Genomic DNA, 1117813 nt, shown 5'->3' with positions numbered 1-1117813 from the left:
AATCACATACATCACTATAAGCAACATCATAACTTAAAAGCACGAAAGTTAATTTTACAGCTTAGGTACGGACCTACGCCATAGCATTATTTGCTCTATGGGCACACCAACTAATACGACACCTAGGGTTAGGGTTCTTGGCGTTCAAAGGGGGGTATATGTATATGTAAATAGGTAGGCAGGGTATACTATTTTGTGCTTGGATTTCCAGAGAATCACCATCGACTTTCCGATTATAGACGTCGTACCTGGTCGGCGCTCACCTCACCATCTACAGGCCTACGTCATACATAAGGGGAGTGTAATATTTTAGAAATGATCGAGGAAGAGGATAATCGATCCTACCGGCCGATTTTGGCCATGGCGACCACTTCGACTCCTAGCTTGCTCGGCGCTCGTGCGCCCGAAGTTCTTCGAGGTGAACTCCCGCGCACATTGAGGGCCCATATAATATATTACAGTTGACTTCAAAGAACTAATTGAAGGCCTAGCTACTTCGATGTAGCTTGAAATGAATAACGAATTTTTGCATTATGAGATGCAATTTCACGTTAGACGTTGTGGTGACCTGGTTCCATTTTCATGTCATTGACTTCTCAGCTATTAAGTAGGTACCTTTTATATCTGGCATAAGGCAGATGAGTACACATCGGTAACTCGTGGCATTTAGGTAGCACTTAAGAGATTAGTTTCATTAATCCCTTTTTTTAGTGGTTTCTTTTTCTCGACTCGTATAGGAATTAGTGTAGTTTATTAATTTTTATCTTGGTTTAATATTATTAACTAATTAAACCAAATAATAATTAAGAATAAATCTTTTAAGTGCTGCCTAAATGCCACGAGTTACCGATGTGTACAGATGAGTCATGCTATGCTTAACTATGCTGTTATAAACGATATTAAGGAGTTAAAAACGTCGGAAGTTATACTGAATACTGAATAGTTATACCTCTTATTCTTTAAGCTCTAATATACTGACTAGTATCTATAATAAATTAATTACACCTTATAAAACAAAGTCCTCCGCCGCGTCTGTCTGTTTGTGTGTATGTATGTTCGCGATCAACTCAAAACTTACTGAACGGATTTTCATGCGGTTTTCACAATAGAGTGATTCTTGAGGAAGGTTTAGGTAAGTATAATTTGTTAAAGTTTTGTGTAATCCGTCGCAGTCGAGGGCGCCTATTTACGAGTACTTAAGTAAAATTTTCGACTCATTAGTTCCAAATGACTTAATTGCAATTAACTACATCATTAACATTTCTCTGCTAAAGTAAAAAAAATATTCGTTAATTAAAATCATTTGTCCCACAGAACTAAGTTATATTCGGATGGACATAAATTTAACCTAAGCTATTGAGACCTGTCATCTTGCCCTGCAAGTTTTCTTTCTTTGATCCCGAATGGACGATGCTGAACTCACAGAAGAGCTACGCGACAGTCCCTCTACAACTACAGGTCGGCCTGCAATGTGTACTGGAATTATCTAGTTCCAGTGGCGGATTTGCAGTCTTTGCCGCCCTAGGCCCCAAGCCCTGTAGCCGCCCCTTACTCAGCATCAGCACCCATCATATTGACTACATTTAGATCAGGCAGGAACAGAAAGGTATAGAGGGAAATGCTTGGGACACATTTTTAACTTAGTAACTTTTTTGGACTCGTTAGGAGGTGAAGGATATCAAAAGTCCCCTTGAGCGGGGTTTGGGTTGAAGGTCACATTTTTCGGTTTTTCGCTTATTATATCTCTGAAACTATACGTCCTTGACATGACATGATCATAGGAACATAAAAAATAAGTTTTACGAAAAAAAATAATCAAATACTTTTACCAATTTTACCAGTTAGACAGTTTTACCAATAACATTGACTTTTTATGTACCTACAAAAACATTCAAAAAATCTAAAAAAGATAACGTAAGAAAATCATTTTTTTTGCCTATTTTCTTGAATAACTGCTGAACTATTTATCCTAAAACTATAAAAAAAAAATTTGAGATTCTTACAATGAGCTCTTTGATTTGATATTATGTAACACGATATAGTTTGAAAAACTTTATTTTTAAATTTTCTCATACCTACCCCCCAAAAATGGCCTCCATATTTAAAATTAGTTTATTTTCGTTACACGTCCAAAGATGGCTTTGGGTCACAAACTTACATATGTGTGCCAAATTTCAACTTAATTGGTCCAGCAGTTTCGGAGAAAATAGGCTGTGACAGACGGACAGCCAGACGCACGAGTGATCCTATAAGGATTCCGTTTTTTTCCTTTTGAAGTACGGAACCCTATAAATGGGGAACAAGGCGCGAAGGCGTCAACAATCTGCGAAATCGACGTCACACTCGCGTTCGCGGCTTCGCGCCGCGATTCGCGCACAAGTGTGGAGGGCCCTCAAGATATCGTAAAAATTGTAGCTTGTAGCAAATTTAAACAACTTTCATTTCGTATAATCATCACGTCGTTAGAACGCATAGTTTCCGATAACTGAAAAATGTGACCTTCAAACCCCTCTCTTCCCCCGGCTCAAGGGCTACGTCCGAGGACTTTTGATATGTTTGCTTTTGGTATATTTTTATTGTCCAAATAAAGTTAGGTACGAAGTCAAAAATTGTGTTTCAAGCATTTCCCTCTATAAGTATGTACATTTTTATGAGAATTCGTTGCCTGGCCTGGCCTTTTGAGTTATTTTTTGTTATCATCAGCGAATTTTTTGTCACAATTTGCCGCCCCTAATATTTCGCCGCCCTAGGCCCGGGCCTACTGTGCCTTATGGGAAATCCGCCACTGTCTAGTAGGTATTCTTGGTATAGGTACCTAAATTAACAAGAGACGAGCAAACGAGTGATTCATTCGATTACCAACTAGTCAGAATGTGATATGAAATCAATAAAATAATTGAAAGATTTTAATAGTTTTGTTTTATTTTTATATTCGACCAGTCCTGTTTTAGGTATTTGATAGGTGTTATGAGTCACACCAAGCTAACTCTGCAGTGATTATAGTACTAACTGAAGTGTTATTTTAAACGTCTAAACTTATATGAATTTATCAAAATCGTTGCAGTTAGCTTGGTCTGACTCTTGACTAATTGCCTCTGGCAGTATTTTTGTTTTTTAGTTAACTTCTGAGGTCCTTGGTCCAAAAGTTAAATAATCTTTTGATTGATATGATGATGATAGCCATATGCAACAACCGAAAGGATGATGCTGATAATATTGCTGACTAAATATCTTGCACCTAACATGCAGTGCTCAAATTAAACAGGCCCTAATATTTGAAGTAATTTGAACTGAGCACCTTATTCGCTCCGTAACGCTACGTCTTACGTAGGCGAACAACGCGCGAACGCGGCGCGGCGAAAGCGGCCGCCGCCGCGCCGCGCCGCGCCGCGCCGCCTGACATTCGCGTGCAAATCGCGCCGCACCGCGTTCGCAACGAGATCGCTTACGTAGGACACTTCTATGGGCATCAAAGGATTGATTTCGCCGCGCCGCGTTCGCGTGTTGTTCGCCTACGTAAGACGTAGCGTTAATATTAGCTCTGCTGGAATCTATCCATTATTTCTTGCCCGTAAAGTGGAAGTGGCTTACCGTCGCTGCCACTGCCAGTAGCTATAATAATACGCTCTTCAATTGAGCTGACGGCAATTCCAATTAGTTACTCTGTCCTGTATACAGGGTGGAAAGATAAGTCGGGCCCTGGAGGGAAACTACCTTAAATCCTTAAGCTGGCTCATTTTACTTAAAGGAGACATTCCTTTATTTTTAAAAAGAAACTAAACTGCATTCAAAGTATTTTTCTTCAATTTGGCTTGTCTAAAAATATCTTGGGTACTAAATATTAGATTTTATGGATATTTTGTACGACAGACGAGTGTAAGACCTAATGTTTCTTGGAGAAATGTTATCATTAACATTAACTGTATCGACTAGTAGAATAAAATTGCGAGTTTTTATTTTTTGGAATTTTTAGTAGGTTCGAGTCCCGGGCGAGGCAAGCGAGTTAGAAAATCTTTGAGTGCAGTTTTGTTTCTTTTTAAAAATAAAGGAATGTCTCCTTTAAGTAAAATGAGCCAGCTTAAGGATTTAAGGTAGTTTCCCTCCAGGTACTTTCCTTCCTGACTTATCTTTCCAACCTGTATACTATTCTGAGTTACTCTAGCACAACTTTAGCAAAGCATGTAAAAACACTGATCCCAAGCAGGGGGAAATCGCAACAAACCTACTTGCACATTCTAGAATAGGTAGGTACTACTTGTAAAAATGTGAAAAACGTCAGTAATATGACAAAAATATCTTCTGTCAACTCTTCGGTCTCGACGGAAAGTGAAGAGAATTTTGTAAGTATACTTTTAGCAAATAAAACTTGCGAGTAAGTATTCCTTATCAGCATAATTAATTACTATCTCTACTTGGATGAGTTGTGTGTGAGTGAGTTTTTGTATAACAAGAACAACTTTTACTGAGGGGGCGTACGTGTGGAGGGTCCGTTACCACTATTTTAATTGTACCTTGTAAGTCTCTTATAGATGACACAAACGCACTACGTTCCCTAAGGGCTCAAAGGCTGCCATTGTTACCCTAATTGTCGCCTCTAATAACAAAACTTAAATTCGGAGCCCAGCGCCGTAACGTACATCACGATTGCTACCATAATTAGATGTAGGTAAATACAGCGCCATCTACTTTGGCTATCAATATTTTGCACTACTACGCGTCCTAGCGATAATTTGAAGCGTCAATAAAATAGGTCGGTATTATTTTGCAACTTGGGATAATTAATTTAGTGACTCCCTAAAATAGAAGTGATTTAGAGTTGAAAGATCTAGGGTGACCTATTGAATATTGATCATTTCTAGACAAAATGGAGCCAGGCGACCGATATAATGAGTGTCTGTTAGCCATGAAACGAGCCCACAGGGAGTCAACGACGATAAATGCGGCCGAGTCACCGCCGGAGAGGGGCAGGAAACCTTCGGACTTGTAAGATACTACATTATTCACATAGTATGCCATCTGCAGCAACTTGGTAAGCGGGCGAGTTGGTTAAAATGAATGGTCATCACACAGATGGCGCCAGTTTTATTCATGTTACTCGTATTTGATATTTGGCTTAACGGGCTAGGCATTTCGGACCACAAAATTAAAAAAAACGAATTTGAAACACCGTTCTATGGATTGAACCCCATTAGGCCAAGCACGCACCACGACTTTTTGTCGCGCGATAATTTAGTCGCAGAAATGTAAAGGCCCCAGTACACAATGGGCCATCGCCGGCCACTCCAAGGGACGCATTTATGCGTTAGAGGGAGCAAGTGATATTGCTATCTCATTCTACCGCATAGCTGCGTCCCTTGGAGTGGCCGGCGATGGCCCATTGTGTACTGGGGCCTTTACGTATGTGTTTATATGGCAGTGCGCGCATATGCGACAAAAAAATCGCAGCGATTTTAAAATTGTGATTTGTCACATTTTTCCGCGACTGCTCGCGACGCGATTGTCGCAAAGTGAATTGCAGCATACGGAGCTGTATGGTCCCGCGCACACTGCGATTATAAAATCGCACCCCGGACCTCAGTCGGTATTTGGCTCACCAAGCGTCAACATATCGAAACCTGCTTCTCCAATATGGAACCACAAGATGAGACGCTAGATGTTGACCGTTTAATTATGGAAATAGAAGGAGATCACCTTTGTTGTATATAAGAAGGCACGTTTCACGACAAGCGATTGGTACGAAATCCATGTTGAGAATGAACAAATCGTCGACTTATTCATCGCAGTGCGCGCAGTGGATTTTCTGCGATATATTACAGCGCGATTTTAAAAACGTGTCGCAAAAATTTAAATCGTGGTGCGCGCTTGGCCTTATGATCCTTGTGCCATTTTGACGAGTTGCCATATTTACAAAACCATGTCTTCATATTAGCCTGGCCGCAGACGCTCGGAATTTTCCGTACGAAATGTCATGTGCAAGTGAGACAGCGCTATGCATTTGTAGAGTGACGTCCCGTTCCCACCTGTCATTCCGTACGAAAACTGAATGAAAATTCTGGACGTCTACGGCCAGGGTAGCATTAGTTATTTGTACAACAAGAGATCAAAGTTTGATATATTTCTTCGAGTGCTTATTTTGAGTCCCGTGCAAGCGAGTCTATAATAGATTCACGAGCGTAGCGAGTGAATCTAATTTAGAATCTTGAGCGTAGTAAGGGATTCAAAAGCGCACGAGATGTAATAATAACTTTGATCTCGTGTAGTACACAAAATTTTTCACCCTAAGCAGTGAGAACAAACCTAGAGGGACAGAGATAATAGAACCCAAGTATATCGAACTTTGTATTAGACCCCGCATGTTGAAATGACATTTGATTATAAAGGTCACTTGAATGACATTTTGTCTCACTCAGTGAGCAAAATGCGACTTTGCTCACTCATTTTGTCTCACTCAGTGAGCAAAATGCGATTTTGCTCACTGAGTGAGACAAAATGACTCAGTGAGCAAAATCGCATTTTGCTCACTGTTTTTAAGAAGCAAAGTACCCTTGTTCGAGCTGCTGAGGTGAAAAATATATTGACATAATGTGACCAGCCGTTTAGTGCAATGCGTTAATCCAAACGCCATCTATCTGTTGAATGCAAAATAGGGTTTCGTGGTAGGTTAACAAATTTTGTAGCTGTCGATATTTTAGAAATCTAAATTAGTTTACCGACCTATATTCAGGGTCGGAAAAGCCGATATAAACAAATGAAAACAATTGAATCTGATGGATGACCCTGAAGAAATAAGGGAGTGCGCGCACCATAGCCTCAAAATGTTCAGCACTTTCTGTTTAGGATGGTATTCCATCAGTCCAATATCTTGAGCCAATATGCATTTGCGTCTCACATTTTGCTTAATGAGAAAGTGAGACGCAATATGCACATTGGACAGGTGGAATACCACCCTTAGTAACTATTACGATCAACAGCAATGAAGGCAACATGACCGACGCCCTAGAGACCGCTAGGCGAGGAAGCATCATCGCGTCTATGGTGCCCGACGAGATAATACTCCAGCATTCTAACTACTCAGTCAGGCAGTACGAGACTGCACTCATGTTGTTAGATGTCTCAGGTTTGTTAATTCCCTTTGCTTAGGTAGGTTAGATACATAGATGATGGGGTACTCCTAAAACACGCAGCTTGCCTATTTTTTGTCTATTGAGCAGCACTATATCATATTATAGTGGCCTTGAAAAAAAATCTGTATGTTCCCTAAATCCATTAGGTTATGGGCCCAGCACGTTTCCACTTATTTATAGTCGTATGGTTTTAAAATGTCGAGATACACTTGAGAGATTAGGATTACACTCTATTATTCCATTTTAACTCTACTCTTCGAGCGGTAAAGTTGTTATCTGTATGGAATTTTTTGTTGTATTGCATTTCATTTTGCACAGGTAAGTAATGACTACTATACACGGTTTGGTTTAACAAAAGATAACATTGCCATGCCCAAGGCAGGTAATCTCTCAAGTGGATTCCGACATTTTGAAACCATACGACTATAAGTAAGTAGGAACGTGCTGGGCCCATAACCTGATGGATTTAAGACATTACTGGTAATAGCCTAATAGGCACTGATTCAATTTGTCTGTTTGGAAACTGAGTGTACAGTTTATGCACGCTCGTCCCTATTAGCTGCTATTAGGTAGAAAATATAGGTACTTATTGTATTTGTGTATAGGATTCACGGATCTCTGCGAGAATTTCACTAAGGCCGACCGCGGCAGCCCCTCCCGGCTCACCCAAGTCCTGAACTCATACATCGGGGCCATGGTCCAGGAGATACTCTCACACGGCGGCGATATACTGAACTTCTCAGGAGATGCTATCCTCTCAATGTGGAAGAGATTTCCTGGCTTGTCCCTTCAGGCCGTCGTGCACTTGGCTATAGATTGTGGATTGAATATTCAGAAGAATAATGGGACGTTCCATTCTGATGTTGGCGTTGTACTTAGAGGTTAGTACTTAGAAACTGATCAAACTATGTAGGTAGCTAGCTTGAAGATTGTATTCAAGGTAGGTGAGCCTATATATCTAGGTATAAAGAGCAGTTTCGCACTACGTCCGATCCGGATCCGATCCGAACCCGTGAAAATATGGTCCGTAGTAGCCGTAGAACTATTTCTATGGTAAGTTACGCACCGCACACGTTGAATGACGGAAAGAAATCTGATGACGGAGATCGGATCTAGTGCGTAACTTACCATAGAAATAGTTCTACGGCTACTACGGACCATATTTTCACGGGTTCGTATCGGATTCGGACGGGACGTAGTGCGAAACCGCTCTAATAGAACACAGTTTATAGTTCGTTTTTTTTAGCATTAGAAAGAACTTCGCAGAAGTAAGCTTGTGGTTACAAATCCGGCACTTTTAGCGGTAATAATTTGAAGTAAATTATATGTATTGACCATGCTACATTAGATAATTCAATAATTATTAACAATTAAAGAGCCTGATGAGGGGTCATCCATTAATTACGTCACACGTTTAGGGGGAGGGAGGGGGTCAAGAAAATGTGACATATTGTGACATGGGGGAGGGGGGAGACACAAACTTTGTGACGTCACTTTAACTTCATCAGTAACCGAAAATTTATTTAAATTATTTAGTTCGCTGTACATTTAAATAACAAGTTTTTAAAACGAAAATAGTTTTTAATCGTTTAATTTTCTTTCCTAAGCAGTCTTGGGTTATAAAATTACTAATATTTATATCGTCAAAAATATTTTGATAAAAACTTTTTACAAAAAAAAGAAAACCGACTTCAAAAAGGATGAAATAAAATATTATCCTTTTTAAGTCTATGCGTTACCAACTGATATGTTTGAAGTCGGTGCCAAGCCAACTTTTGAAGCATACCATGATTTTGGTGCGATTCTATAATGATTTACGTTGGATTGCCTTACACGACGACAATGAACGTACTTTCTGTAGGTACAGTCGTCGTTAAAAATATGTTTACACTTTTCGTCTTATATTACATATTACAAAGGAGTACGGTGCAAAAGTGTAAACATATCTTTGACGTCGACTGTACCTAAGAACACACGATCAAATCTTCTTGGTACAGTCCGTACCATGTTTGTCGGCACGCAAGCGTGGGATTGGGACTGAGTTATTTCCCGTCCCTTATTCAGAGGACTACATTTCAAAATATAAAACAATTCAAGGAATTTACTTTCTTGCCAAATTTCACCTAAAGCGGTTCAGTTGTTTAGCCATGAAAAGGCGACAAAGAGGCAGACAGAATTACTTACACATTTATAATTAGTTATTAGTACAGTTCTAATGGGATTTATAGTCATAAAGCTGATTATTTTTGACGGGTATTGTTACTACTTGGCTTGGCACCGACTTCAAACATATCAGTTGGTAACGCATAGACTTAAAAAGGATAATATTTTATTTCATCCTTTTTGAAGTCGGTTTTCTTTTTTTTGTAAAAAGTTTTTATTTTTCCATTTTTAGTTTTTAACGCATTGTTAAAAAGTGCGCGACGCATGAATGAAAAACAACATCATGATTAACACTAAATTCGTGTACCTACTTTAATAAATATGTACTTAATCAGGAATTTTTTCGAGTCCGTCTGGGAAATTATAATTCCTGACACTACACTAAATCCATCCTCCGCCCCGCCGCTGACCCAATCCCTCAACTCCTCGATCACTCTACCTCACAGCGCATCAACCCCTGATCCATGAACCCCTCGACCCTGAACCAGCAGCCCTTCAACCGCCATTCCCTTAACTTCGCTTCGCCTTAACTCCTAACCCTAACCCCCGATCAGTAGCCTTACCAGCTTACCAAGAGTTTGACATTGATTTATTCGCTAGCGTGTGTGTAACTTACTTTCTTTGCATCTCGCTCGTACTGGTATATTAGTGCGAGCGAGATGCATAAATAGTAAGTTACGAAGACGTTAGCGTCGCTAACTTAGCGAATATGTCAATGTCAAACTCGTGGTAAGGCTACACTTGGCTACACTTGCACTACATCAAATTGGCGGTTTTCGGAAGCAAATGCTCGAGTTACTTTAGAAAACACCGAAATCACTTTACACGTGCCTTTAAAAACTGAGGAGTTCCCTCAATTCCTCGTGGATTCCATCATCAGACCAGAACCAAAAATAATACGGAAACACCTTGGAGGTAACTCCTTCCAAACAAAAAAAGAATTACTCAAATCGGATCACAGGTGCCGGAGTAATTGCTGAACATACTACATTTAAAAAATCATCATCATTATCATCAAAACAATCATCATCATCAGGTCTACTTCATCAAAGTGGTGGTTTTCGGGAGAAAATGCTCGAGTTGCTTAAGAAAACACCCAAATCACCATGCATGTGCCTTTAAAAATTGAGGAGTTCCCTCAATTCCTCATGGATTCCATCATCAGACCAGAACCAAAAATAATACGGAAACACCGTGGAGGTAACTCCTTCCAAACAAAAAAATAATTACTCAAATCTGATCACAGGTGCCGGAGTAATCGCTGAACATACTACATTTAAAAAATCATCATCATTATCATCAAAACAATCATCATCATCAGGTCTACTTCATCAAAGTGGTGGTTTTCGGGAGAAAATGCTCGAGTTGCTTAAGAAAACACCCAAATCACCATGCATGTGCCTTTAAAAATTGAGGAGTTCCCTCAATTCCTCATGGATCCCATCATCAGAACAGAACCAAATTAAAATGGGACCAACTCGGAGGTAGCTCCTTTCAAACAAAAAAAGAATTACTCAAATCGGACTACGGATGTCGGAGTAATCGGTGAACGTACATAGAAAAAAAAAAAAAAAATAGCCACAACCGAATACAGAACCTCCTCCTTCTATGAAATGGAAGTCGGTTAAAAATATTAATAATACTTAGGTACTTACTTAATTCGATTTGGCGATTTCGTAGAAAAAATGTGACGTCACACTAGGGGGGGAGGGGTTTGCCAAATGTGACCAAGTGTGACAAGGGGGGGGGAGGGGTCAAAAAACCTAGAAATTGGTGTGACGTAATTAATGGATGACCCCTGATAAAAACGGCACGCTTGCTTTTGTGAAGTTCTTTCTAATGCTAAAAAAAACGAAGTATAAACTTGAAATCGTTCCTGATATTTCAACTATAAAACTCCCGTGAGATTTAAGTTCCTGATATGTTCTTGATGATACATAATGTCGTACCATAATATACCTATGCTGAGCTGTACATAGGGACGAGCTAGTATCTACCTATAGTTAATTAAATATGTAGGAATGGTATCTTTAGTCGTGTTCATTTATTTACTGCATAATCCTATAGAAGAGGATTAGAAAATCTTCGCGTTCTACCATGCAGAGACGAATACTAATATTACCTAGTTATTCTGTGACTGAATGATGTCAAATCAAGCTTATGTAGGTAGCTACACATTACCACAAAACAGATAAGTACAGAAGTCAATCACATGTATGTACTTTACTTTTCATACCTACGCTCGGTGGTCGCTCTAGGGTTGCGAACTATGTATGTAGGTATGGCTTATGCACAAAAAACTATCGTGGTAGTGGCACTCGTATCTATCGTATCGTATCTCGTATCTAGTTGTTTGATTTATTGTTGAGGAAGAATGGAAATATAAATTAATAATAACATTAATAACTCAAATATAGGTATTTTAATTTTAATGTCATTATTAGATTATAAAATTTATAAATTTGTCACAGAAAATATCTTGCGATGATTTCGAGATTGGCGAAATGCACGATTTCTATATTTTAAAGTGTAATAAATTCGCATTCTCATGTACAATGTAATAAATTCGCACTCCCATTCTCTCTGAAGCCACTGGTAGCTTAAAAAACGACAATTCACCATTAAATGTTGAATTTAAACAACCGTCCACTGTACGGTTATAAATTTTTTTTTTGTTCTCCATTTTTGCACAAAAAAGTTCACAGACGCGTGTCTCAAGCTGATGGCACTCGCGCTCGCAGTGGTCCCAACCGGTCCGAGATATCGTGTCCGTGAGCAGTGTCTATGTGTGCGTTGCTCGAGCGCGCTTTGTATGTAGATTGATTTCTGTACCTATCTATTTTGTGACATTACCCTAGTTGCTAACTGTGACAACTGTTTAACGCATTCACTGCCAGGGGGCGTGGCCTAGGAACAAACTTGTATGACGTTGAACGCACATGTGCGTCGGGGGTAGAAATGTGCGCCGATGGCAAAATCATCGGCGGCGGCGTCCGATGATTTTTTGACCGGCGGCGGCGGCGTGATCGGCGTGAAATCGGCGTGGCATATTTTTTGATACTGCATGAGAACTTGGCTGTAGAAACTCTATATTAAAGCCTTCTGAGTATTTACTAGGCTATCCAAAACATATTACGTGTGTTTTCTAAATTTTTGCTGAAAATTATACATATACTTTCTTACCAATCTAACGGTTACCAACGATATGTTTAAATATTAATATAACAAACAAGTGCGAGTCGGACTCGCGCACGAAGGGTTCCGTACCATAATACAAACAAAAAAAAACGGTCACCCATCCAAGTACTGACCCCTCCCGACGTTGCTTAACTTTGGTCAAAAATCACGTTTGTTGTATGGGAGCCCCATTTAAATCTTTATTTTATTCTGTTTTTAGTATTTGTTGTTATAGCGGCAACAGAAATACATCATCTGTGAAAATTTCAAATGTCTAGCTATCACGGTTCGTGAGATACAGCCTGGTGACAGACGGACAGCGAAGTCTTAGTAATAGGGTCCCGTTTTACCCTTTGGGTACGGAACCCTAAAAAGGACACTTTAAAACCTACATTTTAGGCACTATTACAAATGCAACACAAAAAGATTTCTTTATAAGTTAAGTCGTAAGTTAAAAAACAAACTATATTGACTTCATCCAGCCGCTGTCGTCTCATGTATGGTTAGTTACGAAATAATGATGAACTACTTTACATTTGTCTGAACTGAAGTTCATTAGAAATGTATGTTAGAATTAGAATAAAGATGTCGTCGTTATGAAGCACTTCGTCAGGTTAATTCGCTCAACAGAATGTCATAGAAGTGTCTCGTGTTGCATGGCACTTGCAGGGGAAAACCCGCGTGTCTTCAGACTGTGAGCGACTACCCAAAAATTTAATAGACGACGCCTCTAACGGAAAATTCAAGAGTTGCGTGAGATAATACTCGTATATTGTAGGTATTTCATAAAAGAGTTTCATGTAATATTAAGGTTTACTTTGTTTTCTTTGTTGGTAGCTTATGTTGGTTGGTATGTAATGAGGTGCACAATAAAGAGTATTTGTATTGTATTGTAGCTTAATGATGACCCTTGGTGAGATGCTTACTACAGTAAAACAAAATCGTTCTATAAAAAAGCTATGTGATAATATATAAAATAATAACCTGTGATCCAGAACCTAGGCCTTGTTTAAATTAACGCTAATTCGTTATCACAGCACCCACAAAAGTGATGCTAATTGGTTTCACTGGCAAATAATAAGCGAAAAAGCATAAGGATCTTTAAATTATACTTCTGACACTATCTACTCACTATGCAACAAGGCCTGTTCACTTCCTAAGAAAGTGATGTCCCCAAATAATTGCGCATATGTGCGCCTTAAGCTTCTATGTGTGCGTTGGCCTCCGGGAAAAAGTTGCGAGTAATAAAAATAAAAACATTTTTCTACAGCAACATTGCTCCCAACTCTGATTTAAATTATCACGAATTTTATACAATATTAATCATAAACGGGACTTAAAACGCTTAAAACTTAATTACATGCGATTAAGTTTTATAATGAATATTTTCTTCCAACTGTCTTTATCAATGTTCATAAAATATATGGAGGGTAGGTACGTCTACCCACCATAATAAAAAATATATTTGTCAATGACTCTGTCCAACTGCTGTGGTTAAAGTTCATAACGAAAATTTTATTTATTAACTCTTTAAATAATACATACAACGTGTACCGCTACGTACCACTTAAGACTGTAAGTCTGTACCTACATGGATTACAGCAATGCACATAGAAAATGTGCTAAATGCGGAGCAACGGCTGTTGAAGCAGCCAGAGTGAAATTTACAACTTTAGTGGGTTCAGAAGGAACCGAGTCATAACGCATCTGGAAAGCGTATTAATTAACCGTGAAGAAATGTATGAATACAAGTTGGAAATCTGTGTAAAATGCCGTGTGTAAAGTGTAGTGTATCTGTGTGTAAAGTGTAATAGGTAGGCATGCCTAATGTTATTCGTATAAAAGGTACTGAAAACTTTGTGAATGCGCTTTATTAATGTCAATTTTTTTATTAAGTTGCCAGTTGCCAGTTTTCAGTGTATATTTTTATATGTAAAACATTTTTTAATAGATAATATATATAATGTTATAAACATAAACATGCCTTTTATTTAAATCAATTGATAATACCACAAACAAGGGGTAATATTTGCATCTTGCATATATTTCGTGATATGAAGATAACAAAAATGTATATCAACAGAATTACTACCTACCAATACCCGCCAGGCTAAACCGGTTGTCAACTTTAGTTCCATTGGTACACAAAGACGGCGCCACTAGTATAAACGTATAAACGGTTGGGGACATTTTTTTGTATGGAGTTACCGTTCTTCTCCTAGTGAGTATTATATTCTTTGCTATGCAACCTGCAATAAGATACGTTAGGTATAAAAAAATTCCACGCCGATTATACGCCGGACAAATTTATCGGCGGCGGCGGCGTGGAAAAGTCGTCGGCGGCGGCGGCGCGGCGGCGCGGCGCACATGACATTGTCTAGTCGGGGGCAGTGAATGTGGTAATCGGGCGCAGACACATTTCATAGTAGGTATACAAACAGCAACACTTCTAACAGTTCTAACTGTACATCGGGTGACCTTATTACAAAAGGCATAAGGTCCACAGATGTACAGTCAACAATGTGGGCGATGGTACCTACCGAAGGTAGGTACTGTGGTTTGTCGTTAAAACGCTAATGAAACTTAAATAATTCGTGACTTTTCGTAGCATATGTCAACCAGATACATTTCTGTTTGGTTGGCGTTTGTCAATGTACGATTGTCATCTTGGCTATAGGGCACAGAATAAATAATAGTACTAAGTACAGAAGACTCACTCTCTAACAAAATGCGTCTGTTACCATCAGCACAGATATGGCCGCTAGGTGGCGACAGCGCTACGCTCGGCTTAGGGCTTTCCCCAAAATTGGGGTGGGACGGATGTACTTTTAGCTACCTGTAGCAAAGCGACGAAATCTCGGAGTGAGCCACGCTTGGCTAGGGCAAGTCTTTCAACGCTGCATGTTTCTTCGCAGTGAAGGTAGCGATATCCTGCGGCGTGTCACACTTCGCGCTCATCGGCGATGCCGCGCATTCCCATTACGTGGTCCTGGGTCAGCCGGTGTGGGACATCAAGGTATTTAAATTAAAACATTACCTACTGTCTATCATAAAGGTTACAGATGTGCAAGTTGCAGACAAAGTCAAAGTCAAAGTCAAAGTCAAAAATACTTTATTCATGTAGGCCTAGTAACAAGCACTTATGAACGTTTTACATAATAATATATTATCTTAAGCTAATTATCAGAGCAATTTATTGAAGTTAATATTATTCCATAGTAATATTGGATTATTATACAGATCAAATTTAATACTAAGAATTTCACAAAAAGATCGTCAAACATAAAAAAAAATTGTATAAAAAATACTAGTCTAGAATGTTTCTAGAATAAAATCTAAATGTCAATAACAAATGTCAATAAAACTTAACAAAGAAGTACATACATTGAATTATCTATTTCGAGTCACCATTAATCCCACGTTGTTTTATCACTCATGTAGTCTTGTGTGGTATAATAAGCTTTAGAAATAAGTTTACGCTTTACATAATTTTGAAATTTATTAATTGATAATTCAGTAATATGGTTTGGAAGTTTATTATAAAATCTTACACAATTACCCATGAATGATTTTTTAATTTTATGGAGCCGTGTGAAGGGCACTGCGAGCTTATGTTTATTTCTAGTATTAATATTATGAATGTCACAATTTTTCCTAAAATTAACAATATTTTTATGTACATACAGAATATTCTCATAAATATATTGACAGTGCACTGTCATTGTGTCAATTTCCTTGAATTTATCTCTAAGTGAGTCTCTATGGTTCAATTTATATATTGCTCGAATAGCCCGCTTCTGCAGAACAAAAATGGTATTTATCTCTGAAGCACCGCCCCACAGTAAAATACCATATGCCATAATGCTATGGAAGTAACTAAAATATACTAATCGAGCTGTTTTCACATCAGTTAACTGACGGATTTTGCTCACTGCAAAAGCTGCAGAACTCAGTCTACTCGAAAGAGTAGCAATATGGGGACCCCACTGAAGTTTAGAATCTAAAGTTATACCAAGAAAAACTGTACTATCAACTAATTCCAATTCCTCATCCTTCACAATGACACTTGTTTGCACATGCCTTACGTTACTACTAGTGACAAACTGAATACATTTAGTCTTTTTCTCATTTAACAATAAATTATTAACATTGAACCAATTTACTACCTTTGAAATAGCATCGTTTACATCATTGTACGCTTGTTGCTGTCGTTTGACTTTGAAAATAAGTGAGGTGTCGTCTGCAAACAATACTATGTCATGGTGGGTCTTTACAAGGAATGGCAAGTCATTTATGTAGATAAGGAACAGGAAAGGCCCCAATATTGACCCCTGTGGTACACCCATAGAGACCAATGACCCCGGTGATCGCTGTCCACTCACATCGACCCTTTGTATTCTACCATTTAAGTAGGACTTAAGTAAATTCAGTGCCGATCCTCTAACTCCATAATAGTGTAGTTTCCTGATCAATGTTTCATGACAAACGCAGTCGAACGCCTTAGACAAATCACAGAAGACACCTAAAGCATCTCGTGACTCCTCCCAGGCATCGAAAATATGCTTAATTAGCTCAACACCAGCATCGGTTGTTGAGCGACCCCGTGTGAAACCAAACTGCTTATTATGCATTAAATTATTGCCGTTAAAATGTCGTACTAATTGTGAAAGAACTAATTTTTCAAAAATCTTGCTGAATGTTGGTAGCACAGATATCGGTCTAAAGTTAGTGGGGTCAGAGCTGCTACCAGATTTAAACAAAGGAGTTATTTTACTATGTTTCATTAAATCAGGAAACTCGCCGCAATCGACACTGTTGTTAAATATAACTACCAAGTCAGGCGCTACAATTTCTACTAAGGATTTGACAGCATGGACAGAGACTCCCCAGAGGTCATTCGTTTTTTTGACATGAATTGATTTAAACGCCTTTATTACATCTGAGGTACAAACATGTTCAAAATGAAGGTCTCTACAACACTCTGGAGCGTTATCTTTTAATAATGTAACAGCAGATGAGGGTGATGAATTTAAATCCTTAGTTGTGGATACTGGTACCTCGGTGAAAAATTTTTCAAATTCAGTAGCTACTTCTAAATTGGAATCTATAATTTTGTTATCAATATTTAGTTTCAGTTCTTTCATTGTGTGTTTCGAGCGACCAGTCTCCACATTAATAACTTTCCAAGTTGCTTTAATAATGTCCGGACTATTTTTAATTTTCTGACTTAGATAATTCCGCTTAGCTATATGACAATCTATTTTAAACTTCTTCGAATATTCCTTGACATGTTCTTTAAATTCATCACTCGTATTAAACCGCCGTTCCTCATACAAAGCATACAGTTCACGTCTCCGTTGATGTAAGTCCGCAGTAGCCCACTCACTAAAAACAGATGCACCACTAACTACGACCGATTTTGAAGTAAATATCGCGTTATAATGTTCCATAAAAGTGTGAAAGAATGAATTATACATACTATTAGGACTCATATCGGAAGACAAAAAGGGTAGCGCCTGAACTAGACTTTGCTTCATTCTTTCCACGCGGTCCGAGGTTACTGGTACAAAAGTAATTTGTTTTCTCAATGTATTTTTCCTTAAGGCCTCAAATACCATTAATTGGCCTAAGTGGTCTGATTCTAAATTGCTGATAACTTTTTTAGTAATAGGAAAAATATCACTGAAAATATTATCTATACAGGTGGCACTAGTAGCAGTCACTCTAGTAGGCTCCATAAACATGTGGTTGAGATTAAACGATTTGAAAAGATTCAACAATCTACAAGACATTGTTGAATGTTCCAAAATATTTATATTAAAGTCGCCGCATATAAGTAATTTCTTACTAGAAGGTGATAGTTTAAGTAGGACAGATTCCATTGTTCTTTCAAATATTTCAAAATTACTTAATGGCGGCCTATACACACAGACAACAATAAATTGCTCCAATTCTACTGCACTTAGTTCTATAGTCCGTTCAACAGACATGGATACAATGTCCTTACGTTCCTTAGATTTTAACTGACTATTTAAAATAATTAATGACCCACCATGTATGGAACTAACAGTTGCCTGAAAGTTGGAAAGGTTCTCGGAAATTTCAGGAAAATTTCATAGCAACTAAAGAAAACTTTCTTTTTGGACATGGAAAACTTCGATTCCTCTAGAAAAAGCTTCATATAAGCTTCCGAAACTTTGCCACGTGGAAATATAGCAATACTGATTTTACGTTAGGTTAGGTTAGGTTAGCCTACCTAACCTACGTATTAAGTTACTTAACCCGTTACCAGCTGATTAATTCAGTCTTACTGTTCGAAAAAAGAACACATGTTTGTAGTGTTGTGTAGTTAATTGGTAAAGGGTTAAAGGATTGTATTAGGTACTTGTTAAGAAATGTGTGTTTTTAAATATTAAAGTGCCGTTACAGAGTTAAGTAATCGTTATTCTTAATGTAGGTGTACCTACCTGCTTAGGTCATCAGCATTACGCTCCGGGATTGTTGCGCCATATAGAGTCCCATATAGAATTTCCAATTTAGCAAGAACCCTAAATGGCATAATAATCCCATGTGGTGACTGAACGAGTACCTAATATTTACGTATGAACTAGTATGAAGGCTTTAAATATAAATATCTACTGAATATTGAAGGTGGCGGAGAACCTTGCCGTCGCCGGTGACGTGATCGCATCGCCCAGTGCGTGGAGGCATGCCAACGAGGCGGAATATATCTCGGAGTCGTTTGGAGATGGAACTCATACGAGGGTGAAGTATTGTTGGTATTCAAGGCTGTAACCGCGAACTTATAAAAATCGAAATAAGTAGTCGGTCACACATGGCGGCATGGATGGCATGGGGGTACATATGGCGGGTGACAGAAGCCTATGGAAGAGACTGGTCAGCAACATTAGGACATGATGTCACGATCCTCAGCATTGAGGGAACGACTGATGATGATGATGATGAAGTAGTCGGTCAGAGTTTTGTGCAATATTTCCTACGAAAAGCGCGGTGCTGGCCAAGTGGATATGACGTCCAACTTTCAATCCGGAGGTCGCGGGTTCAAATCCTGGCTCGAACCAATGAGTTTTTCGGAACTTACGTACGAAATATCATTTGGTATTTACGACTACCTTTGCGGTGAAGGAAAAGATCCGTGAGGAAACCTGCATAAGTACATCTGCGAAGAAATTCAAAAGGTGTATGTGAAGTCCCTAATCCGCATTGGGCTAGGGGTACTATATATAGACCAAGCCCTCTCGCGCATGAGAGGAGGCCTGAAGTGCCCAGCAGCGAGATATAGGTTGAATTATTATTATTCCTACTGACACCATTTATTTTGTAGGTGCTACAAACCGCAGGTCCATGGAAGAGATTCAAGCCCTCTTTTATTAACGGTAACGGTTGTATATATATATATGATTGCGTTTTATATCTCCATATACATACCTACATATACAGGGTGATTCATGAGACGTGAGCAGGACTAATCCTGCACACTCAGTAACTGATAATTGATCGATCACCGTCGTATTTAGGTGAAACAACCACACGTTTTCCTATTTTTTATCTTTTTGGCGAGGGCAAATTCAATTCTGTACAATCATGGTCACCCTACAAGCCCTAATTAATAAACGTAAAACCTCTTTAACCGTAATGACAGCATTATGATTACGAAGAAAATAAACTGTCAAACTTGAGTGAGATACGAGTTTTCAAAAGTAACCAGACCGTGATGACCTTGTGATGACATTCAATTGACACAGAATATCGGTAGTTTAGTATTCTAATTGTAGGGTAACCATGCATGTCGTAAATAAATTAATAACTTTTTTTTTCAACACGCCTAGAAAATTAACGTTAACCTCACTAATACTGATACGAAACAGTTGCTTATAATTTAAGAAATGCGCAGTGTTAGTCCTGCTCATGTCTCCTGAATCACCCTGTATACATTATATTAATAATATCTGGTAATCCATTGTTTTTAGACAACGAACTGCTTATACCAGCTATAGACGTAGCTGGCGACCTGGAGCAATACTACAAAAAATTTGCACGTAAGATTTTCCTAGAATAGAATAGAATAGAACCATCTATTGCATATCACAAACCAGTTATAAAGGTGGTACATATTATTGGGTTAGTTTAAGTGACGCCCTGTAAGGACACAGCAACATATTTATACCCATATACCTAGAACACAGTTAACTTGAAACTACTAGCTTAACAATTTTTAACTACTGCTGCTGACTGTAAGTAGGTACTAAACTATCATTAATAGGACCCAAAATCGGACCTTACATTGTAGATGGCGCCACTTAGGTTGGTATTCCACCTGTCTAATTTCTTGGTCCAATTCCAGTGTGCATTGCGTCTCACCCTCTCACTAAGCAAAATGTGAGACGCAAACACACATTGGACAGGCGACAGGCGGAACACCACCCTTATGGCTCCTATACACGATGGGCCAGCGCCGGCCACTCCAAGGGACGCAGCCATGCGGAAGAATGAGATAGTAATATTATCACTTACTCCCTCTAACGCATAAATGCGTCCCTTGGGGTGGCCGGCGCTGGCCCATCGTGTAGAGGAGCCATTAGGTAGAGGCCACAGCTCAACAGACAAAGACAGAGTTATAAAACTAAAATTGTGAAGTCTAAGAAATGATAGCTCTCCGAATTTGACAGCTGGTGTAGATGGCGTTATTAACGTTTCGTACAGTATGCAGAAACTAGTCTGGTTATCAAAATTTTACGGTTTGCAATACAGTGAAAAATATTGCGCAATGTAACGCCATTTACTTCAGCTGTCCAAGTATGGGAACATTTTTTAGACTTTAGAACTCTTCTACGAACAATAAAATTTTGATATATGTGACGTCCTACGGGAAAAGGTACCTTATGGCGGTTGGCGCTTACGCTATTATTAACGCCGCTCCAATATTATTGCGGCGCTATCCAACGTAAGCGCCAGCCGCCATAAGGTACCTTTTGCCGTGAAACGTCACATATAGTCTGTCAAGCCATTTCTGTCAGTAGAAAAAAACGGCAAATTTAGAAAATGTAGACGCGTAGTATAATTTATCGTTCTATAGAAAATGTGTTCGTACCTGTTGCTATTGACAAACTTGTTTCACGGCTATATTTATGAAATTTCAGTTCGGCCAGTTATAGTATCAGCGTTACGTAGCCTATGGTGGCATACGCTCCGCAAGTTCATGGTGCAGCCCGTGGTTTGGGCCGTGGAGAATGATGAGCCCATGGAATTCCTGACGGAGATACGCCGAGTGGTCGTGATCTTCTTGAACATTGTGACCAAAACTGTGACTGATGAAAAGCTTGTCGAAATTGTCGATACTGCGTATAAATGCGTTTATAGGTTGGTTGAGTATATCCGTTCAAATCACGGTTAATCATAACTGCCGGTCTAGCATGAGTTCCGTTCTCGCGCGCGACTCCACACCTACATCAAGCGCGATTTCAAGTATGGACTCGCGCGCAAGAACGCATCTTATGCTAGACCGCCTGGTCATAATAGGCATGCTTTATGATATGATACACCTACCTAACTATAGTTCCTTAAATGAACTTTAACTCACCATAATCGTTCATCTTAAGATAATTTACGCCATGTGAATACAATTCCGTAGGTAATAGGTACACAGTGCTACACGCTTATTAACGCCGAACTTTAAGTTGGTGCCTTTTTCTTTTTTTTTTGCGTTTATTTTCATAAATCAGAGCGTAATATAGCGAAGAATAGCGGGATCTGCATTCTATCGAGAACTGTGATTTGTCGGTGTGGGCACTCGGTATCACCGAGCTATTAGCTACCATCTACCATCATGTGATCCATTATTTCAGCACATCGTCAGCAGCAGGCGGCCTCTTAAATAAAGTGTCCTTGTTCGATAAAGACCTGATGTTTCTACTCGTTTTCGGCCTCCGAGGGATGTCCCACGGTGACGAGGCCCAAAAGAGCCTGCTCTGCGCTCAAGCCTTGAAGGAGAGGCTGATCGACCCTAATATTATATCAGTCTCAATAGGGATTTCGTCTGGTGAGAATGTATTAGATTTTTATTTTTCTGTTGACGGCTTACCAAGGTTGGCCCATGCAATAACGGGTTTTATGGCTTTTCTACACGATGGGCCAACGCCGGCCACTCCAAGGGACGCAGCCACGCGGTAGAATGAGATATCAATATCACTTGCTCCCTCTAACGAATAAATGCGTCCCTTGGAGTGGCCGGCGTTGGCCCATCGTGTAGAGGAGAGCTATTAGGTAGTCGAGGCCGGAGTCATTTCTCCCATGGATAATGACCATCTTGGTCATAATAGTTACCTACCTAAATGATCTAGATCCCTCAATTTGGATTACTTCCACTTCCACCCGTTACCACCAAGTTGTTACCGTAACACCTAGGTTTTTTTTATCCGCTGGGGCATTCCACAAAAAGGTCTACTTTTTCGGGGATGTGACGTGCATGGCAGCTACCTTTAATAACCTGCAGAAATCTGTCTTATAAATATACCGTTGAATTTAAAGTTAAGTTATCAAATAGTATCATGCTAAATATCGGCTTCTGAGCTTTCTCAGAAGTGTTAAAAAATAGCGCCACTTACCCGACACTTTTCTGTTACCACTGGGGAACAACTTGGTGGAAACAGGTGATGGGAATTGTGTCTGAGGGCCTACCGCGAACCACGTTCGACGTGTTACCTTCCTGTCACACTTACGTACGAATTCACAAGTGCGACAGAGAGGCAACACGTCGAACGCGGTTCGCGGTAGGCCCTCTGGGAACAATTCTTGGTTTGTAGGAACAACATACTGCGGTGTGGTTGGCCATGTTCTCCGGCGAGAATACACAGTTATAGGAACAGCAGCAAATAAGGTAAAAACAATTAATAACCTCGTGATAACAATTGTACAACACTATTGTTTTGTTTAATTTGCAGTTAAGTTTTACAACAGGCATTTAAGCTTTGAGTCCGACTACGCTAAACTCTAAACTAAACTTTGCACTGATTTTGAAGTCACAATGTGCCATTTAGTCAGACTTATCTACTTAGGAACTGGACATTTAGATGGGACTTTCACACTGTGTAAAAGCTTGATCCGACTCTACCTACTTTTTATAAGCGTGATAGTGATCTCTTCAGTGCCTTCTAGCGCCATACAAAATATATTAGCTTCTACCCGCGACTTTGTCTGCGAGGAATTATGATGATGATTGAGTTTAACACTTTAATCCTATGTCCTTCCCTGGACCTAAAACAATCTCCATACTTACCAAATTTCGTCTAAATTGGCTCAGCGGTTGGAGCGTGAAGATGTAAGTAACAGAACTAACAGACAGAGAGAGAGTTTAGACTCCTTACGTGACGGCATAGGTGGGGCGGGACGACTAAGGAGGGAGGTGGGGATGGTGCGGGCGTCGTACGCCTGCCGCCCGCACCTTCCCCGCCACCCTTAGTCGTCCTCCCCCGTACCGCGCAGGCGAGGAGTTAGTTAAGCGGTCGGACTATAGGTATTGTAGGTGTACCGAACGGGTGTCATTCTGAATCCCTAACAACGTTTGTCCTAAAGTCACTTGCTCTAACTGGTTTGTCCTAATGGGCACATGCCCTAACGATCAATTGTCATAACGATTACTTTCCATAATGTAATGGTTAGCCTAAGAATCATTTGACCTAAGCATTTATACCATAACTATCAAGATCCCTAAAGTATTTTACCATATTTTCGAAATCCCTAACAATGTTTGGCATAAAATAACATGCTCTAACTATTTTGACCTAATGGCTATTGCCCTAATGATCTATTATCATAACAGTTACTTTTCCTATTGATCAATTATTATAACAATTACTTTCCATAATGAATGGTAACGAACTGTTGCCACAAAAGTGGGTTAGGTTAGAACTGTGACCCTCGAAAAACGAACTGCTGCCACAAAAGTGGGTTAGGTTAGGTTAGAACTGTGACCCTCAAAAAAACGAACTGCTGCCACAAAAGTGTGTTAGGTTAGGTTAGAACTGTGACCCTCGAAAAAACGAACTGCTGCCACAAAAGTGGGTTAGGTTAGGTTAGAACTGTGACCCTCAAAAAAACGAACTGCTGCCACAAAAGTGGGTTAGGTTAGGTTAGAACTGTGACCCTCGAAAAAACGAACTGCTGCCACAAAAGTGGGTTAGGTTAGGTTAGAACTGTGACCCTCAAAAAAACGAACTGCTGCCACCAAAGTGGGTTAGGTTAGGTTAGAACTGTGACCCTCGAAAAAACGAACTGCTGTCACAAAAGTGGGTTAGATTAGGTTAGAACTGCGATCCTCGCAAAAATGAAATGCTGCCATTGGTTAGGTTAGGAGGGAAATTTAAATTAGGACATATGTACGAGTATTAGGTCAAGAAACGATAGGCTAAGTAAAATTAGGTAACATGATGGTTAGGACATATAATTTTTAGGCCTAACAATAATTAGGCAAAAAAGAATTATGCTACATAACATTAGGATAAATACCCAATATGGAAAGTGCCATTAGGGAAAAACATATTAGGACCAAAAAAAATCGGCCAGTCGATAAAAGGGAAACCAAAATTAGGGTATACGAGTTTTAGGACAACTGATCATTATGACAAACAATATTAGGGAATGCAAAGATAGGAGAAAAAACTTTAGGGATTCAGATATAGATCCGTACCGAACTATCGTATGGCTATTTTCGGTCTTAATTATATCGTTAACTAAATTTTCCAGGCAGCACGATTAATGACAGCCTATCGCAACAAATTAGTCTGTGACAAGGAAACATTTTTAAGAAGCAAAATGGATCACGATTTTTTTAGGTTGATGGAATTCATCCCAATGAAAGGCATTAAGAGGCCTGGACCAGTTTATGAGTTCAACAAATATGGGTCAGTAAATCGATACATTACAGGTATATCATATCTTAAAGTCTCATGCATGTCATTCATATTTCATTTTATGGCTCCTCTACACGATGGGCCAGCGCCGGCCACTCCAAGGGACGACGCCTGGCCCCGCCCGGAAAATGCGCCTGTGTGACGGAGCCTTTATCGCGCTAATCAACGGCGTTTCCTGCTATAGTGTGGCCCCGGCATTATTTAAGTACCTATGCGCCTGTCGCACGGAGGCAGGCGTGGCTCACTCCGCGATTTCGTCGCTTTGCTACAGGTAGCTAAAAGTACATCCATTCGACCCCAATTTTGGGGTTTGCCATAAGCCGAGCGTGGCGCTGTCGCCACCTAGCGGCCATATCTGTGCTGATCGTGACAGACGCGTTTTGTTAGAGAGTGAGCCTTCTATACCTAGTGCTATTATTAATTCTGTGACGGAGGTTTATTTGCCTGTGAATGTTCACGCAGATGGCCTGAAAAGCCAAGCGGCATACGCCAGCCTGTCCTAGGCAGAGAGGAGGAGTTGCGAGCCTTCATACTGGCGTTGCAGAAGGCCATGGAACAACAACATGAGCCGGTTGAAAAACAACAGGATCTTATCTACGGGGTAGTGTTCATTGTAAGTACTAATTGTTATTTCTCTGATTTGTAGAGAGTTGCATAGTTGTAAAAATATATAAAAAGGGTTACTCACACAGTCAAAATAAAATTGATCAACGCTCGATATATTTCGATTCGTTTTTGAAGATATTGCAGCGCGCGTCTAGTAATCGAGCGAGTCGCGTATTTTTTAAATGTTCGAGTCTCACGGCAGTTTTGTAGTAGAGATGGGCGCCGGCGGGTAAATACCCAAAACTACCCAATCTACCCGATATTTACCCGTATCTACCCAAATTGTTGGGTATTTAAAATTTGTTCGTATAATTGAAGTCATTAATATGAAAATAAGTTAATATAAAATTTGTAGTCAAAATTGTAGAGTAGGTATAGTGTGCGAAACTAATTTTTCGTAATATTTATTAGGTGTGAAATATTTAAGAAAAATGAGTGGTTCTAGTTCGACAGCTAATGTAAATGGTATATATGCTGTACAACTTCGTTACATTATATGTATGTACATATATGCGGTACATATGTAGAGCATAATTATTTTCCATCGTATTTTCACGGAAACGTACTTAGGAACGTGTCTGCCTATTTCAGTCAGTCTTGGTGCAAAAAGTACTGAGGTTGACTGAAGTAGCATGACAAATACGAACGTGTCCGAATAAATACGATGGAAAACAATTATGCACTACACCTTTAACTCACGTTGTTCGATGTTGATACATTAGTACCAATTTAGTGACCACAGAATATAATTATGACGTATTGAGCATACGACGTACCGTAGGATACCGTCATCAATTTCAGCATACAAACAAGAGGGCACGATTTTTTTTGAGTACCTACGAGTACCTATACATCATCTCTATTAAGAGAAAAAATGCTTTTTTCACCTCAGCAGGTCGAACAAGGGTACTTTGCTTCTTAAAAACAGTGAGCAAAATGCGATTTTGCTCACTGAGTCATTTTGTCTCACTCAGTGAGCAAAATCGCATTTTGCTCACTGAATGAGACAAAATGAGTGAGCAAAATCGCATTTTGCTCACTGAGTGAGACAAAATGTCATTAAAGTGACCTTTATAGTCAAATGTCATTTCAACATGCGGGGTCTAATACAAGTTCGATCGAAGTTCTTGGGACTTTTGACAGAAGCGCCGTGTGAGTCTGTTCATTTTTAGGTTATTTTCCTTTATAAATAACATCCTTTATAAATTTCATCCTTATTTATTAACTTGGTTGAGGTTTATTTACATAAGTTAGGTTATTAATACATTTGTTCGGATACAAAGCTAGGGTAAGGCCTTTTTGGCCTTAGGGCCAATGGAGGGGAATGAGAAGGAAAAGCCGCCTGACGAGACCGATGGTAACTCTAATGTTATGGTTGGTATGGACATTGAAAATAATTCTAGAAAAAGAAACTTGCAAACATTAGACTTATCACCGGTCAGTAGTCCACAAGAACCGGCTCTTAAAAAAATTACAACCGACGTCCACAAAGAGATCTCGGAACAGGTAACAATAGTAAATGAGGATGTCACCAACCCCCACGTAGATAAACAAATCGATGAGAATGCTAACCCACTTTTGTACAAACACCCGGATCTTGACACAGAAGGTCGAGGATACAATGCAGACGACGATGGCCCATTTGTGGTACACATCTCAAAGGAATCTTCTACTGACTCCAGGTCAACATTGAAAGCCATCTACGTAGGTATGCTCTTAACACAGGCAAATGTCACAAATATTAAGAAGGACGGGATAAAATCTGTAGGTCGCAATAGAGTGTCAGTTACATTCAATAAAGCCGTTGATGCCAACTCTATCTTAAAAAACCCCATGCTAGATAAACACAAGCTATCAGCAAACATACCAACGTACAACATATCTCGTATGGGTCTAGTTCGAGGAGTTCCAACAGATTGGTCCATGATTGATTTTGTTAAGGGTACAAATTTAATAGAAGGTAAAGGTAGGATTTTGAAAGCGCGTCGACTACAAAGGAAAGTGACCAAGGAGGATGGCTCTCCATCCTGGGTTCCAACCCAGACTGTAGTAGTTACTTTTGAAGGTCAAACTTTGCCATCTAGAATATTTGCTTATTATACCTCTCTAGTGGTGGAGGTATACCTACTGCCAACAATTCAATGCCGAAAATGCCTTAGATTTGGACACATCCAGACTCAATGTCGCTCAGATGCCCGCTGCTACAAATGTGCCCAGAAGCACCCGGGTGATGGGTGTAATGTAGCTCCCGAACACATATCCTGTATTTTTTGCACTGCCCGACACTATGCCACTGACAGAAACTGCCCAGAACATCACCGACAAAAGTCCATCAAACTGATAATGTCTGAAAGAAATATTTCATATGCTGAAGCATCCACACAAGTCCCAGTTGTAACTCGTAGACCCTATGCGGACGTTGCAAATATAATGTTTGGCCCCAGAGAATTTTCCCCCCCATCACAATCTCCCGTTGACTTAACAGATTTATCTTCTACCCCTCCCAGAACCTCTCACCGCAAGACAGTATTTTTGTCACCTCGATCAAGACCTTCCTTATCCCCAGGTTATGACCAACAAGCCCATAACAATATAGTCCGACCCCCTCCATCCCAAATCCCCAACGGACAAGCCCTCAATAACTCATACACCAGAGAAACTCCTAATGAGGACCTCATGGAGCTCCTCCTTAAACTGTTAACTAATATCATCGCAAAATGGAGTGATATATTACCGAACGACGTTGCACCTTTAATGTTGACCCTAGTAGAAAAACTTTCCTTCCCTCACCACCATGGACCGCCAGGCCACATTTCTTCAATGGAATAGCCGGAGTATTATTCCTAAAAAACCAGATCTCATCCAGCTGATCAACGAACATTCTGTGTCTGTCGCGGCCGTCTCGGAGACGTGGCTGAGGCCCGGGTCTCAGTTTAGACTCCCGGGCTTCTCATGCCTTCGAGATGACCGCATCGATGGACGTGCGGGATGCGCTTTGTTGATCAAGCAATCCTACCCCTTCTCTCAAATTCCCCTCCCTCCTCATGGAAATGAAATTAATGCCGTAGCCGCTAAGGTTATGGGCATTAATTTCATTTCAATATATATACCTCACCCTGACCTTGACCTTATTCCTGAATTATCTTCTATCCTAAACTCTGTCCCTCCTCCTCATATAGTTTTAGGCGATTTTAATTCACACAACATTTCGTGGGGATCATACCATTCAGATGGGTTTTCGTCACTCTTGTTAGAAATCTTCGATGAAATCAACGTTTGCATTATAAACGACGGATCGCCCACACATCGAGTCTATCCTGGCCAGAACCCACAGTCCGTTCCCGACTTGTCAGCTTGCTCCCCTAATTTGGCCTCATTGTTATCTTGGACTGTGCTTCGTCAGTCCTATGGCAGCGATCACTTTCCCATTATTATATCCAAGCCCTCATCTGTTCTTCCATCCCCGTCTCCTGAACCGCTTTTGAAATACAGAATACAATCAGCTGACTTGTCGAAATTTTCACTTTATGTCGAAACAAAAATTAAAGAATGGGACTCTACCTTAAATGACAATAGGGAAAATTACTCAAAATTCAAAAATTTACTTTTAGAAGCAGCTGATAAGTTTATCCCCCGGAAAAAAAACAAAAAGGATAAAATCCTTTCACCTCCATGGTGGAATGCTGACTGCACAGCTGCCGTGAAAGAGAGAGATGAAGCTGAACATAAATTTAATGAATCTGGTGACATAGAGGACTTCATCAATTTCAGGAAAACCTCGGCCCGCACTAAACGCTTATTGTCCAAAACTAAGAAAAAGGGTTGGAAAGGGTTCTGTGAGAGTTTGTCCCCTAGAACTCCCCCATCAGTTGTGTGGAAAAATATAAGGCGGTTCAGAGGGTCCTTTAAACCGGATATCATATGTTCTTCTGACAGGTCATCTTGGCTTTTGGACTTTGCTGACAAACTGGCACCCCCAACTGCCCCAGAATTATCTTGTGTAGTGTCACCACCACTCCCTCCTCCATCAACCACCTTTGACGAACCATTTTCGGTTGCGGAGCTCAAAATAGCTTTGGATGGACTGCGCAACACTTCACCGGGAGAAGATGGTATTCCTTACTGTTTTATAACTGAACTGAGCTCATTCTCACAGGAATACTTTCTTGGCATTCTAAATCACGTGTTTGACTCAGGAGATATCCCGGAAGATTGGAAAACTCAAATTGTCATCCCAATATTGAAACCAACTAAAAATCCCCAAGAGGCCAGCTCGTACCGACCGATTGCGCTCTCCACTACGATGGGCAAGATACTTGAGCACCTAGTAAAGAATAGGCTGGAGTGGTACGTCGAGAGCAGGGGAATGTTAGCAAACACCCAATTCGGGTTTCGAAAAGGTAGGAGCACTATGGACAGCTTAAACATACTAACCACGGATATCAGACTGTCGCTTTCCAACAATGAGGACCTACTAGGATGTTTTCTTGATATTTCGGCAGCTTATGACAATGTCCTTCTTCCGGTGCTCAGAGCAAAAATGCTACATCTGAGCATTGCCGTGAAGATTGTACAAATTGTCTCCAATCTATTCATAGGAAGAACCATCAAAATCCGTGATGGCAGCTCTTATCTTTCTCCTCGTACACTGTGGCAGGGCCTTCCTCAAGGATCTGTTCTCAGTCCAATTCTTTACAGCATATATACATATGATTTAGAGCAATCTGTGCTTCCCTTTTGTAACATTCTACAGTATGCAGATGATCTAATCCTCTACACTTCCGCAAAATCTGTTGATACGGCGTCTGCAAGGTTGAACATGGGCCTGAGTTACCTGAAGGATTGGCTTGAAGAGCATGGTCTGTCTTTGTCACCCTCCAAGAGCTGTGCTGTGACCTTCAGTCGCAAAAGGAACATGCCAACTGCAGATGTTCATTATGGTGAAGAAAGCATTCCCAATAAAGAGTCAACCAAATTCCTGGGTATCATCCTGGATCGGAAAATGAGTGGAAAACCTCATCTGAAATACATACAGGACAAGTGTGAAAAAGGGATCAACATTTTGCGAGCTCTATCAGGAGTTTGGTGGGGTTCTCATCCATATTGTCAGAAGCTACTTTATAATGCAATTATTCGCAGCCACATGGACTATGGATCCTTTATATTAGAACCATGTAATAAGGAATCCTTACAAAAGTTAGATTTAATACAAGCTAAATGTTTAAGAATCATACTTGGTGCCATGAGATCTTCCCCAAAAAATGCCATGCAAGTAGAATGTGTGGAGCCTCCTCTGGTGCTGCGTAGACAATATCTTGCTGACAGGTTCCTCATAAGAGCTATCTCCAACTCCAATCACTTGCTGATTACACGCTTGCAGGCTCTTGCTTCATTGGTCACTGAAAACCCATATTGGATTCATAAGGAGTTTCCAAAAATCATTATTTCTTATTCTAAATTAAACCGTATAAACCCCATATTATATAAATCAGGAACAAACCCCTTATTTGAAACAAAATTTGAAACTTTAATCTACACCCCTAGTGTTATTTTTGATCTTGGAATATTTAAAAATGACCCGGGAGCTAACAGCAAATTTAAAAAACTTTTAGAAAAATGGGAAGGCTACTTACCTGTGTTTACTGACGCATCAAAAAATGATCCTGCAAATTGTGTTGGAGCAGCAGTGGTGATTCCAAAATATAACATTGTCTTGATGTTTAAATGTCCTCCTCAATCATCCATTTTCACAGGCGAGGCTGTTGCCATCTTGGAAGCTGTAGCATACGCTGACTCTCACAATATAGCAAAAATGATCATTTTTACAGATAGCAGGAGTTGCCTGCAAGCTATTATGGGCAACCAGTTTAAAATGAAGGCAAAATTCCCCTTGATACTTCAGATCAAAACCTTATTAAGAAAATGTGAATCAAAGGGATTAAAAATAGTACTCGGATGGATCCCAGGCCATTGTGGCATTCCTGGAAACGAGTCTGCAGACTTATGGGCAAAGAGAGCTATTGAGATGGGTTCACCAGGCCACGACAGGATATACAGCTCTGACCTTCTAAGCCATGCACAGACTGATATGTTTAACACGTGGCAAAATCTCTGGAATTCTACCAGATTGGAGGTAGGAAAACACTATGGCCACATTCAACCCAATATTCCACGTAAACCATGGTTTTTCAAATTCCGAGCATACCCTAAATGGGTCACGTCTACAATTTGCCGCTTACGCTTGGGGCCAGTTTGTACACCTGTATTCCTTGCCAAGATACGGGTCCGGGATACGTCACTGTGCGAATGTGGGTTAGACGAAGGCACCGTAGATCACATTTTCTTCTCTTGTCCGAGATTCAATTACTCTTTGTACGATGTGTTACCTTCAAATATTCCACGACCCATTAATTTTTACTCACTTCTCACTCTAATGAACCCGCCCCTAACTTCTATCCTTATTAAGTATGTACAGGAGCATAATATAAAACTTTAAGTCTTACTGCTCGTCTTACTATTACTATTATTTCTATCTATCTATATATTTCAATTTCTACGTTTTTTCCTCCATTTCATCCGCTATGTTGCTTGCCTTAACAATCTGTCATCCGCTTTCCGCTCTTTTTCACTAATGTTGGTACTATTGTATGTTAATTGTGTCATGTCATGTATTTGTCTGTGATGTCCATAATAATTTGTTTGTTTTAGGTTCCCGTCTATCCTTCCACAAAAATCAAAATTTTACCGAACATTCTCGTCTCACAAGTCAAAAGTCTATACCTCGACATTGGCAGAATCCACCTTGCTAAATTTAGCAAGGAGTAAAAGCCATAATTAAAAAAAAAAAAAAAAAAAAGTTCGATATACTTGGGTTCTATTATCTCTGTCCCTCTAAGTATGTTCTCACTGCTTAGGGTGAAAAATTTTGTGTACTACACGAGATCAAAGTTATTTACATCTCGTGCGCTTTTGAATCCCTTACTACGCTCAAGATTCTAAATTAGATTCACTCGCTACGCTCGTGAATCTATTATAGAATCTTTCGCTTGCACGGGACTCAAAATAAGCACTCGAAGAAATATCAAACTTTGATCTCTTGTTGTACAAATAACTATTTCCGCAGGGACCTCTTAGAGTAGGTAAAAAGCGATTAATGGAAGAATGCATATATCTTACGCCAAATTGTGTTAGGATTGTAAGAATATCATTAACGGAAACTGAAAAGGTGAGTTTTTTACCTATATCATAATTTAATTAGGTACATAACCTACAAATAAAATTTGAATTCGAAAACCAAGGGTCCGGTAAACTTCGATATAAAAGTAGCTCTGTAAACGGCCCGCGCGATCGCGACAATTGTACTTCCCTATTTTCGTCTCTGGATATCAAAAATGTTATTAAAAATCTATTGACACAATTTTAACCACAGCTATGCCCCTTTGTTAGATTATTTTCGATGTTTCAATTGTTATCAAATATAGGAGCATTTTAAAATTTGTCTAAAAAAGTCAAACCAAGAGGCATAGCTATGGTTAATATACCTACATCAAATCGTGTGAATTTTTTTTCCATAATGTATGGAGAAGTCACTCTCTACCAGTGGCGGAGCGTCCATAGAACTCGATTCCCATAGGCTTGTCTGATATTCAGGCTCTTGGGCCATCTCCTTTAAACTTATGAAGAAAAGGAAGGGCAACTTAGCTACGGCTTGCCTACGAACAATCTAGATGCGCCGCCACTGCTCTCTACTATAATTTTTGTATTATAATTATTTTTTGTTCATACAGATACCATATGGATTGTTCCGTCAGATTGCTCTCAAAACTCTGTCAGGCAGTTCCTCAGAACGAGACAAGTGCGAAAACCAATTACGGACAAGGTTTACAAGCATTGACTTTGATATTGGAATAAGCACAGTGCAGTGCTGTTATACAGGGTGTCCCTGGAAGTATGGTCAAATCGAATGGGGATGTAGAGAAGGCCATTCTGGGAATTATCTACCACATGTACTATTATGCTAAGTCGTGCGATTTCACATTTTATTTTGAATTTTTATACATTTATCTTGATAATGTACTATGAGAAAGTTTGCTTTTAACGCTTTTAGAAGAAAACAGAATATTTTTTAACGAGATTTTTTTTTTAACTTTCTATTGTATGTTCGGGTCAACTATTGCAAGCTAAATTGGACCCACTGCCTATTCGATTGAGCTGTACTGTAACTTCACATAGATATGTAATTAGGGTGACAAATGTGACAATTGTTTCGATAAGCGTTATTTGCCTGTTTAAAGGAAAGTACTTACAGTAAGCTTGTATGAAATTTTAAATTATTGACAACCAAAGTTATTGCTCTGTTCCCATTCATTGAACAGTACCTGTTTGAAAACCTAGAAATCGGTTGTCAGGTCGAAACTGCAGCAAAAATTAAATAAAGTATCCATTTAAAATGTACGTTTGTGTTTTCGACACAAACTGCTGGCTAAATTGTATGTGAACCATTGTACGTTTTTGTGTATTTCTCAGAGCGTTAAAAAATTCAAAATTCTTAATAAAATGTCATATAATATATCAACTAGTAACACTTGTATAATAGTAAATGTTAGTCGAAAATATTTAGGATGACCTCCTCTACACCCCTATCCGATTTAATCCATACTTCTATGGACAGCCTGTATATTGTTAAATTGAACACTCCAGTTTGGACCTCGACACATTGTCTCCAGTTGAGCTTTATGCTATAAATATCATATTCGGTTGTCGCTTGGAGTTACCCGACAACTTTGAATTTCCGGATGACATTCTCGAAGAAAATTCCACGAAAAATCTAGTGCGTAATATCTTTGAAAATGTAAGTAGGTACCCATATTTTTTTCATTCTGTAAAGATCAATTTATTTTTAACCCTTTTCCAGCGGTTTGCTACACGGCGTACAACCTACCCTGTACCGCGTACTCGTAGCAGCATTTTCCTGCTTAAGAGCCCTTCAACGTGCACACTAGCGCCACAGCTAAATAATCGTAATTAATGTAATTATTTAAATTTAACGAAAGATATTGAAAAAAGGGGGCCGCTTTTTATGTTGCTGGATTGGTCAATCTATGCGTCCAAAAGTTAAAACGGCCGTTTTTGATTTGATGTATTCAAAAGTTACTTAAATACACAATATACAGTCCGTAGCGGCCCCTTTTTTTCAATATCTTTCGTTAAATTTAAATAATTACGATTATTTACCTGTGGCGCTAGTGTGCACGTTGAAGGGCTCTTAACAACAACAGTCCGTAGATAGGGTCGCCATATGGAAGAATTAAATGTCCTGATAAAATTCCTGACATCAGGGGTCATCCATTAATTACGTCACACGAATTTCTAGGTTTTTTGACCCCTCCCCCCCCTTGTCACATTTGGTCACATTTGGCAAACCCCTCCCCCCTAGTGTGACGTCACATTTTTTCTACGAAATCGCCAAATCGAATTAAGTAAGTACCTAAGTATTATTAATATTTTATCAAAATATTTTTGACGATATAAATATTAGTAATTTTATAACCCAAAACTGCTTAGGAAAGAAAATTAAAAGAATAAAAACGATTATCGTTTTAAAAACTTGTTATTTAAATGTACAGCGAATAAAAAATTAAAAAAAAATTTCGGTTACTGATGAAGTTAAAGTGACGTCACAAAGTTTGTGTCTCTCCCCTCCCCCATGTCACAATATGTCACATTTTCTTGACCCCCTCCCTCCCCCTAAACGTGTGACGTAATTAATGGATGACCCCCTCACCCTAAAAATCCTGACATTTCTTGTAACGTGCGTAGCCCCCTCCCCGCGCTTTTTTTATGAGGTCATTCCTAAAAATTCTGACACTTACCAAGTCCGGCCGCAATCGGGACAAAGGGTCAAAATTCCTGACATGTCCGGACAAATCGACGTATGGCAACTCTGTCCGTAGATATCTACATACCAGTGGCGGCGCGTCAAACATATCCATAGGCAATCCGGGGCTAATTTGGCTTAGGTACATATTTCCTTTACAACTGTGCTTAAAAGTCCAAAAACAGGCAAGCCGGTGGGAATCGGCTTTTATGGACGTGCCGCCACTGCTACATACCTACTACCTATTGTAAATGTTTTTTAGAATCTGTGCGGAAAAAGAAGAGTCCTGGAATGTAAAGTAGCCCATACATCCTACGACTCTCCTCTTTCCGCTCAGACTCTAGTAGAAAAGATTTCTACTTAAAAGAAAGTTAAGCAGAACAGAAGATGGGAATTTTAGTAGCTACCTATCGACTGTAATAACTTTTGCTTAGTAAATCTTTAGGTGACAAAAACCCAGCAGATACTTAAATGTTTTTTTTTATACAATTCTATAATACAGATGCAGAACATACCTACTTATTATCTTCCATCATTTTTAGGGTTCCGCACCCAAAGGGTAAAACGGGACCCTACTACCCGACGGGACTTCGCTGTCCGTCCGTCCGTCCGTCTGTCAACAGGCTGTATCTCACGAACCGTGATAGCTAGACTGTTGAAATTTTCTATAACAACAAATACTAAAAACAGAATAAAATAAAGATTTAAGTGGGGCTCCCATACAACAAACGAGATTTTTGACCAAAGTTAAGCAACGTCGGGCGGGGTCAGTACTTGGATAAGTGACCGTTTTTTTCTTTTTTACCGTTTTTTGCATTATGGTACGGAACCCTTCGTGCGCGAGTCCGACTCGCACTTGCCCGGTGTTTTTTGTTTCACGAACGTGTCTTGCTATTTCAGTCAGTCTCGGTACAAAAAGTACCTACTGAGGTTGACTGAAGTAGCGTGATTAATACGAACGTTTCCGACAAAATGCGATGGAAAACAATTAATGCAGTACATCTGTAGGTACCTATCTTATACTGGTTATTTACAGAGTATTACTTCAATGTGTATAGTGGCGATAGAAGAGGGAATGAACATAGATGATGAGTCTTGGCGGTTACTTTTGGTTCTCTTGGATACCAAAACAATTTTCGTCATCATTACTCTTACTGATCAAACAAGCATGTCTGGTAAAGTGCTGTCTACCGCATTTTGTCGCTCTTATTAGTCGATCACATTTTGTGACATCCAGCAACCGAATCGCAGATCCCTGGTGATATCTACACACTACCCCCAATTTATTTTCTTAAGTCGGGTAGTTAGAACGAGTATAGAGTTATTTATACGTACGCAGTGCACTTGTTATTTATACGTCATAATTTCATAGAAGTATGACGTTTAAAACTACACTTGCACTGCGTAATGGGCTCAAAATCTCTGCAGACTTTTCTAACTCTACCCACTTTTTCTTATTATCTTCTTACATATTTTGCTGGAACGTCAAATATTGCTGGGATGGCCAATGTAGTTAGGTAGGGAAACAGGTTGATGCACGATAAAATTTATGTAATTATACAAATAAATTTCCGTCTACAGAAGTGGCCCTCCAATGCTTATCGAGCAACAAGCTGCTTCAGATGCCAATCTCCGGACTAAGCCCTTGGTACCAATTGATTATTGCCTGCCAGTTTCTTGACGTACAAGCTGTTCCGACAGATCTGGAGAAGTATTTATTCTTATCTTATGTTACTTTTTAATCTTTGATAATGCAGAACGCAATATTCCTTTCCCTTCTACGAAATTTTATTTATTTATTTATTTAAACTTTATTGCACAAAACATAAAAATAATGTACAAATAACGGACATAATGCCTAGTGGCATTCTCTGCCAGTCAACCATCGGGCCAAACAGAGACATGAAATTTTATAGAAAATAGATGTTAAGCCATGAAGAAATATAGTAAGACAAGAGTGCTCTCTATACATACTCATACATCAGTTTTCTAATGCTCAACAACTTAACCTCCTAAGGCCCAGCTATACAAATTAAAAATGCAAAATTTGTCACAGAAATTTGAACCTATAATGTAGGGAATAGAGTTGATTTTGCGTTGTTCAATTTCTAAACGAAACAAAGCAAAAGCAACTCTGTTCCAATCGAATATGATTTAAATTTCATTGAACTGAATAAGTACTATAGGAGGATAAGACTTTCCGGTCAGTGCTACACTTAAGTATTGTCACTTGACAGTACCTACTACTAATGCTACATAAACTACTGATTATTCCGCTACTCTATGCTCGATATCGAATCGACTATGAAAATAAGTCTTTTTGGTACTAAAACTGATGTATGGAGTGAGCAATCTATGTATTTTTTTCTCTATGGCTAAGCTGACTCTGCTTCAATTTAATTGTGTTGTAATTACAAGCTCTGTCCCTTGCCAATTTGGTGCAGAGGTAGCTTGGGCAGACTTAACTGGGACTTCAGGCAGGCATGGCTCACTCCGCGATTTCGTCGGTTTACACAGGTAGCTACAAAAGTACATCCGTTCTACACCAATTTTGGTGGCTATAGCCATAAGCCGCGCGTGGCGCTGTCGCTACCTATTAGCGGCCATATCTGTCCTGACCGTAACAGACGCGTTTTGTTAGACAGTGATTCTTCTGTACCTAGTACAGTCGCCATCAGATATATCGGAGCGGCCAAGGTGTTCACAAAATCTGAACACGCACTCTAACGCCCTGACAATAGAGGTGTGTTCAGATATTTGTGAGCACCTTGGCCGCTCCGATATATCTGATGGCGACTGTACTAATATTTACTCTGTGCTTCAGGTTAATACAAAGCGCAAGCAGCGGAGTTCCCGGCTGGATCCAGGACTTGATAATATCCCTCGTCCAGCAAGGAGACTTGTCTGTGGAAACCACGACCAGGGCTAAGGCGCTGGAGAGAGGAGCCGTTATGCCTACGCCATCTTTACTGTACACGACGGTAGCTTTGGCAACAACTACCGACAACCAAGTTTCGTTAGACGCGTATTTTAAGGTGAGTTATAGGCACGCTACCAGCTCAGCTGACAGTGACAGGTAGGTACAGTCCCCATCAGATATATCGGAGCCGCCAAGATGCTCACAAATATCTGAACATGCCTCTATGGGCAAGGCGTTACAGTTCAAATATTTTTGAGCAGCTCTGATATATAGTTCGTTTTTTTTAGCATTAGAAAGAAGTACAAAGAAGATAAGCGATCTTGACATGTCTTTTAATTGAAAAACGCTTTTGAAAAATCAGTAACTATATATTACTTATGAAAGTAGAAGAATATAAATTATCGTATTAGATTCATAATTGTTACATATTTGCAGAAACTTATTTATAAAACGTGTTTTTCAATTAAAAGACACATCAAGATTGTTTATTACCCGACTGCGCGACGCAAAGGAGGGTAATGTGTTTATTTCTAATGCTAAAAAAAACGAATTATATCTGTGGCGACTGTAAGACTGCTAATAGTTATTTGTTTTACAAGGGGGCAAAGTTGTTGTTTAACCACTCGTGCTAATATTGATAACGAGCGTGATTGTTACTATCATTTTTTTTAAGGCAGCTCTATCTAATAAACAGGTGGAAAATAAAATAAATTCATGTAAAAAAATGTACTTAAATGTAAAAATATCGGCCTTACGGACGACGCGAAGTGGACCAGTAGATTGGTGTGCAACACGCGTCCTGTGCACCAATGCCAGTCAGTCGTGCAGTCTAACACAAATATACACACACGACGCGATTTGCTAACCTATTTACTGGCCCACTTTGTATCGCCCGTAATGTCCATATTTACGAAGGATGTAGAGGTATATTAACGGCTTGATTCAGGAAATGAATTAGAGATTCACTAGATATGAAATATGCAGTGAACGCATATATTTAGTATGGAAACCGCCTTTAGGAACATTACCGTTCAAATTCTCGGGCCAAATTAGCACACATACAAAAATACGCCTACATTTAAGTAAGACGACACGTTTACAGAGCCTGTAATCAAAGCTGGTAAACAAAATAATAGTCATCTTTATTACACTAATGGTACATAGCTAAGTGTAGATGAAATGCATATAATGTCAATAACTACCAATCAGCGACATTAATCCGCTAATAACCTTCTTGCTGTACGTACTGGCCGCTGAGAGTTTGCGGTTCATATTTGATTAGAATATGACTTGGACAGGGATAGGTTTATGCCATACATTGAAGAACCAGTCAAATAATTCACGTATAATAATTTAATGCAGATTAAAAGATAACTAGTTAAAATGTTGTTATGAAATGACAGACTAACTCAACATAAGTAAATACATTTATATATATTGTTGTATAAATGTATTCCGCTATAATAAGTATTTTGTATATTTTATTATCAATTTGTATGGCAGTGCGAAGTCACGTTCAGGTATAGTCTGTCCGTTTTTCTAAGATCAAGTACGCCATTGTAAATGTATGGTAAACTTGATCTTAGAATTCGGACTGGCTATACAGCCTGCAAAATTTACATGGGTACACGAATCGGGTCAAAAATATTTGAATAGGCGGAGTCACAATAAATCCCCACTTTCAGTTCCAATGGAAATATTTTATATGTATATAGCCGGTCAAGCAAGTTTGTCAGTAGAAAAAGGTGCAAAATTAAAATTTTGTATCGGACCACACCCGTTCGCGCGCTTACATTTTCTAAATTTGCCGCTCTTTTCTACTGACGGAAATGGCTTGAGAGAGAACCTACATATATGTGACGGTAGAGGGTGGATTCGAATGATCAACATTTTCAGATAATGTGTGTATTTGTTAAATTAATTCAGTGGAAGTGTATCTACATATAGGAAACCGGGTATGATTATCTCACGAGTTATATCTCATGAATAGAACATATTCTAGATATCTTTCCAGGTATCCACTTAATTTCATGTCTCTCTAGTTGGACAGCTTTTTTCCATAGTTCTCTGCGAATATCATCTTGTGGGAATCTGAATGGAAAGTAATGTAAAATGATAATATCAAATTTGATTATTAATTTGAAATGATTAGGTAGTTTTTTTACAGCTCCATCTCATGAAATAAAAAAGGAAAATACAAATCTGTAAGAAAGAATTCATTACTACATTTATAATTATATAGAAAATACCTAAACCAAGCACAAGTTAATAAAATAGTCTACTTCATTTGGCATAACACCATCCCTATTATCCTCGCAATTTAAAAAGTCGTATGTTGTTATGAAAGTCGTATGCAGTTGTTACGTTTTAGCTTAGAACGGTAGTATTGAAAACAAATCGTCATGTTTATTCCAAATTTTACTGAAGTTATCTGTTAACTACAAGTGAAAAGTGATTCCAGTATCCTTGGTATGAACTAAAATAACTTCTGCACCACTTCACGACACATGAAGACATTTTTAATTACAAAAAAACGTTGTTTTTATAAATCAATTTAGCCATCCGTCACTGACTGTCATCTCGGACGAACTGAAGTTGCGAATCGAATAGTTTGTAAGCACCGCCTACAATCGAATAGTTTACGTTGGGTCATAACTGAGCGGACAGAATACTTCCATGTATATCAGTTCGCTGGAAATATGTAGTAAAGTTACTATATATAATCGTATCTAGTTAATTTCTAATTCATTTCCCGAATCGCGCCGTAAGTCAATGGGAAATGGGATGAATTGATTTTATTTTCCATCTGTTTTTCTATACACTCCAGATTACATTATTTTGGTTTTATATTGATGTTTCAGGAAGTTTTAGATAAATTGAATGCTCATGAATCTCACGATAAAAGTAGCGAATTACTTGCTCTAAACCCAAATGAGCACATTCAGATAGCAGTTCTTGCGGACACATTCGACGTTTTGAATATTCGAATGTCAGTTGATGAGGATGGTGAGGAAATATTAAGTTTTTTCATAGATGTCAAAAAGTGAAAGTAACACTTTGCGAAGAGTAGGTTTTACGAAAAAAAAATGAAAAATCAATTTTAAGTGACAAGTTTACCAATAACATTTATTTTTTATGTACAAATACATTCAAAAAATTGAAAAACAAAACAAAAAAAAAATTTTTTTGGCGAACTTGACCTAAACTCATATTAAGTACATTTTTTCCTTCTTTTGGCCTCAGAAATGCGTGGTTAAAATTATTCGGTTTCCTCATGTTACACCGTGTATTGTTTAGGTATTTTTCTGTGAGTGATGTTGATCAGTCTGTTAAGTGTGGTTGGTGAAAATATTAAAGAACTAACTGCACTATTCGAACTTTAAGATACGTCAATTAATAGATCTAGAAACGATATGGATTAAATGTGTCAATATCAAAAGTGACGCTTTTGTTTGAAGAAATCTTAAAAGTTCAATTCGAGCCGTTAGTTAGGCAGAAAGAAAGCATGATTTGGTAAAACAATTTTGTATAGCTTAGGGGTCATCCATTAATTACGTCACACGTTTAGGGGGAGGGAGGGGGTCAAGAAAATGTGACATATTGTGACATGGGGGAGGGGAGAGACACAAACTTTGTGACGTCACTTTAACTTCATCAGTAACCGAAAATTTATTTAAATTATTTAGTTCGCTGTACATTTAAATAACAAGTTTTTAAAACGAAAATAGTTTTTAATCGTTTAATTTTCTTTCCTAAGCAGTTTTGGGTTATAAAATTACTAATATTTATATCGTCAAAAATATTTTGATAAAATATTAATAATACTTAGGTACTTACTTAATTCGATTTGGCGATTTCGTAGAAAAAATGTGACGTCACACTAGGGGGGGAGGGGTTTGCCAAATGTGACCAAGTGTGACAAGGGGGGGAGGGGTCAAAAAACCTAGAAATTGGTGTGACGTAATTAATGGATGACCCCTTAGGAGTATATAATAATGTATAAATAAAAAACTAAATACCTAATGATTATAATTATCTTCCAGTAATGATCATGAAGACTTATGACTCACTCACTTCGTTCGAAAAGATGCTGTTAAAATGTTGTTCCGTTTTGGGTGTTGTTTTTCCTCGACAAATGATGGAATATCTGGTAGAGTGTGAGTCCAGAAGTAAAATTGCAAAAGGTAGCAAAAATTACATGAAACTTCAAAGAATTATATTTGTTATTGTATAAATATAGGACTATAAATACTATAATATGTAGCCCGAACCCTCTTAAGTGACTGGAAGCTTGTGCCCAGCAGTGGGACGTGTATCAGACTGATTTTTCTTATTATTTCTATTATGATGAGAGTTGATTTATCGTATTATGATGAGATTGATAAGATCGACAATAATTTGTATTATATGTGTAGCGAAAAGTACTAAAGGCATCCACTAAAGTCACTAATTATTGCATTAGTTTTCGTTACATTGCGGCATTTATACGACCGATTTATTTTATTGCGCCTGCTTAGCCGGCAATTATCTTAAAATCGCATGTATTGTTGTATTAACCAAACATTCTTAAGCGGTATCCAGACGGGATGATCAAATCGACCGATTTGATCAGAACTGAAATTGGCGTCAATCTCCAATTTAATCACCAATTTTAGATTTATTGTGAATATGGTAATATTAGAGCCCTCTAAATTGAAAAAAATGCCCCAGAACGAAAATACTGACGTCACAAATTGGTATTCTTGCATCCGCATCTCATTTTATCGGTAATATCGGTTATTATTATCGGTTGAATTCGGCGAGCCAAAATGGCGTTTGCGTCCGCACGTCCTGATTCGATCGGGCAATTTGATCAGAAAGGCGAAAATTTTTCTAGTCTGGATGCGCCTTTATTTTAGCTGTAGCGAAGTTATTCTCAGTTCGTGTTCTGGAGTGTGAAGGGGGTGATTTTACCCAAGAGACATCCAAGGTGTTGGTGCATCGGTCACCGGAGATTCAAAATGCTGAGTCACCATATTGCTACTGTCGCGGCACTGAAGAATTGAGTGAGAAATTAACGTTCAAATATAAATATAAATTGTAATATAGTTGTTGGAGTCGTCTTTGTTACAACAGCAGTTACTTATTTAGTTTTCAGTATTAGTATTTTATTATTTTAATTTTACTTTTTTCTATATTTTTCCCCATATATTTGTTTCAGTCGACTGCGCTGACCTTCCGAAGTATGCATTTTGTGGTTACATGAGGTTTAAATCTACTTTGTTCCGAACCACCACATACTACTTACTCACGGAGATACAAAAGGTAAAATATATTTGCAAAGTAACTTTTATTCTTTACTGGCAACACTGTAGATTCAACCGAAAAATAACCCTATTACCCCAGCTACTCACGTAACGATAAATCGAAGCGATAAAACTGTGCAGTCCGAACTGCGCAGTTTTATCTGCCATGTGTATGACAAATCGTTGTCGATTATCGTAACGATTTGTTATACACACGGTAGATAAAACTGCGCTACGATTTATCGTTACTTAATGTAGCCGGCATTATTCATGAAACTAGTATATAACGATGTTTTTTTTTTGTATTCAGTATGATTTACACGCTCGAGCTCTGCTGTTTTTGAAGCAGTACACTCGACGGTGTTGGTACTGCGGAGAAGGCTGTTTCCACAAGCTGCTCGGCAGGCGCACTAATGATGTAAGACATTTCACTTAGTTAATACACTTGAATATGTTTTCATCGTGATGAAGCGCTGGGGCACGTTTCTCAAAAGCTTGTAACTTGTAATACAAGCCGTAAGCTTGTAATCCGTAATTCTCGAATTTGTTCGCAACTAACTATATTGTAATGTAATGTGTTTTCGAACAGGGTCTTGTCAAAGAGTCGACAGACTTGAAAAATACGCAAGAAATGATTCAAAGTCTGGCAGAGGAATCGCGTCTTGTTACAAAAAGATTAACTCGGTCCGCGAAGTCTATGGAACACATGGTATGTGACCGTGTTTTAATATTTACGTAAAGAAAATTATTATTTTAATTAATAGGTACTTACCTTTATTTAAGCTGCTTAAATATATATTTCTATTTCCTTTTTTCGCGGTAGGCCATGTGATTGACGTGACGCGTGATGTGTCAATGTGGTTTGTTTACCAGTGGCGGCGCGTCCATAAAAGCCGATTCCCACCGGCTTACCTGTTTCTGGACGTTTGAGCACAGTTGTAAAGGAAATATGTAAGCCAAATTAGCCCCGGCTTGCCTATGGATGTGTTTGACGCGCCGCCACTGTTGTTTACTGTAAGTATGTGCCACAAAAGTGCCACCTACGCAGAGCTTTGCCCGTTTTAGAAACCGTTAGAAACCATCACAGAAATCTTTAATATGTTCTGTGGAAACCATCATACATCACACATGTATTTAGCTTATAATATTCTATTCATTTGTAATATGTATTATATTGTAGGTATATTATGTATTATGTAAATAATAGTTTTAGAACAACTCATAAATGCATTATGAAAGATAATTATATTTTGTTTCCAGTTCCAATCATCGGCAATGATACGGATTTTTTCGGAAGAATTACTCCGTTTCCCAGGTAAACGGACACATTTTCTAATTTTACTTTCTAAGGTATTAATTACTAATTGTAGATGTAGATATGTGGCCAAATGTACCTATACTGTGTCGCTTTCATAATGGATCAGACGAACATTGGATAATATATGTAATGTTAGCGAAAATTAATAGTTTCGGAAGCGTTCTGGGCCCATAACCTAATAAAACTATTCTAATGAACTCTGTCAAATTAAATTTGAATAACATAGTAGTTATGAATCAAAATTATGTAACTGATGGTAACCAAATTATAAATAAAAAAATATGTTGTCTGTAAAGTCGGTTTACGGGTGATAATTTTGCGTGATAAGTTGATAACGTCATAAGAAAACGTGGCCGTAACGTTACCATGGAGATCTGTCCATAACGTGACACTTTTTCGCGCATGCTACCGGTGTTCATCGATTTATAAGACGTTGTCAGTATCACGTCAAAATCATTATTTACAGGTCAAGGAAGTGAAATTGGAGTTCTACCGAAATCTGATACCCACGTGCGGTCATTCTCCTCGCTGGACGTAGCCAATTGTGAATGTCTTACAATAGCTTTGGCAGCTTATGTTCAGCTTATTGTTCATTGTCGTGGAGCAGGTGAATTTGCATTTTATCCTTTTAACCGCCGTAGACTAATTTATAAGACATACAAAATGGCTCATTTCGCCGCGGTCTGATAAATAAGACAGAATTTCGTACCGCCGGCGACACGAGCACGCTCAATGAAAAATTCTATGGAGGTTAAAAGGTTAATACGTGTTTTCATCACAGGAACGTATTGTTGAATGTAATACATATTATGGTATAAAAACGGTATCGTCTTGGGTCGTCCGATTCGCTTTTCGTCAAGTTCTAAAATTAGTCCTATTCTGCTTTCGTCACTCATTCTACATTCGTTACAATCGTCGGTGGCTTTCAATGTAGAATGAGTGATGAAAGCAGAATAGGACTAATTTAAGAACTTTACGAATAACGAATGGGACGACCTAGGACGATACCATAAAAACTTCTATTTATCTTTGGTTGAAGATTTAGAAACAGACCCAAAACAGAGTCTGTTTAATGAAAGAATCTAACTTGCAATCGAAGTAGAAGTCTCTTGAATAAGAAGACTTGTTTGTATAGACAGAGTAATGCACGTGTTAAAAGTTAAATGTAAGCTTTTAGGACACAAAAGGCTTTCCTTCCTACGAGATAGTCAGACAACCTTCGGAAATATGTTAGAAAGAAAGTCACGGAAGGTTTAATAAATATTAAAGAATGACACCGAACTTAGACAAGGTTAAGGGGGTGTCGTTGATTTCAACTATACAAGTCTTTCTGATTCGGTACACATTCCCCATAAGGGCAGTAGAGTGAACTTAGTTTAGGTACTAATTTTATCTCATGATTATGATGATTACAGGCGAGCACGAAAAATTATTTGAAGCTTACTTAGAATATGCGGATTTGTGTGTAAATTCGAACACACCACAAGCACTCTGCTTGCTGAATGAAGCGGAAACCGTTATTATGGTAAGCTTGTTGCCAAAGGTTCAGTCAGCCTATATAGGGTAATCGCGTCAGTTTACCATCCAGTGTAAGTTTCCGTCCACTTGACGGACGGAATAGCAAATAATACATTTCATTTATAATTTGCTGCTTGCGAAATATAATTTTTATGTAGGTAGAGTTAAATTGATTAGATATTAAGGATTGCAATAGTTAAGTCCAAATTTGTGCAGCAATGAAGATTTATATTCAAATTCATATGGTAGGCGTAGGTCTTTACGAATAAGTGCGCTGTCGGTCAGCCATCAGCCCGATGTCACTCAGCTGTAGCCGTGTTTACAGCACCTCTCGAAAATCGAAGTTCGTAAATTGCGGGCAATTTGCTCTGTCACTCTTATAACGCCTTCATTGGAGTAAAAGAGAAAGATCCCCGCAATTTTCCGTTTCCTCTGTTACGTTTTACCGATGGTTGATGCCTGTTTGGCGATAGCCGGAGAGTTGGAGCGGCGTTTACCCGGCGCCAACCTTAATTCTCATTGAACCTTGTGAATGACCTCCTGACCTAACTAACTACATATTATGTTCACTCATAACCTTTTGGCCGCCGGACCTAGTCCGCAAAGACGCTCACTCACACGCCAGAGTAAATTCTAAGTAAACAACTAATAAAAAGTTTAGGGATTGCAAAATGTGATATCGATATTTACAATTTATGGTAAAAATCTTCTCAATTTGGCTTTGTTCTTAACCAACTTTAATTTATTTCGAGAATGCCAAAAATTAACATATTTTTTACACACGACAATGTTAAAAATAAAGGTCTTTATCATTAAAAACAACCACTAAACAATATCGATTCATGACGTAATATCACCGCACTAGGCTCTACGAGAAGTCTTGTATACATGACAACGGCGCGCATGGACTGCCCGCAGTGCAGACCGACAAGGACCGTTTCCGCGCGGATTAAGTAATAATAGTCTCTAGGTCAACGGCGTAAGCGCTTGTCGGTACGTAAACTTTATAAGCGTATGGTTAGAGCCGCGCATCGTGTGTCGATAATATAAATGTACCGGAACGGCATTGGGGAAAATGACACGTGGGTTGAATTGTCAATGAGTGAAGAACAATAATATTGGAAAAGGGTGGGGATCAGAAATGATCGGGAATGCATGTTTCACATTCGACATGTTCCTTAGAAGAGCTTGTCAGTTCCCGTATTACAGCCTCCCTACCATAATAATTTTTCGTCAATTTCAAATACATTACATTCTCATAGGCGACACTGACTAGTCCGAGCGTCCGCCTGTAGGTACCATTCTTGTGCGAAGCGGTCACTGCAGGGTATCACTCCCCACTACACTATCATCTCAAAATGAATCATTTGTTCTGCAAATAGACCACAAGGACAGATTTATTTGTCTGACTCTACTATGGACAGCTGAACAAGTTCCCTGAACTCCAGCTATAGTTATGCCTGTCTCTCTCTCGTTTAACGTATTCTAGTTACTAGTTATCACCAATTGGCATTTAACAGGTGTTCAAATGCTTAAATAAAACCAGATTGGTCACTTGATATTTATTTTGAATATTCTCTAGAGATGCACCGGATATTCGGTTACTATCCGGTATCCGCCCTATCCGGCCAGTATTTTAATATCCGGCCGGATACCGGATAGTGCCCTACTATCCGGCCGAATACCGGATAGTACCATTGCTTGATTTTGGAGTAAACAAATTGGATTTAAGAAACAGTCACGGTCATAATCGTACTTGTTTATTATTTTAAAACAATTTAGAGATTCAACTGACTTGCACGCGCACTCATTTCGAACCTAGAAATGTGTCCGCGCGAACGTTCACTTAGAAACAGGTCAAAACTGCAGAATGCGCACCTGAAAAACCGAAATGTAGGTGCAGCTCTGCTGGCCGATATTCGGCGGCCGGATACCGGATATTCGGCCGATGGTCAGGCCGAATATCCAGTATCCGGCCAAACAACTATCCGTTGCATCTCTAATATTCTCATATCGAATTAACATTCCCATCCCTAGCTGTCTTGTATACAAGACAACGGCGACGAGGAACGTGAAAAACGTTGAAAACTGGAGCAATTTTTTTGATTGCCTTATTATAAAAGAATGGATTTATTTATCTGCTTTAAATGCAATTATTTTAAAAATCAAAGACCTAAAACATTAACACGAGTGTAAAAATATACTACAATTGATGTTTTTTCACATTTACCGAGCGGTTGAATTTGTGTCTTGTATACAAGACAGCGGCGCCAGTGTATCGTTCTATCGTTGTCTTGTATACATGCCAACGGCGGTCAAAGGGTTAATTCAGCTATATGTTTGTTGCAGAGTGACGAATACTGGTCCCACTGTCGATTACATTGCAAGATTAGCTGGTTCAAGGACTTCTGCTTGGGACGTATTGTATCGCTCCGAGGCGGTTGCATGCTCGCGTCTGGAGAGCTTATCGAAGCTAGGAAACACCTACATCGCGCATTGGAATTGTTTCGCGATCCGTTCCCTACATCTAAGTAAGCTGATTTAACTGGTCAATGAGCTCTGCTGCTTTTTCATAAACTTCAAATTCAGTTATTTTGGCGGTCAACCCACGTTTAGGTACTCATACAGTTAATAAGGTTTTGCATTCACCACAATGTTAAAGGCGAGTCTACAACACCATGCGGTGTAAGTAATAGTTTACTGTACCTATGTCCTATTCCTATGTCCCTACGTTAATGATGACACTCCCTGACTTTGCTTTGTTCAAGTCGGTGCAAAGTTAGCGTTAGACGCACTCTAACGATATTTATTTTAACCGCGTCGCGTTTATTTAATGTATGATTCCAGATTTCTCGTCTACGACTGGTATGAAAGGGTATTTAGTTGGTCCCATTTCTTCAGGTTCAATGTTTAATCTCTTGTCTTGTGTTTTCAGATATCAGCAAATGATCCGCAATATGCACATTACCGTGCGGCAATGGATGGCTTTTAAAGTTGCGCCGAAAGCCTTTGTCGGGACAGAGGACGGCTTGATTGGATTTTTTTATGAAGAAGTTGCAATCACATTAAACCGGCTCTATACATTATTTATAGTATGTACCTACATATTTTGACGTTCTCGTAGTTCCTAGCTTACCGCAGCTTTTCGTACTTGTACATCTACATGGCGATTGCTAAATATAGATATTTTTATATCAACGGAGCGGTAGCTGACGATAACGAGGTTTTGTTGTACAATTAAGTAACCAATACGAGCTTTCAACGTTATTAGTATCATCAATCTCCACTACAGTCCCCGCATTAATGTCTCCTAGAATATACATTTGTAGTGTGTGATAGAGTAAGTGTGTAATTATATTTATTACATATTGATTATTTCGTTGTATTGTACATGATTATTGCAGTTGGTACCTGGTTTAATTTTTTAGGGATGCAAAGAATATTCAAATGCTGAATTAACGGCGAAGTGGTCGTTTGACTACGCCCTACGGAGCAACTCGAACTTCAAACTCCTCTGCGAATGTTATGGAAACATGATTACTACTCATTTCAACAATCAGGAAGTATGATGAGCAAGTTAGATGGCTCCTCTACATGATGGGACAACGCCGGCCACTCCAAGGGACGCATTTATGCGTTAGAGGGAGCAAGTGATATTGCTATCTCATTCTACCGCATGGCTGCGTCACTTGGAGTGCCCGGCGCTGGCCCATCGTGTAGAGGAGCGTTTACATTCATAACCGTAAACAAGAATAATAAAATGCGTAAAGTAGTGCAAAATATTGTTGCTGCAATTATAGTACGTTCTGTTGGGACCCGAAACCACAAAACTTATCTAAACGTTGTTTTTCATCTGAATATTTAACTCTTTTTACGTCAACAGTCTAAAGAGCGCTTAAGTCGTCGTAAATTAGACCCATAGCGCCAGGAACGCTTATAAAGTATCGCATAGGTACGCTATATTAAGTATATTATGTCATCATAATGCTCTCAGGAGTGTCAGGCAAGGTTTATATTGCCCAAAGAGTATAAGTAAGTATTATGTATATATTGGCTCGTTAGAACCCAAAATCAATGCGTGTCGTAAAGGTTTTTTAAATGACGCAAGGCGTAAAAAAAATGTTTGCATTATTTATAGTAATTGAATTAAAACTGCGTTGTTTCCAGTTCTCTAAATGTGTTAAGATAGTAAACATGGCCATAGAGCTTTCTCGGCGGAAGCGCGGTAGATTGGACGATGCGGAAGCGCGCGCGGTCTGCGTTCTCTACACAACCGTGTTTTTGTTTTAGTTAGTACCGTTCTATATTTTCCCCTTTTTCTTAAAAACACAGATACTTTAAATTTAAGAATTGTATATCGAATGTTCCTTTTACGGTGTAATTAGTGCCCCGAGGGAAAAATTTACCTACTCTACCTAGGTACTGCTTCACCTGGTATTGCCACAGTGTTTTCTTTCACAGGTAGACCTGTGCCCTGTTTAACAAAAGCTTGTAACTTCTAATACAAGTGGAAATCCCTTTCTAACAAAAGCTGTCAAAAAGGAACTGCCACTTGTATTACAAGTTACAAGCTTTTGATAAACAGGGCACTGGGCCCGTTTCTTAAAAGCTTGTAACTTGTAATACAAGTGGACATCACTTTCTAACAAAAGCTGTCAAAAAGTGACATCCGCTTGTATTACAAGTTACAAGCTTTTGAGAAACGCGCCCCAGTAGTAAATTTATAATTATAACTCCATCATTTTGCTTCGGGTCGGCGAAGCATGTTTTCCTCTTCAATATCTTGTTCTCATCTGTCATCTCATGTCAATTATGGCAATCGTTCTAGTCATCATTGACAATTATGCCATGGCTAGGCCCCCCGGTGTCTGATGTAATCTAACTTACGTATTATAACTTTATAATTGCAGTGTGAATTACGGCAAGAAGAACGAAAGCCTAGAGTTCGGTTTGCCGGTGATGCACATGGTCTCCATGCTCCAAGAGTCGAGCATGCGCGTGCGTCTCGTGGTATCTGTGTTGAGGCTACTGCTCAGTGATCTGCACATTAATGAGATGGTGCTACTTATGAGGGAGAACTTGTATATGGATGGCGAGTTTGACTTGAGCTGTACGTACGTTTACTAACTGTTTTCAGCCAGTTCTGTCGGTTATTTTTAAACGTGAATACAATTTAGTGAACGAGAGAGATGAGATGAGTAGGTAGTAGAGTAGAGGAATAGTAATTCTTGCTCTATATGACTACGCATTATAAAACCCGCCGCGTCTGTCTGTTTATGTGTTTGTATCTTCGCGATAAACTCAAAAACTACTAAACGGATTTTCATGCGGTTTTCACCTATCAATAAAGTGATTTTGTACTGTACCAATAAACTGAAATTGAGGAAAGTTTAGGTGTATAATTTGTTAACCCGTGCGAAGTCGGGGCCAGTCGCTAGTCGTAGATAAAGCCATTTCTACGTATACATATTTTTTCAAAGATAAATTGAGGGTTAATTTTGTCAGCTCTTAGCAGTTCCTTAGTCCGACTATGCTTTCATTTCATAAAGACCCTTTCTGCTCACGTGCATTATACACCAAACGCACTTCTACATTTGTTTCAGCGACAACCTGGTACTACACGTACTCGTTAATGATACTAATCGAGACAGGGTACTGCGTTGAGTCGTACCAGCAATGCGAAAGGTTCTACATGCAGCACGGAGACACCATACTGGCGTTCAAGAGCAAAGACGCCGCGTGGGACTACTTTGGTTGTATGTGGCTTATGTAAGTTCCTGTAGGTACTTATGTATTATGTAAGAGCAACCCGTTTCTCTAAACGTAAATCTCGGCGGTTGCATGCTTTATATTAATCGTCCATCTGTGTGTGGTGTGTCCAAAAATCGTGGGTTCAGGCCTCGGACGTGTCGAATACCTAAATCAGAAAAATCGTTCTTTAAAAAAATTTTGGACCCGGGTATGTCCTTAAACTACGTCCAAACCAGCGGTGGTAGGTCCCGCAAGGGGCCGCCTGGTTTGCTACCACCCTCCCGCCGGAGTCAGGCGCCAAGCAGCCTTGCTGCGTTTCGTCTATGAGCGGGAGTACCAGTGCCTTTGGGGGATGATTTGCTGTCAGTTGTGTTGCATAATGCCGGTTTTTGGATCCTTGAGTGACGTCGGGCCGAGCAGCTCTCGCTGGAGGGTAGCGGGATCCGAGGCACGGTCTTGCCGGTGGCCGACCGCAGGAAGTTGGGGGCCCAATTGTACGACAGCCACGTGCGAGAGGCTGCCCCGCCACCTAGCGAAAAATCCTGGAATAGCTCCACCGTGCCAGTTGGCGACTGGACGGGAGGACCCGGTGGGTTATTTCAGGGGGGCTCGGGCGTCCCCGCAGTCTCCAAGTGAGCTCCTCATTGTCCGGATTAGCTCAAGTGATCCAATTGGTAAACGCAACACCTCGACAGGCATTTTTTCACCCATCCCACACTCCACAAATATGAAAACAAAAAGGAAAAAGAATAGGGTTAAACACCGGCTGCACTTCCTCCCATTGAAAGTGCACCTCACCAACATCAGGGGGTTGCACTCAAATATCGATCCGGTCCACCACCATCTTGAAACCGAAAAACCGCACCTATTCTTTTTGACGGAGACGCAAATCAAAACCCCAGCGGACGCGTCGTACCTCTACTACCCAGGCTACTCACTGGAACATAAGTTCAGAGCACGTGCTGGGGTCTGTGTGTACGTCCGCGACGACATTTGCTGCAAGCGTCTCCGTTGCTTTGAGGCTGCCGGGTTTTCCACTTTGTGGATTATGGTCGACTCGGGCTCAGAGAAAACTCTGTATGCCTGTGTCTACCGATCGCACAGCGGAAACCAGGAGACAACTAGGCTCTTTGACCACCTTACTGAGATGGCAGATAAAGCCCAACAGCGGTACCCCGCGGCTCAACTCGTATTCCTTGGGGACTTTAACGCCCACCACGAGGAGTGGCTGTTCCCGTACAAGAACACTTGCCACGCTGGGAGGGAAGCGCGCAAATTTGCTGTATCCCTAAACCTTACCCAGCTGGTAAATGTTGCGACGCGGATACCGGATGTTACTGACCATACACCCAATTGCCTTGACCTTCTGCTGACAACTGATCCAGACAGGCACTCGGTTTCGGTCTCAGCTCCACTAGGATCGTCCGATCACTGTCTGGTGAAATCCGTGTCGATCCACTCTCCTCCTGATCTCTGCCCTAGGGGCACGAGGAGAGTATGGCGATACGAGTCAGCGGACTGGGATGAGATGCGGCGTTTCTTTGCGTCTTTCCCCTGGCAGCAGGTCTGTTTTTCTTCGGGTGACCCCTCGTGTTCTGCTGAGGCTGTTGCGGATGTGATTCGGCAGGGAATGGAATATTTCATTCCGTTCTCCGACCTATCGCTCGATCACAAGACCCGAGCATGGTACAGTTCGGACTGTGCTCGAGCCGAGGCTCTTAAGCAGTCTGCATACCAGGCTTGGGTACTAGCCCGCGATACCAAAGCTGGAGCACAGAGGGTTCGCGCGAAGAAAAAAGCCTTTAACTCAGCTGCCAAGTCCTGCAAACGGGTGCTTCGAAAGGCTCGATTCGACCACGTCAGTCGAATAGGGGCCAAACTCGCCTCCTACCCTCCTGGTAGCAAGCGGTTCTGGTCCCTGTCGAAAGCGGTCGAATCCAACTTCTGCCGACCCACATTGCCACCTCTGCAGAAACCTGATGGGACACTGGCCCACTCCGCGACAGAGAAAGCTAACTTGTTTGCTTCTCTGTTTGCGAGCAATTCACGTCTAGATGCAGGCTCAAAACTTCCACCTACGCTATCTCATTGCAGTTCCTCTATGCAGAGAATTGCTATACATCAAAAAGAGGTACGCCGAGCTCTGCTGAATCTTGACGTGAATAAGGCCAATGGACCAGACGGTATACCTGCACGTGTACTAAAGCAGTGTGCGCCTGAGTTGTCTCCTGTACTGACACGCCTGTACCGCCTCTCTCTCCAAACAAGAACGGTGCCGAAATCCTGGAAGCTTGCAAACGTGCAGCCAGTACCCAAGAAGGGTAGTCGTGCTGATCCCTGCAATTACCGACCAATCGCCATTACCTCCATGCTCTGTAAAGTCATGGAAAGGGTACTTAACGGCAAACTGCTGGCATACCTCGAAGCAAATGATCTGCTCAGTGACCGTCAATATGGCTTTCGCCGAGGTCGGTCTACTGGGGATCTTTTAGCGTATGTCACGCACTGCTGCGGCGAGGCCATCGAGAGGAACGGTGAAGCGCTTGCTGTTTCACTGGACATCTCGAAGGCCTTTGACAGGGTTTGGCACGCAAGTCTCCTTAGCAAGCTTCCTGCTTACGGCATCCCTGCTGATTTTTGTAGCTGGCTATCTGATTTCTTGAGTGAACGGTCGATCAGAGTAGTTATTGATGGCTGCTCTTCGGACCTCATGGCCATTGACGCCGGTGTTCCTCAGGGGTCTGTTCTCTCCGCAACCCTTTTCCTGCTCCACATTAACGACATGCTGCAACCCAGCATTGTAGGTTATGCAGATGACAGTACGGTTGTTGAGAAATATTTGGCTAGTGCAAGGGACAGCAGGGAGGATATACGTTCACAGAGAGAGGCCATGGTTGAGCGAATGAACTTGACCCTTAGTCTCGTTTCCCAGTGGGGTGATGACAATCTGGTCACGTTCAATGCCTCCAAAACGCAGGCGTGTCTATTTTCCGCAAAACGGAGTCCATTCGACCTGACTCCTTCTTTCCGGGGTGCATCTGTACCTATTACCGACAGCCTGGAACTCCTCGGCATGGAGCTGAGTTCAGTCCTCGGCTTCGGCAGCTTCATTGAGTCTAAAGCACAAACTGCGGCCAGAAAGCTGGGCGTCCTAAATAAGGTGAAGCGATACTTCACACCTGGACAGCTTCTAACACTTTACAAAGCTCAAGTCCGGTCGTGTATGGAGTATTGCAGCCACCTGTGGGATGGCTCAGCTAAATACCAACTCGCCGCTTTGGACTCAGTGGAGCGCAGAGCCAGGAGGATGATTGGCGACAAGAAGCTAACGGCTAAGCTTCAGACTTTGGCCCATCGGCGGAAAGTCGCCAGCCTGTCGGTATTCTACAGGTTGCACTTCGGGGAGTGTGCCCAAGAGCTACACGAGCTCATTCCACCGTCCCCATTCTACCATCGGACTTTTAGACGCACGGCCGGTTTCCATCCTTACTTGGTAGATATTCCGCCAATTCGCACTAAGCGCTTTGCTTCTACTTTCCTTATGCGCACTGCCAAGGAATGGAATTCCTTGCCGGCGTCTATATTTCCGTGCTCTTATAACCCGGCAACCTTCAAATCAAGAGTGAACAGGCACCTTCTGGGCGAGCTCGCTCCATCGTAGGCCACGTCTACGCCTCGGCTAGTCTGTGGCCATGAGTAAACCCATGCATAATAAAAAAAAAAAAAATACAGGATCATCAGTACACATACAAGAGGTTAAATATTAGCTACTCCGGAGTCCACGGTCCGCCTTCCAATTTTTTATGACGTCCACTTTGCAGTTATCGGATTCTCTTTTGTAAGAGCCACGAATGCAATTTCTCCCAGAACTATTATTTCTTAGGGATTCCTCATCTACCAGGACCGAAACATGGCTAGCATGCCTTACCTCAGTTACCTCACACCCACTGATATTTCAAGACACGCTATGAATACCTACTAAAACGAATACCTACTAAAACGAATGCTCTTCAAAAAAATTTTCTTACAGAACTGTCAGAGTATGCGCGTGGGAGGCGTCGATTCTATGGGAAAAGAAAGTAAAAGAAATAATGTCCACCGAGAATAAACAAATTGAATACAAAATTCATCTGCAATTAATTTTGTTGGAGGGATGGCTTATAGTGTTAGTAAGAGAGGTAAGTTTTGTTTCCTGTCAAATACTTTTGCTGAAGTAGATGGCGCTGTACTACGTCAGAGAATTAGTGGTAAGTAGTAACTGGATTATCAAAATTTAGCGTTCCGTCACACAGGCGCGTTTTCCGGGCGGGGCTTGAGCGTTTTTAGGGTTCCGTACCCAAAGGGTAAAACGGGACCCTATTACTAAGACTTCGCTGTCCGTCCGTCCGTCCGTCCGTCTGTCACCAGGCTGTATCTCACGAACCGTGATAGCTAGACAGTTGAAATTTTCACAGATGATGTATTTCTGTTGCCGCTATAACAACAAATACTAAAAACAGAATAAAATAAAGATTTAAATGGGGCTCCCATACAACAAACGTGATTTTTGACCAAAGTTAAGCAACGTCGGGAGTGGTCAGTACTTGGATGGGTGACCGTTTTTTTTTTGCTTTTTTTTTGCATTATGGTACGGAACCCTTCGTGCGCGAGTCCGACTCGCACTTGCCCGGAAAACGCGCCTTTATGAGAAGCCTTTATTGCAGTACAGAGCCATCTACTTCAGCTGTCAATTTTTCACTCACGTTATTTTGCACTACTTTACGCGTTGTAGTTACTTTTATTTGTCTATATAAACGTGATATTATCATAATTTAATACCAAATAAAAAAAAAAGATATTAGTACAGTCGCCATCAGATATATCGGAGCGGCTAAGGCGCTCACAAATATATCTGAACACGCCTCTATTGTCAGGGCGTTAGAGTGCGTGTTCAGATATTGTGAACACCTTGGCCGCTCCGATATATCTGATGGCGACTGTACATACATATTTGGAATAATACGAACTACTAAACATACATTATATTACAGATTGATGCAATGAACGAGAGCCAGATTACAATTATTAAAGAAACAATTAAGAATATGTTCGAAACGTTGAGCAAGTCCTGTCGGAGGGCACCAATATATCAACCGAGGTTAGATTGTTTATTTTAAAACCAAAAACGATGATTAAAACCACTCCAGAGACAGTCGGCCGGTAAGATCCTACGTAGGTATACAATCACACGAACTCTACTAATGCCGTCCCTCTTCCAACAACCTTCCCTCCCAGTCTTACATAATCTTACATAGAGACAGCAATGGTAAATGGTGACGCAGGTGACGTAGATAATACGTAGATAATGGTGACGTGGTGATTAGGGGTCATTGCTGCAGAGAACCAATCATTGATCTTTAGGTATTGGAACGGCCTATCCAGATTGACCTTAATAACCTGTTAAACTTAGACGAAGAGCCAACCACAGGAAAAATCAACGAAACAACAACCGCAATAAATAATGGTCAATCTAAAGATTGAATTAATTTATTGCGAGGATGAAAGTGCCGCAATCGTATTGTAATTACAGTATGTCTTAGACTAGAACCGCATCCACTCGCGAGCCGCTGTTTTTCAACCCCTGACCTGTGCCCTGTTTATCAAAAGCTTGTAACTTGTAATACAAGTGGAAGTCCCTTTTTGACATCTTTTGTTACAAAAGGACTTCCACTTGTATTACAAGTTACAAGCTTTTGAAAAACAGGGCACTAACCGAATAATATCAAATTCCCTGTGACTTGATTTACAGATATTTTCTTCTCCTGGCCTACTTTAACATCATAAGAGGTAACAAGTTCCGTGCACGTAGCCATTTAGAGAAGACGTTTGAACTTGCAAAGGAATTAGCTGAAGGAACAATACTAATTTGGGCGGAGCATACGAGGCAGGTTGGTATCTACAATCTGAATTATATTTTATATCCGTAATATTAAGGTTGAAATTGTTGTGAACATATTTCGCAAATGAGACAAAACGACATACTCTCATTAAGTAAACGGTGTCAAAGGTCGCTGAACTATCTCAGTGTGATTATTCACGAGTAATCACAATCTTACTGAGCGGATCGCGACAGTTAACCAGTATACAACATGCATAATTATCTCCAAATATGGGACATTCGAAATTGTATTTTGTGAATTATGTGGTTGCACATGGTGCGCACCGCTTGCACGTCGCGAATGACAACGGAAATATGGTGCCCCGTTCATCTAAACAATTGTTACTCATTATGTTTGTTATTAAAGTAGTGCCTTAGGGCTAGAAGGCTTAGGGTCTCCCCAGATATATCGACGCAGGATCGGCAAAAGCCGTTAGGAAAAACTTTTATGTCCGCGCAATAAGAGCGAAAAAGTCCTCGTTCGAATCGGCCCGCATCGGCCGACGCCTGCCGAAGCGTCAACGGCTTTTTCGCTCTTATTGCGCAGACATAAAGGTTTTTCCAAACGGTTTTTGCCGATTTATCTGGATACACATGTTAAAAATATGTTTTTTGATAGCACTGGACGGGTACACTGGACCCAGAGCTTGAAGACTATTGGGTAGAGCATATCGAGCCGGACAACCTCTTGGACTACAGAAATTTCAACAAGAACTTAGGATTTGTACCATTTACTCTACCTTTACCTAAAGCGCTATTGAGATAGTACTTCGATTTAAGTATATACTTTTATTTTAGTTTATATCATAAAAAAAGTATGGACAGTTACTTTATGGTTATATTACAAATACTCAGCCGTTTTAAATTATAACCGATTCGCTACAATATTTATTTTATCTTGATATAATAATAATTTAATAATCTTTTCGAGATTCTTTTAGTTTAATAGGTTTTCTCTAAGTCTAATATTAAATAAAGGTCCTTCGATCCGGATTGCTTTGTTTTGATTTTTAGTCTCGGCTTAAATTCGTCTGAACACAAGTTCGTAGGCACTTAATTTTATTGTTATGTTATCACTTAGGGGCTATTCATAAATTACGTCATTTCAAATTAGGGGGGGGGGGTCTGGACATCGGATGTTAGCATGACGTAGGAGGAAACGGGGTCATTCGAAGCATGATTTTTGGATGATTTTAGGGGGGGGGGGTCAAAAATCTTCAAAAATAGATGACGTAATTTATGAACAACCCCTTATATTGTTTATTTATATCATATCTATCTACAAGTCTCGCTGTTTGGTAAATGATCAATTTTATTAGTGTTCCGTACAAAACTTTGTTTACGGAACACTTATTATTGTTGTTATGTCAAACCAATGGAATTAATTATGGAAATCAATTAAACGTGGGGGTTTTAAAAGTAGAAGTGCGTTAGAAATAACATTAATAAAAAACAATGGTCAAGTTTTAAACAATAAATTATAATATATGAATTTTTAATCATACTTAACTATCACTAACTACATATGTAGTATAATCTATGTTTCCAATTTATTTTACAGATTAGTTTAACAATAAAATAAGTGATATCTGTCTGAGTATAAACGAAGAAGCAATTTATGAGTACGCATATTATAATCGTCAATTCCGAAGCGATAGGATTCATTCAACCTAAGTCTGCATTTAAAAATTTGGCTAAAGGGCTAAACGCTTCTACAGACTTTGCAATTTTAGGTTTTAGGACATTGCCGGCTTAGGCATCCGATTATCTGTGACGTTTGTAGAGGCCACAGATATTATGAATAGAATACCCCAGAGTGAGGACGGATACCCATAGCAGCGCACGGTACACAGCACGAATGATAATTAGAAATTATAACAATAGGTAAAAGTTAATAAAAACCGGGCAAGTGCGAGTCGGACTCGCGCACGAAGGGTTCCGTACCATAATGCAAAAAAAAAAGCAAAAAGAAAACGGTCACCCATCCAAGTACTGACCCCTCCCGACGTTGCTTAACTTTGGTCATCACGTTTGTTGTATGGGAGCCCCATTTAAATCTTTATTTTATTCTGTTTTTAGTATTTGTTGTTATAGCGGCAACAGAAATACATCATCTGTGAAAATTTCAACTGTCTAGCTATCACGGTTCGTGAGATACAGCCTGGTGACAGACGGACGGAAGGACGGACGGACGGACGGACGGACGGACGGACGGACGGACAGCGAAGTCTTAGCAATAGGGTCCCGTTTTACCCTTTGGGTACGGAACCCTAAAAAGATAAAGGCTGCATAACGTGTCTAACTCCACTAGTAACTCAATTTTGCCTATACACTGCCTGCAACACAATTACTTACCCATTCTAACAGTTATGGTTCAATGAATACATACTTTATTATAGTGTGGATGTAGTCGTGCGCCGCAGTGGGGTCAATAGAAGTCGGATTATGATTCGGTGTTAAATATATACATTATTTTAGACTCATCTTAAGACGTTTAGTTGTTTTTCTGAGACATTACGCATTTAGGGTGATTTTCAAATGATATGAATACCGGTCCCTCGTTCATGTTGTAATTTTAGCAGATATGCAAACTTTATCTGTGTATTCATTTAAGAAAATTGCTGATTACCTAACTATTACAAAAATATTGTTTAAAAGAAAAAGGAGCATGTTATTTTAGAAATTGAATTAGCCTCAGAAAGTTTGAAAACTATATTCAAATATAGTAATAATTATTTACAAATTTCAAATCAACTCTGGCTCATAATAACATCATAAATTAGGAAATTCATTGAAATATTCATGTTACACATAAAATACACATATGCATTTTTATGAAGATCTATTAGTGGTGTTAATAATACATAAACTAACAAATATTAGATACAATTAGGGCTGAATTAGACGGCGCGCGAACTCGCTTGCGATTTTAGTTACATTGCGGTCTGTGGACTACGTCCAATTCAACCGACCAATCATAATCCGCAATGGTATGAAACTCGCATGCGAGTTCTCGCATCGTCTAAATCGGGCTTTAGGCCTGATTTAGACGATGCGAGAACTCGCATGAGAGTTTCATACCATCGCGGGTTTTTATCGGTCGATTGAATCGGACGTAACCAACTGTCCGCAATGTAACTGAAATCGCATGCGAGTTCGCGCGCCGTCTAAATCAGCCCTTAGGTATGTAAGAACATAGGTGGAATGTTTTGATATTTTTTATAACATAATCACAAGTATTATTAGGCGGGCCCACACAGAACCAGCTGCCTCGAGGAAACTGCCGCGCGTAGCAGCACTGTCGACGTGCCTCAGCCGTAATGCCTCATGGCTCCTCTACACGATTGGCCAACGCCGGCCACTCCTAGGGACGCAGCTATGCGGTATAATGAGATAGCAATATCACTTGCTCCCTCTAACGCATAAATGCGTCCCTTGGAGTGGCCGGCGTTGGCCCATCGTGTAGAGGAGCCATCAGGCGAGGCACGTGTTGACCGACCGGGCTGCTTCGCACGGCTATATCCTCGCGAGGTGACTCGTTCTGTGTGGACCTGCCTATTGGATAACTATACTCAAGGTTAGGAATTCAAAAATTACACAACAAAAATTGACTCTTTGACTTTGAAAGAATATAAGCTGATTTGGATATTCTATCCCAAAGAAATACAATATCAAATAAGAAAAATCGACATATGGTATCAAAAATAATGGCAGAATGCATGCAAAATATTATAGCTACCATTCAAGTAAACAATAAAATGTGGGATTTAATAAACGTGACTTATAATTATTAAAATAAATTAATTTTAAACTGTGCTCCAGCTTTCAAAGCCTAACTTATCATGAGACAATGAAATACTAAGTTTGTGCAGAAGTACCAAAGGGTTGAAACCCTACTTGTAATTAGAATAGATTTTTGCCACCAGTATCCTCAGCCATAACAATATGCAATAAGTAGAAAATAGTTATTTGTTTTACAAGGGGGCAAAGTTGTTGTTTAACCGCTCATGCTAATATTGGTACCCTGGCAAGCGAAAGATTCCAAACTTGGAATCTTGAGCGTTGCGAGGGTTTCAAAGCACGAGGGTTAAACAAAATTTGGCCCCGAGTGAAACCCAAAAGTTTTCACCACACCAACCCGAAGCAAATATTAAATGTAAAATATCAAACAAAATCAAACCAAATGAATGTTATTAAATATTTATCATCCAAAATCATCATTTAAAAGTCAATTGTACCAGCAAACATAACAAAACATTTGCATTTGATTACTTTGCCTCACATGTGAATAAAATGCAACTTTGCTATCAGTTTTTAAAGTGCAAAGTAAGCCTTTCCGAGATGGTGTGGTGAAAATAAACTTAAGAGCTTATTCCCTTCATGTATGATCTATACCAAAAATGAAGAAAAAAACTTGTCTTTACCCTGTATCTATGTTTGTTTTAAACATAATGACTTCAATAACTTTTTTATCAAACATAAACACACTAATCTGACCATTTATTTAAGGAAAACAGTGCATAAGGTTATTTTAAACTCTTAGGACTATTTGTGAGATAAACTTTGAGTCTGTTAAGTTTTACTAGTGTAAAAATAACCTCAAAACATATGTTCTCGATTGTTTCAAAAAGCCCCAGGGGTTTCAAATAGCCCCATGAAATATTTCGAAAATATACAGTTTTTACTCACACTATAGTCAAATGAAGGGCTTATTAAATCCTGTGCCAATTATAACTACCGCAGTTGTTCAGTAACAGCCTTATTGTCTTCTCGTGACTTATTGTAGCATTTAGCCTCATCTATGAGAGTAGAAAGTCTTTCATGCATTTTGGCAAGGGCAATGACTTCACAGAGCCGTCCTGCACATACTGGAGTATTGCGTCTCTGCAGACTAACTGTAGGGTTTTCACTGAAATAAATGGGACTCTTATAAAAATGGTAATAAACATTACAGTAAAGTCAAGCGTAAAAATATGGGTGCATACAACTTACTGAAAATATATCCCATAGTTTTTAATTCCCTGACATTAGAGGTATGGGACATATTTTTGAGATGATTTGTGCACTTATATTTTTACACTTGACTGTACATATTTATTACATATTTACTAAGCTAAGCTAATCATATTTACGTCCAAAATTGCATGGTATGTGAGTTTGAGAGAGGACCATAATATTTCGTTTTCATTTTAGTATATAAAAAATAAAACAGGTATAATTAATCAGAATGGATACTTACCTCCATAAAGTTGAACAATCTTCACTTGTTTTGTAGTTCCGTAAACATCAACCACAGCATGCAGCGGTCCTCTTGAGTATGGTATAGCTTTAGTACAAGGCCCCTGGTCTTCACCGTTAATAATGAAATGCATCTCGGCCAAATCAGGATCATCTTTACTAGTCTTTGGGCATGGAACAAACATAACACCAATGCGACTGCCAGCATCCATAGGTAATATGCCTTGTGGTGTACCATTTTGAGATAAAGTTTGAGGTTTTAGAACCATTTTAGATATGTAGCCGCGAGGCGTTCTGACGCTGTGGCCGTCACCTAGCACAGATACGCGGGGCTCGCACTCGCGCCGCCCACTCGCTTGGTTTACAAGTTCAATTAGTACATTGTTCTGAGACTTTGAAATAGGGAAAATCCAGGACATACCAGTGTTCGCTAAGTCTGGGAGCGCATATTGCGGCAAGCCCTTATCTCCTAAAGCTGCTGTCTGTGGATCTAGAAGCGTGAGACCCAGCCTCATATGGCCGCTCCACCCGCGTTCCGTTTTCTCTATCTCTACTAAAAATATTTCCCCTGGCAGCAGAGGCTTCTCACTAAAAGTCAATCCATGGGCAAAACTAGCCTTCCGATAAGCTACTGTGTTCTCTTCAAACAGAATAATGTTCGAGCCGTGATAGTGGTGAAACCTGGATAACATGTTTACTGACACATCAGACTAACACAAATTAACACTGATTTTAGTTACATATTATTGGGACGATAAAATGAACAGTTTGAATGCCCCATTTATAGACATTACGAACGATAACAATGATCATCAGGCTTTTGCGAATTTACAAAACCAGGAAATTGCAGCTTTCTCATCAGACACAACCAACTGACATTAGTGAAGTGAGTGACAGTAGTAACATGACATTGACAACTGTTTTTTTTTTGCTAATCGACATTTGTAAATCATTTCTAACACTTCTAATCGTAATCATGCAGCTTACATGTTCTATACGGAAATATGTATTTCATTTACCTTACATTTAAGTAATATAGAATACTAATAATTTTAATCTTTTATATTATAAAAGGCCAACATTGAGCATTTTGATCCAGTCTAATTTAACTCCTACATTTCCACTCAAAGGTTAGTGAACACACTGAAATGAAACGAAACGTAATCATGGCTGTCACCGGTAAAGTGTTTACATTTTTTCGCCCTACTTTACGTTTATCCTTATTAACTAAAAGCAGTAGAACTTATGGTTCGTTATCAGCTAATTTAAAATTTAAGTATACATTAAACACTCCTGTGCAAAGTATTACAAGCAGAAAAATACATCTTTTAAACAACAGGTAAATTGAAAGTTTTTACAGCAGTAATTTAACCTTACTTTTGTACATTTAAGTTTAGTTATTGCTTTAACTAAAATGCTGATAGAAAATAAATTGCTTAAGTTATATAGACGGTCAAGCAAATCTTGTCAGTAGAAAAAGGCGCGAAATTCCAATTTTCTATGAGATGATATCCCTTCGCGCCTACAATTTTCAAATTTGCCGCCTTTTTCTACTGACAAGATCTGCTTGACCAAGTATAGTTTCATATCACATCGAATGCTGTGACCGAATTCCTATGTATCTTTCATGTACACTTCTAAAAATGATAATACAGTATTCATTACATTACATACTCATACTTAGGTATATTTAACCTTTTTCTTTATCGTGTATTTCTAGCTAAACAAAACGCAACTGCCACAGGTATAAATTTAATGGTTGTTCTCTCGTGATTTCTTATCATTATCAGCATCAGCATTGTTATTTGATTATTCACTTAATAACAAATATTAATATCGGAGTTACTTTCATCTCATCTGTTGCAATCAGTATTTTACATTTACTACACGCCGGTAAGTTATAATATCATAATACTTTTAAAATAAGAACTTAATCAAATAATCTTGGTAGTGGAAAGATTTTTGTAACACAAAATCGTATAAACAACTAAAAATTTAGTAATTTAGTTTCATAATCTTATTATATAAACAGAAGTTACTATATTGTAATATACATAACGGAATAACTGGAATGACCTGTTAGGTTATCTAATAATATCATCACACATACACATCTGTAGCTATATATCTGTATCTGCCTCTTCTAAACGTACACACAACCACTTTCGTAATGTAGTGAGTGATAGTGACCAAAAGATGTATTGCTTATACCTACCATCACCCACACCCCACACAGTTAACTGTACATTGGTGGATCTTATTACAGAAGGCATAAGGTCCATGGAAGGAATATGCAGTTAGGAGTGTTGCTGTTCGGACTTGATTACATTATGTATTGACATTATAGGCAGTTGACAAGCGGGAGTATTGTAGTCTAGTTGACTGCTTATTGTATTGCAGTAATAACTGTAACTCGTAAATTCGTCAGTAGCTCTGTGAATACAATGGGCAATAGAAAAAAACAATTCTTAACATTAGTTAAATTCTTTTACAGTTTATTCTTAAGTCACGCTTCGACCATGAGTGCTTTGAGTCCTATGGATCCTTCTTCATACTCACGGCCAGGTAAGTCTATAATTTATATGATTAATAATGATTATTTGCATTTTGGAAGGTTTCGGTCTAAAACTTCCTGGGTGACCAACCGGCTTGGAAGTTGATCTGTTGGAAGTTGGTCCAAATTGGAAAAGAATAGCACAAGACCGTGAAAAATGGACATCTTTGGAAGAGGCCTTCACCTAACGGGTTCCTACAAATTAAATCAACAAAAATATATTAACAAACTTTATGTATAACGAAAGGAAATAAAAGGCTTTTTATTTTATTTTATTTATTTATTTATTTGCATTTTAAGAACAGTACATTTGTTACTTGTTAATAGTTATTAATTTGTTTGTTGCCCTTATTCAAATTTAGAGGATTCAAAAACCTTTAAAACTACTTTAATTGACTAATGACTTAGTTTAAGTAACTATATTCAAAATTATTATTATTTGATGGTAGTAAGACTCTGTCAGGTTATTATGGTAAACTACTCCCAGAAGATTACTTTTTAAATTAGCTCTCTTTTTTTGGGAATCATGAAATAGTGATTACATGGTAGAATTAAGAGTTTAATGTACACTTTCAATGAATAAATCGAGATAGATAAAGCGAGATCAAAATCAACGAAAAGACAGACGCCACCTTACTCGGATTCACAATCGATTCACACCTTGACTGGAAAAATCATGTAGCCAAAGTCAAAACAAAACTATCCTCTTTCCTCTTTGCATTAAGCATACTAAAGGCCAACACTCATATAGAATGTGCTCTCTCTGCTTATCACGCATACGCCCAAGCTTGGTTACGCTATGGTGTCATGCTATGGGGAAATAGCACTGACGCACATGACATATTTTTAATGCAGAAAAAATGTATCCGCATACTTGCAAACATACCACAAATCGTTAGCTGCAAACCACACTACATAAACTTCAAAATTTTAACTTTACCCTCTTTATATATCCTAGAAATAGCCACTTTTGTCAGAAACAACCTCCATCTATTTAAATTCTATAATAGCGTTCGTCGGAATGATAAACTCATCCCGCCAGAACCGATACTAAATATATACAAAAAAGGCCCATATTACAGCTCAATAATAATATATAACCAAATACCGATAAATATACGAAATATCACAACCAACAACTTATTTTCTACAAAGTTAAAAACGCTTTTAATTCAGAAAGCATACTACTCTGTTGCAGAGTTCCTGGAAGATCAACATCTATAATGGCAAAATTGTTATCGCCCCATTGCATTACTTTTAAGAACTAGCTTTAAGAACTATTTTTAAGAATACGTGCTATGCCCTGTCAGGGTCCATGTGACACTTCAATAATCTGTAACAACATATGTACCATGGTTGGCAATAAACGATTATGATTATGATTATGATTAAATGAACTGTTTTCAGACAAAAGGTGCCACATTATTGTAGATGATTTATTTCAGAGTAATATAGCATTACTAAAGTATAGCTTTTCTAGAGGTAGGCTTTTTTAAAAATATTTTGGCTGAAAATGGCAAACATGAATATTCTACTATATAATAAACCTTTTAATATGTAATAGTGTACTCAGTTGTGCCATTCTCGAGAACATTCTGAATTAACTATGGGAAATATTCTCGATCTATAACATTTTCCATACAAGAGGGAAAACATTCTCTAGAATGGCACAAGTCTATGCAATAGACAAAAAGAAAAAAAACCGGGCAAGTGCGAGTCGGACTCGCGCACGAAGGGTTCCGTACCATAACGCAAAAAATAAAAAAAGGAAAAAAATGCAAAAAGAAAACGGTCACCCATCCAAGTACTGACCACGCCCGACGTTGCTTAACTTTGGTCAAAAATCACGTTTGCTGTATGGGAGCCCCACTTAAATCTTTATTTTATTCTGTTTTTAGTATTTGTTGTTATAGCGGCAACAGAAATACATCATCTGTGAAAATTTCAACTGTCTAGCTATCACGGTTCGTGAGATACAGCCTGGTGACAGACAGACGGACGGACAGCGAAGTCTTAGTAATAGGGTCCCGTTTTACCCTTTGGGTACGGAACCCTAAAAAACATAACAATGTTGAATTATACATTTACAGATATAGCTGTGGTGAAACACACCTCTCTCTCCCTCAATGTGGACTTTGAGAAGAAAGTACTAAGTGGGTCAGCTTTAATCACTGTAGATGTTTTGCAAGACACTGGTGAAGTGGTAAGACAGATTTTGTTATTTTTCTCAATTTTTGAATATGTGACATACAACACACTTACACATCATTATTAAGTAGAGTAAATCATCAATAACTGGCCACTGTTTAAGGCCTGTGCACACCGGCTGCGTGTGCGTGACGTGCACGTGCGCGTGCAGTGTTGTAGTTTACAGATCGTTATAAGAGACGGCACACTGCTTGCGTGACGTGTGCATATGCGGTTCCAACATTTTAGCGCACCCGCACGTGCACGTCACGCACACGCAAGCCAGTGTGCACAGGCCTTTAATATGTAATTCAATACAAAGTCTGCTAAATACTGAAATAACTTGCTTTGGAGTATTCTGATTTTAATAAACAGAGTAATGTCAATGGAATGCATTGCAATATTAATATTTTCTGTGCTAATATATGTATATTAGGTTGTCTGGAAGAGATCACTCTTTACCGATAAGACTGTTTGTTGTTTATCTGTATTTATGTGTCTTCCTTTGTAAATTTATTTGAGGTTGAGCAATAAAGATAATTTGTATTGTATTTTATTGTAGTAATAGTCATCACAAACTTACATTATTTTTCATAGTTTATGTGATGGCCACTACAAGGTTGGCAGAAATTATGGTCATACCAAGGTAACATACATAAGGCAAATACCACCAGTAAATATACGTATCAAAAACTAAGTGTCATTGATTGAGAGATAATACTGGGCTAAAAATGTCAAATGTGATATCTACATCTCTATATCTCTATATTTTTATATGTGTCAACATTTTTTAAATGTTGTACTAGAGTGACCTAACTATAGGAACTAATGTTGTTACTTACAACTTTAATGATTGTTGGACAGGATTAATTAATGTAGTTAGAGTCAATCAAATCAGACCCATGATAAAAATAAAATATTATTTAGTATTCAACAAATGCTCAAAAAGGGTCTTCATATTCAACAACTTTCCAAGAATACATTTCAAATGTTAAATATACATTTTTTGTGTAATTTTTCTTTTTAGTAGGTGCAACAGGTATTCGCTATTCGGCCGTATAGTAGGCAACATTCGGCCGAATACCGATTATTCGGCAAAGTGGCCGAATAGGTCGAATACCGAATAGGTAGTTGCCGAATATTCGTAGCATCTCTAATATAAATATTGTTTACAGATTCTAGACACAAGCAACCTTACCATCCACTCAATAGAATTAGAAGATGGCACCCCCTTGAAGTACACACTTGGGGATGACTTACCCAACTTTGGCTCCAAGTTGACGATAAAGCTGCCTAAAACAGAGATAGCAGGAGAGACGTAAGTAATTATAAAATCTCTAAATCTTTTCAAATTAATACAGGATGGTTCTGACTAACCAAATCAACTTAACCTTTTGGCACAGAATAAATAATAGTATTAAGTACAGAAGACTCACTCTCTAACAAAACGCGTCTGTTACGATCAGCACAGATATGGCCGCTAGGTGGCGAAAGCGCCACGCGCGGCTTATGGCAAACCCCAAAATTGGGGCCGAACGGATGTACTTTTAGCTACCTGTAGCAAAGCGACGAAATCGCGGAGTGAGACACGCCTGCTTTTGGACGCCAATGGGCGATATATCTGCAACGCAAGTTCAACGCAAAAGACTGATTAATCGGTCACAGACCACAGAGCAACATAGACCTACCTGCATATGCATAAAGTCCAATTTCAGTTTTGACACTTCGGTAACGTGGCGTCCGGGTGACTGCTTTTGTGTTTGACACGGCGTCGAAAAGGTTAATCTTGTAAATTTCTGATGTTAAGTGTAAATAATGTTATTCAAAATAGGTTCAATTTTGCCAGTCTCATTCAGTAATTTTAGGGAACGGAATCAATTTTAAATCAAGATTTTTTTCGTAGACTGCATCTTAGCTTGTGCTAACAACGGACACCAAGTGAAATATGATATTCAATAGATTAGGGTGAGATGCCTGGAGATTTTGTGATTACAATAAAATACAAAACCTCCTTGAAAACATTCTAGATATCAAAATTGTTAATTTTGAAAATATTGAATAGGTATATCTATACTCCAGTAAATTTAGGGAGCGGTATTTATCTATTGTCCAACTTTTCCCTTAATCTTATTTTTGGTGTCACTACATGTCCTAGGAGTACCACGTCATCTATGACAGGATGTACGTCCCTGTCGTTCCATGACACGTTTTACAAGATAGCAAGCACCCAGTGTCCGACCCCACCGACAACAAGTGGGTGTCTCTGCTGTCATACGCCGCCCGCTCGGCGGCGGTCCACCCAGTGTCCGACCCCACCGGGAACATGTGGGTGTCTCTGCTGTCAGGCGCCGGTCGCTCGGCGGCGGTCGGTCGAGTCGTCCGCCTCGGTTGAGTCGTCCGCCTCGGTCGAGTCGTCCGCCTCGGTTGAGTCGTCCGACTCCTGCTGTTATTGCAAAGTGTGTCGGAAGTTTGGCCCAGAACAGCCGCCCGACATTAAGAGTAGGTTAGCAATAAATGTTGGTAGTATTTGTAGGTCTAGGTAGCTAGGTAGGTATTTATTGTTGTCAATGCAACTATAAGTTGCTCAGTGCACCGTATTGTAGTTATTGTCAATCCGCCTGCTCGTGTCAATTCAGTCGGAAATATAACCTGTAGGATATGTAAAGTAGGTAACTAAGTAGGTAGTGTATTTCTAGTTATATGGCTGTCACTATGTAGGTCAAAGCACAGTGATTAACAAACGGGATGTCGATGTCGTTTTACTGCTTGTGTCAAGTTTATTCTATTGGCTGGAAAAATCAAATACATAGGTAAATACTTTAAAGACGGTAATCTCACTAAATAATAAAACACGCCCGGAATCGGTTTACTCATTTTGATTCTGGATACCACAGTAGAGTGTAGTAACATAATACTGTCATTGTTAGTAATGTGTATAACTTTCGCTACATTATTATGATAATGATAAGACTTTTACGATTTATCGGTATTTGTTTAAGCTTTATCGTATCTCATTGTTTTTTGTAACATAAATGTGTAGCAAGTAATGTAGTAGTTGTAAAGATTGATTACCAAAGTACTTAGTTAAAAAACGTAATAGTACTTAATTGAAAATGTGATCTGTTTAATCAAATAACTATACTCCACCGACTAGAGAATAAATCTTAATTCATGATGATGTCATATCTCTTGTATCTGAATATTAAAAATTGATTATGTTTTGGAAGTAGGTACTCAAAGAAAGTATGGCAAAATCTGTCTCATGCAAGATTCAAACTCTCACCAGCTTGCTCTAGCGTGCCAACTAGACTACCAAAGTCTACCCCCTTACGGCGAATAACACCACAGCATCCTTAATTGATTACACTAGTAATGTTGTTGCAGGTTAAAAATTAAAATAGACTACGCGTCTTCGCACACCGCGTCTGCTCTGCAATGGCTGGAACCTAGCCAGACCTCGGGCAAGAAGCACCCATACCTCTTCAGTCAATGTCAGGTGAGATAAACTCATTATTTTCTTTTTTCCCATGACTATCCGTTTTTCAAATAGACTAGATCAACATCCAATAGGGGTTGAAAATATCATACAGACGCTATCGAACAAATAGTTAATGATAGCAAGAAAAAATCTACTGCTGATGTAAATGGCTCTGTATGGCTGTACATTATGTTGTAAGTCTGGTTATCAATAGTTGACGTATGACAATCCAGTTACCACAGAACGTTTCGTCAAACAGCATCAAACTTGGAGACACAATTTTTTCTTAGACTTTGCAACCATTCTACAGCATTAATTTTATTAAGCCTTTATAAGGCAGAGGAAATACATCTCCCATCTGATTTAAAACTTTATTTCAAAACGATAGGGTTCTATTTTGCACAATTTCTGACACCCTTATGCCTTATAACGAGTCAACTGTTTACAGCCTATCCACGCTCGCTCTATCTTGCCCTGTCAAGACACGCCAGCCGTGAAGTTCACATACGACGCGGAAGTCACAGCACCTGAAGAGTTCACTGTTCTAATGGGCGCCCTCCGTGGAGAGAGCCGCGGTGCTAAAGCCACCTTCCGGCAGCCTGTGCCTATACCGGCGTATCTGCTGGCTATCGCTGTGGGCGTGCTAGAGTCTAGAGAACTCGGGCCGAGGTAAGGTACTATCAGTTAAGGTTACATTCAGGTGACAACTGAAGAGTTCACTGTTCTCATGGGCGCCCTCCGTGGAGAGAGCCGCGGTGCTAAAGCCACCTTACGGCAGCCTATACCTATACCGGCGTATCTGCTGGCTATCGCTGTGGGCGTGCTGGAATCTAGCGAACTCGGGCCGAGGAAAGGATACTATCAGTTAAGGTTACATTCAGGTGACAACTGAAGAGTTCACTGTACTCATGAGCGCTCTCCGTGGAGAGAGCCGCGGTGCTAAAGCAACTTTTAGGCAACCTGTGCCTATACCGGCGTATCTGCTGGCTATCGCTGTGGGCGTGCTGGAGTCTAGAGAACTCGGGCCGAGGTAAGGATACCATCAGTTAAGGTTACAGTCAGGTGACAACTGAAGAGTTCACTGTACTCATGAGCGCTCTCCGTGGAGAGAGCCGCGGTGCTAAAGCAACCTTTAGACAACCTGTGCCTATACCGGCGTATCTGCTGGCTATCGCTGTGGGCGTGCTGGAGTCTAGAGAACTCGGGCCGAGGTAAGGATACCATCAGTTAAGGTTACATTCAGGTGACAACTGAAGAGTTCACTGTACTCATGAGCGCTCTCCGTGGAGAGAGCCGCGGTGCTAAAGCAACCTTTAGGCAGCCTGTGCCTATACCGGCGTATCTGCTGGCTATCGCTGTGGGCGTGCTGGAGGCTAGAGAACTCGGGCCGAGGTAAGGATACCGTCAGTTAAGGTTACATTCAGGTGACAGCTCCTGAAGAGGACACTGTTTTCATAGGCGCTCTCTGTGGAGAGAGCCGAGCCGGGCCGAGGTAAGAATGTTATCATACAATGAGGAGGGAGCTTCTTTATTTTACTATTATCTAGTCGTTCTGGTCCAGGGAGCTGGGGCCAAGGTAAGGAAAGTCATATCATGTCATATTTATTTATTGCAACCATGAAATTTTTATAGATATTACAATGTCTGGGTAGTTCCACATGGAACCTGTGAGGGCATAGCAGTCATTCTGCAGCATCGCGTACTTGGTGCTCATTAATGGAGAGACTTTTAACCCTTTAACCGCCAGAGTCTGGTATATAAGACATTACATATCCAGCTCATTTCGCCACAGTCTGATAAATAAGACAAAGATCTGATTTGGTTTTTACAACACATCCATAACTCCAGTAACTATGCCAACCTTACTCTGCGTGGTACTATTACTGTCGGTGGCGACACGAGCGCGCTCGATCAAAAATTGCTGGCGGTTAAAATGTTAAAGAAGTAAATATCTACTACATGGTATTAAACAAGTGGTTCCCTTATTTTGACATAATACTTACTCTTTTGCAGGTCCCGAGTATGGTCAGAAAAGGATGAAATCGAAAAGAGCGCTTGGGAATTCGCGGAGACGGAGAAATACCTACAAGCGGCCGAGCGATTATGCGGGCCGTACGTGTGGACGCAATACGATTTGTTGGTGCTGCCCCCTTCTTTCCCGTATGGGGGGATGGAGAACCCGTGCTTGACTTTCGTCACTCCTACTTTACTGGTGAGAATGAGTTGATCTAACACAGATAGATAAGAACCTGCAAGCGGCCGAGAGATTGTGCGAGCCCCACGTATGGATGGACTCAGTACGATCAGCTGGTATTGCCGCCCTCTTCCGTACGGGGGAAGAGTTCCGTAAGTTTCGACGCCAAACTTGCCAAAACCGAAACGACGATCGTAAATTTTTCGCGCTACGCTTATTTGTTTTAGCCAAGAAGTTAATGAATCAGTTTCGTTGGAATGCTAACCTATTTCATGTAAAGTGTATAAAATTAAGAATATGGACCCGTTTCTCAAAAGCTTGTCACTTTTATTACAAGCGGATGTCACTTTTAGACAGCTTTTGTTAGAAAGGGACTTCCACTTGTAGTTCAAGTTACAAGCTTTTGAGAAACGGTCCCCTTGTATAAAAGTTTCCGTTTCAGTCGAAACTGAAATAAAACCAAATATTCGGTTTCGGCAAAAACAAGGTTTCGGTTGGACACTACTTATAAGTCTTATAACATAACTAACAAACTCGTAACCACAGACAAAATATCCTCCAGACTGAGCATAGTCGCGCTACCTCCGCAGCCACGCATACGGTAATTTTACTCCATGTTCGAGTCGAAAGTGTCTTTGTGTGACGTCCGTGAACTCGTTCGTCGTTTGAACGGACCAATCACGGCACGGGACTTCGCTCACCTCGTCCCGCGCACCCCCGCATTTTTGGTAGCATCAGTTGCATGAAATAATTGCTCTAAACTCCGTCTAGAGGATTCTTCTATGCTCGTAACCGACTTTTCATTACAACTATCCTTTTCTTCTAGGCTGGTGACAGAAGCCTAGCAGACGTATTAGTCCACGAGATCATGCACAGCTGGACTGGGAACCTCGTCACCAACAGGAACTTCGAGCACTTCTGGCTCAACGAGGGCTTCACCGTGTTCCTGGAGAGGAAGGTCGGCGCCTCGCTCATCGATGACAGCGCGGAGGCCAAGAAGAGCAGGGACTTCCATAGCTTGCTGGGGCTCCAGGAGTTGACTGAGGCGGTGAGTGCTATCAAACTGTTGTGTTGGTCCTCTTTGTCGAAGTTTTTTGCAGACCCTGTCTTTTGAGAGAGTTAACAAGTTGACTGACCAACCTACAGACGGCTATGGTGAACTAGTTAACTAAGGAACCTTAAAAGGAATGAACTGGGTTTTAATTTTAGGTTGGCAATGACCATATGACATCTCTGGTCATACGCGTTCATAGGATATGATATTACCATGACTATGCTTTTTGTTCGTACCGCACCATAAACGCTACACATAACACGTCGTGTGTAGGCTTAAAACTGTCAGCCATTTAAAATGATATCTGTACTATTTTAACTGTTCTTATTTCAATTGATACTTATGAAATTAATCACTAAATGAATTGAAATAACGCCAATTTTAAATCCACCTTAATGAACTGGAGCAGTTGAATACTAAACCCCCGAATTTTGCAGCTGAACACCGTCGGTGCCACCAACCCCCTAACCCAGTTACACGTCAACCTCAAAGGAATCCACCCGGACGACGCATTCTCCCGCGTCCCTTACGAAAAGGGCTCTCTCTTCCTCCGTTACATCGAGGATTTAGTCGGTGGCCCCGGTAAGACGTTCTAACATTATCTAATATTTCAGGTCAGTGACCTTGGCCAGACCAACCCGCTGACACGGCTGGTCGTGGACCTGAAAGGAGTTCACCCTGATGATGCGTTCTCGACGGTCCCTTATGAGAAGGGGTCGCTGTTTTTGAGATATTTAGAGGATCTAGTCGGCGGGCCGGGTAAGAGCGGTTAGATTTTCCATTTTGCATTGTAGGGTGCTTTTTGTTTTATTAAAAAAAAACCGGGCAAGTGCGAGTCGGACTCGCGCACGAAGGGTTCCGTACCATAATGCAAAAAAAAAACGAAAAAAAAGCAAAAAAAAAACGGTCACCCATCCAAGTACTGATCACTCCCGACGTTGCTTAAATTTGGTCAAAAATCACGTTTGTTGTATGGGAGCCCCATTTAAATCTTTATTTTATTCTGTTTTTAGTATTTGTTGTTTTAGCGGCAACAGAAATACATCATCTGTGAAAATTTCAACTGTCTAGCTATCACGGTTCGTGAGATACTGGTGACAGACGGACGGACAGCGAAGTCTTAGTAATAGGGTCCCGTTTTACCCTTTGGGTACGGAACCCTAAAAATCGTCGTTTTATCATTATGAGCATCGCATACTTGACGTCTATAGCTTATTTCTAGAGATGCAACGGATAGTTGTTTGGCCGGATACCGGATACCGGATATCCGGCCTGGACACTGGCCGAATATCCGGTATCCGGCCGGCGGAATTATACCTACGTTTCGGTTTTTCGGGTGCGCATTCTGCAGGTTTGACCTGTTTCCTAGTAAACGTTCGCGCGGACTCATTTCTAGGTTCGAAATGAATGCGCGTGCAAGTCAGTGGAATGATTAAATTGTTTTAAAATAATAAATATGACCGTGTCTGTTTCTTAAATCCAATTTGTTTACTCCGAAATCAAGCAATGTTACTATCCGGTATCCGGATAGAAGGTCACTATCCGGTATCCGGCCGGATAGTAAAATAGTGGCCGGATAGGCCGGATACCGGATAGTAACCGGATATCCGGTGCATCTCTACTTATTTCCCTAGGTGTCGCGCTATAGAGAGGCCGTAACATAATATGGCCATTGTCATTCGCATTTTTTGTTAAAGCAAAAATTATACTTGTCTCATCTTCGTCAGATCAGCCGAAATGCATACTATGTCATATTAACTGGCACAGTATGGTTAAACATTGAAAAAGCTCCATAAACCTAACTTGGAAGCATGTTGGTTCCATTGTCAGCAGACATCATAACAAATATAGGCATTCTTGACTGCCCCCACAGGGTAGCATGTACTAAGAAATTATATTTAACACCATGTATTCTGATGCATCACTGTACTATACATGTATGCAATAAATACAAATTCTTAGGGTTATGTGCACTACTTTTCTTCTTTACCCTTAATAACATTTCTTCTCCCTTTACAGAGGTATTCGACGATTTCGTCCGCTCGTACCTGAACCACTTCGCGCGGAAGTCTCTGGATACGGATCAGTTCAAGGCCTACCTGCTCAAGTATTTCAGCGACAGCGACAAATTAAACGCGGTCGACTGGAAGGCGTGGCTGAACACCAGCGGCATGCCTCCGGTCATTCCTGAGTGAGTTTGTTTACCTCATACCTGAACCACTTCGCACGAAAGTCCCTGGATACGGACCAGTTCAAGGCCTACCTGCTCAAGTACTTCAGCGACAGCGACAAATTAAACGCGGTCGACTGGAAAGCGTGGCTGAACACCAGCGGCATGCCTCCGGTCATTCCTGAGTGAGTTTGTTTACCTCATACCTGAACCACTTCGCACGAAAGTCCCTGGATACGGACCAGTTCAAGGCCTACCTGCTCAAGTATTTCAGCGACAGCGACAAATTAAACGCGGTCGACTGGAAAGCGTGGCTGAACACCAGCGGCATGCCTCCGGTCATTCCTGAGTGAGTTTGTTTACCTCATACCTGAACCACTTCGCACGAAAGTCCCTGGATACGGACCAGTTCAAGGCCTACCTGCTCAAGTACTTCAGCGACAGCGACAAATTAAACGCGGTCGACTGGAAGGCGTGGCTGAACACCAGCGGCATGCCTCCGGTCATTCCTGAGTGAGTTTGTTTACCTCATACCTGAACCACTTCGCACGAAAGTCCCTGGACACGGACCAGTTCAAGGCCTACCTGCTCAAGTACTTCAGCGACAGCGACAAATTAAACGCGGTCGACTGGAAAGCGTGGCTGAACACCAGCGGCATGCCTCCGGTCATTCCTGAGTGAGTTTGTTTACCTCATACCTGAACCACTTCGCATGAAAGTCCCTGGATACGGACCAGTTCAAGGCCTACCTGCTCAAGTACTTCAGCGACAGCGACAAATTAAACGCGGTCGACTGGAAAGCGTGGCTGAACACCAGCGGCATGCCTCCGGTCATTCCTGAGTGAGTTTGTTTACCTCATACCTGAACCACTTCGCACGAAAGTCCCTGGATACGGACCAGTTCAAGGCCTACCTGCTCAAGTACTTCAGCGACAGCGACAAATTAAACGCGGTCGACTGGAAGGCGTGGCTGAACACCAGCGGCATGCCTCCGGTCATTCCTGAGTGAGTTTGTTTACTTCATGCCTGAACCACTGCGCGGTGAGGTCCCTAGACACGGAACAGTTCAACGAACACCTGCGCAAGTGTACAGGGCGTCCCAGACCTACCACGTCACTGTAACACCGGAGGTATGTCAACTCAAGAGTAACCTAAGCCTAACATGGTCCCAGCAAAAGTTGCACGGTTTTCGATTCGGTTTCCGTTTTCATGTCACAGTTATTTTGTTCACTAGTTGGCGTTGGCGCCACTGGCGAGCAACTTTATGTAAGGGAGTATTACTGCAATGTTCTGCTGCCAGAGTGCAGCACTAATTTGTTTAGTAAACCATAGACAATTTTTGACTATGATCGAATAAGCAAGAGTGATAGAGAGGCAGAAACCGAACTTTTGATTTGTCGTGTTTCACGCAAGTGACGCCCTCTACGCAGAGTTTTGCGTAATATTCCCTATTATATTATGAGGGATACAGATACTCACATCTGATATTTTGTGACACACTCAATTCTGTCATCTCTCCTTATAGAGTAAATTTGTTCATCAGCATCATTTCATCAAGGGCATTCGAAATACTAATTCCATTTTTTATTCCAGCTATGATACTTCAATGACCAAGGCGATCTCAACACTATTGGGACAAATCAGCGATCACCACAAGTTCAAATTCAACGACGTCAAAGTGTTCACGCCCCACCAAATAATTCATTTGCTGCAAGAACTGATCGATCGGCCGCCATTGTCTGTGGATAGTCTGCGCAGTATGGGGCACGCGTATAAACTGGATACGAGTAAAAACGCTGAAATTAAGTACAGGTGGGCCCCAAGTTCAAGTTACATTTCTCTCTCCTTCCTCGCGTTATCCCGGCATTCTGCCACGGCTCATGGGAGCCTGGAGTCCGCTTGACAACTAATCCCATGATTTGACGTAGGCACTAGTTTTTACGAAAGCGACTGCCATCTGACCTTCCAACCCAGAGGGTAAACTAGGCCTTATTGGGATTAGTCCGGTTTCCTCACGATGTTTTCCTTCACCGAAAAGCGACTGGCAAATATCAAATGATATTTCGTACATAAGTTTCCAAAAACTCATTGGTACGAGCCGGGGTTTGAACCTGCGACCTCCAGATTGCAAGTCGCACGCTCTTACCGCTAGGCCACCAGCGCTTATCAAGCTTTTCAAGTTACATTTCTATAGCCTCGTAAATCCCCGCGTACTTATACAAATACAAATTCAATTCTAGTATCGAAATCTTATGGAAATATGTAAAAGAAATTCAAAAACACATTTCACCCTGTTTCTTACAACGATTTACCATTAGATACTAGAATATGACCTATGTTTTCAGTTATTGTAATAAAAACGCAAATCCTTATCATTAGGTATCGAATTTACTACGCTTCAACAATTTAGTTTTTATATTGGGTTTGTTTTTACCGATAATAAACGTAAAATGTGTTTGGACTCTGAGCACATTAAATACTTGTCAAAAGGACACTTCTAAATACATAGGTATACTATGGGTATACCTGTTATGGTGGTCCCACATTGGCTTTTCATTTTACATATAACATTGAGTGACAGTGCCAACATTATATTATTGATAGTGTTTTATTACGTTGTTTATAACAGCCGGTGTGGGACCATCACTTTAAACGTGTTTTACCTTAAACTCCACAATGGCTGAATAATTTGTGATATGCTTGTTATCTCATTTATCTGATACTAATAGGTAACTTATTTTTCTTTTCAGGTGGCTGAGATTGTGCATCAGAAGTAAAGACCTCGACAAACTACCCGAAGCATTCGATTTCGTCAACAAACAGGGCCGTATGAAGTACGTGCGACCGATATACAGGGACCTTTACGCCTGGGAAGAAGTGAGACAGCAAGCCATAAACAATTTCTTAGAAAACGAAAAATATATGATGCATGTGTCTGCGTATACAGTGCGAAAAGACTTGCATCTCAATAATTAATGATATAAAATATTAGATAAATACAGTTTTGTATTCTTTTATTCATGTAAGCTGATTATTTTTTTACTATTTTGTTAAGTGAGATGTGAATAAAATAATGTTGTATTGAAATGTTTGTTTGTTTATTTTGAATGTCTACTAAACTGTAGAAGTCGCTTTCAATAGTTTCAGCGCTATTACCTTTTGACCGCTAAAGACGTCCACAGTTAAAACTAGAAGAACGAGATGTAGGAGTTGAAAAAGGAAAAATTATTACAATGAGAACTAAGAAACCGAAGGGTCCAATCTAGTATACCCTGTGTATTCTATAAATATAAAAAATCCAAATCGGCCACCGAGGGTTCCGTACTTTTTAGTATGTGTTTTTATAGCGGCAACAGAAATACATCATCTGTGAAAATTTCAACTGTACGTATTACGGTTCATGAAATACAGCCTGGTGACAGACAGACTGACAGTGGAGTCAGTAATATGGTCCCGTTTAGGGCATGCAGTACCGGTCTCGGTACCAAGAATTTCATTTCCCGGTCCTGGGCATGGCCGGAACCAGGATTCCCGGTTCTCAAGGCATCTTTTGATTACTTTTAAGAAATTGTTCGTGTTAGCATACAATCTTTATGAGTGACTTATTTTCATATAAATAATTGCATAAGATTTAATAAATGACTAGATAATTTTATTATAAACAAACACTTAATTGGCGTTCCAACCTATTTTACGAAATTAACCGGCACACTTTGCCTCCGCCTGGGCCGAGCCACACAACATGACCGTAGCGTCATGCCCTCAGGACTGTGACTAAAACGTAGTGATTATATTCTCTTGGACTATGACGATACGGCCTGCCTACACGAATGCCTACTTTACTAGGTTAGTTTGTCGGATTACTACTATTGAAATGGGAATAAATACTCATACGACAAGAACCGGGAAGTACCGGTATCGGGTCTTCAGTAGCGGTTCTTTTGACACTATAAAATTCCCGGGAATATGAGAACCGGGAATTCCCGGGAGCATGCCCTATTCCCGTTTTTATCCTTTGGGTACGGAACTACAAAAAGTGTTCCCGGTTTTCTTTTGCAATACAAATTTAATAGTAACCGGAATAATCCCTAGTCTGATCAAATTAATCATCTAGTATTTTTTTTGCGATTATGCTTTTTTAAATATTTGAATCGAATGGAATTATTAAAAAAAGTATCGATTCTGTACCACTCGGACTAAAGTATTGCCTTGGTCTAAATTAGACATGACTTCAAAGAAAGAAAACTGTCATTGATTGTAGTCTATGGTTATTCCTAACCTAACCTCAAAATAATTAAAAATAAACAATCCTAATAAAATTATTTGTTACTTAATAAAATAATAGTGCTATTTCAGCTTTTTCTAGTTTTATCTTTGCATAAATACACTGGAATGTCAGCGGCAAAACGAGTCCAGGTAATCGGCGGTGAAGCAAATTTCGTACCGTCTAACCTAATCCTTCTGTTCTCATGTTAAATTAAAATTTCAGCAATGGGCTACATTCGCACGCACTTGGCACATATTCGACTGCAAATGGCAGGACCCTTATGAGTCTGCGGACATTATTAAGAAGTATCTTATGGGATTACACAAACCCATCTACCATCCGATGAACGACTGCGGGGATGTTGTCGTGTGCATAAACAGCCGGGACATTGCGTTGCGTGGTGATGATTGGCGGCAGAGAGCGTATTTCCACCACACTGGGTACCCTGGTGGTGCTAGCTGGACTTTAGCTTGGGAATTGCATAACAAGGATCCTACTATGGTTAGTATTTTTCATGTAGGTAGATAAATACTCTGAAAATTGAAATCTTTCTTGTATTTAAGCTGTGGGAGAGTTACTTACACAAGAATAAGGGCTGATTTAGACGGCGCGAGGATTCGCATGTGATTTTAATTACATTGCGGACTGTTAGTTTTTTTTTTTACGATTTGGCGCGCGCACAGTTCTTGTGAGCAAGGACCCCGCTAAAAGGATACGGGCGAGCCTTGCTCATATGCATATCTGTCGCCAGTTTTCCCTTAGTCGCCTTATACGACACCCACGGGACAAGATGGGGTGGTGCTATTCTTTTCTGATGCCGGCACCATGCAGACTGTCAGGTACATCCAATGCAACTGACCGATCAAAAACTGCAATGTAATGAAACTCGCATGCGAGTTCTCGCATCGTCTAAATAGGGCTTGAGGATATTTGCTTAACACATTCAATACCACTAAGTGCTACGGGTTACGCTCGTAGCGCGTAGCCACGGTTTCGTCGTATGTAGCGCGTAGTCGCTACGAACAGTGTACCCGACAGTCGGGTTCTTGGTGTTGAATGTGTTAAGAGAATATTATGTGAAACAGTTAATGACAAAATGAGTGCTACTGACACCACATCAAATAAACTCGTACTACATACTATTGTATTGTAACCATACAAATGGTGAACTCAGATTTAAACCCTTATATTTTGAGTTAAATTTAGTCCTTATGTCCTACTTACTCAATTCTTGCTTCATTCCAGATTATTAAGAAAGCTGTCTACAGATCTATGAAAGGCAATCTCCAAAGACGCCACACCATGGAAAGGCTGTTTGTATATCCCGGTGGAAATATTCCAGAAGACATCCTCCAGAATGTGAGCAACCAGATCCGTCAGATCCGCAGGGTTCCGGACAGACTTGACCACATACCTGAAGAGGAAGTGAAGAAATTCCCTAAAGTCATGGAGTATCCTGAAGATTATGTCCTTAAATAAATTGTTTGTTAAAAATATATATGTATATAGAATAGGATTAAAGTGTAGTAAATAAAACTTTGAAGTTAATGTAGTTTATTTATTGAGAAAAATAAGATTTATACATGGTCAAGCAAATCTTACCAGTAGAAAAAGGCGCGAAATTCTAATTTACTATGAAACGATATCCCTTCGCGCCTACATTTTTCAAATTTGCCGCCTTTTTCTACTGACAAGATCTGCTTGACGAAGTATAAGTGCAAGGCCATTGATAAGTGCAGTACCTACCTAATATGGCTTAACCAAATATATTTATTTTATTTTCATATAATGTAATTATTATGTAACACAAGACAAGCCTCAATTACAATTGGACATGATTAATAATTAAAAACAACATCATTAAATACAGTATCTCCCTCTGAGAATAGCTGTTTTTCATTCTATCTTTATCTTTCTGAACTTGCTCATTGTAACCTGCGTATTTGAAGTGGACTAGTCGGACTATAGTCTGATTAGGGTCACGTCAGTCCGGATACAGATGACTAGACGACTAATGGAGTGAAATCGAAAGATAATGCGTCAATGACGTCAACCGACGAGACTTTCATAGGGCACAATTTGTATGTTGATTTTCATCAGCCCTAAACACTGCTTAACATGTTCACTGCTACCAACGCATAAGCGTTCACCGCGTCGTACAAGTTTGTTCCTAGGCTACGCCCCCTGGCATTGAATGCGTGCTACACCACACCCTGGGCTCGGAACCGGTTTTTTTGAAAAACCCGAAATAACCTAATATTTTTAATTATTTTATGCTCTTTACGTAGGACTGTATCATGTATTTAGGTGACAACTTCGTATTATTAGATTGTCCCATTAAAAATGAAATAATTAATCAAAGAATGAAAAAGAACGTTATAATACCGGTATTTTTGTATGAAGAAAAAACCGGTTCCGAGCCTTGACCACACCATTACCATTCCTAACCGTAGGTGGTATCCAGTTTTGGGCGCCAAAGCGTCACATTGAATAAAGTTCATGCCATATGGACCATGACTGACGAGTTTTTGAAAAGAGTTAAAAGGGAATGATTTTAGGAAAAATAAAACTATTAGGTACTCATGTGTTTTTCGGTTGTTTATTTTCTGTAGGAAAGATGAAACGAAAAGATGGATCGTAATCGTTACAAAATAATGTAAAAAAACCTACTCTGTTGTTAAACGCTGAAACTTAAAAATAAACTATTCTTAACTCCACATTGGGTCAGGGTAATGACGCCACATTGGGTCAGGGTAACGACGCCACATTGGGTCAGGGTAACGCTTAGGGGACATGACGGGAAGCTCAGGAGCCACATCTACAAACTTAACCGGGAAGTTATTGCCGTCCACGGGGGCATCTTCAATCTTCACAGGCTGTAGGAGAGGCATCACAACTGAGTCGGGGAGGGGCATATCCACGACCTTAATCTGGAAGGGGACATCGATTGGGACGTAAGAGGGGGTCTCTTCGTCAACATCAGCGACATCAACGAATTTGACAGCGAGGTTGGCGTCTTCAGCGGCAACATTGACATCAGCGTTATCAACGATTTTGACAGCGAGGTTGGAGTTTTCAGCGGCAACATTGACATCAGCGTTATCAACAATTTTGACAGCGAGGTTGGCGTCTTCAGCGGCAACATTGACATCAGCGTTATCAACGAACTTGACAGCGAAGTTCTCCACGGGAGCTTCAGCAATCTCTGGGACTACATCAACGAAGTTGAGAGTGAAGTCGGCAGGGACGGCCTCAATGGGAGCATCGGCAACCTTCACAGCATCTACGGGTGCGGCGGCTTCAGGGGTGTCTACGAAGACTGGTGACGCGACCGGTTGGGGGATGAGGAGGGGGGCGACTTCGGGCAGCGCGGGCTGCGGCAGCCGCACGGGCTCGGGGAGTGCCGCGGCCACGGCGACGAGGGCGAATGCTAGCAGGTACTTCATCTTTGTTGCAACTGTAAGGCATATTCATTTTATGAGTTTTATTTCTTATTTATATATTTTTACTACGGCGAACAAAAGCAATAAAAAACTAGAGGTAACTTAATCTTAACTAGATAGCGCTAGTAGTACCGTACCTATAGGTATGGGTATGGCAAGTTTTCTTTTAGTTATTTTATTGACTTCTTCTAGCTATTTCTAGTAATTCATTACAGGTAAAATAGTGAGTGGTTATCAGTTAATTTGCTTTCAAAATGCGCCATAAAATAAAAATAGATTCTTTTTTTTTATTTGATTCTTTAGTGACAATATTACAACTACCTTCTTCTCGAAACTTCCACAAGCTTTTTAAACAATAAAAATAACAAAACACACTCACCTGTCACTAATTGTCCAACAACAAAGCGATATCTGATATAGATAACTTATTTATATAGGTCCGAAGTGTTCTGTGATATCGCTTGATATGATACGGACCATGAGTTATCAGTTAAAAGTGATTAGTCCGCGTATGTACTGATTTCATGTAACTGATTGTTTTTATTAATCTTCTTAGCTTAAAGGATTAATACATTGAATAATTATAAATGGAAAAATATATTTTACGTATCAAACAGAGCTGACAATAGTCGTTTTCAGAAAACAGCAATTGGGTTTACGTCTTTCCTGTAGCCAAAAGTAAAGCCTAATTTTCTGATTGAACCCTCATCTCCATAACTGGCTATACTCTTTTTTTTAACTTTTTTAATATGTACACTAGCTATTAACTAGTGTGAGTGACAATCTTCGTTTAGAAATCTATGTAGGATAATCCATTAGCTTTTTATAGACCGAACTTTAGCAAAGGTCTCGATTTCAGCTTGGCTTGGGCGAAACTCGTTTCGTATGTCCATGTCCGGATGTTCTCCTTTACAGGTCGCCATTCTCAGCCGATTTTTCAGCCCATTTGTTTTTTTTCTAAATGGCGGACTGCGAAGTCATGCATTTATTCAGTCACTATGCTCGCGAGGTCTGCAGCTCACAGAGCTACTAGTTTAGGCTAACTTGATTAACTAATAATAAATATGTTGATGACATATTTGTATTAATATCTGATAAATCGTTAATTTATTAAATAGGTAGTAACGTGGCTAAAATCAGATGGGATTATCCTTCAGCTATCTAATGGGGTTTTCCTTTCTGTAAATAAATATGTTTTGAAATAAACGATACCAAATCTGTACTTGGGATAACCAGTCTTATTATTTCATCGTTTGATTTTTTTTCTCAAAATGTGATAAAATATACAGTAGGTACTATTATTACGTAGGATAGGTTTCCATAGGTTTACCAGTTTCTAAAAAAAACGGCTGAGCAGTAATCTTGAGGGTAATGTTGAGCATACCTTTATCATTTTAATAATCAGCTGTATTTTACAATGATAATGTAATCTCAATATTTTCGTAGCTTGCATTTACATTTAAAATACAACTTCCCATAAAAAATAAAAATTTTGGTAAAATATAAAGAAAACAAGCGTTTGTATTTGAAATCAACATTATATACTTTATTGATATACATATTTAGGTATCCGTCTCTTCCAATACATCGATTACCGCTAAATATATTTGGCAATATAAAAAATAAGGATTACGTTAGACTCGAGATTTACAATCATGCTAACTAATATAGATCTAGGGTACCTATTATATACATTCATTTTTATTTTTATACAATTTCTAATACGCGATACCTAATATTCAATTTAATTATAAGTAATAAAAACGAATGACTATAAAAAATATACAGGGATATAACAAAATCTGAATAGTCTTAGTCTAAAGCATGCTCACAGTGATTTCTGATTTGTGAGGAGACAATCTCAGTTAGAATTATTCTCTTTACAAATTAGAAATTTCACCATGCTCTACGTTCCCAAGATGGCCGTGGAATGATGTCATGAAAGGATAGAAAAAATTTAACTTAATCAAACGTTGCTGGTTCAATATTACAAAGTTCTATGTTACATTTTCAAGACAGTTGAAATTCGACTTAATGTCACTATGACAAGGTTCAAATTTCAGTTCGATAAAAGTGAGACATAGAACCCTGTAATATTGGGCCAGCAAAGTGTTACCATTCTCATTCCAACTGCACAGGAATATAGAGATAGCATGAAAATACCAACACATAGAAACAAGCCGAAATAACCTAATGAAGAATGTCGAAATAGTACCTTTGGCTTAGCCACAGGGTCAATAATCATAATAAAATTAAAATTATATGACCTGAGCATTAAAACCCCCAACTATTGTAATACGTATATTAGTACATATTTTAATGTTTTATTTATTTATTTTAGTGTCCATAAATAGCATTTGAATCTTTTAAAACTTTTTTTTTAAGTGGAAAAGTAAAAACAATGTGAGCATGTAATTTATTAATAGCTGGTCAAGCAGATCTTGCCAGGAGAAATAGGCGGCAAATTTGAAAAATGTAGGCGTGAAGAGATATCATCTCATAGAAAATTTGAATTTCGCGCCGTTTTCTACTGACAAGATTACCTTGATCATTTATATCATGGAATTGAGTTAATTTTTTTTGAAGCTATTAAATTTAGTGTAGGTTAGTATGAATGAAGTCGGAAAGTCGGAACGGAACCTACAATTTATTCACCTTATAACACTTACTAAGGCGAAAAAGTTTATACATAATTATGTAGGCCCTACTGTACTTACAGAAATATGTATGTTGTTGTATATGATGTCGTATTGTGTTAAAATCTGCCCTAGCAATATTATGAAAAAACTTTTGTGAAAGTTATTGAATTAAAATGCGACATTTTGACTCTATATGTTGGATTAGAATCAGATAATGAAATGGAACAACTAGATGAATGGGTAAAATCGTGCCACAAGAATGCTACTAAACTGCAAAACGTAATTCAAGACCAAAAAAAGTAAGAAATGTTGCCATTTTTTACTATCGCGTCTTGTATTTATGTACAAATAAGTAAATAAAAGTACTTTTTTAAGTAGTAGGAGTAAAATTATTATGAATAAATTATCTTAGCGTGATTATTTATCATATTCATATTCATTTATTCATAAAATTACAAACTTTACTCGTACATCAAAAGTAAAAAGTAGTTTTTTAGAAGTAGTTTATTATCAAAAGGAATTTATAATTTTACAAACAAATTATTGCAGTGGCAACATTGTCTTACTTTTTTTTGGTCTTGAATTACGTTTTGCAGTATAGGTGTAACACTTGTAACCATGAATAACTTCAAGGAAAATCGAAAGTGGAATGATAAGATTATTACTCGTGCTTTGACATGACATTTTTAATTCCTTAAGCCAGCGGTTCTCAAACTTTTTGGCGAGGGGGAAACTTTTTGGAAAGCAAAATATTTGACAGAGCCCCAAATTAAAAGTTTTCGTTAGACAAATTATGATATAGAAGAGCTGGTTATTAATTTGTTTTCACTTTTTCTCGCGGAGCACCCACAGCGGCGGCACAGGAGCCCTAGAGGTCCGCGGGCGCACTTTGAGAATGGCTGGCTTAAGACTTTGAATGTTATTGTTATTGCAGAATATAAATCTAACGATTCGAGGTAATTTAAGTAAGTATTTAACACTATACCGCCTGTATTAAGCATAAAACTTAAATAAATGTCTAAATACTGACCCCCTTATTTATAAACGTTTACTAAAGTTGACAAGCCGATAATAATTGTTTGTCCCTTTCCGACGTATTGGTAAGGGGAATCCGATGGAAAGGGACAAACGATTATTATCGGCTTGTCAACTTTAGTAAACGTTTATGAATAAGGGGGTTAGATTTTACATATTATGTTCTTATCGAACGATTTTGGAAATGTATTTCACTAAACTAAATCTCAAAAAGCATAAAAATTAAACTTACATCTTTCTTAGCCCACTGAAATACTTATCACCTCTTTCAATCTTTTGTTAATTTTACATTAAAAAATCTATGAACGAATTTCGATACACGATAAAGTAATCTAACAGGTAATTTTTTTATTAAAAAAATAATGTTTAATAATTGTTGTTCTTTGTTGGCTTTATGTAGACTTAATTAAAAAAAAAAACAAAGTTTGGTCTGTGGTTTAACAGGACTTTTTTATGTGATAAAATTAGTCTGCACTGTCTAATTATGGTTATTAAAAAGGATAAAAACGCCCTTAAATCCACTTGCATTAACTACACTGTACTGATGTTAAAATATTAATTAAAAGGGTTGAAATAATTATTTAGTATGTTATATATTACTTAAAAAAATCTCAGGCCAGTCAAAAAACAACTACTTCAGAATAAATAATTAATTCAGATTTTCCGCGAGCCATGGGAGTCTGGGTTCGCTTGACGACTAATCCCAATAATTGGCGTAGGTACTATTTTTTTTATAAAAGCGACTGCCATTTGACCTTCCAACCCCGCTAACTCGATATCTTGTCGGCACTGTCGCTGAGAAGCCAAGGATTAAGCAACATATTGGATTTTAAAAACCAAAACTTATCTCACTTGATAATGCGTAAATACGTACCTAGAAAAACTCTGGAGGTATCAAATTTTAATCAGAACAGTGTAATTTACGCTATCTTTTGTAATAGTAATGTAATACATTAACAAAAGTAGTATGTTTATGCCGGTCCGAGACCAAAACTTTTCCGCCAGAGGGCGGGCGGGCTTGTTAGTTCCAAAAATCCCCGCTAGATGGCGCCATCTAGCCGGGAGTAGTGCGAATTAACAAGCAGCGCCATCTAGCGGGGATTTTTGGAACTAACAAGTTACGCCATCTAGCGGATCTTTGCCCGAACTAAATCGCCAGGCGCTAATGTCGCCCTCTGGCGGAAAAGTTTTGGTCTCGGACCGGCATAAACATACTACTAACAAATAATGATTTATAGCGCTTGGACTTCCTACTGCGATGAAATATATCAAATATACAATGGGAATGAACATTTTACATTACATATCAATAAACAATTATTTATTTATCTAATAATCAAAACTAAACGTAGTTCAGCAGATGTCGCTAATATTTAAGTCAGTGTTTCCATTTGGCAACCATTAATTATCAACAAATACTTATTTCCAGGGAAATTTGCGATTAAGCCTAACTTAACTTACATATATTTAAATTCTTATTTATAAGTTTTAAAACAAAATTCATATTATTGTTCATCAATTTTGTGGCTGCCGCTAAACTTATTTTATGTGAACACCGTCAAAGGAAGTTTACTTATGTAGTTTATTTATAGTGTTTTTTTGGGTCATATAACGAAAAAGTAATCCGAGCCACGTGTTTTAATTAATGATGTTCATTTTATTCATGTCAATATAGATACAAAATTCACCAATAGGGAATATTACGCAAAAGTCTGCGTAGAGGGCGTCACAAACGCAATGCAACGCAAAGGGTCTACCGCGAAACACGAAAATCTAAAGTTCGGTTTCTGCCTCTCTTTTACTCTTGCCTATTCGATCAATAACGAGGCCGATAACTAAATTTCGATTTTCGTGTTTCGCGGTAGGCCACCTGTAAACAAATCGCCTTGATGCATCAATGTCATTGTGAAAACTTGTTAAAAAACTGTTTAAGGCCTTACTCTATGGTTTACTAAACAACATAGTGCTGCACTCTGGCGGCAGAACATTGCAGTAATACTCCCCATTACCTAAAGATAAATAAAATTGCGTCATAAACAAAAGGAATACGCAATATAGAGGTGACTCGCGTTACTTGTACCGCGCCGTGACATCACTACATTGCTATACTTACTGTTAACGACATCTACCGAGCTTCGTTCCAACTTCTCGGTCCCAGTCTTGTCATCCGAACGTTAAGGTAGAATGAGGTCTATTCGTAGGGCGCTAGGGTTCAGTTTGGCTCGGCCTAGCCGGTGTGCAGGCGCCGTCAGAGCGCGCCTCATTTGATCGCACGCGCCTCGGGCAGGAATGCGTCCCAGTAGCGGATAGCCTGAAATATAAAACAAGTGTGTCAAGTGTGTCTTATATGTATACATAGTATGTTATGTGCCACAATTTAAGTACCCACGTCGCCATACTAACTGTATAGCAGGGATGTTGCGGATGCAGATTTTTTGACATAATGCGGATGTCAAGATTTGGTACTTAAATATTAATTTTTTTGCATTATTCATATAAAAAAAAACCGAAATGTTTAGTATTTGAGCAAGAATAATAAGCGCTTTGTTAATAAACAGTAATTTGGCCGACTTTTCGTGATCTAAACGATTTCTTATATATAATGACGAAATTACTTGTCACTTACGCCGCCGGCGACGCCGTTAATACGTTCCTGTTACCGACTTGGTCGACATCCGCATCATGCGGATGCTCCGCATTGATTTTATGCGGATACAGATGCGGATGCGGATGCAGATGCGGATGTTGAAAATAATGCGGATGCGAATATTCGCAACATCCCTGCTGTATAGTAAAGTGGATACTTATATTAGGGCACAGACTACTACTAACATAAGCTTCGTGCATTTTCGACCCGACTCGCTATGAGGGGTGGATGTGGAAGACCAGCAGGGGCCCCAAATTAAAAAAATCATGTATTTTTGACCAACTGTGACTATATTACACAAATTGTGTAATACTTCTTCATGTATTTTTGCCTGAAATAGTTCCTACTGCTTTTATAACATAACAGCAATGATTTTATGATGTTTTTGTTTAACAACGATCGAGTTATAATACTTATAATGTTTTTATCGATCGAGTTACGTATCTAACGGAGCTCCTGTGCTATCCCCAGTTGTTTACATCTCCCCGCACAAATAAAATTAAGGAAATATTAAGATTAATACCTGTGCCTGGTGCTTCATGTGTTCCTCGAGGTACCGCAGCAGTGTGGCCCTCATCTCTACAACCCGCACCTCGTCCCAGCGCTCGAGCTCCTTCTTGATCACTCGCGAGATCTGATCGAACTCCTGTTGCCCGCGTTCCACTTTCGATTCCCACTGAAAATAATAAAATTAAAACTTCTGTAAATTGTATAAAATAGTCCCATATCTTCATGCGTACGGAGCTAGAATGCGATCTTCATGCAAAGTGTAATTGATTGTGTAAGAGGTGTAAAATCTAATAAAAAATCTGTGCTTCCAAATTTGGGGCCCTAACTAGATATTTCTATACAATGCTGTGTTTTGTGCTCAAGATGCCCACAAATGGTCTCGCCGGAAGATCAGCGCTGACATTAGGGGTAGCATCATTCTGAGGCGGGACCATTTCGTGGTAAACTAGATAGATAGATAGTATACCCTTTATTGGCATACCTCAGTAAAAATATACAAAAGAAAACAACAATTGATTAAATGTAGAGGCGATCTCTTCCAGACTTACTCTGTTTAAGAGCGCTCTTACAAGAAAAGTCGAAATAATGCAAAATTGATGATACTAGTCGACGAAATTCAGGACTTTGTGCTCATTATTAGAAACAATGAGTACTTGTTCCAGTAAAAGCGTCTTCTTATCTTTTTAAATATCGTTGTAAATATTAGAAAAAGGACTTATTAAATTAGTAATGAATTTTTTTCTGATGGTCGTTTCCGAAAAACCCCGTGAAGCACTGAACGGCAAGCTCTTATTTGGAAATGTTGAGAAGTTTACTCTGCTAAACCTGGCTATTTTGTATTACTAATACCCTGTACTTTAGGCATATCAAACGATATTTTTCCTACATACCTTTGAGAAAGAGAAAATCAAAGTAAAACGAACTCAATTTTCTCTCCGAAACAAGTGTCAATTTCTACGAAAATCTACTTAATATCGAAGTCATTTTCATACTCAAGCAATCTGCAACGTTTGCTTATACTGTTGGTATACATTAGTGTTTATGAAATTCTACTATAATTTTTTGGCAATTTTTTGAAAACTACTCTATATTACCAATGACGCGCGCTCGCCAGCTCAGTGCCGCGGCAGAGCTTGTACAGGCAGGACGTGTGTCGGTCGGCTCCGCACATTTTCAACGGCGACGACGAGGTTTTTTATCATTGTGTGCGGCGGGCGCCGTGTCAAACGCTATACTGTGTGCGTGTAAACCGCAACGAGAGACTTTGATCCTAGCACTGTTTTTATAGTATTATAATTTATAATGGTACAGTTTAATAAACTAGCGGACAGGATTAAAAATATTTGAAACGACCTGACATTCTATATGTATTTATTTGACTCAAGATAGTACTCAGGGTCTGATGATGGAGCCGGAAGGTGGTCACCGGTACCAATCAACCATGCAACTAAACCACTTCGTGTTTGGGCACGTTTGATTCGGCTCAACAAGATCTTTGACTTAAGATAGTACTCAGGGTCTGACGATGGAGCCGGAAGGTGGTCACCAGTACCAGTCAACCATGCAACTAAACCACTTCGTATTTAGGCTCATTTTATTCGCGTCAACAAGATCTTTGACACAAGATAGTACTCAGGGTCTGATGATGGAGCCGGAAGGTGGTCACCGGTACCAATCAACCATGCAACCAAACCACTTCGTGTTTGGGCTCGTTTGATTCGTCTCAACAAGATCCCTGACACAAGATAGTACTCAGGGTACTCAGGGTCTGATGATGGAGCAGGAAGGTGGTCACCGGTACCAATCAACTATGCAACTAAACCACTTCGTGTTTAGGCTCGTTTTATTCGTCTTAACAAGATCTTTGACACAAAATAGTACTCAGGGTCTGATGATGGAGCCGGAAGGTGGTCACCAGTACCAATCAACCATGCAACTAAACCACTTCGTGTTTAGGCTCGTTTTATTCGTCTCAAGAAGATCTTTGAGTTAAGATAGTACTCAGGGTCTGATGATGGAGCCGGAATGTGGTCACCGGTACTAATCAACCATGCAACTAAACCATTTCGTGTTTGGGCTCGTTTGATTCGTCTCAACAAGATCTTTGACACATGATAGTACTCAGGGTCTGATGATGGAGCTGGAAGGTGGTCACCGGTACCAATCAACCATGCAACTAAACCGCTTCGTGTTTAGGCTCGTTTTATTCGTCTCAACAAGATCTTTGACACAAGATAGTACTCAGGGTCTGATGATGGAGCCGGAAGGTGGTCACCGGTACCAATCAACCATGCAACTAAACCACTTCGTGTTTAGGCTCGTTTTATTCGTCTCAACAAGATCTTTGACACAAGATAGTACTCAGGATCTGATGATGGAGCCGGAATGTGGTCACCGGTACTAATCAACCATGCAACTAAACCATTTCGTGTTTGGGCTCGTTTGATTCGTCTCAACAAGATCTTTGACACAAGATAGTACTCAGGGTCTGATGATGGAGCCGGAAGGTGGTCACCGGTACCAATCAACCATGCAACTAAACCACTTCGTGTTTAGGCTCGTTTTATTCGTCTCAACAAGATCTTTGACACAAGATAGTACTCAGGGTCTGATGATGGAGCCGGAATGTGGTCACCGGTACTAATCAACCATGCAACTAAACCATTTCGTGTTTGGGCTCGTTTGATTCGTCTCAACAAGATCTTTGACACAAGATAGTACTCAGGGTCTGATGATGGAGCCGGAAGGTGGTCACCGGTACCAATCAACCATGCAACTAAACCACTTCGTGTTTGGGCTCGTTTGATTCGTCTCAACAAGATCTTTGACACAAGATAGTACTCAGGATCTGATGATGGAGCCGGAATGTGGTCACCGGTACTAATCAACCATGCAACTAAACCATTTCGTGTTTGGGCTCGTTTGATTCGTCTCAACAAGATCTTTGACACAAGATAGTACTCAGGGTCTGATGATGGAGCCGGAAGGTGGTCACCGGTACCAATCAACCGTGCAACTAAACCACTTCGTGTTTAGGCTCGTTTTATTCGTCTCAACAAGATCTTTGACACATGATAGTACTCAGGGTCTGATGATGGAGCCGGAAGATGGTCACCGGTACCAATCAACCGTGCAACAAAACCATTTCGTGTTCAGGCTCGTTTTATTCATCTCAACAAGATCTTTGACACAAGATAGTACTCAGGGTCTGATGATGGAGCAGGAAGGTGGTCACCGGTACCAATCAACCATGCAACTAAACCACTTCGTGCTTGGGCTCGTTTGATTAGTCTCAAGGAGATCTTTGATACTGAAGATACACAAGGTTTGATTATGGAGCTGAAAGGTGGCCACGGGTCCCAGTCTATCATGTAACTGAACCACTTAGTGTTTAGACACGTTTTATTCATCTCAACAAGATCTTTGACACAAGATAGTACTCAGGATCTGATGATGGAGCTCGAAGGTGGCGACGGGTACCTGTCTATCATGCAGTGTTGGCATCAATCTGAACTAAATCAATTCGGATTGATCAATCGAATTGACGCGTCAATCCGAATTTATCAATTCGAATTGATTTAATTCTGATTGACGCGTCAATCCGATTGTATCAATTGGAATTAACGCATCAATCCTCAATTCGGATTAAATCAATTCTCAATCTAGATTAACCTAGGGTCCCTTTCCTTTCCCTAAGATTAGTTTTCAAAGGTGTCCTTTTTAGGGACTTACTTACTGGACTTAAAGTCGATATCTGAGGTTCCCAGAGGTTCGAAAACATGTTCCTGATGTCAGTATTGACTGATGTCCTTTTTAGGGACATTTTTCGAAATTGGCCAATTACGTTCATATTCGTAATCGATGTCGACCATAGGTCCCGAAAAATGTTTCTGACGTCAGTATTGAAGGATGTCGCTTCCATTTCGGGACATTTTTTTAAATTGATCGTTGGCACTTTAAAACGATATCTGAGATTTCCAAAGGTTCCGTAACATGTTTCCGACGGCAATACAGACGGAGTTTCCTTTTTTTCTGGACATTTATGGGACATTTCTTCCAATTAACCGATTGCGTTCAAAATCAATATCTGAGGTGCCCAAAGGTTTCGAAACATGTTTCTGACGGCAATACCGAGAAATGACCTTTTTTCAGCAGGGTGGCGTAATGCAGGTAGTAAAGTAAGTACGCGGCTAAAGTGTAGAATCTAAATATTGCCGTTGAAACCATATTTTGCACCTCAGATATCGATTTTGAATGCAATCAGTCACTTTCAAAGAATGTCACTAAAATGTCCCAAAACAGGACACCTTTCAATATTGCAGTTGAAAAAATGTTTAGAAACCTCTGTTTACCTCAGATATCGATTTTAAACGCAATCGGGTAATTTCTAGAAATGTCCCAAAAAAGGACATCTCTCAATATTTCCCTCGGAAACAAGCTTCGAAACCTTTGGGCACCTCAGATATCGATTTTGAACGCTATCGGTTAATTTCAAGGAAAGTCCCGAAAATGTTCCAAAAAGGACATCCTTCATATAGCCGTCGGAAACATGTTTCGGAACCTTTGGTAAACTCAGACACCGCTTTTGAACGCATTTGGTCAGTTTCACAAAAATGGCCTAAATAAAAAGGACATTAGGTAGGTACATACAAAGTAATCGTCAATCTGAATTGACGATTGAGGATTGACCGATCAATTCGAATTAACGATTAGTAATCGTCAATCTTCAATCAGTAGAATTAGTTTCGTCAATCCTCAATTCGAATTGATCGGTCAATTCTCAATCGTCAATCGTCAATTCGAATTGATGTTTTGCCAACACTGCTATCATGTAACTGAACCACTTCATGTTTGGGCTCGTTTGATCCGTCTCAACAAGACCTTGGACACAAGTTAGTACTCAGGGTCTGATGATGGAGCTGGACTGTGGCCACGGGTACCATGTAACTGAACCACTTCGTGTTTGGGCTCGTTTGATTCGTCGCAACAAGATCTTTGACACAAGATACTACTCAGGGTCTGATGATGGAGCTCGAAGGTGGCGACGGGTACCAGTCTATCACATAACTGAACCACTTCGTGTTTGGGCTTCGTGTTTGGTTTATCACCTAGTGTCAAAGATCTTGTTGAGACGAATCAAACGAGCCTAAACACGAAGTGGTTTAGTTGCATTGTTGATTGGTACCGGTGACCACCTTCCAACTCCATCATCAGACTCTGAGTATCACCTAGTGTCAAAGATCTTGTTGAGACTAATCAAACGTGCCTAAACATGAAGTGGTATAGTTGCATGGTTGATTGGTACCGGTGACCACCTTCCGGCTCCATCATCAGACTCTGAGTATCACCTAGTGTCAAAGATCTTGTTGAGACTAGTCAAACGAGCCTAAATATGAAGTGGTTTAGTTGTATGGTTGATTGGTACCGGTAACCAACTTCCAGCTCCATCATCAGACTCTGAGTATCACCTAGTGTCAAAGATCTTGTTGAGATGAATAAAACGAGCCTAAACACGATGTGGTTTAGTTGTATGATTGATTGGTAATGGTGACCACCTTCCAGCTCCATCATCAGACCCTGAGTACTGTCTTGTGTCAAAGATCTTGTTGAGACGAATCAAACGAGCCCAAACACGAAATTGTTTAGTTACATGAGATACTGGTACCCGTGGCCTCCTTCCAGCTACATCATCAGACCCTGTGTATCTTCAGTGTCAAAGATCTTGTTGAGACGAATCAAACGAGCCCAAACACGAAGTGGTTTAGTTACATGATATACTGGTACCCGTGGCCACCTTCCAGCTCCATCATCAGACCCTGTGTATCTTCAGTTTCTTGTAACTTGTTTCTTGTAAATAAGCGAGTACCTATAATTTCTTTCGAGTAATATACGTTCATAAGTACGAGTATGGGGCTATTCATAAATTACGTCGTTTCAAATGGGAGGAGGCGGGGGGGTCTGGACATCAGATGATGGTAGCATGACGTAGGAGGAAACAGAGTTATCCGAAGCATGATTTTTGGATGATTTGAGGGATGGGGGGGTCAAAAATAGATGACGTCATTTATGAACAGCCCCTGTGTACATTTGCACTGCATTTAGTATTTTCGTACTTACCAAATAACAGTTTTAGGACTTTATAAGTTAAGTACAGTTAGTGTTGTTATGGTTGATTTCAATATGCTTCGCGAAGGATCAAGAATGTTTAATCCATCATTGTAGTGCGAGTGTGGTAGAAGGGATCGGAATACTGAGCTCGCACGGCCTGCCGCAGCGCGTAAAATACCTAAACTCGCTCAACCCCGAAATGTAATAGCACTCTTAAATTTATTTTTTTGTAACACAATACACTCGTATGAAATGTAGTTTGCCATGACTAAATGATTCTTGATACTCAATTGACAATCAGATTAACCGCATCATACCACCATAGCGACATCGACATCTACTTCATCAACCAATTTTTGCTTCATGCAATAAGAAAAGAAATTAACCTCTAGCCGCCCATATATCAAACCTTGCCAAGCAAAATGAAATTTAATTTTGTCAACACAACGTTCAAATTAGAATGGAACAGGAGACCTTTTTATAGATCTCTGGGCGGCTAGAGGTTAAGACGGGAATTAAAACGGGACTGGTAAATACCTCAATGATCTCCTGCGAGGCTTGCTCTATCTTCTCGGGCCGGTTGGCGAGCTCGGCCTTCGCTTTGTTCTCTCTCCGCTTGGTCAGCTGCATTTGTGCGTGCTGCCAGTTCTGGAACACCTGTTGACAACAACACATCCATAATACAAATAAACCAAAATAATAATCAGGATTAGATTTTTAAAGCTCGATTGCTAAACTCCAGTGCTCTGTTTATCAAAAGCTTGTAACTGGTAATACAAGTGGAAGTGCCTTTCTAACAAACCCTGTCAAAAAGGGACTTCCACTTGTATTACAAGTTACAAGCTTTTTAGAAACGAGTCCCTGTGCCCTGTTTATCAAAAGCTTGTAACTAGTAATACAAGTGGAAGTCCCTTTCTAACAAAAGCTGTCAAAAAGGGATTTCCACTTGTATTACAAGTTACAAGCTTTTTAGAAACGAGTCCCTTTGCCGTTTATAAAAAGCTTGTAACTTGTAATACATGTGGAAGTCCCTTTCTAACAAAAGATGTCAAAAAGGGACTTCCACTTGCATTACAAGTTACAAGCTTTTGATAAACAGGGCTCAGGTAGATGAGATAAGTCAACAGGATTGATGTAGAATTTTGTACTTCATTTTAACCCCCAACGGATGACCCAATTTGAGTGTGTGATTTTTTTAATAGTGTCAAGATGGTTTTTTTTAGATAGGTTTCAACTCACTAGATGGCGGTGTTTTAATTTTATAAAGTATTTCCATGTTTATGGTTAATATATTTAACTTGTATATGTATATTTTTTGACAACCGGTCTGGCCTTAATAGTGGGTAGTGAGTGATCCTGCCTGTGCTGTGAAGCCGATGGTCCGGAGTTCGAATCCCAGTAAGGGCATTTATTTGTGTGATGACACAGATATTTGTTCTTGAGTCATGGCTGTTTTCTATGTATTTAAGTATTTATATATTATATCGTTGTCTGAGTACCCACAACACAAGCCTTCTTGAGCTTACTGTGGGACTTAGTCAACCTGTGTAAGAATTTCCTATTTTTTTTGTATTACCTTGACTCGTTCGTGAAACACGTCCTTGATGGCTTGGATGAGCCCGAGGTAGTCCTTGATGTGCTCTGTTAGCACGTAGAAGTCCGTGTTTGACTGCTCAATTCTTAACTGCTCTATCTGAAACAAAAGACATTTTGATTAATATTTTATTAATTTGATTTAGGGTTGATTTAGACGGCGCGCGAACTCGCATGCGATTTTAGTTGCATTGCGGACTGTTGGTTATGTCCATTTCAACCGATCGATTAAAACCTGCAATATAATGAAACTCGCATGCGAGTTCTCGCATCGTCTAAATGAGCCCTAGGGATGGTATTCCACCTGTCCCATTTCTTGGTACAATGTCAATGCGTTTCACCTTCCTCATTAAGCAAAATGTGAGATGCAAATGTATATTGGACCAGAAAATTGGACAGGTGAAATACCACCCTAAAGCAAATACATACGTACGTATTGTTGAGTCCGAAAAATTACACAAGAATATGATTTTTATTTTCTGCTTTTGGAATGTCGGCGCTTCTGTACTCACGTGGCCAGCTGGTAAAATTATTACAAAAGTAAACTGGCCAGCTAGACAAATAAGAATAAAAAGTTAGGGAAGGTCTTCCGGGACTGCTTTCACCACAGCACGGGATTAGGTAGCCGCCCTCAGTGCCTCGTCTACAAAATCCACCTATAATTGTATGTGTGGAAATATAATAAGAATATAACAAATATAATTTCACTAAAGTTCCCTTTTGAGACTCTACGCGTTGGCTTCGGCTCCGTGCACGTGATGCAGACTTCGTTTGGTGCGACTATATATGTCCGTACCTTCTCGTGCAGGTCGGCGAGGTGGCTGAGCGCGCGGGAGAGCGGCGCGTGCGGGTCGGCGCCCGACAGCGCGGCGGCGGCGCGCGCCGCCTCGTGCGCGCGCGCGCCCAGCTCGCGCCGCTCGCCCGCCAGCGACTCGCACGCGCCGCACAGCCGCCGCAGCACGCCTCCAGCACCCCACACTGTATAATGTCCCCACCTTCTCGTGCAGGTCGGCGAGGTGGCTGAGCGCGCGGGAGAGCGGCGCGTGCGGGTCGGCGCCCGACAGCGCGGCGGCGGCGCGCGCCGCCTCGTGCGCGCGCGCGCCCAGCTCGCGCCGCTCGCCCGCCAGCGACTCGCACGCGCCGCACAGCCGCCGCAGCACGCCTCCAGCACCCCACACTGTATAATGTCCCCACCTTCTCGTGCAGGTCGGCGAGGTGGCTGAGCGCGCGGGAGAGCGGCGCGTGCGGGTCGGCGCCCGACAGCGCGGCGGCGGCGCGCGCCGCCTCGTGCGCGCGCGCGCCCAGCTCGCGCCGCTCGCCCGCCAGCGACTCGCACGCGCCGCACAGCCGCCGCAGCACGCCTCCAGCACCCCACACTGTATAATGTCCCCACCTTCTCGTGCAGGTCGGCGAGGTGGCTGAGCGCGCGGGAGAGCGGCGCGTGCGGGTCGGCGCCCGACAGCGCGGCGGCGGCGCGCGCCGCCTCGTGCGCGCGCGCGCCCAGCTCGCGCCGCTCGCCCGCCAGCGACTCGCACGCGCCGCACAGCCGCCGCAGCACGCCTCCAGCACCCCACACTGTATAATGTCCCCACCTTCTCGTGCAGGTCGGCGAGGTGGCTGAGCGCGCGGGAGAGCGGCGCGTGCGGGTCGGCGCCCGACAGCGCGGCGGCGGCGCGCGCCGCCTCGTGCGCGCGCGCGCCCAGCTCGCGCCGCTCGCCCGCCAGCGACTCGCACGCGCCGCACAGCCGCCGCAGCACGCCTCCAGCACCCCACACTGTATAATGTCCCCACCTTCTCGTGCAGGTCGGCGAGGTGGCTGAGCGCGCGGGAGAGCGGCGCGTGCGGGTCGGCGCCCGACAGCGCGGCGGCGGCGCGCGCCGCCTCGTGCGCGCGCGCGCCCAGCTCGCGCCGCTCGCCCGCCAGCGACTCGCACGCGCCGCACAGCCGCCGCAGCACGCCTCCAGCACCCCACACTGTATAATGTCCCCACCTTCTCGTGCAGGTCGGCGAGGTGGCTGAGCGCGCGGGAGAGCGGCGCGTGCGGGTCGGCGCCCGACAGCGCGGCGGCGGCGCGCGCCGCCTCGTGCGCGCGCGCGCCCAGCTCGCGCCGCTCGCCCGCCAGCGACTCGCACGCGCCGCACAGCCGCCGCAGCACGCCTCCAGCACCCCACACTGTATAATGTCCCCACCTTCTCGTGCAGGTCGGCGAGGTGGCTGAGCGCGCGGGAGAGCGGCGCGTGCGGGTCGGCGCCCGACAGCGCGGCGGCGGCGCGCGCCGCCTCGTGCGCGCGCGCGCCCAGCTCGCGCCGCTCGCCCGCCAGCGACTCGCACGCGCCGCACAGCCGCCGCAGCACGCCTCCAGCACCCCACACTGTATAATGTCCCCACCTTCTCGTGCAGGTCGGCGAGGTGGCTGAGCGCGCGGGAGAGCGGCGCGTGCGGGTCGGCGCCCGACAGCGCGGCGGCGGCGCGCGCCGCCTCGTGCGCGCGCGCGCCCAGCTCGCGCCGCTCGCCCGCCAGCGACTCGCACGCGCCGCACAGCCGCCGCAGCACGCCTCCAGCACCCCACACTGTATAATGTCCCCACCTTCTCGTGCAGGTCGGCGAGGTGGCTGAGCGCGCGGGAGAGCGGCGCGTGCGGGTCGGCGCCCGACAGCGCGGCGGCGGCGCGCGCCGCCTCGTGCGCGCGCGCGCCCAGCTCGCGCCGCTCGCCCGCCAGCGACTCGCACGCGCCGCACAGCCGCCGCAGCACGCCTCCAGCACCCCACACTGTATAATGTCCCCACCTTCTCGTGCAGGTCGGCGAGGTGGCTGAGCGCGCGGGAGAGCGGCGCGTGCGGGTCGGCGCCCGACAGCGCGGCGGCGGCGCGCGCCGCCTCGTGCGCGCGCGCGCCCAGCTCGCGCCGCTCGCCCGCCAGCGACTCGCACGCGCCGCACAGCCGCCGCAGCACGCCTCCAGCACCCCACACTGTATAATGTCCCCACCTTCTCGTGCAGGTCGGCGAGGTGGCTGAGCGCGCGGGAGAGCGGCGCGTGCGGGTCGGCGCCCGACAGCGCGGCGGCGGCGCGCGCCGCCTCGTGCGCGCGCGCGCCCAGCTCGCGCCGCTCGCCCGCCAGCGACTCGCACGCGCCGCACAGCCGCCGCAGCACGCCTCCAGCACCCCACACTGTATAATGTCCCCACCTTCTCGTGCAGGTCGGCGAGGTGGCTGAGCGCGCGGGAGAGCGGCGCGTGCGGGTCGGCGCCCGACAGCGCGGCGGCGGCGCGCGCCGCCTCGTGCGCGCGCGCGCCCAGCTCGCGCCGCTCGCCCGCCAGCGACTCGCACGCGCCGCACAGCCGCCGCAGCACGCCTCCAGCACCCCACACTGTATAATGTCCCCACCTTCTCGTGCAGGTCGGCGAGGTGGCTGAGCGCGCGGGAGAGCGGCGCGTGCGGGTCGGCGCCCGACAGCGCGGCGGCGGCGCGCGCCGCCTCGTGCGCGCGCGCGCCCAGCTCGCGCCGCTCGCCCGCCAGCGACTCGCACGCGCCGCACAGCCGCCGCAGCACGCCTCCAGCACCCCACACTGTATAATGTCCCCACCTTCTCGTGCAGGTCGGCGAGGTGGCTGAGCGCGCGGGAGAGCGGCGCGTGCGGGTCGGCGCCCGACAGCGCGGCGGCGGCGCGCGCCGCCTCGTGCGCGCGCGCGCCCAGCTCGCGCCGCTCGCCCGCCAGCGACTCGCACGCGCCGCACAGCCGCCGCAGCACGCCTCCAGCACCCCACACTGTATAATGTCCCCACCTTCTCGTGCAGGTCGGCGAGGTGGCTGAGCGCGCGGGAGAGCGGCGCGTGCGGGTCGGCGCCCGACAGCGCGGCGGCGGCGCGCGCCGCCTCGTGCGCGCGCGCGCCCAGCTCGCGCCGCTCGCCCGCCAGCGACTCGCACGCGCCGCACAGCCGCCGCAGGCACGCCTCCAGCGCCTCGATGCGCCCCAAGCGCTCCTCGAACCACTGTGGATATGAGATAAATAAAAATAATTGAACGATCGAACGATGTGACCGGGGCCGGATTAACCCTAAGTCAAAGTAGGCAACTACCTAGGGGCCCCGCCTCGGCTAGGGGGCCCCGACGGCTCAGAGCGCACCAAAAACAATTGTTTCATAGGGTCAAAATTCACGCGTAAATGTTTTATTCTTAATAATAATGAATATGCTTTGTTATTGTTTTTTTTTGCGACCCATTCTTTAATTCAATGAAACTGTAATAGAATTGAAGCAATACGTTACAGTTTCTCAAAAGCTTGTAACTTGTAATACAAGTGACAATTGGAAGTCCCTTTCTAACAAAAGCTGTCAAAAAGTGACATCCGGTATTACAACTTACAAGCTTTTGAGAAACGGGCCCATGTGCCCTGTTTATCAAAAGCTTGTAACTTGTAATACAATTGGAAGTCCCTTTCTAACAAAAGCTGTCAAAAAGAGACTTCCACTTGTATTACAAGTTACAAGCTTTTGATAAACGGCACTGTTGTAAAGGTTTTCTGAAAACTTGTTAACATTTACTTTTTTTCGAACAACCAACAACTTCTGGGTTATTTCGACTCAGAATCACGAGGACTATTGATTAAAACAAAAAAAAGTGTCTCCACTTTTTCATACGAATTTTGGGTGCCAGTTTAGTGATGGTCCATACAAAATGTATGTACGTAAAAATGCGTTTTTTCGACGATTAGTTCATGTCAGAGTGCTGCTTCCTTACAGCTCGACCTTCAGCGTTACTTTTTAAGAAATATCAACATTGATTATAGCTTGGCCTTTTGCCTCGCATGAAAGCTCACTTCGCTAAAAGACGGGCTTTCGAGTAATGCTGAGATTGCTGTCCTCGACCTTTACTTCAGCCTCACTTTTTACCTCAATTTACCATTGGTTTTTGTTCTTCATCTCCTCTACTTCAGCCTCTCTACTTTAGCCTTTGGCCTCGCGCCTAGCTCGGCCTGCGGTCTCGCTTTTTAATACAATGGAATTTGGTTCGTGTCTGTGGTCAACTACTTATACCGAAGCCTGAACGGCTTTGACTTCGTATGAAAGCCCGCCTCACTGGGGCACTTTGGACTTTTAGGCCCAGGTGAAGATCGGTACCCGGCCTGGCTTTTTAACAGGCTTTCACAATTTGCGATATTGTTAAAAAAATTAAAATATCTCAAATAAATGCCCTTACCAGGATTCAAACCTAGGACCATCGGCTTCATAGGCAGGGCCCCACCCACCCACTACCCACTAGGCCAGACCGGTCGTCAAAATATTAAGTAACTATTGAGAAAATCAACTTTGCGGCACTAATTGAGCATAGCTTCGCTTAAAATTTTCCATTAGAGGTAGGTAGGAAAGTGACGCTTAAGCTCACAGCTTTGGTATTCCACTGGGGATTGGCTTTAAGCCTAAAGGGCTCTCCCCACACTTGACGCAACGTGGAATCGGCAAAAACCGATAGAAAAAGCTTTATGTCCAAGCGAGCGCAAAAGACATCGTTCTGACTATAGTTCGTTTTTTTAGCATTAGAATGAACTTGAAAGAAGGTAAGCGATCTTGGCATGTATTTTAATTGAAAAACGCTTTTTAAAAATCAATAACTATTACTTATGAAAGCAGAAGAATATAAATGATCGTATTAGATTCATAATTGTTACATATTTGCCGTAACTTATTTTTAAAATGTGTTTTTCAATTAAAAGACACATCAAGATTGTTTACCTAATTTCTAATGCTAAAAAAAACGAAGTATAGACACGGATTGTCTCGGCTGTAGATTGAAATTAAAAACGCAAACTTATTACCCTGTACTGAACAACTGAACATGCTGTATGCAGAATTGACTGTAACGGGGCCCCAAGCCTTGTACTGCTTAGGGGCCCCGACATGCTTAATCCGGCCCTGGATGTGACGATAGGTGAAATAAATCATTAATTTTAATTGTCCTCCTTTGTGTAAAGGATATTAAATAGTCACAGAATTTCTGTTGGAATTTAAGATAAAAAGGTCCTTATTGCACTCCGGTCTGTATGGAAAGCCACAATTAAGTACAATTTATTTATTAATTTATCCAATAGTCAATTTTCCTACTTTACTTTTTAGGTTAATATGAGATTTTACTAAAATGGTACACTAATTCTAATTATATCTTCTGTCTCTGTCGAGATGAACTTTAGAGATGTCACCCGATTTGAAATCAACATACATTTTTGATAATTCAATGGGCGAACAATAAAAGAAAAACAAAGTGAGGAAATCATCTAAAACCAGTAAAGCGCTAATATTGAAAAGAATACAGAAACTGTACAGTCGCTATCAGATATATTGGAGCGGCTAAGGCGCTCACAAATATCTGAACACGCCTCTATTGTCAAGGCGTTAGAGTGCGTGTTCAGATATTGTGAACACCTTGGCCGCTCCGATATATATGATGGCGACTGTACAAAAAAAGAGGTACTTACAGCGTCCGACTCATCCATTCTGTAGGTAATCTTGTTGACGGTCTCGCCCACTTTGTTGAAAAACCGCACCATACCGGCGCCACTGAGCGCAGACGTACTTGTTGCTTTGGGAAGCTCCGTGTCTAAAGTATACATAGCATTATTGTTTTCAAATATTACATTTAAAGATGAATTTAAAAAAATAATATTGGCAAACATAAAAAAATATGTAATTTATGTTTGATATATACAGTCACGAAATTTGAAAGCTTGTTACTTTTGAACCTTAATGCCATGACATAGAACCCAAAACCTTCAAATTCCGTGACTGTACCTACCGCGCACCGCATTAAGTATATATTGGGTTGTATTTATAGATGAAGCAGCACAGTTTATAAAATTTTGCAAATTTTACACTACAATGTACACTTCGCCACACTGCTGTGGTGCTTACAGTATTCCAATACTGTCCTGTATTTGTATAGCCTATTCACTGTTTGCTTGGATTGATTTTTAAATGAAGTCTTGTAATTCAGTGTGCCTGTTGGCAAATGCCTCCACCAACTCTTTCCAGTATTTCCTCTGCCTGGCCAGTCTTGTCCAGAATGATCCTACAGTAGTTATTATTTCATCCTCCCATCGTTTGAGTTGTGAGCCTCGATTCTTTGGCTCCATTTTTCGATCTTACACTTACTAACTGTTCTGTAATAGTATGTATTTACCAGACTCGAGGAACTGCCGGAAGTCCGGGTCGATACAGAGCACGGGGTGCTGCGCCACGCGATTCAGGAACCGCTCCAGAGACGCCCGCCGCCGCTCGACGAACTGCGATTGGACATTGGCGGAGGCTGAGCCGCCGTTGGCGCTCTCCGTTGATGGAGTCGACGTCATTTTTAATTTGGTTGTTCCTAAAATAAAATAAATTACAAACTTTTACACCCTTTGAAAACTATAGAGTTATATTTATATACACATTGTTTTTTTATTGTAAGATTTGACCGGTGTAATACTTACGTATACATCTTAAGGTATACAGAAAATAATAGGGAAAGATATTGTAGAGTAATTATTTTAGATGTCGGAAGGAGCTTTGAAGTGGTGCACGCGCTATTTATACTAGAACTACCAATAATATTCAATCAATCAATCAATATTTTTTATTGGTAATGAATATAAAATATGATGATAGACTTCTTTAAATTTTAACAGGGAAATATAATTTCCCTATTAGGTATTAGTTGAAAAAAATGTCCTCTTTAACATTAGCATTTATTATTTATATAATGTATTTTTTTTTATTAATGTAATATTTTTGGTATCATATCAAAAGTTATCAAAATAATAATGATGTAATTTATTTAAACTTCCTTACCCACAATACTTTTCTCAGGCGCCGGCGGTATGATCCTTCCCGAGCGTAAATACTTTTCCATCAACTTTTCATAAAGGCCAAGGAAATCACTGAAACGTCTCAACACAGAGAAGTCGTGTTTACTGAATATAGGCATATTGGTCTTGGTTAGTACTCTATACGCTACATAAGAGCTCATGCCTTCTCCGATTTTCTGTGGCTCTGTGACTGTTATTATTATGTTGTTGGCCCTTTCTGTGGCAATCTGAAACAGGTGGTTTCATGTGTCAAGAAAACATGTTTTCCTAAGGGCCACTTTCACCATCTCACTAAGCCTGGGTTAACCGGTTAAACCTAAAGTTACCATGGTTACCAGTACAATTTGACACTAGTTTAGCAGTTTTGTGAGTAGGATGGTGCAAGTGGGCCTAAGTATATTATATTAGGGTTCCGTACCCAAAGGGTAAAACGGGACCCTATTACTAAGGCTCTGCTGTCCGTCCGTCCGTCCGTCCGTCACCAGGCTGTATCTCACGAACCGTGATAGCTAGACAGTTGAAATTTTCACAGATGATGTATTTCTGTTGCCGCTGTAACAACAAATACTAAAAACAGAATAAAATAAAGATTTAAGTGGGGCTCCCATACAACAAACGTGATTTTTGACCGAAGTTAAGCAACGTCGGGCGGGGTCAGTACTTGGATGGGTGACCGTTTTTTTTTTTGCCTTTTTTTGCATTATGGTACGGAACCCTACGTGCGCGAGTCCGACTCGCACTTGCCCGGTTTTTTTTCCAGTTCTTACTGTGGCTATAACAACTTTCACTCTAGAACAGTTTGTGATGTGACTTCATAAAGTAAAATTGTACCTAATAAGTATTACTAATGGTGTAATCGATTGCCCCGAGTTGCTAAGTAAACTGTGTTTCAAAACCCCCTCTCGTTCTAAAAGGTATCATCCCCCATTAGCAATCAAAAATGCATCTTCCAAATACAGACAGAATAGTTTTTTAACGCGCGCCAGTCGTACCCTTAACGAGTTGTCTAAAGAATTTGATATTGATATATTCAACTGTAGAATCCCTAACGTGAGACGTAATTTAGTGCAGAGATATTTCGAGTCTATTGAGTGAGCGTGTTGTCGCCTTCTTAAATACCTAGAAATGTATTATTAATATTTTTACTTTAATAGTCCTCATTTTGTTACTTGTTAATTAGTATCTTTGTAACTTTCAATTTATCTTTATTAGATATGATTTGTGTTGGCTTTGTTCACATATGTGCTTGCGATAGTGCGTAACCTTAGTATAAGTAGTACCTGTTAGTTTAGTATTATGTTACTACCTGTGAGTTCCTATAATTGGCTTTCTGTATCCATTATAATTTCTATGGTATTGTCATAGCTGTTGGTTCTCCAAAAAAAAAAAAAAAACGTACTTGAGTGACAGCTCTCCAAGACATGATAAGTAATGAAAATGCCTATAACCCTGTAAGACCCAGCATATAAAGTTTTCATATTTTTAATTTGGACCTTATTCTATAAGTAAATTAGAACGAATTTCGTTTGTTTTTAAAAGCAATGAAACAAAAGAAATGCTACTTTATTTGGTTCATGAAAGGTTCAAATTAGAGGGCACGATTATGTACATTGTAATGTACGTACATAAAATGGTTAATGGAATAAATAATTGACCCAACTAGATTAGGAGCAGAAACCTAAGCTAAAATCACTATACTTCTAATAGTTGCGTAATTGATATCTTTGTCAAATGTTTGGTTTTTTATTGGCATTAATTCAACTGCCTACAATGTTCAAAACTCTCATCAATAATCTTTGTTTTGATACAATGCTAGTAATGTATACAAGCCATATGCACATGGTTTATCTTTCCCAATAATGCTATAGAAAGATAACTGTTTAATTATCAGTGAAAAACAAAGCCAGTGACAACATTATTTGGCAATCATGGTTCAAAACATGACTGTATGAATACAACTGTCGTAGTCTGATTACACTAATGAGTAACAAACTCACAAATTAAATATTTATTACTTGACAAGAGACACTTAAAAATTTAGCAAACCTGACAATTTTTTGGAAACCTTACTAATAACAGAAAGCAATGACATAAGTTGATTTGTAAGGCTATTTAAAAAACAACCCATTTCCATTGCTCTTGAGTGTAAATGTTATATGCTCTATTGCACTCTTCTGAATTGGAATTTTTTTATCATTGAAGAATTTGAAACATTGTTGTTAAACACATTCTTTGGGACTAAGTGCTACAGGTTACGCTCGTAGCGCGTAGCCATGGTTTCGCCGTATGAAGCGCGTAGTCGCTACAAACAGTGTACCCGACAATCGGGTTCTTGACCCTGAATGTGTTAATAAGTACCTACAGTCACGTATGGATACTAATCACAAAGAATTTCTCCAATGATGTTGGTGGTCAATGCCACAGTGCAAGTGGGACAGCAATATAATTATGCACATGCTATCGCATAGATAGGAAATGGCCTGTCAATGTACAAAATTCTTCATGCTTGGTGCCCTTACTTTAGCTATAAATTACTTTAGTTATAAGTTGAAACATTATAATTCTCTGTTATTTACCTATGTTCTTGTACTAATATCATCTTTATCGTTTTTGCACAATAAGCACCTAACATACACTACATTGACCTAATAACACGAAATACCTAAAATACAAGTATTAAGTTACTTAGTTAAGGTATTGATGTTAAATAATGTTAGAGCCAGTTACAATAATTGCTTACAAGATCTTTTATTTCATGTTTACTTTTCTAAACCACTGTGATTGTACATTTATAATATTTAAGTAACTATTTAAGCATATTATGATTGTTTTAATTTTTGGATATTTTTCAATGAAATAAAATTTTATCTTTATTATTATCCATCCTTACTTGGTAGATATTCCACCAATTCGCACGAAGCGCTTTGCTTCTACTTTCCTTATGCGCACTGCCAAGGAATGGAATTCCTTGCCGGCGTCTATATTTCCGTGTTCTTATAACCCGGCAACCTTCAAATCAAGAGTGAACAGGCACCTTCTGGGCGAGCTCGCTCCATCGTAGGCCACGTCTACGCCTCGGCTAGTCTGTGGCCATGAGTAAGCCCATTCATAATAAAAAAAAAAAATATCTTTCTAAAGCTATTTATGATTAAAAATTTCGTAACACACCTCCTCCATGATAGGGCTTCCAATAGACCCGGTGTTGGCAGGAGCATCACTGATGGAAATCTGATCCAGGGTATCTCGGGTCCCATTCACCTCTGGGTCCAGGCTGACTTCCTGTAATAAAAATCAAATCATAGTATTGGTAAGCTGTAAAAACTAAATTAGATAGAAAATTAAAAATGAATAAATTTTTGAAAGGTTAAAAATTCTTGGGTATTTTCACACTAGGTTTAGATTTTATTAAGTTCACATTAAATGATCTCAAGTGATCTCAAGTATCTCAATATTGAACAATGTTATATATAATACAGTTCTGTTCTGACATGTGAGTATATTTCTTAGAATAGAAATCTGTAGAGAAACTCACTAATAAATATCTGAGAGAATACCAAATAACCATATTTTTAATTTTTGTATTTGGTATGAGGACCACTTGTTTAATAAAAAGTAATAAACTCATGTTAAATACTCATGTTTTATACTTGTGTTTATGTAAAAGGATAAATATATTTTTCCTTATACATAATATTTTAATTAATTAGGGCATTTGTACTTAACAAATACACTTAGTATGATAATTAACCTTTTAACCGCCAGCAATTTTTGATCAAGCGTGCTCGTGTCGCCACCGACAGTAATTGTACCACGCAGAGTAAGGTTGGCATAGTTACGGGAGTTATAAATGTGGTGTAAAAACCAAATCAGATCTTTGACTTATTTATCAGACTGTGGCGAAATGAGCTGGATATGTAATGTCTTATATATCAGATTCTGGCGGTTAAAGGGTTAATAAGGAATTTAACAAACCAGTATTGATTATTCTTGATTGTTTAGTAAATATAAATATGTTTATTAAGTTCTATTGTAAAGTCTTATTTATGACTATTAGCTTTATGACACAATAGCACCCACTATACACCCTTATATGCTGTTAATTGTATACAAACAAGTAGTGGGTAATAATAGTTTTTGTGAGTTATTTGAAACCACATTGATATTTCAATTGAATAAATGGATTATTGATTGCCAAAGAAAGAGATCAAAATAATAGTCATTGTATACATTATTGCTGTATTGGTAATAATAACTTTTAAATAACTCATGTTTTACTCTTTTAGGCACACTTTGAATGTTGAAAAGGACTGAAGTCAGCAAAAATATTGACTTAAGTAAGTATAAACAGTTTATGTTGATGTGACAAAGGCCATATTATAAAGTTATGAATGTGCTGGTTTCATTATAATTTATAATATAAGGTAAAAATTACTAAGCTGTTTCACAAGAATAATGCATGGCATATAAACATAAAGATGATTCACTGGATTAATTACCATCTGCAACATTATCTCAAATACCTAATCATACTAAGCTACAAACAAGTCTTGAAGTTGTATCTGTGATAGTAAACTAATAAGAGTAATAAGACTAAACTTGTTTGGCATCCTACAACTACAAACAAACTAGAAACTCAATGATGTTCAAGGTGACTGTTAACCTGAAAACGCTAATTAAGTATTCAGCAGAGCTGCAATAATAGCCAATTAGTAACATCCCAATTCAGATATTAATTACAATTTAAAAGAAAATAATGGGTGTATGTGACAGGAACAAGGGGGCGTTGACGGCTGCGGAGCCGGCTCGGCGGGATACGTAGATTTGGGGCGGCAAAGGCACGTATAACAAAACAAACAGGATTCTAGTAAGATACCTGGACCGCTGATGCAAAAAGATCCTCGTCATCACGGCTCTCATTGTTAATATCGACGGTGCTGAAGGGCGGCGTATCAGGCTCTTCAGACATGATGAGCGGCTATGCACGAATTAAATTATACACTATTTAAACTACAAGAGCAACGTTATCACAAACAGCAGCAGAATTCACTTCAATTACACCGAGATGAGCTAAAATGAAAAGAAAGATAACTGTTTTTCTCTTTTTCTATAGACATGTCGCAGTTGTCTGTTTGAGACAACGTATTAAAAGCTGTTTTTTATATGACACTACAGTTTGACAAAATTAAAACGCTCATAAAATAGAATGTTAGTGATTTCTGAACTGTCAGCTGAGCTGTGCTGTCAGTGTCAATGTCAAACAATCAAAAATTCATGAAAAATTCCATCATAACATTTTATTTTTCAACATAAAAGAAACAAAACAAATATTCTTTGTTCCCTGTAGGTATACACCATCGTAGAATATCTCGAATTTAATTATTTGCTACAATTTCGACTGTGATATGAACTATTTCATGATATATAAATAGTCCATATATCAATTTGACACCACGCAACTTACGTGTCCTAGAAAATAAGCGTTTGATGTTTGTTTGATGTGAATCGCAGAAGTAAACACGGTATGCTTCACTAGCGCTCATAAAGTAATTGGAAATGATTCGAAAATTGACTGCCTTCAGAGAGTTCCGAATGTTAGAAAACCAATATCTAATAGCTATTCTAAGAAATAAATCGGAGTTGAAAACATGCTGGCAATGTCAAACACGTATATGTTTTCTAAAATTGTTTACTTATTTTCTTATCAAACTTAGTGTGATTGTTATAAACATGTTTACATTTCAAATCAGCTGGCTGTAGAAAACAAACATGAGCAACAATGAGAAGAAACGTATCCCCGACGCGCCGGTGCCGGCGGCGGCCCCGGGGAACTTGCTGTCGAGTGTAGCGCCCCCTTCGCAGCTCCCCAACTTTGTGACTACCAGTCCGGCTCCTGTGCCAGTTGCTGTGGTACGCTTATTATTCCTTTTAAATTGTGCTGTGCTTAAAACATAGTTTCATATGATTTTTAAACAATATTATTGAAACGGATGGTTAATTAAAATGTGTAGTGCTTAAAAATTTGTTTCACATGTTTTATAAAGAATATTATTTAAATGGATGGTTTAACAGCATTAGAAACCATGGAGTGGTCTTACTGTTCTCTTAGTTGCTTTGTCATCATACTGCCACAATAACTGTTATGTTACTGAATCACTTCTTAGGTTACTACTGTTTCAGTAACATGATCATGTTCAATGTGTCATGATCATCAAAACAAAAAGTCCCTTTGTCATATTTTGTAAGCAATGTTTAGTTTAACAATAACATGTAATTATGTATATAAAAAATTACAGGCACCACAACTACCCCCGCAGTTGGCAGCTACTTTAGCACCTGCTCCACCTGCATTGGTGCCAATTGCCCCTACACCAGTGCCTGTTGCTCCTACATCAGTGTCTATTGCCCCTACATCAGTGCCTATTGCTCCTGCACAAATCCCTGTTGTATCAACCATGCAGCCGGACTCACCAGAGAGATTTTGGTAATAATTTCTAAAAAGCACTAATGCTACTGATTGAGATGAGACATGCAAATGCTTAGTATGGAGAAGTCTATAAATATAAGACATAAGTTTCTAAGCGTTAATTAAATTTCAATGCAAACTATCTTCCCTGGTTTGTTGTTGGTTACAAAACTTGTTGTTGTTTGACCCCTTGCTGTGCACTATATCCTGCTCCTAGCTTATAATTTGTCTTATTGTGGTATACCAACATCTTAATAATCAACAATAATAATCAAATTACTATTACTATTACTAATAAGGGTTAGTTGCACCAAACCATCGGTCAAAGTTCCCTATATTTTATTGTATGAGAAGTTTTATTTGTTGTAGTTGGTGCAACTGGCCCCTAGTCTAATGTCGCACCAGGTATTTGATCAAAAAGTTATAGTTTTGTCTAGTACCCAAAATACAAGCCTTATTGAGCTTAATGTCACAGTAACACAGTTGGACTAGAATCTAGGTTGATTTGTTTAAGGTTGTCCAAAATTTTATTTATATTCTTATTTCCCCTCAGCCCTGCAATACCACCAAGTAAAGGGGAACCTATGTTGTCAATAAGGTCGCCAGAGGATTCCCAAACTACACAGTCACCTGATTCCCTGCCAGATTCAATGTCTGATGTTGATAAACTTGGTATGTTCTTGTTTTACCCGACTCAAACTAGGACTATTTTTAAACGATTGCATTATGAAAAGTTGTAGGCATTATTAGTTTAACATTTCTTTTCTCAATACTTAGTTATAAATGCTAGTTATGTTTTTTACAAAGCATCAAAATATTAGCCAGTATAATATTAGTGAGCAGTTTTGCATTACATGGCTTTAACAATATGCAACTATTATGTCGCCTCTTATATGAGTAATTGCTAGTATAATGTTTTAAAATATTCGTTTATACATTTTTAGGGTTCCATACCCAAAAGGTAAAACTGGACCCTATTATTAAGACTTCGCTGTCCGTCCGTCCGTCCGTCCGTCCGTCCGTCCGTCCGTCCTTCCGTCTGTCTGTCACCAGGCTGTATCTCACGAACCGTGATAGCAGTTGAAATTTTCACAGATGATGTATTTCTGTTGCCGCTATAACAACAAATACTAAAAACAGAATAAAATAAAGATTTAAATGGGGCTCCCATACAACAAACATGATTTTTGACCAAAGTTAAGCAACGTCGGGCGTGGTCAGTACTTGGATGGGTGACCGTTTTTTTTTTTGCATTTTTTCCGTTTTTTTTTTCATTATGGTACGGAACCCTTCGTGCGCGTGTCCGACTCGCACTTGCCCGGTTTTTAATGAAATATTTTTACTTGGCTTCAGAAAATAATTTTACAGGGACTACACTATGAAACTTGTAATAGGGTATTTGACTGTATTTAAAGTAAATTATTTCAAACTATGCATGAAATAAAGCACCAGAAGATTAATAGAGAAACGTAGACAGCCATTTTGACATTAACAGCCAGACAGACAGTTATTTTTAGATCCAATTTCTATTTTAACACCGGTTTAAAACTGTAAAGAGTAGGTAATTTTATCGTGACGTCATAAGCAAGTGTTTCATATAAATTCCATACACATAGACATAGACATAGACATCATTTATTGGTAATAAGGTATTACAAGTCACAATTTTTAATAGAATAGAAGTAAAATCGTTTTGTCAGTTCGAAAAAAGAAACTGATTTGACTAGTAGTCAAATACCCTATAATGTTGCATTTAACTGATAGACACTGATTGCAGTCACATGCAACTCTGAACTCTAACTATCAAATTTAATATAAATGTCAATCCACATTGATAGCAACTGCTATGGCACAAACCTGAAACATAGTGATTTATTGGCAGGCGACATAATGCCCGGCAGTGGCCTATTTACTTGGGTAAAGGGAGCTGTGTCGTCTGGCGGGATCCTACAGCGTGTTGCTGAGAAGGCGAAGAACTCCGTTGATTCTATGATCACCACGCTCGACCCACAGATGAAGGAGTACCTAAGTACGTAAACTCTTCTTCTTCTCCTTGTCCTTTTCCCATAATTTGGGGTTGGCTCTTCTAGTTATATTTCGCCAGGCTTCACGGTCCTGGGTCGTCTGATTTGGGCTTCTTTCATATGCCTCTTCAATGTTGCCAGCCATGTCAGTCAGGGTATTTCTTGTCGTGATTGTGTGGGGAACATATCTAGCACCATACGAGTACTAAGTACGTATACTCGTATCACATAAAATCTTATTAACCCAGAAGACGTGACGGTCCGGCTTCTGCAGCGAGTGGATTGTACACTTGTGTGCTCTGACAATATTTCAATTGTTTAATATGTGTAAACACTATTTAAACAGTGTCAAATGAAAATCTTTCAGTCTGCAAGTTAAAATTTAAAGTAGCAACATACATGGTCTTAAAATTAGTAGGCGTATATAATGTTGTACCCGGGACCCGGGTATGTCCTTAAACTACGTCCAGGACCCGGATATGTCCTGAAACTACGTCCAAGACCACCGGTGGACGGGCAGCAGCGTCCCTCAAATTCGGTGTACTCGACTGCGATCGCCAACCCGCCTGCCAAGCGTGGCGATTATGGCATTCACCCCCCATCATGCAGAGCACAATCAAACCACGGCCCCGAGGTTCCGGCGACCCCCGGTGCTCTGGCTATGGTAGCGGTCAGGGCATTAGCGGGGTCAGGGGTGCTAAGAATCTCCGGCAAAGATCCGGCTACCCACCCCGACGAAGACTGGCCCTGGTAACACACAACATACGCACTATGAGGACTGACGAAAAGATCTGCGAGCTGGAAGAGGAACTGAGCAGGTTACACTGGGATATTGTAGGGCTATGCGAAGTCCGCAGAGAGGGGGAGGACACGACAACCCTGAAGTCTGGTAACTTGCTCTACCACCGGGAGGGCGACCAACAGTCCCAAGGTGGTGTCGGGTTTCTCGTTCACAAGTCCCTCATAAACAACATAATAACCATCGACAGTGTGTCGAGCAGGGTCGTATACCTAATACTCAGAATATCCAAAAGATATTCGCTGAAGGTCATTCAGGTATACGCACCGACCTCGTCACACTCCGATGATGAAGTAGAGGCTATGTATGAGGACGTAAGTAGGGCCATACATACTTTACTGTTGTTATGGGGGACTTCAACGCAAAGTTGGGCAAGAGAAGCGGTGATGAGTTGAGAGTGGGGCAATTTGGGTATGGGCAACGGAACCCTAGGGGTCAGAGGCTGGCCGACTTTCTGGAGAGAGAGGAACTCTTCGTGATGAACTCTTTCTTCCAGAAGCCGCCTCACAGGAAATGGACCTGGATGAGTCCTGACGGTTCCACGAGAAACGAGATAGACTTCATCATGACCGACAAGAAACGGATATTCAGCGATGTCTCTGTGATCAACAGGGTAAAGACCGGTAGTGATCACCGAATCGTAAGAGGCTCACTGAATATCAATATTAAACTTGAAAGGTCCAGCCTGATGAAGTCTACGCTCCGACCTACTCGAGCCCATGTTCAAAACCCCGAAAGCTTTCAACCCGAGCTCTCTAACCGCTTTGCTTGCCTAGAGAACTTGGCTTCAGTGGACGAAATCAACGACGGGCTAGTGGAAACTGTCCACACAGTAGGGTCTAAGTTTTTTAGACCCCGCCGTAAAGATAGACCTCAGAAATTGACCGAGCAAACCTTAAACCTCATGGCTGAACGACGCTCGCTAAAGTTGCAGTCTCCCGATGACGCGAAGTCATATAGGCAACTCAATAGACGTATATCTAAGTCCTTGCGACATGATCTGCGTCTCTTTAATACTAACCGTATTAAAGAGACTATTGAGCGAAACCAATAAGGCTCCAAAGTGTTCGCAAAGGACAAGTCTATTGGGCAAAGCCAGCTGACGAAGCTGAAACGGGAAGATGGCAGCATAGCGTCGAGCAAAGCGGAGGTTTTAGGCGAGATCGAGAGGTTCTATGGACAGTTATACACTTCGATCGCAAAGCCCGTCGACAGCTTGGTAGGAGATCCAAGAGCCAAGCTGTCCCGACATTATACCGAAGATATCCCGGACATCAGTCTGTACCCAGACCACACATACAATCAGGTTTCCGCAGTAAATATGGAACGGCTACAGCTATGGCAAAGGTCACAGATGACATTATTGCTGCTTCTGATAAGGGAATGGGTTCTATTCTGGTGTTATTGGACTTCTCGCGAGCTTTCGACTGCCTCAACCCAACATTACTCATATCTAAGATGGCATATTATGGCTTATCTCCATCGTCCTGCAAATGGTTCCAATCATTTCTCACGGGCCGTAAGCAATATATTGAAATAGAGGGAGATCAAGGAGAGGTGTTGAGATCAAAAACGCGCGTAATTGACCGTGGCACTCCCCAGGGATCAATTTTAAGCCCATTACTTTTTATTTTGTATACAGCCGATTTAATAAAAAATCTCAAGTACTGCAGTGCACACCTATATGCGGACGATACCCAAATCTATCACTCCTTTTCTCCGAGCGACCTCGAGAACTCTTTGAGTAAAATTAATGAAGACTTGGAAACAGTAGCTGACTGGTCGCAAAAAAACAATCTCGTTTTAAATCCTACTAAATCGCAGTTTCTAGTAATGGGGAACAAATGGCAATGTTTAAAAATCAAGGAACAAAGTCCGAAGATTGCAATCGGAACCGAAACAATACCTCGTGTGGAGAAAGCACAGAATTTAGGCTTAGTAATGGATGGACAGCTTCGGTACATAGAGCACGTTAACTTAAAAATTAGAAATGCTTTCTATCGGCTTAAAGTACTATATGGGATTCGTAAGTATCTTTCAATAAAAGTCAGGGAAATCCTGGTTGAATCTCTAATACTCTCCCAATTCAATTACGCGGACATAGTATATGGGCCGAGACTCCTGGTACAGACGAAAAAGTCCATACAGCGGGTACAAAATGCGTGTGTTCGATTTTGCTACGACGTTCCCAAAAGAGCGCATATCACCCCTTTCTTAAACGAAAGAAAGCAGCTCAATATGGACAACAGGAGAAAATTGCACCTAGCCTGCGCGGTTCGGAAACTATTGGAATTTCAGAGACCTTGCTACCTGTTTGAAAAACTAAAATGGGTCAATGATACACGCAGCAAATCGCTAAGGAGATGCACGAAACTTGCGATGCCTACACACAAGACGACATTCTTTAAAGGGAGCTTTAAATTTGCTGCTGCAAAGATTTGGAATGACCTGCCGCCACCTATACGTGAACCGATGGGACTGTTAAAATATAGGCGGTTAGTCAAAATGTATTTACTTGACATGCAGAGCAAATTTTTCGCTCCCCCCTAAAGACACGAAATTTGGCACACAATTGGCACTTACATATATCCGCATGCTTAACTCATACCACACTGACACAGACACACACAGACACACGCACACAAGTTATATATATATATTTATATATTGGTTGATTTTATTCTACTTACTAGTATGCATAGAATGACACTTATTTTATGTTATCCGTATTCTACTCTTGTTGAATTTATTGTAATTGTTAAGCCTAGCAAAGCACGGTAATTTTGTTAAACTGCGACCGACCGATCTCAAGGGTCCAGTCTGAAAACCAGCGCTAGGCCCTCTGCTTAGAGTGCTTGGCATATGCTGAGATTGGAGCCCATTGCCCAATCATTCGTATATTATTATAATTACCTATCTTTCTAATTAATTTGTACCTATTTTAGTATTTAAGTTTTATATATTGTACTTAGTTGATAAGGTATTTTTTGTGGCAATAAATATTTTTCTGATTCTGATTCTGATTCTGTACGAGATTAGGATGGCCCTGAAGCAGCTTAAGAACAACAAGGCGCCGGGCAAAGACGGAATCACTTCAGAGCTTCTGAGAGCGGGTGGAACACCGGTACTTAAAGTCCTCCAGAAGCTCTTTAATTCCGTCTTGTCCGAGGGCAAAACGCCTGAAACATGGAATAGAGGCGAGGTGGTGCTGTTTTTCAAAAAAGGTGATAACAGCCTATTGAAGAAATACAGACCCATCACGCTTCTGAGCCATGTCTATAAGCTGTTCTCAAGGGTCATCACGAACCGTCTCGAACACAGACTTGATGACTTCCAGCCTCCCGAACAAGCCGGGTTTCGAAAAGGCTATAGTACCATAGACCACATCCATACGCTGCGGCAAGTTATACAGAAGACCGAAGAGTATAACTTACCATTATGCTTAGCGTTTGTGGACTATGAGAAAGCCTTCGATTCGGTGGAAACATGGGCGGTGCTTGAGTCTCTTCAGCGATGCCATATTGACTATCGGTACATCGAAGTGTTGAAGTATTTGTATAGTAACGCCACCATGTCGGTCCGAGTACAGGAGCAGAGCACGAAGGCGATTCCATTGCAAAGAGGCGTAAGGCAGGGAGACGTTATCTCTCCGAAACTGTTTACTGCCGTAATGGAAGACACCTTCAAGCTCCTGGAATGGCAAGGACTTGGCATCAACATCAACGGCGAATACATCACTCACCTTCGGTTTGCCGACGATATCGTAGTCATGGCAAAGTCGATGGAGGAACTCAGCATGATGCTCGATGACCTCAACCGAGTTTCACAACGGGTGGGCTTGAAAATGAACATGGACAAGACGAAACTTATGTCAAATGCCAATGTTGTGCCCATCCCAGTCTCTGTTGGGAACTCGGTACTCGAAGTTGTTGACTCGTACATCTACCTAGGACAAGTAGTCCAATTAGGTAGGTCCAACTTCGAGAAGGAGGTCAACCGCCGAATCCAACTCGGTTGGGCAGCGTTCGGGAAACTACGTAATGTCTTTTCGTCCGACATACCTCAGTGCCTCAAGACGAAAGTCTTTAATGTTACCAGCGATGACTTACGGCTCCGAAACGTGGTCTTTCACTATCGGCCTCATCTCAAAATTCAAAGTCGCTCAACGAGCTATGGAGAGGGCTATGCTCGGAGTTTCTCTGCGTGATCGAATCAGAAATGAGGAGATCCGTAGACGAACTAAAGTCACCGACATAGCTCACCGGATTAGCAAGCTGAAGTGGCAATGGGCAGGCCACATTGCGCGCAGAGAAGATGGCCGATGGGGTCGAAAAGTGCTCGAGTGGAGACCACGGACTAGCAAACGCAGCGTAGGACGTCCACCCACAAGATGGACGGACGACCTTGTTAAAGCCGCCGGAACACGCTGGATGCGGGTGGCTTCCAACCGGTACGAATGGAGGTCCAAGGGGGAGGCCTATGTTCAGCAGTGGACGTCTTATGGCTGAGATGATGATGATGATGATGATATAATGTTGTATGCCCAGAAAGTGTAGACGGTTTTACTCGCGGATTAACATGACTAGAACGCTTTGTCAGTCTTTTGAGACCATCCAAATATCACCTCAAAAGCATTGTTCAATTCTTAATATTTTATAATTATTTTTAATATAAAATATACATACTACTTTTAGTAATATTTTGTTATTACCTACAGATAGCGGGGGCGACGTGAACGTAGTGGTAGCTTCGGACAAGGATGTCAAAATATCACCAGTTCGAGAGGCATTCCAAATTGTTTTCGGCAAAGCAACTGTCACGTAAGTTCTTTAGCAAATATCTTAGGTATTATGCCTTTAAGGGTATAAGGGTGTCAGAAATTATGCAAAATTCAACCCTATCACTTTGCAATAAAGTTTTAAATCACAGTGGGAAATATATTCCCTCTGCCTTATTATAAAGCTACATTTTATTTAGTAAAATTGTATGCCTTGAAAAAATAAACTAACTACATAAGATTAAAAAAGTAATCAGGTAGGCTCCAAAATTGAACATCGGATCCTACTCGTATATCATAGTTGAGTGTTTCCAACTTTCCATTTCCGGCCAGGCAGATGATAGTAATATAGACTATAGAGTATTTTGCAGAGGTTACGAGGCCCAGAGCGACGTAACAGCAGCGCAACCAGTAGGCTACGCCGCTGCTTATGCGGCCGCCAAGCAACGCATCGCGCACATCCGATCAGCACATACTGAAGTGCATAACAATATACCCATCGTTGCCGTCGAGGGATTCTTGCATGAGGCTGTAACTGACAGGTAAATAAACACACATATTTTCAAACAGTGCTGTAAAGTGTTCAATAACTACAACATAGACACTCAATGTGTTAATAATATTCAATGCGATGGTCAAGGAACACATCGCGCACATCCGCTCAGCACACAGCGAAGTGTATAACTATACACCCATCGTTCCCGTCTTTTCAAATAGTGTCCAAAAGTGCTCAATAGCTATCCAAATTAGAATGACGCATTACAATTTGGTGCCGCGAACAGGATATTGGGCTATTCTTACTAATTGTTAGCGGGATAATATGGAGAGGGTGGTACTTGATCTTGATAATTATCTACTTAATTATTATTTCGTACCTCTTGCGTTTGAGACCTACCTCTTGCGTCGGGTGCTAGGCGTCGGAGGCTATAGCCTTTATTAAGGACGTGGGGCGCTGAATTAAAGAGAGGAGCTCTGATGCTCGCACACGGGTTCCTACCTGATGCAAAAATTGTTCACCTATGCGCACGGCATAGCGAGAACTTATTTGACTAGAATTATGTTACATTTTGTTTTGCTTATTTAGGTATTAGTTGTAGTCTTCATTTATGTGTTATTTTGATACTGTACCTAGTATATTTTTAAGCTAAAAAAAAAAGGAATAATTAAACTACTAAACAGAAAATAATTCAATTTGTTCTAATACTTCTAATAATTACACTACTGGAACAATACGTTTTTTACCTACGTGTAAAAATTGGTGCCATGACCAGGATATTTGAATTTTAGTAGGCTAGTTATTAATAATTCAGCAAAACGGCAACTTAAACAAGATTAACCCTTTAGTCCGTAGTGGCAACATACTTGCCATCATACTTAAAACAAAAACGCATCTCTACTATAAGAATTACGGTTCGAAATCGAATGACTAGAAAGGAATGTCAAATGGTTAAAGGGTTAACCTAACATAAAGTAGATTCTTACGAAATTGTCGCATAAACGCTGAATAAACGCTGCTCATTTGTCAATAGATGGTACGCGATAGACCTGCTAGTCCTCTCCCAGCCTTCCCTTGGCATCGAGCTGCAACTACAATCCCAAGGATGCCCGGTACCCGCGGCCGCAGTCGCGGCGGCGCGCGCCAATACGCCCGAAGACTACGCGCACATACAGACAGGGTTTAGCGTCACGGTGCCCTCTGTCATGGCGGACAGTCTGCAGGTACCTTACAGACAACTAGTGCTCTAGTTACAGGGCGGACACGCCATACATCAAAAATCATTTGCGTTTATATGTGTGCGCGGCACGTCTGTACACGAGTCGTTTGTATGAGTGGGTAAGTCGCTTTACTGAGAGGACGCCAGAAGTCCGCCAGATTCATGTCGCGGCCAGTCGCGGGGCGAGGTAATGCGAGTCGGGGCGGGGCGGTGCGTGGCCGTTCTGTATGAGAATACTATTACTTATTCTGTGCTCTAGTCACAAGGCTGCCTTGTACCCGCCCGAAGACTATGCCCATAAACAAACCGGCTTCAGTATCACCGTGCCGACGTCATGTTGATATATTGATGACATTCACGATGTCAAATAGCTGAAATGACTAAAGAAGTTTGTAGTTTATAGTAGGCAATATATTCGGTATTAAATATTTTAAGTGGCATGTGTTTACCTAATCTGTAAAGATAAATGTATTTACTGCCACACTTTATTGACCAATAAGATTACGCTAATCTAGTTTATTAATTCGTTGTTGATTATAATCAAGCCTATTTTCTTGAGGAAGCATAAAATTTTAAAATTTTTGTGAAAAATAAAAAAATATTTATTGAGCAAAAATGACTAAAATTAGTAAGTAATCACAAAAATAAAAAGTAACCTCAGCTAATGTCCGCAGGTTCCCCACACGCAATGGCATGAAGCTAGCACTGGCGTAAGCCGGCGTGAGCTTCTACTGCTAGCGGCGCGGTCGCTAGCTAGCTCTTACAAGAAACTACTGGCTGTATCCGCCGCTGAAATATGAACGGTATGGTTTGCAGTGTAAGGTTCATTTCTGTATGTACTCCTCACGCAGTATGAAGCTAGCACTGGTGTAAGCCGGCGTGAGCTTCTACTGCTAGCGGCGCGGTCGCTAGCTGGCTCTTACAAGAAACTACTGGCTGTATCCGCCGCTGAAATATGAACAGTATGGTTTGTAGTGTAAGGTTCATTTCTGTATGTACTCCTCACGCAGTATGAAGCTAGCACTGGTGTAAGCCGGCGTGAGCTTCTACTGCTAGCGGCGCGGTCGCTAGCTGGCTCTTACAAGAAACTACTGGCTGTATCCACCGCTGAAATATGAACGGTGTGGTTTGCAGTGTAAGGTTCATTTCTGTATGTACTCCTCACGCAGTATGAAGCTAGCACTGGTGTAAGCCGGCGTGAACTTCTACTGCTAGCGGCGCGGTCGCTAGCTGGCTCTTACAAGAAAATACTGGCTGTATCCGCCGCTGAAATATGAACGGTATGGTTTTTTTTTTTTTTGATTTATTTAGAACACAAACAGTCACATAATACAAATGGATTTTTAGTACAATGTAGTGTAAGGTTCATTTCTGTATGCACTCCTCACGCAGTATGAAGCTAGCACTGGTGTAAGCCGGCGTGAGCTTCTACTGCTAGCGGCGCGGCCGCTAGCTGGCTCTTACAAGAAAATACTGGCTGTATCCGCCGCTGAAATATGAACGATATGGTTTGTAGTGTAAGGTTCAATTTTGCACGTGCTTCTCGTACTTTTGCGTTTGTAATGATGAATATTATTTTTGTTGTTTCAGAATTGCTCTTGGGATTTTGACTGATGTACCTACCTAGGATACGAGACCATAATTGTATATTACGCTAATAAGATCCACCGGGAATATTCCTTAGATTAAGTCAATTTCGTGTGTATACAAGAATATAAATGTCATAATAATCTCCTCTTGGGTCTGAAAATCAAATTGGTTACTTTATTTTGAATTACATGACAGTGAAATATAGGTACTTTAAAAAACAATACATTTGTAAGGCACAACTGTAAATTATATCTATAGGTACCAACACAAAAAATAACGCTACTTCCGAATAGCAAGAAATATGTTGTTTAAGTATTATTGTGAAACCACCCAACGATAGTCAAAAATCTCCCAACTGTGGTCCAAAAAATCATAATATTATTTCAGTGCCGCATTTTTTGACGAAATATTTTCACAAATGAGAAAAAAACTTAGGCAACACCAATAAGAAGATTGGTGTATTGAACTTGTTGACCGCAGCTGTCCCATCGCCCACTCTGTTAACCGTACATCGGTGGACCTTATGCCTTTTGTAATAAGGTCCACCGATGTACAGTTAGGAGTTTTGCTAAACAGCAGACAAACGTATTACTACTGCAAGGCTAATATGGTCGCCTTTTTATCATCTGTCACGATGCCTGTCACGTTCTAAGAAGTATGAAGGCGCGAAAGTGACGCATGACATGACAAGTGATAAAAATGCGACCATGATATCCGTGCTGGACTAAAGTTGGGTGCCTTGCCGGTATTTATAATTATGGCATCTAGTAAACAGCTTCTTAGCCTGGCCACAGAATAAATAATAGTACTAGGTTCAGAAGACTCACTCTCTAACAAAGCGCGTCTGTTACGATCAGGACAGATATGTCCGCTAGGTGGCGACAGCGCCACGCGCGGCTTATGGCTAGCCACCAAAACTGGTGTGGGACGGATGTACTTTTGAGCTATCTGTAGCAAAGCGACGAAATAGCGGAGTGAGCCACGCCTGGCCTGGCTTCTTGCCATGGCTTGCAAAAGGAGTTTAGGATACGCTCGACAGGAATCGACGTAAGCACTAGTTTTTACAAATGCTACTGTCATCTGACCTTCCAAAGTAGAAGAATGTTTAACCATTTTGAGATCGACTAGGGCTCATTTTACATAAATCCTTCTGGTTTTAACATACGATAGTCTATTAAATTATCAATAATATAATTAATATGAAATGGCTTAAAGCACAACTGTTACGTGTAAATGTTGTTCACTATATATGAGTTTTGAAAACTTACAGATAATATACATTAAATTATATTGATAAGTTACATATAATTTTAAGATAAAAAATTACGAATAAATTCTATATAAAATATATTCTAATTCTATGAGGAAATAAATTGTTTTATTTTGTATCAACCGCCACCACACACACCAAAAACACCAAAACTATAAAATAAAAGTTTAAGATACAGTAACCCCCACCAAGGTGGCGGTGAGAGACTTTGATGCCTACAGAAGCAGTCTCGAATACAATAGGTACCTACAACCCTTTCACAAAGATAATTTGTATTAACCTTTTAACCGCCGTAGATTGATATTATTAGACATACAAAATCGGGGTCATTTCGACGCGGTCTGATAAATACATTGACGTTAGGCGTCACAAACCCGGTTTCACCGAAATCGAAAAAACCGGCTAAACCGGGTTTACAGCCAATTGCAAAAACCGGGGTTTCACTTTGACAAAACCGGGTTTTTCGAGTTTTTCGATTTTACAGTTTTACACTATTTTGAAGAGCAAATTTATAAAAAATACATTATACGCACTAATTGTATAACTAAACAGCTTTTTAGTCTCCAACGTTATAACTATTTGCGCAGTTTTGCAGATAGGCTGCTTAGGTGCTCTTTGAAATTGAGGCTACAATCCAGAATGCTTCGGAGATATTTAGGAAGGAAGTTGTGTCGGCGAAGATTGCTTCTGAATTTTACCCTCAGCTCTTTGTTGGCCAGTTTGTTACACAGGTGAAAGCAGGACACCTCGGTCTGGAAGTACTGGGGCTCAAACGCCACCGAGAGAAATAGGTAGTCATCTAATAAATCCAGGTCCATTTCCAGGGTATTTTGTCCCATTTCCAAGCTGTCTTCTTGTGTCATATTCTTGTGACAAGGGCCAGGTCATCAGTATAAACAAACTTCCGCGAGATGGTGTTAGGCTCTTGCCTCTACGATCGGTATTTTCAGACCTATGACAACTAATACTAGGCGGTATTGAGAGTGTTGAAAATCCTCTAGCATGTACCGCTCGGCAGCCACTGAGGTACTATCTATTGCTCTCGTGAAGACTAGGTGTGGGTCATGGTCACTGCTCCATCGAACTGATTTGAACGTTCCTTTGCCTTTGTTACAAACGTCTAAAACGGTGTTGTTCCTATCTGCCCAGTGCATGATCGCCTCCCCGTTGGCGTCAGATTTCCTATATCCCCAGATGGTATTGTGTGGAAGATTTAATATTAAAGCATTGATCCTAAAAATACCTACTTCCTTATTTTACAAATTATACGTAAAATCGAAATCACCGAAAAAACCGGAAACCCGGTTTTGCTGTTTCACAAAAACCGAAAAACCGGTTTTCTAAAATACGCACGATTTTGTGACCCCTAATTGACGTATATCTCAGGACTGGCCTTAGGACAATAATAATGGGGCCGTACAGCGGTGTGACACCGCTACAACGCGATTGGTTGATGAGTTCGCATCACGCGCGCGATTGGTCGCAACTAGTTTCGTTAGACTGCACGATTAGCTCGAATTCGTGAGTGACACCGCTGTCCTACCATTTTTAGTGCCCATAAGGCCCATCCTGCACCTCTAGCACAACTGGCCGCGACAGGCCCGAGAAGAGACAGATCGGCGCGACTTGGCGGCTTGTCGCGTGTTGGCAGCACAACTCACGCGCGAAAGCCGCGACTAACTCGCGATCAGATATACGTCAATGGATAAATAAGACAAAACTTCGTGTTACTCTGTATCTCCAGCGACACGAGCACGCTCAATAAAAAATTCTATGGCGGTTAAAAGGTGAATGATAAAGTTATCTATCATAAATTTTACACTTAAATCTGTGGTCGTAATGTTGGCTGATTAATATGCTAATCCCGTCATAAACTACTGCCAGATATTCAATAATTATCAATTTAAAATGGTATAAATTTTGAGAACGGGGAAGCGAAAATTAAATCGTTCAGCGATTCGGTAAGTGCCAATCGTCTTCGGACAATAATTAAATTGACAAATTTTATATAATTTCATTAAATTAAAACATATTTGTGACAGTACTTACAAAGGGAGCCTAGAATTAGTTTGAATTACTTACATGAAAATTGATTACTATCACCTATTTCGCCGTGTGCCTGCTACACTGCCACATCTCAAAAAACCGTTTTTTTCGAGAAATCGCGTCTCAAAGTTGTGAGAGTATAGTTCAGGGTGTTTAATAGGATCTTACTCCTTTTGTTTTAGGTCTATGAATTTAAAATTTAGCTTTTTTTACTCGGAATGATATAACCCTCCTTATGACCACGCCACTTTTTAAAAGAAATGTATATTTTTTAAGACACAAGGCCCTAAAGACAGGTATTTAGAGTTGTGGCCGTATTGCAGAAACGTTTTTTAAAGATTTTGGGTTGCGGCCAAATTTAAACACAAAATTATTGGATAAAGGTTACCATGCAAATAAAAATAAAAACACCAAAATAGTTAAAATCCCTTTATTTTATCAATTTTGATAGGAACAAGATCACTGTACGCGATAATATGTGTAACTCAACTAATTATTATATTCTAGGACGCAACTCAAAAGCTTCATTTAAAACGTGTGCTATATAGTCACAACTCAAAAGGGCCGTCTGAGGGCCTACCGCGAACCACGTTCGACGTGTTGCCTCTTTGTCGCACTTGTAAATTCGTAGGTAAGTGTGACAGGAAGGCAACACGTCGAACGTGGTTCGCGGTAGTCCCTCAGTTCATGTGCGAACGCCGCGGGAGCAGGCGGCAGACTGGTAAGTGGCTGTATTGCAGGGAATCGTCTGACAATTTATGGTCAAATGCATAAGGCCACTTGTGAGAAAAAGGCTCTTAAAGACCTTTTTTGCTATGGCTCTCGAAATAAGGTCGTAAATTGAACAATTTTGAATACGAATCTGCAATAATCCAGAAAATTAAAATTTTTGAATTGTGGCCGTATAGCAGGCACACGGCGATTTAAGCTATGCTAGTCGTACATTTAGCGTAAAAATTCTAAGATATTTCAAACTGAGGAAGCAAAGAGGGTGCGCATTGCGCTGGTCGCAAGGCTATCTTAAGATTACTCGGAATTTGTGAGGAAACTGTATTCGGAAACTAGAAACTTCATCATCATCATCATCATCATCATCTCAGCCATAAGACGTCCACTGCTGAACATAGGCCTCCCCTTTGGACCTCCATAAATCGCCACGCTTGGCAGGCGGGTTGGCGATCGCAGTCGAGTACACCGAATTTGAGGGACGCTGCTGCCCGTCCACTGGACATACCCGGGTCCAACTGAAGAAACTTCATAATAAACTTGATTGACAAGTTTTATGAAGCCTCATTAATTTATCTGGTGTGACCACTGACCAGTACGTTTAATTCCAGCAAATATAAATTTCACAATGAAATTCTTCGCCGTTTTCGCTGCCGTACTGGCCCTCGCGGCCGCCGCGCCCACCACGCAATGGACCCTCAACGAGCTGTCTGAGGCCATCCAGAACCCGGCCACCCCCGCCGAGTATCTGCCCTACCTCGAGCAGGCCCTTAACAGCATGATGGAAATGCTCTTCGCTGGCCAGCCTGTTGTAAGTTAATACATATTTTTTTGCCATATAACAGAGATAATTCATAATTGTAGGTTACCATGGTACCAGGGTATCATGTTGATTGAGCCCCGATGTGCATGGCTTCTGTTCCTATGAGATATTTTGGCATCTAAAGAGAGCTAACGAACTTGACTACTTCACAGACCAACAATACCTAAACCCGCTTTTCGCGTAGGTGCTTAATAGGAGAGAAAAAAGGGTTAGTTAAGAAAAATATCTAAATAAAGCGCTTGTAAACCCTACATACCTTGCATTTTGTTCTTGAACTTCATATAAAATATAAAACTAATCCGCAGGACTCCACTGTCGTGCTCACTCCAGTCGGTCTCCTGCCCGTCGAGATCGCCTCCCCCGCTATCGTGATGCCCGTGGAGGTCGTCGACACCCCCATCGCCCCCGTCGCCCCCGGCGTCGTCGCTGAGCCCATCGTCCCCGCCGCCATCAACGACGCTTCTGGCAACCCCCTTGTCCAGATCATCGTCAACATCAACCAGGTATGTTCAACTCCAATCTCTCTCAGCGGTTTTACGTTCATAAACGAACCCAGGGTTTGCTCAGAATATGGCATTAAATTATAGAACTGTGTAAAACTTCTTATTATTTTTTAAATTCAATACAGTTGAGAAATCGAAAACCGACGAATACTTAACACGAAAATTTCAATTATTATAATATTTCAGGAGTCCTCCGCCGCCGTTGAGGTGCCCTCTCCCGTGGTCGTCCCTGAGGCTCCCGTTGAGATCCAGCCCACCCCCGTGATCGTCGTCGACGAGGCGCCGATCCAGCCCACACCCGTGGTAGTCGTCGATGAGGTGGCCGTCGCTCCTACCCCCGTTGAGGTGGTGGACGCTCCTATCGCCGTTGAGGTCGTGCCCGCCCCCACTCCCATCGAGATCGTGCCCGCCCCCACTCCCATCGAGATCGTGCCCGCTCCCACTCCCATCGAGATCGTGCCCGCCCCCACTCCCATCGAGATCGTGCCCGCCCCTGAGAACCCCGTTGACGTGATCGCCATCGAGACCCCCGAAGTCAACCCCGTTGACGTGATCGCCATCGAGACCCCCGAGGTCAACCCTGCTGACCTGCTGGCGCCCGTGCCCGTAGTCCAGACCCCCGAGGTCAACCCCGCTGATCTACTGGCGCCCGCGCCCGTCGTCGCCGCCGGCGATGCTGAGGGTGACCGCGTCTAAACTTAAGAATTTTATGTGAAAATATATTGATTTACTTTTATACAGAACAATTGACTTATCCATCCATACTATCCGTACCTACTAATATATAAATAATATATAAACGCGAAAGTGTGTCTGTCTGTGTACGTGTTACCTCTTCACGCTTAAACTTTTGAACGGATTTAGTTTAAATTTGGCATGAAGATTGTTTCAGTCCCCGGGAAGGATATAGGATAGTTTTTATGTCGGAACTCATCCCTAAAGAGGGTGAAAAGTGGGGTGAAAATGAGAAAATTAATGAATTGCCTGTTGATTGATGTAAGCAATTAAGCATATTGTCAGTTTGAATGATTGCCTTTAGACTTTCCCCAGGCGCAATACTTACTCTAGCTGCTATTACTAATTTCACGCAGACGAAGTACTTCTATAATGATGACACTGCCACTCATATGCTTTTGCCAACTGTAATTGCCAGCTGCCACCGTTATTTTATTAAATAATAGAGGTCACTGAAAAATATCAATCAAGCTGATGCAAGTAGGTGCGATAATTATAAATCAAGCATAAAAATATCCGTGTACTATTTTAAATGGGGTTTAAAAGTAGGTACCCATATGTTGAGTAAGACCTGCCTGTTTAACAGGTACCTACATGTTATGTCAGAATATAGTACTTACGAGTAGATTATATATTTTAAGAGGCATATATTTTATAAAACATGACTATAATATAAACTTGTAGTATTTCTTGGGGTGACTTTTACAGAACATTTGAGATAGAAGGATCGTTATTGTGAGGAAAAAAAATACAAGAAAAAATATAATAATTACTTTTATAGTGGTTTTACTTAGATACTTAATCTTAATAGAAATGGGGGAACATAATTATGTAAAAAACAAAGATTCAACCAAGTACCTGACCTATTTAGAACATTTACCATGTTATTTTATACGGAATAAATTAAGGATAATCTAACCACTAAATAATTGATAGTGTATCTTAGGTGTGTCATAATATTATCTACTTTTGACAAGATAAGAAGCTTGAATCGACATGGTTCGCATGAAAACATGAGTGCATTTTTAGGGCTCGTTATCAGCGTTGTATGTAAGCGAAATAATGCGAAATGCGATTTTTATCGCGCTAGATAACTCGCGGTTTGGTTTCGACCGATGACACGCCAGACCCTGATTGTGATTTGTATAAAAGTGGTGGTACATTGAGGTGACGGTAGTGCGCAACTGTGCCGGTGATACCCAGTGTTCTTTCGATCCGTGTTCGTCATTATCATTACAGGTGAGTACTCACATTAATGCTCCAATCAAAAGTGTATCTACCTATGTAATAAATAAATAATAAATGTTATGTACCATGCTGATGATAAAATGGAGCGATAACTAATAATTTATTGCCGTGAATTATTATCAATTTTTTACGAATCCGAAAACAATGATACCTGAAACATTTAGGTAAACTAATACCCATACCATTTTATTAATTAGCAAATTACCTGATTGTTTAAAAGAAACACTAATCGAAGGAAATATTGTAGTTATCAACTTATCATAGAGTTCGTAATATAAACGTGCACGCTAAAATCTCTGATGCAATTGTCAAAAATTTCATAGCTCAGTGAACGGAATAACTAATTTACTGGCCACCCTAAACCTTATACTGAGTAATGAATTCTGTTTATAGGCGAATATAATCAATTTTTAGTATAAGGTGGGCAGTTACTAAACAGTGACCAATAATTGACGAATTACCCTATTGGCTATGGCTAGGTATATCAATATAAATTTATTACGCAAATAATGCGTCACCGTAAAGCAATGATCAGACTCTGCTTTAAATAGTAAAAATACTTGACTAAGTAAAATGTTCTACTATAACTATTACTAATGGAACCTCATCTTCACAGACAAATCATCATGGCCACTATAACTATGTCCGAGCTTTCTACTGGTATCGAGGACACCAGTACTAATGCGCCCTGCAAGAAGGTGCTAGAAGGAGTCCTAAACGATTACATGGACCTCGCGTACGGAAAGGAAACACCCTACACCACCGGAAAAACTGTTCTTCCCACTGGCTCTACCATTGAAGATGTAGATGAGGCAATTGCTGATTGCACCACGAAGAAACCTTACAAAGATGTGTTAGTCAGAATCTCTGAAAAAGCTAAAAGTGGTGATCTTACTCCTCAAGAAAATGATGGCAGTTGGGATGCAAAGTTAACACCAGTTCTGGTGCTTGTAAGGGCTAATAACGTTTAATATTTTGGCCAAGACTAACTATGTAAGATTATTTTTTGTAGTAGAGTCCACTAAGAGCATGGATTTACATCCAAATTATTCTCCTCCTCATACCTTAATACTTATAACCATTTAACCATTTTGTTTATATTATTTATGTCATAATGTTTTTATATCATTTTAAATGGTCTCGATTTTGTTTAAACTAACAAATAAATATTTAAGCCATATGTAGAATCGTTTTATTAACCAGTTCTAAATAGTGTGGGTATACGTATGTAATCAATTATATGGGATTGGGTGAGACTAACTAACCCATGCTTTTGTTTTTAGTAGTACTCAGATTTGGCCTAAGGCCTATTCGACTCAGCAAATGAAAGAGCGTAACATGGCCACCATATTCACTTTAATGTAAATTTATAAATGAATAAGTTTATGGCAATAATTTCATTTTTGGTACAAGCTTTTATCGCTGACTGTACTTTTCTTACGACAGACAACTAATACTCATCGAGACAATTCTAAAAACCCCTAACACAATTAGGTTACATTATTTCATCACAGAGTTCCTATGGCCACCTCCTGTTTCCATCATCAGATCAGCTCGATGGTACCATAATATTGCATTGTCATCCGATTTATACGTGCATGCAAAATTTCAGCTCAATCGGAAACCGGGAAGTGGATCAAATTTAACTTGCAAGATTTGATTACACACAGACAGACAGACAGACAGACAACGGTCAGGTGAAACTAAATAAAAGCTTGTAAAAATAACATTTTGGTCACGACACAGCTGTTAATTTGATAAGTCGAACAGACCCCAATTTTTTACCATAGTCGAGGTATTGTTGCCATATCACTAATTGCCCTTGGGAGCGGTCGAATATTCCTCGAGGATTCGCATTTAGGTCTATTTTATTTTGTTTACGTGAACATCTGTTACGATCAATCGTAAATAGAACGCTTGTATACATTCTACAGGCAATGCCATTCGTGTTGCTGAATCGCAACACTATTTAATCTATTCTAATCAATGTATAATCGATATACATGTCGGCGGCCGATCGTAAGATCAGGCATATCGTGAAATTCCTAGGCATATCGTGAAACGTCAAAATCTTTGACTCGTTCACTGAGTCGACGGAGCCCCGCGTAGCTATTTCTGGGCAGTTTGCCCTTTGGGCATTCTGAAGCAACCTAACGAACCTATCTTACCTATATATTGGGTTAATGTGACTATCCTCAAAACAATACACAGGAACATTACGATTCTGCCTGATCTTACGATCGGCCGCCGACATACATATAGATCCTTTTGAGAAGGACCGAGTCTAGCTTGTCAACGACTGCAAAGTTTTTCAGTTATGCCAATGGAATAACTGAAAAACAAGATAACCAGATGCCAAATTATAAACAGAAGTTAAAATATTTTTGTGCCTGATGACCAGACCTACAATGACTCTTGGGCACATGTACATCTGATTCATCACGTGCAAAGTCATAATAAGGGTTCGAAGTACTTCCTACAGTTATCAAATTATAAATTTATTATAATCACAGTAAAGTAATATATCGACTAATGCAGCGGTCGGAAACCTTTTTGCCGCCAGGGGCCACATAGCAGTTAACGAAGTGGACGCGGGCCGCACTTTGCTAATATTTATGACTTTATCAGACATTGTCATTTGTCTATTATTACATACAAACTAGCCGGGGAGGCTCGCGGGCCGTAAGTGAGAGGTACGCGGGCCGCATGCGGGCAGCGAGTTGCCGACCGCTGGACTAATGGATAGAGCTCTTTTTTTCATATAGACCGTCAAGACACTAATTATTATTAATTAAATTTAACGTACATTTACTTTATTAACGACTCTCAGCCTCTCAGTACCTGTTACACGATCTCACGCGAACCTTATTGGTTCTCTGTGCAAGAGAGATACTTAATGACTCCAACCCCCAGTGCATTTTGCGCGCACCAATTAGCGTGAGCTATCATCAACTTATCATCAAGGTCGTGTCGTAACAAGACCCAAATCATAACAATTTATTATAACAGAATTGGCCTCGTTACTGTAAAGGCCGTAACACACTATCGCACCGCACCGCGACCTTGGTCCGTCGCACTCATAAGTGAGAGCGAGAAACAGATATCTCTTTCTCGCTCTCACTTATAAGTGCGACGCACCAAGGTCGCGGTGCAGTGCGATAGTGTGTTACCACTATAAGACAGATTTTTTGTTGACTGGTCTACATCGGAACGCTATAACAGAATGTTGAGTAAACCTGTTAAAAGAAACACTTTGCAGTGATCTCATTTGTTTCCGTTTTACTGACATCGTGATAAACTGCCGGCAATGTAACAACATTACAAATCGCTATTTTATGGGACACGGTATCTGTTGCGGATTTATTAAACCAGACCAGAATTTTTATTTTCATATCAGACGACCCGGTCTGGCCTATTAGTGAGTAGTGACCCTGCCTGTCGATGTCCCTGCATGCCGATGGTCCTGGGTTCGAATACCCGTAGAGGCATTTATTTGTGTGATGAACGCAAATATTTGTTCCTGAGTCCTGGGTGTTTTCTATGTAGGTATATAATGAGCTCATTTTGCAACAATTACGGTTAAAGATTAAATTGTACATTTAGCATTAGCATAGACGGACATTAGGCGCAATCTGTATAAAGACCACGCAAAATTTTAATTATTTTTAGGGTTCCGTACCTTAAAAGGAAAAAACGGAACCCTTATAGGAAATGGAAATGACTTGCACTTGGCCGGTTTTTTTTATTTTCATACTATTTTGGTCAAGTATGGAGTTTATCTTAGGGTGATGCATTTTTACTGCCAAAGTCTGGTCAAAGATGAATTATTTTTATATAACACTAAACTTGTGGAAAGGTACGCCCTACGGTCACGTAAGGATATAAAAGACGGGAAGTTAGATATTGTTGATAAATTTACACTACTCGGAATAGTCATAGATAGTCACATAACATGGAAATCGCACATTAAACACATTCGAAGTAAACTCTCAACATTTGCTTATGCACTTAGCGAAATAAAGAAAACCACAGACTTTGAAACAGCACTTACAACATATTATGCATATGGTTATTCCTGGCTTTCTTATGGAATAATCCTATGGGGCAACAGTACAAATGCTCCCTCCCTATTCATCTTACAAATAAAACTTATCCGCATACTAGTAAACATAAAGCAAACTGATAGTTGTAAACCTCATTTTAAAGAACACAAAATACTTACCCTACCTAGCCTCTATATCTTAGAAATATGCAAATTTGTCCGTAAACATTCAGAATTATATACCAAACGTGAAGATGTACAGCTAACTTATACACTAAGAAACAAATCAAAGTTAATGCCACCACCCTCCCGATTAAAACTCCATTCGTCTGGCCCTCTATCAATGTCCATAAAGATATATAATAAATTACCACAAAATATAAAGGAAGAAAAGAAAGAACATTTATTTGTAAGAAAATTAAAAGAAACCCTTATAAACAAAAGCTACTACACTGTCGACGAATATTTAAATGATATGATAAGGTCTCAAGCGCCGCAAATATTCGTCCTTACTTAAGGACTACGAGTTTGCGGCGCTCGCGGTAGACACTGGGCCCTTGGTCAGCCGACATGCAGGCCTTTGTGAGGGCCCTGTCGGGACGGCTGATTGACGCCACAGGGGATCCCAGAGCTGTAGGCCTAGCCAAGGTTACAATCGCTATCGCTTCGACAACGAAAAGCTTTATGTCTCTCTATCACTCTTCCATATTAGTGCGACAGTGACAGTTGCGTTTCGATCGCTACGGAGCGTGAGCGATTGGCATCTTGGCTACGCGGCTGGCGCGTATTTCTCGCAACGAATCGCCTTGGCGGTTCAGCGAGGAAACGCCGCCAGCGTAATGGGTACCATGCCACAGGCTGCTAGAGGGGGTATTCTTTTTATAATTAGGTTTTTATTTTATAGGTAAGTTTCTTTTATTTTAGTATTAATTTTAATTTCTTTGTAGTTTTAGTTTATTTTAATAAGTTATTTTATATTCAATATGTTACACATAGATAGTTTTAAGATGTACCTATTCTAATAAGATTACAATTTTACATTTTTATTTGTATTAGGTATAAGTTAGGTTAAGTAATAATGCTATGCCCTTGCAGGGCTCATGTTTGAAACAACTCATTTGTTATTTAATACCCATATTGTACAACATGAACGCAAATAAAGAACTTGAAACTATCAGTCGCTAGCATACGTCACTTTATGATGTGATTGTATGATAAAATTGATTAAGTCAATAAACTCATAAAATATTTAACATTATCGTATTACGTTGTTTATATTACCTTATACGTAAGGAACACATAACATAACATGTTATGTTAGTTAAAAGTTTTGCAATTTAGCGATTTTATTACGGAATAGCAAACAAGCGCACAGCTTATCTGCTGGAGAAGTCTTTGAGCACTTCTCGTCTTGATTTCTCCATTTTCTATTTTTCTTCAGATCTTGATTTTTCGCAGTTACTTCTTCAACTTTTCTTAACTAAGCAAGATATCAGTCAAAGTTTTATGATTAGTGTGACAATTTCGAAAAACATCGTCTCCACTACGGGTTGTGCACACATTAACCATTTAATTTCCACCATCAATAAAACAAATATTTGGATCGATTTCAAGTTTACGAGTAGGTATACTTAGTTTTGCTAGCTCCTATTCAATCATTGCAAATCCGATAAGCATAATATGCCCTCGGACGCTGCAGTCTTGGCCAATATTTGTCTTACTGAAGCTAGTAGATATCGGTCGAACGATATATCTTCCATATGCTTAGGTTATTTCCACCCTATTTAGTTGGAATAGAGACTAATATTGTTCGAATAATGTATTTAGATGACTTGGTTGATTCGTTGAATGAAATATGGACGGTGATGATGCTTAATATTTTGCTATAGATTAGCTATTTTGTCTGACTGGAAAAATTAACGGCTAGGTCACTAATATATCTAATCATACTTATTTGTTTTACAAGGGGGCAAAGTTGTTGTTTAACCGCTCGTGCTAATATTGATACCCGAGCAAGCGAAAGATTCCAAAATTGAACCAAAAAATTAACATGGCCAGAGGCTGAATGATATTACGCCTACTACAAGTAAATAATTATCATTGAAGAAGTTTGTGCAGCGTAATAATAATTGGAAATTAAACGAACTTACCTGTAATAAAATGGAATCTTGAGCGTTGCGAGGGTTTCAAAGCACGAGGGTTAAACAAAATTTGCCCCCGAGTGAAACACAAAATTTTTCACCACACCAACCCGAAGCAAATATTAAATGTAAAATCAAACCAAATCAAATCCAAATGAATGTTATTAAATATTTATCATCCAAAATCATCATTTAAAAGTCAATTCTACCAGCAAACATAAGAAAACAACTCAAAATTTGCATTTGATTACTTTGCCTCACATGTGGATAAAATGCAACTTTGCTATTCGTTTTTGAAGTGTAAAGTAATTCTTTCCGAGCTGGTGTGGTGAAAAATAATTAAGAAGAAACTTAATTGAGATTTACAAAAAAAAGAAGAAACTTTAACGAGAATTGTGGTTACATTTGTTTTCAAGGACATGTAATTAGAAAACGTTCTATGGTTCTATGTATATTTACTTTAAAGTTGTAAATATGTCCCTAAAATTAATTGTTTAATTTAGATACGGTAGGAGCCGATATCTAATTATTAACAGGACAATAGAAGTTTTATCATTGACAAAGGTAGTTATTACTTATCGGTTTATTGCTTATATATCACCATTACATTTTTATAGAGCTGGCCGATCTAAATCCATGGAGATTAACCTATCGGCTTTGATGTTGGGACAAAATTTACCTAAAGCGAAATTGGGTTGTGTGCCATACGGCTTATATCCTTCGTCAAGAGCGCAGGTAAGACGATTAATGTATAATAATATTGACATAAAATTATAAATACTGTCAAATAACAGATATAATGTATTGTTGAAATATATTGTAGGTAATATTAAGGACTGCCGTTATTTTGTGTATCTTAAGGGCTAAGGTTTAATTTATGAAAGAGAAAATATTGTGTTTTTTTTTTTTTTTTTTTTTTTTTTTTTCAGGTAATTACAACACAATATCTAAGCTTAATTACAAAAGTATCGTTAAACCAGTAAGGTTTGTCTCGATACTCCATCCGCGGTAGATTTTATACAACAATAAAATATCTTTTAACAACAACTTAAGAAACTACTTACATATTCATAACATGCTCAATATAATCTATCATTTAAATATATAGATAGTTATCTATTGAAACAACGGAGTTCAACTCCTTAAGCCGCGTCTCCACCAAGCGCACGCGCCCGCGAGGCAGCCTCGCGAGCCAAAGGCTCGGTCTGTGTGGACGTGCCTCGGGGCCGTTCGGGCGCACGTTGGCTCGGCCGAGCGTGCCTCGGGGTCGAGCCGTCCGCTGTCGGTAAATGCGACATGCTCAAAGGTGCCTCGGTGTGCGCTGCTCGTTCGGTGTGGACTGGTGGTGGTTTTGGCTCGCGAGCGCGAATATAATTTTAATAATTATGAACTCTCAAGAACAGTCGATTTGCTTAATTCAACTATATGGTGAACATAAGGTGTTGTAGGATCCCAAAGATCCAAAACATTTAAATAAATTTACGAGTGAAGACTGTTGGAGGGAAATGTCTAAGGAAATGCATTTTTGAAATACTCTAGTTTCGGACTCGAAATAAGAATTGCCAACTGATATAAGAGTCTCCGCTTGCTAAACATCTTAGTTATTAAAATTCGTTCTCTCACAGTTATTGCTTCTCTGTAACTAACTTGTGTCGTCACTTTTTCACTTTCTCAGTCAACAATGAGCACAAATTTTCAAATTCTTCAATGCTACATGCATTGAAGAATTTGAAATTATGTACGGTTAAATTATGTACGGTTTTGTCAAGTCACAATTCTTGAAATAATATATTTCCGTGTTGATTGCGATGCTCATAAAGTTTTTTTATCCACCAGCGTCTTGTTGATACTTTCTTAAAATGTGAGTTTTCCTCTTTTTTAAACAATAAGCCACTAGAAAAATAGCAGCAGCAGAAATTACACAACTATCCATCGTGAATTGGCTCGGACTTCTGATGGCTCGGTCTGCCTCGCGAGGCTCGCCTCAGTATCTCCGGGCTAAACCACGAGGCTGCCTCGTGAGGCCAGGCTCGCCAGCCACGCATCCGAGGCTGCCTCGCGAGCGCGTGCGCTTGGTGGAGAACCGGCTTTATACGAATTGTATTTGAGTCGATTTATTTATTTTAAACTTTATTGCACATACAAAAAGTACAACAGGCGGACTTAATGCCGGTATAGGCATTCTCTACCAGTCAACCATTTCTCACAAGTTAGGACCGTATTACAAACCCTAAGCTCAAGTTTATTCAATGATATACTATCCTACTTCTATAGTTCGATACTATTGAAAACGTATCTCTACTTCGACCTACTACCTAATATTAGTAATGTTTATTTTAGGTAAGCAAAACACCATGAAACTTCTACTGTTGACTTTGTTCGTTGCGGTGGGCTTCGCCAACCCCATCCCGACGGATCCCTCCGGAGATGCCGTGGAGGTGGTCGTCAACGGCTTAGCCGAGGGCGAGGCTTTGGACATCGGGCACATCGTCGACGTCAAAGTGCAGGAGATCGTGGATGGAGAGGTGGCCGCCGTCGCTAACGCTCTCCACCCGTTCACCGCCCAAGGACTAGCCGAGGCTGCCATGGCCGCCGAAGCTGAACAAGCTGCTGAGATTGCTGAGCCTGCTGCCCCTGAGGTCCCTGAGGTCATCGTGCTGCCGGATCCTGGTACTCCTCAGGTGCCTGAGCCCGTAGTTATACCTGAGCCCGCTGTCCCTGAGGTTATCCCCGACCCCGTCGTACTGCCTGAGCCTGCTACACCAGAGGTGGCTCCTGAGCCTGTTGTCCTGCCCGAGCCCGCTGCCCCCGAGGTCGTCCCTGCCCCGATCGAGCTGCCTGAGCCCGCTGCCCCTGAAGTCGCCCCCGAAGTGGCCCCGGAACCGGTTGCCGTCGCGGAGCTTCCCGAGGTTGCCGACAGTCCCCAGGTCAACGGCGAGATCTTTAACAACGGCGTCGTCTCCATCACGGTGAACACGCCCGAGGACGCTGGTGTCGTCGCCACGCTCTCCTCTTGGGTCAGCATGATGGTGAACTACGTCCACAGCGGAATTGCGTACACTCAGCAACTCATATAAACAGTCATATAATATCCGTCATACTAGGAACTTTTTGTTACCATTATATTGACTTTAAGATACATGAATGCGACGGATATTACTTAAGTTTTATTTAATTTCCTTCATTCCACTCCTAAATCCGAGTGTCTCCAATTGTCAAAGTGAAATTTCCGTTCTGCTGCGCCTCGAAGAACTTTTCTGCCAACTTTCTTGGACACTGTGCAGCATCTTGCTCGACAAACTTAATCGTTTAGCGCCCCCCTTATGGCCGCAGATGCAAATATATTGGGGTGTAAATCGAGAGGGCCGTCTGCCTAATAAAGTTCATGGTCCGGCGCGACCTGGCAGGCGCCCAAGCAAGCCGGCGACAACCACGACGTTAGCATAGAGTTTGTTATTCCACAGTCAAGTCATAACCAGTATAATATTTTATAGCGAGACCATTTTCATTCAACTAATCGTTTCATATTATTTTATACCGAGAAATCCCTAAGTAGGAATATAAAACTATCAAGTTAAAAAGGGCATGGTGGTGATCTGACGGGAAAGGAGAACACAACCAAGCCAGGACGGTATGCTGGAACCGCGGTATTACTGCAATTAAAGCATTTATGATTTGGTAACATTGTCATGTCTGATATTTATTTTTTTAACTAAAGAGTGAACCAACAGCGACAAATTAAGTCACGACATAATTTATTGTGATTTATCTTGTACAATAAAAATTAACCAATGTTCCTGTGTTTGGTTATCTTTTACAGTAAATCAAAGTACTGTAAAACTACTTACTCGTACATTGTGGCCTATCGGCGATATAATCGGTCTAACGGGGGATTATGAAGCCACAGCGTAGGCTAACTTTGACCGTAGACTTTTTATACTAACTATTACGGTTGTTATAGACTGTATGAGAGCTTAGAGATGATGTTATAGTAAGCAGTGTGCCTTGGATGAAGCAAAGAGAATTTGAAATAGAGAGTTACTGTCATGGTAAATTATGTAGCTACAGTACATTTTCTGCCATCTTTCGGCAGACGATTAAAACTGTTAGAACGCCATTTGACTTCGATCTAATATTCTTTCACTGATATGTGTTAACTTGTTAAATATTAATATTAACGCCATCTTATAAAGTTCTCGAACTTCGACATTGCTACTTAGTTGCATCTAGGTAATAGGCCTTAATAGAAGGGCATTTCCATTTAAAGTTGTACCCTCGAGTTTTTCGCATGTCCCCTTACATTTTTTGCGTTTTACTCTTAAGACGAATTTTTTAACTAGGCAAATGATGTTTTTTATTGAAATATATTATATAGACACATCATTTATTAAGTTTAATGCACAATAAATCACTTTTTTCTTACTTAAAATCAGGTTTTTAGATATGATAAAATCACTCTGTAGTACTGTCCCCTTCACCGACTTCAATTTTTGATGGACTTTTTCACATGTTTTTTCTATGAAGGCAACACCAAGTAATGCATTCCTGGCATAGTTTAAATGTTGAAAAATGTGTTATTGATGAAAAAGAGCTTTAAAAACACCAATAATAGGGTTTAATTTCGATAAAAACGTTGTCCCCGCGAAATGGTGAAACGGACATAGTCCAGGTTGGTTACGCAGTTTTCGCTACTTAGCGAAATACTTTTTACCAACATTTTAGGTTTTTTTTCATCCTGGAAACCCTGTGACCATAGATAAAGCTTGTTTAAACGTCAAATTTGATTTATAACAGTCAATTCGCAACCTCCAAGGCGGGCTGGTGTGTGACCGGTAATTTTACTCAATGTTTTGTCCGTTTTGTTCAACTGTTTATGCAGCTTGAACCTTAAGTAACTAAAACACTGTTAATATTAAATAAAACCAGGTTTCATATAGTTATTTATCAAGCACATAAGTTGAACATTGCGGTTAGTTTTGTATTATTTTGAATAGATTTAATTCTGGATCAGACAAATCGTTACGTCCTTTTGGTTACAATTTGAAGCGTAACATATAGCCGGACTAGAAAAATGTAACCAAACGGACACGGTAAAGTCGCACGCACATTGAGTATGTATAGTTTTTACCGTGACTTTGTCTATACTTATTTAATTCATATGCAATTAATAAGTCATATTTTATTAAGTAATATTGAGTTTCTTATGTTTAAAACCTTATCTACTGATTTTGGTACATATTTTGTAGTCCTTTTTTTAATCGCTGAGTATTTGTGTAAATTTTTGATTATTGTGATCTCGTCTTTACTTTGTCCATTAAGGTACATGGGTGTCCATTTGGAAATGTCCCCTTGATTTCAAAAGTATTTTTTATTGTTTATTCAAAGTTTATAAGCTAAAATATTAAATTTTTTTGACAATAATCTTTAGTTTTGGTAATTCTAATTATTGTTATTCGTCACATGGCAGTAATGCCAATAACTATTTAATAAACCTAAAAATATCGTACGATTTGGGGCCACCTCGTAACCAAACCACCTAAAATTTCCTTTTATGAAAAATGTTTGTTCTAAATTGGTCAATGATGATTGTTTTTAGGTTGTTTATTAACATTATTATGCTTTAAACATAAAAACATTTGCTTCAAGTATGTCTTTTATTGACTATTTCAATAACCATTTGTAACCAAACGGACCGCAAAAAACCTCCCTCATCCTATTAAATATTAATTTTAACTGGTTTATGCTAAAAATATAACGATTCTCTTTTGTGTTTCGTAAACTAGAATATATTTACTCCTAGAATCACATAAAAAAGTACCAAATAATCCAAATTATATTTTCAACTCGTCAAGTGAGTCATGGTACAACTTTAAATGGAAATGCCCAGAAAGCTCGTTAACTGTTATAAAAAATTATAGTATCGAGTGTTTTGATTTGTAAATCTTTATCGTAGTATTACGATATCGTAGTAGTAGCAAAGAGAATAGATAGTATAGAGGGGTCCTGTCATAGTAAATTTTGTAGTCACTGTAAATTTACTGCCATCTATCGACACACGACTAAAACTCAAAATGAAAACGTATTAAATTATCAAAAAAATGTATATATATGGATAAATGATTTTATTAAGTATTTTTATATAAATTTGATCCATGTTCATTCACTGATATCTATGTGTTAAAATTGTTAAATATGAAACGGTGTCGTCACGCTATCTAGCTGAGCATAGGCTAAAGGTGTGTGCGGCATCTATCCGAGAATGACTTTTTCTTAATTTCCGAGGCACGTTTTTTCCTTAGACTTTATTCATCTTATACGAAGATACATATGTCTTTGGGTAAACGTACTGGTGCTCGACGCGGTCCCAGTACATGTCATCTTGAAACTTAAGTCATTGTCAATAGAGGTGACAGCAAGGTGTTATTTATTATCATGTCGAGAACTGGTGCAATGAAAGCAATTTTAATTTGCTTCATACGGCCACGAATCTTTCCATCGTCGCCTAAACGGAAATTTATGTGGAATATTATTATATGTAGTATATTATTATCTTTATACTGAACAAATGAGAGTAGTTAGATCAGTGCCCCAAAAGCGTTAGTTCCGCGTAGCATTATTCCCGATCGCATTTATCCCCACTCGCGTTAGTTCCGCGTAGCATTATTCCCGGTCGCACTTTTCCCCACTTTTCATGGACGTCACACTAAATTAATAGGTTAGGTAGGTTAGGTTCGTTAGGTAGCTTCAGATGCCCGAAGGGCAAACCGCCCAGAAATAGGAGCCCCGCGAAGCGGGGCTCCGTCTAGCTAAGTTGTGAACTAACGCTACGCGGAACTAACGCTTGTGGGGAAAAATTCGATCGGGAATAATGGCTACGCACTTTTGACTTATTGCTGGAGATTGCACAAACCACAGCCCTTTATCGTGTTATACGGGATATTAGCCCCTACCGATTTCCCTGTACGAGTAATAAAATAAAGAGGGGCGATTATCACGAAACTGCGACTAAAATGCCGCCCCCGCGTTTTAGTATCCCTGGCGTTTACGACCGTAAGTACGTAAACGTGACCAAATTTGTATCTTATATACAGACCATAGGGGACCAGTAAAGTTAATCCTGAGGACTAAAAGTCAACGGCAAGTGAATAAAAATTAAACTTGAAAATAGGACTCAACTTATTAGATAAAGGATTGCTGCATAATATCTATATACAGTAGTACAGTACCAACCTTATTGAAGAAGATAAATAGAAGATTCCATAACACCAAACCTGTGTAACAAGCGTATGTAGGTATTTTATATTCACTCGAGAATAGGGTTACCTGATGACAGGAATTTTCCTGACATATCAAGAATGTTGGCCTTTTGTCAGGAATGGGGACGGAACACGAAAATGTCAGGAATTATTTGAATTGATTGACTTTTTTATATATTTTTATTTACTTAAATCAATAGAAATAATAAATTTAATTAATAAAACGCGGCTATCGGCTTAATCGGGTCGCTAACGGCTAGTCTCCAGCCCCCCCCCCCCTTCCCGTCGTCGTCGTAACCGTTATAAAAAAATCGTCGGTTAGGGTGGTATTCCATCTGTCCAATATCTTGGTCTAAGGTCATTTCGTCTCAGTTTCTCATTTGGCAAAATATGAGACAAAATACACATTGAACAAATAAATTGAACATGTCGACTACCACCTGTATGAATAGGCTATTTTGAGTTTTCGTAATATTTGTCTGTAACACAGACTAACCCCTAGGCGGTTTTCTATGGTCTGTAAGCATCTAAATTAAAAGCTTTATAAACACAATTAAATACGAGAATGAACTAAATTATTAAAGTTTACTTATGCGGTCCCGACGTTGAACTAACCCTTTAACCGTAATAGCAATTTTACTCACATTAACCGTAAATTGAATTAGGCTCCTGAATCCCACGAAATCACCTCAGCGCCATTGAAAGCGGCTATTAAGTGCGATTCATATATGAGAGATATTTGAATAGGTACCTACTTATAAAATACGTACCTACTAATATTTGAGATAAGGATTTAAGTGTTAATAGCGATTAAAAGTTTATACTACATAAATTCACCACAACCAAGTTTTGTTTTATTTCAATTGAATGAACTTATTTAAATAGGTACTTTACTTATCTTGCAATCCTTTTAGGAAAAGCAAGCCAAATGTTATCTAGCTTTCCTACGGATTTGTACCCACCCCAATTGTATGTAAGAAGGTACTTGTTGCTTGTGGAATACTATCGTTGTAAAGAAATTCCTAATCCACCGATGAATGAACATGGGTACCTAGGCATCTACTCAAATCGCATGTCATTCGATTACTTATGAGTAATTTGAGTAATATCAAAGTGCCTTACCTACTCCATTTTCAGTAAAATAAACGTACCAGCAGTGGCGGATTTGCCCTAAGGCACAGTAGGCCCGGGCCTAGGGCGGCAAGATATTTAGGGGCGGCAAATTGTGACAAACAATTCGCTGAGGGTAACAAGGAATAACTTAAAATGTAGTCAATATTATGGGTGCCTTGAAAGGGGCGGCTACAGTGCCTGGGGCCTAGGGCGGCAATGACTGCAAATCCGCCACTGCGTACCAGTGAGTCACAGACAGTCAGTGCTCGACGTGCTAATGTTTTAATGTGTTTTTTATAGATGACAACCCCATTGTCACCTCTATTGCTAATGACGTACTCGTAAGTTTAAAAATGGCATTACATGTGACAGTGGGCAGTGACGGTGCTTTTTGACGTCTACATTAAGGATGACCCATGCTAGACCGGGCTGTACCCGGGCCGGGGCGTCCGACATGTCATTTTCTATGACGGCTGATCGGTGATCACGTGGTGCTTTCCATAGAAAACGAAGCGCCGGAAGCTCCGGTCCGGTCTAACGTGAGTTAGGGCCCGATTCGGATTTTAACATAGACATCTTTTAGATATCTTTTAGACATCACCAAGATACAAAAACGATATGTTTAAGATCTAACCTGTCAAATTTGATATTTGCGCGATTCTGGAGATACTCTTGAATGATTTTCACAGGATATAACTTAGAGATCCAATTCACATCTAATAGATATCTGACTCTATCTAACGTAAAAGTGACATTGGTTGCCCAAATTGCGCTGCAAAAGAGAACTAGTTGATATCTAAACTATAACGTATCTAGAATGGATCTAATACGTGTCGTCTCTTGTGAATATCTTGAAGTTCGAATACGGCAGTCATCCTTTATATGGTGCTACGCTTTTATCTCAAGCATTTATAGCAGAAGCACTATATTAAAAGCCACAATTTTAACAGAAGACCTAAATCGAATTTAAACTGTTGTGAGACATACTAACATTGAATAATTTTACGAGATTCACTTGTATTAAGTCACTCCAGGCGCAGTCAGTCTCTCCGAAACCATTATGAACTTAAATAATTAAGGGAGTCTAAACCATAAAATTATTCAAAGAAGAGCTTTACTACTTAAGTACTATATATTAGCATTAGGCGGTGGTATATTAGCGGTTATACGTTTTCAATCTGCACACGCACCGGCGGCACGCGAACACGAGGGCTGCGAGCCGCGCTGGTCAACCGCACTACAGCCGCAGAAGAAATAGTACTACCGTGCAGAAAGGACACTTCCTACAAACTCGAAGTTTGTCAGCGGTTCAGGGTGGAATCATGCTATCACTTTCTAATATATGGCACTATCCCTTTCGGCTATTTCGGGTTTGTCAAAATTCATGTGGTTATCTTATCTGTGGTCGTGCACGCAAATGGAAGTCAAGTGGTGCCAACCCTAATAATTGCTCGGAGCAATGCTGAGCCGAACGGAGCCGAGTTCGACCGAAGTCAGGAGTGTCTTCCCACTGCTACAGCCTATGTCTTAGAGGATAGAACCAAACGCACATAGCTACATTTAAGCACCCTTGACCACAGATTATATAATAGTTCTTACGAACAGATACTTATCGGTCAAACAAAACGCAAATACCTACCGTTTTGATACCTACACAAAAATACAATGGAGTGACCTTCAGCGCGCCGCTCCCCGCACCGCGCGCACCGGCACAACGCTAGGGTTGCTGACGCTTAGAAATGATAAATAAATAGGTACCTACTTAAACAGCGGAGTGAAATAAAAGGAAGGCTAAATCTTAAATTATACCTAAATAATATTCTAATTATGCGTTAGTGTTTGCGAAATAATCATTTTAAAAGGACATATGTCCCTGCAGTAACCGCTGTGTTTACGCCGTTTTATAAACCGCGCAATAATCTCAGCAAGAATTATGTAGTTTAATGTTACACAATAAAGAAAAATAATAGAAACCCCATGAATACAGGTAATTAATTATAAGTTAACCAGAGCAAAAATGAGTAGGCACTTTCCGGTGTAAAGTTAACTTACTGTCGTTAAAATAAACATTTACCAAAATAAATAAAAAATTTGCTACCTACTTCAAATACATAGATATCTAAAACTATACTTTTGTCGTACATAATAAACATTACATGTTTAATTAAAGAAATTCAATAGTAGGTAGGTACCTACTACGTAGCTTGTAACTATCGTAAAAATTGACAGTGCGGCGCGCGGTGACGTGCGTACGTGAGCGCGTGTGGCAACCAACTGGCTTGCTTTTCTACCGGGAACGGGAGCAGATTCGTAGGTATAAATCCGAGCTCGCGCGGAGAGTTCCATAGGCCTGCCTTGACGCTGTAACAGTTGAAATCAGCTCCACTGGTACTTCACCGGGTCGCAACAACGTAGGCATGAAACTGTTAATATTTAACCTCAGGGCGCCTTTACTGGGTTGTAATGTAAATGAAAAGAAGTAGAAATTCTGGAGAAAGTCTTTATTCACACTGGGTCACACAGCTACACTTTTATTGTCCACTGACGTTGAGTTAAAGTTCAAATTAAGTTTTTAACTAACCTGGATTGTTCCTAAAGCACTTGCGAACACTCTTTATTTATTACACATACGGAATCCACTACGCAGACGCCGATGCCTCCAGGAAGCAGGTCCAGGGTTAAGTGGTGACGTGGATGACCAGCTCGGACACCAGATGCCGGCCGGAGCTCATCCCTCGAAATCGTTGTCAGGTCAACCTAAGGACCCCTACAACAAGGCAAAACCCAGCTGTAGAACCAAAGAAATCTTGCAAAGCCAACGTGCTAGACATTTGAGGTTATATAACAGTACTTACAGTTTTGGGATTTTAAGTGTTCATGAATGCGACGACTTCTCCAGTTTTACTTTATATTTAACATGATTAACGTAGAGATGACTTTAGTTGCCAGAATTGTGGCCTATAGCTATCTTTTAACTTCATTTTGGAATTTTATGATTCAGCGCTCTTCTGGTCACCTCGCCGTTCGTATCGAAAAAGGCAGCATCCTCTGTGATGCGGTTATCACGGTTGCGGATTACACCTGAACTAATTACTTATCTAATTCGCTAAATTCGCTTGCGCACGAGTTGGGTTCATAGGTGAGCCTAATCGTTTTGTGAAGCACACAGAGAGGGCGTTCTTATCAACAACTAAATTTCTTTATATTTATTTAATTTATGTATTTATCTTAAAGATTGTAATATTTATGTTACAACGCATTCCTAGTATTACTGCTTTTCGTCTCTTCTACAACCGCCACTCATTTTAACTGTCATATTAACTGTAATTTTTAGTTTTATTATGTAATATTGTAGTCATAATGTGTTCTTTTATAATTTAGACGTAAAAGTCCATGGCCCCGACGGAAGACCAGCGCTAGCCTTTAGGCTAGCTACCTGCTGAGTCGGGAACATTTCGTGACCGTGGTAGTATTACCTGTTGTTTTATCTATTAAGTTTTGTCACGAATAAAAACATTCTATTCTATTCTATTCTATTCTAAACGGAGACGCTATGTTTGTAATTTTCGGTACAAAATTGTCTGCCGATTTTAGCGGGGGAGGGGCACGTCAAACGTATACGTAACGTAAAAATAGTCATGTCAGATAAACGTTAGTCCATACAATGTGTATGACCATTGGCCACCTATTTTCGACAGAGGGGAACGCCTGTTAATGGCTACTCCGTTTAGTTATATCCTCTAAGGCCTATATATGTACGGATAACCATAAACCAGCCAATTATACGTAGACTACCTTTGTATTGCGGATTTGCTTAATTGTTTGCTTTATCCATTTAACGGAAAATGGTGGCCACATTTTTCCGTTTACGTGATACCTCAAGCAAAAACTAAGCAAAATATAGTTGGGGAATCAGTAGGACAACAATATCGATATATACTGATTTATACATAAATTAATTGGTTTATTAGAAAACAGTTTGCATCTAATGAGGGCGCCACTGGACGATCGACGCAGCCTTAACCTTACATCTGTCTGTAAGCACTGATCAGTGCGCTCGAATTGAAATCCTTCGTTAAATACAATAGGTTTAAATTCGTTCGCACTGATCAGTGCTTAGACATACGAAGGGTTAAGCTATCAGAGAATGGTAATAACACTTTTGATGTTTATTAGTCTGATAGGTATGCTACTTTTGATGCTCACTGTAACTTGTACCAAGTAGTTACTACTACAGTGAACCAATAACACCTCGTGTGATGCTATAATAATATATTATTACACCGACTACTTACTGATGCGATAAAGCACGATTTTCGCAACCTATTATTATTATTCATAAAATGTGTAAGAAAAGCCGGAAAAAGACCAATTTCCTCATAACGTCTAACGTTGTTTGTAATCTATGCTTTAAATAAGGAAACACTTCATATGAGTTCATACTTATTTGCATTGCAATCTTTTCGTACCTTATATAGCTTCATGTAAACCTTGGCCAAGTTAAAATTCTCTCAAGAAAAGTGTACAGCAAAGAGGTTGCTATTTCCTTTGAGTTCTCTAGTGTCTAGTGGCAGTTCAGAACGTTACATAAATTATTTCTCCACTTTTGCATTTGCAGCTTGTAAACGGACAGTTTTCAAGACGACATTTAAAATAGATGCGACTTTTCAACACACACTTCACTTGTAACTTGTAACCAACTATGTTAATAAAATCTTGCATACCTATCGATTTTAACTAACTTCTAATTTATGCATGTAAATACATTTTATTTCATAATATCCCATACATTATAATATCTAACAAAACTCTGCTAGTAAATTATTTTATTTACCAATAACAAACAAAATGATAATAAAAACAACATTAAAATTAAAACTAAAATTTAACAGATCTTAAATTAACTTATAGGTAAAAAATGCTCCCCAGGTCACCTTTTTGTAATAAAAAGATTTATTCAATAACAAAACTTATAAACTATTATTAAAATTAAGTATAAACTAAATAAGTTAAAGCTAATAAAATAAATTAATAAATATTTAAAACATATCCACCTATCTTAGGCCCCCCAGATCTGTCCCCTGCGGTAGAGTGCCCATAAGGCTGGCATAATCATTAATTAGCGTATCGTTTTGAAACTTTGCTTTATTAAGCATCGTAGATAATTTATGAATTTAGATATAATAATTTTTATTTTTATGATTGTATAAGTTTCCATAAAACCCCATTTTAAGTCAAAACCCGTTCTCTAGTTAAAACTAGTTTTCCGTAATGCTCTGATGAAAACCTACCTACATATTTTGCATAATATTCACGATATTTTAAACGTCAAACTTCTATGAAATTATGACGTATAAATAACACTTGTATTGCGTGGGCTATCAAAATCACTGCAGACTTTTCTTGGTCTAACTTTACATATATAACTGACACAAATGCAAGGATCAATAAACACTCATGAATTTCAAATAGTGTACATTTTGAAATACATAACATAGTAAGGTACATATTTACATTACGTTGTGCACGTAGGTACATAGGTATGTTATTTTCATTGAATCCCAACACAAATATTTTTTATAGTTACAAACAATACTCCACATCAATTCGTTGTGTATCGTACCTACTATGTATGATAAACCTCTAAATCAGCGGTTCTCAAACTTTTTTGGTGATGGAACCCTTTCGGCAAGCGAAATATTTGACGGAACCCCAAATTAAAAATTTTAGTTCATCACTGTGGACCAGATATACCTATAGAAGAGCTGGTTTTTTTCTTATTATTACAAGTATATTCTTATTATTACGGAACCCCAACAGAGGCTTTGCGGAACCCTAGGGTTCCGCGGAACACACTTTGAGAATGGCTGCTCTAAATAAATAAAAATAAAAATGGCCCTTAATTTTAATCATCGTTGGGTAATATAATAAAAACCAATCCATACTACGAGTATACACAGGCGTTATTTCAGTATCAAGCCTGGGGCTTTTGGATGTTAACATATTTTTAATTAAGAGGCCTTCCGAGACGGTTAGAGGCTTCCCGAGGGGCGTCCCAGGAACTAAAAAACAGAGCATCAGCTTATATTATACAACCATGTGAGTAATTTCAATCGTTTCTAGACAGTTGCTCCAACTGTTACTCGGTTTCATTGCTTTACTCCAGTAGGAGGCATTTCGTTAAAACGACAACTTTAATGAAACCTTCGTACAAGACTCGCTGAAGATGAGATTCAGCTACATGCTGACATTTTAATATTATTTGGCTCTTATTTGGCTATTCAACATTTAATTCGTCTAGTAAGTTCTATCTATTCTAATTTCGATCTATCAGTGTCAATATAGACCAGTCAAATCTTACAAATAATGTTCTAAAAAACATTGCGTGATGTAGTTCTATATTTTTTGTATGTTGGTTAGAAGTAGTGTGTTTATGCCGCTCCGAGATCAGAACTTTTCCGCCAGAGGGCGACAGTATGTATGCGTAAGGTAGTGACAATTTAGTTCACCCTACTCCCCGCTAGATGGCGCCACTGTCTATGCGCAACGTTAGTTCCAAAGGTCTCCGCTAGATGGCGCCACTGGTTAGTTCACTCTACTTCCCGCTAGAGGCGCCACTGTCTATGCGCAACGTTAGTTCCGAAAATATCCGCCAGCCCCGCCGGAGGGCGACAGTATGTATGCGCCGCTGGTTAGTTCACTCTACTCCCCGCTAGAGGCGCCACTGTCTATGCGCAACGTTAGTTCTAAAAATCCCCACCAGCCCTGCCTGGGGGCGACAGTATGTATGCGCAAGGTTAGTTCCAAAAATCCCCACCAGCCCTGCCTGGGGGCGACAGTATGTATGCGCAACGTTAGTTCCTAAAATTTCCGCCAGCCCCGCTGGAGGGCGACAGTATGTATGCGCAAGGTTAGTTCTAAAAAGCCCCCGCCAGAGGGCGACAGTATGTATGCGCAACGTTAGTTCCAAAAATCCCCACCAGCCCTGCCTGGGGGCGACAGTATGTATGCGCAAGGTTAGTTCTAAAAATCCCCACCAGCCCTGCCTGAGGGCGACAGTATGTATGCGCAACGTTAGTTCCAAAAATATCCGCCAGCCCTGCCTGGGGGCGACAGTATGTATGCGCAACGTTAGTTCCAAAAATCCCCGCCAGCCCTGCCTGAGGGCGACAGTATGTATGCGTAACGTTAGTTCCAAAATTATCCGCCAGCCCTGCCTGGGGGCGACAGTATGTATGCGCAACGTTAGTTCTAAAAATCCCCACCAGCCCCGCCTGGGGGCGACAGTATGTATGCGCAACGTGAGTTCCAAAAATCCCCACCAGCCCTGCCTGGGGGCGACAGTATGTATGCGCAACGTTAGTTCCTAAAATCCCCACCAGCCCTGCCTGGGGGCGACAGTATGTATGCGCAACGTTAGTTCCTAAAATTTCCGCCAGCCCCGCTGGAGGGCGACAGTATGTATGCGCAACGTTAGTTCCAAAAATCCCCACCAGCCCTGCCTGAGGGCGACAGTATGTATGCGCAACGTTAGTTCTAAAATTCTCCTGCCAGAGGGCGACAGTATGTATGCGCAACGTTAGTTTCAAAACCATCCGCTATGAAATGAATAGATGTCTCCACTTTGTATGTGAGTTGTTGAATCGCTTAAATGAATAGATATCCCTAGTGGCGCCTCGTCAGTGGACACCGCTAGTTAGTTCCAAAAACATCCGCTATGAAATTGCAAAAAGGCCCATCATGTTTGTTTTAAAATATGAGACATATATCGGCGTTTTTTGTTAATACCACGTCAGTGGCAAACAAGCAGACGACCCCGCCTGGCAGTAAGCAGTCACCGTAGCCTATGAACGCCTGCGAATTCTATAGTTTACACGGATGCACTTTTATTTGCGGTTGGTTTTGTCGCTTGTGCTTATCAAATGTATGGAGTTTGTAGTTTACCAACCGTAAAGGGGTTTTTCTTTTATTATACCACATTGGTGGCAAATAAGCATACAGTCCGTCTGATGGTAAGTTGTTACCTTAGCCTTTGGACGCCTGCAACTCCAGGGTGGATACAAGCGCGCTGCCGACTGCCCAAAGATTCAATAACTTTGTTTTAAAATATGAGGCTTATATCGGCGTTTTTTTTAATACCACGTCAGTGGCAAACAAGCAGACGACCCCACCTGACAGTAAGCAGTCACCGTAGCCCATGGACGCCTGCGAATTCAATAGTTTACACGGATGCACTTTTATTTGCGGTTGGTTTTGTCGCTTGTGCTTATCGAATGTATGGAGTTTGTAGTTTACCAACCGTAAAGGGGTTTTTCTTTTATTATACCACATTGGTGGCAAATAAGCATACAGTCCGTCTGATGGTAAGTTGTTACCGTAGCCTTTGGACGCCTGCAACTCCAGGGTGGATACAAGCGCGCTGCCGACTGCCCAAAGATTCAATAACTTTGTTTTAAAATATGAGGCTTATATCGGCGTTTTTTTTAATACCACGTCAGTGGCAAACAAGCAAACGACCCCACCTGACAGTAAGCAGTCACCGTAGCCCATGGACGCCTGCGAATTCTATTGTTACCACGGATGCATTTTTATTTGCGGTTGGTTTTGTCGCTTGTGCTTATCAAATGTATGGAGTTTGTAGTTTACCGACCGCAAAAAGATCCAGATTTTTTTTTTATATACTACGTCGGTGGCAAACAAGCATCCGGCTCACCTGATGGTAAGCAGCCACCGTAGCCTTTGGACGCTTGCAAGTTCAGACTTTTGAAACCTATACATCATCATCATCATCATCATCATTATTATCATTAGACCCTCAGGAAAACCTCGACAGGGGACACCTCCGGCCCCCCTGCTCATGTAGTATTTAGGGTTTCTAGCACACTTATTTACGGTTGATTTTGTCTCTTTTGGTTATCAAATGTAGTTTGTAGTTTGCAGACTGCAAAAAGGCCCAGACTTTTTTTTTTTTAATAATACGTCGGTGGCAAACAAGCATCCGGCTCACATGATGGTAAGCAGTCAACGTAGCCTATGGATGCCTGCAACTTTAGAGTTGTTACATGCGCGTTGCCGACTGCAAAAAGGTTCAATAAGTTTTTTTCTTTTTTTATATACCACATCGGTGGCAAACAAGCACACGGCCCGTCTGGTAGTGAGCAGTCACCGTAGCCTATGGACGCCTGCAATTTCGAGATGTTACATGCGCGTTGCCGATCGTTGAGATGTAGACCGTGACGTTCGAAAACAAAAAGTCGTATGTGACTGTAAACTTCCATTCACCGTAGAATTTGACAGATAGAGAGAAGCTTATTTGAAAGATTATTAACTCTAAGTACTAGAAATAAAGTAGATTTTACTAATGCTGTAATTCTGTAATGCGACATGGTCATGAAACTCATGCGATGTTGGGGGTATACTCTTCAATCTTTTCAATCGGAATGGTCAGAGGTCAGAGTTCAGAGGTCAGAAAGTCCGTGAGGGACAGATGCAAAGACATACGCAAAGTGAAGAAATTGAAAACACGTTTTAATATACCTGACAACATATCAAGCATAACCTACGTAACTTGGTCGGGTTATTTGTTACCTAACATAAACCATACTAAATTCACTGTGGGGAATTAAAAAAAATGTGAGTGTGTGACAAGGACAAACAATAATAACGCTTTCTCTGCTACTCCTACTGAAAGATTACATAAGACTATCTCGTTTGGTCATTTCCCCCTCCCAGTCCCTCCCCCCACCAGTTCCAATTATAATATCATAAATGAGATCACAATACCTGCAACCTGTAACTGACGCATACGCTTTCTAAAATTAATTAAAAAATCAGAAAATAACAATGGAGTACGTCATTGAACTCGTTGCGAGGCTGTGGTTTAGTAACAAGGGGTTAGGGTACAATCATAAATGTGGAGATAGCGACTAAACAAATATTGCATTCATCTCATCAATCGAGGCGCTGGCACCTGACGTGGACATTTACAAGTGGGAGGCGGCCCGGATCGATCTCAAGAAGCTGATCAAAGAACTTCTGGAGGAGAGGAGCATCCTTCAGTTACACTCGGGATACCATGCGGAGGGGCTTTTGCTGGAGGTGCTAAGAAAACACAACATTAGATCATTCCTCTCCGTGCCTCTTAAACAGAAAACTTTAATCTGGAAAGACGCGGGGGTGTGGTTCGTAGAGGTGACCAACCCGAAAATCATCAAGAGAACTTATGTGTTTTTTGACTTCGAATAAGTGTACGTCTGTGTATGTCTGAAATAAAAAAATGTTTAAAAGTGAATGACTATTTATTTATTTACCAATCATTTAGGTATTTTATAATGTTCCCAATGCGAGTACAAAAAAAATGCAAAAGCTGGTTTTTCAAAATTCGTTGTTAAGGGGCTCCTTGGCGCTAATGACATTCGATCTGAATCCTTTAGTTTTCTAATGTTTTTAAAGTGAGAACTTCTTTAGCGGCGTTGGGCACTTTCTGAGACAGCGATCACGTGATCGTAACGTTTAGATGGCCACTCAAATAGATGGCAATTAAATCAATAAAGAAAAACTCAATGACATTACATGAAAAAGGTTCTAATCTTGTACGGGTTGAAATACGAGGATCTCACAGTTACATTCAAACTTTATATCACTCAAATATAATTCAATAAAGCTACATCTTGATGAAATCGCTAATAAAAGTGAACTCTAGTAATGGTGAATAAAACTCAAAATATCATGATCAAATATATTTAGATGCGAGATCTGCAAGGTAACTTTACAATTTCTATTCGAATTTTAAAGAATTAACTGTACAAATTTGAATTTTAAACAAGCTCACTGACCAGCAATTTCGGACTAAAGTTTTTCAATAGAAAGGAGGATACATAGTGCTGCAGACATTTTGGCCTAGTCATTGAGTTTTCACTTCTGTCGGCACTCCCGGAGTGCAATCCGTTGTTTTTTGTAGCTATAATAGCAACGACTTTTAGCAATATAGTATGCCATATTTACTTCAAAGTTCATTGTCTTCGAGATATTCGACATCAAGTTGAACAATTTTAGGCCAACAACCTGGTTTTCAGGCCATAGCTTTTGTGTTAATTATTTTAAAATTTACATCTCTGACCAGTTTTTAGAGACGTCAAAGACAAACCCAAATATGCAGATTTCGTACATGTAAGATCCTTCACAGCAATCCAGCTACGAAAAAAGTGTTATTTTTAGACAATGTTTAAAAAAATCATAAAAAAATAAGTATTCATTAGTTTCAAAATCCGGTAGACAAGAATGGAGATTAAAGATTGAAGAATCGGTAGCCATTTGTCTTATAATTCTATCTGAAGTGTAAATGTAGAAGTAACGGCTCAAACCTTGTCAAATATCGATGAAAACCGCGGGGAGCCCCTTGAGGTGAGGTTGTGTAGAGCAATGTTTCAGAGTTACTAAGCGTGTGTCATCATCGTCGTTAAAAATATATCAAGTTCGATTTCAAACAAAAACAAGACCTAACCTAATCAAAGCAAGTGCTATACCATCTACATATTATGCATAGTAGGTTCTGCCATCTTGTGGGTCCCATTGGAAGTATAAACGTCACATTTACGTCTCGCGCCAAAAATCAGATGGCTCCTATGCTGTATAGTTCATGCATGCTCCCTATTGTCAGTTCAGTACGGTGGCGCTTAAGCAATGTCAATGTGAAAACAAATCCGTTTAAAATTACAAGGAGGGATTTCATATCATCGCTAAGTAGGCGAAAGTGTGTCTGTCTGTCTGTTTGTCTGTTACCTCTTCACGCTTAAGCCGCTGAACCGATTTAGTTGAAATTTGGTATAGAGATAGTTCGAGTCCTGGGGAAAATCAGGGATATCATTCCTGAAGAGAGTGCAAAGGCGGGTGGAATTGAAAGGGTTAATGGCATTGCCTAATAATTGAAGTAAGCAATGAGCATATTGAATGATTGCTATTAGCATTATCCAGGCGCTATACCTACTTTAGCTGCTGTCACTAATTCCACGCAGACGAAGTCGCGGGCAAAAGCTAGTATTTCAATATTTTCGCTAGGATTTTTTGATTGTTTAGTACAAAAATCAACTTTACTTAAATGTAATAAGGTTGACATCTGTTGCGGGGTAGCAGAACTTCTGTGATTGTAGCTCAACTATGCGACGCTAGATGGGCTACTCGTATCTTCAAAAATAATAATCGTAGATGCAATTTCGACATAATTTCCTTTACTGTAAAGTTCAAATTATTGTAATGGGCTAGGGCTCATAGGATAATCTCTTTCGAAATAGAGTCTGGCTACTGAAATTTTACTTAAATGTTTGGCGGGAAATTAAAAAAATCTTGGGCTGGTCACACTTTGTGGAGTAGGAATTATAGTTTTGATACTAGACGATATTTTTGATATTCTGTGCACAAGTAAGGTACCTAAGGAAATAAGTTAAATAAACGTTTACGTGCACTCAAAGTCAGCTCATATAATTTCTACCACTATTTAAAGTACAGTCAACGACAAACACATATGTTTACGTTCCAATATTTAGATTTTATAGATATTTTTCAGAACTTTTAGTTTATCCGTTTCTTTATACACTTGTCCTATTTATGAGATTCGGGCATTAATAAATTCATGTACTTAATCAAAGTAATAGGCAAATGTTAGAACTAGTACTTGAAGTATCAAAACATTTATAGAGCACCAACCTCTAATTTGTTTACATTTGGTTAGGAGTTGTAAACATTGCAGTTTTTCATTATACAACGCTACACGTCAACTTCGCACATTGTCGTAATTATTTACGACCTTAAATAATAGTTTGCGAACCTCACTCAGTATAGAAATTATTAATATTATTTAAAATAAACGCCTTATAAACCGCAAACAATTTGAATGAATGACATAAATTGACAACTGACTTTTAGCTTTTTTTTTAAATCATAGACAATTGGTGATACAACAACGAAATATCTGTCAACAATTTTTGGCTAGCCAGACTCTAAGAAAATATGGTCAATCATCCTTTAGATAGCGTTGCGTTTGTAGTAGTGTGCATGTTGACGACATAGGTTTCCAGACCGCAGGGAAGCATCATATATTTGTTAATGCCTGGAAGATTGAGGCCTGTCTGCCCATGCTGATGCTAGCTCTGAGCTTATTGAATTGCCTTTCTTGGAACTCTTCAACGTACTTTCGGTCATTGGTTCATTTGTCTTAGAGTTTGGTAAAATGACATTCGGTGTATATGTTCAGTGGGCATGCTAAGGGTTATATTTGCAAAAACCCAGGCGTTGACTTTGGTTAATGCTTGAGAGCTCCATGTGCATTTGGCCTGTTTAGTGTCCATATTATACAGACGCACTGCTTGCCACCATTTGAATATTGTCTTTAGAGCTCTTTGCATTAGGTTGGATATCGTGTGGAAGAAGAAGTTTTGGGTAGAAACGATGATAGACTAATAATGGACTGACGGATATAGGCTGTCAGTAGTCCTTTTTCCCTGCTTTTGCTTTTGCTATGAAGTTTACCTTGACCCGAGTCCAATTATCTGGTACGATTCATCACGCGAAACTTGCTCTGAATATTATGGCCAGATGCAGATTGCTGTAAAAGCGCCGCTGATTTAAATCAAAAAGTTTGGTCTAAAGATGTTTCTTGCTATATTCCAGTCGATATTGCGTGCCACTGTGGATTCGAGGATTCCTATGGGCGCAAAGTTGTGTTTATTACTGGTTGAGTATGAACCGGGGAAGTGGGTGTCTCTGAGCAAGTTCCTCTTCCGTGTTCATAAATGTGCCATCTAGTGTTTAAGGAGACCGAGATAGTTGGTTGGTGTCTTGGAGAGTATTATGTAAGTTCATGCTCCTTTATGAGTTTGAGCAATATCAGGAGGCACCCCGTACGATTGCCCTGTCTAGACGGAACCACAGTATAAAAAGTAACAGTGAACCGACGCCTTTGATATATGCGTTAATGCAGACACCGCATAAGAACACAGTAGGGTTGTGACAGACTTTAACACAACTGCCCATAAGACAAAGAACATTTCAAATAAGACCCGCTAGCCCTGTAAGTGGTACCGAGCTACTAACAATGGCAATGTATGCAACTCGGGTGCGCGCGGCAACAGAACAAGTCACAACAGAACAGGTCACAACAGAACAGATCATAACAGATCAGGTTAGAACAGAACAGATCACAACAGAACAGCTCTCAACAGAACAGGTTAGAACAGAAAAAGATAGAACAGAACAAGATAGAACAGAACAGAACAAGATAGAACAGAACAGATCACAACAGAACAGGTTTTGGAATTGATCTGTTTTAATTGTTAACAGAATGGGTATGGTACTACGCGTATCATAGAGCATTGACTGAATATAATAAACAAATATGGGAGGCAAAAATAAGATAATGGAGAAGGTTCCGTCTAGACAGGGCAATCGTACGGGGTGCCTCCTGATATTGCCCAAACTCATAAAGGAGCATGAACTTACATAATACTCTCCAAGACACCAACCAACTATCTCGGTCTCCTTAAACACTAGATGGCACATTTATGAACACGGAAGAGGAACTTGCTCAGAGACACCCACTTCCCCGGTTCATACTCAACCAGTAATAAACACAGCTTTGCGCCCATAGGAATCCTCGAATCCACAGTGGCACGCAATATCGACTGGAATATAGCAAGAAACATCTTTAGACCAAACTTTTTGATTTAAATCAGCGGCGCTTTTACAGCAATCTGCATCTGGCCATAATATTCAGAGCAAGTTTCGCGTGGTGAATCGTACCAGATAATTGGACTCGGGTCAAGGTAAACTTCATAGCAAAAGCAGGGAAAAAGGACTACTGACAGCCTATATCCGTCAGTCCATTATTAGTCTAACATCGTTTCTACCCAAAACTTCTTCTTCCACACGATATCCAACCTAATGCAAAGAGCTCTAAAGACAATATTCAAATGGTGGCAAGCAGTGCGTCTGCATAATATGGACACTAAACAGGCCAAATGCACATGGAGCTCTCAAGCATTAACCAAACTCAACACCTGGGTTTTTGCAAATATAACCCTTAGCATGCCCACTGAACATATACACCGAATGTCATTTTACCAAACTCTAAGACAAATGAACCAATGACCGAAAGTACGTTGAAGAGTTCCAAGAAAGGCAATTCAATAAGCTCAGAGCTAGCATCAGCATGGGCAGACAGGCCTCAATCTTCCAGGCATTAACAAATATATGATGCTTCCCTGCGGTCTGGAAACCTATGTCGTCAACATGCACACTACTACAAACGCAACGCTATCTAAAGGATGATTGACCATATTTTATTAGAGTCTGGCTAGCCAAAAATTGTTGACAGATATTTCGTTGTTGTATCACCAATTGTCTATGATTTAAAAAAAAAGCTAAAAGTCAGTTGTCAATTTATGTCATTCATTCAAATTGTTTGCGGTTTATAAGGCGTTTATTTTAAATAATATTAATAATTTCTATACTGAGTGAGGTTCGCAAACTATTATTTAAGGTCGTAAATAATTACGACAATGTGCGAAGTTGACGTGTAGCGTTGTATAATGAAAAACTGCAATGTTTACAACTCCTAACCAAATGTAAACAAATTAGAGGTTGGTGCTCTATAAATGTTTTGATACTTCAAGTACTAGTTCTAACATTTGCCTATTACTTTGATTAAGTACATGAATTTATTAATGCCCGAATCTCATAAATAGGACAAGTGTATAAAGAAACGGATAAACTAAAAGTTCTGAAAAATATCTATAAAATCTAAATATTGGAACGTAAACATATGTGTTTGTCGTTGACTGTACTTTAAATAGTGGTAGAAATTATATGAGCTGACTTTGAGTGCACGTAAACGTTTATTTAACTTATTTCCTTAGGTACCTTACTTGTGCACAGAATATCAAAAATATCGTCTAGTATCAAAACTATAATTCCTACTCCACAAAGTGTGACCAGCCCAAGATTTTTTTAATTTCCCGCCAAACATTTAAGTAAAATTTCAGTAGCCAGACTCTATTTCGAAAGAGATTATCCTATGAGCCCTAGCCCATTACAATAATTTGAACTTTACAGTAAAGGAAATTATGTCGAAATTGCATCTACGATTATTATTTTTGAAGATACGAGTAGCCCATCTAGCGTCGCATAGTTGAGCTACAATCACAGAAGTTCTGCTACCCCGCAACAGATGTCAACCTTATTACATTTAAGTAAAGTTGATTTTTGTACTAAACAATCAAAAAATCCTACCGAAAATATTGAAATACTAGCTTTTGCCCGCGACTTCGTCTGCGTGGAATTAGTGACAGCAGCTAAAGTAGGTATAGCGCCTGGATAATGCTAATAGCAATCATTCAATATGCTCATTGCTTACTTCAATTATTAGGCAATGCCATTAACCCTTTCAATTCCACCCGCCTTTGCACTCTCTTCAGGAATGATATCCCTGATTTTCCCCAGGACTCGAACTATCTCTATACCAAATTTCAACTAAATCGGTTCAGCGGCTTAAGCGTGAAGAGGTAACAGACAAACAGACAGACAGACACACTTTCGCCTACTTAGCGATGATATGAAATCCCTCCTTGTAATTTTAAACGGATTTGTTTTCACATTGACATTGCTTAAGCGCCACCGTACTGAACTGACAATAGGGAGCATGCATGAACTATACAGCATAGGAGCCATCTGATTTTTGGCGCGAGACGTAAATGTGACGTTTATACTTCCAATGGGACCCACAAGATGGCAGAACCTACTATGCATAATATGTAGATGGTATAGCACTTGCTTTGATTAGGTTAGGTCTTGTTTTTGTTTGAAATCGAACTTGATATATTTTTAACGACGATGATGACACACGCTTAGTAACTCTGAAACATTGCTCTACACAACCTCACCTCAAGGGGCTCCCCGCGGTTTTCATCGATATTTGACAAGGTTTGAGCCGTTACTTCTACATTTACACTTCAGATAGAATTATAAGACAAATGGCTACCGATTCTTCAATCTTTAATCTCCATTCTTGTCTACCGGATTTTGAAACTAATGAATACTTATTTTTTTATGATTTTTTTAAACATTGTCTAAAAATAACACTTTTTTCGTAGCTGGATTGCTGTGAAGGATCTTACATGTACGAAATCTGCATATTTGGGTTTGTCTTTGACGTCTCTAAAAACTGGTCAGAGATGTAAATTTTAAAATAATTAACACAAAAGCTATGGCCTGAAAACCAGGTTGTTGGCCTAAAATTGTTCAACTTGATGTCGAATATCTCGAAGACAATGAACTTTGAAGTAAATATGGCATACTATATTGCTAAAAGTCGTTGCTATTATAGCTACAAAAAACAACGGATTGCACTCCGGGAGTGCCGACAGAAGTGAAAACTCAATGACTAGGCCAAAATGTCTGCAGCACTATGTATCCTCCTTTCTATTGAAAAACTTTAGTCCGAAATTGCTGGTCAGTGAGCTTGTTTAAAATTCAAATTTGTACAGTTAATTCTTTAAAATTCGAATAGAAATTGTAAAGTTACCTTGCAGATCTCGCATCTAAATATATTTGATCATGATATTTTGAGTTTTATTCACCATTACTAGAGTTCACTTTTATTAGCGATTTCATCAAGATGTAGCTTTATTGAATTATATTTGAGTGATATAAAGTTTGAATGTAACTGTGAGATCCTCGTATTTCAACCCGTACAAGATTAGAACCTTTTTCATGTAATGTCATTGAGTTTTTCTTTATTGATTTAATTGCCATCTATTTGAGTGGCCATCTAAACGTTACGATCACGTGATCGCTGTCTCAGAAAGTGCCCAACGCCGCTAAAGAAGTTCTCACTTTAAAAACATTAGAAAACTAAAGGATTCAGATCGAATGTCATTAGCGCCAAGGAGCCCCTTAACAACGAATTTTGAAAAACCAGCTTTTGCATTTTTTTTGTACTCGCATTGGGAACATTATAAAATACCTAAATGATTGGTAAATAAATAAATAGTCATTCACTTTTAAACATTTTTTTATTTCAGACATACACAGACGTACACTTATTCGAAGTCAAAAAACACATAAGTTCTCTTGATGATTTTCGGGTTGGTCACCTCTACGAACCACACCCCCGCGTCTTTCCAGATTAAAGTTTTCTGTTTAAGAGGCACGGAGAGGAATGATCTAATGTTGTGTTTTCTTAGCACCTCCAGCAAAAGCCCCTCCGCATGGTATCCCGAGTGTAACTGAAGGATGCTCCTCTCCTCCAGAAGTTCTTTGATCAGCTTCTTGAGATCGATCCGGGCCGCCTCCCACTTGTAAATGTCCACGTCAGGTGCCAGCGCCTCGATTGATGAGATGAATGCAATATTTGTTTAGTCGCTATCTCCACATTTATGATTGTACCCTAACCCCTTGTTACTAAACCACAGCCTCGCAACGAGTTCAATGACGTACTCCATTGTTATTTTCTGATTTTTTAATTAATTTTAGAAAGCGTATGCGTCAGTTACAGGTTGCAGGTATTGTGATCTCATTTATGATATTATAATTGGAACTGGTGGGGGGAGGGACTGGGAGGGGGAAATGACCAAACGAGATAGTCTTATGTAATCTTTCAGTAGGAGTAGCAGAGAAAGCGTTATTATTGTTTGTCCTTGTCACACACTCACATTTTTTTTAATTCCCCACAGTGAATTTAGTATGGTTTATGTTAGGTAACAAATAACCCGACCAAGTTACGTAGGTTATGCTTGATATGTTGTCAGGTATATTAAAACGTGTTTTCAATTTCTTCACTTTGCGTATGTTCTGTCCCTCACGGACTTTCTGACCTCTGAACTCTGACCTCTGACCATTCCGATTGAAAAGATTGAAGAGTATACCCCCAACATCGCATGAGTTTCATGACCATGTCGCATTACAGAATTACAGCATTAGTAAAATCTACTTTATTTCTAGTACTTAGAGTTAATAATCTTTCAAATAAGCTTCTCTCTATCTGTCAAATTCTACGGTGAATGGAAGTTTACAGTCACATACGACTTTTTGTTTTCGAACGTCACGGTCTACATCTCAACGATCGGCAACGCGCATGTAACATCTCGAAATTGCAGGCGTCCATAGGCTACGGTGACTGCTCACTACCAGACGGGCCGTGTGCTTGTTTGCCACCGATGTGGTATATAAAAAAAGAAAAAAACTTATTGAACCTTTTTGCAGTCGGCAACGCGCATGTAACAACTCTAAAGTTGCAGGCATCCATAGGCTACGTTGACTGCTTACCATCATGTGAGCCGGATGCTTGTTTGCCACCGACGTATTATTAAAAAAAAAAAAGTCTGGGCCTTTTTGCAGTCTGCAAACTACAAACTACATTTGATAACCAAAAGAGACAAAATCAACCGTAAATAAGTGTGCTAGAAACCCTAAATACTACATGAGCAGGGGGGCCGGAGGTGTCCCCTGTCGAGGTTTTCCTGAGGGTCTAATGATAATAATGATGATGATGATGATGATGATGTATAGGTTTCAAAAGTCTGAACTTGCAAGCGTCCAAAGGCTACGGTGGCTGCTTACCATCAGGTGAGCCGGATGCTTGTTTGCCACCGACGTAGTATATAAAAAAAAAATCTGGATCTTTTTGCGGTCGGTAAACTACAAACTCCATACATTTGATAAGCACAAGCGACAAAACCAACCGCAAATAAAAATGCATCCGTGGTAACAATAGAATTCGCAGGCGTCCATGGGCTACGGTGACTGCTTACTGTCAGGTGGGGTCGTTTGCTTGTTTGCCACTGACGTGGTATTAAAAAAAACGCCGATATAAGCCTCATATTTTAAAACAAAGTTATTGAATCTTTGGGCAGTCGGCAGCGCGCTTGTATCCACCCTGGAGTTGCAGGCGTCCAAAGGCTACGGTAACAACTTACCATCAGACGGACTGTATGCTTATTTGCCACCAATGTGGTATAATAAAAGAAAAACCCCTTTACGGTTGGTAAACTACAAACTCCATACATTCGATAAGCACAAGCGACAAAACCAACCGCAAATAAAAGTGCATCCGTGTAAACTATTGAATTCGCAGGCGTCCATGGGCTACGGTGACTGCTTACTGTCAGGTGGGGTCGTCTGCTTGTTTGCCACTGACGTGGTATTAAAAAAAACGCCGATATAAGCCTCATATTTTAAAACAAAGTTATTGAATCTTTGGGCAGTCGGCAGCGCGCTTGTATCCACCCTGGAGTTGCAGGCGTCCAAAGGCTAAGGTAACAACTTACCATCAGACGGACTGTATGCTTATTTGCCACCAATGTGGTATAATAAAAGAAAAACCCCTTTACGGTTGGTAAACTACAAACTCCATACATTTGATAAGCACAAGCGACAAAACCAACCGCAAATAAAAGTGCATCCGTGTAAACTATAGAATTCGCAGGCGTTCATAGGCTACGGTGACTGCTTACTGCCAGGCGGGGTCGTCTGCTTGTTTGCCACTGACGTGGTATTAACAAAAAACGCCGATATATGTCTCATATTTTAAAACAAACATGATGGGCCTTTTTGCAATTTCATAGCGGATGTTTTTGGAACTAACTAGCGGTGTCCACTGACGAGGCGCCACTAGGGATATCTATTCATTTAAGCGATTCAACAACTCACATACAAAGTGGAGACATCTATTCATTTCATAGCGGATGGTTTTGAAACTAACGTTGCGCATACATACTGTCGCCCTCTGGCAGGAGAATTTTAGAACTAACGTTGCGCATACATACTGTCGCCCTCAGGCAGGGCTGGTGGGGATTTTTGGAACTAACGTTGCGCATACATACTGTCGCCCTCCAGCGGGGCTGGCGGAAATTTTAGGAACTAACGTTGCGCATACATACTGTCGCCCCCAGGCAGGGCTGGTGGGGATTTTAGGAACTAACGTTGCGCATACATACTGTCGCCCCCAGGCAGGGCTGGTGGGGATTTTTGGAACTCACGTTGCGCATACATACTGTCGCCCCCAGGCGGGGCTGGTGGGGATTTTTAGAACTAACGTTGCGCATACATACTGTCGCCCCCAGGCAGGGCTGGCGGATAATTTTGGAACTAACGTTACGCATACATACTGTCGCCCTCAGGCAGGGCTGGCGGGGATTTTTGGAACTAACGTTGCGCATACATACTGTCGCCCCCAGGCAGGGCTGGCGGATATTTTTGGAACTAACGTTGCGCATACATACTGTCGCCCTCAGGCAGGGCTGGTGGGGATTTTTAGAACTAACCTTGCGCATACATACTGTCGCCCCCAGGCAGGGCTGGTGGGGATTTTTGGAACTAACGTTGCGCATACATACTGTCGCCCTCTGGCGGGGGCTTTTTAGAACTAACCTTGCGCATACATACTGTCGCCCTCCAGCGGGGCTGGCGGAAATTTTAGGAACTAACGTTGCGCATACATACTGTCGCCCCCAGGCAGGGCTGGTGGGGATTTTTGGAACTAACCTTGCGCATACATACTGTCGCCCCCAGGCAGGGCTGGTGGGGATTTTTAGAACTAACGTTGCGCATAGACAGTGGCGCCTCTAGCGGGGAGTAGAGTGAACTAACCAGCGGCGCATACATACTGTCGCCCTCCGGCGGGGCTGGCGGATATTTTCGGAACTAACGTTGCGCATAGACAGTGGCGCCTCTAGCGGGGAGTAGAGTGAACTAACCAGTGGCGCCATCTAGCGGAGACCTTTGGAACTAACGTTGCGCATAGACAGTGGCGCCATCTAGCGGGGAGTAGGGTGAACTAAATTGTCACTACCTTACGCATACATACTGTCGCCCTCTGGCGGAAAAGTTCTGATCTCGGAGCGGCATAAACACACTACTGTTAGAGTCCTTGGAGGAATGTGAAACTATGTTTTGCAAGCAAAAAAATGTTGTGCTCCCTGCGTAATTTGCAAAAAACTGCAAAAATTTCGAAGTTTTTTCAGTTTTTGCGCTTTTATTATAAAACTATGGGTTTTTAGTCAAAACTTGCTATGTAATGTTAAAAGAACATTAAACTTGGAACAATTTAAGCCCATGTACAGCGCCGCATGTTAAATAGTTCATGAGATATGGAACTTTAAAAAAAGGGTATTTTTTTCCTTACAATAAAATTTTTAAATTTTCCTATATTTCAGGACAAATATCGGCACAACCGCTCATACTATGAGATATATTGCGATGAATAAAGTTGTAGCCAATTTAATTACCTTTCATTTAAGTGCAAGAAAGGGTCAGTAAGTTCTACAGTTCTCTAGTTATCGTAAAAAAATGAAATTACTGTAATGAGGAAGGCAACTAATGTATTGTGTAAGGCATTGTCAAAATCCGTACAAAAGGCAGTACCATCGTCGAGAATGCCATCTATGATTAGTTTTTACCGGCCTTCTCCGATAGCAGCAGAGCGATGTTAGAGATAAACCATTTTTAAAATGCACTCCCCTCTTAAGTATGAATGAAGTATTCATTTAGTAATGAAATCAAGATACAAACTGTAGTTTGGCTTGTTTTTAGGCTCCACTTTTTGGTCGTAGCCATTGATTGTAGTCCAGGATACCGATTCTTATTTAAGAATTAGTTCTTGTTTTGATACGACCTTGACGATAGTTCACGGTAATTGGCGCGGTGTTGACGAAACGCACCGGAATCACTGAAAGTCGTGTCAATAGATAAGATAACACGACTCACAGTACACTCAAGAGCACCAAAAAGCGACAGCTAGATATCTATTGACACGACTTTCAGTGATTCCGGTGCGTTTCGTCAACACCACGCCAATCACCGTGAACTATCGTCAAGGTCGTATCAAAACAAGAACTAATTCTTAAATAAGAATCGGTATCCTGGACTACAATCAATGGCTACGACCAAAAAGTGGAGCCTAAAAACAAGCCAAACTATAGTTTGTATCTTGATTTCATTACTGAATGAATGAAGTGCTTAAGAGGGGAGTGCATTTTAAAAATGGTTGATCTCTAACATCGCTCTGCTGCTATCGGAGAAGGCCGGTAAAAACTAATCATAGATGGCATTCTCGACGATGGTACTGCCTTTTGTACGGATTTTGACAATGCCTTAAACAATACATTAGTTGCCTTCCTCATTACAGCAGTTTCATTTTTTTACGATAACTAGAGAACTGTAGAACTTACTGACCGTTTCTTGCACTTAAATGAAAGGTAATTAAATTGGCTACAATTTTATTCATTGCAATATATCTTATAGTATGAGCGGTTGTGCCGATATTTGTCCTGAAATATAGGAAAAATTAAAAATTTAATTGTAAGGAAAAAAATACCCTTTTTTTAAAGTTCTATATCTCATGAACTATTTAACATGCGGCGCTGTACATGGGCTTAAATTGTTCCAAGTTTAATGTTCTTTTAACATTTCATAGCAAGTTTTGACTAAAACCCATAGTTTTATAATAAAAGTGCAAAAACTGAGAAAACTCCGAAATTTTTGCAGTTTTTTGCAAATTATATTTTGCTTGCAAAACATACACGCGTATTCGGGAAACGAGATAATCACAAGATCTTGAAACGATATAGAGATCAACTAGATTTACATTAGATATCGACTAGATGTGACTTGGATATCTAAGTAATAACTTGTCGAAATCGTTCAAGAGGACCTCCAGAATCGCGGAAACGTCAAATTTGACATATCTATCTTACAAATATCTTTAAATTATGCATATCGTAACTTGTTGAGGTCTACTTAGTAGAGAACTAATACATTTTCAGAATCGAGCCGTTAGTCTTACATTCCTCCAAGGACTATAAACAATATACAAATAATTTTTAAGAAAAAAAAACCGACTTCCATGGGGGCCGATGAAAGATTACTGTAGATGGTACACTATGTAGAAAAGGAGGTAAAACCACCCACTTTTCTACTAGCATTTCGCTTCTGTATAATGGCTCCTCTACAGGATGGGCCAACGCCGGCCACTCCAAGGGACGCAGCCATGCGGTAGAATGAGATAGCAATATCACTTGCTCCCTCTAACGCATAAATGCGTCCCTTGGAGTGGCCGGCGTTGGCCCATCGTGAAGAGGAGCCATGAGGGTCGTAGTTCTAGCCTAACCTAACCCACTCCTCAGATAGCAGTTCGGTTCTGTGCGGATCGCAGTTCGAACCTAATCAAACCCACTTTTCAAGTAGCGTTTCGTTTCTGTAAGGCTCGCAGTTCTAACCTAACCTAATCCTTGTTCGGTTCTGTGAGGATCGCAGTTCAAACCTAACCTAACCCACTTAATGGCGCATGCCGTGCGGTGTACGGGGGTTTAAGCGGGAGGGGCTAGTAAGATTGGCATCATCGTACTTTATACCTACATTAATTTTATGGTAGGTAATCATAGTTGTTTATTTAGTTAAGGTATCATAGTGGTTTTCTGGATCAAGGTCCGGGTCCGAGTCCGGGTCCGAGTCCGGGTCCGGGTCCGAGTCCGGGTCCGAGTCCGGGTCCGAGACCGGGTCCGAGTCTGGGTCCGAGTCCGGTTCCGAGTCCGGGTCCGAATCCAGGTCCGAGTCAAGGTCCGGGTCCAAACCGGATCCGGGTCCGAACCGGATCCGGGTATGAGTCCGAGTCCGGGTCCCAGTCCAAGTCAAAATCGAAATTCGTAATCACCAAACGTGTACCATGCGTCATTGAAGAGTTCTGTTCTGGTCATCATCAGCAGTTCCACTTCATCAAATGCGACAGTTTTTAATGTAAATGCTTGATTTTATGATGAAAATACAAAAAAATCTATACGTATGCCTTTAATATTTGAGGAGTTCCCTCGATTCCTTATGGATCCCATCATCAGAACTCGAGCTTGACAAAAATGTGGCTTAAAAACTTAACTAGCTTAACGAACATAACGAAAAGGAAAAATCGCCAAACGTGAACTATGCGTCGTTTAAGAGTTCTGTTCTGATCATCATCAGCAGTTCCACTTCATCAAGTGCAACAGTTTTTAATGAAAATGCTTGATTTTCTAATGTAAATACAAAAATCTCTATACGCATGCCTTTAAGATTTGAGGAGTTCCCTTGATTCCTCATGGATCCCATCATCAGAACTCGAGCTTGATAAAAATGTGGCTTAAAAACTTAACTTGCTTAACAAACATAACGACGAGGACAAATCGCCAACCGTGAACTATGCGTCGTTGAAGAGTTCTGTTCTGATCATCATCAGCAGTTCCACTTCATCAAATGCAACAGTTTTTAATGAAAATGCTTGATTTTCTGATGTAAATACAAAAATCTCTATACGCATGCCTTTAAGATTTGAGGAGTTCCCTTGATTCCTCATGGATCCCATCATCAGAACTCGAGCTTGACAAAAATGTGGCTTAAAAACTTAACTTGCTTAACAAACATAACGAAGAGGACAAATCGCCAACCGTGAACTATGCGTCGTTAAAGAGTTCCGTTCTGATCATCATCAGCAGTTCCACTTCGTCAAATGTCACTTTTTTGGGTGTATATGCTTGATTTGTTGATAAAAACCCAAAAATCACTATATGTATGCCTTTAAGATTTGAGGAGTTCCGTCGATTCCTCATGGATCCCATCATCAGAACTGGATTTTGACAAAAACGGGACCAATCTGTATGCATATACATACAATCAAAAAAATAATTTTCAAAATCGGTCCAGTAATGACGGAGATATGGAGTAACAAACATAAAAAATAAAATAAAAAATAAAAAAAAATAAAAAAAAATAAAAAACATACAACCGAATTGATAACCTCCTTCTTTGAGATTTGGAAGTCGGTTAAAAATACAGAACTACATCACGCATTGTTTTTTTATTGTAAGATTTGACCGGTGTAATAGTGATGTTTTTGATTTTAGAAATATCATATTATTTATGATTTTTTTTAAATATTAGGAAGTAGTAATAAGTAGGAAAATTTGCAATAGGTAGTTATTTATTCGATTCAGTAGAAAAAAATGAGTAAAATACAAATATTTAATTTAGAGATATAACTTTCTATGCCTGCTTTTTCAATACATGATTCTATTTTCCGATGACTAGGCGAATAATACACGCATTTTCACTCGTAGCACACGTAGCAGGGGTGACGTAGCGGCGTAGCGCCGTAGCAGCGTAGTATAGCCTGTCATGCCATCCGTAACCGCTGTCAGGTTACCACAGAAAGCTTTTATGCGGTTAGGGAATAGTTTCAACTTTAACTAAAGTTGGGTATTTAAGTTTAAAGTTATCTTCAAAACTCAAGTTAGTGTCAAGTTTGATAAAAAAAACATGACTCTCGGCCCGATTCGAACTTTAAGATACGTCAATTAATAGATCTAGAAACGATATGGATTAGATATGTCAGTGTCAAATGTGACGTTTCATCAAACAAATACGTCACTTTTCACACTGACACATCTAATTCATATCGTTTCTAGATCTATTAATTGACGTATCTTAAAGTTCGAATCCGGCAATGTAGGAAGAGAGTTGAGAAACTCTTTTAATAAAGGTTTTCTACCCGTCTACGACCCAGAATGCAGGTTAGTTTCCGATGGAAAACAGCTCCGTACTGTATTCGATCGAGTTAACTTTTTACTTTCACGAAACGTACACGTTACGGAGCGAATCGATAGGCGGCCGTCGCGGCTGCAGCTGTACGACAATTATTGTGCGGCGGCTGTAACGCGAATTTAGGGCGCGGGCGGCGGCGCGGGCGGAGGCCCCTGGGCCAGTCCGTGCCGCGCCGCGCGCCGAACGCCCGCCCGACCGCCCGTACCGCGAGACCGCGCCGCGCTCGCCCGCGACCGCGTGCCGTGCTGTGCTGTGTGTGACCATGCGCGCGCCTGCCGCCGCGTGCGACCCCGCGCCCGTCTAACCCCCACTTAACTGGACTAACATGAACAGGGAACGTTCGAACCACGGAAATCACAGGTGAGTTTTACTAACTTTGTTTAATGTGAAATCGATGAACTTTGCGTCACTAGATCGATATTTGTACGTAAATGCCGCTACATTATTTACGAATGGTACAGTAATAGATTTCGGTCAAAATGTTGTGGAGCGCTGCCGATGCCGCAGCGGCGGGTACTTGTGGAGCCGCGAAGGGCTAGTGCTACCTGTCCTGACCTATTTCAACACTAAATCGATTTCAACAACCTCTCAACACTTGACGCAACACCGATACATCTCCCGGCACCGATTGCCGACACTAAACATACCTAAAGGTAAAAGGTCAAAGATCATTAAGACGCGACTATAAAAGAAGACTCGTTTGCCGTTACTCCAATATTCCATCAAAATTCCAGAATCAGAATTCAGGACACGTGTTACTGATTAATATATTTTTTCTTGAATATTAAAAAGAAACGGTTCCATGAAATTTAAAACTCGGCTCGGAGAAAGGAGTAAACAGATGGGAAAAATAAATTATTCTTTTGAGGCGGAAAATAAGAATATTTATTTGGAGTTGGTGAGAAGGAGAATACCAACAATAATTTCATGTTGGTTATATACTTAGAGACATGCGGTAGGCACTGGCGCGCACAAAAGGCCTTTGTAACATCTCACGTTGTTCTGAGCTCACAAATGTCACCAAATCATATCGATTCCGGCCTACTTAAATAGAACGTTTAACAACCAAATATCAAGCACGTGTAAGCCATAATATATTCAATGTAGAATACAGGTTCTATCGTTTTGAGCCATTGTTACGAAAGTATATCCAGTTTATGAGTATTGACGCTGCATTTATGACTACCTACTGAACACAAAATTTGCAACCTGAGGTAACATGACTAGAGTCGGCTTACTTTGCATGGCAGTTGCAATGGCAAAGTGTGGCAATGACATGATTAATGCCATATTTGTATGAAAATCGGTTCAAAGTTATTTTATACGGTGTCGACATAATATATAAAAATACCTCCATAATATACTTAACAGTGGCGGCGCGTCTAAGATTTTTCGTAGGCAAGCCGTAGCTGAATATCAGACAAGCCGATGGGAATCAAGTTCTATGGACGCTCTGCCACTGATACTTAATGAAATATTTTACAATAAGGCACAAAAAAAGATACAATTACAATCCCACAAGACAGTAAGCGCGTGATTCCAATGTATTAGCAGATAACTATAGTATTCGAGAGTAGGCATCTAAAATATGTACATCTTAATCGATTGGAAGTTTCGTGTTACCAAATTATCCGAAAGATTATCCACATCAGAACATTAAATGAAGATTGGCGTACCATTACATATGTACGACTGGGGAATATTGTATGACCTCTCCGAAGAATCGAGATCACAAAACATCATTAAGGATGACTCACGCTAGACCGGGCCGTACCCGGGCCGAGGCGTCCGACATGTCATTTTATATGACGGCTGATCAAGTGGTGCTTTCCATAGAAAACAAAGCGCCGGTAGCTCCGGCTCGGCCCCGGCCCGGTCTATTAATTAATCATTATAAGCGCTGGAGATATTAACTTTTTATTAAAAGTGGAGGTGTCTATTTTCCGTAGTACTACTAAAACCATGGCGTCTGCCGTAAAATGTTTTACTGGTTAATTAGAAAGGTTTCTTGGGTTGGCTTCCGTGTAAATAAATAGAATAATTAATGAAGAATGAGGTTAGACATCGTTGGGTGCAGCAGTGCCAGAATGTGGTTGGAGTAAACTTGTGTTTTTCCAAAATCACCGTGTTTGCGAACAAATTCGGGACTATAGTTCGTTTTTTTAGCATTAGAAAGACTTGCAAGAAGGTAAGCGATCTTGACATGTCTATTAATTGAAAAACGCTTTTAAAAATCAAAAAGTATTACTTATGAAAGTAGAATATAAATGATCGTATTAGATTCATAATTGTTACATATTTGCTGTAACTTATTTATAAAATGTGTTTTTCAATTAAAAGACACATCAAGATTGTTTACCTTCTTCTAATGCTAAAAAAACCGGGCAAGTGCGAGTCGGACTCGCGCACGAAGGGTTCCGTACTATAATACAAAAAAAAAGCAAAAAAAAAACGGTCACCCATCCAAGTACTGACCACTCCCGACGTTGCTTAACTTTGGTCAAAAATCACGTTTGTTGTATGGGAGCCCCATTTAAATCTTTATTTTATTCTGTTTTTAGTATTTGTTGTTATAGCGGCAACAGAAATACATCATCTGTGAAAATTTCAACTGTCTAGCTATCACGGTTCGTGAGATACAGCCTGGTGACAGACGGACGGATGGACGGACAGCGAAGTCTTAGTAATAGGGTCCCGTTTTACCCTTTGGGTACGGAACCCTAAAAAACGAACTATAGTAGAAATTTTGATCATAAAGAGTTAATTTTTAATACAGCCGAAACTCGAAACGAGGCTATGAAATGAATTTAAGAGGAATTTTTAATTTAGCTTTAACTAACTGAATGCAATTAATTTATGTTTTTTTGAGTGGCAATATATTGCGTGTATGTGCAGGTTCAAGAATTCAAATATCAAATTGTGAATTCCAGTTTAGCTATTTGCGGTTTAATACATTGAAATACTTTAATGTGTTAAAATTTATCATATCACTACAAAAAGAGTGTATTGTTTTCAGCGTTCATGTTTGTATGTATATATGTGAGTTTCTTTATTCCACCATAACTTCTGAATGCCTTAACCGATTTAGATGTATGATATATCATTAGAATCCTTACGTCATCCCGGGTGATATAGACTATGTGACGTCATTATAAAACCAATATGGCGGACGTAATACACAATATTGCGTGACGTTTAGAAAAAAAATTCTTGCAAACCTATCGAGTGGGGTCTCAAAATGAAGAGCTTTGAAAGGCGATTTAAAATATATATTCAACATACGCGCTTAAATCTTATTTTGGTAAAATAAGGATTTACAAAATGTGCTAAGAAAAATAAATCCTTCTATCTTATTTAGTGAGCTATCAAATAAAAGGGTATTTACCGCTGATCATAAATGTATCAGGAACTAACTACGGGAAAGAGAGACTAAAGGATGACTCACGTTAGACCAGGCCGAGTTCGGGCCGGAGCTTCCGGCGCATCGTTTTCTATGGAAAGCATCACGTGATCGCCTGTCATGTGATAAAAAAGTAAGCGCCGGAGCTCCGGCCCGGACACGGCCCGGTCTAACGTGAGTCATCCTTGCTAAAGTAGTCTATAAAGCAATGATTGTCTCACAAGTATCCATATTGGATACAAACTTATTTTTGTAGTCCTTTTTGTCGCATTTCCCTCAATTTCCTTGTTTCCTCAGACACGTCGAGCAAAAATACGTCGAATAGCATTGTTACATTTTCTATACGAAACGTGACTTCCGACTTTGCGGGGCTCCGGTTTGTTGTGCTAATTTGAAAAATGGCGCCATTTTGTAATGAGCCCTTTGACGACGTGGCGTTTAGTATTGAATTGAAGTTGCACATTAAAAAAAACATAAGTGTATGGGGCCACTAATAGTGATGAACACAAAATTAAATAGGTACGAGTATAACACTGTAATATTATATCCAATTAGGTACTTAAAATAATCATGTTCAGTTTATTCATCAAATTAATTTACTAATTTTATTACGCTACGAGTAAAAGTTAAGAATGTCTGTTTAATAGTTCTCAAAATATTTTTAATTACCTACTTTTGCCAAGTAAACCCCAAGCTCCCATGGTAAAATAAAGAGCCGGGAAAGATGATGATATCTTGAGAATAACTAGTCATTCATTCTTTACAAGAGTTTCTTGTAATTTTTTGGGGTTTCACCCAAAGGGTAAAATCGGGACCCTAATTACTAAGACTCCACTGTCCGTCTGTCTGTCACCAGACTGTATCCCATTAACCATGATAGGTGGGCAGTTGAAATTTTCACAGATGATGTGTTTCTGTTGCCGCTATAACAACAAATATTAAAAACAGAATAATTATGTACCTATAATAAATACAAGCAATTAATCGCAAGTAAGCGAGCCAAGCGACATCAGCCCAACACATGTTCACCACGGGCACATTACACCTGCCAGGCCTGTGGGCGTGTTTGCCGCTCCCGTATTGGCTTACACAGCCACGAAAAACGTTGTCTCCCTACCTGACACTGTTTGTATAGTCTGTAATAGACTCGAAGGCCGATGATGATGATAATAAATACTTAAGTGATTTTTGTGTCGTTTTTTGCGTAAATGGTACGGAACTCTTCGTGCGCGAGGCCGACTCGCACTTGGGCGGTTTTTTTTTTCAGAATATTTTAGGAGTGGATAGTACCTACAATATTTTTGTTGTTTTTAAGCAAAACGCTGTGACATAGCTTGTGTTTACGACTCGCCATGCGTAAAGCTCTGAGGCCTGCAGTAATGAGAAAAGTTGCGCAATATACTCGCAGCTCGATTGGCGCGACGTTTGTCGGTTTTCCATATGGGAACTGACGAGAGTGTTTACGAATTTTAAGAGGTTTTTATAAGGCTGGTATATAAATGATTAGCAATAATAATAAGTACAAACATTTGCACAGAAAAAAATTAGTCGTATAGCAAAACTGCAATCCCCTGGGCAAATCCGAATATTTTGAAGGACGTATGTTTCTTGAAGGACGATAAAAAATATTATATATTTTTATAATACAAAAATAAAAGGAGGTAGATAGTAGATACCTACCTAGATGAAATAATAAACGCATATCAAACCCGATCTATTATTTTCTGTGAAATACTATTTTAACTACCTATTTGTCCTTACCACATTTTAGGCCATTCAAATTAGCTTCGAATTTTTGGGTCACAAAGTTTTTTATTATTGGTCAATGTTGCGTCTTTCACATCATAAAATAAAAGGACTTTCAACCTTCGACTTCTTACCTTTAGTAAAATACATATACCTAAATTGCTAAATATTGTGCTGTCCATAGAAAAGACTCCCGTTTTTACGGAACGATCCGATTTTGTTCGCTCTTAGTTTTCCTTCTTCTTCTCATTTAAATATTTATACAATAATATTCACGCGAAATTGCCGCTACACAAAATCCAAGCACAGTAACAAGACATATTAAATATATTAAAACGGGTCACTCACGTATTTTAAGTCGACCCACGTGAGTGATCCGTTTTTAATATATTTAATATGTCTGTGTCTCAAGTTTTGTTATTAAAACATAGCAATAAGAACTTAATACACAACACCAAAGCGCAGTGACTTAGTAAATAATTCATGCACACGTTCTGGAGGTAGCATCAGGCGGGTTATAAACTTACTTACTTATATACAGCCTGTTATTAACCCTTTCCCCGCAGTTTTTTGACGCAGTATTTATTATTTACTCGGAAATGTTTTGATTTTCGCGTAGGGTGCAAAGGACCCTTTCTGGAGTTAGTTAAATATTTACCGATAGCACAATTTGTTCGAGCAGAAATGAAGTTCCTTATTGGACTTCCGGTTTCCTTTTTCTCATTTTGTTTTTAGTAAATTTTATTTAATATTTTGAAATATTAGATAGACGCAGGGTGAGTATTATTGCAGTAAATTAAAATAAAATAGAAAAAGTAGGATAAACAATTGAGGGGGTTTTTGCAGGTTACTAGGTAGGTTATTCACAGGAATATTTATAGTTTCTATATGAGGGAATATCTAAAGCAACATTGGACAGTGTACACTATTAGTAAATAGTATAATAAAACTAAGAGCTACTTATTCTTCTTTGGGCCACTTGCACCATTCCACTAACCCGGGGTTAAGCGGTTAAAGCGTTAAATCAGTGTCAAATTGTACTGGTAACCATGGTAGCTCCAGGTTTAATGGGTTAACCACGAGAACGGAATATTGGAATGGTGCAAGTGACGTTTAATAAATTTTCAATGGGCAAATTTACCCTCCAGGCTAAAGAGGAACGTTACCCAATCTGACGTAATAAAAAATCAACAACAGGACGAATCGATCCCCCCGGGGACAACACCGGCAACCGACGTTGTAACAGATATTAATGACTCCAGGAACGATCGAAACTTAATGCTGTTTCTTGCGAATCGGGGATTTATTACCTGAGTTTAACAAGTCCATATTAGGGTGAGGCAGGGCAAGGGGAACTCGGGAGATTTGAAACGTTTTATTAAAGGAAAGTACCAAAATTACAATATTTATTTTTACAGCACTCAAATCTCCTAACGATACCACCTAACGGCTCGATTCGGAAAATGAATTAGATTTCTACTAGACTTCAACAAGTTACGATATGGATAATTTAAAGATATTTGTAAGATAGATATGTCAAATTTGACGTTTCCGCGATTCTGGAGGTCCTCTTGAACGAATTGGACAAGTTATGACTTAGATATCCAAGTCACATCTAGTCGATATCTAATGTAGATCTAGTTGATCTCTAAATCGTCTCTAAATCTTGTGATTATCTCTAAATCCGAATAGGCCTGTTAGTCTCCCACTTGGCCATCAAGTCTCCCGGACGGTGCTATTGTGCATGGCAATATGGCTGCCAAGTATTTATTTGAAAATGACGTTAGTGTTTTGGTTGCGTGGAATACTGTGGGTGTTACAAGAAAACAACATGAACAGGATGAAGTCACTGACAGTAAAATACTTCGATAAGTAGGTATAAAATATTTCAAATGAAATTCAATTTTGTTTTTTTTTTTAAATATATCGTTCCAAATCCGCTTGCATGAAATAGAAAAATACATTTTTTAATGGTTTAAACAAACAAACTCTTTTTTTAATGTACATACATACTAGGGTTTCTGGTTTCTCGACCTTTTTAATTTCTCGAGGCACGCGAATTCTCGACCAAGATTTCTCGAGTTTCTCGAGTATCTCGAGAATTTTTTAAAGCTCCAAAAAACACTATGTTATTTAATTTTTTTTTGTTTTTTACAAATCAGACTCGTAGGAATCGTAGGTGAGATCAATAATCAAACATAAGGTACATTTTTAGTCACCGTAAATTGCACTTAATAATCAAAAATACAACAACAAAAAAGAAAACTATAGGTGCAGGCGTGCGCACCAGCGGCGATGTGTTATGTGCTATAGTGCTTTATGTAATATTGTTGTAATTTTATTTCCGAAATAGGAATATATCGGGATGATTTAATTTATCAATAGTAATTTAGTTTTGTAATATTTGTTGTCACACTTATTATATGGTCCTATAATTCGTTACAAATTATTTTAAAGCGTTTTTCAATAAAAAAACGGTACATGAATGTCATGAATCATGATAGTTCAAAAGTTGAAAATTGGTTAAAGCTATAACGATAGGGGACGGATCAAGGTAGTTTTTTATTTGGTTGGTAATAAATAAGTAGGTTCCTACCTGAAAATGTAAAAAAAACATTGTTCATATTTATTTAACTACCTAAAGAAATACATTATAGACACATCATGTGTTATACGCGTGTTTTTTTTAACTTATCACGAGAGATTTATTTCTCGAGTTCTCGAGGCATTGAATATTCTTTTCCCGTCTCGACTTAGGACAAATTTCTCGAGATTTCTCGCCTCGGAAATTCTCGAGCAGAAACCCTAATACATACATAGGTACATACATACATCACTGGCTCAGTGACCCAAAGATGATCTTGGCCTCTGACACAAGAGAGCGCCATTCTGCCCTATTCTGCGCCACTTCACGCCAGTTGGGTATTCCGAGGGTGGACAGGTCTTTTTGGGCTTCGTAACTCCAGCGGTATCTGGGATGCCCATCAGACGGACGTTTTCCCCCCGGGTGCCCCACATACGCTCTTCTCATAGCACGATCCTCCCCCATTCTCTCCAGGTGACCAAGGTGACCAGCGGCGTTGTGTGGCTTTGATCTCGCCAATTATATTAGGCATCGCCACCAGCTCCTCTAGCTCCCTATTTTTTCTTCACCTCCAAGTTCCATCTTCCTCTCTGGTAGGCCCCAAAATCTTCCGCCAGATTTTCTTCTCCGCCACTAAGAGCTTGCTCTCTACTTTCTGAGTCAGCGTCCAAGCTTCACACCCATACATCCAAATTGCTCTTTACAGTCTTGTAGACTCGAATCTTGGTCGGTCTACTGATCAGCTTGGACACTAAGACTCGATGGAGCGCTGTCGAGCATCTTAGGGCGTTTTGGACTCGAACATCTGCCTCTTCCTCCCTTCGGTTGGTATCAGTTACTGTGCAACCAAGGTACCTAAAATGATCCACACCTTTGTAGCTGGTTGCTCCGACTACTAGGTCTTCTCTTTTCACTCTGGTGTTTTTGTACCTTTTCATTTGGAGACATTCGGTTTTCTGGTGGTTGGTTCTAAGACCTATCCCCTCCTCCCCTCCTCCCTATCTTCTCCCCTTCCTGCTCCACAATTCTAGCCATGGCCTCCAGGTCCCTTTTGTTTTGAGCCAATAGCCCCAGGTCATCAGCATAGCCAATGATTTAATTTTTTTTAATGTACGTAATGTACGTAGAATAAAATATAACTTGTTGTTATGTACCGGTGAATATGTATATTATCTTTTGTGTTCCCATGTACTTAATAGGTAACAATATATTGTTTAAAGAAATAAGTGAAATACTTTCCGGCAGCTTACCTCAGTGACTTCGGGGCGCCTTAAATAACCCACTTCTTTTGTTACCTTTTTAAACGGAATATTAGCTTTTTTTTTTCTATTATAAATAAAACAAGGGAGGAATTTAAATCGATGAGAGGTTAGTAAGATACTTTTTAGGGTTCCGTAGCGAAACTATGTCACCAAAGCGAAGGCAGCCTTTTCTGCATTTTGCCAAATGTCAATTATTAATTAAGTATTTGAATCAACATGTCATTGCTACACCATGCAAAAAACTATTATAGTTTTTTTAAATTGCAACTTAGATTATAGTGTACTTAGCATTACTAAGACTGCAATTTAATAATTTTATCACGATAAACTATAGTAGGTACATATAAGTAGTCTAGTAGCGCTACATTTTTAACCGACTTCCAAATCCCAAAGGAGGAGGTTATCAATTCGGTTGTATGTTTTTTTTTATTATTTTTTTTATTTTTTTTATTTTTTATGTTTGTTACTCCATATCTCCGTCATTACTGGACCAATTTTGAAAATTCTTTTTTTGATTGTATGTATATGCATACAGATTGGTCCCGTTCTTGTCAAAATCCAGTTCTGATGATGGGATCCATGAGGAATCGACGGAACTCCTCAAATCTTAAAGGCATACATATAGTGATTTTTATGTTTTTATCAACAAATCAAGCATATACATTCAAAAACGTAACATTTGATGAAGTGGAACTGCTGATGATGATCAGAAGAGGAACTCTTCAACGACGCATAGTTCACGTTTGGCGATTTGTCCTCTTCGTTATGTTTGTTAAGCAAGTTAAGTTTTTAAGCTACATTTTTGTCAAGCTTGAGTTCTGATGATGGGATCCATGAGGAATCGAGGGAACTCCTCAAATTTTAAAGGCATGCGTATAGAGATTCTTGTATTTTCATCAGAAAATATAGCATTTTCAGTAAAAACTGTCGCATTTGATGAAGTGGAACTGCTGATGATGATCAGAATGGAACTCTTCAACGACACATAGTTCACGTTTGGCGATTTGTCCTCTTCGTTATGTTTGTTAAGCAAGTTTAGTTTTTAAGCCACATTTCTGTCAAGCTCGAGTTCTAATGATGAGATCCATAAGGAATCGAGGGAACTCCTCAAATTTTAAAGGCATGCATATAGAGATTCTTGTATTTTCATCAGAAAATCAAGCATTTTCAGTAAAAACTGTCGCATTTGATGAAGTGGAACTGCTGATGATGATCAGAATGGAACTCTTCAACGACACATAGTTCACGTTTGGCGATTTGTCCTCTTCGTTATGTTTGTTAAGCAAGTTTAGTTTTTAAGCCACATTTCTGTCAAGCTCGAGTTCTAATGATGAGATCCATAAGGAATCGAGGGAACTCCTCAAATTTTAAAGGCATGCGTATAGAGATTCTTGTATTTTCATCAGAAAATCAAGCATTTACATTAAAAACTGTCGCATTTGGTGAAGTGGAACTGCTGATGATGATCAGAACAGAACTCTTCAACGACGCATAGTACACGTTTGGTGATTTCGAATTTCGATTTTAACTTGGACTGGGACCCGGACTCGCACCCGGATCCGGTTCGGACCCGGACCTGGACTCGGACTCGGACTCGGACCTGGACCCGGACTCGGACGCGGACTCGGACCCGGACTCGGACCCGGACCCGGACTCGGACCGGGACTCGGACCCGGACTCAGAGACCTGGACCTTGACCCGGAAAACCACTATGATACCTAAACTAAATAAACCGCTATGATTACCTACCATAAAATGTAGGTATAAAGTATGATGATGCCAAACCCCTCCCGCTCAAACCCCCGTACACCGCACCGCATGCGCCGTTAAGTGGGTTAGGTTAGGTTTGAACTGCGATCCTCACAGAATCGAACAAAAGTGGGTTAGGTTTGGTTAGAACTGCGAGCCTTACAGAAACGAAATGCTACTAGAAAAGTGGGTTTGATTAGGTTCGAACTGCGATCCTCACAGAACCGAACTGCTATCAGAGAAGTGGGTTAGGTTAGGCTAGAACTACGACCCTTACGGAAACGAAATGCTACTAGAAAGTACTGGTTTTACCTCCTTTTCTACATAGTGCACCATCTACCATAATCTTTCACTGGGCCCCATAGAAGTCGGTTTTTTTTTTCTTAAAAATTATACATTAATCATTTGATTCGGTTAAATTATGTTCTAATGTATGGGCAAGAAAAACTAATTATAGCCAGCATTCTATGAATGTAGTATGATACCTTTGGGTATGGTGCTTTACGCACACTAGCGTCCCTCCCCTCCCCCTGACGCAACCCCCCCTTTTAGCATGAAATATGTCCCGGTTTACGGTTTATTTTTATTTTTGAGAAATGTATTAGAGTTAGGAAATAAGTGTCAAGGTAAGAAATAATCCTTAATAAATTTTAAACAAAAAAGGTTATATACAACTTTTTAGTAAGACTCACCATATTCATGTATTAACTTGTTGAAGTTCATTATAAGTTAGTACGTGATAGTACTGAAAAAAATCTTATACGGAAAATAAGCTTGCAAGGTTTATGTATGTATGATTTCTTTTAGTACTATCACGTACTATGTTATATTGATCTTCTGCAAGTTTTTCAACGGTTAAATTTTGTCAAAGTTCATCTAGCCATAACATGAATATGGTGCGTCGTATCAAAAAAATGAATATAACCTTTTTTGTTTAGAATTTAATAGGGAAAATTTCTTTTATTGACACTTTTTTCCTATATTGTATACTTTCCCCAAAAAACAAAAAAAACTCCCAACCGGGACATATTTATGCTAAAAGGGGGGGGGGGGGTTGCGTCAGGGGGAGGGGACGGGACGCTAGCCTGCGTAAAGCACCATACCCAAAGGTATCATACTACATTCATAGAATGCTGGCTATAATTAGTTTTTCAAAAAACACAATTTGACCGAATCAATTCTAATAACATTTAAAAACAACAGATACCTGTCATTGTTACAGTTACAAAACAAGCGAGAAAGTAATTCTATTGCTGCAGTGTACGTGTGCGTGAAGGTTTATTCCAGCCGTTTTTTCCTGTATAGCAAAGCAACATAAATTGAAATGTTCTCCACGCTGCCTCATTTATTATTAACGCCTTTAGCGTAGTCTATTGTTCCACGTCTCTCGGAAAGCGCCGCAACTAGAGATGTTCCACGGTATATTCTTCGTCGTTATTTAATCTGTTTTGAAGCGTTAGTGTTAATGAGTAGGTGTACGTAATAGTGGTTTATGTAATAGTTGTTTAAGAGAATAGACTTTCTAGAATAGACTGATATAGATAGAATAGACTGTTTAAGAGAGAGAATAGTCTCTTTCTTGTGGTGGACGAGTGGTATGGGTTACAATGTGAGCCGAAGCTGCTGGCGAATTTAGTCTGTCTACATTTTATACTACTCAACTTACGTTTCTTCCGCGAAGAACTTCAAATGTGTATGTAAAGTCTCCAACTGGCTTAGGCTTAGGATCAGCGTAAAGCCAAAACCCTCTTGAGCCTGAGAGGAGACCCCGAATAATATATATCAGAGAGAATATACCGAATTATTATTGTTCTGTGTCTATATTTTTCACTAAGTACAGTGTTCCAAAAATGGTTATGTGTTTCAAAATTGGTTAAATTGGGATATTTTAGTATTGCCTCCTGTTAATTGCATTTCACAAAGCGTTTTATGGCCCGTTAAGCCTATAAAATTGCAGGTTGTTTCCCATAAATGCTAATAAATTTGCATATCACGATTGAATTGTTATTTTTGGCACCTAACACAATTTTGGTAGTTGTATTTTGTTCATTTAAATCCTTCTTAGGTAAACTTACTGAAAAACGCCTCATTCAGAGCCTGCCTGGGCCCAGTTTTATAAAGTTACAAGTTACAAGTTTACAGGCGTTTACTGGCAACACTTGCTCCGTTTTTTACAATTTGCGTTTTATAAAAGTACTGTGTTACAATTTTACAGGTTACAGGTACAAGTGCCTGTAGCTCAACCATAGACGAAAATACGGGAGTTTTATAGTTTTAAACTCATAATCGAACAAGCGTTTTATAAAAATATTGTAAATTACAAGTGTAGATTGGTACACTTGTAACAAAAACTTACATACGTCTTGAGTCCTGTAACAGCACAACAGCAGTTACTTGTAGACTCGTTTTCTGAGAGATTTTAAACTTTACTCTTTATTGTTAAGCCAACGCCAACGATTGTGCCAGGGCATGCATACTTTTCCATGCACTGACCTTATCAGTTTTTGTTAATGTATCTGAAATATATAGTAAATAGGAAATAAAGTGACAATATGTTTGATATTGATTTTATTGACGATTTGTTTTATTTTATCTACTAGGAAATGGAAAGGGATTATTGCCGATATTTGTCGTTGATTTATTAGCATTCGTCTCTTTATTTAAGTATAGTGCATTCACATTATGGTAAAGTGTACTATTCATAATTTTCGATACAGCCGCTACCGAAACGATACATTTTAATGTAAGAATGTGAAAGAGTACTTATTTACATGTTATTTACTTATTACGTAAATATTTCATTAAATCTAACTTAATCTGAATCTGAAAACGGCCCAAAAAGTATATCCTTGGCATGGAACGCCGCTCTCAACCACTCGATTTTTCCTTCATTTCTGGCCATTTTTCCAGTAATTAATATTTTACAGCAAACAAAAACACATAATTTAGTAGAGAACCGAGTATCTATGACACACGTTTTTTTTTAAATAGTGATGTCCTTCACACCTGTAGATTTCACATGTAATCGAGATTGACCGTGGTTCTTTACAACTGTAATTATTTATGTGTATTTATAAAACACCTGTAGCCGTTCACAGTGCATTACAGGTGCCTGTAGCCTGTACTCTTGTAACCTGTAACTTGTAACTTTATAAAACTGGGCCCTGTAAGTAACTAAGTAAATATTCTTTATTGCACCAATAATTATACATTTTACATACATGTTAAACTATTTACAAAGAAACTTTAACGGAATATCCAAAGCCTGTACTTTGATTAATCACATAAATATGACATTCGATATACGTGTAAGAAACTTGCCTTATACCTGGTAACCTATTTATTAAACACTCAATGTAATTACGTTACTCAACCAATGTAACAAAATGGTTTCCCCTTAGTGCGAAACGTTTGTTATCTCTCAGTTGTTTAGACGTTTTTCTTCGTTATCTCGGAACTAAAGGGCAGAGGTCGTGACGTATAAGACATATTGTGTTATAAGCAGCGGTCATTTGTGAAATACCCCTGCCTTAAGAGACTGACGTGGTTATTCCAGAAAAACCCGCCATGTCTGTAAGGTGGTGTGTTATAAAATGAGTTGGTGATAAGATAACAAGCGGAAATATGACGTTGGTCATGAGTTTTAGCGGCCATCACAATCTATTTGGCATTATTAGGTTAAACTGGGTACCTAGTTTAAATGGTGGCATAGTGAAAACTAAAGTAATGTACCTATCTATTTCAAATGATCATTACTTATATATTACTTAGTTGATCAATTAATATTGGCAAATAATAACTTTAAAATATGTAAGTCCCTACTAATTCTTATTTAGCTTTTTACCCTAATTTGTATAATATTGTGTTTGTATGTGTGTTGTGTGATATGGAGATATTTTGAGCCACACTAAGTATTTAACGGTAATTTATTATGTTCCGTACTCATGTACCGGAATACGCAGACGCAAGAAAGACTTATTTTGCTGGAGGGGGGTTTAGGGGTTGTACACTTGACTGGTCATAGTGGAGATGGTGGAGGCCTCTGTTCAGAAGTTGGTCTCTAGCTGATGTCAAAGAAAGAAGTTTGTGATAAAATGTCGCGCCGTCAAGTTACGCGGGAGATCAACTTATTTGTAGTTCACTATCCGTATATGAAAATAATTAAATACTATAGGTAAAGAAGTGTAATTTTTAGTACTTTATCATTTATCGTGAACCCTCTGACTGTTCAGTTTTTTTGGGCTGACAGATAATAAATTATATCCAGGCATGATTAAGCATAATGGTGCTTGTAATAAAAAACAGGAAACGATAATTTATACTTGCTTCCAAAGTAAAAAGGCTGTAAGGATAGAATAATCTCACACATATATATTACCTTTCACGTAGGTACTGTAATATTTTTAACGCTGCTATATATTTACCTATTCATACTAATACTATACTAAAACGCGACAAAATATATTTTTAGATGAATGAATATCCAAGCAAGATTTTGCTTGGATATTCATTCACTGACTAGTCAATAGAGGTGACTAGATGACTGATTAGTCAATAGAGGTTTTATTAAGTAATTTGGCTTACACATACTATGCTCATAGAGCATGCCAATAAATGGCAAATGTAAATGGAGACCAGAATTACCATCCTGTCATCTTGTAACTATGTACCTACATTCTTGCAAATAAACATTTATCTTATCTTATCTTATAACCCCTCAAGATCATCCTCAAAGGGGTAGTTCAGTCATTATAGATTTTGACCTGTAAATAATCAGTTCTTGGATTTTTTTTCGGGGGGGTGTACTGGGAGTGTAAATTCAATAATTTTTAAGAAAAAAAAACCGACTTCTGTGGGGGCCGGTGAAAGATTATTGTAGATGGTACACTATGTAGAAAAGGAGGTAAAACCACCCACTTTTCTACTAGCATTTCGCTTCTGTAAGGGTCGTAGTTCTAGCCTAACCTAACCCTTGTTCGGTTCTGTGAGGATCGCAGTTCAAACCTAACCTAACCCACTAAACGGCGGGGGTTTAAGCGGGAGGGGCTAGTAAGATTGGTATCATCATACTTTATACCTACATTTTATGGTAGGTAATCATAGTGGTTTATTTAGTTAAGGGTATCATAGTGGTTTTCCGGGTCAAGGTCCGGGTCCGAAACCGAGTCCGAGTTCGGGTCCGAGTCCAGGTCCGAATCCGGGTCCGAGTCCGGGTCCGGGTCCGGGTCCGGGTCCGGGTCCGGGTCAGGGTCCGAACCGGATCCGGGTATGAGTCCGGTTCTCGGTCCGAGTCCGGGTCCCAGTCCAAGTCAAAATCGAAATTCGTAATCACCAAACGTGTACTCTATGCGTCGTTGAAGAGTTCTGTTCTGGTCATCATCAGCAGTTTCACTTCATCAAATGCGACAGTTTTTAATGTAAATGCTTGATTTTATGATGATAATACAAAAATCTCTATACGCATGCCTTTAATATTTGAGGAGTTCTCTCAATTCCCTATGGATCCCATCATGAGAACTGGAGCTTGACAAAAATGTGCCTTAAAAACTAAACTTGCTTAACAAACATAACGAAGAGGAAAAATCGCCAAACGTGAACTATGCGTCGTTGAAGAGTTCTGTTCTGATCATCATCGGCAGTTCCACTTCATCAAATGCGACAGTTTTTAATGAAAATGCTTGATTTTCTGATGTAAATACAAAAATCTCTATACGCATGCCTTTAATATTTGAGGAGTTCCCTCGACTCCTTATGGATCCCATCATCAGAACTGGAGCTTGACAAAAATGTGCTTTAAAAACTTAACTTGCTTAACAAACATAACAAAGAGGAAAAATCGCCAAACCTGAACTATGCGTCGTTGAAGAGTTCTGTTCTGATCATCATCAGCAGTTCCACTTCATCAAATGCGACAGTTTATAATGAAAATGCTAGATTTTCTAATGTAAATACAAAAATCTGTATACGCATGCCTTTAAGATTTGAGGATTTCTCTCGATTCCTCATGGATCCCATCATCAGAACTCGAGCTTGACAAAAATGTGGGTTAGAAACTTAACTTGCTTAACAAACATAACGAAGAGGACAAATCGCCAACCATGAACTATGCGTCGTTGAAGAGTTCCGTTCTGATCATCATCGGCAGTTCCACTTCATCAAATGCGACAGTTTTTAATGAAAATGCTTGATTTTCTGATGTAAATACAAAAATCTCTATACGCATGCCTTTAATATTTGAGGAGTTCCCTCGACTCCTTATGGATCCCATCATCAGAACTGGAGCTTGACAAAAATGTGCTTTAAAAACTTAACTTGCTTAACAAACATAACAAAGAGGAAAAATCGCCAAACCTGAACTATGCGTCGTTGAAGAGTTCTGTTCTGATCATCATCAGCAGTTCCACTTCATCAAATGCGACAGTTTATAATGAAAATGCTAGATTTTCTAATGTAAATACAAAAATCTCTATACGCATGCCTTTAAGATTTGAGGAGTTCTCTCGATTCCTCATGGATCCCATCATCAGAACTCGAGCTTGACAAAAATGTGGCTTAGAAACTTAACTTGCTTAACAAACATAACGAAGAGGACAAATCACCAACCATGAACTATGCGTCGTTGAAGAGTTCCGTTCTGATCATCATCAGCAGTTCCACTTCATCAAATGTCACTTTTTTGGATGTATATGCTTGATTTGTTGATAAAAACCCAAAAATCACTATATGTATGCCTTTAAGATTTGAGGAGTTCCCTCGATTCCTCATGGATCCCATTATCAGAACTGGGTTTTGATAAAAACGGGACCAATCTGTATGCATATACATTCAATCAAAGAAAGAATTTTCAAAATCGGTCCAGTAATGACGGAGATATGGAGTAACAAACATAAAAAATAAAAAAAAAATAAAAAAAAACATACAACCGAATTGATAACCTCCTCCTTTGGGATTTGGAAGTCGGTTAAAAAGTAGACTGAATCAGGCTCCTTTTTATATTCGAAAAACGGTGTTTCTTGAATAACTCGGCCATTTTTTATTTTACAGTAAAACCGTGAGAACAAAAATTTTAGGAAATTTGATTCTCTACAAGTTTGGTCCTCCCAATTTTTCTTCTAGGATCGATATTTTGGAAATTAAATTTGAAAAAAAGTGACAAATTCAAAATATTTTCATCATCTCGTTTATTTTCAACTTTACGGCATAAATGAAGAGGACTAAACGAAAGCCCTGGGCAGTAGTAGATATAAGAGCCTCGATAATACCCTGTTTTTCCAGCGTCGTAAAGGAAAATAAAGTTATTTTGCCAATAACTGGATACCTTCTAACAGCGCTCTAATCTTTATTGTTCGAGATCGGTTTACTTTTCTCAGAACGCGAGGAGCTATTCGTACTAAAATAAAATATTTTATTTCACTTTACTGAACTGAAAAAAATAATTGAATCTATGTAGGGCTAATTGAAAGTCATACGGCGCGATTCGGGAAATGAATTAGAGATGCACTAGATAAGATATAGTAAAGATATGTGACGTTCCACGGCGAAAGGTACATTACCCCGACTGAATATTGGAGCGGCGTTAATAATAAGCGTAAGCGCCAGCTGCCATAAGGTACCTTTTGCCGTGGAACGTCACATATCTTTACTATTTCATCATCATCATCATCATAACTTAAGAGCTTTGCTCTTGTCGGTGGAGCAATCGCCAATCATTTCTTTCTTGTGCCAGTCTTTTAATTTCCACATACGACGCATTATTTTTTATTTGGCTGAGATAAGTGATTCTAGGTCTCCCTTCTTCTCTTGTCTTTTCAATCCTGCCTTCCAGGATGTTTAGGAAAAAGTTATCATGCCGTATAAGGTGTCCTAACATCATGCCTCTCCTATTTCTTATTGCATTTAACAAGCATCGCTTTTCTCCTATCATACTCAGGACCTCTTCATTCGTCTTCCTTTCCGTCCAGCTAATCCTCTCCATCCTCCGCCAACACCACATTTCGAAAGCCTCCAACCTTTTTCTATCTTGTTGTCTCAGTGTCCATGTCTCACTTGAATACAACGCAATGCTCCAGATAAACACCTTTATCAATCTTTTTTTGGCTATTTTTGAAATGCGTGCCTTAAGCAGATCTTTTTTGTTATTGAAGGCTCTTTTAGCCATAGCGATTCTCTGTTTGATGTCCTCGGTGCATCTAGAGTCATTGGTTATTACGCTTCCTAAATATTTGTATTTATTGACTTGCTCTATTGGTGTGTCCTGTAATATGATGGATTTGTAAACTTTAGGGCGTTTAGATGCTGTCATGATGCTTTTTGATACTGTAAGAGTTTTAGTTTTTTTGCAATTTATTTTAAGTCCGAATTGATTGAAAACTTCATCCATTTTTGAAACCAACTTTTGTAATTCACCCCGGTCATTGGCAAATGCCGCGATATCGTCAGCGAAACGTATGAAATGAATTTTGTGCCCGTTTACCTTAACCCCTCCCAAATCTGACTCTATTATAATTTTTATGGCTTGCTCTATGAAAATGTTAAAGATGAGTGGTGATAATGGACACCCCTGTCTCACTCCTTGTCTGATTCTAGCTTTCCCTTTTTCGCTTTACTATTTCATATCTAGTGAATGTCTAACGGCGCGATATCTTAAAGTTTGAATCGCGCCGATAATGTAATGATTGTCCGATTATCATTAGTCATAATTCTGAAACCGTTAATGTTTCAGTATTTTCGTGGGGTTATCCTATAGATACCTAGGTTAGGTTTGTTTAGTGGCAATCCTGAAAAGTAACGCGTTTCTGAAAAAAACCAAATTATGACTAACGACACAAAATACATTATGACTTAAAACTTTATGGGAAACAATAGAGATCCATTGATATTAAATGAAGGATATATTTATTTTTTTGATAAAACGTAGTTCCTTAATGTACTTTATTCAAAGTTTATATATCTATACAGGAAAGCAAAAGTAATAATATTTAGAGAATCAATGACTACCGTCTTCGATAAAATTTATATCCCATTAATTAGATCGATACCGATGTTTACTCCATTAACTTGCCGATCGGGAAATCTGCTAACGGATTGACTAAATGAGCAAACGGCTTAGCGCGCAAAGCCTTATTAGCTTGGTGAACCCTCTTGCTATGCGTAAGCTGTGGTATAGACTATATACTTATAACAAGTAGATATGGTGAGCAGTGTACTTTCGTTACGCGTGTTCTGTGGCAGGTATAACTATTATTGGGAGAGGGTTTGGAAGATTTCGGTATATTTGATGGGGAGTTAACAGTTAAATGAACTTTAGCTCATGTTTATTAAATACTGTTTGTTAGTTATTTGTTGTTCCACGTTATCTGTTGTTTTGTTGTTTTATAAGCAATTGAATTTGTGTTAAGGTTATTTTAGAGCTGTGATCATGAAACGTTATACCAGAAATATGTTTAATATATTGCGGAAGCATATTTTATATAGATCCTAAAATATTATAGGTACTATCGAGAGCATGTTTTATATATTATGTAAATCGGATTGGATTATCTCTTCATTTTCAATCCAATCTAATAAATAAAAAGCATTAAATTAAATATTTGCACGCCGACTAAAACACGCTTAAACTAAATAAATAACAAGACACTGAGAGCATGTAACATAAATTACGAGTTACCGGCTTTTATTTCTAAGAAGCACCTGCCGGCCTAGCCAAGGTTACAATCGCTATCGCTTCGACAACGAAAAGCATTATGTCTCTCTATCACTCTTCCATATTAGCGTGACAGTGACAGTTGCGTTTCGATCGCTACGGAGCGTAAGCGATTTGGAGGCATTTTGGCTACGCGGCCTGATTTAATCTGGACGCAGCGAACTATCCGCTACACTCTTAATTGACCGAAAGTGGACCTTATACCGTTGTAATAAGAATTGCTGGTGAACAGTGTGGAAGATGGCACTATCCTCCTAAGGCCCAGCCATACAAATGAAATGTACAAAATTATCCATTGTAATTTGAACATATAGTGTAGGAAATACAGTTGATTTTGCGTTGTTGGAAAATTGAACGAAAAAAAGCAAAAGCGATTCTGTTCCAATTGAATAGGATTTATATTTCATCGAACTGATCAGGTGCTATAGGTAGGACCTTAGGCCTTAGGAGGCTATTAAAAGTTGGTGGGATCTCGATAAATAATCCCCCCTACACTTATTTTATTTCAGGAGAGAAAAGACGTAACTTAGATGATTTTTCATTGAATACGGGTTTTTGTATACTGGGAAGAAGTACTTTTCCCACAGGACCAATCGCTGATAGCCAAAACTTTCAGCTTCTTACTTTCCACTTTTATGTATGGAATTGTTTTGGGCCCTGCTCGTTGTCAGGGCTTAATTTATTACTATTTTCGTTAGTTACTTGACGAAGAACTTCGAGTGTTGTTTGATCAATTGAATAAATAAAAGTAAAAAACGTACATAATGTGTGTAGAGTTAGACTAAGAAAAGTCTGCAGCGATTTTGATAGCGCGTGGGCGTGGGCAATAAAACTTGCATTGCGTGCAATGCAAGTGTTATACGTCATAATTTCATAGAAAATTTTAAAATTATACCTGCACTGCGTGGACTATCAAAATTTGCTGCAGACTTTTCTCGGCCTGTGTCTAGACGTGGCTATATATTGGGTGGAACTGAACGAAGGACTTTTACGCAAACTGGGAGTTGTTCAGGCTACGTACTTTATTACGTTTTTGAGATACAGTTTGTTAAACATTAGTGCGAAAATCTGTATATATCAACCCTAGCAGGTAGATCCTATAGAATTACATGACATGTGCCAATTTAAAATGTAAATAACTTTTTGGGCTTGTCACTGATATAAAAATATTTCATTTAAATGACTTGATGTAGATCAGTTAGATAACACTATCCTTTTAGCTCAGTCTCTAGAAATGTCTCACCCTGTATAATTTTTAGTATGCCAATGTCCGTAGCTACTTCTTCGACTGTAAAAGCTTTCTAACTGGCGCGGCAAGCACAGCGGTAGGTCTAACTTACCTACGGATATTTCATGTACAATTCGTTTCGTAGCAGTTCGTAGACGCCTACGGCGTAGCATAAAATTCTTACGTGAGTGGAGGATTTGTTGTATAAAAGATAAGTATGTATTAGGTAAAGCAACTACAAATACATAACTATTTGAACATATTTTTGGTTACAATTTTTAAGTTCCTTATTACAACGAAATATTTAAAATGCTATATATTTAAAATGGTGATTCGGACATTTCGAAAGAGTGTGCGGAACCGATGCGAATATGTATATAGGGATCCTTTCGACAATTTAATGGAATGTGAGGCGTACACCGATTGGATACCTACTGTCGTTATCAACAATACGCAGAATTAATGGCTGTTGAAGGTAAATGGATATTAGAATAACTAGGCTACCACGTGACCTTTTCGAGATGAGGCCCCACACAAAGGGACATATCTATGATGGCTCAAAGGCAACATCAGTGTAGAGGGTTGGGATCTAAGGATATAAGAATCCTGACGAATTTATTAGTCAACTCTTTGAGTTTCTTCGAAAACGATTCTTTGTGCTTGTTTGAAACCACTTATGCTTCCACGTCGAGGCTCGAGAGCGCCGCTTATTTGTTATAAGTATCAAATATTATCTGCATAGAAATAACATCAACACGCGTATTCGGGAAACGAGATAATCACAAGATCTAGAAACGATATAGAGATCAACTAGATTTACATTAGATATCGACTAGATGTGTGACTTGGATATCTAAGTCATAACTTGTCGAAATCGTTCAAGAGGCCCTCCAGAATCGCGGAAACGTCAAATTTGACATATCTATCTTGTCGAAATCGTTCAAGAGGACCTCCAGAATCGCGGAAACGTCAAATTTGACATATCTATCTTGTCGAAATCGTTCAAGAGGACCTCCAGAATCGCGGAAACGTCAAATTTGACATATCTATCTTGTCGAAATCGTTCAAGAGGACCTCCAGAATCGCGGAAACGTCAAATTTGACATATCTATCTTGTCGAAATCGTTCAAGAGGCCCTCCAGAATCGCGGAAACGTCAAATTTGACATATCTATCTTGTCGAAATCGTTCAAGAGGACCTCCAGAATCGCGGAAACGTCAAATTTGACATATCTATCTTACAAATATCTTTAAATTATCCATATCGTAACTTGTTGATGTCTAGTAGAGATCTAATACATTTTCAGAATCGAGCCGCAAGTCTGGAACAGGAAAATGTGAATATAGGTCAGAGTATAAATATCATCGCTACGGATTTACGTAAGGCGGTGTTTTAAGCCCATTTGTGTGTTTATTCTTTTTTAGGGTTCCGTACCCAAAGGGTAAAACGGGACCCTATTACTAAGACTTCGCTGTCCGTCCGTCCGTCCGTCTGTCTGTCACCAGGCTGTATCTCACGAACCGTGATAGCTAGACAGTTGAAATTTTCACAGATGATGTTTTTCTGTTGCCGCTATAACAACAAATACTAAAAACAGAATAAGATAAAGTTTTAAGTGGGGCTCCCATACAACAAACGTGATTTTTGACCAAAGTTAAGCAACGTCGGGCGTGGTCAGTACTTGGATGGGTGACCGTTTTCTTTTTGCATTTTTTGTTTTATGGTACGGAACCCTTCGTGCGCTAGTCCGACTCGCACATGCCCGGTTTTTTCGTCCGCTTTGCTAGCGCTATGAGAAAATGGCAATTTTTTCAAAGGGTTGTTTTATTTATCTTGAATATGTGTGACATCAATCAAACTTTATGAACCGAATTTATTTTTGTCAAAAAAGATTTTCAGTCATAAAGTGAAAACTCTCTAAGAGCGCTATCTACTAACTAGGTTTTGACATGTGTAAATACATTGTAAATAATCTAATCTTATACCTATAAACGAGCAATTCTTGTTTATTTATATATATATTTCGATCTCGGAAACCACTCTAACGATTTCGATGAAATTTGCTATATGGAGGTTTTCGGAACTAGCCAATCTTATCTCTCGGAAAATGTGCATTTTTGAGTTTTTATGTTTTCCGAGCATATCTGGGAGACCGAGATATTATGTCTAAATTAAAAAATAAATCAATATAAAATACCTACTGTTCTTCAAGTTTTGATCTAAAGTTCTAAAGTTCTGTTCTAAAGTTTTTCAAGAAAAGAAGCCACATTTCTGTGCATTTAATCTAGATTTGGCATCAATATTAACCAAACGTTCAAAGTTAAATAAAATCGATTAATGTTAAGAGTGTAAAAATCGGTTTGCGCCGGTGTTTGCTTCAACCGCAGCGCTGCGGCCCTGCTAGTGAGCGGCTCGACGGAACGAACTGCCTGCTGCTACGTGCAGTAACCGATACCCGGGGCCCGATTCGGATTTTAAATAGACATCTATTAGACATCACCAAGATACGATAACGATATGTTTAAGTTCTAACCTGTCAAATTTGACATTTGCGCGATTCTGGAGATACTCTTGAACGATTTCCACAGGATATGACTTAGAGATCTAATTCACATCTAATAGATATCTTACTCTATCTAAAGTGAAAGTGACATTGGTTGCCCGAATTGCGCTGCAAAAGAGAACTTGTTGATATCTAAACTATAAAGTATCTAGAATGGATCTAGTACGTGTCGTCTCTTGTGAATATCTTGAAGTTCGAATACGGCAGCCGGTTTGCGGTAATGAACGTCAGAATGACTGGAACAGAATACAACGTCTGACCAAATTTCTTGTGATATTTTCCCTTAGTTTACAAGATACCTAATTTTTTTTATAAACGATCCGTTTTCCGTGCTTTAGAGTTTTGAGCATCGCATTTGAATATGAATATGAATATTGAATATGCATGGTCAATACAAATCTTACTGTTGTTCGTTATTCTAGTAGGTTCATTAACTAATTGTCTGGAGCCAAACTGTTTTAATGTGTTTAATAAATATTTAGAATTATTACATTTAGTCATAAGGTCAATATTAAAGTCACCGATTATTATTACATTATAATTAAGGATGACTCACGCTAAACCGGGCTGGGCCTGGGCCGAGGCATCAAACATGTCATTTTATATGACGGCTGATGATCACGTAGTGCCATCCATAGTAAACAAAGCGCCTGAAGCTTCGGCCCAGCCCCGGCCCTTTACGGACTTTACTTAGGACTGCCAAACAGAAGCAAAGTTAAAATAAATTCGGTTCTCATTTCCGAGTACAAAAATCGGTTTGAATCGGTATTTAGTTCAACCGCAGCGCTGTGACCCTGCTAGTTAGCGGCCGGTCACCGGAAACGAGCTGCCTGTTCAAACGTGCAATAACCGATATCCGATTTGCGGTATGAACGTCAGGATGGCAGGAGCATGAGAAACTGTGTGTTTTAAATTAAATTCAGCAGACAATTAATAGCTGGCTAATTTTGTTGAGATTTTTCTAGATTGAAAGGTAGGGTACTTAATCAATATCGTACACTATTCATCGAGAAATACTTATATGAGTTCTCAAAAATGAATCGATATAGAGACATCAACAAAAGCGATGAATAGATCTAGCTAAAATCGTTTTAACGTCCTCACGGAAAATCTCAGTAATTTTTGTACCGACATTTGTCGATTTACAAGATAGAGATTAGGACTAAATGGTTTAAATAATAAGTAGTTATTGATATAGTTAAAAAGTCACAAAATATCATATAGTCCAGCTATTCTGACGGACATAGGGTAACCGCTTTCAACGAAACACCAGTCTATATTCAAACACGTATTCGACGCATCATTACGTCATCAAAAACGTATTGCTATTTAAGGTATTGTGCTTACTTATTCGCTCTAGCTTGTGAGTCGTACGAAGGTCGTATTATAAATCATAACCATGACAAATCCAGTCAAAATTTTAACTGACTGACGAGCCTTCCAACAGTCCAAATAGCGTGGCTGCAATCCAAAACTTGCCGTGAATGTCAAATACGTACAATGTTTAATATTAGGATGCCGTCCATTTGGATGAATCCATTGTAACGGCATCCATTTGGAAGGCTCGTCAGTGGTCTGCTTTAGACTCTTTTGAATGGTGAACTGCGCTTAACGCGCGGTTATATTTTCCTAATCACCCCCTAAACTACCCTATTATTACGTCTAACTCTGTAATGACTGAACCAGACCTTAATCATTGTCCTTACGATGGCAAACAAACCGTTTTCGTGTTATTATATTTGTGACTGACATGTTAACGAGGCTAGGGTCTCGCTAAACTTCGGCATCGGCTTTTGACTACAAGTATGTAGCAAGTTGGGGTGAATTGGAAAACTTTGGATACTGCGGGAAAGCACTCCTTATTATCTGAATAAAAACGCCTGTTAAAACTTTCGTCGACACTTTAGTTGAGAATGTTAGCATCCCATAATACATACGTATATGTAAATATTTATCTAACAACGTTATTATAAAATTTTACGCTAAACTTTTCTGTTTATCTGATGAACTCTTTTTTTTTTAACTATTCTGTATTATATTTTTGCTAATTCAACACGACGTACTGGAAATAGCTTGACATGTGATGAATGTGTAGCCTGTGTAGGTATTATATGTACTTTATGATCTTGCACTAAACTAGGTATGTACTATTTAAACTGATTAATCGGTCATAGACCACAGAGCAACATAGACCTACATGCATGTGCATAAAGTTTAATTTCAATTTTGACACTTCGGTGACGTAGCGTCCGCGTGACAACTTTTGTGTTTGATACGGCGTTGAAAAGGTTAACACATATTTCATCAAATACCCACCTTGTACCCACCGCTTATAGTGTAGGTACCTTTTTTTTATTTGGGAGAAAAATCCGTTATGGATACCTCCGCACCGCAGGGACAGCGCGGAGGTTAGGTCGGACTTTCGCCGACTAAAAACCTCCCACCCAGTAGTCCTCCTCGGCGCATTTCGGACGGCTCTGGGATCTCCAGTGCCGTCCTAGCGCTATGCCCCTTTGTGGGTCCCCTCTTTTTTTTTAGTCGCAGTCCCTAGCTGCGACCGTCTCCAATCCCGAGAACCCCTTTTAGTCGCCTTTTACGACAGGCAGGGGATACCGTAGCCGTATCCTTACGCCCGGGCTCCAGGGCGCATAGTGTAGGTACTCTAGCTCTTGTCCATTTCCGTTGGCTGGAACGGAGCCGCTTCCGTCGTAATTAAGTTTTTGCGTCAATCCGAACAAAGGTCCGAACTTTATGTAGAATTAATTCATTTGTATGTAAAGATGTTCAAATTGGATGGTTACTAAGCTAACGCTGGTAGCAGTTAGTTAAAAACCGCTATAAAGGGTACTCTGAATAGTCAGAAGAAACACGAAAGGATTTAAATAGTGTTAAGTTAAGTAGTATTAAGTTGATTTGCGAATAAAAATTTCACTCCAGCTCTTATGAATTTACTTTTACTTTGTATTGTAACGATAAATCTCTACAATAATATTTTCTTCGGGGCATTATTTATAGATCAGGGTGTTTAAATGAAGCCCTTGGCCCTTGTTACTTGGACAGTTGTTTTGGAAAGCATTTATCTTCGATTTATCTCCCGAAGATGAATGCTCGGTTTATGAAGTGAATAGGTACGTAAATTATCCAAAGCACCTGCCTAGACTGTTCTTTGCCAGTTCACTCACAAAGTCTAAAAGCCTTATAAAATAGGCAAGGACTATGCCCGAATAGGTAGCGCGTGCTATCGAGTCAATCGTGCTTGTCGACGATTTGTGTCCAATAATTTGTCAGTCTCAGTGGCATCTCGCGACGGAGCAAGCGTATGTGATTGAAAGTATTTATTTGGAACTCTTTGACAAAGAAGTCGTTTTTGTCCCTCCTTGCCTTTCTTCATCTTTCCGTTTTTTACAATTGCCTTCTAAAGGAGCCTAAAGTGAATAAGATTACTAAGTAACTAATCCTATACTGGTGTATATAAGCTTTCAAAGGGTCAAACCCTCAAATTTGCTTGCACGGAGGAACAGCGAATTTAATCCACAATGAAAGCATCTAGTTTAGAATGCCTGTATAAGTTTCTAGCTTGATATATTCCGCAAAGTAACTAGGTAAAATGCCACCGCGTAGGTATAGCATTAGGGTAGTTTCCCATTATTGTAAATGCAGGAGCGTAATCATGCTTTTCCAGCATAGTTATTGATAGCGCGAGCTGTGGCGAGTTAAAATCTTGACGCACCAGTGAAATGTGAGCTTGAGATCCGCAGTAACTTTGAGTAGATAAGTCCACATATACACTGGCTGAACAGAGCTTTGCAATCACCCACGTTTTGTTAGCGTTCGGAATACACCTACGGTTTAAAGTGGGCTTGAAGGTTTATAAAGCCACGTTCAGACGCAGGACGTGACGAGGTGGGCGGATATCCGGTTATCTTGCATTGAGAGACATTCCACCATTGTCTATGTTACGCTGCTATGCTCTATGTTAATAGCTGTCATTATGCTGGTGATATTGTAGTAGCTAATAATAAAAAAGGCAGCAGAGGTCGTAAGCAGAGGAATAAATGTCGAACGATAATGTAGTCATTCTGTTAAGAGATTCCAGATACGTTTTTCCCTTTCTACTGCATTTAAATTCCTGAGCTGATAAGTAAAATCGCATGTCTACGTTCTCGTATGTATTCATTATATTAATAGTAGCGACTGAATTCTAACTGTTCTAGAATTATTATTTGTATTGATTGATTCATTAACTTTTAATTGAGTTGACCTATTGACGCCTCTTATAGTAAAGTTCGTCTTGCCGTATCGATTACAAATGCCCCCGACACTAACTGTCAGAATTCCATTACACATCTAACCCCCCGACCCACATCCGGAAGCTATTGTTCACAAGTTTGACGAGCATCGACGAACGCCGGATTTTTCCCTGCGGTCTTCATTATTTACTCCGTGACGGATGGTCGCAGCTCCTTTTGACTGCCACGGGTATTTTTTACAACACGCAATAGTAAACTTTATTAGATGGTATTAAGGTTAATTTTATACTGTTACCATGTCGACTATGGCTGACTGTGGCGGTCGCAGCTTTTACAGTGTTTAGAGCTTAATGACTTGCTATATAGGGTATCGTCGCTAAAATAACTTAATACATTAATTAAAAAGATAAACTGAATTGCTTGGACAGATTTGACCTATTTCCGATATCTGATTATTTAGGACGAAATGATCGATCTTAATAGTTTGAGACTTTGTTTGGTTTATGACACCAATCAGTATCTATCTTTCTATTTATATAATACCTTTAAACGAATAATACTTGTTTATTTATACATATATTTCGGGGATTTCGGAATAACGGCTCTAACGATTTCGATGAAATTTGGTATATGGGGGTTTTCGGGGGCGAAAAATCGATCTAGCTAGGTCTTATCTCTGGGTTGACGCGCATTTTTGATTTTTTATATGTTTTCCGAGCAAATCTCGATCTCCCAGATATTAATATATTATACTCTTAAGCTTACTAAAGTAGCATCGTCATAAAATCCTTAAAGTTCCCTTCGGTTCAGTATCTGATCAGCAACTTTTATATCCGCGTCGTGTTTGGGCGCAGGTAGCTTAATCTTTTGCTTATCTCCCGGAGTGCCTACTACATGACCGTAATTCCCCGGGGCAAATGTCAGGCACTATACGGTCTTCGTAATACAAGGCGTTAAGATAAAATAAATACGCACTTAGAACTGAATTTGGTTAAAACGTGTCCAATGTTTCAATAGTATTTCTTATTGCCATATTTGTTTGAAGCAATTGTGTCATTTAATTATGAGATTTACAGTAAAACACAAGTTTAAAAGTTAGAGATTCCATTAAAGATTTCTGACTGTCAGTGTCAGAACACATTTTGAACGTTTCTTTTAGCTTAATCGACAAAATAAATCTACTGGTTCAATCAGATATATAAATAACTAAAGTGAATGTTACCGTTCTTGTTTTTAACTAACTGCTTAACAGTGGCGGCGCGTCCATAAAATCCGATTCCCACCGGCTTTCCTGTTTTTGGACGTTTGAGCAGAGTTGTAAAGGAAATATTATGTAAGCCAAATTAGCCCCGGCTTGCCTACGGATATGTTTGACGCGCCGCCACTGCTGCTTAACTACATCGTATAACAACCTAACGTACTGAATTAAACTGGCTCATATTTGTCATGCGGTGTGAGCTGCGCTTAAGGCTTTGTTCAGCAAGAGTCAATTTCGCCTCCTCACTAAGCTCGGTAATTCGGCGGATCAGATGGATTTGTCCTCATATTAATTTGTAAATACACTCTGTCTTCGCCCTTTGAGTCTTTACTGTTCTTGATCGAACCAAGCCTGGTTTTATATTTATTATAATGGGATGATGAAAGTATTATTCACAAATATATATTAGATACTTATACAATTCATTTTAATACAGACAAGAACTCCGCAGTTAGTAAACACGTGTTTTTATGAACTGGCATAATTTTGATATTAAATCCGTGCCAGCTTTCGTGAATCTGCCTGTACCCAAATTGAATTAGGCTATTTCATTGTTTTCTCGCATAAAATTGTGTACCAAAAACTTCATGCATACGTACTTATTTGGAGAAGAACATAATTTGGTACTTACAAAGTTACCTGCTTGTCTATTACCTTTGAATCTACCTCGATATGTAAATCTATCTCAACGTCCTTTAAGAATAATAGTCTTACTTCTGAGCATATTTCACAGTACGAGTATATTAAGCGGCCCCTGGCTTTATACGTTAAAGATGGGTAGCAGTGTTGCCAACTCGGATTTTGAAAAAATGCTAGACTAATGTTTAGATTGTGCCAAAATTATGCCAAAGATTTTTGAAACACCTATGCTAAAAAAATGCTAAAATATGACTTGATGATCTGCTTGACCAACTTTATATAGTCCGTTGACGTCCATCCGTCCACAAAAGTTAAAATTCATATGAAAATATGAACCACATAAGGCGATGGCGCATATTGTTGCTGCCAAGTTGGTGCAAATTTGGCTTAGACTAATTATGCTAAAAAATATGCCAGATGCTAAATGGAAAATTTTGGTGCCTAAGAGAGTGAAAATATGCCAGATCTGGCATAATTTATGCCAAGTTGGCAACACTGATGGGTAGGCCTCAAGCGACCCACGTCAACATTGACATTTCGACCATCGACGTTTTCTATTACGTTTTACGTTACATTTGGGGAGGAACTCGTCCAGAAACTGACTTTTAAGTCGTGCTTATTGTGAGATCAACCTGTAGGTTTATAGGCTTACGCCATGCATGAAATAAAGGACCAGATAATTATTAGAGAAACACAGATAAGGAGTTATTTTTAAATGCAAGTTCTATTTAATAAATCGGATAGAAATATAAAATGTAGGTGAGTTGACGGTGACGTCACGATGTAATGTTTCATATAAATTCCATATTAGAAAATCGTTTTGACAGTTCTAATAAAGTAACCGATTTGACTAGTAAGGTAAGTAGCATGTTTTGGATTTTAAAACAAGTTTTGGTAGGTTTTCAAGAAGGTGGTATTTTCCAAGGCCTCGCCTACACGAGCACGTTTTGCTTCACGGTTGTCTCGTATGGAGTGTTGGGTATTATGGTAAAATATCCAATCACGACTTTATGTACGGTCCGTGGTGAACAGCACTGACTGTATTCACTACTAATTTTGTTGCGGGGATGGAAGAACGGGATTTGTAATGCGTGAAGTATGGTAGGGGCGACAGATGAGATATGAACGGTATGGTGAAGTGCGTGATGTATAAATGGGGCGAAACAACTGGCTCACTTTTTAAGGTCAGAGCGAATCCTTAACATAGCCAAGGGTTTGGATTTCGGTAGTAGGTTTCGAGTGCTTACCACACTCGAGCACGGTTTTGTGCAATTTTGCGTATTTGTGGCTACGCATTTGGTCGGTATGGGGTTCATACCCAGCAGTTACCATTTTTGAGGGGCTGTTTTAAATTGGGTTCTTGCTTTTTTGGACATATCGACCGCGGTACCCCTTTTGGTTTGGTACCTTTTGTTTATCGTGTCCTGACTGACTGATTAACAGTCCGCCGGACGGTATCGGCCTGTCAGTTGTTCGGAACTGTCAAAATTTTGTTCTAACTGACAGGCCGATACCGTCCGACAGACTGTTAATCAGTGGGCCCCTGTAGGAAAATACCCTATTTTTGTCAAACCCGTCATGAAATAATTGAGTTAAGCAGCAAATTTAGCTAGTGTCGCTTCAAATTGGCCTGCAAATCAGAGAACAGTTTAAGCTACAATAATTTGGGTTTTTGTTCAATAGATAAATAAATAAATATTGGGGACATCTTACACAGATCAACCTAGCCATAAACTAAGCAAAGCTTGTACTATGGGTGCTAGGCGACGATATACATACTTATATAGATAAATACATACTTATTTACATAGATAACACCCATGACTCAGGAACAAATATTAGTGTTCATCACACAAATAAATGCCCTTACTGGGATTCGAACCCAGGACCATCGGCTTCGCAGGCAGGGTCACTTCCCACTAGGCCAGACCGGTCGTCAAATACATATTACCAAATGCGGGACATTGCGAATTTGCCAATACATTCACAAGAATGAAATGAACGTAGAATTTATATAAAAGCATAACGCGTCCACGCTGCATAATGAATAATGATACTGCACAATTTAAAAGGTGCACTTTCATTTCCGAACGACATCGCAGTCTCACTGGGTGACGTTGTCATTTGTTTCAGCAATTTAATAAACGGATATTTGTAATGTTTCTGTTGAAATTAAACTGTAAAATATAAGGGATCCAATTCTGATTTAACAACTTGTTTAAAGTTTTGATTTTACATATATTGACACTAGAGCAGCGGTTCTCAAACTTTTTTGGTGATGGAACCCTTTTGGACAGCGAAATATTTGACGGAACCCCAAATTAAAAATTTTCGTTCGTCACTGTGGACCAGATATACCTATAGAAGTGCTGGTTTTTTTCTTATTATTACAAGTATTTTCGCGGAACCCCAACAGAGACTTTGCGGAACCCTAGGTTTCCGCGGAACACACTTTGAGAATGGCTGCACTAGAGTACAATAACATTATCTATTTATAACTCTAATATCAGGGAGACCGAGCTTTGGTTGGAAAACATATAAAAACTCAAAAATGCGCGTTTTCCCAGAGATAAGACCTAGCTAGATCGATTTTTCGCCCCCGAAAACCCCCATATAGCTTTCATCGAAATCGTTAGAGCCGTTTCCGAGATCCCCGAAATATATACAAAACAAATAAATATACAAAAATTGCTCGTTTAAAGGTACAAGATATTGTGTCGCTTAACTTCAAACTCGGGTAAATCCATTGGACCCTCTCAACAAATATCTACCATACTACCTTTTCTTAATACCAAAATCGTATAATCTGACAGATGGATTTACCCGAGTTTGAAGTTAAGTGACTTTTAAGGAATGTTTTCTAATTCACCCTTAACCCTTCGCATGGCAATCGCAGGAATGTATTTGAAATTTAATTATATGAGCGAATGTTATAATTCCAATTCCATTGTTGTATGACTTATAAAAGCATCTTTACTCAAATTTAATGTTTTAAAATGTGCTCAGAGTCGTAATGTGGTTATATTACGATATTACGTACCTACTCTCTGCTATATTACCACCATAAAGGTTGAAGAGCACATATCACCCCCGAATGACATCTGGTCCTGATATTAAAATATTATCGAGGTCGACAGGGGTAGGCGCGGCTCTTGACACGCGCCTCTCGGGCTCTCGTCTCGAGCACCCTCGGCCGGGGGCTAAACAGTGACACCGTGTTTGCTGCCAACAACGAGATTTAATTCTGGTACTGGGTTTATTTGTTTTCTATTGACAAATAATAAATGTTAGGTTTACAACTGTAACTACCTATACCCGTGATTACTTAGGCCATGCGTTTTGTGTCTTGATTTTATCTAAATACATAGGTACATAGATTCATTGATTTGGTTGTTAGTGCGTTGCGCTTACATGGATAACTTACAATACACACATTACATTTACATTACACACACACACATACACATTACATTTGTGAGGCGTATTGGATTTTTACATAATCTACGAGTGCGAGAAACGCGTTGAAATTGGTATAGTTTTGACATCACGAATGTAACATTCAGACTGCACCAGCGTTGCTACTTGTGCGCAGTATTGCTGAGGCAAATATCAAAAATCAAGGCATCAATATTGGTTTTGACATTTCCTTGCCGTAGTTAGGTACGTTATTGGCTGAACGACTGAGTGTTTTTTTAGGGTTCCGTACCCAAAGGGTAAAACGGGACTCTATTACTAAGACTCTGCTGTCCGTCCGTCCGTCCGTCCGTCCGTCTGTCACCAGGCTGTATCTCACGAACCGTGATAGCTAGACAGTTGAAATTTTCACAGATGATGTATTTCTGTTGCCGCTATAACAACAAATACTAAAAACAGAATAAAATAAAGATTTAAGTGGGGCTCCCATACAACAAACGTGATTTTTGACCGAAGTTAAGCAACGTCGGGCGGGGTCAGTACCTACTTGGATGGGTGACCGTTTTTTTTGCCTTTTTTTGCATTATGGTACGGAACCCTTCGTGCGCGAGTCCGACTCGCACTTGGCCGCTTTTTTTTATTGACATTATTTAAAATCCATACGATTATTTAAGCCTTACAATTGTAATAATGCGTAATTCGCATTAATAAACATGTTGAGATTATATCAAACAAAGTGTAGTCATTTGTCTGTGAAGTGTACATTATGTGAATTGTTAACCCTTTTCCGACGAAGGGCAGAAATGTAAATCCTATTTAGCGAAGCGTATCGAATAGGAATAGCTCCAGACTGAGGCACTTGGAAGCCGGGGCACGTTCGTCCTACTAGTGTATTATGGGTAATGAGAAGATATACATTTACGAGTATTTTAGTTTTTGACATATTTGTTTTGTATTGATAAGCAATGGCCAGTTGACGGCCTTGTGACGTATTCAGAAATATAAATTGTGACTTTTTAATTATAAAATCGGACGAATCGTGTTGAATAATCACATTACATATTTAAATTTAAATAGGTACTTAGGAATCATAATATGCCTAATATTTGATATTCCTATTAAATAGTAACAGTTCGTCGACGATAGGATGGTATTGCCACTTTGACAATGCCGTAGTTCTCAATAAAGCTACTTTTTTTGGTTTCTGAATAAGAAGTTAGTACAGTCAGCAGCAGAAGTTGCTAAGCGGGCGAGGTGTTCAAAATTGCCTTGACACGCTCTTATTCTTTTAACAATAAAGTCGCGTCAAGATCATCGTGAACACCTCGTCCGCTTAGCAACTTCTGCTGCTGACTGTACTTACCTTCACCCTTCACACCTTCTATTACTTACGTACGTGGCGTTGAGTTTTATTCGTACCAAGTCTAGTGTGTCGTTCTGCGACCACGATCGATCGTCACGTTTCATTCGCAAGGAAAAATAAATGCCGGTAATAGGTACTCAGACAAAACCCGTTTTGCTAAAATCATCATCATCATCTCAGCCATAAGACGTCCACTGCTGAACATAGGCCTCGCCCTTATGGGGGGTGAATGCCATAATCGCCACGCTTGGCAGGCGGGTTGGCGATCGCAGTCGAGTACACCGAATTTGAGCGACGCTGCTGCCCGTCCGCCGGTGGTCCTGGACGTATTTCAAGGACATACCCGGGTCAATAAAATAATGTGTGAAAAATGTCCAAGTTTAAATCAGTATAACGCTAAATGCTTTTACTTTGAGAGGCGCATGCTATCGCCGGTAGATAATGGCAGATGACAGGCCTGTCAAAAGCCTGCGGGCCGCATAACGGCGCTTGAAATGGAGAGCGCGTCCTGACCTACAGAGGTAGGTTCAGCACCTGAGGGCTTTAAAGAGCTGGGACGATATTTACTACATAATTATATTACCTATGTATTTGACATTGCTCTTTGTCATCCCCTCGCAGCAATATGTAAGTTTGCACTTATAAGCACTGCGAGTAATATCAAATAAAAAAAAGATTTTATAACTTACTTTATCTACTTTAATTGATTCTGTAAATTAGATACGTGGTTCTACTGAAATGACAATTAGAAATGTCAAATTGTACACAGGTTGAGCAAAAGCTTTTAAGGGCAAGGGAAGGAAGTAATAGTTGATAGCTTGTGTACATTTTAAGTACTGATTTTTTTTTTATATTTATTCTCATAATATGAAATATCTATTCTATTACACTAGTTAAGATAAGGAGTTTACCAGGTTACGTGGATAAGGGTTTATTATCAGAAAATTAGGCTTTATAGTGCTTTATTTTGGGCGTTATACATAATTAAACAATTGAATGAGTTCTCAAATTGCTATTACTGCTCAAAAGCGTGGGGGGGGGGGGGGGGGCAGCACAGATTAAATTACCTACTTCAGTAGCCACTTGAGTCATGGCTGTTGCTGTGAGGCATCTAGCAAAGCTATCGAAAAACGATTTACCATCTTTGAAACTAATCCAGTGCCGCTGCAATCTCACAAGTGCACGTCAAACATCGCTTAGAGCGAGAAGCAAGCGAACTTTCCCTTGGCATAAGCCAATACAAGAAGATTTTGATTCGCAAAAGAATATCTCGTAAATCCGCAAAATACGAATTATGTTCTACTAGTCTACTCGCGCTCATGTTTTGTTTATCTTTCACTTTTATCTTTTTTCTTTGTTTATAAACAGGTTAAATTCGCGCCAATAATCTAACATCCGCCAGCATTACGAGCATACAAGACCTAGCAAAAACTGATGTTTCGATATTTTTTAGTTCTATAGTTACCTATTACTATCGAATTTACCATTAATTCAACACACGCCAGTCGCCAAGACACCTGTAGACTTAGCGTTGTATAACTTTGCAGTGTATGCGAAAATACACAACTATTGCTGTCGAGGACTAATTTGAGGTTTTTTATATTATTTATACTTTTTATACATTGTCTATGTTTTTATGCTATTTGTTTTACCTTTTGTTTTAAATCTAGTTGTCATTAAATGCTCATGTCTGAAAGCCCAGCTTTTTCGTTTTCTCCCAATTTAGCTATCGAAGTAGTAATTGTCCTGGATTCCGGGACAATTGCCAAAACCGCTTTCAACTACAGCAACACAAAGCACAGCTTAATATGTTTGTTTGTTGTGAGCCATAATATCAAAGGCAGCTCATAAATTTTCATGGCAGTCTTATACATGTCTAAGTAGAATTTGTTTTGTTACATGCTAAAAATAGTAGTCGTTTATTGGAATAGTACAACGAGCGGTATCTCGGCATGCGCCTAAAGTATTTGGAGGTATTCTGCCGAGAGTCTGGATCTTTAATGTTCAATGCGGTATCGATTTGCTTTCCCGACCTGGCGTCTTCTTGTTTTGTAAGAACCTCATTTTGAAGAGCAAACATGTTATAAAAACAAAAGCTGTATTTTACTGCAGAATTGGCCTAATTTTAGGTATATAGACGTACTTATTAAATAAGGGTTAGTACTACTCGCTGGGCTTGCAAGGATAAATATTTTTAAAACCAACATTTTGTCTATTATTATGAATGATATTTTCTCGTTTCAACTTGCAAAAAGACTAGGTAATAACAACATGTTATTCATACACACATGCTTAAACACATAACCGTTTTGTAGTCGCCACCGCAGTTGTAGTCGGTTAATGGGAAAAAATTAGATATAACATAATGACGTCAAAGAGTCAAAATTATTAAGTTTTAATTTTTCCTTGTGGCTAACCCGTCCTTGCGAGCGGTCCCGGGTTCCTTCCCTGGCTGTAATGTAACGCCCACACTAACACCACAGCTAATCATACCACGTATTTATCTGATTTATAACCCTGCGTGACTGCCGCCATTGCTCAAAACTGATATCATTAAACCATCTCTCAAACGAATCTGGATTTTAAGCCTTTTGTGATTAGGCTCAATGTAGGGAACGTAAAACAAAATGGTGTCATGTTGGCGCAGTGTAGCCCTGAAGTAAGAATGGTGAAACTAATCAAAAGATCATTACTCACATCGATCGGATCGGTTTTCTCGGACCAAGAGTTGGTTTAAAAATGTTTTCTTGTTTCTTTTTGAGTTTTCAACTGCCTTTGCAGGTAAAGTTAGACCAAGAAAAGTCTGAAGCGATTTTGATAGCCCACGCAGTGCAAGTGGCATTTCATCATCATCATAACTTAAGAGCTTTGCTCTTGTCGGTGGAGCAATCGCCAATCATTTCTTTCTTGTGCCAGTCTTTTAATTTCCACATACGACGCATTATTTTTTATTTGGCCGAGATAAGTGATTCTAGGTCTCCCTTTTTCTCTTGTCTTTTCAATCCTGCCTTCCAGGATGTTTAGGAAAAAGTTATCATGCCGTATAAGGTGTCCTAACATCATGCCTCTCCTATTTCTTATTGCATTTAACAAGCATCGCTTTTCTCCTATCATTCTCAGGGCCTCTTCATTCGTCTTCCTTTCCGTCCAGCTAATCCAACGCGTCAAGTGCCATTTATAACATCATAATTTAATAGAAGTTTGACGTTTAAAATAACACTTGCACTGCGTGGGCTATCAAAATCGCTGCAGACTTTTCTTGGTCTGGCTCTAATTTCCTTTTGACCTTTCAACAGCCTTTGTAGGTAAATATTTTGCATATAATTGTATGTATTTTTCTTCAACAACTAGAACTTTATTAATCGTACGTTCAGATTGGGAAGTTCCTCCTTATTGTAAATCTAATAAAAAACAGGTAGGTATACCAAGAGATTTCACGACCGACATATTAGTAGAACTTCCACCAACGCCCGCATATTTATCCACTGATTATTTCAATGCAGCCCTTTACCCGGGTACAAGTGCTTACAAAACATCAACCTAATCTCGCTTTCTCTCCTAACCCCTCCACGCAAACAATCACCTTAAGGCTTCCGATTAAAGCTTAAAATGCTTTGCCGCAAGCTTGTTTAGTGGGTTTCTGATGTAAATCGTAGTAGGTACTACGCAAGTTACGTAGGTACCGACGATAATTGCCCACGATTAAGGGAAATTGGAAAGGAGTAAAGCCGACTTCCCCTGATTAAGGTTACCGAGATAAATTTTGCCCTTTGGCTGAGATCGCCCTGACAATTTACCTCGCCTCGTAATTGCAATTTTAATGAACTAACGAAATTTAGGTGAAAACAGCTGTCCAGTGTTGTTCAACTAAATTAAGGAATTGATATAATTTAGATCAGAAGTAACGTTAACGGAACTCACTGCTATGCTAAAAGAGCTACGCTGTTGTCTGTAGCCTTATTATAAGTAGTCTGCAAGTAATTATTAGATTCACTCTAAAAAGTTGATGGCTACAATTGATGTGAGGATATGGATATACGTATGTGGTATGCATATAAAAAGATAAATATGATGTGCAGTGCTTACTGAAAAGTTTATAATTTTATAAGTAAGCTTGCGATATTTCATTATCTTTCAGGTTCCGACAGCCATTTATAAAAATCAAAACACAGTAATCATCGCAGTAATTACTCGCACAAAAACGTTGAGCACGCCAACCGCTAATCGATGCTTATCGGATTCACGTAATGTCAATTCACTTTGATGTGCCACGTTTAGTGCCGATATTCCAATTTGTGGGAATATTCCCATGGGTAATGTTCCCGGAAAATTAGTTTATATTCCAAGTGAAATAAATAGAAATGTGATATTTCTTTATTTTTATAAGCTAAAGATTTAGGAAAAAGCGCTATATTTCTACCGCATAAATATTGTGTTTTTCCACGCTTAAATTAAAAACGAGCGGAATTGAAATGTGCTGAATGAATAAACTGAATCTGTGTTTTAGTAGTTGTATTTTAGTGAGACTTGTTTGAGGCGTGTTTGTAATTTGAATAGGAACCTTATATATATTTAACACTATTGCTATACGAGTAGCTATAGTTATTAATAGCTTCATTATGCAATCACTCATACTTGTACGTGGTCAAATCAACCCTACATCGCAGGGAATTATACAAAGATTTTATGTCAAAAATTCAAAATGTACGTTCGAATTGGCGAGCCTACATTTTGATGATATTTAGTTATCCTTCGCGGGTGTATTTATCTCGTACTTGTTCGTACATGTTTTGGCGAGTATAACGGTAAACAGCGTCGTTTAGTTTTTGAATCAGCAATATACGGTGGATTTTTAACGGCGGGTTGTTGTACAGGTGACATTTGACAGTGTGGTGAAACAGGAGCCTAGCGGAATCTATATGGAATGTTGGTGTTTGATCTCAGATTTAAAAACAACCAGCGTAGAGCAAGTTAAATCAGAAGCGAGTCCGTAATCTCTAGAGACGCCGTCGTGGAAGTTTTAAACAACTCTACTAATTTTAGTAAAGTTTCTCCTGAAATAAGTCATTGTTAATACTGTCTGCGATCCTAGTGAGCATTACCAGTTATTGTTTTAGTTGAATGCTAAAATCATAGTTATAAGTACCTACCTACTTACTTACAAATATTAATGTCCTGTGTCACGACACGACCTACAATGATTTGCCGTAGGTACAGCTTTTAGAAGTGAAAGGAAAAAGCACCCAAGTGAAATGAATTACATGTGGTTCTTTTAAACTAATAATAATTGTATTTTTATTTACCATTTAGCGCTTGAAAATGTTATTTAAAAGATAGTTGCTATTAACTAGAGGGGTATTATTAAAGGGAGTTTAAAAAAAACATCAAAACTTGCATTTAACTGACTGTAAAATTAGCTACAGTTACAGATTGAAAACTTTCCTCGGAAAGAAAAAAATACCCTATATCGAATTAGTTGATTGTTAATGAACTAATATCGCTATTTAAAATTACAGCGTCTATGGTTCAGCTAATCGAAACATGCCGATTTATCTACGGGGCATATAAACCAATTAAGTTTATTACCGGTTTATTAATTACTGCGCAGTTTCATTGAATACATCGCAGCGTCGGATAAGCCGATTTTATAAACGGACGGACGATTCGGTTCAAGCGGCTTAGCTGTACTGAATCACTTTTCAATAACTTACTCGTTTAAAAAGGCCTTTTGTAACATTCACTACTTTAACAGGATCAAAGCTAGCTACAATAAAATTTTCTCTTTTTTTCCTGCAGGCTAATTTTTGCTGTAGGCAACTTGAAAACATTTATTTACATAGAATGGACCGAAACTCACCATAAGTTATTTCTTCCCTAATTAAACCGAATTACTGCGGGCTTAGAATCCCCTGCTCAACAATGCATGAGCCAGACTAATTACATTTTAAGTTTTTGCACTCGTTGTTTAAGGTAAAAGATGGCTTTGTTTTAAAGTCTCAATATAGCTGAGCAGCATCGGCATATTTTTAACGATCCCAGAAGAGGAGCAGATAAGACCCTATGATAGAATGAGCTTTAAAGGCAAGACACGTGAGGGCTTTAGAGCTTTTAAGCTGACATCTGGGTCAGCGAGTAAGACGGCAAGGATGGCGACCGCCATTTTTAGTAGATATCGAATTTTATACTCATTAGAAGATACTACAAAAACACGAAAAATATGAATTACGTTTTGACATGCTTCAATGCAATGAGTTATTATCATGCCGTGCGTTAGGGTGATATTCCACCTATCCAATTACTTTATCCAATTTGTATTGCGTTTCACAATTTGCTTCTATGAGAGAGTGAGATACACTGACATTGGACAAAGAAATTGGACAACCCCTAAAATTTAGGGGTAAAAAAATGAAATCTGCTTTCCATAAGTTTCTTTCAAAGGTGAGCTTCGCGACCCCCCTGGACAAGTGCCGCGACCCCCCTGGGGGTCGCGACCCACACTTTGAAAAACACTGGTCTAGTTCGTATCATACAAAGATCAAAATCGTAACAAGTTGATAAATCAGGATGGGCCTCAAGTTCCTATCCGGGGTATTTGTAAGCTATTTGTCCAACTTTGGCCATCAGTTAAACTGTCGTCAATCATCCGATGGCGCTGTAAGCCGACATCGGGGCTAAGACGATTAAACTGTGATCCTGACTCATAATCAGTGAATTGTTGAGGAAATAAATGTGTTGTTGGAAGCGGTCTTATCACTTTTGTGACGTCGACGTTTCTGAACAAACTGTAACCTCTAGCCGCCCGGAGACCTATAAAAAGTTCCTGAGCGGCAACCACGAAAACCGAAATTCGCAAATTGCGGGGATCTTTCTCTTTTACTCCGATGAAGGTGTGATTTGAGTGACAGAGAAAAATGCCCGCAAATTGCAAACTTCGATTTTCGCGGTTATAGCCCTGTTCCATTTTATTTTGGGTCTTTATTTTGACTAATCTGAATTACATTAGACTTGGCAATATTTGATTTTTGGGAGGTTCATATACACGTATATGTATGTATAGAATAGAGAGCTTAGCTAAGGTGTCTATAGATTATTGAAAAAGGCCAATCGAAAAGTAAAAGTGAATTGGGACGACAGACGTCATCAATACCATACATTAGGTACTTAAATTTCCATGAACGGGCTCATTGTAGAAAAGCCTTTATTTTTTATATATACTGATTCAAACTAAGTACCTATCATATATATAATAAGCAAAATCAGAATTCGGGTCGAACCACCAACCTCACTTAATAAACTTGGATCTTGAAAAACGTGAAAAATTAATCCGCACCCCTGCTGAAAAGTAATCCTGTTTTTGCCCCAAAGGTTGGCTAATTATGAACCAAGCGCGTCAAGGCCCATTTGTAGGGGCAGAAACAAAAGGCTTCTACAAAACCAGCCGTAACTTTTAAAAGCTCCTAGTCCGCTAAAATTTTTCCTTCGAAAAACAGACTTTTGGTTGCTGTTATAAGGTGTAATTTTAAGTGAACGGTGAGGCGTGGTACGAGCGTGTGACAATTTTCATGAATGCTCGTCATGGCGGGTGTTGCTGCGTCATCATGCAGTGGCGAACCCGGGCTTGACTAACCGTTGATTGTGTTCTGTTTCATTAAAACGTTTTGTCAGCTTTTTGTATTAGTTACTGATGTTATGATTAAAGCGGGAAATGTATATAAATAAAATCTACTATTGTTTAGCTTCATACTATTTGTTTAGTTAAAAATTCTGTCAGCTCTCATTAATTCATGTTTTTTTTCATTCGCAGGTAACACCCAGTCCTGACTTATATAGTCAGTCATCATCAGCTATGGATTCAACGCCATGATTTTCGAGGTTAGCTAAAGGCTGATTTAGACGATGCGAGAACTCGCATGCGAGTTTCATACCATTGCGGGTTTTGATTGGTCGGTTGAATTGGACGTAACCAACAGTCTGCAATGTAACTAAAATCCGTCTAAATTAGCCCTTAGACCCGGCCCGGCCCTCAGTTTCTGAGATGTACTATATTAACAAAATATCTTAGGTACTTGCACTTAATCTGTCCTGTGTCCTCTAGATAGGACATAGGCTGTTCACAACGGTGGCCATTATACATATGTATAGGTACGTATAAGTGGTCACCAGCTGTGAATGACAAAACACAACATTATATTTTGTTTACCACGCACACATATGTACTGAATTATTTAACAGGGTATTCATTGTTGTCAAGAATTAAATGAAATATTAAATGCAATCTTACTGCCATGTCTCACTATTCAACATAAGAAAAGGATGGTGGGAATTAGACGCAACCACAAGATTCTTTTCTTTATAAAATCATTCAATTTTGCTGAAGTTTACTAACAGATTATTTTCTTTAATACCTACCTCGACAGTCTCATAGAAACGGACCGGAAACCCCGTACCTAGTTTAAAATTCGCTTGCAATTGCACTAAGGACTACAAAGACTGCACTGTGGTGACAGGTTAGAGACAAATGCACCCCCAGTGTATCTTCTGAATTTCCGAGAACACCAGGGGGCTTTTAAAATCGTTTTAAACTATGATGTTTAGAAATGGGTACGTAATATTTTCTTGCTTACGGTCATATCATTATTTAATACCAATTTAGCTGTAGTATGAAGAGAGAATTTAGCTGTAGTAGCAAGATGTTTGATGTAAGTACCTTACTCATACAGTGCGGTTCACTATTTTGGCTGATGATTAGTAGATATTATTTAGAACATTGTGTGTCGCTGGCATAGTGCCTTCTCGGAATTTCTGACAACTTTGGGGATCTTTTGCAATCGTTTTAGGATTTGCAAAACGTATTTTTTTTAACTTTCTATCAAAGCATATCTGTATCTTTAGAAGGCTTCTTAAAAAGGTTTGATATATCATGGAATGGGGTTATTATTGGCCGCTCATTAGGTACACACCGTGTGCCGCGGTGCGTGCGATCGATGTGACCTTCACCGCCTTGAATGGCGTTGCCGGCTGTCATGGCTCCTAACGACCACTAGTCCTGGCTCATTGATAAAGAGGGCAACTTGATTTATCATGGTCAGAAAATAGACATGTTTAAAAGCAAATTGGGAAAGTAGTAGGTACCTTAAGAAGACCATTGCCATAATAACACTGCTTTGTAAGCTCTGTTTTATACGAGGACTCAATATTTTAAAATCACTCCCCAATCTGTCTAGTTCTTTACTACAATGGATAGAGCGGATTGGAATCCATAGTAGATATGCCAATCGATTCAGAATTCAGTTTTATTATTTAAAAAATCGTGATTACCTAAAAAAACAGTTTTAAGTTTTGTTTCGTTTATGATCGACATACCTATAATTAGCATTAATTGATGTAGACGAAGTTTCGTTTTTGGCTGAAGAAATGTCACATATGACACTGACAGATCAGACAGATGAGCATGAACCCATAACAAATCCAGATCAAATTCATAATCTGTTCTTACAATCAGAATACGCCTCTGAGTCACAAATTCCTTGAGTTCCGTTTGACGACGCCTAATTTATCGCCTAATAATTGGATATTGGAACTCCTCGGTTCCGCTCGGCCGTCAACTGTTCATTTAACTATTTTCGTTTTGGCAATTCTGCTAATAGTTTTGTAACAATTCAAGCTAACTTTAGCTGAATAATTGAAATGCTGCCAATATATATAAATATAGAATAAAAATTAATATTGAAAAATATATTTATTTCGTTATTTCCGAAATCATTGGTTAAGGAAATTGCCTTTCTTTTGTACTCCTCATTCGTGTCTCTCTCTAAAGAAAAAGATTAGACAAAAAAGTTACCTCGAGCTCAATTTAGCTCCATATTTATCCTTTTTGCTATTGCAGAAATAATAATGTACCTACAGGAAAAAGATACCTCATTTCCTTGAGTTCCGTTTGATGCTTCTCTATTCTTATCGTGTGGCAATTATTATTCGCTCTGCTATGCATTCATAATTCGGCGGATATTTTTAACGATAATTACCTATAAAAATAGGACCCATACATACAGGATATATTATTAACTACACCTTTTGTTTGGGTGTAAGTACCTACCTAATTAAATGATCTGTCGGAAAATATACAACTACCTACCATAATAAACCTTCCAAAACAGCAGTACTATAGTTCGTTTTTTTTTGCATTAGAAAGAACTTGAAAGAACATGCGAGCTATACGGATATGATGGTCGTATTTGTCTACGTGCGTGCAGCGTGATAAAACGGTGTCCGTCTCTTTCTATCCCGCAGAGTTAAAAAGTGACAGTTGTTTTATCACGTGGATAAATGTGGATAAACCGATCCATAATAGGCTTGCAGGACTTGTCTTTTAATTGAAAAACGCTTTTTTAAAAATCAGTAACTATTACTTATGAAAGCAGAATAATATAAATGATCGTATTAGATTCATAATTGTTACATATTTGCCGCAACTTATTATTAAAATGTGTTTATCAATTAAAACACACATCAAGATTGTTTACCTTATTTCTGATGCTAAAAAAACGAACTATAGAATGCATAATTGATTTCCATCGTATTTTCTCGGAAACGTTCGTATTTGTCATGCTAGTTCAGTTAATAGTTCTTGTACCGAGACTGACTGAAATAGCAAGATACGTTCGTAAGTTTCCGTGCGATGGAAAATAATTATGCACTACATCTGTACCGTATTCCTTTTTAAGCCGTCCTCCAACGATGTTTGGAACATGTAAGGCCAAAGTTGGTGCTAAGTTTGGCGGTTTCGACGCCTAGCGCACACACGTACTCACATGCTTGCATCTACCCGAAAGTTTCGTGGTTGGCGTGTAAACAGTTTGCTTCAACTGACGTGCCACAGGTCTGGAACTTCGTGCTGTGCCAATTACGTATTCATGTAATCAAAAACAGTAATTCTAAGTAACTGAAATGAAAATAATCAGTTATTTTAACTACCAGTCATCATCATCATTCATCATCTCAGCCATAAGACGTCCACTGCTGAACATAGGCCTCCCCCTTAGGGGGGGGGGGGAATGGCATAATCGCCGCGCTTGACAGGCGGGTTGGCGATCGCAGTCGAGTACACCGAATTGGACGTGGTTTAAGGACATACCCGGGTCCCACTACCAGTACTGATTATAAAATAAACGTGATACTCAAAAAATATCAAGATAGAAACCTGTCAAGAAATAATCGACTTAAATTACGTGAGTGAGAAACAATCGACTTAAAATCCGTTTAATATATTTTGTTCGATGTTCTCTCGGGTGTATTCTAAAGGAGTTCAGAATCCGTTTAACTGATTCACTCGATTTAATTTAAATAGATATTTACTAGACTTAGTATTACTTTTTAACCGATCTGACCTTTTAAACTCTGAGAGCAAACTTAAAAACCCCAAAGGCCCGAAGTGTTTCCGTGAGATTTGAATTCAGTACGAAAGTTACTAGTTTTCTCTCCTGTGGGCTATAGTTAACAGTCTGTGGGCATGTAAGTAATGATTTTATCATAGTTCTCTAAATAAAAGGAGGACCTTTTCACGTGGATAAGGGTTAAATAAGAAAATTAACCTTTATAGCCCTTAACTCTTGTGTATGTCTGCAGGAAAGACATAACACAGTGATCTGTTTGACCCTGATATTGTTTGAATTTGGAGCTTTATAGCGTCGCTTCAGTATCAACAAGGTTTTATGTCATCTGTGCTTCAGGCCCCAGCGACTATCCGTTATCGAAAATGTAATTAGGGACCCGTGGGAGCCGGCAATCGCACCGGCTTCCGGCGCCACGGGATGTTTATTGGTAGCGCGACTCGACTTCTCATAAGCAACCAGCTTAACGTGACCTCAAGAATTGTACCGACTCTTCAGAACCAGAGTGCGTGCTTATACTGGGCATACCGCCTTCTATTGGAACATTTGGAACGATAGTTTTGCCTAGGGCGTCTCTACAAACGGGGGACTTTGAAGTTGCATTTGGAAATGGTTTAGGTACTTTGAAATTAATAGGCGTTGAGTGTTGAGTCTTGATTTGCGGAGAGATACTGATGGTGATGAAAAACCAAATTATAAATTTAGAACGGAAAGAGAGTTTCATTTCAACATTTGCAGGCATAGGTAGTTAACTGAAGTTAATTACTAAAGATTAAATTATTTTATATCTATAACATTCATGCTCAGCACGGATGTGATGGTCGTTCTTGTTTACGTGGCAGCGTGATAAAACGATATACGTCACTTTCTATCCCACGGCATTAAAAAGTGACAGTTATTTTATCACGTGGATAAAGCCATCTATAATACGCCTACAGGTTACATTAAATTAGACGGTAACATTTCTATTCTATTCCTTGCTAGCGCAAGACAGAAGGTACTTTTGTAAAATTATTCTTTGTTGTGTATACAAAGTTAAAACACAACAAAAAATTCAAATACTATTTTCTGTTTGTTCTGAGAAAATTAGATGTAAGTATTTTGAATAGGAGATAGTACCTTCAGTTTATTTTTATAATACTCTTATTCAAATCGTACAATACCGTTTCTAAAATTACTATTCTTTCAATATTTCCTGAAAGCATCACAAAGTTAGGGCCCGATTCGGATTATGAAATAGACATCTATTAGATATCTTTTAGACATCACCAAGATACGATAACGATATGTTTAAGATCTAACCTGTCAAATTTGACATTTCCGCGATTCTGGAGATACTCTTGAACGATTTCCACAGAATATGACTTAGAGATCCAATTCACATCTAATAGATATCTTATTCTATGTAACGTAAAAGTGACATTGGTTGCCCGAATAGCGCTGCAAAAGAGAACTAGTTGATATCTAAACTTTAACGTATCTAGAATGGATCTAGTACGTGTCGTCTCTTGTGAATGTATTAAAGTTCGAATACGGCAGTTAGTCAGTTGTAATATTCGAAAGCACATGCATGCAAGTACAAGTATACCATGAAATAGTTTTTAAGTTTAAAATCTGCTGTAGGAGTTTGAAACTAAAACATGAAGCTTAAGGCAGGAAGTACATGGAAGTAATTCAATTCAATTCAATTCAATTATTTATTTCAAATCCAGAGATCCATAATATTGTTAGTAGGTACAACAAATCTTAAAATTAATTAAGGTTAGTGACATTAAAATTACAAATTATTAATAATGAACCTATCTACTTACTAAAAAATACTAAAAAATAAATATAACTAGGCACCTAAATGCACCACTTCTCAGCATCTGTGGCTGCCACATGCAGTCCATTCCAGTGCATGAGCAGTGGTGCATCCATCTTACCTGCCAACGTTTTCAGGATGCCATTGGTACTGCCACACAGTCTCTGCATAAGTGACGCCGATCTGTTGCGTATAATTGCATAAAAGTCATCTGTGTGCGCCTCCGCGAACATTCCGGGCGCACTACAGTGACGTGGCAGCCCCATTAGCATCCTAAAAACGTTGTTATATTGTATTCGTAGAGCATTGTACGCTCGCTGAGTATAGCTGGCCCACAGGCTGCAGGTGTAAAACGATTGGCAAAAAGCTTTAAAAAGCGTCTTTTTCACGTCTTTGTTACACCTGGCAAACCTGCGCGCCAGCATATTTCCGCGAACGGCCAACGCTCTACGCTCCCTCTCTATGTCGAGGTCATCTTTTAGGTCCTCGGTGACCCAGTGACCAAGGTATTTGAACGTTTTAGTGACCCTGAGTGGTTCCCCGCCCAAGGTCACAGGAGGTACTGTTTTATAGAATTTTCTTCGTGCTTTGAAAACAAGTACCTCACTCTTTTTCCCATTGTACCTTAGCCCATGTCTCACCGAGTACCTCTCACAGATATCCAGCAACTCTTGAAGTGCACTTATGGATGGGCTCAACAACACCATATCATCAGCATAACTGATGTTATTTATGGATTTGCCATCCACGGAGCATCCGACATAGGCATTGTTGAGCTCATCCATAAGCTGGTTCACATATAGGTTAAACAACCTAGGAGAGGACAGCCCGCCCTGCCTTACTCCACATTCTAGACGGTATTCATCCGAGTGAACGCCCGCCCACCTGACCGAGTTGATCTGGTTCCCGTACCAAAACTTCAGGATCTCAATCAAATCCTCGGGGACACTGGTCTCATTTGTCAGCTTTTGCCAAAGTATATCATATGAAACCAGATCGAAGGCCTTCGATAAGTCTAAGAAGCAGGCGTTCACCGGTGTATCCCTGCTAGTATAGTACTGGACAGTGCTTTTCAGACACATAATAGCCGACTCTGTGGAAAGTCCGGGCCTAAACCCAAACTGTGCGTCATTCAGTTTAATATGTTTAGCTAATTGTCTGTCAAACAATCTGTCCAGCACTTTTGCCACAACGGTTGCCAATGATATTGGTCTATAATTTTTCACATCCGACACATCACCTGTTTTATTTTTAATGACTGGTACCACAATTGTCCTCATCAGGTCTGATGGTAGATAAGAATGATTAATACATAAGTTAAATAGTATTGTGAGTACTCGTGGCAGATGAATGCCAGCATTTTGCAAGTGCTCAATGCTGAGCCCGTCATGACCCGGTGACTTACCCCTCTTCATACTTTTAATCGCCATCTGTACATCGTACTCAATAAAACACACAGTCGACATGACGGGCTCAGCCTTGGGCCGATTCACAGACCTACCTAATGGCGATGTCACTTTAAAATTGTCCTTAAATAAATTAGCAATTTCAACGGGTGCGCACAGACCTTCGACGCTCACAGGCACACTCGGCCTGGGGCTTATACGATTTGTTTCCTTCCAGAATTGTTTAAAGTTTTTACCCGAATGATGCGATGCAAGTATGTCCATTTTAATTTGCTGTTGATTATTTTGGTACCATTTGAGCTTCGCTTTAAACACTTTCCGGGTCTCACGCATATGCGCGTATATTGGTCCATTAGAAGGTTTTCCAAACCGCATCCACTCATGAAACCCAAGCCTTGCCTGCCTATGTGCATCCCTAACATACTTATTCCAACCCGTTACATAGTACTTTCTCCTCCTACTATTGGCGAAGCTCGCCTCCGATGCATTACTTAATGTTTTAATAATGTCTTTATATAATGTCTTTATGTAATGTCATTACAGTTCCCCGTGGAAACTTTAGCAAATATTTGTGTTTAGGACTTATAGTATTTGTCTCAAGTCTGTGTACTCTGCAATTTTATGTTTAGTGCTACTTTCCTGTTACCTAAGTTCTGATTTTATAGCGTTTTTATAAGTCATGTCACTGATGCTTGAAGATACTCGGAGTGTGTTAAATATATTCACAGGGTTACTTAATGTTTACAATGTATGTGATTTGTATTTGTATTAATAATAATGTGATTATAACTATTTACTCCGTGGGTAAAAACCACAAAATAAATAATAGTACTAAGTACAGAAGACTTACTCTCTAACAAAACGCATCTGTTACGATCAGCACAGATATGGTCGCTAGGTGGCGACAGCGCCACGCGCGGCCGAACGGATGTACTTTTAGCTACCTGTAGCAAAGCGACGAAATTGCGGAGTGAGACACGCCTGGTAAAAACTCTCAATGCCTTAAGGCTCCTCTTCACGTTGGGCCAACGCCAACGCCAACGAGGGACGCATTTATGCGCAAGTGATATTGCTATCTCATTCTACCGCATGGCTGCGTCCCTCGTTGGCGTTGGCGTTGGCCCAACGTGAAGAGGAGCCTTTATAGTGTGTCCAGATTGTGAGTAAAGTTGCCAGAGCTCTCGAGATTCCACTGTCACTGGTGTACCGGCGGTGAGAGTAATAGGTGCATTTGCCCCTTAACTTGTTTAAGAGATTGTATCATGAAATCCTCTAAAATAATCATTATCAATCATCATATCGAGTCCATTTAGCATCATATTTGCACAGTTTGCTTACCATCGTCGGGTTGGTAAATAAAATAATGCCACATTTAGAGTAAAAGTGTATTGGTGTGGCTACGGCTTATGCTTTTTCGGTACTGCTTTTGCTTTTGTTTGTTGGTGCACTGTCATTTGCAGGATTAAAAATGAAGGCAGCGTTAAAATATCTAGCGACTGAAAGAATGTTTCAGCAGTTTGTTTGTGAGAACTTTCATCATTTTTGCTTTACAAATATTCAACTCGTGCCAGTATTTGATGTAAAGTGTAGTTTTATCACGAGTTTAACACATTCACTGCCCCTGACGCACAATTGTACGTTCACCGTCATACAAGTTTGTTCCTTAGGCCACGCCCTCTGGCAGTGAATGCGTTAAGCCATGTCGGCTATTGCCCAGTTATTCTGTTACAAAGGAAAAACAATTTAAATACTAGCATGTATTTTGTTTGAACCTAATGTATTGTTTAGCACCGACACGAGTCGATCGAAGTTTATCGAGCCTTCTAACTACTCCACACGACAATGGCAGAATTAAACTAATTCGCTTTTCAATCACAGAAACTGGCACTACTTAATATGTACTTTGACTATGCAAGGAAGAAACTACTCAAGCCTCCGAAAAAGGGACCAGCCTGTTATTTTCAGCACTTACAGAGCATTCACACAGGACATATTCTAGTATAAATAAAATTTGGAATCTACGTTACCTATTATTGGTGCATGGGATTTTATTCTATGACGGCAAATACCTACTAATAATAGTGAAACGTACTAGGTCTTGAGTAAACGATTTATTTTGTATTGGATACGACAATGCCGAGACCGACGCTACCGAGGTTTTTGCGAGAAGCCACCTGACAGATTGGCCCGATGACAGCTACGCTTTCAGTTAGGGCACATTCAAAACCCCGCTAACACTACCTATAAAAATGAAATAATGGGATGACAGCGCATTCGTTTTCAAACTACGATTACCACTATCAGTCATGATGGCCAGTTGGTCATTGGACATTAAGAAAAAGGAAAACATTGTGAGAAAGGAAAACATCTTGACTAAAATGATTGCCTACTTTAAATCTCACGACGTCAAACGGTTTAGGTAACTAAGAACCTTTCTGAATGAATCCTGGAAGGCTAAAATGAGGCTTAAACTATCCCTATATTTTATTTATTCTGGACGGCTCGAGGCAAGTACTCGGAAAGCGACAGGAAATTTGGGGACAGAGAATTGTCTCGCTAGGGCTGCGACCCGGCTTAAGCAAGCTTCGTCGGGCACCATTAACCCGATTTAGCTGGTTCAAATGGTGCAGCCTTCGTCCGACCAATAATTCACATGACGCTGATTGAGGATTTTCGGTACACATTTCTACTATTTGAAGGTCAACTGGTGTCAAAGTCAAAAATAAAGTTTAAAAAAAAAAGCAGAGATAAAGAGTATCAAACTCTCTCTTTTTCATGATGACTTTATTCACAATGCTTTACTTATGTGGCATTCAGTTAGTACCTTGTCTAATTGTAAGTAGAGTAAAGAACGCTACCTAACTTTGCATAGTCTGTAAAGTGATGAAGTGTGGATGTGTCATAAAAAACGTTAGAATGTTGACGTTTATTATAGTCTAATACTAGTTAGATAGTTCAATACTTTTTCATTGCAAAAGTCTGTGCAGAGTTAGCTTGGTTCAGCTCTAGGTTTCTGCGAATATTGTTGCTCTGAATCACTCTTGAAAATGTTGAAATTACATGCACGTAAGTTCATACGGTCGCATGACTGTTTATGCAGAGCGTTCTTGTGTTTTGAGACGTTAAACCTTAAGTTTACTGCATGTAATTTATTTTCACGTCTCAGTATACTGAGCGAAAGAAGATATTTAGGCACTGATTGTCAGATAATCCTCTCAAAAACCTGAAGTTGACGAACTAGGTCATCCGGCCTCCGTGATCCCTTAGGGCGGCTTATGGTAGGGAGTCCGTAAGTATAGCACGACTGTCTGTTACAAACGTTGGAGATTATCTCGAAACTTACCTTAGTTATTCAACAAACTAGGTCTAATCGAAACAAACTACAATTCAAAAGGACTATAGAGAGATTCGTTTAAAGTAGGTACAGTCAACAACAGAGCTATGAATACAGGCAAAGTGACAAAAATATGTATACAGTACTTTATTGCCTGTACATTAAGGTCGTGTATACATATTTTTGGCACTTTGCCTGTATTCATAGCTCTGTTGTTGACTGTACCTACCTAAACAATATACGAATTATTGGAAATTAAAGGAAACTACATAAAAACAGCATTAAAATCACAATTCGGTTGGTTTGTGGAACGAGACTTTCTGTTAAGAGTTAAGTGTAAGTGTGTAAGAAAGGCATGAATTAAGATTTGATATCATATTATGATATTATACCTACAAGAATTTATCCAAAAAAAATATAAGTACATAAGTAAGTAAGTAAAACTAATAAAATAAATTCGCGATAGACCCGTTTATAAATGTGAGTTAATATGTGTTCAAAACGCGAAAATTTTAAATATTAAATAGACATCCAAATTCCAAAGTCAGGCAAAGTAGGATTCTAGGATTATAGGCGGAAAAGTACCTCCATTCAATTTTTTTAAACTTTTTCTTTTGTAGTCTGTTGTTCTAGGACAATGCGGCAGATCCTCCCTAAGGCATATTCGTTTTTAAACCGCCGGTCATAAAACGCACATTTGTGTGAACAACATTAAATGTATATTAAAATAAAGAATATTCCGGGCAGGTGTTGGCCCACTGCAACGGTCCGGTAACATGACCTACTTTTTATTTTACTAGGGTTTTCTTTCAGCGTTATTCGTGAGTTTTTATGCTTGACTTCATTAAAGCCTACTTTAGTTTTTTTTTTCACTTGTATAATTTTATTGCGCATTGAAATGATGGAATAACTACTCAAATCAAATTAAGCTTACTACTACAAATGCTTAACTTAATAATGCAGAACCTTGTTTTGAAAAGTTACATTTTGTCAAAAATGACTGCATAGTAATTACATTTAAGGAATGCCCGTGGGCTGTTACACGCGACGCTAGTTTTTGGAATGTTAAAAGTACCTTTGTAAGCTCTATTTTGGAATGCGATTACTTATTGATAGAAGATTAAATAAAAACTCGAATGTAATTATAGCATTGCGTTGTATACTTGTCCACGTGTTTTTTCAGTCAAGCGTAAGCCTATGAGAGCGATGCACTGAATCACAGAATAAGTAATAGGTAGTTAGGTAACATAGGTTAAATATTACTTATTTCAGTTATAGAGGTGCAGTGAAACTATGTATAGGTATACATAGTTTCACTGCACCTCTATAACTGAAATAAGTAATATAACCTATGTTCTCACCTCTATTAGTGGTACCCTCTGTAAATGAGACAGATATTTATTTATACCTGGCTATCTGAGACACTGGGTAAGCGGGATACCTCTTTAAGTGAGACAAATTTGCAGGACCCTTGAAGTCCCAGTTTTCCAGGTTTCACTGTATTAACTGAATTAAATTAAAAGTCCCTTAACTACTGAATCACAATCAGATTTTTATTTGAAACATGTTACAAAAAGGTCATTATGTTAACTCCATCGTAAAATAATAACGGCACTAAAAGCCGCCCCGTTTAAACGGTTCAAGACCTTGCATGCGATTTTTGTTACATTGCGGTGTTTGTTCGATCGACTGGATTTTATTTTACTGTGTAATTAGAAGTATAGCAATGTATCGAATATTACGTACAAGTTCTTGAACCGTCTAAACGGGGCCTTAGGCCTAGTTCTAACCAAACCCATTAAAGTTGACCTTGAAATTGGTCGCATTAGATGTCACCACATGTCGCAATCGCGTTGTCTCTTTATGACAATGCCTTTGCAGTATAAATAATTGATCACTCTTCATACGAAATCGATGGAATAACTAATAATAAATGACATCATTACCGGTTTACTGGCGAGCCATCGTGGGAATGGCCATCGATTGTAACCATGTGGTCGTTGAGATACTTACCTAACCTAAGCCCGGGGTAAACGACACCAAACACATAAAATTATAGTACATTTCATTTTTACACGATTTATTTAAACTAAATCAGAAATTATTTATTTGCATCGATAGGTACAGTATGGGGATGTTACAATATATGGTGTTACAGATCTTGTACCTAGCTTGCATGCAAGCGTGCAAATTCATCATTATAATCATAAATTTAAATAAATATAAAATCACTAATTGAACTAAAAAAAATGAATTAATAAAAAAATGTCTAATTGAACTAATTAATTTTTTTTTACATAATATGCATATCACAATGCATCACTTAACCCCATCTAACCAGTTCCAGATATTTGATTGAGCTGAAATTACTTCGTAGATTCTCAAATGTTATGATTGAAACCTGACTGATGATGTACATAGACTGGAGACCGAAAAATCTCTGAAAGTAATGGTTATAGCAATGGGCATAGCCTCGTATTTTGTGCAAACTTACTACAAGCTTGCTTGATTAGTATGGGTATCGTCTTTCTAAGCAGTAAAATAGTAAATAAATCTAAAGAATGAATAGTAGATCATCGCAGCAATAAAATCAATATGCCGCTTACAAACTAATATTGCCCTTACATGGCTTACATCCAACTGCGCTGCATGAAAATTTTTAGCTTGACACCGACGAATATTGGGCGGGGCAGTAGAAACTAACTGCTGTATTCGAACTTCAAGATATTCACAAGAGACGACACGTACTAGATCCATTCTAGATACGTTATAGTTTAGATATCAGCTAGTTCTCTTTTGCAGCGCAATTCGGGCAACCATGTCACTTTTACGTTAGAAAGAGTAAGATATCTATGAGATGTGAATAGGATCTCTAAGTCATATCCTGTGGAAATCGTTCAAGAGTATCTCCAGAATCGCGCAAATGTCAAATTTGACAGGTTAGATCTTAAACATATCGTTTTCGTATCTTGGTGATGTCTAAAAGATGTCTAATAGATATCTATTTCAAAATCCGAATCGGGCCCCTAAACGTTGTAAATACAAAACTACCTACCACACGCGAATAATTCACAAACACGCTCTGTTTATCAAGCAAACAGCCTATGAGTTCCCATTACAAATATAAACAGCAGGATGGTAAATCATCTCATTACTGTACGGAAGCCGCTAAACAAATATGTTAATGTTGTATAGTGTTAATTTGGCATCCCGAGGTGCTTGACATATTTACTGTTAACAATACTAATGTTTAAGTTAATAATATGTTAACACTAGTAGGTCTATGCATTCATCTTAATATTGCGTCTTAAATTTTCAAACCCACTAGCGTCAAACGAATATCGTACTGCCGGCCTAGCCAAGGTTACAATCGCTATCGCTTCGAAAACGAAACGCTTTATGCCTCTCAATCATGTCTCTATCACTCTTCCATATTAGTGCGTCAGTGACAGTTGCGTTTCGATCGCTACGGAGCGTAAGCGATTGGCATGTTGGCTACGCGGCCTGATTTCAACTGTTACAGACAGTTCAGGCACATAAATATTACTTAAGGCCTGCGTTTCTTCATGCACTACGAGGAAGAGGAAAGACAGAATAATAGCACACTAAATAGTATTAATTTTGCAATTATTATCAAATATTCAGAAGTTAACTTTAACCTTTTGTCTTGAAAAGAACTAAGGAGTTGCCAATTTCCTCTTCCTAATGAGTTTGAATTTAGGTATAGTAAAAATAGTAAATTATTAACCAAGGGATGAAATGATGCCTTTCACCCGAGTTAAACACTTTACTTTTCATTTAGAATACGAGGAAAGTAAATACATGTGTTTTTTTTTTAAACATGACTAAGTACAAAATTTTTATAGTATTTTATTATTTTTGTTGTACTTTCAATTAACAATTTAGGCAAAAGTATTGTTATTTATGGAATGGAGGGAATATTAGAATGGAAATTGTATAACAAATCCAATTATACTCACAATTGCTTATCGTAAAAAAATCGTACTTGTAACCTAAAATGCTTTAGTGCAGAAACGTATCATTTTCTGCACACCTTTTAGGACAACAATGACCGTCTTTCAGAAACGCCTCTAGAGAATATTGCATTATTTAAAAAAAAGCTCTTCGCATTGAATAGTCTAGTAATGAGGTTCTAACTTTCTAATGATTGTGGCATAGAAAGGTAGGTAGGTAGACTTATGAAAAAATTGTTATACTTTTTATTTGAGGATGTGAAGAGGTCTAGAACATCGTTTGCTTTATTTAGAACTGTTTGTTTACATAATACGTTGGTCGGATTAAGAGCATGCTAAATACAAGGGGGTTACAAAACATGCAGGGTTCTGGGACGCAATTTGTTTGAGCGATTATGTGTCCCTAGGTGTACCCCTTGTCGAGGGCGCTTTTGAGGGACATTTTAAGCCTTGATTTTGCAAAAGCTACATTCTACTTAGTATCAGTATTCCATTAACAGAAAGTAACAAATAACACCGCCTCTTTCTGCCTTCTTTATACCTTTTACTAATACCTTTTTTTTATTATGAATGGGCTTACTCATGGCCACAGACTAGCCGAGGCGTAGACGTGGCGTACGATGGAGCGAGCTCGCCCAGAAGGTGCCTGTTCACTCTTGATTTGAAGGTTGCCGGGTTATAAGAACACGGAAATATAGACGCCGGCAAGGAATTCCATTCCTTGGCAGTGCGCATAAGGAAAGTAGAAGCAAAGCGCTTCGTGCGAATTGGTGGAATATCTACCAAGTAAGGATGGAAACCGGCCGTGCGTCTAAAAGTCCTATGGTAGAATGGGGACGGTTATTGTATTTCGGACCTATGTTATTGTATTTCGTTCGCCATGTACAGGGCTATAACCGCGAAAATCGAAGTTCGCAAATTGCGGGAATTTTTCTCTGTCACTCTAATTACGCCTTCATTGGAGTGAAGGAGAAAGATCCCCGCAATTTGTGAATTTCGGTTTTCACTGTAGCCCCTCAGTAGTACATAAGCAAAAATGAGTGTGACGTTTTCAATCAAACGATACGATAATAATATCAACTAAATTAGTGAAGTCAGCAATAGGGATCAGCTTATTGTCTTGGATTCGTCTTGTTTTAATTCACCGTAGCTATCCTTGATTGCTTTGTATGTTTGGTTACAGCATATTCTTTAGAGCATTTAATAACTGGAGTCGCCTTTAAAAGCTTATCCTACAGCCGAAAAACTTGCACAATTGTGCAAACTTTTGTATGGACTGATATGGCTATTTGTACGTTAAGTACAAATCATGTAGAAATATCAACACATTGGAATTCCTCTCCCCCGCAAAAATCGGCAGACTGTTTCGTACAGAAAATGACACCAATGATATTTCTAGTTACTAAATGCCTTAAAGGGATAAGTTCGCCTTTGTACTAATGACGAATGTTATTTTTCCTGTTTTGTTTTTATTTTTGTACAATAAAGTGTTTTACTACTACTACTACTAAATGCTTTAAGGTATAATCACAGCTATTCTAGTGGCAGTACCTCGTCCTCGTCTTTGTATCATGCTTGATAACCTAAGTATGTAAACCTGAGTACCTGCGAGTACCGTGTACCGTCAGTACCGTACGACCGGCACGTACGGTCAACAGCGTTAGTGTGACGTCCGCCCACGACAAATGACTTGTAATAGCACCGCCAGCACCGGCGTTACCGCGGCGGGCGCGGTGGCTTCCGTAATATTACCCACGACGACGGAAGCGGGAACCTCTAAAGAGGACTTAATTCAATTTTAACACCCGATCTGTTTCGGAACCAACTTTGACCGTTCTGTGGGTGTTTAAATATTGACTAGACGTTGTAAAAGTATTTACTTAAGTAAATAGGTATAGATTTACAATATATACTAGAAATCCCAATAGGCAACCGATGACAACAGTTTCCTTTTCCATTCATTTTCTGTACAACTTATTACATCACAGCGCACACTTTAGCATAAATACCATGAAACAAATCCAGGCCTATTAAATAATAAGCCAACTCCCAAATAAATAATAAATCACAAATGCGCCAGGCGGCACCACTGTCGTGCCAGTAGGTAGTCATTTCATTTTATTGGTTATCCAATTTTTTCTAAAAGGTACTTACGAGGAAAAATAAACGAACATCGCTAACGTGTTAAATTATGCGTCAAACTCAAATCAAAACATCCTGAAAATGCAATAAAAATGGTAACCTCGCGAAATTGAAATGGCGAAAACATTCATTCAGAGGAATAATTCTAAACAAAGCGGCGGAAAAGCGTTACGCGTACGAAAGACAAATATTTACTTTGGGAAGGTTGCCAGATGGTAGGAACACGGGCTGGGTTTTATATAATTTCCAATCTTTGTATAAATAAAATAAAATGCATGTGGGAACTGTAAATTCAGAGGTATTTTAAATCGTTTGGGGCCATCCCATGCTGCGCTTTTCGGTATTATGTGGCCAATCGAGGAACCTTACTAGCATTGGATTCACAGCCGTATTCGAACAATGAGATACGTCAAATACTAGATATTGAAACTATATTGAAACGATATGTATTAGATATGTCAGTGTCAAACAAGTGTCAAAAGTGACGTATTTGTTTGAGGAAACGTCAATTTTGACACTTGTTTGACACTGACATATCTAATCCATATCTTTTGTAGATCTATTAACTGACGTATCTTAAAGTTGGAATCGGGCCGTCATACAATTTTGCTCTGAAACTGCCGAAATAATACAAGTGGGTCTTTCAAAACCTGGCTCCTTCATGTCATTCCTTGCCTGCGAATTCATATCGTGGTGTGGGTTCATATACTGAGAGGCTACCGCGAAAACAGAAATTCGCAAATTGCGGGGATCTTTCTCTTTTACTCCAATGAAGGCGTAATTAGAGTGACAGAGAAAAATGCCCGCAATTGACGATTTTCGATTTTCACGGTAGCCGTCCTATATCGGATAGTACCGTCCGCATCTTTAGCCTTGGATAAATGTCGACGTTCACGCGCGATTGTGTAAATTGTGATAGATATCGGTCAGCCTTTGTGTCGCCGAGTGCCTGACTATTTGATACGCGGCATTGACATTAGATACTTATGATACTCTAGCTTCTCCTGAATGGAACATTATTACGGGTCAAATGTCACACAATGTTTACATCGATGCATTATTAGAGGCTGATTTTTAAGATTAAAGTGACGCACTTTCTAAGCATTATAGGTCGTTTTTTAGCATTAGAAAAAAGGTAATCAAACTTGATGTGTCTTTTAATTGAAAAATACATTTTAAAAATAAGCTACAACAAATATGTAACAATTATAAATCTAATACGATCATTTATATTCTTCTGCTTTCATAAATAATAGTTACTGATTAAAAAAAAGCGTTTTTCAATTAAAAGACTTGTTAAGATCACTTACCTTCTTTCAAGTTCTTTCTAATGCTAAAAAAACGAACTATAAGAAATATATTATTATACATTATTTGCGCTATGTTTGCAAGCTTAATAAGCCAAGTGCGTGAGTTTATATGAGCACCGTTCAATGTGCACTTTAATAAGCAAGTGCAAAGAAGGGCTAATAAAACGTGCCTTATCCGCTTCTATGAGAGCGTTTATGAGCTGTCTCAAGAACCACTTGGTAGCTCCGCCTTTTAATAATAATACTCAAACCTGAATATTGTAAGAATTCTCTTTGATTTTCAAGTATCGTCGAACAATGGCCGGGTGGATGGAAATTGAATCGTGACCACGGGAAGTGGGGCAAGAAACTCAAGTTTTCTTTCAACTCTCAAGATACGTATTCAGAGTGGTTTTAAATTTATTTTCCGACATTATAGGTGTTGTCCTGGGTCACACGAGTACCTACCCAAAAAAAATTAGGATTCTATAAATACTATGGGAGTCTAGGCAGGAGGAGTGAAGTGAACAATAAACAGATATAATCAGTTGAATAATGATCATTTATTGCAATGAACCGTCGCTTTATATAGTGTTTCTAAACTTGCTAAAAACAGAAAGATAGGTATCTTAGAATTGTAGAATCTAATGTCCCCGTTGACGTAAACCGCGCCTCTAACGATAGCGATGGCATGTCTTCTATCCCACTCACCATCGTCAGACACATAAACAGGGTAGTGGAAAATGCAGCAATTTGAACCGTAAATCTTGTTTTTAGAGCTATAAAACGTTCAGGATGCACTTATTTGTTTCTGAAACGTGTTTTCAGACGTTAGTTACATTTTTGTTCTGTTAACGTTTTGAAATCCAAATTGAACGCCTGGATATGCGCGCTCTGGCGTCGAAACACCGCCGGAACGCTTTGGGGCATAGTTGAGGTGCCTCAACCGTAGACGGGCGAATTTAAATACTTTCTTCTAAACAAATATTACACTCCCCTTAGGTTTGCAAGGTATTCTGAGAGTAGCGTGATAAAACAAACGTCTTGAGAGGGAACGTATTTGATACATATGATTCATTATACTCGCATTTTAGTTTAAATAGCGTTTCCGCGATCGAGATTTTCACTAGATGGCAGCACCATGACGAGAGGTCTTTTTGACAGCTGCTGTCAAAATCCACCAATAAAAAAAAACCGGACAAGTGCGAGTCGGACTCGCCCACCGAGGGTTCCGTACTTTTTAGTATTTGTTGTTACAGCGGCAACATAAATACATCATCTTTGAAAATTTCAACTGTCTAGCTATCAAGGTTCGTGAGATACAGCCTGGTGACAGACGGACGGACAGCGGAGTCTTAGTAATAGGGTCCCGTTTTATCCTTTGGGTACGGAACCCTTGATCGCGGAAACCCTTCTTGGCCTATTACATATATTTTCCGGCCAAGTAGTACAATAATTCCATCTCCTCTTCTTCATCTCATCTCTATTGGTTTGACGGTTGCTTACTGTCATCTGACCCTTCAACGCTGAAAAAAATCTAGGCCATACCTTAGTACGTAGGTATGTACTTAGTAGGTATGGATTATTCAAGTTTCTTTGTAATTTTTTACTCACCATACATTACATATTTAATTGGTGATTTTAAAACGATATTTCGTACACAAAATGCAAGAAACTTTTGATATGAGGTGATTCCTCGACCTCCGGCTCGGATGCGGTTTATCGCCGTAGCCCTTACTGTAGGCCAGCGGTCGGCAACCAGCGGCCCGCGAACCTCTCACTTGCAGCCCGCGAGCCTTCCTAGCTATTTTGTATGTAATATTGACAAATGACAATGTTTGATAAAGTCATAAATATTAACATTATTAACAAAGTGCGGCCCGCGACCACTTCGTTAACTGCTATGTGGCCCTTGGCTGCTAAAAGGTTGCCGACCGCTGCTGTAGGCCAGCGGTGGTTATAATAAGTTACTGCCGTCTGTTATCGATGTACTTAATATGTTATTCAAAAGCTTTAAAATTATAATCGAACATTATAGATATATAGGTATTTATAAACAATAAATAATAACATTAGAATATAATAGAATAGAATATAATAGTTTTTTATTCGTAAACACACAGACAACAGACATACATAGAAAAAGCATAGTGAAAAATAAAGTGTCACGAAATGGTCCCATCTCAGCATGTTGCTGGCGACTTCCAGCGCTGATCTTCCGTTTAGACCATCAAGTGAGAAATAATCACGGAAGTTAACAGACAAAAAAAAAATAAGTAAAGAAACATAAAATAAACCGAAAAATAGATTACACACATTTTACACAGCTAATACAATACATTAGTTGTTCCTCCTGTCCTGGCAGGGTTGCCAAACTCCTCCCTTCGTGCAAACTCGGCTCAGCATTGCTCCAAGCAATTATTAGGGTTGACACAACTTTACGTACCTTTGCGTGCACGACCACAGATAAGATAATGGCTTGAATTTTGACAACCCTAAATAACCGAAAGGGATAGTGCCATATATAAGAAAAGGACAGCATGATTCGACCCTAAGCCGCTGTCAAACTTCGGTTTTGTAGGAAGTTTCCTTTCTGTACGGTAGTACTATTATTTATTCTGTCTATCGGAGGAGTTACAACGAATACTTGCAAGCAAACCTGAATAGAACATTCGCAGGCGACGTGGGCGAGCCGATAAGGAGACCCATTCACTGCCACGATGAGTTCTAGCACTGTGTCTGAGAGTATTAGATCGCTGGGCTATTCATGAATCTTTTCCTTTATTCTTTATACAATGTGAGCAGGGTTTGTCAATGCTTAAGTACCTACTTACCTATTTTCTCCAAATATAGCAACAAGACGTAAACAGAAGATCTAAGTACTTACGTAGGTAACTTCACAGTGACAGCTTTTTTTTGGTTTTATTTATTTAAGTATTTATTTAAACTTTATTGCACAAAATATATACAACAATGTACAAATCGCGGACTTAATGCCAAATGGCATTCTCTACCAGTCAACCATAGGGCCAAACAGAGATATCTACAATTGGTGCAGAGAGAGAAATATAACTATTGAGTAAATTAAAAAAAAAACTGCCTACTGCTGCTGTTTTTGCTACTCTTGGCGTGTATATGAGTGAATTGCAAAAAAATGGATATAGTTAAGTACCTGTAATTAGTCTAAAGTTAATTGATTCCATCGTGTTACGACAGTTATGCCATTTCTATTTAGGTTAGATGCATGAAAGTGCGTATATCTGATGGGTCGAATAGGCCCCTCTTACTCTAAATCTACATTTTATGGTCTGTTCAAGACGTCACATCCTATATAGGTCAGTGGTAAGCTCTGGGCAAACACCTTTATCCACCGACTACGGAACGCTTTTACACAGAGTTCTCCAAAGGGATGAATACGCCCACACCCTTCCATTCATCCATTCACTCGGTGAAAGAACGGAATGATTACTTTCGTTCGTTCGTTGTTCTCTTTAGAAAGGGCGATTTATTTTATATATCGCTAATGGATAATTTTTTTAGCTATCCCAAGTTTGTAAGCCCATGCCAAAATCCATTCAACTAATCAATAGATTTAACTGTAATTCAGCTAATTTGCTTTTAATATTCCATGTTAATTGAGTATTTTGGATTGAGATTACGTCATAGTATTTAGCGTGACAATGCGGCGGGCATATTTCGGACTTTCTGGGCCTGGAAGAGGTTTTGATAGGTTTTAATTAAGTTTTTTTTATGTAGCTTGTTAGGAATTTAGTATTTGTGTACCTATATACTGGCGAAGTGTATTGTGTTATTTATTTGAATGAAGCTAGTATGAGGAATTCGGCGCTATAGATTGTGAGATATATTGTCAACTATTTTAGGAAAAAATATTTCTTTAGTTACGAGTAGGTAGGTACTTCTAGATACTAGTAGTACCTAGTAGAATGTAGTAGTAGTAGTTGTAGTTACGAGTAGTATTAGGAAATAAATACTACTTAAGTTAAATCCCGTTATGAGAGATAATAATAATTAAAGCAGACATGCAAAAAACTCCGTTATCCTTATGCGATAAAATGTATCATATAATAACGGCAGGGCGGATAATAAAGAGACATTTTATTGACATCGAGGCCTTATTAACGTCAGGATCGATTGAGGGCACATATGGCCCGCGTGCGGTACGACAGGCATAGAGAAACGAAACAGAGTAACAGCTTCATACCGGGTCAGGCGTGCACTCCGCGATTTCGTCGCTTTGTCCATCCGTTCGACCCCAATTTTGGGGTTTGCCATAAGCCGCGCGTGGCGCTGTCGCCACCTAGCGGCCATATCTGTGCTGATCGTGACAGACGCGTTTTGTTAGAGAGTGAGTCTTCTGAACCTAGTACTATTATTTATTATGTGACCGGGTGTAGGTACAGTCGAAGTCAACAATATTATGTTTACACTTTTGCACCTTACTCCTTTGTAATAAGGCGAAAAGTGTAAACATATCTTTGACGTCGATCGTACTGTACTGTAACAGAACCAAAAAATTAAACTGTCCTCCTCAAACTGTTCAGGAACTTTTAAAAATAACATACTTAGTGTTAGATTTTTAGTACACTTTAAAGTTTATTCTAAGACTGATCGGTATCGTAACGCTATGACATTTTGTAAGCATTGTTCGCATTGAGGAAGTAGCAAGTATCTTCTTGTAGTTTTCTTCAAAAAATTCTAACACAGCACTGCCATTTAAAGTCCACAAAGTCTAAAATATTCATCAGGGCTGTCTGAAGCGATTGAAATACTGGGCGAATGATGCCCCTTGACATATGCAGAGATTGCAGAGATGCAATTTCTGCCAGCTGTGTACTCTCTACCACATCAATACTGATGAGTTCCTATCTATACTTAAAAATTGTATGTATTTTTTAAAACTGAAGTCTTACGGCCTATCCTAATGTATGGCTGTGAGGCCTGGTCCCTAACACTAAAAGAAGAAGGTCAGCTCCTGGTAGCAGAGAGAAAAGTTTTTCGCAAGATCCTGGGACCTATTCAGAGAGATGACGGCACCTGAAGGATCCGGAAAAATGCCGAGATCGTGGAGTTAGTGGCCGAACCCAATATCATCGGCGAAACAAAAGCGCACAGACTTCGCTGGTTCGGTCACCTACTCAGAATGGGAGAGGGCTGTCAAGAAGGCGTTCTTGGGACGACCGACTGGTAGCCGTCCAGTGGGTCGGCCCAGGTATCGCTGGGAAGACAGTGTGGCGGCGGATCTGCTTCAACTTCGCGTCAGTAACTGGCAGGAAGTTGCGCAGGATCGGGACAGGTGGCACGCTCTCGTTTCGGAGGCCAAGATTCTCTTTGGATCGCTGAGCCTAAATAGTTAGTTAGTTATGTATTTTTTAAAACTGAAGTCTTACAAGACTGAAGTTAATTTGCGCGGTTCCACAGTAAAAGGTACCATTTCCCCGGCTGAATATTGGAGCGGCGTTAATAATAGCGTAAGCGCCAGCTGCCATAAGGTACCTTTTTCCGTGGAACGTCACATATCTTTACTATTTGATATCTAGTGCATCTCCAATTTATTTCCCGAATTGCGCCGATAGTCTGGTTCCTGATATGGTACGCTTAGGTTACCTGGCCGCGTAGCCAAGATGCCGATCGCTTACGCTCCGTAGCGATCGAAACGCAACTGTCACTGTCGAAGCGATAGCGATTGTAACCTTGGCTAGGCCGGCTGAGATTCTTAATTTTAAAAGTCTTTTGTTTGTTTCATCCTTATAAACCTGTAAACGCTCATGTGACACCCCTGGATAGCAAGAGTGCCAAACAGCTTACCGTCAGGCGTAGCCTTTTTTGCCGCAAAAAGTAGACTGGGCAAGGAGTACACATATGCACAAAAAAAGTAGGTAAGATTTGAACAAATTAATGTCTGGCTTCTTACGTTTTATACTCTTTTTTTATTACAGTAAGATAGACAGCATGCCGCTCTAAAACATTTCATAGCGGGGACGGGCCTTAATAAATGTTTGTTTACAGTATCCATTTCTAACGTGCGGCGACAGCGCGCCGCAAGCCGCGGAGAAGGAGTAATGAAACTTACATGTCTGCTATTTCACCTGCAAAGCTACACAAATACTTCTATTATTTAGCCAGTATGTCAATATAAGTTAGTAATTGCGAAATTAGGTACTAGAATACAGTATTATTTATTACACACAAAAAAAAACTACAAACGCCTCTACAAATTCTAAGAAATCACTGTGAAAATTGAGTTATGTCAATCTATTTTCATGATAAATACTTAACTCTTCTAAGTTAATTCCCACGCTCTATTTGTGCAGTTGTTTACCTAAGATCCTTAAACTGGAAATGCATAGGTATACAGTGTGGAAAGATATGTCGGGCCCTGGAGGGAAACTACCTTAAATCAAATATTTTCTAAAACTCGCTTGCCTCGCCCGGGACTCGAACCGACTAAAAATTCAAAAAAATAAAAACTCGCAATTTTATTCTACTAGTCGATACAGTTAATGTTAACATAATAATAAACATAACATTTCTCCAAGAAACATTAGGTTGTAGACTCGTCTGTCGTACACAATATCCATAAAATCTAATATTTAGTACTCAAGATTTTTTTAGACAAGCCAAATTGAAGAAAAAAAGCAAAATCTTTAAATGCAGTTTTGTTTCTTTTTAAAAATAAAGCAATGTCTCCTTTAAGTAAAATGAGACAGCTTAAGGATTTAAGGTAAGTAGTTTCCCTCCAGGGCTCGACTTATCTTTCCACACTGTATTACGCTATTGGATGTACTAGATGGTTCAAAACACCAAAATAAAATAGAAGATACGCAAATATTGTTGTCCCCCTATATGTATGTGGAAAAACAACAACATTAAAAAACCAACAAGGTAAACAGACAAAACAACATGATAACAGAATAAAGGCCACATTACAAAACAAGAATAATTATACTAAACCGTCAATTAACATGCTTCGAAAGGGAACATATACAGTGTGCTTCCTGTAACAGGAGCAATAATTAAACTAAAGACTGTACTCCTCAAACTGACCAACATGTGTTCAGCAACTTTAAAAAAAAATTATGATTCCTTTAGAATTCCTCTTTTTCATACAAAATAAATATTGCCTTCAATGTACGCTGACATCAGTGTGTTTGACGTTACTTGTCACGCTTTTAACATATATGCAATAAATTGCGTCTTAGAATAAACTTTAAAGTGTAATAAAAATCAAACCATGAGTTACTTTCAAAAGTTGCTGAACAAATGTTGGTCAGTTTGAGGCGTAAAGCCTACAATTTAATTTATTGCTTCTGTTACAGAAAACACACTGTATAACCAAATTGGGTCACATGTCAAATTTGTAACCATTAGTATAAGCTCGCAGTGTATAAGTATGAAAGATGTTCAATAATAGGCGGCCGTAGAGGTATACAGTCAAACCGTATCAGTAAATATTCAGATCTGGCGAGATGCCAGGGCGGGTAAAAGTGACTAAAGTGAGCCAAAACATTGCTTCCCACAAGGGTGATTAATATCAACGTACTTGTTATGATCATGGTTTTTAATCCAAGTTTTTATTTCTATTACCACCAATTTAAATAGTGTTTTTATTTTGACAGGCATACGCTTTATGCGCTGATTTGTAGTTACTTCCAGGGATGTTGCGGATGCAGATTTTTTGACATCCGCGGATGCGGATATTTAAAGCCTCACATCCGCGGATGCGGATGGGGATGCGGATGTCAAGATTTGGTAGTTAATAAACGTCAAATATTATATTTTTAGCATTTTTTATCTAGAAAAAAACGAAACGCTTAGTATTTGAGCAAGAATATAGGTGCGTTTTATTTAATAAACAGTAAATTGGCCGACTTTTCGGAATCTAGACGATTTCGTTATAATGACGAAATTACCTATCACTTACGCCGCCGGTGCCGCCGCTAATACGTTCCTGTTACCGACTTGTTCAACATCCGCATCATGCGGGTGCTCCGCATCCATTTTATGATGCGGTGATCCGATGCGGATGTTGAAAATAATGCGAATGTTCCGCGGATGCGGATGTGAATATTCGCAACATCCCTGGTTACTTCAACGGCGCGGCATATTTATTTTCATGTAAGTAACGCAGAAACGTGTATACTAAGGTATATAATCAATAGAAAAAGCATTGGTAAACAATACATTAGCGTACTTACATATTTATAAAGAATTTGATTCGAATTCAGTTACCTATTTTATGCTGCCCGCGTTTCGTTGCACACATTAACGTTGCCGTTATAGCAAATCCACTATTTATTAACATTTATAGTGTAGAAATGGTTAAAAGGCTTTAATGTGAACCTAAATAGCTCGTAGGTATAAATCACAACAAATTGCAGCACGAAATGTGAAACATTTCAACACAGAAATCCTTTAAAAGCAGCAGAACGTGCCATGCATTGTTAAAAAAAACTGACGTAACTCTCCCTAATTCAGAACAATAAGTCTCCTGAGGGCCTACCGCGAACCACGTTCGACGTGTTGCCTATGTCACTCTTACGTCTGAACTTACAAGAGCGACAGAGAGGCAACACGTCGAACGTTCGCGGTAGGCCCTCAGAGATGGAGGTCGTTAATCAAAACTGTTCTGCTATTGCCGGCTAAATGGAGCCACGGCAAACACCATAGATAAATAGGTAAACAACGAGTTATCCCGCAGACATGATGAATGGCCGCTGACTTGAAAGTAAATAACATTGGTATTGTCTCACAAATTAGCTTAAGTTTGGAAAGCAATAAAACGAGTTTGTTCAGTATACAATTTGGAATTTCCATTCCATTGTTGTTTTGGACCCATTTACATCTTGATTTCTCTATTATTTCAAAGCGTATTAGGTATTAAGGAATATATGTTGTATGTACCTAGTAGATTGTATCTAGTACATTAACGAGTCTGGTTCATGAAAATCAATTGTCTTTATTGAACATGTTTTGAACAAGAATAAGAAAATTTACTTTGTATAAGAAAATGCAGCTTAAAGAAGGCGCCACAAGATCCAACTACTGAACAACTATCGATAACACTTCATAAAATAATGTAACAGACCGGGATATTCAATTTTCCGGCTTGTTCATACATAACATCAATTAGACCGTTTAAATTGCCAAACCAAATACAAAAAGAAGACGCTACAAGTTCAACCACTGATCAATTAACGATAACACCCCATAAACCATTTATACAGGTTGTCCCAGAATTCGACGTCAAGCCGTAAACGGATGATAGACCAAGTCATAACAGTTATCATAAAAATACAAAAAAAAATCCAACTCATGTTCTTTAAAAATTATGGTCACTTTAAAAATTCACTAAAAAATCCACACCCTGTAATTATTCAAGATTACACAATAATAAAAAAATTAGAATAAATTATGGAATTTGTAGTAACAAGAGTTAAAGAACCATTACAGGGTGTGGATTTTTTAGTGAATTTTTAAAGTGTCCATAATTTTTAAAGAATATGAGTTGGATTTTTTTTTGTATTTTTATGATAACTGTTATGACTTGGTCTATCATCCGTTTACGGCTTGACGTCGAATTCTGGGACAACCTATATAACATCAATTAGTACGTTTAGATTGCCAAAGAAAATGCAAAGAAGATGCTACAAGTTGGAACAACTGATCAATTAGCGATAACAAGCCGCGGAACATTGAACACTGGTAGGGTCGAGGCAGTCAATTTTCCGATCGGTTTCTTGTTCATAGGCTCAGGTGTGCTGAGGTGGTAAATCAAGAATTAAGTAACGGTGTGGTACTCGTGTGGAAAATTATGGTAGCGAACAATATGTCTGATTTACGGCGCGATTCGGGAAATGAATTAGACATTCACTAGATATGAAATAGTAAAGACGTGTGACGTTCCACGGCAAAAGGTACCCTATGGCGGTTGGCGCTTACGCTATTATTAACGTCGCTCCTATATTATTGCGGCCATAAGGTACCTTTTGCCGTGGAACGTCACATATCGTTACTATTTCATATCTAGTGAATGTCTAATTCATTTCCCGAATCGCGCCGTGAAACACAATGCTTAGTCGTACATCATGGAGTATTGAAAGTATTAAAATGATTTGTACATAATCGTATTGAACTCTTCGTCCAGTTACAGATTTTTTAAACTGTACGCGCACGTTATGATTAGATATCGAATTTTCGAGGGCCTGCAATATTGGAATTCTCAGTCACAGTCTATTTGCTCTACATACAAGCCTAATAGCTTAGATGTATATTTTTGTTAAGCTACAGATTACCTACCTAACCAAGTAACCACTCACATGCTTTTGACAACTGTAGTTGCCAGCTGTCACCCTTATTTTATCATAATAATAAAAGTCATAAGTCAGTCAGTCATCATAATAAGGAAAGTGTCATTCTGTGGAACTTGCTAACTATGTAAACAAACCGCCATATTAAATTGTTTCAGAATGATGAATTTATTAGTGACTTTTGTTTAAGTACATAGTTGCAAGGTCCATAGAAGTAAATACTTTTGACGCGCTAGTAGATACATATGACGCGCTAGTAGATACTTTTGACGCGCTAGTACGAGTAGATACTTTTGACGCGCTAGTAGATACTTTTGACACGCAGTCTGATACGTTACTATGGATGCTATACAATGTACCTACATGTAGTTGTGTTCTAAATATTCAACTAGCCGGTGCTGAGCCATGCATCACTGTGCTCTTACTTAATCTGGAGAATATCGCTGCATATTTAATATCGCTTCATAACTTTACAAAATAACCTGCAACATAACTTGCTGTAAGGTATCTAAAAAATCAAAAGCACAGGAGACCGATTCAAACTTACATTTTGATGGATGTCGAAATGATGTCATTTTATTTTATTTATTTATTCAGCTTCACCAACAGGTGTAATAAAAAAAATACGTATAAATGACAAGTTATAAAATAATACTGCTAGAGTATAAAATCACCCAATTACAGGCAAACACGGTTGCTTAACATATGACGCACATATGTTGCTTAACATATGTTTTTTATCCTAAGTACTATATAAATCAAGGTTGCTGAAATCAGAATAACATCTGTGATGTCCTGATGTCATATATTTAAAAGACACTGTGTTTTAGATAGTACCATCGCCCACACTGTCAACTGTACATCGGTAGACCTTATGCCTATTGTAATAAGGTCCACCGATGTACAGTTAGGAGTGTTGCTGTTTGTACCTACTAGAGGTGAGAGCCACAGACAAGACATATTCCAGACTGAGCATGGTAGCGCTACCCCCTCTTCCACAAATATACGGTAGTTTTACTCCATTTTCGAGTCAAAGTGTCTTTGTGTGACGCCCGTGTCTTTGAACGGACCAATCACGGCACGGGACTCGCTTACCTCGTCCCCCGCACCCCCAGTATTTTCGGCAGCATCGGTTTCATGAAATAATTGCTCTAAACTCCGTGTAGAGGATTCCTAGTCTATGAGTAAGAGCACACTGATACACAGAGCACGGCTAGTATATTATTTAGCCTTCGCGCTCCGAGTTTATAGCCGCTGGACGCCCGGAACTGTTCCACGGTCGCCGTCCCAGGAGGTTCTTTGCTACATACGAGTGAAGTAACTAGCGTACAAAACTGAAATATTTGCTTGTGAAAATACGAGTAGGAGAGTACCTAGTTCCATTTTTAAAATTCTTCTCTTACAAAAATCTGGTTTTCCAAGTCGGGTTTTTGTAAGTACACCGGCTTTAAGAGGGCGTCGAGGAGGGTAAATTTTCAGATTCTGTCAAATTACCCCATTTCACACACAAACGCAGCTCACGCACACTACCTCAATTTACTGGGACAGGTCAGTGACCCCTAATATTTTTTTAAAGGTGCTGTTTCGAGTTTAGTGTTAACTACTGACCTTCTTTGAGGAATTTAAACTGTCAAAGCTTTCCTTTGTGAGAAGACAGAGAAAAAACACTTTTTATATATAGCTTTCCTTGTTTGTTCATGTCATGTCATAGGTATGTGACGTATTAGGTAATTAATTATTTTCGTTGTTGACTTTTGTATTAAGATAGGTACAGTCAAGGAATTTAAATTCCGACCCATTTCGTACTTTGTCACAGTGACAACCGTATGAGGTCTCTAGCGGCTTTCATATTGATTGTCACTGTGACAAAGTACGAAATGGGTCGGAATTTAAATTCCTTGACTGTACAAAACGGCGACGCTCTTAACTGTCCATCGGTGGACCTTATGCCTTTTGTAATAAGGTTTACGAACTGTCAGTTAACAGTATGGTGGTGTGCGATGGTAGGTATGCGGTTTGTAGACATAGACGAAATTAAACCTAGGAGTTTTATTATTAAAGATATAAGAAATCGTCTACTTTACCTACTCGAAAAAAGTGGACTCTATCTAAAATTATCCCTTCATTAGTTATAGGTCTTGTAACATTTTTTTACAACTATAGACGCTTATTATATTTCACTTATAACTTAATTTTTAAAGCTCTGTTGATAATAAGGCTTTAAAAACATCTAATAAAATTCAGGTACTACACTTATACTTTTGTAAGTCAGTAAGTGATGCTTACTTAAAACTTATCGGGAAATCAAATAACTCATAATTACCTATATTAAAATATTTAAATTTACTAATTCATCTCATACGTTCAATAAGGCCCGGGACTGGGCCTTGTCACCCGCACCGACAGAGGGCCTTTTTAGCCCTACGTAATATTAAAGAATTTGTGTCCTGTGTCCCGGATAGTATGGGTTCTGGTCCATGACGCGTCCTGAAGTAACTTATACAGGGTGTAATCGTTAAGTGTGGCCAGGCTACAATTCCGTAAATATAACAGATATCAGAAAACTTCAAATTGATATCGAAAGTGCGTTACCTAATGAGTAAAATTACATTAATAACTTTTTTTTAAATAAATGCAGAAATATCCCAAACATTAACTTCAAATCAAACCCTCCCATACATTTAGTACGACGACTCAACCCTCAAAGAACGTCGGTGTTGTAAGAGACAAAACTGCTTGAGATTCATTATTTGCCATAATAAACTGTAATAAAATAATAAAACTACCGTTTATGAAATAATAAATATAACACTTATTTTTTAAGGAAGTACATTTTTTGTTTACAGTAGTTTCTCGAAATGACGCCCTTCTTGTGCGATACATTGACGGGCCCCCTTAAATATTTCTAAATTAACTTTGCGGTGTGATTAAAAAATAAATGTTAGATTTATTATTTCATAAACGGTAGTTTTATTATTTTATTACAGTTTATTATCGCAAATAATGAATCTCAAGCAGATTTATCTCTTACAACACCAACGTTCTTTGAGGGGTGAGTCGTCGTACTAAATGTATGGGTGGGTTTGAAGTTAATGTTTGGGATATTTCTGCTTTTATTAAAAAAATATATTAATGTAATTTTACTCATTGGATAACGCACTTTCGATATCAATTTGAAATTTTCTGATATCTGTTATATTTACGGAATTATAGCCCGGCTACACATAACGATTACACCCTGTATACATATCATTAGATAATTCATAGCCTATATCGATAGAATAAATCGTTCTTATGAGCGTATTTGGTGGGCATCCCTTATTAGTAAAAAAGCCTACTGCTTTATAATAGGGTGGCAATGGTGGCAGAAACCCATTTCGTTTGTAAAATTATCACCTGTAATTTATCTGTTAAATATTAAAACATTGTATTCACACTTTTCAAATGCCAGATTCAGTTTTTTTTTTAATGTTTGACTTTGGCCATAATTCAATTTAAATAGAAATCATCACCGCCACGCGCTACTAATTAATATTCAGAAAAAATATATGAGTGCCTATTTTTATTTTTTTGACATTTAGATTTTATTCTAGAAATTATAGACTAGTATTTTTTTATACAATCTTTTTAATGTTTGACGATCCTTCTGTGAAATTCTTAGTGTTAAATTTGATATGTATAATAATCCAATCTTATTATGGAATTATATTAACATCAATAAATTGCTCTGATAGATTAAGATTAATTACGATTCATAAGAGCTTGTTGCTAGCCTAGATTTTGCAATTTTTTATTTAGTACAAATCACCACACTGTGATTGTAAAGGCCAAAATTGTCCTAAAATTACATATCATTATCATTTATTGTGCAAAAATCAGTTTATTTGTATGAATCGTTATACCTATATACGATTATTTAAAAACTGAATTCCTCGTCCCTAAATTATTCAAAAATGATATATAACTTGCCCTAGTTGCTAAAAGCATGAAGAAATATAGCATAGATTGGACTTCATAGATTGGAGCCGACCATTTCCCCTCTTCCCTTATTTTTGGTATACTAAGCCACTAGTATTGGGTTGCCTATAATTATTTTTCTTTGAATGTACTCGTAAACCTCTATCCGTTAGTATGCGATTCATTAATGGACGCACCATGGCCCAAATCGGGACACGGTTCTTTAACACGTAATGTTAATAATCAGTGAACATCTTTAATTACGCTCAAATGCTTAAGTTTCAGTACAGGTAAAAGTACATATGAGCTGTACTTTTAATGGTTAGTACAATCGGCATCAAATAGAGAGTGACGGCCAAAGTGACCAAATATAGCTATAGGATCTAAATGTGGACGAATAAGGTCAGGTGAAGCATATAAGGCCCACCTTTATTTTAACTGAAATAGTTCTATTAATAATCAGGATATTATTATCAAATCAATGTTTCTTCATATATACCAAAATAGTTATAAAAATATTCCGGCGCTTTTGAAAAATACACGTTTTATAAAAAAACCATACCATGTTGGTTCGGAACCGGGCCCCTTGTTACTTGCACTGACAGTTGAACACTGACTTGAACATAAGTTCAAGAATAACAGAAAATATTACCGGGCCTTATTAGCTTTTATCATGAATTAATTTCATCTTCAATTTAAAATGGTCTATAGTAAAATACGGCCTACATGAGTCATGGAAAAACAAATTGTATTTTATTTAGAAAGTACTTATAATATATGTTGTTCATAATCTTCAGTAAGCTGACTTCTAGGAGTCTATCTATTATAATTAATGTAGATTGACAGTTTACTTAGCAAATTGTACTTTTATACCTTTAGGTTTTATGTCGGAAATATTTCAGCCAATTTGGACTGAAACAAGCATTTGAGCGTAATTAATGATGTTTACTGATTGTTAATCTTAAATATATCTATTATGTAGGGCACTTAAATTATTTTAGCGGACCGAGCGGATATGTATGTTTGTAGACCACTTTTTTATTTAAATAATTAAATTGTAATTCATTCAAAAAAAGGTTACTACAATTAGGGATATAGATACCTCACCTACCTTATTACAAAGCATTACAAAAATGTCCAAAGGCCAAAGCCACGCTGATAAGACATAAGACCTCATAAATACCTATAAATAAACGTTCACTGAAAAAACCCTAAGGCATTTCTGATAAGTAATTATTTTTCGTTACTGAGTTATCGTTTTGCACCGAATATCAATGAAATAAAAGCACGTTAATTTGATAGATACATTTATATAAAAATCGTCACATGGAACCAATATAGGTACTCGTAAGCCAGACCACTGCTGGTATTGGCTTTAAATATCGTTCTTTCAACTGATAATATAGCCACAAAAACTCGCTGAGACTGCAGGTCGAGTCTTGATTTCAATTTCTTGATGATATATCATTGAATTAACTTTCAAAGCACGTGATAGCTCTCAGAATAGCAACAAAACTGGTTGAAACTAAGTATTTTATTGCTCATATTATGTGAACAACATTGCTTCGTCTTCATAAATAAAATTTTAATAATTTATATTGTTTACGTTAAAATGTGAAGAAATTTGTTGATAAATTGTCTATCTAGTATATTGACATTATGTCATATATGTTTTTAAAATGACGTAATATGAATGCCAGCACAATGAAAATTTATTCCAATAAGATAAAACAAATCTTCAAACTTTTTTCATTTTTAGTGAATTAGGAAGAAACTAATTACACTGATTTGGTTGTGTTCGTATATTTTATAAATAATTTGTTATATTTTTAAAGTATTATGACTTATGAATAAAAACAAATCAAAATTTTAATGACTCTGGATCTCCGTGTGACATTATTCATTTACCCTATTTATTTTGAACACAGTTTTTCACTGGTATCATCATTCGTATACGGACATGAATTTATGTCATAAATGAAATGTCAAAATGGGAGATTTTAAGTACGCGTCCGCTCCGGACGGCCCACAGCGGGCATCTGATTCAAAGGAGAATTTGACAGATATGGCGGATGTATGGAAATTTTACGAAAGTTTACGTTTACGATTGAATTTCTCTGTTGTCTTTAAGAGGAAAAATAGGAAAAGCCTGATTCGTTGTAGTCCAGTTATCTGGCTTTCGAAATCACTCGATTTTATAGCTTGAGCATCGAAATTTTTATACAAATTTTACTAAACGCTGACACTCGTTCATCCCGTTTTAGGTACAACTTTGCATGAGTGTATTTATTATATTGTAAAAGATTTCAAATTTTCAAGGGTGATTCGTTGTAAACACACTCTTTGGGATAATAATGATATTTATTATAATTTTTTTTATCAAGAGATGTGGACGCTAGCGACTAAACGGTGACTGCCTTTTTCGCTGATTTTGCTCGATGCAGTCTTAATAATGTAATGAATAATGATCGTCAAATTCCTTGACTAATACCTGTTCTCTAGATTGTGTTCCATATTTTTTTTATTTCATCAACATTTTTTAATACCAATTTAGCATTTATACAGGAAGTGAAATCATTAAATCAACCAACATTTGAATAAAACATGTCAGTCTAAAAATATTTTTCAGAACTCAGAATAACTTTCGTGGAATTTAAAAAGCGGACATTAAACCGACAATATTCAGTCGTATATCACCAACGCGAATTTTAATACAAAGAGCTGAAATTCGAAATACATATATAACCTATTTCCTATTTGTTAAATATGAACGGTTTTTGTGCGTAATATTATATAAATTTAAATATCAAATATCTTTATTTTACGACATTTTATGACAGGTAAGTAATTAAATTTTATATTCACGGAAAATTTCATACACAGTAGGTAAAGTAATTCCTTGTGATATCATATCATATAATGATAAACTGTGTAGTAATAAATAAAAAAACTTTAAGAACACAGTCATATTTAACAGAGTACCTACGTAGCTAATTATTTATTGTTTAGATTAATCGCTACGACGAACTAAACAAATAACAAAAAACGATTAACGCGCTACGAGATTTGTAGCATGTCTACAAGTGTACCTACAGAAGCGGCGCGGCGTAGGTACTAGGGAGTGCCTTAATGCGAAGTTCAGTGAAGAACAATATGAATGCTGTGATGGAAAGTAGGTAGATAGTTAATGAACGTTAACTAGTATAGTTAACATAGTTATATGTGAACTAATGAAGAGTTGAACGACTCCTGCGTCATCGGATGACATACTATTTAACGAATTAACACCACGGGCCCGTCAAACTGTGAACAGGGTACGGAATCCCTGTCGGAAATGAAATTTAAGGGTCCCGTGTCGCGCGCAAAACGTCACCGTATTAAAAGTCAAAAGCAACAAGTATTATCTGAGCGTCATTGCAATATGAACCATAAAATATGACATTAGGAGTCAAATTTAAATGTATTGTTTCAATAAAAAATGTATAACAATGAGTTGAAATGATGAACATTCAAATTTGAATTTTAGTATCCGTAGTTTAAGCTTTAAAAATGTTTGTCTCTTTACTGTGGTAATTACCGCTCACAGCAATTCAGTTGTGATTACGTTACGTTTACGAGTGTAGGACATTTGGTACATATGGCAATAAGATTGCATTTACCCGTTTTCCTGTACGCAGCTGGTGATTCTGATTGAAGCAAATTGAGTTATTTGATCGTGGAAGTGTGTGATGTGATGCTTTATGTGCAACTCAATTTCATCTTCCCGATTACATGTTGTATTATGAAATAACCGTATAAATTGGAATTAGAGATCAATTAATTAGCTTTTAGTCTGGTGCTACGTTAAAACGTGAGAAAAGTTATACGTAGGTAACTAAGGAAAAGCTGTAGTTATGATGGTAATGGTCTAGCTGTTTTTTGAATTCATAGACCGGTGAGGAGATGCAAATAATTGCGGTATATGTCGTATTTACTAGCTGTTGCCCCGCGACTTCGTTCGCTAAGATGAAGCAGTATAATGCCTTTTCACGAAGTTTAAATTTCTTCGTTTGAAAAATATGTTTCAACGCCTTTTTTAACGTATGTTTATGTTTACTCTAACTAAAGGGGCCCACCGGACGATATCGGCCTGTCAATTAAATGCAAAAGGTGACAGCTCCGAACAACTGACAGCCTCCTTTAGTACCGTTTGGTAACAAAATTTCGTAACCAGCTACAGAATGGGAATCAAGATTCCCAGTTTGTAGCCGGTTACGTATTGGGCCAGCGTGTGACCGTTTGGTAACTAGCTACAAAATGGGAATCTAAAATTCCCTGTATGTAGCCAGTTACGAATTGGGCCAGAGTGGTACCATCTGGTAACTAAATTTTGTAACCGGCTACAAAATGGGAATCCAAAATTACCTGTTTGTAGCCGGTTACGTATTGGGACGGAGTTACTGATCGGAGTTTATTCTACCAAATCGAGGCTAGAACGGTGTAGGTACATACGAAAGCACTTCAGACTTATTGTCATTGCATACGTTTATTTTAAGTTTTACTGATAATTTCTCGCTGACTGTACATTTTATCAAAACTTGTAAATGCCAATTGTCAGCACTTAAAAAGTTAGAGATGGTTTCCTAAGACCATTTTCGAGTGACAGCAAGCTGCCTTCACTGCCCCATCTCAACTTTCCACCTTGTATACAACTTAATGAGCCACTTCAAAAGTTCCATTTTGTAACCAGTTACAACGCGGGATATTTTTTCCCGTTTGGAAGCTGGTTAACCAACCGTGGCTACGAATCGGTAATTCAAAAGTCCCATTTTGTAACCAGTTACAACCCGGGATTTATTTTTCCCGTTTCGAAGCCAGTTACCAAACGTGGTTACAAATCGATAATAGAAAAGTCCCAATTTGAAGCCAGTTACGAATTGGCATTTCTTTCCCGTTTCGAAGCTGGTTACCAATTTTTAGTTACCAAACGGTACTAAAGGGACAGCCTGATATCGCCCGGCGAACTGGTAATCTGTGGGCCCCTAAAGATTTCTTAGGTAGGTACTTGCTCACCGCTATAATCTACATTGAAAATATGTTTTGCGTTTACGTTTGTCTCTGCCGCGAGCTATTCAAACAACTTTATCGTGCACTTACTTGATAGATGGTAGGTGCCAGAAGTATAATAAATAAAGTTTATTATTCGTTCACTCTTTGAGCATCTGAAGTGCTGGAAGCGTTATAACTTTATATGGCATGCATCCATCTCGGCTTTATTCATCTACCTAGTGTAAATATACTTACGGAACGCATTACCACAAAAAACAAGGAAAAGTATCTTTGTCTACATATTGCGTATACTTATAACTGTTATCATAGCATGAGATCACACTTGTTTTGCTTGTTTTAAACTCTCAGATTAGCAAAGTAATATTTTTGTTTTCATTAAGATGGATTTTCGCAAAGTAACGCCTGACTAATAGATTAGTTGGGTAATGCTTTCGCAATGGAAATTAGGATTCAGATATAAAAGTACAAATTTCTACAACTACACGATTGATTCAGTCAAATTGTGTTTTTTGAAAAACTAATTATAGCCAGCATTTTATGTATGTGTATGATACCTTTGAGTATGGTGCTGTACGTACACTAGCGTCCCACCCTCTGCCCCTGACGCAAACCCCCCTTTTAGCATAAATATGACCCGGTGTTAGGAAAAAAGTGTCAAGGTAAGAAATACTTAATCCTTAATAAATTTTAAACAAAAAAATGTTAAATGCAACTTTTTGGCAAAACTGTGTGATGGTGAGTCTTACGACGCTATAGTGTGCGTAATCAACCATATACCCAAAGGTATCATAACTACATTCATAAAATGCTGGCTATAATTTGTTTGTCTTCCCCATATATTAGAACATAACTTAACCGAATCAGAATATTAGTCTATTGCCCACGGCACAAATTAGGTTTCATTTCAGTTTTTACCACCATTTTATGGAAACCGTAAAATAAAAGTTAAACACCAAGTTTGAAGTAAAATAAAACACTTCGCGGAAAATTACACAGCTGAAATATTCTTTTACATTCCAAAACTTCTAACTGAATCATTTATACTTTTTAAACTCGCATACGACTGTAAATTGTTACTCCGTCGCTTTAACACGATATAAAAATTTGTGCGCAGAGAAAATAAAGCTCAACTATTTTAAAGCAACAAAGCGAAAATTGCATACGTCTTTACGCTCGAAAATACTGAACTTTATACCGCTAATAAAATACATTTAGAGTTCAAAACCTAGTAGTAACGTGGAAGCCCACCAACCGTTAAAAACAAACATTTTGTGGTCTAGTCAAATCAAGACTTACGACCTCTTGGCCGTTAGCCAAATGAACATTATATAAAGTCATATTTCGAGCGCTCGCGGCATATTTTTATACAGATACGCCGAGCAAAGTTTCCCTCTGTAAAAATACTTCCTAGTGTCCGGACAGTGCCGCTCTGAGACAATGGTACAATGGGGGGAGAGGGGGCGGTCTCAATAACGAATACCTTTTTATGCCAACGAGCAAAATGCGAACAGATAGACGTGGGCGCTGTAGAATTACGTGAGATCAACGGCGTATTTGAAGGAGAATAATAACAGTTGAGACTCAGAAGATTTGGTGTCATTTATGAATAGTAAGTAGTTATATCCTTAGCACCCCTGCATACAAATATATGTATGCAGGGGTGCTAAGCAAACAGTTTTGCTAATTGTACTTATTTAAAAAAAAAACGCCTCCCGCATGTATACTTGTTAATGCCTTTTGTTAGACATACTCGTAAATGGCTATATTAGCTATGGATGTGTACAACGAAGTAGGTACATATTTATGTAGTTGTGGAATTATTATGACCAAAGACGAGAATATTTAAATAATGATGATTTCTTACCCGCTCCTTCATAAAACTTCAAGCCTCAATTAATTGTGTTTTAACCCTTTCTTAATTATCTGTAACTTAAGCCAAAATGACAGATTAAGACAAGCGATTAATAGCTAAATCGAGGCTTGTGGCGCGTTTATAAATAACGCCATTTGACTTTTACTATTTCACAGATATAAAGTAATATTCGTTTATTACCTGGTCCTGTATGCGTACGTAATAAATTGAATGAACTAGGTCAGCAACTCAACACGCTCCCAACGATTGCGTTAAATTAAGTACGTGATGACTACTATTTCACATTGTTTTCCTTCGGATGTCCCTAGACAATTGGAAAAGCACGTTTCTAATAAAGCAAACCCGTGTCAATCACGGAACCTAACGTGGCCTACGAGGCAATATGTACCTATTGACAAATTGTAATATGGCAAACATATCTCTTTATAGGCGATATTACGTGTGAACTAAGAAGCGCTGGTGGCCTAGCGGTGAGAGCGTGCGACTTTCAATCCGGAGGTCGCGGGTTCAAACCCCGGCTCGTACCAATGAGTTTTTCGGAACTAATGTACGAAATATCATTTGATATTTGCCAGTCGCTTTCCCGTGAAGGAAAACATCGTGAGGAAACCGGACTAATCCCAATAAGACCTAGTTTCCCCTCTGGGTTGGAAGGTCAGATGGCAGTCGCTTTCGTAAAAACTAGTGCCTACGTCAAATCATGGGATAAGTTGTCAAGCGGACCCCAGGCTCCCATGAGCCGTGGCAAAATGCCGGGATAACGCCAGGAAAATGATGATTACGTGTGAAGTATCATTTTTTGATGTTCGAAAGGAGTCACCAAAAGTTTGTAATAAGGACCGTTTTCAGAAATTCCGTTCCAAAGTCTCGAGTTGTCTAAAGAAACAAACGTTCGCAATCGCTTTCCAAACTCCGTTTCTTATTTTTGCACCTCATTAATTTCTATAGGCGAAATTCAAATGAGGTCTATAAAAAAATCCTTAACTGTGTTTGCCGAGTCCTTTCGACGACAATATAAAAAATTCAAGATATTTTCGACGAAATTCTTTGAGAGATTTTTCAATATTCATTTATAAAAGCCGCGCCGGAAAGATAAGGTTAACTTTTCTTCTTAAACATTTTCGACAAATCGTCGCTCCGGACTGCGAATGCAAAGTTACCAATAGACTTATCCGGAATTCTACTCTGTTGAAATAATTTTGACGTTTTCACTGGTTTAACTACCATCAATTTAGTTTATCTTAAACGAAAATCTAATTTGTTAGACGATAAGCCGATGGCGCTCCTTTTACTAGATAAATACATTTAAATAAAATATCACGCGATGCGGCACGATTGAAGTTACACAATAAGCTCTCAGCATGTCGCCGTTGCTTTTGTCGCACGAGCTTTATGCGGTCTCATATACAATGCATATATGGTATAGGAATGGCTGTCAGGGAGAAAAACTGCTACTTAGCTTCAACGGTATGAAATAGCTATCCGATTTGACCGACGAGACTTTAGGTAACTTAAGTTTTAGTAGGTAGACGTTCTAGAGATATTGTATGAGGTAGAGAAGTTTTAATGACAGCTTGCGTGTAGATTAGTTACCTAATTCTGCAAAAAGGGTAAAATTCTACCCAGTACGGCTACCATCAGTTTGTCATTGACATACACGCTATCGTGAACGTAATTTACTTTCTATGCATCTCGCTGGTACTGACATATTAGTGCGAAAGAGATATATAGAAAGTAAATTACGTTCATAATAGTGTTTATGTCAATGCCAAACTGATGGTAGCCGTATAGGTACTTACTTATTATTCGATGAATTATATCGAAGAGCAAAACTTAGTGATTTATGAAATAAAACTATGTATACGGATTATATCGCGTTTACAACGTTAAACTCTTTTCAGTAGTTCGAGATCTCGGTTCGAAAAATCAGGATGTACTTATTTACATTTCATTATACTTACGCGATATAAATCGTTTACTGTGGGAACTGAAGTCAAATTAGCGGATTATCCGCTCGATTCGGGAAATAAATTAGAGATTTACTAGATATGAAATAGTAAAGATATGTGACGTTCCACGGCAAAAGGTACCTTATGGCGGCTGGCGCCGCGATTCGGAAAATTAATTTTATTAGAAATTCACTAGATATGAAATAGTAAAGTTACCTATTTATCTTTACTATATCGTATTTAGTTAATCTCTCATTCATTTTCCGAATCGCGCCGTATGCCTAAAGTATTTATAAAAATAATCGTAATAAGATTGTAAGTCAATAGGTTTCAATGCCTGTCAAGGTCATTAAAATTTTTAGCTGTCGGAAACAAAGTAGAACTGGGTAGCAAATATTAACTACTTCAATGTGCATGTCGGTGGCTGTTAATGGATGTACATACGATCTATAGATTCTGATTTCACTTCGGATGCCCCATATTGCGATGCATGCATAATGACGACTATTCATGCAAATCATAGTTTCCGAGGTCGTAGTGTTTACTGGGGTTTATTCTATCCACTGAATTTGTGTATGTAGTGAATTACCGTAAAACCTCTTAACTATAGTCTAATACAACTGTGGTTCAAAGGCTCAACACGTTAAAGGTATCAATAGCAATTTCCCTTTTGTTTCTTTTTTTGAGTATTTTCTTCCATTTATGAAAATATTTTGCCTTAGGACTGTGTTTTTCAATTCATGGTTAAAGCCTGATCACGCGCCATGTTGCGGAATTTCATTGAAACTATTTTTTTCTTACTATACTTAGCTGTCACCCTGTACAATGAGAATATCAGCGCCCTCTTGACAATAATCATGTATTACTGGTAAGGCTTTGCTCCTATAAGAGTTAATTTCGGACCATATAGTTGGGAAATGGTGGAGTATAGTTTGGAATAAAAATATCTCACACGACTCTTACTTTAAAATGAAAACTCAGCTTAAGTAACCAAAACGTTCCAATTTTGATCCTTCAAATGTACATTTGATGATAACGGCAAAAACGAGCTATTAAGCGACGTCCAAAATGCACATACAACACAATAGTATCCGTGGATGTGTTTGGTACATACGTTTTGTTATGATGATTTAATTTAACGAAATCCAATTACAACGGTTATTTGTATTTCAATTTCGTATTCATGTACAGGCTTGGTAGAAGTACTTATTGGTATGATTTCATTTGCATTTTCATTAGTCTCTAGAGCTCTGATTAATATATCATGAGGTTTGATGCAAATTAAAAGAGAAAAGGTTTTGTAACAAGAGTTTAAAAACGCATAAATAGTTGTTTTTTTTAATTGATATTGATAATAACATGGAAATATCAAATACTCGTATGTATACCACAATACAAAGATTCGCCAGACTGCGAAGCAGCTGTTGCATATTATGTTGTCATTGTGTCTACCACTTATGTTTTTTTATTTATTGAGATTTATAAATAGTGCAATAAAATATGTCTTACCACCCGCCAGTGGGATGAAACAGAGGGTAGTGTGTTTATCAGTCTATGTATGTTATGTTTGTTCCTTTGTAGCACTCCAGAGACCAAACGTACGCCTATTTTAACGATTTCTATTGTGAACATTTTTACTTTCAAATAAATATGAGAAAGGACGCGTCACCATCGGGGTTTTTCACGGGGTCTAAGCATAAACGTGCCGGATAAGCCCGGTTAACCGGATATCGAGTGTGTCCGGGTCACTGACCGCGACCGTAATGGCAGCTAATCGGAAGCTAAACTGACGCGTCGGTGCCTACTCAACCTATTTTCTAGAAGTAGTAATAGTCTGTTTTAAAAAAGCTTAATTCGTTAAAAATTACTAAATATTTTAAACACGTCTTTCTTTTCATTTACGAGATATCATTTGATATTTACCAGCCGCTTTTCGGCGAAGGATAGCATCGCGAGGAAACCAGACTAATCCCAATAAGAGATTAGTTTTCTTGTTTTCTTAGCGCCACTTGCACCATCACACTAACCCGGGATTAACCAGTTAAACCGTTAACCCAATGTCAAATTGTACTAGTAACCATGGTAACTCCAGTTATAACTGGTTAACCCCGGGTTAGTGAATGGCCCTTATTGGGATATATATATTTTCCTGGGGGAAGATCACAAAAGAAGAAATTCATGATTTTCCTAAAAACGCCAGGTAAAACTAAAAGTTTTCCTTTCAAATATGAATTGTAAATACATTTTACAAAAGGTTTTCCACCAAAGGTTAGCATTAGTAACAAAACCTATTCCGAAGTGTGATATGTGAATCAACGCATGCATGCTCACTCACAAGTAAATCCTATAATTAATAACCACCATGGTGACGCTGTCAGTCTAACGCATACAGCATAATCACCCAGTGAAATTAATTGTTACTCTAACAGGGGGCATATTCTGAAACGAAATATGGGATACCAATAATAATTATGTATTAAGGTGTTTATCAAAGCTCTTTTAACATTAATAAGACTCATAAGGTACTTGCGCCTAATAAGGCCCACTTTTAATTTAATTTTTTATTTTTTTTATTTTTGATATGAACTTGCAATTTTGTCTATGGTACTAACCAAACATGGGCGAGAAATTTAAACTCATTTACAGCAAGCTTTAAAACTGGGCCTTATTAGGTGCAAGTACCTTACATCAAGTAGGCTTGTCGTAGCTTGGACAGCATATAAATACTTCATAATTGCAAGGATCTCGTGAACTAGCAATGCACTAGTCAAATTGTTATCGTATTATATGGTTTTGAACAAACCTCAGGAAAATTTGTCGCGGAATTATTGGGTCATTGCTAACCTAGACAGTCGGAGAGCGTTAATGATCATAATACTGCGGGTCGGTTCACTCGCACGGGACGTTATTGGTTATTACCTAGGTATGACGCAGTGACATTAACATTTGGAATAGAATATTGCCGCTAATAGGTTAATTTTAGCTGTTAACTGTTTCTATTAGTGAGTTATACAGTCATTAAATTTACTGCTATTTACTATGAGTTTAGTCACGTTATTATTGCGACAATTATCTAGCCTACTTACAGAAAATAATTATTATTCAGACTGATCCCACTGAGAATTATTTCAAATTAATTAAGTGTTTGTAACCAGGCGCGTAGAGTGGCAGTGGTGGTGGAGAACACTGCCGAATATGGCGTGTAAATATTTTTTTATTTTGTAGATGCTCAACTAACTTTGCGTTCTCTTTGTTCGCAGGCAGTAATCCAAAATGGCGTCGTCATTCGGTGCGAGCGTGTGAGCTCGCGCGGGGCCGCGTAGCGATGGGCGATCGCACGTAGCCCCCGACATGGAGGAGGACGAGCGGCGGCTCTCGTTCCCGCCGCCGGCGCCGCTCAACTCGCCCGGCGAGGAGATCGACGGCTCGCGGCTGCTCGGCGAGATCGTGCGCACGCTCGAGGCGACCAACCCGGAGGCGGCGGCGCCGCTCGTCGCCTCGCAGTCGCGCGATGCGCTCGACGTCGAGTGCGAGCGGCCGCGGCGTGAGGAGTTGCGTATACCGCTCGAGGGTGTCACCTTCTCCAGCGATGCGCAGGGAAAAGGTTAGTCTATTATTCCGGACCTTATCTGAATCGTGCCGATAAGGTAACAGCGTCCTCCGTGGCTTATCAAAGGCACTGATTTGAAAGTATACCCGTTAACTGTACCTTTTACTCACCCAGCCCTGTTCTTCTAAATCTGTAATTAGCTATCTGTAGTATCATCACTGGATACTTTTTGTGCACATAACGGGATGGAAATAATTAATATATCGAACAATATCTGTCCCGGAATCCAGGACAATTTACACTTCGATAGCTATAAAATCGGGAGCAACGAAAAAGCTCGGCTTTCACCATAGCATTTAATGACAACTCGTAAAACAAAAGGTAAAAACAAAATACCATAAAAACATAGACAAAATGTATAAAAAGTATAAATAACATATAAAACCTCAAATTAGTCCTCGACGATATCCAAAAATCACCACACGGAAAGCGAGTGGCCGCGACGAGAGTAGCTGCCCATACCGCCCAAATCGCCTATCTCTTTTTGAAAGTAAAACGTGTATAAATATTTTCTTTCATATATTATACGCTAGATATGATATACCTACGTTAGATATGATAGCTAGAAAAAACATTCACCCAACCTTACATATTATCTTACATGCTATCATCAATATACATGACAGCGCTTATCATATTACCTGTTCATCATATTACCATTTTGCTCATCAACCGAACTCCAAAACCGATACTCAGCAATCACAACATAATGTCCCCTGAACGCCAATCCATACGTTCCCCGATTGATCGATGAAAAACGCTCTGTAACGCTGACACGTCGATCACACGCGAGTGAGCTATTCGTGTTGATCCCGCTTGATTGATAGCGCTTGGTGACACCAGTCGCTGTCGCATCTGGAGACACGTGGATGCTACACTCGGGTAAACGAATATGCTTAGTGTATTTTGAGAGATTGAAAACCGTCTCGTCTCGTTAATGTGTTACATATACCCGAGGAAAATCGCGACTGTAATAGTTATTGTACAAAAATACTATACAAAGAGCTCCGGCTCTCATCTATTTCCACTACTTGTTCCACTATCTTCAGTTTCGAGCATATAATGTGTACTGTAGAAATTACATACAATTTCGCGACGTTGTTTTTCTCGATTGACCATAATTTCAAGAGAAAGAATCCAATGCCCATGAAACTTACCAAATTTATTTTCGGAAGCATTCGACCGCCGATGCGAACAGACGTGTTGAAATTATAATTAAATAATATACAAATTAAAATCGTGTGCAATATGCATTGACCTCGATACTGACAAACTGTGTCATGCGATGTTCTTTGCTTGTGTAGTGCAAGTAGTTATGACGTCAAAGTGTTTAAATAACTTCAATCAATATGAGTGCTAATAACAGCCCGTTTGGAAGAAGTTCCAAGATTCAGCGTTCCCCGTCATCAACACCAGTACCACCGAATACCGGAAATGAAAATGCACAACCAACGAGCGCAAAAGACCAGACTAGTCTAGACCCGGTACCAACATCAGAAATTCAGAACTGGATGAGCACTATAGATAAATCTCTTAGTGAAATCTGCAGCATATCGACGGAAGGCAAATTGAACTCCGACCAAAAACTCAGGATCCACAATCTTTGCCGAAAGGTTTCCCACGGTTCCGCAAACTTGGCAGTTCTTTACCAAGGCCTTAAAGCAAAGGCACTCGTTAACCACTGCACTCTTCAGACGCTTCAAGGAAAACAAGAACTATCAGACAGTTTACGAGCCCTAAAGGATAGTATCGATAACACTAACAGACCGGCCACACACGCACTTTCTTTTGCCGATATGGTGAAAACTAGTAACAAAAACGAAATTCGTCCTAATAATTTGAGCTCAGTCGCAATTTATCCTAAAGATCAGTCGAAGTCAAGCGAGGAAACGAAAAACCTAGTACAAAAAATTATTAATCCTGAAGAAATGAAACTGCACGTAAGAGCGCTGCGTAAAGTTAAAAATGGCGGTGTTATCATCAGCACTGATACTAAGGACGACATAGAAAAATTGAAATTGACATTTAAAAACACATCCCCGAACCTCACCATCGATGAACCCTTCAAGCGCAGGCCCAGAGTTGTAATAATAGGCGTATCATCGGCTCTACGGGAACAAGAGGTCTACAGTTGTATATATGAACAGAATATAGCCGACAAGTTTCCAGACCTAACTCGGGAAAATTTCTTAGCGTCTATCAAATTAAGCCATAAGTCGGGTAAGAAAGATGCAGAGTCCTGTAACTACGTGATAGAAGTTCCAGCCTACATACGACGAGCTCTCATATCTCAGAACCGAGCTTTCATCAATTGGTCATCGTGTCCTGTCAGAGACTTCACAACTGTTACAAAGTGTTTCAAGTGCCATCTTTACGGCCATGCTGCCAAAACATGCAAGCAATCGGAGCCCACCTGTGGACATTGCAGTAATCTAGGCCACTCGGACAAGGATTGCCTATTTAAATCAGAACATCCCAAATGCGCATCATGTAGTCTCTTCAAAAAACCCAATGGCCATATAACTGGGGACCCTGACTGTCCCGTCAGGAAAATGGCCGAACGACGGTACATAAACTCGATTGATTATGGGGAGGACTAATAAGTACATGTTAAAAGATTATCTGTTAATTTTAATTGTTTGTCTAAGTATACCTAATTAGTTGGTTTGTAGTTATTATCATTAGTAATCGACGTATAGATCGATAATGTTTTTCATACCTAAGTATTTAATGTTTGTATAAAACTGTCATCAATAAGTGCTTTATTTACCCATCAACCTTATGTTTAACTTGCCCTACTAACCTGTAAACCTATCGAAATGCAATTCTTGCCTTGTAACTATTTTTAAGGTAAACTAATAACAACGTATTTAATAATAAAATAAACACGACTGACCTACTTTATAGACATTACAGACACTGACACAGCAATACTTGGTTACTAAGTGTAAGATAATTCAATACCTATTTTATGTCTCTATGTTCATGATTTTATTTTGTTTCATTGTTTATTGTTCTTTAAATTAGTATATTATCTCTTTGCCTGAGATACAGGATATTCCTAGTTCAGGCGCACGTAACAATGTACGTAAAATGTAAAAGTTCACGCATAATGCAACATTAGCAATAAGGTTTTCTCAATAAATTATTCTTATTCTTATTGACAGATTACGACGTTAAATTGTAAACCGCTGTATATATTTTGATGCGGCTTCAAGTGCCTCAGCATTTAATATCTAAACACAAAATACTATTATAACGACTTTATTATATTCTAAAATATCTGAGACTGATGAGAAGATAAATTTATACAATCGGGGGGCACGGCAGTGCCCCCGCCAAGTCGAGCGCGAAGCAAACACTGCCGTACCATATTTACTGGAACCATTTCGCCGCATTTTCAGGCCCCTATTTGAGAACCTCTGGATAAGACCAGAACGAAGAAATTTTGGTCATCCAGTAAGCTATAATCACATACTTAAAATCCAAAATTTCAAGTCTGTAGGTCATTTAGTTCCGAAGTTAAGCGAAAGCAAAGTTTCGCATTTATGAAACTCACTCATGATCATCAGAATAGAACTAGTACTTCCCATAAACTCAGAGAGCTGAAATTTGGTACAGAGTTAGTGTTTAATGGCCACATAAAGGGAAAACCTAAAAATATTGCAATATCAGTCACGTTTTAAAGACCTAAGAACTGCATAAGTAAGTTTGTAATCCCATATAAATATATGATATTACAAAGTTACTGTTGCAGTTCCTACAAATAGTAGGTAAAGTAAAGTAAAGGTACTCTACGATGTACGATGTGAGTATGAATGAAGATATGTTTAGTTATGATATGTGTATACATAGTATGGGTATGAGTACCCGAAAAGAAGGACTGCCTACAAAAAGAGATGAGATCCCATCAAAAACATTACATGTAAAAAGGTGCAAGTCTCGCAACGCTTTTACTACAAAAAAGTTTTGAGATGTAATGTGAAACCAAGTCGGTTATTTTAATCAGTGCCAGGGGGTGTTAAAACCGTATCAATAAGATATCTTTAATTTGTAATACGTATAATGACTTGGCCATCGCACGCCTGCATAATGACAAAAGGATCATCGTCACCTATTAAAAATAATTCTAATTGAACACAACGCTAGCGCTAATTGCAGTTTGAGCATTACACATATTTACGAGTACGGTACGAGTAAAGCATTATGTGCGATTGCCAAGTCATTATATGATGATTAGTGACGGATTACTGATTATTATTTAATTATTAGATTTAATGAATGGGCAATACGAAAAACTGTTGCTACTGTACAAGAATCAGAACCGGAAAAAAAGAAAAGAAAGATTTGTAATAATAAAAAAAACTACTCCTAAAAAGAAAAAAAATGTGTTAAATAAGAAAATCTAATAAAATAAATCAATATGCCCACGTTTCTACAAAAAGAAGTGAAATCCCACCAAAAACATTCTGTAAAAAACTAGCCAAGTCTCGATGGAGCTGCTTGTTTATCTCTAAAAAGTAATGAAATCTAGACAAAGTCGTGCCAAGTCTAAGGTTCCTTACTGCGATTTCTTTATTATTATAGTTAATGTTGTGTGACTTGGCCGTTGAAGGGTACACAAGGGTACAAAACCAGGTGCTCCATGACACCATTGCACCAATCTGCCATTGCACCAAAAAGAAGTGTTTGTTTCAGGCTCGCCCATACATAAGTATTATTGAAATACGCAGCTTTATCAAGCCTACAATTGACTGGTTATTGAATCAACGTTTTCCAAGTGGCAATTTTCCATCGTCAATGGATAGCGGTTCTGGCGACAGATTGGTGCAATGGTGTCACGGAGCACCTGGTTTTGTACCCTTGTGTACCCTTCAACGGCCAAGTCACACAACATTAACTATAATAATAAAGAAATCGCAGTAAGGAACCTTAGACTTGGCACGACTTTGTCTAGATTTCATTACTTTTTAGAGATAAACAAGCAGCTCCATCGAGACTTGGCTAGTTTTTTACAGAATGTTTTTGGTGGGATAGAGCTTACTGTCGGCGACCGAAGACGAGATTGGATCCCATAATACTTTTCCCGGGTATATTTCACGTCAGTGCCTATTTGTCCACTGCCCATTTTATCTCGAAGTGTGTTTTTCCTTCTTAAGCTGGAAACGCTATTTTTATTGCACATATACGTAATCTGATTTTTATTGGTATGGATTATAATAATACCTACAGACATTTATCCGACGTTGCTACACGTAAAAGAGCACGGATTCATTTTATTGCACATAAAACATCAATGTCATGGGTTAGTTTACGTTATCCTGTTTATAAATAATCATCGTAATTTTAAAATAAAATGCAACGTAAATTTATTTTTCTACTATTAAGTAAAAAAATGTTGAAAGGAAAGAATAAAGGCGATGTACTTGCAGGCGCTGCATAAATGCATAGATATGAGTGAGGGTTTGGGCACGACGCTGTAAGAGACCTATGGGTGTAGGCGTGTAAATTTCAACTACTCCGCTCCAAACAAGGCTCTTAACAAATGTTCTCCGCGTTAATAAATCTGTATACGCACCGTGGATATTCGATATATACAGACTTGTAGGTACATGAAGGGTGGATCGTCAAGCATGTTTTTATGTGAAGATTTAAGGCCTTGGTTTCCCGTTGATGCTCTGATTAGGTACAGCATTACATTGTATGGGAAAATAGAAAATTTTTAGATCATCACACTTAATATCGATCCTTCAGACTAAATCTAACGTAAGACCTTTACGAAAGACCACAAAGAAATAAACAAAACAAACGAAGAAACAAAAAAAATGTGTATTTCAATCAGATTTTCGAGTTTATAAGGTTACGTTCAGTTTCTGATCATTGCAACTGCAGGAAACAGACAATGTCAAATTTATATAACGACATAACCGAAAAGGTTTCAATCGTAACAGCAATGCGGAAAGGACAGTAACACATTTATCAAGCAATTGAAAGTAACATTGTAGGTACGCACAATGCCGCAGCAGTAACTCTGTTGCAGCCGCGATCGAAATCTAACCTTAAGGGCTGATTTAGACGGCGCGCGAACTCGTATGAGATTTTAGTTACATTGCGGATTGGTTACGTCCAATTCAACCGACCGATCAAAACCCGCAATGGTATGAGACTCGCAGAGTTCACGCATGGTCTAAAACAGCCCTAAATGTGATGTGTTGTTCCAGCAGGCGGGCGCGAAGAGCCGCGCGCCGCCGTCACGCCGTTCACGCGCGAATCTGCGCGGCGCGCGGGCTCGCGCGGCGCGCAGCTTGTGCGCGAGTTCGGCTTCATGCCGCGCCGGCGCCTCAGCGTCGAGGACGGCGCGCGGCTGCCGCGCAAGTACGAACCCTTCCCGCCCAAGCTCTACGGACGCCCGCTTGAGGAGATCGACAACTTCATTTATGATGAGGTCAGTACTCTAGCGTTTAATAATGAATTAGCGTGAGTGATACAAATTGTATATTTTTACGTAGGTACGTATGCACACTTATTTTAATAGTTGCTGGATTGATTCCTATTTGTCGTTTTCGACTTATAATACTAATACTAACTAATAAGACTAAATAATACGGGTAGGTATATTTAGTACAATAGGCAGGTAGGTAGGTAGGTAGTAGGGTAGTAGGTAGGGTAGGTAGATACTTTATCAAGGTAAATAAACACGTGCCAAAAGAAAAAAAAGATAAACATATACCTAGTTATAGAAGAGGCTGTAACAGGTCCGAACGTAGGCGAAATGACATGGGTTTGTACGAAATTTTGAATTCGTGGATACATTTTTTTTCATCACGAAACTATGTAAAGAATAGTAAAGTTGAGCTTCGTCGAGACCTAAACCATTCGCAGATAAACAGATTAGATCTGTCTGTCACAAACAATACCGTACAACATTTCCTATTTCGAAAACGCCGCCCATAAACCGCTGTTGTAAAACTATATCCCTAGTTTTATGTTACTACCAATCCGGCAGCGCATAATAACTCTGAAAAAGTTGTCGGTCCATAATCATAAAATTCTTTGTTCGCCTCCTTTTATGATAATCCGTGAAATATTACTCCCGGCCGGAGGCGGGTATGATTTTATTTGAGTTTTGCATATTTTGCGTAACTCTATGCATTTCCACTCAAATGAGGGTTGAAGTAGGCCACATTATGCATCTCATAAATCATTTTCCGTACATGTTAGACATGTACAAAAATAAGCCCAAAATAGTAATAGCAAGAGCGCTTTTAGTCTAACGTGTGTTTCTGCGCGTAACTGCCGTATTCGAACTTCAAGATATTCACAAGAGACGACACGTACTAGATCCATTCTAGATACGTTATAGTTTAGATATCAACTAGTTCTCTTTTGCAGCGCAATTCGGGCATCCAATGTCACTTTTACGTTAGATAGCGTAAGATATCTATTAGATGTGAATTGGATCTCTAAGTCATATCCTGAGAAAATCGTTCAAGAGTATCTCCAGAATCGCGCAAATGTCAAATTTGACAGGTTAGATCTTAAACATATCGTTATCGTATCTCAGTGATGTCTAAAAGATATCTAATAGATGTCTATTTCAAAATCCGAATCGGGCCCTAAGTTAGTTTCGTCTTACGGTAAACGCTTATTCCGGAATGTCCGTCCGTCCCACAAGCGAGCGAAACGAGGTTATACAGAGACGCTCTTAAACTGTAATAGCTGTTCTTGAAAGTTAAGGATATGTGATATTTAAATGCCAAATAAATGTGGACCAAAATTCCGTCAAAAGAATTTGTTACGGCTATATAACTCACAACCTGAAATTATGCTCTGGTATAATTTTCCGTATCTATATGAACTGTACCAATACTATTATGACCGATACGAGCTTAAACTTAAAGAAAATCTACTCTAACCACACACTATAAATAGTAATGTATAAATAAGTGTGCGTTGTTAAGAATAAGAGGTTTTCCTGAATCACATTGTCGCATTATTGGATTCCGTTACGGCGTACTATTCTCACATTACAGTCCACCTTTCCGTGTCCCATTAACCTTACGTCCACTACAGAAACACCAGCCTTACTTGACCCCTATACAGTGGTAGTGAGTTCATCGGATGGTTCAGCTTAGAGTGGCTAGGGTCAGTTTGACGAGCGAATCACACGTGGGAACCGGATGGCGCCGTAAAAAATAATGGTATTTACGAGAATGTGCGCCGGCTTGTATGGCAATTATGTCCTTTGATTTGAGCAGTTATACGAGACATTAAACGATTCGCAAAATATTGCGAATTTATAGCCGGCGCCGTCGTATTAAGCAGTAACATATAGGTTTATTGTGAAATAATAGCAAACTTTCAGTTAGAACTCATATCATTAACACATCATCCTTGAACGTTGCGTTGAAGTAGTATCCTAAAAGGAATTCAAAGTTGACAAAGTTTTTATTGCGTATAATTCGACTCTTGATTCATTGTACTTTTTGCTATAGTGATATCTTAAGAATTAGAATTTTCACGATGTAGTACATCCATTCAACAGATTTTTAATGGCCCCAGTAGGTAAGTAGATACTGCAAGAATTGGTTCTATAAAATACTAGTATATGTAGGTATCCATAAATTTTATGCTTGAACAGTCACAAACCCTAGAGAACCGCATTTATTTAACCCTTTACAATTATTACACAATGATATACTTCAACGGGACTTTAAAAACATATTTTTATTACCAATTGTTTTTTATCGAAAGCCTACCGAGGCAGGCGCAGATTTCTAACTAGCGGTATTACGGAGCTCGCATGCATGGAGTCCAATAGCCCAGCTTTTCCAGCCGATTGCCCTCGCTATACCTTCGGTTGCGATTTGCTGGCCGTTTTCCAACTTTTGCTGAATTGGCCGTCACTTTTCTGCCAGATAGAAAAAAAAAGCCCGGGCTCTATAAATGTAATGATACTTTACCTCTAGTAAAACAAAATTGCACAATCTACGAAGAAGACCTTGGCGTTACTGTTTATTGTCTGTATTAATATAAGCATCTATAAAAGTAGATAATCCTTTATATATCTTATATTAAAATGTAATATGTAAACTGGTTTAATTGAAAATATACTGGGAAAAAAATATTTAGTTATAATTATCTACCGTAAAATGGGGTAAGTTGGGTGAAATTTGACTTTCAAACCTCGATAAAATTTTATTTTTACATGTGAAAACTGAATGGTGTATAAGTGGTTCGGACGTTTGTATTTTAATTTGTATTTTATTTTGGGTAGTTCCATTTCATAACTTTGACGATAAAGAGGAAAACCCACCTCACCCCGTAGTGCCTCGTATTTGGGGTGAGAGGGTTTTCCATACAAAGGTGATTTTGGAAGATTGTTGGATCGATTTTTTTTACTATGCGTATTACTATAGCTCCATTTTAAATTGGAATAGATTATTTTTGTAGCAGTAGCCTTAAAAACCCTTCTCACCACCCTCTCAAACCTTCTCTCCCCATTCATAACCCACCTCTCCCCGCGAAACCTACTAACCCCGTTTTACGGTACCTAAGTTATTATGACTCCTCCTTGGACAAATCCCGCGCAGCAACATCATGTCTCGCGCACCGCTCGCTTTTTATACAATTTGCATGGTTGGTGATGTTTTATTTTAGGATATTTTTAATTTCATGTGAAGCATCGAACGTCCCCTCTGTAAAATCTTAGAAAACTTGCTCGAAGTGAAAGCTATCAATTTTCGACGAACCAATTTAAAGTTGATAGGATGATTCGATTGGCGACCTCAAAACCCGATTAGGCTGAAGTACAAAGTTACCATCAAGTGGATATCGATTACCAAACTTCGCCGATCCTAAAAACTTTATTTATTGGGCAGTTCTTCGAATGTAACTGAAAGACATTCTGCAAGTAACATTACTTTAAAAACGTTTTATAAATACCTACTTAACTATTTTGATTCTTCTACTTAATCGATTTTAAGTCGCATAACTCCGTCCCTTAGAAATTCAGTTTCTTAGGTCCTAAACAGAATCGCAATAAGGACATCATGGTATGGCCCCAGGAAAAAGTTACACCAGATTAGCATAAGCAGAATTTATATACTTTTTTAAATTCGGCAATTAATAAATTAAAAATGAACTTAATAAATAATAACCGTAGTATAATTTTGTTGAAGTGTTTTATTCGTCACGTTTGTAATGTCCGAGCAGCAATCAACGTCACGCGCGCCGGTTATCCCCGAGCTGTCGCTCAGTGCGACGGCGCCTGAGTGATTGCTTATTGCTACACTGTCGAGGGACCGCAGCGTGGATTCGACAAACGGCCCGATTCGAACTTTAAGATACGTCAGTTAATAGATCTAGAAACGATATGCATTAGATATGTCAGTGTCAAATGTGACGTTTCCTCAAACAAAAACGTCACTTTAGACACTGACCATAGTTCGTTTTTTTAGCATTAGAAATAAGGTAAACAATTTTGATGTGGTTTTTAATTGAAAAACACATTTTAAAAATAAGTTACGGCAAATATGTAACAATTATGAATCTAATACAATCATTTATATTCTTCTGCTTTCATAAGCAATAGTTTTTGATTTATTAAAAGCGTTTTTCAAATAAAAGACATGTCAAGGTTGATTACCTTCTTGCAAGTTCTTTCTAATGCTAAAAAAAACGAACTATAGCTAGATCGATTTTTCGCCCCCGAAAACCTCCATGTAGCAAATTTCATCGAAATCGTTAGAACCGTTTCCGAGATCCCCGCAATATATACAAGTATATATGTATACAAGAATTGCTCGTTTAAAGGTATTAATAGATTAATAGATAAAGATATAGGTGGGTATTTAGTGTACACAGGCCACAGGTGACCGGAGGTACCGCTTATCTGATCAGCCGCCAACGCTGACGCGACCTGTTGCGCCTCTTCAGACGACTCTTTTAACGATGGCTTTTCGGTCTCCCCCTTTTGTGTTCAGCCTTTACGATGCAGTATAATTTTAGTTTGACTATTTTGGAATGTTGACTTTATTTTAAGTAAAAAAATTCGCCTCCTATACGTGTTCCAAAGCTTGTGCCCCATATTATGCTTGACATGCTATCAGGAATTAAGGTCGCACTTATACCGCATTACATGCCGCCATTACCAATGCGCAATGTCAGAAATTGACGACTTCTGTATCATGTCATGCATGATAAGTGGCATCATAATATGCATGCAGCAGCACCGCGTGTCAAAGAAGACTACACTATGCATTTAGATGATGGCGTCCGGAGGGTATAGGACACATTAGATAACAATTGAGAGCTGTTAAATAGTAGGATGATACCGTTCCATGAAGTTCACAATTTGCCTATGCCATGTGTCGTTGTCGTCGTATTTCCCTCACCAGGCACATCGCACACAATACAAACGTAGAAAAGCTCTTCATCACTTCCTCCTCGGTTGAATAAACAGCAACTCAGTTTTCCAACAATTCGGACTAAATATTCGCGAACAGCTTGGTCGGAAACAGGGTGATGGATTGGCGACGTTAAAATAATTCCAACTGCACACAACACTGTCTCAACAGGTCATTTCCGCTGAATCTGGGGTGGAATTCACATAGCTTTAAGAGTAACGGCAAATTAAAAGCGTGATGAAGAAGTGAACCAGTATAAATAAATACTTAGATACAAAAAGTTTTAGAAGAGAAGAGAAAAACAATGGTTATTTCTAGTTAGAATAGTGTTTCTAGAATACTAGGTGAAATTTTGTAGATGATACAGGATATGCATGAGTACTCATTACTGTAAGCAACTTTTGTAACGAGTGCAACTCAAAAAAAAATATCAGTTCCGCGTACTACACTAAAGTTCAATCCTATAGTTAGAATTTTTTTTTACATTTCAGAGTTGCTATAGTAAAAGTTGATCATAGAAATGATAAAAACGCGTACATTTAAATATTGTATCATCTAAAAAATGCCAGCTCGTTTATTTAAATGAATTAAAATTTTAAATCACCTATTTACATAGCTATTTACATACCTACTCTTCTTCGTGGTTTCCTGACATAGATGTATGTTATTCATCTACTAGGAAATTCCAGTCACAATTTGTAATTGTAATTTGTTTCTTATCCAAATAAACATTTTAATTTTTTTACTCTTGTGATACCTAACGTTTTAATTTTTTACTTTATGCCAGAGACCTCAATTCTTGCACCAATGGGAATACACGGCTTGGACGCAGCGCCGTAAATGAAATTAATTTCAGCCGTTTATTTTGAGCAAATCGCTTGTTTGTTGAGTGAGAGTATCTGTTTCATTTATTTCTAATGGCTCCATAAAATCCAAATCTCTGTTTATATTGAACACTGTGGGGTCGTAAAATGATTCTCCTTTGAATAAATTAATGTAGATACCTACTTAGTACCTAGGTACCTAATTTCATTAAGCGAAAATTTTATAGGTACTTACGGAAACTTCTTGAGACTAAATTGACTGACGTATAATTACTAAGTCAAAAAGTACTAAACAAAAAAAAACGAAGTCACTGCACCAGATTCATAACATAAACTCATAAAATAAAAGGAAGGGAGGTGAGGGAGGGGGGAGTATGAGAACTGAGAGTATAAAAAATCATCACGTTTATGAAAGCGCCACGTTTAAGGAAACGTCGAGATTGTTTGTTGACAGAAGAGATAAGAAAAACCAACATGAGAAAAAGGTAGGTACAAAAATAATTCTAATTTTTATTTCAGTCCGTTCACTGAAGCGATTAAAATCATTTAGGTTTTACCAAACATACAAATTCTAAAATAATTTTATTGTAAGCAAAGCCAAAATTAATTATAAAAAGAAAAGAGCAAATTCAAACTGAAGGTAATGCAATCAACTAATTGAATTTTCTTATTCGATTACCCGAGTCCAGCAGTTAACTTTAGTTGGATACGGTCCAGGCTCTATAGGTTCATTTAAATTTAAAAAGTAGTCTACTAATAAACGAGCCTTTATTTTTTCCGTACGGCAATAATTAATTGAGTGGCGGTCTCTCGAACAAAGAGGCTGATTCTGTTATAATAATTTGATATAGTGTTCATCTCATTTTGATACCACCTGTTAGGCACCAATAAGTGCGACCAAAATGCCTTATGAGACAACTCCATCCCAATTCATTTTAATCTCTTGTTATGAAAGGGTTAGATATAATATGTCAACAATGACATTTCTGGAGCTTCCAATCTATCAATATATTCTATATATACGAGTAGGTATCTGTCCAAATCATATCAATTATTGTTTCATAAAATATAAAATTAAAATCTGAATCAGGCCTCGGCTTGCATTTCGTCAATACGTAGTTAGATCAGAGTGGGCGGCTAACATTATCGATGCTCACGGTCGTATCAGAACAAGATGAAACCATATCAAATTGTCAAAACCGAATCCTCCTCAAAGTAGCTGAAGCGTGCTATTTTAATTTTGGGACATATTTTATTCACCGCGTCAGCACCACAATCCTGCCGCTTATCCAACTCAATGTTAAATAACTGAATATTTTTACATCAATTTGGTCCCAGCAAAAAACTTATCAGTTTCAAAAGGAATGGGTAATTTTAAGCAAGCTTGTTCAGCTGCTCCTGTTAGCCATAGCACACCATTTTCAATCAATAAATACTTGGTGGATTCGCATTCATATGAATTAATTTGGATCCTTTTCTTTAGACCGTAGTATATTTTTTGAAATAAATAAATAAAAAAAAAAAAATTTAAACATATCTTGTCTAATACCTATTTGAATTTTTAACTCAGAGGAAAAACGTATTGGTATAAAACTGGTTTCATCTCGATGTTTTCATTGCTTACGCTTTGAAAACCAAGTTCGGGAATCACAGCCATTTTCGTCAATTATTTGTTTTGCTATTAGAAATTCTACAGTTTTTTATATGCTCCCAATTGAATGTACCTAGAAAATCCTAATCCCCGAATGTTTCGGAACTTATACGTATGTACGAAATGTAATTTGATATTTACCAGTCGCTTTTCGGCGAAGGAAAACACCGTGAGGAAACCGGACTAGGTAATCCTAATAAAGCCTACTTTCCCGTCTGGGTTGGAAGGTCAGATGGCCGTTGCTTTCATAAAAACTAATGCCGTAGTGCCTACATCAATTCTTGGGATTAGTTGTCAAGCTGATCCCAGGCTCCCATGAGCCTTGGCAAAAATGCCGGGATAACGCGAAGATGAAGATGAATTGACAAAGCGCAGATTAAAATGACAAATGCCCAAGGCCAACCACATTTCACCACTGAAGATTTATCGCTTCTGCATCAAACATATTGACGAAACTACGGGAATATTCTCACGTTTTTTGCTGCCTTGCTGGCTTGTAGCTTTATTTCCATCAGTATAAGGTTGCATTTATGTCTATAAGTTTATGTAGACGTTGAGATGGTTGGGTATGGACTCGACTGGGGACCGGAAAATTTATGGGCTGACCCAAACTCAAGTAACCTCCGAGTCTATGGAAAGAATGCATCCATGCCTCAGATTTATCATTTAATATTTTTTCGGGCAAAAGGGTTGAGTAAAAGTGAGATTTTTATGCACGAAATAGTTTCACTTTACATTCTCCGCGGCTTTGCCTTACTGAGTTAAAAGGTGGCTTAATTTTTTTTGCACAAAATATGCGGCAATTTGTTGATAATATTGTTACAATTTTTTTCATTTGTGTGTCAAAGTCAAAGCTAAAGGAAAATAATTTGAGAATAATACGTTTTGTTTTAGTTCAATGATTGTAATTTTAATTTTTAATGATATTTTGGTCAAGATGTGAGGAATAAAAATAATTATACTTGTTGTGATAACTTTATTTTGGGTCAACCTGTATCCATCAATGTTGTAACAATAATAAATAAAAATAATCTAATCCGTTCACTAACTGTAGTTTAACTTGTACACTGCCTCACCATGAAAAATAACTGTAACAGCCATTGTAAAATACATTTAATTGTTTACAATATTCTCGTGCCATGAATTCCAAGATTTCACTGGTTTACCAATGGCTTTTACGGCTTTTTTTGCTATACAGTATGATTTTAATGTTCATTTTCTAGTCGTGTTGAAAAAAAAAAAAGCACGACATACATGGTCACCCTAAATAGAATACTAAACTACCCATATTCTGTGTCAAATTGAATGTCTTCAGTGTCATCACTGTCATCACGATCTGGTTACTTTTGAAAACTCGTATCTCACTCAAGTTTGACAGTTTATTTTCTTCGTAATCAACTGTCATTACGGTTAAAGAGGTTTTATGTTTATTAATTAGGTCTTGTAAGACAATGATTGTAGAAGATTAAATTTACCCTCATCAAAAAGTAAAAAAAATAGGAAAAAGTGTGGTTACTGAGTGTGCAGGATTAGTCCTGCTCACGTCTCATGAATGATCCTATATAGGTACAGCTGTACTATAATATTGCTCTGATAATACATACAATACGCATGTAACATACTTCAGCTGCATTGCCACCGCTACATGGTGCATGTCTACAGGGACGCAGCTAGCACAAAGACTTGTTTTGTACAGATAGCGCTGCATTTGTCTATGTTGCATTCCACGGTGGAATGGAGGTGCACATTTTAGAAGCAAGAATTTCTGCAGCATGTGAATTGATTTAAATATTTGTACTATTTACATTTTCTTCCTTTGGTTTTATAACAGCATGCATAGTGTGTTATAATTTTAATTCGGTTAGTGTATAGAGTAGGAAACGCTTACTATGAACTTCTGATACAATTTGTGATACTTATTATTGAAATGGAAGAAATACATAATCAATCATTCTCTATAGATCCAGTCGATAGATCCAAAATTGGTATAAGTAGTATTTTCTAAACACTTCTTAGGCACCTATCCAAATACACGATCAAGAAAGCGATTAGCTTTCAACTCGGTAACATAGTATTACTGAATCGCGATTAGAAAGGGATTGAGATAGCTGTCAATCCATATTGATTTTGACGTAAGTGTATGGAAATCTGTTATTTCTAATCCCTTTCTGATCGCGGCATGATAATAATATATGAAATGTAAGAAAAATCATTGTCAGCTTATTCATACAGCTAGCGAACACTTTTTTAAAACACCACGCTTAAAAAGAAAAAAACTGGACTCAATGTTCCAAATGTTGTGTGTGTGTGTGTGTATGGATTATTATAATTTGAAACATACGTAAACGATTGAAACACTTGTAACACTCTTCAACCCCTCCCTAAAGTTTATACAGTTTATTTATCATCGTGTCTACCCCTGCGCAATAAACCTCCCAGAAGTGCTACCACAAGAAGCAGGTTTACCAAACGTCCTTTTAAAAGGCTCAAACGAATTTCCCGAAAAATGCAAATCACAGTGTACACTCCGAAAGAAAATGGATAATGCGACCCCATTATGACGCTTACACTTTCTCAACCTCATATCTCTTATCAGCGCCAGATTCCAAGATAAACTGTATTGCATAGCCGTAAGGTTGCTTTTAGAATAATCTAGTCTCGATACGAGATGTTGTGATAAGAGCTTTTGGGAGGTAGCGTGAGTAACGCGAAGCGGGCGGTCGTGCAATTTGTTGCAGTGTCAAACACAAACGTCTCTTGATAGGGTGGGTCGGATAAGATATGCGACTCTATATCATTTTGCAGATTCTCAGCTTCAGCGTTGAAATGTACTTATGTAGTTTCTAGATGTTCTATTGCACACTGATGCTTTTGTCTAATAGTAGATACTAACACATTCAATCGACCTGTTCCTGATATTTTTTAGTAATGTGTGAGTACACACACACACACACACACACAGTAATGTGTGAGTATACACGAGTATTTATACATGTTACGTAAGTGTATGGCTCAAACTATCTCGCGTTAAATCTCTCTTTTCACCAAAGGAACTATGATAACATAGCTCTTCAAGCTTCAAGCCATTTATTTGACAACGATAACCTCCCTTCACTGCATAAGGTCCTTTATCCCTCGATACTGAAATATTCGCATTTAGCGGCTGATGTGAAGATATTTTGTGCACCATAGTCACGTGCCGTGCTCGGGGAGTTTTCTTTTAATTTAAAGTTGATGCTGGGGAAAGGCTGGCTGGGAAAATGTAAGACCAGGATATTTAAAAGTTCGTGACAATAATAAAGTGACTGAATAGCTTAATTTTAGCAATCTGTTATCTTTAGGTTTTAAATGTTTGAAAGGGCAATTAAAATTTACGCTATCAATATCTTAAAAGAAAGCACATACATATATTATTTTACGTGGATCACATGTTTAGAATAGAATATAAGAGAATCATTTTTATTTACAAACACAAAAGAAATAAATTCCATATAAGAAAAACGTACAAAAAATAAAGTGCACGAAATAAAGTGCACGAAATAAAGTGCACGAAATAATGCATTAATAGTTATTTACGATACAAGTGCGTAAAAGAGAAAATTCGAAACGAGTGGCGATAAATTAAAACACGACCGAAGGGAGTGTTTTAAATCGACACGAATTGCGAATTATCTACTCGCACGTGTATCGTACAACGTTTTACAGTACATATGGCCGTTTAAACTTTTGACATCGCACGAAAAGTGCTATTTTACGCACTAGTGCGGAAAAATAGGACCATATGTACTGTAAAATAATTTTTCACCACACCAGCTCGGAAAGGCTTACTTTGCACTTCAAAAACTGATAGTTGGGCTTAGCTGGGCTTCAAGAATGACCGCACGTCATAAATAAGTTTTCATTTCGACACAGGAAAAGCGCATTAGAGAGTAAAGCTTCATGTTGTAGGTGCATCCGAATGCATCCGCGCCGTGGATGCAATTAGTCGCCAGCCTCAAAGGCACCGAGTGACGTGCATTTAGTGCTCAATGCGGCCACATTTGAATGATATACGATAGTTGCACATGTACAGCCGACGTCAAAAATATGTTTACACTTTTGCATCCTACTCCTTTGTAATAAGGCAAAAAGTGTAAATATAACTTTGACCTCGACTGTATAGATATTTTATCTGATATTGTCACAATAATTGTGGCAATGTCAGACAATTATTGTGTATACTTCGTACTGTCGCTGCATATTGGTTAATGCTTAATTAAAATGAAAATTTGCCGCTTGTAATTTGCTTAAAACCGATATTTATTTAAGACTGACATATTATTAATTTTGTTAGCTTTATTAAGTACTTCTATGTAGGTAACATCATCATCATCATCATAGGCCTTTTCGTCTATATCAGACAATTTATGGTGTAACATATGGCCTCGATAAATTATCATACTATGTTAAAACATTATGTTACTCAGTTTGATAGAATTTATGTATTTCATTCTGTGAAATAATTAGGTAATGAAGAAAAGCCAGAAAATGATTTTAACTACCTTTAATATTTTACCTCAAGTATAAAATACGTATGTACTTTGTTATAGATTCAAAACATAACTCACAGCAACAAAGCGATGAAAAGCGAAAAATATTGTAGACCGCGGGGGCGGGGGTTGATATCTCCGCTTTTAATTCATTCGCGGACACTTGGCAGAATACAAAGTGGCCACCCATTCAGTCTCGCGTCCGTGTGCTCTGTAGCGAATCGCTACGATCAACCTGCGGCGGTAGCACGGTCGCATATTTATCACTTGTCACTATGCCTGTCATCTAACAAGTCTGTAAGTGCGGAAGTGACGGACATACTGACAGGCGATAAAAATGGAACCATGCTGCGCCCGCAGCACGCGTTAAACAGGCTTACCACGCATGATACGAGTATGATTGATATGACATGATTTAACGCTCATCTCTCACTAACGCCGGTGTCCGATTTGATGTACAGTCACAAGCATAATAAGTAACTATGCGGGTTAGATGACTTAAGTGGTCATAATGACCTATAAACGCTATCAGTCAATTATAAAGCTTAGTGACTTCTGCTGCTGCCTGAATGCTGTATTATACGTATGTAGGTATACCTATTGTAGGTAGGTAGATGGTTGGTAGGCAGGAAGACCTATTGTGTCAGTGAACAGTTTTGCAACCAATATCGTTGTAAAACATTTCATTTCACGATGCGCCAGTCCACTTCACTGTTAAATACAGGCCTTAATCTTATAGGAACTGTTAGAAATTGGAGTTGTGGTTATATATAATTACCTGTGATACATAGGTATCTGCTACAAATTGTAGGACCCCAAGTCGAATGCCTAAACCTCGCTATACTTATATTTACTACTCGCAACAGTCGCAACATGCACTGCGGAGCGAGTCTATAAGTATACATATTAGGTACAATCAGTTTAGGTTTGTTTTTTCTAACCTTCAAAGATAACCTTTTGAATGAACTGAAGAACCTGGCCCATTTAATTCAATCGAGAATGAACGGTGTGGCGATAGAGCGATAGTATCGGGACATCAACACTTCCTGTTTCCGCTGACAGGGCGCAGAACAGATAATTTGCGTTCAGGGATGTTATTCTAAGCCCTTCGAGAAAGCAGGTAAACAGGCGTCGCTACAGAAAAAATTGCCGCCAAAATTATTTTTATTTAACTTTTAAGATTTTTTTTTGTCATGTTCCCAGAAAATAAATTATATTAAATTTTATTTTAATTTAAAACTTACGAGCACCAGGAAAAGTGAATATTTAGGTACAAGATTATAGAATCGGAACGGACACGCTCCTTCCGCCCCGAACGGAATTACCTCACCCCGCGGCGACAGAATCTTAGTTTTATGTGCGATGCGCTTGTTATAAATTATTGTACTACCACGTTAATCCATGGTTACGCCAAAGTATTTTTTACTGACTACCTACCCTAAAGATAAGTATACACATTGATGTATACAGACATGTCGTGGGCACATAAACACTGATTCGGTGTGATATAATATTAAAACGTGTTCCGCTTACTGAAAAGGTGATGATTATATTATTTTATTTATTTATTTAATCTTTATTGCACATAAGAAAACACACTGTACAAAAGGCGAACTTAATGCCATAAGGCATTCTCTACCAGTCAACCTTTAGGCAAAGCAGATAAGTTGTACAGTCACCATCAATATATTGGAGCGCCCAAGGTGTTCACAATATCTGAACACGCACTCTAACGCCTTTACAATAGACACGTGATCAGATATTTGTGAGCACCTTGTCCGCTCCGATATATCTGATGGCGACTGTATAACCGATTGCCTCACCCACGATTTAATAGCGTCGGGAATATGGGACCACCCGCGCGCTGATGACCCGCCATGATTCTTGATGGGGTTTACCTTTTCCTCAACTCGGAACATTTTATTATATCGGTGAGGCGACTAATGACGGTGAGAATCCGATAAGTATACATAAGTACATTTATATAAAAGATGCGAACGCTTATATGTTTATGTAAGTACCTTCATTGGTTAGACAATGTTATTTATATGTCAGTTATTTGTAAACTTAAAGTATATAGGATAGGTATATTTTGGTACCGACCGACACGTCGTTAGAAATTCCTACCTACTATAATTAAGGCTTATACCTTTATTATTTAAAAGCCATCAAAAGTTGTGAGTTTAACGCAGCTACCACTAGCCCATACGTTTTCGGCTCCTTTCTAATATTTCTAATATCCACAGAAACGTACACTAAAACTAAAAAAAAAAAACGTTTTGGAACCCTCGGTGGGCGATTCCGACTCGCACTTGGCCGATTTTATAGCTGGTAATTTTACAGAAATCCACAATAAGAATAACCAGCGTATTATGATCCGGATTCACGAATACAGACTCGATAGATTCATGAACAAGGCCAAGAAAGCTAAAAAAAGATTTCTTAACCTCCATTTACATAAATCTATTAACACCCCTACAGGTGGCTTATTCGAAATTGCATTGAACTTATGTCATTTTAATATCGCGTTCGTTTCGCTCGTACTTTTTTGTATATTGATTGGTTTGATCGAGACGCATGGGCGAATAATAACAAAACGACATAATATTGACCTAAAAATGTATCTAAGTTCGAATTGACCTAAAGTTTGTATTAAGGAGGGCTTAAATGTGATTCACAAAAGAATCCAGAGGAATTCATTCAATTACATTATTCATTATCTTTTTGTATATTTTACACCCACTTACGCCTGTTTTATCGTGGGGATCGTGCTAGGAGGCAAGTGATTATGTAAAACCTTTGACAACAGGAAATCGTTAAGGAAAATGGCGTATTTTACTCGACAGGCAATAAAAGAAATAAACATTTACACGAGTGTTTACGTTAAAATAACATTTATTGTAGGCACCTAAAAAAAATGATAAAGTATTCTAGTTATACGAGTAAGTTCAAATATACTTTTTTATTCAAGGATGAAAATAAATTTAATCTAATGCATTCCTGCAAGCCTATTATGGATAGTTTTATCCCACATTTATCCACGTGATAAAACAACTGTCCCTTTTTAACTCTGCGGGATAGAAAGAGACGGACACCGTTTTATCACGCTGTCACGTAGACAAATACGACCATCATAATCCGTACTGATCTATTCGTACGGATAATGGCAGATTCGTTATTGGCCATATCTGCTTTTTCACCGAAAATTTATTGGACAAAAACCACAATAAAATAAGCTATAAAGTGCCTTTTTTACACGACGGCCTGTAAAAAGTGTAATGGATTCGTGTTTGTTTACCGGGTTATTTATTCCATCGTGAACGGATTTGAAAGTGTGTGGAATGTATTTTAAGAATTCTTTTGGCAATATGGTCTTTCTCTCTCTTCAGCATTATTATTGCCATCTAATTGTGGGGTCTGGAGTCTGCTTTTCTGACCTTTTCTCTCGAATTATCAATTATTATCAGTATTAATAGAAAAGCATGGTTGCTTTAGATTGTAACTATTCGAAAATCTTTGCATCGCTAAGGCCGAATCGAAGTAGACTGAAGATCTTCAGTATTTAAAGAGACACATCTAAAAAGAAGATTTCAACATTATAGCGATATGGATTAACTTATAAAAATTATATCCCCAAAAGTGGAACTTTAATAAAACAGACAGAACCCTTGTCAACTAGCCAACATAAAGTTAAGTAGTAGCTTCACAACAGATTCGATACAATTAAGTAGAGTGATTAAAGAAGCGTCTTCGAGCTCCTAGCGTCGAGATAAATCCCAGAGCAAACATCGTTAGACTCCCGAGTGTAAGTATTGGCGGATTGGCGCCAATAAATAGATCGACCGAGAATAGGAGATAAATCTACGAAGTTGTGCTGTTTTGTGATGACATAGCAATGTTTGGGAGATGTGTTTTTATTGTGTATCTGTTGATATATTTAGAATCACTAGTAGATGCTCTGGAGTTTGTTTTTGATGAAAGATGGTAAATAGCTCGAATTAAAGTGGCATTTCACTAATCCGCCAAGTAGGTAGTTTTGCAATTGTGTAAAATTCATTGCTCATTACGAATTACCCTCTTCTCGTTATTTGCTTCGATAAAGAATATAGGTAAATAGGTACGTAACTATACTTGATAATCCCTACATATGTACTTATGTACACGTAATTGCCCTTATTCCCTATAAAAATTACTGACCCACCGAACTTTTACCTCTTTTCTAATTAGACCTCCCTTCAAAGCTTCGAACAAAAACGAAATCGAAAAAGTTATCGGGACGACAGAAATCATAAACACTTGGACGCCTTTAGTTAAACCAGTAAAAAGTCAATAAACCGGCAGTAGAGGCGTCCGCATCGCGTGACCGCGCCACATAAACAACGCGGCAACGCGCAACGCGCGGCAAATGCCCTCAAACATTATTGACCTCTCGCTACGATATAAACCTTCTATTGTCCTTTGCGTAAATATGATGACAGTGCTACTGAAAAAGAGGGGCCCAATTGGACTCGAGAACGTGAAAAGAGATGACCAAACCTTTCTATATGACACAACTGTACTACCGCTGTTACCCTTCAAAATTTGGCATCGCACAGCCGTATTCGGACAATGAGATACGTCAAATACTAGATATTGAAACGATATGGATTAGATATGTCAGTATCAAACAAGTGTCAAAATTGACATTTCTTCAAACAAAAACCTCACTTTTGACACTTGTTTGACACTGACATATCTAATCCATATCGTTTCAATATCTAGTATTTGACGTAACTCATTGTTCGAATACAGCTGGCAATTATCGCATATGATTATCATAGCTGGCTTAATGGCTACTATATATTAAACTCATAACGCTTCTATCGCTTTTGGAAAGTCGTATTGGTCTCAGAACGGAATTCGCTTCATTCATTTGTGGCCGTTGTGTAAACTGTGAAATCCAAATATTTACCGTCCCTTTCATGACTGCAGGAGAGTAAAGGGGACGAAAACTGATTCGTTATTCGAATTCGGCTGTAACGAACCGCAGTGACAGCGCACTCATTATGCGCAGTTGATTTTGTTAACGATAGCTTCATTAACAGTCCGGGAAGTGGCCCCGAGCCGGGCACTTTATCGATACAACAGAATCGAACGACCGAATAATAAAAACCGGACAAGTGCGAGTCGAACTCGTTCACCGAGGGTTCCGTAGTTTTTAGTATTTGTTGTTATAGCGGCAACAGAAATCATCTGTGAAAATTTCAACTGTCTATCACGGTTCGTGAGATACAGCCTGGTGACAGACGGACGGACGGACAGCGGAGTCATAGTAATAGGGTCCCGTTTTACCCTTTGGGTACGGAACCCTAAAAACCCGTCGTGTAACGGAGCGTGCTTCAGCATTTTGTAAAATTAGGTGCTCACAACAAAAACTCCGATCCAGGTCGGCCATTGTTTACTCGCCATTGTGAAACGATTCTACAGAGCTGTCCAATGCTGCGTGCTTTTCATTAAAATGTATCGGCAAAAACACCTACGCTATAAGAAAATGTTTTTCCATTTTCATTGTGAATTGCGATTTAATTTTGATTACATTTTTAGAAAGCTGTACGAGTCATTTTAACGTGTTTGCGTTGGGAGTGTATTGATGTTGCCAGCAGGGTAATTCTGGCATATGATATGAATGTTAAATGTACCTAAGGGGCTGTCCATAAATTACGTCATCGATTTTTGACGATTTTTGACCCCCCCCCCCTTCTTATAATCATCCAAAAATCATGCTTCAAATGACCCCATTTCCTCCTACTTCATGCTACCGTCATCCGATGTCCCTCCCCTAATTTGAAAATAAAGGTATAATTAATGTTAGGGTTAAATTGGAAATATAATGGTTTGCGTTTAAATCTGTAACGTTGACGCGCTAATTAATACATAACCAGTTTGAAATGCCATTAAATTTAAACTGTATTTATTGCCATAAATGCAGAGCTATTGTCTAGTATGTAGCCTAGCCTAGAGCATGTGTGTGCAGCGTGCATATTTCATGCACTGCAGCAAAATTACGCGACGCGTATGTAAAGCTCACACTTGTGACATTGAACTTTAACTTTAGGTGTCAAGGTCGTAGCAGAAAATACGAGTAACAAAACTGCGTTGCTTTTATTATTCTGCATTATGACTGCCTAATATAGTTTTGCAATATTTATTATTTTTAGTGGGCCGTTTCTTGACAGTTCTTTTACGACATAGAAATATTAACATATTGATATGAAATACTGATATATGTATCTATATGATCTTAACTTTATTCCAACGACATAAGACAAAGAAATGTTTAACATACTTTTTCAGAATCGCCTTTAAGCGCAACAAGGACTTCAGCCTTCAGAAATAAACTTCGTCAAAAATATTGTAGGTTTTATGCCAACGAGCATAAGGGTAACATTCCATTTCTAACCGCAGCTGCATTAGTAGTACTGAACGCGTCGGTGTTATTATCAATTTCCATAGTAAAATGAACAGTAGTGCAGCTGTCGTCGGAAATGGACTGTCACCTTAAAGGAAAATAGGCATTATTGTATTTCATGTGGAGACGGTGTAATTTAGAAAACTTTTGTAGGTCCATAATTTGAGAGTTCTCTTTAAAAGGCTGAAGTTTTTACAAAAAAGACTAGATGAGAACTCAAGTTTCGACTTAATAAGTAGTCTGAATAACTGAATTGAGTCTTTAAGCAGATGACTCAAAGGACTTGACAACACTAGTATGGGAAGACCGAGGTGAGTTGTGACAGAGGAGAGTTGTGACATTGTCGATTTTTTGGAATCTAATAACTGTTAGTGAGCTCGCAACAGTGTGCGTTTGTTAGCTCGCAACTTGAACTAAATAACAAACGCGCGCTATTGCGACCTAGTTTTTAGTTAATAGATTCCAAAAATCGACAATGTCACAACTCTCCTCAGTCACGACTCACCTCGGTCTCCCCTACTCATTACTTAGTCTGCTTCAATGTCACTGCCATACATAGGTACGACATTAGACGGCTGGATAGATACATAAAATGCGTTCAATATGTTATAAAAATATAAAATATTGTATAAAATATAACAAAGTTAATATTCCGTAATTGGAATTCCTTACTGGCTGCCGTCCACGCAAAGTCCCTGAGGAGCGCCGACCAATTTGTCTCTTATATAATACTGCAGCGAGACGCAAAAAGGACATCAAGTTACGTCAACCAGATATTCCATTATGAACTTTGCCAAATAGACGTAACTGTTTAATTTATAAGAGCGCATAAATGCAGTTAAGCCGTTTTGGATTCAGGTGCTCAATGCACATAGTTAGTTTAAAGCTAGCGTATACTTGTTTCGCTGAATGCTCTTGCGATTCACCTCGAGGGATATTTACTGAAAATATTGCACTTTTTCCCAAGTCCGTTGATTGCTTGCGCCATTTGTAATGGGAAAACGTTTCGTGTGTCCACAATTTTTTGCGCTATAGTCGCACCAATAAAAGTCTGCAGCGGATTTGATAGCCCACGCAGTGTAAGTGTTACTTATACGTCATATTTTCATAGAAGTTTAACGTTTAAAATGACACTTGCACTGCGTGGGCTATCAAAATCGCTGCAGACTTTTTACGGTCTAACTCTAGTAGCCTAGCGGTAAAGCGCGTGACTTCCAAAGTCGAGGTCAAGTCAAGAGTTAGTATTCCGGCTCGTACCAAAGAATTTCTTGAACCTTACGTACGAAAATAATTTAAACGTTTTTGTTATTAAATAGAGTATAGCTCCTGGCAACACAAATATTCAAGATTAGTGGAATTAGCCAGCAGCGGATATCGTGTGTATCCTCGGGGGACTCTGCAATACGCACTATAAATTATGCAGACCGCATTTCGACTCGTGGTATTGGCTACGCTTAATACATCGATTCATAATTAGCAGACAGTAGGTTTTGAGAGTGTGTATTAGTGGATTGTGTATAAACAGTATAATTATACAGATGTCTATCACAATGGAAAATTTAAGTTCAACTATAGATGATTGGAATGGATTACCGGTCAAATGCGGAATTTATAGCGCGTTGGACCGGCAATCCAAACATCCCATACAACCATTTCCAGTCGCCGTTACGACGCGGTGTAGACACATCTTGTGTCGACACCGTCTGTTTCGGTCACAATTCCAGTCGCAGAGTCGTCGCCGTGTCGACACAGTTACCAGAAATGGGGAAGGGTCGACACATGACACAAAGTGACATAAAGTGTGGTCGCCGTGTGCACACATTGTTTCGGGTTTGCGACTACTTTATGCCAAAATCATTCGTTCATTCGTTCATTTTGTTCCTGTCAAATGGAAACTGTCAGATGGAAAAATAGTTAAATAAAAATAAGTGACATTAATACGCCATCTCTAAAACGGATTACAAGACGTAATTATATATTGTTTGCATTTATATTACAATAGGACTTAAATTATTATGGGGAATTAAACTGCTCGAGTGATTTGATAAACTAAGTGTAATATAATCAACGCGCCACCACATTGTTTTAGTTTAGCCGGAAATTAAATTGTTTACTTCTCAGTGCTTGTGTTCATAAATATATTATTTAATGCATTTTTAGTACTTCGATGCGTATACTATACTTAAATAAGAGAAACAACGCTTTACATACTACGAAACTTGTTAATTATGATGTATAAATATGGTTTAAGGCTGAGAAATATTGCAGTCACAAAGTAGTCGCAAATGTTTCGACTTTGTGTCGACTCTGTGTAGACACATGACACGCGCTGTCAAAAGTAATAACAAAGTTACTGGATTTGCAAAATGGCTCCTTGTGTTCATTTGTTTTCAGATATTCTCAAAGTGTAAAAATGACGTGGTCAGAGATGGGACTTAATAGATTAACTGTTTATTCGACTAATTAATGGAATAAAAAAAGTTAATCCTCAAATTTTAATCACGATTAGTTTAGTCGACCTAACATATATTGAAATTGAATTAATCTGAACATTAATCGAATAAATTATCGATTAAATCTCGGTTGGAAGTTGACAGGGGGCCATTTTTGTACGTAAAAATAATAGAAATGAATGAAAACATTTATTTTCAGGCAACTATGAAGGAAGGAAATGTCTTGCATGCAGATGGTAGCCAAACACTTTGTCATAAAAGTCGAGATGGGTGTCGATTTATAGGTTTTAGGGAGTGCTGATTTCGAAAATGATGACCATTTTGGAATCCAAAATGGCGGCCATGCACTGTGTCATAAAAGTCGTCATGGATGTCGTTTTATACGTTTTAGGGGGCCCCAATTTTGAAAATGATGACCATTTTGAAATCCAAAATGGCGGCCATGCACTATGTAATAAAAGTCGTCATGGGTGTCGTTTTATAGGTTTTAGGGGGCACAGATTTAGAAAATGATGACCATTTTGGATTCCAAAATGGTGGCCATGCACTATGTCATAAAAGTCGTCAGGGGTGTCGTTTTATAGGTTTTAAGGGGCGCAGATTTCGAAAACGATGACCAATTTGGATTCCAAGATGGCGGCCATGCACTATGTCATAAAAGTCGTCATGGATGTCGTTTTATAGGTTTTAGGGGGCCCCGCTTTCGAAAATGATGACCATTTTGGAATCCAGAATGGCGGCCATGCACTATGTTATAAAAGTCGTCATGGGTGTCGTTTTATAGGTTTTGGGGGGCGCAGATTTCGAAAACGATAACCATTTTCGATTCCAAAATGGCGGCCATGCACTATGTCATAAAAGTCGTCATGGATGTCGTTTTATGGGTTTTAGGGGGCCCCGATTTAGAAAATGATGACCATTTTGAAATCCAAAATGGCGGCCATGCACTATGTCATAAAAGTCGTCATGGGTGTCGTTTTATAGGTTTTGGGGGGCGCAGATTTCGAAAACGATAACCATTTTCGATTCCAAAATGGCGGCCATGCACTATGTCATAAAAGTCGTCATGGATGTCGTTTTATAGGTTTTGGGGGGCGCAGATTTAGAAAATGATGACCATTTTGGATTCCAAAATGGTGGCCATGCACTATGTCATAAAAGTCGTCATGGGTGTCGTTTTATAGGTTTTAGGGGGCGCAGATTTCGAAAACGATGACCATTTTGGATTCCAAGATGGCGGCCATGCACTATGTCATAAAAGTCGTCATGGATGTCGTTTTATAGGTTTTAGGGGGCCCTGATTTCGAAAATGATGACCATTTTGGAATCCAAAATGGTGGCCATGCAGTATGTCATTAAAGTCGTCATGGCTGTCGTTTTATAGGTTTTAGGGAGCGCAGATTTCGAAAATAATAACTATTTTGGAATCCAAGATGGCGGCCATGCACTATGTTAAAAGTCGACATGGATGTCGTTTTGTTGGTCATGGTCATCATTTTCGAAATCTGCTCTTCCTAACACCTATAAATCAACATCTATGACGGCTTATATGACAAAGTGCACGGCAGACATCTTGGAATCCAAAATGGTCATCATTTTCGAATTCTGCACTCTCTAAAACCTATAAAACGATATCCATGACGACTTTTATGACAAAGTGCACGGCACACATCTTGGATTCCAAACTGGTCATCATTTTCGAAATCGGCACTTCCTAAAACCTATAAAACGATATTCATGACGACTTTTATGACAAAATACGTAGCGGCCATCTTGGATTATAAAATGATCATCGTTTTCGAATTCTGCACTCCCTAAAACCTATAAATCGACATCCGTGACGACGCAAGTTATCTTTATTTTCAGATCTAACAAATTGCTACAGAATACAAAGGACAAAAAAAGAAGCGAGGAGGTAATGAAACAAGCAAAAATACAGATGATACCTCGACACAATAGGATGCTTCTTAAATTGTGTCCAGATTTTTTTGTCATAAAAGTTTTTATTTTTCACGTATTACTCTCACAAGTTCCGTGACATTTCGACCTTCTAATTTTTTAAGTAAATGTTATTGTTTATCTGTGAGGATCTCACTAGAATAATATAATCAAGGTATGTTTATATTTGATGATTGAAATAGTAACGCAAAAAAAAATATATATTTGTGTCTTATATTCCTGCCGAAGACTTTTATTTTTCCTTTTCCTTCTACACAAGTTTGGTCAAGTAATAAGAATTTAGGGCTCTCAATTTTATTTTGACTTCTACAACAGTAAAGCTACGAGGCCATGTTTGGTATCGTTTTCGTATAAATTCGCAGTACCAAATTTAGTTATGGTATCACATTGACACCATTCCAAAGTAAAAACATATAAACTTACTTTCTTTTAAACTCCTCTTCACGCTTAAACTGCTGAACAGTTTTAATTTAAATTTAGTACACATATATTTTGAGTCCCGAGACAGGACATAATAAGTTATCTCAAAAATCATTCTTCAAAGGTGTGAAATGAGGTGTAGGGAGGAATCCAGAATTGACTTCTTGAAGTTAATACTGTTTAAGTTTAGGTTTAAAGTCATGTTTTTTTTATCATTTTTAACTAAATCAAAGATGTAGACCATACCAAATTTAATATAAATCGGTTCAGCGGTTATTGATTTCCCGTACAAATTTCCACGCCACTTTTCACACCTTCAAAAGATGATTTTGGTTATAAGATCTATCCTATGTCCTGTTCCGGGACGCAAACTATTTCTATACCAAATTTCAACGAAATCGGTTCAGCGGTTAAGCGTCAAGAGGAGTTTAAAAAAAACCGTTCCGTACATTAAGTCCGACTCGCGCTTGACTGCACATTTCTAATAGGTTTTCCTGTCATCTATAGGTAAAGAACTATTTTGTGTATTCAGACAGACAGACATACAGACGCACGAGTGATCCTATAAGGATTCCGTTTTTTGCTTTTGAGGTACGGAACCCTAAAAAGATTTTTTTAATTTTGTGGAATGGTTTCAATGTGATACCTTAAATGGATTCAGCAACCCAGATTTATACGAAAACGATACCATACACGGCCTAGCACCTTCACTGATGTAGATATATCAAGATAAAATTGAGAGCCCTAAATAAACTTTCAAGAGCGGATATCTCAAAAACTATTCAACATATCGAAAAAATTCTTGTAACAAATTAAATTAACTTTCATTTTGTATAAGTGGCCATGTCGCTAAGATGCATAGTTTCCGAGATATAATCGAAAAACCGGAAAATGGGACATTCAAAGCCCCCTCTCTGCCCCCCGCTCAAGGGCTACGGCCGGGGACTTTTGATATGTTCACCTCCTAACTTGTCCAAACCAAGTTACAGAGTCAAAAATTGTGTTCCGAGCATTTCCCTCTACAACTTTTTTGAGCATTCGTTGGCTGACCTAAGTAGCTTATTGGATTTCTTTAAAAACTTTTCTGTAAAAGGTTGACGGGTGTTGGGTGTTTATATGGTTTTGGTCGATTATTATCATTTGCATCGCCCATGATGACTTACTAGAATTACTTACGAGCACACGAGACACTAATAGTAGTTTGACAAACCTTGGTTTTCAAGAGGTATTTTATATTGACATTTGCTGTCACAAATTTGCTGTCAGATTTAGTCGCAAACCGCACGCAAAGTGCACACAAATGTGTCGACACCTTGTTACGGAAAAGTGTACACACGGCGACGACACTTTGTTTCGAAACAATTCTAGACACATTGTGTGGACTCTGTTACGACACATCTGACATTTAGTTACCACTTTGATGATTCTGCGACTGGAATGGTTATATGGGATGTGGGTTCCGGCCCCACGTTAGCCAAACTTGATCATATCATAGTTTATTTTTTCATTGTGATAGACGTCTGTATCTATAATTTATAGATAGAGATCTGCCGGCTTATTGTGGATGGCTTTATCCATCTTTATCCACGTGATAAAATAGCTGTCACTTTTAAACATCGCAGGATAGAAAGTGACGGACATCGTTTTATCACGCTGTCGCGTAGACAAGAACGACCATCTTATCCGTACTGAAAACAATACGTTCATTAAAAGAAATATCGATTTATTAACAGTATAGTAAATTGTATCATAAATTTATTGTTAATCTAAGGAATTATTTGAATCTCTGTTTAAAACAAAAACTTAATTTATGTATGTGTTAATTTAATTTGGCTTTATTTTCTCGTCTTATAAACTTTAACTAATCCTTAACTAGTCTTATTTTAAAAAATGATAAGAATTAAGACCATCTTTATGTAAATGATATTCCTAAACCAATTATCTTATATTCGTATATTTGTGAAATACTTATTGATAGGATAAACTCAAACTAAATATCAATAAGCCTATTTTTTAAGAAAATAATCACTGTTAATTTATTTTGTATTTGTAATGAACGCAAGTCATTCTTTCGTTCATTTATTACACGACATTATGCAAAGTAATCGCGGTTTTCCGTTTATATTACTTCGAAGTAATTATTAATAATTTCATTTTATTAACGGATGGTATTCATGCGCACTGCTGTGTAATTTGTGGTAATAAAACGGTAGCCCTCGTTCGCGCCAAAAGTAAGTTATAAAACATAGTGATGTGCTGACGAAACATTCCCTGGGCAAATACCCATAGGAAATATTCCCAAAAAGTAGTTTCTTCCCAGAAATATACGAAAATGCACTAGGCGACAGTACACATACTCTGATAAATAAATACATACTTAGATACATAGAATAAATATATATCTTTTGTGTATAAACACACATTAAATGACCAAAATTGGATCCAGGAAACTATGCAAACACTTAACATATTTCATTTTCTAGGCAAAGGATAGCTTAGAATTGGGAAAACTTAAAAGTACAAAAAAAAACTTCATTGAAGTATATTCCCATATAACTCTACACTCACATAAAACATAATAAAATTGTAAAATTAGTAGCGAATTTATCACACCATGAAATTTCCCACCGCGAACGGCAGCTGTGGAATTAACTCCCTTCCGAGGTTTTCACGATGGAGTACAGTATTCAAGAAAAGGGTATAGGCTAGTATATAGGTTTTTAAAGGTTCGACTCATCATATCTAGAGTATCAAGTTTTTATACCTAATGCATATAGCTGTATATCATCAGGCCATAAGTTTGTTTGCCACCACAAAGTTAACATTTTCAGGACAGTTCATCACTAGTAACAGAGTGAAAAGTGTTCCACAGACGGAATAAATAATGGAGCAGCTGTGAAAGCGATTTGATTTGGTTTTCTTTGTTCCGAAGAATGAATTATTCTCGGGCAGGTAAAAAACAAGGGGCGAGCAAATGAATACAGCAAACTTGGACGCTCCATTGTTCCGTTTTGTAAGGCTTTCAGGAGTTTTACTGGTGTCCAGTCTAGATAGTTATGAGTGACTGTGATTTATGTTTTGTTTTAGAACGAACGTGTAATTCTTTTCCAATTTATTCCACTTAATCGTAATGCTTTCAGTTTCAAGTTGATTGCAGAATACCTATATTAATTTTTATTTATGATTTTAAACTATTATACTTAAATAATAAAAACAAATCTCATACTTAATATGCAAATCTAAATCGAAGTAAGTAAAACTAAAAAATTAAAAAATCCTGTTTTGTTTTGATTATTGTACAATAAAGTGTTTTCTTACTACTACATACCTACTAAGTAAGTACTCTACTTATATCTCGGAGATTAATAACGTTAAAAGAATTTCAATAATATTTCCCTTCAAGTGATGTAAACGGGTCTCTATTGTTTCCCAAACAGTTTTAAGCCATAATGTATTGTTTGTCCGAATTTTCGTTAGTCATAATTGGTTTTTCTCAGAATCGCGTAACTTTTCAGGATTGCCATAAAACAAACCTAACCTAACCTATCCTATCTATAGAATAGCCTTACGAAAATCCTGAAAAGTTAATGGTTTCAGTTTTATGACTAACGATAATATGACAAACGTTACATTATGACTTAAAACTTTATGGGAAACAAAGGGACCCCGATGTAAACACATAAAACTTCATTGGAAATTTATACAAACTTGAGTTATTATTGTGCTAAGTTCATGCCTCTAATTACCCTTTTGGGTTATTCCAGATTATAAACTATCGGTATTTCAAATTTAATTAAAATCCCTTTAGCTTTTAAGGGGATAGGGGAGTAAGGGGTGAACGGAACCAACATCTATCCGACCCAATTGCCAACCCCACCTGCCCGCGTTGGTTGTCCAATATGGGCAGCCGACGGCGGCGTCTTTAGGGACGTCGCGGTGCTCCCTGCTAGAAAACAGACGGGGCTCTGGCGACCGAGCAATGGCGGTATATCCATACTCCTGATCGGGCAACCGGTCAGATGAGGTATAGTAGGCGACCTAGGGGACTAAATACCCCCTAAAAAGCCCTACGGTGCAGAAGGAATTGGGGCCCCACTGCATCAAGTTTGCTCCTAGTAAAACCACAAATGGAACTCGAACATGGAGATAAAAAGAAGCTATGCAACCCGGATAGCACCCGGCGTCAATCGGTTTCCAGGCCGAATGACGACAAATATGTAACTGGAGAAGATCATGCTATCAAACTTAAACAGAAGAAGAACCAAATTATGAAGATTGCCACATGGAATGTAAGAAGCCTGATAAGAGAAGGTAAGCTAGAAAATACTATTAAGGAAATGAAAAGACTCAAATTAGATATTCTTGGACTTAGTGAGATAAGATGGGCCGATAATGGAATCCATAATAGTAACGACACAACTTTATTCTATTCGGGGAAAGCGTCAGAAGAGAAAAACCACCATCAAGGTGTTGGTATTCTAGTCAGAAAGGAACTTGTGAAATACGTAACTAATTACATCCCATATTCAGAAAGATGCATGCTCCTTCAATTAAATGCTAGTTCCTTTAAACTTAACATAATACAAGTGTACGCTCCTACAGCACAAAGCAATGATAATGAAATAGAAAATTTCTACAAAAACCTAGAAGACATTATTAGTAGTATCAACTCACAAGAGATAACAATGGTCATAGGAGACATGAATGCAAAAATCGGCCAAGGTGCGGTAGAGAAAACAGTCGGAGCTTATGGTCTTGGTAAACGAAATGATAGAGGAGACCGTATGCTACAATTTTGTATCGAGAAAAATCTGATAATAACTAACACATTTTTCCAACATCCAGTGAGACGGTTATATACGTGGATATCGCCGCAGGACAAACCCGGCATGATAGTCAGAAATCAAATAGACTACATAATGATAAAATCTAGATACAGAAATGCTATTCTTAACGTTAAAACATATCCAGGGGCCGACATAGGATCGGACCATAACCCTTTGGTGGCTAAATTTAAGATAAGGCTAAAGAGAATACAAATAAACAACAAAAACAGCGCTAGAATAGATATCAATAAACTAAAACAACCTTACATCAAACATACGACAGAAAAGTACATCAATAGTCACATGAAGGAACATCTGGAGTCTGTAAACAGCAATGAGAACATCGAGGAGCTATGGGATTGTATAAAAACTATAGCACTAAATGCAGCCAAAGAATGTGTCGGAAGTAAGGATAAAACTACAAAATTAGAGTGGATAACAGACGAAATATTAGTGTTAATGGAGGAACGTAGAAGATGTAAACTCACAGATAATCGAAAACAGTATAAAGAATTAAATAGATCCATAAGGAACAAAATTCGTAAGGAAAGAGATAAATACTTGGAGGGAAAATGTAACGAAATAGAGAAATTAGATATGACAGAAAGAAAATGGCATCAACATTGGTTGATAGTAATAAACTCATCACAGACAAAGAGGAACAATGTAAGATCTGGGCGACGTATATTCACAAACTTTTTGACGACGATAGATCCATATGGAATGAGAACACAGAGGAAATAGAAAAACTAGAAGGACCGCCAATTCTAGTAGAAGAAGTTGAAAGAGCAATTAGATTAATGAAGAATGGAAAAGCAGTGGGCCCCGATGGAATACATGTTGAAATACTTAAGCTCCTAAATAGAGATAGCATGCGTACTCTAACTAAGTTATTTAATAAAATTTATGACACCGGAAATCTCCCTAAAGACTGGCTCGCATCCACCTTTCTGCCCCTTCCTAAAAAACTTAACGCCAAAACATGCGGAGAACACAGACTGATAAGTCTTATGAGTCATGTTCTTAAGATATTTTTAAAGATAATTCATTATAGAATATACAACAAAATTGACAAAAACATCAGTGAAACACAATTTGGATTCAGAAGCGGATTAGGAACGAGGGAGGCTCTTCTTTCCGTCCAGGTACTGATACAACACTGCTTAGAATTTAAAAAAGACGTTTATATATGCTTTATAGATTTTGAAAAGGCATTTGATAATGTCAAGCATGATAAATTAATGCGAATATTGGATAGAACCGACGTGGACAGCAAAGACGTTTATTCTTTAAAAAGCCTGTATTGGAAGCAAACAGCACACATCAAAATTGGCCAACATTGCACAGAAGATTTAAACATATTAAAAGGAGTCAGGCAAGGTTGCATTCTGTCACCTGTTCTATTCAATCTATATTCAGAATTTATTTTCAGAGAAACTTTAGATGACATTAATATCGGTATAAAATCAAATGGAACCATAATAAATAACATAAGATATGCCGACGACACAGCTATCTTAGCAGAATCGAAGGAAGATCTTGAGTACTTATTAAATCACCTGAACACCAAGGTAAAGGAATATGGTTTGAAGATGAATATCTCAAAAACAAAATTCATGTTAGTTAGCAAGGAAAAAAGACAATGTGAACCAGTCAGAATAGACTGTGATTACATAGAACGAGTAGAAAAATATAAATATCTAGGCTGCTGGGTTAACCAAGAATGGGACCCAAGCAAAGAAATTAAAACTAGAATAGAAATTGCCCGAAGCACATTTATGAAAATGAATTCATTTTTCTTAAACAAAGATATAAATCTAAAATTAAGATGGCGGATGGTTAAATGCTATGTTTTGTCAGTACTTCTCTATGGATCGGAGAGTTGGACTCTTTCTAAAAAAATGCTCAATAAACTTGATGCTTTTGAGATGTGGTTATACAGACGCATGCTTAAGATATCTTGGCGTGACAAAGTTACCAATCAAGAAGTACTAAAAAGAATGAAAAAGAAACAAGAATTAGTACTTACAATAATGAAAAGAAAAACCGCTTACTTTGGACACGTATACAGGCATGACAAATACAATATTGTTAGAGGGATAATAGAGGGAAAAATCGAAGGGAAAAGGGGCAGAGGGAAAAGAAAAACAACTTGGATGGATAACCTTAGGAGTTGGACGGGAATCGACGCTGCCACGCTAGGCAGAAAAGCTGCGAATAGAGAAGAGTTCCGGACTGTGGTAGCCGACATCCGTAGAGGATATGGCACCTAAAGAAGAAGAAGCTTTTAATTAGGTTATAATGTGTAATAATTAACCTTTTGGACGCCAATCACCGATATATCCGCACCGCAGATTCAACGCCAAAGACCGATAATATGTCACAGACCACAGACCTACGTGCATATGCATAAAGTTAAATTTCAGTTTTGACACTTCGGTGACGTGATGTCCGAGTTACAGCTTTTGTGTTTGACATGGCGTCGAAAAGGTTAAGAATATTTTTTCATATTAGTAAGATTTCGTTACTCAAATCAAAAAGAAATCTTATTATTGAAACAAGAACGATCCCGATTACGACCCTCTGTTGACCCCTAAAGCCCCTCGTTTAACAAATTGAGCTATGGAAATATTTTTAGCAGTGACCCGAGCTCTTAAATAGACTAAACTGGCTATTATCTCCCTAGGGCAGAAAAACCTCAGCGGTGACAGATTACCCGTTCGGGCGGAAAATGTAAATGGAAAATTAGTTTCCGAGCCGATAAGCTGCGCGGTCGATATCAATATGTTTAGAACAATTTACTTTACCTTTTGGGCGATTCTCAGAGATGACGTTTGGTGCGTGACTTCGGTGCCGAATTTTTATTTTTATTTATCGCATATCAACGACTTAATTTCCTAAAATTTAGCCTAAATAGAAAAATATTGGTAGTGCTGGCCTCTATTAGAACCTTATAGTTTTTAACCTAAATCAATTTGCGTCACCGAATTCAAAAATGCTTACACATAAATCACATTTTATTTTTATATTTCAATTAAATTGGTTATTTTAGATTTTTTTATAAATTAAATGTTAGGCTTACGAAAAAATAGTATTCTATAAATATTTAAATTTAAACTGCTATGAGACATACTAACAACAACAACAAAGAAGTGAGTCTAAACCGTAAAATTATTCAATGTTCTATGAATATCGTAAAAGTTGAAATCGATATACTTAGCAGTACTTACTTGTAAATATGTAAACTTAGAGTTTGTTTTTAGAGTACTTAATCTTTAACACGTAATTCAGAACATCATACTGAGACTACTATTTTATTTAAGTCTCAAGTTTTAACATGACCATTTATTTACAATGTGCAATTATAAAATTATAATTATTCACATCTTAGACTTTATATAAAAATAATTGCAAAGTATATATAAATCCAAGGAATGAAGCAGCATTATCGAGAAGATGAGCCCCTTCGCGCCACCTGGCGCCTACGCCTGAAGCGATCAAAACGGCCCTTCTTTTATTAAAGCCGGGGTAATTAAAATGACGACATAAATTAATAAAAGGCGAACCATCGTGACGAGCTGATGATTTAAGGTAATTTTTCAATTTAAGATCCCGGTATGAAAGTAATATCTTATTATATTCGGAATATTTATAATCTCTCTCTTATAATCGTATATTTTGAGTGATAATAACTGTTAACTAAAAGAAACAATGCTACAAAAAATCTGATAAATTTACAACATTATTTGAGAAAATAATCTTGATATTTTGACAAGTAGTCTAAATGACGACATAAAATTACTTGATATTTACCGAGGTTAATTTTGAATAGCTCGGAGTATTATGTGCGGCTAATTTTAGTATTTTAAATTGTTTCTTTTGTTTACGTAAGTATCTACTTTACTTTTATGAAAAAAACGGCAATATTACTGGTTGATTTGTCAAAATGGGATATGGTTTGAAGTGGAATTATGGTAGCTTACGTTATGTCATATCACGATATTAATCATAATTATTATATACATATATTTATATTCACCACAGTATTTGCTTTGTCACGATACGAGCTATTAACAGTAATTACGTTTCAAGTAATCAACAGGGTGCTTGAATTAATAATGTTAATATATTTAGTTAGATACTAATATTTAGTTAATTAAGGTTTTTTTTAATTGCAATTCATTCTTTGTCCACAGGTAATCTTTTAATTTCGCGCTCAAGATCAGTTAGACAAAGGCAAGTCGAATATTCTGGCCGCCCTCATTTCTGAGCGGCTACCGCAAAAACCGAAATTCGCAAATTGCGGGGATCTTTCTCTTTTACTCCAATGACGGCGTAATTAGAGTGACAGAGAAAAATCCCGGCAATTTGCGAACTTCGATTTTCGTGGTTATAGCCCTGAGCTGGCTACAAGCCGTAGCGTAAGCTTCATGTTACAAATTGCGATTTTATGAGTCTACACAGCGGTCGCAAAATACGAGCTCCATTAAAATAATGAAATAATAGTCATTGTGTATTATGTAGTTTTTATTTTTTAACAGGATATAGTTTTTATAATTTGCCAGTAAATGGCTACAAGGTCATACGGTTTCAATAACTGGCCATCTTATACTAAAATGAATTCTGTTTGTAGGTGGATAGAATTCATTTTTAGTTTAGGGCGGCCAGTTACTAAAAGTGGCCAGTTACTGGCGAATTACCCTAAATACAGTAACAGATTTCACTGATTTAAACATTCACGATTACACTTTATTAAATTGTAAAATTGGACTTATCGCGTATACTTAAATACGCGATAAAGTCCCGTTTTACAGTTTAATAAAGCAGTAACAGATTTCATTTTAATATTCGCCGACATCAGATTAAATTCAGGCTAATTAAGTATAATTTATTTTTCTCAAACATGCAATGAAATATTGATGTTATGTTCCTTATAATAGGCTGCGAAGTATGACGTTTCAGGTGCGGCTAGGGCAAAAGGTATTTAATGGAATTTCATACAAATCTTGCAGGCCTAGGCCGGCAAAGTCCTCTTTTTTAATTTTCATTTCACAGATATTTGTGACACAGCATCGTGGCATTCATCCATAAAAAAAAACTAGAGGCAGTATTGGCTTTATGGTTCGTAATGACACTGCCACTACGCCTATAAAAAAAAAACAAAAAACAATGTTTGCTATAATTTGCAGTTTTATTTGTATAAAATCAACATGAACTTAATAAATAATACATTATTAACCAAATTTTATAATTTTAAATTATAAATTTAACTACACAAATAAAAACATTTAAAATATTTCATCTAAACGTTAGCGGTAAAAAGGTCTACTCAAACACGCGTAGTTATTTTTTTTAAATTGTTATGGAGGTAAAGTTGAAAATTTTTCATTCTGTTTTATTGGATTTATGGTGCGTTGTTGATTTTTTTACTTTAATATGAGTTCCGACGAAATAATGAAATTAATTGTAATCGTAGGTGTTGGAATTGGCAGCGTAAGCAGAATTGATTTTAAATAACTTGCTGCCTCTGCCGCCAAGTCAAAGACGAAGTATGTATATGGTTGCTTATGGCAATTTTATTATTTGATAAACTAAGAAAAATGGCTTACAGTTTATTAGAAACAGTTTTGTGGCATATTTTAAATGAATGTAACTACAAATTCGTCAACACTGTGGAAATTATACTTATTTACTCCATGCATAAAGCAACGATGTATGTGAAACATGATATCAATATGAAAGACTATGTAAACTTATGTGACGAAAACGACAGTAAGACGGATACAAGGCGAAAAAATCAAAGATACATGAAAATATACGAGTAGTAAAAATACACGCCTCGTGTAAAACATACGCGTGATAATGATAATGATATAGGTACGTGTTGGTTATATTTTGGGTGTAGTTTACTTTTAGTTTTTTCTATAAATAAGACTTGGGTTTCGTGGATTTTTTATTTATTTCATTGCATGTTTGAGAAAAGCACTATACATACCTCGGCGGGAAATGGGGTTGCCCGCGCTCAGACCTATCCGGCCTCGCTTCGCTCGGCCGTCTATATGTCTTCGGCCGGCAACCCCTTTTGTCCCGGCCTCTGTAGTAATGTACTATATCTAGTCAATACGAGTCGATAGGTTACTCGTACCTATAGTTCGTGTTTTTTAGCATTAAAAATAAGGTAAACAATCTTGATTTGTGTCTTTAAATTGAAAAACACATTTTAAAAATAAGTTACGGCAAATATGTAACAATTATGAATCTAATACGATCATTTATATTCTTCTGCTTTCATAAGTAATAGTTTTTGATTTTTTAAAAGCGTTTTTCAATTAAAAGACCTGTCAAGATCGCTTACCTTCTTGCAAGTTCTTTCTAATGCTAAAAAAACGAACTATATAAGGGTGCCTACCTGCTATAAACCCCACTCGCTACAGAGGACGATAAGGGGAAAAACGTTCCTTTGACAGGTTTGTCTTTTTCGCTGTCCTTCAGAAGGGGCCTGCAAAACGCCAATTGGCGCAATATTTTGTTCTTTTGTTAGCTTCTGTCATCGGACTTTCATTTTCTGTCATGGTGCATTCTTCCAAGGGCGCCAACTCTATTTGTGAAGTAATGAAAAAATACCAAACTTCATTTAACTACAAGAGACCAAACAGAGCTAGAGTTAGGCCCAAAAAAGTCTGCAGAGATTTTGACAGCAGCACACGCAAGAATTTTGATGTTAAGCCCCCCCCCCCCCCACATCCAGCGTCTTTCGAGCGTCGGCGTCTGGTCAGCGCTATGGAAAATGACGTCGCTGCGCAGTTGCGCGTCGACGCTGCGTCGAGCAGCGGCCATAGAGTTGTAGACGCCGACGCTCGAAAGACGCTAGATGTGGGGGGGCTCTAAGAAGTCTTTTCTTGGTCTAATTCTACAGATAACTATAAATACAATATAACGGAATAATCATTATGTTTGACCCCATAATATAAAAAGATTTTGTCGGTTGCATCAAAATTTACGATCACATGAGCTGCACTTCAAACTTGGTGGGGCCCGATTCGGATTTTGAAATAGACATCTATTAGATATCTTTTAGTCATCACCAAGATACGATAACGATATGTTTAAGATCTAACCTGTCAAATTTGACATTTGCGCGATTCCGGAGATACTCTTGAACGATTTCCACAGGATATGACTTAGAGACCCAATTCACATCTAATAGATATCTTACTCTATCTAACGTAAAAGTGACATTGGTAGCCCGAATTACGCTGCAAAAGAGAACTAGTTGATATCTAAACTATAATGTATCTAGAATGGATCTAGTACGTGTCGTCTCTTGTGAATATCTTGAAGTTCGAATACGGCAGGTGGTTTCGTGTCGATTTGCTGTTTGCGTCATTCACGCTATGTTCCAGCAAATATGACGTCATTTGCTCCCCTGCATTATACGATGAACACACGCTACTAGCTATATTACAATACTCAGACGATCGCCAATGGGTTGATGTTAGAACTTTTACGATATGAATGTTACAAAGCTTTGCATAGAAAGTAGAAAGAACTACACCGAGTTTCAGAATCTAGAGAAAATAATAAATTATTTGTCTCCCCCGACTACAAATTGACAGTGAGATCACGCTTATCCCGGTGCTGCAAAACTGCAAATGCAATCCTGTTATATTAGGAATGTCTCAAAGTTACACAGAGACCGAATTTAAACTGTTGTGAGACATACTGACATTGAATAATTTTACGGTTTAGACTCACTTGTTTTTGTTTGTTCCCCTATGCTCCCTATGTATGTTCCCCAGGCTCTCCGAAACATGTCGCGCGAGTGACTAAAAACAAGTGAGTCTAAAGTTTAGACTCTAAACCGTAAAATTATTCAATGTTACACAGAGACCGGTGGTTTTAAGCCAAATCTAAGCTGTGTTCGGTAATCGTCGGGAATACAGCCTGAAGCCCTTCAACAACACGATTCAGATCAAAGGCGATTTCTTGAATAAATTACATCATTATACAGGTGTTCTGTTTTGGTTGATTTCTGCTCTAAATTATTGAATTCGGAGCTCGAAGCGCCGTCTTATTTGAACTGGCGACGGGGAATTATGCTCTTCAGGATTTTATTTGAAAAACGAATTAAGGTTTCTTGTTACCTGTAAATTTTGTGATCAAGTCGTGATTTGTTAAGAGGTAAATTCAAAATTAGGTTACGTGAGAGAGAGAATTAATATTTTCAATAGTACATTACTAAGTACCTTTAGTCATTAAGTCCTCCATTTATATTTTTTTGTATTATGTGCAATAAAGATCCCCCTTATTCATAAACGTTCACTAAAGTTGACAAGTCGATAATAATCGTTTGTCCCTTTCCGACGTATTAGTATGATGGAAAGGGACAAACGATTATTATCGGCTTGTCAACTTTAGTAAACGTTTATGGATAAGGGGGTAAATACGAGTAAATAAGTAGCTATTAGATACCACTTGAGTATTTTGACCTACGATATAAAAGGCGACTCTACTTCTTTATGATTATAATTTGTGAATTCATAAGTGAAGAAAGACCAACTAGTTTTGGGGGAGTAACGGCTCGATTCGGAAAATGAATTAGATTTCTACTAGACTTGAACAAGTTAAGATATGGATAATTTGCAGATATTTGTAAGATAGATATGTCAAATTTGACGTTTCCGCGATTCTGGAGGTCCTCTTGAACGATTTCGACAAGTTATGACTTAGATATCCAAGTCACATCTAGTCGATATCTAATGTAGATCTATTTGATCTCTAAATAGTCTCTAGATCTTGTGATTATCTCGAAATCCGAATTCCAACTGTCACACGTAATTCATACATGTAAACGTAGGTACGTGTGTTTTATCATGTAAACAAACACATCTCGAAGACATTATCACACTTTTCTCTGGAATTGCACAATAATCACAAATTAAAATGTTGTTATATAGGTACTTAAATAAACTCATAAAGTATTGAAATAAACCAATTAATCCCTGAAAAATATCATTTCTAATAAGATTTTCATCAATAATTGCAGTAACGAACGTATCACCTCAAAACATCTGACATTACAATTTCCAGATTGTCTATGAATCGTATTGTTGGAATGACACTTTGACGTCACGTTAGTTTACATGATAAGACACACGTAAGGATGAAAACCCTTTAGTTTTCGATTTTCAGATTTGGTCCCAGGTTATTTTTAATAGATTACATTTTTTACAAGCTGTTATTTACTTTCACCTGACCGTTGTCTGTCTGTCTGTAATCAAATCTTGCAAGTCAAATTTGATCCACTTCCCGGTTTCCGATTGAGCTGAAATTTTGCATGCATGTATAAATCGGATGACAACGCAATATTATGGTACCATCGAGCTGATCTGATGATGGAGACAGGAGGTGGCCATAGGAACTCTGTGATGAAACAACACAACCTAATTGTTTTTAGAATTGTCTCAATGAGTATTAGTTGTCTGGCGTAAGCAAAGTACAGCCAGCGATAAAAGCTTGTACCAAAAATGAAATTTTGCCAAAAACTTTTTTCCCTCACGTTTCATTTCGATGATGACTAAGTAATTTTGATGAAAGTAATTTGTGCGAGTGAAGTCACTTAGGGACGTCGAGTGTGTCGATGGAATTAAGATTTAATTGGATTCCCATATCGTGCGGCGTCGTTGGTGCTCAAGCGCCGTGAAAATGTCTCCTATTAAGAATGCAAAACGAAGACTTTTAATTAAATTCCATCTTAAATCTTCCCTTAGCATCAAGATACATGTATATATTATTTGTTATACATAAATAAATATTTAATATTATAGGATATTCTAACACAAATCGACTAAGCTCCAGCAGGCAATTGTAAAATATAGAAATGTCTCAGGAACAAATATACTGTATATGTGCACATCACCCAAACAAATGCCCTTACCTAGCTGGATTCGAACCCAGGACCGTCGGCTTCATAGGCAGGGTCACAACCAACTATTCCAGACCGGTTGTCAAACGTCATTTCAATTTCGAATTTCTTCATCATCATCATCATCATCTCAGCCTATATACGTCCCACTGCTGGGCACAGGCCTCCTCTCGAGCGCGAGAGGGCTTGGGCTATAGTCCCCACGCTAGCCCAATGCGGATTGGGGACTTCACATACACCTTTGAATTTGTTCGCAGATGTATGCAGGTTTCCTCACGATGTTTTCCTTCACCGAAAAGCGACTGGTAAATATCAAATGATATTTCGTACATATAAGTTCCGTAAAACTCATTGGTACGAGCCGGGGTTTGAACCCGCGACCTCCGGATTGCAAGTCGCACGCTCTTACCGCTAGGCCACCAGAGCGCTCGAATTTCTTATTAAGACATAAATATATTTCCATTTTGAATGCACAGTTTTTGTATGTTTACATTAGGTCCCGTAGCTAGGTTAAAAAAGCCTGGATTTTCGTCTAAAAAGTATGGTTAATTACGAGTTACACTAATTGCCGCAGCGAAGGTTATCGCATCCACATTATATTTGTCACGGGCAAGGCATAAAATGACATTGGATGACACTCAAAAAATAACACAGAATAACGTTAATCCTAATCACAGTCACAGAATAAATAATAGTACTAGGTACAGAAGACTCACTCTCTAACAAAACGCGTCTGTCACGATCAGCACAGATATGGCCGCTAGGTGGCGACAGCGCCACGCGCGGCTTATGGCAAACCCCAAAATTGGGGTCGAACGGATGTACTTTTAGCTACCTGCAGCAAAGCCACGAAATCGCGGAGTGAGCCACGCCTGTCATAGTCGAGAAAACTGAATCGAGCGCACGGAACCTAACACCTAAGTCGATCGACTTGAAAGCAAACGGAATTCGATTTGTGCAAGCAAAGGGAAACTGCGGCGCGCGGCTGAGTGGAATAGTTTTCACATGCTCGTTTTATCTAAGGTATGCCTTAGAAATGTATCTAATTGGATCACAAGTACCTCATGTTTTAATTAATTACGTTTTTTGGACGCTATCATGAGCTTATGTTTACTAAACTACTAAATACCTGTCTACAAACAAAAACTCGCTATAAAGAACAAATATAATTAAGGCGATCCTTATATTGGATCGGCGATAATTTAGATTTCGTCAAAAATAACATTATAAATTCAAAATAATAAAATTAATAGTGGCGGCATAATTTGGACTCCTTTTTGAGAGCCTGATGGCCAGATATAGCACTAAAAAGAGACGAGTGGAGAAAGAGGGGGGAGGCCTTTGCCCAGCAGTGGGACACAGTGGGGTCTGAATAATAATAATATCGTATTGGATGTGGAGCCACACAACGGTCCGTTGTGCGACATCGCTATATGTGCACAACGCTTCTCGCTAATGGCTCCTCTACACGATGGGCCAGCGCCGGCCACTCCAAGGGACGCAGCCATACGGTAGAATGAGATAGCAATATCACTTGCTCCCTCTAACGAATAAATGCGTCCCTTGGAGTAGCCGGCGTTGGCCCATCGCCTTTAGTCTCTCTGTACCTAAAACGCAGTCTGCCTGTGTCGCGTTATGCCTAAATGTCATTCAAAATACGCGTTTTGTCTAAGTCTGTATTGGTCTACATCGTAATAGCTCTACTTCTTCTATAGTCCATTTCGTAAGATGACTGTATCGCATTAAAACTATTTCTCATAATGTTTATTTAGTTATAGGACTAGGCCTCTATTGTTTTTATGTCACAGTTGGCTTTAAAGAGAACTTTACCGCACGCTACGCGTACGGAAAAAGCCACTTTTTCCCCAGATGTTGACATAAAATGTCGTACTCAACACGGGAGGTAATAAAGAAAGCCATTGATCGGTCTCGGTCTTTCTTTATATTACCTCCCTAGTTGCGTAATGTACTATTAATATTTCGCAAGTCGAGGTTACAACTCGTTCACGAGAGCCAAATCTTCGATACAAACTCCTTTGCATTTTCTGTTTTGCATACTTACTGGCCACTTGAAAGTGAAGTATTTAGTCTGATATTCTATTGATGATAAATAACAAAACCTATGTGTCATTCTTATATCATTCTAACATTAGTCGAGTTGCGAATTTAATTTTGCTTAAAGCTATTCATGTAAGCCCAAGAAAGTATTAAATTACAATGCAAGATAATTCAAACATTGTTTTCTGCAAAAATAAAAAAGGAACGATTAATGTATTGCTGAATGGTTATACATATACGAAAAACAAGTCAAATAATGACGGGTCCTCGCTCTGGCGGTGTGCTAACAGGAAAGTTTGCAGTGCTTCATTGAAAGTGAGCAGTAAGAACTTGGTTTTAACCTCGTAAGGCCCAAGCTATTTTTAGGACGTTTATCATATCTACCCAACGGCCTAATTTTAGGTACTTATACTAGCGGCCCAGACCTTCTACTTGCTATAAAATCTGAAATTGGCATATTTATATTAGCTGAAGTCTTATAAGGATCGGTACGTGTCAGAAGTGAATGACCTAATTTTAGGACTCTGGGCCGCTAATTGATAAATTAATATAGTTGCTTGGGCCGGAAGGACTACATTTCTCAGTCCTAAAAATAGGACGTTGGGCCTTACGAGGTTAAAAGTAAGTGACCATGATTGCAGACAAAATTATGCCAAGAACAAAATGTCAATAATTATTGAAAAATGTAAGCAGGCGGTGTGTCAAACGTTTGGATCTGTACCAGAAATAATTGAAGATGTGATATTAAACGAACCAGAGTCTGACGATAATATAAACATGGCCGCTCTATTTAGGTCAAAAAAGGATTCTCTATATCGTACCAGGAACAAGTTTTTAGAAATCAAGAAAAGTAATGGTACCCTAAGCGAAGTACAGGTGCCTAATATTATTGCACAGAATTTTCTTGTCTGCAATGACGATTATAATAATAAGAAAATATTGATATTTTCAAGTCCATTGGCACAAAAAATATTGAAAACGTTGGAAAACGGCAACGCACAATATTATGGTGATGGAACATTCAAAACTGTGCCGTTGTTTTTTCAACTGTACACCATTCATGTAAATTTGAACTCAGGAAACAATGATACTGTCAATATAGTGCCAGTTATATATTGTTTGTTGAAGGACAAGACCCAAGACACGTACATAAGGCTTTTTCAATTAATTAAAAACGAACTGCAGATAGATTTAAAAAAAATTAAATGTGACTACGAAGTGGCACAAATACAGGCCTTAAAGGCCGTATTTCCGGGCATTGACATTACCGGATGTTATTATCACTATTCAAAAGCGGTCTGGAAAAAAGCAGATAAGTTTGGTGTTTTAACCACTACCGCAGGAAATACAATTACTGAACTTTGTGCCCACCTGCCACTTGTACCCACAAACTATATTCCGGAAGTTTGGCAAAACATTCAAGTGTTACCGGATATCATGACTAGGTTTGTAAGTTACATGGAAAACCAGTGGATGGGCCAACTTCACAACATTATAAGCTGTGCACACGAAATCCACAGAACAAATAACAGTTTGGAGGGATGGCACAGGCGTTTAAATAATCGCATGAAGGGCAAGCCGTCATTCATAAACTTTATATTCAAATTGAAAAAGGAGTCGCAGTGGCAGAGCTTGAAGTTGAAGCAATATCTATTTGAAGGTAATCCCAGAAGAAAGATTGATATTTATTTTAATTCTAAACACAAAAAAGAGCTCCAAAAGTTGCAAGAGGGTGACATTTCCGCTTTGTATTTCTTGAAAAGCATGATTAAAACTAAGAAAGAACTCATGAGTCAATATAATGACTAAATTTACAAAGTCGATATAAATAAACAAGTGCTCTTTCATTTTGTAAGAATAATGAAGTAAAGTATTTTATTTTTTAATATTATTATGTCGTAGTAAGATAATTGTTTAATTTTAATGTGTGTCAGTAATAAATACACTTGACTAATGTTGTATTTTTTAATTTTTTCCACTTATGTTACTCGTAACTGCCACTTAGGTCAGATTTTATATTCCATTATAGTCATATCTGATCTAATTGGAATGTTGAACCTACAAAAACATCTGGCATACCTGAACGCTAGTATGGACAGTAAGCTGACATAACTGGAATCCAATACTAACAGCAAAGAATATTTAATATTGGAATCCAGTATTTGTTAATACTGGCAATACAGGGTGTAATCGTTAAGTGTTTACAGGCCATAATTCCGTAAATATAGCACATATCAGAAAACTTCTAACTGATATCGAAAAACCCAATGAGTAAAATTACACTAATAACATTTTCTAAATAGATGAAATAAACTACTAAAAATACTAAATTAAAACGCTCCCATACATTTAGTATGACGACTTACAGCCTTAAAGGGGTGTCGTAAGAGATAAAACTGTTAGAGATTCGTTATTTGTACGTAAATTGTAATAAAATAATAATACTACCGTTTATGAATCATTTGATAACGGTGAAATGCCTCGGTCGTATTAAACTAGTCTTTGAATGAACGGTTACCTACTAAATGTATGGAAGGATTTGAAGTTAATATTTGTGATATTCTGCTTTATTTTTTCAAAAATGTTTTTAGTGTAATTTTACTTGTTGGGTAACGTACTTTCGATATCATTTAGAAGTTTTCTAATATCTGCTATATTTACGGAATTATGGCCTGTAAACACTTAACGATTACACCCTGTATAGGCTGACTTACTGACCTACTTGTAAACCAATTTTGGCAAAAAGCTGACCTGACTGGACTCCAATATACATAGATAGAAAGCTGACGGTTGAACTCCATTATATCTAAAATTCATTCATTCCGATCTTTTCTTCCGCCGGAATCCCTGAGGAGAAGGGAAGCGGACAAGGAATGAAAATAGGAGTAAAAATACAAGTATTTTAAATTAAATATTTATTGCCATTTCGTACCACTGAGAGATAACTACTGAGAGATACACGTTATAGCAAAATGTAATAAATTCAGTCCTTGCTTAAATAACTCTAATATATCTCGCACGTGGTGTATTTGAAAATCTTGAAATAGAGGGCCTTCTCTTAGTTTGTTCCAGTCGTTTATAATTAAATGTTCACGACACATGAGGCGGTTGGGCGGCAAGTACAAGTTTTTACTAAGGAGTAATTGAAGCCTTTGCAATTTTTCTATCTGCGAGAATGGTTCCATCAGGCAACCAGGGATGACGCACGTTCCTGCATCATCGGAAACTCTTGCAAGTTGGTGTACTTGTTCTAGATCTTCAAGCTCGGAATTCTCATTTTTTAAAATATTTCTGATGTAACTAGAACATAAAATATGTTATAGCTGGAAACTGACCTGTCCTAACTGGAAACTGACATATTAAGTGGAATTTAAAAATTCTATCCAAACTGGAATTGACGAAATTGGCATTACATTATTCCACTTACGGCAGCCGTTTTGATTTTCTGACCTATACAGAATTTCATATTTTTTTATAAAAAAAACTGACCTAAGTGGCAGTTGACATAAGTGGAATAAGTCTACTGTTTTTGCTTATTTTTTGTAGCAAAAATAGTTTATTTCCCATACTAACGAGAAAATCACAAAAATATTATCGTTATTTTACCTAAAAAACACACCTACCTCGCCCATAGACTAAAGCTTAATAAACCTACCTCGCCCTTGTGCTAATACGCACTAAACCTAATATCAAAATTCGCCTACTCCATCTATGAACTAAAACTTCATAAACCTAACTGGCTCTTGAACTAATACGCGTTAAGTCTAAACCTAAAACGTAATACACCTACCTCGCCCATAGACGAAAGCTTAATAAACCTACCTCGCCCTTGTACTAATACGCACTAAACCTAATATCCATCCGCCTACTTCGTCCATGAACTAAAACTTGATAAACCTACCTGGCTTTTGAACTAAGTCGCATTAAGTCTAAATCTAGGTTCGTCTACTTCGCTCATGAACTAGTCCGTAATGGGTCGAAATATCAATATGCCGATCTCTTAATACGTCTAGTCATAACGCGACACAGGCAGACTGCGTTTTAGGTACAGAGAGAGTAAAGGAATTAAATAGGTTATTTCAGTAATATAAGTGCGATTATATTATTATTTATTCATATATATGGTACAAAAACAAGTCAAAAAACAATAAATAAAAATAACTTAAAATTAAACTAAATACAAACTATTCTAAAATAAAATAAAACTAATCTAAACTAAATCTAAAAAAGGCCCCTGTGGCAAGGTCCCCAAGATGCTGGCTGCGTTACCCCGCTGAACTGCCAGACTAAAGCGTTGAGCGAGGTAACTGCCAGCTCTCGGGTCCCCAGTTGCGTCCCTGAGTCTCTTTGAAAGGTTTCCAAAGAGACTCAGGGCGCCAGGACCCCACGGACCCAGGGTCTCGACGCCGAAAGGAACGAAAATGTATTCGGCGCCGAGACCGCGATACTTCCCAACCTTTGCGTGCGATTATTAAATTGAAAATTGACCCAGTCTTTTAAAAACAAACTACATAAGTTATCCATTTCCAACTAATTACTTTCACTTTTCTCAAAGAAAATAAAATAACGAGAGCGAATTATCTTGAGATAAGTACCCACAGCAGTAATTGACCGTGACCGGCTTCAAGTAGCGTCAAGCCTTCCCTCGGGGGTCGTAGGAGGGATACAAGTGGATTGGGACGAAATCTACTGGATAACTAGTTATCAGTACGTGCGTGTCCGTAATCCACGTTCGGATACGTAGAGTAGCAATATTCGAACTTTGAGATACGACAAATAATAGATATGTCTGCTGTATTCGAACTTCAAGATATTCACAAGAGACACGTAAAAGATCCATTCTAGATACGTTATAGTTTAGATATCAACTAGTTCTCTTTCGTAGCGCAATTCGGGCAACCAATGTCACTTTTACGTTAGATAGAGTAAGATATCTATTAGATGTGAGTTGGATCTCTAAGTCATATCCTGTGGAAATCGTTCAAGAGTATCTCCAGAATCGCGCAAATCTCAAATTTGACAGGTTAGAACTTAAACATATCGTTATCGTATCCTGGTGATGTCTAAAAGATATCTAATAGATATCTAATTAAAAATCCGAATCGGGCCCTGTATCTATTTGACGTATCTTAAACTTCGAATATGGCTGTTATGTAGATATGTACAATACAATACAATACTCTTTATTGGACACCTCACATATATGTAGTTTAGTTATGTATGTAATAGGTTTCTGCTTGTTAAAAAAAATACTGTAATTTAGTAGTAGGCCTTTGAAAATCCCATGTTAACCGTATTACATTTAGTTTTAGTATTGTATGACTTTCATTAAAAATAATTATGTCATAGATGTCATACACCCCAAAATCCTTTATTTAATAACATAATAAAAACCTTTGAAAATTTTATGTCAAGCGTTATTCCAATTTCGACCCAAAAATATTTGTGTCATAATTTTATACGAGTTTCGTTGTGGGCTAGGCAACAAAGAGTTACAATAAGGCTTCAGTTATATATTCTCGTAAGACTGTTTTCTAGAATATAAAGTAATAACTAGTTTAATATTATAACTGACGCCATAGCGTTTATTAGGGAGGTGGGACATAGGATAAGGGAGATGACCTCTGATGCTCGCGCGGGTTCGTACCTGGTGCAAAGGTTGGCCATCGCTATTCAACACGGCAAGTGTGACGGGCACCTTTGCACCTGGTAGGTACAGCTCGCGGAGGTCTTTACGAATAGAATATTTTATTTAGTTGTAGTTTATTATTTAATTTAGATAATTTAAAGTTATTTTTTGATTGTTTTTACCATTAACTACGTTATCTGCTGAATAAAATATTACTCTTTTGTTTAATATTATTGAATTAGAAGGATATGTAACGAACGATAGAGATTCTAAAAACGATAGAGATTCTAAAACGAACCGAGAGAGTTCTAAGAACTGAGGCAGCAAGCACGGATATGAAATAGTTTGATGTGTCGTGAGTTGCAAGATATTGAATCCAGTGCACGCGGAAATTGGCTGGAAGCGTTGCCGCGGGGAACACACTGATCAAAGTTCCAGCTACAGTTTATTTTACAGTTATTATTTATCTAGGCATGGTAGGTAGATATATTTCAAATTCTCAAGAACGATAAAAAGAGGTACTTTACGTACGTCTGTATCTTTAGGTATTTAAAAAAGAGTAAACAAAATCTACCCTCAAATTGCTTCTTAAGCAGCGAACTGATTTCTTAAGCCAGTTGAGGGTAGATGAAAACATTACATGATCAAATAATGTAGTTTAATGTAGGTGTGTAGGTAGGCTTAAGGTTGACTGGTAGAGAATGCTTTTGGCATTAAGTCCGCCTTTTGTACGATAAGTTTTCTTTTGTGCAATAAAGTTTAAATAAATAAATAAAGTCAGGTCGTTCAGTGACAGATCCAGGTGGTTTTGTATTTGGTTGGTTAATCAATAAATGTTATAACTACCCGAAAATGTACAAATTATTTGTTCACTTTTATTTCAGTACCTAAAGATGCAGAGTAACTTTGTTTAGACATTTATTCATTTCAACCTACTTGATTGATTGATTATATACATATTTAAATCATTGGGACATCTAGGGAGCAATGTATTTAAATTTTACTGCTGTTTCAGGCCCCACTAGATAATAAAAAGTGAATTTTGACTAATGCCATCTCTATGCTTTGGCATTACGTTGTGATTATTTCACTTTTGCTGATTGTTTAAATGTTGTTCGCGTTTTATTACACGCTACACTGACTGGGACTGAATGAGACAGTTTCATTTAGTATACTGATCTACTCGTGATGTGAACGCGCACGACTGCGTTTTCGTACGTGTGTGTTACATCAACGTACTCTTAGGATTGATTGTTCCAAACCTTCGGTGACCATAATTACATTCGCTAACATTATATCGCATGGGAAGTTTCAAATCTTATACCATTAAGCGAGCAATTCTTGTTTATATATATATTTCGAGATCTAATATATGGGGGCTTTTGGGGGCGATAAATCGATCTAACTAGGTCTTATCTCTGGGAAAACGCGCATTTTTGAGTTTTTATGTTTTCCGAGCAAAGTTCGGTCTCCCAGATATTAATTTTTAATAATTTTTAAGAAAAAAAAACCGACTTCCATGGGGCCGATGAAAGATTATTGTAGATGGTACACTATGTAGAAAAGGAGGTAAAACCACCCACTTTTCTACTAGCATTTCGCTTCTGTATAATGGCTCCTCTACAGGATGGGCCAACGCCGGCCACTCCAAGGGACGCAGCCATGCGGTAGAATGAGATAGCAATATCACTTGCTCCCTCTAACGCATAAATGCGTCCCTTGGAGTGACCGGCGTTGGCCCATCGTGAAGAGGAGCCATGAGGGTCGTAGTTCTAGCCTAACCTAACCCACTCCTCAGATAGCAGTTCGGTTCTGTGCGGATCGCAGTTCGAACCTAACCTAACCCACTTAATGGCGCATGCCGTGCGGTGTACGGGGGTTTAAGCGGGAGGGGCTAGTAAGATTGGCATCATCGTACTTTATACCTACATTAATTTTATGGTAGGTAATCATAGTTGTTTATTTAGTTAAGGTATCATAGTGGTTTTCTGGGTCAAGGTCCGGGTCCGAGTCTGGGTCCGAGTCCGGGTCCGAGTCCGGGTCCGAGTCCGGGTCCGAGTACGGGTCCGAGTCCGGGTCCGAGTCCGGGTTCGAGTCCGGGTCCGTGTCCGGGTCCGAGACCGGGTCCGAGTCCGGATCCGAGTCCGAGTCCGGGTCCGAATCCGGATCCGAGTCCAGGTCCGGGTCCGAACCGGATCCGGGTCCGAACCGGATCCGGGTATGAGTCCGAGTTCGGGTCCCAGTCCAAGTCAAAATCGAAATTCGTAATCACCAAACGTGTACCATGCGTCATTGAAGAGTTCTGTTCTGGTCATCATCAGCAGTTCCACTTCATCAAATGCGACAGTTTTTAATGTAAATGCTTGATTTTATGATGAAAATCCAAAAAAATCTATACGTATGCCTTTAATATTTGAGGAGTTCCCTCGATTCCTTATGGATCCCATCATCAGAACTCGAGCTTGACAAAAATGTGGCTTAAAAACTTAACTTGCTTAACGAACATAACGAAAAGGAAAAATCGCCAAACGTGAACTATGCGTCGTTTAAGAGTTCTGTTCTGATCATCATCAGCAGTTCCACTTCATCAAATGCAACAGTTTTTAATGAAAATGCTTGATTTTCTGATGTAAATACAAAAACCTCTATACGCATGCCTTTAAGATTTAAGGAGTTCCCTTGATTCCTCATGGATCCCATCATCAGAACTCGAGCTTGACAAAAATGTGGCTTAAAAACTTAACTTGCTTAACAAACATAACGACGAGGACAAATCGCCAACCGTGAACTATGCGTCGTTAAAGAGTTCCGTTCTGATCATCATCAGCAGTTCCACTTCATCAAATGTCACTTTTTTGGGTGTATATGCTTGATTTGTTGATAAAAACCCAAAAATCACTATATGTATGCCTTTAAGATTTGAGGAGTTCCCTCGATTCCTCATGGATCCCATCATCAGAACTGGGTTTTGACAAAAACGGGACCAATCTGTATGTCAAAAAAACATTCAATCAAAAAAAGAATTTTCAAAATCGATCTAGTAATGACGGAGATATGGAGTAACAAACATAAAAAAAAAAAAAAAAACATACAACCGAATTGATAACCTCCTTCTTTGAGATTTGGAAGTCGGTTAAAAAGAACAACTTCATCAGTTTATGCAGGATGGTAACATCACCAAAAGTGCTTAACCTTTGCTTCACCAGACTCCCGAGTTAAGCAAGCAACGTTAACATTCCTTAACTTAAACGAGTTCAACATTAATACAATATCAGGCGGCGACCGCAAGTAATCAGGGGCGCGCGCCATCGGGCGCTGAATTAAGCGGCCTCATTACCTTTGACGCGAGTGACGCGGGTGATGCGACACTCGTGAACGTGACGCACGTCACGTTTGACGTGCAGTAACGAGGCGGTGGAGGTGGCCGCGACTTGAGAGGTGTGAAGTTCCATCTTCATTTTTAGATGTTTTTTGGTGAGGAAACTTATTTGATGAGTTAAAAAGTGTTTAGGACTGTGTAACTGCGGCGCGTCTTTTTATGTACCTACGTTTTTGAATGGGATAACTAAAATAATGTTTTCGTTGTAAATGTACGACGTATTAGAGTGACAAATCGCTACAAAGAATTTTCTCTCTAATAGGAATCCATGGAACCCTTTTTTTACAGTCATTACGAATCAAATATTCAAAACATAGAAAAAATATACTTGCAACTATTAAACAAACCGCCTTTTCAAAAATTTATGAAAATCTTCCTTGATTTTATTTCATACACATTTTGCCATATTCGAACTTCAAGATATTCACATGAGACGACACGTACTAGATCCATTCTAGATAGTTTAGATATGGTCTCATCGGAAGATCAGCGCTGGAAGCCACCAGCAACATGCTGAGATGGGGCCATTTCGTGGCACTTTATAATCTTATTTTGTGTTTTCTTTTATACTATATTCTATTCTATTCTATATCAACTAGTTCTCTTTTGCAGCGCAATTCGGGCAACCAATGTCACTTCTACGTTAGATAGAGTAAGATATATATTAGATGTGAATTGGATCTCTAAGTCATATCCTGTGAAAATCGTTCAAGAGTATCTCCAGAATCGCGCAAATGTCAAATTTGACAGGTTAGATCTTAAACATATCGTTATCGTATCTTGGTAATGTCTAAAAGATATCTAATAGATGTCTATTTCAAAATCCGAATCGGCCCCATTGTCTATGCGTATTTTTTGCTGAATATATAAGGTGTTGGTATTGGTGCTCGACGCGGTCCCAGCCCCAGTACATGTCATCTTGAAACTTAAGCCATTGTCAATAGAGGTCACAGCGTAGACAACATTCAAGTCTTTCTAGGAAAAGACTGTGCTTATTATATACCTAAATAACTGCCCTTACTAACTCACGACACATCACAGAAGTAACCCATGTCCATCCTATGTCAAATACTCCCGAATAGTATACCATACGGGCATTTCTCAGGAGGGCCGTTTTTACGTGTCCGGGGCAGTAATTGATTGAATTTACTGTTCAATAAATCTGAATTAATTTAGGCATGATCTTCAGCTTATATTCTGTCTGGGACACTATTAAATTATTTATTTATTATTTAAATAATACAAGAAAAATAAATTCAAATGCCAAAAATGATGTTCGGTGGGCGTGTCCCGCACCCAGATTTTATGAAACAAAAAATTATTACTCAAGATGGGGCATTAGAACGGAGTTATTATGGGTATTCACGCATAGGGTATTAGTTAGATTATCATATTCTTTATATCACAATAATGTGTTTGCTCAACACATTGAATAAAACCAAATTTACGATGTGTCCCGGGCTAGTGACTGATATCGGTGTAATTTGCAAAACATGTCAGTACTCCTTCAAAGTTGTAGACCAGGAACTCAGTGTCTCAAACATAGTATGCTTTAGTTGTGCCTTAACCGTTGAATAAAGTAGAGGTACAGTCACAGTACAATAAAGTGATTTTTTAAACGTTTCTCCGTCCTTCGCTGGGTTTGGTCCTATGTTTTTTTGAGATCGGTGGTGCAATTTACTACGAAAGTTTTAGTGCAATTATCCTTATGTAAGTGATTAAGAAGTCATCGAAAGTACGTAAATCCACCATTATTACATCTCCTCTGTATCGTTCATGCTATTTCTGTAATTGCTAAAAAGCGATTAATTTTGATATCGCTGGTGTTGATTTCCCTGGTTTCGGTGGATTTTTTGACCACCGACATCAAAAAAGTGATCACTGAATTCGAATCCTGCTTTGTAAACTAGTTTGTTGTACTAATTTATTGTGTCTAAAAAGTGAAAGATACGTTGTACAAACGTAAAATTATGTTTGTAAGTAAATTATGTCATAGTAGGTACACAAAATCATAGTTCACTATGAGTAGTTTTTTAAACCAGACGTATAGACCCAATGTTTCTTTCTCTGTCTTGATATTCTTTTCCAACCAATTAAGTAAATTATGTTCGTTGTCCTCTGTATCACCGGAGGCCCTACACCTCGATACCTTTAAACATGTCAGCCATGTTAAATAAATGTAGTCAATTAGATCCCACTTCTTCTAAAATAACTTGTGTATGTAAGTACTATGCAAGGTAAACCCAAGGGACAGGATGTACAGAACAAGGGATTAAAAATAAAATTGCATTCTAATGTCGAGATCGCTTCAAAGGCACTGAGCGTACCTACTGATCGATATTTCTAAAGCATAGCCATAGACACAAATTGAACACAGCAAATGTTTTAAGAATCCTCAATGTCTTATGTCTTTGTCAACAACTTTGTTACAATTTAGCTCAAGTGTTTGAGGGTGCTGGAGATCATAATTCATTGGTAATTGGATCTTCAAGCATTACTCGACTACTTCAAATATTATAGTTTTAAATTGACGGATTTCACGCTTTTAAACTCTTTTATTAAAAAAATACTTGTTTTCCGTATTGCATCACATTGCTTTATAAGTACATTAAATATTTAATGAGCATTGAACACCACTCAAGAGTGTTTTGTTTATCGGGTGCAGGTAACATAAGTTTTTTTAGATGCGTGTGCGGTCGGATTGCGTGAAACAAACATCTTCTCCTTCATGGATATAATAATGCAATGAATAAATGATTATAATGTGCGAATTTGTGGTCGACAATGTCGACATGTCTAAAACTCGTTTCAGGACAGCTCATCACCCTATTATATGAGGCCAGTCATATAGTGTGAGATATCTTCTAGAGATGTTGATTTACAAGCCGTAATTTGGTTATTTTAAAATTATGAGTCTATATCTATTAAATTTATGTAAGCTTTCGAGATCATTAGCCTTGTTACATCGCTTATCAACAAATAGGATTGAAAAATATGATTAAGATAATTATATAATTGAGATATAAAACCTAAATGTGATTTTGGTGTAAGCATTATTGAATTCGGTGACGCAAATTGATTTCAGTGCCTGCACATGATTTCGGTGTTTTTTTAAATCTCAAATATCTTGAAAACTATAAGGTTCTAATGGAGGCCTCCACTACCAATATTTTTTATATTAAGGGTAGATTTTAGGAAATAAACTCGCATATTATATAAGTAAAAAAAAAATTTTGGCACCGAAGTCAGGCACCGAATGTCATCTCTGAGAATCGCCCATACACAGACAGTCATTAAAAACACATTTGGCTAAAATACATTTCGATAAATACCTTCACTTTTACTGGCTAGCTTTTAGGGTTCCGTACCCAAAGGGTAAAAACAGGTCCCTATTACTAAGACTCCATTGTACGTCTGTTTGTCTGTCACCAGGCTGTATCTCATGAACCGTGATAGCTAATAGACAGTTGAAATTTGCAATTCTTTTTGCCACTATAAGAACAGAATAACATAAATAAAATAATTATTTAACTACTACTACTATAACAAAAGCGTTTTTTTTTGCCGTTTTGTGCGCGAGTCCAATTCGCACTTGGCCGGTTTTTTTTAAATATTGTAAATCACGCCTAAACGACTCGATTCGGGAAATGAATACTCAAATACTCCCGAATAGTATACCATACACAGACAGTCATTAAAAACACATTTGGCTAAAATACATTTCGATAAATACCTTCACTTTTACTGGCTAGCTTTTAGGGTTCCGTACCCAAAGGGTAAAAACAGGTCCCTATTACTAAGACTCCATTGTACGTCTGTTTGTCTGTCACCAGGCTGTATCTCATGAACCGTGATAGCTAATAGACAGTTGAAATTTGCAATTCTTTTTGCCACTATAAGAACAGAATAACATAAATAAAATAATTATTTAACTACTACTACTATAACAAAAGCGTTTTTTTTTTGCCGTTTTGTGCGCGAGTCCAATTCGCACATGGCCGGTTTTTTTTAAATATTGTAAATCACGCCTAAACGACTCGATTCGGGAAATGAATAAGAGATTAACTAGATACGATATAGTAAAGATATGTCACGTTCCACGGCAAAAGGTACCTTATGGCGGCTGGCGCCGCGATTCAGGAAGTGAATTAGAGATTCACTAGATATGAAATAGTAAAGATAATCTTTACTATATCGTATCTAGTTAATCATTTTCCGAATCGCGCCGCAAGAATATTGTGAGGGACCGCGTCAAAAACAACTCTTAGTCGGTAAGTACCGTGAAAGTTAGAATACAAGTTACAGGGACGAGTTTAAAAATGGAGTTTAACGTGGGAAATACACTGGGTACAGTAGCGTAATTAATCTACCTATAGAAAAAATACAGTGATTCTTAAGTTTCCATCTTTTTTAACGATTCTGAATAAATTTTGAGGAGGAAGAGATGAGGAAGAGCACGATTTAAACGTGTTAAAATAATCTGATTGTATTCGGAACATTGAAATTCTTTTGAGCTCATGTAATATTCAAGCTTCCGAGGTTGTGATTGTGGTAGGATTCAACACACAGCGAGATAAAGTTAATTTCCTTAAATAAGAAATGTATAAGTTCTACATATTACATATTATAGTTAACTAGAAACATAAAAAAACAATAATAATAGTTTATGTTTTTTATACTTAATGTGTTTATAAAAGTTCTACATACATGACAAAAAACATACAACTAAGGCTTACAAATAAAAATTAAAACTATAAATTTAAGAAAACAAACTGCTCCCTGCCGTTCCCGGTGCAAAGGTGCCCATGATGCTCGCAGCATTTCCACGCTGGATCACCACGGACAGCCTTTGCACAAGGGACGACTCGGAGCGGGGACCCTCCCCTTTCTGTCCTCCCCTCATGTGTTTATATGTATTTTTTATTGTTTTGTGAGTGTTTTTATATTTTACTTTTATATTCATATTATAAATAACCTAACCTAAGAAATTAAATGAATAAAGTAAATAATAACACATAATAATTTGGCCTTTATACGTCCCACTGCTGGGCACAGGCCTTCTCTCAAGCACGAGAGGGCGAGGGGAACTAGAAACATAAAGCAAATAATTTTATGGATTGAATAACATGGCTTCAACATGAAATTGCCTCGATGTTATTCTCAAATTCAATAACCAATTCCAATCAATGTTTAACAATAAATATAAAACTCACGAAACTTCATTCAAGCCACCTGTAAATCAACGTCAGTATAAATCGAACCTTGTTAATGAATATTTAAAGTAGACATTAGCGTGGATGTATGTGAGCTAATAAGAGGTTTTGTAAGTAAAGTGTAGGAGCACGTGGGCGCGACGGCAATGCGACATGCTGTGACGTCATCGCCGGGAGGAGCGGCTAGACTTAGCTGTTGCGTCGCTCCTACTAGTTATAATATGTATGCGGGTCAACTAATAACATTTCAAAGACGTTATTTTTGTTGTCTAAGTCATTTTAGTCAGGAAAAGTCACTGGCGCAACTATAGACTGATTTCCACCATTGCACTTTCATGTTCAACACGCGTCGTATTTTATACGCTAAGTAGAGAAGTAGACGTATCAGAAAAGTTGAAAACGCAAGATGAAGAAGGTTACACTGTTGCAATAACAGTCAAAGAATTTAATTTCCGACCCATTTCGTACCTTGTCACAGTGACAATAATATGAGATTTCTAGCGACTCTTGAATTGATCGTCGCTAAGACAAGGTACGACTTTAAATATAGGCATAATTGTAAAGATAGATGGAAATAAAATATCTCCTATTGTCCCGGAAAAGGGCAAGAATTCATCCAAATTCCCACTATCAACCAAATGTCCGTGTCCATTCTCCGTGTCTGCTGAAGATTGATAAGGCTGCTAAAACGCTATTGTTATTTTCACTGTAGGCTTAATGCTCTTGCATTTAAGGTTGAAAATAGTTTGACCAAAATTCATCATTTCGGTAACGGAAAAGATATTAATACATATTTGGCAAGGTGCAAAATATGACAGTCATGAATATATTTCACTGACAACGAGATTTTCATAGGTATTTCAAATAAAATCGAGCGAGATAAAACTAAGCATCTTATTCAAAAACTAATATTTGAAACCAATAATATTTAGAGGTGCAAGAGCCTTTAGAATCTCCATGGCTCTGCCATGTTGAAAAAATAAATCTGAAATGTGAATGACTAAAAATACGATTGGTTACAAAATTTCCCGCTCGGTGAACCATAATATTCTGACACACAACTTCGGATTAAATGATTGTAAAAGTTTTCAACATTTATATGGCTACGGTAACAATATGCTTATTAACATTAAAATTAGGTAGGTACCTAATTAACCCTTATCTTGGCAAGGCTCAAAATATCTTAAATATAAACATTTGTTTAGTTTTTTGTTACCTATTGAGCATACTAGACTATTAAAAAATAAGAAAAAAAATCCAGGATTTTCCAGTTTCGGAAAATCATATGTATCATATTTGATACAATGCCAATAACTCGACAAAATAGTTACCTACTTTTTAGAAGAAAAATGAAGATTTTAATAAAAATAAAACATGTAATGCAACAGAAATTAGCATTTACTGCTAATTAAACGCAATCTAAAGCATCGGATGACTATTACACCTGTAAAAATAAATTATATCTACGAATACCTGATCACATGGGCGGAAAATTTGATCCCGTAAAGTTTCAAAAAAGTTGTCAGCAAAAAGTTGAGTAAAATATGAAAAGTAAACAAATAATTAAACGAAAAAAAAATACATTTTTTTTACTTTGGGGCCATTTTTTGCCATACACATATTTTTCCGTGCTACGGGCGGCTACGGCGTAGCAATAATGCTACAGCGTACGAATATATAGTTAAATAACATCTAGTACTTAAAAAATCAAAGTTTAATAACTAAATAATACGACAACTAATATTAAACAATTGAAGCATGTTTTGTAACCCCACAAAAATAAAAAAATAAAAAAATCATGTAAAAATATTTTGACGATAACTTGGCAATGTATTAAATGTAATACAATCCTTTCGATATGTACATTTCTGAGTTCTTGGCAGTGTATCAAATATAATACATAACAGTTTCATGTAAGGTTCTGTGTATTAAATGTTTTTAAATTCGAAGGCATTGTAAATATGTATGCACTAAGAGGCAGTAAAGATATCAAAATGTAGATTATAGAAAAATATATACTAACATAAGAAATAAATGCAAAACTTCCAGTACGAACCGAAATCTATTGTTTCCGCGGCGCCATGTTGATTATTACTAATTAATTTACAATGACAATCGTGTCAATTATTTTTTTCTTTAAGTAAGGAGGGTAGCTCGACATATTGATGGCAGAATTATTGTGTTAGGTAATAAAGTGAACCTGCTAGATTTTTTTAAGTTCCATGTATCACGGGTGTTACGATGCCAAGATAAGGGTTAAAAACACCCAAAGTCCAAACAACAATTAAACAATCTGTTTATTCACTTGAATTGCTGTAAGAACGTTTGCCAGGGTGTTGAGGGTAGAAAATAAGATATGCCCGTATTAAATGAGGGTAGACTCGTTTCAAATAATTTAATTCCGTCCCTGGAATGAACCCACAGCCGGGGTAACTGGTTTGTCGTGCAGTTATAAAATAAAGGTATTTTAAACCTATTAAACGAAGGATTGTGTTGCCTAAAACTTAAGTTGATTTTCAACTTGGATATACAGCTGTGTGCAATATAATAGTAGTCAATACGAGATAAAATAAGGGAAAACCATATCTTTATTACATGAAGTCATATTGGACCTTTATTTTATTCTTATACATTACTTAACATCAAAAATAATTATAATGAAAACCTGCTTATTTACTTCAGTGTGCCCTAAGTAGAAAGTACATTAGCATATAGTTTATTTTTTTAGCATTAGAAATAAAGTAAACAATCTTGATGTGTCTTTTAATTGAAAAACATATTTTATTAATAATTTACGGCAAATATGTAACAATTATGAATCTAATACGATCATTTATATTCTTCAGCTGTCATAAGTAATAGTTATTGATTTTTAAAAAGCGTTTTTCAATTAAAAGACATGTCTTATCGCTTACCTTCTTTCAAGTTCTTTCTAATGCAAAAAACGAACTATAGTTCTACAAAATGTAATATGTAAAAGGGTTTGTCAGAATAACCATAAATAACCAGAAACACTTTCCCATTATGCGAGGGCTCACAACTAAATCTGGCTGTAAATATGAATGAATCTGTCGCCGACATCCGGACCTTGGATTCACATTGCTAATATTTGTTTTTTACAACGTATACAGGTGGGGCAAATAATAAATAACAACAGTGATCCAGTGACAAAGCTTTGTGTGTATTTCAGTTTTTTTAATAAAATATCTTAGATTTACTTACTTAAGAAGCCAATTGTGATTTGACAATTTATTATTACGTGCGAGGCAATAGATAAGTGCGAGGGAGATTTTCGTTTTCATGAGAGAGAGGCGGTTTTTATTTCACCTATCAATAGAGTGATTCTTGAGGAAGGTCTATTTAATTTGTTAAGGTTTACCCGTGCGAAATTAAGGCCGGTCGCTAGTATGATATAATTTTCACGATTTTAAAGGGGTCCACCGATTAACAGTCCGCCGGACGGTATCGGCCTGTCAGTTAGAACAAAATTTTGACAGTTCCGAACAACTGACAGGCCGATACCGTCCGGCGGACTGTTAATCAGTGGGCCCCTTAACAAACCAAACTTTAATCGCAGGACAATTAGCTGAAGATAATCTATCAGTCTTAATTCTCTTAATGCATTAGACGCAGCCTCTGCATTGCAAGGTATTAAAAAAGTCTAACAGTCTCTAAATATACCCCTAACATTAGTACGATATGAATACATGGTTATTGGTAACTTAAAAAAAATCACATCGCCCCAGTTTACTGTTTTGGGATGTCAAAATAAAATCCTATCCTTTCAAGAATCAGTCAATGGTCCTATCGCTTGGCCCGATGTTAAACTATTGGCTTTCCCTATTGCCCTCCATCGAGATTCATCTCACACGAATATATTGAATTGCCGTCACTGAAGGGTATGCAAATTGAAGGGTCGGGTACTGTACCCAGTCTAGGGTTCCGTTGTCAATAAGGCACCTCCATTTACAATGACACATTATTGGTGCTGAATACAATTTTTCGGGGTCGGTTAGCGAATTATTTGGCTTCAAATTGTGATTTTTTTTATTATACGTATTTTTTTTCCTTTTCCATATTTAAACGGTTGTTGTTAGATATCCACTTACCAACGCGGGAAAATGCAGAACTAAGGGCTCATTTAGACGGTGTGAAAAGTCGCATACGAGTTTAATTACAGTGGTATTGATTGGAAGTAACTTCAAAAGTCCGCAATGTAACTAAAATCGCACGACAGTTCGACGTCTAGATGAGCCCTTTCTACTTTCAAATAATGTTTCTAAACTATCGAGAGTAAACGAATGTTCAGAACTTATAGACGATGAAAGTGATCACTTTTTATATACGGAACCCTCGAACCCTTACATACACTAATATAGCTCAATATGCTCTTAGTCAGTTTATTACGACTCCGGGCCCGGCAGCGTTGTTTGAACGAGCAGTGATCGATGTTAACCAAATTGTGGGTTTTTGTCGACTTTCAAAACCGATAGAGTTTGTGCGGAAAGAGAAGAGTCGTGGTTTGTAAGGGAGCCCATACCACAGAATAAATAATAGTACTAGGTACAGAAGACTCACTCTCTAACAAAACGCGTCTGTCAGGATCAGCACAGATAAGCACGAAATCCCGGAGTGAGCCGCGCCTGCCCATACATTCTACAACTCTTGTCTTTCCGCACAGACTCTACATATGTGATAGCCTGATAGCAATCTTAATGCATTTGTTTTTTGTTTTGCTGACCCTGAACTCTTACGTACATATTTATTTATAAACCAAATCATACAGTGAGTAAATCCAATGCAGGCGATAAATTAAACCAGACATAGAATTACGCGCGGGAACGCTGCCTGCGTGATGGGCACCTTACCAAGGGCGCAAAATTTTGATAGGTATTTCTAATTTTTAGCTTTAGTTTTTAGTTGTAGTTAATTTTAATTTTGTATTCATTTTATAACACTTATTAGACATAGAATTTATTCATGTAATTATTAATAACGAAGTTAGTTATTATCATCCTGCCCTGTAATTAATTTTTGAAAACATCAAGAGACATGACATGGCATTTTATTAGTTACTATAAAAAGTTGTCAACAAACAAAAAAAATACAAATAGGTACATGTCCAAAAATATATGTCGCTCATGCAACTTATTCAAAATTGTTTCACTGTGGCATTCAATTCGTATTGTATCGTGTCAAATTGATAATAAATTATTTAAACATCGCACCTGAGTTTGAAACTTCATTTGAAGGTGTGATTTACACATACACTTGTACATTTGTATCCCTTTTGGGGTTCGCTTGTACCTTCTATTTTCAATATTCCTTCCCAAAATAGAACTGACGGCCAACAAATACGAATTTACAAGAAAAGTTTACAGCAATTTGGAACAACAAATTAATTAAGCCGACGCTGTGATTTGTGTTTCAGTTGGGAACCTATTTGTTCAGGAACTAAGCTTTGTTCAGGTGTCTACACAGTTATCATAACAAATACAGCAAATCCAAAACAGTGAAAGACAATAGCAATTATAATCAGATCATTCATAATGGTTTTATTTAGTAGAGAGCACTTTTTTTTAGCGATAAGGGTTACAAATACGAGTAGATACTCCATATTGTTTCTTTGGTATATTTTATTTTACCATATGGTGCCACTATTTACTTCCTCTCAAAGTCTGAATACAATCACAAAGAATCATTCTCAGTGCTTAAGTTACATGTTTTTCAAAATTTATTTCAAGTAAAATTAGTTTATTCGGAATATGATAACGTTTTAAATTCACAATAATAAGAGCATCGTAAGAATAAACAAAATAGGATTGCTGTGGAAAATAGTAAATGAAATGGTATGATATTACCTACATTTTCATATACCTAGAATAAAAAGAACTACATCTGTATGGAGAAATTACCATCAATCAAAGTCCGTCTAAGCTAACTTTGCACCGACTTCAACAAAACAAAGTGAGGCAGTGGCATTATAAACTTTGCAAACGCCGTGTAGAGTTTAGCTTCCGACTTTTAGGGCCACTTGCACCATTAACTAACCCGGGGTTAACCGGTTGAACCGTTAACCCAGTGTCAAACCTTACTGGTAACCATGGTAACTCCAGGTTTAACCGGTTAACCCCGAGTTAGTGGAATGGTGCAAGTGGCCCTTAGCCGGTTAACCACGGATTAGTGGGTTGATGCAAGTGGTGCTTATCGGGTTAACTGCATCAGTTTCAATATTTTATAATGGCCCACTGTATACACGATTCACTGTAACGCAAACCCATACCCGGCCTGGCTTTACAACCAAACTTTGTGTACTGTTTGCTTAATAGGTACCCTAATGTTGTATGACGGTTTTGAGCGCGTACTCACCATTGCTGTTAGCAGTTAATTTGTTCAGTTGCAATTAAGCACGGGCTGAACATTTGTAAATACGATTATTATAACTTTCTGTAGTATGGGAAACACTTAAAGAATACATGTTGTTAGGTTCCTACTTTTAAATGTAATAGCTTGCTTAGAAATTAAAATAATTGGTTGTTGTGTGGATCCTTGGCATTGAAAAGGCTCATAATTGTCCAGCAAATTATTTTGATATTTATTGTAATTATGATGTTGATGTTAATAATGATACCACGTTAACATAGACATTATAATAAATGTAACATTTACGGTTATGTGTAAATTTGTCTGTATTGTTCTGAAATCGGGGTTTGTTATGGTAGATAAGCAATGAAGTGCAATATTGGCTAACAACCACTAATGGTCGGATGCCGTTACCATATTGTAGAGCTATTTGCGGTTCAGATAGAAGGGAATTATGTACGTTAGCTACGTTTCCAAATAGTGTACAAGGATTCCTCTACATATGGTCGTTTAACGACAACATCAATAGGTACAATCAGTGGCAGAAGTGACAAAATAAAAATAGTACGCTAAGTTTTAAATATAATTTTACATACTTTTATTAATTAGATATAACGGGAACTTAAAAACAGAACTATAAGAACTATAAGTTACCTGGGTATTCGAAGTCAAAATAAATAGGTAGGTAGTAAGTAGTAGTAGCAGAATACATAAAAAAATTACAATAAACACGCGTAGGTATTTAATACCCGCGACGCAATTAGGGATAATAAATGGCTTTTATAATAACTTCACGGAAAAGATACATAAGACAGGATAAGAAGGAACACAGGTAAGGGAAAAGAAGCTGGTAGTACAAGGTAAAAGAGGATAGTTTATAAATATATGTTTTTCGTATGGTTTTAAATTGCAAACGCTTTTTCAAATTGCAAAATCAACCAACCGTTTAACACATAATGCTCACATAACCAATATACGAACAAATATTTACGTCATAAAATACCGGTGTAAGGCAAAACCCGGTGAAATTTAATAACCTAAATAATAATGTTGGCTGAGTATTACACCGATATAAACTCGAAGATATTAAATATTAAACAACTGAGTTTGACGATACCCGTATTAAGGGGAAACGTGAAGAGGTTTAACTTAAACATAAACTTCGATTTAGAGGTTTCTTATCAATTGTTTCCTTCCTTCCTCAAAGTTTGATAACTTATCTTAATAAACTTTATGAATGGATCCATATAATGAAATATACATAGAATATAAACATTTAAGCCTCCAAGAATTTCCACAACGACCGGCCATGTGGTCTGCTCGAATAATGATTTTGGGTTCACTTTTTAAGGAGTCAATCTCCTGAGCATCTCAAGTTAGGTTGTTTATAATATGAATATAAAAGTAAAATATAAAAACACTTACAAAACAATAAAAATACATATAAACACATCATAAAAAACCTAACCTAGGTTGCCGCCAGCAGCGGGGCAAGGCCCAAGCTACCGGTGGTCAGAGCTGCAGAGAGAGGAACCGGCGTACTATTCGCGCCGTGTCCACGATCACCGCCTTCTGCATCTGACCCTTGATCCAGCCACCAGCGAGAGTACTAACTACTTAGTTAATATCAGAGTAAAACATAATTATTTCGTTTATTATCGTGTTGTTGAATTACTTTGATTTTACAGAAGGAAGGAGTCGGGAGCGACACCTCAATTTTATAATACGAAATACCAGAATATCCGACAGATTTTTACGATAATTCAATACCGGAATTTAACATCGAAATATCGCTATTTTTTTTATTTAATTTAATTAAAACATTAAATTCCATATTCACTCTGTCCTGGATTATTTAATCTTCATTGATAATACTTTTGTATTCTGATAAAATATGATCCATTAGTGGCACAGAAGGTGCAACATATTAAAAACGGACTATTTTTAATAACTATTTAACCGATTTTCCTTTAAAAACTGGTCAAAAACGCTGATCTCCCCTTAACCAGCCATTCAATATTCCGTTTGAGTTACAGCGCAGATTGGCTCACTGAGTGCTATTGCAGTTTGGGTGTTGTTGAATTCATTCAGTTCAGTTTTGCATATGCATCGAAGTACCGTAAATTCAGGTACCTAATAGTCCTTAAGTGCAGCTATGGACCAGTTTTTAGCGTTGATTCTTAACGAGCCATTATGATTTATTTGTACTTGTTACATTTATTTTGAAGCTTAGATACACTAATGCTTTTTCTATATTATAATATTATACACTCAACATAATTTGAAAATATGTACTTAACACATTTTACGGGAACTTTAATTTTACCAACAAAAAATTTAATTTCTGATTGGAAATCAGATTCCCTTTGGGAGCGTAGGTTCGGATCCTACCGACTGCCAAAATGTAAAGGGCGATAGAAAGAAACACGAAGTGACTTCAATGGCGGTTTATCCTAAACTAAAAACATGGTCAAGCGCGAGCGGCCTACCCACATATTTATATTAATAACTTGTTAGTTATATCTACCTAAATGTAGTATTGTGATGTACCTATATACTACAGTTGTAAGTCGTGGACTAAAGTTACCTGATTTTACGGTACTATCTTTTTTACCTTTTTTAGTGGATCTAGCATATACATGAAAGGCACTATCGTGTTTATTGCTGCAACATCAAAAATTAACAAGAAGTATCTATCACTGTATTGTTATGAAAAAAATTAATAATAATTAAAAAAATAATTAATTAAATTCAGCCAGTGTTGAAATTAATTACGGGTTATTCTGAACGCATGAATATGTTATTTAAACACATCCCGGTCATAATTCAAGCATGCGTTTGATATTAAAACTTAATGCATATTTATGGCGCGAGAGTATGCATTATTAAAATTGTGAATAAAAACCTATTTCCGGAATGTATTTGTAATCACGGGCAATTCGTTATTATTTATGGTTTATCTAAACTAATTAATTTCATGGTTTTTTTCTTTATTCGTGGTGAGAAAGAAAAATCTACCTCATCATCATTCTCTTGCCCTTGTCCCATTCACTTGGGGTCGGCGCAGCATGTCTTTCTCTTCCACACCTCTCTGTCGCCCGTCATTTCATCATTCACTTGCATTCGTTTCATATCATCTCTCACACAGTCCATCCACCTTTTCCTCGGTTTTCCTTTCCTCGTACTTCCCTCCACATTCATTCGTAATACCTTTCTCGTCACATGACTTTCATCCCTCCGCATCACATGCCCGTACCACGCTAGGCGATTTGCCCTTACTTTTTCTGTTATGGGTGCAACTTTCAGGCTTCCTCTTATATACTCATTCCTTATCCTATCCATTCTCGTCACGCCACACATCCATCTCAACATTCTCATCTCCGCTACATGCAATCTCTTTTCATCCGTCACCTTTAGGGCCCAACACTCTGATCCATACATGACGACAGGTCTTATAACTGATTTATAAATTTTACCCTTCAACCGAAGAGGCATTCGGGCGTCGCAAATGGTTCCCGTGACCTGTCGCCATTTCATCCATCCTGTGCTAATCCGGTTTTTCACGTCACGGTCAATATCGCCATCGCACTGTACGAGCGAACCGAGGTACTTAAAGTCGGAGCAGACCGGCAGTGTAACGCCGTCGAGTTCTATGGCAGCAAAACTGGAGAGACCGCCAAAATCGCAGAACATGTGTTCCGTTTTAGATCTGCTGATCTTTAGGCCAACATTCTCCAATTTTTGCCGCCATTTCTCAAGTCTGCTCTGCACCTCAAGTTCGTTTTCACCAACAAGCACAATGTCATCGGCAAACAGCATACACCAGGGTGCCTCCTCCTGTATGTCTGACGACAGAGCGTCCATAACAAGCAGGAAGAGGTAAGGGCTTAAAGCCGATCCCTGGTGCAAGCCTACCGTGACACTGAACTTGTCGGTGGTGCCAGCAGCTGACCGGACGCGTGTACAACATCGGTTGTACATTGACCGGATTAGCTCTATATACTTCCCAGGCACGCATTCCTAAAAGAAAAATCTACCTATTTACATCATTCATTAAGGTTGCAGAGCCAACGTAAAACAAAACTAAAAGAGCTCTTGGTTTTAACTATCCTTTTCTGTTTCCGAAAGTTAAGACGATACTCAGTAGACGACCGTTTCGCCATACATCAGTCTGACAAAAAAGAGTAAAAATTAAAAAGTGGCAATACCGTAGTCCCTTCCAACTCAATCTAATGCCGGCTACACACGTAACTATAAATCGTAGCGATTAAACTGTGCAGTCCAATTTGCACAGTTTTATCTACCGTGTGTACCTATGACAAATAGTTGTCAATTATCGTAACGGACACACTAAAGTATTGCCACTTTTTTAATTTCTACTCTTTTTTTGTCAGACTATACAAACGTAACAAACCCCATTCTCCTCCCTGATGTTGACATAATGGAAATAATGGAAAATAATTTACCTGACACAGCTTATTGTTTATTAACCATAATAACTATGCCATTTTGGTACTATCCCAACTAGCAAAAAAGTCTCAGATTGCGCACTTTATAAGAGTAGTGAGCTTATAGCGCTCTTATTTTTGTTTTGAACTTGTCATCGCTCTTATATTAGTCTTAGACAAGCTAATACGCACTTTAGTAAGTTTAGTCTTATTACCTAGTCTTATATATGTATATAAGAGCATTTTATAATACCATTATAAGCCTCTCGCTCTTACAATAACATTTACTAAGTCTCATTGAACTTGAGAGTACCTGGTCTTATATCCACATTCTCTAAGTTCATTTGATCTTATAATAGACTTTCTAAATGCTATTATAAGAATGTAAGACTAATATCAACATGGCATAATACTATTATGAGCCTCTCGCTCTTACAATAACATTTACTAAGTCTCATTGAACTTGAGAGTACTTGGTCTTATATCCACATTCTCTAAGTTAATTTGATCTTATATTAGACTTTATAAATGCTATTATAAGAATGTAAGACTAATATCAACATAGCATAATACTATTATAAGCCTCTTGCTCTTACAACAACATTTACGAAGTCTCATTGAACTTGAGAGTACCTGGTCTTATATCCACATTCTCTTAGTTCATTTGATCTTATATTAGACTTTCTAAATGCTATTATAAGAATGTAAGACTAATATCAACATAGCATAATACTATTATAAGCCTCTTGCTCTTACAACAACATTTACGAAGTCTCATTGAACTTGAGAGTACCTGGTCTTATATCCTCATTCTCTTAGTTCATTTGATTTTATATTAGATTTCTAAATGCTATTGTAAGAATGTAAGACTAATATTAACATAGCATAAGAACACTGTAAGTACGTACTTTTCTGATCTTACTAAAGCTATAATAAGATCAACAGCAGCACTTTAGTAAGATATTAGAGTGATATAAGATCAAGACACTTATATCACAATAGAGAAGATCAATATCAGATGGTTTGATCTTAAATCGTTTTTGGGAACACTATTGTTAGTATAAGTAATTCAACATGGCCACATCATTTGTATTCAGAATGCTTAAAATACTCTAATAGTGCGCTTGAAAAATGCACCTACATCAATGGCTGACTATCAATACAAAATAAAGAAATAAAATAATTATAAAAATATTCAAATACCATATTTGAGTAGGCGCATAAAGTTTGAAGTGTAAAACAGGGTCTACTTTACAATAAATAATATTTTCCCATGTGAATACTTACCCTGAAACATAAACAGACGATGATAAACAGCACGTTATTATATTTAAACATAATTCATAAAAAGTTTGATAAACACTTACACTAATATGTTTTTGTCACGTTGCAGTTAATTTCACCCGTATATTTATACTTCACAAATAGAATGTTTCAAACCAAAATAAGCTTATTTAGGCTTACAAGATTCTAACGTTCGACCAATATAAGCCTATGTAGGCTTACAAGATACTTACGTTCGACCAATATAAGCCTATGTAGGCTTACAAGATACTTACGTTCGACCAATATAAGCCTATGTAGGCTTACAAGATACTTACGTAAAAGCTATATTAGCCTAAAGCAGCTTAATATAGTTTTGAAAATGATTACTGTGAATGCAAACAACATTCAATTAGACTGATATTAGAACGATATTAAAATAAATACGCTTATGCTTTGTGCCCAAACCCGGGCTTATACGATGATATAAAATCAATATAAGAGCGACAAAATTGTAGTCTAGAGACTGTTGTTAGCGTGATTTTGCTAGTTGGGATGCCAACTTGTTCGGTTTTTTTTATTAGGTAGGGGTGTAGGGGGTAGAGGTTATTTTGGTTAGGAGCGAAAAGCAAATTAAGAAAACGGATGATTTTGAGCCGTACCGTCTATCATATTGTCCCACTTTCTATTGTAGAATGGCGCAAGCTGAACAAAAGCGTAAACTAGAGTGCTACCACTAGATGGGATAAAAATATAACAATATCGCCCAACACCTAAAAACTTTCAACCACAATCAGCCACAAGCTGAACTAGAGCAAAAACTTTTGACCTCTACCACTAGATAAAAATAAAGGGAAATCGCCAAATACCCTCCACTTAAAACTTTCAACCACAACCTATTGGTGTTATACGCTTCAGTCAATTACTCACCGGTTACACTAAATCTCTGCGGCGGCTGGCTCCACGCCAAGTGGTTGGTCACTGATGAAGAAGTCAGTGAAGGCATTAAACCGAATGAGACGTATGTATTTGTGTCAACTGTATGTGTTCTAAGTATTGTGGGGGCCGCAAAAATAAGGGAATGAAACTGGCTTCCAGTAAACATGGTGATCTGTCTTGTGTCATACAAAATGAAGTGTGCAAATAATGTTTATTGCGTATTGTTAACCACAATAAAAGAACAGTAAACTTTTCAGAAGTTTCTGCTTGCAACAGCTCTTAATTTAAGTACATTGATAAAAGAAATGACACAGGATAAAAATAGAATCACTAAAGTCCACAAAAAATTTTCGACCACAAACAAGCATGACGCATAAAGTCTTATTTAATTGGCTTCAAGGAAATGTCTACAATTTTAGAATTTATCCCGTTTCCGAAGCTACCTCATGCAACTTTCCAAAACAGCTTCTCAGGTACTTAAGCTTGTTAAGCTTTTCGAGCGTAGGTATAGAGCTAGTGAACGTTCCAATTTGCGTTTAAAATTAACTGTAAAATATACAAAAGCTTACTATAACTTGAAAAGTTTTAAATTTTAAGACGACGCTGTACAGATTTTAGCAGGAAAAATGCTAAGGAAAAAGAAAAACGGAACTGGATTTATCTTGTGAAAATAGTCATTTTCAACTTTGCTTGTACTTAATTGCCTTAAAGAATCGAAGAGAAAGATGGAGCGCGAAAATTCATTATAATTTATGTTCAGTCTACTTATAATAATTAAGCACTTTCAATTAAATATTCTTTGTCTGGTTCAACTAATTACCGCGTCGCTGGCGCGCTCTTAATTATTTTACCAACGCTATTATATTTGCGTTTTATGAAAAATACGCTTGAAAGTGGAAACTAGCCATTTGTTAACACTAAAGCATGACGCACATTAGCCGTGACGCGCATTTGCAGAGACACTTCCGTTCGGTTAAATGCAGTCTTTAATAAATACTCGCCACCAGATATTTTGTAATTTCCTTTGATATAGGTTTAAGCTATCCAAATCCGGCTTCCCCTCGGTCATGAATTTGTACCTCAATACCACGTAGTGAAACATTTAGCATATATGGTGTAGCCGGTGGTTGTAGAGCCCAAAATGACAATTATACTATATCAAATGGTACGAGATAAGCGTGACCATAATACAACTTCTTATAAGTTATGTGCGTACTCACTCTTTAATTCAGTAATAGCCATTATCCAATCAAGGTAGACGCGTATTCGGGAAACGAGATAATCACAAGATCTAGAGACGATATAGAGATCAACTAGATTTACATTAGATATCGACTAGATGTGACTTGGATATCTAAGTCATAACTTGTCGAAATCGTTCAAGAGGACCTCCAGAATCGCGGAAACGTCAAATTTGACATATTTATCTTACAAATATCTTTAAATTATCCATATCGTAACTTGTTGAGGTCTAGTAGAGATCTAATTCATTTCCCGAATCGAGCCGAGACAATCGAACAAGTTGACTTACGGTAGTGTCATGTTTGTGTTTGGGTCGATGGGAACGCCTAATTTCCGACTTCTACAAGATTTGCGCACATTTCGTGCCACGAGGGAACGTATTCGGAAATGACCATTAGACCATTTAATAATATTTAACACTTATACTGCGTTTCGTGAAGGAGGTGGAGTGATTAGAGTAGCGCTGCCTCAGTTTATCACGCAAAATAGGCAATTTTAGATTGTCGATTTGTGGAAAATATCCAAGAAAACTGACTTACTAGTTTTAATACCTACTCGCCCGCCGCTTAAAAAACAATTTCAGAAAGTGACGTTCTGCGTTATGTTAGTTCTACTGTCTACCAACAATAATGTAATATAGAACTGACCAAAAATCAAACTGCAAAAGCAACCATTATAACTATCAATATTGCAAATTGCCATATTAATTATATTTAGATTATAGATTTAGATTTAATTTATGAGAACATTTTCATGAGTTGGTAAGAGTAATGGTGTGGTAAATTAACCGTTGTCTACGAAGTCAGGTAAATGCGTAATTTTACCTGACTTCGGATTCAGGAATCGATGCTACATGAGTACCTATTAATTACATCATTACTCCCGCACAAATCAGGAAAAATACTGCGTACTGTATTGATTCCCGACAAGCCAGGAAATGCCGTATAAGTACTTGACGGCAAATGTGAGAGACGCAAATTGGAAACGCAACCATACGGCTTTGTGCGTATCAAACAGCGCCAGTACGTGACCTGCATACCGCAGTGTGTCCTAATTAGGGTTTGTTTCGGGACTTTTGCGTTACTTTCTTTGCAACTGTATGAAAACCAGTAATTATTCGACTGTGTTTTAATTCTTGAGCATAATGGGTAGTATTAATTAAGCCTTATAGACAGTAATTTATGGTAATAGACACGTTATTAGGACTTACTGAGTAATTTATTTAAATTTAAAGCTTTGTCTTGCTGGATGTGAGTTTAATTTAAGATTAATATGATGAAGTAAGTTATGACTAAAACCTAAAGGATCTCTATGCGGGTCACGTTTCGTTTAAAAAATTTGTTAATTTTCAATTTCTTTGGATTCAGAAGATTACGTACCGTTTCACTTAACTCCTTTTCAAATGTACACATTACATTACACTTCTTTCAGACTTTGATCTAATCTAGATAATTGTATTACCTACCTAAGTTAAAAAGAAAATAATCTCTGACAGTTTTTTGCATACAAATTATTTAATTTGAAATCGAATCTCTTACGTATAGGTTTTAAAACGCAAACAAGCAAAAAGCTTTTATAATAGCGCATCTTTATTGTATATATCACAGATTATTGTTGTTAGGGTGACATTAACTCTATAAGATAAAATAATAGTGTTACACTTCACTAAGGCTGACACACGTTAGACCAGCCGGCGTATTATGGATGGCTTTATCCATCTTTATCCACGTGATAAAATAACTGTCAATTTTTAACACCGTGGGATAGAAAGTGACGGACACCGTTTTATCTCGCTGTCACGTAGACAAGAACGACCATCATATCCGTACAGCAAGCCTATTATGGATCGCTTTATCCACATTTATCCACGTGATAAAACAACTGTCACTTTTTAACTCTGCGGGATAGAAAGAGACGGACACCGTTTTATCACGCTGTCACGTAGACAAATACGACCATCATATCCGTACTGGCCGTGTCTGAGCCGGAGCTTACGGCGCATCGTTTTCTAAGGAAGTCATCACGTGATCACCTGTCATATCGTAGAAAACTAAGCCCCTGAAGCTCCGGCCCGGAAACGGCCCGGTCTAACGTGAGTTATCCCTTAAGCAATTAAACCGTTAACCCAGTGTCAAATTGTACCTACTGGTAACCACGGTAACTCCAGGTTTAACCGGTTAACGCCGGAATAGTGCAAGTGGCGGATAGAGCTTTAAAGTAATAAACTCTTAACTAACACTACACTTACTATTTAAAGCAAACGCAGCAGTAACTTTACGTATTTTCCAAGTAACTAGTAATAGTTTTCAGAACTAGAACGCAAGTAAACAACTGGGCGAATAGACATTTATATCGAACCGTTCATCTAAAAGTTACTATCGCAATGCATTTGTTTGAAGTTTACTACGTGCTTAGTTAGATTCTTGTAGGTCTTAGCAAACTTGGTTATGTATTGATTACAAACCTGAACTATACAACTAGGTACCCTTTTTAGACTATTGCCCTATATGTTACCTTATATTTCAGATTGTTTATGTGTAGGTAGGTACCTAACAAAATATACAGGTTCAATAGAGTCACCTAACACAAAGCATTAATAACATAGACATAATCATGAATCGTGAAAGAGGACTTTTTTACCACATCTTTGTACTACTCAAAATTTGTCACGTGACCTCTACACTTATAAAGATACCTCAAGCCAAATGTAACTTAAATAAAAGCCCGATTGATTGACTGAGAAAGGTTCAGCGGCACCTCCCACGCCACGCAACTGTTTTGAAACTTCTCAAAAGTTTATTGTAATATTCCAACTATTCCAAGGCTTGCTTTTAAATTTTTAGTTTGTTAAGCCAAATCCCGGACTTTCAGCATTATAAAAGAAAAACAAAGAAGCAGGGTGCAAAAGCGAGGCTTTGGTAGAGTGTTCCAGGTTCAGTTTTAGTATTGACAAACACGACAGACAGACAGACACGACAAACAAATAAGCGCCACTTGCACCATCCCACTAACTCGGGGTTAACCCGTTAAACCGTTAAGTCAGTGTCAAATTGTACTGTAGATTTAACCGATTAACCCCGGGTTAGTGAATGGCCCTAAGATAAGCAGAGGCTAAACCGATTTAACTAGTCAGGGAAAGCCTGCGTTCTTTGTTTAGCGCGTGACGCAGTGCGGCGTCTCGAAAGCACCCCGGCACGCGCCGCTACACCCACACGTACTATCCGAGCCTGGCCGTTCATTGCCTTTGGCGGGAGGGCGACTCCAGTCATATACTCTGTTTTTAAATATAAGTAAACAAAATCTGAAAATAAAATAGGTTCAAATCAGGTCGTTCAGTGACTGGTCCAGGCGGTTTTGTATTTGGTCGGTTGACCAATAAATGTTATAACTACCCGAAAATTTACATATTGTTTGTATATTTTTACTTAAATACCTAAAGATACAGACTATAGGATACACTTACGTTACTTGGCCTCGAGAAATAAACATTTTTTTTTTTACACAGGTCGCTTAATTTTGTAGACTCATCAGTGATTTGAAAGTGATGAGAATGCCACTTTGTACTTCATAATAAGTAACTAGCATAAAATATCCAATATCCCACAAGCACAGTTGTTACAGATCTTGACGTCAGACTTATACTGGTATCGAAGTAAACGATTGTTTGCATTCGCGATAGGAATGGTGAGTTTAACAAACATCTGTACATACCTACCTAAATCATCACATTTTGCCATGACGATGAGCTTGTTACGTTAGACAATGACGGTTTATCAGGTTAAACCCAATTTAGGTAAAACGAGACCCTGCTTTAGATTACCTGTCATATGTCATATGTGTGTCAATTAACACATATAAAAGGTAATCTAAAGCCAATCTAATACCAATCCACTGACATTATCAACATGTCGACTTAGGTAATGCTAAATAAAGATAAAACTAAATCACGATATTGTTACTAAACAAAAATCCGACATTTTACGTTAAATATTAAAAGCCGTGACCTACATTCCAACATGTAAGCACAATGCACATACTTAAATATTTTCTAATAAACTTTCTGTAAGGTTGTTTGCAATAGTTCCGAAAATAGGACGACCAATAAAGGTAGGCACATGAATACTATTTAGGAGTACCTAATAAAATAAGTACATATAAAATGCATCGCAGAGTTTTCATGGTAAAAACGACAGAACTATTGCTAAAAAGTATCAGGAACTCTAGAACTATGGTGCATGCTAATAGAACTCCAATAAAAACGTGATCTGCTAGACTTTGATATGCCAACTTCACAGACATATATAAACGATACTACAAGGATACCTACATAGTAAATTGACTAGTAGGTACTTAAGGTTATGGGGTCAGAACATTATCTACCTACTTACGTCTGTCTCAGTACCTCAGTACTCTGTACCTGTTATAAATGTTATGAAAATAAACTCAAATAGGTATAGGTACTATTTTTTAAGTTACAAATATAACGATTTCGGTTATTCCAGTTTTCCCCTGCAGATTTCCTCTTTTCTAGAAAAATATCAGCTTGTCACTTCGTTTATCTTTTGACTACTCATGCACTATTAAACAAAATGTATGTACTACCTAAAATCGTGCAAAACAAATATAACTAAGCTTCTTTTCAATTGTTCCAGACATTCTGCGTGGTCTCAAAGCGTTTCCGCAAGAACTACATCCACCGCTTCACCGCCACGCGCTCGCTGTTCTGGTGGTCCCCGTGGTCACCGCTGCGGCGGGCGTGCGTCTACCTCTCCACCAACCAGTACTTCGACTACATCGTCATGGCCACCATTCTGCTCAACTGTGTCTTCCTAGCCATGTCCGAGACTATCGAAGAGGCTGAGTAAGTGAACTGTTTACTGTTACATTTTCTACATCCACCGCTTTATCGCCACGCGCCCGCTATTCTGGTGGTCCCCGTGGTCACCGCTGCGGCGGGCGTGCGTCTACCTCTCCACCAACCAGTACTTCGACTACATCGTCATGGCCACCATCCTGCTCAACTGTGTCTTCCTAGCCATGTCCGAGACTATCGAAGAGGCTGAGTAAGTGAACTGTTTATGTGTGTGTCTCTTTTCGACACCCCCTTTTGGGAGGGTGTGAGGGGCCTCTTCCGCTTTCCAGCTGCGAAGGCTGTGTCGGGTCGCACCCCACCTTGTGAAGTGGTCGATCACCGTCATTTTGTGTCTGGTGTAGGCCAGCTTTCTCGCTACCAGCCGTTATCCAACCCCCCCTAGTCTGGTGATATCATTTGAGCGGGGTCAGGTTTCGGGGCCGCAGAGAAGGCGACCGGCAGCTTAGGCTGGCGTGGGCCTCGTGCCTATGTAAGCGTCGTAATGAACTATTTACGATGGTTTTATACCCGTTATATACCCGTTAATCCGTTATGCATCCCTCTGTTTTGGTGGTAAAACCCTTGGACACCGTTGCTCCGCTGCCTACGTCCGAGACTATCGAACTATCAACTTAAGAAGGTTCGCTATACACGCTTCGTCATATTCGCCGCATAATTAATAATATATATATTTACAGATATCGCAAAATTACGCACACTAACCAACAAATAACTCGCGAAATAACATGCATTTAAATAGGTTATTTAGGGCCACCCCACATCTAGCGTCCTTCGAGCGTCGGCGTCTGGTCAGCGCCACTCAGCGCTATTGGAAAATGACGTCGCTGCGCAGTTGCGTCGACGTTGCGTCGAGCGCGGCCATAGAATTGTAGACGCCGACGCTCGAAAGACGCCAGATGTGGGAGGGGGCTTAATGACTAAACTATAGTAATTATAATATTGGGATTTCAGGTCAATCTCTTATTTCAGGACCAGACCTAAACACAATATCATTGTCTGAACTAAAAACAAACAGTATTATTAACGCTCCTTCATTCCCACACGTTTATAACATAAAACAAAATTTTCTTATCGTCACGCATAGCGTTGATTCTGCGGGGCTTGGCACGTTTTCTTTAGGGCGCGAGAAACAAATCTTAATTACATCTCGACAAATTAGTCTAAATATTATATTTATGAAAGAGCTCCGTAATTTGCGAGTTAGAAATTTCAACGTATTTGTTTAAATTAGAGGCTTTCATTTTAAGAGCGCGAAAGCCTGTGGAATCTTTCTCTTAATGTTTGCTATCGAAATATTTGTCAGAGTTTGGCTGTTTTATACTTCGACGTGTTGCTCGAGCGCAAGCCGGAGTTGCTCGAAGATTTTATACTTATAAATATTTTCACGTTTTTATTAAGTAAATATCTAATTTCAAAAACATACTGTACGGATATTCGTATTTGTCTACGCGACAGCGTGATAAAACGGTGTTCGTCACTTTCTATCCCGCAGAGTTAAAAAGCGACAGTTATTTTTATCACGTGGAAGCTATCCCTAATACGCCTGCTGTTGTTCGGTTTGTATGTTTTTCTAAATATTGGTATAATAATATTGACAAAGAGAGTTAACAATAAAAAGAAACAGACGACCAGATAATGATCTTAAAAATACAGGAAAAAGACAACTTTACAAATCATAAAAGTTCTGGAGGTCTGAACAAAACAACTCTTAATTATAGATAATCCAATTGTAACGCAACGGCAGCACTTGACAAAGTTTCGGCCAATTAATATACGGAACGAGCGATAAACAAGATTTAACTAATTTACTGAAGACTTTGAAAATGTTTATGATACTTAGGTAAATAGGCACTTGCCAGTTTCTTCCTTTTAAGAAAAAACGAGATAGATTGCTAGGAATATACCTACGTACAATTGTGTTATTTCATGCATCTATAGTTATTTGTTTTACGAGGGGGCAAAGTTGTTCTTTAACCGCTCGTGCTAATATTGATACCCGAGCAAGCGAAAGATTCCAAAATTGAACCACGAGCGTAGCGAGTGATTCGTAAAATGGAATCTTGAGCGTTGCGAGGGTTTCAAAGCACGAGGGTTAAACAAAATTTGCCCCCGAGTGAAGCACAAAATTATTCGCCACACCAACCCGAAGCAAATATTAATACAAAATCAAACCAAATCAAATCCAAATTAATGTTATTAAATATTTATCATCCATCAAACTCATCATTTAAAAGTCAATTCTACCAGCAAACATAAGAAAACAACTCAAAATTTGCATTTGATTACTTTGCCTCACATGTGAATAAAATGCAACTTTGCTATCAGTTTTTGAAGTGCAAAGTAAACCTTTCTGAGCTGGTATGGTGAAATAGTACATTTCGATGCTAGTGCGGAAGGTATGTCATTACTTCACGAGTACCGAGATATCTTGCCACGAGCCGCAGGCGAGTGGCAAGACTCGGGACGAGTGAAGAATGACATTTCCGCACGTGTATCGAACGACGTTTTTTAATACAGTTGCGAAAAAATAAGAAAAACATTGTTAATCGTACACTAAACAAAAGTGGTAACAGTGACAGCTCGGTTAGACGTCGTCTTTAAGTATATTATATCTATGGGCGTTTGGCAGCTATTCCGTTCCATTCAGTCAACTTATTAAGAACGGAATTTTCAATATTGAATATTAAAAAATAAACGTGTTATAATGATGAAGAGGTAAGTAATTAAATATGAAATATGTAATATTTTTCGTAACATTAACGGTAGGTTTTTATGCTGATTACGACGTTTAAAGGAAACTAATATTAACACTCATCAATAAGTAGTCGTGAATTGGAACAAGAATAAATTTAAAAAAATTGGAAAAGTAAAAAGCACTAGTTCGAGATAACCAACTTTCCGCACGCTAAACAGCTACGTAAAGTAGCACTTTTTGAGCAACTGTATTAAAAAATATATTATTATATCTAATCTTAACTAGGGAATATGCGTTTCCAATTAAAACGGTTTTTTACGATAGCAGATACAGATAAGTACATTGACAGGCACCTCCGCCTGACAGTCGGCGCGATTCGGGAAATAGATTAGACATTCACTAGATAGGTAGTTCGTAGTTTCGTAACTGAGCCCGAGCTAATTCTATTGTCTATTGTTAAGTAAAACCGCTCGTGCCACGTGCCACAACCACCTGCATAAAAACCTGCGTAATTCGGTTACTGAGTGCCGGCGAGTCGAACACTACAGAACCAGTCTAAAATGTGTCATCGAGATGCGTAACAAAGGCGCGTTATCGGAGAGCGCACCTACACTGGTTTTTTGAGCGTTGGACTAGCCCTCGCTCAGGTGCCAAATAGAATGAGTATGACCCTTTTTTGCAGGTATAAGCAGCACATGCGGTTTTACTTAACAATAGACAATAGGATTAGCTCGGGCTCAGTTACGAAACTATGAACTATATGAAATACACTAGCGACCCGCCCCGGCTTCGCACGGGTTAACAAATTATACACCTAAAAACCGCATGAAAATCCGTTCAGTAGTTTTTGAGTTTATCGCTAATAAACATACAATCACACAGACAGACGCGGCGGGGGACTTTGATTTTATAAGGTGTAGTGATTAATACAATATGTTTAAAAAAATTGAATAGTATTTTTATGATTAAAATAATGAAATATCAAAACGTCCATTTGATTATGAGAGTGAGCCGAGCTGATGGATGGATGATATACGGCTCGATTCGGAAAATAAATTAGATTTCTACTAGACTTCAACAAGTTCTTCTTCTCTGTCGTATCGCTCTTGACAGAGCGGTCGTGGTCACGTTGAGGCGTCCACATCGGTAGTAGAGGCGGACACAGCTCTTCGCACGATCTCCCGCCATCTCTCCCTGTTGGCAGACTGTCTGGCACAGTCAGATACGCGGTTTCCCACTGCGGATTTTATTTGGTCAGTCCAGCGCATAGGTGATCTGCCGCGCGATCTGGTTCCCTCCACTCTTCCTTGTACGACCAGTCGCTCTATGGAGTCGTTATCTCGCCTAGAGACAACAACAAGTTACGATATGGATAATTTAAAGATATTTGGCAGGCAGATACATATGTCAAATTTGACGTTTCCGCGATTCTGGAGGTCCTCTTGAACGATTTCAAGTTATGACTTAGATATCCAAGTCACATCTAGTCGATATCATGTAGATCTAGTTGATCTCTAAATCGTCTCTAGATCTTGTGATTATCTCGAAATCCGAATAGGCCTGATAGGGTTTATATTCTCTCCTGTTTAAATAATTACGTGATATATTTCCTACTGTACAGGAAACTTAAAAGAGTTTGACAAATAGTAAATTTGGTTAAATTGCTCGTAAGGTGACGACAAGGTTGGTTCATAAAAGGTGCAAATTGCACATGCGTTATTTTACAATGTCTTTGTTTCTGGACCAAAACCTTGACTAAATTATTTATTTTTTCTCGTGTAAATATGTGCTAAGTAAAACTATCCAAGGCGACACGACGCGTTATGGTAACATTCCATTTCTAACCGCAGCTGCTACCGGTACTGAACGCGTCGCTGTCATTGTCAATTTCTATAGTAAAACTATAGCTCAATAGTGGGACCGGATTTTTGCACTATAAGTTTTGATAATTCTAAAGTTGAAAAAGTGATACTTATCTGATATGGGACATATTTTTAAGCATATTTGCAATATATGATGAAAAGTTAGAACGAGCGTTAGATATAAATTAGGTATTTATATATTTTTAGTAATGATTTTTTAATATTGAATTAAAGTGCAATGTTTAAGTTCCATTGTTTATAATATGTATGACGCTTTATAATGTAAAATTATTAGAAATTTTTTTAACGTGCTTCTTTGTCAAACTACAAATTAGCTTATTATTTTGTTGATATTGAATTAAAGTTTAATAAATCCACAACAACATATCTCATTTTTTAAGTTAATAGGCACGCTAAAAAGCTAGAAGAATAAGATATATGCTCTAGAATTAATATGCGTTTTTTGTCCTATAAGATCCAATATTGAATTAGAGTCTGTAAAAATAAGTCTATTACTATAAAATAATATACGCAGCCATATTATGGAAAGTAAGAAATTTCTGCGTGTAGCTTGCATTGTAATAGTAAAATCTAGTTAAAAAGGCGCGAAATTCATACATACGTCGCGCTGGTTCGTCAGTCGCCGGCGCGGCGCTCGAGAGCCTATCATAGCCTACCTATACTTCGCCCCTCGCCCCACCTCCCGCTCAGTAACACTGTCTGTCTTTTCTTATCATTCATTTGTTTGTTTACCGTGCACATATATAAATTAGATGCGGACATTACGTGAAATTAAAATATCTTATTACGTAAAAATACCTACAGCTGGTCAATCAGATCTTGGCAGTAGAAAGAGGCGGCAAATTTGAAAAATGTAGGCGCGAAGGGATATCGTCCCATAGAAAATTTGTGTTTCGCGCCTTTTTTTTGTGACAAGATTTGCTTGACCAGCTATATTTCATTATCTTGACTAATATTGTAATAAAAATATACAAAATATTCACAACTATTTTTTACTATACATAGTTTGTCAAAGGAATGTCTCATTTCAAACATAGACAGAGAGAATCATCATACTATCTTTGACTTACACTAGTACTAGCACCCAAAAGAAAAGGATGAATATAGTTTTTTTGTTTTTATTTACTGACAAATGGTTTGACCAACTATACCTATTTCTGGTTCCTATTGTCATGTCCTGTCCTATTCAAGGTCAATATCATAATATGTATATTATAAACCAGCTGCTCAATATTACACGGTATACATCCTGAATATACAATAAGGTAAGTGAGGCCACTTACCTTATTGTATATTCCGTGTGGGCCGTATATGCCTATATAGATAGAGCCCACCTTAAATTAAAATGGTTTTTTTTGGTCTTTTGTCAAATTAAAATGGTTTTTTGTCAAAGGAATGTCTCATTTCAAACATAGACAGAGAGAATCATCATACTATCTTTGACTTACACTAGTACTAGCACCCAAAAGAAAAGGATGAATATAGTTTTTTTGTTTTTATTTACTGACAAATGGTTTGACCAACTATACCTATTTCTGGTTCCTATTGTCATGTCCTGTCCTATTCAAGGTCAATATCATAATATGTATATTATAAACCAACTGCTCAATATTACACGGTATACATCCTGAATATACAATAAGGTAAGTGAGGCCACTTACCTTATTGTATATTCCGTGTGGGCCGTATATGCCTATATAGATAGAGCCCACCTTAAATTAAAATGGTTTTTTTTAATAAACAGGATATGAAGTATGAAAAACTCACTCAAATAGGTTTCTCATTTATTTAAGTTTCTTCATTATACCAAAATAGTTATAAAAATATTACGATACTCTTGGAAAATATACCTTAAAAGTCCTATTATGGGCCTTATTGAACACTAGCAGTGTATTACTTAATCCCGCAAAAAATAATCATTTCGACAGTAGGTAATAACAGATTTTATTGTTTTTAACTTAAGAGTTATACATATACAAATAACAATATTTGATACTTCATAACAGGAGGATTTATTTATAATAAGTGAAAATAATTATTTTGGGCCTTAATAACTAAAGATATAAAAATTGTCTAGTTTACGCGAAAATAGTAGGTAACTAAACATAAATCTTTATTACTTACAGTAGTATCATCTTTTAACATCTGGGGGCACGGCAGACGAGCAAAGCATAAGGGCACTATCTACCTTTTCTCGAAGCGCTTCGTCGTGTTTTGGAACCCTCATAACTTGGGGTTGGATTATACCAGATAAACAAAGTTCTCGGACTTATTAAGCATATCAATTGCATAGCTCTTATACTTTAGATTTTATTCATATCTAAAAACTTCGATTTCGTCACTGACTCACTCACTTGATGATCATCAATACCGGGTACTTCCTGAAGTCCTCTAAGAAGCTGAAATTTGGTATGTAAGATAGTTTTAGTACACAAACAACAAATAAATTCAAAAACTTGAAATTAATTTTTTATACCTAAGGGGATGAACAGGGGGTTTAATTTTGTATGGGGAATCAATAATCGCTGAACCGATTTAGTTGAAATTTGGTATGTAGATAGGTATTGTTATGGGGAAGGATATAGAATAGATTTCAACCTCAAAGTTTACCCTTACGGGGTGAAGGCAGATTTCAACCCCAAAGTTTACCCTTATGGGGTGAAGGGTTTATATAGGGAATCAGTAAGAAGTACATTGTGTAACAGATGCCCCCAGATACTTATTTCAGGATTTTTAATAGTAAATCACCCCCAACCCTTTAAATTAGGGCATGGAAGATTGTCATAAGCATCTTACAAAAAGAAGTGAAATCCCACTAAAAACATTTTGATGTAAAATGTTGCCCAAACGAAACCACTGTCAAAAAGTTATCAGATCTCTTGCCAAGCTTCTAACTCTACAAGCCCTCTAACTTTACTAGCTCTACACCAAAAGTATGTGGCTTGGTCGTTTCGTTTCTACAAGAACTATTGTAAGTATAATACAAAAACCGCCCAAATGCGAGTCGGACTCGCGTTCCAAGGGTTCCGTACATTACACAATTTTAACAATATATTTTTTTTTTAGAGAAAAGTGAGTAAAATGTCTTTAAAAAACCCGTAGGGATCGGAAAACTACAGTACCGGTCAAAAGTTTAAGTTCACTCTGCGAAATAAGGTTATCATATTTAATTATGTTCAAATATAGAATATGTTTTGAATTTCAAACGTTTAATTGTTTCCACGACTACCAAATAACAATAAAAATACCTCTTGGAGGAATCGTTTTATGTTATTCGGAAAATTTGATCCATTTAATATTTTTGTTCCGTATTTCCTATGAGATTTCGTGAAGTTAGAAATCATTTAAAATGGGTCGCAAAGCCGATTTTAGTGTCGAAACTCGTGCTGTTATTGTAACTCTGTCAAATGAGGGCTACACGACGCGGAAAATCGCTGAAAAAATGAAGGTTTCTCAAACCGCTGTCGTGAGTACTTTGAAACGAAAACGAAAAACCGGTCTTAATTGCAGTCGATCTCGATCAGGTAGGCCAAAAATCACGTCTAAAAGCGAAGACCAATTTATTTGCGTGCAGAGCAAACGCCAACGTACTCTAACTGCTCCAGAAATTTGCGAAGAACTCAACGCCACCCGAGAACAGCGAGTATCGGTTTCGACAGTGCAACGGCGTCTGCGAAACTATGGTCTAAAAGGTCGTATTGCTGCCAAAAAACCCTTGTTACGTAGTCAGAATAAAGTTAAGAGGTTGAAATGGGCCCAGAAACACAAAAACTGGACGTCTGAACAGTGGTCTAAAGTTTTATTTTCTGACGAATCGAAGTTTGAAATTTTTGGAGGGAGACGTCGTCAATATGTTCGACGACAAGTAGGCGAACGAATGATAAAGCAATGCGTGATGCCAACAGTGAAGCACGGTGGAGGATCAGTTATGGTCTGGGGATGCTTTGCGGGTGATAAAGTTGGTGATCTCGTGAGAGTCAATGGCATAATGGATAAGGAAATGTATCATAACATTTTGCAACGTCACGCTTTTCCATCTGGAAAACGGATTGTAGGCAGAGGTTTTGTTTTCCAACAAGACAACGATCCCAAGCATACGTCGAAGTTGTGCAAAAACTACATTTCATCCAAAGAGAACCAAAAAGAATTAAAATATATGGATTGGCCTCCTCAATCGCCCGACCTCAATCCGATTGAGTTGTTATGGGATGAATTGGACAGGAGTGTGAGAAAAATGCGGCCAACTAATAAAGAACAGCTTTGGGAATACCTATACATTTGTTGGAATAAAATTTCGACATCAACACTGCAAAAACTAATTACGCGAATGCCGAAAGTGTGTATGGCAGCATTGAAAGCAAAAGGCGGATATTTTGAAGAGTCTAAAGTTGGCAAAAACTGATCTTTTTTATTTAATTGTGGTTTTAAATTAGAGAATTACCTTTAATTTATTATGTAACAAAAGATTATTAAATACTTTTATTAGTACATTGTGTTATAGCTTCATTTAACCGAATTTACAGAGTGAACTTAAACTTTTGACCGGTACTGTAGGTACTTAAGTCCGACTCACGCTTGACTGCACATTTCTAATAGGTTTTTCTGGCATCTATAGGAAAAGAGCTAATATGTGTATTTTTTTCATAATTTTAGACCCAGTAGTTTCGGAGATAAGGGGGGGAATGGTCATTTTTTGCGTATTTTCTTAAATAACTTCTAAACTATTTATTTTAAAATTATTAAAAAAAATATCTGAGGTTCTCACAATGAGCCCCTTAATTTGATATATAACAAGATATAGTGTTTTTTTCTTCTATTTATCATTCATCTCAAAAGTGACCCCTTTATTTGAATTTCTATTATTTACTTTACATGTATGTTCTTGGGTTATAGACTTACATGTGTATACCAAATTTCAACTTATTGGTGCAGTAGTTACGGAGCAAATAGGCTGTGACAGACGGACAGCCAGACACACGAGTGATCCTATAAGGGTTCAGTATTTTTCCTTTTGAGGTACGGAACCCTAAAAATAATGAATTTAATAAATTTTTCACCTTATGGCCATGTGGCGGTAGCGAAACAGCCAAGCCACATATTTTGACTAAGGTGTAGAGTTAGTGAAGTTAGGGCTTGTAGAGTTTGAAGCTTGGCTCGACAAGAGATCTGACAACTTTTTGACAGTGCGAGTCTTATGGTTTCGTCTTAGCAACAATTTACATGAAAATGTGTTTGGTGGGATAATTTTTTACAGTATAAATATTTATTCGTATCAAATAAGTATTATCTTTTAACATAATTTCGACAGAACATCTGGTGCTACATTACGACACCGGTGCTATAATAAGCACATTAAAACACTCCCTTTGGCCGTGTGTTAAAATTTGTCACTCGTTGCAAAATATCTATTTTTCGCACTTCTATCGTAAATACCTACCTATGTATTAACAAAAAAAGTCACTTGTAAATAGTTACTGCCTTTAAAAAGTATAAGTGCCTCAATGTTATTAGACTTTTTGATTCTATAAACGTCTTTAGGTCAATAAAGCAAGTGATAAATTATTAGAGTTAGACCAAGAAAAGTCTGCAGCAATTTTGACAGCCCACGCAGTGCAAGTGTTATTTATAAGTCATAATTTTATAGAAGTTTCTTCAAATCGACCTTATTAATAAGAGATTAAAAATATTCAAAATTATCTTAAAATATTTTAATCTTATATTTCATCTCATACTTACGTTCAATAAGGCCCGGGACTGGACCTTTTTACCTGCACTGACAGTGGGCCTTCTTAGCAACAAGCACAAATTCAGAATAATTGGGAATAATAGGGAGCAACTGTTATTTTTGAATGCTGGGCCTTGTTACCCGCCGGGCCTCATATGCCTGCACTTCACCTACCTTATTTGTTTTACAAGGGGAAAAGTTGTTGATTAACCGCTCGTGCTAATATTGATACCCAAACAAGCGAAACATTTTTTTTTATTAAATAGAAGGCAAACGAGCAGACGGATCACCTGGTGGTTAGCGATTACCGCCGCCCATGGACACCCGCAACACCAGAAGGGTTGCAAGCGCGTTGCCAACGCGCGTTTAAGATGGGGGTCTTTTAAGGTTTGAAGGTCGTATCGGACAGTTCATTCCACAGTTTGGCTGTGCGAGGCAGGAAGTACATTCACAAATTCAAACATTCTAAAATTGAAGCACGAGCGTAGCGAGTGGTTCGTAAAATTGAACCTTGAGCGTAGTGAAGGTTTCGAGGGACGAAGGTTAAATAAAATTTTCATCACATCAGCTCGTAAAGGCCCTCTTGATTGTTCCAAACGGATAAGAAAAGTGGCATTTAATTTGATGCAAATTTTGAGTTGTTTCCGTAGGTAAATTGGATCAGTTGGTTGGTAATATTGACTTTAAAATGATAAATATCGTTAGTTTGAAATTGATTTTATGATAAAGTAAATATTATCGGAGATGATCGCTCTTAAAAAATATATGGCGCTAGTCATTTATAATCTAAAAGCGCCAAATTACGCAAAATTGTATTGAAATGACACCTGTGTATTGAATTTGAAGAATACTTTAACAAGGGTAGTTATCTGTATGACAATGCACCTAAATTAATTTTCAAATGTATCTATTATTTCTATACTTGACACGATAACGAATTCTACGTAAACGAAACCGCGGGCAATCCCTAGTACATATAGAAATAAATAAGGAAAGGTAAGTTTCCATTAGTGTACTGTGTAAAATAACTGTTTACCATTGATAATAATTTTATAAACGCTTTGCGTATTTTTAAGGTCACCGCGCTAACCGCTAGCCCGCGACCGTCGATCGCTGCCTCCTGCCCCGGCGCACAGCGCGGCGCGCGAAAACGCCGCGCGTTTGAAATGTAACTTAATATAAGCTCGGAATGCATACTTACGTGTCAGTATTTAGTGTCGCCGTGATTTTATATTTCTAATCTTTTGTGTGAGAAGTAAGATCTTTATTATGACCGTGTAGTATTAACTCTACAAACTTTAATTCAATATTGGCTATACTGCTTAACCAGAAATCAATATCTAGACAAGCACATTGTCTACATTTCTAACTTTTTACATGTATACTAAGTTGATAGGTAATATCGTAATTTTGCAATATCAGCTACTCTAATTCTGTATTTACATAATAATTCGTGTTTTTACGTTCACCAGAAAGCAGCTGTTCCAGATTTCTAAAAACCGAATATTGTGAATAAATTAAAGTGTTATTGAATATGTTAAAGTTTTTTGTAACTTTAATTTTATATTTACATAGTTATTTAGCAAAAATTGAAATATTTAAATATGGCCGAACGCTCCACCTAGAATTTTCTAACTTTTTACATGAATGTTATTTAACATGCTTACAATAACATATCAAAAAAGAAAAAACTTTAATGTTATCAAAACCCATTTTTGTTCCACCGCTGGTCTATAGACGGGCCCGCAGCTTCGCTCGCGTAAATGAAATAAAGAGTTTGTTTTATGTACATTGAAATACCGACATTATTATGTATTTAATCCTGCCAGGGTTTATAACTGTGATATCCATTTCTTATTAAATTGTAGCCGTTATTTGGATAACTTAGTTCGCAAATTTCTCAAAAAATGATGTGATTTGATAAAAGGCAAGATTGTATTTTTTCATCTACGTAGGTATTTATTTAAAACTTGTTTCAACATAAAATTATTATTTATTGTATATTGTGTTAAAGCCTAGTTGCAAGCCTAGTTGTGTTGTGTTAAAGCCTAGTTGCAAAAAAGATCATTAGATTTATTACCGCCTTAAGAATAATATGGACGACCACCGATACAATTAGTCTATAGCCCCCTCCAGACTATGCGCGTGAATCGCGGGCGAAGCCGCGAATGCGAGTGTGGAGTCGATTTCGCTGTCTGCGAAAATCGACTCCACACTCGCGTTCGCGGCTTCGCGCCGTGTGGAGGAGGCTTAATAAAACATGGTCTTTTCTTCCCAGACAGAGTGACACAAGCCTACGTCACAATAACATTGCCACTTTATATATACAGGGTGTAATTTATGTAGCGTAAATCACAAGTCATTAAACATTTTTTGTGATTTATGCTACTTTGAAAAGTAATTTAGTTCACTTTACATTTTAAATATCTTATAAAGCTGTTTTGATATCATAATATCCTTTAAAAGTACAAAAAATATCACGAAAAAAAATTAAAACATTAAGAAAAAAATTGTCTGATTTCAACGAGAGTAGGAGCATTCAATTGCTAGTTGTTTATGGAGTTAGATAAACATATTTTGTATCACGTAAAAAATTACACCCTGTATAGCGCTATCGCATATTATCAATATCATATAGCGCTGTCGCATGATGACGTAGACTTGTGTCAGTCACGTGACCACGAAAAGAAGGGAAGAGAGTACCAGGCGGAGTATATTATTATACCATGATACGTACTCCCCATTTCCCTTTATGGATATTATAACATTACTTACTACGGCTATAGTTCGTTTTTTTTAGCATTAGAAAGAACTTGCAAGAAGGTAAGCGATCTTGATATGTCTTTTAATTGAAAAACGCTTTTAAAAATCAAGAATTATTACTTATGAAAGCCGAAGAATATAAATTATCGTATTAGATTCATAATTGTTACATATTTGCCGTAACTTATTTTTAAAATGTGTTGGTCAATTAAAAGACACATCAAGATTGTTTACCTAATATCTAATGCTAAAAAAAACGAAGTATAGGTACGGTGACGCAACGTTAGTCCTGGCCGACACCATATCACGCCATGTTTCTCGGTCTTGCGATAGCTCTCGCCAGTCGGCATGGCGGAGGTTGAGCAGGTCTCGAGCAACTACGTCATTTCAGCGGTACCTTAGGCGTCCGTCGATCGGCTATCTCCCATTTTGTTGTCCCAAGTACCTACGCTCTCGGTACGATCCTCTCCCATTCTCTCAGTATCCGAGCCGCTGTGGTCTCTCAATATTTCGCCACTATATCGGAACACATCCTTATTTCTATGGCAATAAAGTTATATTACGATATTTGGCTGACTGCTGACTGTACATTTGCTTATATTTTCATCTGGTCGCTCAAAAATATCTGTACATGCACTTTATCTACCTACGTTATAACTTGCTATCAAAAAACTTTGTTGTTTTAAATTTGTTTTAAAAAGAAATTTAAAACCACAAAATACAAATTATTTATAATATGACAATATTAATTTGATTGATGTCATATATGGCATAAGTCACTCGTATGGGCGTACACTAAGGTTGAGGTTGGCAGCACTTTTTATTTTACTTCGTGTAAAAAAACTCAGAAATACCTGTATACCAACATGACAAACATAATTTAGGTTACTTTAACTTACGGATTTTTTGGTCTAATCTGTAGCCCCGCCAAACGAAAGCAACCGAGAGTTGCCGAAAGATGGCCGAATAAAGTTATTTTGAAAATTTCATTTGCTTATTGTAAATTAAATACGCATCGAAAGCGATAAATTTTATGTTCTAGTTATATTCTCATATTTAGATAATAGATTGGAACAGTTTTTTCTTATCATACGTGCGTCGTATTCGAGAAACGTGTCAAAAACTTTTTTAGACATTTGTAAGGCGCCATCTCGCTTCTTCTCTCGTTTTTTATCCCGTTCTGGTTTTTCAATTTTATATATATGATAGTAACGATATGTGACGTTCCATGGCAAAAAGTAAAGTAGTAAGTAAGTAGTCTGTTTGGCCCTATGGTTGACTGGTAGAGAATGCCATTTGGCATTAAGTCCGCCATTTGTACATTTTTGTATATACTTTGTGCAATGTGCAATAAAGCTTAAATAAATAAATAAATAAAAAGTACCTTATGGCCGCAATCATATTGGAGCGGCTTTAATAATAGCGTAAGCGCCAACCGCCATAGCGTACCTTTTGTCGTGGAACGTCACATATCGTTACTATTTCATATCTAGTGAATGTGTAATTCATTTCCCGAATCGCGCCGAGTGTTAACTCTAACAGACACATCTGTACGTAGTTATGTCCATAGCTATTGTACTGTAGGTACGCACAGTTACCTAATACCTACCCTAGTAGCATTTTCGTTGGGGCCCACGGTGCCAACGGTAGGGAAAACGTTGGGATGAGGTTCGTTCCGTAGCCAACATTAATTTTGTATTGGCCCACCATCGCATTTACCAACATTCGCTGTGGCACAGATGCCCAACAATGGGCCTTTGTGTATTTTGGTACCGTTGGCTAAACAACGATAATATTCGTTGGCCCAATGACGACATATATCGCATTTACCAACATTGGCAGTGGCAGTGATGCCCAACAATGGGCCTTTGTGTATTTTGCTACCGTTCGCTAAACAACGATAACATTCGTTGGCCCAATGGTGACGAATACCGCATTTACCAACATTGGCTGTGGCACGGATGCCCAACAATGGGCCTTTGTGTATTTTGGTAACGTTGGCTAATCAACGATATCATACGATGGCCCAATGACGACAAATATTGCATTTACCAACATTGGCTGCAGCTTTGATGCCCAACAATGGGCCTTTGTGTATTTTGGTAACGTTGGCTAATCAACGATATCATCCGATGGCCCAATGATGACAAATATCGCATTTACCAACATTGGCTGTGGCACTGATGCCCAACAATGGGCCTTTGTTTATTTTGGTAACGTTGGCTAATCAATGATATCATATGATGGCCCAATAACGACAAATATGGCATTTACCAACATTGGCTGTAGCATTGAGGCCCAACAATGGGCCTTTGTGTATTTTGCTACCGTTCGCTAAACAACGATAACATTTGTTGGCCCAATGGTGACGAATACCGCATTTACCAACATTGGCTGTGGCACGGATGCCCAACAATGGGCCTTTGTGTATTTTGGTAACGTTGGCTAGTCAAAGATATCATCCGATGGCCCAATGATGACAAATATCGTATTTACCAACATTGGCTGTGGCACTGACGCCTAACAATGGGCCTTTGTGCATTTTGGTACCGGTGGCTAAACAACGATAACATTCGTTGGCCCAGTGAGCACAAATATCGCGTTTACCAACATTGGCTGTGGTACTGATGCCCAACAATACCAGTTGAGTTTGCTTGTGGCGTCACTAGATGGCGTTACTGTCTCCAAACATCGAAGTTATAGTTATTTTCTCGATTATTCCGTATATAATCATAATATTTTTTAAAAGTAACTTATAAATCTAATAGCTATAACTATAAAATTAATACATAAATTTAAAAAATTGTATTTTACCAACATTTTCTCAATTTAAATCTCAAAAAACATAAATCTCGCTTACGAAGTTTCGAAGGGCGGTTAGTATACACTCGGCGTCAAAAAAATCGCACCTCGCCAAAAATTCGTTTCAAGCAAATATAGCTCTTATCTTATGCATTGTACCCTGTCAATATTGGTATCATTTGAAAGCGCAATTAATGAACTTTAAAAAGATAAATCGTCATTGTCCGTAAAAACAACCATCGCCGAACATAGGCGTTTTGTTTAAAAAAGGGCCGAAACCCAATTTTAATCGGTCCGTTGTTGTGCAATCCGGGACGGGTATAAAATTGAGGGTAAAGGTTAGTTATGGTTTATTCGCTCTCCAGAGGTCACTGAGGTTACTAATGAACCGTTACAGCAAGAAAAAGCCATTGGACATGGATACCAGTCCAGAAGGAGCAGCTCAAGAGGTGGCACTGCTGCAAACAAGACTATGGCAGTAAGAAGTTGCTGAAAGATTTAACATAAGCGGTTTCCGAGTGCGTCGAGTCTTGCTGGGGTTCCAGGTGACTGGTGGTTACATCAGGAGGCCTGGACCTGGAAGACAACACTGCTCTTCTGCTAGAGACAATCGGTAGATTGTATCGAACTCTTTGCAGAACCGTTTCTCCGAGGCTGTTGAGCTGCAGCAGCAGCTTCAAGCAGCTCAAAAAACAGCAGCAAGCATCTCTACGATCGGAAGAAAGCCGGAAGAGAAGAGGATGTTGCCCCGTAGAGCTGCTACAGGCCCCCAATTAAAGCAATATCATCGAATAGCCAGGAGGCAATTTTGCCGAATGCACGAAGATTGGACGTTTAAACAATAGAGGAATGTCCTCTTTTCCGACGAGACGAGGGTGTGCCTTTACACCAACGACAGGTGCAGGGGAGTGTATAGGAGGCAGGGAGAGCAATTTACGCAAGCCTGCACTGAAAAAACCGTCTGCTTAGGAGACGGATCTCGCATGTTCTGGGGCGGCATTTCGATCGACGAGTAAACTGATCTCCTGTGCATTTCCCGCACTGAAGGTGGTCACAGCCAGGGATCCCTGACTGTTCGGCATTCCATAACGGTGTTCTTGGAGGAGCATGTGATCCCATATGATGGTTTTGTTGGACCCAACTTCCAGTTTATGCATGACAACGCCCGCTGTCACACTGCATTGTTTGTGTGAGACTAACTGTGAGAGGTTGGGATCACTGTAATGGAGTGTACAGCAAGGAGCCCTGACCTGAACCCAATCGAACATCACTAGGATCAGCTAAACCGGCGGGTTCGGTCGCCTGATCCTGCTCCTGCCACTCTCGACAGGCTTCAAAACGCCATTATTGAGGAGTGGAACAACTTTCCTCAAAAACGCATCGTGGCACTCATGACAGTCATGACTGATCACATGGAAGCTACTCAGAGGGCAAGAGGAGGCAGCACTAGGTTTTAAGTTTAGTTTTAAGTTAGTTTTTTCCGTATCTGTTGATTTTGTAGTGTTTTTAATCTATGCAATTTTAACCTGAATACACGTCGATTCGTTTTTCCTGAAAATTTTCTTTTTCTATGCGGTAGATCGTCCATTTTACGACATTTTCCAGTAGAGGGTTTCATAACCTTTCATATAAGGCCCCATTGTCTTATCTTGCCTTATATAATATAAGGTTTAAAACCGCTTGAAAGAAAAAAGTTAAGATGTGCGATTTTTTTGACGCTGAGTGTATATACAAATTAGAGTGTATAGTAAGTGTACTTGCTTCGGCAGTACATATACTAAAATTGGAACGATACAGAGAAGATTAACAACAACTGCTGCCTAGGGCCTTCATGTGGATACAACCAATGCCTACCGTAGTGTAATTGTAATATTTATCAGCAAAGGCCCAACGTCGTATTACACAACCACTTAACGTAGGGTAACTGTAGGACTCGTAAACAAAAGCCCATTACATAATTAGACTGTAGGCACACTATAAATTACACAACTATTTAATTACGGTAGTATTGTAAGAATAATCCTACACAAGGCCCAACGTTAAAGTTACAATGTTGGCCCTTTGTGGGACAAGCTGTGTTGGGCCTTCAACCTGGTGCACGACTACCTACCGACCTACCTGACTTGCCGTTGGGTAATTGTTGAATTTGCAAACAGAAGCACAACGAAAAAATTGCCCTTTTTTATTTTTTTGCAGTTGGCCCTACAGCAAGCCATACGGCCAAATGTAACAATTAACTAACCATCAAACAAATGTGTATAGGCCCAACCACGGCCCAACCAAAACCACCACCGTTGAATAATTGTATGATTTATTTAAATAGGCCCAACGAAAAAATTACTCTACTGGCCCTCTGTTGGGAATCTTCGGGAGGGCCTTTGTCGAGGGCCCTCCAGCAAATCGTACGGCCAAATGTAACAATTAACCAATCATCAAACAAATGTGTATAGGCCGAACCACGGCCCAACCAAAACCACCACCGTTGAATAATTGTATGATTTATTTAAATAGGCCCAACGAAATAATTACTCTTATGGCCATCTGTTGGGAATCTTCGGGAGGGCCTTTGTCGAGGGCCCTCCAGCAAATCGTACGGCCAAATATAACGGTTGCCCAACTAATACGTAAACAAAGGCCCAACAAAATCCCTACAAGAAAATGCTATTAGGGTATGGATGGCCTTAAAAGTCTATACTGTATTGATCTCTATGACAATGGCGAATACTAATTTAAAACTTCCTCAGTGTAGATCTTGTTATATAATCTTGTTATATAGTACGACGTGTGTTATCAAAATCGTTGCAGACTTATCTTGGTCTAACTCTATCATCAATCGCGGTTTATGTAATTACCTTTTCGTAAAAACGTACACGAGTTTAACTCAAGTTTCCTTAACAAGTAGCGGTAAAACTGACTTAATTGTATTACAATGTTAGGAGTCGAGTTCGTTTTATTCAGAACCAAATTTACAATTTGAACAAGATTTTCTCCAGACTATTCGTAGCGACTCGAGATTGTGTTGCAGATTAAAGTTAGCTTGTTATTTTAGATACTGTTTTCGTTAATTAAGAGACTAGTTTTAGTACAGCATTATATGGTAAGCCAGCTTTGTCAGTAAAAAAGGCGGCAAATTAGAAACGTCTAGGCGCGAAGGATCGACCTCCTGTACAAATTAGCGCTTTTCTAAATTGGTAGACCATTTATTTAAAGGGTCTCATCAGTATCACCAGAAAACATTGGTTGAAAACACGTTGAAGATTATTAGGTAGTTCATTTAAATACTTTTAGTTCATAAACATTCTGAGTAAGTATGTAAATAAGACCTACATTTTTACTTATGAAAATTAAGGGAAGAAAATATCGCCTATTCACCATCCAGTGAGAGCTACTATTGCGATTAACTACTCTCTTATTATTATTAACCAAATAAAGATGAAAATGCTGATTGAAGTATTTAATTATGCATAGTAAGTATAGTAACAAATGTTCTGAGTGCATTTCGCACGTACCAAAACACGTCGCCAAAATCTTATCAAAACAATATCAAAATCTAAACTAATTATCAAATGCACATCAAATGACAATCTACCTTGAGCTTGCCTAATATTACCATGACAATAAGATCTTCAAAATGCACTCACTTATTTGAATAGATCTTCATAAAGTCGCATTTACACTAAATTAAATTTGTTCTTCCGTACATTTCATAGGATTCGCCTCGCTATTATAAAATGTTGTAACCGACACTGCGATTTCTGGTACTTACGCCCTTTTTGCATCGGTAGGGTAATATAAGTTGGGCACTTAGTTCAAGTCACGTCGCCAAATTTCCAGCGAAGATGTGGACGGACTTACGTCCACAGGGTTGAAACTTTATTGGACGTTTGCTTTGTTATCTTAACACGTTCATAGTATCAACTATCTCAAGTTATAATTTAAATGGATATTAAATCTGCACCCTAAAATAATACAATATCATCATCGTCCTCGTGTTATCGCGGCATTTTGCCACGGCTCATGGGAGCCCGGGGTCCGCTTGGCAACTATAGTCCGTTTTTTTTAGCATTAGAAAGAACTTCGCAGAAGTTCGCTTGTGGTTCTAAATCTGGCACTTTTAGCGGTAACAATTTGAAGTAAATTATATGTATTGACCATGCTACATTAGATAATTCAATAATTATTAACAATTAATGAGTCTGATAAAAACTGCACGCTTGCTTCTGCGGAGTTCTTTCTAATGCTAAAAAAACGAACTATAATCCCGAGAATTGGCGTAGGCACTAGTTTTTACGAAAGCGACTGCCATCTGACCTTCCAACCAAGAGGGTAAACTAGGCCTTATCGGGATTAGTCCGGTTTCCTCACGATGTTTTCCTTCACTGAAAAGCGAATGGTAAATATCAAATGATATTTCGTTCATAACCAGAGATCGGCGGGGGTGAGCTATTTGCCTTATAAATAGTTATAATATGACGTTAGACATGTCAAATTATAAGGTAAATAAGTCACCCCCGTCGATCTCTATTCATTTGTTCCGAAAAACTCATTGGTATGAATGAGCCCGGGTTTGACCCCGCAACCTCCGGATTGAAAGTCGCACGCTCTTACCGCTCGCTAGGCCACCAGCCTAAAATAATACAATAATGCATTTAAAAGATTTAGGTAGATGTAAATATATTATATGAATTAGGGTATACCCATCTGCGTCCCAAAGGCCCTTTTAAAGGCTTAATTCCAACATTTAATTTTAACTTTTATTAATAAGACAAGGTTCCAAAGTCAAACACAAAACTTAAGCTTCTGGAACTTAGAAGGATGGTAGCCCTAAAATACCTACGTACAGTCGACGTCAAAGATATGTTTACATTTTTCGCCTTATTACAAAGGAGTAAGGTGCAAAGGTGTAAACATATTTTTGACGTCGACTGTACAAAAGTGTTTACTGCGATACCTTTATTTTAACTGCATTTGTGTATTAAAGCTAAAGAACAATATAAAATACTTACAACCTAACTTCAACCCTCTCGCATCTAACTTATTGACTTGCCCTACCTGTGAAGTTAATTCTCTCTAATTCTAACCTACCGATTTGAATTAATTCAATACCAATCATGCCCCAAATTGATTAGAGATACGAATTGACGGCATATTGAATAGTTACGAAGGGCCATATCTCAGCCAGTTACTTGGTTGCAAAATGATCTTAACTACATTCATTTTACAGTTGAAGTTAAAGCTTGTAAATATAATACTTTCTTGTTGAAATACGGAACGGATAGTATAATTCATTCAGGACAAGGAAACAATATGGAAGTAAGTTGATTTAGGAATTAATTTAGGCGTTTCGTTCAAGATGACGAAGTCACAGACCTCGGTACGGAACTCCTCCGGGGGAGTTTAGAGGTTTGCGACTATAAGTATTGTTGTCAAAGGTAGCAATTAGTAATTTCCTAGAAATTGAGTTAGATACGAGGTTTGCGACTTAGGCCGACATGTTCTTTCAGTGTACCTAGATATGTACATATATCTATCCTTCTGAGACAGAGGCTCAGTTGTTTTTTGGACTTTTTAGTTATTCAATAAAAGTTCAAAATAGTTTGTTAAATATGTACAAAAAATTGTACGCAGGGTGTCAGGAGGCTATAATATGCCATCTAAAACTCCCTGAATTTTACTTCGTTTCGAAGCATGTTTCATTAAACCAAAATAAAAAAGTGTTTCCTTGCATAGCTCATGCTAAATCATAAGTGGCGTACCAAAATATATTTCGATCTAGATTTGATATTAGGTACTAGTTATTAATTATAATTAATGCATCACGCTCGTACCAATATAATTACCGCTCCCCTTTCTGAAGAAAGCGTTTTTCTACGTCAAAATGCAATTTTTAGTAAAAGGCCCCAGCTGTACAGCACTCCTTCACAATGCGCTTCAAAATACCAAGCTTGCAACTTCTCCGCAAGGCAGCTAATCCAAAGCGCATTACATTTGAGATATTAAACCCCTTGCGCGCGCTGATGCCGCAATGTATAAAGAATGAGCTAAAAGCATTAGTTACTTACTAGATCGTCAAAGAGTGCACGAGTGGTGCCTACATAGACAAAGACGTTTTGGTAAGAGGATTACAATCATCTTATTTTACTTGTCCTTTGAACGCTGTTAGTTACCTCTTAGAAATATTAACAGACTGGCGTAGAAACAATGGTAACGTTTTTCAGGTAGGTAGATAGCTTTCGTTTATTTTTATTTTATTAATTCTTGTATATCTGCCGAAAGACGTGAAATTTTCTTCTCTAGAATCTCTAAACTACTCTAAAGTACTAATGGTTAAAAGTAAGTATACTAATTTATAGGAATGAAAAGCGATTATAGTGCAAGCCATGTCTAAAAGGGTCAAACAGATCACTGTGTTACGTTCTTTCCTGTGGACATACACAAAGTTAAGGGCTATAAAGATTAATTTTCTTATTTAACCCTTATCCACGTAAAAAGGTCCTCCTTTTATTTACAAAACTATGATAAAATCATTACTTATATGCCCACAAGCTGTTAACTATTGCCCACAGGAGAGAAAACTAGCGTGTTCGCGCGAACTGTACATTTTTCTCCCCTGTGGGCAATAGTTAACAGCTTGTGGGCATGTAAGTAATGATTTTATCACAGTTCTGTAAATAAAAGGAGGACCTTTTTACGTGGGTTAGGGGTTAAATAAGAAAATTAACCTTTATAGCCCTTAACTATGTGTATGTCCACAGGAAAGAACGTAACACAGTGATCTGTTTGACCCAAAATGTGGATTTTGGTGAGCGTAATATTTAGGTATCAGCTGTATATATTCTATAATGCTCCTCAATATCAAAAGAAACATGACATTAAATTAAATTACATTAAGTTATTATAGACAACAGACGGTCTTATCTTTAAAGAGCGATCTCATTCAGACAACCTTTGGGTAACCAACAAAGCAAATTACATATTACACACTCGATTTAGGCAGTAGACAATAGAAGCTAAGAGGATCCAGTATTGAAAATTATTTACACAAGCTCTATTCCTTCAAGAATAAAGTTACTGTTTACCTGGGAATCATTTTGAACACCCGGCCCTCAGCAACGTCTGCTGCTGACTATGGAGTAGATACAGCAACGATACGTGTAAGTTATGACCATTGAAATTTATAAAAACAAACCGATCGGAAATATTGAAAACATTTCGACATTTCCCACAAACGTAAATACCTATATCAACCGTCGGCTCTACAAAGGCACTATAGATAAACCGTAGATACATATATACGGCTAATATGGCGGTTTATCGGCCGCAACATCAACAGGTTATTGATTTAAACTTTACAGGCAGCAGTCGGATGCCGTTGCCGCAACGTTCACGCGAAAATAACTCTTATATATACCTCCCTCACTGAACAATAAAGCTTAAATTTCTGTGAAGGATCTCTCAAAGCTGCGACAAACATCTTAGCATTCAATAAAACCTTCTGCCACTGTAATAAAGCACATATTGCCTTAAGCAATTATGAGGCTTATTGTTTGGTCTCGATCTGAAAGCTTTACCTATACATAGCGGATTTCCAGTTCTAGATGACATTTGATTTTGCATTGTTCAAAACTCTGTGGAACCGGGCGATTGAAATGGAAAGAGCAACGTAATAGTTGGGACACAGATGGATGGTATCCACTTTCTAATAAAACATTTGTTTGACGACTCAATTCAATACCAACAAAAACTATTGAATCTCTCTCTTTCTAATCTTAGCTTTCATCTCGGTTCCTTCCTTATTCCTCAGTTACTGTTTTCGAGCCCAAAGGCGTGAGCCCAGAGCAAAGTTGTAATTTTTGAGGTTATCCTTCTGCGTCGTCCGTGCGTGAAAGCGATAGGTACCTAAATAACTAACTTTAAAAAAAATATGTATTATGTATCTAACTAGTTATCTACAGCATACTCGTAAAAAATGTTCGGTAACGCCAGATATGAACTTGCAACTTCAAAGTAATTTGTCTAACATTTCCACGTAATCGACGTCGATTCTAAATTGAAGGCAGAGAATTTAACATTTCGCTCTTAATAATTAATATAACAGAGATTGTGCATACAAAAAAATTACAACATATTACTTCCTATCGGCTTTCATAAACAGATAGGTATAGCAAAAATAATGAGTGACACAAAACGTTTGAAATCTATTTATTAATAACATTGACAGTTACATTACCAACATTAGTACAGTTTTTAAAAATTATTGTTATATTCTTTCCAGCTACTGTTATTTTTGTATCATTCTGGCTAGACGTTCCTTGTGATGACTCCTCCCGAAGGGCTTGCAAGGTGGTCGATCGGTCCACGTCTTCGCTCATGATGCGAATCATATCTAAGGAATCATCAGAATTCTCCATAACAACATCGGACAATTGGGAAGACCTACCAGGAACAGAGGGTTTGGATCTTATCGAATCGTTTCTATCAAAAGCATTTATAGGATCCCCGATGGTTTCATCGAACGGTTCGGCTTTAACATAAACCTCATCGATAGTATCTTCATCTATCCTTTCGGTTTTATTTTTAATCTCATTCACAAGTTCCTTATTTGCAGCCTGAATATTACTCTTACTAGTGACCAAAAATACATCTTGCTCAACGGAATCACCTTTCCTGTATCGCCTTGCGAACTCCAATACATCTGAAATCTCGCCCTGGACTGTGGTTCGAAGTTGTTCTCTGTTGCTTTTGTCTACATTGCTTACAACCGCACCAATAGCATGCGCCGATCGCCGAAAACAGTGTCCAGTAAAACGTTCCGGGTGCGGCAACTTCAAATAGGCAGCTATTTCTTTGGGCAAATTTCCCATTTTATGACGTCCAATTACTTGTTTTGTACAGTTACCATCTCTTAAGTTCAGGAAGAATCTCTCCGTGTCTACGTGGGCAGGCCTCAATGCCTGATATTTTTGCACCCATGGAATGAATTCATCTCGAATGACGAATATTTTTTCGGTCTTGTTCTGGGCATCATTCAATACTCCAATCATTAAGCCGTCGACGACCTTTATGTTGTTAGTGTTAAAACAGGTTAAATCAATAGCTCGCAGCTGTCCGCAAACACCCAGGATAAGCGCCACCTGAAACAAGAAGAACATGTAGGTACTATAACAGAGGCTGCAACGGTTCGAATACGATATAATTGTTAGGCCCACTTGCACCATCCCACTAACCCGGGGTTAAGCAGTTAAACCATTAACCCAGTGTCAAATTGTACTGGTAACCATGGTAACTCCAGGTTTAACGGGTTAACCCTGGACTAGTGGGATTGTGCAAGTGGACTACAGTATCTAACTCCCAATCCTAAACTAAGTCATCAGTGGTAAAGAAGCTAATTCCAATAAAATGTTATTTTATAATATACTCAGTTTTAAAAGTAAAATTGTTAAATACTTCCCAAAAACATAATTTATACTAAACAATTTATATTGTCAAGTTTTCATGCTGTACACTAGCTATCAAAAATACTTTAGTAGTTAGTCCAATTTTACAGAATGGTCCAAATATACGTTGACCAAGAATTGCAAAATGTAATTGAAATTAAATGTACTATCATTTAACTTAAAAACAAAAGCAGGTATTAAATATCTTGTAAATTTTCTCCTGCAAACGTTTATTACAATCATCAACAATATGCCGCAGTAAAAAGTGTCAACGTTTTTTTAAGCCAGGCTTTTCGTCGGTATGTACCTATGTCGAATTTAAGCTCAATTAGTCCAAATGCCTGTTGAAAAATAGAGACCTATGTATGAATGATATATGTATAATTGTATATATATAAATATTATACAAACAATATGATATTTACGAAATAAAACCCTAAAGAGTAAATTTTGTAATTATTTCAATTGAGTTGATGACCTCTCGGCGGAGGCCGAGCGGCCCGGGAGGCGCCTGCAATTGATCATTGCCGGCGTCTGGTCTGCCTCATTGAGGACAACTTGTTACTAAACGCCCGAAACGCAATTTTACAAAGATTTGAATACTAATCATCTAAGTTAAGAATTCCATTTTTACCGACAAAATAATTAAAAACAAGTAACCGTAGACGAAAAATACTTTGAATATAAACATTGACCTAAACTCAAGTAAAATGTAGGTACTAATGGCTCAAATCGTAGTAATATAATAACGCATTAAAAATTTGTAAATTATTATTTTTGCTACTAAATAAGCAGGTAACAGAAAATAGGTAGTTCAATGACCCGAGACGCGAGCAGCAGCGGTAAAACTCGCTGCCTTTCTCGTACACGCGACCGAGGTTAAGCTGGAAAGAGATAGCATGCAATGACGCAAGCGTATTGTTGGAGGCCAGGAAATAAGCAATTATCAGCCTAGCGTACAATGTCGGCCGCGTGCCAACAATGTTGTATGATTATGTTTGTTGGTTTTATAGAATAATAAGATTACACATGCATGAAAGGAAATAAAATATTTTAGCAGTTTAGATAAGAAAAATTAAACAGCTATATTTGTGGTGTATGTATAAATAATAAAGGAAGATACTTTACTTTCTAAATTAAATACGTAGTAGGTAGGTAAGTACATATAAGTGTTTAGCTGTATGTTTATGCAATTGGATATGATTATATTAAATAAATAATACTGCTTAACTAAGCAGTTAAGTAGGTACTCGAAAAATATAGGTATTCATAAAATAAATATTTTGTACTGTGGATTTCGTGGCCTACTATTGCCAGTTGGGTGCCCCTTTGTTAGGATTGTTGGCTTCCGTCCCGTCCACAAACGCTGTACTTTACGCTCTCAAGTATTGTTATTAGTTACGTGAAGATTATTCTGAATGCTAATAACAATATAAAGATACTGGTACTGACCTTTGCCGCTAAATACTGCGTGTCTGGGGCTTCGTCTATAAATTTCCTTATATTCTCTTGAGTCAAAATTTTAGACTGACTGCTTTTAAATCCAACACTGCGTTTCCTCAGCCACACACGAAGATTAAAATAGTCCTGCAAATAAATGTTGTGTTTTGCACGCATTGTAGTTTTCAACATTGAATATATCCCCCACAAACTGCTCGGCTTCAATTTCTTGGCAATTTCGTTAAAGTAATTCAAGAATACTTTCTCGGAGAAAGATTTTTCATTGTTTTGGTCTTTCCACTTTATAAATCCATCGTACACATTCAAATATTTTTCTTTAGATTTCGCTGGTATCAAAGTTTCTACTAGAACATTCTCCACTTCGTCGTTACTTGCTTCACTGGAACTCATTTTAATTAGAACAACACAAACAAATTATTGAGAAGAAACGAAACATAGACACAGACTACACAGATTGGTTTGCCGCCATTTTGTTAAGACCGGGAACGGATCGTGGCAAGTCCGCTCGTTCGCGTGGCTCTGCTCCAAATGATCATTCTTTCATACGTTCCATCTCTCTCATTCTTTCCATTCACTTGATTCGTTTGTTCACTCGCACCGTATAGATTGTGCAATCAACATTTTTTTATCGCGAATTATTTAGGTGTGTTCATTACGTGAACGAATATTTCGTCCACAATTAAATTAGATTATTTAAATTAAATTAAATGCGTACTTACGTACCCAATTCAAGTAGGTACCCAAAGGGTAAAAACGGGACCCTATTACTAAGAGTCCGCTGTCCGTCTGTCCGTCCGTCTGTCTGTCTCCAGGCTGTATCTCATGAACCGTGATAGCTAGACAGTTGGAATTCGATGAAGTATTTCTGTTGCCGCTATAACAACAAATACTAAAAACAAAATAAAATAAATATTTAAGTGGGACTCCTATACAACAAACTTGATTTTTTGCCGTTTTTTGCGTAATGGAACCCGTCGTGCGCGATTCCAACTCGCACTTGGCCAGTTATTTAACTAATGTTTTTTTTTTACTACCGGACAAAAGCAATAAATGTAACGTTCCATAGAAAAAGGTACCTTATGGCGGCCGGCGCTTACGTCGCATAGCGTTGCAATAATATTGGAGCGGCGTTAATAATAGCGTAAGCGCTAACCGGCATAAGGTACCTTTACCCGTGGGACGTCACAAATAGAAAGACTGGTCTATCTACATACATTAAATTAATTGTCCCTTTTCCCGACTTTGTATATAATATTGTATGTGCAGGTACCTTCTATTAAACGTTTATTATCACATTATAATTTTGATTTAATTTTTAAAAGGCTATTAAACAGAAATACAGACATAAATAACTGGAAAAAGTTCACATGAATAAATCATGAACGCTAAAAATGGATGGATGTGTGTTGTGACCCTCATACAAATGCCTCATGGTCAAGCGGATCTATACTCTCATAAAGATTGGCTTCATATCGACTCACTCCGCCTTAGGCACTGGTCCCACCGCGAGCTAGTAAGGGCCCGGCCACATGTAAGAGGTGCGTCGCAGCCGCCACCGCGCGGCGCGGCACCGCAAAAATCTGCGGTGCCGCAAACTGCTCTGCGGCAACGCACGCCGCACCGCAAAATTTAGCGGTGCCGCCCGGCGGTGCCGCAAGGCGGTGCGCGGCGACGCGCGCGGTGCCGCAAAACGGTACGCGGCGCCGCGCGCGGTGCCGCCGAGCGTCGTGCGCGCCGCGTTGCATAAGAATAAAATTCGACTACCAGACATGGCAGACACGGATCCCTTCACACGTGTTCTGCTTATTTAAGTTATTTTACAACTGTTACTTGGTATTTCGAAAATTGTGCAATTAATTTATTATTAAAGACAAGGATATTGGATAAACATATTGTAATTAAATAGATTTTTTTTTATTAGCCTATTTGTGTGTCCCACTGCTGGGCAAAGGCCTCTCCCCTGATTCTCCATGACTTCCGATTTAGCGTTTCCTTCGGCCAGTTGTTAAGGAAGGCGTCAAAGTCGTCCCGCCATCTCCGCCTGGGCCTGCCCCGCCCACGCTTCGTCGTCGGCATCCACTTGGTAGCTATATTAGCCCACCTATCCGGATGCATACGATAGACGTGGCCAGCCCAGTCCCATTTGAGCCTGGCGGTTTTTTTGCCGACGTCAGCAATGCGAGTTTTGGAGCGCAGCGTGGTGTTCCGGATGCGATCGATCCTTTTAACACCTAAAATGCTGCGCTCCATAGCGCGTTGGCAAACCTTCAGTTTGGACTTCTGGTTCTCTGTGAGTGACCATGTTTGGGCACCGTAGGTTAGGACAGGCAGTATACACATGTCGACGAGTTTTCGCTTAAGTGACAGTGGAAGATTTCCCTTCATTAGCTCTTTCATGGACCAGTAGCTCTTCCAGGCGTTATCGACCCGGCGTCCGACCTCTTGGTCTTGCCTGTTGCTGAAAGAGACTAGCTGGCCCAAGTAAATATACTCGTCGACATAATGTATAGTCTGCCCGTCTACCGCAACCCCACGTTTCTTGCTGTTGATCATCACTTGCGTCTTTGCACGATTCATTTGAAGTCCAACCTGAAGGCTTGCGTTGCTCAGATCTTGGAGCATTTGCTGAAGTTCGGCTTCAGATGAAGCAAAGAGAACGATGTCGTCGGCGAAACGAAGGTTCGATAACCTTCTGTCGCCGACGACTACTCCTCTAGTCTCCCAGGAAACCGCCAAGCTCTTGAAAACTTCTTCAAGGGTGCTAGTGAATAGTTTTGGAGACAGCGGATCACCCTGTTTGACGCCTCGCTGGATAGGGAACGACGGACCGGAGTGCTGAAGCTTTATGTCTGCTGTACTATTCCTGTGTATATTTTGAATTAAACTGATGTAGGTGGGGTGAATATTTTGGTTTTGAAGAGCGGTTACTATGGCGGAATGGGTGATGCTATCAAATGCTTTAGTGTAATCTACAAATGCTAGGTATAAGGGAATTTTGAATTCAGTAAACTTTTCTATGATCTGGTTGATTGTATGGAGGTGAACGGTGGTGGAGAACCCAGGACGAAAGCCAGCTTGGTTGGGGGGTTGGTGTTGGTCGAGTTGCCCTGCAATGCGACGCTCAATAATTTTAATAAATGTTTTATATACATGGGATACAAGGCTGATTGGCCGATAGTTGCCTATGTCGGCCTTATCGCCTTTTTTGTACAGAAGTATAATATTTGAATGAAGCAGCTGTTGGGGTATTTTTCCTGTTTTCAATATGTTGTTAAATAATTTTGTAAGAGGAATTAGTAGGCTTGTTTTCCCGAAGATCAGTGCTTCTGTCATAATACCATCAACTCCAGGGCTTTTGTCGAATTAAATAGATATTTATTTATTTTGTTTCATTTGTTAAGAAAACTTACAAATACAAATAGAATAACAAGTTAGGTGATAACATAGAAACAGTGATTTTGGCACAAAATACAAAACAAGGCCGGCCCTGACGGGGAAATATTTCGTACAATGTGATTAATTTCTCATTTAATTTGTGTCATCTACTGGCCACATGTATTAAATTAAATCACCAATTTTAAATTTATGGGGCTATTCATAAATTACGTCATTTCAATTTAGGGGGGGGGGGTCTGGGCATCGGATGACGGTAGCATGAAGTAGGAGGAAATGGGGTCATTTGAAGCATGATTTTTGGATGACTATAGGGGGGGAGGGGGGGGTCAAAAATAGTCAAAAATCGATAACGTAATTTATGGACAGCCCCTATGGCGACAACTGAGCTCTTGAAATAAACAACTTGCCCCCAAACCTGCATAGAGTCAGACCAAGAAAAGTCTGCAGCGGATTTGATAACCCACGCAGTGCACGTGTTATTTTAAACATCAAAATTTTATGAAATTATGACGTATAAATAACACTTACACTCGCGGGCTGTTAAATCCGCTGCAGACTTTTCTTGGTCCGACTCTAGGATAGATTTGTCAGTTTCGCATCCGCACCTCCTGATTTGGTCGGTAACGTCACATCACAAATTATGTAATTCACAATCTTACAATTGAATCAACCACTTTTCTCGTCACATTCATATAAATCGAAATCGGTTGTGACCCCTTTATAATTATGACTTGGGTAGTAATTGCAATAACTTACTTACTTATCGATATTATTTATCGACATATACCCGTGACTATTTTTTCTTTGCTATTCCTGGCAAAGAGTAAAGTAAGTATAATAGGTAAAGAGAGCCCTCTTGAAGCATTTTATGGAAACTCATTTGAAAGCGCCATCTCTGATTCTCCCCCGAAACTAAGTATGTATGTGTGCGTGTACAACTACATATGCATCCATACGTGTACTTTCGTCCCACATAATATTAGGTCTACTTGGTCGGTTTAAAAGTCCATTTTTTGATTGGTTTCTTGTAACAAATAACTGTAATTGTTTACAAGAAGTCAAACAAAAAATGTACTTGTAAACCGCCCAAGTAGACCTAATATTATGTAGAAAAGGTTTTAAAGAGTGGAATGAATATAACAGAAACATAATAGTAAGTAATAGTAAAGTATTTTGCGTGGCAATGGGCAGGCCACATTGCGCGCAGAGAAGATGGCCGATGGGGTCGAAAAGTGCTCGAGTGGAGACCACGGACTAGCAAACGCAGCGTAGGACGTCCACCCACAAGATGGACGGACGACCTTGTTAAAGCCGCCGGAAGACGCTGGATGCGGGTGGCTTCCAACCGGTACGAATGGAGGTCCAAGGGGGAGGCCTATGTTCAGCAGTGGACGTCTTATGGCTGAGATGATGATGATGATGAGTAAAGTATTTTATTGCCTTCAATTTGGTATATACAGATAGTACCTATTAATAGCAGGAATCTACCGCTTGCAGCTTCTGACTCTATATCCATTGTCTAAGCAGGTACCTCCATAATATGCGCTCCAGTTCCTCCCACGACGAGTCTTTAGCGGAATCAAGACGCACGATTTTTTGCAGAATGTCATAGAACATGTTTGTCGTGACCAAAATTAAAATTGCACTATTATAGTTTCGAACTTATACACAGGTCCTTTTCATCGCTATTTGCAGTGAGCGCTAACGATGGAATTTTTCATTTTTCGTTCGAGAATATCTAAACCTCCCGGCATTTTCTTGAGCACTATTAAAAATTTTAAACCTCCAGGTGTTGTAATATTGGGAGGCTAATTTCCCTATTTTCGTATTTAATGCTTGCTCCATTTTTACTCGGTTACACTTTAAAATAAAATTAATAGAGAATAATTATCTTATATAATTTGTTTACGACATTTATTTTGGTCTGACAAGTAAACAACAGTTGCTAAGTAACCAACATTATAAATAAAGAAAGGTCTTGACAAACTAGGTATGTAACCTTCTCAATGTTGTATTCATGCCTTAAAATTGTATCAATTTTATAGTGACACATATAATGACGTAGTTTGCATAATCGGAAGTCTGCTTTACGCAATTTTTCTTTCTTTCTAAATTGACGCCATCATCCGCCATCTTTACTAACGTTAACTATGTTCCGAGTGTCCCCCCCCCCTGATTCCTGGTATCATTTTATTTGTCAAACTCATGTCAATTTAGTTTGCGAGTTTCTGGAGGCGGCCTTAGTCGAATTTCGAACCGACTTCCAAATCTCAAAGAAGGAGGTTATCAATTCGGTTGTATGTTTTTTTAACCGACTTCCAAATCCCAAAGGAGGAGGTTATCAATTCGGTTGTATGTTTTTTTTTTATTTTTTTTATTTTTATTTTTTATGTTTGTTACTCCATATCTCCGTCATTACTGGACCGATTTTAAAAATTCTTTTTTTGATTGCATGTATATGCATACACATTGGTCCCGTTTTTGTCAAAATCCAGTTCTGATGATGGGATCCATGAGGAATCGACGGAACTCCTCAAATCTTAAAGGCATACATATAGTGATTTTTGTGTTTTTATCAACAAATCAAGCATATACATTCAAAACGTGACATTTGATTAAGTGGAACTGCTGATGATGATCAGAACGGAACTCTTCAACGACGCATAGTTCACCTTTGGCGATTTGTCCTCTTCCTTATGTTTGTTAAGCAAGTTAAGTTTTTAACCAACATTTTTGTCAAGCTTGAGTTCAGATGATGGGATCCATGAGAAATCGAGGGAACTCCTCAAATTTTAAAGGCATGCGTATAGAGGTTTTTGTATTTTCATCAGAAAATCAAGCATTTTCATTTCTGTCGCATTTGATGGAGTGGAACTGCTGATGATTATCAGAACGGAACTCTTCAACGACGCATAGTTCACGTTTGGCGATTTGTCCTCTTCGTTATGTTTGCTAAGCAAGTTTAGTTTTTAAGCCACATTTCTGTCAAGCTCGAGTTCTGCTGATGGGATCCATAAGGAATCGAGGGAACTCCTCAAATCTTAAAGGCATACGTATAGAATTTTCTGTATTTTCATCATAAAATCAAGCATTTACATTAAAAACTGTCGCATTTGATGAAGTGGAACTGCTGATGATGATCAGAACAGAACTCTTCAACGACGCATAGTACACGTTTGGTGATTTCGAATTTCGATTTTGACTTGGACTCGGACCCGGACTCTGACCCGGACTCGGACCCGGATTTGGACCCGGACTCGGACCCGGACTCGGACCCAGACTCAGACCCGGACTCGGACTCAGAGACCTGGACCTTGGACCCGGAAAATCACTATGATACCTAAACTAAATAAACCGCTATGATTACCTACCATAAAATGTAGGTATATAGTATGATGATGCCAAACCCCTCCCGCTCATACCCCCGTACACCGCACGGCATGCGCCGTTAAGTAGGTTAGGTTAGGTTTGAACTGCGATCCTCACAGACCAAACAAAAGTGGGTTAGGTTTGGTTAGCACTGCGGGCTTTACAGAAACGAAATGCTACTAGAAAAGTGGGTTTGATTAGGTTCGAACTACGATCCTCACAGAACCGAACTGCAATCAGAGAAGTGGGTTAGGTTAGGCTAGAACTACGACCCTTATAAAATAAATAAATAAAAATAAAAAAGCCTTATATTTCTTACAAAAAAAAAAATTACACACTTTTAAATAAACCTATTTCTACAAAACAGTTCTACGTTCTAACATCTTTATACTTAATTTATAGTATCTAATAATGTAAGAACCCCTCGCTACTCGAAGGTGAAGGCCTCCTCTAGTGATTTCCAAGCGTCTCTATTATTAGCTTTTTGCATCCATTGATCACCATTGACCATTGACTACGACCCTTACGGAAACGAAATGCTACTAGAAAGTACTGGTTTTACCTCCTTTTCTACATAGTGCACCATCTACCATAATTTTTCACCGGGCCCCAAAGATCTCGGTTTTTTTTTCTTAAAAATTATATTCTTTACTATGCAACGCGGCGCGCACGCCGCTCGGCGGCACCGCGCGCGGCGCCGCGTACCGTTTTGCGGCACCGCGCGCGTCGCCGCGCACCGCCTTGCCGCTGCTGACATGTGGCCGGGCCCTAAGCTATGAGCTATCGGCTATAAACACGAACAAAAGATAAACACTCCCGTGTAAATAAAAGAGACACGGCGATATCGCCCATAGTTACTCGCCCAGCGGTGAGCCATAAATATTTATAGCTCACCGCTGGGCGAGTAACTATAAATATCGCCGTGTCTCTTTTATTTACACGGGAGATCTTTTGTTCGTGTTTATAGCCGATAGCTCATAGCTTACTAGCTCGCGGTGGGACCAGTGCCTTAACTCGAATCCCCAGAGTGCTCGTATCTATGAAAACCCCTTTTATGAAAACTGAGGTTGAACACATACGGCACAAGGTCGTTTTTCTAATGCTAATTTAGAAATAGATACGAGGTTGCCTAATGAGACGAGAGCAGTTGGCGCGTATTTTCAAGGGAAATTGGGTGAATACTAGTATTTTGGCTTTCGGACTTCGGTACTTTTGAATAGGCTTCTTATTTTTTTTAACATGATACCTATTATACTCAGAGTTAAGCCGACCACTGACTAACAGGCCGCCGGACGATATCGGCCTGTCAGTTAGAACACACATTTGACAGTTCCGAACAACTGACCGGCCGTTATCGTCCGGCGGACTGTTAGTCAGTGGTCGGCTTTAGACCAAGATAAGTCTGTAACTTAAACTGGTACTGTTAGAACGCCATTTGACTTTGATATTTATTCTTTCACTGATATATGTTAATTTGTTTATATTTAAATTAACGCCATCTACTAGACAGTAGGCCAAAGGTTATGGCGCCATCGCTCGAAAAGATTGCACCATACCGATAGGTATTCTGATCCGTTTTGTGCACTTGTTGCAACCAGTTGCACCACATGCACCGCGAAGCCCGGGTAAACTTTGAATATTCATTAAAGCTATTAAAGCTAAGTATGTATGCACATCATTTAAACTATGTAACTATGTGCACTGCAGTCAAACTATGCAAACTGTTACTAACCTCTCTATTCTATTCACAAATATATATAGGCATGCATATCTAGATCACTTTTACCTATCTCTGGATAAATGTAAAATAGATAACAGAACCCAAAGTAGCAAAAAATGCATGTTAATATGTAAGGCGCCTTACACAAATATAAATGATAAATACGGACAGCTAACTATATATAAGCTACAAAGACCCTTCGCCCACTTAACACCAATTAATTAACTGCCTCCGAGAATCTTAAATCTCCGACCAATTAATATCAAGCAACCCCATCCAATTCGTTTCATCCAATATCATAACTCAACCGTTTTCTTAACGTTAGTTACATCTCAATCCCGAAGAAAACGATTCCGATCAATCTCAGGGAAAAGTGGGCTTTATTCGGCATAACATAGACTACAAATTGGTATGGCTGGTGATAAATTCAGCATTTGTCGTCCTAAACCTTAGGGTGTTGTTCCTGTTGCGTATCCAGCAAACGCGAGTCGAAAACTTAATCGAGTGCTCAGCTGACCTGCTAGGCAACCATAGACTTGGCTAGACGCCGACGCTCGGGACGCTAGTGCGGGGTGGCTCTAAGTGGCGTTTTAATAGTTTTTCAATTTTCTATACTTAGTTTAAAAGGAATTGTATGTACGTAGGTAGGTATTATTAAATCGTTAAATCCTTTCCAACTTCCTTTAAATTACATTTGTTTTGATTTGATAGTCACACAGCCAGCCTAGCCAAGATGATAATCGCTACCGCTACGACAACGAAACGCTTCTTTCTGTCTCTCTATCACTGTTCCACATTAGTGCGACAATGACAGCAGCTGTCCACACAGCTGCTGTGTTTCGATCGCTACGAAGCGTAAGCGATTGGCATCTTGGCTACACGGCCAGGCCGCATATCCAACATGCCAATCGCTTACGCTTCGTAGCGATCGAAACGCAACTGTCACTGTCGCACTAATATGGAAGAGTGATAGAGAGACATAAAGCTTTTCGTTGTCGAAGCGATAGCGATTGTAACCTTGGCTAGGCCGGCTGGTTCGCCTCAATGTTTAACTCGCAATGGGAACATAAGGCACGTCATCCGTCACAGGATCGACTCAAATCCCGCTCGACAGCCCGTTTTGTCTCTACACGGCGACTAACAACTTTACTTTCATACGGGTTAATGGAAACTCGACCTTAATCTTTGTTATCGTGGTCTACGATGACCGCTGATTTAATTTGGTGTTTTAAACCTGTCAACATACAGGTTGGAATTTTCTAACACCGGAATATAGAGGGAAAGTACTCTAAACTAAATAATGGAGATAGCGAATTTGACTTAAAAGGAATATTTATTTATTTTTGAAAAGAAACAAAACTACCTTCAATGGTTTAAAATACATTTCCGTCCCCTAGCAATGTAATAGACTAAAATTAAGAAAAAAACAACACCATGTACTTAGATGGCACGAATCAATAAGGACAATCATAAGCATCGAATCATGCTAATAAACGTGGTACTTCGCGTTCGCGCATAGCCAATTAAAGGTGACAGTCCATTTCCAACGACAGCTGTGCACTACTTTTCATTTTACTATGGAAATTGACAATAACACCGACGCGTTCAGTGCCATTAGTGCAGCTGCGGTCAGAAATGGAATGGTACCATAACGCTAATTTGAATTAAAAAGGCTCCCGATTTCCCTCTAACTTCATCTAAGAATAACAAACGTCTCATCGTTATCTAACAACCCTAATCTACCAATAACAATTAGTACAATGACGTAAATCACGGCTACCGAAGCGGGCGAGGCCGACGAGGCACAATCTCACTCCTCACATTAAGCACCCCATTGGTCTCGCCGTAAAATCATTACGGCCCCTCTCCCTGTCTGTCTGGCCACTAATACGTTTAGATACACTGAAGAGCAATGAAAACTCTCATAAATAAAAGTGTCCACATAAAGCGACCTATTGATTTGGAGTGTAGTTAAGACGTTATTCTATAGACACAATTAATTTTAACAAACGGCTTTATTCCAAGCTTTTTTTGATGTGTCTTTGAAGTTTTTTCATCACACTCGCTCAGTAAATCTGGAATTGCACGCAGGTTTAGCGGGAGTTATAGAAAAAGCGTTCTTCCTAGGGAGTTATGAAGTTTCTAGTGCCATAATTAACAGTTTTTTGTCTTTATACTTATTTTTTGTAAGTGGGGTGAAAAACATAGTGTGTAACTCGGGGCGTAATAATATTGCAAACTCGAGTCTATAAATCGCTCCGGCAAGCCGTCGCGATTTAACTTACTCTCGTTTGCAATATTCAACTTACGCCCCATGTTACACAATGTACTATTTTTAGTTTTTCTGTGCTCGATTACGCTGCAAGTTAAGTAAGCATGTTAGTAGAAAAGATACAGCATATCTTCTAACAAACTGTTTCACTATTGTCCCCTGGACAACGAGACAGGATAACAACAAAAACAATCCACTTACTTAAACAACGGTTGACTGAGTTTGTTGCACAATGAAAATTCATTAAATTCTGTACGTAGGTAGTTATATCTAATTTAGCACTATTGTAAGTGGTGTTAAGTGTTAGTGTTCCATTCACCCCTTCATAAAATGATCACGAGCTCTTTGCACGGGCGACTAATCAGTTTAGCCCCGAGTATGACCCGCGCAATTGCATTATTACGCTGGACGCCCCCAAGACGCTGAACAGATTCTAGCCAGCTAACAATATTAGACCTTAACTATCACGAAATAAGAGCTATATTAAGTGTATTCTTGGCGTAGCTGAGATTGATAAAGGATTTGAGGTGTGAATTTATGGAATGTTAGAGATGCATGTTCTGAATGGCGAGTAGGATAATACCTAGGATTATATTCGGCGCAGGTCAAACCCCAGGTCTGTGTTTGAATTCTACTTCAGAGGTAGATATTTTGGTAATATGCCCATTCTATTTATCTTATTGCTTATGAACGGAAAGTTTGGGAGAATGAATAAATTATGTGTCTATCCAATTTTGCAGCTACTACTACTAGGAAGGTAGTTTCTTCTTACTCGTAGGTACATATGTTTGATATTTTAAACTCAAAGCGACTTAGAGCAGATTAAAAAAAAATACTAAGTGCCACTTTCACTTCACTAACCAGGGTGTAACCGGTTAAACCTGGAGTTACCACGGTTACCAGTACAATTTGACACTGCGTTAACAGTTTAACCGGTTAACCCCGGGTTAGAGGGATGGTGCAAGTGGCGCTGATAGTTCATAACGGTTAAAGAGTACTTAGGTACATACGTTTTGAACTTGTGGCCCATAGTTGCAGTAGGTATTGGACTATAGTAGTGTGGTTCTACGGTAGTGCACTTAATCTGGCTCTAGCTGCTCTTTCGGGCAGGACAGGAATATCCAGACGAGGCATTCCCATTGCTCAAGCGAGCTTTGGTGAGTAATGGTCTCGGGCAAACTATCTTTATAATGGCGTGACTTCGAAATCAGTGGCAAACTAGCAATTGTAGAAATGTTTGCTTTCGAGAACCTGCTAGCTTGTAATGCAACCAAAGTAAAAATTATGAAAAATATGTACCTACTTTTTTTTATCGCAAGCGCAGTGTATGGGATGGGTTATTTATATTTGGTCAAGATCTACGAATTACTCTACCGGTGTCTTCGTAAGTGTATTACTTAGGTACTTAATTAATTAAAAAGGAAACGAAAATCATACATATAAGTAGGTATGTACTGTCACGCGAGATACCTACTGTCGCTGCCTGTGCTACCAGTGCTGAGAGGCTACCAGTGCTGAGAGCTTAGCAAAGATGACAATATTTAATGGAAAAAGCCAATTTATTATTATTTTATTGCGAGCCTATTGTGTCCCACTGCTGGGCAAAGGCCTGGACCCTATTCTTCCACTCCTCCCGATTTTGAGCTACATCTGGCCAGTCTCTCAAAAAGGAGTCCAAGTTATCCCACCATCGCCGACGAGGTCTGCCGAGATTCGAAAACGCCAAACAAAACTTAAATAATGTGTGAATATAGTCACGTGATTTTTCGTAGCATCTGTCGTCCCGACATTTTTACTTTTTGTTTGGCTTTTGTTGATGGACGATTCTCAACTCAGCTAGGCCCCCTGGTTTGCGACAACCCTCCACGGTCAATGCTCGTCAAGCGACTAGAACGGCACTAGCTCTCATCCACTTTAGTGGCAGAAATACGACTTTTAGTGCCTTCCTTTAGTGCAAGGCCATAACTAGGTTGCTCGAAATAAGCTTGACATTTTCAACGTGAAACGTAGAAATTTAAAGCACTTTAAAAAATACTAAAGTGTTTTAGGAAAATCGTGGGAGAAAGTCGTGGATTTGTGTGTTTAAATATAGCCCGATACAGCTAAATAGATCTCTACCTATTTAAATCGATATTAACGAGAAAGAGGCTCGATTCAAAACCTTATGATATTATAATAAGGTCAACAAATTACAAAGACCTAATGATTGACGAAGATTTGAAAATAAACTTAAGCAATAAAAGCACGTGAAATATACTTACAGATTTAAACTGTAGGTAAGTTATTTACCACTACGTTCCCAACAAAATTCTCTATTATTTAAAAGTATCTACAAAATGCAAAGCATTTAATGCTCGACCGACATTGAAATTGGCTTGCATAAAAACTTTTTAAGCGATCCCCCGAACGCCGGGATAATCCCGCCAGATAACTTTCAGCGAAACCATGAAATCCTCGCGGCCAACTCTACGAGGGTTTATCGAAGTTAAAGATCTGAAGTCAACTTGATATCGATATGATTATAAATATGACGTGTCTCGCAGGCATGCGAGCAAAGATAAGATGTATTTCAAATCGTGTCAACTTGGTATTATCGTTTAATGAATCCAAATCAGATTTTTAAGCTTTAAATAGGCCTCCCCTATGTATCTAGCTTTATATTTTCATACGGAGTTTTTTGTGGCTTTTCATTTTGCTGGAAATTAAAAGTAAATTTATAATCATAGAGTATTTACTTTTTTATATTTTGGTTTAATGTATGTTTTTCTATTGGGTTGTTGAGAATAATTAAGTAGAATTTATTTATCTTCCATTTTCACAAAAAAGACATCTATAGACTTTATCCTCGTGCCTCCCACCATACAAAATTATAGCCAAGGAAGTTAGAATCTTGTTGTATTTTCAATTAGGTTGAATTTCATTTGTACGAAAATTTTATGAGGCAAATTAAATGCTACCTACAATGTTTTTAATTAAGGTTGACATTCCATCAAAACTGAGTGTACATCCTAATGTACATTGGGCGACACGAGGATAACTTGAAATACTGATTGTGTAGTAGGTATTATTATATAACGCTTTGCGCTTCTTAGCGCCAAATTTGCGAAAGCTAGCTTGACTTATATGGTATCTGGGTTACCCATAAGTTATGACTTAGACCAGGTTCTAATAATAAATACTTACATACACAATTTAGTTGATAGTAGGTTAAAAATACTTAATATGATTTTTTACTCATAAACTAAATATAAACTAAAAAAACCCAGGCAAGTGCGAGTCGGACTCGCGCACGAAGGGTTCCGTACCATAATGCAAAAAAAAAAACAAAATAAAAAGCAAAAAAGAAAAACGGTCAGACGGTCACCCATCCAAGTACTGACCACTCCCGACGTTGCTTAACTTTGGCCAAAAATCACGTTTGTTGTATGGGAGCCCCATTTAAATCTTTATTTTATTCTGTTTTTAGTATTTGTTGTTATAGCGGCAACAGAAATACATCATCTGTGAAAATTTCAACTGTCTAGTTATCACGGTTCGTGAGATACAGCCTGGTGACAGACGAACGGACGGACGGACGGACGGACGGACAGGGAAGTCTTAGTAATAGGGTCCCGTTTTACCCTTTGGGTACGGAACCTTAAAAATATGTAGCTAGGTTTACCTTTCATTCCAAGTATATTTATTTACAAAAGCTTACGTACCTATATAATTATTACAGTCAACACTCCCTGACGCAATTGTTTCATCTCGTAGCAAAACTCAACGGAAATTACTTTGGAAGGGACAAACAATGAATAAAAAATGTCCCGACCTTTTAGAGGAACGCTTGTGTTGTATACGGGTGAACGTTCATCAAAACATCTCAATTCTAAGAATTTTTCCGGTAAATTGATATTCCATTAATTTCCTAGGACAAAAGACTTTAAATCAACCTTTATCCGTTAAGTAAGATTTTCTATGCTTTAATTTGTTTTATCTTTGAAGCGAAGGGTTGAAACCTTTTTCTGCTCTTTTCGAAATAGATCATTTGAAACCTACATCGAAAGTCTTAATAAAATATAAGGGCTACTAATAGTAAAATCAATTTGGTAGGATATTTTTGTTTACCTACTGAATCCGTAGCTGTTTCTAACATTGTACAATTTATATTATGCTCATGCGGTTTTGCGCTAGGGCATTATATTTAGTGAAATAAGTTTCTATTTGCCTGTCGTTTTCAAAAGTACTTTATGCACTCCGACGTCGGAGCGGAACGGAATTTAGCAACTTAAATCGCCACATGTTTTGTCGTGGCAGCTATGGCTCCGCTAGTTATCAAACTAAAATATACAGTGTGTTTTCTGTAACAGGAGCAATAAATTAAACTGTAGGCTGTACTCCTCAAACTGTCCATTATTTGTTCAGCAACTTTTGAAAATAACTCATGGTTTGTTTTTTATTACACTTTAAAGTTTATTCTAAGACGCAATGTATTACAAATTTTGTTACGTTAAAAGCATGACAAGTAACGTCAAATACACTGATGTCAGCGTACATTGAAGGCAATATTTATTTTATACAATGAAGTATTTGAACAAATTAAATTATTTTCCAGGAAATATTTTAATTTGTTTTTTATCAAGTAGAAACACTACTATATAAATTATAAACTGAAATAAATGTCATATACTAAGAAAAAATGACCTGCCGCGATAGCAGAGGACGCTGGTTCGATTCCAGCCTGGAGCACTGGAGGCCTTGGTCATTTTTTCTTAGTATATGACATTTATTTCAGTTTTAATATTTATTTTGTATGAAAAGATTCACAATTTTTAAAAGTTGCTGAACAAATGTTGGTCAGTTTGAGGAGTACAGCCTTTAGTTTAATTTATTGCTCCTGTTACAGGAAGCACCCTGTATACATATTACTAGACTAGGTAACTAGTAGCTACAATAAGTGTGCTGCAGTAAGTAGAGTAGACGCATGCCTTTGCATGCAGGCAGGCTAGCAGAGCGGCAGCATGGGTAGGGTTTTTCTCTTCATTTCGTGACTAGAGAGCGTAATAGTACATTTCGATGCTAGTGCGGAAGGTATGTCATTACTTCACGAGTACCGAGATATCTTGCCACGAGCCGCAGGCGAGTGGCAAGACTCGGGACGAGTGAAGAATGACATTTCCGCACGTGTATCGAACGACGTTTTTTAATACCGTTGCGAAAAAATAAGAAAAACATTGTTAATCGTACACTAAACAAAAGTGGTAACAGTGACAGCTCGGTTAGACGTCGTCTTTAAGTATATTATATCTATGGGCGTTTGGCAGCTATTCCGTTCCATTCAGTCAACTTATTAAGAACGGAATTTTCAATATTGAATATTAAAAAATAAACGTGTTATAATGATGAAGAGGTAAGTAATTAAATATGAAATATGTAATATTTTTCGTATTCTTACATTAACGGTAGGTTTTTATGCTGATTACGACGTTTAAAGGAAACTAATATTAACACTCATCAATAAGTAGTCGTGAATTGGAACAAGTAAAAATTTAAAAAAATTGGAAAAGTAAAAAGCACTAGTTCGAGATAACCAACTTTCCGCACGCTAAACAGCTACGTAAAGTAGCACTTTTTGAGCAACTGTATTAAAAAAGTATTTTTTAAAAAAGTATTTTTTAATACAGTTGCTCAAAAAGTGCTACTTTACGTAGCTGTTTAGCGTGCGGAAAGTTGGTTATCTCGAACTAGTGCTTTTTACTTTTCCAATTTTTTTAAATTTTTACTTGTTCCAATTCACGACTACTTATTGATGAGTGTTAATATTAGTTTCCTTTAAACGTCGTAATCAGCATAAAAACCTACCGTTAATGTAAGAATACGAAAAATATTACATATTTCATATTTAATTACTTACCTCTTCATCATTATAACACGTTTATTTTTTAATATTCAATATTGAAAATTCCGTTCTTAATAAGTTGACTGAATGGAACGGAATAGCTGCCAAACGCCCATAGATATAATATACTTAAAGACGACGTCTAACCGAGCTGTCACTGTTACCACTTTTGTTTAGTGTACGATTAACAATGTTTTTCTTATTTTTTCGCAACGGTATTAAAAAACGTCGTTCGATACACGTGCGGAAATGTCATTCTTCACTCGTCCCGAGTCTCGGTACTCGTGAAGTAATGACATACCTTCCGCACTAGCATCGAAATGTACTATTCTAGCGCCGTAATGTCAAGAATTAACAGCAATTGGTAGATTTTATGACAATCTTGATATTTTAAGATATGATATAAAAAATCGTACCTATTTAACACTGGTAGTAATTATTTACTAAACTGCTATAATATTGGTATTAAACAATCGGACATGTAGGGGTTTGGTATGTTTTTATTGTTTGTGAAGTCGCCCCTGTATTACAAAATCGATTTTGTACTACAGCATTGTGGTTTCTTCAACTCTCGACTGACGGATTAGACTTTCTACAGTGCAGACATAATAGTCTACTGACGAGATTAATATCCGTGGCTTAGGGTCTGCCTTTAACCTAAATCTGTACGCCGCGAAAAGTTAAACTGCATATTTTAGAACTAGTTTTTTTTTTGTTTTGTTTCCATAATATGTATGTATACCTACCTAACGGTCTAGCATGAGTTGCGTTCTCGCGCGCGACTCCATACAACAAGTATTGACTCGCGCGCGAGAACGCAACTTATGCTAGAGTTGGTAGACCGCCTATTATGACAGAAGAAATAATAGTACTACCGTACAGAAAGGACACTTCCTACAAACCCGTAGTTTGACAGCGGTTCAGGGTCGAATCATGCTATCCCTTTCTAATATACGGCACTATCCCTTTCGGCTATTTAGGGTTGTCAAAATTCAAGTGATTATCCTATCTGTGGTCGTGCACGCAAAAGGAAGTCAAGTGGTGCCAACCCTAAGGGCCCCCCCACATCTAGCGTCTTTCGAGCGTCGGCGTCTGGTCAGCGCTATGGAAAATGACGTCGCTGCGCAGTTGCGTCGACGTTGCGTCGAGCAGCGGCCATAGAGTTGTAGACGCTGACGCTCGAAAGATGCTAGATGTGGGGGGGCCCTAATAATTGCTCGGAGCAATGCCGAGCCGAACGGAGCCGAGTTCGACCGAAGTCACTGTCTTTCCACTGCTATTATTCATAAATAATGTCACTGACCACAAACTTTTCTCTCTTCCCCAGGTACATATTCCTCGCAATCTACACGTTGGAGATGATAATCAAGTGCATAGCGAAAGGCTTCATCCTGAACAAGTACACGTACCTGCGGAACCCGTGGAACTGGCTAGACTTCGTGGTGATCACGTCGGGCTACGCGACCATCCGCCTGGACCTGGGGAACCTCGCTGGCTTGAGGACGTTCAGGGTGCTGCGGGCGCTGAAGACAGTGTCCATCATGCCTGGTAAGTTAATAAGGTAATTTAATTATAGGTACTAGGCAATGCAACGTCTGTGGAGAGGTCACTCCACCTGCATACTGAAAGGATGTAATTTTTATATACATAGCAGCGCCTCAGGTTCATATCCTATCTAATACATACCTTGACTACCATGAGCACTCGAAGTCATAGTGAATGCGGGGCTCTTGAACTGGCTGGACTTCGGATTACGCGACTTGGGCTACCAGACCCGCCCTGTAGGGGGTGTCTTAGGGGCGTATTTTGAAATTTGGCGCTCCGGGCCAATAAATTTTGCCGCCCCAGAAGTCAAGGAAGAAAACAAAATGCAATCCGCCAAATGTCTATCAAAAATGGGAGTGGAATCCATGCGATCCAACCCCTCGCTCTCACTCACCCTTATTATTCAACTACACAGGTACCTATATCATATCCAACTACATAGGTACTAACTCATACTAACCGTGCTCATAAATAAATTAAAGCGAAATAGTTACCTAAACGGAACACAAGCGTTTCAGTTATTCCGCTTCGACACATCTCACGTGCAGCCGATATTTATCGACTGATAAATCAAACGTTCACGTGTAAGACTTGATTTACAGCCCTTTATTTCTATGCAGCGTTGACTAAAAACAACCGGCGTAGTATGATCCTCGATTATTCGTATTTTTCACGGGTTTAGAGCTCAAACTGACACTGGTTTCTATGAGACAAGTGCTTACGAAGAATTGTGATAGTCGATGGCACGTATCGTGTTTCGTAATTGAATAAATTAATAGCAACTTTAAACAGCTTGCGACCGGCGATGCAAGTGGCTTTGCTTCATTTTCATTTTATTCAACCCTTACTTAGTTTATATTAAACTCAAAAACTCAAAATATACTATTATTCATGTAGGCCTAGCAACAAGCTCTTATGAAGCTCTTAGGTAAAGGTATAAGCGTGAAGCCGCTTAATAAAAGTGCTACAACAAAATGGGGCAATTTAACTGGAATAAAACTAATTACAACGAGTACTTAAATACCCCGTGATTAGAAATAGTTACCGCTGGGCTGCTGCTGTTGCTGGTGGACTTTTGAGCTTCACACAGCTTTTATAGCTTAACACATTCAACACCAAGAACCCGACTGTCGGGTACACTGTTCGTAGCGACTACGCGCTACATACGACGAAACCGTGGCTACGCGCTACGAGCGTAACCCGTAGCACTTAGTGGTATTGAATGTGTTAAGACACAAATGCACACATAATGCTAAACACAAACACTGCTAGGTAGGTAATTACTACTGTAGTAATAATTACCTAGGTTGTCGGAAACGCTATTTTATTATTTTCCTATATTTCGCGACACTGACTTTTAATACCGTATTCTATTAATACTACTCTTTGGTATGTGCTGTTAATTGTACAGACAGCAAAGAGTATAGTAAGTATATTAGCAATTTACGTCCCCTGTGTCGCGGGACAAAAAACGAGGAACAAGGCGTGAAGGCGTGTACAATGTGCGAAATCCACGACACACACTTCGCATTCACGATTCCGCGGCGTAGTTCGCGCATGACTGTGAACGGTCCTTAATACCTGCAACAAATAGTATACCTACTACTCGTGTGAAATCAAAACAGACTTTACAACACTTTTAAAGCGCTCCTGTTAGAATAAACACCAGCAATATCGTTTACATCAAAACGTCAGTCTAAACGAACTCCATTAGGGCAAGTATAAAGACCGAAGGCGCATTCCATCCCCAAAAGGGCGTAAGTTAGAAGAGTTTGCAGAGAAATACGACGTTTTAACAACAGTAAGTGGATGGTAATTAGGCAGTATTTGGGTGTGAAATGACGCGGACCGTTCGCGCGGCTCGTAGCTCGGAAGTCCGGCGGGTGACGAGCGGTTTTCTGTTATGTTCATTGCGAAAAGCAGCTGTAGGTAGGTTCTTACATTGGATCTGTTTAATTTCAGTATTCGTATTTTTTCCTTATAAATCTTATAATAGTTATAATTTGTCTCGAATTATAATGCCACTTAAGGTGACAGTCCATTTCCAACGACAGCTGCACTACTGTTCATTTTACTATGAGAATTGACAATGCACAGACACAGCGACGCGTTCAGTACCGGTAGTGCTGCTGCGGTTAGAAATGGAATGTTACCATATATGGGTTGGGATAAAATACCCATTTATTGGCACCCAGGAACCTCGCCTTAGCTGCCTTGGTTTTCTGACTAGGTATTTTTTAATTACCAGTCATTAATTACATTAATTAGCGTCGCAAACAAGAGCTCGAATTGAATTAACATGCAAGAGTATTTCATTATAGAACCAAACTTGCGGCGCGATTCGGGAAATGATTTAGAGATTCACTAGATATGAAATAATAAAGATATGTGTCGTTCCACGGTAAAAGGTACCTTATGGTGGCGCTTACGCTATTATTAACGCCGCTCCGTTATTCAGCCGGGGCAATGGTACCTTTTTCCGTGGAACGTCACATATCTTTACTATTTCATATCTAGTGAATCTATTCATTTCCCGAATCGCGCCGTTGTTCGCGTTGACTAGCTCTTACTTGAAACGTTGCCAAGTCAGCGGCACAAGTGACAGGTTCCGATTTAATAAAGGCTGTCGATCTAATCGCTTTCTAAGCACTGACGAATTGAAGGCTCGAGTGAATTAGCAAAAGTGCTATTTGATTATGCATACTTCTTTTAGAGACCCTTTAGGGTTCCGTACGTCAAAAGGAAAAAACGGAACCCTTATAGGATCACTCGTGCGTCTGTCTGTCTGTCCGTCTGTCAGAGCCTATTTTCTCGGAAACTACTTGACCAATTAAGTTGTTTGGTACACATATGTAAGTTAGTGACCCAAAGATGGACATATTTTTTTATAATTTTAAAATAACTACATAGGTTCGAAGTTATTTGAGAAAATAGCCCAAAAAATGACCATTCCCCCCCTTTAACTCCGTAACTACTGGATCAAAAATTTTGAAAAAAATACTCAAAATAGTTCTTTACCTATAGATGCAAACCTATTAGAAATGTGCAGTCAAGCGTGAGTCGGACTTATGTACGGAACCCTAGAAACGCGAGTCTTACTCGCACTTTGGCCGGTTTTTTACGTATACCATGTTGGTGGCAAACATACATATAGATTATTGTAGCCTCTTAACGCGTAAACCCCTGAAGTGACATATAAGCGTTACCGATCCATTCCCAAAATCTGTGTACGCTTTATCTTGAAAAAATGTACTATATATATATCATCTCCTGTGCAAGTTCCAAAATTCGCGAAAAGGATTTCTCAGAAAATGCAAAGTGAGTGATGAATTGATGATTAGGTTCCAGGGAATGAGAATGAACAGCGATGAGCCGACGACGACGGAGTGGCTACACTGGTTGGTCCTAAAATTCGCCTGCGCTCTTGAAGTAGGCAGGAATACACATCACCGTTTAGCGAATCATGTTCGGCTATCGGTTTTCGTGTTCTAAAGCTACACGGGCCTTGTCAAGCGTGTTAATGTTCCATGGTTTGCTTTATTGCTTATGCTTGTACACTCAAGTGTAAAAATGAACGAACGCAAGTATGAATGATGAAATGACGGACGACAGAGAGGTATGGAAGAGAAAGACATGCTGCGCCGACCCCAAGTGAATGGGACAAGGGCAAGAGAATGATGATGACTCAAGTTTAAAAATATGGGTGCATACCTATAACTTACTCAAAAATATGTCCCATAGTTTTTAATTCGCTGACATAATAGCTATAGGACATATTATTTCGTGCAGCCATATTGTTACACATGACTCAAGCAGACTTCGTGGGACTTTAAGTTAAGAACCAAACTTACCTAAAGTCATAATAATGTTCCACTTACTTAGGTCATAATTATGGTTATTCTTAAAAAAATATTATCTAGTATTTTAGATAAGTCGGTACTATTAATCGGATGTTTTGCCCTACTGAAAATTATGGCAAGCTGTCTTAGTTAGGAAAGATAAATGTGTGGTGCGACATAAAATAGTACAAATTGGAAGTGGCGCCCTCAATAATTTACTACGATTTCTTGTCGAACTATACCGGGTGGAAAGATAAGTCGGGCCCTGGAGGGAAACTACCTTAAATCCTTAAGCTAGCTCATTTTACTTAAAGGAGACATTCCTTTATTTTTAAAAAGAAACAAAACTGCATTCAACGTATATTTCTTTTTTTCTTCAATTTTAATCTTAAGTACTAAATATTAGATTTTATGGATATTTTGTACGACAGACGAGTGTAAGACCTAATGTTTCTTGGAGAAATGTTATCCTTAACATTAACTGTATCGACTTGTAGAATAAAATTGCGAGTTTTTATTTTTTGGGATTTTTAGTCGGTTCGAGTCCCGGGCGAGGCAAGCGAGTTTTAGAAAATCTTTGAATGCAGTTTTGTTTCTATTTTAAAATAAAGGAATGTCTCCTTTAAGTAAAATGAGCCAGCTTAAGGATTTAAGGTATTTTCCCTCCAGGGCCCGACTTATCTTTCCACCCTGTATATAGACCCCTGCTAAAAGGAAAATAAGTATGACAAAAAAAATATAATCAATTTCCTTCTTTATTAATTAAAATTAATTGTAATATTTCCACAGTTTAAGAAAGAAATTCGTATGTTATTTCCATTAACGGCAACGTTAGTTCCTTGTTTGACTGTTTCAGTTTGACGATTCTCCTGTAGTGTTGTTAAATCTATAGTTTCAATCTCTTCTTCAATGATATGAACAGAGTCATTTTCATCAGGAGTATCATCATGAATGTCTTTATTGTGCGAGACCCCACAATGTTGATTAGAAACAGATGATTGCGAAGGCGTTGGTACATCTTTGCGGTATTCCATAGGCAATTGAAACTCGTTGTTTAACCAAGGTTCTTCTTCAAACACATCCATTTCTTCAACCTTGACATCTACTTCATAATTTTTATTCTCTGCTTGAACAGTTGAAGCCCGATCACTATTTAGGCTCACTAAAGTCTCCAAAGGCACTGCTTGTATAAGTCTATATGTCATAGAAGTGGTAGAAGCAATCGCCGACCGTTTAAAGCAGTGCCCAGTATAGCGTTCAGGATTGTTTAACTTTAAATAGGTAGCTACTTGTTTCGGCAATGTGGCAAATTTGTTTCTTCCGATAACCTGTTTCGTGCATTTGCCAGCGCTATAATTTATAAAGAATCTATCCGTCGGCATTTCCTTGGGCCGCAAAGCTTGATATTTCTTGACTACGGGTACACATTTCTCGCGGATTATAAACCTACGGTTCTTGTGCTGGGGTTTAATCTGTACGAGCATCACGTCTCCGTGTGTTTTGATATCGTGGACAGTTAAATCGGTGAGTTCATTGCAGCTGCACGCGCCGCCCACGCCCATGATGAGAGCAACCTGTAACAATTTTAGGGAAATCTTCACAATAATACACAAAACAAAGGCATACATAACAAAACAATTTAATGGGAACGCGAATTTTGATTGTTAACAAGCTACTTTGATTGGTTGTTGAAGTGAAAAATAACGTCCTACATACCACAGTCAGCAGCAGAAGTTGCTAAGCAGACGAGGTGTTCAAAATTACCTTGACTCGCTCTTATTCTCTTAACAATAAAGTCGCGTCAAGGTCATTTTGAACACCTCGCCCGCTTAGCAACTATTGCTGCTGACTGTACAAATTGCTTATTTGCCGAAGCCCATTCATCGTATCGTATGTACTTATAATCAGAAAATTTAATAATTTCCCGCGTTATAAATAGGTACGAGTAATTGTTGCATTTCAAGTCAGTGTTTTTAATAAAATTATACTTTAACGCCTTTGTAATAAGAGTCATTAACAAATTCGTTAAGCTCGATTACATTTACATACAATTTGGGCGCAATGGGGAGCAACGATGACAGATCTGTCGACAAAGTAAACACACATTTATACTGAAAAAAAACATAATTTCAAATTACCTTGGTCGCTAAATATTTCTCATCTGGAGCTTCGTTTATAAACTGCAAAACGTTATCTTCAGTCAAAACCTCTGATTGCTGGCTTTTGAAGCCAGCCGCGTACCTCTTCAAAAATGACAAAAGTTTTTCATAGTTTTGCATGAGTATGTGGTGCCTTACTCGCATAGTTGCTTTGAGCATCGAATATTGCGCCCAAAGACTACTTGGCTTTTGAGACTTTGCCAATTCAGTGAAATATGCTAAAAACACGTCTTCGTTCAAGTTTTGTTCCTTTCTTTTGTTTTTCCATCTCATAAAACACTCATATGATCCTATGTATTTCTGTTTAGACTTTAACGGTAGCAAACTTTCGTTTAAAATATGATCCGTATCGCTATCTTCACTTGAACTCATCTTTATTTATTCGCAAAATAATTACGCAAAGCAATAAAGCAGATTAGACTGTAGTCTTAATTCCCGCCATTTTTTTTTCATGCGCAGAGATGATGCGCACAGAAATAAAGTTCATATTAACATGTCAAGGTTGTAAATCATTCATTCATATCATTCAATTGTGTTAGGGATGGAAACATATCGTTAAAAATCGATAAACTCCTCATTAATCGAATCGTGCATCGATATTGTCAAATAATAAAAATCGATTAATCTATTTTGCTCGATTAATCTATGGTACTTTAAATTTTTGGACAAACCCATGCCATGCATAATATTTCATGTCTTGTTTCGATAAAATTTCAGAATATGCATGTAATATAATTATTACCAACCAATTTGAAACTGTTTATTAAGAATGATCAAGTGTCATTTTTTCTTCGTCGTCTTTCATACTCACATGTTTCCAGCAGTAAATAACAAAGGCTCTGAGCAATGTACTTAACCATGCAAATCCTTATTATTCTAATCTCATAAAGCTTGCTTACAAAGCTGTAATGAAATTCACTTACACCGCCAACAGCTGTAGGGCCGCAATAAAAGATTAGGTGCGAATTAACGAGATAGCAATCGAGCATTTGCATACACTGGGGTGTCATTCTGGTAGCTTACCGAATACGGGCGAATTTTATGGTGTTACCTACTGTTATTCATGGCGTTGATAGTGAAGATGCCAGTGTTTTATATCTTATTTGTTTCTTTTACAGTTGTTGTTGTTCGTTAAAAGAAAATTACTAAGGCATTTTATTTTGTAAATAAGTATAGACCGGGAGATAGTGACACATTTTACTGGGTCATTTGTACTATGACCATCATTTTTCTTTCCTTCATTACGTACTTAGACCCCTGACGAACCGCCATACTGGTACAAATGACCCAGTAAAATGTGTCACTATCTCCCGGTCTACTACTACTGTTAGACGTAACAGGACATATTTGCGTCTAATTGTAAATTATAGATATTTAGGTAAGTACCTATCTATTCAGACTTAGCTGTTAGTACATAGCATCATTAGGTTTGCTAAACTCAGGTAGTTCATAGTTATTAGGTAGCGGAGTCTGAGGACTAAATCTAGTTTAAATGTTTCGATCTTTCGTCACTTCCCATCAGGTAGGACAAGGGCCATTTGATGTGAACCTCAAGGTGACGTTAAATTGGGACTGGGGGCCTAGCCAAGATGACAATCGTTGATAGAAAACGCCAATTTAAACTTAAGTAATGTATGGAAATAGCTACGTGACTTTTCGTAGCATGTCATTCCGACACATTTTTACTTTTCGTTTGGCGTTTGTTGATGTACGATGGTTATCTTGGCTAGACCCTCCAAAACCCGAGAACTCGACTCATCGGAACTAACTCTACCAATTGGAATATATGTTTCTACTGCATAATCCAGCCGTTTCCGCGCCCCGCCTCTATCCGGACCGCAAATAAACCTAGCAGGGCCGCCGCCGGTATTCAATTTTGTTTTTTGATAGTTCGCAGTATTGTGGCGGTGATATGATACCGTAAAATCAACCATAATTTACGCTTCGAGTTAAAACTGTTGTTGTATTTAGCAAGCTTTTCTATGGTCGCGCCTGGGCCGGCTTGTCATAGTGGAATGAAAATGGAATTAGGGACGTGTTAAAGCGCTCGTCCCTCACAGTCAACTAATCCTCATAGAGGTACAATAATATAGAGTCTGTGCGGAAAGAGAAGAGTTGTGGAATGTATGGGGCCCCATACATTCCACAACTCTTCTCTTTCCGCACAGACTCTAGAGATGACACGGGGGGCAAATTTTTGTTTGTTCCCCACCAAAAATTTAGTATGGTTTATGGTGGGCAACAAATAAATAACCCGACCGAATTACGTAGATTGTTTTTGGTATGTTGTCAGGAATGTTAAAACGTGTTTTTAATATTGTCGCTTTGCGTATGTTTTGTCCCTCACGGAGGCACGCGTATAGCTCATCTATGTAATACTAGGTCTATGACTAACCTACTTTTTATATTTCTATCCGATTTATTAGACTAAGAAAAGTCTGCAATGATTTTGATAGCCCACGTAGTGCAAGTGTTATTTATACGTCATAATTTAATAGAAGTTTCACGTTTAAAATAACACTTGCACTGCGTGGGCTATCAAAATCGCTGCAGACTTTTCTTGATCTAACTTGTTATCAAGAAACAAAATGAATAACTGCTACAGTTTTATTTTCCATTTGCGTTTTTCCTCTTGCAACGCCTGCGGTACGAGTATTTTAACTCGCGCTCCCGTTATCCGATAATTTAGGTTCGTTAAAATGGACACTGAAAAACTTTTACTGTGTTATGCAGGAATTGACTGCAGTTTTATCTAGATATTTTTGAACTATTGGTAATTTGACGCGATAAAAGTAACAAAATGAAAGGTATTTATGTTTTGTTTTGCAACAATCCCTACTAATATAAATGCGAATGTAATTCTCGGCCCGATTCAAACTTTAAGATACGTAAAATATTACGTCTAGATACGATATGGATTTGACATTGACATTATGTCAAAAGTGACGTTTTTGTCTGAAAAAATGCAAGTTGCAGATATAAATAGAACTCGCACTAAACTTCGTTTCCTATGACTGGTGATCGGCGATCACGTGATGCTTTCTATAGAAAACTGAACTGTCGTACGCCTCGGCCCAGGTGCGAACCGTTCTAGCCTCGTAAGGCCCAAGCTATTTTTAGGACGTTTATCATATCTACCCAACGGCCTAATTTTAGGTACTTATACTAGCGGCCCAGACCTTCTACTTGCTATAAAATCTGAAATTGGCATATTATTAGCTGAAGTCTTATTAAGGATCGGTACGTTTCAGAAGTGAATGACCTAATTTTAGGACTCTGGGCCGCTCATTGATAAATTAATATAGTTGCTTGGGCCGGAAGAACTACATTTCTCAGTCCTAAAAATAGGACGTTGGGCCTTACGAGGCTAGCGTAAGTCATCCTTTACGCGTGGTATGGCTGTATAGGTGATTAGCTATTATAAATCAGATTCTGACTCTAACTTTAAAACTTATTGTTTACAGGCTTGAAGACCATCATCAACGCGCTACTGCACTCCTTCAAGCAGCTGGCCGAGGTCATGACGCTGACCATCTTCTGTCTGATGGTGTTCGCGCTGTTCGCTCTGCAGGTCTACATGGGCGAACTGAGGAACAAGTGTGTGCTGAACTACCAGGGCGTGGAGGGGGAGAATTTCACGGATGACGCTTGGTACAGGTAATGTCACAATTAGAACATCATAAAGACAAAGCTCGGCAATCCACATATATACTGGAAAACCATTTTCGACTCAAAAAGTTGCGAATATCAAATTATTGCGTAAATCTACATTCTGTGTCAAAAATGTTCATATTTACAAAACATTTTAGAAAACCGTAAAATACATTAAGAAACAGATTTTCGAAAATCGGCTGGTCGTTGTCGTTTCGATTTTTCCTTACTGCCCTATAATAATAATAATAAAATTCTTTATTGTGCACTACTAAAGAAAAATACATAATAGAAAACAAAGACAGGACTTAAATGAGTAGGTAACAACAGACGGACTTATCGCTATAAAGCGATCTCTTCCAGACAACCCTATCTTGAAACTTTGAAGTTATGTTCCTAACTACTTACAGGTATATACCTACCTAATCTACCTATATCGATTTTATTCCACATAAAAGATAGAAAATCATTTTCCGGTTTCCTGATGTACTTGCAAAGTAAATGACTCGCTGTATGCGTTCTTTCAATCTTATTTCTCTTTCATCATGTGACATTTCCCATCAAACGAGAACAACGAAAATCAGGATTAATCTGACCTCGTCTGAATTAGGCCGGTCGCCGGGCAAACATGCACAAACTCCGTGCATCCAATGCATAATAATGCAGCCAGTGATTAGGTATGCTAGTCTAAGCAACGCGAGGGAAAGTGACCTCTGGAATCAGATTGCGGCATAAATGTTTGGAGCGTGGGTTGTGCACTGATGAAGTGACGTCACTAGCCATCTGTTGTATTCATGGAAACAATTAAGTTGGAAATTCGACGCATGTTTCACATGAATGTGGGTGGAACTGCGAAAATAGTATGAAATATTAATTTGTTAAGGTAAACGTCCTAGTGCTCGTCATTCTAATGCCAAACAGACCACCGTGCTGTTGCCTCTATTGACAATTACCTACTTATGTTTAACCCTTTGTATGTCTAAGCACTGATCAGTGCGCATGAATTTAAATCCATTGTTTAATACAATAGGTTTTAATTCATTCGCACTGATCAGTGCTTAGACATACGAACTATATGAAAGGTTAAAATATATGATATTGTACGAGACACTGACGGACTCTAAAAAAATGTGCACTTCTATTACTTCTAGGTAAGCAATAATGCCAATAATGCATAAGTAGTTTCTATTCCTTCTTTCCCAACTATTAGGTAATAGGTAATTAATACCTTGTTATATGACTGCATTAGACAGAGACAAGTGGCGGGAAAGAGGGGAGGCCTTTGCCCAGCAGTGGGACACACTAATAGGGCTAATTTAAAAAAAAAAATGACTGGTTAGTAGCCAAGCAGCGGGACCTTTTAGAAACACTAGACTTTACGATCAATCCATCAGCGATCTCGTTCCAAGTTGGGTAGTAAAAACAAATGACCGGCGGTCGCGTGTCGCGTCGTAACGACCAACTACGGTTTATGTGCTTTAATAATGTCGTTAGATAATTAGAAAACACTGATCTTTGCGGGCGTTCGAGAGAAAATGGCACCAACATGGTCAGAAACATAACTATAGAGTGTGGTCAGAAACATAACATGTCAGACGGTAAATTATGATTAACGTGTTTTTAGTGTTTACTATGTTGTAAAAATGTTATTAAATAAATTTAAATCTTCTGATTAGCGTCTTGAAAATTGCTGGTGTGTTGAGCAATTGGCATATAATACAATAATAGTAGTTTCCGTAAGTTTTTGCCTTTATGAGTAGTTTTAAGTACTTTGGAATCATTGCAAAGACCGGGCAGACTTAGCTTGGTTTGGCTTAAATTTTCGTATGAACAACAAAAGTTACTACCTTAAAGGAGTCAGAATTAGTCCAACCTTTTTTTTACATAGCCTATTTTGTGTCCCACTGCTGGGCAAAGGCCTCCACTTTCTTCCGCCACTCATCGCGGTTTGGTGCGGAAACATGCACAATCGTTCCAAAATGCCTCAAAGTCATACTGTCATCTCTTTTTCAACCTTATTATAATAGGTAAAAAAGGACATAAAAATTAATCTGGTTTTGAGTTCTTTGGCTTAGCCAATATATGTATAGCAAATATAGCAATGTTCAAAACTAAATCCGTCTTTCACTGCAGATGGATCAATGACACGCGCAACTGGTGGGTGGACGAAGACGGCGACCCCATCATCTGCGGCAACCTGACCGGCGCCCGGCACTGCGCGCCCACCCACACGTGCCTGTGCATCGGCCCCAACCCCAACCACGGGTACACCAACTTCGACAACTTCCTGTGGTCCATGCTTACCACATTCCAGCTTATTACGCTGGACTACTGGGAGAATGTGTACAATATGGTGAGTCTTGTTTTGATACGATAAAGAGTTAGTAGTTCGACCAGTGAAGAACGATAAGTGATCGACTATAAGCGTATTCGTGCGAATAAAAGAGACGCATATAGTAAACTGGTGGGTGACGGGAGGAAACCTATTATCTGAAACAACCTGACATGTGCCGATGCGAATGAAAGAGATGCCTATAATTAGTAAAGGATGACTCACGCTAGACCGGGCCGGGACCGGCCCTGAGCTTCCCGCGCTTCGTTTTCTATGGAAAGCGCCACGTGATCACCGATCAGCCATCATAGAAAATTACATGTCTAACGTGAATCATCCTTGATCGCTGGCATTCAGTATTTTGTCTAAAAACCTCGAAGAAAAATGTCACTTAATTATTCACTGATCGCCGCCAAATGGGACACCCGTCTGAAGGTGGACGCCCAAATAGTTCCCAAACACACATAAGTACTTAGTGATTTGTTTTTATTATTTATTCAGGCAAACAGTGAGTATAAGTTTACAGCTATAGCCAAGAAACTTATACTGTTAATACATATGTACCTATAGTCAGTGTCATAAAATTAGTACACTTGTATTACACACATTATACACTTTTGTGAGAGTATTTATTTAATTAATTAGACAATGAATGTATTTATTATATCGAGCTTTTCCTGTAAGTATTGTGGAATAAGCAAGAATTACACAGATTATTATGATTAATGATGTCAACAGTATATTGAAACAAGTCTTGTGGGAACCGTTTTGACGCCACTCTTTGTGTATGAGGCATTTACACTCAAAAAGTCCAAAAAATCGTGCGTTTGTCACAGGAGAATGATTTACCCACCCATCAGACCGAGAATTTATAGACGCATTACAAATGTGTAGCAAGAGTTCAAAAAGATTAATGACGCTCGGGTGAAAGAATCGGGCCTTTTCAAGCGCACTTACCCGAATTCTGTGGCGTGGTAAAAGGTAAAAAATCGAGCCTTGGCTCATACAGTCATAATTATCGATAATGCGTTGATAATTTAAACATCTTGTTATATTAAGGGTTTTGCCTTAAAACTAAATGTTGGCACGTAGGTCGGAGGATCTTGAGGAGAGTCGGAGACAAAACAGCGTGTGCTTTTTACGGTGTATATTGGAAAAGTGTCATGAGTACATTAAAATTCACTAGCCTAAAATAATTGATCTAATTACAGCGCCACCTATGCACTGTATAGGGAACTAAGTAGGTACCTTTATGTAGATCATTAATCCATCTAGGGATTCTAGGCTCGATAAAGTACGTAAGAGGTGAAATAGATGGCTCTGTTAACTACACAAGTTAACACTAAACAAACACTTAAGATAATTTTTTATTATCAATTTCATGGTAAAACTCCTGTAGTACTATGACATTGATTTAACTCAAAATCATAATAAGATCGTTAAAAAAGTATACTCCGACCAAACTATCCTCATTTAGGTACCGCTGTTTTGTCCTAAGTAGCAATCACATTTACCTGAACAAAAGCAGTTGTTTGAATAAATTTCAGACATATTTAAACCGTGGCTGTGTCTGAGCAAAACACTGCCCGGGGTAAAATGAGGAATGCTCCAAACCTCGGAGGTGCATTCGGACTTTTAATAGAATAGAATAGAATGTTTTTATTCGTGACAAAACTTAATAGATAAAACAACAGGTAATACTACCACGGTCACGAAATGGTCCCGACTCAGCAGGTGCTAGCCTAAAGGCTAGCGCTGGTCTTCCGTCGGGGCCATGGACTATTACGTCTAAATTATAAAAGAACACATTATGACTACAATATTACATAATAAAACTAGAAATTACAGTTTTAAAACATGATACCAATATTCTCCTTCTCAGTGCATCCTTCTAGAGTTAGATCAAGAAAAGTCTGCAGAGATATTGATAGCCCACGCAGTGCAAGTGTTATTTTAAACGTCGAACTTGTATGAAATTATGACGTTTAAATAACACTTGCACTTGCGTGTGCTATCAAAATCACTGCAAACTTTTCTTGGTCTAACTCTATATTATCTCTCTCGTCTAATGATAGTCCTTATGTCAGTTCATTTTTATATGGAGTAGCTGTCACGTAAAATATTTGTAGACATGTTTTTGGAGGTCTAGCACAGAATATACGCGCCTCGATTCGCCTTTGTACCCCTATTTCTGTAAATTTTATGTAAACCTGTGTTGTGTACAATATACTGATTAGTACTACTACTACTACTACTACTAATATGATAGTACGTAAAACATAATTCTATTTTTTTATCAAGCCAAACTAAAAGAGATTGCGTTCACCCCCCCCCCCCCTAAGGGGGAGGCCTATGTTCAGCAGTGGACGTCTTTTGGCTGAGATGATGATGATGATGAAAAGAGATTAAAGGAACTGTCACCGAGAATTATTGCGAGCGCCATGCGCTGAAATTTGTAAGATATTGTTATCGTATTGGAACAATCTGAATGCGCCTCTCGAGCGTCGTAATCTCGGCACCTGTTACTCGATGCAACTTTATCGCCGAGTTGTTCGGTTTTTAACTTTTTACCACCGAAAGTAAACGTTTATTGTTTTTTAAAAGGTTTACCCCCTTATTCATAAACGTTTACTAAAGTTGGCAAGCCGATGATAATCGTTTGTCCCTTTCCGACGTATTGGTTTGATGGAAAGGGACAAACGCATTATAAGCATATAGCATTCTAACAAAAGCAGGATAGCTCATGATGATTCTAGCTTTAGAATCATCATGAGCTATCCTGCTTTTGTGGCGCATCTCTACCACGACGAACATGAGGGCTCCTCTTCACGTTGGGCCAACGCCAACGCCAACGAGGGACGCAGCCATGCGGTAGAATGAGATAGCAATATCACTTGCTCCCTCTAACGCATAAATGCGTCCCTCGTTGGCGTTGGCGTTGGCCCAACGTGAAGAGGAGCCTTGAGACTAATCATGACCCAGACAACAACGAATGTCAAAAACTGTATTAGGTTTTTTTTTTATTGAAAATGACTTGTTTTTAAATAAAAAATAATGATATTGAAAACAATGAATAGCCGATATTTTGCCACTAGAATACATATTTAGACTAGGACCAAGCTAACGTAGCACAGCATTTGTAATGAGATAGTGTAGTAATGTTATCATATATATGTCAAATTTGAAACAGCTTAAGTTGAAAAGCGCCTTGTTTCCTGTGTAATATGTCTGTGCACCTGTTGGAATACTGCAACATGAGGGCGTTGTAATAACCTCACCATCGTGACGTTATTACGAATCTCGTGAGTATTCCGTGACGTCAGGTGCACGGATGTGCTATTGTTGGATACTGCAATGCCTGGAGGTAGATCCTGATTCAGCAATTTGTTATGGTTTTGAATTAGTTTTGATACAACTTTGACGATCGTGACGGTCGTGGTTATTCTTCCGCATCTCACGCACGAATTGATCAATCAGTCTTCAAGGACGCATCAAAAGATATTCCCATCCCATATCATTCTATCTATCTGGCTAAAAAATAACTGCATTTCCGTTGCCAGGGAGGTTTTGGCATTATAGTGAGCAACTTTTACTTTTACTACTACTACCCCGAAATCACGAAAAAAAGTACCCTCCCTTAGAATATGGACCAAGGGATATCCGTGGGAGGCCGGAAAATATCAAATCTAAGATACGCAGACGATACGACCCTCCTAGCATCAACCAAAAGCGAAATCAAGACTCTACTCCGACGCCTAGAGACCACAGCGCTGGATTTTGGACTGGCAATCAATCGCGACAAAACCAAAATGTTGATCATAGACCGTGCCAATAACAACCAACCAGACGTCCAAAATATAGCAGGATGCGAAGTCGTTAGTAGCTACGTATACCTAGGCTCCACGATCACCAACACCGGAGGTTGCGAAGATGAGATTCGGAGACTTTGCGCCGTGACTAGATCCTCGGTCGAAAAACTCACAAAGATTTGGAAGGACCGCAGAATAACCAGAAACACAAAGGTTCGGCTGATGAGATGCCTGGTATTTCCAATCTTTCTATACGGAGCTGAGACGTGGACGCTGAGGATGCAAGACCGTCGCAAGATTGACGCGCTGGAAATGTGGTGTTGGAGACGCTTGCTCAGAATCCCATGGACTGCACACCGCACCAACGCTTCGATTCTGAAAGAGCTTAATATCAAAGAGAGATTGTCGTCGACTGTGCAATTGCGAATCCTCAAATTCTTTGGACACATCACTCGTAACGAGGACTCCATGAAACGCTTGGTGGTGCATGGGAGAGTAGAAGGCAAAAGATCTCGTGGCCGCTCCCCAACACGATGGACAGACCTCATTAAGTCCATCACAGGGAATTCAGTCAACGATTGCTCCCACTCCACTAAAAACAGAGCACACATGGCGACGGATCGCAAGAGCTGCGGTGGCGCAGAAATCGACCGTGACATGACCACGACCACGCTGTCAAGAGTGCACGACTAAGAAGAAGAGAATATGGACCAACCAAAATGTATGAAACAACCAAAAATTTGTTCGCAATTTTGGGGTTGATCCCATAGTAAAAGTTGCATAATTTTGTACGTAGAGCTAACAATTCTAATTAACAAAAGACAAAAAGTTACTTCTGAAACAAAGTGTTTTATACAAAAAATGGAAACCGCCCTACTGAGTTGGCACCACTATGTCTGCAGATGATATCAACTGGGCCCAGTTTTATAAAGTTACAAGTTACAAGTTTACAGGCGTTTACTGGCAACACTTGCTCCGTTTTTTACAATTTGCGTTTTATAAAAGTACTGTGTTACAATTTTACAGGTTACAGGTACAAGTGCCTGTAGCTCAACCATAGACGAAAATACGGGAGTTTTATAGTTTTAAACTCATAATCGAACAAGCGTTTTATAAAAATATTGTAAATTACAAGTGTAGATTGGTACACTTGTAACAAAAACTTACATACGTCTTGAGTCCTGTAACAGCACAACAGCAGTTACTTGTTGACTCGTTTTCTGAGAGATTTTAAACTTTACTCTTTATTGTTAAGCACCAACGCCAACGATTGTGCCAGGGCATGCATACTTTTCCATGCACTGACCTTATTAGTTTTTGTTAATGTATCTGAAATATATAGTAAATAGGAAATAAAGTGACAATATGTTTGATTTTGATTTTATTGTCGATACGTTTTATTTTATCTACTAGGAAATGGAAAGGGATTATTGCCGATATTTGTCGTTGATTTATTAGCATTCGTCTCTTTATTTAAGTATAGTGCATTCACATTATGGTAAAGTGTACTATTCATAATTTTCGATACACACCGTATTTATCTTTCAGCCGCTACCGAAACGATACATTTTAATGTAAGAATGTGAAAGAGTACTTATTTACATGTTATTTACTTATAACGTAAATATTTCATTAAATCTAACTTAATCTGAATCTGAAAACGGCCCAAAAAGTATATCCTTGGCATGGAACGCCGCTCTCAACCACTCGATTTTTCCTTCATTTCTGGCCATTTTTCCAGTAATTAATATTTTACAGCAAACAAAAACACATAATTTACTAGAGAACCGAGTATCTATGACACACGTTTTTTTTTAAAATAGTGATGTCCTTCACACCTGTAGATTTCACATGTAATCGAGATTGACCGTGGTTCTTTACAACTGTAATTATTTATGTGTATTTATAAAACACCTGTAGCCGTTCACAGTGCATTACAGGTGCCTGTAGCCTGTACTCTTGTAACCTGTAACTTGTAACTTTATAAAACTGGGCCCTGGGCTCCCTTCCTCGCAGAATTAATTAAAGCCCAGCAAAACAGCCCTTACATTATGAATACGCTCAGACTAAAGTTCATTTCGGGAAGGCCCTTCATTATATCAACGTTGGCTAAGCTTCGGATCAGAGACGAGTAAATATTAACGACTGGGCTCCATGCAAATTGAGATTAGTTTATGTATTTACCGAGTGAGCAGATCATCTGCTCCGTTAAGACACAATCAAGAAAATAAACAGTAAAAAATAAGTTTAAGGTAAGCAGCCATATGCGATACCGGCAAAGTGCATAGCATATGGCTGCTTCCATATATTGTACATGCTTGCATATCTTGTAGAGTTTTTTAAATTTTTGATTTTATTACTGTACTCCCTCGAAAAAATCACGGTTGTTGCATTTCCGGTCATAAATAGCATCTTATTTAGAGAGGTCCTAAGGTCATATCCTAAGGCGATTTAACTACCGGTCCCAGTTATTTATTTAACTTCTGCTGTAACACTGAAAGGAAACCGTATGTTCGGTATGAGTATGTTCGTGAGCGGTTTCTATCGAGAGAACCGACCATACTGCCAAATCGGTTTGAATGTAAAACCGAAGCGAAGCTCAAACCGCATTGAAATGCTTCTTTATATCCATGATAACAGTCTGTAGTATTTACCTATCTCTGTTTCAAATCATTAAGGTACATTTCGCTGAGGTACGGTTACAATTGCACATTTGTTGTTGATTTAGTGTTCGCTGGGATTTGAGTAAGGGCCTAATTGATTTGAGTTAAGGCTCCATTAAGCCATTTGTAGACTTTGACTAAAAGATGACTGGCCGACAGACTGACTGATTGCTTTTAAATACCGCAAAATATTGACGCATCGATTATAACTGCATAAATCGTGACGTAATAGCCTTACTGCTGGACACTGTCCCTAAAGCTGCCACCTTCACTCTTACTCGTTCCATTAAGCAATAAAGGTGACAAACAGGCTGTAAGCACTAGGGGCCCGATTCGGATTATGAAATAGACATCTATTAGACATCTTTTAGACATCACCAAGATACGATAACGATATGTTTAAGATCTAACCTGTCAAATTTGACATTTGCGCGATTCTGGAGATACTTTTGAACGATTTCCACAGGATATGACTTAGAGATCCAATTCACATCTAATAGATATCTTACTCTATCTAACGTAAAAGTGACATTCGCTGCCCGAATTGCGCTGCAAAAAAGAACTAGTTGATATCCTAAACTATAACGTATCTAGAATGGATCTAGTACGTGTCGTCTCTTGTGAATATCTTGAAGTTCGAATGCAGCAGTAGGACGTTTACCCTGATTCAATCAAGGTTGTTACTTCCGTAACGCACATGAACTAATACGTAAAATAAACACGTCATCAAAATCGGAATCAGTCATTAATCGCGAACTTACAATTTACATTAATGAACCAATATTTGCATGTGGAATATGTGGATTTAATGTGATTAATCAAGTATGGCATAGCATTAAGGATTCAATTATTCAAATCAAAGCGGCCGTGTGCCGTGTATTCGCATCGTGTAAGCGAGGGCGAGCGAGTCCAATTCTTAACTTTTAGTTAAGAACCACCATCGTACTTTACATTATATGAGGGTTTTCAGAAAAAATGGTTCTATATACTTTTTTTTAAAAAAACATCAACTTTTTGGTTACTTATACTCAGGATTACAAGTACTATTTAATGAGACAAAGAAAAATAGTGTCCCCAGTTTTTTATACAAATTTTGGGTGTCAATTGTGTGACGGTCCATACAAAATGTATGTGAAAATGCGTCACATAACAGTCATTCTTTTGGGACACATTCTCTTTCTATTTAAATCTAGAGTCCTAGTGATTCTGACTAGAGATAACCCAAAAGTTGATGGTTTTAGAAAAAAAAAGTAAATGGTAATTGTTTAAGTGAAAATGCCCATATTGAGATTCGTGGAGATAGCCGTAGATAAAGAAAAAGAAAGCAGAGTTTAATTAAGTCTATATGATATTACTTATTTATTATTGTTTATTTAAAGCTTTATAATATTTAAAGCGAAGCCCTTTTAAACTTGTTAAGGGGCCCACTGATTAACAGTCCCCCGGACGGTATCGACCTGTCAGTTGTTCGGAACTGTCAAAATTTTGTTCTAACTGAGAGGCCGATCGATACCGTCCGGCGGACTGTTAATCAGTGGGCCCCTTTAGAAACGAACAGCCTTTTGTGGATACTAGAGTTCTTTCTGGTATTTATTACTGATTTATCTAGCTCAGTTTAAATGGCGCCCAAGCTCGAGTCGCGACGCCTGAAATAATACGCGATTAAGATTAATATTCGGCGGGAATTCCACTTTGTAGTTTCCTGATTACTTAACCATTGTTGCGATAGCCATTATTATTACGTTGGCGAAATAATCACGGATTAAATTGATTTGAAATTATAATTTTCCGAAGTCTATTTACAGAGTATCTTGTCGGGTTTGATACGCAAATTAATAGGCAAAACGTATCCGTTATTCACAGAGACTTTGGACTACAGTTGGGAGATTATACGGTACCTATACCTACTTAATGTGAAATACCTTTCCTCTGCTCAGATTACCCAGCACATTCAAGGCAACGACCAGGGGGCCGATTTTTGAATTTCGACCGCTCGATTTCGAGTATTTCGTTCAATAATATCTCCACTACTAGGCATGTATATTCTACTAATAGAATTGAAATCGAGTGGTCAATGCCACTAGATTCCAAATTTCGATCGCTGGTATTTGAAAAATTAGCATTTTGCAGTTTTCCACCGATTTTCGAGTGACGAAATCGAGCGATCGAAATTCAAAAATCGGCCCCCAGATCGACAACCTTTCGACGTTCGAATCGTTGATTGAATTAAAGTCTCGATCATTTGAGGAGCTCTATTTCGAAATGTTTAATGACAGACGTCCAGAGATCAATTTAATGCCACATGAACAGCAAATTAAACATTTACCGCCATTCCCCCTATTTAATGAAAATGCCGAATTCGAGACAAACCTTAATTAATGTGTTATTTGAAGCGGTTTATTGGCGAAACAATAATTTTATCGATAAACTGAGTGCAGTCAAAAGTAATCATAACAGAATTTTATCACGCACAAACTGCACAATTGGTTTGCGCCATTTAGTAAAATTGGGATTCGATATTCTTTTGATGAATAAAAATGATGTGAATTTTTAAAGGATTTCGCTGGCGTAAAATTGAATAAATAACAGCGCCCGTTATTATTATCAAAGGGTTTTATAGTGCCCACACATGAAACCACCCGCGACAAATATTATCGTTATGGCGAGGTAAGGTTTACTCGGGTAATTCCGAATGTCTAAAACTGTCGGATAATTCCGAAAAGAGACTTTTATTATGATGGAATTAAGGGTGATTTTCATCTGAATTTCGGAATTATCCGACATTCGGTATTACCCGAATACACCTTAACTATAAAATATATTTATTTAACAAAAGATAACTTTTTTATTTACCTACTGCGCGAGAGAGAGATGGAGCATATTATGGTGTGGATTAAGAGTAGTAATGGTAACCAATCTAACCATGTTTGCGTTCGAGCAATTTTATATGCAGTTTACCTAATTTCGTGTTGTACCGATCGTGACAGCATAAAAATCGACTTGCAACAGAACATTTCATAATTATTTTACATTTGGGTATATGTACCTGCACATGCAGAAAGAAAAAAAAAGAAAGAAAAAGCAAATTTTAAACACCACCAGCGAGATATTTCTTTCAGTCCCTGAGACTTAAAAATAAAAACGTGATATATATGTATCCCTCTCTATGTAGCCCTCTCGCGCTTGAGAGGAGGCCTGTGCTCAGCAGTGGGACGTACATAGGCTGAAATGATGAATGATGATATATGTATCCGGATCGTTAATTTCTGATGCTTTACGACAGAAGTGAACTTTTTCTAAAATGTGTTTGACCCATTTAGTTATTAAAGCTTCTTCCTTAAAAAAATAACCATACTGTATGGTGTTGCAGGTGCTATCGTCCTGCGGGCCGATGTCCGTGTCATTCTTCACGGTGGTGGTGTTCTTCGGCTCGTTCTACCTCATCAACCTGATGCTGGCCGTCGTGGCGCTCAGCTACGAGGAGGAGTCGCAGATCACGCAAGAGGTAGGTCGTAGTTACGGGAGGAGTCGCAGATCACACAAGAGGCATTAGGTCGCAGATCAGACCACACAGGATTAGGTTGCAGATCAAAAATGGTATGACACTCTCTTGAGTTCGACCTCTTGGTCGCAGCTAGATCTCAGATCCTGAGGTCCGAAGTGAGTGTCATTTTGTCGGTGATGGTCGGGGGATACTACCAAATAAACCAGATGCTGCGCAGAGTACACAAGAGATAGTTTGCAGATCACAAGAGATGACGCGTATCAATAGTATCGCAGGTGGTACATACTGTAGACGTTTGGTTTTTGGTGACATAAGTTCCAACCAGAGATTTGTATCCATTATCCTTTTAAGAACAGAAGAGTTACATAATTTTTTTCTGTCCATGTATGACCTTTTATACGCACTAACAATACATATTTTATCACAGGAAAGAAAAAAGGACCTAAACGAGCACAGGGACGACTCGACGTTCAGTTTCGACCCAACGTCGCTGGCCGTCAGGACCCTAGCCAAGGACTCAAAGAAGAGGATAGACGCCCGCAAAGGGCTTCTATTAGCATCGTATTCACGGAAGCGGACGAGGAGACGCAAACGGGGGAAGAGCGCCATACACCATGCTGCTGCCGTTGCTGCTGTGGCTGAGAGGTAAGAAAAGGATGGAAGGATGTTGTAAACGTAGTTTTAAAGTGTCATTCAATGGAACTTGCTAACTATGTAAACAAAAGTCACTAGTAATTAAATTCATAATTCAGAGACAATTTCAATATGGCGGTTTGTTTGTTTACATAGCAAGTTCCATAGAATGACACTTTAGTGGTCTTTGAGAAAAAAACGGTTGTGGCTAGCCTTGTGTCGGCGTTGCTGTCGTGCGCGGCTTTCAGAATTCACTCATATGATAAGAAAGTCGATAAACACACCAACTTTACTGTGTTAATAAATAGGTTGAGCGTTAAAATTCAGAAATAACTCCCATAAATTTATTAGATGAAAAAGATGTCATAATTAAAGAAAATATAGCAAAGGCCGTGACTGAATTTGAACTAGCGTCTTCGTTGGCGACTGATGCCGTAATTATCTCTTACAAATTGTTATCATTATTTATTTACTCATTCGTTGTAAAATTGGAAGCGATATCGGAAACCCTCGGGACCATCAAACTGTAACTTCTGAAAAGAAAACTACTTCGACGTGCCGGTGATCGATCTATTATCGGTACTTGTCAGCTTGTGCTTCTTGCCAAAAGCTCGAAAGCGAGTTCACTTGTGAAGTGAACTCAATATTTTTAGAAGCTTTCTGTTGGTAAAGTAAGAAATGATCTAAAAATTTGAAAATCCTTTAAAATCATAGGTACATCTGAGCTGAACAAATCGGTAACAATACATACCTATAGGAAAAAAAAACAACCTCACTGAGTTTAGACTTTTAGAATCGTCTCACTGAATTGATTTGGCAGAAAAAAGTACGTAATAGTTGATAACAAAAATGAGAACAGTGACAAAAAGTATTTTTTCTAACGAACTGACAAGAACTAAGTACTAACGAGTTCCCTACATACTTAAAGATAGGTAGTAAGTCTATTATCCCACAAGCTCCAGATTTTTCCGCTCGCAAAGTAAACGTTATTAACTAGACAGTGTAACAGGTCAATTAAAGCAATGTAGTCACTGCACTAGATAGCTTTATAGCTATCACAGCAACAGGTAGCTCATACGTCAACGCTTCGTATCTATTAGAAAAATAACATTGTTCAGGAATAAGAGCGACGAAATTTTTACTGAAAAGTTATTAGAGAGAAGTTAAACTTATTTATGGTGTACTTTCGTTTCGGCCAAATACATTTCGCCAAATTTCACTTCCCAACAAACTTATCGCAATAGTTTCATTTCCCAAAGGAACCTTTAGCAAAGTTACACTTCGCATATAATTTATTTGGTCAAATTATCATTTGGCATGATTTTACTTTGTGAAATGTTATTAGGACAAAAACTTATTTAGCAAACGTTTTTTACTGTCTAATATTATATTCCAAAAAGATGTTTGGTCAAAATTGTCACTTCGCAAATTTGACAAATAGGCATCTCTATTTAAAGTACTTTTTGTTATGTTATAATAGGTACGTTAAATTCTACGTAATTTGGGTGGGTTGGGTTAGGTTTGAACTGCGATCCTCACAAAACGGAACCGCTATCAGAAAAGTGGGTTAGGTTAGGTAAGAACTGTCACCCTCACAGAATCGAAATGCTATTAGAAAAGTGGGTTAGGTTAGAACTGCGGTCCTTACAGAAACGAAATTCTATGTACTAAAAAAAGGTCATCGAAATGGATTAATTAATTTAATAGAATAACGAGATGTAAAAAAATTGCATGACATTTTAAACTAAAATGTGGTTTGAATATTGGTGGTTATTTACTATTTTTGGGTTACAATGATTACTTTGGTGTTATTTGCTTTAATAGAATAGCAAGATGTAACAAATTTGGTTGTCATTTTACATTAAAATGGAGTTTTAATTTTAGTGATCATTTACTACATATTTTTGGCAGTAAGAATGTTTTTTTTTGACGTTACATTTTACTATGTATATGTAATGATCAGTTAAATACTAGACAAATAAAATTCTGCAGCCTCCACTTTATTGGTATGTAAATTGTATGCCATGCAATATTTTGGGACATGTAAGTTATGCTTAATGATACATTTGACTAAATAATATTTGGTAAAATGAAACTTGTCCAAGTAATTATTTGCTAAACAATAACTTGCCAAAAAAGACTATTGCTAACTGAAAATTTGCGATAAGTTGTTTTGCCAAACATTTTTTTGGGAAATGATAATTTGGGAAACATAGTTTGGGAAACGATTTTGGCCCATTCGTTAGTAAACCCTTATTTATACCTACATCGTCGCCCGGTTTAAGCGCGAGAAATACCTCTGATTAATTATGTTACATAGCGTAGGTACCAATGCTATAGGTAGGTACCATACCAAATACCAATATAACATTTTACCCCAATCATTTTTCCTTCCCAATGCCATACCCATTACCTGTGGCACAGCTTTCTTTATCTGACTTCTCCTTTTTCCTTTATTTTAAACCGGAATCAAACATGAAGATTTTGAGAATAGAAACAGACGTTCCTTCGGTTCAGAACGACGACGGTTCAGACAGAACCGACAGAAATAGTAAAACCCTTTTAAGTAACTTCTCAAACTTCAAAAATCCATTTCATCCGGCGCCGGCGGCTTCCGAACATTGACTTCCCGTTTAAGAGCCAACAGGAGTGGTCATTTCTCCATACAAACGTAGTCCTCGTTTTCCTCCGTGGTTTTTGAAGCTAGAGAAATGATTTTTTCAACACAGATTAATATTGTCAATATCTGTGTCGGACCGTTTTGCTTTTTTTGATATTTTTGTTTTTTAGGGCGCTAGAGCCCCTCAAAAATGGCCAAAATGGCCTAATTGACTATGCCGCAATGAGAGGCGTGGTATTCAAAACTGATATCAATTAGCCAAAAAAGCAAAACGGTCCGACACAGATAATTTCATAATCATTTAGATTTCCAAATTTGGTTACGATTGGTTAAGTTTTGGAGGAGGAAAAAGAGGACTACGAAACCTCGACTTTTGTCATTTTTACGCAGGATTTTTCGCCTCAGCTGCAGTTGTCCCTATCGCACTAATTTTAGGGGCGGAGTCAAGTTTCTAAATACGTACACAGCCAGAAAAGTGATGGGCAATAGTCGACATTTAATGTCGATAATCTAGTGATGTAAGAAGTTATCGATAAACCGTCTTGTGTGAAAATATCTAGATCCTTCTAAGACACAAGGGGTTTTGCGTTGAGAGGGAACACATTTTTGTAGTTACATAGGTACAATCTATTTTGAACTTTTTGATTCTAATATTTCAAATAAGAAATCAAAATCAAAAATATTTTAGTAGTAGTAGTAAACACTTTATTGCACAAAACAAGTACATAACACAGAGAGAATACAATAAATGTGTACAAAGGCGAACTTATCCCGTTAAGGAATCTCTTCCAGCTAACCTTTAAGTAACTGAGAGATACATATGAAATAGTATTTTATTGCATGGTTATGGGTTTACAAAATTTTTAGGTACAGTCACGCTCCGTAATTGTCGAGCAATTTAAGGTCCTAGCTAGGGAATGCAATCTCGCACCAAGATTGGCGATTCGAGATCTCGCACGAAAAATCCAAATCGAGATTGGGTGTTTCGAGATCTCGATAGTCAGATTTTCGGGATCGAGATTAATATCTCGACGAGATCTAATTTGACAAAGTAACTAAAAATGTGTTATTTTAATCAATTATCTCTAAGAATTCCATAGATATAGACATCGTAAAATCGGGCGTATCGAGATATTCCTAGGAATATAATGAAACGCCGACATTTCATGATCTGCCTAGCGAACACCAGCCATTTTGCGCAAACCTCTAGGTGTGATATTTTGATATTCCTATAGTCTATAGGCAAATTAAACAAAAGTCGTCTCCTTCACGATTTTCGTCGACATCTCTTCTAAATACCTAAAACTGGTATGGACGTGTTCCTCATGGTCTCCAGAATATGAATAAACCGGTTTTTATTTTATGGAGGGGGGGGGGACGTGTCGAAAAAAAGGAAGGAAAAAGTGGGCGGCCGACCAGCATTGATATTTGTTCACGTCTTTAGTCCTATGGGACCGATCGGTTCGTGTGAGATGTCGTTTGAAAGAGTATTAAACGTGCAATTATTGTTTTATAATAAACGTAGTCATGACTGTAGTCATTTACAAAATATTTAAAATATATGATTTTTTACCGTGCATGGATGGCATAAGTACTGACAAAACATGCGTCTAACTCAATAAATTATAAATTTACCGCAATTAATGTTATTATAAAATATACGAAAAATTTCATTAGCTTTCCAAAAACATAAGTTTTATTGATGTATGATATTATACATATAACAAAGTAATGATGAATTTTGTTCCGTCACGTAAATGGCGGGCGACCGACCTCAACTGATCATTATTTCTCGGGTTCTATTTTACTGATCAATTGGTGATGCATACCATTAGAAAGAATATTAAACATACTATAATTGGTTTCTAATAACCGTAGTCATAACTGTAGTCATTTACAAAATCATTGAAAATATGTATATGATTTCTCGATCAATTATTTTACAATGCGCCCGCTATGCCGCCGCGCGTTCAAGGAATATCAAAGAATGCATTGCTCTGATGGATCTGCCGTCTCTTTCATAAGGAAGATCGTGATATGCCTGGGTTAATATTAGATCAGGAAATGGTGGCGTTTCATGATACGCCAAGGATAACGATTTTACGATACGAGTATGCCGCCGACATACTACTTATTTAAGGTACCTCATGTTATATTTTGAAAATAACAACAACAAATTAAATATTTAACATAAAATCAATTTTAATTTTTACTTTACTTCTCTGAAGTGCTATCGATGTTAAACCACTATTTACCTTTAGTTAGAAACTGCGTAACAATAATAGAGCTAAAGCCGGACACATAATAGCACTGCCTGAACAACATGAATCTAAGGTCATATATTACTTAAAACAAAGTATTTCACTTTCAGTCTTGTTCGAGATCTCGAATATATTAATCGAGATCTCGACCGAGATTGCATATATCGAGATTTCCTGTCAAGTAGGTAAAATTTCGAAAATACGTGCGAGATCTAGCGAGATCTCGAAATTGCGATTGCTTTTGCATTCCCTAGTCCTAGCTGAATTGGTTGTTTCATACACTTACTCTTACTCTATAGAATGTCCAATCCTGCCTTACAAAGACGTTAATATTTATATTTGTCATGTCTATACTTCGTTTCTGAGCATTATTGAAAAAAAAAAAACTTACTTGATACTAGTATTAACCACTAAGTACATAAATAGGGTAATTCGCCAGTAACAGGCCACTATTAGTAACTGGCCACGCCAAACCAAAAATGAATTCTATTCACCTATAAATAGAATTCATTTTAGTATAAGGTGGCCAGTTATTGAAACCTTATACCTACTAAAATGAATTCTGTATAGAGGTGAATAGAATTCATTTTTAGTTTAGGGCGGCCAGTTACTGGCGAATTACCCTATTCGATATCGAGTTCCGTAAACGTAAGCCGGGTAAGTAAAAAAGTTCAATCGCAATAGGGTAATTCGTCAGTGGCCACCCCAAACCAAAAATGAATTATATTCACCTATAAATGGAATTAATTTTAGTATAAAGTGGCCAGTTATTGAAACCTTATACTAAAATGAATTCTGTTTATAGGTGAATAGGATTCATTTTTAGTTTAGGGCGGCCAGTTATTAAAAGTGGCCAGTTACTGGCGAATTACTACTACTACTAAGTAGGTTAGTAGTAGCAGGAACAAAAAGTGGCAATGCAAATTGCGATCAGTGAGGTGCGCGCCAGCGCGAGTACGGGCGCACCGCACGCGTCTGTGTGCGTGCATTACACATACAAATACAGTCTCTCACGCCGCGGTTACGCCCCGTCAGAGCGACGGGTATATTCAGCTTGAAATCTCAAAATTGACTTTTAGCTCAGCTCCCGTTTCGTCTTAAACCGACTAAGCCCCCGTCGTGTATTCTCATGGTTACGCGAGCTCTGAGATATCATATTCTTAGGTTTTGGTCCCTGTATGATGTCATACGCTGCACACAGCGTCAAATTCTTTATAAATGTTATATCCTTCGATATTATGTGACGCTACACATAGGCGACGCTCGGTGGGGCAAGTGGGGCAGCTTGCCTCACCCTGGTCTGTGGTCTGACGAGAAGCTAAAAATTTTTAGGAACAATTAAAGCACGTAACCCTACTTTTGCCCCACCCTTTAAAAACTGCTGGGTACGCCTATGACGCTACACGCAGCGGTGTTAGCCGAGAAAAGACCTTAGCGAACCAGCGTAAAATTGAGTCAATATACGACTCCGGAATTTAGAAAGCGATTACTGGGATTATGTACCCGAAGATTGCCAAAGGACCCTAACCCTAAACTCAGTACTTAGCCCCTAGCGGTGTCAGCGCGAAATATAAGTATCCATCTACATTTTCAGACAGGGTGGCCCAAAAATACGTGTATCAATGGTGATATAACCAAACCTCACTAAACTTGGCCAGTTTTAAACTATTTTTCCAAAGCTCGGTTAGCAATTGAAAGGACGCTAAAAATGTCCACCACGCTCTTCGGCGTTCCATGCATCATTGGAATTGCTACGTCTCGTCACACAGATCTGCGATTTGCATGCCTTTGCATCGGTATACGGAACGAAATGTTCAAACTGTCTAGCGGCGAATACTATTTTGATTTGAATAAATGCCTCACATGACACTTTGCGAAAGTATGATATCTACAATACATAAGAAAATATATAACGTAGAACAAGAACGGAAACTCATTATAACAAATTTAAATACATATACAATAATTATCTAATATGAAAGACCTTCATCATCATCATCATCATCTCAGCCATAAGACGTCCACTGCTGAACATAGGCCTCCACCTTGATATAGCATTCATTGGAAATTAATTGGCTTAAAAAACTGTCGTATTTAATACATAACTTATTAGTTACTTAAATGTACGAGTAAGCAAGTGAAAATCAACCTCCGCTTACGAGAAGTTCTCAAAACAATATTTGTACTAAACTTCCTATCATTTTGCAAAACCGAAACAAACCAAAGAAGATTTTGTGTTTCAATTTCGCTTACAACTGTTGTTTTGCGGATAATTTCGGTATGATACCTACTGTTCGTTTGGCGGTTATCGTGACGCATAAGAGGTACGAGAGCATAGGGTTGCCCGACCCATATATAAATTCCTGATCAAAAAGTAGTACTAATAGTGTCCGGTTGGGGGTATTATTTCTTCTCCTTGTTTACTTATTGAAAAAACTAAAGGCCGAAATGAAACTGACAAAATGGAGGCAGTAGTGACGGTAGCAGTTTTGTTTAATTATGAGTATTACTTAAGTATGAATATATTAACTCTCTCATCCTCAGATTTATCTTACTGCAAAATTTTGTATTTTGGCGCAGTCCAAACAAACACTCAAGAGCCATAAAAATTAGTCATTTTGTACGGATATTTTAACACAAAGAGACCTCGTTTCCATTACACTTGCAAATTCCTGATAAGACGGAGAAAATTCTGATGTCTGGTAACCCTACAAAGCGCCCCCGAGAAAACTCGTCCGTTGTCGCAAATTCAATTGGAACCAATGTTCGATATGTAGGAAATGGCCTTATTTTATTACCTGGCTCGACCTCTTATTTCATAGGATTCCCCCACAAAGAGGTCGCGTTAGAAAACTGCGATGGCTCGTATCGTTTTTATTTATGGATGTCGTGTGTTGAAAGGTGTACCTATTGAATGGTGTGGTAGTTTTCCCTATTTACCAACATTTATCAGGTAATGTTTACCTGTTCCCACGTATTCGTTTCCCTCCCCGTTCATCAAATATTATGTTTTAGGGTTCCGTAGTCAACTACCCTTATAGTTTTGCCATGTCCGTTTGTCTATGTATCTGTCACTTAACGTAAAGTGAGGAAGTTATTTTTTTGAACCAGCGGTGCTGTTTATGTGCATGTTCATGTGGTTAGTGGCACTAAATTAGGGCTTGTGCACAAATCACGCGAGATTCGATAGGGGGAGGGGGGTCACGAAAAAATCACCATAGATCACGTTGGGGGAGGGGGGATATGCGGAATCTCTACAGTGAACGAAACTAAGAAAAAAAACCTACCACATGAGTAGATACTTTTTCTCAATTTCTTTAAACATAAAATCTTCACTCTGCACTTCAAAATAGCGAGCCTATTTAACGAAAATAGAAAAATAAACAAGATTTTCTATATACAATACTATTTATTTTAAAATTAGGTCGAATAAAAAAATTCAAAAAAATACACGTGAGGTTGTGTGGGGGAGGGGGGTAGCCAAAAACCTCAACAAAAAGCACCAAGGGGGAGGGGGGGTCAAAAATTAGCCGAAAACACCTCGTGATTTGTGCACAACCCCTTAGCACCTAAAAAATTATGAAATTCTGCATTAACCAATCTTCTTACAGTGGTGGGGTCGGACCAGCATCCATCCCCCGCCCGACTAAAATGTGGCACAAATTCATGAGATTATTGCCATTAATTAGCACCTAAAAAATGTTGCAGCTGTGCAATCATTAAATTTTATTATATTGTCGTAGTAGTGCCAGGATCCATGACGTCATATGTGGCTGACTCAGTAAATGCCGGTTATGAAAAATATAATGCCGAAAAAGCGTACGAATCGCTCGATGGTAAACCGTCACGGTTAAAGCTATGAATGCTCTTCCAAGCCGATTCCTATTTCAATACCGATTCGACACTGAACTTATCTGTCTGTTAGATCAGCGCTCAGTCAATGGAATTCAGTTTAGTCGTGATTGAAAAGTCGCCCTCTCGCCGCAGAATTGTCAGTTTGTTACACTTCATTCTCTGTGTACATGTGTGTGTGTGTGTAAATATCTGTTTCTAGCGTTTTATATACGCTTGTCAAATTAATGGTATGGCTAAAAAACTGGTCAAGTGCGAGTTCGGACTCGCGTTTCAAGGGTTCCGTACATCACACAATTTTCAACATTTTTTTTTGTACATCAAACGTGACGTGAGTGAAACGTCTTGAAAAACCCGAATGGGTCAATCAAAAACCAGATGTAACATGAAGTTTTCTGGCGTGGTGGCTTATATTATCTCTGCAACTATGCAAAGTAACTTAGATAGGAAGATTAAATGCCGAACAGTAGTACAAGGTGTCCAAATGCGAAGACTGAAGACCGAGCTCCGCCTAGGGCTGATAGCTCGGAGCGTCCGACGAGTCACGCTTCCTACAACTTCCGCAAGTGTTTTAAAAGGCCGAAGAGAGATAATACCTACAGGTTGGCCAAAAAATAAGTGCATTCCCGTAGCCGGGGAGGTTTTCGGATTATACTGAGCTTTACAACTTTTACTATGGGACCCCAACCCCGAAATCGCGAAAAAAAATGTATCCTCCCGTAGAAAACGGACCAGCCAAAATGTATGAAACAGCCAAATTTTTCCTCCCAATTTCGGAGTTGTACGTTGGCAACGGGAATACACTTAGTTAATTTTTGGCCACCCTGTTTAGTGCTTTTTAAAACAGGTAACAATAGTAACCTAATCAATCAGTACTACACTTGTACCAATGCGGCTGTGTGCCAGATACAGCCTATAGTTACACCAATAAAAGTCTGCAGCGGATATGATAGCCCACGCAGTGTAAGTGTACGTATTAACGTCATAATTTCATAGAAGTTTGACGTTTAATATGACACTTGCACTGCGTGGGCTATCAAAATCGCTGCAGACTTTTTACGGTCTAACTATAGTCGCATTTTTTGTCGTCATTCCGACTCATGCTTGAAGTTAGCTCCAAGCGTGAGTCGGAATGGCACGCCTCTTCGGGACGCTTCGGGCCTTCGGCCTTATGCGGATATCAGCCTAGGGCCTTCGCAAATAGCTGTCTACATCACGTTTCACTTAAACCATTGCGGCCGTGTCCCTAAAAAACCTAAACCGCATTTTTGTTCTTATATCCGACTCACGCTTGACTGTAGATTTCTAACAGGTTTTCCTGACATCTTTAGGTAAAGGACTATTATGAGTAATTTTTTCAGAATTTTAGACCCTGTAGTTTCGGAGATAGAGGGGGGGGATGGTCATTTTTTGTCTTATTTCTGGAATAACTTCTAAATTTTTTATTGTAAATTTATAAAAAAAATATATTTGAGATTCTCACAATGAGCTCTTTCGTTTGATATGTAACACGACATAGTTTGCAAAACTTTGTTTTTAAATTTTATCTTTTACCCCCCAAAAGTAGCCCTTATGTTTAAAATTCATTTGTTGACGTTACATATTCGTCTTTGGGTCACAGACTTACATATGTGTACCAAATTTCAACTTAATTGTTCCAGTAGTTTCGGAGCAAATTGGCTGTGACAGACGGACGGACAGACAGACGCACGAGTGATCCTATAAGGGTTCCGTTTTTTCCTTTTGAGGTACGGAACCCTAAAAATAACTGAGGCTTAGGCTAGGTTTAGGAGGACCTAACCTCCTAAACCTAGCCTAAGCCTCCTACGTACCGTACGTACCGTAGCCTACTACGGTGACTGCTTACCATCAGGCGGGTCGTATGCTTGTTTACCAACGACGTAGTATAACAAAATCTGGGATTAAAAAAAAAGTTTAATAATAGGACTTAAATGTAGGTACCTACTCGCTGTCGCTACTGGCTCGTCCGTCGCTCAGTTTAGAACAATGAATTCACTCACTCCGTCATTCTGCGTGCCCAAAAAGGCTTGTCATTCATTCACAGTTGACGCGATCGATTGAATGATTGATTACGAAACGATAAATTTATATATGTGGTTTAAACACATAAATGGTAACAAAGTTTTCGAGGATAATATATCTTATAAAAGTAAAACAATATACTGTATTTTGAGTTGGAAAATTATAGACTCCTTTAGATTGCGTTACAATTGCGTGCGAGATAGTTTTACCGAACAGAATAAATCTGTCGTTTGATAGGCCACTTGGTCTAGTTTTATCTGCTGATGATTGAATGATTTTTTTTTCTCTAGTTTTATCTGCAATCAGTCAGACTATATTAAGCAGAGGGTCTACCGCGAACCACGTTCGACGTGTTGCCTCCTTATGTGCGAATTTATAAGTGCGACAGAAAGGCAAAACGTCGAACGTGGTTCGCGGTAGACCCTCTGATTGTTTGAGTGCTTTATATCATGACGAGCGAGTCCTCCAGCGAGGGCTTCTACACATTTAGCTTTGACAATTTTGGATTGTCTATGTATGAAGGAAAATGTATTTTCTTTTTAGCCTTTTTTCATATCCCGTGTCTGTTAGTTTTGCAGCCAGGTCGTTTGGGTGGTGTTCTATGGTGATATGCTTTAGTTGCGTGAAGAACTTTAGTAGGTAACTGGAAGATGGATAAATAATTTTACTTGTAAAGTTACAAAACGAGAATAACCGACATACCTACTGTACGCGCTTTAAATACAACAGGAACTAGATAAATTTTAAAGTAAATAAGAGCAAATAAAATATATTTGCCCGGCAATACTGCATAACGAGTTTTCAATAAAGATAAAGCGCGAAAACCTGCAGTTTTTTGGACCGTTTACGGTGGCTAAAGCTTTTCACACGCGGATTTTTATAAAACCGCGCCAGCTGTCAACAACCTTTTATTTTGTGCACTTGGCGTATTTTAAAAGGATTTTAACTTTTTCACAAACTGCCATGATCGCAATTTATCTTGCAGTGTTCTCTTTCCTGCCACTATCGTGTTATTTATTGATATTTTATTCACAATATTTGGTGATTTTATAAATAAACTGGCTTCTGCCCGCGACTTCGTCTGCGTGGAATTAGTGAGTAGATATAGCGCCTGGATAATGCTAATAGCAATCATTCAATTCGCGCATTTGCTTGCTTCAATTATTAGGCAATTCAATACTCTTTCAATTCCACCCCCCTTCGCAGTCTCTTCAGGGATGATTTCCGACATAAAAACTATCACATGTCATTCCCCGGGACTCAAACTATTTCTATGCCACATTTAAACTAAACCCGTTCAGCGGTTTCAGCATGAAGAGGTAACAGACAGCCAGAGAGACAGACACACTTTCGCATTAATAATAATAGTATGGATATATAGTATGGAAGTATGGATTTAGTACTACCTACCTGCTACGTATCTGTTCAATGCTTGAAATGAGATACCTATGTTGATTTACAGCGGATATTAAGAGCTAGATGGTCCAGCATTTGTTATTCTAGCTCTAAGAAAACACTGCAGGATTTTAAGCAGTTTGCAGCATTCGTAAACTGAACTTGCAATTTATTTATTGATGCCTGTGCATCCACAGATAACGCTGACTGTATTCGTAGCATTGTTACATAGATTCCCACAACAGGATCTCGCAATAATTCACGACTCGCCGGTAGCTTTTAGGTACTAAGTAAGGTTTAATGTAGTAAGTATAATTTCCTGTTGCATCCGTAAAACATAATATCATCAAGATAACTATGAATAGATATACATATTATCTATAAAATCGGACTAATTTTTTTACCAAAAAAACCCAAACAGTCTCATATATTCTCTTAGGGATTTCTAACTTTTTTATGTTGAGCTTACCCCGATGATAAGTGACATTATTGTATCCCGTTTTCTAGTATATTCTACCCCTAAAACATTCTCGAAAGTTAGAATCTATACATATAGCCAAACAAAAATAAAGATTTTTTTTAGAACATTTGCCGAAATGAAATATATAGATGTGGAAATAGATTCGTCACTTGCTATACAGTCCGCAGTGGAGGATCTGCAGTCTTTGCCGCCCTAGGCCCCAGGCCCTTTTCTCAGCACCCATCATTAATAACTACGTTTTGAGGTATTTCTTGTTATCATCAGCGAATTTTTTGTCACAATTTGCCGCCCCTAATATCTTGCCTCCTTGCCTACTTGGCCTTAGGGCAAATCCGCCACTGACGGTCCGCCACGCTGTTGGTTTGTGTACTCTTGCACTACCTTGAGGACGGTATTCTGTGCATTCTCCGCACTTACCTACAAGCCAAGCGGCTTACTCCCCTGAGCTTCGAACTAATATCGCAACACTCGAAAGCAGATCCGATAAATTCCCCACAAACTTCCACAGAGTTATTCCAACTGGAATATAAATGGGCTCCTCTAGCTTTATTTAACTGTTATTAATCAGTGTTTGAAAGCTTTTCGTTTGTTAATGAAATGTTTCAGGATTGGTAAACAGTTTCGAGCGTTAAATTAAATTTGAAACGGTATGAATTAACAGAATGGCAAGCTCAAAAAGCTTGCTTTCCATTAATGGAAGTTTCTTGTTACTAATTTATTTTATTTATTAAGAACCATAACATAAATGTATATAAAAAATTAACCGAAACAAAGCCTTAGGTACCAACGAAATTTGTAATAACTTATTCGCTATTTCCTTATTTCTTTCCCCTTATCCACTGCTCAATAGTTGCGTTTTTCCGCTATGTAGCGAAAATATTTCATAGAGGCGTAACAACAATGTGTAGTGTTAGCGCTGAAAGAGACCTACGGCCAGTCGCACCAACCCCATCTAGAAATTCTACAACGTAAGTACGCGTAAGCCCGGATGATCAAAGTGTTCAACTATGTAACTTCTCATACAATAAGGGCCAGTTGCACCAACCACATTTGACAGACTGATCAACGTCAGCCGGCGCGACCCGGCGCTTTACTATGAAACTTTCCATAGATAAAAATTTAGCGAACTCTTTAACGATACGAACAGTTTGGTGCAACCGACTCTAAAAGTTTGCGAACACTTTAACGATGACAGACAGTTTGTTGGTGTAACCTAGCGGCCTAGCACGGTCGCGTTTTTATCCCTTGTCACCATGCCTGTTACGTTCTAACAAGTTTGTAAGTGCGAAAGGGACGCGCATAGTGATAGTCGATAAAAATGGAACCGTGCTGCGCCCGCTACCGTCAGCAACAGAAAATAGCCAAAATAGGTACCTATTATCAAAAAAAGCGGCACATCGCTTATTGTGAGTAAATGGTACATATGACCTTCTTTAAATTTATTGAAATTTCAATTCCATTTCGCTGCGGGAAGTTAATCGCGACACGAATCGACAAATCTAACCGCACAGCCGTCCTGAAAGTCCATAAAAATAATCAATGGCGGGTCATTTATTAGTTTTTCAATAGTTCCAGCTCGCGGCTATGAGAAATCTCATTCCGTCTGGCTCTTTTATGAATAGATAGATGGTATTCAGTCTGGGTCTTTAGTGCTAATAGATTTTGATGTAATATCTAGACATTAGCCATGATTGCGGGAGGGTGAATCTCTAGAAAATATAATTTCTAAAGTAAAAAGTAGATACTTCTTTTTTACCAATTCCAACAAAGGGGGGATCTTGGTACGCCTGTTTTTTTTTTAGTTTTGCCTAAGTATTATAAGTATAGCACATTTATGGCTAAAGTTACGCTCGTATTCGTTTCTTTTATTTTTTGCCATTTTTATATATTGTGACCTTTTTTGCCACTTTTGTGTTATTTCGACTCAGAATCACGAGCTCTTTCGATCCTTATGGATTAAAAAAATGTCCCAGTGTTTTTAGTTTCTATTGTGTTACCATTTCCCCATATAATTTGTATGGCGGTAACAAAAAGAAAGTTTAAAAAACGTATGGAAATTTTAGGACATTTTTTTCTCCTATAAATGAAAAGGGCTCGCGATCCTGACTAAAAATAACACAAACGTGCCAAAAAAAGTCACAATATGTACATAAAAATGGCAAAAAAAAAACAAACGCTCGTATTACCGCCCTCCAGGGCCATAACAGCCGTAACGGCCATTGAATACCCGTTAAATATCCATTTTCAATTTGTAATTTGTTGCGTGCGAATACAGTAAACTATCGAATGAATTTTCCAATAGCTGTTGCAGCAATATGCCTGGGGCAGAATACTGCCCCATAGTGGCTAATTTTACCAGTCTGTGGGCCGATCAAACTCGAGAAAGTAACAACATTTTTTGTTTTGTTTTGTTTTGTTGTTTTATGGCGGTAGGCTCATAAATTTGTTATCTTTTAGTTACTTATTACTGTTATATTTAATTTTTCCTGTATGTGTTGTCATTGTCAATGTAATTATCCTCTGTATTCCTTATTAGTTTTAAGTTAGGTCCCCACTGAAAATCAGCGCTGCGGCTTACCGTAGCATGACGCTGAGTAGGTAGGAGACAGGAGTCCTTTGTAACGTCCATCTGGTCTATGTATAGTTTGTAATTTAACTGGCTTGGTTGACGTAAATAAATGTATTTTATTTTTTTCTTTCTTTCTTTCAAAATGTTTTTTTTGAATCATGGTATTTGGTGAAGGTCAGCGAGTCCTCGCTAGACTTGGCTACCTTACTTCTGGTAGCTCTGTGGTGTGATTTGGTATACCATTTTTATGGTAAGTGGCAATGGCATGGCCGAAATGTCATATCGACTAATTTTGCGTGTCGCATTATGCTCTGTTGCTGTGACATCGCTACTAAACTCGTAGCGCAAAGGCCGAGTCACTCTGTTTACTTTTACGAGTGAATTTTAGCCCTTGTCAACGTCTACCCTGGCGTTAAAATATTGTAGGTAGAGGCTTAACGCCAATGTGCCGAGATTAACCCTGAATGGGTTACTTGCCCAATATTTAAACGTACACTGAGAGAAAAGTACAACAAAAACACACTTAGAATTACAAAAATAAACTTAATCCGGGGACAAGGAGAGTTAACTAATAGGAACAAAATGACTTTTGCAATTTCTATTAGTTCTTGCAATTTCTATTATCTGTTTGTTGAAACTATATTTGGGATTACTGAGCTGTTTGTAGAAATAAATAAACTTTACAGAAATAGTGAAATGTCCATAATTATTACTAAAACTTCATTTTTTCCCCCAGTACAGAACTGTTTTTTAATTCCTGGTGATGATTTTTCTGTCAGTGTATTTATTATTTAACCTGAATACTCAATATTTTTTTAATTAAATAAAAATTTACAAATTTACCGCTTCGGGCAAAATGGTCTCGTATATTATGACTTTATGACCTGATGACTGAAACCTGAAACTCAACATAATATAGTTACGCTTTCATTACCCGACTTCGCGACGCAAAGGAGGGTACTTCGTTAATGCACTTAAACATTTTCTAAATTGAGTTATTCATTTGCTCTTATAAAACATCATGGCTGTAAACAGATTCGGGCCTAGCTAGGTTTTCATGCCTAGTGCGTGCCTGGTTCATTGAACCAGTGGTTCAAGTATGCGATAATAAGGATAAGTATGTATGTAATTTATATTTTTACTACCAAGTTTGTGCAAAGTTACCATGATCGGAATATATCAGAACAAGGTAAAATTGCCTCAGTTACATTAAGTACATTAATTAATCAAAAGCTAACGTTCCAAATTAACCAGCCGATAGTTAAAAAAGCCACCTAACAAGCCTCAGGAAAGTATTAACGGCCCCGGTTAAGTGTGTCAACTGGCGTACACCTGTGACCCGGTTTTGGCGACAACACGGTGGATTTGCATGATAATATGTTTGCGGAACTTGGCGTGGCGAGCAGGAAGCGAAGGGTGCTGCCGTTGTCTTGTGGGGCTATCCGCAGATGGTCTAGAACGCAAAATGACTTAAGTAGTGTCTTGTTTTGCCTAAATCGCAAACGGTCTAGAACGCTAAATGCTCACATTATTTTTTCCGTTTCATCTCAACTTTATAGCGATGTCGACGGAGCCCCGCTTCCACTGGGCTCCTATTCCGTGCTGTCCTATTTTGTACTGTGCTGTGTTGTTTGTTGTCGTGCTATTGTGTTTGTTTGAAGATACCTAACGAACCTAACCTGCCTATGTAAAATGTGGTGATATAAAAAGTGGGCATTTGGCGTTCTAGACCGTTTGCGATGTAGACTAATTGCGATTTAGGCAAAACAACACACTAGTCATTTTGCGTTCTAGACCATCTGGGGATAACCCGTCTTGTGCTGCACTTTTTCAATTTTTATCATTTTATATTATCTCAGGAATCTGGGATATGGCATAAGGAGGTGAGGAAATGAAATAGGTAATCATATCACAGAAATCATTGTGTGTATTTTTACGCACACTAAAATATTATTTTTATTTTTGAAATATTTACTAAGTACTCAAATGTCTTCTCCAAGTATAATTGTAATGTGTCTATAAGAGTTACCCACAATTTAGGCCATAGTTGTGTGATATGGATCAAAATTTCAGACTAGTAGTTAAATCGTCTTTCATTTCTATAAAATAGGTACCTATTTAATAAAACTACATTCATTTTGAGGTTAATGCCAGTAGGATCGGAGTTATCGGTGACTTTCCTATTAAGTAGGTACCTTGGTACATTCAGAATTGAAACTTGTCCCTAGTGTCTATCACAAAAATAGGTAATGCCTTTGGGGGATGATTTGCTGTCAGTTGTGTTGCATAATGCCGGTTTTTGGATCCTTGAGTGACGTCGGGCCGAGCAGCTCTCGCTGGAGGGTAGCGGGATCCGAGGCACGGTCTTGCCGGTGGCCGACCGCAGGAAGTTGGGGGCCCAATTGTACGACAGCCACGTGCGAGAGGCTGCCCCGCCACCTAGCGAAAAATCCTGGAATAGCTCCACCGTGCCAGTTGGCGACTGGACGGGAGGACCCGGTGGGTTATTTCAGGGGGGCTCGGGCGTCCCCGCAGTCTCCAAGTGAGCTCCTCATTGTCCGGATTAGCTCAAGTGATCCAATTGGTAAACGCAACACCTCGACAGGCATTTTTTCACCCATCCCACACTCCACAAATATGAAAACAAAAAGAAAAAAGAATAGGGTTAAACACCGGCTGCACTTCCTCCCATTGAAAGTGCACCTCACCAACATCAGGGGGTTGCACTCAAATATCGATCCGGTCCACCACCATCTTGAAACCGAAAAACCGCACCTATTCTTTTTGACGGAGACGCAAATCAAAACCCCAGCGGACGCGTCGTACCTCAACTACCCAGGCTACTCACTGGAACATAAGTTCAGAGCACGTGCTGGGGTCTGTGTGTACGTTCGCGATGACATTTGCTGCAAGCGTCTCCGTTGCTTTGAGGCTGCCGGGTTTTCCACTTTGTGGATTATGGTCGACTCGGGCTCAGAGAAAACTCTGTATGCCTGTGTCTACCGATCGCACAGCGGAAACCAGGAGACAACTAGGCTCTTTGACCACCTTACTGAGATGGCAGATAAAGCCCAACAGCGGTACCCCGCGGCTCAACTCGTATTCCTTGGGGACTTTAACGCCCACCACGAGAAGTGGCTGTTCCCGTACAAGAATACTTGCCACGCTGGGAGGGAAGCGCGCAAGTTTGCTGTATCCCTAAACCTTACCCAGCTGGTAAATGTTGCGACGCGGATACCGGATGTTACTGACCATACACCCAATTTCCTTGACCTTCTGCTGACAACTGATCCAGACAGGCACTCGGTTTCGGTCTCAGCTCCGCTAGGATCGTCCGATCACTGTCTGGTGAAATCCGTGTCGATCCACTCTCCTCCTGATCTCTGCCCTAGGGGCACGAGGAGAGTATGGCGATACGAGTCAGCGGACTGGGATGAGATGCGGCATTTCTTTGCGTCTTTCCCCTGGCAGCAGGTCTGTTTTTCTTCGGGTGACCCCTCGTGTTCTGCTGAGGCTGTTGCGGATGTGATTCGGCAGGGAATGGAATATTTCATTCCGTTCTCCGACCTATCGCTCGATCACAAGACCCGAGCATGGTACAATTCGGACTGTGCTCGAGCCGAGGCTCTTAAGCAGTCTGCATACCAGGCTTGGGTACTAGCCCGCGATACCAAAGCTGGAGCACAGAGGGTTCGCGCGAAGAAAAAAGCCTTTAACTCAGCTGCCAAGTCCTGCAAACGGGTGCTTCGAAAGGCTCGATTCGACCACGTCAGTCGAATAGGGGCCAAACTCGCCTCCTACCCTCCTGGTAGCAAGCGGTTCTGGTCCCTGTCGAAAGCGGTCGAATCCAACTTCTGCCGACCCACATTGCCACCTCTGCAGAAACCTGATGGGACACTGGCCCACTCCGCGACAGAGAAAGCTAACTTGTTTGCTTCTCTGTTTGCGAGCAATTCACGTCTAGATGCAGGCTCAAAACTTCCACCTACGCTACCTCATTGCAGTTCCTCTATGCAGAGAATTGCTATACATCAAAAAGAGGTACGCCGAGCTCTGCTGAATCTTGACGTGAATAAGGCCAATGGACCAGACGGTATACCTGCACGTGTACTAAAGCAGTGTGCGCCTGAGTTGTCTCCTGTACTGACACGCCTGTACCGCCTCTCTCTCCAAACAAGAACGGTGCCGAAATCCTGGAAGCTTGCAAACGTGCAGCCAGTACCCAAGAAGGGTAGTCGTGCTGATCCCTGCAATTACCGACCAATCGCCATTACCTCCATGCTCTGTAAAGTCATGGAAAGGGTACTTAACGGCAAACTGCTGGCATACCTCGAAGCAAATGATCTGCTCAGTGACCGTCAATATGGCTTTCGCCGAGGTCGGTCTACTGGGGATCTTTTAGCGTATGTCACGCACTGCTGCGGCGAGGCCATCGAGAGGAACGGTGAAGCGCTTGCTGTTTCACTGGACATCTCGAAGGCCTTTGACAGGGTTTGGCACGCAAGTCTCCTTAGCAAGCTTCCTGCTTACGGCATCCCTGCTGATTTTTGTAGCTGGCTATCTGATTTCTTGAGTGAACGGTCGATCAGAGTAGTTATTGATGGCTGCTCTTCGGACCTCATGGCCATTGACGCCGGTGTTCCTCAGGGGTCTGTTCTCTCCGCAACCCTTTTCCTGCTCCACATTAACGACATGCTGCAACCCAGCATTGTAGGTTATGCAGATGACAGTACGGTTGTTGAGAGATATTTGGCTAGTGCAAGGGACAGCAGGGAGGATATACGTTCACAGAGAAAGGCCATGGTTGAGCGAATGAACTTGACCCTTAGTCTCGTTTCCCAGTGGGGTGATGACAATCTGGTCACGTTCAATGCCTCCAAAACGCAGGCGTGTCTATTTTCCGCTAAACGGAGTCCATTCGACCTGACTCCTTCTTTCCGGGGTGCATCTGTACCTATTACCGACAGCCTGGAACTCCTCGGCATGGAGCTGAGTTCAGTCCTCGGCTTCGGCAGCTTCATTGAGTCTAAAGCACAAACTGCGGCCAGAAAGCTGGGCGTCCTAAATAAGGTGAAGCGATACTTCACACCTGGACAGCTTCTAACACTTTACAAAGCTCAAGTCCGGTCGTGTATGGAGTATTGCAGCCACCTGTGGGATGGCTCAGCTAAATACCAACTCGCCGCTTTGGACTCAGTGGAGCGCAGAGCCAGGAGGATGATTGGCGACAAGAAGCTAACGGCTAAGCTTCAGACTTTGGCCCATCGGCGGAAAGTCGCCAGCCTGTCGGTATTCTACAGGTTGCACTTCGGGGAGTGTGCCCAAGAGCTACACGAGCTCATTCCACCGTCCCCATTCTACCATCGGACTTTTAGACGCACGGCCGGTTTCCATCCTTACTTGGTAGATATTCCGCCAATTCGCACTAAGCGCTTTGCTTCTACTTTCCTTATGCGCACTGCCAAGGAATGGAATTCCTTGCCGGCGTCTATATTTCCGTGCTCTTATAACCGGGCAACCTTCAAATCAAGAGTGAACAGGCACCTTCTGGGCGAGCTCGCTCCATCGTAGGCCACGTCTACGCCTCGGCTAGTCTGTGGCCATGAGTAAACCCATGCATAATAAAAAATAAAAAATAAAATATATAGTAGCCAGTAGGACATCTTTTTAGAAACTAATAATTTTCATTAAAAATAAGTAAGATAATATACATTATTTTAGGCAAATGAGTAAATGAATAATAATCGTAGATCCCTGCCACCGTGTCCGCTACGCCGTAGCCGTAGTACTACGCCACTAATGAATTCCAAACAACGCGCTACGCCGCTCCGCGTAAACAGCAACGCCGACATTTTCTCACATTGTATTTTAGAGTTTCGTCGGATTTTCACCGGATGACAATGGGAGATGCTAAATTGTGAAAATCTATGGCTCTGCTTAGTGCCAGTTGTAGTTTAAAAATCTGTATCAGAATATTCCTTGCCAACTCCCTGCAACAGTAATAAACGCGGGGATATTTAAATTCGGGTACTCCATTTTCGTCCCATTTATACCTACATAATTGAAATTCTATAAAAAAGATTAGAGCTTCTATCGACAATTGCGGTCACTGCATATGGACTGTATCGTTTGTAATAAATACAGATAAAACCCCCAGATTATACCTTAAGAACATAGTAATACAAAATAATACACCCGTCAACAGTTAGACCCTGGCCCCTGTTTCACCAACGTGACAGGTGCGACGAATTGTAAAATCACTGTTGCTGACGTCACAGGCATCCATGGGCTACGGTTACCGCTTACCATCGGGCGGGCCGTATTCCTGTTTGCCACCATCATTGTATTATTAAAAAAAACTTTATGATATCGGAAAAAAACAGATATTTCTCTTGCCAAGTTTATGACAATTGTCACAAGAAACACTACAATTGTCACGAAATTCCGACATATAACTCATTACCTGTCAAGAATTACCTACAATTCTTCTAAATCTTTGACAATTGTCAGAAACTTCACAGGAGAAATATCTGTTTTTTTCCGATATAATAAAGTTTTTTCAAATAATACAATGATGGTGACAAATAGGAATACGGCCCGCCCGATGGTAAGTGATAATCGTAGCCCATGCATGCCTGTGACGTCAGCAACAGTGATTTTACAATTCGCCGCACCTGTCACGTTGGTGAAACAGAGGCCTGGTCTAACTGTTGACGGGTGTATTATTTTGTATTACTATGTTCTTAAGGTATAATCTGGGGGTATTTTTAAGCCATATCTGATATAAGAAGGTTTTACATTTATTTTATTTTAGGGACTTTATGATGATTTTAATACCGTCTAGCAAATGTAATTTGGACAAGCCTATCAAGCTTAATTTGAGACTATTTCACCGATTCCTTGGTACGATTTAAAGAAACAAAAGGTTAATATGCTGCCAAAATATGCCATCTAAGTGTCCTTTTCATGATTGCTCAATTGAACATCCACAGAATAAATGGGGTGAATTTTTATCTTTACATGAAAACTACTTTTTATGCAACATTCCCCTCAAATTTCTGACGCCAGCGAAATGAGGGAAACAGCTAAAAGAATCTACCGAAATCCAAAGCCTAACGGACATTCATGGCGTTGAACCATGGCTAGAACAGGTCGATAGAAACGCTCCATGATGGTTATATTGTATACCAAAGTCGGGGTTGTCGTAAGTAACATGCCATATTCTCTAAAAGGCCACCAAGCACAGATCCAAAACTTTTTTTCCAACTAAAAGAAATGATTAGATTATGCCCAGATGTTTCGCTTTACGAATCATATGTAATTGCTGTTTACATAGTACGATTTTTTTTGGGTAATATCTCGTCTTATTCGCAAACCGTAAATTTTCTTGTAGTATTTGTCCAAAATCGTTGTAGTTACTCGGGAGGATTGGGTAAATATTGTCCAAACCATATGCTTTACGTGATCTCCCAGGACGAAATGTTACTTATTATTAAAGCACTAATTAAACTATATGTGTAATTTTTTCATAAAAATATAATACCATAAAAAACGGCTAAGTAAAGTTGTATTCATAATAAACAATACAGTCCTTATGGTAAAAAAAAACGATTGAAACAATACCTCTCAGATTCATTGCTCAATAATCAGTCAACATATTCCGAGCGTTTTCTCGGCTTTTTGCCACTGCTACAGAATATATAATAATATCTGTATCTAGTACAGAAGATTCACTCTCTTAACAAAACGCGTCTGTTACGATTAGGACAGATATGACCGCTAGGTGGCAAGAGCGCCACACGCGGCTTACGGCTAGCCACCAAAATTGGTGTGGGATGGATGTACTTGTAGCCACCTGTTGCAAAGCGACGAAATCGCGGAGTGACGAAACGAACCCCAGCCTTAACTCTACTTATCTAGACGATGACGGCCCAATAATACCCCAACATTCACCCCTAAATTAAAACACTTGAAAGTTTTCCAAAACTGAATACTTACCATAATTGAAGATCCTAATTCTAACCTTATCAGGACCAGGGCTCCATGCATGTGTGGCTTATCTTACAAACTAAATTGGCCAGGCTTGTGATCAAGTGGTAGGACGCTACATTGCGAAGAGAAGTAACTCAGGTTCTTTAGAGAGAGAGAGGCATATTATTAAAGCAAACAACAGAATAGATTTTAAGGCATTTATTAACTGAAAAATTGATTTTATATTATTTTGATTGAGAGGTTTTGTTTTAGTTTAAATGTTTTAGTCCCTAAGAAGTTGCCTGCCTCGACTTATCCTAAAAGCCTCGACCATGGGTTCGTAACCTACATAAGCTGGAAAAGTACCCACAATAAAAACCAGCGAGCCTATCAACGCGATTTGTTTTAAGACGAAACGAAAATCTAAATCTCATACTAAAAGACTAAAATCTCTGAATAAATTCAAAGCTATTGTACAAAAAATTTGCAAAGCTAGGTGTCCCTACTAAAAATGAATATAAACAGAATCAATTCATTTGAATTTCTTTGACGTGAAGGCTTGCAGAAGCGAAGGTTCCACGACCGCATAAACCCTGTAAATTATCTAAGCAGTAGTATTCTGACAGACAATGCCTAAGTTTTACATGCTTCCTTTTACAATGTATACCCGCAAACAAAACCAGATTAAAGCCCATACATAAATACATACAAATAAATTATAAACTGTTCAAGTTTCAATCATTATTTATAAATGGTTTTGAACACAGAATGCAGGAGAGGTTCTCTAACTCCCGCAGACCTTCGGCTTCGCTCAGCTATCCGATGTTCACCATATCATAAAATCTGAACAGGATTTTGGCATACTTTCTTACGCCAGGCCTTATTCTCTTGTCAAGGCTTCATTCTAATTTTATTCACATTTTATAAATCACTCAATTTTTCTTGAGCTAAAGTACATTATTTTTCATTAATTCAGTATCAAATCTCTTTAGAATCAAAATTTCCTTGTTTAATATCAATAGCACATAATTTCATATTGCCATAGTTGAAGCTTTTTAGTTAAGGTCAGAAGATCATAGAAAACAATTCAATTGCTCAAAGGTTATCTGGAAGAGATAAGTTCGCCTTTATACTAATGATCAATGTTATTTTTCCTGTTTTGTTTTGATTTTTGTACAATAAAGTGTTTTTCTACTACTACTACTAAAACAATAAAATTCGCATTGCCAAAATATTCTAAAATAAAGACCAGTATTAAGTTTTTCAAATTAAAAGAAAACACAACTTTATGAATTTATAAACACTCACCCGGAGAATTGAAGGCTTCTTTGAGGTGGGTAGCTCAGGATTCCCTGGACCCCGCTCTGATGCTCGGCTACCTGGCCCTTGTAGCTCTGCAAGCAGCTCCCGTTGCCCGAAGTTGTTCGGAGAATGCCCGCTAGGGCTCAGCAGATACCTCTAGGGCTCCTCTGGACTCCAGAGGCGCCGCCGTAGATCTTCGTCGACTCCACTCCGCTGAAGGTCTTCTGTCTGCTGTGGCTGGCGTCCCGGGCTGCGCAGGCTCCGCTAGGGCTCCGCTTCGGTCCCTGGGGCTTCTCTGGATCTCTTCCTTCTTCTTGGTTCTTCTCCTGGAGCTCTTCTTGGTTTGGCTGCTGTAGACTGAATGTATCTCCTAGGCTTTTGGCCCATCTATTTATACCCCCTAAATTTTGGTATTATTTTGTTTTGTTCGTAACCATGGTTACAATCGTCGACTTCGTCACCATCGTCACCATCGTCGCCTAAAATATCTTTGTACTCTTCTAACAACCACAACATGCATTTTTTTTAGCTAGGGAGTGCAAGCAAATTTGAACTTTATATATATGAAATTAAGGTCCATTTTTCAATGACCCCGTATACTGCAAATTTTCCTATGAGAATTGTTTTTCTTACTTTTTACAATAATTGCTAGTTTTCAAGTGATTTTTTAAGCTAAATTGGATGTATTTATTTTTTATCTACGATTTTCAATAAATTTCTTCCATCAAAACTCTATACTTTTGAAGTAATGGACAAAAACAATCTAACATTTTATTTGCATGTTTATGTGGAGTTTTTTAGTATTTCCACTCTTATTTATGGCTAAAACTAATTCTTAAGCTTATAATCTAATTTACTATGGCATTATTTAACAATACAAACACTATTTTCATGTTTTTTTTACAACTGAACTTTCCTTGCAAAATTCCATTAGTACTAGTAAAAATGTGATCTTTTATTAATTAAATGTCCCATTTTTATATACAATATGCTTTATAAATTGACTAGAATACACTACTCTCATACTTCCAAATCCTCCTGGTCTCACATTGGCATACAAAATTAGATTTTCTTGGTCTATATTCGTACATAAATACACTCAAGAATTATATGCAAATTTTAGCTTTTAAGACATTATAAAATTTCAATGCCTTACTTAATTACATTCTTCATAAATGAATCATGATATGCTTCTATAATTTTAACGATTATTAGCAAGAATAGGTTCTCATTTTTCAATTTATTTGCTTATTCCATATAGTATGTATATTGAAAATATTTATTTTAATGGATCGACCAATTATTAAATTCCTATGTACCATACACATATAATGACTCATTTTACACTGAAATTATGTATTTCAGTTCTCTAATTTTGTAGTAATTAACAAAATTAAGTTTTTATTTTACTAAGCGAATACTAATATTGTCATACTTAGCCATAAGTGATGTCTACAATGTCTTATGTAAACCATATATCTTTCTATCAATTTATTTATGTTTACAGTTTATTTAAAACATCTCTACATACAAACAAGCTTATAATTAATTAGTTTAATGATGACAGAGAACATTATTTTTTAATAAATTTATTTTTCTCAATAATTCCTTTCTATGTAAAAACATCTTTATATGTAACTAAATGCCCATAACTTTGATGAACGAGCACAGAGGTCATCTGTCTCGTTTCAGTGAGCCACGCCTGCCACTGCTAGCGAAGGGAGCATATAACCACTCGGCAATCTTATCCCAACAATTGTCACATCCACGATTTTTTCTTGATTTTCTTGTAAACATTTTCCAGGTCACGGTCCCGGTCCCGGTCGCGGTCCGTGACGCCGAGCGCGTCGCCGCCGCCGATGCCCGCGCCGCCCCCGCCGCCCCCGCACACGCTGCACCCCGACAACGCACTAGGTAACGCGCTGGCTCGTTTGGCTGTTGTCGACCAACCTGGTTTGTGTCTTCCCTTGTTGTATGCACGTCGGCACCAACGCTGAGGCCACGAGACGCACTCTCCGTTTGATTTGCTAATGTATGGCATTCAGCGTCTGCGTTGAGCGTGTGCGTTTCATGGCCCTGTAACACGTCGCCGCTTTTCCCCGCACACTGTCCAACCTGGCGGCCTAGCCAAGCTGACAATCGATATCGCTTCGCCATCGAATCGCTTCGTGTCTCTCCATCACTCTTCCATATTAGTGCGACAGTGACAGTTGCGTTTCGATCGCTACGGAGCGTAAGCGATTGGCATGTTGGCTACGTGGCCTGACAACGCACTGAGTAACACACTAACACGTTTGGTTGTTTGGAACCAACCTAGTTTTCGCCCATGTTGATGTAGGTACAACCTACTGGTTTGCCGTCGGAAAGTTTCCAAATAGCAAAATTTTCACGTGGAAAAATTCTCATATTTTTGCATGAGAATCGAAATTTTCCATTTCCCAAATGCAAGTTTCCGTCGTCCCCTGTAAAACTTTCCTCTTTCCGAGAATTTTCAAACTTTTTAACATACACTGAAATATGGCGCGACCGCCTTGTTCCCCGCACGCGTTGGATGCCTACATCGCACTATGTAATGGGCTGGTTAGGTTTGAACGTTCCCACCACAGTCCACACTGTACCCCGAAAACGTACTAAGGTAACGCGCCAGCTCATTTAGTCGTTGTAGACCAATGAAAGAAGAGTGCACGCAGCGGAAATGATAATGTTGAGATGGATGTGTGGAGTGACGAGTAGCTAGATCAGTGCCCCAAACGCGTTAGTTCCGCGTAGCATTATTCCCGATCGCATTTTTCCCCACTCGCGTTAGTTCCGGGCTCCTATTTCTGGGCGGTTTGCCCTTCGGGCATCTGAAGCTACCTAACGAATCTAACCCACCTAACCTATTGATTTAGTGTAACGTCCATGAAAAGTGGGGAAAAATGCGACCGGGAATAATGCTACGCGGAACTAACGCGAGTGGGGAAAAATGCGATCGGGAATAATGCGGAACTAACGCGTTTGGGGCACTGATCTAGCTACTCGGAGTGACGAGAAAGGATCCGATTAAGAAGTATATAAGAGGAAGTTTGAAAGTAGCACCAGTAACGGAGAAGATGAGGAGTAGTAGGTTAGCGTGGTATGGGCATGTAATGAGGAGGGATGAATACCAGTCCATATAGGCAAAAGAATGTTAGGGATAAATATTGATGGACGGAGAGCGGATGGCAGACCCAAAAAAACGATGGATGGATTGTGTGAAAGAGGATATGAGAAAGAAAAGGAGCTAGTGCTGAGGTGATGAAAGACGGAGGAGAATGGAAGAGAAAAACATGTTGTGCTGACCCCACATTACGTGGGATAAGGGCAGGGAAAAGAAAGAAGAAGGACCAACCCGGTTTGTCTCCGTATTGTATCAGAAAAGAATAGCACCACCCCATCTCGTCCCGTGGGTGTCGTATAAGGCGACTAAGGGAAAACTGGCGACAGATATGCATGTGAGCAAGGCTCGCCCGTATCCTTAGCGGGGTCCTTGCTCAAAAGAGCTGTGCGCGCGCCAAATCGAAAAAAAAAACATATATTTACCTACATCAGTCATCGCCTTCTCCCTCGCACACGCTTCACCCAACACGCATTAGATAATGCACTGAGGTAACCCAACACGCATTAGATAATGCACTGAGGTAACCCACTGGATCATTACTGTCGTGGTAGAAACTGCTGTGCCCCCATTTCGTTGTACCTATAAGCTTTATATTTTTGGTGTTGATAATATTTATGTTTTCTATGATCCAAATAACTACCCTAAACGTTCTAGTTGTGATCATTCTGCCTTCTCTATGTTGAACACTGGCATTTAATTTTTAGGAGAATTTTTCCTTCTTTATCAAATACATTTTTAACAGTCTCAAATACTTCATAGAAAATAAAACCTTCAATTACCTATGTATCTTGATAATAAACTATTGTAAAATTTGTAAACTCCAATTGAATACACATTAATCATTTTGTGACATCACGAACTAACACTAGAACACTTTACAAATTATGTTTTAAACGTGCATGGCTGTTAGAGCACTCTTATACAGTACCCTCAGTGATACTCTTCGCAGGTCGCGGGGCGCTAAGCGCCGCGGGCCGGCAGCTGAGCGACCACAGCAACAACCGCGAGTCGTCGCTGGACGACTCGGGCGTCGTCGACGACCACGACGACGGGGAGCACACGTCCGACGACCAGGCGCCGCATCCGCATCCGCATCCACATCCGCATCCGCATCCGCACCCGCATCCTCATCCTCATCCGCGGCGGGCTCACGTGCAGTTGCCCCCGCCGCCGCCGCCACAGCCGCCTACTATGCTGGCTTTGATGCCACGGGTAAGGACACTTCATTCATTTTTCGAAATCTTTTCATAATAAATACCTATTAAATCTTATCGACCTTATCGTACTTACTTAAAGCACTCAACGATAAAGGTATAAATAACTGTATTGACTCGCGATACTAAATATTTGGAAAAGAAACATTTTTAACGACAGGTACTGCAGAAATCCATGTATGCCAACCACGTAACCTGAACAATATCTATAGTATATCCTACATAATTCCTCTTAATACTAAAGATAGCGTTATAACTTATGATTCATTATTGTTTCTAATATCATGGTGGTGCGATGCGATGTACATAGGTATGAAACAATATTAATAATGAGAAATTTTTATGGTACTTTACAGGAACCAGCACAAACACAGCCACCCCAATCAAAGCAGAAATCGTCAGACAAGAAAAAAGGGGACAAGAGCATCCAAGAGAAGTATCCGCTGAACCCGGACTACCTCAACCAGATCGTGGTGCTAGGTAAAGAAATTCATATGCTTACTGCACAGCTTCTAACCCTGGAGAAATGTGTCTTGCCATCTTTTGTATCAACAAGTCAGTTCATCAGAGAAGTTTTACGTTAGCAAAATCTTCCTGATATTTACTTCTTTCTACTGCTTAGTATCTAATAATAAATGACGTATTTGAGTATTAGATGGCACGACACAAGAACACTTATTCCCAATTGGCACGGCTTCTCTGGAGCACAGGACAAAGTTAAACGATGCTGCAATAACAGAATGAATGCTTACACCAACAACTAGACAAACAACAAAATACACGACATGCGCTGAAACGACAAGAGCTGACTATAAATTACGTAGATTAGCATTAATTATGTAAGATATTTCTGGTTCTATGCATGGTATATTCCTTCTATACCTACTTTTGAATCTGCCACGTTTGAAATAAACATCTAGTACATAGGCTATTCTATGAACTTTCGACGCTTATGTTTCTTGCAAAATTATCTTTTATTCGAAAACAGTGTACAGACTACTCCCGCGTATTTTTCTAAATTTCTGTAGTGATCTACAACAACTTCTACACTTCTAACTTTATAATTGCTCTATCCTAATCTAAGTCTCATTTTCAATTTGATGATTATTTCATTTTGAGCATCTTTTTCAGAATATCGCTCACACATCTGTTTTCTAAATCTTGAGCAAACGGTTTTTTATAAGTGAAATCTTCAGAAGCTAGACGAATGTCCAAGAAATCTCACAAATTGGTTTCATGGTCATTCTAACAGTTTCATATACAGTTGGCAACAATTTATTTAAATGATTGGTTTGCATAAGCCTTCAAATTCAGACCAGAGTTTTTGCCAAATTCATAATTTAAGTAGTCACGCTAAGTTACCTAACGGCAATTTCGCTCTGTTTCAAATATCTGAATAATAACTATATACATAAAACTGGCATAATCAGAGCTGAAATAGCTGTCAAACGGCTGGTAATCACCATTAGCTTCACTTCTCGACGAGGTTCGACCTCGTTGAGCATTTGTTCGACACTATTGCAATCTCGCTTCTACCTCATTAATATCGTCAGGGGCGGACTGGCCATACAAGCGCGCGCCCGACCTCCCCCAAGCGGAGACGACGAAAATTAATGAGCTCAGTTTATTGGCAGCCACGCACAAAACTCATATGGGCAATTATGAACAAAATTGCACTTACTTCACAGGTTAGTAAACACAGACGCATTTTCTATACCCCAGTCCACCCCTGTTCCCCACAGGAAGACTGCAGGGTAACTGCGATTGGTTTTGCTATCATCGTCATTATCGGAGTCGCATGCGAGACCGATGAAGAAATTGTCAGGAAAGCACTGAAACAGAGGTAGCCACTTCAATGTTACGAGATGTTTCCTATCCAAACTTTCAGGCATAATAAAATATACTAACAATATTCTGAATATGTGTGTTTGATAATTTCTTCACGCAACTCTTCTATGTGATTCTCTTCCCGTAAACAAAATTATAACAATTACAATTTGAGTAGCCACAGACTTTCACTTCACTGGCAATTGCACCGATTAGACACAGACTGTGCAAAATTTTACCAATTGGCGTGTTTGTACCGGTACCGTGCATTTTTCTGCATTATCCTCTTAGTCCCGATCTATCGCTTTTAAATGCATGCCACGTTCAGTTATAGACACAATTTTGGAATCAAAGCTTTGCGTCCGACTTGAAACTGCTTCGTTATGCTTTGGCTTCTTGATTGTTCCAATTTCTACTTGTTTATATGAATGTAATTATTGATGTTGAGTCTTGCTGTTAGAAGTTGACTAATTAGAACATTGTTATCGCAGACGAACTGATGGACAGAAACTGTGAATGCTGCGTGACTTGCTGTATTGACTACGAGGGCTGGCTGCAGTTTCAGAACTGTCTGTACGGCATTGTGAAGGACCCACTATTCGAGTTGTTCATAACAACGTGTATAGTTCTCAATACGCTGTTCCTAGCATTGGAGCACCACGGCATGAGCGAAAACGTTAGAAATGTATTAGATATAGGAAATAAGGTATGGTTATCAGATTTAATGTCCTCTCTTTGTCAAAGCATTTCAAGTAACTAAATGTTTTAAAAGTTCTTTTCATTTTTGGAATCTTTTTTTTGCCCTTTTCAATCCTTGAGATGTAAGCCTCCTTTAATTTTTGCCTTTTTGTTCTATTTTGTGCTCTTTGTACCCATTTTGATCCAAGCTGTTCTTTTGATGTATCTTTACGCGTCTAGAAATCATATTAACATTTGATTTGATTCCAGGTGTTCACGTCAATATTTACTTTAGAGTGTATAATGAAAGTGATGGCGATGAGCAAGGATTTCTTCGCCTGCGGCTGGAACATATTCGACTTGATCATAGTGTCGGCCAGTCTGCTCGATCTCATATTTGAGCTTGTTGACGGCCTTTCTGTACTACGGGGCCTTCGCTTGGTAAGAATTAATTTTAAATTAGTTCTAGTTTTTATGAATAATCAAGTAACCTAACCTACGGTCTACGGTAATGGTACAGTCACGCTCCGTGATTGTTACGCCATTTAAGGTTCTAGCTAAATTGGACTTTCCATAGAGTAAATATGGAAAACCCAATTTAGCTAGGACCCTACAAGTACAATGAATCAAAGCTGTTTGAAGTATTCACACAAACTTAAAAGAAGCAACGGGAAACAGAAAATTGAAACGGAAACAGACATGTAGGAATTAAGAAAAGAAACAAAGAAATATAATTAGAAATGTGAATAAATTTCATTTATTTGTTTCAGTTGCGTGTGTTAAAGTTAGCTCAATCGTGGACTACAATGAAAGTGTTGTTGAGTATTATAATATCGACAATCGGTGCTCTCGGTAATTTGACGTTCGTGTTAGTGATAGTTATATACATATTCGCTGTTATCGGTATGCAACTGTTCTCTAAGTCGTACACACGCGAAAAGTTCGAGCCGGACGATGTGCCCAGGTACCACCCAAAATCTGGTTCCACACCAGTTTCTTCAAATTTTTTATCTTCTTCTGAACTGCACTTTTCTCCTTACACTTTACTAAATGTCTCTACTTTTTCATCCTTCATATTAAATATATCTAATGCTATATGTACTTCAACGTCTGCCTTATTTATTTCACATACATATTTACATTCAACATATTATTCCATACATTTGATCTCTCCTTCTGTATAAGTAATTGTAATATGCGTGTTTAAGGTGGAACTTCAATGATTTCTTCCACTCGTTCATGATGATATTCCGGATCCTATGCGGCGAGTGGATCGAGCCGTTGTGGGACTGCATGCGCGCCGAGCAGGAGAACGGCGCCGAGAGCTGCTTCTTCATCTTCCTCCCCGCTCTCGTCATGGGCAACTTCATGGTGCTCAACCTCTTCCTTGCCTTGTTGCTCAACAGCTTTAACAGCGAAGAGCTTAAAAATAAGAAGGAGGTAATCAAAAAGGTAAAAAGACTCTTTTATGCGATCACCGCACCGGCACTACACCGCAAATGGCACAAATTTTGTAGGAGCACAACATGCTTTAAAGCTGGGCGATGACACGCGCGTGAGAGAGGACACTTTTTACACCGCAGCCGCTTAAGTTAATGCACCATCCGTATTTCAAACCATCTTACTAACTGGTTTGTTTCGACCGTTTTCAGGAAGTAGGCGAGGATTCCAAGCTAGCTAAAAGTTTCGATAGAATACGTTCCATAGTAAGAAAAAAAGGTTTTCTTATATCAAGAAGCAAAGAGACTGAAAAGAAATCTAAGTTAGAAGAGCTAGTTAACGAGTTTATGATACAAAACCGCGCGGCGCAGAAAAAGGCGTCGATACCTAGCGAACAGAATGCTTACTTTTCCAATGTGCAGGAGACTACGGTCCTGTTTCCTCACGACAATATCTATAGTCATAGTTACCAAGAAGCGTTAAACAGGTATGTATAACACAACTAACGCGCACTACTTTCCGACTGTGAAAAGTGAGTGCTTATACTACTAACCCACTACTAACATTTTCAGGCCAGTAGTAGGATTTGACTACCCTACTCTATTTCAATCCGGAAACAACTTCAATCACGGTAGCCAAGAAACTTTAAAAGATGTAAAGGACTTTGCAATAGAACATAAAATAACTAGTATTCGAGAAGATTCCAAAGAGAACCTGGATGACTTGTCTGTAGCGACGGACCAGGTGAACGCGCAAAGGTTATTGAATCAAATGTCTTCGGGATACCATACTCAGCCTTCAGAGACAAAAGGTAAAGAACGAGACAAGCATGCTGTTTCATTTTTAGAGTACATGTACTTCATTCGCTTTTTGTTACTTTTCAGATGATAACGAGCAATACGAAATGGCGCATATGTCCACTAGGACGACACCAGAAAAATCTAAGAGACAAGGAAGGGAGCCACCAAACGTTTCATGTAAGGAATCTGGCAAAAGACCAGAAGACGAAGACATGAAGCGTCCGTGGCAAACTTTGGTCTCTTATGTAGATGAATTAACCGTAGGTGGGAGAAAAAACTCCAAGGGGCAGTACGCTGATGCAATGGGAAATTTTCCGGGATTCGGGACCCAGAAAGAGGAGAAAGTTCCACAAGATTGTTACCCGGTTCAGTGCTACGATTAGTAAGGAATTCCTCTATGACTGAAATTAAATATTTTTATTACATCAATTTGAACACCACTTAACATTTTTTTTTCTTTTAGCTGTCCTTGTTGGGATACATGTATCAAAACAAAGATGGGTCAGCGATGGATGGTATTCCGTACATTCGTTATGCGGTATGTCGACACACCAGCATTTGAGTGGTTCGTCCTAGTACTAATTTTCGCATCTAGCATAACCCTTTGCTTCGAAGACATACATCTCGAAAAAAACAAGCCGCTCAAGAAAATTCTTTACTGGACAAATCTCGGCTTTTGTATGATTTTCGTAATTGAAATGTTTCTCAAATGGATTGCGCTGGGGTTTTTTCGATACTTCACGAGTTTTTGGACGTTGCTGGATTTTACTATAGTTTTTGTAAGTAACATTAATCAAATTATTAATAGAATCCTACTTAAGGTTAAATGCTATGTTATCATTTTTCTTTTTTTCTTTCAGGTGTCAGTGTTTAGTTTGTTAATAGAAGAAAATGAAAACTTGAAGGTGTTAAGGTCGCTCAGAACTTTGCGAGCACTGCGACCACTGCGAGCAATATCGAGATGGCAGGGAATGCGAATCGTAGTAAACGCATTGATGTACGCAATACCCAGTATCTTCAACGTGCTACTTGTCTGTTTAGTGTTTTGGTTAATTTTTTCCATAATGGGTGTGCAATTTTTTGGGGGAAAATTCTACAAGTGTGTCGACAGCGAAAACCGGCTATTACCTATAGCAGTAAGTATTACTAGATAATTATTTTTTGTTATTACCTTGGTTAGAAAATTATCTAGTTAACAGGTAAAATTTTAAATTAAAATTCTTTCAAAATTACTTTTTTTCAGGAAGTGAATGATAAATGGGAGTGTTACTATAACAACTACTCTTGGGTGAACTCCAAAATATCGTTCGACCATGTAGGTATAGCGTATCTGGCACTTTTCCAAGTGGCTACATTCGAAGGCTGGATGGAAGTGATGGCGGACGCCGTAGACGCACGGGGGGTGGACCTACAACCAGCCAGAGAAGCTAACCTTTACGCTTACATCTATTTTGTAATATTCATAGTGTGTGGATCGTTCTTCACTCTTAATTTATTCATAGGAGTTATTATAGATAATTTTAATATGCTTAAGAAAAAGGTGAGTCTATTTGGAACAATTTTGTCAAATCCATTATTCTGCAGTTATTAAGAGTCTGTTTCTAAATCCTTTTTCTTTGTTTTAGTACGAAGGTGGAGTCTTAGAAATGTTCCTGACAGAAAGTCAAAAACATTACTACACAGCCATGAAGAAACTTGGCAGAAAGAAGCCCCAGAAAGTAATAAAAAGGCCAAGGAATCAGTTCCTTGCGATGTTTTACGACTTGTCAAACTCGCGACGTTTTGAAATTGCGATTTTCGTACTTATATTCTTGAACATGTTGACGATGGGCATAGAACATTACGATCAACCACATTCCGTTTTCTTTATATTAGAAGTTAGTAACGCGTTTTTCACTACAGTATTTGGATTAGGTAAGTTTACAATCTCAAATCTTTCAAATTATGTATTTGTATACATAATAAATTATACTGTGTCAACTACCCCCCTTCACAGATGCTATTTCTACGTTGTTTGCCCTTCCTATATCTAATTCCTTCCCTTTAATTTCAGAGGCAATAGTGAAAATAATAGGGCTCCGCTACCACTACTTCACGGTTCCATGGAACGTGTTCGACTTCCTGCTCGTGCTAGCGTCTATCCTCGGTATCCTCATGGAAGACATTATGATAGACCTGCCGATATCCCCCACCTTACTCCGGGTAGTCCGCGTGTTTCGTATAGGGAGAATTTTAAGACTGATTAAAGTGAGTATTCTTGGTTCACCGTACTTCAGGAACAGAGAAAAGGTACTTGTAGGAACAGTTCAGCAGATCGCCGCTCCCAAACATTACCTACTCTTTTAAAAGCTATGTTTAAATCAGGAATGGAACAAGCATTCTCAGAAATATAAGCGTAACGTTTCATCACTGATTCGACGTCACTGATGAAATGTTTCACGAGTCACTTGAAAATTAGCACACTTTATCGATATAAGACCTTTTATCAGATGATAGAAGCGAAACATGTTCATATACTAAAGTTCAAGTTAGTTTGGCTGCTATCAGCCAAATCGAAAATTTGCACCATTGAGTTACCTACGTTGGAGCTTTGGAGTATCTCATTTTCATAAAGGCGGTTGGCGAATAAGATAACCATAAAAACGGACAAAATAGTGTTTTCCTCTTTAGTAACATCTGTCTTAGTTGCAGCAAGCATCCGATTTCACAAAAAAACTTTTTAACTTCCAGGCCGCTAAGGGCATTAGAAAGCTGCTATTTGCGTTGGTGGTGTCCCTGCCCGCGCTCTTCAATATCGGCGCGCTACTGGCGCTCATCACGTTCATCTACGCCATCATAGGCATGTCCGTGTTCGGCCACGTTAAAGAGCAAGGCGCGCTAGACGATCTCGTCAACTTCCAGACCTTTGGGAGGAGCATGCAGCTGCTTTTTCGGTAAGAATTTTATTCTTTTCTCCGGTTGTCGTCAGGGCAGATTCAGGGAGACATACACCTCAGCAGTGATCACTCTAGCTTCAGCAAGATAAAGCTGTTAAATCAGATTTGGGGTTATAGTGGTGGTGGTAACCGATCGGATCTGCGGCGGGTTACCTGCAGTAGAAAAACCGCTCTTAACTCTTCCATTATCTACAGCCGTAAGACGGTCGGGTGACGCCCGACTGATTAGTAACCAATCGCACAGACGTATATTCAGCATAGTACCTTACATAAAATAGAGTCCAAAACAATAATTTATAAGTCTTTTCCTTTTCCAGTCTCATGACGTCAGCCGGCTGGAACGACGTTCTAGAATCATTAATGATTACACCCCCCGACTGCGAATATGGCGACCACGGCAACAATGGGAACTGCGGAAGCCCTCTCCTCGCCATCACCTACTTCACATCCTTCATCATCATCAGCTACATGATTGTCATTAACATGTACATCGCCATTATTTTGGAGAACTTCAATCAAGCCCATCAAGAAGAGGAAATAGGAATAGTTGAAGATGACTTGGAAATGTTCTACATCAGATGGTCTAAGTAAGTGAATTTCATAATTCATAATAATTTATTCGCACAAAAAGGAGCTTCAATAACTGGTCCAGTACAGTAACTATAGGTACTTTTGATTTTGAACTACATCTGTTTTTCTTCAAATCATCCATTTCTGACAAGAGTATTAGATAATAAGTAACTTAAGTTGTTTATTTCCAGATACGATCCACACGCAACACAGTTTATAAGTTTCGCTCAGCTCTCAGATTTCATCGCCTCTCTGGATCCACCGTTAGGAATACCGAAACCAAATACAGTAGCGTTAGTCAGTTTCAATCTCCCCATTGCCAGAGGAAACAAGATCCACTGTCTAGACATTCTTCATTCGTTAGTCAAACATGTCCTCGGCCACGTCGAAGAGACAGACACCTTCAGGCAATTACAGGAACAGATGGATATCAAGTTTAAGAAACAGTTTCCAACGAGAAAGGAACTGGAGATCGTTTCGTCTACTAGGATATGGAAGAGAGAAGACAAAGCCGCTCGAACGATACAGCGGACGTTTAGGGAGTATATCAAGTAAGACGCTCTAAATATAATATATGTTGAAGCAATATCTGGCGAGATTCTAACGATTTTTTAATTTTCAGACGAAAGAATCGTAGTCCTTCAAATGAGGAGGAGAGTACAAAGTGGTCGCCTGGCGGTGGTTGGGGCGGTCGCCTCAGCGCTTTGCTGCACGTCCGAAGAGGGTCGCACGCGTCGACTAGTCGGAAATCCTCTCGAGCTTCCGACGCTTCGGACCTGAGCGAGTTAGGAGGGGCTTGGCTTAACCTGCCCCTCCTACTCCTGCCGGGGGCCACGCCTGGTGACCAGGTAAACGACTAACATAAAAATCAACCTCTGCTTTACCGCACATATATAAGTTTCTTTCGAAAAACCACTTTCGTTTCTGACAAGACTCTACCACAAGGCGGATATAATATCAAATCACTGGCACGCACTGACACAGTCACTGTTCGTACCTGCGTCGCACCTAGAAATTAAACGTCGCAAGAAACGTGCGAACACAATCATGGACAGTCTAGTTTACGAAAGTTTTGTATGTGCGCTCATAGATAAAAAATAAAAATATAGGACTACATATCGCTTTTCTAACAATAACAAATCATCCCCAATAGACCTTGTGGTTAGGCTTGTGGGGTAGATTATCTAGCTTGGGTATTCGTTAGGGTATAGCAATGATAGTGAGTGTTGTGGCCAGGTTCCGAGCGGGTCCGAATCGGCGCCGCCGCGGCGTCGCTCGGCGTACGGTTTGCCGCTATTCCTACGACACCAGGACGCGGTGGATGAGGACGGCGGGCCCAAACGCGCAGGTTCATATGTAATGTTTTGCTTTCCGTGTCTCCCTCTATTAGACTCGATGCTTTCTAACACCCACTTGGAAGTGGTTAGCGCTTTATGTAGTCAGATTGAATCTGAGCTGCAGGCAAGTAAGTCTAAATTACATTTACATTCTTGATGTTCACAGACCGACAAGTACTTTCGACATTGTTACTCTCATGCAGACCATAGCGCGCTCTATCTCAATATTGTAATCAGAATTAGTTTTCTTATAAGCTTGGTTTACCTGTCTACCAGGATCTTATTTATTTCAGTCAGTTTCAAACTTAAAGTAAGCATCATGTAAATCATGTTACTCCTCTCTTTGATCCCGAACTAGGTTTGAACAGTCGATTTTAACAAACGTAAGAATCGTTTAGTATTTAAATTTAAATAATCATGTTAATTTGTTTAAACCGCTACATAATATTCCACTTTAGAAACTAAGTAGATTACAAATGTCCACCCCACTGTTTGTGTGTGTGCCGTTAATCCAATCCAGCAATGCAGCGTGATATTCTAAGGCAAACATCACCTATAATTTTGTTTGTAAATTACAATGTGTGGAGTACAATACATGTCTTAAAGAATGACGTTGTGCAGCTTCGCAGCTATTAGCAAAGTTATGCTTTTCCGCTACGCTATATAAATGTGCTTGTGTTTGAGATGTCTCACGATGGTCTTGAAATGTCAGTTTTTCAATAATCAATACAATAATTAACGCACCTCGAATAACGGTTCTTCACTGATATTTAAATGATGTATTCTGACGAGCATCACATTAGCTGGCGTATTTTGTAAGCACATTACCACCGCCAGGTTCCCTTCGTCTAACGTCGCTGCGGTCGTCGGCGCGGCGCGCGACGTCGCCGGCGCGCGCGCACACGCCGTCGCCGCACGCGAGCAGCGCCGTCAGCATCCTCGTGACCGAGGCGTCGCCCGACGCCGCGCCGCCGCCGGCCGCGCCGCCGACGGTGGTGCGCGTGCTGGTGCACCGCGAGAGCGACGAGCGGCCCAGCTGATCCGAGTCCGCCGAGCCTGTCGGCCAACCGCAGACTCCCCCCGAGACGGTCTAGTGTTCCGGCCCGAGTGTCAAATGTTTATCGACCGCTCGCAAGCGCGGCTGGAGTGATTGTGATTTTTTAAATTTAATCTAGCTTTATGACCACGTCTATTAATGTACGAGTGCGGCGTAGTACCCGGAACTTCCAATAGCGACGTTTTATCGTGTCTCATCAATTTTAAAACTAGATAGATATTCAGTATTCGCGCCGCTTCATAGTCGCCGGTGGATTGTACAGCTGTTTTTATGATATTTACTAGTTGTATGAGGAATCTCGATGATGGTTGTATTTGACGACTTTGTTGTAAATAGTATTTAGAATACGAGAACGACTGATACCGACACCTGAAGTCTACGGCGGGCGCTTCGTCTCCGTTTAGTTTAACCGCTATCTTAAAAATACGGCGATAAATAACAGTAGTGAATACCTGAATCGAAAAGAGCTCGGCAAGCGTAAACTCGAGTTATAACAGAGCTAAATTATAGTGAAAAATAATAAGAAACGTCAATTTTCGCCTTAGTGAAATAGAAATTAAATTGTTTATACAATTTATAGCATAGATATGGTAGATGTAGGCATCGTTTCAGTTTCACAGTGCCTCTCGCTATTTATTATAAAGAAGGGTTTCCGCGAGCGAGTTTTTCAATAGATGGCAGCACCGTGGCGAGAGGTCTAGCTGTCATAATCCACCAATCATGTTTAACATTAACCATGTTTTTTTATTGGTGGATTTTGACAGCAGCTGTCAAATAGAACTCTCGTCACGGTGCTGCCATCTAGTGAAAATCTCGATCGCGGAAACCCTCAGTAGTTAAGACGCCGGTTGTTTGCTGAATATAATTAAATCACTCGTAAAGCTGGCACGCGGTTTTATGGAATGCAATTGAATTGTGAAGACAAGCAGTGCCTTTACCACACCGGATAGACAGCGACGCTTTATGATTTTAGTGCGAATGAATTTGAACTTTAACATTGGTAATTGAAGGTTCATAATTCCAAATTCCAGTTCATTACACGAAAATCTCGCCTGGGGTTTTTTTTTCACTAGCTCAAATTTAACCTTTAAAATGATCCTGCTCGCACAAGATAGGTATACATAGGTACTTTTTTTAATAATTCACTTATGCCAGATAAAATTTGTATAAAACGTGAAGCTATGTTTGGATATCGACATTTTGAAAACTTATAGCCATCTCTTCAGTTAGTAAATGACAACTTTGATCTCTTATACATAATATAAACATGACGCCCTTAGTCACAAATTTAGCCGCTAAATTCCGCCTAGCAATAAAAATATGTAGGTACTGTATCAAAAACAACAACAAGAGACCTGACGTGGCCTTACCACGATGTCCTTATCGCGATTCTGTTTAGAACCTAAACTGAATTGCTAAGGGACGGAGTTATGCGACTTATATAGCTCCGTCCTTTAGCAATTGGCTACTTTTCTACTAGTCAAATCAGCTTCTTTTTTAGAAATGTCAAAACGATTTAGGTACTAATATTTAATTTATATGAAAACTTGTGTAGTGACATCACAGTCAACTCACCTACTTTTTATACTTCCATCCGATTTATTAAATATAAATTATGTTTAAAAATAACTGCTATCTATGTTTTCCTAATAATTATCTGGTGCTTTATTTCGTGCACGGTGTGAAATAATTTATTTTGAGTATAGGAAAGTACCCAATTCAGTTTAGGACATCATGGTAAGGCCCTGTACAGTTGTTTCTGAGCACCGTTTCCTTTCAGATGGGTTTGATAGCTATGTAATACATTAGCCTTCATTTAAAGTCATAGTAAATTAATCCTATATAATTAAGTAGGTTACCTATTTTGTAAATCAAAGTAACCTACATCGGTACATAATTTTCAATGATTGCTGGCATTTATTGAGGAGATTCATTTGTTCTAATGATTCACGTTTTTTGTACTTAGTACCTGTAACCGTAAGGACTTAAAGTTCAAAATACGAAAGCACAAAATATTAGATTAGAATGAATTATCTTTCGTGATTGTTATTGAACGTATCAGTATTATTTTACCCTTAGAAACTGCAAAAATACCTCAACATGTTTTAAATAATGTCGGGCCCGTCCACGCTTTAAGTTTCGTTAATTAATTGTAATATTAGCCGACATGCGAAAAATGTAACCTAGATCGAGGTTCAATCTTATTGTGCTACTCAGCGATAGTTTAGAAATTTTGTTAAAGTAAGGACGCCAAGAACGAATAATTTCGTACACTGAACCGCCATTTCTTATCTACTATCCTGCACATCGCCGGTCAATGCCACAATGCGAGCGGGACAGTAATAAAAATACTTATGCGCGTGCGATTGAGATAGGAAATAGCGGGTCAGTGTAAGGAATTCTTCGTGCTTGGCGTCCATTCGTTATAAGTAAATGATTCTCAAATGATAGCTTTAAGCAGGCTAGCCGAAGTGTACTTCAAATTACTTACATGTTTGCATAGTAAAAGTAAAATAGGACATATGGGTCGATCAGTTATTTCTTGTAGCTATTGAGCTCGTCAGCCAGGAGACAACTGTAACACAGTTTAGAAAAAATGTTGTATCTACCCAAAACATATCTACTACCAGGTGCTATGCTTAGATGGGTCATAGCTACTCGTGGCGGCCTCCACTAAGAACTATGTACCTACTTACAAAAGGTTTGGAGAATTTAAATCCTTGAAAATTACGGTTTTAAGTGTTACAAGGGGCGTAACCATGTAACCTAAGCGACAAGAAATAGTTGATAGACCCGCTACAATCTATATACATAAATTAAACTTCTGTGTAACAAAAGCTATTCTGCAACCTGATGTCCATTCAATGTTTCTTCCTAGGTTTGGCTTGATAAGCAACTTTATGTAAAGTATGTCGTTTTGAAGTAGGAAGTTGTTTATCAAAGACTCTGGTGTGAATAACTGTTACTAGCGTATGGGTGTCATTGACAGGAACACAGCTAATTGTTAGAACGAGAAGTCCGAACTTCATATATTACTGTATTTTTCTAGCAGTTATGTCCCTGCCTATCAGGCACATGAATAAGTCATGCATTAGGCTTTAACCCTTTTCCAGGCCGCACCAATCTACAAGATTAAATCCAAATATATTCCAATTAATCCAGCTTTGATGATTCATTTAAAGACATGTCAATTTTCCCAATCTAATTTGAATCTTAAATCGGAATGCTAAAGTTGAAATTCTAGTGGCGCGTATGTGGTCGATAAATCGTACTATGCCTGGAAAAGGGTTAACTCTTAGGAAAGTGACGAATTTCGTACATGGTTACTTTCTTTGCATGTTGCATAATTTTTATGCACGCTACGGATGTAACACCTATACACCCTGTGTCGACTACCTTCGCTAAACCAGTATTAAAAAGTGCAAAAACACTGTAATATGAATGTAAATTACATACTTAAATGATACAAAACATATTCCTTAAAAACTGTAATATTATATGTCAAGTTCATTGCTTAGAACGTACCTACTTACGTGTTGTTAGCTGCGCCAAACAATAGGTATGCATGTTTAATTTATAGTATGTAATGTAAACAATTATCCATGTATTTGATAGCAAAGAGAGAATTCAGATTCTAAAACTTTCAAGTCAGTTTTAAAAGTTTCATATCTACTCCGTAAGACCCCGCGTAGTTTTTAGCCGAATGCTATTTTGAGTAAGGACCAACTTTGTGTATTATTTTACAAATTTTACCTTTACCCAAACTTGACCAAACCCTTTTGAATTAAATGTAATTAATTTTTATGTAGACTTTTTCGAAGCCTGTTTCAAAAATTTATTGTTCTAGATTTTAGACCCTGACACCTTTTAAATTGTACTAATTTTTGTACACTACGCTTTACGACGATTTTACACCTTGCTTTCCACTTTCCATTCTGTAGTTAAAGTTAGTTCAGAAGACTATCTACTATTGAAGGAATGACTTTCTCTGTAATGTATATTGTTCATTATTATGTAAATACATAGATAAAAAAGACAATGCAATAATTTTTCATAATAATTTTATGTAGTTATATCTTTAAAAGGTTGTTAGTTATTAATTAAATCTCTATATATTATAATCATGTACGATGTACATGTAAAACTACTGTAGCTAGCGAAATTGCAATGAGCATGTGTTGATCACGGTTCATACATACAATTTTATGTAACATATTTAAATTGTATCATATGTAAATAAAAATCTTTAAGTGAGACCTGCGAAATATGATTTTCTTCCGAGGTACAAAATATAAATTAACCATGTTGAGAACTATGATTAAACAAAAATATAGAAACGCTGAATTTTTATTTCATTTTATTTGCAATTTACTACCCATAATTTAATTTATATACATAAATACATACTGATAGCTGATCTACGCTTGATGAAAGCAGTACCTACTTATTTCGGTCAGTATTAAATAACTATGAGACTGATCAAAGTATAAAATAAATCAACAATCAAATTGTACTAACATTGTTTACTTGGTGGAGACTCTAGTGCGGCGGTTCCATGCGAAATTGCTCCCATAATTCTTGACCTTATATCCCTTTTCGGTTTTCGGTACATCCAAGAACCAAGCCCATCCGTTTTTCTCGCAATGCTCAATGGCTTCCTTGGGGGTTTTGAACTGGACTTTCATGTTGGAGAGTGGGTCTCCGGTAGAGGTCCAGCCCATTAGAGGGTTCTCCCAGCGCTGGCGGTTGTCAAACTCCATCTGCCAATGGTGGATGTTGTTGGTGCCGCTCTGCATGGCGTTCTTGGGTGGCTGGTAGATGCGGACGCGACGGGTTTTGATGTGCTCCTCAGGGACACCGTTGACTGGAGAGAGGTCCACCTGAAATGGATAAATCATTAGCTATTAGGAAGAAAGGAAAATATTTATAGTCTACTTCTCCCCCTGAACCCCTGTTTAAAAATGAGTAGAAATTGAATAAAGAGGAATTAGAAAAAAATATTATACTATTAGAAGAAATTAAATTATTTTCAGAAAATATTTTTTTTTATTTCAACTAGAAACATTATACACCGTGTTTTTATTGAATTCCGTTAATTTCGGGGTATGGTTAAGAACGTTTAAGTGAACTAATTGGCATAGTTAATTTTCAAAAAAAAAATTTTTTTTTGCTTTTTTTTAAAGAAAAAATTAAGTTTAAAAAGTAATTAAATGTAGCATATAGCGTTGTTGTAACACGGGCATTACATTTAACTCAACCAAACAATTGAAATCTGTGACATATCAATGTCATTTCGAACATCGATCAACCGAGATTGTACTTAACCCTTATCTTGGCAAGGCTTAAAATATCTTAAGACTGCATCGAGCAAAATCAGCGAAAAAGGCAGTCACCGTTTAGTCGCTAGCGTTCACATCTCTTGATAAAAAAAATTATAATAAATGTCATTAATATCCCAAAGAGTGTGTTTACAACGAATCACCCTTGAAAATCTGAAATGTTTTACAATATAATAAATACACTTATGCAAAGTTGTACCTAAAACGTGATGAACGAGTGTCAGCGTTTAGTAAAATTTGTATAAAAAAATCGATGCTCATGCTATAAAATCGAGTGATTTCGAAAGCCAGATAACTGGACTACAACGAATCAGGCTTTTCCTATTTTTCCTCTTAAAGGCTACAGTGAAATTCAATCGTAAACGTAAACTTTCGTATAATTTCCATACATCCGCCATATCTGTCAAATTCTCCTTCTCCTCAGATGCCCGCTGTGGGCCGTTGGAAGCGGACGCGTACTTCTTTTTTCCAAGTTGACAGTTCGATTTGGCATATATATTGACAGAAATTCATGTCCGTATACGAATGATGATACCAGTGAAAAACTGTGTTCAAAATTAATAGGGTAAATAAATAACGTCACACGGAGATCTAGAGTCATTAAAATTTCGATTTATTTTTATTCACGAGTCATAATACTTAAAAAATATGACAAATTATTTAATAAAATATATTAATACAACCAAATCAGTATAATTAGCTTCTTCCTAATTCACTTAAAATGAAAAAAGTTTGAAGATTTGTTATTTCTTATTGGAATAAATTTTCATTGTGCTGGTATTCATATTACGTCATTTTAAAAACATATATGACATAATGTCAATATACTAGATAAACAATTTATCAACAAAATCCTTCACATTTTAGCCTAAACAATATAAACTATTAAAATTTTATTTATGAAGACGAAGCAATGTTGTTCACATAATTTCAGCAATAAAATTCTTAGTTTCAACCAGTTTTGTTGCTATTCTAAGATCTATCATGTGCTTTGAAAGTTAATGCAATGATATATCATCAAGAAATTGAAATCAAGACTCGACCTGCAGTTTCAGCGGGTTTTTGTGGCTATATCATCAGTTGAAAGAACGATATTTAAAGCCAGTGGCATCGCAGTGGTCTGGTTTACGAGTACCTATATTGGTTTCATGTGACGATGTTTATATAAATGTATCTATCAAACAACAACGTGCTTTTATTTCATTGATATTCGGTGCAAAACGATAACTCAGTAACGAAATAAAATTATCAGAAATGAATTTGGGTTTTTTCAGTGAACGTTTATATTTATGAAGTCGTTTATGAGGTCTTATGTCTTATCGGCGTGGCTTTGGCCTTTGGACATTTTTGTAATGCTTTGTAATAAGGTAGGTGAGGTATCTAAATCCCTAATTGTAATAGCTTTTTTTGAATGAATTACAATTTAATTATTTAAATAAAAAAGTGGTCCACAAACATACACATCCGCTTGGTCCGCTAAAATAATTTAAGTGCCCTACATAATAGGTATATTTAAGATTAACAATCAGTAAACATCATTAATTACGCTCAAATGCTTATGTTTCAGTACAAATTGGGTGAAATATTTCCGACATAAAACCTAAAGGTAAAAGTACAATTTGCTAAGTAAACTGTCAATCTAGATTAATTATAATAGAAAGAGTCTTATAAGTTAGCTTACTGAAGATTTTGAACAACAAATAGGTACTAAATAAAATACAATTTGTTTTTCCATGACTCATGTAGGCCGTATTTTACTATAGACCATTTTAAATCTAAGATGAAATTAATTCATGATAAAAGCTAATAAGGCCCGGTAGTATTTTCTGTTATTCTTGAACTTGTACTATGACTAATTGTAAGAAGGCCCACTGTCAGTGCCAGTAACAAGGCCCGGTTCCGAACCAACATGGTATGTTTTTTTTATAAAATGGATTTTTCAAAAGCTGTATTAAGAAACATGAACTAACTAACTAACTATTTTGGCTCAGCGATCCAAAGAGAGTCTTGGCCTCCGAAACGAGAGCGTGCCACCTGTCCCGCTCCTGCGCAACTTCCTGCCAGTTACTGACGCGAAGCTGAAGTAGATCCGCCGCCACACTGTCTTCCCAGCGATACCTGGGCCGACCCACCGGACGGCTACCAGTCGGACGTCCCAAGAACGCCTTCTTGACAGCCCGATCCTCTCCCATTCAGAGTAGGTGACCGAACCAGCGAAGTCTGTGCGCTTTCGTTTCGCCGATGATATTGGGTTCGGCCACTAACTCCTCGATCTCGGCATTTTTCCAGATCCTCCAGGTGCCGTTATCTCTCTGAATAGGTCCCAGGATCTTGCGATAAACTTTTCTCTCTGCTACCAGGAGCTGACCTTCTTCTTTTAGTGTTAGGGACCAGGCCTCACAGCCATACATTAGGATAGGCCGTATAACGGTTTTATATATCCGTAACTTTGTATGTTTGCTGAGAAGCCCGGACACCAACACTTTGTGGAGGGCTGCACTGCACCGCAGGGCGTTTTGGATGCGTATTTTGATCTCCTCCTCTCTGGTGTTTGTGTCGGTAACAGCAACAGTAGCAGTGTAAGAAACATGAACAAATGAGAAATATATATTGAATTGGTTTGGTCATAATATCCTGATTATTAATAAAACTATTTCAGTTAATATAAAGGTGGGCCTTATATGCCTCACCTGACCTTATTCGTTGACATTTAGATCCTATAACTATATTTGGTCACTTTGGCCGTCACTATCTATTTGATGCCGATTGTACTAACAATTAAAAGTACAGCTCATATGTACTTTTACCTGTACTGAAACTTAAGCATTTGAGCGTAATTAATAATGTTCACTGATTATTAACATTACGTGTTAAAGAACTGTGTCCCGATTTGGGCCATGGTGCGTCCATTAATGAATCGCATACTAACGGATAGAGGTTTACGAGTACATTCACAGAAAAATGATTATAGGCAACCCAATACTAGTGGCTTAGTTGCCGTTTAATGATTCTGAATCTGAAGATTCTTCTTGGATACTGTCAAATCTTATAAAATATGTCACCCATTTCTGTTCATGGAGGTTTTATTAGTTGTGTTAGATGCCTTGCATACCGTTATTACCAAATAATGGGCTGATAAGGCCCGGTAGCAACGAGATCGTACCGTATACCAAAAATAAGGGAAGAGGGGAAATGGTCGGCTCCCCGGTCCAATCTATGCTATATTTCTTCATGCTCTTAGCAACTAGGGCAAGTTATATATCATTTTTGTATAATCTAGGGACGAGGAATTCAGTTTTTAAATAATCGTTATAGGTATGTATAACGATTCATACAAATAAACTGATTTTTGCACAATAAATGAATATTATATGTATTTTTTTACAATCACAGTGTGGTGATTTGTACTAAATAAAAAAATTGTTAAATTTTGCTCATTTATTCTCCATTCTAAAAAGTATCACTATAAAATAGGCACTCATATATTTTTTCTGAATAATAATTGTGGCACCGCACGTGGCAAGTCAAACATTAAATATTGAAATAAAATTAAATAAAATAATCATCTGGCATTTGAAAAGTGTGAATACAATGTTTTTATATTTTACAGATAAATTACAGGTGATAATTTTACAAATGAAATGAGTTTCTGCCACCAGTGCCACCCTATTATAAAGCCTTAGAGGATATAACCAACGGAGACGCCATGTCTAAAATTTTCGGTACAAAATAGTCTGCCGTTTTTTGCGGGGGAGGGGCACATCAAATGTATAGGTACGTCAAGTCAGCCAAACGTCAGTCCATACATATGGTTGACATGTGGTTGACCATTGGCCGCCTATTTTCGACAGAGGGGAACGCCTGTTAATGGCGGCTCCATTGTTAATTACTCCGAGTATAAAGCAGTAGACTTTTTTAATAATAAGGTATGCCCACCAAATACGCTCATAAGAACGATATATTCTATCGATATAGGCTATGAACTATCTAATGATATACAGGGTGTAATCGTTAAGTGTAGTCAGGCTATAATTCCGTAAATATAACAGATATCAGAAAATTTCGAATTGATATAGAGAGCGCGTAATCCAATGAGTAAAATACATTAATATTTTTATTCATAAAAGCAGAAATATCCCAAACATTAACTTTAAACCCTCCCTAACTCCTAAATATTTAGTACGATGACTCACCCCTCAAAGAACGTTGGTGTCGTAAGAGATAAAACTGCTTGAGATTATTATTTAATAAACGGTAGTTTTATTATTCTATTACAGTTTACTATCGCAAATAATGAATCTCAAGCAGTTTTGTCTCTTAGGACACCGACGTTCTTTGAGGGGTGAGTCGTCGTACTAAATGTATGGGAGGGTTTGAAGTTAATGTTTGAGATATTTCTACTTTTATTTAAAAAAAAGTTATAAATGTAATTTTACTCATTGGGTAACGCACTTTTGATATCAATTTGAAGTTTTCTGATATCTGTTATATTTACGGAATTATAGCCTGGCTACACTTATTTGTTTATTTGTTTATTTATTAGGATCACCAACAGAAGATACAATTTACATACTAAATATAAGTAACATACTAAGAGGGCACATTTATTATTGCTCCCCCACTTACAGGCAATCACAGCATGCATTAAGTATTATAATGTATAATTTACACATTTAAGTTAACACTCAAGAAAAAACTAACTAAGTATAAGTTACAATAATTAGAATAAGTCACTATAAAATACTAATTAACAACTCAATATTAACAATAATTTTTCCACACAACGTAACTAAGGTGAGTTAGACGAGCTAGCTGAGGTTGCCCGCAGATAATAATTTGTTTTTAAATGAGGCTTCACTGTCGTGAAACACATCCAGTGAGGGGACAATGTTAGCATGCTTGTTGTATAGGCGAGCAAGGCGAGGCAGAGGGGAGTGAGCTAATAGGTTAGTTCGACTACGACGCACATAGAGTAAGGCACAAGGATAACGTGGCAAACGAGACGGCACTTTTAGCCCTATCTGACTAACCATATGCATACAATCAATCTTGTTGTTTAGAAGCTTATGCATGAACATCAGGTCCAGCATAATACGCCTACTACTAAGAGATATTAATTTAAATTGTTTAAGTCTTGTATTATATCCTTGGCGGCCTGTTCCAAAGCGATACGCAAGATGTCTAGTAAATCGTTTTTGCAGTCGTTCAATCCTTTCAATATGTACTTTGTAACTAGGATTCCAGATAATGCTACAGTACTCTAGTTTACTTCTTACAAAACAGTTAAAGAGGGTCACCATTGTTGAACATTCTTTAAACTCCCTAGCACATCTTAACACAAACCCTAGAGATTTAAAGGCAGCATTTATTGTTTTATCTACATGACTCACAAAACGTAATTTGCTGTCCATTGTGACACCCAAGTCTCTTATTTCATTGACTTCCTGCAAAGCCTTGTTGAGAATGAAGTATTTTGATGGTATAGGATTTTGTTTCCGATTAAATTTTATGTGGTAACATTTACTAGGGTTCAGAACCATTTTGTTAGTCCTACACCACTTTACTAATACGTCCACGTCCTCTTGTAACAGATGGACGTCCGACGGATTTTTTATTACCCGTACCAATTTTAGATCATCCGCAAACAGCGATACAGCCGAATTATTGAATTCATAGGTAATGTCGTTAATAAATATGTTAAAAAATAATGGCCCCAAATTAGACCCCTGCGGTACACCGGAGAGTGCCGTGTAGCAGTCCGACTGAGTGCCTTCAATTACCACAGTTGAAGGTCTGCCCTGAAGGTAAGACTGGCACCAATTAAGTAACCTACCTGTAATGCCGAAATTGTGCAATTTATTAATTAAGATTTTGTGATTAACCTTATCAAAAGCCTTCGAAAAGTCAGTGTAAACCGCGTCTACCTGATGACCACCATCGACAGCTTCTGTAAGGTCAGTGACGTAGCTAAAAAGATTTGTACAAGTCGATCGCTTGGGCATAAACCCATGTTGATATGGAGAGAGCCCGCCTTTAACCTGATCAAATAGTGCAGCATACACCAGCCTCTCGAACACTTTGACCACCGAAGACAATATGGAAACGGGTCTATAATTTGCAACTAATTCCCGACGGCCGCTTTTAAATACCGGAATAACTCTGGCTCGTTTCCACGCTGATGGGAATAACCCTGACTTAAGAGATGCATTATATATAATCATAAGTGGCATGGAAAGTGACTTCGCGCAGTTTTTTAGAAATACGGGGGGAATATCATCTGGGCCTTTACCCTTCGTAGCATTTAACCTTCGCAATTGTAATTCAACCTCAAACTGTGTGAAAGCTAATACACCAGATACATCTCCCGTCCGTATTACAGCTAGTTCCCCGCTACTCCAATTTGGTTGATATACACTATTATTCGTATCGCTGTCATCATACACTGAACTAAAATGCTCTGCAAATAAGTTACCAATCTCACTAGAATTACTAGCTTGTTTATCCTCATACAACATGACTGGAGGATAATTTGAACTATTTTTACGTATGTTCTTAATATGGGTCCAGAAATACTTAGGATTTTTTTTAATCTGTGATTCTATAGAATGTATGTAACTATTGTAACATGTTTTCATAATCTTTTCACAGTCAACCCTCAGGTAATCAAACTCTAGCTTATCTAGTGGATTTTGGTACTTTTTAAATCTAAGGTGATATTTGTGTTTTCTATTTAAAAGATATATTAGATGAGTTGAGTACCATACCGGAAAGGCACGGTTGCAATTGTGTTTAGTCATGGGCACATTTCTTTTGATTATGTCACGCAAAATCTCATAGAACCTTTCTACCATTTCATCTATATCGCTATATTTGTCTAGTACGTCGCGCCATGAAATTTTATTTAACTCTCTTACAATAATGTCATAGTCAGCTTTATAAAAATTAAAATTGGAACTAGATTTATTTATCCTAGGCACTATTTTACCAGGTAATTCAATTACTAAGTCCAACGGCGGGTGAAAAACATCTGTGTGTTTAATCGGAGACAAGCTTTCTGAAACTCTTAGAATAAACACTTAACGATTACACACTGTATAAGTTACTTCAGGACGCGCCATGGACCAGAACCCATACTATCCGGGACACAGTTCTTTAATATTATGTAGGGCTAAAAAGGCCCTCTGTCAGTGCGGGTGACAAGGCCCGGTCCTGGGCCTTATTGAACGTATGAGATGAAATCATCATCATCATTTCGGCCTATATACGTCCCACTGCTGAGCACAGGCCTCGTCTCATGCGCGAGAGGGCTTGGGCTATAGTCCCCACGCTAGCCCAATGCGGATTGGGATGAAATGAGATGAAATAGTACATTTATATATTTTAATATAGGTAATTATGAGTTATTTGATTTCCCAATAAGTTTTAAGTAAGCATCACTTACTGACTTACAAAAGTATAAGTGTAGTACCTGAATTTTATTAGATGTTTTTAAAGCTTTATTATTAACAGAGCTTTAAAAATTTAGTTATAAGTGAAATTAAATAAGCGTCTTTAGTTGTAAAAAAATATGTTACAAGACCTATAAGTAATAAAGGGATAATTTTAGATATAGTCCACTTTTTTCGAGTAGATAGATGAGATGATTTCTTATATTTTTAATAATAAAACTCCTAGGTTTAATTCGGTCTGTCTACAAACCGCATACCTACCATTGCCCACCACCACACTGTTAACTGACAGTCCGTAAACCTTATTACAAAAGGCATAAGGTCCACCGATGGACAGTTAAGAGCGTCGCCGTTTTGAACCTATCTTAATACAAAAGTCAACAACGAAAATAATTAATTACCTAATACGTCACATACCTATGACATGACATGAACAAACAAGGAAAGCTATATATAAAAAAGTGTTTTTTCTCTGTCTTCTCACAAAGGAAAGCTGTGACAGTTTGAATTCCTCAAAGAAGGTTAGTAGTTAACACTAAACTCGAAGCAGCACCTTTAAAAAAACATTAGGGGTCACTGACCTGTCCCAGTAAATTGAGGTAGTGTGCGTGAGCTGCGTTTGTGTGTGAAATGGGGTAATTTGACAGAATCTGAAAATTTACCCTCCTCTACGCCCTCTTAAATATAAACATTTTTTTAGTTTTTTGTCACCTATTGAGCATACCAGACTATTAAAAAATAAGAAAAAAATTCCAAGATTTTCCAGTTTCGGAAAATCATATGTATCATATTTGATACAATGCCAATAACTCGACAAAATAGTTACCTACTTTTTAGAAGAAAAATGAAGATTTTAATAAAAATAAAACATGTAATGCAACAGAAATTAGCATTTACTGCTAATTAAATGCAATCTAAAGCATCAGATGACTATTAAACCTGTAAAAATAAATTATATCTACGAATACCTGATCACATGGGCGGAAAATTAGATCCCGTAAAGTTTCAAAAAAGTCGTCAGCTAAAACTTGAGAAAAATATGAAAAGTAAACAAATCATTAAAAGTAAAAAAAAAAATACATTTTTTTTACTTTGGAGTCATTTTTTGCCATACACATATTTTTCCGTGCTACGGGCTACGGCGTAGCAATAATGCTACGCCGTACGAATATATAGTTAAATAACATCTAGTACTTAAAAAAATCAAAGTTTAATGACTAAATAATACGACAACTAATATTAAATAATTGAAGCATGTTTTGTAACCCCACAAAAATAAAAAAAATATAAAATTATGTAAAAATATTTTGACGATAACTTGGCAATGTATTAAATGTAATACAATCCTTTCGATATGTGCATTTCTGAGTTCTTGGCAGTGTATCAAATATAATACATAACAGTTTCATGTAAGGTTCTGTGTATTAAATGTTTTTAAATTCGAAGGCATCATAAATATGTATGCACTAAGAGACAGTAAAGATATCAAAATGTAGATTATGGAAAAATATATACTAACATAAGAAATAAATGCAAAACTTCCAGTACGAACCGAAATCTATTGTTTCCGCGGCGCCATGTTGATTATTACTAATTAATTTACAATGACACTCGTGTCAATTATTTTTTTCTATAAGTAAGGAGGGTAGCTCGACATATTGATGGCAGAATTATTGTGTTAGGTAATAAAGTGAACCTGCTAGATTTTTTTAAGTTCCATGTATCACGGGTGTTACGATGCCAAGATAAGGGTTAAGTTTAGTAGCAAATGTATGAACTCATTCTTAACACTAACCAATATGTAAACCAGCCCTAAGGCAAGTGTACACGCTTGTAGAGGCCTTATAGGAAAAAAATAAATTATTGATTATCTCCGAAATGGAGTTAATTAGAACATCGGTGTCTTTGAGAAAGTTACTTAATTTAAGCTCAGGAATGCACCCTTGAAATTAACGGAAATCAAAAAAAACACGGTGTATAAATTATAAACTGTGTATAAGTTAAGAATTATTATGTTGGCAAACAATGTATTTAAGCCTTTATAAGGCAGAGGGAATATATTTCCCATCTAATTTTGAACTTTAACTTAAAGTGATAGGGTTCATATTTGCATAATTCCTGACAGCCTTATGCCTTATAAAGGGTTAAGCAGCTATTCAAAGAAATCTAAAATGCTTTTAAGGATATCTCTATAACCATGGGGGCTGGACTGGGGGGTAGCCAACAGTCCATAGAGTAAACCATTCACCACCATTCATTGTTCAGAATTAATGGGGATATTATTTGAATGTCTCTTATACCTTGCAATAACATTTTGAGAATCATGAAGAAATTGACAATCAATAAGAATTGTTTAGGAAAGGCAAACTAGAAAATGCAGATGGAATAATACAAATAAAACAATGTTGTCATGCGGTGCACCTTTGAGTCAATAATTTGATGATAAACTGGCATGTATGCAGTTGATTCTCATGTAGGCACAAGTTACCTTCTCAGGGACCACTATGGTTGACTCCAACGCCGACTTCTCTCGTGCTTCCTGGGGCAGCGCCAAAACTGCATCGTTATCGATCTTCGGAGCTTCATTTACACTGGATGGATCGGCACTCCAGCGAGGGACACATGTTGAGAAGGCTGGGACAGACCTGTTAAACTTCATTTCATTAGAAATGGCGCAGGAATATATAACTTGAGCCTGAAATTTACACTATTCGTACCTACCTTGTCAATGATCCCTTAGCTAGACTAGCACTATGTCTAATTACTTGGAACATTGCAAATTATTTTTACGTAACAATCAATGCAAATAAAATTTCTGCGTTTTCTCCGACAAAACACTTTATTCGGTTGACATCTGTCAAGTGTCATAAAAATAGACAACTCATTTTGACATTTTGATTTTTATTCGGTATCGATTTCCTATTCAAGCTCATCATATAAAAACAGTTATCAATTTTAGCGTCAGAAAGCAAAATTGACGTTTTAAGCACTAACTCAAACGACGTAGATATTCCACATTGACAGAAAATGTCAATAATTGACAGTTGATTAAATTTGTTTTATGTAGGATTTGACTGACCGCGGATCATATTCGCTTGGCTAATTTTTTATTTTAGTTTGCAATAAAGACATTAATACCTTTCGTTGCGCAATCTCGTTCTTGTATTTATGTGACCTTTGCTAATTAGCGGCTAATGTGTAGTTATTTTACTAACAATTCTCTAACGTAAAATAATAATGTATAAGAATTTCTTCGCAAGCAAAGGAGTTAACACAGCTGTTTTAATGTAAAGGTATGTTTACGGGCAATATTACATATTTATCACTAACATATTAGTTCAATACTCTAAATACCACTCGTCTATTCGCCATTTAAAAAGTATTGCGTAAATTCCAATAACTGCCGGTGGGCGACGACCTTGTAGATTTTCAAATGTTATTCGTGCGACTGCATGATTACAAATACCTCGTAAGATTTGTTAATATTCTTGTTTAATCTATGCACTTTACTGTAACATACAGGTTATTAAAATTTCGTGTGGCATAGGGTAGAGTTAGGTAGTCTATTATAAGTTTCTTATAAGAATTGGCCAATAATGCATTCAGTATTATCTATGTTTTAAAGTTACTTGCTATGAATATTAAATTGACACTACTTACAGTCTGTATATCTTTAGGTATTTAAATAAAAGTAAACAAACAATTTTTACATTTTTGGGTAGTTATAACATTTACTGGTTAACCAACGAACTAAATACAAAAGCGCCTGGATCTGTCACTGTACAACCAGACTTTAATCTACATTATTGGATTATGTAATGTTTTCATCTACTCTTAACTGGCTTAAGGAGCCATCTGAAGGTAGATTTTGTTTACTTTTAATTAAATACCTTAAGGTACAGAGTATAGTTTGTTATATTTCTTGACAAAATATTTTTTCTTGTTTTCAGACCGCCATCAATACAATTATGTCCTGCTAAACACAAACTGTAGCCCCGTGGAGGGGCTGCCCGAGCACTAGGCTCCTGTAAATATTGTAGAAATCATACATTTAGTATATTCATATCATAACAATTTTCATCCTTGCACAAATTTAATATTGACATCAAATACAAATAAATATTTTATTACAATAATATCTAGTACTACCCTTAGAAGAAAACAGGGTAAAAATTATGAGTAAGATAGACGTAGATTGCACCCGCCGGTGCAGGTCCCGGCTTCACGGACAAGCCCTAACGGGAGCCATTACGAAGAGATCTGTCAGCGATCAGGCACTGGCCAGCTTCATTAGAGCTACATGTGCTAACTTCATACAGGCTTTTGATTTTGAGGTATGTGATATAAGTATTAATCTTGAAAGATATTAAGTTTAATACAATAGCAAAATATTTTTTATGTCTGTAATTAGTGTAATTCTTTGTGTATCCACATGCCACACATGAAAATTAAAACAAAAGAAATTGGCACTACTTTGAAAAAATCTCGTATTTCACACTGCTACTCAAAGTTGAAAGGCAGTAACTCTGTATGCATCCCAAACATACCACATTTTTCTTTTGATTGACAAAATAAGATACAAGTTTTTTTTTTCAAAGTAGTGCCGAAATGCTACTCTGTTTATTTAGATGTAGGTTGAAATTTTTCACTCACACCGAGTGTACATCATAATGTATAGGAAGCTGCAGAGGTAGTTGACCCCCCTAAACAAATTTCTAAGCATGGGGGGTCAGTTACCTATACAGCTGACTCTAAAATAATCTGTACATTGGCTGGCAGTGGCATGAGGATATATTATACCTACTTAATAAAGGTGCATGCTAATTTAATTTAATGAGAATTGATGGATTAAAGTAATTAGATAACAGGTTAATGACCTTAAAAATAAAAACAAGGCATTAAAAAATTATTTGTCCCTGAAACAATGTTTACAACTTCATTAAACTGTGGACACTGTGTACATCAACAAAATTCATGAAGCTACTTCTTAGAACTATCATGTCACCAATTTCCCTGATCCATATTTAATTGTAATGTATTATAGGGTCGCACAGCCCTTCACATGACATGCTCCCGCGGCCGCGCACGTCTCATGGAGTGGTTGGTCCGCCACTCCTCGGAAGCCTTCGTCAATGCCAGGGACAGAGAGTCTGGTTACACTCCACTGCATCGGAGCATCTTCTATGGACAGATACATACTGCTGTTGCTTTGATGAAGATTGGTAATTATTGTACCTGAATTTTGGAACAACACTAACAGCCCTTTTACTAAATTGTTTTTAGAATGCTATTTTTCTGAAATATTAATGTTTTCGAAATTTTAAAAACCTATAATTCCTAGATGTTTTCGTTGTTTCCTATATTTCTATAGATTCAGTTTATCTGATATCGTGACGGTGGGAAACAGAAGTAATTTTTTGGAGTTAGTAGAATTTAACACACACCCTTAGATTTGTCAGAAATGACCTAATGACATACATTCAGGTGGTCTAAAACTCCTTGTACCTTGTTCTAGGTGTCAACACGGACATAGTAGACAAAGACGACTACAGGGCACTAGAGCATGCCATGCTAGACCGCCAATACATGTACAAGCACGAAGGCACGCAGCCGAGCGATGTATACGTATGGGGAAGCAATTGCAACTATACTCTGGGCACAGGGACGCAGCAACCGCGAGCGATTCCTGAATTGCTAAGTTGTTTCAGCCGTTCGAACGCCAGCGTGCGACAGGTTAGTTTTAGTTTAGCTAATGCCATTAGTCAGTTCAATTAGGTACGCAACTTAGCGACGTATACGTATAAATAAAATAAAATTATGGGGCAGCAATTGCAACTATACTCTGGGCACGGGGACGCAGCAACAGCGAGCAGTTCCCCAATTACTAAGTTGATTCAGCTAGTCTAATGCCAGCATCCGTCAGGTTTTTTACGCCTAAGACCCTAATCTGCTAAACAAAATCCATTATTTCTTTTATGACAAGCCCAAGCTGCAAACTTTGGCGCGTGGCAAAGCAATAATGCCGTTTTAAAAGCAGCTGATAATATTAAAGTCCAAATCTATGTAACAGCTCATTCGAGATAATATATTTTGGTAATGTAGTACGGTCGACCACCCCAATGAAGGCGAGAATACACAGAGAATTAACCTCCATGACGTGTAACCATAAACAAGCTAACCATGTACATAACACTGGCCGGAAAACTCGCAGCTGGACAACCGGTCAATGTGTCCTGTCAAAAGTCGCAAATAATCAATGAATCATCAAACCAAAACTTTAATATCAAAATGCACTCCGTAATGTGTCCTAGAACCTGTCTAGGTTTCACCAACTTCTTATTCTTCTTCGTCGGACTTGTCGGCTTCGGTATTTGCTTATGGTGCGCGATCAACACGGAACTATTCAAAGACTTGAACTACACTGTTACTAGAAGCGAACTAGTCGGTGTTATAGCTAACTTTGTGAACTTAAAGCTGTGGTTAACGCCTTTAACGACAGTAATAATAACTTCGGCTATCGTTGCGATGTTGACTTCGTGTTGCGGCATACTCGGCGCTGGCTGCAAGACCAAATGCGCAATGAAATCATACATCTTCCTTGTTTCCGTTATATGCTCTGTGGCTTTCTGGTTTATCTATATCTCCTGCATATATAACATCTATTCTGATAACGATAAAACACGCAAGTTTCTGCAAAGCACGATACGCACACAGTACGGAAAAGAAAACGATCTATTTACTTCGCTATGGAACTATATAATGGTAAACTACGAATGCTGCGGAGTCGTCAGTTTCATTGATTTCAAGGATTCTTATTGGATAAATCTGAACCCCGATAAATTGTTTCCTGTAGAGTGTTGCGTTTTACAGAATCGTACGCATCTTATACCTTTAGTTAAAGATTGTCAATTATCAGTAGATCCGGGTACAATTTATCCGAACGGATGTTTCCAAGCATTAAGACAGTCGTTTGTGGAAAGAAAAGGACTTATAATATTTTCTTGTATTACGTGTCTTTGTGCATATGCTTCACTGATGTCTTTTGCTTATTGCGTGTTAAGAGGGGAACCTCTGATAACCGACACGGATGGTTATATCTACGGGACTCGGCGAGGGCGCCACGCGGAGCCCGAGCAATCTGAGAGCTCTCTGCAAAACATGATGTTTGTAAACGATGCGTCGGAACCGACGACGAAAGTCGTTAGGGTTGTGTCGGCTTCGAGTCCTTTCCAGAATTACAAATATTATCCGGAACAAGTGTAGTTTTAGAAGTTTGTTTAATAAATGGCTGGTGTTATACACTGCATTTTCTTTTCCTTATTACACGTATACCTATAGCCCAATCAATTATTATGATCGTAACGATGGCTGCAGAAATCCTTTTGATTAGGTAGTAAGTAGGTAATAAGTACTAAGGCCTCAGTTACACTTGTAAGTTTTACTTACGTAAGTAGGGACAAAGCTATTTGTTAGAATGAGATAACGATATTCATCTCTCATTTTGTAGTATAGCCGCGTCCCTACTTACGTAACTAAAACTTACAAGTGTAACTCAGGCCTAATTATTCTTCACGTGTATTTGTGTGACCAGATATGGAACGAATAAGTAGGCCCACTACTTTGTAGAGTTAAATTTTACTCAACTGTGCACTTCGTATTTCTATTGACTAACACAATTTATTGCCACACCTTTCTTTTAGCCTTCTGTATTTAGTATATTTTGTCAAAGTATATATTTTATTTTATATATATTGGGTAGATTGTTCATATTCAATCACCATAAAACTCGTTCAGAATACTTACATTATTAAATTTTCTAAGCTGTATCTGTAGGCAATAGTCAATAAAGGTATCATTGCCAAACGTCTTTCGAAGGTTCTGTTGTCTTTAAAATTTCTACCTTATTTCCACACTTGTAAAGTCGCTCTTTGCAGGTGTGCCTTGGCAAGTTCCACAGCCTGTGGGTCTGCGGCGGCGAAGTGTGGGCGTGCGGGCAGGCGGGGCGCGCGGGCGCCGGGCGGGGAACGCTGCTGCGCCCCGCGCCGCTGCGGCTCCAAGAACCCATAGAACAAGTCGCCTTGCTGCTGGATTCTACTGTCTTCCTCACGCAAAGTGGGACGGTGAGGACATTGTTACTCTCAGCATTATAGGTATCTATTGGGGACAAGCGGGCGAATGAGGAACACTTGCACCCCGCGTCTCTGCGTCTACACACAGTCTAATTGGGTATCTGGTATAGGGATATGAAGTAGGTATGTTTGTTGCATTTGTTCCAAAGTAGCATCAAAACTACAGGGGTGATTATGGTCATTTAAATTATATTATAAGCAACATTTTAATCTACTTACCTAATCCATGGTCGAGTTATAGTTTTTCAAACGTTCTACTTTTTACAATGCAAAATCGTTCCAAGAAATTTATTTCTTTACAAAGTATAGGTTTTACTTTTAATCTAGCTAAACTAGACAGAATTTACAATTCTTTAGCGATCCCAAATTTATCTCTCAATGTTCTACGTTCCAGGTACTCCAATACACCCTGAACAGCACAGACACCTCCCCCGTCACCAACAGCTCATCCCTAAGGCTGCCGTCCACGAAGCCCCTCCTCAAGCTCTCCCAGCCGATAGGGCTGTGCTCCGGCCGCAGCCACGCTGTGGTGTGGAACAGGAACGCCGTGTACACGTGGGGCGTCAACTGTGGACAGTTGGGGCACTCACAGGAGGATAAAATTGTTACTACACCTAAACGGGTAAGTACCATCCACGAAGCCCCTCCTCAAGCTCTCCCAGCCGATAGGGCTGTGCTCCGGCCGCGGCCACGCTGTGGTGTGGAACAGGAACGCCGTGTACACGTGGGGCGTCAACTGTGGACAGTTGGGGCACTCACAGGAGGATAAGATTGTTACTACACCTAAACGGGTAAGTACCATCCACGAAGCCCCTCCTCAAGCTGTCCCAGCCGATAGGGCTGTGCTCCGGCCGCAGCCACGCTGTGGTGTTGAACAGGAACGCCGTGTACATGTGGGGCGTCAACTGTGGACAGTTGGGGCACTCGCAGGAGGATAAAATTGTTACTACACCTAAACGGGTAAGTACCTTATCCAATAAAGGAGTAAACAGTAGCTAGTGATACCTATCATTAGGAGTGACAGCTTTTAAACCAATGAATGTAAGGAAAAGATGAACAAATACTCTTCCTCGCATGACTTGACACTAAGTATTTTAACAATCACAAATCCTTCAAGCGGTGAATAAAAATGCTTTCAATGCGTGCCGGGTTTATTGTGGTCTACACATCTGCGACGACAAACTGACAAATATTACAATGTAATGTTACGATTATGACATTTATGACCTTCTGTTCTTTAAAAAAAAAACATGTTACAATTATTTTTTTTAATTGTAGGTGGCAATATCCATGAACAACAAAGAAGATACCGGCATACAGTTGGTAGGCGCCGGCGACGCGGCCACCGTGATCACGACAAGTCGCGGCGACGTCTATCTGCTGCACAAGCACATTTGCAAGAAGATCGCCATCAAGTAAGTCATTATTGTAGGCTATATCCAACAACAAGCATACAGTTAGTAGGCGCCGGCGACGCGGCCACCGTGATCACGACCAGTCGCGGCGACGCCTATCTGCTGCACAAGCACATCTGCAAGAAGATCGGCATCAAGTAAGTCATTATTGTAGGCTATATCCAACAACAAGCATACAGTTAGTAGGCGCCGGCGACGCGGCCACCGTGATCACGACCAGTCGCGGAGACGTCTATCTGCTGCACAAGCACATCTGCAAGAAGATCGCCATCAAGTAAGTTATTATTGTAGGCAATATCCAACAACAAGCATACAGTTAGTAGGCGCCGGCGACGCGGCCACCGTGATCACGACCAGTCGCGGCGACGTCTATCTGCTGCACAAGCACATCTGCAAGAAGATCGCCATCAAGTAAGTCATTCATTGATATTCATTGAGAGGAAAATGAGGACTACGTTTGTATGAAAAGGCGATTTCGCGCTTGTCCTCCACTTTCGTCTTAACTGTTACGACTCTGTCTACCTGACGAACCTACATACATAACGTGTTCCTTATAGGGACCGTGCGCAGTGGAGGGTCTGCCATCTTGTGGCCTGAATGGGAAACATATGTGCACATGTACATTACCAAAGCAAGTGCTACCATCTACCGTTCTCGTCGGTACGTTTCCTTGTGCATAATAGGTTCTGCCATCTTGTGGGCTACATCGGAAGCATAAACGACACATTTATTTATTTATTTACATTTCATGCACGGGGCCTATTTCTTCGAATGAATTGCTTATTAGTCTAGTCACTTAACGAGTATGTGAACCCTAATTCGGGTCGGCACTCGTTCGCGCAATTACGCGTTGAATATTGAAAATCTATTAGTAAATATTTTAAATTTTCCAGACAGATAAACCTACGGCAAGTGTGTGTAGAGGCGAAAGTGAGCGAGAACGGCGCATACTCGCGAGTAACAGTACTGTTGCTCACCAACGTGGGACAACTCATGCTCTGGCAGGACACCACCAACCAGCTCACCAGGTAAACCTTTATCTGACATATTATCATATCAAAATAACCGGAATATTTGGTTATCTGACGACTTCTTATTTCGTTCTGTCAATCAATCAAATTATGTTTGGACTTAAGTAATTTTGATTGGCATGCACACAGCTACTCGTATCTCTTGTAGATCTGAAATGTGCTTGTAGGTGTGAAAGGTGCAGTAGTCTCAGAGAACAGAGTTTTTGAAAAATCGTAGTGCTTTTTTAGATCATAATACGGTTGCCATCAATCTCGCTCACGCTTACGCTCAGCAAGAGTGAGAGAAGAACACGAATCTCGATTGGATTGTCCCCTACTTTTTTACATTTTGCGATATTATATATTATTGTTTACTACGTACGGTTGTTTTCTTTTGTATTTACAGATGCGTCTTCGGCCTAAACCACCAAACAATCATAACCAACGTAACACTAACCCACGACGCGTTCTACTTCACCACCAAATACGGCGAAGCGTTCATTGGCTACATCTCTCGCAAGGCCACGCCCCCCGCGCCGCAGCCAATCAAGAGGGAGAGGGAGCGAGACAGCAACAAGAGCGCTCTGGTGAAGTTTCTTGAGAAGGACGACTGTACGTCAGCGCGGATTGTGAGGATACCGAATGTGCACAGAGCCGTGGCAGTCGTGGTGGACAGTGAGGGGCTGAACTTCGCATGCTTACAGGTAACTTTATATTATTACTAGCTTTTGCCCGCGACCACAGAATAAATAATAGTACTAAGTACAGAAGACTCACTCTCTAACAAAACGAACGGATGTACTTTTAGCTACCTGTAACCCGTTAGTTAACCAGTTAAACCGTTAATCCAGTATCAAATCGTACTGGTAACTCCAGATTTAACCGGTTAACCACGTGTTAGTGGGATGTTGCAAGTGGCGCTTAGTCAGCGTGGAATTATTAATTTAGGTAGGTAGCTATTATTTTATTCAATCTGCGTTTTGTTGATTCCTCATACAAACTTCATCCCCCCTTTTCACCCCCTTAAAGGGTGAATTCTTGAATCAAAACTACCCTTTGTCCTTCTCCGGGACTCAAACTATCTCTATACCAAATTTCAACTAAATCGTGCACCAGCGCCGGTGGTACACCGCGCGGGCGGGGCGGGACAGTTCCTATTGACAGTTTGTTGTGCAGTTGTTAAGTCCCCATACAAAATTCCATCCCTTTAAGAGATGATTTCTGGCTTATAAAACTATCCTATGTCCTTCCTCGGGACTCAAACAATCTCTATACCAAATTTCATCTAAATTGGTTCAGCGGTTTAAGCGTGAAGAGGTAACAGACATACAGACAGACTTCCTTTTATAATAAGTATATATATATGGATCTTTAGGAAAATAACGAAGACACGACAACCTATAGTACGATGTATTTTACGACCGGTCTGGCCTAGTGGGTAGTGACCCTGCCTGCGAAGCCGATGGTCCTGGGTTCGCATCCCAGTAAGGGCATTTATTTGTGTGATGAACACTAATATTTGTTCCTGAGTCATGGGTGTTTTCTATGTATATCGTCGCCTAGCACCCATAGTAGGGTGTACTGCCATCTCGCCGAAATATTTTTCGCCTAATTTCACTTCCCAACCAACTTATTGCAGTACTTTTAGTTGGCAAACCAATGCTTAGCATATTATTATTTAGCATAATTTTTATTTGACTACAATTTTATTTAGCAGATGTTCATTTTACCACGATTTATTTAGAAAAATAGTCACTAAGCAAATGTTTTATTATACCTAACTATTTATTGTTACATAACGTTTGCCAAAATTGAAACTTCGCATACTTTTTATTTGATCACAATTTTATTTAGTAGATGTTCATTTTACCAAAATTCATTAAGACAAATAGTCACTGAGCAAATGTTTCAACTTAGCTAACTCTTAATTGTCAAAAAACGTTTGCTTTATTTATACTTACTTTTCATAATATATTTTGATGGCTATTTGACCTGTTGGTGGCTTTTTTTTTAACAAACGTATCTACATATTTCCATGGACGGGTGCCACTACGCTAATAGATTTGATGACTGTACCAACATGTTTTAGGTTAGATGACTGCAATCCCCAAGAAAACGAACTGTTGCCAGAAAAGTGGGTTAGGTTAGGTTAGAACTGCGACCCCACGAAAACAACCTGTCGCCTCAAAGGTGGGTTAGGTTAGAACTGCGACCCCCGAGAAAACGAACTGTTGCCAGAAAAGTGGGTTAGGTTACGTTAGAACTGCGATCCCACGAAAACAAACTGTTGCCAGAAAAGTGGGTTAGGTTAGGTTAGAACTGCGACCCCACGAAAACCCCCAACGAAAGAACGGGAACGGGAACGGGAACGGGAACGAGAAAACGAACTGTTGCCAGAAAAGTGGGTTAGGTTAGGTTAGAACAGCAACCCCCAAGAAAACGAGCTGTTGCCAGAAAAGTGGGTTAGGTTAGGTCAGAACTGCGACCCCACGAAAACAAACTGTTGCCTGAAAGGTGGGTTAGGTTAGGTTAGAACTGCGACCCCCAAGAAAACGAACTGTTGCCAGAAAAGTGGGTTAGGTTAGGTAAGAATTGCGACCCCACGAAAACAAACTGTTGCCAGAAATGTAGTAAACAAAATTACTACCTCCATCATTGAACTGCACATCTCGAAAAAACTACCTACGTAACGAAATAAAATGCTACTGTAATTTGTACCATGAGTAGTTGAGTACTATATTATTAGGGTATTTAGTAGTATGCATCACAATATTAGGCGAAAAATAATTTATGCCTATCAATACATTCGACATAACAATAAAAGACATTTTGAAACATGACCAACTAAATATTTTGCCATACAATAATATTGTAAATAATCATTTGCGACATGTTATATATGCGAAACATTGGTTTGCCATCTGATAGTTTTGCCAAATGATACTATGGGAAAAATAGTTTGGGAAGTGATAATTTGCCATACAATTTTCGCCCACATATTAGTAAACCCCCATAGTAGTTTTGCTTAGTTTGGGGCTAGGTTGATCTGTGTAAGATGTCTACATTGTCTACCAATATTTATTTATTTATATATAAAGGTTCCCCTCAGGGAGAGGAAACCTCAATTTGCACTAGATTACCTAGTTCCACTGATCCAGATGGCTGGGGGTCTTTCCTGGCTGCATCCTCCGGTTCGTGGCCGCCACTCTAAACCCTTGATAAAACAACTTAAAATTAAACTGGTTTGTTAAATTTAAATGTATCTTGTATTATTATGATTCCATTGTTTTTAGGAAAGCGAATGCTAATAATAACAATGCTGAATGGTGATAGGAACTAACACAGAGGATAAACTTGTTTTTTTTTTGTTGTGAAAAGTCGGATTTACTCGCAATGTCTTCTTTCGCCAAAGGGAGCCATTTTTTCCCTCTTTAAATTTTTTATTAAAACGTTTACCTTATTTAATAACAAATCCTCCGTGAGACACAGACATATTAAATATATTGAAAACGGGTCACTCACGTATTTTAAGTCGAAAAACGCTCGACATGTTTCACTCCGTACCGAGAAGTGTCATCAGGAGCTTGCGTTTACGGTGACGAACCGGCACAGACTGCGGGCCGCAGCCCTCCGCGCCCGATCGCGCGCGCGGAACGCAAGATCCTGATGACACTCCTCGGTTAGGAGTGAAACACGTCGAGCGTTTTTCGACTTAAAATACGTGAGTGACCCGTTTTCAATATATTTAATATGTTTTCCTTATTGCACAATGTCTATTTTTGTTATAGTTCTACTATAAGTAAGTATTTTACTCCCAGTAACGTTTACTCCCCATTTTAAAGGCGTGTATTTTTTTTAAAAGATAAAACCAACATGTGGACTCACATCCCTACCTGAGCTGTCGCCCAGCAGTTTGCCCAAACACATGGAAACTCTCATGGAAACAGCAGCAGAAGATGACATCTTACATGACGTTATATTTAAGGTAATAAAGCTCAAAAATGTATTTTGAAGGTGCGATAAAAATCCCTCATTATAGTCTGTATCTTTAGGTATTTAAATAAAAGTAAACAAAATCTATCCTCAAATGGCTCCTTAAGCCAGTTGAGGGTAGATGAAAATGAAAACATTACATGATTAAATAATGTAGGTTAAAGTCAGGTTGTTCAGTGACAGATCCAGACGTTTTTGTATTTGGTTGTAACCAACCAATAAATGTTATGTGTTATGTTATGTGTGTGTGTGTGTATATAAATACCTAAAGACACAGACTATAGATTTAGAAATGAATCTATTAATAGGTATTTCTTGTACTAGGATAACCAATAAAGATAATGGTATGAGCTTGATAATTAATACTTTGCTACTTGACTTGATGACAATCTACTATTTCTTTTATCTTTTAACTATAGTCAGAATATGACTATAAACCGGCTAATTAAACAAATAAACATTTATTTTGACAGGTTGGCACAAAACTCTACCCAGCTCACATATTCATAATAGCCTCCAGCAGCGAGCATCTCTACAAACTGTACCAGGACTCCATAAAAGACCCGGAGGATAAACCTACAATCAACATAGAAATGCACCCGGACGTGTTCGAGAGGATTCTCCGATACATGTATACTGGTACTTGTGATGTGGCAGAATTGGGCCCCTGCAGCTTGAAGATAAGGAAAGAGGATCTGAATAGCTTGAAGAAGGAAAAGGATGTGGAGATTGAGTTGGATGATCAGAATTTTGTGGGTGAGTTAGAATTGTATTTGCGATTTCTAGTATATCTTGACAATCTAAACTAAAATAGATATACGAAACCAAAACATACATACATATACGAAAGGAAAAGTGACCAAGGTCTCCAGTGCCAGGGCTGGGATTGAACCAGCGTCTTCTGCATTCGCAACACCTCCTTGTAATGAGTTTTAGTAATTGAAAGCGCAAAAACATGCTTAATCTTGATTTGCAGTGTATTTCCGTTAATTCGCTTTGAATAAATTTAATTTATCACAAGGGAACCACCATATTGTATTTGCAATTTGCAGTACTGCTCCATAATTTTCCATAATCACCAAACTTTTGCAGTTTTACTTTTTTAGGTAAGTAATATATATTCATAAAAATCATAAACGTTACAAAAAGTATTTCAAATTGTTACTTTTTGACAGATAACGCGTCAGAAATCTCAGCGTTCGAAGTGTACAAACACCAAGACAACAGAAACAAGAAGAATCGCTCCCGACGCACGACTGACCGCAGCGCGGAAACCCCCCCTCGCAACTTGTACTGCGACCCTGTGCGCCTGGTGCAAGCCGCCGCGAAGCGCCTGCACGTCATGGGGCTACACAAACTGCTCGATAAGTTCTTGTAAGTTATATATCAAAAATCACTATCGTCAGGCCAAAACCAACGTGACGGTAATAAAAATAAAGTGAGAAAACTGCAACACGCCTAGTTAGAGACCGTGAGTGCGAGTGAAACAGTCGGTTTTATGATTTACAACTCTGCAAGCACGTGGATTTTAGCCCTAAAATAAGTGTCCGTTGCACCAAAACGCTGTTCTTATGTGCGTTGGATGGTCTGCCACCTTGTGGACTCAATTGGTAACTTAAACTTGACATACAACTTCACTTCGAAAATCTAGCCAATACAGACAGGAATGGGTTCTTGTGCTGCCCCCGACAGTTTATGGTCGCTCCTTACTAGGTTGTATTACAACAGCATCTACTGCTTCAGCTGTCTGAATTACGTACCTACATAAGATGCTCTTCGAATATTGTAGCCTAATAACCCTACTCACTACACCATGTTTTTTTTCCTTTTCCAGCTACAGAGACGGCAGAATCTGCCTTCGAGAGAGCGCAACATTCACCAAAAACCCGCCAGTGTGCTGGGACCGAAACAGTCTGCAAGAGTTAGTCGACACGAGTGTAGTGACCAAAGATGGCGCTCTCATACCCGCGCATAAATGTGTGCTCGCGGCGAGGCTCGAGTACTTCCACGGCATGTTCATGCACTCCTGGTCAGAGGTTAGTAAACTAGTTATATTGTGAACTGATGGAGAGGTTTTAGGCGATAGTGCCCTTTGAGGATATTATTTGAATTAAAGCAGGAACTGATATTCTTTTTATTTGTAAGTAGTATATTTTTCAATGTCTATCAAAAATCTGTCTTAAATATACACACAAACCTACTCTGTTTAGCCTTCTAATTAAACCTTGCCAATTATTTTGGTTACAGAGTAAACTGTCATCAAAAGTGACTTTGCCAATCAACCACGGCATCCTCCTACCAGTCATAGACTTTCTGTACACAGACTCGTGTCCCGAAGTAGAAAACTCAGACAGCATCGACTTTATATGCAGCCTGCTCATTGTCGCCGACCAGCTCTTCATAACGCGCCTTAGAGAAATGTGCGAAGTGGCCCTTTCCAACCTCATCACCTTACGGAACTGCGCAGAACTGTGCCAATTCGCACACACTTACAACGCTACTCAGCTAAAACAATGTTGCATGGAGTTCATATCGCTAAACATCAGCAGCATACTTGAAAACAAATCCCTTGAATTGCTGGAAGAAGAATTATTAGAAGACATCTCTAAATACTATTGCAAATTCAACCCTATAATGTCTTCCAGGGTCATTACACCCTTTTTCAACGCACCAGATGATGAAGTAATCAATGAATTCGCTAAAAACTGCCCCGTTGATTTAACAATTACTGCTGAAGATGTTAAAAAAGATGACAGTATTGTTGAAACTAAGAAGAAGAAATCTAAAAAGATTGAATACACTGAGAGTGAGAAAACAAGGATGCGGTACGAGTCCGTCAGTTCTGTGACATCCTTAGACTTATCTAACGATATTTCGGGTGACGTCACTTTATCCTTAAGTAACATAGCTATAGAGACCGAAAAAGCAGCTAAAGGGAAGAAAGATAAATGGATAGAAGTGTCATCATCGCAGCAAAAACAACAGAAAGTCGTCCAAGCGAGGCTTAAAGCCTTAAGCACTGCTAAGGACATTCTAAACGAAACTCCAGTAGAGTCTTTCACTAAACTCACTAGAAATAGTTCATCAAGTGCCATTAACACTCCAGAGATTCCTACGTCATCACGCATGTCGGTATCACCCAAAGAATCCCCGATAGCTGAGATGGCTTGGGGATCGCCAGGAAATCTGGTCATTAACCACATAGGCCCTAAACTCTCGCAAAAGCAAAGGAAAAAGTTAGCCATGGAAGGAAACAACTATTCTCCTCAGAATCTCTCCGAGTACTTGGATGGTAAAGTAGTAGGAAGCCCTCCGGACAAGCCCAAGAATCCGTGGAAGATAGTGGAGGTGCCGGTGGCCAGTAGCAGCCCTAAGCAGAAGAAGGCTATGGAGTTCAACCAGATCCTGGCTGATCAGAAGAAAATGAAGGATGACTCTTCAAGGATCATGACGAAACCGTTGTTTTTAACTCAGGTAACATTTCCTATTCATTCTTAATTATAGTTCGTTTTTTTTAGCATTAGAAAGAACTTCGCAGAAGTAAGCTTGTGGTTCCAAATCCGGCACTTTTAGCGGTAATAATTTGTAGTAAATTATGTGTATTGACCATGCTGCATTAGATAATTCAATAATTATTAACAATTAAAGGGCCTGATAAAAACTTCACGCTTGCTTCTGTGGAGTTCTTTCTAATGCTAAAAAAAACGAACTATAGTGTTTAATATGGAAATACTAGTGGTACCACTAATTAAGAGTGAAAACGCGGGTAAATCATTAGCATTACAGTAACGCCTCACCTCACATTCCACCAGTAAAATGGAATTCTTTAATTAAGTGCCACGTAATTTAGATACTGCGGTATTTAACCCCAATAATACCTACACGCAAGAGAATTCATTTTAATAAATTATTTTTCAAAATGTAATTAAATAATGTAATCACCACAAATTAATATCACGTTATTAGATCACGGATTAGTAAAGTAGTAGTATTGTTGTAATTAACGTAATTCATTGCCATAAATTTGTTATTGTAAAAAATATCATTAATTATTAAAACATCGACCTGTAAAAAATACCTACTGTGCATAAAAAAGACCATACCAAAAAGTGGAATACATAAATTTGCGTGTTACTGTGAGATTACATCAGAACATCTATCCTCAACAAAGGAGTACTCTACTCTGTTAGTATTTGTTATGTTTTTAATTTCTCGTGTCTTTGGTTTTGATCGTAATTTTTCAGGCGGTTTGAGACAATAAAGTTTTAATTAAGTTTTTTCGCCTATTGCATAACGTTTCAATCCATTGTTTTCTCGCCTGCCTTTAATTTTAGTACCGACATCACCGAAACTTGACGCAGCGTATAATTTACGTGCGTTATATACGCAAATACGTTGCGTTTTCAAGAAGTTCTGTCCCAGCACCAAGTGCCTGCCGCGACCCACGTTCGACGTGTTGCCTGCCTGTCACACTTACGCACGAATTTACAAGTGCAACAGAGAGGCAACACGTCGAACGGTTCGCGGTAAGCCCTCAAGGCCTATAAAAGTTATACAGCCACTGGCAAACAAGTTTAAATTTGAAAATTGCGTAAGTTTTCTATGGCTGTTTTGTGTGGTGGGGAAAAGTAATATGGCCGATCTTTTAGAAAACACACTGATTATTTATATTTCTTTTATTTCCAGTTGGAAGACAAAGCCATAGAAGAGCTGGAAAAGTTCTACAACATCCATGAACTAGACGATGAACTCATCACCGTGCGGCGCATCGAGTTGCAAGTGTCCTCGCCGCAATGGATACATACTGCCCCTAAGTGAAGCGTGCTATTTTGTACCTTTTTACTATGTGATTGTACAATACTCTAATTTAATAATAATTGATTGACTATGATTTTTTTTGGTTTTTATTTATCATAAAAGTAACCAAAGCTTTATTTAATTACTACAAAATCTAGTTTTTTTAATATATAGGTATATATATTAAATTCAACTTATGAAATTATACACAATTCTTTGTGGCAACTATGCCAAGTGGATGGGAAACAGACACTGGGCGGTGAACTGATGCAATGAATGATGAACTGGCGAATGAATGAATGATTGGGTACCCCATCTTTTTTGTTTTAGATACATCCTATCCTATGTATCTAAAACCATGCTTCTTTGAAAATAGGTCTTAAGATGAATATGTCCAAGACTAAGGTTATGACGAACATCTCTAGTAAATCGATTCCAACCATTATGGTTGGGAACGAAAGACTGGAGGTGGTCGAGCAATACTTGTATCTTGGACATATTCTATCATTTGACAAAACACACCAGCAGAAGGAGATCTCCAGGAGAATCCAGCTCGGTTGGGCGGCATTCAATAAATTAGCGGACATCCTGAAACCTGCTAACATTCCACAATGCCTGAAGACTCGCCTCTTTAACCAATGTGTCCTGCCCACCATGACCTATGGTGCCGAGACATGGACGCTCACTAAGGGGGCTGTGCATAAAATCCGCGTAGCACAGAGAGCCATGGAGCGCGCCATGCTCGGTATCAAGCTTCAAGATCGAGTAAGGAATGTCGAGATCCGTCGCCGCACCAAGGTGCATGACGTGGGTTTCGTCATTACCAAACTAAAATGGAATTGGGCAGGACATGTTGCTAGGCAGAGTGATGGCAGGTGGACTAAAATGTTAACAGAATGGTGGCCGCTTTCAAATGAAAGAAGCGCCTGGCGCCCGTTGGCTCGTTGGGTGGACGACATCCGGAAAATTGCGGGTCACTGCTGGATGAGATTAGCTCAGGACCGGGACAAGTGGCGTACTAGAAGAGAGGCCTATGCTCAGCAGTGGGCGATAAAGGGCTGATATGATGATGATGATGATGATGATGTATCTAAAACAAAAAAGATGCCCTAGCTGGCCTAGCTTACAGTTGGATTTCCATTAGAGGGGTAAGTATGAAGTAGCAATTATGTAAATGAAAAAACATGTTTCAATTAAAATCTATATTCACATTAACAAACTAGCACTTATATCTTTTAAGTGTCCATCAGAAATCACAAAAACAAGTTATTAATACTAATTCTTCTTAGGTGGAAATGCTTTCAGCAACTGGTTCATTTGTCTATGCGTCAGTTTTGTCTCTCCTGGTACCAAAATACCTTTCTTGCCGTGTTCTCTCTGGCTGGACATTCTCTGATTATAATCTTTGTAACAGCCCTGGAACTCAGTGATTTCTTTCAAGCACTGTTGCTGGTCGAACTCGTTTTTCTTAAAGCACGCGAACATAACAGCCAGCTCTTGCATACAAGCAGCTTCTTTTAACTTATCGCTTTTCCCTGAAACTGTTTTCTTTAGTTCCAATGGCAGGAGCATTTGAAATGGGACTGGTTCTCTTTGATACCTCCTAGCGCTTTTGCCAGTCGGCGCAGTAAAAAGCACAGGACTTAGCCGCATTTTGAGGCAATTTTATTTAATGAGAAGTTTAAAAACGAATATAAATTACAGCGAAAGAGAAAATTAGAATTATTAGAAACGGCAATTGAGGTTATGTCACAAAATATGACATTGACGCAGTGTTGCCAGGGCTCTGGAGTCCTAAGTTACGTTTCGTTTCCCTAAAAGTCACGTTTTTGCTGCTTAAGTCACATTTTTATATTATTGTATTGCATGGGTAGGTATAGCTGGTCAAGCAAATCTTGTCAGTACAAAAAGCCGCGAAATTGAAATTTTCTATGAGACGATATCCCTTTGCGCCTACATTTTTCAAATTTGACGCCTTTCTCTACTGACAAGATCTGCTTGACCAACTTTAAATCGATTTTCAGATTCAGAAAATAATATGTTTCACAAAAAAATCTACTAACTTTATATGATTTTTCTTTTTGAAACACACATTTTCATACTTAATGCTATTTGTGATCGATTTCATAAATTTTAAGGCGTATCCAGACTAGTAAATTTTTCGCCAATCTGATTAAATTGCCCGATCGAATCAGGACGTGCGGACGCAAACGCCAATTTGGCTCGCCGAATTAAATCGCCGATTATGACCGATATTACCGATAAAACAGAGTACGGGCGCAAGAATACCAATTTGTGACGCCAGTATTTTCTTTTTGGGGCATTTTTTCTATTTAGGTGTACTAATATAATATCACCATAAATCTATTGATATTTTTGTTCCTGAAAATAATCAATTCTACCAGCAAAATTTGCACTTGATTACTCTCACATGTGGATAAAATGCAACTTTCTTATCAGTTTTTGAACAATCACGAGAGCCTTTAAGCGATATCCAGACGGGATGAACAAATCAACTGATTTGATCAGAAATAAAATTGGCGTCAATCTCCGATTTAAGGCGTATTCAGATTAGTCAAATTTTCGCCAATCTGATTAAACTGCCCGATCGAATCAGAGGCCGCCAGAGGCGGATAGATAACTACTAGGTATACTATCAAACTAAATAACACCGTCATGTCAAGGTAACAAGTCTCATTTTGCCACGACTATTATAATAAACGTGATGGTGGATGTAACGTCAAAGTGCCAGTGTAAGTGTCAACTTGGGTGCGTTCACTGCGTTCCTAAATAATACGAATTGCAGAATTAAACTTGTCCAAAATTCGACTAGCTTAAAAAGTCACAAAAATTGCCTCATGATCGAAAGTCACGCACATGTCACACGAGAAGGCTAAAATTCACGAAAAATGTGACTTTTGTGACCATCTGGCAACACTGCATTGACGTTTATGTTGCGATTATTCCGTTCAGAAGTACTGAAACGATTATTTTATTTCAATCGATTATTTGACCCAAATGGGTAGATATTAGCAAATAAGGTTGTTAGAAAGAGACGAAAACAGCATTATTTTTTTCATTACTTTCAGCCTAACATGAAACACTACCCTAGATCTATATTTGGTCAAGCAGATCTTGTCAGTAGAAAAAGGCGGCAAATTTGAAAAATGTAGGCGCGAAGGGATATCGTCTCATAGAAAATTTGAAATTCGCGCCTTTTTTTACTGACAAGTTTTGCTTGACCATCTATACCATACTTGTTAGAAATAATGGTTGCTGATGTTAGAAATATGGCCTAACACAGTAGGTAACTATTTATTAATCTGTGCTAACACTAACAACCATATTTTTTAAAAGGCTAACATCAATTACAGAGCCTATCGCGAAAAACAAAAACGCTAATTTTGTTATCTACCTCTCTATCGCTCTTGCTTAGTAGAGTGTTAGAGAGGCAGATAAAGACATTTCGATTATCGTTTTCCGTGGTAGGGCCTCTGAATTTATACCGCGACCAAAAAGTTCATTTACAGTACACATCGTCCTATTTTCCCGCACCAGTGCGTAAAATAGCACTTTTCGTGCATAAATATGTCAAAAGTTTAAAAGGGCCATATGTAAAGCCCCCTCCAGACTATGCGCGTGAATCGCGGGCGAAGCCGCGAACGCGAGTGTGGAGTCGATTTTCGCAGACAGCGAAATCGACTCCACACTTCGCGTTCGCGGCTTCGCCCGCGATTCACGCGCATAGTCTGGAGGGGGCTTAAAACGTTGTCCGATACACGTGCGAATAGGTAATTCGCAACTCGTGTCGATTTAAAACTCCCTTCGGTCGTGTTTCCTCTTTTCCGCACTTGTATCGTAAATAACTATTTCAGAATTTCATGTTGAAAAGAATAATTAAGTACTACAAAGTCTAGTTTTTTTTTCGGACTTTTCGGTGGCAGGCGAACAAGCAGACGTAGCTATAGTCATATGGTTTTAAAATAGCGGTTTGGTTTAACCAAAGATAACAATGCCATTAATCGTCAGGTATATAATCTCTCCAGTGGATCCCGAAATTTTATAACCATATATATATATCCTGCCTAATATTTGCTATGGATGCTTGCAAACATTATTTGCTATCGCAAAATGTCTTCCCTTCTTTATATAAAGACGTACAAAGCGTTGAGAAGGTTCCTTCTTTCTCTTCCTCTTCAATCTTTTGCTTGTTTAGTATGTACCTACAGTGAGCTGCGACATTGCATGGAGAAATTATGAATGAATTAATTGATAAAGTCGCCATACACTTTTGCAGCTGATGGTACATGAAATTTCATCATCATTGGCCTTTACGTCTATTGCAGACGATTTATGGTGTAACATACATTACACCGCCAAGGAAACGCAGGGATGCCCAGCACCTGCATTACCCTCTCGGCTTCACTGTCTTATGCCACAGGAAAGGCGAGCCAATACGTGTGGAGACAGGTCAGCTGCAGGAATCTGCCGCATATTTCAGGTTGGACCCTACTCGCGCCTTACGGAAACTCCATTCCGGGTTTTATTTTGGAATACATGAAATTTACTAAGCGCCTTTCTACATATTGTGATTAAGTAACTACGGAACCCTACACTGAGCATGGCCCGGCATGCTATTAGCCGGTTCAGGTTTTAACATATGTAGTAAGTTTATTTTATTTATTTTATGAATGTATGGAATATGGAATTCTACCAACTGCAAACATTGTTGACTACCTACCTAAACAGTACATTAGGTATTTACGTAGGTAAAGAGCAACGTAATCGTAATCTATGAATATAAATATTTAATTATCGAACTTTATTGCTGAAGGTAGTAAATTTTGATAAAATACCTTTATTAAATTTATGATGTCCTATAAAAGAATAATTAAATCGAAGACAACGCTTCGTAATTTGACCTGATATCTGAAGAAATATTATCTACGTCACGTGTCTCGCATATTCATAACATTCTATACGTTCTTCCTCATTGTTTAATAAATATTGAATTTTCAATTAATTATTAATGGTAAATAATATAACCGACGATCACTATATGATAAGTAACGCGTTATTTATGTGTTCTTTTGCATTATGTATGAAAATTATACTGCGGCGATAAATAAACTAAAGTTTTTTCTAAGTTTTGTATTTGTGACGTCCCACGGGTAAAGGTACCTTATGGCCGTTGGCGCTTACGTTATTAATAACGCCACTTCAATATTATTGCGGCGCTATATAACGTAAGCGCCAGCCGCTATAAGGTACCTTTTGCCGTGGAACGTCACATTTTATTTTATAGCGAGTTTCTGGTTTAATCCCAGCAGGGGTTTTAAAACTAGCGAACCCCTGAGATTGTCATAATGTGACCTCCTAACCCCAACAAATACACCATACACAAATATACCGGGACTCTACCTATTTCATTAATTAAACGTACCACAATCTTTACCCAAAGTACAACAAATACCGGGTGTGGCCTGTAACACGAGCAAATAATTAAAACATAGATTGTACTCCTCAAACGGTGACACTTTTGTTCAACAACTTTTAAAAATTATGAAGTATTTAGAGTCCCTATTTTTCATACAAAATAAATATTACCATCAATAGATGCCATCGCCACGCCATATCATTGTCAAAGTCAAAGTCAAAAATACTTTATTCATGTAGGCCTAGTAACAAGCACTTATGAACGTTTTACATAATAATATATTATCTTAAGCTAATTATCAGAGCAATTTATTGAAGTTAATATTATTCCATAGTAATATTGGATTATTATACAGATCAAATTTAATACTAAGAATTTCACAAAAAGATCGTCAAACATAAAAAAAAAATTGTATAAAAAATACTAGTCTAGAATGTTTCTAGAATAAAATCTAAATGTCAATAACAAATGTCAATAAAACTTAACAAAGAAGTACATACATTGAATTATCTATTTCGAGTCACAATTAATCCCACGTTGTTTTATCACTCATGTAGTCTTGTGTGGTATAATAAGCTTCAGAAATAAGTTTACGCTTTACATAATTTTTAAATTTATTAATTGATAATTCAGTAATATGGTTTGGAAGTTTATTATAAAATCTTACACAATTACCCATGAATGATTTTTTAATTTTATGGAGCCGTGTGAAGGGCACTGCGAGCTTATGTTTATTTCTAGTATTAATATTATGAATGTCACAATTTTTCCTAAAATTAACAATATTTTTATGTACATACAGAATATTCTCATAAATATATTGACAGTGCACTGTCATTATGTCAATTTCCTTGAATTTATCTCTAAGTGAGTCTCTATGGTTCAATTTATATATTGCTCGAATAGCCCGCTTCTGCAGAACAAAAATGGTATTTATCTCTGAAGCACCGCCCCACAGTAAAATACCATATGCCATAATGCTATGGAAGTAACTACTTGTGATTGACGTTTCTTGTCACGCCTTAAACATAGCAAAATTCGCAATACATTGAGTCTTAGAATAAACATTAAAGTGTATTAAAAATTAAACCAGAATTTATTTTTAAAAGTTGCTGAACTAATGTTGGTCAGTGTGAGGAGTACAGCTTACAGTTAAATTTTTTGCTCATATTACAGGCCACACCCGGTATATCATACCCAAATATACCGGGACTTTACCTATTTAACTAATTAAACGTACCACAATCATAATATTTTATCAGCAGAGATGACTATTTGGGCATGGGCATAACACGTGAAAGACATCCGCGTCGAATTTCATCTGCATTGATTTAGCGGAGAGGTCAGATCTATACCTACACGAGTTAGGGCCAGCATTAGGGCTTAAGACGAAAGGGGACTACCGCTTCGAAACCGTATTTCCATGCAAACGTAATCCCCATTTTCCTCTCTGGATATTAACATTATTGAAAATATTTTTACACAATTTGATGTATTTTAATCATAGCAATCGAATCAAACGGTCGGGTTTGATTTTTATGGTTTTTTTAATTATTATAAGAGTAAGGACTGAAAGACAGGTTTCATGCAAATTTTTAAAAGCTACTAACTCTTATTATAAATTAATAAAGTAAAAATCGGAAAAAATCAAACGTTCGCGCACAGCTATGATTAAAATACATCAAATTGTGTCCCCAACCAGGGTTGCCCTTCCCCAGCTGCAGCCTGCTTTTCCAGCAGGGCTGGACCAGGGTCCAGGAGAGAAAAATGAGTACCTACTATGTTTGTATGAAGAATCGAAAGTCCCCTATCCTCTTAAGAACGAAAGCTGATGAGCGAATATTCACACTTACGAGATGAAGAATTGAAGATTCTTCGCTGTGCAAGCGGTGTCAAACGGCCCTACAGAATACGAATAATTAAACTATATCCGGGGAACTTATTTAAGGTCACGAACACGGTCAAAAAAAAATTCGAAAGGCCATGTACATTGGTATGGGCACGTCTTGCGAAGGGATGAGAACCATAATTATGACAACAGTGTACTGAATATACAGGAGAGTGGCCGAGGTCACAGAATAAGTAATAGCATTATCATACCGAGGTCGCGGATGACCTCTAACAACTTGGACCAGCTCCGTGACAAAAGATTTTGAAATAGCAGGAATAAAGATGGGATTGGAATACAATGGCCAGAAAAAAAAAGTACCTAGATTTAGAAGATAATTTCGCTCGGGCGAAATCTCTGAGTCTATTACTTCTGCATTCCTAATAACTCAAATATGTAACTACCGCGTTTCATCCTAAATGAGGCCGAAATGAGGTGGTATACTGGTTATTGAAGTTAAGGCATGAACACCAGTTGAAGAAGATGCATGTGAACCAGTTGTGTAGATTTGTCATAATTACATACATATACAAACTGTTACGACGAGAGGTATAACTTGGCATACCTATCACCTCGTCGTAAATTTAAGACTTAATTTTAACTTGACTTGTCGGTGTAGCTCTCTCCATTTGACTCTACCCAGGGCCGTCTCCTTGATTTCCTTATACTTACGACATTACAGCTCCCGTTTCTTTTGTTTAAATTTGCTACATAACACAAATAAAAGAAAACCTATCACCTAATCGCTTAATATTTTAATCCTCTCCTATTCTAGTTTTAAGTCTTTAATGTAAGTATATTACTTTATGACGGATTGTGACTAGCAATTAGGAAACTCGCCACCTATCGGTTACCTAGTTTGACGTTGTGGGTAATACCTATAGCTACCTAATATTACGAGTAATTAAATTTTTTATCAAAGCTTTAGTCGTATCAGTTTAATACAAATCTATGATAAATAAACATATAAAAGCCTTTCAAAATTTGACATAAACATAGTCAGTTTGCTGATACCGGCCTTAACGTAAGTATTCATTGTATTAAATTAAAAGAATATTGTACTATTTAATTTTCATGTGTTTACTTATCTAACTCATCCTTGTGTATTTAGAGCATTATTTACAAATGTTAGAATTGGAATTATGACATCGTACCTCCAAAGGACCTCAGTGGTCACTGTCAATCATTCAATCATTTATAAACTGAAAAATTATAATTATAGGTATAGTATTAATGTATAATTTATATAGTAGTGTTTCTTACTTGATAAAAATACAAATTAAAATATTTTCTGAAAATAATTCAATTTGTTCTAATATGTACTTCTAATAGTATAATTTATTCGTGATTCCAGCTCCACCATGAAATACCTGATCGTACTCTCCCTCGCCCTCGTCGCCGTGGCGTCGGCCGACTACCTGAAGCCCTCGGCCCTCCCCGTCCACGTGCAAGAGCTCGAGGAGGTGATCGCCGCCATCAACAGCCCCAGCACTGACCCCGCCACCGCCGCCGCCCTGGAACAGCTGCTCCTGCAGACCCTCGGCATCTCATCTCTCCCCGAGTCTCCCATCTCCGTCGGCCCCGCCATCGTCGAGGAGGCAGTGCTCCCCGAGTCTCCCATCTCCGTCGGCCCCGCTATCGTCGAGGAGGCCGTGCTCCCCGAGTCCCCCGCTGTCGTTGCCGACGTCACCCCCGCCGACGTTGCCGCGGCCACCCCCCTGGTCCAGATCATCCTGAACATCGCCAACTAAGCTCAAACTACTTCAAGTCAAAAGTTGCGCTTATAAATTGTTCAAATAACATGAGGGGTAATTTTAAACCAAGATTAAGATTGAATGAAATTGTATTCTAGAAAATGTTTGAACATGAGGTACAATAAATTTATTTCTTAACTTAAATTAACTTTTATTTTGGTAATTCAAACAAACCAGTCAACATCAAGCGACTTCGAACATTTATGTCAGGATCCGTCTTAGTTTAGCCTGTAGCATATAAAGTGTCATTATATATATGGAACTTGCTAACTATGTAAACAAACCGCCATATTGAAATTGTCAAAGAATGATGAAATTCAGGTACTAATAGTGACTTGTTTACATAGTTAGCAAGTTCCATAGAATGACACTTTATATGTACCTATCTGTAGTTTCGGAGAAAAGGAATGGTAATTTTTTCAAGTTTCTCTAATAACTTTAAAACTATATCCTATAATACCTTATCTACCTAATAATTGAGAAAAATATTTAAGTTTCTCTTGAGCCCCTTCATGTAACGCATACCTAGTATATATACCTAGTTTGCAAAACTTGAAAAAAAAAATTTACTTCCGATGCATATTTCGCAATAGTATGGTGAAGTTACACCAAGATAAGTCTGCAACGATTTTTATAGCGATTTTAGTTGTGCACCTCTGAATTAAAAGTCGCAAGCTCTTACCGCTAGGCCACCTTAGTGTATTTTTTCATTACAAAAAACTGAAAAAAAGTTATTTATAATTTATTGCCTATAGTAGTGTACCCTATGATGGGCGTGGAACCAGTAATGGGACAAAAAACCACAAATCCTGTAAAATAAGTGTCTAAAAGTAGTTTATAAACACTGCCTGTATATTATCATAAATAAGAGTCCTAGAGCTGTTTCAGTTTGAATTTTTATTAAATTTGGTTGTTTTTTAAGAAATTGGCGTCAACCCAAAAGTTGTCGTGTCACTGAAAAAAAAATACCACTACGAATTCTTAACAACTTCGCTAAGAGAGGTGAGTTAATTTATTAAATTTTAATTAATTAATACTTGATGAAAACTAAAATGTGTTTTGTTAATTGCATTTACCATGAGATAAGGTATACAACATACTATGTTGTGAGTCCACAGATGTAAAAAAATAGTGGTATTTGGCCCAATCCCATTATAGGAGCTGTAAAACTGCATACCTCCTATAATGGGAAATTTACATAATGATGCTTGCCATGCCATCATTTCATGTTTAAACAATACAGAAGTAAAATGTAGTTACGAAATATGTCAACCAGGAGGTATGCTCGGACTTCGGATAAATTAATATCGTTTTTTAGTGTGGGTCAAATCTTGGTAGCCGAGTTTGAGCCACTTTCCCGTTTTCCGATTGAGTTGAAATTTTGTATTCGTAATTAAATATGCAAATCGGATGATAATGCAATATTATGATAACATGGACCAGATCTGATGACCTATTTCAATATTTTATACTGATAGAGTAGTGTCCATTACTGGGGGGCCCATTACTGGAGCTTTGGTGTCCATGACTGGAGAAAAATAGCATAGTTTTAATTTGTTAAGTATGTGGAAACTCATTGCAGTATCTTTGATACATCACGCCTGAAACATGAAAGACGGGTAGGACTTTCATCTTTCAATACGCTAAGCGGTAGACCATTCACATGTATTAGGGAAATATCACAAATACTCCAAATTCCCTCTTAAATGTCCCATGACTGGTGCTGTTACTATAATAGTTATGTCTTAGAGTCTGTGTGGAAAGTAGAGTCGTACAATGTATTGGACCCCATACATTTCACGACTCTTCTCTTTCCGCACAGACTCTACGAATGTCGCACGACTGCATGGTTATAACACTTTCTTGATGGCTGTTGGATTCGGGCCTCGTGTATTTTCACAGAAACTCTTTCTTAGTCATAAACTTATGCATGACTCGGCATTTTCCTTTTCTACCCTCGTATTCAGAATTAGAAATAAACGAATAGAAAGAATATATAGAATTAGAAAGAAACAAGCGTAAACTGACATTTGCGGGCGTGCATTTTTGTAGAATTTTGTTTAATCTTACCTTTTCTTGGTTTATTTTATTTTACTTAGAGTACCCCCATTTCATATAGGTACCCTGGCCCAATTCCACTTGAGACAGTCATTAGGCGTAACGTAAACAATATGAGCAGTGACAACAAAAGATCGTCGTGTAATATGTAATTTTCCAGTATTGATCCTTTCGTGTTATTATTTGACTGTCATGTCCGTCTGATAATAGTTATTTACGATACAAGTGCGGAAAAGAGGAAATTCGAAACGAGCGGCGATAAATTAAAACACGACCGAAGGGGGTGTTTTAAATCGACACGAGTTTCGAATTAAATACCTATTCGCACGTGTATCGTACAACGTTTTACAGTGCATATCGTCGCTGTGCCTACAAAAGTCGCTATGTGACTTTTGACGATTTTTAGGTTTTAATGCCATTTTGAACCTTATTTCCATACGCATATGCTCCAAAAACAGCGTTGAGCTTATTTCAATATTTAGGGATTTAACAAATGTAGGTATGTGACGCCCATACAATGAATGCTCTTCCTATAATCGCTAACTGGAATAAATCACATAACTACATTAGCTTAGTTGAACAGCAATTACAGACGTGCGCTCGCTATGTCATTCTTGACACATAGCGATATTTTCTACAAGTTTACTGAAAAATGATTAGATGCGCTTGCGCCCGATATGTAGTTTCTCACACATAGCGATAATTTTTGTACTAGTTGGAGTCGATGTTGTTTTTCCAGACCGTGCGTTTTACGACACATGGCGGAATTTTCTGATAGCAATCCAGTATCCAGTCTACCGTATGTTGTTACGAGTGAGTACAAATAATTGAGTTTTGTGAGTTTTCGTTACAAGTTAATGGCAGTTTTAAAGGTAACAAGTGAATGAAAAATTACATAAAAAATAGAAATATGTGTTGCCTATTGTATATTTAATTATTTAAGTACTGCGGAAAGGAGTATCGAAACAAACCATTCTGGTTTACCGATGCTTTTGGATCAAAATATTATGTACTTCATCATCATCATCCCAGCCATAACACGTCCACTGCTGAACAGAGGCCTCCCCCTTGGATCACAATTAAGTACATACGTGCCGGTATGTACTTAATTGTGATTTATCTCTGATAAATTTTTTTTATAAAGTTAGCGCAATGTACTTTAAAACATGAACATGTAGTGCATTTATGCATTACTTAAAGGTTTTTTTTTACATATTATATTATAGGACATTCTTACACAGACTGACTAAGTCCAACAGCAAGCTCAAGAAGGCTTGTGTTGTAAGTACTCACACAACGATATATAGGTATAATATATAAATACTTAAATACATACAAAACAACCATGACCAAGCCATGACTCAGAAACAAATATCTTTGTCATGACACAAATACTTAAATGGCCTTACTGGGATTCGAACCCAGGACCATCGCCTTCACAGGCAGGGTCAATATCTTAAGTCAATATAAAGACAATTGTTTATTTTCAACTCAGCTAGGCAATATCGTGTCGTGTTTAATATTGTAACATAAACATAGATGATAAATGAAAAGAAAAGTAGTAAACATCAGACAAATACATTATTATATTATTCATGTCTTTTCAAAGGAAAATAATAAGTACCAGAATATAATTATGTAGAAGAGTCGTTTGAATTCTTTATTTCGTATGCTGTTGGGAGTAAGAAGTTTAAAGAATTATTAGAAGACCACAAAATTTCAATTTGCAAGCCACGTAAATACCGCAGTCAAGTGACCGTTGTGTTGCCTACAAGCAAGGAAATATTAATATGTAGTGATATCTAGTTATAATAAAAAAATACGTAGACTATTCAATCATAAATTTCCATTATATCGACTTAATAGTTTTTTTTCTGTTTTATTGAACACCCCCATCATTTTATTAAATAGCCATGTGACGATAAAGCACACAAATTGTATAAGGTTTTTAATAATTAAATCTAGCCATGTACAGGTTAAGACACTTAGCGGTTTTTACGACTCTAACAAAAATCGCTATGTAACATATTTATAAAAAAATATTTTTTTCACACCATTGAAACTAAAATATCATTTCAGGTAATTCCGTAATATATGTTAAAGTGCAAATACTTTTATCATAAAAAATATGATTTGTATATGTTCAATAGTTATCGAAATAAACAGTTTTTTGTGTCTCCTGTAAAGTAGGTTAAAAACACATGGCGACTTTTGCACGCACAGCGACGATATGGCCCATTAAACTTTTGACATACGCATGAACAGTGCTATATTTTACGCACTGGTGCAGGAAAATAGGACCATATGTACTGTAAACAATATTTTAAAACTAATTAACTTATTGTAAGCGTTTGTCAGCTTATTTGCGAATAAATTGATTAATAAAACGTAAAAAATAAATAGCTAACCTACATTGTAATTGTTTAAACTGTCTATACGAAGTAGCCTTTTCACATAAATATTTATATACCCAAAGCAGTATCAAGTATCAATTATCGCTTAACCCGACTTCCCTGTAGGTAATTATGATGTACCACCACATGCTGACTTTGAAGTTTGAAGGGCAGAGCTCGTATTCTCTCTGTGCAGTTTCAAGTGGAATCGGGCCATGGTATATCCGGATACTTTTTTTTTATATTTAATCGAAACATATTTTGAAACTATTGTCAGTTTACTCTTCGTCACTCCGGATATCAGTACCTAACCCATATTCAACTTTGCATCCAAGGCATATTAAGCCAACTTGCGATAAAAAAATATAGCAGGCAATCTTGCGATAAAAAAATATCTGAGCTCAGAAATAGAGTTTATTTTTATTCATTAATTATTTTCATTCATAAATGCCATATAAAAACCTATTTCAGTACACTTTAGACACGGGGAGCGCCAACCACCTGGGGGATGATGTTAGCAGGCACCTCGACCGAGGACAGGGAGCCGCTTGCTCCGAAGATGAAGTTCAGCATCACGTTGATGATCTGGCTGCTGCCTTCAGCGGCCTCGGCTTCAGGGGCTGGGACCTCGGCGATCTCAGCGACCTCGGCGGGCGTAGGTGCGACTTCCACGGGGGTAGGCTCAGGCACTACCACAACGGGGGTAGGCTCAGGCACAACTACCTCTGCGGGGGCAGGCTCAGGGAGTACGACAGGCTCAGGCGCTACCTCGGCGGGGGTGGGCTCAGGGAGTACGACAGGCTCAGGCACAACTACCTCAGGCACTACCTCTGCGGGGGCGGGTGCAGGAAGCACAACAGGCTCAGGCATGGGGTTGACAGCGATAACGTCAACGGGGTTAACCTCTGGCTGGTCTACCACGACGGGTGCTGGCGCGGGGTTGACAGCGACCACGTCAATTGGGTTAGCCTCTGGCTGGTCAACCACAACGGGTGCTGGCGCGGGGTTGACAGCGACGACATCAATGGGGTTGACCTCGGGCTGGTCTACGACGATCACAGGCGTGGGGAGCTGCGCGTCATCCACAACTATGACGGGCTCGGCTTCAATTACAGGCTCGTTGACAGTCCCAGGGGCTACAGCGGCTTCATTGCTGATCATGTTGACGATGATCTCGACGAGGGGGATGTTGAGGAGGCTGCCAGACACGCCGCTGGCGCCGATCTCCATGGTCTGGGTGGTGGGAGCCCCGTGGGCCACGGCCACGAGGGCCACAACAGTCAGAAGGAGTTTCATAGTTTCTGATTATATCTGAAATTTTAAAATGTGTTAAAGCACTACAAACAAAGTGTTTATTGGGAAAAAATGTAACGAGTGTTAAAAAGTGGAAGGAAATAAGACAACGAAACTATTTACTCGAATTGAAACGTTAGCTAGGTAAGACTAGATTACAGGCGGTTATTTTTAGTGTCCCGTACAAAACTTTGTTTACGGAACACTTATGGGATCACTTCGGTCTTGTTTTTAAAACCAAAATGGTGAGGAACTTGCATAAGGTGCTATAATACTGCCCGATAGGTTCACTTAAAATTAAATTTCAAAAGTATCTAATTACTTAAATTTGATTAGAATATCTCACCTGTCGCGTGCTCCAACAAAGAAGCATATGCCCACGTTGTCCACGAAATAGACTTATATATTAAGATTAATTACATCACATCCTGAAAATAAAATGTCACAAGTAACATTGGCGTCTGTAGGCACATATGACATTGTTCTCTGAAGTATTTATTATCTTGGATTTTCATGAATATACATAATCTCAGAGTTTAGTTCTGGATTAATTAATCAGCTTCTCAATAATCTTGTTTATTTGATATGTATTTCTATTGAAACTAATATCGCGTAGTAGATGTCTATATAAGTTTATGCGACAGTACTTTGCCTGCGGTTTTGCATGAGTCCCTAAAGAAAATTGTCCTACAAGCTTAAGAAACAGAAAACTGTTAAAGCTGCAATAAAATTAATCATTCTCAGTGAAATGTTTTTTTTGATGAAATAAAAGGGGCCCAATTCGAATCAAGAAAGTGACAGAAGATAATTTACCAATTTTATTTATTTCTTACGAATCGCCTCAGTTGAACGGTAGACCTAACCTTTTAAGCGCCAGCAATTTTTGATCGAGCGTGCTCGTGTCGCCACCGACAGTAATTGTACCACGCAGAGTAAGGTTGGCATAGTTACGGGAGTTATAAATGTGCCTTAAAAACCAAATCAGATCTTTGTCTTATTTATCAGACTGTGGCGAAATGAGCTGGATATGTAATGTCTTATATATAAGACTCTGGCGGTTAAAGGGTTAATAGTGGATGCCTAGTTGGGTAGGTTATAGAGTTGTGGTATCCCTACGCTACCTGTATGATTGATGACTATGGTGAAACCCTCCTAGTACCTCCCTTCACACTACACTTCACTGCACCTTCTAAAAATTGTGTACAAACAGTCAAATATACATTATTAATTAACACATTATTTTTATCACGTTACCATAAATTAAATATACCTAATATGAATTATCTTCAGCCATAAATATTTTTAAGTCGTGTAACTTATGTACATCATTTCCTATCATATTTGCTACATATTTCCTGTGCGGCGGTGAACATTCTAAGCGCGAGATGCTAATTAAGGCATAGATAACGTAAGCTTTTGTCAGACGTCCCTAGGCTAATAGCTGATAGAGTGATATGTGTCTGACAAGGAAGGGTACCCAACTGTCCGACTCCGATTTGATTTATTTTGATATATGTTATAGAGTAGTCTAAAATAACGGGCAAGGAATTTTTTTAGCTGCCCAAACTCAACCTGTTAGGAGAAAATGGCCTTCAAAGCACTGAAAATTGACCAAACCTTCTAATTTCTTAGAACAGACTTTTTCAAAAAAATTGATAATTAATTACTGGTTTCGTTATATGTTCGTTATTTATTCATGTTCTCCAACATATAAAGAACCCAGTAATTAATTATCAATTTTTTGAAAAAATCTCTTCTCAGAAATTAGAAGGTTTGGTCAATTTTCAGTACTTTGAAGGCCATTTTCTCCTAACAGGTTCAGTTTGGGCAGCTAAAAAAACCGTAGAGCTGGCAGCTTCCTCGCTTCAACTGATAAGCAATATGATAAAGCGGAGAAATGCTGCCAGCATCTACGGTAGGTACTGTATTAATTAATTAATTTAAGATAAGTTTTATCACTTACAAATTTTTAGGTTTTAAGTTTTATAGTTTACATATTTAATTCCGTAAATATTAATGTGTTATCGTAAATAAAAGTTTATCATACGTTTCTCCGTGTCTCATCATCAGCTAACTTATTGACAGGAGCTATACCCCCAATGTGGTTCCATAGGGATTTGGTTTCTGATAAGTTTGGTTAGATCCATGAGGAATTGAGGGAACTCTTCAAGGTTTAAAGGAACAAGCATGGTAATTTGTGTGATTTCTTAACTCTCTCTCAAGTTTTTTCTATCAATATCTAATCACCAATTTGATGAAGATCAGAGATGGCATGAAGATCTTCTCTTACCAAAAATCGAGCCCCGTCGTCCAATTTGAGATTTTTTTTTAAGTACATATATACGTACGTAACCAACAGAAGGTTATGTGTAACCCGTGAAAAAGCCAGGGCGGATCGTAAGTTTTATTATAATATGATGCTAACTCTTCCCTTCGACCCGGCAGTTCACATCCTGTAATTCATATTCATTTCCATAGATGATCAATAGGTGCTGACGTAAGCAAGACCCGAGTCACTTTACTAGCTAGGAATAGTCTCGGAGGGCGGAGGTTATCGCTGCAACTGATCTGAGTGACTGATGCTCGGTTATGTGTTATCAATTCGTAACTGCAATTAATATATTTCCAGACGATAGGTACTGTTTTATGTGTAGGTACCTAAAGTATCAACGTAATTTAGTCGAAGACGAAATTATTAATATAGTAGGTATCGTAGTATGTATATAGTAGGTAGGTATATCTCTATCTCGTAGTTAGATACCGTACAACCGTACTTTGACGTGACAGAGTACAGAGTGTGGAAGTTCCACATTAAACGTCTTATTTTCATAGAAATTTTACGTTTAAGGTAATTCCGCACTTGCACTTGCACTTTTGTCATTGCAAAGTAAGCTAAGTAGGTACAAATTAGGTACGTGACCTGGGACCAATTCAACTTACCCACCATCTGTCAATTTCTCGACTGAGTCTACGTCTCTCTTAAATATAGGTAAATTCATAAGAGCTGACGCTAGATTTGTACTAAAATGTCAGCATTTTCATAGAAAACCGCACCATCAACTTTCGTAAAACGATCTTTAAATGATAGGTATCATAATTTTCAAAATAGGAACCTATGTGCGTCAAGCAAATCTTGTCAGTAGCAATGTAAAGCAAACTAAAGTAGGGCAACACTCAAAGAGTAGTATTGCGCTAAGAAAAGCAGCAATGTACAATGTACATCGAACCAAAACTTTTTTTTCCGCTGAGCGCGCCCTGTTACGTACGTCAATTCAAATTGTCACTCGTGGATTCTCTATTGAAAATGTTTGAAATTGTTATTAAATGGCATTTAAATGGTATGGACGGACAATTTAAATGCGGTGTGTGGTGAATTTGAAGATCTCAAAATAAAATTAGAAGTGGAATATGCCGTTAAACAAGAATGTAATGAATAAAATCATTGCTTCAGCAGGTAGATGTCCTATTGGATTTTAATATTTTATTAGATTTATATCTTGGAACTGTAGGGATTGTAGGCACCTTATCTTTGATTAAGCTCAATTTTATTTAATATATTGGTATTTAATGGCGACACAGCAGAAATATCTCTGGAAATAGAATCGATTCCGAATGTAAACAAAGATGATGGCTGTCATTCGCGATCCACATTCCACAGATAAAACACAGATGACACGCGATTTTCGTATTATTCGAACACAGTGTTGCTAACCCGCGATTTTTCAAATTTGCCGCCGTTTGCTACTGACAAGATTTGCTTGACGCAGTTTATATTCATCGTTATATCGTAGATATAGGTATAGTTCGTAGGAAATAACAAAAGAATCATTAAATATAGAAATAATATATTTCTACTGTCACTGATTTTAATTAAGCTAATTCGAAGTTGTGCGTCCAACCTAAATCCTCTTCAAATCCAGTATTGTTCAGTTACATCATTTAGTTGAGGTCGATGGGGATGTTGACGACGGGAATGGGGACGATGGGGACGGCGATCTCGATGGGCACTGCCTCGGGCTCGGGCTCGGGGACCACGTCCACCACCTGCACGGGTTCTGGGACCACGTCCACCACCTGCACGGGTTCTGGGGCGGAGTCCACCACCACCACGGGGGTGGGCACGATGGTCTCCTCGTTCACTGCCTCCTCGACGACCTGCACGGGCTGGATGTCGATGACGGGGGTCTCGACGGGAGCGGGGGCCACGGGCGCGGCGCCAGAGCTGGCCTGGTTGATGTTCAGGATGATTTGAACTAAGGGAGCCGCCGCATCAGCGAGAGCAGCTGGAATGGGGTTGACGATAGGAGCGGGCACGAGAGCGGGGGACTCTGGCTGCACGGCAGTCACGGCGCCGCCATCAGGAAGAGGGAAGTCGAGGATAGGGAGCCCGACATGGACCGGAGACGGCTCTTCAACGAGGATAGGCTCAGGTTGGGGGAATAATTCGGCCAGCAGATCAGCCAGCTGCTCTTCGAGCAGCGCGGCGGTGGCGGGGTCGGTGCTGGGGCTCTGAATTGCGGCCACGATGGCTTCCAGCTCGGGCATGTTGGAGGCCAAGGACTTTTGGTGCCCAGCGCAGGCTACGGCCACGACGGCAGCGAATACGATGGCGAATTTCATCTTGGTTCTGGAAATAAATCATTTTGTAATATTTTACTTTAAATTAAACCGGTCACTAAAAACAAGGAGTAAGTAAGAAAGGAACACTGTAACAAAAAAAAACAGTATTTTTCGATACTATAAGAACTATTAACTAGGCACTTTTATACGTAATTATGAACGCAAGAGATTACCAACATTCGACAAAAAAAAATTCAAACGGACACATCTTCAATATCTTACTCATCGTCATCAGCACTGCACTTATTTTAAGAACATGCCCATTGTATCGTGAATTAACAGCTGTGGGCTTAAAGTTTGAGTCCAGGTCTATTGACTAGGAAGTCATCCTAGTGCATAAGTGGGCGTTTTTTTAAAAGAACTCAGTTGCGTCCAGCAAACACTAGGAGTATTTTTGGGAATTACGAAGCGTATCTTGAATGTAGGTTCTCGTAAATGCTTAGCTTTGGAATGAATAAGACATGGGTTCCCAATTACAATTACATAGGTACTTAAGGGCTTCCCGAGACGAAAGAAAGACGAGATGTCAAAAAAATTATCATGTAATTTTACTGGTTCTGGAAAAAAATAGAGCAAGGTCTGATTTTCATTAACGGTTTGCCTTAAAAAAAACAATTAATTGCAGTCAAGAGATACTTACAGCTCAATTTTGATCAACTGATGCCGGTTTTTTCGCCGTCTGTCACAATTTATATGTTTCTTGCTAAATTAGTTTACAATCGCAACTGATATAAAATGTATTTATTACTATTTTTATTAACTAAAATTTAACTTTTATTGCAGATGTAGCATAAATAGGTAGGCAGTTTTATGAATACCTAGCCTCATATCAGAAGCCCAAATACATACTTTAACAAGTACAAACTAAATTCGAGTTTTGGACTTTTATGAAATAAAATGAAGGTTCCAAATTCAAAAAGACAAAAATTCCCAGAGAAATACGAGGCTAGGCTACATAATATTATTTAAAAATACCTCTTTTATATCAATAATAAATATCTGATATTCTGAGTTAAACCTGATCGTTTATCCAGTACGATTCCTCAAGACAAAGACATGGCATTCTCCCGTTCAAAACAATAGAATTTAAGATACGCTCCCTTAAATCCTTTGTCCAACTTCATGTTTTGAAAAAAGTTTAAGTACCTACCGCCACCTAGTTAAGTCTAAATGCATCTTTCTCATTTTAGAGTTCATTACGGCTGCGTCCTCAGCTACTGCTTCGAAGTCCAGCGTCCTTTATTTTGAATATTTTAGTTGAAATAGTAGTAATTGTAGTTAATAGGAATGACGTCAAGAGCCGCGTCCGTTATACCTACTTACAGCAGATAGGTACCGACTTTTAAGTACTTCAAGTGAGCTTAGCTTGGGCCCAAACATGGCGGTATACCTACACCCAACCAATACGAGTACCAACAATTCATCAAAATACCTCGTTTACTCACTTATAATAGTTATTTGTTTTACAAGGGGGCAAAGTTGTTGTTTAACCGCTCGTGCTAATATTGATACCCAAGCAAGCGAAAGATTCCAAAATTGAACCACGAGCGTAGCGAGTGGTTCGAAAATGGAATCTAGAGCGTTGCGAAGGTTTCAAAGCACGAGGGTTAAACAAAATTTGCCCCCGAGTGAAACACAAAATTTTTCACCACACCAACCCGAAGCAAATATTAAATGTAAAATATCAAACAAAATCAAATCCGAATGAATGTTATTAAATATTTATCATCCAAAAGTCAATTGCACCAGCAAAAATAAGAAAACAACTCAAAATTTGAATTTGATTACTTTGCCTCACATATGAATAAAATGCAACTTTGCTATCAGTTTTTGAAGTGCAAAGTAAGCCTTTCCGAGCTGGTGTGGTGAAAAAGTCTTTTGTTAGTTTTTCTACCAGGAACTTCGTACCGTACCTAATTTAGTTTTCAGTGACGTATTATGTAGACAAAATTTTATTGACACTTTGTTAATCTAAATCCGTAATTCGGCAATAAATTGATTTGATAAGGCATCTTTATGACTTGCGATACATGTCAATTATATCGCCTTAAACACGAAATGTCGTAAATACACACTTTTATCTGAGCTGGGTAGGTAGGTAAACTAGGTAGATACTCATCCACACCCATCAGTTGCTCATCATCAGTCATCATGTTCGAGTGTACAATCGTACATAGTCTACATAAATCAGCCTAAATTAGGTAAGTACTTAATAATATCTGGAAGACCGAGCTTAGCTCGGAAAACATATAAAAACTCAAAAATGCGCGTTTTCCTAGAGATAAGACCTAAGCAGCGTTTACCTTATTCAGATTTCAGATTTCAGTTCCTCCAAATTACTGACAACTGACATGAATATTTTTCAGTGCGTGTCACGCGTGTACCTATTACCTGTGATTAAATTAATGACTGCTAAATACTAGTACAAGTACCCCTTAATTACACGAATAGTTAATGAAATAAAGTCAATGAGGCTCAAATTTCACGGTAGGTATATACAATATCAACACCACACACACGCATGATATTCTATCGCGTTATTTGCTTCTCTGTCCCTATTGCGTAATCGGTCAATAGAGAGACGAATAAAGCCAATTTTCATTTTTCTCGGTAGTGCCTCAGAGCGGGATTGCCTTACTGAATTACTCACTGAACCACACACGAGATAACTGTAGGCACGTGTAGGTAAGTACACCACTCATAGGGGTTGTGCACAAATCACGCGAGATGTTCTCGGCTACTTTTTGAGCCCCCTCCCACTTGGTGATATGTATTTGGTGAGGTTTTTGGCTGTCTGTCTCACTAAAATTGAAGAGTGATAGAGAGATATCTACGCTAGGCTACGGAGCGTGAACGATTAGCATCTTGTCCCAGTCACACACCGTATCAACGTGCGGAACCGCATGTGATAACCGCGTAAACTTATCACTTTTGCGAGTCTCGCAAACAAATCGCACAGCCCACATTAGTTAAATCAGTCGCTATAATTGTTATCCCTAGATCCACATCAACTAAGCGCAGTCGGAGATCAGCTTATACTGGTGATCGTGGTTCGCCTTTGACTATGCCTCGGTAAGCATCCTACGCTGTATTCCAATTGGTATCTTCGATGACTTGAATGACTTTAGAGGTCAAGTGAAAGCAAATACAAAAGTCTGGTATAAAATAATAATGAGTAATTACTCTGTAATTACCATATAAATATTATATGGAAATGTAGTTTTTAATATGTATTACTTATATATAGTGATCTAAAGTTAGACCAAGAAAAGCCTGCAGCGCTTTTGATATCCCACGCAGTGCAAATGTTATTTTAAACGTCAAATAAATAACACTTGCACTGTGTGGGCTATCAAAAGCGCTGCAGACTTTTCTTGGTCTAACTCTAGTAATACTTATAGGAGGTAATAATAGTATTACCTAATTACACCGGTGATGGCGATATTGAACCTCTAAAGAGACTGTTTGCCTCCCTACATGTGTTTTATCGCTTGTACGAGATACCGCTAGTAGTACACCAAACATTGCCAATCGGGGGAAATAATTCGCGTATAAGCCAATTTTGGCATGGTTGTAAGAAGTTGTAAGGAATGGTGTATTAAACAAGATACTTAAAGTACCGGGGGGTGGGGGTGAAACCCCCCCTTACCCGTTATCTTCACCCCTACCCCCAGGTACTTTAAGTATCTTGTTTAATACACTATTAAAAACACAATACATATAAGTATATTAAATTAATGGTGTTTAATACACCATTAATACACGAATTATTTCCCCTGTCATTCCTTCGTTTGGTGCCCTATAGCCATAGGCCACCATCAGCGCATCATGTGAGACTTATGACAACTACATCTTAATCGTAGATCAATAGGTACTTCTATTGTCTCGTACAAGCATTGACGTAAGATGTCTGGAAGCTAGGTCTGGTAAATAGCACTGATGTTACTATAAGTAATATAAGTAGGTATATTGCGTCATATTTGTATTTGCTTGAAATTAACAAGAATATCTAGCTAATTTACATAAGCAACATGAACAGTAGGTACCTACGAGTAGATATCATTGCAATCTGCCAAGTGGATTGGTATGATATCAGATTCAAGTGCGAAGTCTAATTGCTCTCGTATCGATATATCCACTTAGAGCTGTTTCCCATTGACGTCCAGTTTTTTTTGCGGGTACGGTTTTTTGCAGGATCCCGTTTTAGTAGTATAGATGGTAATATAGTAACTTTTACACGAGGATCCTGTTTGCGGGATCCTGCATGCATGAGAAAATTGGATCCTGCAAAAAACCGTACCCGCAAAAAACTGAACGTCAGTGGGAAACAGCTCTTAAGTGCCATAGGTAAGTAAGTTTCTTATGTATTAGAAGAGACCATAAAATCCAGTAAACCTACTTTAACTTTACCTTTAGTTTTTATACTTATTAAAATAACGTTAAAAATATTAACAAGTAACTTTATCTTACGTTTACCCTACGAACCAGGGCTATAACCGCGAAAATCGAAGTTCGCAAATTGCGGGCATTTTTCTCTGTCACTCTAATTGCAGCCTCATTGGAGTGGGAGAGAATGATCCCCGCAATTTGCGAATTTCGGTTTTCGCGGTAGCCTCTCAGACTTATAGGCACAAACAGTAACACTCCTAACTGTACATCGGTGGACCTTTTTACAAAAGACATAAGGTCCACCGATGTACAGTTAACACTTAACAGTGTGGGCGAAAATACAATAAAAAAAAATTTAGGGTACCATTTCGCACTTTGTGACAGGGCCAATTTTTGAAATCCGTGCACTCGTATTCGTGTATTTCCCCTACTAGGCGTTTAAATTCTACTAATAGAATTGCAATCGAGTGGTCAGTACCACTAGATTCCAAGCTTCGATCGCTCGTATTTCAAAAATTAGCATTTCGCAGTTTTACACCGATTTTCGAGTGACGAAATCGAGCGATCGAAATTCAAAAATCGGCCCCCTGTACTAGTGTACTCGTACCAGTGACAATCAATATGTAAAACGCTAAGGCCCATAGAGAACCTAATCTAAAGCGTCATACTCGTGAACGGGTGCTGTTTGTGGAGACTGGTCTGTTAAGCTAACACGAGCTATTAGCTATATATACTATACTTAGTAACTTTTATTAATTAATTACAGTGAGACGCCTCATTCTGTTCTCGCATGTTTCTTTTCTTTTAATGAATGTATTAATTATACAGGATATTGACTCTTGGAGACCTTATACATCTCTAAGGATAACTTGATAAACTATATAATCTTATAGTTCTGACACCTAGAGACATTTACACCTCTAAATATTATAGATTTTTTTTGTGTGTGTTTTTTTATCTGTATTTTGTATGTAATTCGACATTAAGAGACCATATACATCTCTTAGTAATTGTAATACGTTAGATTGAATTGTTAGTTTTATTTTATAAAATTGTTGATGTTATTATTTTTGCTTTTATGTAAATTCAATGTTGACGTGTAAAAGTGCCCTTGTGGCCTATTTGCTGAATAAATGTTGATGTTTGATGATGTTTGATGTTTGAATGTACTTAAGTATATTAAGTACTAAAAGACCATATATATACTATACTATTGTCACCGTATACTATTGTCCTTGTACTATTGTCAAGTACATACAAAGAAAAAACTAACGGAAAATCCTAAGTTACAATGTAAACTTCATAATTGATACCATATTGATCTTTTAGCAATGACTTGTAAAAACCACTCAGCACCTTTGGTACTCTAACCCCTCAAACAATACGAATGGAGTTTCCATATACGTCACCTCAGCAACTAAAAATAAACACACTCAAGTTTCAAATGTCTATTTCAGTAATAAATAAATTAACAAACATAAATATTCTAATCAAATGGAGACTAAGCACAGTTTGACTGCACCTAAAAAAAACCTGCACACTGATTTCAACAACAAGTATTGTTTAACATACATACTATAATTTAAAATTCATAAAACATCAGCATACTAACACTTATAAGATACTTCATATTGATTTTTTATAATTTGCATACAAATAAAGGATGTGATATTCACTGTACTAACTCAAACGGACTTTCAACAGGAAAATTAGCATACCCAAGTTGTTGACTCAAAAAAATATCCATTTTGCAGCTTTGCAGAGCACCATAGTTTATTACATGCAGTTACATTAGCAAAATGACAAATTTCAATAAGTGGTAATTAAATACCTAATGTGTAAAAATCCCACATCACCTAATCCCTCACCAAACACAAGAAAACACTATAATTAATACACTAAGCCTTCCTCTCATATGTGCGTCTTCTCTGATCATCAATGTTAACTAGGTAGTACGTACCAGGGAACAGTACATCTATGGGCCCACTCGGTTCATACGGAGCTGTGTGGTAATTCTTTGTTCTGACTTCCATCAGCTCTGAAAACTTGCTAGGCTCCACACTAACTCTCTTATCTAAGTAGGAAACTGTGTCATGTAGGGAAGTTATAAGCTTCTCCAACTTGGAACCTGCACTCATATCATTACAGATGTTAATAGAAAACATTGTAGACGCTAGACCAGAACCATAAGAGAATAAGGCAAATTTCTTCCCAATTAACTCTTCAGGTGATTTACTAATGAGGTAGGATACCAGGCCTCCATACAACGACGGAGTGTACATGTTGCCAACATTGCGAGCGATGTAAAGAGATGGCTTCGTTTTCTCATCAAACAGCTGCTGGCTGTACGTCATGAAAGCCTTTTCAACATCACGGTCAAAATAAGTATCTTCCAATTTTCTGCTACTGAACTCTGATAACCCCGGAAACTGCTTATCCCTGTCTTCTTCAGGGGTATTTAAAAAGTCATTAAAACAGACCCTAGCTAAGGATTTCTGCACTAACTTACAGTATGGTGAATGGAACAGCATGCCGTCTAAACTTAGCAATCCTTTAAAATCGGGGTCAGTCCTCCTCATCTTTTTACAGAATAAATTATAGCAATTATCTAAAGCACTGAGGTAGCATTTGACAGAAAGCTTGCCATCAACAAAAGGGAACTCTGAGGCAAGGTCTGGCTTGTAAAAGTCATATGTGTGAGTCATATATGAAGCTCTTATACCACGGTCAAACACTAAAGGTGCATTTGGGCCCACAAGCATGGCCACTGCTCCAGCACCACCGGTAGGTCTCGCAGGTCCTTTGCCATACACTGCAATGTCACCGGCCACAACTATGGCCTTTCTGCTGTCCCATGACGAGGATTCCACCCAGTTAATTGCATTGAAGAGAGCTGCAGTACCACCGTAACATGCATTTGTTGTATCAATTCCTTCTATATCTGTGGCTCCTGCTTTGGCAAATAATGTCATGAGGAATGTTTTCACACTTTTGCTTTTGTCTATAATGGTCTCCGTACCCACCTCCAGGCGTCCAATGTCATGAAGGTTCAAATTGTTCCGTTCTATGAGCCGGTGGACAGCTGTGATGCACAAGGACTGTATGTCTTCTCGGTCGGAGCAGAAGCCCATTTTGCTCTGTCCGAGCCCGATCGTGTATTTGCCGGTGGACACGCCGTCGAATTTTTCCAATTCCACTTGATCGACGTATTGTGACGGGAAGTATAATTCCATAGCCAGTATGCCGACGTTTTCCACTTTCGCGCCCATTATGGCAGTGTTTCCTCGAAGCGAGTATCGTCAAGCGAATTGCGAGTTGGAATGAGCGACGCGTGACGCGGTTAACGGTTGGTGGTGCGAGGGAGACTGGGCGCCTCGCGAGCGCGGCTGGAGCGCGACGTCAGCAGCTCACGCGAGCCGGTGCCGGCTGGGGCGCGCCATTGACCTACTACGAGGACGGGACACTGGCCGACACTAACCGGTTAACTTTCTTCCACGTTATGCGAATAAACAATGACTGTATTTACGCCGGTGTACGATGCGAACGTAACGTTGAATGAATTGCATAAATTGAATGATGTAAAAATGTGCAACTTATTATAATAACAATAATTTGGTTATGATCCTAAATTTTATCATTATCAGAGACGTGTACAAAAACTTTTGACTTTTATTCTATTTGACAGTGACGTTTAGGTTAGGGAAGGATCAATTTGCTCTAATTTAGTGTCATACCTTTTTTCTTTATGTGACAAGAGAATCACGACCGTAACTCCAAGCAGTAAGATGTAAAACTGTGCGTAAACTCACAAGTGTTTTATGCGTCAATTGGTAATTTCAATCAACTTAACTCAAAAATTAGGTCAATGACCTCAATTTTGTAGAAGTCAAAGAGTTCAATGACCCTTTTAGGCATAAGAATTTTTTAATGGGGCTGAATTACTAAGATTAAGTAAGTAATTGACATATCAATTAATCGCGATCTGTAAACCTATAGTGTTGTTTCTAGGGTTCTTATAACTAAGGAACAGGTTTTTCATTGCCGTAATTAGGTCATCTCTTTACATATATTTATATTTTATTGGAGTTTTGGTACCAACCTACGGCCGCTTTTAACCGCTATAAAAATGGACATCTAACTGGACAGTAAACGAACAGTGGCTAGGCCAATAATGTGATGTGTATTGATGAATTCCTTCGACTTTCACTCCGTTACCTTAACCAACCTTAACGGTGACATCGTTAGAGCAAGGACGGTATTATTGACATAGGTACTTTACAGACCATAGAGTGCCATATTAACAGAACTAGATTCGGACCAAGACTCTACCTACATGGCATTTATAATTACAATAAATGATCTGTGGCATAATTAGATCTGTTTTTTATGCAATATACTATTGTGGGAAACAAGCGTATGGCTCGTCTGATGATAAACTTGCATCTTAGATGGTGATACATGCGCCTTGCAAACTATTTATAGGTACCTATGCAATACCTACGAGGTGCTAGTATTAAATAGATTCACTAGTATGAACAGTTAATTTAAAGAACATTATGTGCGTAAATCTGTAAAGCCTTGGTTTGTTGCTGGTTAAATATTATGATTGATGAAGTATGTATGTCCATGTCTCATCCATGTGTTCCGGACATTTGGAAGCCAACACGTATAAAAAGGTCTTTTCGATACTTCCATGAAATGTAAGGAGTTCACCGAATGAATGCTGCCCTTGTTTAGGAATACAGGAGTCACCAAATGGCGGACGGCGGTCCGCATCCGGACCACCGACCTATTTTATTTTTTTACTTTAAGTACTTAATAAACTCAAGGAGTTCTGAGTTCTGATATGTATTTGCGATCGCGAATACTTATGCAATCCGCTATTTGTATGTACCTACAGTCAACAATACTATTCGCTTAGCACCTTTGCATTCAAACTTCTAAGCAGGGGAGTCACTTTTCTCTGTAGCTGACTGTACGTAATGAAGTAAATAACAATTAGCATAGTGAATTAAATTTAAATTAAACGGTTACAATGTATGGTCTAATCCTACAGTTCGTTTTTTTAGCATTAGAAAGAACTTGCAAGAAGGTAAGCGATCTTGACATGTCTTTTAATTGAAAAACGCTTTTTAAAAATCAAAAACTAGTACTTATGAAAGCAGAAGAATATAAATGATCGTATTAGATTCATAATTGTTACATATTTGCCGTAACTTATTTTTAAAATGTGTTTTTCAATTAAAAGACACATCAAGATTGTTTACCTTATTTCTAATGCTAAAAAAAAACGAACTATAGGTGTCAACGAATAATAAAAACAATAAAACACAGTTATTAAACAACTGTACCGCTATTCGGAACCTAATAATAATATTGAGAATGGCAACCCTGTTGTCGGTCGTATTGTCCTTTTCTAGCATATACGTCCCTCTCTCTCCCACACTCCCACCACACAGCAGTTTGCTTTTTGGCGGTTGTCGCAAAAACAAATTTCCAACTCATTGGCTTGCTGTTTTTCCATCTGGAAGGTCGTGAAGCTAAACTGCTGGTGAGTTTTTGAATTGTACCCCAGTTTAGCTGACTATATTGAAAAACAGTTTCTAACGGCTTTTGCCGTTCGAAATAAATAATTAAAATTTAGTGTCCGTTAAACTATCTAGCAAATAAAAACGATCCGGAATAGTAATGTGTAAGTTTTCAAAGCCTGCCTGCGCGCACCGTGGCTATGCTAATGAAAATACTAAAACACATAATGGTAGAAAACACATCGAGCTGGTAAAGCGTGCACTTGTCACCATTAGAATTTAATTAATATTATACCTACATTAAGTCTCTTCAGAGTCTTATTACTTCTTACTTTAAATCTTTGTGTGTCTATAATAAGTGTTGAAATTAGGTATAACACTTAAATGGTGATGTGTGGAGGCATACCCTTCAGTTTTCAAGTGATTTGTGTTTTCGAATACGAAAGGATCGGATAGTTAATACGTGTTACGTAGAACCTACGTATTAAGGTAGAAGCTTATAGACGTGTAGGGTTTATCTGTCCAAGTATCTATCAGCAACTTGTCGGTTTATCCCGTTCCGGGTTAAATATAATATTGCAAAATGAATTTTTTGGTAATAAACTTGCTGATAAATAACGTGTACCCGCTTAGGAGTCGACAAAGCCCCGCTTCGCGGGGCTTCTATTTCCGCTCTGAGGGACACAAGGTAACGAACAAACCTACATCGCAAGAATTGCATTTATTTTTGTGGAAAGTGAGTACTTCGGCAGTACGTAAACTTAAGTCTGACTAGATAAAGAGATATATTAGCATGGCTCTGCGCAAGAATGACATGGAAATCCTTAAGTATTTCACTCCTTATCAATTTACATCTCTCCAATTAGATCTTAGATTTTGAAAAAAAAAAAAAAAAAAATGGTTAAAATGTAGGTAGATAGGTATCTCTTTAATTAAATAACAGGTACTAACAGCTTAAAAGAACTCTTGCATGTAGTTGCTATATGTGCTTGTATTATGCTATATGTGCTTGTATTATTTTGGATTTGAATAACTTGATTATTCATTCTATATGTAACTATGGTACATACAAGACGGTTCTTTAAGCCTACCTACCTACCTACCTACATAAATAGTACCTACACTTGTAAACGTTTTAAATAAAATCGGAAGCCTGTGACTTGAAAGGGCATTAACAATATGGGAATGTTTAGATTGATTCATTGACGAAGACGCATGGTTTGCTTCATAATTTCAAATTATATTCGCTAACTGTAGAGTTAAAGTTTAGTCATGGCAAATCTCGTCACCGTGAATGACACTTTCTAAAAGTGCCTATTAAAGTAAATCCTTTCCCCTTGTCGAGCGAAGAACTCGCAACTAAGGGAATATTACCCATAAACATAAACTTCATTTGAATGATATTCTTAAGCTATGTCTGTTATGGTTCCACCTGCGTAAGGTGTGCCTAAGAGAATCTTTTATTCAGTCACAAACTAACGTCAAGTTATTTGTGATGATACCAATGTGTTGTGTACCTATTTAAGCCTGCGCAAGGCTGCCATGTTTCCACCTGCGTAAGGTGTGCCAAAGAATCTTTGATTCATTCACAAACTGATGTCAAGTTACTGATGATGATATTACAACCTATATAAGCCTGCGCAAGGCATGTCAGAAATTAAATGATATGGTCATAACACAGGCGAGCGAGTAGGCCACAATCATAAAAATATAACAAAGATGAATATGTAAATACCTCCTTTTGGACAAAGGACAAGTGAAAAGGGTTCTAACAAAATAATGTTCTGGGTAAAAATCAGTCGAAATAGGCTTCGTTATTCGAGGTTTCATTTTTGTTTACCAATCTATTTTAAGGGTCCCGGACACCCTATTGGCTAAACTCAAAATTGGAATAATTAACATTTCTAAAATTATAATATAATAGATATGAAATAACCTAAGATTCCAGGCCTATCTCGACTCATTTTTATTTTAAAGATGAAAAAAATCTTTGCACCCTAATATAAAATTGTGGTCTAGAGACGCTAAGCCTCATAACGTTGGTGGCATAGATAATACTAAGAGATTTAGTCACCTAAATTCGACCATAAGCCCAGACAGAATATTGATATTTAGAATAAGGTGTGGTCAATCCTCCAAGGTCCAGATAATCTGTGGACTCTAATTAAATCAGGCTCACTTAAGCTCACGACACAACATAGCTTACGGTTCAATTCTGAAATAAGCTATGTTTAATATCACTGATGGTGTGAAAATAAAATTACAAGAGCACAAACAGCCTGCTCAAGGTGTACAAAGGGTTCCGTTTAGCGGCCCTATGAATATCTAAAAACCTTTGAAGTCTATGCCTGCTATGACAGACTAGAAATTAATATAAATTATATTTGCCTCGAGAGCACTAGTCTTTCAGTTAACATTTTTACGAGTACCTACCTATGTAGGTACACGACATAACCAAGGTTAGGTACCTATTTAATTATTATATCCCTGACTGGCATGGTATAGGAAAATTGTCATGTGCTGCACAAGCATGTTGGAAATAAAAATGTACAAAACTGACCTAACGGGGCGTTTATGAATGATTTATTTTACACCCTTATGTCTGCCTTGTGAACCTTGAGGATTCGAATCACCTTGATCGTAAGTGCTCCTATGCACAGATTAAGTTTATTTTAAACTACCCATGCACTAATCTCAAAGGCACGTGCTTCTATGCACGGACCAAATATTGTTATCACTTAATTCACTTATCATTATTCGTCATAGTTTGATACTATACGTTTAACAAATGTACCCACCGTGGAATGTAATGTACCCAGTCATAAGGTTTTTAATAAACAGCTAGTGACTTAATGGTTTGCACGAACGATTCTAGTATAACTTCTGGGCGGTCACGTCTAGGGCATGACCCTCTAGTTCTCAATTTATACAAAATTATAGCATTGCGATACTGTTTGCTTTGCACAATGTGAAACAGCAGCAAGCCTTGCGAAAAGGCGAAGCTATTTTGAAAGGCGAGTACTTTTCAAAAATACATTGTAATATATATAAATATGTTTTTGTCGTGGAACAAGTACACCCAAACAAATGCAGTCATTTATTATAATATGTTGGCAAAACTCTGCAAAAGAGTTATATAGTCTGTCTGTACAGTGTAACTTGAAGGCATCAATGCACATGAATCTCTTGAAACATGGTGGATCAATTAATTTACACCCCGTCTGTGTCTTGCTCCTATTACCAAATCCACAAGTTAAGGACCTCAACCTATATATAGGTACCCTTCTTGCTCGAGACCTGTAAAAAATGTACACAATAATTTCATGCAGTCAAGTGTCGGAAAACTAGATCCACACACTTAGCGATATCGTGAATATATATCCAAGAACTCTGTATATTGCCTCCCAGGAGGCGGGATGTTATTAGACTAACCTATATAGTAGGTAGTAGGCCAGAGATATAGTATACAAAAGTACACTGGCCCAAATTAAGTAATATTATATTTCAGAATATAAAATAATTTACAATCTTGCTATTATTGAAATATAAACAAGTAACAATTATCCTTAGTTCATAAGGAGGATAAGTATACCTAAATATCTAATAGATTCGACAAAGTGTTGATTCTAGCATTGGATAAAATAGGTCCCTCTTAAAGGGCCTCTGCGCTGTGGCTTTGGGGCCACAGGCGCCCGGCAAATGGTCGGGAACCCCCTGGTTTCCCACAGCAAATAATGTAAAATCACGAAATAAGCACATAAATTTGTATTTCGGTTAAAAGCACCTATGCGATGAGCTAGGGTTTCGAATTAAGTATCTGATTCCTTATAATTTACACACTGAATAGAGAAAACTGAATACTCAGAATTAAGCAATGTCTATGAATAGTTTACAGAAATTAAGTCACTTTAGCGGTCAGAACCAATAAAGTTTTAAGGCTTATGTCTACCAGTAGGCACCAGATAAAGTAAACCACTAAGAAACTACTCTTACTACATATATATACAAATTATTGAGTAAAATTAAGGTTATGATAGCTAAACTTGAATTTAATTAGAATGACTCTGCAAATATTATTGATAAAGTTCTGTGGCAATTCTACACAAGAACACCACAAAGCGTCATAACTAGTGCCACAGCGCAGTGAACAATGAGTGTTGTGGCTTAAGCTCTCATAGTACCTAACCTTCACACTTTTAAGTAAGGTTTATTTATGTATGTACAGTGACTTGCGTTCTCGTTAGTAAAGCATATAAAAGGGTTAAATGCATTTTATAGCTATAACTATAACCTATAACCGAGTATATGGCTTACAGTCATTAAATAAATTTAGTGATTCCCTATGACATTTGAATAAGTACCTAATTTTATTAACTCTGTTTGTGGTGATAGTGATATAAAGAATAATTAAAATATTCGTCTACCTAATCCCGAGGGATTCTGGAAATAAGAAAGGTCCTGTCCTTGTTATATTCCTGCAACTGCTTACTTTACTATTATAGATAATTATTATCAAATTTGATAAGAATTGCGACTTATAAATAAAAACTACTCTAGTACGTTATTATTTTTATCTTTTCATACTTGAATTACATTACTCCTTATAACAGATGTTGTATGCTCTTTGAAGAGTAGACTGACTTATCACATCTTCTTTTACCTAGTTTTCACATACCTACATTTAAGTAATTAAGTATAGCACCCTTGTGGTGACTCACTTATTCTTTTTGAACATTTATAAGTACATTAAGTACGTATATAAAATGTTAAGTTAGTATCATAATCATAATATAATGGAATATCAAATTGTATGCTTTACTAAATACCTCTCTCCTCACAGGTGTTAAAATAAAGGGTGTACTGCATAGTTAATTAAACACTCATAATATAATAATATTACATATACATAATAAGTACATGTATAATCACATTGGCTTGGCGTCTTCCCACCACCAGGCGATAACAAACACGTCTCAATATTATTATTAGGTTCCGAATAGCGGTACAGTTGTTTAATAACAGCGTTTTACACAAAAATAAAACGCTAATTAAATAACTTACCCTATTCGGAACCTAAAGTTTTAATCCTGCCTGGTGTAAATATGTATAATTTTGAGACAATGAGTTGGAAATTTGTTTTTGCGACAACCGCCAAAAAGCAAACTGCTGTGTGGTGGGAGTGTGGGAGAGAGAGGGACGTATATGCTAGAAAAGGACAATACGACCGACAACAGGGTTGCCATTCTCAATATTATTATTAGGTTCCGAATAGGGTAAGTTATTTAATTAGCGTTTTATTTTTGTGTAAAACGCTGTTATTATACAACAACAATAGTCTTATCTAAGTCATTATCAACATTAATATTCATATTGTTCATCGTATTTTCTTCAGGGTTCTTGGAGTCTTCCTCCGACTGCCCATCAGGGATGAATTTGTAGAACTTGACCCCTAAATGTTAAAAAAGTAATAAGTTCATCGCTAACGATTCAGTGAATCAATCAATTCGCTTTATCGAAAATAGTATAATATGGAATTTGTTGCAAAATTTATTACAATACCAATCTGTCGTGCCCGATACAGAGAACATGGGCTTCACCAGGAGGCCAGGGAGGCAAATCGGGGTGATATTATCAATTTACCCATAGTCTATCCGCTTGCGTCACGCGACACGCCCTTATCAGAGGGCCTAATACTCCCTGTACTCTCCAGGTCGAACTTAATATACTTGGTCAAGCAGATCTTGTCAGTAGAAAAAGGCGGTAAATTTGAAAAATGTAGGCGCGTAGCGATATCATCCCATAGAAAATTTGAATTTCGCGCCTTTTTTTACTGACAAGATATGTGATAAATATTTTTTTTTTTTTATTATGAATGGGCTTACTCATGGCCAGCAGACTAGCCTACTACTAGTGATATTTTTCAAATACATATTTAAATATTCTAATTTGAAATTTACTTATTCTCTGCAACGTGCCCTCACCGTGTCAGGGTGTCTGTGAGATAAGCACAAATATATCTATCGACGTCTAGTACAAACATCACAAGACTTATTGGTCTTCGGAGATTTAGCTATGAAAAGGTCGATTTCGTTTGCGTAGAATTAGTACTTCCATAATATTCCACTTCCAAAGTAAATTCCTCCTCAGGATAAAAACTTTCTGTCCTTTCCCAGGATATCAACCTTGCATCTCAACCATCTTTATCGGTTCAGAGGTTGAAGAATGAAAATCTAGGTAACATACAGACAGAGTTAACTACCGTAATTATAGTAGGGATTATCCCTATAATTATTCATGTACTTTACCTGTAGGATTTATTCGCGTTGTAAATTTCTCATCGGCGCCCAACTTTCGGTCTTCTTCTTCATTATAAAAATCCTAAAGACAAAAGTGATACTGTGTCAATTGGTCATTGTTGATTATAACGAATTGTAAGCACAACTCAAGCACTTGTTGGATTTAAGATAGATCAGTTCTATAGAGTAATATATATATATATATATATATAAGTAGGTACAATTAAGTACGCCGATCACAAGTCGTATATGTAATTTAGCCGTGGTAGTAGTCCACAATGGTTCACAAAAGGATCAGGGATCAGATTATGTCCTATCCCATAACATCAATCAAATTATGTTTAATCCTATCATAGTTATGAACCAGTAAAGGGTCATGTCAATCAGTGGCGGCTTGTCAAAAATATCCTCAGACAAACCGGAACTAATTTGGTTGTCTTTGTCTTCAAGAGTTGTAGGAAATGTCCCTTAGGCAAGCCGATGAAAATCGAGCTCCATGGACGCCAATTAATATCGACAATACTTAGCATAGTACCTGAACTCTATAGTTCTGCGCTGGTATCTTCATATCGTCATGGCTAAAGGACACAGCGTATGGCACCCCGTCGACGCGGGTGCTCACAAACGCCACGGCGTAGGAGTTGTCCGACAGCTGACGAGTCCAGATCTGCCTGTGGTGTTTCTGAAAACATTATAATTTTTAGTTCCTTGATGCCTTAAAAAGCTAAATATACAAGGGTACATAATTAAAATTGTAACGTAAAAACCACTCAACCTCACTCGCGCACGGTCCTTACATGAAAATTGTTTCATTTTAAAGTAAGTATGTATATTATTACCGAATCGTTATACACCCTAAGCCCCTGCTTCCCCAGCGGGTCTTGGTTGACGGCGATAATGTCCCTGTTCAGCAGGATCTCTTTGAATTCCGGCCGCATGCGAGACAAGTCCGCGCTTATGAGGAGCGGCGCGGCCAACACCGCCCACACCGCCATCTGGACCCGCGCCTGGTCCAAGGACAGGCCGTAGTTGCCCACTAGTAACTGGAAAAAAATACAGAATGAGGTTAAATGCAGGGACCCAATACCGGTATATTTTTCATACAAATTAACCGGTATTCAATTTCGGTATCACGGTTGTTTATGTATATTTTTGTATTTAATTTAGCTAATCTGTTATCATCAAAAATATCAAAAACTAGCAATTAAAAAACAGTTCATCTACTTATACAAGAGTAGGTAAGGTACTAATAATTGCCAAACAATTCGCTGGAGGATCATTAGATCTATCACTTCGGCTGAGTAGCCATTGCGTTGCGAATCGAGATTCAAATTACGAACTTAAGAGTAGTAGAGTTGCTAAAGTGTCATTCAATGGAACTTGCTAACTATGTAAACAAACCGCCATACTGAAATCATTATTTAGTGACAGCTTCAATATGGCGGTTTGGTTACATAGTTAGCATTTTAGGTAAAGCCAGGTCATACGATGGCTCACGGTTATTATGTAAAAAATACAGGATTCAGATGCACTGTGCAGATGCATCAATTAGAAATTTTAATTTTAATATTGATCACAAGGTTTCTCTGGGTAACCTTTACATTTGAAATGATTACAGGTAAATAAAGTTTTCTCATTAGAGGTACAATGACCTCCTTTAATTACATTATATTAGCATAAAAACGCATAGGATCGCGGCGCTAAAAGGGGAACCTGGGACGCTCGGTAGGACGGAGGCCGATCAGACGTCCCAGGTATCGCTGGTTGACACTTCAAGTAGGAGATCGTGCAAGTCCGCTGACTTGCACGATCTCCTTGCCGATAACTGGCGGGGGATGGCACAGGATCAAGACAACTGGCGTGTACAGTCGCCATCAGATATATCGGAGCGGCCAAGGTGTTCACAATATCTGAGCACGCACTCTAACGCCCTGACAATATAGGCGACTGTACTCGTGTGCGCCATTAAGTAGGTAAGTAAGCATAAAAACGTACCATGTCAGGGTCATTCCAGTGTCCTGGGCCAGCGAACGGCGCTAGGCGCTCCTGATTGTCTCCGAACCAGTTCATGATGCCGCGGAGGCTCTCCCAGGAGTCCTCAATGTCGTCCCAGTTGCGCCATAGATTGCAGTTCTCTGCGATCACTGTGTAGTTCGGCTGTTGAACGTAACAAGTGATCAATGCTATATAATATGTCGTTCCGGACAGCCAATTGGAACCCTATTGACTGTACTCACCAAAATACTGTCCGGCTCGAGATAAGCAGGCCAGCTGCAGGAATACAGAACCGGACGACCTGTCTTGTTCAGCATCCTTCCGAAATCTGGATATCCTGCAAACAAGGCATAAGAAGAGCTTAATATTCAATTTAATTTACATAGACGGTCAAGTGTATCACAAAATATTTCAACATACTCGTATGCCTTAATACTTAGTAGGTTTTCAGACTACCTGGGTACTTAGAGTAGAGGTGCTTCTAAGCTTCGTTCGTTTAGATGTTTTTGATGACTTTAATATCTTTTTAATCTATTATTTCAAGCAGCTTACATCAGTACCAGTACTAGTCTTTCCTTCCCTACCTCCGCTGTGAATAATCAATAATCATAAATCATAAAATCATTTACTTCGTGATTGGTAAACTAACATGGATACAAAAGTAATATTAAGTCCTTAGATCCCGAACTCTGCCTTTGCTGGAGTCTCAGAGTTACCTGTTTTCATCTCGTCCGGTTTAGAATAACTGCCGTCTCTAGTTTGATGTAGTCGACGCTCAGCTGACGAGGGTGTCCACGTCCGTCTGCTCGTGCCCCATCACTCCAGGATAGCCTGCGCACGTCTTGGTACCGTAGTCCTGGTAGATACCGAACTTTGCCTGTGTTGTAGACTAAGAGTTACCTGTTTTCATCTCGTCCGGTTTGGAATAACAGCCGTCCAGTTTGATGTAGTCGACGCCCCAGCTGACGAGGGTGTCCACGTCCGTCTGCTCGTGCCCCATCACTCCAGGATAGCCTGCGCACATCTTGGTACCGTAGTCCTGGTAGATCCCGAACTTCGCCTTTGCTGTAGAATAAGAGTTACCTGTTTTCATCTCGTCCGGTTTGAAATAACAGCCGTCCAGTTTGATGTAGTCGACGCCCCAGCTGACGAGGGTGTCCACGTCCGTCTGCTCGTGCCCCATCACTCCAGGATAGCCTGCGCACCTCTTGGTACCGTAGTCCTGGTAGATCCCGAACTTCGCCTTTGCTGTAGACTAAGAGTTACCTGTTTTCATCTCGTCCGGTTTAGAATAACAGCCGTCCAGTTTGATGTAGTCGACGCCCCAGCTGACGAGGGTCTCCACGTCCGTCTGCTCGTGCCCCATCACTCCAGGATAGCCTGCGCACGTCTTGGTACCGTAGCCCTGGTAAGATACCGAACTGTGCCTTTGCTGTAGACTAAGAGTTACCTGTTTTCATCTCGTCCGGTTTAGAATAACAGCCGTCCAGTTTGATGTAGTCGACGCCCCAGCTGACGAGGGTCTCCACGTCCGTCTGTATGTGCCCCATCACTCCAGGATAGCCTGCGCACCTCTTGGTACCGTAGCCCTGGTAAGATACCGAACTGTGCCTTTGCTGTAGACTCAGAGTTACCTGTTTTCATCTCGTCCTGTTTGGAATAACAGCCGTCCAGTTTGATGTAGTCGACGCCCCAGCTGACGAGGGTCTCCACGTCCGTCTGTTCGTGCCCCATCACTCCAGGATAGCTTGCGCACGTCTTGGTACCGTAGCCCTGGTAAGATACCGAACTGTGCCTTTGCTGTAGACTCAGAGTTACCTGTTTTCATCTCGTCCTGTTTGGAATAACAGCCGTCCAGTTTGATGTAGTCGACGCCCCAGCTGACGAGGGTCTCCACGTCCGTCTGTTCGTGCCCCATCACTCCAGGATAGCCTGCGCACGTCTTGGTACCGTAGCCCTGGTAAGATACCGAATTGTGCCTTTGCTGTAGACTCAGAGTTACCTGTTTTCATCTCGTCCGGTTTGGAATAACAGCCGTCCAGTTTGATGTAGTCGACGCCCCAGCTGACGAGGGTGTCCACGTCCGTCTGCTCGTGCCCCATCACTCCAGGATAGCCTGCGCACGTCTTCGTACCGTAGTCCTGGTAGATACCGAACTTTAGGCCTTTGCTGTGAACCTGAGGGAAGTTAGATAATTATATATTTATCTTTTTAGGGTTCCGTACCCAAAGGGTAAAACGGGACCCTATTACTAAGACTTCGCTGTCCGTCCGTCCGTCCGTCTGTCACCAGGCTGTATCTATTGAATATGTATCTCACGAACCGTGATAGCTAGACAGTTGAAATTTTCACAGATGATGTATTTCTGTTGCCGCTATAACAACAAAGGGGTCATCCATTAATTACATCACACGTTTAGGGGGAGGGAGGGGGTCAAGAAAATGTGACATATTGTGACATGGGGGAGGGGGGAGACACAAACTTTGTGACGTCACTTTAACTTCATTGATCAGTAACCGAAAATTTATTTGAATTATTTTATTCGCTGTACATTTAAATAACAAGTTTTTAAAACGATAATCGTTTTTATTCGTTTAATTTTCTTTCCTAAGCAGTTTTGGGTTATAAAATTACTAATATTTATATCGTCAAAAATATTTTGATAAAATATCTAGACACGCGGCAGCGTGTCAAGCCAAGTTCAAGCAAAGGAACTGGCTAGCCAGCGCCAAGTGTAATATTACACGAACCACTTGGTGCCACTTTTGACCCTTCTATAACTCAAAACATCTTTAATGTAAACACATAAAACTACGTGTGTTTAATTATATCCATAAGGACATCTAGAAGCCCAAATTTCATGAAGCTAGCTCAAACGGTTATAAAGATATGAAGGTCAAAAAGTCGTAAATTTTAAGACTGACTGACAGACTTATAGCACCTAAACCTAACCTACTTCCAGATGACCTAGAAGGATGAAATTTGGAATCCAGCTCAGTTATTGTGTGAAAGCGTAGGAAAAAATCTAAAAAAAAAAAAGTTATAAAATAGGGGGGGTCCCCATACAAAAAAAAACATTTTTTATTGTGACTGACATATAAGTACCTAAACCTAACCTACTTCCAGATGACCTAGAAGGATGGAATTTGGAATCCAGCTCAGTTATTGTGTGAAAGCGTAGGAAAAAATCTAAAAATATAAAAAAGTTATAAGATAGGGGGGGTCCCCATACAAAAAAAAACATTTTTTATTGTGACTGACATATAAGTACCTAAACCTAACCTACTTCCAGATGACCTAGAAGGATGAAATTTGGAATCCAGCTCGGTAATTGTGTGTAAGCGTAAGAAAAAAATCTAAAAATAAAAAAGTTAAAAAATAGGGGGGGTCTTCATACAAAAAACCTGTAATACGCGCTAAACAACCGGCCAACGGTGTGTCGTTGGCGGCGCGCGGCACCACATAATTAATACAAAGAACAGAAGTAAAAAACATGCAGCGGAAACACAAGAAAAAACATTAAATCTCAATACCTGCCTAGTTTTCTTTACAAAAAGTATTGATATCCCATCAAAAACATAAATGTAAAAAAGGAGAGCCAAGTTCAATACAAAAATTATGCTTGGCTGTGGGGTTCGCCGCAAAAAGAATGGAGATCTAAATGAGTGCCAAGTTCTATGCAAAATCCAAATATGTATTTATAGGAACAAAATAACATTATAAACAAGTATTAAACTCTATTTCTTTGCTTTATTGGATACCTATAACAATTTCTGTTATTTTAAAAAAATGTGAGCGCTTAAAGTAGGTTAGATTTGGCTTGGCCAGTTTTTATCAGAATTACAAAATATATATGTTGAATAACTTTATAAAATGACTGATGTAATGAAAACTGGCCAAGTCAAATCTAACCTGCTTTAAGATCTCGCATTTTTTTTAAATAACAGCAATTGTTATAGGTATCCAATAAAGCAAAGAAATAGAGTTTAATACTTGTTTATAATGTTATTTTGTTCCTATAAATACATATTTGGATTTTGCATAGAACTTGGCACTCATTTAGATCTCCATTCTTTTTGCGGCGAACCCCACAGCCAAGCATAATTTTTGTATTGAACTTGGCTCTCCTTTTTTACATTTATGTTTTTGATGGGATTAATAATACTCAGGTACTTACTTAATTCGATTTGGCGATTTCGTAGAAAAAATGTGACGTCACACTAGGGGGGAGGGGTTTGCTAAATGTGACCAAGTGTGACAAGGAGGGGGGAGGGGTCAAAAAACCTAGAAATTCGTGTGACGTAATTAATGGATGACCCCAAATACTAAAAGCAGAATAAAATAAAGATTTAAATGGAGCTCCCATACAACAAACGTGATTTTTGACTAAAGTTAAGCAACGTCGGGAGTGGTCAGTACTTGGATGGGTGACCGGTTTTTTTTTGCTTTTTTTTGTTTTTTTTTTGCATTATGGTACGGAACCCTTCGTGCGCGAGTCCGACTCGCACTTGCCCGGTTTTTTTTAATATGACATATGTGATTATTTATTAATCGACATTAAGATTATTGTTCTGCCTTAATTTGGTTTCGTGATTCGTCTCGTTTGGGAGGTACATAGTCTTATGTCTTATTTAAAAAAAAGAAGATATTTTTTCGACGTTTTTTAACACGTTCGCAACGGCAAAGAATTTTTAAGACTTTCCCTGGGCACGGCACAGGGTCTGTTAGATCCGATGCATGACTTTATTCTATGGCGTTAACGGGTCGATAATAACCGTTGGGTATTCTCTTAATTAATTGTTATTATCTACGTTTTTACGATGAATTATGCATATATTTTTTAAATAACATATTCTTTGATAGTCAACCTAGTCACTATTCAATTCGTAGGTAGATTCATTTTAAAATGAAAATGCTGGACAAAAAACAATTTGTCGGATCTCTTACACCCGATATCCGCACTGGCTGTTCAGATTGTCGATATTTTTGTAGTGTTGGGGGTAGAAATAAAACATCGATATCGAAAAATATTAATTTTAATATGGTGATAGACTTATGTGATACCTACTAAAGACAATATTGCAATTAGTGAACAATTTGATGGTAGGTAGGTGGTAGGTTGATGGGCTTGTGTAAATATTATTGGCAGATATGTAACGCTTACCAATAATTATCCTCCTGGCAGTTACATCTTCTTTGTTCTTTTTAACCGTTTCATGTTCGTTTTCTTGTTTTTCACTAAAAAAACAATGTTTTTCTCGATCGCTTCATGATCGATAATTCACTAATTGTCACACCCACACACTTGGACTGCACTGGCTCAACTAGACTTTCATCTAGTACGGCTATCGGGTCATCGGGCATCGGATCTTGACGACCCGATGGCCGTACCAGATGAAAAAAATTTTCGCCCTGGTCGGCATGGGGTCGAAAGTAACCGATACGTATTTTATTACCTATATTGCTTATATTCCAGTAGACATTGTCAAAACACTACCTATCCTTTTTTTACTCTTGCTACATCCAGAGATATCTATCCCGCACCAGCGTACGGAACAGCAAATTATCTCTCGCACCGAAGGAAAGTTCTACAACGGTTACATTCGACCCGATGCCGTAGTGAACGTGTTAAAGAAAGTTGAATTTTATTCGTTCCTCTATGTATAGCGCAGAAATACAGATTTAAGTGTGGCCGGGAAATATCTTCTAAACCTGCTCAAATTGGGAACCTTTCGATCGGTAGACACTTAGACAGACACAATGTAGGTACGGGAAGACCCCGCAACCCTCCCCTCCAATATATTAGGTAGTAGTCAACATTGCAGCAAAGGGAATCTTTGCTTGGGTTGGGCCACTCCCCTCTTTTAAAATATTATCCATCAAAGCAACTTCTATAGCTACGCATGATGGATACATGGTGAAAAGTTTGGTGAGAACCAAACAAAGAGACTTCCTGAACTAAGAGTACCTAATTAAAGTTCTTTCAAAAAAAAAGGTTGAATGAGATTGATTTACGTACATATTTCCCAAGCATCTTCATGCCATTCGGGAACCGCTCGCGGTCCGGAACGAGTTTCCCGCTGGCGCTCCGGTTCTTCTCCATCCAGCAGTCGTCGATGCCGATATAGTCGTACCCCGCCTCCAGGTAACCTTCGTTCACCATCATGTCTGCTGTGCGCTTTATCAGCTTTTCACTGAAATCATTTTCAAAATCGGTTCAGAAATACACACAATATATGAACCGTAATAATATCTTACTCGTCCTCCCATTTTGATCAAAAAATTACTGCACCATTACGGTTTTACTTAATTATCGCACTAGCAAAAAATGGGACCTTTTTAAGGAGGGCGATTTAGAAAAAGGTAATTTAGCGAGTGGCTCATTAATTACTTATATTTTTATACACCCTATAGGTACCTTATACACTCGTCAGGGTACGTGGTGCAGTCGGTGAGGCACCGGTACCGCTGCCAGGTGAGCCAGCCCATGGGCGGGGTCAGCGCCAGCCCGTTGTCCAGCGCCTGGGTCGATGATACCCCTCAGGAGATGATAGTAGCAACATCTACTAACCTTATACACTCGTCAGGGTACGTGGTGCAGTCGGTGAGGCACCGGTACCGCTGCCAGGTGAGCCAGCCCATGGGCGGGGTCAGCGCCAGCCCGTTGTCCAGCGCCGGGGTCGATGATACCCCTCAGGAGATGATAGTAGCAACATCTACTAAACTTATACACTCGTCAGGGTACGTGGTGCAGTCGGTGAGGCACCGGTACCGCTGCCAGGTGAGCCAGCCCATGGGCGGGGTCAGCACCAGCCCGTTGTCCAGCGCCGGGGTCGATGATACCCCTCAGGAGATGATAGTAGCAACATCTACTAACCTTATACACTCGTCAGGGTACGTGGTGCAGTCGGTGAGGCACCGGTACCGCTGCCAGGTGAGCCAGCTGTGACTAGCCGTATGCCTATTATCTAGTATAAGCCTCATTTTTCATTGTAAAACAGAAATTAAAAAGAAATTACCAATTTAGTACTGATGTCCTCTTCAGACGCATATTTCATTCATAATTCTATCTAATATTCTAACGATTGAAACTTGATGCACGTAATTCTATGGTTTATTACTTACACATGTTTTTTTTTTTAACTTACAAATAAACAAACTAAAAAAATACCAAAGTAAAATAATGTTTAAAAATTCGCGCGCGGAGAGTATTCGAACGTTCCCTTTTTATTAAAGTCTACTCAAACGGACTACTCGAAATGCACGGCTAATGTCTATGTGTGCGTAAATATCAATGAAAATAACTCTGTCTACCTCTAAACTGTGTGAGAGAAAGGGACGTGATTTTTGATCTGAAGTAAGCGAAAGTGAACCTTAAAATTTAGGACATATGGTTTAGTAAAACAACCTGAAACTTAAGACCTTTCTTCTTGAATCAAACCTTGTTACCTGTCCGAGGCAACGACCTCTTCTGCAGTTCTGGTATCCTGGTACTTTTGGAATAATGTTTATCTTTATAAGTCGCTATTATGTCGCTGATTTGTCGCCAATAAGTCGCCGTTATGTCGCTATTATGTCGCCAATAAGTCGCCGTTATGTCGCTATTATGTCGCCCAAATGTCGCTGTTAAGTCGCCGTTATGTCGCTAGTATGTCGCCCAAATGTCGCCCAAATGTCGCTATTATGTCGCCCAAATGTCGCTGATAAGTCGCCGTTATGTCGCCCAAATGTCGCTGATAAGTCGCCGTTATGTCGCCCAAATGTCGCTGTTAAGTCGCCGTTATGTCGCTAATATGTCGCCAGTATGTCTTTGTTTTGATTAATGTCGCTATTGTATCGCCGTTATGTCGCCATTAGGTCTCTCTAGGTAATGTCGCCAATAAGTCGCCGATTTGTCGCTGTTTTGTCGCCAATATGTCGCTGTTAAGTCGCCAATATGTCGCTATTAAGTCGCCAATATGTCGCTGATTTGTCGCCAATAAGTCGCCGTTATGTCGCTATTATGTCGCCCAAATGTCGCCCAAATGTCGCTGTTAAGTCGCCGTTATGTCGCTAATATGTCGCCAGTATGTCTTTGTTTTGATTAATGTCGCTATTGTATCGCCATTAGGTCTCTCTAGGTAATGTCGCCAATAAGTCGCCGATTTGTCGCTGTTTTGTCGCCAATATGTCGCTGTTAAGTCGCCAATATGTCGCTATTAAGTCGCCAATATGTCGCTGATTTGTCGCCAATAAGTCGCCGTTATGTCGCTATTATGTCGCCCAAATGTCGCCCAAATGTCGCTGTTAAGTCGCCGTTATGTCGCTAATATGTCGCCAGTATGTCTTTGTTTTGATTAATGTCGCTATTGTATCGCCGTTATGTCGCCATTAGGTCTCTCTAGGTAATGTCGCCAATAAGTCGCCGATTTGTCGCTGTTTTGTCGCCAATATGTCGCTGTTAAGTCGCCAATATGTCGCTATTAAGTCGCCAATATGTCGCTGATTTGTCGCCAATAAGTCGCCGTTATGTCGCTATTATGTCGCCCAAATGTCGCCCAAATGTCGCTGTTAAGTCGCCGTTATGTCGCTAATATGTCGCCAGTATGTCTTTGTATTGATTAATGTCGCTATTGTATCGCCGTTATGTCGCCATTAGGTCTCTCTAGGTAATGTCGCCAATAAGTCACCGATTTGTCGCTGTTTTGTCGCCAATATGTCGCTGTTAAGTCGCCAATATGTCGCTATTAAGTCGCCAATATGTCGCTGATTTGTCGCCAATAAGTCGCCGTTATGTCGCTATTATGTCGCCCAAATGTCGCCCAAATGTCGCTGTTAAGTCGCCGTTATGTCGCTAATATGTCGCCAGTATGTCTTTGTTTTGATTAATGTCGCTATTGTATCGCCGTTATGTCGCCATTAGGTCTCTCTAGGTAATGTCGCCAATAAGTCGCCGGTTTGTCGCTGTTTTGTCGCCAATATGTCGCTGTTAAGTCGCCAATATGTCGCTGTTAAGTCGCCAATAAGTCGCCAATATGTCGCTATTAAGTCGCCAATATGTCGCTATTAAGTCGCCAATATGTCGCTATTATGTCGCCGTTTTGTCGCCGATTTGTCGCCAATATGTCGCCGTTTTGTCGCCAATATGTCGCCGTTCAGTCGCCACTAAGTCGCCATTATGTCGCCATAGTAAAAGGTATAAAAGGCCGGTGCGGAGAGTAGGGGGATTCATTCATTCTTCGACCATCGGACTAGCAGTGACTCTGGTTTTCGGGTGTAACGTAGTGCGGGAAGGGTGAAGTTTCTCCGCGAACTTTTTCTGTTTGTTTTTACTTGGAATTATCCTGGTAAATTTAAACTTAGAATTTGTGTCTGTGCTTGGTTTTGCGGGGATTTTGATCGTCGTAATGCTAAGTTTAGACTGTTGTGGAGATTCTTTACTGCCTTGTGTGGGTTTTAGTTATTGTGAAGTTTTCTTTACGCTGTGTGTTCTAAGTGCCGTCATGCTATGCAGGGACAATGTCGTTGCGTGGCCAGGGCTTGGAATTGTGTCTGTGTTTGGTTTTGCGGGAAGAAATTCTCGTAATGTTAAATATAGATGACAGTGTTTAAGGGAATTTCACTTCTCTGGTGAGTTAGTTTAATTTTGTGATAATATAATTATTTTAGTGTATTTCTATGGGGTATTTTTGCTATTTAAAAAGCCAGATCATTGTTTGGACTGACAGTTTGTCCAGCTAAGCATTCACTCCGCCTAACGGTGCCAAAGGATTGGATGATTAAGAGTCTTTTGCTCCAAGTTTGAGAGGACTTGGCATCTCTTTTATATCAACATAAGAGATGAACTATCTCACTAGTCTCAAGGTCCAGCTGTTTAGATGGATGTGGAGACGTCACGTGCGCGTCATTGGGAGTAATCCCTGCCCACTGAAGTCGGCAGTAATTGAGACTAGGTCTCCTATTAAATTTATTTATATATTTCGGTGCTCCGGTTCATACTAGTGCTGGTTGCGGGGAAAAGCTTCTGTCGTGATTGATATCTTACACTTAGTCTTAGTCGCGGCAGAGTTTCCCACGTGATTGGTGCGTGTGTGTGCTAGGGTACTGATACACTTATATACACGGAATAGGGCGGTTTACTTCCTACCACCATGCCCGCGGGCGTAGGAGGGGGAACCAAATACACTGGCCTGTAGGTTGCTTCATCGGTTTCGCCTGCCGAACTCTACAGCTTCTCATAGGGACTACACTTGCGTATGTTACAAAGCATTGGGTCGATGGTAAGAACGAACTATGCTTTGAATGTACTAGATTAGGGACAAAGGGTAGGAATAGGGTAGAATCACACACTTTTTATTGTCTGTCAAGGTTATTTTTTAGTTGTGGTCTATAAAATTGATATGGTTGATATATATTTCTCCTTAGGGTCTAAAAATATGGTTTCTTTATTCTAAAATATGTGTGTATAAAAGGTAAAAGTGTTCAACTGTCTAAATCTTCCTAATTTATATGGGGAAAGAATTAATGTTTCTATAAAATTTATTTCTAATTTTTATTTCTGGTTGTCTGGTGTAGAAGCGAGGTACTGAGTAATACAATCAGGTATTTACAACATCATCTGGATTTAGGAACGCAGACTATTCTGGGATTGAAGAACGGTTTGCTTTAGGGAACCTTTGTCAGGCAGGAGCAGTACAAAGGATATAATTGAGTGAATACTCAATTTCGGCCTAGATTAAGCTAATAGTTAGCAAATAAACTCGGTACTTTGTTTATACATCTAGAAAACTAGGAATTCTGTCTATATTATCAGTTTTGGGGAATGGGACTAAGGGATTAGCATCCCTAGCTTTTGAATATAAAAAAGATAAGTAATTTTGATGACTGATGAATACTTTGACACTTCTTTTCATCATCATCTAGGTGTGCTTAGGTTACGAAGTGTTGGTCAAAGCCCTTCTGGCTAAACTGGTAGGGAAGGTGTTCCGATTGATCTTGTAATCGGACTAAGAGTTCCCAGACCTGCATCGGGCATACGAAGTAGCACGTGTGAGTAAATCACGCTTCGTTTAGAAGTTGATAGTTAACTGTAATTATTCTTGAAATTCTAGGGTGTAAATGAGCTTATCTCAGGAGTGCTACTTCTATGTTATCCCGGGATCTTAATAGGCGTAGCAGGATTTTATCAACAACAATTTTTTATATTTATGTCATCATATATGCTGCAATACTTAAATACATTATAGTAATTCTACAACTACATTTACATTACGCTAATAAATTTTATTGAATTATTCCATTTCTATAACTCGACTTTCTTTAAATTATTTCTTATTTTCATAATAAATTTATTACCATAAATTTCTGTTCATAAAATCTAGGTAAATATAAATAAAATCAGAGTCCAAAATTTAGTTGATACTCATTAAAGAATTTGAGGTTACCGCGGTTCGCTTCGAGGGGTCCTAACTACTAGCTAGACGATCACATGGCCATATTTTAGAGATAAATCTACAGGGGGTGTTTATTTTACGGTTAGGTAAGTAAGTAAGTAAAGTAGCTTAGAGGGGTAGTGACACAGCCCATGGGCGGGGTCAGCGCCAGCCCGTTGTGCAGCGCCGGGGTCGATGATACCCCTCAGGAGATGATAGTAGCAACATCTACTAACCTTATACACTCGTCAGGGTACGTGGTGCAGTCGGTGAGGCAACGGTACCGCTGCCAGGTGAGCCAGCCCATGGGCGGGGTCAGCGCCAGCCCGTTGTCCAGCGCCGGGGTCGATGATACCCCTCAGGAGATGATAGTAGCAACATCTACTAACCTTATACACTCGTCAGGGTACGTGGTGCAGTCGGTGAGGCACCGGTACCGCTGCCAGGTGAGCCAGCCCATGGGCGGGGTCAGCGCCAGCCCGTTGTCCAGCGCCAGCCCGTTGTCCAGCGCCAGCCCGTTGTACAGCGCCAGCCCGTTGTCCAGCGCCTGGGCCGATAATACCCCTCAGGAGATGATACTAGCAACAACTACTAACCTTATACACTCGTCAGGGTATGTGGTGCAGTCGGTGAGGCACCGGTACCGCTGCCAGGTGAGCCAGCCCATGGGCTGGGTCAGCGCCAGCCCGTTGTCCAGCGCCTGGGTCGATGATACCCCTCAGGAGATGATACTAGCAACAACTACTAACCTTATACACTCGTCAGGGTACGTGGTGCAGTCGGTGAGGCACCGGTACCGCTGCCAGGTGAGCCAGCCCATGGGCGGGGTCAGCGCCAGCCCGTTGTCCAGCGCCTGGGTCAAGGATACCCCGCATATAAATACGAGGATCAACATCTGCAAAATGTCATTTGTTTAACAACCATTCCCTGAAATACCCTGTAAATATGTAAACCATACGGAACCATAATTATTGTTAAGATTCGATTTGTGATTTGAAAATGTTTATGGCAGTAACTAGTGTTTTGTTAAGAACCGAAAATAAGACAATGAAACCTAATTGAGTTGAGATATTAAAACTGCAGAGCAGACAATTTTTTTTTTAGATTGAGTAATAAGTAGCCGTAATGAGCATTTCTCAAATAGTTTGTACATTTCGATCACATCTTAGATTTCTATAAAAATTGGTATGCTAGTAAAGTACATGAAGCTGAACAACTTCCACCATATTTCCCAAAATGTCCCAAAAAGTTTCTATGAAACATTCCTTTTTTGTTACCAAATATGTATGGAAATCTGGTATAGGTACTTTACCAGTACTTAGTTATACCAATTTTTATAGAAATCTAAGATGTGATCGAAATGTACAAACTTTTTGAGAAATGCGCTAATAAGTGTTTCTCAAAAAAATAATTCTGTTAAAAAATCGGTTCAAAGATGTGTACAGTACAGGCGTCTATTAGATGGTATTTAAATTGCCCTTCCGTCGTAATACACTTTCAATTTAGGTATAAATGATTTTTCCTTAGTTAAAACAAATAGTTTAGGTATACATATGACTGTATACATGATATTTACATATTTGTGTAATTACTTATGTAATAAAAGTTTTATGGTAGGTATATATTCATATCTAATATGCATACCTTTTTAAACGCGTGTACCTATATGATACCCTACCTACAAGTGCAGGGGTGTGCAATAAATAATTGACTGATTTAGTTGACTGTACATGAATCATAATCATTTATTCGATGCAATCCATGGTGTTTATACAGGTGTTTGTCCACCTTGATGTAAGTAAATGAATATAATTAGGTAGTGAAAGGTAGTTAAGGTGGGTTGGTAGATTACAGCAGGTAGAGATTAGTAGGTATGTTGGTAACTATGTATATCAATCTACAAGTAAAAACATAACAACTATAACAATTGATTGAGAATTAATGAGAGTTTTTTTGGAAAAAAAATAACTATATATTTACATAATAACAATGAATAGTTATCAAGAAGTTCCCTGTTTAAAATGACCTCTTTATAAGTGTCATGATGTCTAAAACATATCCCAACTATCCCAACAACATCTATTGCGCGCTCTCACAAAGTAACTAAGTTAACATCCAACTTGAATCAAATCTCAGCTAAGGCTCTATCACAAGAAAAGCCCTTCTAAGACTTGATAGAGTGCGCTCATTCGTTAGAAAACCGGTTCAAAGTTCGGACGTCCACGGTCCACGGGCGCAGGCGCGACCGGTAAGTTTAGATTACACATTATATTTGGCTGCTTGTTCAATTACCGGGTATCGTCTTGGGTCGTCCCACTCGTTTTTCGTCAAGTTCTTAAATTAGTCCTATTCTGCTTTCGTCACTCATTCTACATTGAAAGCCACCGACGATTTTGACTAATGTAGAATGGGTGACGAAAGCAGAATAGCACTAATTTAAGAACTAGACGAAAAACGAATGGGACGACCCAAGACGATACCAATTACCGGGATAGGAACCTTCAATATTTACTCGTGGCTCTAGCTGCTTTTACGGATGGGTAGAGTCGTGTCAGCTGTGACTGTGAGTTAAATAAATACATAAATGATGTAGATAGGTATACCTTATTATTGTATGTATGTATATACATCATTATATTCATCGACGATCTATTTTGGGTGCCTAGCCAAGACGCCAATCGTTTGTGCTACGACAACGAAACGCTATATCTGCCTTTCTATCGTACACATATGGAAGATTGACAGAGACAGAAAGCGTCAAGTTGTCGTAGCAACGATTGGTATCTTGGCTAGCCAGTTAGTCCGCTGGCCAGTTTAAAAATCACCTTATAGTTTTTATTTTCCTCTATGTATACAGCGTGGAAAGATAAGACGGGCCCTGGAGGGAAACTACCTTAAATCCTTAAGGTCGCATTTTACTTAAAGGAGACATTCCTTTATTTTTAAAAAGAAACAAAACTGCATTCAAAGTATTTTTCTTTTTTTCTTCAATTTGGCTTGTCTAAAAAAATGAGTACTAAATATTAGATTTTATGGATATTTTGTACGACAGACGAGTGTAAGACCTAATGTTTCTTGGAGAAATGTTATCATTAACATTAACTGTATCAACTAGTAGAATAAAATTACGAGTTTTTATTTTTTTGAATTTTTTGTCGGTTTGAGTCCCGGGCGAGGCAAGCGAGTTTTAGAAAATCTTTGAATGCAGTTTTGTGTCTTTTTTTAAAAAAAAGGAATGTCTCCTTTAAGTAAAATGTGCCAGCTTGAGGATTTAAGGTAGTTTCCCTCCAGGGCCCGACTTATCTTTCCACACTGTATGTCTTGAAGTATAAATGCAGACTGGGCTCTCCCCGATGAGCGTATGTGACACCCCTGGGACCAGTGGCGGATTTGCAGTCTTTGCCGCCCTAGGCCCCAAGCCTTGTAGCCGCCCCTTTCTCAGCATCAGCACCCGTCATATTGACTACATTTAGATCAGGCAACGAAAAGATATATTACCTTTTTTTGAGAATTCGTTGTCTGGCCTAATTTTGAGTTCTTTTTTGTTAGCATCAGCGAATTTTTTGTCTCAATTTGCCGCCCCTAATATCTCGCCGCCCTAGGCCCGGGCCTACTGTGCCTTATGGGAAATCCGCTACTGCCTGGGACCGCAAAGATCCTCGCCACTTCTAATGATTGATCATTCCTATTGCATGCCTGATGTTAACTAAATTAGTTTTCCTTGCGTCCCGCCACCTCATGTACCTATACTTTTAATGCCTCGTGACCTTTTTAGGGTACCTACCTACCATTTTTGTAGGAGCTTAGCCTTTTTTTTAAATTCGGATTTGCATGTTGTAACTTGTAGGTAATAGGTAATAGATAGCTATAGCTAGGTCAGACCGAGTTTCACACTCACTTGACTCACTCCCACGCCTAAGAATAATAACCACGTCCAAGGAATTAGGAAACCTAATAATGGCTTTACTGGCGGTAAATGCTAGTGCCCATATAACCATTCCAGTCGCAGAATCATCAAAGTGGTAACTAAATGTCAGATGTGTCGTAACAGAGTCCACACAATGTGTCTAGAATTGTTTCGAAACAAAGTGTCGTCGCCGTGTCTACACTTTTCCGTAACAAGGTGTCGACACATTTGTGTGCACTTTGCGTGCGGTTTGCGACTAAATCTGACAGCAAATTTGTGACAGCAAATGTCAATATAAAATACCTCTTAAAAACCAAGGTTTGTCAAACTACTATTAGTGTCTCGTGTGCTCGTAAGTAATTCTAGTAAGTCATCATGGGCGATGCAAATGATAATAATCGACCAAAACCATATAAACACCCAACACCCGTCAACCTTTTACAGAAAAGTTTTTAAAGAAATGCAATAAGCTACTTAGGTCAGCCAACGAATGCTCAAAAAAGTTGTAGAGGGAAATGCTCGGAACACAATTTTTGACTCTGTAACTTGGTTTGGACAAGTTAGGAGGTGAACATATCAAAAGTTCCCGGCCGTAGCCCTTGAGCGGGGGGAAGAGAGGGGGCTTTGAATGTCCTATTTTCCGGTTTTTCGATTATATCTCGGAAACTATGCATCTAACGCTACGTCTTACGTAGGCGAACAACGCGCGAACGCGGCGCGGCGCGGCGCGGCGAAAGCGGCCGCCGCCGCGCCGCGCCGCGCCGCCTGACATTCGCGTGCAAATCGCGCCGCACCGCGTTCGCAACGAGATCGCTTACGTAGGACACTTCTATGGGCATCAAAGGATTGATTTCGCCGCGCCGCGCCGCGCCGCGTTCGCGCGTTGTTCGCCTACGTAAGACGTAGCGTTAGCGACATCGCCACTTATACAAAATGAAAGTTAATTTAATTTGTTACAAGTTTATTCAGTCAATTTTTTCGATATGTTGAATAGTTTTTGAGATATCCGCTCTTGAACGTTTATTTAGGGCTCTCAATTTTATCTTGATATATCTACATCAGTGAAGGTGCTAGGCCGTGTATGGTATCGTTTTCGTATAAATCTGGGTTGCTGAATCCATTTAAGGTATCACATTGAAACCATTCCACAAAATTAAAAAAATCTTTTTAGGGTTCCGTACCTCAAAAGCAAAAAACGGAATCCTTATAGGATCACTCGTGCGTCTGTATGTCTGTCTGTCTGAATACACAAAATAGTTCTTTACCTATAGATGACAGGAAAACCTATTAGAAATGTGCAGTCAAGCGTGAGTCGGACTTAATGTACGGAACCCTTAATACGCGAGTCCGACTCGCACTTGGTCGGTTTTTTTTAAACTCCTCTTGACGCTTAACCGCTGAACCGATTTCGTTGAAATTTGGTATAGAAATAGTTTGCGTCCCGGAACAGGACATAGAATAGATCTTATAACCAAAATCATCTTTTGAAGGTGTGAAAAGTGGCGTGGAAATTTGTACGGGAAATCAATAACCGCTGAACCGATTTATATTAAATTTGGGATGGTCTACATCTTTGATTTAGTTAAAAATGATAAAAAAAACATGACTTCAAACCTAAACTTAAACAGTATTAACTTCAAGAAGTCAATTCTGAATTCCCCCCTACACCTCATTTCACACCTTTGAAGGATGATTTTAGATAACTTATTATGTCCTTGGCCTTGTGAAGGCGTTCTTGGGACGACCGACTGGTAGCCGTCCAGTGGGTCGGCCCAGGTATCGCTGGGAAGACAGTGTGGCGGCGGATCTGCTTCAGCTTCGCGTCAGTAACTGGCAGGAAGTTGCGCAGGATCGGGACAGGTGGCACGCTCTCGTTTCGGAGGCCAAGATTCTCTTTGGATCGCTGAGCCAAAATAGTTAGTTAGTTATTATGTCCTGTTAGTCCGGGAGCCGGCTGCATGAAACAAACCTCATCAAAAAATAGAATATACCTACCCTGTAGAGGTACCTGACATTTAGTAGATTCCAACGCACTTGGTCGGCCTAGGCTTAACCTGGCAGATTTTGTACAAATGGCAAAAACGTTGGACAAAAATTCATCAAAAAAAACCTCATCGAAAAATAGAATGAAACTTGTATGGTAGGATACCTGACCTTGAGGACAGTAAAAAAAAAGTGGTCGGCCTCACCTTAGCCTGGCAGTTTTTGCAGTCCGACCAGATTTATTGGGTCACGTGAGAGCTACAATTTACCTCATCGAAAAATAGAATGAAACAAACGGATTATAATAGCTAAAATAAGCCTGTCGACGTATGTCTTGGTCGGCCTCACCTTAACCTGGCAGTTTTTGCAGTCCGACCAGATTTATAAAAAAATCATCAAAAAAATTTTATCGAAAAATCGTATGAAACTTGTATGGTACGATAGCTGCCTTTGAGAACAGTAAAAAAAAAGTGGTCGGCCAAATCCTGTGTTGGCAGGTTCCTGTGTCCGACCAATTTTGTGGTACCACGTAAGAGCTACAATTTACCTCATCGAAAAATAGAATGAAACAAACGGATTATAATAGCTAAAATAAGCCTGTTGACGTATGTCTTGGTCGGCCTCACCTTAACCTGGCAGTTTTTGCAGTCCGACCAAATTTATAAAAAAAACATCAAAAAATTTTTATCGAAAAATCGTATGAAACTTGTATGGTAAGATAGCTGCCTTTGAGGACAGTAAAAAAAAAGTGGTCGGCCAAATCCTTTGTTGGCAGGTTCCTGTGTCCGACCAATTTTGTGGTACCACGTGAGAGCTACAATTTACCTCAACGAAAAATAGAATGAAACAAACGGATAATAATAGCTAAAATAAGCCTGTTGACGTAGGTCTTGGTCGGCCTCACCTTAACCTGGCAGTTTTTGCAGTCCGACCAAATTTATAAAAAAATCATCAAAATTTTTTTATCGAAAAATCGTATGAAACTTGTATGGTACGATAGCTGCCTTTGAGGACAGTAATAAAAAAGTGGTTGGCCAAATCCTGTGTTGGCAGGTTCCTGTGTCCGACCAATTTTGTGGTACCACGTGAGAGCTACAATTTACCTCATCGAAAAATAGAATGAAACAAACGGATTATAATACCTAAAATAAACCTGTTGACGTATGGCTTGGTCGGCCTCACCGTAGCCTGGCAGTTTTTGCAGTCCGACCAAATTTGTGATACCACGTGACAGCTAGAATAGGACCACACATGCTGTATTCCATACGCATCATGACTTTGTGTACCTATCTGATGGGCGGGCGTATATGAAACGCCTTCTTGTACGTGCAGGTGATCCAGGTATACACCAAAGCTTAGTTTTCAATCGAACACTTGTAATATAAGAGGAAAAACTGCACGTGATCCTTCCAAAATTTAAATAAATGGTAAAATGTTCCTCCACGATGTTCTCAACGGGCATCTAGACTGCGTTGGATTGCTGTCACAGTTAGGGCTCCGCGCTCCCACGCGCCGAACTCGTCACACCACACTATTCCATATTCCCTGTCATCGTACCAATTATGGCCAAAATTCTATTCTATTAAATTCTGAGTAGAATCGCACGTACCTATAATAAATCGTTCCAAAACATTGACCCTTTCTTCTCCTCCAGACGTGTTTTCAAATCACAAATTGCAAAGCAACTTTCCTGGTAGTCACGCACTATCACACCCACTTACACACATACACCCACCCACCCACACACACACACACACACACACACACACACACGAACACATAAATTCCAATAAATGCATACAAACTAATAGATTCGCTCGTTTATGTAGGTACTGTATGTGTTTTTATTTTACTATTTTTTATTTATTGTTTACGCAAAGTTAGAGCTATACCTACTATTTTAGGATTTTTTTCCAGTTTACAGTTATTATTATTTTTTTCTCTTTTTCCTTGTACCTTAAAGACTTACAAATTAAGTTATATTTACGATTCTTGTACAGCACAAGTTACAAGTCTACCCACAGATGATTTTTTATTATGTATAAATTACAGGAAGTTCTGTTATTGGCTATGCTATAAGTTCTCATGTTTTTTTGTATATTATTTAATGTAAACGCTGTTGAACTTCTCAATAAATATAAATAAATAAAAATACACAAGATAACCTCACATATATTAAGTGATTATCTTATTGTTATTTCTTCGACTCGCAAAGGCGTTATGTGTCCTTCAAACCATTTGATCTTATACATTTCATCTCTTAATGTCCAGCCACAATGTGTTGAATCAAATTTGATGCAAGTGGATTCTGCCGCACACTGCTACATTGAATTTATGAAAGCCGCCCGTAACAAGCCATACGTCAACAGGGTTATTTTAGCTATTATAATCCGTTTGTTTCATTTTATTTTTCGATGTGGTAAATTGTAACTCTCACGTGGTACCACAAAATTGGTCGGAGACAGGAACCTGCCAACACAGGATTTGGCCGACCATTTTTTTTACTGTCCTCAAAGGCAGCTATCGTACCATACAAGTTTCATACGATTTTTCGATATAAATTTTTTGATGATTTTTTCATAAATTTGGTCGGACTGCAAAAACTGCCAGGTTAAGGTAAGGCCGACCAAGACATACGTCAACAGGCTTATTTTAGCTATTATAATTCGTTTATTTCATTCTATTTTTCCATGAGGTAAATTGTAGCTCTCACGTGGTACCACAAAATTGGTCGGACAGAGGAACCTGCCAACACAGGATTTGGCCGACCACTTTTTTTTACTGTTCTCAAAGGCAGCTATCGTACCATACAAGTTTCATACGATTTTTCGATAAAAAAAATTTGATTATTTTTTTATAAATTTGGTCGGACTGCAAAAACTGCCAGGTTAAGGTGAGGCCGACCAAGACATACGTCAACAGGCTTATTTTAGCTATTATAATCCGTTTGTTTCATTCTATTTTTCGATGAGGTAAATTGTAGCTCTTACGTGGTACCACAAAATTGGTCGGACACAGGAACCTGCCAACACAGGATTTGGCCGACCACTTTTTTTTTACTGTCCTCAAAGGCAGCTATCGTACCATACAAGTTTCATACTATTTTTCGATAAAAAATTTTTGATGATTTTTTTATAAATCTGGTCGGACTGCAAAAACTGCCAGGTTAAGGTGAGGCCGACCAAGACATACGTCAACAGGCTTATTTTAGCTATTATAATCCGTTTGTTTCATTCTATTTTTCGATGAGGTAAATTGTAGCTCTCACGTGGTACCACAAAATTGGTCGGACACAGGAACCTGCAAACACAGGATTTGGCCGACCATTTTTTTATTACTGTCCTCAAAGGCAGCTATCGTACCATACAAGTTTCATACGATTTTTCGATAAAAAAATTTTGATGATTTTTTCATAAATTTGGTCGGACTGCAAAAACTGCCAGGTTAAGGTGAGGCCGACCAAGACATACGTCAACAGGCTTATTTAAGCTATTATAATCCGTTTGTTTCATTCTATTTTTCGATGAGGTAAATTGTAGCTCTCACGTGGTACCACAAAATTGGTCGGACACAGGAACCTGCAAACACAGGATTTGGCCGACCATTTTTTTTTTACTGTCCTCAAAGGCAGCTATCGTACCATACAAGTTTCATACGATTTATCGATAAACATTTTTTGATGATTTTTTTATAAATCTGGTCGGACTGCAAAAACTGCCAGGTTAAGGTGAGGCCGACCAAGACATACGTCAACAGGCTTATTTTAGCTATTATAATCCGTTTGTTTCATTCTATTTTTCGATGAGGTAAATTGTAGCTCTCACGTGACCCAATAAATCTGGTCGGACTGCAAAAACTGCCAGGCTAAGGTGAGGCCGACCACTTTTTTTTTACTGTCCTCAAGGTCAGGTATCCTACCATACAAGTTTCATTCTATTTTTCGATGAGGTTTTTTTTGATGAATTTTTGTCCAACGTTTTTGCCATTTGTACAAAATCTGCCAGGTTAAGCCTAGGCCGACCAAGTGCGTTGGAATCTACTAAATGTCAGGTACCTCTACAGGGTAGGTATATTCTATTTTTTGATGAGGTTTGTTTCATGCAGCCGGCTCCCGGACTATGTCTCGGGACTCAAAATATATGTGTACTAAATTTAAATTAAAACTGTTCAGCAGTTTAAGCGTGAAGAGGAGTTTAAAAGAAAGTAAGTTTATATGTTTTTACGTTGGAATGGTGTCAATGTGATACCATAACTAAATTTGGTACTGCGAATTTATACGAAAACGATACCAAACATGGCCTCGTAGCTTTACTGTTGTAGAAGTCAAAATAAAATTGAGAGCCCTAAATTCTTATTACTTGACCAAACTTGTGTAGAAGGAAAAGGAAAAATAAAAGTCTTCGGCAGGAATATAAGACACAAATATAATTTTTTTTTTCGTTACTATTTCAATTATCAAATATAAACATACCTTGATTATATTATTCTAGTGAGATCCTCACAGATAAACAAAAACATTTACTTAAAAAATTACAAGGTCGAAATGTCACGGAACTTGTGAGAGTAATACGTGAAAAATAAAAACTTTTATGACAAAAAAATCTGGACACAATTTAAGAAGCATCCAATTGCGTCGAGGAATCATCTGTATTTTTGCTTGTTTCATTACCTCCTCGCTTCTTTTTTGTCCTTTGTATTCTGTAGCAATTTGTTAGATCTGAAAATAAAGATAACTTGCGTCGTCACGGATGTCGATTTATAGGTTTTAGGGAGTGCAGAATTCGAAAACGATGATCATTTTATAAGCGTCCCCTAAAACCTACAAAACGACACCCATGACTTTTATGACATAGTGCATGGCCGCCATCTTGGAATCCAAAATGGTCATCGTAAATCTGCGCCCCCTAAAACCTATAAAACGACACCCATGACGACTTTTATGACATAGTGCATGGCCACCATTTTGGAATCGAAAATGGTTATCGTTTTCGAAATCTGCGCCCCCCAAAACCTATAAAACGACACCCATGACGACTTTTATGACATAGTGCATGGCCGCCATTTTGGATTTCAAAATGGTCATCATTTTCTAAATCGGGGCCCCCTAAAACCCATAAAACGACATCCATGACGACTTTTATGACATAGTACATGGCCGCCATTTTGGAATCGAAAATGGTTATCGTTTTCGAAATCTGCGCCCCCCAAAACCTATAAAACGACACCCATGACGACTTTTATGACATAGTGCATGGCCGCCATTCTGGATTCCAAAATGGTCATCATTTTCGAAAGCGGGGCCCCCTAAAACCTATAAAACGACATCCATGACGACTTTTATGACATAGTGCATGGCCGCCATCTTGGAATCCAAATTGGTCATCGTTTTCGAAATCTGCGCCCCTTAAAACCTATAAAACGACACCCATGACGACTTTTATGACATAGTGCATGGCCACCATTTTGGAATCCAAAATGGTCATCATTTTCTAAATCTGCGCCCCCCAAAACCTATAAAACGACACCCATGACGACTTTTATTACATAGTGCATGGCCGCCATTTTGGATTTCAAAATGGTCATCATTTTCTAAATCGGGGCCCCCTAAAACCTATAAAACGACATCCATGACGACTTTTATGACATAGTGCATGGCCGCCATCTTGGAATCCAAAATGGTCATCATTTTTCAAATCTGCGCCTCCTAAAACCTATAAAACGACACCCCTGACGACTTTTATGGCATAGTGCATGGCCGCCATTTTGGAATCCAAAATGGTCATCATTTTCAAAATTGGGGCCCCCTAAAACGTATAAAACGACATCCATGACTTTTATGACACAGTGCATGGCCGCCATTTTGGATTTCAAAATGGTCATCATTTTCGAAATCGGCACTCCTTTAAACCTATAAATCGACACCCATCTCGACTTTTATGACAAAGTGTTTGGCTACCATCTGCATGCAAGACATTTCTATTATTTTTACGTACAAAAAAATGGCCCCCTGTCAACTTCCAACCGAGATTTAATCGATAATTTATTCGATTAATGTTCAGATTAATTCAATTTCAATCTATGTTAGGTCGACTAAACTAATCGTGATTAAAATTTGAGGATTAACTTTTTTTATTCCATTAATTAGTCGAATAAACAGTTAATCTATTAAGTCCCATCTCTGACCACGTCATTTTTACACTTTGAGAATATCTGAAAACAAATGAACACAAGGAGCCATTTTGCAAATCCAGTAACTTTGTTATTACTTTTGACAGCGCGTGTCATGTGTCTACACAGAGTCGACACAAAGTCGAAACATTTGCGACTACTTTGTGACTGCAATATTTCTCAGGCTTAAACCATATTTATACATCATAATTAACAAGTTTCGTAGTATGTAAAGCGTTATTTCTGTTATTTAAGTATAGTATACGCATCGAAGTACTAAAAATGCATCAAATAATATATTTATGAACACAAGCATTGAGAAGTAAACAATTTCATTTCCGGCTAAACTAAAACAATGTGGTGGCGCGTTGATTATATTACACTTAGTTTATCAAATCACTCGAGCAGTTTAATTCCCCATAATAATTTAAGTCCTATTGTAATATAAATGCAAACAATATATAATTACGTCTTGTAATCCGTTTTAGAGATGGCGTATTAATGTCACCGTCACTTATTTTTATTTAACTATTTTTCCATCTGACAGTTTCCATTTGACAGGAACAAAATGAACGAATGAACGAATGATTTTGGCATAAAGTAGTCGCAAACCCGAAACAATGTGTGCACACGGCGACCACACTTTATGTCACTTTGTGTCATGTGTCGACCCTTCCCCATTTCTGGTAACTGTGTCGACACGGCGACGACTCTGCGACTGGAATTGTGACCGAAACAGACGGTGTCGACACAAGATGTGTCTACACCGCGTCGTAACGGCGACTGGAAATGGTTGTATGGGTGGACAATCCGGTCTTTCCAAATGCAACAATTAGGTACCTACAACCAAATTCCTAAAAGTAGAACGTGCGAAATTTCCGCGGGTAATATGTATTTATGGCCATAGCCGAGCAACGCCACAGTCAACAGTGTACAGTCGCCATCAGATATATAAGAGCGGCCAAGGTGTTCACAATATCTGAACAAGCACTCTAACGCCTTGACAATAGAGGCGTGTTCAGATATTTGTGAGCACCTTGGCCGCTCCGAAATATCTGATGGCGACAGTAGTAAGTATAGTAGGTATAGCTAGACGTAGAGAAATATAGTACATATATACTCACTGTGTTAAAACTCCTTTAATTAAATAAGGAAAAGTGTGTCAGTATTAAAAACAAATGAACAGTCACAGAAACAGGCAAGACTTTAACAGCGCCCTGTGAGACTACTTATGTCAGTCGCTTGTGTTTTGTTTTTATTGTAATAGCTAGTCGATAAGAGTAGCGCTATCTATGAGGTCTGTTGTAATTATCGGTGGAATAGTGTTATGATGGGTAGTTTAAATACTTTAAATGTAGATCAAGAGATGCCAGCGTAAATTAATCTACCTACAGGTCGTTAATACATACTATGGTTGTGTGTATGGCATATAGCACTGCTCATATAATACTTAGTACTTATAGTTAATTTTCGTATAATTTTAGAAAATGTATTAATCCCTTCTTATATATTATGAGTGACACTATTAATAAAATTGTCAACCATTCGTACTTTGCGCAGTCGACAGAAAGCTGAAGAGATAATTGAGCGCATCGCTTTAGAAAAATGTAGAACACAATAGCTACATAATAAGCTACTTATCTACCCTACATTTTAAACATAAGTGGATCGTCACGGCCAACAGATATATACCTACAGTGTACTTCACCTCAAAATATATATATATATATATACTTAATCTTAAAGTGTGGGTATCTGATATCTCAGAATAGCATAACAAATATTAGGAGATCGTCTTAAATGATAATCTTAACAATAAACCTTTTGGCCGCCGGACCTAGTCCGCAAAGACGCTCACTCACACGCCAGAGCAAATTTTAAGTAAACAACTAATAAAAAGTTTAGGGATTGCAAATAGTGATATCGATATTTACAATTTATGGTAAAAATCTTTTTAATTTAGCTTTGTTCTTATCCTGTTTTAATTTCATTCCAAATTGCCAAAATTAAACATATGTTTTACACTCGAAAATGTTTAAAATATAGGGATTTAACATAAAAAACAACCACTAAACAATGTCGATTCAAGACGTGATATCGCCGCACTAGGCTGTACGAGAAGTCTTTTATACAAGACAACGGCGCGCATAGACTGCCCGCAGTGCAGACCGACAAGGACAGTTTTCGCGCGGATTAAGTAATAATAGTCTCTAGGTCAACGGCGTAAGCGCTTGTCGGTACGTAAACTTTATTGGCGTAACGTTAAAGCTGCGCATCATGTATCGATAAAGTCAATATATCGGAACTGTTTTAGTGAAAATTACACGTGGGTTGAATTTTTTATGAGTGTAGATATTATTCCGGAATTAGAATCTATCATTTGGTTTGGTGGTGGTCTATCAGTTTGGTTTACATTAATTTATAAACTCTAACCAAAAAAACCTTCAACGACTTGTTATAAAAATACACATTAATTTCAATGTTATAATAAAAAACTTAAGTCTGATAAACAGGTATGTCCATCTGTACCACTCTTGTGCGAAGCGGTCGCTGCGGTGTATCCCTTCCCAATAAGCTATAAAATAACATCAATTATTTTTTTATTTATCCTTCTGCAATTAAATAGTCCACAATCTACAAGGGCAAATTTACTTGTCTGACTCTAATTTATACAGCTAAAGAAGCTGCCTGAACTTTACATATAGTTATGCCTATCTGACTCTCGTTCTACGTATTCTAGTAAGTAGTTACCTACTATTCGTTAAAAAAAAATTGGCGATTAACAAGTGTTAAAATACTTAAATAAAAACATATTTCTGACTTTATATTTAATTTAAAAATTCCCATATCGAGTTAACATTCCCATCCCTAGCTGTCTTTTATACAAGACAACGGCGACGAGGAACATGAAAAACATTGAAAATTGGAGCAATTTTTTTAAAAGCCTTATTATAAAAGAATGGATTTATATAGCTGCTTAAAAAGCAAATAAATGAAAAAACAAAGACCTAAAATATGAACAAGAGTGTAAATGAAATTGCAAATGTTATTATTTTCACATTAACTCGGTGGTTGAATTTGTGTCTTGTATACAAGACGACGGCGCCAGCGTATCGTTCTATCGTTGTCTTGTATACCGGACAACGGCGGTCAAAGGGTTAAAAGGCTACAAACTAGGTATTAAGCTTTAAAATACTTAACTAGATATGTACCTAATCTGCCTCAAACATGAAAGAAAATAAGCGCGCGTTTATTATAAAAACGTGAGACCGTGAGTACCTATACTTACTTCGTTTTATTAGCATTAGAAATAAGGTAAACAATCTTGATGTGTCTTTTAATTGAAAAACACATTTTAAAAATAAGTTACGGCCAATATGTAACAATTATGAATCTAATACGATCATTTATATTCTTCTGCTTTCATAAGTAATAGTTAATGATTTTTAAAAGTGTTTTTCAATTAAAAGACATGTCAAGATCGCTTATATTCTTTCAAGTTCTTTCTAATGCTAAAAAAACGAACTATACACCGCAACGGGTACGATGTTTCCTGTATGTTCCGGGAATAATAATAGAGGATACCTCCGACATAATAGCCCCGCTACATGCAATCATTACATACAACAGTTAAGCCCCCTCCAGACTATGCGCGTGAATCGCGGGCGAAGCCGCGAACGCAAGTGTGCCGTCGATTTCGCAGATTGTTCACGCCTTCGCGCCTTGTTCTCCGTTTTTTGTCGGTATTTCGGCCCGCGTCAAAGGAGACGCGAAGCGCGAACTTGCAAGACTCCACATTACACAATATTTTGGCTCCTCTGTGGCAAGATAAATATGAATTATATTATGATTATATTATATTAAGCAGCTATATTTTACGGTTTTACAGTAAAACAAAATGTAAAAACAGCTAAATCACGTATGATGCCATAGATAACTAACAGTTAAACTCGATCAGCTGATGCTTTTCCGCCATATTGCCGCAAACCAAACTGCGAAATCGCCGTGAAGTGTGCGAGTGTGGAGTCATATGTCAACTTCGCGATATGTTCGCTCCGCGACGTCGCGCCGCGATTCACGCACATAGTCTGGAGGGGGCTTTACACCGGCGTGCAACCGGACCCCTACAGCTACACCCCTATCAATGCTTGCCGGTATGCGGCACTGGCACCACTAAACAATTTTGTTACACAAGGTTTTCAGTTAACTGCGTAAAAAACAGCAGGAATTCATGCATGCATGTATTTAGGGCATACTTGAGGTTTCATATTCGTTATAGGCTAATAGTTTAAAAATTAACTAAAACTAAACACCTAACTTACCTTGTGTACTAATCGTTAAATCCCGGGTCGTTGAACTAACGATTGTTAAGTGGCGCCATCTGTTGTATCACTGAGTCAAACGATAGTAAACTCGAATTAAATAATTATTGACGTAGCAAATGGTAAGTTATAATAATAAATAAGATAAATACAAACGAATGAAATATTTTTAACATTATATTATTTCAGAAAATATGCGAAGTACAACTTACTCAAATAAGCAATGCGGTAAAATGAATGGAATGCCAATTCCGTGAAACGAAACGTGAGAAGCCTAGCGTGCTAAACGTAAACAAAGGGCTGAGTGAAAGGGTGACGTTAATTTGAAAATTTTAAGCAAAACAAACGAAACAACAATGTGAGTCACACTTGCGCAATTTTGAACCACAGTGATCCAATACAATTAAGTGTAAATTTCGCAATATCGAAGAAACAGCGAGATCTATATATAGAAGTGATATCGCGAACGGAAGCCGCAGAGGAAATGGTCGGTTGCAAGGTGCAAACCCGATGACTACTAATTGCGAAAAAGTAGTTTCATATCAACTTTGGAAGAGCCATGGGTTCGTCGTATAGAGATGTCTTCAAATTGTACGATTTAATACAGAGTGGAGACTCGAGGTATAGTAATAAAATCAGTATCCATATTAGTGCAATTGTAGTTCTGTAGTGGTGGTCTTTATAAAAAATAAGTGGCTATATTTACACTTTGCAGGTCAGTGGAGAGTTTCCTAAGTGAAAATCGAATAGATATAAATGTGATATTACCTTGTAAAGGCATTGGTGTGTTACATTTGGCTGTTGGTATTGAGCCTTTAGAGAAATCAAAAGAGTGCACAGAAGTACTACTCAAGCATGGAGGTGATCCCAATTTATGGTAAGTGCCACTGCTTTATATTCTTTCTCATAAACAATACAGTCCCTATCAGACTTTGGGTTGAGACAGAGGGTTGATAAAACTGAAATATTTGTAAAATCAGAATTTATTGCTTTTATACTTGTTTATCTGAATTGGAAGGTAGACCTGGGACTATCAGACCCTAGACCCTTGTTACCCCTTTGTTATCTTACAAAGCAAATAGCCTTAATAGGCTGATTCTTTAATATTTTTTAGCTCTCCTTGACAGGCTCCAACCAGCGCCGTCTTAAACTATGCCGGGGCCCTTGGGCACATAAGAATTTGGAAAGTAAAGAAAGATAATTAAACTAACACTTTTCTACTATGATCTTCTATTTACTATGGGTAATCAAATATAGGGTTTACTCGGGTAATTCCGAAATTCGAAAACTGTCGGATAATTCCGAAAAGAGACTTTTATTATAATGGAATTTAGGGTGATTTTCAGCTGATTTTCTGAATTATCCGACATTCGGTATTACCCGAATACACCCTACTCTTACTGTCTGTCCTTCGGGGCCCCCTGAGGATGCCCCTGGGCACGGGCCCTGTGTGTGTGTATGGTAAAGATGGTACTGGCTCCGACATAGGCCTCCTATAATCTTTTCCATTTATAATTTCTACTTTATACATTTTCTTTATAAATTCTCCATTAACAATTATACCCATCAATTTATTTTTTCCTATAAATGTGACAACCATTTACTTATTATCAACTTAGAGACTAGAACGGATGATTCAACAAATTATGCAACATTTAAACTACATAAATAAGTTGCACTCACCATTCTTGGATCAGTATTATGTAGCTGCAATTTAGCAAAAACTTTGTTATTAATACTTATTAGGAGGGTTATTAACATATTGTATGACTCATAATTATGATATTATGTTTGTACCTTTTTTCCCCTTGAGTGGAGGTCACCCAAGAGCAACGCAAAATTATTATTTTTATAAGGTGAGTTAGATTCCGCGCCAGTCGCGCCACATAGAAAATTATTTTCATTTCGTATAAGAATTACACTTAGCTGTTGTTCTAAACCTTGATTGATCATACATTTACATTTTTCTGGGTAAAATAAAGTAAAAAAAAGTTTGATTTTCTTGTCATTTTATTCTCTTGTGAGTTTAATTATACATTTAGTACTGAGTACCTATTAAATATGTTATACTAAAACTGTATCACATTGACTTCTGGGGTCTTTTTAAAGGCTGTGCACAAATGTGTTTCCGTTAGGGTCCTTCCTCAGAGAAACTTACACTGTATTAAATATATAATTGTGTTTTAAAGTACTGACGATGGTGTGACCCCAGTCCACATAGCAGCCATATGGGGCCGAGTGCAGAACCTGAAGCTCCTCCTTGGCTGCGGAGGTGACCCGTCCCGGCTTGACCTGGACGGCCACTCGGCCTTCGACTATGCAGCTCGGGAGGAACAGTGGGAGGTGTACGACTACCTACACAATGTGGTGGACCAACTGGATGATACCTTTGGACCACCTTGTGCATATACCTTAGATTTAGGTCAGTATCAGTAATGTTATTTCTGCAATATGCTTAAGTTATTTTGCAGAGAAATATAATAAATTATGCAGATAAATTCAGTAAAAATGCAAGCATAAGACAAGCATGAGATTAAAGTAAGAACCAATATTTAAAAGTATAGACTAGCATAGATTTGGTGCCATTCCAGTTTTTGAATACCATTCAATGAACATTTCACTCAAAAGCTCCAACATTTTTGTTTTATGTGGAGCCTGTAGTGTACGCCCACGTAACCCACGTTTCTCATTCCAGCTAGGTCCAGGTGCAATCACTTAGCCATTTCTTTAAATAAGAAAGTATTAACAGTATATGTAGTTATACTTATGATTTATGTCCCATGCCTTTTTACAGATAAAGTGCTAATGACGACAGACCAAGTGGTCGCCGAATACGAGCCCGTCACCGGCAACCCTCTCCACCACGTGTCCACCTGCCGGAGGTCCGAGATGGTCCGCGACTGGTGCGAGAAGACCAGCCTCGTCATGAACAACCTCTACCCCACAATACTCGGAGAACAGCTGCTAGAGGACGAATCAGCGCCATGGAACACAGATCTCACCAAAAACCTTGATCTCACTAAGGATAGAACTAATGACACTAGGACAAGCTACAAAACATGCACCAGCAGACCAGTGGAAATAGAAATAAGCGGCGTACAAAGACTCGAAGACACTGTTGAAGAAAAATCATGCTCTTGCCAAGACGCTAAAGATTATAAAAAACAACGCATGAGCGTTTACGAAAACTTTTCGCTGCCTGGCTCGCCTAACAGTATTACACACGTAAATTATAAAACGAAGACCAGTTTGAAGAAATGTAAGTCGCAACTAAGTTCTGATATGCGAAGATTGACTTTAGATGATTCTCACTCGTTATTGACTGAAGATAATTCACAAATGGACAAGGCGTTGATTGTGGTTCAGAATAAGACAAATGAGTGGTTGTGTAACCACAACGACACTGAAGTTGGGGCCATGAATACCAGGAGGTCATCGGCCAGCAGTGGTGTGAGCAGCATTTTCTCAGGAGGCAGTATAGTTATAGCAAATGTGCAAGAAGAGTACAAATATCAGGATGAAGAGGAGGATGTGGTTTTAATTGAAAAGAGGCTACTTGTTTCGCCTGTTGTGTAAGTATTATTTGTGTTATATGTTGCTTATGTGAGCAAGGCCAGGTCATTTTTAAAGGCAACAGAGGCAAAAGGGAACTTATTTTATTCTTGGGAACTGCTTTATTGATGCTAGGAGACCCATGGGTCGTAAAAACCGAGTCGACTCTGCCTAGTCTTTATTTTTGTCTCCATCAATAGGCCTAGCACATGATTGGCGCGACACTCGCGACAGTACCTCGCGGCGAGATAGACTACCCGTCTTTTTCTAACTATGTTAATTAAAGAGGGACGGGTAGTCTATCTCGCCACGAGATACTGTCGCACTAATCGTGTGCTAGCCCGGCTGGCCCTGTTCAGAAATACAAACAACTAATAATATAAACAAGTAACTAAAGAGTACCTGCAAAGTTATTTATATGACCAACTCTTCATCATAACATATTATTTATTTTACAGTCTTCCAGTAGACGAGGCAGCTGACACAACTCCGGACCAGACAATAGTGTCCGTGGCTTCCTCATTACCAGCTTCCGTAGTCTACGACAGTAATACCCTCAGAGCAGAACTGGTCAAGCTAGGATTCAAACCTGGGCCCATACAGGACGGCACCAAAACTCTCTACTTGAAGAAACTACAAGCGCTCAAGAAACAACCTATTGTTGTCAACAAGCAGGGCAAAAGTAAGTCAAAAAGGTTTTTTAAGTATTTTGACTGATGTCAATGTCATTTAATTTGATTTATTTTCAGTTATGTGATAATTTTTAGATTTTGTTAATTTATTTTTTATAACAATGGTAGTGAAATTCACTAAATTTAAAAGTAAAACTCTCTGTAAAGTTCTTCTAGAAAAATGTTAGTTGCGTTACTCAATAATTTAGCAACGAAAAAGTGGCTTATATTTGAAACATTTTTATTGAATGTTTTAGCATACAGTATAGAACTTGAAAAATCCTTGCGCACAAGTGACTGGATGAATAACCTAACACCATACATAGAGCTGGAAACCAAAGCGCGCACCGACTTTACCAACTCCAACAAGAAATGGCGAGAAGGCATGGCGAAGACTTCCTTTACGTATTTACTGCTGGACCCCAGGCTAACGCAGAACTTACCGGCGAAAGCTGGGACGCAGAACCACCACATATCCTGGGTTACCTTTGTCAACTCGATATTTTATGTTGGAAAAGGTGAGTGCAAAAAACCAATGCTTTATTTTATAGTGAAATCATTCTCACGCGCGTAGGCCTTGCGTCGTTGCAGGCGGTCAAATAGATGTCATTTTTGCACATAACGTAAATCATTTAGTTTTTCAAGTTCCAGTGTCAATCCCAGTACCTACTTATTCTGAACATTTTCTATCCTCGTGCCGCCCAATGTACATTAGCGCCCCCCCACATCTGGCGTCTTTCGAGCGTCGGCGTCTGTCGGCGTCGGTCCAGCGCTATGGAAAATGACGTCGCTGCGCAGTTGCGTCGACGCTGCGTCGACGTTGCGTCGACGTCGGCCATAGAATTGTAGACGCCGACGCTCGAAAGACGCCAGATGTGGGGGGGCCCTTAGGATGTACATTCCGATTCGATGGAATGTCAACCTTAATTATAAATAAAAAAAATAGGTAGCATTTCATTTGTCTCGTAAACTTTTCGAACAAATGAAATTCAACCTAATTGAGAATACAACAAGATTCTAAATTCCTTGGCTATAATTTTATTCAGGTTGCAATTTTTTCCAGGTAAACGTTCCCGCCCCTACTCCCACCTGTACCAAGCCCTAACCCTCTGGAAGCGCGACTTCACCACCTCCAACGACAAGAAAGTACAGCACATCCTCGACATCTGGTCAGACAAGGTCGGTGTCGTCTGTCTCCACATATTCCAGAACGTCATCCCAGCAGAAGCTTACACGTACGAGGCGGCCATGATTGATGTTCTAGGTCTTCCGAATTTGAAAAATTTGAAAAGTGGAAATTATTACGGCGTCGCGGCGTCCTGGCCGTTGAAAGATAGACGGATGCTAGGGTTGTACCTTTTGTACAAGGCGATGCTTATATTTTTGAACGAAGGCGAGAGACAGTTGAGGCCTGATGATATAGATTAGGACTTAGGTGTACAGTCAACTGTAAAAATATGGCTGTAGCCAACTTATTCAACTAGTCCCATGGTTCTTAATTCGCTGACATTTAAAGAGCTATGGGACATATTTCTGAGATGATTTGTGCACCCATATTTTTACAGTTGACTGTCCTACTCAACGATATGCCTAGTGATTGTGAGTGAGTTGTTGACTGCTACAGTTTGAAAGAGCGACATTAAATTTGGATCCAAGTTTAATTGTAATACGGTTATCGTTTTCAATTATTTTTGATAAATATTTTTGTGCAATGAAAATTATAAACTTTTCAATGTGTAGAAAATGTTTGTATAATTATTACCATTGAGTAATAAAACATAAGACATACGACAACCATTGCAAATTATTGCTATATGGTTGCAAAAGACAATATGTCCTAAATAGGGCATTACTTACATTTTTATAGACAAAGGCATACTTGCCTCCATGAATGTGTCATAAAAACAACGAATTCTACAAGAAAATCACTCTGTCGTCTGTTGCAGTCAAAAATGTAGCTTTAGTTTCGAATTTAACAAAACAGTATTTATTTTAACGTCAAAGGAAAAGCTTTACTGTGAACAGTGATTATTTTGATTATTTAGCAATTTGTAAGTTTTTGAGTAAGTGCAGTGAAGATGTTATAGTATTTAATTACGAGTAGTATTTAAACATCGAGAAAATCAATTGTCTCTCTATTGAATAGGTATAGGCGCGATTTAGCATAATATTTTTTTGCATAAAGGCGTTTATAAGTCTTCCTTGATGTAATCTTATCCTTTCAAATACTTTAAGTAAAACAAATGCCAAGTTCATAAATGCAAATAAATTTACTTGACAATGTACTCAAAAATCTTAAGAGATTTTCAAATTGTTATCTTAACCACAAAGTGTAAGATTTTATTGACGCTTATAGTGCTTCTTACCTTTTTTTAATAACAATATTTTAGACATCGTCACTGGTTGAAGCCTACATTTAGCAACCAACATTGTATTATAACAACCAAAGAAATATTTTTATAAGACGCATTCGAGAAGTAATTTTCAAAGTTGAAAGACCAACATAATTTAATAAGCAGACATACTGAATAGTTATTTGTTGTCAATTTATTCGCTTTCTAAATTGCTTTAAAGAATGCGATTTTAACTTTTTTCTACATTTTTAAGCAGTCCAGCCGGCGTATTATGGATAGCTTTATCCATCATTATCCACGCGATAAAATAACTGTCACTTTTTAACACCGTGACATAGAAAGTGACGGACACCGTTTCATCACGCTGTCACGTAGACAAGAACGACCATCATTTCCGTACAGTATTACGCCCTGTGCGTATTGTTTCTTATTTTATACAACCTTCTAAGTTTTAAACGCAGTCTGGCATCTGTCTCGTCATTCAGTCACTATTCAAGATTCGGGAATGAAATCAGCATTTCAACTCAGAGGTCACACTGCGTTTCTATTCTCGCTCGATATTCCTAATCGATATCTATCGATTACTATTAGCAACACAATTAACTCCAGGCGGCCTAGCCAAGGTGACAATCGCTACGGAGCGTTAGCGATTGGCTGTTGTCTACAGGGCCTGCCGGCCTAGACAAGGTGACAATCGAAATCGTTTCTACAACGAAACGCTTTACGTCTCTCTATCACTCTTCCATATTAGTGCGACAGTGACAGTTGCGTTTCGATCGCTATGGAGCGTAAGCGATTGGCATGTTGGCTACGTGACCTAATTCCTTATCTCATGGCTATAAGGTTATGAAATTACATATTGTGTATCAAACAACTGTTTTATCCTGTGAAAAAGCCCTTCTATTGTTAGTTAATAAGAGATTATTAAGCCCTTTTAATTTTGCTAGTAATTTATTTTATTTCCACTATTTAATTTTACTTAATTAAGCTTTAATGGTATTTAATAACAATAACTTGTAAAAAATGCAATAACTTATAAGTTACCGTGCACTTTTAACTGTATGTACCTATTTAAAACTCGTTCCTAGTCAAACATCACAATTTTTAACATTAAGGCAATGTATCTTGACAATAATCTAAGATTTCTTAGTATTTATTAAGCATTGTAAGAACTTTTTAAAGTAAATAAAAACCCATTTTCTAAGAAATAATTTATCTTTATTATTCCTTTTTTAAAGTTTCGAATTCTTTTCTAAGAAAAATCAAACTTGGCTTTAGTACATCAAAAAAATACACAAATGTCCATATTATATGTATATCGATACATTATAAATACAATGATCATGTTCCTTACCAAGTCGCGATTCGTACTGTTAATATTAAATTATCGAAGCGTAATGTTTGCGATGCGCTCGCGCCCACACGTGACGACTATCGTGACTTGTGACGTCATCAGTACTAACGATCCTTTTGATTATTAGAGCTGGCACACACTGCAGCTTTTTGCAGCAATACCACAGCACTACTCAGTGGAAGCGTGACTTCCAAGCGTCAACAGGCAAATGGGTAGGTCAAACACGACTATACCCCGTGTGTATCACTGCAAAAAGCCTTGAGCGATGGCTTTCGAGTTGCGGTAGAAATATTAAATTCCCGACCAAAACGGCACACACTTGTCTAAATTCAACTCAACGAAAATAATAGTTCAAACCGTACCAAAATTTACACAACCTACTATGGAAAAGCTTTATAATTATTTGAGGGACCTTTGCTAATGACGTCACAACATTACAATAAGAAACGTTGACACCGTTTGCAAAGATACATAAGATTGTTTCTTTAAACACATATCGGAAACTCAAACGAGCGGTTTCTTTGCAAGCCAGTTTACAGTTATTTGCCATATTGTAAAAGTGTTTCTCACGTACATAATTTTGATTACTACAATTTTCATATCGTTACGATTGAAACAACATACAATATCGGGCAGGATTGTTCTTATTATAAAATAGATTAAGCTTGATTGTTACAATTAAAAACCTTCAAAAATCAAAAATAATAATTAATCAATCAAAAATATTGTAGCTACCGAATTCTTAACACATTCATTGCCACCCAGCCAAACAAGACGTCCGCGCCAGCAGGCCACAATTTCGTCATATAAAGCAGTAGTACCACGATCCCGACTATCTTGTCGTTCAGCCTGGGAACTATGTCATAAAATACCCGAGTCGGGTTTTCGGCACTGAATGTGTTAAATCAAATAAAATAAAACAACAAGCGAACGATCAAGCTTTTTCACTTTTTTTTTTCTATGGCTTTCCCCTCTTGTTTTGGCAGGAGGGATTTTGCCAATGACGACGTTTTAAGACGTACCACGCACGATAAGAATGTTCGGTGAATAATTTTGATTTGGTAATAGGAATGTGCTGGGAACCTAAAACAAAAACATTTATTGTTATTACAAGTTATTTTGTCGTCACGGCGTGGGCACGAGTTATCAGTCAGTCTGCCGCGGCATCGGCAGCACGCGTGAGATCATGAATGCCATGTCTCCGTTATTCTACTCAATACTATTGATACTTACAGTATTAACTACTACCAAAGAGTGCAATCAACTAAAGGATCCGATCTGTGCAATCACCATCTAAGGGGACACAGACTAACAAGATAATCTTAACAATGTTTCAGTTCCATTTTGTATGAGTTTTTGTTACATCTGCCGAATTCTACAGCTATTAAACTAATATAGTTTAATATTGTTATTGAGGGTATTCGAACCTCACTTTGGAAATGTAGTGGCTTATTGTAAAAGGAAGACCGGCTTATAATTGGTAGATGTAAGTAAATAAAATACTTGTGTTTTGTCATCGCATAATGTGGACACATATCAGTTAGATAGTGACTTTATTCACTATATTGTACAAAGGGTTGAACATGGTTTGTGTTTTGATTACTGGAAATACTGAACAGCGCAAGTAAGAATACTACATGAAACAATATACTTCAACATAGTTTACATAAACAAAATCTGATTTATTATATTTAACAAAATGTACTTTACATTGGACCTAGGTCCAAAATGCACACGTTAATTTAGGGAACAACATACGAGGGGCGGCTGAATAGTAATCTACCTAAGTATGAAATAAAAGACTGTAGTGTCCAGTTTTATTTTATTTTTCTATGTAGTCCCCTTCGAGGGAAATGCACTTATTACATTTGTCAAATAATGACATTAACCCATGAAAAAAAAATCTTTTGGTTTGTCGTCAAAAAAGTCCGTTACAGCAGCCTTCATCTCATCATCAGTAGAAAATTTTCTGCCTCGGAGGTCTTTCTTCAGATTTCGGAAGAGAAAATAGTCGCAGGGGGCTAGGTCTGGACTATACGGTGGGTGGTCAATGGTACCGAAGCCTAATTCTTTCATAACCAGCTGCGTTGTGCGGGCAGTATGGACAGGTGCGTTATCGTGTAACATCAAAGTTCCTTTGCTTAATTTGCCTCTCCTTTTTTCTTTTATTGCATCCCTTAACTGGCGTAGCAGGTTAGAATAATATTCGGCATTCATGGTAGTTCTTTTTGGTAAATAATCAATCATTAATATTCCTTCTATATCCCAGAACACCGTAGCCATAAGTTTGCCAGCTGACGGTCGAACTTTAAACTTCCTAGGAGGCTTCTCGTCTTTGAACTTCCATTGTAAAGACTCTTGCTTACTTTCTGGGTCCCACTGTCTGATCCAGGTCTCATCACACGTCACTACTTTTGACATAATTTCTTCTTCTTTCCCCCGACTCATGTTCAAAAAGTCCTTACAACATTTCACCCGTCTGTCCATGTCAAAAGGCGTTAACATTCTGGGGACCCAGCGCGCACTCACCTTAGACATGTTCAAATGTGTATGAATTATTTCATTAACTCTCTCTTTACTTATGCCCACATCTCGGGCTATCTCCCACTGCTTCACCCGTCGGTCTTCTAGAATTATTTTTTTTACTTTGGCTACATTTTCCTCCGTAACCGCAAAAATCGGCCTTCCACTACGGGGGTCATCCTCCAAGCTTTCACGACCAATTTTAAATTGCTTGGACCAAAATTTTATAGTGAATTCTGAAGGGCACGAATCACCAAACACACGCAACATACGCTCTCGGATATGCGAGGGCGTATTTCCTTCTTTTGTTAAGAATTTGATCACTGCACGGTGCTCAATTTTAACTATTTTGATTTTTTCACCCGACATCTTGCATAAATTCGAAAATTGTACACAAATGGCATTTACGGAAACAAATGAATGTCACAAAATTTGAAAAAAGAATAAATAACGAATAAAATTGCATTGCAACCAGTAACATATTTTAATATTTTTTTGACCAAGGAGATTACTATTCAGCCGCCCCTCGTATTGTATAATGGTTCGAGCTGTTGCTTTCACTTGACATTACGTGGGCCATACTGAAAGTTTCTGGATTCTGATATACGAGACGACTTATTTTTTCTAAGTGGCCAGTTCCAGGAATTTTCAGTGTGCCCTGAGTACTTGTAGAGTTGTGAAATGTGCATAGTTGACTTTATATCGATATGAGCGCACACATGTTGACAATAGGAATACATATTTGAGTCAGTTTAACACACATGTGTGTCCTCATGTCCTGCATATGAAAACAAATCAAATGGATGCCTTCCGTTGATTGCATTGACAGTCCCCTTTAGGGTTAAGTAGGCATTAAAACACTGGTTTACAAAATTAACCTCTAGCAGACTTGGCTCATCTTACCACAATAAAAAATAGGTTTTTAGGCCCAGCATTTATACAAATATAGGTTTTTGTTAATTATGAGACAGGTACACGCGTACATTGACTAAAATGTCATGAAATTATACCAAATCACTATATTTACTTCAATCTCTAATGTGTTATAAACGTTCACTACTTATATTTGAAATGCAATCGATTCGCGCGACTCGAACCGCTCCACAAGTCACTCCACCTTGATTTAAACTAGCACGTGTAGAGTTAAAGCGTCGATAATTTGGCTGCCTCATATCCAGTATTAGTATTTAGGAAACGTAGAAATGCGAAAGGACTAATCAGTTAACAATACTTCAAATCAACCAACTGGAAGACTATTTCAAATTATATATAAGGTTTATGCCGTTTAAATGCTTTTATCGACACGAAATGTTTAGATTCCGCGCGTACGGCGCAACTACTCCCTTGTATCGGCCACGGACTATGAGATTGTTACGGTTCCTATATTATAAGCCAGACATACACGCACAGCGATGCTCGAACACTCGACGACCTATAGGATGCTTACATACTCACTATTAAGTATCGAAACAGTACGATTTGTGCACTCTACGACTCATATTGTAATGATCACATTGACGCCTTTGAACTTACGCTATATTACTTAAATATTAGTAAACTAACATTACAACTAGGTACGTTTGCTTTCGTTATCGTGGAATGCAGTTGTAGATCTTACTATGCTGTATTCGCATTGATATCAATTTAGAAGGGGCTTCAACATCAGTACAATGCCCAGTGGGAGAATCGGAGAATTCGATGTTTATATTACACATTATTATCCCTCTCGGAACACTAACGATCGTAGGGTAATTTACACATAACACTAATATTTACAAAACTAGTTTGTGCTCGCACTAGTGAACATATAAAACAAAGTATAGTATAGACATTAAGTGGCGGGCAGCGTCAGTCATCCTTCGCCGGGACACGATCACCGAGAGTCTTCGATAACACTCGCTCCGACTATAAAAAAATTCAGGTAACTATCGGTTCGGACACATTCTAACATTCAAAGCGCACATCACATACACATCTTGTGGGTTACGCGAGATCACAGTGTTCAAATTATGGCTACAGGCATAGAGATTAGATTCGAATTCGAGAGTTCACGAAAACGGCTACGGGCGCGGTTAAATTTATACGAATTCGATAGCGTTCAAGGTTCGCGGGTCACTTCACTAGTCACGTTCGGGAGCTCGGACCGGGGGAGGTCCGGGGTGCGGCCCGGTCCGGCGCGGGTCCGGGTCCGGTCCGGGTCCGGGTCTGGCGGTCAGGCCGGCGCGGGCGCGGGTCAGGCGGGCCGGACGCCGCGCTAGGGCGCGCGCTCTCATTTGGGCGGCGTGGGGAACGAGTTCACGACGGCCTGCGTGCTGGCTAGCACTGCCGCGGCTGCAACAAAATGAAAATAATATGAAGACAAAAGGAGTGAATTATCCAATAGGAAGGGTGCGTGAACTGTAAGAGGCGAGACCCCCCTGTTAAGGTATTGATACAATGGCGCGAAGAGTCGATGTCAACTTTAAATCAGAAATGCCAAGATGCCAATTAGGCCAAGATTGACTTTCGGCACACACGTTGTCTTAAAAAGGCTATTTTGGGAAGCTCAAATGCCTCAAAACCGTTCACTACAGTGAGAGATCTGAATGAAGTTAGAACCTGGGTACCAGGAGTCGAGAACTGACCAGGATAGGGCGGCGGGTAGAGCGGGTAGCCGAGGCCGACGTGCGTGTGGTGGTGCGTGTGCACGTGGCGCTGCGGCGGCGGCGAGCGCGCCGGCTCCTTCGGCGGCTCGGGCCGCGGCTTGCTCGCCGCCGGGGGCTTCGCGTGCTCCTGGACAAATAATACACATACTTATATTAAACTTTTATTTAACAAATAATCGAAAAAGATGATGAAAATGTATGTCGGTTGGAAAAGAGCGTGGTGATGTTAGACGTGACGTCTACGTAACACACCAAAAAATTAACGATCTCTGAGACATCGCGCCATCGCCCTGGTATTTCGCAGGCGTCTCGTACTGTGCACCCAAAACAGATTAACTAAGTACATGATGTGAACGGGACGCGCGAATTGTGTATGCAGCATGAAACATTCATCACACACGAAACGCCGCACTGCTAGAGCGTAGCGCCGGGCCACGCAGCAAAAATGTTGGGATAAGTCATGGCTCGGGTAGAGAGGGTACTGTTGTCGGATGGCTTATGGCGCAGCGGGATGGCACGATGTCGGTCTTTCGTCCGTATATCAAAGGTAGTGGTTCAGCTTTGGTGCGTACGCATCTACATGTGGCTCATTCCATAGTGCGTGCTCTCAACCATCGCATGGCCATATCGCTGGGCCATCGTGTAGAGCAGCCGTAACCATCACATGTCCATCTCGCTGGTCCAGCGCTGGGTCATCGTGTAGAGGAGCCATCAGGCGGGCACCTGCGGGCGTACCTGCAGCTCGTGTATCTTGTGCTGCTGGTGCGGGTAGGCGTACTGCGGCTGGTGCGGCGGCAGCAGGTCCAGCTTGCCGGGCGCGCCGGGGCGCGACAGGTCCTCGGGCGCGTGGTAGCGCGGCACGCTCCAGCCGCCGCCGAACCCGCCCACCAGCATCGGGCTCAGCGGTGCACGATACACCTGCAGAAGGGAGGAATAACGTCAACATACACCCACCAACGAATATCTACGATTGAGTCAGGGATTGACTTCCAATATGCGCCCACAATGGGCACAGAATGCGCGCCCGTGACGTATCTCGACCATCAGCGCTGCCATTTAAAGGAATAAAGGCCTGTGCACACCGGCTTGCGTGTGCGTGACGTGCACGCGTGCGCTAAAATGTTGGAGCCGCACACGCACACGTCACGCAAGCGGTGTGCCGTCTCTCATAAGGATCTGCATACTACAACGCCGCACGCACACGTACACGTCACGCACACGCAGCCGGTGTGCACAGGCCTTAAGGGTCGGTTGCACCAAACCGTCTGTCACCGTTAAAGCGTTCGTTAAATTTTGTTGCATGGGAATTTTCATTAGCACTCTGTTCGAGTGATGTTGATCAGCCTGTTAAGTGTGGTTGGTGCAACTGGCCCTAAGTACTATATAGAAGGCTCAATTTGCATTGATTTCACAGTAAGGCACGCTCCGACTCGAGTTGGTTCATGTGAATAGTGCAAAAAGCCCTGTTGATCAGCGTAGATACTTTGAGGACGCCTTTGAGTTACATACTGGTTTGAAGAACAAGGAAGGACAAGAAATTAATTTACTTGGAAGTAGGGTTGCCAGATCAAAAGGCGCTATTATCGGGAAATAATATCATTTTTTCGGGATTTTGGGACTTAAGTCGGGAAAAGAAACATTCAAATTAAAGTAATTGCATTAAATGTTTTTAAAAAATTAACGATTCTTACATTATTGGCACTACGCTAGACGTGGGTCGCTCGCTCGCTCGACGACAGTTCGATACTTGAAATTATTGGTTTATAACGTGAAGTTGATTTTCGGGACAATTTCCACTTTGTCGGGAATCGGGAACACATGCTAAAAATCGGGAGAATCCCGCCAAATCCCGACCATCTGGCAACCCTACTTGGAAGTGTTTCACAATGTGATTTTACTGGTTAACGTGAGAGGTTCCTGCAGAGATCAGTTCTTGTTTAAATAACAAAAATGTAAAGTTTAAATAACTTACCGGGTCAAAGGGCAGCGCCCCATAATGCGGCCCCTGCATGTATGGCAGGTAGTATTGCGACGTCGGAGGCGGCGGTGGGCCCTGAAACATCACTAATGTTATTTTTTTGCTAACGAATAGAAGGAATAACAAATACATTTGGCAAGGACGCAGAGACAAAATATTGTAAGAATGTCAGAACAATTCCAACAATAAATTACTTTGACATTTTGACTACGGCTCATCATTCTCTTGCCCTTGTCCCATTCACTTGGGGTCGGCGCAGCATGTCTTTCTCTTCCCCACCTCTCTGTCGCCCGTCATTTCATCATTCACTTGCGTTCGTTTCATATCATCTCTCACACAGTCCATCCACCTTTTCCTCGGTTTTCCTTTCCACATTAATTTTGACTACGGCTACTGCAGCCAAATAGATTGATAGTGTCACCAACAACCTCCATAATTAACGTGAAAATGATGTGATCTTAGAGACGTCGAAGTGTATGTTTAAGCCCGCGTAAGAGCACTCAAACAACATTATATAAGATTAAACTCTGCAAATAGGCAATAAGAAACATTTCCAAACGTACCTACTAGCAGTTTCAAAAGTTCGACCACTATTTTCTTTCTTATAGTCCTCCAGATGAGCTAGAGCAGGGGTTACCAAATAGCGGATCGCGGTCCGGATCCGGACCGCCGACCTATTATTTTTTTAAACTCAAGTAGTAACGGACCGCGATGATCATATTATTTTAAAAAGTCGGACCTCTGAAGAAACTGGTCACCCCTGAGCTATAGTGACGCTAGAAGCTCTGCTAAGGATCCAGAGTACTCTGTAGCACTGGCGAACAAAAACCAGAGAACAAATGTCTGACCTGCGTCTCAGTAGTGGGCTTCTGCCCCTCCTGCTTGACCTTGACGTCGTCCTTCTTGTCGGGGTTGTCTTTGGGCGGCTTGGCGCTGGGCGGCGGCCGCCCGCCCGCGCCCGCCGCCGCCCCGGGGGGCTTCACGTCCATGCCCGACTCTTTCCGACGCTGCTCGAGGCTCATGTAATATCTAGAATGAGGAACGATAGGTACAGTCGCCATCAGATATATCGGAGCCGCCGAGGTGCTCAATAATATCTGAACACGCACTCTAACGCACTAACAATAGCGGCGTGTTGACGTGTTCAGATATTTGTGAGCACCTTGGCCGCCCCGATATATTTGATGGCGCCTGTACATGGTGATGGTATTCTCCCTAAAGGTGTCTAGAACTGTCGACAGCGCAGCGAATGCACATGTTGACGAAAGGGTTCCTAACTGCTTCCGGGCATTACCTAGTAATAGAGCGGGTTCAGTGAGGGAAAAATTCGCAAAGCCAGTTCTGTGGGCAGAGCACTTTCGTGATAAATAATCGTTTTAATTTCAGTAAGTACCTACATTTACAAAGTATTAAAGGACATTGAGAAACAAGAAATTCCCATCATAAAACTGTTGAGTTTCCATTAAAAATCAACGATCTTTTAATAGTTATTTGTACAACAAGAGATCAAAGTTTGATATTTCTTCGAGTGCTTATTTTGAGTCCCGTGCAAGCGAAAGATTCTATAATAGATTCACGAGCGTAGCGAGTGAATCTAATTTAGAATCTTGAGCGTAGTAAGGGATTCAAAAGCGCACGAGATGTAAATAACTTTGATCTCGTGTAGTACACAAAATTTTTCACCCTAAGCAGTGAGAACATACCTAGAGGGACAGAGATAATAGAACCCAAGTATATCGAACTTGTATTAGACCCCGCATGTTGAAATGACATTTGACTATGAAAGTCACTTGAATGACATTTTGTCTCACTCAGTGAGCAAAATGCGATTTTGCTCACTCATACTGTCTCACTAAGTGAGCAAAATGCGATTTTGCTCACTGAGTGAGACAAAATGACTCAGTGAGCAAAATCGCATTTTGCTCACTGTTTTTAAGAAGCAAAGTACCCTTGTTTGTGCTGCTGAGGTGAAAAAACATTTGTAAGTAACTTACCTTCTGAGATCCTCCTCTCTCGCATGCGGCGGCCTCTGGAACGCATACGGCCCCATCTGCGCCTTCATCTCAATGCTCTCCTTCAAGATCTGATGCGTATCATTCGGCCGCGGCGCCTCCTTGCCCCCCTTCCCCTTGTCTAGGGGGCTGGCGGTCTTGCGCTCGGACTCCTTCGCCTTGTCGTCCAGCGGAGCGCCCGGCGGAGCGCCCGGTTCAACGTTGTAAGGAAAATTCGGCACGTAGTTGTACGGGTAGAAGTGCTGCGGGAGGACTTTCTGGGGAGCGTTCTCGGGTTTGCCGTCCTGAAAATAATGGAAGTTTTGAAATGCGCATGAGTAAAGGTAAACGTACTAGTGCTCATAGCGGTCCCAGTACAAGTCATCTTGAAACTTAAGTCCTTGTCAATAGAGGTGACAGCAAGGTGTCATTTATTGGGCATTAACATGTCGAGCACTAGTACGTTTACCTTATAAGGCTCGTAGAGCTACTACATAGAGATGCCAGTTTTTAGATACTCATCCAAGGAAAGGAGAAAATAATGGGTGTTGATTAACGATATCAAATAAAGAAGTAATACTTTTAACACTATTGGACCCATCTATCACCATTTCCTGAGCAGAATACCTAAAATCCGAAGTTTAGTAAGGATTGTAAGTGTAGCGTAAGCATACAAAGAAGTAAAACAGAAATGGTTGGACCAAAAAAGGGGGACAATAACCAAGGAACCGCGCGTAAAACAAATACATTAAGTATATCAACGATGAGGACGGTGGCTTTGAGGACACAGGTGACAGAATGAATACAGAAATAGCGTAAGCCGACTGCTTCAAAGGACCAATAATAAGTTACATATACTGCCCTCCTAAGCCGAACGCTATCTCAAAAACAAATGATTTTGAAAATGGAACTCTCAGTAATAGAAACTAAAGTATAAGTTAGCAATGAATTTTCTTTTGAGATAGCGCTCTTTGGCTTAGCAGGGCAGTATATATATTCCTCAAGGTGAGTACCTTGAGGTCGGACTTGGGGTCCTTGCCGAGGTCCTCCTTGCCCTTGTCGGCGGGCGGCGCCGGCGGCGCGTGCGTCGGCGGCAGGTACGGCGGCTGGCCGTAGTACTGCAAGGTGACACTTTGTTATTGCGATACATCTGGCACAAAACACTCAAACATCTAAAATCGTGATTTCTATACAGGGCCATTTTTGGACCGTTAGCCATATTGAGGGAGGTGATAGGTAGATCATATTGAACAACTTTTTCTATGGGACTAACCGAAATCCCAAAAAAAAATTTGGCCTTCCCATAGAAAACGTCGACATTCACTCAACCAAAATGTATGAAACGGCCAAAAAAATTTGCGATTTCAGATTGGGTCCCATAGAAAAAGTTGTTCAGTATGGCCTACGTAATTACATCGCACAATATGGCTAACGGTCCAAAAATGACCATGTATTTATGTGCCATAAGAGTGTCCCTCTTAGTTGATTGTGTCTCGACACCGATACGTATTTTAATAGCCTAATTATTCCTAGGTGACAGACGCGCCTCCTTCTCTTCAGACTTGCTATTAAAAACAGAATTGTACTACGTCAACTACGTTAGTTAATTCGTTAGACATTTGTTTTCCCTTTACCATCGTATTTTCTCGAAAACGATCGTATTCGTCATGCTACTTCAGTCAACCTCAGTACTATTTGTACCGAGACTGACTGAAATAGCAAGACACGGACGTTTCCGTGAAAATACGATGGATTAATAATTATGCACTATATCTAGTAATTGTAGCTACAATTGAACTAGGTAATCTAGTCGTCTCAGTATTAAATCATTAAACCGTGTCAAAAAGACCAATTTGAAATGGCAACCTTGTCCACTAGGGATATAAATATGTATAAATGTAACCTGATGATAGACCGGGAAGGGCCTGTGCTCGGCGTCGGCGTCGGGCGCGCCCTCCGGCGCGGGCGCGTCGTCGGAGATGTCGGAGTAGGCGGGCGAGCGCGCGCCCGGCGTCGGCGAGCGCCGCCGCCGCTTGCCGGGCGACTCGTCGGGGGATTCGGCGGACTTGCGTTGGCTTTCCTCTGTGGGCATTAGCGCTGAGCGCGGTTTCACCTGGAACCACAGAAGAAATAATAGTAGGTACTACCGTACAGAAAGGACACTTCCTACAAAGACAAAGTTTGACAGCGATTCAGGATCGAATCATGCTATTTCTTTCTAATATATAGCACTATCCCTTTCGGCTATTTAGGGTTGTCAAAATTCAAGTAATTATCTTATCTGTGGTCGTGCACGCACAAGGAAGTCAAGTGGTGCCAATCCTAATAATTGCTCGGAGCAATGCTGAGCCGAACGGAGCCGAGTTTGACCGAAGTCAGGAGTGTCTCCCCACTGCTGGAAGCGATAAATTGTTTCCTTGTAGCTTCGTGACGAAACGTGTACCACCGTTCCGGTAATAACTGAGGACTCGTAAACTTATTTGCAAAGACGTAACATATAAGGTGCACGGTGCACTGATGGTCGTGTTGCTGTTAGCACAAAGCTCGCTCTGAGAAGTGCCACATAATAGTATATTACTACAGAGACCAGGACATAGGGGATTGTCGGCGTAGTACTTAGTTATCAGACTAAGAAGACTAAGAAGTGCCTCCACAGCACTTTAATCGGTTCAAATAAACGATATTTAAGGCTCCGTCACACAGGCGCGTTTTTCGGGCGACGCGTGAGCGGGGCGCGCCGCTTTTACATATATAACGCTCACGCCCCGTCCGGAAAATGCGCCTGTGTGACGGAACCTTTAGATGGTAAACATTTAAGTTGTTATTGAACTAAAGTTTTTACCTTAAATTGAGTAGGTTGTAGCGCGGGTAAGGCTTCCGGCGGCGGCGTAGCGGGCGGCGGCGGCGTCGGCACGCGCTCGGCGGGCGGCGCGGCCGGCGGGCTCGGCGCGAACTCCTCCGCGAACCGCGGCGCCGGCGACTCCACCTCCGGCTTCTCGGGGGACTTCTCCGGAGACTTCTCGCTCTTCGCGTCGGGGGATTTGGCAGGAGTTGGTGATTTGACAGGGGTGGCCGGGGTCGCGGGTTCAGAAGGCGGCCGCGCTGGCGACGCCGGTTCGGGCGGGGTCTCCTCCTGCTCGGAACTCGAGCCGTCCTTATCGTCGTCGTCCGGCGAGCCGTGCGCGTGCGATCTGTGGTATTTCAAACCGTTCGCGTGCTTGTACTTTTTGGAGCAGTTGGGCTCGGGGCACTCCAGGAGGACGGGATCGGGGGGCGGCGAGGACGGCGTGGGGGGAGGGCGCTTCGCTTTCGGCGTCGGCGGGCGTTCCTCTGCCTCCGACGTTCTTTTCCTTTTGTTGTCGGGGCGGGGCGGCGTGAAGGGTGTGGGGGAGGGCAGGGCGCGGCGGCCCTTGGCGCCGCCGTTACGAAGCTTGCTGTGCACGGAGGAGCGCGTCTCGGTGAAGTTGGTCATGTCCGTGGGCGCCGCGCCGCGCCCGCGCTTGGCGCCGCGTCCCTTCGGCGTCCGCGCGTCTAACTCCTCCGTCGGCGAGTCGCAGAATCTGGAAAAAAGGAAAGAGTTGTCTTTTTATATTGGCAATATAAAGGGCTTACAGCTATATTAACCCTTCGGGTGGCAGCACCTCCGGTTGAACGGCAGGAGAAATGGCGCGGCCATTTTTTAAATATGCCTTTGCGTGGCAGAGGCCGCGAGAAGGTTCGGTCATAACAAGCCCGTAATTGGCAGAGACCGTCTCGCGGCATCTGTGCGACGCTGCATTTCGCGCCTAAAATAAAACCGTTAAAACTATGCCTTGCTTGCTCACTCTTGCAAGATGCATTCGTCAATAAACAAGGATAGTATTCCCTAACGGTCGAATTCCCGCGTAAAACAAAGTCACGCGCCAAATTCGCGATGATCACCCATTGAGGCCCCGCCACTTGACGTATATTTTTCCAAAATGGCTGCGCCACTCAACGGGCTTGTTATGTCTGTCCTCCTCGCGGCCACCGCCACTTACCGTAGAGACCTCGAGGAGGACAATGCCACTCGAAGGGTTATATAATGCCTGGTTAATATGTGCAGATGTGCACACCAATCTAGGTAGGCATCAATCAATTTAGCTATACATGTAATTATTATAGGACTTTTAATACATATTAGGTACAAACGACGTCATGTCACGTCTATATGTATACAATTTGCAACAAAATGTTTTATCTTAATTTAGGCAAAATTATGTTCTTAATTTTACAACCATGCCATTACAGATAGTCTACTTATCTCAAAGCTACAAAGCAGGAATTTATTACACAGGTATTATTTTAATCCCCACACGCAAGGGCCCAGAGAAATCTTTTACGGCTCTAGTAAAATTAGAACGTTAAGAGCTCTACGTTATTATCCTCTTATATTTTATGGGAGCCTGGTCGGCTGCATCTAGTGATGTGACCTTAGGCATATTCCCGGGAATATTGATCTGTTCCCGGGATTATTCCCCAAATAAGTAGAGGCATTGAATACGAAAACGATAACTTCTTGGACTAAATGCTTTCTTTTATTGATGAGGAAATGGATATTCCGATGTAATACTATCTACTTCTTTTGTTACTTATGCTTTTTTTTGACATTTAGATTTTATTCTAGAAATTCTAGACTAGTATTTATTTATACATTTTTTTTAATGTTTGACGATCCTTTTGTAAAATTCTTAGTGTTAAATTTGATATGTAACTATAATAATCCAATGTTATTATGGAATAATATTAACATCAATAAATTGCTCTGATTATTAGATTAAGATTAATTACGATTCATAAGAGCTTGTTGCTAGGCCTACATGAATAAAGTATATTTAGAATTTGAATTTTATTCATAAAATATATGTAGTTTATTAATTTAGATAGATTTTAATGTAAATTATATCACGATTTCGATATCACGCTTGAGATTCTAGTGATGTTTTATAATTTATTTGCAGGCATCGTACATCTTCCAGCATTTTTGGTGCAGCAGAGTGGTGTTAACGGAATAGGTATAAATAATTTCAACTGATATGGTAAATTAAGGTTAATATTAACGTAATTAACGCTAATTTATCATTAGGGTTGAAATTATTTATACCAATTCCGTTAACACCACTCCGCTGCACCAAAAATGCTGGAAAATGTACGATGTCTGTTGATTCGTGACAATAATTAGGCAATGTCTCGGAAAATCTTAATCTTTAAACTAAACATGGAAAATTCAGTAAAAATCACTATACCTACACTCGTTATTGGCATTATACTTCGTTAACATGGCACATTTATATGAAGATAATTAAAATAACCCAATATTAGGAGCATAGGTTTTTGTAGGTTACCTATATTACCGGAAATATCTCCTACTAAGGAAAATGTCCAGGCACGTGACATCCCTAGCTGCACCTATTTTAAAGCACGCTTGTCGCGCTAAGCCTTGATAAATTAACTCCCGTGTAATTTGAGCACCAGGTGGATTTTAATGAAAAACTTACCGACTCCCCCACGAAAACTGTTATTTGTTACGTTTTTTACGTTGCGCACAAACGCACTTACACGGGTGTGTGGGCAAGACAGCGCTATGCACGTTTATAGCAATGTCCCGTTCGCGCACCGCAGCGAGCGACATGCGGATTCACGCGGATCCGCATCCAATATGAAGACCGCCATGTTTTAGAGGGTTCTGTTCTGTACCCAAAGAGTAAAAACGGGACCCTATTACCAAAAAGAATACATATGTATGTCTTTGCTATTACTAAGACTCCGCTGTCCGTCCGTCTGTCTGTTTGTCACCAGGCTGTAACTCATGAACTGATAGCTAGATAATTGAAATTTTCACAGACGATGTATTTCTGTTGCCGCTATAACAAAAAATACTAAAAACAAAATAGAATAAATATTTAAATGCCTCCCATACAACAAACGTGATTGTTTGCCGTTTTTTGCGTAATGGTACGGAACCCTTCGTGCGCGAATCCTACTCGCACTTGGCCGGTTTTTTTTATCTCACTCCCCTTTGCTCAGTGCACTTATAAATATCATTATTGTTTTGTTGTTTAATTATTTCCGAGTGTTTTTACATCGTAAGTACCTATAAAGTTCATCTGATAAAGAGGCCATTATGTCTTAATAGGAGAATATACGTAAGTACTTATGTTAACAAAAACATGTTATTGACACATCGTATAGAGACGGTAATTAAATAATAATTGGTAACGTACTTATTGCGTACTCGTTGTATTTTTAGAGGAAGTATTCATTTCGTAAGCATTCCACCTCGTCTGTTCATAAGTCTTGAGACGAATGTAAACTCAAATAGTTCGATTATTGAAATGATATGATTACATTAATATTTTTATTTAATATGTTGGCATTTAAGGGGTTCCGACACCCCGAAAATGGTATGTTTACATGGCGGGAAAGTATTGGGAGTAAAATAAAATTGTAATAGATGAAAGATATCAAATTATACATCGAAATATTGAGTAAATTCTTGGACTATTAATGGTGATTAAGCAATATTTAATTACCTTGCTTGTATTGTGGTAGGTAATGTAAAATTGTACTTAGATGTAAATCGTAAATGTTACTTGTTAAACAACCAAAATAATCACTGCCATGTAGCAATGTAAAAATATTTACCATAAACTAAATAACATCAAAGGAAAATCCAAATCCCAATATCATCCGTGTAACTAGTAACACACCAACGCATTCCTGAGCTGTGTCCATACAATGTATCAACTAAAGGTGCCCCTGAGATTTCGAGCGAAATGGATGCCCGGAGGCGATTTCGAACATTCAAAATCTTAACGTGATTTTATATTGATTTGTTGTTACTCGTAGGATATGTAGGTAAAGATACAACATTTGTAAATACAAGCCAAGTTGAGCTAAGATTTTTCAAAATCAAATAAACCGGATCCTAAGCTGCTATTTCAGAATCTTGCCGAGCACAAACTAACCAAAATAAGTCGCTCCCCAATTACGCATATATTTTACAAAATCTTTAGCTCACACATACTGGTTCTAGTTCAGATGTAGGGATGGGAATAGACAGGTTGTTAAAAATGGGTCGGTCACGGTCCCACGATTTGTTAACCTTTTTTAAGCCCACCTTCTTTACGAGTCCAAATGTTATCTAGCGCCGGGCCCTCCGCCCCGATTTGGGCTTAAATAACTTACTCGTATTCATCTCTTTGATCCGTAACTATTTCAAATAGGATTAAGATTCAATATTTTTTAGATGGACTGGCAACAAAGCCAAGATTGCAAGATTGCTGAAATGAAAACCAATAAGTTCCAAGCTATCTTCTATTTCGCCCAATCATATTATCCATATTGACTTGGGCTCAGAACAAGCATATTTGCGCAAGCAAGCCTAACCTCCTATCCTCATCGCTCACCAAGCGCCATAAAAACCAGTATATCTATGGCTGTAAGATTCTCAGTAACAGTTAATTATCAGGGATCCTAAAATACCGGTCGTGTAATAAAATGGGAATAATTCTGGCCGGCAGCCAACCAGTGAGCTCATTTAGGTCAGGAGGAACCGCGCTATGGCGTTTAAACAAATTCCTGTTGAAGAACTGGATTTTAATTCAACCATAAAATGCTGACTAAACAAACAATTAGGTAAATTGAGCGCGTTTGGTACTTGCTTGCATTTTATTTACTTATTACATATTTATTGAGAAAAATGCTGGAAAACTTGGATTCCTACTGAGAATATTTAGGGTCCTTAAAGGTCCTAAATTTACTTTCTCTCACAAGTCCCACAGGACAAGCCATGTCGAGTGTGGCGATCATCATATACAACTCTGTTTTATTATACTTTTGAATTAAACATATTGTATTTTGAAAATTGTACTCTATGAGGCACCATCCATCGGTTCTCTCATGAGTATTTTCCAAAGTGACGCGCTTATTGAATTCAGCGCCTTCTATCTGTTTCGCAGCATAGAAACTGCCGTATAAAAATGGTAACTGACCGTGGTGGCGCCCAGTCGTGGCGTGTGCAGTCTAGGAGAGTTCCGACGTAGGTCTTGCCGCGCCACGTCACGTTGACCACCAACACGCCTGCAACAAACACATATTCGCTTGAACCGATTCATACACATGTGGGTAAAGGGCACAGCTTATTGTTGGGAATATTTGTTTGTTAAATAAGTAGATACCAGTGGCGGCGCGTCCATAAAAGCCGATTCCTACCGGCTTGCCTGTTTTTGGACGTTTGAGCAGAGTTGTAAAGGAAATATGTAAGCCAAATTAGCCCCGGCTTGCCTATAGATATATTTGACGCGCCGTCACTGGTAGCATCTTTCAGAATGAGATGGTAAATATTAGGAACAATGGTAGACCTGACTCTATGCACATTCAAGATTTTAAAAACATTGTTTTGTTGGCAGTCAAAGGCGCCGTTAATAAGGCAACATACACGAGACGCAGAAGCAGCCAAGGTTCCGGCTCGCTCTGAAAACAAGCGCTTGCAAACGCTTGTGTTTAAGTATAATGTATGGAATTGTATCTATGACAGATGGCACATCGTTAGAGCATTTTCCGATCTCATATCGGATGGGAGGACTTTGCCCAACAGCGAGACACAATGGGCTCTGAATAATAATATCGGATATACCACAACGAACTAAAATTTTTGAAACTGCTTGTTTATACATATTTATATGAAATGCTTATTTTTCAAAGTGAAAAATTATAACCGAAAATTAAGACTAAGTCATTGGGCACTCTCTTAGTAGCTGCTTTTATTCAGAGGTCATCCAATATCGGATCGGAGAATGTAAAATCGCTCTTACGTTTCATAGAGAGTCGGAGCCACGGTACGATTTGGCCTTTAAAATAGGAGATATAGATAATAAAAATCTACAGAACTAGAAAATGGCATAATATTGTATTAGTAGGTATTACCTACGCTACGACAAAACACAAGTACAAGTGACATAACTACGAGTGTAACAGCAACTATGACATAAACATTCCTAACAATAGGTTTCACAATTGCATTAATTATCTATGTAAGTGCATATTTTTGGATAGATCGATTCTTGTATGTACACATATTCAGCGAATTCGATATTTACATGTAATTAGTACGTTTCCAACATCATGAATTAACGAACATAACTACATATTTCAGAAAAGATTTTCTATTTAATATGTCTGTTAAATTGTATGTGTATTCAATTTGAAACCCTGAATTACTGATCCTGCAACGTCTATTTTTATCGTGAACAGGCTTCAAAAGATTAATTATGTGGAATTGTGGTCGAATACACAAAAGCATCTACACATTGCTTCATTTCACGTCAAATTCACCCACGTCTCCCGCAGAGCGCAGAAAAACTTATTTTTTTCATAAATCCCCGATCCCACGCCATGAATTCCTAGATAAGATGCTAAACGCTGATCCTTCAAGAAATATCGCCTGATTTTCGTATGAATCGTAATAAATGTTCGGCTCGGTGATCTTCAATGTGCCAGACGACGCGTGGCTTCGGCTTTCGGTATCGCCTTCTTTATTTTCTGATACTAAGTATGCAGACAGAGAGCAATGCACCATTGCTGCACAGACTACTAAAATATAAATACAATTTGAATATTAAGATTTTATGTAATACCTATTAACATTACAGCTTTTTCAGATTACTTCGAACATATAGTGAGTGTGGTAACAGATTAAATTCAATCTTTTCTTTACACTCGGTATCTCGTAAAGAATCTTCTTTAAATGGGAATGACTCAGAACGGGTTTTAGTTTCTTAAGTTTTGTACATAATATTGTAAAATGTATCGACTTGTATTAAATAAATGTAATAAACAACAATTAAACAATGGGAAATCCTTCTTCATCACTTATTTAAAAATACATGAATTAATCCAAAATGACATCGTCATAAGACGACAGGTAAATATATGCATAGTAATTAATACTTATAGTTAGTCAAAGCATCAATGATATGAAGGGATTAGTTTGAAAGTATATTGTCAATGAACAGTGCCGCTGAATTGCCGCTTTCACCACAAATCATCGCTAGGATCGCTTATCTCCATATATCAATCGGCCTGTCAAACAAAGGGATTGCAATTTGACATTAAACCGAGCACAATATTTACATAAAAGAGCTTATATGCACAAATCCTTGTCAGTTACCTAATAACAACGGACACAATAGCCAACTGAACGGATATTCTTATCGACTATCAAAGTGCGAGCGAGGCGAGATATCAGAAAGTCCAGAGTAACATGATCTAACGTTTCCTAACAACTATGCATATTCGAAGACCACCTAAATACTGTTCCGCCCGACACTTTCATTCGCGTTGTTTCGTGAGTGGAATTCTACCCATATCCATTGATTGTCCTATCAAATGCAGCTATCTGCCAACCTACAAAGGAATATATACTTTATCGAAAGGGCATACGGTATTAATTTAAGCAGGTGCGCAGTATAATGGTCTACTCACACATGCACGGCCCGACTCGTCTCAAGTGCACACACCCGGCAGATAATAGGATGTGTTGGGTATTTAAACGTTTGTATTGGTTCGTTATACGATCAGCGAAGCGACTGAACTTAGATCAAAGATTATACGTCTGATAACTCTGATGAGAACACTAATTAATGACAGGTGTTCTATATTCGCTGCTATATCTAATTGGATTGAAATGTTATATGCTTGACAAGGATATGCTCACAAGTTTATTTTTACGTATTATGGGTTAATTAATATGAGTTTGTCAAACAGCCAAAGTCTCATCCCACACGATCTTAAATAAGAAACAAAGTCTCTGTGGTTAGTAAATAAATTTAGAGTGTGATTATTGTGAATGGATTTATAAAAATTAAATTAGACACAACAGACAATACTATTAACATTTTAATTAATTCAGTAATCATAGAGATTTGGATTTTTAATTTAAGAGAATATACAATGGCCATCTTAGCCTTATTTGGAAAACGTTTTCCGTTTGATGGCACAGTATGCTTTAGAAAAAAAAAACTCAATAAGATTGGCGCTGTTCCAGCAAGAAACTAAATTAATTGATTGTACAAATAGGTCATAGAAAATTACACCAAAAAAGTAAGAGCTTTCCTGCTGATTAATAATCTAACTACAACTTAAATTTCATGATAAAACATTAACAAAAAAAAAATAAACAAAAAAAATATCTCTGGCCTTAACAAAATGCGGTGTTTACAGGTTGACCAAATTAAAAATATAGCCAGCTTATTCCACTGACATGAAGGTCTACTTTTCCTTGTCTTACATCGCTGATAAGTTTGCGGGCACGAAATTGATGCAGCGAAGTATTGATGTGGGGTCAGACCAATTTGTCACGGGATATTTGCATGCATGGCCGGTTCGAATCGGTTCCGAGAAATACTGGCCATTTTGTAAGTTTTAAGGGAAGTGATGGGTCTTGTATTCTTGATAAGGCTTATAAGTCTTGAATTTTATCTTGTATAAATACAAGATAGAATGGTTACGTACAGTTAGAACTTTAATAATGAAATCGAAATGCGAAGTTATTTCAACTAGGTAGTAATAATAATGTCAATGATGTAACTATAAGAAAACCTCTCACTTAGCTAATAATCTATTATAGTGTAGATTAGGTTAAGTCAGTCCATAAATATTGTAAATTTTATTTATAATAAACAGTTTATTATTTTTGTTTTTTTTTTACATTGCACATTTCAAAATTTTTAATAAAAATCTTGTCCTACTATACTGAAATTGATAAAGGAGTGTCCTCTTAAATGTCCTCGATAATCACTATCAAAGAAAAAAGTTTTACAGAACACGGTTTTTTAATTAAGTAGGTACCTAATTGTCAGAACAGGGTTTTATAAGTATCAAATTGTCATGAGGAGAAAAAATAAAAGGCGAACCAGGCACGAAACAGAAACAGTACACGTTATATTTAATTAAAACATACTCGCTAGTATTTTTACCTAGTATTTATCCCTGTCACATCCGCTGGCAGCCGCGGCACGTACGCTGGAAGTGCCGCGCGGCCTCGGACGTGACTCGGCCTGCATATTCATCCCAACCTTATCGCTAGCGTGCTAACTTATGTAAATTTAATTAATCAATTTCGACCCTCTATTCATACCACATTTTTGTGCCTTAACTCGCTTGCGGAGGTAACTATTTTGGGCTGCGGTTATTCTTTTGTTTTCATGTTTATGTTGGAACACGTTTTATAACAACTAAGGTTATAAATGGTTTTGCAACACCCATTGTAAGTATTTGCATGTTATACATTCTTTCGATACGCGTGCATTGGCAGTATTTAAGTGCCTCCAAACCGGGTGTAGCCGTGTAGGTATTGCTTCTTTTTCGTAAGGCCTTACGAAAAATAAGTAGAAAAGTCACCGAACTGATTATGAAGATTAATAAAAATATGGACGTACGATAAACCACAGAATTACATAAAAGGCAATGCGGACTATTTTCGTAAAAAAGCGTTGAAATCTTGCCGTAAGTGAAACACTGACAAGATCCAATTCACGTTCATACACCAAAACAAAAAATACGTTTAACCTCTTTTCAAACATCTAACATTTTCGGGAAATTTCGTCGGACAGCGTACAAATTGAGATAAAAATGGGGGCATCGGGCGGTCAATCCCTTTTAATCCCCTTGAGGTTTGGCCGTTACCTTCTCTTAGGTAAACGTGCCTTGGGCAGCCCGAAATTTTGAAAGAACCAGTTTAGTACGATACCGTGATATAATTTGCAATGACAAAGTGTGTCAATGTCATCGTTAATGTCAAATTTATTGATTATAATGAAACTTCCTCACTTTGTTTTATTTAAATAAGTGCAAAAGGTTGGCCTTTACTTTTGACGGACTCTTGTTCGCCTCACATAACCACGCCCGCGCTCGGTACTCGCTTGTAATAAAGCCCCTGAGTATTTTAATATGGCCGCTCAAATACCTGAGCCAGCGACGTCCTCATTGCGAGAGGATTGTTCGGGCCTTACCAAATAGGTACTTTATCGAGCGGCAATTACAAATGTATTTGTGGAGTTTGATACGCTCTTTGAAGCGTTCCGAACGGTATCTCCTAATTGATGGTTATTTATTTTTTAATAATCAGCAGTGATTAAATAGGTATCTATGTAATAAGGCTAACAGTGTGTTTGTAAAATTAAGTGTTATCGATTTTAATCTCATAACGTGTCCGGCTGTGGTAGCTCGCCGTACTAATCTCTCCATCCTAAAAGAGTTAAATGTTAAGCAAAGACTTTCGTCGATTGTGCAAGTGCGAATACTGAAAATGTTTGGACGTATCATCCGCAACGAAAAGTCGATGGAGCGGTTGGTGGTGCAGGGTAGAGTGGAAGGTCAACGTTCTCGCGGCCGATCTCCAACAAGGTGGACGGATCGGATCTCATAAAGTCCACGACGAAATGTTCCCTGACTGAGTGTGCTCGGAGTGCCAGAAACAGAGAGAGATGGAGGAGTATCGCAACAGCCGCAATAAACATAGAAAAGGACAACCCATAACCACGACCACTCTGACAAGAGTGTACGACTAAGGAGAGGGGGAGAGATTCTATATGAAGACAGAAAGAGACCAACTAAACGGAAATCAATGCATTGTATATTTCATACTTTAATAAAAAAGGTAATAAAATTTAGGTACTAATGTAGTTATATCGTGCGTGTATTACATCTTAAAAATATTAATAGTAAATTTCACCATGGCCGGCGGAAAACCAACTTCATTATAAATTCTTAGTTAGTAGTTGTACGAGTGTAGTTAACATGTATTAAGGCTTGTAATAAAGGCCTCATTCACGCTACACTCACCTTCCCAACAATACGTTAGACAACATAATGATATCTATTCTACATACAATCAGAGTCTACTAATAAGAAAGAGAACTAACTATCTAGTCTATCTACCACGAGACAAGACATTTAATGAAGCACTTAGGTACTAACATAGACTAGAATTTACTATCTAAGCCATAAAGTAACAACCGTAGACAACTCCACAAAATACCTGCTACTTACAAGTATTTATAGCGAGTATTTGTAACAGATATCAGGAAGTACTTAATGGCTTGTCATAATTATTAATTACGAATGTTCGTGAAACAGTAAATTAATTTGACGCCTTATTATCTGACGAAACCAAAACTAAATTACGTCCGGTTCTAACAAGATGATTGACTTTATCACAGGCCTTAAATGAAACATTCCAAATTGAGTCTTAGCCCATTTCAATAAGGATTATAGGTTTACGGCGCCAGTTAAAGCAAGGCCGCTTTATCCAGGGTTATTTTATTGTCTCACGAAACAATGAACACATAAAGCATTTCTCTATAAGCTATTAGCATAATATGATCAGTTATTTCCGACTGACTGGTGGGCAATTGGCGATCGTTGATCAATTAATCAGAGCGACTATAATGTGATAATTGAGTCAGTGCCCGTGTAAACGTTCAGTCGCCATCAGATATATCGGAGCGGCCAAGGTGCTCACAAATATCTGAGCACGCCTCTATTGTCAAGGCGTTAGAGTGCTAGTTCAGATATTGTGAACACCTTGGCCGCTCCGATATATCTGATGGCGACTGTAGTAGGTACTTCGCAAACAAGTCGGTTTTTGCTTGGCCAAGCCTCGCCTCCGCTCGTCTTTATGAATATGTATTTTATTAACTAACCGCAAAAAATATATACGGCGAAAAACCTTAATGCCATCAACCGCTGTAAGGCACTTGTCCCACCAAGAGCGAGTAAGCGATTAACTATCGGCGATTTTCTCGCCCAAGAAACGAACAAAAGATTAGGATCCTGTGTTAGTAAAAGAGACACATATATTAATAGTTCATCGCTGGCTGTTCACACTGCCGGCGAGGACACTCGCTCTACTAGTTTGTCGCCGCGATAAGATAAAACTAGCTCAGCGGTACTCGCTCGGCGATGCTCGCTTCGTAGTTAGAACTCAAGCTGCGAGACCAATCAGTCGGCGTGTTCGGCTACGCTGCACCGCCAGAGCGAGTGACGCGAGTAATAGCCCGTCGCACTCGAACACTCGCCTATAGCCGAGCGACAAAACTATTGGAGCTAACACACGCTTCTCGCCGCTCGCCCACTCGTTTCTAGTTTATCGTTCTACTCGCTTATCGCTCATCGTCGGCAGTGGGACAAGTGGGACAACGAGTTACATGTAGAGACTGCTTCTCCTTGCAAAGTCGTGTCTTCATTGGAGATGGCGCTACTTATTCTTATCTCAAAAAAAATTAGTCAACTTGTTAGTCCATGTAATTGTGTACTGTCCTACTTATATACTTAAGGCTTGGCCACATACAGAGCGCGACGCAGCGCCGCGTCCGCGCCGCGTGATGCCGACGCGATGCCTGGTCAAACAGGGCGCGCGCCGATCGCGCCGGCCTCACGCTCTCAACACGCCCTCATCGCGCGCGTGAACGCGGCGCGGCCGCGCGGGAACGCGGCGCACCGCTCGCTGCCTAACGTCCGATCCTACTGATGTGACCTTGCGCGACGCGGCGGGCCGCCGCGTTCGCTCGGCGCAGCGCTGCGCACGCGCCGCGCGGACGCAAGGGGCCGCGCGGCGCGGGGCGCGACAGAAGCGGGGCGTGATACCGGCGGGACGCAGTCTGTTTGACGTCGGTAACCTGTTAGCATGTGCCGCGGTCGCGCGGCGTGGACGCGGCGCGGACGCGGCGCTGCGTCGCGCTCTGTGTGTGGCCAAGCCTTTAAGGTGCTAACAAATTTTGACTGTTTAGTAGATTATAAAATCATTACTTACATGCCCACAACAGAGTTGGGCAAAATGTAATCGATTGACGATTAACGATTAAAATTAACCGACTTAATCGCGAGCAACGATTAAAAGTGACGATTAATTAATTTTAGTCGAAAAGCTCCGACTAATATTGTCACGATTAAATTAATCGTCGACTAATTACCGGCGATTAATTTTTTTAATCGATTAATTAGTTCGATTAATTTTCTCTCGATTAATTTTAGCAATACATATGGTCTTTTTAACCGACTTAAAAAAAAGGACGAGGTGCCTAATTCGTCTGAATCATTTATAAATAATATAAGTAACAGACGAATTTTTATGTATGTTCACTTGGAGACTATTAATTTCGACCGTCTTCGATAGGATAGTATCCGTTCGATGTAAGTAGTAAGTAATTACTGCATTGACAAGTTGAAACCTTATAGAAAACAACTGATAAGAGGTAAGTAATGTGTTTGCTCTTTCATACACATACGTCGTTCTCTTTCTAATTTTTATACCTGCGCTACAAGCCCTAAACCCTTACCTAGAGATGCCGCGCTAAGTTATCCGCATTATTATAGTAACCAATGTAACCATCTTATACTATTGAAGCACATTTATAACACTGGAATGGTTTTTAATGTGTACGCAAGAAGTTTTGATTTTTAGTTACATACAAAAATGACCACCAGTGTCCTGTCTACTTTCAATCGAGAGTTAATCGAGAAATTTAATCGATTAATATTAAGATTAATTCAATTTCAATCGTATGTTAGGTCGACTAAATTAATCGCGATTAAATTAATCGCCGATTAATTTTGACGATTAACTTTTTTAATCGATTGATTAGTCGATTAAAAAGTTAATCGATTAATGCCCATCTCTGGCCCACAAGCTGTTAACTATTGCCCACAGGAGAGAAAAATGTACAGTTCGCGCTAACACACTAGTTTTCTCTCCTGTGGGCAATAGTTAACAGCTTGTGGGCATGTAAGTAATGATTTTATCATAGTTTTCTAAGTAAAAGGAGGATCTTTTCACGTGGATAAGGGTTAAATAAGAAAATTAACCTTTATAGCCCTTAACTCTTGTGTCTGTCTACAGGAGAGACGTAACACAGTAATCTGTTTGGCCCTGGTACAGTACATGGTCAGATTCTAAGTTATTTATATTAGCTGGTTAATTACATTGTCTTCATTAATCATGAGAAACGAACCTTTGTATCGATAGAACTAGTATACATATACCTACTAGTCTAGAAGCCTACCTACCTATGACTACCTACCTACCTATGATTTAATTATCTCTGATTAAATGCTAACAAAGACCCTGAATTACCATTTCAAAAAAAGCACGGCCCGATTCGAGCTTTAAGATACGTCAATTAATAGATCTAGAAACGATATTGATTAGATATGTCAGTGTCAAATGTGACGTTTCATCAAACAAAAACGTCACTTTAGACACTGACGCATCTAATCCATATCGTTTCTAGATCTACTAATTGACGTATCTTAAAGTTCGAATCGGGCAGTAAATACAGTTTTAAAAGGAAACTTCCAAGTTGACACAAAGTATAGGGTGGCATTTTTAAAAGGTAGGCAGATGCCTTCATGACGGTCTGTAGGAAATTGTCGGGGTTTTATTATTTAGGGGTGGATTTCCCTTATAAATGGTAAATGCCGGGCCGGTCACGGAAAAGTTAAATTAGAGGCCGTCCGGTTTGGTTGCGTGTAATCGCTTCGATTCTGTTTTGTCTGTCGCTAATGAGTCGTCGGAGAGTCGTTAGCGACTCACTTTGTACGTGTTTTTTTGGTTGGTTTGGTCGAACAAATTATAGTGTTATTATGAGAACGTATATTTATTTTATAATGCAATGTAGGGGATCGAAAGATACATTTATTATGATTTTATTTGAAACAGAACAAAATTTAAAAACTAATAAAAATATCCAATTTGAGGACATTTATTTTAATTTTTTTTTATAGTAAATAATGTTAAAAATATAAAATAAGAAAAAGTCAATTGGAGATGCTGGGATTTGAACCCAGGACTTTCAGCATGCGAAGCAGACACTCTACCACTGAGTTACATCCCCGCGTGATATCATGTACGAAATAAGTAGTCTGTTGCCGCAGTACCATCTGTGATGAAAAGGGCATTCTACTACTAAAAGGATTCCACCGGTCGTGTCGTGTTTATTCAATTATTTTGAATAATTCAATAGTAAATAAGCAAGTGTTTATTCAATTATTTTGAATAATTCAATAGTAAATAAGCAATCATTAAAATCATTATTGATATTAGAAAAAAACTTTATGTTGAAAATTTTTGACGGTATGAACAAAGCAAATCTTAAAGATCAAATTTTAACACAACCATTTTATTTCCAGGTATTGAGCCTAAATCACAAAAATTTGCCACGGTATCTAGTCTAACCAATTACTTGGCTATAGGTATATCCACGGGTATATCTCTTACGGCGCGATTCGGGAAATGAATTAGAGATGCATTAGATATGAAATAGTAAAGATATGTGACGTTCCACGGCAAAAGGTACCTTATGGCAGCTGGCGCTTACACTATTATTAACGCCGCTCCAATATTCAGCCGGGTAAATGGTACCTTTTGCCGTGGATCGTCACATATCTTTACTATTGCATATCTAGTGCATCTCTAATTCATTTCCCGAATCTCGCCGTTAGTTGAGGCGTATGGTAAGACAATTATACGATACGGATTGGGTGAGACTGATTTGTACTATAATAGTTCTTAACTTAAACTTTATTTAGTCTCAAAACTAAACGCCACTTGCACCATTCCACTTACCCGGGGTTAAACCGTTAAACCTGGAGTTACCTTGGTTACCAGTACAATTTGACACTGGTTTAACCGGTTAACCCCGGGATAGGCAAGTGGCGCTACAGGCATATCTACTAGAAAACCACCGCGCACATATGTATTTTACAGGGTCTCTATTGTTTCCCAAATAGTTTTAAGTCATAATGTATCGTTTGTCCGAATTTTCGTTAGTCATAATTGTTTTTTCTCAGAACCCGTAACTTTTTAGGATTGCCATAAAACAAACCTAATCTAACCCATCTATAGAATAACCTTACGAAAATCCTGAAAAGTTAACGGTTTCAGTTTTATGACTAACGATACTATGACAAACAAAACATTATGACATAAAACTTTATGGGAAACAAAGGGACCCCGTATTTTACATTTTACCCACAGTCAGTAGACCTAATAAGTTTACCCTAGCATTATCCGGAGTGAACGACAAATATCACTAATTATTTCAACCATTACGTGTTCTGGGCCTTTAGTGGGAGCATGAAGGTGTAAAGGCCTCGATGGGACGAGGTTATTACATAGCGCGATGTTATCGACTGTGCTGTTCGCGGTGCTAGCCGAGCAAGAGCGAGCCTCGAACCAATGTGATACAATGTTACTTTTATACGGTTATTAGTATTTGTTGTTATAGCGGCAACAGAAATACATCATCTGTGAAAATTTCAACTGCCTAGCTATCACGGTTCATGAGATACAGTCTGGTGACAGACAGACGTACAGCGAAGTCTTAGTAATAGGGTCCCGTTTTTACCCTTTGGGTACGGAACCCTAAAAACAGGTTCAATTCAGATCAGTTGAAAAATAAGTATCAATAGATAGTTATTGAAATCGATGTCACCATTTTCGCGTCATACATCACTGGATTCGATATTCGATCGAAACCTTCACTCGCCTGTGCTCGCAAAAAATTGGAATAAGAGACCGGTAATTACCCTACTCTTTCATTCCATGTTTTATGTTAGCCATTAATATTTTAATAATAAGCGTAAAGCGTAAGAGAAAAAGTTGAAGGCATTTGAAGCATTGTTAGTATAGCCACCGTTTGAAATGTATACTTAGGTACTCAGCTGAATACTTAATTAGGTATTAACCTCATGTTTAATTCATTATATTTGTATCTTAGTTTTTCTTATAGCAATGCGGGTTTTACCAGTCAATTACTGTAGAGTGGTACAGTCTACAACAGAGCTATGAATACAGGCAAAGTGCCAAAAATATGTATACACGACCTTAATTTACAGGCAATAAAGTACTGTATACATATTTTTGACACTTCGCCTGTATTCATAGCTCTGTTGTTGACCGTACTCCTAAAAGTCCCTTCGGATTTAAAATTAATATGAATAGGTTACAGAGAAATAACAATACATATTAACAATTTTATTTAGAAATTTGTACTTTCTAGTTGATCAATGATCAAAATACATGTGAATTATTCATTGTAAATACTGAACATAAACAGTCTTTTTTAGGGTTCCGTACTCAAAGGGTTAAAACGGGACCCTATTACTAAGACTTCACCGTCTGTCTTTCCGTCCGTCTGTCAAAAGGCTCTCATGTCATGAACCGTCATAGCTATAATAAATTAATAGACAATTGACATTTTCACGAATGATGTATTTCTTTTGCCGCTATAACAACAAAAACTAAAAAGCACGTAACCCTCGGTGGGCGAGTCCGACTCGCACTTGTCCGGCTTTTTCCTCAATCCGCCAAGCCACGTTATTTATCGATGTAGAATGAATACCAGGATTTAAGGAAAGCGAGGGGGAAGCGGGGAGCCTCGACAACCATTAGGCCGTTGATTACCGCGGCCCGTAGTAATTAGCACGCCTAAATGGACCTATTTCAGTCAACTGCTCTCCTGGTAGTCCTGGTGCGCCGTTGCGATCTCAATCAGGCAGTAAACATTTAACTCGGCGTTTCAGTCAATTTACTCGTCCTGAGAATCATTGACAGGATTATTCTTGATAGTAGGGTTACTTAGTAGCTGTACCTAACAAGCCAATGAAGAGTATGAATTGATAAGGTCCCGGTTATTTTATTTGAATAGACTATTTTCCATATACATACATCCATAGTCATACAGACCCAAAAAAGAAAACCGGGCAAGTGCGAGTCGGACTCGCGCACGAAGGGTTCCGTACCATAATGCAAAAAAAAAAAAAAAGCAAAAAGAAAACGGTCACCCATCCAAGTACTGACCCCTCCCGACGTTGCTTAACTTTGGTCAAAAATCACGTTTGTTGTATGGGAGCCCCATTTAAATCTTTATTTTATTCTGTTTTTAGTATTTGTTGTTATAGCGGCAACAGAAATACATCATCTGTGAAAATTTCAACTGTCTAGCTATCACGGTTCGTGAGATACAGCCTGGTGACAGACGGACGGACGGACGGACGGACAGCGAAGTCTTAGTAATAGGGTCCCGTTTTACCCTTTGGGTACGGAACCCTAAAAACAATGCTTTCGCTTAGTAAATTTTCTGTCCCCGAAAGTTACGGAAGTTTATGGGCTGAAATCGCCTCCGACACGTGGCTAGAGGTAAATTATTTTTCCTGTACCAAAATTGTAGTGAAATATCAGAATAGAGGAAAACTTTATCAACCAACATTAATACCTACCTATTTCTTGTAGTTGTATGTCACGTACGTATACTAATTTCTAAGTAAAGAACATACTGTTTTAAAAAAAATTACGTTATATGAAAGCACTATTTCGGTGTGTGCCTGATGACACCACGGATATATCTATTTATACACACCAAATTTGCTTTGAGAAATCGTACTGCAATGCAACCAACAACGGTTTATACGATCTGTATGTATAACAGAAGACAATCCTTAGACAGAGTCCGTTATGAGCAGTGAAATGAAACACAATGTAGCGAGCGCCCGCCGCCATTAGGGACAATAGCACAATGCACCCCCGCCCGTAATTATTATAAAACACGATAATAAATCACCATCTGCTCGCTTCTGTTGCCACTTTCCAAATTTATCCGACTGTCCTGAGGGAGGCAATTCACGCCCTCTTCGGGCTTATTTATTTTAGGCGGCTTACGGAAATTAAATACGGTTTACCGCACTCGGGTTGTAATTTTTGCGGAGCGTGTTAGCGACGTTTTATGAAGTTCGTTAGTATATGGCTTCCAGAGAGGCATAAAGTCGCCGGTTTGAAAAACCTCGGCGCCGAGAGACGGGTTTACGAGCGAGAACAATTACCGGGGTATCATTACAATCTGTTGTAGAAGACTTGGAGGAACTAGTATAGGAGAGCTCTCTATTTACGTAAATTTGTCACGAGCTTTGAGGTCAGGCAACTGTGGTTTCCCAAAAACCTATAAGCCAAGAATACATAGCCGTGGATTGCGGACGCTGGCGTCGTGTCTAACGATAAAACGAACCAATTTTATTTCATTTAGACATATAGGTAGTGCGAACGAGTTGCTTCTCGAGTGATATCAAAAACAGATCAAATTGTATCAGATACCAGTGTAACTTTGATTTGTGGTAATTACTCTTGAATTATGCATCACAGGTAGGCCTTGTACTAGTTCGTCTTCATGTTAAACTCACTCAGCGATCTAAATTCTAAATAACGCTTCAGTCAGCTTAATAGCAAGTCAGTCAGCTATCCTCGCAACGCATTCCTTTCCACCAATTAACTAGCTTATTAGTATTTATGTCGAATATAAATATGTAATTCGCTATCAACTTTCTGTTTATGCCCGTTTTATAGAGCTAATAACTAATAACCCGTGCTCTGCGCCACTTAGCGCAATACTCTTCGGTAGTTTCATACCAAGTTCGAGGGGCGTTAAATAATTCCGTCACTCGAAATGAGCTTCGTTAGCCGAGAGCTTTTAAGAGCGTAAAGTTTACTTTACCAACAGGTAAGGTAGTGAAATGCAAATGAAATCCCCGGAACTTTGTTTGTCAGCGGTGGAAACAATGGCCGAGTCTGATTAGAGCCGCTTTCGGCCGCCCCCGGACGCCCACCGCCTCTCACTGTAATAACTATTCATTCCTCTATTAAATTGCCACAAATAATAAAGATAGAATGCTTGAAATATTTATTAGACCGGTTTTACCTTTGGGTATTACTGACCATTAGACATAATGAAATATCGTTCTGGCGTGCTCGATGTAAATATGTAATGTGTTTATTTTATCTGTTGCTATTAAATCTAAGTTCGTAATTTGAATCCCAATTAGTATAACCTTGACAAGACAATACAAGGTTCTTTCAACTTTAAAGATATACGTAGGTAAAAGTAAATCGATAGCTCGATTAATAACTAAGTTACTTAACAAGGCACCAAATTGAAAATTGTTTTGATTTATATAGCTAGCTGTTTTGAAGACGTTAACTTAGTTTAATATTGTACAACGAACTTCATTCACAATGTATTTATATCGTTTAAGCATCTATAATAAGAATGCGTATGCCGACAATTTGTAAAACTGAGTAGCGTTGAAAAGAAAACACTGTTTCCCATTCGTCACAGCCGCTGGGCAAATTGCTCTATGCCTCGCAATGTCCCCCGTTGATTTCAAATTGCTTAGTTCCCTGATGGCGGTGATTGTTTACCGAGCCCACGGTTACAAAAGAAATTCCTAGTATTTAATAACAATAATAACCTCGGTTCTCATTACTTCCAGCTATAATGATCACGCTGTAAAAGGAAAGGAACTTCTCATAATTTATACAGACCGCACCAGTTGTCGATTCTCTTTTTCAAATTGAAGATGCTAAATAGACATTGATTGTTCCTTTTTTTGCATTTAAAAAAATAGTGTGACACATCCAATATTAAGGGCATAACGTGTAAGTTGTATAATAATATGTCAAAACGTGTTTGTTATTAGGTGTTTGGTATTACAGGGGGTCATAAGTAAATATGTCGACTGTGAAATGATCAATTGTTTGATATCAAATATCAGTCAATTTAATTTTCGTACTTATTAAAATGTATGATAGATTATTTTAGGATTACACTGTTGACAATATTTGTGAGTTTGATAAGAGTTCATAATGTAATGTAACTTCCCGTAATTTACCAGTTACAAAACTATTTCCCTACCATTTCTAATAACAGATGTCATTGACAGAATTGCGTTTTTTGTGGCACCTCCCCTAAAATTCGTACGAGGGGAAGATACTGCCACCCCATACCGAGGTGATAATAATCGTTGACGGTCCTTTGAAACGCAGAGAAATGAGGCGAGCAAATAAATATTTATTTTACTGTATTATATTATAATATCAACGCGTGTGATTTTAAAACACACAGCATTACTTTTAGAACTAAAACTTGGTTAAACCTCTGTAAAGTGTAATGGGATAGCTTCGAAAGCATAGAATTTAGAAATTGGCAAATAATAACCAGAAGGCAGAGGCACTTCATACTTCAGCAAACCGTATTACGCTTCTGCAACGATTATCAATAAGGCGTCAGAGCGTACTGTTGTTACAGTAGAAAGTGCTCCTAGTTTTTCAAAATTACCCCGCTTTTGAAGCTATCCCAGTCCACCTCACTGGCTCACTTGTAGAAATATTATTACTTTTAGTTATGATTATGAAGGATTCAAATGAATTTTGATTAAAATCTTAAGGTGGTTCGCCTAGGTTACTCAAAACTCAACTCTCGCTAGATGGCACCACTTTTGCAAATTTTCAGATTTTATTTTTTTGTGAAATGGTCTTGGTATTTGTATACTTAAAAGTATGTTTCGCGCACTCTTTAAGTAAATATTGAACTTTTAAAATAAACATTGAATACTTTATTGTGCAAAAACCACCTTTTTAATTCGACGGAGTGTTGCTGTCACGCTTTTTCCTACTATTACTCACACATGCAAACAGTGTTTCCGTGATCCTTGTAGTAGACAATTTCACACAACGTAAGTATGTTGCAATAGCGTAACGGTATGTTCGTGGAAATACGTGCAAGAGGATTGGGGTTCAAGACTGGTGCGAGTAGGTAATTTATTTTTGTTTCTCCTTTGTGTTATCTTACCTTTAAACGAGCAATTATTAGATATATAATTATTTATTTATATATTTGGATGGTATCAGAAACGGCTCTAACGATTTCGATGAAATTTGCTATAAGGGGTTTGATCTCTTAGGTAGGTCTATGAGAAAACGCGCATTTTTGAGTTTTTATGTTTTGTAAGCTTTGGTCGGTCTCCCAGATATTCAATCTCCGCTTGGCAACTAATCCCAGAATTGGCATGCGCACTAGTTTTTACGAAAGCGACTGCCCTGACCTTCCAACCCAGAGAGTAAACTTATTTGGATTAGTCCGGTTTCCTCACATTGTTTTCTTTCACCGAAAAATAGGTATCGGTGTATAAATAGGTATCAAATGCTATTTCGTACAAAAGTTCGAAAAATCATTGTTACGAGCCGGGGTTAGAACCCACGACCTCCGAATTGCTTTCCGCTAGGCCAGCAGCGCTTCCCCCACATACTCAGTGTTATCAGGTTTTTTAAAAATCAAAAACGATTACTTATGAAAGCAGAAGAATATAAATGATCGTATTAGATTTATAATTGTTACATATTTGCCGTAACTTATTTTTAAAATGTGTTTTTCAATTAAAGGACACGTCAAGATTGTTTACCTTATTTCTAATGCTAAAAAAAACAAACTATAGTAATAATTGAGTTTTTAGGGTTCCGTACCCAAAGGGTAAAACGGGACCCTATTACTAAGACTTCGCTGTCCGTCCGTCCGTCCGTCCGTCCGTCCGTCCGTCCGTCCGTCCGTCTGTCACCAGGCTGTATCTCACGAACCGTGATAGCTAGACAGTTGAAATTTTCACAGATGATGTATTTCTGTTGCCGCTATAACAACAAATACTAAAAACAGAATAAAATAAAGATTTAAATGGGGCTCCCATACAACAAACGTGATTTTTGACCAAAGTTAAGCAACGTCGGGAGTGGTTAGTACTTGGATGGGTGACCGTTTTTTTTTTGTTTTTTTTTTGCATTATGTTACGGAACCCTTCGTGCGCGAGTCCGACTCGTCATTCATAGACAAAGTCCATTATTTTTAACCACAGGAAATTTTATACACTTCTTTTTAGGGTTCCGTACCCAAAGGGTAAAACGGGACCCTATTACTAAGACTTTGCTGTCCGTCCGTCCGTCCGTCCGTCCGTCTGTCACCAGGCTGTATCTCACGAACCGTAATAGCTAGACAGTTAACATTTTCACAGATGATGTATTTCGGTTGCCGCTATAACAACAAATACTAAAAACAGAATAAAACAAAGATTTGAATGGGGCTCCCATACAACAAACGTGATTTTTGACCCAAGTTAAGCAACGTCGGGAGTGGTCAGTACTTGGATGGGTGACCGTTTTTTTTTGCTTTTTTTTGTTTTTTTTTTTTGCATTATAGCACGGAACCCTTCGTGCGCGAGTCCGACTCGCACTTGCCCGGTTTTTATTGCAGTGAGGATGTCCTGATTGTAAAAATCAGAGAGATTAGGTAGAGTATAATTTCTAATTATCTTTGTAAAAATAAAAGAATACGTGTAGCCCATACTTAATAATCGATTTATGATAATAAGAAAAATTAAATAAAAATAAAAAACAATACGAAATTTAGGTGTAACAAAAATACAAAAAGTTATGTTCCAGCATACAGTGACTGGGGATCGAACCGGGAATCTTCCGTTTGCAAGCAAAATAGCGACTGTTTGCATAACACGCCATGATAGTTCTTAGCTAAGCTGACGAACTTCTCGCTTAGGTCAATTAACTACCTGTCAAATATCAGTGTCAACAAAATTGCACTAAACATGACGGCACTCCAAATTCGAGCCGTGGTCAGCCCGGCAACGTCGGAATTGGTATGGCAACGTCGCAAATGTATCTGTACACGACATTTGTGACACACACATACGTAAAATTGATGAAAAGTTAAGGTGGTTCGCCTAGGTTACTCAAAACTTAACTCTCGCTAGATGGCACCACTTTTGCAAAATTTCAGGTTTTATTTTTTTGTGAAATGGTCATGGTATTTGTATACTTAAAAGTATGTTTCGCGCACTCTTTAAATAAATATTGAACAATTAAAGTAAACATTGAATACTTCATTGTGCAAAAACCACCTTTTTAATTCGACGGAGTGTTGCTGTCACGCTTTTTCCTAGTATTACTCACACATGCAAACAGTGTTTCCGTGATCCTTGTAGTAGACAATTTCACACAACGTAAGTATGTTGCATTGCAATAGCGTAACGGTATGTTCGTGGAAATAACTACGTGCAAGAGGATTGGGGTTCAAGACTGGTGCGAGTAGGTAATTTCTTTTTGTTTCTCCTTTGTGTTATCTTACCTTTAAACGAGCAATTATTATATATATGTTACTGTAAAAGCCCGAAGTACGGCAAAACCTAGGATTTACCGGTAAAACCTAGGTTTTACCGATGCCGATCGGTAAAAGCCCGAAATGTTAAATCTTACTAGTTTACTTCGGGCTTTTACCAACACCGATATGGTAAATCCTAGGTCTTACCACGGCAACCGGTAAAGTTTGAATCATGCACTGATTCTTGAGATTATTAGATGAAAAGTAGGTAGGTTTGGATCTCCCGGTTCTGCTGAAGGTGAAAGAGAACTCTACTAGCCTGCATCGTGGCTAGGCACCCAGGTTTAGGTATAGTTAACTTTAAAACCGAATCTGCAGCTGGCCACTTTATTGAGTAATAGAAACGCGTTCCGTATGTGTTTCGCTTTCCAGATGACCAGGGTGCCTAGCCAAGGTGCCAATGGTTTACGCTCCGTAGCGACTGAAGCGCAGCCGTGTCTGTCGCATTAATATGGCAGAGTGATAGAGAGAGGTATTACCCTAACGTTCGCTACGGAGCGAACGACTGGCATCTTGGCTAGGCACCCAGATTTAGGTATAGTTAAGTTTACCGCCGAATCTGCAACTGGCCACTGTATTAAGTAATAGAAACCCGTTCCGTATGTGTTTCGCTTTCCAGATGACCAGGGTGCCTAGCCAAGGTGCCAATGGTTTACGCTCCGTAGCGACCGAAGCGCAGCCGTGTCTGTCGCATTAATATGGCAGAGTGATAGAGACAGGTATTACCCTAACGTTCGCTACGGAGCGAACGACTGGCATCTTGGCTAGGCACACAGATTTAAACGCTTTTTAAAAATCAAAAAACTATTACTTATGAAAGCAGAAGAATATAAATGATCGTATTTGATTTATAATTGTTACATATTTGCCGTAACTTATTTTTAAAATGTGTTTTTCAATTAAAAGACACGTCAAGATTGTTTACCTTATTTCTAATGCTAAAAAAACAAACTATAGTAATAATTGTGTTTTTCATTCATAGACAAAATCCATTATTTTATCCACAGGAAATTTTATATATCTCTTTTTTATTGCAGTGAGGATGTCCTGATTGTAAAAATAAGAGAGATTAGGTAGAGTATAATTTCTAATTTTCTTTGTCAAAAATAAACGAATACGTGTAGCCCATACCATACTTAATCAATCGATTTATGATAATAAGAAAAATTAAATAAAAATAAAAAAACAATACGAAATTTAGATGTAACAAAAATACAAAAAATTATGTTCCAGCATACAATTGACTGGGGATCGAACCGGGAATCTTCCGTTTGTAAGCAAAAAAGCGACTGTTTGCATAACACGCCATGATAGTTCTTAGCTAAGCTGACGAACTTCGGGTACTTATTCTCGCTTAGGTCAATTAAGTATCTGTCAAACGTCAGTGTCAACAAAATTGCACTAAACATGACGGCACTCCAAATTCGCGCCGTGGTCAGCCCGGCAACGTCGGAAATGGTATGGCAACGTCGCAAATGTATCTGTACACGACATTTGTGACACACACATACGTAAAATTGATGAAAATTTAACTATGATTTTTGCATGATTTCTGTATGAAACATTGTTTTCCTGTTAATTTCGCGCAAACGAATATTGGAAGGAAGATAAATGCGGAAATATTTATGTACTAATAGTGTGTAGTTACTTAATGAGCTTTGATTGAATTTTGTATGAAAATCGAACCACCTTAACTATGATTTTTGCATGATTTCTGTATGAAACATTGTTTTCCTGTTAATTTCGCGCAAACGAATATTCGAAAGAAGATAAATGCGGTAATATTTGTGTACTAATAGTGTGTAGTTACTTAATGAGCTTTGATTGAATTTTGTATGAAAAGCGAACCACCTTAAGGTATTTTAGTATTTGATCATGACTGAGAAAATAAGTCCGTTCTTAATTAATTTTTAATTAAAACAAACGAAGTGCCAGGATCAATATGAAACGCTAAAGCAGAAACGACCAGGCGTGCATAAGCGTGAGATGTAAGCTGCGCTACGGTGCTGCGTTCGTGCGCTAGTAACAACTCACCACCTTCCGTCTCATGCCAGACGATGCCCTCCAGCGTGACCGAGGTACCAGGCTCGCATGGGCCCAGACAGTCCGGCTCCGTGATCGTGCCGACTGACGTGCCGACGCATACTTCCGCTGTATCCTAGGAAATAGAAAAACTAAGGTTAGTTCTTGGTATCCCGAAACAAACACAATAGGATTGAGAAAATATGGCCGCCATCCTGATAAGAACGCGAGAACAAGCTTGTTGTAAAAATTGCCCCCCAAATACAGTCTGGAAATTCAATATATCTTAAGTATATATCTCTCACATTGGACATCTAACGTGATATGTATAATATGCAAACATCTTGTAATGTAATATTCTGATATAAAAATCGTCTGCAAAGATATGAAGGACTTGTTAATCGCACTTCCATACAGGCATTAAATTCCTATTTCACCCTCTTATGCGATGAATTCTGGGGTGAAACAAGATTAAGTATAAGAATAACTATCAGATCGTAAACTGGAGTTGTTACTTTATTCGTGGGATAACATCGACCATAATGATCATCCATTTTTAAAGTATAAGTAATTCGTTTATGAACGCTTACATCATAATAACATTGTATTTCTGCTAATAAAGGTTGCCAACACATCATACAATTCTTAAAGCCTAGCGTTCATAAGTCAACTCCCTATTCCTCAAAAATACATGATCATATCATCCCCCGATGATCATGTTACCCCGCGGATCAAAGTAACCCGGTGCACTATATTCCCACAAGCTTTCACCTTATTTAATAACGTATAATATAATAAGTAGACTTCAATCTCAATTAAAAGCACTCCAGTATTTATTCGGTTAGTACAAAAACGCACCAAAAGCTCCGCCGCGCCGCGCCGCTGGAATGTCGGAGCATTTCCAGCGAAACGATACCGGCTTATTATCATAATGACTCTTAATAAATTAATATCGATACCTTTCAAGGCGCATTAGAGCATCGTTTAACTTGCATAATGCCTGGCATGCACATAGTTGCAGCATTTAACGGCCTGTGAACTAGTTCAGACTTTAATAGGTACAAATGAGTTACCTGACGTTTACGCCAGTAACGGTTATTTTAATGGTGTAGTTTCATATTTAGTTTCAATTTTCTTGTCGGGGATGATTGTGTAAGTGTAAATTAGGTGCATTACTGGTAGGGTTGCCAACTTTTTTTGGTGGAATATAGTATTTTCCAGAATAAGACATCAAAAATATAGTACATTACAAAAAAAAATATAGTACTTTTAGATAAAATACTAAACATGAGTGTAATATACGTTTAATCGGAAATATAGTATTTTAGCGTACTATATATTTTACCAAAAGTATATAGTACGGAGAGCCAAAATATAGTACAATACTATATAATATAGTACGGTTGGCAACCCTAATTACTGGTGAGGATTGTAACGCTACGTCTTACGTAGGCGAACAACGCGCGAACGCGGCGCGGCGCGGCGCGGCGAAATCAATCCTTTGATGCCCATAGAAGTGTCCTACGTAAGCGATCTCGTTGCGAACGCGGTGCGGCGCGATTTGCACGCGAATGTCAGGCGCCGCGTTCGCGCGTTGTTCGCCTACGTAAGACGTAGCGTAAGACGCAATCTATTGTAGCACAGGCTACATATATTTACTTTATAGGTGTAGACAAAAGTTGAAACGATTTTTTCATACTCGTAGTAGTGAAAAAAGTTCACCTGTGATATAATCTCAACTATTAAAAGCCAATCAAATCATATAAAAAAAACCGGTCAAGTGCGAGTCGGACTCGCGCACGAAGGGTACCGTACCATAATGCAAAAAAAAAAACAAAAAAAAAGCAAAAAGAAAACGGTCACCCATCCAAATACTGACCCCTCCCGACGTTGCTTAACTTTGGTCAAAAATCACGTTTGTTGTATGGGAGCCCCATTTAAATCTTTATTTTATTCTGTTTTTAGTATTTGTTGTTATAGCGGCAACAGAAATACATCATTTGTGAAAATTTCAACTGTCTAGGTTTCAACGGTTCGTGAGATACAGACGGACGGACGGACGGACGGACAGTGAAGTCTTAGTAATAGGGTACCGTTTTACCCTTTGGGTACGGAACCCTAAAAAGCCTTTTGAGGAATTCATTCCAAGCAAGCTGGTAATCGTTTTATGTTTAATTTGGTCCTAAATCCGTGTAATCCAAGCTATTTTTATTAAATAAAACTATTTCCAGCTTGCTGGAAATTAATTCGCCGAAAAAATCTAATTTGATTGGCCTGTATAGGTACTAGGTTGAATTTTTACTGTATATAATTTAGGGACCACTATACAGAGGTAGTATAGGTGGTACCTGAGTCTACTTTTAAATGAAGAGTTTTTCATTTGAATCTTTTGTAAACTTATAAAATACAGCCAGCCAAATATCGTTACCAAATGGCTCTTCAGTTCCTCTCGAGTTTCCAGTTATTTGAAACCAACAGTGATACCAAAATCGATAAAATAGGTACATAAAATGCAAAAGCCCTTTATCGCCTATTTCCAGAAATGGTTCGCGGTAATGTGAGCAAGTTGGTGTATAATCGTTACGACAGTCTGCGGTAGACCCAGGATTGCATAAAAGTAAGGAGCGTTTACCGTGGAAACATAATCAAATGAAGCCATTTACATTCAACGCGGGCCGCTAGATGTCGCTGTCTCCCTTAGCACGTTAATGGGCTTGCAAATTGTGAAGTAAACTGCTCAATATACAAAATCCCTTGAGATACTTGTGCTGTAATTGGAAAAATAAAAATTCCACAAATATTCTATTTTCTATACTAAAGAAAAACGAGTTGCAGCGTACAGCTATTTAGCTCTTTACAAAATATACTATAGAGATCTAAGTCTCATGCAACTGAAAGGAACATAAGACCCTTCTGTAGCGCGTAGATTTTTATGCTCGCCTCGCGACAATTTAGACACAATGGTTTTGCGCTTGCATAAACACGGTCGTGAGAGTATAAAGGATTTTTAAATAGTTTTAAGGGCCTTTAACTGCTGCGCTGTGCGAACACGATATAACGGAACGAATATTATGTCCCAATGTCCCATTGTTAGCGAGATGCGAGTGACAAATCATCACGCTTATCGTGTAGATATCATAATACATGTAACATTGTTACATGTTTGTTTGTGACTTGGCATTAAACAGCTGAGATTACAGTTTCAACCAGAGACGAATAAATGAAATAAATATTTGTGTTTTTCATCATTTACTATCGTAGTTTATGTATTCAGTAAGACTAGTATTTAATATCTTGCTTTAATCACCTATAATACTATTTATTAACAGCGCCATCTATTTTCTAACTGTATAGGTTATAAGGAAATAGATAACGTAAAGGTTACGATGAGTCTACAACAAAAACGTATAGGTAGAGGTTGCCAGACATTAAATACATATATTAAGAACGGGTCACTCACGTATTTTAAGTCGAAAAACGCTCGACATGTTAAAATACGTGAGTGACCCGTTCTTAATATATTTAATATGTCTGTGTCTCACGGAAGTTTTGTTATTAAAGTTGCCAGACATTATTTATTTACTTGTCTCGACTTCATAAAACAGCAAAGTTGCGTTGCGTTGTGAATTTTACACCTACGCTAAAATGTACAAAAAGAAACGCTTTTAAACTTACTTTACGAGCGTCTAAATGACATGTTTTATGGGGAACACTACTTTCATGCCATCATTATTATAAGTACTTAGTGCTAACATTTTCAACTTTGTATGAAGATAAAGTTTTGTACAGTCAGCATGAATAGTAGAGGATGAGATTACGGGTTAAGAAATCTACCATTCTCTAATAGTCTAATCGCTTGACAAAAACAGGCATGTCTCTAAATGTAAAACAATTAAAGTGTGGTAGATATTTTGACGGTTGTTAGGTCAAGTACTATTAGTTATTCTGTGGTTAGGTTCACTAGTGCTGATGCCTGACTGTACCTATTTAGTTTTAATTTGATTTGTAATTTATTTTAAATTAAAATACCTATTAATTACCTATTTAAAGTAGTATTTTAACTATCTACTTGTTTTCAAGTCTGCAGGTCTGCAACGATTATTTAATTAAACCGTAACAAGCATGTTGCGACTTTATTACCTATGTAAAATGTAAATTGTTCTGTTTATGGCTGACATAAATAGTGACTGATATCCGACAAGCCTAGCTCATTACCTAAGCATCGCATTAGATGGACTCTTTTACCTTCACTTTAAAAGTATAATGTTAATGTATAATTAATAAGTAGTTATGATTATAGTCAGACGGTTATTAACTGGCTAGCGACGATACTCCGATTAGTGCCCGGCAGTTCAACCGCAAACATATTAATATTTCGACACGCGACGCCATTAAATCCTATATTGGTGTCGGAACGTTACAAGTTTAGCTATGGAGGGACTGTGCGAGGGGAGCTATGAAATAGAGGGGTCCAACGTGCCATTCTAAACAGACTTAAGTCAAGTAAAAACTCATAAACATATGACTTTTTAAATGGGTTAGCATAACGCCGGCCAGCTGCCGCTTTATCTTGAAAAACGAACGTTCAAACGGATAAGTTTTGCTTACATCGATCGCACTAAGAGCTACCAGGATAACAGATCAATAGAGCGTAAATCAATGTATAAAATGACGGTGCACGAGTGTAATGAGCGCGCCATCGATTAAAGCGCTTCGTTTGAAGATGTCTCAAAGCGGCGTGAGCTAATTTGTAGTCACCGGCTGAACGCCGCGAAAGGAAAGCGCGATAGTGATGGGTAGGACATCAATTTAAAATGAGTTTGTATGAGTACCTCATTTTCTAAAATGAGGTGTTACAATGTCTTACTTCAAATGAGGTGAGGTACTAGCATGTTTTCAGCGTCGACTATTCCATTAACTCCAACGGCAACAAAAATATTTGATGTATATACATATTTATGTATTCATCACTTCCTTTATAAATAAATAAGTAGTAATATTTCATTGGAGTGCAATTCTGGAGGTTAAGAATAGAACTTTTAGGAGAAAGATAATTTTAGAATCAAACTAAGAACATAAAGTACCTAACTTAATTTGCTGCTTTTATGAAACTTGTTCTAATGTAGCTCTTTTTTATTGTTAGATTGTTTAGACCTCCTCCTTGCTACTTGATATAATTTTAAGTATAATAATCACTAGCGACCCGTCGCACGGGTTAGCAAATTATACACCTAAACCTTCCTCAAGAATCACTCTGATAGGTGAAAACCACATGAAAATCCGTCCAGTAGTTTTTAAGTTTATCGCGAACATACAAACAAACCCACAAACAGACAGACGCGGCGGGGGACTTTGTTTTATAATATGTAGTGATATATTTCATAAGTACCTATTAACCATAAAACTACCACAATTTTTAACAAACTAAGGAGAACAAATTCAATATTTTCACAATCATTATTATATAGAAGTGACTAACTTACCACCTATAATTTAACAGTAATATCATCAATATGATAATAAACATAAACAAAGCACCATTCGAGCCGGCCGCACCGTCTACATTTACACTTCATTTTTTCATGCAAAAGGCACCAAGGAAGATCCGCGGGTATATTTACTGGCGAAAACTATGTCCATATTTTGTTATGATTATAAGAATTATTACTAGGTATTAGGTATTAGAGAACTAAAATTAGCTCTAGAGAACTAGAACGAAGTACGGACACTACGGACAAAATAAATATAAATATGTCACAATCATAACTTGTCAGTTCGAAGACGTTTACAAAGAATGTTAATAAAAAGTATTGCAAATTCAAATCGGTATAATTTACATCTACATGTTTATTTTACCTATGCAAGTTATACTTACTTTTTATTTAATAAACTTGAAACTTATTGAAATTATCATAAATTGTGTACGCTACCGTATTATATTTCAATAATATTTTAGTCACTTAAAGGATTTCTGTTTCTAACCAAGCTTCGTAAATGCCCGCCTGGTATACAGAGGGCGTACCGCGAACCAAGTTCGTCATGTTGCCTCCCTGTCACACTTACGTACGAATTTACAAGTGCGACAGAGAAGCAACACGTCGAAATTCGTTTTGAAGATTGATTTATCGCGCCATTTTGACACGTAAGTTAGGATCAAAAAGGCGTAAGATGTATGAAAGCTTGCAGCGCTTACGCTTGTTGTCTTTCGTGTTTAATTTTTAACGTATTTTCGGTGGTGACGCGAGGCGATATTGAAGTACGGCGCGTGTCTGTCTCACTCCCTCTTTGGATATTTCTAATTCGTTGTTTCATTTTGAGGTATTCATGTCACAAAGAGCCGGTGAGCGGTACAAACTCAACGCTTTTCTCGGTGGACCTTTTGTCGTTGCAATAAGGTTTGTAGTTCGGCAGTTGACAGTGTGGACCATTACGTCCATTACTCGTTTCTTCATTTGAGTTTCGAGTGTCGGCGAGCGGGTGAGGGGTGACCACCTCGAGCGCCTCGCGCGATCCAGGGACTCTTTTGCGAGGTTATGAGGAACGTATGAGTTTTCAGGGTCGCGAGTGAAATTGAAAGGATAAGAGTTTTTTGAAATTTGAAGTGTGTGAATGATTTGTGTGGCAAGAGGTGTTTGTGATGCGCGCGAGTAAATGAGTAAAATGAATAGAGGTGTGATGTAAGACATTTTTGCGGTATGAAGTACTGCGACAAATTAACAAAATGAGCGGTACAAATGAGGTGCTTCACGAGTGAGCGACTCAACACTAAAGCGCGACGACTGACACCGACACCCTCCTACATGCCTAATGACTTCCAACTGTTCCAACAATGTTGCTTTAGCTTCATGTGTATGTCGGAACATCAAATCACAGCCAAATATGCAGGAATTGGCACCCAAGCGTCATTGCAAACGATAACAGTTCACCCGAATTACAATCCCTGTGAACATACGTCATAAAAATAATTTAGGGAAATGGCACGTTTTAGTGTGCGCGTTTATGGGAGCCTGGTGGATGGCGTATCGTGCCAGGAGCAATAAATACCGGGGCGGGTCCCCGCCATCTTGTTTACCAGTTTACCACCTAGGGACGGAACATTAATTTTCTGCTATGCGGAATAAGTGGCGACAAAGAGTGTTCGCGGCGCCTAATGGCGTAGAACACATCAACGTTAAGGAGTTATAAGAAGTCTGCCAAGTGCAATAAGAAGAGCGGAAGAAACACGAATCCGCTAGATCCATCACTGTTTTACTGCTGTTTTGTTGCGAGACGGAAATAAATGGGTAACTCACGATACAGGAACAGGCCGCGTAGCCAAGATGCCGATCGCTTACGCTCCGTAGCGATCGAAATGCTACTGTCACTGTCGCACTAATATGGAAGTGATAGAGAGATATAATGCTTTTCGATGTCGAAGCGATAGCGATTGTAACCTTGGCTAGGCCGGCTGGGCAACAAGAATGTTTACTTTCTTTTATACAAATGACTTACGTGTTAAATGTTTGTTATATATAAAGTTCACGCAACTCATTTGCTTCAATCCTTTTTAATCACGCTATTTCATAGCAAAGCTTTATAAAGAAATACAACCTTTTACAAAATAATCTACGAAGTTATTATACGATGAAAGCGCTAATTGATGTTGCGCGTAATTTTTTTGCTGCAGTGTTAGGTTGTTTGAAAGAGATGGCTTTTTATCAATAAGACACAAAAAACAGAATTAAAACCCTAAAACGAAACTTCTTACGACTGTCTAATGTTAAAATCTGACTGCGAATGTTCTAGCGGAGTTAACAACCTCAAAACGCTGAGAGTTGTTTTATTTTATCTCTAGTTTAGTTAATTGTTCATTTCCCCATGCATACTTTATTAATTGTAGGTTTTCAATAGTGTTTGTGTTCGTAGCAAGGATGTAATTTAAAAATCTCAATTGTAAAAAACATATTTAAATTATAGTATTCAATTACTCCGCTCCTTAAAATACACCGTTACTGAGCAAATTATAAAGCGGGTCCGGACAGTAACTCCGGGAAAATTAACATTTAAACGAACTTTCGCGGCTCGCTACCAATTGAAAGAAAGCTGCTTCTAATGGAATTAATTATCATTTCCGCTCTCCCTATCTGTTCTGTTATGATGTACAGATACCAATGTATTGCGTATAGATAAGCACAACTAAGTAGTCTAAGTACTCGCTATGCTAATAAAATAAAGGTAAACAACTAATTAACATACGCATGTCTATTATTTTTATGAGATAATGTCAAACAAACTAATGGTTTTAAAAGCTCATGATGGAAAATCATTCAAATGTCATTTGCATTGACAGTAACATTGCCACTTTAATTGCCCCCATGCCTTTAATCGTCATGGTATAGTCACCTAAGAAAGTGGTCTACCACTTTTAGACTCTATCGTCTGATTGATAGAGTCGAAAAGTGGTAGCCCACTTTCTTAGCTAACCGTACTAAATAAAATAGTCGAAGCATAAAAACCATTTTCTAATCTCATTGCGCTAAATTAAAGGTTTATATATTTAAAAAAATATATATACTCGGTATACTCCACATAAAAATATATCTTTAAAGTTTGATTTCAAACTCGATCTGCATTTTATTGACTTATCATGATACACAACTCGTTCCATCCGGTGCTTAACCGACATTAACAGGACTCTACGACTTTATACATCGCAAAGTTCGCGTTTAGTCATAAAACGGTCGTATAATGGCATACGTGGACTGCGTATAAATAATAATTAAGGCATACAATCACAGCCTCGTACTTTTAACAAGGGGCCGGACCCTTCTCATCGCTGACTTTTTCTAATTATCTTGGTACAATTCGATTTTATGCCACGCAACTGTTTCAATATTCGTTAAAGCTTTCATACTTGAAAAATTATATGACGGGTATTTGTCATAATCATTATGTCAATTGATATTGTCGTGAGTAAAGTGGCTTGGGGCTGGGGTTTTATTGCTCTTGAGTGGCTCGGCGATGACTTTGCAATGAAAATTCATTTTGGATTTAGTTTCGTTTGCCGAGACCGACTCGTTTTACGAGTATAATTATTAATAACAGTAAAGTATTTACATGGCGTAATAAAATGTATCTTGAGCGGTAAAGCGTTTTAAATAAGGTAAATGTACATGAAAATCCTAAAGGGACCGTGGAAAAGATTTTATGCGCAAATTGTATTAAATGTTATTGTGTCGCTCTCTTCTTTTAGCCACGACTAAACGCTTTCTATTCTATTCTAAATGTTCTACTAAGCGGATTTTCCTGTAACTGTATAAATAAAATTCTCCTTGAGTGACGAGAACAGCGAAGAATTTTAGTACTTTTAGTATATTTGTGCAATTTCGGCAAGTGACTTGCCGCAGGTCCATGTATATTATAGCTTGATGGATATCTGCCAGGAGAGGTGTCATTAATTCAGTATTACCTGAGTATTTTCAGCAGTAAAAAGTGATAAGGCTAAGAATAATACCTTCATGAAGTTTTTATCTAGGTCTAGCTTGTACTTACATACCACATGATTAATTACCTTAATAATACTCGTCACCTCACTACATTCTCTCAGTGCAGTATTCTTATGAAAGCATTATACATCTCATAATAATAACCAACAGCGCTGTATTATTAAGCCAAAAAAAGGTAATAAAAAATCCTTTACGCTTGAAATGGCTTTCAGATCAGATAAAGTTAATCTACGATCCCGATATAATCAACAACTTTATACAATGGGAGTAATATCGTACGAAGAATGATGCTCGGTGGATTTTATAATGACCATTATAGTGCATTGTTCGCATTTTATAAATGTTCTGGCCATTAAAAAGCTACTATACGACTTTAACAGTAGTTACTCGTAGTTGTCACAGATTACGGTATTTTTTATGAGCTAGATACAAAACAAGCTGTTTTAATTAAACTACAAGATTAGACTTTAAAACATATTTGATCTTTACAAATAAAATGTGTCATCGCGAAGGATCCAAAATATGAACGGACTGATTTTAAAAGCTCTAACGTTCAAACTTTTAGTGTCAAAGTTAAAATGCTCTTTTTTAACATAGCTTCATGATTTAATTAGTTAAAACATCCTCGCGTCCCCGCGGTCTCTAGTTTTATATTATTTCAACACCGAAAGAGTCGTAAAACAACTTTATGTGAGTCTGCTAAAAACAAGTCCATCGCGACGCCAGCTCAAAAAGATTAATTATAAATAACCTCCAGCCATATCCTGGAGCCCTGGTAATTAAAACTGAAATAACTGAAACGAATTTTAAGTTTTCAATTAAAAGTGGGAGACTTGGTTTTAATACCAGCTTTTACAGCTTGAATCGAAACGTGTTTTGGATTAATAAAATAAGCCATTTGGTCTTCAAGTCTGACAGCTGCACTCCATCTCGAATTAATAACCCCTGTAAATACCAATATACGTCCAAATGATGTTCACTCAGGCGAAATAGTCTCAATTAACCCCTCTTATAAACTCTTAACCTGCCATCCTTTGAGAATTAAGCATCTTTCAAACTTAATTCAGTATTCTTAATTACAAAAGAGCGCATTGTACTCGTAAGCACATTATCGCTGTAGGTATTCATTTTATAATGAGAGAAAAACCGTTGCCTCAAAATGTTTACTCGTATACCGTAAATTACTTTTTTACGTCGACTATAAAACCTCCAGTTTGTATAACAGGCGGAAAACATTTAAAACTCGCCATTTCTGTAATCACAAAGTCCCAGTTCCGAATATACCGACAAACCCACAAAGCGTACGTAAAATATCCATTTTAGTTGCACAAAAGCCACTAGTGAAATTGTACGCTATCCGAGAGATGGGAGAATCAATAGTGCCAACCTCGGCACACTTTTCATATGTTATTGAATTGAATATTCCGACCATATATACGGCGCACAAAAGGCGGTTACGAGAGCCATAAAGCGGATTAATGGCTTCAAATATCTGTTTTTACACGCACTTTAAAATAAAGCGATGTTTTATATCCCTGTGAAGTTTTACACGCCCAAGTTTTAGCTAGTCGAAAGAGATGTGAGAATAAATAAAAAACACAGCTAATAAATATCATGATTGCAGACGAAGTCGGTGCATAAAGTCAGCTTTGCGCCCGGGGCAGTAAATATCTACATAATGCGCTTTACCCGAGCGGATTACCATATTAGCACCTACACGTTTATCGGACAAAAACACTTTATAGCCGTACCTACTAACTAGGTAATAAAACTAGGATCCTATTAGTATACTGTGAATAAATAATGTCAAAGCGTTAACATTATTCATCCGGATTATTCAGAGAACGAATTAGAAATTCGTTGAGTATAAAAGGAGCTTTAATGTATTTTGAGAGATTATACGCCTCCGTCTTTTACAATAAATCAATCATTCATTTTGAGGGCGTCTGATGGCCGTAGTAACTTTCCGACGTTAATATGGCCCAAACAAATCTTAGAAAATATCTGAGTTTAACATAAATGAATGAGCAATTCTCGTAGAGCAGAGAAAAGGAATGAAACGTTGTATCGCTTTGTGTTGGCGCTGAAAGGAGTAAAAGTGTAAAGCTAAGAACGCCACTCGCTAAACTGAAAGCGCGCGTGCTCCGCTGTGACACGGTGAAATTGCCTCGAAACGGGAACTGCCGGCCTAGCCAAGGTTACAATCGCTATCGCTTCGACAACGAAAAGCATTATGTCTCTCTATCACTCTTCCATATTAGAGCGACAGTGACAGTTGCGTTTCGATCGCTACGGAGCGTAAGCGATCGGCATCTTGGCTACGCGGCCTGGACCGCCTTTGTCATCCCTATGCGTATAAACCTGGTATATACTGATACATTTTGCTGTTAATAGACATACAAATTGTTTCTAATTTTCTTTTACTAAAAAAAAAATTATTCCTCGCACAGCGCATAAGCATGGCAATTCAGCGAGGTAATGCTGCTAGCGTCTAAGGCACCTTGCCGAGGAGCGAATTTTTATTGCAGTTTAGGTTTTATTTTCAAATAAAATACATTTGAATGTCGAGTTCATAAATATAATTTGCGTGAATGCCAACAATAATTAATTTCTATTCCAAGAGAAGTTTCATTGTTTTATTGCTTCTTTATTAAAATTCTTTGTGAAAATGTACTTGTCGAAGTGATATGATGAAAATTGCTTTTGAAACTGGACCGCCTTTGTCATCTCTACGCCTACAAAAGCTAGGTATATTGGTATAGGCTTGATGCTGGAATACCTAAACCAATTTTATTTACTATCTGTTCGAGTACCTTTGTTATATTATGTAAGTATAGGATCGAATATAGTCGATATAAAGAAATATTCATTCTTTTCAAATAGATACTTAAGGAATGTCCTCGATGAGTTATTTATTTCGTAGAAAGTCAAATCAGAGTGAATCCATTTCGTAGTAATCACTTGAGAGCGAAAGAACTTTTATGAATAATTTATGCTACTAAAGCATTTTCTGAGTAATATTTCTAGAAATGAAACCGTTAGGAAAAACTTGGGTTGTTCAAATCGGTCCATAAATAATGTTGTTACAGATTGGATTTATTTTGTTGATAATAAAATAAACAAGTCGCAAAACAAAAACGATATACCTAAAGTAGAAACTATAAATCATAGCGAATAAAACGCCGTGTTAACATATTCACTATACTTATATGCGCATTAATTACGTGTAACGGAAGTTCTTAAAGAGTTCATAAAATAGACTAATGTTATATATTTCAATTCGAGACACGAAAATCATTTAACTCGCTCTATTAGCATTTTAACACAGACATTTATCTTATAAGCGATAGTATATTCATGTATTCAATTTTAATCTGTGATTTGTGTATAATCGGGGCCGGTTCTCGAAAAACCAATTAAATTAAATAGCAAGAGATATAAAGCAATAAAAAGAGGAACGATTACCTGAGGTTAATGGGTTATAAAAAATATACGCGATCCTTGTAGCCGGCAGAGGGTTCATTTTAATAATTATCTAATTAAACCTATCGAGTAGGAAGCTATTTATTCCGCATACGTTCTGTTTTATTATCGGTTTAACTCGGTGGAAACGTCGTCCAATTATTCCAAAATAATTGGTTTGTAATTGAAATAGTGAAGAGATGCGATTTCATTAATTAGTGAGGCAATCCGCGCCCCGCATGCCGAGTGCTCGCATCGCAAGCGGCAGTTTTAATTTGCGTAAACAGTTAAATCAACACGGGGCTAAACAGCGCGGCAAACGCGTTTCGAAAACATCGTAATTTTCTTTTAGAGCCATTTAATTTAAGCACAGTGCGCAGCGAGAGCATAATCTGATTTATATCTCTAGGCCGTATTTCTTCTTTATTCCCTTTTCCACACTATTCCAACGCAATTTGTTGAAACACGCAGATTCAGTTAACGTGTGTTTGCTGGCTGAAAACAAAAAGACCTCAGGCTCGTAAAGATTTATAGTCTTCTTTATTCCGCTCGGGATCTCTTCGAGAAGCTATCGACTGTCTTTTATGGATTACCGCAGGTTTGTTTTGATGGATTCTTTCGCGGAAGTCTGATTCGAAAACAGTGATGACACGGAATCAAGACTAAGTTGATCAGGTATAATACCGGAAAGTCAAATCGGGCGTTGCGAGGGCGACGTGAGCGGAGCCGGTGCGGCAGAAGCCGGGTGCTCGGGCTCCGGCCCGGCACGGCGACACAACGTGTTCTTTATCCCCCTCCGAACGCTCTTTACGAGCACAATATCAACGCTCGATTTTATCTCGCCCCGGGGAGAGATAAAAGAAGCTTAGCGTCTGACGCCTTTGTGTCTGTATTTCTTCGCGGCGCCCGCAAATAAAACTATCAAATTAAATAGCAGAGAAGAATTTTAATATCAAAATCGCTGAGAAAATTTGTTCTTTTAAAGCCGTGCCCGCAATGTAAATATTCATGATCTGCGAGTCATATAAATATTACTGGAGACGGGAGGGGAGGCCGTGTTAATGAAACAAGATGCTAACTCGGAGGAGTTTACCCTGAAATTATTCCGGCCGCGTCTCCCCCCGTGTCTTTGTGTCGTAGATATTATTTCAAATTATTTTTAATTGAGTAAAAGCAAGCGAAAAACACGAGAACAGCTCTTTGAGTTAATTACATTCTCAGTGTTCTAAAAGCTTTTTGGAACGTAGACAACAGGGTTCATTTTATAGCTACTTACACAGAAGCATAAAAAGTTGAATGAAAAAGTTGGTTTTTTGCTACATTTTCTCTGAAATAAAATAGAATGAAACGTGTAAAATATAATACAATTACTAAGCTTTTTAGCCGCGCCAATGTTAGGTCAGTCTGAACAATTTTCACCTCTTTCTCATTGAAATTCACAATTCATCCGAACAACAAAGGGTTTGGGGTTCGTTGCCGAAACGTCAATTGTGAAGAGGGTACACAAGGGTACTCGGTACACGGGTACACTACACTAGTAGCGCAGAGATACGCGCTGGTGGAACTAACTATCGCCATAGATAGAGCATTATGAAGTTTACGGAAGACTTATTTTTGCCACAATGCATTCTGAATCTTGTATACGCAGTACCAGTACCAATTAGTTAATCTGTGCCAGTACCTAATTACCGCGAGAACAAGAACCCATGTTTTTACATCACATCGGCGGCGGCACAGACCACTAAAATTGACGCAACGCACTCTTAATGTATTTGTATTGGAGCGCCGAGTGTTTATAAAACGCGAGTCATCTTATTTACTATCTAGTGGACAAATAATCCGTGCCTGGACACGACACCGGGCAGTGACAATACAATAAATACTCGCAAGGTGCGTGCCATACCCGCCAGCCCCTGAATAATGCATAAGGAGCCCATGTTTTAAAAAGTTAACAAGGTATTCCGAGTTTCCCGTTGTTCCATTTGATACAGAGAAAAACAAATTGCTTCTACTCGAGCAGCATCACGAATGCAAAATATTATTTATTCATGCAAGATTTTTCCAAGAGAAAATGTAAAACGCTGAACGAGGCTTTTAGAAGTTACGGCGAGTTGTTCAAGTTACGGAGCACCTTAGGAAGAACAATTAAGTGTAGTGGGATAATCTTGGACGTGGTACAACAGAAGTTTCTCTCGGGGGAGGGCGTCTGTCGTAAATAATAAGCTAGCAAGGGCGATTTAGAAATTAAATATTTAATGACTACGTAGAAGTTGATGTGACTTAATATCTGTACGTTCGTGTCTACTTGCCACTCTACAGCTACACATCACTTTGAAGTTTAGGGATCTGTGCGTGTGTCAGTCTTGCCGTCTATCTACATATCAATCGTAAAAGGTAGAAAAACAAATTTCGCAAAGTTTAAAATGAACGAGTGGTCCCATACTTGTATTTCCTTATACGATCTTCTCCTTAATATTTCAATGCCCTTACCAGGTTTTGGCTGGGAGCAGCCGATGGGCAACCGATAACAGCATTAGAGTGACATTCCATTTCCAACTGCAGCTGCAATACTGTTCATTTTACTATGGAAATTGACAGTGACAGCGACGCGTTTCCATAGTAAAATGAACAGTATTGCAGCTGCAGTTGGAAATGGAATGTCACTTTTACGCGGCCCCCGCGCTAATTCGCACGCGAACTTCCTACACGCCACTCCGACACGTTAATGCTCTCCTGGTACATTTGTTATTTACTCTTGTTACTTAATTGTTTAGTTAAGTAACAAGAGTGATCACTTGCATTGGAAAACAAGAAAAACAATTAGGTGTTGTGTAAAGAAGAAATACGATACTTTGAATATCATTTACATAAGGGGCGTTTGATTGATACTTGGAGAGGGAAACAATATCCCAAGTGCTGCAGGCCTCTTGCATCGTTTTCTATGTATTACCACTGTGGAAAACACATGTGCAACTTACATAAGTACACAGTTTTGAAACGGTGGCGCTCGTTCACAGCGATAAAAAGATTTAAAAGACTATCATACTTAACTTAGTCAGTTAACAAAATGGAGTCAAACATTATTAATATAATTATAAAACAAATTTAATAAAGTAATAGCAGGACGGGTATCATGAAACGTTTACGGCAATATTAAATCGTAATGGATTAACTTGATCGCAGCCGCTTTAACGAGCGCCCCGAGTCGACTTCCTCAATAAAATACATCATTTAATAATGAAGCCCGAATAATTGTAGTTTAAAGCTCCGATTGTGGCATTACCTGTCTGCGCGTAGCTACCATAACTACGTAATTATATAGAAAGAGTTTTAGTACAAAATAAATACGGTTGTAAGAAGTACAGGGGCATTAATTCTATTTTTTGCCGGCTCGTGATTTCTCTCGTACATTTCCTAATATTAGCGGATGAGACTACTCTTTAAAACTATCTATCATTATCTAATAAGCATAACAAAAAGTTATAAGCCTATGAAAAACAATTAGTTTGATAGATACTTTTAAACGCGTACCGTAAGACCATCCCTAGTCCAAAAGCTCCCAATGGTGCAAAAGTAATTTGATTTGTTTGATTGTTGCATTTCTGTAGAAAATTATTTTCACAAAAGGAAAGCTCAGGCAATACCAACAAGAAAATTGGCATTATATTTGATACTTAATTATATACGCGTTAAAGTTGTGGACCATATTTGCAATTGGGTCATAGTTGAGTTGTTTTACGGAACTGTTGAGATACCTATATCTCTATTTGTATAAATTAGAGGGTGTTAGAGAATCAGAATCAGAAATTATTAGAGAGTGGCAGATTATTTGGCGTGTGGTTAACAGCTACTATTATGCACTGACTTTGCCTATACCGGATTCGAACCGAGAGATTTTTGAAATGATTTTTGAATGCATAAATTGTTACTTGTGCACTATTTTCATTAAAGTTGAATTCTCTTTCACCTTATTCTAGTCTATAGACAAAATTTTAATACACGAATTCATTTTATGCTTCAAGTTTGACGTAAATTCTATTAGGTTACATAGAGAGACGAAGAGCACTCAATTTTCTTAGCAATAAATACCTAAGTAAGTGAAGGCAAATATTTCATGCCCATGCCTCTACGCATATGTTTGAGCTCGATTCAGTTTTATTTGGAATGCACCGAGATTTACGATATCACGATAAATCGTGGCCACGTTTCCACAAAATAATTCTCTTAATGTTTAGATATCACTCGTATATTTCACTTTGATATAATTATTCACGCAGACATGGAGCAGGGCGCATTAATTTAATAATATAATATGAACACGAGTAGCTAAGCTAGTGTACTACTTAATTACACATTTAATTACGACCATATTTAGCTTTGTGGAAGCAAATTGCTTTTAACTTGCTTTCAAAGCATCGTGATATTAGGTACTGCTATGGCACTGTTTTAAAATACCCGGAATTTAGTGGAGAATCTATTTGGAAAGAAAAAAGAATTTCAGTTGCTGTGAGCTTAATATGGCACTAATTGCAGTTAATGTTTTGGTTGGGTTATGGAGACTATATTCTAAAACCAAATTGAATACCAACCATTAGAATCAGTTGCTCATCATCAGTCATCATGTTCGGGTGTACAACGTACATAGTCTACATAAATCAGCCTAAATTAGGTAAGTAATAATATCTGGAAGACCGAGCTTTGATCGGAAAACATATAAAAACTCAAAAATGTGCGTTTTCCCAGAGATAAGACCTATAGCTAGATGATATGTCGCGCCTGAAAACCTCCATGTAGTAAATTTCATCGAAATCGTTAGATATAAATAAATAAATATACAAGAATTGCTAGAAACAAAGAAATAAATTAACAAACATAATAAAAACTTACAAAAACTATAGGTAAAAAATTTGCCCCAGATCGCCGTCAACGGGCAAGGTGCCCAGAAGGCTGGCCGTATTTCCCCGCTGTATAGCGATGCTAATTAATACGCTGGGCGAAATAGTGGCCAGCCCTGTGGTCACCAGAAGCCTCTATTAAGCGCGCCGACAAGTCTTTGTACAGAATTGCTAGTTTAAAGGTATTAGATACCTTATTGCGAGTCTGAGTGTGCTTTTATACACCTAATCAACTTCTTGAGACGCCATAACGTGTGCTAGCTTATACAACAAAATGCGTCGTCATCGCCATGGTAATCAATATAGCACACACTAAACGCCTGATAAATTGATGTTGAAACCGAGACGTAAACTAAACAAATATTATAAACACATTGGTGTAGACACAATATATAAATATCACGTAGGTAACTTATATTCGAGCATAACCATTGATGAAATTTCCAATGTGATTTTTATACGTCGAATGCTGAGAATGAGGCTGCGGCAAATACCAAAAATCCGAGTACGCGGTATTTTATTTACGCGAGGGGAATTTCCGCTTTGATCTCTCTACCTCCTGGCATTTTCTTATACCCGCTTTAATTATTTCGCCTTTGAGCCTCCCTTCAAAATCGTGGAGTGAATTTTAAGAGCTTGTCACATAAATGGACTCTTAATTACGGGCCCGAACAAAGTTTTATTTGCAATAATTAATGCCGTTTGCTCTATTCTTGAGCGTAACGAGTCGGCCGGCGCAGGTATATGTACATATAATAATATTATCATACAATTCAGAACAGAGATAGAAATGGGACGATATTTCCATAAGAAAAGCGGCACATCTGGTTCTGGATATCCTTCGTGATCTTATTTCTTTTGAATTTATGTGGGTAATGTATTATAATAAAATATTTTATTATAAACGGTGAAACTATTAGTAACAATGTTTCGAATTAGAAATGTATCAATTCATAGAAAGTTCAACTAATTAAAATAGGTACAGTACATATAACAATGTTTTTCAAATCAACCAACAAATATAAAATGTCATAAGTTTTACGTATTGTGTAATAATTACAAAACACAATTAGAAACACTCGGCCCGTGGGGTCCCGGTTCCCGGTGCTCTAAGATTTTTCGGCGCATTAGCAAAGAGGCTGGTGGATGTAACTGGGGACCGTAGGGCTGGCAACTTCCTCGCACAACGCATAAGGATTGCAATTCAGCGAGGTAATACTGCCAGAGTCTACGGTACCTTGCCGAGGGGCGATTTTTTATTGTAGTTTAGGTTTTATTTTTACTAATTTAGTATAATTTTAGTTTATAAGTTTTTATACAATATTTATATTTGTTGAATAAAATTTTATATTCATTGCCTTGAGATATGTGGGGAAAAGATTACAAAACCAATGAAATAAAATAAACTTTGCTTTCTTACATAACAAATGTCTAGATAAACATCGCAGTGCAAGTATTTTTTTTTTGTAAATAATTTTTACCTTTTACAGTTACAAGAGTTCCCTCGCGTCGATGTGCTTACCTGCAAAAGAAAACAATAATTAAGAACAATCCTTATCATCATCCTAAAACAAGAAAATAAACAAATGTACTAAAAGAAATAAACCCTTCATCAAGCGCAGATTATTTGATATCTGAATCTCAATCTGCGGATAATGCCTTAATAATGGTCTGGCTTTTAACGCCTACCGGCCCAGAGGACCTACCACGAACCACGTTCGACGTGTTGCCTCTCTGCCACACTTGCGTACAAATTTATAAGTGCGACAGAGAGGCAACACGTCGAACGTGGTTCGCTGTTGGCCCTCAGTAATACCGAAATGGGCTAGACATTACGAATTCACCAGGCGCGCCTTTACTCATAGCAAAGTCGCTAAAGACAGCCTTAAATTGTTAAAAATTAACATTCAAATTGGGAGCGTGGCTGTTAGTGGAATTAGTGCGAGTTTCAGTAATAAATCGTCTGTAGAGGGTGGAGAGTGTTGCCGCTTTATTGGCCCGGCGTAGACATCGCCTGGTATCCCATTCTCATTGCTTACTTTAATCTTAAAACTCGTAAAACCAGCGTCACTGTAACCTCAACAACTTGCAATACATACATACTTACCCGGGCGTATAATAACAGGCCGCGTAGCCAAGATGCACATCGCTTACGCTCCGTAGCGATCGAAACGCAACTGTCACTGTCAGACTAATATGGAAGAGTGATAGAGAGACATGATTAGTGTTGAGTCGCTCACTCGTGAAGCACCTCATTTGTACCGCTCATTTTGTTAATTTGTCGCAGTACTTCATACCGCAAAAATGTCTTACATCACACCTCTATTCATTTTACTCATTTACTCGCGCGCATCACAAACACCTCTTGCCACACAAATCATTCACACACTTCAAATTTCAAAAAACTCTTATCCTTTCAATTTCACTCGCGACCCTGAAAACTCATACGTTCCTCATAACCTCGCAAAAGAGTCCCTGGATCGCGCGAGGCGCTCGAGGTGGTCACCCCTCACCCGCTCGCCGACACTCGAAACTCAAATGAAGAAACGAGTAATGGACGTAATGGTCCACACTGTCAACTGCCGAACTACAAACCTTATTGCAACGACAAAAGGTCCACCGAGAAAAGCGTTGAGTTTGTACCGCTCACCGGCTCTTTGTGACATGAATACCTCAAAATGAAACAACGAATTAGAAATATCCAAAGAGGGAGTGAGACAGACACGCGCCGTACTTCAATATCGCCTCGCGTCACCACCGAAAATACGTTAAAAATTAAACACGAAAGACAACAAGCGTAAGCGCTGCAAGCTTTCATACATCTTACGCCTTTTTGATCCTAACTTACGTGTCAAAATGGCGCGATAAATCAATCTTCAAAACGAATTTCGACGTGTTGCTTCTCTGTCGCACTTGTAAATTCGTACGTAAGTGTGACAGGGAGGCAACATGACGAACTTGGTTCGCGGTACGCCCTCTGTATACCAGGCGGGCATTTACGAAGCTTGGTTAGAAACAGAAATCCTTTAAGTGACTAAAATATTATTGAAATATAATACGGTAGCGTACACAATTTATGATAATTTCAATAAGTTTCAAGTTTATTAAATAAAAAGTAAGTATAACTTGCATAGGTAAAATAAACATGTAGATGTAAATTATACCGATTTGAATTTGCAATACTTTTTATTAACATTCTTTGTAAACGTCTTCGAACTGACAAGTTATGATTGTGACATATTTATATTTATTTTGTCCGTAGTGTCCGTACTTCGTTCTAGTTCTCTAGAGCTAATTTTAGTTCTCTAATACCTAATACCTAGTAATAATTCTTATAATCATAACAAAATATGGACATAGTTTTCGCCAGTAAATATACCCGCGGATCTTCCTTGGTGCCTTTTGCATGAAAAAATGAAGTGTAAATGTAGACGGTGCGGCCGGCTCGAATGGTGCTTTGTTTATGTTTATTATCATATTGATGATATTACTGTTAAATTATAGGTGGTAAGTTAGTCACTTCTATATAATAATGATTGTGAAAATATTGAATTTGTTCTCCTTAGTTTGTTAAAAATTGTGGTAGTTTTATGGTTAATAGGTACTTATGAAATATATCACTACATATTATAAAACAAAGTCCCCCGCCGCGTCTGTCTGTTTGTGGGTTTGTTTGTATGTTCGCGATAAACTTAAAAACTACTGGACGGATTTTCATGTGGTTTTCACCTATCAGAGTGATTCTTGAGGAAGGTTTAGGTGTATAATTTGCTAACCCGTGCGACGGGTCGCTAGTGATTATTATACTTAAAATTATATCAAGTAGCAAGGAGGAGGTCTAAACAATCTAACAATAAAAAAGAGCTACATTAGAACAAGTTTCATAAAAGCAGCAAATTAAGTTAGGTACTTTATGTTCTTAGTTTGATTCTAAAATTATCTTTCTCCTAAAAGTTCTATTCTTAACCTCCAGAATTGCACTCCAATGAAATATTACTACTTATTTATTTATAAAGGAAGTGATGAATACATAAATATGTATATACATCAAATATTTTTGTTGCCGTTGGAGTTAATGGAATAGTCGACGCTGAAAACATGCTAGTACCTCACCTCATTTGAAGTAAGACATTGTAACACCTCATTTTAGAAAATGAGGTACTCATACAAACTCATTTTAAATTGATGTCCTACCCATCACTAGACATGATGCTTTTCGTTGTCGAAGCGATAGCGATTGTAACCTCGGCTAGGCCGGCTGGTTAGTCAGCGCTTTGTAAGCGTTCGGAATAACAGCGCTGCTAATAAATGAAGCAGAAAACTTCTACCGAGTGTAGTGCCGTTTGCAGGTCGTGCACATCCGAAATTCAAACCACATCCGACGGTATAAAGCTGAAGATCCCTTGAGGGATCCCACCATTTGATCCCGTCCCGCTTAGACGCGTGGTAAAAGAGAGAGATGGGGCGAGCACATTATGGGTTATGAAATGAGCTCCATCGCCTCGGAGAAAATGAAATTACAGCCGGCAAAGAAAGCGCATGACATGTTTGGTTCTTTCTTCGCGTGCCGACTGAGTTGCGAAGTTAACAATTAAGTAACATGAGTTTGTTGATGGTCTAATAGAGCTAATTTCTAAACACTGACATGTATGATACCAAAGTAAATAGGTACACTTAAAAAATAATATTTTGTAAAAACTCTTTTCACTGTGGTGCTGAGTTTCTTCAAATATTATTTCAATTATAACATCTGAAGTCATTTAATTTGTAAGACAAACAAAAGCCTATTAAAAGGAGGAGAGAAAGAGGCTTTCGCTTGTACAAGTTGCAAGCATTTAATTAAAATAACCTAAGTACATAACAGAAAAAGTAAGGGCAAATCGCCTAGCGTGGTACGGGTTTGATGCGGAGGGATGAAAGTCATGTGACGAGAAAGGTATTACGAATGAATGTGGAGGGAAGTACGAGGAAAGGAAATCCGAGGAAAAGGTGGATGGGCTGTGAGAGATGATATGAAACGAACGCAAGTGAATGACTGAATGTTGATATGACGGGCGACAGAGAGGTGTGGAAGAGAAAGACATGCTGCGCCGACCCCAAGGGAATGGGACAAGGGCAAGAGAATGATGAACCTAAGTACATATGTAGGTGTGTAGATCCTTACATATAGTACAAAAAAGACTGATTAAGAAAGACATACTAACAAGAAGATATACGAGTACCTAGGGTCCTTTTCGTGAAGTATGCAGCTTATTATGATAACACTTTTCTAAGAGAAACTCTTTCCTATATTTTTTTAACTTCCTTTATACATACAAAAAACACTTCCGCATGTGTCTCACTGCCTACAAGTTAAAAGGGTATATGTTTATTATATATATTATAAGGGTATATATTATTTCAGAGATTTATTATGAACATGACCTCTGAGATATAAAGGTGATAAATTATGTCCTATAATTTAAATACAGTAGGTACTTAATCCAGAATACTTTAGTAATATTCTCTAACTTATTACAGTAAGTTATGATTATGAATGCTGCGGTTAATTTGGTTTTCTAAGTATTCCCAACTAATTATAAATAACGAAACCTACCTGCGGATTCCAAACTAATCTAACTTTACAAGAATTAAGCAACGCTCAATTAAACGCTTCATCATATAATTATATTTCTAATTAAAACCTCATCATATTTAATTACGATCAAAATCATCACAAATAATTGTAAATCAACTCCGGTCTATCAAATTATCATTTAAACAGATTCCAATCATTAATATACGTAGGTACCAGGGATGTATAAATGCATAGTAGTCATTAATATCAATTCAGATGCGATGGTATTATAATGGGCGGCGTCTCCTTTGATGTCCGAGCGAGCTGCATACATTATGCTTTAATGAATGCAGCCAATCCACGCCTGGATCTGATGCGGGATGTCGTCATCGATTACGCTCCGTCTGATGCAGCTTACAAAATAACACTTGATTTATTAACTTTCTAGAGTAAATATGATCAATCAATGAACAGGCAAAAATTATTTCGTGGTGGTGAAGTGTTTAGATTCCATAAACGTTCCATATTTGAAATTAATAATATGACGTAAGGTTTGCAGACTTCATTAATTCAATTTGCCAAGTAGTTTGATAATAGTTAAGGGAATTTAGAGAGTGGCAGAGTTTTTTAGGAACTACACTAACTAGGTACTAGAATTCAGCTAAAAGTTTCTTATAGGAAAGGAACGGATATGGTGTAGCTACAGAATATGGTGGCGAGTTATGGGGCTAGTGGCTCACAACCTTGGTAATAAAATAAGGGATTTATTATGACTGAAATGACCGTCCAGGAAATGTGAGATTTTTAGGATGTCCGGACTTTTCTCAGGATATTCCATTTTTTTTCTTATGGCAATTCTACACAAACCTATAAAATTAACATTGCGCAGAGGCAATATCGTAATCAATGAGTTGTCGTATCGTATCGTAACCAATGTTGCGATTATTGCTAGTAGAAAACTTTACTCGCATGAAATAAATAGCTGTCAATAGTGTATGTTACAGTGTCTTAACCCACGTTCCATCGTCTTTACATTAGTGCAACACCATTTTGCGCCACTAGTCTCAGCTCGGCAAGCTAAATACGGGATACATACATTTTAAACCACGCTACCTGACTCTTTAAGATTGCCATTCCAAAAAGCATCTTAGTTCCAAGACACTTAAGTTTAAAATTAAAGTAGCGTCAGTAGCTGCTCACAATGCGTCCTACGAGATAATCAATTTAAAGCAGCCCTCGCAGATGTTGGGATTAGGCCTAACCAATAGAATTTCAATGCAAATTAATGTTATGTCATGGGTTGGGAATCAATTTACAAGCCCAATTTAACAATGAAATACAATTTGCGAAGTATACATTGATTTGGTGAAGGTCTCGAAATTATAAGCCTTTGTAGAGAACTTTAACAAAGGCTCGGAATCGAACGTAGTGAACTTTAAATTAACATGTATTGCCGATGCCGAGTATTACTTTAAATTTCATTAATATGCCAGTACGAGCGAGATGCATAGAAAGTAACTAATTTGCGCAGACATTAGCGAATATGTCAGTATCAAAATGGTGGTGTCATACTCGTATATAACTCATCATCTGTAAAGTCAGTCAGCTCTTAATTAACTACAAGACTAGAAATAGATGGACCATAACCTAACTTGCAATGCAATAGCAGTAAGTAATGTTGCGTATCCATTTATACAATGTAGTGTTTTACTACTATTACAAGAAATATAATGTTGACTCAAACTCTAATAAAGATTGAAATATAATGAACATGTTGACGCAACGCGACTAAGTAGATGTAAAGTGAAGACAGACGAGTCGTAGGTAGTATAAAATTATCAACAACAGCTATAAATTGTCATACAAATAGAGCCATAATCATCCAACACGGGTAATTGAAAGCGATTAGCGAGTGAGCGGGGGCGGGGCAAGCCGATATCTACCACATTCATGTTTCCCTAGTACTTAACTAACCGAGGACCTAGTTCTGACTGTGCTAACTGTGTTTATCAAATTAAACCAAACAACCAAAAAACCAATTCTTTTTTTTAGCATTAGATAGAAGGTAAGCGATCATGACGTCTTTTAATTGAAAAACGCTTTTTAAAAATCAGTAACTAACCTATCAAAACAGAAGAATATAAATGGTCGTATTAGATTCATAATTGTTAACGTGTTTTGCAATTAAAAGACACAGCAAGATTGTTTACCTTATTTCTAATGCTAAAAGAACGAACTATAATAATGTGAGATACGGTCGTTATAAACGTCATATTTACATAGAATTTAGGCACCACACTTTGTTAGCTTGGTGCGACTCTATAGTCCGTTTTTTTTAGCATTAGAAAGAACTTCGCAGAAGTAAGCTTGTGGTTCCAAATCCGGCACTTTTAGCGATAATAATTTGAAGTAAATTATATGTATTGACCATGCTACATTAGATAATTCTATAATTATTAACAATTAAAGAGCCTGACAAAAACTGCACGCTTGCTTCTGTGGAGTTCTTTCTAATGCTAAAAAAAACGAACTATAATTGCGTCAAATACCTTTTGTTACCTATCTAATATAAAATGATGTAAAAAATCTAATATATTTCGAACAAAACATTTTGAATAAATCTAACTTTGAAATTAACAAATATGCTTCGTGAATTACCTTATTATTATTTAATATTTAGGTAAGTATTTCTAGCACAAAGCTAAAATGATTAGCACCAACAACAATACCTAATGAGAAACTCGGCGTTGTAGAAAAGATTAACAGTATTACAACTATTAATTTCACTTCTCTCCGTTTCTACAAAGAAGGAAACTCGAAGAATTTTCCCAGCTAGTGTTCTAATTTATTTATTCTTGAGCACAGGCTACGTATTGTACACGTTTCAACCGTAATACTAAGGCATTACGGTCGACATCTGTCCATGCACTTTTGAACGCCACTGTACGTCTACAGCCCCGTGTACAGGCTACGTATGTACGTCTTTGACGCACTAATGTTCCCATCAAATTGATATTATATTGGTATTGGATTTCCGTTTGGAATACGAGCCTAAAAGGCCTGCTACACGGTCGCCGACAAACCCCCAAACCGCGTGGCCTTGGTCTGTCCCGGACCGTGTAGACGGTTGTTACCAACAAAATTTGACCAAAACTGTCCAAGGACAGACCAAGGTCAGACGGTTAGATGGCTTGTCGGCGACCGTGTAGCAAGCCTTTTAGTCGGCTTTTGTAAACAATGTTTATTACCTGCCTCCGGGCTTGAGTCTCGGATTATGCTCAAACACATTATTTATATTGTCGTGAACGCTCGAGCCACGATTCGAGTAATAAATTGAACGTGTACATATTATACCTTGTTTTTGATAAAGTGTATTGAGCAAGTCCTCAAAGATCGGCTATGTCAGCCATATTCGGGCGCACGAGCGCCGAGCTATAGTTCATTTTTTTAGCATTAGAAAGAACTTCGCAGAAGTAAGCTTGTGGTTCCAAATCCGGCACTTTTAGCGGTAATAATTTGAAGTAAATTATATGTATTGACCGTGCTACATTAGATAATTCAATAATTATTAACAATTAAAGAGCCTGATAAAAACTGTACGCTTACTTCTGTGGAGTTCTTTCTAATGCTAAAAAAAACGAACTATAACTAGGAGTCGAAGTGGTCGCCTTGGGCGAAACCGGCCGGAAGGGATCATCATCATCATCATCATCATCATTGAGCAAGTATATTATCATGATCACTTATTGCATAATGTCATCCAACTCCGAACGTATTGAGGAAATATCTTATTCACGAACAAATTGTATTGTACTACCTGTCACAATCTGTTTTGATAGGGCCGCCAAGATACGGGTAATAAAAAGTTAAAACAATTAGGATTGTTCATTTTTTTTCAAATGTTCTATTTCGAAAACCATTTCGAGATATAAGGTTTTTAAACAGTTTCCGACATTTGCTGCGATATAATAATTGAGGATTGAAGATATTTCAACAAATATCCTTATGACCTTAGTTTGACCTTCTCCTGGGCTGAATGTAAAGTCAGTGCATAATAAAAGTTATCGAACCATAGTAAATAAATCCGTCACTCACGTATTGTCAAAGTTATCATTGTCATCGATTGTCATAACAAAATTTTTCAGTTAAACCGCTGCGCTTGTTTGTTACAATTTGATTTATAATTAATACCTAAACAGTAGATTTCATTGCTTAATAATATATCAAAAACCTTGTTCCTATGTGAGGGAATGATTCACAAAAATAATAGTTCGAATCCACGAAGACCTACGACGTGAAAGATGGTGCCGTGAATTAAACTTGGAATACCTACCTACTTCACGTGTTACACACAGTATTGCTGTGAGAATCACGTCGATGTAAGTATAAAATTAATATTAATTTACTACAATTAAGTATTTAAAAGCTCACTTTATTGGTAGGGTCGTGGTATCTATTTATTTTCTGTGGTAATGTAGCCAGAGTATCTAAAGGCAAACCGTTAAACAGAGATGGTGCCTACTAGAAAGAAGGAATATACAAGAATACATAGCCATACTCAAAATTCAGCCTGAAACTGCTTTAAAAAGATATAATTTCTAATTTCCAGGTACATGTTGCAGTTCAAGCTGCTGATATCATGGTGGACAAGACTTAATAAAGAGTTGTGAATAATAAAACATGTTTTTGTTTACCTACTTTTTTATTAATTTGGGAAATATGTTATATATGTTTCCAAAAAAATAGTAACTTTACATTAAATGTATGTTTATTATGTTCTGCACGAGCATCTGACAATGATGGCTTCTTGTTGACCATCCAGAAGAGAAGTGTATGGTTTGTTATTTACTCTGTTCCCAGGCATTATTTACGGTCGTAAAGTATTACGACGATTAATAATTAATATGACGTTCGTTTCAATACAAAATGCTCAACTTTGTTCTGGGCCCAAGTGCAGTTACATATCTCACAGCTGTATCTAAATAGGAATCACGATGACCTGAAATAATAGGATATAATTAGCAAAATTGGCATGTTCCTAATATCGTAGTATAAGTATGTAGTACAATATCCAAACAATGGTGACAAGCCGGTAGAAAGCACCCACTGGGTGCTAAGCTACCTTTAGCAATGGACGCTTGTAACGATTTTATGAATCCAATCTTCTTACAAATCGAATCAGTTAAAATATATATGATGTAGGTAACTTACATTTGTATTTTTGCTCCCTTGATTTCAGCCAAGTTATGGTTGGAGTTGGATGCTATATGGATACATACTCCAATAAAACTAAGTTATATTATATAACTTAGGCAGATTTCTGGAATCAGCGTTCTCAAATTTATAGCGTAGGTATTTTGAAATTAATGATTCAAAATAAACGAGTTTTCCATTCCAGACGATTGTTATTTATAGAAACACGTGACACTGACATTGTCGACAGGTGACATTACAATCAATTGACATTGTCAACTATTTTTTTAATGCTTGTTGTTGCTTGTGCATTATCCTAATCAGCCGACGACATGTAATTTACGAGAAGTCGTATCTCATATTTTCAATAAATTAGAGTCTGGCTACTGAAATTTTACACAAATGTTTGGCGGGAAATTCAAAAAATCTTGGGCTGGTCACACTTTGTGTAGTAGGAATTATAGTTTTGATACTAGACAATATTATTGATTTTCTGTGCACAAGTAAGGTACCTAAGCAAATAAGTTAAATAAACGTTTACGTGCACTCAAAGTCAGCTCACATAATTTGTACCACTATTTAAAGTACAGTCAACGACAAACACATATGTTTACGTTCCAATATTTAGATTTTATGGATATTTTTTAGAACTTTTAGTTTATCCGTTTCTTTATACACTTATACTGTTTATGAGATTCAGGCATTAATAAATTCACGTACTTAATCAAAGTAATAGACAAATGTTAGAACTAGTACTTAAAGTATCAAAATATTTATAGAGCACCAACCTTCTAATTTGTTTACATTTGGTTAGGACTTGTAAACATTGCAGTTTTTCGTTATACAAAGCTACACGTCGACATCGCACATTGTCGTAATTATTTACGAGCTTAAATAATAGTTTGCAAACCTCACTCAGTATAGAAATTATTAATATTATTTAAAATAAACCCCTTATAAACCGCAAACAATTTGAATGAATGACATAAATTGACAACTGACTTTTAGCTTTTTTTTTAAATCATAGACAATTGGTGATACAACAACGAAATATCTGTCAACAATTTTTGGCTAGCCAGACTCTATAAATATTCAACCGAGCCACGAATTACTAAATCATTCAAATTGGTATCTTAAATTAACCTATATTTTCAGAAAATAAAATAAAAATGGGGGTCTAAAAAAAATGAACAATCCTAATTATCGTCCCGGATACTAGAATCTTACTTACTCACACACTGTTAAACTAACGGCTAAAATGAATAAGCAGTCAAGTGCAACAAAGTAAAAATACAGAAAATACAAAACTGCTCAAGCTGGAAGCCGGCGGCTAGCTTTTAAAATAACTCTCGAGTCCAGTCACATAATCCTTCTAGAGCAGAAAGTGGAGCGGGCGCTAACTAATGTTTATTTATCAATTACTACACATTATGTCATGTACGCCGCGCTATCTCTGTAATTCATCGCTAGCGTCTATTTAAAGCAATCTTACTTACCTATATCGATCATGGGTTAGAGAGGAACAGAAAATGCGTTGTTCTGTAAAAAGGGTACTTAAATCCATTACCGCTTACGTCGTTTTAAAAATGATTCTAATACTTATGCAAAGATTTCAGACGTAAGCGCCAATGGTGGTTAGGTTAAATTTTAAACGAGACGTCACAAACATTTAGTGGTGCGTGCGAGAGAGAGGGCCAGCGGTCCTCAACATGTCGCGTTTCGTGGTGTTAGGGTTAATGGCACTATTTGTATGGAGCTGAGATGGTATCGCCCGAGACGCCAGCACTTTATTGTTTACACATCCACATCGTTTAATTGAGCCAGCATTTGAATACATTTTAGTTTTATATTTACAAACTTTCCACCTCCCTGTGTGGTCGGCGGAGATTTATTGTGCCGCCGCTAATATCGGAAATCGATTTAATGTTGTTTCCTTTTGCTTTATGGCAGTCAGTTTAATAACAGAGTAAACTATTAAACGCGAGCTTGTTTATAACACACTCGTGCTCTTGGAATTGATTTTTTATGTAAATGTTTGCCGGTTGGTGCGAATTCAACGTAGAAAACTTACGTACGTTTACAGTCGTATCATTTGTGGCTATTCCAGTCTCACTAGCAACTGCCAGATCATGAGATCATGTAAAATATACGTATATTCGATAAAAAAAACTTACGTCCTTTAAGAGTGCGTTACAATCATTCGCCGTAACTAAACATGCAGTAATAAACATAACTCGACAATAAAACAATAGGTACGGCAAGAACAATGTTGGAAATCTCTGTATCTTCACACAAAATTAAAACATTAATAACGGTTAATAAAAACAAACGATAACACGAATATGCAATAAAACATCGTTGGCACAGATAAGAAGGAATTAAATGATAAAGGTGAGACATACGCATGTTTAAATCTGTTTACGGTTCGCAGGCGCGACACTTGACTTCACTCGATAAGTGGCCACCAGTGCCACCACACCGGTTCAGAGATAATTGACTCCATGTTAAGATCACTTGAACACTTCATCGCAATAACGTTTTTTAAGAACGCCATTATACGGCTAGTTATTACTTCGCTTGTCACGGCGAGTCCTTGTTTATGATAATTGTATGGTAATTTTTACTTGCGATATTTGTTCAAGACGACGTAAACGACTCTTCCAAGTTTATCACGATTCCGAGCGTAATAAATGTTTTAGCACCATGCCGTATAGCGCTCGGCAGACCGTGGTGAGCTCTATTTTATGATTTTTAAGTAACCAATTAGAATATAAATTTGAAGAAACTAAAATCTTATGTTAATGAAACCGTGATACTTATCTCGTTTCGTCATCAATGAAAGACAAATAGGGCTCGTGTGAAGCACCCGGGGGAGCTTAGAGGCTGTGTAAGTATCACTAAGCCGTTTGTAATAAAGCAAGTATTTGCATGAGAACGACACGATATTTGCATATGCAAATGGCTCCGTCTTTATTTGGGCCGCGGACGTTAACTCCGCGTCCTTATTAGACCAGCGGTGGAACAAAAATGGGTTTTGATAACATTAAAGTTTTTTCTTTTTTGATATGTTATTGTAAGCATGTTAAATAACATTCATGTAAAAAGTTAGAAAATTTTAGGTGGAGCGTTCGGCCATATTTAAATTTTTAATTTTTGCTAAATAACTATGTAAATATAAAATTAAAGTTACAAAAAACTTTAACATATTCAATAACACTTTAATTTATTCACACTATTCGGTTTTTAGAAATCTGGAACAGCTGCTTTCTGGTGAACGTAAAAACAGGAATTATTATGAAAATACAGAATTAGAGTAGCTGATATTGCAAAATTACGATATTATCTATCAACTTAGTATACATGTAAAAAGTTAGAAATGTAGACAATGTGCTTGTCTGGATATTGATTTCTCGTTAAGCAGTATAGCCAATATTGAATTAAAGTTTGTAGAGTTAATATTACACGGTCATAATAAAGATCTTACTTCTCACACAAAAGATTAGAAATATAAAATCACGGCGACACTAAATACTGATACGTAAGTATGCATTCCGAGCTTATATTAAGTTACATTTCAAACGCGCGGCGAATGCGCGCGCCGCGCTGTGCGCCGTGGCAGGAGGCAGCGATCGACGGTCGCGGGCTAGCGGTTAGCGCGGTGCCCTTAAAAATACGCAAAGCGTTTATAAAATTATTATCAATGGTAAATAGTTATTTTACACAGTACACTAATGGAAACTTACCTTCCCTTATTTATTTCTATATGTACTAGGGATTGCCCGCGGTTTCGTTTACGTAGAATTCGTTATCGTGTTAAGTACAGAAATAATAGATACACTTGAAAATTATTTTAGGTGCATTGTCATACAGATAACTACCCTTGTTAAAGTATTCTTCAAATTCAATACACAGGTGTCATTTCAATATAATTTTGCGTAATTTGGCGCTTTTAGGTTATAAATGACTAGCGACATATATTTTTTAAGAGCGATCATCTCCGATAATATTTACTTTATCATAAAATCAATTTCAAACTGACGTTATTCAATATTTATCATTTTAAAGTCAATATTACCAACCAACTGATCCAATTTACCTACGGTAACAACTCAAAATTTGCATCAAATTAAATGCCACTTTTCTTATCCGTTACGAACAATCAAGAGGGCCTTTACGAGCTGATGTGGTGAAAATTTTATTTAACCTTCGTCCCTTGAAACCTTCACTACGCTCAAGGTTCAACTTTACGAACCACTAACTACGCTCGTGGTTCAATTTTAGAATGTTTGAATTTGTGAATGCCTCGAACAGCCAAACTGTGGAATGAACTGTCCGATACGACCTTCAAACCTTCAAAGACCCCCATCTTAAAGGTCGGCAACGCGCTTGCAACCCTTCTGGTGTTGCGGGTGTCCATGGGTGGCGGTAATCGCTAACCACCAGATGATCCGTCTGCTCGTTTGCCTCCTATTTAATAAAAAAAAATGTTTCGCTTGTTTGGGTATCAATATTAGCACGAGCGGTTAATCAACAACTTTTCCCCTTGTAAAACAAATAAATAAGGTAGATGAGGTGCAGGCATATGAGGCCCGGCGGGTAACAAGGCCCAGCATTCAAAAATAGCAGTTGCTCCCTATTATTCCCAATTATTCTGAATTTGTACTTGTTGCTAAGAAGGCCCACTGTCAGTGCAGGTAAAAAGGTCTAGTCCCGGGCCTTATTGAACGTATGAGATGAAATATTAGATTAAAATATTTTAAGATAATTTTCAATATTTTTAATCTCTTATTAATAAGGTCGATTTGAAGAAACTTCTATGAAATTATGACTTATAAATAACACTTGCACTGCGTGGGCTGTCAAAATTGCTGCAGACTTTTCTTGGTCTAACTCTAATAATTTTTCACGTGCTTTATTGACCTAAAGACGTTTTAAAGAATCAAAAAGTCTAATAACATTGAGGCACTTATACTTTTTAAAGGCAGTAACTAATTACAAGTGACTTTTTTTTGTTAATACATAGGTAGGTATTTACGATCATCATCATATATTTAAGAGTATGACTCTTGTCGGTGGAGCAATTTCCATGTTTGGCGGTCCTCCGCCTTCTCTTTGACAGCCCGATACGACACGACTTTGATCTTTTCCTTTATTTGATCCATGTACGCTCTCCTTGGTCTTCCCCTCTTCCTGTTTGCTTCAACTTTCCCTTCTATGATATTTTTGATAAATTCGTCGTGTCGTATCAGGTGCCCAAGCATCCTTCCTCTTCTATTGTCTATAGTTCTTAACAAACTCCTCCTCTCTCCTACTACATAGGCCACACTGAATGTTTTGCACTACTGGCCACTGGTAAACATTTAAATTATGAATTGTATATTTAAAAAAAATACAGGCTTTTGATTATGGAATGTGACAAATGTTGGCGACAAATCGATCGTCTTTTGTTTTTAATGGCTTGTCAAAGTAAGTCAGTGCGTTGAACGTGGCTTTAACGCGAAAATATTTTTAGAGCTATGATTTTGTTATGATTTTAAAAGTTCGCTTACTCCGCAAGAGTGTAGTGCTTGCCTTCAAAATGCTTTTGGGATTGAAGCACCACATCTGAGCATCGTGAGGCGTTGGTATGGTGAATTTAGTAGAGACAGTATTATTCTAGATAATTATTTTCGTGAAGGTCGACCGTCCACGGCGATCATTCAAGGAAACGTGGCTACTGTGAGACGACTCATTGAAGAAAACCCACGAATCACCTATGACGAAATTTGAGGACAATTAGGGATAGGTATGAGACAAATACAAAAGATTTTACAAGAATATTTAAAAGTCGGGAAGCCTTGTTGTCTTTGGATTCCTCACGAATTAACTTCAGTCCAAAAACAGGTACTTTTTGACTGGTGCCGAGAAATGCTGCGTAAGTACAAGCAAGAAAGTTCAAATGCTGTATATAACATCGTTAGAGGAGATGAAATCTGGATTTACTGCTACGATCCGGAAAAAAGGCATTAGTCCAGTCAATGGGTCTTTCGAAGGTGACAGGAGGCCCATAGAAGTTCAACAAGCCAAAAGCGTTGCCAAACATTTTGATCGTCTGTTTTTTTTAAACGCGACTTTTTTGTACCGTACTTTTAAATAATAAAAGAACGTTAAATACTGAGTAGTACACTACCATTTGTGTGCCCGCAGTCATTGAAAAAGACCGCGAGAGACGACCGAGAAGCCGCATCCTCCTGCGTCATAATAATGCGTCCACCGATACCGCAATAAAGGCAAAAACATTTTTTAATTACGAAAACGTGGAAAATGTCTCTTATACGGATTATAATCCAGACATTGCACCCTGTGACTTCTATCTATTTCCCAAAATTAAGGATTTAATTTGGGGTTTGACATTTAAGACCCCGGATAAGGCAGTTACTACGTTTCATCACCACGTCGAAAACATGCAGTCAAGTGATTGGGCCTCATGCTTCCAAAAATGGTCTGAGCGAGTGAATATGTGCATAGAATGTAAAGGGAAACATTTTGAGAAGCAATAAATGTATTATTATGGTTATAAATGATTTTATTCAAAAGTTACGCAAAACTTTCAGTGCGGCCCTCGTATGCGTAAAACCTCTTCGTTAGTTTTCTTTTCTTTTACGATAGAATTGCGAAAAATAGATATTTTGCAACGAGTGACGAATTTTAAAACACGGTCAAAGGGAGTGTTTTAACGTGCTTATTATAGCACCGGTCGTAATGTAGCACCAGATGTACTGTAAAAATTATGTTAAAAGATAATACTTACTGTTACGAATAAATATTTTTACTGTAAAAAAATATCCCACCAAACACATTTTCATGTAAATTTTGTTGCTAAGACGAAACCATAAGACTCGCACTGTCAAAAAGTTGTCAGATCTCTTGTCGAGCCAAGCTTCAAACTCTACAAGCCCTAACTTCACTAACTCTACACCTTAGTCAAAATATGTGGCTTGGCTGTTTCGCTACCGCCACATGGGCATACTTAAGGTGAAAAATTTATTAAATTCATTATTTTTAGGGTTCCGTACCTCAAAAGGAAAAATACTGAACCCTTATAGGATCACTCGTGTGTCTGGCTGTCCGTCTGTCACAGCCTATTTGCTCCGCAACTACTGCACCAATAAGTTGAAATTTGGTATACACATGTAAGTCTCTAGCCCAAGGACATACACGTAAAGTAAATAATAGAAATTCAAATAAAGGGGTCACTTTTGAGATGAATGATAAATAGAAGAAAAAAAAACTATATCTTGTTATAATTAATATAAGAGAATTAGAATATGAATTAATATAAGAGAATTTTGTTAGAATTTTAATTAGTATAAGATAGATATGTATATTGTCATGTTATTTTCTCGAACTCCCCATCGGCATACAAACCTCCTCAAGGTTTTGCCCACGATGGGTCTTGTAATAATAATGTACTTTATTTAGCTTATTGTTCAATAAATTAAAAATATATATATATCAAACGAAGGGGCTCATTGTAAGAATCTCAGATATATTTTTTCATAATTTTAAAATAAATAGTTTAGAAGTTATTTAAGAAAATACGCAAAAAATGACCATTCCCCCCTCCCCCCTTATCTCCGAAACTACTGGGTCTAAAATTATGAAAAAAATACACATATTAGCTCTCTTCCTATAGATGACAGGAAAACCTATTAGAAATGTGCAGTCAAGCGTGAGTCGGACTTAAGTACCTAGTTTTCCGATACCTACGGGTTTTTTAAAGACTACTCACTTTTCTCTTAAAAAAATATATTGTTAAAAATTGTGTAATGTACAGAACCCTTGGAACGCGAGTGCGACTCGCATTTGGGCGGTTTTTGTATTATACTTACATACAATAGTTCTTGTAGAAACGAAACGGCCAAGCCACACACTTTTGGTGTAGAGCTAGTAAAGTTAGAGGGCTTGTAGAGTTAGAAGCTTGGCAAGAGATCTGATAACTTTTTGACAGTGCGAGCCTTATGGTTTCGTTTGGGCAACATTGTACATCAAAATGTTTTTGATGGGATTTCACTTCTTTTTGTAAGTTGTTTATGACAATCTTCCATCCCCTAATTTAAAGGGTTGGGGGTGATTTACTATTAAAAATCCTGAAATAAGTATCTGGGGGCATCTGTTACACAATGTACTTCTTACTGATTCCCCATATAACCCTTCACCCCGTAAGGGTAAACTTTGGGGTTGAAATCTGCCTTCACCCCGTAAGGGTAAACTTTGAGGTTGAAATCTATTCTATATCCTTCCCCATGACAATACCTATCTACATACCAAATTTCAACTAAATCGGTTCAGCGATTATTGATTTCCCATACAAAATTAAACCCCATCTTCATCCCCTTAGGGATAATTTTTTTTTGAATTTATTTGTTGTTTGTGTACTAAAACTATCTTACATACCAAATTTCAGCTTCTTAGAGGACTTCAGGAAGTACCCGGTATTGATGATCATCAAGTGAGTGAGTCAGTGACGAAATCGAAGTTTTTAGATATGAATAAAATCTAAAGTATAAGAGCTATGCAATTGATATGCTTAATAAGTCCGAGAACTTTGTTTATCTGGTATAATCCAACCCCAAGTTATGAGGGTTCCAAAAAACGACGAAGCGCTTCGAGAAAAGGTAGATAGTGCCCTTGCGCTTTTCTCGTCTTGGCGGGGGCACTGCCGTGCCCCCAGATGTTAAAAGATGAGACTACTGTAACTAATAAAGATTTATGTTTAGTTACCTACTATTTTCGCGTAAACTAGACAATTTTTATATCTTTAGTTATTAAGACCCAAAATAATTATTTTCACTTATTATAAATAAATCCTCCTGTTATGAAGTATCAAATATTGTTATTTGTATATGTATAAGTCTTAAGTTAAAAACAATAAAATCTGTTATTACCTACTGTCAAAATGATTATTTTTTGCGGGATTAAGTAATACACTGGTAGTGTTCAATAAGGCCCATAATAGGACTTTTATAAAAGGTATATTTTCCAAGAGTATCGTAATATTTTTATAACTATTTTGGTATAATGAAGAAACTTAAATAAATGAGAAACCTATTTGAGTGAGTTTTTCATACTTCATATCCTGTTTATTAAAAAAAAAAACATTTTAATTTAAGGTGGGCTGTATATAGGCATATACGGCCCACACGGAATATACAATAAGGTAAGTGAGGCCACTTACCTTATTGTATATTCAGGATGTATACCGTGTAATATTGATCAGTTGGTTTATAATATACATATTATGATATTGACGTTGAATAGGACAGGACATGACAATAGGAACCAGAAATAGGTATAGTTGGTCAAACCAATTTGTCAGTAAATAAAAACAAAAAACTATATTCATCCTTTTCTTTTGGGTGCTAGTACTAGTGTAAGTCAAAGATAGTATGATGATTCTCCCTGTCTATGTTTGAAATGAGACAGTCCTTTGACAAACTATGTATAGTAAAAAATAGTTGTGAATATCTTGTACATTTTTATTACAATATTAGTCAAGATAATGAAATATAGCTGGTCAAGCAAATCTTGTCACTAAAAAAAGGCGCGAAATTCAAATTTTCTATGGAACGATATCCCTTCGCACCTACATTTTTCAAATTTGCCGCCTCTTTCTACTGACAAGATCTAATTGACCAGCTGTAGGTATTTTTACTTAATAAGATATTTTAATTTCACGTAATGTCCGCATCTAATTTATATATGTGCACGGTAAACAAACAAATGAATGATAAGAAAAGACAGACAGTGTTACTGAGCGGGAGGTGGGGCGAGGGGCGAGGTATAGGTAGGCTATGATAGGCTCTCGAGCGCCGCGCCGGCGACTGACGGACCAGCGCGGCGTATGTATGAATTTCGCGCCTTTTTAACTAGATTTTACTATTACAATGCAAGCTACACACAGAAATTTCTTACTTTCCATAATATGGCTGCGTATATTATTTTATAGTAATAGACTTATTTTTACAGACTCTAATTCAATATTAGATATTATAGGACAAAAAACGTATATTAATTCTAAAGCATATATCTTATTCTTCTAGCTTTTTAGCTTGCCTATTAACTTATAAATTTAGATATGTTGTTGTGGATTTATTAAACTTTAATTCAATATCGACAAAATAATAAGCTAATTGTAGTTTGACAAAGAAGCACGTTAAAAAAAATTCTAATAATTTTACATTATAAAGCGTCATACATATTATAAACAATGGAACTTAAACATTGCACTTTAATTCAATATTAAAAAATCTTTACTAAAAATATATAAATACCTAATTTATATCTAACGCTCGTTCTAACTTTTCATCATATATAGCATATATGCTTAAAAATATGTCCTATATCAGATAAGTATCACTTTTTCAACTTTAGAATTATCAAAACTTTTAGTGCAAAAATCCGGTCCCACTATTGAGCTATATGTAAATGTGGACCCCTGCCTTGTCGATCGCCGAATCTTGAAGAGCTTATTGTATATCGAAAGCCCCTTAAATCGACGACCGATCAACCGTGACAAATTGACTTTTATCGAAGCAATAAACAGACGCATTAGCCACGGCTGTATTCTTAAACAACGGGAAACTTCACCTCGTAACTGAATATTGGTAATTGGTATGTACCTACGAATAGTTTTAAACAAACCAGAACAAATAGAGAAGAGGCGAGTGAACAATAACGATGGTGCCGCTCATTTTTGTAGTCTCAAACTTGAACAATAAAACAAAGAGAGCGCAAAAACGACGCAGTGCACGCAAGCGGGGCTCTCGAAAAATAGCAGCCGCACACACGCGATGGCACGACACGCCACGCCATGCCACGCCGTGCCACGAGGGGCATAAAGCTGCCACACATGCGGGGAAAAAACGCGCACACTAGCGAACACCGTGTAGCCGGGCCTGCCGTAGCTTAGCCTGTACTTGTGGAGGCATCCGTGCGTAGTGTTGAGTCGCTCACTCGTGAAGCACCTCATTTGTACCGCTCATTTTGTTAATTTGTCGCAGTACTTCATACCGCAAAAATGTCTTACATCACACCTCTATTCATTTTACTCATTTACTCGCGCGCATCACAAACACCTCTTGCCACACAAATCATTCACACACTTCAAATTTCAAAAAACTCTTATCCTTTCAATTTCACTCGCGACCCTGAAAACTCATACGTTCCTCATAACCTCGCAAAAGAGTCCCTGGATCGCGCGAGGCGCTCGAGGTGGTCACCCCTCACCCGCTCGCCGACACTCGAAACTCAAATGAAGAAACGAGTAATGGACGTAATGGTCCACACTGTCAACTGCCGAACTACAAACCTTATTGCAACGACAAAAGGTCCACCGAGAAAAGCGTTGAGTTTGTACCGCTCACCGGCTCTTTGTGACATGAATACCTCAAAATGAAACAACGAATTAGAAATATCCAAAGAGGGAGTGAGACAGACACGCGCCGTACTTCAATATCGCCTCGCGTCACCACCGAAAATACGTTAAAAATTAAACACGAAAGACAACAAGCGTAAGCGCTGCAAGCTTTCATACATCTTACGCCTTTTTGATCCTAACTTACGTGTCAAAATGGCGCGATAAATCAATCTTCAAAACGAATTTCGACGTGTTGCTTCTCTGTCGCACTTGTAAATTCGTACGTAAGTGTGACAGGGAGGCAACATGACGAACTTGGTTCGCGGTACGCCCTCTGTATACCAGGCGGGCATTTACGAAGCTTGGTTAGAAACAGAAATCCTTTAAGTGACTAAAATATTATTGAAATATAATACGGTAGCGTACACAATTTATGATAATTTCAATAAGTTTCAAGTTTATTAAATAAAAAGTAAGTATAACTTGCATAGGTAAAATAAACATGTAGATGTAAATTATACCGATTTGAATTTGCAATACTTTTTATTAACATTCTTTGTAAACGTCTTCGAACTGACAAGTTATGATTGTGACATATTTATATTTATTTTGTCCGTAGTGTCCGTACTTCGTTCTAGTTCTCTAGAGCTAATTTTAGTTCTCTAATACCTAATACCTAGTAATAATTCTTATAATCATAACAAAATATGGACATAGTTTTCGCCAGTAAATATACCCGCGGATCTTCCTTGGTGCCTTTTGCATGAAAAAATGAAGTGTAAATGTAGACGGTGCGGCCGGCTCGAATGGTGCTTTGTTTATGTTTATTATCATATTGATGATATTACTGTTAAATTATAGGTGGTAAGTTAGTCACTTCTATATAATAATGATTGTGAAAATATTGAATTTGTTCTCCTTAGTTTGTTAAAAATTGTGGTAGTTTTATGGTTAATAGGTACTTATGAAATATATCACTACATATTATAAAACAAAGTCCCCCGCCGCGTCTGTCTGTTTGTGGGTTTGTTTGTATGTTCGCGATAAACTTAAAAACTACTGGACGGATTTTCATGTGGTTTTCACCTATCAGAGTGATTCTTGAGGAAGGTTTAGGTGTATAATTTGCTAACCCGTGCGACGGGTCGCTAGTGATTATTATACTTAAAATTATATCAAGTAGCAAGGAGGAGGTCTAAACAATCTAACAATAAAAAAGAGCTACATTAGAACAAGTTTCATAAAAGCAGCAAATTAAGTTAGGTACTTTATGTTCTTAGTTTGATTCTAAAATTATCTTTCTCCTAAAAGTTCTATTCTTAACCTCCAGAATTGCACTCCAATGAAATATTACTACTTATTTATTTATAAAGGAAGTGATGAATACATAAATATGTATATACATCAAATATTTTTGTTGCCGTTGGAGTTAATGGAATAGTCGACGCTGAAAACATGCTAGTACCTCACCTCATTTGAAGTAAGACATTGTAACACCTCATTTTAGAAAATGAGGTACTCATACAAACTCATTTTAAATTGATGTCCTACCCATCACTATCCGTGCGTGAACCCGGCTCTGTACACGCCGCGCGCCCAGAATAACAACGACTCAAGCCCCTGCGGAGCAGTACACACATGCGCCATTGAGCTTTAGGACGCCCGATACGGACTTATTACTACGTGTGTTGTGGTATCCATTACGCGGCGGAAAAAGCGCGCGGACCAACGGTGTGTGTAATTGATTAACAGTTTGAGAACCGGCCGACGACTTCGTGCACGATGTGGCGCATTTAAATCTTCATTAGCAAATATGATCTGATTATCAATTTATCATTTTGTATTATCAACATAATAATTTGTAGTATAAACAGAGACTTCATAATCTTCGTAGCATTACAATTTTGACGGTCCCATTTAATCAAACAACCTAATTTATGCGTAGGTATAGGGTTTATGTATGTAACACAGCTTTGGTTACGAGGACTTAATCGTCGGATTAATCCTAATTCCTACTTGAGACGACTAATACCACACGTGGGAGTGGGACGTTATGATGAACAATGTTTAAATGCATTACATAAACACGAAATATGATATCGCTATTTTAATCATCAACGACATACCTACCTACCTATAAGGTTTTTGCCTTAGTAACACTCTTCACATTATGTAATTTAATAATTATTGATAAGTGTTAACCTTTAAATGTGCGAAGGTTGTAGAACGCACGATTAAGAATGAACTACAAAATCGAAATACAAGCAATAATATTCCGTATACCAATGGAGTAAGGACTCCGGAGTTATATCATCGTACACTGATACAAATATTCTATTTTTCAGTCTAATTCGAATTACCTTTTTATTGTTCTGTTAATGGCTTCCCTTGGCACGAATTCAATTAATGATCTCCACCTGACCTAATAAAAAAGATAATCATACTTTACTTTTGCTTATTTAGATTTCACAAATGTATTTAGGCATGAAAAACAGGTTTTCGGGTTCCGTAGCCAAAATTTCGTCATGCTCTTTTGTCCCTATGTGATTAGAGCCATTTTTCTCAACAACTATTAGCTTACGTCTTGATGAAACTTGGAACATACTTAGGTTTTATGACGAAATGTATTAGGTTGAGGCATTAAGGTATATTTTTGCTTGTATTTTTCATGGCTCGTGCATATCGTATGAAATTACGGGACCTTGCCCGGTTTTTTAATACAAGTTATTTTTATAAATTACAGAAAAAATCTCGTAATTCTTTTTAAATGTAACTTTACGAATTTAGATAAAGAGACCTAATTACTTACTAAAGTTCAAATTGAAACTAAGTAAACGAATTATCAAAGCTACAAGATTGCCACCATTTTATCGTAGTAGGTAAATTTTTACTTGAGATCTTGAAAAAATATATAATAAATATGTTTTTCTTGGAGCAACGAACTTAGTAGAAATCTGCCCAGGGACATTTTAGTACGTCGTCAGCGCGAAATAGTTTCTAATACTGCTAATAGTAATAAAAGTTTTGTACAACTTGAGACGTTATAGTATTATACTTTTCCACTGCGACTCTACTTGGCAACACGCGATAAGTTTTTAATGTCATTATCATTATGATAAGATTAATCGAATTTACCTGAAGTGAAGTTCAATCTTGATTATAATATTATAAATATGAAGTAAGTACTGGATAATTACTATGGCGCTATACGTTGGAGAACGGAAAAGGCGAGCTTCTTCATAGTAATTATCTCGGACTAAATACAAATACATATAACTTAGACGCGACATTTCGTCAATTGACAATCAAAACATATCTCTCTGGATTTTACTGAATCATAAATTAAGTCAAAGATTGAGAAGCAATGAAATTAAATAAGTTAATTAGTGAGTTTTGGTTTTAAAGAAAGGATCTGTTTGCAATATGAATATATATTTTGAGTAGAATCCACAGTTAATTAATTAATCTTTAGAAAAAACTAATAAAATATAGCGGGTACCTAGAAAAGGCATGCGAGCTACAGCTTCCTAAAGTGTCATTGTGCACGACAACCATTTTTTTTTACTATTAAACATGTCCTCAACTAAAAATGAACAAGCTTTTAAGTTCTTGAACAAGCATGTACCAGGAAAACAGAGGTTCGAAGCAGTGTCACCGGTTCCAGAAAACCTTCGTTATTGGTAGAGTCGGCCGTCTGCCCTACACCGCATCAATAATGCATGCCACATCGCGCCATTGAGAAAGTGCTTTGTGATCGCCATACTAATTCAGACCATTGAATCACTAAAATGCTTCTTGTGAGCCCCAATGTATGCGCATAGGGACAAATCAATTCCTACTTGTGTAGTATGTGCTGCATTCGTTATTCTTGTAAGTACATATATGTATATTAATTTGTGTAACTATGATTATAATAAACACTCCTAAATAAAACAAGACATCACGTTTTAAATTATTATCTTATCAAATACACGCATCATTTTAAAAGTTAAATTTGACACGCATAACAGCCATAAAGCCATAAATATTTATGGCGTAAAGTAAGCATAGGAAAAGCGTAAAGTAAGTAGAGGGAATATTTAATTGAGTTAAGCTTATTTATTTACAACGCGGCTTTATTTACTATTTACGTAACTAATTGGCCTAATCTTATTGCAATTTACACCACGCGACAAGCGATCCTGAAATAATGCGAAATAAAAATGTTCTTCGCATTCCTATATAAAATAAAAGGACAACCATCAAGGAAAAGTTGTCTAAAAGTAATGAAACATCTAGACGCGTTTCGACCCTTAACTCCCAACATTTTATCGCAGCAAGACAAATGTGGAAAAAAAATCAGTTGAGTCGGGGCACCCGCGAAAAATAAAAACCATACAAGATAGTCCGTAAAGCACATTCATCCCTCGGGAAGGCGAAGTACCCGGCTGGATTAATTCGTGTAATTTAAACTCCAATACCAGGAGAATACGAAGCTGAGCAGGTATTCAGCTCGGCAAGGGTGGGGGAGGGAGACGGAGTGCTCGCCGCCCTCTGTGGTATGAGGAAGAGGAGGATATTTCATCGACTCCAGCTACAAGATGGCAGCCGTTTGCGGTTGATAGTTTATAGTTATTGCGAGCGAGTGCGACGTGTCCGGAGCGGCTTTATCACATTGTTAGCGTTGTTATCCGCGTCCACCGGATTAAGTGGAGATCACACTCGAGCCGTTGACTCACCGCACCACTTGGACAATGGCTCATATAATGGCTCTACCGTTTATACGATATCTGATCATTCACATTCAAAACAAAAAGCATCCAGAATAAACTTTCTATTTCTGAATGTTTAAGATTATCATCTTCATATGTAAAGCTTTATTGACATGATTAATTACGGAGTTGGTTGGGTAAAGTTGAGGAACTTCTTGACACGGTAACTTGGGAGATACTATCGGAAAACACGTCTCGTCTGCTTAGTTTACGACACATCCACAAATAGACTTAAATAGCAGAGCAGGCACCCGAATATTAACAGCGGAAATGTTACATGACTCCAACCGTGTTTGTGTTGCATTTAGTAGACGAAAATTCATAAATAATAATATTTTTTTAAAGTTAATGCCGTTTTAATTAAAAACAACAGAGGAGCGAGGCAAGAAATTTATTCCCCCTCACTTCAAAGGGCCGAGAGGTGTCGCGAGTGAATAAATCTTCGCCGGGATAAAAGTGGGAGCCGGCGGATCTACACAAATGTTGCAATTCAGCCGACCCGTGATCGATTGCTCTCACTATCGTCCTACTATTTCAACTACAACATGTCTCATTTATAACTGTCATATTCAAAACGTTTTCTCACATTGAAGAATTTGTTGCGATAAAGTCGGACATGCTCAAATCGAATTCCTGGAATAGGAACGTTATTAATTTGCTGTACAAATAAATAACAAGTTAGCTTTACATAGTCCAGGAATTAGTTGGCAGTGGGACGATTCTAATGGAAGTACCCGGGGCGCACAAAGTCGAGGAGATAAGCTAGGTAGGTGTCATGCCCGGGGCCATAAATCGAGCGGGCAAAGAATGCGTTAACTCTGATTTACCGACCTCCGTGTCAGCCGCGGCAGCGCCGAGAGAAACTGCTTTAGAAGCTATATTGAATATTTAACCGTCGAATAAAGAAACTTACTCAAAGACTGCCGTGGGCGAACTTAACCCCAACTTTAACACTTATAAAGTTTAATCTACAGATGTAATTGATTTTAAACGAAATGTTTTTCATCGATTACCTTGCCACGAGCTACCTGAGATGGAATAAGATTGGTGCAAAAAAGTCAAGAACGTTATACGGATTGAAAAAGCCTGATTACTGTAAGAGATGTCCGTGATAGGCATCGTGATGGATCGCTCCGCGCCGTCACACGCACAAAAGCATCACAAACATGTGACCACAGACTTCACCAGATTCGTCCACACGATTTTTGCAGATTATAATATCAAAAGCAAAACTTCTACATCTTGAAAGACTACATTTATACAGATTTCCCAACTTGACATCCTCGAAAATTGCTTTTAGACAGAATTCAATTAAAACTTTATTAATTTCGTAAAGAAACGTCGAAGAAACTTCAATTCGTCGAAACGGTTACGTTGCCAAAGAAAATTTAACTAATACAATTTATTCAGAGATAAAATTTCAAACTCAGGCTGGTAACGGATTCAAAGTCATTCTGATGAAAATACTCGAAGGACAAAACAATTTCTCGCGTAGTAGCTAATGAAATCGGTGAAATAGAAATACAATAAAAGAAGCGATTTGTTTGTAGTACATGTTATTAGTGAGAAGTGGGTCCGTGTAATTAGAAGCATTGAGACGTGCCGCCGCGGCGGTCTCACGGCACACATACACGACGTTTATTAAATCATTAAAACATACTAGCGTAGCTCTAATAGCCGGCTTAGATGGAGAACTAATTCGAAGAAAACAAATTGTCGAGCAGCAACACCGGCTGCGGCAGCAAATTAATAACAAAGTGATTTATTAAAGCCCCTAACAACACTGCACCACAAAGAGCGTAGCCCCACAAAAGGGTGGCTTTAAAAACTTTAAAGCTGAATTATAAGCGGTTTGGATTCACTGAAACATTGTAGGTTTTACTTTTAGTGCTGAGCGCGATGGTTCATAAAACATTTTCTATTCATGAACATTCTTCGTCGTGTCTACTCCGACAGAGCGTAGCACTTAAAGAATTTTATGCTTCAAAACTAGAGTACAAGCCCGAAGAGCTCTGTAAATTTATTCAAGTTTAAAAAGATATTTGCGGGATTAATTTCAATAACATCATTGTCAATAAATCCGTACAAGCGACAATAAATCAATACAAGTGATGCTCGGGTGTCGAAATGTTTAATAACACGAATACTGAAGTAATCACGGCTCGGTCGGAATTGATAGAGTAGGTAAGACCCGAGTACCAGCAGCGAACCGAAATAAAATCAGTTTATTTTTACCACGAGTGCACGCCACGACCACCGCTGCGCTGATATAATAAAATATTTTATTGAAGATATAATTACGTGAAAGAAGTCGGTCGGCGGCACGCTCGCCTGTTAGATTATTTCTAGCGATTACTCCAAAACTAATGGATGGATTTTATCTGGTGGATTAAACTAATTGCGTTTTGTAACACAGGCCAATCCGTTGAAGATACGTTATCGTGTTAGATATGTATATCTCAGTTGTTTTAAAATTCAGCGGGAAATGTGCTGACACGCGATTGTCGTCAGGTTTTGTTTCAATTAGCGTGCGCAGACGTGGAAGATCATTAATGCTCCCAGTAGTCCCAGTTCGCCGAGGGAGCGCGGCTAGGTAATCAGAGAATACTTAGCATCCCGGCTGCGTACTCCGCGGCTCGGCTCCCACTAGCAATTTCCTGGACGAGCTGCGATGCAAATGGCCGGCTCTTCGAGCGGAACTACCTCTTCGCTTTTTATGTCAGCCTCGTGTTTAACTGCACTTACTCGCAGCCTGCTTTCGTGCACGTTAAAACAATTTGTAGGCTATTTAGGATTCCACTTTGTGTTATGAGTTATGACTTATGACAGTTATGACTATTCCGCCGTCGTTGTTTTTTGCATAGCTTTAAACTTCACCAATTTAGGGACCGCGCGTCGGAATATATGGCGGCCTTATGGCATTAAGTCCGCCATTTGTACTTATAATTTTATGTGCAATAAAGTTTAAATAAATAAATAAATAAATATATTTCGATCGGAACGGTTGAAACTGGGATGTCGATGGACAAATAAAAATGGTTCCACAAACCCGTCAACATGTTAGCCTACGAAAATGCAAACTGTCGGAATACGCCGAAATAATAGGCCACGTGAAAAGCTTTTGGTTGTCTGCCTCAATCATGTTAACATGGAAATCCGATAATTGGGAATTCCGTCAGTCAAATAAATAAAGTTTCGGTGGAAAAATATCAAAGGAACAGCGAATTGGGATGATCTCTCTTTGAAGCAGTAGTGTCAATTTATGGGGGTGTATTTTTTTCGTATCGGGTGTGTAGTGGTGTAAATCTCGTGCCATTAGTCGGGGATATGTCGGCACTCAGCCTGCAGATGGAGGATCGCTTTACGCCCCCGAGACAGTAAAGGCGGCCATAAAGGCGTCGCCCGACGTGACTTTATCTCGCTAAAATGAATCAATCAGACTCACCCATTAACGGTTTACTCCTCTTTTATCGACTATCGATGTAGGCTCTGAAGCTTGTTTTTTATCACGAAACATCGTTATCTATAAATTATATTGTCTCAAGGGATTTGTCATTCACCAATGTATACATCGTACTTAGACTAAAAGAACGAAGAAACATTTTGAATACAATGATATTTCAAGAAATACAAACACTTATTATTTTGCCAATACCAATACACTACACACAGGAAAAGTACAGCACTACACAACATTCATGATGTGTATATGAAATTATTACAGTTATTACGGCACAATTTACTGACATAATGTCATTTCAATATTTCAGAATAAAGCGCAACATTGAAGACGTTTCTTGCGGAGTAATTTCGGCTTCCGTCAACACGAGGAAAATTGTTTCAAAATGCTTCAATCGGCTATCGAAACAGGAATTCCCTTGTTCGATGATGTGTTTTTGTTTTGTGGTAGTATTTATGTACTGGCATCAAATTATAGGTACCTACGAATATTTAACTGATCTAAATAGGTAATTATACATCGGTGTGTAATTATAGTAATTAAGCACAATTATTTTACCTAAAAAATTCAATCATAATAACTATGCTCGTCTTTTCGATGATGTGTGTTTTTAGTCTATTTTAATATGTGTAGCGTAATGCGATAGATATTATCCTAATTAGAAATCACTATACTCTGGGTGAAAAACAAAAACACCAAAAAAACTTACCTGTTTCGGGATCAAACCTACAAGTTGTATAAGCATTTTTCTCGTCTAAGTACAATTTCTTTAGTGTTTTTAAAATGTTAGACCCCATAAAGAAATACACAACGAACACCGAGCAATTAATTGAACAAGTTGGAAGGTGAGCGGATAGGTCGCGGCGACTAAAAATAACTAAAATGACGCATAAACCAACTCATGCTGTTAAAAAATACACCAAATGAAGAACATAATAAAGCACAAATTTGTACTAGCGTGAATTTGTCGAAACAAGAAATGTCTGTTTGAGATGTAATAAAGTGTAAAATATACATTAACATAAGGTCAATACGTGTGTTTTCAATAGTTTGTCAATATACGTCTTGACAGATTTTTGTGAGTAAGCCAATTCTAAAATAGAAACAGCTATACTAAATACACTAAAAGTTAATGAAAACAAATTTGTTTGAAGTGGTTGCCAAACCCTAGAAGAATGTTAAACTGTCTATTTACATACTGGTGTAAAAGTTAAACATTGTTGTTGAGTTTGGCACGCGGCCTTGCATAAGTTTTGGTTTATTTTTCGCTTTTCAGTGCTCGTGTTGACCTATTTAAAAAAAAGTTATGTTATTTAGTTTGTTTTAGAAACAAAGTCTATTAGCCCGTTTGAATTTAAATACTTAATGATTTAAGTTAAATTTAAAACAAAAATGGTATACATTATAATTGTTACACAAACACAAAATCGTTCACTGTTTGTTCTCATCTCAGCCTACACTGCTTTGTTTATGAAAACATACATTTTATCGATTTGCAAACAAATGTAGCAACAAGAATATAAAAGAGATAAACTCAACATTAAAGTACAAAAAAAACACGACAATAAATACAGTTCGCGTCGCGAGTTCGAAGCGTTAATGTTTCAAGTTAACCTTAATATAGGTCTAATGCTTCGGCCGGTGCTTACGACTGAATGAAGCTGAACAGACAACATTTAAAAGATGTATCTACATTCAAAACTAAGGATATTACGTCCTTTTCAAGCTGCAACTGCGAAACCACGACAATGTTACGTTTCAAAGTCATATCTATACTAAAGTAGGTGTTAAAACGTCTTTTCTTACGACGGTTCACACGCATCAGCTCTACAATAGACAAGTTTTCACGCTTCACAAATCACGATTCAAGTCAAAACCGTTAGTTATAACTTAACTTGTCTATTTGGAAACGAGTACACGTCGTAATGCGATAAGTTTCCAAGCAATCTCTTTAGATAGACAACGTAATTATTGTGTTTTACGGTAATGAAAGCTAACTCATCTTAGAAACTTTTGTACTAATTTTCATTTCACCGCGGCTTTGTTATTTTATTGAAGATTTTATATGTGATGCTTCATGTCTTTTCCAATGGTTTCCTGATGGAAACAGATAGCTATAGAATATTAATCACAGATTAATTGAGACTTGAACCCGGGCCCTTGGATTGCAAGTCACGTATTCGACAGTCGGGCTCTCACCGTTGTTTAATGCGCAGACGTGAGTTCAAGCATACGAGCAAACATGTACACAGCGTTGCTATCTTTTAGAAACTTTGATGATCTATAGATTTTTACTTTAGAGCAATAAAATGAAATTTTAACCTAAATACACAATTTCGGGAAATTTGTTTTTCTAACTAAGTTACATCTGAAACAGTGAAATAGGTACCTATTCAAGTATGTCGATCATGAGTAAAAGACTGTTTGATGTCTCGTTAATTTTTGATCTTTGCCGGGTTATAATGACATAAAAGGTACATTAGGATAAAGTAGTTTAATATGAATCCAAACGATGTCCTACGTAATCCTAAATATCGATCATAATACATATTTTAGCAACAAATACATTTATAAAAAATAACTGTAAACGTACAGATGTTTTGAAGACTACACAATTATTTTGGTCTGGTAACACTGTACGGTCACTAAATGGTTACTTGAACACTTTGGCAATGCTGAGTAAAACACTTAGCACCGCCATGACAAGTGCTAACGCAAAGATAAACAGCGTCTTTCGTTTGTTTAACCAATTGAACACTTGGGAGACATGACTGTTAAAAACTTTGGTCTCAAAAATGATATTTCACCGAAATTGGAATTGAACAGGAAACTAGTTCTCACACTTGACATAGAACTATAAGTAGAAACATACATAAGAGCGGGCATGATATTTAGTGTCGAATCGATTAGTCAATAATACAAAGTCGATGCCAACTCTTGTGAAACAATCTGTAAGACAATACAATTCGTCTATCGAAAATATCATCCGAGACAATTTCATACAATGACGCCAAGAACAGTTTTACATCTGCTTGCACACATTGTTGGCAAAAAGCGTCAATATCATGTCAACATACACCTATTTTCTCACAAGCCGCAAGCGTAATAGCGTGTACATCAAATTTTCCAGAAAACTTAAAGCCGTGTTGTTCAAAGTTGTATTATTCCACGTAAGCGATTTTACAGCCGTTAAAGCGAGGCGCACACATGTGTGCACATGTGTGTGGCAGAATGCGGTCGTAATGCCTTGCACAACGATGAAGTTCGCACATGTCACAGGACGGCTCGATTCTTCTGGCTTATAAAACACGAGTCAAAACAAACCAGAGGGCCTGCCGCAAACATCGAAATATCGTTATCTATCTGCCTCCCTTTAGCTCCTGTATATTCGAGCGACAGAGAATTAATTAGAAGACGAACGAAGTGGTTCACAGTTAGGCCCTCAGGATAATAGAAAGTCTAAAAATGCGTTCATAAAAGGTCATATAAGGCTCAAGGTCTCAAGGTATCAAGGTCATACCGGCTGATGAGAGACGCGAGAGCAAAACCTCACCTGCCGTCGCCTCGAGACCACAGACTTACCTGCAAAGATAAAAACATAAAAGAGAAATTTTATTATAAAACTGAAAACACTCAATTCAGTTTAAATCATATTTTATTTTATTAAATGTACAGTCAGCAGCAGAAGTCGCTATGCACTCCAGGTGCTCAAAGAGAGGTAAACGTTTAAACAGTCAAAAAGTTGTTGACTGTCATGGTAGTATTTACTTGTGAGCGCTCAACGTGTCACAATTATGTTAACAGTCGCTATTCATTAATTTCTACACTTACAACAAGTCACTGATATCTTAGCTGTCAAAAAACCAATGGTATCTAAGCGGTCAACGTGTCAAATATATCTGAACAATGTGGGAAAATAGACTTTAAAGCATACAAGTATGGTCGAATGTTTAATGAAAAATAGCCATGCTAATTTCAGGTAAAGCATTTTGACAATCATCGAAAGCAGTACAGTCTTGTCATCACATACATCTATCTCACGTTTTGCCCTTCAACCATTTGATAGGAGCCTCACGGTCAACTTACTGCAAACTATTTCTTTTAACAGAATCGTCAAGACGAATGACACATAGCAAAAGCTAACTGAAGCCGAATTTAGAGTCAATTGTCAAGGCACGTTGTGGTCTCAGTAACAGGCGTTTGCTTTTCAAAGCAGAGACCGCGGGTTCAAATCTCAGTCGTACGCACCTAGAGATTACAGCTTTTTTTTTTGGGTTTCATTTCTATTATTAATTTGTGTCTTCTGGTTTTATGTTAATTTCGCATTCGTTTATATAATTTTTGAATATATGTCACATGTAGCGTATGTACTACTTTCTATCAGGACGTTGTAGGTTTGAACCCGCAGTGGGCGTTACTTAGATTACTCCTGTGCGGAATGCCATTTGATATTTACTGCTAGGTTGGATATGTTTAACACCTTTACTGCTCGTTCTCCTCACGTGGGGCCACGGCTAGCCTCTATTACAAAGCCATAAAGTTTACATGTTAGATTGGGACAGTGAACGTGTTACGTTTCAATTCAATTATTTTCTCCTTCGTTCTTTGATCGATTCGGGGCATCGCATTTTAGTACTATACAGGGTAGCCCATTTAGATCGGTCAGTATGGGAAAATCTAAAACTATAAGACATTCACCGATCTCTTCTTAGGAACCATGTCATCGACTTTAGTAACAAGAAAAACTGCATTCATACATTAAAAAAAAATGTATGTAAAATGTACTGAAAATAAAAACCGGGCAAGTGCGAGTCGGACTTGCGCACGAAGCGTTCCGTATCATAATGCAAAAAAAGCCAAAAAGAAAACGGTCACCCGTCCAAGTACTGACCCCGCCCGACGTTGCTTAACTTCGGTCAAAAATCACGTTTGTTGTACGGGAGCCCCACTTAAATTTTTATTTTATTCTGTTTTTCGTATTTGTTGTTATAGCGGCAACAGAAATACATCATCTGTGAAAATTTCAACTGTCTAGCTATCACGGTTCGTGAGATACAACCTGGTAACAGGCGGACGGACGGACGGATGGATGGACGGACGGACAGCAAAGTCTTAGTAATAGGGTCCCGTTTTACCCTTTGGGTACGAAACCCTAAAATTGCTGGTCTCTTCGAAAACTTACTACCTACATTAAATTAAAGGATATGAAAACAATGCATTTTATTAATTTCAGACATCATGTTTCATAGTAACATTTATTGTTTAAGACCTACACAATCGATATCTAAATAGAAATAAGTCTTAGTTTTATTTTTCAAAACGTTCGGGGTTCGATTCCCGAGCTGAGTACACATTTTTTTTTAAATGTATGAATGCACTTTTTCGTGTTACTAAAATCGATGACATGATTCCTAAGAAGAGATCGGTGTATATCTTATAGTATCAGATTTTCCCATACTGGCCGATCTAAATGGGTCACCCTGTATAATATATTTTAGTACAATAAGCGGGCTAAATAAATATATTAACATAGGTATATAATATGCGCTACGGTTTGGAAGAACAGTACAGCCGCATATGACCTTACCGCCGCGCGACCGCGTAGAACCTACTTATTTATTGTCTAAGTTTGACACTTAACGATAAAATACTTCTTTAAGAAAGGAGGTGTCAGTTCGTAGTGCTACAGTATTTATTTTAAAGTTAAACAGATAAAATGTTGATGCTTAGTTACCATTGAAATAACAACTGCTTAGCAACTGGTGGCACCCTGGCTGCTGACGTACGTGATTGGCAGTGCGTGTAGGTATTAATGACAGCAGCTTGAATTTGAGTGCCTAGTTACCACTGACTTTTTAACCGTTATTGTCATTGTGATTAAATAAGGGCGTATGTGTTAAAGAAAAACTCAGAAGTTAAGGTATTTGTGACGAACTGAAAGCCTACGTGAAAATGACATCTTAGATGTCCTTATTTTTGTGACGATTGAAGTGTATATGTTTTCTTGGACACCTTGCCCGCTCAGGTATATCTGCTGCTGACTGTACGTAGTAATATTACGGCATTTGTTCATGGAAAGGTTTACTCATTTTAATTTGTGTTTCAAAAGCATGCAGTTTAAAATTTGTAATTTGTAAACTCGACGTTGAAAGCATTCCACTTTATACTTCTGTTTTCAGAACGTGAACGAATTATAAAACACATTTTGTTTTTGCCTAGCCTTAATCATTTAACGATAAAAGCTAATTTAGTGTAGTGGATTCAATCGAGCGAGGCGGATCGGAGATAATGGGCAGCGAAAAAACTAAAGATAAAAGTGTCTGACTTGAGAACGCCAGCGTAAAATACTTAGGATTTCAAATTAAGTGCTGATTCGACGAGAAACATTTTCACAACACCAATCTGATTGAAGGATCCTACGACTTACTAATGCTAGCTGGTAGCATACCTAAACTAGATATTAGTAGGTACATATCATACACAACAAAGAACTAGATATATCGCAATAATGCGGTTTACATGAGGCTAAATACACTACTTTCTCTGTTATCAATTGGACAACTTCTGATTGCATATTTTATGGAAGTCACGCCATCCTGACCACCGAGAAAAAGGTAGATTTTGTATAAAATTTATATGAAAGCAGAGCTGACACCACTGCAACGATAGTAAGTTTTTACATTCTATACTTAAGGCATCCTCGCTACTACTCGAGAACGAAGAACTTCAATGCTAAGACCGCTTTTATACAAACTTTTATTAAAACGCTTAACGACAGAGGGTATTATCGCAGACGGTAAAGTAAACTTAACGGGGAGTGCTGCAAATATACCTACTTCCTACGCTACCTATTACGGCTCTCCGTCATTTTACTACGGACGATTTGAGTAACTGTATCTGGTCATTTGTTACGAGCATTTTGTGCCTACGTACATGCATTACATTAGTCCGAGCACATTTTACGACTGAAACGTGACCCGTCCGTGTAACGTTAGCTACCAGCCACTCGCTACACACATCCACTGGTTCTAGTGGACTCACGCTGTGAGATTTATTTTCAATCAATTTGGGAGCTTTAATCATTGAGCATTACATAAAAACGAGATACATTTTAATAAATCAACGCGTTTACTAAAGAGAAAATTAAGCAATCAATCGATCAAGCGAACCGCTACGCCTCGCCACCATGTTTCAGTTCGTCGCCTCGAAAACGACTCGCACCCGGGTAGTTCCGAAATGCAGAAGCTATCGAAACGAGCAGCGTTCGATCTCGAATCGAATCGGAGGGGGCTGGGGTCCATCAATAGAGGCAATCGAGTCGCCGCCGCGGTCGGCGAGCCAATTACTGCGCGTCAACAGTGATTTACGATATAATGGCCGCGGCCGACGCCTACATTGTTTAAATGCCTCGACGAGCAGAGAGCCGAGCCGAGCCGTCCGGCCGCGGCAAACATCCACCTCTTCGCTATAGACAAATACACCGAGCACGAGTAACAAAACAACGCTCCACTTTACTCGATGGCTGTTGACTTTTCTCTACGACCTTCTAATGTTCTCGGCTCTAGTGATATTTTAATCCCTTTTCAACAATCCAAGTCCAATTTGTAAAGCGATGTCACGGTCGCTGATCATCATCAATCAAAGCCGTTTGGGTATTGAGCTGAATCGCCAAATACGATTGCGTAAAACGAAATGTAAATTAAATATTCCACCAAAAAGTATTTTTATTATAAGTGATCCGGTCCCAAAAATGTAAGTGGGGCGGTAATTTAAAGTTAATTATGTATAATTATTGATACAACTACCCGCTATTAGTTTTTATCGTGACGCCGCGGGCGTAAATGACCAACGAGTTGTAATTAAGTGTTTAATTTATAAAGGAACAGCGCAAACAGGTTTTTAAACCGAAAATGGAGGGTCGAGTAATAACTGGTTGTACGGACAAACTGACAATATGTCGTCGACAAAACAAAATGTGGAAAGTTGGAAGAGAAAGGTGACTTTGTTTAGTAACCCTCAGACAATTATGTACGCTACTTGTAGCAATGAATGCTGGTTACCGCTAGACATGGTCCGGTTTCTAATCGGGCAACTTATTCATTGCAGCATTCATTAAACAAAAATGGTACACCGTTATTCTTCCATCAAAAGCTTCTCTTCAACTCTCGTCACGAGTTGTCTACTGAAACAAATGTAGATACAAGTCATGACGCGCGATGTATCGCTCTCTATTCGCTTCTACACGACGATTCGCTTCGCCTGCAACCTCAAAGTGCAAATCTCGATGTATTTTTTGCGTTAACTCGATAAACAAATTCGATTCTGTAAAATACCGGCCGCCATGTCCGGCGTCGTTCTGAGAAGCGTCGGGTTTCGGTGTCTCATTTTATTTTTTGCGCAAATCATTGGACGAGCACGCGATGTGACGTGCCCGCGAGCAGTTGCGGCGACTGGGCGATTATTCACGCGATTTCAATTATCTATCGGGCAGGCTGTCTAATTACTACAACGTATAACGAGTGAAGCGGCCGGGCCACGCTTCAAAAGGTTTATGCTCGGCGAGTATTTCATGAGAACTGAATGGGGTATGCATTCGGTATTTTCATTAAAGAAGCCGTCTCATTTAAGACGTGCTCGGCGTTCGGGCTCTGTCGGCAATTAACGCGGTGTGGAAGTTTCCAATCCGTTTGTCTGCCTCGCGCCAACCGCTCGAGCCCGACACAACGTATATAACCGTCATATTCCGCCCCATTTGCCAAGGCATATTGCCCCTTACATCCCCGCCTAGCAATATTTCACACCAGCCAATATCGAAATAAGTTCTACGGGACATTTACGAATATTGACGGACTCGTTTGACAATAAAGTATTCCAAGCAGCTGGACTCCGAATGAATAATAGATTTCTGTCAGCCTTAAAATGGAGGAAATTTATATTTAGCAAATTACAACTTTTTGTTGATAATACATAATTCATCATTGGACATGGAAATGTCAAACGATACCTAGTAATGAAAGTGTCTGGGGTTATTAAGTAAACTGAGGCAGTGTCGTACTAAGGCCTGATTCGAAACAAATTTGACAAATTCAGAGTGATTTTTCTTGGATATTTTCTAGCTTACTTTATATATACACTACGACATTATAATTATCAGAATCACAAAATTATTATACCAAAAAAATTTTTTTTTTATCAATTCTAAGATGATCAAAAAAATCAAATAAACGCCGCCGTCTTTTTAATTAGGCGCCAAATTGCTGTCAAAAACTTGATAAGTATGGAAGAAACTTGCACATAACTAATTTCCAACATAACCTGTTACCTAATATTATACCAATACTGAAAGGTAATTTCATTGCAATATCCATGAAACAATGAGGATCTAGACATATCTTCAAATATCTGGCGTATCAGGAATTTCGTCGATGTGGTGTCAGTTACCGGGCATTGGTTACTTTTCGACAGAGAAATCGACACCAACATCACTAAAAGAAACGGTTCGCAGCTTTAGTTTAATAATGCGGATTTCCAATATTACTTTGATAATATTTGGAGATGATCCACGATGTTTATGAGGCAATCAGCATGCTTAAGCCAGTACCCTCGAAATCGGACCAAAAAACTTGATTCAACAAAGTCCCACAGTATTGACCTATTGAACGGTATGGAGAGGAGTGTCCAAGGAATTAGTTCGTTAAAACAACAAAAACTATATGCAATATAATATTTCAAAATAAACATTGTTCTTGATAGGACTCAAACTAAGAAACTGTCAAAAAACACTGTCGGATGTATGATGGAGGGCATACAACAAAACTAACGACAGGAGCGGGAAGAAATGGAAAATGATGAATTTACTTATAAATAACAATTTTTAAACAAATTTTCAATAAATTATGGAAAAACAAATCTTGATTCAGCTAGCTTCAGTACCATTAATAGGGTTTTCAATTTGGCAGATTGAATTCGAATCAGGCCTTAATTGAGCGCAGTTGCGATCTCTTGTGTTTCTGAGGACTGTCGTAGCAGTTTGAAATGGCTCATCGTTTATGATACTTTACAACGCATACGTCTTTTTAAATGGCCCATGTGTTTACGTTCTATACTTTATATGCACTTATGTCTTTTTAGAACGACGTTTCAGAATAACGGTTCAACGGAAGGCGGTAATTATAAAACGTCTCTTCGTACTCTACGCCGGGGGTAGACGTGATAAGAATGCCCTCCCTACATTTGCATGCATGTTCGTTAATTGTTAAAGCGCCCTGCCTCGGACGTGGCCCTACATAAATAAGCAATTAAGTTAATTTGCTGCGACATGCGCGGAGTTTTTATTTTAGACATTTATCAGTAACGATGTCGCATAACTATTTACCGTTGTTTGCAGTCTGAATTTTATTTGGAACAGAGCACGGTTGGCTTTCCACTTTTACGAATAGACGAGGTACTGTGCATAGTAAAAAGCCACATCCCCCAAAGCCAGCTGCTGAAAAATAAAACGGTTATTTTTGAACGAAATGCGCATAGACGCAAGCATTTAAAAATCGAATGCTGCTGGGAGTTTTTGGCGTGGGTCGTTTCAGTCGCTTGTCAACAAAATACATCGTGTATTTGGCTTCTCCTCTAAACTATTGGTATGGAATAGCGTCGAGATTTCTGCGTGACGTGAAACTGTGTCAGAAATAGATGCGTTCGGTTGCGTGGGAGCGGCGCGTCAAAATATTATGGAAGCGGTAAATTAGATCAACAATTACACAACATAATTATTATTCCGTTATTGTTTTTTTTTCTTCAATACTTATTTTGCTATTCATACTTCATTGACAAAACGCAAGCAAATCGCTGGCGTTCACCGAGACACCTACTACCTACATACAGTGTTGCATAGCCAAGAATTGCAATAGTTATAATATGTTTTACACAGCTTCCTTTCTTTGTTGTTTTAAATAAAGGAAAACTTATACATTTAGGGCAAGATCCTACAAACACATTGATTGCTTTTCACTAAACTCCTTCGGTAAAACCCTTGAACTGACGTTTATTTTATAGACTAAGTTACAGCACTTACCTTTTGAAACTCTCTCCAAGCGTCTCAAAGTTAATTAAAGGTAAGAATCAAGATCAAGAAACTCACCAATATTAAAAAAAAACATTTTTCCCTCCCTGTTATCAAATAATAAGAGCGAACTATGTTACCGTTGCATGAAATGTTTTTTTTCTTTTCATTTTTGTTACCTCGTTTGAAAATTTTTATGTAAATAAAAATCCTCGTACTAACCGAGTTGACATATCAAATACATACACTAAATATTTGCTCAGAGAATTGATAAGATAAAATTATATCACACCTGATGTTGTTAATGCGTAAAACCGATGCGTATAACACTAAAAACATGATCTCAAATGTGATATTTATATTCTATGAACAAGAAAACCATTGAATATCTGAATACAAACATGGTATTAAGTCTGACTGATATCATAGCTCTCATAAATGTCGGAGTACCTAAATTCATTCAATATAAAATACGTTAATAATATTGCCTAAACTATAAACGGTTTTTCCTTTTAAGTGTGTATTTTCACGCTATGTATTTTGAGTAGTATCCTTTATTTCAAAACATTATATTATAACCATTTTTGTATTCATTCATTTCTGTATTCAAGCTAGATTTACAGCCGGCAGGCATTTAGGAGAGCCGGCAATGCTATAGGAGTTTAGGTTGTTGGTTCTCAGCTCGTTCGCCGAGCCGCAAAGCCGCGCTCACACGGCTCGGCTGACACGCCGCTGGGGTGGGGTTAGCTTTACTACGCGAGTTTATGGCCCACTGCGAAACTGTTTCCATCACTTTCGAGCCGTAATGGAGAAAATCTGTTAACGATTTCATTTTGTGTAAGTTTATCACACAATTATTACCATAATAATTGCTGCCTTACATCGTGATACTTGAATTACATACGTTAACCCTTTCGCTGCGGTATGGGATCGATTTGGATCTATGCATTATGCTATTTACAACGTTAAGTAATTTTCGCATCGAAGGTGTTTGGAGTGTTTCATATCTTTGCAAGTACAAATCTTTTTCGGAATTGAATATCACTAGAGGTGATCCTAGAAAACAAATTGTCTACAAAAAAATCGACCAGCCGGCGTATTATGGATGGCTTTATCCATCTTTATCCACGTGATAAAATAACTGTCACTTTTCAACACCGTGGGATAGAAAGTGACGGACACCGTTTTATAACGCTGTCACGTAGACAAGAACGACCATCATATCCGTACTGGTAACACGAACTTATCTCTAGGGGCGCAACGCCCGAAAGTGGCTGCGCAAACGACAAAGACACATACTTACAGCCGAATCGATACAGCCCGCCCGACTCATTCAGGGGATGAATTTTAATTATTCAGAGGGATAACTGCGTGCCATCTTTAACAAACAAATTACATATGCGCACCCAATAACGCGATACAGCTTCTGGGCCACCGAGCTTTCAATTATAAGTTGGCGGGATAAGCGACGCGGGTCGGGTTGTAATTACCCCCGACCGATGTCTGACTGCCTGGTACTCGCTCCACCGGAATTCACCAATTAGTTCGACTATGTCGTAATTATGAGCTCAGTGAAATCGTTAACGTATTTAAAGCTCGTGTTTAACAAACATTCGCGATGATGAATAGCCCTCATCTAAGTACTGAATAAAATCTCTGAACGTACGTCTTGTTCGTACATATAATCGTCTTTCATTATTAATGGACTAAGTATTAATTATTACTGACGGCTTTAACATGATATATGTACATATAAACGTGTTTAATCGATAACAGGTTTTATGATAATCGTGAGTCTAAACTAAGTTTTTGGTGCCATAATAAAAACGGTGACTCGAAGACTACTATTCCTGTATAAAGTAAAATGAGGATAATATCGTTTGTAAGCAGAGCACAATAGACTATTGTAGAACATCAAACAACGAAAGTTTACTATTTCTGTAATGCTAAAGCGTCTCCGAGGTAAAAATAAAACACTCTAAAGGATAAACGACGCGGCAGGCGTCGAACAAGGCATCTAAGACTGCGATCCCAATCATCTACCCTAAATGCCGCCACAAAGTAAGAAAGTAGGGAACGTATAAAACGTCAAAGAGATTGAATATCGATTGTCGAGTCGACAGCAATCTCGGTGGAGCGAGGGGGAGGTAGGACACTTCCGACCGCCCGCGAGAATTTATGTTATTGGCACCGCTGGCCGCCGATACGGGACCCTCGTGTGTAATTGTTAGTTGGAACACAGGATATTGGGGAATTAAACGAGTACGGTGATTGATTAAGCGGCGATAACGATTATACGCGCGCGACCCTGAATGAGATATCGAGATGAAACAGGGAGATACCTCGAATCAATTTACAGAGCCTCGCGTTAAAAAGAAAGTAAATCGACGCGAGCGTGCGAGCTCGGAAATAAAAACATGGCGTGGCGGCAGTCGCCCGTTTACAGATTAAGCCGAAAGATCAACAAATATATTTTAATCCGACCCAACAGCGCTCTCGCATTTCCGGCGGCAAAAACTCGCTCCACGACACATGGGCGTAGGGTTGCCAGATGGTCGGGATTTGGCGGGATTCTCCCGATTTTTAGCATATGTTCCCGATTCCCGACAAAGTGTAAACTGTCCCGAAAAACGGCTTCAGGTTATAAAACAATAATTTCAAGTTCCGAACTGTCGTCGAGCGAGCGAGCTGACATAGTGCCAATAATGTAAAATATCGTTGTTTTTAATACAATTAGTACTTTAATTTGAATGTATTTTTTTCCCGACTTAAGTCCCAAAATCCCGAAAAATTTATATTGTTTCCCGATAATAGCGCCTTCCAATCTGGCAACCCTACATGGGCGAGAAAAAACCCCGAGTTATTATCTTAAGTCGAACCCAACAGAACCCATTAGTAAACAACACGGGCACAAAAGAGGGCAAAATAGCGGCTTATAAAAAAATGTAACAAAAAATCGGCTTTTGATCCTCGGCTCCCCTATATTGTATTTGTGAAGGTTTTATTAGTCGGCGAGCTGGTCCAGCGACTCCATTTGAGCCGAGTGCGGAGTGCCGTACGCTGTCGTTTTTTCACCGCCACGTCCAAAGCGTACATACAAGGTACTACATGTGCATTTTGCGCAACATGATCGTGTTTAGATAGAGTTGTGCTCGTTTACATTGGTTCGCTCCTATTCGTCGCTTCATTTCATCGTTTTATTGTTCCAGAATAACCGCAATGGAAAGAACTAGTGCCAGTTACGTAAGGGCTCAGAGTTTATCATCGAGGTTTATAGCAGATATTCACATCACAGACGCAATTTGGTCCCTCGGAAGCTCATAAGATACAGAGAACATCATAGAGAACAGTCCTTCCCCCTTTATAAATTCCGAATTACTGAGACAAATCTGCTCCCCACATTTCCCTCAAGCAAAACTTTCCACTCGAACAAAGAGCCCAGGTACACGCCAGCTGCGGATTATGCCTCCGCCGACAATACAACCGACGAGTCGAGCGACTAGTCCGACTCCACTCCGGTCCGCCAGCCGCAAACACACCCGTGTAACTTAAATGGGTTTATGACAACTCAGACACGGGACTTTTTATACGGAACACCGATGTTATTCTTCAGAAGACGGATAGATTATTATAAAAATGAGAGCCCATAACAAACATCTGTCGGCGGCCAAACATTTTCAATCTTATAGCGGACGAATTTACAAAACCGTTAAACAAACAGTAAACAGACTAGTTCAAGCTGAACGGTTAATTCAATTGAACGCAGATGGTATCTAATTAATGTTAAATCAATTTAACATGGAGGAGTTGATATTTATAACAGTTTCAGTTCATGACATAATGAATGAGAACGTAACAAACCGCAGCGAAGTAATGCGAAGCGGAAATAATAATGGCATTTGTTAGAGCGGCTGTCGGCGCCGCGGGCCGCGGCCCCACATCCTAATTACGCCAATAATAATTACACAGTAGTCGCCAGCTGCCTCCGCTACTATCCGCGCTCCTCACTGCCTCACGCTCTGCTACCAAATGACCCTGTTACAAGTTTATCTTTGATTTTAACTAGACGAAACTTACCCAAGAAATAAAGAAACAAACAACCAAAACGAACTGGAATGACTGTATCGGAATGAAGTAAGACCAAATCTGAATAATAAATGAACATAACATATTTTTAAAAACAGATATCAAATAGGGAGGTACTGCAAAGCCAATTAGTAAGTTTCGTATAATGCCATTTAAAAATAGTTTTAATTAAATTTATAGTTTTAATTTTTATTTGTAAGCCTTAGTTGTATGTTATATGTATACATTAAAATATAGTTTGAATTGGTTATTTAAAAATATGATTATTTTTTTACTTAATTGCAAGTACCACTGTTTAAATGTTAATTAATACATACGGTTGGGTAAGGCAAACATACCATTAAAAAAAAAGGATTGATTTCTGATTCTGATATTCAGGTCATTATTTAATTTATTTGAAACACAAAGAGATGTTTTTCTTCACACTAACATTTCCATGTAACGCGTGAGGATAGGGGCCAGAATAATTACGAGACGGGCACAATAATAATTATAAGCATTACAAGCCAGATGGGGCGATTTGATATCGTCAATCAATTATTTCAAGTACATTTCACGAGGTTCCCGTCCAATAGTCACAAGGCTTTGACTAAAGCAATAACGTTTTTACGAAATGAATGATGATACGCCAGAGGCAGGTAACGCGATACGTCCGTTCCGGCGAATAAATAAACTCGTTGAAGCGAAAAATTCATCAGAATTTATCATTCATGATGGCGTTGGTTTATGCAATAACATTTCAAATTTCCGATACATTTCCCCGGCGTGGCAATCAGCGAATATCGCTTTGGATATGCGTAATGACAAATTAAATAATGAAGATGGAATGAGCTCGTTGTTACGCTTCATTAAAACCATCCGTTATACAACTATTTGCTGATTCGGAATGCCAAGCGCTACTCGATTGGATTTCCTGATCGTGTTTTAAATTGCGAATTCAGTAAGGGTATGGTTGAATGGTCCGGCTTCGAGGAAGTCGTGCTCGGCGCTCGGCGGCGTCGGGTCTCGGTCTCGACTCTCGAGTCTCGACGGCCGGCCGGTGATAAGCAGCCAATCAACATGTAAATTTATTCAGAGCTATCAGTGTAATCGCCAGCGCTGTTAACCTCATTCGCGACACGCCGGACACCGCGATACCGATCTTATTAATACACTGCGATAACACGTGTAATTATGCAGTATTATATAAATTGATAGATAGATCAAATTGTTTAATTAGCGCTGTAGATTAATTCGTTAATTAGCCGGTTCAAGCTGCGATTAGGATTACGGAACCCGCCGTGCCATATTACGCAGTTAATAGACGACATGATTCCATTTCAAATTTAATATAAAGGAACCTTTAGGATCAACTCGACAAAAATCAAAGTATTTTTTTGTTATCCGTCCCTCAGCTTCAATAGCCATATTAGCGACGTGGGGAATTTAAACTCGTTTTATTGACGAGGGTCCGCCCCTTATTTGAAACTCGCTCGTTATAATAGTGTATTATGCGATAGATTAAGCATTAGTGAGACAATAGTCACGAGTTTATATATTTCGTGTGAGGGAGGTCAGTCTGTAATGATAGCGGAGACTCGACGCCGGAACCAATACTGATCAAAGAAGGAACAAAGGAAAGAATCATTCGCAGCTGCGAAAAGGGTTGTTAAGGTCCGAAATGCACAGTCACGTCTAGGGATTGCAAATCCGAATCTATTTTACAAAATCCGGATTTCCGGATAATTTTCACGCCGAAATCCGAACTTCGGATAAAATCCGGATTTAGGGAATGTTTTCATGGTACCAGGAATAAATTGAAAAAAAAACGCCTTTCTAATAAGAAATGTAGTCTTTTTATTTACTGTAATAGTCTTATGCAGTGGCGTAGCTAGGTGGGGGCGGTGGGGGCGGCGGGGGCGGCCCACCCGGGTGTCACCCATTTAGGGATGATTTGGTTTCATGGTGGTATCATGGTGGTATCAGATGGGTTGATGTGGGTAACCGATGGTGACCATGCTCACATAATCTCGTCTGCCAAGGTGTTTCGGCAGGAAAAGCCTTGGCAGACTTATATATTCCTGACATGAGGGTCCATACCTACCGACTGGAATTGGTTTCATGGTGGTATCATCATCATCATCATCATCATCTCAGCCATAAGACGTCCACTGCTGAAAATAGGCCTCCCCCTTGGACCTCCATTCGTACCGGTTGGAAGCGATCCGCGTCCAGCGTCTTCCGGCGGCCTTAACAAGGTCGTCCGTCCATCTTGTGGGTGGACGTTCTACGCTGTGCTTGCTAGTCCGTGGTCTCCACTCGAGCACTTTTCCACCCCATCAGCCATCTTCTCTGCGCGCAATGTGGCCTGTCCATTGCCACTTCAGCTTGCTAATCCGGTGGGCTATGTCGGTGACTTTAGTTCGCCTACGGATCTCCTCATTTCTGATTCGATCACGCAGAGAAACTCCGAGCATAGCCCTCTCCATAGCTCGTTGTGCGACTTTGAATTTTGAGATGAGGCCGATAGTGAATGACCACGTTTCGGAGCCGTAAGTCATCACTGGTAACACACATTGATTAAAGACTTTCGTCTTGAGGCACTGAGGTATGTCGGACGAAAAGACATTACGTAGTTTCCCGAACGCTGCCCAACCGAGTTAACCTCCTTCTCGAAGTTGGACCTACCTAATTGGACTACTTATCCTAGGTAGATGTAAGAGTCAACAACTTCGAGTACCGAGTTCCCAAAAGAGACTGGGATGGGCACAACATTGGCATTTGACATAAGTTTCGTCTTGTCCATGTTCATTTTCAAGCCCACCCGTTGTGAAACTCGGTTGAGGTCATCGAGCATCATGCTGAGTTCCTCCATCGACTTTGCCATGACTACGATATCGTCGGCAAACCGAAGGTGAGTGATGTATTCGCCGTTGATGTTGATGCCAAGTCCTTGCCATTCCAGGAGCTTGAAGGCGTCTTCCATTACGGCAGTAAACAGTTTCGGAGAGATAACGTCTCCCTGCCTTACGCCTCTTTGCAATGGAATCGCCTTCGTGCTCTGCTCCTGTACTCGGACCGACATAGTGGCGTTACTATACAAATACTTCAACACTTCGAAGTACCGATAGTCAATATGGCATCGCTGAAGAGACTCAAGCACCGCCCATGTTTCCACCGAATCGAAGGCTTTCTCATAGTCCACAAACGCTAAGCATAATGGCAAGTTATACTCTTCGGTCTTCTGTATAACTTGCCGCAGCGTATGGATGTGGTCTATGGTGCTATAGCCTTTTCGGAAACCGGCTTGTTCGGGAGGCTGGAAGTCATCAAGTCTGTGTTCGAGACGGTTCGTGATGACCCTTGAGAACAGCTTATAGACATGGCTCAGAAGCGTGATGGGTCTGTAGTTCTTCAATAAGCTGTTATCACCTTTTTTGAAAAACAGCACCACCTCGCCTCTATTCCATGTTCCAGGCGTTTTGCCCTCGGACAAGACGGAATTAAAGAGCTTCTGGAGGACTTTAAGTACCGGTGTTCCACCCGCTCTCAGAAGCTCTGAAGTGATTCCATCTTTGCCCGGCGCCTTGTTGTTCTTAAGCTGCTTCAGGGCCATCCTAATCTCGTACAGACTGATGTCCGGGATATCTTCGGTATAATGTCGGGACAGCTTGGCTCTTGGATCTCCTACCAAGCTGTCAACGGGCTTTGCGATCGAAGTGTATAACTGTCCATAGAACCTCTCGATCTCGCCTAAAACCTCCGCTTTGCTCGACGCTATGCTGCCATCTCCCCGTTTCAGCTTCGTCAGCTGGCGTGATAGCGTGCTGGATGATGGTATCAGATGGGTTAAATTAGGGGTCCCGGTGGCCACCTTTGAGAGCGTCTGCCAAGCACTTCCGGCAAAAAAAATACTGGCAGATTTCGCTTTTCTGCGTCTACATGTAAATTTCTAACTGCTGCCGTAACTATTATTTCGGTATCAGATGGGTTAAATCAGCCCCCTTTTTTCACACCGGAAGTGGCCTTCTTTTTCGTACTTTCGGCAAGTTCCGCCGCGGCAGACTATCGAATTCGGACTTAGCATCACTTTTATGGGAAACCATTGTGCATTTCATCGTGGTATCAAGTAGGTTAGAAAATATGCGGCCGGCTCTTCTACTAATCCGGCATCCGGCTTTTGTTGCACGAGCCTGCCGCGCGCGGAAAAGCCAAGCCACGGTGACGCCTGAGCCAAACATCGAACACTCAGTTTAACGTGAAGGCACACAGACACCGCGCTTGTCATGAGGCTGTTCAAGGCCCAAGGCCAGGGAGTGAGCCAGGCAACCCCCCCTCTACCCGCTTGACGCGTATTTGCAGTAATCAGAACATTTTAACGGTGCAAAAGGCAATTGTATAATAGTTTAACAAAAAATCCGAAAATTCGGATTTGGGTTTAAAAATCCGGATTTAGAAACGGATTGAAAAATTGGCGGATAATCCGGATTTTCGAAGTTCGAATAATCCGGATTGCAATCCCTAGTCACGTCCCGGAGGGCGTCAAGGGCTCAAATTGATATCTCGTCTTAATTATCACGCTTCGCACAAACTTTTCCAGTTAGGGTAGGGAACGTTAAATTGATTTTACAAGAACTTTAGAAATTTTTAGAGCCCTTGACAGTGATTAATGAAAGGAATTTCGGAGATGTGTTCTGTTCTCTCCCCTCGCCACGGGCGAATACTTAATGACTAGAAAAGCAAAGGGAGGCGCCCTTTTCTTATATTGTGCGGTTTTGGCAAATATATGATTCGCCTTCATACGCGACGCAATTTAATGCTGTCGTAAAATATTGTGGTAGCGTGACTGCTTATATTACTGGAGCAGCTGTTGCACTACGCGATAAGATGGCGAACACGTCACAAGGCAATAATTTGATGCGGTTAAAAAAACGTGATGACTTGATGTGATCATGAGCGCGGGCCTAGTTTGCATGAACCTTTGGCAATACGCTCACGTCGACTTGATTAATGATGTGCATCGTGCGATAAATATACATTTGTTGCAAGACGCTATTGCATGCAGGTGCTCGATGATTGAGCCGCAAGAAGCTCCTGGGCCGCATTATGCCGTGTTCGATACTATTACGTAACCGAGCGAGCGGGAATAGTTAGCGAGCATCCAATAATGGGTGCTAAGTTTGAAGTAGGCATTCATGCAATTTTGCAGACGTTTATCTAAGTGAACCACCGTAAGCACCGTTTGTGTGCCAACTATCGTCATTCGTGCTCTACCGAGCACATTCCTTAATTTTGAGGTCGAGTCTAATTCTTATCTTTTTCGGTGCGCTTTAGAACTTATTGCAAATGGTATTTTAACTATTTTAGGAGTGTATTTTGCACTTTCTTTGTTAGATTCAGATGCGTGTCGCAGTGGCGGCGCGTCAAACATATCCATAGGGCTAATTTGGCTTACATATTTCCTTTACAACTCAGGTCAAACGTCCAAAAACAAGCCAGCCGATGGGAATCGGCTTTTATGGACGCGCCGCCACTAGCGTGTCGAGAAATGTTAAAGACGGGAATGTGTTCATGTTTTTGCCCATTACTGAAAGATTCTCATAGTCATTACCTACGTTCGTTGTCAACGCTGCACAGATAATACAGATAATAATTGATAATACCCTTGGTTTTTAGACAATTCTCAGTCGTTGAACATGCCTGTGTGCAATTTCCTATCGTGTCTGGCAGCATCTGTAGCCTTATTTGCCACAGCCGCCGCAATCGCATTAATTTGCGGAGTGCAGTAGGTATTGTGACCAGGAGCCCAGCGGGCGGGAGGAGGCTGGGGTGAATTAATGAACCTATGCGCCACCGACAGGCGCGGATTACTCCCAACGTTTGCACGGTTTGCACTCAATCACGCGCGCAAACAGCCCTTAACCCGAACAATTAAATAGACTACGAAACAATCGGCCCTGAGGAGGGCAATCGGCAATTAGTGCGAGATTACACGGACTACCAATTAGAGATTATGCTATTGAATTTTGACCCAAATACTAAGTATCTAACCTACTAAATTACAATAGGACTAACGCGATCCGATAAGTATATCTTTTTAAAATGTTCACCCTATTCATTCGCCTATTTTTGGTTTACAGACAATGAGATGGTTCCTTTGTCAGAGTATCTTTGTCTGCGAATCGATAATCTGCTAAACGTTTATTGGCATAGTTGATTTTATTTCCGACAATAAAACATCCGATCTAAAACATCGTTTGTTTCCACGTATACCAAACCAAGAAGAAGAAAAAATAATGTCCCTAAATTACTTGAGGCTGTGGACTGTTAGAAATTTCTTATAGAAGCTTTATTGCCGGTATAGAACAATGGCCGTAGGCGAAACCAGGGGCCCATTTCTCGAACGGCATTAGACTAATATTATTAGTCCACGAACTGTCAAATCGTAATGGGTTGCCATGACAACACACTAATAATATTAGACTAATATCGTTCGAGAAATGGGCCCCAGTTGTTGACGTCAGTCTTGCTGGGACGGTCCTAGGGCCCATTTCTTCTTCTTCTTTCCCCTGCCCTTATCCCACGTTATGTGGGGTACATGTTTTTCCCTTCCATTCTCCTCTGTCTTTCGTCTCCTCACCTCATAATATCCTATTTCACACAATCCATTCATCGTTCTATGGGCCCATTTTTCGAATGGTATTAGTCTAATATTATCAGTGTGTTGTGTTATGACTTGACTTGTCTTGACATTTCTCGTTCAAGAAATGGGCCCCTGCCAGTAGCAATAACAGCTAACTAGCGTAGTCCACTAATGCGAAAAACGACAGGAAGTCTGGCGCCAGCAACGGGCATCTTCTAAATCAGTTCTAAGGAAACTGAGGAAAAGACCAAAAAGGCACTCACCTTGGGTTCTGTTTTAATTTTCTTGGCCGGTGGTTGTGAACTCGGGGCTTCTTGCCGCGAGTCGTCAGGTTCGGGTTTGATGGGTATCGTGGGCCCGTGGGGCGCGTGAGGTGTGTGGGGCGCCGGCGCGGGCGGCGGCGGGGGCGGCGCGGGCGCGAGCGGGGGCGCGGGCGCGGAGGGCGCGGCGGGCGCGGGGGCGGGCGGGGGCGCGGCGGGCTTGGGCTCGAGCCGCGGCGCGGGGGAGGGGCGCGGCTCGGGCGCCGCGAGCGGCGGGGCGGGCGCGGGCGGCGCGGGCGGCGCGGGCGGCCCGGGCGCGTTGGGCGCGACGGGCCGGGCCACGCCGTTCACGTCGTGCGGGTGGTGGTGCTTGTCGCGCGCCTTGTCTCTCCGGTGGCCGCCGGAGCCGCGCTTCGCGGCGGCGGGCGGGGCGGCGGCGGCGCCCTGGGTCTTGGGCTCGCCGTTCATCTCGTTCGACTTGACGATCTCGTGTTTGGCCTCCGAGCTCTTGGTTCCCGGCTTGGTGCGCTTGATCTTCATCTTGAGCGCCGTGCGCTGCGCGTCCGGCTCGGCGCGGGCCGCCATGCCGCCCGCCTCGTCGGTTTTCTCTATGTCGGCATCGAGGTCAATGATGAGGTCTCCGATGCCTATGTCCCACTCGTTGTCATCGTACTCGAAGTTGGTCGCGTGGGGCGCGGGGCGAGCTCCGCCGGCCGGCGCGCCCTCCCTCATTGACGCAGCCATGCGCGCCGACTCGCCGCGCCCGCCCCCTCGCGCCCCGCACACGACAACACCATTGTAGCCCTGCAACAACAATGCACGTTAACAACACTTAACTACTACTTGTCCCAACCAGTGCGGATATGATGGTCGTTCTTGTCTACGTGATAGCGTGATAAAACGGAGTCCGTCACTTTCTCTCCCACGGTGTTAGAAAGTGACAGTTATTTTATCACGTGGATAAAGATGGATAAAGCTATCCATAATACGCCGGCTGAACATTTTACGTGACGAAGGCTACGTCGTCGTCGTTACGTGATAAAGCCTAACTTGCTCCCCCGAATACTCCATACGCCAGAGAACTTTTAATTCAAACACGATTTCATATGAAATGCTCCAAAGGGCGCTTAAGTACCTTTAAATGCCATAGCGTACCTACCTTATTTCAAACGTAGGGAATGAACTCGAAAAATGGTCGCGTTGCTAGTCATTATATATCCACACATGATACTAAGGTACAAAATATAGATAGAAAAATACAGCAACTTCAAATTCTGTCCAAACCATTTTGTAAACCCTCGCCATAATCAGATAAGTACGTACATGCACTGCAGCAGTAATACTATTGCAATACAATTTTATTTTTCTGCTTTGCCCTAGCCAAGCAATAAAAAAAAGCCTAGCAATCCTAACACTTAACCGCATGGCTTTATCGTCCTCTCCTACACAATAAGTTATTTTTCGCAATACTCGTAAAGGCTAAATAAATAAAGTCGCATAATTCTTATTTCCATAACGCCTATGCAATAGGCATTGATGTTAAAGTTTACAGAAAGCAGTAAAATTATTAAATAAACATGTTCCTTTTAAATTAGTTCTTTATAGAAATTTCATATCACATGAAGTTATAACCAATACTAAGAGGCAATAATCGTAAAAGAGTCGTAAAAGTGTGATAAGCTCGGGGCGATCCACCTAGACCACGCTAGGTGGCGCTATGCTGCCATACATCAGAAGATCAGAACGAATGAGGTTTTACAGGCGTTTTATTTATTCCTTTCCTTTCTCTCTAATTCCACACTAACCCCTCCTTCCCCAAGTTTCCTTAGTAGAGGATCATTCCCAAGATAAAAGCTATATGTTGAGCCAGGTTCACATTTATATCCAATGCTGCTTTGTATATTTTTATATTTTGTAACCAACATCTTTTACACAAAAGTACATAATAATCCTATAAATACCGGCAGCCACTTAACCAATCCATGTAATGTATACTCCGTGTGTAATCTAAACAGAAGTAAAAAGCAGACAAACTCAGGTAGGTCTCTAGTAAGTCGCAGTCGCTTATTATATTTATGTACATATGTGATACTTAAGATAGACTAAAGACCTAAACATTAAGAACATTAGTACAAAAGTGTATAATATTGTCACAAATACAAATGTTTATAATGTGAACAGTGTTAGTAAGTACCTATTATTAGCATAGCGTTAACAATCCAGCCACTATTTGTGGGATATCGTAACCGTAAAAGAGTCATAAAAAGTGTGGATAAGCTCAGCCCAGGTAGGTGGTTAGGTGCTATAAAGTACTACGGAGCAAAGCTAATCTAAATACGTTAGATGACGCTAAACCGGTATAAATAAATAAATATTAAGGACATTTTTACACAAATTGACTAAGCCCCACGGTAAGCTCAAGAAGGCTTGTGTTGTGGGTACTCAGACAACGATATATATAATATATAAATACTTAAATACATAGAAAACAACCATGACTCAGGAACAAATATCTGTATCATCATACAAATAAATGCCCTTACCAGGATCCGAACCCGGGACCATCGTCTTCTTAGGCAGCCACATAGAGGTATAGAGTTATCGAATGCAGTTTCCTTCAAATATCAGCCATATTAATGACATTCCGTTGAAAAATTCAAAGTAGATCATCAGGAATAGTCGTAAAATACAAAAGCACAAAGCAATATTACGACTAATAATTGACGATGTCACTAAACACTAGGCTGCCTGTATGAGAGCTAACTCTATTTAAGTCAATATTTTTCTTTTGATGTCAGGATTTTTTATAATTTTATCGGGATTTTGGTGGGTAATTAACGCCACGATATATAGGATTTTCAATAATTTTAGAGAGACTTCGACGAAACACAGATTTGTAAATAGAAGTAGGTACCTATATAAAAGAAATACTCATTGCAGCAGGGTGTTTAAAGGAGTGCAGCAACAATGACATAATTAAACAAAAATATATATAGGTGTTTGGTACATCGTTTGCCAAATTAAAACGGCAGATAGGTTGTGTCATTTGCTATCCTATTATCCTGTATTAATTTATTTTTTGTCCGTAAATCAAAGCGAATCATCAATTATGAATCGTATTCAATAATTTATTTATTAAACTTCAGAACTACATTAGTTTTATAAAAAAATATTGTCTTAATGAACAATGAGGTTATTTGACAACTTTGTAGCTACTTGATAAAAAACCTCGTACTTTGCTCTACCGGCTACTGACTCCGGAATTATATATTTAATAAAACTTAACTTCATCAAACATATATTAAGATAACACTAATTGAGTTGACCTAGTTATTTAATTGAATAGGGTATTAAAGTTAAAGACCCTGTCGTATGTTGAGGTCAGTTATTCGACGAGTTAAACCTTAATTCGACTCGCCATCTCGTTTAATTCATTAATTAGTTAAATATCACTTAAATGACAGTTATTTAGATATTTAGTTTCCAATTTGATGTTTTAAGTGTGTATGCAATTAAGTTTACGATGATGCCATTATATTGTAAAATTTTATTCAATACTCTTATATAAAACGTTTTACTGAGCAACGCACTAAAACATAAATATTTATACTTTTATTAAATTCAGCCATATACAGGATGTCCCAAGACTATGGGACATCAAGGGAAAGTAACTTAAATATCGTAGTCTCGTAGATAGGATATTTTGCTGAAAGAAGACATTATTTTAATTTAAAAAACAATTTAAACTGCATTCATAGATTTTTAAATAATTACATGGTTGAACCGGGAATCGAACCCGGACTCGAATTTATCATACCGATCGAAAGGATTCATCATAAGGATTATTTTTTGCTAAATAACATGGTGTCAGAAATAAAAGGAAGACCATGAATCGTGTATCTTGTAATACAAAGTCGCACTCTTTTGATTATTTTGCTAAATTTCACATCAAATGTTAAAAAATTCATGGTCTTCCTTTTTACGATATCTACGATATTTAAGGTACTTTCCCTTGATGTCCCATAGTCTTGGGACACCCTGTATAAATTATTTCAACATATTCTTAAGTAGCTTATCGTTCTAAGTTTTTGTCTGTGCCAATTAAGATATTTTTACAGAAATAAATTATGTAGGCAAATGTTAATTAACTTCGTCCTTAACTTTTTACATGGTTTTATTATCCCATTATAACCTTTAACGGGCTAGACTGAAAAAAATCCTCAATTCAAGCCTGATCGCCATCGCCAATCTATAGTCCTATCCTAAAAATTCTGTACAAGTAAAAAATACAAAAAGATGATGTTACAGGGTGGTATTTTTTGAGACCTTTTTATAAAAGGTTAACACCTATTTGCATTAACCACAATATACGTATTACATAACATAAGTTTCTCTACAAACTGTAAAAACTGTGACGAAAATCCGCAAGACATGCTACAAAAATTACACAAACACACCCTCGTTCGCCAGTCGAAAAAGGATGGCGAACTGTTCGTTTTTTTAGCATTAAAAATAAGGTAAACAATCTTGATGGGTCTTTTAATTGAAAAACACATTTAAAAAATAAGTTATGGCAAATATGTAACAATTATGAATCTAATACGATCAATACGATCATTTATATTCTTCTGCTTTCATAAGTAATAGTTACTGATTTTTAAAAAGCGTTTTTCAATTGAAAGACATGTCAAGATCGCTTTCCTTCTTTCAAGTTCTGTCTAATGCTAAAAAAACGAACTATAGTACCGTCCTAGGGGGCTATTAATAAATTCCGTCATTTCAAATTAGGGAGGGGGGTCTGGACATCGGTAGCATGAAGTAGGAGGAAATGGGGTCATTTGAAGCATGATTTTTAAATGATTATAGGGGGGAGGGAAGTCAAAAATCGTCAAAAATCGATGACGTAATTTATGAACAGCGCCTAGGTACTAGGTACCAGGAACACAGCGCAACAGGGAGATTACAGCGGGCAGTTTATGGCGCGTCGACGCTGGGTTTACGGCGCCCTTTTGATAACTCCTCGTAACTATTTTACGACGGCTCTCATGCCGCGCTCACTACGCTATGCCCATACAAACACGAGTTTATAAGAAAAAATTTCAATACCTACTGTGAATTTAATGACATTAAGTTAAATTGCAACCTCAGTTAATGATCCGGCTCATTATTTCCTACAAATAACAACAAAGGAATTATTTATTCCGATAAATATGTGATAACAGGTGGACCGTATTAATTACGACTGCGAAAGTGTTACATTTATTTGAACTAATTCCGTTGTCACGACTATGAATAAACATTCTGTTTCGTTATAAAACATGGAATACAGATTCTGATTCTACAATTTGATATGGTTTTCATCTTATTTTGATACGAGCCTAAGTCGTGTCTTCTTGCTTCTCACGCGCACCAATAAGTGCGAGCGAGATGCCGTAGATGACTGCGGATTGCATTTCGTGAGGACCAAGGATGCAGCTATGGTTGCCATACGTCAGGATTGCGAAGATTGGGTATCGTCCTGGGTCGTCCCATTCGTTTTTCGTCAAGTTCTTAATTTAGTCCTATTCTGCTTTCGTCACTCATTCTACATTGAAAGCCACCGACGATTGTGACGAATGTAGAATGGGTGACGAAAGCAGAATAGGACTAATTTAAGAACTTGACGAAAAACGAATGGGACGACCCAAGACGATACCGAAGATTGCTTGGCAAGTGTCACATTTTCCTGATACTGGTATACATACCTCAACTAACCACATTGGAGGAACTAAAAGTTTAGAGTTGGGTAGAGTAGAGGAAAGGGAAGGTTATGCTTTAGTTATAGCATATAATATCAACTAATGGGTGGGGCTAGTGGTTCACGCATCAAGTAAAATAAAAGCCATGGCAAAGTGTTAAAACAGGGTACGCCTCTACGCCTCCTGTATCTGTATCGATATAAAACATGTTCACATTTGCCAATAAATCCGTTTCCATTAGACACGTTTTAAAGCCGGGATGAATGCGAAATCCGAGAAAGATAGGAAAATCCGGCGATATAAATCGTGGATTCCATTACGTCCAGCCGTATGTTTGTCAATAGGCCGGTTGATTGGCCTCCTCCACCGCGCTGCGAGCCTGGTCGCGGGAGATTTACGAGGCAGCTTGGCGGGCTGCCCGCGTGGAAAATGACCTAGCATCAAATGCACTTCTTATTAACATAGCGCAGTCATCTTTAGTAGCAGATCAGACAATCTACCCTATTCGTACATTAAGATACAATTAATAGATCTAGAAACGATATGGATTAGATGCGTCAGTGTCAATAGTGACGTTTTTGTTTGAAAGAAACGTCACATTTGACACTGACATGTCTAATCCATATCGTTTCTAGATCTATTAATTTACATATCTTAAAGTTCAAATCGAGCCGAATGTTATCAAGGATCCCATTCGTTTATTAAAATTGGCATTATCCATAAACGTCTATCGTCCATAATATAATCGTTTTATTATCCGTTGTTTTGACATTTGCGTTGGTTAGGAAGATATACAATTTAACCGAGGTTAGCCATATTTATCGGTTAGCCAAACGAAACGAAGCCGAGGAAGATCTCCAACAAGATGGAGCGATCAATTAAAAGGGTTGTCAGAGACGCGATGAACCGGCACTGTTGGAGGCAGATCATAAAGACCAGGTGTGGAGCATAGTGATGGGTAGGACATCAATTTAAAATGAGTTTGTATGAGTACCTCATTTTCTAAAATGAGGTGTTACAATGTCTTACTTCAAATGAGGTGAGGTACTAGCATGTTTTCAGCGTCGACTATTCCATTAACTCCAACGGCAACAAAAATATTTGATGTATATACATATTTATGTATTCATCACTTCCTTTATAAATAAATAAGTAGTAATATTTCATTGGAGTGCAATTCTGGAGGTTAAGAATAGAACTTTTAGGAGAAAGATAATTTTAGAATCAAACTAAGAACATAAAGTACCTAACTTAATTTGCTGCTTTTATGAAACTTGTTCTAATGTAGCTCTTTTTTATTGTTAGATTGTTTAGACCTCCTCCTTGCTACTTGATATAATTTTAAGTATAATAATCACTAGCGACCCGTCGCACGGGTTAGCAAATTATACACCTAAACCTTCCTCAAGAATCACTCTGATAGGTGAAAACCACATGAAAATCCGTCCAGTAGTTTTTAAGTTTATCGCGAACATACAAACAAACCCACAAACAGACAGACGCGGCGGGGGACTTTGTTTTATAATATGTAGTGATATATTTCATAAGTACCTATTAACCATAAAACTACCACAATTTTTAACAAACTAAGGAGAACAAATTCAATATTTTCACAATCATTATTATATAGAAGTGACTAACTTACCACCTATAATTTAACAGTAATATCATCAATATGATAATAAACATAAACAAAGCACCATTCGAGCCGGCCGCACCGTCTACATTTACACTTCATTTTTTCATGCAAAAGGCACCAAGGAAGATCCGCGGGTATATTTACTGGCGAAAACTATGTCCATATTTTGTTATGATTATAAGAATTATTACTAGGTATTAGGTATTAGAGAACTAAAATTAGCTCTAGAGAACTAGAACGAAGTACGGACACTACGGACAAAATAAATATAAATATGTCACAATCATAACTTGTCAGTTCGAAGACGTTTACAAAGAATGTTAATAAAAAGTATTGCAAATTCAAATCGGTATAATTTACATCTACATGTTTATTTTACCTATGCAAGTTATACTTACTTTTTATTTAATAAACTTGAAACTTATTGAAATTATCATAAATTGTGTACGCTACCGTATTATATTTCAATAATATTTTAGTCACTTAAAGGATTTCTGTTTCTAACCAAGCTTCGTAAATGCCCGCCTGGTATACAGAGGGCGTACCGCGAACCAAGTTCGTCATGTTGCCTCCCTGTCACACTTACGTACGAATTTACAAGTGCGACAGAGAAGCAACACGTCGAAATTCGTTTTGAAGATTGATTTATCGCGCCATTTTGACACGTAAGTTAGGATCAAAAAGGCGTAAGATGTATGAAAGCTTGCAGCGCTTACGCTTGTTGTCTTTCGTGTTTAATTTTTAACGTATTTTCGGTGGTGACGCGAGGCGATATTGAAGTACGGCGCGTGTCTGTCTCACTCCCTCTTTGGATATTTCTAATTCGTTGTTTCATTTTGAGGTATTCATGTCACAAAGAGCCGGTGAGCGGTACAAACTCAACGCTTTTCTCGGTGGACCTTTTGTCGTTGCAATAAGGTTTGTAGTTCGGCAGTTGACAGTGTGGACCATTACGTCCATTACTCGTTTCTTCATTTGAGTTTCGAGTGTCGGCGAGCGGGTGAGGGGTGACCACCTCGAGCGCCTCGCGCGATCCAGGGACTCTTTTGCGAGGTTATGAGGAACGTATGAGTTTTCAGGGTCGCGAGTGAAATTGAAAGGATAAGAGTTTTTTGAAATTTGAAGTGTGTGAATGATTTGTGTGGCAAGAGGTGTTTGTGATGCGCGCGAGTAAATGAGTAAAATGAATAGAGGTGTGATGTAAGACATTTTTGCGGTATGAAGTACTGCGACAAATTAACAAAATGAGCGGTACAAATGAGGTGCTTCACGAGTGAGCGACTCAACACTAGTGGAGCATCTACATCCACTGATGACCACGATCCTCAGTCGTGATGGAGCGATCACAGAGAGAGCCATATTTCTTTTTAAATGAGCTATTTGCAAAATCACACAAATAAATGGCTATGTCGCACGGGTTGCACCCGTTTATACCTTTGTATAAACATCGTGGCTAAAGAGACAGGTCGGTAGAGTAATCAAACTGCACAGTGACATTGCTAATTAGAACCGTTAATCTAAACAAGCGCTTACAAAGGATTTACGAACGGTAAGTCTTCCTCGACGATGGTAGATTGTAAACAAGGCCCTGTTAAGAGTATATAGGATGGAAGGACGCGGTTAGAAATAGTCATTATTGTAACATTTTCAACCAAGAGGCAGTCAACAGCAAAAGTAGCTAAGCGGGCGAGGTTGGAGACCAGAAATGATTTGAACACTCCACAAAACTCTACATAACATTTGCTCCACAAAAGTTAACCACGGTATGGATGCATTTTACAAACGTCAAAAATACTAAGCCACCCGGATCACAAATCAAAAACACACAAACATATTTAACACTTTATCCTCAAAAGAACAATAACGTGATCAGATCATTTAGAACACCTTGCCCGCTTAGTTTACGCTGCTGCTGATTGGACGGCTTGAAGTGGCACGGGAGCTGCCACTATAGATAGATAGAGGCACACGGGCACAACGTAATGATCAGCGATTTACACGGAATGCCTTATCTCGGCGATCGGTATGAAAACAGTTATCGGATGAAGCTAGAACGGCAAACTGGTGATAGGATGTTTATGAGATAACTAGACTAACAATAACTAAGGGAACAAATCAAATTGTTCCTTAAGTAGTTGCACAGTCAGCATCAGACACAACATGCCAAAAGTATCTGCCAACCTGGAATACTTTTCCAAATAGTGATATAATAATAAATATCTACAGGTTGCATTCAAAAGTATCTACAGTTATATTATTCTACATGATACAGAGACATATATACTTTTTAGTTTTTTCAGAAAATAGTAGATACTTTTGACGCTTAGTCTTATCGTTAGTGCTGTACAGTCACCTGCAATAACATGTTACTCTTCGAAGGCCGCAAAATTATGTGGCACGCTCTCAATAAGATAGTGTCAGATATTTTTGCGTCCTTCAAAGCGTAACATATTTGATGTTATTGTAGGTAACTATACAGCACTCGTCCAAGAAATTAGAGGTGTGCAAGTTCTGTGACACTACTAATTACCAGTAGTTATCCGAAGTAATCTAAACACGAACACGGCAAGCCCAGTGTCAACCGTGTCACAAGTTAATCTGCGGGAGGCGATAATGGCCAGATTATCTCACGGCACAGCAATCATGCTATCCGCTAGAACAAAATTGTTGTTTCGCAGGCAAATTACAGCACTTTATTCTAGCCGTAATGAGCCGGTGTAATGGCTCTACACATTATTGTGTTAAACATTTTGAACGGTAATGATGTTATTAAACTACATCACGCAGCTTGAGATTCTCTAATCATCTTTCGCATCGCACCTCCAACAATGTATGCAATATTAAATGCAGTATGCATATACCTAGCAATGTACAAATTGCAGAAATTGCAGAAATGTTCTCGGAAATTTCAGAGAAATTACATGAAAGAAACTTAGAAAGTTCTCTGTGAGAATGTTCCCATGAGAACTTTAACGTAAATTATATAATATTACACGCCACATAACAGTAAAGCGGGCAGGCAAAATATTTAAAATGGCATGTGTCTACGTCGGTCTTGACACGATTAGATTGTTTATTAAATTTAAGTTCCAGAGAATATTCTTCATAGAAGTTACGCAACTTAAGAAATTTCTCCTCGGTTGCTACATATACCACAGCAATGTATGTACTCGTATCAAAGTATAGGTAAGTAAATGTAATTTTCTCCAATATTTTCGGAAATGTTCACCTTACTGTAGCAAAAATACTACGGGAAGTTCTTCGTTAATGTCAAACTCTAAATAAAAAAAACATCAAACTATCGCTGTCCTGTTCTAGCGGACGGGAAGTAAAAAAACACTACAGTAATAACTTATTACTGTAGTGTTTTTTACTTTTTAATAATAAAAAACGCAAACGGCCAATTATTATTGCCGCGAGCCGCTTCTACACGACCCGATCAGCTATCATTTCACGTGTATGATCGTGCGAATACTGCTTAATAAAATCAAAGATTATTTTTATATTTTTTTTAAATCTCATCCGTTGTTCATAAAGCTTATATAGTTTGTCAAAGGACTTTCTCATTTCAAACATAGACAAAGAGAATCATACTATCTTTGTCTTACACTATAGTCCGTTTTTTTTAGCATTAGAAAGAAGTTCGCTTGTGGTTCTAAATCTGGCACTTTTAGCGGTAACAATTTGAAGTAAATTATATGTATTGACCATGCTACATTAGATAATTCAATTATTATTAACAATTAACCAGCCTGATAAAAACTGCACGCTTCCTTCTGCCGAGTTCTTTCTAATGCTAAAAAAAACGAACTTTAGTACTAGCACCCAAAAGAAAAGGATGGGTATAGTTTTCCTGGTTGTTACTGACTGAAAAGTTGGTTTGACCAACTATATTGCACAATTATATTGAATGAACGAATACTGAATGGCAGAATAAGTTTGTAACTTTAACTTTTAAAAAATAATTAAAGAGGGAAATTGTTTTTGACATTTTGGATGTGAAGGTTTGATTTGAGTGATGCTTGATGCTAAAATAATAATTATTTTAGCTTCTTTCCTCGCATGTTTGGAGAAAAGCACTATATATGCCTCGGCAGGAATAGCAATTCGTGGATTCGTCTTCTTTGTCGGACTCCGCTTCGCGTCGTCCGACAAAATCGAAACTCATCCACGAATTGCCCTTTCCCGGCCTCTGCAATAATGTACTATTTCTCGGGCCTATCACGAATTCATACCACTGGCCTACAGTGCAAACTGCATCGAAACGTCGAAAATGAAGGTAAGAATATAAATTCGCGATAGACTCTATAAAAATTATGTTTTATCATGAGTTCAAAACGCGAAAGTTTTAAATGTTATAATAATGTAGGTATAGCTCTCATCGTTTTCCATCACATTATTGAATCATGTCTGTCGTACTCGCATAGTTGGTCACAAGTATCTAACCCCGGAACCCAGAACCACACTCTCCACGACTTCCACGAGGCACAATGAGATGATGAGGTCATCAGTGTCCTTGCCTCCTCGATCTCGCGCTCGCTTCTCTCGGTTTTTTGGCCAGCATCGAGCGGATAAACTATGCTTTCGTGCACATAATACATACCCTACCCCGCCAATTCACTTCGTGTTTTGTTATCGGGTGGCGCTAATTACATATCTTTCCTCAATTTGCCAGTGAATTAGCGATGCAACGCAATAACAAATTACGAACTTAGTGAGCCGTTGAAAAAGAGTCTATCAAGGCACGTAGGTGGAGAATGATTTAGGAGACATATTTAAATTTATGTGCTACCTACACATCCATCTTACAGCTAGACACGGCATCTCAATAAAATGACAGTGGTCGGGCACTAAAGTCACCATCAGATATACCGGAGCGGCCAAGGCGCTCAATAATATCTAACCATGCATGATTAGCTAGTTCAGGCCTGTCAACATGGGTGATATATTGACAGTAATTCCATGATGTGACAGTCGCGACGTTATAAAACTTATAAAAATCTATGTTATCATGTTATCAAACTATTAACCTTCCCTGACAAACACTTATCAAATAATTACTTTACCATAACAAAGATGACAGTAATAAAGTAAGCCCGTCAACCCCGATGACATAATGACAGTCATGCCTGACCCCGTGTTGATAATAGCGGTTTTGTTAAGATATTTGTGAACACCTTGGCCGCTCCCAATATATCTGATGGTGACAGTACGTAAGCACTATTGCCTCCACTTGCCAAGACTCATGCAAGAGCCTCCTCAGTGCCAAACGGAAGTTTGTAGCCAAGGCAACAGCCTAAATAAAGGCACCTAGTCACCCAGGATATTTCCAGTTACTAACCTGCAATGCACTTACGTGGGAGTGTTAGTCCATTACTGCTCGTTTCACAAGATGAAGTCGGTGACGAACAGTAGCGCGTATTAATATTAATATACGCTGATGAAGAGAATTTATAGCGACAGATTACGTAGTGCATAGATTACTTACGACTGTTACGAGTTACGTTAGTACCTATCGCAGGATAAATTAATTGAATTTAAGAGGCAGGAGACGCAATGACGCTAAATGATAAGTGGAATGACGCTAAACTTTAGTACATTTCGTTGCCATTCGTTGGAGCACGGCCAAGGTTTGCGTTAGGTCACTTGAATAGTTTAAAGAGTTTTCTATTTTTATTAAAACTACTGCATTATGCGCAGAACACAAAAGTAAGTACCTAAAAGTTATCTCCCACGAAGCCGAGCAAATCACAAGAAAAACTTGTGACACGGGCAGATTACAAAATGAGTGATGAGGATGTTATATGTACGGCTCAGTCTGCGACGACTAGCCTCGCAAAGTTAGAGTTATAACCAGACTTATACCTCGAGATCCGTAAAAGCTATACCAAATCAGAGACTACACTATACTGGAATTTCTAAGCTGGGTGTTTAGTATGACACTCCCAAGTTGTGATTCCTATCCCTTATCAAACGATTCTTCTCGAGTCCTCTCAGGGTACCAAATATTAAGCATGATCTCCGATCAGGCGATCACACATTATTGGTAGAATCAGAAGGTCATACTTATACTGTTATGTGACGGAAACATGTCTAAAATGGAAACACACTACCCACGCGCCTTTGAGCACTTCCAAGCGTTCCTCAAAAGCACATTTTAAGTATATTGACATAAAGAATGTGAATAAAGAGAAACCCTAAGGTGCTCTTAATATTTTCTTTGAGAGAGGTGAGCGTAAATTGATTTGGACGGATCGGGCCGTCTGAGATGGTAATAGCAAGTTGAGTTGAGCGTGAAATGCCCCGGGCGGCAATATCGCCGGGATCGCCGGCAGTGTTTGCCGAGCGAGGCAAACAAAGTTGCCGCCAATATAATTTTAGTGGTAATCCTTAATAGTACTATCATTGATAAAGTTAGCAAGCCATTAGTGAAACTAGTGTTGCTGTTAGAGTAGGAAATAAAAATTGACAAACGGACAGACAATGAAGTTTAGTGAACCCTACAAATTTTAACTAACAATATATTAAAAAGGGATCTTTTACAGATATGTAGGAGATAAAAGGGCGTCTGTCCTTTGTACAACAGGAAATAAAGAGTTGAACATGAATGGTTGAATGTGTGTTACTCAATCATCAAGCTACTGAATTACTTAACTTATGGGTATTGATAGTAATTTACTTACTTTCTATTCCGAAAAAAGAAGCAGCAAAAGTGTTTACAAAAAAACTTCAAGTTCTAGAATCTTACCCGCTTTTTCATAAAACTTAGCAACCTCTAACAAATCTCTGTTAAATTTTATCTCTTGCTAACATATCAGAAATATCAAAATGACGGATAGAGAAGAAACAAACCATTCGATTTATTATAGTTTGTATCTTTAGGTACTTAAATAAAAGTAAACAAACAATTTATACATTTTCGGGTAGTTATAACACTTAAGGCCAGCGCAAACCGGCGGAGCGCTGCGCAGAATACCGAGGAGGATTTACCCCGCGCAGCGCACACCGGCGAGGTACAATCCCCCGCGATACCGCGAGCGCCCGCCAGTCCGAGCGCTGACGGCCGGCGCACCAGGGAGCACTTCGACGCAGGCCGGGGGATGCCGGGGCATGCCGCCGCGTGTACTCTATCATAAGGGATTAATCCGCCGCGGTATCCTCTAGCGGGCTCCTCGATGCCGCGGAGTAACAATCCTCCGTGATGCTCCGAGGTCGGTCTCAAAGTATTTAAATTTATACCTGAAGGTAATTGAAATAGGGAAGAAAATACATTGATAATTTTAAAGTGAACTGCGTTGCGCTCCGCCGGTTAGCGCAGGTCTTTATTGGTTAACCAACCAAATACAAAACCGCCCGGATAAGTCACTGAACGACCTGACTTTAATAACCTACATTATTTGATCATGTATTGTTTTCATCTACCCTCAACTATCTTAAGGAGCCATTTGAAGGTAGATTTTGTTTACCTTTATTTAAATACCTAAAGATACAGAGTATAGTAACGTTTATGAATAACGCTTTAATTAATAAATAACTCTGCTTTCACGGACTTCGTGTTACATTTACACACCCATACCGATAATTGGCCGGGCATTATTCTAATTTATTGTTGTGTAAAGCAATCGTCGGACAAGTAATTTACGGCGCGTAAATAACTCAAATCGTCTCCGCCATTAATGTGCTTAACCAAAAAGGGTACTTATTGTCGGTTGTTAATAAGGCGCTATTTCCATGAAGCTTCAATTTGAAATCAACCTTATCGACAACCATCAATGTGGTGCCTTTTACTTGAACACGTCACAAATATACATTAAACAAATTAGAACGATGGCTCAATGCCTTTTGAATTCTTTTAAATGGCTAATGCTGTTGTGTAGGTGCTATTCAGTTTTGTGAGGTTTTGTTAAGGCTTCATTATGGTGATTCCAATCGCCCGAGTATAGGCGAGTAACCAAGGCTCGGAACCGGTATTTTTTTAAACCCCGAAATAGCCCAATATTTTGAATTATTTCATGCTCTTTACGTCGGACTGATCATGTATTTAGCTAACAACTTTGTATTATCAGATTGTCCTATTAAAAATGAAATAATAAACTAAAGAACGGAAAAGAACGTAATATGTAATACGGGTATTTTTGTATGGACCAAATACCAGTTTCCGACCCCTGCGAGTAACAGCCTCATACCGGCGGTTCACAACTCACACTCGTTGAATTGGAGAAGAACGAGACGAGTAAGAGAGAGAGGAGGATTACCAGATGTCAGGTATTCCTGAAATGTCAGGAATTCTAGCCGTTTATCAGGAACGCGGCCGCAATACGAAAATGTCTGGAATTTTAGTGAATTAGCAGACTTTTCTATTATGTACCTAAAAAGGTACAAAATAAATCAAATTTTAGTATCAAGCATACATAGATATATGGCTTACGGCTAGACCCACCCCCCCTGGTCGATATGAGCGAGGAAAAATATTCGCCTTGCACTTGTGAACAGTTGTCACAGAGTTTGAGGTCACATAAGGATCGTTTTTCTTGGAATATAACTCGCGAACGCTAACAAACAATCGTTGAGAATTGCCTTCGTAATTTCTTATACGATAGCTGTTGGCTAAGTCACGATGGATTCTACGAGTATAAACCTATACAAATTTCAATCAACCGCGTGAAATCAGTGTTAGTTTGTTACATTCAAAGCACGTTGCCGTGAGAGCAAGAAGCCTGAATGCTTACGAAATCAGATAAACGTTTTAACAAGATGCACAATTTGTTTTCGGCTAAAAGGTCAGAATGTTTAATGAGAAATATTATGGCTGTGACTCAACGTTATAACTGTTTGAATATCTCAAAATGTTTTCGTTATCTAATCTGCGATATCTTTATAGACGGCAATATAAATTAATGTGTCGTTCCAGTCAAAAAGGGACTACAATTCCGCAATTAACGATACTTTTAACATACGAACAAATGCTTATCAACGTTATTGTCAATCGGTTTAAAGTCCATTTTTACACACACCGACACAAACAACCACGTATCGTTTCTCGCATTCGCGTGGGTAATAAAATCTCAATTGGCTCATAATTACGAATGACGGAACGGTACGTTTATTTCGGTATAATATACAATACCTGTGAAGTAATAATTAAATAATGACAGATGAATGGAACAATAAATCCAACTCTAACGACTCTACTGTCTATAAAACGAGTATCCATTTCCACCTAGACAATTGGCACAATTGGACTTCGTTTTGTAACTCATCGTGACATCGCCAATCATAAAACATAGGAAAATATATACTAGCTTTATTATAAAATGGGTCATGCGCCCACTTCAATTTCCTGTAACAAATTTTTCAATAACTCATCCTTAGATCAGTTAGAGCATTTAATAACTGGAGTCGCCTTTAAGAGCTTAAAAACCTTGCACAATTGTGCAAACTTTTGTATGGATTGACGTTTATCTGACATGGCTATTTGTACGTTACGTACATCAGTCATACATTTGACGTGCCCCCTCCCACGCAAAAATCGGCAGACTGTTTTGTACAAAAAATGACAGCCAAGGCGTTTCCAGTTACTAAATACTCTAAGAGCTCCTTAGTTACTTCGCCAATTATCATAAAAGGCCACATGACATGATCGTCATGTCACGTGCTATTATTAAAACTGATGGAATTTACCTCAACCTCTGCAAATGATCTATTGTGGTAAGATTTGACATGTGTACGCGAGACGCTTGATAGTACAGTCATAACGTAAAGGCTTGGCCACACACAGAGCGCGACGCAGCGCCGCGTCCGCGCTGCGTGATGCCGACGCGATGCCTGGTCAAACAGGGCGCGCGCCGATCGCGCCGGCCTCACGCTCTCAACACGCCCTCATCGCGCGCGTGAACGCGGCACGGCCGCGCGGGAACGCGGCGCACCGCTCGCTGCCTAACGTCCGATCCTACTGATGTGACCTTGTGCGACGCGGCGGGCCGCCGCGTTGGCTCGGCGCAGCGCTGCGCACGCGCCGCGCGGACGCAAGGGGCCGCGCGGCGCGGGGCGCGACAGAAGCGGGGCGTGATACCGGCGGGACGCAGTCTGTTTGACGTCGGTAACCTGTTAGCATGTGCCGCGGTCGCGCGGCGTGGACGCGCCTTTACGGTTGTGTGGCCAAGCCTTTACGGTTTCCCATTTCCACAGTCGACAAATATATGTATACATTTCCCCTTATTGCAATGGAGTAAGGTGCAAAATTGTTCAAATCAGGGACCGTATAACCGGTTTTATTAAATACCTGTATATAAACTGTCAAACGAATACCGGTTAAAATGTTATACCTATATTCGAATTAGAGGTATTGCTGTCATTCCGTTTTTGTCTTTATCGCTAAACTACACTAATTGACATAATGAAATACCGGTATTCATTAATACCTCAATAATAACAGGTATTCAGTATACCGGTAATGGTTATCGTATTTAATACCGGTATTCATTGCACTTGATCAAAGAGTAACCAAAAACTTTGCGACAAGAGGTTAAAGTTTTTGTTAAGTCCTCATGCTAATATTGATCGCTGTACAAGCGAAATATTTCATAATTTATGAGCGTAGCAAATGGTTCGAAATTGCGACCGTTTCAAAGCACGAGGTTAATGAATGAATTAATGAAAAGAATTAACCCCAGAAAACATTTCCATATGAAATATGAGCGCCGCGCCGGCGCGCCGCCGCCGCCATCAAAATTTTCGCGCCGCCGCCGCCGCCAAAATTTTCGCGTCGCCGCTGCCGACACTGCGCTATCGCCGTGGCATCGGCGTGACCTTGTTAGATACTAGAGTCTGTCTAAGCTAACTTTGCACCCATTTGAACAGAACAAAGTGAGGGAGTGTTATTATAATATAAACGTCATATTTTCATAGAAATTTGACATTAACGATGTAAATATCATCGTTCATCGTTCACACGTTGTCGTTGCAAATGCTATGCAGATTAGTTTGATCGGGAATTTATTGCTTTTATATAAGGTGCTAACAAATTAGGTACCGATATTTTAAGAGATGGTACTTTATTATATAAAAACAATTAACTTTAAATAGAAATCAAGAAAACTTTTCATATCATATTTTTGTTTTATTTACCGAACAAAAAAATAAATTAGAATTATACTAAAAAAAATAATTAAAAATAATCATTACGTGCATTTAACCACATAAAGAAAAAATACATAGAGTGCTCATGCTCACTCCATACATCAGTTTTGGTACCAAAAATACTATTCTTTTCGTAGTCAACATCTAGTATCGAGTAACGGAATTATCAGTACTGCTACTTGACAATAGATGTTGCACCGACCGAAATGTCTAATGCTCAACAACTTTCAGCGAATATTAAACAAGGATTAACTGGAACTTATTTTCAACTCCTTCTGCTTTAATATTAGTTGTAAATAGTTGTTCAATACAATTTTCGTGAGTCGCGACATTTGAGACATCTAGTATCAAGTAGCGGAACTGATAATCCCGCTACTCGATGCTAAATGTCAACTACGAAAATAATAGTCTTTTTGGTACCAAAACTGATGTACGGAGTGAGCACTCTATGCTTACTATATTTGTCTATGATTTAACTGACAAGATGTTTAACACTTTCTGTTTTGTCAACAATTGTTTGTGTTAAATGTCATTATCATCAACGTGTCATTTCATTTATCAACGTGAAGTGGCCAGTTAAAAAGAGGACTCATTTAATTATCTCATTAACAGGGTGTTTTTACGTAGCAAATTTGTTTTCCAATTTTCTCAAAAAAACATAAAACCTAAATGTTTCATACTTAAATATATTCCAGGAGTCGAGTATTATCAGCTGTAAAAATATTGGTAGCTAATTTGTTAGCACCTTATATTAAGTTTGGATATATAAATTTTTTGGCTAATATATATTAGACTGCATGCTTTCTCTTGTCTATGCTTAAGCTAAACATGTGGCAGTAGTTAGCGATTCGGTGGCCAGGCAATGTCAATGAATAAGAAATAGGTGATATGGAGCCTAACCTACTACGTCTATTCCAGAACATATGTGACATTCCACGGAAAAAGGCACCTTATGGCTGCTGGCGCTTACGTCGCATAGCGCCGCAATAATATTGGAGCGGCGTTAATAATAGCGTAAGCGCCAACCGCCATAAGGTACCTTTACCCGTGGGACGTCACATATCCTCAACAATTGCATGTAAAGGTATGAGCACGATAGTTGAAGTCACGCACACAACAACAAAATCATGTAATGACAGTGAGGTTTTTTGAAATTAATATTCTTTTTAGGGTTCCGTATTTCGTACCAATATCAAGTTGATATCAACTGTAAAAAAGTTTCTTGAAGGTTTTTTTTATAGGCTTTTAATATCGTACGTTTAAGTCGCATTCACTCATTGATTCATTCATACTATTTTTGCGATTAGTAGGTACTCTGTGCGAGCAGTGTGTGTAATCATTCACCTCTCCTGGCGATACGTACATAACCCTAAATAACTATTATATTTGACTATAGCTACCCGCACTGACTTCGCACGGATAACACAAAACCTTAACAAATTGTACACCTAAACTAAAGCTTCCTCAAAAATCTTTCTATTGATAGCTGAAATCCGCATGAAAATCAGTTGAGTAGGTTTTGAGTTCATCGTGAACATACATTCATATAGTTACAGACAGACGCGGCGGGGGACTTTGTTTTATAAGGTGTAGTGAATTAGTGATATATTCAATTAACAGTAACCTCACAATATAAAGATGTTCATTGTGCTGCTTATCTACAGTTCATGGCATGAAAAACTTTTTTCCTACCATAATTCAATAAATAATCCTTGAAATTAAAAGGTTTGAATTATCTTCGCATAAACCAAGTTTTCAAGGCTACGCCGCCGATTCGCCGCCACCGCCAACCAATTTTGACCGGCGAACCGTCGCCGGCTAAATGCCTATCGGGCGGCGCTAGACGTGCGCGCCGGTCGAAAATAATTGGGCAACGGCGCGCCACCTAAAAATCCACTGCGGCGGCGCGGAATTTTTCAACTTTTCAATATTAAGACGTATAATGAAAAGTCATGCTTAACCCTTAAATCGACAAGGGAAAAAAAAATCTTAAAAACTGTGTTAGTATCATTTTTTTGGTGTTATTATCTTATTAGGTATGTGGTTGTTTATTGTAGAAAAATCATGAAAAAAATCTTTTTATAATATTTTCGAAAAAAACATAGGTATGACAAATATGTTGGATGTTGCCAGGTTCGGTGTAAATAAAAAGATACGCCGCATAATGAAAAGACGTCTAGTATTTTGGACGTTGCCGAATATACAGTACTTTATATGCATGAGGTTTTTTTTTGTCAATATCATGTTTTTTTTAAATTAATATAGAATAATTGCATTTTAATTATAAATACACTTACTGATAATGTCAACTTATAAACTAAAGTAAAACCTATTATTTTTATATTTTTCCAAAAAGTTTATAGCTCGTAGGTGGTAAAATTTTACCAGTCATTGGCGTCATTTTATTAACATTAAATCAAACTTAGCGGGGTATCGTAGGATGCAGCAACATCTGAACAATGGTATACAATAATGCATGTAATTTTATCAATATTTTCGTAAGAAATTTCTTAAATGAAATCGGGTCTGTCTCTTGATGTCTTGATGAACGCACAGGAAAAAAATCCGTAATAATATTTTTTTATCTATTTGGTTCATTACGTTGTAATAAGACAAATAATGACTTAGTATGGTGTTGGTGCGACATAAAATAGTAGAAATTCAATTATATAACCAGAAAAATTCCGTAAGTACGTAATTATTGCCATTTTTAAGTAAGTATTTTACGTCAATAATGTGAGAGTTACGTACGAGCCCTGATGCAAATGATTTCGTCTAGTTCCGCGCAACAATTTTGTTTATTTTAATAAATTTTACACATGAACATATAATGACCCAGTAATGGGAACCATAATAGCAATGTTTAATGTAGTTTATTTTGATCGTATAATAAAATTGCATGAGACTTTTATTGCTGAAAAAAAGGAGTTTTCAAAAACGTTGTCCAAATCATATTGTCCTCTCTTACAGCACTGCTGCATGCATGGGCTGGAAACAAAATTTTCAGTACATTGGCAGAGCCCTATTGCTTTCTCTGGTAATAGCCCTTTTCACATATGTTGTAATCCTACCCGTCAAAAAAAAAAATCATTATTTTATTTCTTTCAGTACAAACGGTATTTCTTGTATTTGGATTTAGTTATTGCAGAGTATTACCATATAAAATTAAATTACATTAGTATAAGCATTAAATATTAGTAATTTTTAAACAAAAACATTATTTTTGAACAAACGCGAGAACCTCAAAAAGTGGGGTCACCTGACGAAAACATATGCATCGGGGCTCGTAGGAAGTGGCGCCCGCAATAATTTTCAACTATTTCTTATCGGACTATAACCTATTACATATTTTAACGCTGCATAATACTGTCTTATAAAAAAATATTCGGCGCGAATTTTAAACTACCGGCGGCGGCGGCGGCGCGCGGACTCCTTATGGCGGCGGCGCGCACGTCTAATCGGCGCTCATATCTTTGAGATTATAAACTACATACATAATAAAATACAATTAAATCAACAATAAAAAAACAATTAAAAGAATCAAATGAACGCTATTAAATATTTATCCATCAAAATCATCACCTAACAGCTAATTTCACCAGCAACATGAAAACGGGCATTCTAAGATCCGAATCTTAAGTATTTACAACTTTACAAGCGGGCCGGACAATGTCCTTGACGAGTAGCGAAGGAACGAATCGTGGTACTACTACAACCGGTATTGGGACTTACTTATTACCGGTAATAGCTTTAGGAGTAAACTATCAAATAGTGGTATTTGTTGTCAATTGGCTAAACCGATAACACTATTGAATACCGGTATTCGAATACCTCTATTCGGAGCTTAAGTGATATAAATACCCAAATTCAAATTACACCGGTTATACCTCAATAATAACCTGTAGTCAGAATACCGGTAACGGTCCCTGGTTCAAATATAATTGATGTTATACAAATCGTCCTAGGCAATAAAATCGTTTATGGATAGTTTCACCTTTAACTATAATAACACGATGTCTGAGAGTTCTCAGTGCAAAATTGATGTGTACCGTAAAACGGGGTGAGTAGGTTTCGCGGGGAGAGTTGGGTTATGAATGGGGAGAGAAGGTTTGAGAGGGGGGTGAGAAGGGATTTTAAGGCTACTGCTACAAAAATAATGTATTCCAATTTAAAATGGGGCTATAGTAATAAGCATAATAAAAAAAATCGATCCAACAATCTTCCAAAATCACCTTTGTATGAAAAACCCTCTCACCCCAAATACGAGGCACTACGGGTGAGGTGAGTTTTCCTCTTTATCGTCAAAGTTATGAAATGGAACTACCCAAAATAAAATACAAACGTCCGCACCACTTATTATATACACCACTCAGTTTTCACATGTAAAAATAAAATTTTATCGAGGTTTGAAAGTCAAATTTCACCCAACTCACCCCATTTTACGGTACCGTTTCTTTGAGACGTAAGCACTTATCGTAGTATTTGTCATGTCTTGTTTAAAATGACCTGACTGACATCTAGCTATTATTTATCATAAATAAATCATAAATCGTTTATTTTTCGTGATAAACTTAGTGTACATACAAAAGTAATATGAAAGGTTTAATACAAAGATAATTACATATTGTTTACCACGAAAATTGTTTACCATTTAATGGGCTCATCTCTGCATAAGGCACTTGTCCCACCGCCGACGATGAGCGATAAGCGAGTAGAACGATAAACTCTAGAAACGAGTGGGCGAGCGGCGAGATGCGAGTGTTAGCTCCAATAGTTTTGTCGCTCGGCTATAGGCGAGTGTTCGAGTGCGACGGGCTATTATTAGCCTCGTAAGTCCTGTGTTTTTTCGAGGGCAGTAGTCATATCTGCCGGCTGTACTATACCAAGTACAAACCAAGAACAGTGCTTCAGACCGAGACAAAAAGATGTCGATTTTAGAGATTTTTTGAAGTGAGGTTTTATTTTCAGTATTTTTATGGTATGTTTATTATGTATAGCACCTTTTTATGAAGGAAAATTTTGAAAATATTTTGTACTTGTGTGAGTACATTAGGTTTTTACACAGTATAATAAAAAAATTAAAGGATTTATTTAATATTAAAATTAAATCATATATTTTCTCTAAACATCAGTAAAGTAAAAAAAAACTTTATTACAAAATAACTAATCTTCTTCTTATAAAAAGGTGAATTAAAAAACCTCTTTTCATTATTTTAATACCATACTACATCCAAGGAGATTGGATTTGGGTGTTCAAAGCCTAGACTAGATCTCCAGGCCTATCCCTTGCACTTTTCCCACGTCTCGCCCTTGTGCACTTGTGCTTCTACCACGGCTACGCCCACCTCATTGACCACGAGCACTTTGAAATCGATGAGTAGATACACGTCCGCGTACTGCAACTTCTATTTCTCCATCTTCATATTCCGAAAACGAAGAAACGTCCCTATTTTTGATGCTTCGTCGGGTTCAGATATAAACATATCTTCATTATCAGAGTCTTTAAAGTCATAGTCATTGACTAATTGAAATATTTGCTTTTCATCAAACGCTAGAATAAGAAAAACAAACTTGTAAGTTAGACCGAACGTACTACCGTAAGTACAAATTATTTTGACCAATCACGAACCCCCTTAAATATACAGGTTTCTTTGAAATATTGTTTATTTTACAATATTTATTATTTAAATATACTAATACATTCGTATGACAACAGAAAAAACAAGTGATTACTTGAATATAAACCGATTATTTTACCTCGTGCTGGCCAGCGACCTGACTATGTGGCCATCTTGCGAAAAAATGACACTGACACTGACAGTTGACTTTACCTGTCTAACATGGCGAAATTGACCATAGAATATAGAATGAGAATGACCGTGTCAGTGTTGCCGTTGTAAAAAAACAACCCGGAAAATGGGAAATGAAAAATTTGTACTTGAGTAAGTACATTAGGCAGTTACGCCATCTACGTGGTTAAAATGTCAGGTCTGAAGTGCTATCCTTAATTTGTACTTGTACAAGTACGCGGGGACTTACGAGGTTAAAGTGAATACCTACACAGTGTAACTAAGAAGGATGTAACGAGCCAAATCAAATTGCAAGAATGACAGTATACTCTGACGTTAATATCGCCCTAATCAAATTATCTCTTGTTTTTACTTTTTACTGTGTTTTTACTCGACAGCGCAAAAGAGGGTGTCTTTAGCTGTCTAGTGTGATTGTGATTTGAATCATAATTATTTAGGATTCTTTCTTTCATCATAATTCGTCAGGTGAAAAGCAAAAGTCACTAAGTACTATCAAAAAATTAAAGTAACAATGCACTTTATCACACTTGTAACACGGTTTATTGTCCAATAATTTCAATGATGTTAGTTAGTGACTTTTGCTTGTCACCCGAGTCACCCGACGAATATTTCTTTTTATGACCATTTAGTTTAGTAACGTTGTAAAATTGGAGTAGTAATTTGATAATTCTGAAGCAAGCCTTCTTTCAATTTTATTTATGTTTTCCGGTAATGGTGATACTAGGACATCATAGTGCGCAAACTAACTAATTGTACCAAGAGATCAGAAATAATCAAGTAGGTATGTTTTTTTTTGTCATATCATGATCAAGCAAGTTTCTATTCTGGTAACTGCTACTAGGACAACATAGTGCACAAAATGTTATAACATGTACCAGGAGATCATGAATAAACAAGTATCTAAGCTGAAGATGAAACCTGTGAGCGTGCATAAGGAAGGGTGCTCTAGCGGTGTCGTGTTGTACAACGTAAGTTTGTAGTCCTAGTACTTTGCAAATCCTTACTTAAGTAGGTAGTTAACATGTAAGTTACTAAGTAGGAATTTACTAGTGTAATAACGATTTGTAGGCGTTAGAAGGCTTGGTTAATTTCTTGAGTAACATACCTACCTAATTAACTTAATACCAATCCTCACAAAATTCAGCGATTTAACCGCCGTTTGTTCACTATCCAATGAAGCCGAGATGTTTTAAGCTGACCCGACCAGACTAACAGGCCGCCGGACGATATCGGCCTGTCAGTTAGAACAAAAATTTGACAATTCCGAACTGACCGGCCGATATCGTCCGGTGGACTGTTACTTAGTCAGTGGTCGGCTTTAGAACTTTACTTACAAAGGGCCGGTGTGGTGTGGGCACAGAGCTATAACCGCGAAAATCGAAGTTCGCAAATTGCGCGGGCATTTTTCTCTGTCACTCTAATTACGCCTTCATTGGAGTAAAAGAGAAAGATCCCCGCACGTTGCGAATTTCAGTTTTCGCGGTAGCCCCTCAGATTATTGGCGTTTACACTACACTGAGAATGATTGCTTCTATCTCTATATTGAACAATCGAGATCACAACATTTGTAAATCCAATAAATATTAAAATTTATCGTTGTCTGAATACCCACAAGACACTTCTTGAGCTTACCGTGGGACTATGTCAATTTGTGTAAGAATGTCCCTATAATATTTATTTATTTATTTATTTAAAGCAGGCCACTGACGATCCTTCCAAATGGATGCCGTTACAATGTATTCATCCAAATGGACGGCATCCTAATATTAAACGTACGTTTTTGACATTCACGGACCAATTTTGGATTGCAGTCACGCAATTTGGACTGTTGGAAGGCTCGTCAGTGGCCACCTTAATAACTACTTGGATGTCATCCATATAAAATGGATGTATATCTATCTAATCATAAATCCAAACTGCAGTCATGAATCAAGTCAGAGATATGCATGACAAGTGAATTACATAATATTATATCTGACTAAATAGCCGATCCATAAAATCCATTATGCATAGTATGTACCTACCTAAGTATGTAAAACAAATAAATCACTAATTGGATTAAGATTTCTCTAAATATTAACAATATTAACATCCCTTTCGAAATTAATCCCATAAAAGATACACGGGGTGGTTTCACAAATTATTCATGACAAACAGAATTAAATAAAAATAATACGGAGGGTTGAAAAGTTTTCGAGATAGTCTTATTGTTCGCGTTAAAATACGGAGCTGCGGGCACCCCTGCCCTGTATTCCAGTGACAATTGGTTCCGTTGAAGCAAACCATCGTATCGAGACCTCTACGACCATAAGAAATATGCGTAATTTGAGTGTACGGTTATACTGGAAGGTTTTTTTGGTATGCGCTGGGAGTTGTGCCCTGCGCAGACCATAAACTCTAAGCCGTAATGACCCTTCTCGACTGGGTATAAACAAAAGGGCCAAAATGGCGACCCTATTATAAGTTATAAGAAATGGAATGACGATTACATTGTGATTTCTGTAATTATGAGACTGGAACTAAGCTGGCTTAAGAATTTGTAAGGATTCTTGGCTTGAAGTCATTCAAAACGAATAAATCTGATTAGTAATGTTGGACTTTAACCCCTTATTCATAAACGCGCTACAAACCTCAATTAGCTATTAATCGTTTGCCCTTATCTGTCATTTTGACTTAGGTATTTCTAAGAAAGGGATAAAACATAATTTAAATAAATCAGTCCCGTAAAGTTCTATGAATAAAGGAGTTTTAGTGTCTGTTTCGGTGTTATGGCTCCTCTACACGATGGGCCAACGCCGGCCACTCCAAGGGACGCATTTATCCGTTAGAGGGAGCAAGTGATATTGCTATCTCATTCTACCGCCTGGCTGCGTCCCTTGGAGTGGCTGGCGTTGGCCCATCGTGTAGAGGAGCCATTAGGTATCTATAAAACCAACAGCACTTCACACTTGCTCGTATCCCACTATAGCGCTACACAAGCCATCTTGCTTACGGTTGCTACCTACAGTAGTGCTTCTAGTGAAATACATAGATACATATTTGCCCCCCAATGCACCTTGGTACTGGTATAGTTTACAATGTTTACATACTGGTTCCTAACCAATTTAAAAAAGTTTTCAATTAAATTGGTTTATTCAGGCTAGATGTAGACCGAACGCGGCATCGGAATGGAATAGTTTGGTACCTGGTACCTGGTATTGGTACCTATTCTGATTCGAATGGTAAACGAGATGGTATGATACGGCAGGTGGTCAACACATTTAACAAGTATTGTACGTGTTATTTATGACGAAATAGACATTTATAACTTTTAACGACTCTTTGTCTTTTTCTGATAGGTACCTTGCAATTGAAGATTCTCGCAATATACTTAACTAACATAACATAAGCATAAGTATGATTTTGATTACTGTCAGCTTCCGCATAGGTACCAATAAGTCCTAATCTTAACAGAATAAACTATTATCGACTCCCTTATCTTTATATTCGTTATCAAGTTGAAATCTTGAAAAAACAATTGTTTCATCTCCTACCAACTGCTGCTCGCCTGGTACTTATGGTCACAGATATACGTAATATATTTCATATTTAATTTTCTTAAGTAAATAACCATAAAATGTGTTAACATAATATGGCATTGTGGTGTATTGTGATTTGTGTGTTGTACAATGCAAATACCGTTGTATAATTAAGTTTGCCAATGTTTGTTTTAAATAGGTACTTATACCTAGCGACGTAGAATAATGTTGATCTTGCTTTCATATTGCTTATACTTATTTGCACTTTGTTTTCAATGAATAAGCAAAACATTTTTGCATACAAGCAGCTAAAGCACCTACTTATTTAGACTTGCTAACTAGGCAGATTTCTTGCCCAATACCTTCAAGAAAGGCATTTCTCATTACTAATCATTAGTGAGCTAACTATGAGTGACATTTAAAGAATGCGTTCTAACGTCTAAGAAGCAAAAGTAAAAATGCTGTCTAGGTAGTTCTTTTGCTCTAAATAGCAAGACTAATTTCCTTCGGAACCCAGCTAAGTAGTTTAAACGTAGCTCATTAATTTCTCCTTAAACAAACGCATGCACCACAGCATTGCCAGGAATGTTACATAAATCTTTGATAACACGTAAATACTAAACAAATCATGCAAACAAATAAATGTAAATCAAAAGCAAACAAGGTTAATTACACTTAATAACACTAGAGTCGCTATCTTATCGCAGACAAATAGGTACTTTGATAACTCACCGTTCTCAAGTTGATCTCTCGAGGACTCGCTATGTCAATCCAAAATAGACACAATCCATGAACACTTTTAGCACTATAGTTAACACAAACACTGTGCGTTCAGGCACGTTACACCATCACTGTACACATCCCGGCTTGCACTGCACAGTACCTGCAGACAAAGGGAACGATGAGCACTGCACAGAAGAGAACACACAAATTTTATAGTCAATCCGAGTGGGAGCCACGAACACGAACAGCGCGTCGGTCGCACGCTTCACGAATACTGAGCGCCGCTGGGCGCCGCGTGGCTCCGACTCGACTCGATCTTCCCCGCGCCAACTTAAACATTACTCGCTCCACTAACCGCACAAGTTATGGGCCCAATCAAACACCATCGGCCACTATGACCAACCAACGGCTGATTACCTACTTTTCTACACCCACTATCACAAACAGATGTTTTCAGGTACCGCTACATATAGATAACAAGCAAAAAACGTCCTAATCGAGTTTATAAATAACTCGCGTGGCCGTTACTTGTTTTTTTTGCAGTATTATTGTTTCTACTTTTTAAATTTGCAACTCCATTTATACTTTAATTAAGTGCTACCTATTCAATAAAATTTAACATCCATCCAACACAACTCGTTTACAATTCCATTGATTGCTTACGCTACACAACAGTAATTAAATGTCGAAGTAATAACACAGAACACAAAAGGTTCTTTAAAATATAAATTGAATGCAAATTATAAAGCTGTATTGTTAAGATTAAAGATATGTACGCGAGAGTGCGTTTGCATTTTACATTTAAATTTAAATCGCATCCTCAATGTGTCAACGCCTACCGAAATGAGCGGACGATCTTAAAAAGGAAAAAGGAATACGACTCACTTAATAAGTCATCGTATAAAAATTAGAGATGCCACGAATATTTGGTATTCGGCCTATTCGGCCACTTTACCGAATATTCGGTATTCGGCCGAATGTTGCCTACTATTCGGCCGAATACTGAATATCTGTTGCACCTACCTAAAAAGAATAAATACACAAAAAAAATACCAAAAACTAGGTATACTTAATATTTAAAATGTATTCTTGGAAAGTAGTTAAATACGAAGGCACATTTGAGAGCATTTGTTATTTTTATCATGGGTCTGAAATAAAACGAGAAGATTGAGGAGAGTTGCAATGCAACTTAGGGGCCACGTGGTGGGTACTGCGGCAGGGGAAGGCATGGCTTCCAAAATATTACGCAAACATTTATGCATGAAGGGATAACAAAATGTTACTGCTACGAGTATTATGCTGCCCTGATTGCGGCAAATCTATAAAAATATACAGGGAAATTTATGACAAGCCGAATTATAATGAATAATGGTTTATGTCGACGCGGCTGTCATGACGTGGCATTGGGACCGTGTGCTAACAATTACTTCACGTGTGAATTTTGCAGCCTATGAGAAGTGGTACTAGGTTAAGTATAGGTACTATCCCACCAAAAACATAAATGTAAAAAAGGAGAGCCAAGTTCAATACAAAATTATGCTTGGCTGTGGGGTTCGCCGCAAAAAGAATGGAGATCTAAATGAGTGCCAAGTTCTATGCAAAATCCAAATATGTATTTATAGGAACAAAATAACATTATAAACAAGTATTAAACTCTATTTCTTTGCTTTATTGGATACCTATAACAATTGCTGTTATTTAAAAAAATGTGAGATCTTAAAGTAGGTTAGATTTGACTTGGCCAGTTTTCATTATATCAATCATTTTATATATATTGTAATTCTGATAAAACCTGGCCAAGCCAAATCTAACCTACTTTAAGATCTCACATTTTTTTAAATAACAGCAATTGTTATAGGTATCCAATAAAGCAAAGAAATAGAGTTTAATACTTGTTTATAATGTTATTTTGTTCCTATAAATACATATTTGGATTTTGCATAGAACTTGGCACTCATTTAGATCTCCATTCTTTTTGCGGCGAACCCCACAGCCAAGCATAATTTTGTATTGAACTTGGCTCTCCTTTTTTACATTTATGTTTTTGGTGGGATATCAATACTTTTTGTAAAGAAAACTAGGCAGGTATTGAGATTTAATGTTTTTTCTTGTGTTTCCGCTGTATGGTTTTTACTTCTGTTCTTTGTATAATTATGTGGTACCGCGCGCCGCCGACGACACACCGTTGGCCGGTTGTTTAGAGCGTATTAAAAGTTTTTTGTATGGGGACACCACTTATTTTTTGACTAAACTTTATTTTAATATAGCAAATATAATAATACATATATTGGGGTAGTTTCAAATACCTGCTTGTAACGGTTCCAACGCTACAATAAAAAAATATTTTTTTGTATGGGGACCCCCCCCTATTTTTTAACTTTTTTTATTTTTAGATTTTTTCCTACGCTTACACACAATAACCGAGCTGGATTCCAAATTTCATCCTTCTAGGTCATCTGGAAGTAGGTTAGGTTTAGGTACTTATATCAGTCCCAATAAAAAATGTTTTTTTTTTGTATGGGGACCCCCCCTATTTTTAAACTTTATTTTATTTTTAGATTTTTTCCCACGGTTACACACAATAACCGAGCTGGATTCCAAATTTCATCCTTCTAGGTCATCTGGAAGTAGGTTAGGTTTAGGTACTTATATGTCAGTCCCAATAAAAAGTGGTTTTTTTGTATGGGGACCCCCCCTATTTTTTAACTTTATTTTATTTTTAGATTTTTTCCTACGGTTGCACACAATAACCAAGCTGGATTCCAAATTTCATCCTTCTAGGTCATCTGGAAGTAGGTTAGGTTTAGGTACTATAAGTCATAAGTCAGTCTTAAAATTTACGACTTTTTGACCTTCATACCTTTATAACCGTTTGAGCTAGCTTCATGAAATTTGGGCTTCTAGATATCCTTATGGATATAATTAAACACACGTAGTTTTATGTGTTTACGTCAAAGATGTTTTGAGTTATAGAAGGGTCAAAAGTGGCACCAAGTGGTTCGTGTAATATTACACTCGGCGCTGGCTAGCCAGTTCCTTTGCTTGAACTTGGCTTGACACGCTGCCGCGTGTCTAGATATCTACCGTGATACCAAGTGATACACAAGAAACGTTTTTGAGAGAGAACCGGCAGAAACGACTGACTTAAATTACATAAAATAAATGTTTAATTCAAACAATTTCTATTTATTTAGTTGCCAAACTAATTTACTTTTTATAGACTGTTTGTTAATCAAAACCTTAGCTTCAACATTTATTTTTAAAGCTTTATTGAGAGAGAAAACGGTATTTCTTGATTTAAGTCCCTAGAACTAGGCACTTATAAAAGTCGGATCTTCTTTAAATGAACGTCTTATTTTAACGATAAAGTGTGAGATACTGTATAGTGTATCAGATGTATATTATATATTGCGTCTAAATTATTGACATAATGGATGAAAACGTCAGAAAAGCATAATGGAAGACGTTTTTAGTCCACCGGGGCACACGCTCGGCTGGGGAACATCCCCACAGAAACATGTGAGATAATAAAAAAGTTATATCCGAACTCGTAAACTTTATTTGTGTATTCTTTAAACAAACGGATAATTACGGAGCTTTATGGGCGGTTACACCGCTTCTCGGGAATGGATAAATTAATGCAATGAATTGCTTTTAAATAATCAACGTTTAAATGGACTGACATTTATTTAGTTGGTTGAGTTGGAGATTTCACAGTTTCTGCCAAATATAAAAGCAGAACTTTAAACACATTTGTGTCTAAAGTTCTGCTTTACGTTACGAAAAGTATTGACTTTTTCGTAACGTTTGGCTTGTTATCATATCGAACATGCATTCGGTATGGTTATTGGTAACCATTGTTTTTACTAGGTTTTAATAAGGTAACGACTATATCGCCTTGCAGGAATTAATACATAGTATTACATAGACAACACAATTTAAGCATACCTTGAAAATAACCCTTCATGAAATTTTAAAAATATATTAGGTGGTAGTATAAAAGTAAACGTTGAAATGCATTCACGTTAACAAGCCCTCTTCATAGCCTATTTACTTTAAAATAAAACGACGCCGCGAGTGCTTTGTGCCGCAGAACGGACGACAAAGAGAAATTTAATCAGAGCATCTCCGACTTAAATTATGAATGTAACTCCAAGCACATAACCCCGGATTAGACCCTCGGGCACCACACTATTCCGTCTGATATAGATACTAGATCAACGTATTTGTTTTCACACTGTTTGCTTACCCTCTGATAAAACGAAATAGGAGATCCGAACAAGCTATTCAGATAGCAGCAAGAAATATTTTCCAATATATCTGAAGTAGCGAAGCGATGCGGATTGTAGGGGCGCAGATATTTCTCATATTCTTTTGTAAGGATCTCCGCGGTCGGCTTTGTTGTTTGAGTTATACGGAGACTTACTGAGTAAGAAAAAAACATTATTCAAAAGTCGTTCTGCGATGCGAAACGAAATACGCGCCGTGAGCTAACTACTAAAGTTGGTCGTATGTAATGTGAGAGCCTATATCGCGTGGGAAAGCTACGTAAGAACAAAGACATCTCACTTATGGATAAAACTTAGCGTTATACTTGTACATAATAAGTACTTAATACCATCGCGAATATTAATCTCACTATATCTTGTAGAGACAAAAGAATCTACTTGAGAAGTCAAGGCACCGAGCGTCGAGGGAATCGCTATCCACTTGAAATAACAACTTGAAGAATGTTTCCGAAAAGCGACCCCAGCTACGCCCGATTCAGGTCGAAACGTCTATTGACATTGTAATCTAAGCTCAAGCGAATCGGGCCGGTTCCGAGAACCGACCTTATGTCGACGAGAGCGTAGAACCGACCTTAGGGCCTACCGCGAATCACGTTCAATGTGTTGCCTCCCTGCCACACTTACGTACAAATTTACAAATGCGACAGAGAGGCAACACGTCGAACGTGGTTCGCCGTAGGCCTTCTTATGTGGATGAGAGCGTTCCCGCGTCGCACAGTCGAGCGTAAGACACCGGAAACTATAATCGGCGTAGGCCTTTTAAATGTGTGGAAGGATTGTCACATCCTTCACGATCTTATAGTTAGACTCGTAAATCCCTTTGGGGGAAACTTTTCAATTGCACAACACACCCGGTGCTTCACGTATTGTATTGTTGTGTGTATTCAATTACGATAATGGTGCAAGGGATAGCGTGTTTATAAACGTCGGAATTGAATGAGCTTCACCGTGTTTTTGGCTTGTTTTGTCAACGCAAAACTCAAGCTGCAGAAAGTTTCTAGCGGTTTCTTCGGTCTCGAGTCTCAACGGAGTCTAGAACTTCGAACTTCGAAATAGGATTTGACGGTAAGCATACTTGAAAACGTATTTTCTATTACGTTAATGGCACAAGTGATACCGTTCTGTCGTAAACGCCGAACGAGCCACGTCGTGTTTTCGGTGTTTTTCCGGTTACCAAGTCATGCATTGTTAATCACCGAGGCGACGGCAATTTGTACCGATAGCCGCAACTGTAACGCCGTGCTCGATCGCTCGTGATTGATGGGGCAGTGTCAATTTCGCGATATTGCTGACACCCTGGTCCCGAGCCCCGATGAGATTGCTGCATAAATTTACACGCCGGGTAACTTTACCATCCTATCCTGTGCCATCAAGAGACGCTCAGAAATGCTTCTCTTTGTTATGCTGCCCGCATAACTCTCTTTAAATACATAAAAATTAAGAAATATAGGTACAACATAATATGAGCCATGAGGCATTAAATCCGCCATTTGTACCTTTTTTGATGTAGATACTTACAAATAAAGTTTAAAATAAATATTTTAAACCAAACTTTTAAGCCACACCTTCAAATTAAAAAAAACCTAATGAGTTTAACAATAGACTCACGACAATTTATTTGATTGATTGATAAAGTCACATCGGATAATGGAATCGATAAACAAAGGCAAAAGTCCGATTACCACCGCTTTATGTCCAATATTAACTAACATAGGTATCATTTAATAGTCCCATTCGTTTAAAGTTTGATAGCCGTAATCAACTTTCCTTTTAAGCTTTGCGATATCGACATATCTCCATAAAAATAAAAGAAACCTTTTTATAATCCAACTTTAATACGATAGCAATAAGGGTGATATTGTTGATTTAATATAACATACAACTTAACACATTATAAATTATTCGACTTGTGGTTTTTATGAAAGAAAAAAATATTGGTTAATTTATTACATTATAACACCATATTAAGATTATTAACATATGCATATGCTTAGTAGATATTCCGCCAAATTATTATTTATGTTCTCAAAACAAATTAACATTATAGGTACTTACTTATTAAAACTTTTTCTTTAAGTATCAGTTTTAAGATGATATTTTGATGATATCAGAAGTTGAATAACATTAAGATAATGACACTACTCAAATAATTAATCTAAATTCAAATATTTATTCATCTAATGCCCAATACCGAATGGACTGGAAGAAACTTGCTCGAAATTATAAAAGTACCGTAGAGTTTCGTATCTTCACCTAGGTTTTGACACTTTTCCCAAAAAATCTCTCAAATTTGAAAGCATTTTAATCCGTTAAGGCGAAAAAACTTTTTCTAGTATTCCTAACTATCAGTATACACCAGTAAAACTTTGAATTTCATTGGTTAAGTTGGTAATAAATGGCCCCAAAGGCAATAGGCGATGTTTGGGTATTTTTCCCAATCTTCGCCTATGGCATGCCTTGCCGCTAATACTTACTTTTCTGTGACTTACACATGTTAAGTCGTATCTCCTTGGAATGTGCTATTATGCTATGAACCTTAACTACACCAGACTAGGCATATATTTAAAAAACGGGGTAGTAGGCGAAGTTTGGTAACAATTTGAAGTTGTTTTCATACATTTTCTATAATGAAGCTAGGGCTGCCAAAAATTAACCAACATCCCAAATAAAGGGGAGTAATGGTTTACAATTTAAAAAAATAATTATTTTTAACAAAATTGTTTAATTGTTGCAAAATTGTTGTTATTATCGTAATCGACATCAAATTAACCTTATTTACACAAAGTGAGACATAAAAATACCTATTTGGTACCTATTCAAATCGGTAAGAGTAGAAATTAACATTTGCATATAGCATAAACTAAAATAACCAAACAAAGAAAATATTTAAATTTGGGAACAAGTAATGTCATCCACCAATGAAAGTGGTACAAAAAATTTGTCAACCCTAGGGGTAGGCGAAATTTGGCAACAAGATGGACGCAAAGTACCCTCACCAATGTTTTATCCAATTGTGACTTCTAAACGTAAGCTAGCCATTAAATAATAGTTTCATATGAAAAAGAGATAGTTATAGGATATAATCATGTAAAAAGTTTACCATTACCGGGTCCGTATCACCGTTTAAAACTGAAGTTAAAACACTGGTTTAAAAAAACGTGTGGTCGGCGTCGCGAAAAAACCTCACTAAAGGACAACTGTGTGAAGTTAGCCGCAGAATGTTCGAAGAATCTTGACACCCGTAAAAAATACTTTTTATTTAGCAGTTTTATGTAAGGCTTACATTAGAAACATTTTGTTAATGGCAACTTATGTCAAACTAGGCGAAAATAGGTAGCGCAGGCAAAGATACGAAACTCTACGGTATACACATTGAGTCATGGTTGTTTTCTATGTATTTAAGTATTTACATATTACATATATCGTTGTCTGGGTACCCACAACACAAGCCTTCTTGAGCTTACCGTGGGGCTTAGTCAATTTGTGTAAAAATGTCCTATAATATTTATTTATTTTATTTATTGAAGGTGATTTATTACTACACTCAGGCTTACACATAGAGTTATTACTACTTATTACTTTCCAGACATCGATTGAGAGAAAGCAAGTAAAGTACCTACATAAAGGTAGATTCATAAGAGCTGTGCGCTAATTTGTACTGAACTAAGTATCACGTTCTCATATAAAATCCGCGCCAGCTTTCGTGAATCGATTTCTCAAACTGAAACTGATTTTTAAAAAGTTTAGAAATACAAAACGCTACTTCTAAAACACTTAACTCTACTTACAGATTTTATCTGGATGAGGAAATAATTGAGAGCTAATCCCATCATATCATGAAATAGTCTAGATTGTAAACTAGACTCTAGAAAAGACCCTGCCACTTCGTTTCACGACTTCACGCGATACCGCCGCCCGCTGGTGATGGTAACCTCGAATACCCCCCCTATGTCTTGTCGGCGTCGGCGGCGAGATACGGGAGACGAATCAAGACTCAAGAGATTATGTACAACATTTTAGAATCCTGTTTGGATTTTCACGAGAGTAATTTAACTGTGATTTGACCACGATCATATTTTTTTTGACAATTTTGTCATTTGTCGTTGAAATAGTTTGTATTGCAAGCATGTCGGAAGGTAACGTGTTTGACAGTGGAAATGGATTTATAATCTCTTTGCAATGCAGTAACCATGCAGTAACTATTAATGACTGAAACTCGTTTTCAAAGAAAACATACATTTTCTAAATGATTACAAGAGATCGACAAAGATTAACAAAAAAAATAACGGAGGTAAGAAATAGTGTAAGCTGTCTTTGAATTGAACATGGTTACGGCCTAGTTTGCATTTTATTTAAGTTATCACAGTCAGTCTAAACTGTAATCCTACACTATCCAATGTAGGTGTACCTATACGAATGAAATGCCTGATTGACTTCAAACTGGTCGAGTGCTCAAAATGCAGGTTTGGTAGGAAGAGAGAAAAATAAACAACATTTTATTGTCAACTCAACTTTAGAAATAGATATATTGTTTTTGTTATAATATAACCAAAACCTTAACTAGGTACCGCAACAAAATAAGTAGAATATAAAAAAAGTAACTAATTTGTCTCTCACAAATTTTAATTATGGCACAAATACTCGTAAATATGAACCCTTTCCTAGTTTTGTGTTTGCAAACTTGCAGCGTTTTCTTCCAGTATAATATCGACAAATTTAGACCAGCGGTGGAACAAAAATGGGTTTTGATAACATTAAAGTTTTTTCTTTTTTGATATGTTATTGTAAGCATGTTAAATAACATTCATGTAAAAAGTTAGAAAATTTTAGGTGGAGCGTTCGGCCATATTTAAATATTTCAATTTTTGCTAAATAACTATGTAAATATAAAATTAAAGTTACATAAAACTTTAACATATTCAATAACACTTTAATTTATTCACAATATTCGGTTTTTAGAAATCTGGAACAGCTGCTTTCTGGTGAACGTAAAAACACGAATTATTATGCAAATACAGAATTAGAGTAGCTGATATTGCAAAATTACGATATTATCTATCAACTTAGTACACATGTAAAAAGTTAGAAATGTAGACAATGTGCTTGTCTAGATATTGATTTCTGGTTAAGCAGTATAGCCAATATTGAATTAAAGTTTGTAGAGTTAATATTACACGGTCATAATAAAGATCTTACTTCTCACACAAAAGATTAGAAATATAAAATCACGGCGACACTAAATACTGATACGTAAGTATGCATTCCGAGCTTATATTAAGTTACATTTCAAACGCACGGCGTTTTCGCGCGCCGCGCTGTGCGCCGTGGCAGGGGGCAGCGATCGACGGTCGCGGGCTAGCGGTTAGCGCGGTGCCCTTAAAAATACGCAAAGCGTTTATAAAATTATTATCAATGGTAAATAGTTATTTTACACAGTACACTAATGGAAACTTACCTTCCCTTATTTATTTCTATATGTACTAGGGATTGCCCGCGGTTTCGTATACGTAGAATTCGTTTTCGTGTTAAGTATAGAAATAAATGAAATAATAGATACATTTGAAAATTATTTTAGGTGCATTGTCATACAGATAACTACCCTTGTTAAAATATTCTTCAAATTCAATACACAGGTGTCATTTCAATATAATTTTGCGTAATTTGGCGCTTTTAGGTTATAAATGACTAGCGACATATATTTTTTAAGAGCGATCATCTCCGATAATATTTACTTTATTATAAAATCAATTTCAAACTAACGTTACTCAATATTTATCATTTTAACGTCAATATTACCAACCAACTGATCCTATTTACCTACGGAAACAACTCAAAATTTGCATCAAATTAAATGCCACTTTTCTTATCCGTTTCGAACAATCAAGAGGGCCTTTACGAGCTGATGTGGTGAAAATTTTATTTAACCTTCGTCCCTTGAAACCTTCACTACCCTCAAGGTTCAACTTTACGAACCACTCGCTACGCTCGTGGTTCAATTTTAGAATGTTTGAATTTGTGAATGTATTTCCTGCCTCGCACAGCCAAACTGTGGAATGAACTGTCCGATACGACCTTCAAACCTTCAAAGACCCCCATCTTAAAGGTCGGCAACGCGCTTGCAACCCTTCTGGTGTTGCGGGTGTCCATGGCCGGCGGTAATCGCTAACCACCAGGTGATCCACCTGCTCGTTTGCCTCCTATTTAATAAAAAAATGCACGAGCGGTTAATAAACAACTTTTCCCCTTGTAAAACAAATAAATAAAGTAGGTGAGGTGCAGGCATATGAGGCCCGGCGGGTAACAAGGCCCAGCATTCAAAAGTAGCAGTTGCTCCCTATTATTCCCAATTATTCTGAATTTCTACTTGTTGCTTAGAAGGCCCACTGTCAGTGCAGGTAAAAAGGTCCAGTCCCGGGCCTTATTGAACGTATGAGATGAAATATTAGATTAAAATATTTAAAGTAAATTTTGAATATTTTTAATCTCTTATTAATAAGGTCGATTTGAAGAAACTTCTATGAAATTATGACTTATAAATAACACTTGCACTGCGTGGGCTGTCAAAATTGCTGCAGACTTTTCTTGGTCTAACTCTAATAATGTTTCACTTGCTTTATTGACCTAAAGACGTTTTAAAGAATCAAAAAGTCTAATAACATTGAGGCACTTATTCTTTTTAAAGGTACTGCCTTGTACTATTTACAAGTGACTTTTTTTTGTTAATACATAGGTAGGTATTTACGATAGAAGTGCGAAAAATAGATATTTTGCAACGAGTGACGAATTTTAAAACACGGCCAACGGGAGTGTTTTAATGTGCTTATTATAGCACCGGTGTCGTAATGTAGCACCAGATGTACTGTAAAAATTATGTTAAAAGATAATACTTACTGTTACGAATAAATATTTATACTGTAAAAAATTATCCCACCAAACACATTTTCATGTAAATTGTTGCCAAGACGAAACCATAAGACTCGCACTATCAAAAAGTTGTCAGATCTCTAATCTGTGCCTCCAGTGTAAAAGGGAACCAGTTAAACTCGAGTTTGGCCAAATTACAAATTTTGCCAGTAAAAGGTTTATTTCATGAAAATCATGAAACTACATCTTTTGTGCTGACACCCACTGCCCTATGACTTCTAATTGCTGAGATATCGATTGTGCAAAGCGATTAAACTTTTCCAAAAATCACAACCATTATGTTCAAAACGATTTATTTTTATATAATCTCGTTTAAAAAATTTGTAACTTAAGAATCGCGTTACGAACGATGGTTAAAGTAAAGTTTAATCTTAGTGAATAAAATACATTTCAAGAAACATTAGGTGTAAAAAAATCAAAATTCACTTAGATCTATCTCAACTACCGAGTCTAGTTCGTGAATGACGGTAAAACTTAAGTTTTTTTATTATTCACAAACATTTTTTAAGACGTCATTATGTGTAAAGGGGTATAAATAATTTACTTTGACCGTTTTTCACCATCTAGTTTCGCTAAATTGAGTTAATGATGATGGTTAATGTTCACTTAGATTCCTTTCCATATATTTTTTTTAGTTGGTCAATGTTGTGCAAAACGGTGGAAGTCAAATAACAAAAAGAAAGTCCTGTAGAAGTAAAGACATCTAAAAGGCTGATTATAAAATAATTGTGCAACAATAAAAAAAAAAAACAAAGCCCCATCTTTGTTAGTAAAGTAAGACAAACAAGTACAACTGCCCTGTTGTCAGTACAACACTACTATAGTACAACATTACTTTGTTGAAATTGTGAATGGTTCAGTAACCATTAACAATTTCAACAGAGTAATTAAATATATTAAGTCACTCTTTAATTACATTGATATTATTCTTTTTAGTTTGTCTTTTTTACCATCAATCTACAAAAAATGCAATATTTAGTTCCCAAAATGGTTTCTTTACACAATACAAAAGTTCAAAAAGATTTTAGCAACACTAGAGAAAGTGCAGTTTAACCTTTTCACACATTCATAATTTTTGTGAAAAGGGATTTAAGTTGTTTTTGAAAGCCAATATTTCCGTTACTTTCACATAAGTCAGATTAATTTAAATGACAAATTATAATTCACGACTTAAACTATCTAAACTAAAAACAAAAACCTATTTTTTTTAGAAACAATGCAGAGAAAACACGGTATGAAACGTTTTTCGGCCATACTGAAAAATTTCATTTTTTGAGTTTAACCCTTTTACACTGGAGGCACAGTCTTGTCGAGCCAAGCTTCAAACTCTACAAGCCCTAACTTCACTAACTCTACACCTTAGTCAAAATATGTGGCTTGGCTGTTTCGCTACCGCCACATGGGCATAAGGTGAAAAATTTATCTAATTCATTATTTTTAGGGTTCCGTACCTCAAAAGGAAAAATACTGAACCCTTATAGGATCACTCGTGTGTCTGGCTGTCCGTCTGTCACAGCCTATTTGCTCCGAAACTACTGCACCAATAAGTTGAAATTTGGTATACACATGTAAGTCTATAACCCAAGGGCATACATGTAAAGTAAATAACAGAAATTCAAATAAAGGGGTCACTTTTGAGATGAATGATAAATAGAAGAAAAAAAATTATATCTTGTTATATATCAAATGAAGGGGCGCATTGTGAGAATCTTAGATATATTTTTTCATAATTTTAAAATAAATAGTTTAGAAGTTATTTAAGAAAATACAAAAAATGACCATCCCCCCCCCCCCTTATCTCCGAAACTACTGGGTCTAAAATTATGAAAAAAATACACATATTAGCTTTTTTCCTATAGATGACAGGAAAACCTATTAGAAATGTGCAGTCAAGCGCGAGTCGGACTTAAGTACCTAGTTTTCCGATCCCTACGGGTTTTTTAAAGACATTTTACTCACTTTTCTCTAAAAAAAAATATATTGTTAAAAATTGTGTAATGTACGGAACCCTTGGACCCCTTGGAGTCCGACTCGCATTTGGGCGGTTTTTGTGTTATACTTACATACAATAGTTCTTGTAGAAACGAAACGGCCAAGCCACATACTTTTGGTGTAGAGCTAGTAAAGTTAGAGGGCTTGTAGAGTTAGAAGCTTGGCAAGAGATCTGATAACTTTTTGACAGTGCGAGCCTTATGGTTTCGTTTGGGCAACATTTTACATCAAAATGTTTTTGGTGGGATTTCACGTCTTTTTGTAAGTTGCATATGACAATCTTCCATCCCCTAATTTAAAGGGTTGGGGTGATTTACTATTAAAAATCCTGAAATAAGTATCTGGGGGCATCTGTTACACAATGTACTTCTTACTGATTCCCCATATAAACCCTTCACTCCGTAAGGGTAAACTTTGGGGTTGAAATCTGCCTTCACCCCGTAAGGGTAAACTTTGAGGTTGAAATCTATTCTATATCCTTCCCCATAACAATACCTATCTACATACCAAATTTCAACTAAATCGGTTCAGCGATTATTGATTCCCCATATAAAATTAAACCCCCTCTTCATCCCCTTAGGGATAAAAAATTTCAAGTTTTTGAATTTATTTGTTGTTTGTGTACTAAAACTATCTTACATACCAAATTTCAGCTTCTTAGAGGACTTCAGGAAGTACCCGGTATTGATGATCATCAAGTGAGTGAGTCAGTGACGAAATCAAAGTTTTTAGATATGAATAAAATCTAAAGTATAAGAGCTATGCAATTGATATGCTTAATAAGTCCGAGAACTTTGTTTATCTGGTATAATCCAACCCCAAGTTATGAGGGTTCCAAAAAACGACAAAGCGCTTCGAGAAAAGGTAGATAGTGCCCGTGCGCTTTGCTCGTCTTGGCGGGGGCACTTCCGTGCCCCCAGATGTTAAAAGATGATAATACTGTAACTAATAAAGATTTATGTTTAGTTACCTACTATTTTCGCGTAAACTAGACAATTTTTAAATCTTTAGTTATTAAGGCCCAAAATAATTATTTTCACTTATTATAAATAAATCCTCCTGATATGAAGTATCAAATATTGTTATTTGTATATGTATAACTCTTAAGTTAAAAACAATAAAATCTGTTATTACCTACTGTCAAAATGATTATTTTTTGCGGGATTAAGTAATACACTGCTAGTGTTCAATAAGGCCGATAATAGGACTTTTATAAAAGGTTTATTTTCCTAGAGTATCGTAATATTTTTATAACTATTTTGGTATAATGAAGAAACTTAAATAAATGAGAAACCTATTTGAGTGAGTTTTTCATACTTCATATCCTGTTCATTAAAAAAAAAACATTTTAATTTAAGGTGGGCTGTATATAGGCATATACGGCCCACACGGAATATACAATAAGGTAAGTGAGGCCACTTACCTTATTGTATATTCAGGATGTATACCGTGTAATATTGAGCAGTTGGTTTATAATATACATATTATGATATTGACGTTGAATAGGACAGGACATGACAATAGGAACCAGAAGTAGGTATAGTTGGTCAAACCAATTTGTCAGTAAATAAAAACAAAAAACTATATTCATCCTTTTGGGTGCTAGTACTAGTGTAAGTCAAAGATAGTATGATGATTCTCTCTGTCTATGTTTGAAATGAGACAGTCCTTTGACAAACTATGTATAGTAAAAAATAGTTGTGAATATCTCGTACATTTTTATTACAATATTAGTGAAGATAATGAAATATAGCTGGTCAAGCAAATCTTGTCACTAAAAAAAGGCGCGAAATTCAAATTTTCTATGGGACGATATCCCTTCGCGAATACATTTTTCAAATTTGCCGCCTCTTTCTACTGACAAGATCTGATTGACCAGCTGTAGGTATTTTTACGTAATCATCATCATCATCATCATTTCAGACTATATACGTCCCACTGCTGAGCACAGGCCTCCTCTCATGCGCGAGAGGGCTTGGGCTATAGTCCCCACGCTAGCCCAATGCGGATTGGGGACTTCACATACACCTTTGAATTTCTTCGCAGATGTATGCAGGTTTCCTCACGATGTTTTCCTTCACCGAAAAGCTAGTGGTAAATATCAAATGATATTTCGTACGTAAGTTCCGAAAAACTCATTGGTACGAGCCGGGATTTGAACCCGCGACCTCCGGATTGAAAGTCAGATGTCATATCCACTCGGCCACACCACTGCTACGTAATACGTAATAAGATATTTTAATTTCACGTAATGTCCGCATCTAATTTGTATATGTGCACGGTAAACAAACAAATGAATGATAAGAAAAGACAGACAGTGTTACTGAGCGGGAGGTGGGGCGAGGGGCGAGGTATAGGTAGGCTATGATAGGCTCTCGAGCGCCGCGCCGGCGACTGACGGACCAGCGCGGCGTATGTATGAATTTCGCGCCTTTTTAACTAGATTTTACTATTACAATGCAAGCTACACACAGAAATTTCTTACTTTCCATAATATGGCTGCGTATATTATTTTATAGTAATAGACTTATTTTTACAGACTCTAATTCAATATTAGATCTTATAGGACAAAAAACGCATATTAATTCTAAAGCATATATGTTATTCTTCTAGCTTTTTAGCTTGCCTATTAACTTAAAAATTTAGATATGTTGTTGTGGATTTATTAAACTTTAATTCAATATCGACAAAATAATAAGCTAATTGTAGTTTGACAAAGAAGCACGTTAAAAAAATTTCTAATAATTTTACATTATATAGCGTCATACATATTATAAACAATGGAACTTAAACATTGCACTTTAATTCAATATTAAAAAATCATTACTAAAAATATATAAATACCTAATTTATATCTAACGCTCGTTCTAACTTTTCATCATATATTGCAAATATGCTTAAAAATATGTCCCATATCAGATAAGTATCACTTTTTCAACTTTAGAATTATCAAAACTTTTAGTGCAAAAATCCGGTCCCACTATTGAGCTAATTTAACTAAATCTTCATCAATGTACTGACAGCTCGTATCTGTCATTTGTAAAATATTTCCTCGAGCAAGCCACTTTTCGTTGCGTAATCGTAATTTCAGCGAGTTTCCTATGTCTACTGAGTGCGACACGCAGTGCCACTCTTTCACCACTTTCGCACCGGGAAATCTGCTTAGTATCCTCTCTGTAGCCTTTTTCAAGCTCTCACGTTGTCTACGAATGATGTACCACGTGTTCGGCTTGATTGCTATCAAAGCAAAGCAACGTTCCTTGTTGCTATTGATGGGAGAAGGTGCAACGCGGTTTGACATTTGGTCGGGCATTCGCACAACCTTTGTGCGTTTGTGTTCCATTTTATCGGTTGTTTCGTGGGCCTCGTGGCAGCAATATATCTTCTATCTGAAGCTGCGCACCTTGTTTACTCGTAGGTGTCGGTATGTCGCTGCTAACTATGGTCGAAACAACGCCGAGTTTAGGTATTAGTTAATCTCCTGACTAGTGGAGCACCAGATTGGTAATGAGGATGGAAAATTGTGCATCGCAATTTATAAAAGGGCAGGCAACGATAAGTACGTATGGGTTCGGTGTCGATAGGTGCCAGCGGTCACAACGGTCTACATGGATTGTGTGAGTCACCGCGGTCAGAGCTGGTATTATCGCGACGCTCAGGGCCGGAGCATGGAACTCGCTCGCATCGCTTCCACATTTCGATGATGGAGCATCCGTCGGCGTCGCCTGGCCGGCCGCGGCCAGCCCGCGGCCGGATTGTGAAGCGCAACCATTGCATATTTAGTGCAGATTGTGTGAGTCACCGCGGTCAGAGTGAGCGTTATCGGGACGCTTAGGGCCGGACTGGCCGGAGCATGGAACTCGCGTCACTTGCACTTGCACATTACGATGATCGAGCAGTCGAGCACTGGTCGGCGCGCGGCGTCGCCTGGCCGGTCGCGACCGGCCCGCGCCCGCGGCCGGATTGTGACGCGCAATAATGTCACCGATTTGTCATTTCATGCGATGTCGGGCCAGGGCTAGACGCCTACATGTAGAGTGCACCGTGCGAGTGGCGCGTTAGATAAGAAAACGCTCCGCGCAGAGAACCCAAGCTGAGACGTCGCATACACATTAGGTACCTACGAGTATATGTATAATGATTGTGAATCGCATGGATTCGTCATTTCATTAGCGTTAGCGGACAATCTAGACGGCTGCATAGAGCTCGCTCAGAGCGTCGCGTGGAGGGCGTATTTAGCTGTTGAACAATTCGTATCGACTCGTTTTCAAAGGAGACATGCATACATTTTCGAAATGATTACAATTATTACAAGAGATCGACAAAGAGTAAAAAAAAAGTAACGGAGGCAAGAAATAGTGTAAGCTGTCTTTGAATTGAACATGATTTCGGCCAAGTTTGCATTTAGAATTCAGAATAAAAAAATTAAAAATAAAATTGTCTTATTTCAACGAGAGTAGGAGCATTCAATTGCTAGTTGTTTATGGAGTTAGAAAAACATATTTTGTATCACGTAAAAAATTACACCCTGTATATTGTTCTTGTTATGATATAACCAAAACCTTAACTAAGTACCGCAACAAAATAAGTAGAATATAAAAAAGTAACTAATTTGTCTCTCACAAATTCTAATTATGGCACAAATACTCGTAAAAGTGAACCCTTTCCTAGATTTGTGTTTGCAAACTTGCAGCGTTTTCTTCCAGTATAATATCGACGAATTTAACTAAATCTTCATCAATGTACTGACAGCTCGTATCTGTCATTTGTAAAATATTACCTCGAGCAAGCCACTTTTCGTTGCGTAATCGTAATTTCAGCGAGTTTCCTATGTCTACTGAGTGCGACACGCAGTGCCACTCTTTCACCACTTTCGCACCGGGATATCTGCTTAGTATCCTCTCTCTTGCCTTTTCCAAGCTCTCACGCTGTCTACGAATGATGTACCATGTGTTCGGCTTGATTGCTATCAAAGCAAAGCAACGTTCCTTGTTGCTATTGATGGGTGAAGGTGCAACGCGGTTTGACACTTGGTCGGGCATTCGCACAACCTTTGTGCGTTTATGTTCCATTTTATCGGTTGTTTCGTGGGCCTCGTTTCAGCAGTATATCTTCTATCTGAAGCAGCGCACCTTGTTTACTCGTAGGTGTCGGTATGTCGCTGCTAACTATGGTCGAATCAACGCCGAGTTTAGGTATTAGCTGATCTCCTGACTAGTGGAACACCAGATTGGAAATGAGGATGGTAACTCGTTCATCGCAATTTATAGGACATTCAGATACCGATTCTTATGCACCGATCTGAGAAATCGGTGCACAACGGTACCGATTTGTGCACAAAACGGTCCACAAACATGGCAAGTGTAGTGCATATTGTGTGAGTCACCGCGCCGCGGTCAGAGTTATCCCGACGATTAGGTCCGAAGCATGGAACGCGCTTCGCTTGCACACGCTTGCGACGATGATCGCGCACTCGTCGCCTGGCCGCGGCCGGTGCGGCCACGAATTGTGAAGCGCACTGATTTGTCATTTCATTTGTGTTGTCGGACTAGGGCTAGATGCCTGCACAGAGAAGGGTACTCCGGGCGAGCGCACACCGCGTTAGATAAGAAATTGCTCCGCGCCGCGCAGAGAACCGAGCTGTGATGACGTCGCGTACACAATTTCATTTGCGTCGTCGGACTAGGTCTAGACGCCTGCACAGAGAAGGGTACTCCGGGCGAGGGAGCTCCGGGCGAGCACACACCGCGAGGCGCGTTAGATTCGCGCTCCGCGCACAGAACCGAAACTGTGATGACGTCGCTATCGTCGCATACACATTAGGTATTTAATGTCATTTCATTAGTGTCGGCGGACAATCTAAACGGCTGCATAGAGCTCACTCAGAGCGCCGCCGCGTGGAGGATTCTTTGTTCAACAATTCGTAACTGCGCAATTTTCTGGCTAATACCATCGGATTTTCGTTGATAAACCGGTAATAACTTTAAATATTTAATTTATTATGTTCGTCGCAATTAGTAATTATTTTTTTTATTAATGACTACATAGTTACATTCGATATAGGTACTTTAATACAATACAATATGCGATTGTCTCAACCTATGAAACACTCAATTCATATCGTAATCGTATCTATTTATAAGTACTTAATGTTGAGTATACTCACTTGATATTAAAATTATTGAATAGTTAATGCTCGTAAAATTGGTAAATCGTCTGAAAACACCTGGATACATCGCAAATACTCGCAGCAGGCCTCAGAGCGCGCTCAATAAAACTTTGATCTCTTTTGATGCAGTATAAATATTTTTTATCTCTAAGGCGGGATCCATTTTGACTGAAATGAAATATGAGCGCGCCCTTTACACAGTCCCTGGGCTACTGTAGGGTTGGCTCTTCAGACCGCTTAGGGAAATTTGATGTTTTAATTAAGCGAATCGAAAATTAAAATTAAAAAGTCACTACTACCGAATTCGACGTTAAGTTTTAAAGTCACTCGAAATAGAAAAGCCAAAGTGATTTTCAACGTTTTAGATTGTTATCAAACCAATACTTATTGAAATCGATTATAACTGGGTTCCAAAACATACATACACCCACATTACCCATTTATAATAATAATAATAATAAGCCCGCAGGGCAGCTTGTGGCGAGCTGTTGGGGAGTAACGACCCCACGGACCCGAGTGCTCCCGAGAGTCGGTCAGGGTCTCCGTCTCCGGCGTGTCTTCGTCGGTCGGAGTGGACCCCAAGGGGACCCGCAGGACTCTCAGCTCTGGCTTGCCTTCGTTGGCCGTCCAGAGAGGAGTCGCTAGAGCTATATGCTCCAGGGGTGGAAGTGAAAGATGCATAAGACGCGAGTTGGCACAGTGGCTGGTAACAGCCACTGGGTAGAAAGCGGCGCACACCTCTCGACACCCCTGAGCCGCTCACACCGATGTTGCTCCTGGTCGTCTTTACGACGACAGTTTCAGGGGCCCATCTAGTCAGTGGCGAGTCACCGCCTGCTGAACGGATCACCGGGATCTGGCTACCGCAGACTCACCTCTCGACAACCTTACAGCCGCTCCGAAGTGTTGCCCTATTGTCGCACTGTGCGTGCGGCCGTTGTAGGGCCCACTAAATGAGTAGGCGAGTCACCACCTGTCTTACACAATTTTGAGACTGATTGTCAAGGCAGGTGTCCGCTAGTCTCTCCCATAACCCATTATCCAGTCTATCCAACTTTCAAATCTATAGCCCAAGACCTTAGTTCCCATCGCAGCACAAAAGTACTGCACTGCAATAGTCTTTGCACCTGGCGGGGACCATCTCCGGATGTATCACATTGTGCGTTCGGGGATGGTATCCGCCACGTGTATCCCTTGCTTTTAGATTAAAGTGCCTCTTAAAGGGCCTCTGCGCTGTTGGCTTCGGCCCCACGTACCTACGCCTCCCAAAGGTCCGGGACCCCATGGTCCCGAGATATGGAAAAGACATACAAATAATAATAATAATAACTCCGGCGTGTCTTCGTCGGTCGCTCCGGCGTGTCTTCGTCGGTCGGAGTGGACCCCAAGGGGACCCGCAGGACTCTCAGCTCTGGCTTGCCTTCATTGGCCGTCCAGAGAGGAGTCGTTAGAGCTATATGCTCCAGGGGTGGAAGTGAAAGATGCATAAGACGCGAGTTGGCACAGTGGCTGTTAACAGCCACTGGGTAGAAAGCGGCGCACACCTCTCGACACCCCTGAGCCGCTCACACCGATGTTGCTCCTGGTCGTCTTCGCGACGGCAGTTTCAGGGGCCCATCTAGTCAGCGGCAAGTCACCACCTGCCTCGATAACGTGTTTTAGCATTGTTATGGCAGGTGTCCGGACTTCTCTACAATAGCCCAGTCTCATTGTCCATCCAAACTTCAATCCATAGACCGGTATACTATTCACTTTTTCTGCAATAGTCCCAATGCCTGCTGCGACCGGTTCATGGGTGTTTATTGTTGCGCCTGTGAACGGGTTCCAACAGGCGTTCTACATGACATTAAAGCTCTCCAAGGGGCCTCTACGTGTTGGATCTATATCCCCACGCAAGCCTATCAAAAGACCGGGATTTGTAGGCCCGTGAATTCCAAAATAGAGAAACAAATAATAATAATATTTATTTATTTCCTTTGAGTACAATTTTAACCTTACAACATGTTGTTCGTGAGAGTAGGAAACGATTCCTCCGTACTAGTAAAAACTGTATGACGGCAGGAATTTATAAGCTAAAACGGGACAGAATTCTCGATGCGCGATTGCAGCTTCCCACTTTACCAATTATTCTTATTTGCGAGGTTAATTCAGGGCGTTCTGTTTACCGTACCATGCCGACCGTACCCCACTCGGGCAGTTTGGCCAGTTTGCATTTCCGATTAAAAGAGACAACCCTAGCCCGCCTGTAAATAATTACGTATTCTATTCGTATTCTATTAAAGCGTAAAGATATTATAAATATGTATAACAAGCAAGTATCGTAGCGTCCTGTACGTAGTAAAAATAAGTAAAATACTGTATTTTTGGTAGTGGCATTTGAAATTAAGTACCTACTGAGCATGTAAGATCCCTACACCAAATTTGTATAAAATCGATAATTGAGTATATCTCTACCAACAAAACTAATATACATATATAGAACTATAGACTGTCGTTTCAACACTGGTTTACATACACTGACTTACGACTAGACCAATAAGCCAGTAAGCATTAAAATGTTTTTCTTCTTTAAAAAAAATGGCTTCCATCAAATTTATGATGATTTCGCCCTAGTATTGCAAAAACAGTATTTATTTACTAAATAATAAATACCATCAGCTACTTCTGTTCTGATCCAAACAACTAGCGAAATAGCATTCACGATACATAAAACCGAGCATTGGGAATTTGGGTTTTTGTTTCATTTCATTTCTGCCATGACGCCAATTTATTTCTACTTACAATGTTAGACCTAAATAATTTTTATCTATTCGTTTCGCATGTCACGAAGCATGATGTCACGCCGTGGCTCGTTTTATTACGAGTTTTCAGCAAATAAAAATGCAAGTTTATGAGTCGTGGAAGATGCTTCGCTGTCATTATTGTTGCTCCATAAAATACGCTACGGCGGCGTAAATTCAACATCAAAAACAATACCTAATGAGGGTAGCGTTTTGAAGCGTGATGTACGAGCGGCGTTAAAAATAGATTGTGTCATTAAATTCATGAACCTCTATAACCTCCTAAGACCCAGAGTCATTTTTGCAGTTTGGAACACTCTTTTATTCCACTATAGTTCAAAATTCGATTTTAATTTGTTCGTTTTAAAGGAGAATAGATTTAGCTTCGTCGAAAAAGTGTGACCGAAAGAGATGTCAAAATAAAGGATTGCATTTCACTTGATTGGGAATTTGGAGCAATGACGGCATAAATTCGATTTTAATTTGTTCGTTTTAAAGGAGAATAGATTTAGCTTCGTCGAAAAAGTGTGACCGAAAGAGATGTCAAAATAAAGGATTGCATTTCACTTGATTGGGAATTTGGAGCAATGACGGCATAATCCGTAGGTAATTCCGTACTCCAAAAAAAACCGGGCAAGTGCGAGTCGGACTCGCGCACGAAGGGTTCCGTACCATAAAGCAAAAAACTGAAAAAATTGCAAAAAGAAAACGGTCACCCATCCAAGTACTGACCACGCCCGACGTTGCTTAACTTTGGTCAAAAATCACGTTTGTTGTATGGGAGCCCCACTTAAATCTTTATTTTATTCTGATTTTAGTATTTGTTGTTATAGCGGCAACAGAAATACATCATCTGTGAAAATTTCAACTGTCTAGCTATCACGGTTCGTGAGATACAGCCTGGTGACAGACGGACGGACGGACGGACGGACGGACAGCGAAGTCTTAGTAATAGGGTCCCGTTTTACCCTTTGGGTACGGAACCCTAATATGTATATTCTTAAAAAATCTGCATATATATTTCAGTAATGTGTCTCCAAAATTACTTACTTACAAAAACCTATGAACAAAGTAACGTAGGTCTAGGTAACACCAAATGTGCATGTACCTATACCTATGGCGTATAGCATTGGCGTTTGACATTTTAAATCAATTAGTCGTCGGTTAGTGTTCGACACAATACCGAAACTCTTGAAATTGAGTGACAATGAAACGCAAAACTGAAAATTTAGACATGATTTTACATAACTTTAGCTTTAAACTACAAATGGAAATGAAAACGGAGTCCGGACAAGACAAAAACAATCGAGTCTCGTCCGTGCAAACATACGACTATTGTTTGTTTCATTCACGCCCACACGAATCAACGATTCACACACAGCCGAGCCGAGCCCAAAATATTTATGCGGACTTATAACGTACTGAGATCGTCTGATAACCGCTTTATTTATTACTTTACGTACTGTTGACTGAACATTCGTAGACCTTATTGCAAAGAAATAAAGTTCAACGACGAAGAAGTAGCGTACTCCCACGCTGGGTTACTACTACTACCGACGACATTATTAGTCGAATTACAGTTGCTCTTTTGTTTTATGTGAGCCTAGTACAAATAATAAATCTGATGTAACAGTGTTAAAAAGCTTCACACTGCCTCTATGGGTACTAGATTTAATTTAATTGTATGTGTTGTATAGTGTACCTGTACAGACCTAACGTAAGTTTATTGTGTATTATTTTCTGCCCAAATAAAAAATAATAACTGAAGTAATGTGCTTATCATCATACAGTAACTGCAATACAATAAAAAAATAATTTATATAGTTTTGCATTAACTAAGACTCCATAACTACAACTTTAAAAACGAAGCATATTATTAATGGAAATAATTAAATTAATAGCCATTTTAATTTACCTTTTAGTGTAAAACTTAAATTGCAATTAAATACTTCATATTTTTTATTAACACATTGCCTATCTTAGCTTTCACATAAATTGTCAGTCAGTACAAAACGGAAACAAATTTACCGAATATACTTATTCAACATATCTAATAGGGATCCCAAGAAAGATGTATTTATATGACAATTCCTAATGTTGTCATGATTTATTTATAATAAGAGCGTGGGCATCTAGGACCGGATGAATTATTTTACCATTTTCAAGTCCATTCAATATACTGTTACGTTTACTAGACGAATGAAATTGTCAAACAAACAGCGATGAGGAAAATACAAGGGAAAATGAAGGTCAACTTATTTGTGTCCTTTCAACTAGTGTTCAATTAGCAAAAAAAGGAGGATAATTGAATTAAACACCATTGTGTTGTGAGGCCAGTAACTAGAAAGATTTTTTTTCCTACTCTTTTCTTTAGTAGAAAATAATTTAAAACATTGATTAAACAACTGTACCGCTATTCGGAACCTATAACAATAATATTGAGAGTGGCAACACTGTTGTTAGTCGTATTGTCCTTTTCTAGCATATACGTCCCTCTCACACACACTCCCAACACATCTGGCAGTTGATTATCTAACCTAACACCCACTAGACATTATAGGATTAGTCTTAAAAAATAAATGTTATTTGAAAATTAGGAATTGTATGCTTTGAAACTCGTTTAATCATGTACCTCTAACTTTCAACCCTAATTATAGTAATTATAACTGTCCCAGACGATTCGACTCCGTCAAAAGTCCGTATTGATATATAGACATAATAACAATATCTCGATGATAAATTGAAGCTCAGATAAACTCAAATAATCTAAACAAAGCAATATATCCTTGTATTCCTTGTGTTTGCTCGACTCCGAGATAACAACAACATACTCGCCAGACGTACGTAATTTGTCGATTCAATACATCATGTCAGCTGTCTAGTTATGTACTGTACGTTTTTAATATGTAAATTACAGGTCTATTCATAGCGATAATGGTCATACTTGTGTTATTACAATTACATACATAGGCGAACGCACAGACTGCAATATGTGCGCTCTCCGCTCAGTGCGCACACAAAATTGTATTAGCTAACCTGCAGTCTGTGTGGATCCTGACCGAATCTTTTTAGTCATTTTATTGAATTTTTATTCGAGATCGATTTTTTCTGAACACAATCGAGGTTAGAATTAACCACACATATATGAAGTTAGGTTAACGTTTCAAGTGTGTGAAAGCTGCTATCCGCTAATCGATATTTTCAAATCCTTTAACCCATTTAAGTTTTTTTTCTCGAGAATAAATCGATTTTACTATTAATCTTATCTTTTATTATCAGTTTTTCTTTATGTTTTGTTGATTAATTGCTTCCATGTTCTAAATTATCGAGCAATAATGCTATTAACAAAAGTTTGCTATAGATAGACAAATCTATATTGAAGTGTTTTAAAAGTTCTCTAGTTGACTGGTTTACTCCGAGTTGGACTGACTGTATAAGCAACACCAACACGGCAAGTTTAAATGGCATTAGACGGCGAACAATGATGTTTACTGTCCACTAACACGTTTCCTAACGGTGCTGCCATCTTCACTCGACTTCACAAAATATCTATACATTTTTCGCTTTATCGCAATGCCATAAGGTGTAACCGTGTAAACATACTTTTGAAGATAGATAGATAGATAGATAGCGTTTATTGGTAAAAAGTAATATTTTACATGTCAACAGTTCATCAATATTTACATAGTGCGGAAAATTTCATCTCATTGTAATAATAATTATAAGTAAGTACTTTAATCAAGAAAAGTCATATACTTTTATACATTTAAAAACAAATTAAATTATTAAAATAATATATGTCATAATATTTATAAATTAATTATCTATTTGTCAGTTTACAATTTAGTTTAAAGATGTTGGTTGTTCCCTGTGAGGAATTCATCGGTAGTGTAGTAAGCTTTTTCTAGGAGCAGCTTTTTTAAATTACGTGCAAATATTTGGTCACTGGCGGAATCAACTATTACCTTAGGTAGTGAATTATATAATTTGGGTCCCATGACACCCAGCGACTTTCGAAACTTTGCTAGCCTATATCTCGGAACAAGTAGCGGGTGTTGTCGGCGAGTGCTTCTAACATCAGTCCTAGTGAGAGTTATGTAATTATGTAGATTTTCCCTTACATGTGTGCAGGCTATTTGTATATAAATACTTGGTAACGTGAGTATTTTATGCTTCCTGAACAATTCTTGTGCCGGGTAGTCTAATGGTTTGTTATCAATTAGGCGTAATGCGCGTTTTTGTAATTTAAACAGTCTGTCTCGGTCGGCTGCTGTTCCCCATAGGTCTACGCCCTGAATAAGTATGGAATGGAAGTAGCCGTAGTACGCCTTTTTCAGGTTTTCAGTAGATAGGCTGTTTACAAGTCTGGAAAGTGCGTAATTGGCCGAGGCTAGTTTGTCGCAGCGCGCGTCAATGTGCGCACTCCACGTAAGGCCAGCGTCGATAATGAAGCCTAAGTACTTGACTTGACGTACTTGAGGGACTGTTACATTATTTACTTCTATATTTAACTCGTCAGTAGCAGCAGTGCGTAGTTGAAAATGAATTAAATTGGTTTTTTCGATGTTCAAAAGCATGCCGTTGGCCGTGAACCATTTGGTTATTTCGAGCATTGCTTTGTTGACGTTATGTTTCAATGTTGTAAGATTTTCGGCATTAACAATAACGCAAGTGTCATCCGCAAACATGACATACTCATGTTCGGGGCAGGCTGTTGTAATATCGTTTACTAGAATTAAAAAAAGATTATTACCCATGGTAGATCCTTGAGGAACAGAACAACCACTGATAGTTTCGGGTTTCGATTTTGAGTTTAGGACGTAGGTTGTTTGTTTCCGATTTGTTAAGAACGAAGCAATTGCGTCGTATATTTTACCTTTAAAACCGTAGCGTTCGAGTTTCTTAAGTAGCAGCGAGTGGTCGATCATCTCGAAGGCGCGCGAGAGGTCGCAGAATATCGCTGCGACCTGCCGCCCCCCCTCGAGGTGCGTAAGCACACGCTCCACCAGGTCTCGCGCCGCGTGTGTGGTTGAGCGCCCAGCTTGGTATGCAAACTGCTGTTTGTTCAATAAGTTGTTTGAAACAAAGTGTTTCATTATCTGAAGACTTAACATGTATTCAAAAACTTTAGAAATTATAGGTATTAACGATATTGGTCGAAAAAATTTAGGTAGATGCATCTCACCTTTACCTTTGTAGATTGGTTGAACCTTTACCAATTTTAGGACATCGGGATACACACCTACAGTCATGCATTTATTAAACATATTAAGCAATATTGAAATAACAACAGGCGGAAGGTAATCGAGAACGTGCGTCGACATTTCGTTAATATCTTTTGATTCTTTTCGTTTAATGTTTTTAAAAGCGGTTATTATATCTGATAATGTGAAGTATTCGAAATGAAACGTTAGTGATAATGACATAAGGTGTCGTTCTAAGTACGCGAGGGCGGTGTTTACACAGGGCTTTGTATTGTTATCGCACGTGTGCGCATAGTACCGGTTCAGCTGATCGGCCGCCGAGGATGCGCGCGCGCCTTCGCATTCGCCAGCCGACGCGCTCACGAGAACATCAATCGCACTACTCTTACCTTTTTTAGATCTACATGTTTCGGACGAAATGACACGCCAGACGCGGCGGCTCATGTCGTCTTGGCTGTTGGATATCTGATTGTTTACATATTCACTTCGTGCATCTTTTAACGCGGTCCAAAATTCTGATTCTAGCAATAGCAAGCTATCACAAAGCCGTTCGGTGGTATGAGGGGTTTTTAATAATTTAGTTTTTATACTACCGATATCGTAGCGTAACTGACGAATATTATCGTTGACCCATATATTAACATTGTGTCTTATTTGAGTTTTATTTAATGGAAAATAAATGTCATAGTAATGTTTTATTACATTCACTAAGAGTTCTATTGTTTTTGCAGGACAGGGGCTTTTGTTTAAAAGACAATCCCAGTCATAAGAGTCTAAGGCGAGATAGAAATTATTGATATTTTGTTGGGAAAAGATACGTTTAAATGTATGTGTGCAAGTTGTTATTTTAGGAATATTTAATGTTACGCACGTACTTAGATGATCGGAAACATGGAAATCCTCACAGGTCACATTACGTATATCTGCTTTAGGTACATTTGTATAGACATGGTCAATACATGTTTTAGACAATTTAGATATTCTAGTTGGAGTAGTTACTAATTGTGTATAACCAAACTGTTTAATAGTATACAACAAATTTTTGGAATTACTACATTTAGTTAATAAATCAATATTTATATCACCTACAACAATCACTTTGTAGTTTTGAAGGGCAGGTAAGCTTAATAGTCGGGATAATTTAGCAAAGAAAATATGTACGTCACCGTTTGGAGGTCTGTACACACACACCACAATCAGGTTGAGGCCTACGCATTCAACTGCACAGGTTTCAAATTGGGACTCCTCGGACAGGCTGCAGACTTCTTTCCGCTCGATGGTCACTAGTCCCGACCTAGCGTAGACGCAGGCGCCTCCTCCCATTTTCGTGGATCTGCAGTACTGGGCGCGTAGCTCGTAGTTCAGGATGTTGACGGATGTTATCTGTGCCGTCTGGAGCCAGTGTTCTGTAAGGCACAGTACGTCAATCTGGTCTTGTTGGAGTTGTAATTCGCATTCTAATTTAGATGTTTTATTTCCGAGGCGGTTAATGTTTTGGTGTACTACACATATATAAGTGGGTTTATCTGGCATTTTGGTAGGTGATGGTTTTTTATTTGGGAGATCGCTTCTCCCTCGGGCGGAGAAAGGGCTGCCATTCTGAAATGCTGGTGTTAAGAGGCCATACATCTGTATTTAAGAAATCTTCATACACGGCTATCGGAATGCCAATTTTAAACGAATTATACGTTTCGTGCTTTGATTTTATCAGTTCGGCTGTGTATTGAACATCGTCACGAATTGTTTTTAAATGTTTGATAACACTGTCAGGGGACGTGTCTTTTTCAAAGTAACATCCGTGGAAATACTTCAATACTTGAACTCCGCCTATTTCTGTGTTTTTTGCTGTACCTTTAATATTCAGGGATGGCTTGAAGTTGCGCCGGCGGTGGTGACGGGTTTGAAATGTTTGCCAGTCATTGTCATTGTTTTCGATTTTATTTATTGAAGTTAAGTCTATATTCTCGTCATTTGACTGGGGTAGGTCATGTACTATGTCTTGAATCACGGAATGCGGTTCATTTTGGTCAATTTTAATTTCATTGTCTTGTTTTGTCTTAGGTTTCGTGTTGGCGGTTCGTGGTTGAGAGATTGCTAATCGCCCGTTCGGCTCTCGCTTCTGCGGTGGCTTTCGTTGAGCTGCGAGTCGTTCCTTAGAACGGGTCGCAGCGCTGCGTACTGGCCGGGTGGGAGCGTGCGTAAGAGCGGGACGGCTAGTAGGCGTTGAGGCACTGCTCGATGCGGCGGGGGTTGATGTTACACTGGTCTGGTTCGTCGAGCCAGGTTTTGTTGTTTTGATTTGTTGATTGGTGGGTCCTTCACATTTTGTCACATTTGAAACGGTTTTTAGATCACTTATTTCGTTTGATATTTCGTCTAGTTTGTTAAATATAGACGTGATTTTTTGTTCTATAGGTTGTAAAACACTTTGAAGGATGATTTTTATTTGTTCACTGTCAATTGGCGACATTTTAAATAATATTTGCGATATTTATTCGAGCGAGCTAACTGTGACGCGCCGCCTACCGCGCAAGATTGAAGGCGCACGGTTTGCATAACTAAAGGTATTAGAAAAGGTAAAAGCTCGGGTAATTATACTGACAGTCTCTAGACAGCTATCATTTTAGAACATAGGGTTATCACTATCAGACACTAGTTAAAAATGTAATATCCTCTAACCTAACCTACGAGTAACATGAGTACTATACTAAAATTTGATTTCCTTGCTACACTGGCATGCCACATAGTCGCCAATTCAGATTTTGGCCTACTTCGCTACAAGTCATATAGTAACAAGTACCACTAAGGGAACCATAAGACTTTAATGTATATAAAAAGTAATGACAATGTGACCGGAAGTTTAACGAATAAGTTGGTGGTATTTGCAGAAAGATTTGCGTTGCCTCTCTAACTTCTTTATAGCATATTTTCACAAAGGCTACCATATGAGTGGCTGATAAACAAGCAAGTTTTCCCGCCAAGTCAGAAAACTCATGACGTCTAACCCTAACTGCACAGCACGTCCACTCAGAACAAAGGCAATTTGTGTCCGCACGGAGGCCGTACGTGCGTGGCTTTGGAGGTGTTTATTAGCCGAGCTAAACGTCGAGTGGCGTTGGTGCCCCGGTGCATTGCAATACCTTACCTAGCACGAGCAATGACTAGCCAGCAAAGATAAACTAGCCAGTATAAAAGAGCTCTCCGATAACACACAGTTCTCATGGATCTAGAGGCAAGAGGTGCCAAACCCAGGCGCTTCAGACTTTAACTCACAAGCATTGTGAATACACTGCCAGTGCCAGGTCACTCGCTATCGCCCCGCATATCGCTACTACACCTCACACGTGGCCCCGCTAATTGGATTAAGAATGTTAGACTCGACTAACCCATATTTGGCATAAGTAGATGCAGCATTGCTAAAAACATTGGCTCGGCTCCAATCTAAACTTTTATTATGTTTTAGTATACTGCAATGCTGCTAAACGGTCATAATTTATACAAATTTGTAAGTTTGACAAAATACAACGTGAAGTGAATAACCTCGATGCGTATAAATACTCGTAAAGCATTAAAAACTTTGTTTAGAGAGCGTCTAAAGTAAACAGAGCTGGCTCGCGTCCAGAACATGCTCATCACGACATGATTTAACGACGATTTTACTAGCTCGCGCTCGACGGGACCCGACACCAATTTACACACATTTGAAAGAAGCCAATATGCGACACAATGTATCGTAATAAAATTGTGAAACGTCCGCTCTCATTCCCGCTCACGTTTCGTGGCTCACAGATTTTTACGCCATTCCCGATTTAAACGATTGATGAAAAATAACAAATAAAATAAGCCAACACGGTGCTCCGTCAGTTTTGATAAATATCCTTTCAGCGCTTTTCCATTATTCGGAGGGAGACAAATGTCCCGTCGTCGGTTTATTCGAGTCGGCGTCACGACATTCCCTCATTAAAGCGTCCCCGAGCGCTCGCCCATTCGATACGATAATCGATTTTATTGCCGATCGCTATAAAATCGGTGATAAGTCGTGTTTGTTTTTAGTTCTGACACACACTCCATGTTGCGAATCAATCATTGTGTTATTTCAACATTGTTCGAGCGCGAGCGACGCAAAAGCGACTCTCGCCGCTCGGAATAAAAATCGCAATCGGCGCAATCTATCTATTGTTTGTGGAGCGAAACGAATCTGGCTAAATAGCAAATTCTTGCCAGTAATTCTTTTTTAACATAATCTGGTTTTGATTTGCGCCTAATAAATCGGCGTGGCCTATTAAAATCCTTATCGTATTTTAAATTAAGCGTAAAAGTTTAAAACAAAGAAACCGAGATAAGATTTCGTTTGGCCCAGCAGCGGCTGACTGCGAAAGTATTTCGAGTATGATTTATGGGTTTGGAACAGTCCCCAGATCTCCATTTATCTTTATGAGCGTCAAAGCTAACATTGTTATTAATAATTGGTATTATAAACTTTTACGCCTTTTAATGAAAACATAGTATTAATATCTTCAATTAATAAACATGAGCTGATAAAGCGTAATTATTGCTCGGAGCATGACATTGTGCACATTAATCGAATAGAGTTTATTAATTATCGGCCAGCGGTCGATCCGAAACCGTTCTCGACCGTTCCATTAAATGTGCCAAATGAGCTGCCAACGCTTCGCCGTTACGTGTTGTAATTTGCAAACAAGCTATTACGGGGGGTTGCAGTCAAAAGCGCGCCAATAGAATTAAAATACTATTACGGCAATACAAAGTTGATTGAGTCTCGGCAAGGGCAACGGGTAGAGTACGGGCGGAGTGCGAGCATGCAGCCGCCCGGTTGTGCTCCTGTAATTTGATTTGGAGTGGCGAGGGGCGCGGGCGGGGACGGATCGATAGCGCGCGGGGGCCGCGGCGGCGGGGGGCGGGTCGGAGAGGGCAACATAGCCGCGTGTTGTTATGGAAACCTGGTAGCTACCCTCGCGCCTCCAGATTTTGTCGGTGTCCCAGTAAACTAAACAAAGAGGACTCGTTATTTTCAGGTGTTTCTGAATTTAGAGAGCCAGATTACTGTGAAATTAAAATAATGCTTCGTTTGAAAAGGAGCGCGAATTCTGAAATATTGTAGAGCTATTGTATCTTTCAAGCGAGTTGTAGTGTAATTAATTAGGGTGACACATTTTTAGGTAACTGAGTTCATGAGCTGTAACTACATACATATAATAATTTAAAATCTCACACTAATATAAACAGTTACGTGACATTTATACGACGTATGCACAAATAATGTTTTCAATTAAAAATTTCGTCATAAAATTTTACAACCAAACGAACGAACATTTTAGGGTAGCGGGTTGGCACTGTATTTCTTTATGGACATGAAACATGAATAAACGAGTAACAAGCCAACGTATGATGCATTTATGTAAATGTAGATGATGGAAAACGAAATAAACTTTTTTTAAATTAAAACTACAGAAATATACACTATTGTATAATAAATTGATGAAAAACCAGAAGAGAGAATGAATAAAGAAAACGAATAAATAAGGTTGGATTGTAAACAGACGGTAGGAAAACCAATTAGGAAGGCAGTAAAAAAACCCTTAAGGTACTTAAATACAAAATGAACAGAGATTTAGATCAAAGCACGTTGAGCGTTCCCGGAGCCATTCGGATCGCGCACGGAATGCCACAACAAATGACACCTACGCTCAAAAAATATCCGGTTTACTTACACCGTCAAGGGTTTCCACAAAACTGCGCAAACTGCAGCGGAGATAAGTGAAATTTAACCTATTAAAGATTTCAGATAAAACAAAATTTTATTTTCCTTGAAGCTTGATATGTAAATTGAGTATAAACGAACTAACCAGAACTAATGTGGCGTTTTACGAATAGCAAAGTTAACAAAGTTTGTGAGCGCGATCGTTCTAGTGGAGTTTCGTTTTTGCTCGGACGTAACAATTGAATAGGCTCATTTAAACGGGTCGCAGATAAGATGTGCTAGCATGAAAGGGCGAGCGAGCGATGCTAATGCAGTGCACTTAACCTGGCCGCCAGCACCTTGCGGCGTCCCGCCAAACAGGTTCCACGCCGACCTTCGAGCGCTCCTCGCGCATGCTGCCCTGGTCGCGCCGATCACCGTGTTCGATACAATCAGTCCGATAATTTATTTTTAGGCCTTCGAATTCATAAAAATGCCTTCAAAGCTCCAGAGTGGTTCTTAAATTTAATGAAAAGCTTAACAACCCACGTTTTTTCAATTGAAATTCAACGGTTCTTCACAGGCTTAAAGAGTCCATAAATTCCATCTTTCGTTTAAGATTTTTGAATTAAAGGATTGCGGTAAAACCGGATAGACGTCAATTATATTGGATATATAAGATCAGTTACTTAGTAGCTAGAAAATGACAGTCAATTTGTATTGCAGGCGAGTAACTGGCGCGGGTTGTTATCGCGGGATCCGAGCTCGGATATTCGGCTCCAAATCCCGGCTGAAACTCGTGTGGCGAGTTAAAATTTATCGCTTGTATTCCCAACTTCACTTCAGCGTTTGCGGAGCACATTCTTTGAACGTAAATGGAAATGAAGGGTTATTCATTGTTTCAGATTCAATTTAAATTCTGATTTTGATAAATTGGGTGTTACCGAATGAATCCAATTTTCTTTCCGTTGCCGTTGACAATTATAATTTGCCGCATAGGAATCATGCGGTGCGCCGATTAAATTCATCCACGCCCGTGCCCATTAAGCTTTCGAACATGGAAATGGCACGGCAATTCATGGCATGGTAATGAAAGAGGCGTCCTCTCTAAATGGTGGGGTTATCCCTGAATCGCGACAGTATAATCGCGTGAAGACTATAATTGGCCTTAATCAAGCGAGATAGCGTGCCCGGCCGCTGTTGGTTCTGTTAGCAGATTGCATTTAGTAATTGCACGGATTTATTATATCGCTGTCGCGAATGATTTTCTGTAATCAATTACAAGACTACTTTACAGCCAACTGGTCCTCATACGCTATCAATTTCCTCTTTCACTTAATTAACAGATAACATCCAGGTAAGTTGTTTGACAAGTCTGATATTGCCTTCGGACTCTCGGACAGTGCGGACGAAGTTCCATAACTTCGAGCTTTTTCGTTACGACCAATTTCATGTCTGATTCAATTTAATCAAATAAAACCAACCATTGTTTAAAATTACTCATCGATAACATATAGGTATTCTTATCAAAAATGAAAGAACAATCCTATAAAACGGGATTAAGTAAAATACGATCCGTCAAATAAAACATTATCGAGCTCGCGGCGCAGTTTATTAAATCGCCTGGCGGTCGGCGCGGTAATTGCTCGTTACGTCAAACACTGCGGTAATGTCACTAAGAAATTTCTCCGGGGAAATGGGAAAACAAATGAGAGAGCTCTTATCTACGCATTACCGCGAGCGTGATTTACGAGCGGCTACCAGCTCACACATGCTACCTACTCGCGGCTATGCGGCTCTGGTACTTGGGCCGAAAACATATCTACCGAGCGGAAATTCTTTCTTGATTCAATTTGTACTTACTTACAGGTATCGTGTATTTTGTTTGTGACTGTTCTTATCTTGTCTACCTCTACCTAGCATGTGTAACATGTGTCTGTTTTTTGTACTGCATTTTCCCCGTGCACTTTTATGTTTGTATCTCCAACTCATCATCCATCCTCAAAGCGCCCACTCAGTATTTAGACTTTCTTAAGTCTGCTAGAACAGGTAAATAAAGTTGCATAATAACCACATCATTCAGAAGAATTAATCGCCCTTAACAGAATAGTAGTAAGGTGTAATGAGCGCAAATAAACAGTATTGAGATTCGAGATCATAATCATAAGTAAGCAAAGTGCTGACACGACCACCCGACCGAAACCGCATGCCTAACGCAAACACAAATTAACGGCGCTATTAGTAATGCTAAACTGTTTATCGAACACACAAAAAATACTCCGACGCCTACAGAACAATTATCGGCACTCAATGTTCGAATTACTAACCAAAAATAAAACAAACGCGAAAGGGAACACCGGTCGGCTAATTAAAGCTCGTCAAACCCACAATTACGCTGTAAAGGGTATGACTATTAGCAACTTGCGTTCTGAGAAGGTGCATTGTTGCGGCCAGCAGGTAGCCTCGCCCGCAAAAAGTGGATATTGACTCATAAGTTCGAAGAATGAGAAGATAAGATTGCTGATCGCGACGATCGCGTCAATATAATATCTGCCTCTATGCTCCCGATGCTCTGAGAAACAATGTGAAACGCACTAAAAGATTTCCAATTTTTCGATGTTGATGTTGGCGGTAGGCCCCCTTAGACCAATCCAGTTAGGTACGTATAATAAAACGCCAATAACTCGAATACAGTGAAAATATATGTGTTTAAACAATACCTACATGTGTATCATTTATTTATTTCAAAGTTTAAAAATTCTACTTTCCAGTAACTAACGTTCAGTTGTTTGGTCCATGTTAAAACCCATTTCTCAATTTGGAGATATGCGACTGCTCGTTAGTCAGTGACCACACTGGCCACGTCAAACAGTCGTTTAATAAACTCGCTGACACCGGTCTCATTGAAAATTTGAAATTAGCCGTGGGCAGCGATCAAAATGTGCCCCATTACATTAGCATAGCGTTTAGCCCGAGTCGAGACACCGGCACTTGCGGGCGGACAGCAAATTGCCAGTGGGCGGACTGATCCCGCGACCCTCCGATAAATATTCCATCCGCCGAGCACAACGGATTCCTTTCAATGTCGAAACATGAGCTACAATCGGCCAACGAGTGTCAAGGACCTACCGCATTTATCTTACTTACTTGCTGATATTATATAATTTGCTGCATTAAGTATCTACTATGTAAGTAGATGAGAAAAGGCGAACATTAGAGACCGGATGGCCAAGTCTGCTTCATTTTGATTATATCCTCCCATCCCTCCACTTGGCCTGATAATGAAAGCGGGGAGAGAAAAAAGTCAAACGAAAGACAAACAATAAAACACCCCTGAATCGAGGTCTTTGAATCCAAATTAAAATTAATCCATCCGGAAAACAGAAGGATATGAAAACTCCAACAAAAGGACAAAGGAAAAATTCGAAAAGAATCGGACGAGACGGAGAGCAAAAAGAAACGTTTGTGCGGAGGCGGCGCCCTCACTCGGCGCTCGCAGTCGCAACGTTGAAGTACCAGGCGCGCATACCGCGCGAGGAGTGTTCAATTAAACCGCGCCGAGATCTAATCAAGAGTGTGATTTTAATAGAGCGCTGCTGACCGAGCCAGCGGCGAGTCTCGCCTTGCACTGACTGACGAGAGATAACGGTCGGCCAAACCTAGATACCTCCTAGTATCTATGTAGTATCTATTAACAAATCATATTATTGAAATCCTTTGTCAATATCAAGTTTAATCTTATCTGATCTTGTCAAGAACCGCTAGCGTAATGCAGTTATCTAAATTAGAGGCGATAAACATCGAATGCCATTCGAACGGTTCGTCAACGATATCGCCATCACAAACAACTCGTTTAGGCCTCGAATGAATAAAGGCGTGATTGAATAGCCTCTGGCGATCGCAATTCCACTGCTGAACAGCATTTGATACAAAGGGGCAATGAGTGCGGTGTAACAATAACGGGTTCTGCGAAAGGGAGCGAAGGTTTGTGCACAAAGGAAGTGTTCGCGGACCTCCCGCCGAAGCGCTGGCGGGAGGCACCCGCTGCTTGCAAAAACTACTAATTCGGACTGCGACATGCCGGGAGTTGCCCCTAAGTCGTAACGAACGAATTGTAGTACTTGTTTTTAAAACTTTTAAATACTGTTTCAATCCTGTCTGAGCTATCAACACCTAAAAATACTGTGGTTAAAAAGCCAAAGTCTTCTGTGACAGTGTTGCTTAGAATACCTAGGACAAATGTCACATTTTCTATTCGATTTTTGGACATTGCTATTTTTGGTTAGTCGATTACATAAAGTACGCTCAATAGAAAATTTAATTAACCATTTGAGGCATTAAATCTGTCTCAGCAAAAAGTTTTTTAAACTTTAAAGTGATCCGAGGCGTAAAGTATTCTGACACCGCTAGGTATAGTAGGTATATGTTACATTACATGAAAAGTCCCGAAGCAAACTCAATAACTAGTTCAAAAAACCTAAATTACTGTTGCGTGATTGTCAATATGTCATGTTACCTACTAAGTAACATGGACGGAATACGGATCAAATAGCAAGCCCGACATTTTTATTTTTACTTCCCACAAAAGGTGTCACATGAAGCGTTAAAGGACGCCAGCGTCGAGCAGGTGTACATTCTGCGCTCGTCATCATCTATTTTTTCAGACCAGTTCGATATCAATCGCACGTCAGAATAAAAACAATATCTAATAACAAATGCAAGGGGAGTCCGTTGGTCGTCCGCACACGTCATTCACAGTTAGAATTAGTAATAGCTTATGTCTGAATTGGAAGGATTTCGCAAGTGTTTTACGCCACAAGACTTTTTTCAAGTCAGAGGTACATAACATAACAAGGACTCCGTCATCATTTATGAAATTTCGATCAAATAAATGTAAAAGATTTCAATCGTCGCTATTAAAAGTCATCGCATTGGTATGTAAACCATGACATGACTCGTTTATAATAAACCTAAGTGTCTACAAAAATCTAAGTTGAAAGAACTCAAGATTGAAGATTCGACTGTGTCCAGTGTTTAAAAAACTGAGTCGTAACTCCAAACTCCTAAAACTCGAGCCAGTCAGTTACTTATGTGATGCTTAATTCAATTGTTTAATGTACAGATTTAGCTGTAGGTGGGAGTAGTTTTATTGCAAATTCGAACTCTTTTCCGAATCACCAATCATCCGGCGAATTAACCACGTCCGCGCGTCAGAGATGATCAATTCGAAATATCATTGTTATTTCGATTACATCTTATGACAGCGTCCGACGAAATCCGTTTTAAGCCTCGCCGTAATTGGATTTTGATTAATCGGGGACATCCTATCGAATGTAAATAGTCCAGCATAATAAAGGAGAGATTTGAATGAGTGATAACTACTGCGATAGTAAAAACGAGATAGAGTGAATGTTATAAGTGATTGCTAATACATGGGTGGCGTAGATAAGGTAGACAGGGCATGTGTTTAGAAACGAAAATTCAAGAAATCTAAATTCAATTTGATCAGTACCTGATGCTTGATTGCTCGTACCCGTATATCTATGCCTTCGTGCGAGTGAAAGCACGGCGCAACCAAATTATTTTAGTATAGATAGTAGAATACCAAACGCATGTTTGAAAATAAGGTCTTTGTTTGTGTGATGTGAATTGATATGGTCAAACCAATCCGGTTTGCTCTGGCCATGTTCAGAACTACATACTTTACTTTTGAAATACAACTTGTCCGATCAACAATTTATCATTAGGCAAACTGTAATCATTATTGAATAAGCTGCAGCGGGTTATTATGTTATTAACTCAAGTTTCTGTCTTTTAAATGGTAGGTACACCTAGTAGGGACCGTGAAAGTTGCAATGTTCAATAAATACTACGGTTTCCGCATGTTTAAAGAAAATCTACTATAGGTTGAACTTATTGAGCTATACTAGGTATTATTAGTCACGCGTTTTAAAAGTGTGTACATAGTACATACTGAGAGCAAAAAATCTCATAATAAGGTCAGGTAAGGTGAGGAACACGTGTATGGGTATGTACAGATAAATATCATTGTACTGTCTTCTGCCAGTAGTACAAAGTGCAAGTGCAAGGTTGTATCCACTAACCTCAATACTCTGTAATAATTAATGTGTATTGCTTATGCTTACTCGTGCTGCTTATAGTTGCTGCATGGTACATATATTTGTAATTATTATACTTTGTATCTTTAGGTGTTTAAATAAAAGTAGCAAATAATTTATAAATTTTCGGGTAAGTAAAACATTTATTGGTTAACCAACCAAATACAAAACCGCCTGGTTCTGTCATTGAACGATCCGACTTTAACCTACATTACTTGACCGTGTAACGTTTTCATCTACCCTCAACTGGCTTAAAGAGCCATTTGAGGGTAGATTTTGTTTACTTTTATTTAAATATTATATTTATGTATGTAAATGCAAGAATAATTGTTTCTGTATGTTACCGGTTGTCCAATTTTGCTTTTAACTGTTAAACAGATTTTGATGACATACCGGGTGTGGCCTGTAATATGAGCAAAAAATTAAACTGTACACTGTACTCCTCATACTGACCAACATTTGTTCAGCGACTTTTAAAAATAACTTTTGGTTTGATTTTTAATACACTTTAAAGTTTATTCTAAGACGCAATGTATTGCGAATTTTGTTATGTTTAAGGCGTGACAAGCAACGTCAATCACTATGATATGGCGTGGCGATGGCGTCCATTGAAGATAGTATTTATTTTGTATGAAAAATAGGGAGTCTAAATACTTCATAATTTTTAAAAGTTGTTGAACAAAAGTGTCACTGTTTGAGGAGTACAATCTATGTTTTAATTATTTGCTCATGTTACAGGCCACACCCGGTATAATTGTGAAATTTTTATCAAATTCTGATCATAATATTTCGGTTGGTCAGGATTCAAAATTAGAAACAGAAAGAAAGAACTTAGCTGTTTACATAAAATAGTACATACATACAGACGTCTGTTCGAAACACTATAGGTACCTACATTTTACTTGCCAATAAGTAGGTAGGTACTTTGCGACTGGCTCAAGATGATATAGCGGTGTTTGGGAAACAAAGGACTTAATGCAGCAATATGTCGTTCCTGGCTTCAGGGAACTTGCAGTTACAGCAATAAATCTCCCATAACTGCACTCGCGGACCGAGAACTGTCCTGAAAAATAACTTGCTCAACTTTTTCTCGCTTCGTTGTTTTATTTGTCTCAATTACCTTCTTGGAACCAATGGATTGGCGGGTTGGAAATATATAGCGCCAATTATACACAACATCAGGGAAAATCCTAAATTATTATTTTCGTAAGTAAATTCCTCTGCTTATTTTTTCTGTTTTTAAATGATATCAACAATATACCTATTTTAAGGCATATATCGACAAAATAGGTACATTTGACGATTAAACTTACGTATTTTTATTCATTCGCACCGCGCGACTATTTTTCGTTTCGGAAAGCCCAAGTCTAGAGGCTAGTATGACTCACGATAGTTTAAATTCGAATAGGTATTGTTTGTATACCTGCTTCTTTTTCGTACTAATTATGCATGGTTAAAAAGTACTTGGCCAGTAATGCACGGCACTGGCCTCTATCGAATCGAAGTGCTTTTGCGACGCTTCAATAAATATTGACTTAGCGATATTTTATTTTTATTACAATCACAGCGGACGGCGGTACCTTTGCGCATCTGCTTTTAACTAGCTGGACCTTTGTCCTCTGTTTACTTGGCTGTTTTGTTGCGTCCCTCAAAAGGTGTCTACTTATCACACGGAGGGCCCTTAAGCTCGACAACATTTAGGGCTCTCGAAGCCCTTCAACCAAATCCTTTGTGGAATCGGCGCTCGAATGTTCCGTGGAGATTTTATACGCGTCAAGTACTTCGGGCTGCATATAAATTAGATTGCTGGCAGTTAGGAAACACTTCTGTCGTTCTTGTGTCTCGTTTCGCCGCCCCATGGTGTCCTCAAGCGCTCAACTCGTTGGCTTTTGTGACGTGAATTTAAAGGGTGGCATATAAATAATTATTCGAACGCTTGTCTCGTCTAAATCACCGTTTACGCACAGCAAAAAGAATAGATAGTATAGAGCGGTCCTGTCATAGTAAATGTTGTAGTCACTGTAAATTTACTGCCATCTATCGACACACGACTATAACTCAAAATAAATACGTATAAAATTATCAAAAAATAATATAAATGGAAACGACACCGTTTCATATTTAACAATTTTAACACATAGATATCAGTGAATGAACATGGGTCAAAATGATATAAAAATAATATAATCATTTATCCATATATATATATTTATTTTTTGATAATTTTATACGTATTTATTTTGAGTTATAGTCGTGTGTCGATAGATGGCAGTAAATTTACAGTTTACAGTAAATTCACGCCATCTAGCCGAGTATAGGCTAAAGGTGTGTGCGCCATCTATCCGAGAATGACTTTTTCTTGATTTCCTAGGCCGTTTTTATCTTAGACTTTATTCATCTTATACGAAGTTACATATATATGTCTTTGCGTAAGTATAGATATCCTCGTAAGGTCCAATGTGCATTACAATGTACACTCTGTTTCAATCTAATTTGAACCTTACCAATTCTACATAAAGTTGCATTTCCTTTGTTTCATTAGGCATAGGACTCGTCACCGTCAATGTGTATGCTTGAGTCAAGTTCCGGTGCGGCCGGTGGGTCAACTTTTTCCTTCCTTGAATTAGTTTTGGCGGCCATTGACGATCCATTTAGATATTGACAAGATTTGTAGACTTTGCATGTTCTATTTATGTGTTACTGTAGCACAGAATAAGTAGTAGTATAGATGCTAATCTAACTTATTGAAAAAATATTTCAGGGTTTTTTGGTATCGTCTTGGGTCGTCCCATTCGTTTTACGTCGAGTTCTTAAATTAGTCCTATTCTGCTTTCGTCACTCATTCTACATTGAAAGCCACCGACGATTGTGACGAATGTAGAATGAGTGACGAAAGCAGAATAGGACTAATTTAAGAACTTGACGAAAAACGAATGAGACGACCCAAGACGATACCGGTTTTTTGGGTTTTACTGGTCTTAGGGCCGGCTTGCTAGAAAAAGGACTAACTCTTTGTATGTACCACATTGGTAGGTACCAAGTACCAAGGTACCAGGTAGAAAGAGAGCAGAGCACACACCTTATGTATGGGTAGTAGTTAACCTAGTAGGTATCATAGGTAACTTTATTATGTATGCAAACATCTATTTTTTTTTAGATTACATGCAAACTACATCTAGGGAACAAATCACTGTCGAAGTCTAGTCAAAGGTCCCATCTTTGCATTAGCTTGCCATAAGGACACTTTGACAGGTTATTGTATCAAGATACAAGCAAATTTCGTTCTTATAGTAATCGACAAAGTAGGACTTTTTGCTTGGAACCGGCACATATTTTGATTTACCTATGTGATTCTGGCCTCGGCCACTTTCGTGGGATTCGGACGCCTATTTCGCCAATTGACACCTGGCACTTACCATTTCCTGTACATTTTTAGGTCGGTAAGCAACGACGGTGCAATATCAATAGCGTCCATGTTTACTTGTTGGGCCACCAATGTAATAATAGGGTCATTGCTCTGGTTTTCGTCCACTTGACGAAATTTGAATAGGTGTTTTAAACCTTCAGAGGTCACTTTTCTCTGAAGCTAGTGTACTTTCAGTGAATTGTCATGCGACAATAAAATTGTCACTTGTCAGCGAGGTGAAACATTCACCAGTTAGCCCAGTTAATTTGATTCGACAGTTCTTTTTTTGTTCGTAATGTAGGTAAGATAAAAGGTAAGTAAACATCGGTAGGTATCCTATTTGAATTTGACGAGTTAATCTTAGGTATTTACCTACTTACTGATAAATAAACATAATTCGTGCGTAGGTATACAATGTTCTATCCCCCAAAATAAAACATCAGCAAGTCATACAAGTTAAGTATTCGGTGGAGTCCTGAGGCCGGCGTTATCGGCTCCCTCGCCTAAATGGGAAGGCAAACAGCCCGTTGTTGACACGGCGCGATTCGGCCGCTTTATAAATATTTCGAGCGCGCGGGCAGCGGCGGCGTCGGCCTGCCATTATCCCATTAGGGAAGGGCATTACTCACTTAGAATGTGAAGCTATTAGCCGGCCGCACGTAGGTGCGCGGGGCACCACGGACCACACTTGCCTTCGCACTGACAATGACAACCCGCGCGCTCGCCCGATCATCACAACACTTCACGACTTCACTCACCTTTTCCGTCTTCCGTGCCACCACAACAATCCTTTCTGTCCTTCGATAACTGATCGATACGCACCCTCGACACCGTAAACGCAAAGTAAATTACTTTTAATCACCATTCAGCACATAAACGAGCACGGCCGACCTGTTCCACAACAGCCGTCGATTCTTTCCACACACACACACGTAGTAGTTCATGCGGCCGATGCCGTCCGATCGAATCCTTAGGTGACTTCATAAACAAATAACGAAATAACAGGGGTGATTTCACAGTAGAAACACTGGTTTAGCGTAATGCACGTCAGCGCCGCGTCGAGTCGGCGGACGACCGCGGAACTTGGCGACGAGCAACGCTACGTGTCTCTCCCTGTGTGCGTTCGAGGCGAGAGCGAGACGCAATGCCACGCATAGCGGCGCGTGCGAGCGGAACGCGAGACTTTACGAGCCGGCACAAAAGTGTATTGTGAGAGCGCGTAGAGTACGGCCGGCGGCGTCTGTCGCGGATTGATCCATCGAGTGAATAGATAATGATTGTGGCATTTGTTGCGGCATCAGCACAGTCGGCCGCCCATTCATTACAATTATCTGATAGTTAAGCATTGCGAGGTATGGAGAGGTCGTTGGCATCTCGCTACCTCGCGCGCCGTCGCAGACTCATCTCATTACCACCTTCCGAAGGAGTTCGGATTTTCACCTCCATAAAGCTGTAAATACGCAAAAAACAAACAGCATTCAGACTAGTAGAATTATCGAGATGGATGTAATAAAAAGCTGGTATGGTAGTTAGGTACTTAGGTTGCTGGTAATGGAGCACTCGCTATCAATATCAAACCTAATTGAGCGGTGATAAAATAAATGTTCAATAGCTTTCGAAAGTGCGTGACACCCACAAGACTACCGCTCTGAACTGAAATGTCGTAACTCCAAACCATTACGTAGTAATTACAGCTTTTTGGCTTGATTATGATTTAATGGTAAAGCTGCGTTTACATGTTTTGCTTCAAATTAGGAAGATGAAGTGAAGAGCCGGCACACGAGTCACACGACCCATTGATGAAGACGGCCACCAAAGCTCTTGAAAACTCCAGACACCCCTACCCTAACAATATAGCCGAAAAACTACTGCTAAAGAAGATGGCGTTGTACGGCGCCATGTTTTGTGGTAACTGAGGGTCTACCGCGGAATACGTTGGACGTGTTGCCCCTGTCACACTTACGTACGACTTTACAATTGCGACAGAAAGGCAACATGTCGAACGTGGTTCGCGGTAGGCCCTCTGAATAGTTAAACGTCAAATTTTGAAACTTCGAGCCGTACAGTTGCCGTACACTGCCATTTATATTTACTGTAAAACTCGAAGCAAGAGTTTGTTGGACTTTACAGTCTTTAGCCCCCATTCGCACGAAAGCTTTTTCAACGCGCGTTAAAAAAGCGCTTGAATCTGTCTACACTATACGTAAAGCTAAGCCAATCCAGCCCGGTAGCCATCCGCTACCCCCTGGTGGGTAGGCAGGGGGGGCATCCAAAGTTACACGCCGCCGCGATGTACACATCCAGTACGCCAATGATTCCTTCTCCCGGGGTTTAAAACTTTTCACTGTTAATCCTTTACCAGACTGACAGTTTAAAAATGACAATTGAATGTCAGTCTTACTTATCTAAAATAGAACACATGTTTGAAGTGCCGTATGTGGGAAATATATCCCTTAGCTTGGTAACCGGTTAACCATGGCATCTTTGATTGTAGCCGTATTGTAAAAGGGTAGGTAATATTTTTAAGATGCAGAAGATACACATAAAATTGAAACACATGTTTTACCTGAATTATTTACATTTATTTTAATTTATCTTACAGTAGTGATCGCAACGCAATAAGCTTAACACTACATTTCATAATGGAGTGTCTGATATTCAACGTAAATTATTCTAAATCTTACAATAAATATTAGGTAATTGGATCTATTAACATCATCTAGACAACGCAATCGTGATCGGAGATGTTTTGAAAAATAATTATTGATAATTCTAAACCCTAATTATTACTGAATTGTTGACAGTCAAATAAAAATTGAAGTTGAAAAATAGTCAATGATTGTGACTTTATATGCCATCATTTTTGGCTAATAACATCACACATCGTTTAAAAATCCGTATCTTACATGTTCACAAGACATAAATAATTTCATTTTAGTATTAACATTAGTAGGTAAGCTCAAAAAATTGAGCAAATCTAAAATGAAACTCGGTACTTCCACTCTCACAACGAACGCAATAAGCGGCAAACAGAGCCCGAGTGCGACCATAAGACTAGCCTAAGCCTTACTTACATTAAGGTACAAGAAACATTCTTTTAATATTTGGTAATAAATAAGGTAATGCAAAAGTAGAAAACCTGCGTAACCGTGCGATGGAACTTGCATCCTGTACTAAATAATTAACTAAAATTTAACAATAGATACTACACTATTCCTCCCAATGTCTTTCAGTCGGGACAAACATTACAATTAATTCAGTCCATGTGAGATTTCACATCACTGCAATACCAACACAAATAGTCTCTTGTTTTAAACTGACATTGAAATCGAGGAAGATTTTTCACCAGCATCCACATATGGTTGATCAATTCAATCCACTGAGAATCAGAATTACGTCCGTTAAAAATATGTAGTTTCACTGCGTTCTATGATAATGAGATAGTAGATACCGGCGCCACACTTTTAACTGGTTCGATTTTATCATCACATAGAACATCATTCGTTACTTGTTTAAATTTACCAGGCTGACATTTCAAACATGACAATCGAATGTCAGTCTAACTGATCGAAAATAGAACACATGTTAGAAGTGCCGTATGTGGGAAATATATCCCTTAGCCAAGGGCGTATTTACCCTTGGCGGATTCGAGCGCCAATCCGCTAAGATTGCATTTTGTTTTTCTTCCTTGACTGTCGGGGCGGCGAAACTTATTGGCCCGGGGCGCCAGTCTTTATTATCGTTCAGAATCCCAACTTTACAGGTAAACTTTTCAGGCACGTAACTAACAACGATTCCCTAGGATTGTAGGTATGGTGATCCCACGTTTCTGCTGGTGAGTCAAGTAGTTGATTGTGTCCTCATGCGTGGCGTACGCCGGGGCCTACTGCGAGGGCAGCACGGGCACCTCGGGGTAGCTGGGCTCCTGCTCCTCGTCGGAGGAGTGGCCGCTGGCGTACGAGGGGCGGCCACTCTTCTCCCTCAGTCAGTACCTGCCGAAACATATCGTTACTTAACATTGATATGATTAATGGTGGAGTTTTATGTCCAGTTTACCCCTTGATTTTTCAAAAATACTTTATTAAATGTCTAAAAGCACACAAAATAATCTGTCTTGTTCCGATTCTCAGGTTAAATGTCAATAAAATGATGCTAAAATCTCTGATGTTTCATTGTAAATCTATGAGTTCCTCGGACATCTATCTTGTAACCAAACAGAGTTAATCATAGTTTTGGGCCAAGATAACGCCTAAAGTTACCTGTAAAATAAGTTTAGAAAAGGAAATGTGTGTAAACAGCAGTGCAGGGTACAGTGGTACAGGAGCAGGGACTTATCGGCAGGAACGATCAATATCAAGTTTTGAATTCCAATTTAGGCCACAAGAAGATAGGCCATTTAATGCGGCCGTTTCCTATACTTCGTTTTTTTATTATTAGAAATAAGGTAAACAATCTTGATGTGTCTTTTTATTGAAAAACACGTTTTAAAAATAAGCCACGGCAATTAAGTAACAATTATGAATCTAATACGATCATTTATATTCTTCTGCTTTCATAAGTAATAGTTACTGGTTTTTAAAAAGAGTTTTTCAATTAAAAGACATATCAAGATCGTTTACCTTCTTGCAAGTTCTTTCTAATGCAAAAAAAAACGAACTGTATGAAGTTACGAGTAAGTAAGCAGTAGAGTTTACCTTCGATATGAATCATGCGAATCCCGGTCCGAGTCGGCGTAGGGCGCCCAGTGCGCGGGCGCCGCGTCGCCTTCCTCACGCTCGCTGTTGTTGCTCGTGCCTGCATATGTTCCTTATTTTAGGGTCCAAATAGCAAGTAGTGGTGCGTCGGAATTGTCTAAGGGTGTATTCCACCTATTCAATTACTTTGTCTCACATTTTGCTTTAATGAGAGAGTGAGACGCACTGACATCAGATAAAGAAATTGGACAGGTGGAATAATCGTATCACCCTAATGAAATAAACGCAAAGAGTTGTTAATTTCGTTACACGGGCATTTTTAAAGTGGTAAACTTTAACAGCGTTTCGGGCATTCAACCAACCGTTATTGGCCGATTTAACATGTAGGTATACAACTATGTAAGTGAAAGTATGCCGGGTCGCATGCACTAGCTACAAGGCAGAAGAAAAATATTTCACAAGAATTTTGGATTTATTAAAATCGGTAATCTCAGTCTGTGACGATGTCGACAAAAGTAATGATCCCAAGGATAGCAACTTCTGACTGAATGATATGTAAACGACACTATAATTCAGTGCACAGTTATTTAGATTTAATTTAGGAGGAAAAAAGCTATTACTACTTTTAAGGTTATAAAATTTCTAATGTAAAAAAAAACGGGGTTTAGGTATCCGGGGGTAGGCTCACACTGGTCGACGGGCGTGATGGAGAGGTGGGACGGCGTGGCGGGCAGCGGGTCGGCGGCGGCGGGCGAGGCGGGCGCGGGCGGCGACGGCGAGTCCAGCGAGATCACGCCGCCCGCGCCGCCCGGCGACCGGTAGCCCGACGACGACACCGCCTCCACGCCTGCCACACGGACACATACACATTACTATCACTCTGAAACTCACACTTTTGTAATAGTTACATGATGATGTAGTATAGTCACAGTTCATACACAGCTGCTATCAGCTGATACGCTTGATACCTATCTCCCATATATTAATGATAACATTGCGTCGTTGACTACACAACTACTTTTACTCAAAGTACTCAACTTTTTACTTTTAGGGTGGTATTCCACCTGTCCAATTTCTTTGTACAAATCTCATTGCGTCTCACTCTCTAATTTAGCAAAAATGTGAGACGCAATACGCTTTGGACAAAGAAAGTGGATAGGTGGAATAGCACCACCAGCACGACGCGTCTCATGCGTGATCGGTTTGGAACGCACGGTCCAACAGAGTGCACAACGCGCGCGTACCGTCCGCATTTGCGAGCCACGATAGATGCTAGTCCGGGAGCTGGCTGCATGAAACAAACCTCATCAAAAAATAGAATATACCTACCCTGTAGAGGTACCTGACATTTAGTAGCTTCCAACGCACTTGGTCGGCCTAGGCTTAACCTGGCAGATTTTGTACAAATGGCAAAAACGTTGGACAAAAATTCATCAAAAAAAACCTCATCGAAAAATAGAATGAAACTTGTATGGTAGGATACCTGACCTTGAGGACAGTAAAAAAAAAGTGGTCGGCCTCACCTTAGCCTGGCAGTTTTTGCAGTCCGACCAGATTTATTGGGTCACGTGAGAGCTACAATTTACCTCATCGAAAAATAGAATGAAACAAACGGATTATAATAGCTAAAATAAGCCTGTCCACGTATGTCTTGGTCGGCCTCACCTTAACCTGGCAGTTTTTGCAGTCCGACCAGATTTATAAAAAAAATCATCAAAAATTTTTTATCGAAAAATCGTATGAAACTTGTATGGTACGATAGCTGCCTTTGAGGACAGTAAAAAAAAAGTGGTCGGCCAAATCCTGTGTTGGCAGGTTCCTGTGTCCGACCAATTTTGTGGTACCACGTAAGAGCTACAATTTACCTCATCGAAAAATAGAATGAAACAAACGGATTATAATAGCTAAAATAAGCCTGTTGACGTATGTCTTGGTCGGCCTCACCTTAACCTGGCAGTTTTTGCAGTCCGACCAAATTTATAAAAAAAACATCAAAAAATTTTTATCGAAAAATCGTATGAAACTTGTATGGTAAGATAGCTGCCTTTGAGGACAGTAAAAAAAAAGTGGTCGGCCAAATCCTGTGTTGGCAGGTTCCTCTGTCCGACCAATTTTGTGGTACCACGTGAGAGCTACAATTTACCTCATCGAAAAATAGAATGAAACAAACGGATTATAATAGCTAAAATAAGCCTGTTGACGTATGTCTTGGTCGGCCTTACCTTAACCTGGCAGTTTTTGCAGTCCGACCAAATTTATGAAAAAATCATCAAAAAATTTACATCAAAAAATCGTATGAAACTTGTATGGTACGATAGCTGCCTTTGAGGACAGTAAAAAAAAAGTGGTCGGCCAAATCCTGTGTTGGCAGGTTCCTGTGTCCGACCAATTTTGTGGTACCACGTAAGAGCTACAATTTACCTCATCGAAAAATAGAATGAAACAAACGGATTATAATAGCTAAAATAAGCCTGTTGACGTATGTCTTGGTCGGCCTCACCTTAACCTGGCAGTTTTTGCAGTCCGACCAAATTTATAAAAAAATCATCAAATTTTTTTTATAGAAAAATCGTATGAAACTTGTATGGTAAGATAGCTGATAGCTAAAATTGGTCGGACAGAGGAACCTGCCAACACAGGATTTGGCCGACCACTTTTTTTTTACTGTCCTCAAAGGCAGCTATCGTACCATACAAGTTTCATACGATTTTTTGATATAAATTTTTTGATGATTTTTTCATAAATTTGGTCGGACTGCAAAAACTGCCAGGTTAAGGTAAGGCCGACCAAGACATACGTCAACAGGCTTATTTTAGCTATTATAATCCGTTTGTTTCATTCTATTTTTCGATGAGGTAAATTGTAGCTCTCACGTGGTACCACAAAATTGGTCGGACAGAGGAACCTGCCAACACAGGATTTGGCCGACCACTTTTTTTTTACTGTCCTCAAAGGCAGCTATCGTACCATACAAGTTTCATACGATTTTTCGATAAAAAAAATTTGATGATTTTTTTATAAATTTGGTCGGACTGCAAAAACTGCCAGGTTAAGGTAAGGCCGACCAAGACATACGTCAACAGGCTTATTTTAGCTATTATAATCCGTTTGTTTTATTCTATTTTTCGATGAGGTAAATTGTAGCTCTCACGTGGTACCACAAAATTGGTCGGACAGAGGAACCTGCCAACACAGGATTTGGCCGACCACTTTTTTTTTACTGTCCTCAAAGGCAGCTATCGTACCATACAAGTTTCATACCATTTTTCGATAAAAAAAATTTGATGATTTTTTTATAAATTTGGTCGGACTGCAAAAACTGCCAGGTTAAGGTGAGGCCGACCAAGACATACGTCAACAGGCTTATTTTAGCTATTATAATCCGTTTGTTTCATTCTATTTTTCGATGAGGTAAATTGTAGCTCTTACGTGGTACCACAAAATTGGTCGGACACAGGAACCTGCCAACACAGGATTTGGCCGACCACTTTTTTTTTACTGTCCTCAAAGGCAGCTATCGTACCATACAAGTTTCATACGATTTTTTGATATAAATTTTTTGATGATTTTTTCATAAATTTGGTCGGACTGCAAAAACTGCCAGGTTAAGGTAAGGCCCACCAAGACATACGTCAACAGGCTTATTTTAGCTATTATAATCCGTTTGTTTTATTCTATTTTTCGATGAGGTAAATTGTAGCTCTCATGTGGTACCACAAAATTGGTCGGACAGAGGAACCTGCCAACACAGGATTTAGCCGACCACTTTTTTTTTACTGTCCTCAAAGGCAGCTATCGTACCATACAAGTTTCATACGATTTTTCGATAAAAAAAATTTGATGATTTTTTCATAAATTTGGTCGGATTGCAAAAACTGCCAGGTTAAGGTAAGGCCGACCAAGACATACGTCAACAGGCTTATTTTAGCTATTATAATCCGTTTGTTTCATTCTATTTTTCGATGAGGTAAATTGTAGCTCTCACGTGGTACCACAAAATTGGTCGGACAGAGGAACCTGCCAACACAGGATTTGGCCGACCACTTTTTTTTTACTGTCCTCAAAGGCAGCTATCGTACCATACAAGTTTCATACGATTTTTTGATATAAATTTTTTGATGATTTTTTCATAAATTTGGTCGGACTGCAAAAACTGCCAGGTTAAGGTAAGGCCGACCAAGACATACGTCAACAGGCTTATTTTAGCTATTATAATCCGTTTGTTTCATTCTATTTTTCGATGAGGTAAATTGTAGCTCTCACGTGGTACCACAAAATTGGTCGGACAGAGGAACCTGCCAACACAGGATTTGGCCGACCACTTTTTTTTTACTGTCCTCAAAGGCAGCTATCGTACCATACAAGTTTCATTCGATTTTTCGATAAAAAAAATTTGATGATTTTTTTATAAATTTGGTCGGACTGCAAAAACTGCCAGGTTAAGGTGAGGCCGACCAAGACATACGTCAACAGGCTTATTTTAGCTATTATAATCCGTTTGTTTCATTCTATTTTTCGATGAGGTAAATTGTAGCTCTTACGTGGTACCACAAAATTGGTCGGACACAGGAACCTGCCAACACAGGATTTGGCCGACCACTTTTTTTTTACTGTCCTCAAAGGCAGCTATCGTACCATACAAGTTTCATACGATTTTTTGATATAAATTTTTTGATGATTTTTTCATAAATTTGGTCGGACTGCAAAAACTGCCAGGTTAAGGTAAGGCCCACCAAGACATACGTCAACAGGCTTATTTTAGCTATTATAATCCGTTTGTTTTATTCTATTTTTCGATGAGGTAAATTGTAGCTCTCACGTGGTACCACAAAATTGGTCGGACAGAGGAACCTGCCAACACAGGATTTAGCCGACCACTTTTTTTTTACTGTCCTCAAAGGCAGCTATCGTACCATACAAGTTTCATACGATTTTTCGATAAAAAAAATTTGATGATTTTTTCATAAATTTGGTCGGATTGCAAAAACTGCCAGGTTAAGGTAAGGCCGACCAAGACATACGTCAACAGGCTTATTTTAGCTATTATAATCCGTTTGTTTCATTCTATTTTTCGATGAGGTAAATTGTAGCTCTCACGTGGTACCACAAAATTGGTCGGACAGAGGAACCTGCCAACACAGGATTTGGCCGACCACTTTTTTTTTACTGTCCTCAAAGGCAGCTATCGTACCATACAAGTTTCATACGATTTTTTGATATAAATTTTTTGATGATTTTTTCATAAATTTGGTCGGACTGCAAAAACTGCCAGGTTAAGGTAAGGCCGACCAAGACATACGTCAACAGGCTTATTTTAGCTATTATAATCCGTTTGTTTCATTCTATTTTTCGATGAGGTAAATTGTAGCTCTCACGTGGTACCACAAAATTGGTCGGACAGAGGAACCTGCCAACACAGGATTTGGCCGACCACTTTTTTTTTACTGTCCTCAAAGGCAGCTATCGTACCATACAAGTTTCATTCGATTTTTCTATAAAAAAAAATTGATGATTTTTTTATAAATTTGGTCGGACTGCAAAAACTGCCAGGTTAAGGTGAGGCCGACCAAGACATACGTCAACAGGCTTATTTTAGCTATTATAATCCGTTTGTTTCATTCTATTTTTCGATGAGGTAAATTGTAGCTCTTACGTGGTACCACAAAATTGGTCGGACAGAGGAACCTGCCAACACAGGATTTGGCCGACCACTTTTTTTTTACTGTCCTCAAAGGCAGCTATCGTACCATACAAGTTTCATACCATTTTTCGATAAAAAAAATTTGATGATTTTTTTATAAATTTGGTCGGACTGCAAAAACTGCCAGGTTAAGGTGAGGCCGACCAAGACATACGTCAACAGGCTTATTTTAGCTATTATAATCCGTTTGTTTCATTCTATTTTTCGATGAGGTAAATTGTAGCTCTTACGTGGTACCACAAAATTGGTCGGACACAGGAACCTGCCAACACAGGATTTGGCCGACCACTTTTTTTTTACTGTCCTCAAAGGCAGCTATCGTACCATACAAGTTTCATACGATTTTTTGATATAAATTTTTTGATGATTTTTTCATAAATTTGGTCGGACTGCAAAAACTGCCAGGTTAAGGTAAGGCCGACCAAGACATACGTCAACAGGCTTATTTTAGCTATTATAATCCGTTTGTTTCATTCTATTTTTCGATGAGGTAAATTGTAGCTCTCACGTGGTACCACAAAATTGGTCGGACAGAGGAACCTGCCAACACAGGATTTGGCCGACCACTTTTTTTTTACTGTCCTCAAAGGCAGCTATCGTACCATACAAGTTTCATTCGATTTTTCGATAAAAAAAATTTGATGATTTTTTTATAAATTTGGTCGGACTGCAAAAACTGCCAGGTTAAGGTGAGGCCGACCAAGACATACGTCAACAGGCTTATTTTAGCTATTATAATCCGTTTGTTTCATTCTATTTTTCGATGAGGTAAATTGTAGCTCTTACGTGGTACCACAAAATTGGTCGGACACAGGAACCTGCCAACACAGGATTTGGCCGACCACTTTTTTTTTACTGTCCTCAAAGGCAGCTATCGTACCATACAAGTTTCATACGATTTTTTGATATAAATTTTTTGATGATTTTTTCATAAATTTGGTCGGACTGCAAAAACTGCCAGGTTAAGGTAAGGCCCACCAAGACATACGTCAACAGGCTTATTTTAGCTATTATAATCCGTTTGTTTTATTCTATTTTTCGATGAGGTAAATTGTAGCTCTCACGTGGTACCACAAAATTGGTCGGACAGAGGAACCTGCCAACACAGGATTTAGCCGACCACTTTTTTTTTACTGTCCTCAAAGGCAGCTATCGTACCATACAAGTTTCATACGATTTTTCGATAAAAAAAATTTGATGATTTTTTCATAAATTTGGTCGGATTGCAAAAACTGCCAGGTTAAGGTAAGGCCGACCAAGACATACGTCAACAGGCTTATTTTAGCTATTATAATCCGTTTGTTTCATTCTATTTTTCGATGAGGTAAATTGTAGCTCTCACGTGGTACCACAAAATTGGTCGGACAGAGGAACCTGCCAACACAGGATTTGGCCGACCACTTTTTTTTTACTGTCCTCAAAGGCAGCTATCGTACCATACAAGTTTCATACGATTTTTTGATATAAATTTTTTGATGATTTTTTCATAAATTTGGTCGGACTGCAAAAACTGCCAGGTTAAGGTAAGGCCGACCAAGACATACGTCAACAGGCTTATTTTAGCTATTATAATCCGTTTGTTTCATTCTATTTTTCGATGAGGTAAATTGTAGCTCTCACGTGGTACCACAAAATTGGTCGGACAGAGGAACCTGCCAACACAGGATTTGGCCGACCACTTTTTTTTTACTGTCCTCAAAGGCAGCTATCGTACCATACAAGTTTCATTCGATTTTTCTATAAAAAAAAATTGATGATTTTTTTATAAATTTGGTCGGACTGCAAAAACTGCCAGGTTAAGGTGAGGCCGACCAAGACATACGTCAACAGGCTTATTTTAGCTATTATAATCCGTTTGTTTCATTCTATTTTTCGATGAGGTAAATTGTAGCTCTTACGTGGTACCACAAAATTGGTCGGACAGAGGAACCTGCCAACACAGGATTTGGCCGACCACTTTTTTTTTACTGTCCTCAAAGGCAGCTATCGTACCATACAAGTTTCATACCATTTTTCGATAAAAAAAATTTGATGATTTTTTTATAAATTTGGTCGGACTGCAAAAACTGCCAGGTTAAGGTGAGGCCGACCAAGACATACGTCAACAGGCTTATTTTAGCTATTATAATCCGTTTGTTTCATTCTATTTTTCGATGAGGTAAATTGTAGCTCTTACGTGGTACCACAAAATTGGTCGGACACAGGAACCTGCCAACACAGGATTTGGCCGACCACTTTTTTTTTACTGTCCTCAAAGGCAGCTATCGTACCATACAAGTTTCATACGATTTTTTGATATAAATTTTTTGATGATTTTTTCATAAATTTGGTCGGACTGCAAAAACTGCCAGGTTAAGGTAAGGCCGACCAAGACATACGTCAACAGGCTTATTTTAGCTATTATAATCCGTTTGTTTCATTCTATTTTTCGATGAGGTAAATTGTAGCTCTCACGTGGTACCACAAAATTGGTCGGACAGAGGAACCTGCCAACACAGGATTTGGCCGACCACTTTTTTTTTACTGTCTTCAAAGGCAGCTATCGTACCATACAAGTTTCATTCGATTTTTCGATAAAAAAAATTTGATGATTTTTTTATAAATTTGGTCGGACTGCAAAAACTGCCAGGTTAAGGTGAGGCCGACCAAGACATACGTCAACAGGCTTATTTTAGCTATTATAATCCGTTTGTTTCATTCTATTTTTCGATGAGGTAAATTGTAGCTCTTACGTGGTACCACAAAATTGGTCGGACAGAGGAACCTGCCAACACAGGATTTGGCCGACCACTTTTTTTTTACTGTCCTCAAAGGCAGCTATCGTACCATACAAGTTTCATACCATTTTTCGATAAAAAAAATTTGATGATTTTTTTATAAATTTGGTCGGACTGCAAAAACTGCCAGGTTAAGGTGAGGCCGACCAAGACATACGTCAACAGGCTTATTTTAGCTATTATAATCCGTTTGTTTCATTCTATTTTTCGATGAGGTAAATTGTAGCTCTTACGTGGTACCACAAAATTGGTCGGACACAGGAACCTGCCAACACAGGATTTGGCCGACCACTTTTTTTTTACTGTCCTCAAAGGCAGCTATCGTACCATACAAGTTTCATACGATTTTTTGATATAAATTTTTTGATGATTTTTTCATAAATTTGGTCGGACTGCAAAAACTGCCAGGTTAAGGTAAGGCCCACCAAGACATACGTCAACAGGCTTATTTTAGCTATTATAATCCGTTTGTTTTATTCTATTTTTCGATGAGGTAAATTGTAGCTCTCACGTGGTACCACAAAATTGGTCGGACAGAGGAACCTGCCAACACAGGATTTAGCCGACCACTTTTTTTTTACTGTCCTCAAAGGCAGCTATCGTACCATACAAGTTTCATACGATTTTTCGATAAAAAAAATTTGATGATTTTTTCATAAATTTGGTCGGATTGCAAAAACTGCCAGGTTAAGGTAAGGCCGACCAAGACATACGTCAACAGGCTTATTTTAGCTATTATAATCCGTTTGTTTCATTCTATTTTTCGATGAGGTAAATTGTAGCTCTCACGTGGTACCACAAAATTGGTCGGACAGAGGAACCTGCCAACACAGGATTTGGCCGACCACTTTTTTTTTACTGTCCTCAAAGGCAGCTATCGTACCATACAAGTTTCATTCGATTTTTCGATAAAAAAAATTTGATGATTTTTTTATAAATTTGGTCGGACTGCAAAAACTGCCAGGTTAAGGTGAGGCCGACCAAGACATACGTCAACAGGCTTATTTTAGCTATTATAATCCGTTTGTTTCATTCTATTTTTCGATGAGGTAAATTGTAGCTCTTACGTGGTACCACAAAATTGGTCGGACAGAGGAACCTGCCAACACAGGATTTGGCCGACCACTTTTTTTTTACTGTCCTCAAAGGCAGCTATCGTACCATACAAGTTTCATACGATTTTTCTATAAAAAAATTTGACGATTTTTTTATAAATTTGGTCGGACTGCAAAAACTGCCAGGTTAAGGTGAGGCCGACCAAGACATACGTGGACAGGCTTATTTTAGCTATTATAATCCGTTTGTTTCATTCTATTTTTCGATGAGGTAAATTGTAGCTCTCACGTGACCCAATAAATCTGGTCGGACTGCAAAAACTGCCAGGCTAAGGTGAGGCCGACCACTTTTTTTTTACTGTCCTCAAGGTCAGGTATCCTACCATACAAGTTTCATTCTATTTTTCGATGAGGTTTTTTTTGATGAATTTTTGTCCAACGTTTTTGCCATTTGTACAAAATCTGCCAGGTTAAGCCTAGGCCGACCAAGTGCGTTGGAAGCTACTAAATGTCAGGTACCTCTACAGGGTAGGTATATTCTATTTTTTGATGAGGTTTGTTTCATGCAGCCGGCTCCCGGACTATGCGGTACGTGATATCGCCGCGCGCATCCATTTCTCTTTCTGACTTAGGATTAGTACTTTGTCAGAATTGAGGATCGCGGGGAACTTAACAAATGTCAGTTTTTTAGAAACCTCAAGTAATCATTAGCTAAAAGCTTCTATTGAAGCAGAGAAAAGGAAAAGCATAGTTGAAGAAATGACCGTCCAAGAAATGTCAGGATATGCATTTAGAATGAAGTCCGGATTTTTGTCAGGATTTTTTTTTCAATGGCAACCTTACTCTATCATATTTGCATTTGCTACTACTAATTAAAAACTATAGTTCGTTATTTAGCATTAAAAAAGGTAAACAATCTTGATGATGATGTGTCTTTTAATTAAAAAACACGTTTTAAAAATAAGTCACAGCAAATATGTAACAATTATGAATCTAATACGATCATTTATATCCTTCTGCTTTCATAAGTAATAGTTACTGATTTTTAAAAAGCGTTTTTCAATTAAAAGACTTGTCAAGATAGCTTACCTTCTTTCTAATGCTAAAAGAACGAACTATACAGGGTGAAATTTAATTCACTGGCCAAATTGAAACACCCGAAAGAACTCGAAAAAATATTAAACACGTGTTTTTTCTTTTAATACCGCTCAGTACTTTTTTTTCGAAATAACTCATCATCAAGTTGTCCTAAAAACCTCGTACGTTATGGTGAACCGACAACTACCCACTACACCCGCTTCTCTCTTATCAGTTAAGGTCATTGACACCCCGCCCCTCCCGCTGTTTGCAATCGCGTCACCAATTATGAACCCTATTGCAGCGAGATAAGAAGACGCTTACCTACATAAGTTGCTAATTTTTCCTTCATACTTTAACGGGCTTAGAACCGTCAAAATGCAAAGGCAACCCATTTTTAATCTAAAATGTTATTTCTGACATTCTGACTAATGATTATTAAGACTGCGTCGTGCAAAATCAGCGAAAAAGGCAGTCACCGTTTAGTCGCTAGCGTCCACATCGCTTGATAAAAAAAATTATAATAAATATCATTATTATCCCAAAGAGTGTGTTTACAACGAATCACCCTTGAAAATTTGAAATCTTTTACAATATAATAAATACACTCATGCAAAGTTGTACCTAAAACGTGATGAACGAGTGTCAGCGTTTAGTAAAATTTGTATAAAAAAATCGATGCTCATGCTACAAAATCGAGTGATTTCGAAAGCCAGATAACTAGACTACAACGAATCAGGCTTTTCCTATTTTTCCTCTTAAAGGCTACAGAGAAATTCAATCATAAACGTAAACTTTCGTAAAATTTCCATACATCCGCCATATCTGTCAAATTCTCCTTCTCCTCAGATGCCCGCTGTGGGCCGTTGGAAGCGGACGCGCACATGGTTTTTCCAAATTGACAGTTCAATTTGGCATATATATTGACAGAAATTCATGTCCGTATACGAATGATGATACCAGTGAAAAACTGTGTTCAAAATAAATAGGGTAAATGAATAATGTCACACGGAGATCCAGAGTCATTAAAATTTTGATTTGTTTTTATTCATAAGTCATAATACTTTAAAAATATAACAAATTATTTAAAATATATACGAACACAACCAAATCAGCGTACTTAGTTTCTTCCTAATTCACTAAAAATTAAAAAAGTTTGAAGATTTGTTTTATCTTATTGGAATAAATTTTCATTGTGCTGGCATTCATATTACGTCATTTTAAAAACATATATGACATAATGTCAATATACTAGATAGACAATTTATCAACAAATTTCTTCACATTTTAACGTAAACAATATAAATTATTAAAATTTTATTTATGAAGACGAAGCAATGTTGTTCACATAATATCAGCAATAAAATTTTTAGTTTCAACCAGTTTTGTTGCTATTCTGAGAGCTATCACGTGCTTTGAAAGTTAATTCAATGATATATCATCAAGAAATTGAAACCAAGACTCGACCTGCAGTCTCAGCGTGTTTTTGTGGCTATATTATCAGTTGAAAGAACGATATTTCCATCGCAGTGGTATGGTTTACGAGTACCTATATTGGTTTCATGTGACGATGTTTATATAAATGTATCTATCAAATAACAACGTGCTTTTATTTCATTGATATTCGGTTCAAAACGATAACTCAGTAACGAAAAATAATTACTTATCAGAAATGCCTTAAAGTTTTTTCAGTGAACGTTTATTTATAGGTATTTATGAGGTCTTATGTCTTATCAGCGTGACTTTGGCCTTTGGACATTTTTGTAATGCTTTGTAATAAGGTAGGTGAGGTATCTATATCCCTCATTTAATAACCTTTTTTTGAATGAATTACAATTTAATTATTTAAATAAATAAGTGGTCTACAAACATACATATCCGCTCGGTCCGCTAAAATAATTTAAGTGCCATACATAATAGGTATATTTAAGATTAACAATCAGTAAACATCATTAATTACGCTCAAATGCTTGTTTCAGTACAAATTGGCTGAAATACTTCCGACATAAAACCTAAAGGTATAAAAGTACAATTTGCTAAGTAAGTAAACTGTCAATCTACATTATTATAATAGATATACTCTTAGAAGTCAGCTTACTGAAGATTAAGAACAACATATAAGTACTTTCTAAATAAAATACAATTTGTTTTTCCATGACTCATGTAGGCCGTATTTTACTATAGACCATTTTAAATTGAAGATGAAATTAATTCATGATAAAAGCTAATAAGGCCCGGTAATATTTTCTGTTATTCTTGAACTTCTGTTCAAGTCAGTGTTCAACTGTCAGTGCAAGTAACAAGGCCCGGTTCCGAACCAACATGGTATGGTTTTTAGGGTTCCGTACCCAAAGGGTAAAACGGGACCCTATTACTAAGACTTCGCTGTCCGTCCGTCCGTCTGTCTGTCACCAGGCTATATCTCACGAACCGTGATAGCTAGACAGTTGAAATTTTCACAGATGATATATTTCTGTTGCCGCTATAACAACAAATACTAAAAACAGAATAAAATAAAGATTTAAATGGGGCTCCCATACAACAAACGTGAATTTATGCCAAAGTTATGCAACGTCGGGAGTGGTCAGTACTTGGATGGGTGACCGTTTTTCTTTTTTGCTTTTTTTTTGTTTTTTTTTTTGCATTATGGTACGGAACCCTTCGTGCGCGAGTCCGACTCGCACTTGCCCGGTTTTTTTTATAAAACGTGTATTTTTCAAAAGCGCTGGAATATTTATATAACTATTTTGGTATATGAAGAAACATGAACAAATGAGAAATCTATATTGAATTGATTTGTTAATAATATCCTAATTATTAATAGAACTATTTCAGTTAAAATAAAGGTGGGCCTTATATGCTTCACCTGACCATAAAACAAAATGCCAACAATCAAATGAATCTAGGCCTTAATTTACTATACAGGGTGGAAAGATAAGTCGGGCCCTGGAGGGAAATTACCTTAATTATACCTTATTTTTAAAAAGAAACAAAACTGCATTCAAAGATTTTCTAAAACTCGTTTGCCTCGCCCGGGACTCGAACCGACTAAAAATTCCAAAAAATAAAAACTCGCAAGTTTATTCTACTAGTCGATACAGTTAATGTTAATGATAACATTTCTCCAAGAAACATTAGGTCACTCGTCTGTCGTACAAAATATCCATAAAATCTAATATTTAGTACTTAAAATTTCGTTTGACAAGCCAAATTGAATAAAAAAAGAAAAATACTTTTAATGCAGTTTTGTTTCTTTTTAAAAATAAAGGAATGTCTCCTTTAAGTAAAATGAGCCAGCTTAAGGATTTAAGGCTCCTCTGTGTATAGCCGCAATAAATGATTGTTCTCACCATTTGAAGAAGAATACGTGTCATCAGTCTTGACGGTGACCTCGGCCGGAGGCGTGGGTTTGGGCTGCGGCACTTTCCGCTTCAGCGGCAGCTCGTCCTCGGAGTCCGACGTGAGGTCCACGAGGACCTCTGTGGCTTTTGGCGTCCTGTTCTCTCCGACTGCGGCGCGTTTGGCGTTACCACTGTTGCCTTCCACTGGTATGACCTCTGTTGGATGAAGAAGTTATTTAATGAAAACATCCTGAATTAGCGCTGGTCGTTGTCAGTGAAGATTGATTGTTTTGTAAAAAAACTAAAAATGTAACAGATATTGATTTGATATGGCCGGATAACAGATACCACCCAACATTCGGACTATTTCCATTGGCCAAATCTGCATTTAAATAGAGTCCTATTTTACATAGCAACGTAATGTACAGTTATGTTCTGGTTTCCTATATAGCGGTGCGTCATCTAGCGGCCGTCTCCATACAAATACTACGACATCCATATTTAGCCGTGTTATTTAGTATGGAGACGGCCGCTATATTGAGGCACCGCTATCCTAGGAAAACCGATCTTACGCATCAAATAAACAGTGACGGACAATGTAATCAAATATTTCGTAAGATGTCAACCTTTGATGTCATAGAAAAAGGATGTGTTCCGGTATATTTGTCCACTTTGGCCGTCACTATCTGTTTGATGCTGACTTCAACCTAAAACGAATTCCAAATTCAAGTAGACTGTGTCATCTAAGTTTGAAATGTCTATTAACATTTTTTGGGATAACTATAAATTATGATTAATGACTTGGTCTCAGTACAGTCATACAGTGGGGCGTAAGCGCGGTCCATTAGGGCTGATTTAGACGGCGCGCGAACTCGCATGCGATTTTAGATACATTGAATAAAACGACTGTTGGTTACGTCCAATTCAACCGACCGATCAAAATCCGCAATGGTATGAAACTCGCATGCGAGTTCTCGCATCGTCTAAATGAGCCTGGAGCGGAAGCGCCTTTTTTCAAGACGGGGAAGGCCTCGACAACGGCATGGCATAAGGCTACATATGTGATGTACAGACCCAGGTCGTCGGCGATGAGCGTGACGGGCTCGGCGGCGGGCTGCGCGGCCTGCGGCGCGCGCGCGGGCGGCGCGTGCGCCGACCAGCTGCCGTCCGCGTGCAGCTGGATCTCGTTGCAGTCGCCCGCCAGCCGCGGCGACGTCAACACCTCTTGGAAGTATCTAACGTACACAAACCAAAACTTCACTTTCATTCACACGATTACCCACCCGCTCCTATCTAAAATACATGAGCATATTGGTGAAACCCTTAATAACTCAAAGGGCAGAGCAATCTGTAGTACGAGGAGTAGCACATATTTCGACAAATCTTTATTACAGTAGAACGCAAAAAATTACAAGTGAGGCTTAATGGAAATATAGGACTTTAGAATAACATTCGCCAATACTTTTGTCGTCTATACAAATTCTAATGTCCGCTTGGTATAATTTATAAATATTAGAGTGAAAGACGCTTGAAAGGATAAGAACTATTATGGTAATTTAACGAAGGTTATAACTAAATTCCACTGCAGGTGCGGACAGTTGGCAGACCTCAGGGACACACTCACCCGTCCACCACCAGCGAGTCGTAGAGCGCGGGCCGGTCGCACACGGGGCACAGCCACGTGGGCTTGCGCTCGTTCATCTGCAGGAACAGCGAGGCGTCGAAGCACTGCAGGTGCGGACAGTTGGCAGACCTCAGGAACACACTCACCCGTCCACCACCAGCGAGTCGTAGAGCGCGGGCCGGTCGCACACGGGGCACAGCCACGTGGGCTTGCGCTCGTTCATCTGCAGGAACAGCGAGGCGTCGAAGCACTGCAGGTGCGGACAGTTGGCAGACCTCAGGAACACACTCACCCGTCCACCACCAGCGAGTCGTAGAGCGCGGGCCGGTCGCACACGGGGCACAGCCACGTGGGCTTGCGCTCGTTCATCTGCAGGAACAGCGAGGCGTCGAAGCACTGCAGGTGCGGACAGTTGGCAGACCTCAGGAACACACTCACCCGTCCACCACCAGCGAGTCGTAGAGCGCGGGCCGGTCGCACACGGGGCACAGCCACGTGGGCTTGCGCTCGTTCATCTGCAGGAACAGCGAGGCGTCGAAGCACTGCAGGTGCGGACAGTTGGCAGACCTCAGGGACACACTCACCCGTCCACCACCAGCGAGTCCTAGAGCGCGGGCCGGTTGCACACGGGGCACAGCCACGTGGGCTTGCGCTCGTTCATCTGCAGGAACAGCGAGGCGTCGAAGCACTGCAGGTGCGGACAGTTGGCTGACCTCAGGGACACACTCACCCGTCCACCACCAGCGAGTCGTAGAGCGCGGGCCGGTTGCACACGGGGCACAGCCACGTGGGCTTGCGCTCGTTCATCTGCAGGAACAGCGAGGCGTCGAAGCACTGCAGGTGCGGACAGTTGGCTGACCTCAGGGACACACTCACCCGTCCACCACCAGCGAGTCGTACAGCGCGGGCCGGTCGCACACGGGGCACAGCCACGTGGGCTTGCGCTCGTTCATCTGCAGGAACAGCGAGGCGTCGAAGCGCTGCAGGTGCGGACAGTTGGCTGACCTCAGGGACACACTCACCCGTCCACCACCAGCGAGTCGTACAGCGCGGGCCGGTCGCACACGGGGCACAGCCACGTGGGCTTGCGCTCGTTCATCTGCAGGAACAGCGAGGCGTCGAAGCACTGCAGGTGCGGACAGTTGGCTGACCTCAGGGACACACTCACCCGTCCACCACCAGCGAGTCGTAGAGCACGGGCCGGTTGCACACGGGGCACAGCCACGTGGGCTTGCGCTCGTTCATCTGCAGGAACAGCGAGGCGTCGAAGCACTGCAGGTGCGGACAGTTGGCTGACCTCAGGGACACACTCACCCGTCCACCACCAGCGAGTCGTAAAGCGCGGGCCGGTTGCACACGGGGCACAGCCACGTGGGCTTGCGCTCGTTCATCTGCAGGAACAGCGAGGCGTCGAAGCACTGCAGGTGCGGACAGTTGGCTGACCTCAGGGACACACTCACCCGTCCACCACCAGCGAGTCGTACAGCGCGGGCCGGTCGCACACGGGGCACAGCCACGTGGGCTTGCGCTCGTTCATCTGCAGGAACAGCGAGGCGTCGAAGCACTGCAGGTGCGGACAGTTGGCCGGCCGGCACGGGCACGACATGCGCATCTTGCCGAGCGGACACATGAGGGACACGCGGAGGGAGGTCGTCGCTATCTCGCTGTCGTAGTCTTCTGACAACTTCTCTTTTACTGTAACAAAGTTATTAATATTATTATTAGTTCAACTCAAGCACGTCAACGCTTGACGCGCGAGGCTAGAGACCTTCGTGCATTCCGACTCCGACAAGTTTTAGGGACAGCACACGATAGACGTGTCATTCAAAGAGTTACGAAACGTTTGCTAGCAAAAAATAGTGTAAGTCAAAGCCCAGAGTTCAAAAATAGGCAGAGGTAAAATCGCTGAGACGAAACCGTGATTTTTTACGTACGACGCACACATTAACCAGGAACTCGAGCAATGATTGGCTCAAGCCCAATAAGTATGTATGGGAGCAAAATCGACTTGTAATGTTATGAGGTCAGTTTTATTTTTAGTGTTTTTCTATTTTTAGGTGCATGGTATACAGCTTCACTTACTGAGCGAGCGCGTGTAGTCCGGGTTCTTGGTGCCCTTGTTCTTGAGCCGGAGCAGCAGCTCGGCGGAGGTCAGCTTGCGCACCAGGAACACGCTGAGCACGTACGCGCGCGTGAAGTCCGACGCCCACGTCACCTGTTATTTAAAAAGTTATAGGTCATAGACGTTTATGATAGAAATATGTAGAATTTGTTACACTTTTTTTCTATCAAATTATGTGAATATTTCATTAAATTTTTGCCTAATATGGGATAAGTATTGATCCACCCATTTACGATTTCGCAACTCAAACTACATAGCTCAATGGAGACTTTTTGGCACAAGATCAATAAATGACTAATATCTTTCCTAATTTGAATCATTTGTACCATATACGGAAAACGTAAACTTCTCGAGTGCAGATGGATGGATATATCATCATAGATGGCGACGGTGGGCTAACCAATACGAATTATATCTAGACAGGCAAGTACTCAAAGTACGATCATAACTTTACATTTTTTTCTAAGTATCAATGCTGATTTTAGAAATCATGTAAATTTACGCTATGCTGAACCGGCCTGTTGGAGTCAAAAGTATGTAATTATAATAATAGTAGTACCTGGACTGTGTTGGCCACTGTGGGACAAAGCTTCACCAGCGAGGATATATTGACAGGCCGCGGCGGCCGCTTCGGCTCCGGTGTTGGCTTGTTCGTTGGGATCGGGTTCTGCACATTCAAACACATATCATTATGCTGCCTTAAAGTTTTATTTGTATGCAATCCCTCGTCTATATTCCAAATTTAAGCTTGTAAGACTTCAAGAATTATCAGAGAGCACTTTTCGATTAGTGACTAAATTGACGTATTTTTAGGTATTCTTCTTTTCATCCTGTTACCCTCTGCTGGGGTGTAGGGCTCGAATCATATTCTTCCATGCTTGGGTAACCTCCTTTGGATTGGAAAAAGTAAAAGTAAGGTTACTTTTAACACAAATTTACAAAAGAAATACTCACTGGCAATGGACACATTTTGTTGTTGACTTTAACGTTAACACTTGGCGGGAAGCAGTCTTCTTGTTCACACGTCGTCTCCAGAAGGCAAAACCTCAATTGGGCCTGTCAACAAACAAGTCAATAGAGTCATGCAATCTACATTCGAGTTCACAAACATCTCTACAAGCCAACTAGGGAATGCAAATCGGTTATTTTCGGTTATTTTTTGTATGGAAATAATCGGTTATTAACCGAAACCGCGGTTATTTCCATACAAAAAATAACCGATTTGCATTCCCTAAAGCCAACATTCGAAAAATATATTTACACGCCTCTAAGACTGACAATAAGATTGTGAAAATGTTTATTGGAATGTATAGACCAGCGGTGGAACAAAAATGGGTTTTGATAACATTAAAGTTTTTTCTTTTTTGATATGTTATTGTAAGCATGTTAAATAACATTCATGTAAAAAGTTAGAAAATTTTAGGTGGAGCGTTCGGCCATATTTAAATTTTCAATTTTTGCTAAATAACTATGTAAATATAAAATTAAAGTTACAAAAAACTTTAACATATTCAATAACACTTTAATTTATTCACAATATTCGGTTTTTAGAAATCTGGAACAGCTGCTTTCTGGTGAACGTAAAAACAGGAATTATAAGTAAATATAGAATTAGAGTAGCTGATATTGCAAAATTACGATATTATCTATCAACTTAGTATACATGTAAAAAGTTAGAAATGTAGACAATGTGCTTGTCTAGATATTGATTTCTCGTTAAGCAGTATAGCCAATATTGAATTAAAGTTTGTAGAGTTAATATTACACGGTCATAATAAAGATCTTACTTCTCACACAAAAGATTAGAAATATAAAATCACGGCGACACTAAATACTGATACGTAAGTATGCATTCCGAGCTTATATTAAGTTACATTTCAAACGCGCGGCGTTTGCGCGCGCCGCGCTGTGCGCCGTGGCAGGAGGCAGCGATCGACGGTCGCGGGCTAGCGGTTAGCGCGGTGCCCTTAAAAATACGCAAAGCGTTTATAAAATTATTATCAATGGTAAATAGTTATTTTACACAGTACACTAATGGAAACTTACCTTCCCTTATTTATTTCTATATGTACTAGGGATTGCCCGCGGTTTCGTTTACGTAGAATTCGTTATCGTGTTAAGTATAGAAATAATAGATACATTTGAAAATTATTTTAGGTGCATTGTCATACAGATAACTACCCTTGTTAAAGTATTCTTCAAATTCAATACACAGGTGTCATTTCAATATAATTTTGCGTAATTTGGCGCTTTTAGGTTATAAATGACTAGCGACATATATTTTTTAAGAGCGATCATCTCCGATAATATTTACTTTATCATAAAATCAATTTCAAACTGATGTTATTCAATATTTATCATTTTAAAGTCAATATTACCAACCAACTGATCCAATTTACCTACGGTAACAACTCAAAATTTGCATCAAATTAAATGCCACTTTTCTTATCCGTTACGAACAATCAAGAGGGCCTTTACGAGCTGATGTGGTGAAAATTTTATTTAACCTTCGTCCCTTAAAACCTTCACTACGCTCAAGGTTCAACTTTACGAACCACTCGCTACGCTCGTGGTTCAATTTTAGAATGTTTGAATTTGTGAATGTGCTTCCTGCCTCGCACAGCCAAACTGTGGAATGAACTGTCCGATACGACCTTCAAACCTTCAAAGACCCCCATCTTAAAGGTCGGCAACGCGCTTGCAACCCTTCTGGTGTTGCGGGTGTCCATGAGCGGCGGTAATCGCTAACCACCAGATGATCCGTCTGCTCGTTTGCCTCCTATTTAATAAAAAAAAATGTTTCCCTTGTTTGGGTATCAATATTAGCACGAGCGGTTAATCAACAACTTTTCCCCTTGTAAACCAAATAAATAAGGTAGGTGAGGTGCAGGCATATGAGGCCCGGCGGGTAACAAGGCCCAGCATTCAAAAATAGCAGTTGCTCCCTATTATTCCCAATTATTCTGAATTTGTACTTGTTGCTAAGAAGGCCCACTGTCAGTGCAGGTAAAAAGGTCTAGTCCCGGGCCTTATTGAACGTATGAGATGAAATATTAGATTAAAATATTTTAAGATAATTTTCAATATTTTTAATCTCTAATTAATAAGGTCGATTTGAAGAAACTTCTATGAAATTATGACTTATAAATAACACTTGCACTGCGTGGGCTGTCAAAATTGCTGCAGACTTTTCTTGGTCTAACTCTAATAATTTTTCACTTGCTTTATTGACCTAAAGACGTTTTAAAGAATCAAAAAGTCTAATAACATTGAGGCACTTATACTTTTTAAAGGCAGTAACTAATTACAAGTGACTTTTTTTTGTTAATACATAGGTAGGTATTTACGATCATCATCATATATTTAAGAGTATGACTCTTGTCGGTGGAGCAATTTCCATGTTTGGCGGTCCTCCGCCTTCTCTTTGACAGCCCGATACGACACGACGTTATCTTTTCCTTTATTTGATCCATGTACGCTCTCCTTGGTCTTCCCCTTTTCCTGTTTGCTTCAACTTTCCCTTCTATGATATTTTTGATAAATTCGTCGTATCGTATCAGGTGCCCAAGCATCCTTCCTCTTCTATTGTCTATAGTTCTTAACAAACTCCTCCTCTCTCCTACTACATAGGCCACACTGAATGTTTTGCACTACTGGCCACTGGTAAATATTTAAATTATGAATTGTATATTAAAAAAAAAATACAGGCTTTTGATTATGGAATGTGACAAATGTTGGCGACAAATCGATCGTCTTTTGTTTTTAATGGCTTGTCAAAGTAAGTCAGTGCGTTGAACGTGGCTTTAACGCGAAAATATTTTTAGAGCTATGATTTTGTTATGATTTTAAAAGTTCGCTTACTCCGCAAGAGTGTAGTGCTTGCCTTCAAAATGCTTTTGGGATTGAAGCACCACATCTGAGCATCGTGAGGCGTTGGTATGGTGAATTTAGTAGAGACAGTATTATTCTAGATAATGATTTTCGTGAAGGTCGACCGTCCACGGCGATCATTTAAGGAAACGTGGCTACTGTGAGACGACTCATTGAAGAAAACCCACGAATCACCTATGACGAAATTTGAGGACAATTAGGGATAGGTATGAGACAAATACAAAAGATTTTACAAGAATATTTAAAAGTCGGGAAGCCTTGTTGTCTTTGGATTCTTCACGAATTAACTTCAGTCCAAAAACAGGTACTTTTTGACTGGTGCCGAGAAATGCTGCGTAAGTATAAGCAAGAAAGTTCAAATGCTGTATATAACATCGTTAGAGGAGATGAAACCTGGATTTACTGCTACGATCCGGAAAAAAGGCATTAGTCCAGTCAATGGGTCTTTCGAAGGTGACAGGAGGCCCATAGAAGTTCAACAAGCCAAAAGCGTTGCCAAACATTTTGATCGTCTGTTTTTTTTAAACGCGACTTTTTTGTACCGTACTTTTAAATAATAAAAGAACGTTAAATACTGAGTAGTACACTACCATTTGTGTGCCCGCAGTCATTGAAAAAGACCGCGAGAGACGACCGAGAAGCCGCATCCTCCTGCGTCATAATAATGCGTCCACCGATACCGCAATAAAGGCAAAAACATTTTTTAATTACGAAAACGTGGAAAATGTCTCTTATACGGATTATAATCCAGACATTGCACCCTGTGACTTCTATCTATTTCCCAAAATTAAGGATTTAATTTGGGGTTTGACATTTAAGACCCCGGATAAGGCAGTTACTACGTTTCATCACCACGTCGAAAACATGCAGTCAAGTGATTGGGCCTCATGCTTCCAAAAATGGTCCGAGCGAGTGAATATGTGCATAGAATGTAAAGGGAAACATTTTGAGAAGCAATAAATGTATTATTATGGTTATAAATGATTTTATTCAAAAGTTACGCAAAACTTTCAGTGTGGCCCTCGTATGCGTAAAACCTCTTCGTTAGTTTTCTTTTCTTTTACGATAGAAATGCGAAAAATAGATATTATGCAACGAGTGACGAATTTTGAAACACGGTCAAAGGGAGTGTTTTAACGTGCTTATTATAGCACCGGTCGTAATGTAGCACCAGATGTACTGTAAAAATTATGTTAAAAGATAATACTTACTGTTACGAATAAATATTTATACTGTAAAAAAATATCCCACCAAACACATTTTCATGTAAATTTTGTTGCTAAGACGAAACCATAAGACTCGCACTGTCAAAAAGTTGTCAGATCTCTTGTCGAGCCAAGCTTCAAACTCTACAAGCCCTAACTTCACTAACTCTACACCTTAGTCAAAATATGTGGCTTGGCTGTTTCGCTACCGCCACATGGGCATAAGGTGAAAAATTTATTAAATTCATTATTTTTAGGGTTCCGTACCTCAAAAGGAAAAATACTGAACCCTTATAGGATCACTCGTGTGTCTGGCTGTCCGTCTGTCACAGCCTATTTGCTCCGCAACTACTGCACCAATAAGTTGAAATTTGGTATACACATGTAAGTCTATAGCCCAAGGACATACATGTAAAGTAAATAATAGAAATTCAAATAAAGGGGTCACTTTTGAGATGAATGATAAATAGAATTAAAAAAAACTATATCTTGTTATAATTAATATAAGAGAATTAGAATATGAATTGATATAAGAGAATTTTGTTAGAATTTTAATTAGTATAAGATAGATATGTATATTGTCATGTTATTTTCTCGAACTCCCCATCGGCATACAAACCTCCTCAAGGTTTTGCCCACGATGGGTCTTGTAATAATAATGTACTTTATTTAGCTTATTGTTCAATAAATAAAAAAAAAATATATATATATATATATATATATATATATATATATATATATATATATATATATATATATATATATATATATATATATATATATCAAACGAAGGGGCTCATTGTAAGAATCTCAGATATATTTTTTCATAATTTTAAAATAAATAGTTTAGAAGTTATTTAAGAAAATACGCAAAAAATGACCATTCCCCCCCCCCCCCCTTATCTCCGAAACTACTGGGTCTAAAATTATGAAAAAAATACACATATTAGCTCTCTTCCTATAGATGACAGGAAAACCTATTAGAAATGTGCAGTCAAGCGTGAGTCGGACTTAAGTACCTAGTTTTCCGATACCTACGGGTTTTTTAAAGACATTTTATTCACTTTTCTCTAAAAAAAATATATTGTTAAAAATTGTGTAATGTACAGAACCCTTGGAACGCGAGTGCGACTCGCATTTGGGCGGTTTTTGTATTATACTTACATACAATAGTTCTTGTAGAAACGAAACGGCCAAGCCACACACTTTTGGTGTAGAGCTAGTAAAGTTAGAGGGCTTGTAGAGTTAGAAGCTTGGCAAGAGATCTGATAACTTTTTGACAGTGCGAGCCTTATGGTTTCGTTTGGGCAACATTTTACATCAAAATGTTTTTGATGGGATTTCACTTCTTTTTGTAAGTTGTTTATGACAATCTTCCATCCCCTAATTTAAAGGGTTGGGGGTGATTTACTATTAAAAATCCTGAAATAAGTATCTGGGGGCATCTGTTACACAATGTACTTCTTACTGATTCCCCATATAAACCCTTCACCCCGTAAGGGTAAACTTTGGGGTTGAAATCTGCCTTCACCCCGTAAGGGTAAACTTTGAGGTTGAAATCTATTCTATATCCTTCCCCATAACAATACCTATCTACATACCAAATTTCAACTAAATCGGTTCAGCGATTATTGATTTCCCATACAAAATTAAACCCCATCTTCATCCCCTTAGGGATAATTTTTTTTTTAATTTATTTGTTGTTTGTGTACTAAAACTATCTTACATACCAAATTTCAGCTTCTTAGAGGACTTCAGGAAGTACTCGGTATTGATGATCATCAAATGAGTGAGTCAGTGACGAAATCGAAGTTTTTAGATATGAATAAAATCTAAAGTATAAGAGCTATGCAATTGATATGCTTAATAAGTCCGAGAACTTTGTTTATCTGGTATAATCCAACCCCAAGTTATGAGGGTTCCAAAAAACGACAAAGCGCTTCGAGAAAAGGTAGATAGTGCCCTTGCGCTTTTCTCGTCTTGGCGGGGGCACTGCCGTGCCCCCAGATGTTAAAAGATGAGACTACTGTAACTAATAAAGATTTATGTTTAGTTACCTACTATTTTCGCGTAAACTAGACAATTTTTATATCTTTAGTTATTAAGACCCAAAATAATTATTTTCACTTATTATAAATAAATCCTCCTGTTATGAAGTATCAAATATTGTTATTTGTATATGTCTAACTCTTAAGTTAAAAACAATAAAATCTGTTATTACCTACTGTCAAAATGATTATTTTTTGCGGGATTAAGTTATACACTGGTAGTGTTCAATAAGGCCCATAATAGGACTTTCATAAAAGGTATATTTTCCAAGAGTATCGTAATATTTTTATAACTATTTTGGTATAATGAAGAAACTTAAATAAATGAGAAACCTATTTGAGTGAGTTTCTCATACTTCATATCCTGTTTATTAAAAAAAAAACATTTTAATTTAAGGTGGGCTGTATATAGGCATATACGGCCCACACGGAATATACAATAAGGTAAGTGAGGCCACTTACCTTATTGTATATTCAGGATGAATACCGTGTAATATTGATCAGTTGGTTTATAATATACATATTATGATATTGACGTTGAATAGGACAGGACATGACAATAGGAACCAGAAATAGGTATAGTTGGTCAAACCAATTTGTCAGTAAATAAAAACGATAAACTATATTCATCCTTTTCTTTTGGGTGCTAGTACTAGTGTAAGTCAAAGATAGTATGATGATTCTCCCTGTCTATGTTTGAAATGAGACAGTCCTTTGACAAACTATGTATAGTAAAAAATAGTTGTGAATATCTTGTACATTTTTATTACAATATTAGTCAAGATAATGAAATATAGCTGGTCAAGCAAATCTTGTCACTAAAAAAAGGCGCGAAATTCAAATTTTCTATGGAACGACATCCCTTCGCGCCTACATTTTTCAAATTTGCCGCCTCTTTCTACTGACAAGATCTGATTGACCAGCTGTAGGTATTTTTACTTAATAAGATATTTTAATTTCACGTAATGTCCGCATCTAATTTATATATGTGCACGGTAAACAAACAAATGAATGATAAGAAAAGACAGACAGTGTTACTGAGCGGGAGGTGGGGCGAGGGGCGAGGTATAGGTAATTAGGTAGGCTATGATAGGCTCTCGAGCGCCGCGCCGGCGACTGACGGACCAGCGCGGCGTATGTATGAATTTCGCGCCTTTTTAACTAGATTTTACTATTACAATGCAAGCTACACACAGAAATTTCTTACTTTCCATAATATGGCTGCGTATATTATTTTATAGTAATAGACTTATTTTTACAGACTCTAATTCAATATTAGATTTTATAGGACAAAAAACGTATATTAATTCTAAAGCATATATCTTATTCTTCTAGCTTTTTAGCTTACCTATTAACTTATAAATTTAGATATGTTGTTGTGGATTTATTAAACTTTAATTCAATATCGACAAAATAATAAGCTAATTGTAGTTTGACAAAGAAGCACGTTAAAAAAAATTCTAATAATTTTACATTATAAAGCGTCATACATATTATAAACAATGGAACTTAAACATTGCACTTTAATTCAATATTAAAAAATCATTACTAAAAATATATAAATACCTAATTTATATCTAACGCTCGTTCTAACTTTTCATCATATATAGCATATATGCTTTAAAATATGTCCTATATCAGATAAGTATCACTTTTTCAACTTTAGAATTATCAAAACTTTTAGTGCAAAAATCCGGTCCCACTATTGAGCTAGTAGGCCTGTGAAGATGTTTATGAAATTTACGCTAAAAATTCGTCCAGCAAAATGGTTAAGAGTGTCTTTGGGCGTTAAGAGCAAACATCATTGACATGCACCCCAGTTTTTTCTTTTCTAGAGATCACCAGGAGTCTTTTATCAGGCGACTGTTTTTTTATTCATTCTTCATTGGGTTCTCAATATAGTAAAGAAGTAGTACATTGCCCACTCGCACCGCGTAATAGCCTAGGCTAGCGGCAACGTTCTAGTGCATAAAGCAAGGGATCGCAAGGGCGGATGGAGATGGACGCCTCAAACGATCTCGAAGCATCGACACAATGTGTTTGCGCGCCTTATGGATTTGTAGTTTTAATTTCCTCGCGCCTGCCTGCTGTATCAAACTGGCATTTTAGTTAGGTAGTACCTTCAGTTCTACCGCCCCTAGTCCCACCAATGTGGCATCCGGGTAACGGTTCTACTTGTAGTTCTCACTTGTATAACATAGTCTAGTTTGTTGGTGGTGCCGACGATGTCCTTGCCGCAGGCGATGTCGGTGGCCTGCGCGGGTGTGAGGTGGAACTGGTAGGCCCCCTCCTGCATGCGGCCCGCTTGTGTCGGCATCATTGTGGTCGGCTTCATCAGTTTAGGTAAGACATCATGGTAGGCCTCAGGTCCTAGTTCTCACCTGTATAACATAGTCTAGTTTGTTGCTGGTGCCGACGATGTCCTTGCCGCACGCTATGTCGGTGGCCTGCGCGGGTGTGAGGTGGAACTGGTAGGCCCCCTCCTGCATGCGGCCCGCTTGTGTCGGCATCATTGTGGTCGGCTTCATCAGCTCCGCCATTACGTCGTAGAACGGCAATCTGTAACAAATTCAGAGTTAACCTTTTGACCGCCAATGACGTCAACTGACGCGCGCGGCTATAGCCTAATATCAATCTTCGTGCATTCCAGCAACGCGGCGTTCAAACCTTTCAAACTAAACTTGGGCGTTTTCTAAAATAAATATCGAAATCCTGATTCTCACAGATCCTGGTGTTTTTGGGTTCTTTCAACTCAGAATCACTAGCCAGTGAACGCATATATTTAGTATGGAAACCGCCTTTAGGAACATTACCGTTCAAATTCTCGGGCCAAATTAGCACACATACAAAATTACGCCTACATTTAAATAAGACGACGCGTTTACAGAGCCTGTAATCAAAGCTGGTAAACAAAATAATAGTCATCTTTATTACACTAATGGTACATAAGCTAAGTGTAGATGAAATGCATATAATGTCAATAACTACCAATCAGCGACATTAATCCGCTAATAACCTTCTTGCTGTACGTACTGGCCGCTGAGAGTTTGCGGTTCATATTTGATTAGAATATGACTTGGACAGGGATAGGTTTATGCCATACATTGAAGAACCAGTCAAATAATTCACGTATAATAATTTAATGCAGATTAAAAGATAACTAGTTAAAATGTTGTTATGAAATGACAGACTAACTCAACATAAGTAAATATATCATTGTTGTATAAATGTATTCCGCTATAATAAGTATTTTGTATATTTTATTATAAATTTGTATGGCAGTGCGAAGTCACGTTCAGGTATAGTCTGTCCGTTTATCTAAGATCAAGTACGCCATTGTAAATATATTATGGTAAACTTGATCTTAGAATTCGGATTGGCTATACAGCCTGCAAAATTTACATGGGTACACGAATCGGGTCAAAAATATTTGAATAGGCGGAGTCACAATAAATCCCCACTTTCAGTTCCAATGGAAATATTTTATATGTATATAGCCGGTCAAGCAAGTTTGTCGGTAGAAAAAGGTGCAAAATTAAAATTTTGTATGGGACCACACCCGTTCGCGCGCTTACATTTTCTAAATTTGCCGCTCTTTTATACTGACGGAAATGGCTTGAGAGAGAACCTACATATATGTGACGGTAGAGGGTAGATTCGAATGATCAACATTTTCAGATAATGTGTGTATTTGTTAAATTAATTCAGTGGAAGTGTATCTACATATAGGAGACCGGGTATGATTATCTCACGAGTTATATCTCATGAATAGAACATATTCTAGATATCTTTCCAGGCATCCACTTAATTTCATGTCTCTCTAATTGGACAGCTTTTTTCCATAGTTCTCTGCGAATAGCATCTTGTGGGAATCTGAATGGAAAGTAATGTAAAATGATAATATCAAATTTGATTATTAATTTGAATGAATGAGGTAGTTTTTTTACAGCTCCATCTCATGAAATAAAAAAGGAAAATACAAATCTGTAAGAAAGAATTCATTACCTACTACATTTATAATTATATAGAAAATACCTAAACCAAGCACAAGTTAATAAAATAGTCTACTTCATTTGGCATAATACCATCCCTATTATCCTCGCAATTTAAAAAGTCGTATGTTGTTATGAAAGTCGTATGCAGTTGTTACGTTTTAGCTTAGCACGGTAGTATTGAAAACAAATCGTCATGTTTATTCCAAATTTTACTGAAGTTATCTGTTTACTACAAGTGAAAAGTGATTCCACTATCCTTGGTATGAACTAAAATAACTTCTGCACCACTTCACGACACATGAAAACATTTTTAATTACAAAAAAACGTTGTTTTTATAAATCAATTTAGCCATCCGTCACTGACTGTCATCTCGGACGAACTGAAGTTGCGAATCGAATAGTTTGTAAGCACCGCCTACAATCGAATAGTTTACGTTGGGTCATAACTAAGCGGACAGAATACTTCCATGTATATCAGTTCGCTGTCACTAGCATATTCAATTCTGATGATAAAATAAAATGTCCCAAAATTTTTTATGAAAATTGTACGTTCCACTACGTCACGCACATACAAGTGAAATTTTTTTTCATACTAAAGCGTGACGTCATGGAGTGGACATTTTGGAACATCTTTTTTTAATGGTGGGATAGAAAATGCTGTCGATTCTGAGTAGAATGAGCCCAAGAACGTCCAGATTTGAAAGATTCAGGTTTTCAATATTTATTTTAGAAAACGCCCACTTACCCTCGTCAGAGTTATTTGGTATCGGCGTACCTATTATATTTTTAGTGTCATACCTGTCACCATTTTCTTTCCCCATATACTTGTAAAGAGACTTAGTGGCAATAGTGGCCCTTCGACGTAACTCTTACAAAGTCGATTTAAGTTGAAGAACATTTTCTCACTGCTCCACGACACATTTTTTGACTGCTTTTTCTCCGACTTCAAAAAAAGGAGGAAGTTCGCAATTCGTCGGCATCTTAGTGAATGTTGGGACTGGGTTCAACACTAAGGCCCACTTTCACCATGCCACTAACCCCGGGGTGAGGAGCGATTAAACTGTTGACCCAGTGTCAAATTGTACTGGTAACCATAACTCCAGGTTTAACCGGTTAACCCCGGGTTAGTGGAACGGTGCAAGTGCGCTTTACGCTGTCAAGGCTTAACTCACTTCTTGAACTTGACGTCGGGGTGCACGGGGTAGGGCGGCAGCGGCGCGGTGGGGGAGGGGGACGGCATGGGCGCGAGCGCGGCGCCCGGCGTGCCGTACCCGTGGTACATGCCGCTCGCGTACATGTTCTGTCGTGCCTGCGGTACATTATTACTTTTAAACACTGATTTGAATCGGCATCCCTTTTATTATAACAGGAATGTAAATCGAGGCTTGAGTTGAGACACTTTAAATTAAAAAAAAAAGTATAACATGAATTAATTAAATTTTTTTTTTGTTTGTTCAATAGGATTGAGGGAGGAGTAGCGCGATATACTGATGTGGGATGTTGGTATGGTACTGGGCCCTTATACTCTGCGACCCGCTCGACTCTAGCGCCTGTAGAACACTTACAGTGACCGGCATGCCCTGTTGTCGCGAGTCCGTGTTGTACCCGGTGACGGCGGGGTGCTGGTACATGTTGCGCTGCGACGCCAAACCCGGCGCCAGCGGGTCCTTACCCTGCGACCCGCTAGACCCTAGCGTCTGTAGAACACTTACAGTGACCGGCATGCCCTGTTGTCGCGAGTCCGTGTTGTACCCGGTGACGGCGGGGTGCTGGTACATGTTGCGCTGCGACGCCAAACCCGGCGCCAGCGGGTCCTTACCCTGCGACCCGCTAGACCCTAGCGTCTGTAGAACACTTACAGTGACCGGCATGCCCTGTTGTCGCGAGTCCGTGTTGTACCCGGTGACGGCGGGGTGCTGGTACATGTTGCGCTGCGACGCCAAACCCGGCGCCAGCGGGTCCTTACCCTGCGACCCGCTAGACCCTAGCGTCTGTAGAACACTTACAGTGACCGGCATGCCCTGTTGTCGCGAGTCCGTGTTGTACCCGGTGACGGCGGGGTGCTGGTACATGTTGCGCTGCGACGCCAAACCCGGCGCCAGCGGGTCCTTACCCTGCGACCCGCTAGACCCTAGCGTCTGTAGAACACTTACAGTGACCGGCATGCCCTGTTGTCGCGAGTCCGTGTTGTACCCGGTGACGGCGGGGTGCTGGTACATGTTGCGCTGCGACGCCAAACCCGGCGCCAGCGGGTCCTTACCCTGCGACCCGCTAGACCCTAGCGTCTGTAGAACACTTACAGTGACCGGCATGCCCTGTTGTCGCGAGTCCGTGTTGTACCCGGTGACGGCGGGGTGCTGGTACATGTTGCGCTGCGACGCCAGACCCGGCGCCAGCGGGTCCTTACCCTGCGACCCCCCGCCCGGCACGCCCGACGACCCTAGTGCCTGGTTGTTCCTGTTGAATTATATATCTATTATTGACATTGCTCTTTGGAAATCCTTCGTTCAACTTAGCATCACTTGCACCATACCACTAACCTAGGGTTAACCGGTAAAATCATTAACTGAGTGTCAAATTGTATTGGTAACCATGGTAACTCCAGATTTAACTAGTTAACCCCGGGTTAGTGTAATGGTACAAGTGGCGCCTATTGATGTAGTATTGCAAATTAGAACTAGTCAAGATGTTATGGCAATTTCAAATGGTGGCAGCTTGACTGTACAACAGTCAAAGCAGTGCATGCGTCCAGGACCACACATGTTCATGTATAGGACTGTACTGGGGCTCGCCTTCAAGAAAATAGTGTTCTCTTGTACTGTCATCCGTCTTAAGGTTTCGTCACACAGGCGCGTTATCCGGGCGGGGCGTGAGCGTTCTATATGTAAAAGCTGCGCGCCCCGCTCACTCGCCGCCCGCAAAACGCGCGTGTGTAATGGAACCTTTACGACCTAAGAGGTGCAGTTTATAGCAAATCACACTAACGCCCCAACACCGAAGCCATGACTCATGCATCAACTGATAGACTCCGACATCCACACTGGAGTGCAGCGGCTGCGAGGTAAAGACACTTGCCTAGAATTGTTGTTCTTATGTGAACGTCCGTTTTCGGTAGCTTTGAGCCGCGATCTAAGTTCGGACGAGTTGCCATTTTCGGAGGGTGCCGCATTACTCGGTGCCGCGTTTCCTACCCTCGCTGAAGATCGTGTTTTAACCATTGTTGATGAGCGACCATCTCATGTCAACTGAAATTCAGCCGTCACAACGGACGTAAATCAAAAGTCAACTACACAACTGTGGGAGTTTTCTGGAAAATTTCTTGTGGAAAATCACTGCACGGCCGTCTCCTTATTTCTCTTACACTAAGCGCCAAATTTAGATGAAAGGGATAGGGCTCTAGTGACATCTGCAATTGAATAATTACTTTTAGTCATCAATGGTTAAAACATGTCTATCAGCTTTAATACCACTAAACGAACCGCAAGTCCTCTACGATGCTTTAAACGACAATTTAGATCAATGATGGTGTTCCCGTTTTGATTATTTTGATAAATTATTCCACTGCAGCTGTGAAGGAGCTTGCTAAGGAGAAAAAGTATATTAGAAATTTGCAATGTGACCGGGAGTGGCTTCGGGAAGACTGGAGCTAGATAAGAGAAATAAGATGACTGTCCTGTCAATGAAATTTTCCAGAAAAGTATACCATTAACAACAAGTTGCTCCATAGTCAGCCTGGACTCGACAACACGGAACGGCAATGCATTTGGCATTTAGTGTTTTAGTCTAGGCTAGCTTGTGGACACATAAACAACAAATCATTGTATGTGAGAGAAACTTGCAACAGTCAGGAGGGATGGGAACAAGCTTAAAAATTAAATAAAAAAAATATCACAAATTAATTTAAAAATACTATATTCTTTTTAAATACACACGTGAAAAGGTGGATTGCAAACTGTTTTTAAATATATTTATTATAGATATATTATGTACTATTAGATAACAATCTGATAAGCCAGTTAAAACACAAAATATGGGTTTATTGTGAACTATGAGTAAGCTGGAACTAGTTATTAAGTATTTTAATTGGGCAAACAAAATATATTAAATACATAAATACATTTTCATATACATCATGCACATATTTCCTAATTTAACTGATATTGAAGTTAGGATATTAAGGTATCCCTCGAAAACATAATTATATTTGTATTGTTTTGGCAAGCTAAACAAAACAAAATGTGAAAGTAATTAAGGGTCTAATAAAAAAAAAATAGACAATGGTTGCGGCGTCATCAAATAACACTGAGTGTTAATTATTATGAGAACTACTAGAAATAAATATAACTCAAAATTGATTATTTGTATGCCACAACTAAAAGGCCGGTTATCAACGGATTTATGAAAGATGCAATAGAGTTCTGTATCATATGACTTATGTGAAAATAATGTCTTTATACAGTACAGTACAAAATGACCCTAATAGTTCACGTTGTGTCTGGACATTTCATAGAGCGCCTCCCGCCGCGAATTCGACAAATATTTAAAATGAACCGGCACGAGACACCGGTAAACATTTTTTTAATGATATGAAATGTTGGTAGCCGAATAAACAAACATACAAATATTCTATAAAACTAAGTTTTTAGGAAAAACGTTTACGGAACCCAAACAATATGGATGTCAGGTGTTCAAACGAAAGTTACTCACCATGATATAGCGTTACCGTAATCGTAATACCTACTCATATTAACTATAAGTCATAAAAATTACACTGACATTTAGTAACACTTAATTTAACTATTTACGAATATCTTACAAAACGCCACACTATTTGACGCCTGCTGCATTATTCAGCCGCCACGTTGGACATAGACTAAAAACAAAGCAGTCTAATTTTTTAAGTGACATCTATTGACGCCTTTACTTGCCTAGATAGAGGGCCGTTTGCATTTAAGTTTAAATTTGTAACAAAAAGTCAAAACAACGTTAGTGACCATTTTGGATGTAGATCTTGTTATCATTAATGACTTCAAACTGTTTCATTCACAAAACGAATATTCCACCAAACAAAACATGGCACACAGTGCAACTTAATTCCGCAAACGCTAATGTAAAGCTTACATACATGGGAGAAAACCAAAGACGAAATAGAAAATTGGTGCATCATATCCGGATCCCATTTGGTAGGGTTGTCGAAACGCTGAACGTTCGGATGTGCATATAAAAAAGTAAAAGTAATTTAAATAAATTATTACGTTAATCATATTTCATTGTCTTCGTGATCGTTATGGATATCGATCGATGCCAGCACTTTTACTATATCCATGTCACACCCTCTTTGAGGAGGAATTCCGGGATAAAAGTAATATAAAATAAGTATTTAAACACCTTTCCAGGCTATTTTTGTGTACCAAATTTCATCGAAATCAGAGGGCCTACCGCGAACTACGTTCGACTTGTTGCCTTTCTGTCACACTTACGTACGAATTTACAAGTGGGGCAGAGAGGCAACACGTCGAACGTGGTTCGCGGTAAGCCCTCAGCTCAACCGTTTTTGCGTGAGGTACTATCATTCAAATACAATCAAACACAACAAACTTTCTCATTTATAATAATATTATCATGTTCATTTTTATTTTACTTACTACTTACCAGAGTGCACATTACTTTCCGAGCCTGGCCCTACATTTACCTTTTTATGTATATCTCAGGCGTTAAAATGGCAATTTGATTAACCATAATGTGCAAAAACCCACCGTAGTTTTAAAATAAAACCGGACAGTTGGTAGGGGTAGTATGTATTAGCCAACGGAATATAAACCAGACCTTAGCTAAATACATTTAAATTTAACATTATTTATTAAAATTAATATAATGATATTTATTTAGAAGCGCTGGTGGCCTAGCGGTAAGAGCGTGCGACTTTCAATCCGGAGGTCGCGGGTTCAAACCCCGGCTCGTACCAATGAGTTTTTCGGAACTTATGTACGAAATATCATTTGATATTTGCCAGTCGCTTTTCGGTGAAGGAAAACATCGTGGGGAAACCGGACTAATCCTAATAATGCCTAGTTTCCCCTCTGGGTTGGAAGGTCAGATGGCAGTCGCTTTCGTAAAAACTAGTGCCTACGTCAAATCATGGGATTAGTTTTCAAGCAGACCCCAGGCTCCCATGAGCCGTGGCAAAATGCCGGGATAACGCCAGGAAGAAGAATATAATGATATTTACTATAGATGGTCAAGCAAATCCTGTCAGTAGAAATAGGCGCGATATTCAAATTTTCTGTGAGAGGATATCCCTTCGCGCCTACATTTTTCAAATTGTCCGCCTTTTTCTACGGACAAGATCTGCTTGACCAAGATATTAGCGTAACTTGCGACGTCATGTAACTTTAGTGATATCGTTATATATGTTTCCGAACGTACTTAAGTGGAAGCATCTTTATTCCATTACGTCACTACCGGTTCCTAGTTGACAGTGCTGTACAACTTCCTGTATTCTATCGATATCGATAAACATAACGAATACGATATTCTGATATGTCGTGAAGGGAAAACGACCCTTGCAAGAGTCATCGGGCCCGACATCGGCTTCAACCGCAAGGTCCGCAAGTGCCCGGCGGCAGGATGTGGATGAAATAAGCCCTTTACCAGTTTGTGGGCATATAATATAAATTATACTTTTATCACACAGTTTAATCATTTCCCTTATCAATCTTGCTCTTGAGAGCTTGTAAGAAATATCTTGCCGTGTCCTTTCCGGGATTCGAATCCTGGACCTCCTGTTTCGTCACTACGTAGTGGGCCATATGAATTTCAACCCTATAGAAAAGACGGTAAAAGTCCTTTTTAAATGGGCATGTCTTCTGTTACTTAAAGCGAAAGCCGGCCCTTTTGATAGCAAACTCAGTTTTGGCTTTTATACTTTACTAGTTTCTGCCCGTTACCATGTCTGCGTAGAATGATAATAATTATTGGTAAATACTAGAAATAGAAATAGAAATCGTTTATTTGCAAACCATGGTACATAGGCGGTACAATAAAAATAGAATCACATGGCACCCTATAAAGGGTATAGCAAGTATTCTTATAGCTAGGTAGGACTACTTTGTATAGTAACATAATGATATTATTGTCCTCGGTTCAGCGGTTTACCTACGCCACCTACGCATGAAGAGGTATTAACAGACAAACCAACAGACAGATATACTTTCACATTTATAATATTATGTAGTAGGGATTGTGAATATAAATCTTATCGTTGCGTAAAGCGCTCAAATGCTAAAGACAAGTCAATAAAGAAGACTGTCAACCTATCTACTTACGGATGTTGTTATTTTTACGACTAGACAGCCCAGTTAGTTTTTACTGCGAGAGCGGTTTTGAGTCCCGAGATCATATCATTATATAATTTATTTTATATCCTCCTTCTCTTAAACGTTAATTTAAACACAAATCAAAATATGTGATATGTACAATAAATTACCAAGGGATTCGCATGGGTTCATGGGTAATATACATATAAATATGTATATACTCTGGCAAACCAGCTTTCTCAGTAAAAAAAGGTAGATAAACTTGGTCAAGCAGATCTTGTCAGTAGAAAAAGGCGGCAAATTTGAAAAATGTAGGCGCGCAGGGATATCTTCTCATCGAAAATTTGAATTTCGCGCCTTTTTCTACTGACAAGATTTGCTTGACCATCTATATTTACTCAGAGGAAAATAGCGACAAATTTGAAAAATGTTGGCGCAAAGGAACGATATGCAATACAAATTTTAAAAGTCGCGCCTTTTTCTACTGACAAAGTTGGCTTGCTAGAGTATAGTTTCTGAGTAAAATGGCTGTGACATACGGACTTTTTTTGTCATTGTGGCTACCCATAGATATAAGAATATATACAGATGCCTTCCAAGCGAGCTGTCAGTGGGACCACTTTTTGTTTAGTGTACGATTAACAAAGCGACCCACTTTGCTGTAGCCATGTCGATAAAGTCATATCGATAAACTACCGACATTTCTTGCAATTTTAATTTTACTTCAAAGGTTTAACTATACCTAAAATCAAGGCCTGTTCACTTCCTAAGAAAGTTATGTCCCCAAATAATTGCGCATGTGTGCGCCTGAAGCTTCTATGTGTGCGTTGGCCTCCGAGAAAAAGTTGCGAGTAATAAAAATAAAAACATTTTTCTACAGCAACAATTATCCCAACTCTGATTAAATTATCACGAATTTTATACATAATTAATCATAAAACGGGACTTAAAACGCTTAAAACTTAATTACACGCGATTAAGTTTTATAATGAATATTTGCTTCCAACTGTCTTTATCAATATTCATAAAATATATGGAGGGTAGGTACGTCTACCCACCATAATAAAAAAATATATTTGTCAATGACTCTGTCCAACTGCTGTGGTTAAAGTTCATAACGAAAATTTTATTTATTAAATCTTTAAATAATAAATACAACGTAGCGGTACAACCACTTAAGACTGTAAGTCTGTACCTACATAGATTACAGCAATGCACATAGAAAATGTGCTAAATGCGGATCAACGGCTGTTGAAGCAGCCAGAGTGAAATTTATACAGCTTTAGTGGGTTCAGAAGGAACCGAGTCATAACGCATCTGGAAAGCGTATTAATTAACCGTGAAGAAATGTATGAATGAATACAAGTTAGAAATCTGTGTAAAATGCCGTGTGTAAAGTGTAGTGTATCTGTGTGTAAAGTGTAATAGGTAGGCATGCCTAATGTTATTTGTATAATACTGAAAACTTTGTGAATGCGCTTTAATGTCTATTTTTATTAAGTTGTCAGGGTTTAATTTTCAGTGTATATTTCTATATGTAAAACATAATACAATGTTATAAACATAAATATGCCTTTTATTTAAATCAATAGATAATACCACAAACAAGGGGTAATATTTGCATCTTTCATATATTTCGTGATATGAAGATAACAAATATGTTTATCAACATAATTACTATATACCTATAATACCAATACCCGCCAGGCTAAACCGGTTGTCAACTTTAGTTCCATTGGTACACATCGAGGGCGCCACTAGTATAAACGTATAAACGGTTGGGGACATTTTTTTGTATGGAGTTACCGTTCTTCTCCTAGTGAGTATTATATTCTTTGCCTAAAATGAACAAAAACGCTTTTTTTCTTTATTGTGGTTATCAGATCACAATTTTGTAGTCACGCCCCAGGAGAGAACCAAGGGAAAGTTCAGATATTTAATTAAAATACATAAATACCTATTAAAATAGGTGGTCCGCAATAATTGAATTATTTTATTACATTATAATATATTCATTATCCATTAGCATTTCAATTATGTTTATGTTTAACGAAGATATTGAAGCTTCAATTAATCGCTATTTCGTTCCGCTGTGTAGCGTTTATCGATATATAACATGATTAAAATCGACTTTTGACATCCCTAAAAGAGCACACATATACGTTTTTACGCACACATGCACAACCTGGGTCGCCTAAAAAGGGGCCACTTGGATTTGAAGTCCATCTTGTCAACAGTATAGTTGTCCTTTTTTGACAAATGGCATTTTTAAAGAGCGAGGAGAGAGAAATGATACTAGTTGCTGCGCCGTCAAATAGAACAATAAAGGTAGGGGCCTTGTGGATACCGGAACCCTAAAATTGTCCGAGAAGGGGATATGCGGCCCATGCGGGTAAAGATTTGGTAAAGATCGAAGAATATAATACTGTAAAGATCAAGTACTTGCTTCACTTGGCTTAAAGGTATTGTAGCTGGGCCAAAAAAAAAAGAATTTGCGTCACTTGTCAATCTGACAATGACAGATGTCACTGATGTGATCAGTGATGTCAGAGTTAAACAAATTTAACAAAACTAGAATTTTGCAGTGCTCTTGAGTTTTTGGTTATTATTTCGATAAATAATTGTATACATTTTGAGAATTTTAGCCGTGAACGAGCACCGGATTTCGGTGATTGTTCACAGCACAAATTCTTTTTGTTTTTCAATCAAGTTGACTGAACTGTGCCCATATCATGAATTTCATCGTGTATGCTCCCTGTCCTCTAATATATTAGTGACGTGTTCATATTAGGGAACCTAATCTGGAACAAGAAATGTGTTAAATTATACAGAGTGGTAATATTCCGATTTATTTATATTTTATTATTATATTAATGGAACTGTGACGCAATGTGAGGCCTTGTGACCCACATTAATTAGAAATTGGGTCTAAGTCTTGGATTACTTTATTGCATTGCATTTCTTTACTACTAGCATTGTGCTGATTGACATTTTCCTCAACCTTTGGTTGAAATTATTCTTATTAATAAATATACCCAAAACTGCTGTGGAGAACTAAGATTTATGAGAAACAAATAAAATAAAGTGAAACATTCAGAGTACTAAAATGTCTTTAAAGACATTTACTTAGGTGCACTAAATAAAATCTATGGGTATTTATATAAAAATGATAAACATAACATTTTCAATTAGTTATATCCCTAAAATAAATTATTAATCCAGTAACTTTGTCGAATTTTGTAACCTGGCTATTTTGCGTCAAATCCGGTAGTTCTGATTTTTTGCAGGCTTGTTTATGATGTTGGCCCAATGAATAATCCAAGTTTGTGACCTCTAGCGCCGAACGCAACTTTGTCAAAAATCGAATAAACCGTAATTTTTTTTAGATTTCGGCGATTAAAAAAGTTTTTTTTTTCAAAAAAGGCACTTATACATTTTTTATGGAATATAAATATTTTGTAGAGCGTGGCGGTGATGAATTTCATATAAATTACCTACCTAATCCTTATATTATAGCTAAGAACTGATGTAAAATTATAAAATTTTAAAAGGCCTTATCTCGGAAAATATTAGATGTACAGAGACAATTCTAGTGTCTTATTGTAGCAAATTTAGTCTACTTTAAAAACGCCCTAGAAAGTTACTACCAAAAACTAGTACTTAGGGTTATAATCGCCGAAATCTAAAAAAAATTGCGGTTTATTCGATTTTTGACAAAGTTGCGTTCGGTGCTCAAGGTCACAAACTTGGATTATTCATTGGGCCAACATCATAAACAAGCCTGCAAAAAATCAGAACTACCGGATTTGACGCAAACGCAAAATGTATAATTTTACTGTATTATATTACATACTTACACATTTTTTTTTTAAACTAAATATATTTTTTTAAAAGGGCTTTTGTCATGCACTGACTATGTCACCTCAAATATATATATTTTTTATTGTAAGGTATGAGATGGGCAAGTGCCGGAAAGCAAAATGCTGTTATTGTGGTGACAGTAAAACATTTATTTTACCCATGCACTACAATCCATTTTGCTTGTACAGACAAGGTATAAAATAACACAAATAAAGTACTCAAAATATGTACACACTATCTTAATGTATAAGGTTATGTATACATATTTTTGGCACTTTCTGTGTCAATATTTAACACCTTGACTGTAGGTACTCTATCTTCAAGATATCTTACTAACTTGTATTTGCACTCCTTTGCCGTTTGAAATTCATGCTATATGTACAGTTGGAAAATCAAAAACATATGGATGAGTATTTACCAAGTGTTAAAATTTTATTTAATTATTATCTGAGATTAGACCTGTTTATGCTTCGCATTTGAGCTAACATTTATTGTGTTTTTTCTAGCCAAGATTCCAAATGCCATCTGTTGACTGACAAATAAAACAAACCATGGATGGTAAAGTAAAATGAACATCATGGAAATGAATGGACAAAATAAACACATTTTAATGGATATGTGAAGATGACAATATCTTCATAATAACCTACCAACATAATTAATGAATCATGTTGGCCCTGAGACTTAACAGATGTCCACAGGGAGGGAAATGTAATCACTGATATAGTTTCACATACTTATTACTGCAACTTATCAACTTCATGAGAGTTAGTTTTGCGAAACGTTGGCACCATTCATAACACATTAACTTTCATGAAAGTGACACAGACAATGCTTGCGAATAAATATTTTAACTAAAAAACTATATTTTATTAGTTGACATCAATTTCTTAACTATATTTTCATATTTGATTTGTTTAACTTTTAATTATATTTGGGTATATCTTTACAGATTTCCAGCAAAAGTCTTCAGATCTGACGTTTCAGAGAACTATTGAAATTTTCAGTTGAGGGAAAAGTTGATTTAATGGCTCACCAACATGATGACCGCCGCAAGAGAAAATCGTTCGAGACATTCAGAACTGAAGAAGTAAAAAATACGAAACATAAAAAAAAATATTATACAGAGGGCTATTCCAGAATGAAAGACTCTGCTGAGTCAAGGACACCACCGCTTCCCACCAGCATGCCCACAATGCCAACCATGGAGGAACTCATCAAACAGAGGGAAATATTACAAGAAGAAATAAATAAAATATCAAAAAATACTGCAGAACATTCTAAAAACAATAAATCTAGAACATATGACAAGAAATCAAGAAATACTGAAAAATTTAGAGAACCTCATAAAAAACGTAAAAGTGAAAGTCAAGTCAATGAGTTGAAGATTGAAGGTAAAAAACAACGTAAGCTTGTTGACAGTCCTCCTCATAATTATGATGAGAATTCAGAAGATGAGGAAAATATTATAGAAATCAGAAGAAGACAACGGAAACAACTATTAGAAAAACTAAAATCTGCATATAAAGATCATGCAGAAAAAGTAACTCAAAATATTATTACATCTCATAAAACTTTCAATGATAACAACGAAAATGATCAGGAAGCCATCATAAGACCAGTTAATAAAACTACTAACACTGATGTAACCAAAAAATCGACTGACATGTTTGCTGATATGACTAAAGCATCAACTGACATGTTTGCCGATGTAGATACTTTTACACCTGATAATGTGCCCGCGGGCGTGACCAAAGATAACAACAATGACAATCCTCAGCTGACCGCTAACTGGGACGACCCTGATGGCTACTACAATATTAGAATTGGTGACGTGTTGAACAACCGATATACTATCAAAGATACTTATGGACAGGGCGTTTTTGCCAACGTAGTGCGAGCTCAAGACAATACTGCCGCAAATGCTGACGTAGCCGTAAAGATAACAAGAAATAACGATCTAATGAGGAAAACAGCTTTAAAAGAAATAGCTTTCTTAAAAGAAGTAAATGACGCAGATCCCGATGATAAATATCACTGCGTAAAGCTGTTGCGCCATTTTGTGCACAAAAGTCATTTGTGTCTAGTATTAGAGCCTCTACACATGGATATGCGCGGCGTTATTAAGAAGTATGGTAGACATGGATTAAACTTGAAAGCGCTGGTGAGCTACAGTAGACAGCTTCTCCTGGCGCTGAGACATCTAAAGAAGCTTGATATCATCCACGCCGATATAAAACCAGATAATATCTTGGTGAACGAGAAGAAAAATATCTTGAAGCTGTGTGATTTCGGCTCGGCGGGTAAAGTTCACGATACGGAACCCACGCCTTACCTAGTGTCTAGGTTTTACAGAGCCCCGGAAATCATTTTGGGTTTACCGTACTCGCACGGGGTTGACATGTGGTCAACCGCGTGCACGATTTACGAAATGGCGGTAGGAAAAATACTCTTCACAGGCGGCTCGAACAACAAAATGTTGAAATGCTTCATGGACATCAAAGGGAGAATACCAAACAAGATGGCGAGAAAAGGCAAATTTAAAGACCAGCACTTTAACTACAACCATAATTTCCTCCTTCACAAAAAAGATGAGGTTACGGGCAGAGAAAAGGTAGTAGAATACAGCAATATCAAAGTAACTCGAGATTTGGGGAAAGAACTTGGAAGGTCGATAAATGTTGAAAGAAAAGCTACCCAACTCAGAGAATTGCTAGACAAAATGCTTGCCTTGGACTCTGCTCTAAGGATATCCCCCACAGATGCCTTAAAACATATTTTTATCAGAGAAGAAGTGGAAAAATAACGGCAAAAAACGGAATAAATGCAGGAATTTAACAAATTTATGTAATTTTATTTAATTCCTAACCAAGGCGTGGATGATTAGTTATTTTATTAATAGTAGAAGAGGTGTAGTAGTAGTGACAGCTGATGTAGATGGCGCTGCATGGCTCCATAAATTAACTCTGGTGGTCAAAATTGACGATTTAGTTACCATAAAATGACTAAAAATGGCGCCGTACAGCGCCATCTAATTCTGCTGTCACTCTTTAATCTCTACTCCAATCAAATTCTTTCGTTCTCCACACTTAAATGGAGGGTACTTCATACATTTTTGAAGCCCTTCGTCGCACCGTCGCGCTCACTGGCGCGAAACGCGTGCGACAGATTTTACAGGATCAGGGGTCATCCATTAATTACATCACACGTTTAGGGGGAGGGAGGGGTCAAGAAAATGTGACATATTGTGACATGGGGGAGGGGGGAGACACAAACTTTGTGATGTCACTTTAACTTCATCAGTAACCCAAAATTTATTTAAATTATTTTATTCGCTGTACATTTAACACATTCAATACCACTAAGTGCTACGGGTTACGCTCGTAGCGCGTAGCCACGGTTTCGTCGTATGTAGCGCGTAGTCGCTACGAACAGTGTACCCGACAGTCGGGTTCTTGGTGTTGAATGTGTTAAATAACAAGTTTTTAAAACGATAATATTTTTTATTCGTTTAATTTTCTTTCCTAAGCAGTTTTGGGTTATAAAATTACTAATATTTATATCGTCTAAAATATTTTGATAAAATATTAATAATACTTAGATACTTAATTCGATTTGGCGATTTCGTAGAAAAATGTGACGTCACACTAGGGGGGAGGGGTTTGCCAAATGTGACAAGGAGGGGGGGAGGGGTCAAAAAACCTAGAAATTCGTGTGACGTAATTAATGGATGACCCCTCAGAGCAAGGGTGTGAAACTCCTCCCTTCGGGCAAACTCGGCTCCGTTCGGCTCAGCATTGCTCCGAGCAATTTTGATCACCCTAAATAGCCAAAACGGATAGTGCCATATATTAGAAAGGGACAGCATGATTCGATCACATGAATCACTGTTAAACTTCTGTTTTGTAGGAAGTTTCCTTTCTGTACGGTAGTACTATTATTTATTCTGTGCTCAGAGGGAAGGGATAAGGAAGTAAAACTAAAATAAAACAAACATATTACGGCCTATACTCTTTATAAATCTCTCTTTGACAAATATTGTTTGCTTACATCTAAATAAAAGTGATTATCCTTTACATAAAACATCGGACTGCGCAAAATATTCGAAACATCGTGATCTAAACTATCTACTCTAAATGAGCTCCGACGTTTCGTAATATATAATGTGAAATAACAGTTTAAAGGCCCCTGTACACAATGAGCCAGCGTCGGCTTCTCCAAGAGACGCAGCCATGCGGTAGAATGAGATAGCAATATCACTTGCTCCCTCTAACGCATAAATGCGTCCCCCAGACTGGCCCATTGTGTACAGGGGCCTTTACCCAATGGGGTAGCAGTAGCTACAAAAGCGTGTTTACACTGAGCCAATTGCCACAATATCCTCGGAAAAAGGACAGTGTAAACTAGCTCTGAACCTACGCCAGACCTAAAGCGTAATGTGAGCATGATAAGTCCGTCTAAGCCAACTCTGCATCGACATTAAAGTGACTATAATCGTCATATTTTCACAGGGATTTGACACTCCACATTCTGCCACTGCAAAGTCTGTGTAGAATTAGCTTGGTCCGACTCTAGGTGAATTAAAACGTGGGCTCGTGGGTTGTAAACTAAGCTATGGAAAGCACGAGCAATATAACATAAATCAAACGCGTAACCGCTACACGCCCGCGCGCAAACCGCGCCACGACCGCTCTAGGTGCTAAAAGTGAACTTCGAACCTTCGAGCAACACGGAAGGGAGGCGGCATTCGCACTATTTCCCCTCTGCCGAGGTACAAGATTAGCGCGTCAATATAATCTACCGCGGGTAATAAAACTAGTTGCACTTGGATTTTTCACTAGACCGAGTCCAGACGCGCGCGTGAACACTGCTGCACAAAAATGCCTGTTTGCTCGGTTTTTTGTTATAAAAAGAGGTCGGGGACGTCAAATTTACAAAAAGAAAGTGTTACATTTCACATGTAATATTTTTTTTTACATATCATACGTTTAATTACATTTAAATACAATTATTATATTTTAGTCTCAAGTAATTGTTGGATTTATCGATTTTGCTCGCTCAGTACAAATTGCGGATCGGTCGAGCAACAAATCCGACTTCTCATCTCTCAGAATGCAATGACATACTTCAACGGAAATGTGTTAGTGTGCGTGTTCTGACACTAGTCACTCGTCCGTACACAAAAAGAGATCGAGGTTTGCAAGATTTGTCTTTGACGTGTGTCATTTTGTATGTATTTGTGTCGTCATTACAGAGGGCCTACCGCGAACCACGTTCGACGTGTTGCCTCCCTGTCACACTTACGTATGAATTTACAAGTGCCATAGAGAGGCAACACGTCGAACGTGGTTCGCGGTAGGGCCTCTGATTGGATTTTGTATGTAAGTGTGTGAGAAGTGCCACTGTGTGCACCTTCCCCCCGCGAAAAATGGCAGAAAGATTTGTACGGTGAGATATCGCTTGGGCCCCTCCCTTCTGACGTGTCGGAAGCCGGTGTTGCTCGAAGCTTCGAACTCATGTGGCCCACAGTCATGCAATTGTCAATACGCACGAACCCACGTTCCAACCGCCTCCATCTGCTCACTCGCTAAGTCTGGCGGAGCCTTTATTTTGCGCAAACCAAATAGAAATCACCAACCTTAAATCCTCTACTTCTAATACATTAGATTCAATATTCGAGATTACTTCGATAAACAGAAAAAAAATTAGAAAACTCAACAAAAAATAAATTAGTAGGCATACCATCACAGTACAATATAAAACCAATTGGCATCAATCACAATACACGTTACAGCACTATCTTAGCGAAACTAGACAATTTACAAGATACCATATCAACGACGAAAAGCATACGTCCCTCTCACACTTAATAATTTTCTTGAAATCTAGAAAGAGACGGACGCTTTCCATCGACGATAAACATTACCGTACTAAAGAAATATAGATACATAAATTTTCTGAAGTATTCGTTGAAATTATTTGGCATGAACTTGGGACAAAATAATCCATTCAAATCTCGACTTTATTGTCACTACAAAAAGAGTCAATGTTGCGTACAAACTATATTTCGTTCATCTCAAATAATTTCAATCATACAATCATTTTATAAAATTCTGCACCAGTTTAATAGCAATGTTAAAGTCTTATTCGTGGATATGGGATTATAGTAAATGATTTGTGATAATGATAATGTGAATTGTTACTCTGTCTATTCTATTTTAACTTTACGTTAATATGACTCTGGCTAGAGCTAAAATACTGGACCTTAGGATATCTTAGGGTTTATACAAGTAGAGTCAGTGTCGTGACTTTAAAAAATGTTACACTTGGCTCACTTTTAAGATTAAACGAAAAAGGAGCATTCCACGGGCTGTCCCATACAAACGCATTTTATTTCCCGTGTTGTGACTTTTTTCTAGGCATTTAAAGCAGGCGATTATTTTTCTGTGCATATTTTTGACCATTTGTCATAGAAAAGGAAACTCTTATACCTTTAAATCTTCAGAAACTTCGCGTTTGTACGGGACAACGGTAGACAATTTCATGGAATGCTCCAAAAGTCAGAATTAGATGAGTTTCGGTGGTCTTGAGTTATTTTTGTCAGGACAAATGCTTATTTTAGAACATAATACCTAGTCAAAAGTTCAAAACGGCTTTTGATAGTATAACTTACAAAAAATCAAGCGTGTAGTCACAAAATTTAAAATATAATGGATATTTTTAGGACACTGGGTTTTTTTCATTTGTTCTAAAAATAGAATGGGCCTAATTTTGCATAACGCCCATCTCACAAAAGGAATGATTATTGTTGAAAGTCATTTTCATATTTGTCATCAATAATATGTAAATAGTTCTGAAAGTGTCTACTGCTTTGATTTTAACTACTTAACACATTGTACAATCAAGATATGTTGACGAAATGATATGAACGCAAGAAATACTTAACCTTATAAATCTAACATTCATCCAACTCTGATTAAAAGGGGCATTGGGTCGAAATATTTACTAGAGCATACAAATAATATACCTAATTGTAAACAAATTCAACCATTTTAGTCAAACATATCTAGACAATACTTAAGCAACACATTACTGACATTACACTTTGAGATTCTTTTCCAATTAAGCCTTCAAGGTTCGAGTAGTACAAACAAAGATATTAATTTTTGACCCATTTCGTATCTTGTCATTATGACATTATGAAATTGATAGTCACTATGATAGTGACTATCAATATGAAAGTCGCTAGAGACCTCATTCTATTGTCACTGTGACAAAGTACAAAATTGGTAGTAAATTAAATTAGTTGTCTGTACATTTTACAATAAAACTCTTTAAAATATCATTCTTAATTACATATAATCAGAGAGCAAATAGGGGTCTATCAAACCTGACTACTGTCTGTTATACCAATCTATTGGAAGGTAGTTATATTAGCTTACATCGTCACGGAACAAATAACGATTATTTTCTGAATGAAATGTAAAATGTATGGTTTAACACCAAACACAATGAGTTTAACCTTACATAAATACAAAAGGGTCGATAAACTGCAAAACTGGGTGCTAATGACAAAAATATATGTGCCAATTATTGGACATTTGACCATTAGGCGGTAAGTTACTTACAAGCAAGTGAATATGTTAAGAAAACTTATGGTTGCCGTTTAGTCCTAATCTATTTTGAAAGGCGATTATCATTCACAAATTGACTTTATAGCTATCCTTACTGGATGGAGTAGAATCAGTATAGAAGTGGGTTTTGGCTTAACTAACTGCAAATTCGAAATAGACCATAGCGAATGGCTACATTCGCATAACCACCGTAAAGAGACACATCTACCGTTTAACAGATAGACTAAGCGTCAGATATATACGTTGGCAAAAAATAACTGTATTGCCGTTGCCACGGAGGTTTTGGGATAATACTGAGCAACTTTTACTATGGGACCAGGGGTGTTTCATAACTGTCAAATATATAGGTATATTCTTACGTCACGCTGATTATACTACGAACATAGAAAACTTGCAATATTCTACGGAATGAAACGAAATTTCGATTTCCGATTTCCGCGGTAGGCCCTCCGAAACACGGATGCAGCTAAATTAAAAACACGATTTATAAGTTGTCAGTGACTACCAACCATAATCAATGACATGTATATGTTGCAGTCAAAAGTGTGAACTGGTCAAAAGAACTTTTAACCGACAAAAACAGGCAAAACTGCTTTTGACTGAGCATGTTGGTCAAAAGTAGTTTTACCTGAAAATCATACCTATTTCTGGCAGCAGTTTCGTTTTTAGGGCGTAGCAAAAAAAAATAACCCTAACCTACCTATCTCTGCGAACAGTTTCGTTTTTTGGGCGTAGCAAAGAAAAATAACCCTAACCTACCTGCTGCTGCTACTGCGAGTACTTTTGACTGATAGTAACAGTCACAATTACTATTAACCAATGATTTTCAGGTAAAACTACTTTTGACCAACATGCTCAGTCAAAAGCAGTTTTGCCTGTTTTTGTCGGTTAAAAGTTCTTTTGACCAGTTCACACTTTTGACTGCGACATATATATTATAGGCGGATAAATTAAGGGTATCAAAAATCATTGGGTCGTTCACTTAATTAATGCGGTCGCCGAATGAAGTATGAAGTTGAAAGTCATCTGAAGACCTGTCTCCATATTGCGCGGCAAACTATCTAACATTGGCTCGCGAGGCAGCCGCGCGCAATGGATACCGGGTTGGCTCGCGAGCCAATGTTCGATAGTTTGCCGCGCAATATGGAGACAGGCCTTGACATTGTTTGATGCGGCGAACGACCAAGAATCGACGCAGTACATATAACTGCGCTTTAACACGTTCACTGTCCCAATCTGAATTGTTAACCTTACGGCTTTGTAATAGAGGCTTGCCGTGACCCATATACGGGGCACGGACAGTGAACGTGTTAAGTTGGTTGGATCGGTTGCCTGTTCAGGGCAAATGTAGAGCAAAATATAAAATTAATATACTAAACAACAAAATATATGCAAAAAATTTTACTAAGAGCGCGTGTAATGATAAAGCGAAGGTGTTATGTACCATAATCTTGCAATAAAGACATTTTTGATTTTTGATTTTTTACGCTAGAGCGACAATTAGTCGGTTTAGTTTCGAATTTGCAAATTAATCAAGCTTCGACCTCCTAAGGCCCAACGTCCCACCTATAGTACTTATTCAGTTCAATGAAATTTAAATCATATTCGATTGGAACAGAGTTGCTTTTGTTTTGTTTCGTTCCGTTTTTGAACAACGCAAAATCAACTCTATTTCCTACACTGTAGGTTCAAATTTCTGTGGCAAATTTTGCATTTTTCATTTGAATGGCAGGGCCTTAGGAGGATAGAGCGCATAGGATTTCTAAGCAACAAGGCAAAAATTACAAAAATCACTACGTCACAGCATTGTTCACATATTACCTTAAGCTGCTAGCTAACATACATCTAGTGTCATATGGATGGATCCATTATATCACGCGGTCTTCACATTGGATGCGGATCCGCTCCGCTCTGGAATTTATTTAAGTGGGTATGCACTTTTACAGCTGGCTGTATGTACACTGGCGTTCAAAAGTGCATGGAGATGTTTCAACCGTAACATTAACCTCTAGCCGCCCAGAGACCTATAAAAAGGTCTCCTGTTCCATTCTAATTAGAACTTTGTGTTGACAGAATAAAATTTAATTTTGATTGGCAAGGTTTGACGTATGGGCGGCTAGAGGTTAAAACATTACGGTCGACATATCCATGAACTTCTGAACGCCACCGTACATCGCTATACATAGTCCTTTTTCAACTTTAGCCATATTTTTCGAGGTGAATGTATAGGTCATACTGATCAACTTAAGTATAATATGGGACTAACCTCCTAAATACCGAAATAAAAATTGATTCTGCCATAGAAAAAACATAACATCTGTCAAAATGTATGAAAAAAATTATCAGTGGTTCAGTATGACTTTTTTTTTCATTTATTTAGTAACAAAAAGCCTATACATTTACAAAATATGACAGCGAACAAAGCCCCCTATAGTTAGGGAGGCGAGGTAGCTAAATGGCGTAATTCAACGGCGCCGTCGAGACCTATCAAAATCGAAAGATAAAATAATTTCGAAAAGAAAAGCTCGTATGGCAAAAACCATTTTAGCGGTGGGTTTGGCGTGTACGGTTTTTCAAAAATGTTAAAAAAAACAGTTACTTGGGCATTCTCGAGCGCGTCAGATATTCATACTACGTATGCCCCGAGTGCCTCTGATAACAACGGTATACTAATCTGCCGGTTTGCGTGGTGGGGGTAGGCATATAAAGTAGTCAAAAATGCAAATAAAAAAAATTTACTCGGGCGCGTCAGATTTTCGGAAGGGGTGTTAAGTAGGCCCCAAGGAAGCTTCCTTTAAAAAAACTGACGATTTCGGCGTGACGATAAGTTACGATGAATTTTTGAAAATGCAAAGAAAAAAAGTTTTTTTGAAATACTCGAGCGCGTCAGATTTTCATAGGGGAGGTTTATCCCGGTATCCTGAAAGCATATTTTTTTAATCTGACAAAAATGTCGGTGGGTTCTCTTAATCTGACCGATTTCATGATGCTTCAAGTCAAAAAGTTTTAACTTTGGACAAAAATGTAAAGAGACCTTTTTTGTGTAAAATCAAATTACCTTTTTTGTTTATTTAAACTTTTTTTTTGTAAAATGTATCGTTCGCGACTTATATGCCGCAACGCGTTCTTAGGAAGACGAAATGGCTCCTCCACACTTCCGGTCATGCGGAAACCGGCAGATTTTGTATTTTTAGTAAGTTTTAGATTATATTCTTCAAAATAAAAAATAAAAAAATCGCGCTCGAGAATGCCGGATTAACGTTTTTTTTTTACAAGTTCGCGACCCTATAACTCGGCGGCGTCAAGGACTTATCGTCAGATTAGTTAAATTTAGTCTTTAAACACTAAAATCAACCCCCAATATCTTAATCTGACGCGCTCGAGTATTTCAGACTATCCATTTTTTTTTACTAATCTGATCGTCTATCCTACGCGCGCGTCACTACATATAGAGCTAAATACTTTACAAGGTTGTTCTATTAGGTCTAAGGTATCTCTCATATCTTAAACTGCCACGCTCGAGTATTGCCGAAAATTCCCCTATTCGCCTCCCTATTAACCACTAGTGTATAGCGGCAGTTAAGCCCTAGGGGGCTTGTACGTCCATATCGCAAAGATATGGCTAGAAAAAAATACCCTGTATGTGTAGCGCTGTCTCTTTCACACTCCAGAGCGGCGTCCGATACATCAGTGTGATATATAACCGCGTTAAAGTTAAGCAGAAACGGTGTCATACAGTCTCGTCATTCGTTTGATCACTGGCTCACGATATCACAAAAATAAATTGTATTTACATAACCGTCAATAGAAAATAATTTTAGAAATGGATCGAGACAAGTTTAAGTAGCACTATATTAATCCTAATCGTTACACGATAACTTAGACAGAGAAATAATAATACGCAGAAAGCGGAAAATTGTAGGTGCAATTTTACTGATTTACTAGATGGCGCAGTGTTGCCACGTACAGTATGCTGTAGCAGGCGTGGCTCACTCCACGATTTCGTCGCTTTGCTACAGGTAGCTAAAAGTACATCCGTTCCACACCAATTTTGGGGAAAGCCAGAAGCCGGGAGTGGCGCTGTCGCCACCTAGCGGCCATATCTGTGCTGATCGTAACAGACGCGTTTTGTTAGAGAGTGAGTCTTCTGTACCTAGTACTATTATTTATTATGTGGCTGTAGCTAGATTTTTAAGCGTGACGACATCTAGTTTGGTGGTCGAAACCGTCAGACGTAGTGTATAATTATTTTCCATCGTTTTTTCACGGAAACATACGAACGTGTCTTGCTATTTCAGTCAGTCTCGGTACAAAAAGTTCTGAGGTTGACTGAAGTAGCATGACAAATACGAACGTTTCCGAGAAAATACGATGGAAAACAATTATGCACTACATCTGTATGTATGTCAATTGACAAATGTACCACTTGGTGCGTCTTATTATTTCTTTTTTCATGACGATACTAAGCAGACGTTAACGTTTTTGGGGCAAAAATATTTTCTCCTACTCTTAGATTGAACGCATTTTTTTTTTCATCCATATAAGTAGATGATTTGCATGTTGATATGGTTTTGGGTCAGAACTATAAAATCTTTCTAATATGCTGTTCTCAGATCCTAACTGGCCAATATACTAGGTATATACTCATTAGGACGGTTCGAAAAAACGCTTTCTTCAGATTTTTTTGGGAACCCCTCGATTTTGAAAATTGAAATTTTAGCATTTTTTTCTTGAGAGTTATAATATTATGACAGTAAAAGAATTGAGGGGTATCCCTAACTCAAGAATAAGTAGTTTTTGAGCCATCCTAATAAAGTCTGAAAGAAAAGTGTATACATAGTTTTTGTCAAAAATAAAATTCCCACGTTGCCAAGATGTCCCAAAAACGTAGTCCGCACCTAAGTCCGTAAATCAGTTATGACTAATATCTTTGGATGTGTGACCTTATCGTTATGTGGAGTGCGCGGAGGCGATGGAGTCGGGGCTCTGCAGCGAGGCCGAGTACGCGGGGTTCATGGGCGTGGCGCCGCCGGCCTCGAACAGGGTGCTGTCGTACACGCTGTTGCTTTGCTGGAAATAACGTGTGTACAGTTAGACCAAGCTAAGTTCGCAGCGAATTTGATAGCCCAGACTTTGCGTGAAAATTGTAATATAGTCACACCAATAAAAGTCTGCAGCGGATTTGATAGCCCACGCAGTGTAAGTGTTATTAATACGTCATAATTTCATAGAAGTTTGACGTTTAATATGACACTTGCACTGCGTGGGCTATCAAATCCGCTGCAAACTTTTTACGGTCTAACTAAAGTAAAGTGTAAAGTGTAAAATTAGTAAATCTCGGAAACCACAAATAAAATGTCTCAATTTATAATTGAATATGAAAGTACAAAAAAGGTAGTAAAATTTGGCTTTTATAGAATTTATCAATAATCCCGTCATTGCGTAATAAAATACACCCGCCATTCTGACTGTCAGAATGGCGCGTGTAATGTTTTTAATAATAATAATAACTTTAAATACCGCTGGTGGCCTAGCGGTGAGAGCGTGCGACTTGCAATCTGGAGGTCGCGGGTTCAAACCCCGGCTCGTACCAATGAGTTTTTCGGAACTTATGTACGAAATATCATTTGATATTTACCAGTCGTTTTTCGGTGAAGGAAAACATCGTGAGGAAACCGGACTAATTCCAATAAGTTTACCCTCTGGGTTGGAAGGTCAGATGGCAGTCGCTTTCGTAAAAACTAGTGCCTACGTCAAATCATGGGATTAGTTGTCAAGCGGACCCCAGGCTCTCATGAGCCGTGGCGAAATGCCGGGATAACGCGAGGAAGAAGAAGAATAACTTTAAATACCGTGAGGTACAGTTTTTTTAAAGGTGGTACCAAATAGTACAAATTAAGTACTAAAATATGGTATGCCTTTTGTTTATTTTTAGTAGTAGTAGTAAAATACTTTATGGTACAAAAAGAAACATAAAACATAAAGAACGCACATCATTAGTATTTTTATTTTGGTACACCCGCCATCCTGACTCTCACGACTGTGCAAGTGTTATTGTCAAACTTCTATGAAATTATATGAATTATGGACGCTATATTACATTATGGATACGCAGGCGACAACGTTCGTCAGGTACAACTACAGGCCATGCATAATGAGTGCGGGGCAAACGGGGATTCATTTGGATTCTTCTGTTTGCGCGCGTTTAGCTATTTGTATTTTTTTACAATATTTTATGCAATCTGTTTAGATATGATACCTGGTAGATATAATCGGAGTCGGTCTTGAGCGAGCTGAAGCTTTGCTGGTGCGGCAGCGACACCTGGTCGTCGTCTAGAGGCTCGTCCATCTGCACTTGTATGAGAACATGATGCTTGGCTGTTTAGATATGATACCTGGTAGATGTAATCGGAGTCTGTCTTGAGCGAGCTGAAGCTTTGCTGGTGCGGCAGCGACACCTGGTCGTCGTCTAGAGGCTCGTCCATCTGCGCCTTGTATGAGAACATGATGCTTGGCTGGGATACACTGGAAAATAAATATTTAGGACTTTCACTATTTTTACACATTATTAAATTGTACAACGGGACTTAATCGCATATTTAAGTTTTAAGATTTACTTCCAACGTTTCGAGGACGGAGTTGTCCCCGTGGTCTCGGAGAAGACCACACTTAAATACGCGATTAAGTCCCGTTGTACAATTTAATTATTATTATTTGGTTTAATTAATACGACATATTTAACGGCGTATAGAATTTCCTTCAGGTTGAAGACAGAGAAAATTCAGAGTTACCAACAATAAATTACTGACAGTCTGTTTATAAAAACTGAATACTTGGTTTTACGGTCTCAAGAATTAATTGCCTAACTGTCGGTAATTAAATCTTGAGACAAAAAGGTCAAAAGGTGGAAGCAATCGTAAACATTAAAACGGCTGACGGGCGCGTCTGTGAGTTTGAAATGAATCAGATAGCTATGCATAGGTACGCTTTAGACGGTACTCGTGTATGGACCCTCATAGTCATGCATTCTGTATGTGGTCACCCGCATCCCGCATCAGTTTGAGAACAACGTTAAGAAGCGCCATAAAAACGCGCAGGTAGAACGATACCTGAAGAACTCGCTTAGGAACGTGTGGTAGACTAGCGGCGTGTAGAGTGAGTAGTACAGCGACGTGGTCACGTCCACGACGCACAGCCCCGAGGGTATAGGGCCCCATAGCAGCATGCCTGCGCCGGCGGCCTGCGTCGCGTCGGGGAGCGCCAGGAGGATGTATAGGTACCTGAAGAACTCGCTGAGGAACGTGTGGTAGACTAGCGGCGTGTAGAGCGAGTAGTACAGCCACGTGGTCACGTCCACGACGCACAGCCCTGAGGGTATAGGGCCCCATAGCAGCATGCCCGCGCCGGCGGCCTGCGTCGCGTCGGGGAGCGCCAGGAGGATGTATAGGTACCTGAAGAACTCGCTGAGGAACGTGTGGTAGACTAGCGGCGTGTAGAGCGAGTAGTACAGCCACGTGGTCACGTCCACGACGCACAGCCCTGAGGGTATAGGGCCCCATAGCAGCATGCCCGCGCCGGCGGCCTGCGTCGCGTCAAGGAGCGCCAGTAGGATGTATAGATACCTGAAGAACTCGCTGAGGAACGTGTGGTAGAATAGCGGCATGTAGAGCGAGTAATACAGCCACGTGGTCACGTCCACGACGCACAGCCCCGAGGGTATAGGGCCCCATAGCAGCATGCCCGCGCTGGCGGCCTGCGTCGCGTCGAGGGGCGCCAGTAGAATGTATAGATACCTGAAGAACTCGCTGAGGAACGTGTGGTAGACTAGCGGCGTGTAGAGCGAGTAGTACAGCCACGTGGTCACGTCCACGACGCACAGCCCCGAGGGTATCGGGCCCCATAGCAGCATGCCCGCGCCGGCGGCCTGCGTCGCGTCGAGGAGCGCCAATAGGAGGATGTATAGGTAGAAAGACAGTTTCGCTGCAACAATAAATATATGTTCAGAATAACTACTAGATTTGGGTATAAAGCTGTCACTGCAAATTGGTGTTTGAGTGATCTTACAGTCTGACTTTTAAAAGTAGTAACATATATATAAAGGGGCCCACTGATTAACAGTCTGCCGGACGGTATCGGCCTGTCAGTTAGAATAAAATTTTGACAGTTCCGAACAACTGACAGGCAGATACCGTCCGGCGGACTGTTAATCAGTGGGCTCCTTAACAAGAAATAAGTTTTAGTGGCTGATGTGGTATAAAATGGTGGTGATGTAACAGAAAGGATATGTGGTATTTCACAAATAAAATAAACAAGCGTCTATGAATGGTATTTGCTTCATAAAGCGTAGTCTATATTTAGAACAGCAGTTGTTATAGATAAACCTAGATCACATTAATCAGATCTTAAACAATGGTCCTTTGAGCCGGATTGTCCCTACGACGCAGTTTTAGCCGTGACTTTAGTGGTGGACTTAAGGACATTTGTTTGGGAAGGGGTTGAACATGAGCACCCTCATTAAGTTAAGTAGGAACCCTAAAATGTTTATTGATTGACTCAGAAACTTTGGGAGGGCTCTGACGCCTTAGCAATCCCTTCCTCTCCCTTAGGATGTGTTCCTGGTACTTTCATAATAAGTCTCGGAACCGAGAATATACCCGACGCACCTTATAATTTCAAGTCCCGGGAGCATTCCCTACCCCCCACTAAATTCACAAGAGTGAATGTCTGTTTTATCTGTTTGTGATAAACCTTGAACTTAGATAAGATTTCTATTCACTTTAGGATAGTCTAAAAATAATTGTTCGAATGCGTCTCTTTTGATAACAAAATTAGTTGAAGTTCGTTCTGGCGCTTCGTCGTGACGTGATTTTTATACAGTACCTACGTGTTAATGTGTATATGTATTACACAGAACTGATGCTTTGTCTAGGAAAAACAACAAAAGAAAGTAATAATCAACAAATTCAACAAACATTTCTATACAATCAAGTTACATAATTAAATACCTACACATACCGTTTGATATAATCAATAATAAATGATTTATAATGAATTAGTACCGTCCTGTTGTTTACAATAGTGTTATCAATGAATAATAATTATTACTATAGCCATATACAACTACCTAAGTAGCAATATACTGGTGTAACTGCATTTAAATGAATCATTTTAATAAATCCCGGACAATAACAATAATCTCTATCACTTTGTTAATGCGAATATAGAGTAAAAATTAGATGCAAATTATAATGTATAATTTTTATTATAAATAAGTGTTATATAAATGAATACGTAACAGCAATCGCGATATCGAATAAAGTAATGCCGTCAACAGAGTTTTCATTTCTGCCTTTTTGCGACAATTTAATATAAATTATTGACTAACCAATCCATGCCTGCTTTAGCATACTTTCTTACTTTGGCGTTTCTTGACCCATTACCATAAATATGATACTACAATAAAGAACTGAATTGGAGATTTAATACTTAGCATGCACTTACTAACCTGTGTTAATTTTGTCTCTTACTAATGAACAGAAATTACAAAATGACAGATAGGGACAGATGATTATCAATGGTTTAATGGTATGGCATTTTTATGTGACATGTAAACTTACTTGGTAATGCCAAATACTCTCTCAGTGGGGTCCATGGCAATATCAATATCAGAAAATAGATGAATGCAAACACAAGCGACGAAGTAAACCAGAACAGCACTCCGCCATGTTCAAACAAGTCCGTATCCCCCGCTATCAGAGTGTCATCATCAGTCTTCATGAACTCCAGTGTCCCTTGAGTGATAGTGAAAGCCAGAGATATGAACGAGGTCGCCATCAGGACATATCTTATACTGCTCCGGCTATCCATGTGACCTAAAACATAAATTGCAATTTAATTACATGTTAAAATGATAAACAATATCAAAACATAATTTCCTTTAGTTTCTGCAGTCCGGGCTCATTTTAATAAGGCAATTAAGCACTTAACATTGTTATAAATTTAAATTTGTTTAATTTAGTAAATTATTAGCAAATGATGCTCAAAGATTTTAAATCACTAAAGAGATATAAATAATGTAAATAAATTGCTAGCCAATTGCATTGGCCAGGCTAGCTGAGTTTTTTTATTCTGAGTTATGTAATGATTGCTAAATGGTAATGATCTTAATGACCACATTTGTGGTTGACACAGTTCAGTGAAAAATGATGCTAAACCAGGCCAATGGGGCATGGTCATTATTTGTAAGAATACACATTATTTCCGCAGTTTAGATTGTTTGTCTTAACTGTGGAAAAATGTGTTTATTTTGATTAAGGTACTCTCCAATATTTCACTATTGAGCAATTATAAGCACTGTAGCCCTAAAACTGCCATGTATTATAATGTATAATAATAGGGGGACTTTTTATAGGGTGTAGTCATATAGGCTGGTGATAATAAAGCTAAACATAAGTCATTAGGCCCAGGAGAAAGTTCACTGGTCCCATAGTAAATTTCATTGTGACAACAGTTTCTACATAAAATTAAGATTAAATTACAAAAATTATTAATATAAATCTAGGCTAACAAAATCTGTAAGATAATTATAGATACAAGTCTTACCAAATGCTAACCCGAAGATTACAACACTCATCTCGGTGGCCAATAGAAAAAACTTCACCATGACCCACAACACCTTGTCCACCTGGCCACCCAGCGGCATGGGGGCATTCAGCGTCATCGCCACCGCACATCTCACCACACTTATTATAACGTTGCCCCACACCAACGAATAAAAAGTCAGGAATATCGGGCTACTCGTCGCTCGGAGCTTCAGCTGCGCCTTGTTAAACCTCACCACTAGAAACAGCACGAACAGCGCGTTCGGTATCAATATAATCAGATCCCAAATTCGGACTCTGCAACAAAAGCTAACATGAGCACAAAAACAAACATAAAAACAAACCGCACAAGGCCACTGCTGCCTTACCTTGAGTTATTTATCCTCGAATTTAAAATGTGTTTACAAAATGTATCCTCGCTTACGGGAGGCAAATCGGACCCGTTCATCACATCAAAGTGCCACATTTTACTGCGTTGCCATCAAATTTTTTCTAATTAGAAAAACATTGGAGCCCTATGCAAAGGAATCATAACTCAATTTGAGTAATCGAGTTAGTGATACCTCTCCCACTGCGCTACGTCAACATCTTCCAATATTTTTTGTTATTCATAACACTTCGGTTTCCTTTATCTTGGCTTTCTACTGTACTACAAATTACGAAACGTAAGCGATGTAACAAGTTATCAATGCGAAAATTACTGCCATCGTTCAAGATTGGGAAATCTTTCGTACGTACGTAGTTTTTTGTACATGAAGTATATATTTTTTTATTTGATCTCTTCTGCACAATTTTATTCTAAATCCTTACATACGATTGGATAAATTGCTCTTGAACATTATTTTAACCAATCATATTACTGTTAAGCCATTGTTAAGCTGTGCGGTCATGGGTGGTCATTCAAAAAAGTCAAATGATACCACACAACAAATCAACAATGACTATATGGACTATAAAGTTGGAATTTCATTTCTCATTAAATAAAATACACATGATAAGTATATCAACAAAAAATATACGAAAATATCAAGATAAAAATTAATAAATACCATGGTAATTGAAATGGCTCATAGGATTCATTGCCTTCGATACTGTACGCAAACTTCCCCAAAAATATGTCTAAAGTCTATGGTACTTTGAGTTGCCAGATTACAAATTATCGGAAGATCTGATTTTTATAAAGCCTCACCAGTAATATATGATCATTGTCAAGAGGGCGCTGCTATTCTCATGTATTGGGTGACAGTTCAGTATAGTATGAAAAAATTAGTTCCAGTAAAATTCCGCAACATGGCGCGTGATCATATATTCCTGGTCAGGGTTTATTTAACTATGCAACCATTATTAAAGGCTCCTACAGACTTTGCAACAAATTGTATGCGATTTTAGATAACGATGAAGTTTGTAAACTGAAATAAATGTCATAAACCAAATAAGAATCATATATTACTGGTCAGGCTTTATCCTCGTAAAACCCAAGCCAATTTCTACGCTTTTGAATTAGGAACTTTCTTTTATTTCTATGAGTAAAAGTCATAACTCAAATTTATAAATTTGTACTTGTACAAGTACGCGGGGACTTATGATTATGAGGTTATATATACAGTGTGGAAAGATAAATCGGTTTGGCCCAGTACTGTCTCATTTCAAACAGACTAAGAGAATCATACTGTCTTGGTCTTTGCTAGTACTAGCACCCAAAAGAAAAGGTCGAGTATAACTTTCTTTGTTACTGACTGACAAAATGTGTTTGCCAGACTATAGTAGATCAGATTTATAGACCAACTAAATAGAATACATACATATATAAGGTGCTAACTTATTAGTTGTAGATATTTTTACAGCTGATATTACTCGGTATACAGTGTATACAGTGTGGGCCCTGGAGGGAAACTACCTTAAATATTTAAGCTGGCTCATTTTACTTAAAGGAGACATTCCTTTATTTTTAAAAAGAAACATGCAGTTTTGTTCAAAGATTTTCTAAAACTCGCTTGCCTCGCCCGGGACTCGAACCGACTAAAAATTACAAAAAATAAAATCTCGCAATTTTATTCTACTAGTCGATACAGTTAATGTTAATGGTAACATTTCTACAAGTTGGGTCTTACACTCGTCTGTCGTACAGTCACCTGCAATAACATGTTACACAACGAAGGCAGCAAAAATATCTGACACGATCTTATTTGTAGAGTCATAAGAGCGTGTCACATATTTTTGCGGCCTTCGAAGAGTAACATATTATTGCAGGTGACTGTACAAAGTATCCATAAAATCTAATATTTAGTACTCAATATTTTTTTAGACAAGCCAAATTGAAGAAAAAAAGAAAAAACTTTTAAATAAGTCACAGGCGTGTCTCACTCCGCAATTTCGTCGCTTTGCTACAGGTAGCTAAAAATACATCCGTTCGACCCCAATTTTGGGGTTTGCCATAAGCCGCGCGTGGCGCTGTCGCCACCTAACGGCCATATCTGTGCTGATCGTAACAGACGCGTTTTGTTAGAGAGTGAGTCTTCTGTACCTAGTACTATTATTTATTCTGTGGCCAAACTATACTTTTTACCAACCCCCTTATTTCTTGGGTAGATATATCGGATTTTTTCAAATTTGGCCTTGCAACACTAGTAGTCTATGGTAAAAAAATGTCACTGTCATTCAAAAATGTCAATGTCATGTTTATATAAATAACAAAAATGTCTTGGAAAATTCTTTTATTCTAATTTCTAAATAATGTGGCCATTCTCGCATATTTAACATATTTTATTGCTTAAACATCATAATAATCTGACTATAAATCTAGAGAATTCATTCCCTATTCCTACGTCAGGAAACAAATGTAATTAGTTACATAAGAGTAAAATTAAATAAATAATGATGTCGTCGAAGTATAGGATTCTATGGAATACCCTATCAAGAATTAAATTTAATAAGAGATTTATACAGAAGTGTATTAATGTACCATTCCCTAAAGTATTACCCAAACAAACTGCAATACCATGTACTATTGGGTTCTCTCTGTTCACTTGGCTAGGATTTCAACCAAAACTTAGTGCTGAAGATGAGCTTATTCAAACTATCAAACACTGTGTACTTTTTATTCAAAGATTGCAATATGATAAGGCTGAACAATTACTTCACATTGCATTAAGGCAGGCCCAGCAGATGAATCACAAAATGGGTGTAACATACATCTATGATGTCATGGCTAACTTGGCATTGGAAAGAGAACAACTAGACAAAGCCAAGCAGCTCTTTGTTGCAGTCACACAAAGAATAATGGCAGATGGAGCTAAAGAAGATGATCCTAGAGTTGTACATCTTAGTATCAAACTGGCCAGAATCAGCCATTTGAAAAAAGAATACTCAACAGCTCAGCTGGGTTATGATTGGTGCTTAGAAAAGCTACACAAAGCTATGGGTATAAATCCTAGTGATGACACTATTAAAATGCTTGCAGTAGCGGAGGACTGGTGTGGAAGGTTGTATGTAGATTGCAATAAACTTGAGGAAGGCTTGAAATTGATGGTAAATTCACTTGAACATATGCAGTCAGTGGGTGATGTGGGTCAGGAACACTTTGTAGTGCAGTTGAATGATATTGGAACAGTTTGTGTCCAGTTAGGAAGGACAGATGAAAGCATTGCTTATTTTAAACGAGCTATAGAAATAGGAAAGCAGTTACCGGAGATGGAAGAATTAGGAACAATGTATGTTAATTTAGGGAGGGCTTATTTGAAAAAAGAACTGGTAGAGGAAGCCAGGAAGAGTTGCGGGTATGGGTGGAAACTGGGGGTGCAGGCTAACAATAAAGAAGTCAAAGAAGAGGCTGAGGAATGTATCAAAGAAGTAAGGAGTATGATGAGGTAGAATTGTACTAGGAGTTGTGGAATTCTACATTTGTTACAAGGATACCTGACATCAACTGTAATTTTTATAATAAATTTTGCTAGCTGTCAAAATAACTAATTTACAATAAAATGCATTTATGCCCCACAGTTAAACACAATTACCTCACGCAAATGCTTGCTCTGTGTGGACCCAGCTATTGAATATTATATTGTATTCCAGTATTGGCTTACGAAAATCTTGATCTAGGAAAACAGGTGTGTCCTGGACTAAAAATTCTCATCAAATTCAAATGTTGTGTTAAGTTATTAAGAATGTATCGCAATTTAAAATAACCAATAATGAATTTGTTTGTAAAGAAAACAGTACATCATCTAAATACCCAATAATTTTGTATATACATAACCTAGTTATATAATTAATATTTGTAAATAAATTATGTAAATAAAAAGCATAATTATAAAGAGAAATTTTATTCATTTGTTTATCAATCTCATTTGTGTGTGTCACAAAAGTGAACTTAATGGGTCATAATTCATAATCACAAAGAAAAAAAAAATTGTGACACATATTATAAATAGAGGGCGGAGTACCGGTGGCAAATTTCACACAAAAGGTATGGAGTCGTTTTTATAATTATTATTTTAGGCTTGAATAATAAAATTATTCATTTACCTAATGTACTTAGTATGGTATAATGGCACCTACTCGTAAATTGGAAGTAAGTACTTAACACTATGCACTAAAATTCCGATAGAAGAAAGTTTTCTGGTAATAGATATAGTTAGGACTATTTTAAGCCTCCAAGGAAGTGAAACCGTGCGAAATAAACTCGAATTGGTTCTAGATAGAAACCCAGATGCTGACGAATTAAGGAATATGATTACAATGGAAAATTATAAACAAGTCCTTAAACATGCAACCATGACATCGGTAGATGTAGAGCGATCGTTTTCCACTCATAAATGGATCTTCAATAAATTAAGAAACCGATTCACTCCGAAAAACCAGGAACATGTGGCCATAGTCCAGTCATTATATAACATGGATACGCACTTAAGTGTAGATTGTGAGGAGGACCTCAAACACATAATTCCAGTCCTCAATTGTGATTGAATGGTCTTGAAAATAATATATCGTTTGGCAGGTATAACTTCTTAGTCTAGTATTTAGTACCTAATGATAATGTTCTGATAAGAAAACATATTATTATGTATTATAGATATTAACAACATATATTATTACATTATATTTGTATGCTCGTAAGATAATTTCTATAAGTTCCTGAAAATTATTATGCAAAATTAATCATTTATTCGTTATTTATTTAATCATAAGAATACTTAGGCGACTCCATACATTTAGTGTGAAATTTGCCACCGGTACTCCGCCCTCTAATTATAAAGTTGAGCATTTGTTTCGCCAATCATGCTAACTTTCGGGCAGAAACGGCGAATTAGTTCATAAATGTAAATATGGCCCTAGTTTTAAATTAATCTTACAAAGTAAATGCATTGAGAGCTAGTGTTATTTAGCACTTTCTTTGGAGACGGCGAAGGGCTCTGCGACGACTTCTGCGCGGCTTTCGACAATCACCACGTCCTTGACGGGGCGGTCGCTCGCTCCGGTCGGTGTCTGCTCGATCTTACGCACGATATCCTGTAACAAGTCAGTGGGTCAAAAAACATAATCAACGCGTTTGATCTGCAAAGGGACTAACACAGTGGTTCCTAACCTTTTTAGTCCGGTCACCCCTATGACTAACTAGGGAACCTGATTTTACCCCTCCTCCCAATGGTAATAAAAAATAAAACGTGTACGTTTGTTGTATTGTTTAGGTTAGCTTATTACCCCCGTGATATACCAGTTTTACCCCCAGGTTAGGAACCACTGGACTAACATATACATAGATTGATAAACACATTAGTTCACATTACCTAGTCTCCTTTGCGTCGCACAGTCGTGTAAAAATTTTTTTTTCAAAAGTTATGGACACTTGGAGTGTAATCTTTAGTACCGACCTCAATGTAGAAAGTACATTGTCGGAGCGTTTAATTAGAAACCTACACAGCAAAGTTTTTGTTTCTCAGCCTATTATCACAATAATAAAGAATTATCTCCGCGCATAATTGGGAAAAGCAAGGTATAGCATTAATTTCGTTGTAGTCTTCTACAGTACTTTTTCAATTGCTAAACAATATGCTGTGCTTTATGAGTCAGTGCCGATATGCCGTCCGTCGAGCCAAGTGGTCTTGGCGATGGTGATGATGAACTGAGAGCCATTGATATCCTTGCCCCCGGTGGCCATTGACAGTCGGTACTATTGCTATTATCAACTACAGCAAGTAGTTGATAATAGCAATAGTATTTCATACAGAATGGTCACGCTGCCTCATCCTAAATGGAACCAACCACGTGGCGGGAGTTTGACCGAATGAATACTAGTGATCTCGATTGTCAACGCGATGGTATTCAAAATGCCTGTGTATAATATTAATTAGGGCATACTGAAAATTCCTGGACTGGCCACTTAGAAAAAATAAGTCGTCTCATATATCAGAATCCAGAGACTTTCAGTATGGCCCACGTATATCAATCTTCTGCTCCCTTACCATGCCCTCCAAGACCTTCCCGAAGACCACGTGTCGCCCGTCGAGCCAGGTGGTCTTGGCGGTGGTGATGAAGAACTGCGACCCGTTGGTGTCCTTGCCCGCGTTGGCCATGGACAGCCAGCCGGCGCCGTAGTGGCGCAGCTTGAAGTTCTCATCTTCGAAGCGCTCGCCGTAGATGCTGCGGCCTGGAGACGAGAAATATGTTTTAAATCTATTGTGTACTGAGCAGCAGCGGGCGTGGCTCACTCCGCGATTTCGTCGCTTTGCTACAGGTAGCTAGAAGTAAATCCGTTCCACACCAATTTTGGTGGCTAGCCAAAAGCCGCGCGTGGCGCTGTCGCCACTTAGCGGCCATATCTGTCCTGATCGTAACAGACGTGTGTTGTTAGAGAGTGAGTCTTCTGTACCTAGTACTATTATTTATTCTGTGGCAGCAGTACTGATACCTTAATTCCGCTACTTGACGCTAGATGCCGACTACGAAAATAATAGGCGTTTTGGTAACAAAAACTGATGTATGGAGTTAGCACTCTATGCTTATTTCTCTATGTAAGTACCAAGTATTGTGGCTTGTCGTAAACCCCTTTACGATTTACGATAGCTGGCGCCTCGGGGTTCGCGTACCACTCTTTAAGAACCTAAAGACCCCTGTACACAATGGGCCAGCGCCGGCCAGTCCAAGGGACGCAGCCATGCGGTAGAATGAGATAGCAATATCACTTGCTCCCTCTAACGCATAAATGCGTCCCCCAGACTGGCCCACGCTGGCCCATTGTGTACAGAGGCCTTTAGATTAGCCCATTAGCCTATATCAAAGACAATCCTATATTTAACGAGTAAAGTTAAATCGGTTAACGGGATGAATCCAGTAGCTTATTTATATATGCAGCTAATAAAAATCTACAGTATTAGGTATTTCATTAATTTCCCGATACGTTTATTTACGAAACTATTAAATCAATCCTTACCTTGGCTATTGATTGATGAAATCATAACTATGATTTCGTAACACATCGTTAGTAAGTTATCGCAATTTTGCAAGTACATTATAGGTAGGTCTATATATAATAACTGGGTTCCTATACCTTCTCGATAACTAATGTAGCATAAAGCCTTATCCGGCGGCATACTAATTGGCTGTAAACTATTAATAACCAATAAAAGGAAACGTTTTCGCGCGTACAAGTTATAATTTAATTTACTCGTAATTAAAGCTGTTAAGCTGAGTAGTTTTTAACAGTACAAAAGGTAATCACGGTTCATATCCCGGTCGATATAAGTCTAGTTTTTAGGGTTCCGTACCCAAAAGGTAAAACGGGACCCTATTACTAAGACTTCGCTTTCCGTCCGTCCGTCCGTCTGTCTGTCACCAGGCTGTATCTCACGAACCGTGATAGCTAGACAGTTGAAATTTTCACAGATGATGTATGTATTTCTGTTGCCGCTACATAGGCTGCCTTTTATATTTCGGGATTTGAATAAACTAGTGCTGCCATCTGCCATTTGAGGTTATAAACATGTAGTTTAACATTTTGGCGGCAATATGTAGAAAAAAAAAGTTATGACTCGACCGTGTTTTGTTTTTAATTGTCATTTGAAAAAATATCGCAAGCGAGCGATTATTTTTTACAATTTTCGACGCGGCCTCAGTCAACAACAATGCATGGATGAACTTTTTTCGACTTTCGGAGATGAAGCACCGTCAAGGACGAGTGTTTATCGTTGGTTTGCAGAGTTTGTTCGTGGCCGTAGTTCGCTTGTGGACGAGTTTCGCGAAGGTCGTCCAAAATCAGTGGTTGTTCCGGAAAACATTGACTCTGTGCGTGAATTGATATTGCAAGACCGTCACGTGACTTATCGAGAGATTGAGGCGTCCTTGGGCATTAGTGGGACCAGCATACAAACAATATTGCATGAACATTTAGCAGTCAAGAAAGTTTGTTCGTGATGGATACCACATAATTTGACCGGTGCTCAAAAACAGGCTCGCGTGGATTGGTGCAAAGAAATGCTAAAAAAAATACAGCGGCGGGGCTTCGAAACATGTGTATGATATTGTCACAGGTGACGAATCGTGGATCTACTCGTATGAACCGGAAAATAAACGGCAGTCGACGGTGTGGGTCTTTCAAGGTGAACCAAATCCAACAAAAGTTGTTCGTGCACGTAGTACTGCAAAACAAATGGTTGCCTGTTTTTTTGGAAAAATGGGCATATTGCAACCGTTCCCTTAGAAAAATGTAGAACAGTTAATTCTGAATGGTATATAACCATTTGTTTGCCAGAGGTGATTGAAAAGGTCAGGGAAACCAATCACCGCAGACGGATTATACTGCACCACGATAATGCGAGCCCCCACCAGTCGGCACAAACATCCGCCTTTTTAAAAGCTCAAAATATCGATTTAATGGGTCACCCGCCGTATAGTCCTGATTTGGCCCCCAATGATTTCTTTTTGTTCCCGCACATTAAGGACAAACTGCGCGGTCAGCGTTTTTTAACCTCTGAAGCAGCGGTCGTCGGCGTTCAAAACGCACGTTTTAGAGGTGTCCCCATCGGAGTGGTTGAACTGTTATAAAAACTGGTTTACCCGAATGAAAAAATGCGTAGACCTCAAAGGAGAATATTTTGAAAAACAATAAAGCCATTTCTGTTAGTATAATGTTGTTAATAATTTCAAATCCCGAAATATAAAAGGCAACCCTCGTATAACAACAAATACTAAAAACAGAATAAAATTAAGATTTAAGTGGAGCTCCCATACAGCAAACGTGATTTTTGACCAAAGTTAAGCAACGTCGGGCGTGGTCAGTACTTGGATGGGTGACCGTTTTTTTTTTTCATTATGGTACGGAACCCTTCGTGCGCGAGTCCGACTCGCACTTGCCCGGTTTTTTAATACACTTCAAAGGCAGTTTATTCGTCAAGATCCCACTGGAGGGTTCCCACCGTAGTCATTAAATAGTACATTACGATACAAATGCAAATAGGAAATTCGCAACGAGTGGTTATAAATTAAAACACAACCGAACAGAGTGTTTAAAGTCGACACGAGTAGCGAAGTACCTATTCGCACATGTATCGTGCAACGTTTTACAGTACATATGGCCCTTTAATTTATCGACATACGCCCGCGTATTGTGCCAATTACCACAGTAGGGTAGTAAATTAGCACCATATGTACTGTAAAAATTCATACAGTTATGCTCCCCAGTGTTGCCAACTCGGATTTTGAAATAATGCTAGACTAATGTCTAGATTATGCCAAAATTATGCCAAAGATTTTTGAAACACCTATGCTAAAAAAATGCTAAAATATCACTTGAATTTAGACACTTAAAACACATACTTTTTTCAAATTTACCGACTTTTTCTACTGACATGATCTGCTTGACCAACTTTATATAGTCCGTTGACGTCCATCCGTCCACAAAAGTCAAAATTCATATGAAAATATGAACCACATAAGGCGATGGCGCATATTGTTGCTGCCAAGTTGGTGCAAACTTGGCTTAGACTAAATTATGCTAAAAAATATGCCAGATGCTAAATGGAGAATTTTGGTGCCAATGCTAAAGCGAGTGAAAATATGCCAGATCTGGCATCATTTATGCCAAGTTGTCAACACTGATGCTCCCTATCTGACAAAATAAAAATAAACGTTTGACAGTGGAAGGTCCCGGATTTTGTTGTCGCTGTCTAATGCCGGCTACATACGTAACGATAAATCGTTGCGATAAAACTGTGCAGATAAATCGAACCGTGTGAATGACAAATCGTTACGATAATCGACAACGATTTGTCATGCAGAGTTTTATCGCAACGATTTATCGTTACGTATGTAGCCGGCATATTCTATGCGCTCATGACACGTTCTTTTTCTCGCTCAGCAGCCTGTGCCTTTATGACTGCTCGGAGCATAGACTTATAATATATAAAGACGGTGTCTCAGCGGGCTGTCACTGTTGCCACTTTTGTTTAGTGTACGATTAACAATGAGGCCCACGTTGCTGTAGCCATGTCGATAAAGTCATATCGATAAACTATCGACATTTCCTGCAATTTTAATTTTACTTCAAAGGCTTAAGGATACCTAAAATGACCAAAAACGCTTTTATTCTTTATTGTGGTTATCAGATCACAATTTCATAGTCACGCCCCAGCAGGGAACCAAGGGAAAGTTCAGATATTTAATTAAAATACATAAATACCTCCTAAAATAGGTGTTCCGCAATAATTGAATTATATTATTATATTATAATATATTCATTATCCATTAGCATTTCAATTATGTTTATGTTTAACGAAGATATTGAAGCTTCAATTAATCGCTATTTCGTTCCGCTGTGTAGCGTTTATCGATATGTAACATGATTAAAATCGACTTTTGACATCCCTAAAAGAGCACACATATACGCTTTTACGCACACATACACAGCCTGGGCGCATCAAGAAAGCCAACACTTGATTTGAAGTCCACCTTGTCAACAGTATGGTTGTCCTTTTTTGACAAACGGCATTTTAAAGGAGCGAGGAGAGAGAAATGATACTAGTAGCTGCGTCGTGAAAGAGAACAGAAAACGTTGGGCCCTTGGCTCGGAGCCTCGGAGAAAGAGAAAGCCGAACGCGCCCGAACATTTGATGGCTCTTCTACACGATGGGACCACACCAAGGGACGTCGTATTTATGCGTTAGAGGTTAGAGGGAGCAAGTGATATTGCTATCTCATTCTACCGTATGGCTGCGTCTCTTGGAGTGGCCGGCGCTAGCCCATCGTGTAGAGGAGCCATGAGTCAAATATCACTCGTATAACAACAGGAAGCATATAAGCGTCCTCGTAAAGCAATGTTTTGAGTGAGTTGAGCATGAAAACATTGTAAACAATAGGGTTCAACAGACACATGATGCACCACCAGACACTTTGTTGACAGAGAAACCATTATAATTAGATTTGTTTATTTTAGGCTTTGCTTTATATTTACAGGAACTCGGTTTCTTTGTTCCAGTTGGAAATTAGCCAATCTCTCGATTTCATATTACGCGCTATTCATTATTTTCTAAGAATGCATGTGTTTTTAACTTTTAACATCCAATATCAAAAAAATTTGATTAAAATTATTAAGAATTCCGTATTAAAGAGAATAATACCTAATTAATTACAGTTGCTCATAAAGCGTGGTGTTTCACGAAGGTTTAGCGGGACTGATGGTGATGTACCATGTACCATTTTTTTCCCTAGGGGGCCTAGGGAATTATATACACCGTGAAATTTTAGTGGTTGTTTTCCCGCGGCAGGGCGATTTGCTATCGGTAGTACTTTCGAATTATGATAGACAAACTTATAAATAAACTGTTTTCCAAAAAAAAATATTACAAAAAAATAACCTAAACTCGAACAAGCGAAAAACAATAGTAGAGTCTGGCTACTGAAATTTTACCTAAATGTTTGGCGGGAAATTCAAAAAATCTTGGGCTGGTCACACTTTGCGTAGCAGGAATTATAGTTTTGATACTAGACAATATAATTGATATTCTGTGCACAAGTAAGGTACCTAAGGAAATAAGTTAAATAAACGTTTACGTCCACTCAAAGTCAGCTCACAGAATTTCTACCACTATTTAAAGTACGGTCAACGACAAACACATTTATTTACGTTCCATTATTTAGATTTTATAGATATTTTTCTGAACTTTTAGTTTATCCGTTTCTTTATACACTTGTCCTATTTATGAGACTCAGGAATTAATATATTCACGTACTTAATCAAAGTAATAGGCAAATGTTATAACTAGTACTTAAAGTATCAAAATATTTATAGAGCACCAACCTCCTATTTTGTTTACATTTGGTTAGGAGTTGTAAACATTGCAGTTTTTCGTTATACAACGCTACACGTCGACTTCGCACATTGTCGTAATTATTTAGGAGCTTAAATAATAGTTTGCGAACCTCACTCAGTATAGAAATTATTAATATTATTTAAAATAAATCCCTTATAAACCGCAAACAATTTAAAACAATGACATAAATTGACAACTGAATTTTAGCTTTTTTTTAAATCATAGACAATTGGTGATACAACAACGAAATATCTGTCAACAATTTTACTTCTACACTCCATAAGATAAACAAATAAACATGCACATGTTACTTTTTTAAATTGTGTAACAGGCTAGAATGCTTTATTGTTTGACAACTGAAATTAAAATTTACTTAGACTGTTCCTTCACGATTAACAGTTGAAATAAAACCTTTTTATTAGTTTGATGATTGCCATTACGTTGTGTCAACTTTGGTAAATCGAATAATTACGTCCTCTTCGCTTATTAAACTAATTTAATAACAGATCCTGTCAATGTCATCACTGCTATTTCTAGTAAAATGGATCGACATTACGAATATTCTAATTTAGAGTACGTCGCGATGGTGCAGCTGTATGCTAGGGCTAACTACGACTCCCACGCCGCCCGGCGACTTTACGCGGAACCGGACCATTTACAGTCGCTGCGTCTTCGGGGATTTTAAACCCCCAAGTTCCACACGGACGAACAATTGTCGCCGCAACACAGCGGCTGCTTAACCACGGGCAGTTTCAAACGCCAGCACATGCACAGGGCAGAGGTGATTGTGTATTAAATGTGGCGGATTGCAGTTCGAACAATTATTGTGGTATCGGGAAGTTTAAGTGTTTGTTTAAGTTTTTGATCATTAAAAGCTTGATCTTAACTTGTTATGTTTACTTTTAAGGAGCTGCAAACTAACTGCACGTAAAATGTGTGAAGGAAAAATAAATGGAACTACTTATTAGGTTATTTTGTTTCATTCACTCAAAAGAATTAGGTAGGTACTACTGCAGTGCTACTACTGGTGTTAGGTCACTTTCGAGTTTCGTTCGACACATTTATAAATCTGGCATTTCTTAACATTATTTAAAAAAAAGATTACACGTCGACTGTATATCGATAGCAGAATCATTTCGTGGCGGGAAAACAACCACTAAAATTTCACGGTGTATTTTTTATTTTTATTTTGTTATTAAGTCAATATGAAGCAAGAAGGTAATATCCACGTAATATCTAAGTCAAATATTTACATAAAAATTAGTTTAACTTGCCTGAATTACTGATTTATAGTTCATCATTGGTTGATAATTCATACTAATGTATTTTTTTATGTAATTTTATAAATAATAAACTATATTGATAAAAAAATTTGTCCCTGTATGCAGAGTGGCTTTCCGCCTGTGCTTAAAAATACTCATAATGTTAAACAAATATTTTCAAAATAGCATATTTACCGCCAGTGCCGTCTCCTTTAGTGAAGTCTCCACCCTGGATCATGAAGTTGCTGATCACACGGTGGAACTTGCTGCCCTTGTAGCCTTCACCCTTAGGCTTCTGCGCCAGCTGGTAGAAGTTCTCCACTGTCTTCGGAACAGTTTTTCCGAACAGACCAATCACGATGTCTCCAACTGGTTCATCGCCTATCTTCATGGTAAAGGTGACCTGTTTGAGTTTGGAAATAACATAAAATTTAAATACCTATATGTGTATAATGTTAAGTGATAATTGAGTCATATAGAATCAAAGTCTGCAACATTTTTTTTAATCTTTTTTTTTTAGGGGTTTTGTCAGGCAGTGACGATGTCACCCCCGTAAATTTTATTACCTGTGTAAAATTTATTATTGACGACAGGTCTGGCCTAGGGTAACCCTGCTTATGAAGCAGATGGTCGTGAGTTTGAACCCGTAAGGGCATTTATTTGTGTGAGGAGCACAGACATTTGTTCCTGAGTCATGGATGTTTTCTATGTATTTAAGTATTTGTATTATTATATATTGTCTGAGTACCCACATCACAAGACTTATTGAGCTTACCATAGGACTTAGTCAGTTTGTGTAAGACTGTTCCTATAATACCTATTTATTTATTTTATAAGTTGGGAGAAGTGTCTCTAACTTTTACCCTTTCCATATATTTTATGGAGCAATGCCTCTACTGATAATCCTCCTTTTTGCTTTGCATGTACAAAATTATATACTTTTGTCCTCCTCAGTCCTCAGTGAAAACGATCTGTTGAAGCATTTTAACATTTTTGGACTAATACAAAAAACTTAATCCACCAGTAAATCTTACATGGAATCAGTGGCGTAGTGTGATCTAATCTAGCCGTGGGCGAAATCACATCTGCGAGGCCTTTTTCTTTCGCTCTGCCCAAAAGAGCCTTGCGCAAGGTCTCCCTTAGGGTGCGAGGCCGTGGGCGACGGCCTACTTCACCCACGCCTAGCTATGCCACTGCATGGAATATTATGAATTGGTATGGATGGACTGCACTACAATTTCTATAGAAACAGCACATTGCATGTCTACTACACAATTTCCATACAAGTAGCAGGATGTAGCCAACTTGTACCGACCTTAACATTTCTACACAATTGGCAGTAAATACCAAGTTTGTTTAGATAATTTAATAATGTACCTATTAGAGTTAAATGTTAGAGCAACTCGCTGAGCAAAGCGCTGAAGTAGGACTAACAATGAACACAGAGAAGACCAAGGTTATGTCAAACCACACCAAAAATCTTATACTTGTCCATGGAAAAGAGATTGAATATGTCGAGGAATACACATATCTAGGACAAATTATAACAGGTTCAAACATGACAAGTAAAGAAATTGAAAAAAGAACTGTTAACGCATGGAAAGCCTACTGGTCATTGAGAGACATTCTAAAAAACCAAGATTTACCATTGTCCTGCAAATCAAAGGTATTTGATATGTGTGTTCTACCATGTATGACTTACGGATGTCAAACCTGGGCAGTAACTAAGAAAGATCTCGAAAAATTAAAAGTTTGCCAACACAACATGGAAAGATCAATCATATCTGTAAAAAGGAAAGACAAAGTAAGACTGACAGATATTAGAAAGAAAACTAAAATTAAGGATGTATCAGTGACTGTAAAAACGTTAAAATGGAAATGGGCTGGACATATGGCAAGAGAAGGTAGAAATAAGTGGGATAGAGAGGTGGCGGAATGGTATCCTAGAGATAGAAAGAGGAGAGAAGGGAGACCATTAATGAGGTGGTCAGATGACATCAAGAAGCATGCGGGAGTAAACTGGATTAGGACGGCACAGGATAGAGAGACGTGGAGAGAACTGGAGGAGGCCTATGCCAAGAAGGCAGACTAAAATACTAAAAACAATGACATTAAAATATATTTATTAAAAATTTGATAGGAAAGATATTAAAACTAATATAATGATAAATGAAATGTGAATTTATTTAAATGCAATATGTAATAATTCTATTTTGGTCAATAAAGGCTATTCTTATCTTATCTTATCTTAATAATGTACCAGTTGAGCGAATTTAGGTAGTTTTAAAGCTAGTAGATCCCAAGGGTCTATCACAATAGAAGGTTACTAGATTGGTGTACAAAGGCAGTATCTATTGGCCAGAATTGACTTATTCAATGGTCCAAGGATAGCCCTGATTTGGATCACAGGCCTATTGATAAGATGAAGGGCCCTTTATTACATAATTTAAGTGATGACATCAGTACCAATTCAAAAACCCGTTACCCAAACAAAGAAATTGACGCGTCATTGGCTCCCAGGTCAGCAACCTATTATGATCCATCAAACTCAATAAAAAAAAATTAAAAAACATCAGGCTCAATAAAAAAAAATATTCAGATAAATAGCTTCTGGATTTAAGGATTTATTGGATCACATACCTTGTGTGTCACTTTGGGACCTTTGGGAGCATCGTCGGACCGGGCCACGACGATAAACAAAAACAGGCCTAGGACAGTCGCAAAGGTCCCCATGATGAGAAGAAGTTTGAATTTTCTTCTAAAAATGTTAGCTAATTAAATAAATCACAGCGTTATTTTTAATTGGCTTGGACGCGAGGGATATTCCTCAACTGCCGGCCAAATGACGAGTGGGCTGTTCTTGCCGCAGCCGATACCGAAGCGCCACGTTACCAACGAAACGGAAGCGAATAATACAGCGACCCCACCACCCACATAGCGATCTTCTTGAGATTATGCGGCGCTTCTATTCTAAAATGGCCTTTATTATAATTAGCCGCGAGCTATATTAGCTCGGCCTGCTCGGCCTAAGTTCAATAAAATAATGTCAATGTCATCTTGACAGCAAAGCAGCAAAGCAACGCCATTGGCCATCGGTCATCCAATGATCCAACTGCAGATGAGGTATTGTTACCAGGAATCAAAAAATATATAATAGAATTGTTTTTATTTAAGTATTACACTTATGACCACCGATCACAACTACGTTTTTGTAATATAGATATCATCAGTCTTGCAAAGGCATTCTCCAATCGGGAATCCGTCTGAAATTACAAAAATATTGGAGTAAAGTTGAATGCTAATAATTGCACACGGTGCATATGGTTGGAGTTAACGTGCGGGCTACAGACTACTACGCGTATCGTATGATATGATCAAGCGATAGGCCGGTCCAGAGGGTCTACCGCGAACCACGTTCGATGCGTTGCCTCCCTGTCACACTTACGTACGAATTTACAAGTGCGACAGAAAGGCAACACGTTGAACGTGGTTCGCGGTAGACCCTCAGTTACTCGCACCGCACGTTCTTGTGCATAATTTAAAGAAGTCTAGTTGCGTAGATTTTGTAGGAAGCTTTGAACCTTTATACGGCCGTTTCAAACGCGCAACTGGAGTTAATTGATTTGAAACACAGTTTTAAAGATAAAAAATAAAGTTTTAGGCTTGGCTGTGTCGTATGTTAACTTACAACTTTTTTATCATCTGAATATCATTATATTCTTTCACATCCTCACTCGAGCTGTTGCATCTGTTAATCCATTGTTTTGTAGGCTTTAGTATATCATTCAAGGATCTCTGCTTTGGTTTGGCTGCATTTCTGGTTCTCGATTTATCTTCATCACTTAGGTTTATCTCTGCCTCAAAAGATGAGCCGACTTCTTGAATGATTATGCTCATGTCACATAGACCGCTAAAAATAATATGTAACATGATAAAATCTAGATCTCAGACGGTATCTTAGCACAATCTTAACATGTTTTGTTATTAATGTTTCGTCAATCAATTCAATAACAAAGTAGGCAGGTAAGTATAGATAAGATATGAAATATTTATTCACACAAAATTTCCTAGTAAAAGACGTGATAAAGGACTTTTTAACCGGAAGTCATGGGTTTAATGTGAAACCGAGATCATTGCAATGAGGTCCTATAAAATGTCTTCCATCTTAGCGCGTTTGTCTAAGTTACATTCCCAGGCCTACTGATTCCAAACCCAGGATCAGCATTAGTTACTCTGAACTTAGGTCAACCGATATGATTCTGTTATTGTTTGTCACTAGTTCGGCAGGGCCCATAACCTATTATTCTAATCTCAACAATGGCGATGCTTCCGTTAAGTAAGACCAGTATAAAATTAACTAAGCCAACTCTTGAGATAAGATAGTTATTTCGGTAGTCCAAGAAACACCGAGTTCTTTAGGATTCCTAAATACAAACAGAATCAAGAAAAAGAAAATACCAACTTGGCTATTTCCTCTGCATCGCGGGTTTCCATCGTGTCCAACAAATCTGTGAAATATATTATAGGTAATTCATGCTTCAAGTTAAATTAGCAATGGATTAAAACTACGAGGTACCTAATAACAGTAATAACCGTGTGGAACATGCGGAACGGAACAAATTAATGTTAACCACATTTTTTTCATGACCCAATTTATATTTAAATTATTTCATAATATTCATACTCTTACCTTCCACGTTTTCAATGTTTTTAAATTTTTCTTCACGTTTAAATCGTTTCGATATATCCACATTTATTTTGTGATCCTAAAAGTGAAGATAAATATTACATGTATTAACTTTTTATAAAAATGAGAGGAAAATACAATCGTCTTGTTTGTCGTTTAATGTGGGGCACCCAATAGTTCCAAAGTATGGCATTTTGTGCTGATACTGCTGCTGATGCTGACTGGTTGTGGTAACCACCTATTTTTTTAAGACATTCATAATTATATATATGGCTTATATGGGTATCATCATCATCTCATAGGCCTCCCCCAAAGAGTGCCACAATGACTGGTCTTGCGCCATCCACATCCAGCGGACTTCCGCGATCTTTACCAGGTCGTGAGTCCACCTTGTGGGGGATCTACCCACGCTGCGCCTTCCAGTTCTAGGTTGCCACTCGAGAACCTTTCGGCCCCAATGGCCATCGGTTCTACGGGCAATGGCAATATATGGGTATACTACCTACTCATGTGACGTCACGGACGGTAACACACACTGTCACACTCGCGGTACTTTATTTGATTAAAATAGTAATAGTGATATTTACTTGCATCCGCAGTCACCGGTGTGTGTATCTGTGTTGGCCTTAACTGTGTGAATGTGCGCGATCCGCGCGCGCTTGTGATAGTTCAATAAAATAGATAGCGACTGTTTACTGTGTACCAATAAGTGACTTTTTGCGTGTGGTGGGTAGGTACTAATTAGGAAAATACAACAGTAATTAACTTTGAAACTTTATCTCTTTTTTTTTAATAAATACAATTTGGTACTACGACGGCATACACTTAGAAACTTTTAATAACACCACCGCAATCCAAACATTACATTTTATATAAATTATATAAACACTGCGTTAAGCGCCATCTAGTGGCTCCCGTAGGAACTTCTCAGTTATAATCAATAGCGAGCAAAATGGTTGTCTGCGCCGCGGCTTGTGGTAAACCCCTTGGTGCGACAGGTGTCGCTAAGTGCGGCTGCGGCCAATCTTACCATAAAGCTTGTGTAGGCATGGGACAAAATGCGCGTGTCGCGAGTACATGGGCGTGCCCGGCGTGCAAAGCCACGACCCCTCGGCGTGACAACTCCGACAATACGCCGGTGAAGCCGAGTGGGGCCGGCGAGGAGGATGCGTCGTTGGATCTGCAGCCCGATGTCGCTGAGCAGCTGCGCTTGCTTCGTGGGGACTTCGGCGCTGTGCGTGATGAAGTTGCGGGCCTGCGCCAAGAGGTGGCGCGCTTCAATGAGCTCCTTGGTGGTCTCACTGGCCGTCTGGATGTCCTGGAGGAGAAGGTCAGGCGCCTGGAGGAGCGGCCCGTGGAGCCCGTTGACGGTGAGCCAGGAGACAGATCGCCGTCAGGAGCAACGGTGGAGCTGCAGCAGACAGTGGCGCGCCTTCAGCTGGAGCTGAATGACCGCGACCAGGACGCGTTGCTCTCGGACCTCGACATCGGCCACGTTCCGGAGACGAGGGGCGAGAACGTTGTCCACACGGTCACCGTCCTCGCGGCCAGGTTGGGTGTCGCCTTGGAGCAGCGCGACGTGGTGTTCGCCGAGCGAGTCGGGGCGGTGGGCCGGGCCGGGGAAGGGGATGACAGTGAGGCCGGAGGCCGGCCGCGTCGCGTCGTTGTTAGGCTGGCGCGGCGGCAGCTGCGGGACGAACTGCTGCAGGCCGCCCGCGTTCGGCGAAATTTCACCTTCTCTGTTGACAACCTGCCGGGCCCCCCGCGTCGCGTTTTCGTCAACGAGCGCCTCACACGCACGAACCGCCTCTTGTTCCACAAAGTTCGTGAGTTGTGTAGGCAACACCAGTGGAGGTTCTCGTGGACAAGGCGAGGAAGAATCTATGCCCGAGAAGGAGAAGGAAAGTCGGCTTTTCCTATTCGCTCAGAAGCTGACTTAGCGCGTGTTTTTGGAGCCAGCTCCGTTTGAGGTCCGGGCGGCCGTGTGTAGTTTAGCTTTTATTAGTTTAATGTTTTCTTGTTTCGTATCTCCACTGTGGCACTCCAATGCATGTTTAGTCATCTCAGATAATTATTGTCGGTATATGAATATGATACATAAGTCGTTTATAATTTGCAGCATATGTTATCAATGTCAGTCTGGTACTGTTATTATTAGGTCTGTCAGCGTGGTGTCAACTGTCGGGTGGTCTGGTACATACATCTGTTGCTATAGTAAATAAAACACTTAGAATTGGTTTGTACAATGCGGGTTCTCTTGGCACAAATCATGACAATTTCATAGCGGCTGCTACTCGACAAGATGTTGATGTGCTGGCGATTAACGAATCATGGTTAAGGGCGGGCGAAGAAGGGCGGGCACCGACACTTCCTGGATACAGCTTCCGGCATATTCCTAGGCCGCAGGGCGACCGGTCCCGTGGTGGGGGCGTAGGATTTTATATTAAGCGACATCTCAGGGCTCGGACCTGGCCTCATCCAGTTGACCCGCTGCATAAACTGGTGGAGCAGATGTGGATCACTTTTGCTCTCAACGGAAGGAAGCTAGCAATTGGTACGGCATACCGTCCACCTTGGATGGATCTCCAACTGTTTTTAGATGCTGTAAGTGATTCAATTAGTTCAATGCGTAGCTACGACAACTTAGTTTTACTAGGTGATTTTAATATAAATTTATTGAATGGCACCGACACAAAAACTACTCAATTTAATAATTTTATAACTTGCTTTGGTTTAACACAATTAGTGTCGCAGCCAACACATTTCACTGACACCAGCCAGACCCTGATCGATGTTGTCTGTACGGACATGCAGGCCAATACTACAGCAATTGATCATGTGGGCTCCCTGTATGGTCATTGCCTTGTTGTCTGTAATTTCAATGTTAAGCGTGAGAAACACAAGCCTTACCGCGTTACCTATAGGCCTCTTAAAAACATCTGCGAAAAAGATCTAGATGTGGACTTGCAAAGCGTGAGGTGGGACTTGATAACAAACCTTGGAAATGTCAATGACATGGTAACAGCCTTTAATCAACAAGTTCTTAATCTATTTGATTTGCATGCTCCTCTTAAGACATCCTTGATTAAAGCCCAATCATACCCCTGGATTACGGACACCGTCAAATTGATGATGAGGTTGCGTGACAGTGCTGCGGCAGATTTTCACAAAAGCCAGAGCGAAGTCAAAAAGATATACTACAAAGACCTTAAGTCTATTGTAAATAAAGCTCTGTATTTTGAAAAGGTAGCATATTTCAAACATAGTATTAATAATAAAATTAATGAACCCAAAACTTTATGGAAAAATTTAAAAAATACAGTGTTGCCTAAAAAGAATAATGAATTACCTAATATATTTAATAATCCTGATACCTTGAACAAACACTTCCTAGATCTACCTGGAACTTCAAGTGTCACTATATCACAGCTGACCTATTTTGAATTTCATAAGTTCAATGACTCTGTTTTCCATCTAGATACTGTTAGTTCTTATCAAATAATTAAAGTAATTAAATGTTTAAAATCGAATGCTGAGGGTATTGACGGGATAAATCTAAACATGCTTACTATGACTTTTCCACACACAATTGATTTCATTACGAGCCTAATAAATACCTCCATTCTTACATCCACTTTTCCAGATATCTGGAAGTTAGCAGTTGTGACTCCCTTGCCTAAAGTATCGAACCCATCTGTGCTTACAGACCTTAGGCCTATAAGTATACTACCTTGTCTGTCCAAAATAATGGAAAAAGTAGTATGCTTACAGCTAACCGCCTACTTAGAAAACAATAATATCCTACCAGATGTCCAATCAGGTTTTCGGAAGGGACGTAGCACTGTGACCGCATTACTCGATGTCTCTGATAACATTTTGGATGCTCAAGACAAAGGAATGTGCACTATTTTAGTCCTCCTCGATTTCTCAAGAGCATTTGATTGTCTCAATATAAATCTGCTTCTTTCCAAATTGAGTTTTTACGGATTCGATCACAAAACTGTAAAGTGGTTTGAAAGCTATTTACATAATCGATCACAAATTGTGAAAGTATGTTGCAGTGACGGATCTTCATTTTTATCCGAAAAAGCTGATATAACAAGAGGAGTTCCACAGGGATCGGTGATCGGCCCACTCCTGTTCATATTATACTCCGCAGATATAGGGTCCCACATCGCGCATTGCAAATACCATATATATGCAGACGACATACAAGTGTATATATCATGTAAGCCAGCTGACATTGACAGTGCTATAGAAAAATTAAACCAAGATCTCACCTCAATAGCATCATGGGCCACAGAAAACTGCCTGTTGCTTAATCCAAATAAAACTAAATACCTAGTATTTGGCAGCAGGCAACAACTGGCTGGTGTCAGTATATCAACCGATGTTATGCTAATGAATACACCGGTTGAGAGGGTGTATGAAGCGCGTAATTTAGGTCTCATAATGGATTGTGGACTACGTTATGAGAAGCATGTCTCCGAGGCCATTAGGAGTTGTTTTTACAAGCTTAAAGTTTTATATAAAATTCGGCCATATTTAAGCGAAAACCTACGCTGTCAACTAGTTGAATCACTTGTCCTATCAAAATTAAACTATGTGGATGTAGTGTTTGGGCCTAGACTTCTTGCAAAGACAAAGAGACTCATTCAACGTGTTCAAAATGCCTGTGCTCGCTTCTGTTTCAATATTCCGTTGAGAGCTCACGTGACACCATTTCTGAACAGCCATAAGATCCTCAAGATGCAACACCGTCGTAAACTTCATTTGGCTTGTCTGCTCTTTGGTGTGCTTAAATATGGTACTCCGCCTTATCTCTTCAATAAGCTTTCTTGTATTAAGCTCCGCGAACGCCGTAACTGTGGAATTCAATTGTTAATGCCACGCCATGCCACAGCAGCGTTTCGGGGAAGTTTTCGCTATGCCGCGTCGAAAGTCTGGAACAATATACCTCCGCCTTTGAGAAACCTGCAAAGTATTCATAGCTTTAAGTCAAAGATTAAACTGTATTTACTTAATCACCAACTTAGCCAAGAAACCTACAGACTTGATACCAGCTGCCTGTAGTTTGTTATTTTACTTATGCTTACCTCAAGTGTTTTGTTCCTTTGGCCTGACAAGGGTTCATCATTCCTTATACGCCATACTTAGTAGAGTGCTGTTATGTTAGTATTTCGTACATTTTCGTAAATTCGTCATCCTACAATGCTGTTTTGCTAATAAGCTAATCTTACAAGATTTTTTAACGTAGATTTAATGAACGCTCGATATTGATTTGGTCTGACATTGCTTTTTAGTTAGTGTAGCCACCGTTGGCGCTAGTAGTATATACAGCTGTAATGCTCAGCCAAGATATGGTCGGACCGGATCGATACAGCGATTTAGAGCACGATGCTTGTTTTATGTATTAATTAATCTTAATTGTAAATAGTCATTATGTTGTATCTTCTTGCTGTGTAACTTTTTTTTTCTTATTTAATTAACTGTTGACTGTATGTTATTTCTGTCTTTTTTCTTCTTGTTTGTTACCTTCCGTGATTCTTCTCACTTGATGGTCTCATCGGAAGATCAGCGCTGGAAGCCACCAGCAACATGCTGAGATGGGGCCATTTCGTGGCACTTTAATCTTATTTTGTGTTTTCTTTTATACTATGTACTGTTCCGATTGTTTGTGCTTACGAATAAATCTATTCTATTCTATTCTATTCTATTCATTAAGGAACTCCTAAGGAGCCCATCAGTCTCATCAGTTTCAGTTCAAAGTTCCTATCGCCACTGTCAGTTTTTAAGTCAATAAAATATTATTGTTATTGTTACAGAATAATGAAAGTAAATACAAGCTGGAATACTCACGTTATTGCTGTATGTATGGTGAGATTTTGACAACATCCTTTTATTTTTCTTCCACTTATTCAAGGCATTTTGCTGTTGTTCTCTTAGATACAAATATTTACAATACCACTTGCAATGCGAAACTATGTCATCTTTCGTAGATCCTGTAAATTAAGAGCGATTCAGAAAAAGTCATACAAAGGGGTGATCCCATGGTGATACATACACATAGGTATTTTTAATTTAAGATAAGTACCTGTAATTTTCTCCAATATTTCCGACTGAAAATCTTGGTATTGATCGTGGTTGTAACATGTAAACTCCTGAGCATCATTTAATGTAATATCATCATGGAATTTGAAATACTTCTGCCAAACCTGAACGAAGACGTTATGGTGATATTCATTCCAGCCTCCGTAACGATTGGGACTGCTCATCATGAATTCTTGAAAATTCTGAACTTCCTAGAATTTTATGAAAGTAATTTGTTGAAATTGGATAATTTTATAGCTTTATATACTCATGCTATGTGGGTTTATTTATCAATGTACTCGTTTTAATGATTTTCAGCGGTGCAAATATCTAAAACTTAGGTAAGTATGTCCGTTTTGCGTCCAAGATTGTAGCAGTGTGAAAGACGTCATTGTACTCGTTTCCGAGGTTTTCGGAGTGCTAATCTGCCGATCTTTCAATTTTTGACCGATATTTATATCGCTAAAGGTTAATTAGCGTCCATATTTAATGTTGTGGAATGTGAATACATGCAATGTATCGCAAAGACTATAGAAGACATTGTTAACCTAATGAAATGGTTAGAATATTTCTGAATATTCACATAAGTAACCCTTAGTACCCATAAATGAGTTGGTGACTAAAGATACATGCAGGGTGGTCCAACTGCATCACCTTGTATACTACAGTTAAAATAATTTACTTACCTTACATTTAAATGGAGACTGTATCATTACTTTTACAGGACTAGGTACAATGTGGCTGAACGGTTTAATTTTAATCTTGGGTTTGAACGTACAATTTGACTGCTTCTTTTCAACGTCATTTAACTGAAAATAATAAATTATCTGATAGAAGGAGTTTCCTGTTTATATTCCCATAATATCTGGAACATTGTGGTGGGATAAACCAATATAGTTTGGCCCAGGACTGACGCATTTCAGAAATAGACAGAGTGAATCATACTGTCCTTGTCTTACGTTAGTACTAGCACCTAAGGGAATGGGATGAGTATAATTTTCCTGATTCTTGTTCTTATTGACTGACAAGATGTGTTTGCCAGACTATAGTTAATTAGTTACCTGTTTTCGTAGTTCCTTCTCCTTAGACGTTTCCGAAGCTAATTCAGATTGAACATATGTTTTGAGTAGGCGTATTTTCTCATCCAGCTTAACTACGTCCCGTTTCATGTTATCAATGTCTAGAATTAATAATTAGGTAGGTAAAGTAGTTTTAAAACACACAGTGAATTATATACAGGGTGTCCCATAAGTGACTCGTCACTATACTAACTTCGAGACCTTTCCTAGTGCACACTGGCACTAACAATGTTAAAAACCGTCAAAATTCATGAAAAACCTTAATTTGACAATAACTCGAAAACCGTGCCGCTTTTACTGGGGTCATGTTAAGTTGGTTTGGGTCCTCTTGACCTGGTCTTCCTCCAGTGTCACTGTGACGTGTCACTTATGGGACACCCTGTATATAGGTACAGCCAGTAGCAGACGAAGTAACCACAGGATTTAGGGAGTAACTTTACTTCAAATTATCTATCCGATTAATATATTATAGGTACAGGTGCCAGTTCTATTGAAGTCCAAAGATTATTAACTATGATTTTTTCAAACATTATTAACTTTTTTACACGTTCTACATGCCACATGATGGTAAACGTTATTTACTTACCGACGCTAGTTAACTTTTCTTCAGCCATAGCTTTTAGTTCCCCAAATATGTTTTTGATTTCTGTCAACCTATTTTTTAACTTTCCTGTGTAATTATTTAATTCTACACTGTAGAATATAGGAAGTTCGGAGTTGCTTCCTTCAATTTCTTTTGAATTTATTTTATTAATATTATTCATCAATAAGTTTTCTTCTATTTTCAATCTCCTAAGTTTAGCAGTAACACTGTTCTCAGTGTTGTCGGAGGAGTCGTCTGTTAATGAACTGTTTGAAGAGTCCCTTTTATAACTCATTGTAAGTATTTGCTTTAGTTATGTATTTAAAAAAAATAACACTATACAAACAGTTATTCAAGTACTTATTAGCGTTGAGATAGAACTATCGATCTAACTTTTAAGTTGACCGCCATTGTCAACTGTAACTATGCTACCATTTCCTGTTGTATGATCCAAACTACGGACCAAACATTTTACCAATTACTTTAATTTTTTCGAAAAAAATATTTTATTGTGATAATTAAAATAATATTGATATAGGTCTACTATTTACAAACTTATTTAAAGCACTTATAATAAAAATATAAGTACTCATGTGCTCACGTGCTACTCACGTTGATACCAGCTTTTACAATTTAATGGTTTCAGAACATTCCTAGACCCGGCGCGATTGACAGCTGTCAATCCAGTTAGATTTCGATTGCTTTACTTGAATTTCGTAGACATAGAATGGACTGCAGTTTTTATGTTTAAATCCTAATAATAAAGCTATTAATATGTTTACGCGTTCAAGACTATTTCTTTCCAAAGCGCTGCCTTTAAGAGTGTGTATCGTCAGTTTTTTGCGTGAAATCTGGTGTCGAAGTAGTGTTATGTATAACCTTATTCATTCCTATTTGTTTTCAGAATGCATTTAAAACAGAATACCAGAATGAAGCGAAGTTCTTATACAGTGTTACTAATACGCGACATCGGTCCACGACCCCTCTCAATACAATAGTGATGTTTGTGCCTCAGCAGGAGGTTTGTAACCTTATACAAATATATGATTTATTTTATATTTTGCAAATACTAGCGGACGCGCAATCTATATGCAAATTATGAAATATCTTAGCTGTTTATATTTCCTTTATTTAATTACAATTATGTCTTACTTTTTTCTTTAATTTTCTGTGTCTACAAGTTCTTGACACAGGACCCGGGTATGTCCTTAAACTACATCCAGGACCCGGGTATGTCCTTAAATCACGTTCAAGACCACCGGTGGACGGGCAGCAGCGTCCCTCAAATTCGGTGTACTCGACTGCGATCGCCAACCCGCCTGCCGAGCGTGGCGATTATGGCATTCACCCCCCAAAAAAGGGGGAGGCCTATGTTCAGCAGTGGACGTCTAATGGCTGAGATGATGATGATGATGACAAGTTCTTATATGAGCACAGAATAGTGCACTGTAATAAATATGAACTGTGAGGCAAATAAATCTCCACTAGTGTAATTCTGAGTTTACTCATAATTTTACAGTTTATCTTACATTATTTTAGTGAGGGCCCATTTAATAATTTTTTATTAAATATAATTACGTTTTTCAGGCTTGGATAGTAGAGCGAATGGGCAAATTCCACAGGATACTAGAGCCAGGTCTGAACCTGCTGTGGCCGATAGTTGATAAGATCAAGTATGTGCAGAGCCTGAAGGAAATAGCGATAGATGTGCCAAAACAGAGTGCCATCACGTCAGACAATGTCACACTCAGCATCGACGGTGTGCTGTACCTGAGGATCATTGATCCGTATCTAGGTAAGTTACTGTATATATTTTCTACAGTTCTTGCGTTTTTTTTTCTGTCTGTGTGCCATTTATTGGCAAAAGGCCTCCTCCAACCTTATATCCTATCTAGGTATGTACTGTACATAAAAGGTATTTTAGACATTTTTACCAAATGATTTAGTGACGTGTCCTAAACCCAAGTTAATTGGAATATTGGACCAAGAAATCTGCAATTTGCTCTTGCTGACCGTTCACTCTACTTAAGGGGCTCCCCCACGCCAATGACCTTTGATCTGAATCCCTTGGTTCTAAAGTTTTTAAGCTTATCATATTATTATTTCTGAAAAAGTGCTTATTTAGAACAATGTTTAAAAAAATCATAATAATATAAATTTCTTTCAAAGTCCAGTAGACAAAAATGGAGATAAAGGACTGAAGAACCGATGGTCTTTTACCTTATAAATGTATCTGTAGTGCAAATGTTTTATTATTATTATTATTTTATTATTATTTATAGCCTTTATTTCGGAGTCTACAGTAAACATTTCTTTTCCATTATATGTATTCTATCATTTGGGCCTTGGCCAATTTCTGTAGATCCGTTTGTCTCTCGACAAAGGCCTCCTCCAATCTATTCCATTCTTGTTGTTCCATTGCCACTCAATGCCACGTTACTCCAGCAACTTTTTTTATGTCGTCATCCCATCTGCTCAGCGGTCTGCCTCTGTATGCAAATGTAGGAGATACAATTCAAAAATCAAAACTTGTCAATTGTCAAAAATCAATGAAAACCGCAGGTAGCCCCTTAAGATGTTGTTGTTTTAACTTTAATTTAATTTTCTTTTATTTGCAGCTTCATATGGTGTAGAAGACCCAGAATTTGCCATAACACAGCTGGCTCAGACCACGATGCGGTCCGAGTTGGGTCAGATATCCCTGGACAAAGTCTTCCGAGAGAGAGAATCCCTAAATGTGTCTATAGTCCACGCTATCAACAAGGCCAGTGAAGCGTGGGGGATTACGTGTTTGAGATACGAGATTCGTGAGTATGACTTAAATCCACACTTATATTAGAATTCTGAAAAGTCACTAAGTACTATCAAAAAATAAAAGTAACAATGCACTTTATTTCACTTGGAACATGGTTTATTGTCCAATAATTTCAATGATGTTAGTTAGTGACTTTTGCTTGTCACCCGACGATTTATTAATAAGTAACATAGTAATTGACCAAAAGCAGAGGCTTTTGGTAAATGGTAGAGACCATTTTGGCACTTTTGTCTGCTATCTGAATGTTCTCTGGAAGACATCGCGTTCGCTATCCGGACATATATGGCACTCTACTCTAGTTAATAATGTAAAACATGGAAGATATTTCCATTAGTTTAAATTACCCCACAGCCTAAATTGCCTCCCTGCACCTTACAAAAACGTTAGTTTTAACATGTTACACTGTCATATCAATGTAATATGTACCAGGTGATATAAAGTTGCCGTCGCGCGTCCACGAGGCCATGCAGATGCAAGTGGAGGCGGAGCGTCGCAAGCGGGCGGCCATCTTGGAGTCCGAGGGCGTCCGGGCCGCCGACATCAACGTCGCCGAGGGCAAGCGGCAGGCGAGGATACTTGCTTCTGGTAAACTAGCACGACGAATTTCGTATACAGTGTGGAAAGATAAGTCGGGCCCTGGAGAGAAACTACCTTAAATCCTTAAGCTGGCTCATTTTACTTAAAGGAGACATTCCTTTATTTTTAAAAAGAAACAAAACTGCATTCAAAGTATTTTTCTTTTTTTCTTCAATTTGACATGTCTAAAAAAATTTTAAGTACTAAATATTAGATTTTATGGATATACGACAGACGAGTGTAAGACCTAATGTTTCTTGGAGAAATGTTATCATTAACATTAACTGCATCAACTAGTAGAATAAAATTACGAGTTTTTATTTTTTGGATTTTTTTGTCGGTTCGAGTCCCGGGCGAGGCAAGCGAGTTTTAGAAAATCTTTTAATGCAGTTTTGTTTCTTTTTAAAAATAAAGGAATGTCTCCTTTAAGTAAAATGAGCCAGCTTAAGGATTTAAGGTAGTTTCCCTCCAGGGCCCGACTTATCTTTCCACCCTGTATACATTGACACCTCCTGTTCCTGTCTCTATCGCTCGCGCGTCATTATATACTTAGCTGTCCCATGGTATAGTCTGTCGATTTGTAGCTGGCCCCGAACTGCTAATCCTTTGTCTATTGTTAAGTAAAACCGTGTTACTTACCTGCAGAAAAGGGTCTTAATTATTCTAATTGGCACCTAAGCGCGGGCTAGTCCTACGCTCAAAAAACTAGTGTAGGTGCGCTCTCCGTTAACGCGCCTTTGTTACGCACCTGGATGACACATTTTAGACTGGTTCGGCTCGCCAGCACTCAGTAACCATAGAAAATAGAAAATTACAACACCCAAATTCCTAGATCTAGGTAGGTATACTACCAATATATTTTTTATGCTTGGGCTTTTACCCGCCCTTGTCATCAGTAGAAACTATTAGATGCCGTCCGGTCCCGAGCCTTAACCCTTTATAAGGCATAAGGGTGTCAGGAATTATGCAAAATTGAACTCTATCACTTTGAAATAAAGTTCAAAATCAGGTGAGAAATATATTCCCTCTGCCTTATAAAGGCTTAAGTGTGGTGTCCTGGTGTCGTGTCTTAAGTGTGGTGTCGTGTATTCATTCTGGCGTAGCATTCATAGGATAATAATAATAGTTTGTGATGAAAACTTCCAGAGGCGGAGAAACAGGAACAGATCAACAAGGCGTCGGGAGAGGCGCAGGCCATGCTCGCGGTCGCCGAGGCGCGCGCCAAGGGGCTGCGGCTTGTCGGTCACGCGCTAGGGCAAAAGGTAAGGTTCTAAGGTTATTCATGATTAATATCTGGAAGACCGAGCTTTGCTCGGAAAATGTATAAAAATTCAAAAATGCGCGTTTTCCCAGAGTGAAAACTTAGCTAGATCGATTTTTCGAACCCCTATATAGCTAATTTTGTCGAAATCGTTAGAGCCATTTCCGGGATCCCTGAAATATATATATAATTTAAATAAGAATTGCTCGTTTAAAGGAATCAGATAGATAGATGAACACCTTCTGCAATACAGCTACAATTTTACCTACTGTATCAGATGAGGTATTCGCATCCTCTTCCAACGACTGCAGGACTATGGAGTAGTGGTAAATGCTGCTAAATGTAGGTATTGATTATTTTACCCAAAATCTTGTTGATTTTCAAAATGACATAAGCCTTCACGGATTCCCGAGAAACTAAAGGCTGCTTGCAAGTTTTGATTTCTGTATTAGCGATATGAGAGTTGAAGTCTTGTATTTATGTCGACTGGATCTTTTGTAGCATAGAAAAACATACGACAGTTTACGTTTTTTTTCTGGGTTTCTAAAATAATAAACGTTGATTATTCTTCTAATTTAGCTTGTGTTGTTACTTGCAGGACACCCGACACGCGGCGTCGCTCACGCTGGCCGAACAGTACGTGGCCGCGTTCAACAAGCTCGCGCGCACCAACAACACGCTCATCCTGCCCGCCAACGCGGGGGACGTTCCCAACTTAGTCGCGCAGGTAAGTGGAATGGTGTATAATACATATAACGTTTCCAACTTAGGGCTTATTTAGAGTATGCGAGAACTCGCATGCGAGTTTTATTACATTGCGGTTTTTGATCGGTCAGTGGAATTCGACGTAACCAACCGTCAGCAATGTAACTAAAATCGCATGCGAGTTAAATCAGCCCTTAGTCGCGCAGATAATGGCATGGAGCATTCCATGAAATTGATTACCGTACCATACACACGCGAATTTTCGGAAGATTAGCAGGTATAGGAGTTTCGTTTTTCTGTGAGAAATGGATAGGTCTTAAGATGAATATGTCCAAGACTAAGGTTATGACGAGCATCTCTAGTAAATCGATTCCAACCATTATGGTTGGGAACGAAAGACTGGAGGTGGTCGAGCAATACTTGTATCTTGGACATATTCTATCATTTGACAAAACACACCAGCAGAAGGAGATCTTCAGGAGAATCCAGCTCGGTTGGGCGGCATTCAATAAATTAGCGGACATCCTGAAACCTGCTAACATTCCACAATGCCTGAAGACTCGCCTCTTTAACCAATGTGTCCTGCCCACCATGACCTATGGTGCCGAGACATGGACGCTCACGAAGGGGGCTGTGCATAAAATCCGCGTAGCACAAAGAGCCATGGAGCGCGCCATGCTCGGTATCAAGCTTCAAGATCGAGTAAGGAATGTCGAGATCCGTCGCCGCACCAAGGTGCATGACGTGGGTTTCGTCATTACCAAACTAAAATGGAATTGGGCAGGACATGTTGCTAGGCAGAGTGATGGCAGGTGGACTAAAATGTTAACAGAATGGTGGCCGCTTTCAAATGAAAGAAGCGCCTGGCGTCCGTTGGCTCGTTGGGTGGACGACATCCGGAAAATTGCGGGTCACTGCTGGATGAGATTAGCTCAGGACCGGGACAAGTGGCGTACTAGAAGAGAGGCCTATGCTCAGCAGTGGGCGATAAAGGGCTGATATGATGATGATGTGAGAAATGGTCAAAGATATGCTCAGAAAAATCATCGGCCCTAAACGTCGAAAAAGATTTTCCTTATTTCCTCGCATGTGGAGAAAATCACTACATATGCCTCGGCAATAATCGCAATTCGTGGATTCGTCTTCTTTGTCGGACTCCGCTTCGCGTCGCAAAATTGAAACTCATTCACGAATTGCCCTTTCCCGGCCTCTGCAATAATGTACTATTAATACACAAAATGACATGCGTTTGGTTTGTACGCAGTGGCGTAGCGAGAACTAATCTAGCCGTGGGCGAAGTCGCATCTGCGAGGCCCCCCTTGGGGGGAATAGCAGACCCTGTCTTATTCTTTAGTTGTTTCTACATAGGTACCCAACTCTACATCAAAGTCTTTATGTAGCCCTTTCCTTCTTCCTCGCGTTATCCCGGCATTCTGCCACGGCTCATGGGAGCCTGGGGTCCGCTTGACAACTAATCCCATGATTTGACGTAGGCACTAGTTTTACGAAAGCGACTGCCATCTGACCTTCCAACCCAGAGGGTAAACTAGGCCTTATTGGGATTAGTCCGGTTTCCTCACGATGTTTTCCTTCACCGAAAAGCGACTGGCAAATATCAAATGATATTTCGTACATAAGTTCCGAAAAACTCATTGGTACGAGCCGGGGTTTGAACCCGCGACCTCCAGATTGCAAGTCGCACGCTCTTACCGCTAGGCCACCAGCGCTTCTAAGTCTTTATGTAGCCCAACTAAATAAAATTATTGTGTCATTCACAGGCAATGTCAATTTACTCCACCGTCTCGCAACACAATCTCCAAGCGCAGCAAGCAGACATCGCTGAATCATACGAGGATCCTCTAGTCAAACTCCACGCTTTAACAGAAAAGGGCACCACTCTAGCCGGCCAACCCGTAGGGACCGAAGAAGACAGCCTAGCGGAATACTTCTCTGACGACGAGGAGAGAGAGAAGGCGCTACAAGCACAAAAGAAAGAACAAAAAGAACTAAAGTTAGAAAGGGAAACATAATCTTAGTGACGGTAGATTGGCTTGTTGTTAATAAATTTACGTTAATTGAAACTTTGTTTTTCTTCTTCCTCGCTTTATCCCGGCATTTTGCCCCGGCTCATGGGAGCCTGGGGTTCGCTTGACAACTAATCCCATGATTTGACGTAATAAACACTATAGTTCGTTTATTTAGCATTAGAAAGAACTTGCAAGACGGTAAGCGATCTTGACATATCTTTTAGTTGAAAAACGCTTTTTAAAAATCAGTAACTATTACTTATGAAAGCAGAAGGATATAAATGATTATTTTAGATTCATAATTGTTACATATTTGCTGTAACTTATTATTAAAATGTGTTTTTCAATTAAAAGACACATCAAAATTGTTTACCTTATTTCTAATGCTAAAAAAAAACCTATAGTTTTTACGAAAGCGACTGCCATCTGACCTTCCAACCCAAAGGGAAAACTAGGCCTTATTGGGATTAGTCACGTTTTCTCATGACGTTTGATGAAACTTGTTTTTCTACCTCAAAAATAAAAGACGATTGGTGTATAAATGTATATTTGTATAGTCGACAATTTTCACTCAGCCGATATCGCAGTCTTATAAAGTACAACTTTTTAAAAATACAATTCATATTTGAATTCGACAACAACTTTTAAAAAGTAAAACAGCATAATAGAATGTAGTCGATAAAATTTTAGCTGCGTCTGTAAACACACATTTTTATAAAATATTGAGAACATATCAGTAGTGCACACATAAGTACTTTGATCGCAGTCTAACCTACTGTGGAATAATATACTAATATGATAGATATCGAAAATATTTATAGCCTAATTTCGTTTCTCAATTACCTACTTTCGTGGATGTACTTTTGTTTGGCAAGCTATTTTTGGCACATTTAAATTTTGCATTTTTCTATGTATGTACTTACTTATACTACTTAGTCAAATAATTATAATTACATCGTTGGTTACAAGAAACGTGTATATTCACATGTAAGTATTAATTTATTGTCAAAAATTACTATGTTATCTTTAACGGTGAGTTTTTATCCCTAATAACGTTTTTTTAAATCAATTTCTCATTTTAACTTCCCAAAATAAATACCTATTAAACTATTCGGTATCCTATACCGTCCATGTACATTATAAGATTATAACATGACTTAATATTTCTGTATAAAGCATTTTACTTAATCCTAGCGTTTATAGGCACACAGATTAATTAAAGTTAATGTTTGTTGTCAAACAACCATACAGTCAACAGCAGTAGTAGCTAAGCGGGCGAAGTGTTTAAACGAGCTGAACACAGATTTATAGTTGAGGAAAAAGTGTATGTGTAGCGGGCGCAGCATGGTTCCATTTTTATCGTCTGTCACTATGCCCGTCACTTTCGCACTTACATACTAGCAGGGGTGCGAAGCTCCTGACTTCGGCCAAACTCGGCTCCGCTCGGCTCAGCATTGCTCCGAGCAATTATTAGGGTTGGCACCACTTGACTTCCTTTTGCGTGCACGACCACAGATAAGATAATCACTTGAATTTTGACAACCCTAATTAGCCGAAAGGGATAGTGCCATGTATTAGAAAGGGATAGCATGATTCGACCCTGAACCGCTGTCAAACTTCGGTTTTGTAGGAAGCTTCCTTTCTGTACGGTAGTACTATTATTTATTCTGTGATACTAGTTAGAACGTGACAGGCATGGTGACAAGCGATAAAAAATCGACCGTACTACCGCCGCAGGTCATTTGAAATAACTACCTGCCTGCTTATCTCTTAGCTACTCTGCTACTGACTGTAACACTTTTGTCTATAACACGGGCTGGCGCGCCGCAGGCTTTGAGTACGTACTAGAAGAGAGGCTTATGCTAAGCCACAGAATAAATAATAGTACTAGGTACAGAAGACTCACTCTCTAACAAAACGCGTCTGTTACGACCAGCACAGATATGGCCGCTAGTTGGCGACAGCGCCACGCGCGGCTTATGGCTTTTCCTAAAATTGGGGTGGAACGGATGTGCTTTTAGCTACCTGTAGCAAAGCGACGAAATCGCGGAGTGAGCCACGCCTGGCTAAGCCATAGAATAAGTAATAGTATTCTCATACAGAACGGCCATGCACCGCCCCGCCCCGACTCGCATTACCTCGCCCCGCGACTGGCCGCGACATGAATCTGGCGGACTTCAGGCGTGCTCTCAGTAAAGCGACTCACCCACACATACACAATGACGCGTGTACAGACGTGCCGCGCACACATATAAATGCAAATGATTTTCGATGTATGGCGTGTCCCTGTGGCTCAGCAGTGGGCGATAAAGGGCTAATATGATGATGTAATAACCCCTATTATAGACAAACGACTAGAGATGCAACGGATAGTTGTTTGGCCGGATACCGGATATTCGGCCAAACCATCGGCCGGGTATCGGATAGCGGAACTATACTTACGTTTCGGTTTTTCAGGTGCGCATTCAGGTTTGGCCTGTTTCCTAGTAAACGTTCGCGCGGACTCATTTCTAGGTTCGAAATGAGTGCGCGTGCAAGTCAGTGGAATGATTAAATTGTTTTAAAATGATAAACAAGTACGATTATGACCGTGTCTGACTGTCTGTTTCTTAAATCCAATTTGTTTACTCCAAAATCAAGCAATGTTACTATCCGGTATCCGGCCGAATAGTAGTTCACTATCAGGTATCCGGCCGTATAGTAAAAGAAATGGCCGGATAGGCCGGATACCGGATAGTAACCGGATATCCGGTGCATCTCTACCTATTATAGACAAACAACAACATCTTGATGTGATGGTGAGATTGCCACCGTAGTTCAAGAGATCTTGACGAATTTATCACGTTGGTTGAAGTAGCTGACGGTGCCCTCGTCGGGCTGCGCGGGCGCCGGCAGGCGGTGCAGGCTGAGGTACGACGCCGACAGCTCCGTGCTGTCGAACTGTCGCAGGTGGATCTGAAACGGGACGTGGAAATGTTATGGTGTGATAGCCAATGGCTTATAAGCCAAGCAGATAGGCTTCAAACGTTGCATACTTAGAGCATTTGATAACTGGAGTGGCCATTAAGAGCTTACCCCTCTGCCGAAAAACTTGCACAATTCTGTAAACATTTGTATGGACTGACATGGCTATTTGTACGTTACCACAGAATAATAGTGGTACAGAAGACTCACTCTCTAACAAAACGCGTCTGTCACGATCAGCACGGATGTGGCCCCTAGGTGGCGACAGCGCCACGCGCGGCTTATGGCAAACCCCAAAATTGGGGTCGAAGGGATGTACTTTTAGCTACCTGTAGCAAAGCGACGAAATCGCGGAGTGAGCCACGCCTGTCAGTGGGGAGACCAGGGGAGACCCTCCTGACTTCGGTCGAACTCGGCTCCGTTCGGCTCAGTATTGCTCCGAGCAATTATTAGGGTTGGCACCACTTGACTTCCTTGTGCGTGCACGACTACAGATAAGATAATCAATTGAATTTTGACAACCCTAAATAGCTGAAAGGGATAGTGCTATATATTAGAAAGGATAGCATGATTCGACCCTGAATCGCTGTCAAACTTCGGGTTTGGTGGAAGTGTCCTTTCTGTACGGTAGTACTATTATTTCTTCTGTGGTTTTATCCCTTTCTTACAAATACAACTTCATATGAAGTCACAACACGGTTTTTCGTGCCCCACACGCCACGACTTGATATCAAGTCGTAGTTTTGGTCAGGTTTGTATACGAGCAATTTTTGACATGGCGCTGATGACACTTTATTACTTCATTGACGTGGCGGCGAAAAGGTTTAAAAAGGGACAAAATCTACCCTCAAATGACTTCTTAAGCCAGTTGAGGGTACATGAAAACATTACATGATCAAGTAATGTAGGCTAAAGCACAGAATAATTAATAGTACTCAGTAGTACGGAAAGGAAACTTCCTACAAAACCGAAGTTTGACAGCGGTTCAGGGTCGAATAATGCTGTCCCTTTCTAATATATGGCACTATCCCTTTCGGCTATTTAGGATTGTCAAAAATCAAGTGATTATCTTATCTGTGGTCGTGCACGCAGAAGGAAGTCGAGTGGTGCCAACCCTAATAATTTCTCGGAGCAATTCTGAGCCGAGCGGAGCCGAGTTCGACCGAAGTCAGGAGTTACGTACCCCTGGCTAAAGTCAGGTCGTTCAGTGACTGATCCAGGTGGTTTTGTATATGGTTGGTTAACCAATAAATGTTATATTTACCCGAAAATGTACATATTATTTGTTTAATATAGGTAAACTTACTAATAAATGCAAATTGACTTCATCGCTCCTGCTTAAATAGGGGAAGTTGCCGCCGCTCTTCAAGTGCGCCAGCTTGGCTTGGGGGTACGACTTGTACAGGTCTTCCCTGACCTGCGGGCTCAGCGCGCACTCGTCCCAGACGTCCATCACGGTCACCGGCAGCTCGCGCAGGAGGTGCGGCTGCATGTAGCCCGGTGTGCAGTTGAGGGTTAACCGCGAGGCTAGCTCCGATTGGGTCAGGGACTCTAGCTGGAAGACGATTATACAGGGTGTTTGGTACATCGTTTGCCAAATTAAAACGGCAGATAGGCCTGAGAAGATAGCAAATCGTCACTACTTTGAAAAAATCTCGTATCTCGCACTGCTACTCAAAGTTAAAACGCAGTAACTCTGTATGCATACCATACATAGTTACCACATTTTTATTTTTATTGACAGAACAAGATACGAGTTTTTTTCAAAGTAGTCACGAAATGACTCAACCATTTGCTATCTTCTCAAGCCTAGAAATTTTTATTTTGGCGTATTTTTTTTTTCACTTATATGCCAGTTTTTCGTAAATTTCAAATTTTTACTTGCATAGTAGTAAAAAAAAACCATGGCCAATATTGTTTTTCTAGGCATGAGTAGATAGCAAATGACTCAACCTATCTGCCGTTTTAATTTGGCAAACGATGTAGCAAACACCCTGTATTGTTACCCCCTTATTCATAAACGTTTACTAAAGTTGACAAGCCGATAATAATTGTTTGTCCCTTTCCATCATACCAATACATTGGAAAGGGACAAACGATTATTACCGGCTTGTCAACTTTAGTAAACGTTTATGAATAAGGGGGCTAGTCTGGAAATATTGTTAGTCAAAATGCACTTTATCAGGCATATTGTTTACAAATCAAATATTATCAAATTGTCTCTAAAAACATAAACTTTGGCCTCATATTGACATTACAACAAGTTATGATTAAATATAACAAGGTGATTACGTCCCATTATCATACCATTAATATAATACATTTTTAAACAATGAAGCAAATACTTATTATTCTCCGACGCCACTATTCTATGTATTCATTATTCGAGTGGACATTTTTATAAACCGTCATTTTTCCTTTAAGTCCACAGTCGCATAAATCTGTTATGTTACTACATATATAGACGACCGGTCTGGCCTAGTGGGTAGTGACCCTGCCTGCGAAGCCGATGGTCCTGGGTTCGAATCCCAGTAAGGGCATTTATTTGTATGATGATACAGATATTTGTTCCTGAGTCATGGGTGTTTTCTATGTATTTAAGTATGTATTTGTATATTATATATATCGTTGTCTGAGTACCCACAACACAAGCCTTCTTGAGCTTACTGTGGGACTTAGTCAATCTGTGTAAGAATGTCCTAAAATATTTATTATTTTATTTTTATTTTATTATATAGACTCCTCTCTATCTCTCTTTAGCCTTTTTCTACCCTTCGGGTGTAGGCCTCCTTCATTTTAAGCCATTCGTCACGGTCTTGTGCAACGTGGAGCCACTTCTTCCCCGCAGTCCTTTTCGATGTCGTCGTCCCAACGCATCTTGGGTCTACTTTGAGAACGCTCTTCCCCCCATGGTCGCCACTCGAGTAGTCGTTTACTCCACGAATCGGTCTTTCGTGCTATATGACCCGCCCATTCCCACTTATTAGTAACTATACAGGGTGGAAAGATAAGTCGGGCCCTGGAGGGAAACTACCTTAAATCCTTAAGCTGGCTCATTTTACTTAAGGGAGACATTCCTTTATTTTTAAAAAGAAACAAAACTGCATCCAAAGATTTTTCATTGTTTCTTCAAATTGGCTTTGTCTAAAAAAATCTTGAGTATCTAAATATTCGATTTTATGGATATTTTGTACGACAGACGAGTGTAAGACCTAATGTTTCTTCAAGAAATGTTATCATTAACATTAACTGTATCGACTATTAGAATAAAATTGCGAGTGTTTATTTTTTGAAATTTTTAGTTGGTTCAAGTCCCGGGCGAGGCAAGCGAATTTTAGAAAGTCTTTGAATGCAGTTTTGTTCCTTTTTTAAAATAAAGGAATGTCTCCTTTAACTAAAATGAGCCAGCTTCAGGATGTTTCCCTCCAGGGCCCGACTTATCTTTCCACACTGTATAGATATTAATTTGTAAATAAAACTGTGGAACGACTCATACGAATAAATAAATAAAATATAACGAGCAATATACTATTCCACAAGTTGTTATTATCATATGTTGTAGTAACTTGCATGTTATCTTGTCCTACCCATTCAATTTATTTATTAATTGCATGTAAATATATGCAAGTACATATGTACAACTGTTTCTATTGACCTTAGATACTTATTGAGCGGAATATTAATGAAGGCATTTCACAAGTCTAGTTTAAGAATATACTCATGAGAATGCTATAAAATAGAATAATATTCTGGTTTGAAACTGTTCAATATTTAAGCAGCCATGGAACGTCATCAAACTAAGTGGCTTTACAGTATTGATTTAACCCTGGGAAATCACCCCCACCACAATAATGGGTCAGAATCAGCAAATAGAATCAAAATTCCATTTTAGCTTTCACCTCTTGTCTGTTTCTTAAATTAGAAAAGTATACTTACTCTAAATTAATTTTTAACAAGCAGTAACATCTGCGAACAATGCTATTAAGTGTAGGAGAAATTTAAAACTGGAAAAATTACTGCCTTGAGTGTGATTTGTACTCACGGCTGGATGAGGTGAGTTCAAGTCTCACCCATGGCAGTAATTTTTCCACTTTCAAATTTAATACTTACTCTCTCAACCATAAAATCAATAGCCTCGATGATTCTTCTATCAGCCTTCTCTGCTGAGAAGTTTCCCATCAGCATCCTCTTCAACACCAGGGAGGGGAGAAGCCAGAAGAGAGCCGAGGAGTCCTTGAACTCAAACACGGAGGTGTCGGTGAAGGAGTTGCACAGTATTAACGATGCGACTCTGGGGCAGTTTAGAGTGAGCTCTGCAAATTTTTGGGCTAGGAATCCACCTGCAATATTATTTGAATGACTGAATAAATAGGATGTGTAAATCCGTACACGGCGGGAAGAAGTTTATAACTCGAGATATGCTACGGAAGAAATTTGAACTTTAAATAAAGTAAAAAAAAAAAGTTCAAATTTCCCAAAAAAAATTCCCTATATCAACTTCTTCCCGCCATCTACGGAATTAATACATGGTACAATGTATCTTCACGATCTAGTGTTATATGAAGTAAGATTGCAGAATGACACAAACTAAAACACTTTCTACGAGTGAGCCATCATGTACGAGTTATTACATTTTTATTCATTTTCGCAAGTTACCGTTAAAAAATAGTAGGAGGAATATTCAATGCCATTACTAAACAGCTTCCTATTATTAACATTAATTAAGAGATTAAAGTTAATTTGTTTTGACTGTAATTAGCTATTAGCATTCAAGTTGTTTAATTGGTAACAACCTGATTTCCAAAATGAATTTAAGCCAATTAATCCTATTGGTCTACTACAAGCTAAGCGTTAGAACTACGTCAGTAAACTTACCTAAGGAAGCTCCAAAAATATGCACCTTATCCAGCTCCAGGTAGTCAATCAGTCTTTTAAATCCATCACACCAGTCCTTCATATTCCAGTAAGGCGGGGGCTCTGCGGATATGACACGAACCCCTCTAGAAGCCAGGCCCATCACTTGCTTGTAGAAGACATCGGCCGTGCCAGAAACGGGCGGTAAACATATCAGAGGACACGCGACCGACTTCGGACCTGAATCGAATATCCGCCATGCCTGAATGGTAAACAATTGGTTAACACTTTTACATTATAAACGTAGAAAAGAAATAACATGGTAAACGTTATTTATTTGTTACCTTGGAACTATCTGAGTCAACAACGATTTTCCTTAACGGTATACTACTTCGAAAACTCAGATACTCGTTTGATTGAGATAGGTCGCTCACACAGCTCATTGTATAGTTTATGAGGAAATAAATATTAAATTATCCTGTTAGTTAATTCTTTAAAGAAAACAAATTAGAATCTAATTAGTAGTCACCGTAGTCACTAACAGTAGAATGGAAATTGGAATGTATAGTAAAAGAAAAACTTTGTTGTTGACATTGACATAAGCAAGCACAGATAAGATAAACATAAGAATGTACGAGCTAAAGTTAACATTTCATTTGCTAATGTTGGCTAACTCGGTACGACATGCGGTTTATACAAATTTAATATTAGTGCCTAACCATCTAAAAAGAAAACGTTTCATACAAAAATGGTAGTTAAATGATTACTTGCCTGTTTAGATTCCTTTATAAAGTCATAGTAGAGTCTGTGTGGAAGGAGAAGAGTCGTGGAATGTATGGGGCCCAATTCATTTTTACCCGACTACGGCAACCAAAACGGCAACGCAAAAGGAGGGTTATCACGACTCTTCTCTTCCCTTTATTACTTTTCCATTAGAACTACACGTAGCAGTATGCGGCTACTAAGTACGTTTAGACTAGGTTTAGGCATTGCAGCCAAAGAGCATATGCTTAGTCACTACTTTCTAATTGAAGCCACTAAAACAAGTTCTGTTTCTCTAGTGTTATGCAGCAGCTATGTACGTCAGCAAAACTTAACTTAATACCCCACTTTAAACTATTAATTTTGCTGACTGTACAAATATTTCAAATCTTAGCTGCAAAACACCAAATATTTGGTGTGACAGATGACATGGGTGCCTTGGGTTCGGTCTTTTGCAGGATAATTCATTTCACAAAAAAAAAACTGTTTCGCATCCAAACGCTTTTACTTTATTGTTATTCTATGATTAATAATTAATTAACATTCTCATCGTGTAATTTACCTACATTGATTTGCCAAACCACTTACAATATAACTTAAGTTTACAAATTCTGGACGAATCATCAGGATTAACAGAGGTTTGTTAGCCAAGACATACAGCATTAAGAATTTAAACATTTTAAACAGACTTGACAAAGATTGAGAATCTAAGTTGTAAGCAAACAGCAATTTTGTTATCAGTTTTCTAGATCTTAATAGTCGTTCAAATAAATGAGTCCTTTAACTTAGTGCACACTAACCATAAAGATTCATTTTTACTTACAATATACATTACAGATAATTTCGTTATAATTAAATTATACAGGTAGGCATTTTACTATACTGGTTACAACGTACCAGTAGCCAGTTAATCTAATAAACTTACGGTATTTTTTAAATTATGTTTTGAGCATACTCATTATAAATCTCTGTACAAGTTTACTATATTAGTGTCAGACAAAAATGGTGCATTTCACATATCAACCTATTCTAGTACGACACAAATATTAAACAATACTTAAAAAGCCAAAAAGAGATGCTCAATCAATATAATTTATTAAAGACAACTTGTTGGAGCAAATTGTGATGACAAAATACAGCAAAAATACATAAAAAATAGTGACATTTGAAAATTCGCTAATAATTCAATAAATCTTAAATAAGCTAACTAATATTACGAGATAATGGTCGAATAGACAAACAGTTGTTAATAAAAACTCTGAGCATGATTGCGTTTATGTTCACAGTAAGCTAAGTGGGCGAGGCGGTCCAAATGATCTGCACACGCTCTTACTAGCTGGACAATATAGTTGTGGTTGTGCTCAGAACATTTTGAACTTACCGCCTGCTTAGCAACTACTACGAATATTAACACAATCGTGCCTGCTAGTTAGATGCAATACCGCGAAGTTCAAAGATCGAAAATATCGAAATATCATCCCTCAAACGATATTTTTAATCTCCAAACTTCATGTTGTCTATCCGAGCTGCACTAGCATGGAACATATTGCCATAAACTTCATAAAAATAAGCTTTCCATTCACCATTCATTCACTTCATAAATTGTAAAATTGTCTATCCGGTTCAGGCAAGTATGGACAACTCAAAATATATTTCGTTTGAAGCATCGCTACAACAATGCGGAGCTAGTAAAACTGACTGCCAAGGTGCTATATCCTCTAGCCGCCCAGAGACCTATAAAAAGGTCTCCTGTTCCATTCTAATTTGAACTTTGTGTTGACAAAATAAAATTTTATTTTGCTTGGCAAGCTTTGACGTATGGGTGGCTAGAGGTTAAAGCAGGTCACACAGTAGAGCTTGGTTCTTCTAAACTTGTACAGTACAGACTGTAGGTACCAATTACTAAAGTGTCATTCCGTGGAACTTGCTAAGTATGTAAACAAACCGCCATATTGAAATCATTCAGTGACAATTTCAATATGGCGGTTTGTTTACATAGTTAGCAAGTTCCATGGAATGACACTTTAAGAATATGATATTTGTGTGATAAAAACCCATGCGATCAGTTTTGCTACTCTTTGAAGGCAGACATGCTAACCCGCCCTACGACAGTTTTCAAAATAGTTCACTGTACAGTCAGTAGCAAAAGTTGCTAAGCGGGCCAGGTATTCAAAATGATCTTGACAAGACTTTATTGTTAAGAGAATAAGAGCGTGTCAAGGTCATTTTGAACACCTCGCCCGCTTAGCAACTTCTGCTGCTGACTGTAGGTACCCCTACCACTACACAAAAACGTCGTCTATATCTAAAGTTACGTCTCAACCCATTGCAAGTATGTACAAACTTATGAACTATTCTCAAAAGGATCATAGAGATATCCAGGGGTCGGACAAAAAGTGCGGAGTAAGCTTTAAGCAGGCAAATTCTCTCAAATCATTTTGCGGCTACTGCACTTAGCCATTCTTTGTAAAGATAAGAAGTTAGTGCAGTGTAGCTGGGAAGGAGTCAGACCAAGAAAAGTCTGCAGCGGATTTGATAGCCCACGCAGTGCACGTGTTATTTTAAACGTCATATTTCTATGAAATTGTGACGTATAAATAACACTTACACTGCGTGGGCTATCAAATCCGCTGCAGACTTTCCTTGGTCCGACTCTAGCTGTCTAGCAGTAGCTTGTCCTTACTGAAGGAAATGTAGAGCTACATCCAAAAGTCCAGTCCTATATTATAAGAGGCGGTACAGGTCGACGTCAAATATATGTTTACACTTCTGCATCTTATTCCAATGGAATAAGGTGCAAAAGTGTAAACATATCTTCGACGTCGACTGAACAATACTCTCAATAAAAGTCCCGATATAACATTATCGATCGGCCGTATGCGCCCCACTGCCATGGCGTGTTTTCACCACTGAAAGTACAGAATTTAGCTTGTCAATGATATGCATTTATGTAGTTTATTAATATGCGTTTATTTATTGCTTGCAAATGATAAAATAATACAAATGTCCGTTTTACGGTGTGATTAACGATGTCTTATAAGCTCTCACGTATAATCTGTTTAATTAAACTAAAAGTCTTGATGTTTCGACTAGTGTAGTACAAGTATAATCTATCCCTGTTAGACATAGAGCGACTATTAACCTTTTGGACGCCAATGAGCGATATATCCGCACCGCAGGTTCAACGCCAAAGACTGATTAATCGGTCACAGACCACAGACCAACATAGACCTACGTGCATATGCATAAAGTTCAATTTCAGTTTTGACACTTCGGTAACGTGGCGGCCGGGCGCCTGCTTTTGTGTTTGAGATGGCGTCGAAAAGGTTAAAATAAATGCATTTTCCCGCAAGCAAATGCCAAATGAACGGCGCGACTGATGCCAAGAAATCATGTTAGGATGTTATAATTCCATGCACATGTATTGGTCATGTGGAGGTTTATTCGTATACCTTATTACTAATACATAAAGTCGATCAAAGGTCAGTTCAGAGTGTAGCTATTAGTCCCTAATGTATCGGCAAGAAGAAACAAGGCAATCGTTAATTTGTAACAATTGTAACTTGAAAGTCCAGGCAAGATATTCCCATTTAAAACTGTAACAATAAAATTTTAGTACCTATAGTTCGTTTTTTAGCACTAGAAAGAAGGTAAGCGAACTTGACATGTCTTTTAAATGAAAAACGCTTTATAATAAGTAACTATTACTTATGAAAGCAGAAGAATAGACACATCAAGATTGTTTACCTTTTTTCTAATGCTAAAAAACGAACTAAGGTTTGAACATTGTTTTGATGTGACGGAAAAGGGTTAATTGTAGGTTTTCCAAGAATATACATGGACAAAGAAAGAGGAAAACTTGAACAAATTGGCCATCGGCGCCGGTTCTATCAGTGACGTTAATAATTGGAGGTAATTGACAAGCCCGTTTGTATACAAATAGTTATAAAAAGGAAGTTTGTAAGTAGGTATTATTTTCCCACGCAAATTTGCAGTACAATGAAAGTTAATAAGAACCCAATTAAAAAGGGCGTGTCTACAAAAAATACAGATAAAAAAACGTCTTAAGAAAAAGTTTATGTAGGAAATTATAAACAGTGCCTTGAAATTTGAATTTAAATCCAAGGTTCAATCGAGAATGCAGTGCAATGGCGTTACAAACGTATAAAAGTAAAATGTTGCTACGACGTTGCTTTAAATATTAGAACCAAGAGATAGTGCGCAACAACGAAACTGCGTAAACGAATCGCAATATTGACACGTGTATACAAGAAATAAATCATTCGAAAATAGCCGTTATGTCAATAAGTATTAGAACTATTATAGTACTCGTTGCTATAATTAATTCACAATACAAATCTAAGTTTACGCGAACATCTGGTTTGATAACGCGGTGAAATGGTAATTTATTCAACATCGACTTATTTCGTTTTCGATCAGATGGGTTTTAAATAAAAGAACTACTTAAGGGGCTACCCGAGGTTTTCATCGATTTTTGACAAGTTTTGAATAGTATCTCCTTTTTTTGTACTACAGATAAAATTATAAGACAAACGGCCGATAACCGTTTCTTTTATAATTTTATCTGTAGTAGTATAAAATTCATTGGTTTTAATGGCGACGTAAAGATCGTAGCGGAAAGGCAGCCTAAATAAAATAATTTCTTTAGTTATTAAATTACACCACATATACTATAGAATGACAAGGCATGTCCATGTTGTGCAAACTCTGAAAACAGCTCACCCCCGCCGAGCTCTGAATATGACCCAATGGTGTTTTAAGATTTATTGCAATTCAAACACACCTTACAATATAATTGGTTCAGATCTTGTGTTTTTGAAAGTAACGTGATTGTAAATTTATATTGTAAGATATGTTTTTGCTCACAAAACATATTTTCCCTATGCAGTTTGATCGTAATTTCCATGCTGTGGGCCTTACGTCCTGACAGGAACATCTTTTTGTGGGTATTAATTTGACAGCTGAACGTAATGGCACTACTCAATGTTATTTATACATTTTGCAGCATTTTATTGGGAAACGATTAGCAATCCAGTTACAGCCAAACATTTTGAAAAACAAATGACGGATGAGTTCGAGGCTTCTATTGTCGTGGCGTGGAGCACCCTGGCCGCTCCGATACGTCTGATGGCGACTGTACAGGGAATCGACCGTGATCAAGGACGGCCATGTTTATTGTTCACATCCATTCTAGGTTATACAGTCCGCAAGCCAGACTGACGGCGGGGGTCGTAAAACTTCTTGCTTACACTTGCATTTGCGACTATAGTAGTGAAAGAGACAGTTATATGTTGGGTAAAACTTGTCACAACACTTCAAGCTCGTTACAGCTGTCATTGTTACATACGAATATAGACTTTATGTTCCCGAGTTACGGTTGACATTGTCACATATAATTTATAATTAGTCAGTTGTTTTTATTCCTCAAAGGCCCGATACAAAAAATGTCAATATCAATTGAGATGCACTTTATTCTTTCTAACAATAGAAATGTTTTTGCAGCGGGGCTCCTGAAGTTATATTTGCCTAGTGGAGTGTAGGCCTCGACGGCCTCACGACTCGCCGTTGCACAAGTACATATAGACTTTGTGTGCCTCAGGTACAGATTGCATTCTATAGTCACAATTGTATAGTCAGTGGTTCTTTTCTCCTAAGCCCCCATGCAGAAAATGTAACAACCAATTTAAGTATAAATATTTTTTGCAGCGGGGCTTCTGAGGTTACCTATATTTGCCTAGAGGAGTGTAGGCCTCGATACAGCATGCTTCATGACTCGCCATTGCACAAATATAGACTTTATATGCCCGAGTTATGGTTGATATTAGTCACATATAATAAAGTCAGTGGTTTAACCCCCTAAGCCCCCATGCAATAAATTTAAATATCTATAGAGATGCACTTTATTCTTTGTGTGAAGTTTTTTGCAGCGGGGCTTGTGAGGTTATATTTGCCTAGTGGTGTGTAGGCCTCGCGAGAGCGGGCCTCACGACTCGCCGTTGCCGCTGTCGTCGGCGTCCTCGCCGGGCTCGCCGGCCTCGATCTCCTCGTCCGACGTGTCGAGATCGTAGTCGTCGTCGTAGAAATCAGTCATGTCCAGCTGGAATGGGAAAAGCATAGGTTAGAATTATAATATTTAAAACTTTCGCATGTTGAACACATATTAACTCACATTTGACGTAAAGACAAGATAGACAGAGAGAGAGGGTAGATTTGTAGACATTTATTTATATATTTATAGACATTTAAGGTAATTTAATAAATTTCGCGTTAGACCCGTCTATAAATGTGAGTTAATATAGGTTAGGATTAGTTTTGCTCTGAGACGAATGACTGATTGGGATATAAAAGATAGCCATTTAATAGTTGTCGATATGTAAGTATAATTTATAATTTTATTTTTGTGCCTGTACCTATCCAAAAAAACCAACAAACTGGTATAGCTGCACAAGTGTATGCCAATTTTATGAATGGAATTCATTCTTATAGTGGGTATGCATTTTTAGATACATATCATTAGTAACACTTTGTGAAATCGGTTTTAGAACCTGCATTTTTATGCTTACATCTAGTAAAAATCAACGATGTAATACCTTTTAATCGAGCATAACACTTTAGTAAAGTATAATTACTTAAAAAAAGAAGAATATTACATTTTCAGTAATTTTTATTAAAAAAAAACGAAAAGTTCGACATCCGCATCGATTTTATGCGGATGCAGATGCGAATGTTGAAAATAATGCGGAAGTTCCGCGGTTGCGGATGCGAATATTCGCAACATCCCTGGCTTGCGGTAGCCTCTCTGATTGTAAAAACACTTCTTAAATTATATATTTATATAGCAGGTGTAAGTTTCATTGAGTTTATATCTTATGAGTCTTATGACGTCATAAAGGATGTAAGGTGACGTTATTGGCAAAAATCAAAAAGTCAAATCTAATCTCACAAACACCGTCTAGCCAAGTGGGCATATTTTAAAATTGAACAGTTTTTTTACGTGTAAGTATTCCAGATCAGAGTGAATGACGTAAAAAAGTGTTTTCATAAAGTCAGCATATCACGAACAGTCGGTACAGTAATGCTCGTCAACATATACCTACTATTTTTTATTTATAATACCTACTATAATTAGTGATATATTTTTATGACCGTGCGCGAGCGTGACAATACCATATGGAGAAAAATGGAAGAATATAGTAGCACAATATTTTACTAGGGAACAAATCAAATTATTATTAAATATTTTGATTTGTGTTTTTCAGTAGTCACACTACTATGTATAAATAAATCGTCGGGTGACAAGCAAAAGTCACTAACTAACACCATTGAAATTATTGGACAATAAACCGTGTAACAAGTGTAATAAAGTGCATTGTTACTTTAATTTTTTGATAGTACTTAGTGACTTTTGCTTGTCACCCGACAAAATTATATTGTCAATTGACCACTCATAGACAAAAATGCTACGAAGTGAAGTCTACCAATATCAATGGTCAGCTATGTGCATTTTAAGAGGATTTTAAATGAATTTTTTACCATACAGTACATATCTCCCTCCAGCTCTTATGAATCAACCCATAACCCTTAGTACACTTCAACAGCTGTGTTGCAAAGTGCGAGATATTTTTATACAATTTCTTAGCGAAATCGGTGAAAAATATATTTAAGTACGAAAATAAAAACTGTATCAAGTGCAGCTTGTTCTGGCGCCTATTTCAACGCGATGACAATTGACACCTGACAATGACCATTTTCTGTACAATTCCTGTTCAATAAGTAAGGTAGAAGTATCTAGTGCTTGACGCTGCACTAGTAGTATTCGACATGAGCACTTTATGTCAAAGTAATATAGGTTAAATTTGAACGACGAAATTTTTTCTATATTCAAATTTAATCCTTGTCACTTTGACATAAAGACCTTACGTAGCGTCAATACGTCATTTTTACTTGTTGGACCCAGCAATGTACAACAAATTATCATTGTAAAAAAAAATTGTCTGGTGACAATTGTCAGATTGGTGTAACGGGGGCTTGGTCACAGAATAAATAATAGTACTAGGTACAGAAGACTCACTCTCTAACAAAACGCGTCTGTTACGATCAGGACAGATATGGCCGCTAGGTGGCGACAGCGCCACGCGAGGCTTATGGCAAACCCCAAAATTGGGGTCGAGCGGATGTACTTTTAGCTACCTGTAGCAAAGCGACGAAATCGCGGAGTGAGACACGCCTGGCTGGGTATAAAAGGAACTCGGTAACCATAAATATTTAATTTAGTAATATTAAAGTGCATTCCGCATCGTGTCGTGATGATGTAAAGCGGCGGTGACAACGCGTCAGCAATCGATATCCGTTGCCAATCCGGCCGTCTGGCCTTGCTCGTGTATCTTTCCTTTTATAGTGGCTCCAAGTTCATCTTCTGTTCCGTACCCGTATTAACAGAACTGCCATAAGTATTGTGTTTATAACTACATTTTATAAAACCGGGCAAGTGCGAGTCGGAGTCGCGCACGAAGGGTTCCGTACCATAATGCAAAAAAACCGGGCAAGTGCGAGTCGGACTCGCGCACAAAGGGTTCCGTACCATAATGCAAAAAAAAAAAACAAAAAAAAAGCAAAAAGAAAAAAACGGTCACCTATCCAAGTACTGACCACTCCCGACGTTGCTTAACTTTGGTCAAAAATCACGTTTATTGTATGGGAGCCCCATTTAAATCTTTATTTTACTCTGTTTTTAGTATTTGTTGTTATAGCGGCAACAGAAATATATCATCTGGGAAAATTTCAACTGTCTATTACTACTATCACGGTTCGTGTCACGGACGGACGGACGGACAGCAGAGTCTTAGTAATAGGGTCCCGTTTTACCCTTTGGGTACGGAACCCTAAAAATCCCCGCGGCGTCTGTCTGTGTGTACGTATGTTCGCGATAAAGTCAATAACTACTAAACGGATTTTCATGCGGTTTACACATATCAATAGAGTGATTATTACGAAGGTTTACGTATATAATTTGTTAAGGTTTTGCGTAACCCGTGCGAAGCCGGGGCGGGTCGCTAGTTTAATTATATTACTTATAGTGAGTACTAAAACTGCCTCAACATTCCCACAAAGCCAAACATTGCCTACATAGATCGAAAAACATTGAGTCTCTAGCAAACGGATTGTCGCCTTTTCTTCACTCGGAATAAGATAGCTGTTTGGTAGAAATAAATAGAATTTTTTTGTTTAACTAGGCATGGTAGGCAATATTTACTACTTATCGTGGTCGCTATGGTCAGTGAATATGTGCATATTTGTGGTAAGAAATAGTATCTACATATGTAGGTATGTTGAATGATACCGATAATACTGAAAAAACCAAGTGCGAGTCAGACTCGTACATAAGTCCGATTCACGCTTGACTGCACATTTCTAATGGGTTTTCCTGTCATATATAGGTAAAGAACTACTTTGTGTATTTTTTTCAAAATTGTTGTTGTTGTTTCGGAGATAAAGGGGGGAATGGTCATTTTCCGGTTATTTTCTTAAATAACTTCGAACCTATGTATTTTAAAATTATAAAAAAAATATGTCCATCTTTGGGTCACTAATTTACATATGTGTACCAAATTTCAACTTTATTAGTCCAGTAGTTTCCGAGAAAATAGGCTGTGACAGACGGACAGACAGACAGTCGCACGAGTGATCCTATAAGGGTTTCGTTTTTTCCTTTTGAGGTACGGAACCCTAAAAACGGAAATGCCATTTTAAATAACTTAGGCCCGCTTGCACTATCCCACTTACCCGGGATTAAGCGATTAAACCGTTAACTTAGTGTCAAATTATACTGGTAACCATGGTAACTCCAGTTTTAACCGGTTAACCCCGAGTTAGTTAAATGGTGCAAGTGGTCATTAGAAGCGCTAATCGAGGCTAGGTTTATTACCTGTGGTTCTTGCGTGGTGGACTTGACTTGCGTTTTGATGCAGTAGTCTTCTAGAGTGAGAGGCACGACGATGCCTTCTCTTTCAGCGTCTATGCGCGCGACTTGCGCTTGTTTCCTGTAAAAATAATTACAACATATAAACGTTTGTTTGCATATATTAAGGCGCTCTTATAGTTGAGTTTTACGTTTCCGAGGGGGTGAAGCAGACGAGTGGTAGAACAGGCGGGCGGGCGCCCCGCGCGCCCCGCCGCACCATTCCCGCGCAGCACGTCTACATCCTTATTCTGGCGCCATCGGTATTCTGAATATTCTGATTTGTCAGTTCCGGGATTTTTTCCGGCAATTAATATCGAATAAGGTTTATTAACAAATTCGTATTTTAATGAGTATTTAATGAAATTATATACAATATGAGAGTATACCCCGACAAACTAAGAACCTAATCAAATTATACCCAATTATTATGAGACAGAAATTGGTACTTACTTACCTTAAAAATATAATAGAGTTAGACCAAGAAAATTCTGCAAGGATTTTGATTGCACACGCAGTGCAAGTGTTATTTTGAACGACAAACCTTTATGAAATTATGATTAACACTTGCACTGCGTGTGCAATCAAAATCGTCGCAGACTTGGTCTAATTCTAGAAGTCAATTTCGGGCAAGTAGGTTTGAAAATAAGGAAGAATACTGTAGTTCGTTTATTTTAGCATTAGAAAGTACTTGAAAGAAGGTAACCGATCTTGACATGTCTTTTAATTGAAAAGCGCTTTTTAAAAATCAGTAACTATTACATATGAAAGCTTATTTTATATATTAGGACTTTTATTTTATATAAAATCAATCCACATTTGGCATGATGTGTCACATCCCCGTAGCTGCAGGCGTCCATAGCCTATGGTGAATGTGGGTCGTATGCTTGCTTGCCACCAGTGTGGTATATAAAAACAGTATTTTTTGGAATAAATTTCCCATATCGCACGGTACGGACTTGGCGGAAATAAGGTAGAAGTACTAGTGCTCAACGCTGCACTAGTATTCGACACGGGCACTTTATGTCAAAGTGACAAGAACTAAATTTGACTACAGAAAGATCGTCGCCGTTCAAATTTAACCTATATTACTTTGACATAAATTATAGTGTGTAGCTTTCAAATAGAGCTCAACGGCTAATCCTATTGTCTATTGTTAAGGGGCTGTCCATAAATTACGTCATCGATTTTAATCCCCCCCCCCCTTATAATCATCCAAAAATCATGCTCCAAATGACCCCATTTCCTCCTACTTCATGCTACCGTCATCCGATGTCCAGACCCCCCCCCCTCCCAATTTGAAATGACGTAATTTATGAATAGCCCCTAAGTAAAACCGCACGTGCTACTTACCTGCAAAAAAGGGTCTTAATTAAATTATTTGGCACCTGAGCGCGGGCTAGGCCAACGCTCAAAAAACCAGTGTAGGTGCGCTCTCCGATAACGCGCCTTTGTTACGCATCTCGATGACACATTTTAAACTGGTTCTGTAGCGTTCGACTCGCCGGCACTCAGTAACCGAAGTACGTATTTTTTATGCAGGTGGTTGTGGCACGTGGCACGAGCGGTTTTACTTAACAATAGACACTAGGATTAGCTATCGAGCTCTATTTGAAAGCTACACACTATACCTTGTCAAAAACTAGTGCAGCGTCGAGCACTAGTACTTCTACCTTACGTAATATTAAACACGAAACCATTTTAGGCATTTTTCGACCACTTCCCTTAAAACGCATGTAGGTAACTCGGAAACTAAAAGCGGTGAAATGGTTACCACCATACACTAAACACTCCCACATAGGTATTTGAATCCCGTACACATATGTTTAAAAATGATTCAATTTGATTAATTTAATAGCCTTTAATAAAATATGTTTACACAATTTATCAATCGTGACTGAATTCCGGATTGGTTAGATGGGTGTGTGCCTTTGCTTCCCAACTTGTTATAAATTGACAATATGACGGGCGAATGTCTGAAATGTCACAATAATTAAGAATTATTTTGCTTTTCTTCGTAAGTATGTTGAAAAACATTGTGTGTATAACATATTTGCATATTTATACAGTGGTTACCCATTTTATGAAACGTCCAGTAAACTAGCATAGGTCCGACGCTGGCAGTGGCCACGGGCGTACTGGCGCGGGGAATGGGCGCAAGGTATTGCCGCGTAGGGTGTAATTTAGTAGGCAAAAGTTGAATTCATAAAATTATGAATGAAAAGATTAACGTATCGATAAAAGGACCAGTAATAACGAAGATTTACTTAAAAGCTATCGAATGAGGTAAGTTTCATATCCATTTTCGTCGTAGTACTTCTAAAATATGGATCAAAAGACAGCTTTAAGCATGTTTTCAACTTAAGATTCTATCGAGAAAATAATGAGCCGTTGTGTTCCTGACAAGCAATAACGTAGTTCAAGGACTAAAGTTATACATACTAGAAAATCATGCTTAAAATCCTTGTAAAAGTCTGTAAATATGGTTACAAAAAAGCGCATTTTACTACACACCGCGCCTTAATGGTAAGTTGATTCATGACGAGTTCAAATGTAATACTGAAAAACGGAAATGCCATTTTAAATAACTTAGGGCCACTTGCACCATTCACTAAACCAGGGTTAACCGGTTAAACCTGGAGTTACCATGGTTACCAGTACAATTTGACACTGGGTTAACGGTTTAACCGGTTAATCTGAGGTTAGTAGGATGGAGCAAGTGGCGCTTAGAAGCGCTAATCGCGGCATAGTTATTCTGTGATCGAGACCAGGTGTGTTACCTGTGGTTCTTGCGTGGTTGACTTGATAATGAGTTTTGTATCCTGTTTGTCATATTTTATTTGACATCACATCACATCGCGCTCGAAATAAACAAACCAAAATTCCCAACACAATGACGAAAAGTAATGACTTTTTAAAGGCACCACAACATATGATAACTAGCACCCTCAAGCGTGTGAAGCTGTATGTGAAATTCGTTGGACGTGAGATGAGTGCACTAGTGCACTAGCAGGTACAGGGACGAAATTGTTCAATTATTTGATTATTATATGAATTAAATTAATAAAAATCCATATATCAGCAAGAAAAATGAGAATGGCGTAGTATGTGAAGTGCGAAACTTCCTTCCTCTACAAGTCTACATAGTTATAATTCTACATAGTCCACACCTCCGTGGACGCGTGGGACGTGAACGCAGCATTTGTCTAGTAATAAAAATATACTCTGTCAAGCAGTTTCCGTCAGTAGAAAAGAGCAGCAAATTAAAAAAATGTAGGCGTGAAGGGTTATCTTTCCATAGAAAATTTGAATTTCGCGCCTTTGTGTACTGACAAACTTGTTTGACCGGCTATATAATACAATTCGAATAAACTTCCAAAGAGACTAGACTAACCAGTCCGCTTCTCTATATAATCTGCAAAAGAACCTAGCCTGCAGCATAAAAATCTCATCCTTATCTCTCAAAGAAAATTGAAGCAGATTTTCTCGAACTTGCATATTTCTAAAGCAACTGTTGCCAGCTCGTCAGCTCTGTTACAATCCTGATTACCGTACACTATAATAGTATACAAATAGTACTAATAAACCATTTCAAAAGAGCACTATCGTCATTACAGCTCGTCAACCAGAGATCCCCCGCTGATAATTGTGACCTAGTTTGTATGGAACGATGTATCGATGTCGTCTGTTGGTAGATATTATAAGTTTCCTACTAATTACGTAACGACGAACTGGCTTCGCGTTTTCCTATAACAATTATTGTATGTAACGGCTATTGGTTGTTTTCAGAACTATGCTAGCTGTTGATGTAAGCTGTCTGATAACGGTTAATTAAGAATTATCCATTATTATTAGCGAAATATGTAGCACTAGTAATGGGTATAGAATAAAGATTTATCACAATCGGGATAAACGTGAATTTGCGTCAAAATTAGTTGTAGGCTTGGGTTTGTTGGTCAGCAAGATCACGGACATAAAAGGGCAGTGTGGACTGTTCACAGTCAGTCCGTGCATGAAAGTTAAGTTATAGGAAGCTCATCTTATAATGTTCTTGTATACTTAATTTTAATTGGCGGAGCTATGTAGGTGTTGGGCTCGTTGAGGATCGTGCGGACTGACAGTGTGGGGAAACTAATAAAAATTCTAAGTTGTAGGTTGGGTTGCTGACCTTATAATATTTTCGCATTCCTTATCCTTGCCCTTGGAGTCACGCCAGCGTCTGTACATGACGCTCGCGTCCACGTTGGCCGGACTGAAGGTGTTGGGCTCGTTGAGGAGCGAGATCACGGAGAGCAGCACCGTGCGGACCGACTGCGTGGAGAAACTATCAACGCTAAGTTTTAGGACGGGTTCCTCACCTTATAATATTCTCATATTCCTTATCCTTGCCCTTGGAGTCACGCCAGCGCCTGTACATGACGCTCGCGTCCACGTTGGCCGGACTGAAGGTGTTGGGCTCGTTGAGGAGCGAGATCACGGAGAGCAGCACCGTGCGGACCGACTACGTGGAGAAACTATCAACGCTAAGTTTTAGGACGGGTTCCTCACCTTATAATATTCTTATATTCCTTATCCTTGCCCTTGGAGTCACACCAGCGCCTGTACATGACGCTCGCGTCCACGTTGGCCGGACTGAAGGTGTTGGGCTCGTTGAGGAGCGAGATCACGGAGAGCAGCACCGTGCGGACCGACTACGTGGAGAAACTATCAACGCTAAGTTTTAGGACGGGTTCCTCACCTTATAATATTCTCATATTCCTTATCCTTGCCCTTGGAGTCACGCCAGCGCCTGTACATGACGCTCGCGTCCACGTTGGCCGGGCTGAAGGTGTTGGGCTCGTTGAGGAGCGAGATCACGGAGAGCAGCACCGTGCGAACCGACTGTGTGGAGAAACTATGAACGCTAAGTTTTAGGACGGGTTCCTCACCCTATAATATTCTCATATTCCTTATCCTTGCCCTTGAAGTCACGCCAGCGCCTGTAAATGACGCTCGCGTCCACGTTGGCCGGGCTGAAGGTGTTGGGCTCGTTGAGGAGCGAGATCACGGAGAGCAGCACCGTGCGGACCGACTACGTGTAGAAACTATCAACGCTAAGTTTTAGGACGGGTTCCTCACCTTATAATATTCTCATATTCCTTATCCTTGCCCTTGGAGTCACGCCAGCGCCTGTACATGACGCTCGCGTCCACGTTGGCCGGACTGAAGGTGTTGGGCTCGTTGAGGAGCGAGATCACGGAGAGCAGCACCGTGCGGACCGACTGCGTGGGGTTCCAGCGCTCGCACGGCAACTCGCCCGACTGCGGGTCGTCCACGGGTGGGTGCAGGATTGATATGCAGAGATCTCCGTTCTGGAAAGAGAGTATTGCTGGTTAGGAAGTGTAGTTACAGAGGTCATAATACCATCTTATCTTGGCTAAAAAGTGAAGGTGGTAATTGAGATGGCAGATTTTTGAAAAGACCGAGCAATCACTATTAGTCTTCTGACTAAAACATAAAATATAGCTTAGATGACGATGACGATTCACGAGTGCGTATTTTATAAACGCAATGCAAGCAATTTGAAATACAACCGGAAGGATATTTAGGCAAATGGAATTGAAAAGAAACTTCCACGTGTATTAAAAGTTTTAGGGACGGCGGCGTTCAAGTGGTGAGTTTTAAACTCCTCACGCTCATTGTAGATTTTATTACATCTGTTCCTCGAAGGCATACATACAATGTGGATTAAGTCACAGGTACAGTTTAATTGTTCCACTCTGCCGAGCACGGCCTCCTTTCAATGACAGCGGACACTGCAAATATTTTACTAATTTTGCCTGTGGGATCACTGGAATGACCGACAAGGTCGCCTTAGCTTTGTTTAGAATTAAAATGAGGTTAAATCATAATGTAACGTGCTTGTGTAACAAATATTACACATGCAGTTTCCGCAAGATATAAATTAACATGCATAACATTGCGATGATAAATAATATCAGTGTAGCCTCGTAGCTAGGTCAATATGAAACAGACGACGTAGGTTTACTTTACATATAAGTTTAGGTATTGTGTGATGACGATAGGGTAATGTAAGCAGATCACCAGTATCGCATGAATTAGTTTCGACAGCAGGTCAGAGTTGCGCACTCACAAGTTATTCTTGCGTTTTGTGGAGCTAAATACGTGGCTGTTTGAGCGACCTAGTTCGCAAAGTGGAGCTGAAAGATGGGCTGGGCGGTGCGGGTCAGGACTTTTGAATAGTGCGGGACAAAAGGATGCTCTGGGGAAAGGCGGAACGAAGAGATGCTGTCGATTATTGTGACAGTTATTGAGTAAAATAGAGATTATTAAAAGAACAAAAATAAATGAGAAGAAACTAGATTTTATTTAGATTATTAATACAATTTAAAGGCCAGCGATAGCAAATATAATGGTGGGAAATTAAAAGACGCGTCGTCACGTCTCTGGTGCGTCATTTTATGCGTACCATCTGACAATATTTTAACATTCATTTCACGTTACAACAGAGCACATTATTTGTGTTATTCGAATATCTGAATAACTCTTGCTAATCAAACTGAATTAATTGTGTTTAAGAATATTATAATGTTTATTAATAAAAACTAATGCTGCAAACATTCTTAATGTACGTCAGCAATGTCGGCGTGTAAGCGTCCCTTTGTGGCTACGTATATCGTTGAAATGGCGACACTTTGTGGAAATTGTGCAAGCAGATTGTGGAAGTAAATAACATATTGCCAAACCACCAGGGGAGTTTTCCAAGCGCTGACCGAGCGCGGCGACTCTAACGATTAGGGCAGAGATTTCAATTCTTGCGTCGACAATTTTAACATAATAGATATGTTGCGATGCTGTTTTTTAATACGGCAAGAGCAGGGTTTTTGTTAGGGGACAAAAGTGTAGCAAAACAGCAAGGGGAGCGAAAAACTTTACTAATAACGAAAACCCATAGATTTTCTTGTTTTTAAAGAAATGTTAAGGGTTTTCTATAATCATAAAGCTCTTGAATAAAATAAGGACAATGGGCTCAGATTACGCATATTAATTATGGATCTTGATGTCACAGTTATGTACGACTTCGCCGATGCCGTGAACATCGCTGTGAAACTCTACCCTTACAGCTACCGCGAACATCGGAATTCGAAGAACGTCTATCTCCGTCTCTATCGCTCTTGCATTATTCGAGAGACCGGGCCGCAGACAGACGATTTTCGAATTTCGTTGTCTGCCTCACGAACAATTCCAGCCAAATTGATCCGCTTTGCTGACTCATCGGTTCCATCGCCATATTAGAAATTTCAGCTTTCGATTAAGCCTCGATTTGTTCTGATTTAACGCTTCTTTCCAAGGTGCCTTCCGTTTTTAGTGCGTAACCAGGTGTTATATAAATCCATTGTTACCGACTTACTGATTACCTAAAATCGTCATAACAGCTTACGTGCGAACACTTGCCCGAGAAACTAGGGCTTCATGTTTACATTATGTATAGTTTCAGTGTATTAATTCCTATTTATAGTTATGGCCACGTTTATAACGTCCCTTTGATCAATTTGAAATCAATTATATTAATTAATATGCATTTTCTAACATCAAATCATACCATAGTTAGTATAAAACACTGGAGTGTGCATAGTGCTGCATACTTTATGGTGTCAAGGGGATTATTATTTTCCTATAACTTGCAAATGTCGCGGGTATTGCATTGGAGGCCAGGAGTACCTCCAGTTACCACTCAGTTGACTACATTTAGTCAAGGATGAAAATTAATGTTAAACGCTTCTTATTAAGGTAAGCTAAGGTGGCAACACCCACAGCATAGGTAGTGACCAAATAAAGTCAGGTTATTTATATCAAACAGTGAAACAGATGAGCGCAAAGCCGTCAGCTAGGAAATGAGCAGGTCGTCAGCACAGAACTATCCGTCTCCTAGCCACGACCCGACAAGTTCCGCGTCTTACAAAGGATATGCCGGAACTAGGCGCGGTTAACCTCCGGTGACGCCCTTGGCCAGCTAGGAAAAATATCGTTATCATTTTGCACTCTTAATTGGACCAGCAATTCCAGCAATTAGTCTAAATGCGGGTTAGTGTCATGAGTGTAAGAATGCCTAGAATGCAAGTCGTTATAAAAGGCATCTCATCATAAATAGTCCGAGCTGAAAAGTTGTGTCAAGTCTAGATGCTGCGTGTGACCATTTATGTGTGAATCTTTTTAATAGATATACTAAATAGCCCGAAGATGCTAATATGAAAGTCATCATTTTAGATTGAGTCAATTTGAAGAACATTAATATAACTGTACATAAAATATCTACTAACATGACAGCAACACACAAAACTTATCAATGGTAAAGTTTTGCGCATTGACATGAGGTCATTTGACTCATTTCGTACTTGGTATGTATGATGATAAGCAACGTTTTTTTTTTATGCGTGTAACGTAGGTAGTGGGAAACAGATATTGTCGCTGGGTGTGGACGTGTGTCCGGCCGGGAGCGTTCGGTCCCTCAATACAGGGCTATAACCGCGAAAATCGAAGTTCGCAAATTGCGGGGATTTTTCTCTGTCACTCTAACTACGCCTTCATTGGAGTAAAAGAGAAATATCCCCGCAATTTGCTAATTTTGGTTTTCGCGGTAGCCGCTCAGTTATGGATATAGTTTAGTTAAATTAAAGGAAGCTCTGTCCTCTGGCCTCCTCCTACTCCTGTGTCCTTTGGGACGACTAATTTCTTACATACGTTTTGAATACTAGGAGTTTTAATAACTAGCATATTTGCTGTTTATTGGCGTGAATAAGATCCGAAAAACTCTTGTACTGATTACCAGATACGATTGTGCGAACGTTCTTTAATAGACCTAATTCTTTTCGCATTAGCGCTTAGAGCATTTACTCGTAGTAATTGGAAACGCCTTGTCTGCCGATTTTGGCGGGGGAGGGGGTAAACTCTTAAAGGCGACTCCGGTTATTAAATGCTCTAAGCCGTAGCGTTCCCTTCTAGCCATTGTTATTCACCGGCTTCTACCGCCCAGACGTTTGGTTAGTCTAAAACAAAAGGCACAAAGACTGTGGCTCCACTCTAGTGCACGCGGCCTACTCCGAATATTCGCATGACCCAGATGCCGTGATACGCGGATCGCGATAGCGTTAAGCAAATACTTATATGTCACTTGTTTACTATTCTGTGCGCACTGGTTTGTACCAAATATACTCCGCCTGGTACTCTCTTCCCGTCTTTTCTAGGTCACCTGACAGACACAAGCCTACGTCATCATGCGACAGCGCTATATATGTATAGCGGCCATGTTATTGTGACGTAGGCCTGTGTCACTCTGGGAAGAGAAGACCATGTTTTATTAGACTATGGTTTGTACTTGGTACCTAAAGGACCCCGGACCTAAAGTATGGAATATGTGATTTCAGTTAAATATCTTGAGATTTTGATACGTTATAGATTTCAGAGTCCTCAACAAAAGCCTCTAGGGGTGCTACCACTGTTTCCGAGTCCCATTCAGAGTTTCGACTGATTTTGTACTAGATAACAAAGTAGACTTTTGTTCGGGACTCTGAAATCTATAACATATCAAAATCTCAAGATATTTAACTGAAACCACATTTCCCATTTTCAGGTCCGGGGTCCTTTGAACACTCAAGTGCAAAATTGAGCATATTTTTGTAAATTCTATTCAAATTGTATATGCTCTTGACTTCTCTATTTCTATTTATACAATTGAATCTATTGATAGATTCGCGAAGGTGACCTCCATTTTATTTTTAACTATGGACAGGGATACAAAACAAAAGGATTGGGGCAATTTTGTTTGATATCGTGCTGGCACCGGCAGTCAAGTTATGAATAGTTTTGATAGCAGATTTCACTAGTTTATGGTACTTTTAAAGGCTTGGCACAGACGTTTTATCCCACAAAATTCCCAATACCTCCCATGAACAGGTAAGTTAGGCTTAACCGATAGGTATTAACAATGACTCATTCCAAATTCCCCATGACTAACCAGAGTGGTTAACTCATGTCAGTAATTTAATTGCTATTAAAAATAACCGAAAATAGCCCATTAGACTTATCATTCCATATTTGTTACTTTCGTTACTGAGCTACTAAAGTGTCATTCTATAGAACTTGCTAACTAAACAAACCGCCATATTGAAATTGTATCTGAATTATGAATTTACTATAAATCTATAATGTATTATAGTGACTTTTGTTTACATAGTTAGCAAGTTCCATAGAATGACACTAAACAATAGACAGCTTTTCTAGCGTGTAATTTAGGTTATACCCTAGACTAGAGGGACCAAATGTCTCATCTCATGTAGGTACATAGTATGTTTCAGTTTTTTTGAATTTAGTCATATGAAACTTGGGAAATCCAAATTGGAAAACAATTCATCTTTTTACGTGCCCCGTATTTTCGCACAGGATTCCAAAGTTTATTATACCATGGTACAGAAAAATGAGAATTTGGCTGGTAACCCTATCTTACCCTCCCACGGGAGCTCCATTTTTAGGGTAACAAATGGCTAATATCTTTCTGTCGGGTAAGGATAGAAAAACGTGCAGTGCAAGAAAAAGATAGAGGAAACTATCTGTTGTGTATTTTTTTATGTTGATGGCAACAAGCGAACGACCGTCGTGTACGAAATGTACGAAGATTAATTAATACGAAGATAGAAAATATATTTGGAGTGTCATAGTTAAAACTAGGTTATGTGTGGGTATTATTGAAATCGTGGGTAGACCCCCCACAACAAGGTGGACTGATGACCTGGTAAAGCTCGCGGGAGTCCGCTGGTGCCGCAAGACCTGTCATCGTGGCACTCTTTGGGGGAGGCCTATGTCCAGCAGTGGACGTCTTCTGGCTGATATGATGATGATGATTGTTGAAAGCATCTGCATGGGACGACACATTTCGATGTGATTCTCAAGCTTTTACCATTAACGGATTATTGTATTCCTGTGTTTATTATATTACTGTGATCAATCATATACGGTCCTGGCGGTTACAAGCATTTCTTTATAGCCACTCACTTGCTTGATATTTTTCAGTGACCTCTAATTATTATAATAAAACAAGGGTGACAGCTGGTAGCTACAGTTACCAAAAGCAAGTGAGTGGATAGAGGCTTTCCAGCTTATTGTGGATGAATATTCTATTGACATTGACTCTACTGTTGTCGGAATAAAGAATACGTTGTGACCTCGATCATCGCCAGAGTAAATATATTTATATAAAGTAGTCCATTTTCAAATAAACGTACGTTACGTTTCACACCATGCACTACATGACTTGTTACTAGGTCAATTTTAAAATTATAAGTAGTAGATTAATATGTAGGAATAAGAAAGAAAAAGGTTTGCCTTACAGTTTGCTTAAAGACACTTGAAAGTTCAAGTTTGTACAACTAAAAAGCCAGTACTCAATGTATGATTAAGCTGAATAGTACATCACTTCGGTGACAATTCAATGTTAAAATACCATCATAACGATGTGATAACATTGACGGCCGAGTGGGCCATATGAATAGTGGATGAGATGACTAGTTAGTCAAATTAGAAATTTCAAAACGATCAGTCGTAAGTACGAACTTCTGAAGCTTTTATAACAATACCCGAACAATTTTACAGCTTGGCAAAAAAGAGTATAAATTAAAAAGTGGCAACATGCACTGTAGTGCCGTCCCGTTTTCTTATATAAACTGGTTTGAAAGGGATGACACTACAGTGTTGCCACTTTTAAATTTCTATTCTTTTTTGCCAAGCTTTAGCGAGTAGAACATGCGTAATACTCGTTCAATAGAAGAGTGAAAGTAGCCTAACGGTCTCGACGACTGATTCTCGAGCTCGCCTTGGCAGCGTTCCTGCGAATAAATAATTAGGGTTTGGGCTATTTAGCTTCTGCGTGCGGTCTATTGTCAATGCCATTATTATTTGCAAACATTACGCAAATCGGGACGCGACAATGTATTTTTCTCAGTCTAGTAATTATATTGCTCGCAATAAGCCGGGTACACACAGAGCGAGCATACGCGCGAGGAAATTGCCTCGCGCGTTTGCATTATTATGGCGTACAATTAATTTCGTGGTTTGTTATCAAGTTGAAGTAGCGCTACTTGCACTTCTTTCCTCAATAATAACTTCAAACGAAGGTGAGCAGCGACGCAACACAATATAACACACCACAAGACGTTCATAACTTGAGTAGATGAAGATTGGTACAAATAATATTTCAGAGAATCCTAAACGTATGACATTTACGACGAAAAACAGCATATAAACAGGGAAACAAGGAAACTGCGTTAAATTTATTAGCCTTAACGAGGCATTGGCCAAATAAAACTTGGCACAGATCATGACTAAATTCAACAGAACGTGCACTCTGTTCTGCCTTAAAGGCGACCTTGGGCTTAGCAAGGTTGCCTTATAGCTTTGCAGAATATGCTAGAAGTATTTCGTTTCGCAATGCTCGTAGTCGTGAATACAGTCATGATGATAGTCAGAACGCGCCTACGGCGAGCCGGTGCGTCGCCCTCGGCTAAAAATATGCCACCGGTTCACTGAGCGCTTCCTCACAAAGAAAATGCGCGTGCTGTGACCTCTAAATCGGGAACTTTACAAATGTCTGTGACGCGGCCAGAAATATCGGGAAAAGTGGAAATGTTCTGAGAAATACAGTCAAGTACAATATCTGAGACTAAAAGTTGGCTGTTGTGCTGCGTAAATGAGATACAATAACAACATTGCGACAAATATGACGAAGTTACACAATCACGATCGAATAAAGAGATAGATACGGTCAATAAATAAGTAGTGTCAGTTATTTTTGCGCGACTCGTAGTGCAAGATTATTGCAGAAAAACATGGGATTGAGACAGGCCGAATATGTATCAATGTACCGTACCTGAGACCGGAAAATTTGATCATGCTTAAAATTATCTTCGAAAAATTCTAACCGCAGCCGTTTTTACGAGCTTAGGAACGCATTAGCATGCAACCGACCGTAGTTTACTTGATAAAGGATGGTTAAGGTATGGACTTCGAATATGAACCTTACGCCATTGTAATAAGGCGGGAAAAGCATATTGTTGTACCTAGGGGAGCCGTGAAGCCACGCATAAAAACTTCGAGAAGCCAAGTGCGTTTCGGTTTCTTCGTTTTGTTGGTTTGTATTTATGCTTTTTGATTGTGGAGTCACGAACTCTACAGACGCGCTTTTTAAATCATCTAACAAAGATGGATATTGGAAAAGATAATGGTTGGGGATTACTTGTAGTAGTTCTACAATAAACCGGGACAGTGATATACGCTTTAGCCACCAAATAATTTAAAATGCCTTCGGCCTTTCCTCTAAATTGAAACATATTAATCCAAGAGGATAACTTCCGGTCGATCGCAAAAACCACAACTAAAAATTGTCAGTTTTAAAACAACATGCAGTAAATTACAGTCGGTTTGATTCAATTGGACCTTAGCGTGCGCAGAACATAAACATTCCCATTTCATGAATCTACAATGTAAAGAGGAAATAGTTCAGGAAAATGTCGTGGCAACGCTTTATTGCGTCGCCAACTTTTCGCAAGGGGTGCTATTGAAAACAACTACAGCTGGACTCAGACTCATCTAGAGCAAATTGACGTTTGAAGGAGTGTATTTAATGACGTATCCAGAACTATCTGTAGATATTGGTTATCTATTTCGTCAGCGTTCTGGTAGCAGAGTATTGGCACAATAATAGTGCCCACCACCCACGACTAATAATTTTCCATTATAAAAACTATCTTACATATAAATATGTATTTTCTCCGTGGGTGACCCTATCCTCATAGGTACCAATCTTCAACTAAATTAATTCAGCGAATTAAGTGTGAAGTGAAGTGAAGATGTAACAGATAGACGGAAGACGGACAAACCAGAATTACTTTCATATTCATAATATTAGTAGGGATAATAGGGAATCCTCTATCATCAATACCTAAGTAGATACAACGCAAGAATCGTCCTTACGTATAGCAAAGTGGTTATTTTTTGACGGAGATCGTCACAAACAATGATAAGTTGTTTACAAAGTTCTATAAACGTAGCCGTTTACGCCATTCTCAATCAAGCGCCAATACAATGACGCCGTTTCGCGACGTAAACGCCAACTGCCCTAAGGCCTTTTTACAATACATATTGTTTGGGTATTATGACCGACGAGTGCAAGGATCGGCGGCATGGCCGCGGGTTTAAGGCCCTATGATATGACGCACCTTCCGCGGAAGTGGAAAGCATTCATTAGGACGACGCATTATCGTTTCCAATAATGGGTGTGTCGCTTACATTTATGATTATATTCATTTTGCTGGTTTTTGTTGTCGTATTTGATATGCCAAAATAACTATCTTTCTACGAGTCGTCAACAAAATAAACATAGGTAGTTCATAAATAGTGTTCCACAAAATTATCTGGACAGCTCCAATTTCAAGGGCTCTTTCAAAGATATATGAACCTACAGCCAGGGCCCTCTTAAGCCATTGAGGGGCTCAGGCCCAACATAATTTGGGCCAGCAAAATGAGTATAAGTGAATAATTATTTATTAGAGTTTATATTCCTTAAATAACAACAGTAACAACACAATTAGTCGCTTTAGAGATACCAGGAAATGTGTCACGTAATAGCAGTGAACGTCTTTGGGCTCACAGGTACTACAAAACATCGACTTTTTGTTAGCGTTTGGAAATCAAGTGCCGATCACTAATTTATCTTTAAAAGCAATTGACGCTTGCTGCAATCAAGCTCGACAATAATAGACGCAAACGTCTCAATCTAGACTATCTAGAGCCGAGATAAAAAAAATCACGTGGTCAAGAGAGATTGAAATGTTGGCACGCTAGGTGGTCGTAAGTGCGGGCCTTTGAACAGAAGAGGCATTTCAACCACTTGCACAGTCGAAATTGCAATACATCCATTACAAGTGTGCTCTAAGATTGCGTATAACGGACACAGATCTTGAGGTCGCTTTAGGTTGGTCAGCACCGAGAGCTCACCTTGCAAATGGAAACACAATGCGAGATATTTAAAGAGCTGTGTGAATGTAGCACAAGTTCAAAGCGGGGGAATAAGGTTAATTACCCCAAGGCCGAAGGAGCGCCAAGAACGGACAATTTCGCGATTTCAATAAGGAAATGAAAACAGACGCGCTGACATTGGGCCAGATAGGCGATAGCTAGACTGGCGCAGTGACGTAAGGCATCAGCGTCTAATAAATCTAAAGCGGGACATGTTTAGTATTGCCGATTGCAGTCTTGTGCAGTTCACTTTATGAATTAGACGTAGAGAAATGCTTGAAAGACTTGGCTCTGAACAAATACTCTCCTCCATACCTCCATGTACAGATCATCAAATACAATATAAGTATGTTTGTATTTCGCTTTTCTTTTACTGAGGTGTGTAATAAAGAGTATATGTATTGTATTGTATATGTAGTGGACAAGTATATTGCAACATAACTTTGTTACCATGTTAATATTAAGGATATGTTGCGTCTTGCGATACATTTGTCCACAATATGATTGAAAGTTTAGCACGATCAAGCTTTATAGGTGGAGATCTTTTTTTTTCGTTGATGATATTCTAGACCTAGAGCAAGTAATCGCCGAGCATGTCTTGCAAGTCTGTATATACTAACTGGTTCTAACTGCAGCTAACTGTTGTTAGATTTGTCATACACCGTTAGCAGCTAGGTTTTGAGCATACTTATAGAAAAACAACCGTGAACTGATGAGTAGGTCGGTAGTCTTCAATAGCTTTAAAACTACCAACTAAATGACTGTTTAATCATTCATCATATGACCTCAAAAAGATTAAAAAAAGAGTTCGCGCTTAGGAAATCATGAATCTGCCCTCCCATATCGAAGACTTGGTATCTTTACTGTAACAGTATTAATATCTAATGCAATTACAGGAATGGCACTTATCCAAATGGTTATTAGGGTTCCGTACCCAAAGGGTAAAAACGGGACCCTATTACTAAGACTGCACTGTCTGTCTGTCTGTCACCAGGCTGTATATCTCATAAGCTGTGATAGCTAAACAGTTGAATGAAATTTTCACAGATGATGTATTTCTGTTTCCGCTATAACAACAAATGCTAAAAAGTACGGAACCCTCGGTGGGCGAGTCCGACTCGCACTTGTCCAGTTTTTTTTATTAGACATTGCCCATACATTTCTAACGCGATATTGTTTCCATATTTCAAACACAAGGCTATCTTATCGACGCCGTTATTATGATTTTAAGCTCACTGAAACGTCACGTGTCTTAGTTTATTCGAATTATGTTGAATGACTTGAATGATACAAAGACGTCAGGCGTCGCTAGTGCTCTGCTATAGTGTTGAACTGCGGTCGTTCAACCTTCATTACAATATGGTGGCGTCACTGGAACAGTCACATATGGCTATGAACCTTACAGACGTTGTTGTTCCATTGCTTGGTCGGAGATAAGTCGGACACATTGGCCATCCAGTTTGACTAGAGATCCGTTACAATTAAATCTTATCACAAAATATAAATCCAAACCTTTTATTTAATTATGGTAAATTTACGTATTTTAATGAACTAAAAATTTATCAGTAGTATTCAAAACTTCCACTGCTGAGCATAGGCCTCTCTTCGAGTACGCCACTTATCCCGGTCCTGAGCCAATCTCATCCAGAAGTGACCCGCAATCTTCCAAATGTCGTCCCTGAATTATAAGGTTTCAACTTTGCATATTAGCCCAATAGGATACGAGATTTTTTCACAGTAAGAATGACCGTATGACTTATCATCGTAAAGTCATTGTTTGACGTAAATCTATGTCAGTCTTTCTGAATATTTGGAATATTTTAGGTTAAGGCGCGGTGTGTAGTAAAATGCGCTTTTCTGTAACCATATTTACAGACTTTTACAAGGATTTCATGCATTATTTTCTAGTATGTATAACTTTAGTCCTTGAACTACGTTATTGCTTGTCAGAAACACAACGGCTCATTATTTTCTCGATAGAATCTTAAGTTGAAAACATGCTTAAAGCTGTCTTTTGATCCATATTTTAGAAGTACTACGACGAAAATGGATATGAAACTTACCTCATTTGATAGCTTTTAAGTAAATCTTCGTTATTGCTGGTCCTTTTATCGATACGTTAATCTTTTCATTCATAATTTTATGAATTCAAGTTTTGCGTACTAAATTACACCCTATGCGGCAATACCTTGCGCCCATTCCCCACGCCAGTACGCCCGTGGCCACTGCCAGCGTCGGACCTATGCTAGTTTAGTGAACGTTTCATAAAATGGGTAACCACTGTATAAATATGCAAATATGTTATACACACAATGTTTTTCAACATACTTACGAAGAAAAGCAAAATAATTCTTAATTACTGTGACATTTCAGACATTCGCCCGTCATATTGTCATTTTATAACAAGTTGGGAAGCAAAGGCACACACCCATCTAACCAATCCGGAATTCAGTCACGATTGATAAATTGTGTAAACATATTTTATTAAAGGCTATTAAATTAATCAAATTGAATCATTTTTAAACATATGTGTACGGGATTCAAATACCTACCTATGTGGGAGTGTTTAGTGTATGGTGGTAACCATTTCACCGCTTTTAGTTTCCGAGTTACCTACATGCGTTTTAAGGGAAGTGGTCGAAAAATGCCTAAAATGGTTTTGTGTTTAATATTAGGTATGGTAAAAGTACTAGTGCTCGACGCTGCACTCGACAGACGACGACGACGTATTCGACATGGGTATAGTGTGTAGCTTTCAAATAGAGCTCGACGGCTAATTCTATTGTCTATTGTAAAACCGCTGGTGCCACGTGCCACAACCACCTGCATAAAAAATACGTACTTCTGTACTTCTCTTACTGAGTGCCGGCGAGTCGAACGCTACAGAACCAGTCTAAAATGTGTCATCGAGATGCGTAACAAAGGAGCGTTATCGGAGAGCGCACCTACACTGGTTTTTTGTGCGTTGGCCTAGCCGGCGCTCAGGTGCCAAATAAAATAATTAAGACCCTTTTTTGCAGGTAAGTAGCACGTGCGGTTTTACTTAACAATATAGACAATAGGATTAGCCGTTGAGCTCTATTTGAAAGCTACACACTATACTTTATGTTAAAGTAATATAGGTTAAATTTGAACGGCGATGATCTTTCTGTATTCAAATTTAATTCTTGTCACTTTGACATAAGGTGCCCGTGTCGAATACTAGTGCAGCGTTGAGCACTAGTACTTCTACCTTATTTCCGCCAAGTCCGTACCGTGCTATATGCAAATTTATTCAAAAAAATGCTGTTTTTATATACCACACTGGTGGCAAGCAAGCATACGACCCGCATTCACCATAGCCTATGGACGCCTGCAGCTACGGGGATGTGACACATCATGCCAAATGTTGATTGATTTTAATGGGTTTGGAGTGGAATTCTACCAGGATTGATAGAGTAAAACATTATTTTGTGCAGACAGAAAGAAACGATATATATTCATTTGGTCAAGTCTTCTTTTTCTTCTTCCTCGCGTTATCCCGGCATTTCGCCACGGCTCATGAGAGCCTGGGGTCCGCTTGGCAACTAATCCCATGATTTGACGTATTAGGCACTAGTTTTTACGAAAGCGACTGCCATCTGACCTTCCAACCCAGAGATTCATTTGTTCAAGTATACTGACAAAATAAAAAACCACAGACAAAACAAAATAGTCGCCAGCTCATGGCATAAGGTTTACAACCTGTTTGGTTTATAAGTTCCAACAGATTTTATATAAAATAAAAGTCCTAATATACCGTGTGTGGCCTGTAACACGAGCAAATAATTAAAATATAGATTGTACTCCTCAAACGGTGACACTTTTGTTCGAACACTTATAAAAATTATGAAGTATTTAGACTCCCTATTTTTCATACAAAATAAATATTGTCTTCAATGGACGCCATCGCCACGCCATATCATTGTGATTGACGTTGCTTATCACGCCTTAAACATAGCAAAATTCGCAATACATTGCATCTTAGCATAAACTTTAAAGTGTATTAAAAATCAAACCACAAGTTATTTTTAAAAGTTGCTGAACAAATGTTGGTCAGTATGAGGAGTACAGCTTACAGTTAAATTTTTTGCTCGTATTACAGGCCACAGACTGTATAAAATAAGCAGTTACTGATTTTTAAAAAGCGCTTTTCAATTAAAAGACATGTCAAGATCGCTTACCTTCTTTCAAGTACTTTCTAATGCTAAAAACACGAACTACAGAATTCTTCCTTATTTTCAATACCTACTTGCCCGAAATCGACTTCTAGAATTAGACCAAGTCTGCGACGATTTTGGTTGCACACGCAGTACAAGTGTTAATCATAATTTCATAAAGGTTTGTCGTTCAAAATAACACTTGCACTGCGTGTGCAATCAAAATCGTTGCAGAGTTTTCTTGGTCTAACTCTATTATATTTTTAAGGTAAGTAAGTACTAATTTCTGTCTTATAATAATTTGGTATAATTTGATTAGATTCTTAGTTTGTCGGGGTATACTCTCATATAGTATATAATTTCATTAAGTACTCATTAAAATACGAATTTGCTAATAAACCTTATTCGATATTAATTGCCGGAAAAAATCCCGGAACTGACAAATCAGAATATTCAGAATACCGATGGCGCCAGAATAAGGATGTAGACGTGCTGCGCGGGAATGGTGCGGTGCGCCGCGCGGGGCGCCCGCCCGCCTGTTCTACCACCCGTCTGCTTCACCCCCTCGGAAACGTAAAACTCAAGTATAAGAGCGCCTTAAACTTTAAAACAATGTGCTTTTATGCTGGTTAAGCTGACCGTTCGACTCAATGAACGATTGCAATAACCGAGGGATGTTCGTTCTACCTGTGCGGCGTAGGCACTACTTTACATCCTGTTCCAATATGGAACTTTCGGACTCACTCCCCGATATGATTTATTTATGAATAAGTAGGGTAAGGTATCACAAGACGCTTATAATAAAAATGGATGGGGAGAGACCGGTGGAAGTTTTGATATAATTTATATACTTTATATTACCCAGATTGTTGGAAAACAAAATGCTATCTTTCTTCAGACTTTATGACGTTAAAAAGCTACCAGTACTAACTAGTTAGGTATAATATGTTTATTTATAAAACTGCGTAATTTATGTCAATAAGATGGAACCAATGTTTGTCGATGAAAATCAAATCACGTTCTAACAGTGAGTGTTCTAACGCAAATATTTATTTTTCTTTCATTCTCTTGGAGTTTCTTTTCATTTTGCAATATGAATCGAATAAATACTGGCGTAGTAATGATAGTACAAAAGAGATCAATTACGTTTTGTAGATTTCGGTACCTAATGATTACACAACAACTTCGTTAACTTTTCAATTGAAGGAAACGAAATAACAGATGTAAACGAAAATATGGCTCTTGGAATACTTACAAGAATAAAATAGCAACAAATTACGGAGAGGGGAAATTTAAATAGTGAGACAGTATAATTATTTTGAATTACCTTATAAATGCTTAGTTGAATTTTGTCATATTTAATTGATTTAAAAGGGATAACTTTAGATATTCTATACCAATGGAGACAGAATTGATAACACTGGATTTAGACTAGATTATACTAGCGTCTTATGAGCGTCGCGTCGGCGTCCTTTCAGCGCTTATGGAAAATGGAATTGCATCGAGCAGCAGCCATAGAGTTTACTTGACGCCGACGCTCGGGAGACGTAGACGCTAGTGTGGGATGGCTCTAACATACCAAACAATTGCTATCTGAAACGGTTTTAACCCGTGGAGCGCCCCAGAATTTCCGTAGTATGGAACTCCTATACTAGTTACCAGCACACGTGCCCCAGAATTTCCGTAGTATGGAACTTCTATACTAGTTACCAGCACACGTGCCCAGAATTTCCGTAGTATGAACTTCTATACTAGTTACCAGCACACGTGTGACAGTAGGGCGCTCCACGGGTTAAGATATGCGGATTCCTAAAAAACCGGGCAAGTGCGAGTCGGACTCGCGCACGAAGGGTTCCGTACCATAATTAAAAAAAAAAAAACAAAAAAAGCCAAAAAAATAACGGTCACCCATCCAAGTACTGACCACTCCCCACGTTGCTTAACTTTGGTCAAAAATCACGTTTGTTGTATGGGAGCCCCATTTAAATCTTTATTTTATTCTGTTTTTAGTATTTGTTGTTATAGCGGCAACAGAAATACATCATCTGTGAAAATTTCAACTGTCTAGCTATCACGGTTCGTGAGATACAGCCTGGTGACAGACGGACGGACGGACGGACGGACGGACAGCGAAGTCTTAGTAATAGGGTCCCGTTTTACCCTTTGGGTACGGAACCCTAAAAACGATTAGATTCTCTCTCAGTAATTTCTCTACATGGTTTGCATTGAGTGGTGTTTAGGCGGGAGTGCGTCACGCGGTGAATCAGTCGCATGAATGATGACCTCTCGAGCTCTAGAAACTAACGGTACCGCCGAGCACTGGCGGTTACGAAAAGTAGAGCCTGGTTGCCGAATCTGGCCTCACCCAGATAACGGAAGTAGGTATTCCTCATTTACTTGTTAGAGAAAGCACACAAGAAAATATACATGCAATTTTCAATACAATCATTTGTGTGCAAAACCACAGACCAACCCCTATAGACCGAGCTTATAGGACGACTCGCGGTCACCGCACGTATGGTGTATAGGTCAAATATAAGATTGCTCGCGCGCCACTCCGATCAGTTGCGCCCAAGATTACGACCTGTTAGCAGTGTGCACGAGTCTCAGAAAATAAATCGTAAACTATAGAATTCATTGGGAAATCATGGGATATTGCAGCATAAAATGGTGTGGCAAGTCATCTAAGACTTCTACTTACAAAACAGATGGAATAACATCCCACTGGAAAGTAAAATTCATTATTTCATTGAATAATGTTTCTTGTCCGCGGGGTTCATTTTATACTGGTCACTAAGCAGAGGCGCAGTAGTCCGTCCCTTTTCGTCAACTTGAAAATGCAATGTGCTATCCCTTTCCCTTTCGACTAGTGATGTGACGATGATGGTTTCGTCAGTTGCGCAAACTTCGTGCTTCGTCATGCCGTATTGTACCATTTTAGACATAATATGTAGGTAATATGTTTTTAGAATCCTCTAGGCCAGCGGAGCCGCATGTTATAAGATGGACCTGATGATGAAAGACGTGCGAGGGAACTCGGTGTTGGTTTGTAATAGACATATGTTGTATGGGTTTTTTAGAATCCTCTAGGTGAGCAGTTAGGTCTCACGTCACAAGATTGACCTGATGATGAACTTCAAAGAAGTGCGAGGGAACTCGGTGTTGGTTTGTAATAGACATATGTTGTATGGGTTTTTTAGAATCCTCTAGGTGAGCAGTTAGGTCTCATGTCACGAGATTGACCAGATGATGAACTTCAAAGAAGTGTGAGGGAACTCGGTGTTGGTTTGTGATAGACATATGTTGTATGGGTTTTTTAGAATCCTCTAGGTGAGCAGTTAGGTCTCATGTCACGAGATAGATCTGGTGATGAACTTCAAAGAAGTGCGAGAGAACTCGGAGTTGATTTGTAATAGGCATATGTTATTGGTCCATTTGAATATGTTTTCAATACAATCTTCTATGACCTTAATAAAAGGGACAAAAAAAAATTTATGATAGGTATTTTGGCGACACTTTTTTTCTCGTATCGAAAGAGTTGCGATTCTGAGTGGAAATAATATAAAATTTCTAAACTTTAAAATTCAAGTTCTGGGTACTTTAAACAGAAATGCCCTAATATGTTAAGTAAAATTTTCAGGTACATTGTTAAATTACTTAATGAAATATTAAATTATTCAATATAATTATTAAGTAAGTTTACTCTAAGTATACTAAATTGGTAACAATTTTACAACAATAAATTTCGGTATCACTAGTAGCAGTACCCACTAGCTGTAATGAACATGTCCCATCCCTACGCTTACACGTATCAGCGCGCCATGTTTGAAACGACCAATCGCAACGCCGTGAGCACCCCTCCCGCACCTCACAGTTTGGTGATTTGCGTCGGGAACAAAATGGCCAATATTAGGTTTCTAGAGGCGGTGTTCTGTGGTGCAAAACACATCAATTAAATAAATAGTAACGAACATAATGGAGTCGAGTGTAAATAAAGCATCCTTGTATTTTTTTTTCTGTATCATGGCCCGTAGGCACAGGCTCAGCCTAGTTTGGGGTCAGCCAGACATCCCGCTATGTATAGTTGTGTGGGTGTGGTTGTCAAATAAACATTTTTTTACCTAAGACCGGGCTATAACCGCGAAAATCGAACTTCGCAAATTGCGGGGATCTTTCTCTTTTACTCCAATGCCGGCGTAATTAGAGTGACAGAGAAAAATCCCCGCAATTTGCGAATTTCGGTTTTCGCGGTAGCTCCTCAGATTGGTGTGCGAGACGAGAGCTGTTGGATTTATGCTACCAATTTCATCTGTAAAGAATTTGTGATAAATAATTGATGATGAGTAGCGATATCTAAGTTGTATTTAATTTACTACTTTACCAGAAGCACAGAATAAATAATAGTACACTGAGAGAAAAATCATCACCAGGAATTAAAAAACAGTTCTGTACTGGGGGAAAAAATGAAGTTTTAGTAATAATTATGGACGTTTTACTATTTCTGTAAAGTTTATTTATTTCTACAAACAGCTCAGTAATCCCAAATATAATTTTAACAAACAGATAATAGAAATTGCAAGAACTAATAGAAATTGCAAAAGTCCATTTGTTCCTATTAGTAAACTCTCCTTGTCCCCGGATTAAGTTTATTTTTGTAATTCTAAGTGTATTTTTGTTGTACTTTTCTCTCAGTGTACTAGGTACAGAAGACTCACTCTCTAACAAAACGCGTCTGTTACGATCAGCACAGATATGGCCGCTAGGTGGCGACAGCGCCACGCGCGGCTTATGGCTTTCTCCAAAATTGGGGTGGAACGGGTGTACTTTTAGCTACCTGTAGCAAAGCGACGAAATCGCGGAATGAGCCACGCCTGCCAGAAGGCGCTGACATTTATAGTTACAGTATTTTTCAAAGATTTTACAACTTGCAACTACCACGTCAGTTGCAAAGATGATAAAGTTTTCGTTTCACCTTGTTTACATTAGGTGTCATAATAATAGAACAGGATTTATCTTGGTGTCATTTATGTCCTTGTATTGAACCTGCATATATGAACTTTAGAAAGACAAAAGAAATGACTCATAGGTATATATGTATATACCCACGAAATAATTACCTATATACAAAATGTAAATGCTATTGCAAGGTAAATTAACATGTTTATGGCGTCAAAACAATTACTCCACGATTGTTTTAAATTCCATTTTAGGGCATCAGATTACATTACAGACATGATTGCATTTTAATTACAAATCGCCAGAATCAACACATTTAGTTCGGTGGTTTGGTCTGGTTAAGTTAGTACGGCCTTGAACTAAAATTGTTAAATTATGTATTCGTGTTCTGTAGACGGAAATGGGCACATTGGATGAGCCGAATTAAACTCGGCAGTAACACGGTTAAATAAATGTAACTGTTTATATCATGATTTATACAAAATATTTATTTGAAAGATGTACAAGTCACCTGCAATAATATGTTACTCTTCGAAGGCCGCAAAAATATGTAACACGCTCTTATGGCTCTAAAAATAAGATCGAGTAAGATATTATTGCGGCTACGTTGTGTCCGCCCCGGGTGTCACCCATTTAGGGGTGACACCCGGCCGTGAACATCAGTAGTGCCACCTATAAAATTTCGTAAAATGAAAGTGATGGAGTAAATCCTGAGCTATTTAACAAAAATTACAATTACTCTTTTTAAATATATTTTACAATTTTGATTGAATTTTGGGGTGACACCCACAATTTCCGCACCGGGTGCCACCCATGCTAGCTACGCCACTGGTTGTGTTACATGTTATTGCGGGTGACTGTACAATATAATATATTGACTTATATAATAAGTTATCCCCGCGTACGTTTTATACAAAATATTTTCTTATTATTTTAAAGATGTACAGTCAGCAGCAGAAGTCGCTATACACTCCAGGTGCTCAAAGAGAGGTAAACGTTTAAACTGTCAAAAAGTTGTTGACTGTCATGGTAGTATTTACTTGTGAGCGCTCAACGTGTCACAAATATGTTAACAGTCGCTATTCATTAATTTCTACACTTAAAACAAGTCATTGATACCTTAGCTGTCAAAAAACCAATGGTATCTAAGCGGTCAACGTGTCAAATATATCTGAACAATATGGAAAAATAGACTTTAAAGCATACAAGTATGGTCGAATATTGAATAAAAGATAGCCATGCTAATTTCAGGTAAAGAGTTTTGACAATCATCGAAAGCAGTACAGTCTTGTCATCACATACATCTATCTCACGTTTTGCCCTTCAACCATTTGACAGGAGCCTCTCGGTCAACTTACTGCAAACTATTTCTTTTAACAGAATCGTCAAGACGAATGACACATAGCAAAAGCTAACTGAAGCCGAATTTAGAGCCAATTGTCAAGGCACGTCGTGATCTCAGTAACAGGCGTTTGCTTTTCAAAGCAGAGACCGCGGGTTCAAATCTCAGTCGTACGCACCTAAAGATCACAGCTTTTTGTTTTTTTTTTGGATTTCATTTCTATTATTAATTTGTCTTCTGGTTTTATGTTAATTTCGCATTAGTTTATATAATTTTTGAAGATAATGGCACATGTAGCGTATGTACGACTTTCTATCAGGACGTTGTAGGTTTGAACCCGCAGTGGGCGTTAAGGGGCCCACTGATTACCAGTCCGCCTGCAGTCTCTGGCCTTATCGGGCGACCTGCCGTCCTAGACCAATAACGTCCACAAACATAAGCGATTATTGCCTGCCGGCAATGGTCTGCTGCCACCTCTGCGACTACAGACGAGTCGTCATTTTCCCACCGTACGGCCGCCTGCCGGCAATAGTCTGATATAATTTTGACAGATCCCTACAAATTGACAGTTCGCCGGACGATGTTAGCCTGTCAGTTAACCGCAGCAGGCCACATATTAACAGTTCTATTTCAGATTTTGGACTGACGGCTATTCGGACTACGGCTCGTCGATTCCGGTCAGCGTCGACAGATATCTGCCGGACAGTCCGTGGCCTGCAGGCCAATTTACACACACATTATCAGATAGCCGGCCGGTGGCCTGTTGGCCGTCATCTGTTGTCAGTCGAGAGCCTTCAGTTTCGTGTTTTTCAACTAGTTTAATTTTTTCCTCAAAATGGACTGTCGACGTCAAAGATAATATTTACACTTTTGGACCTTATTCCTTTGTAATAAGGCAAAAAATGTAAACCTATATTTTACTACTACAGTGAAACCTGGTTAATTGGTTACTTGGATAAATGGAAAACCTCAATAGTTGCAACCAAAGCTCTGGTTCTGGTCCTTTGGAACCAAAGGTCCTCTATAATTGAAATTATGAAACTTTTTTAGTTATTTTATTAGTTACATGAAATTTGATTTTGATGTTTTTCTTATGTTTGCCTCCGTAATTAAACAGATTGCATAAAGTAGTTACCTACTCTATAATTGTAACAGTTCCATTGTTTGGTCCTATTTATTATTTCTACTAGTAAAATAGGATGTACTTTAAATATTTATTTATTTCATTATTTTATACTTTATTGCACAAAACAAGTTAAAGGTACAAAAGGTGGACTTAATGTTTTAAGTTATTCTTTACCAGTCAATTACTGGCCCAACCAGAAACTATTTTACAAGCTTTTATTACTTAACTGACTTTCAAATCTGAGAAGGACAAAGGTTATCAATAGGGAATATTACGCGAAACTCTGCGTAGGGGGCGCCAGACCGTTACAGAAACGAAATACTACCAGAAAAAGGTGACGAAGTGGATTACTATATCTGGCGATGTACGTAATTTTTTTGTTTGATCTCTTGTAAATTATAAAAATCTATTACAAGGTATCAAACAAAAAAATCACTCGTAAACCGCCCAAGTGGACCTAATATTATGTAGAAAAGGTTTTAAAGAGTAGAATGAATAAAACAAAAACATAACAGTAAAGTATTTTCATTTCTTTCAATTTGGTATACAAAGATAGCACCTAAATAAGAGCCGGTGTAAGTAAAAGTAGGTTGAATCCACCGCTTGCAGCTTCTAACTCCATATCCTTTTTTTGTAATAATTGTCACAAAGTAGGAGAATTGCAGGTAGGTAATATAGCCACGCCACGCTCTGTAACGCCATAATGTTGTCATAATTCGGATCCAACTTGTAGCTGAAGAATTTCAGGCATAGATCTTATCTCTTGTCTAAGCAGGTACTTCGGTTAGGTTAGGTGAGGTATCTCCATACTTGCGCTAGTGTTCCTACCACGTGTCTTTATAGCGTACTTTATAGAATCAAATCGCACAATTTTTGCAGAATGTCAGTCATGAAAAAAATCAGAATTGTGATATTATGTTTTCGATTTTCTTATAAAGGTATTTTTCATAGCTAGTCTTTTCATTGCTAGCTGCCGTGAACGCCAACGATGGTATACCTCCCGGCGTTCTCTTGAGAACTATTAAAATTTAACCAGTGTTTTAGGTAATATTGGGAGGCTAATTTCCCTATTTGAATCTTTGAATGCTTGCTCCTTTTTTTCTCGGTTACACTTCCAGCAATCAATAATCATGTCTGTATTTTCGAATATATAAGCCACGCAAATACAGTATTATGTCATATTTAAAATTAATAGAGAAAAAATAAGGTTTGTTATAATTCTCTTTACGACATTTATTTTTGACTGACAGTAAACAACAGTTGCGAGGTAACAACATGATAAATAAAGAAAAGTCTTGACAAACTAGATACATGCAACCTTCGCATTGTTGTATTCAGGCCTTAAAATTGTATAAATTTTATACTGACATCTGGTGACGTAGTTTGCACATTCGGAATAATTTTATTTCAATTTGACAGAAGCCCTACCGTATTTAAGATTAATTAGGTCTACTGGCCGTAAATTGTGTATGAAATTACAAGCAAATATCAGCCTCAAAGAATTAAGTATTGGATCCGTGATGTTCGAAGACAAAAAGTCGTATGCTTATATTGCTTATTAGGGACTATGAACTCTTAAGTATTAGGAATAAAATAGAATTTACTAATGCTGTAACGTGTGTCGATCGCCGGCCGGCTAGCGATGGGCGAGTCGAGTTATCTGATTCGAATAATCCGAATCAACCTACAGATGAGTTGATTCGAATCAAGACTATTGGCAATCCGAATCAACTCGGCCACTAAACTGACTGGTAACTTGGTATCCGATCCGCTGACTCGGCGAATGAATCGCCAATTCACCAACTCTCCGAGCCGAGTCAACGCTACGCTATGACCATTCAAAACTAAACCTTAATTCCGTAGCCCGAAGGTTCTTTTTACAACAACTGCCGCTTGATTCGCCATCCCGAGTCGAGTTCACTGGTAGTATGGCCATTGAAAAATAAACCTTAATTCGGTGTCCTGAAGGTTCTGTTTACAACAACTGCCGCTTGACTCGTTTGCGGCTCCGCGGCCCGTGACCTTGTCGCGAACCACGCAAACCGTCGAGTCGAGTCAGTTCGAATTTGAACTCGGATCAGTTGGCCGAATCGATTCGAATGATTCGAATCGAAAAAAAGTGGACTCGTCACATCGCTACGGCCGGCTACCTCATGATGTGTGTTTGACTGGACTCGAGGCCACGGACTGTCCGGCGGATATCTGTAGGCGCTGACTGGAATCGTCAGGCGGCCACACACGATCATTTCGTGTAAGTCGTCAGGCCGAAAACTGACAGAAAACTGTTAGTGTGTGGCCTTTTGCGGTCAACTGACAGGCTGATATCGTCCGGCGGACTGGTAATCAGTGGGCCCCTTTACTTAGATTGTTCCTGTGCGGAATGCCATTTGATATTTACTACTCAAAAATCACGTTTGTTGTATGGGAGCCCCATTTAAATCTTTATTTTATTCTGTTTTTAGTATTTGTTGTTATAGCGGCTACAGAAATACATCATCTGTGAAAATTTGAACTGTCTAGCTATCACGGTTCCTGAGATACAGCCTGGTGACAGACGGACGGACGGACGGACGGACGGATGTCGATGGACAGACGGACGGACAGCAGAGTCTTAGTAATAGGGTCCCGTTTTACCCTTTGGGTACGGAACCCTAAAAATGCTGGTCTCTTCGAAAACTGACTAAATTAAATTAAAGGATATGAAAACAATGCATTTTATTAATTTCAGACATCATGTTTCATAGTAACATTTATTGCTTAAGACCTACACAATCGATATCTAAATAGAAATAGTCTTAGTTTTATTTTTCAAAACGTTCGGGGTTCGATTCCCGAGCTGAGTACACATTTTTTTAAATGTATGAATGCAGTTTTTCGTGTTACTAAAATCGATGACATGATTCCTAAGAAGAGATCGGTGTATATCGTATAGTATCAGATTTTCCCATACTGGCCGATCTAAATGGGCCACCCTGTATAGTATATTTTACTACAATAAGTGGGCTAAATAAATATATTAACATAGGTATATAATATGATCAACGGTTTGGAAGAACAGCTGCATATGACAGTTAAAATAAAAAAACCGATCATTCTAGTAGAACCTACTTATTTATTGTATAAGTTTGACACTTAACGATAAAATCATCATCATTAGGCCTTGTGCATCTTTACAGATGATTTAAGCAGCATCTATGACTTATTTATTAACTAGCGACAGCGTCGCTCGTGGCTATATAACCCGATCCTTGAACGGCACAGTCGCCCACATTTGTGACAAATAAAAGTGCATTGAGGATCTGCATCGAGGCGACCCTCATCGCGCATGTGTTTCATTGCCCGTTTTCGGGCCAAGTCTTGAAACCAGGACCTATCATGGGTTTCGCGACCTCTTAGAAGGCTGTTTCTCCACTCCACGCGGTTTAGAGCTAGGTCTTCCCATGAGTCGCAGTTGATGTTAAACGCAACCATGTCGCGCGTTGCGCAGTCCTTAAAGCGGAGTAATGGGCGTCCGACGTTGCGCTTGCCTACTGCAATTTGGCTCAGCATAGTCTGTCTGGGTAAACGAGCACTGTCCATGCGTTGCACATGCCCTAGCCACTGCAAGCGTCTCTGTTTGAGTAGCGCGGTGATGCTAGGAAGCTGAGCAATCTCCAACACCCTTTCGTTAGTGACCCTATCTTTCCATGTTATGTTTAGTATACTCCGAAGACAGCGCATGTGGAAGGTGTTAAGTCTTCGTTCCTGATTAGCGTACGACGTCCAGGTTTCGGCCCCGTACAAGAGTATGCTCAAGACACAAGTTTGGTATACAGTCATCTTGGTCTTTGTCGTAAGGTGTTTGTTATTCCATACTCTTGTACGTAGCCTGCCGAACGTCGTGGCCGCCTTGCCGATGCGGGAGAAAGGAGGTGTCAATTCGTAGTGCTACAGTATTTATTTTCGAAGTTAAACAGATAAAATGTTGATGCTTAGTTACCATTTAAATAACTCGACTCGGGGTGGGTTATTTGATTAGTTTGGTTTTTTTTGTGTGTGTTTTTTTTTAATGATTGTTGGTGTTTTTGTATTTTATGCCTATTTGTATGGAATGTGTATTTATAGTTTTGTTGTGTATTAGTTTTATGATAAGTGATGGAGGTTAGATTAAGTACCTAATATTGTTTTAGTTATTGTATTTTTTGGACTAGTTGTAGATACAGTGAAACCTGGTTAAGTGGGACCTGGATAAGTGAGAAACCTCTATAGCTGGGACTCATGGTGCGGTCCCGACACTTTAGCACTGAATTACCTCTGTTACTGAGAAAAAACGAACCTCTATAACTGGGATTCGTTGTTGTGATTTTATAGTCACATTTACCTCTATAATTGAGACAGAGAGTGTATTTTACCTCTTTTACTGAGACTATATTTATTAGATTACATTTTTCTATTTTTTTGTTAGAATTTTATAGGGAATTGACTTCTGTATCTGAGATAACGTCAATCTATGACCTCTCTAACTTGGACTTCATTGAACAATTTCCGTATTCTTACTTACTCTTAGTCTATCCACAAATTCCGCATTTACCTAATTGTGTCTAAACAACTTCAAGTTTGATTTAGTTAATTTATAAACTATCGAAACGAAAGCTGAAATTTTGATAAGTAACACGAAAAAATATTTTTTTATTTATTAAATTTCTAATACGCCGTAAGTCCGTATGAAATAAAAGTCCGTATCAAATTTAATTTAATTTTGAAATATCTCTCCTTTGGAGGATCATTCAAAATAAATTCAAATAAATATTTAAACAGACTTAAAAATATTTAGAATCAAGGATTATTTTACCTTATTTATTTTTAAAGACAATTACTATGATTTTTTGATTTTGATTTTACTAAATACCTTATTAACCACCTCTATAACTGAAATATACTCTATTCTCACCTCTATTAATGGAACCCTCTGTAAATGAGACAGAAATTTATTTGTACCTGGCTAACTGAGAGCCTGGGTAAGTGAAAAACCTCTTTAATTGAGACAAATTTGCTCGTCCCTTGAGATCCCACTTATCCAGGTTTCACTGTATATGTACCTATTTATATATTTGTTTTATATAATCTAGTGTAATGACTATTGTGTGGCTGTATTATGTTGGACTATGTGATTATCAATAAATGTTAATTTAAATAACAACTGCTTAGCAACTGGTGGCACCCTGGCTGCTGACATACGTGATTGGCAGTGCGTGTAGGTATTAATGACAGCAGCTTGAATTTGATTGCTTAGTTACCACTGACTTTTTAACCGTTATTGTCATTGTGATCCCATCAAAAACATAAATGTAAAAAAGGAGAGCCAAGTTCAATACAAAAATTATGCTTGGCTGTGGGGTTCGCCGCAAAAAGAATGGAGATTTAAATGAGTGCCAAGTTCTATGCAAAATCCAAATATGTATTTATAGGAACAAAATAACATTATAAACAAGTATTAAACTCTATTTCTTTGCTTTATTGGATACCTATAACAATTGCTGTTATTTAAAAAAAATGCGAGATCTTAAAGCAGGTTAGATTTGACTTGGCCAGTTTTCATTACATCAGTCATTTTATAAAGTTATTCAACATATATATTTTGTAATTCTGATAAAAACTGGCCAAGCCAAATCTAACCTACTTTAAGATCTCACATTTTTTTAAAATAACAGCAATTGTTATAGGTATCCAATAAAGCAAAGAAATAGAGTTTAATACTTGTTTATAATGTTATTTTGTTCCTATAAATACATATTTGGATTTTGCATAGAACTTGGCACTCATTTAAATCTCCATTCTTTTTGCGGCGAACCCCACAGCCAAGCATAATTTTTGTATTGAACTTGGCTCTCCTTTTTTACATTTATGTTTTTGATGGGATATCAATACTTTTTGTAAAGAAAACTAGGCAGGTATTGAGATTTAATGTTTTTTCTTGTGTTTCCGCTGCATGTTTTTTACTTCTGTTCTTTGTATTAATTATGTGGTGCCGCGCGCCGCCAACGACACACCGTTGGCCGGTTGTTTAGCGCGTATTACAGGTTTATTGTATGGGGACCCCCCCTATTTTTTAACTTTTTTTATTTTTAGATTTTTTCCTACGCTTACACACAATTACCGAGCTGGATTCCAAATTTCATCCTTCTAGGTCATCTGGAAGTAGGTTAGGTTTAGGTACTATATGTCAGTCACAATAAAAAAGAAATTTGTATGGGAACCCCCCCTATTTATTAACTTTTTTTTGTTTTTAGATTTTTTCCTACGCTTACACACAATAACCGAGCTGGATTCCAAATTTCATCCTTCTAGGTCATCTGGAAGTAGGTTAGGTTTAGGTACTTATATGTCAGTCACAATAAAAAATGGTTTTTTTGTATGGGGACCCCCCCTATTTTATAACTTTTTTTAATTTTTAGATTTTTTCCTACGCTTTCACATAATAACTGAGCTGGATTCCAAATTTCATCCTTCTAGGTCATCTGGAAGTAGGTTAGGTTTAGGTACTTATATGTCAGTCACAATAAAAAATGGTTTTTTTGTATGGGGACCCCCCCTATTTTATAACTTTTTTTAATTTTTAGATTTTTTCCTACGCTTTCACACAATAACTGAGCTGGATTCCAAATTTCATCCTTCTAGGTCATCTGGAAGTAGGTTAGGTTTAGGTACTATAGGTATGTCAGTCAGTCTTAAAATTTACGACTTTTTGACCTTCATATCTTTATAACCGTTTGAGCTAGCTTCATGAAATTTGGGTTTCTAGATGTCCTTATGGATATAATTAAACACACGTAGTTTTATGTGTTTACGTTAAAGATGTTTTGAGTTATAGAAGGGTCAAAAGTGGCACCAAGTGGTTCGTGTAATATTACACTTGGCGCTGGCTAGCCAGTTCCTTTGCTTGAACTTGGCTTGACACGCTGCCGCGTGTCTAGATTAAATAAGGGTGTATGTGTTAAAGAAAAACTCAGAAGTTAAGGTATTTGTGACGAACTGAAAGCCTACGTGAAAATGACATCTTAGATGTCCTTATTTTTGTGACGATTGAAGTGTATATGTTTTCTTGGACACCTTGCCCGCTCAGGTATATCTGCTGCTGACTGTACCTATCGCTGTATAAGTTAATCCAACATAAGATATGTTTCGTAAAGTACTGGATAACTGTCCAATCTAAAAACCATTTGTATATTTTTTTTTTCATTTCATTATTTGACTGAATGCGTCGGAACTCGGAACATTACACACGCTTGGCCATGCACATTTAATACCTATTTAGTTTTTTCCTACGGTTCTCGATCGCTTGCGTTTTATGAATAATTTCTAGACTTATCCGCGATCGCTCTACAGGCAAAATGTGAGGGCCATTATTATTTAATTTAAAAGTTATAAAACAGCTTCTCGTATTCAATCGCAGTTGTCAATCGTACAGCTTGGCAAAAAAGAGTAGAAATTAAAAAGTGGCAACACTATAGTGTCGTCCCGTTTTCTTATATTAATTGGTTTGAAAGGGACGACACTACAGTGTTGCCACTTTTTAATTTCTACTCTTTTTTGCCAAGCTGTAGTTCTCGATCTCAGAAAACCGTGTCAGTAGTTTAACATAAAAAATAAGTTTCTTTGACCCCATTCAGAATAGGCACGTATGTATAATGAGTACCTACCTATTGTAACTTGTCCATTATAATTATAAACAATGTGTGAATCATGGCGATTGGTAATCGATCGTTTACAAATAAACATATACTTTACATATGTACGTAACTACTGAAGATTACTAGGTCAGGCTGACCAACACACGTATATAGGTATGTAGGTACAGCAGTACACGTACAAATGTGCAAACTGGGTGAAAAAACCGGACAAGTGCCAGTCGGACTCGCCCACCGAGGGTTCCGTGGTTTTTAGTACCTATTTGTTGTTATAGCGGCAACAGAAATACTCTGTGAAAATTTAAACTGTCTAGCTATCACGGTTCATGAGATACAGCCTGGTGACAGACAGAGGAGTCTTAGCACAGAATAATTAATAGTACTATCGTACAGAAAGGAAACTTCCGACAATGAAAAAATCCACGACGGTTAAAACTAGAGATGCAACGGATAGTTGTTTGGCCGGATACCGGATACCGGATATTCGGCCTAAACATCGGCCGGATATCCGGTATCCGGCCGCCGAATATTCGGCCAGCGGAACTATACCTACATTTCGGTTTTTCAGGTGCGCATTTTGCAGGTTTGTCCTGTTTCCTAATAAACGTTCGCGCGGACTCATTTCTAGGTACGAAATGAGTGCGCGTGCAAGTCAGTGGAATGATTAAATTGTTTTAAAATAATAAACATTTACGAATATGACCGTGTCTGTTTCTTAAATCGAATTGGTTTACTCCGAAATCAAGCAATGTTACTATCCGGTATCCGGCCGGATAGTAAAATAATGGCCGGATAGGCCGGATACCGGATAGTAACCGGATATCCGGTGCATCTCTAGTTAAAACGTAGTTGAAAAAGGATAAAATAATTTTAAAACCCCCGACTTAAACAATTTATGCTATAAACTTAATAAAAAAACCAAAAAAATCCGTCGGGGGCTGTCATCGTAACTTGTTATTTGTTTATATTTAAAATAGAGATGGCAGCCCCCGACGGATTTTCTTGGTTTCTTTATCCTGTTATTACCCTTTGGGTATGGAACCCTAAAAACGCATGCAGTTAGCGTAAGTGGATTGTGCCAGTGCTGCCGTAGAGTTAAGCAAGCAGCAAGCAAACTTGCCACTTTTAATAAGTACCTACCTATAGTACCTACTTATATGATGCAAACTTGCCTACCTTCAAAAAAAAAACAAGTCCGAAGTGATCCCATAAGTGTTCCGTGAACAAAGTTTTGTACGGAACACTAAAAATTAAGTGGTTGAGCAAGAAAGGATAGAATACCTAAATGAAACTTTAGCCAACAATTGCCATTGTTCATTACGGTTTCCAGCAAATAATGGATTCTCAAAGCCTATTGTAGTAGGCAGTATATTTAATTTAAATCAAATATTTTGTTTCTAAGGTGTCATTAGAACCAGGTAATCTCAGTCAAACTATGTTGGCCAACTATTTTTCGGTTCAGGAATTTAACTTATTTAAAATACTTAGTCAAAAATTATTTTTAACATTGTGTAAATTAGGAGCGAATTACAGATTTTATACAAAATTTTTAAATGCTGCTAACTTTTATAATAATTAAACAAGACCGAAGTGTTCCCATAAGTGTTCCGTAAACAAAGTTTTGTACGGAACACTAAAAATCGAAAAAAATCAAACGTATTGGCTGTGGTTGATATGTCAGCGCCGTCAGCGGCCGACCGTAAGATCAGGCATATCGTGAAATTCCTAGGCATATCGTGAAACGTGATGAGTCGACGGAGCCCCGAGCGGGGCTCCTATTTCTGGGCAGTTTGCCCTTCGGGCATCTGAAGCAACCTATAGTTCGTTTTTTTTAGCATTAGAAAGAACTCCGCAGAAGCAAGCGTGCAGTTTTTATCAGGCTCTTTAATTGTTAATAATTATTGAATTATCTAATGTAGCATGGTCAATACATATAATTTACTTGAAATTATTACCGCTAAAAGTGCCGGATTTGGAACCATAAGCTTACTTCTGCGAAGTTCTTTCTAATGCTAAAAAAAACGGACTATAACGAACCTATCCTACCTATATATTGGTTTAACGTGACTATCGTCAAAACATTACACAGGAACTTTACGATCTGCCTCTTACGATCGGCCGCCGACAGATATACAACAGATTGTATCAAAATATTTTCAATTATGTTAATATCCAGAGAGGAAAATGAGGACTACGTTTGTATGAAAAGGCGATTTCCCAAGCGCCCACTTTACAACATGAAACCAACATCTATAATATAATAATTGCATTTGTGCAGAAATATAAAACATAGTTAGACTCACCTCATATACGTTTGGATGCCATACTTTCGTTAAAAACCTAATTGAAGGTGGTGAATATGGATAGTCTGTTGGGAATTTCATATGTGCCTGAAACAAAAGAGAAAAATTTTATCATTAGACTGTAAATACTACCCAAAAATGTACCATGGAAGCAAGAAATAAATGAATACTGCATACCTAATTAATTACTTACCTACTGCAAAGACATATGTAACTTCGTATAAGATGAATAAAGTCTAAGGAAAAAACGTGCCTCGGAAATCAAGAAAAATCCTTTCTCGGATAGATGCCGCACACACCTTTAGCCTATACTCGGCTAGATGGCGTGACGACACCGTTTCATATTTAACAATTTTAACACATAGATATCAGTGAATGAACATGGATCAAAATGACATAAAAATAATAAAATCATTTATCCATATATATACATTTTATGGATAATTTTACACGTTTATTTTTGAGTTTTAGTCGTGTGTCGATAGCTGGCAGTAAATTTACTGTGACTACAAAATTTACAATGACAGGACCCCTCTATACTTACTATTCTTTTTGCCTACTGTATGGCGTGTAAAACAATGATTGTGTCGATGGAAATATTCTAAGACCTAAGCATACCTGTATGCTTCGGAAGCTCAGTTGATAGAATGATGGGGCTCTGAGGAGTTTATTTAAATTTTAATTTCATACAAAATACAAGTCAATTTAAATATAGTAGTAGTTGTAGTAAACTGTTTATTGTACAAATTTAAACACATAGGTATTAAAACGTAACATACAATTAGGAAGTGCGAATTACAAAGGCGAACTTATCCCTTTCAGGGATCTCTTCCAGTTAACCTTTGAGTAGTGATAATTATGTCTATAACGGCCGGAAAAAACTGTATAAGTGTGTGTGTACCCTACCATGACCCTACCCTACCGTGAAAAGTTAAAGGTTGCTTTGCTTATATCGTGTGGTAAAGATATGAACCTGTCGGTCCACGAGTAGAATTTGAATTAGGTACCAATATTCATTTTACTCCAACAACAAATAAGTTATCTTTCGATCATAAAATGTCTCCAGCGGCACTGAAGCCAGACCTGCCGCTGTCGTGCCCTTGCGAACGCTTAACCTCCGCTTGTTATCTGGGTCATACAGAGATTTAGGTTCTATTTTGTCTACTCTGTTCCAAAAATTGTATAAGAAATACTATTTCAGTACAAGACATAATTTTTCAAAGCGAATTTGACCGGTAGAAGTTACATATGTACCTACCTATAACTATAACTAGAAATTAGGGCTCCGTATTGTACGCAAGATTTTCAAGATCCAACATTTGTTGAACTTTTTAGCATTAAGATTTGACTCGTCATGTAGGTACATTCATATTACTTATATTTAATTAGGTACAAGTGGTTGGGTGACAATGTCTCTCAGGCTAGCAGTAGGTACTTGTACAGTCACCTGCAATAATATGTTACTCATTGAAGGCCGCAAAAATATGTGACACGCTCTTATGGCTCTACAAATAAGATTGTGTCAGATATTTTTGCGGCCTTCGTTGTGTAACATATTATTGCAGGTGACTGTACCTGTTAGTTGCACATCTCTTTTAATACAGGTAATCAGCTGAGATACAGAATGTGATAGGTACCTAGGTCAGGTAATGTTTTTGTTTCTTCAGTATAATTAGCAAATTGAATATTAAATATATAGTATTGATTGTGATTGACTAATGAAAAGTCACTAACCCTTGTATTTTTTATGAATTGTGGAATTCCCAATTAGGTAATGAAATTTAACAATACTAAACTATTTACTCGTAGGTATTAATTCATTATTTATTAATCTTCAGGGAAGTGCTGGTGGCCTGGCCTAGCGGTAAGAGCGTGCGACTTTCAATCCGGAGGTTGCAAATTGAAACCCCGGTCATACCAATGAGTTTTTCAAGCAAAACATCGTGAGGAAACCAGACTAATCCCAATAAGGCCTAGTTTGGGTTGGAAGGTCAGATAGCAGTCGCTTTCGTAAAAACTAGAGCCTACGCCAATTTTTGGGATTAGTTGTCCAGCGGATCCCAGGCTCCCATAAGCCGTGGCAAAATGCCGGGATATGTCGAGGAAGATGATGATTTATTAATCCTCCGGGTTACTGACACTGAGCAGCATTCAGTAGAATTCAATGATTTGAAAATTTTGGCAGAACTCGCATGAATCCCTTCCCGACTTCCCGAAATAAAGGGTCCTGACTCTTGACAGACAGACGGACCACAGACAAAACATCCTCGAGACTGAGCATAGTCGCGCTACCCCCTCTGCCACGCATACGGTAATTTTACTCCATGTTCGAGTTGAAAGTGTCTTTGTGTGACGTCCGTGTCTTTGAACGGACCAATCACGGCACTGGACTTCGCTCACTTCGTCCCGCGCACCCCCCGCCCCCATTTTTGCATCTTTCATTCATTTTCATTTTTTGTTTCCTTTTCAGGTACGGAATCCGAAAATGATTTATTTTATTATCTTCAAATTATATAAATAAAATTAAACCCCTGTCTATTTATTTATTTATATAGCCTTAAGTCAAAACAAATCAATCATTTAACATGTAGGTAAATTAATATAGGTATGTAAAATGAAGTCTTGAGTTCAGTGTGCCATTGTCATTGGCAAAGGCCTCCAACCCAACTCCGTTCAATATTTAGTTGCCTCTAGGTGTAAAAATATAAGATAACCATATAAAAAAAAAACAATAATGAAAGAATTTGTTGAAAAATCCATAAAAATAATTTGGCATTTCTTTGTTTTAAGATGAGAGAAATTAAAATCATTTGATCATGAACATAAGGCTGATCGTTCGTACAAACAGTAACACTCCTAACTGACCTTATTACAAAAGGCTTAAGGTCCACCAATGTACAGTTGACAGTGTGGGCGATGGTACTGAGTACTGACTAGCAAACAATACCACAATCCACATTGATGTTGAAGACTGTATGGATTTTTAATTAATTAATTTAATTAACAAGTGTCTGTTAGTTAGAAATTAGAATGTTTCCATATTTCTCAAATCTTCAGCCTTAATTAAGTTATAGTTAGTAATAATATAAAAATAAATATTTAATGAACTAACAATATTTGATGAGTAATGTTCATTTTGTAAATACCAGAAAATTCTATCCTGTAATTTGCATATTACTATTCCATTTGCAGATGATGCATATAGGGAAATAGTATAATCCTTGCGGTGCAAATGCAAGCCAGTGCCGGCATTTCTTATTGGTACTAATCCATCACACTAGTGATGGATTAGTACCTCATCAGTGGTAAGGAGAGATGAGAGGATGGAGAACTATCTCATCAGTGGTAAGGAGCAGCTTAAGAACTAGCTTACACGTACTAGCAAAATGTATTATGTATGCGGCACCGCAATATAATACATTCAGTAAAGACACACTAAAAGAAGTCACACCAAAGGACATGGAACTTAAAGATGTCCTTCTGTTCTGCAGGAAAACAAGAAGATTTGAGGAGAATGGTGTGGGAATGCCGCTGGGACAGTAACCTGCAGTTCCAGCTGCAGGGAACTGGGCTGAATGAACGCAACATGTGATCGACAGCCCGCCTACTTCCGGCTGTGCGTCCTTACACTACATCTACATCACTAGTTCTCCCGGACCAGGTGGTATGCATATGAAATAACTGCAGTTGAACACCTAAACAGATACTTTTATAGCTGTAACATTACTTATGGCACCTTGAAGATAAATAGTGAAGTATTTACAGTATGTGCACGTAATGTATATATTACATAGTAAATCATCATTGTTGGGTATACATAGAGGAAAAACTATACAAATAACAAAAAGGTTATCACTATCACAGTAACATGTAGGTATCTTTTATAACTTTATTTTGTTAAATCACCATGTGTGTAGTGTGTGTGGTTTTTATTTTAAAGTTAAATTGTTAGCAGTCACCAATAAACGATAATATTTACAAGAGAAATGTGTAATCACTTCACATCGATCTTAATCAATACAATTAAGCTTTTCTTTGATGATGATAATCATAATGACTTCATTTTTGTAGGTAGGTTTGTAATCTGAAAAATTTTTGGTTATGTATGTTTTGATACTTTTGATTCAGTACCTAAATGAGTAACGTAATGACTGTCCTTTCATATACATATTTTGATTTACTTACGTTTGGATTTGAAATAGGTAAGCAACGTGAATAGGTTTGTATTATAGTTTAGAATTACTGTAACTTACCTTAAAGTAGCCACCTTGATATAGTGTGTCTGGGGGGCCGAATATCGCCACTTCCCACTCAAACAAATTGTCATCTCCACAAAGTTTCACTCTGAACCCTTCCACGGGCTCCTCCTGCAGACTCTTGTACTCTAGGGCTAAAGCCCTAAGGGCAGAACTCGTCGGAACTGTGCTAGACATTGTCTTTTGCTAATTGAATTTTACACTAAAATCACTATCTACTAAAAGAAAAAGACTTTATCGACATAACACTGTGGAACTCTCCTCACGATCCACGTATTCACAAGGCATTTCAACTTGAGTCACAACGACCGATGTAATTTGGTAAACATATCGCCAGCATAGCTACGGATTATTTATGAACACACTTCGAAACGCCAAAACTGAAAACATAACGTAGTAATTATGTAGCAGCAATAAACGTTTGAAAAATGCACTATAGGTCCAAACTACGCGGCGTGCGATTCAACAATGAGATTAAAGAAATTGTTCGCTGCTATTCTGCCCAAACAATCGCAATTCCAAGGAAATCGGCTGCGTGCTAGTACAGCTGCTGCCTGAGTTGCCCGACCGAATATTGTGGAACAGCTGTTATTTCCGTGCTTGCTAGATTGCGCAGCGGCGTGACGCACACAGCTATTGACTTGAAGACATGTAGCGCCATCTAGTAATGTATTTAACCTTCATTAAGTATATAGGATACTAGTACATCGATAATTTCATAGATGGCATTAATATTAAAATTTAGTGGTCGTCCGTTGGTATTGTAGTACTGACAGTTTTGCATAGATGGCGTTTATATCAAAGAGTCATTCAAGTTTTTCAGTTTGTACATAGATGGCGCTTTTTTCAATTGTCTAAAACTTACAAGTGGTTCTACAGATGGCGCTGGCAGTTTCCTAACCGGTCTAGCACAACACCACTAAACTTAAATAACCGCACAGCACAGATTCCAAGTTTTTCAGTTCACGAGACATGCATTTTGTTGTCATCAGTTAAATTACTGTACAGTCGCCATCATATATATCGGAGCGGCCAAGGTGTTCACAATATCTGAACACGCACTCTAGCGCCCTAACAATAGAGGCGTGTTCAGATATTTATGAGCACCCTGACCGCTCCGATATATCTGATGGCGACTGTACCTAAGGTTGGTATTCCACCTGTCCAATATCTTGGTCCAATGTGAGATGCAAATTTGCAAATACACAATGGACAAAGAAATTGGTGGTGGAATACCACCCTTTTGCTCGTTTCTTGTCCAAGTATAATTTGATAGAAAATGTATAGATGGTCAAGCAAATCTTGTCAGTAGAAAAAGGCGCGAAATTCAAATTTTCTATGGAACGATATCCCTTCGCGCCTACATTTTTTAAATTTGCCGCCTTTTTCTACTGACAAGATCTGCTTGACCAAGTTATATTTGTTTATTAAACTATTAATCGTAAATATCTCTAAATTCTAACTGCGCCGATTTGTGTTTTCTAGTAAATTACTTACCTACTTTTACATAATTATTATATCCTTTCTTATTTTTGCCTACTTTTAATTAAGGTTACCTTCTTACCTTCCTTATCAAGACAACCTACGCCAAAGGTGGCGTCCAAAAAACCGGTACCACCAACAGGAATTCAGGTTCGCCCGCACTGCCGTGCCGCAGGCAAGTTGCACCACATTGTGTAATTTTAATAATTCCTCCTGCCAACGGCTTTGTGATAACACCAAAAAGTGTGACCGAGAATAACATTTTGAATTGAATTACAATACAATCACTACGATATGTATTTTCATCGCGACAAAAGATTCTGGCAAGGTACTTTGCATAAAATAAAGATATTATATAACTCCGTATACTCTCTGCATAACTATGCAGTAAGAACGAATATAAAGGTCATACACTTGTCCTTATAAACTCCAAACTTCATGTAGCACTTGGCATGAAAACTTAGCGTGGTCCGAGTAGGGTCCGACTCTATGCTAAGCGAGACACGGTTATTGCTCAGTTTTACACCTAAGCGACCTAAGTCTCATAATAATATAACTTTTTTTTTTTATTATTATGAATGGGCTTACTCATGCCCACAGACTAGCCGAGGCGTAGACGTGGCTTACGATGGAGCTAACTATTATATTCTACATTTTATTATTGGTTACTGATTGGAAGCCACGGTACGCCATAGACGGAGCAGGCCGGAGTTCAGGCAGACCGAAATGGAGATGGCGGGACATGGTAGGAAAATGCCGATGATAGGGTCGAGGGAGAAAACGAGGGGATACCAAATTGGGATAGCAGCAGTGAGATACCAAAGTAGCCTAATAAAAAAAACCGGGCAAGTGCGAGTCGGACTCGCGCACGAAGGGTTCCGTACCATAATGCAAAAAAAAAAACAAAAAAAAGCAAAAAAAAAACGGTCACCCATCCAAGTACTGACCACTTCCGACGTTGCTTAACTTTGGTCAAAAATCACGTTTGTTGTATGGGAGCCCCATTTAAATTTTTATTTTATTCTGTTTTTAGTATTTGTTGTTATAGCGGCAACAGAAATACATCATCTGTGAAAATTTCAACTGTCTAGCTATCACAGTTCGTGAGATACAGCCTGGTGACAGACGGACGGACGGACGGACGGACGGACAGCGAAGTCTTAGTAATAGGGTCCCGTTTTACCCTTTGGGTACGGCACCCTAACGCTACGTCTTACGTAGGCGAACAACGCGCGAACGCGGCGCGGCGCGGCGCGGCGAAAGCGGCCGCCGCCGCGCCGCGCCGCGCCGCGCCGCCTGACATTCGCGTGCAAATCGCGCCGCACCGCGTTCGCAACGAGATCGCTTACGTAGGACACTTCTATGGGCATCAAAGGATTGATTTCGCCGCGCCGCGCCGCGCCGCGTTCGCGCGTTGTTCGCCTACGTAAGACGTAGCGTAAAAACCGGACAAGTGCGAATCGGACTCGCCCACCGAGGGTTCCGTACTTTTTAGTATTTGTTGTTATAGCGGCAACAGAAATACATCATCTGTGAAAATTTCAACTGTCTATCACGGTTCGTGAGATACAGCCTGGTGACAGACGGACGGACGGACGGACAGCGGAGTCTTAGTAAATAGAGTCCAGTTTTACCCTTCGGGTACGGAACCCTAAAAACTACATTAGTGAATCTTCCAAAGGCACTGGTTTAGCAGGTTTAGCATCATATGAAGGGGTACCTAGCTAATTATAAGTTAAAGTATATTTATTTTGTTGTAATGTTCCCTTGTTCTCAATGAGAACTTCTCATTATCAGTATTCTGAGGCCTAGCATCTTTTGAAGTAATGATTGTATCCGATTAACAGGTCCAGCATAAAGTCAACATTTTCTCAATTTAAATGTACCTACCTATACCAGTGGGTAGGTACCACAGACAATCCCAATCTGTAATGGAGTTAACGGCGCATGATAAATCGACTTATTTGCGCGGGCAGACAATAACCGTCATTTCAAAACGGCTTTCTTCTCTCCAAATTCAAATGCGTTTACGTCGATCTGTCGTCTCCCGCGCAGGCGGTGGGCGCATGATTCAAAAGCCGCTCGCCCACCCATCCGCCTTGTATGGGCTGGCGAGTTGCGCGACCCACGGAGTCACATTGCCTTCGGTTTAATGTTTTTGCAATCAAGTTTTACTGTACTTAAGAAGTAAACTAAAACCCTTTATACCTAGGTAGGTATGTCATATTTGCATGAGACAGATATTCGAGCATGGTCATTATAATGTAATGATAACGAGTTGACCTAACCATAGAGCTGGGTTGAGGCGAGGAAATTTACAGTTCAACTGTGATTAAATTGGCACCTTCCTAAATTAGACTTTAAAGTAATAGTCAAATTCATAATTCTGGTGACAAATCGAGTCCTAAATATTTACAAATGTAGAATCAGACCAAGGCTTGTTATTTAAAGAGTGAATTGCTAAAAAATGTACATAAGTTAAGCACTTAATTTAAGTTAATTGATCCCATTGTGTTACCACTATTAAGCCATTTCTATTTAAGTTAGACGCATGAAAGTCTGTGAGCGTATCCTATAGACTTATATGTGTTACGAATTAAGCAGAATAAATTATATAATTAAAAGCCTAATTAAAAGGCTGGCCCAGCAAAAAGAAGAGTGGCGATTACTCCACCGACAAGAGCATAGCTCTTAAATAGTGATGATGAAATTATATAATACAATACAATTTACATATAGTTAATTTTCGTAGCACAAATGAATCAATTAAGTTAAAACTAATCAAGTAATCACAACGTCTTAACTGCGCTTAATTACGTACAATTTTTTTGCAATTCATTCTTAAACGTCCTAATTTCATAGAAGTTTGAAGTTGCATTAGCACATTCTCTGCTATCAAATTTTAAATCACTGCCGAGCTAGTTAGCTAGGTCTGACTTTAATCCACTTGTACATCACCTGCTATGTATTTCGCACGTAGACAAATAAGTGTTGGTATAATTTCTCAATTACACTACAGGCCACTTAAATACGTCATTAACTTACTTGTTTGAGACTTTAGTTCCCTGACGGAGGGTGCTTACATTACAAGTCGCAGTTGGCTGCGTTTTTTGGATTGCAATCTCAGAAGTGAACGAATTGCCTGAATAAAGCGGGGAGGGCTTAGGAGTCGTTAAACACATTCATTGACGCCTCAATGTAATATTGTATTAAAATGATCGTTGATCTGCTGGATGTCCAATTGTCCAAGGTACCTTTGCGGGAGCCATATGGGCCACGTCTACGCCTCGGCTAGTCTGTGGCCATGAGTAAGCCCATTCATAAAAAAAAAAAATGGAGCCAAAAAAGTTCGAACGAATTTCCCGTCGATTCAGAAAACTATTGGGTTCACTTAGTAACCTAAGGGTTAGTAGTAGGTTGGGTAGCACTTTTGGGTTGGAGGCACAATTGAGTGTGTTTGGTGCTGATAAGGTAAAACTATGGAGTCATTATGGATAAAGATACACGAAATATTTGACGTAGGTATATTAAAGTTCGAATCGGGCTGATTGTTTTTAGATTACGTATATCTATAACAGGTAAATATTGAACTCTACGCACACTTAAACAGGCAAAAGAAGTGGTCATTTGTTTTTTACTTCAAAAAAATCAGGTTAATTGCAAGCTTTGCAAGTCACGTAGCCACTGTCACAGGATGAAATGTATTGACAACGAGGTCGCCTTGCACCAAAGTTGTATGCAAATGTGCATCGACCACTCGTAGGGTCCAGGCCACAGAAAGACATTGAAATAGATGCCGCATATTTAATACCATACGAAACGACAAAGCCAAGCGTTACCATTTTAGTGAGAAAGTTATTGACCGGGCGTTAGCGAAGCTTGGGCAAAAATGCTTTCATAGGTATGTCCTCTACGGAATTTCGAGAAATTTTGCGAGCAGGTTTGGTAGTACGCAAAGGTAGAACAAATCACGACGATCAGTGGTTTGAAAAACTTGAGGAGCGTCGTCTAAAGAGACAACAACCGGCACCTCCAGCCAAAGCCAAATTTACTTGTGATCGTTGCGGGAAGTAGTGCAGAGCCCGCATCGGTTTGTTCAGTCACAAGAAAAGATGCGACTCTCGAAATACACAGCAGCTGTAATAAACATCTGAAGAAGATAAAGGCCAAGAACCTAACTTCACCTTAAATGTGCATTTTATAGATGTTAATAATTAATAACGTAATAACTTTTTTTAATAACAAAACTTCCGTGAGACAATATATACAATGTCAAAAATAGTGGTATATACAAACGTCAATAAAACTAACAAAAAATAAAATAAAAATAAAAATACAAATGTCAAAAAATATTACTAGATTCATTTTACATTAAATTTACAATAAAATTCTTTCACCGTGTAAAAAGCCTGGTCAATCAAAAAATCTTTTAACTTTTTAACAAATAGCTCATAAGAAGCCGCCTCTTTTATTTCACGGCTCAGGCTGTTATAAATTTTAATGCCAACTACCCCCAGCGAGTTGGATGATTTTACGAGCCTGACAAGGACAGATTTAATATCGCGATCAGTTTGCCTTTGATCAGGTCGACGCGTAACAAAATCACTCTTGTGCTTAAACATATATTTTGCTACCTCAAAAATGTATAAACAGGGCACTGTTAGAATTTTTAATTCCCGGAAATACTCTTTAGTTGGAGTGAATGGCGGCATTCTAACAGCCCTCTTCTGCAGTATGAAAACTCTATCCCTGTCACATTAAATATATTAGCACATAGACACAGACATATTAAATATATTAGCAGTAAGCATCCCGAATAAAATAAAATAAAATAAATAAAATATTAAGAACGGGTCACTCACTTATTTTAACTATTACCTACCTACTCACGTAATTTTTACGTAGTTTTTCGACTTAAAATACGTGAACTTGGCTCTCATTTCACATTTTGTGTCTTAGGTACAATGTTAAGCAGAGGTACTGAAAAAACCGGACAAGTGCGGTGCGAGTCGGACTCGCCCACCGAGGGTTCCGTACTTTTTAGTATTTGTTGTTATAGCGGTAACAGAAATATACATGGTACCTATTTGATAAAATTTCTTAAATTTCAACTGTCTAGCAATTACGGTTCATGAGATACAACCTGGTGACAGACAGACGGACCTCGGAGTCTTAGTAATAGGGTCCCGTTTTTACCCTTTGGGTACGGAACCCTAAAAAATCTAGCTATTCCTACGTCACGTACAATAAATTGGAGTCAAATCTTTTAAATATAATATTTATTTTAAATTATAGTTTTAATTTAAACGTTTACTTTTTTATCATTTCGTATAGTAAATAACAAAAAAAAAACTAACAGTAAAACCTTTACAACATTGTAGATGCACTTTTACTGCCACAATGACCAGGATATGTATAATATGATGCTCAATCGCGTAAGTAATACGCCAATGCGTTTTATAAAAAAACCGGGCAAGTGCGAGTCGGACTCGCGCACGAAGGGTTCCGTACCATAATGCAAAAAAAAAACAAAAAAAGCAAAATGAAAACGGTCACCCATCCAAGTACTGACCCCTCCCGACGTTGCTTAACTTTGGTCAAAAATCACGTTTGTTGTATGGGAGCCCCATTTAAATCTTTATTTTATTCTGTTTTTAGTATTTGTTGTTATAGCGGCAACAGAAATACATCATCTGTGAAAATTTCAACTGTCTAGCTATCACGGTTCGTGAGATACAGCCTGGTGACAGACGGACGGACGGACAGCGAAGTCTTAGTAATAGGGTCCCGTTTTACCCTTTGGGTACGGAACCCTAAAAACATTGTGTATTATTATCATGTTTGTAAACATTTATGCATTATGTGTAAGTATAATTAGATTAATTAGGCATCTGAAACGTTTCTGTTTTTTTTTAATAATGTATAAAGAAATACGAAGAAAAACAGTGTGTCATGGGCGTGGAACGTGTTTACCGAAGTTATTTCAGAAAATAATGAATAAAACCACCCACGTAATTCTACGTCGTTCGATGACAAACAGCTTTTAAGTTTAACTGCATGATTGCATCAATGTTTTCTAGTACAAGCCATGATTAAGACGTGTTTATCGCGGTTCATTTACACCATTTTTGGTCCGAATCCAACGAGATGTAAGCGCTTACGTGTCTCGAAGGTTAGTGGGCGACGTCAAGGTGTGGGGGGCTGCGGCGCCGGCGACCGGCGGCGGCGTCGCACGCGCAGAATCCGCGGCACAGTCGCGAGGAGCGCGCGCACCGCACCACGCGGCAACGAACACGAACGACCCGCGAGACATAACACACGGCAATTGTTTGACTAATATGTGATTTTATATAAGACTATTTAAAAATATTTAATCGTAATATAAGGATCTCGTTTACAGTTTTACTATAAGTTATTAATCGTTTATTTATTGAAAGTGGGACCAAAATGACGATAAAAAATAAAAAGACGAAGACTAAATCTAAGACGTCCGAGGCGTCGACCAGTGCGAGTAGTGTGCAGAAGTCCAGCTCCAGTACGTCCACGACCGTGCAGCAGAGCAGCAACACTCTGCAGAAGGTGTCGTCCGGCAAGAAAGTGCGCTACATCCAGGTGAAGGTGGAAGAAGAAGATCCTCTCATGATCACGGACATCTCGGACAACATGTCGCACACCGGCTCTACCGTGTCCGAAGCTTACAACAGCCATCCTCACTACATAATCGCCGAAGCACCTTCCATAACTGATTTATCCCAGCTGTCTCAATCCCGCCAAGATCACCATGTCAGCGACATGGTACAGTCGACCACTGGCGAGTTTGTATCGAGCTCCCTGCAACAGTCCTCGACTTCGCATCAGCATAGCTCGACCAATGAAACATTCCAATCGTCCTCCACATCTGTGCAGCGTTCAGGATCTAGTCACAGCCGCAGTCAACTTGAAAGCAGTATCGACGCTACTGGCAGTCAGACTCTTAATACCGGTTTTATTGATAACTCGGTTCGTGACAATTCTGGCGTGAATGCGAAATTTTTGTCAAGATCTCAAGGCGCTAATTCTACTAATTCGTTCCTCGAGATGGAACGTCAAGAACTTACGTCACAGTCTAACGCACAAACTAGTGCTACTACGGAAGCTACGACGACTAGTTCAACTCATCAATCATCGCAACAGCATCAAAAATCAGACCAGCATCACAAAAATATAACTGGCGATAAGATAACTGGCCAGAACTTTTCTCCTAAAGGTAAAAACATGCCAACTGTACAATCGGATTCCTCTAATTTTTATGGAGGTGAAGGTACTCTCGACAAGAACGTCAATTCAAAACAGTACAGCAGCACGTCACATACCAGTGAGGCTAAAAGTAGCAATGTGACTAAATCATCGTCATCGTCTCATGTCGTGGAAATTGTTGACGGTAAAGAACGCATTATCGACAGTTCGAGCAGGGAATGGGGAGATGCCCAAGAGAAAGCCACCAGTGAAGCCTACGCTAGTGTAAGTGGCACTGGCATTAAGCCTCAATCCGTGCACAGTGTGCAAAATTACGACATGAAGTCTAAATATGATACTGGGAAACCAGGCCAGAAACCTTCCAGTCAGATGACCATTAAAGAAGATTCGAAGCTTGTTAAAGACGGAAACCAGATTACCACTCATTCAAGTGAGATTTCCGAAAAAGATAATGTTAAACAGCGGCAAATTAGTTCTACACAAGAGCAGTTGCTATCTACTGATAAACAATATAATGCTTCAACTTCAGACACTTCAAAACATATTACAGATCAACAGAGCAAAATGACAACATCTGACACTTCAAAGCATGTCCTTGATCAACAGAAGCATACAACTGTATCAGACACAACTAGCCACAAAGTAAGCGAACAGCGTAGCACGTCAACTTCTGATACTACCAACATTCAGAGGAGCAGCAATGTTGTTGAAAACATCAACAAAACGAATGAAACTGCTAATGAGAGGAGAAAGAACTTAAATCAAACCGATTCGTCCAACTTTTATGGCTACGATTCAACTATTCAAAACGAATTGCAAAAAGTTGGCAATATTCTGAATGTAGGAAATGTCGACAATCTTAATTTTTCAACTAAAATTATGAAGAGTAACACAAGCAGTGCACAACAAGCATCAACATCTTCATACAACATTGAAATAGTCGATGGAAAGGAAACAGTTGTCGACAGTTCTCACCGAGAATGGGGCGACAGCAAGGATCATTCCACGTATGAAAAGAGTCACAATATTAGTGGCACCGGAATTAAACCAGAACACGAGTACCGTCGTCACGTGCTCGATAAAGAATCTCATTATGATACAGGGAAAAAAGGAGTCCCCACTAGTTCTACTCAAATTACAGAAGAATCGCTTTTGGTTAAAGATGGCCAGGAAATAGCCTCAACAAGCAATACTTATATAGGCGATTTCACTAAGAAAAGGGCATTAACGGAGCACACTGACACTGAAGATATTCTGAATAAGCGAATCCAGGATACTACTGACAAGTCTAATATTACTGATTCCACTACCTATCAATCGACAACAACCGATACCCAGTCTTCAAATGTAAACATTAAAGATACGACTGATTTTGTAAACATTGAAAAGCAAAATTTGACTAAAGAAACTAGCTCAACGTCTCAAACTAAGGATACGTTGACCACTTATGAGCAAAGTACTGGGACTTGGAACGGAAAGTTTGTCTATGAAACCGATGACGACAGGCCAAAAAGACCAAAAGAAATGTCACCTTTTGGTAGACCAGAACCTAGGCACCACCTTAAGCGTCAAGATACTGAAGAAAATATAATTTTGTCTTCAAGAGATATCAAGGATTTCACATCCATAACTGACTTAAGAAAGATCATTGAATCATCACAATCTAAGAAAGACATAACAGTCAGTGATAAGAGCATTATTATCAAACGAAACATAGATGACAGAGTCTTGAAGGACATTCTTGAAACTGTCAAGAAATATCCATTCAAAAGAATCGAGAAAGTGACTTTTGGAACAAAAATCAATGAAGACGTTAAGGATCTTTACGAAGGAATAGACACCGAGGAGCAAACAACAGTCATTAACACCAGCAATACTGATGTGATTAAGAAATCATTCCAAGTGGAGAAGAATAGAAGTCAGGTCGAGGTTATCAGATACGTTAATGAAAACGGTATCAAAACAAGGATAGTCACTTACGAGGATGCGAAAGAAGATGATAAAGTGAAAACAAACGTATACGTGGACAATACTTCGTCGTTAGACGTCAAAAACTTGGTAAGTGTTGAGCAAAGCCTGGACATAGTTAATTGAACAGTGATGTTTGTGGATGATCTTTATATATCATTTATTTTTCTTTTCCTTTAGAGCGACGTTCGTACGACGAAAGACGTATTGCGCGAATACGACGTGGTAGACCACGCCATCACCGAAGACGTGACCACCGTCCGCTCTGTTTACGACGAGAAGATCAACAAGAAAACAGTGCGAGACGACAGGACCACCGTAGACGAGACGGTCATCATCGAGGAGACCAGGCCTCGCGGTCCCAAGAAACCTGAGAAGACCGTCGTTAAGGAGCAGTGTATCTGCGAAATCTGCACTTGTGGGTGAGTACTAAACTATATCTGTCATTCCTCTATTATATTGTACATTAAGACCCGCTTAAGAAGATTCTGAAGGGAACTCGCCAAATAGGAAAATCGATGACCACTAGTTGACCAGTGTAATGATGTACTTATTAGGCGGTATTACACGTGATGGTCTCAAGCGGGTTTTAATGTAATTATTTGTTTTTCTAAACGTCGTTAAATGCATTGTGTTCAACATCACACTTTTTAGCGATTATGCCTCGGTAAATTCGCGTTAAAAGTCTGTTATTACGTGAAATTGTATCGTCAATACCGATAGGCCGCTTTGAACGGTGTTTTGGTTTTGTAGAGTGACCGTGAGCTAATCGAGCTCATTGTGTGTCGTGGTCACCGCGGGTCATCCCGACACAAATAAACACGCGAATTCAACTAAACAAATTAAAACAATCAAACAATAAAACATCCAACTGTTAGATAGTAACGGACAAAATATTAAATTGTCTTTAAATGTTTCAATTTGCAACCGCTTGCGAAACCGTGACGTGAATAAGATGATTGAATTTAAATTCGTGACACACAATGATTTCATTTCTATATTCAGTAGTTACATTCGTCGTTTACACAGCACTATTCATCGACATATACATAAACGCTAAATAAAAAGCGTTTTACATGCTTACCTTCATAGAGAGAGAATTATAATTGCATTCTTCGGTCACATAATAATACTATATAATTGCATTCTTATATTCTATGATCTGCTCTGCATTCTATGTTTGCTGTGAGATACATACTATGATAGTATTATCATCAAGGCAATGATGATAGCCTGATAGATAAGAGATCCTAGTCTATTTTTGATAAAAAAAATGCACATTTAACTGTTGATGTTAAACACTGTGGCCGTGCATATTGTGCCAAGTAAAAAGAGGCTTATGTCAGAAAATTCTTTCTCGCCGAGTCATCACAGCATGGTCGGTAATTAAGTACATAATTTAACTTTCATTACACCTACGGGCCGTACCGTCTATTAAAACCGTAGTTGCTACTGTGTAAAGTGATAACGATTACATTAGTAAAATAAATGATTCGTTAGCATCTGTTGGTAAACTACAAATAGGTAAAGGCTCAACGGTTTAAAAATTATACGCTCTTAATTTGTTTTGATACCTACTAGGTTTCCATCCTCGCTATGACTACCAAATTTGGATGGTTTCCAGAAACCCCTGAGCTTGTTGGTATTTAACCAGTTTCAATATAACTTCGGAACAATGCATTGGGTGTCATTTTGTATGTTAAAGTTTACGCTATTATGCAGGTTATATTAACATATTTACGCAAACGAGGTTGCCAGAGCCTCATAACGTTTTCATAACATTCGTCGTTTATTTACTTGTCTAGGTACTGTCTTGTGGTGTGGCAATTTTCCTGTTTTACGCAAAGGAGGCAGTGACAGTTTCAATAATCTTATGGTGGCATATAGGTAGTAAAGAATTCGTTCGGTTTTTCTGACGCTTACGCAACCCACTCTAATGACTAATGTCTCGAACGTGTCTTGGTAACGTCGGTTATATTAAAGGCCATTTAAAGATTAACTATCTATACATACATTGTATAGGTACCTATCTATTCTCGTTTTGTTTATTACGTTTCTTATTATATACGATTGATCTACCTACTATTATTCTATTAACAATGTATTTTATACTATGCAATAGTATTATAGTATATTGTAAATACTAACAACATTGTATGGTGTACAATGTTGTTAGTATTTACGACTATGGAAAGCTTTACAATAGTGTCGGAAATATTTGGAACAATATATTCGTCATATATTCTGCCAAGTGCCGCCTCATGAAACAGTTGCTTTTAACTCTATGGTGTAACTGAAAGTAAATATATTTTTTTTAGAATTAGTATAAAATTCAAACAAATGAATGACAGCAGTAATATATTGTGAGTCATGTCATGTCGTCATAATATTTACCGGGTACTCCGGGTAGGTGCGTTATTGGTATTGTAAGACGTAAGTATACCATTTGCTCTAGGGCCGTGGGCGGCTAGCGAGCCGAGTTAAAGTGCCATTTAGTAACACCCGCAATTTAAAACTCGTTTCTGTAATGAGAAAGCTCAAAGTTAAATTAGCATCTCAGTATATATATAGGTAGAAATATTTGTAATAAAAATAATTCTTTTATATATGGCTAAACCGTAAATGCTGACTCTAAAACGAGCGTTGTACTAACAATTTTCATGCTAATAAAAAGGCAGGTATGCGTTTATCTGTGTAATAAATTTTAGTACCTATAGCTTAGCAAACCGGTTAATGTGGATATCCTTCGTAGAGTTTTCTATAAGAGTAGTTAGTTAGTTAGTTAGTTTCTATATAGTACCTATTTATAAAACAAATGATTAAGAGAGAGAACACTAAATTTAGCGACACTCACTTGTTCTCATTACCGGTCCTAAAGGTCAGACAGATATAGAGAAGTGAATCTTTGTCACACCGAGAATCAGCATACGAGTAGCATTGGGTAATAGCTACTGATTTTCATTGATATCAGCCGTTCGTTACACAATTTGTGAAGGTCTCGCAAGGTTCAATGTTCGCTAGCTTTTGTTGCATTATTAGTAGCCATGCTCGTGTGCTATGTTGTCAGTTGTCACGCAATAAATTAAAATTGTAAATGTTTATTGCCTCTAAAATACCCGAATAACACGAAACGTTGATTCAGTAAAAGTTTTCAGACAAACTTCCGGAAAATAATGTGTAGTTGGTGTAAATTTTTGGCACAAGGTTAAGGATACAGTTGATTCATCGTCGAAATAACATATAAGGCCAGGTAATTCGCTAGCCTTAACCGAATGCAAAGGAGATTGACGACAGGGCTATATCTGAGTAGGAGTCGTCTAGGTCACGCCTACTCAGCCGTGTCACTTCCTCACCTGGCACTATCCTCTGTTTCCTTCGACAGAGATTAAACGATATCTATATACTTACATTTTACGGATCCCTTTGTTTGACATAAGGTAAATGTACTAGTGCTCGACATGTAAGGTTATCCTGTAGATAGGTTAGGTTTAGGCTTGTTTTATGAGAATCCTGAAAAGTTACGCGTTTTTGAGAGAAACCAAATTATGACTAACGGAAATGCGGACAAACATTATGACTTAAAACTTTATGGGAAACACAAGTGCAACGTAGTGGATGAATCGGTTAAAAAAACACGAGAGACAGAAAGTCTATTTGGTGACAAAATACCTTCAATTAATATTTCAATAGGTACTTTAACATTCCGTCAAGATATTCGCAGTGTTCAGCGACCAGTTATTTCCGCATAGTTTATAAATAACGAACGTAAAGCTTTCAGTGTTTTCGCAATTTCTAACATAAACGCTCTCCGCTGAAAGCACATTAAAATATTTCCGCAAGTGCCGTTAGTTTCGAGACAATGCTAAATAAATAAATAAGAATGATTGCTCATCACCACACGAGTATTTTAGTGGAGAGCAATAATTCTTGCATTCTCGTATTCTAAACAGATGCTTGACTCTACTTTGTCGTATGGTGTGTTATATAATCCCTTAGGAATTTAATAAGAGGATGTCGTCGCTTAATGACATAATCCGTCGGTCTCTTGCCACCATCAATGTGCCTGCTCTTCTTGAGCCGACTGGCATTATCAGAGATGATGGCAAGAGGCCCGACGGGGTGTCTTTAGTTCCTTGGAGCTTGGGACGGATGCTGGTGTGGGATGCTACCTGTGTAGACACGCTGGCACCGTCCCACCTCCAACGGACTACTGTAAGAGCGGGCGGGGCAGCGGAAAGCGCCGAAATTCTAAAACGTAACAAATATAAGAGCCTCGGTAGAGAGTACCATTTTGTACCATTTGGAGTTGAAACTCTAGGTCCATGGGGTCCCAGCGCGCTTAAGTTGTTCGCAGAAATCGCGAAGCGTCTGGTTGACGTAACTGGTGATCGAAGAGCTGGCGGCTACCTCGCACAACGTATCAGTATTGCGATACAGCGGGGAAATGCCGCCAGCATCCTTGGTACAATGCCTCAGGGGCCTATTTTGGATTTAAGCTAGTTATTAATTTCGTTTAGTTGTACCACTGTATATATATTGTATGTAAATGTTACCATAATTAAGTACGAAGACGACGTTTGAAAAACTGTCTGTAGAGTCAAGTTTTATACCTTTGTGTAGATTCTGTCTAGTAAATTTTTAAAGTATGTTAAAAATGTATTTACTACAAAAAATCAGTAAATCAGATAACATACGGTAATATATATACATAAGTATAACAAACCCTCATAAACTGTGGCGTGGTGGCAGCTTGCCTCGCGATGTTCTGGCAGCGACCCATCTGATTAAACAGCCATGCAACCGTAGCCATCTGATACATTTCAATATTTACTTAAAATATACAAGAAACTGATACACTGAATAACTTAAATTAAAGCGGGATTTTGAACATTTTAAATTAAACATGATATTAGATGCAAGGATGTCATCTTACTTAACTCCAATATGATCCAACGAAAAAATCGAAAACACACTGGGATTTAAAAATAATAATTTAAAGTACCGTAAAATGGGGTGAGTTGGGTGAAATTTGACTTTCAAACCTGGATAAAATTTTATTTTTACGAGTACATGTGTAAACTGAATGGTGTATATAATAAGTGGTTCGGAAGTTTGTATTTTATTTTGGGTAGTTCCATTTCATAACTTTGACGATAAAGAGGAAAACCCACCTCACCCCGTAGTGCCTCGTATTTGGGGTGAGAGGGATTTTCATACAAAGGTGATTTTGGAAGATTGTTGGATCGTTTTTTTTTTATTATGCGTATTACTATAGTCCTATTTTAAATTGGAATACATTATTTTTGTAGCAGTAGCCTTAAAAACCCTTCTCACCCCCCTCTCAAACCTTCTCTCCCCATTCATAACCCACCTCTCCCCGCGAAACCTACTCACCCCGTTTTACGGTATATGTGGTTAAATTAAAATTTCTAGGCTAATTTCTCCGTATACTTTGAATCAGTTTTACTAGCACAATATTTTATTTGCTATTTAGATAATCTAGTTTTGTACAGCCCAGCAATTAGTGTAACTGGGTCGGATTGCAACATCATTCTGAATAGTATTGTTGCAGTAAAGTTTACGTTTCGTTACAGTAGCAGATTTAGTACATATCTGTTGTTGGCATGGTGGTAATGACCACACAGCACGCGACAGCTTGTACGATTGATCGCTACTACAAATGTTGGGATTGTTGACATTGTTGGTGTAATATGCTGAAAATAGAAAGTGCAATATATTGGGAAATATTTTTAATAAGCTTACTGCGGCCCGGGTCGCTTCGACCCCGTAAAAGTAATCTTAATTAAGAATTAAACTATTAATTTATATACTATAATTATGGCATAATTTAAATAAAAAAATAATTTAACATTATTTAAAAACAATACATGGGAACCTATGCTAGATTAGTATACCTCAATCCCTCATCAAAAACTTAATCTTCTGAAGCCTCGTCATTTGTTTGTTGACATTTAAGTTGGTACATCTTTTGCCAAATTAAAACGGCAGATAGGTTGAGTCATTTGCTATCTTCTCAGGCCTAGACATTTTTAATTTGGTGCAAAAAAAAAATTCACTTCTATGACAGTTTTTCGTAAATTTCAAATTTTTACTTGCGTAGTAGTAAAAAAAACCATGGCCAATTTTGTTTTTCTAGGCATGAGAAGATAGCAAATGACTCAAGCTATCTGCCGTTTTAATTTGGCAAACGATGTACCAAACACCCTGTATACCGTCATTGATCAAAAACCGCAAAAGATTGATGAGGTATTATTATTATTGAATTTAATTAGTGTAGACGTAAATAAATGGTCTGTGATGCGGTATTTTTGTGGTCCGGTTGTGCGGGACTGGGGGCTGAGGGATAGTGGTGTCTGCTGGCGCCAGGCACACGGCTGGAGCTATTAAAAATAATTACTTACACTACAGCCTTAAACGGATATAAATCATGTAAATATAAGTACCTATTTACTAATTATATTGATTAATTGCCCTTCATTTTGGCTATCGTTTATCATTATTAGCGTTACAAAAAATATAGGTAGGTATTGCCAAAATGTCTCTGGTGAAAAAGATACACAGACTAAGTATACAAAATATTCCACAATTTAGAGAGGAATATGAAACATCGTTAAATGTCTGTCATAGGTAAATCTTTGACTTTATGAAAAATTGAATTACAATGTGTCATAAAATAAGATTGCATTGCCTCATTTCCCGCTAGGTAAAATTTAAATTATAGTGATTTGCAGAACTAGCCTTGGTGCAGCAGTAATTGTAAAAATGTTAACATATAAAAGCCATAGTTAAGTTGTATGCATTGCAAAATGTTAAAAGACAAGGTTTCCATTAAGGAATGAAATCGGAAAGCCAGTTCCGATAAGGCCCGGGAAAGCTGATCATGTCCGATACCGGCTTCCTTTGATAACCGAAGACAACACGACACACCATCGTTTTATCTTTGAGCAAATACGAGTAGGTAATTTCGGTTTACTGTAGAGTTCTATGACAGATAACAAATATTTGAAAATTATAAATGTATTCATTCATAAAGTGGCCATGCAATTTTTCGGCTGAGTGCGGGGAAGCTGATACCTTTGCTCTTATGATTTCAAGAAAATTGTGTCACCCTCAATTAAATGATACTCTCAGTTGACGTACCTACGATTCCTACGACGTCTTTAACATGAAAAACATTCAAGATAACATGTCCTACATCACCGCAGTTTCAAGTACAAGGTTACCTAACTAACGTCTAACTAAAATATTTTCTTATCCGCCACGTTACGGTACTGATAAGCCAAATGAACTCTTTAAAAATAATATAGGTATGCACTTTATTTATGACTAAAATGAGTTCTTAGTGACCAAGATAGCTTGAGAAAACGATTTTTTTAAGACCTCCTTGAATTGATTTATCGTGTTTGAAAAATCGATTGACCCGTTTGCCTATAAAAAGCACACCTTGATATTCAAATATTGGTCGTGTGATCATAATTAGGTGATTCTGATTATAGCACTCTTCGCGCTCTCGTGAACTCTTTACTACCCGGGCACTCCGGTCAGGCGGTCACAATTATCTGTGCAACCCCGCGGCATGCGACGCCCATGCGGTCAGGGTAGTAAAGAGTTCACGAGAGCGCTATAATCAGAATCTCCTAATTATGATTGAATTAATGTACATATATACATCTGCTATTCGTAGCTAGCTTAGGCCCACTTGCACCATCCAAATAACCCGGGGTTAAGCGGTCAAACCGTTAACCCAGTGTCAAATTGTACTGGTAACCATAGTAACTCCAGGTTTAACCGGTTAACCCCAGGTTAGTGGAATGGTGCAAGTGAGCCTTAGTAGTTTCAATATGAGTCGCTTAACTTCAAACTCGGGTAAATCCATCTGTCAGATTATGCGATTTTGGTATTAAGAAAACGTAATAGGGTAGATATTTGTTGAGAGGGTCCAATGGATTTACCCGAGTTTGAAGTTAAGCGACACATATGTACTTCTTAACACTTATTTTAATGTACCTGACAGCTATTTTTCATGGCTTCTGTACCTACCTTAGCTGCCTAAATAAAGCAAGAACTTCGGACTTTTGGCGTAGGTGTGACCCTAATTAATCCCATAATCTTTATACAATAGCTCATGTCATGTCTAAAATTAAGTAAAACCACTCAAGTTGCAGTATAAATACATTTTATACGGAATACAATAAATATTCCAGTTTCTTGTAAAAGATGACGTGGGACCTATTAGATGCGCTAACTCCTGACCTCACACAGGCCTTGGTGTTTATCTGAGCCCATTGTAAATATCAGCCAATACCAGGGCCAGCCATATTGGAAATGTAAAAAACTGCTGTCGGTATAAAAAAGTTAATTAAGGTCAAATCGAACGTTAACGTTAAGCGATATTATTCGAACGGTTATCATCAGAAATTAAGCAAGACATATATTCGGAAGTATTTTTTATGTCCTTGGTAGTTGTTCGAATAATTTAGTTTTAGCGTGGTAAGTTAAAAACATGTAGGTACCTAGTAATTTTCATAAAAAAGGAGCTTTTTATATATGACAGGTTTTTTTGTATAGTGCTTCATTTATCTATATATATAAATGCAAGTGTCCTGACTGACTGACTGACTGACTGACTGACTGATTCATCAACGCAGAGCCGAAACTACAAAAGCCAGAAAGTTGAAATTTGCACACCAGATTGCATTTATAAAGTGTACAAGAGATAAGAAGCGATTTTGAGAAATTCAACCCCTAAGGGGGTTAAAAAGGGGATGAAAGTTTGTATGGGGTTAAAGTTTTCTTTTAAGCTAGGAATTTGAAACTTCGTAAAAAGATATATTATTAAAATATAAGAAAACTAATTTCAGCGTTTTTGAAAATTCATCCCCTAAGGTAGTGAAAAGGGGTTGAAAGTTTGTATGGATATCAAAAAAAAATTCAAGTGGTGGACTTGAATCTTTGTATTTAGGGATGTTATTAGAAGACAGGAAAAGTAATTTCAGCGTTTTGTAAAATTCATCCCCTAACAGGGTTAAAAAGGGGTTGAAAATTTTAATCCATTACAAATGCTTTCAAACTTCGTAGAAAGGCATAATAGCCGATTACAAAAAAAGTGATTGCAACGTTTTTGGAAATTCAACCCCTAAGGGGGTTAAAAAGGGGGATGAATGTTCGTCTTCGGGTGCAAATTTTATTTTAAGCTAGGAACTTGAAACTTTGTAAAAAAGTATTATATTAAAATACAAGAAAACTAATTTCAGCGTTTTTGAAAATTCATCCCCTAAGGTGGTGAAAAAGGGGTTGAAAGTTTGTATGGATATCAAACATTTTTTCGAGCGCGGGACTTGAATCTTTGTATTTGGGGATACTATTAGAAGACAATAAAAGTAATTTCAGCGTTTTGTAAAATTCATCCCCTAACAGGGTTAAAAAGGGGATGAAAGTTTGTATGGGGTTAAAGTTTTCTTTTGAGCTACGAATTTGAAACTTCGTTAAAAGATATATTATTAAAATACAAGAAAACTAATTTCAGCGTTTTTGAAAATTCATCCCCTAATGTGGTGAAAAACGGGTTGAAAGTTTGTATGGATATCAAAAAAATTTTCGAGTGTGGGACTTGAATCTTTGTACTTGGGGATACTATTAGAAGACAATAAAAGTAATTTCAGCGTTTTGTAATATTCATCCCCTAACAGGGTTAAAATGGGTTTCAAAGTTTAAATCCATTACAAATGCTTTGAAAATTCTTAGAAAAGCATAATAGCCGATTACAAAAAAAAAAGTAATTGCAACGTTCTTGGAAATTCAACCCCTAAGGGGGTTAAAAAGGAGATGAAAGTTCGTCTTCAGGTGCAAATTTTATTTGAAGCTAGGAACTTGAAACTTTGTAAAAAGGTATTATATTAAAATACAAGAAAACCAATTTCAGAGTTTTTGAAAATTCATCCCTATGGCGGTGAAAACGGTGTTGAAAGTTTGTATGGATATCATGCATTTTTTCGAGCACGGGATTTAAATCTTTGTATTTGGGGATATTATTAGAAGACAATAAAAGTGATTTCAGCGATTTGTAAAATTCATCCCCGAACAGGGTTAAAATGGGGTTCAAAGTTTGAATCCATTACAAATGCTTTGAAACTTCTTAGAAAGACATAATACTAATAGCCAATTACAAAAAAAAAGTAATTGCAACGTTTTTGGAAATTCAATCCCTAAGGGGGCTAAAAAGGGTATGAAAATTCGTCTTGGGGTGTAAATTTAATTTTAAGCTAGGAACTTTAACTTTTTGGAAAAAAAGGTAACAAATTAAAAAACATGAAAACTCAAGCATTTTTGAAAATCATCCCCCAAGGTGGTGAGAAAGGGGTTGAAAGTTTGTATGGAGATCAGATATTTTGTGAGTGCGGAATGCGGAACTTGAATCCTTCTATAAGGGGATAGGTACCTATTATGAGAATACAAGAAAAGTAATTTCAGCAACCAACATCAAAATCCACTTGACTTAAAACTTCATACAACTTGCTAAAAAAGAAAAGTACTTAATTTCAACATTGCTTGGATATGAAAATTATAGGTACTATATAAAGATGTAAAATGTTGAAGATAAGATTCCACGCGGACGAAGTCGCGGGCAACAGCTAGTGTACCTATAGTCCTATACCTATTAGCTCTCTACTAGAAAGTTTTAAATTCCGAAGAGCTTGTAGTCTCTACCATTCTATTAAATTTAATTTAATAATGCAAATAGGTATAGTATACAGGGTGTTTGGTACATCGTTTGCCAAATTAAAACGGGGATAGGTTGAGTCATTTGCTATCTTCTTAGGCCTAAAATTTTATAATTTTTTTTCACATCTATGTCACTTCAGTTTTTCGTAAATTTCAAATTTTTACTTGCATAGTAGTAAAAAAACCATGGCTAATTTTGTTTTTCTAAGCATGAGAAGATAGCAAATGACTCAACCTATCTGCCGTTTTAATTTGGCAAACGATGTACCAAACACCCTGTATAATTTCCAAAAACATATTAGTATAATTAGCACTTCGTAAAGATCGTCGCCACTTCTCTGAAGCATCACCAGACCACTTATAGCAATGTACGTCCAATCTATCTTTGGACGCACAAAGAGTTGCGTTTCAGCCGGCATCGGGCATGACATCACGCAGATAAACTCTGACCGTAAGCAAAACAACCTACAACACTATCTTATTTAATTAGTCACAACATGCACGTATTCTGAAGGTTATATATACTATTAATTTTGCCTTATTTACATAGGTGTAATGTAGACATTAATCATAGATGATACGTCAGTTTAAATTAGGATTTTTTAAAATTACATCTCAATTTTAAGACTAATTAAGTTTTGATTAATGTAGGGTAATTTACTAACAAGGATAACTTAGACTCCTTTTTGAGAAACTGGCCAGATGCAGCTCAAAATCGGGAGGAATGGAAGAAGAGGGGGGACGAGGTCTTTGCCCAGCAGTGGGACACAATGGGCTCGTAATAATAAATAAATAAATTTACTAAATTATATTAAATTAATTCATAATAGAATTAAGACTTGTCACATGTTATTTTGATCAAGATACAGTAGAAAACATTAGAGATTTAAATAAGCATGGGGTAATGGACCAAAGTGTGTAGCATATTCTTTACCGATGTTTTTTTTAATTGCTGAGGCTCAAATTTTAACTTGGCCTATGGGTTGTGTTTATGTTTTTTTATATTCTTTGATTCATTATGATCTTTAAAGCAGGCTTAATTAGCAATGAAGTTATTTTTTGTTATATTTCGGTCATAGCGTTAGATATTGTATACCTACACACCTTAACCCTTTACTAGAGTAAGGGATATACATATATTTCCCACATTCGGCACTTCAATCAAACATGTGTTCTATTTTCGATGAGTAAGACTGACATTCGGTTGTGTTTTTTGAAATGTCAGCCTCGTAAAGGGTTAATATGAAAGCCACGGTTATCTTGAACTTAATCCAAACTTGTGAACTACAATTACTTTGTGCTTTAGTGTATTGATTATTTTATAACGTGTAGGTGGATGTAAAACTTGGTCACGTGAATCCATTAGATATGGAACTTTTGGATCGATCACCTTATACACTATTCATTATCCTTTCGTTACTTACCTATTGTTAGCCATTAGTTACCGAAATATTGTGAGCCCAATTACTCCTTTCTCGCTTGTGTGTTGTGTGCTTACGAAAGTAACATGAAATATACGTATTTTTCTTTAGGTCAGAGTTATGTAAACAAAAATATGAACCAATTCTTATATGGCCTTGGCTGGTAATTTATGAACTTGAAAAATCTGATACTGATTTGATTACACTCTTAATTTTCTTCCACCTTCCGTGTCCAGCTAAAAATCGTGAAAATGCGCAGCTATATAAGCGCAGATATTTACTTAGTCAAATATAATTTTTATTAAGAGTATGTATGGAATGGAATAGGCTAGATGATGTAGATGTAGATGTAGTGTAGGGACGCCCGGCCGGAAGCAGGCGGGCTGTCGATCGCGTGTCGCGTTCATTCAGCCCTGTTCCCTGGAGTTGGAGCTGCAGGTTACTGTCCCGGCGGCATTAGCACACCATTCTCCTCAAATCTTCTTGTTTTCCTGCAGAACAGAAGGACATCTTTGAGTTGGACGTCCTTTAGTTAGTTTTGGATTGCAGATGAAATAGGCTAAAAGAATGCATACCTACTTATATGTATTGATAACTAATTAATTATGACTTGACTAATGTACGTGTTTCACGTGTTGATGCGCCACTATAGTTCGTTTTTTTTAGCATTAGAAAGAACTTGCAAGAAGGTAAGCGATCTTGACGTGTCTTTTAATTGAAAAACGCTTTTTAAAAATCAAAAACTATTACTTATGAAAGCAGAAGAATATAAATGATCGTATTAGATTCATAATTGTTACATATTTGCCGTAACTTATTTTAAAAATGTGTTTTTCAATTAAAAGACACATCAAGATTGTTTATACCTTGTTTCTAATGCTAAAAAAAACGAACTATAGTAATATTTAATTGCTGCTTAATATTAATGATTTTAATGAAGCTTGATTAATTTTCTTTGTAATTGTTAGCTTCATCTCTCGTTTTAAACGTACTGCACGCGTAGGTAGTGTATTAAGTAATTACTCGTATTCTATGACATAGCGGAAATTGAAATTCGCATAGACCGTAGTTATTTCTGAATCTTATCAAAAATGTTACCACTCCTGCTGAATTCGGAACTAATATTAATGTATTATCGTCTAAGTTAACCCCTTACTGCGTGTAATAAAAATTGTTTAAATTTGAACTTTAATAGCTATCAAAAGAGTTGAATATCACATCCGCCATTAAGCCAAGTTAAGAGTTGAAGAACATGACTTTAGAATACATTTAAGCATCTCCAGCGATACGTGAACATTCTTTCCGAAAACGACATTATAATTTCATAAAGCCAATGTCCCTAATGAGTTAATCGATCATCTGTCCACGGCTTATTAACTCCAACAATGCCTTAGCTTAGATTATCTGTAGGCGTTCCACCACACCATTTGTCGCTTCACTGCCGCTCAATACCAATACTGTAAGTGTGAAAGTTTCACATTGCCAACTCGTACACAAATGAGTTATTTTCTAACATAATTTGATCTAGTGATCTGTAGTAACTATATGTAATCGGAGATCACACTTACGCTGGTAATTTGAAGTAATGCACTCGGTATATTCAAAACACATCTGTGCCTTATTCTTCAATATGCAATTAACGGAGGTATCAAAATTATACATAAAAGGAATTGATGCAACACGCTTGCTCACTCTTACCTAGGTATATGTTTTGTAGTACGAAAGACTGATATGAAGAATTGGTATTGCATTTTCGTGTCTGAATTCGCTCAGGAAGAAAGACAACGCGAGCACTCGACTGCGACATAACGCCGCTTCAAAAACAAAAGAGGATCATCAAGTAACTAATTAGTATTATCTGCCTACATTTCTGTTGGCTGTTGGTTAGATCCCAGTTGCATTTGTAAATAGGTTATAGATTTCTTCCGAATAGTCGAAGTTATCTCATCTTGCCTCTGTTGGGGCATTTTATATTCGTTCTGTGTAACTGAAATACTTTATCCGATCTAGAATTATAGCTGTCTTGTTCGATATCGCCCACTAAATCGTTTAACTTGGCAGGTTAAAAAATTCACCGGTCACGATGACGGCATAAGTAAACTCTTTGACCCTCTAGCTGTTTGTGTTTCTTTTAACCAAATGAGGTGACAAATTGACACCTCATTTGTTCAAATCAATATAATCTTTGTATGTAAAACTATTTTTGCATTCACTCTCAATGTAAGTAGGATAGCCCACATAAATTAGGTCATCTATAGTAGTAACATATTCAAACAAGATATTGGTAAGGGTATGAATCCGAATTGTCTCCTATTGATCATATCAAATAGCTGATTTCTGTAGGTGTCTAATTGACGCTATAATGACGACACCTACGTATTTTTTGTCGATTTTACTGTTACTATATAGGTACCTATAGCTAGTATTCGCGAAGTCTTGTGGTGTTCCTATACAAATTTATATATTTTGGGTGTTCCAAGCGTGACTGGATTAGCAAAGGTATGATAAGGTCAAATAAGGTCATTTAGACCCTCAGTATTCATCACACGTCCATCGAAAACACTAGTGTAAGCTCTTTGTAAGGTAAGTAATGTTTCAACGAATCGAAAATTTGCTACGTGAGTTATTCGGAGACGCGCACAGGTGTTTTGAAATTATATGAGTTCATGCATCAGCAATGTCCATGACGTGACGTCACAAAGTCACGGTCGAAAAAGTCAGAATAGCTAGTTACCTATTCGGAAAAAGTACGTAGTACTCCGTACAATTCCCTTGTATATTTGAGCTCCCTATATGATCGCGGGCGGCCTTTGTATGCAAATGCCACCTGGGAACATTCCACACATTATGTAATGTAATAATTTAAGTAGATTTCTCGAAAGTTTACGTCTCACTAGCAAGTATTTCAAGTCTAGACAAATGAAGTACCTATTCTGCGACTTAATTAGCCCGTCTGGATGATAAATTAGATAATATGCTTGAGAAATATGTACCTATGTATTGAAGCTGTGCACTTAATCTATCTCCAAAACGATAACATCAACACTAACTCGAAGAATGGATTAAACTGTTCCATCTTACGGCAGTCGCCCACTCGGCGCCAGTTCCTCAATTGAACAGATATATACTGCATTATTGAATTGACCTTAGTCCTCCGTCTTATGAGCAATCTTCTCGCTATTGCTACTAACTACATTTATTTATTGTGAAATTGTCATTCACACATGCTTACCTACTTACTTGAAATTGTTGATTAACATAACAGAAACTACATCGATTCCATGAATTACATTACGTCAACGCGGAGTCTGAATTGGAAGTGCGCTAGAATGTGGAGGCAAGACATCCTTAAAAGGCTTCGGCGTACTCTTTTACAGAAGCCAAGCGACTGCTTTAAGTCTCGGCCTCGTGAATTTGATCATGATTTAATCGCCTATCATATTTTCACATATCGCGTGAGAGCTCGCCGATTGGGGATTGTAAACAAAATTGGCAAGGCAATTTAGAGAGATGCGGTGACGTATAAAGTGGTGCAGGCTGCGACCTCAGCGGGTATTCGCGGCGGTGATCTCACCGTGCCCACGTCCTCGCTAAACTCGTTTCTTGTTTACTTGCCGGTGCGGCAACTTAACGTTGGCAACACAGGACGCTCTGTATCAAGAAGGGTTACGTCACCTCCGCGGCCTATATCCAATGAAGGCGATTGCAGGGCGTAAAGGGGTCTCAGGGCGACTGTTATGTAGGACTGGACATACGATCGTGATGTTAATTATGATACTAGCAGTCATTATAAAGGCAAATTATTGCTAACCGTATATGGTATAACACTCGTAAAGATGTAAATCATTGATTAAACCGCGACAGTTTTAATTGTTCGAATAATAATATAAGCTAATAATTCTAAAAAATAGTTTCCGAAGTTCGATATATGACGAGTTATTTAGGTATCCTAAAAGATTAATTGTATTGTAGGCACTAATTGCTTAAAACATTAGTGACGTGTAGAGGTCAAATCCATTTCATAACTAATCAAGACTTGATGGATCTAAGATGGAATGCGGTTTCCTGATTAGGGTTTAAAACCATTTGTTATAATTTTGAGCACAATAATGATACAATCAACAGCAGGAATAATAGGAATTTCTTTGAATCATATAAATAATTTTTGCATTACTGTTCGATGAATCACATTTTCCTCATCCTACGTTTATTTCTAGCACATTTTTCAAAGCAATTTCTGAATCATTCAGAGACTAATAAACATCTATCTAGCAACAGCAAGGTTTGCGAAAGCTTTACCAGTTGGATTTGCTAGCTCTACGGTTAGGTTGTAGATTGCGTGGAGCTTACAGAAAGGTAGGCCATATGGTCGACGACCTTGTCGGCGACGGGCGAGCTGTGCCGACACCCACACCGAACTGCCGAATCATATACATCTTTCCGATTGTTCCGCCATCGGTGGCAAAAACACATCTTGTCTGCAACTCTACAAAACTCCACTGAAAGTCAACACCAATGGCAAATTCACCCTGTGCAAAATTGCAGGGAGTAAAAGCCAGAGGAATGAAAAACTCTACTACATAGAGTATTCGTTTTTCTAGACAGCCATAATTACTACTAAATCGTCTTTATCTCTTTTGAAAGTTTTTTATTAGAACTGCATCCCGTTATGCATATTGTTAATTCAGTCGTCAGTTCGTGGATTACTTTTACTCGAGTGATTTTTTGGCGTGTTACAGTTGCGTCTGCGTCTAAGTAAACTTCAGTAGGTACCCTTTAGGTACCTACCTCGTTATTTCACTAAGCTCTTAACTATAACTATAAGACTATAACTCGGTGGCCCTGTAATACGGTGGAATTATTTACATAGACATAAAAGTCGACTATTTAATGTCTCCGTATTAGGGCACTATAAATATGCCAACCACGAAGAGTTAGTCTCGAATTGATTAAATCGACGAAGCTGTAGGTACTTATTTAGTTCTATGAAATTAATTGTCTCTAATGAATGAAAGGTTTTTAACCCGCTGTTACCTACTAAGTACCTGACACATTTTCTCTTGGCGTCATACAAGTTTAAAAGCAAACGTAGTTTTATTTTGAAGCATAGAAATTTGATGTACATAACATATTGCCTCGAATTCTGCATATTGATGCTGCCTCGCTAATTAACTAATTTAGCTGCCCAGTCATTTGAAATTTTTTCCAATCGTACAACTTAGGCTCATTTCACAGACATGACTTTCTCGCTGTCATATTCAGAAGAGAATGTTGCACTGAGAGTAAATAACTCCTCGCATTTATAACACTTGCACTGGCCTTATGTAACCCAGGGTCCTCGAGCTTACATTCAGTCGGCGCCGTTCCGTTTTTGGCGGACAACTTTCAACCGCGGCCCGCATCGGGGTCGGACTTTTTGTTTACCATATAAGCTGCGGATTTCTTGATACGATCTTAAATATTGATTTACTGGACGTTATTTTCGTCGAATCTTCTTAGCTGTATTCTGTATTGCGTTATTGCTGTCGGTAATCTGAATATTTTGAAAAGTTTTAAGTGATCATTTTCTTTAGTAACTGGACTGGTCATTTTCAATATTTCATGGCAACGAATACTTACGTAGTTGAGTTTAAAGAATCGGTAGAGCCAATTTTAGTTTAAATGAACAATTAGAGTTAATAACGTTTGTATATGGACCTGAATTGTTTTGTACAGTCATTACACCATCAGATATATTGGAGCGGCCACGGCACCTACTCAAAAATACCTGAACAAGTAATACTAGTGCCTTTTGACAATAAAGGCTTGTGAAGATATATTTGTGAGCGCCTTGGCCGCTCCGATATATCTGATGGCGACTGTACCTACCTATTAATATTGTTGGAACTCAACTTTAATTCAAGTACGAGGTTACCGATCACTATGTATAGTTGCTGCTTACAAAAATAAGTTCCGTGCTAAATCGGGACTAATTACAATAATAGGCGCCATTTGTCATTACGCTACGTCTTACGTAGGCGAACAACGCGCGAACGCGGCGCGGCGCGGCGCGGCGAAATCAATCCTTTGATGCCCATAGAAGTGTCCTACGTAAGCGATCTCGTTGCGAACGCGGTGCGGCGCGATTTGCACGCGAATGTCAGGCGGCGCGGCGCGGCGCGGCGCGGCGGCGGCCGCTTTCGCCGCGCCGCGCCGCGCCGCGTTCGCGCGTTGTTCGCCTACGTAAGACGTAGCGTTAGTTAGATATAGGTATCTAGTTTTTACTAAGTAAACAAGCTATGTACTGACACACACACTACACTTGAGTAAGTGTCTTATGAATGTCTCTACCCAAATCTAAATTACATCGTAAATGTCATCTGATGCAAGCACATCTGTATGCTGATTCAGACGCGCGATGCTCAGTCTCAGCTCAGCCCGGGGCTATATCGGGCCTTGTTGAGTAACTGGTGAATAAGGGAGCTTGACTAAGATGTTTTGAAACGCGATTTGTCGATAAGGACTTCCATATTTTGCTGTTGCCTGAAGAAATATTTTTATTTCCAGTTATTTATAGTCGTGTTGACTTTTAACGACTTTTCATTGCTTTAAATTTAACTCACAGGTTTATAGTGATATGATCGGTACAAAATAAATCATCACAAGTTCATTAAGCATCAAAAGACTGTACCTATTTAAGGATAAGCAAGTTCTTGCCTGAATTGTAAACTGAAAATAAAAAAAAATAACAAAAAAAAGTCCATCTAGGGTTTTTTGCGGTTGGACTTAGGCTAGGCTAGCGTCTTCTATTTCGTCGGGTGACAAGCAAAAGTCACTAAGTACTATCAAAAAATTAAAGTAACAATGCACTTTATTACACTTGTGACAAGGTTCATTGTCCAATAATTTCAATGGTGTTAGTTAGTGACTTTTGCTTGTCACCCGACGATTTGACAATTCTGCTGAACCTTCACCCCTAGCACAAAAATTGGAAAAAAATAGACTTTGAAATTTGATGATCGTGAAGACGGGTAAACGAGTTTTCATCTTGACCTTCACCGTCATCTTATTAAATTTCTAATCTAGCTAGACTCATGCAACTAGGGGCCCTAGTAAATGTGCTCCAAATACTTTAACTGCAGCAAATTTGGTTGCTTTATGTTTACATAACTAGTTGATGAGATGCAATCGACCTCCCCGGACGTTACGAGCACACAATAGCGAACACAGCACCGAGTATTGTATGCTGCCGCTTGCTAATCCAACGAATGCAGTGCTTTCACTTTTGTGTGTATGGGCGATTCTCAGAGATGACATTCGGTGCCTGACTTCGGTGCCAAAAAATTTTTTTAACTTATATAATATGCGAGTTTATTTCCTAAAATCTACCCTTAATATAAAAAATATTGGTAGTGGAGGCCTCCATTAGAACCTTATAGTTTTCAAGATATTTGAGATCATGTGCAGGCACTGAAATCAATTTGCGTCACCGAATTCAATAATGCTTACACCAAAATCACATTTAGGTTTTATATCTCGATTATATAATTATTTTAATCATATTTATCAATTATTTTTGTTGATAAGCGATGTAACAAGGCTAATGATCTCGAAAGCTTACATAAATTTAATAGATATAGACTCAAGATTTTAAAATAACCAAATTATGGCTTGTAAATCAACATCTCTAGAAGATATCCCACACTATATGACTGGCCTCATATAATAGGGTGATGTGTGGCCCTGAAACGAGTTACAGACATGTCGACATTGTCGACCACAAATTCGCACATTATAATCATTTATTCATTGCATTATTATATCCATGAAGGTGAAGATGTTTGTTTCACGCAATCTGACCGCACATGCATCTAAAAAAAACTTACGTTACCTGCACCCGATAAACAATACACTCTTGAGTGGTGTTCAATGCTCATTAAATATTTAATGTACTTATAAAGCAATGTGATGCAATACGGAAAACAAGTATTTTTTTAATAAAAGAGTTTAAAAGCGTGAACTCCGTCAATTTAAAACTATAATATTTGAAGTAGTCGAGTAATGCTTGAATATCCAATTACCAATTAATTATGATCTCCAGCACCCTCAATCACTTGAGCTAAATTGTAACAAAGTTGTTGACAAAGACATAAGACATTGAGGATTGTTAAAACATTTGCTGTGTTCAATTTGTGTCTATGGCTATCCTTTAGAAATATCGATCAGTAGGTACGCTCAGTGCCTTTGAAGCGATCTCGACATTAGAATGCTATTTTATTTTTAATCCCTTGTTCTGTACATCCTGTCCCTTGGGTTCACCTTGCATAGTACTTACATACACAAGTTATTTTAAAAGAAGTGGGATCTAATTGACTACATTTATTTAACATAGCTGACATGTTTAAAGGTATCGAGGTGTAGGACCTCCGGTGATACAGAGGACAACGAACATAATTTACTTAATTGGTTGGAAAAGAATATCAAGATTAAACCAGACGTATAGACCCAATGTTTCTTTCTCTGTCTTCATATTGAGAAAGAAACATTGGGTCTATACGTCTGGTTTAAAAAACTACTCATAGTGAACTAGTGATTTTGTGTACCTACTATGACATAATTTACTTACAAACATAATTTTACGTTTGTACAACGTATCTATCACTTTTTAGACATGATAAATTAGTACAACAAATTAGTTTACAAAGCAGGATTTGAATTCAGTGATCACTTTTTTGATATCGGTGGTCAAAAAATCCACCGAAACCAGGGAAATCAACACCAGCGATATCAAAATTAATCGCTTTTTAGCAATTACAGAAATAGCATGAACGATACAGAGGAGATGTAATAATGGTGGATGTACGTACTTTCGATGACTTATTAATCACTTACATAACGATAATTGCACTAAAACTTTCGGAGTAAATTGCACCACCGATCTCAAAAAAACATAGGACCAAACCCAGCGAAGGACGGAGAAACGTTTAAAAAATCACTTTATTGTACTGCGACTGTACCTCTACTTTATTCAACGGTTAAGGCACAACTAAAGCATACTATGTTTGAGACACTGAGTTCCTGGTCTACAACTTTGAAGGAGTACTGACATGTTTTGCAAATTACACCGATATCAGTCACTAGCCCGGGACACATCGTAAATTTGGTTTTATTCAATGTGTTGAGCAAACACATTATTGTGATATAAAGAATATGATAAGCTAACTAATACCCTATGCGTGAATACCCATAATAACTCCGATCTAATGCCCCATCTTGAGTAATAATTTTTTGTTTCATAAAATCTGGGTGCGGGACACGCCCACCGAACATCATTTTTGGCATTTGAATTTCTTTTTCTTGTATTATATAAATAATAAATAAATAATTTGATAGTGTCCCAAACAGAATATAAGCTGAAGATCATGCCTAAATTAATTCAGATTTATTGAACAGTAAATTCAATCAATTACTGCCCCGGACACGTAAAAACGGCCCTCCTGAGAAATGCCCGTATGTTAGGCGAAAACAATGTGCATACAAATCAGCATGTATATCTACAGTGAGATAATCCATGAGCATGACAGCATCATTGACAGCTATGTTGCATCGGTTGTTGCATATGTTGCAAAGAGAGTGTGGACTTTCTTTTCTTTTTTATATCATCCTTAGCTACAGCTTCAGTGCCTAAGGGGTTGTCCATAAATTACGTCATCGATTTTTGACGATTTTTAACCCCCCCCCTATAATCATCCAAAAAATGTATGAATAGCCCCTAAGCGCCACTTGCACCATCCCACTAATCCGGGGTTAACCGGTTAAACCGTTAGAGCCACTTGCACCATATCACTAACCCGGTTAAACCGGTAACCCAGTGTCAAACATCCTCTTTAGAGACTGGCATATTTGTCATCTTTCGCTCTTAATTATTGTCGTTGTAAGGATCTTCTAATTACGCTCCCTTTAGTAGTAACACAATACCAACTGGCGACTGAGTTCATACTGCTATCTTGTTTACCCTTGTTCAGATTGAAAGAGATGGCATTATGACCTGACTCGCCACTTAGTTTTGCGGCAAAACTATACAGTTTAAAATGATACGCAGCTACCATATAATTGATAACAGATGTCGCCCGCTTCGTTTCATAAAAGGGTGTTTTGTTGGATTCGCGGAATTCGCCTGGCTAATAATTATTGTGGTCGCGGTAAAGAGACACATGCAGCTTTACATACGTAATTTTGAAGCAATATACTTAATTGCATAACGGTTCAACGTATGCTAATTACCACGGAAATTCAACCCTTCGCTGACAAAGTGTAGTTTCTACCTAGTATTTATAACAGGTGCGGTAGTTCTGCTTTACTAGGGTAGCATACGTATTATTCGATTTATTAATAGGACAGTAAAAGTGTGAATTATACGAAGGGATGTGTGAAAATTATGAAAAATATCGAAATGCTGTTTCAAAACTTCGGTTAGCAACTTAAAAATGGCACCATCACCAATTGAACTAACAACGAAGTCAAAATTAAACGTTAGACATATTTGATTTTACTTTGGATTTTACTAAAGATCTCTAAATTAAATTAGGCGATTTTTCGCAAATACGACAACTATAAAACGATCAATAATTACCATTATCAACATAATAAAGATTCAGTGGGTTTATCCAACGAAAATAGATCATCAGACTGAAATAAATAATATACCAAGCAAGCAGATTAACAAACAGTTCCACGATCCCCGAACGACCCTGATAAATAGGACATGACTCTTAGTCAATACCAATTAAATATGAGAGAAGTGTCAAGACAGAATAACACTTCATTATAAGCTTCAGACGGGTCAGGGCCACATTCGAGGAACCCTCATTGCCACTGATTCATTATTGTCTCATTCACAGTTATTTTCATTGCTTGTGTCAGACCCATAAAGCATATAAGTTATTGCATATCTGTAATGAGTTTCTCTCAGAATATTGTGACCTAATTCAGTAAAAAAAGATTTAACGTAAATACTAATTGGGTACCTAATACTACTTAAGTACGGTACTAAACAATGTGAAAGAGTTTTACTAAGAAAGTGAATCCAATTAGAATTTGCTTGATTTGACATTAATCTCAATGCATCTTTCTTGGACATAATGTACATATATAAGTATATGGACTGCACGAGATGCACAGATATCACATCGGGGACGTATTTTGAAAATTGTACTTAATACTTATCAAATACCATGTATTGATGTTTGTTGACAATGATTATCATATCGTAGATTAATCATTGTAGTACTCATCGTAACTTACATTACATAATCCAATCAAACACGTGAAATAATCTGATAAAGTTATCAATGGTCACGGGCGGCAGCTTCGCCCAATAACTGCTGTTATCTAAATCCGAGTGCAACCGTGACACCACTAATTCGCATGATCCCACTTCAGTATTTGGCCTACCTTTACTACTAGTACAGTTTTTGCAAACTGTGACCAAAATGGAAAAATAAAAATAATCTTTCAAACAAAAGACTACGACGATAAAATTAAATTAAATTAAAGCGCGTATTGACTTATTTTAGGAACAAATTTCTTGGCTGTTTTATTATTGTAGATAATAATAATAATCAATCTTAAGCAGTGCCAAATTATGTCATTTTCATGCAAACATTGATTGGAAGAAAGGATAAAAAAGAAATGCTCGAAGTAACAAGGTAAATTATGAAAGCCATTATGTGTTTCTTAATAAATAGCTCTACGAGTATGTAGATTGTAGGGTACAATTAAGCGCAGTGGTGATCGCTGTATATTGAGGCTGGATTATTTTATTTTAATTACCTATTGATTTTGTTAAGTCAATTTTAATTAATTAACAATGTCAAATGAGTTAATTAGGTACGAGGTAGAAACGAGGTTAGGTACTTTTGTCACAACGATTCAAACGCCTAATCGTCGTGATGAATTGATGTCCTCACGATACGACGATCAAGGCACGCACCGCCAATGGTCAGGTTCATTATTGATCGCAATTACGCCCTGGATTTAGGGCATGAGATGTGTTGCCCCGCCATCACTAGGCGACACTGAAATAGACCAAACGGCCGAATCTAACTTCTAACTACCTGCCACCAATATACCAAGTCGACAAATTCCCCGCTGTTTCTTTTTAATTTTGATAAGATTTTACATTATTTGTAGCAAAGGTGGGGTACGGTTTTTATCGCTAAGACAACAATAACATTATCTTCACGTATGTTGAAGTGACGGTTCGATCAATAAATATGAAGTTCCTATCACATTAAGAATTAGTTATTTGTGTAAAAATAAAATATGTAGGTAGGTAATATCGATTGTTATGACAGAATCTTTTTTAATTTAACTAGAAGAAAAGTCGGTTAGTTAATTTGTCTTAATATGATTTAAAAGTTTTAATTTTACAGATAAAACGGGAAGGGTGTTAGGTAGAGCTTCAGATTATCTTATTCTATTTACTTAGCTCCATGCTTCCTTGTTTGCCATGTTAACCTACATCTTGTGTTTTTATTAATATGAATCGCCAAGTTATAGGTAATGACAATATATATAAAATTAAAATGGCTTCAACCTCCAGCAGCAGACGTTAATACTCTCCTTGCTCCGTGTCTGATTCACACCTATATCAGGACGAGCCCTCACCCACTCCCCAATCATCTTGAAGTGCAATAACGTCTGTGCTTGGAATAAATTAGCCTCGATCCTCTAGAAAGCTGCATTCATTCTGCATTTCAACATTATGCATTCGAGAATCTCAATATAATTACACGGTCCCGTTTTTAACTGTCGAATAAAACGGTGATCTTAAGTATAGGTCCCATGGCCCGTATTTTATTTATTTAAAATCAATGTTTGCATAAATATGTAGGTAGGTATCACAGCGTAAGGAAATTATGAGATTGGTGGTCAGATTTGGGCACTTGCAATCATTGAGCTTATCTTTATTGTTAAGAGCGGCTGCAGATTATTTTGGCAACCTCGTCCGGTTAGCTAGATCTGCTACTGACTGTAATTGTTGATAGTTATATAGAGTTAAAAATTAGCATATTTTTTAAATAAGTTACGTCCTTATACTTTTACATATTTGTAATTTATGGTAACGAAACGGAAATAACTTGAGCTTTACTCTGGGCTTAAAGCCGCAAACAAACGATGAATCATAAAATGCATAATTATTTTTAACCCTGACCTACTGCTTGTGCTTTCAGTAAAAGGTTTTAGTGTTTAAAATCCTTGCAAGTCTTCACTAAGCGTAAAATATTCTTTAAAAAGTTTTGAAGCCCCTTACAAGGCCTTTAGGGGTTCAAATGTTCCTTCCCCAGAGGGATGGCATTATTTATGTAGCCATTGTTGCCAGGCGACGGCAGTAGGTCACGCGGTCGTTGCTATTAGGACGTTCATCACTGGGATGGCTAACCAGCTGTATTACACTGTTAAACGACTGATCCCTGCGTTGCGAAACTGTTGGTTACTGTTTCGATGACATCATTCGATGTTTTCATGATTACAACTGGGGATGCGGAAAAACTTACATGCACTGGTTCTGCGTTTTCCTCCTTATGCGAGTCTCCACTGATTCGGCGGCACTTTATTATTGTTGTATGACTGAATTAGGGATCCTTTAGGTTTAACTTTCTTCTTAATTTTCTTGCACACAATTCGTAGCGACTTTTATTTTACGTGCATTGACATGATGACATTTTCTTTTTATCGCCTTGCCGTTTTATTTTGAAAACCCGACAAGGAGGTCAGAATTCATAGGAGAAGTTTAAGTATTTATACGTGGCGCAAACATTCCCCCGGCCTTGAAAGGAATAGCTTTCAAAAAGTTATTTAAAATAAATCATTTACTACATAATAGCATCCTTATTGCTCAGAGAAAACTAAATTAACATAAACATATGAAGCCTCCTTAACAATGAGATAACTAATTACTAATAGAAATATAAAATTATATTATTGAGAAGGCAAAGGACATAATTTGACCAAAGGCCTTTTAAGTGTGCCTGATTTTGTTTTAACCGAAGCAACTCTGGCAATACCGTCCTTGCCTGGAAAAAGTTGAGTTATAAGACCTAACGGCCAATGTAGAGGCATAACATTATCTTGAAGGATGACTACAACTGTTCCTTCCTTAACAGGCTGAGAAGGAGTATTCCATTTTTGTCTGGCTTGCAACGTGTGCAAATACTCATCGCGCCACCTCTTCCAAAAGGATTGCGTTAAACGATCTAATAATTGATATCTTTGCAAAAGATGATCAGATGTTACCTCCGCAATAGACGCAGCTGGAAGATATTTCAAAGGAGTAACATTAAGAAAATGAGCTGGTGTCAATGCGGAAGGCTCAGCGGGGTCAGAGCTTAACACGGATAGCGGCCTAGAATTTAATAAAGCCTCAATTTCACATAGAACTGTCATTAATTCCTGAAATGATAAGATTTGTTTACCTATAGTACGATACAAATGTGATTTGACGCATTTGACATTACTTTCCCAACATCCTCCAAAATGCGGAGCACTAGGGGGAATAAATTGCCAAATTATTTTATTGGCTGATAGTTCATTTTCCCAAGCGTCTCGATACTCATTCGCAAGGAAATTGTGAAGTTCTTGCAAATATGTATTGGCTCCCTGGAAGTTGGTTCCGTTATCGCTATACATATATTTTACAGGACCACGTCTAGATAAAAACCGTTTAAATGCTGACATAAAGCTTGCTGTACTTAAGTCAGTTGCAAGTTCTAAATGAATTGCTCGTGTTGTGAGACATGTGAATAAGCACAAATAAACCTTTTGACTCTTCACGCCTCTTCGTCGAACAGGTGTACAATACAACGGACCAGCGTAATCACAACCAGTATGTATAAAGGCCTTCTCAACTTGATTTACCCTACATGCTGGTAGATCTGCCATCATTGGATAGTTAGCCTTTGGCTTGGTCCGGAAGCAGTAATTGCATAAATGAATGCGATGACGAATAATACATCGAGCTGCTATGATCCAGAATCGATGTCGCATAATAGATATTAGAGTTTCAGGTCCTGCATGTAAATGGTGTCGATGATAATAATCGACCAGTAGATTAATGATGTGATCACGACGTGGCAATAACAAAGGATGTTTATAATCGTAATCTTCATTAGAATTACTGAGACGTCCTCCAACGCGAAGGATTCCATCTTCAATAAATGGCTTCAGGCTTGCAAAGGCCTTTGTAAACCCTTTTTTCAAGGTCATGTCTAAAATATGTTGACTGAAATAAACTCTTTGTAGAGCTCGTACGATTTCTAATTCGGCTGCTGTTAAGTCATCAGCACTAATGGGACCCTTAGGTAATCGTTTTATAAATTTCAAGATATAGGCAACTGTGCGTACATATCTAAGCCATGAAGAGAACCGTTTAGACAAATCATAAATTATGTTGTCGTTCGAATTGTCACAAGTCACCAAAGAAACCGTTCTTTCTTCAGGAACGTTGACTTCGTCTGGTATAAACGCCTGAGTCGGCCATTCGTTTTTCGGGAGTTTCATCCATGGAGGGCCTGATAGCCATAGAGGATGGTTCACCAGCTGAGCTGGAGTTAAGCCCCTAGACAGGCAGTCGCTTGGATTTTCTATTCCCTTAATATGATAAAAATGATCGCTTGAGAGGTTCTCTTGGATCTTGGTAACACGATTGGCCACAAAAGTTTGCCATCGATGAGGCGACGAATGAATCCAACAGAGTGTCACTGTTGAATCGGAAAAGGCCATTACAGAGTCAATTGGGTATCTGGTTGAGTAAGTATCAACCACCCTTTTTATCAGTTGTGACAATAGCAATGCTGCGCACAATTCCAGTCTTGCTAGGCTGACAACCTTTACGGGCGCTATCTTAGATTTAGCGCAAATTAAATTAATGACACCTCGTTCATCATTAGGAAAGGTGACGTAGGCATAAACCACTCCACCATAAGCCTTTTCACTAGCATCCGAAAAACCAACTATAGTTAATGAACAGTTTTCAATAACACCTAGATGTCTGGGAATGCTAATGTTAGATAGTAGCGGTAGTTCACTTTGGAACTGTTGCCATTGGCGTACAATATGATCAGGCGGCAATTCATCCCAATCGATTTTCAAAAGCCACAACTCCTTTATTAGAAGCTTAGCGAACACGATTACAGGGGCAACCAGGCCCAGAACATCGAATAGTCGAGCTACCGATGAAAGAATGTTTCTTTTACTGCACGGTCGATCGTCGGGACTAACCTGGAACTTGAATACATCTTCACCAGGATACCAACGCAGACCTAAAATCTTCAACGTTGTATCATCGTCGAAGGTGACACTTTGGGACAAATGTAGTTCTTTCGGTATTTCATTCAGAACAGCTGCAGAATTTGACGACCACTTTGCCAGTTGGAATCCACCTTTCAAGAACAAATCCAGCAGTTGTTTAGTCGCTTGTACAGCTTGGTCTTCGTTAATAACTGAACCAGCTACATCATCCATATAAATATCACGAGATGCAATTTCCTTTGCGAGTGGGTATTTATAACCTTCATCAGCTACTAACTGTTTGACAGTTCGCAGTGCCAGGAAAGGACTGCTGCGTAGACCGAAGGCTACCCTGTTATATTGAAACACTCTTATAGTTTCCTCAGGACTAAACCTATAAAGTATACGCTGATAAGGACGATCCTCCCCCCGTACGTCAATACACAGATACATTTGACGTACATCAGACGTGATAGCAATACCAAACAATCGTAAGTTTAGGAGAATGCAGAACAAGTCTGCTTGAAGACTTGGTCCTGCGTGAAGTATATCATTTAACGATAAACCGCTTGTGGTCTGTGCACTAGCGTCCAGGACAATTCTAACCTTTGTGGTTATTCTGTCAATTTTGACAATTGCGTGGTGGGGCGTCATTTGACTTATCATTCGGAACCTCCGATAAATATTTTTTATCAATATGTTCACGGATAACTTCATCATAAGCTGGCTTTAATTCAGGTTGCTTGAGGAATTTTCTTTCAAGCGCTAAAAATCTGCGTTCAGCAGTCTTGTAAGAATCGCCTAAATTGCTTGGGTCCAATTTAAACGGAAGTGCTACTTCATAACGTCCGTCTTCCAAACGATTGATTGTATTTTTGAATATATCTTCAGCTTGTTTCTCGTCTGGACTATGAATCACTCCTCCATCCAAATCTTCAATTTCCCAGAATTTTTGCATTAAATTTCCCACATCGACCGAAGTAAAATATCCAGCTGCTGAGTAGGAAGCGTTAACTGCGGGAGCGTCGCCTAGTATGATGTACCCCAGTGTAGTTTCTAAAGCGTCAGGCAAGCCAGGTTTGTTTTCCACTTTATCTGACATTAACAATTTGGTGAATAACTTAACACCAAGAAGTACGTCAATTTCACCTGGAATCGCCCAAGAGTCATCTGCTAGATGTAAATTATCAAACAGATCAGTTGCAGATTGATCAATATGACAAGTCGGTAAATCAGGCGTGATCTCATCTAAAACAAGCGCTTCGATAGTATATTGATGTTTAGGATCATATCTTGACCTAAATGTTAAGTTGACAGTTCCTCGGATGGGTTGTGTTATAGCTGTTCCACCTAATCCATTTATTGACGTCACGGGGCTGCTGTGTACAGGAAGACCTAAATTCTTGCAGCACTTCAATGTAACGTAATGTTTCTGTGATCCTGGATCCAGCAGACATCTCAAAACCTTGTCCTTGCCGTTACGCCCACTAGCGAGTACCTTAGCAGTGGCGAGAATTTCCGTCAGGGGTGATTTAGTCTGTCCCGATGCCGAATGAGTACATATGGAGGCACCGTTGTCCGATACGGATGAACTTGTGCTAGCTTCACTACCATCCTTTGGTGAGGACTTGGACTCGTTGTTATTCATTGCAGGTTTCGAGTTATCAAAGTGTAACGTTGTATGATGTTTGCCTTTACATTTACGACAAGTTTTCTTGGAGGAACATTTCGAGGCAGTATGGTGCGTATTTAGACAATTAGTGCACGCGTGAGTTTCCTTAACGAAATTAAATTTTTCGTTAGGCGTGAGTTTCATGAAATTATTGCAATTATAAAGTTGCGAGTGATCATTACTCTTGCACATAGCACATGGATTTCCGTTGTCATGCCCTTGCGTGCTAACATACGCTTGGGGCGTGCGAGGGAGAGGAGCTCGCACGCTGCTAGTGCTGGCAGCGGAGCCGCTTTCAGCCTTAGTTGGCGTTCGTTGCGATGTCCGATATAAAATCTTTACTTGTTCCCTAACGAAACAAATGAATTCGTCATATGTAGGCATTTTAGAAGAATTCCGAATAGACATCTCGAAATTTTTTGTGGTATCTGAGTCTAATAACTTAAGACCCAGGTGAATGAAAATAAAGTCACTTAAGTTTTCGAGCTTAAGTTGTCTTATTGCTGAAATAGTAGCAGCAAACGAATCAATTATTTTTTCTAAGTTAGATGCCGAAGGACCATTGACGTTGACAGGTTTCATCGAAAACAGCTGGTTTAAATATGATGTCGCCAATGCGCGTTTGTCATCATATTTCGCGATCAATGCTTCCCAAACTGTGTTGTAGTTTTCTGCGGCAGGTATAACTCCCGCACAAATTGACTTTGCCTTTCCTGTCAAATGACTAAACAAGTAGTGAACACGCTCAGAATCCGTAAGTTTCTTATTCTCGTGTATGACACGCTTAAATGTTTCATAGAAGAATGGAAAGTTTTGAATATCTCCATCGAAAGAAGGAAGATCAATCCGTGGGATTTTAATGGAGTCGTCCTTACAGGAATGGCTCGAATCCCTGGATGTCGAGAGGCTCGGAGCAGGTGCATCAATTTTTGAAATTTGACATTTGATTACGCAGTAGAGATCTTCAAAGGCATTCATTGCGCTGTAGTTGACGTTGTATTCTGGGTCCAACTCCAAGTTTAGAAGACTGACTTCATCCATCAACTCTATAAATTCTTTTCTCAGTTGATCGACCAATCGAGCTTGCGCGATGAACTGCGAGAAAGCCTTCTTGTCACTGCTTAGCTTTGGAATCATGTCGTAAATATTTTGCAAACGCATAAAACATTGAGCACGTTTTGCTTCCGCGAGCTTAAGTTTCGTTGCCATGGTTACCTAGTTGTTACTATGACAGCATGAAAAAATATGAATAATAATTATTGTGCTAAGATGCACAAATAATTATAAATTATATTCAACTTGAATAATACCTTAATGCAAGTCGAAGGAAAATTAAGTAAATACGAATGTTCCGCTTGTATAATACCTTAATACAAGTGTAACCTTCGCAGTAGGTTAATTACAGTTTATGAAAAACTGAGGCTTTCAGGAATAATTTACCCGTAGCTTTCAGTTTAGTAAAATGTATTTTGTAACTTAAAATACACTGAAATTATATAACGAATATGGTGTGCAAAAATGTTCCGTGAAAATTATGACACAATATGACAGTTACAAAATACGAAATATTTTTGTAACGCATTTATGAATAAGGTAACGCGATGAATAATCCCACACGCTACGCGTAAACAAAATATTAAAATAACAGACAATAACAATAAATTAGTATACTGACTGTACTTGAAATAAAATTATGACGGAAGCATTTTATGAAAATTAAGAAACCGAAAGGAAATCCGAAATTATTTTTATAAGCGATTCAGTGAGCAACAAGGATATTATGTAATTTTTAAAGGTAAATTTGCGATCCGGCTCGTTTGGGCCAAAAATGGGGATGCGGAAAAACTTACATGCACTGGTTCTGCGTTTTCCTCCTTATGCGAGTCTCCACTGATTCGGCGGCACTTTATTATTGTTGTATGACTGAATTAGGGATCCTTTAGGTTTAACTTTCTTCTTAATTTTCTTGCACACAATTCGTAGCGACTTTTATTTTACGTGCATTGACATGATGACATTTTCTTTTTATCGCCTTGCCGTTTTATTTTGAAAACCCGACAAGGAGGTCAGAATTCATAGGAGAAGTTTAAGTATTTATACGTGGCGCAAACAACAACTCTAAAAGATTTCTTATTTGATGGTTTTGAATTAAATGCTAAGTAGGTACCTTTGCAAGCTCACTTCTTATAGTTAACTAGGTACTTAATTATTACTGGAGGATTATTTGAAGTTCAGATTACTTAAGCGTTTCGTGACCTCGTCTGGCCTGTTTTATTTAAAAGTTATTACTTGCTTAAAAATGCATAAGTGGGACAGTAATCGCATACAAGGTTCGACAGTAGTTTGGATAGCCTGAATCTGTCTAGGTACGTGCTATACGTAGTTAACGTAGTTAGTTTGAACTCGATTTTCAGGCATAGCCCGGAGCGCGGCATACGGCAGTGCGCGGCTGGCCTCCTGACTGCAGACACGGCAACGCGATATAACGTTTTCAAATTTATTCCAAATCGTAATAAATCTTTTGAAGGACGTGCCGCGTGAGATTTATAACTTAAGTGAGCGTGAGTTTACGAAGCTTTATTTTAACCGGCAATCGTTTTGAAATAAACTTTCGATTCAAAGATGACAGTTGCAAAGTTATCGTGTTGGCTGTACGTAAGAGTTTGTTATTGCCGGTGCGTTTCGTACTCGTAAGAGCGGCCGGAGGCGAGGCGAGCGCGATGGACGCGTGCAATGGCCAAACCGCTCACTCTGCCGCCTCTGCCGCCGCCTCGACGTTTCCATATCTCACTGCATCCTTACCGTGTCAAAAGGTGTGACGTTGAACATAATTTAATACGAGGAAATGTTCATATGTTTAAAAAACAAACATTGAACTTATTTTTACATGACCAATTATTTGAATTTTCAGGCGTCACCGCTGCCCACACAACGATGTCCCGGAGCCATTGTTCGATGTGGCGCACACGACGAGCGTGGTCTCCGCGTACAAGCAAGACTACGACGAGAAGCACGTCAGCCGCACTACGGCCGTCCACCACGAGGACCATCTTCGCCTCGAGGGCGATTTCCAGAAGCCCGAGCGCCCCGAATGGCACCCCGCCGAACGGCCCAAACCCACCAAACCAGAGGATAATCTTAGACCCGAGGGCGATTTTGAGAAGAGGCGTCCGGAAGAATGGCGCCCCGGCGACAGAGCTCCCGTGAAAAGGCCAGAAGATAACCTCAAACCAGAGGGTGATTTTGAAAGGAGGCGCCCCGAGGAGTGGCGTCCAGGTGACAGAGCACCTATTCGACGTCCCGAGGACAACCTCAAGCCCGAGGGAGAATTTGAGAAACGCCGCCCAGATGAATGGCAACCGGGAGACCGTGCCCCTGTCCGCAAGCCTCAGGACAATCTTCGCCCAGAAGGTGACTTTGAGAAACGTCGCCCGGAGGAATGGAAACCGGGCGACCGGGCCCCTGTTCGTCGTCCCGATGACAATTTGAGACCCGAAGGCGACTTTACCACTCCTGAAAAAGAACAATGGCGTCCAGCGGAAAGGCAGACACCGAAAAAGCCAGAAGACAATTTGCGCCCTGAGGGCGAGTTTACCTCTCCCGAGAAACAACCCTGGCAGCCTGCCGACAGGCAGAAACCTAAAAAGCCTGAGGACAATCTTAGACCAGAGGGTGACTTTGAAAAACGACGACCTGAAGAGTGGCGCCCGGGAGACAGGGCACCAGTACATAAACCCGAGGATAATTTAAGACCTGAGGGGGAATTCACTTCGCCTGAGAAAGTGCCTTGGCGCCCAGCTGAGAGGCAGAAGCCCAAGAAACCAGAAGACAACTTGAAGCCTGAAGGTGACTTTGAAAAGCGCAAACCCGAAGAATGGCAGCCGGGTGACAGAGCTCCGGTGCGAAAACCGGAGGACAATCTCAGGCCTGAAGGAGATTTTGAAAAACGCCGACCGGAAGATTGGCAGCCAGCGGATCGCCAAAAACCCAAGAAACCTCAAGACAACCTGAGACCCGAAGGTGATTTTGAAACACAGAAGCCTGACGAATGGCGCCCCGCTGAACGTCGTGAACCAACTAAGCCGAAAGATAATCTCAAACCTGAAGGTGATTTCGAAAAGCCGAAACATGATGAGTGGCGACCAGCCGAAAGGCAGACTCCTAAGAAACCACAAGACAATCTCAAACCTGAAGGTGATTTCGAGAAGAGAAGACCTGAAGAATGGCAACCGGGTGATAGAGCCCCTGTGCGAAAGCCAGAGGATAATTTGAGGCCTGAGGGAGATTTCGAAAAACGCCGACCAGAAGATTGGCAGCCTGCTGATAGACAGAAACCTAAAAAACCTCAGGATAACCTGAGACCTGAAGGCGAATTTGAAACCCAAAAGCCCGATGAATGGCGCCCCGCTGAACGACGTGAGCCAACTAAACCGAAAGATAATCTTAAGCCTGAGGGTGATTTTGAGAAACCTAAACACGACGAGTGGCGTCCGGCTGAAAGGCAAACTCCTAAGAAACCCCAAGACAATCTTAGACCAGAAGGTGATTTTGAATCTCCAAGGCATGAGGAATGGCGTCCTGCGGAGAGACCAGAAATCAAAAAGCCAAAGGATAACTTAAGACCTGAAGGTGATTTTGAAAAACCCAAGCATGATGAGTGGCGGCCGGCTGAAAGACAGACTCCTAAGAAGCCTCAAGATAATCTCAGACCGGAAGGCGATTTTGAAACCCATAAACCAGATCAATGGCGTCCAGCGGAACGCAGAGAGCCTACAAAACCCAAGGACAACCTCAAACCAGAAGGAGAGTTCGAGCAGCCGAAGCATGATGAGTGGCGCCCAGCAGAGAGGCAGACTCCTAAAAAACCTCAAGATAATCTGAAGCCTGAGGGAGAGTTTGCTCAACGCCAGCCTGATGAGTGGCGTCCGGGTGACAGAGCTCCAGTGCGCCGTCCCGAAGACAATCTTAAGCCAGAAGGAGAATTCACATCACCCAAAAAAGATGAATGGAGACCGGCAGAAAAAGCTGTAGTAAAGAAGCCAGAAGACAACTTACGGCCAGAAGGAGAGTTTACCAAGAGAACAACAGACTACACGGTTGTCACTGGCGAGAGGGCTGAAATTATTCGCCGAACCGATAACATCATTACGGAAGGGGAGTTCACAGGTAATTACATAATATATATTAAATTTTAATATATCAATAAACAAAATAACGTATTATTAAAGAGAAAGGTTTACTAAATTACTATGAGTTAAAATGTAATCAGACTAGATTTTAATAAATTTATATAACAACCTAATTTTAATAAAGTATTTAAATTTTGTACTAGCTAATAAACTATCATTGTCGTGTTCAAATTGTATGATTTAATATCTTTAATTATTTTGTTTTCATTTCAGATACTACTACGTCTCGCACCGAATATACCATAAAACCAGTCGAAAGACCAAAACCTGTGCGACGGAACACTTGGACAAAGATCGAAGGAGAAATGACCACAGATACAACCTCAAAATCGGAATACATCGACTATACCGACATAGTTGAAAGAACTGTTATAGCTACGAAGAAAACCGACAATTTAATTCAAAAAGGTGAAATTGAATTCGTGACTTCCAACCAGGAGGATTACACGAAAAAAATGACACCGGTTGAACGTCCCCAAAGACGTCGCACTTGGACTAAAGAAGATTTTGAAAAGTTCTATTCAACAGATGAATTGCAAAAAGTTACAACCACACAAGAAGAATATAGAACGTATGAAGAAACTGACATCAGACAGCAACAGATTATTAGGAAAGATAACCTTCACATGGAAGGAACGTTCGAAACTCACACTGTGTCTCACGATGCTTATCAAGGCTCTGAATTGATTGAAAGGCCAAAACAAAAGAAACCAATAGATAATCTTCGACCTGAAGGTGAATTTGAAACTCCTAAGCAAGACAAGTGGCGTCCCGCCGAGCGACGGGAAATTACTAAGCCAAAAGATAACCTTAAACCAGAAGGAGAATTTGAATCACCTAAACACGAGGAGTGGCGTCCTGCTGAGAGACCAGAGGTAAAGAAACCGAAGGACAACCTAAGACCGGAAGGTGATTTTGAAACCCAGAAGCCCGATGAATGGCGCCCTGCTGAACGTCGTGAGCCGACTAAGCCTAAAGACAACCTGAAACCAGAGGGTGAATTTGAAAAACCGAAGCACGACGAATGGCGCCCGGCAGAGCGACAAACTCCAAAGAAACCACAAGACAATTTAAGACCTGAAGGCGACTTTGAAACGCAAAAACCAGATCAATGGCGTCCAGCGGAACGCCGGGAGCCTACCAAACCTAAGGACAACCTCAAACCAGAAGGAGAGTTCGAGCAGCCGAAGCACGAGGAGTGGCGTCCAGCCGAACGTCAAACACCCAAAAAGCCTCAAGACAATCTGCGTCCTGAAGGTGATTTTGAGAGTCAGAAGCCCGATGAATGGCGCCCCGCTGAACGTCGTGAGCCGACTAGACCCAAGGACAACTTAAAACCAGAGGGTGAATTTGAGAAGCCAAAACATGACGAGTGGCGGCCAGCCGAGAGACAAACTCCTAAAAAGCCTCAAGATAATCTAAAGCCTGAAGGTGAATTTGAGTCACCAAAGCCTGAGGAATGGCGCCCAGCCGAAAGGCCTGAAGTTAGAAAGCCAAAAGACAATCTTAAACCTGAAGGCGACTTCGAGACGCAGAAACCTGACCAATGGCGTCCTGCTGAGCGTCGTGAACCAACAAAGCCCAAGGACAATCTAAAGCCTGAAGGAGACTTTGAGACTCAGAAACCCGAAGAATGGCGTCCTGCTGAACGCCGTGAGCCGACTAAACCCAAGGACAACTTAAAACCAGAGGGTGATTTCGAAAAGCCAAAACATGACGAGTGGCGGCCAGCCGAGAGACAAACTCCTAAAAAGCCTCAAGATAATCTAAAGCCTGAAGGTGAATTTGAGTCACCAAAGCCTGAAAAATGGCGCCCAGCCGAAAGGCCTGAAGTTAGAAAGCCAAAAGACAATCTTAAACCTGAAGGCGACTTCGAGACGCAGAAACCTGACCAATGGCGTCCTGCTGAGCGTCGTGAACCAACAAAGCCCAAGGACAATCTAAAGCCTGAAGGAGACTTTGAGACTCAGAAGCCCGATGAATGGCGACCCGCCGAACGTCGCGAGCCGACTAAGCCTAAGGACAACTTAAAACCAGAGGGTGAATTTGAGAAACCAAAACATGACGAGTGGCGGCCAGCCGAGAGACAAACTCCTAAAAAGCCTCAAGATAATCTAAAGCCTGAAGGTGAATTTGAATCACCAAAGCCTGAGGAATGGCGCCCAGCGGAAAGGCCTGAAGTTAGAAAGCCAAAAGACAATCTTAAACCTGAAGGCGACTTCGAGACGCAGAAGCCTGACCAATGGCGTCCTGCTGAGCGTCGTGAACCAACAAAGCCCAAGGACAATCTAAAGCCTGAAGGAGACTTTGAGACTCAGAAACCCGAAGAATGGCGTCCCGCTGAACGCCGTGAGCCGACTAAGCCTAAAGACAACTTAAAACCAGAAGGTGAATTTGAAAAACCTAAGCATGATGAATGGCGTCCAGCAGAGCGGCAAACTCCTAAGAAACCACAAGATAATTTAAGACCAGAAGGCGAATTTGAGTCCCCGAAGCACGAAGAGTGGCGTCCTGCCGAGCGACCGGAAGTGAGAAAGCCAAAGGACAACTTAAGACCTGAAGGTGAATTTGAAAAACCCAAGCATGACGAATGGCGTCCAGCTGAGAGACAGACTCCTAAGAAACCTCAAGACAACTTGAAGCCGGAAGGAGAATTTGAACAACCGACACATGAGGAATGGCGACCAGCAGAAAGGCAAACTCCTAAAAAGCCACAAGATAATCTGCGACCTGAAGGTGACTTTGAAACTCAGAAACCTGACCAATGGCGTCCGGCTGAACGCCGTGAACCTACTAAACCTAAGGATAACCTTAAGCCTGAGGGTGATTTTGAGACCCAGAAGCCAGATGAGTGGCGCCCTGCTGAACGCCGAGAACCAACCAAGCCCAAAGACAACCTGAAGCCAGAGGGTGAATTCGAACAGCCGAAACATGACAAATGGCAGCCCGCAGAACGTCCGGAGGTGAAGAAACCGAAAGACAACCTTAAGCCTGAGGGAGATTTTGAAACTCAGAAGCCAGAGCAATGGCGTCCTGCTGAACGCCGTGAGCCGACGAAGCCAAAAGATAATCTGAAACCTGAAGGTGATTTTGAGAAACCTAAACATGACGAATGGCGCCCAGCGGAGCGTCAAACTCCTAAGAAACCGCAAGATAATTTAAGACCAGAGGGTGAATTTGAATCTCCAAGGCATGAGGAATGGCGCCCTGCGGAGAGGCCTGAAGTCAGGAAGCCAAAAGATAACCTCAAACCCGAAGGTGACTTTGAGACACAAAAACCTGATCAATGGCGTCCCGCTGAACGCCGTGAGCCGACTAAACCTAAGGATAATCTGAAACCAGAGGGTGAATTCGAAAAACCGAAGCACGATGAGTGGCGTCCGGCTGAGAGACAAACTCCTAAGAAACCTCAAGACAATTTGAGACCTGAAGGTGACTTCCAACAGCCTACACACGAGGAGTGGCGTCCGGCCGAACGCCAAACACCGAAAAAACCTCAGGATAATTTGCGGCCTGAGGGAGAATTCGAGAAACCAAAACATGACGAATGGCGACCAGCAGAGAGGCAAACTCCTAAAAAGCCTCAAGATAATCTCAAGCCTGAAGGCGAGTTTGAGTCGCCCAAACCTGAGCAGTGGCGCCCTGCGGAAAGGCCTGAAGTCAGGAAGCCAAAAGATAACCTCAAACCCGAAGGTGACTTTGAAACACAAAAACCTGATCAATGGCGTCCCGCTGAACGTCGTGAGCCAACTAAACCTAAAGATAATCTTAAGCCAGAGGGTGAATTCGAGCAGCCTAAACACGACAAATGGCAGCCAGCAGAACGCCCGGAGGTTAAGAAACCGAAAGACAACCTAAAGCCTGAAGGAGATTTTGAGTCCCAGAAGCCAGATGAGTGGCGCCCTGCAGAACGTCGGCAACCAACCAAGCCCAAAGATAACTTGAAACCAGAGGGTGAATTCGAGAAACCTAAACACGATGAGTGGCGTCCGGCTGAAAGACCTGAAGTGAAGAAACCTAAAGACAACTTGAAACCTGAAGGTGATTTCGAAAAGCCGAAGCATGATGAGTGGAAGCCTGCTGAACGGCAAACACCTAAAAAACCACAGGACAATCTCCGTCCAGAGGGCGAATTCGAGACTCCCAAACAGGATAAGTGGCGCCCAGCAGAAAGACCAGAAGTCAAGAAGCCGAAAGACAACTTGAAACCTGAAGGAGAGTTCGAAAAACCAAAACACGATGACTGGAAGCCTGCAGAACGACAAACTCCTAAAAAGCCTAAAGATAATCTTAAGCCTGAAGGTAAATTTGACAGGCCAGAGAAACCAAAACCATTGCCTGCAGGCGAAAGGCCAGTTCAAAAGAAACCTGAAGATAACTTAAAGCCCGAGGGCGATATGGAAGTTGTGCGCCGAACTGATTACACAGCAACTCGAGGAGACCGCGTCGACGTAGTCAAGCACGAAGACCACCTTAAAATGGAAGGAAAGATTGATGTTCATCGTTCTCGGGATGACTATAAGCGAATTGAAAAAACGGAAAAAGTGGTGATCACGAAACATGAAGACAATCTGAGAACTGAAGGAGAGTTTATTGACATGCAAATCCGAAATGATTACTCTGCAACCAAGGGAGAAAGGGCTACCGTGGTCAAACCTCAAGACAATTTGAAACCTGATGGTAAATTTTACAGACCTGAAGCTGTTCCTTCTCAACCTGCTGAGAAGCGTAAACCTTTTAAATATGTCGACAATATTACTATTGAGAAAGACACTGATATCAGACGAAATAAACACTTAGAGCGAGTTGATATAATTAGACGTGAGGACAACTTGAAAATAGAGGGTGAATTCGTTGATCTGAAACAGAAAAATGACTACACAGTCGTAACAGGTGAACGTGCTGCCATTGTAAAACATGAAGATAACTTGAAGATGGAGGGAAAAATGGAAAACATCCGATCTTCAGATACTTATCGTGTGGTAAAAGGACAGAGAGTTAAGTTGACTCGCAGAGAAGATAACCTTAAAATCGAAGGAGTATTTGAAGATCACGTTCGTAGAAATGATTACAGTGTAACAAAAGGGGAAAGATCAGCTATTATTTATCACCCGGATAACTTGAAACCTGAAGGTCAATTCGAAAAGAGACCTGTTGAAGAACCAGTTACTGGAGAGAAAAGAACACCTATAAAGGGCACAGATAATTTGAAACCAGAGGGAGATTTTGACAGACCTACAAAACCTAAATGGGAATCTGCGGAACGACCGGATGTAGTCAAACCACGTGACAATTTGCATCCTGATGGCGAATTTGATAGACCGGCGAAGACGAAATGGGTTCCAGGCGAAAGACCAGACCAAGTTAGACCAGTAGATAATTTGCACCCTGACGGAGAATTCCATGATAGGCCCAAGGAGCGCTGGCAACCTGGAGAAACTCCTTCACAGGTACGTCCAAAAGATAACTTGAAGCCAGAAGGTGACTTTGATCGTCCTGAGCGACCAAAATGGCAAAAGGGTGATAGGCCCGAACAAGTCAGACCGACCGATAACCTGCATCTTGAAGGAAAATTCCAGGACAAGCCTAAGGAACGTTGGCAACCCGGGGAAACTCCGTCTCAAGTCCGTCCGAAAGACAATTTAAAACCGGAAGGAGACTTTGACCGTCCCGATCGCCCAAAATGGCAAAAAGGTGAGAGACCCGACCAGGTTAGGCCAACAGACAATCTGCATCCGGAAGGCAAGTTCCAAGATAGACCGAAGGAAACCTGGAAGCCCAGAGAAACTCCATCACAAGTTCGCCCGAAGGATAACTTAAGACCCGAGGGTGACTTTGATCGCCCAGAACGGCCTAAGTGGCAAACAGGAGATCGGCCTAGTGCTGTTAAGCCAAAAGACAACTTGTACCCAGAAGGTCCCTATGCACCAACAACCGTAGATAGAACCAGCTCTAAACAAACAAACGAGTTCGCAAGAAAAACAACAGAGTCAGAGACCATTACTGGCCAAGATATTAGAAACATTGATTCCAAACGTACGAATATTGTCAGACATGACACCGCAACAAGCCGGGACGATACAATGCATGCTACTCATTTAGAATCACACCTGCAAAAATCAAGCTCCCACAGTGAACACTCAACCGTTAGAAATATTCAATCTGGAACTCACGTGGCGCATTCGACTGTTACGTCACAAAATGTAATTGACCGCACTGATTCACAAAATAATGTCGATAAAACTACATTAATACGCAAACACGACGAAACTGGGAAAGATACAGATCGTTCTGTTATTAAACATGTAGACAAAAATACTGTCAATAAGCATGATTCTAAGAATATTAAAAACGTTCAATCTTCGACGTCGTCGACTACAAAGACAATGAAGCAAGTTACAGAAAAGAAGCTTGTGGGCGGAAAATGGGTTACCGTAACGAGAAATGTGGAGACGAATATTTCAACTAGTGGACCTGGTGACCGACCCTCTGGCAAGAAGCCAAAAGATAATTTGCATTTAGATGGTGATTTTGAAGGACGTCCTAAGACTAAGTGGCAACCAGGAGACACTCCAGCTCAAGTTCGTCCAAAAGACAATTTAAAACCTGAGGGTGAATTCGACCGACCGGCGAAGTCAGAATGGCAAGCGAGTGAAAGACCAAGTCCAATTAGACCGAAAAATAATTTACACCCTGAAGGTGAAAAGTACACAAACGGTCATATTGTACACGAAGACACTATGAGAATACAATCACAAGATATATCTAAGAAAACAACTGACAGTAGGTCTCAGGTGGGTCGCGACGATTCTAACATTCAGTCAAGAGATTCACGGGTACAAACTACGACGAGCTCATCAGATCACCACGATGGAAAGACAAAGACTATGCACACTGAATCTCATACTACCATTCATAGTGGTGTCCAAAGTTCTACAACTAAACATTCAACATCTGGTTCCCAAATAACACACGCTACAGTTACTGCTCAGGGTACTGATCGTACTGGATCGCAGCGCAATATTAGTAAAACTTCACAAGACGCCACTGACAGATCTTCATCTCGAACTGTTACTGATAAAAATAAAATAGTACAGGACTCACGAAACGTTAAAAACTTATCTTCTTCAATCAATAAGACCATGAAGGAAGTATCTGAGAAGAAACTAGTAGCAGGAAAATGGGTCACGGTTACTCGTAATGTAGAAGTAAATACAACTACACAAGGAGGTGATACAAACAATCTTAAAACTGTTCAGGATAAAGGGAGTGTTGATAGACAGACTCGAGCTGATTCTAGTCAAAGAATTGTGTCAACGGATGAATCGGCCATATCTTCGTCTTCACAACAGCGCACATCAGTGAATAGACACACTCAACGCAACTCTTCCAATATCATACATAGTGGAAGCCACTTAGAGGAGCATAGCTCTAAATCAAGTCAACAGACGCACGTCACTGGCAGGAATCAACTGAGCGACAGCGTAGCCAGAACCAGTATAGAGTTCCAAAAAGCCATGCACGGGGGTGATACTTCTACTACTGTAATTGACAATTCCAGTCGTTCCGGGCATCACAAGAGGACATCTGATCTAGTTACCGATGCGTCCAACACCGTTCTTCATCGCAAAGGAATCTCCTCGGCCACTGAAGCCCAACATTCTATAAGTTCAACGGCATCGGCGCAGCGTAAGAGCATCGGAAATCTAAACGATAGAGGAGAGTACATCAGTAACTCGTCCCACAGCACTGATAGAAAGAGCATCAGTTCCATGCACCGTTCAGCTCGCGATAACATGGGTGTTATTTCGCAGCACTCAGATAGGCAGCAAACCAAACGCGACGGCCAGTCGACGTTGGTTGCCGAGAGGCAGCCAAAAGTACGAGATAACATACAAGTCGGCGGGGAATTCTACGGGCGTTCCGAAGCCAATTCCTACGGCAGTTTTTCACGTTCGGAGAACTCGCAGAAGGTGCAGCGCAATGAGCGCACGGAGCGGGTGGTGCGGCACGGGCACACGTCGCACTTCGTGCTGGGCGGCGACAGCACCAGCTACAAGCAGGAGTTCACGACGCACGTGCACGGCCCGTGCCCCGCCACGCTCATCGAAGCCCCGCGCACTCCATTTAAGCACACTCGTGATACACGCGAACACAAATTCTATGCCGCAAAAGTAACGCGTTAAATACTATTTAAAACGTATGATTATACTGTGTTTTGAGCCTTCGTTCATTCCTTTTGAATGTGCCTTACTAGAGCTTGTTTATTTAAAATGTTAAATTAAAGCATAATAAGTAATTACCTACTTTTTAAAACGCAATCTAACATTGCTAGTCTTATACAATTAACATGCCCATTTTCTTAAGCATTATAATTTAACAATTAACATGTTGAAGTATGCCTATACAAAGCAAATCATTTATTATTATTATTTACCTATTATAATGTCAAACATTGCCATGTAATAAATTTTATATTAAAAGCAGGTGTTTTACTTCCCAACTCCCAACTATGTAAGTCCCTTAACGGTACCATGGGTTTTTCGAATAATTAATAGTAAGTTAATGTAACTTACGTAAGTACTAGTAAACAACACAAAAGACAAAATTGAGTAGCTTAACTTCAAACTCGGGTAAATCCATATCTGTCAAATTATGCGATTTTGGTATTTGAGAGGGTCTAATAATAGACCGGGAGATAGTGACACATTTTACTGGGTCATTTGTACCAGTATGGCGGTTCGTCAGGGGTCTAAGTACGTAATGAACGAAATAAAAATGATGGTCATAGCGCTGGTACCGGCGGCCCAATCGCGTGGGCGTTAGTCGAACGTATCGGATAAAATACGAATGTCAAACGATTTGTTCCACAAAAATCCTCGTATTTTCCGATAGTCCATAAAAAAGAAGTAGGCGGTAGCGTAATGCCATACTTCTCCGGTGTGACTTACAGCCCGCCATACTGAGGCGAACACATTAATTAAAAAAAAAAACAATTAAATCATTTGTGCCAAGCTATTTGTTGCACAGGTGATCATCGTCGAGCAGCCATTCATGGACATCACCATGCCATACTTTTCGGATGGTTCCAAATGGCCGCCATACCGCAAGGGAGTTAATTATTTTTTTATTGTTAAACGATTTGTATCATCTTGTAATTTTTTTTCAAGACTTTCTGTGTGATCATAAATATAAATCTCATAATGTCATACCTTTTTTTTTTTAATTAATTATTTTTTTATTGCTAAACGATTTGTACCATCTTGAAATTTTTTTTCAAGACTTTCTGTGTGATCATATATAGAAATCTCATAATGCCATACCTGTAGGAGGTGGCAAATGTGTACAATTTTTTTTTATTTCAAGTATGGTGCCCCTTTTTCCCCCTATTAGAAGTATGGCAAATATAATAATGGTCACATTGCATCATATAATTTCCAAAAATCCAAATGCCATACTGGTACAGATCGTCAAAAATTTTTTTTTGTTTTAAGTCTTGGCTTAAGTCTCACAGTCGTCCGCCCGTAGTTATAATCTGGAATATTTTTTTTTAGGTATAATTGTATCCAAACAAACAGAATATGATGATGCCATGCTGTAAAAAATTATTTTACGTATACATTGTCGTATTTTTGAAACGTGTCGATTAAATAAGTTTTTCAAGTATGGCAGCACTTTTTCCCCCTACTATAAGTATGGCAATTATAATAACGGTCACATTCTATCAAATACTTTCCAAAAATTTAAATGCAATACTGGTACAAATCGTTTAGCAAAAAAAAAATTAACTCCCTTGCGGCGGTATGGCGGCCATTTGGAACCGTCCGAAGAGTATGGCATGGTGATGTCCATGAATGGCTGCTCGACGATGATCACCTGTGCAATAATTAGCTTGGCACAAATGGTTGAATTGTTTTTTTGTAATTAATGTGTTCGCTTCAGTATGGCGGGCTGTAAGTCACACCGGAGAAGTATGGCATTACGCTACCGCCTACTTCTTTTTTATGGACTATCGGAAAATACGAGAATTTTTGTGGAACAAATCGTTTGACACTCGTATTTTATCCGACACGTTCGACTAACGCCCACGCGATTGGGCCGCCGGTACCAGCGCTATGACCATCATTTTTCTTTCCTTCATTACATACTTAGACCCCTGACGAACCGCCATACTGGTACAAATGACCCCGTAAAATGTGTCACTATCTCCCGGTCTATAATGACTCTAATGGATATAGCCGATTTTGAAGTTAAGCGACACATTTGAATCTTAAGCCAAAAGGGATAGTTTGAAAGCAATTCAAACATACAGGGTGGAAAGATAAGTCGGGCCCTGGAGGGACACTACCTTAAATCCTTAAGCTGGCTCATTTTACTTAACCCTTTATAAGGCAGAGGCGATATATCGACCACATACGCTCAATCAGAAATTCAACCATACTGTTTTAATAATAGGGATCAAAATCGTTTGCATTAATTGAATATTCAACTTGCTTTTAAAATAGATTTTTGAAATGTAGGCTTCTGATAGCTGCAACAAATTCTGCGATAGCACGTCCCTGTCAACGGGCCTTATAAAGGGTTAAAGGAGACATTCATTTATTTTTTAAAAGAAACAAAACTGCATTCAAAGAAATTTTCTATTTTTCTTCAATTTAGCTTGTCTAAAAAATCTTGAGTACTAAATATTAGATTTTATGGATATTTTGTATGACAGACGAGTGTAAGACTTCATGTTTCTTGGAGAAATGTTATCATTAACAATAACGGTATCGACTAGTACAATAAAATTGTGAGTTTAAATTTTTTGGGATTTTTAGTCGGTTCGAGTCTCGGGCGAGGCAAGCGAGTTTTAGAAAATCTTTGCAGTTTTGTTTCTTTTTAAAAATAAAGGAATGTCTCCTTTAAGTAAAATGAGCCAGCTTAAGGATTTAAGGTAGTTTCCCTCCAGGACCCGACTTATCTTTCCAAACTGTATAGCGGCTATACCAATAATATGTAGTAGGTACTAATATTGCAAGGGGTCAGTCATACCTAATTGAATATTTCACCTAAGAGGCGTGTTGAACCCAAAATCGAAATAAATAATTTGACAATAAGTATTTTTTTAAAGCGATCCTTCGGTATGCTTAGGATTCCTGTAAATTTAGAGTGGAAGGTTAGGTAATAAAAAACGAGCTATATTGTTCTAAGAGTGTTATAATTCCTGACAATACATATAGATACCTACCAACAACATCAATAGTAAAACTTAATACAAGTTCTAAAATAACTAATGTAAAGTAATTAAAACTATTCGTTCCGAACATATTATAAAAAAAACTTACAAACAAATGTTATCAAGTTATCATCAAGAATCTATTACTTTGCGACTTTAGTTGTGTTATTGCTCTTCAAAGCTGACGAGTGTTTTAATCGCCGTATTCTTTTATAACGGCCCAATTCTCCATCGTAAGTTTTTGAAGGAGACCCAAAGGCATCATTGCTATTAAAACTTACCCCAAAGATTTCAGGTCTGCCGGTGTCACCCATTAATGACGAGCGCGAAGTATTTGTGAGTATGTTAATATCTTCGACGGGTACCAATTTAGTAATCTCCTCAGCGGCTCGTTTTTTCCGACATCCACCACTGTACATCAAATTTTCGTTGACTCCTTCCACCCCAGACAAAACACTATCAGTGTCAGACCCGATGCTCATATTGTCTGTAGCAACGTCATCGACATGACTTCCCTCTGCACTTGACCGTTTGAACACATTTTGACTCCCGTCTATGTTCAATTTTAAAGCGCTTTCTCTCGTGTCACTCGCCTTGTTAACTCTCTTGGCGTTCTTTGCAAAGCTTGCTGTTCTATCAAAAAAACCATTATCGTAAATCTCGTTCCCTTCATCATTATCCTCGTCTTCATTTTCGGGAACATACGCTACTTTAGACTCTGGCATAATAGCAGCTGCTCGCTTTTTCACTGCATGTATATTTTTTGTTCTCTTGACCCTTCTTAAAGGCATCATATTCAAGTCACCAGTGTAACCAGTGTTTTCATAGTTATTATTATTATCGGAAAATGATTCCTCTAAAGACTTCATAGGTTCTGCCATGTTTCCGTTGTTTTCTTGCATTAAATCTCGTTTTTGCGGATAACGATAATCGTAATTTAGTTGCACGGCATCGTCCATTAATTGTGACAAATCTTCATCTTGAGAACTAGCATAAAGTTCGTCTTGTGAACCAACGACAGAAGACTGCTGCGGTTCATTTATATGTAAGCTGTTAACAGGAGACTCCTCGTTATTGAATTCGTTAACATTTACTTCTCTTTTATTCTCACTTTTAACTGTTACGGATTCCGTACTGCTTGTAATAACTGCTCCGTTTTCAGATTTTTCTGAGACCCCTTCTTGGTTGGACCTTTTGTTTATCACGTTTTCACCAACGCTGGTGCTAGATTCTTCTATGGCTGGGGTCACTCCAGTTTGGTCATTGTTTGCATTAGTTATTCCACTGGCCAGATTAAAATTTACAAGTGGGCCTGAAATTTTATTAGAATCCGATTGGACTCCATCCATGAAATTATTTTCTTCTGCGGCTTCCGCTTTTTTAGTTATTTCTCGTTTGTTTAAGCTGCTCGCTTGATTGTTTCCATCGCTAATAATTTGCTCTAATATTGTTCTCTTATCTTCTGAAAGAGTATTCATTAGGTTATCCACTTCTTTTTTGTTAAGTTTTTTCACATATCTCTGGATAATGGCTTGCTCAGCTTCATTTTCGAAGTCTTCTAAATCTTTCTTTTGTTTCATATCTTGAGTATTGCCGTTGTCAATAGTTTCATCAGGATCATTTGTATCACGTCGATCACGATTAGCATCTTCTGCATTGATTTCCTCATATGGATCATCTTCAGATTCTTTGTTTTCGGTTGGTGATTTTTTGTAATAGTGATTATAATAGTTAGATTGTCCAAGATGTTCAGCAGGGTCATCGTTACGTTTGTTTTTATCATTGTTACTACTGTATTCTTGATTAGAGTCGCTTTCGTACAAATTATCATTGCTTTCTTCCTGCTCAGCATTATCTATTCTTTTAAATAGTGGAACATTACGAATGACACCGTTTTCTTTTTGGTTTACCATCGTTTGAATAAATTGATTCTTACGGTTGTTAAGTTCGTTTTGCCGGTCATATCTCCTCTTAATCACTGGTTGATCCTGTTCCTTTTCGGAAGCATCTTCATCCGGCCCTTCGATTCTGTTTGCCGATTTGAACTCTGAAAACTGCTCGATACATTAGAATATACATTGATATGTAACTTCTTGGGAGGCACTAAATATATTTACGTGGTAGAATATACCGCAGATAAAATAATAAATAAAATCGAATTATTATTACGTTATCATTTGTGGTCTCCTTGGTGGTCCGCTCTTCTGGACTCTTTTCCGCGACATGATGCTTGAAAAAAAAATTCCTGTTGGGATGCGGCTCCATTACTACGTCCTCCTCTTTAATGTTAGCCTAAGAGTAAATCGATTATTTTTAAAGTATACTTAAGGAGCCCACTGATTAACAGTCCACCGGACGGCATCGGCCTGTCAGTTAGAACAACGTTTTGACAGTTCCGAAGAACTTACAGACCGTCCGGCGGACTGTTAATCAGTGGGCCCCTTTAGAGCACGTTTAAGAAAAAGATAGTTTATTAATCAAGTAGGCATAATACAATGCGTCAAATAAAGCTACACCGGCTCGTAACTCTACACTAGAGATGCAACGGATAGTTGTTTGGCCGGATACCGGATATTCGGCCTGACCATCGGCCGATTATTCGGTATCCGGCCGCCGAATAATCGGCCAGCGGAGCTATACCTACATTTCGATTTTTCAGGTGCGCATTCTGCAGGTTTGACCTGTTTCCTAGTAAACGTTCGCGCGGACTCATTTCTAGATTCGAAATGAGTGCGCGTGCAAGTCAGTGGAATGATTAAATTGTTTTAAAATAATAAACAAGTACGATTATGACCGTGTCTGTTTCTTAAATCCAATTAGCTTGTTTGTTACTGTACACCGTGGTATGGGGACCTTGCACTTTGAGACTATGCGCTGAAACTTGGCACAGTTGACTGTTAGCTGGTCTTGAGCAGATACAGACTGGTAGACATGGAGAACCACGTCTCATTTAGTGGGGGGGGAGGGGGAGAAGTTCGACGCCGCCGCGCTTCACTTGGAGCAACATTTCTCTAAAACTATATCTATTAGGACATGTGATATATCATTTTCGAATAAATTAAGGATGAGAAATCTAGTTTTGGAACTAGAACAATGCACTTTCTAACAAAAAAAAAGCGTAAAGTAGAAAAGACTAAAAAACGTATTTGTAATTTTTTTATAATTACCAATTTTTTTTAAAAGTGTAGCAGGAATCTGAAAACAATAAATACAGTTGTAAAGCTACACTTATTACGTTTAACAAAATATATAGTTTATTATACAAAACTTTTGATAAATGGGAGATAAAAAATTATATTAAGCGTGGGTCAGAGTGATCTCAATACAAAATACTATGAATGTCGGAAAGTTACTTATAATTTGTTCTACAATCGTTTATTTTTTTTAGTTTTTCATAAATAACTCGTAAACGGTAGCCCACAGCAAAAAATAATCTTTTACGTAAATAATCTGTTTCAGATTTCTTATAAAGTGCTATTTTTCGCTAAGATCAATATTAAAAAAAAAATATTGAAGGGAGAAAATAAATACATAGGTCCCCTTTTTTAGTCATTCGTAAATAACGCCAATAGCAAAAAATATATTTATACATGAATAATTAGCATAAAATTTCCTACTAAAAAGGTTATTCAAACTTTTTGGCTAGGATCAATATTTAAAAAGGGGACCTTAGAATTTATCTTCTCTCTTTAATATCGTTTTTAATATTGATCCTAGCCAAAAAGTTTTAATAACCTTTTATATAGGAAATTTTATGCTAATTATTCATCAACTAAAAATTTTTTTGCTATTAGCCATCGTTTACGAGTTATTTACGAATGACTAAAAAAGGGGACCTATGTATTTATTTTCTCCCTTCAATATTTTTTTTAATATTGATTGTGGCGAAAAACAGTAGCACTCATTTTATAAGAAATCTGAAACAGATTATTTACGTAAAAGGTTATTTTTTGCTGTGGGCTACCGTTTACGAGTTATTTACGAAAAACTTAAAAAAATAAACGATTGTAGAACAAATTATAAGTAACTTTCCCACATTCATAGTATTTTGTATTGAGATCACTCTGACCCACGCTGATTATTATTTTTTATCTCCCATTTATCGACAGTTTTGTATAATAAACTATATATTTTCTTAAACGTAATAAGTGTAGCTTTACAACTGTATTTATTGTTTTCAGATTCCTGCTACACTTAAAAAAAAAATTGGTAATTATGAAAAAATCACAAATACGTTTTTTAGTCTTTTCTACTTTACGCTTTTTTTTTGTTAGAAAGTGCATTGTTTTAGTTCCAAAACTAGATTTCTCATCCTTAATTTATCCGACAATGATATATCACATGTCCTAATAGGGATAGTTTTAGAGAAATGTTGCTCCAAGTGAAGCGCGGCGGGCGTCGAACTTCCCCCCTCCCCCCCACTAAATGAGACGTGGCACTCGACGGCTCCCGGTCTGTATCTGCTCAAGACCAGCTAACAATTAACTGTGCCAAGTTTCAGCGCATAGTCTCAAAGTGCAAGGTGTCGTGCAGTAACAAACAAGCTAAATTTGTTTACTCCGAAATGAAGCAATGTTACTATCCGGTATCCGGCCGGATAGTAGGTCACTAACCGGTATAAGTAATGGCCGGATAGGCCGGATACCGGATAGTAACCGGATATCATCTCTACTCTACACCTCTGCCTTGAGAAGATTTAAATCCCCCCTCAATTGGAGGAGGGTATCCCATAAAAATACTGTGTGGGTCTAATTTAGCTTGCAAGAGTTGGCCCTGAACCTCATTTCATTTATAGTAGAAGAGCCGGCCGCAAATTTTCTAACCGACTTGATACCACGAAGAAAAGCACAATGGTTTCCCATAAAAATGATGCTAAGTCCGAATTCGATAGTCTGCCACGGCAGAACTTGCCGAAAGTACGAAAAAGAAGGCCACTTCCGGTGCCACAAAAGGGGGTTGATTTAACCCATCTGATACCGAAATAATAATTATGGCAGCAGTTAGAAATTTACATGTAGACACATAAAAGCGAAGTCTGCCAGTATTTTTTTTGCCGGAAGTGCTTGGCTCTCAAATGTGGCCACCGGGACCCCTAATTTAACCCATCTGATACCACCATGAAACCAATTCCAGTCGGTAGGTATGAACCCTCATGACAGGAATATATAAGTCTGCCAGGGCTTTTCCTGCCGAAACACCTTGGCAGACGAGATTATGTGAGCAAGGTAACCATCGGTTACCGTACACTAACCCATCTGATACCACCATGAAACCAATTCCAGTCGGTAGGTATGAACCCCCATTTTAGGAATATATAAGTCTGCCAAGGTTTTTCCTGCCGAAACACCTTGGCAGACGAGATTATAAGCAAGATGATCATAGGTTACCGTACACTAACCCATCTGATACCACGATGAAACCAATTCCAGTCGGTAGGTATGGACCATCATTTCAGGAATATATAAGTCTGCCAGGGCTTTTCCTGCCGAAACACCTTGGCAGACGAGATTATATAAGCAAGGTGTACGTCAGTTACCCTACATCAACCCATCTGATACCACCATGAAACCAATTCCAGTCGGTAGGTATGAATCCCCATTTCAGGAATGTATAAGTCTGCCAAGGCTTTTCCTGCCGAAACACCTTGGCAGACGAGATTATATAAGCAAGATGGCCATCGGTTACCGTACTCTAACCCATCTGATACCACGATGAAATCAAGTCCAGTCGGTGGGTATGAACCCTCATTTCAGGAATATATAAGCCTGCCAGGGCTTTTCCTGCCGAAACACCTTGGCAGACGAGATTATGTTAGCAAGGTGTACATCAGTTACCTTACATTTACCCATCTGATACCTTGTTTGACAAGTCCAGTCTGCCAAGTCAAGTCTGCCAACGCCTTGGCAGACTTATATATTCCTGAAATGCGAGTTCATACCTATCGACTGGAATTGGTTTCATGTAACTGATGTACATCTTGCTAACATAATCTCGTCTGCCAAGGTGTTTCGGCAGGAAAAGCCCTGGCAGACTTATATATTCCTGAAATGAGGGTTCATACCTACCGACTGGACTTGATTTCATCGTGGTATCAGATGGGTTAGTGTACGGTAACCGATGGTCATCTTGCTTATAATCTCGTCTGCTAAGGTGTTTCGGCAAGAAAAGCCTTGGCAGACTTATATATTCCTGAAATGGGGGTTCATATCTACCGACTGGAATTGGTTTCATGGTGATATCAGATGGGTTGATGTAGGGTAACTGATGTACACCTTGCTAACATAATCTCGTCTACCAAGGTGTTTCGGCAGGAAAAGCCCTGGCAGACTTATATATTCCTGAAATGAGGGTGCATACCTACCGACTGGAATTGGTTTCATGGTGGTATCAGATGGGTTAGTGTACGGTAACCGATGATCATCTTGCTTATAATCTTGTCTGCCAAGGTGTTTCGGCAGGAAAAACCTTGGCAGACTTATATATTCGTAAAATGGGGGTTCATACCTACCGACTGGAATTCTGCCGTCCTAGTCTAAAAGGCAGTTTTTCGACAAAAGCTAGTTTCGAGATAATCGCAAAAAACCAACCCAAACATCTTTCTTGAATTTCTACGAAACGGTAAAACTTTTTCCATTTTTTCTTTTTGTATGTGGTAGGTATATATATGTACTTATTTTAGGTATTTATAGTATGTTTTGAAACAGCTCAGTTTTTTTTTATTTTATAAAAAACACTTTAAATTAGTATTAAGCTTAAAAATTAGTAGGTCGTACTAGTCAAGAAGGCGGTAAACATGCGTTATGCGGCGTTCTAACTTAGTTCCGAAGTAGAAACTAGGTAAAAATGCCGTATATGTCACATGCTGCCTTTTTGCTTAGTACCAATGAATAATTCGCACTTGAGATCCTAAGTTAAAAGACCCTATAGCAGCTATTCGGCCTTTTTGTTTAGTATACTAGGAAAAATTATGAATTTGACCAGATTTTCGACTAGCGTGCTAGTGTAAAAAAACGTATACCAACAAAAACACAGAATATACGGTTTTATAGATTAGTATTTATGGAAGAAATGGGAATAAAAAACAGTCACGTAGTTTAAATGTTTATTTATATACGAACAAAAAACGCCATACTAGTAGGCTATTATTAAAAAAACGAGATCCAGCAATTACTTTTTGGATTATAATCTCAGTTACCATACAAAATTAACATATAAATTGGGTTATTCCCACTAGTTACGATCAAGTTGTTACCAGTGGTAACTAATGGGAGTAGTTACCACTACAATCTTGTTAGGGTTCAATAAAGCCTCTATATTTATAGTATTCTACTTATACTGTTTTTATTACTATTGAACTGTAACAAAATGTTGGTGGTAACTACTAGGAAAAAAATCCAACCTTTTACCAGTGGTAACAACTTGATGGTAATTAGTGGGAAAAACCCGATCTATGTGTTAATTTTGTATGGTAATTAAGATTATAATCCAAAAAGTAATCGCTGGATCTTGTTTTTTTAATAATAGCCTGGTAGTATAGTGTTTTGTGTTCATATAATAAACAAACATTTAAACTGTACTGTAAAAAATGTTGGTGGTAACTACTAGGAAAAAATCCCACCTTTTACCAGTGGTAACTACTGGAAAAAGAAGTTCCCAGTAGTTACCACAAAACTGAGTTAGTGGTAGCTACTGGGAAGAAAAGTGGGATATAAATTCCCAGTAGTTACCACTGGTAACAACTTGGCGGTAGATACCTAACTAGTGGGAATAGCCCCATAATATGTAACAAATTTTTAGTGTACGGCCTTTCTGATTTTATTTGTATAATAGACTAGATTTACTCGACTCTACTAATGACATTACATATACTTCTAATGAGCATGAGCAACGAAACTTAACAGAGTCCGCAGTAAGCTCAGCCGAATTTTTACTTCCCATAAAAACGGAGATTCGTACTCATTTTAAAACAACGTGTTGGATTGTACTAAATTGCACATACAATGACATGAGGTATATCTATACCAATGCCTAATTAGTTTATATTCCAACAAAACTAATGAAATAGAGGAAACATAAGTTTTGTATGAAAAACTTATTTTCGCTGTATTTTTTTCTATGGTATCTGAAACTACACATTAATTACAGGCATAGATATACCTTATCCTTTACTGAGTACAAAGTTTTAGAGCAATCTAGCTAATCGTTTTAAAATGAGAGCGTAACTACAGTTGTATGGAGAACCCAGCTTGCTGCTGACTTAAATCTTAGCAAACATTTATCTTTGTAGGTGATCAGTTTTTGCATACACGTAACTCAAAAAATACATAGTGTTTTACCGAATTCGTGGCATCTCTAATAGTTATTTTAGTTTTTTATCAATAGGCATGGAATTTCATCGCACGGTAATACGTTAGCGAACTATGTAGTCTACATTAGCAATAAAATTAATACGAGTGTATTAATTCCTGCACATACTCTGTCATTTATTTAATTCTAAAACGCCTTTTAGCGGTTGTTATTAAAAATTAGATTCACAATAAAATTATTTTTCTATTAGATTACAAACTCATAGCTTTGACTATTTTAACATACAACTATTATCTAATACACAAACATACCAACCTATTTTAAGATACATAGTGTTTTTTTATAAAACGTAATAGATAGTACTGTAATATATAAATACTTGATAATTAAAACGTAATATAATTTGCAGTAATTAATTTACGATATTTCTTATCGAAATCTATTGGTGCGATATGAACTAGATAAAACCTACTTATATATATATATATATATATATATATATATATATATATATATATATATATATATATATATATATATGTATGTATGTATATTATATTATCTTTAATTCTCAGTTGGTTTTCGGATGGACCCAGGTTCCATACAAAGATGCCCATGGTCCTTTGTCCTGGTTATCTAAATACTTAGGCGGAAAATGTTATACTGCCCGTAAGAATTCTCATTAAATTTCCCTTTAAAACATTTTTCAATAAGATTTAAACTCTTCATAATGTCAAATACCTACTTGGCTTATAAGGAATTAAACCCGATACGATTAGCTGTAATATCAATTAGATTTTATGTAAATAAAAGCAGTCAAACCGTCCAATGAATAAATAAAACTTAAACAACGTTTGCTGTAGAAAAGTACGTATGAACAATTTTACCATCACAAACTACGCTAGAAAGACGTATTTGCTATCGAGCGGAAGTATTTGCGAGGCATTTTTAAAGTATATACCTTGATAAAAATGATAATACTCGAAGGTACTAATTGTAAACATTACATATTATTGATAACATATGATGGTAATGCAATAATAAAGTATTTTTTTAACCTTGGCGTTCGGTCAATATTTCGCGCGCAAAAAGCCCCCTCCGCTCTCATTCCGGCAGCCACAAGCCTGCGCTTGCGGCTGACGGCTTTTACTTAGCGTAAAGGTGTCTTTCGGCGCGCGGGGAGCATGACGAAGGTTGGAGCATATACTGCGTTATAGACTAGTTAGACGCACTTTCAACCATTTTAAAAGTTTGTTTGCGTTTAATACGATGTCCATACAAAATAAGAAGAACGTATAATAGTTATACGTTTCTAAAGACTATTATGGTGACGTAAAAAAGTTAAGTGATACTAGGCTAAAATGGCGTATGAGACATTTAAACAAAAAAAAATACTATACGATTTTTTAGACTAGTATCAGATCTAAAATTTTGCTAAAGATCCTAATCTTAAAGTGCGTATAGCGTCTTTTACGTATTTTTAGCCTAGTTTTTGGCTTATACGTTATTTTAGGCTAGATATGGTGGATAAGATTTTACGCAAACCAGAGCGTAAAAAAACGTATAGCTGCATATACGTTGTTTTAGCCTGGCTTTGTCAAATAGTCGCTTTTTAGACTAGGAACGAACGAGAATTAGTGCAAATACGGTCTTTTTACGATATTTTTCTCGAAAACTAAGCCACTTATCGGAAAACGGGCCAAAGTGGTCGATGCGTCTCGATCTCTACATTACGAATATCACAAAAAGTCCATTTTGGCAAAATGTCGAAAAACTGCCTTTTAGCTTAGGGCGGCAGAATTGGTTTCATGGTGGTATCAGATGGGTTAGTGTACGGTAACCGATGGTTACCTTGCTCACATAATCTCGTCTGCCAAGGTGTTTCCGCAGGAAAAGCCTTGGCAGACTTATACACCGTGAAATTTTAGAAGTGGTTGTTTTCCCGCAACGAAATGATTCTGCTATCGATATACAGTCGATGTGTAATCTTTTTTTTAAATAATGTTAAGAAATACCAGATTTATAAATGTGTCGATCGAAACTCGAAAGTGACCTAACACCAGTAGTAGCACTGCAGTAGTACCTACCTAATTCTTTTGAGTGAATGAAACAAAATAACCTAAAAAGTAGTTCCATTTATTTTTCCTTCACACGTTTTACGTGCAGTTAGTTTGCAGATCCTTAAAAATAAACATAACAAGTTAAGATCAAGCTTTTAATGATCAAAAACTTAAACAAACACTTAAACTTCCCGATACCGCAATAATTGTTCGAACTGCAATCCGCCACGTTCAATACACAATCACCTCTGCCCTGTGCATGTGCTGGCGTTTGAAACTGCCCGTGGTTAAGCAGCCGCTGTGTTGCGGCGACAATTGTTAGTCCGTGTGGAACTTGGGGGTTTAAAATCCCCCGAAGACACAGCGACTGTAAATGGTCCGGTTCCGCGTAAAGTCGCCGGGCGGCGTGGGAGTCGTAGTTAGCCCTAGCGTAATTAGACCAGCGGTGGAACAAAAATGGATTTTGATAACATTAAAGTTTTTTCTTTTTTGATATGTTATTGTAAGCATGTTAAATAACATTCATGTAAAAAGTTAGAAAGTTTTAGGTGGAGCGTTCGGCCATATTTAAATTTTTAATTTTTGCTAAATAACTATGTAAATATAAAATTAAAGTTACAAAAAACTTTAACATATTCAATAACACTTTAATTTATTCACACTATTCGGTTTTTAGAAATCTGGAACAGCTGCTTTCTGGTGAACGTAAAAACAGGAATTATTATGAAAATACAGAATTAGAGTAGCTGATATTGCAAAATTACGATATTATCTATCAACTTAGTATACATGTAAAAAGTTAGAAATGTAGACAATGTGCTTGTCTAGATATTGATTTCTCGTTAAGCAGTATAGCCAATATTGAATTAAAGTTTGTAGAGTTAATATTACACGGTCATAATAAAGATCTTACTTCTCACACAAAAGATTAGAAATATAAAATCACGGCGACACTAAATACTGATACGTAAGTATGCATTCCGAGCTTATATTAAGTTACATTTCAAACGCGCGGCGTTTGCGCGCGCCGCGCTGTGCGCCGTGGCAGGAGGCAGCGATCGACGGTCGCGGGCTAGCGGTTAGCGCGGTGCCCTTAAAAATACGCAAAGCGTTTATAAAATTATTATCAATGGTAAATAGTTATTTTACACAGTACACTAATGGAAACTTACCTTCCCTTATTTATTTCTATATGTACTAGGGATTGCCCGCGGTTTCGTTTACGTAGAATTCGTTATCGTGTTAAGTACAGAAATAATAGATACATTTGAAAATTATTTTAGGTGCATTGTCATACAGATAACTACCCTTGTTAAAGTATTCTTCAAATTCAATACACAGGTGTCATTTCAATATAATTTTGCGTAATTTGGCGCTTTTAGGTTATAAATGACTAGCGACATATATTTTTTAAGAGCGATCATCTCCGATAATATTTACTTTATCATAAAATCAATTTCAAACTGACGTTATTCAATATTTATCATTTTAAAGTCAATATTACCAACCAACTGATCCAATTTACCTACGGTAACAACTCAAAATTTGCATCAAATTAAATGCCACTTTTCTTATCCGTTACGAACAATCAAGAGGGCCTTTACGAGCTGATGTGGTGAAAATTTTATTTAACCTTCGTCCCTTGAAACCTTCACTACGCTCAAGGTTCAACTTTACGAACCACTAACTACGCTCGTGGTTCAATTTTAGAATGTTTGAATTTGTGAATGCCTCGAACAGCCAAACTGTGGAATGAACTGTCCGATACGACCTTCAAACCTTCAAAGACCCCCATCTTAAAGGTCGGCAACGCGCTTGCAACCCTTCTGGTGTTGCGGGTGTCCATGGGCGGCGGTAATCGCTAACCACCAGATGATCCGTCTGCTCGTTTGCCTCCTATTTAATAAAAAAAAACGTTTCGCTTGTTTGGGTATCAATATTAGCACGAGCGGTTAATCAACAACTTTTCCCCTTGTAAAACAAATAAATAAGGTAGATGAGGTGCAGGCATATGAGGCCCGGCGGGTAACAAGGCCCAGCATTCAAAAATAGCAGTTGCTCCCTATTATTCCCAATTATTCTGAATTTGTACTTGTTGCTAAGAAGGCCCACTGTCAGTGCAGGTAAAAAGGTCTAGTCCCGGGCCTTATTGAACGTATGAGATGAAATATTAGATTAAAATATTTTAAGATAATTTTCAATATTTTTAATCTCTTATTAATAAGGTCGATTTGAAGAAACTTCTATGAAATTATGACTTATAAATAACACTTGCACTGCGTGGGCTGTCAAAATTGCTGCAGACTTTTCTTGGTCTAACTCTAATAATTTTTCACTTGCTTTATTGACCTAAAGACGTTTTAAAGAATCAAAAAGTCTAATAACATTGAGGCACTTATACTTTTTAAAGGCAGTAACTAATTACAAGTGACTTTTTTTTGTTAATACATAGGTAGGTATTTACGATCATCATCATATATTTAAGAGTATGACTCTTGTCGGTGGAGCAAATTCCATGTTTGGCGGTCCTCCGCCTTCTCTTTGACAGCCCGATACGACACGACTTTGATCTTTTCCTTTATTTGATCCATGTACGCTCTCCTTGGTCTTCCCCTCTTCCTGTTTGCTTCAACTTTCCCTTCTATGATATTTTTGATAAATTCGTCGTGTCGTATCAGGTGCCCAAGCATCCTTCCTCTTCTATTGTCTATAGTTCTTAACAAACTCCTCCTCTCTCCTACTACATAGGCCACACTGAATGTTTTGCACTACTGGCCACTGGTAAACATTTAAATTATGAATTGTATATTTAAAAAAAATACAGGCTTTTGATTATGGAATGTGACAAATGTTGGCGACAAATCGATCGTCTTTTGTTTTTAATGGCTTGTCAAAGTAAGTCAGTGCGTTGAACGTGGCTTTAACGCGAAAATATTTTTAGAGCTATGATTTTGTTATGATTTTAAAAGTTCGCTTACTCCGCAAGAGTGTAGTGCTTGCCTTCAAAATGCTTTTGGGATTGAAGCACCACATCTGAGCATCGTGAGGCGTTGGTATGGTGAATTTAGTAGAGACAGTATTATTCTAGATAATGATTTTCGTGAAGGTCGACCGTCCACGGCGATCATTCAAGGAAACGTGGCTACTGTGAGACGACTCATTGAAGAAAACCCACGAATCACCTATGACGAAATTTGAGGACAATTAGGGATAGGTATGAGACAAATACAAAAGATTTTACAAGAATATTTAAAAGTCGGGAAGCCTTGTTGTCTTTGGATTCCTCACGAATTAACTTCAGTCCAAAAACAGGTACTTTTTGACTGGTGCCGAGAAATGCTGCGTAAGTACAAGCAAGAAAGTTCAAATGCTGTATATAACATCGTTAGAGGAGATGAAATCTGGATTTACTGCTACGATCCGGAAAAAAGGCATTAGTCCAGTCAATGGGTCTTTCGAAGGTGACAGGAGGCCCATAGAAGTTCAACAAGCCAAAAGCGTTGCCAAACATTTTGATCGTCTGTTTTTTTTAAACGCGACTTTTTTGTACCGTACTTTTAAATAATAAAAGAACGTTAAATACTGAGTAGTACACTACCATTTGTGTGCCCGCAGTCATTGAAAAAGACCGCGAGAGACGACCGAGAAGCCGCATCCTCCTGCGTCATAATAATGCGTCCACCGATACCGCAATAAAGGCAAAAACATTTTTTAATTACGAAAACGTGGAAAATGTCTCTTATACGGATTATAATCCAGACATTGCACCCTGTGACTTCTATCTATTTCCCAAAATTAAGGATTTAATTTGGGGTTTGACATTTAAGACCCCGGACAAGGCAGTTACTACGTTTCATCACCACGTCGAAAACATGCAGTCAAGTGATTGGGCCTCATGCTTCCAAAAATGGTCTGAGCGAGTGAATATGTGCATAGAATGTAAAGGGAAACATTTTGAGAAGCAATAAATGTATTATTATGGTTATAAATGATTTTATTCAAAAGTTACGCAAAACTTTCAGTGCGGCCCTCGTATGCGTAAAACCTCTTCGTTAGTTTTCTTTTCTTTTACGATAGAATTGCGAAAAATAGATATTTTGCAGCGAGTGACGAATTTTAAAACACGGTCAAAGGGAGTGTTTTAACGTGCTTATTATAGCACCGGTCGTAATGTAGCACCAGATGTACTGTAAAAATTATGTTAAAAGATAATACTTACTGTTACGAATAAATATTTTTACTGTAAAAAAATATCCCACCAAACACATTTTCATGTAAATTTTGTTGCTAAGACGAAACCATAAGACTCGCACTGTCAAAAAGTTGTCAGATCTCTTGTCGAGCCAAGCTTCAAACTCTACAAGCCCTAACTTCACTAACTCTACACCTTAGTCAAAATATGTGGCTTGGCTGTTTCGCTACCGCCACATGGGCATAAGGTGAAAAATTTATTAAATTCATTATTTTTAGGGTTCCGTACCTCAAAAGGAAAAATACTGAACCCTTATAGGATCACTCGTGTGTCTGGCTGTCCGTCTGTCACAGCCTATTTGCTCCGCAACTACTGCACCAATAAGTTGAAATTTGGTATACACATGTAAGTCTCTAGCCCAAGGACATACACGTAAAGTAAATAATAGAAATTAAAATAAAGGGGTCACTTTTGAGATGAATGATAAATAGAATAAAAAAAAACTATATCTTGTTATAATTAATATAAGAGAATTAGAATATCTATACATATAATAAAGCTGTAGACGGTCGAAAGTCTGTACATGGAAGATATTTGAAAAAAAGTTGGCTGGGGATACTTAGAATCGATAACAGAACACGTTCCAACAGTTTTTAGAATTTTTGTCTGTTTATCTGTTTATCTGTTTATCTGTTTGTCTGTTTATTTGAACGCGCATCACGTGAAAACGGCTGAACGGATTTTGATGAAAACTTTACTAATCTTTCGGGAAAATCTTCGGCCAGGTTATAGGCTATAAAAATTCAACTCATATAAGGGGGGGTAGCCACAATACTCGCTTGATTTAAGTTTGCCCCTGAATCTTATGGCGCTACTTAGGAAGGAGGGGCAAACTTTTTTGCGCCTGGTTGGGTCTAAAAGTAAAAAAAACCGGGCAAGTGCGAGTCGGACTCGCGCACGAAGGGTTCTGTACCATAATGCAAAAACAGGCAAAAATAAAACGGTCACCCATCCAAGTACTTGACTCCGCCCCACGTTGCTTAACTACGGTCTAAAATCACGTTTGTTGTAAGGGAGTCCCACTTAAATCTTTATTTTATTCAGTTTTTAGTATTTGTTGTTATAGCGGCAACAGAAATAGATCATCATTGAAAATTTCAACTGTCTAGCTATCACGGTTCGTGAGATACAGCCTGGTGACAGACGGACGGACGGACAGCAGAGTCTTAGTAATAGTTGGTAATAGGGTCCCGTTTTACCCTTTGGGTACGGAACCCTAAAAATGTACAACTGTGTATCAAATGGCGTTTTTATATCGAAAAATTTTCGGGCTCGCTTCGCTCGCGTTTTCAATAACATTCTGCGGTATGATAAAGATTATATTCGGGTGGCAACTGCAGCAGCATTACTCTGTTGCAACGTTACTGCTGCAGCACTGTCAATTTTCGTGATAAAATGATGTGACTGATTTCCATACTAAAAGTAAAAAAGTACAACTGTCTATCAAATTGCGTTTTTATATCCAAAAATTTTCGCGCTCGCTTCGCTCGCGTTTTCAAAATCATTCTATGATATGATAAAGATGATATTCGGGTGGCAACTGCAGCAGCATTACTCTGTTGCAACGTTACTGCTGCAGCACTGTCAATTTTCGTGATAAAATGATGTGACTGATTTCCATACTAAAAGTAAAAAAGTACAACCGTCTATCAAATTGCGTTTTTATATCGAAAAATTTTCGCGCTCGCTTCGCTCGCGTTTTCAAAACCATTCTATGATATGATAAAGGTGATATTCGGTTGGCAACTGCAGCAGCATTACTCTGTTGCAACGTTACTGCTGCGGCACTGTCAATTTTCGTCATAAAATGGTGTGACTGATTTCCATACTAAAAGTAAGAGAGTGAGGGTACGTATGAACATTTCCAACGTAGGCATTCGATTTGACCTTACGCGGACGCCCTTAAAGTAATGGAAAAATCTTGCTTTCGGGCTTGCGGTCAGCCGATTTTTTCGACATAGGTTACCGATTTTATAGCGAATTTTGCTCTCGTGCACGGCAGATTTGTCGGCCAAGGCGAGTTGCTACTTAGCCGCGATCCTGAGACCTAACTATCAAAGTGATAACTCTTTGGCAGTTAGGTCTCAGGGGCCCCGTGAAAGCCGAAAACTAAAAGCATCCTATCAAGTAGCGCTTTCGAGTGAAGCCAAAGAGCGAGCAGTAGAAGAGTCGTGATTACATGCATAGATTCGATTTCAAGACACTCTTTTGCAGTTCGGCGTGAGGTCTTATGCAAGGCATTCTCCCTTACGGCAAAAATTATCTTCTGCCTTAATTACACTTGGGCGTGGATCCAAATCCAAGCTTTCCTCTTTCGCAGCTGGGCCTTCTGCCTTGCTCACATTTCGCCAATACAATTAACTTGGTCAATTCCAAGCTCTGCTTTCTTGCATCTTTTCTGTATGAAAACAACCTCGCTGAGACCCTTAAATATCAAGCCCTATGCGAAACTAGGCTGATAGAAAACTGTCACATCCCTTCTCTGTATGAAATCCTGGATTCGCGCCTGGTTGGGACTAAAAGTAAAAATGTACAACTGTCTATCAAATTGCGTTTTTTATATCGAAAATAGAACTCTGTTGCAACGTTACTGCTGCAGTACTGTCAATTTTTGTGGTAAAATGATGTGTCTGATTTCTATACTAAAAGTAAAAATGTATGTCTATCATATTGCGTTTTTATATCGAAAATTTTTCGCGATCGCTTCGGTCGCGTTTTCAATAACATTCTAAGATGTGATAAAGGTGATATTCGGGTGGCAACTGCAGCAGTATTACTGTGTTGTAACGTAACTGTTGCAACACTGTCAATTTTTGTGCAAAAAGATGTGACTGATTTCCATACTAAAAATAAAAACGACCAACTGTCTATTAAATTTCGTTTTTATATCGAAAAATTTTCGCGCTCGCTTCGCTCGCGTTTTCAATAACATTCTAAGATATGATAAAGGTGATATTCAGGTGGCGACTGCAGCAGCATTACTCTGTTGCAACGTTATTGCTGCAGGACTCTCAATTTTTGTGATAAAATGATGTGACTGATTTCCATATCCAGCTGTAATGCGGCAATGAACGTCAGTCACTCAATTGACCAAAAAAAAATCAATATAATCTTGACGACCCTAGGGAGAGGGGGCACCATGGTCTAGAAATGCTTAGGGCATCAAAATAATATCTTAATCCGGCACTGGTCGTTTGCGGAATCAAACGATTTGGGACTCGCATTTTATACGCATTACCATGCCTTCCCTAAAATCGAATGATTCGCGAAAGTCTCGCAACGCATTGAGGTTACAAAGGGCACGTGGCTTTCCTCAGGAGTCTAAAGAAGACCACGGTGAGTGGCGCTTTCGCCAGGCAAGCCGATTCGCTTTTGCTCGCGCGCGTATACCTTACTGTATCGTCCGATATACACCTACTACTCTGTCGTTTAAATCACGTGTAAAATTTGAATAAGGGCGAGAAAAGCTAATGATTTTGGAGTGTAGTTTTATTTAGTGGTACTTAATTGTAAAATATTTTATCTGGACTACAGTCCTCTAGCATATCCATCTGTCAACTTTACTTCAAGTTCCGCCTCCAGGGGAGAGGAAGAGAAATAGAACAGACCGAATTCCACGCGGGTGGAGCCGCGGGCACAGCTAGTGAATTAATATAAGAGAATTTTGTTAGAATTTTAATTAGTATAAGATAGATATGTATATTGTCATGTTATTTTCTCGAACTCCCCATCGGCATACAAACCTCCTCAAGGTTTTGCCCACGATGGGTCTTGTAATAATAATGTACTTTATTTAGCTTATTGTTCAATAAAAAAAAAAAAAAAAAAAATATATATATATATATATATATATATATATATCAAACGAAGGGGCTCATTGTAAGAATCTCAGATATATTTTTTCATAATTTTAAAATAAATAGTTTAGAAGTTATTTAAGAAAATACGCAAAAAATGACCATTCCCCCTCCCCCCTTATCTCCGAAACTACTGGGTCTAAAATTATGAAAAAAATACACATATTAGCTCTCTTCCTATAGATGACAGGAAAACCTATTAGAAATGTGCAGTCAAGCGTGAGTCGGACTTAAGTACCTAGTTTTCCGATACCTACGGGTTTTTTAAAGACTACTCACTTTTCTCTTAAAAAAATATATTGTTAAAAATTGTGTAATGTACAGAACCCTTGGAACGCGAGTGCGACTCGCATTTGGGCGGTTTTTGTATTATACTTACATACAATAGTTCTTGTAGAAACGAAACGGCCAAGCCACACACTTTTGGTGTAGAGCTAGTAAAGTTAGAGGGCTTGTAGAGTTAGAAGCTTGGCAAGAGATCTGATAACTTTTTGACAGTGCGAGCCTTATGGTTTCGTTTGGGCAACATTGTACATCAAAATGTTTTTGATGGGATTTCACTTCTTTTTGTAAGTTGTTTATGACAATCTTCCATCCCCTAATTTAAAGGGTTGGGGGTGATTTACTATTAAAAATCCTGAAATAAGTATCTGAGGGCATCTGTTACACAATGTACTTCTTACTGATTCCCCATATAACCCTTCACCCCGTAAGGGTAAACTTTGGGGTTGAAATCTGCCTTCACCCCGTAAGGGTAAACTTTGAGGTTGAAATCTATTCTATATCCTTCCCCATGACAATACCTATCTACATACCAAATTTCAACTAAATCGGTTCAGCGATTATTGATTTCCCATACAAAATTAAACCCCATCTTCATCCCCTTAGGGATAATTTTTTTTTGAATTTATTTGTTGTTTGTGTACTAAAACTATCTTACATACCAAATTTCAGCTTCTTAGAGGACTTCAGGAAATACCCGGTATTGATGATAATCAAGTGAGTGAGTCAGTGACGAAATCGAAGTTTTTAGATATGAATAAAATCTAAAGTATAAGAGCTATGCAATTGATATGCTTAATAAGTCCGAGAACTTTGTTTATCTGGTATAATCCAACCCCAAGTTATGAGGGTTCCAAAAAACGACGAAGCGCTTCGAGAAAAGGTAGATAGTGCCCTTGCGCTTTTCTCGTCTTGGCGGGGGCACTGCCGTGCCCCCAGATGTTAAAAGATGAGACTACTGTAACTAATAAAGATTTATGTTTAGTTACCTACTATTTTCGCGTAAACTAGACAATTTTTATATCTTTAGTTATTAAGACCCAAAATAATTATTTTCACTTATTATAAATAAATCCTCCTGTTATGAAGTATCAAATATTGTTATTTGTATATGTATAAGTCTTAAGTGAAAAACAATAAAATCTGTTATTACCTACTGTCTAAATGATTATTTTTTGCGGGATTAAGTAATACACTGGTAGTGTTCAATAAGGCCCATAATAGGACTTTTATAAAAGGTATATTTTCCAAGAGTATCGTAATATTTTTATAACTATTTTGGTATAATGAAGAAACTTAAATAAATGAGAAACCTATTTGAGTGAGTTTTTCATACTTCATATCCTGTTTATTAAAAAAAAACCATTTTAATTTAAGGTGGGCTGTATATAGGCATATACGGCCCACACGGAATATACAATAAGGTAAGTGAGGCCACTTACCTTATTGTATATTCAGGATGTATACCGTGTAATATTGATCAGTTGGTTTATAATATACATATTATGATATTGACGTTGAATAGGACAGGACATGACAATAGGAACCAGAAATAGGTATAGTTGGTCAAAGAGACAGTCCTTTGACAAACTATGTATAGTAAAAAATAGTTGTGAATATCTTGTACATTTTTATTACAATATTAGTCAAGATAATGAAATATAGCTGGTCAAGCAAATCTTGTCACTAAAAAAAGGCGCGAAATTCAAATTTTCTATGGAACGATATCCCTTCGCACCTACATTTTTCAAATTTGCCGCCTCTTTCTACTGACAAGATCTGATTGACCAGCTGTAGGTATTTTTACTTAATAAGATATTTTAATTTCACGTAATGTCCGCATCTAATTTATATATGTGCACGGTAAACAAACAAATGAATGATAAGAAAAGACAGACAGTGTTACTGAGCGGGAGGTGGGGCGAGGGGCGAGGTATAGGTAGGCTATGATAGGCTCTCGAGCGCCGCGCCGGCGACTGACGGACCAGCGCGGCGTATGTATGAATTTCGCGCCTTTTTAACTAGATTTTACTATTACAATGCAAGCTACACACAGAAATTTCTTACTTTCCATAATATGGCTGCGTATATTATTTTATAGTAATAGACTTATTTTTACAGACTCTAATTCAATATTAGATCTTATAGGACAAAAAACGTATATTAATTCTAAAGCATATATCTTATTCTTCTAGCTTTTTAGCTTGCCTATTAACTTATAAATTTAGATATGTTGTTGTGGATTTATTAAACTTTAATTCAATATCGACAAAATAATAAGCTAATTGTAGTTTGACAAAGAAGCACGTTAAAAAAATTTCTAATAATTTTACATTATAAAGCGTCATACATATTATAAACAATGGAACTTAAACATTGCACTTTAATTCAATATTAAAAAATCATTACTAAAAATATATAAATACCTAATTTATATCTAACGCTCGTTCTAACTTTTCATCATATATAGCATATATGCTTAAAAATATGTCCTATATCAGATAAGTATCACTTTTTCAACTTTAGAATTATCAAAACTTTTAGTGCAAAAATCCGGTCCCACTATTGAGCTAAATACAGCTGCACCATCGCGACGTACTCTAAATTAGAATATTCGTAATGTCGATCCATTTTACTAGAAATAGCAGTGATGACATTGACAGGATCTGTTATCACAGAAGAGGATGTAATTATTCGATTTACCAAAGTTGACACAACGTAATGGCAATCATCAAACTAATAAAAAGGTTTTATTTCAACTGTTAATCGTGAAGGAACAGTCTAAGTACATTTTAATTTCAGTTGTCAAACAGTAAAGCACTCTAGCCTGTTACACAGTTTAAAAAAGTAACATGTGCTTGTTTATTTGTTTATCTGTTTACAATATCGGGAACTGTCGTCGACTTGCAGTTTTAGTGTGTTACTATTGTTTTTCGCTTGTTCGAGTTTAGGTTATTTTTTTGTATTTTTTTTTTGGAAAACAGTTTATTTATAAGTTCGTCTATCATAATTCGAAAGTACTACCGATAGCAAATCGCCCTGCCGCGGGAAAACAACCACTAAAATTTCACGGTGTATATTCCTGACATGAGGGTTCATACCTACCGACTGGAATTGGTTTCATGGTGGTATCAGATGGGTTAAATTAGGGGTCCCGGTGGCCACCTTTGAGAGCGTCTGCCAAGCACTTCCGGCAAAAAAAATACTGACAGACTTCGCTTTTATGTGTCTACATGTAAATTTCTAACTGCTGCCATAACTATTATTTCGGTATCAGATGGGTTAAATCAACCCCCTTTTTTGGCACCGGAAGTGGCCTTCTTTTTCGTACTTTCGGCAAGTTCCGCCGTGGCAGACTATCGAATTCGGACTTAGCATCACTTTTATGGGAAACCATTGTGCATTTCATCGTGGTATCAAGTCGGTTAGAAAAGCGGCCCGCTCTTCTACTATTAATTGAAGCTGGTAAATAAGTTACTGTAGAAAAAAAATTGTGACACACTTTTATTGCTGACTTTAGGTACTCTACTTCTTCTCATATTTCCTGGTAAGTACTTCTAGAGAACTTTCTAATGAGTCTAAACTGGATGTTCCTTTGGTTTCCCTTCCGACTGCATCATCAGATCAGCTCCATGTTAGCATATTATTGCATTGTCATCGGAATTACGATAATATACCTACGTACTCCACATTTCAGCTGACTCAGATACCGGGAAGTGGTTCAAATCAGGGCTCGGAACCGGTATTTTTTAAAAACCCCGAAATAGACCAATATTTTTAATTATTTTATGCTTTTTACGTAAGACTGGATCATGTATTGAGGTAACGAATTTGTGTTATCAGATTGTTTAATTAAAAAAGAAATATAGTAACAGCACCAGTCATGGGACATTTAAGAGGAAATTTGGAGTATTTATGATATTTCCCGTATACATGTAAATGGTCTACCGCTTAGCGTGTTAAAAGATGAAAGTCCTATCCGTCTTTCATATTTTAGGCGTGTTGTATGAAAGAAACAGCAATTAGTTTCCACATATTTAACAAATTAAAACTATGCTTTTTTTCTCCAGTCATGGACACCAAAGCTCCAGTAATGGGCCCCCGGTAATGGACGTGGATCCAGTAATGGGCCCCCTATAATGGACATTGCTCTATGAGTATAAAATATTGAAATGGGGGATAAGTTACGGCAAAAAAATCAATTATTGGTATATGCTTTTATCGCTGAATGTATTTTTCTTTCCACAGCCAATTATTATTGTATTAGATCCATCGAGACAATTCTAATATACCCAAACACAATTAGTTAGGGTTTATTGCGATAAAGTTCCCATGGCCACCTCCTGTCTCCATCATCAGATTAGGTCCATGTTATCATAATATTGCATTATCATCCGATTTGCATACTTAATTACGTACTTACACAAAATTTCAACTGAACCGGAAATCGAAATGTGGCTCAAATTCAGCTACCAAGATTGGACCCACACTAACTAACAGGGCAAGTTAAATAAAAGTTTGGAAAAACGATATTAATTTATCCGAAGTCCGAGAATACCTCCTGATTGACATATTTCGTAACTACATTTTACTTCTGTATTGTTTAAACATGAAATTATGGCATGGCAAGCATCATTCTGTCATTTGTCCCATCATAGGAGGTACGCAGTTTTACAGCTCCTATAATGGGATTGGGCCAAATACCACTATTTTTTTACATCTGTGGAGTCACAACTTAGTGTGTGTATACCTTATCTCATGGTAAATTCAATTAACAAAACACATTCTAGTTTTCATCTAGTATTAATTAATTGAAATTTAATAAATTAACTCACCTCTCTTAGCGAAGTTGTTAAGAATTCGTAGTGGTATTTTTTTTCAGTGACACGACAACTTTTGGGTTGACGCCAATTTCTTAAAAAGCAACCAAATTTAATGAAACTTCAAACTGAAACAGCTCTAGGACTCTTATTTATGATAATATACAGCCAGTGTTTATAAACTACTTTTAGATACTTATTTTAGAGGATATATGTTTTTTTGTCCCATTACTGGTTCCACGTCCATTATAGGGTATACTACTATAATAAACCAAAGAACGAAAAAGAACGTAATAATACCGGTATTTTTGTATGGAGCAATTACCGGTTTCCGAGCCCTGGTTCAAATTTTAGTTACACGATTAGAAGCACTATAATTCGAGGATGTTGCGAATATTCGCACCCGCATCCGCAACCGCGGAATTTCCGCATTATGTTCAAGATCCGCATCGGCATAAATCGACGCGGATCTTAATGCGGATGCGGATGTCGAACAAGTCAGTACAGAAACGTCTTAGCGGCGGCGTAGTTTCATTATTAAGTACCTATCAGGGATATTGCGAATATTCGCGTCCGCATCCGCGGAACATCCGTATTATTTTCATCATCCGCATCTGCATCCGCATAAAATCGATGCGCGACATCCGCATGATGCGGATGTCGACCAAGTCGGTAACAGGAACGTATTAGCGGCGGCGCCGGCGGCGTAAGAGCTAGGTAATTTCGTCATCATATATAACGAAATCGTCTAGATCCCACACGATAAAACGCACCTATATTCTTGCTCAAATACTAATCGTTTCGTTTAATAAAATAAAAATTCTAAACATGTAATATTTGACGTTTTTAAGTACCAAATCTTGACATCCGCATCCGCATCCGCGGATGTGAGGCTTTAAATATCCGCATCCGCTTCCGCGGATGTCAATAAATCTGCATCCGCAACATCCCTGGTATGTACCTATATAACGAAATCAAATAGATCCAGAAATTTCGGCCAAGGGGCTGTCCATAAATTACGTCATCGATTTTTGACCCCCCCTTCTAAAATCATGCTTCGAATGACCCCGTTTCCTCCTACGTCATGCTACCATCATCTGATGTCCAGACCCCCTTCCCCTAATTTAAAATGACGTAATTCATGTATAGCCCCCAAGTTACTGTTTATTAAATATACCTACTTTTTTAACGCACCTATATATATTCTTGCTCAATTGACATCCGCATCCGTGGATGTCAAAAATCTGCATCCGCAACATCCCTGCACTATATATACAAATATACCTAGGTATATACGCACAATAAGCAGTGATGATACTGATGATAAATAAAAAAAAAATGTTATAAAAAACACTAACCCTTTCGTCGACTGCCGCACTTTCATCCTCGTGCTGCGAGTCTTCCTGCGAGTCCTCGTTGTCGTATTCGGCTTCCTCAGCATCCCTGAGAATTTGTCATATTACATACATACATATAATCACGCCTATTTCCATTAGGGGTAGGCAGCTGCCTAAGGTTGCCTCCAGAAACTCGCGAACTAAATTGACAGGTCAATATGCACAAATGATACCACAGTTTGGCCAGTGCTGTTCGTATCGATATTTTCAAAAAAGTTTGAATTAGAGAATATCGCGAGAATCCACCGCTAGCGGCGCTACTGTTGCGCGGTCAGTTAAAATGTATCTTTAAGTAATTTAAATTATTTTACAAATGTTACTTGGTATTTCGAAAATTGTGCAATTTTATAGTAATAAATACTGGATAAACATATTGTAGGTAACTAAATAAATATTTTATTATATTTATTTTATTTTATTTGTTAGGAAAACTTACAGCTAGAGTAACAAGTTGTAGGTGATAACATAGAAACAGTGATTTTGGCTCAAAATACAAATAAGGCCGACCCAGAAGGGAAAATAAGATTAGGTCAGAATTTAAATACAGTTAGACCAAAAAAGTCTGTAGCGATTTTAATAGCCCACGCAGTGTAAGTATTATTTTATACGTCAAAATTCTATGAAATTATGACGTATTAAATAACAGTTGCACTGCGTGGGCTATCAAAATCGCTGCAGACTTTTCTTGGTCTAACTTTAATTATCGACCAATCTCATCTACCGGTCACATTGTATAAAATTAAATCACCAATTTTAGATTTATGGCGACAACCGCGAGCTCTTGATATAAACAACTTGCCCCCAAACCTGCATATTAAGAGCCAACAGGAGTGGTCATATCTCCATACAAACGTACTCGACTGTTTCCTCCGTGGGTTTTGATGCTAGAGCAATGATTTGTCGGACCGTTTTGCTTTTTTTTTGATATTTTTGTTTTTTAAGGCGCTAGAGCCTTTCAAAAATGGACTCTTTGACTATGCCGCAATGAGAGACGTAGTATTCAAAACGGATATCAATTAGCCAAAAAAGCAAAACGGTCCAGCACAGATAATTTCATCATCATTTAGATTTCCAAATTTGGTTACGATTGGTTAAGTTTTGGAGGAGGAAACACTCGAGTACAAAACCTCGATTTTAGAGATTTTTAAGAAGGATTTTTCGCCTTGTTCTTATCGCACTAGTTATAGGAGCCGCTTCCGTTAGCGAAACGTGTATATTTACCTAAAATCAGCTCCTGTTTCGTCTTAACATTGAAATTCGTCAGTTTCACATGCGCACCTCCTGATTTGATTGGTAACGTCACAATCTTACAATCGAATCAACCACTTTTCTCGTCACATTCATACAAGTCGAAATCGTTTGTGACCCCTTTATAATTAATTATCACATGGGTAGTAAGTGCATCTTACTTATCGATATCATTTTATCGACATATACCCCTGACTATTTTTTCTTTGCTATTCCTGTGGCCCATTTTATAAAGCTACAAGTTACAATTTACAAGCGGAAGTCTCTTTCTAACCCTATGTGTTAGAACGAGACTTCCGCTTGTAAATTGTAACTTGTAGCTTTATAAAATAGGCCACTGGTATCATTTTATTTGTCAAACTCATGTCAATTTAGTTCGCGAGTTTCTGGAGGCAACTGTAGAGACCACGGATTTTCACTTGCTACGATCCTGACATAGCTACCTCTTTCGCTTCCTTCACTTTCATAAAATTCCTCATACACGCTCGCCGGTTTTGGGTGCTTTTGACCTGGCCTTTCTTCTTCCTTTTGTCATATTAATGAGGTTAAAACGCGCAGGGTGCAATAGTTTAACCCTTTAAACGTCACGCTTATCGTGCGCGACGCCTCATCGTGAAGCTTGTCGGAATGGATGAAGGTTGGAAGGTTGACATTGGACTTTGCCGCGCGCGTCAGTTAATGTCTTTAGTGGTCAATGCTGCTTTAATTTGTCCTTGTTATTGGAACCCTAGAAATCAGGGCAGGGCAAGCAGTAACGTCAATGTGTGACTTTGCCGCAGTGGCGGATTTGCCCTAAGGCCAAGTAGACCCGGGCCTAGGGCGGCAAATTGTGATTACAGGGCCTTGGGCGGCAGACTGCAAAGCTTAGGCCGGCAAAGAGTGCAAATAGGTACTCCACTTACAGGAGGTCTGTAGAGCAGGAGCGAAGCTCTTCCTGACTGTCTGAGCGACGTATGTATGCAAATAGGTATAGCCACCACACGGGATTGTTATGCCATTTAGGGTTCTTGCTAAATTGGAAATTCCATAACGTATAAGTACTGAACAACCAATTTAGCTAGGACCCTAAATGGCGGAACAATCGCGGAGGGTGAATACAAGTTCTTACCCTACGATGGTCTTTCTAGGAATAGAAATTTATATGCCGGTCTTCCCCGCATTGACCTTAGTACATTTCGCTTCCTCGGACTTAGGGGCATACCTGCTGGAGACAGTCAAGAGATTGTCTAACATAGGTACCTAGGTCATTTATTTACCTAGCCCTTGACGGCCCCCGACCCCAAGGCAGACCAAAAAAGCGATGGCTGATGTCGTGAAAGCAGATATGAGCGTGAACGAGCTCACACGAGACGACGCCCAGGATCGCGCAAAGTGGAGGAAAGGAAGTAGGAAAGCGGACCCTGGGAAAGGCCAGGATAACGCTAGGTAGAAAAAAGGTAGATCATTTATTTTAAAACTCACTTGTAATCCGGGGCAACCTGCGGTCGACCTGTGGTTTTCTGCAATAAACAGCCCAACAACAAAAATACTAAATATCGCATTTCGAATCTTTGCCGTCAACTTAACAAAAAAAATCTTAAGTTGTTTGACTGACGTGCAAATTTAAACCAACTTTTTTCTTTCAGCCAGTAAGTGTTGAAAAAGAGTAATATACAACAAAGGTCAGCAATAGCATAGCAACATAAAGGATGATCAAAAAGTTTTCACTACACCAGCTCGGAAAGGCTTACTTTGCACTTCAGAAACTGATAGCAAAGTTGCATTTTATTCACATGTGAGGCAAAGTGAACAAATGCAAATTTTGAGTTGTTACAAGCTTTTATTTAGTTTCACCTGACCGTTGTCTGTGTGTAATCAAATCTTGCAAGTTAAATTTGATCCACTTCCCGGTTACCGATTGAGCTGAAATTTTGCATACATACGTAAGTCGGGTGGCATGGCAATGCAATATTATGGTGTCAATGGTCATCGAGCTGATCTGAAAATGGAGATCGGAGGGGCGGAGGTGGCCATAGGAACTCTGTGATAAAACAACGAAACCTAATTGTGTTTGGTGTTTTTAGAATTGTCTCGATGACTATTACTACTATTAGTTGCCTGTGGAAAAAATGAAATTTTTGCCATAAATTTATTAATGTTTGCTGGTAGTATTGACTTTCAAATGATGACTTTGGACATACAAATAACTATTGCGGCGTACGCTTGGTAGGCATAGACAGCATCAAATATAGCTGCAAAAGTGGTCGAATAGTTATACTTCGTTACACCAATATATTTAGCGGTGTGACGAATAATTTGGCCGCTTTGGCTGCTACGATATATTTGACGCCGACTACGAATCGTACGAATACGCAAGACAATGAGTTTTACATGCGTTGTTTGGTCGTGTGCCAGTGAGACGTGCATTAAATAAGTTTTTGGCAAAAATCTCATTTTTGGTACAGGCTTTTAACGCTGTCTTGGGGCCACCCTCGGAGTAATTAACAACGGAGACGCCATGTCTAAAATTTTCGGTACAAAATAGTCTGCCGTTTTTTGCGGGGGAGGGGCACATCAAATGTATAGGTACGTCATGTCAGATAAACGTCAGTCCATACATATGGTTGACATGTGGTTGACCATCGGCCGCCTATTTTCGACAGAGGGGAACGCCTGTTAATGGCGGCTCCATTGTTAATTACTCCGAGGGGCCACCCCACATCTAGCGTTCCTCGAGCGTCGGCGTCTACAACTCTACTGCCGCTGCTCGACGCAACTGCGCAGCGACGTTATTTTCCATAGCGCTGACCAGACGCCGACAATCGAGGGACGCTAGATGTGGGGTGGCCCTTAAATGAAAACTTGTAATAACAAGGCGTGCAAATAAATCTTTTGTTTTAGCCGAAAAAGACTGGCCTACTAAAGTAAAAACGGTTCTTGTTCTTGCAGGGCATGCGCCGCAGTGGGCTTGGTAGGTGTGAGTACGGTTGCCAGATCGAAAGGCGCTATTTAGCGGAAGCAGTTATAAAGTTGACCCAAAATTTTTTTATTAAGCTATGAGCTTCATCACATATGTTCCTTGAGTAATTCTAAGCATTTCAAGCCTGGGAGCCAATAAGAAATGTGTGTCTACTCGGATTTGTAATGGATTCAAACTTTCAACCCCTTTTTAACCCTGTTAGGGGATGAATTTTACAAAACGCTGAAATTACTTTTCCTGTCTTTTAATAATATCCCCAAATACAAAGATTCAAGTCCCGCGTTCGAAAATTTTTTTGATATCCATACAAACTTTCAACTCCTTTTTCACCACCTTAGGGGATGAATTTTCAAAAACGCTGAAATTAGTTTTCTTGTATTTTAATAATATATCGTTTTACGAAGTTTCAAATTCCTAGCTTAAAATAAAACTTGAACCCCATACAAACTTTCATCCCCTTTTTAACCCCCTTAGGGGTTGAATTTCTCAAAATCGCTTCTTATCTCTTGTACACTTTATAAATGTAATCTAGTGTGCAAATTTCAACTTTCTATCTTTTGTAGTTTCGGCTCCGCGTAGCAAAAATGTCCAACCAAATTTTTCACCTTTTTACGTTTTTCTTGTAAAATTACTATGAAATTGAAAAAACAAATATCAGCAATGAATTCTACGTCTTTGGTTTATACGAAAATGATACCAAACTTGCCCTAGTACCCACCAGGATCAGAGTAGATTTTTTTTAAAGATGACGGATGGCGGCCGTCTTTGTACCCCACCCTCCCCCCCACTTCAGGCTAGAAATGCTTAGAATTACTCAAATATCAGATGTGATGAAGCTCATAGCTTAATAAAATTTTTTTGGGTCATGTATGGCAGCGTTACATAACTGACTCCAGTAATTATCGGGAAACAATATCAATTTTTCGGGATTTTGGTACTTAATTCGGGTGAAAAAAATACATTCAAATTAAAGTAATTGTATTAAAAACAACAATATTTTACATCATTGGCACTACGTTAGCTCGCTCGCTCGACGACAGTTCGGAACTTGCAATAATTGTTTTATAAGGTGAAGCTGTTTTTCGGGACAGTTTACACTTTGTCGGGAATCGGGAACATGCTAGAAATCGGGAGAATTCCGCCAAATCCCGACCATCTGGCAACCCTACGTGTGAGGCGGTATTGGAGAAAACAAAATACTGTATTTAGGTACTTACAACAATTTTATTTTAAATGAGACCGTTTCATCTCTATCACACTTATTATGTACATGTATTTTGGTTTAAATAAAACAAACCATCGAAACATCTTACAGCAAAATTCTCAATAAGTTTGTGCATGTTTGAGAAATAATGATCTAAGATTTTATGTCATACAAATTAATCGAAGGTCAAGTATTGTAGATTAATCGCACATTTTGGTGTATCTTTACCTTCAAGAAACATTCTTGTCACTGCTCAATTGCACATACATTATATACCTACTAAGTATCATAATCTAAATCCAAAATGCGAGATGGCAAACGCCAATATTCAAATTGTTTCATAAAAATGTCTATGCTCATCAAATTTAGCCAACGAATGTAAAACAAAAACGTGGTAACACGAGATAAGTTATGTCCACACAAGCGCTGCTGCTTTATAGCCGTTTCTTCAAAAGTATGCCTCAAACCATGCGCGAACCCTAAATATGAACGAGTGTGAGACTCGAGAATCAACTGGAGACTGCAACACATTCGAATCTAACAAACTTAATGGCACATCGCAACATATTTTTTTCTCTATAGAAACAATAGAACAGAACAATCTCATACCTGAGGATGCCGAAGGCCGGGCAAAGTGGAAAAGATTGAGCAGGAAAGCGGACCCTGGCGCTAGGCCGGGAAAACGCTAGGTTAAAGAAGAGAAACAATGTGTTGGGTACATTGACTGTATATCAAGCTCAATGTAAGATCTAGGACATTTTATGCGCTTGATAAATGAATATTTGGGCAAATAGTCCCACGTGCTGCAGTCTAATTATTTAGTTTAGAGATAGTTTGTATTATTATTTGTAAGCTAATTTAATGTTTTACTATCACTTAAATATATATTACCATTTCAAAAAAAAAAAGACGAATTAAGATGTGCAGGTGTGGACATACTTACCTATATAGATGCATTTTGACCTACAATAGGGTCTACCGGATCTCTCTGAATCGCTCATGCTTCATTGGAGTTACAGAGATAGAAATACAGAAAAAAACGCTATAAATTTGATATTACCCTATCATTCGTTAGCCAAATCATAGCTTCAGCAATAGAGTACAATTTTGATAAATCTCCTTGCCTTCCCATTATGCAACTATAGTTTTATCATGTGCAAAGTGACATCACAGCTAGCTCGAATTGACACTAATTATCGTGTCATTCATCCATAAACCAGTCTCTTAACTAGATTACTGTGGAACTAACAAACAACTTAAAGGTTTGCAGCGAGACACACTAGTTTCGTAAGTTTCTAATTGCATAGCATCATGTGATAATTATTTTAAAAAAAGAAACAGAGGTCCTACCGCGAACCACGTTCGACGTGTTGCCTCTCTGTCGCGCCTGTAAGTTCGTATGAAAGTGTGACAGGAAGGCAACACGTCAAACGTGTTTCGCGGTTTCGTTATAATATAAAATATAACCCATTCCCATTAGTCATTACAATTTGGTACATACTTTACCCCCACTAACAGACTATGTACATTTCAGAACAATGAAAACGGATAACGTTAGACATTTCTAAAACAGTTTTCATTGCTATTGGGTGTAGGAATATGCCAAAGAGTTATTAAGAGTAGAAGAAATTGTCGATTACCTACCACAATAAACATATGACGTCCGTCGTATAGCGCCATCTCAACACCCGATTTGGATTAGAATTTACCTCTTTTACAATCAATAACTCTTTGAATATACTAATGGACCGAAAGCTTTCGGCATTGCTCTCGGTATTCCCTTTATCTATTTAAGCTCTGTGCTAGCCCTTCTTAGGGCCCCCCCACATCTGGCGTCTTTCGAGGGTCGGCGTCTGTCGGCGTCGATCCAGCGCTATGGAAAATGACGTCGCTGCGCAGTTGCGTCGACGTTGCGTCGACGTCGGCCATAGAATTGTAGACGCCGACGCTCGAAAGACGCCAGATGTGGGGGGGCCCTTAACACGTTCACTGCCAGCGCCCCCACTAAACGTGGTCTCTGTTCGTAGCTTTTCGCTAAATACAGTTTTTTTCCATCTTATCAGCTACGCTCATTTTTTTATGTGATAGTCAGCAAAAGAGCAGACGAGCCGCCATCGGAAGCGGTCATCGTCGCTTAAGGACATACCTATAACCTAAGCCCCTAAGAGCCCTAAGGGTTTGTAAGGTATGTATCTATGGGCCTTAGCTGCCTGATAATAAATGATATTTGATTTTATGATTTTTTTTTGATAAGCAACATCACTGGAGCCACTTAAGCGTTGCCGATCCTTGAGAAACCTAAGTACCCGCTTCTTGAAGAATCCCATGTCATAGCGCAAAGGAAATACCTCAAGGGGCCTCATGGCGCGTAGCTCGCGCTGGCAGTGTTCGTAGCTTTTCGCTACATAGTTTTTTTCGTGTTGTCAGCTACGTTCATGGCCCGTAGATAGCTCGCGCTGGCAGTGAGTGTGTTAATTCAATGAGCTAGTCATCGTCAAGTGACGTGGCATTGTTCAGTTTTCCGTGGCAACAAAATACGGGAGTGATATACCATCTCATCGGCCCCGGCAGTGGCGGATTTGCAGTTTTTGCCGCTCTAGGCCCAATGCCCTATCGCTGCTCTTTTAACAGCACCCATCATATTGACTACTTTTCAAGTTAGTCTGCGTAATTTTGTCACAATTTGCCGCCCTAGGCCCGGGCCTACTGGGCCTAAGGGCAAATCCGCCTCTGACCCCCGGCACTGATGACTGACCCAGGAAATAATTATGAAAAATTGCCACATTGCTTAACGAAATAAATATGTATTGCAATCGACCCAGCATCTGAATTAAATATAAAATATGCAGATGTATTTTGATAATTGTAAACTTGTCATGTTTACCAGTAACTATTGTAGTTATCGAATAAGACAAAGAATTTCATATCAATAATAATAATACACCTTATGGCACACGAAATATGGTTAGGATTCGAATGACGTTTGGAGTCAGAAATCCCAATGTTTTTGGCTTTTAAAGGACACTTTATAATTTCAGGTGTATTTTTACATAAATATTCTAATCTTTGCCCTTTCAGTTTCTTTGAAGTCTATTTACAAATAGTGTTTCGTGAACAGATGTACAGTCGCCATCAGATATATCGGAGCGGCCAAGGTGTTCACAATATCTGAGCACGCACTCTAACGCCTTGAAAATAGAGGCGTGTTCAGATATTTGTGAGCGCCTTAGCCGCTCCGATATATATGATGGCGACTGTACATAGATTATAATTAAAAATTTAATACAATACATTTATTGATTCAACAATGTCTTATCTGAAAATATTATTTCATTGAAATATTGTTCCAATCTTTTTAGAAAACGAACTTCGTAAATATTTTAAAAGCTCAACTACTTAAATGTCACTTGCACGACGAAAAACAATAATATAGTTTCAACATTTTTTATATTATATTACAAACGAGTTATAGTACAATGAACCATGTAACCATGTCCATTAAATTTCAACATATAAAACCATATTGCACCTTATCCAGATTGGTTAACCCTCGACTTTTAGCCTACACTGTCAAACTGGGCCCATTTCTGAAAATACGCGAGGAGCGCGCTGTAAATGTTCGGACTTACCCCCTTATTCACAAACGCGCTACAAACCTCATTTAGCTAATAATTGTTTGTCTTTATCTGTCATTTTGACTTATGTATTTGTAAGCAAGGGATAAAACATAATTTAACTCAATCAGGCCCGTAAAGTTTTATGAATAAGGCCCACTTGCACCATTCCAGTAACCCGGGTTTGGCCGGTTAAACCTGGCGTTACCATGGTCACCAGTACCATTTGACACTATGTTAACGGTTTAACCGCTTAATCCCGGGTAGTGGAATGGTGCAAGTGGGCCTAAGGGGGCTAGACTACTTAGCCAGCATATTATTTTTCAAAGACAAGACATGTGTACTCTTTTTGGGTTTTATAACAATATATTCGTTATCATTCCCTTATTGACTTGATGTATTACTGATTTACTGCGGAAATTTATGACCCTCGAAAGGGTCCTGCTACCATTTTTTATAATCAATAATAGGTAATATAGAGGTATTTTTAGGAAAAGGCCCGGCCAGACACATTCTTAGGTACATAACATGTACATAATCGTAAAGTATCAACTTTAGAAAAAAACTACAATGAACTTTCAAGAAAAGAACCTTAATTTACCATCAGATTAGGCTTCTCTAACGACTTAATGTTGTGCTTTTTTTCCTTTATCACAATTATGATACAATAACTATTTATACATTTACCTGTCATACAGTACGTCACTATTGCGGTGAAATTAAACTTTAGACCACATTAACAATATTATCTGTGAAAATAAACATAACTAAATAGTAAAATTTAAACAACATATTAAGCATTTGGTTCTTTGATTCTTTAGAGTTCGAATATAAAAGCAAGCTATATTAAAATTCTGTACACTTAGTTTCAAAATCATTCGAATGATGAATAGAAACAATTAAAACTATGCCCACAAGACATACAGTAGTAAACTCGAGTAACCTATTGGTTACGTCATCAATAACGACACGACATAACAAAAAAATACAGACACTGAAATTGTCATCACTTGTAACGGCGAACGCATACTTATGCAGCGCAACGGAGACATCGTCATTTTTCGTCCTACTTTCATTAAACAAGTAAACTTTAAACACGATGAATGGGACGAAAAACATGATTTTTCAGATGGGATAAATATATCCTCAATAACATCTACATAAACATTAATGTTATTATGACGATTGCACTAATCTTTAAAAAAAGCATACTAGTGCGTGTCACATCTCAAGTAGCGCTTCACAAGTACGTATTCGTCGTATCCCTCATTTTACTGAACCATTCCGCATTGAACTCACCCACAATGTACGCAATCAAAATTCAAATCGTGGAATGGAATGGAAGCCGGCTGTTGGTACTTTCTATTTCGTTTGGAACTCATAACTTGCTGACTAGATTCTTAAAAAATAATAAAATGAGCATTTTCACAAAACGAAACATACAAGTGCCTAGTTGAACGTCACTGCATTCGCAATATTTATAAAAAAAATTTAAACTTTAAAATTAATTTGTACTTTTTAGTGTCAAGTACACCGATCAATATACAATACATATTAAAACGATAGACCGAGAAAGAATATTGCGAGTACATTGTGTTAAAATGTTACAATAAACATTTGAAACTTAATAACTATAAGTTAAACTTCGGATGGTCTACTGATGCGAATTCGGCGTACTACAGGTATGATTTCGAGTATTCATACCCAACACAAACATAAAATTTACATGATAAATTTAACATATATTATTAATGTAGATGTCAACTGTTTTTCCACTGTAATCCTAACTCTAATCTAAAATGCGCTCTGAAGTTTTCACAATATAAAGACTCAGAACACCAACGTTTGAAAAACACTTCCAGTGTGCTTTTCTTAAACTTGACAAACACTGCAGTGAGTATTAGAGCCAACATCAAAGATATGTACACATTTCCCGCCATATTGCGATGGAATAAAGTTCAAAAGTGTATACATAATTTTTGACGCGAAACCCACAAAGTACCGGAGCCAGTAAAGTCGAATAATCATGGAATGAGACGCGGTAAAGTCGAATAGTATCTAGCAAGTGGTCGGTTACGTTTACCCTATCATTAACGTGCTTACTAAAATTGACCTCCACACAGAAACGAGTCTCGCAACCACACATAAGTACATAGATATGTTTGCGACAGAAGCTTAATTTTTTTAATAACAACTCTAAAATTACTATGAACGCCACTGGCCGTACAACGGAACGGGACCACAGAAAGTACAGGCGCCATCGGATATATCGGAGCTGCCAAGGTGCTCACAAATATCTGAACACACGTCTATTGTCAGGGCGTTAGGAACACCTTGGCCGCTCCGATATATCTGATGGCGACTGTACAAGTTTGAAAATCCCTGTAAGGGTGGTATTCCTCCTGTCCAATTTCTTTGTCCAATGTGCATTCTGTCTAGCTCTATCATCAAGCAAAATGTGAGACGCAACACATTGGACATAGAATACCACCCTAACCGACAGGCAACCGATTTCATAATGGCATCTTCTTCATAAGACCCACTTGTATAGTCTTAGTAAGTGTGAAAAATATAGCATGGGCTCGGGAGTTTTGTAACGTTGCTACTATAGTATCTTTGCCTTGCGTTATTTTTGCTAAACGAGAGCGCAAGAAATAACTGTTGTTTCAAACATCAATTAAGTGGTCCAGTATTGACTTTTACAACGAAATGAGACTTGAGGCATTATAACAGTAACTACTTACTCAACTGTTTACATAACGGGCCTAATAAACGTACAAAATAGAAATTATCTTACAAGTTTCGAACACGACATCAATATTAGAATATTTCGTCAGCAAAAGTCACTAAGTACCACCACAAGGTCCACAAGTTCATAGCCATCGTGAACCATATTAGTACAAAAAGAAGGTCGATTTTTGTTTAATTTATTTTTAGTATTAATTAGTGACTTTTGCTTGTAACCTGACGATTTATATCATATATATGAATAAAGGTGTTCTTTAAATAGATGGCTCCACAATAGATAGTATTGTAGTAATGTCACCAGTCTCCTTATTGAATATGACAAGGACAGAAACGTCAAGTAAACCTAGGTTACGGTTGCTATCGGCTAGGCTAAAACCCCGTCATGACAAGTGGCAGAACACATAGGTAACAACTTTACAAATAAAAAGTACATAAAAACAACAACACAACCACAAGTATAATTACGGCACATAGTGCCATTATGTACAGTCAAGCGGACAAGTATGAAAATCTACATATGTGACGTTGCGCCGGCCGCCATAAGGTACCTTTTTCCGTGGGACGTCACATATAACTTGCATTTAAGCGTGATAAGTGTGTTTAGGCTGTGTTTTCATAAACGGAAATTGTGTAATTTGTCATGACAAAGCTTTTCTGAAGCGGTATCATGGTCGCATTTTTATAGTCGCACCAATAAAAGTCTGCAGCGGATTTGAGAGTCCACGCAGTATAAGTGTTATTTATACGTCATAATTTCATAGAAGTTTGACGTTTCAAATGACACTTGTACTGCGTGGGCTATCAAAATCGCTGCAGACTTTTTACGGTCTAACTCTATCACTTGTCATGCCATTCGTCACTTTCGCACTTACAATTATTTGTTAGAACGTGACAGGCATGGTGACAAGCGATTAAAACGCGACCGTGCTACGCCGCCTGGACTGTAAGCCGTGGAATATACTTTATCGTTTATCGCTACTACTTTTTATCTCTCGACGGCAAATCAGTCTCTCGCATTGTGTGAGTTAAACTGTAGTAGCGATGTAAAGAGAACGACTCACGATAGTTTAAATTTAACCGTGGAATAATTACGAGGAATTGGGGCACATGTACGTTATACAAATGTGGTGCAGAACAATATGTATATTACAAAACGTCATGCTTTGCGGTAAAAGTTTAAATGATTATATTGGCGTCTCGATAGTTCCGAATAGACCAGTCAACGCTTGAGCAATCGTTGAATGATGGATAATGATATTACATTATCAAGATCAAAAGAGATTTAAGTTTCTTATTAAAAATTATAGAAGTATTGTTTTAACTATTCTTGGCCGTTCGCTGATACACTAGCATGCAACATTAGCGATTTAAATGCAATTTTAATAAAGTGAACACTTTCAAATTTATGTATAAGGAGACGACCGAACAGGTCTTTTATACAAACGAAAATATCTCCTTTATATCCGAATCAAATTCCCTAATGATATTCGAGTAAATATTCACAATACTTACTTAAAATATAATTACTCCATGCTGTACAAGAATCATCGATAAAGTAATCGACATTTAATAAAAAAATCTACAGCCTATATTATACCTAACCCCTCGAATATGAAAGTTGAGTAAAACATTTAAAAACACAATAAACACGCACTCAGACGGCAGCCCGGGAATGTGCCTCTTACACGCGTCCCTCGCACTACGCTACACCGACTACGTTCACTAACTCAGACTTGAAACGATAGAAATTGTCATGAAGTTTAGGGAGTCTCACGAACACGAACCGCGACGGCCTGCGCCCGCATGTATCGCAGGCGTATGGTTTTGTATCCCTCGGGTACTACAAGCGGTCGAAGAGCTCGTGCTCGACGGCGGAGTCCGGCAGCAGCGAGCCGGGCTGGTCCAGCAGCGTCAGGTCGTCCAGGTCCAGCTCGGCGCGCAGCGCCGCCTCCTCCGAGTAGTCTGCGAACGAATGGTCTGCACATTACGTAATTATGTCGCTTCACAACTCGTAACGGCAACATATTCTTATAGTTCGTTTTTTTAGCATTAGAAAGAACTTGAAAGAAGGTAAGCGATCTTGACATGTCTTTTAATTAAAAAACGCTTTTTAAAAATCAGTAACTATTACTTATGAAAGCAGAATATAAATGATCGTATTAGATTCATAGTTGTTACATATTTGCCCTAACTTATTTTTAATATGTTTTTCAATTAAAAGACACATCAAGATTGTTTACCTTATTTCTAATGCTAAAAAGAACGAACTATAGTGAGGGGTCATATCACAGAAATAAATACACAATAAAATTATTTTGACGAAAATCGCCTGTTAACACGACTAAGGGTCTCCCCAGATATATCGACACCGCATCGGCAAAAGCCGAAAGGAAACAGCTATGTCTGTCCAACAGACTGAGAAATTTAGATAAAATGGATAAGCAGAATTGGTTACCTATCTTTTATGGAGTTAGCGAGCGGTCGACGGAGGTTTTATGGGCCGATTGATTGATTATGTAATAATAAAGTCATAGTATGTAACTCTATAACTTTATCCGAATGAGCCCGCAACTATGTACCTATTTCATTGTTAGACATGTGGCATCGACCAGTAGGGTAGTCGTCAGGGTAAAACCACGAAGGACCGAAATCAAGCCTGTAAACGACGGTCGCATGTGTCGGTTTGCCGTCGCGCGGGATGCAATGGGCGGCATCCGAGGTGTCGGAGTATAGTGCTCACCTGTGAGGATGATGTCGGGTATGCTGGGCGGGGTGGCGGGCGGCGCGGGGGAGGCGAGGGGCAGGAAGCCGCCGCCGCCGGGCACGGGGTCGCGCGCGTGCCGCGCCACGCCCGAGCCCGAGCCCGAGCCCGAGCCGGAGCTGCCCGACCCCGCCGCGCCGCAGTTACCGGGCGACTGCAACCACAAAATTGTAACTTATACACGGTCAAGCCATTTTCGTCAGTAGAAAAGAGCGACAAATTAAAAAAAAATACGCACGAAGGGTTATCGTTGTCCCATGGAAAATTTGAATTTTCTCGGGTTTTTCTACTGACAAAGTTGTTTGACAGGCTGTAGCTCTGTTACCACACTATCGCCTCGGCCACGAAACGCACGCTCTACGCGTGAAACTCGACGCTTTCATTTATTATGGCCAATATAATGAATGACGGCCGGCGTCAAGCGTCGAACGTGCCCGCTCGGATTGAATTATTACACTACATTTTGGCGCCCTTAAATTTTCACATTCACATTAAGAATATATGTGTTATTTAAATTTTTATTACATCTCTACTGTAAATGCACACACAAAAAAATATTATTATAAGATAAGACAATTCAATTATAAAACAAATGATACTTTAATAATATGAGCAGCGGTTAAAACCATTGATTACCAAAGACGTCAACTCGACAATAAAAAGATTAAACATCATTATTTTACAGAATTTATATTTTTTTTTATATTTCTATGAAACCATGATACAGATATATTACCTGTGGGTACGTGTGTTGTGAATTCGTTGTCTGCGGTGAACTGTGGTTGATATACGTCGCGTTGTAACTTGACACCGGCGAGTCCAGCTGCCAATAAAAAAGGCACATTAACAAAGTTACCTACGACACAAAAGCGTAGCAAGCAGAAACAAAAATACGATTAAAATGCAGCAAACCCTGAAAAAATAAAGGACATGACGGAACCACTATCTACCATGACAGGATAATTTGAAACGACGTTTAAATATGTCAAGCTAAAGATTGAAAAACACGGCGTCTTCTAGTATATGAGCCATTAGATTATTATAACACATTTATGCATTATAAAAGTGAAATAAAGACGACGAATACTCCAATCTTGTATACAAATCACAATTTACTACAAGGACTTGACACGGAATGTCGTCCGTAATAAAATTAGGTCAACATAGGTAACAAATAGTCGTATAGACCGAATAGTAAGCGTTCATATGACCACAGCGACAAAAATTATCAATTTCAACATGAGTGCCTGTGTTCTTTTGTGGTTCCGCTAAAACGGAGAGTGGAGTCACCACTCGCAAGAATTGACCAATCACATGGGTTAAACCCACCTCTCGGCTCCGACGTCGATCGTTGATTGGTCGATTGCTGCAAGTCTCAATTCGCATGCCTCCATCTTAGTGAAACCGTAGACTAAAGCTCGGTTTTCCTAGGATGCCGTCATATAGCGGTCGTCTCCATACAAAATAATACGGCTAAATATGGATGTCGTAATATTATGTGTGGAAACGGCCGCTATATAACGGCACCGCTATCCTAGTAAACCAGAGCATAACAGTGCTGTTATGTGAAAGAACATGCTTGTTCGGACTCTTTTTCTACAAAACTTATTTTTCCATGCGTCTACCATGAAGTGTATCCTAATTGCTTAGAACTACTTAAGCTTATAATTATAAATACTTAATCAATGCGTAACTGGAGGTGACAAAATATTTCTACCCAGAGAAGTACATCCTTCAAACCAAGAGAGGTATATAAATGCAAAAAAATAAAATTAGACTGCATAGCATGCCGACTGTGGTTTGTACGATATCGAGATATTTACTGAAGCTAAAAAATGTGTAAAAGATTTAGTCATTATACCACCATTATGAGTATTTGCGACGCGCAAAAAGGGTAATTAGAACAATATTGCTGATATTTTAAAGACCACTTTAACAAGAGTGACGAGAAAGTAGACTTTAAAGATAATAGTGATATAAATAACCATTTGTGGAGTACAATCACATCTTAGATAAACAATGGCTTCAAAGCAGTAAGCGTTGTATGCAAAAACTATATTTATCTTCCATCAAAGTCAATTTTAGGATAGTATTGCCTCAATAAAACTTGAAAACTGTTCCGAATTGCATTTATGCGTTCGCTTTTAAAAATTGAATACAACTTACTCGGTGCAAGCTCATTGTCTAGTTACAGATATTTGGATTTGGAGATGTGATTCATAAGATATGGCTACTGACGTCACACCTAAATAGATCAGTGCTTATTTATTACAAATGTGTACAAGTTGGGAAGTTAAAGCTTAACTGTTCATGAAATATCATAAAATAATTGGAACCGTTTTTATTCATACACTTTCAGTGTTCGTCAAATAAAGGCTGACGATAGAAGACTTGTAAAATTAAACTTACAGTCAACGGTAAAAATATGGGTGTACAAATCATTTCAAAAATATGTCCCATAACTCTTATGTCAGTGAATTAAGAACTATGGGACATATTTTTGAGTAAGTTGTCTACACCCATATTTTTACCGTTGACTGTACAAAATAATGGACACAGACTCTAACGCGGTATAATTGAGTCTGCGAAAGGACAGCTAACTGTAGTCACTGTCCATCAGATGTGAAATATACAGATGTAGTGTATAATTAACTAATTATTTACCATCGTATTTTCACGGAAGCGTACGAACGTGTCTTGCTATTTCAGTCAGACTCGGTACAAAAAGTACTGAGGTTGACTGAAGTAGCATGACAAATACGAACGTTTTCCAGGAAATACGATGATGTTGAATCCTGGCAGGGTCGCCATGTGAGGGTAAGGCGTAGCTCAGATGAAATTACTTCTAATAGAACGAATAGATTGGACGCACATTTTGGTTACATCTTTGCAAAACTTGCACATGTACATATGTTGTGAGGTTGTGACCTCAGTAGCTTTGTGAGTGTTAGTGTGTGAGTGTGTGTGTGGGGGGCTGTGTCGTACATTTTCCGCGACCTGGACGGTTGCCGTCCAGCCGGACTCCACCAAGCTCTGCACCAGCTGCGCCCAGTCCTTGGCCAACATCCACCAACGTTATACTCAGGAATACCAACTAGTTGCAACTCGCAAGCTGTCAACCTGATCACGACTTTATAGCTGCGACATACGGTTGCAAATCACAGTAGTTTTTTTTTCAAGATGGAGCGTCAGAATCTATATATCTGTTTAAAAAAAACAACGGGTTGCACTCCGGGAGTAATAGTTTTTCGATCAGGTCAGGTGTCGTTCTTACGAAGCGTCTTACGTGTTTACGCTGTCGCGAGTTTAACAATTTATTCTCCATCACAAAAAGTGCACAGCGCCGCTAAAGAAGTATTCACGTCAAAAATATTTTCTAAAGAAAAAGTCTACTTAGCCTCTTTTCGGAGACAAGAAAATAGATATCAAGCTTTGGCATAATAGTTATTATAAAAATCTAACACAAAACTGAGAGGGTTGGTAAAGTACTTGCGCGGTTGTTTTCTACTATCAGCTTAGTGTTAAACACATTTAAACTTTCACGATTTTTACTCATTATTATTCACAACTACGGGACTTAATCGCGTAAAATTAAGTTTTAAGCTTAGTGTTAGGCATACAACTCTCTCTATTGATGACACTGCCGTGCCGGCTGCCGTGTCATCAATGTTTTTACGTGTGGCGTATGACACGGGAGGATTGTCATCATATTCTATGGCGCATGGCATGGCTGCCGTGTCATGAAATGATTGTTCCGCGCCACAGCCAATAGTTTTCGAAAATGGAACACGCAACGAATCGGTTAAGTCTTAATTTTTTACTAACTACTACTGCTACTCGCCCCCAGCCAAACCTTCAACCAGTCAGTAAACAAAGTTAATAATATCTAATAACCACTTTATAAATAGCAGCATGCTGCAGCTTTAGAAAATGGGGGACCAAGTGATCTTAACCGTTTTGTTAACATCGTGCGTCTATGTACAGTCGCCATCAAATATATCGGAGCGGCCAGGGTGTTCACAATATCTGAACACGCCTCTATTGTCAGGGCGTTAGAGCGCGTGTTCAGATATTGTGAACACCTTGGCCGCTCCGATATATCTGATGGCGACTGTACAATAAAATGTACATAACGTATGCGGAGTGAAATTTGGACAAAGTTCAATCCCATCAAAAACATAAATGTAAAAAAGGAGAGCCAAGTTCAATACAAAAATTATGCTTGGCTGTGGGGTTCGCCGCAAAAAGAATGGAGATCTAAATGAGTGCCAAGTTCTATGCAAAATCCAAATATGTATTTATAGGAACAAAATAACATTATAAACAAGTATTAAACTCTATTTCTTTGCTTTATTGGATACCTATAACAATTGCTGTTATTTAAAAAAAATGCGAGATCTTAAAGCAGGTTAGATTTGACTTGGCCAGTTTTCATTACATCAGTCATTTTATAAAGTTATTCAACATATATATATTTTGTAATTCTGATAAAAACTGGCCAAGCCAAATCTAACCTACTTTAAGATCTCACATTTTTCTTAATTAACAGCAATTGTTATAGGTATCCAATAAAGCAAAGAAATAGAGTTTAATACTTGTTTATAATGTTATTTTGTTCCTATAAATACATATTTGGATTTTGCATAGAACTTGGCACTCATTTAGATCTCCATTCTTTTTGCGGCGAACCCCACAGCCAAGCATAATTTTTGTATTGAACTTGGCTCTCCTTTTTTACATTTATGTTTTTGATGGGATATCAATACTTTTTGTAAAGAAAACTAGGCAGGTATTGAGATTTAATGTTTTTTCTTGTGTTTCCGCTGCATGTTTTTTACTTCTGTTCTTTGTATTAATTATGTGGTGCCGCGCGCCGCCAACGACACACCGTTGGCCGGTTGTTTAGCGCGTATTACAGGTTTTTTGTATGGGGACCCCTCCTATTTTATAACTTTTTTTTATTTTTAGATTTTTTCCTACGCTTTCACTCAATAACTGAGCTGGATTCCAAATTTCATTCTTCTAGGTCATCTGGAAGTAGGTTAGGTTTAGGTACTATATGTCAGTCACAATAAAAAAGAAATTTGTATGGGGACCCCCCCTATTTATTAACTTTTTTTTTGTTTTTGATTTTTTCCTACGCTTACACACAATAACCGAGCTGGATTCCAAATTTCATTCTTCTAGGTCATCTGGAAGTAGGTTAGGTTTAGGTACTTATATGTCAGTCACAATAAAAAATGGTTTTTTTGTATGGGGACCCCCCCTATATTATAACTTTTTTTTATTTTTAGATTTTTTCCTACGTTTTCACACAATAACTGAGCTGGATTCCAAATTTCATCCTTCTAGGTCATCTGGAAGTAGGTTAGGTTTAGGTACTATAAGTCTGTCAGTCAGTCTTAAAATTTACGACTTTTTGACCTTCATATCTTTATAACCGTTTGAGCTAGCTTCATGAAATTTGGGCTTCTAGATGTCCTTATGGATATAATTAAACACACGTAGTTTTATGTGTTTACGTTAAAGATGTTTTGAGTTATAGAAGGGTCAAAAGTGGCACCAAGTGGTTCGTGTAATATTACACTTGGCGCTGGCTAGCCAGTTCCTTTGCTTGAACTTGGCTTGACACGCTGCCGCGTGTCTAGATATTGTTTTAAATAGAAAAAACACCATTCTTTTTTAAAATAATTATGTTCTTATAATAATGTATATATCAAGGCTTAATGCAAAAAATAGTTTACTCCCATGCGAGATGCTTTACGGCAGTTCTGTGGTACTTTGTCCATCGCTGTCGAAAACACAGATGTCGGCATTTTATTCAGCTCCGATTTTATTTTTCGATACAAACTCTGTACATTTTTGGGACGAAAATTATTGTAATATACTCGCCTCTTTAGATTTGCCCAAAAATCTTCTATAGGGCGAAGTTGCGGAACATTAGGTGGATTTGATGTCTTCGGTACGTATGGGATGTTTAACTCCGCCATTTTGCTAAGGGTTTTTTTGGAATAATGGCTTGAGGCTAAGTCTGGCCAAAACACTACATTTTCTCCTCTATGACTCGTATTTATGAAATCCCGCACTAATGGCAAACATCGCTCTATGTAGCGGTCGGCGTTCACAGCTAAACCTGACTCAAAGAATACAGGCTTAGACATTCCGCGTCGACTGATGGCAAGCCATAGCAAACTTTTTTAGGAAATTTTGTATGCTCAACATATTTCACGTTCTCATCGGTTGGACCATTGGTGTTCTCAAAATAGTAATTGCCTTGCCACTCGTTTCCATCTAACGTGAAATATGACTCGTCATCCATAACGCAAGTGACATTGTTTTTAGCGTAAAATATTTCTTTGACTAATTTACGCAGCCGTACTTTCTGAGTGATTTCTTGGTTTTCAGAGACAGTGGGCTTAACTTTTCTACATCGCTTATCGATGCCCATGTCTTTAAGATATTTTTTAACAGTTTTGCCGTCAGTTTTAAATTTTCTTCCCAACTCTCTATAAGATTAAGATTTTGCGACACGGCCGGCCGTAATTTTCTTTAATCGAGCTCTTTCAGAAACCTTGCTCAAGCTGGAATAGTTTCCAGAACCAGGCTTTCTAGCAGTGGTTTTCTTCAAGGCAAAGGACGCCAGAATATTGTAAATAGTGCTTCGACTCTCACCCATTTGCACAAAATGTTCCACCACCTTTGATTTCGGCCATAGGGGATGGCTACTATAGAAATTACATACTGTTTGACGACGGCGTTCTTGTTGATTTACCATAATTACAAAATTAAACACCCAATCTTTATGAGACTTACCAAACTGATTGACAGATATATTGACTTTACATTGACAACACATATTTTTTATTTAGCTTTTTGTGTTTTTATATTTTATATATACAAACTTTGTCCAAATTTCACTCCGCATACGTTATTCGTTACAATCTAATTTGAACCTTTCATGAAACAACTAAAATATTATTTCTTGTGTTTCATTGCGTTTTAGAACAAACGAAATTCGTTCGTAATCACACACAGAACAAGGTTCAAATTGAAAAACTTTCAAAAAGAAAATAAGCACACAATAAAAATACTAGACATTTTTTGTTCGATTGAGTATACTTCACAGTTGATCCCATTGTCATCAAGTCAGGATCTGATGAAGGGATCCGGGAGAAATTGAGCGAACTCTTCAAATACTATAGGCCTATAGTGATTTGGTATCGTCTTGGGTCGTCCCATTCGTTTTTCGTCAAGTTCTTAAATTAGTCCTATTCTGCTTTCGTCACTTATTCTACATTCGTTCCAATCGTCGGTGGCTTTCAATGTAGAATGAGTGACGAAAGCAGAATAGGACTAATTTAAGAACTTGACGAAAAACTAATGGGACGACCCAAGACGATACCAGTGATTTTTATAGTAACTTGTGCATTCGCTCTTGTAAAACGTCATTTCGTAAAGTTGATCTGCGGACGAAGACCACAAAATGGAGTTATACTTTAATGAAAATGATTCACAGGGTTTAGTAAGTGGGATTCAGTGATCTCGACCCACCCCTTAGACGTAATAAGTCGCTCCCTGTTGACAGATTGCGAGTTAGTTTATATTCGCTTTAACGATGCTAACAATATGTTTTACGAATAATACAGGTGGACCTACATAATCAGACGAACTTTAACCAAGTAAACCGTATAGGCGAAAACGCATACCTAGTAAGCATATAGGAGATTTATAAAGATAGGTAGTCAAATTAACATGACAAAGGACTATGCGTCAAAATTGCCCCAAAACCAACAGAGATGAGACTTAGGTCATTGGATAGGTATTTCTCTGTAATTCATTTCGTTATATAGGCACCAAGCAGAATTCCATTGCATTGCATTTGCACCCTATTGCCTAGGTAATAAGGGTGACGACATTTTGGCTAAAATACCAATATCTCAGTTCTGCAAAGGAATTCCGCTTGGTGCCCATAGAATGAAATGAAGTACAGAGAAATACCTATCGAAAGACAAACTCTCAACTCTGTTGGTTTTGGGGCAGCTCCATACAAAGTTGCCCATGGTCCTTTAACAGTTATGCGACCAACGGCGCCAATTTCAACGAGATTATTCCATTACATTCCTAAATCCGATCTATAAACAATATAACTATTATGAGCCAAGAATACATAGTTAAAGTTGGTCGGATTATTCAGGCCCATCCTGTATTTAGGCATTGTACACCCACCATTTCCAATCATAAGCATGTTCCTCCTAAGGCCCAGCAGTACAAATGAAAAATACAAAATTAGCCACTGAAATTTGAACCTATAATGCAAGGAATAGAGTTGAGTTTGTTTGAAAATTGAACGAAACAAAACAATTGCAACTCTATTCCTATTTGAATATGGTTTAAATTTCATCGAAATGATTAAGTACTGTAGGACCTTGGGCCTTAGAAGGTTAAACATTATTGCCTCTACAAGTGCCTCTCATGACGGTGGTGCTAGGTTCTCAAATAGTGCATTAGGGCTTAGTGATTCCTCATAAAATGGTGAGTGGGTTAATACTAGTTTTCAGGAATTCAACTGAATTTTGACCTATTATGTTAGGGCGGTTCAGGACATTTATTAAGTTTATGATTACTTACAACTCCTTGCTATTATTCCGTCGAAGCATAGTGATTTGTAACAGAGAAATATGAGTTATGACCGGGTTTCTATAAACTGGTAACGGTGGCGCACTACATAAAAGATATCTTATTGTAAAATAGATAAGGTTTATTTTACAAGGAGATATCCTTGTCAGAATTAGATTCGTAACGGTCTGGCCACGAGATTTTCACTATTATAATTATCATCTAAACAAAGGAATACTAAGACGCGTAAAATAACGCATAGCCACTAATTGAACAACTGAAGTAGATGGCAGCACCACAATATTTGTAATAACAGGATCGAATAGCGTCAGCGCTTGACAAACTGGTTACTACCGCTTAATCTGTGTACAATATTTTTCCCTTATTTACGCTTCTTCGTGGTTTCTTTGTCTACTCTACTCAGTTCAACCGGTTACTACTTTTAGTCGCCATCAGATATAACGGAGCGGCTAAGGCGTTCACAAATATCTGAACACGCCTCTATTATCAGGGCGTTAGATTGCGTGTTCAGATATTGTGACAACTTGGCTTGTCCGATATATCTGATGGCGTCTCGGATTCTCGTGTCCAGGCCTTAATTTATTTATAAGAACCCGGCAAAACATTAAAGAAAGGGTACTAGCTTGTATGTAATACATGAGTAATGTTAGTCAATGTATGTATAAGTGTGCGTGTGATGTCTCACCATGGTGATTTGCTCGAAGGGCTGTAGTAACGTGGAGTGCAAACTGTAGTCCGTCTGTGGAGACTCCGCCGGGCTGCCTGGACTGTGCACCATCTGTAAAGATATCATCAACATAGGCCTTTCAGTCTATTGCAGACTACAAACAGTGTCACGCAGGGCGACGTTTTTCAAGGCTGTATAAGCCAATATGGGAGCGGCAACCACGACCGCAAAACAGTCATGTGTAGTGTGCCCGTGGCGAACAGATGTCGGGCTGATGACGCTTGGCTCGCCTACATGCGAGTGTCTTAAACCAAGCGTCATCGTGGATTTTGCGACCGTCGAACACCAGTTTGCGCCACTTATCTCTGCTCTCGGCAAGCTCCTCCCATTTATGAACCGAGATGTTGAAGGAGTGCATGTCTCGCTTGGCGACGGCTTGGCCGTAGCATCGGCATGTAAAGATATACGGCTTTTATATTATGACATCTACATCTACCGTGACTTAGGGCTCATTTAGGCTGTGTGAGAACTCGCATGCGAGTTTCATTACATTGCGTTATTTGATCGGTCGGTTGAGTTCATGTAACCTCAATAGTCCGCAATTTAACTAAAATCGCATGCGAGTTCGCCCGCCGTCTAAATGGAACCTTGACCTTTTCGACGCCTAGATAAACACAAAAGCTGTCACGCGGACGCCACGTCACCGAAGTTTCGAAACTGAAATTGAACTTTATGCATATGCACGTAGGTCTATGTTGCTCTGTGGTCTATGACCGATTAATCAGTTTTTGGCGTTGACCCTTAAGGTGCGGATGCATCGGTCATTGGAGTCCAAAAGGTTAAGAGTGCTATTACATTTCGGGGTTGAGCGAGTTTAGGTATTTTACGCGCTGCGGCAGGCCGTGCGAGCTCAGTATTCCGATCCCTTCTACCACACTCGCACTACAATGATGGATTAAACATTCTTGATCCTTCGTGAAGCATATTGAAATCAACCATAACAACACTAACTGTACTTAACTTATAAAGTCCTAAAACTGTTATTTGGTAAGTACGAAAATACTAAATGCAGTGCAAATGTACATAGGGGCTGTTCATAAATTACGTCATCTATTTTTGACCCCCCCATCCCTCAAATCATCCAAAAATCATGCTTCTGATGACTCTGTTTCCTCCTACGTCATGCTACCATCATCCGATGTCCAGACCCCCCCCCTCCTCCCATTTGAAACGACGTAATTTATGAATAACCCCATACTCGTACTTATGAACGTATATTACTCGAAAGAAATTATAGGTACTCAATTATTTACAAGAAACAAGTTACAAGAAACTGAAGATACACAGGGTCTGATGATGGAGCTGGAAGGTGGCCACGGGTACCAGTCTATCATGTAACTAAACCACTTCGTGTTTGGGCTCGTTTGATTCGTCTCAACAAGATCTTTGACACTGAAGATACACAGGGTCTGATGATGGAGCTGGAAGGTGGCCACGGGTACCAGTCTCTCATGTAACTAAACAATTTCGTGTTTGGGCTCGTTTGATTCGTCTCAACAAGATCTTTGACACAAGACAGTACTCAGGGTCTGATGATGGAGCTGGAAGGTGGTCACCATTACCAATCAACCATACAACTAAACCACATCGTGTTTAGGCTCGTTTTATTCATCTCAACAAGATCTTTGACACTACAGTCCGTTTTTTTTAGCATTAGAAAGAACTTCGCAGAAGTAAGCTTGTGGTTCCAAATCCGGCACTATTAGCGGTAATAATTTGAAGTAAATTATATGTATTGACCATGCTTCATTAGATAATTCAATCATTATTAACAATTAAAGAGCCTGATAAAAACTGCACGCTTGCTTCTGTAGAGTTCTTTTTAATGCTAAAAAAAACGAACTATATATAGGTGATACTCAGAGTCTGATGATGGAGCTGGAAGTTGGTTACCGGTACCAATCAACCATGCAACTAAACCACTTCATATTTAGGCTCGTTTGACTAGTCTCAACAAGATCTTTGACACTAGGTGATACTCAGAGTCTGATGATGGAGCCGGAAGGTGGTCACCGGTACCAATCAACCATGCAACTAAACCACTTCATGTTTAGGCTCGTTTGATTAGTCTCAACAAGATCTTTGACACTAGGTGATACTCAGAGTCTGATGATGGAGCTGGAAGGTGGTCACCGGTACCAATCAACCATGCAACTAAACCACTTCGTGTTTAGGCTCGTTTGATTCGTCTCAACAAGATCTTTGACACTAGGTGATAAACCAAACACGAAGCCCAAACACGAAGTGGTTCAGTTATGTGATAGACTGGTACCCGTCACCACCTTCGAGCTCCATCATCAGACCCTGAGTAGTATCTTGTGTCAAAGATCTTGTTGCGACGAATCAAACGAGCCCAAACACGAAGTGGTTCAGTTACATGGTAGACTGGTACCCGTGGCCACAGTCCAGCTCCATCATCAGACCCTGAGTACTAACTTGTGTCCAAGGTCTTGTTGAGACGAATCAAACGAGCCCAAACATGAAGTGGTTCAGTTACATGATAGCAGTGTTGGCAAAAAATCAATTCGAATTGACGATTGAGAATTGACCGATCAATTCGAATTGATGATTGACGAAACTAATTCTAAATCTACTGATTGAAGATTGACGATTACTAATCGTTAATTCGAATTGATCGGTCAATCCTCAATTCGTATTGACGATTACTTTGTATGTACCTACCTAATGTCCTTTTTATTTAGGCCATTTTTGTGAAACGTCAGAAACATGTTTCGAAACCTTTGGGCACCTCAGATATCGATTTTGAACGCAATCGGTTAATTGGAAGAAATGTCCCATAAATGTCCAGAAAATAAACATGTTACGGAAGCTTTGGAAATCTCAGATATCGTTTTAAAGTGCCAACGATCAATTTAAAAAAATGTCCCGAAATGGAAGGGACATCCTTCAATACTGACGTCAGAAACATTTTTCGGGACCTATGGTCGACATCGATTACGAATATGAACGTAATTGGCCAATTTCGAAAAATGTCCCTAAAAGGGACATCAGTCAATACTGACATCAGGAACATGTTTTCGAACCTCTGGGAACCTCAGATATCGACTTTAAGTCCAGTAAGTCCCTAAAAAGGACACCTTTGAAAACTAATCTTAGGGAAGGGAAAGGGACCCTAGGTTAATCTAGATTGAGAATTGATTTAATCCAAATTGAGGATTGATGCGTTAATTCCAATTGATTCAATCGGAGTGACGCGTCAATCAGAATTAAATCAATTCGAATCAATTCGGATTGATCAATTCGGATTGACGCGTCAGTTCGATTGATCAATCCGGATTGATTTAGTTCAGATTGATGCCAACACTGCATGATAGACAGGTACCCGTCGCCACCTTCGAACTCATCATCAGATCCTGAGTACTATCTTGTGCCAAAGATCTTGTTGAGATGAATAAAACGTGCCTAAACACGAAGTGGTTCAGTTACATGATAGACTGGTACCCGTGGCCACCTTTCAGCTCCATAATCAAACCTTGTGTATCTTCAGTGTCAAAGATCTTGTTGAGACTAATCAAACGAGCCCAAACACGAAGTGGTTTAGTTGCATGGTTGATTGGTACCGGTGACCACCTTCTGGCTCCATCATCAGACCCTGAGTACTATCTTGTGTCAAAGATCTTGTTGAGACGAATAAAACGAGCCTAAACACGAAGTGGTTTCGTTGCACGGTTGATTGGTACCGGTGACCACCTTCCGGCTCCATCATCAGACCCTGAGTACTATCTTGTGTCAAAGATCTTGATGAGACGAATAAAACGAGCCTAAACACGAAGTGGTTTAGTTGCATGGTTGATTGGTACCGGTGACCACCTTCCGGCTCCATCATCAGACCCTGAGTACTATCTTGTGTCAAAGATCTTGTTGAGATGAATCAAACGAGCCCAAACACGAAGTGGTTTACTTGCATGGTTGATTGGTACCGGTGACCACCTTCCGGCTCCATCATCAGACCCTGAGTACTATCTTGTGTCAAAGATCTTGTTGAGACGAATTAAACGAGCCCAAACACGAAATGGTTTAGTTGCATGGTTGATTAGTACCGGTGACCACATTCCGGCTCCATCATCAGACCCTGAGTACTATCTTGTGTCAAAGATCTTGTTGAGACGAATAAAACGAGCCTAAACACGAAGTGGTTTAGTTGCATGGTTGATTGGTACCGGTGACCACCTTCCGGCTCCATCATCAGACCCTGAGTACTATCTTGAGTCAAATAAATACATATAGAATGTCAGGTCGTTTCAAATATTTTTAATCCTGTCCGGTAGTTTATTAAACTGTACCATTATAAATTATAATACTATAAAAACAGTGCTAGGATCAAAGTCTCTCGTTGCGGTTTACACGCACACAGTATAGCGTTTTACACGGCGCCCGCCGCACACAATGATAAAAAACCTCGTCGTCGCCGTTGAAAATGTGCGGAGCCGACCGACACACGTCCTGCCTGTACAAGCTCTGCCGCGGCACTGAGCTGGCGAGCGCGCGTCATCGGTAATATAGAGTAGTTTTCAAAAAATTGCCAAAAAATTATAGTAGAATTTCATAAACACTAATGTATACCAACAGTATAAGCAAACGTTGCAGATTGCTTGAGTATGAAAATGACTTCGATATTAAGTAGATTTTCGTAGAAATTGACACTTGTTTCGGAGAGAAAATTGAGTTCGTTTTACTTTGATTTTCTCTTTCTCAAAGGTATGTAGGAAAAATATCGTTTGATATGCCTAAAGTACAGGGTATTAGTAATACAAAATAGCCAGGTTTAGCAGAGTAAACTTCTCAACATTTCCAAATAAGAGCTTGCCGTTCAGTGCTTCACGCGGTTTTTCGGAAACGACCATCAGAAAAAAATTCATTACTAATTTAATAAGTCCTTTTTCTAATATTTACAACGATATTTAAAAAGATAAGAAGACGCTTTTACTGGAACAAGTACTCTTTGTTTCTAATAATGAGCACAAAGTCCTGAATTTCATCGACTAGTATCATCAATTTTGCATTATTTCGACTTTTCTTGTAAGAGCGCTCTTAAGTCACTCTCGCACTTACATACTTGTTAGAAAGTGATGGCCACTGTGAGGGTATAATAAAATCTTAGGCCCGCTAAGCGCTAACATTTTGTATAGCATGAAAAAAGTTAATGACTGTCAAAACAAATATGTCAGTAAATAAGAACAAAAAAGCCATACTCCTTTTATTTTGGGTGCTAATACTAGTGTAAGTCAAAGATAGTATGATTCTCTCATGTTTGAAATGAGACAGTCCTTTGACAAAGTATATTTGTTAGCCAGCAGGCTTATTTTGGTCATGGTCGGGATTGCGAGACAGTGACAGTGCTCGTCTCTTTCTATCGCGCGTTGTATAACAGTAGAGTTCTCTACATCGTATCGAACATGGCGTCCGCCATACGCCCACAGGCTACGATACACATCATTGTGGTGGAGTGGTGATATGTTCTGCGGGCATCTTTCTCTGTCACTCTAATTACACCTTTATTGGAGTAAAAGAGAAAGATCCCCGTAACTTACCGTCGGTGAAGGTATATTGATATTCGAAGTGGAGGAATATTGCGAAGGCGGACTACACTGAGCTTGGTAACAACTCGACGGTATCCAGTTGTGGTCTAGTGGCGACATCTGGTTCTGAAACCAGGCAGAACGCGACACGTTAGGGAAAAAGCGGTCTTAAAACCATTGACTTTAAGGCCAAAAACTGTGTGACAGATTGAAATGTCTATTTCGACGGCAACAAAGTGGATAAATCTGTGAAAACACTAAAATTAAATCGTCGTTATTAATGTAGATTCTAATTTGTAGTTTATTTTTGGCTGCGTCTTATGTTGAAAGTTCAGCATTAAATATTATCAGTGTGCGTGCGCTAAAATGCTGGAGCCTTGCACGCACACGTAACGCAAGTGATGTGCCTTCTCTCATAAGGATCTGAATATTACAACGCGCACATACACGTCTATAGTTCGTTTTTTTAGCATTAGAAAGAACTTGAGAGAAGGTAAGCGATCTTGACATGTATTTTAATTCAAAAACTATTACTTATGAAAGCAGAAGAATATAAATGATCGTATTAAATTCATAATTGTTACATGTTTGCCGTAACTTATTTTTAAAATGTGTTTTTAATTAAAAGACACATCAAGATTTTTTACCTTATTTGTAATGCTAAAAAAACGAACTATACGTACAAGCAGCCGATGTGCAGAGGCCTTAAAACATCACTAAATATCGATTAAAATATAACTACGAGTAGAGTCTGTGCGGAAAGAGAAGAGTCGTGGCAGAAACGGGAACTAACATTTTAAATTTTATATGGCAATCAAACCTTTGACACCTGTCTTGTAAAAAGTAAACAAACTTCTGTCAATGTATATTTTTATTAACAAAAACCGCAAGTTTTATGTATAAAATATTTTCAAAACACGATAAAACCGTACATAAAACCACAAGGAAAATTATATTTAACATTGTTCGGTTTTGTCAGCGGGAAGAAAACGGCTAAAAGCCGACTATCGACTTAAAAAAAATCGCGGAACGTGTTTCCGCTATTCGCGGGTATTGATGTTGTATTTAATATTAAATAATTACCTATTTAATAAACCCCCTAAGTAACTTGTCTCCGGTACATAATCGGTAAGTATATTAATCATTCAAAATATATTAATTTTCATTAATATGCAGGTCATTCATGATCTTTAAAATAACCGACAAATAGTCTTGATACTTGCCATTTTATGCATATTTATATGTAATTTCTTTTTCAGGATTGTGTAAAAGTACCTACGGTATCTCGAATAAAAGACCGCTAAGTAGGTGATATGCAAGAATTCGTAATCTACGTGCCGGATTCAAGCACATCCAGTTCAGATGAAGATAGTTCTATGAGTGTCCCTGGTTGTTCTGAAGCTAGCTCAAACATAAGTGACATTGAATATTTTAATTCAGACTTCGATTACAAAGAATGAAACTTTTGCTAATAAAATATTTCTTTATTTGTAGGTTATATTAGTTACGAAATTTTATTTCATATTTAGCAGTGACTTTTCGTATCGTGATTGACGGCGTAATATCGTGAGGTGAGAGAACCGGACATATCCCAATAAGGCCTACCTACTTATGCACTATTTTTATTCATATTCATATTTATTATTAATAATGTACACATATACATACACATACATTACAAGTCAAGTTTACAATGGGTGAAATATATCCCAGATAAAATTACAGTTCTATTGCCCAATTTCTACCCGATCTACCCGGTTTAAATAACTGTTGGAATGCACAGATTAGGCAGTACATAAATGAGACTCTATCTTGTTTGGTACTAAAATTACAGTTGTATTGGGCAGATTCTTAACTAGTTTTAGCAGTTTTGTCAATCGCAGGCACTTTTTAGTATCTGAGACATAAAAACAAGTGTGTTTTAAAAAGAAAACTAGTGCCTGCGCTAAATCAGAGGATTGAGTTGACGAGCCGACACCACCACCAGGCTCCGTTTAGTAAGCCGTGGTAAAAAACCGGAACAAAAAAGATTCAAGTATCATGACCTTTAGTGTCGTACTATAATCGCGTGACCAGTGTTGTCAGCATAGCAAAAACCATAAAATAGCACTGGCGCGCCCTCAAATCCCACGACTCTTCTCTTTCCGCACAGACTCTACCTATTGATATTCTGTTGCCGTCGAATCTGTACAGTCGCCATCAGATATATCGGAGCGGCCAAGGTGTTCACAATATTTGAACACGCACTCCAACGGCTTGACAATAGAGGCGTGCTCAGATATTAATGACCACCTTGGCCGCTCCGATATATCTGATGGCGACTGTACAACGGATTACCCGTTGTTGATTTAAGTCCATAAAAATAGATTTGTAAGTTAAATGTAAAAGTGCACAGATGAGCGAATATGAAAACGTTTGAACGACTTAATTAAATTATTATCCTCAGATTAAACTAGAAAAAAATATAACACTTTAAACTCTCGCGTTTTGTACACATATTTAATTACACAAACGGGTCTACCGCGATATCATTTCAATGTTTTTACAATTTCAATGTTTTGAAATTATATCGCGGTAGACCCGTTTGTGTAATTAAATATGTATCTGAAAGACGGTAACTTTATTCGTGCCAATATGTAGCATGATATTATATATGATATAAAACATTCTAACTCGAGTAAAATAAGAGTGAATAGGTACAATAAACAGACAAATAAACGTATTTTTTTAAATTATAAGTCTACAATTAAACTAAGCAGATAAAAGTATAATATCAAATAGTTTATATTTTTAAAAAGGTTGAACAAAAGGGGGAAACGAACGCTTCTTAACGTAAGGTACACACAGCAACATTTTTAACAGTCCATCGGTGGACCTTATTACAAAAGGCATAAGATCCACCGATGGCCAGGGCTAACCGCGAAAATCGAAGTTTGCAAATTGCGGGCTTTTTTATCTGTCACTCTAATTACGCCTTCATTGGAGTAAAAGAGAAATATCCCCGCAATTTGCGAATTTCGTTTTTGGCGGTAGCCCCTCAGTTAAGAGTGTGATGGTACCCTGGAGTTTTAACTAAGGATAATAACAGTGGTTCAAACGCTTAAACATACCCCGATAGCGTTACTGTTAATAGTCACACGGTTTTTGTACAAAGCGGAGTCATGCAGTTAGAACCAATGAGTTGAGTGGAAGCTTAACCTTTTAACTGCCGTAGAATTTTTCATCGAGCGTGCTCGTGTCGCTGGCGGTACGGAGTTACACGAAGTTTTGTCTAGGCTAAGGGCCACTTGCACCACCCCACTACGCCGGGGTTAAGCGGTTAAACCGTTAATCCAGTGTCAAATTGTACTGGTAACCATGGTAACTCAATGTTTAACTAGTTAACCCCGGGTTAGTAGAATAGTGCAAGTGGCACTTAGTTATCAGACCGCGGCGAAATGAGCCCGATTTTGTATGTCTTATATCAGTCTACAGCGGTTAAAAGGGTAATACATAAAAACTGAAGCGAACCATCTTTGTTCTTGGCTTAACAAATGGCAAATAGTAAAAGTGATGATTTATAAACCAGCTTACGGAGATGTAGTGAAAAGATGGTGTTGGATTGAATTTAAAAATAAAGCTGTATTGATCTGTACTATTCTTTGATTACATAATATAATTATAATCGAAATTAAACTGTCGTGAGACGTATTTAATATTTAGATCCCAATGGTTAACTCACGTGAATTATCGCACCTCGAGTGCAGCCTCGAGAGCCTGAAGAAGGATCCCCGATGGGCCCAAAATATGTCGCAAATAGCGACTAATAATTGACATGAGTAAACCGTTGTGATCTAAATATCGTTATAATCTATATTATCTTTACATCAAAATTAATGTAGTCGATATATCTATCCGCTATAACTCCATCTTCGAGATTGTAAGAACAAAGTAATGTATTTATTCCACTTATAGTTGAATATAGTGAGTATCTATATTTTAATAAAATCTCAATGTATTAGAACTACAGTTGCATTTTTAAATGCAGATTAAATCCTTTTCGGTGAACGAAGTTATAAATTCTAACTTATGTTAGCTATATAATAAACCGGAAATGTATTACTCATAACAATGCGTTTTCAAACGGACAAAAATTGAATATGACACTTTTAAAAATCCCTCTTTGTGTTACCAATACTTTTAATTTGTGATAGGTAAAAAACGTTTGTAATGTACCGTAAACTCGGGTTACTTTGACACAATGGAGAGTAACTTTGACCCACATGAAATCCTCATATATCTAAAAGGCTTTAATAAAAAAAAAGCGGCCAAGTGCGAGTCGGACTCGCCCATGAAGGGTTCCGTAGCAGCAAGTAACATAATAAAATTGCGGTTTACGATCTATGACGATAGAAAAAAACTACTTACTAGATCTCGTTCAAACCAATTTTCGGTGGATGTTTGCCATATATTTTTTTAGTTTTATCATTCTCTTATTTCAGAAGTTACAGGGGGGGGGGGGGGCACACATTTTACCACTTTGGAAGTGTCTCTCGCGAAAACTATTCAGTTTAGAAAAAAATGATATTAGAAACCTCAATGTCATTTTTGAAGACCTATCCATAGATACCCCACACGTATGGGATTGATGAAAAACAAAATTTATTGTTTTTTTTTGTGTGAAAATCTTAATGCGGTTCACAGAATACGTCTACTTACCAAGTTTCAACAGTATAGTTCTTACAGTTAGTTTCGGAAAAAAGTGGCTGTGACATACGGACGGACAGACAGAAAGACATGACGAATTTATAAGGGTTCCGTTTTTTGCCATTTGGCTACACATGAAAACGCCGTTAGCTAAAACCAACATCACGGCATAATTCTATAATTATAGTGCAATAATATAATCTGGACGGAGTAAATCTCAATGGTCAAAGTTACCCTCCAGCGCTAAAGTAACCCGATTATCCGATATTTTTATATGTTTTCCTAATTAAACTGGTACATTTCGGCAGTTATTTTAAAACGTATTTCTTACATTAACAAACTATCAACATTGGGTTATTGAAGCGTATTTGTGATTAGTATTCATAAATATATGTAAGTTAAAAAGTGAAATCATAACCAAACACAGAAATAGTAACTGTAAAAATACGTGGTGCGTTAAAGTTAAATATAATTTTTAGTTAAGTATTAGTTGATTTCACAAACGAAAATGTGCTTCGAAGCATTCCAATTTAGAAAATTGTGTCATGCAAATTTTCTCTGTAAAATGGAAACCAATGAAAGCCTGAAATATAACAAAAAGAAAGGTTTTATTTTAGTATAAATGTTGTTAAAAATCAGCAGCAACGGCCTGTGGGTCATTTTATAAACGCCTATAGCCTTACGGTTCCGCCACGACATTGCACGACCGGCGGCGGCGGCAACCATAGGTGGGAACGAAAGGTCAGATTGTTGTGTCTCGGTCCAACCTATGGTTGCCGCCGCCGCCGTCGCCGGTCGCGCAATGTCGTGGCCGCGCCGTTATACAAGTGGAAGTCTTTTCGTAACAAATATATTTGTTAGAAAGAGACTTTTGCTTGTGTTACAAGGTAAAGGCGCATATAAAAGGGCCTCCTGCTTGGTGTTAGTCCATTACAACAATCAGCATTGAAGCACTGAAGCAAAATTGATGAACTGGTAATACTTTAAAAAGGAGGTTAAAAAAGAAAACGAACCTTATTATGATGGAGATAATTATTTGTGTTTGGTACAGATAAGTGATTCTGAAATAAACAAAAAAAATGGTTTGTGTAGAAGGCAAATAAACACAAACAAAAACAACAAAAAAATGTTAAATGCCTATCGGAAACTAGTGCTGATTGGAAACAACCAGGTTATATTCCAAAGCCATGTGTTAGGAATTACTTGATTTATTAGTTTTGTAAAATCTGATATATTTATATTTTACGCAAACATATTATCTTACAAGATGTGTACGGTGTAACATAACATAACGTTGAAGCATTTGCCAACAATGACAACAAAAAGTATTTATTCTTCTAAAGATCTTAAAACCATACACGCTATTATTCTGCAGGTTACTAAGCTATCGGTGTATCTACCAGTGGCGGCGCGTCAAACACATCCATAGGCAAGCCGCTAATTTGGCTTATATATTTCCTTTACAACTCTGCTCAAACGTCCAAAAACAGGCAAGCCGGTGGGACTCGGCTTTTATAGACGCGCCACCATTGGTATCTACACAAGTAAACACTGTACACTAAAGATCAATGTGGCTAATTCCGTCATAGGGACTATTCCGTCCACTAGCGTTTTTCTCGAACAACGAACAAAATTGATAAATTTCATCAACAAAGCAGCGATCGCTTTAAGTTTCAGCAATCAAAAGCAAATGGTTTTTTTTTCTACGATTGTAAATCAAAGAAATATATGCTCGTGGACGGAATAGTCCCTATGACGGAATTAGCAACATTGACCTTATACTAAATAATACTTACGAACATAGTTTAGATATCAATAATAACATTTACCATGACTAATTTTTACGTCGGACTACCGTAATATTTTGTCCTTTTTAGCCTAAATGTCTTGCCCATTTTAAGAAATTAAGTACTATTTGTACATCTCTTGATGTATATCTAATACAGGGTGTCCCAGAATTCGACGTCAAGCCGTAAACGGATGATAGACCAAGTCATAAAAGTTATCATAAAAATACAAAAAAAAATCCAACTCATGTTCTTTAAAAATTATGGTCACTTTAAAAATTCACAAAAAAATCCACACCCTGTAATTATTCAAGATTACACAATAATAAAAAAATTAGAATAAATTATGGAATTTGTAGTAACAAGAGTTAAAGAACCATTACAGGGTGTGGATTTTTTAGTGAATTTTTAAAGTGACCATAATTTTCAAAAAACATGAGTTGGATTTTTTTTTGTATTTTTATGATAACTGTTATGACTTGGTCTATCATCCGTTTACGGTTTGACGTCGATTTCTGGGACACCCTGTTTAACATCCAGCTTGATTGTGGATATGTATTCGGCACCACGCATCTATGAGACTTTATATTTTGTCTGACATTTATTTTTACAACTCATCGCAGACAGAATATCACATCACGACGAACTCCCCATTCGAACCACAGAGGACAGAACAAACCAGAGTATAGTGTGTAGCTTTCAAATAGAGCTCGACGGCTAATCCTATTGTCTATTGTTAAGTAAAACCGCACGTGCTACTACTTGCAAATAATTAAAAAAAAAAAACCGACTTCTATGGGGTCGGTGAAAGATTATTGTAGATGGTACACTATGTAGAAAAGGAGGTAAAACCACCCACTTTTCTACTAGCATTTCGCTTCTGAAAGGGTCGTAGTTCTATCCTGACGTAACCCACTTCTCTGATAGCAGTTCGGTTCTGTGAGGATCGCAGTTCGAACCTAATCAAACCCACTTTTCAAGTAGCATTTCGTTTCTGCAAAGGCTCGCAGTTCTAACCTAACCTAACCCTTGTTCGGTAACATTAATTGCATGTAAAAAAATATGCAAGTAAGTATAACGGGTTAGCACAGATTGACTAGCACGTTATCTTTTACGCGGATTAGCAAAGTAATATTTTGGTTTTAATTCATAGACAATAGGATTAGCCGTCGAGCTCTATTTGAAAGCTACACACTATAACAGGTGTACACAAACGCGTCACTAAGCTCGTAGTATACCGACCTGCTCGTAGAGCTGCGTGTGGTCGTGCGTGGTGTGGTGGTGCATGGCGGCGAGCGGCACGGTGGCGCCGACGGGCGAGCCGGAGGCGGGCGACAGGCCGCCGGTGGCGGGCGAGCCGCTGCCCGCCGCCGGCGACACCGCGCCCGGCGACGTGGGGCTCTGCCAACAATGGTACATTTGGCAGGCGTGGCTCACTCTGCGATTTCGTCGCTTTGCTAAAGGTAGCTAAAAGTACATCCGTTCGACCCCAATTTTGGGGTTTGCCATAAGCCGCGCGTGGCGCTGTCGCCACCTAGCGGCCATATCTGTGCTGATCGTGACAGACGCGTTTTGTTTGAGAGTGAGTCTTCTGTACTCTAGAACTATTATTTATTCTGTGCATTTGGTTAAACAAGACTTTTTGGCATTGCAGAACGTTTTTGTGGGTGGTAATTCCATTTAGAAATATCACAATTCGAAACAACTGATGTTACACCGTTGAAAGATATTGCAGTAACAAACATTGTGACATGTGCGACCGCTTAAATATCGCTCTGGAAAAAAACAACGGGTTGCACTCTAGGAGTGCCGGCAGAAGTGAAAACTCAACAACGTTGTAACTCAAAATATTAATAACAGCGCGATCTAGGGCAAAATGTCTGCAGCACTATGTATAACTGAGGTTAACGCCATCTAGCGTTTTTCGTCGCATTACTTGAAACCCCTAAGCACATCACTGTGAATACTACAGTAATATTCATACCAGTTTGAGGGAAACTCACTAGATGGCATTTAAATAAAAAAAACACAATGACATTGTCCGTCACACGTGACGTCACGCAAGCGCCCTGCGCCGCCTAAACGAAACAGCAGGCTCAGGCAAACATTTTCGCCACGCAGTAGAAAGAGAGGGTTACGCTTTACGCTGTCTCGAGTTTAACATTTTTTCCCCATCTCAAAAAGTGCACAGTGCCGCTAAAGAAGTTTTCACTTCAAAAATGTGGCATGCGTCGTTTTGGCGGTAGATACCGTGAAATTATATGAACTTGAATAGACAGCGCTTAGGTAAGCATATTCCATCCTAGACTGCATCGGCACTTACCATCAGGTGAGATTGTGGTCAAATGTTTACCTTTTTCGAATAAAAAAACAAAAACTCTCTTACTTGCCGCATGTACTCACATATCTGTTCTGGTAGTCTTGCTCACGCGTGGGCAGGTAGGGGTAGTGCACGGAGGTGAGGTCTGGCAGCGAGCCGCCCGGCACCTGCAGCTCGCCGCACGCCAGCCCGCCGCCCCCTCCCCCGCCGTCGCCACTCGAGTACACGCTGAAAACAAAATGTTGCCGGGTCAACCGCCGGTTCGTTCGGGAAGGGCCTCGCGCGTGTGATAAAGCACATTTAGACGGTGCGAGAATCGCATGCGTGTTTCATTACATTGCGTTATTTGATCGGTCGGCTGAATTGATGTTACCGTAATGGTCCGCAATGTAACTATGATAAAATCGCATGCGAGTTCGCGCGCCGTCTAAACGAGCCCATAGGAATATCGGCACAGATGTATGAAAGTGTTTCTCTGTACATTTAATCCTCTGTGACTTTATCCGCTATAATTTCAAGTACACGCTAAAGTAGCCCACAGATTATCAGTTCGCCGGACGATGTCAGCCTGTGAGTTGTTCGGAGCTGTTAAATTTTGCGTCAAACTGACAGGCTAATATCGTCCGGCGAACTGGTAATCTGTGGGCCCCTTAAATCAAAAGGTTGCATGTAAAAAACGTCACTTTATCGCAACAACAACACTCTGTGACTCTATCATCTACAACTTAGAGTAAACGCTAAAAACAAAAGTTACACGTCAATATCATCACTTTATTTACAACAGAGCAACAGCTAAATGCGACCGCTGGTTCGTTGTTTCGACCGCAAGGTGTTACTCTGAGAATTTCGGTCTTCTGTGATTTTATCGGATATAACTGATGGAGAGGTTTAAGAAAATTGGTCAATGTATTTATAAGATCAAAATATTGCAATATGCAACAGCATGTATGGATTCTATACGATAAAGTTATCATAAACATTATCAAATAATGTAAACTGGGGGTGGTCACGCACAATCGTATGATTCATAATTTGTAGTTGCGAATTTTATAAGTACTAGCGCCATGTAAGTAAAAACATGGCGCAAGTGCAGAGTGGAGGTAGACGGGTTAGGTAGGGCTGCTCCGTCATTGAGACCGAAGAAATGTTGGATGGGTTTGAATTTGTGCCGGTGAGGTTGCCAACCGTACTATATTATATAGTATTGTACTATATTTTGGCTCTCTGTACTATATACTTTTGGAAAAATATATAGTATGCTAAAATACTATATTTCCGATTAAACTTGTTATTACACTCATGTTCAGTATTTTATCTAAAAGTACTATATTTTTTTGAATTGTACTATATTTTTGATGCCTTATTCTGGAAAATACTACATTCCACTACAAAAAAAGGTGGGCAACCCTATGTCCCACGGATACACATACCTACTGGTGGCAGGCGTGGCTCACTCCGCGATTTCGTCGCTTTGCTACAGGTAGCTAAAAGTACATCCGATCGGCCCCAATTTTGGGGTTTGCCATAAGCCGCGCGTGGCGCTGTCGCCACCTAGCGGCCATATCTGTGCTGGTCGTAACAGACGCGTTTTGTTAGGGAGTGAGTCTTTTGTACCTAGTACTATTATTTATTCTGTGCTGGCGGCTCGTATTATATAAATTATAATTTTGGATCTTAGCCAGCCCATTATACTACACTAAGGGCCACTTTCACCATCTCACTAATCCGGCGTTAACCGGTTAAAGGTGGAGTTACCATGGTTACCAGAATATTTTGACACTGATTTAACGGTATAACCGCTTAACCCCGGGTTAGTGGGATGGTGCAAGTGGCGCTAAAGGATCTGTCCCAACAGTCAGCGATGTCTTCACCGAGATGTTTGATGAAGGTGGACATTTGTAGGTATTTGACTGTATTCGAAATGACTCAAACTCAGTACGAGATGAATAAAGTGTTGTTTTAATTATCCAATCACTATTTGTCATTAACGATCGGCATTAACCATTAAATGTTTAATGATAGCATAATAAGTTAGTTCACGTTAAACTACTAAAGCAACTGTGTTATCAACGTGTTTTATAGCCATCAATTAAGTTATATAAGAGATGTAGACTTAACTACATTTTTGGATAATTGTGTCTGTATAAACTATGCTAATTGTATTTCGTACGGGCCTGCAATACGGCCATATGGGCGCAAAAGGATACTTTTCTTTGTGGTCTAATCTCAAAAAATCGTAAATTTTGAGATGAGGCCGTATTGCAGGCACCATATATTATTTAAGTAGGTACGCAATGACAAAAAGAAGTTCAGTCCAGATCGAATAAATGCGCCGATCGCACGCTACACGCGGCTATTGTGAGTTGCTCGCGCATGTTACAGCGACTCTTGCATTAATTGCACTGATAATAAGGCACTCAAACATGCGCGCGAGCAGTTAAGATTTGGACGCACCCTTACAATTTATATGGACGGTTGGTTGTTCTAGCCTGGACCCCTTTTTAGGGTTCCGTACCCAAAGGGTAAAACGGGACCCTATTACTAAAACTTCGCTGTCCGTCCGTCCGTCCGTCCGTCCGTCCGTCTGTCACCAGGCTGTATCTCACGAACCGTGATAGCTAGTTGAAATTTTCACAGATGATGTATTTCTGTTGCCGCTATAACAACAAATACTAAAAACAGAATAAAATAAAGATTTAAATGGGGCTCCCATACAACAAACGTGATTTTTGACCAAAGTTAAGCAACGTCGGGAGGGGTCAGTACTTGGATGGGTGACCGTTTTTTTTTTGCTTTTTTTTGTTTTTTTTTTGCATTATGGTACGGAACCCTTCGTGCGCGAGTCCGACTCGCACTTGCCCGGTTTTTTGTCTCCCATCATGACTGATGTTTAACTGCTTTACTAAGTAACGCTAATTATGTTTTGTTATGTTTGGCAAATAAACCACTACTAAGTCCAGTTTACCATCGTCAATGCTGTAAACTACACAAGAGCAAGTTGCGGAAAGTTTCCAAAAAGTTGGAAAAGTACTCGGAAGTTTCAGGAAAATTACATAGGAAACAAATGAACCTTTCATTTTGGAAATTGAAAGTTACGATGTGATACAAAGATATGATAAATTTCCAAATTTTTTCCATGTGAATTTTCGCAATTTTGGAAATACGTCAGTAATGTAAATTGACATAAACCTTATTGCAAATACATAAGGTTCACCGATGGTCAGTGAAAAGTGTTGCTATTAATGGGTAAGTCCATGAGTAAAGAGTAAACTTACTTGGTATTGTTAGGTATTCTGGGTATTTCACAGGACGACCGCGGGCGGTTCGCGGGGTTCATACCCAGCGCGCCCAATACGTCCAGGTGAATGTCGTTGGCTGAAACAAAAACTATGTGTATTAGTAATGTGACATCGACAAGACGTTTTTTGGACTATCGCAGCGATTATTTCCGATAATATTGCAAATCAGTAGTGTATTGTTTTCCGCGTTCATCTTTGCATGTATGCATGTTACACAAAAATTGCAGATTTTTATTGTAGTTAAGAATGTTTTAGCACTAAAAAGTTTGATCTAATAAAACCTTTGCGAATATTTGTCATAGGTACAAACATATATTATGACAACGAACAATAGTGACAAGTTGGAATTCCCAGGTGGTTATTAAATGCATTTAAGTCTTCAAATGGATAGCAGAAGGTCGCTAAACTAAAACCATTAATTGTTTTGTTTCGCTACACCTGAAAGGAGTAGGTACAGTACTTGACAACAAAGAAACAGAGTGTGCTAGTAAAAGTTTGTTTTTAGTTTAGCATAAATATCTGAGTTCCTACCAGTGGCGGCGCGTCAAACATATTCATAGGCAAGCCGGGGCTAATTTGGCTTACATATTTCCTATACAACTCTACCCAAACGTCCAAAAACAGGCAAGCCGGTGGGAATCGGCTTTTATGGACGCGCCGCCACTGGTTCCTACTTAAGTGACCATTTGACTGTTTAAGCAGTTGCATCAACGGCAGTTAAAACTTTTCTAGAAAGGCATGACAGGCTGACCGTGCAGTCTTTGCAACATCACAAACCACTATTTTGCTAAGTGATGAGCTTTGCTGTACCGCAAGGAAGGATATGAATAAAGTGATAGTTCTACTCGACGTGTGGTGCGCTGAGTTAATTGTCCGGCGTTGAATTACTCGTACAATGGACTTCACATTTAATCGCATGGCTAAGCTTGTATAGTATACGTCCAATAGTTCATAGCGCTGTCTGATATTCGTATGATAACCGAGTACTGGCACATACCTCTCCGGTGGTTCTGCTGCGTGTGGGGATGTGCATGGGAGTGCAGCGGGTGGTGCGGCGACAGCGGCTGCGAGGCCGCGGGCGCGTCGCCGCCGCAAGATTGGTGCAGCGCCGAGTCGGAGTTGGTGCGAGGCCAGTTGCTGTCTGGCTCCGGTCTGGGGTGGAACTACTATCACATACCTCTCCGGTGGTTCTGCTGTGTGTGGGGATGTGCATGGGAGTGCAGCGGGTGGTGCGGCGACAGCGGCTGCGAGGCCGCGGGCGCGTCGCTGCCGCAAGATTGGTGCAGCGCCGAGTCGGAGTTGGTGCGACGCCAGTTACTGTCTGGCGGTGGACTGGAACAAACAATGATTTATTAGTAGGTATGTATTACATGCCCCCTCACTGGCTCAGTGATCCAAAGAGGATCTTGGCCTCGGACACAAGAGAGCGCCACTCTGCCCTATTCTGCGCCACTTCGCGACAGTTGGGTATTCCGAGGGCGGACAGGTCTTTTTTTTTCTTTGTATGGAGACAGGTAACGTCTTTCTGGGCTTCGTCACTCCACCGGTATCTGGGACGCCCAGACGGACGTTTTTCGCCCGGGTGCCCCACATACGCTCTTCTCACAGCACGATCCTCCCCCATCCTCTCCAGGTGACCAAGCCACTACCTTCTACCGCCTTTCACTTACAGTTACCACTATATACTCTTTAAAAGGTAAGTAGGCCTTTAAACTAGTAGGTACCTACACTAACGCTAAACTAAAACCATTCGGCTCAATCGGTTTAATCCAAAAAGGGAAAAGTAGCAAATGTGTTTATTTTGCTAATCAGGTTTTGTCAGTGAATAAAGACATCGCATCGTGAAGTCGGCATCAAAAATATGTAGACACTTTCGCCTTAACACAATGCCATAGGGACTAAAATTGTATTTCACGTCAACTATACTAGACCTGCAGCGTAAATGTTTTAAGATTTATTATTTTGGGCGTTAACTAACATAAACTACAAGCATTGACTACAAAATTACACGGCGTTCTTACTCCAAACTGAATGTAGGCATTTAAACTTGATTGTTAGTGTGACCACAGAATAAATAATAGTACTAGGTACAGAAGACTCACTCCCTAACAAAACGCGTCTGTTACGATCAGTACAGATATGGCCGCTAGGTGGCGACAGCGCCACGCGCGGCTTATGGCAAACCCCAAAATTGGGGCCGAACGGATGTACTTTTAGCTACCTGTAGCAAAGCGACGAAATCGCGGAGTGAGCCACGCCTGGTGTGACCTAGTTTATTTATGACAAATTCCTTCAATAGTTTTAATTATACACGTTGGGTACGGTGGTTGTAAAGTAATTACAGATTTGTAAGGGGTCGATTAAAACCTTGGAGTTAGGTGGGCTGTAAATTGTACAGGTCAAAGTCAACAATTAAACTTCGTTGTAACAGTGAGCCCTTTCTCTAGAAACTTAATGGATTCGAAACCTGATTAAATAACTTTCGCTCGATAGAAAACAATCACGAACATAATCTTGGTCTAAAATACACCGATAACATTTTTTATAAATGAGAAATTTTGCATATAAGCTAGAAACATGAAAGTAGCTTTCAAAAATGCCCAGTTGTATTTTTGATCGAACTCATCGATTACCTTTTTTTATCACAAAAAAAAACTTAATAACAATGATATTCGGGCTGTTCGCTCAGTACTTAGCGAGCTGCGGTTTGAACCAGGGATGTTGCGGATGCAGATTTATAGACATCCGCGGATACGGATGTCAAGATTTGGTACCTACTTAAAAAACGTCAAATACCATTACATTTTTAGTAATTTATTAAAAAAACGAAATGTTAGTATTTGAGCAAGAATATAGGTGCGTTTAATTTAATAAACAGTAAATTGGCCGACTTTTCGGGATCTAGACGATTTAGTTATATATAATGACGAAATTACCTAGCACTTACGCCGCCGCTAAGGAGTTCGTGTTACCGACTTGGTCGACGTCCGCATCGATTTCATGCGGATGCGAATGTTGAAAATAATACGGACGTTCCGCGGATGCGGATACGAATATTCGCAACCTCCCTCGTTTGAACTCAAATGCCTCGCGACGTCTTAAATAGGTAGTCTTAATACTGAAATTCATTTCGCTAACGTTATCATACCAAAATACTGTTAATACTGAAATTAACGAAAAAAAAAAAACAACGGGTTGCACTCCGGGAGTGCCGACAGAAGTGAAAACTCAACCTAGTATTTCAACCCGTACAAGATTAGAACCTTTTTCATGTAATATCATTGCGTTTTTCTTTATTGATTTAAATGCCATCTAAATGAGTGGCCATCTAAACGTTACGGTCACGTGATCGCTGTCTCGATTTTATCATTTTTTCCCCACCTCAAAACGTGCCCAGCGCCGCTAAAGAAGTTTTCACTTCAAATAAATACATATCATGAAAAATATTTTTGTAGAAAGTAATTTAATTTGTTCTTAGAATACTGACATTGGCAATTACTTAATAATATGATTATTAAGTTACTTATCGAAATAATTCACGGATAAAATGACAATTAACCTTGTAAACCTTGGCATTGACTTTTGGCCCTTCAAAGTCCTTGATAAGATACAAGCGGGCACAGTGTGTTATTTAAATACACCCGATAAGTGACCTTTCTTAATTGGAGCTAAAATGTCAGTTCCTTGTACTAGTTATTCAGGTGTTCTTGTATAAACATTTGTGTCGTTCTCGAGTAAAAGGTACCACATTGTCGCTGGCTATAAGGACGCTCTGATAGGTTATTCGTATAAAGACATACAAATTTCTTCCTTATGGTAAGCGAGAAAGTGGTTCCTTTTGCTTGAAAACGTCACGTTTGATTCATCTAACGTTAGGTATACGTAACATGGTAGGCGTAAAAAATCGATGTAAGTACGTAAGTAATTTTAATAATTGCTGTCGAAAAAAAAGAATTTAGGTATTTTATCATGCAAATAATTAATGCATCATCATGACCACCCCACGTACAGTCAAGGTTTTTTTCCCGGTTTTTACATTGTCACAGTGACAAACCGGGGTATGAAAGTTGCTCGTTTATCTCATATTATTGTCCCTGTGACGAAGTAGCACAGAAATAAAATTCCTTGTACAAATGTTCAGTCACCACACGGGATTGTTATGTTATGCCATTTAGGGTTCTTGCTAAATTGGAAATTCTATAGCGTAAGTATTGAACAACCAATTTAGCTAGGATCCTAAATCGCGGAGCGTGATGGTACGTTAAATTTTCGCTTTCATGTGCTCCTATAAAATATTGAAAATTCCATCGATATCGGAAAACATAAACAGTATGATAGACTATGTACCTTATAATAGTCGGACAAATGTTTCAACCAGACAGTATCTAATTATTGAACCTTGAAAATAATGACAATAACATGCCTTCAAATGCAATTATTAACGTACGTGCTACGAAAAACCGATATTGGCCGCAATGTATTACAAATTCGATCCGCCACGGTCAATGACTCTTAATAGGTATAGTATAAATACTGAGAAAACCCAATTATTTCCAACTTTTAATAAACGCAAAGTACAGGTCTGTCCTTTTACTTTTACGCTGTATTAACTAATTACCCTTAATTTAATTAAAAGCCCGTGGGTATATAATTTGTACCATCATAATAATTTTACCGCAAATAGTCCAACTATGAAACTTCAAGGTACATTTATTATTACAATGGATGTATAAAAACAAATTTCCTGTTACTCAGCGTATGCCGAAAGGAGACAATTATTAATTATGAATGAGGTTTTGTGTTGAGCAGCATGTAAATATGTATGATGTGTCATCAATAATGAAACACCGAAATAGTCATCAACATTTTTAGGGTTCCGTACCCAAAGGGTAAAACGGCACCCTATTACTAAGACTTCGCTGTCCGTCCGTCTGTCTGTCACCAGGCTGTATCTCACGAACCGTGATAGCTAGACAGTTGAAATTTTCACAGATGATGGATTTCTGTTGCCGCTATAACAACAAATACTAAAAAAAGAATAAAATAAAGATTTAAATGGGGCTCCCATACAGCAAACGTGATTTTTGACCAGAGTTAAACAACGTCGGGCGTGGTCAGTACTTGGATGGGTGACCGATTTTTTTTTTTTGCATTATGGTACGGAACCCTTCGTGCGCGAGTCCGACTCGCACTTGCCTGGTTTTATTTTATAGCGTCTAACCGAGCAGGTTTTTGCGCATGTTTCCTGTTTTAAGATTATTTTAATAAACCGCTATTCGTGATTGTACATTACTCAGTCATTATGTATTCTAAGATAATTGGGACTGAATAATAAAAAATCTTCAAAAAAGTCTCTATTATTACTGGACCCGGAAAACTGTTTTATAAGAGGGTCACTACACTTGAAGGCTGATTTAGAGTAATTTAGACGGCGCGCGAACTCGCATGCGATTTTAGTTACATTGCGGACTGTTGGTTACGTCCAATTCAACCGACCGATCAAAACCCGCAATGTAATGAAACTCGCATGCGAGTTCTCGCATCGTCAAAATAAGCCCTTATTGACTCTGATTCTGCTTTATCATTTTATAATACTTTCGTTATGGTATCGGTAGGTATACGAAAGGGCGATTTCACGTCAATAAATTCTCTTAATTTAATGGTATTTTGATCGTTCAGTCTACCAATTAAAAAAACTATTCAATGGGAATTGAGATTGCACTACAGAATTACAGTGGCATTCAACTAGTTAACGGAATTTCCATTGTTTCACTATAAATACCTACTTTGTACTCGTAATAATAGACTATTCTGAAAATCCCAGTGGATACGAATTTCCTCGTCAATATTTTAATTCTGACATTTTTTATAGACCTTATTTGAATGCAATAGAGTTTACTATACATGTATGTAATTGTTTTAGTCCAAGCTCATCCTGCCGTACGATTGACACATGTGTCATAATTGTCATAAAGCGGGGAAAATGCTCATTCAGGAAAAATGGGAAGTTGACAACTCATTTACGAGTATATCTGTGAATCGGAAACCACAGCCTTTCGATGAATTGATCCACTGAAGGTTTGGTGGATTGCCGCCATTGTTATCTTCAAGAAAGCGGTGTGATGTTTATCACTTTATGTCAAATCGTGTACAGGTTCTGTTATAACTTCGAAAATCTGTTTTCTCTTCACGAATACTATTACACTAAATATGGTGCTTATTTTTTATCGTAGGTTACATATTTTGGGCACATCGGAAACCCTGTTTACTTGAGGGCCTGTTGTCTTATTGGTGGTCGGTGAGGCGTCGCTATACGCTATATGCTACTTTAGATACACTGCTGGCGTATAGGGGCTGGCGATGCGGGGCGCCGCATGGGCCCACTACCTTGCTTCGCTACGTCGCGTGGGGCCTCCGTTACACCTTTATCACCCATGACATACTGTGTCAATTCAGTCCACTCACCTGAGATACACCGTGCTGCCGTAGGTGCTGGTGTTGACGATCGGCATGGCGTCGCTACTTATAGCGACGCCTTACCCCATGGGGCTTACCCCATGGAACTAATGGCTCGGTCTCGCCTCCATCACAACCCTCGCTTTTTTTATTAGCCTACTTTGGTGTCCCACTGCTGGGCAAAGGCCTCTCGTTTTCTCCACTCGACCCTGTCATCGGCGTTTTCCCACCATTTGAGGTAGAATGCGTTCAAAGCGTCCTGCCATCTCCTTTTCGATCTCCCACCCTCGCTAGTCCACTCACCTTAGGTACACCGTGCTGCCGTAAGGGCTGGTGTCGTGGCGGCGGTCGGCAGGGCGCCGCATGGGCCCCACGGAGCTGGAGGCGCGGCCTCGCTGCGTGGGCGAGCGCGACGGCGACGCGCCTCCGCTGCGGCCTCCGCCCATGCCATATTGTGTTGCTAGCGTTACTTCTTCAGGCTGCAACAATATCCGAAATGTTGTTAATGTAACGTACAATTATTCAGAGGCCGACCACGGGCATTCTTTGGGAGCATTCCATGAGATTGTCTACTGTGGTCCCGTCCGAACGCGAATTTTGACACACACACACACGCATACCAACACATGCACACGCTCACACACCATACAAGTTGCATGCGCGTTTATTTTTTATCCTATTACTATTACTTTATAAATTGTATAGTTAATGCTCTCATGTTAAGTGTAGGTATATCTAGCATAATAATCTTATTGTCAAACTTGCTTTGCTCTCCAGGGCCCCATAGTACAGGCTCAGCTTAGTTTGGGTTCCTTCAGACATTTCTTTTATGTAAAAATTGTAAAAATTGGGCCAGTTGCACCAACCACATTTGACAGACTGATCAACGTCAGCCGGGCGCCCCGGCGTTTTACTATGAACTTTCCATACATAAAAATTTTGCAAACTCTTTAATGATACGAACAGTTTGGTGCAACCAACCCTAAGAGTTTCCTTTACTATGAAGAACAACTATGTATATTCAATTACTGTTGTAAATTAAATTATTGATTGTAGTAGAATGAATTAATAAGCTTGCTAACTTTCTGAAGGCTTTGGTTGCAATTTTCAAGTTTTTGATTGATGGATTTGGGTGTTTCACTATCAACCTAGTATCAGATACCTATCTCTTAGCATACATAATTATTAATTTTAATCTAGGACTACTTATGGATTGTAGAACTATTTTTCCTTATCATCATATTATCACTGCTGAACATAGGCCTCCCCTTCCTAGCTTTCTAGTATTTAATATGGGTAATTAGGGTGTTCCATATCTTTCAAGGATATATATTAAATATATCACAGTAAATATATCACTTTTACAACTCTCCTAAAACATCTTTGATAACTATGGTACTTTATTTTATATGTTTTTGGAGTGAATTTGAAGATCTTTACATTCATATGATGTTTCAAAGTTTCAGCTATTGTAATTGAAGATTAGTTTTTATCTTTATAATTGTGGTTTTGATATATATAATGTGTATCCAGTGAATGTGTATTCAGGTAATATCAAATAAGTTCTTCTGATTGTCCGGTAAATCCGAGAATGACTCTATGATGGAATTATGAGTTATTAGCTGAATATACCATATATTACTTTCGATTTTGACAATATGTAAATTCTCAAGAGTAATTTTGATTAATAGTTGGATTAACAAAACAGGCCAAATGATAAAATAGGACGAAATATAGATGTTGTTGGGTTTGGGCATGGACTATAAACAGAACTTGCACATACAATAGTTGTCAAGAGGTATCAAGTACGAGACTACGAGATAATAGAGGTAGGTGTTCATGCTTGTGCATTAATTAATTTTGGGACCATCAACAATAAGTGTGTTTATATTGACTATGACAATGAGTGACAACTGTGACAACTCCCACAAATGATGCCAAGGACACAAGGTTGTTTTAATTAATTGGTAATTTAAAACAAAGTACCACTTTAAAAGTACTAACGCTAAATCTAAGCTATCTATCCATAAATCAAATCACTATACTGAAAATTAATAAACTCATTATCAGTTGGCAGTCAAGGCAGCATATTTTCAGCCTTATATGCATGCACGTAAGGACTACTATATCCACATGCTGTTCTCTAGCACATCCTACAGTAAAAATATACACGCCCGCTGTCAGTAGAAAATGGCGGCAAATTAAAAAAAATTAGGCATAAGGGTTTGATCTTCCATAGAAAATTTGAATTTCGCGCCTTTTTCTAATGACATGTTGGGTGTGTTTGAGTATACTTTCACTAAAACAAAACTTCTAAAGGGCATAATTAAAATCTAAGGCAATCCATGGATTAAAAAAAATGTAGACATGTTGAAATATAAACATGTGTAACCTTAACACCATTGATGTGCGGTACAGATGAAACCGATGCCATGACTGAACAAAAACTTTTCGACCACATGGCACTAAGTAAATACGTCTTGAGCATCTAGCTGTGTGCTTCACACATTTGTGAACCAAACAATGTTTATTTTAATAAGCATGAATTATAATTAGTAACTCTTCTGCATATTTTATGAGGTGCTAATTCAATTCACACCTTTTAGTGATTAGTTTGTCAAATTGAATTTTTTTCTTCGAAGAATAATTTAAAATGTTTACAACAACGTTTACATTATACGTAATTGTAACAATTTCAGAGATAAAGTAAAATTAAAACATGACAACAAAATGGGAAATCAATATAGCCATCTACAACTGCACCACTACCATAAAGAAAAACATAGCAGGTCTACGACAATTGAAATGTAACGAGCAAGAGTCCCGAGGAACCTTAGTATTTTCTGGCTCCGCACTGGCCTGTGGTGCAGCCACATTTGGCAACGAGCCACTGCGGAACGAGCCCAGCCCCGGTTGCGCGGGCCTGAGCATGGAGTCATTGGGCTCCACAGGCTTAGGGGCTTTGACTCTTTCACGTCGGCTACTTGTGTTAACCTGCAACCACGACCCTCCAACAGACTACTTCAAAGTTTCAAACATACACTCATGTTAAACACGGCTAGTGACCTTGATATGTACGAGTAAAGCGACACTTAAATATTAATATCAAGAGGTTAAAACTCCAATGTTTATTATGGAACTGAATGAGAGTGAATTAGATTTTGCTATCTTAATCGCAATATTATTGTTTACATGTCACAATGGATCTAATTTAGAAACACTTTGCTAACTCATAAAATTTTAAAATGCTGTATTGTTGTCTTCGTAAATGAATAGCACTGACAATGACAATTATCTATTCGTGCACTGTAGCTGCTACATAGCAGTTATTGTTGGCCCTTTGTATTTAGATAACATTAATTAATCAGTTAGTTATTGAGTCGCAATATGAATATTGCAACGATTATTGTTTACGTCTCGGCCGCACATTTGACGGCCAGGAAGCGATTGCCTGAGTAAATAGGCGACATACCTTATTGGTTGCGTCTGAAACTTCACGCATAATCTTTTCAAAAGCGGCCGTCTCTTCGGCCTGCTTTTGATTGTGAAGCGCGATTTTTTCACTAAATTTCCTAGGGTTTGCCATGATGACTGACTAACAAGAGTTTTCCCTTTTTTACATCACAATTTTATGCGCTCTTAGAACCAAAACGCGCTTGCCTGTCATGTCGCACACAAACTCAATGTTGCTATTTTGCAAAATTACTTACTTGTCTATAGGCAAAGACAATAAAGAAAATAACCAAAACAAAGAAACTTGTACAAACTCAGAAATTATTTCCTCAAATTAGATGCCAATTAAATAAATTTAATTTAATGCAACTTCAATAGCAATTATTTCAGCAATACACGTGTTATTTTGCAATAAGTTGTTAATAATATTCTATTTCACTTGTTATGCTTGTTACCCAGTTTCGTTTCGTTTTGTTGTTCTGTCTGTCAGTCATCCAGTCATACGTCATGTTGACATGCGGACTGACATGTATTGACATCGCGTGTTACGAAAAATAAATTATGCAAATTAATTCATTATCATTGTAATAATACAAAATTAAAGACACAGTGTTACTAAAATATTAAAGCTTTAGCCCGCAGCGAAATAATAATGGCGGAAAAATACATACTAACACTAGATATAGGAACTACTACGATACGTTCTTTTATATATAATTCTAAAGCCGAAACTGTTGGAAGTGCTGTTGACCAGGTATGTTTTGAGTTTTTATATTAAAGCAGGCAAATAAACAAGGCAGATTGCTTTTATCATTTAAAAGTCCCATTATTCTATAAGCAGTTATCTCCATATAAAAAAAGACATTCTTAAAAAAATAAACAATCTAATTTTAATTGTTCTACTCAAGTTTCATTATCAACCTATAAGTCGTCTTGTTTATAGATGAAATAAATTCGGTACTCTTAATTCCTTCGTTACATTGTAAATTTATTTGGCAAGTTGGCAAATTTAAATATGGAGTTTGTGCAGTCAAACAAGTTTTATCAGATAGTAATTGGCTTATTGAATATTGAATTAGTAATTTTGATTGTATTAGTACTTCCCGATAATGGGCGGTAATGATTAAAAAAAAACTACTGTTGTTAGTATAGTCTGTCAAGCCATTTCCGTCAGCAGAAAAAAGTCTGAAGAAAATTTCCCATAAAAAAATTGAAATTTACGCTTTTTTCTAATGACAAAGTTGTTTGACTGGCTATAACAATATTTCGGCTTGCAGGTCAAATTACACTATCCAAGTCCGGGGTTTGTGGAAATAGATCCTGAGGAGCTATGGAAATCAGTAGTACAAGTTGTGTTAATTTCAATCAAAGGTAATATTTAATTGTTTTTTGAGACATCTATTACATTTACATTCTTGGAGTATTTCAGACATCTATTACATCCATCAGAAATAGTGATGGTCTGCTAAAAGCCATAATGTGCATCACATTCTAAAAGAAGAAGAACTCTTGTCTCTGTATTTAAAAAAAAAACTTTTTCATTTAGCCATAATGTTTTAATTTCAGTAAGTGGATTTTATTTCTATAACCAAAATTACCTAAAAAATTGTGGTATAAAAATGAAGTAATTTATTGCGTTTATGCACTTTGTGCAGCTAGCATCCAGTGGCGGCGTGTCAGACACATCCATAGGCAAGCCGGGGCTAATTTGGTTTACATATTTCCTTTACAACTCTGCTCAAACGTCCAAAAACAGGCAAGCCGGTGGGAATCGGCTTTTATGGATGCGCCGCCACTGCTAGCATCATATATACATTTTCTCATTTGAGTATGTAGAAACGTTCATTGTCATCCTATATAATTGAAAAGTGTATTTGCAGATGCCAAACTATCGGCAGCACAAATCACAGCGATGGGAATATCCACACAGAGAAGCACATTCATCAATTGGTCACGAGAGACGGGCAAACCATTCCATAGGTTCATCACATGGAAGGATCTCAGAGCCGACAAACTGGTCAATCAATGGAATGAATCTTATACTTGGAAGGTAAGTGTAAATGTAATGTCAGAAGACTTAAATCAGGAGGGCACATAGTATTTCCACGGACTATCCATCCTACTCTAATATTTAACACAGAAAAACTAATAAGGGCAGTCTATCTTGCGCGCGAGATACTGTCGTGGCGCTCCTGTGCTAAGCCAGATTGCTTTTGTTAAACAAACCCATTATAATTAGCATACTAAACAGTATATCAGGATGATAGAATGTTTGCGGCCTTCTCACTGACTTTGAACTCTATGTCAAGGGCTTAAGGTTCTAATTACATTATGTGACGCGTTCATCAATGTACATTGTGCTTACTTTGTAACGTCTTTTGACAAAAATAACCACTATAGAACTTGCCCTAATGAATTAAATATAGTCGTCATCCAGATCTTTATCAATTGTTACTTGTTGCAGTCTATATTTAGTTCTGTTTCTGGCGAAGCTAGTCGCTGGGCGAAACAAACCAAATTGAATCTAAAGTCTATGTAGAAAGTTCATTAAAGAATAACAAGATTGACAAGTAGCCTAATGCCAAAAATATCCTGAATATTTTGGCAAATTTTTTAAACAACGTGTGGTTCAAGTTAAGTTACGAACTCTTTAAATTTTTGTCCATTCTAATATCAAACTTATTTCAAAGTACAGAGGATCCAAATTGTATTGACGGCGTATGTGAGTTGTGCACGTTTAAAATAGCTCAGAGTGCGTCCAAATCTGGCGACTGCGCCGCGCGCCATAGAGAACCGCATGCATTGCGCGCGCGCTGTTAATCCTCCGCAAAGAGCATTCGTAGCGTGTTCGCTAGGTCTGGACGCACATCAAACTATGAAATATGTGTACATACTATGCTGTAATAAGAAGTTTTCTTTCAGCTATTCAAGGCCGGCGCATACGTCTTGTATTTAATAATGAGGAGTCAAAAGTTCCGAGCCGGAAGTGTCCTTAAATTCATGAACACACAGGTATGTACGTCCTTTTTCTAATTATATTATTTTTATTTGGTAGAAGAAGCGAAAACACACATTTTGAAATGAAGGAAACTTCCTAAAAATAATGGCCTTACGCGATAAACTCGCGTCTCTGAGACACCGGTCCGCTTTTTACCAAATACCGTTACCGTTTTTTTTAAAGGACTCCTCTTCAGCGGCGAACTTTTTTAGGGGGGGCGCCTAGCAACACCCGCCGTCCCATAAACTACCTATACATGCATATGTCGTTATTATGATTTGATCCAACAAAAATTTATTACATTAAAACAATCATAAGTACATAGGCAAAGGGTTAGGTAATACATATGTGGGTAGGGTAGAAAAGTGGTTTCAATCGATGTGTGGAAGGGCGGCACCGTCGTCGAACCCAAGCCACCTGGCGGTCGACTTAAAACGGTGGCGTGTGCCTCGGATACACATGCTGGTGGCGCGTATAACGGCGATACTGATCCTACATCTCAGCCAGCCCAGTATGGTGCTTAGAGAACGGTTCCACCGTTGAGATATGGTTTCTGCCATATGTTTTATAAAGGAGGACATTTGGGGTGCATAGACGCTGTCAACAGATGTTACAAGTGGGGTGAACGTTGCATGTCGCATTTCACAGGCCGTGGAATATTTTCTCTGCTTTTCGTCTTCAGCTGATTTTAGTACAGATGTGACGGGTCGTGAGAGGTAAGAAGGAGCGTCAGTGTCGACGACACGGATATCAAACAATGCCTCCCTCTGCGCATCCCAAACGCCACGACAAGATAGATCTGCACGTAGGCCGCAGTCATTTTCCGAGATTATTGGTTCTTTTGTTACGTTGCCCCACGCGTGTTGACAAAGTTCACAGAATAAGTCTCTAATCTCATTGTGCCGCCTTGTGATTAGGCCTCCAGTTATGATTTGATTATTTACGGCGACGATGATTCGATTGAAAGGGTCGATAAGTCTCGTGTGACACCCCTGTAGCGTTCATAACATATCCATCACGCGGGTTCCCGCACCTGAGGGTTTTCCCGCACCGCGAAAACCGAAATCCGCAAATTGCGGGGATCTTTCTCTTTTACTCCAATGAAGGCATAATAAGACTGACAGAGAAAAATGCCCACAATTTGCGAACTTCGATTTTCGCGGTTATAGCCCTGTTTCCATCATGCGGGCCGTATGGTTGTTTGCCACCGTCGTAGAATAATACATACTAGGTAGTAGGTTCATCAAGAGCAAAATAGGTAAATAGGTAGGTAATTAACTAATTAGAGTAAGTAAGTGATTTTGTAAACGGGTTAGTTTATTACCTTTGTGATAACATAATTATTTATTTCGTAAATATAAAGTTTCCTTTCTTGTTTAGGGCACTAATTATCTAAGTATTGATAAAGTAAATCGAAGGCCCATTTTAAACTGCACCATAACTCGAGGAGTTAAGACTGATTATCGAACAATTAAAAAACGCACATACTTCGATGCTACACTTAATAAATAATAATTATAAGTTGTTTTGTTGAAGGTTCAAACACAAGGTTCATTGAAAGGGCACTGAGGACGTCAAATATATGTATACATTGTCCTCCTTATTGCAAAGGGGTAAGGTGCAAAATTGTGAACATGAAAATGTCGTGAACCATACAATGTATAAGTATTCATTATTTGTATGTTAATGTTCGTCAATTATATACAACCTTTTACACCTTTGTTCAGATAAATATAATATGTACCTACTACACTCCATTATTCTGCTGTATTCGTATTTGAGCGTTTTTAGGGTTCCGTACCCAAAGGGCAAAAACGGGACCCTATTAAAGACTCCGCTGTCTGTCGCATCGCAGCTCCGGACGGAGATGCGGAGAAAACTCGGACGTTGGTGCGTTGTCCCCGCATGCGAGTCCGTTGCTTCGCGTCTCGCAACGAGACGCGGCGGCAGTGTGACAACCGCCTTAAAGACTCGTCCGCTGTCTGTCTGTCCGTCCGTCTGTGTGTCACAAGGCTGTAACTCATGAACCGTGATAGCTAGACAGTTGAAATTTTCAGAGATGATCTATTTAGGTATTTATGTTGCCGCTATAACAACAAATACTAAAAACAAAAATATATATATTTAAGTGGGGCTCCCATACAACAAACGTTATTTTTATTCCGATTTTTTCGTAATGGTACGGAACCCTTCGTGCGCGAGTTCGACTCGCACTTGGCCGGTTTTTATAGTTTTAGCAACGCGCGCAAAAATAAATGACGCGCTCTTATGAATTTGCATATACCAAAAACTGGAGGTCGTGAGTTCGAATCCTGACTTGTATGGATTATGAATGGCCTCGATTTACCACTTGTGTCCAGTCCGCGGCTTTAAGGATATTTTTTATTATATATTTTGATTTATTTATATCGATACAGCATGTACAGTCACCTCCAATAATATGTTACACTTCGGAGGCCGTAAAAATATGTGACACGCTTCTATAGCTTTACAAATAAGATCGTGACATTGGACAAATAAATTGGACAGGTGGAATACCACCCTAAGCGACACTGACGGAATGCTATACCATGGAACGGCAACGATCATTTCATAGTCGCTTATGCAACGAATTGCAACGTGAGAAATGCGACAATGATCGTTGTGACCTGTATTGTTATCGAATCTGGCTCAGAGCCTTTGTTAGAGGCAGTATACATGTGTGTATGTGACTGTGTGTAAAGTGTGCCCAGACGCTCTGACATACCACATTCGTATAGCGTCGGGTGACAAGCAAAAGTCACTAACTAACACTATTGAAATTATTGAACAATAACCCGTGTTACAAGTGTAGTAAAGTGCATTGTTACTTTAATTTTTTGATAGTACTTAGTGACTTTTGCTTGTCACCCGACGATATCACTATGCGTGCCTTACTACAGGCTGGCCAATAACACGTTGACAGAATTTTTTTTTTTACTTACCTACAAGTTTTTTTCCAAATGCCATTAAATATAATGGGGATGATTTCCATTTTCCATTAGGCAATGGATATCCATGATACAGAAACGCATTATAACGCATTTTATCCGGATTGGCGGAAAACTACAACAGACAGGGTCGAGTGGAGGAAGCGAGGGGAGGCCTTTGCCCAGCAGTGGGACACTTAACAAGGCTAACAAAAAAAAACGATATCCTGGATTAAAACATTTATATGATATTTATCAAACTGGAAATCAACCCCATTAATTTTTCACACAGGCGTCAGGCGTGTGATATCTAGATCTATCTATTCGTCTAGACTCTAGTATGTACATAAAATAAAACTAGTTGTGTGGAATCTAGTTTTGATAATATCTAAATGTAGAGGAGAACATCCGGATATACAAACGATTTTTTGCCCAAGTCGAAACGGATACTATCGCTTTCGTTCGGTAAATTATGTTTTTTTTTCAAATAAGAATTTGATTGTATCTAGTCACTCATTTTTGACACATTTTTACCTACTATTTTAAATTAGTAGGCTAATCACTCTTATCAAGTTATCAGTCACAGGCCTCGTAACTTCAGAATCTTCGGTTATAAATAGGTCTTTTTTGAGTAAGTATCGCTTTTCCCTTCTGTTTTGGCAGCAGGCATTTTTGCTAACGATGACGTTTCACGACATACGATAAAAGTGTTCGGTGTATAAGAATTATGATTTTGCGAAAGGATTGCGCTAGGAACCTTAGTTTTACCTTATATGTACAATATATGTAATAAAAAAATATTAAATTTATAAATAAATATGGATGTTTTTAGGGTTCCGTACCCAGAAGAGGGTAAAAACGGGACCCTATTACTAATTAAGACTCCACTGTCCGTCTGTCTGTTACCAGGCTGTATCTCATGAACCGTGATAGCTAGATAAGACAGTTGAAATTTTCACAGATGATGTATTTGTGTTGCCGTTATAACAACAAATACTAAAAAGTACGGAATCCTCGGCGGCCGAGTCTGACTCACACTTGTCTTTTATTTTCTTTTTTTTTAGACTACATTAAGGCTAAGCTGGGCGTTACAAAACATCGCTCCGCTGAAAGAAGCTGCAAAAAGGGATGACGTCATGTTCGGGACACTGGATACGTGGCTGTTGCACAAACTTACAGGTACATTTTACAACATTTTGTATATTAGGTATACGTATACCGTGTCCGTAAGTTTTTTTCGTAGTTCGCGTTCTGAGTGTCGTTTTATTCGATAATTATAATTTTTCTTAAAGCGATTACTTCTCCATTAGGACCATTAGTCTCCATCTTCCTCTTAAAAACCTTAATTGTTCTAAAACTGGTTTGAAAACCTACATGATGAACTGATGATAATAATTATAATAAACCAATAATATTTTGATTACTTATATATTAGTTGAGGCGAAGTTATATACTAAAGACTACTCGAATTTTAGGGTATTACTATTGTAAAGGTATTACCTATGTAATTTTGCCGATCCTTTTTCCAATTTATTGTTCCATTGAAAACGAGGTTGGTATATAACTATTTCCTCTAAACTTGCGTGTCTGACGTAAAATCTTCCACGAACTTTTACCGCGACATCGACACCATTCGAAATACTGGTTTTGCTTGTTATAATGATTTATGATAGTTTATGTTATGCGTTCTCCGACTCAACGCTAAGATGCCCTTGAGTGGATGTCGATAAAAAAACTTATAGTTTATTTGGTAAAATTAAGAAATAAAAGTATTTTTAACTTGTGCATGTATAAAACTAGCACAAATTGCTTTACAATGTTGTTGAGACTCTCATTAGGAAACTGAACGGTATGATAATTACTTACTTACTTACTTCGCTGGCTCAGCGACCCGAAGTGGATCTTGGCCTCCGACACTAGATTGCGCCATTCGTTCCTATCCTGTGCGATTTGACGCCATTCAGCCGCTTGTATACCACACAGGTCTTTCTGGACCTCGTCGATCCATCGGTACCTAGGCCTTCCGACCGGACGTCTCCCAGTTGGTCGCCCCAGATAAGCCCTTTTGGCCGCACGATCCTCTCCCATCCTCTCCACATGGCCGAGCCAGCGAAGTCGAGCAGCCTTGCTCTCGCCGATGATGTTGGGCTCGCCCACCAGTTCTTCCACCTCCAAGTTTCTCCTCATTCTCCATTATGATAATTACATCGTCTGTTTCTTGTTGTACGTATATAATATATCTATTTAGTTCCCGTAGGTCAAGTTTAAGTAGAATCCTTGACAAAATATAACAATCGTATTCAAAATAATTTTCCTGCGCATCACAAATTTGCATTTTTATACGCCTACAATATTTCGAAGTACGTGTAGGAGCTTTGTGCTTGTGTGTGTGAGATATATGTGATTATATTCTCTATTTTCGCAAAAACAGCTGGGCTGCTTTAGAAACATCTTTTATGTTTGTACAGCGTATATTTCGCAGTTGGCCCCATTTTCATCATGTCTGGCTCTGATGATGTGTGTATATTTATGTTTTAGTAAATCTTCTATTTTCCTCTCTGACTTATAGTTGTATCTTGTACAGCGACAGTTCTTACAACAACTTAATCTATTTAAAGGTTGAACAGTTACCTAAACCTACTATTTAATTATTCTACAACAGGAGGTAAAATCCACGTTTCGGACGTCTCATCAGCATCAGCCACTGGTTTCTTCGACCCTTTCTGCATGGAATGGGGCGGTTGGGCGCTATCCCTCTTCAAGATACCGCGCAGCGTGCTACCCACCATAGTGGACACGGCGGGCAAGCACTTCGGGACCACTACGCCTGATATATGGGGCCATGCGATACCTATCATAAGCTGTGTAAGTATACGGCCGGTATGGAATGGGGCGGTTGGGCGCTATCCCTCTTCAAGATACCGCGCAGCGTGCTACCCACCGTAGTGGACACGGCGGGCAAGCACTTCGGGACCACTACGCCTGATATATGGGGCCATGCGATACCTATCATAAGCTGTGTAAGTATACGTCCGGTATGGAATGGGGCGGTTGGGCGCTATCCCTCTTCAAGATACCGCGCAGCGTGCTACCCACCATAGTGGATACGGCGGGCAAGCACTTCGGGACCACTACGCCTGATATATGGGGCCATGCGATACCTATCATAAGTTGTGTAAGTATGGCGTTGGTTAGGAATTAGGAGATGTCGTTGAAAAAAATTAAGGAGCGTGCTGCCATCAAGAGGATTATTGCTAGTACCGTTTGGGATGTCCAATACCGATCATAACTATCTTGTGTACATATCGTATGTAAACGGTATCAATGTTCATTTCTTATATAAAAATAAGGTGACTTCATTAAGTACCATGTATTAACCCTTAAATACATGATAATGTAGATCTACATCGTATATTTTGATGGCCCGTGGCTCAATATGCAGGTATCCAAAATGATATTTATTATGGTTGTTTTAAATCATGCATTTAAGGGTTAAACATACATATTTAAAAAACGAATAGTCTTTTTAATTATCTATACCTATGTACGGCTACGTGAGGCTAAAGTGCGGGTTAATTTTGTAGCCACTTAAATGACGATCACACACGGCATCGGCAATTTAAATAATTACAGTTAAACGTTACGTAACCCGTATTACGACTTAGTCTTTTCAAAGAGAATTTGAAATAGAGAGTTACTGTCATGGTAAATTATGTAGCTACAATACATTTACTGCCATCTTTCTACAGACGATTAAAAAACTGTTAGAACGCCATTTGACTTTGATCATTATTCTTTCACTAATACCTATGTGTTCAAATGGCGACAGTTTTATGTTCTGTTGAAAGATAGCAGTAAATTTACAGTGGCTACATAGTTAATTTGACTATCCGTCTCTATACACTCTATTCTCTTTGGTCTTTTGCTGTTCTAAGTATATTGTACCTAAAACTTGTAGAGGACTGAGGACAGCCAAAGTGGCATACGCACTTATAATTTCATAGGGCTAAGGATATAAATTGCAATAGATTTGGCTTCCTAGGTCGTCCCCGCCGTGTATTTGACTTTGACTGTACAGTCAAGGAATTTAAATTCCGACCCTTTTCGTACTTTGTCACAGTGACAATCAATATGAAAGCCGCTAGAGACCTCATACGGTTGTCACTGTGACAAAGTACGAAATGGGTCGGAATTTAAATTCCTTGACTGTACCTACACCTATATCAATGGAAGGGGCTAGTATCACTTACAAATCTGTTTACTCACGAAGACGCCCTCGATTCCTTGCCCTCTCGTTCCGCACTAATTTGAATAATGAATACAGATTGGCGGGTCGAGTACCTTCGTGAGTAAACATACATATCCGTACCTACGAACATCTGGCTTTCTACTCTACCCTTAATAACTCGAACGCAAATATTTGAGGGGTATAGGACTAAAACGCTTGTGTTCATGTTTCGCGCATATCGAAATTATTGTCATAAATTGAGGGGGATATAATGGATATGGGCGATTATGGACAGAGGCGTTTTGGCTTCTATACCCGTCAGTTAACAGGTATAAGAATCTTTAGAAAGCTATACCAAATTTCCGAGACTTAATCATAGATTTTCTACATACAGATGGCCGACCAAACAGCGTCAATGTGGGGTTCCTGCTGCTTCGAAGTCGGAGACGTGAAGCTCACCATGGGCACGGGTACCTTCTTTAACATAAACACGGGTTCCGTGCCCCACGCCAACGTGGCCGGTCTGTACCCCATCGTGGGCTGGAGGCTGGGGGATGAGCTGGTGTACTCCGCTGAGGGCTCCAACAACGATACTGCCTCTATTATCAAGTGGGCACAGAACTTAGGTAAGTAACTGGCCAGAAATTCTGTGTACCTTTGAGCTCCGGTGGGCTATTTGATACGAGGACGTGTAATGGTCAGGAATCCTGACTCAGGATGGCCGTGTCGGTTGCAGATATAAAATAATCGACACAATCGCTGTTTAGGGTAAAGTTTTTTACCCAAGGGGTATAAACGGGACCCTATCACTAAGACTCCGCTGTCCCGTCTGTCTGTCACCGGGCTGTATCTCATGAACCGTGATAGACAGTTAAAATTTTCACAGATGATTTATTTCTGTTGCCGCTAACAAATACTAAAAACAGAATAAAATAAATATAGAGGGTCAAGCAAATCTTGTCAGTAGAAAAAGGCGCGAAATTAAAATTTTCTATGAGACTCTCTCTTCTTGATCGGGACACTCTTGACAGAGCGGTCGTAGTCATCATTGGAACCATTGGATCGTATTATTGGATTGTTGGATCATTGGATTGGTTGTGGTCTATGAGACTACATACATGTATATCCTTTCGCGCCTACATTTTTCAAATTTGCCGCCTTTTTCTACTGACAGTATCTACTTGACCAAGTATATTTAAGTGGGGCTCCCATACAACAAACGTGATTCTTCTTGCCGTTTTTTGCGTAATGGTACGTAACCCTTCGTGCGCGAGTCCGACTCGCACTTGGCCGGTTTTATTTATTGACAAATACTTGCCGGGTCATTGATACAATATTATCATTATTATAATTGAATTAAAACTAGAGTCTCACCTACTAGTAAAAAGCTGTCAGATGCAATGCAAACTACATTATTTGTTGCATCATCGTCAAATTTCTTGAACATAATCACAGAATAAATAACAGTACTAGGTACAGAAGACACTTTCTAACAAAATGCGTCTGTTACGATTAGCACAGATATGGCCGCTAGGTGGCGACAGCGCCACGCGCGGTTTATGGCTTTCCCCAAAATTGAGTGGAACGGATGTACTTTTAGCTACCTGTAGCAAAGCGACGAAATCGCGGAGTGAGCCACGCTTGACATAATTTCGAACCGTAAACTTTATTGAACAATGTAGCATACAAACTCGTACCATCGCCCACACTGTTAACTTACCTGGACCTTATGCCTTTTGTAATAAGGTCCACCGTTGTACAGTTTATCAAACAAAAGTGCAAAAAGCGAGAAACATGCGTGGCGTGATTTATTTCTTAATGTACAGTCGCCATCAGATATATCTGAGCGGTCAAGGCGCTCACAAATATCTATACACGCCTCTATTGTCAAGGCGTTACGGCGTTAGAGTGCGTGTTTAGATATTGTGAACACCTTGGCCGCTCCGATATATCTGATGGCGACTGTACAAAAGTGGATTATTTTTATTTTTACACTCAGTAATTTTGCAAAAATTGCTTTGTCTGCATGTGAATTTCGCTTGATATTTACCAAAATTTTCACATGACGTTTGAATGAAAACGAATTGTTCAATATTGATGCCACTTCACTTTCATTTGAATTTTTAGTTTTTTTTATTTGTTTATATTGCTGCGAATAAACCCTTTTTTAGGGTTCCGTACCCAAAATTTTCACAGATGATTTATTTCTGTTGCCGCTATAACAACAAATACTAAAAACAGAATAAAATAAAGATTTAAGTGGGGCTCCCATACAGCAAACATGATTTTTGACCAAAGTTAAGCAACGTCGGGCGTGGTCAGTACTTGGATGGGTGACCGTTTTTTTTTTGCATTTTTTTCCGTTTTTTTTGCATTATGGTACGGAGTCCGACTCGCACTTGCCCGGTTATTTTATTATTATTTCCTAACATTGTTTTTTTTTAATTTCCAGGTCTTTTTGAGAACCCTCAGGACTCGGCAAGCATTGCTGAATCAGTCCCAGACACCGATGGAGTCTACTTTATTCCGGCATTCAGTGGATTAGGGGTAAGAATAAACACAACCACGTGGATATCGTCCGGCGAACTGGTAATCTGTGGGCCTCTTAAGAAATCAATATTTGCCTCCGAAAGTATTAAATTCGCATCGCTTTTCATTCAGCACCGCCGCTTTAACCTAAAGCTCAATATGGAATATTAGGCAAAGCTCTGCGTAGATGGCACCACTAGCATATAGCGAGTAAACAAACCTCTTTGATATCATCAATGACACATCATGCGTAGTGACGCATGACGCACGGTAAGCCATGTGACCTAGTGAGGTCACATGGCTTACCGTGAAACACGACAAATGAAAGTTCAATTTCTGCCTCTCTATTACTCTTGCTTATTCGATCGATAGAGAGGCAGATAAAGTAAGTTCGATTTTCGCGTTTCGCGGTGAGCCACCTGTAAACAAACCGCCTTGGTGCATCAATGTCATAGTGAAAACTTGTCAAAAAACTGTTTAAGGCCTAGTATGTACAAGTTACTCTATGGTTTACTAAACAAATTAGTGCTGCACTCTGGCGGCAGAACATTGCAGTATTACTCCCTATTATTCCAGGCGCCATACAACGACGGCTCAGCGGCATCGGGCTTCGTTGGCATGAAGCCCTCAACAACTAAAGCGCACTTAGTGAGGGCAGTGTTGGAGTCCCTCGCGTTCCGGATAGCGCAGCTGTATTACTGTGTGCGCGAGGAGAACAACTATCAGTTCAACATTATCAGGTATTACAGTCATTCATTTGTACAGTAATGATTCCAGGCCCCATACAAATGAGAATCGTCCTTAGTTGGCATGAAGCCCTCAACAACTAAAGCGCACCTAGTGAGGGCAGTGTTGGAGTCCCTCGCGTTCCGGATAGTGCAGCTGTATTACTGCGTGCGCGAGGAGAACAACTATCAGTTCAACATTATCAGGTATTACAGTCATTCATTTGTACAGTAATGATTCCAGGCCCCATACAAATGAGAATCGTCCTTAGTTGGCATGAAGCCCTCAACAACTAAAGCGCACATAGTGAGGGCAGTCTTGGAGTCCCTCGCGTTCCGGATAGCGCAGCTGTATTACTGCGTGCGCGAGGAGAACAACTATCAGTTCAACATTATCAGGTATTACAGTCATTCATTTGTACAGTAATGATTCCAGGCCCCATACAAATGAGAATCGTCCTTAGTTGGCATGAAGCCCTCAACAACTAAAGCGCACCTAGTGAGGGCAGTATTGGAGTCCCTCGCGTTCCGGATAGCGCAGCTGTATTACTGCGTGCGCGAGGAGAACAACTATCAGTTCAACATTATCAGATATTACAGTCATTCATTTGTACAGTAATGATTCCAGGCCCCATACAAATGAGAATCGTCCTTAGTTGGCATGAAGCCCTCAACAACTAAAGCGCACCTAGTGAGGGCAGTCTTGGAGTCCCTCGCGTTCCGGATAGTGCAGCTGTATTACTGCGTGCGCGAGGAGAACAACTATCAGTTCAACATTATCAGGTATTACAGTCATTCATTTGTACAGTAATGATTCCAGGCCCCATACAAATGAGAATCGTCCTTAGTTGGCATGAAGCCCTCAACAACTAAAGCGCACCTAGTGAGGGCAGTCTTGGAGTCCCTCGCGTTCCGGATAGTGCAGCTGTATTACTGCGTGCGCGAGGAGAACAACTATCAGTTCAACATTATCAGGTATTACAGTCATTCACTTGTACAGTAATGATTCCAGGCCCCATACAAATGAAAATCGTCCTTAGTTGGCATGAAGCCCTCAACAACTAAAGCGCACCTAGTGAGGGCAGTGTTGGAGTCCCTCGCGTTCCGGATAGCGCAGCTGTATTACTGCGTGCGCGAGGAGAACAACTATCAGTTCAACATTATCAGGTATTACAGTCATTCATTTGTACAGTAATGATTCCAGGCCCCATACAAATGAGAATCGTCTTTAGTTGGCATGAAGCCCTCAACAACTAAAGCGCACCTAGTGAGGGCAGTGTTGGAGTCCCTCGCGTTCCGGATAGCGCAGCTGTATTACTGCGTGCGCGAGGAGAACAACTATCAGTTCAACATTATCAGGTATTACAGTCATTCATTTGTACAGTAATGATTCCAGGCCCCATACAAAATGAGAATCGTCCTTAGTTGGCATGAAGCCCTCAACAACTAAAGCGCACCTAGTGAGGGCAGTGTTGGAGTCCCTCGCGTTCCGGATAGCGCAGCTGTATTACTGCGTGCGCGAGGAGAACAACTATCAGTTCAACATTATCAGGTATTACAGTAAGAGCTCATTTAGACGATGCGAGAACTCGCATGCGAGTTTCATTACATTGCGGGTTTTGATCGGTCGGCTGAATTGGAAGTAACCAACAGCCCGCAATGTAACTAAAATCGCATGCGAGTGCGCGCGCCGTCTAAATCAGCCCTAATTCATTTGTAGAGTAATGATTCCAGGCCCCATACTAATCAGAAACATCCTTCGTCGGCATGAAGCCTCCAACGACTAAGGATCTCCCCAGATATATCGACGCGCATTCGGCAAAAGCCTATAGGCAAAAGCTCTATGTCCGCGCAATAAGAGCGAAAAAGCCGTGGACGTGTCGGCAGGCGCCGATGCGAGCCGAGCTGAACGACGACTTTTTCGCTCTTATTGCGCAGAGATAAAGCTTTTTCGTATCGGATTTTTCCGAATGCGCTTAGACATATAGCGCACCTAGTGTAGTAGTAGTCAAGTGTAGTAAATAAATAAATAAGTCGATCCGAAACTAAGGCTATCTAAGGTGTACAGATTCTATTTACTCGTCAATACCTCACCGCCATTTGTAGGCATGTCAAACGCGTGTATAATGTCGACTATTGAAGTTAATATCCAACATTGATATTTCCAGAGTGGACGGCGGCGTCTCCAACAACGATTTCATCGCACAGCTGGTGGCGGACCTGACCGGGCTCCGTGTAGAGCGGCCCGTGCACACAGAGATGTCCTCACTCGGCTGCGCTCATGTCGTAGGCCTGCAACTAGGTACATATCAGTAGGTTTAGAGTTGACGGTGGAATGTCCAATAGAGACTTCATGGCACACCTGCTGGAGGAACTGACCAAAAAAAGATGGTGCTGATTGAGCTGACAATTTCGTTACAAATTTGATATTTTCAGCTCTTAGATTTTCAACACGATCTGACCAAAAACGTATAAATAAATACATAACGCCGCCGACTTCTTACAATCTTGTCTTAATATTTTTTAAGGAAATCTCGGATCATCAGATATTTATTTTGTATTATAACTACCTACATTTTGAAATGGGCTTTATTTTAAGCCTTACCGAGATCTCGGAAATATATCATATTTCCCATGAAAAAACGATTATTCGGTTGTTATAATATAACATTTAGACACTGTTATTAATAAACTGTTTACCTCGTTACAGGTATATGGAAATCCAAAGCGGAGCTAAAATCAATGCGCAAAGTCGCCTGCGTATTCAATCCACGGCCGCACGTCAAAAAAGCATATGACGTCACTTTCAACCGCTGGGAGGACGCGGTCAAACGCATGTGCGGTTGGTACACAGCTAACAAGTCTCAACAGAGTCTCTCCACAGTCTCAGACTCGAGTAGCAGTTCAGTGACCCCACAAAACAGCTTTAAGGTACCCTCAAGAAGAAACGGTAAGTACACATAGCGGTGGCTTTTCTACTTGCTGGCGCTGCTCGTCGCGTGCCTGCCTATAATTAGGTGATATATATCTTGCCCTGATGTTTTTAGATTGATTCGTGAAGATACACTCAACAGTGATAACCCTATTACTTTATAGGAAGCATTCCACGAAATGGTTTAGCGTTGCCCCGTAAACACGTGTAATATCTGAAGATTTAAACTGCAAAACGTAATTCAAGACCAATAACAGTAAGACAATGTTGCCACTGCAATAATTTGTCTGTAAAATAGTAAATTCCTTTTGATAAATAATCATGCTAAGATAATTTATTTATTAGTAATTTTACTCCTACGATATAAAAAAGTACTTTTATTTACTTATTTTTACATAAATACAAGACGCGCTAGTAAAAAGTGGCAACATTTTCTTACTATTTTTGGTGTTGAATTACGTTTTGCAGTATAGGTATAGGAGTGTCTCTTTCTGTGACAATGAAAGATATAACATAAAGAAATATGCTCAGAAAATAATCATCGACTTATAACACTGAAAAAAAATATGTAATAAAACGCACGGGGCTACACGTGGAATAGCTTCATAGTTAGATTTTTTTAAGATGTGCGTATTTTGTTTATAAAATTCAGACAGAGTAAAAAATTCTGACTATACCTACTAGTTTCTTAGGTGTAGCGTAGTGTGCAGTGTAAGCTTACATAAAAAGGGTCATGCCAGAGTTCGCTGTTTTTATACGTAGCTTATAAGTGTTTTGAGGTTATAATATAAGAATACAATACAGAATACAGGCAATTATCAGCAGCAGTACCATTTAATCCTGTATCTAAGTTTTTTTGTTAATTAAGCCTGTTCATTTAAAATTGTAGCGATGGTTAGAGGCCGTCTTTAATGTGATAATCAATATCAAACGTTTAAGTGGCGTCTGAAAATGCACAGATTAAGTAAAATACATTATGTGTAATGTAAGTTAGCGTAAACTTAAATGAAAATGCCCATATATGTTTAATTATTAATTATGAATGACTGAATGTTCGCTGTTCTCGAGTTTCTCACTATTATTGTAAATATTGAGAAAATTAATGGATAAATAATCTTCACAAAAACTAGGTTGTATTGAGCTAGATTTTAACTCTAAAAATGCAGCTAAACATAAGTCACTGATAGAGAAATGGGAGTTGATTGTGTCTTAGTGGCCCTTTTTAACGGATTTACCAATGTCCGTAAAGTAAATAAATAAACCGGCGGTCGGCAACCTTTTAGCAGCCAAGGGCCACATAGCTGCATTAATCGATCCCATTTATCTAAAAAAACCGGGCAAGTGCGAGTCGGACTCGCGCACGAAGGGTTCCGTACCATAATGCAAAAAAAAAGCAAAAAAATACTGATTTAAACTTTCACGATTATTAAACATTATCAAACTGCACAACGGGACTTAATCGCGTATTTAAGTTTTAAGATTTACCTCCGACGTTTCGAGGACGGCGTTGTCCCCGTGGTCTCGGAGAAGACTGGCTCAAGTTGACATCAACATCTTCTAGCCGCGCGAGTTTTTCGAACTACCCGCACTTGGTCTTGTTTATCAGTTTGAACGTTTTGCGCACTAGGGATGTCACTCTGTCGACACACAACACTAACGATATTCGATTTAGTCAACTTGAGCCAGTCTTCTCCGAGACCACGGGGACAACGCCGTCCTCGAAACGTCGGAGGTAAATCTTAAAACTTAAATACGCGATTAAGTCCCGTTGTGCAGTTTGATAATGTAGCAAAAAAATAAACGGTCACCCATCCAAGTACTGACCACTCCCGACGTTGCTTAACTTTGGTCAAAAATCACGTTTGTTGTATGGGAGCCCCATTTAAATCTTTATTTTATTCTGTTTTTAGTATTTGTTGTTATAGCGGCAAAAGATATACATCATCTGTGAAAATTTCAACTGTCTAGCTATCACGGTTCGTGAGATACAGCCTGGTGACAGACGGACGGACGGACGGACGGACAGCGAAGTCTTAGTAATAGGGTCCCGTTTTACCCTTTGGGTACGGAACCCTAAAAACGGATTTACCGATGTCCGTAAAGTAAATAAATAAAAATATACCAGCGATGCTTCTAAACGGGTCCACAGATTACCAGTTTGCCGGATGATATTAGCCTGTCAGTTAAACGCAAAAGGCAGCTGACAGCTCCGAACAACGTCCGATATCGATATATGATATCGTCCGGCAGACTGGTAATTTGTGGGCCCCTTTAGATAGATTTCAACTCACTGAGGGCGCCCCACAATTTTTGTCTTCTTTTTTTTTAGTATTTAGATATGGAAGTACAAATTGGGATCGAAAGAGTTTCTCTACAGGTTTATTATTCTTGCCATAGGCTGTGCAATTTACCAGTTAGGGCTTACTGGCATACTAATAAATAAAAATAATACTTATTGTGAAAATGCAGCTAGCTTGCTCAATGCTCACTTAGCCAAAAACATGACAGAGGCATTTAATAACTAGAATGTTTATTTACTATATTTAATGAACACTAATACCCCATCGAAATTAAACTCTCGTGAGACATATTTTAAACTGTTTAGACAACAACGGTTTCACTCACTCGAATGTTTCGGGCCCGTCGGGGGTCCTTCCTCAGGCTCGAGTGCTCGCGGCGGCTGCACTCGTGCACCGCCGTCGCCAATAGCGACTAAAAATTCAAGTGAGTGAAACTGTTGTCGTCTTAACAGACTAACACCCCATATTTGTAAAAACGCAGCCTCATGACATGACATTTTAGATCCATATTTTATATTTAGACTTTAGACTGTTTTGTATACAAAAGTAAGAAAGAAACGCGCTAACCTATCTAATAATTTCATTTCGCTCAGAAAATGCACTTTGCAATTTATGCTCAAAATATTGTATTAAACTAGTAGTGAAAAAGACAAATAAGAGCCAATATTATTTAATTAAGATAAATTTTAAGTTTGTGTACGGTATTTTGAGTTTATGTACGGTATTTTAAGTTTATGTACGGTATTTTTGGGAATTGAAATCTTTATTCAACGATATAAAAAAAAAACTACGGTACCGTAAGATCTCCCAACTATTGTTCTAAACTTTATAGTTCGTTTTTTTAGCATTATAAATAAGGTAAACAATCTTGATGTGTCTTTTAATTGAAAAACACGTTCTCATAATAAGTCACAGCAAATATGTAACAATTATGAATCTAATACGATCATTTCTATTCTTCTGCTTTCATAAATAATATTTACTGATATTTAAAAAGCGCTTTTCAATTAAAAGACATGTCAAGATCGCATACGTTTTATTTCTAATGCTAAAAAAACGAACTATAGGGTCTTTAAAAATTTTGACCCGAGGATCACGGACAAACCTTCGCTTCATTTTACGGATTCGTAGTTCGTTTTTTTAGCATTAGAAAGAACTCCACAGAAGCAAGCGTGCAGTTTTTATCCCTCATGATCAGGTCATCTAAAAAGCAAAACGCTTAAGTAGCAAAATGCCTGAAACGGATGTCTAAGAAGCTTTATACCTAAGAAGTAAAATACATTACAATCATAATGCCTAAGACTTAAATCATCCAAAACGTCAAATGTCTGAGTAGCAGAGTCACAAAATATGCTGTTGCCTAATTTATGTAATGTCTAAAACGCAAAACAGCTGAATGGCAATATACTTTAAATTAGATTTACCTAAATTGTAGTATATCTGATAAGCAATTGTCCTGTATACACCAATAAGTAAATTATCTTGACGTGTATTTTACAAAATAGGGATCTATAATACGAAAATTTTGTTGCTGTGGCATCATTATAGTAGATTTTTTAGTCTTGAATTAAAAATTGGAGTATAGAGCCACCCGGCACCCGCTACAATTGTAGTGTTATTGTGACAATTTGACAAGCTCTTCGCGAAAGTAATATCTGTTTATTGGCGAAATTATTAAGTTTTTTTAGCACACATCCCGCCCGAAGGTAAGTGGTAATTGTGGCCTATGGACGCCTGCAAAGCCAGTAATGGACACTTTCACATTTGTCGCACCTGTCACCGTGGTGAAATAGGCCCTTGGAGGGCTTAAATCCTTAAAAGTTAGCTTGTTTTAATTAAAGGAAACATTCCCTTATTTAAATTAAAAGCGGCCAAGTGCGAGTCGGACTCGCCCATGAAGGGTTCCGTAGCAGCAAGTAACATATAACATAAAAGTTATTTATGACGAATTAAAAAAAAACTACTTACTAGATTTCGTTCAATCCAAATTTGGGTGGTAGTTTTGATGGTAATGTACATCATATATTTTTTTAAATTTTATCGTCCGCTTATTTTAGTAGTTCCAGGGGGGGGGGACACACATTTTACCACTTTGGAAGCGTCTCTCGCGCAAACTATTCAGTTTAGAAAAAAATGATATAAGAAACCTTAATATCATTTTTGAAGACCTATCCATAGATACCCCACACGTATGGGTTTAATGAAAAAATTTTTTTTGAGTTTTAGTTTGAAGTATGGGGACCCCCAATTTTTTTCATTTTTCATTTTTGTGTGAAAATCTTAATGCGGTTCACGAAGTACATCTAATTACCAAGTTTCATTGGTATAGGTCTTATAGCTTCGGAAATAAGTGGCTGTGACATACGGACAGACAGACAGACGGACAGACAGACAGACATGACGAATCTATAAGGGTTCCTTGCCATTTTGGCTACGGAACCCTAAAAAGAAATAAAACTGCATTCAAAAATGTTTAAAAAGTCATTTGTATCACCCGGGAATTAAAGCAGGTAAAAAATAAGAAAAATTACACTTGCTTCTTAATTCCATTAATCGGCCCATTAAGTTTCCACGCTATATCGTGCTACAAAAGTATGATAAGAACAAATCGGACAAAGTCAAGGGTTAGTACTAGTCAGTTAGTATTAATACTCTTATTGAATACAATCTCACTTCTTTATCTAAAAGCACTGGCTGTTGAATGTCAAGTGTCATGAATCATATTCAGAATGTAACATTATTGTCATTGTACTTTCAGAGTTTCAGTCAATTTATACGTTTGGACCGAATGTCTAATGTGAGTAAAGAACGAAAGAATAACGTGATTTCTTTTATTATCAGCCAAAAAGGTAAAGAAGTGTTATTATGGAACGGTTACAGGCACAACTTAAATGTGACGAATAAAGATGGAACGACTCGCTGGCGTTGTCCTCGCAGAGAATGTAACGCATCAGTTAAACTTGATGGCGAAAGAAATAAAGTAATGGACCACAGCAAACACTCATGTATGAGAAGTGAAGCTCAAAATGAAATTGACATTTTAGTAGACAAATGCAAAAGAGATGTTTGCACTAGCGGTTCATCAGTACAGCAAATATTTGAATCCAACTTTGAACATCTCGACCCTTTGTCGGAAACAGTGGAAAAAATGCCTCTGTTTATATCCAAAAAAGACACACTTTATAGAGCGAGGCGTAAGCATTTAAATGTGAAATACACTGAAACAAGAAATTTGTGTGATGTTCAAATACCTGAAATCATAGCCGAAAACTTTCTGGTGGCTAACAATGGGAGTGAAGATAAGATACTTATATTTTCTACAAAATTGACCAGAAACACACTGAAGCATATATCAAACAAATCTCCTAAGTTTTACGGCGACGGCACGTTTAAAAGGACACCTGTGCCATTTTATCAACTATTTACACTACACATTGATTTGAATACTGGCGACGATGGCACCTCACTTCGTGTATTACCAGTGATATATGCTCTTCTTCCCAATAAAACCCAAGAGACATACGTACGACTATTTCAGTTAATCAAAGATGAATTTGACTTGGAAATTAATCATTACATGTGTGATTTTGAAATCGCACAAATTAATGGCATGAAAACCGTTTTTCCGGACTGTAAAGTTACGGGGTGTTACTATCACTATAGTAAGGCGGTGTGGAAGAAAGCCAGAAAAATAAAACTTACGGAGACCTATGAAGGATGCCATATAACAAGATTGGTGGCTAGTTTACCGTTGCTGCCGCCGGAACATATTGAAGATGGTTGGTTTGATATTAAACAGGAATGCAACAGTTCGGACGAAGAGACAGATTTCATAGAGTATTTCGAATCTCAATGGGTGAAACTTTTACCACAAATAGTTAGTTGTGCTGGTGAGAAACAGAGAACGAATAATAGTATTGAAGGATGGCATCGTAGAATAAACGCACGCATTTCGACTAAACCAACACTGATATTATTTTTCACGAAATTAAAAAAAGAAGCCCTCTGGCAACATTTCAAAATAAGACAAATATTATTTGAGATTAAACGCGATCAGAAGGACATTAAGTTTGATAAGATATATAGAAACGAGCTGATGTCACTAAATGAGGGAAAAATCTCTGTGCTGGCGTTTCTCAAGAAAATATGTCAATGTAAAAGGCTTTTAGGTTGGAGCAAATGACTTAATGGAGCAAGTGTTTAGTTATTATGCAAGAAAGTTTAATTTCCTTTAGGTTTATTTGTTTTCTTATTATTTTCGTCGAGAACATATTTTTTGGTTAGCTAAGAATAATATTATATTATTTAAAATAAATGTTTACGCACAGATTATTATTAAACGGCTTTGTTGTTCTTATTTCTTCCTTGGAAAAATTGCAGACTCCTAACGAAATTCGTTGTTTTCATCCATTGCTTAACGCATTCACTGCCATGGGGCGTGGCCTAGGAACAAACTTGTATGACGGTGAACGCACATGTGCGTCAGTGGCAGTGAATGTGTTAATGAATAATAAAATATTGATATCGCATTGACTGCCAACAACGGATGTACGCGTTTTAGTTACTTTCTCCCGGTGCCTTCAACGCACAGACGCGTCTGTAGTAAATAGTAACATCCGCCCTGTGCCTTCCGGGGAACAGGTGACGTAGGGTGAGTTGCACCACGCATAATTAACCGATCGGTTAAATAGCAGCTGCTGTCAACCCATGGAGAACTGTCAAACATTTCATACAAAAAAATATTTAACTTTAACAAGACTTTAACCGACGGTTTGGTGCAACCGACCCTTAGTCTGTTTAGTTCTACTGCTGAGTCCTACTCAATAGGACTACACGGACAAAAAATGCGTTTAGTTCTACTGTTAGTTGATAGGACTAAACGGACTACATGTAAATAACAATTTATTATAGACTCATATGAGCGTCGGCGGCACTGAGTAATAGGTTGGTTGACTCATATGTACGTTCGAGGCACACAACAAAGTGTGGCACCAGGCGAATGTCCATGACACATTGACTCCATAGACATTTTTTGACCCTTGGACATATTGTCTCCATGGACATTATGACACTTGGACAGTGCCCTTGAAGAATTTTATGCTATGTTTAAAACCTTCTTACAAGCGAGTCATTCTGTCAACATTCAGTGCCGAAAGACATAGATTTGTCAGTAGATTTATCTTATCAAATTGTATTACTACGCTACGAACTAAATTTGTAGTAAAATTAAGGCAACGATGTCCGGTTACTTCGAATTCAACGACGGAATAAAAGGTGCAAGTGTTCGGCCGATGAAAAGAGCAATATGCGATTGCAATAAATGTATTTTCAACATGTGCTCCTCGACGAATCTTTGCCCAGTTCCGTACCTGCAGAAGGCAATGGTTTTATCGCGGTATAATTTTTACATGCCACCTCAGACACGTGTGTGCATTGACCATATAGATGCCGAAAATTGGATGGATGTAATTAATTCCAGTACATCGGTTTCGGACTTTTCTGCAGAGCATGTAGCTGATATTGTGCAGATTTATAAAAGTGTTTTACTGTTGGTGCAGTTAACTACAGCATCTGCATTAGAATAATTTTTTGAAAATAAAAATTGCAAAAATAACCATTTATTTACTCGTATTATTTATTGTTTACATATACGCAGTTAATCCCATGATAATTATCTCATCATCATCACATAGCGTGATGTGCAAGTCGCAAAATGTGCAGGCTACGCAGGATTCATGTTCTATTAAAACTTTGTTGTACAGTTGCAATCAGACATATCGAAGTGGCCAAGGTCTTCACAAATATCTTAACAAAGCCTTTATTTGGTTATAAAAATCATGGTCTGATATTTTTGAGTACACTGACCGCTTCGATATATTTGATGGCGACCGTACCACGCGTTTGGCAGGTAGTGAAATTTAAAATGTAATTTAAAGTCAATAAAATAGGCTTATCACAATTAATATCTTATAAATTACTTTTATTAATTTGCATATTGCTGCTGCTGGTATGTACATTTTTGCTGACTGTACAACACTGACCGCTCCGATACATTTGATGGCGACTGTACAGTCAGCGTCATATAGTTCGTAGCAGTCAAAGTGTCAAAATAGTCACACCATACAAGTTGTAGGGATGAACTATATCGCTGACTAAAAGGTAGGTAGGTTACCTGTTAGACGACATGGTGCGTTTCTGGCATTTTGCTACTAGGTCCTAATGCGATTTAGGTAATCAAAAAAGCAGACATGGTGCGTTTCAGGCATTTTGCTACTAGGTCCTAATGCGATTTAGGTAATCAAAAAAGCAGACATGGTGCGTTTCAGGTATTTTGCTATTAGGTCCTAATGCGATTTAGGTAATAAAAAAAGCAGGCATGGTGCGTTTCAGGCATTTTGCTAGCTAGCTGTTGTGCGTTCTAGGAATTTTACTACTTAGGCTTTTGCCTTTTTAGATGACCTGATCATGAGGGGTTTTTATCAGGCTCGTTATTTGTTAATAATTATTGAATTATCTAATGTAGCATGGTCAATACATATAATTTACTTCAAATTATTATCGCTAAAAGTGCCGGATTTGGAACCACAAGCTTACTTCTGCGAAGTTCTTTCTAATGCTAAAAAGAACGGACTATAAATAACTTGTCTCGTCTCTCTCTTTGGCCGGAGCCGGGCCGCGGGCGGTAGTATGAGCCCTGTTTTACTATTTTATTGTAGTGATACAATGGCTGAAAAAATCAAAGAAATTTACATATGCTATTTAAAACCACTTGCCATTAATCTAAATTTTGACTCAAAAAAAAGTAATCGTAGAACGTATGTAGTAATAATTGATAGTGTAGATTAATTGCTCACTTATTTCTGTTTGCTTTCCAAATAAATTAAATAAAAATGATACTTCAAACATGGGTTACATGAGGTACCTAAGTATATGAGACTGAAATTCGATTGCCCTTAATGTAGTGCTAGCCCAGATACGGTTTAGTAAAATAAAGATGGAAATATTCAAAACTGGATTGTGATAGAGCTACAGCACGATAAGTCTGCAGCGAATTTGATAACCCAGACAGTGCAAGTGTTATTTTAAACGTCAAACATCTATGTGGTTTAACCGTGAATCGATTATATACGTATTGAACGTTACAAAATTCTAGTCAGGTTTATGTTAAATAATTAATTTTGTTAACCCTTAAAATACATGATATACATTATTTATTTTAACAAATATAAAGTACCTATATCAATAAAGCTGAAATTTATTTATGTAAATTGGTTTGTTATAAATGTAAAAACCTCTACTATATATTACTTTTCTAAACTGCCATAACGCCAAAAAAACTAAATACGGCCAAATCGGTCTACGGAATATATACCAACATTTGGCAATTGAATAGTTTTACTGCTGAAACGATATGTAAGAATTGAGAACAGATTTTTTAAAATTATTAATTTATACCTTTCTATTTTTTAATGTTACAGCGTGTGGTGGTGTTATTCTTAAGTATATTAAAAAGTTTTCAATATGAAACCCTATCACTGAAGTTGACTTTAGAAAATCCAGAAGTCTATTCAGGTTAGTGTATATTACATTTAAATTATTGTCAACCGTAATGTATAATTTATCATAAAAAAATATCTACATTAGATTTTTGTACAGATTATTGGTTGAATTTCGATCTTATTTATTCGTCCGTAGTCTCATTTTTCTGTAAAGAGTAACTAATAACTATGTATATTTTAACCTATTGTAATGATATCTATTTAAATAATTATGTCAAACGGTACATAATAATAAAATCAGATGTAACGTAATTTCACAGTTGTATTATCGCCAAATTATATCGGTCAGTCATTTCAATGGGTACCTGGTACATTATTCGTAAATATGTATAAATAAAATATGTGCAATTGTACATGTGTATCTGATTGACACTATGGTTAACTGGTAGACAAGCGTATGTCATCTTGGTGTTTTGTAAAAAAAAAAGTACAAAACAAATTCTAAATACAATGACACCAACGATAATTATGTACATATAATCATTATGGATACCTATTATAATTGTCATTGATGCTTTAAAGTCAAGATGCAGATATAGACATACGTATGTATTTGGTACGATTTGAAGATGTGAAAATTAATTTCTCAGCACTTACACATCTTCAAGATCGGAAAACATTGGGAAATATACCTAATATTAATAATAGATTTCGGTAATAATGCATTTCATTTTCGTTCATACAGTTTTTAGGTCGTAAAGATACCTATATGTAAATATTAATGCACTGCTCTTATTAACTATATAGGCTGAATATCATATAATTATTATTATACTTAAGTTAGATAGATCTAGATGACAATATATTGTTTTACCATTTAGTGATACGATTTTTTACCTAAATGCTCAACATTATGATTGATATTTATTGTAATAATGTTTGATTTATAAATCGTTTTGTTTTCTTTGTTTTTGGTAGAATTTAGTTTAGAAGGTTGTTTAAGGGTTGCAATGTAGTGGGAGGTGTATTATAATTAGTAATGGTTCCTCAGATTTTGTTATCACATTATTGTTAAAATTATATATTTTGAAAATAAAAGTTGACATGACAAATAATTTATTTTTGTTATCTTTTGATACCTTATATAAAACACTCTAAAAACGCTATTTCTTTATATTCCCAGTAAAAACTTCCGTAAGTAATTTTGAACAAATAGAGTACTATTAATAATATCTATTTACAACGCGATTACATATCATCATATTATTGAATAAACTTAATTTATATATGGCGTCTACAACTGCCAATGCAATTGAAAATAATTTTAATATCATTTTGGCGACAATAGTTTTCTGGTGTGACTTGTTCCTGTGCATAGTGTGCATGATTCGGTAGATTCTCCAAGAATCGCTGAAATATCACACCTTTTGTTCAGAAAGACGTGGCTGCCATTGTTTCAGCACGCGAGCCTCGAACAAGCTGTAGTGCACGTAATTGTCCTATGGAACTGATGAAAGGCTTGCCTTTCTATAAAGCGAAGATTACCTACCTTCTTCACGAGTAAGTTTAATTCAATTTCTTTATTTAAAAGACAACAATGGCCCATAATGGTTAGTAAAAATCAAGATTAAAAACTATGTGTTAGTGGAACAAAAGCAGAAAGCGACAAACAAACACAGACAGCAATAACAATAATGATCACCTAGTAGCTGTTAAAACACACAAAATACTTAATGTATGAAAGGATATTTCTGCCGTCTATCAAACCAAATTTCCATAACGAACGTGATAACAGAGGCGGCGTATCCCACCAAGAGCACAGTGAAAGCGATGACTTGTTCCTTCATGCCTATCTTGGATGCGGGCCGCGGCTCCGAGTACAGGTAGGGCAGCGTCACCTGCAGCCCCAGAGCGCGGCTCGTCCACGCGTAGTACATATCTATCAAGCCCGTCTCGAATAGACTCATTATGTACACGTCAATCATGCCCACAAATGGGAATTCTGTAAAAAAAGTCATATTTGTAAACCTCGGGTTATTTGGAATTTTGATTGCTTTTAGAAAGTTGAAATTGGTTAAAAACTGCGATCATATATAACTAAGGATACCGCCTTTAGGAACATTACCGTTCAAATTCTCGGGCCAAATTAGCACACATACACAATTACGCCTACATTCAAATAAGACGACGCGTTTACAGAGCCTGTAATCAAAGCTGGTAAACGAAATAATAGTCATCTTTATTACACTAATGGTAATAGCTAAGTGTAGATGAAATGCATATAATGTCAATAACTACCAATCAGCGACATTAATCCGCTAATAACCTTCTTGCTGTACGTACTGGCCGCTGAGAGTTCGCGGTTTATATTTGATTAGAATATGACTTGGACAGGGATAGGTTTATGCCATACAGTGAAGAACCAGTCAAATAATTCACGTATAATAATTTAATGCAGATTAAAAGATAACTAGTTAAAATGTTGTTATGACATGACAGACTAACTCAACATAAGTAAATACATATATCATTGTTGTATAAATGTATTCCGTTATAATAAGTATTTTGTATATTTTATTATCAATCTGCATGGCAGTGCGAAGTCACGTTCAGGTGTAGTCTGTCCGTTTTTCTAAGATCAAGTACGCCATAGTAAATGTATGGCGAACTTGATCTTAGAAATAGGACTGGCTATACAGCAAGGCCTATTGACTTCCTTGGAATGACGTGACCCTTCATAATTATACATGTGCTCCGTTTCTAGAGCTGTATTGCCAGTAATTACCATAAAAATATTTTACTACAGCAACATTGCTAGAACTGGCTTTGTGTATACGATTTCTAGGAACAAATCCAATTATTTTATCAAATATATTTTGATTTGTATTTTATGAAGTAGTCAAAGTCATATGTAAATTATAATTTATTTTTTGAAATATGTAAATTATTATCTATTTCAGTTTGTCTTTGTCTATGTTCATAAAATCTATGAAGGGTAGACGTGCCTCTACCCTCCTTGATAAAATTAAAAAAAAATCTTTGTCAATAGGCCTCTTTGATAGGCCTTGATTTGAGTCTGGCCGGTAAGAACATAGACAAGACAAAAGTCTGTAATGTCAATGCTGTCATTTAAGTCATTTAACGCCAAAATTATTAATTTTCATATAAAACGATTTATTCACTTGAAATATATTTATTTACCTATTAATTTAAAAATAAAAACTATTCATATGTACGAGCAACATATCTAAATGCGTCTTCGTACAGACTTAGTTAAATTTAAACCGTTGTCTCTCTTCCTTCCTTGCTGTATTATGTATCCGGCAATGGCGACTTCATCAACAATTCTTATCCGGATTATGAAAAGCCCTAATGTGTGTGTGGAAACCGTTGTAGTAAACCAGAAACAGCGATAATTTCAAGGTAAGAAATATATCAATCTTTAAATAAAAATGAGCGTACTAATTACCAAATTCAAATATAATAATTTAATCTTACTATCCCCGTAAGTCCCGCGGACGCTATATCGCATCCGAAATTATAATCTAAATTCATCATAGATGTAAAACCTCTCATTGTTTACGAGTAAGCTGGTAAATTTAGACCTTAGGAATTAGCGACGTTAGTAATTAGGAAGTTAGATTATATTTTTTAATTTGTGACTATTTTGTTTTAGAAAGTGAATCATGGCTTGAGCGTGAGATAATAATATAATCCGTCATATGATTTCTTGGAAAAAGCTCAAAGGGCACGTATCTGCTGCATATACAGACTAGTTTTCCGGTGACCAAGAACGCTGCGTGGAGCTGTGGAGCAGAAATGTCCGATAACCGGATAGATGTAATAACAACTTGTAACCATTTGCCATATCAATGTATGTATTCATATGTATTGCTCCTAACATACAGGGCGTCCCACGGCTATGCCACATGGAGGGAAAGTACCCTAAATATTGTAGATGGAATATTTTACTGAAAGAAGACATTATTTTAATTTAAAAAACAATTTAAACTGCATTCATAGATTTTTAAATAATTACATGGTTGAACCGGGAATCGAACCCGCCGCACGAGAAAAAAAATCACCCTGTAGCTTTATCATACCGATCGAAAGGCTTGATCATAAGGATTATTTTTTGCTAAATAACATAGTGTCGGAAATAAAAGGAAGCCCATGAATTTTAACATTTTTAATTCAAAATTAATCAATTTAATTTATCAAATGCTCAAAATGTAGTCTCATTCTGTTGAATACAAAGCCGCACTCTTTTGATTATTTCGCTAAATTTCACATCAAATGTTAAAATTCATGGTCTTCCTTTTGTTTCTGACACTATGTTCTTTAGCAAAAAATAATCCTTATGATCAAGCCTTTCGATCGGTATGATAAAGCTACAGGGTGATTTTTTTTCTCGTGCGGCGGGTTCGATTCCCGGTTCAACCATGTAATTATTTAAAAATCTATGAATGCAGTTTAAATTGTTTTTTAAATTAAAATAATGTCTTCTTTCAGTAAAATGTTCCATCTACAATATTTAGGGTACTTTCCCTCCATGTGGCATAGCCGTGGGACGCCCTGTATATAGAGTAATCCTAATAGGAATGAAAATATTTATATCTTAATAATACGTAACTTTTTGTAACCTTTTATATTTGACGAATTTTTAAATATAGTACCTAATCATTATCTTATAACGTATTTCTTTATTTATTTGTGATATGCTAATTTAAGAGCCCAACAACGTGCACACTAGCACCACTGCTGAAATAAATAATCGTGATTATTTAAATTTAACGACAGGTATTTAAAAAAGGGGCCGCTACTGACTGTATTGTGTATTTAAGTACCTTTTGAATACATTAAACTAGTTTTTATGTTGCTGGATTCGTCAATCTATGAGCTCAAAACAAAAACGGCCGTTTTAGTTTTGAACGGGTAGGTTGACGAATCCAGTAACATAAAAATTAGTTTAATGTATTCAGCAGTGGCGCTAGTGTGCACGTTGATGGGCTCTTAAAAACCTGACCCCAACAAAAAATAAAATAATACAAAAAGAAATTCCCTCTCCGGGATTCGAACCCAGGACCATTAGCTTCCTGAACTGGATTACTGCCAATACCCGCTATGCTAAACGGGTTGTCAATTCTAATTACAATGGTATCCTACCGAGCGCTAGTAGTATAAACGAACTTTTGAAGGGGACATTTTTTTGTATGGAGTTATCGTTCTTCTCCTAGTGAGTATTATATTCTTTGCTATACAGTCTGCAAAATTTACATGGGTACACGAATCGGGTCAAAAATATTTGAACAGGCGGAGTCACAATAAATCCCCACTTTCAGTTGAGAATATTTTATATGTATATATCCCGGTCAAGCAAGTTTGTCAGTAGAAAAAGGTGCAAAATTAAAATTTTGTATAGGACCACAGCGGTTCGCGCGCTTACATTTTCTAAATTTGCCGCTCTATAATATTTTAAACTTTCGCGTTTTGAACACATATTAACTCACATTATACGAAACGAAACTGGTTTACGTCGGTAAATCAAGGTAATTGAATATAATTCGCGTTAGACCCGTCTATAATGTGAGTTAATATGTTTGCCGCTCTTTTCTACTGACGGAAATGGCTTGAGAGAGAACCTACATAAATGTGACAGTAGAGGGTGGATTCAAATGATCAACATTTTCAGATAATGTGTGTATTTGTTAAATTAATTCAGTGAAAGCATGATAGGAAAAATGTATCTACATATAGGTGTTATTAAATTAATTACATTTGTGCACAAATATTTCAAAAAATACAATATTATTTCAAATTACGTGACATCATACGTGGCATGATAGGAAAAATGTATCTACATATAGGTGTTATTAAATTAATTACATTTGTGCACAAATATTTCAAAAAATACAATATTATTTCAAATTACGTGACATCATACGGAAAAATTTATTGTCGAGTGACAGGAAGAAAACGAACGCCAGCAGGCCTTGACATATTTTCAAATTCAAATTATGTGATGGCCAGCGTTACACTTCCAACAATAGGAGACCGGGTATGATTATCTCACGGGTTATATCTCATGAATAGAACATATTCTAGATATCTTGCCAGGCATCCACTCAATTTCATGTCTCTTTAATTGGACAGCTTTTTTCCATAGTTCTCTGCGAATAGCATCTTGTGGGAATCTGAATGGAAAGTAATGTAAAATGACAATACCAAATTTAATTATTAATTTGAAATAACTAGGTAGCTTTTTTATAGCTCCATCTCATGAAATAATAATTTGGCCAAGTCCGAGATAGCTCGAGGCATTTAGTGTTCCGTACGGCTACCATCAGTTTGGCATTGACATAAACGATATCGTGAACGTAATTTACTTCCTATAGGTAGGAACCACTCTTTCGCACTAATATGTCAGTACGAGCGAGATGCATAGAAAGTAAATTACGTTCACGCCCACGGTAGCGTTTATGTCAATGCCAAACTGATGGTAGCCGTACCGCTCGCATCGTTACATTTTACAGAGGTTGTTTGCCTGTTTTTAGGGTACCGTATTCAACTACACACACAGAACAATAGTACAAAGTGTCTAAGTGCGAAGGCCGAAGGCCGAGCTTTAGCAAAATGTCATCGCTTTAGCACAGAGCAATAGTACAAGTGTCTAAATGTGAAGGCCAAAGGCCGACCTCCGCGTAGCCCGAAGGCCCGAAGCGTCCAGGATGTCAGTGCTTTAACACAGAACAATAGTACAAGTGTCTAAATGCGAAAGCCGAAGGCCGAGCTCCGCGTAGGGCCGAAGGCCCGAAGCGTCCAGGATGTTAGTACTTCCCAGCAAACATTTTAAGTATTTTTTCCTAGGCTCGAAGAAGATTTTTCCAATTTAAGTGAAAATGACGTCCTAAGTCACCAATTATTTTACGTATTGTACACTTTTACTTCCAAGTCAAAATATAGGGATAATAAAACGTAAATTTCACTTCATAAATACACCATGAAGTCAGGGACTTAGGGGTTGAAAATAAGGCAAAATATTAGGTAAAATTAACCTTAAACCCTGACCAATAGGTCAAATCTACTAATAAGGTATTTTAGGTGTATTTGCGACGTAATTATTACTTATACGGGGACTATGAAGTCACGGACTTAATGGTTGAAAATAAGTCCTATTACTAGGTAAAATTAACTTTGTACCCTGACCAATAGGTCAAATATACTAATAAGGCCTTTTAGGTGTATATGCGACGTAATTATTTCTTATACGGAGACCATGAAGTCAGGGACTTTATGGTTGAAAATCTGTCGAAATATTAGGTAATATTAACTTCGAACCCTGACCAATAGGTCAAATGTACTAATAAGGCATTTTAGGTGTATATGCGACGTAATTATTTCTTATACGGGGACCATGAAGTCAGGGACTTAATGGTTGAAAATAAGTCGAAATATTAGGTAAAATTAACTGCAAAGTCTGACCAATAGGTCAAATGTACTAATAAGACATTTTAGGTGTATTTGCGACGTAATTATTTCTTATACGGAGACCTTTAGGTCGTCGATTTTATGTCGATTTAGCTACTAATTTTAGGTAAATGTTACTTAAAATAGATACCAAATTGCGACCATATAGTTAAAATCACTTGTAAAGTACTATCAATACCATAAGGTTGTGCCGCCATTTTCTTTCATTATAACGAGATGCTAAATATGAAATTGCATAACTTAAGTTGTTATATCTTGAATGGTGCCATCGCACGGTACTTCATTGTGCTAATATTCAAAATAAAACAATATTTTTGATCAAGTCAATACACTCACACACACAAATATTCAATTACAACACTCAATTACAAGCAAATATATGCATTTTGATTTTATAAAATATTGAAAACTTAAATATTTCAAAAGCCCATCGATAGTTTTGTATGTAAACCTAACATACTGCACGAAAAAATTTTCTGTGCACTAGATTTCATCGTTCTTCATCAGCGTAATCGGCCTAAATTATTTTACATGACTTAGTGGCCGCCATTATCATTGCACAACTTAAAGTTGTTTTCTTGTTAGACATTAGACATTTTGTTTCTGAGTGAAAAGAATATATAAGCGTAAAATGTTTGTGTCTCTTTTTCTCTTCATCGCGTCTCATCTAAATATTGCCTCGCAGAGTAATTATATGGATAAAAATATGTCGCCATCACGTCTAAAGGTGGTAAAGAATACCAAATTAGTACATTTTCACTACGCGGCACGTCGTGGCGACGTCGAATCCACATCGGAAACATGACCTAGTGTTGACCTAATGGTTGTAATCACTAATTTACCGTCAATAAATACGTCGCCGGCACGTGCGTTTTTTCCCCATTTATGTCGCCGGCACGTGCCCACGACGTCGATTCGACGTGCCTCATTTTGGTCTCCTAAATTGTGCGACCTAAAATAGGTGCCTTTTTCGGAATATCGACCAAAAATGTTTGCTGGGTTAAACACAGAACAATAGTATAAGTATCTAAATGCGAAGGCCGAAGGCCGAGCTCCGCGTAGGGCCGAAGGCCCGAAGCGTCCAGGCTGTCAGTTCTGTGTTTAACCACTGACATCTTGCAGGCGTCGGGCCTTCGGCCCTACGCGGAGCTCGGCCTCCGGCCTTCGCATTTAGACACTTGTATTAATTACCTGTGTTTAGAACTGACCTCCTGGATGCTTCGGACTTTCGGCCCAATGCGACTTCAGCCTTTGGATTTTGCGACTTAGACACTTGTACTTAAAAATACTTGGAAAAGTTACGGGAGGCGCGCGTCTGTCGGACGCTTCGGATCGAATCGAATCGCTCCTTCGGCCTTTGCATTTAGTTAGATTCTTGTACTATTGCTTTGTGTTTGAATACCGAAGTCGAGCATCTCGCGAATGCTTGATGTATTATAATAATTTAGAGTAAGGCCAAGCGCGCACCACGATTTTTTGTCCTGCGATAATTTTGTCGCAGAAATGCAACGTATGTGTTTATATGTTAGTGCGCGCATATGCGACAAAAAAATCGCAGCGATTTTTAAATTGTGATTTGTCACATTTTTCCGCAATTGTTCGCGACGCGATTGTCGCAAAGTGAATTGCAGCATGCGGAGTTGTATGGCCCCGCGCGCACTATGATAATAAAATCGCACCCCGGCCGGACCTCAGTCGGCATTTCGCTCTCCAAACCCCAACATCTCGGCACCTGCACCTCCAATGGAGTCTCAAAATGAGACGCTAGATGTTGACCATTTAATTATGGAAATAGACGGGGATCACCAGTCATACAGCAATCGCATATTAAAGACACGTTTCATGACAAGCGACTGGTCGACTTTTTCATTTTCATCGAAGTGCGCGCAGTGAATTTTCTGCGATATATTACAGCGCGATTCTAAAATCGTGTCGCAAAAATTTATATCGTGGTGCGCGCTTGGCCTATAATACCTTAAAATGTAACATAACTCCTTCAATTTGAATTTAGAACTCATTATTATTTTTTATTTGATTTTGTTTCTAGTTCTATGCCATATATATAGACTTTAATATTATTTAGAACTGCTAAAAAACAAGATCGGCTTACTTTAAATATTTCGTCAATTTTACCTTTGTTTCTAAAAAACTGTGATATTTAACTGTCATATAGGTACTATTTATTAATGTCTTCCAAAATTATTTTCTCGTAACAGGACTGAGGGGCTACCGCGTAAACCGAAATTCGCAATTTGCGGGGATCTTTCTCTTTTACTCCAATGAAGGCGTAATTAGAGTGACAGAGAAAAATGCTCGCAATTTGCGAACTTCTATTTTCGCGGTTATAGCCCTGAATCTTGTTGCTCACCGATCCGTTCAAAAATATACATAAGTACTGAATATAATTAATAGATATTATAATTATACAATTAATACAGAAATGTAATGGTACTTAATGAAAAGGAATATTGTGTATATTGTTTCGACGAATCAGATACTCTCAATAAAATCTATACATGAGGCCAAAGCTGTTCATAAATATTAAATGACTTTATTATCTCTATACGCCTTACTAACTCTATGTGTCCTATTGTGGAAAAAAAAACACAACGACAGTCAAGAACGGAATTCTTAATTTGAATTTTTCAGATTTTTGAGATGCTAGTCCATTGCTTGGAAAGCCCGTTCGAAATTGAAACTTATTTGCAATATAATAAGGTCGTATTTTGTAGATCTCTCTCATACTTATAGTAGGCTATTAAGATAAAATTAAATATCCCACAAAAATAAGCAAGCAGAATTAAACTTTATGTCAAAGACATAAGTCATAAATTTCAATGCCAAAGTTTTAACTAAGGATGTTTCTCGCCTAATATGAATTGACCAGTGTAAGCATCAGTTAGCTAGCCCTAAGCAACCAAAGGTCAAGCTGCAGTTGAAAAACTAATAAAGATAAAGTTAAGCTGATAATTTTCCCGCCGTCTCCATGCTTCTTTAAGTTGGGTATTGACTGGTCAGCTGCCTGTTAGCTATAGTTTTCGCGAAAATCGCCAGGACAGAGGTGAAAATTTTTGTATGAAAACTTGCAACTTTAAATGCATTTTTTGACGAAACTATTGCAGTCTAAAATGAAGTCAAAATCAGTCCATCGACTCAATTTTTTGCAAGCTTTCTAATGGTACCCCACACGATTCTTACAAATGAAAAAAGTTTCAGCCTACCCCTCTCAACCCCCTAAATTTCCCCCTTTAATAAGAAATAAGCAGTTTTGACTTATTTACAATATGAGTGGTGGTAATTGCTATAACTGTTCCAAATTTTAGGTATCTATGTCAAACGGTCTCTGAGAAAAACGTATTTAACTGATTTGCAAGACCGAAGTGATCCCATAAGTGTTCCGTAAACAAAGTTTTGTACGGAACACTAAAAAAGGAAAATACAAATCTGTAAGAAGGAATTTATTACTACATTTATAATTATATAGAAAATACCTAAACCAAACACAAGTTAATAAAATAGTCTACTTCATTTAGCATAACACCATCCCTATTATCCTCGCAATTTAAAAAGTCGTATGTTGTTATGAAAGTCGTATGCAGTTGTTACGTTTTAGCTTAGCACGGTAGTATTGAAAACAAATCGTCATGTTTTTTCCAAATTCTACTGAAGTTATCTGTTTACTACAAGTGAAAAGTGATTCCACTGTCCTTGGTATGAACTAAAATAACTTCTGCACCACTTCACGACACGTGAATATATTTTTAATTACAAAAAAAACGTTGTTTTTATAAATCAATTTAGCCATTTGTCACTGACTGTCATCTCGGTCGTACTGAAATTGCCAATCGAGCAGTTTGTAAGTACCGCCTATAGCGGGGTAGTTTGCGTTGGGTCATAATTGAGCGGACAGAATACTTCCATGTAGGTATAGCATTTCGCTGGTTAAAAAAGATGTAAGTTGACGGCCGGCGTCAGCGTCAAGCATGTACTTACGCTCGGAGCATGCGTTTTAGAAGATGAATGTAGGTAAACGAAGAATCAGATTGGATTGGCAGAGTTGGAAACACCGCGTCAGTGGTTGGTATATTAGCGTATCTTGAAATGATGAATATAGAAAACTTACCCAAATTTGCAATATACGCTAAGTAGAAAGAGCGAACAGAATCATCCATTACATATAATGTAGGCCTGCCGGATCCGTCTGTGTATTTCATTAGAATCCACATAATCGCATCAGTTTTCCTTTCCAAAGTCGCAGTGTTCGAGTGATGCACGACGTATTCGAATGAATCAGTGTTCTCCATTAGTATCATTCGAGATAGAAGGACCTCTCCGACTTCGTTGACAGTCTCATTTATGAAGGTGTATATGGATGGTGACGTTTGAATTACAGTGCCCGACTCCGCAAATTGTGACAAGCTATATAAAACGTCGTATCGGACGCGGGTTGTAAATATGTAATTTATGTAACCCTAGAAATGACGAAAGAAAGACTTTTTTAAACTTTAGATTCTTATAAGAAGAGCATGATTTTAGCAACAAGTTAAAAACGAAAAAAACTTGCCTGATATTCCGCGAGCAGCATAATTGAAGCATACAAGCAGCTAGCTCTAAACAGAAGTAAGTTAGTTCTTCGTTTAAAAAAGAAGCCAAACAGACCAGCATTTATAGAGTTCAAGACGTAAGAGAGGAGCGTAGCTCTAGTATTATTAATTTTATATTTGATCTTTGCAAATGCCCACATTATGACTCCAATGCTAGTGAGGCAGGCGAGAATGAATATCCACTGCGGAATACTAAAAGCGTTGATGGGATACCGCCATAGAGGTTCCTCTTCAGGTTGTTTCAAAACGACGCAAAGAGCGTCATTTGCAACAGGATATAGGAATATGTATTTCTGTTGCCCCGTGATATATTTCGTCATGAACCTCGAGTTAAAGGACAAGTCCACATCTTTTCTCACTATATGTCCTAAGCTTCCTGTTATAACTCCATCTTGCTGCTGATATCCATATTTGAGGGAATCCGAGCCCAAGGATGGCAATGATAAATTAAATTTAAAGTGTGTCACTATATCTGACATTACGAGGCCGTCCAATCCACAAAAACCGCCACTGGTTTTCTGACTGGTTTTTATGTAGATATCGGTACCTTCACATTCCTGAATAGCCGTGGGGAATCGGTAAAAGATATTGCCTCTAAGGGGATAATTTCGAGTAAGCATCCTAGATGCCTTTTTGGACTTTATGCCTGGTAATTGTTCTTCTCGAATAAGTTTAATGGTCCTGTTATACAATTCTCCTTCATTTGATTTGATGCCATCATAAACAACATATTCGTTCGGGCAGACATATGGCAGATTTAGGAATGCATGCATTATGCGGTATTTGTGCCATAAATCATTTAGAAATCCTTCAATGTTATTGACAGCCTCTTCATTTAATTTTCCGTCTACACATTTATACAAGCTGTCTTCAGTAGTTACCACAATAAACAGTGGTGACCAATGTGATTTTAGCAGAGACTTCAGTAATGGATTATCCAGCACATTGTGATGTAGATATTTTATAGTAAAGACAATACTAGGGTTTTCCTCCAGTATAACTATTTTTCCTTCGCAAATAAAATCTGGCACGTCATTTAGCAAAATAACGGAATGATTCTGATCGTGTATACATTTTAGTAAAGCGTCTTTGAAAATTACACTGCTGTCATTGTCGATGTCAATGAAAATTGTTTGGTCGGTATGAGTAAATGATATTGTTAATAAATTTAGCGTCTCTTTCTCCGAATAGAATGCTGACTCATCAAAAGCTTGAGATATTGCAATACATAAAATAATGATAAATGCTTGGTTATATAACTTCATTTTTTAGTCAGTATTACATACTTTGGTACCAAGTCACGATAAAGTAATAAGAACATAAAACGAATTAAGAATGCATTGAGTGCTGGCGGTATGAGAGCTTGGTCTTATATGCTACATTTTGGAGTGATTAAATTGTTTATAACCATTACGATGTCAGAAACGACCACTTCTTTTAAAATTATTTTAGTAGTAGGTGTACTTATATGTTATGTCGTAGGTACCATTACTACCATCGTACACACAGTCAAATGAAAATTCATAAACTTTATTCCAAAGACACAATCCACCACTGTCTGTCACTGACTGTCAGTCAAATATATGTTGCTGTTCGTACAAACAAATTACTTACATCCAAAATCCATTGATGTCAAGATTGAGATAGATTGTCTTCTATGACAATGGTGAAGGCTGTCGAGGGAGGACCAATATTTGCTGACAGTATCGTTACTGAATGGTATTTACAAAAAGCGTATTCTAATAAAAAAAAATATTAATCTCAGACCGTCGCTATCACATTAGTTTGCGAACGAGATTAACAACAAATTAATATCATATTTTTAAAGTCTGAATACGTCTCCATGGTAGTTTTATTTGCGCATCAAACTTGGCATTATCGCGACTTCATCTGTATAGTTTGTTATTCAAAATCGTTCATATTTACTGGTAGCTAAACCCACACAGAAGATCACATAGACACATACACAGGGCGGACAATCCAAATGGTGCTTTGGTGCTTCAGTTTTGACAACATAGCATTTCTAGGAACTGTTTGATTTAATATTTTAATTAAATAAATAATAATTTGTCGTAGGTATAAACTTATCGACCCTAATCTTAAACAAGGATGTGATATACGTAGGTACAATAATATCGTGATGAGTTATATTGACTTTTTCAGTTAGAGCTTCCACATTTCCACTTATTCTAAATATGTAGCTCGTTATTTGTTTAAACAAATACGTGAGTTTAGAATTAAATTAACACTTTTATAGTATAAAACCTGTGTTCAATTGTTTTGGCCTTACTCGTTTGTTCGACATCGAGGATGGCTAAAATCTGGGTATTCTTATCTCTGTTAATCATTTCTAGAATTGCAAATGGAAGAATGTTGGATGGTCTCTTCATACATCCTGAGATGATGAAAAATAGGGTGGAGATACGGAGGGGAAACGATTACTTGGATTATAATCCTGAGCATTATTCGAAGGATATAATTCTAGTAGAGGTGCCGGTAGAAGAAAACAATGTTAATACGATTATTGAAATAAAACAAGAGAAAGACGAATTTGAAAATGGCAATTTTGTCAGTGACAATGACAATCACATTGATGTCGATGAGCCGAAAAAAGAAGAAGTTATTATCATACGTTCTCTCTAAAATGTTTTATAGTTTAAGTTAAGTACTTTTGTATTGTAAAAATAAAAAATAAATAATTATTAAAAAAAAATGTAACTTTTATTTAAAGTAGGTATATTTTTAAATTTAAATTAGGTAATTATTATAATTAGGTACCTAATATTTCTATCATCATTATGTATAATATACATATATTATACATAATGATGATAGATAGATAGCTAGGAGCTATGTATTGGCGAAATGTGAACAAATATCTATTTGACTATAAATAAGGTGTTTTAATGTCTGTTTTGAAGTATTGACCTTTGCAAAATTAGCTCAATAGTGGGACCGGATTTTTGCACTAAAAGTTTTGATAATTCTAAAGTTGAAAAAGTGATACTTATCTGATATAGGACATATTTTTAAGCATATATGCTATATATGATGAAAAGTTAGAACGAGCGTTAGATATAAATTAGGTATTTATATATTTTTAGTAATGATTTTTTAATATTGAATTAAAGTGCAATGTTTAAGTTCCATTGTTTATAATATGTGTGACGCTTTATAATGTAAAATTATTAGAAATTTTTTTAACATGCTTCTTTGTCAAACTACAATTAGCTTATTATTTTGTCGATATTGAATTAAAGTTTAATAAATCCACAACAACATATCTAAATTTATAAGTTAATAGGCAAGCTAAAAAGCTAGAAGAATAAGATATATGCTTTAGAATTAATATGAGTTTTTTGTCCTATAAGATCTAATATTGAATTAGAGTCTGTAAAAATAAGTCTATTACTATAAAATAATATACGCAGCCATATTATGGAATGTAAGAAATTTCTGTGTGTAGCTTGCATTGTAATCGTAAAATCTAGTTAAAAAGGCGCGAAATTCATACATACGCCGCGCTGGTCCGTCAGTCGCCGGCGCGGCGCTCGAGAGCCTATCATAGCCTACCTATACCTCGCCCCTCGCCCCACCTCCCGCTCAGTAACACTGTCTGTCTTTTCTTATCATTAATTTGTTTGTTTACCGTGCACATATATAAATTAGATGCGGACATTACGTGAAATTAAAATATCTTATTAAGTAAAAATACCTACAGCTGGTCAATCAGATCTTGTCAGTAGAAAGAGGCGGCAAATTTGAAAAATGTAGGCGCGAAGGGATATCGTTCCATAGAAAATTTGAATATCGCGCCTTTTTTTAGTGACAAGATTTGCTTGACCATCTTTATATACCTACGCTAACGTCTACGTAATTTACTTTCTAGACATCTCGCTCACAATAATATGCGAGTACGAGCGAGATGCATAGAAAGTAAGTTACGTTCTCAATAACGTTTATGTCAGTGCCAAACTGGTGGTAGTCACACTGTAGGACTGTAGAGTTAGACCAAGAACAGTCTGCAGCGATTTTGATAGCCCACGCAGTGCAAGTGTTATTTCATTGTATATTTCATTATCTTGACTAATATTGCAATAAAAATGTACAAGATATTCACAACTATTTTATACTATACATAGTTTGTCAAAGGACTGTCTCATTTCAAACATAGACAGGGAGAATCATCATACTATCTTTGACTTACACTAGTACTAGCACCCAAAAGAAAAGAATAAATATAGTTTTTTGTTTTTATTTACTGACAAATTGGTTTGACCAACTATACCTATTTCTGGTTCCTATTGTCATGTCCTGTCCTATTCAATGTCAATATCATAATATGTATATTATAAACCAACTGCTCAATATTACACGGTATACATCCTGAATATACAATAAGGTAAGTGGCCTCACTTACCTTATTGTATATTCCGTGTGGGCCGTATATGCCTATATACAGCCCACCTTAAATTAAAATGGTTTTTTTTTTAATAAACAGGATATGAAGTATGAAAAACTCACTCAAATAGGTTTCTCATTTATTTAAGTTTCTTCATTATACCAAAATAGTTATAAAAATATTACGATACTCTTGGAAAATATACCTTTTATAAAAGTCCTATTATGGGCCTTATTGAACACTACCAGTGTATTACTTAATCTCGCAAAAAATAATCATGTTGACAGTAGGTAATAACAGATTTTATTGTTTTTAACTTAAGAGTTATACATATACAAATAACAATATTTGATACTTCATAACAGGAGGATTTATTTATAATAAGTGAAAATAATTATTTTGGGTCTTAATAACTAAAGATATAAAAATTGTCTAGTTTACGCGAAAATAGTAGGTAACTAAACATAAATCTTTATTAGTTACAGTAGTCTCATCTTTTAACATCTGGGGGCACGGCAGTGCCCCCGCCAAGACGAGAAAAGCGCAAGGGCACTATCTACCTTTTCTCGAAGCGCTTCGTCGTTTTTTGGAACCCTCATAAATTGGGGTTGGATTATACCAGATAAACAAAGTTCTCGGACTTATTAAGCATATCAATTGCATAGCTCTTATACTTTAGATTTTATTCATATCTAAAAACTTCGATTTCGTCACTGACTCACTCACTTGATGATCATCAATACCGGGTACTTCCTGAAGTCCTCTAAGAAGCTGAAATTTGGTATGTAAGATAGTTTTAGTACATAAACAACAAATAAATTCAAAAAAAATTTATCCCTGAGGGGATGAAGATGGGGTTTAATTTTGTATCATCATCATCATCATCATCTCAGCCATAAGACGTCCACTGCTGAACATAGGCCTCCCCCTTGGACCTCCATACGTGCCGGTTGGAAGCGACCCGCATCCAGCGTCTTCCGGCGACCTTAACAAGATCGTCTGTCCATCTTGTGGGTGGACGTCCTACGCTGCGCTTGCTAGTCCGTGGTCTCCACTCGAGCACTTTTCGACCCCATCGGCCATCTTCTCTGCGTGCAATGTGGCCTGCCCATTGCCACTTCAGCTTGCTAATCCGGTGGGCTATGTCGGTGACTTTAGTTCGTCTACGGATCTCCTCATTTCTGATTCGATCACGTAGAGAAACTCCGAGCATAGCCCTCTCCATAGTTCGTTGAGCGACTTTGAGTTTTGAGATGAGGCCGATAGTGAAAGACCACGTTTCGGAGCCGTAAGTCATCACTGGTAACACACATTGATTAAAGACTTTCGTCTTGAGGCACTGAGGTATGTCGGACGAAAAGACATTACGTAGTTTCCCGAACGCTGCCCAACCGAGTTGGATTCGGCGGTTGACCTCTTTCTCGAAGTTGGACCTACCCAATTGGACTACTTGTCCTAGGTAGATGTACGAGTCAACAACTTCGAGTACCGAGTTCCCAACAGAGACTGGGATGGGCACAACATTGGCATTTGACATAAGTTTCGTCTTGTCCATGTTCATTTTCAAGCCCACCCGTTGTGAAACTCGGTTAAGGTCATCGAGCATCATGCTGAGTTCCTCCATCGACTTTGCCATGACTACGATATCGTCGGCAAACCGAAGGTGAGTGATGTATTCGCCGTTGATGTTGATGCCAAGTCCTTCCCATTCCAGGAGCTTGAAGGCGTCTTCCATTACGGCAGTAAACAGTTTCGGAGAGATAACGTCTCCCTGCCTTACGCCTCTTCGCAATGGAATCGCCCTCGTGCTCTGCTCCTGTACTCGGACCGACATGGTGGCGTTACTATACAAACACTTCAACACTTCGATGTACCGTAAGTCAATATGGCATCGCTGAAGAGACTCAAGCACCGCCCATGTTTCCACCGAATCGAAGGCTTTCTCATAGTCCACAAACACTAAGCATAATGGCAAGTTATACTCTTCGGTCTTCTGTATAACTTGCCGCAGCGTATGGATGTGGTCTATGGTACTATAGCCTTTTCGGAAACCGGCTTGTTCGGGAGGCTGGAAGTCATCAAGTCTGTGTTCGAGACGGTTCGTGATGACCCTTGAAAACAGCTTATAGACATGGCTCAGAAGCGTGATGGGTCTGTAGTTCTTCAATAGGTTAATTTTGTATGGGAAATCAATAATCGCTGAACCGATTTAGTTGAAATTTGGTATGTAGATAGGTATTATTATGGGGAAGGATATAGAATAGATTTCAACCTCAAAGTTTACCCTTACGGGGTGAAGGCAGATTTCAACCCCAAAGTTTACCCTTACGGGGTGAAGGGTTTATATGGGAAATCAGTAAGAAGTACATTGTGTAACAGATGCCCCCAGATACTTATTTCAGGATTTTTAATAGTAAATCACCCCCAACCCTTTAAATTAGGGGATGGAAGATTGTCATAAACAACTTACAAAAAGAAGTGAAATCCCATCAAAAACATTTTGATGTAAAATGTTGCCCAAACGAAACCATAAGGCTCGCACTGTCAAAAAGTTATCAGATCTCTTGCCAAGCTTCTAACTCTACAAGCCCTCTAACTTTACTAGCTCTACACCAAAAGTGTGTGGCTTGGCCGTTTCGTTTCTACAAGAACTATTGTATGTAAGTATAATACAAAAACCGCTCAAATGCGAGTCGCACTCGCGTTCCAAGGGTTCTGTACATTACACAATTTTTAACAATATATTTTTTTAGAGAAAAGTGAGTAAAATGTCTTTAAAAAACCCGTAGGGATCGGAAAACTAGGTACTTAAGTCCGACTCACGCTTGACTGCACATTTCTAATAGGTTTTCCTGTCATCTATAGGAAAAGAGCTAATATGTGTATTTTTTTCATAATTTTAGACCCAGTAGTTTCAAAGATAAGGGGGGGGGGTGGTCATTTTTTGCGTATTTTCTTAAATAACTTCTAAACTATTTATTTTAAAATTATGAAAAAATATATCTGAGATTCTTAAAATGAGCCCCTTCATTTGATATATATATGTATATATATATTTTTTTTAATTTATTGAACAATAAGCCAAATAAAGTACATTATTATTACAAGACCCATCGTGGGCAAAACCTTGAGGAGGTTTGTATGCCGATGGGGAGTTCGAGAAAATAACATGACAATATACATATCTATCTTATACTAATTAAAATTCTAACAAAATTCTCTTATATTAATTCTTATTCTAATTCTCTTATATTAATTATAACAAGATATAGTTTTTTTTTCTTCTATTTATCATTCATCTCAAAAGTGACCCCTTTATTTGAATTTTTATTATTTACTTTACATGTATGTCCTTGGGCTATAGACTTACATGTGTATACCAAATTGCAACTTATTGGTGCAGTAGTTGCGGAGCAAATAGGCTGTAACAGACGGACAGCCAGACACACGAGTAATCCTATAAGGGTTCAGTATTTTTCCTTTTGAGGTACGGAACCCTAAAAATAATGAATTTAATAAATTTTTCACCTTATGCCCATGTGGCGGTAGCGAAACAGCCAAGCCACATATTTTGACTAAGGTGTAGAGTTAGTGAAGTTAGGGCTTGTAGAGTTTGAAGCTTGGCTCGACAAGAGATCTGACAACTTTTTGACAGTGCGAGTCTTATGGTTTCGTCTTAGCAACAAAATTTACATGAAAATGTGTTTGGTGGGATATTTTTTTACAGTATAAATATTTATTTACTCCCTTTGACGGCTTTGACCGTGTTTTAAAATTCGTCACTCGTTGCAAAATATCTATTTTTCGCAATTCTATCGTAAAAGAAAAGAAAACTAACGAAGAGGTTTTACGCATACGAGGGCCACACTGAAAGTTTTGCGTAACTTTTGAATAAAACCATTTATAACCATAATAATACATTTATTGCTTCTCAAAATGTTTCCCTTTACATTCTATGCACATATTCACTCGCTCGGACCATTTTTGGAAGCATGAGGCCCAATCACTTGACTGCATGATTTCGACGTGGTAATGAAACGTAGTAACTGCCTTATCCGGGGTCTTAAATGTCAAACCCCAAATTAAATCCTTAATTTTGGGAAATAGATAGAAGTCACAGGGTGCAATGTCTGGATTATAATCCGTATAAGAGACATTTTCCACGTTTTCGTAATTAAAAAATATTTTTGCCTTTATTGCGGTATCGGTGGACGCATTATTATGACGCAGGAGGATGCGGCTTCTCGGTCGTCTCTCGCGGTCTTTTTCAATGACTGCGGGCACACAAATGGTAGTGTACTACTCAGTATTTAACGTTCTTTTATTATTTAAAAGTACGGTACAAAAATGTCGCGTTTAAAAAAAACAGACGATCAAAATGTTTGGCAACGCTTTTGGCTTGTTGAACTTCTATGGGCCTCCTGTCACCTTCGAAAGACCCATTGACTGGACTAATGCCTTTTTTCCGGATCGTAGCAGTAAATCCAGGTTTCATCTCCTCTAACGATGTTATATACAGGATTTGAACTTCCTTGCTTATACTTACGCAGCATTTCTCGGCACGAGTCAAAAAGTACCTGTTTTTTGACTGAAGTTAATTCGTGAGGAATCCAAAGACAAGAAGGCTTCCCGACTTTTAAATATTCTTGTAAAATCTTTTGTATTTGTCTCATACCTATCCCTAATTGTCCTCAAATTTCGTCATAGGTGATTCGTGGGTTTTCTTCAATGAGTCGTCTCACAGTAGCCACGTTTCCTTGAATGATCGCCGTGGACGGTCGACCTTCACGAAAATCATTATCTAGAATAATACTGTCTCTACTAAATTCACCATACCAACGCCTCACGATGCTCAGATGTGGTGCTTCAATCCCAAAAGCATTTTGAAGGCAAGCACTACACTCTTGCGGAGTAAGCGAACTTTTAAAATCATAACAAAATCATAGCTCTAAAAATATTTTCGCGTTAAAGCCACGTTCAACGCACTGCCTTACTTTGACAAGCCATTAAAAACAAAAGACGATCGATTTGTCGCCAACATTTGTCACATTCCATAATCAAAAGCCTGTATTTTTTTTAAATATACAATTCATAATTTAAATGTTTACCAGTGGCCAGTAGTGCAAAACATTCAGTGTGGCCTATGTAGTAGGAGAGAGGAGGAATTTGTTAAGAACTATAGACAATAGAAGAGGAAGGATGCTTGGGCACCTGATACGACACGACGACTTTATCAAAAATATCATAGAAGGGAAAGTTGAAGCAAACAGGAAGAGGGGAAGACCAAGGAGAGCGTACATGGATCAAATAAAGGATAATTTTTAAGAAAAAAAAACCGACTTCCATGGGGGCCGGTGAAAGATTATTGTAGTTGGTACACTACGTAGAAAAGAAGGTAAAACCACCCACTTTTCTACTAGCATTTCGCTTCTGTAATGGCTCCTCTACAGGATGGGCCAACGCCAGCCACTCCAAGGGACGCAGCCATGCGGTAGAATGAGATAGCAATATCACTTGCTCCCTCTAACGCATAAATGCGTCCCTTGGAGTGGTCGGCGTTGGCCCATCGTGTAGAGGAGCCATAAGGGTCGTAGTTCTAGCCTAACCTAACCCACTTCTCAAGTAGCAGTTCGGTTCTGTGAGGATCGCAGTTCAAACCTAACCTAACCCACTTAAAGTCTATTCCAATAGAACTTGCAAACTATGTAAACAAACAACGCAATTTTGATTTATCACTATTTCTCTTTGAATTTTCACACCACCTCATCAAATACCATTGAAACCATACACATATACACTATTGAAACGATCCGTTCCGTAAAATACATAAATATGTAACTGTATCTTGGATATTTAATTAAAAGTTTAAAATGGTTTCATAAGTTAGGTTATTAGGACCTGATGGAATGGCGGTTTTGTTTCTTTTAAATTCTACAATTGTCTATGATGGGTAGTGTTGTGACTAAAGTTTGTAATATAAACCCGCTACACACTACCCAACCCACGCTCTGTACCTACCGCCACGGTTATAAAATACATCAATACATGATTCTTAAGTTCTAATTTGTCTCCTGATCGTGATTATACAAATTAAAAATAAGTAACTACTTGTTTTTTACTTTTGGTATTTTATTATTCGATATGGTTTGACATTAGTAAAGTAGTATGTAGGAGTCTTGCCCATCACTAGTAAATTGATCATTCAGAGACAATTTCAATATGGCGGTTTGTTTACATAGTTAGCAAGTTCTATTGAAATAGACTTTAATGGCGCATGCGGTGCGGTGTACGGGGGTTTAAGCGAGAAGGGCTAGTAAGATTGGCATCATCATACTTTATTTAGTGATTTATTTAGTTAAGGTATCATAGTGGTTTTCCGGGTCAAGGTCCGGGTCCGAACCGGATCCGGGTATGAGCCCGAGTCCGGGTCCCAGTCCAAGTCAAAACCGAAATTCGTAATCACCAAACGTGTACCATGCGTCGTTGAAGAGTTCTGTTCTGGTCATCATCAGCAGTTCCACTTCATCAAATGCGACAGTTTTTAATGTAAATGCTTGTTTTTATGATGAAAATACAAAAAAATCTATACGTATGCCATTAATATTTGAGGAGTTCCCTCGATTCCTTATGGATCCCATCATCAGAACTCGAGCTTGACAAAAATGTGGCTTAAAAACTTAACTTGTTTAACAAACATAACGAAAAGGAAAAATTGACAAACGTGAACTATGCGTCGTTGAAGAGTTCTGTTCTGATCATCATCAGCAGTTCCACTTCATCAAATGCAACAGTTTTTAATGAAAATGCTTTATTTTCTGATGTAAATGCAAAAATCTCTATACGCATGCCTTTAAGATTTGAGGAGTTCCCTTGATTCCTCATGGATCCCATCATCAGAACTCGAGCTTGACAAAAATGTGGCTTAAAAACTTAACTTGCTTAACAAACGTAACGAAGAGGACAAATCGCCAACCGTGAACTATGCGTCGTTGAAGAGTTCCGTTCTGATCATCATCAGCAGTTCCACTTCATCAAATGTCACTTTTTTGGATGTATATGCTTGATTTGTTGATAAAAACCCAAAAATCACTATATGTATGCCTTTAAGATTTGAGGAGTTCCGTCGATTCCTCATGGATCCCATCATCAGAACTGGGTTTTGATAAAAACGGGACCAATCTGTATGCATATACATTCAATCAAAAAAAGAATTTTCAAAATCGGTCTAGTAATGACGGAGATATGGAGTAACAAACATAAAAAAAATTAAAAAAAAACATACAACCGAATTGATAACCTCCTTCTTTGAGATTTGGAAGTCGGTTAAAAAGATCAACGTCGTGTCGTATCGGGCTGTCAAAGAGAAGGCGGAGGACCGCCAAACATGGAAATTGCTCCACCGACAAGAGTCATACTCTTAAATATATGATGATGATCGTAAATACCTACCTATGTATTAACAAAAAAAAGTCACTTGTAATTAGTTACTGCCTTTAAAAAGTATAAGTGCCTCAATGTTATTAGACTTTTTGATTCTTTAAAACGTCTTTAGGTCACTAAAGCAAGTGAAAAATTATTAGAGTTAGACCAAGAAAAGTCTGCAGCAATTTTGACAGCCCACGCAGTGCAAGTATTATTTATAAGTCATAATTTCATAGAAGTTTCTTCAAATCGACCTTATTAATAAGAGATTAAAAATATTGAAAATTATCTTAAAATATTTTAATCTAATATTTCATCTCATACGTTCAATAAGGCCCGGGACTAGACCTTTTTACCTGCACTGACAGTGGGCCTTCTTAGCAACAAGTACAAATTCAGAATAATTGGGAATAATAGGGAGCAACTGCTATTTTTGAATGCTGGGCCTTGTTACCCGCCGGGCCTCATATGCCTGCACCTCACCTACCTTATTTATTTGTTTTACAAGGGGAAAAGTTGTTGGTTAACCGCTCGTGCTAATATTAATACCCAAACAAGCGAAACATTTTTTTTTATTAAATAGGAGGCAAACGAGCAGACGGATCACCTGGTGGTTAGCGATTACCGCCGCCCATGGACACCCGCAACACCAGAAGGGTTGCAAGCGCGTTGCCGACCTTTAAGATGGGGGTCTTTGAAGGTTTGAAGGTCGTATCGGACAGTTCGTTCCACAGTTTGGCTGTGCGAGGCAGGAAGCACATTAACAAATTCAAACATTCTAAAATTGAACCACGAGCGTAGCGAGTGGTTCGTAAAGTTAAACCTTGAGCGTAGTGAAGGTTTCAAGGGACGAAGGTTAAATAAAATTTTCACCACATCAGCTCGTAAAGGCCCTCTTGATTGTTCGAAACGGATAAGAAAAGTGGCATTTAATTTGATGCAAATTTTGAGTTGTTACCGTAGGTAAATTGGATCAGTTGGTTGGTAATATTGACTTTAAAATGATAAATATTGAATAACGTTAGTTTGAAATTGATTTTATGATTAAGTAAATATTATCGGAGATCGCTCTTAAAAAATATATGTCGCTAGTCATTTATAACCTAAAAGCGCCAAATTACGCAAAATTATATTGACATGACACCTGTGTATTGAATTTGAAGAATACTTTAACAAGGGTAGTTATCTGTATGACAATGCACCTAAAATAATTTTCAAATGTATCTATTATTTCTATACTTAACACGATAACGAATTCTACGTAAACGAAACCGCGGGCAATCCCTAGTACATATAGAAATAAATAAGGGAAGGTAAGTTTCCATTAGTGTACTGTGTCTTCTTCTTCTTCCTCGCGTTATCCCGGCATTCTGCCACGGCTCATGGGAGCCTGGGGTCCGCTTGACAACTAATCCAATGTTTTAACGTAGGCACCAGTTTTACGAAAGCGACTGCCATCTGACCTTCCAAACCAGAGGGTAAACTAGGCCTTATTGGGATTAGTCCGGTTTCCTCACGATGTTTTCCTTCACCGAAAAGCGACTGGTAAAATATCAAATGATATTTCGTACATAAGTTCCGAAAAACTCATTGGTACGAGCCGGGGTTTGAACCCGCGACCTCCAGATTGCAAGTCGCACGCTCTTACCGCTGGGCCACCAGCGCTTTCGCACGCTCTTACCGCTAGGCCACCAGCGCTTTAGTGTATTGTGTAAAATAACTATTTACCATTGATAATAATTTTATAAACGCTTTGCGTATTTTTAAGGGCACCGCGCTAACCGCTAGCCCGCGACCGTCGATCGCTGCCTCCTGCCATGGCGCACAGCGCGGCGCGCGCAAACGCCGCGCGTTTGAAATGTAAATTAATATAAGCTCGGAATGCATACTTACGTATCAGTATTTAGTGTCGCCGTGATTTTATATTTCTAATCTTTTGTGTGAGAAGTAAGATCTTTATTATGACCGTGTAATATTAACTCTACAAACTTTAATTCAATATTGGCTATACTGCTTAACGAGAAATCAATATCTAGACAAGCACATTGTCTACATTTCTAACTTTTTACATGTATACTAAGTTGATAGATAATATCGTAATTTTGCAATATCAGCTACTCTAATTCTGTATTTACATAATAATTCCTGTTTTTACGTTCACCAGAAAGCAGCTGTTCCAGATTTCTAAAAACCGAATATTGTGAATAAATTAAAGTGTTATTGAATATGTTAAAGTTTTTTGTAACTTTAATTTTATATTTAGAAAGTTATTTAGCAAAAATTGAAAATTTAAATATGGCCGAACGCTCCACCTAAAATTTTCTAACTTTTTACATGAATGTTATTTAACATGCTTACAATAACATATCAAAAAAGAAAAAACTTTAATGTTATCAAAACCCATTTTTGTTCCACCGCTGGTCTAAATAGTCATTCGTAGTTAATGATCTTGACTGAATAGAGCAGGTATAGAAACACTGGTATTTTTAGATACAATTCAGATAATATTTAGATACCATTTACATTTCCTTACTCGTTTTCTGTTCTCAAATTGGCTTGAAATAGGTTCAGAAAGAGAGGTAAGGTGTATTCGGGTAATTTCGTATGTCCGATAATTCCGAAAATTAGATGAAAATGACCCAGAATTCCATCATAATAAGAGTCCATTTTCGGAATTATCCAACGGTTTTCGACATTCGTAATTACCCGAATTTACCTTAACCCATTCAAGTTCCAAATTTTTACCCAAATTATTTGGTTAAGTATTTACCTATATGTGAATTTAAAGAAAATAAAAGTGGAATAATAACCTTAAATTAAATTTAATTTAGGTACCTACCTGAATATAGTTATGTAACGCCAAAGTAGTAAATAGAAATGGGAAAAACTGGTAGACAGAAAAAAAACATATTCCGTAAAAATATAATTTATTATCTTAATACATGACAGTCTTAAATATACACACAATAATTATATTTAATTATAAAATATTAAAAAAATCCATGATTAGGAAATTGTAAGCTGCGATCAACACAACGAGTCCATTTTAAAATCTAGTGTCAAAACTTCAGTGTTTTGTCACTTATTTTATGAACAGTCATCGATCAGTTGATCAATTCTTAATTTAGGCTACATTAACTTAAAATTACTTCTTAATCTTAGCCCAAAAAAGTGGGGAGGAACTTTATCCTGCGGCCAGCCAAATTAGACAATCCTTGCTCGTATTGCTGGGCTTCGATATCCGTCAGCAGATCATTGCTCGGGTTATCGCCGCGTAATAGGGACCTCTTCGCCACCTTATGCTCGGGCGCTTGCGTGTCAACTTCTGTAGTGGTATCATCAGCGGCTACAACCAGCGGCACCAGTACAGGCACGGTATCGACTACTTCGATCACTTCCAGCAGGGCCACGTCAGGAGCGACCGTGGTTGTCTCGCCGTCGTCTGAGGGAACTGGGACTGCGGTGGTCACCGCCAGCACCAGCGAGAGAAGGACACACAACGAGGAAGCCATGATGTTGATGGGCTTCTAGAAACTTCTCTGCTCTATGGGAATTATCCCACGAAAATGCTCTTGGTATTGAGTCTTCCGACTGTGTTTTGTTTTTGACAGCCTAGTCGTCTGTGTTGCATTTTATACCAGTCGGGAGCTCAAATTGTGCTAAATGAATTATTGTCCAGAAAAGGAAGCATTGACGCATTGTGCTTCAGGTCTGATAATGACATTTGCAAATAAGTTCAATATCAGAATGGCCGTGAATGTGTTTTGTTGTGGTTTACTATGAAAAATGATGAGGAATGCTTTACATAGTGTATCACTTCAGTTGACTGAAATAACATTGCGTGATATTGTTGTCCTTCTATCTATACTAATGGTATCTTGCTTTTTAGAATTGCTTCTGAGTAAGTAGGTAGTTATTGTTAGAAATAATACTCATACTTATGTCCAAAGCAAGATATTTCCTAAACTGGAATAAGGACGACGTAATATAGAATTTCAAAAACTAATCCTAACCGGTACATCTGGCCTACTCTTATAATATAGGTAGCTAATAGCTAGGTATTAACACTTCAAACATTCGTAAAATGTCAGCGTGGTACCTAAAGGATAACCTGTGATATTAACATGAATCAATATTTGCAAAAGGCAGATATCCCACCAAAAACATTTTCATGTAAAATGTTGCCAAGACGAAACCAAAATGCTCGCACAGTCAAAAAGTTATCAGGACTTATGTAGAGCCAAGCTCCTAACTCTACAAGGCCTAACTTCACAAACTCTACACTTTAGTCAAAATATGTGGCTTGGCCGTTTCGTTACTACAAGAACTATTGTATAACAAAAAGTAATGAACAGTGAATACCTACTTCCCCTTGCGTCCATGTGAAGGTTAACACCGTAGGACTTGCTGCGGTTGTCGTGCATCTAAAGACCTACTGCCGTATTCGAACTTCAAGATATTCACAAGACACGACACGTACTAGATCCATTCTAGATACGTTATAGTTTAGATATCAACTAGTTCTCTTTTGCAGCGCAATTCGGGCAACCAATGTCACATTTACGTTAGATAGAGTTAGATGTCTATTAGATGTGAATTGGATCTCTAAGTCATATCCTGTGGAAATCGTTGAAGAGTATCTCCAGAATCGCGCAAATGTCAAATTTGACAGGTTAGATCTTAAACATATCGTTATTGTATCTTGGTGATGCCTAAAAGATATCTAATAGGTAGATGTCTATTTCAAAATCCGAATCGGGCTCTTAGTTTATGTTTTTAGGGTTCCGTACCCGATGTGTAAAAACGGGACCCTATTACTAAGACTCCTCTGTCCGTCTGTCTGTCTCTGTCACCAAGCTGTATTTCATGAACCGTGATAGCTAGCGTGATAACAGTTGAAATTTTCACAGATGATTATATATATTTTTGTTTCTGCTATAACAGGGGTCACCAATTATTTTCTACAAGGGTCCGATTTTTCAAAATATAATGACCACCGCGGTCCGTTTCTACTTGAGTTTATTAAATAAGTATTAAAATTATATAGCTCGGCGGTCCGGAACCGGACCACGGTCCGCCATTTGGTGACCCCTGCGCTATAACAACAAAAATAATAAAAACAGAATAAGATAAATATTTAAATTTAGCCCCACCCTCCGGTACCTTTAGTATGTTGTTTAATACACCATTTTCTACAACTATTTATGCCAAAATATGCTTATGTTATGACACATATTATTTCCTCCGTTATTCCTTCGTGGTGGCCTAATTACAAAGTTTCAATAGTGTTACTAGATTTAAAAAAACTGTACTCGAATTTCGCAGTTTTAGACAGGGTTTCTGCCAATATGCAGGCTGCATAACCCCTAGCTTCAAATAGTACCCTGCGCTCTCTTCTCTCGAGTCCGAACGCATTCCATTAGGAAGTGCTGTACATCCTCGACAGAGTCGCAAATATCGCAATGGGCGACTTTGCTTTCCTCACCAGATGAGCAAACATATTTAATGGAATGTGGCCGGACCGAAGCCTCTGAGCACGTATAATTTTCGTTTAAGTCAGCCATTTCTCTCCAGGGTTCCGAGGAGGTTCACATTGAATGTACTTAATGTAAGTATCTATGTAGGTTTATACCTTGGTACCTATAGAAACACTAGGTAATAGCTCATTTCTCCTAGCGGATATTGTGAATGCGGCATCACAATATGCCAATTTACATACCTAGTATTTTACAAATACCTAATCATATTGTGGACTTATCATTTTAAAGACGCGAGTTATAAGGAATTGTCATGAATCATTTAACCTTCCGTACAATGAGAGATTTAAGGGCAGCATTCTGTAGCTACATGAAAATGTAGCAACGATCACGTTTTATTTTTAATACTTATTTCAGCCAAATAAATACTTAGTGAATATCTGTGAAATGCGTAAGCACAGGCATCAAGTAACATAAACACACCTGAGTATTTGTTAAATTTAACAAATTACCAAAAACGGCCATTCAAGCCAGGTGCTAAATCCCATGTTGTCTTTTATTTTTACGAACTTCATCGGACCGATTTGGTACCTACCGCATTAGCATCTCTTGTGAAACGACGCAGGTGCTGCCCGAGATCACGCGCCAAACGGCTTCCACAAACAACGGTGCACATTATCTAGTGTACAGTTTCAATAAGAATAATGGCTTGTGTAAATCTCCGATTTACTTATAAGCCATAACGATGGGTAACGAGCATGTTATTTCCAAGTTTTAGACGGACAATATAGGATCTATCGGAAATGCGTTCAATGTTCTTTGCCGTCGCGTCGTTGGCGCTGCTGGCCGCCTGCGCCTGCGCCCCAGCCGAGCAGGATGTGATCCAACACGTCCCCCAAAAAGCAGAAGCAACACCATCAGCTACAGTAAATGGCGCTGCTCAGTCTGGTGCTGCGGTAGGAGGTGGATCTGAGCCCAAGAGCCCGGGCGCGAGGGTCCGCCGTGACATCGGCGGTCAGGAGAGCGACCTGCTACCTTCGGCCAACCAGATCGACGCCTCGCCCTTCGGAGAGACCTCTCAGCTGGTCGGCCGCGGCGGCATCAGGGTGCTCCCCGCGTACCTCGGCTAAACTACGACGACTCAAGCCATAATTAGGACACGGACATCGACACGATTTATGCCTTACGTAAACAGCAAGCCATTAATGTATACATGTAAGCCTTAAAACTTAGACCCTTTCAACCTATTTCAGTTTTTTTTTGTTTATAAATAATAAAAGAGTTAAGTTAAAAAACATTCGTTTGTTTCATTATTCTTCTCACTTTTTATGAATATTATCTGCTTTGACTTTACATTGGTCTAAAACAACAGTTGATAATACGATAATCCTAACTAGAATCAGGGTTGGGCAAAATACTGGCTTCCACGTATTTCAAATACAAATTACAAAATACATTTTTAAAAGTATTTGAAATACCAAATACAAACTACTTTGGTGACTGGTATTTGAAATACAAAATACAAATTACAGTGTTTAAAATAATGTATTTCAAATACAAAATACAAAATACTTTTAATTCTTTTTGTCTAATCGTTTAGTTTGTTTAACGAATATCCTTTCCTAAAAACGTATAGGGTCATTGCGCTTGTTTTCGTCCAGCTCTAGTTTTCATCCACTTGACGAAATTTGAATATAAACCTACATTGCTGCAAATAGTAAATTAAAAATGAAATATATTATTTGCCTATCTGTCAAGTGGTCGAAAACTAGAGCATTTTTTTTTTTATACCACATCGGTGGCAAACAAGCATACGGCCCGCCTGATGGTAAGCAGTCACCGTCATGGACGGAAACTACTGTAATGACTCTATCCCCTGGCTGTTGACGAAAAGTTCCGCGCAGAATAACTCGCGCATGGTACATATTTGCCCTCGTACAAGTTGTACATTATATTTTAAAAAAAAACGTTCCATTTTAGGATCATAGAATTTAATAAAATGTATTTTGTAGAAATGTATTTTGAAGCTTGAAGTATTTGAAATACAAAATACAAAATACATGTGAGTGCAGTATTTGAAATACCAAATACAAAATACTTTTCCAGGTAGTATTTGAAATACAAATACAAAATACTACAATGTATTTCAAATACGTATTTCAAATACATGTAATTGAAATACTGCCCAACCCTGACTAGAATAATACTAATTGATTTAAGTGAGTTACTCATGATTAACGACTAGTTTCTAATTATGAATATAAAACTGAATACCGCACACGTTCCATGGAAGTTCTAGTTACAGCTTGTTGAACGATGAGTGCAGTCAACAAAGAAATATTACTTTTATACACGTTTTTCTTAGTTTACATAAGTAATGCGCTTAATATACCTAGTAAATTACAATCGAATGATCAAGCTGTATGGATTTCTGACGATAGTCGACCAATTCGTAATATTAAAAGTGAAATCATTAACGAAGCCTTACAACCAAAGAGTGTTAAAGAAAACGAAATTTTTGAAACGGCTGAAAGTAGCAACGACTTTGTATATCGTCCTTTATTTGTGTATCGGCGGATCGAACACACCAAACGAAGAATCAATATGTATAATGCATTTGCCGGTTGAAATAACAAACAGATTTACGCACTAGGTCCTAGTTGTTAGGTGAGTACAATACATAAAACTTAATTGCCAATTACTTTAACGAAGGAAACTTTTAGATCATTTGGACTGTGAGAGCATTTATCGAAATTTGCCATAGGAGAAACAGCTGTGCAAAATGGGACTACTTAGGAATTGTGTTAAGATTTTGGTGGCTGTGGTAAGTGTCTAGTGTCTGAAGGTGTTTCACTATTTTATGGTAAAGTACGGCCGTTTAATAATAATTAAATTGTTTTAGATTACTGCCGCTTCTGCCGGAATATCTCCTGTACACGATCTTAAAGCTAAATTTAATTCAAAAGTTGCTGGAGAGTCGTTCCTGCTTAACTCCCCTTACAAAGCTCTAAAGCACTTGGATAATTCTATATTGAAAGCAACAAAAAATGTAACTCAAAACCCTCAAATGGAGGAAAAATTGTATCAGATTTCCAAAGATCTCGTCTCAGCTATTTTGTCAAAATTAGAAATTCAAGATATGATAACGAGAGTTACGAGGGAGGCTCTTGAAGCATCAGGAAAAAATAAGGGGATCACAGCCATTGAAACACGAAGGATATTGGATTATATATCACGAACGTTATCAGGAAATATACTTACTGTCACGAGAGCTTCAACGGAGCCGGAACTACATCGTTTAGTATATGGCTTGGCTCAAATTGCAGCAGAGGTTTCCATAGTATCAGCATTAAAAGATATAACCTACGCGAGCGCTTTATCGAAGAAGCAGTCTGTAGATTTATCATTACGTAAAAAGAGAGAAATTGAATCGGGAGCAGGAAATAAAATAGCTCTCCCAGTTCCAGTAACTAATTCTGTTCCGACGATTTATGATGCCATATTGAATAAATCTACTGATGTGGTCACACCATCTACACCACGTATGCATGACAATATAACAATACCTCTAACACCATTTTCCGTGTTACCTCAGGGCAACTCGTTACATATATTGAATTCTAAACCTACTTTAGCTATTGGTGTTAGAGGATTTTTAAATCAAACAGCATTGGATATTGAAAACAATGAACGTATTGGCAATAAAACAGCAGAACCAATACTAATGCAAAATTCCGTTAACGGGACTCACGAATTGGTAATAGATGCACCCAATTACGAAACACAGGACATTCTAGTAGATGACTGGCTTGACCCAAGGGACAATATTTACAAACCTGCACTAAACGCAGATGTTGTGGCAGAAATTAATTTAGATCAGCCTGAATATGAGGAAGAAACAAAAAATGAAAAGAGGGCTAAACAGAAGATGGAAAAACTTGAAGCGAAGGCTAAGAAAGCAATTCTGTATGCAGGTGATGTAGCGTATTTGACAGCAGCTAGCGTTGTGGCTATGCGAAGGGCTCTAACTGCGTCCATCGAGGTGCAAATGTCCGTAAGGTACGCTAAAAATGGTATGGCGAACCATCAAGAGCTAATGATGAATCTGGCTAAAACCGCGGCGCAGCAGGCTGGCAAGGAAGCTAAGAGCGCTAGTTCAAAATCGCTTGCATGTGAGAGAGTTATCAAGCTTGCATTGAAATACACTGCTCAGTCGCACGGGGCAAAGTTGAACCATGTTGCAAATCGGATAATAATGGATTCTCTATCATTAGCTACGCTAGCCAAGTCGATGGCGTACGTTTCGTCAGACATCGCTATCAATTCCTTGTATCAAGCGACGGATGTTAAACCCCCATCGTGAAATCTATGCGTTAAAGTTACCCAATAAATATTTACTTAATAGTGTCATTCTACTTTCTTTGTAATTTCTTGAGTCAAATTGGGTCCCACAAAATCTTGACCGAATGTCTAAAATCTAAAAACATTTTTTAACCAAATACAATACAAAAGATGTAGGTACTGCACCAAATGAAAAAGACAACAAAAAGACCTGTATGTTCATAATTATAAATTGTTAACTGAAATAATCTACTTAAACAACTTACGTTTAACTAGGTATACCTTAATATCTAATACCGGGTGTGCCTTGTAACACGAGAAAATAATTAAAAGATAGATTGTACTCCTCAAACGGTGACAATTTTGTTCAACAACTTTTAAAAATTATGAAGTATTTAGACTCCCTATTTTTCATACAAAATAAATATTATCTGCAATAGACGCCATCGCCACGCCATATCATTGTGATTGACGTTGCTTGTCACGCCTTAAACATAACAAAATTCGCAATACATTGCGTCTTAGAATAAACTTTAAAGTGTATTAAAAATCAAACCACAAGTTATTTTTAAAAGACGCTGATCAAATGTTGGTCAGTATGAGGTATACAGCCTACAGTTTAATTTTTTGCTCATATTACAGGCCACACCCCGTATAATCACTTTTAGACAGTTTAGTCTTTCAATAACTAATGAGCGCTTATGAATGACTATAAAGTTGTAGCGTCCTAAATGTAACGATATTTACAGATCTAAGGATCAATTAAAAAACGTATAAAGTTGATCACATTTAATGATATTTCATAACTGTTTTGAATTTATACATATAAGAGGTATTAAGAGGTATTAAATCACGTCGTATTTACGGCGAGGGGGGCGTTGTACCTTTACCAGTAGTAATGACTGTAGTATGTTCTGAAAACAAATAGATTTTATTTAAATACCTATGTAAAACAATCAAATATAAATCACTTACGCAAAAAACTCTATCTGTCTGTAAATAAAATATTCTGTTTAAATATTTCAATTAACAACATTGCAATTTCTTAAAGTTGGTCGGGTTATTAGGGTCCCCCGTTTCGTAGCAATATTATTATTTATTAAATATTATCTAATGTCTCGAATTAGAATACAAAAATATTACTACTACTTAAAAGGAAATAAATACGCATACTGGTCATAAATAAATACGCATACTGGTCATTTAAACGCAGAACCGAGAGAACCGGGAAGGGGTCTTCCGAGGGGCTACCGCAAAAACCGAAATTCGCAAATTGCGGGGATCTTTCTCCTTCACTCCAATGAAGGCGTAATTAGAGTGACAGATAAAAATTCCCGCAATTTATAGCCCAGTGCCGGTTCTATCGACACTATAAAATTTCAGAGCCGGGATTTCCCGGGAGCATGCCCTAATCCTACCGTTTCCTCAGCTCCAAATTAGTTAAGCTTCGTGCGTGAACTGTAGTAACACTATCTAGATTTTGTACGGACCTTGGTCTGTAATATCTGTAGGTAGGGTAGCTCCAATACGTCCTGTAGGTAGGGTAGCTCCAGTAAGATCTGTAAGACCTATAGTAAGGCCACCAGAAGGAAGCGTCTGTTTTCAGATCCGATTCATCAGGTTTAGGGCCGTTCTGTGAGCCAGGGATGTCTTCAGGGACTTCGGTAGGGACGGGCCCATTCTCTGAAGGCAAAGGGTCTTTTTCTGGGTTAACAGGGTTCCTTGCTGTGTACACAGGACCTTCATAAAAAGGCTGAGCTCTTTCGGGGTCGACTGGGTCTATCACCGGGTTGATAGGGCCCTCGGGTTCCAAAGGCCCTCTTTCTGGGTTGACTAAATCTTTCTCTGGGCTGATAGGGGTTGGTGTAAGTTCGACAGCAGTCTTGAAATCGTGTGGATAGGCGTTGCAAGCGCCTGCGATTAGTACGATAGCAAACAGTTTTCTGATCTGAAAACATAATATTAAACCTATTAAATTTATATTACTTTATTTTAAAAGAGTAATGTTAATGTACAGTCGGCAGAGAAAGTTGCGCCTCCTGCAACCAAACTTCTATCCACGGGGAGTAAATTATCTCTGCTGCTGACTGTACTTAAGAACAAATATGCAGTATTTTTTAAATTATTGTACCTAAGTATAAATTAACGAAATATTATTAATATTTAATATTATTATGTACTAATACGAAATAAAACTGACACACGAATATGAAAAAACTGGAAACAAGAACTTAAGTAATATTCCGGAGCGCGGATGTCACAATTAACACAAGCCTTTTATTTCAAGCTCTATTAAATACCAAATAAAATGTAATAGGTAAAATTTAATATTTCAAATAAGTAATAAAACGTTACTAGTAACAAAAGTTAAACCTACTGTGTATGGGGAATTTAAAATATAGTGTGAACTTTTTTAATCCAACATCCTAAGCCAAAAAGTTCACCTGATTAGCTTCACAATTTATAGGTATAGTAATACCTGATTTCAAATTGTGAATAATATAAACATACTAGATTTAATAATAATTTGTATTTCGCTTAGATCCCCACGTCACAGGCTAAGCCTATAGTTCGTTTTTTTTAGCATTAGAAAGAACTCCACAGAAGCAAGCGTGCAGTTCTTATCAGGCTCTTTAATTGTTAATAATTACTGAATTATCTAATATAACATGGTCAATACATATAATTTACTTGAAATTATTAGCGCTAAAAGTGCCGGATTTGGAACCACAGGCTTACTTCTGCGAAGTTCTTTCTAATGCTAAAAAAACGGACTATAGTGTGGGGATCACTGTACTTCACCTATGTATCATCCAAGCTATGAAATAAATATGTTTTGAATTTAAATACCAAAATAGGTACTCTAATCAGCGATATACAATTATTATTAAACATTGCCCTCCCTTTTCACCAAAATGGGCTCTCCATAGCAAAGCATAATATAATAGATAATGCTTTGTTCTACTTACCATTTTAGAAAAGCAAGCGTTGCTGCACAAGGTCTTACCAGCACTCTGACTGCCCCAGTCTTGCACATGTCCTTAAATATCAAGTGGTCCCCCATAACAACGTAAACAATGCTAGAAGAAAAAGAAGACCCAGAGGGCCTACCGCGACAAACGGAAATCGAAATTTGGTTATATGCCTCCCTATCTCTCTACCTTCGTGCGATAGAGAGGCAGAAAACGAAATTACGATATCGTTTTTGGCGGTAGGCCCTCAGGCCCCATCAGATGTTTATGTAAAAACCTGTTCCTGTGCAAAATGTGCATTAATTTTTCTGATCTGGGTCCTCGTAAATTAGAATAACGTATTAGGCGGCAGTGTATTTTATTACCCTGTTTGTGAGATCCTTATTGTTATTTTAATGCAAATGATGGCCTAGGTATGCTAAGGTAACCCAGTCAATGAACCCAGTCATCTGAAAAATGCATCAGCAGTTTTTAAGGAAAAATTCCACGGAGCACGGATTAGCTCTCAGGCTTGAATCAAAACATACCCATTAAAATCGTATTTTCCTACAATCAAAACATGCTTATAATTAGAGTCATCAATATTTTTAAAGTATAATTAAAGATCGACATTAGGTACCTACATGAAAAAGGGACGAACGAATCTCATCGAACCTTTTAATAAAGAAATATACAGAAAACTCTTTAACCATCCTTCGTCAAGGCATTTTTCATCACGTCATCGTCAAGTCCTTTTAAGTGGTAGGTATGTACATATACAAAATGACTACGTATATTTTGGCTGGTTTTTAAGGTAGTCCGTAGGTAAGGTAGCTCGTACGCAACGGATCAGTGGACGCACTAATATAATATTACTTTCTATACAACGAATATTACCTAGGTACTAGAATAGAATCCGTTACGTGCGATTGGTCCGATGCGTTCTATGCGGCCCTGTGGACGTTTCCCTTTAGAAGGACGTAGGTACCCACGATTTAAAAATTACTTCATCATCATCATCATCATCATAAAAGAGCTTTGTTCTTGTCGGTGGAGTAATCGCCAATCATTTCTTTCTTGTTTTAACTATGTACTTAAATATTAAAGAAAACTACTTAAAACTACTTATTAGAAATTACTTAAATCCACTAAACTTTAATTACTTACTCATATAACCTTCAATAGAGTATTAGGTATTGCCTGCTACTCAAATTACCTTATGGTATGGTAAATGGTAGTTTCTTTTTTCGAACAACAAGAAGATAAACACTTAGGAATTTATATGAAAACAACAAGTGATGTCACGGTCAAGTTGCCTACTTTTTATTTAATTCTATGCTATTTATTTAATATACCTACCTACCTACCTATGTCTAAAAATAACTGCTCTCTACGTTTTTCTAATAATTTTCTGGTGCTTGATTTTGGCATAGTGTGAAAATCATTATTCAGATCCTTCAGACTTCTAATACTAAGTATGTAATTACCCGGACGGTTATTAATTTCTGATTATTAGATATTAATTACTTTTTGGCAGAAATTAGCTTTACGACGCGGTAGGGACTGGATAAGGATATACAGCGTGATCAATCCAAATAGGTCAGTATGGAGAAGTCAGAAACTATAAAAGATAGCGAAATCTGTTCTTAGGAACCATGGCTCCGATTTTAGATTTAATAATAATGGCATTCAATTTTTTTTTAATCTATTATACATAACCGGGATTCGAACATAGTCAATATTCTTGTTGTTTGTTTGTATGGCAACTTAAAACCATGCGTGACCAAATATCGTAGAGGGCCCCGAGACAAAACAAAGTACATTAAAAAAAATTCACAATGGCCGACTTTTTTTATTTTTTCAAGTTGGTCCGAGCGCGCTGAGATTTGGCATGCGGCGAGCCTGGGATCCCAAAATTACCATGTCAAAAAAAAATTTGGATAAATCCAAAATGGCGGCGGACACGGGCAAAGTCAAATTTCCAAGTAGGTTAAGCGAGCCCGAAGGGCGAGCTTCAGGCCGGGAGGCCGAAGGCCGAGGGGGTAGGGTAGGTATATAAAATTTATTTTGTGTTTTTCAGTGGGGTGGTTTTTAGGGTTCCGTACCCAACGGGTAAAACGGGACCCTATTACTAAGACTCTGCTGTCCGTCCGTCCGTCCGTCCGTCTGTCACCAGGCTGTATCTCACGAACCGTGATAGCTAGACAGTTGAAATTTTCACAGATGATGTATTTCTGTTGCCGCTATAACAACAAATACTAAAAACAGAATAAAATAAAGATTTAAATGGGGCTCCCATACAACAAACGTGATTTTTGACCAAAGTTAAGCAACGTCGGGAGGGGTCAGTACTTGGATGGGTGACCGTTTTCTTTTTGCTTTTTTTGTTTTTTTTTTTTGCATTATGGTACTGTAACTAGCCGTAAGCCCTATCTATAAATATAAAACATTTAAGTAATAAAAAGCCTTAATTATGAAATTGAATTAGACTTTACTCATACTTCAATATAAATATTAAGTTAAAACGTTTGATAACAACGCCATCTGTGGGCAGTGGTGGGAATTAAGTTCATAACAAGTTATGTATTGACCGTCGGAGCGTTATCAACAAGACACCTAACGTTCAAGTAGTTGCGTAAGAAATTCATAGATGGCACTAAGATGTGACATCAATCAAAAATAAATCTTACGTGTGAGGCACAAGGGCTACACAGATAATGTGTCGTTACGACTTTTGGTTCTGAGGTATCAAATGTCTCAATTACAGAGCGTGTCTGAACTACTTCGTCGAACCAAAATAATTCTTAATAGTCTGGTTTTATTTTTCATAAAATCGATTTCGACTGGCAAATCATATTACTTTTTGGCAACCGGGTTTTTTAACCTAATTAGACCCCGCTGAATCCGAATTTGCCGGTTGCTCGATCGAAATCTTGACCGGAAGTGAGATATTTGACATTAAAGGTCCCTTTTTTAGTTTTTCGTAAATAACTCTTAAACGGTGGCGCATAGCAAAAAATGTTCTATAACATAAGTAATCTGCATAAAATTGCCTACAAGAAAGATTTAGTACAACTTTTCGCTAGGATCAAGATTCAAAGAGATATTAACGCGGGAAATTTAATTATAATCACTTCTAAGGTACCTTTTTTTAGTTTTTCATAAATAACTCATAAACGGTGGCCCATATCAAAAAATGTTGTTAAACGATAATAATCTACACAAAATTTTGAACAAAACAAATTCAGTACACTTTTCGCAGGGATCAATATTTAAAAAGATAATAAAGAGGGAAAGTTCTAGTATAAGGAATTCTAAGTTTCCTTGTTTTATTTATTCGTTAATAATTTGAAAAGTATGACTCATACCAAAAAAATCTTATACATAAATAATAAACATAAAATTTTCTACAAGAAACATGTAGAACACTTTTCGCTAGGATCAATATTTAAAAAGACAAAGCAGCGGGTAAGTTATAAATAATCAATTTTAAAATCCTTGTTTAGTTTTTTGTAAGTAACTCCTAAACGGTGTCCCGTAGCAAAATAGGTTTTTAAGAATAAATTATCTCCATAAAATTTCCTCCAAAAAATATCTGGAACACTTTTCTCTAGGATCAATATTTAAAGCGATATTATAAGAAGAAAGTTAATTACAATCAGTTCACAGGTCACTTTTTTTTAGTTTTTCGTAAATAACTCGTAAACGGTGGCCCGTTGCAAAAGAATATTATACATAAAGATGAAACATTAAATTGTCCACAAAAAAGGTTCTGTACACTTTTTCGCTACGATCAATATTTAAAGAGGTATTAAAGGGGGTAAGTTAATTGTAATCAATTTCCAGGTCCCTATTCTAAAATCCTGTTGGGGGCGGTTCAAAAACTAAGTAATGTCCGACTCGCGCTTGAATGCATATTTCTCATAGGTTTTCCTGTTGCCTATAGGTAAAGAACTATTTTGTATGTTTTTTTTTTCAAAGTTTTAGACCCAGTAGTTTTGGAGAGCCCCCCCCCCTTTATCTCCGAAACTCCGAAAACTTACAACATAGTTTTTTTTTAATTAAAAAAACTATTTTGTAAGTTTTGTTAGAAATATGCAGTCAAGCGTGAGTCGGACCAATTACTTAGTTTATGATCCGACCCCTACGGGTTTTTTAAAGGCAATTCACTCGCGTTTCACATATAAAAAATACATTGTTGAAATTTGGGTAATGTACGGAACCCTTGCAACGCGAGTCCGACTCGCGCTTGGCCGGTTTTTTTTTTTTAAGTCAGTTCCCTTTAAAAAAAACATTATCTAAAATTAAGTTATTTTGGTTGTTTATTTTTATATTCAAAAAGCGATTTTTAATAAAAAAAATGGCACCTCAAGATTGGTTACCCTTTTTCTAATGCTAAAATAAACCGAAGTATGTATAGATAAAGGATAATAATATTATAAACGGTCAAGCAAATCTTGTCAGTAGAAAAAGGCGCGAAATTCAAATTTTCTATGACGCGATATCCCTTCGCGCCTACCTTTTTCAAATTTGCCGCCTTTTTCTACTGACAAGATCAGCTTGACCAAGTATATTTCATGTTTTCGAGCTCTAACATAACATTGACAAAGCGCGCCATCTATAAATTTTCCTGTGAATTGCAGTACAAGCATGAGCACCAACTATGCAAGACTGTAACACTGCTTTAGCTATCTACATACGCTACGCTACCCTGTTAGAGAGTTAAAGTCATACGACGCGAGGTGGCGTTAGGTGAGATAATTTACAGATAATTCCAAAATAGTAGTAGGTACTTGGGTGCATTTCTCTACTACTAATAATATTCCTTTCAATAAATACCCACAAGGTCTTTATTTTATTTTGTAACTTACGCCTATTTTATTATTATTATTACCATTAGCAATTATACAAGTATGTTTAGTAATTATAAGAATTATACCAGTTTTTAATCGTAGTACTACTGAATGTCCATACTGAATGTTTTGCACTACTGGCCACTGGTAAACATTTAAATTATGAATTGTATATTAAAAAAAATACAGGCTTTTGATTATGGAATGTGACAAATGTTGGCGACAAATCGATCGTCTTTGGTTTTTAATGGCTTGTCAAAGTAAGTCAGTGGGTTGAACGTGGCTTTAACGCGAAAAGATTTTTAGAGCTATGATTTTGTATGATTTTAAAAGTTCGCTTACTCCGCAAGAGTGTAGTGCTCGCCTTCAAAATGCTTTTAGGATTAAAGCACCACATCTGAGCATCGTGAGGCGTTGGTATGGTGAATTTAGTAGAGACCGTATTATTCTAGATAATGATTTTCGTGAAGGTCGACCGTCGACGGCGATCATTCAAGGGAACGTGGCTACTGTGAGACGACGCATTGAAGAAAACCCACGAATCACCTATGACGAAATTTGAGAACAATTAGGGATAGGTATGAGACAAATACAAAAGATTTTACAAGAATATTTAAAAGTCGGGAAGCCTTGTTGTCTTTGGATTCCTCACGAATTAACTTCAGTCCAAAAACAGGTACTTTTTGACTGGTGCCGAGAAATGCTGCGTAAGTATAAGCAAGGAAGTTCAAATGCTGTATATAACATCGTTAGAGGAGATGAAACCTGGATTTACTGCTACGATCCGGAAAAAAAGCAATAGTCCAGTCAATGGGTCTTTCGAAGGTGACAGGAGGCCCATAGAAGTTCAACAAGCCATAAGCGTTGCCAAACATTTTGATCGTCTGTTTTTTTTTAAACGCGACATATTTGTACTGTACTTTTAAGTAATAAAAGAACGTTTAATACTGAGTGGTACACTACCATTTGTCTGCCCGCAGTCATTGAAAAAGACCGCGAGAGATGACCGAGAAGCCGCATCCTCCTGCGTCATAATAATGCGTCCACCGATACTTACCGCAATAAAGGCAAAAGCTGGATGATGGATGAAAGGGAAAAGCATGGATGTGAGCGCTGGCTGGACCACTGTGTGGTGACTCAGGCGGCCTGGTCTACTATTTCTAAAATATATGTAATGTATAATGTTTATTGGTCTGACCATTTCCCACTAGTCATTGAATGTAACTTGGATGTAACTCATTCAAAAATATATAATTGTAATGTTGATAGGTCAAAAGTTTTCTGGGGTGACAAACAACCTAGTGATATTATCAAATATGAATGTAAATGCAATGATTTGCTAAAAGTTATTGACTTTCCTACACAGCTCAGTGAATGTGCAGATAGCTGTTGTAATGTCAGTAGTGACAACTTGCATAGGGAAGTTATTAATAAGTTGTATAGTGATATTATTTGTGCCCTTAGTTCGGCCTCAGTATTATGTAAAAATGACTTGCAGAATAGGAAGAATAAACATATAATGGGTTGGAATAAACATGTGGGTGAGGCTCACAGAGAGGCCAGGTTTAGATTTCAGATCTGGGTGGCTAGCGGTAAGCCCCGTTCTGGTCAATTATATGATTCCATGTGTGTAAGTCGCAAAGTTTTTAAAGCCAGATTAAAATGGTGCCAGCAACATCAGGACCAAATTAAATTGGACCGGTTGGCTTCTTATCATGGTAAAAATGATTTTCGAAATTTTTGGAAGAGTACTAACAGATTAAATTACAGGCCGGGGCTCTCTGTGAGTATTGAAAATGAGACCAATCCTGTAAAAATAGCCAACTTGTTTATGAATTATTTTTCTGTCAAGTCACCCCTTAGTGCAGAACCCCGAAGGGAGGTGGTAGGGTCAGCTGGGTCTGTGTGTACTACTAAAATTACAGCAAATCAAGTAAATAAAGCAATTAAAAATATGAAGAGGGGCAAGTCCCCTGGGCATGATGGGCTAAGCATCGAGCATCTGCAACATGCCGGGCCACATCTGCCCAGGGTTCTTGCCATGTTCTTCTCACTTTGTATCAGCCATGCTTACCTACCACCCGATATGATTCGCACTGTGGTTGTTCCTATTGTAAAAAATAAGACAGGTGACATAGCGAAGCTGGCCAATTATAGACCAATTTCTCTAGCGACTGTGGTGGCTAAGGTGTTTGACGCGGTGCTTGATGCTCAGCTTGATAGATATATACAAATCAGTGATGCGCAGTTTGGGTTTCGGCCCAAACTATCTACCGAGAGTGCGATACTGAGCCTCAAGCACACCGTCGAATACTATACACTCAGGAAGACTCCTATATATGCATGTTTCCTGGATCTCTCCAAGGCGTTCGATCTGGTTAACTATGAGCTCTTGTGGGCCAAGTTAGAAGAGGCGGGGGTCCCTATGGATATTGTGCATATACTTAGGAGTTGGTACTTGTGTCAATTTAATGTTGTCAGATGGGGAAAAGACATGTCAGAGGAATACAGGTTGGAGTGCGGAGTGAGACAGGGTGGGAGAACGTCTCCTAAGCTCTTCAACCTGTACATAAATGCTCTCATCGAGGAACTCAGCAGCATTCATGTCGGCTGTCATATTAGCGGTGTATGTATGAATAATATTAGCTATGCAGACGACATGGTGCTGTTGAGTCCCTCACCAGGAGGGCTTGAAATATTGTTAAAACTATGTGAGAAATATGCATGTAAACATGGCCTGAGATATAATGCTATTAAAAGTGAACTTATGGTTTTTAAGTCTGGGACCAAAAGTCCATCTGTTGTACCACCGCTATATCTAAATGGCACACCCCTTAAACGAGTGACATGTGTAAAGTATTTAGGCCACTTAGTCAATGAAAATTTGCGTGACGACACTGACGACGCAGATATAGATAGGGAACGTAGGGCGCTGGCGATAAGAGCGAATATGATAGCACATAGGTTCAGAGGCTGTACAGCTCAGGTCAAAATTACACTCTTTAGAGCCTACTGTACCTCTCTTTATAGCTGCAGCTTATGGGCTAATTACTCGCAAAGATCGATCAGCGCCCTACGGGTTCAGTTCAACAACGCCTTCAGGGTGCTGTTGCGTCTGCCACGCTTCTGCAGCGCGTCAGGCATGTTCGCGGACGCACAGGTAGACAGTTTCTCTGCTACAATAAGAAAGCGTGCCGCCGCGACGCGTCGCAGAGTGCTTGACAGTAGCAACAGTATCCTGAGTGTGATAGCGGGTAGGCCCGATAGTCGCTATATGCAGCACTGGTCGAACTTGCACCGTTCCTTAGCTCCTTATGAAATGTAGTAGTTAGATATCTAATAAGTTTGAGTAAGTACTAACATAGTCTTAAACAAGTTCCTGCATGTACACGTTCGACTAACCTTTTTGTTATGGATTTTTGTGGTCCTAAATAAATGATTTTTATTTTTATTTTATTATTTTATTTTTATTAAAAGCATTTTTTAATTACGAAAACGTGGAAAATGTCTCTTAAAACTTATACTCCAGACCTTGCACCCTGTGACTTCTATCTATTTCCCAAAATTAAGGATTAAAACATGCAGTCAAGTGATTGGGCCTCATGCTTCCAAAAATGGTCCGAGCGAGTGAATATGTGCATAGAATGTAAAGGGAAACATTTTGAGAAGCAATAAATGTATTATTAATAATAATACATTTATTGCTTATAATTTAATAATAAAATAAAAAGCAAAAAGAAAACGGTCACCCATCCAAGTACTGACCCCTCCCGACGTTGCTTAACTTTGGTCAAAAATCACGTTTGTTGTATGGGAGCCCCATTTAAATCTTTATTTTATTCTGTTTTTAGTATTTGTTGTTATAGCGGCAACAGAAATACATCATCTGTGAAAATTTCAACTGTCTAGCTATCACGGTTCGTGAGATACAGCCTGGTGACAGACGGACGGACGGACGGACGGACAGCGAAGTCTTAGTAATAGGGTCCCGTTTTACCCTTTGGGTACGGAACCCTAAAAACAAAAACTGATTAATAATAAAATTATTTTACTATCGAACTTGCCTATGAAATTACACGAGAATCAGTTGAGTTCGACCTGTAGAGGAAAAAACCAGCCCACCAACATAGGATAACGATCAAACGGTCAATTATTTATGGACAAAAGTTTTCGTTTGCAGCTTGAATAGGTATTTTAGTAAAATAGACATAAAACATGTGGTAAATATTGACTGTTGATTTCTTTTTTCTCTGTTTTTCTGTAACTAATAAAGTGCCGACTAATCGGCCATTTTTGCCGACTAGTCGCCGACTAATCGCCGACTACAAATGTGGCCGGATAGTCGGCTTTCCCGACTAGTCGGCGACTAGTCGGTACATCCCTAATTATTATGGTTATAAATGGTTTTATTCAAAAGTTACGCAAAACTTTTAGTGTGGCCCTCGTAATTATAGAAAAGAGAATCTTACTCGTGGCAGGTTTTTTCAACTGTGTGGGATCGCATTGCACGCACGGTAGGTTTAAGGTTAATTGCGATAAGGTAAAAACTTTGTATTTCAATTACTATCCCATTGCGACCATGCAGCTGGCTTTACAAATGTAATAACAGTGATTTTGCAAAAGTCAAAGTCAAAGTCAAAGTGTTTTTATTTGTGAGTATATGTCAAACTGATTACAGTGGCGGTAATAGTACATTTCGATGCTAGTGCGGAAGGTATGTCATTACTTCACGAGTACCGAGATATCTTGCCACGAGCCGCAGGCGAGTGGCAAGACTCGGGACGAGTGAAGAATGACATTTCCGCACGTGTATCGAACGACGTTTTTTAATACAGTTGCGAAAAAATAAGAAAAACATTGTTAATCGTACACTAAACAAAAGTGGTAACAGTGACAGCTCGGTTAGACGTCGTCTTTGAGTATATTATATCTATGGGCGTTTGGCAGCTATTCCGTTCCATTCAGTCAACTTATTAAGAACGGAATTTTCAATATTGAATATTAAAAAATAAACGTGTTATAATGATGAAGAGGTAAGTAATTAAATATGAAATATGTAATATTTTTCGTATTCTTACATTAATGGTAGGTTTTTATGCTGATTACGACGTTTAAAGGAAACTAATATTAACACTCATCAATAAGTAGTCGTGAATTGGAACAAGTATAAATTTAAAAAAATTGGAAAAGTAAAAAGCACTAGTTCGAGATAACCAACTTTCCGCACGCTAAACAGCTACGTAAAGTAGCACTTTTTGAGCAACTGTATTAAAAATAAATATTTGTAGCACTATACCCTGCCTGATGGCGTACAAAAACTTGAATTATTTCCTTACATACTAACATGCGAAATAAATTTACATATCTATATATATATATATATATATACCTAGTTATTATTAATATTAAAGTCATATCAAATCAGAAGCATTAAAATTATACAGCAAATATTCAGAAATAGTGTAAAAACAATTATCAATTAAAAATGTCAGTAGTTTGTGCTTAAACTGATTTATGGGTAACATTCTGAATGGGACAGGCAATTTGTTATAAATCTTACTAGCTAAGCAGAACACACTTTTGCGCATTAGGGCAGTTTTTGCGGAAACAGGAAAGAGATTCTGAGGATACCTGGAATCTCTAGCAAATACCTCAGAGACCGTCCTGAATAGTGTTGGGTTTGTTTTGATGTACATCGCAATCTCAAAAATGTAGAGGCACGGCAAAGTAAGAATTTTCAGTTCTTTAAAATGTGGCACACAACTATCTGTTAGGTGAAGCCCTCGAATCGCTTTCACGCATTTCTTCTGTGCCATAAAGACGGCTTCCCTGTTAACTGAATTACCCCAATAAATGATTCCATAGCGTAAGGTAGAGCCAACGAAACTGTGATAAGCCATCATCACAGCCTCTGTACTGACTTGCTTGGAAGCTTGTACAAAGCGAAAGCATATTTATTTAATTTATTACAAACGGTCTCAGTATGAGCTGTCCAATTTAAATGATTGTCAATCTGGACTCCTAAAAAACTTGTGTTGCTTACTGATTCTATAACTGTTCCTTCATATCTGCAATCAAAGAATCATAAAATGTTATCCGACACCAAATGAGAATGTAGAAGAATATTTATTTCAATAGATATTGTCCTAATCGCTTTTTAATTTAAAGTTAAAAATGTCGCAAATGAGCTTGTTATTGTTGTTGTCATATCATAACGCGATTGTCAATTATTGGACCTGTCCGAAAATATATCCGATTTTAAAATAGTTATCGAGTCATTTCGGCTGGAATATTTTTCACGGAAGGCCCATAACCTGTCAACTCAGTTTTCGTAGACCGTGATTACCTTTTATTGTTTTCGAGCTCCCGATATTCCTATCCCGGTCGATTGAAGTCTGGAGAAAAGAAACTAACCGTGAATCATTCAAAACATGAGTATGTTCATATGTCCATTTCTATTTGTCTTAACGTGTAAGATATCTTTAGATATCTTAGCCGGATTTTATTTACAATTCTTTTATTTACAATTCTTCTTCTTGTCAAGCAGCTACCGTTTTCCCAACAATTTTCCCGATACCTTATCCGAGGCGAGAAAGGCCGTCGCCCTGACATATCTACACGCCGTGCGTGCTTATCGATTCTAATGTATTACATGCAACCGATCGATGCGATAGGTCATATTCTAATTTCATTGCTATTGTTTCTACCAGTTTGAATAATGTTGTAACTGTTTTGAAGGAAAGGGATGTGTTGTTAATTGGGTCGTACATTTACAGGCGTGTTCTGATTTTAATAACAGATCTGGATTAGTTATGGATCGAGTTATGGATTTCTTCAACCAAAAACGTCACTTTTGATACTGACAGATCAGATCCATACTAGGTATTCCTGATCTAATTCATGTCCTTTTATTAAAGTTAAAATACACAATAGTTTTTGCGTTCCCATTAGACTTTTTGTCTCCAAAGTTTTTATTACAGATGCGTGCAATCTTGATGCCCCTAAACTACGTAGTAGGGACCGGTGTTAGGCGATGTCATGACGTCTTTACCTGTTTGTACATACCTACTTAATGGATGGAACTTTGTAAATACCTACTTGATACGAAATAATATTTTATTTGAATGATGAATCAGCAAAACAGAGGAGGTGAGGTCAATAGTATTTTAAGAGGATATTTGAACTGTCATGCCATACGTCCGAGCTTCTACTTTTGTTTTGTTTCTTCGCCTTTGTTTCTGCTAAAATTGAACCTAACAAAAAATAATTGGCAATTGCATGATGGGTCCAGCCATTTCTACATCGCCTAAGAGTCCTAAAACTGACCATAAATCGAAATTTAAGAACTTTCTAACTCGTATCATAATCCAGCCTCAATAGTCTCATTGGATTTTGGTCAACATCAGAAAAGTCTTGATTAATGGATGATTAGGTAGGTACTTACTCACTAAAGTGTCATTTTATGGAACTTGCTAACCATGTAAACAAAAGTCACTAGTAAATTCATCATTCAGGTAAAATTTCAATAAAAATAAATTATAATAGGTATTATAGACTTGACGGGACTTTGATTGACAGGCCGAGAATACGATTTTCATAATTTACAAAAAAATTTGTATAATATAAGTAAGTATGACTATCTAAATAGCATTATACGCGTAATAAACATTTTTCATACGCACAATATGTGACGTTCCACGGAAAAAGGTACCTTATGGCGGCTGGCGCTTACTTCGCATAGCGCCGCAAAGCCGCAATAATATTGGAGCGGCGTTAATAACAGCGTAAGCGCCAGCCGTCATAAGGCACCTTTACCCGTGGGACGTCAGTTATCGATAACATGTTCCATTCCTATTCTGGGGTAATATGAGGCTTAGACGTAGGTACAGTAAATAAGCGTTTTGTTCCAGATTCCCTTTGACGCGACAAATATCTCTCAAACGACCAATACGGAAGTGATCAAGATCATCAATATTCTTACGTAAGTAACTCGCGCAATCCATTGACGGAAACCTCGCCACAGCAACGCAATAGGTAGAGTAAGAAAATAATGATATTTTAATGTTTTGTCAGTTTATCACACTTACTCATAAAAGTTGTTATTTCACGCAGGTACACTTACGCTACGTCTTACGTAGGCGAACAACGCGCGAACGCGGCGCGGCGCGGCGCGGCGAAATCAATCCTTTGATGCCCATAGAAGTGTCCTACGTAAGCGATCTCGTTGCGAACGCGGTGCGGCGCGATTTGCACGCGAATGTCAGGCGGCGCGGCGCGGCGCGGCGCCGCGCCGCGTTCGCGCGTTGTTCGCCTACGTAAGACGTAGCGTTACAGGTATAAGCCAATTTTACTTCCGAGGGAGTAGTGACTATATTTTGATGAATGGCTGTGGGAGATGGGAACTTATATCCCAATATATATTAATCATGAGAGACATAAAAGTTTGGGTATGTTTTGGAAGAACCACTCTTATTTTTCAAAAGCTGTAGGTAAATATTAGGAAAAGCACCAGCAAAAATGTATTTATATAAGTCTAAATTAAAATAAAACTTATGTTAAAACAGTATGAAGCTAGGATAAACTTAAGTTAAAGAATGTCATGTTATATTGAACTTCGATTTGTAACTTATATTAGTATCTAAAAATAGTTTAAATACCTAAATTAAGTAAAATAGCCTAAAAACAGTATGTAAAAAGAGGAGCCTATTTCTGCCAACAAACTGTTATACAGTTTGGCGGAGGTTGTACCTATCACGTAAAAATATGTTGTTCCGTGAATAAATGGTTTATTTATTTATTTATTTTACCTACTTATTTCCAAGTAAAAATAGAAACCCGTCGGTACCACAGAATACATAATAGTACTAGGCACAGAAGACTCACTCTCTAACAAAACGCGCACAGATATGGCCGCTAGGTGGCGACAGCGCCACGCGCGGCTTATGGCAAACCCCAAAATTGGGGTCGAACTGATGCACTTTTAGCTAGGTACCTGTAGCAAAGCGACGGAATCGCGGAGTGAGACACGCCTGTCGGTACTTAAGTACATAATATACTTATTCGTTATAAAATTTCCATCTAAAAGCAAATAGCTCTTTCAAAACATGTTTTTGTAGCGATCGGTGGGACGTAGGTCAGTTAGGTAAGTATACCTACTGATTTATAAATAAATTCGTACACACGTAGACGCAGTATTTTGTAAACATACCCAAGTCACAAAGGATAACGCATAAATCGACAAATCTATTTTCGCCCTTGCCTAAATCAAGCCAACCCATCCGTAATTTACATACATTTCGCAAACCAAACATAAAACCGAGCAAAAATGCCGTTGGCAGAATACTGGTTTAAGCCAGCTCTCCGAGGCCGACCAAAGTCCACACATACTCGGTTTACCCTCCGATCCTCACAACTGAGCTTTATGTCATTGGAATTTCAACTTTTTTGTTAAGGCAAAACGGTACGTATATACGTAAAATAAGTACAAGATACGAAGGTGTGAAAGTTAAATAGGAATTTTCGATTTTGCGCCGTTGTTTTTGAAGCCAGTCAGGTGTTTACACAAATGATTATTATAATATGCTGACGTAAATTAAAGCGCTATTATGCTCTCTTGATTGATTTTCTTATTTTTTATATCCACAAATTGTTGCTAAATATGAAATAGGTACTCCGTGACTTCGTCTTTGTGGGATGATGACGATGTACATAATGACTACCCTAGCTACAGACCTATCCTTACTCGTGCCTCAAACTATCGCCATACTTAATTTCATCTAAATCGGTTTAGCAGATTAAGCATGATGAGGTAACTGACAGACAGAAAGACTAATACTTTCGCATTTATAATAGGTATTAGTTCAATCTTCCGTTTAATTATCTATAGGTATAACTATAACTATTGACACGATTGGTAAAAAAACATACAGTTCCGTCTAACTGGTATGATATATGATTGGTCTTTGTTTTTGCATTTTGCATTATACTTACTAACACAAAGTTCTAACTTTAAACACTAAGCAGTTAAATGCAGCAACAGTCTTCCTACAAACTGCTAATACCTACTACCTACCCACTAATAGCCTAGCCTTTAAAGACAAATACAAAATTTCTAAAATGGAAATGAACGGAACTTGACTAACGTGCCGTCTGACTGCTTTACAAGCTTTCACATATTACTGTCGTCGGCGTAACCGAAGAGCAAACACGTTTAATTACAATATTTATTTACAGAATTACTTTAAACTTTCGTATTGAGTGGATTCGGCGGATTCAAACCTGGGTCGTGTCGATTCAAGATGATAAAAAAAATGGTTAGTATCCTTATCAATCTTATCATCAGACATCGTAAATTTTCCAGCATTTTTGGTGCAGCGGAGTGGTGTTAATGGAATTGCTATAAATAATTTCAACCCTAATGATTAATTAGCGTTAATTACGTGAATATTAACCTTAATTTACCATTTCAGTTCAAATTATCTATACCAATTCCGTTAACACCACTCTGTTGCACCAAAAATGCTGGAAAACGTACGATGTCTGCTTATCATACACAGATGAAAGGATAAATTATGAATGTAACTACTTACTACACTCTGTAACAGCAAGTCGTAAATATTGTATGCATTATAAACAACAAAAACTTGAAACAAGGGGAATTTGGAGTAATTTCTAATTATAAACTTAATAACGTCATAGTCTGGAAAATTTGGTCCAAACTAAACTCTTTATGTAAGTTTCCAACTTGAGTGACTATAAACATTATGTTTGGAAATATAATATTTAAATTGAGTGGCTTATATCTGACCCTCAGTGGGTTCCGGTATGAACTATGTATAAGCAATTCCCTTAAATTTAGATGAAGATCTAGGGAAACGCGATACAGAAATTAAGAAGATCCATGCCCTGCCATAACAGGAAAGCAAACGGTGTTAATATTCCAAATCGTTTGGTTATTTTAATAGCATATATGTTAGTAGGTAGGTACCTTAGTACCTACGCCATTAACGATTCCGGTTTTAGGGGAAGAACATACGAGGCGAAGTGGGGCTTGGCAATGCGCTCCGCATTGGACTAAAACTTTGTAGAGGAGGTACTTCGTTATTAACCTATTAGGTATGTTTATCTTAATTGCATCCTTAACGAACACCTTTTTTAGTTTCGTTGGCCCGATTTATCTTTTGTCACATTTGATACGAGTCAGGTATCAAAACCTAATAAATAAATAAATATCTGGGGACATCTTACACAAATTAACCTAGCCCCAAACTAAGAAAGCTTGTACTATGGTTGCTAAGTAGGCGAAGTAGGCGACGATATACATATTGAAATAAAGTTCTAAATCTTTCGTACGTTTCTACTAGGCTTACTACAGTTACGACTGCTAATACTTTCCTATTGTAATTTTGGCTCTTCACGAGATTTTTATAAAACCTTAATTTTGTTTTTGTATTAAGTACCTTACTTATTTTGGATGGAAAACAGTTCTCTATAGAAATTGACGCTATTAAAAATTATTCATTTCATGTGATTTACACACATAGATATACAAAACAATAAACATACAAGAATTACACATATACACATTAAAAATTGACAAATAGATATAGTGGGAGCCAAACTATTCATGCTATGATTTCAAACGAAAACGATGGCCTTAAGGGCCACCACACACTAGCCTAGCGTCTCCCGAGTGTCGGCGTCTAGTCAACAGAGGGGCTACCGCGAAAACCGAAATTCGCAAATTGCGGGGATTTTTCTCTGTCACTCTAATTATGCCGTCATTGGAGTAAAAGAGAAAGATCCCCGCAATTTGCGAATTTCGGTTTTCGCGGTTGCCGCTCTGCCGGCCTAGCCAAGGTTACAATCGCTATCGCTTCGACAACGAAAACCATTATGTCTCTCTATCACTCTTCCGTATTAGCGCGACAGTGACAGTTGCGTTTCGATCGCTACGGAGCGTAAGCGATTGGCATCTTGGCTACGCGGCCTGTATGGCTGCTGCTCGTCGCCACGTTGGCGCACCAGGCCGCGTAGCCAAGATGCCGATCGCTTACGCTCCGTAGCGATCGAAACGCAACTGTCACTGTCGCACTAATATGGAAGTGTGATAGAGAGACATAATGGTTTTCGTTGTCGAAGCGATAGCGATTGTAACCTTGGCTAGGCCGGCAGTGCAGCGACGTCATTCTATAGCGCCGACTAGAATACGCTGACGCTCAAAAGAAGCTATAGTTCGCTTTTTTAGCATTAGAAAGAAGGTAAGCGATCTTGACATGTCTTTTAATTGCAAAACGCTTTTTTTTAAATCGGTAACTAATACTTATGAAAGCAGAAGAATATAAATGGTCATATTAGATTCATAAATGTTACATATTTGCTGTGACTTATTTTTAAAACGTGTTTTTCAATTAAAAGACACATCAAGACTTCGACCGCGCTGTTACGAAATCCTTCATCGCGCTATGCTGCGGAGCGCACTCACACTCCATGTATTCCACGCCTTAAACAAGTTAGTATGTTAAATATACATAATTCTTCATGCGTGTTTGTGATTACCTACGAATCCACTAGAACAAGAACATACACTTCCGATTGTACGATTATGAATAAATTTGCATATAAAAACAAGGTGATTCAATGTTTGCCTATTTATAGATTCATATTTGCAAGCAAATATCGGTCACGAATAAACTGTAAGTTAAAATTAATTTTATAATAAGACGTAAAATAAACGGGTGAAATATTTTAGGTTTTATAAGATATAGATAGGGACATTACTCATATTCATCATATCATTAGTGAGTAATCCTGAAATCGTCTAATCGTGTTCAATTCGACACAATTGTATGGAGACCGGTTTGATTATGACTTCAGAGTAGTTACTTAGTTAGTCGCTATCATACAATCGCGTACCTACATATAAATAATTGCACCCAGTAGGTATACCTATTATACCTAACTAATAAGCTAAAAATATTTCGTTTCCTAAACTAAAACTTCCAATAAAATTGTAGTTAAGGCAGTATTTACTTATTCAAAAATATAATGAACAAAATCACTTAATCCTGTTGACCTGTAACTCTAAGGGCACCCTGTCTACATAGTAACTATAAATCATAAATAATTTATTTGCTTAAAAATGGCACATCCACCCTACCACCTACATATACCTAATACTCACTGCAATTTTAATTGGACGGAAGAACATGGCCATGGTCATTGACCGATGACCGTCCTTTCCTTTGGTTCTAGAAGCTTCGACGTAACCGAGATTTCCCCACTCTAAATTTAGGTATGCCTGCGCAATGTTAAGGCCATCACATATAGATACTTAGGTCTGTGGGCTCTGATAATTTTTCGAAAACAGCTTTACATAGGCACATAAACAGAAATATATGGAACCTGTTTTTTTTTTTCTGGTCACCTTGGAAAATTTGCGAGTTTTTCACCACCTTTATTTTCTTTATCAGTCGTGCCTTTGTTAGAGCTTTGTTAAAGTGCAAAATTCAAATGCGTTATAGGTACACTGCATCATCACAACACCTGTTTATGTGTATGTACCTATGTTCGTGATAAACTCGTAAACTAGTGAACGGATTTTCATGCGGTTTTCACCTATCAATAAGGTGATTTTTGAGGAAAGTTTAAGAATATAATTTGATTAATTTGTTAAGGTTTTGTGTAACCCGTGCGAAGCCGGGGCGGGTCGCTAGTTGCGCAATAAAGTAAACAAAATGCTATATGTTAGTTTTTTTTATTTATTTATTTAGGATCACCAACAGAATCATGAAAAAAGAATCAGTAGCTTACATAACATTAAAGGTAGACGTTTGTCTAATTACAGGTAACCACAGCTTGCTCCTTATCTAATCTTAGGCCATACAATATAGGTACATTAGGTTGAGCTATGTTCTACGCCTATATTTTTAAATTTAAATTTTCTGCAACTCGTACCAAAAAATAGGTACGAGTATAAAATAAGAGGCAGTAGATTTACAACGACGATTCGACAGTTTCTTGAAACAAATATATTTCATGTCTATTCAGTAACGTAATACAGTGGTTCATTTCGAGTTGGAAGCGTGCATCTCAGATGCATAATCTTTCTAGAAGCTTGCAAAAGTGACTGACCCGAGCAGATTGAAGGACGCTACGCAGCAAATGCCACACTTGCGCAATGACGACAAAGTTGTGGACTGGCAGACTATTCTCTAAAGAAGAAAAAGGCGTAAGCGTCGCACTGGAAACGCAAGTTTACTACCTTACGGATACTGTTAGAGATAAGTGTCAGACTGCCACACCCACAATATTGCTCTTACGCATCAATTTTATCATGTAAATTTTACGCAGTGATGTGTATTATTTCGACCTATTTAGATACTGGCCACGTAGCCAAGATGCCAATCGCTTACGCTCCGTAGCGATCGAAACGCAACTGTCACTGTCGCGCTAATATGGAAGAGTGATAGAGAGACATAATGCTTTTCGTTGTCGAAGCGATAGCGATTGTAACCTTGGCTAGAGGCCCTGATTCGGCACCTGCACCGATAGCATGAGCTCATTTTATGTTACACATAAGGCATTCGTCACTTTTTTATCTAATCGTAACATATTTTCATATATAAAGGTACTTTAGCACTAGAGTGTGAAATGCACTGTAAGAATGCGCACTATTGATATTTTAGTATACCTAAGGGTGGAATACGTCCCTAAATGTAAATGCTAGATGGTCTTTTTCATACATTCCTGTCATTCATTAACAATCTAAAATAACATTTTCACGATATAATAGGTAGGATAGGCTATAGGCTACTACCGAATAACACTAATAAATAATATAATATTTGCAGTTTGCGACTGAAAAAAATTAAGAAAGACTAACGTATATCTTTATTTATAAATTGAAACTCGATATTCAGGAAATAAGCAGGAACTTTCCGTACTGGCTATGTCCCCCAAAAGGGTTTCATAAATTTAAACATCGAACAATGGACATACTGATTATATAAAAAGTCAATTGTATGGTTCCGTTACGACTTCTGGAACTTCCGTAGCGACATCAACTGTCAGATTAATTTGTATGCCTATGTAATAAGAAACATTGAAAATAAAGTAGCTAAGTACAACAATAAATCAGAATACATACCAGTCACTCATCGCAATATGTTTATAGACCACAAAATATTTACAGTTACGGCATTGTATTTATATCGAATATGCGTTTATATGTATATCAATCAAAATAATTATAGAAAGGCTGAAGAAACCCATCATTTTAATCTCAGAAACAAATCAAAAATTGTTCAAATTAAATCTAAATTTATCCATTTTAATAACAGCCTTAACAATATCGGAATTAAAATTTTTAATAAATTAAGTACCGACATAAAACAATGTAGTGACCTAAGAACATTTGACATAAAGGTAAGAGATTATTTCATAAATAGACCAGTCTACACAATTGACGAATATTTTGCCAACGCTCTTGATTAAAATTATTTTAGGAACTGTATTTGTAACTTCGTAGACTTTTTTATTTATTTTTACATCATAACTTGACATTTATACAACATCCGACATTATTTTATACCTTCATTTATATTTTTAGCTAGATTTAAGATATTATGACTGTAATGGGGGTTCTTTTTATGAGTGGGGGTTTTATTGTTAAATTAATTATTAAGTAATTGTAGTTGTCATTATTATATAGTTTGGACTGTAATTTGTAAGCTTTATGTGTGTATGTGTAGTTTTAAATTTATTTTATATCGATTTTAATTTTAATGTATTTTCAATGTTTTTCTAATTTTGTGCCAATTAAATTATAAACATAATTGAAATTGTAATGGATAATAATTAATGTAAATATTGTAAATAATTGTATATACCTACCTTGTACCTATAAAACTGTATTTGCATGTACATGTACTTAACGCAAATAAATAAATACAATACAATACAATACAATATATCACATATTACAATTTACTACCTATTAAGTACCCCCTTATTTAATTAAAATTATTAAGAATATTTAGGTAACAAAAATAAAATACCTACCTAACGGCCCAACTCGAACTTTAGATATATACGTTAAAATTTAATAGATCTAGAAACGATATGGATTTAGCTATGTCAGTGTCAAATGTGACGTTTCTTCAAACAAAACGTCACTTGACACTGACACATCTAATCCATATCGTTTCTAGATCTATTAATTGACGTATCTTAAAGTTCGAATCGTGCAGTAATTGATGGTTGATGGTTTATTGATGGTTGGACTGTTAGTCTGTGAAGGTTTCCACTTACACAGGTGAATCTACCCTTCGGATACGGAACCCTAAATAATATTCACCAAGTAAAAGTAACCGGTTACAAGTTAGCCTTCGCGAATTCAAATTTGGGTAAAAATGGTTACGGCTACTTGTGAATGTCCGTTCGTCTACATTTGGATTACTACATATTTTATATCTGATGGATAATTCAACGAAAGCAGAAATATATTGAATCTTAGGTATAGGTACTTACTGTACTTAATTGAGAAACTCCAATTTGTTTTCTGTACCCATAAGTTGATGACACTCTGGAGCCTAATTTATAATAAGAAATATAAAATATAGCGTCCACAACTTTCGGGTACAGAAAACACAGTATTGGAGTTTCTTAATTAGGTAAGTTTACCTAAGATTAAATATATTATTTCTTAATTGGCATACCTAATTAATATTTTGTAGGTTTAGGTGTGTGGCCAAGGAGAACTTTGTGACATTATGTTTTCGATTCCGGATTCCAAAGACCCACGATAAATTGCTGTATCAGGCTTCGGTCCGGACACATTCCATTAGATAAGTTTGCTCATCTGATGAGGAAAGCAGAGTCGCCCAACTGCGATATCTGCGACTCTGTGGAGGATGTACAGCACTTTTTAATGGAATGAGTTCGGACTCGGGACAAGAGGGCACAATTATTTGAAGCTGGGGGCTATACAGCAACAGATGTTGGGGTTTTCCAGTCGATATTGGCGGAACCCCTATCTAAACATGCGAAGTTCGTGTACCATTTCTTTGATATCTAGCAACACTAATGTAATGTAGAGGCCCAACGGAGCCGACATGTCCCATAGATATTAAAGGCTCCTTCTAAATACGTAGATAAAAAAAAAATGCTGTATCGCTTTATTTACCTAAATATAAAAACACTTATCATGCCTCATTTTCTTGTTACTTATTTCATTAACCATGGCATTGAGCGTCATTTGTTTGCAAAGTTAAACCTTTGTATGCTTGTAATGACTCCTCTACACGATGGGCCAGCGCCGGCCACTCCAAGGGACGCCATGCGGTAGAATGAGATAGCAATATCACTAACACACCCTCTAACGCATAAATGCGTCCTTTGGAGTGGCCGGCGTTCGCCCATCGTGTAGAGGAGCCCTAAGTCGTGAGTAGGTAACTGGACGTAGTGGACGTCCTTCGTCCTTTATCTTAAGATGATGGCGATTTTCGGGTTAAAGTGACATTCCATTTCCAACTGCAGCTGCAATACTGTTCATTGTACTATGGAAACGCGTCGCTGTCACTGTCAATTTCCATAGTAAAATGAACAGTATTGCAACTGCAGTTGGAAATGGAATGTCACTCTTATTCTCACTAGTTACCACCAAGTTCTTACCATCTTACCAGAGGTCATCATCATCATCATCTCAGCCATAAGACGTCCACTGCTGAACATAGGCCTCCCCATTATGGGGGGTGAATGCCATAATCGCCACGCTTGGCAGGCGGGTTGGCGATCGCAGTCGAGTACACCGAATTTGAGGGACGCTGCTGCCCGTCCACCGGTGGTCTTGGACGTAGTTTAAGGACATACCCGGGTCCAGGACATACCCGGGTCCAGTCCTTACCAGAGGTAACTACTGGAAATTTTATTCCCACCTTTTACCACTGCAACTACTGGGAATGAAAATTCCCAGTAGTTGACTCCAAACCGATTTTCTTATGTTAAGCGTTCATTTTCAGTAGGTAGTTACCAAAACTTTTACTTAGTCTATTGTATTTTAATAATATTAAGATGTATGCATAACGATTGCAAATGCATATACGCATTCTATTTCTGTATGCCCGGTCAATGACTACAGCTGACGCGATTCGCACTTTCATCATATAGGTGGCCACTGACGAGCCTTCCAACAGTCCAAATAGCGTGGCTGTAATCCACAATCGGTCCGTGAATGTCAAAAACGTACAATCTTTAATATTATGATGCCGTCCGTTTGGATAAATCCATTGTAACGGCATCCATTTGGAAGGCTCGTCAGTGGCCTGTTTAACAGGAACTACGAAATGGAAATCTTTAGATCTTAATTCAACAAATATCAACGAAGGTTTTGATTAAGTGTTCGGTTAAGGAAAGGCGTACGTATAACGTCGCAAATGTCGATAGGCGTTTGTCAAGACTAAAGCGCGCTTACGCTACGTCTTACGCTACGTCTTACGTAGGCGAACAACGCGCGAACGCGGCGCGGCGCGGCGCGGCGAAATCAATCCTTTGATGCCCATAGAAGTGTCCTACGTAAGCGATCTCGTTGCGAACGCGGTGCGGCGCGATTTGCACGCGAATGTCAGGCGGCGCGGCGCGGCGCGGCGCGGCGGCGGCCGCTTTAGTAGAAGAGCCGGCCGCAAATTTTCTAACCGACTTGATACCACGATGAAATGCACAATGGTTTCCCATAAAAGTGATGCTAAGTCCGAATTCGATAGTCTGCCACGGCGGAACTTGCCGAAAGTACGAAAAAGAAGGCCACTTCCGGTGCGAAAAAAGGGGGCTGATTTAACCCATCTGATACCGAAATAATAGTTATGGCAGCAGTTAGAAATTTACATGTAGACACATAAAAGCGAAGTCTGCCAGTATTTATTTTGCCGGAAGTGCTTGGCAGACGCTCTCAAAGGTGGCCAACGGGACCCCTAATTTAACCCATCTGATACCACCATGAAACCAACTCCAGTCGGTAGGTATGAACCCTCATGTCAGGAATATATAAGTCTGCCAAGGCTTTTCCTGCCGAAACACCTTGGCAGACGAGATTATGTAAGCAAGGTCGGCATCGGTTACCCTACACTAACCCATCTGATACCACCATGAAACCAATTCCAGTCGGTAGGTACGAACCCCCATTTTAGGAATATATAAGTCTGCCAAGGTTTTTCCTGCCGAAACACCTTGGCAGACGAGATTATAAACAAGATGACCATCGGTTACCGTACACTAACCCATCTGATACCGCCATGAAACCAATTCCAGTCGGTAGGTATGAACCCTCATTTCAAGAATATATAAGTCTGCCAAGGCTTTTCCTGCCGTAACACCATGGCAGACGAGATTATGTAAGCAAGGTCGGCATCGGTTACCCTACACTAACCCATCTGATACCACCATGAAACCAATTCCAGTCGGTAGGTATGAACCCCCATTTTAGAAATATATAAGTGTGCCAAGGTTTTTCCTGCCGAAACACCTTGGCAGACGAGATTATAAGCAAGATGACCATCGGTTACCGTACACTAACCCATCTGATACCACCATGAAACCAATTCTAGTCGGTAGGTATGAACCCTCATTTCAGGAATTTATAAGTCTGCCAAGGCCTTTCCTGCCGAAACACCTTGACAGACGAGATTATGTAAGCAGCATCCACATACGAGGAATCCGTATTTTGGGATTATACAGATTACGGACATTATTAATAGCTGTAGGCTTATTTATTACTTATGCTATATATTTGTATATAATTAGGTTACTAATAAAATATAATATATTTTATAATATAAATATTATTTATAATTTATTAAACCTAAACTTAATACATTGGGAATTCATTACCTGCTTACGGCAGTAGTAGGGATAAGTGGGTGAGTTCTGGCTCACTGAGCCAGGCCAACAGTCCCTCCCCCTTTTTTCCCTTGTTGAGGCCCTGCAACCTTGCCTTGAACCCAAACTAATGTAATTGTAGCTCGAATCTAACCTAATCTATTTTTATTGCTTTTAGAATATTTCAATTATCTACTTTTGCAAAGTTAAAGGTTGAAATCTCTATTTCGCAAAATGGAATTTTAATGTGACTTTAACGTATGTGCAGTCTACTTAGTAATTGGGTTTAAAGATATAAAAACACACATTTTATTTCCTATCCTAAGTATCCTATCCTAAGTTTATTCAAATAATATTCTGAATATATATAGTAATTAGACTGGTCATATTTTTCATAAAATCGATTTCGACTGGCAAAGCATATTACTTTTTGGTAACCGGGTTTTTTAACCTAATTAGACCCCGCTGAATCCGAATTTGCCGGTTGCTCGATCGAAATCTTGACCGGAAGTGAGATATTTCACATTAAAGGTCCCTTTTTTTCGTTTTTCGTAAATAACTCTTAAACGGTGGCACATAGCAAAAAATGTTCTATTACATAAGTATTCTGCATAAAATTGCCTACAAGAAAGATTCAGTACAATTTTTCGCTAGGATCAATATCCAAAGAGATTTTAACGCGGGAAATTTAATTATAATCACTTCTAAGGTCCCGTTTTTTAGGGTTTCGTAAATAACTCATAAACGGTGGCCAATATCAAAAATGTTGTTAGACGTTAATAATCTACACAAAATTTTGAACGAAAAGATTCAGTACACTTTTTGCAGGGATCAATATTTATAAAGATAATAAAGAGGGAAAGTTAATTATAATAAATTCTAAGGTTCCTTGTTTTTATTTTTTCGTTAATAATTTGAAAAGTATGATTCATAGCAAAAAAAATCTTATACACAAATAATAAACGTAAAATTTCCTACAAGAAACATGCAGAAGACTTTTCGCTAGGATCAATATTTAATTAATTAATTAATTATAATCAATTTTAAAGTCCCTTTTTAGTTTTTTGTAAATAACTCGTAAACGGTGTCCCATAGCGAAATAGGTTTTTAAGAATAAATTATCTACATAAAATTTCCTCCAAAAAACATCTAGAACACTTTTCTCTAGGATCAATATTTCAAGGGATATTAAAGGAAGAAAGTTAATTACAATCAGTTCACAGGTCACTTTTTTTTAGTTTTTCGTAAATAACTCGTAAACGGTGGCCCGTTGCAAAACAATATTCTACATAAATATTAAACATAAAATTGTCCACAAAAAAGGTTCTGTACACTTTTTCGCTACGATCAATATTTAAAGAGATATTAAAGGGGGTAAGTTAATTATAATCAATTTCCAGGTCCCTATTTTTAGGATTTCGCAAATGACTCGTAAAATAAGGCTCATAGCAAAGTAAGTTCTTAATGTTCTTGTAAATAAATAATCGATATAAAATTTTCTACGAAAGACATATGGAACACTTTTCTCTTTTTAGGGTTCCGTACCTCAAAATGAATAAAAACCGGCCAAGCGCGAGTCGGACTCGCGTTGCAAGGGTTCCGTACACTACCCAATTTTTAACAGTGTATTTTATATATGTGAAACGCGAGTGAATTGCCTTTAAAAAACCTGTAGGGATCGGTTCAAAAACTATAAGTAATGTCCGACTCGCGCTTGACTGCATAATTCTAATAGGTTTTCCTGTCATCTATAGATTCTATTCTGTGTATCTTTTCAAAATTTTAGACCCAGTAGTTTCGGAGACAAAGCCCCCTTCCCCAAAATAAAACATTAAAATACAAAAAAATACTACCCCCCCCCCCCTTTATCTCCGAAACTACTGGGTCTAAATTTTGAAAATAAAATAAAATAAAACAGTTCTTTACCTATATAGACGTAAACCTAAAAATAGAGATCTGGAAATTGATTATAATTAATACCCCCCCCCCCCCCCCCTTACCCCCTTTAATACCTCTTTAAATATTGATCGTAGCGAAAAAGTGTACAGAACCTTTTTTGTGGACAATTTTATGTTTAATATTTATGTAGAATATTGTTTTGCAACGGGCCACCGTTTACGAGTTATTTACGAAAAACTAAAAAAAAGTGACCTGTGAACTGATTGTAATTTAACTTTCTTCCTTTAATATCGCTTGAAATATTGATCCTAGAGAATAGTGTTCGAGATGTTTTTTAGAGGAAATTTTATGTAGATAATTTATTCTTAAAAACCTATTTCGCTATTGGACACCGTTTACGAGTTATTTACAAAAAACTAAAAAGGGACTTTAAAATTGATTATAATTAATTAATTAATTAAATATTGATCCTAGCGAAAAGTGTTCTGCATGTTTCTTGTAGGAAATTTTACGTTTATTATTTATGTGTAAGATTTTTTTTGCTATGAATCATACTTTTCAAATTATTAACGAAAAAATAAAAACAAGGAACCTTAGAATTTAGTATAATTAACTTTCCCTCTATATTATCTTTTTAAATATTGATCCCTGCAAAAAGTGTACTGAATCTTTTTTGTTCAAAATTTTGTGTAGATTATAAACGTCTAATAACATTTTTTGATATTGGCCACCGTTTATGAGTTATTTACGAAAACCTAAAAAACGGGACCTTAGAAGTGATTATAATTAAATTTCCCGCGTTAAAATCTCTTTTAATATTGATCCTAGCGAAAAATTGTACTGAATCTTTCTTGTAGGCAATTTTATGCATATTACTTATGTAATAGAACATTTTTTGCTATGCACCACCGTTTAAGAGTTATTTACGAAAAACGAAAAAAACGGACCTTTAATGTCAAATATCTCACTTCCGGTCAAGATTTCGATCGAGCAAATGGCAAATTCGGATTCAGCGGGGTCTAATTAGGTTAAAAAACCCGGTTGCCAAATAGTAATATGATTTGCCAGTCGCATCAAGAAGGAGAGCGATTTTGAATTTTTTTGTCTAGTCTAAATATCATTACTTATTCTGTGTACAGTGGAGAAAACGAATGAAATCATGTATGTAATTTGATTTTGCTATTTTTTAAATAAAGAGTAACTAAACAGTATTTTCCACAGTTGTTGGTAATGATACCATCTCTTACAATTTCTCTCCATGAACATTTTATGATACCTAACCTTCCAGTTTTCGCCCGAATTATTCAAAAAATTCACCAACTCCATTTACACCAACCAAATAGAAAACGGGTCCGTGTCCGAATTCGCGATCTCGAGTCCGGGTCCGCGTCCGGGTCCAGGTTCAGGTAGAAGTCGAATTCAAAATCTTGCTTGTTTTGCCAGTGGGGTAACTTGCTTAACAATCAATTAGAATAAGACAAGTCGTCGAGTAGTTCCGTTCTGATCACCATCAGCAATACCACTTCATCAAACGCCACTGTTCTTAATGTAAATCCTTGTTTGCCTGATGAAAATACAAGAGTCGCTATACAATGCCATTAAGATTTGTGGAGTTCCCTCGATTCCTTATGGATCCCATCATCAGAACTTGAGCTTCACGATAATATGACTTAAAAATCTAACGTGCTTAACAAACATAACGAAGAGGACAAATCCCCAAACATGAGCTATGCGTCGTTGAAGAGTTCCATTCTGACCATCATCAGCAGTTTCACTTCATCAAATGTCACAATTCTGAATGTAAATGCTTAGTTTGTTTAAAATACACCAGTATCACTATATGTTAGGGTGGTTCAAAAAACATTTTTTTTTTTCCTAAGGGGCACCCCCTTTATTTTGTTACACTTATTATGTTGATAAAATACACCAAGTTTCTTAATTTATCTCAACTATACTTCGTTTTTTTAGCATTAGAAATTAGGTAAACAATCTTGATGTGTCTTTTAATTGAAAAACACATTTTGAAAATAAGTTACAGCAAATACACTCGCGTGCAAAAGTATTGCATCACTTTGCATTTTTTCGTCCGCACCCAATATCTTTGTAATTCTAGAGCCGATTCTGAAAATTTTGGTATCAACTGAAAGCTTATAATCTAACGCATTAGAAAATTTAAATTTAATGAAATTTCAAATCTGAAGACTAAAAAAAATCAGAAACTGAAAGTAGCGACATAATGGTCGAGAATTAAATTTAGGAAAGTTAAGAATAAAAGTCATTTATTTAATACAAAATAAATTATTATTATTAAATTAATACCTGGTGTTGCCACCCCTAGCCCTCCTCACACAAATCAAGTGGTTTTTCATAGACCTAATTAATTTTCTAATGAAATCTTGTGGAATAGCGTCCCACTCCTCCAGCAAGGCTCCCTTCAGCTCCTCAACATTGGCCGGGGCAGGATTCCGCTTCCGAATCCTCCTTTTCAGGTAGTCCCACACGTGTTCAATGGGGTTAAGGTCATCGCTGGCCAGTCCATGGTGTCGATGCCCACTTCGAGAAGGTAGGCTGCGGTGGCCCTAGCGGTATGACACGGGCATTATCCTGCATTAGGATGAACCCCTCATCAAAAATACCGGCATAAGGAACAACATGTTCCTCCAGGATGTCAGTAATGTATTTTGCAGCGGTCAATCCACCGCCACGGCCCCCGCCAGGCACGAAAACCAGCTCTGTTCGCACGTCGTAGGAAACGCCGCCCCAGAACATCACGGATCCACCGCCATAGGCGACCCTTTCGGAGAAGCAACATTGGGCGAACCGTTCTTCTGGCCTTCTGTATACTCTTCCTCTTCGGTCACATCCATTCAAACATATTCTGCACTCGTCCGAGAAGAGAACTGGGGTCCATTGCTCAATGGTCCAGTCCATATGATTTTCTGCAAACTATCTTCGGGCTGTACGGTGTCGCAGGCCTTTTGCAGGCCTCCTGGGTGTGAAGTTCGCTTTCTTGAGTCTTCTTCTTATTGTCCACTCACTGGCAGCCACTCCTCGTATCTCACGCAGACGCTGCTGGATGGCAACGCTTGTCAGGTGTCGATCTCGGAGAGATGTTGTGACAATGAAGCGGTCGTCCCTCTCTGATGTACACTTTTTGCGGCCGCTTCTTGGTCTTGAAGTAAAGGATCCAGTCCGTTGGAACCTCTGGTAAACTCTGCAAACTGTAGATTGACTTAAATTCAGCGTGGCAGCTACTGAACGTTGGCTACGCCCCTCTTGCAGGAGCTGGACGACTTGGCGGACTTCAGCTTCAGTGGTTTCCATTTTTCACAGGTCTTCTTCACGGGAAAATATGCGGAGATGTGTACCGGTCAACTTTTGATAAGTGACTGGTAACAACCCCTCCCCGACCCCCCGTTTTATAGGGGTCAAGGGTAGCGCAACTCGTGCGCGTGATAACGCGAAACCGCTCACAAATCGGCAAAATGTTCGTAAAGCTAAAACTTCAAGGGACATGATCCCATTAAAATAATTAATGGAAAATAGCCGGTTTACAAAATTATTGGGTGCAGTTGAAAAAATGCAAAGTGATGCAATACTTTTGCACGCGAGTGTATGTAACAATTATTAATCTAGTACGATCATTTATATTCGTCTGCTTTCATAAGTAATAGTTTTTGAATTTTGAAAAGCGTTTTTAAATTTAAAGACATGCTAAGATCGCTTACCTTCTTGCAAGTTCTTTCTAATGCTAAAAAAAACGAACTATACAACCCCGCTTAATCACGTTGAAATTTTGTATGTTGTTTGAAACCCAACAAAAAGAGTATTTATGATTCAGAATTTTATTTAAATATCTGGTTTCACACTATTTGCACATGTGATGTATAAGTTTTGAAGTAGAAAAACATTTTCTTTCAAAATAATATCTTTTAAATCACACTTTCAAATAATGTGAAAACTACTACTTACATAAAAATCAAAAAAATAGCAACTTATTTTTTTTTATTTCATACAATTTGAAAAATTTCAAAGTGTTTGAGCACCCCCTTGTAGTTAAGATTGTAAGATTACAAACTTGGCGTATTTTGTCAACATAATAAGTGTAACAAAATGAGGGGGTGCCGCTTCTTCTAGCTAGAGTTTGAATTTTTCCCATACAAACGTGAACCACCCTTACAAGATTTGAAGAGTGCCCTCGATTCCTCATAAATCTCACCATCAGAACTGGGTTTTGACAAGGACGGAACCAATCTGTATGTATATACTTACAAGTTACAACTCAAATAAAAAAATAATTTTCAAAATCTATCCCGAAATGACGGAGATATCAAACATTAAAAAACCGAATTAATACCTCCTTTTTAGGGTTCCGTAGCCAAATGGCAAAAAACGGAACCCTTATAGATTCGTCATGTCTGTCTGTCTGTCCGTCCGTATGTCACAGCCACTTTTTTCCGAAACTATAAGAACTGTTGAAACTTGGTAAGTAGATGTATTCTGTGAACCGCATTAAGATTTCAACACAAAAATAGAAAAAAAAACAATAAATTTTGGGGGTCCCCCATACTTAGAACTGAAACTTAAAATGTCTTTTTCATTAAACCCATACGTGTGGGGTATCTATGGATAGGTTTTCAAAAATGATACAATACAATACAATACAATACAACACAATACAATACAATACTCTTTATTGCACGCCTCACATACACTTAGTTTACAATAAATGGACAATAACATAAACAAAGACAATAGAGGTAACAACAGGCGATCTTATCGCTTATGATATTGAGGTTTCTAATATCATTTATTTCTAAACTGAATAGTTTGCGCGAGAGACACTTCTAAAGTGGTAAAATGTGTGCACCCTCTCCCTTTAACTTCTAAAATAAATTTAACTTCGCACTGAATGATGACATCGTACGGGGCTTAAAGCCCCCGTAACGCAGTGAACGTGTTAAAGTCGCATTAAAATTCCATTTTTCGAAATAGAGATTTCAACATTTAACTCTGCAAAAGTAGATAATTGAAATATTCTAAAAGCAATAAAAATAAATTAGGTTAGATTCGAGCTACAATGACATTAGTTTGGGTTCAAGGCAAGGTTGCAGGGCCTCAACAAGGGAAAAAAGGGGGAGGGACTGTTGGCTGGCTCAGTGAGCCAGAACTCACCCACTTATCCCTACTACTGCCGTAAGCAGGTAATGAATTCCCAATGTATTAAGTTTAGGTTTAATAAATTATAAATATATTTTATTAATAACATAATAATATACAAACATGTATAAGCATAAAGTAATAAATAAGCCTACAGCTATTAATAATGTCCGTAATCTGTATAATCCCAAAATACGGATCCCTCGTATGTGGATGCTGCTTACATAATCTCGTCTGTCAAGGTGTTTCGGCAGGAAAGGCCTTGGCAGACTTATAAATTCCTGAAATGAGGGTTCATACCTACCGACTAGAATTGGTTTCATGGTGGTATCAGATGGGTTAGTGTACGGTAACCGATGGTCATCTTGCTTATAATCTCGTCTGCCAAGGTGTTTCGGCAGGAAAAACCTTGGCAGACTTATATATTTCTAAAATGGGGATTCATACCTACCGACTGGAATTGGTTTCATGGTGGTATCAGATGGGTTAGTGTAGGGTAACCGATGCCGTTGCTTACATAATCTCGTCTGCCATGGTGTTACGGCAGGAAAAGCCTTGGCAGACTTATATATTCTTGAAATGAGGGTCCATACCTACCGACTGGAATTGGTTTCATGGCGGTATCAGATGGGTTAGTGTACGGTAACCGATGGTCATCTTGTTTATAATCTCGTCTGCCAAGGTGTTTCGGCAGGAAAAACCTTGGCAGACTTATATATTCCTAAAATGGGGGTTCGTACCTACCGACTGGAATTGGTTTCATGGTGGTATCAGATGGGTTAGTGTAGGGTAACCGATGCCGACCTTGCTTACATAATCTCGTCTGCCAAGGTGTTTCGGCAGGAAAAGCCTTGGCAGACTTATATATTCCTGACATGAGGGTTCATACCTACCGACTGGAATTGGTTTCATGGTGGTATCAGATGGGTTAAATTAGGGGTCCCGTTGGCCACCTTTGAGAGCGTCTGCCAAGCACTTCCGGCAAAAAAAATACTGGCAGACTTCGATTTTATGTGTCTACATGTAAATTTCTAACTGCTGCCATAACTATTATTTCGGTATCAGATGGGTTAAATCAGCCCCCTTTTTTCGCACCGGAAGTGGCCTTCTTTTTCGTACTTT

At 38.6% G+C, this 1117813-nt stretch overlaps 43 protein-coding genes, 3 long non-coding RNA genes and 1 other non-coding gene across 61 annotated transcripts; 21 read left to right on the top strand and 26 right to left on the bottom strand.

The window, feature by feature from the left end:
* Positions 1 to 14984: 14984 nt before the first annotated feature.
* On the top strand, positions 14985 to 19259 carry LOC134672220 (adenylate cyclase type 10-like). The gene is made up of 3 exons (XM_063530120.1): positions 14985 to 14996; positions 15346 to 15480; positions 19116 to 19259. The coding sequence occupies exons 1-3, from the start codon at positions 14985 to 14987 to the stop codon at positions 19257 to 19259; spliced, it is 291 nt and encodes a 96-aa protein (XP_063386190.1).
* A 48-nt stretch (positions 19260 to 19307) lies between these two features.
* Positions 19308 to 59578, top strand: LOC134672219 (adenylate cyclase type 10-like). Its single transcript, XM_063530119.1, has 33 exons — positions 19308 to 19322; positions 19810 to 19861; positions 20456 to 20524; positions 21626 to 21845; positions 22331 to 22524; positions 23288 to 23361; positions 25227 to 25384; positions 25856 to 26006; positions 33123 to 33224; positions 33787 to 33878; positions 34700 to 34850; positions 36913 to 37051; positions 37458 to 37587; positions 38701 to 38911; positions 41658 to 41802; positions 42840 to 42980; positions 43695 to 43841; positions 43997 to 44100; positions 44392 to 44499; positions 44671 to 44790; positions 45342 to 45396; positions 45866 to 46006; positions 46815 to 46924; positions 49267 to 49448; positions 49853 to 50009; positions 50346 to 50480; positions 51085 to 51206; positions 51828 to 52027; positions 52521 to 52686; positions 56699 to 56846; positions 57699 to 57805; positions 58457 to 58595; positions 59205 to 59578. The coding sequence occupies exons 1-33, from the start codon at positions 19308 to 19310 to the stop codon at positions 59349 to 59351; spliced, it is 4332 nt and encodes a 1443-aa protein (XP_063386189.1). The 3' UTR covers positions 59352 to 59578.
* Positions 27192 to 32046, bottom strand: LOC134671891 (uncharacterized). Its single transcript, XR_010099284.1, has 3 exons — positions 31633 to 32046; positions 31234 to 31398; positions 27192 to 31019 (listed from the first exon to the last, which is right to left on the bottom strand). It is a non-coding gene; the product is annotated as an uncharacterized LOC134671891 (long non-coding RNA).
* A 3486-nt stretch (positions 59579 to 63064) lies between the features above and the next one.
* LOC134671890 (neuralized-like protein 2) lies at positions 63065 to 64704 on the bottom strand. The gene is made up of 2 exons (XM_063529745.1): positions 63825 to 64704; positions 63065 to 63494 (listed from the first exon to the last, which is right to left on the bottom strand). Exons 1-2 carry the CDS (start codon positions 64513 to 64515, stop codon positions 63385 to 63387), a joined length of 801 nt encoding a protein of 266 aa, XP_063385815.1. The 5' UTR covers positions 64516 to 64704; the 3' UTR covers positions 63065 to 63384.
* A 1476-nt stretch (positions 64705 to 66180) lies between these two features.
* Positions 66181 to 80548, top strand: LOC134671889 (leukotriene A-4 hydrolase). The gene is given in 11 exon segments (XM_063529744.1): positions 66181 to 66388; positions 68468 to 68580; positions 69740 to 69882; positions 71949 to 72060; positions 72491 to 72711; positions 74056 to 74254; positions 75063 to 75284; positions 75728 to 76049; positions 77310 to 77481; positions 79054 to 79272; positions 80211 to 80548. Coding segments are annotated over 11 exon segments (2070 nt in total). The 5' UTR covers positions 66181 to 66267; the 3' UTR covers positions 80437 to 80548.
* Positions 80549 to 81720: 1172 nt separating this feature from the next.
* LOC134672314 (large ribosomal subunit protein uL13m) lies at positions 81721 to 83273 on the top strand. The gene is made up of 3 exons (XM_063530210.1): positions 81721 to 81876; positions 81950 to 82228; positions 82973 to 83273. The coding sequence occupies exons 1-3, from the start codon at positions 81853 to 81855 to the stop codon at positions 83204 to 83206; spliced, it is 537 nt and encodes a 178-aa protein (XP_063386280.1). The 5' UTR covers positions 81721 to 81852; the 3' UTR covers positions 83207 to 83273.
* Positions 83274 to 84435: 1162 nt separating this feature from the next.
* LOC134672217 (calphotin-like) lies at positions 84436 to 85537 on the bottom strand. The gene is made up of 2 exons (XM_063530118.1): positions 85492 to 85537; positions 84436 to 85184 (listed from the first exon to the last, which is right to left on the bottom strand). Exon 2 carries the CDS (start codon positions 85171 to 85173, stop codon positions 84436 to 84438), a length of 738 nt encoding a protein of 245 aa, XP_063386188.1. The 5' UTR covers positions 85174 to 85184; positions 85492 to 85537.
* Positions 85538 to 86688: 1151 nt separating this feature from the next.
* On the bottom strand, positions 86689 to 112661 carry LOC134671888 (sorting nexin-2). Its single transcript, XM_063529743.1, has 10 exons — positions 112412 to 112661; positions 110707 to 110817; positions 107522 to 107765; positions 106872 to 107057; positions 106171 to 106292; positions 103484 to 103690; positions 99686 to 99802; positions 98647 to 98766; positions 92015 to 92167; positions 86689 to 91155 (listed from the first exon to the last, which is right to left on the bottom strand). Exons 1-10 carry the CDS (start codon positions 112502 to 112504, stop codon positions 91105 to 91107), a joined length of 1404 nt encoding a protein of 467 aa, XP_063385813.1. The 5' UTR covers positions 112505 to 112661; the 3' UTR covers positions 86689 to 91104.
* A 148-nt stretch (positions 112662 to 112809) lies between these two features.
* On the top strand, positions 112810 to 126256 carry LOC134671887 (protein PRRC1-like). 2 transcript variants are annotated; one of them, XM_063529741.1, is made up of 10 exons: positions 112810 to 112878; positions 113286 to 113445; positions 113832 to 114019; positions 114555 to 114673; positions 115884 to 116030; positions 121542 to 121644; positions 121973 to 122143; positions 123131 to 123320; positions 123991 to 124133; positions 124907 to 126256. In XM_063529741.1, the coding sequence occupies exons 2-9, from the start codon at positions 113305 to 113307 to the stop codon at positions 124114 to 124116; spliced, it is 1185 nt and encodes a 394-aa protein (XP_063385811.1). In that variant the 5' UTR covers positions 112810 to 112878; positions 113286 to 113304; the 3' UTR covers positions 124117 to 124133; positions 124907 to 126256. The 2 variants fall into 2 exon arrangements, with proteins under 2 accessions (XP_063385811.1, XP_063385812.1); XM_063529742.1 differs by having other exon boundaries at positions 112810 to 112882.
* Positions 126257 to 129514: 3258 nt separating this feature from the next.
* On the top strand, positions 129515 to 131020 carry LOC134672216 (calphotin-like). The gene is made up of 4 exons (XM_063530117.1): positions 129515 to 129759; positions 130077 to 130274; positions 130461 to 130808; positions 130899 to 131020. Exons 1-4 carry the CDS (start codon positions 129577 to 129579, stop codon positions 130968 to 130970), a joined length of 801 nt encoding a protein of 266 aa, XP_063386187.1. The 5' UTR covers positions 129515 to 129576; the 3' UTR covers positions 130971 to 131020.
* Positions 131021 to 132862: 1842 nt separating this feature from the next.
* LOC134671886 (uncharacterized) lies at positions 132863 to 133279 on the top strand. Its single transcript, XM_063529740.1, has one exon. The coding sequence runs from the start codon at positions 132884 to 132886 to the stop codon at positions 133226 to 133228; it is 345 nt and encodes a 114-aa protein (XP_063385810.1). The 5' UTR covers positions 132863 to 132883; the 3' UTR covers positions 133229 to 133279.
* A 5813-nt stretch (positions 133280 to 139092) lies between these two features.
* On the top strand, positions 139093 to 141680 carry LOC134671885 (E3 ubiquitin-protein ligase RNF12-B-like). The gene is made up of 2 exons (XM_063529739.1): positions 139093 to 139175; positions 140781 to 141680. The coding sequence occupies exon 2, from the start codon at positions 140795 to 140797 to the stop codon at positions 141515 to 141517; it is 723 nt and encodes a 240-aa protein (XP_063385809.1). The 5' UTR covers positions 139093 to 139175; positions 140781 to 140794; the 3' UTR covers positions 141518 to 141680.
* A 118656-nt stretch (positions 141681 to 260336) lies between these two features.
* LOC134671846 (sodium channel protein 60E-like) lies at positions 260337 to 340535 on the top strand. The gene is made up of 3 exons (XM_063529699.1): positions 260337 to 260680; positions 266908 to 267131; positions 340316 to 340535. Exons 1-3 carry the CDS (start codon positions 260428 to 260430, stop codon positions 340526 to 340528), a joined length of 690 nt encoding a protein of 229 aa, XP_063385769.1. The 5' UTR covers positions 260337 to 260427; the 3' UTR covers positions 340529 to 340535.
* A 23-nt stretch (positions 340536 to 340558) lies between these two features.
* On the top strand, positions 340559 to 450861 carry LOC134671827 (sodium channel protein 60E-like). 6 transcript variants are annotated; one of them, XM_063529662.1, is made up of 29 exons: positions 340559 to 340726; positions 385265 to 385485; positions 394945 to 395137; positions 397265 to 397484; positions 407306 to 407440; positions 407868 to 408085; positions 434372 to 434481; positions 436641 to 436918; positions 437277 to 437400; positions 438474 to 438608; positions 439239 to 439453; positions 439696 to 439866; positions 440196 to 440389; positions 440634 to 440877; positions 441078 to 441352; positions 441438 to 441676; positions 441750 to 441842; positions 441930 to 442047; positions 442129 to 442444; positions 442526 to 442801; positions 442909 to 443205; positions 443291 to 443579; positions 443719 to 443912; positions 444396 to 444598; positions 444919 to 445188; positions 445363 to 445722; positions 445794 to 446019; positions 446408 to 446519; positions 447346 to 450861. In XM_063529662.1, exons 1-29 carry the CDS (start codon positions 340665 to 340667, stop codon positions 447546 to 447548), a joined length of 5991 nt encoding a protein of 1996 aa, XP_063385732.1. In that variant the 5' UTR covers positions 340559 to 340664; the 3' UTR covers positions 447549 to 450861. The 6 variants fall into 6 exon arrangements, with proteins under 6 accessions (XP_063385732.1, XP_063385731.1, XP_063385730.1 ...); XM_063529661.1 differs by having other exon boundaries at positions 436656 to 436918; positions 440634 to 440865; positions 441750 to 442047; XM_063529660.1 differs by having other exon boundaries at positions 436656 to 436918; positions 441750 to 442047.
* LOC134671837 (uncharacterized) lies at positions 364591 to 367718 on the bottom strand. The gene is made up of 2 exons (XM_063529689.1): positions 367294 to 367718; positions 364591 to 365538 (listed from the first exon to the last, which is right to left on the bottom strand). The coding sequence occupies exons 1-2, from the start codon at positions 367690 to 367692 to the stop codon at positions 364603 to 364605; spliced, it is 1335 nt and encodes a 444-aa protein (XP_063385759.1). The 5' UTR covers positions 367693 to 367718; the 3' UTR covers positions 364591 to 364602.
* Positions 450862 to 452071: 1210 nt separating the features above from the next.
* On the bottom strand, positions 452072 to 463213 carry LOC134671853 (NADH dehydrogenase [ubiquinone] iron-sulfur protein 4, mitochondrial). The gene is made up of 3 exons (XM_063529707.1): positions 463074 to 463213; positions 462841 to 462997; positions 452072 to 452445 (listed from the first exon to the last, which is right to left on the bottom strand). Exons 1-3 carry the CDS (start codon positions 463124 to 463126, stop codon positions 452089 to 452091), a joined length of 567 nt encoding a protein of 188 aa, XP_063385777.1. The 5' UTR covers positions 463127 to 463213; the 3' UTR covers positions 452072 to 452088.
* A 209-nt stretch (positions 463214 to 463422) lies between these two features.
* Positions 463423 to 479790, top strand: LOC134671873 (inhibitor of Bruton tyrosine kinase). Its single transcript, XM_063529732.1, has 15 exons — positions 463423 to 463645; positions 464303 to 464686; positions 465397 to 465574; positions 465868 to 466085; positions 468287 to 468472; positions 468876 to 469103; positions 469760 to 469896; positions 470790 to 470924; positions 471313 to 471610; positions 474769 to 474891; positions 475373 to 475655; positions 476075 to 476273; positions 476734 to 476935; positions 477147 to 478373; positions 479586 to 479790. The coding sequence occupies exons 2-15, from the start codon at positions 464528 to 464530 to the stop codon at positions 479715 to 479717; spliced, it is 3705 nt and encodes a 1234-aa protein (XP_063385802.1). The 5' UTR covers positions 463423 to 463645; positions 464303 to 464527; the 3' UTR covers positions 479718 to 479790.
* Positions 466612 to 467656, top strand: LOC134671843 (tetraspanin-1-like). The gene has a single exon (XM_063529695.1). The coding sequence runs from the start codon at positions 466641 to 466643 to the stop codon at positions 467613 to 467615; it is 975 nt and encodes a 324-aa protein (XP_063385765.1). The 5' UTR covers positions 466612 to 466640; the 3' UTR covers positions 467616 to 467656.
* Positions 479791 to 480883: 1093 nt separating the features above from the next.
* LOC134672313 (small ribosomal subunit protein mS37) lies at positions 480884 to 481462 on the bottom strand. The gene has a single exon (XM_063530209.1). It carries the CDS (start codon positions 481347 to 481349, stop codon positions 480972 to 480974), a length of 378 nt encoding a protein of 125 aa, XP_063386279.1. The 5' UTR covers positions 481350 to 481462; the 3' UTR covers positions 480884 to 480971.
* A 6898-nt stretch (positions 481463 to 488360) lies between these two features.
* On the top strand, positions 488361 to 488772 carry LOC134672165 (uncharacterized). The gene has a single exon (XM_063530066.1). It carries the CDS (start codon positions 488383 to 488385, stop codon positions 488770 to 488772), a length of 390 nt encoding a protein of 129 aa, XP_063386136.1. The 5' UTR covers positions 488361 to 488382.
* Positions 488773 to 493644: 4872 nt separating this feature from the next.
* Positions 493645 to 494101, bottom strand: LOC134671824 (magnetosome-associated protein MamJ-like). Its single transcript, XM_063529651.1, has one exon. It carries the CDS (start codon positions 494094 to 494096, stop codon positions 493704 to 493706), a length of 393 nt encoding a protein of 130 aa, XP_063385721.1. The 5' UTR covers positions 494097 to 494101; the 3' UTR covers positions 493645 to 493703.
* On the bottom strand, positions 494100 to 494921 carry LOC134672164 (magnetosome-associated protein MamJ-like; the record flags this gene model as incomplete). The annotated part of the gene is made up of 2 exons (XM_063530065.1): positions 494866 to 494921; positions 494100 to 494537 (listed from the first exon to the last, which is right to left on the bottom strand). A coding segment is annotated over exon 2 (423 nt), but the record flags the coding sequence as incomplete, so codon positions are not given.
* A 3535-nt stretch (positions 494922 to 498456) lies between these two features.
* LOC134671823 (calphotin-like) lies at positions 498457 to 499790 on the bottom strand. 2 transcript variants are annotated; one of them, XM_063529650.1, is made up of 3 exons: positions 499780 to 499790; positions 498594 to 499146; positions 498457 to 498563 (listed from the first exon to the last, which is right to left on the bottom strand). In XM_063529650.1, exons 2-3 carry the CDS (start codon positions 499137 to 499139, stop codon positions 498459 to 498461), a joined length of 651 nt encoding a protein of 216 aa, XP_063385720.1. In that variant the 5' UTR covers positions 499140 to 499146; positions 499780 to 499790; the 3' UTR covers positions 498457 to 498458. The 2 variants fall into 2 exon arrangements, with proteins under 2 accessions (XP_063385720.1, XP_063385719.1); XM_063529649.1 differs by having other exon boundaries at positions 498457 to 499146.
* Positions 499791 to 504961: 5171 nt separating this feature from the next.
* On the bottom strand, positions 504962 to 507174 carry LOC134671821 (hydroxymethylglutaryl-CoA synthase 1). The gene has a single exon (XM_063529648.1). The coding sequence runs from the start codon at positions 506795 to 506797 to the stop codon at positions 505427 to 505429; it is 1371 nt and encodes a 456-aa protein (XP_063385718.1). The 5' UTR covers positions 506798 to 507174; the 3' UTR covers positions 504962 to 505426.
* Positions 507175 to 514368: 7194 nt separating this feature from the next.
* LOC134671877 (alpha-N-acetylgalactosaminidase-like) lies at positions 514369 to 545171 on the bottom strand. Its single transcript, XM_063529736.1, has 10 exons — positions 545139 to 545171; positions 529508 to 529653; positions 523367 to 523541; positions 519350 to 519524; positions 517590 to 517684; positions 517348 to 517509; positions 516192 to 516395; positions 515888 to 516034; positions 515362 to 515434; positions 514369 to 514505 (listed from the first exon to the last, which is right to left on the bottom strand). Exons 2-10 carry the CDS (start codon positions 529651 to 529653, stop codon positions 514375 to 514377), a joined length of 1308 nt encoding a protein of 435 aa, XP_063385806.1. The 5' UTR covers positions 545139 to 545171; the 3' UTR covers positions 514369 to 514374.
* A 135-nt stretch (positions 545172 to 545306) lies between these two features.
* On the top strand, positions 545307 to 552926 carry LOC134671830 (ankyrin repeat and LEM domain-containing protein 1-like). Its single transcript, XM_063529673.1, has 7 exons — positions 545307 to 545759; positions 545854 to 546015; positions 547328 to 547560; positions 547933 to 548710; positions 549149 to 549372; positions 549619 to 549879; positions 550425 to 552926. The coding sequence occupies exons 1-7, from the start codon at positions 545698 to 545700 to the stop codon at positions 550787 to 550789; spliced, it is 2085 nt and encodes a 694-aa protein (XP_063385743.1). The 5' UTR covers positions 545307 to 545697; the 3' UTR covers positions 550790 to 552926.
* A 2027-nt stretch (positions 552927 to 554953) lies between these two features.
* On the bottom strand, positions 554954 to 555517 carry LOC134672215 (histone-lysine N-methyltransferase SETMAR-like). Its single transcript, XM_063530116.1, has one exon. The coding sequence runs from the start codon at positions 555515 to 555517 to the stop codon at positions 554954 to 554956; it is 564 nt and encodes a 187-aa protein (XP_063386186.1).
* Positions 555518 to 557773: 2256 nt separating this feature from the next.
* Positions 557774 to 733654, bottom strand: LOC134671829 (zinc finger protein 608-like). The gene is made up of 14 exons (XM_063529672.1): positions 733428 to 733654; positions 690095 to 690245; positions 661522 to 662322; positions 591306 to 591429; positions 570219 to 570306; positions 565049 to 565766; positions 564110 to 564319; positions 563220 to 563324; positions 562210 to 562511; positions 561064 to 561244; positions 560210 to 560290; positions 558973 to 559155; positions 558217 to 558364; positions 557774 to 557923 (listed from the first exon to the last, which is right to left on the bottom strand). Exons 3-14 carry the CDS (start codon positions 662260 to 662262, stop codon positions 557862 to 557864), a joined length of 2943 nt encoding a protein of 980 aa, XP_063385742.1. The 5' UTR covers positions 662263 to 662322; positions 690095 to 690245; positions 733428 to 733654; the 3' UTR covers positions 557774 to 557861.
* On the top strand, positions 565575 to 840417 carry LOC134671882 (uncharacterized). Its single transcript, XR_010099281.1, has 3 exons — positions 565575 to 565589; positions 839663 to 839708; positions 839849 to 840417. It is a non-coding gene; the product is annotated as an uncharacterized LOC134671882 (long non-coding RNA).
* On the bottom strand, positions 580047 to 580118 carry Trnaa-cgc (transfer RNA alanine (anticodon CGC)). The gene has a single exon. It is a non-coding gene; the product is annotated as a tRNA-Ala (tRNA).
* On the bottom strand, positions 737360 to 771066 carry LOC134671874 (E3 SUMO-protein ligase PIAS2). Its single transcript, XM_063529733.1, has 13 exons — positions 770907 to 771066; positions 769275 to 769444; positions 768460 to 768656; positions 767372 to 767534; positions 764586 to 764763; positions 756015 to 756116; positions 755620 to 755727; positions 755021 to 755153; positions 754399 to 754633; positions 752389 to 752549; positions 751324 to 751530; positions 738052 to 738210; positions 737360 to 737463 (listed from the first exon to the last, which is right to left on the bottom strand). Exons 2-13 carry the CDS (start codon positions 769415 to 769417, stop codon positions 737360 to 737362), a joined length of 1890 nt encoding a protein of 629 aa, XP_063385803.1. The 5' UTR covers positions 769418 to 769444; positions 770907 to 771066.
* LOC134671820 (serine/threonine-protein kinase PRP4 homolog) lies at positions 776060 to 780218 on the top strand. Of its 3 annotated transcripts, XM_063529646.1 has the most exons (3): positions 776060 to 776350; positions 777883 to 778087; positions 778329 to 780218. In XM_063529646.1, exon 3 carries the CDS (start codon positions 778404 to 778406, stop codon positions 780180 to 780182), a length of 1779 nt encoding a protein of 592 aa, XP_063385716.1. In that variant the 5' UTR covers positions 776060 to 776350; positions 777883 to 778087; positions 778329 to 778403; the 3' UTR covers positions 780183 to 780218. The 3 variants fall into 3 exon arrangements, with proteins under 3 accessions (XP_063385716.1, XP_063385717.1, XP_063385715.1); XM_063529647.1 differs by lacking the exon at positions 777883 to 778087; XM_063529645.1 differs by having other exon boundaries at positions 776060 to 778087.
* LOC134671819 (uncharacterized) lies at positions 781375 to 786405 on the bottom strand. Its single transcript, XR_010099276.1, has 2 exons — positions 782891 to 786405; positions 781375 to 782094 (listed from the first exon to the last, which is right to left on the bottom strand). It is a non-coding gene; the product is annotated as an uncharacterized LOC134671819 (long non-coding RNA).
* On the bottom strand, positions 787459 to 796378 carry LOC134671818 (transmembrane protein adipocyte-associated 1 homolog). The gene is made up of 6 exons (XM_063529644.1): positions 795980 to 796378; positions 795613 to 795908; positions 794628 to 794882; positions 792291 to 792990; positions 791406 to 791535; positions 787459 to 790080 (listed from the first exon to the last, which is right to left on the bottom strand). The coding sequence occupies exons 1-6, from the start codon at positions 796075 to 796077 to the stop codon at positions 789961 to 789963; spliced, it is 1599 nt and encodes a 532-aa protein (XP_063385714.1). The 5' UTR covers positions 796078 to 796378; the 3' UTR covers positions 787459 to 789960.
* LOC134671842 (tetratricopeptide repeat protein 19 homolog, mitochondrial) lies at positions 798293 to 799930 on the top strand. The gene has a single exon (XM_063529694.1). It carries the CDS (start codon positions 798486 to 798488, stop codon positions 799479 to 799481), a length of 996 nt encoding a protein of 331 aa, XP_063385764.1. The 5' UTR covers positions 798293 to 798485; the 3' UTR covers positions 799482 to 799930.
* On the bottom strand, positions 799918 to 812077 carry LOC134671850 (peptidyl-prolyl cis-trans isomerase 6). The gene is made up of 4 exons (XM_063529702.1): positions 811816 to 812077; positions 809371 to 809578; positions 802073 to 802257; positions 799918 to 801119 (listed from the first exon to the last, which is right to left on the bottom strand). Exons 1-4 carry the CDS (start codon positions 811906 to 811908, stop codon positions 800988 to 800990), a joined length of 618 nt encoding a protein of 205 aa, XP_063385772.1. The 5' UTR covers positions 811909 to 812077; the 3' UTR covers positions 799918 to 800987.
* On the bottom strand, positions 813569 to 822012 carry LOC134672312 (coiled-coil domain-containing protein 112-like). The gene is made up of 7 exons (XM_063530208.1): positions 821618 to 822012; positions 821014 to 821132; positions 820639 to 820761; positions 819957 to 820164; positions 819722 to 819864; positions 813866 to 813941; positions 813569 to 813683 (listed from the first exon to the last, which is right to left on the bottom strand). The coding sequence occupies exons 1-7, from the start codon at positions 821907 to 821909 to the stop codon at positions 813616 to 813618; spliced, it is 1029 nt and encodes a 342-aa protein (XP_063386278.1). The 5' UTR covers positions 821910 to 822012; the 3' UTR covers positions 813569 to 813615.
* LOC134671839 (stomatin-like protein 2, mitochondrial) lies at positions 822278 to 829048 on the top strand. The gene is made up of 8 exons (XM_063529690.1): positions 822278 to 822436; positions 822519 to 822635; positions 823202 to 823409; positions 824233 to 824421; positions 824859 to 825014; positions 826152 to 826267; positions 826865 to 826993; positions 828750 to 829048. The coding sequence occupies exons 1-8, from the start codon at positions 822389 to 822391 to the stop codon at positions 828999 to 829001; spliced, it is 1215 nt and encodes a 404-aa protein (XP_063385760.1). The 5' UTR covers positions 822278 to 822388; the 3' UTR covers positions 829002 to 829048.
* On the bottom strand, positions 829529 to 837366 carry LOC134671844 (maspardin-like). The gene is made up of 5 exons (XM_063529696.1): positions 837161 to 837366; positions 836838 to 837078; positions 836073 to 836302; positions 833269 to 833517; positions 829529 to 831953 (listed from the first exon to the last, which is right to left on the bottom strand). The coding sequence occupies exons 1-5, from the start codon at positions 837257 to 837259 to the stop codon at positions 831816 to 831818; spliced, it is 957 nt and encodes a 318-aa protein (XP_063385766.1). The 5' UTR covers positions 837260 to 837366; the 3' UTR covers positions 829529 to 831815.
* A 129-nt stretch (positions 840418 to 840546) lies between the features above and the next one.
* On the bottom strand, positions 840547 to 889023 carry LOC134671878 (ubiquitin-conjugating enzyme E2 R2). Its single transcript, XM_063529737.1, has 5 exons — positions 888449 to 889023; positions 884196 to 884282; positions 852676 to 852908; positions 847525 to 847639; positions 840547 to 843696 (listed from the first exon to the last, which is right to left on the bottom strand). The coding sequence occupies exons 1-5, from the start codon at positions 888626 to 888628 to the stop codon at positions 843583 to 843585; spliced, it is 729 nt and encodes a 242-aa protein (XP_063385807.1). The 5' UTR covers positions 888629 to 889023; the 3' UTR covers positions 840547 to 843582.
* Positions 889024 to 896184: 7161 nt separating this feature from the next.
* LOC134671825 (titin) lies at positions 896185 to 942914 on the top strand. Of its 6 annotated transcripts, none has more exons than XM_063529654.1 (5): positions 896185 to 899227; positions 899318 to 899559; positions 932154 to 933127; positions 933215 to 934408; positions 934645 to 942914. In XM_063529654.1, the coding sequence occupies exons 1-5, from the start codon at positions 896381 to 896383 to the stop codon at positions 942615 to 942617; spliced, it is 13230 nt and encodes a 4409-aa protein (XP_063385724.1). In that variant the 5' UTR covers positions 896185 to 896380; the 3' UTR covers positions 942618 to 942914. The 6 variants fall into 6 exon arrangements, with proteins under 6 accessions (XP_063385724.1, XP_063385725.1, XP_063385723.1 ...); XM_063529655.1 differs by having other exon boundaries at positions 932154 to 934408; positions 934645 to 937839; positions 938188 to 942914; XM_063529656.1 differs by having other exon boundaries at positions 896186 to 899227; positions 932154 to 933088; positions 934220 to 934408.
* A 2704-nt stretch (positions 942915 to 945618) lies between these two features.
* LOC134671831 (asparagine-rich protein-like) lies at positions 945619 to 970667 on the bottom strand. The gene is made up of 3 exons (XM_063529674.1): positions 970586 to 970667; positions 947819 to 947941; positions 945619 to 947703 (listed from the first exon to the last, which is right to left on the bottom strand). The coding sequence occupies exons 2-3, from the start codon at positions 947912 to 947914 to the stop codon at positions 945793 to 945795; spliced, it is 2007 nt and encodes a 668-aa protein (XP_063385744.1). The 5' UTR covers positions 947915 to 947941; positions 970586 to 970667; the 3' UTR covers positions 945619 to 945792.
* Positions 970668 to 982269: 11602 nt separating this feature from the next.
* LOC134671876 (CREB-regulated transcription coactivator 3) lies at positions 982270 to 1022314 on the bottom strand. Its single transcript, XM_063529735.1, has 13 exons — positions 1022083 to 1022314; positions 1021443 to 1021604; positions 1018914 to 1019089; positions 1013332 to 1013486; positions 1012131 to 1012230; positions 1008939 to 1009083; positions 1007778 to 1007936; positions 1005762 to 1005809; positions 1000075 to 1000188; positions 994481 to 994573; positions 985895 to 985981; positions 985138 to 985312; positions 982270 to 984359 (listed from the first exon to the last, which is right to left on the bottom strand). The coding sequence occupies exons 1-13, from the start codon at positions 1022194 to 1022196 to the stop codon at positions 984238 to 984240; spliced, it is 1650 nt and encodes a 549-aa protein (XP_063385805.1). The 5' UTR covers positions 1022197 to 1022314; the 3' UTR covers positions 982270 to 984237.
* Positions 1022315 to 1022561: 247 nt separating this feature from the next.
* LOC134671817 (putative glycerol kinase 5) lies at positions 1022562 to 1040066 on the top strand. Its single transcript, XM_063529643.1, has 11 exons — positions 1022562 to 1022817; positions 1023341 to 1023434; positions 1023944 to 1024113; positions 1024986 to 1025075; positions 1029074 to 1029188; positions 1030672 to 1030874; positions 1032632 to 1032863; positions 1034690 to 1034784; positions 1035343 to 1035506; positions 1037660 to 1037793; positions 1038202 to 1040066. The coding sequence occupies exons 1-11, from the start codon at positions 1022716 to 1022718 to the stop codon at positions 1038453 to 1038455; spliced, it is 1653 nt and encodes a 550-aa protein (XP_063385713.1). The 5' UTR covers positions 1022562 to 1022715; the 3' UTR covers positions 1038456 to 1040066.
* Positions 1040067 to 1049952: 9886 nt separating this feature from the next.
* Positions 1049953 to 1061579, bottom strand: LOC134672214 (uncharacterized). The gene is made up of 3 exons (XM_063530115.1): positions 1060275 to 1061579; positions 1059704 to 1060182; positions 1049953 to 1050250 (listed from the first exon to the last, which is right to left on the bottom strand). The coding sequence occupies exons 1-3, from the start codon at positions 1061577 to 1061579 to the stop codon at positions 1049953 to 1049955; spliced, it is 2082 nt and encodes a 693-aa protein (XP_063386185.1).
* An 18713-nt stretch (positions 1061580 to 1080292) lies between these two features.
* On the top strand, positions 1080293 to 1082021 carry LOC134671816 (uncharacterized). The gene is made up of 2 exons (XM_063529642.1): positions 1080293 to 1080439; positions 1080518 to 1082021. Exons 1-2 carry the CDS (start codon positions 1080398 to 1080400, stop codon positions 1081976 to 1081978), a joined length of 1503 nt encoding a protein of 500 aa, XP_063385712.1. The 5' UTR covers positions 1080293 to 1080397; the 3' UTR covers positions 1081979 to 1082021.
* An 805-nt stretch (positions 1082022 to 1082826) lies between these two features.
* On the bottom strand, positions 1082827 to 1084944 carry LOC134672310 (uncharacterized). Its single transcript, XM_063530206.1, has 3 exons — positions 1084926 to 1084944; positions 1083447 to 1083904; positions 1082827 to 1082870 (listed from the first exon to the last, which is right to left on the bottom strand). The coding sequence occupies exons 1-3, from the start codon at positions 1084926 to 1084928 to the stop codon at positions 1082843 to 1082845; spliced, it is 489 nt and encodes a 162-aa protein (XP_063386276.1). The 5' UTR covers positions 1084929 to 1084944; the 3' UTR covers positions 1082827 to 1082842.
* Between the last annotated feature and the right edge of the window lie 32869 nt (positions 1084945 to 1117813).

Source organism: Cydia fagiglandana, chromosome 16 (assembly GCF_963556715.1).
Source record: "Cydia fagiglandana chromosome 16, ilCydFagi1.1, whole genome shotgun sequence".
Lineage (NCBI taxonomy): Eukaryota > Metazoa > Arthropoda > Insecta > Lepidoptera > Tortricidae > Cydia > Cydia fagiglandana.
Note: the sequence above shows the minus strand (reverse complement) of the source record. Positions and strands in the feature narration are given on the sequence as shown.

Coding starts and splice junctions, on each gene's coding strand:
- LOC134671830 (XM_063529673.1), top strand. CDS start 545,698: ATGGGTTCGTCGTATAGAGATGTCTTCAAATTGTACGATTTAATACAG. Junction 545,760..545,853: donor ATACAGAGTGGAGACTCGAG/GTATAGTAATAA, acceptor TACACTTTGCAG/GTCAGTGGAGAGTTTCCTAA. Junction 549,880..550,424: donor GATATTTTATGTTGGAAAAG/GTGAGTGCAAAA, acceptor AATTTTTTCCAG/GTAAACGTTCCCGCCCCTAC.
- LOC134671824 (XM_063529651.1), bottom strand. CDS start 494,096: ATGCCTGAGCCTGTTGTGCTTCCTGCACCCGCCCCCGCAGAGGTAGTG.
- LOC134671887 (XM_063529741.1), top strand. CDS start 113,305: ATGAGCAACAATGAGAAGAAACGTATCCCCGACGCGCCGGTGCCGGCG. Junction 114,674..115,883: donor GTCTGATGTTGATAAACTTG/GTATGTTCTTGT, acceptor ATTTATTGGCAG/GCGACATAATGCCCGGCAGT. Junction 121,645..121,972: donor TTCGGCAAAGCAACTGTCAC/GTAAGTTCTTTA, acceptor AGTATTTTGCAG/AGGTTACGAGGCCCAGAGCG.
- LOC134671885 (XM_063529739.1), top strand. CDS start 140,795: ATGAAACTTCTACTGTTGACTTTGTTCGTTGCGGTGGGCTTCGCCAAC.
- LOC134671821 (XM_063529648.1), bottom strand. CDS start 506,797: ATGGGCGCGAAAGTGGAAAACGTCGGCATACTGGCTATGGAATTATAC.
- LOC134671888 (XM_063529743.1), bottom strand. CDS start 112,504: ATGTCTGAAGAGCCTGATACGCCGCCCTTCAGCACCGTCGATATTAAC. Junction 103,691..106,170: donor GAATGGATGAGTCGGACGCT/GTAAGTACCTCT, acceptor TCATATCCACAG/TGGTTCGAGGAGCGCTTGGG. Junction 99,803..103,483: donor TCGCCGACCTGCACGAGAAG/GTGGGGACATTA, acceptor CTTTTGTTTCAG/ATAGAGCAGTTAAGAATTGA.
- LOC134671874 (XM_063529733.1), bottom strand. CDS start 769,417: ATGGTTAAAACACGATCTTCAGCGAGGGTAGGAAACGCGGCACCGAGT. Junction 768,657..769,274: donor CATAAGAACAACAATTCTAG/GCAAGTGTCTTT, acceptor ATAATTCAACAG/GAACAACCAGGCACTAGGGT. Junction 755,154..755,619: donor CAGTGGCCAACACAGTCCAG/GTACTACTATTA, acceptor TTTAAATAACAG/GTGACGTGGGCGTCGGACTT.
- LOC134671850 (XM_063529702.1), bottom strand. CDS start 811,908: ATGGGGACCTTTGCGACTGTCCTAGGCCTGTTTTTGTTTATCGTCGTG. Junction 802,258..809,370: donor TAAAGGAGACGGCACTGGCG/GTAAATATGCTA, acceptor TCTCGTCTCCAG/GCCGCAGCATCTACGGCGAG. Junction 801,120..802,072: donor GGAAGGTCTTGGAGGGCATG/GTAAGGGAGCAG, acceptor GACTTGTTACAG/GATATCGTGCGTAAGATCGA.
- LOC134672215 (XM_063530116.1), bottom strand. CDS start 555,517: ATGAGTCGGGGGAAAGAAGAAGAAATTATGTCAAAAGTAGTGACGTGT.
- LOC134671837 (XM_063529689.1), bottom strand. CDS start 367,692: ATGAGTTCCAGTGAAGCAAGTAACGACGAAGTGGAGAATGTTCTAGTA. Junction 365,539..367,293: donor CGCAGTATTTAGCGGCAAAG/GTCAGTACCAGT, acceptor TTCTTGTTTCAG/GTGGCGCTTATCCTGGGTGT.
- LOC134671818 (XM_063529644.1), bottom strand. CDS start 796,077: ATGTGGCACTTTGATGTGATGAACGGGTCCGATTTGCCTCCCGTAAGC. Junction 795,909..795,979: donor TCGAGGATAAATAACTCAAG/GTAAGGCAGCAG, acceptor CTTTTGTTGCAG/AGTCCGAATTTGGGATCTGA. Junction 791,536..792,290: donor TTCCTCAGCGAGTTCTTCAG/GTACCTATACAT, acceptor TTTATTTTCCAG/TGTATCCCAGCCAAGCATCA.
- LOC134671843 (XM_063529695.1), top strand. CDS start 466,641: ATGCACTCCGTAATGTGTCCTAGAACCTGTCTAGGTTTCACCAACTTC.
- LOC134671876 (XM_063529735.1), bottom strand. CDS start 1,022,196: ATGGCAAACCCTAGGAAATTTAGTGAAAAAATCGCGCTTCACAATCAA. Junction 1,019,090..1,021,442: donor CGGAGCCAGAAAATACTAAG/GTTCCTCGGGAC, acceptor ATATTGTTGCAG/CCTGAAGAAGTAACGCTAGC. Junction 994,574..1,000,074: donor TCAATATACCTTCACCGACG/GTAAGTTACGGG, acceptor ATATCTTTACAG/ATGGTGCACAGTCCAGGCAG.
- LOC134671873 (XM_063529732.1), top strand. CDS start 464,528: ATGAGTAAGATAGACGTAGATTGCACCCGCCGGTGCAGGTCCCGGCTT. Junction 464,687..465,396: donor TACAGGCTTTTGATTTTGAG/GTATGTGATATA, acceptor AATGTATTATAG/GGTCGCACAGCCCTTCACAT. Junction 475,656..476,074: donor GGATGATCAGAATTTTGTGG/GTGAGTTAGAAT, acceptor ACTTTTTGACAG/ATAACGCGTCAGAAATCTCA.
- LOC134672314 (XM_063530210.1), top strand. CDS start 81,853: ATGTCAGCGGCAAAACGAGTCCAG. Junction 81,877..81,949: donor CAGCGGCAAAACGAGTCCAG/GTAATCGGCGGT, acceptor TTAAAATTTCAG/CAATGGGCTACATTCGCACG. Junction 82,229..82,972: donor ATAACAAGGATCCTACTATG/GTTAGTATTTTT, acceptor GCTTCATTCCAG/ATTATTAAGAAAGCTGTCTA.
- LOC134671853 (XM_063529707.1), bottom strand. CDS start 463,126: ATGTTCCAAGTAATTAGACATAGTGCTAGTCTAGCTAAGGGATCATTG. Junction 462,998..463,073: donor GCTAAGGGATCATTGACAAG/GTAGGTACGAAT, acceptor GAAGTTTAACAG/GTCTGTCCCAGCCTTCTCAA. Junction 452,446..462,840: donor CCATAGTGGTCCCTGAGAAG/GTAACTTGTGCC, acceptor TATCCATTTCAG/GTGGACCTCTCTCCAGTCAA.
- LOC134671817 (XM_063529643.1), top strand. CDS start 1,022,716: ATGGCGGAAAAATACATACTAACACTAGATATAGGAACTACTACGATA. Junction 1,022,818..1,023,340: donor TTGGAAGTGCTGTTGACCAG/GTATGTTTTGAG, acceptor TTCGGCTTGCAG/GTCAAATTACACTATCCAAG. Junction 1,034,785..1,035,342: donor CGGCATTCAGTGGATTAGGG/GTAAGAATAAAC, acceptor CTATTATTCCAG/GCGCCATACAACGACGGCTC.
- LOC134671820 (XM_063529647.1), top strand. CDS start 778,404: ATGGCTCACCAACATGATGACCGCCGCAAGAGAAAATCGTTCGAGACA.
- LOC134672310 (XM_063530206.1), bottom strand. Junction 1,082,871..1,083,446: donor TACAGATATTACAGACCAAG/GTCCGTACAAAA, acceptor ATTTGTTTTCAG/AACATACTACAGTCATTACT.
- LOC134672313 (XM_063530209.1), bottom strand. CDS start 481,349: ATGCGGCTAAGTCCTGTGCTTTTTACTGCGCCGACTGGCAAAAGCGCT.
- LOC134672217 (XM_063530118.1), bottom strand. CDS start 85,173: ATGAAGTACCTGCTAGCATTCGCCCTCGTCGCCGTGGCCGCGGCACTC.
- LOC134671844 (XM_063529696.1), bottom strand. CDS start 837,259: ATGAGCTGTGTGAGCGACCTATCTCAATCAAACGAGTATCTGAGTTTT. Junction 837,079..837,160: donor TTGACTCAGATAGTTCCAAG/GTAACAAATAAA, acceptor TTTACCATTCAG/GCATGGCGGATATTCGATTC. Junction 831,954..833,268: donor AAGTCAATTTGCATTTATTA/GTAAGTTTACCT, acceptor GTCCCGTTTCAG/ATCCACCTGCGACAGTTCGA.
- LOC134671877 (XM_063529736.1), bottom strand. CDS start 529,653: ATGTTGATCCTCGTATTTATATGCGGGGTATCCTTGACCCAGGCGCTG. Junction 519,525..523,366: donor TGAAGATGCTTGGGAAATAT/GTACGTAAATCA, acceptor AACTTCCCTCAG/GTTCACAGCAAAGGCCTAAA. Junction 517,510..517,589: donor TCGAGCCGGACAGTATTTTG/GTGAGTACAGTC, acceptor TACGTTCAACAG/CCGAACTACACAGTGATCGC.
- LOC134671816 (XM_063529642.1), top strand. CDS start 1,080,398: ATGGGACTACTTAGGAATTGTGTTAAGATTTTGGTGGCTGTG. Junction 1,080,440..1,080,517: donor TTAAGATTTTGGTGGCTGTG/GTAAGTGTCTAG, acceptor AAATTGTTTTAG/ATTACTGCCGCTTCTGCCGG.
- LOC134671827 (XM_063529659.1), top strand. CDS start 340,665: ATGGCCACCATCCTGCTCAACTGTGTCTTCCTAGCCATGTCCGAGACT. Junction 440,878..441,077: donor AGAAGGAGGTAATCAAAAAG/GTAAAAAGACTC, acceptor GACCGTTTTCAG/GAAGTAGGCGAGGATTCCAA. Junction 443,913..444,395: donor GAATTTTAAGACTGATTAAA/GTGAGTATTCTT, acceptor TTTAACTTCCAG/GCCGCTAAGGGCATTAGAAA.
- LOC134671839 (XM_063529690.1), top strand. CDS start 822,389: ATGTTTACGCGTTCAAGACTATTTCTTTCCAAAGCGCTGCCTTTAAGA. Junction 823,410..824,232: donor GATCATTGATCCGTATCTAG/GTAAGTTACTGT, acceptor TTTTATTTGCAG/CTTCATATGGTGTAGAAGAC. Junction 825,015..826,151: donor GGCGAGGATACTTGCTTCTG/GTAAACTAGCAC, acceptor GAAAACTTCCAG/AGGCGGAGAAACAGGAACAG.
- LOC134671831 (XM_063529674.1), bottom strand. CDS start 947,914: ATGGAGCCGCATCCCAACAGGAATTTTTTTTTCAAGCATCATGTCGCG. Junction 947,704..947,818: donor AGGAGACCACAAATGATAAC/GTAATAATAATT, acceptor TGTATCGAGCAG/TTTTCAGAGTTCAAATCGGC.
- LOC134671823 (XM_063529649.1), bottom strand. CDS start 499,139: ATGAAATTCGCCATCGTATTCGCTGCCGTCGTGGCCGTAGCCTGCGCT.
- LOC134672214 (XM_063530115.1), bottom strand. CDS start 1,061,579: ATGAAGTTATATAACCAAGCATTTATCATTATTTTATGTATTGCAATA. Junction 1,060,183..1,060,274: donor TGCTGCTCGCGGAATATCAG/GCAAGTTTTTTT, acceptor CGTCATTTCTAG/GGTTACATAAATTACATATT. Junction 1,050,251..1,059,703: donor CTAAAACGCATGCTCCGAGC/GTAAGTACATGC, acceptor AAATAACCCGAG/GTTTACAAATATGACTTTTT.
- LOC134671878 (XM_063529737.1), bottom strand. CDS start 888,628: ATGTCTAGCACAGTTCCGACGAGTTCTGCCCTTAGGGCTTTAGCCCTA. Junction 884,283..888,448: donor ATCAAGGTGGCTACTTTAAG/GTAAGTTACAGT, acceptor CTTTTGTTTCAG/GCACATATGAAATTCCCAAC. Junction 847,640..852,675: donor GAATATGAGAATATTATAAG/GTGAGGAACCCG, acceptor TTATTTTTACAG/GAAACAAGCGCAAGTCGCGC.
- LOC134671825 (XM_063529653.1), top strand. CDS start 896,381: ATGACGATAAAAAATAAAAAGACGAAGACTAAATCTAAGACGTCCGAG. Junction 899,560..932,153: donor TGCGAAATCTGCACTTGTGG/GTGAGTACTAAA, acceptor TTGAATTTTCAG/GCGTCACCGCTGCCCACACA. Junction 934,409..934,644: donor TACGGAAGGGGAGTTCACAG/GTAATTACATAA, acceptor TTTTCATTTCAG/ATACTACTACGTCTCGCACC.
- LOC134672312 (XM_063530208.1), bottom strand. CDS start 821,909: ATGAGTTATAAAAGGGACTCTTCAAACAGTTCATTAACAGACGACTCC. Junction 820,165..820,638: donor AGTCTCCATTTAAATGTAAG/GTAAGTAAATTA, acceptor ATAAAATTCTAG/GAAGTTCAGAATTTTCAAGA. Junction 813,684..813,865: donor AAACATTGAAAACGTGGAAG/GTAAGAGTATGA, acceptor TATATTTCACAG/ATTTGTTGGACACGATGGAA.
- LOC134672220 (XM_063530120.1), top strand. Junction 15,481..19,115: donor AGCCGGTGTGGGACATCAAG/GTATTTAAATTA, acceptor TGAATATTGAAG/GTGGCGGAGAACCTTGCCGT.
- LOC134672219 (XM_063530119.1), top strand. Junction 33,225..33,786: donor CATTAACGGAAACTGAAAAG/GTGAGTTTTTTA, acceptor TTGTTCATACAG/ATACCATATGGATTGTTCCG. Junction 46,007..46,814: donor TGTTCATTGTCGTGGAGCAG/GTGAATTTGCAT, acceptor TGATGATTACAG/GCGAGCACGAAAAATTATTT.
- LOC134672216 (XM_063530117.1), top strand. CDS start 129,577: ATGAAATTCTTCGCCGTTTTCGCTGCCGTACTGGCCCTCGCGGCCGCC. Junction 129,760..130,076: donor TCTTCGCTGGCCAGCCTGTT/GTAAGTTAATAC, acceptor ACTAATCCGCAG/GACTCCACTGTCGTGCTCAC. Junction 130,809..130,898: donor TCGCCATCGAGACCCCCGAA/GTCAACCCCGTT, acceptor CAGACCCCCGAG/GTCAACCCCGCTGATCTACT.
- LOC134671829 (XM_063529672.1), bottom strand. CDS start 662,262: ATGGCTGCGTCAATGAGGGAGGGCGCGCCGGCCGGCGGAGCTCGCCCC. Junction 559,156..560,209: donor GGGCGCTGCCCTTTGACCCG/GTAAGTTATTTA, acceptor TCCCTTCTGCAG/GTGTATCGTGCACCGCTGAG. Junction 557,924..558,216: donor CTACCCGCCGCCCTATCCTG/GTCAGTTCTCGA, acceptor ATTTTGTTGCAG/CCGCGGCAGTGCTAGCCAGC.
- LOC134671842 (XM_063529694.1), top strand. CDS start 798,486: ATGATGTCGTCGAAGTATAGGATTCTATGGAATACCCTATCAAGAATT.
- LOC134672165 (XM_063530066.1), top strand. CDS start 488,383: ATGAAATACCTGATCGTACTCTCCCTCGCCCTCGTCGCCGTGGCGTCG.
- LOC134671846 (XM_063529699.1), top strand. CDS start 260,428: ATGGAGGAGGACGAGCGGCGGCTCTCGTTCCCGCCGCCGGCGCCGCTC. Junction 260,681..266,907: donor CAGCGATGCGCAGGGAAAAG/GTTAGTCTATTA, acceptor GTGTTGTTCCAG/CAGGCGGGCGCGAAGAGCCG. Junction 267,132..340,315: donor ACAACTTCATTTATGATGAG/GTCAGTACTCTA, acceptor CAATTGTTCCAG/ACATTCTGCGTGGTCTCAAA.
- LOC134671890 (XM_063529745.1), bottom strand. CDS start 64,515: ATGTTATCCAGGTTTCACCACTATCACGGCTCGAACATTATTCTGTTT. Junction 63,495..63,824: donor GATTGTTCAACTTTATGGAG/GTAAGTATCCAT, acceptor CATTTATTTCAG/TGAAAACCCTACAGTTAGTC.
- LOC134671886 (XM_063529740.1), top strand. CDS start 132,884: ATGGCCACTATAACTATGTCCGAGCTTTCTACTGGTATCGAGGACACC.